Source organism: Castor canadensis, chromosome 3 (assembly GCF_047511655.1).
Source record: "Castor canadensis chromosome 3, mCasCan1.hap1v2, whole genome shotgun sequence".
In the NCBI taxonomy this organism is placed as follows: Eukaryota; Metazoa; Chordata; class Mammalia; order Rodentia; family Castoridae; genus Castor; species Castor canadensis.
Genome location: NC_133388.1, coordinates 57,244,099 through 58,397,531, shown reverse-complemented (window position 1 = coordinate 58,397,531; position 1,153,433 = coordinate 57,244,099). Strand labels below are relative to the sequence as shown.

Sequence of the window (1,153,433 nt, the reverse complement as noted above, 5' to 3'; positions counted from 1 at the left end):
AAAACAAGTGAGATAAGCCAAACTCAAAAATCCAAAAATTGCATGCTCTTCCTCTTTTGTGTAACCAAGAAATAAGATGATGATGATGGTTATGATAATAATAATAATGGGACATGAATGCATCTGGAAGGCTATTGGGGGTAATAAGCAAGACTCAGGAAAAGGAAAGGAAAGGATATTGAAGGGCGAAGAGTATGGAAGCATGCTGCATGTGAGGACAGCACAGTGAAACCTATGAGACACTGTTTGAAAGGGATGGGTGGAAAGAGAGAAAGGGAGTGTAAATACAATGGAGGGGTGAACTTTTTCAAGGTACACTGTATGCATGTATGGTGCTATCATGATGAGATCCCCTCATATTATAAGGTGTAATAAAACAAAAATTTAAAATTCCTTGTTCAAATACCATATAGGCTGGATAATTAGCTACTGTGATTATAACATCTATTACTTTACTCAATGCCTTGCCCACAAATCCTCTTATTACTCCTCCCTGTATTTCTTCATAGACATTGGGAAGAGGAACAGTTCTTCGTTTACAATTTCTGATGGCAAAACCATGACTTGGAAAACCAAAAACATATTTCATATGTTTGAAATGGAAATAGAAAGTAAATGTTTCACTGTCCCTCTGAAATTAGAAACCTGGGAAATCAATAGGAGTCCTCACAGAGAAGACAACTCAACATTTTAAAGCACTGAAACTTTGCATGTGCAACTGCATGGCATAAATAAGGAGCCAGAGAAGAAACAAACATTCTATGCTTCATGATCACATCAGGCCATCCTATGTAGAATCATTAAACATGTCAGCCTACATTACTGCCGAAAGAAATGCATTATGAAGTGAATATGATTAAACACAGCCTTGGCTGATTACCTGCCTTCAACTGAACATCTTTCATTGAAACTCCTTGGCATGGGATTCTGCTAATTCAATACATAAGATAGGTTGTCAAAGGAAAATATGCTGGTATAAGTTAACATCTCAAAATGAAAAACTTTAAAACAGACATAATTTATCCATTCTGTTGAATTTAATAAAAAGATTTTCAATTGTTTGTTAAATTATTCTAGCACACCATATATAGAAGGCTTCTATTTGTGTTTTCTATTTCAATATATATATCAAACAGCAGTTATGAAATTATAGCTTTATATAATCATAATATAGTTCACAATCTGAGACTACTCAAATGAAAAAAGCTCTATTTATTTTAGCATACTTTGCTGTATTTCTTCCTAGCACCATTCAAAAATAAGATCATGTACTTTTGTGTTTGTTTATTTAAACATTAGAAATGTTCACATTCAGAGATTTTTCTCTGCATCTCCAGTGCAATCAAAACCTGGCACCAAAAAATAGCTACCCAAGGATATTTGACACTCTTATAACCCAGACAGGATGGTTTGTTTTATGATGGAAAACACAAGATACACTACTGGAATTGTAATAAGATTTTGTTTAAGGAATTTTTTATCTTGTCTTCTATTTAAACATAAATGAATAAAACATAATAAAAGGAAACAATTCCATTCTCTTTACATTTACATTGAGTCTTACAGAAATTTTTCTAAGCAGTTAGTAAATGCAGCTTCATTTTAAAGGTGCTGTTTCTTTGCAGTTGCATTTCAGGTTGCTTGATCAACTGTATTTAAGGACAGATTCACTCATTCATTGAACAGTTGTCTTACTTTATACCCACTATGTGCTAAACACAAATTTTATCCCGATAAGATTTTTGAAGAGGAGCTCTTTGTAGATTATTTCATTTAATCCTTGAATATAATTTTACTAAAGTGCCTATCGATTGCTAAACACAATGTGAGACACAGAAGATACCTCTGTGATCCTACAGTATTGGGAAAACCAGCAAGCACAATAATTCAGTATAAGTGGTAGAGCGGGGTCTTGGGAAAGAGCAGAGATGTACTTGCTCAGTTCAGGAATTAGCAAATGATTTCCTGATAAAGTGATGTATAATTTGAGGAATTGAGAATTAAGGAGAAATAACATGGCACAGAAGCAGCAAAGTTTTCTAAGCAATGAGCGTCATGAGTGTAAAATTATGGGATGAGAGAGCATGCTAAAGGATAAAGCAAGATTGGGAATGCTGGGGCATTAAGTTGATGTGCACAGAGTTAGAAATGAGGCTGATGTGGTGGGCAGGCATTAGACGAACTAAGATATTTGGTGTTTATCCTTAGGGACCTGAGAATCCAGTCCCTTTGAAGTGATTTAAGTTGAACACAAACATAAGGAAAATAACGTGTACTTGTTATTGGATTATCACTTGCCATATGGCAAAATGACATTTTTAAGGCTCAGAGTATAATGACTTTTTCTGTCCACATGCTGACCACCAGAAGCCTACCTATACCTCAGCATTGTACCTTGCCTCTACTCGATCGCGCTTCAATTTCTATCTTTCCCTGATACTCTTGCTTCTCCAAGTGGGAAGCTCAGGAACAGTTGGCTACCTGTATCTCATCGAAATATCTCAGATAGTCATAGGAAAATCTTAAGGAAGGTGCTCCATTAAAGACTGTTACAGACAAGAATGACACATTACTTTATGAAGAATAGTGAAGGGTCCAAATTTAAAAAATTAACCCTTAATGTTTGAAAATAGGACAGACAAATGAAAAAAAGAGTATATAATTGTGTTATTCAGCTTTCTATCTCTGTGACAAAATATCAGCTTTAAAGAAGGAGATATTCATTTTGACCCAAGAGTTCAGTTTTTGTTTTGGAACTGGTGGTAAGGCAAATCATGACTTAAGACGGTATGATGCAATAGAGGTATTCATTTCATTGTATCCTGGAAAGAGAGAGAGAGACACACACACACAGAGAGAAAGAGAGACAGAGAGATGGAGAGAGAGGGAGGGAAGACCAAAAGGATAAAGCCCTATATTAATTTCATTTCTTTTTGCTTGCAACAGTTGCTTCAACTGATTTATCCAACAGCTCATTGATTAAAAGTCTTAGAATTCTTGGTCTGCATTTAAAATCTGGTCAAATCAAAATAAAGGTTATAATGTAACGTGATAAGTCTATCAATAACTAAATTAACCATTTTTCCAAAATATTTTGAACGAACATGTGGTTAAGCTTGAATGCATAACACATACAAAAAATCAGCACATTTATTTCATTAGTGTTTTGTATATCAGGAAAATTTTTGTTTGAAGAAAGAATGTTGTTTTATTGTATTTATATATGTGTTAGTGTATATCATAGGCAGATTTTCAACTCTTATTGGTCTTTTAAGTCAGCACCAATCAACCTTGTCGAATATGTAATACCATAGTAAATACATTTTCACTCTTTCCTAAGTTTTCATATCTGTATATGGGTCTAATTTATAGATTTCACAATTACTTTGGATCTAAAATATGAGGCAAAATTGAGGGAATACTCATTGTGACTTGAAATTACATCACTTTCCCTACAATTATTACTTCTCTTACATGAAAGGAGATACTTAAGATAATGATTACACATAAACAGAAGAGTGATTTTTAAACATTGAGGGAATGAGATGATAAAATGACTCATGTATTGCAAAAATCTACACAGTCTTGCACAGAGCAGGAATGCAGAAATCAAAGAATTTCTAACAGATTAATAACTGGTGTGCAACTGAACTAATTTTGAGTTTTTGTAAAAAATATATCAAGAATTCCTCTTTCAGGGAGAAATCATGTACATTTAAATCAAACTAAATTTCTATAGTTTCTTAGGCAAACTGCTGTTTCCTAGAATTATTTTGATATCATGAATTCATGCCATTTGGCAATTAAAAACTTCAGAACTTTTGAAAATACAACTGAAATTTCAAATCCCACCTTTGATTTCACATTGACAATTTTGTCAAAGTGTATTCTTATAGTCTTGAAAAGAGAGAATTTTAAAAATGATGGTTGGAGGTGGGTCGCTTGGCTCTGTCTGCAGGCAGTCTGGCGCGGCCATGCGGGTCGCGCTGGGCGGGGTTAGGGGATCAGGCGGGGTCCCGCGGACACGGGGTGAGGACCTGGCCCAGCTCATGGCTCCACGCGTGATTCGGCAGGTGCGGCTCCAACACGCAGAAAGACACCGGTGAGTTCCTGGACCTGTAGGAACCTCTATGCGGGAGTGCTTCCCCAGCAATGTCACCATTGGTGCCAAGGACCACGCGTCCACCCAGAGGAATGTGGCCGAGGTGGACAAGCTCACAGGAAGGTTTAACGGTCAGTTGAAGACAGACCCTCTGTGCGGTGCATTCGCAGGACCGGTCAGTCACATGACCCCATTCTCCAACTGGCCAAGGCTGATGGCATCCTCTCAAAGAACTGCTGACTGGAGAACACTGTGGGTGTGCAGTATTTGCCATAAATAAACAGTGAGATGCCAAAAAGAAAAAAATGAGCGTGGTTTCATTTCCTCAAGGAATAAAAGCATCACTTCTATTCCTTATTTGGTTTTGCCTGTGCTAAGTAGATAGTAGATTCCGTATCGGATAATAGCTCATATGGATAAAAGAAAATATGTGTAATCCACGTGGATCATTAAAAAAAGAAAATCCTATACTATATCCAAATGTAATACTTGTGAATTTCAAAAACAATTATAAAATTAATACATATGTTCATCCAATGTACATAAAGACTTGCAGAGGTAAATACATATTTGTGTGTACATACATGTGTGTGCATGTGTGTAGACATATATAATTATATATTTAGTTTCCTTTCCTAGTGAGGGTCAAATGGACTTGTGGGCTAGATAAATGTAAAATGTTGAAGGTGACACTTTAAGATGTTTCAAGAAGAATATGCACAAAAAAGTAAGTTTGTCCTCAGAGTCATTTCCTTATTGCCCAGCACAGCATACTTTTAATGTGGTCTACATATTTATTAAACCAAGAAAATTGTGAAATAATTGTACCTAGGTTGTGGTGTGATATATTTTGTTAGCACAGTTTTTTCTTATAACTCATTAGATTTTTAAGTTAATTTAGAAGTCATAGCATAAGAATACAATATCATGGAGGATATGCAAATAAGCTTCAAATGCAGCATTGAATTTAGACTATACCTTTCATTAAACAAAATGTTCTTGTGTCCAAACAAATAAAAACCATGATTGGTTATAAAGTTTACGTTGTCAACTAAAGGAATGCGTTTATATTAAAAAGTAGCATAATGATTCTAGAAATGTCACTTTACTTCATTCTATTTTTATATACCAGTTGAATCAAGGGAACAATACTGTCATAGGTAAGGGATTGCCACTCTCTGATTTTATGGAAAGAGTGGAATCTGATAACTGGCAATGACTGACACTAAGCAATCAAAAACATTCCCCAAAAAATACAAAGACAAAAAAATAGGAATATTTTATTTTGTAATTGCAAAGTAAATTATAGATAAATACTTTGGTATAATGGTAAAATTGGTCATCATGAATATAAAACCTCGCGGTTACACATTTAAGAAAGACAGTACTTCACAAAGAGTTTTGATGCTGCTGCCAGGCCTCAAAAATGACATTGTCTGAAAAGTTTCCAATATCCTCCATCTTCCATACCTTACCAATTTTGAAAATATAGATACTAGATTCAAATGAATGCAGATAGTTAACCTAATTACATTGACATTTAAAATATGTGGGAAAAAGTGGATTAAATAAAAATAATTAGGAGAAAGTTATCAACTGTAAAAAAGTGAAATAAGTTACATGTCTACTTCAAACCTCGCATGTAGACTGGCCTGAATCTTCCTATGTAGTTCAGGTTGACTTCACACTCATGGTCTTCCTATTTTAGCCTCCTAAGTGCTGAGATTACAGGTGTGAAACACCACACCCAGCTAAGCGTTCACATTTTTATAGGCATGTATTAAATTGTACAGTATAAAGGATTTCATTTTGACAATTCCTTACATGCCTATAATGTACTTTGCTCATATTCACTCCATCTTACCTTCTCCACCTCCTTCCTCCCTTTCTCCTTCTTCTTCTACATCCCTTGTAGATCCCCTTTACTTTCATGCCTTTGGTTGTTTTGTTATGTTTTCTTTCTCCCTTGGCATCCACAAGTGAGATACTTGCCTTGGTGGGACTTTTCACTTAGCATAATGATCTGTGCTTCCATCTATTTCCCAGCAAATGACATAAGTTCATTCTTCTTAATGGCCGAGTTGTGTTTTGTCCCACATTTCTTCCTCCATTCATCCCTTGATGGCACCTAGGTTAATTCCATAACTTGGATATTGTGAATAGGGCTGCAATAAGCATGGTATACAGGTATCTCTGTCATAAGCTGACTTTATTCTTTTGGGTATGCACCCAGAAGCAAATTGTTGGATCATATTATCAAATTAGTAAATAGATAATGGAACTAAATAGATACTTTTCAAATGAAGATGCACAAATGGCAAATACATAGATGAAAAACACATTCAACATCCTTACCCATTGGGGAAATGCCAACCAAAACTACATTGAGATTCAACTTCATGCCACTCAGAAAGGCTATCACCAAAAAACAGACACAACAAATGCTGACAAAGATGCAGACAAAAGGGAATCTTGTACACTGTTGGTAGGAATTTAAATGAGTATGGACAGTATGGAAGTCCATATGGAGGTTCCTCAAAGTATTAAAACCTGAACTTCCATGTGATCTAGCAGTTTTTTAAAGAGCTTAAATTCATATGGCTTGGGCAATACCCTGACTTCTTAGCCTACTGCATTCTTCATCATTCACAATTATTGTGAAATAATTGTACCTAGGTTGTGGTGTGATATATTTTGTTAGCACAGTTTTTTCTTATAATTCATTAGATTTTTAAGTTAATTTAGAAGTCATAGCATAAGAATACAATATCATGGAGGATATGCAAATAAGCTTCAAATGCAGCATTGAATTTAGACTATACCTACCTTTCTTTACCCACTGGTCCTCAAAAATGTTTGTGTCTATTGAAGAAAGATACTGAACCTTGTTTTTTTTTATTATGATTATTTTATTATTCATATGTGCATACAAGGCTTGGGTCATTTGATACTGAACCTTGTAAGGAAAGTACTCCCCAACTTAAAGAATGTCTACGTGAGGTCACAAAAGAAAATTTTATTACAAATAAAGCATTTAATTTATAAATCTATAAGAATCTATGTACATATAGTGAAATTGAATCTTGCATTTGAATATGATTTGTTTGTGTAATTTTTTTAGTCTTTAATAAATTATGTTAAATTTTCAAAATATAATTATGTTGATAACATTTCATCATGTTAATTCAATTCTTCCCTTTGCCAAGAAAAGTTATGACACAAATGCAAACTAGTTTTCTCAAAATGATAAAAATGTCCTTACTCACTAAGTAGCTATACAAATTGCACACTGGGCCGCATTCTCCATTTGTGCCAAAAATAAACCAAAGTTCTTTCCATATCATAAGTCCTCTCAGTGAACAGACTGGACTCAAATTTATATATATGATAAACTTGTGAATTTCCATACTTGTATGAGCAATGTAAAATACTGCTAGGCTGGTGGAGTGGCTCAAGTGCTAGAGCACCTTCTGAGCAAAACTGAGCTCTGAATTCAAAATTCACTATTGCCAAAAAAAAACAAGAAGAAATATACAATATTATTATTGGCCAAATTGTGTCCCCCTCAAATTCATATATTACCAATGTAATCCCCAGTACCTCAGAAGGTAAATGTATTTGTAAATAAGAAATTTAAAGAGGTGAATCTGTTAAAGTGAGACCATTAGTGGAGGTTCATATCCAATTCAAATTGTGTCCATAACAAAAACAGGAAATTTAGACACATTGAGACACCAGGGTTATGTTTCAGGAAGAGACAATGATAAGATGACCACCTCCAAGGAAAAAAGGTAAGCCTCAGGAAAAATGTCAAATTTGAATTTGGACTTCAAGCCTGCAGCACTGTAAGAAATACATTTCTGTGGTTTAAACCACCCAGTCTGTGGTATGTTGTTATGACAACCATAGTGAACTAAATACGATGCTGCCTTTTCCAATCCAACTCAATACTGCTATTTCTAATTTGTTTTCCTTTCGATATCAGTAACATACTTCTCTGACAGTGAGGAAACAGGTTCCCAATATTTTTATCATGTTCAGATGCTTGATAACTCCCTCTATGAGACAAATCTCTTATCTCTGCCCCTACACTTTCCACTGCATGAATGCCTTCCTTACTTTAGTTGGAATCTAACACATTACTCTCTGAGGATATTTTCCTACCCTTTCTTGTGTTCTGATACCCATTCTGGGCCATCTGTTCTGGGATCAGGCTCTGATACTACACAAAAGACCACTTCTCTGCTACAGTGCCCTCTTCACAGTGGCCTGGCTGTGATCCCACATGCCAGGTTCATAAATATCCTTCTTATCCCATTCATTCTACAACACTTTGGACTCAGGCTGCCTCTTCCCATCATCTCTCCAAACTATCAAGTTGGCTTCCTTTACATTGCCTCAGTGTAAAGCTTCAGGACATAAAGGTTCAATAGAAGAAAATAAGGGATGAGAAAAAGAAATGCTAGAAGATTGACAATAGAGTGTGTAAGTACTGAATCAAGAGGTAAATACAATAGCACTCCTAAAGTCAGTAATGTCACTCATTTTTTTCTAAGATGCTCCAAAATAGGTGACAAATTCAGAACAGACAATGAATTTTATTCTTCAACATATTTTATGAAGAGTAGCTGATTCTCCCATTGCAGCATGTGTAGGAGGCTCAAGTGATTGGGGGTGCCAGTCAAAGAAAAAGATTATCACAAATGGCAGAACTCAGACAAACTTTATTGGGCAATAGTTTGGCACGGTTTGTTAGGAAATAAAAGGGGAAATTCTTCAGAGCAGAAATTTGTCCAGGGGCTAGGATATGGCATGACAATTGATATTCAGAAAATAAATATTACAGCTTTCTCAAGAGAGGAGGAGTGAGAGAGAAGTCCTACACATATAAAAATGTCACATGACAGTACAAGAATGAGGGATTTTCTGGGCCAGTGATCTCCAAAGGGCAATAGCAGTGAGTTGTGTTATAAACATAAGCTCCATCTTATCAATGCCAAATAGATGCTAGTAGGGGTTTATTTGGGTATGTAATGCAGGCAGGCTCTAACTACCTAAAGAACAAAAATCTATGTGTTTGAGCTATTTTTAAAATAATCCAATGTGTAAAATTTTGAGTCTAGATCCAGTGAGATTTGACCACAGGTCTCAGCCTGCAGTAAAGAAATAAACAACTTTAAGGCCAATGAACAGTTGCCATTTTTGTTTGTTTATACCATAGATAGTAAGACCTCTGAGGGGCAGTGCCTTACCAGGGCTTTCCAGAGAAACAGACCCATTAGGATCTGCAAGGGAATCTAGGAGCCCCTAGAGATATCAAAATGGTTAGATACCTGAGTTCCTTAAATAAAATGGGATAATATTTGCATATAAGTTACACACATCCTCCCATATACTTTTAAATCAACTTTAGACTTTTTATAAAGCCTAGTATATAATGGGAAGATGGAGCAAACAAAGATTTTAACCTCATGCTAGAAGCAAAGAGAAAGGAAGGAGTTCCATTATTCCCTTCAAGGCTAGCCTTCTATGACATATTTCTTTCACTAGGTCACACTTCCTATAATTTTCCATCACCTGGAGACCAAAACCTATGAGCTTTTGGAGATACTTAAGATCAAATGTAATATTCTGCTCATGGCCCCAAAAAACTCATGTACATCTTTCAAAATAAAATGCAGATGTATGCTGAGATTTTTAAGAAGCCTCCAAATTTTTTTCCAGAGTGATTGCACTAGTTTGCATTTCCACTAGCAGTGTACAGGGGTTCCTTTTTCCCTACATCCTCGCCAACACCTGTTGTTAATAGTGTTTTTAATGATGGCTATTTTAACAGGGGTGAGGTGGAATCTTAGTGTGGTTTTGATTTGCATTTCCTTTATGGCTAGAGATGGTGAGCATTTTTCCATGTGGTTTTTGGGCATCTCCCTGTATAGCTATCCTTATTTCAACTAGCAAAAATTCTTTGTCTTTCTTATTATTGCTTATATTCTCTCTTCAACAAAATTAGAGATAAGGACAGAACAGATTCTGCCTGAAAGGGAGGGTGGGGGGGAGGGGGTAGAAATGGCGCAAAAATGTATGCTTATATGAATAAATGAGAAAAATAAATAAATAAAATGCACTTACCATTTCCTACATTTCCCACAATCTTGAAAGGTATAGCATTGCTCAGAAGTCCAAGTTCAAAGTCTCTGAGAATCAAGGCTGACTCTTATCTTGAGCATCTATAAAATCAAAAAGTAAGTCAGAAACTTCTCATATATAGTAGCACAGTATAAACATTCCCTTTGCAAAGTGGAGGAATAGGAGAATACCAAGGAAGGATTGGACTAAGGTAAGACTGAAATCCAGCAGGACAAACAAATATTCTATAGCCCCATGTCTGTGCAAACACACAGAGGCCAGTACCTAAAGGCAGGCTTCTCAGGGTAGGGTCGTGCCATGGCCTGTGCCCAGCAGGAACATGGGCTGGGGATATGTTCTCTACTGCCCTGCTGACTCCCAGTGTCATCAAAAGACCTCAGCCCCTCAGACACCCAAAGAACTTACGTGGCCTTTACCTTGCAGACACAGGCCTGGAGGTCAAAAACAGAAGTCAGGAACAGCTTGAAGGCACTGTACAGTAGACATCTGGGAGCTGGAGATAGGCCATAGACTTTCCAATTCAGAGTACCAAAAGAAAGTATTCTCTCCCCTGCACACACCAAGGGCTGAATGTAGTTCATGGTTTCTGCCTTGCAGTTGACATGGGTCTAGGGAAAGACCATGGTGTCTGGTCTACCATGGCCCAGGTGATAGGAACCCTTCAAGGCATTTACTGTGCCGAAACTCAGAGAATATTGGCAGGACTGGCCTTTGTCCGGAAGATACCATGAGCAGCAATCTGTGCCCTATAGAAACACAGGTGCCAGAGATAGGCTGGAGATTCTTCTAAACACATATATGGAGCCCTCTAGCATCCTCTGCATTGAAGACACTAGTTGTCCTGAAACAGACAGTACCAATAGATTGTAGACAGCTGAGATTGGGATAGGTGTAAACACATGGAATCTACCAGCAGCCAGTGACCTATAGCTATATGGAGTTGAGGAAAAGGCCTCAGGCTCTGTCCTGCCAACTTCAGTAGATTTCTAGCATCCCTTGCCTTACAGACAGGGGTACCAGGGACAGACAACAATGTCTACTTCGTTGACACAGAAAGCCACATAATAGCCTTGCCCTGCCAAGAACTGGAGGCTGGGGAGTGGAGGTGCCCTACACCTGTAGACACCTGGGCAAGAAAAAGTCAACTGCTTCTGTTATGCAGAAACATATGCCTTAGACAGGCCTTGTCAACTGCCCTATAGACATGAGAACCTTCAAGGAGTTTTTTCCCTGAAGATAGCCAGAGCCCTCAAATGGTGATGACCTTATGCCCAGCAGACAACTGGAGCCTACTACAGGCCTCTGCCCTGCATACACTCCAAGGTCAATAACAGGCTACAGTCTACACTCCAGAGACTTGTAAACTGGGACATCTCTGGGCTCTGCCCTGCAAAAACCCAGAGTCTCTGACCTGAAAAAAACCTTGTAAACAAGAGAAGTGGTGGTGGGACATATCCAGGGATCTCCCCAGCAGAAAGCCAAAGTACATGGACAAAGTTGGGACACTGTCCTGTAGACATGCCTTGACTGTCTGTGCCCACTGCTTATTAGGCATGAGGTGGGCTCAAGTAAGGGAGCAACCTCTATTCTGAAACAGCCAGACCAGGGCAGTCTTTGGTCTCTGCCATGCAGGCAACCACAGGCAGTGGGAACCTCTGTCTTAAAAATATTCAAGAGTCAAAGACAGGCTGAAATTTCTGCCATGTACAAATATGGAGCACTCTGACATCCTCGATCTTACAGACACAAAGGAGGAAGATTCACCACATATTTTGAGGTATAGATAAGGGAAAGGATAAGAATCTGATGCACTAATGTTAGCAGGAGCCTAAGTGTAGCTTAATGTTGGCTCTAGGTAAAGAAGACTGGTGGTAGTAGGAGGTCAAAGGAAAAACATGCTGGGCTTGGGGAGCACAGCAGGTATAGAACCCAGTTGTGGAGTCCTGGGACAAGTCCAGGCCATTTCACATCCTGGGGTCCTATGGGTAATAAGGCAACATTCAAGACAGGTGTTCTGTGTCTTAGAAAGCCTGGTATGGTTGGAAGGCCTGAACAGCAATGACAGCAGAGTGTGAGGATGGGAAGACCCTTTGCCAGCTGGAGGCTAATCTGGGACATGCTGGAATCCAGGTGCCTTTCTGATGAATAGTCCTTAGGTGTCATCAGACCCTCAGCACAGTGTGTGCCCAGTAAGTAGTGGCAGATAAGAGTTATCAGAGGTGCTGGAGGTAGACTGGTGTGATCTCAGATCCACGGCTCAGACCTGTACTAGGGAAGGTTCTAAGGGGTCTCGTTATAAATTCACACAACCTCTCCACATCCTGTTTAAGGACATTACCATCCCTGCTGCCAACTTCCTTTACATCCACTTGAAGTGAATCCACTCTTACTCCAACTCTAGGCAACATGTGCATTCTGATTATTTGTTTTTTCTGGATATTCCATGAAAACGGGAGTGTACATGTGGTTGTTTATATTTGGCTTCTTTGATTTACATATTGCTTCTGAGGTTAGTTCCTATTCCAGCATGTATCAGTCCTACACCTTTTTATTTTTAAAGAGTATTTCATTGTCTGAAAATATCACATTTTATTTATCTATTTATCAGTTGTAGACATTATAGAATATGAATGATGTTCCTGTCAACAGTCACATGCATTTATTTATAAGATAATATGTTTTCATTTCCCTTGGGTTCTAGGTATAGGTATGTTTAACTTTATAAGCACATTTCAAAAATAAAAATGCATACTTCTTTTGTAATTTTGATAACTATTTTGTATTGATTTATTTAGCTTTTGCATTTTTTTTATTTGATTGTTTTGGCTTATTGCACTGGTTACACTCACAACAAGATTGTTCACTACAAGTAGTGAGAATGCAAATCTTCAGTCTTCTGCAAGTACATATACATTACCTCTGCCTTTCCTTGTTGATTTGTTATCAGTTTGAAGAAATTCCTTTGTATTGCTAGTTTAGTGTGTTGTTGTCTTCAAGAGGTGTGGGGTTATTTTTCTCACCACATATTTGTATACTGCCCATGTATGTGATAATTTTATCAGGCTATAATGTTGCATAATGCTTTCTAGTATTTTATATGCATGTTTTAATTTATCTGTGTACTATAATCTTTATGGCAAAGGATACTACTTTATACTTTTAAACTTCCAAAATTCTAATTAAATCATTATTCATGAAGTGGTGTCAGTTAATATTACATACAGGAATACACTGTAGAATCTATATTTTAGAGCTGATAGAAAATTATTTAGGCTAGTGGAGTTGCTCAGTTGGTAGAGCACCTCCTAGCAACCATGAGGCCCTGAGTTCAAACCCCAGTACCACCAAAAAACATTCAGAAAATCACTTGGAGATTAGCTACATTAAGAACACACATCTTAAAATGAAACTGAAAATCCAAATTTTTCCAACTTTTTAAAATTCGTTATTGTAACTGGTAACTTAATGATTAATATTCTTTAGTTATTCTATCCCAAATTTCTTAATGGGGAGGAATGTGTATTAAGTAAGACAGTTCTTCTATCTTATAGGCCCTAAATGATTCTTAGCAAGTAGTGTAACAATAGTTAAGTTGGAAGTAGAATTAAGGAGGATTATTCTTTCTTTATGAATTTCCACATCATTTCAATTTGGTACTAAGAACCTGGAATATTTTTAGGTTTTAAATAAGTGCATCATTTTTGAGGACAAAGGATGAAACACTGTATTAATTTCACTTCTTTTTGCTTTCAACTGTTGCTATAAGTGATTTATACAACAGCTCACTGATTTCACCTCTTAGAAGTCTTGGTCTGCATTTTAAATCTAATCAAATCAAAATAAAGGCTACAATGTGACTTGATCAAGTCCTTCAAAACTAAATTAGCCATTTTTCCAAAATATTTTGGAGTGAACATGTATGTAATTAAGTTTAAATGCATAGCACATATGTAAAAATCAGCACCTTTATTTCATTAGTATTTGTGTATCAGGAAAATGTTTCAAGAAAGGATGTTTGTTTTATTGTATTTATGTATGTATTAGTGGATATCATAGATCTTCAACTTTTTCTGGTCCTATCAGTCAGCACCTATCAACCTTCTCGAATATATAACATCAAAGTAAACACATTTTCACTCTTTCCTAAGCTTTCATATTGTATATAGGTCTAACTTATTGATTTCACAATTAGTTTAGAGCGTAGGTATGAGGCAAAATTGGGGGAATACTCATTGTGACTTGAAATAGCATAACTTCTCCTGCAACTATTATTCTCTTGCATGAAGGGAGATACTTGAGATAGTGATTACACATAAACAGACAGTGAAATTTAAATATTGGGAGAATGAGATGATAAACTGACTCATTTATTGCAAATATCTACAGTCTTGCACAGAGCAGGAATGCAGAAATCAAAGAATTTCTAACAGATTAATAACTGATGTGTAACTGAAATAATTTTTTGTATTGGTAAAAACTACATCAAGAATTTCACTTTCAGGGAGAAATCATGTACATTTAAATCAAACTAAATTTCTATAGTTTCTTAGGCAAACTACTATTTCCTAGAATTATTTTGACATCATGAATTCATGCCACTTGGCAATTAAAAACGTCAGAACTTTTGAAAATACAGCTGAAATTTCAAATCCCACTTTTGATTTCACATGGACAATTTTGTCAAAGTGTATTCTTATAGTCTTGAAAAGAGGGAATTTTTAAAATGATGGTTGGAGGTGGGCCGCTTGGAGTGATCTGCAGGCAGTCTGGCGCGGCCACGCAGGTCGCGATGGGTGGCGTTCAGGGATCAGGCGGCCTACTGCGGACACCGGGGAGGTGGACAAGCTCACAGGAAGGTTTAACGGTCAGTTGAAGACAGACCCTCTGTGCGGTGCATTCGCAGGACCGGTCAGTCACATGACCCCATTCTCCAACTGGCCAAGGCTGATGGCATCCTCTCAAAGAACTGCTGACTGGAGAACACTGTGGGTGTGCAGTATTTGCCATAAATAAACAGTGAGATGCCAAAAAGAAAAATGAGTGTGGTTTCATTTCCTCAAGGAATAAAAGCATCACTTCTATTCCTTATTTGCTTTTGCCTTTGCTAAATATTTAGTAGTTTCGGTATCCGGCTAGTATTGATAAAAGAAAATATGTGTAATCCACCTACATCATTAAAAAAAGTAAAATCCTATACTATATGCAAATATAATACTTGTGAATTTCGAAGCAATTATAAAATTAATACATATGTTCACCCAATGTACATAAGGACTTGCAGAGGTAAATACGTATTTGTGTGTACATGTATGTGCATGCATGTGTGTATGCTTATATAAATGTGAAGTTCCGTGATGTAGAAGAGGGTAAAATGGACTTGTGGGCTAGATAAATGTAAAATTTTGAAGGTGACACTTAAAAATGTTTCATGAAGAATATGCCCATAAAAGTAATTTTGTCCTTAATGTCTTGTCCTTACTCACTGGTCCTCAAAAATATTTGTGACTATTCAAGAAATTTATTGTAATTTCTAAGTAAAGTTCTCCCTAACTTAAGGAATGTCTCGGTCAGGTCACATCAGAAAATTTTATTACAAACAATGCATTTTATTTATAAACCTCTGTAAGAATCTATGTACATGGTAGTGAAATAAAGTTTTGACATGTGAATATGATGTATTTGTCTAATGTTTTTTACCTTTGAATAAACTATGGAAAAATTTCAAAATGCACTTATGTTGATAATGTTTTATAATGTAAATTCAATTGTTCTGTTCACCAAGAAAAGTTATGACGCAAATGCAACCTAGTTTTCTCAAATAGTAAAAATTTCCTTACTCACTAAGTAGCTACACAATAGTGCACACTGGGACTTAGTCCCCATTCCTGCCAAAAATAAACCAAAGCTCTTTCCATATGTTACATCCTCTCAGTAAACAGACTGGACTCAAATTTATGCATATTATGACCCTATGTATTTCCATACTCATACCAGCAACTTACATTATTGTTGGTCTGGTGGAATGGCTCAAGTTGTAGAGCACCTGCCAAGCAAAAGTGAGGTCCTGAGTTCAAAACACAGTACTCCCAAAGAAAGAAGAAATATACAATATTATTATTGGCTAAACTGTGTCCCCCTCAAATTCACATGTTAACTATTTAAACTCTAGCACTGCACAGTGTAAATGTGTTTTAAACAAGGAATTTAAATATGCGAATCTGTTTAAGTGAGACCAATAGCAGAGGTTCTAATCCAATCCAACTAGTGTCCATAAGAAGAAGAGGAAATTTAGATACATTTAGACACCAGAGTTATGTGTCAAGAAGACACAATGATAAGTCAACCTACACCAAGTAAAGAAGGTAGGTTTCATGGAAAAAAGTCAAATTTGAACTTGGACTTCAAGCCTCCACGACTGTAAGAAATAAATGTCTGCAGTTTTAACCACACAGACAGTGGTATTTTGTTATGACAACCATAGTGAACTAAATACGACACTGCATAATCCAACCCAACACAAAACTGTTAATTCTAGTTTGTTTTCATTTCAGTATCAGTAACACACTTCTTTGACAGTGAAGAATCAGGCTCCCGATATCCATCTCATGTTCAGATGCTTGATAACTCCCTCTATGAGACAAATTTCTCACCTCTGCCCCTACGCTTTCCACTGCATGAATGCCCTCCTCACTTCAGTTGGAATCCAACACGTTACTCACTAGGGATACTTTACTCCTCCTGGTTGTGGTCCCACAGCCAGGTTCACAAATACCCTTCTTACACCTTGGCCTCACTCTGCCTCTTCTCAGCATCCCTGCACACTATCTAGGATGCTTCCTCTACATTGCCTCAGTGTAAAGCTTGAGGACATAAAGGTTCAACAGAAGTTAAGGGATGTGAACAAAAAATGCTAGAAGCCTGTTATAAAGGAGTCAATAGCCTTCCATACTGAAGTGACAGATAAATACAGTAACAGTCATAAAATCAGTAATGTCACTTATATTTTTCCTAATGTGCTTCAAGAAGGTGACCTGCATTTGTCACTACAGGTGCCTAAGTTTTCTGGACACTGGCCTTAATCCTGAGACCTGTTCGTAACCAGGTTAGTTTAGTGTCCCAGAGTAGAGCAGCAATCGTAGGGAAACTGCATGCAAGAGCCTGTCTCCCACATACCTACCTCCAACCTGTCCTCTGTCCCGCATCAATGGGAAAGACAGGCAGACCAGAGCAGAAGATTTCATTGCTGACACACCTGCTGGTAGTGGCTCAGACAAGAAACTCTACAGAGACTGCCAGTAGAAGTTGAAAAGCAGATTGGGGTGAAAATGCAATACAAGCAATCCAGTGCAATGAACCTGTTGTAATTGGTCCTCTCAGGCTTCTGCCCTCTTATATGCCTAATCCTCCTAGTCTTATCAGAGATAAAGCGCAATGATGCCCAATGTGTTTAGGCATTCAGAGTTCACCCCTATTTTTTGACAAAGTTTTTTGCAAGACACATGGCTTTAAAGACATGGTCAAGCATGAACATTTCCTTTGAGAAATAAAAATTCTGAATAGAATCCTCTCTGAATAACAGTAACTAATTTCTCTGGAGCCCACAAGCTGGCAGCAGGAGGAAGGAGGTTTGTGGGTGTCAGGACTAGATTTGTCAGGTCAGGGACTCTCTGGGAGGCCTCCCAAAGTCAGTCCTGTGTGCTCACCCAGAAGTAAGAAAGTCACTGTGTGTCCCACTCAGAGGACCACTCAGAGGACCACTCAGAGGACACAGCGATGGCAGCCACATCCAACATCATAACTCAGAGTACCATATCTACATCCACTATGGTTCAGATCCACTGATCAGTCCTGATTTGGAAATCATGGTCCAACTGTCAGTCCTCTGCAGGCCTGTCACCTCCTCTGAGAGGTCAGCAGTCAAAAGAGGAGTCATGAGTAGTACAACAGAGGGCAGGATCAACCCTGGCATCTGCACAGGCCCCTGTATGGCCCTATGTGGCTATTGTCATTCATGTTGGTGCTTATGGTTTATCCTGATGTATAGCTCTTGAAGCAGGACCCTCCCACACTTGCAAAAAAGTCCCCTCTGCACTGTTGAGCTCAGAGTATAGATTTTTTTGGATAACTGAATGGTTTGCACTTGTTTGTATAATTAACCATCAAAAGTGTCCATGACGCTTCTCCAAATCCCTTAATGGAAGAGAAGATTATCATAGTTGGAAGTGCCCTGCCTTAGAATCTGGGGCCAGCATGATGATAACCACAGCTCCTTGTGCTACCTCCCTCCCCAGTACTGAAGTATTACCCTGGTACTAAAAGAATCTGTGAAGATGCAGCTCTATACCCAGGTGTTAGTTTCCAACATAGGCAAAGTCCCTACAATTCCACATTTTCCCACATCTTCAAACACCAAGCAGAGCATCCATCCCCTACCAAACTCCACCTGATACACAATGGTGACTTCCAGGCCCAAATAACATTTCCTGTGTTGCTGTCTTTGCTGTCCAGCCCTTTGGCTCCTATGTCCTTTCTTTCCACCTATGACTGTGAAGAAAGTGCAGAAATCACTGGCTCTGCCCAAACTGTGTGCTGCATGGGCTCCATCTACTTCATAATTCAGCCTCTACTGAGTCTCTCAATCCAACTTTCCACAGGGGTGCCATCCTGCCCATTACTACAGAATCTAGGGAGCTTAAGTACACAGACCAAAACTGATGCCTCCAACTGCTGTCTGCTCCCCACTGCTCATTAACTCTCTCTCCATTACCAAACCTTATATCACAGAAAAACCAGCATCTTGCTTCTGTACACATATGTGTATGCACATACATGTGACTGTGTGCTTACCTCTGTGTCTGTTTGTGAGCCTGTCCTCAAACGCATCTGTGAGCACATATGTGGCTATCTCTGAATATGCATCTCCATGTGCATGTGAGTATGCATGTTCATAGAAGCTTTTGTGTGTCTGTATATATACATCTCTTTGGATTAACTTTTGAGTTTTCACTACATACCACTTTGGTACTCAGGTTGGGGTTGAATTCTGTTTCTTTTTTTTTTTTTTTTTTTTTTTTTGAGAGAAAAAAATCAGGTTATGTGATCCAGGCAGGCTGAGAATAGGAGTTGCTCCTTCCGTAGTCACTTAAGTGTGAAGTTACAGACGGGCAACAGTACATCTGGGCAGCATTTTATTTTTTGACTTTCCCTTTCTTGTAATTGTACCAACTCTAGGTTCATGCACTAGGAAGAGGTGCCAGTTGTCTTTGACGGTTCTAGAATAATACAAGTAAATAGACATGGGCATGTCTTTGTGAGGCCTTTCAAAGAGGCAGATAATAAAATGACTGCAACAGAGCAAATAGCAGAACAGGGAAAGCTACTAGAGGAAGAATGACCTATTCAGGTTAAAATGCCTAATCAAAAAGAGGATCTACATGTGAACACATGTCAGTCTCCTCAAAGTTAGGACAATGGTTCATCCCAGCAAAACAGAGTAGTAGTGAGGGTGTGTGTGTGTGTGTGTGTGTGTGTGTGTATGTGTGTGACTTTGTCTAGTTGTCCACATGTTTTGTATCAGGAAGGAGTCACCATGATAGTAGATCTAAGGAAGGCCTTGTCTGAGGCAGAGTGTCAGTTAAGACCTTCATAACTGACGCCACTTCCTGGATGAGGACCAAAGAGAACTTAGAACCCTGGTGACCAGAAAACCACGTTACTGAGCAACCACTAACAACTCATATCTCTGGAAAACATATAAAGAGAAAGATGCTCTCTTGCTGTCTCCCATGGTGTGGAGGCTCAGGCCACAGCAGACCTCAGAGTGGAGGCCAGCCCATGTCTGGAGAAACCAAGTCAGGACTCACAAATAATGCCTGTGGAGATGTTCCCAGGGGACAACAAAGGTGAGAGTGAACAGGAAAGGGCAAATGAGGGGGGCTACCTAATTCACTCTGATCCCCCATAGACCACAACAAAACAGTCCTTAAGTGTTTGTGTGTTTGTGTGTGTGTGTGTGTGTGTGTGTGTGTATGTGCCCATGTGTTTGTGTGTATAAAAGAAAATTCAATGCCACTGTTTTTCCATAACTGTATGGCAAAGTTGTTTTCTACTTTGCTACAGTCTCCATGTTTTAACTGTCCTTCCATGGCCACAAACCAGGGTAAGAATGAATCAGCCCACATACCAAGGGAGCACATCAAGGAAGAAATCCTCAAGGAAATCATGCCGAAGAAAATGGTGGACAGCCTGGTGCTCTCCCTGTTGTTCGGGGGCCCCTTCTTCAAGCCCAACTTCCTGTGATGCAAACAAAGATTCAGTACAACTTCCCATGAGCAGGACAGACTGTTCAAATGGTGAGTACCACCCCCAAGTCCAGAGGACTTGTCACCTCCTGGCTGTGCCTTGGGAATGCTCTGTTCTCTCATAGCCCAGTCAACTTGTACAGACAGGACAGCACAGCTTACCCCTGGAGGTTAGTGAGTGGTTCTAAGTCCTTTCTGATGATCCATGGATGTGCTAGGACAAGACCTAGTTCCATGGATTTGACCACACACATCTTCTCAGTAAGGCTGGTATGACCTCTGCCTTTGGAAAGACCAAAGGCAGGGGTGAAATAGAGGATTTTGTCTCATCCTGCAGGTCTCTCACCAGATCACAGTGTTGGTCAAAAACCAACTACAGGACCTGAGCCAGTTACCTCTGAGCATACAGAACTCAAATCAGCAAATTCAGAGGCTAAGGAGTTCAAGCCAACTCCTAGTGAGTCTCCAAAACCTGAGCATGAATTGATGCCTGGTGCATCACGAGAGCCCAGCAAGCCTTCGCTGGTGGACAGAGAGAATGGGCAGATCAAGAAGAATCATCTCTTGGCTGGCCCTCCAGAGGTGGCTTCAGAGCAAATCATACTGACAGATGCATGAGTGGTTGTGCATAGCAGGGTGGTGCAAGGCATCCTTCTGATCTTTTCTCACAGACCAGGCATTCCCTCACCCAGAGTCATTGTTGAGATTCCAATCTTAGGTGCACAAGGACCACAGATATTTCTTAACCAGAAACCACAATTCCCTTTTGGACAAGAGTCATGTGGCATAACCAGTTACTGTGTCCATTGAGGCATGGGACAGAATTGCAAAAGCCAGAGCTACATTTCTTCCTTAGCAAAGACCTGAGGACTTTGATTAAGGTCTGAGATGGATGATTTTACTTCCTTCATGGATGGGAAAGGAAGTTGGAGTCCAAAGATTTCAGAAAACGTTCATAGTTACGCGGCTCAGGAGGCTGTCAGCATGACCAGCCCAGGGCAGCCCTTGAGAGAGGACAGCAGGCATTGGAGTCAACATGGGAAGGCCTTGGATTTAGAATAATCAGACCAAGAATTTGAATTGCCACAAGAGGCACTGATGACCCTTGGACAACAGCCTTGCTCCTGTGCCGATTTTATCATCAGATTAGTTAGCAACTGTATGGGAACCTGTATTCAAAACACCATATTATACTCATTTACCACTCACCAGGTCTCTCTACAATGACCAAGGAAGGAAGTGGCTGGGCAGGGCAGGGTCTTTCTTGGTGACATACCTCCTTGGAATACATAATATCAATGGCATCTCACAGGCTACTCTGAAGGAGCTGAGACCCAAATGGCAGGTACACACATTATCTAATCCAGGACACAGTGAATGACCACAATCAGTCTGTTGTGAAAGGTTAATCCCCATCTCTGTGTTCTGTGGCTTCTGCCTTGTCCCTCTGTCTCATCCTCTTACACATCATGGATGAGGTTGGGGCAGGGTCTAGTATCTCAGGGATCTCAAAAGTCACTAAAATTTTCAGTCAAAACTGTTAAGAAATCAATGAATAGAGGTAGATGGGCATGTATGAGCATTTAATTAGTAATAAAAATTGGGAATAGAATTTTATCTGATGAGAAAAAAGTTTCTCTGGAGCTCAGAAGTGGGCAAAAGGGGTTAGAGGTATGTGGGTGTCTAGACTGATAAGATGCAAGGCAGGAATTCTTTGGGGAAGTCTCCTTGAAGCATCTCTGGTTGCCCTCCCAGGGTGAAGAAAGGCACTGGGTGTCTCCTAGGGAACACTCAGCTGCTTCTCTTCTGGTAGACAGACCAAGTATCATACCATTGTGCATGGTAATTACCTATAGCTCCTATATGACAGCCTGAGATTCTCCTCCAGATCAGGCTCCTGGCATTGGAAACACAAGTCATACCCTCAGTATTCCTCAGGACCATCACCTCGTGGGAGAAGGCATCAGGAAGTTGAGACAGCATGAATTGCCCATAGAAGGCAAGTTCAGCTGCACTATCAGTGGGAGCAAATGCCTGGATCCCATGCCAGCTAGCTCTGAGCCTTTTTGCTAGTGCCTGCTGTTTACTCTGTTGCATGTCTTAGGGAGCAAGAGATCCCCTCACCTACATGAATGTTTGCCCTCAACTGTTGGAATGTGTGTATAGAATTGTTTGGGTGGTTATGAATGCATGGCACTAGTTTGAAAGTTATCAATCATAGATAACTCTGAGTAGGTGTCACTCAGGAGGCCTTAAGTAAGGGAGAGGTTTATCTGAATGGAAAGTGTCCTGACCAGGAGGATGACAGCAAACGCTTTTTCTGCTTCATTCCTCTGCTGACAGACACCCTGCCTACCCTTGTGCAAGTGAAGCTCCCACACCCTCCATATATCTCTCAGATACTCAGATACCACATGCAACATCCAGCCTTGCTCCAGATAGCTCCCAAATACCAATTCTTTGAACGTGCGTATGGATGGGTCTGTTCATATAAATCTTTGTGTGTATGCTTTCATCTTCCCTGTGGACACACTGATGATTTTGTCTAGATACCATGGTGGAACTGAGGTTTGGCTTGCATTGTATTCCATTTTCTATTTGTTTGATATTCAGTTCCAGGCCTTGAGGCCCAGACTGCCCTTTATGTCATCAAGATGCTCCTCCCTTAGCCTCCCATGTGTGGGGATTACAGTTGTGCACCACCACAGCAGTCTGCATTTCATTCATCTTTCCCTTTCTTGTAATTGTCCCTTCTTTACTTAAATGCATTAGTCACAGTTTATAACTGCTCCTTTGGGTCAAAAGTAATACAGGTGGACATGGTCACAAGTGAGGTCCTCTTAGGGATCTGATAATAGAATAATACACAATGTGCAAATAGGGGGAATGGGGAGGACGTGAGAGGCATGATGACCTGCTTGGTTTCACATACTTTATAGGAAGGATTAACCATGCATGAAACGAGCTTCATCTCCTCACAGTTGTGACTCTGTCAGAGCCAGGGCAGCCCAGGGACAGTGGGATGAGGGGTGTGGATGTGACTATGTTTACTTTTCCATTAGACTGGGCAGGAAGCAGGGTATGTACCATCCCAGTGAACCTTGGGATGTGACAGCTTGCCTGAGGCTTAGACTCATGTGAGGAAACCTACAGAGATGACTTCACTTCCTTGCATTAAGGAACACACACAATGTGAGCATGCACCCACTATCCAGAGCAACTGTAGCCAGCTCTTTTCTCTGAAAACCCAGTACAGACAGGACTGTCTCTTGTATTTCCCAGTTTTTATACAGTCAGGCCCCAGGTAAGACCACAGTGTAGCATGTGTTCACATGTGGACACATTGGGTCAGCCCTTGCTCAGGATGTCTCTGGATTACCCTGAGTACACCAAAAGTAACATAGAGATGGCCAGACATATGACCAGATCACCTGAATCAATCTGAACCCCCACAGAAAGAGTCACACTTCATTCTCTGGCAAAGTCTTCTTTTAAGTTTGCTCTGCTTCCAAGTTTGATCTTTCCCTTTTGGTCCCCACCCAGAGTGAAAATGAGTCAGCATCCATTCCGGATGAGAAAAACACTGAGGATATAGTGGAGGAAAAGTCACTGGAAAAGTTGTTGGACCACCTGGTACCTTCTGTGCTGTTTGGCGACACTCTCTTTTTGCCCATTTTCCTAAGCAGCTACCGAAGATTCACTACCACCCAGCATGTGCTGGAAGTGCTGTTTTCGTGGTGAGAACTACCTGAATACCCTGAGGGACCTGCATCTTCTGTGGGACATCACAATGCCCTGCCCTGCCCTGCTCAAAGTTTCAATATGCAGACTGGGCTGTTTATAGGAATACCCTTAATAAGGTATTGCCAAGATGGAGTGGAATGAGCTCTGAAATGCTTGTACCAGGCTTGAACTAAAGATGTGGATTCTTCTGCATGTCCCCAGTTCCCCTTGGAGAAGCTTTTTGCCTTGTTCCTTACTTTCCTTAACCTGGAGTAAGCCTTGTGTCAATGTGCAAAGAGATTCACTGTTCCATGGATCCATCCCTGATGTAGCTATAGCAGATCACAATGTCCTATGGTTAGCGAGGAACCCAAACCCAATGAGGTGTCTGGGAATGTGCTGGATGGGTTGTTTGAACAAATGTAGAGGAGTCACTTATTTTATGTGGGAAGGTTTCCAGGCACTTTGCATAATTTCATAAAACAGCAGGAAAATACCTGATATCCTGGGTTTCATTCCCTTGTGAAGTCAGTCAGTACTACTGGGTGTCTTAGCAGGTACAGTAAATGTGACACAATCTTTGACTTCTCTAGGTATGGCTCCAATGAAGATGATGGACCTCAGGACCAAGTCAAAAAGTGAGCAGGTGTTGGCTAAAGAGGGTGGGCACGTGTCTTAAAATTAGGGATATTTGGGGCTTGATTTAGGTAGGAATGGGCAGACTCTAGGTCCCAAAACTTGTGATTTCAACTAGAAGGCTGAGGTCTAGATCTTGACCTGAATGAGATGGAGGCTAAGAAAGCTGTGGATTTTGTCCTGGGTACCTAAGGAGGAGATGAGCTGCTAGGTTTTGCAGAGGAGGCACCCATGTGAATTTATCATCCCCAAGAAGCCTATCCCTGCCAGATGTGCTTACCCTGTTTTCCTCAATTTCACAGAGATGTGAGGGAATCATTATTCAAATAAATCACCTGTACTTCAGGGACCCAATGTGTACTCAGAAGGCCTGCTGTGCCTCTGAGGTGAAAATTCTTATGGGTGGACATCCCATAGTGTGCTCAAGGAGATGTAGCAGAACCACCCAAAATTTGAGATCCACCAGCATCCTGCCAAGCAGGACATGCCCCCATGGAGTTTAAATTCCAGAGGGAAGAGGTTCCCAGAGTTACCCAGAGCAGTGTGGAGAGTCCCTCAAGAAAGTTTGCTCAAACCAATAAGTTTGTGCTGCATCTCATTGAGACTCCCTGCAGCACCTGCATATTTACATTGCCTGCCACTGCTTAGACAGACAAAGGTTTTTGTCTGGGATGTGATGGCCTCTGGGTAGACAGAAGCAAGCACAGGAACCTAGCATGCAAAAGTCCACTATGGCAGGATGGGTAAAGTCAAGGCCAGGCCTCTGATTCTGCTGCCTGTCCATCTGTCTCCAGGGCCATTTCCTCCATCCTGAGTACCTGGATATCCCAGTACTCAGAGGACTTCTATCAGCCCCCAGATTTTACCGACCTAAAGCTGGTGATAGCTTACCTTCAGCGCAACATGCCAGCCTCGGATGAGGAATGTCGTGCCCAGCTACTCCTCATGAAGTGGGAGCCCCTGGAGCCCAATAAGGCAGAAGCTGAGGGTGAGGAGCCTGGGACAGGAACATAGAGCACATAAGGAGTGTTTGGGACCTGGCCCCACCATGTGGACATTCCAAGTCTGGTGTGGGTTAGAAACTAGAAGAAGCCTACACTCCACAGCAGTTGGACCACCATCTGGGAAGGCATGCTCTCGTGTGTTCGGTGCTGGGGTGTCTCAGGCAGGAAGGGTCATCTTTGACTTTTGAAAGCCTCAGGGTAGGGCAATCACATTGGGATCTTTTCTTCTCCTACAGCCCTATCAACAGCTCCAGTGCTGGTTCTAAAATCAAATCTAGAACCTGAGCGAGCCCCCTCAGTAACTGGAAAGCTCGAATCAGCTCCCTCAGATGCTCTGGAGATCAAGCCAGCTCCGTCAATGGACAAAGAGTTCCAGTCAGCTCCCATACCAGGATCACCAAATGAGCCTTGCTGTCCTTCGTCTGTGGCCACAGGCAATGGGCTGATTGAAAGGAAGCCTCTTGATCTACTGTCTGGACCTAGTGGCCGAGAAATTCATAACGACAGATACTGTGAGTGACTATGAAGGGCAGCATGGTGACAGGTGTCCTTTTGATTTCCCTTGACCTGTCCTGGCATTCCCTGCTCAATAACAATTTTTCAGATTTAAATACCAGTGCACAATAACCAGTGCCCTTAACACTAGAACTCAACTGTCCTTTGGACAATGGAGATCAGACACCTCCAGTAGCTGTACATATTCAGGCATAAGACAGAGGAGCAATAACAAGCCCCTATTTGTCACCTTGGCCAATGAACTCAGACCATTGGGTGATGACTGTGATGCCTGAACCAAATCCTACTGTGTGAAAGAAAGAGTGCTTTCATTGTAGGAGTTTGGTGAAAAGGTACACAGTGTTGGTTTGGCTCAGGAGGCTGTCAGCATGACTGCTACCTTGACAGCCACCTGAGAGAAGAAAGGAGGACTTAGAGTCACCATGAGAAGGCCTTAGGTTCAGAATTTTCAGACCTACAACTTAACTTGTCACAACAGGGAACTCTGGTTCTTATACAACAGCCTTGCCCCAGTGCCCTTTTTGGCATCATGCCAGTTTTGTACCAGGAGGAGGACAGTAATGGTAAGGGAAGCTTCTTGTAGGAACCCATATTCTACATACATACCAGCAACCAGTGCTCTCTCCATCTTCCATGGAAGGGAGAGGCTGGGCAGTAGAGGGGCCTTCATGGATGGCATTACTCCTAGAAATAGCTCAGATTATAGGCCCTTCATAGGATACTCAGAAGGACCAGACAGTTAAATGCTAAGTGTATACATCTAATCCAGGATGCAATGAATGACCGCATCCTGAGTTGGAGTTACCTTGGGAATTCTTGGTTGTCAGAGTCTTAACCTGTAGGTTGAGAAATCAGTTTGTATCCCATGGGAACCACTTACCAGCTCCTCCTTTGACAGGCTTACCCACTGTCATAAAGCATAGACTCCAGTCTGTGTTTTCCTATGGCTCGTATAACTCAACACAAAGTTCTCATTCAGGCCAGTGTAGTGTTGTTGGATCTCAGGTCTTCCACTCCTTCCTGCACAGGACTTTCTCGTCCTCAGAGAGGGAAGCAGGGAGTAGAAGCAGCATGTGCCCCTTACCATTAAGTCAGACAGTCAGTACTCACGCCCATCCTCTCTAGAATTTATATCCAAGAACTCTGGGGTTGTTTTCCAGGGTCTTGGATATGTAAGATGTATTGAAAAGTCCCCCATCTTGCAGAAAACAAAGACTGAGGTCTGGGTGGGCTAAGGAACTAGAATTAGACATAACAATATTGGCACAAACTTGAATTCAGCAAGCATTTGTGCAAACCAGGCACTAGGCCAAGGACACTAGCGGGAATGATGAGGCATGTGGATTAATTTCTTTGATGCTTGGAGCCCAACAAGGATGTGGACTTCCCTGGAACCCAGCAGAGGCAACCTGGTCACATCCTGTCTTTTTATTAGCCTGGGGTCCTTGTTCTGGGTAAGGAAGTATTCACTGGAGGTGATGTGCTCTTCCTGTTGGTCCTGACCAGCAAAGACAGCAGTGTGCGAGCATCAGAAGACTCTTTGCTAGCTGCAGGCTGAGCTTGGATATTCTGGAATCCAAGCCCCTTTCTGAGCAATAGTTCTTATGTGTTTTCATGGCCTAAGCAGTGTCTTTCCTTAGTCTTAGGCACAGGTTTAAGTTCTCAGTGCTTTTGTTGCTGGATTAGAGGGATTCAACACCAAGGCATGGAGGCAGTTCCATGGTATAGGTGTGGCACAGTAAACCTACTTAATCCTGACCACCCCTTTTATTTCTCTTACACCAGAAATGAAGATCTTTATATTTTCAACTCTTGACATGAACCTAAAAGCCAAGAATCAGATATTCACAAGAAGCAGATATTCTAAAAGTGAGCTATCATCCACACAAAGTACCAGCCCAAGCCTATCCTGAAGGAAGAACAAAGGAGTAGTAATGTTTTTCTAAGGAGGTTTCCCCAGGGCCTGGTTGACTTGAGCCAAGCCCTCTAAGTAAATTAGCTCTGGAACTCCCAGCGCTGAAATGTACTTTTCAACTCATTGCCCTGGAACTTCATTGTTCACTGAAAGTTTAAAAGTTTAGTCTCTGCAATGTATAGAACCAAATTTATTACAATATTGTTTAAATAATGCCTCTGTTTACATTCTTTGCCAATGTTCCTTGTCAAAGATTCACTGTTACTTTGAAATTGACCACTATTTGGTTATTTTCAATTTTTTTTTATCTTCTTTTTCTGTCTCTTACTAACTTCACTTTTTGCATTTCTATTTCATAGTTGGTTATTTCTGATTTATCTTAATAAACTCTGTTTTGTTTCATGCATTTGTTGGAGTGTTATTTTTCACATATGAATGTTCCTACTACTGTTTTCTTTTGTTTACATATTAAATATTTCTACTTTTGAATCTCTCTAGCAATGCTGTTTAGTTCATTTCCCACATAATCACCACTGGAGTTGATTTTTTTCCATTTAATTTTTATTATTATTTAGTAAATGCACAAAGTAGCTTTACTGTGATCAGTTTTATTTTATTTTTAAATGCAATATTTTTTCTCCAGTATTTCAAAGACATTAACTTTTTATAGTAAAACATCAGTTTTCATTTTAAAGATAACATATGCACTGAACTAAATTCAAACAATAAACAAATGCACAAGGAAAATGAAATTTCCTTTTTTTCTTACTCCTCCTTCTCCCCCATGTCCTAATGCTGGATCTCGAACTTCCAGAAAAACAAGAACAAGCTAAACCCCAAACTAGCAAGACAGACATAAAAAACAAATACATAATTGCCAAAATCAATGAAACAGAGACCAAAAAATCATACAAACCATCAAACAAAGAAAAGCTGGTTCTTTGAAAAGATAAATAAGGGGACGATTCCAAGATGGCGGCTAGAGGGAGGAAGCAGAAAGCGAGCCTCTTATAGTGAAATCTTGGAGAGACGCTGGAGACACATTTTGCAGGCATAATCACTGAGAAAAGGCATAACTTTGACCCCTCCACACCTCCAGCCACCCCAGAGAATCTCCATTTCACGTTAAACAGAGAAACCAGGAGGGCCCCTGGGCCGCCAGTCGCCCGCGCCCAGATGGCTTGGGAAGACTCGACTAGGTGAGCTTCATGGTACCATGGTACTCCCACAGACAAGCCTGGGCCAGAGCAGCATAGACCCCTGGACAGACTGACCTCCACCAGAGGAAAAAAGAGAAAGTGAGTAATAAGCAATAAGTAATAAAGACACACTGGAAAGAGGGTAGGGCGCCCTGAGCTCTGAAGATTGGGGGAAGGGAATCCTTCCTGGGACTGTAAATAAACAAGCCAGGTGGGCCGGAGAGCCTCTGGTGGGAGCAGGGGCGGGGCGTGCGCCCAGCAACCAGGAGCGGGAAGGCTTGTGAGAGTGGTGGAGGGAGGAAAACTCCACAGGAGAGGAGGGAAGACCCACTTCCCACGTGAGCTGTAAACAAACATGGCGGCTGGCAGGAGCAGCAGCACTGCCCAGTAATCAGGAGCAGGAAAGCTTGTGAAAGTGGCGGTAGGAGGAAAACTGCACAGGATAGGGGGAAGACCCACCTCCCACATGAACTGTAAATAAACATATAGGCCTGACAACACGGGTGCAGTGTCACCTTTCCCAGTGCTTGGAAAGGGGAAAGCTTGTAGCAGAGGCTCACGCACAGGAGAAATCTGAGCAAACACAGCCTGCGGGGCCAGGTGAGTGCTAAGCTCACCCCAGAGATCTGCATAAATAACCCCTCCAGCAACAGCAAACTGACAGCAGCAGGCAGGCAAGCCACAGCTGCAGATTCCATTCTTAGAACTGTCTCCAGACTCTTTTTTTTTTTTCTCTTTTTCTCCCTACCTTTGATTAGAGAATAACCGAATTACACCTGCAAGCTGAAAAAGTTACTGAAACTGTATTGCATTTGAACTTGGGACACTTGGTGGGGTTTTTTTTGTGCAGGTGTGTGTAGTTTTGTTCTACTTTATGTGTCCCCTTTGATGAGACAACTACAGAACAACATCTGAGGCACCATCTCCAGGATTGGAGACTGAGACTTCACTGCATTTGAACTTGGAGGTTTTTTGGTTTTTTGGTTTTTTGGTTTTTTTTAAATTTTCTATTTTTTCATTTTATTTTAATACATTTTTATAAATAGATTTTTTTTCATTTACTTATTTTTTATTTTTATTCTTACCTTTTTTTTTTATTTTTGATTTTCAATCCTCTCTCTGTCTCTCTAATGTCTGTTTAGCTTACTGTCGATTAGTACACTAAAGCTCCCTATTCATACCTTTGAAATCTTCTTGTCTAATACCTTGTTCTGTTTTCTCCCTCCAGTCTGTGTATTTGTTTTTCCCATTTCTTTAACTTCTTGCTTTCCATCTCAGCTCACCCGTCCATTCTAAATATTACCATTGTTATTATTACAAGCTAGAAAATACTTAATTGCACACAGTACAGGGACGGTAACAACACCAAAGACAATGAAGGGAAGACAGAGAAAACAGGGAAACCAGGTTCCCCACAGAAAAAAATTAGTATAGGAACCAGAGGGGAATGAAGAAAACAGGTACTACTCAGATCCAGACTCCAACAAAATGAAGATAAACTATGCCAAAGGACCCAATGAAGCCCACAAGAATAATTTAAAAGAAGACATACTACAGGTACTAGATGAGAATTTTATAGAGATGATACTGGATAGGGTCAACCAAAATGTACAGGAGACAATCAAGAAATACCAAGACAACAAAACTAGAGAATTTCAAAAAACAAAAGAAGAAATAAAGGAAACCATAGAAGCACTGTATAAACACGAAATTGAAAGAGAGAACATGAGGAATAAACAGGTAAATGAATTCAGGACAAAAATAGACAACATTAAAGAAGAAAACAGCCAGGATATGGAAAACCTCAGAAAAAAGAATGAAACAGAACTGCAAAACAAAACAGAAGGTCAATCCAACAGAATAGAACAAACAGAAGACAGAATCTCAGAACTTGAAGATGAAATGGTAATGAAAGGAAAAACCAAAGAACTATTAATTAAACAACTCAAGACCTGTGAAAAGAAAATGCAAGAACTCACCCACTCCATTAAAAGACCAAACTTGAGAATCATGGGCATCGAAGAAGGAGAAGAGGTGCAAGCAAAGGGAATGCATAATATGTTTAACAAAATAATAACGGAAAATTTCCCAAATCTAGAGAAAGATATTCCCATACAGATGCAAGAGGCCTCCAGGACACCAAACAGACCAGACCAAAACAGAACTACCCCACGACATATCATCATGAAAACAACAAGTTCAGAAACTAGGGAAAGAATATTGAAAGCTGTAAGAGAGAAAAAACAAGTAACACACAAAGGTAAAGCCATCAAAATCACAGCAGACTTCTCAACAGAAACATTAAAAGCAAGAAGAGCGTGGGGTGAGATCTTCCGGGCACTGAATGAAAATAACTTCAACCCCAGGATACTCTACCCAGCAAAACTATCATTCAAAATAGATGGAGCAATAAAAGTCTTCCATGATAAGCAGAAACTAAAACAATATGTGACCACAAAGCCACCACTACAAAGGATTCTTCAAGGGATTCTGCACACAGAAAGTGAAACCCAACTTAACCATGAAAAGACAGGCAGCACCAAACCACAGGAAAAGAAAAAACAAGACAGTAGAGAGTAATCTCAACTTAGGTACACACAATCAAACCTTCAAACAACTAAGACAACTAAATGACAGGAATCACCACATACCTATCAGTACTAACTCTTAATGTTAACAGACTTAATTCGCCCATCAAAAGGCACCGCTTGATGAAATGGATTAAAAAGGAAGATCCAACAATTTGTTGCTTACAGGAGACCCATCTCACTGACAGAAATAAGCATAAGCTTAGGATGAAAGGCTGGAAGAAGATTTACCAAGCCAATGGCCCCCGAAAACAGGCAGGAGTAGCAATACTTATCTCTGACAAAGTAGACTTCAAACATACATTGATCAAACGAGATAAAGAAGGACATTCCATACTAATAAAAGGGGAAATAGACCAAAAGGAAATAATAACCATCAACCTGTATGCACCCAATGTCAACGCACCCAATTTCATCAAACATACCCTGAAAGACCTAAAAGCATATATAAACACCAACACAGTGGTCGTGGGAGACTTTAACACCCCATTATCATCAATAGATAGGTCATCCAAACAAAAAATCAATAAAGAAATCCAAGATCTAAAATATGCAATAGATCGAATGGACCTAGTTGATGTCTACAGAACATTTCATCCAACTTCTACACAATCTACATTATTCTCAGCAGCCCATGGAACCGTCTCCAAAACAGGTCATATCCTAGGGCACAAAGCAAGTCTCAGCAAATATAAGAAAATAGAAATTATACTGTGCATACTATCTGATCACAATGCAGTAAAAGAAGAACTCAACAACAAAAGTAAAGACAAAAAATATGCAAACAGCTGGAAACTAAATAACTCATTACTTAATGAAGAATGGATCATCAATGAAATAAAAGAGGAAATTAAAAAGTTCCTTGAAGTCAATGAAAATGAAAACACAACCTACCGGAACCTATGGGACACAGCTAAGGCAGTCCTGAGAGGAAAGTTTATAGCCATGAGTGCATATATTAAAAAGACCGAAAGATCCCAAATCAATGAGCTAATGATACATCTCAAACTCCTAGAAAAACAAGAACAAGAAAATCCCAAAACAAATAGAAGGAGAGAAATAATAAAAATAAGAGCTGAAATCAATGAAATAGAAACCAAAAAAACCATACAAAGAATTAATGAAACAAAAAGTTGGTTCTTTGAAAAAAGAAACAAGATCGATAGACACCTGGCAAACCTGACTAAAATGAGGAGAGAAAAAGTCCAAATTAGTAGAATCAGGAATGCAAAAGGGGAGATAACAACAAACACCATGGAAGTCCAGGAAATCATCAGAGACTACTTTGAGAATCTAAATTCAAATAAATTTGAAAATCTTAAAGAAATGGACAGATTTCTAGATACATATGATCATCCAAAACTGAACCAAGAGGAAATTAATCACTTGAATAGATCTATAACACAAAATGAAATTGAAGCAGCAATCAAGAGTTTTCCCAAAAAGAAAAGTCCAGGACCTGATGGATTCTCTGCTGAATTCTATCAGACCTTTAAAGAAGAACTGATACCAACCCTCCTTAAACTGTTCCAGGAAATAGAAAGGGAAGGAAAACTGCCAAACACATTTTATGGAGCCAGTATTACACTTATCCCAAAACCAGGCAAAGACACCTCCAAAAAGGAGAACTGTAGGCCAGTCTCCTTAATGAACATTTACGCAAAAATCCTCAACAAAATAATGGCAAACCGAATTCAACAAGACATTAAAAAGGTTATTCACCATGACCAAGTAGGCTTCATCCCAGGGATGCAGGGGTGGTTCAACATATGAAAATCAATAAACATAATAAACCACATTAACAGAAGCAAAGACAAAAACCACTTGATCATCTCAATAGATGCAGAAAAAGCCTTTGATAAGAACACCACCATTTCATGATAAAAGCTCTAAGAAAACTAGGAATAGAAGGAAAGTACCTCAACATTATAAAAGCTATATATGACAAACCTACAGCCAGCATTATACTTAATGGAGAAAAACTGAAACCATTCCCTCTAAAATCAGGTACCAGACAAGGATGCCCACTATCTCCACTCCTATTCAACATAGTACTGGAATTCCTAGCCAGAGCAATTAGGCAAGAAGAAGGAATAAAAGGAATACAAATAGGTAAAGAAACTGTCAAAATATCCCCATTTGTAGATGACATGATCCTATACCTTAAAGACCTAAAAAATTCTACTCAGAAGCTTCTAGACATCATCAATAGCTATAGCAAGGTAGCAGGATATAAAATCAACATAGAAAAATCATTAGCATTTCTATACACTAATAATGAACAAACTGAAAAAGAATGTATGAAAACAATTCCATTTACAATAGCCTCAAAAACAATCAAATACCTAGGTGTAAACCTAACAAAAGATGTGAAAGACCTCTACAAGGAAAACTATACACTTCTGAAGAAAGAGATTGAGGAAGACTATAGAAAGTGAAGAGATCTCCCATGCTCGTGGATTGGTAGAATCAACATAGTAAAAATGTCGATACTCCCAAAAGTAATCTACATGTTTAATGCAATTCCCATCAAAATTCCAATGACATTCATTAAAGAGATCAAAAAATCTACCGTGAAATTTATATGGAAACACAGGAAGCCACGAATAGCCAAGGCAATACTTAGTCAAAAGAACAATGCTGGAGGTATCACAATACCTGACTTCAAACTATATTACAAAGCAATAACAATAAAAACAGCATGGTACTGGCACAAAAACAGACATGAAGACCAGTGGAACAGAATAGAGGACCCAGATAAGAAGCCACACAACTATAACCAACTTGTCTTTGACAAAGGAGTTAAAAATATACGATGGAGAAATAGCAGCCTCTTCAACAAAAACTGCTGGGAAAACTGGTTTGCAGTCTGCAAAAAACTGAAACTAGATCCATGTATATCACCCTAACCAATATTAACTCAAAACGGATCAAGGATCTTAATATCAGACCACAAACTCTAAAGTTGATACAGGAAAGAGTAGGAAATTCTCTGGAGTTAGTAGGTATAAGTAAGAACTTTCTCAAAGAAACCCCAGCAGCATAGCAACTAAGAGATAGCATAGATCAATGGGACTTCATAAAACTAAAAAGCTTCTGTTCATCAAAAGAAATGGTCTCTAAACTGAAGAGACCACCCACAGAGTGGGAGAAAATATTTGCCAGCTATACATCAGACAAAGGACAGATAACCAGAATATATAGGGAACTTAAAAAACTAAATTCTCCCAAAACTAATGAACCAATAAAGAAATGGGCACGTGAACTAAACAGAACTTTCTCAAAAGAAGAAATTCAAATGGCCAAAAAACACATGAAAAAATACTCACCATCTGTAACAATAAAGGAAATGCAAATTAAAACCATGCTAAGATTCCACCTCACCCCTGTTAGAATAGCCATCATCAGCAACACCACCAACAACAGGTGTTGGCGAGGATGCAGGGGAAAAAGGAACCCTCTTACACTGTTGGTGGGAATGTAAACTAGTACAACCACTCTGGAAAAAAATTTGGAGGCTACTTAAAAACCTAGACATTGATCTACCATTTGATCCAGCAGTACCATTCTTGGGGATATACCCAAAAGAATGTGACACAGGTTACTCCAGAGGCACCTGCACACCCATGTTTATTGCAGCACTATTCACAATAGCCAAGTTATGGAAACAGCCAAGATGCCCCACTACTGACGAACAGATCAAGAAAATGTGGTATTTATACACAATGGAATTTTATGCAGCCATGAAGAAGAACGAAATGTTATCATTCGCTGGTAAATGGATGGAATTTGAGAACATCATTCTGAGTGAGGTTAGCCTGGCCCAAAAGACCAAAAATCGTATGTTCTCCCTCATGTGCGAACATTAGGTCAAGGGCAAACACAACAAGGGGATTGGACTTTGAGCACATGATACAAGCAAGAGCACATAAGGGAGGGGTGAGGATAGGTAAGACACCTAAAAAACTAGCTAGCATTTGTTGACCTTAACTCAGAGAAACTAACGCAGATACCATAAAAGCAACTGAGGCCAATAGGAAAAGGGGACCAGGAACTAGAGAAAATGTTAAATCAAAAAGAATTAACCTAGAAGGTAACACACATGCACAGGAAATCAATGTGAGTCAATGCCCTATAGAGCAATCCTTATTTCAACTAGCAAAAACCCTTGTTCCTTCCTATTATAGCTTATACTCTCTCCACAACAAAATTAGAAATAAGGGCAAAATAGTTTCTGCTGGGTATTGAGGGGGTGGGGGAGAGGGAGGGGGTGGAGTGGGTGGTAAGGGAGGGGGTGGGGGCAGGGGGGAGAAATGACCCAAGCCTTGTTATGCACATATGAATAATAAAAGAAAAAAAAACTGAAAAAAAAAAAAAGAAAAGGTAAATAAAATTAACAAACCCCTGGCAACTTTGAGTAAAATGAGGGGGGAAAGACCCAAACTAGTAATGTTAGGAATGAAAAAAAGGTGAGATTTTGAGAAACTTTAAGGAAATCCAGGTAATCATTAGGGTCTACCTTGAAAACCTATATTTAAATAAATTCGAAAATCTAGAAAAAATTGAAAAACTTCTAGAACTATGACCATCCAAAATTGAACCAAGAGGAAATGACCTAAACAGATCTATAACAAGCAATGAAAGTGAAACAGCAATAAATAAACTCCCCAAAAAGAAAAGTCCTGGACCTGACAAATTCACTGCTGAATTCTACCACACCCTTAAAGAAGAGTAACTACCAACACTCTTCAAACTTTCCTATGAAATAAAGATAGAAGAAACACTGCCAAACTCATTTTGTGAAGCCAGTATTATAGTCATCCCAAAACCAGTCAAGGACAAAACAGCAAAAGGGAATTACAGGCCAATCTCTATAAAAAAACATAGATGCAAAAATCCTCAATAAAATATTGGCAAACCAAAATTGACAGCATATCAAAACGTCAGACACCATGTCTAGCTTCTGTAAAATCAAAAGGAAAGTTACAAACTTCTCAGATAGAGTAGCATAGCATAAATATTCCCTTTTCCAAAAGGAGGAATAGGAGAATAACAAGGAAGGATTGGACCAAAGTGAAGCTGACAGCCAGCAGGGCAAATATTATATTCTGTACCTCTATGTCTGCCTATCTGGGGCAAGTGGGGGCATGATGTGAGCTTCAACGTGCTTGGGCATCTCTGATCCTATGGTCTTGCTGGCTACTGGATACTTGGCTTTTTCCTTTGGCTATCTCAGATTACTACCTGAAGCTACCCTTGGCAAAATTTCTTCATCTCTGCTTATCTTTAGCCACAGCTTTGTCTTCCTTCACAATTTCATACACATCACTTTGTCAGTTGCCACTTGTAGGGACTCTGATCATGGTGTAAGCTGCCTGGTTATCCAGGCTTTCCTTTGAAATCTTAGAGGAAGCATCTATGACTCTACAACTCCTGGTTTCTGTATGGCTGAAAACCCATCATCATGTGGAGGATACTAAATACTGACACCAGTGCATGCTGTTCCAGAACCCAAAAGAACCATAGCTGCCTTGGCCTCTGTGTCTGAATGGTCAAAGACTATAACTAATCCAAAGAGAACAATACCTTATGTGGCCCTGTGTGAGCAAGATGTCCCAGGGGCTTTCTTGTCAAACAAAAACCTTCTTGTCTGCTAGGGGTGTGGTCTGACTATTTCTGAGATACCCTCAATCCATCCTTCTATTTCCATAGTCCAAAGTACTTTTAATAGCACCAGTCTCTTCAACAACTGAATCTGTTGTCAACTTTAAACATGCTCTTTTCCCAGCCAAAATGCAATTTTTTCTAATCTTTCCATTCTGCTTTTATGCTACTGATTCTCACTGAAAATTGGGCTAAAAATGTCTATTAATAACATGCTACAACCTGAATGCTATACTATTTTGAATTTTCTGCATCAGCTAAACTAGTCCATCACCTTTGAACTCAGCAAAATCTCAGGACACAGACAAAATGTAGAAAACTTCTTTGCTAGAACAAAACACATGTAACCACTTATCCAACTCTCAGTAGAGTCCTCAATTTCTTCTAAAATCTCATGAGCATACCCTGTATAGTCTGCATTCCCATCAGCATTTTGGTCTTTTGAGCCCAGACCATAATCACTCATTTTTTTCTTGAGTACACTTCAAACTCTTCACTCAAACCAATTACAAATGCTTCTGAACTACATCCTTAAAGATAGTCTCCATAGGGCACAAATGCCTCATGCTCGCAATCTTAGCTACTCAGGAAGCAGAAAGCAGGAGGTCCCGGTTTGAAGCTGGCCTGGACAAATAGTTTGTGAGACCCTATCTTGATAAAATCACACAAAAGGGTTGTTGGAGTGGCTCAAAGTGTAGGCCCTGAGTTCAAACTCCAGTACCACAAAAATAAGATAGTCACGGCAATGATCCTACCTATTAGTGCCAATTTTCTGTGTTAGTTTTCTGTCTGTGTGATAAAATACATGAAGTAACCCACTTAAGGGGAGGAAAGATTTATTTTGGCTCTTGGTTTGAGAGGCTTTAGTTTGTGGTTTCTTAGGCCTGTGACTTTGGCCTGTGGAAAAGCAAAACATCTTGGCAAAGTAAAGGTGCTTACTTCATTATGACCAGGAAGCAAAGAGAGGGAGAAAGTCAAGTCTGGGATCCCAATATACACTTCAAGGACTGGTCTTTGATCACCTACTTCCTCCAACTAGTCCCCACTTTCGAAAATTCCCACCACCTCCCAATAGCACCTTCAACTATTCAGCACCTTCACAAGGTGCTTAAATGTTTAGCAGAATATTTAAGCTCCAAACAATGTCATGATAGTTACAGTAGATATTGGGCTGAGTCTCTTTCTCAAAAATAAAAGTACTTTTATAAAAGAATTAATTGAAACTTGTATTTTTGGTTATTTTGATATTATTAAAACTTTTTTTTGACAATACTAGGGTTTGAACTTATAGCTTCCTGCTTTCTAGGTTAGTGTTCTACCTTTGAGTAATGTCCTTAATTCTTATTGAAGTGTTTTTAAACTATCAAATAGTTTACACATACCCACCCATATATTTCTGTACCACAAAAATGGTAAGAATCTACTTGTAGCAAAATGAACAAATAAATTCAAAATGAAGTATATCACCGACTCTTGCAAAACCAATCCATTATAAGAAAGACTTTATCTTTTGAGCCTGTCTTTTTGTTTGTAATGGCACTCGCAATTGGACCCATGACCTCTTGCAAGTTAAATAAGTGCTCTACCTCTGAGCTAAAACTGTAGCCTGAACTCTACCTTAAAACACATAACAAGCAAATCCCAGTCTAAAACAGCTTATTTATTGCCTTTTTCACAATTAGATTTTTATCATTTCATTTTATTTCTTGATATATAAACTTCTTTAAACAAAAAAGATTTGTTTAATTATTGCTTTGTTTCCTGTCTTCAGATTCACAATCTTCCTACTCACTCATCATAATAAAAACTAACTTTTTAAAAGAGAGGCCAAGTCATATTGTTCCTTGCTCACAACTGGTTTCCTCATGCCCAGAGAATCAATACCCCATGCTTGAACATACAATTTAAGGACTTTTGTATAGATTCAACTTGCCTCTGATTTATCCTCTTTCTTTTCTTTTATGTCCTCTATTCTAAGAACTGGAATACTAGTAATTCCTGACCACACCATGCCTCAGCAGCCACGTGGATAGGCCTTGAGAAGATGCCACACTAGGATGTGGTCCAACTTGAGTCCATATGAAAAGCTCTACAGATGCAGCTTACACATCCTCTATTCTCTCTCAAGCATCAGTGTGTTTCCCTTTAAGTCTGAATCAGACCCTAGTGCTATTGTCGTCGACATGATGCTCAAAGAAATCATAACCAGCTTGTCAATGGTCTCTATAAATTCTTCCCACTTGAACATCAGTGAAAGAAGATATAATGCAACATTCCAAATGGAATTGGGTAGGGATTGGTTGTAATGCACAATAACCAGGCAGTTCTTTCTAATTATTCTCTTCACAAGTCCTTATTTCCATATTTCATTGAATCTGAGAGCCCATTGACTGTAAGATTTTCTAGTAAATTATATTCCATTAAACAAAATAACATGTTGTCAAAAATTATGCTGTGCTATTGATTTAAAAATATACTCTGGAGCTGGCAAAGTGATTCAAGTGGTAGAGTTTCTGCTATCTAGCAAGCAAGAGACCCTGAATTCAATTCCCAATATGGGAAAAAAAAAATATATATATGATATTTCTGATTTCAGAGATATCAAATTAACCATCTACTTTTTCTCTCAGGAAAAGAGGTCAAAGATGAAACTCACAACCCAGTACTTTCTGAGGACATACGAATCATCAAATGGTCTTTTCACATTACATATTTTTGCTTCAGCCATAATGTAACATTATGTTATATATCCCTTTTTTATATAGAAGTTCTTCCCCTCATTTGTTTAATACTCAGCTAAAACATAAAGTTTCATAGAAAGGTGTCTCTGATCCATAACTACCTATCTGACTTCTAACTGGCAAGTAAAATAAACTACTTAAAAAAAAAACCTTCACTGTATTTTGCAAATACCTATTTTAAACCACTCTACTGATTGCGGTTGCACTCATGTCTGTTCTTCAGTGTGTTTTAAATGTCTAGACTACTGCCTAGAACACAGGCTTTCTATCCATTGAAAGACTGAATGCATCAAAAGTTAAAACATGCTATTTAAGTCAAGACCCAACAAAGTTTGAGTATTTTGTTTTGATTCTTAGGCATCTAATATCTAATCTTTAAGCATATAGAATTTAATAACTAATTTTGATCTAAGCAGTGATTAGACTTTGTGACTAAAGGCATGCCAAATTAACTTCCAAGGACTGATTTTTTTTCATCCTAAAAAGGTGGGAAGGTATAGTTGCCAAGTAGACAAAAATTTCACATATTTCCAGATTATTTTTTTCACTTTTAAGGATCTTAACGAAGGAAACAAAATTATGACTTGAGGTTCTTTGCTAAGCTTGAATATCACAATTAGAGTATTCCACACTTCTAACTTGGACAAGGTGCTTGCTTTCCACTTTAGATATTTCTGGAGAAATTTTAAGGTGTCTAGCTAACTAGATCTTCCTTATAAAATTTACTAGTTCTTTACATTGCCAAAATTACAATTATGTCATTTATGTAGACAAAATTTTTATTGATTATAGTATTCTAAGGACTCCACCAATTTAATAGAGATGACAAAACATTCTCCTTAAGAATTCACTTAAAGATTATCTCTTAAAGAGTGACAATGCTACAAATCATAAATATACTTCTTTATGTGCTGATTTCTATAGTTTTCACTTTTAGAAAGAAATTTTTACCTTGGCATTTTTTACCCTCACTGACAAGATGCATAAGATCTCCCTGTGATGAACGGTATTTAAAATTCTGCTCTACAAAGAAGAAGAAGAAATAGGTTTACACTGTTAAGAAAGGGTTGCAGGATAATTGAGTATTATGGGACAAAATGACTAAGCACATATTTAGAGTAAGTAATAGGATATGTTTCTTCCCTGGGAAATTTATTGAACCATACAATAATTTCTCTTGGGAATTTCTTTAGAAAAATTGAGTAGATTTGCAGTATTGATTTTATTTCAACCTAAGCAAGTGAATTCTAAATTAAGGAAGAAGTAATCCTAGAAAAAGCTGAGATAAATCTAAAATTTGATGGCATCTAATAAGAGTAAAATGATTCACTAGAAAATAGAGTATGATAAAAATTCTTTGTCCAGTTTAGTTACTATATTCTACCTTTTATCCAACAACCTAAACCGAGTTACTTAGTTTTGGATTTAACTTCTTATGAATATATTTATTTTGACTTCAAAAATTGTGCTTCTAGTAAAACCGTAGAGCATTTTTACCGATAGACTTCCTCTGATATTTGAAATAGTAACTGTCATTTTGTTTCGATATATTAGTGTCAACTCTTCAAGTTAAATTATAATGTTTTTGCTAAAATACAGCTATACCTTAATCATTTCTTACAAAAAAGAAACCTTTTAGTTTATTTTATATATGTGTGGGAGGTGGACTATACATTTTGGGAATACATTTCTCAAAAAAACTAGTCTGAAAATGAAATGGGATTACTGCTGAGGTTTTAGACATGGAAGCTGTTTTATGTATATTCTAACTTACAACTAACCATATGCTTCCAGATTGAAAACTCCTGTGGTCACAGCTGGAGTTCATCCACTGGGTACAGTTCCCCAAATGGAAAGTGGAATTTTTTTTGATTTCCTCTGCATGAAATTTCTCCATAATTTTCACATTAGAGAACTTTTTTTCTTAACTGACACTTAGTAAGTAGATTTTTTTTAAAGCAAGTTTCTACCATTTTGATTTAAATACAGTTTCAGGAGAAAAGATATCAGTAGATGGTATGTGAATAAATAGCCATAAACTGTCAGCTTTTTTCTTTCTACAATGCTTAAATTTTAAACTAACATTGAGTACCTTTTTTCCTCAAGGGAAAAGTAATTCCTTCCAAAAATGTGGAAGATACTTATTATACATTTTAAAGTTACTATTAGAGATAAAAGAAATAAGAAATGAAAAATTCAATAATCTTGTGATAAATATACATATTTATTTCTCATATATTTTTATCATTTATTTTGTCTCCTTTCTTCAAATATAATGATTTTGAACCATTTTCTCTTGTTGTCCACAGAGACTACTTTTAGAGAAAATGTCTATTATTTATTTCAGTTTATGAGGAATCCATGGGCTTTGTCATAGAGATCATATCCTTCTAAACGGTGAATAATTGATCTGTTTTAACGCAATAAGCTACCAAAATTATTGTTCATTAAAAAAGAAATGTGCATTCTGGAAAAGTTATACCCTGTTAAAATAGGGTACACTTATAAATATTTGTCTCTGTTCTATGAATAAAACTATTTAGTTGTCAGAGTCATTAAAATAATTATGATGCACATTTTAGCTTTTAAGAGAGCATGATTAATTTAATCTTTTTCAGCTTTGTTCTCTGACTTTAAAAAGTAGTTTTGTCTTTATTATTCTTAAACGAGAGAGAAAACTCTCAATTATAGACTTAAAATAGGCAAAGGCGTTAACTTAAAAAGCAATAGCATTCTTCAGATTTCTGTTATGTTAAATAGATGTGGCTGAATATTAAAGTAAAACATAGACCTTAAACTCTAAAAGTGGTGTTTAAAATCATTGCCAATGTTTATGAGATTTTAAAATAAGTTAAAAGACAAAAAAGAAAAAAGTTGAATAGGACATTTTATAGTCATGAATAAAAAGCAGTTATTTGAGTTCAATTTTTAAAACATAAATATACATTCAAAGATTTTGAGTTTATTCATGTTGAAATAAAGTTAATGTTTTAAGTTTGTAATTCAAAAGCCAGAGTAGGTTTATATTTAGCCTCATAAAATGTTAGCATTATGAATTTGATCTAAAGGATGTATACTTGTTTCCTAATATTTATTTTGCTACTTGGAAATATTTCAATATAAAATGAAATCCATGCTCTGAGTTCATGCTGTATATCTATTTAAGAAGTAATGCTATTGCTGGGCTTGGGCTTGGTGACACACACCTGCCATCCCAGCTAGCAGGAGGCAGATCTGGAGAATTGTTGTCTAAGACCGGCTGGGCACAAAGGGCAAGAATCTGTCTGAAAAATAACTAAAGTAAAAAGGGTTGGAGGGTGTGATTCAAGGGATAAAGCCCTTGCCCACTAAGTGCAAGGCCCTGCGTTCAAAATTCCAGTACCACTAAAATAAATAGATAAATGAGTAAGGATAATGCTATTGATACATAACAACATCCTGTTCACACATTTGAATTTTTTCTTTTACACTGATTGATCATTTTGGACATTTATATAGGATAGATGGATCTCCACGTTTTTATAGTTATATAAATATGATCAAAGAGGTTTTATGTTTACATGAATACTATGTTTAACTTTATTAAATTATCTAAACTATAGGCTTTGAAAATTTATGTTTCTAAACAAAGTACCTATCTTACATGCATCACTTTTTTTCCTTTTGTGGTACTGGAGTTCTATCTAAGGGCTTTGTGCTTGGTAGGCAGTTGATCTCCACTTGAGCCACACTTCAAAGCTCCAGTGCACCTATTTTATGAGGCTTATGAGGACACACAAAAAATTTTTAGTGGATGAATAACTAAAACTTCTATTATTTCCTGAAATTAATGCATGGCATTTGCATATGGCTTCATATGTGTGAGAGGAGGGTCCTCAAGACCAACAATTGTGTAAAATATGCACGGTACTCACCATGGATGTGATTCATTACAGTGAAATGATACAAAGCAATGGCAGCAAAGGCAAAAGGTACACAGGGGGAGATCCAGAGGAAATCTGGCACAATTTACCAGCTTTCCCAGTGAAGTCACAGAAAGCTTAATTCCCCAATCTGCCAGGTTTTTTTTTGTTGTTGTTTGTTTTTGTTTTTGTTTTTTGTTTTTTGGGGCATGAGATCTTTATTTGGCTCATACCAGGAGTCCTGGGTCTTGAGGACATCTGTGAACTTTTTGATTTTCTTCTCCATGTTCTTTTCTGCTTGTTTCCGTAGTCTCATAAGCTGCTTTTTCTTCCTGTAATGGATTTTGGCCTTCTTCCTCTTCTCCTCCAGGGTGGCTGTCACTGCCTGGTACTTCCAGTCGACCTCATGAGCCAGGTGCCCCAAGTAGCAAACTTCCTTGTAGCCTTCAGAAGCAAGACCTTGAGGATGGCCAGGACCACTATGCGCTTTTCCTTGTCGTAGGCTGCCTGGCCTCTCTTGGTCTTGTGTGGCAGCATCCCTCACACAGTCTGCCAAAAGATGTGGCTGGGGGCCTGGAAGTGGTAAAGACCCCGGGAAGGGTTGGTATTCATTCACTTGCAGCCACCTGGGAAAGAAGCCCCAGTTGTCAGTTGTAACAACATATGTGAAGTATTATCTAAAAGGGAAGTTTTCCTGAGCCTGGAAGCCCAGGAATTTTAACAGGGGTTGTTCACATGATTTAGCATAGTCTCTAAAATTCTAGACCCCAAAAAGGAAAACAAATGTTCAGAAAAAAAGCAAGAAAAAAATTATAAAGTTCACTATTTGTACAGTTTAAGTATACAGGGTGAACCACTATTCCTGTTCAGCGAAGGTTAGTATCACTGTTGGAAGCTAGCCAACAGTTTCCAGCCAAGGGCCAATCTGGCAAGTAGTGTTTCCATAGATAGTTTTGGGCATGCTGTATTATGGAAATGAAAAAACAAGTGTCAGCATCTGTATTAAAAATGTTATAATGAGTATTGTTATGATTTTCTTTCATGGAAGAACGTTGAAAATCAGATACTACATTTAAAGTGCAGAGAGAAGATGTGTTGTATACTTCCCACTCCTTCCCTCCAAATTCATCATCCACTCTGCTCACTAATGATCTGCACCAACCAGTTCTCTTACGCCCTGGCTTCTACTTGGTTTTGACAATTGAGAAGAATAGCAAAAGACTGGATGACAATTGAGGAGTGATATATTAATATTACTTCAGATCTATAGGACTCCTGCCAGGGCCCTGACTAATATAGCCTCTTTGGGAGATTCTGGGGAACTTTTTTGAGAAGAACATGCAGAAGAACATCCTTTCTGCACGGGTGTTGGCACTTTTGTAAAATATGTCATACAGAGGGATTATAATTCACATTATCACTGGTGGTGGATGCGTTGTCATGTGGATGGAGAACAAACTATTCAGAGATCAAGTAGCTATGTAAGTCACTTTAGTGATAAAAATAACTATAAATATCATGGTTTCCTTTGATCGTGCTGGAGAGCATACAAAGAAAGAAGGAAAATTTAAAAGCTGTGAATTTCCAACTCAGAAAACAAATGGAAAAATTGGAAAACGTAGAAGATAGTTTTAAGAATTACCTCACCTCCTATCACAGTAGGGCATATTGACTGAAAATTGCACCATCTTGATTGTCAGAGGTTCAGAGTTGTTGCACTAAGTAAATTAAGGCAAGATGACTAGAAGGAAAAAACGTGGAGTCTTAGATTCATAGTCCATGGGGAATATCTTGGGCAACCTGGATGAGGCTAAACATTTTAACTCAAATTCTCCTGAAGCTGTCCTGCTCATAGAAGCAGCTGGCACCTACACTAACCATTTTAAAAACACCAGTCATCTTCTGTATATGCTTTTGATAATGACTCCTATGTCATTTGCCACATGTGGGGAATTACTCTTATCATTAGACATGGTATTTTGTCCAATTTATGCAATAAAACATAGATGGATAACTTCAACACCTACTTTAGTAGGAATTTATACTCCCAAAAAGTTATAAAAACTCCTGAATCTGTTTATGCAGGTATCTTGGAACCATGTGTGCAAGTGGATTCTAACTCTGTTAGACCAAGAGTGATGAGTTACAGAGTTGATCAGGTTGAAGTCAATCCCTGTAGTATAAATAGTACAGATTTGAATTTTCATAGGTTGACTTGAAAACCTGGGGATGGCATTAATATTCTGATAGTCTGGCTACTTGAAGCCTGAAACAATATGTGACATAGAGTGAGTGAAAACGGAACTCCTCTGATATCCTGTAGAACAGTGATTTTAAAGATTAATGGGAATTGGAATTAACCAAGTATATATTTTTTAAATGTAGTTCTTATTGAGTAGGCCTGGGGTGATGACTGGAATTCTGTATATCAAACAACATTCCCGGTGATCCTGATATTACAAGTGTTGACTTCATACTTTGCAAACAAGGTTTTAGACTGCCCCTGTATAGACAAATAAAAATTTTAAAACTAGAGACTTATTTCACCCTGTGCAAATAAGGAAAAATATTTCCCTCCCTCCTTTTTGGAAGACTTAGAAAAATTGTAATTATAAGTGGTTTCTCTTTTCTTTGAAATGCATAAAAATCCCTTTGAAAATCATCTAGGCCTTTGTCAGCTTTATGACCTAAGAACTCTTCCTCAAAGGCTTAGGAGTGATCTCTTTGAAATGTAAATATCAAAGAGGACAGAACCTCTATCTCTCCATTTTCGTGTGAAGATGGGAACTTCTTTGGTGGGCATCTTGTTCCAAGTTGAAAAACTCCATCTTGTCATAAAGATAGTTTATTTTTCCTTTAGTTAAAGCTAAGTATTAACTCAGATGGTTACTTCAACTACAAAGTAAATTTAGAATAAACTGCTTTTGACGAGTGGTGTTATCAAACCCTCTAAGTAAAAGGATTAGTTATGGTTCATCTTCAGAATATGTATGTAATGGATTGTACCTGCTTAGCTATATAAAAGTGTGAATTTCTGTCTTCACAATCTCTTAGTGAATTGCCTACAGTGTACATCACATTCCGGTTTGTTGCTTATTGGTAATATTGTTTGTGGTCTCAATTATCATTATTGAGAGAATTTTTGTTTGGGAGAAGATTTTGTTTTTCAATTAGATTTCCTTAACATTCCCTACCCCACAATCTATGCACAACCTATTGTTTGTACATTGACTGTCAGCAGAAATGACACAAAAAAGTATGCACATATGAATAAATAAAATAAAATAAAGAAATGTCATATAAATGGGAAAAAAAGGGATCTGGACAAGTGAAGGGTTTAGAATCTGAAATTATTTCAAATGCAACACCAGTGCTCCAGTTCAGAGAAACATTGTTTAGTGGCACAAAGACTTTATGAGCAGGAAGGAACAGGCAAGGTTAGCTAATGAAGAAGCCAGGTCAAGAGCCCAACTGGACACACCATGAAAAAACAGAGATGACAAGATATTATAGGTTGCAAGTTTGGGACACAGGCTTTCTAAATTCAATGCAGTTTCCACTGCTTGGAGTGACACTATTGCTACTCCCTTTGTTAAATATCCTAAAACAGATTGCTTCACCAATCATCAGGATAAAATTTGCAATGTCTGACATCCAAAGACAAGTTACCATGAATACAAAGCACTGGTAAAATATGACTTATAACTAGGAGAAAAACTCAAACTGAATAAATTGAAGTTAACCCAGAAATGACACAGGTAACTAATTAGTAGACAAGTACAGCGAAATGGTTAGTTAAATTCTGTGCACTGAAGAGACAATTTGAAATAGTCAGTAGAGACATAAAAAATGTATATTAAAAAAAGCCTCAAGTAAAAAATTTGAAGAAAATCTTTAATGTCTGAAATGAAAGATGCATTGGAAGGAATTAACAGCATGTTAATCTTGGAGAAGAAAAAAAGTGACCTTGAATACACAGCAATAAAAACTATCCAAAGTGACATAGAGAATTGAAAAAGACTTACAAATGATCAGAGAAAGTGGTGTGTTCTCTCTGAACCCATGTACTGCACTATAATAATGGTACAGTCCTCTAGGATTCAGCTTAAGATCTGCCATATTAAACTTCACTTATCCGCCAGAGACAGAGCTCAAGAGACCTGGAAATCTCTCATGGGTTTCTGAAAGCTAGAAGCATCCCACTGTGTTATGAGTTGCTCTAGTGGGAGGCCCAGAGAAAGTAAGGCTTTCATTCCATCTGCATGGGAAGACCTGAATGAGCATGGATACAATACTCTCCACCCCCGTCCAGCCTGGAGGATATAGCAGTCCTGGTGATCACTTCATGAGACTCTGAACCAGACCACCCAACTAAACTGAACCCATATCCTTAACCTTAAGACCTTTGTTAGATAGTAAATGTTTGTGTTTTTAATAGTACTCTTAAAATCTACTAGAATGGATGAACAAAAACCTTTATATTAAATAAGCAGTACATTTTAACATAGCATCAAAAAATTTGAAATTCTGAAGAATTACTGTGGCAAATTATGTGTGGTTTCTATACTCTAAAAAGTACAAAATTTTGCTGAGATATTATAGCAGATGCAAATAAATGGAAAAGTACTGTCTGTGGATCTGGAGACACTGCGTCCTCGGATACCCTCTTATGTACTGGGTCTCCACTCCTACTGTGCTCTCTATCATTGGGAAGGGAAAGTGCTCCTCTTTGCCACTTGTGTACCATTTCCCTCCTTCTTTAATACACCAAACCCACCGCTTTGATCCCTCTATTGTCAAACTAAATCATGCACAAAACAGTTTGACCATCAAGACCCAAACATTTCTGCCCTTCAACTCCCTGAAAATGTTTATACCTAGATCTCCAACACAGCCATCTCATTCTTAAAAACTAAATCAATGTTCATTTTAATAGATTACCTTTCAGTTCCTAAACACTGCTTTTGCAATCATCTTGTCTTCCTATTTCAGTCATTCACTCTCCTGGCAATGTCCCACAGTTTGTCATTGCAAAAAATTGTCAACAACAGTCACAGCTGCTTTGTCATCTCAAATTCAAGTATTCCCTCTCTGCATATAATTTCTTCTCTTTATGGATCACTTTCTCTTGCACCCCAGCTCTCACAACCATATGATCCTTCTCCAAGCTTTAATTCTATGGTCCATCATAACCAATCTCTTGATCCACCTTGTTTCTTTTGTTATCTATTAACTCTATGGAGGTATGGGACATTCCCCCTAGTTTAAGGGTTTTGGCTTCTTCCCTAATGGATCTCTTGAGATGTCTTGCCATGACCTCAAGTAGTGATATCTTGGCAAGTACTTTCCATCCAAACAGTAAGATTTCTGCAGAAATGCTAGCCATCTCAGTCATAATGTGAATAGTATTTGAGAGATCTAATTGATTTTCTCATATTGGTGGCTATTCTTTGAGAATTCCTAGTATTATCCTTGAACCAATCTGGGCTGTGACTACTGTGAGACAGTATTCAGCAGATACATCCACCTAAAAATTTCTGCCAGCCATTCTTTATCTACTTTTTTGGACATGAGTGCAAATCCAGCCATTTATACTCTAATATCTATGGACTGAACATATCTGGGTGTTTATTATTTAAAATCCCATTTCTGAACTTGAATTTAGGTAGAATTATGTCCATGGTCACCTCTTGAGATCACCAATCTTGTCCTGGCCACACACCCTGAATTTAGGTTAATTCTCAATGTTCTTTTTTAGTGTCAAAATATTCAATTAAACAATCTCTAAGAAGCATATTCACCAGTTTGTGGTTCATAGTACAGACTTTAATTTTTCTCTGTGTTATAATTTTTTTACTTTGGAATTGATTTGCAAGGTTTTGTGTGTGTATATGAAATTTCTGCTCTCAAGAAGCTTAGGCTTTACCTTTGAAATAATTGTTTCAAAAACTATTTTTTCAATCAAAGACATTTTTTTAAACTGGGACTTTGTGTCTCTTTTAGATACAGAATCTATTCAAATAGTGGAAGATTTTTAGATCAGAGGGATTACTAAGGAGAAAACATAATAAATGATATATAGAAAATTTATCTTGCTAAAATAGAAACTGACAAAAACCAATTAGGTACATGTGGGAAGGGATTCTATTCCTTTATTATAGCGGACAGATGTGACTAATCATATAATCTCTGATTTGCAGAGAATATTCAATCCTTTTGATATACTCAAATTTTAGACTAAGATTTTTCTATAGCTACATACAAAGGGAGCATCTAGTGTTTTACTTTTACTTTGTTTTGCAGGTGGATGGGTATAAGTACTAGATTTTTGCTGGAATTATCTCTGTTTTAGATGCATAGAACTCATGCAGGTAACATTTTCCTTTTGGGCACTCTGAAAATGCCTATTCTTAGTGACTTGTTTCCTGGAAATATTGTCTAGTAATCTAGCACTATTCTCTGTCTCCCTGAGACATGTGTTTGCCCTTGGCCAGATCCCTGTGTGTTTTAAAGAAGCTGTAGCAAAGTGTAAGATTATAATTCAATTTCTTTTGACAGAAAACTTAAATTCCATATTGGGTCCAACCTGAAAAGAATCTTTTCATGTACAGAAACATGAATGTCTGTAACTTGCTATGTAACACCATTACACATTCTTGACTATAGCAACCCACAGTGTGACCCTTTAATCATGGTCTTATTGGCTTGTTTTCTCTTCCATCAAGTTAATGTTTCTTTTTAGACTTTGTAACTCCCTGAGGCATCAAGGCCACAAAAGAATTTCTATCTGAGTCTTCCTTCCTCTGACACAGAATGGTTTCATCTTATTGTTGGTACCAGGGGACTGTCCTCAATACATGGAAAATAAATCCAAAGCATAAAGGTATACACAAAAACTAATATGATCATGTACACATTCATATGTAGAACATGTTTGTAATAGTGGAATTAATTTATGGCACTTGGGGGAGAGGGAAAGGAAAAAGAGAATGATAAAAAGTCAAAAATATCAGATAAATTCATCTCTGCAGGTAGAGGACAAAACTATATGTATTGAAAACTGTTGAATAATGGGTAGTGGGAGGGAAGGGGTAAAGGAGAGTAACATAGGAGTTGAACTGACCAAAGTTAAGTACACTCACAACTGGCATACATGGAGAAATCCCTTTGATCATTGACTTTGGAATTAAAAATGAAAGACAGGGCTGTAAAATAGGTACAGTGTTGGGGGTACTTGTGGGAGGGGGAAGGGTGAATGTAGGAAATGATGGTGAGGGAATATGGATGATGGGCTTCATATACATTTATGAAATAGAATGATGAAACCTCTTGCAATTGCTTTAAGTGAGGTAGGGAGGGAGTTGTGGAGGAGGGAGATGGGAGTAGGCAATCTAACTAATGTGAAATGTAAGGCTATTCAGAATTGGCACAATGAATCTTCCCCATACAATAAAAAATGAAAAAAAAGAGTATTGTACAATTTAATGTGCAACAGAATCACTGGTAAGCTTGTTTCATTTTATTTTTTACTTTTCCATTTTATTAGCATCTATTTTACAGGAAGATTTCATTGTGACATTGCCATATATGCTTACAGCGTGCTTTGGTTAGATTTATCCCCTCCATCCTTCTACATCCCCACCTCTCCTTCTTAATTTGCACATAAATATACTTTACTTTAATCATATTAAGCCCCTCTATAACTCTTTCTACTTCCACCTCATATTTTTAATCACTTTCAGTGTGGTTCATTATGCCATCTTCACACACAGATGCAATGTATTTGGATATTATTTACTCCCTATCATTCTGTTTTCCTCTTCCATGTGTGTGTATAATCACGTATGTATTCATGCCTGCATTTATCCTTTAGGTCTATTTTCCACATGTAAGAAAAACCATTCTTCTTTATGGCTGAATAATATTCTGTTGTATATATGAAAAGCTTATTAAAGCACAGATACTGAGCAAGACTCTAGATTTTGATTCAACTAATCTGAAAATTTGGTCTTTTAACAAGTTATCTGATGATACTAATGATTCTGGTTGAGTATCACATTTAAAGAACCACTACTGTAGAATGATGCTGCACTTCAGCTTGGATGACATTATCGAGGTCCATTTTGCCTGATCAAAGTGAGCTTCAAAATTAAAATGGGGCCCTGAACATTGCCACAGATGTACAGCTCTAATTATGCTGTCCTTTTAAAATATGAAAATCAGCCATGGGGGGATCTTGTCATGTTCTGAGTATACCTTGAGGGATACCAGTCATGAACATGGAGGGTGAAGGGAGGATGAGCAAATATAATAAAAGCACTTTATATGCATGTATGAAAATAGAATAATCTAACCCACTAAAACTGTGGAAAAAAGGAGGGTAGGTGAGAAGTAATAAGAATGGTAATAGAGGGGGTGAATTTGATCAAAGCATATTATATGCATGTAGAAAAGTATTACAAGGAAACACACTTGTATAATTAATGAATACTAATAAAAATTCTTTTTTGGAAAATTTATAAACAATAGAAATTTATTGCTCACAGTTCTGGAGGCTTGAAGTCTAAGATCAAGGCACTGGCAGATTTGATGCCTAGTGAAAGCTTGTTCCTAGTACACAGAATTTTGTGCTGTATCCTTACTAGACAAAGGGTCAAACGCAATTTCCTTCAACCTCGTTTTGTGTTTTATTTTATTGTTATTAACATATTATTGCTGTACTGGAGGTACATTGTGACATTTCAAAAGTTCTTATAATGTATCATAATTGAATTCACCCCCCCACCATCATTCTCCTTTATCTCTCCCTGCTCATATTCCTGGAAGAGTTTCAACAGGTCTCATTTTTCCATTTTCATACATGAATACAAAGTATTTCCACCATCATCCTCCTATACCCTTTCCTTACATCCTCCTTTCTCCCACTGGTACCTATTCCCAGACAGGACAGGACCTATTTTGCCTCCTTGTGTATATATATATATATATCTCCTTAAGAGGTTAAGAGGTTGGAGAGTCTTCATTCTCTTTCTCTTTTTTCTTTTCTTTGCTTTCTTTCTTTTAAGCAATTCTTCCATATTTATACCATCCATGCACCTAAGATTACAGAAACATACCACAACACCCAGCTTTATTGGCTGAGATGGGATCTTAATGACTATTTTTGTGTATTACCCTTGAACAGTGATTCTCCCAATTTCCACCTCCCCAGTAGTTGGGACTATATGTATAAACCACTATGCCAGCAGAGAATATTTATTCTCTATAATCATCTAGAGAGCCTTGTTTCTCAGAAAATAAGAGAATCTCACAGTGCTTAATGTGCTTCATAAATCACATAGAAGTTTTATAAAAGAATATTTGAGGCTATGTACAGTAGCAATTATAAGACAAGCTGTGGAAAGTTCAGCAATGAAATGCTTAGAGTAAGAAAGAAATGAATATTTGCTTTTGTTGATGAGGTTATTTCAACTGGGAAAAATGATGGCTTCAATAATATGTGAAAGCAGAAGTTATGGATGTAGTGAAGATATTTAAGATATATATCCATAGGTATTTGAAAATAGTAGAATGAAAAGAAATCTCTCTCTCTCTTTCTCTTTCCCTCTCTCTCTCTCTTCCTATCCGTATCTCAAAGAGTTGAAAGATATTCAAGAAAATATTTAAAAACCAGACATTGCTAATACCAGGATAAAAACAGTCTTTATCTGAACTGGTCTTACTATAAGCCTACATATTTACATCTTTAATTCATGGAATCAAACATAAACAATTTTTGTTTTTAACTGTGTGTGTGAGAGATAAGAAATACCACAGTATTAATGAAATTTTAAGAGTCATGTATTAGATCTGTGACAAACATAGCTAGCTGCACATAAAATAAACTAAGGAAGTTATAAAAAAACAAAATGCCCATAGTCAGGCAGTGCCTCAGATCAATCAAATAACAATCTCTACAGATGGAACTGAGACATCCATTTGATCTTCTCTTTCTTTGTTTAATTTGCTTTCAACCACTTGGGATATTGGTAGTAAAACAAGAAACTTTTAAAGGCAGTGACACTTTTATTTAACAATTCATTTGTAGGTAAGAAGCCCTCCTTATTTTTCTTGAAGTGCAGTGGTCACCTTTTATCTGTGGTTTCCCACTCCATGGTTTTCGTTACCTGTGATCAACCATAGTCCAAAAATATTAGATAAAACTGTAGAAATAATTAATTCACAAATTTTACATCAAGCACCATTTTGAGTAGAATTCTGAAAAGTTGCACTATCTTACGTGAAATATGAATCATTGTTTTGTCCACCATGTCCTTACTGTAAACCACTATCTTCTATCCAGTCGCTTAGTAGTGGTCTTAGTTATCAGATCAACTGTTGCAGTGTCACAACGCTTGTGGAGATCAGTAGCAGGCTGCTATGCCTTACATCATTATTTCATCTCATGTAGACATTGTATCCTCTCCCATCGTTACAAGGAGAAGAGTGAGAATAACAAAACAGGATATTTTGAGAGACTGAGAGAGATTACATAACTTCTATTATTATATATTGTTATTGTTCCTATATTTTATTATTAATTTTGTATTGTGCCTAATTTATGAATTAAATTTTCTTATAAGTATATATGTATAGGAAAAAAGCATAAGTTATGTATAGGGATTGGTATCATCTGTGGATTCAGGCATCCATGGGGGGCCTTGGACTGTACCGTCTGTTAGTAAGAAGAAATTTGTACAGTTGTTCAAGTCAACTTTTATTCCTCCGCTGAAGTGATCTACTTCTCACAGCCTAGAGTTTGTACCTTTATTTTTGATGTAATCAGATTTTTAAGAGATTGAAAGCTGACACATTTCAAAACACTTAACTGGCCAAATAGTTCCAAATATCAGGTACCTATATAACTCTTTTAAAAGCAATTCCTAAACTCACATTTTTCCTTAATGTGTTTTTACAATGGAAAATTACTGTTTGAGAAAGGGAAATGTATTTTTTCAGTAAATCATATCTGCACAATCAATTTTTTCAACCCTTTAAGAAAGTTACTTTATTCTACTGGTAATGATGAAAAAGTTACAAACATGTTGGTAAGTGCTTTTAAAAATAATTAAAGCTGACTTTCTAATCCCAAAATATTTTTCTGAATGTGTTATCTGTTTTACATATCATTTAACAAATGTTTATTAAATATTTCTGTAGGCACTGTGCCAAGAATTATATAGAATCTGAAATGTTGAGCTACACACAGTGTTTACCTTTAGGTTAGAGAAAAATATACAGGAAAATTGTTTTAGCTGCAAAATTCTATGGAAGGAAATTATTTTTCCCCTAACTGTGAGGCAGATTCATTTTTCAGTAATACTAGAGATTGTTTTTCATGGCCACTTATTAAGGAACAAGACTGGCTTTCCCAGTGAATACTTAAACTATAATAATGGTTTGAATATTTTCTTATACAAAAGATTATGTTTATCTACCACAGGTAAAATTATCAAATAACTAACAGTGTCCTCCATAGTTTGAAAATTTGACCACAATGTTGGAACCAGTGAATTAATCAGTCATGGAACAATGGGGAACAGGGGGCTGTGGTGAACTAAAGCCACATGTTGTTATGAGAGAACATAAGTATCATGTTGCCAGATCAACTGTCTATAAATAAGTAATAATTTGGATATCCATAAGAGATTTACTAATTTTCAAAATAACTAATAGATGAAATTAAATTCGTTAAAGGGCCACATTTGGTGAGTACTTAACTTATAAGTTTTAGCTTAAAGCAAATAAGCCATGTTAGTTAAGAATCCATGATCTATCTAGAAGTAGCTCATACAGAAGATGACAGTAACATGGACTGTAGTTATAGTTGTGGAGAAGGAATGAATGACTTAGAGAATACTTTTGGAGATATTCACTTTAATAATTTAAAAAATGTATTGTGATATAATCTTCACAATAGATATGATAGGTGTTCATTATGGACAACTTTGGTAGTCAGGTGAAGTTTATGGACCTCATCCCAGAATAAAACATTTTAAATGAATAAAATAAATTAAATGTGATTGAAAGAGAAATAATTACTTTGAACTATAAATAACAATATTTAATGGGAATATAACTGTGCTTCTTTACGAATGCATTAAATGACAAGATGGGTGAAATAGCTAATGATCATTATAATTCTAAAAGAGTGTTGATTATAGAATTTTTGAGGTATTTATAACAACTGTGATATGATATAAAAATGTATGATTTTTTAGTGATGAGATCACAAGTGATATTTTTACTTTTGAAGTTTTTTATACTATAATGAAGAAAATAATAAAATTCTGTTAAATATTACTAAATTAAAAGTGAATTTTGTTCATTGAGCTTACCAACCCTCTGGATTTCATTAAAACACTTCACCCCAGATAACTACTTCTGAATGAGCTACTTCTTCCTCCAAATAATTAAGTAACCCAAGGTAGCAATGCTCATATCATCATACTTGTATATCATAGATAGCCTAATATATCATGAAATTAAAACTGTGCCAGTCTGTCTCCTTCAAAGAATGTGCACTTAATTTGGTCACTGAAAAGGGGGAGACATTTTCATGTGGAACAACATTTAGGTACAGAACTTCTTGCTTCTTGTTTAGTCAATGTTGAAATTTGAAATACTTCCTCAAAATAACTGAAAGTATTCATAAGAAACTTTGTTGCAAAACCATATTATTTATGTAAATCTGAGCTAACATGATTTATTTGTTGAGTTATCATTTCTCTTTTCCGATAGACAGTACCTAAAGTGATGGTAATGGTTTATTCATTATATTACTCATTTTTAAAAAAATACATACTTCCTGCTCACTAGGAGTACAACTGTCCAGACTAATGCAATAAATAAATAAATAAGTGCAGACTAATAAAGCATATGTGAGAAAACGTATGCTTAATTCTAATATTTCTTCTTATTTATTCGTACACCCCATTCATATGTGTGATTGCAATTTCTCAGTTAATTCATTTGACTCTGATTTATTAGTTTCTGCCTTTCTTTCTAAAGATAATCTGGGTTTAGTTGTTTTATTATGCAATTTATAGCAAACCAAGTCTATGTATGCATGCATACCTGAATGAATGCCTATATGTAGATGTGCATAAACATTAACATGGAACATGTGCATCCATGAAAGACATGAGTCAGTGGAGATGTAAGGATGGGGTCATTAGGGATCACAATTTTTTTTTCCTGAGAAGTATGATGGCTTCAGGGAATGTGGCAATAGCAACAGAGGTAGGTACGGAATACATGGTTTGAAAAAGCATCTCTTCAGAAGTGAATTTAGGACAATCTTCCTCTGTCTTATTGTTAATCACTGGGTTAATTATTGTGCATACAGAAATATATTGGACACTTTACCTTAATAAAAAAATGCCTTCACATATAATATTGCTTTGAAATTTGGAAAAATCCTTAAGTTTTTTTTAAATAATGCTTTTTATGGTAAAATAAGAATGAAAAAATAATGAGAAGTAAGTTTTGGAATATTTTGTAGGCAAAACTTGTATGTTTTCATTTTTATTAACAAAATTGAACTTAATTGAACTGTGAGGGTGCAGATCACACAGTTCATGGCCAGGTTAAGATAGGGATTCAGTGAGAGATTTTTGATCTTTTCAAAAGTTAGCCTTTCCAGGTGAGGTTTCATAAAATTTGAGTTCTAGAAAACTCACTGGCACTTGGTGTTCATAGATCTTTTTTCTATAAAGTAATGTGGCATGCTACGTGGACTCTTCAATATACTGGAGAATTCTTCCACATTTTGGAAAGCAATCAATCTAGCCCTTAGTTTTGAGGTCTCTGAAAGAACAATTGGCCAAAGAATAATGACAGTTGTATATTTGTTTTATTGCATTATCAAATAACAATTACTTGAGAAAATATATATCAGGAATGTTTTATATACTAAGTGCTATATTGAATGCTGTCAGATGGAAAATTGTACAAGCCAAAGTATCCTTCCTATAAAAATGGAAGTTCACAGCCTGCATTCAGTGTTTTTGACTCACCACAAAATTAGAAAAGTCCTTATACTCTAAATAGACTATTGGAACTTAAAGCCATATGTTTTCTTTAGAGGGGCGGGTGGTACTGGGGTTTGTACTCGGGGCCTTGTGCTTGCTACATAGGCCCTCCATCACAGGAGTCACACCTCCAGTCCAAAAGCATGTGCTTTCTAAGCAATGGAGCTCTCTCAAACAGAATTTCTTTCTTCAGTTGTGATAACTGATAGCAACAGAAACAACAGTAGTCATGCCACTAGTATAGCAGCAGTGATGATGATATCATTTTTAGTAGTAACAGCTGGAAGTCCTAGGGATGATATGTGTTAAACACAGCACTGTTTCAGGCACTGCCTGCCATGCAACTTATAAGTGGTTGAAATGAGTGAAAATTCTCCCAAACATACCAAGTTACCATTTCCTTCTTTCATGGTCCTCTGCTTTTGCCTAGCTAAACTTATCCCACATTACCTCTCCTCTTTTCACAAAGGTTTGCTCTGAGTAAAACCTGGTGTGAGCTTGTACTGTATGTCTTACACAACCAAGAGAGATTATTTTAATCAAAAGGACTGCTAGTCATGATAGAATTTCATACTATCCTCTTCTGAGTCCTTTCTTTCTCATAAATGTAAAATAACCTCGAAGTTACAAACTATAACCTCATAGTGTTTCAGTTTTTTCATTACACTTCTCACTATCCAAATGTATCCATTACATTTCTGTATTTAATATTTTTTCTGTAGTCTCCCTGTAAGAGCAAATTCTAAATTCTAAAGACTTCATTTAATGCCATCCTCATTGCTTCTCCAAACTCTAAAATGCTCTGACACATGTGGATAGCTCAATTATATTTGGTACACCAGTGAATAAAAAATAATAACACAGATGGTATAAATGCTTTTTTTTGCCATATGTGTACATTACCTTAAAAAGAAAAGTTATTTAAAAAAGTTCATGTATGGCAGGGATGGGCCAATAGGATTAAAAGGACAGAGACAATACAAAGATCACTCATGTCAGTCAGACATGCATGGAATGTTTCACTCCAACTCAGATCTTATACTGAGCACCAGCTACCTCCTTGATTTCCATGTCCTCCTCTGTCTCCTGTATTCACTGTAAGTCTTTTAATTGGAGTATGTACAAAATATTTTATTGATTTAAATAGTAGAATTGGTTCATATTATAAAGGATAGAAAATTATTTCAGGTGCTCAGAAAGTTTCATACAACTTAATTTCAAATGATTCAATGGAAGAAGAGCTCCACTTCAGAAGTTTTGTATGCCAGAGCCTCCTAGTACTGATGGGCACTAGTTGCATCCTTTGAAGACTCTTCTGCTTTGTTCTTCCGTATCTCTAAAAAATTAGAAAGACATTTCCATAGAAAGAACTGAGACCTACCTTCACAAGTAATCTCAAGTACTTATAATAAGCAGTGAATATACCAATTCAAGTTCAATAGTTGGAAAAAAGCTTTGTAGAAACTAGGAATAAAATAAAAATGTTTTTAGCATGAGAAAAAGTAATCTCAAGCAAAGCGCCAACTTCCAACTTTATATTAAAACTTTAGAGTAATTTTTAAAACAAGTAGAACAGAAGTAATTACCACTACTGATCTTCAATTTTGTCCTGAGAGTAATGGCCTATGTAACAAGACAAGAAATCAGAGGAGTCAGTATTATAAAAATGACAAAAATGTACTTGTGATTATCGTGAAAATATAAGACAAAACTGAGAAGTACTAGGAGTCCATTATACCAGCATTAAGTAGGTGACAGGTTAACATAAAACTATTCCACTTATAAAATGCTAAGTACAAATTGATGAACTTTACAAGAAATATGCGCAACCTCTATGAAGAAAATTGGCAAGTTTTAGTGAGAAGCTTAAAAGAAATTTCAAATAAATATGCATTCCACCTTCTTGAATGGAAAAAGCAATGTTGAAAGTCAAACCTTTTTCTCAACTGAGTCCATACAGTTTATATTATGCTAAACAAAATTTCTCAGAGATTTTTGGAGGGGTGCTTAACAAGATAATACTGAAATCTTAAAAAAAATTAACAAAATACCTTACAAATTTTTGAGGTAAGACATGTAGGTATTTCCTTCTCAGACATTAACATTTACCAAGTATGTCGTTAACTAATCTGCTTCCTGCACTGGCAGAATGTACAGTTTAGACATGGTTCTTGTCCCCATGTAGCATATGTGAGCACATAGAAGGAACTACATTAGGAAAATCACATTGGATTTGATGCAGAAACAGACAAATAGAATAGAAAACTCAGAATCAATAAATATGAACAAAATTAATTCAAGATAAGTTGGCGTGGAGGAAAAGATAGATATTTTAATAGATGGTGTAAACACAAGTGAACCATTTTAGAAAACGAGCAGACTCATTCACACTTCATTCCAAAATAAATTGTTCATAATAAGTATTCATGTGTTAAAACAAAAGTAATAATGTACAGTTTATTTGCTGTATATGGGAACAAACACTAATTATCAATTGGTGTGAGTGAGAACTAGCATCATTTTAAATAAGCAATATGTCAATACAATTCAAAAAGCTTGAAATCATCATATCCTAAGTTGATGATATTCTATGAATAGAAATTTATGTTTTTAAGAAAATTATGCAAGTACAAATATGTTTGATAACATTCACACAGAGTTAATGATTAGAAAAAAGATTGCTTACTTGTTTATTAGGAGGAGTTAGGTTAACTATCATGATATGTGATATATTTAGTCAATGAAATGCTATACAGTCATCAAAAAATATTAAATATTAAAATAGTATTTAATCTTAACCAGTCTTTGCCTATAAAATGGTAAATAAAGTATAATTTCATATTTCAAAAAGGATTATATAATAAAATGTGTATTTGGATGTACATATAAAAGATGAATGGCTACATATCAAATTGTAGTTGGTGCTTTTCACTGAAGTGAGGTATCACTGGAGAATTAGTGTAACATTAATTTTTTCTTTATATTTACCAAATTTTATACTGAAAATATATTCTGTTGTGAGAGGAAACTGCCTTGAGAAAGAAAAGCTTAAAATGATAAAAGTTGATACAAAATATATAATGGAACATTCTTTCTCTAAATGATTTTTTTGTATTTATTTTATTTTAGGATTTTTTTCTTGGCATACCTTTATGAAACAATAAATCATAAAATAGATAAGTATGCTAAATCATGAGAAAAGAATCAATTAAAAAGTGCTATGATTTAAGGGATGGAAATGGAAAGGTGGCACCAGTGATGCTGTTTCCAACCATAAATAATATGTGATTTATGTTTTCTAAGTGCTTGATGTTTGTTTTTGAGACACCTTGGCATAGACTGTGAATTTGGTATTATAGGTCTCTTCTGATGGAACTATTGTTTTTTTCAGAGTGGCTTACCATTTATTTTATGAGAAATAAAAACCAATTTCTGTTATCTGTGTCATAGAAGCTGTTGAAAATTTATATTGACTGTATAATTGGTCAGCATCTTTAAAATTATATCTAATTTAAACAGATGATTGTTATAAATGCTTTGTTTCTACTTCTCTTTCTTTGTTAATACAACTGGCTTAAACAAGTCATACAAGTTTTGAGATCTTACATTGGCATTTGCTAATCTTCATTTGTTACATTATTTTATTCATAAATATACATAAATTATATGTCTAAATGAAGTGATATATATGATGACAACTAGTTAATCATATATATGACTGTAAGGTATAGGTGATTATATCAATGATGTCAGGAGTATTCTGGTAAGTTTTTTATTGACTATATGCTAAATATCTTAGAAAATATAGAACATGGTCTTTTATTAGTTCCTAAAATATTACATAACAGTAAGCTGTATTACACTTTTTGTGTGTGTATATAAACCATAAATATTATTAGCAGTTGTTCTTGGAAATAGAATAGGAAATTGTCTATATATCATTTTAGCAATCCAATTTAGGATTTATCATGTTTGGTGTCCATTCTCATGGAGAGAAGTAAAAAGTTAAGCAGGTGTTGTTTGAGGAACCAAATTATTTTGTCTAGATTTCTCTAGAGTTTGGGTAAATGTTCTACACTTACATATTAAATTATATATTAAATTTGATACTTTCAACTTTAATTTCATTTTTATCTTTTGCTATTGCTAGATGCTGCTTTAATTATACTCTTTTCAGAGGCACATAATCCTGTTTTAGAAGGATTGTTGTGTTCATTATGGCTTTTCTTATAACTTTAAAAACAAATTTCCACTGCAAGAATTCAATCTTATGTTTTTTGCCATGTCTTGTTAAAGACACATGCAACATTTACCTGGTAAAAAATAATAGTAGCACGTACTTTTCAGTATGTCCAACATTCTTTCAGTGAAAATAAGCTAGGTATATTTTAGTTTGCATATGTTTGAAATTAGTCGTATTATGCCACATCACTAATAAAAAATTAAAACTACATCTTTGGGACACTGAATTTTCACCTATTATTTAGAAAAAAAAGATTTATTATTTAATATTTACTTATAAAGTATGATTAGTTATCATTAGGTTGATTTTTCACTAGTTGCTCTGGTAATGATTTCTACCTCATTTAGTAATAATATATTTGAAGCTGGTGCATATAATCTCAGCACTAGGGAGGCTGAGGCAGGAGAACTATGATTTACAGACTAGTCTGGGCTATGTATCAAGACCCCCATCTCAAAAAATAATATATTTTAGATTATGAAATTATTTTTATAGGAGTCCTTAAATGTGACTTCTCCCCATACAGAAATCTCGTCATGAATAGTTGTATAACTTATGCCGTGTCATCAAATACTTTAAGTCATCAAAAGTGCTATGGGAAATATAGGAATTGGATGATATTCTTTAAATTTTTTTTGAGACTGGGTTTCCCCAACTAGTCAAGGAAGACTTCAAACTTGTGATCCTTTTACCTCAACTTCCCAAGTCCTGGGATTATAGGTGTGTGCCACCATACCTAACTTCCTAATTTTAATTGATAAAGCGCTCTATTTCTCATTAGTATTTTGCAAACTATTTTGGGCTCCAAATCATTTTACTGTGTAATAAATTACACAATAGCAAATATTTGGGAACTTAGCCTAGCAATCCAACACATTCTTGTGAGTCTTCACTTACTTGATTTTTATTTCCAGCGTCTTCTCTAGGCTTTTACAAGTAGTGGAAGAATTACTCTTCATAACAGTCATGTAAATTTTTTTATTGTTTTATTATTCATATATGCATACAAGGCTTGGGTCATTTCTCCCCCCTGCCCCCACCCCCTCCCTTACCACCCACTCCACCCCCCCTCTCTCCCCCCCACCCCCTCAATACCCAGCATAAACTGTTTTGCCCTTATCTCTAATTTTGTTGAAGAGAGAGTATAGGCAATAATAGGAAGGAACAAGTGTTCCTGGTTGAGATAAGGATAGCTTATCTCAGGGAGTTGACAGTCATGTAAATTTAAAGCGAGATACTGGAAAACTCTTACAGTTAAGGTAACTATATTAAGCACTTGGTGAAATCTTGCAGAGAAATACATATGCAGAAGACAAGAAGGTCTCCTTAGTCATCCCTACTCTATAATTATTTCTTATTTTCCTTATCTTTTATGATCTTGTTATTTTTTTTCTTTTATTATTCATACGTGCATACAAGGCTTGGGTCATTTCTCCCCCCTGCCCCCACCCCCTCCATTACCACCCACTCTGCCCCCTCCCTTTTCCCCCACCCCCTCAATACCCAGCAGAAACTATTTTGCCCTTATTTCTAATTTCGTTGTACAGAGAGTATAAGCAATAATAGGAAGGAACAAGGGTTTTTGCTGGTTGAGATAAGGATAGCTATACAGGGAGTTGACTCACATTGATTTCCTGTGCGTGTGTGTTACCTTCTAGGTTAATTCTTTTTGATTTAACATTTTCTCTAGTTCCTGGTCCCCTTTTCCTATTGGCCTCAGTTGCTTTTAAGGTATCTGCTTTAGTTTCTCTGCGTTAAGGGCAACAAATGCTAGCTAATTTTTTAGGTGTCTTACCTATCCTCACACCTCCTTTGTGTGCTAAAGCTTTTATCATGTGCTCAAAGTCCAATCCCCTTGTTGTGTTTGCCCTTGATCTAATGTCCACATATGAGGGAGAACATACGATTTTTGGTCTTTTGGGCCAGGCTAACCTCACTCAGAATGATGTTCTCCAATTCCATCCATTTACCAGCGAATGATAACATTTCGTTCTTCTTATGATCTTGTTATTTTTTGAATAACACTAGTCTGGAAATTTATAGGAAGTGCCTCAGTTTGAGTTGTCCAATGTTTTCATGGTCAGACTGAAATGGTGAGTTTTTAGGAAGAATATCACAAAAATGAAGGAATAATCTCTGCAAGGTGTAAAATATATGTAAGTTAAGTAATATAATACATTTAGTTCCAGGTTTGATCATGAAGGTCTATTTTGGACATCTTAAAAAATTTATTTTAAAATAAAGTTAGAAAATCATAACAAACACACAGCATTATGAATCAGCACAAGGTAAACATCTGTATAAATTTATTGTTGACAACAAAATGCAGAATTTTACCAGCTTCCCCAGACGTCTCTATATGCTCTATGTGCCACCCACTCTACTGACAGCCCCTTGTTTCCAAAGTAACTACACATTTTTTTTTTTTTTTTTTGCGGGAGTGCGATTTAAACTCAGGGGCACATGCTTGCTTGACAGGTGCTCTACCACTTGAGGCACTCAGCCAGCCCTACTTTGTGTTGACTATTTTCAAGATAGAGTCTCACAAACTATTTGCCCAGGACTGGCCTTGAATGGTGATCCTCCTGATCTCTGCCTCCTGAGTAGCTAGGATTACAGGCATGAACCACCAGAGCCTGGCTCTCTTTTGACTTTTAAAGTGCTCACTCTCTGACCTTTCTTAGTAGTTCTATCATCAAATTATGCATTTTAGACAGTATATCCTAGTCACTTCCATTTTTAACTTAATATATTTTAAAAGTTTTTTAAATAAAATTTTCCTTTCATTTTTATCTGATGAGAAAATCAGGACAATTTAACAGGTAGAATTTCTGAAATCCAGACTTCTGATTGCAATACACGTGAAATAGCTTTGCAAGTTTGTGGGTCCTGTGGATTTCATTAAAATGGCAAGAGTAAATTCAGAGACTTCAATGGCCTTATATTCAATTTCTTTGGCAAGAATTTAAGTATTGTAATATTTTTCTATCATTGGACATGTAATGTCTGGTTTTTCTCTTTCTCTAAAATGTTAGCAGTCTTTAATGTTCATTTCCCAGACCCATCAATTCACTGGGAAATGTAAAATCTTGATATTCTAATCTCATCAACTTTTCAAAATTTATTGTCTGATTAAAATAATTTCTTTCCTTATCAGGAAAGAAAAATGATTTATTCTTTCCTGTTATTTACACAGTTTTCAAAATAGTGTATGAGTTTCCTGTCATCTGCAGAAATTATCCTATTTGGATTACTTGAAAAGCAATACATTCTAACCACTATAAAATTATTTGGTGGGTATCAACACACTGCATATTCCATGTTAATTAAATTACAAATTGTCTCATTTCACCACTAGCAGCTTTTCAACTTGGTTTCTGAGCCTTATTAACATGACTATAGCGATTTTCAGTAACTTCTTTGAGATCTTATTTGTCAGTTCTGACATAAGTTCTACCTGCTATACACAATTCTTTCCTTATATCAGAGTAAATATTATCCATTATTTCAACAGACCTGATTTCTTTTATTGGAAATGATATTTCAAGACTGTTACCTGGGTGTTTAGAATATTGGGTTGGCATGTTTCTAGATCATGCATGCATGGAAAATAAGCATATAAAGAGAAAATATCTGAATTTACACTAACATTTCCAATTGAGATGGAATGCTACAGGATTTCATGGAATTTCTTCATTATATTTTTACCTCTTTTATGCCATACCAAGATCATAGAACACTGATTTTTAGGAGTACTGGTTGTAGTGCTAAACAATCATTTGTCAAATTTACCATATTTTATATGTAAGACCATTTTGTTGAAAATTCTATAATGGGTTTTTAGTTTTGCTACCTAGATGCTATGTTTTTGTCTTGTCTTGTTTTTGTTTTTTAATATAGCAACTTGGGAAGATGCAAAATCTCCATTGTAACTGCTGGCATCATCTTTCTAGAATATTCCTATTCAGTTTCTGAAAATCAATATAAATTTATGTTGAAACAATATTAGTGAGTGATTAAAATTTCAGAAAAGTTAGTGATGATGATGATTTGTACTGTACTAGGTCCTTGAAGACTATAGAGAAAATGGTAGATATATATCTGTTTCCATAGACTATCCTAGTATACTTAACAAAAATAATATGAAATGGGAAACTACAATTTAGTTATTTTATAAGTTCTAATCATTGCAGAGAAAATTCAGGGTGCAAAAGACAATATGCACCAAAAAAGGAAAAAAAGTCTGATTATAGTTTTAGGCTATTGCAAGCAGGAGAAACAACTCAAGAAAAAGAACCAAGCTTGAATTCCTAGGAATTCATAGAGGCAGGTAACAAGGGAATCACTGAAGAACAGTGGAGGAGGATCTTATCTGGTTAATATGCCAGGGCACACTGGTTCTTTGTACACAGTTATTTTACAGAATAACCATGTCTGCTTTCTGTGAGCACAGGGTTCAGATCAATCTCAACATTGCACATAATATACAAAACCAAAGGTACTGGTTTAATCTACAGTTTGGGGAGCAGAGAAGGCTTCTCAAACACATGACCTCTTACATGGAATTTTAATAATGAGTAGTGATAAGCTGCCACCTTCCAAGTAGTTGGGATTCCAGTCATGTGCTACCATAAGACATTTTTAAGGAACATAATTTTCAATTTGAGAGGAGGTATAGCTCAGTGGTAGAGTGCTTGTCAACCAAACACAGGCCCTGAGTTAGAGTTTCAGTACCAAAAATAATTATATATATATGTATAATATTACATATTACTATATTATATGACTTATTTTAAAATAAAATTATGTCATATAATATACTAATAAATACTATTAATAATTACTGATAATCCATAGAATATTGGTAAATATTAATAATTGGTATATAATTTTATTTTAAAATAAATTTATAGATAGTTAGTGAGCAAATATGAGCTCAGAAACAGTATTCTTGTTAGGATTAAAATGATGCTGCTCATTTGTCACATGTATGACCTTTGGAAGTTCTTCAACATCCATTATATCTCATTTTCCTTATCTACACACAACAGAAATTGTGTTAGTATCTATAGCACAGGGTGGTTGTGAAGACTTAATGAATTAATTAGGTTAAAACTTATGAAACACTAAATAAAGGATAGCAATGATTATGATGACTAAAATGACAAGTTATTTATCTATCTATTTATCATCTATCTATCTTTCAACTATCATCTGTCAACACCTGTAGAATCAGATATTTATAAATATGTATCTGTACACGTTTGTGAAAGGAAGATAGATTACTTCTGAAGAATTTAGAGAAATTTAATGGTTAGGTTCAGAAAGATTATTATGGTGATGGGATAAGGAATGGATTGAGTGCCTAAAATTAGAAATTCAGACGACAAAGAGGGTAATTGTTTGTCTACATGAGAAGTGATGAGGATGAATATAAGGGAGGATAAATGTGGTTTTTAATTTGTTAAGTTTTGAGATATGATTCATATTAATGTGAAGAATTTCAGCAAGTAGTTGAGTGCCCAGATGTCAACCTAAGAAAATAAAACTGTTGTAGAGTTACAAATGTGGTCATCACTGCACACAGGTGACTGTGTCTGCCCTTACCTTCACTCATTTTTAACACATGCACAGAACACACACACACACACACACACACACGCATACACACACATACTCAAGTCTACAATCTTCGCCATTACTTCTACCTTATCAGAACTTTTTGTGAAAGTCTTCTTAAGCCTGTTCCTCATTTGGACTCTAAATTGTAAAGATGACTTATAAAGCCAAAATATAACTGTTCTCTGCTATAGGGACTCATTTATAAAAGTACACTTTAGAGCACATAAAAGAGTATAACCAGAAACATGTGACACTTAAATCTTTGCAGAAAAATATAAAATGGCTATGCTATTTTATTTCCATCTTTGCATTGTCTGGATAGTTCTAGTTACTGAAATTTTTGGTATGTTTACCCATGATGCCAGAGTAAATTTTAGTCTCATGTGCTTATAAATTCATTTTATCTGTTTCTCACAGCAAAACTGCTTAAGTCCTAAAGTAAGATATTTCAATTATAAAAATATAGCTATGGCGTTAAAGAGTTCCTCCAGGACTCTGAGAGGAAATTCCTGGTATAAGTGAACAATTTTTTCTAAATTGCTGTCTGAAGGGGCTTAAGGAATAACTCCTATTTTCTCCTTCCTAAATTCTGAAGCAATTGATAAGATGAGAATAAGCAAGAATGGAGCCCAAAATATAATTTTATTACTGATAAAATGGATGTTAAAGCAACTATCTTTGCTATGTGGTAAGAGGAGGCTATTTATATTGAACCCCAGAATTAGGAAGAATTATTCAGACTGACTCTCTTAGTGCCAGTAACCCATAAACACCCTCATTTGGAGACATTGTAAAATACTTGATGTGGGAGAAAACAAACTAAGTATCTGACTTTTGAAGGATACAGATGACAATGGGACGAGACTGTCTCATTAAACTCACCAGTAGAATTCACTATTCTCTCTAGGAAGTCAGTAGAGAGGAGGAAGAAACAATAAAAATTATAAATTAATTGATGTCTCTCACAGCAATACAGTCATTCATGCATAAGAACATTTGGGTCAACAACGAACTGCATATACAGCTGTGGACCCATAAGATATATTTCTAGTATTGTCATATCCACCTTAATTTTTGTAAATGCACCCTTTGATGTTCCCACAACAATGAAATTGCCTAATGATGCATTTCTTGGTGTCTCCTCCTAGTTAGAACAATGGGAAAGAAAATTTCTATTCTTCCAACTTCAACTCTAGAGGAGCGCCAGAACCCCTTAGCTTGTTATGAAATGAATTTCAGTGCAGTAGTTGAGGGAAGCATTCATTCTGTTTATCAAATTGTCTTTGTTACCTCAGGGAAACTATGTTGCTTATTCCTTCTTCCAGGGGTTTGCTTGGTCTCTCAAGTGAATAAACAATGGACACATAGCAGACTTAGCCCAGTAGTTCTTCAGACATTCTTAGGCACACATGAACACAACAATGCACACACCTTCAACTCAAGTAACAGGATCTGATGTGAGAATTTATTGAGCAAACTCATCATCTCATTCAATTTGGTTACTGCTTTTCATTCAATTGGTGTATAATCTCCTAAATTAAAGGTATCTAAATGCTACTTATTCCCCCATATCAACTCCATGTCAACTCTAAGATTTTGTTGAATCACAGAAGATTGAAGATTTTAGAAAATACTCAGACACATTTAGTTCAAACACTCATCCAATGTTTGAAGTTTCTCTGTAATTCAACCTTTGAATACTCATCATGTTCCATTTCAAAACACCTTCCTTTCTCCCAAACATATCTTTTGCTCTTTTGAAGACTTTGATCTTCAAAATGTCAATTTTTATTTTTAGTCAAAGTATGACTCCCTATAGTTTTTATGTATTTTTTCTAGTTGAAGATATATGGAATAATATCATCTATACCCCCTCAAACGATGTTTTCTCAAATGTTCAAATATAGTTACCATAGTCAGTTTTCTTTCTTTAATTTTTTTTGGATTTATTGAGATATAATTGACAAATAGAAATTATATGTATTTGAAGTACACAACTTCATGTTTTGATACATGTATACATTTTGAAATGATCAACACAATCAAGATAGTTAGCATTTCCATCACCTCATGTAGTTACTTTAAAAAAGAACACTTAAGATCTATCCTCTTGGCAAACGACAGGTGCAGGGATATTTCAAAGATATATCAGGTTTGGTTCTAGAAAATCACAGTAGAGCAAATGTACCAATAAAACAAGTTATGCTATTTTTTTGGTTCCAAGCACATATAGAATTTATGCTTATACCACATTGTAGTCTATTAAGAGTGAAAAAACACTATGTTTTAATAAACAGTGCACATACTTTAATTAAAGTGCTTTATCCTTTAAAAAGGCTAGGAGTCAGCTGAGACTTCAGTGATGTCTCACTGATGACATCTGGCCTTGATGTTGATGGCTGCTGACCTATCAGAACGTGGTTAACTGAAGTTTGGGATGGCTGTGGCAGTTTCTTAAAATAAGACAAGATGAAGTGTGCCCATCAATTTGCCCTTGTCTTCATGCATGATTTTCTCTGTAGCATGCAATTCTGTTGGATAGCATTTCATCCATAAACTTCTTTCAATACTGAAGTCAATCCTCTCAAACACCACTATTGCCTTGTCATCTAAATTTATGTGATATTGTAAGTACTTGGCTGTAATTTCAACAATGTTAACAACGTCTTCACCAAGAGTCAATTCCATCTCAAGAAACTTTCTCCACTCATTCATAAAAAGCAACTCCTTATCCATTTAAGTATTTTTTTTTAATTTTTATTGTTTTGTTATTCATATGTGCACACAAGGCTTGGGTCATTTCTCCCCCCTGCCCCCACCCCCTCCCTTACCACCCACTCCGCCCCCTCCCTCTCCCCCACCCCCTCTATACCCTGCAGAAACTATTTTGCCCTTATCTTTAATTTTGTTGAAGAGAGAGTATAAGCAATAATAGGAAGGAACAAGGGTTTTTGCTAGTTGAGATAAGGATAGCTATACAGGGAGTTGACTCACAATTTCCTGTGCATGTGTGTTACCTTCTAGGTTAATTTATTTTGAAATCAAAATGATTCAGGTATGTCTTAGGCTCCACTTTTAATTTTAGTCCTTTTATTTCTTCTACTACACTTTCAGTTACTTCTTTTACAGAGGTCTTGAACCCTCCATGTCATCTGTGAGGGTTGGAATCAAATTCTTCCAAGCTCCTGTTTAGGGTGATATTTTCACCTCCTTCCATGTCATCTGAGGTATCACAACACTGAGTTCTTTCCAGAAAATTTTCAAAGTACTTTTCACAGATCTATCGGAGGAAGCACCATGTGCATGGTAGCCATAGCTTTATGAAGTGTATTTTTTAAGTAATAAGACTTAGAAGTAAAATTGCTCCTTGATTCCTTGGCAACAGAATAGATGTTGTGTTAGCAATTATAGAAACAAAAATAATCACATCCATCTCCATCAGAGCTCTTGGGTACTGATACACATGGCCAATGACCAGTAATATTTTATACAGAATAATGGTTGAGCAGGTTTCCTATTATTTTATTTATTTATTTATTTTTATTAGCATATATTAATTGCACTAAATGAGGGTTTTTATTGTGATGTCTTCATCCACATAATGCATTTTAATCATATTCATCCCATTATTCTTTCTTATTCCCCCTCCCCGACCCCTATTTTTATCTTTCAAATTTTATGGGTTTAATTATGATTTTTTTATATGTACATAGTGTCCTTTGATCATTTTCTTCCATCCTACCTTGTCTTATCCTCCCTCTTGCCTCCTGCCGATTTTTATAACAGGTGTCCTAGTTTACAGTCTCACCGGCAATGTCCATGGTTCTAAATTCCCTGCATCCTCACCAGCATTTGTTATTGTTTGTTTTCTTGACAATTGCCATTTTTGACTGGGATAAGTCAGAATCTCAGTGTTGTTTTGACATGCATTTCCTTTATGACTGAGGATGTTGCATGTTTCTGTATGTATTTATTGGCCACTTGTATGTCTTCAGAGAACTGTGCAGTTCACTTGCCCATTTGTTAATTGAATTATTTGTTCTTTTGTTTTCAATTTTTTCAGCATTATATATATTGTTGATATTACTCCCTTGTCTGAGTAATTACTGACAAAGATTTTCTCCCATTCTGTAGACGTCTCTTTACTCTGAAAATTGTTTCCTTTGATGTACAAAACTTTTCAATCTGACACAATCCCATTTGTGAATTATTGCCCTTAAATCCCACATTATTGGAGTCCTATTTAGAAAGATCTTGCCTATGCCTATATTTTGAAGTACTATGTTTTCCTCTAGTAGTTTTGAAGGTTTAGACATTAAGGTTTTGAATTTTGATTGATATTTGTGCAAGGTAAAAAGGATTGTAGTTACAATCAAGAATCAGATGCTATTTTATGCCATTGATGTGTGTGTCTCTGTTTTTGTGCCAATAACACACTGTTTTTGTTAGTATGGCTCTTGAGTATAACTTGAAGTCAGATTTTGTGGTATCACCAGAATCTATCTCTTTGCTCAGGATTGCTTTGGCTATTGTGGGCCTTTTGAGCTTCCATATGAATTTTCTGTGAAAAATATAATTGGGATTGTGACTTCCTGTCTCTAGCTCTTAAAGTTCTCTATGGCATCTTGTAGTACAAGGCTATTTTCATCTACATTAAAAATCTTTGTTTTAGTGTAGCCTCCTTTCTTGAGTTACTTAGATCTTCTGGATAATTTGCAGGTTTTCCATCAGTGCTTGCTAATGTGAAAAGAGCTTCACTTTTCATATTATGGAGACAGTTTTTCTCTAGCTAGTTTCAAATTTTTCCTCTTTAACATATCCCTCTGTCTTGGCTAAGAATTATCATAATTCTTGATAAGAATTATGATTTGCTTGAGTTATACTGTGGTCAAGAAAATGTGGTTGATTTGATCTTATTCCAAACCATGAAAATGTGCTCCCATATCAGCAACAAGGTTATTTCAGTTTGTTATCATTCACATATTCAGTGAAGTAGCAGTTTAAGTTCCTTTCAAGAATTTTTCCTAAGACTAGCGAACAATACAGTCAGGATGGCTAAAGGTGACCCCAAGAAACCAAAGGGCAAGATGTCTGCTTATGCCTTCTTTGTGCAGACATGCAGAGAAGAACATAAGAAGAAAAACCCCACAGTCCCTCTCAGTTTTACAGAATTTTCCAAGGAGTGCTCTGAGAGTTGGAAGACAACGTGTGGGAAGGAGAAATCTAAATTCAATGAAATGGCAAAGGTGGATAAAGTCCAATATGATCAAGAAATTAAGGATTATGAGCCAGCTAAGGGAGGCAAGAAGAAAAAGGATTGCAATGCCGCCAAAAGACCTCTGTCTGAGTTCTTCCTGTTCTTTTCAGAATTCTACCCCAAGATCAAATCCATAAATCTTGGCATCTCTATTGGAGACGTGGTGAAAAAGCTGGGTGAGATGTGGAATAACTTAAGTGAGAAGCATGAAAAGGACATTGCTGACTATAAGTCAAAAGGAAAGTTTGACCCAAAGGGTTCCACTAAAGTTGCCCAGAAAAAGGTGAAGGAGGAAGATGAAGAGGAGGAGGAGGAAGAAGAGGAAGATGAATAAAAACTGTTTATCTGTCTCCTTATGAAAACCTTAGAGTAGTGGAGTGCCGTGGTTGACACATCTTGTATTTGAGGTATGACTGTTGCCCTCATTAGGTTTAGTCCCAAAATTTGATCACGATCATATTGTAGTCTCTCAAAGTGCTCTAGAGATTGTCTGGTTTACAGGAAGTGGCCATGGGTGTCTGGAGCATCCCGAAACTGTATCAAAGTTGTACATATTTCCAAACTTTTTTAAAACGAAAAGGCACTCTCCTGTTCTCCTCACTCTGTGCACTTTGCTGTTGGTGTGTCAAGGCATTTGAAGATGTTTCTGGCATTTTATTTTCATTTTCTAAGGTGGTGTTACCTCTATGATTATTGGCTAAAAACCCTGAGTTACCAACTGTACATATCTATAGTTTGTAAAAAGAACATAACAACCAAGCCAGACTCTTGAGCACCTTGCTTGGCGTTGAGACTGCGGGGAAAGATGACTTTTGGAGGGGCTGTATCTTAGAGCATGCACTGTGAGACTGAACCTGTTGACACTGCAGTGGACGTCCATTTAGCTTCAGGTTGTCTTGTTTTTGTATATCGTGACACAGCATTTGCTGCCATTCTTAGCTGTGGAAAAGAAGGAGTCAGCTGGCAAGAGAAGTGTTTGGATTTCTTTCTTTAGTCACATGTGGTAGATTTTAAACTGTTTTTAAATTGTAGAACTCTTCATGGTCAGCAAAGCAAAGAACCACTGCATCGATGAAAGTTCAGGAACTTTTTATACTTTAACCCAATTTGCAACATTCTGTTATTTTTTGTGTGTTTAGAATGCTGAAATGTTTTAAACAGTATTATGGTTTTTTTTTAAAGAATTTTTCCTTTGCATTCACAACTTGGCTAACTGTGTAGTACAAGAGTCCTGCCTGTCTACCTGTCAGCCTTTCTCAGCTTTCAACATGCCTTCCTCAGTAAGATTAATTATTAACAGCTTTGATGAAATTCTTCCTTTTATTTGAACATTTAAAGACCATTACAGAGTAAATTAACTGGCTTAATTTCAATATTGTTGTTTTTCAGGGAATAGGAGGCCCAACAAGAGAGACAGAGAAGTAGGGAAACAGCCTGGAAATGGAACAATCAGGTCACACACACCATGATCAAGTAAGTATATGCCATCTGACATGGGTGTCGGTGGTGGCACCTCCAACATTTATACTAGGAATGTCACAGATCACTGATCACAAGTCACCACAAAATATATAGTAATAATGAAAAATCTTGGAATATTGTGAAAATTACCAGAATGAGACACAGAAACAATAAAGTGAGCACATGCTGGTAAAAATGATACAAACAGGCTTCCTTGATTCAGAGCTCCTCAAAACTTCAGTTTGTAAAAAACAGTGCAATATATATTAAGCATAAGAGAGGAAGATACAGTAAAATGAGGCAAGTCTGTAGAAGATACTGAATTGTCTACCCTAGTCACACCATTCTGGATATTAGATTTCCAGAAATTGCTAATCTTGCACAATTGAAACTTTGTATCTGTTTACCAATATCTCACAATTTCCTCCCTCCAAGACCCTGGCAACTAACATACTAGTCTCTACTTTTAGGAGTTTGACTATTTTATACTCTTCCTGTAAGTGAGATGCTGCAGTACAGTATTTGTCTTTCTATGTCTGATTTATTAGACTTAACATAATGTCCTATCGGTTCATTCATGTTTTTGCAAATGAAAAGATTTTCTTCTTTTTTTTAAGACTGAATAATTTTATATGTATATGCTATTTTCTTGATCTCCTTTTCCAAGTAAAATATTCCCACTAATTTTAATTTTACCCCATTTGATATTTCCCTATGTCTATAATAATTCTTTTTTTTTCTTTGAACATGCTACCTTCTACACCTTAATATAATTCTTTCATATAAGACTTAAATACTCTGGTTCCGAGTTGACAAGTACAAGGTAATTCTTCTTCTAAAGTTCCATAATATTTTTCCTATACCTGCAAACATACTTGTTAATATCTATATTATCTCTCCTTCCTCTACTATAAACTTCTAAAAATTGAATCCAGTTCCTTTTCAACTTTATATCTCCTAAAGCATTAGTGCATTTAAAAGTTATGCTGAGTAGTCTTCACAAAAATCAAAGATATGGTAGCTGTATAATGGTTCACCAAAGACATATGCATCCTTTTCCCCATAAACATGTTACCTTCTATTGCAAAATGGATTTTACAAATGTAATTAAGTTAAACATCATGATTTCACAGGCCAATTGTAATCTCAAAAAAGAAAATATGACAAGAGAAGCATAAACTGTAGTTATTCAGAATCACACAGCTAAGGAAGGCTGGTAGCCTCCAAATGCTGAGAAGATAAAGAAACTGGGTTTCTCACCCTAGAAGGAACACATCCCCATCACCCATTTTTATTTTTGAACTCCAGAATGATGAAATAATAAACCCATTTTGTTTTAAGCCAGTAAATATTGTGACTTGTTACAGCAGTAATAGAAAATTCAAATAATATGGAATGATATATGATTTTTGTCTAGCTGGTTGCACTTTGTTTCAAAATTATGCATGCAGAAAGACTGGTTCTTTTTGTGGATTAATAAATATACAGAAATCAAGATAACCTAAATTATACAAATGTTCTTTGTTTCCATACACTTGATTATGTAATAGTTCACTGAAAAAAATTTAAAATACCAGAAATTGCTTGTTATACATCTGTTTAAGTTGTTATTGTTCTCTTGGTTCAATTTTGGTGCATCACATATGTCAAGATATTTATCTTTTTCTTTTTCATTTTCCAGTTTATTGAAAATGGGTCTTGTCAAGTGTGAAGGGAAATCGAGGGTGGGAAGGTATAAGGAAAGGGTGAAAGAGGGTGAATATGGTGAATGTATTTTGTATTCATGTATGAAAATAGAACAATGAAACCCGTTAAAATTGTTCTAAGAAGGGAAGGAAGGGGGATGAGGAAGAACCACAAGGGGGTGAGTCTAATTAAGACATATAGTAAACACATATGTAAATGTCACAATGTATCCTCCCTGTACAACTATAGTATGCTAATAAAAAAAACAGAGAGTCAGAAATTGCTTAAGTCTCTCTAGGTGTTGCTTTCTTTTCTTTTTTCCCCTGATGGACAGCAAAAAGTAACAATAAATGTGGGAAAGTCTATTAAGCAAAAGCTCCCATGGAAAGGGAGGGGTCTAGGGTGGGTTGCCCTCTTTCCTTTTTTAAATGGACTCATTTTATTGCAAATATTTTCATTTTTCAGTGAGAAATATAATGACTTGTGGTAAAAATCCAGAGTTCATTGTATGTTAATTAAAGACAATGGCAGCCAAACTGAAACTAAAACCATCAATGTTTTATATTAAAAATAACTATAATGACAGATTATTATTCAACAGTCTATCCTCTAATTTGTTTTTCTGGCTACATAGACAGAAAGTGGCATGTGGCTCTGCTCCATGCTCATCGAGTTTCTCTTAGAGTAGTAATTCCTCATTTGTAGTCAGAATGTTTATTCATTGCAACATTTGTCAAATCTGACATGAGAACTGAAATCTAACAATTGTATGTGGGAAACTGAAAGTCAAAGGGAAACTGCATTCACCAGCAGTGTATTATGGAGCCAAAGCTTATAAAATTCCTTTAACTTGCTCATATTCACACTTAAATTACAATGGAAAATCAATTGAGATTTTATTTTCTAATTTAAAGTTTGGATTATTACCACATATTATTCAACATGTTCTTAGTGCATCAGGCGATATTCATGCAATATTTTCTTTTATTTTTTTTTGTTATTATCATATTCTTATAGTACTGTGGGTACATTGTAACATTTACAAAAGTAAGAACTTTAACTCAGTTAAATTCATGCCCTCCATCATTCTCCATTATCCTCCCTGCCCACTCCCCGCTTCCTCAGGATAGTTTAACAGGTCTCGTCTTTCCATTTTCATGCACAAATACATAATATTTCCACTGTATTCACCCTCCTTCACCCTTTCCTTATATCCTTCCCCCACCCACTGGTACCAACCCAGACAGGACCTGTTTTACTTTCCTATCCTTCCTTTTTGAAAAGACAATTTTGTTTGTTTAAGATAGCAATACAGGAAGTTTCATTGTGACATTTCCATGGATAGTAAGTGGAATCAATTTTACAATATGCGATCTGTATAAAAAGAAAGGCAAGAATTTACCACTGTTTGCCCTATGTTTATGAATATGTCTGATTATGTTTCAACTTAGCAATCAGTTCCAAATTTTGATGATGTGTTAAGTATTTAGCCTCAACTTGACATCACTTATGCCATCTTAAATTCCATGAGACCCTAGAATTGTATGGCTCCAGTAGAGATGGGGAACCCCAAAGGAAACATCTTGTTTCCCAGCACCTGTGCTAGAACATAAAATCTAGTTCTTTAACTATGCCTAGAAACAGAAGATGGACAAGTCACAGTGACAAATTGCTCCCACAGGGTCCTTTCTCTCCTATAAAACCCCCAATCTGTAAGTGGCAGTGGGCTCTAGCGTCCCTCCTGTGGGACACCCCCTCCACAGGTTTCTTCTCCTGCTGGTAGTGAACCTTCTCTTTGTCCATCTCTCCTTGCTTTTCAGTCTAACATTAAATAGGAAGAAAAAAATGAGTTACCTGAATAATTAAAAACTTGCCAACATTTTTCTCTGTTACTTAAATAAATTGTACAGAATTTTGCTGATGATACATTAAGTCAAATCAAATTCTCCATTATTAGAAGATTTTATAAGGGGCTAAAATATAGTTTATGACTTAAATAAGTCAAGTTATCACAGGAAAAGTTCCCTGACTGTTATAATCCAGTAATGTCATGGACCATGTGATCTCATCCAAATTATAAGTGAGGAAAATTTTAGACAAGTAAAAATTTAATTTGAGATAACAAAATGTCTGAAATTACTAAATCTTTAGAGTCAAAATGATGTGGATTTAATTTTTTTAATTGTGTGAGTTTGGACATAAATTATTTATTCTCTTATCTGTCATGTAGTCACTCATACGTATCTTATTATGGAGCCTACATAACACATGAACATTGTAACAGCAGGACTTTTTTTGTGTTGTTCACCACTCCATCTGTAGGGGCTGGGACTCCATCTGTAGATTGTCATCTTTGTACTGTTGAATAAATGAGTAAACAAGTGATCAGTAAATAGATTACTCAATGAATATGGCCCTCAATATCACTACATGGTTTCTTCAGCTCTCCACTTCATTAAATTTCATTTTGTTTGTAGAAATACCAGCTATCAGAGATAACCTTTGAATCACTGTGATATATGCCCCATTTCCTACATTGTTTGTACATGAATATGAAGAATGTATTTATGTGTGTTAAAGTTACACTAGGCACTGTAGCTTTTAACCTTGAAGTTTTACAGATTTAATACAATAGAAATGTATTATGTTCTCTTTCAAAGTCTAATTAGTGTGTGTCTAGGAGGAGGTAGAGAAATGCTGTCCTTCATAGTTCTCAAACACTCAAGCTCCTCCGTCTTGTGGGCCAGACCTTCTGAACAATTTCACAGTCTTCTCTATTCTTCAGTGGCTGGAGAAATGATATGTAAAAATTCTGCCCACTCTCCATGCTCATTATTTGGTATATAATAACACCTAACTCCAAGAGAAGGTAGGAACAAGCCTATGGCTCTGTGCCCAGGAATAAGAGGAACCAGGTTTCATGAGAAATTAGTTTCTCTCTATCACAGTCACCCCTTATGGTCACCAATTATTTATATATTCCTCATCTCACATGTATACTCACACAAAAGCATGCTTCCTTCTCAGGTAAAACAGTCAAAAGCCCCCTTTAGTTGTACATTAAGGAAAAGGTCAGCATCTCTGGAGGATATGGTTTCCTTTCTGTGAAATTTGGATGTTCTTCTTTATTTAACTTTCTCTCCATAAATCCCAAATGGAATGTAGGAAAATTCCTACCAAGAAAGGAGATGAGGGGGTAAACCCACATTAGCTGCTTGTCCCTATGAATTCTGACATTCTATTGGGTTAACATGCTGTAGTTCCTCTGCTCTAGGGCTAGTGAAAGTTCTTTGATTATATCTGGTTTTGGAGTTAGCCTTGGGACCTTTCTCCCACCCCAAAAATGCTAGGGACCTAACAATATCCAGTTCTAATCTCTGAAAGTCTCTTCTTTTTCCACTACCTTCCATAAATATAAATATTGGGGAATATACCTTTTTAAGGGTATGCAAGGATTCGGGATTCAGGATTCAGAGCTGGTTTCCTATTTAAACAAGTTTGGGAGTTTGAGAGTTATGCAGAAATTCCAACATTTCAAGCTCTTTTAGATGGTGGGGCATATGTATGCATGTGTGTCTGTGTGTGATTGTGCACGTGTTTTAATTCCCTCAACTATTTATAGTTAGCCTTTGATCTTATTCAATACATTTGCATTTGCGAGTAACTACATCTATTTTTTTCTTTGATGTAATTGCCTTAGTTTTATTTATTTGATTCTTTACCTTGATGTTATCTCTTTCAATTTAATTTGAGGTCATCTAGAGGAGTACTTTAGTGGCTAAGGGAATGCAATACCTTTAGCTGATCTTTGCTTTATTTCAGAGTATCTTTGTTCAGTTGAGAAGTTTTACTGTGGTATTGTGGCTAAAAACTTTTTTCATCTTACATTCTTACTACTTTGATTTGAGTAGCAGATGACTTTTTCAAGTTTTCATAGTCTATATTCTCTCAACTTTTAGTAATATCTTTGATCTCTGAAAGCCAGGGAAAATTAATGTTTCATGAAATATGTTGCCAAAAGAAGAAGGTAAAAAAATCACACACATCACCCCTTGACAATGTTCAACCATTCCAAGCTACAGGGCCAGTCAACTGGGTTCAGCCAACTAAATGTTCTGTAGTAAACAATGTAGATCTCCCTCTTTATTACTTACAATATCAATGCTTTCAAAATGGTTAACTTTACCTATTTGTTAAGGTAATATTACAAAAGACAACTCCAAATTCAGTGGTTTAACATAAAAAGTTTTATTTTTTGCTCTCAGAAGGTCCAGTCAGTGCAAGGAGGAGTGAGCAGTACTCCACTCAGAGACTCTTGTTTCTTTCCAATTATGAGGCTGTTGACATGTGTATTTTTGAATTTTCTCTACTAGCTAGCAGAATATCAGGGAGAGCAAAGAGAAGGTGGAACCATGAAGATTATCATTGGCAAAGCTTGGAAAGATTTGCATTACCTATTCTGACATACTAGTGGTCAAAGACTAATGGGGTGCACCTAATTGTGATGCTGGGGAAGTACAGCTAGCTATGCTAACAGCTAGTTATCCTCTTTCACCATCATGTATATAACATGCATTTCTTTACTGCTTAAAGCTATTTGAGGTCTGCCAAATAACTTATTTGTGATAAGTTGTGACCATATGGCTTTCAATCTAATAATAATTTTTTCAAAGTCTGTGGAACAAAAATACATACATTATGAGAGTAAAGAAAAATTGCTAATCAATTCTAAGCCCTACCAGGAAATGGAGTAGAACATCATATTCTTACCCAGTTTTTAACTTTGTTCTGAAACAACTTATTACTGTTACTCAATTTATTACAGTATATTCATTACTATTGCTAATCTATGATAGCAAAGAAGCAGAAAAAAAAATAACTTTTCTGCTTTTGGTATGATGCCTGTTAATTTGATCCAGGAGTTTCTTTAAAAAATATCTGGTGATGTTAGCTAATTTTGGCAGGAAATAATACCTTAACATCAATGACACTAATATTTTTTAATGTCAATGTCAAATGTAAAGTAACTCAATTTATTTTGCAATGTCAAGATGTGGTTATCCTTTTCTAATTCATCCTGAAAGCTGTTTAATATAATTTATATTGAAAACCAGACAATCTTAGAGGCTTGCTTTTTTAACTGACATGCCCTTTGTTAAAGTCAAATCTTAACATCTCTTAAGCCCCCATACATCAATTTCACAATTCAGAGTACAAACAACTATCATATACACAAATGGCTCTCTATATTCATAAGTTCTATATCCATGGGCTTAACCAATCATGGATAAAAAATATTTGGAAAAAACTGTACTATATTGGTAAAAATTTTGATTTCTTGACATTATTCCCTAAGTAATACAACAACAAACATTTACATTGCATTCATATTAGATTAGGTATTATAAGTAATCTAGACAATATTTATAGCATACAGGAGGATGTGTACAGTTTATATGCAAGTACTGCTCCACACCATATAAGGCACTTGAGCATTTGCAGATTTTGGCATCTGCAGAGGTTTCTTAAACCAATCTTCCAGATACCAAGAAACAACTATGCTTATTTACATATTGGAAAAGATATTTTTAAATAAAAAATAAAAATTTAGAGACTTTGTCCTGGTATTGACCATTTTGAGGCATGGTTCAGATACTATTCAATAGAAAGAAAAAAATGATCATGACCTCATATTTTCACAACAAAAATGCCAATCTCCAATATAAGCCTAATGTATAAAATCTACATTTTATATTTCTTATTTAATCGCAAAATTAGTTTACTGCTTTCAGTTGTTAGGAAACAATTGGCATTTGACTTTTCTTCTTAGTGTGAGCAGTTATGAAAGCAGACTCACATATGAAATAGCAATTTTCAGGCATTATATACCAGTCAGTACATGACTGTGATTCATGGGAGATGGGAAAAAGAGAAGGGACCTCCAAATGCCAATTTGCTATTGAGAAGCAATTTCTTATTCTGACAGGGAGGGAAAACCCAGGAAATCATGAAGTCTTGATGAGCTGAGGAAACAGAACTCAGTGTGTAAGGACACTAAGGAGGCTGGAATTTGCAGTGTACCTGAAATAAAGGAACTGCACTAAGAGAAAGCTTGCGATTTGCATGAGATTCCTTTTGAGTCTTCTAAGTACTAGAACTGTACACAGATGGAAACTCCAGGAAGTCAAGAAAAGAGCAATTTACAGATTCCCAGATGGCAAATAGAGGCAGGAAGCAGAAAGCGTGCTTCCTAAAGTAAAGTCTTGGAGAAACACTGGAGATACAAATGGCAGGAAAAACCACCAAGAAGAGGCAAAACTCCAACACCTCCATACCCCCAGCCCACGCAGAGCATCTCCCCACCACGTTAAACTGAGAAACCAGGGGGTCTCCCGCACCGCCAGATGCCAGTGCCTAACCTGCTTGGGAGAAGCAGATCACCAGGTGAGCAAGCAAGTGGCACACAGTTCTCCCTGAGAAAATCAGCATAGCCCCCTGGACAGACTGACCCATGCCAAGGAAAAAAGGAAAGAAAAACCCAAAAACTGAATAATAAACAAGCAGTTGAAAAAAAAAAAGACACATAACAAAGAGGGTGGGGCGCCCTAAGCTCAGGAGAGTGGAGGAGGGGCACTCCCTCATGTGAACTGTAAATAAACAAGTTAGCCAGAGAAGGCAGGAGTGGTGGCCCCCACCCAGCAACCTTGGAGCAGGGAAAGCTTGTAGCAATGGCTGTCCTGAGGAAAGCTCCACCGGAGCTAGCCAGAGAAGGTGGGTATGGCACCACCTCCCCCAGTGTGCTTGGAGAGGAGAAGGCATCCAACAGCAGCTACAGTGTGGCACGCTCCACAGGAGAGTGGGGCAGGGGCACCTACCCACACTAACTCTAAATAAAAAAGGAGTGCAATTGCAAAAGGCAGGTAGGGCTGTGTACTGGATAAAACAGAAGGGGCATGCATCCAGGAGAGTGCTAAATAAACAAAACCTGTGGGGCTAGGTGAGTGTAAAGCTCATTCCTGAGATCTGCAATAAATAAAGCCTGCAGCAGCAGCTGGCTGACAGGAGGTGGCAGATGAGCTGCAGCCTCAGATACACATTCACAAAGCTATCTCCAGACTCCATTTTTTTTCTTCGATGAGACTGAAACTGTATTGCATTTGAACTTGGGATATTTTCATAGTTTTTCTTTTTCCCCTTTGATGAGAGAACAACAGAACTACTACTCAGACACCAACACCAGAACTGGATGCTAAAAGACTAGCACCAAATCTATTAAGAATGAAACTTTATCGCATTTGAACTTGGGAAATTTTATTTATTTATTTATTTATTTATTTTTCATTTTGTAACATAGATTTCCTTTTTATTTTTTTATTTATTTTTTTTTATTTTTCTTTTATTATTCATATGTGCATACAAGGCTTGGTTCATTTCTCCCCCCTGCCCCCACCCCCTCCCTTACCACCCACTCCACCCCCTCCCGCTCCCCCCCTCAATACCCAGCAGAAACTATTTTGCCCTTATCTCTAATTTTGTTGTAGAGAGAGTATAAGCAATAATAGGAAGGAACAAGGGGTTTTGCTGGTTGAGATAAGGATAGCTATACAGGGCATTGACTCACATTGATTTCCTGTGCGTGGGTGTTACCTTCTAGGTTAATTCTTTTTTGATCTAACCTTTTCTCTAGTACCTGTTCCCCTTTTCCTATTTATTATTACTATTTTTTTATCCTCTCTCTGTCTTTCTAATGCCTGTTTAGCTCACTGTTGATTACCGCACTATCTCTCCCTGCTTATTTCTTTGGCTCTGTTTTTTTTTGTTTGTTTGTTTTGTTTTTTCCCCTTTTTCTTTACCTTCTTTGCTTTCCTTCCCCTCTCACCCTTCCATTCTAGATATCATCATTATTATTATTATAAGCTATACAATACTGAATTACACATAGCACAGAGACAGTAACAGTAGCAAGGGCAATGATGGGAGAATGGAAAAAAGAGGGAAACCAATTTCCCCCCAACAATAAATTAGTATAGGACCCAGAGGGAAATGAAAAAAACAGATGCCCAGATCCAGACTCCAACAAAACGAAGATAAACTATGCCAAAGAATCCAATGAAGGCCATAAGAACACTCTGAAAGAAGAAATTCTGCAAGTAATCAATGAGAATTTTATAGAGATGATACTGGATATGGTCAACCAAAACGTACAGGAGACACTCAAGAAATTCCAAGACAACAAAAATAGAGAATTTGAGAAAGCACAAGAACAAATAAAAGAAACCATAGATGCACTGTGTAAACACCAAAGTGAAACAAAGAACACAATAAATGAACTCAGGATGGAAATAGACAATATTAAAGAGGAAGAAACTCAGGATATGGAAAACCTCAGACAAAAGAATGAAACGGAATTGCAAAACAAAATGGAAGGCCAATCCAGCAGACTAGAACAAGCAGAAGACAGAATCTCAGAACTTGAAGATGAAATGGTAATTAAAGGAAAAACCAAAGAGCTATTAGTAAAACAACTCAAGACCTGTGAAAAGAAAATGCAAGAACTTACCAACTCCATCCAAAGGCCAAACCTGAGAATCATGGGCATTGAAGAAGGAGAAGAGGTGCAAGAAAAAGGAATGCCAAAAATCATATGTTCTCCCTCATATGTGGACATTAGATCAAGGGCAAACACAACAAGGGGATTGGACTATGAGCACATGATAAAAGCTTTAGCACACAAGGGAGGGGTGAGGATAGGTAAGACACCTAAAAAACTAGCTAGCATTTGTAGCCCTTAATGCAGAGAAACTAAAGCAGATACCTTAAAGCAACTGAGGCCAATAGGAAAAGGGGACCAGGAACTAGAGAAAAGGTTAGATCAAAAAGAATTAACCTAGAAGGTAACACCCACGCACAGGAAATCAATGTGAGTCAATGCCCTGTATAGCTATCCTTATCTCAACCAGCAAAACCCCTTGTTCCTTCCTATTATTGCTTATACTCTCTCTACAACAAAATTAGAGATAAGGGCAAAATAGTTTCTGCGGGGTATTGGGGGGAGCGGGAGGGGGTGGAGTGGGTGGTAAGGGAGGGGGTGGGGGCAAGGGGGAGTAATGAACCAAGCCTTGTATGCACATATGAATAATAAAAGAAAAATGAAAAAAAAAAAAAAGAAAAAGGAATGCCTCCAAAACACCAAAGACCTGACCAAAATAGAACTACCCTATGGCATATTATCATTAAAACAAGTACAGAGACTAGAGAAAGAATACTGAAGGATATAAGAGAGAAAAACAAAAACATACAAAGGTAAACCCATCAAAATCACAGCAGACTTCACAACAGAAACATTAAAAGCAAGAAGAGCTTGGGGTGACGTCTTCTGGGCACTGAATGAAAATAACTTCAACCCCAGGATACTCTACCCAGCAAAACTATCATTCAAAATAGATGGAGCAATAAAAGTCTTCCATGATAAGCAGAAACTAAAACAATATATATGACCACAAAGTCACCACTGCAAAAGATTCTTCAAGGGATTCTGCACAGAGAAAGAAAAACCTAACATAACCATGAAAGGGCAGGCAGCACCAAACTATAGGAAAAGAAAAAGCAAGAAAGTAGAGAGTAACCTCAACTTAGGCACACACAATCAAACCTTCAAACAACTAAGACAACTAAATGACAGGAATCATCACATACCTATTAGCACTAACACTTAATGCTAACAGACTTAACTCCCCCATCAAAAGGCACCATTTGACAAACTGGATTAAAAAGGAAGATCAAACAATTTGTTGCTTACAGAAGACTCATCTCATCAATAGAAATAAGCATAGGCTTAGGATGGAAGGTTGGAAGAAAATTTACCAAGCCAATGGCCCCTGAAAACAGGCAGGAGTAGCAATACTTATCTCAGACAAAGTAGACTTCAAACCTACAATGATCAAATGAGATAAAGAAGAAGATTCCATACTAATAAAAGGGAAAACAGACCAAAAGGAAATAACACTTATCAACCTATAGGCATCCAATGTCAATGTACCCAATTTCATCAAACATACCCTGAAGGACTTAAAAGCATGTATTAGCTCCAACACAGTTTTAGTGGGAAATTTTAACACCCCACTATCATCAATAAATAGGTCATCAAAACAAAAAATCAATAAAGAAATCCTAGATCTAAAACATACCATAGATCAAATGGACCTAGTTGATGTCTACAGAACATTTCATCCAACTTCTACACAATACACATTTTTCTCAGCAGCCCACAGAACCTTCTCCAAGATAGATCATATCCTAGGGCACAAAGTAAGCCTCAGCAAATATAAGAAAATAGAAAGTATACCCTGCATTCTATCTGATCACAATACATTAAAACTGAAACTCAAAAACAAAAATAAAGACAAAAAACATGCAAACAGCTGGAAATTGAACAACTCATTGCTTAATGAATAATGTGTCATTGATGAAATTAAAGAGGAAATTAAAAGGTTCCTGCAAGTCAATGAAAATGAAAACACAAACTACCGGAACCTATGGGACACAGCAAAGGCAGTCCTGAGAGGAAAGTTTATAGCCATGACTGCATATATTAAAAAGACTGAAAGATCTCAAATCAATGACCCAATGATACATCTCAAACTCCTAGAAAAACAAGAACAAGAAAATCCCAAAACAAATAGAAGGAGAGAAATAATAAAAATAAAAGCTGAAATCAAGGAAATAGAAACCAAAAAAACCATACAAAGAAATAATGAAACAAAAAGTTGGTTCATTGAAAAAATAAACAAGATCAATAAACCCCTGGCAAACCTGACTAAAATGAGGAGAGAAAATACCCAAATCAGTGAAATCAGAAATGCAACAGGGGAGATAACAACAAACACCATGGAAGTCCAGGAAATCATCAGAGGATACTTTGAGAACCTATATTCTAATAAATTTGAAAATCTTGAAGAAATGGACAGATTTCTAGATACATATGATCATCCAAAACTGAACCAAGAGGAAATTAATCACCTGAAAAGATCTATAACACAAAATGAAATTGAAGCAGCAATCAAGAGTCTCCCCAAAAAGAAAAGTCCAGGACCTGATGGATTCTCTGCTGAATTCTATCAGGCCTTTAAAGAAGAACTGACACCAACCCTCCTTAAACTGTTCAACGAAATAGAAAGGGAAGGAAAACTGCCTAACACATTTTATGAAGCCAGTATTACACTTATCCCCAAATCAGGGAAAGACACCTCCAAAAAGGAGAACTATAGGCCAGTCTCCTTAATGAACATTGATGCAAAAATCCTCAGTAAAATAATGGCAGACCGAATTCAACAACACATCAAAAAGATTATTCACCACGACCAAGTAGGCTTCATCCCAGGAATACAGAGGTGGTTCAACCTACGAAAATCAATAAACATAATGAACCACATTAACAGAAGCAAAGACAAAAACCACTCGATCATCTCAATAGATGCAGAAAAAGCCTTTGATAAGATCCAGCATCATTTCATGATAAAAGCTCTAAGAAAACTAGGAATAGAAGGAAAGTTCCTCAACATTATAAAAGCTATATATGACAAACCTACAGCCAGCATTGTACTTAACAGTGAAAAACTGAAACCATTCCCTCTAAAATCAGGAACTAGACAAGGATGCCCACTACCTCCACTCTTATTCAACATAGTACTGGAATTCTTAGCCAGAGCAATTAGGCAAGAAGAAAGAATAAAAGGAATACAAATAAGTAAAGAAACTGTCAAAATATCCCTATTTGCAGATGATATGCTGTACCTTAAAGGCCCAAAAGACTCTACTCAAAAGCTTCTAGACACACCATCAACAGCTATAGCAAGGTAGCAGGATATAAAATCAACATAGAAAAATCATTAGCATTTCTATACACTAATAATGAACAAACTGAGAAAGAATATATGCAAACAATTCCATTTACAATAGCCTCAAAAAAACCCAAATACCTAGGAGTAAATTTAACAAAGGATTTTAATGACCTCTACAAGGAAAACTATAAACTTCTGAAGAAAGAGATTGAAGAAGACTATAGAAAGTGGAGAGATCTCCCATGCTCATGGATTGGTAGAATCAACATAGTAAAAATGTCTATACTCCCAAAAGTAATCTACATGTTTAACGCAATTCCCATCAAAATCCCAATGACATTCATCAAAGAGATTGAAAAAGCTACTGTTAAATTTATATGGAAACACAAGTGACCAGGAATAGCCAAGGCAATACTCAGTCAAAAGAACAACACTGGAGGTATCACGATACCTGACTTCAAACTATATTACAAAGAATAGCAATAAAAATAGCATGGTACTGGCACAAAAACAGACATGAAGACCAGTGGAGCAGAATAGAGGATCCGGATATGAAGCCACCCAACTATGCCCAACTTATTTTTGACAAAGGAGCTAAAAATATATGATAGAGAAAAGACAGCCTTTTCAACAAAAACTGGTGGGAAAACTGGTTAGCAGTCTGCAAAAACTGAAACTAGATCCATGTATATCACCCTATACCAAGATTAATTCAAAATGGATCAAAGATCTTAATATCAGACCACAAACTCTAAAGTTGGTACAGGAAAGAGTAGGAAATACTCTGTAACTAATAGGTATAGGCAAGGACTTTTTCAATGGAACCCTAGCAGCTCAGCAACTAAGAGATAGCATAGACAAATGGGAGTTCGTAAAACTAAAAAGCTTCTGCTCAACAAAAGAAATGGTCTCTAAACTGAAGAGAACATCCACAGAGTGGGAGAAAATATTTGCCAGCTACACATCAGACAAGGGACTGATGACCAGAATATGTAGGGAACTCAAAAAACTAAGCTCTCCCAAAATTAATAAACCAATAAAGAAATGGGCAAGTGAACTAAACAGAACTTTCTCAAAAGAAGAAGTTCAAATGGCTGAAAAACACAAGAAAAAATGCACATCAAAACCACCCTAAGATTCCACCTCACCCCTGTTAGAAGAGCCATCACTAGCAACACCACTAACAACAGGTGTTGGCGAGGATGCAGGGAAAAAGGAACCCCTATACACTGTTGGTGGGAATGTAAACTAGTACAACCACTCTGGAAAAAAATTTGGAGGCTTCTTAAAAATCTAAACACAGATCTGCCATATGATCCAGCAATACCACTCTTGGGGATATACCCAAAGTAATGCGACCCAGGTTACTGCAAAGGCACCTGCACACCCATGTTTATTGCAGCACTATTCACAATAGCCAAGTTATGGAAACAGCCAAGATGCCCCACTATTGATGAATGGATTAAGATAATGTGGTATTTATACACAATGGAATACTACACAGCCATGAAGAAGAATGAAATTTTATCATTTGCAGGTAAATGGAGAAAATCATCCTAAGCAAGGTTAGCCATGCCCAGAAGACCAAAAATTGTATGTTCTCCCTCATATGTGGACTTTAGATCAGGGACAAACACAACAAGGGAATTGGACTTTGATCACATGATGAGGCAAAAGCACACAAGGGAAGTATAAGGATAGGCAAGAACCCCCCACCCCCAAAAAACAAGATAGCATTTGATGTCCTCAATGCAAAGGAACTAATGCAGAAACTTTAAAGCAACAAAGGCCAATAGAAGGAGAGGATCAGGGACTGGAGAAAAGGTTAGTTTGAGAAGAATTAATTTAGAATGTAACACGTATGTACAGGAAAGCAATGGGAGTCAACTCCCTGTATAGCTATCCTTATCTCAACTAGCAAAAACCCTTGGTCTTTCCTATTGTTGCATATACTCTCTTTTCAACAAAATTAGAGATAAGGGCAAAATAGTTTCTGCCTGGTAGTGAGGGGGTAGGGGGAAAAAGGGAGAGGGCAGGGAAAGGAAGGGGGTGGGGGGAAGGGGGGAAAAATGACCCAAACATTGTATGCATATATGAATGAAAAAACAATAAAAAAAAAGAAAAGAGCAATTTACAAGAAAGTACAAACTAAACAATTTTCTAAGTTTTCATAAGCATGGAAGATGTTCAGATTTTGACCACCCAGAAGGGAGACAATCACAATAATCATGTCTTAGTGGAAGGCATTAATTAGCCCTAAAGTGAAACCTATTTTGACTCACTCAAATAAGCTGTTATACAAGCAACTACTTGTAAATCTGACTTAGACAAATTTTAAAAGAGCAGAAAGTGTAGCCCATCACTAGCTAATAAAAGCAGTTATAAATACGACAAATGGTACTCTGAAAATTTAGCTAGATGGTCATACTTAAGATTGGAGATTATTTGTACAGTTTCACTCATAAGAAGCACTCCATGTGTCTATGTTTCTAATTTCATTTTTAACTGGTATTTCATGTATTATAACAAACCAAATTAAATCAAATAAAAAAGTTGTCCAGATACACTTCCTAGAAAATAATTAAATATGAAATTATGGGTTCCACATAATCTTTTTATACTATATATGCATCTATTAGGTTATATATTTACATATTAAGGATATTTGATGAACATGGGAATTCACTGTGTATTTTAAAAGGAAAAAGTAAAGAAATGGCACTTAAAATAGCAATTAAATTCTAACATTGGAGGGAAAAAGTCAGCAATCTAAGTCCTTGGCCACAACAGGCCCACTGCTTATTTTTATTAATAGGGCATTATTGAGCCCAGCCATGTTCGTGCCTTTGTGAACTTCTAACGCTTCTTTCTCAATGTAGAAGCAGAGATGAGGAGTTGCTACGGATCCCAAAAGGCCTGGAGTACTCACCATGTGGCCCTTTACAGAAAAACTTTGCTGAACTTTCTTCTAGATTATCATAAAAAATTGAGAATTAAGTTAATATTTTTTATTTGTTTTCTTTCATCTTTGACTATATACATATTGCTGTATGAAGATGGCATAACAATTTAAAATCTTAAATGTGATATAAGAAATCATGAAAACTCTATTAAGTAAATAAGGAAATGAGTTGCAACATGAATTTTATAAAATGTTTCCTAAATCCAGAGACAATCAAGCCACAATCAGAAATCTCAATCATTCAATACCAGAATTAGTAATAAGTAATTTTGTTTTGTTTCACAATTAAAGTAACAATTGTAAAGTAATTAAGGGGATTTCAAATTAGTCTTAATAGTTTCAAGTAATATAAATGCAAAGAAAATTGCAACATTAGCATAATGTTTGCTATTTGTATAAGAATACATAATTAACTTTTATGAGTTATACATTACAACTTCAAATTCAATTTAGTTTTCTGGATGTATGAAGCACTCAAATGTGTTTGGTATGAAAATCAAGTTTGCACACTGAAAGATTAATCCCACGTCCATAAAACTGAGGACATACTTAAACTTAAAAAATCATAGACTCAGGCTGGTAGAGTGACTCAAGTGGTAGAGCATCTGCCTGGCAAGAATGAGGCCCTGTGTTCAAACTCCAGTACCGTCACAAATAAAATAAAATATCATAGACTAAAGCATCTATGCATTATAATAAATTCATTCTTTCATAATCATAAAATTACATATAACATGGAGGTTTGTGTAGAAATATGTTTTTCACTTTTCTTATATATAAAATCTTACTAAAATATTTTAAAGTAAAACACATAATCACTTGAAAAGAAATGACACTGACTTTGCAACATTTAGAAACTGTTCTGTTTGATTGTTCTTTTATGAAGAGAGATGAAGATCCTAGTCATCAAAGCCCCATCAAAACGTACTGGGATTCTTGATATGCCCTACCATCTTCCCGAAGAGCTCCACCCATTCATCTCTGAGGCAGACTTTTGGTTCAAGGTGCTTCCTAGGAACAAAGCACTTGGATGTGAAAAGACTTTTGCAGGGGCAAAAGGGTAACACTGGGCTCTGGGGAAGGAATTAGTTTCATCTTACAAAATCATAATTTAAATCGATATAAAAATGCTTATTAGTATTAATTCCTTCTAAGAAAAATTAACAGCTTTAAAAACAAAAATAATTTCTCTTGACAGAAACAGTATAACATTCACCATAAGTATAGATGAATGAGTTATGGAGCTCCATTGTATAGCATAGTAAAAATATTGCATGATATACTTGAAAATTGCTAAGGGAGTCAATGTGGAGTGTTCTCAATCCAAAAAAAAACAGTACGTGAGGTACTGAATATATTAATTAGCTTGATTTAATCATTTCATAATGTATACATATATCAAAACATCACATGGTATGGTGTAAATATACATAATTTTTATGTGTCAATTATATCTTAATAAAGTGGATAAATTCAATTTATCAATTAAGTAAATGAGTAAAATTAACAAGTATAATTAAAAATTAATAATAGTAATGAATGACTAATTCATTTGACAACTAGATGACATCATAGAGTTCACTATAATCCCTTACCTACTCACATATGAGATAAATGAGGAAAAAGCTAGAAAAACAAAACTTTAGCTAATAAGAATCAAAACCGAAATGCCTATAAAATTCAATGTATAGTGAATGTTTGGAGCAGAACATTATGTAACTTAGTGTCAAATTTCATTTTCTATTTACTTGAAAATATTATACTTGAAAACACATTTTTAGGCTAATGTTTACAGATAGAATTCAGATTTAATAAGAATTTTGGGGACCCCCTTCATATATTACCCAGTTGAGTGACTTTGCACCAACAAATAGTCTATTTTTTTATATGAAAGATGAATTTTATGAATTTGAGCCTATAAATTACATGAAAGTCTAAAATTCAATACATGTGTTTAATAAAATTTTATAAATAAAATCTTTTGTTCTATAAATGCCCATGTGTACTTTTTCTACAATACTATAACTTTCCAAAAAGCAGTTTAGTTTTTGATAGCCAGTGCCTTCCCAAGTGTTAGTACCAATAAATAGGTGATTAGTGATTTCAGTTATACTTTGATTAAAAAATAAACAATTGAAAATTTAGTATTTGTGTTATAATTCTTACATACAGGAAATATTGTACAAATACTTTTTTTTTTTAGCAAATAGGTTAAGTCTTACACAGATAAGCAAATTGTTTGCTGAAGGCAAACAAAAGCAAAACAACCCTTTGTCCACTCCATGGTAAAGCCTTATAGACAATGGAGTAGTGTCTAAGTCTTTTGGAGGTCCTACAACAAAGTATCAAATAACTGATTTCTCACATTTATGGATACTGGAAGTCCTGGATAACATACTATCAGTTCAGGAACCAGTGGGGAACTGTTTCTTAGTTCATAGATGGCTGAGGTTTTTTGCTGTTTCCTCACATGGAGGATTGGAAAGGCAAGTCTCTGGGAACTTTTGCATAAGGGTATTAATCACATTCATGAGTGTTCTATCCTCATAACTTAATCATACTTCAAAGGCCCCACCTTGTAATACCATCACCTTGGGGATTAAGATTTCAACACAATCAGTGCAGCAGGAAGAAAACCAAATGAAGGTGACCTCAATATCATTGTTTTGAAAGCATCAAATCAGCATGTATTTTCCCCAATATAGAAAAGTTTAATACACTGCTACTCTCTGAAAGATTTAATGTGCAAACATTATCTAAATTCAAAATAATTAAAGATTGCTTATACTACGATTTAGGAAGATCTGTAACACAGAAAGCATTTTATTTTTCCTCTAGAGTTCGGTTTATATATATAAGGCACTTTCTGAGCATGAATACCTCCACAAGACATGTAAAATTATAAACAAATTTTTAAGAAGATGTATAAAACACCTATGGATATGGTAGAACTCCACAAGACATGTAAAATTATAAACAAATTTTTAAGAAGATGTATAAAACACCTATGGATATGGTAGAATTGCTTATTCAAAATGCTAGTGCTGGTGAAAAATTCTAAGTGATGATGTCCATTATAACTAGAAGAAAAATGTCATTCACCATGTGTCTAAATCATTTCTAGGAAGTCAACTAAAAAGATAAGTTGTACACCATCACGTTGGTAACCACACGCTTTTTCTGAATTTTTTTTCTATTGGTGAAGCAAAATGTATACTCTACACTCCTCCAAAACAAAACAATAGACTAAAAAGTACATTTATCTTAGTAAAATGGAGTCCATATAATTTCATGAAAGATAGTACTATAGGGTCAGATTCAGTGTTTGAAGCCTGTGAAATCAGATAGTCATGTGCTCAAAAGGCAGGTCTTCCATCTACTTCTGTATGAGTTTGAGAAATTAACTTATTTATGTTTGCTTACAAAATGAGGAAAATGTTGCTGGGAAGATTATATGAGCTGGGCACTGGTGGCTCATGCCTCTAATCCTAGCTACTCAGTAGGCAAAGATCAGGAGAATGGTGATTTGAAGCCAGATGGGGCAAGTAGTTCAAGAGACCCTATCTCAAAAATATTCAATATAGAAAAGGGAGGGTAGAGTGGCTTAATGATAGAGTTCCTTCCTAGCAAGTGTGAGGCCCTGAGTTCAAGCCCCAGTACCACCAAAAAATAAAAAATACCCAGATTAGATGAGATAGAGAACCTTGCTTTGTATATGGATTTAGTAAGTGTTTTACTAACAATAATAATAATGGTATGGTATCCATTCTGTAAGAAAAGTCATTTTGACACTGGGAAGGCATAACAAAATAGGGTTAAAATTGTGAACTCTATAATCTTTGACTCTGGGATGCGAGCTATGTGAACTGACAGTAGATATGAATAGGGAAGAGAATACCCAATGTACGTCCAATTTCTAAGATTGGCTTGCTCAATATCTTCATCCCAATCTCCATGGTTTGACCTATGTGGATTATTTACATTCTCTTGGATGCAGATGATTATAAAAATTCAACATTTTATAAGGTATAGATAGGCCAGCACTTTTAAGATTTATCAGTTCCACAAAGTGCACAGGTTTGGTCAGATACCTTTTATAGTAATATAAATTATTGCATTTAAAGCTTAAGCATTTGGGGATATACTCACAGGGATGATTTGCTATGACCCACTATTCTAACTACCTAGATGAAACCACACAATTCATGTAGAATGTGTCCTGAAATGACTTTCACTTTTCTGACAGCTTATTTTCTAATAATGGTCCTCTATTACAAACCAATAGAAACTGTGTTGAATACCACTCTTTCTAAGATATGTGAAAGTCTGCTGTTGAAGTGACAGGGAAGCTTGATGACAGGTGCAAAATGGCTTTTGAATTGAGTATAACCAAGGTAGAGATTGATAACATTACCACAGTCTGTTCACTCAGTCAATAAAGAATATTTGAAAACACATCACTACTATTTTCCTAGACATTTAAGAGGATTTTCTAAGTGAACGAGAAGGATATTAGACTATGTGATGTTTGCTTTCACTAAAATAGGGCTGAATTGGCCAAACATATCCCTGCTGGGACTTCACAATAACTGCTACTAGAAAATGGGAGACTTTATAGCTCACTTTAATTTTAAAATACTTAGTATCTACTAAAATAGTTATTGAGAATAAAATAATGAATAAAACTTATTTTCTGTTCTATTGGAAATTACATTTGTGAGAATATAATTTTTATATTATACAATAAATTGAAAATATAGAAATTTTTCTCTTAATCAACTAAGACATAAAATGAGTTTTCCATTGAAATTACCAAAGTAAGGTTTAAAACAATGGGCTAATGAAATGGAAACAAAGTATATATCTTTAGAAATATCAAGAGAAAAATAAAATTTAAGTAGGCATTTTGAAAGTTGTTTATCAGGACTTATGGAATTACATGTAATTACCATTGGGCTAGATTTAGGATTGAATAATAATCATCCTCATAATAGAAAAAAAGGGAAAAAAATTCCTCAAAATCCTTGGCTCACTTAGAAATCTCCACATCTGACTTCTATAATACAAGTGCCCATCCTTAGTGGACAGCTCAAAATAGTTTCTTCTTCTCCTAGTCACATAGGACTAGGAGTAAAATGTATTATTGTTGTTCTTATGTTTGCTCTATAACACCTGCATTCTCATGGGTCTTTTCAATTTGTTCCAAATACTTCTTTAGCCTCTGTCCTTTGTTTATTATTATCTAGTTTAAATATATGGTTTACAACCATAAATTCAGTTTTAATCTCTTCATATCTGTTTTATAGAGAAAACCCCGAATTTCTATGTATAGACAGAGTATTATCCTCATGGCTTCAAATACATTGCAGTATCCACAAAAAAGAAAATTCTTACACTCTCAGGATTCTTTGCAAACCATAACAGATACTTCTTTAACATGCTGTAGGATAGAGTAAAATTCAATGAGACAATGCTTGCCTAGTGTGTGTAAATTTCTGGGGTCAATCCATAGCACTGCAAACAAATAAACAAACTGTATTTAATACCTTCTATTCCTCCATTGCTTCCTTTTTTTTTTTTTTTGCTATATACTCAGGAAAAGGCCTTCTCCTCAGCTTTATCTTGAATAACCACACCTAATTAGGATTGATTCATTCCCATTGCTCAATCATTGGTTTAGCTACAGTATGTCATGTAATTCTGGCTAAGGAGGTATGAAAATAGCTCTGTTGGAGGCTGTCTTGCAGGTTTCCCTTACACTTGAAAAAAAAAATCAATCAAGTCTATTTCTTCCTAACTCTACATATTGTGATAAACTGGTATTTGGAATTTTGGAAGCCATCTTGGAACTATGAAGGGGACAACTGAAGAGGAAAATCAATTCAATTAATACCTGATGGTGGGATCTTATGATACAAAAGCAATGAAAATGAGACCAAGTCATATATTATGAACAAGACAGGCAAAGCTTCTGTATTGAGGCTGCAGTTCACAAGCAGAAGGGAGCTACCAAGTGATTAAAAAGGTGGTCTGACAGCTTGGTCAACAAAGGAAACAGCAAGCTCTTATTGGTTTTCTGAGATTGGCTAAAGTTTGATAATTTCCCACTAGTTATGAGCATAGCTTCAAAATATGCTTTCTTTTTTTGTGCACAAACATTCTGAGGTTTGCAGACTAATGGGCATTTGACTTAATCCAAGAACTGCTGAGTTATTCTTGCAGCTGATGTCATTGTCTTGCATAAAAGTCTTGGCCCCATGGTTTGTTCTGGACTTATGATAAGACTGAAGGATTTCAGGTGTGTGAGTTGCTGAGAAAGCTCAGCGTAACATAAAGGAAACACATACCAGCTCCAACTGGCAGTTGAGGAAGTTAACCCTCCCTAAATCTCAGATAAAACATTTTTTTAAATGATCAATGTGTCTACATGTAGAGCTAAATAGACTTTGATCCAATGTTTAAGACTGGAAAGGGGACAGAGACAATATGAAGACAGAGATGTCAGGCATTTTATATCATTTTAGTCACACATAAGACTACTACAGGCTCAAGTGAAGTGACAAAGTTCGTAGCAAAAGTGGCCTTCAAGTTCCTGGGAAGTAGACTAGGCAACTGTTTATTATGCTCCACATATCAGAGGCATTACCTTCAGAATGCTACTGGGAAGCTAATAATGTATTTCCCAGCTATTTGTCAGCAAATAAAAGTAGTTGTTTTTAAGTAAACTAAGAGCTAGTGAAGCTACAGCTTTTATTAAATTTTTTTCTGGGTAACACTTTCAGAGCAAGACCATCACTAACCATCATATTTTAATTAGATTTGCATAATATATCATAAATGAATTGCTCTTCTATTTAAATGACTGCATGATAAACTGGGGAAAAATAGATCATTACTATAATTCTCTATGTATGACTAGTACTTTTTAAAATAATTATGTTCCAAATAGGTACACAATGTGGAATTATAAGCAGAATGAAAAACTAGGAAATCATAATCCTGTACACCCCTGTTCCCTCAACACAAATTACACAGATAGTTTCAACTGTACTAAAATATCTGCACAAGAAGGAAAAAATTCTTTTAATCTGAAGATTTTTTGCTGTGAAATTTCTTAAAAACAGATGTTTATGAATTTACTCTCTTTTGTACTGCCTTATATATTGAAAATATATCACAAAAGCAATTCTTTGACAGCAGTATCATATCTCTAAGTAAAAATTCTAACATAATTAAGACGTCAGTTTATTATTGTATATAAGAGAAAGCAATCTTGTAGTGGTCATTATAAAATAAAACAAAACAATCAGCATGTCACAATTAGTTTCATTTAAGTTCCTGTGGAGGAAAATGCAATTTCCATTTAGACATTTCTATTTGCATAGAAAATATTCTCCACAGTAGTTCCTTAGAAATATATTCAATTGAAAATTATGTTTGGTGACTAATTAAGCACATTTTCTACATTTTTATTTTATACTTTAAAAACACTGTATTTGTCTGCTTTGGAGACTTTTGACATAAATATTAAACTTTAATGTTTTAGTTAATTCGTCATTTTATTTGATTTTATTAACTAATTATTTTTTGGTGGTACTGGGGTCTGTCTGAACTCAGGACCTCACATTCTATTACTTGAGACAAACCCCCACACCTTTCTGCTTTAGTTATTTTTCAGGTGAGGTCTTCCTCCTGCATGTCTGGGATGACAGTCACTTGTCACCACACCTAGCTCTTTTTTTTTAACTTTTTGCATGGGTTGGGCTGAACTTGCAATCCTACAATCTCTGCCTTCTGAGTAACTGAGATTATAGGTGTGAGCCACTGTGCAAGCCCTAATTTGATATTCTAAATCACATGTTGGAGAACAATTATTTTTTATAATATAGAGTATATTATTTATTTCTTAACAAAAACTATTTTTACTATACATATATGCTCCCTTTTTAATGTTTTTAAAAGTAATTTTCTATTTTCAATGCTTATTTCTAAAAGCAAATTATTTTTAAAAATCTGACATAATTGAAATTTTATTAAATAGTTCTTCTGTTGGTGAGATGCCATAGAAAAAGCCACAAAAATTTCCAATCTTTTGTTTTCTTTAATACCTTTAAAGTAAATATACTGCAAATTATTATAATGCAGAACATGCTTCAAGTTAAAAGAGTAAACCAATATTTTTTAATTCAGCACACAGCTGAGATTTAAACCTTTCCCCCAAATAACAATTGCAATGCTTGTTGAAAATTTTTATAAGGAAAGATAATGATCAGTATAATGATGAAAGTAAGAGTACTTCAACAAGGTAATGATATTTGAGGTATCAGATTTAATTGTTTAAATTTTCATGAGTGATTAAATTTCAATCAGTGTGCTTTTAGTTACAAAATGAGTGCTAGTTGTGCTAAGATGTACTTTTTAGCACATTTAGTACATTTTTAGTAATGTACACAATAAGAATTTGCCTAGCTGCTGTTATTCTTATATGTGTCCCATGGCTGAGATCACTATAAAAGATATGTTAGAATCAAATTACTGAACTAGGTCTCCATTCTAATTTACTTAAAAATGTCGTATGTTTAAGCATCTCTTTATAAAGAAGAGATTGTCTAAAAGTTTACTTCTTCTACTTTGGTCATACATTGTACAACTAGTGACTCTGCTCTTGCTTACTTCCTCCCTGAATAAGTCCTTAAGAGGTCAGAATTGTTCCAAAAGTAGAAGAAATTCCATCAACATAGTATAACTTCTCCACAATACTTAGAAATCATGCATAACTGAGAGGTATCAAATAAACTAAACCACCTTGAACTCCTAGGCAGACAGTTTTTAGCACAAAATGTAGAATATTAACTAACTGGTCAAAATAATACAACAGTGTTAAAAAGCACCCATTAATACATTGGAAGAACAGAAAACCTTGGAAACTCTTGAGTCTCCTGGAAAAATTGGGGATAAATAGAATTGGTTGTTAATGCCGACAAAATAAAATCGGTTGTTAATATTGATAAAGCAATTAATCACTTTCTTTTTATTCAAAACAGGATAGTGAGGCTGATTCAAGTGGCACATATTTTTAAGATATACTAAACCCATTCCATACCAACTTTGTGCCAATTGTGTTCATTTCAATTATGGTTATAACATCTATTTTCATCCAGGTACATTTGTATATTGAGGATAATTTCTACATTAATTTTTAACAGTTTTTTCTTTGCAAAATAGAGTTTGGAAATAATTGCCAAGATAATGAGATCCTCATGACACTTCAATTGTGTTCATGTATCAGGAAATATTATTGGAGCTTCAATCTGGGCACTGATTTCAATTCCATATTTCTCTGTAAATAGCTATTCATTCATTCAATAAACAACTATTGATCTGCTCTGTACAAGAAGAGTTGGAAAGACACCATTTTATAGAAGACAAAAAAAAAAAAAAAAAAAAAAAAAGCCCTCTGCCCAGAATTGCCTTCCAGCCAAAAGATACATAGAAAAATTGCAAGAGAATGAAGTCAGTTCTTTTTTTTTTCTTCTCGTTTATTCATATGTGCATACATTGTTTGGGCCATTTCTCCCCCACCCTTGCTTTCAGGCAGAATCTGTTCTGCCCTTGTCTCTAATTTTGTTGAAGAGAGAGTATAAACAATAGTAAGAAAGACAAAGCATTTTTGCTAATTGAGATAAGAATAGCTATACAGGGAGATTCCTAACATTGCTTCCATGTATAAATGTGTTACATTCTAAGTTGATTCATCTTTAACTGACCTTTTCTCCAGTACCTGATGCCTTTCTCATATTGACCTCTGTTGCTCTAAAGTTTCTGTATTAGTTCCTCTGCAGTGAGGACCTCAAATACTATCATGTTTTTTGGGTTTCTTACCTATCCCCATACCTCCCATGTGTGCTCTTACTTTATCATGTGACCCAAGTTCAACTACTTTGGTGCATTTGCCCTAGATCTAAAGTCTGCATATGAGGGAAAACATATGATTATTGATCTTCTGAGCCTGGTTAACCTCGCTCAGAATGTTGTTCTCAAGTTCCATCCATTCACTTGAGAATGATAAGATTTTGTTCTTCATGGCTGAGTAAAATTCCATTGTGTATAAATACCACATTTTCTTGATCCATTCGTCAGTAGTGGGGCATCTTGGTTGTTTCCATAACTTGGCTATTGTGAATAGTGCTGCAATAAATATGGGTGTGCAGGTGCCTCTGGAGTAACCTGTGTCACATTCCTTTGGGTGTATCCCTAGGAGTGGGATTGCTGGATCATATGGCAGATCTATGTTCAGAACACAACTAGCAACAGGTGTTGGCAAGGATGTGGGGAAAAAGGAACCCTTGTACACTGCTGGTAGGAATGCAAACAAGTGCAGTCACTCTGGAAAAAAATTTGGAGGCTTCTTAAAAGTCAGTTCTTTCGAACAGTAAACAATAAAGTGCACTAGCTCAATAGGTGTGCAAGCTCTGCCAAGAAGAATCATGCATTGCTTTATAAAGAGTTAACATTTGATCTGAGACATGTGAGTGCATTTTCCAAGTAGAAGAAAGAGTCCAGAGGATTCTAGACAGAAGCAATCACATCTGGTAATTCAATGTGTAGCTCCATTTCAAGTCCTCTGTGAGATTTGCTTTTCTTTGGCTAACCTACCTGACATTTTTCCCCTAATCTTCAAAATTTACCTCTATGGAGTTGTTCTTGGATTTCTGCTCCACTGTTGACCTCCTCTGCTGCATTATTGTAGCTTGTTCCATATCATTATTAGAGCTCTTATTCATACTGTTCTCCACCTGTTGTTTGGGTACTTATCCTGTGTTAAAATATTGTTCTTACTGCCAAAGCACCTAATTCAGAGCCTGACTTATGCTAGAAACTCAGCCTATGGGTGTTAATGGATGAATGAATGATGTCAGATCATAGAGAAGAAAGAAAAACAGGGTCACTTGCATAGTTGCAAGATAAACATAGAAGAGAAAGACAAATTATTCTCTAAAGCAAAACATGAAAGATGCAGTAACCACTCATCTTAAAAAAGAAAGTAAAAAATCTAAGTCCTGTAAGATGGTGGGTTTTTGGTTGGTTGGTTGATTAGAGAGAGAGAGAGAGAGAGAGAAAGGAAGCTGAAGTTCTAGAAGTCCCACATTATCTTCTATAGACTGAATGTTTGTGATCAAGAGGCACAATTGTTGCCTAAATGTGAAAAGGACAGGAGTTGAAGCAGTTGAATAATGGCAAAATAGAAAGTGATGAACTGAAAAAAAAAACTTGGTTGAAGCTGGAAAAATTGATTAGTTATAGTGCTATTCATTACTCGATATTTTACTACATTAATGTGTAACAATCAACTCATTCATTCTAGCATGCTCATGTTTATGCTAACAGAATATTCTAGACAATGTATTAGTTAAATATCACATATATATTAAACAAAAATTTGGTGCATTAGAACAGTACTCAATATCCTGCATTTTCTGTTGGGGATCAGGAAATGAGACTGGCCTGGCTAGGGTTTTCTGGCTCAAAGTCTCTTATGTGGTTGCAGTCAGGATGTTGATTAGGACTGCAGGGATCATTATAGGATGGCTCCATACATGAATTGGGCAAGAGTCCTCAGTTCCTTACCACACGGCCTCTCTATAGGTTGTATGCTGATTGATTACTTTTATAACATGAAAACTAATTTGCCCCAAAGTGAGCTGTCCAAGTGAAGAGAGGGAGGAAAAGAGAGAGACAGAGAGAGAGAAAGAGAGAGAAAGAGACAGAGAAAGGAAGCTGAAGTTCTAGAAGTCCCACATTATCTTCCATAAACTGAATGTTTGTGTGCTCCAAATCAATTTGTTGAAACCTAATCTCCAATGTAATGCTATTTAGAAGTAGGGCTTTTGGGAGATGATTAGATGAGGGCAACTCATGAAGAAATCCCAGAATGGTCCCTCATCCCTTATGTCATGTGAGGTTATAATGAGAAGGCCATCTCTGAAACAGGAAGTGAGCCCTCATCAGACCCCAAATCTGCCAGTGCCTTGATCTTATACTTCCCAATCTCCATAACTGTGAGAAATAAGATTCTGGTGTTTGCAAACCACCCATTCTATAGTATTTTGTTATAGCAGCTTGAATAGCTTGAATAGACACTATCATTTCTGCTTTTTGAAAAAATGTATTGGATCTAAGTTGTTATATCCAGTCCACACCCAAAAGTAATGGAGTTAAGCTTTACTTTTTGATGAGAGTGTCAATAAATGTAGTAACGTATTTTCAGTCACCATATAAGGGAATGATTGTGATTATGGCCTTGCCTTCATGGAGATTATATTCTAATTTAAGAAGATAAAAATAAAATATACAAATAAGATACAATTTCAGAAAGATAAAAAAATAAAATATGTAAACAAGATGATTTCAGATTGCTTTAAGCCCTGTTAAAGCAGTGAACCAGTGTCTGGGTTGGCATTAGATGGACGAGTCAAGGTGGATTGCTCTGGGGAAGTGAACGAGGACAAGAACCTAACAGATGAGGTGGGAGAGAAGCCATAGGAAGAAACTGTGAAAGAACTTTCTAGGGAATAGAAGCTACTCAAGGAAAATGCAGGGCATATGTGAATTTAGAAGTTTGAGGAACAGTAAAGAAAGAGCTACTAGATGCAGTGAGTGATTCTAGTTGGTAAAGAAAGTTAGAAATGACAGAATAATACAGATCTTCCTTTCACGTCTCAAGAAGTATGCCCCAATTTGGTTATACAGTGGGAGGACATGAGAGAGAATGACATGACAGGCAAACATTTTAGAAACCAAATAGGTATAATAATCATGTAAATATCTAAAATTTACTTTTGAAATTAAACAAAAATATTTTTATATAATTATGTGCAAAGTACGGAATATGCATCCTTCAACTCTGCAGTAGCAAGGGAAAGACTTTGTTTTGGACAGTGACAAGGTGTGTTTTAGCTTGACAAAAAAAGGAGGAGTGGTCAAGGCTGATATGACAATATAAATAAATACATAGAGTATCAAAGAACATTGGACAGTTACTTGTTATTTATGTGCTGTTTTAATGTGAAAGATATTTTATATTAAATTTCCTAAATAAAACTTTCAAAGATCTCTTTTTGAATACTTACTCATGTATCTCTTTCTAATTTATTTAATTTGATGTATCAAATTCACATTCAATAAAATATCTAAAATCACAACAATATAACAACTATCCTCTTCCCAAACATACAGAATCCAAAGTTATAAGCAGGTAAAAAAGTAAATACAATAAATTATGAAAATACAACATATATGTGTGACTTTTTTTATCATTTTAAATATGGTAATGAAACCATGATTCACTATGGATTTTGTTTCTCTCTCCCTTTTCTCTCCCCTTGCTCCTTCCTTCCCTTCCCCTTCCTTTTGTCTTTCTTTTTTGTTTCTCTTGATTTTCCATTCTTTTATCATTTCTTCTGCTCCATTGTATTTTAAATGCATTTAAAGTAGATTTCAAAATTCACTTAACCCAAAAATACAAAAATATTTCAAACAAAATAATCCAACATTTATTTACATGAATTCAGCTAATATTTATCTTGGGCTTATCAGGAATTGTGTTAATCATTGGTGCTAATATACTGATCAACAACAGTATATTATAATGTGTCTGATCAAAAACAGAGCATTATGAATGAAAGGATGTGCCCTTTGCCCCAGCAGATCCCCATAGCAGAAACCAGTAAAGCCAGAAAAGGATGCCCCATGCAGGATAAGATAAACAGGATGGGGGCAGGTGGAATGTGAGGAATGTGAGGAATGTGAGCAGATTTCAAAAGACGAAGTGCAAGATGTGCCCTGCCTGCTTGCTAAATGTAACCGTGTGCGCGAATACTGACCCTTGAATCTATAGGCTAAGAAGTAATGTACTCTTAAATGGATAGGCTGGAAATGTATGTGGTGTTACAAACTCATTGGCTATGTACTGTGCGGGCTTTTGCTGTAACGGCCGGTAGGGGCCTATATAAGATCTTCCCTAAAGAGGCTCGGGGGTCTTGTCTGCCCAATTGGACCTGTGTGTCTGTGTGGGAGCTTGACCCTGGCTTGCCAGCTCAATAAACTCTGCTTTGTTGATTGCATTCACGTGTGACTCTCTATCTTTCAGAGGAATAGGATTCTCGGACCCTAACAATGAATATTGGAGGCTAGTGAAGGAAATAAAAGTTGATTAACAGTTCTAATTAATATCTAATATCACATTGATATAATGGTTTTATTATTATTATTGTTGTTGTACTGGGTTGCATTGTGACATTTACCAAAGTTCTTACAATATATCATAGTTGAATTCACCCCCTCCCTTCATTCCTGGAATAATTTCAATAGGTCTCATTTTTTCCTTTTACATATATAGTATATAATATTTTCACCATATTTACCCTCCTACACCCTTTTGATATAATGATTCTTGAGGCAAGGAACCTTATCTCTGAAAGTATATAAGAAAGGAAAACTAAGACTTAAAAAGTGAGTAGGATTTTATTAAATGAAAAAAAGATGTTAAAAGTATCCCAATCAGTGAAGCAGTAAATATCAGACTCTGGACTGCTGGAGGAGATGAGTGGGGAGTTGAAGCAGTTATGAGACAGAAACAAGATGAACTGGAGTAATTAGTGCTGCAGACAAGTTAGAAAGATATATTCTTTTATAGAAAAATTCTCGAGTGGTTATCACCAAACATATCTTTTGAGCATCTTTTAGGGTTCTTACTAATGTGGTAATTATTGTCCTTCATTTAAAGTTTCTGAAACAGTTGAGAAGCATTCACACAACTATGATAGGGATAAAAAAAATTAAATTTATTGCTAAACAACAAGTTTGAGGGCACAGTTTGAATCACCTTTCTGCTTGTTATTGGTTAAATTATTTCCCACAAAATGTTATGCTGAAATCCTCCTTGGTACTTCAGAATGTGAACTTATTAAAAAATAGGGTCACTGCAGACTTAGATAGTTAAGATGAGGTCATTCTGGAATAGAGTGAGTCCTTAGTGCGACAAGGAGAGGAGCTAGATGGGAGATACAGAAGCTCAGAGGGGAGGACACTCATGGTGTGATGACAGAGGCAGTGTCTGAAGTGATGCAGCTGCAAGCCAGAGAACTGAAAAGATCAGGTCCCTTTCATGAAATTAAAAGGAGCAAAGAAAGAATTCTCCTTTAGTTTTCAGATGGAACACTGTTCTGACAACACCTTGATTTCAGACTTCATCTCTAGAATTATGAGGCGGTATATTTTTGTTTCTTAAGCTACCCATTTTGTGGTATTTTTAAAATAACAAGCTTGGGAACTTATTGCACTACTCTGGCCTGCCAAATCTCCACCTTTGGATTCCCTATGAATAGAGATTTATTGGATGTTTTTTAGAAAATCAAATATATCATACAGAATGCGTGAGATACGCATGCTCAGTCTCGTCTTTGATTTTCCCGGATAAATATCTTATCCATGGTGAATAGTAAGGGAAAGAGAAAAAAGGAAGGAAGAAGCCTCATACTCACCTTTCAAGAAGTTGAATTTTTCTGTTTTCTGTCTTGGACTAGTAACATGGAGAGATAATGGAATGACTTCCCTTTAGTGTTTAATTCTCAAGGACTTGGTAGTTTTATCTAGGGCAATTAGAATTTGAAGATATTTTGGTGTGCTTTGTTTTGTTTTGGTAGAATTTATGAGACAGAAGTGGAAATTAAAATTTTCAGTTTGTAAAAGTTACTTGCCTACATATAACAAAGTGGATTAAAGAGAACCAAGAGGAAATTAAACTCCCCTACCTTTATAATAGAGACAATAGGAACTTTCCCAAGAGCATTTCATTAGAAATGAAATAGTTAAGAGAGATATAAATATAAAATTCTTCACAATTTGATAACAGATTGAATAGGGGGGTGGAGTGGGTATGTGGAAGGCAATAAATCAGTAAGTGAGGAAATTATAGCAAAGAGAAAATAAGAACAGTAAAACAATAGCAAAAGTAAAAATAAAAGAACAGGAAGAAAAGGGTAAAATTAAGTACTCATAGATTATATGATCCACACAACAAAAATCCATGATTTTTTCAGAATTGACTACCACTGAGGTTTCTAGAAAAATACATAAAGAAGTAATTCTTTTTACTTAAATCTCTATACAATTAAGGACAATAGTGAATTTTTTTTCTTTTCAGACAGGGTCTCACTATGCAGGACCGGCTAGCTTTATACTTTCGGTCCTGCTGTCTGAACTTCCTAAGTGCTGTGAATACAGTGTGTGCCACCAAGCCAGGCTTTGAATCATTTGTTGAAAAGAAGCATCAGAATTACTTATACAGAGGCTCAAAGTACATTTCCTCAGTGGTGTTGTACCAAAAGAATACTCGGTGACTATTATCCCCACCACAAATACAACAATAATTACCTCAACAAGAAGCTGATGCCATTTAAAACTATCTCAAAAAATTCCAGTGATGTTTGACAAACACCCATGAGCATTTATTCTCTCAGTGAAGTGTTAAGTTACAGTGGATTGACAATAATAACCCTGATGAGAGACTGGAGTACAGTCATCCTAAGGTATTTTGAAGACTATCTCAAATGGCTTGTGTCTGTATATGACCCGTGGATACCTTCCTGTATACTTGAAATATCTCTACAGTAATTCAAATAACTAATGCAATGTTAATAGTTATCAGGCTATATTGTTTATGGATTAATGACAAGAAAAAAATTCTGTGCGTGTTTAGAACAGATTAAATTTTTTTTCCAGAATGTTTTTGATTTTCAGTTGATTGGTTGAATCTGCAGATGTAGAAACCATGGATATGAAGTAACAACTGACAACTGTGTAACAGTCCCATGTGACTAAGTGACTTATCAGATGGCTGAATTTGATGTAACATGGAAATTAGCTTATGAAAGCTTTGATGTTTAATAAGAATATGTGTTGAGTGGTATACTAATGAAAGTGTTTTAGTAGGAGCTGACTTACTATTTATAAGGTAACATGCTTAGTGGGAAAACAGATTCTTTAAAACAGAGAAAGAGAGAGAGAATAGAGAGGGAGAGGGAGAAAGAAAGGGAGGGATTTCAATACATACGTAACAGAAAGCAGAATCATAGACGTGCTGGGTCTGGTCAATAATTGCAGCCTATGAATGAATGAATGAATAAATAAAGCAAGCAGCTTTTTATAGAATTTTTAAAAGGTACTTATGGTGGCAAGTAACTCACAATGTTTACTTCTTTGAAAAAGTAAACAGCTAAATGGGACCAATATTTTTGATTGTTTGAATTCTTAATTAAAAGTAGATATATAAATATTTTCAGAGACTCTAAAAAGATAAATGAGAAACTGCACAATTTGTTTTATATAATGGATGACTATTTTTATGTAGTAACATCCCTAACAGGTGGGTAGTTTTAGTTTATTTTTGACATTTTAGAGTTTCTTATAAGTAGATAAATATCTTTTCAAAACTACTTCTACAAGAAAGTTGGTCATGTCAGAAAGTTTTCTTTCAGATATATCTGAAGACCTAAATAAGCAGGTTAAATAGTAAGTCTTCTTTCCTTATATACATGCAGCTCAGATGAAAAGTCATTGAGTGTGAATTAACTCAGGCTTAGTAGTAGCTCTGTGCTTTCTGGCATTCTGTCCTGCCATCTCCGGCTTGCCAATGATGTTTCACTATGCTGATGCATGATTCATACTTCCTTCCAGGCATTGCCTGAAGATGCAACATCGTCCAATGGAGTACTGGGATTTTTTTTTTCTATCATTTTGGACTCTTTTATCTAATGAAGAACATTTCTAAGAATGATGTTGTGTATGGCCCAAACAATGTATGCACGTATGAATAAAAAAAGAAAAGAAAAGAAAAATGATGTCTATCTTATCGCATCGGTAAAGATTGTGGCAAATATCCATGTATAAACCATCAATGGTTAGAGTAATAAGACCTAGATGAGGATTATATCTGAGATTCTGGTTGCATGGAAAAAAATAGCTCAAACGAACTTAATGTGTTTTCTGTGAAGAAGAATAATGGCAGTTATTAAGAGTGTGTCTGTTGAGTGGCTGCCACAAAGAGTGAAACCATTCATTTTAAGAAGTGAACTACAATGACATATTGAGCATTTACACAAGTCGTAGTCCATTCTGTTTCTTCTGTAGAGAAAAGATTCATATATGTTTGCAGGTTTGGGGAGAGAAGGGAAGAGAGTGAATCCAAGGGAGGGAATAAATAAACTATGATTCTAGGAGAATAGCCAGGAATTTGGGAAAATGAAAAACAAACAAGCTCTTTGGTGATTGCTAGTGTTGCTGTTGTTTTGCAGTCAGGAGAGAGCCTCTTGCTGATGGGAGGTCAGATTCCACTGTGAAGGGGCTGAATACACTCTTTGTATTTGCAGGTGTTGTTACTAAATTGCCAAAACCCTAAAATGAATCCTGGAAGATTAGGAAAAAGCAGAAGGAAAGTGGATGCCTTTAAAGTTATTTTTGAGTCTTTTAGTTTTGAGCCTCCAAGATGTAAAAGCCTTAAAGAGAAATGATCTTATAATATTTATTTTTACAGAAATTCACTCAAAATTCACTGTAAATCAATGAAACTCTAATAGGCAATATACATTCTTTTCCTTTCCTTTAATTTTGTAGACTTAGGTAAATGATAGAAGTGACTTGCTGGTATTTATTTTAACATTTTGAAGTTATTCTCACTTTTCCCTGGAATAGTTCCTGTGCTTCAAGAAAAGTCTGAAAAAAAAATTTTTATTTATTTTATTTATTTTTTTTTTCATTTTTCTTTTATTATTCATATGTGCATACAAGGCTTGGTTTGTTTCTCCCCCCTGCCCCCACCCCCTCCCTTACCACCCACTCCACCCCCTCCCGTTCCCCCCCTCATCTAGACAGGCATGGGTGTAAGGGGAAGAGTTTCTAAAAACTCTTTTGGGATGAACAACCCACTGTGATCAGGTACAGGACTTTTATCCTTTAATTCACCTGGTGTAAAAAAACCTAAATAGATTTTTTTGTTTGTTGTTATTTAACCTAATTTATAGTTGGATATAAATTATAGCTCACCTTATCAAAACAGGGAAGATGCTGAGAAATCTGGCAACTACAAATGATAAATATGCACTATGTTGTCAATCAAACTTTTAACATAATTCAAATAAAACTTCATTCTCCAAATCTCAAAATGTTTTGCCCTCTCAATAAGCAACATAAAATACAGGTTTATAGAAAACAGAAACACATAGGATGTTCTCAAAACAAATCCAGAATCCTGACTGCATAATGAAATATTTCAACTGTTAATAAAAAGGAGATATAACAGAAAACAAAAGGCCATACATCAAGTTTTGGAGAAGACATTTTTCTTCAGGGTAAGAAGAAAACATTAAAGCAGTGTTGAACAATACAGTCTCTCACAAGAGTGGATGAAATTTTTTTCTTTTTTTTTTTTAGTTGAAGTGCTGTATTTATTGAATCCCATGGAAATCTTCCCTCCCCCCCAATTATATAAAACAATATATCTTTGCCTATTTGAGGTTGTTGAGAATTAAGGAACACCTAGAGCTTTTTGCTTGAAAGTTTGCTTGAAAAGACTAACTTTGATCCATTTTACAAAGCGTTTTGATGGAAGAGGTCAAACAAGGACCAAGAGTGCCATTTAGTTGACCACTGTGTGGGAAGGAAGTTTGGTAGAAGTCAATACTTTCTCTAATCTCTATGATGGGTGTCACTTTTCTCTAGGTTTTACTAGAAAACTAGTTGCAAATGCCTCTCAACAACTACACCTTTTGGACCAGGAACTAGAGAAAAGGTTAGATTAAAAAGAATTAACCTAGAAGGTAACACCCACGCACAGGAAATCAATGTGAGTCAATGCCCTGTATAGCTATCCTTATCTCAACCAGCAAAACCCCTTGTTCCTTCCTATTATTGCTTATACTCTCTCTACAACAAAATTAGAGATAAGGGCAAAATAGTTTCTGCTGGGTATTGAGGGGGGGAGTGGGAGGGGGTGGAGTGGGTGGTAAGGGAGGGGGTGGGGGCAGGGGGGAGAAATAAACCAAGCCTTGTATGCACATATGAATAATAAAAGAAAAATGAAAAAAAAAAAAAAGATGGATGCAAGCAAAAAATAAACAAATGAAAACAAAAAAAAAAAAAAAAAAAACTACACCTTTCCTTTGATCCTCCACAAGTCTTCCCCTAGATGTCCCTCAAGCATCTTTCATATTATCCATATTTATATCTCTGATTTATGGCAATCTGATTTATGGATTAAATATAATTTTTCTATTACACTTCAACCTGGATAAGCAAAGGCTAGGGAATATAGTATAGCAATTATCCAAAATGTGTGTGTGTTTTTAGGGAGATTTTACAATACTTGTAGAATATTGAAGAGTACTTTCCAAAACTCAAAAAATAGGAAACCTGTCAGTTATGAATAAGATGAAGTCTCCATGATGACAATTGACCTTAGCAAATTTCTAATATGGATATGAGATGTTTCAGAAATTCTTAAAAGTTACTTGCATACAGCATAAGGGGTTATAATTATTTGAAAGTAACTGAAGTCATCACCCAATTGATTTTCTTTCATATATCTGAAGAATGTAGCATGAAAGAAAAGCAATGGACAGGATAAAAGTATCAAGTTCTGAATCATAAGAAGCTGAGATTGAGTTGCCAACAAATTCCAATGTTAATGTGCTCTTCACACGGGACATTTCAGCATCTTTTGGTCTTTTGGTGGGTGTACTTCTGCATGGAAACTGGATGCTTTCAATGAATGTACTTCACACCAGTACCTTTTAAATAATCCATAGAATCTCTTTTGACCTAACTCCATATTAACCAAGCAACCTTCAAATATAATTAGTGCTTTCAAACATTACTTTCTTGTGTACGTGTGTGTTGTGGGGGATTGTACCACAATATGTCGACAGTAATTCAGTCAGTTTTGATATTTACATTTCTAATTACATTAGTTTCTTGATTTATATATTTGTCATTTATACATGTCTCTGGTAACTTTGGTTAATGTGAATTTGTTCACATTTATTAGCAAGCATTTTGTTACATGGATTTTGTTTGTATCTTCAGAAATGAGGATGAACAAAATATGATACAAAATACACTCAAGATCCTTACTGCCCAAGAACTAGACCTGCAAACCCATTTAAGGTAGATATGTTATAGTACAGAAAAGTATCAAGGCATATTTTGACAGGTACTTTGTAGTAAGATTAAGAAAGAATGCAGAAGAAATCTACTTAACTCATTTATTAAACAAAAATTTATTAGCACTAATATGTATATTCATGGTACAAGAAGTTGAAAGTATTTTAGGAAACAGGTCTCAAACACCACACTCTTGAAGCTTAGAGTTAAAGAATATTGCTCACCAGATTGTTATAACGTAGAGGGATAAACCATGTGTTCTATTTGTCAGAATTACAAAAAAGACTCACAGCGAAAGGTAAATAAGCATTCTTTACATAGACAAATTAAGGGAAAAAATTCAGCAGGTTAAAACATACTTTGTGAGGGCAGGAAGTATCATAGCGTATTTATAGATGTGATATGATTACAGAAAAGATGCTAAAACTTTCTTATTCATGTAACTCCCTCAAGTAAAATATTAAAATACAGATTCCACTTTTCTTTGATTCTGTGTCTCTAAGATTTCAATTTTGTAGGTCTAGAATCTCCCTCTTCAACAAAAACTCTGCAACTCTGAAGGAAGTGGTCAATGGATTACAAATGAAAAACAATAAGACAGAGTAGGGTATGCAAGGTTTCTGAGGGTGTTCAGGAAAAGACAAATTTGGTATTTTTAACATTTAAATTAAAAAATCAAATATAGGTTTTGCACTGGCAGTATCATAGCCAACGAGGTTTGAGGCACAATTATTGCTAATTGAAAAAAATCAAATATAGAATTTAAATACAAATAATTCAGGAACAAATTCTCATAATCAAAGCAAATTTTGTTGATATTACATATTTCAAGTAATAAATTGTGTACTTTTTTTAGTTGTTGCTGCAACAAATTATCACAGACTTAGTTGTTATAGCTTAGATATTAAGTATTCCCCAAAGGCTTGCATGCCATCCTGTGACACTATTGAAATCTGGTTGAGTATTTAGGATGTGGGGTCTAGTGCGAGGAATTTAGGCCATTTGGGATGTGACCCTGAAGAGGATATTGGGACCTGCGCCAGTATCTTTTTTGCCTCCCAACTGCTGCGAGGTAGGCAGCTTCACTTTACTTCCTGCTCCCTGCCATGATGGGGACCTGCCACAGGCCTCCAAATAATACAGCCAACTTGCTATGGACTGAAACCTCTGAAATCATGGGCTAAAACGACGTTTTCTTCCTCTAAGTTGATTTTCTCAAGTATTTTATCACAACAATGGAAATCTGGCAAATATAGCAACTTAAAAACTTGTTACAAATTCTGCCAGACTAAAATTCAGGTGTTTGCAGAGCTGAGTTCATTTCTGGAAAATTTAGCATAGAATCCATTTTTTTGTGCATTCAGGTTGTTGGAAGAATGTAGTTCCTTTGCAGTTGTCTCACTCCTACCACTGATGGATATGAGAATGGTTATGTTTCCACATTCTCTGCAGAAAGATCACTCTGGTGGCAATTTGAGAGTATTACTTGTTCTTGGATTTCCTTGTTTCCAGAAGTATAAGAAGTAAATTTCTATTGTATATTAGCCACCCACTCAATGATATTTCTGTTATAGGAAGCCAAACAGATTAAGACACCATCTGATAGAACCTGCTTCTCTTAAGTAGAACAGTTATCTGCCAATCAATGAGAAAGAAAATCTTTTAAAAAATGACATGTGTTTGGAAAAAGTAGTGAAGAAAGTGCGACCAAAAATAAAACAATTTCAGAGGATAACTGTTGCTATAATAAATGTGTGGTTACAATAAACTACCTATGAGACGATTTTTTAAAAAATTTCTTTTGTTTTCCTGGTAATGCTATGCAACTTAAGGTATGAATGGGGTTGCAAGAAACTTTAGAATAGCAGTAATTCTAATAAAATTGCAATTTGAAGAATGGTTGTGAGTGTGGAGTTCAAGGTTGTTTGATAACGGAACTAAGAAGGTTCTATACCTTGAGTTCTTACTTAGATCCTTGGAAAAGTTTCATGCTGTGCTTTTTCTTTTTCTGGAGAGAGAGTCCATAGTTATCATCATGTTTGCAAAATGTTATGACAAAATTATATAATTAGATGTATATGGACTGTAATTATCTTATTTCTTTTCTGTTAGTTAATATCGGCTCCATCTTATATGTCCTTCTTAACAAGTTTCAGGAAATAATTTTGATCAGGATCTAGAACATGTTTACTTTATCTTGGATTTTTCTTTTTAATAGTACATTTAATTTTTTTAGGAACATGGTGGTGGTGGAGTTTGAACTCTGGGCCTTGTACTTGTTAGGCAGGTGCTCTACCACTTGACTCACACCACTAGCCCTTTTTAATTTTAGTTACTTTACAGGTAGGGTTTTCCATTTTTGTCCAGGGCCAGCCTCAGACCATGATCATGTGGCCTATAATACCCCAAGTGGCTGAGAGCGCAGGCATGCACATCATATTTGGCTTATTGATTGAGATTGGGTCTCATGAACTTTTTACCTGGGCTGCCCTCAAACCATAATCGTCCCTATCTCCACCTCCTTAGTAGCTGGAACTACAAATGTAAGCCACTGCTCCCAGCTGGCATTACACTTGATAGGAATAAAAATAGTGTTCCTTTGAAAGATTAAACTTTAATGGAACATATACTAATTTTACTTATGTGCATATATTTTATCAGAAACTACCCAAAATACCTTATTAAAAATGGAACTGGGTCAGGAGGTGTTGCTCAAGTAGTAGAGCACCTGCTTTGTCTGTGCCTGCTTTGCAAATGCAAAGTCCTGAGTTCAAACCCCAGTACCTCCAAAAAAAAAAGAAAGAAGAAAGAAAATGGAACCGAATCAAAGTTTCTTATATTCTCCTTTGATTATATGAATTTAATTGCACCGAAAGTTTATTCAAAGTAAGTTAAATGATTATCAGACTGTGTAGGAAAAAATACATTAATTAGAAACGTCCTAGAAACTTAGTCTTTTAATCTAACTTTAAGAATTTTTAAAAGATTTGGCTTTAAGTTTTAATACTTGAGTCTATGCTTTACTACCTCCCTGAAATAATATATGAATATGGGGATGGAGTTGCTCAGAAATACCCATGAGAAGTTTCTTTTTGCCCAAGTTTGTGAAAGAAGAAATTGTGGGTAGATTTGGATTTTATAAGCTGTTTTATAATGAGAAGAAAATGGTCATAAAAAGGAAAGAAGTGATCATTTCTAATCTCAAAATGAAACATTTAAAAAGCTTACCTTTCATAACAAAAATATAATCCTAAAATTGACAGTTGACAGATTTTACAAATACCTCAGTGTATGGAAATCTGTCAAGAAAATGTCAAAATGATAAAGGAGAAGCTTGCAAAGGAATATCACTGAAGATTGAAACTTGTGCTAAAAAGGCCATCCTACAGCTGGGAACATCATTAGAGCCGTTAACCAACCAGGAGGTAATGCCAAATCTACATATTGGAGTGATTGATTAGAAAGGAACTCAATTTATACTTTGTGCACTCATGAAAGAACAGAAATAATATAAACCCAGTATAAAACATCAAGCTTTTTTAATTTAAATCAAGGAAGCTTATATATTTAATTCAAGGAAAAATGAGATAACATTTCCAAGAGAAAAATCACCAAGATTTATAAGGAAGAGGAAATAAAGTAAGACACAGATGGGAGTAGGGACCCCTTACATATTTGCAATCTGTCATTATATTCATTATAATATCTAATATTAATTGAGCACTGTCTACTTAGTCATAATTATCAGCATTGTTATATTCTCATCATCACCACAATGCCACAGTATTATTGGTAAGGAATCAGATGCAAAGGACAAATAATTAATTCTACCCATGTCACATTGTCAGAAAATGGTAGGACAAGAATGTGACTACATTCAATTTCAGGACAGATTGTTTTTTAATTACTCTACAATGATGGTCCTAATTACAGTCAAACAGCTTTACATAAAAGAACTTTATTGTAAATAAATAAATATATACATATATCTACACACACATATATATACATTATATATAATATATATAGATACTTTTCTAATTTAAGAAATTTAGAAAGGAAGCATAAGGTATACGTTATTGGTATACTAAATTATTTTCAATTTTTAAGAGTTTATGCATTAAATCTTTCCAAAGGATATAGAAAAAAACAGTATATATTAGGTATGAAAAAAATCATTGTAATCTATTAAATTTTTATGAAGGGTAATGGGCATAAAAATAAGATAAACAGTGTGATTGTTTATAAGGATGTAAGGAGAATTTCTTACACGAAATGATCAGAGCTCAGGTTCTATATTATACCTACTCAAGACCCAATGTTAGCACTTAGAAGTTTTGTAGACTTGAGTGAGCTACTAAAGTTTCAATTATCTCATCTATTCAATGTGAAAAATAAACTAGTCTGTTTAAAACTATTTACTTATTTATTTTTATAAGTGAATGATTTAATGTCTGTTGACTGCTTAGCAAAGTATCTGACAAATGGTAATTAAAACAATAGCACAACAATTCAAAACAAACAATAAAATAGGCCATTATTTTATTTTCCATTATAATCAATAATGGATATAAAAATAATTAATGGTTCACTTATGAGACAAATAACATATTTTGAATTAATATATTATATCCACTATTTTCATTACTTCTACCATTTAATATTAAAATTAAGGGTGCTGTAGCTGTTAGAAGTGATTAAAAAGGAATGAATTTTACAATGATAAAATATTACTGATATACAACAAACATGAAAATCAGCATATTCACTTAGGATTGAGAATAAGTTTTTATACCAAAAAGAAATTTTAATTTAACTATTTGACTTTTTGCCAAATGCCTATCTCAGTTCACAACATAAGTACAGAGATGACCAAATTAATCATTAATGGGGCTCTACAATGCGTACTTGAATAAACAGATTTGATTAACAATTAATACTTCTACAAACTATGCTCTGTTATCAAGCTTTATAGGTTTATTTTTAAAATATTTCAATCCTCACAAATTGGGAGAAAGTGACCTTGAACATGATGCATTTTCCACTTTGCTATGAATACTTCAGTCTTTTAATTCTGCTAACATGAAATATTCAAAATTATTTCAAATCAGCTCGAAGGAACACTGCCTGTGTAAAGATGTTCCACACATGTCCTCTAGCATGTATTTTAGTATATTGGCTTCCAAGTTTTGCCTTTTAGTTCCATTAGTGAAACACCAGCTACTCTTATTAACAAGCCCTATTTATCTGTATTGTTTCCAAGCTATTCATTAAGTGTATTTCATATTTTCATTTTTAAAAAAATAAGAAGTGCTTCAAATGAGTTTATGTTAATATTAATTTGTTTGGTAGTAAAGTTTACACTGCCTTGCCCTGCCCAGCTTTTTTTGCAGTGCTGGGATTTGAACTCAGGGCCTTCACCTTGAGCCACTCCCTCAGCCCTTTTCTGTGATGGGTTTTTTTGAGATAGGATCTGTCGCTTTTTTCATATAAGTTGAAATCTCAGCAAAAAGTATAAGTCTATGCACAAGAGAAAATTCTAAAGTATTTTAATGACTCATCGTTCTTAAACACAATGTAGCCCCATAGAATTATTCAGTGGTTATGGAAATAGAACTTTCAATTTTCCCTAACCAAATAAAATAGTGCAACTATGACAATGAAAAAGCAATAAAATTTCATTCTGCAATTAATATTAGTCTTCCATTGCATAATCAAAATGCCACAGGATCCCTAGAACCCACCAGACTAAAAGAAAAATGTAAGTACCTTTGACACTTAATTTCTTTTCATCTGAGAAAATACTATCATATTTTCTCTACTTAGTTTTTCCAAGGCAAACAATAATAAGTGATCTTTCTTAAGGAACCCAGGATGTTTTCAAAACTTTTAAGGTACTGAGGGTTCTCCCATGTTGCTTAAGCTGATCAACAAAACACATTTGCTGTTTTCTGTCATTCATTTTCAAACAAGAGTGCCTTTAGTTACATACATTTAAAACTCAGTGTAGAGTGTGCTTTCCTAGCCATTGACCAAAATGTTGCTTTAAAATTTTAATCATGAATGTAATGCAGAAACATTTATAACTTGCTTGAGATAATTGTGACATTGTTTACAAACAGCATTAAAACAATAAATTATCCACTGCAGAATATTTTAAAGTCTGACACTCTCCTAAGTGCTAAAAAATGAGATGTTTTAAATAAAGTGTATTTTCTTAGCATTTCTAGATAGAGCACTTCTGAATTAAAGAGAAAATATTGCAATACTAAGTTTAGCTGATATGTGTTCTAATAATTATCTTGTCTATCCAAGGGACAATTTTATCACTTTGAGTTGCAGAAATCCCAAATATCCTGATACTAAGGAATTTTCTGTTACAATATTTGATTAACATTCATTTAAAACATCATATACTCTATTACACTGGTAGTAACATTTGATATCACTAAAATTAAATAGACATGGTTAGGTGCCCTTAGAGGTTAGTAAGAGCCTATTTGTGGTGCTTTTCTGCCTTTTGTAGCTGAATTAAGAATTATAGCCAGGGAGTTAGCATCGATTTCAGTTAATTAATACATAATTAAAACTTTTACAGTCTGGCAAGGTAATGTCCTCTTCCTTATGTATTTGCACCAGTTTTAGCCAGCTAATGCATTCTTTATAGAAGTTGTAAATTCAGACTTCAAGGTACATACATTCCAATTATGTAACTTAGCTCTAGTAGGGAGTTTTCCTATCTTTCTTTTTTCTTTTCTTTCTAGTTTGAAATCAGAAGTTTTTCCAGCATAAGTTGAAATTTTAAATTGACTTCTCTTTCTCCTGAATAAGAACTCTTTGAAACCATTCTCATTTTAAAACTGCCAAATGACAGAATAAATACTGTCCATACCAAGGTACAAGTACTGACTTTATCAAACATAGATGACTATCACCACTAAGAAAAAGTCTCATTCTCCCTGATAGTGAGGTCTAATAACCTTCAGAGTCCTTTCCTGACCCCACTCTTAGTTCTAAGTAAAAAAGGAAACTCTCTAATATGTCACTTCACCTGTCATTACATTTTCCCTTTAAAGGGATGACTGGACTCTCTTATGCTGTATGCCAGAAGTACCACGTTCTTGCTCCTTCTTCACGATATTTTTTGGATGAAAATATTTTCATTAAGATTATGTTTTTGACTATCTAAATTCAGTTGAAATAAAAGAGATAAATCTGGCACAAGTATCAAACTATTATGGAAGATTTTTCTTCTATTAAATAAAAAATTTATAAAATAGGATAATATAATTTAAGATATAAATGCTTTATTACATTAAATAATATTATAATATAGTAACTTCTAAATATAAAAGCAATGTAGAAAGGAAATAACCAGTATCTGAAGGAATAATCTAATGGGAAATAAGGGCTTCACCGCTGATGTAATAGCACTTGGGAAAGGGTTGAGGAGAGCCACACAGTATGTGAAGAACAGGGCTGGGAGAGAGAGCTCTAAAAAAAGGTCATTGACTGGACTTAGAATGGACCTGCTGAGACACAATCAGTGTGTTCCTAATGAAAACAACCATGCCCACAAAACAGTATGGAGGTAAAATATTGTCACTTTCTGGTCCATCTGAGGTTGCAAATACATCCTGCTTTGAGACACCCAGTATTTGAGGATAACCTACTTTGAAACCACAACTGAAGAAGCATCAAACTCAGTCTTGTATTTCATGTACCCACCCCATCCCAACACACAATGATGAAGCTTTTTCCATATTAGTATTTCATTAGGTGTTGAGAATACAAGCAAAGGATTAAGCATAGGACAGTGTAGGGAGGATTGAGAGAGGCTAGCTGTCAGCTAGGCAGCTGGTGTAGAAGCCATTCTGCAGTATGAGCTCACTTCCCAGGGCTTGAAGCACATGCACTACAGAGGTGCCTTTCCTTTTAAATTGACTCATTTCATATTAAACACCTTTTGTTGTTTATTTTATTGTAATATATAATATAAATTTAAGTATAATATTTACATAGAAAGTGCACGCTCAGTAAATGCAAAAATGAATTTCTTACCAACTAGATACATCCTTGCAAACACACCCAGATCAGTAAACAGAGCAATGTGCCTTCTCCCAGTCACTAACCACCCTCTGATAAGGGAGTCCATCACCCTAACTTCTAAACTGATGAATTAGTTTTGCTTATCTTTGTACTTAATTTACATGTTATATATGTTCATTTATTAAGAATAACTTGTAACAGCAGTATTAAAAGATCAAATGCTGTTTGATATCACAGCTTTTTAACAAGTTCCCAAACTCACATTATTTCTCTTACATTTACATAGCCTTTTCATTTATCTGGATTAAGGTTTTTGTTACTCCATTCTGTGTCTTGTCTCAACTATTTCCTTATGGTTTACTTTAGAGCCTGCCTGCTGACCCAGCGTCTTCACTCTGATGTGTTTCTTTCCTCTTTCACTTTCTTGCTGTAGGTCCTGTGCCCATCTGTTTCCCAAATGTTCTACTGAATCTCCTCAAATTGCAAAACTTATAACAATAATGATAAAAAATTAATTTTCCCCATTTGATTTTAAATCTACTGACACATTTTTTATTTTCCCACTACTAAGTCAAGGCAACCTTAATCCCTAACATCTTTCACTTAATTTGAGTGACTGATATAAGCCTAAATGATATATAAAGTCTTGTTAATTTCAAACTAATCACTCCTTCCACAATCACTCCTCAATCACTCCTTCCACATCTCATAATAGTGTACATTTGGTAGTTACTAAAAATAATTAAAATCACTATGAATTATCAACAACATACTACAAGACAAAATAATAATTATAATAATGTGTTGAGACATAAAAAAAGGAAAGTCCCAGAATTGTGATGATAGGTTCAACTTTTTTAAATAGTCTGCCAAGGGAGAAAAAAATTAGAATATGCTACTTTGTAAATGTGAGAGCAATATGTATGTGGAAAACTAGAGTCAGATAATTTAGTGACAATTCACCTAGTCTATTGCTCTGCAGAAAGACTCTAATATTATAAAATCAAAACTTTTGAAGGCATAAGGTATATCAGGCAGAACAGGGTGACAAGTAGAAGTGGTTTATAATACTACATCAAGAGGAGATTTGCCAGGGCTTGTGGAATGGCTCAGGTGGTAGAGCACTTGCCTAGCAAACTTAACCCAAAGTTCAATGTGATGATGAGTTTCCATCTATACAGAATCCAAGAGTTGTGGAGTCATGCAGGCTTCCACAAAAATTTCAAAGGAAAGCCTGGATAATCAGGCAGCTTGTGCCATGATCAGAGTCCCTGCCAGTGGCCTCTGGCAGAGTGATGTGTGTGAAGTTATGAGAGGGAAGACAAAGCTGTGGCTAAAGATATCAGGGATGAGGAAGTTAAAGATACCAGGGATGAGGAAATTTCACCAAGGGAAGCTTCAGGTAGTAATCAGAGACCGCCAAAGGAAAAAGCCAAGTATCCTGTAGCCAGCAAGACCATAGGATCAGGGATGCCCAAGCATGTTGAAGCTCACATCATGTCCCCACTTGTTCCAGATGGGCAGACATGGAGCTACAAGATATAATGTTTGCCCTGCTGGCTATCAGCCTCACTTTGGTCCAATCTTTCCTTGTTATTCTCCTATTCCTCCCTTTGGGAAAGGGAATATTTACACTATGCTACTCTATCTGAGAAGTTTGTGACTTTCCTTTTGATTTTACAGAAGCTAGACATGGTGTCTGACGTTTTGATATGCTGTTGAATTTGGTTTGCCAATATTTTATTGAGGATTTTTGCATCTAAGTTTGTTAAAGAGATTAGCCTGTAATTCTCTTTTGCTGTTTTGTCCTTGACTGGTTTTGGGATGACTATAATACTGGCTTCACAAAATGAATTTGGCAGTGTTTCTTCCGTCTTTATTTCATAGGAAAGTTTGAAGAGTATTGGTAGTTGCTCTTTTTAAAGGTGTGGTAGAATTCAGCAGTGAATTTGTCAGGTCCAGGACTTTTCTTTTTGGGGAGTTTCTTTATTGCTGTTTCACTTTCATTGCTTGTTATAGATCTGTTTAGGTCATTTATATCCTCTTGGTTCAATGGTCATATTTCTAGAAATTTTTCAATTTTTTCTTGATTTTCTAATTTATTTGAATATAGGTTTTCAATGTAGACCCTAACGATTACCTGGATTTCCTTAAAGTTTATCATAATCTCACCTTTTTTCATTCCTAATTTTATTAATTTGGGTCTTTTCCCTCCTCATTTTACTCAGAGTTACCAGGGGTTTGTTAATCATATTCATCTTTTCAAACAACCAGTTTTTTGTGTGGTTGATAGTTTGTATGGTTTTTTGGTCTCTATTTCATTGATTTTGGCACTTACGTATTTTTTATTTCTCTCTTGCCAATTTGGGGTTTAGCTTGTTCTTGTTTTTCTGGAAGTTCGACATCTAGCATTAGGACATGGAGGAGGAAGAGTAAGAAAACAAGGAAATTTAATTTTCCTCATGTATTTTGTATGGTTTGAATTTAGAACCGTGTATATGTTATCTTTAAAATGAAAACTGATGTTATACTATAAAAAGTTAATGTCTTTGAAATACTGGAGAAAAAATACGAGCAAACAAAGAAATTTCCCTGTCATTAAAAAGTGAAAATCACGTAGGAATATTTCACTAGAAAATAAGAAAAACAAAACAGTAAAATACACATGTCCTGGCAATTTCCTTTCAATAAACAAAATTAACAGATACTAATATTGTGTTCAAAAATAAAATAAAACTGATCATACTAAAACTCTTTTGTGCATTTACTAAATGATAACAAAAATTAAATGGAAAAAAAAATCAAGTCCAGTGGTGATTATGTGGGAAATGAACTAAACATTACTAGTGAGATTCAAAAGTAGAAATATTTAAAATGTAAACACAAGCAAACAGTAGTAGGAATATTCATATGAGAAAAGTAACACTCCACACGAATGCATGAAAGAAACCAGGGTTTATTAAGAAGATAAAACAGAAATAATCAATTAGGAAATAGAGATGAAAAAGTGAAATAGTAAGAGACAGACAGAGAGAGAGAGACGATGAGTCTGAATAACTGGTGAACAAACAAAGAAGATAAAAAGAAAATAGAAAGTAACCAAGAAGTGGTCAATTTCAAAGGAACAGTGAATCTTTGACAAGAAACATTGGGAAAGAATGTAAATAGAGGTATTATTTAAACAATATTGTAATAAATTTGGATCTATACATTCCAGAGACTAAACTTTTAAACTTTCGGTGAACTTTGAAGTTCCAGGGCAATCAGTTGAAAAGTGCAGTTCAGCCCTGGGAATTCCAAGGTTAATTGATTATAGGGGGCTTGGCTCAAGTCAACCAGGCCCTGGGGAAATCTCCTAAGAAAAACATAACTACTCCTTTGTTCTTCCTCCAGGATGGCCTTGGGCTGGTACCTTGTATGGATGATAGCTCACTTTTAGAATATCTGCTTCTCCTGAATATATGATTCTTGGCTTTTAGGTTCATGTCAAAAACATGTTGGAAATACAAAGATCTTCAATTCTGGTGTGAGAGAAGAAAAGGGGTGGTCAGGGTTAAATAGGTTGACTGTGCCACCCCTATACCATGGAACTGCCTCCATGCCTTGGTGTTGAATCCCTCTAATCCAGCAACAAAAGCACTGAGAACTTAAACCTGTGCCTAAGACTAAGGAAAGATACTGCTTAGGCCATGAAAACACATAAGGACTATTGCTCAGAAAGGGGCTTGGATTCCAGAATATCCAAGCTCAGCTTGCAGCTGGCAAAGGGTGTTCTGATGCTCTCACACTGCTGCCTTTGCTGGTCAGGACCAATAGGAGCAGCAGATTTTCTAGAATTCACATCACCTCCACTGAATGCTTCCTTACCCAGAACAAGGACCCCAGGCTAATAAAAAGACAGGATGTGACCAGGTTGCCTCTGCTGGGTTCCAGGGAAGTCCACATCCTTGCTGGGCTCCAAGCATCAAAGAAATTAATCCAGATGCCTCATCATTCCCGCTAGTGTCCTTGGCCTAGTGCCTGGTTTGCACAAATGCTTGGCTGAATTCAAGTTTGTGTCAATATTGTTATGTCTAATTCTAACTCCTTAAACCACCCAGACTTCAGTCTTTGTTTTCCACAAGATGGGCGACTTTTCAATACATCTTACATATCCAAGACCCTGGAAAACAACCCCAGAGTTCTTGGATATAACTTCGAGAGAAGATGGGCATCAGTACTGACTATCTGGCTTAATGGTAAGGGGCACATGCTGCCTCTACTCCCTGCTTCCCTCTCTGACGATGAGAAAGTCCTGTGCAGGAATGAGTGGAAGACCTGAGATTCCAACAACACTACACTGGCCTGAATGAGAACTTTGTGTTGAGTTATACGAGCCATAGGAAAACACAGACTGGAGTCTATGCTTTATGACAGCGGATCTGCCTGTTAGAGCAAGAGCTGGTGAGTGGTCCCAAAGGGACACAAATCGATTTTGCAACATACAGGTTAAGAACTCTGACAAGAAAGAATTTACCAGGTGACTCCAACTTGTAATGTGGTCATTCATTGCATCCTGGATTAGATGTATGCACTTAGATTCAGCTGTCTGGTCCTTCTGATAATCCTATGAGGGCCAGTAATTTCAGCTAGTCCAGTGAGAAATTCTATCCACTAGGCCTGTTTCCTGCCCAGTCTCTCCCTTCCATGGAAGATGGAGAGAGCACTGGTTGCTGGTATGTGTGTAGAATATGGGTTCCTACAAGAAGCTTCCCTTACTATTACTGTCCTCATCTGGTGCAAAACTGGCATGATGCCAAAAAGGGCACAAGGCCAAGGCTATTGTGTAGGAACTGGAATTCCCTGTAATGACAAGTTAAGTTGCGGGTCTGAAAATTCTGAACCTAAGGCCTACTCATGGTAACTCTATGTCCTCCTTTCTTCTCTCAGGTGGCTGTCAAATTAGTAGTCATGCTGAGAGCCTCCTGAGCCAAACCAACACTCTGTACCTTTTCACCAAATTCTTACAATGAAGGCACCCTTTCTTTCACACAACAGGAGTCAGTTCAAGCATCACAGCCTTCACTTGGTGGCCTGAGTTCATTGGCCAAGGTGACAAATAAGGGCTTGTTATTGCACCTCTGTCCTATGCCTGAATATACACAGTTACTGGAGGTGTTTGATCTCCATTGTCCAAAGGAGACTTGAATTCTAGGGTTAAGAAAAGGGCCATGATCATAGTGCACTGGTACTTTAATCAGATAAATGGCTATTGCCCAGGGAATGCCCAGATGGGGCAAAGGAAATCAAAAGGACACCTGCCACCATGCTGCCCTTCACAGTCACTCACAATATCTGTCATCACGAACTTCTCTGCCACCAGGTCCAGGCAATAGATCAAGAGGCTTCCTTTCAATCAGCCCATTCTCTGTGGCCACAGAAAAAAGGATAGCAAGGCTCGCTTGGTCATCCTGGCATGGGAGCTGTCTGGAACTCGGTGGCCTCTGAAGGAGCTGGTTTGATCACCAGAGCATCTGAGGGAGCTGATTTGAGTACTGCAGTCACTGAGGGAGCTGGCTCAGGTTCTACATTTGATTTTAGAACCAGCACTGGAGCTGTTGATTGGGCTGCAGGAGGATACAAGATCCCAATGTGACTGCCTTTCCCTGAGGCTTTCAAAAGTCCCAGATGACCCTTCCTGCCTGAGACGCCCCAGCACTGAAACACAAGAGCATGCCATCCCAGATGGTGGCCAGCTGCTGTGGAGTGTAAGGCTCCTCCTAGTGTCAAACCCAGCACCATACTTGGAATGTCCACATGGTAGAGGCAGACCCTATCCCTCCTTGAGTGCTCTATGTTCCTGTCCCAGGCTTCTCACCCTCAGCTTGTACCTTACTGGGCTCCAGGTGCTCCCACTGGGTGAGGAGTAGCTGGGCATGGCATTCCTCATCCGAGGCTGGCATGTTGCGCTGAAGGTAAGCTATCACCAGCTTTAGGTCAGCAAAGTCCGGGGGCTGATAGAAATCCTTTGAGTACAGGGATACCCAGGTGGTCAGGATTGAAGAGATGGCCCTGGCCAGATGGAGATGCAGCAGAATCAGAGGGCTGGCCTACCCTTTCCCTGACCTGTCACAGTGGACTTCTGAGTGCTAGGTTCCTGAGCCTGCCCCTGTCTATGCAGTGGGCATCAAAACCTGGACCAAGACTTCCCCACAATGCTTAGGATATCTCTGGGAACCTCTTTCCTCAGGAATTTCAACTCCATGAGAATATGTCCTGTCTGGCAATCACAGGATGCTGGTGGCCCTCGTAGTTTGGGTGGTACTGTTTCATCTCCATAAGCACACTGTGGGATGTCTGCCAATAACAATTTTCACCTCAGAGGCATAACAAGCCTTCTGAGCACACATTGAGTCCCTGGAGAACAGGTGATTTCATTGAGGAATGAGTTCCTCACATCTATGGGAAGTTGCAGAACAACTGGCAGGGACAGGACATGCTGAGAATGATGAATTCACACAGGTGCCTCCTCTGCAGAACCTTGCAGCCTCTCTCTTCCTTAGGTACCCAGAACAATACCCACGGCTTTCTTGCTTTCCATCTCACTCAGGTCACACTCTAGCCCTCAGCCTTCTAGTTGAACCCACAAGACTTTGGGACCCAACGGTTTGCCCATTCCTACCCAAATCAAACCTCAATGTGCCTACTCTTGAGACCGGTGCCCACCCTCTTTCGCCAACACCTACTCACTTTTTGACTTGGTCCTGAGGTCCACCATCCTCATTGGAGCCGTACCTAGAGGATTCAAAGAATGGATCACATCTACTGTACCTGGTAAGATATCCAACATTGCTGGTTGATTGCCTAAGGGAATGGAACCCAGGACATAGGTGATTTTCCTGGTCTTTAATGGAGTTAGGCAAAGTGCCTGGAAGCCTGTCCACACATACTAGGTGACTCTTACTCATTTGGTCAAAGAAAGAACCCACCCAACACATTCCCAGACACCTCTTTGGGTTTGGGTTCCTTAGTAACTGTAGGACTCCCTGATCTGCTAAATCTACATCATGGATGACTCCAAGGAATGGTAACATCTTTACAAATTGGCACAAGGCTTTCCTCAGGTCTAGGAAAGTAAGAACCAAGGCAGAGAACTTCTCCAAGGGGAACAAGGGACATGCAGATGAGCCCACCTCTGTGTCTCAGGCATTTCCAGAGCTCATCCCACTCCATCCTGGCAACACCTTATTAAGGGTATTGTGATAAACAGCCCAGTGTGTATATTGAACCTTGGACTGAGCAGGGCAGGGCATTGCCAACAACTAGCCAGAAGATGTGGATCCCTCAGGTTATGCAGGTGGTTCTCACCATGAAAACAGCACTTCCAGCACATGCCTGGTGGTAGTGAATCTTCGGTAGCTGCCTAGGAATGTGGGCACAAAGAAGGTGTCGCCAAACAGCACGGAAGGTACCAGGTGGTCCACCAACTTTTCTAGTGAGCATTCGTCCAGCATATCCTTGGTGTAGTTCTCATCCAGAATGGATACTGACACATTTTCACTCTGGTCAGAATGAAGAAGGGATAGATCAAAGGCTCAGAGGTAAATGGCATGGGATCCATACAGTTGCTCCCAAGGAGAGTGGGGCTGAGCTTGCCTTCTGTGGGCAATTCATGCTGTCTCCACTTCCTGCTGCTCTCTCCTAGGAGGTGATGTCCCTGAGGAATACTGAGGGTACTACCCATGTTTTCAATGCCAGGAACCTGTCTGGAGGAGAATCTCAGGCTGCTGTATAGGAGCCATAGGTAATTACCACACACAGTGGTATGATACTTGGTCTGACTACCAGAAGAGGAGCAGCTCAGTGTTCCCCAGGGGACATACAGTGCCTTTCTTCTCCCTGGGAGGGCAACCAGAGATGCTTCAAGGAGACTTCCCCAAAGAATTCCTGCCTTGCATCTTGCCAGCCAGGACATCCACACACCTCCTAACCTCTTCTGTCCACTTATGGGCTCCAGAAAAACTTTATTCTTATCAGATAGAATTCTATTTCCAGGTTTTATTACTAATAAATTGCTTATACATGGCCATATACATCTAGTCATTGATTTCTTAACAGTTTTGATTGAAAATTGTAGTGAGGTTTGAGGTCCCTGGAGAGATTAGATATTGCCCAAGCCTCATCCCTGATGTATAAGAGGATGAGACAGAGGGACAAGGCAGAAGCCACAGAGGACAAAGATGGGGACTGACCTCTCACAACAGGCTGATTGTGGCCATTCACTGTGTCCCAGATTAGACAAAGTGTGTACCTGCCATTCGGGTATCAGCTCCTTCTGAGTAACCTGTGAGATGCCCTTGGTTTCGCTATTCCAAGCAGGTATGTTACCAAGGAGAGAGCCTGCCCTGCTCGACCACTCCCTTCCTTGGTCATTGGAGAGAGGCCTGGCGTGTGGTAAATGGGTGTAACATGGTTTCTTGGATAGAGGTTCCCTTAAATTGTGGCCATTCTCCTCAGAGATTAACTGACCTGATGGAATAATGGGCACCGAGGTAAGGCCATTGTCCAAGAATCATCAGTGCCTCTTGTGACAATTCAAACTCTCTGGACCTGAAAATTCTAAACCCATGGCCTTCCCATGTTGATTCCAATGCTTGCTAGCCTCTTTCAGGAGCTGTCCTGGTGCTGATCATGCTGACAGCCTCATGAGCCAAGAAACCTCTAACAATTTCTGAAACTGTTGGAGTCTAACTTCCTTTTCCCATCCATGAAGGAAGTAAAGTCACCCATCTGAGGCCTTAATCAAAGCCCTCAGGTCCTGGCCTAAGAGAGAAATGTGGCACTGGCTGCTGCAATTCTGTCCCATGCCTCAGTGGACACAGTAACTGGAGGTACCACGTGAGTCCTGTCCAGAAGGGAATTGAGCTTTCTGGATGAGAAAATGTCTGTGGTCCTTGAGCACCTAAGACTGGAACCTCAACAATGACTCTGGATCAGGGAATGCCTGATCTTGTCTGAAAAGGTCAGAGGGATGCCTGTCTCTACCCTGCCCTGCACAACCACTCACGGCATCTGTCAGCATGATTCACTCTGAATCCAACTCTGGAGGGCCGGCCAAGTGATGATTTTTCTCAATCTGCACATTCTCTGTGTCCACTAGTGAAGGTTTGCTAGGCTCTCATGATGCACCAGGCATCATTTCAGGCTCAAGTTCTGGAGCCTCACTGAGAGATGGCTTGAGCTCCATAGCCTCTGACTGTGCTGATTTGCATTCTGGATGCTAAGAGGTAACTGCCTCAGGTCCTGTAGTTGGCTTTTCACCAACCCCTTGATCTGGTTTTAGACCTGTAGGATGAAACATGATCCTCTATTTCACCCCTGCTCTTGGTCTTTCCAAAGGCAGAGGTCACAGCAGCCTTACTAAGTAGAGCCCTGTGGTCAAACCTATGGGACTGATCTTGGCCTAGCACTTGCAGGGACCATCGCACTGGGCCTGGAATCACTCACCTAGGGTGGTAAGCTGTGCTACCCTGTCAAAACAAGCTGACTGGGCCATGAGAGCACAGAGGATTCCCAAGGCACAGCCAGGAGGTGACAAGTCCCCTGGGCTTGGGGGTGGTGCTCACCATTTGAACAGTCTGCCCTGCTCAGGGTAAGTTGTAGTGACTCTTTGTTTGCATCACAGGAAGTTGGGCTTGAAGAAGGGGCCCCAGAACAACAGGGAAAGCACCAGGCTGTCCACCATTTTCTTCGGCGTGATTTCCTTGAGGATTTCTTCCCTGATTTGCTCCCCTGGGATGTGGGTTGATTCATTCTCACCCTGGTTTGTGGCCAAAGAGGGACAGTTATAACATGGAGACTGTAGCAAAGTAGAAAACCAAATTTGTCCTAAAGTTATGGGAAAACAGTGGCATAGTGTTTCCTTTAAACACACACACACACACACACACAACTGAGGAAGGATCGTTTGAGGTTTGTGGGAGAAAAGATTAGATTGAGTGGCTCCCTTTATCTGTCCTTTCCTATTCTCTCTCACCTTTGCTGTCCTCTGGGAACATCTCCACAGGCATTATTCACGAGTCCTGACTCGGTTCTTCCAGACGTGGGCTGGCCTCCACTCTGAGGTCTGCTGCGGCCTGAGCCTCCACACCATGGGAGACAGCAAGAGAGCATCTTTCTCTGTTCATGTTTTCTAGAGATATGAGTTGTTAGTGGTTGGTCAGTAATCTGGTTGCCTGGGCACCAGGGTTCTAAGTTCTCTTTGGTCCTCATCCAGGAAGTGGGGTCACTTATGAAGGTCTTAACTGACACTCTGCCTCAGAGCTGGCCATCCCTAGGTCTACTATCATGCCTACTGCTTCCTTACCCAAAGCATGTGGGCAACTACACACACACACACACACACACACACACACACACACACACACACACACACACACACACTGTCTCTGGCTGGTATGATCCACATCTCCAACTCTGAGGAAATTGACATGGGTTCAAACCTAGATCCTCTTTCTACTTAGGTGCTTGTCCCTGCATAAGTCATTCTGCTTCTCATAGATTTACCCATTTTGATTTTGGTTCTGTTGTAACCATTGTATTATCTGCCTCATAGAAAGCCTCACAAAGTTATGCCTATGTATATCCACCTGTCTTTCTCCAGAACCCTCAATGACATCTGGCACCTCTTCCTAATGCATGAACCCAATTCTGGCCCTAAGACCTTCCCAGGGTAACTATTTTCTCCATATTCCAGTCTCAAGGAATTGACCAAGTGCTTCCATCCTCCTGGACTCTAGGTCATATCAACCCCTCAATCCTGTCTAACATTTCCATGTGAACCACTAGTCTGGATCATTGGCAACTCTACCACACAGTGAGGGGTCAATCAGTTCTGGCCTCACCCACAGCCCTGAGTTCATGGGCACAGTTCACTGAAGCAGTCTAAGACATGTGGATCCCACTTACTGGAAAAAAGTTAGCAGCTGGTGTTAAGGCAGTCATGGGTTCATGTGTTCACAAAGAACCTGAGTCTGACCTGTACATTCAGCGATAGGACCAGCTCTAACTGCCAACTGCTATCAGAAGAAGTTTTATGAGTTCATTCCTTAAAGGAACTATCCCCCTCTAGCAAACGATGCAGTGACTGCACTCTTCAGTGTCTATGGTCATCCATGGAGCCCTAGATTCTTTAGTACATCTTAGGCTTTTACTTGTTAGTAGAAAACCTTGCTCTGTGTCCATGGTGGTCCCTGATCTGTATTCTGGTCTCATCATCCTATTCAAAAAATTCAACCTGGTCCTTCAGTTGACTTTTCTCAGTGGCTTAAGGGCAGCCCAAGTAGTGCCATGATCAGTGTTGTTTCCAGGAGGGCTGTAACCCCATGAAGGCCTCAGACATTGCTTGCCTGGCCTGCTTTTCTGTCAGTTCCATGCTGGGTTTGTGAGTTTGGCTCTCTTGTATAATTTGATCTTAGATAAAGTGATACCTGAAAGCAGGAGATCTCACTTTTACAATTCACCTCTTTCAATTTCTTATTTACAAATACATTTACATTCTGAGGTACTAGGGATTACATTGTTAACATATGAATTTGAGGGGGACTCAATTTGGCCAATGATATTGTATTGTTCTTCTTCTTTTTGTTTTTTGGTAATAGTGTACTTTGAATTCAGAGCCTCAGTTTTGCTTGGCAGGTGCTCTGAAACTTAAGCCACTCCACCAACCTAGCAGTATTGTACATTGCTGCTATAAATATTGAAATATGCAGATAGATCATATGTATAAATTTGAATCCAATCTCTTCACTGGAGGATTCTTCATATTGAAAGAGCTTTGATTTATTTTTGGTAGGAATTGGGACTGTGGTTCAGTGTGCATTTTTGTGTATCTGCTTAGTAAGTAAGGAAATTTTTACCAGGTTGCATTCGCATCATAACTTTTCTTGGAGAATGGAAGAATTGAACTCACATGATCCAATGTTATCAACATACTTATATTTGAAAATTTTCCATAATTTATTAAAGACTAAGTAAATTACATCTACATATCATATTCAAAAGCAAAATTTTACTTCACTACCATGTACCTAGATTGTTACAGAAATTTATAAATAAAATGCTTTGTTTGTAATAAAAATTTCTTAGGTGTCCTGACTTAGATATCCCTTAAGTTAGGGAGTACTTTCCTTACAAGGTACAGAGTGTTTCTTCAATAGACACAAACATTTTTGAGGACCAGTGGGTAAAGAAAGTGGTTGAAATGAAGTACAACCACACTACGAGAATGATGAAGAATGCAGTAGGCTAAGAAGTCAGGGTATTGCCCAAGCCATATGAATTTAAGCTCTTTAAAAAACTGCTAGATCACATGGAAGTTCAGGTTTTAATACTTTGAGGAACCTCCATATGGATTTCCATACTGTCCATACAGATTTAAATTCCAACCAACAGTGTACAAGATTTCCTTTTGTCTGCATCTTTGCCAGCATTTGTTGTGTTTGTTTTTTGGTGATAGCCTTTCTGACTGGCATGAAGTTAAATCTCAATGTAGTTTTGGTTGGCATTTCCCCAGTGGGTAAGGATGTTGAATGTGTTTTTCATCTATGTATTTGCCATTTGTGAATCTTCGTTTGAAAAGTACCTATTTAGTTTCATTATCTCTTTACTAATTTGATATTATGATCCACAAATATGCTTCTGCCTCATACCCAAAATAATAAAGTCAGCTTATGGTAGAGATACCTGTATACCATGCTTATTGCAGCCCTATTCACAATATCCAAATTATGGAATCAGCCTAGGTGCCATCAATGGATGAATGTAGAAAGAATGTGGGAGAAAACACAACTCGGCAATCAAGAAGAATGACCTTATGTCATTTGCTGGAAAATAGATGGAAGCGTGGATCATTATGTTAAGTGAAAGTCCCACAAAGGCAAGTGGCACTTTTTGCTCACTTGTGGATGCTAATGGAGAAAGAAAATGAAATAAAACAACCAAAGTCATGAAAGTATAAAGGGATCTACAAGGAATGTACAAGAAGAAGGAGAAAGGGAGGAAGGAGGTGGAGAAGGTAAGATGGAGTGAATATGAGCAAAGTACGTTATGTGCATGTAAGTAATTGTCAAAATGAAATCTTTTATACTGTACAATTTAATTCATGCTTATAAAAATGTGAAAGCTTAACTGGGTGTGGTGTTTCACACCTGTAATCTCAGCACTTGGGAGGCTGAAAGAGGAAGACCATGAGTGTGAAGTCAACCTGGACTGCATAGGAAGATTTAGGCCAGGCTGCATGCTGAGGTTTGAAGTAGAAATGTAACTTATTTCACTTTTTTACAGTTCATAACTTTCTCTTAATTATTTTTAATTAATCTACTCTTTCCCACATATTTAAAATGTCAATGTAATTAGGTTAACTATCTGCATTCATTTGAATCTAGTATCTGTATTTTCAAAATTGGTAAGGTATGGAAGATGGAGGGTATGGAAACTTTTCAGACAATGTCATTTTTGAGGCCTGGCAGCAGCATCAAAACTCTTTGTGAAGTACTGTCTTTCTTAAATGTGTAACTGCCAGGCTTTCAACACTTTAAAAGAACACCACACAGGCTTTATATTCATGATGACCAATTTTACCATTAGACCAAAGTATTTATCTATAATTTACTTTGTAATTACAAAATAAGATATTTCTATTTTTTTGTCTTGGTATTTTGGGGGGAATGTTTTTGATTGCTTAGTTATCAGTCATTGCTGGTAATCAGTCTCCACCCTTTCCATAAAATCAGAGAGCGGCAATCCCTTACCTATGACAGTATTGTTCCCTTGATTCAACCAGTATATAAAAATAGAACTGACTCTCATTTTCATGTCTTTCTTTTTAATTTAATCATTAGGAAGTAAAATGACATTTGTAGAACCATAATGCTACTTTTTAATAAAAACACATTCCCTTAGATTACAAGGTAAACTTTATAATCAATCATGGTTTTATTTATTTGGACACAGAAACATTTTGTTTAATGAAAAGTATAGTCTAAATTCAAAGGCTGCATTTGAAGCTTATTTGCATATCCTCCATGATATTGTATTCTTATGCTATGATTTTTAAATGAACTTAAAAAATCTAATGAATGATAAGAAAAAAAAACTTCGGTAAAGAAATATACCACACCGCAGGCTAGGTACAATTAATTCAAAATTTTCTTGGTTTAATAAATATGTAGAACACATTAAAAGTATGCTATGCTGGGGAAGAAGGAGATGATACTGAGGACAAACTTACTTTATGAGCATATTCTTCTTAAAACATTTTAAAGTGTCACCTTCAACATTTTACATTTATCCAGCCCACAAGAGGGTCCATTTGACCCTCTTCTAGATAAGGAAAATAAATCTTTAATTGTATATGTCTACACACATACATGCACATACATGTACACACAAATATGTATTTATCTCTGCAAGCCCTTATGTACATTGGGTGAACATATGCAGTAATTTTATAATTCTTGCAAATTTACAAGTATTATATTTGCATATAGTATAGGATTTTCTTTTTTTAATGATCTACGTGGATATAGTTTTTTTTATCCATACGAGCAAGTATCCAATACGGAATCTACTAACTACTTAGCACAGGCAAAAGCAAATAAGGAATAGAAGTGATGCTTTTATTCCTTGAGGAAATGAAACCACACTCATTTTTCTTTTTGGCATCTCACTGTTTATTTATGGCAAATACTGCACACCCACAGTGTTCTCTAGTCAGCAGTTCTTTGAGAGGATGCCATCAGCCTTGGCCAGTTGGAGAATGGGGTCATGTGACTGACCGGTCCTGCGAATGCCCCGCAGAGAGGGTCTGTCTTCAACTGACCGTTAAACCTTCCTGTAAGCTTGTCCACCTCGGCCACATTCCTCTGGGTGGACTCGTGGTCTGTTGGACCCCGCCTTACCCCCATCCCCACCCACCGCGTCCCGCATGACCCAGCCAGACTGCCTACAGCCCGTGCCATGCGGCCCTACTCCAATCATCATTTTTAAAGTTCCCTCTTTTCAAGACTACCACCTAACCAACAGAAAAGACTAATGGTTTTCTGAGGAAGATTCATGTGCAGAATCAACTAATTTAGGAAGGCACAGAGCAGAGGTAACTACTTCTATGTGATAATGTCACCTTTGAATATGTGACATGCCTCTTGGTATAAAAGACTTCAGTGTTCACCTTAAATAGGATTATTGATCCATTCAGTAGTTACTCTGCTACCTCATAATTACATTTAATGAAAATCATTGTGTTAAATATTTCAAACTTCTCACACCAATCAAAAACTATGAGAATACACTGCAACAAAATTGACCTTTTAACTACCAGGTGGCATGAATTTGTGATATCAAAATGATTCTAGGAAATAGCAGTTTGCCCAAGAAAATATAGAAATTTAGTTTGATTTAAATGTACATGATTTCTCCCTGAAAGTGGAATTCTTGACTTTGTTTTTACAATTACACAAAATTAGTTCAGTTTCACAACAGTTATTAATCTGTTTGAAATTCTTTGATTTCTGCATATCTACTCTGCAAGACTCTGTAGAGTTTTTCAAAAAATGAGTCATTTTATCATCTTGTTCCCTAAATATTTAAAAATCAGCATTCTGTTTATTTGTAGGCACTATCTCAAGTATCTCCCTTCATGCAAGAGAAGTAATAATTGTAAGGAAAGTTATGCTATTTCAAGTCACAATGAGTATTCAATTTTGCCTCATACATAGGTTCCAAAAAATCAATAAGTTAGATCCATATACATATATGAAAACCTAGGAAACAGTGAAAATATGATAATACATATTCTACAAGGTAAATGGATGCTGACTGATAAGACCAATAAGAGTTGAAGATCTATCTATGATGTCCACTAATGCATACATAAATACAATAAAACAAGCATCCTTTCTTGAAACATTTTCCTGATATATAAATACTAATGAAATAAATATGCTGATTTTTATATATGTGCTATGAATTCAAGCTTAACTATATGTTCACTCCACAATATTTTGGAAAAGTGCCTAATGTAGTTATTGAAAGACTTGATCTAGTTACATTATAGCCATTATTATGATTTCAAGATTTAAAATGCAGACCAAGACTTCTAAGAGTTGAAATCAATGAGCAGTTGTATAAATCAGTTATAGCAACCATTGAAAAAGCGAAAAGAAGTCAAATTAATATAGTGTTTCATCCTTTTGTCCTCAAAACGCACTTACTTAAAAAACTAAAAATATTCCAGTTTCTTTGTGTCAAATTCAAATGACATGGAAATTGTAAAGAAAAAATAATCCTCCTTAGTTCTTCTTTCAATTTAACCATTGTTACATTACTTGCTAAGAATCATTTAGGGCCTAAAGAAGGTAAGATAGAAGAGCTATCTTACTTAATAACCATATCTCTACATTAAGAAATTTGGGACTGAAAAACTAAAGAATATTAATCATTAAGTTACCAGTTGCAATAACGAATTTTAAAAAGTTGGAAAAATTTGGATTTTCAGTTTCATTTTAAGATGTGCGTCTTTGATGTAGTTAATCTCCAAGTGACTTTCTGAATGTTTTTTGGTGGTACTGGAGTTTGAACTCAGGGCTTCATGCTTGCTAGGCAGGTGCTCTACCAGTTGAGCAACTCCACTAGCCTAAATAATTTTCTATCAACTCTAAAATATAGATTCTACAGTGTATTCCTGTATGTAATATTAACTGAGATCACTTTATGAATAATTTAATTAGAAATAGGGAAGATACAAAAACATAAAGTAGTATTCTTTCTAAGTTTATAATACACAGAAAAATCAAAACATACATATAAAATAATAGAAAACATTTTGCAGTGTTGCAACCTGATAAAATTATCACATACATGAGCAGTATGCAAATATTGGTGAGTAGTAGCTCAACAAATTAAGGAAAATAATTTGACAAAATCCCACACCACTTGTTGACAACAACACACTATACCAGCATATAAAGGAATTTCTTCAAGCTGATAAAAATCTACAGGGATTGCAGAGGTAATGTTATAAATACTTGCAGAAGACTGAAAGTTTGCATTCTCACTACTTCTAGTGAACAATCTTATGATGAATGTAACCATTGCAATAAGCTAAAACAATCAAAAACAAAAACAAAAATCTAAGTAAATGAAAACAAAATAGCTATCAAAAGTACAAAAAAAGTATGCATTTTTATTTTTGAACTGTTCTTATGAAGTTAAACATATTCCCTTATGAATAAAAGCATGTGAATGTTGACAGGAACATCATTCATATTGTTAAATGTCTAAAACTGATAAATTGATAAGTAAAATGTGATATATTCAATGAAATCCTCTTTATAAATAAAAAGATGTAGGACTGATACATGCTGGAATAGGAATTAACCTCAGAAATATTATGTAATTAAAGAAGCCAGATGCAAAAACACACATGTACACTCCCATTTAAATGAAATATCCAGAATGATCAAATAATCAGAAAGCACATGCTGCCTAGAGTTGGAGTAAGAATAGATTCACTTTAAGTGGACCTGAAGGAAGTTGGTTGCAGGGATGGTAATGTTCTTAAACAGGATGTGTTGGGTTGTGTGAATTTATAAATTTACCAAAATGCACTGATTTGTACAGTTATAACAAGTGAATTTGATGGGATACAACTTGTTCTAATGAAATTGTTAAAGAATTGAAAAGAATAATACAGGATGGTAAGAAGTGGTAGAGGGTATAGAAGAAAAGATTGGTGATTAGATGATAATTGCTAAAGTTGGGAATAAGTGTGGTATAGTAATATGTTTCGGATGTGCAATGTCCTCCATGAGTCACGTGCAAAATGTTTGGTTTTGGTTGCGAGCTGTGGCACTACAGGGAGGTTGTGCACCATTTAGTATTTGGGACTTAGTGGGAGGAAGTAGGTCTGCTAGGGATTACAACTTGTTCCTCTCTCTCTCTCTCTCTCTCAATCTCTCTCTCTCTCTCTCTTTTTCCAGGATGCTATGAGATGAGCAGCTCTGTTGCATCATACCCTCTTAGTCCTGATGTTTTGCCTTACCACAGCTCCAAAACAAAAAACTGAAATCTTGGGTCAAAATGAATATCTCCTCCTTTAAAGTTTATTTTCTCAGATATTTTGTCACAGAGATAAAAACCTGAATAATACCATTACTACACTCTTTTTTTCATTTGTCTGTCCTTCTACTTTCAAACACACAGGGTTAATTTTTAAAATTTGGACTCTTGACTATTCTTTATAAAGTAACGTGTCGTTCTTGTCTGCACAGTTTGTAATGGAGCACCTTCCTTAAGATTTTCTTATGATTATCTGAGATATATCCATGACATATAAGCAGTCAACTGTTCCTGAAGTTCCCACTTGGAGAAGCAAGAGTATCAGGGAAAGATAGAAATTGAAGCGCGATCGAGTAGAGGCAAGGTAGGATGCTGAGGTATAGGTAGGCTTCTGGTGGTCAGCATGTGGACAGAAAAAGTCATTATACTCTGAGCCTTAAAAATGTCATTTTGCCATATGGCAAGTGATAATCCAACAACAAGTACACGTTATTTTCCTCAAGTTCGTGTTCAACTTAAATCACTTCAAAGGGACTGGATTCTCAGGTCCCTGAGGATAAACACCAATATCTTAGTTTGTCTAATGCCTGCCCACCACATCAGCCTCATTTCTAACTCTGTGCACATCAACTTAATGCCCCAGCATTCCCAATCTTGCTTTATCCTTTAGCATGCTCTCTCATCCCATAATTTTACACTCATGATGCTCATTGCTTTGAAAACTTTGCTGCTTCTGTGCCATGTTATTTCTCCTTAATTCTCAGTTCCTCAAATTATATATCACTTTATCAGGAAATCATTTGGTAATTCCTGAACTGAGCAACTACATCTCTGCTCTTTCCTAAGACCCCACTCTGCCACTTATACTGAATTATTGTGCTTGCTGGTTTTCCCAATACTGTAGGATTACAGAGGTATCTTCTGTGTCTCACATTGTGTTTAGCAATCAATAGGCACTTTAGTAAAAATTATATGCAATCATTAAATGAAATAATCTACAAAGAGCTCCTCTTCAAAAATCTTATCTGGACAAAATTTGTGTTTAGCACATAGTGGGTATAAAGTAAGACAACTCTTCAGTGAATGAGTGAATCTGTCCTTAAATACAGTTGATCAAGCAACCTGAAATGCAACTGCAAAGAAACAGCACCTTTAAAATGAAGCTGCATTTACTAACTGCTTAGAAAAATTTCTGTAAGACTCAATGTAAATGTAAAGAGAATGGAATTGTTTTATTTTATTCATTTATGCTTAAATAGAAGAGAAGGAAAAATATTCCTTAAACAAAATTTATTATAATTCCAGTAGTGAATTTTGGGTATTCCATAGGAAAATAAATCATACTATCTCAGTTATAAGAGTATGAAGTATCCTTGGGTAGCTATTTTTGGTGCCAGGTTTTGATTACACTGGAGATGCAGAGAAAAATCTCTGAATATGAACATTTCTAATATTTAAATAAACATACACAAATGTGCATGATTTTATTCTTGAATGATTCTAGGAAAAATAATGCAGCAAAGTATGCTAAAAATAAATACAGCTTTTTTCATTTGATTAACCTCAGATTGTGAGCTATATTATTATTTTATAAAACTATAATTTCATAACTGCTATTTGATAAATATATTGAAGTAGAGAATACAAATAGAAACTCTATGTGTCTGTTGTGCTATTATAAATTACCAAATAATTGAAAACCTTTTTAATAAAAACAACAGAATGGATAAATTATGTCTATTTTAAAATTTTTTGTTTTGAGATGTTAACCTATAGCAGCATATTTTCCTTTGACAACCTATCTTATGTATTGAATTAGCAGAATCCCATGCCAAGGAGTTTCAATGAAAGATGTTCAGTTGAAGGCAGGTAATCAGCCAAGGCTGTGTTTAATCATATTCACTTCATAATACATTTCTTTCAGCAGTGATGTAGGCTGACATGTTTAATGATTCTACATAGGACGGCCTGATGTGATCATGAAGCATGGAATGTTTGTTTCTTCTTTTGCTCCTCATTGTATGCCATGCAGTTGCACATGCAAAGTTTCAGTGCTTTAAAATGTTGAGTTGTCTTCTCTGATGAGGACTCCTATTGATTTCCCAGGTTTCTGATTTCAGAGGGACAGTGAAACATTTACTTTCCATTTTCATTTTAAACATATGAAATATGTTTTTGGTTTTCCAAGTCATGGTTTTGCCATCAGAAATTGTAAATGAAGAACTGTTCCTCTTCCCAATGTCTATGAAGAAATACAGGGAGGAGTATTAAGAGGAGGATTTGTGGGCAAGGCATCGAATAAAGTAATAGATGTTATAATCACAGTAGCTATCCAGCCTATATGATGTTTGAACAAGTAATTTAAAATTTTTGTTTTATTACACCTTACAATATGAGGGGATCTCATCATGATAGCACCATACATGCATACAGTGTACCTTGAAAAAGTTCACCCCTCCATTGTATTTACACTCCCTTTCTCTCTTTCCACCCATCTTTTCAAACAGTGTCTGATAGGTTTCATTGTGCTGTCCTCACATGCAGCATGCTTCCATATTGAAGGGCACTCTTTGCCCTTCAATATCCTTTCCTGAATCCCACTTAATACTCCCAATAGTTCTCCAGATGCATTCATGTCCCATTATTATTATCATAGCCATCATCATCATCTTATTTCTTGGTTACACAAAAAAGGAAGAACATACAGTTTTTGGCTTTTCAAGTTTGGCTTATCTCACTTGTTTTCCTGCAAATGACATAATTTCATTTTTCTTTATGGCTGAGTGATATTCCATTGCACATATAAATATGTATATGTATACACACAGATTATATTATATATTTATGTAGATAGATATATATATCATATATTCTTTATTCATTCATTGGCTGTTAGGTACCTTGACTGATTTCACAATTTGGATATTCTGAAGATACCCCTAATACACATGGGTATGCAAGTGCCTCTCTTTTATATTGATTTACAGTCCATCAGATATATGCCCAAGATTAGTATGGTGGAGTCAAAAGTTAGCTCTACTTTTAGCTTTTTTTTAAATTTCTTTTTGTGCTGGGGGTACATTGCAAGCATTTATACAATACATCAAATATATCATAGCTGCATTCACCACTCCTTTCATTCTCCTTCCCAGAAATGTTTCAACAGATCTTATTTTTTCATTTACATACATGTGCACACAGTATTTGCACCATTCTTACCCTCTTAACATATTTTCTCCACATTCTTCCCACTCCCACTGGTACCAACCTTCCCAAACAAGACCTGCTATGCCATCTATTTGCTGATTTTGTAAAAAATAAAAAAGTGACATTTTTGTTTGACTTTCCTTATGACATTTCCATGTGTATATGTTTGATAACCTTAATTGGTTCATCTCCTCTGTTTTTCTGCTTTCTACCTTAGTACCCTTCTTATGGTGACTTCAACATGTTTAAGAATTCTATATTCATTCGTGTATAGGATGTACATCAACCATATTCACCTTCCTAATTTACTTCTTTTACCTTTCCTCTCACATATGTGGCCTCCTGTTAGTGTGACCTGTTTTTCATAATATTGCTTATACTTGTATTGAGTCTGTACTCTACATGTGAGAGAAAACATGCGACCTTTGGCTTTCTGAACCTGTGTAACTTCACTTAAGATGATGTTCTCCAGTTATATCCACTTACCTACAAATGACAAAATTTCATTCTTCTGTATGATTGAATGAAATTCCATTTGTATATAAATACATTTTCTTAATCCATTCACCAGTAGTGGGGCATCTTGACTGTTTCCATAGCTTAGCTATTGTGAATTATGCTGCAGTAAACATGGGTGGACAGGTGACTTTATGGCAACTTGACTTCTATCCCTTCAGGTATATCCCTAAGATATAAAACTGCTGCATCACATGGCAGTTCTATTTTTAGCTTGTAGGAGCCTCCATACAGTTTCCCATAGTGGTTGTACTAATTTACATTCCCCCCATCAGCGTATGAGTGTTCTGTTTTCCCCACATCCTCACCACATTTGTTGCTACTTATGACCCTGATAATAGCTGTTCTAAAAGGAGTGAGGTAGAATCTTAACGTGGTTTTCATCAGCATTGCCTTTATGGCCTGGAGGTTTAGCATTTCTTCATATGTTTTTTGGCCATTTTCTGGACTTCTTCCTTTGAAAATGCCCTGTTCGATACATTTTTCACTTTTCTTCATTTGGTCATTGATATTTTGAAAGTTTCATTTTTTGAACTCCCTGTATATTATGGCCATTAATCCCTTGTCATATATTTAACTGGCAATGGTTTTCTGTCATTCTGTGGGCAGCCTATTTAGATTGGTGACTATTACTTGTCATGCAGAAGCTTTTTAATTTCATGTAGTACCATTTACTTGTTCTTTCTCTTAGTTGTTGAGTCATTGGGGTTCCAGTTAGGAAGTTGTCGTCTATGCCTAATAATTCAATGTATTCTCTGCTCTTTTTTGCACTAGCTTCAAAGTTTCAAGTTGCATGCACATGTCAAATTTTGCCAGCAACATTTGATGAAGAGGCTATCTTTTCTCTGTTGTCACTAATCAGGAGAATGTAGCTAGGTGGATTCATTTATGTGTTCTTTTGTGTTCCACTAGTCTTCATGTCTGTTTTTGTGCCAGTATCATGCTCTTTTTATTGCTATTTCTCTGTAATATAGTTTGAAGTCAGGTAACATGACACCTCCAGCATTGCTTTTTTTGCTTAGTATTGTTTTGGCTATTCTCAATCTTTTGTGCTTCAAAATGAACGTTAGGGATATTTTTCAATCTCTGTGATGAATATCATTGGAATTTTGATGGGGATTGATTGAACATGTAGATTGCTTTTGATAATATAGCCATTTTCACAATATTGATGCTGCCAAAAATATTCTGTGGTCTTCAATTTCTTTCTTCAATGGTTCATAGTCTCCTTTGCAGAGAACTTTGACATCCTTGGCTAAGTTTATTCCTAGGTATTTTATTTATTTATTTTTGCAGCTATTGTAACTGGAAATATTTTCCTATATTCTATCTCAGTCTTTTTATTATTGATTACTGATTTTTAAAAACTGATTTTGTATCCTGCTACTTTGCTGAAGGTGTTTATGATGCCAAGGAGTTTTTGGTCAAGTTTTTCCAGTATCTTAGGTATAAAATCATGTCATCTACAAATAGGGATAGTTTAATTTTTTCCTTTCCTATTTGTATTCCTTTTATATCTTCTTCCTTTCTTGTTGCTCTGGATAAGAATTCCAAGATATGTTGAATAAGAATGGGGATAGTGGACACACTTTCCTTGTTCCTGACTTTAGAGGAAATAGTTTAAGTTTTTCCCCTTTTAGTATGATGTTTGTTACAGACTTTTCATATATAGTCTTTATTTGTTAAGATATATTCCTTCTATTCCTATTTTTGTCAGTGCTTATGTAGTGTAAGAATGTTGAATTTTTTCAAAGGCTTTTTCTCCATCTATTGACATGATACTTTGGGTTTTTGTCTTTGCTTCTATTAATGTGAAGCATTGCATTTAATGATTTGCATTTGTAGAACCATCCCTGTATTCCTGGGATGAAACTGACTTGATCATGATGTATGATATTTTGTATATGTAGTTGAATTTGATTTGCCAATATTCTATTGAGGATTTTTACAGATGAGTTTACCGCAGAGATTGGCCTGTAATTCTCTTTTTCTGCTTTGTCTTTGACTGGTTTTGGGATGAGTATAGTAATAGCCTCATAGAACAAGTTCCTTCCCTTTTTATTTTATAGGAAAGTTTGAGGAGTGTTGGTAGTTGTTTTTCTTTAAAGGTCTGGTAGAATTCAGCAGTGAATCTGCCTTGTCTGAACCTTTCTTTTTTGGAAGTTTCTTTATTGCTGCTTCAATTTCATTGCTTTTTATAGATCTGTTTAGGTCATTTATATCCTCCTGATTCAATTTTGGATGATATAGTTCTTGACATTTTTCCAGTTTTTTCTAGATTTTCCAATCTATTTGAATATAGCCCCTAATGATTACCTGGATTTCCTTGTTGTCATAATCTCCCTTTTTTCATTTCTAATTTTACTAATTTCGGTCTTCTCCCTCTCATTTTAGTCAGATTTCTTAGAGGTTGTTAATCTGCGTTATCTTTCCAAAGAACCAGCTTTTTGTTTCCTTGATACTGTATGCTTTTTTTTTTTGGTCTCTATATCATTGATTTCAGTCCTTATTTATATTATTTCTCTCCTTCTGCTAGTTTGGAGTTTACTTTGTTCTTGTTTTTCTAAGAGTTTAAGATCCAGCATTATGACATAGGGAAGGAGGAGGAGTAAGAACACAAGGGGCTTTCATTTTCCTCATCCATTTTGTTTTATTTGAAATTAGTACAATGTATATGTTACCTATAAAATGAAAATTAATGTTTTATATTAAAATTTTATATCTTTGAAATACTAGAGAAAAAAGTTGAGCAAATAATTTTCCTTGTCAATAAACAGTGAAAATCACGTAGGAGTATTTTGCTAGAAAATAAGGAAAAAAAAAAAGTCTTTACAATTTCCTGTCAATAGACAAAATTAACAAATACTAATATTATGTTCAAAAATAAAATATAACTGATCACAGTAAAACTCATTTGTGCATTTACTAAGTGATAATAACAATTAAATGGAAAAAAATCAGGTTTAATCATGATTATGTAGGAAATGAACTAAACAATATTGTTAAAAAGATTCAAAAGTAGAAATACTTAATATGTAAACACAAGCAAACAGTAGTAGGAATATTTATATAAGAAAAAGTAACACTCTGCACATGCATGAAACAAAACAGAGTTTATTATGAAGATAAAACAAATAATCAATTATGAAAAAGAGACACAGAGTGAAATAGTAGGGTAAGATGTGAGAGAGTGACGAGAGAGTGAGAGAGAGAATGAGTCCACATATATGGTGAACTAACAAAGAAGATAAATAAGGAAAGTTGAAAGTAACTAAGTAATGGGTAATTCAAACCGACTTAGCAAATCTTTGACAAGTAACATTGATAATGATGTAAACAGATATATTATTTAAACAATATTGTAATAAATCTGTATCTATACATTCCAGACACTAAACTTTTAAACTGTCAGTGAACTTTGAAGTTCCAGTGACATGAGTTGAAAAGTACCGTTCAGGCCTTGGTTAATTAATCTTTTACAGAGGGTTTGGCTCATAGTCAACCAGACCAAGGGGAAACCTCCTTAATAACACACAATGACTCCTTTTTTCTTCCTCCAGGATAGGTTTGGGCTGGTGCCATGCTTGATTGCAGCTCACTTTTTGAATATCTGCTTCTTCAGTATGATTTGTTTCTTGGTCTTCAATTTCATGCAAAGAATATGTTGGAAATATAAAGATCTTCAGCTCTGGAGTGAGAGAAAAAAGCAGTGGCCAGGGTCAAGCAGGTGGACTGTGTCACCCCTACCTCTTGAAGCTACCTCCATGACGTGGTGCTGAGATCCCTCTAATCCAACAACAAAAGCACTGAGAACCCAAACTTGTGCCTAAGACTGGGGAAAGACAGTACTTAGGCTCTGAAGACAGTTATAGCTCAGAACAGTGCTTGGATTCCAGCAAGTCCCAGTTCACCTTGCAGCTGGCAAACGATCTTCTGATGCTCCCACACTGCTGCCTTTGCTGGTCAGGACCACCAGAAACAGCAGATTTTCTGGAATTCATATCACCTTCACTGAATGCTTCTTTACCAAGGAAAACAACCCCAGGATAATAAAAGAGCAGGATGTGACAGTTCCTCTGCTAGGTTCCAGGGATGCCCACATACCTGCTGGGCTACAAGCATCAAAGAAATATTTCCATGGGGCTCATTACTCTCACTAGTGTCCTTGACCGAGTGCCTGGTTTGCAACAGTGCTCAGTAATGCAACATTGCATCTAATTCTAATTCTAATTCCTTAACCCACCCAGACCTCTGACTTTGTTTTCCACAAAATGGGGGACCTTTGAATCTATTCCACATAGCCAAAACCTTGCAAAACAATCCGAGGGTACTTGGGATATAACTTCTAAGTTATAAGGCTGGGCATCAATACTGACTGTCTGGGTTAATGAAAGGGACACATGCGATCCTTCACTTCCTACTTCCCTCTCTGAAGAACAGAAAACCCTGGGGAGGAATGGGGGTGGGAACTGAGATTCCAAAACCAGGACACTGTCCTGAATGACAACTTCAAGTTGGGAAATATGAATCACAGGAAGACCCAGACTTAATTCCATGCTTTTTGATAGTGGGCCGGCCTATCAAAGGAGTAGCTGTTGAATGGTCCCTAGAGGACACAAATTAATTTATCACCCCACAGGTTAAGGACTCTGACACCAAAGAATTCACAAGGTGACTCCAACTCCTGATTGTGGTCATTCACTGCATCTTGGCTTAGATGTATGCACTTGGCATTCAACTCTCTGACCCTTCTGAGTATACTATGAGGGGCCCATAATCTGATGTATTTCAAGGAGGAATGTCACACATGGGTGTCCTGGAACTGCCCAGCCCCTCTCTTCCATGGAAAATGGAGAGAGCAATGGAAGGTATATGCATGTGGAATTTCGGTTCCTACAAGGAGCTTCCCTTACCAGTACTGTACACCTCCTGGGGCTAAACAGGCATGACACCAAAAAGAGCACTGGGGCAAGACTATTGTGTAAGAATCATAGTTACCTCTTCTGTCAAGTCAACTTCTGGGTCTGAAAATTCTGAACCTAAGGCCTTCTCATGGTGAATCCTAGACCTCCTCTCTTCTCTCAGGTACATGCTCAGGTGGTAGTCATGTTCACAGCCTCCTGAGCCAAGTGAACACTCTCTGGCTTTTCAAATCACACCCCTAGAATGTGAGCACCCTGTCTTGTGCACAATGGAAGTCTAGTCAGCTATCACAGGCCTCATCCAAAGGCCAGAGTTTATTGGCCAAAGTGACAAATGGGGGCTTGACTCCTGCACCTTTGTCCCATCCCTGAATATGCACAGCTACTGGAGGAATCGGATCTTCATTGTCCAAAGGAGAGTTGAGTTCCAGGGTTAAGAAAGTGGCCCTGGTCATAGTGTACCTGGGAATTGAATCTCAAAAATGGTTATTAGTCAGGAAATGCTAAGATGGGGTAGAAGAGGTCAGAAGGAACCTACCACTATGCCGCCCTTCACAGTCACTCACAATATCTGTCATCACGAACTTCTTTGCCACCAGGTTCAGACAGTAAATCAAGAGGCTTCCTTTTAATCAGCCCATTGTCTGTGGCCACAGACGAAGGATAGCAAGGCTTGCTTGGTGATCCTGGCATGGGAGCTGTCTGGAACTCGGTGGCCTCTGAAGGAGCTGGTTTGATCTCCAGAGCATCTGAGGGAGCTGGCTCAGGTTCCCTCAGAACCAGCACTGGAGCTGTTGATTGGGCTGCAGGAGGAGACAAGATCCCAATGTGACTGCCTTTCCCTGAGGCTTTCAAAAGTCAGAGATGACCTCTGCCTGCCTGAGACGCCCCAGCACTGAACACACGAGAGCATGCTGTCCCAGATGGTGGTCCACCTGCTGTGGAGTCTAAGGCTCCTCCTTTTTTCTATCCCAGCAGCAGACTTAAAATGTCCACATGGTGGGGCCAGGCCCCAAACACATCTTATGTGCTTTTATGTTCCTGCCCCAGGCTCCTTACCCTCAGCTTCCACCTTATTGGGCTCAGGGGCTCCCACTGACTGAGGAGAAACTGGGCATGGCATTCCTCATCCGAGCCCGGCATGTTGCGCTGAAGGTAAGCTGTCACCAGCTTTAGGTCAACAAAGTCTGGGAGCTGATAGAAGTCCTCTGAGTACAGGAATACCCGGGTGGTCAGGATTGACGAGATGGCCCTGGACAGATGGAGAGGTAGCAGAATCAGAGGCCTGGTCTTGCCTTTCCCTGACCTGCTACAGTGGACTTTTTAGTGCTCAGTTCCTGTGCTTGTCCCTGTCCATCCAGAGGCCCTCACAACCCAGGCCAAACCCTTTGTCTATCTGGAAGTGGCAGGCAATGTAAATAAGCAGGTGCTGCAGGGAACCTTCAGGTTAGAGAGCCCAAACTAAATGATTTGAGTACAACATTCTTGTTGAAGGACTCTCCATACCGCTCTGAGTAACTCTGGGAACCTCTTCTCTCTGGAATTTCAGCTCCATGAGGGCATGTCCTGCCTGGCAATCACAGGACATTGGTGGCCCTAAAATTTTGGGTCATACTGCCTCATCTTCATAGGCACACTATTGGATGTCCACCCATAACAATTTTCATCTCAGAGACAGAGCAGGCCTTCTAGCACTCGTATCCCTGGTGAACTGGTGATTTCCATGAGGAATGATCCCCTCACACCTCTGTGAACTTGAAGGACAATAGGTTGGGCAAACCTGGCAGAGATAAGCTGTACTGGAGATGATGAACTCACACAGGAACCTCTTTTGCAACCCTAGTAGCCCCTGTTCTCCTTAGGTGCCCAGGACACTACCTAAAGCTTTCTTGGCTTCATCCTCATTTAGGTTAAGCCCTAGACTTCAGCCCCATAGTTGAAATCATGAGAGTTTTAGGACCAAGGATGTGCCCATTCCTACCCAAAACAGGCCCCAAATGTTCCCACTCTTGAGACAGTTGCCCACCCTTTTTAGCCAACACATGCTCACTTTTTGACTTGGTCCTGAGGTCCATCATCCTCATTGGAACCGTACCTAGAGGATTCCAAGAATGTGTCACATATACTGTACCTGCTAAGACACCCATTGCTATGGACTGACTTCCCAAAGGGATAGAACCCAGGATATTGGGTATTTTCCTGCTCTTTTATAGAATTATAAAGGGTACCTGAAAACCTGCCCACACATAGTAAGTGACTACTATGAATCCACCCAGCACATTCTCAGGCACCTCAACAGTTACAGGGGACCTTTGTAACCACAGGATTTCCTGAACTGCTACAACTACATCAGGGACATCTTAATAGAATGGTGAATGTCTTTATAAACTGGCACAAGGCTTTCCCCAGGTCAAGTAAAGTAAGGATCAAGGCAAAGAGCTTCTCCAAGAGGGACTGGGAATATGCAGATGAACCCACATCTCTGGCTTAGCCCTGGAACAGGCATTCCCAGAGCTCATCCCACTCCATCCTGGCAACACCTTATTAAGGATATTCCTATAATCACTCCAGTCTGCATATTGAAACTTGGACTGAGCAGGGCAAGGCATTGCCAGGTCCAATCAGGAGATGGGGATTCCTCAGGGTATTCAGGTGGTTCTTACCATGAAAACAGCACTTCCAGCACATGCTGGGTGGTAGTGAATCTTTGGTAGCTGCCTAGGAAGGTGCGCACAAAGAGGGTGTCACCAAACAGCACGGAAGGTACCAGGTGGTCCACCAACTTTTCCAGTGAGTATTCGTCCAGCATATCCATGGTGGTGTTCTCATCTGGAATGGATGCTAATTCATTTTCACTCTGGGTCAAAACCAAGAAGGAACAGATCACACATGAAAACAGTATCAAAGTTGAAGAAAGCTTTGCCAGAGAATGAAGTGTGACTCTTTCTGTGGGGGTTCAGATTGATTCAGGTGGTCTGTTCATATGTCTGGCCATCTCTGTGTTACTTTTGGTGTACTCAGGGTAATCCACAGACATCCTGAGCAAGGGCTGACCCAATGTGTCCACATGTGGACACAGGCTCCATTATGGTCTCACCTGGGACCTGACTGTATAAAAACTGGGAAATACAAGGTATGACCCTATCTGTACTGGGTTTCTAGAGAAAAGAGCTGGCTGCAGTTACTCTGGATCATGGATGTGTGCTCGTGTTGTCTGTGATCCTTAATGCAGGAAGTGAAGTCATCTCTATAGGTTTCCTCATGTGGGCCTATGCCTCAGATAAGACCTCATATCCCAAGGTTTGCTGGGAGGGTACCCCCCACTCCCTGCCCAGTCCATGGTAAAAGTAAATGCAGTTACACCACATGCCTCATCCCATTGTCCCTGGGCTGCCCTTTCTCTGACAGTGTCCCAACTTTGCAGAGATAGAGCTGGATTCATACATGCCCAATCTGTCCTCTCAGGTGTATGAAACCAGACAGGTCATCATGCTTCTCATGTCCTCCCCACTCCCCTCATTTGCACATTGGATATCATTCCAATATAAGATTGCTAAGAAGACTTCACTTCTGACTATATCTACCTGTCTTGACCCTGGGGAACAGTTAAAAACTGTGGCTAATGTAGTAATAGATAAGGGACAATCACAAGAAAGGGAAAGACAAACAATGAAATGCAGACAGTGTAATGGTATACAACTGTAATCCCCACACATGAGAGACTAAGGAAGGAGCATCTCGAATTAAAGGGCAGTCTGGGCCTCATAGCCAGAAATTGTCTATAAAACAAATAAAAAATGGAATACAACTCAATCTAAGCCTGAGTTCCTCAATGAACTTAAACAAAATCACTAGTGTGTCCTTAGGGATATATGCATACAGACACACAAAAGTTTATATGAACAGATCCATTCACATGCACATTCAAAACACATAATATTAGGGAGATGTTTGGAGAAAGGCTGGATACTAAGCATAGTACATCTGAGAGGAATGTGGAGGGTGTGGGGACTTCACTGGCACAAAAGGAAAACAGGGTGTCTGTCAGAAGAGGGATGCAACACAAGAAGTTTTTGCTGTTGTCCATTTGGTCAAACACTTTGCACTTAGATAAACCTGTCCTTTGCTCAAGACCTCCTGAGTGAGTTTCAAGGGTACTCATGACCGATAACTCTACAAATTAGTGCCATGCATTCATATTCATCCAAACAATTCTATACACACATCCAATAGTTGAGAGTGGACATTCATGCAGGCAGGAGAAGGTCCTGCTCCCTGAGCCATGCAGCAGAGTAAATAGCAGGTCCCAAGTGGCATGGGATCTAGGTAGTTGCTCCCACTGATAATGGGGCTGAGCCTCATTTCTGTGTGCAATTCATTCTGTCTCTGCTTCTTGCTGCCTTCTCCTAGGAGGTCATGGCCCTTAGTAACACTGGGTATAAGACTCTTGTTTCCAAAGCCAGGAAACTGTTCTGTGGTAGATTCTTAGGCTGCTGTATAGCAGCCACAGGTAGACATTGGTAAGATGTACAATGGTGTGATACTTGGTCTGCCTACCAGAGGAGGAGCTGCTGAGTGGTCCCTAGGGGACACACTGCTTTCTTCATCATGCAAGGGCAATCAGAGGTGGTTTAAGGTGACCTCCCAAAAAACTCTTGGGCTTCATCTGGCCAACCCAGACACCCACATACCTCCTAATCTCTTCTGTCCACTTGTGAGATCCAGAGAAACTTCATTCTTGTCAGATAGAATTCTATTCCTGATTTTTATTAGTAATGAAATGTTCATACATAACTATCTGCTTGTACCTATTGATTTCCTAAAAGTTTTGACTAAAAACTAGTGAGTTTTGAGGGCCCTGGAGAAAATAGCCCTCACCTAGGCCTCATCCCTAATGTATAAAAGGTTGAGACAGAAGGACAAGGCAGCAGCCACAGAAGACAAAGATGGAGAATGACCTTTCACAACAGTCTAATTGTGGTCATTCACCGTGTCCTGGATTAGATAATGTGTGTACCTGCCATTCGGGTCTCAGTTCCTTCTGTAGTCTGTGAGATGCCCTTGACCTTAGCTATTCCAAGGTGGTATGTTACACAAGACAGACCCTGCTTTGCCCAGGCATTCCCTTCCCTGGTCATTGGAGAGAGGCCTGGTTGTTGGTAAATGGGTGTAGCATGGCTTCCTGAAAACAGGTTCCCTTACTATTGCTGTCCTTCCCCTGGGATATAAACTGACCTGATGACAAAGTGGATACAAGGGCAAGGCACTCTCCATGAATCATCAGTCCTTCTTGTAACAATTCAAGTTCTGGACCTGAAAATTCTAAATCCAAGGCCTTCCCAAGTTGACTCCTCTCTCAGTTGTTTAGGTGCTGGTCACATTGACAGTCTTGTGAGCCAAGTAACCTCTAACCATTTCCCCAAATCCCTGGACACTAAGCTCCTCTTTCAGTTCATTAATGAAGTAAAATCATCCATCTCAGGCCGCAGTAAAAGGCCTCAGGTCCTGATCTAATGGACACATGTGGCACTGGCTGCTACACTTCTGGCCCATGCCTCAAAGGACACAGTAACTGGAGGTGCCACATGGCTCCTGTCCAGAACAGAATTGAGATTTCTGGTTGAGAAATGTCTGTGGTCCTTGTGCACCTAAGATTGGAATCTCAACAATGACTCTGGGTGAGGGAATGCCTGGTCTGTGAGAAAAGGTCAGAAGGATGCCTGGCACCACCCTGCTATGCACAACCACTCACGGCATCTGTCAGTATGATTTGCTCTGAAGCCACCTCTGGAGGGCCGGTCAAGAGATGATTCTTCTTGATCTGCCCATTCTCTCTGTCCACCAGCGAAGGCTTGCTGGGCTCTCGTGATGCACCAGTCATCATTTCATGCTCAAGCTTTGGAGCCTCACTAGGAGTTGACTTGAGCTCCATAGCCTCTGAATTTGCTGATTTGAGTTCTGTATGCTCAGAGGTAACTGGCTCAGGTCCTGTAGTTGGGTTTTGAGCAACTACACACTGATCTGGTGACAGACCTGCAGGATGAAGCAAGATTCCCTGTTTCACCCTTGCTCTTGGTCTTTCCAAAGGCAGAGGTTATACTAGCCTTACTGTGAAGACCTGTGTGGTCAAATCCATGGAACTAGGTCTTGGCCTAGCACTTCCATAGATCATTGCACTAGGCCTGGAATCACTAACCTAGGGTGATAAGCTGTGCTATCCTATCTGTAGATGCTCACTGGGCCATGAGAGCACAGAGCATTCCTAAAGCATAGGCAAGAGGTGACAAGTCTTCTGGGCTTGGAGGTGGTACTCACCATTTAAATAGTCTGACTTGCTCATGGTAAATTGTAGTGAATCCTTGGTGGCTTCACAGGAAGTTGGGCTTGAAGAAAGGGCCCCTGAACAACAGGGAAAGCACCAGGTGGTCCACCATTTTCTTTGGCATGACTTCCTTGAGGATTTCTTCCCTGATTTGCTCCCATGGGATGTGGACTGATTCATTTTTACCCTGGTTTGTGGCCAAGGAGGGACAGTTAAAACATGGAGATGGTAGCAAAGTAGATAATGACTTTGTCGTACAGTTCAGGGAAAACAGTGGCATAGAATTTTCTTTTAAATACACAAACACTTGCACACACACACACACACACACACACACACAAACACACACACATAAACATACAAACATCTCTGAGGAAGGACTTGTTGGAGTTTATGGGATATCAGAGAGGATTGGGTGGTCCCTTTCTTTTTCCCTTTCCAGCCCTGTCACCTTTGGTATCTTCTGGGAACATCTCCACAGGCATTATTCACAAGTGTTGTCTCGGTTCCTCCAGACATGTGCTGGCCTCCATTCTGAAGACTGCTGCGGCCTGAGCCTCCACACCATGGGAGACAGCAAGAGAGCATATTTCCCTGTTCACGTTTTCCAGAGATATGAGTTGTTAGTGGTTGGTCAGTAATCTGGTTGCCTGGTCACCAGGATTCTAAGTTCTCTTTGGTCCTCATCCAGGAAGTGGGGTCACTTATGAAGGTCTTAACTGACACTCTGCCTCAGACCAGGTCTTCCCTAGGTCTACTATCATGCTGACTGCTTCCTGACCCACGGCGGGTAGACAAGTAGACAAAGTCACACACACACACACACACACACACACACACACACCCCTTCACCACTACTGTCTCTGGCTGGGATGAATCACTACCTCAACTTTGAGGAGATTGACATGGGTTCACACCTAGATCCTCTTTCTAATTAGGTGTTTGACCCTGGACAAGTCATTCTTCCTCTCATAGCTTTCCCCATTCTGCTATTTGCTCTGTTGTAATCATTCTGTTCTGCTTCATAGAAAGGCCTCACAAAGACATGCCCATCTATTTCTACCTGTCTTACTCTGCAACACTCAAGGACGACTGGCATCTGTTCCTAAAGCATGAACCTAGAGTTGACACAATTACAAGATGGAAGAAGTCAAAAATAAAATGCCAGCCAAGTGTGTTGGTGTCTGTCTGTAAATTCCACACTTAAGAGCTACAGGAGGTGCTGCTCTAGTTCTAAGCCTTTTTGGATCCCGTAACCTGACTTTTTCCTCTTAAAAACGTAAAATATGAACCATAATTCAACCCAGACGTGGGTACCAAAATGTAAGCTAATGAAAACCAGAAATTAATCTAAAGAGATGTGTACATACAGAGACATAAAAGCTTCTATAAATATATACATTCACATGTAGATAGAGATATATATTCAGAGATAACCACATATACACTCACAGATGTGTTTGGGTATGTGTTTGATCATAGGCTCACAAGCAGACACACAGGGAAGCACACAGGACAGGACCAAGATGCTGTTTTTCTGTGGTACAAGGTTTGGTAATAGAAAAGAGGGTAAATGAGCAGTTGGGATCAGAGAGCAGTTGGGAACTTCAGTTTTGGTCTGTGTTCTGAGACTCCTTAGAGACTGTAGTAAAGGGCAGAGTGGTGCTTCTGTGAAAAGGTGGACTAGGAGACACAGTAGAGGCTGAGTTATGAAGTTGATGGAGCCCATATAGGACACAGTATGTGGAGAGCCAGTGATTTCTGCACTCTCCTCAGTCGTGTTTGGGAAGATAGAACTTAGGAACCAAGGGCTGGAGGGCAAAAGAGCAATCCAGCTAACTGTGAGTTGCCTGGAGGTAGCCATTGTGTATCAGTTGGTGTTTGATAGTGGATGGATGCTCTGCTTGGTGTTTGAAGATGTGGGAGAAATGTGGAGTTATGGGGACTTTACATATGGTGGGAAGAGCACTTGAGTATAGAGCAGCACCTACAAGGTATCTATCAATACCAGGGGTGATCCTTGCTCCTGGGGAGGGAAGGTAGTACAAGGAGCCTTTGTTGTCATCTTGCTGGCCCCAGATTCTGAGGTAGAGCACTTCCCACTATGATGAAGTTCTTTCTCCATCAGGGGCTTCAGGGAAAGAGTCAAGGGCACTTTTGATGGCTAACTATACAAACTAGTACAAACCATTTGCAGTTAACCAAACAAAACTACGAACTGAAATCAACAATGCAAAGGGAACTTTTGTGCAAGTGTGGGAGTGTCCTGGTCCAAGAGCTGCACAGCAGGATAAACCCCAGGAAGTAGCAAAATGAGATAGCCATATGAGGCATTACTTGTGGGATCTGTGCAGACACCAGGACTGAGCCTGTTAACTATGTATGACTCCTTTGACTGCTGCCCTCTCAGAGTAGGTGATAGTCTGCAGAGGACTGGGAGTTGGACCATGATTTCCAACACCAGGATGATCAGTGGATCTGAACCAGAAATGGATGTAGTATGGTACTCTCAATTATGATGTTGGATGTGGCTGCCATAGCTGTGTCCTCGGATGTTCAGAGTAAAATGCTGAACAGAAGTGATCCTCTGTTCTATGGGGCAAGAATGTCCTCCACCTGGACTTTTACTTGGCTATGTACTTCTCATCCTTCAGTTGGCAGTTAACTCTCACAATCACAATCTTTTCTGACCACAGAATTCCACTCCTCCTCCCATCAGCATACCTACCTCTAACCTAACATACCCTGTTTTATTTACATAAAGTTCTTAGAGTGATTTTATTTTTCTTTCTTTCTTTCTTTGGCAGTACTGGAGATTGAATTCTGGGCCTGATGTTTGCCAGGAAAGTGGTCAACCACTTGAGCCATGCTCCAGTCCCTAGAGAGACTTTTAAGTGTTTGTTGCTTTCTTGTTTTTCTGTACTGTCACTACAGCATAGGCCTTCATCTAGTATATTTAGTGTTTTACTGCCTATCATATAGTAGTTACTCAAGAAAAGATGTTTATTTAAGGCCAGATATTGAAAATATCTACAGGAAAGCCTCGAGTACCGATTACTATATTATTGCAGGATATGTCTATTAACAGTTTGCTCTAAATTAGAGATCTGCCAACTCAGTGGTCAGGTTTTTGCATGTGTAATATTTCGATGTGATTTTAACTTTTCAATTCATAGCTGCTTTTAAGACCAGTCTTTCCTATAACTCTTAAGACAACATGAACTCCTTGTGTTAGTTTACTCATTCTACTTTTATCATGTACTACAACTACCTATGATCTAGAAATACTGCATGTTGTAAATTAGAACGCACCTATACTTTAATGAACATTATACACATAGCAAAACAAAGCAAATGCCTACATGTAAAGGACAATGGTCAACATTGCTTCACCAAAAACATATTGGTATAAAGAACTCAGCACTCTTTGCTCCTTCTTCCCTGAGCCAACAAAAGTATAATATGTACTAGTCAGAGAAGTGGTTTCATTATTCAATTTCCAAAAGACAAAATTTCACTATGAATTTTTAAATAAAGAATATCTACAAAGTATGTTGTTTACTATCTTTACTTTTAACATACATTGAAACCAGACCTCTTCTCTTCTTTCTATGGCCTTCTGATCCATGTCCACTGAACATTGTGAATGAGGGTCCTTCCTGCTTTCACTTCTATAAATGAACTCCATTAAAAAAGTTACTTCCGGAAGAAATGTGCATAACTTTCAAAGAAAACAAGTATGTATTTATATATGACATTCTGCCTCTATTTAGTGTGCATGGGCAGGGCATGATGTTTCACCTAACTGGAACTGAGTGGCCACTACAGAATGCAGATAGGCACAGTGCATTGGCCTAATGTTACTACCTAGGTCTGCCTAGGTGTGCAGACCTGTCTTCCTTGGCCCTATAATCCTCTAAAGGCCACAGAGAACCACCAAACAACCATTTTTTCCCAACAGGCCATGTTTCCCAACACCTAGAGGTTAGGGTCCTCAGGCATGAGGGGGTTTCGACTGTGCCTGACAGGGTTGGCTGAGGATACCTGGCAGTCAAAGTTCCTATGCTCTGAAGATAGCACAACTGACATCAGATCCCTATGGAGGGGCAGTAGGGGATTGCCACTCCTCTGACACTGGGCCTAGTTATTGAGTGGCCACTGGTGGAATCTGAGTGTCTGTAGACAGAAGCAACCCCATGTTGCAGTGGTCTGCAGGGAAGAAGTATATTCTGCCCCTGCATCTCGATTATGCAGAGCAGAGGCCATTTTAGAGCTCTGTGTGTCTACAGGGAACAGGTAGCAACCTTTCACAGGTCTCAGTCCACCTGTGTCCGTAGGGTAGATACTACTGGAGGTATCCTGGTGTCTTCGGGGCAGAAGTCACATACTGTTTCTCACACATGGTTTCAGTTTCAGTTGGGGACAGTCCACTGGAGGCTTCCGTATGTTTTCAGGAAAGATGCCAAAGCCTGTTCCCAAACTAGGTGTCTACATGAAAGAGGCTATGATCTGTCCTGGGCTTTTGGGTATCTGTAGACCAGAAGACTCGAGTGTTTCATGTGTTAGCAGGACAAGGGACATGACCTACACTAAGCACAGGTTTCTGTAGGTCAGAAGACTCGGCCTGTCAATGCCCACTGAGTGACAGCAGGTCAGAGGCTGCTAGGGGGCTCTGGGTTTCTGGAGCACAATAAGTGTGTGGAACCCAGCTAAGGAGTCCTGGGGCATATCCAGCCAATTTCACTATCTATACTAATTTTAACAGAGTATCCCAGAGTATCTTCCACAGAAGGCTGCTGCTCATTTATCAGGTAACACAGAACAAAGTAGAGAAAATAAAGAAAATGTACACATGAAAGATAAACCTTTTTTAAAAAACATAATGCTTTTTTCAAACAGGGCCAGTATGTCTTACTGCCAAAAGAAAATTCCCTTTTAAATGCATACCAGGAAATGAAGAACTTAAAGTGTAATGAGCTGTTATCTGTAAGTTTGAAGAACAGGCATATTTTAGAGTGTCACAAAATAATTTGAAGTATAAGTGACATTTCAATGTATTAAACTATCTGAGGGATGAATGGAATAAGGAAGAGGAAAGAGGAAGGGGGTATGAAGAAAAGTTAAGGTAAAGTACAGTGAGTAAATAACAGAAAAGGAGGAAGATGTGTATAGCATAGTTTGGGAAAGTAAAAAGTTTCTTTAGAAAAGTAATGACAAAAACATAAAGTGAGCTTCTAGAACCAAAACTTGTCTGAGAAGTAGAACATCACAACCCCATTTTTCTTATTTTCCTCACTGTTGGAAATTCATCAAGGATTTCCTCTTGATGTAATGGTCATGTTATTATGAAGTGAACTTCTTTGTCTTTCTGATTAATTTAGATTTGAAGTCTACTTTATCTGATGTAAGTATTGCTACTTATACCTGTTTTCAGGGGCCAGTAGCTTGACAAATCTTTTCCCACCCTTTCACCTAAGCCAATGTTTGTTTTTGTCTATAAGATGGGTTTCTTGTAAACAACAAATTGTCAGGTCTTTCTTTTAATCCAGTTTGCCAAACATACAGAGCTATGTTTTATTTACCACAGAAAAATTAAAAATATGCTGTAAACCATACATGTACACAGTTTAAGGTCACTATGTTTACTTCTCAGGATAGTATCATACAGGCTAAAATAAAAGAACTGGAAAGAAGAAAATTATAGCATTAGCTGTGTAGAGTTCAGGAAAGCCATAAAAAGATTTAAAAAATCAATTAGGTTTAATTTGTGAATTATTTGTCATTTCAATTTGGGGGATATGATAGAAACTAAAGGCTAAATTCCAAAAAGGTAAGTTAAGTCAAAGGATTTTGGAAGTCCACTCCATATTGAGCTTTTCAGATTTTTATGAACCACCTACTGGTGTTGATGTTATAATGTACATTTTGATTCCACAGATCTGAGGTTCTGAATTTGTAATAAGTTCTCAGGTCCTGCAGATACTTTGGTCCTCAGACCAAAACAATGCTATGGGCTTCCCTTTAATCAACTGCATACAAGGAACTATTGGATAATAGTTGAAGAACTCCCATGCCCAAAGGAAAGCATAAAATTTGCTTTCATTCTGAACATGTTCCTACCCAAAAGATTTAAAGTAAAGTGTAAGAGAAACAGAAATTACATTTTTCTATGGTCCTATGAAGAGCTTCTATTTTGGTCATGTCTATTTGGTGTCCCGAAAGCTTACTAAACCTGAATGAGTATCTCTTTCTCAAGATTTGGGAAATTTTCAGCTATTTTGTTGGATATATTACCTGTACCTCTTGCTTACACCTCTTCTTCTTCTTTGATGCCCATGATTCACAAGTTTGGTCTTTTGATGGAGTCACAGAGTTCTTGCATATTCCTTTTACAGCTTTTCAGTCTTTTATCTAAGAATTCTTCTGCTTTTTTTCTTTAAAAAATTCTGCTTTCCACTTGTTACAGTCTGCTGGAGTGACTTTCAACTGTATTCTTTTTTTGTGTGTGTGACTTAAGAAACTTTTTTTTCAGAGTTTCTCTTTGATTCTTTTTTTTAGATTTTCCATATGTTTGTTAATCTCCTTTTTCATATCTTGCACTATCTTCTTTATTTCATTTATCTCTTTTACTTAAATAATCTCCTTAGTTTTGTTTCAGAGTTTGTTGAAATCCTCTTTGAATTCATTCTGTGTCTTCAAGTTTTTATCTGTGTTCTCTTAGGATTCATTCAGTTTGTTTTTTAATATATATATATCCTCTATAAGTTCATTGAGCATTCTTATCATCATTCTTCTGACAAAAAGAATAAAAGAAGCTGAGGATTCATCCCTTTCACTTTCACTAAATCCCCTATTGTGCTGTTGTTAGCCTTTTGAGGAGTTGTATTCCTTTGCCTTCTTTTTTTCCCCATCTTTAGCTTTGCTCATGTATTGTTGATTAGTTTGCTGGGGGCTGTAATCATCTGCTATCTTTCCTTTGACTTAATTTCTATGCTCTGATGAGCTTAGTTGTTAGCTTGGTTGTTGTAATATTTCTGTTCACTGATTTGGAGATATAACTTAGGAATAACAAACTCACAGATTCAATACCAAACCAGTTATTTACATGACATATAGAACCCTTGGTGATATTATCTATAAACAACAGGTATTGGGGAGATAACAGTTGTTTTCTCAGAGATTGATATGTAGGTAATTAAAATGATGGAGCTCGAATGACAGTGAAGGTGGGGGAATGGGGCAAGGCGGAGAAGAGGTATGAGGTGTGAGGACTACAGGGTAAAAGGCCCTAATGTGTGTAAAGGTGTAGTTCAGTCATTGTGAGTGAGGGTGCTGTTGTCAGGGATTACAGAGGGATAGTAAGGACAAGGTAACGTGAAGTTTGTACAACAAATTATTCAGTGAGTGATTAGTGTGGAGGAGGTAGGGACATTGTGGGGGAAAGGAGGGGATAGAGAAAAGTATGGAGAAGAATGGAAGAGAGAAAAGAAAAGGGTAAAAAATGGGAAAGAGAAAGGAAAGTAGAACAACAGTGGGCTAAGCAAATTGAAATTTGAACAAAATGGAAAAAAGAGGAGAAAAAGAAAAAAAAATTAAAAACATTAAAAAATAGAGAGTGATATTTATTATCCAAATTTCTTCCTTGTTATGGAGAGGAGTGGGTTCCTTCTCAGTTCAGTGAGTTCTCTGGGCTTTTCCTCTGATTTCAAATCCAGGTGCTGACCCTTCTGATAAGGGCTTTCTCTGTGTCTCTGCCTCTTCTTAAAGTTGATATGCTTAGCTGTGTGGCAATAGATGGTTTCCCTCTATACAGAACAGCTTTGGATCTACTCTGGATGTTTGAGCCCAGACTCTTCTTGGGGGTTGGGTCATTTGGTGTAGGTGGGTTCTCAGAAGCAGTCTAGTCAGTAGCTGGTATGTGAGCAGTTGCCAACCCCTTCTGCCAACAGGGCAAGCCTGGGAGGTAGAATTAAGCTTTTTTGGAAATACAGAGGTCTGGTTTCAGGGATTTGCATGTAGATAGCCAATTTTACCAGCACCATTTGTTGACACAGCAGTCTTTTCTCCAGTGTATGTCTTTGGGTCCAAAGATCGCATAGCTGTCTCTGTGTGGGTTTATTTATTGGTCTTCTGTTATGTTCTTTTGGTGTTTGTGTCTTTTTTGGTGTGTGTCAGTACCATTGCTTTTTTTGTTACTATGGCTCTGTATTATCATTTGAAGTCTGGTATTGTGATGCCTCCAGAGTTTCTTTTTTTGTTCAGAATTGCTTTTGATATTGGGGGGTCTTTTATTTTTCCATATGAATTTTAAAATTGATTTTTCTATTTCTGTGAAGAATGACATTGGGATTTCCATGGGCAGTGCATTGAATCTGTAGATAAACATTTGGTAGCATAGCCATTTTCACAATATTAATTCTTCTAGTCAATGAAAAAGGGAGGTCTTTCCATCTTCTGGTGTCTTGTTCAATTTCATTCTTCAAGTTTTACAGTTTTCATTATAGAGGTCTTTCCAGTCCTTGGTTAAGTTTATGAGTTTAATGTCAATAGTATTGCTTTCCAGATTTCTTTCTTAGCCTGTTCATTTTTGGTAAATAGAAAATTTACTGTTTTTTGTATGTTGGTTGCATATTCTGCTATGCTGTCAAAAGTGCTTATCTGACCTAAGAGATTTTTGATGTAATCTTTGGGGTCTTTTATGCATAGAATCATATCAGAGATAGGGATCAGGTAGTGATACTTTGACTTCTTTCACCTCTATTTGAATCCCTTTTTATTTCTTTCTATTACCTTATTGCTCTGAGTAGGACTTCTAGTACTATATTGAATAAAAGTGGGGAGAGTGGACACCCTTGTCTCATTCCTAACTTTAGAGGAAATAGTTTCAGTTTTTCCTCATTTAATCTGATATTGGCTATATGTTTGTCATCTATACTCCTTATTATGTTGAAGTACATTCCTTCTATTCCTAGTTTCTTCAGAGTTTTTTTTTTTTATGAAGGATTAAATTTTGTCAAAGGCCTTTCTGCCTCAATTGCGATAATCATGTGTTTTTTTTCCTTTGTTGTTTATGTGCTGTATTGCAGTTATTGATTTTGAATCTTGAACCATTCTTGCATCACTGGAATGAAACCAATTTAATTGTGGTGTATTATCCTTTTGATATGTTTTTGAATTCTGTTTGCCAGTATTGATAAGTTTTGCATCCATGATCATTAAAGAGATTGATCTGTGTCATAAGATACCATCTATTTTGGAGAAAGTTCCATCAGCTACTGAGAAGAATGTGTATTGTGTATCAGCCTTGTGAAATACTCTGTAAATGTCTGTTAAATCCATTTGGTCTGGAGCATTTTTTAATTATGTGGTTTCTTTTCAAAATTTTGTCCTGATTACCTATCAGATGAGATTTGGGTTTGGAAGTTTCCTATTGTTATTGTGTTGGGGCTTATCTGTGCTTTTAAGTCCAGGAGTATTTAATAAAGTTGGGTACACTGACATTTGCTGCATATATGCTAGCAATTATTTCCTCTTGATTGATTGTTTTCTTTATTAATATGTAATGATCTTCTTTGTTGTTCTGGTTAATTATTGCTTGAAGTCTACATTATTTATATGAGTATAGCTACTCCTGCCTGCTTTTTGGGTCCATTTGCTTAGAAGATTATTTTATATTCATTCACACCCCAGCCAATGCTTATTTTTGTCAGTGAGGTGCGTTTCTTGTAGACAACAAATGATCAGTTCTTGCTTGTTGATGCTACACACTATTCTATGCCTTTTGAAAGGAGAATTCAGATCACTAACATTCCATGTTAATATTGAAAGGTATGCAGTAATTTCTGTCATTTTGCTTTTGTAATGTTTGAGCCTCTTCATAGTATTTGATTCTTTTCTATTCTTCATTTGGTCATATAATGATCTGGTGGAATTTTTTTTTTCCCAGATTTTCATGGTTACATTTATCTTGCTTTTCTGTGTTGAGGATTTGTTTCAATATCTCTTTAAATATCTTCTGCAGGTTTGGTTTAATGGTCATAAATTGATTTAGTTTTTGTTTATCATGTAAGATTTTTATTTATCCTTCTATTGTGAATGATAGCTTTGCTGGGTAGAGTAAGCTAGGTTTGTAGTTACTGTCTTCCAGTGTTTGAAATACCTCATTCCATGCCCTTCTTCCTTTTAAGATTTCTATTGAGAAATTTGATATTATTTTGCTGCCTTTTAATTGTTTTGGTGTACTGAGGATGGAATTCAGGGCCTTGTGCATGCTAGGCAAGTGTTGTACCACTGAGCTGCATACGCAATCTCCTATTATTATTTGGTTGGGGCCTATTTAACTAGGATGATTTTTATATGCAGTTTTAGTTTGCTCAGTCATATATGTATATGTAACACAAAATGACAAGGCTTACGGAGCAATACAGGTGATTTTTTTCCCTACTCCACAGTCCTTCCCCACAGAGCCAACTTCTTTCAGCTGCTTAACCTGTTTTACCCAAAGTATGTAACTTTAAATTTCTCTTGATTTTCTTATTCTGTTACTTCTCAGGTTATTAATTATAGGTTTATCTATTTGTCCCATGGAAAATAAAGACTTAGAATTTTTACATAAAGTCCTAAGAGGGTCCCATTTTTCTCTTGCAACATTTTCCTGAAGTTACATCAAATAGTTAAATAATTATTTGATCTTAAACAACTATGACTGTACAACTAGCATTTAAATAGCACATTCTAGCTGGGTGCTGTGACTCCTGCCTGCGATCCAAGCTACTCTGGAAGTAGAGATCAGGAGGATCACAGTTTGAAGTCAACACAGGGAAATAGTTCACGAGACCTTGTTTCAAAACAACCTATCACAAAAAAGGGCTAATGGAGTGGCTTCAGGTATAGGCCCTGAGTTCAAACCCCAGTGCTGCAAATAAATAATAAATGAATGAGTAGGACGTTATGATTTCTTGTATGACCATTTTTCCTATAGAAATAATGCTTCACAGTTTTTTATTTGTTTAATTTTCTGAATGCTTAAGCTGATTCTTCCAACATTGAGAATACAAATTTACAATCTTATGGAAGACATGAGCATAGAGTTCTCCAACCTCTTTAATACTTTCTTCTTCTTGAAGCTAGAAACCAGATTTACCTTCAAGTAATATATCACAGTGTGACTCAGTCTTTTGCAATGACATATAAATGGAAGCCACTGAGCAAAGCATCTAATTAACATTCTGAAGGTATAAAACTGGACCTGTTTACGCCTTGGACATGTTGCTTTTTCATTTTCCTATCTAAAGTAAACTTTTTGTTTTGAGACCAGATCCATGTAGTCCAAACTGGCCTTAAGCTCATGAATCTTCTGACTTAGCTTTCTCAGTGCTGGGATTACAAGCATGTGCCACCACACTTGACTCTAAAGCTAACTTTTTGACTTTTCATCTTCCTGTCTAAAGCAATGAATCAGATGTCTGAATATCTTGTAACCATGAGGCAACAGTGGGATCAATCTTGGGATGTTGGGTTTACGTAACGGGTTGAGTATGTCCTCCCAAAATTCATGTTGAGTTTGAACTGCAGCAATTCTGGAATGTGACCTTATTTGGAAACAGTCATTACATGTTAAATTCATTAGGACTGAACCCCTGATCTGATATGACTAGTGTTCATATAAAAAAGAATATTTTGAACACACAGAAACACATGGAAAGCACCACAAAAAAGACAAAGTAAAGACCAGAGTGATACAGCAGAAGCCAAGAAATAGCTGAAATTGCCAGCAAACACCAGAAACTAGGAAAGAGGCATGGGTTGGTTCTCCTTCACAATCTCCAGAAACAATGAATCTTGGTTTTGGTCTTCCTTCATTAATAATTGAGACAATAGAGCCAGCCATGGTGGTGTACATATGTAGTCTTATTTATGCAGGAGGCAGAGTTTGGGAGAATCTGGGTTCAATGCCACTAGGTAAAAGTTAATGAGACTCTATCTCTAAAACAAACTGGACATGGTGGTTCGCTTCTGTAATCCCAGCTACACGGGAGGTGGAGGAAAAAGGATTGCCATCTAAGGCCAGCCCAAACAAAAACACAAGACCCTACCTTGAAAATAAAGCAAAAAGTGTTGGGGGTGGTATAGCTCAAGTTGTAGACTGCTTGCATAGCAAATACAAAACCCTGAGTTCAAACCTCAAAACCACCAAAAAGGAAAAGTAGAAGAAGAAAAAGACTTGAGACAATACATTTCTGTTCTTTAAGCCACTTAGTTTGTAACTACTTTGTTACAGTAGTCCTGGCAAACTAATCTAATCTAATCACAATGCCTGAAGAAGCCTGCATTTCTGATGATATTGAGATCTAGACTACGTTGTCTTGCTGAGTGAGACATCTAATCTTTCTTAATTAAAGCCACTGTTTGATAAATTTTCTATTGCATGTAGCCTGCCACTTTTGAACTGATGAAATTAGTCTCAATGTTATTTCCAGTGTATCAAATGTACCATATAATCTATCAACAGCACTTTCTCCTAGATAACTGCTCTTTTAACTCCCGCTCCTACCTATCCATTTTGTCCACCTTGGTCACCAATCATGTTGAAATCTGCCACAGGGGAATATGTCCCTTAATCATTACTCTGGGAAATTCTTCCTTTCTTTTTGTGTGTTTAACCTGTAAATTTCCTAGAGTCTATGAGTCCTTTTCTCAAAATTAAGTTCCTCATCTAAGAGCTGCCCTAAGAAGAGTACAAAGAAGAGGAACTTCTTGAAGTCTTATGTATCAGGAAATAGCTTTTTTCCATCACTACGATGTTTGATAACTTAGTTTGGCATAGAATTCTACATAGATTAATATATTTTACAGGTTAAATATGTGTCATTACAATGCCCTTCAACAATATCTTTTAATTCTTCTGCAGGTTCTTGCTCTGTAAGTTCGATCATTTTTCCTCTTCCTCCTCCTCCTCTTCCTCCTCCTCTTCTCTTTTTCCTTTTTGTATTCTCTCTCTCTCCTCCCCTTGCATGCACACACACACACACACACACACACACACACACACACACACACACACATAAACACAACAGTTTTGTTGTCCTTGGTTATCTAAGTTTTAAAGTTATGGTTTAGTAACTTTCATTAATATTATTAAATGATAGTTATTTCAATATGAATTCTGAAAAACAGTCTTCAGTTTTTACTTTTATATGATTCCTCCATCCATTACCTTTGTTTCATATTTCCAAAAACCATATTTGAGTTTCAGTATTCATCTCCCAGATTGGGGATCGTGTCCTTTTTGTCATTTCAATGTTCAAATTCCTTTCTTTTTCTTCTATTTTGTATGCCTGAAATTTCATCAACTTCTTTCACCTTGCTATGGTCTGTTTTCTGATTTCCATACATTTCATTTTTAAAGACTATTTCCCATTCTCTGAGCACATCTGTCTCCAACTTTGTATGGTCTCCTTTAACATCTGTTGATACTTGGCTGTAATAGTTCATATTCACAGTGAGGCTATGAAAGGAATATTGAGAAAGACATGTATGTGAGAGCTCATCATGACCTACTTAGATCTCAGTGTGACAACACTAAGTTTCACTATCTGTAGTTCCTCCCTTACCTCTGCTCCCCTCTGTTTTTCCAGAGACAGATCTCATACTTTTTCTCCACAAGAGTTATATATTTAGTGGAGCTGGAACCCAGGGGTTCAGGGAAAGAAGCAGAATTCAATGTTATCTTTAATTGCACTTTATTTTCATTTAAGAACCTCAACATCTCATGCTGCCAATTACCTGGTTCTGTTTCTTCTGCAGAAATGGGAGAATGTGATTTCAGTTTGTACAAAGTTCCAGAGGTAAAATAGAGTTCTAACTGTCTGTCTTAAACCGTCACCCTAGTTTGTAGCCCCTCTTTCCTGTCTGCCTACTTCAGACATTTTTGCAATGATTTCTCAGCCTTTTTAGTTTCCACAGGGAGCAGTGGTTAGCTTTTCATTGGTTTATCCTGTCAGCACTTCCCCTTGTTCTTTGTTCTGTTGCATCAATCTTTACATCTACCCTCTGATTCCCATCTTCAAAAAAAACATGGTACTCTCTCATTTTCTTGTCCACCATTCCACTTTTTTGGTATTAGTTTATTAAATTTGTTTTATTCCTTCCTATTTGCATAATGATTTTTAGAAAGAACAGATTGGATTTAAATCTATCATGACTAAATGGAAATATGAATAGAATTTCAAAAGAATTGTCTCATTAACATATATACATATATAACTGTGTAATTATAACTGTTAAGTAACTATAACTATAACTATATATATAGTTTCTTTCCAGGAATGGTAGCTATAGATGGGAGGAAGTGAGGGTAACCCTTCCAAACCTTTTAATCTTAACTATAATGGATGACTTCTAGGGTGATCAATGATGTACCACATCTTGAAAGAATCATAGTATTTGTATTATCACAAAGAAGCTAAACTTTTCAGTGCTTTATGAAGAAATGCTATAGCATTTTATTAACTTTGTAAATATCTGGAAATGTAATAAAATAGATATTGTGAACTAACCTCCTGGGAATGAACAAACAAATTTGCAGGTAGGTTTTTCATGTTTCACATAAATCTTTGTTTTCAAAATAGTAATGTAACATTTGAAAATAAGTTTTCCAGTATAAAATGTTTTGTTCTCTTGCAATATCAAAAGACCTGTTAATATTCCTGGCAGTAACCAGGCAAAGCTGAGTCTATCACATAAGCTGACACCAGAGTGTAAAAAACAATGTTTTCCCCTTTATTTTCCACTAGCAACATTTTTCTGAATATTTATTGAAAACTAACCTAATTTTGAACTTCAAATTGCCAAGTTTACTTAAACAATTGAATTTTCTTTTAATTGGCAGAAATGGAGGCTTAAGAGCAAAAGGGGAGTTAAATTATAGACAAATTAGGAAAGTCACACTTGCTCTTCTCAGATTTGGATTATAAAATTTTATCCAGTATAGTAGAGCATAATTATAAAATTGTCCTTATATATTGCCTCATTCATAAAGGTGCACTAAAGGAGTACCTGTTACTTTGCTTTTGTCTATTCTCGTAATTGCTTTCCAAGTTGGTTTTTCATATAGACCCAACTTCATATTCTGAAATACTGTTTGAAAAAAATCACTGGACAGCAGAATTTCATATAAGATACTTTTCCATTATGAGAGGATAAATTTTAGGATAAGGAATAGCGTTTAAGTAGTGAGTTCCTTTGGGTGTTTTGATGCCACTCTGTACTGATCCATATAATATACTTTATAGTGACTGTTCTAACTTCATAACTGTATAACAAATAGTGATGAATGTGGATTATAATCAAGGTAAAGACATATTAAAATGACTAAGTAACATATAACACATACATGAATAATCATTCAGAAAGTTCTCAACAAAACTAATTCAATAGATTATTTCTGGATTTCATCACTATAGTGAAGTTATTTGAAATTAGAATGCAAGGCATAACTAGTGTTTAGCTTGTTATTGAACTAGGTCATAAATAAGATAAAGATTGATCAGTAAACTGGCTTTTTCAATATTCCATTTTCAATTTTCAATATTCCATTTTCAATTTTCCAATTTCCTTAGCAGGAAAACTATAAAATTATATCTCTTCATCTCTGTTTTAAAGGTACCATTCTGGTCCATCAATCAGGAGCATTTATGAGAGATTTTGATGCACATAGACTGAATGAAATAATGTGGATTATAAAGTGAGCAGTTTCTAAGTGAGGCATTGATGTTCTGAAGCAAGAAGTAGCAGTGACTTCCTTTTCGGCAAGTACCTTCCCATTTTTCAGTTTTCCCTCTCCAATTGTGACAGATTCAAAATGGCTCTTGTTGCTTGGATTGTCTCCTAAGAGATCGGTCTAGAGTCTCCTTCTCCAGTTCTGTCAATAACTATATGAGTCAACAAGCCTAAGTTTCCATTCTCTTTTTGCTAAGACTAGCTAGAGTAGGTTTGTGAATTGAAACTGAAAACTGAGCAATTTAGAAGTTGTTTTACATTTTGATATGTACATGCATTGAATGGGCAATTTAATTTCAAATTTCTCTCATAAGAAAGTGACTTATGAGTTTATGTAAATGCATGATAGAGTGGCATTTGCTATCTCATAAACAAACTGAAATGAAACATGAACAGATGGTTTTTGACCCTCCAAGGAAATTTGGCTGTATTTGATGGCTCTTCATTCACTTTTTCTAGCTTGTAAAGCCATAGCCAAAGAGTGAGAAATTATTTTATTAGTACAACTGTGCTTGTTTTCCTAAGAAGTTTACAAGTAAGTATGTCATATATACTGAATAATAATATTAAGATTATCATTAAAGATCTGTAATTATTAGTGAGCAGACTTTGAGTATAACCAAGAATTCATGTTTTGAAAAAACAATAATTTTGTTGAGAAGTAATAAAAGATGTGTACAGTTACCATTTTCCTTCCATTAAATGCAATCAAAGAGAAAAAGATTAGAATATTCCACAAAATGTTTAAGTTATGTGTGAATATGTAGAATGATTTTTAAAATCAATCAAATCTAATACACAAGAGTTAGTTTGTTCTATTCTTCATTACAGATTGTTGCTATGTGTTATGAATATTATGGATTTGACTAATGTGGTGGATAGATTCTAGAATGGTGTATATGATCCCCACTTCTTGATAGTTTCACTGCAAACTAAGTATCTCCCTTTGAGGAGGAGCAGCACTCACTCTGACAGCTGTAAGTAACTGAATGCCATATGTGAGCAGGTGAGTGAAGTCACACATCCTTTCTTTTAAAAAACAATTTTTTTATTGCTGTGCTGGATTGGGGCACATTGTAACATTTACAAAGGTTCTTACAATGTATCAAATATGTCATAGTTGAATTCACCCCCTCCACTGCTCTCCTTCATCTCCCCCTCCCCTGATTCCTGGAACAGTTTTAACAGATAATCATTTTTGCATTTGCATACATGTGTATAGATTATTTGCACCATATTCACCCTCCTACCCCCTTTCCCCACCCCACTCCCACATTGGTGCCCCTGGTAGAACCTGTTACACCCTCTTGTTCTTCAATTTTATAGAAGAAAAAAAAAAGATAAAAAAGAAACATGACATTCTTGCTAGTTTGAGATAAAGATAGCTACATGGGCAGATTCCTTGTGTTGTTTCTATGCATATATATATATTACAGCCCCGACTGGTTCATCTTTATCAGTCCTCTTCACTCCTCTTTAGTCCCCTTCCCATGGTGGCCCCCAGCCAGTTTAAGATTTCTATATTCATTCCTGTACAGTGAGCACATCAACCACATTCAAGTTTTTGGTTTCCTTCCCTTGCCCTGTTCCTCCTATGAGTGGCCTCCCCTTAGTTTGCTGCATTTGTAGTAGGTTTATAATCCACATATGTGGGAGAATACATGGCTTTTGGCCTTCACTTAAGATGTTGTTATCCAGTTCCATCCATTTGCCTGCAAATGGCAAAATTTCATTCTTCTTTGTGGCTAAGTAAAATTCCATTGTGTATAATGGATTTTCTTAATCCATTTGTCAGCAGTGGGGCATCTTGGTTGTTTCCATAGCTTAGCTATTGTGAATAGTGCTGCAATAAACACGGGTGTGCAAATGCCTTTGTTGTAAGCTGACTCACAATCCTTCAGGTATATCCCTAGGAATGGTATTGCTAGATCATATGGCAGATCTAATTTTAGTTTTTTAAGGAGCTGCCGTTCTGTTTTCCATAGTGGTTATAGTAGTTTACCTTCCCACCAACAGTGTATGAGGGTTCCCTGTTCCCCCCATCCTCACCAACATTTGTTTTTGTTGGTGTTTTGATAGTAGCTATTCTAACTACCATAAGGTAGAATCTTAGTATGATTTTGATTTACATTCCCTTTCTGGACAGGGATAGTGAAAATTTTTTCATGTGTTTTTCTTTAGCCATTTGGATGTCTTCATTTGAAAAAGTTCTGTTCAGTTTAGTTTTCCACTTCTTCATTGGGTCATTGATTTTTGGGGAGTTTAGTGTTTTGAGCTCCCTGCATATTCTGATTATCAGTCCCTTGTCTGATGTATAGTTAGCAAAGATTTTCTCCTAGTCTGTGAGTAAACATTTCTTTAGAGACCATTTCTTTTGTTGTGCAGAAGGTTTTTAATTTCATGCAGTCCCATTTGTCCATCCTTTCTCTTAGTTGCTGAGCCATTTCAGTTCTGAGGAAGTCCTTGCCTATGTCTGTTACTTCCAGTGTAGTCCCTGCTCTTTCCTGTATTAGCTTCAAGGTTTCAGATCTGATATTAAGGTCCTTAATCCACTTTGAGTTGATACTTGGAAAGGTTGACAAACATGGATGCAGTTTCAGTTTTCTGTGGGCAGATATTCAGTTTTCCCAGCAACATTTGTTGAAGAGGCTGTCTTTGCTCCATTGAATGTATGTTTTTGGAAACTTTGTCAAAAATTAGGTGGGTGTAGCTATGTGGATTCATATCTAGAACCTTTATTCTATTCCACAAGTCTTCATATTTGTTTTTGTGCCAGTACCATGTTGTTTTTATTGGTATGACTCTGAAATATAGTTTGAAGTCAGGTATTGTGATATCTCCAGCGTTGCACTTTTTGCTTAGTATTGCTTTGGCTATTCACAGTCTTTCTATAATTCCTTTCTAAGTCAAGCATCAGATGAGACATCAACCTATGCTGAAACCTTGATTTACAACTTGCAGGTCACTTAGCTATAGAGTGTTAAAGCAATATTAACAATATGCTGTTCTTATATATTACTGTATTACTAGTAATATTGTTAATTAGTGACAGATAACTAATACAGCTATGTATGTAATTAAAACTATATTGCACCCACAGAACTGAACATATTTTGTACTATAAGTAGATAATGAAATATACATATCATATAAACAATTCACAAGCATGAAGAACAACATTCCAAAGTAAATATTTTATAAATAACAACTTCTAATCAGGCCAACATTATATTAAAAACTGATTTATTAGGAAATTTATTGTATGATAATAGAGGTTTCTGAAATGATTTTTCTGGAGATAATATCCTGAATAGAAGTTCCAATTGATCAGTAATGGAAAATATATTCTAAATGTGGATTTGCTCTGGAATTGCTTTTTTTTCATACTTGCTCATTTTGAGATGCATACCATACTAATGTTTCAATTCTAATGCAATTTCCTCACATTTTAGTTATAGGGCATTGTTTGCTCATTTAAAGTCTTTAATTAATGCACAATATTATTTTCAATAACTGCAATAATTGTTAATCATTACTATAAGTAATGATCCACATTATTATTAAAATGTTAGATGCATATAAAAGGAAAATACCAAAACAAATTCTATGAACAAATCACTTTCAATGATTGTGCAGGAATACTGGTCCTGCTTCTTAAACAGTCCCACTTATTTCTTCAGACCTCAACATGTGTCTCTAAATAAAAACTGATGTAAATATTCTCTGCTCAGCTACAAAATTTTAAATTTCATGTACTACATCCCGAGTGCTCAAATTTCCACTTTTCTCACAATATCATTTTCTTTCGGTTTGACATGAGTCTTATTAAGTATGAAGAGTAAGTCTTACTATGCTGCAATTTCTTCCATCTTTTTTTTTCTCTTGTAAATTATTGGTTAAGGAAACCAGTTTGGGTTTTTTCCCAGTAAATTTTCCATAGCTCAGATTTTGTTGATCACATTCTCTGGGAATGGTACTTCACAGATTTCCCTGGTCTTTGAATTTTCCGTAAGTTAATAGTTTGGTAATATGACTTCATAGGCCGTTATGTATTCTTTTATCAAGTAGCACATGCTGTCTAGTTGAATCTAATTTTTATTTTTAAATAAGGTGCAAAAATCAACTATTATTCATTTCCAAATTTTAGGGTTTGGGAAGAAAGTTTTTTAACATCTTTAAATTTGTAAGAAAGCTTACACCTTGTGCTCCTTCAGAAATATTGTCATTATTTTTAGCATAGAATTGTGAGAAAGACAAACCCTGTTTGACACTATTTAAAATAACTTTGATTTTTAGATGTAAGTAAGATGACAATCTTTAAAATTCTTTTCAAGTGTGTAAGTATTATATGGCATATTTTTTCAAAATGCCAATGTGTTATAAATGAACTCATGGAATTTTACAATGATAAACGGGTGAAATTAAAGTTTCAGTCAAACTTGACTTTTAATGCCAATTTTCACAAGCATAACTCCAAACTGAACAGCTGTTCAAGTTGGATTTATTGTTACCTTCAATAACCAAAACCAGAAACACAGAAGAAAATAAATGAGCTGTAGTTCTAGAATTTCTAAAATACTAGACAAGTGGTAGGATGCATTTTTTAAAATTTCTTTTATTCATATGTGCATACAATGTTTGGGTCATTTTAATAATATATATTTTCCTTAAAATTTCCACTTGAGCTTGCTGAGTAGATTAATGTAAACAGTTGAGCATGATGGATTTGCTAGCAATATTCACTATTGTTCAGTTTGAAAAGGGGCATTCATAACTAATTGAAGATATTGTCAATGAAAAATACAATTCCACTAAGAATTCCATAACAGAGGAACCAACAGTTTCACAGAAATAAAAAATTGGAGGTTCCCAATAAAATAGATAAAGCAATACTTGTATCAATTTGTACCTAAAAATACATTGAAAGGGGTTGAGAGCTTTTATTATAAGTATGCTCTTTTTAAGACATATTATACTAAAATGTAGATTCATTTCACTTTTTTCTATGAATTTTAAGCAATGTAAAGAGTATTATACTGTTCTCCAGAGGCAGAGGTTAAAAATAATATGATAAGTGCCACTTGGGGAATTGAATACCTATCTTTCACATAAACAAAAAAATGACAAAGACCTGAAACAAGTAAACTAAATCCAAATCACACCTTGATAGACATATTCTGTAATACATCTCCCTTGAGTTTTACTAGAAAATCACTCTTAGTGGTCCTCCCCTCCTTAAAATTGCAATCTTACCACTATTCCATCTCACATCAGAATTCTTCATTCTCACAATTCTCTTTTTTTTTTCCTGGACCACTTGTCAGTTTATACACTACTATGTAATTTATATATTTATTATGTTTAATTTCTGTCTCCTCCCACTAAAGTATTTGCTCATGGTACACAGGGATTTTAAAAATATTTTTTCTTAGTTTATATATGCCCAACACTGAGAACAGTTCTTGGTACATATTAGCTTTCAATAAATGTAAGTAAATGCATAGGTCCCAAGGACAAATGTTGGAGCAAGTCACGGTAGCTCAAGTTTTTGCTGTTTATTTCTTGATTCTCAGGCTATGTCTGGCAGATTTGGATGCTACTAATGACAATGGAGAGTACTTGATGCTAGTAAATTAATTTGCTTGTTAATAACCAGTAAAAAAGTAATACTACAATGGAGTCAGTTCTTCTTAGTATATTAAAATCATTGGTATAACACATAAAAATTAAAATCAACAGTGAATTTATTCCCTTGATGGAATTTTTGGCACTTTTAAACTGTTTGTTTGTAGTAGATTAGGAGATAATTCTCAGTTTTATTTAACATATTTTTAAATGATAAATATTTAACATTTTATATTTCAAAAATTGAACCACTGCAATATTTCAAGACTATTACAATGAACACCGATATATCCTTCAATTAGACTCAAATGTTAAGTTTTTCCATGTTTGCCTTATCAGCCATTTCTCCAAATCTTATGTGATTTACTAAGGAACGATATGTGGATAGTGGTATCTGAGTGTTAGGGTAAGAATTGCTTTAGACCAATCTCATCAATACTAATGCAATAGTCCTATATGAAATTTTAGCACACAATTTCCAACAATGCACTAAGACAACCAATCAAAAATGCATCATCAGAAGATGGGATTTATTCAAGGAATGTAAGGATGATTTACCAATAGACATAAAATATATAGACTAAAAAAAGTAATGAAGATAAAAGTAAAAACCAATCAACTGGACTAGGCAAGGAAAATTAGCAAGCACAAATGTTGAATCCTTAGGAATACTAGTGTAAATTTGACAAACTCATAACTGGAGTGTAGCTCAGTAGCAAGCATATGCTTAGCATAAGCAAGGCACTGGCTTTGATTCCCATTACAAAAAAACCCCAAAAAACAGAAAAAATACTCCTATTAGTGATCAAAAAATAAAAACACAATGTATAATTGGTAACTATTAAAAATAAAAGAGTAAACCTACAAAACAATGTTCATAGCAACTTTACTCATAATAGCCCCAAACTACCATAAATAGAGCAGGTTTTAATCAATAAGGAATTAATTAACAACTTGGGGTACACGCATACAATAATTCTGAGAAATTAAAGAAAAATAAATACATGCAGCCTATAGATGGACCTCAAGCATTGTATTAGTCAGTTTTATCATCCACTGTGATACATGACAGAAGCAATTTAAGGGAGAAAACATTCATTTCGATCACTGTTTCAGAGGATTCAATCCATCATGATGCGAAAGGCATGGCAGACAAGAAGCAAAGTGGAACAGCAACAAGAAGAGGTGAGGGAGCCAAAAAAGCTGGTTACCTATACCTGGGATCCAAACTACTTGGAGGCTGAGATTGGGAATATTATGGTTTGAGGCCAGCCTGGACAAAAAGTTCATGAGAACCCATCTCACCAATCGTTGGGCAGGGTGGCGCATGCCTGTCATTCTAAACTACACTGGAGGCTGAGATCAGGAGGATGGCAGTTCTGGGCTACCTTGGGCAAAAAAATTTTGTGTAACCCTCATCTCCATGGAAAAAAAGCTGGATGTGTTGGCATATGTCTGTCATTCCAGAGATGGTGGGAAGCCTAAATAAAGCGAAGAATTATAATCCAGGCCAGTCTGCGCAAAAAATGAGGCCCTATCATCAAAATAACCAGAGAAAAGAGGCTGTAGGTGTGGCTCAAGCAGTAGCGATCCTGCCTTGGAGGTAAAAAACCCCAAGCTGGGATATACCCAAAAGACTGTTACTCCAGAGGCACCTGCACATCCATGTTTATTGCGGCACTATTCACAATAGCCAAGTTATGGAAACAGCCAAGATGCCCCAGCACTGACGAATGGATTAAGAAAATGTGGTATCTATACACAATGGAATTCTATGCAGCCATGAAGAAGAATGAAATGTTATCATTCGCTGGTAAATGGATGGAATTGGAGAACATCATTCTGAGTGAGGTTAGCCTGGCTCAAAAGACCAAAAATCGTATGTTCTCCCTCATATGTGGACATTAGATCAAGGGCAAACACAACAAGGGGATTGGACTATGAGCACATGATAAAAGCGAAAGCACACAAGGGAGGGGTGAGGATAGGTAAGACACCTAAAAAACTAGCTAGCATTTGTTGCCCTTAATGCAGAGAAACTAAAGCAGATACCTTAAAGCAACTGAGGCCAATAGGAGAAGGGGACCAGGAACTAGAGAAAAGGTTAGATCAAAAAGAATTAACCTAGAAGGTAACACCCACACACAGGAAATCAATGTGAGTCAATGCCCTGTATAGCTATCCTTATCTCAACCAGCAAAACCCCTTGTTCCTTCCTATTATTGCTTATACTCTCTCTACAACAAAATTAGAGATAAGGGCAAAATAGTTTCTGCTGGGTATTGAGGGGGGGAGCGGGAGGGGGTGGAGTGGGTGGTAAGGGAGGGGGTGGGGGCAGGGGGGAGAAATGAACCAAGCCTTGTATGCACATATGAATAATAAAAGAAAAATGAAAAAAAAAAAAAAAAAAACCCCAAACTGAAACCCCAGTACCACCAAAAAATAAAGAAAGAAAGAAGAAGAAAAATAACAAGAAGAAGGGGGGAGCAAGGGCAATATAGATCCCTAAAGGTCATGCCTTCAGTGACCTACTTCCTCTAACCAAGCCATAGTTCCTACATTTCTACTACCACCCAATAATTTATTCAAATTTTGAATCCATTAATGGATTAAACCACTTAATAGGTCAAAGCTCTCCCTTGTAATCATCTTTGTAAATGTCCTCCCAGACACCTTCACAAGTGTGCTTTACTAATTTCCTACATATTTCACAATCTAAGTAAGTTGGCAATCACAATGAACCATCATAAATATGTATGTGTATCTAGACTGAGCAAACGCTGTACATACATATACTGGAATCATATCCTTTATGCAATGATTTATGACAAAAGCAAACAATCAATGAAAACATTGGTTGCAGATGTGCATCCCATGCCTAGAACCATGTAAGGCTGAGGCAGGATTGTGTCTTCAAGTCCGGCCTAGGCTACATAGCAAGATCCTGCCTCAAAAACCAACAAAGAAAAAAAGAAAAGTGATTGTTTCATGGAAAATAAAGGTATGTTTTTACCAGGTAGGGTAGTAGGATATTTTCTGAACTAATGAGTTTTAAGGTTATATACATGTATAAATTTATTAATGTATGCATTCAGCAGTTGTACACTTACCATTTGTATATTTCAGAATTTCATTTTGTATCAATGTTATCTCAAAAGAAAGAAATGTAAACAAATGAGGAATACAAGTTAATATGATACATAATCATGAAGTATTTAGCATAAAGTACACTGATAAATTGAAGAATAGAGAAAAAGATACATAGAGTTCTAAAAAGGGAAACTATAAAATGCTAATGGTAGATGTAAGTAGAATTTATGGATTTCCCCCCTTAAATAATTTAACCTTTTTTCTACAGTTGAAAATTTCTCACCACAATATAATATTGGATATAAATATGTACTAATTCACTAAGAAGTATGGATCATTAATGCTAGACCTAAATTAACATGCATCTAAGTTGTACCAAAATGTGAGACAGAAATAACCCATTGTCATATAGAAAGTAACTTAACATTATTACTGGGAAGATAGAAGGAGAAGGGAAATTAAAACCTATTGCTTTGACTTTTTATTCTTTGAGTTTTGCATAAAATCACTTTAATCTGTATAGTACATGGGGAGCAGTTAAATCAATTAATGTCTACAAATTTAGTCATATATAAATTATAAGCATGTAAGAAAAGTATTTTCATGCTTAAAATGAAATTCTGTTGGTCTAAATTATTTGACTCTTTATCCCTGTCACACATATAAATATATTTTTTATTATTTATTTGCAAATGTCTAAAATTTGAGTTAATTTATTTCAAAGTAAATATGTGCTTATTGTTTCTTAGTGTACCTTACGGACTTCTAAAATTCTTGAAGAATGGCTAGGCTACTAGAAGAAGAATGAAATGTTAATTCAAGGGCAACTGATATTTAATAGCAGATGGGAAACTGGCCCTTATTAACATTACAAGTTTCTGATGTTATTAATTAGTGAATGGTTCTTTGGATAATAATGTAACCAAACATTGTCATCTTTACAACTGCAAAGAGAAAATTAAATGATGTCTCACTTTCTATATTAATTAAAATAAAGGAGTGTCAGTTTTTCTTAAGTGGAATTTTATTAGTATTAGTCTATTTTTCAAATGAAAAACATCTCTACACCGGTAATAGAGATGTGATCACAGGAGACTGGGACTGTACTTTTGAGATGATTAGACAAATAGTATCTTATAATAATTTTAAAGTGTTCATTTTGCATTTGGAATTAAATTAAGTTGACACATTTTATTTTCATTACTTACAGGGAAAAACAAGGTACTTCTCAGTACCAAGTGGTGCTTGGTAGATGAAAGCAATTGATGGAGTGATTCACGTTTCTTTCAAAATTGCCCAATGTAGAGAAAGTCAATGCTCACTGTTTAACACACTTAGGACACTGTCTTATATATAGGAAGGGTGAGGGTCTCAGTTCCTTTCTTCCTTCTTTTATCATGAAGATTGATAACTAAATACAAACCTTCTGACAATTAGTCTTGATTACACGACTGTCTGAAGTTGAGGTGGAAGTCCATAGCAGGGGTTCTGGAGAAGCTAGCCTCTCCTCGTGAATAAAGAGGTGATTCAAATACTATTCTCTAAGAAACCAGCCCAAAACAGGGATCTGCCAACTGGAACCATAGAATCATCTACCATTTTAAATAAAGTTTATAGGCACACAGCGTATTGCGAGTATGAAACTTTTAAAATTAAAATTTTACCTGTCATAGGCTGGATGCACTGCTTCCACTGTGATCCTCAGGCAATAGCTCCTCAAACATTTATCATTTCTCAATGGTGAAAACACTCACTCTTCCAGCTTTTTTTTTTTTTTGTCCTAAATTGTTTATTAGGTATGAATTTTACAAACATTACTTTTATTAGCGGTAGTGGTGGAGCTGGAGAGTATTCCGCCTTCTCCACGCTGCACGGGGGGTTGGGGGGGGGGTTTGTGGGGGGGAAACACCAATAGTTGTGGTGGAACTTGTGGCCCTTTCCAAGGCCACGATTCTTGCGGCCTGCAGATGTCAACCCAGACATCTCCCTGTGCTTGTGGACTGGTTTGGTTATCCACTGGGTGTCAGGATTTCTTCTGATAGCCTTTTGGAATGGATCAATAAGGATAACCTCAAAGAATCTGTATGTGGAATCTTCACCAACCCAGTAAGAATTCAGGACTCTCAGAGCCCCACAGTGAAGTCCAGCTCGCTCCTCGGCAACAGACTGAAGGCCTCACGCAAACTTCAGCTGTTTGACACCATGATGGACAGGCTTGCTGTAAGTGCACCCTTAGGAACTGAACGTTTGCGACCACCATGGTGCACACAAATCCTGTATATGACATAACCCTGCTTGGCCTTGTACCCCAGGCAGTGCGCTGTGTCGGGCCGGGTGGGCGGGGAGCCCTGTGCAACACCGAGAGCTGAAGCGCATCACGTCCGACTGCTTTTTCCTCCACAGCTCCTGAATGTACTTGTACGCACCCATCTTGGCCTACCTGATGGCTGCCGCCAGACGGAAAGGAAGAGACCTTTCTTCTTCTAGCTTTTTGAAATATACAATTATTATTGTTATCTATAATCATCCTGTGTAATAGCCCAAGAAACTTTTATAGCATTGTTCACTATCTTTTCCTGTTCAGAAAATTAGCTTCTTCATGTAAGTACTTTCAACACTGTTACAGCACTCTCTGGTTGCAGACTGAAAGTCCCTTGAGGGTGATGACTTTGCTCAGAACTATCTGATCAAATGACAACCATCAATATTCTGTGAGCCCCGTGTCGTTGAAAAGCGAAGAATCATGGGGAGTTTTAGTATGAATGTTAAAGACTATGGAATCCAGAATACTCCAAAAATTGGGATCAGCTATTTGGAAAAATGGAATTTTGTTGGTACTTGAAAAGAGACATTTACTCACTTATCTGACAATTTTTACAGATTTTTCATGATCCTTAATGCAAGTTTGTTAAGACTTGGTTATGCTTAAATAATGGGATCATTGCTGAAAAAGATGAATATGAAAATAATAGTAAATCACTCGGGATTACCCTTACTCAAGTGGTAGAGTGCCTTGCCTACCAAGCATGAGGTCCTGAGTTCAAACCCCAGTATCCCCAAAGAGTAAATTTCTCCAATGTTAAAATAATTAAAATGTTACTTTAGTTTTTAAATGTTGTCAATATGTTCTTTATATAATAGCCATTTAAAATTATACCCATTGTTATCTATTTAAAATGTTCATGAGGAAGCATTTTATAGTTCTTTTTCTAATAGCATTTAATTTAAATATATTTTATGCTCAAGTATATTTAGCTGATTATTTTATTATATTTACTGGGGTTTGAATTTAGGGCTTCACAATTTCTAGGCAAGTGCTCTACCTATTGAGTCACACTTCCAACCTTATCTGCTTTAGTTAATTTTCAGATAGAATCTAATGGTTTTGTTCAGGCCATCCATAGACGACAGTGATCCTCCCTCCTATCTATGCCTCCTGCATAGTTAGAATTACAGACTTGTACCATGCTACTTAGCTTATTTGTTGAGATGGGGTCTTACAATCTTTTTGCCTGGGCTGGCCTCCAACTGCAACCCTCCCATCTCTGTCTCCCAAGTATCTGGGATTACTGGTGTGAGCCACTGCACCTGACCTTCAGGCCCTCTTACTTGATAATTATGCTAAGGTTTTGCATGATGCTAGCATTAGAAAAGTAGAATGAGAGATGTAAAGGGAAATTCGGTGCTATTTTGCATGTCTCTGTAAGTCTAAAATCAGTTAACATTAAACCTTTTTAAAGCTGGCTTGGTGGTACATGCCTGTAATCCCAGCACCTGGGAGCCAGGAGGATCATGAGTTTGAGGGCAGTCTGGGCATCATAGCTAGACCTTTTCACAAAAAGTGAAAAAAAAGTGTTTTAAATGAAGTGTTTTCCACCCCTCAAAACTATAGATATTTGCTATCAGAAATAGAAGTAAATGAATATATAATACAATGTATCTCTCACACATAGTGAGTACCCAATTAATGTAAATATATGTATTACTAATGCTGGATACCTGTTATTTTATGGTCTTGTTGCACCTACATAATTTTATGTTTAATTTTAAGTTTCTCTTTGCTTGCTTTCTGTTTTGAATTTTAATACAGGAAATAAGTGGTTTCCCTTTATGCATTAGGGTTGAATAGATGCCTTATATTTAATACATCTCATCATTAAAATTCTGCAAATGTTATTAAAGTTTATTCTTCAAATAGCCATAGATACATAAAGTAGAGAAAATGTTTAGCATGGATTCTAATTTCTAATTTTCCAAAAGATTTAGGAGGCCAAATTAAAATAGCTACTCAATATCCAGGGTTTTCAATAGAAAACCATGTATTTAGGTACCAAGCTATTCAAAATAGCATGTCGTATTAGTGGTATTTTGCAGTCATACTCTAAAATATTTTAAGTTTTTCAACCCATGATCACTTTTCCAGAAGCTGGTTTTATTACAATATACAATATATTTTTTTAACTTAAATGCTTTCATCTTTTACTCAAGATGACTTTGAAAAGAGTGTATTTAACAGAACTGAAGCTTCCTCGGGACTGCTCAGTTTCTAACATACAGGAATGAGTGTAATTTCTTTTAGTGATGCTTCTGCAGGGAAGTGATTTGGGTGTTGCACATAAAATTCCTACAAATATACATGGGGGTAATTTTTCATTGAACCTCCTTTTAAATTGAAAAAGCATAAAGCACCCTGGCATGACTGTGTAATTGGAGCACAAAACTGACCTGTCTAAAATGGTCCCCATTTCTGATGCTTGGACAACATTTTCCCTGAACTTAGTGTTCTATTCTATACACGTTTGCATAAAGTAGACTGAATTGTATCTGGATGTCTCAATATTGTTTCCTCATAATTAATTTTACTTAGGCGATTAGCCTTTTCAGTCCCAGCTTCAGTTCTTTAGACTCTAGATACTTTATTACCTGACATAGCACTATAAAGCACTTCTATTGGTCACCATGTATGTCTCCATCCTTCCTCCAGCATGTTTTTAGTGTGTCAAATGCCACTTGATTTTTTTTTTTCCCTCGGCTAATGCCTTCCATGTTTTGCAATTCTTCCTTGTTTCACAAATCATATTGTATGCAATTTTAATTCTTTTATAGATCATTCTAATTGCTTAACAGTAAAATTCAGCCTCCCCTTTTTAAAATTCATGATTGATTTTCCTTTCATTTGCATATGAATAGACATTCTTTTTTCTAAATATTCATTCATTGCTGGTAGAGTAGCTCAAGTAGTCAAGGGTCTGCTTACCCCTGAGCTCAAACCCTGGTACTACCAAAAAAATAAATAAATTAGGTCAGGTAAAAGGTTAGGTAATCTAAATATTCATTTATTTCCTTGGAAATTCTAAAGGCTGAGATTTTTCCTATACTGTGCCAACTTTCCCCTCATTTTCAAAAATATTATCAATATTTTCATCAAAGGCCTCAGATAATTTCTTTTTCATTTTGCTGATATTTGCTTGTTCACCATTTATTGGAAATCAGGTGTGATAATACATTATGAACTAGGTTCAGTGTGAGTAAAGTACATGCGTTATTTTATGACAACATCAAAAGAGCTGCATAAAAATTGATACCATTATACCTCTCTTTCGGTTGATGAAACTAAAGATTAGATAGTTTAAGTAAATTTCACAGACTGGTTTTTAGTCATCAAATGGAAATTTTTAATTTTAAATCCACATATTTTAACCTCAAAATCTGTATTCTTTACTCATTTGTTTGTATTATTCCTCAATAAGTAACTGACAGATGGTCCATTTTGTTCAAGAACTGATTGTACTCTTTAGTTCACTTAATGGAAAAGTTATTTGATCTGGAAAATAGACCTGTGCAAGTCTAGGAATACTGAATCTTAAGACTTTGAGTTTAATCTCAGCTCTATAGCCTGAGAAAAAGTATGAAAGGGAAATCAAACATCTCTTTTGGGTTTGACTATATGCATCACACCTATTTGGAACTTGGCAATTTTTAGCCTTTTCTCTGTCGTCTTTTGATATCTGATCTAAAGTGACATAGGAGAAAAGTATAATTTGAGAATGAGAAGCACTTCAGAATGGCCACCACATAGCCTCTCAGTAGCTGTTTCCAGAGAATTTGGTAAGGGATCAGTCATTGTCACGCCTGGCTTGCTATGGACAGTGTTCTCTTCTCAATCCAAAAATTCTGTGCTGGACAAGTTCTATGCTCTTTTTAAATCCTGCTTCATGTCTGCACTTATGAATTATATCCTAAACAGGTATCTTTATTTAAAATTTAAAAAAAAAGAGCTTTCACAGTCTGTCATTTAACTTTTCTGACACTTTTATGGCTATTTTAATGAAAAATGGAGGGAGGTAATTACAAGTACAGGAACTCAACTAACAGCTGTTGGAAGCACTGGCAGTGCTCATTGATGGAAATATAATATTTGGACATCAAAGAAAACTTAGAAGTAAGCATTTTCTCACTCCAATGTTAATTTTAGGAACTTTTGCTTTTTTATTTCTTGAATCCTTTGCTTTCAGATAAATATATTCAATTACTCTACACAAACATATAACTATTTAAAATATTAGAAGATATAAAATATAAGAAGATAACACAATAATATCAGAATATATTGTGTTATTCTGATTTTGAAATGGTAAAGGAATGGTTTGTATATGAATATATACAAAAGTTTTCAAAAATACGCAATTTAATAGAAGAAATTGCATCAGCATTAGTAATTTGGGTACAAAAATTTTCTTCAACCCTCCTAAGGTTCCTGCCTAGATTTAAGATAAAAAAGGCAAAAAAAAAAAAAAAAGACTGATAGGAATATACCCAATTAATTTATTCAAAGTTTTATATGACATGGGAGATTCCAAAAATGAAGTTCCAAACCCAGGGAGAACTTTTTCAGGATAAGTTTGATGAAGAATGAACAGCCGTACAGATAATTGATTGAACAAAAGGTATGATCTAGTATCAACAAAAAAAAAGAATTAACCTAGAAGGTAACACACACGCACAGGAAATTAATGTGAGTCAACTCCCTGTATAGCTATCCTTATCTCAACAGCAAAACCCTTTGCTCCTTCCTATAATGGCTTATACTCTCTTTACAACAAAATTAGAAATAAGGGCAAAATAGTTTCTGCTGGGTATTGAGGGGGTGGAGGGGAGAAGGAGGGGGCGGAGTGGTGATAAGGGAGGGGGTGGGGGCAGGGGGGAGAAATGACCCAAACCTTGTATGCACATATGAATAAAAAAAAAAAGTTTGATGAAGAATGAACAGCCGTACAGATAAGTGATTGAACAAAAGGTATGATCTAGTACTAACAGACTGACTGGGGAAACCCAGGAAGACCTATTTGTTCAAATTCTTCTTATTTTATATGTATGGGATTTCTTTTTCCCAGATACAGGACAGGTCTCATGACTACCAGACAATGAAAGTCAGAGAATTTCTTTGTTAACTGCTTTTACACAGAAAGGAGAGCGAAGGTTAGAGTAGTATTTCCAAGTTTTATGGCTGTCTTTGAGGGAAATCAGTCCTAGTTTCCAAGATCCTCCTTGAGCAAGAGTATTTCTAGTTTCTATAGCTTGATATTGGGTAAAGTGGAGCAGGAGAAAGAAAGAGAGAAGACCAGTGGTTTTACTTCTGAGCCCCTTTTCCTCAGTTCAAACTATTTCATGTCAACACACCAAACTTTAGAGTATTATGTTCTGAGCCTTGACAATAAAACATAATTTAATAAAATGAAGCATGTGACCTTTATACTCATATTGATTTTTAAAAGAAATTTAATTTAATATGGAAATTTATTCACAGATGCTGCCATCTGCCTTAATAACTGTTTGGAATTCAAAATCCTATGCCCACTGACTACACATACTCCCTATTATTGAAAGCATATTTTGTATTTCAAACAATATGAAGAAATAATAACTTTGTATTCTTAGATCATGCTATATTTGTTTTTTGTGTGTTTTTTTTTTTTTTTTTAGCAGTACTGGGGGTTTGAACTCAGGGCCTCTTACCTTGCTAGACAGGAGCTATATCACTTGAGCCACTATGCCAGCCCTTATTTTGTTTTCCTAGAAGGTTGTTCACTACTCCTTTGTACTATGCATCAGTTCATTTTGTTTTTGTACTTTCATTTGTCTCCAGAGATTTTTATTTTTTGGTTTTTTTTCTTACAAAAACATCTTTGTTCTGCTCCAAGCAGAAAAACACCAGGGCTTTCTAGATGTTATCCATCCAGCTGTCATTCTAGGCTACTTTTCTCAGTACCCCAATATCTCCTTTTCTTCTTTGCCTGATACACACTTACTGCTTTCTGTTAGTTATGTTACCATTATCTGTTTTCTATTCCAACTGTTGTTTTTCTTCCCAAAAATGTGATAAGAATCCTCAGGCTCCTAACTTTACCATATGCCTTTTAAAGTCAACTTCCTCCTCAGTTTTTGTTCCTCTATTTGTGTTCCTTTCCTTCTTTTGTTTATCTCTGTTTTTTTTTTTTTTTCTTTTTGTCACGCTGGGGTTTGAACTCACGGCCCCCACTTTGAGATACTCCACCAGTCCTCTTTTTGTGATGGGTTTGTTGAAGATAAGGTCTTTTAAACTATTTGCCTGGGCTGGCTTTGAACTGAGATCCTCCTGATTTCTGCCTCCTGTGTAGCTAGGATTATAGACGTGAGCCACTGGTGCCCGGCTGTTTATCTCATTTTCATAGATTCAAATTTTTTTGCATAAAACCTTGCCATAGGATAAAAGTGACGACTATCCTTCGGATTTCCAAACTCCTGATAATCAATACAAAAGGATTCTGAGCTAACCTCATTATTTTTACTTTTGCATTTGTTTATGGTTGAAATTTCAAAATTCCACTTGCTAAAACTATATTCTTTGTTCCCACAACAGTGTTCTATGACACTAGGAGAGGTCTATCCTGAGATCTCTTATTAAAAAGAGTAATGACAAAGATAATTGACCAAACTACTGGATTCCATCTTGGCTTAATTCACTGTTCTAGTATAGCTTTGCCAACATGAATTATACAAAGAGAGAAATAAGCTTGTAAGGAACTTGACGGGTCAAAAATCAGTCAACCCATCCTCCACTCTTGCAGTCTTGACTAAGAGGCCAATCACTTTTCATTGTAAAATATTTTGGTCTTTCCCTGAATGAGACTCACCCTTGTCCATATTTACAGTTCTGTCCTTCATGAAGTGTTCTTTCTTATACATGTCAGCTGAAAATGTATAGTCATCAAAAAGATAAAAACATGACTCTAACACACAAAAAAAATTAATTCATGTCAAAAATATTGTCTCCTTAATTATTAAAGTAACCAGTATGGGTTCAAATAAAAATCTCACATAAATGACATATATTACATATATATTCTGTAAAGAACATATATATTACAATTAATTTTGTTAATTTTCTACAACCTAAACTGTTTTATTCCTCAGATATGTAAAATAGTTTATTCAAAACAATGAATGATACACATTCATATTTATCAAATAATCCCCAAAAGGATTTGCAAGGCAGGCCTAACTATTGCAGGATATCCAGTAATAAGCCTTGTCCATTCCCTGTCAGAGTAAATTGATGATGTTGTTAGCCTTGTTAGTTGTCTCTGAGTTTTACTTTGATAGTTATTAAGGACCATTGAAATCCTAGTAATAACAGGCATTAAAATTGCCAAGAATACAAAAAAGAGAGAACACAAAGTCCTGGCCCCTAAGCATCTTATAATAAGATGTAGTAAAAAACATATAAACATGTAAAAAAAAGATAAGTTATAAAACAGTATGACAAATTCATGGTAAGTATCAGAATATAAAGAATGCTATTAAATGTGGCTTTGCAGAATGTAAAAAAACCTTCAGAAAATTTCCTTTATAATAAAATATTTCTAAAATAAATTTACTTAAAATGTGAGTCTAAAGAAAACATTGAACATATGAACAAAGTAAAGAAGGCTGACAACTGAAAATATGAAAGCAAATATGAAAGCCCATGATTCAGTGCACAGCAATTAAACCTTTTAGATTCAGCCTCTAGGGTTCCCACTTCTTGTATGACCTCTATAGGGTGCACTTATTTGAGGCTCTAACTTCTGCACTGAAGTCCTTCTACTGACTTTTACTACTATACTCTTTAAGATGTTTAAAGTTATTTCTTCTTATTTTATTTTCTTCATTATTGGTCTTCCTTATTGCTATCACAAAATTATTAACCTATAATATGCATTGGTGATCTTTGAAGAAAAAAAATTAAAAGTTGGCTTGGCTTAAGAATTTTCCCTAACTTGATTACAGGAATTTTTCACTTTTGTGTTTGTACCACACAAGAGCAATCTTAAAGATTTTTTCTTTTTAGAGTCCCAGAACTTTCTCTTGTTTGCCTTCTTCCAACACAGAAACCAACAAACAAAAAGAGAATAGCTTAAACTCCGTTTTCTTTTGTTCTTTGTAGATTTTACTTCAACCCCCAATATTTTCTTTGCTTTCTGTAACAAAATTAATTTGCATTATCATGGATATTAATTGTTGCTGGCCATTTTTTCAATTCCCTACTCTTCTCTTTTTGAGTAGCTATATTATTAAAGAGAAATTTGAAATTGGGGCAGGATCACAGGAAAAAATGATGCTTGTTTGCAGAGATTCAACCTGACATGTCTCTGATAAAAACATTTTAAGTCAATTCTTTAATGATACACAAAAATATAAGGGAAAAAATTGTTAGTAATTAGATTAAAATACATGTAGGTCTCCCTCACAACTCTTATTTTTTACTTCTGTCTATATTCTGGCTTAATCAATGTTCACTGTATTTCTTTCAAAAAACTATAGGCACATTTATTTTTGCATTTCTAATGTTATATACTATAAACTTTATGATCAACAATAACTATGATGCCTCTTCCACCTAACGTGTAACAATAATCATGGAAGTTATTTTCTTCTCTTATTTTGGCATTGGGTACATGTTGGCATTTTGCATGTTTGCATAGTTGATTCTACTGAGTTAATCGCCTGAGTTCATTCTTTTTTTTCCACTAATGTGTTAAATAGGATTAATTGATTTTTTATGTTAAACCAATATTTATCTCTAGAATAACCTACACTAGATCAATTTTTTTTCCAGTTATCTATTGTGCCATAAACTGCCTTGAACTTGGGGCTGTCACAATAACCAAAACTAAATTATTTTTATTTTATGTACCTATAAAATAAAATATTTATTTCCATGGGAAGACTAAGCTCAGCTGGTTCAACTGGATGAATATTGCTCACAGCCTCTCATATGGCTGCAGTCAGATGGTGGCCACAATGGAGACATCTGTTTGCATATTCCTGAACCATATATAGTGACTGATGTTGGTTTGGTTGACTTTGGCCTGGGTTGTCAATCAGAACACTGACTAGAAATCTCTCTCTGTTATCTGAGTTTTCTCACAGCAATTGCTGGATCCTGTCAAAATTCCCAAGGAAAAGACAGCAAAAGGCTATATTGTTCTCAAAGTCTAGTCAAGGAACATTTTTAAGAAAACAAAAATTGAGATAACTCATCATAGGTGGACCTACATCATGAAAAATGTCAATATTTCTCTAAGGGATGGATTCTGCACAGCCTGCGCCTACGAGGGATTGCTATTTTTCACTCAGTGGCCAGTATTTGGTTTATAGAAGAGAAGAATCTAAAAAAATTGTGTGGGACTTAATACCTAAACTCAACAGCAATAAATCACCCTCTGCATATCTTTACCCATTCCTAACCCCTGTTCTGCGCCTAATCTTTCTTAAGAGAATCTGGTAGTGACCTATGAAGAAAATGTTGACAGTCTGTGAAATAACCTTGTTTCAGGAAACTCACAGCTCTCTAAAATTGTCATACTATTCTATTTTTTAAGAGTATGTTATATTTTAGCTATTTTTTCTTGCCTGCTTTTATGTTATTCATTTTTTTTTCTTCGGTACTTTACCAAAGATGAGAAAAGTCCTGTCTCCCTCTCTCCTCAGGAAAAAAAAAAAATTATCACTCTATGGAATGCAAAATGCTTATTGCTTTGTGGCCTCATATCTCTGATGAGCAGAAAACAACCAAAGTAATTTTGTATGTTTTTGGCTTTTTCTTATAATGGAGGAATGACATTTTTCTGGAACTTTCAACGTAGTGCAACCATTGCCCTTGCTACTGATGGATCTTTTTGCTGGATATCGACTTTTACTTTGACAGATTCTTTTTTAAAATTTTGAACATTTAAAAAAACCCTTTTTATAAATTTGTCTGAATTGCGTCATTGCTAATAAAAATGTTTTTGTAGCTCTGTTCCTTTTTGTGTATTGTGTTTCTTTTTAGCTGATTTTATGATTTTTTCCTATTTTGGTTTTCAATAGTTCAGTATTATGAATCTAGTTATCTTTATCATGACTCAAATATTCTGAGCTCTTTTGACTTCTGAGTGGATATTCTTCATAAAAATTTATATTGGGGTGGTATTTTCCTATCCCATTTTAATTCCTCTATTCTTTTATTTCATTAAAAATCTATTAGGATCTTTGATAGAATTTTTCCCAAAGCTTGGTCATGTCTTTTATATATGCAAAAAACAACTGATAGAAAAGAATTAAACATGAAACTGGGGTACGCTTAAGATAATTTGCATAACTAAGTTGATTTCTTAGAAATCTCTCTGCTTCAAATAGGATAGATTTTATTTACTTATTAGGCAGTGCCTAGTCTTCTGTAATGAAATTAGTAACTTCCTCACTTAATATAATATTTTTCATTTTCTTCCAGTGCTAGAGATCAAGCCCAGGGCCTTGTGTATGCCACACAAACCTACTACTACTGGCCTACATCCTAGCCCATAATGTAGTATTTTTCATCCTAAAACATTTATGGTCCCTTTTACATTCTTTCATTTCTCTGCTGAGATTCTCATTTCTTAACTCCTTATATCCACCTTTTTCATTAAATCATGAACTTTGTATTTCTTTAGATTTAATTTCCTTGACTCACTTTTGTGTGAGTCCTAGTTATTAGTCAAATTTTCCTATATTTTTACATAGGGATACTTTTACATAATTATTGCTAGTGTTAGTTTGCTGGGAGCATAGAATTTATTTACTGATTCATTTTATTTAAAAAGTATTAAACTAATTCTAGAAGGCTTTTTATAAAATGATAAATACTTTTGTTACATTAAAACTCTGCTCCAAACTCATTCAGGCAATTCTAGAGTAGTCCATTTTCTAGTTGTAGCTTTATTTTTATTTTTATTTTTTTACAGTTTTGTTTTAATTTGTATTTACTTAGGGTGATTTCTCTTTCAAACAAATATTTGTTCTCTTTTATTGGCTTTGATTTATTGGCAAGAGAAAATATATTTCTTCATGATTGGCAAAGACATGTTATCATAAATCATAGTTTGATTTTTTTTATGGGTTCCATTTATCCTATTTTGCATTAATGAATAAGGAAGTGCAATGATTATGATGGACACCAGTCAAGTGCTGGCTTTGATGTGGTACCCTTTCATGTAGGTAATATGTTAGGATTAATTCCTAAGCATTTACTGTTCTGAAATTGCTCTCAGGATGGAAAAAACCAGCAATTTCCCCATTTTATCTTCGGAAGAGTTGTTGTCTCTTTATCATTCTCATTTTTGCATTGATCTTTTTATTTTTTCAGTAACAAAATTATCACATTGGTTTATTAAAAATGTGAAGAAATCAGCTAAATAAGCTATTGCTGACATCATTAACTCATTTGCACCGTAATCAATATGCTCCATGATGAAATCATTTACAAAAACAATTCAAAAAGCAGTTCATAGGGATCAGTTAGTAACACATGATGAGAAGGTATTTTGAACCATCCTTCATTGCACAAAGGCAATGTCAATTTTTCTATTTGGGATAAAGGAAAGAGAAACTTCAGGGTTGGCACATATTTATATCTATATCTATCATCTATACCTATATCTTCTATATCTAGTTAGTTAGATAGATAGATAGATAGATAGATAGATAGATAGATAGATAGACATAGAGACATGTTTCTTTTTTTTGTTGAGATGCAACTGAGTCTGATACTGATGTATCCACAAAATATGAAAGAAAAATGTGTAAAATATAAAATTTAATTTTCAATTTACAATGCTCACCATCAAACTTATCCTTGATTATTTTCACTGAAAAGTAAGGCTTTGTTTGGCATATTTTAACAAAAATCCAAATAAAATTATATTCTATATATACATATATACATATATATTCTTACTATGTGACTATAATGACAGAACTCATGTTAACAAATACATCTCTTGACCATTTTTACAAGCAATACAGTTTATTTGGCTCTCACTTGTTTGGCTTCATGTAATTGTTATAACTTGCAAAATAAAATTTGAAATTCAGGATATACTCTGAATGAAGTATCTTCTTGGGGATCACTAGTAAAGAGAAATTAACTCAATAAATATAAGTGACCAAAAATGACAGTTTGACAGAATTGATCAAAAAGTAGAAAAAGACATAAGAAGAGTTATTGTAACTATTCTATATGTTCAAGAATCTACAGAAAGATTAAAATGTTAGAGTCATAAAATAATGAAATAGATGCAAATGAACTTTTCGGGATAAAACTATAATGTCTTATATCAAAGATAAACTTGATGAAAGTAAGAGAAGATTAAGTTTGTCAAAATATTAGTGAATTTAGAGACACAGAAATAAAAATTTTCCAAAATGAAATACATACCTCCCCAAAACAGTTGGAAAAACAAATGAACAGACTATCATTATTCTGGGGCCAACTTTAAACATCTAATACTACATAATTGATGTAAGCAATGTTCCAAAAGGAGGGATGTGAGGTGGTTGAAAATATGCCCAATAAATCCATCAATGATCCTTTAAGATGAAGCCCAACACTCATCTCCTTGAATGGGGGATGGGCCTATTGACTTGTTTTTAAAGAATAGAATAGTGTGGCAATGATGGAGTGTTAACTTTGGAGTTAGGTCAGAAAAGGTATTATAGCTTAACTTTCTCAGTCACTCACTTGGGAAATTAGCTGCCATATTGTAACAAGAGAACTATATTCAGAGAAATTAAAGCCTGCTGAAAATTACATTCAAGAACTACTGTGCCTCCTGTCAGCAGTCATGTAAGTGACCCATTCTTTAAACATTCAGCAGCTCAGATAAGCCTTAAGTTGGTCACAGCCTTGACTAAAAAATGACAATAATCACATGAAAAACCCTAAGTCAGAACTCTCCAGTAAACTTTTGGAACCCTGACCCACAAAGACAATGCATTAATAATTGTTGTTTTAAGCTGCTCAAGTCTTAGGATAATATGTTGTACCTTAGATAACTAATACATATTTTTATGTCTGAAAGTTGGGAGCTATTATAAAAGAATCCTAGAATATGAGAATGGCTATAAAAATGAAGTAAGAAGCCATGTTTATAAAAGCTGAAAGAACCCAGAAGAAAGGGTTTGTCAAGCATCATGGCATTTGAGGGCCTAGAGAGTAAAGCTTTAAGGAAAGTGAAGATAATCTTATTAAAAAGAGGTATTTGCAATGTAATAAAGGTTAGCAACCTTGCTCCACTGATAATGTTCAAAATGCACCTAACACACTGTAATGACTTAGCTAAGTGTATTTCCAACCTAAATGTTGAACATGCCAACTGATGGCTTTGTATCTTATAGTAAATTGAGAGAAAACAGATAAAAACTGGGGGAAGGCTACAAAATATTCATGATCAATGGTCTGATAGCATTGAAAATTCTCAGGTTTTTCAGAAAGCAAACATTGTTGAAATTAAGTAATGGATTCTAAAGCAAGATAAAACATAGTGTACCTTATGATTGCAAAATACCTTACTAAATTCTCATAAATATCAAAGGTTTTGCCTTAGATCAAAACAAAACAAACAAATTAACTAACAAAAAAGGCCCACTGAAGAAAATAATGGGTAATCCCATTTACCCTTGTAATTAAGTGACTGATTTATAAGAACTTTAAGGGCAGTTGTCCTCATTGCCACACTGGAAGTTCTAGATAGAGAAAGTTTACATTGAAGAGATTTGTGGATATGACTTTTGATACTGAAGTAAAATTCAGTATTATTCTTGGGTCATACAAAAAGTTTTCAGATAATTATATTGATGAAGCACTATAAATTTGCCATTACAGGATCAAAGGAAGTACAAAGTGGAAAGAGAATTTTAGATCCCTGAAATTCTACTAGCAGGCTAAAAATGATAAATTTACAGACATAGTAAATTTACAGATAAATTTACTAAAAGGGAGGGGGAATGGAGGAGGAAAGCTAGGGTCAAAATGATGTAATAAGGTCTCCAGATGATGAAGAGTTAAGGGGCATTGTTCCTGAAAGGATTAGGATGAGTGATAATCAAGGGACTTGTAAAACTTGTTTGCATGCATTTCAAAATTAGTGAGGATTGGTGATTTTCTGATTTCCATTTGCCCCTTTTTTGAACAAAAATGTCTATAGTTATTCTACTCCTGTCCCCCTAGTGTATGTGGGAGTGGGTAAGCAGGGAACTTGTTTATGTCTTAGTCCATACCTTACTATCCATTTGTAAGTAGTTAAATAGGAAGCAGCCTTTGCACCCCGATTTTCTATAAAAGACAAGGTTATGGACTTTTTTTTGCTGAATACATAATGGAATGAGGCTTTCTGGGATCTTGGAAAGAATTTAATATATTTTGCTTTGTGACAGGATTATAAGTGATTTATGGCCAGAGGATAATATGTATCATGTGTTCCAAATATTTGTCTTTTCTTCACTAAAGTGTCTTTATGTTTTTGGCAAAAAATCAATTGACTTTATATGCATGCATGAACATCAAGGTGCTTTCTTCTGTTACATTCATCTGTCTACCCATACGTTTTCCAGTGCTTCATTCTCTTGATTAACATTATTAAGAAATCACACACATGTGTTCTACATAACTTCTTTTCTTTTTCAAAATTTCTGTGATGATTATGATTATTTTACATTTTTATACACATTTCAGAATTAGCTAGTAACTTTTTACAAAAGAAAATTCCATTGAATTTTTTACTGGAATGTGTTTAATCTGTCTAACACTTTAGGGTTTTTTGTTTTAAACATCTCAGGAATGTTGAGGCCAGGCATGGTGGCACACATCTGCAATTCCAGCTACTCACAAGGCAGATATTCTGAGGATTGCAGTTCAAGGTTAGCCTGGGTAAAAAGTTACTGAGACCCATCTCAACAAATAAATCAGATATGGTGGTGCATCTGGAATCCAGCTATGTGGGAGACATAAGTAGCAGGATTGTGGTCTGAGGCCAGTTCTGGAGAAAAATGCAAAACCCTATTTGAAAAGTAACTGAAGCAAAGAAGAGCTGGGGGTGTGCCTCAAGTGGTAGAGGCCCTGCCTAGCAAATCTGAGGCCCTCTGTTCAAACCCAGAACCATCCAAAAAAAAAAAAAAAATTGAGTGTATAAGTCACTTCATTTATTTAAATTTTTTATTTGCTTCACCAGAGTTTTACCATTTTCAGCAAAGTTTACAACTTCTAGGAGACTAATATCTAAGTATCACATGATTTGAAGCTATTACAAATCTTAATGCTTCCTAAATTTCAATTTGCAGTTATTTGTAGCTGTTATATAGAAGTAGAATGTAACTTTGTATATTGACCATGGATAATTGACTTCAATGGGCTTATTTAATATTTGTAGTAACCAGTCTTGCAGATCCTTTGGGTTTCTCTGTGTAAGCAATCATATTGTCTGTGAGTAGAAAGTTTTATATTGTCCTTTTCAATTGTATTCTTTTATTTCTTTTCTTGCATTATTGCACTGGTTAGCCAGTGTAGTACAATGCTGAATAGCAGTGGTGAGTTATGGTATCCTTTCCTTGTTTGCTATTTTAGGGGAAAAGACTCTCAATATTATGTAGAATATCAGCTGCAGGTTTTTAAAAAATAAATGCCATTAGAAGACTGAGGTATTTCCTGTATTATTACCTTATTCGTTTGAAGATTTTGTAGTGAACTGTTGCTGACATTCTGCATATAGCAAGACTACTTTTTTCTTTTTCAGCTTTTTAACATATTTGATTACACTAAATATTTTTTATATGTTTAGCCAACTTTATATTCTTGTATAAACCTCACTTGGTATTGAAGAATTTGATTTCCTCACATTATTTGGAACCTTCAATATAGATATGTAGGATTTTTTTCTAATATGTTTTGGCATTTTTGAAGAACTTAATTTTTTTTTTCTTTTGATGCAAAATAGTTTTATTTTTTATTTATTTTTTTTTTTTCATTTTTCTTTTATTATTCATATGTGCATACAAGGCTTGGTTCATTTCTCCCCCCTGCCCCCACCCCCTCCCTTACCACCCACTCCACCCCCTCCCGCTCCCCCCCTCAATACCCAGCAGAAACTATTTTGCCCTTATCTCTAATTTTGTTGTAGAGAGAGTATAAGCAATAATAGGAAGGAACAAGGGGTTTTGCTGGTTGAGATAAGGATAGCTATACAGGGCATTGACTCACATTGATTTCCTGTGCGTGGGTGTTACCTTCTAGGTTAATTCTTTTTGATCTAACCTTTTCTCTAGTTCCTGGTCCCCTTTTCCTATTGGCCTCAGTTGCTTTAAGGTATCTGCTTTAGTTTCTCTGCATTAAGGGCAACAAATGCTAGCTAGTTTTTTAGGTGTCTTACCTATCCTCACCCCTCCCTTGTGTGCTCTCGCTTTTATCATGTGCTCATAGTCAATTTTGAACTTCATGTTTTTCTTCTAATGTTGCCTTATATTAAAACTTTTCTAGGGCTCTTTCCTTTACAAAAATTGTAAATTACTTAGCTGACTATGTCTATCATATCACACAAAAGTTGATATGGTAACTAAAAGTTGGGGATAACCCAACTAAATAACACTAAAGTATGATTCTCTGTCACTAGAGATTTTGATATCAATTTAAGAATACCACTTAAAGAAAATGCTAGAAAGTCAGCTGTGGTGGTTCATGCCTAGATCCCAGCATTTAGGAGGCTGAAGCAGGAGGAAGATTGTGAGTTCAATGCCAGCCTGACTATATAGTGAGACCCTATCTCAAAAAAAAAAAAAAAGAAACCAGAGGATCCCAAGATGACGAATAGAGGGAGGAAACAGAAAGTGTGCTTCCTAAAGTAAAATCTTGGAGAGATGCTGGAGATACACCTTACAGGAAAAACCTCAGAGAAGAAGCAAAACTTTGACTCCTCCACACCACCAGCCCATGCATAGCATTCCCACTCCACGGTAAACAGAGAAACCAGGAGGGCTCCTGCGCCACCAGATGCCAGGGCCCAGACTGCTTGGGAAGATGCAGACCACAAGGTGAGCTAAGCGGCATGCAGTACTCCCACAGACATCCTGGGCCAGACCAGCATAGCCCCCTGGACAGAAAGACCCCCACTCAGGGAAAAAAGAGAAACTGAAAAATAAACAACAAAAATGACATGTAGTAAAGAGGGTGGGGTGCCATGAGCACCAAAGAGAGGGGGAGGGACAATCCCCCACAGAACTGTAAATAAACAAGCTGGCCAAGGAAGGCAGGAGCAGTGCACCCACCCAGCAACCAGGAGCGGGAAAGCTTGTAAAAGTGTTGGTGGGAGGAAAACTCCACAGGAGGGGGGGAAGGCTCACTTCCCATGTGAACTATAAGTTAACATGCCAGCCAAAGAAAGTGAGTGTAGCGCCTTCTCCTTCAGTGTACTTGGAAAGGGGAAAGCTTGTAACAGTGGAGGTTGCACCCAGGAGAACTTTAAGCAAACAAAGCCTGCAGGGCTAGGTGAGTGTTAAGTTCACTCCTGAGATCTGCATAAATAAAGCCTCCAGCAATAGCAGGCTGACAGCAGTGGGCAGGTGAGCCACAGCCTCAGATAGACATTCATAAACCTGTCTCCAGACTCTCTTTTTTTTTCTCTCTCTCTCTTCCTTTGATGAGACAACAATTGAACTACACCTGCATGCTAAAAAACTTACTGAAACTGTATTACATTTGAACTTGGGACACTTTGTGGTGTTTTGTGTTTTTTGGTTTTTTTCCCCTTTGATGAAACAATGACAGAACTACTTCTAAGACACCATCTTCAGGACTGGAGGCTGAGGGCCTAACACCAAAATTATTAAGACTAAAACTTTATTGCATTTGAGCTTGGAGATTTTATTTTATTTTATTTTATTTTTCAATCCTGTCTCTGTCTCGCTAATGCCTGTTTAGCTTACTGTTGGTTAGTATACTATCTCTCCCTGTTTATATCTTTGAAACTTTTTTGTTTGTTTTGTTTTTACTTGTTTATTTGTTTTTCCCTTTTTCTATACCTTCTTTGCTTTCCCTCTCTTCTCAACCTTCCATTCTAAATATCACCATTGTTATTACTACAAGCTAGAAAATACTGAACTGTACACAGTACAGGGACAATAACAATTCCAAGGACAATGATGGGAAGAAAGAAAAAACAGGGAAACCAGCTTCCCCACAGCAAAAAATAAGTACAGGAACCAGAGGGAAATGAAGAAAACAGATACTCAGATCCAGACTCTAACAAAATGAAGATAAACTATGCCAAAGAACCCAATGAAGCCCACAAGAATAATGTAAAAGAAGAAATCCTACAGGTAATCAATGAGAATTTTATAGAGATGATACTGGATATGGTCAACCAAAATGTACAGGAGACACTCAAGAAATTCCAAGACAACAAAAATAAAGAATTTGAGAAAGCACAAGAACAAATAAAAGAAACCATAGAAGCAATGCATAAACACCAAAGTGAAACAAAGAACACAATAAATGAACTCAGGACAAAAATAGACAACATTAAAGAGGAAATCACCCAGGATATGGAAAACCTCAGAAAAAAGAATGAAACGAAATGCAAAACAAAATGGAAGGCCAATTCAGCAGAATAGAACAGAAGACAGAATCTCAGAACTCAAAGATGAAATGGTAATTAAAGGAAAAACTAATAGTTGTTTAACTATTAGTTAAACAACTGAAGACCTGTGAAAAGAAAATGCAAGAACACTGACTCCATCAAAAGACCAAACCTGAGAATCACAGGCATTGACAAAGGAGAAGAGGTGCAAGCAAAGGGAAAGCATAATATTCAACAAAATGATAACAGAAAATTTCCCAAATCTAGAGAAATCTATTCCCATACAGATGCAAGAGGCATCCAGAACACCAAACAGACCAAACCAAAATAGAACTACCCCACAGCATATCATTATTAAAACAACAAGTACAGAGACCCGAGAAAGAATATTGAAGGCTGTAAGAGAGAAAAAACAAATAACATTCAAAGGTAAACCCATCAAAATCACAGCAGACTCCACAACAGAAACATTAAAAGCAAGAAGAGCTTGATGTGAGATTTTCCAGGCAGTGAGTGAAAATAACTTCAATGCTAGGATACTCTACACAGCAAAACTATCATTCGAAATAGATGGAGCAATAAAAGCCTTCCATGATAAGCAAAACTAAAACAATATGTGACCACAAAGCCACCACTAGAAAAGATTCTTCAAGGGATTCTGCACACAGAAAGTGAAACCCAACTTAACCATGAAAGGGCAGGCAGCACCAAACTACAGGAAATGAAAAAGCAAGAAAGTAGAGAGTAACCTCAATTTAGGTACACACAATCAAATCTTCAAACAACTAAGACAACTAAATGACAGTAATCACCACATACCTATCAGTACTAACACTTAATGTTAATGGACTTAATTCATCCATCAAAAGGCACCATTTGACGAACTGGATTAAAAAGGAAGCTCCAACAATTTGTTGCTCACAGGAGACCCATCTCACCAACATAAATAAGCATATGTTTTGGATGAAAGGCTTGAAGAAGATTTACCAAGCCAATAGCCCCCGAAAACAGGGAGGAGTGCAATACTTACCTCTGACAAAGTAGATTTCAAGCCTACATTGATCAAATGAGATAAAGAAGGATATTCCATACAAATAAAAGGGGAAATAGACCAAAAGGAGATAACAATTATCAACCTATATGCACCCGATGTCAATGCACCCAATTTCATCAAACATACCCTGAAACACCTAAAAGCATATATTAACTCCAACACAGTGACCGTAGGGGACTTTAATACTCCATTATCATCAATAGATAGGTCATCCAAACAAAAATGAAGAAATAAAGAAATCCTAGGTCAATAAAGAAAGCCTAAATCTAAAATATCATAGATCAAATGGACCTAGTTGATGTCTACAGAACATTTCATCCAACTTCTACACAATATACATTCTTCTCAGCAGCCCACGGAACCTTCTCCAAACTAGATCATATCCTAGGGCACAAAGCAAGCCTCAGCAAATATAAGAAAATAGAAATTATACCATGCATTCCATCTGATCACAATGCAATAAAACTAGAACTCAACAACAAAAATTAAGACAAAAAACATGCGAACAGCTGGAAATTGAACAACTCATTGCTTAATGAACAATGGGTCATTGATGAAATAAAAGAGGAAATTCGAAAGTTCCTGGAAATCAATGAAAATGAAAACACAACCTACCCGAACCTATGGGACACAGCTAAGGCAGTCCTGAGATGAAAGTTTATAGCCACGAGTGCATATATTAAAAAGACTGAAAGATCTCAAATAATGACCTAATGATAGATCTCAAACTCCTAGAAAAACAAGAACAAGCAAATCCCAAAACAAATAGGAGAGAAATAATAAAAATAACAGCTGAAATCAACAAAATAGAAACCAAAAAAACCATACAAAGAATTAATGCAACAAAAAGTTGGTTCTTTGAAAAAATAAACAAGACCAATAAACCCCTGGCAAACCTGACTAAAATGGGGAGAGAAAAAACCCAAATCAGTGAAATCAGGAATGCAACAGGGGAGATAACAACAAACACCATGGAAGTCCAGGAAATCATCAGCGACTACTTTGAGAACCTATATTCAAATAAATTTGAAAATCCTGAAGAAATGGACAGATTTCTAGATACATATGATCATCCAAAACTGAACTAAGAGGATTTTAATCACCTGAATAGATCTATAACACAAAATGAAATTGAAGTACCAATCAAGAGTCTCCACAAAAAGAAAAGTCCAGGACCTGATGGGCTCTCTACTGAATTCTATCAGACCTTTAAGAAGAACTGATACCAACCCTCCTTAAACTGTTCCATGAAATAGAAAGGGAAGGAAAACTGCCTAACACATTTTATGAAGCCAGTATTACACTTATCCCAAAACCAGGCAAAGACACCTCCAAAAAGGAGAACTATAGGCCAATCTCCTTAATGAACATTGATGCAAAAATCCTCAATAAAATAATGGCAAACCGAATTCAACAAGACATCAAAAAGATCATTCACCACAACCAAATAGGCTTCATCCCAAGAATGCAGGGGTGGTTCAACATATGAAAATCAATAAACATAATAATTCACATTAATACAAGCAAAGACAAAAATCACTTTATCATTTCAATAGATGCAGAAAAAGCCTTTGATAAGATCCAAGACCATTTCATGATAAAAGCTCTAAGAAAACTAGGAATAGACGGAAAGTACCTCAACATTATAAAAGCTATATATGAAAAACGTACAGCCAGCACTATACTTAATGGAGAAAAACTGAAACCATTACCTCTAAAATCAGGAACTAGACAAGGATGCCCACTATTTCCACGCCTATTCAACATAGTACTGGAATTCCTAGCCAGAGCAATTAGGCAAGAAAAAGGAATAAAAGGAATACAAATAGGTAAAGAAACTGTCAAAATATCCCTATTTGCAGATGACATGATCCTATACCTTAAAGACCCAAAAAATTCTACTCAGAAGCTTCTAGACATCATCAATAGCTATAGCAAGGTAGCAGGATATAAAATCAACATAGAAAAATCATTAGCATTTCTAACACTAATAATGAACAAACTGAGAAAGAATATATGAAAACAATTCCATTTACAATAGCCTCAAAAACAATCAAATACCTAGGTGTAAACCTAACAAAGGATGTGAACAACAAGGAAAACTATACACTTCTATACACTTCTGAAGAAAGAGATTGAGGAAGACTAGAAAGTGGAGAGATCTCCCATGCTCATGGATTGGTAGAATCAACATAGTAAAAATGTCTATACTCCCAAAAGTAATCTCAGATAAAGGCATGAATGTTGATCACACCCATACGTATAATTAGAATGCCTAGGAACAGGCTTAAGTGCATGCACAGAGTAATTGTCAATCACCCTAGCCCAAGCCACCAGAAACACCCAAACCCCTTACCCCTTGCTGATTATTGGTGACCAAAAACTGCCCTGGTTTACACACACACACACACACACACACACACACACACACTCACACACACTCACACAGATTAGCACAATTTTTTTTTTTTTTTAGTTTACAAATGCTTTTTTTTTTTTTTTTCATTTTTCTTTTATTATTCATATGTGCATACAAGGATTGGTTCATTTCTCCTCACTGCCCCCACCCTCTCCCTTACCACCCACTCTGCCCCCTCCCTCTCCCCCCCACCCCCTCAATACCCAGCAGAAACTATTTTGCCCTTATTTCTAATTTTGTTGTAGAGAGAGTATAAGCAATAATAGGAAGGAACAAGGGATTTTGCTGGTTGAGATAAGGATAGCTATACAGGGCATTGACTCACATTGATTTCCTGTGCGTGGGTGTTACCTTCTAGGTTAATTCTTTTTGATCTAACCTTTTCTCTAGTACCTGTTCCCCTTTTCCTATTGGCCTCAGTTGCTTTAAGGTATCTGCTTTAGTTTCTCTGCGTTAAGGGCAACAAATGCTAGCTAATTTTTTAGGTGTCTTACCTATCCTCACCCCTCCCTTGTGTGCTTTCGCTTTTATCATGTGCTCATAGTCCAATCCCCTTGTTGTGTTTGCCCTTGATCTAATGTCCACATATGAGGGAGAACATACGATTTTTGGTTTTTTGAGCCAGGCTAACCTCACTCAGAATGATGTTCTCCAATTCCATCCATTTACCAGCGAATGATAACATTTCGTTCTTCTTCATGGCTGCATAAAATTCCATTGTGTATAGATACCACATTTTCTTAATCCATTCGTCAGTGCTGGGGCATCTTGGCTGTTTCCATAACTTGGCTATTGTGAATAGTGCCGCAATAAACATGGATGTGCAGGTGCCTCTGGAGTAACAGTCTTTTGGGTATATCCCCAAGAGTGGTATTGCTGGATCAAATGGTAGATCGATGTCCAGCTTTTTAAGTAGCCTCCAAATTTTTTTCCAGAGTAGCACAATTTTTAACACACCCTGAGACAGACAGTACTCTTTCTGCTCCTTTTCCTACTTCTCACTTACCTGGTTCACCTATCCATACAGGGTCCCACCTTTGCTTCTTGTGATGCCTTCCCTTTACCTTTAATAAACTCTATTACCTCCCTTCCTACATCCACATGCCTTGCTTGAATGCCTCCATGAGGAACACACAAAGAATTTGGAAATCTTCAGATTAGAAACCACGGAGATGAGAATACATTGAATCTGTAGATTGCTTTTAGTAGTACTATAATTTTCATAATACCATTTCTGTCAATCCATCTAGTAACTTCTTCAAGGTTTTATAATTTTCACTGTAGAGGTCTTGTATATCCTTAGTTAGACTTATTCTGAGGTATTTATTTTTGAGACTATTGTGAATGGAATTGTTTTTCTGATTTATTTCTCAGCCTATTTATTGTTGATTGCATATAAAAGGTACTTTTTATGATACCGGGGTTTGAACTCAGGGCCTCATACTTGCTAAGCAGATGCTCTACCACTTCAGCCACTCTTGTCAGCCTAATGTACTGATTTTCATATGCTTATTTTATATCCTGCTATTTTGCTAAAAGCGTTTATCAGATCTAAGAATTTGGATTCTTTAGCATCTTTTAAGTACAGGACAATATCATCTGAAAAATAGGGAAATGTGACTTTTTCCTTTTCTAGTTGTATCTCTTTTGTTTCTTTCTCTTGCTTTATTTCTCTGGCTAAGAATTCAAACACTACGCTGAATAAGAGTGGAGAAAGTGGTAGCACTTGTCTCTTTCCTGACTAGAGGAAATGGTTTCAGTTTTTCCCATTTTAGTACAATGTTGGCTATAGCCTCTATTATGTTGTGATACATGTGGAAGGCTAGTTGCAATGAAAAAAGACATTTTATTGCTTCTTTTATCTTGGAAAGCTATTGAAACTAAGCTACAGTGGATGCTTGAAAAGAAGAAACAAACAAGTCTCAGGAAGTCTTGGGATAATCTGCCAGTGTTTGGGTGGGAGACAGCGAAGAGAGGAGGGACAGCGTTGACACTGTCCTACAGAAAAGGTTAAAGAGCAGGGAGTTTTTATAGTGAAAGTGAACATAGGGCCCAACCCCTTGATGGCAAGTTAGCCCACTGATTGATGGCTGCAGCAGAAACAAAGCTCTGAGCCCATAGGTGGCGTGACACTTGGCCTCCAGAACTGGTTATATGGATATAAGTGCTTGTTTTATGAAATTTTCTGCTGATGTTCAGTGCATAAATGTTTACATATTTCTGCTTCAATTGTAACTGATAGCTTAGCTGAGTACAGTAATCTAGATTGGCAGTTGTTTTCTTTCAAGGCTTGAAATACATTATTCAATGCCCATTTTGCTTTTAAAATTTCTATTGAGAAATTTGCTGTCATTTACATAGGTTCATCTTTATATGTGAAGTGGCACTTCTCTCTTGCAGCTTTCTACATTCTTTCCTCATTCTGTATACCTAAAATGCCTGAAGAGATTCTTTTTGGCCTTGTCTGTCTGGAGTCCTAAAAGCCTCCTGTAACTAGATGACCATCTCTTAATGTTTGGGAGGTTTTCTGCTACTACTTTAATGAATTAAATATATTTTCTATGCCTTTAGCTTCTATATCAATGACTCATACGTTTTGTTTTTTAACGTATTCCCTGAGTTATTGTATTTTATGTTCATATATCTTTATGTCCATCTGAATGTCCTAACATTGTAACATACTCTTCCAGCCCTGAAATTCTGCTCTTAATTTGATCTAGTCTATTGCAGAGGCTTTCATCAGTGTTTTTTGACTTATTGAGCTCTTAATTTCTAGAAACAGAACTTGATTTTTTAAGAATTGCTATATTTTTATTGAATTCCCCTTTTGTGTACTGCATTGTCTTCTTTATTTCATTCTGCTCTTTATTTGTGTTCTCTTGGTATTTATTTGGACATTTATTTGTGTCCTCTTTGATTTTGTTGACCATTGCTACATTCAGTTTTTTAAAATTCTTTATAAGATTTCATTTACTTCACTATTGTGTTTGTTACTATGGAGTTGCTGCATTTTAGAGAAGTCATGTTGATTTGTTTTCTCATATTTTGGTGTTTCTGCATTGGGATTCAGGCATGTGCAATCAAGTCAATTGTTAGAAGTTTTACTTACCTGTAGTTTTTCAGTTGATATATTCTGAATATTCAAGCAGGACAGGTAGTGGCAAGATTGGGTACAATTCCTCACCACTGGGGTGGGGGTATAGCTCAGTAACCAGGACTTTGCTCTCACTCTCAAGGCACCGGCCTTGATTCTCAGCTCTGTGATGACTGAGGTAAACAAGCTGGAGTCTCTGTAGAAGGATCAATTGTTCACTTCTGGCAGCTTTCACTATGGAAGCTTCTGTATGTACTGGGAACTGCTGTTGACTATAGGATGCTTTACTGTCTGTGGGCCAGGAAGTTTCCCAGTTGTTCCACAAGCCCCCATATATGTGTTCTCAGGGACAGCAAGCATACATACCTTGAACTGTCCTCTGAATGCCTTGAGAGTAGAGGAATAAACAGAGCACTGACTTCTGCATTGGCATGGGGAGAACTGAGGGCCTGAGGAACTGCCCAGTGCTCTCAGTGCTTTCAGACCTGAACCCATAGTAGTCAGGAGAAGGCTGTGGAGATCACATGGTTCAGAAGGCCTGGGCTGTGGGTTCTCAGCCTGGCTTCACCAGGCCCTCACCAGGATGCAGCTCCTAGATGCAGGTCTCAGTGCTTTTACCCTTCCCAGAAGTTCGCCTTCCTGTGTGTGTTTTTTTTGGGGAGGAGGGATTGGGCTGTGGAAATCACACGATTTAGGAGGTCTGGACTCAGGCTTTCAAACTGATTTGGCAACAAACACACATAGCAAGAAGACCAGTTCTGGAGGCCAAGTGTCATGCTACCTATGGGCTCAGTGCTTTGTTTCTGCTGTAGCCATCAATCAGTGGGCTAACTTGCCTTCAAGGGTTTGGGCCCTATGTTCACTTTCACTATAAAAACTCCCTGCTCTTTAACCTTTTCTGTAGGACAGTGTCAACGCTGTCCCTCCTCTCTTGGCTGTCTCCCACCCAACATTGGCAGATCATCCCAAGACTTTCTGAGACTTGCTTGTTCCTTCTTTTCAAGCATCCACTGTAGCTTAGTTTCAATAGCTTTCCAAGATAAGGGAAGCAATAAAATGTCTTTTTTCATTGCAACTTAGCCTTCCACATCAGAGAAGTCAATCTTACTAAGTCTTGTGGGGTATGGGGGTAATTCTGCAGCTACAATTTCCAGTCTGTCACTAGAGTTGTCTGGTTTGTCTTGTGATTGTTTCTTTGGCTTTTTTCGCCTGACCCCAGGAAGCCAGGGACAGAGCTTGATGCTCTTCAGCTTTTCTGTTTTACATAGTTTTCAGCTGTCTTACCACCTCCTTCAAGATTTCTGATGCTGTCTCCCTTGTTCTCTTTCCTTGGTTACCTAACTCTTCTCATTCACAGAGTCAAAATGGCAAATGCTTCTAATCTGCCATCTTTCTTTTATCAAAAATAATTGCGAATCTGAGTTAATCTCTGATGAATTTATGAGGAATATTCATGCAGGAGACTGAAATTGAATTTATTCATTTATCAATTATAATCACATTCTAAAATAGACAAGCATAAAGAAAAAGCTACTTGTAAGAGTCACAATCAATAGTTCCTAGAATAAGCTTATTTTCAATTAAAAAATTCAGAGGAATTGTATGTGCTATTGTCTTTGAAGTTTGAGTTGAAAAATGAAAGTAAAACAAACTTATTAATTGAAAATTCTTTGAATATTCTATATTTACCTTTGTATTCTACATATCTTTACATCAGTACCATTAAGTCTATAAGGTTAATTTTGGACTTGCTAACCAAATAATTTTGAATGTTCAAGTCTCTACTCATAAGTGTTTTTTTTTTTATTCTGAACAACTTTAAATATTACAGTGTTTAGTATTTATGAGAATATTTCAAGATAGTTTTTAAAGCCTAAATTTTTCAATTTATCACATCAAATTCAATAAATTTAATAGTAAAAACATCATTTAAAAATCTCTGACTATTAACCTAGAAGGTAACACACACACACAGGAAATCAATGTGAGTCAATGCCCTGTATAGCTATCCTTATCTCAACCAGCAAAAACCCTTGTTCCTTCCTATTATGGCTTATACTTTCTCTACAACAAAATTAGAGATAAGGGCAAAATAGTTTCTGCTGGTTATTGAGGGGGTGGGGGGGAGAGGGAGGGGGTGGAGTGGGTGGTAAGGGAGGGGGTGGGGCAGGGGGGAGAAATGACCCAAGCCTTGTATGCACATATGAATAATAAAAAAAAAAAATAAAGAATAAAGCAAGAATGAAGAAGTTAAAAAAAAAAACTCTGACTTCTCAAGAAAATAGGAATTGCTTAAATTGCTTGTTACTATAGATTTTCCTTTTTTTCATTTCTTAATGACAGTATTCCACTCACTTCCCTTTCTTCTTAAATATACAGATGATCCAAATGGTAATAAAGTTATTGAATACTGACCTTTATGGGGTGCATTAGAACTTCCAGCCCACTGGAGTCTCTCCAGTAAATTGCTACCCCACTGCATTGGGTGGAACTCCAGTGGCCTAAACTCGTTAATGCACAGAATGATCTGGCACTTGATTGCTGGTGAAGGCAGTACATTTGCTTTCATATTTTCCCAGAAATGATTATAAAGAAAGAATCTGTGTTCAGAGTTACATGGTTAGCCGTTAGGATTAGATAGGCCTTCTTCAATTCAGAACATGCTCCCAGAGATTTTGTTTCTTTTCAAAATGCAAAGTTCATTCTTCCCTATATTGAGAGAGACCACACACACATATACACCATTTTTCAGTGCTTTATTTTCATTTTCTCCTTATATGTAACAGAATCACCATGTCACTTAAGAGGAAAAATATTTTAAAAATAGTGGAAGTATGAGAGCACAAAGTTTCACTTGTAAGGATGGATAAGTTCTGGAGAGGTAATGGAGAACATGGTGATTGTAGTTAGTAATACTGTATCATGTTCTTGAAATATGCTAAGAAAGTAGATTTTAAATCTCACTACACAAAAATGGCAAATATGTGATGTGACAAATATGTTACCTTATTAGTTATAATCATTTACTAATGTATATGTATATCAAAACATGTTATACACCTTAAATATATACAATTTCTATTTGCTAATTATACTTCAATAACACTGATAAAAATACAGTCATAGGAATGGAAGGCATCTTTCTGATAGCTATAAGACTATACATTCATAATGATAAAGTGTAATAATATGTTCAGAAGCTTAAGTTGAAACTCATCAGGGAGTTTCTTGTAGGTGTCAGATTTTTTTTAATGGAAAAATATGGTTAGGTTTTGAGTTTTTACTCAAATTAAAGGCATAATCACATAATATAATTCTCTGAGTACTTGGTTGCCAAAGACGTTAGTGTCAAGTAGCTAGTTTTACTCAGTAAACTTGCCTTATGGCAAGTTTAAGTCCTCCCATTGTATCTCTCTGCAGTGTGACTCAACTTTGTTAATGTAACAACCACAGAAAGAGCAGCTTTAATGTTTCACCTTCCAAAGATAAGTAAGTGTTGTAGATCTACTTCACCCTCCACATTCCAATGCTAAAAGCTCAGCAGAATCCCGCATATGTTTTCAGGCATTTTAATTTCCTGGTGTTCACTTCTTAATTAGTCACTGAGAGGTAAACCAGGCTCTATATTCCTAAGGGGAATTGATGTGAGAGCTGGATTTAATTGGAGCTTTAGTATCACTTGCAAATTATTGTTATCCTTAGAGATACAGTGTCGGTTCATCATATTGTCATTAATAAGTTGCTGCTTACAAGATCATGAGTCAGCTTTTAAGTCTGATAATGAAACCACTTTCTTAATGCTTTGCATCTGGATATTTTCTGCTGTATTTTGTAAAAAGTTCTACCTTATTCAAGTACAAAGATAAAATGGATTTTACTTATGCTATAATTTTTATCTAGTCTGCTCTGTTACCGCTACTAGCATATCAGTTTGATTCCACAAGTTGTTTCTCACATTGGGTTATTAAAAGAGGCTTATCCAGTTACTGAGATTCTGTCCTCTCCATTTAAAAATTTGTTTGATTTAATTCTCTTCCCTTCCCCCCAGTGAGGTTCTAGCAGCTTGCATTGTAGGTGTGGTGACCTTGATCTGCTTCTCTCAATCTGTTCTTGGAAAAGCTGACTGGTTTTGAATGGCAATTAAGCTGACTGGCTGAAGCATACACAAAACCAACAGCCTTACATTGGAGATGGTAGGGTTTGGGATCCTTTTCATCATCTAACTTGTAATTTATTGAATCAATAAGAAGAAAGGTAAAATCCTCACTAAAAAGACATCTAAGACATCCAATTGCAAAGACTGTCCCTAGACATTGGACCATATGTTTCTGCTAACCCCAATGTAAAGGCTTTTTATTGCCTTGTACAGTGTGGATTTCATTCCCCATGTTGAAAAAGTGAGGATAACTTGCTCTAGAATTTAGTCTATCTCTTATGTCCCAAACCTGAGGCCCCAGAAACACCAGAGAGCTACTTTTCAGCCTTTTTGGAACCTAAATTGGAGGAAGCATCCTCAGGCAATGTCAGTCTCACAGTGTTGCTAAGTCATCCTGGCTGAACTTCATCTCACACCTTGCAGGTGAGTGCTTCTTCTCTGAACTTCTACTAATTACTTTTTATTAAGTGTTGTGAGCCATATTTTCAGGTAAACTATTCTCAAAGTAGAATATGCATAAGTTCCACTGGGGAAATTTGTTAAAAACAAATGATGGTTTACTATGTGGATATGTGCTGGTGAAAGGAAAATAAAAATGAAAAACCCCAAAGTTGGGCTCCCTGAGTGTTGGCTGTGATTCCAAGTTAGTTCATCAGAAATCAGCTCTGTCCTCTATATAACTCAACAGACTCAAGTGAAGATTAACTCAAAGTGGATTTTAGTGGACAAGGGGTAGTGAAGGAGAGCTTTATGAAGAACGAGCATTTGACTAAAAGTGTGCATGCATCCATTTAGTGGAGAAAGAAGAGAAGTCATCTTGGAAATGGAACACTCACAAGAGATATTAGATAGTTAAAAGAGCAAAGTGTATAAAATCAGTAATGCAAAAGAGATGAGAAAAATACCAAACTGGTAGAATTTCACAATTGATTAGATTCTAGAGCTGTAGTAAGCAAAAAAGATAAGAGTTAAACTCTATCCAAAATTTTGAATGATTCATCTGAAAAGACAGATCAGAGAACTTTAAAGATAAAGGCAAGGCTGTGTATATATGCCTAAGACCAAGCAATCCACAACTGAAGAAAAAAAATGAAATAAATCCAAATGCCAAAAATTAAGAAATTTGATAAACCAAATTGTATCAGTTAAGCTAATTTTAAGTCTTTTAAAGTCATTTCTTATACCACAATTTTCCTTTCCAGCAATATAAATTATATTTCATAGAGGGCACTGCTATTATTGAGTTGAAAATTGGTATTTTCCTAATCTTATTAATAGAAAGAAAAAATTGAATTCCTTTAAAAGAAAATTGTCAACAATATTAGAGAATCATTGAAGAAGAGGCATGCATTCTTTGTGGTCTATTCATAGTAAATACAATTATTCTCTTCTACTTCTTTGACTACTTTGTTTTTCTTGATGAAATTTACCCCTACTCAATCATCCTATTTAAGTATTTATAACTTAGTGGAAGCAGTTATGGTACTTCTCAACAAACTGTTTTTGGGGGAGAGAAATCACAAAAAATAGATTTTTCTTATAGCTAAGTCATGTCATTTTTTTTTAGCAACAACAGTGAATGTTCACTTAAACATTTTAGTCACAAAGTTCTCCTGTTCTCTGTGTATGTCAGAAAAAAAATCTTTTCTATATTTTTACTACATTTTTTGTTACTACCATGGCATTTACAGTTCTTCTCTTAAGCCTGTATTCAGTGGTAAGAATGAATGAAGAAGACTATTGAAGTTTGAACACCATGTTTTCCTATTAATTTCTTCTAATGTAATTCTAGATCCAAATTGCAAAGTGTCACAAAGGATCTGAATCAGAATTGTTCATGTGTAGACTGCTATGTACAAACAACACTAAAATAATTGGAGTGTCTGCAGTTATTTGAACCTCATCTATGTTGATATGTTATAGATAATTCTAAAATAATATGAACATGACTAAATTTTGATGAGAGCACAATTTTTCCCAATTTTATCTCCTCTGCATGTATGACATCCAAACTCATGGTTCTTTGTCAAGAGATTAGTGTGATCTCTGAAAGTCACAAAATCTTTTACTTTAAAATCATATGTTTGGGAGAAAAAATGTGTTTAAATTTTTAAATAAGATGCTGATCAGTATATGTACATACATACACAAACCAATGTGTATGCACAATTAAATATATTAATAATTATATATGTGATTGTAAATAGCTGCTGAATTCTGATTGTTGGCATTCATTCTTTTTGCAGTCTTCTTATCTTTCAGAATATCTAGCATATGTTCTCTGTATATTATACCTTAAGATAAGAGACATAAATCACCAATCACAGCTAATATCATAATTCACTTTATATATTCAGACAAATCTTGGGATTAGAAGAGGGTACAGTTATGGTAACAGTCATTAAAATCCCCTGGTTTGGGCTCTAGCTTACTTATCAGTCTTGTTACACTAATAGATCAATAAAAAAATCCCTACTCCAATTTACTGATCCACAGAACAAAAACTCTTTGCTCTTATTGTCTCATACAGCATTTGGGAACATCGCATTAAAGTTTTATTAGAAAATATGAAGACAGTTATATCATATAAACAGGAGTAATATTAAATGTTGTAATAAAACAAATGATACATAGGAACAATAAATTCTTTATTCTATACATTGTGATGTACAAATTTTACTGGTTTCTTTATTCTCTCTCTCTCTCTCTCTCTCTCTCTCTATATATATATATATATATATATGTACACATCTTTATTAGTTGCCTTTCTATATATTTAGCTTAATTCAACAAATATTAATTGAGCACCTAGTATATGCCAATTCCTGCCATTGCAAGGAACATAAAATTAATAAGAAATAATACCTGCTCTTAAGGAGCTTACAGTCTCTACTAAGAAAATAAGATGAGGGCCAAATAGTTGTATTATAAAGCAAAATGTTTACCCAATAAAAGAGGTACCAAAGGTGTTATGGATTTCAAGAAGGTAATCAGGTAAAAAAGTAGCATTTGACGTGAAGGTTTAAGAATGGATAAGATTCCCTACCTCTAGGATCATAAGCTAGAAGACATCACTTAAGTTATGCTGAATAGTATGATAAAACCCAAAAAATTTAGAATGGGGTGAATACGTTCTAGGAATAGCATGCTTTTTAGCAAAATCATGATGGATAGGAATTTGGCTATACATCTGTTATAAACATTTAAGAAAGTCGTGGGTATATACTGAGGCATTTGTACCTTAGTCAGTATACAGTAGGTAGACAGTAAGAACCCTGAGCAGGGGACCAGTATGTTTGAAGTAGCACATTCTTGTAAGGAAGAGCAACTGAATTTAGGAAGACTAATTTGACAGGCTTATGGTGATGAATTTGAAAATGGGACATAAGGACAATGACATGAGTTAAGATGCTATTACAGTGTTTTGACAGTTGAAAATTTAAGTCAGAATTTCTGTGGAAGTAGATTGCAGTTTCTCTTTTATTCTTTTTTCTTACTTTTTTTTTTCTTTGGTGGGACTAGGGTTTGAACTCAGGGCTTCTTGTTTGCAAAGCAGATGCTCTACTGCTTAAGTCACATCTCCAGTCCCTTTTGCTCTGGTTACTTTAGAGCTGGGACTTCATGATCTATTTGTCTGGGCTGGTTTGGTACTGTAGTTCTCCCAATCTCAGCCTCCTAAGCAGCTCGAATTACAAGCATGAGCCCCCACCCAGCTCAGAATGGAGTTTAAAAATAGTTAAAGATGATTATTAACTACATTTAGGACAAAAGGAAAATTAAGACAGAAGTGATTCTATGAGCTTTTAATATAATTGAAAGCAGCTGACTGGAAAAAATGGGAGCAAAATGTTGGTCATAAAAATCAAGAGAGAAAATTCACAAGAATTTCAGGAGGAAAAAATTGTTTTTAAGGATGAAAAGGAAACTGACTTCTGATTTGGACTGTAAAGTGTAGGATTCATCATAAGTCTTAAATCTGCATAATAAATGCAGCCCGGAGAGTGAGGTAAAATTGGACATTATCCACTGGGACAGAGTTCTTGTAGTAAGTGGGATGGGACTTAACAAAAATGAATGCAGGCCTTTGCAAGTGACTACAGTTAAAGCTAGAAGAATGGGTGGCATGTGAGGTAGTAGACAGTTTCCAAAACAACCAGGAAAAGCAACAAAATATTGCAACATATGCCAATATTTTTCATTTCAACATAAAAGCGTGATGGTGCTATCAAAAAGAATAAAGTGAATGAAGGAAATGGGCCTTTGAGGAAATATTTGCATTTGGCTTCTAAGGGATCCATCAGAGGGAAATACAGTTTTCATTGCTGCTTAAAATACTTGAGATTCTCCTATGAATAAAAAAATTGGCAACATAAGCATGTTTCCTCTTGCATTCTAAAGTGTAGTCTGGGGGACTTCAAAATAAAATAAACACACCAATATTCAATGAAACATTTGAGAAATGTTCTAAGGGAAAATAGTGGGTGTGTATAATAGAGGAATTGATTTTGTCTAAGTGATGAAGAAAGAATTCCCAGAGGAACACATGTCTGAGCTGAGACCACAAATGAACTGAGCCAAGGGAAGAAGGGATTACGGTTTTGAGACAGCGGAAGTGGACACAAAAGGACCTGGGCATGTGCGCGCAGCTGGAGAACCAGAAGGGTGAGAGTGGTAGAATACTCACAGATACTCACACACCCCTTCACCTAAATTTGATAATATCAGGACCCCATAGACCAGGGAGGTAAGGCTGGGTTGGTGAGAAGAAGCTAGGCTTTTTAATGTTACTTGAAGAATTCAGTCCTTGTTTGGCGATCAGTGGGAAGCCATTAAAAAAAAAAAAACTGAGAGTGAATTTATATTTATGTTTTAAGGTTGAAATATGGAGAATGGGTAAGGCCGGCAGGTTTGGATGTAGAGGGTTGCAATGCAAAGAGTAACTTGTTCTGGAGTGAGGACATTGGAGTTGGTAGCAAGATAAATTTGAAATATATTCAAGAGGCAAAAATCAAGAATTTGTAGAGATGGCTTGGATACCAGAGTGAGCAATGAGGCGGCAGCAGGTTGGCTCGCAGGTTTCTGGCTTACATTTTAGTGATTGTTAGTGCCATTCTGGACATAGGGGCTAGTGCCTTAACTGCAGGTATTAACACACCAGTGTAAAGAAATGCTTTGAAGTTTTTATTCAATAGTGACAGTGGAAACTATCAATTTAGCCACACAACCTGTCTTAGTCCCACTTCTAACCAATAACGAGAATTGCTTAGATGCGTTTGACTGAGACTAGCAGCATGTGTCCATGGAGTTCATCTCTCTATGTAGAGATAATTAGAATGGAGTTTGAATCTACAGCACTGGCCTCATTAGCACATGCCCAAATCAACAGAGCTAACCAGGCCAGAAAGATGAAACACACATGGAGATTGCTTTCATGTGCAGTGTGCAGTTTTCCAGAACAAATAAATAGTGGAGAGACTATAATTGAGATCAACAAGTAATTAGTGTACAGGAGAAAAGAAATAAGGGTGGAAAAATAGCCTTAAAGAACATGTCTGAATTAATTATGCATCTTTCCCCTGGCACATGAACTCTTCATTATTGTCAGTTGTTATTGCACCTATTGTCATTCACATTAATTTATAAACATGATGTTTGGTTTTTTATTCATATTTCCAACTTAAACTTTGAGTAAAGTGTGCTTCATTAAGGAGAGCATGTTTTGACTGTGCAATCCACTTGACTTCCTCTGCCAATGTGATTAAGTGATATTTTGCCCTCCATACTCCAGCTCAGCCTTAAGAGCTGACCAGGCAGAAATACGGTTTTCTCCATACAGAACGCCTAAAGCTATGTTTTCTAACCCACTCAACTCTAGAAAGGAAAAACCCACAAGAAAACTTTTCTTTATTCAGAGCCATTTTCTTTTCTCATCTTTTTTTGTTTTTACACTACAAAATTAAGATGTTTGATGTAAAAAAAAATGAAGGCAGAAAACAGAATAGGAAACTGCTAAGTTAAACCAATTGCACAGGAATAATGCTAACAGTTTGGAATATACATATTCTAAATGATATGTCAGATGATTATGTAATATTGTGCATTTTTAATCAAACAATATGTACTGGACACATTTGTGTGCTAATACATAAAGTTCCAGTCTGTTTTGAAAACAGATTCTTGGACTTCTCTATAAATAAATCATAGTTTTAGTTTAATTAAGCAACTTAGTTTGATTCAAAGCAGTCTTTGAGTCATGGGTTTCAGGAATTATTTTTCTGTAGTGAGGCCAGAAAATTTAGTAGGGATGTGAGGAAATGAAAGAGAATTTAAGGCAACCATTGAAGGTTAGCTCTTAATCGAGGGATCAACACTGTCCTGTTGGAGAACTGTCTTCAGTCATTCTCTTCAGAGTTTTTCTCACCCAGGGCAGGAAAGATGGAGCACTCTTTGAGGGCTGCCTGTGCAGGGCAGAGGGTGGGGATTGTCTTGTGGTGGTGGTGGTAAATTTCTGGCCCTTTTCAACTACAGTCCTGGCCCCTGAAGAAATCTCACATAATTGGCAGTCCTTGGGCTGCACTGGGCTATTAAATTAGAGTAGAAGTATAAAAAGAGCACAATTCTGCTTTAGCATCTCTTTCTCATGGACATTAAAATTGCTCCCAGTGTTTGCACTATTATAAACTACCTTAAAAACTATTCGTAAAGATGTTGGATTATTTCCAGGACATAAGTCCCAAAACAGGGATTAAAGAGTAACTAAAAAAATTAAAAATGGTAATTTTTTTTCTGCTTATGTGAATGTTTTTATGGGATAGTCAAATGATGCCATATAACTAGTTAAATATTACATTCTAAATTTAGATTTATATTTTAAAATATTAAAATTGTTATACATATTTATTTCATTATTATGTATTTGCTATGAGAAAATGTCAATATTTTAAACCAAAATAAATGTATCTAACATTTCAGTAGGATTTAGCATTTACCCAACTTTCCAGATTTGTATGGCAATATCAATAGGAAAAACCAACATGGACAAACATTTCATTTTCTAAGTCTGGAATAAGTGTTCTTAGACAATACATGAAAAGTATAATCCATAAAAGGAAAAAACTAATAAATTGGACCTCATCAAAACTAAAAACCTCTTCTCTGCAAAGTTCTATATGTGAAGAGAATAACAAGATAAGGAACAGAAAAAATTCAGAGAAAAGATTTGAAAGTCACATACTTGGCAAATGACTTCAGTGTAGTTTGTGAAATATAGCTCTCAAAGCCCAACAGGTTTTTGAAAAGTGCAATTAGAGAACCGGTGGTGAACATGGCTAGAGAATTCACAGAAGAGGAAATTCAAATTGCAAGTGGAAATATGCTCTTCATTTGTCCTTAGTAAAATGCAAATTAAAACCACTATGAAATATCACTAAAACTTATTAGAGTAGTTATAATAGGAGAATAATGACCACAAATTCTTGTGAGAATGTACAGAAATTGGATCACTCATCTGTTGCTGGTAGGAATATAAAATGGTACAACCACCCAAGAAAACATTTTAGCAATTTCTTATAAAACTAAACAAGCAATTATGGTACCAATCAACAAATAAGCTTTATTTGGAATAGCGCCTTATTGGAGACAATCCAGATGCACTTCGATGGGTGAACATAACACAAACTGTAGAACATTAGGACTGCAAAGTGCTCAGCATCAAAAGGGTAAAAAATACTAATAACATACTACTACTTGGATAAATCTCCAAAGAATTATGCTTACTGTAAAAGCAAACACCCAAAATGCTTGTATTGTATGCTAGCATTTATGTTTGTTCTTGAAATGACAATACTGTAAAAATGAACAGATTTGCTGTTTCCAGGGGTAAGGGATGGGTTGTGGGGATGGTGGTTTACTACAAAAAGCAATATTAAAGAGATCCTTGTGGTTAAACTGTTGAGTCTTGACTGTGGTAGTGGATGCAAGAACTATAGATGTGATTTAAAAAAATAGGTGGAAAAAAAGACACACACACACAAACAAAATGGAGTAATAAAAACAGTGGATTGTAAGAATGCTGGGAAGGTAATTATAACATTGTACCCTAGTTTTGCAAGATATCATGGGGGGAAGATAGGGAAAGTATATATAGAATCACGTATATCTCCTATAAAATTGCATATTAATCCAATTATGTCTAAAAGGAATATTTATAATGATCAATATTTCTGTCTAGAATATAAGCACCTTTTTACCTTGTCCTTATCCAATAATAATGGTCTAATTTTTCTAATTTAAAATTTTTTATTCTTAAAAGAAGCATAAATTGTTTATAAAGTAGCATCAGAGAACTTAGTTTGTTCAGGGAATAATATAATTTATGTCAGGAAAAGAAGAATATTAAAATATTTGAATTATTACTATATTATTGTGGGAAATTCTTCATAGTCTGTCTTCAAGATAAAATAAGGAAAAATAAATGAGTTATTTATGAAATGAGCTTTAAAACATTTTTCAATAAGTTATTTAAACTGTTACTTTATTAAGCCAATACTGAGAAAACAGCATTCTGTCTGCTAAATACTTGAAAAGCGTTGCCTGATTGGGTCAACATGCCATTACATTTTTTGAGTGAGCAGAAGCATGACTACTTGCCACGTGACCTTAGCGTTCATGTCTACATTGAGCAATAGCAAGGGAAGGGTCCTGAGGCGGAAGAGTATGGCAGTAGGAAGACACCATAATGAAACCCACTGAACACTGATTGAAAGGGAGGGAGAAGAGGAGAGACAGGAACATAACCGAAGGGTGAGGTGCTCAAGGTACACTGCATGCATGTATGGAATTATCACAACAAAACCCCCTTGTATTATTAGTGCATGATAAATCAAAAATAAACAAAAAATATTATGGTCTTTTAGCGATAAGAGAACTGAGGGAGATTATGCAAGGAAGTAAAGAAAGAGCACAGGTGGCCTAGATCCAGACCTGTCTACAGTGTTCCTGGGGGACACTGAGGCACAGAGATGTTAAACCAATCTAGTCAAAGTAACAAGGCTATTGGGGCGAAGTCAGGGTTTGAAATTACTTTCTTTCTACTACATTAGTGTTTATCACAGTGTGGGGTTAGGGGAATTATTTCAAACACTTGTTTAAAACCTAGTTTTGCTCCCTTCCCCCAACTCTACTACAAAATCTTTGCTGTCAAGACTGTAGAATCTGAATTCCTAACAACTACACTAGGAGATTATGATTAAAATTAAACTCTGAATCTGACTGCATTCTGATACACAGAACTTTTCTGTGAGGTTCAGTGAAATAGTTGGTATAATTATAAACAATGCTGTATTTCATTAATCTTAAAATTCAGTTTTTTTTTTCACAACTTGACATCTCTGAAATAGAGCTGTCTGTTATAACTTATGGTGACTTAACCACAATAAAGGAAAATGCTTTATGAACTTTTAGTAGTATATAGAATAATGTTTTAGATATGCTACTGTACAGGAATTCACTGGGAATAAAATTAAGACACCATTTATTAACCGCTGTCATTTTTAGTCCTCGGTCCCATAGGAAAGGGTGTCCATCCCTTGTTATAAGATAGAGTGCTGGAGAGAAGGCTGACTGTGAGTCATCCCTTAGATCTACATTAATATATATCGTGAGTATGTCACTAATCATTAGGGGTTAGAGTAGATAAAAGGATGTTTTGAAAGCATGTTGAAAATGGTAGATCATTATTTAAATGGCATGTGTGCATGAATGCGTGTGTAAGCACGGCTTTGGAGTAAGATTATTACAGAAAGTGGAAGTGATTTGAAAATGCTAATTTCTAAACATGGCATGTGTACAATGTAAAAGACATCATGATTTTCAGCATTAATCTTCTTTCTCTAAAAATAGTAAGTATATCAATAAAAAGCTAATTCTCAATTATTGTTATAAGAAATTGTTTAAATGCTTTGCAAAGATTATCTCATTTGAACCTCTCAAATACTATGAAATTCCATATTATTACTGTTGCTATTATCCCTAATTTTCAGGAGAGAAAAACAAGTTGTAGGAACATAAAAGAAGTTGATGAAAATGATATAATGAGAAATGGTAGATTAAGAGTGTAAGCAGAGGCAATTTGAGACAAGAACTTGTTTCCTAAAGCACATCTTAAAATTAATTCTAGACTAAGCTACATAGAATGAATAACATAGGAGTTAGAAAGTGGTCAGAGATTCTAAGCTGTATCCATAGTCATTAAAGGATAGAAAGAAAAGAAAGTAAGAGAAGAGTGTGGTAAAATATTCACAAGTGTATTTATTGCAGTTCTCTCTCACTTATTTGATTTAAATACTTTCTTTATATTTTCCATTTCATGCATTTCTACCAAATATATTTGGTAATGAAAATTTCTTTTCCTTTTCTTTCTATTGGTGTGAACCCTGTAGTTTGATTGTATTCATTGTAAAATGCATGATCCATATCTGCTCATAGCTCCCACCTCTCTTTGACCCACTATTTCTGTTATTTGAGCCTTGCATATATCCGACAGCCTGACGATTCTCCCATTTTGTCTACACTTTCTGTACTAGGGACGCCATCTGGATGTGTCCTTGGGAAAACTATGTCATCTCTGTTCACCAGTTTTGAAAATTAATTTGTCATTATGTTTGTTCCATTTATGTTTTGCTACATGAAATATTACCCAGAATTAAATGTCTTATTTTTATAATTATCTTGTAATTGATATTATCATACAACTCTGAAAATATTTGCATATCTAAGTATTGTATATATCACAGTTAGTGGATGCTTGGATACCAAAAAAACATATACTGCAAACACCACAAAGGAGCTAAGATTCTGAATGTAGTTGGAGCTTAGATGAGATCAATAATGTAAAAATGAGTTTAATTTTCTTCACTTAATACCTTGTTGTGGAAAGAAGAGATCTTATGAAGTATTATTCTCACATATAATGCTGTCATTTAACATAAACATATAATAGTAGTATAATTTATTTAGGTTAACCATATAATAATTTTGCTTGAAAAGATAATATCAAGATTTACTATTTTATCAGGAAATATTATCATTTTAAACTAAGCTAAACTGTACCAGAAAATTACTTGAAAAATATGCAAAGTGTTGCTTCAGTTGGATTCTCATTTTTCTCAAACATAGGAGTGATCTTCTGTCCATGAAATTTCATTGATCTTATAAGTGAAAGATGAAAGTTCTGCATATTTTCTAGGCTCACCAAATAAGTTCTGTTCTAAATATCGTCTGAGTCATGGATTATTTTAATAGTAATTCATCCTATGATGTCTATAGAACTCAGACTTACAACTTACCTCCATCCTATAGCAACTTTGAAGATGTAAGAGACACAGCCTTGTCAGGAGGTTACAACAACTTCATTAACTAAAGACTACCACAGGAAATAAAAGTAAGGATAAGGTCCTTAATTTGACTATTAAATAGTTTATGAAGAATAAGTAGTAATTTAATGCACAGGGAAGTTGGGAGAGGGTTGATTTTCAGGCACAGTTAGTGGATTTTAATGTTAATTATACCTGCAATTCCAAAATTTCATGGACTTATTTAGAGGTGTATTAGCAAAGATTAAGAAAATATTACACTAAATGTGCTGTAGGGAGACAATAGTAGGCAAGTGATTTTTAGTATTCCATTTATAGTTTGATTTACACAAATCACTGTCGAGCAGTATTATTTGTTTCCCCCCAGAATACTCACATTTAGCTTACTGTGTCCCTATGAAATATGTGATTAAACGTATCTTTCCGAATAACATTAGCACCATCAAACTGCAATTAATTCACGTATCATATTGAAGCTCAGAGTTCCTAAATTGAGTTGTAATTCTTAAATCACATTCATTCAGGAAGACTTGAGTGCCTACTTGTTTAACAAAATCTTATAAATGATCTCTCACAAAGGATATAAAAATCAACACATTTCTTAATGCGTTAATTGTGCTCGCTTCAGTGTTGTGTCTATGAAAGCTTCCTAATAGTGAGAGAAATGATGGCATTTCCATTTTAAATTGCAAATATAATTGCTATTTGAAATGTCTTTTTGTTTCTACCTTAATTGCTTATTGACAGTAGAAATTTCCCCAAAACACTAATAGAGTATTTAACATAATTTCATTTATTGAAAAAAAATCCAAGGGAAAATAACATACAGCTACCTGAAACTATTTAGCAGAAGGAAAATATCAAAAGGAAATTAAGTTAAATCTAAACTCTGTGATCTCAAATGTAACTAATATTCCATATAAATTTAACACAATGTGTATTTGATTAAACTTACACATTTAAATATATTGGTGAGATTTAAAAATAAAAATAATATCCTGGAAATTCAGGACAACAATTAAGAGCTATACAGAAACAAACTGAAACTAACAAACTAGTCCCTACTTTACAGAATTTACCATCATTGCATTGAAAAATAAAAATACATTTCAACTAAACTCATGGAAAATTAGTACAATGAAATTAAATTCAATCAGTTAAATATTCCCTTGAGAAAACTATTGCAGTTTTTCTACCCAGAGTTTAACCTCTGCCCTATTACAAATTTTGAATTCCAGTTTCGTAATTGCAATATACTTAGCATGGGTTCAGTGTAGTGAAGTCACTGCTCTGTACTTATTAAGCCTTAAATTAATATTTGTTAATAAAATAATTCATAGATAAATGTAAGGAATATTTCTTTCTCTCATTTCTGTTTCTAAGTGGACAAGAACACATGAGGGATTGATTCCGAATTGACATATTTCACATTAAAATTTCAAGTCTTTAAGTCTTTCTTTTTCTGTGTAATGACAACACATTTTTACTTATGCATTTTATGGATATTCAGCAAAGATTTTTATATTAGACTTGAAAAAAATTCTGTTTATTTTGTGGTAGCTTTTCTCTTAAGTCAAAGTAGAAAATGGCAGACATTGCTCTTTAAAAATAAGCACTAAGAAAACTAATTAAAGTGGTTAACCACAAAGTGAACATTATAGGAAAGGAAATAGCTTGGGATTGAACCCTATGGTTTTATTGTTTTCACAGAAAATGCAATAACTCCTCATTGACATCAACTGCCCAGTTGGAAGAAGAGTAAACCTTCTGCTTTGTTGAGACACCGATGGGACATTTAATAAATAGTCATCAACCAGGAAGCAAATGTATGGGGCCAGGGGTGGGTGTGGGGGAGGGAGTGAAAATTTTTTCAGTTTGTTGAGTGGCCCTGATTTCTGAAAGGCACATTAAAACAAAGTTTTGTAATAAGGAACATGTATTCAAAAGAATCTTTTGAAATCAGTCTATCAAAATCGTACTAGTCTGTACCATCGTTTCAATCACTAATCAAAACATACAAACAAAAACAGATCATGAGGAATACCACAGCCAGTTTCAAAGTCTTAAGTACATAACTAAATTAATTATTCTTCAAATTACACATTTTATTGATTGATAAGTTTATTATAAAGTCTTTAAAAATGCATGTTTGGTGAAAAGTTAGTACAGTTGTAATTTGTATTTCATCATATTTAAAATATAAAAGTAAAGAGTGGAGTTATTTTTACTATTTATTACATGGTATACTGACTAGCTGAGTTCTAATTCTAATTATTGTAATTATGGTTCGTTGCCATGCCAAAGTCAATTCTGTGATATATGAGAAATGAAATATCATCAGTTTCAGTGTCAGTTGCACGACAATGTAGTGAACCATGAATCTTTCAACTCTCTTAAAGAAAAGGTAATGGTAGGCTAAACTTCTGACTGAGTCACATGGAACCAGTAAACATTTTAAACCAGAGATACATAAGATATTGCAATTTGTGATAGAACTTAAAAACAGGTATCGGGGGAAATAAGAAAGAAAAAGAAGAAAGAGAGAGAGAGAGACAGAGAGAGAGAAGAAGAAAGAAAGAAGAGGAAGGAAGGAAGAAAAAGAAAAAGAAAGGAGGGAGGAAGGGAAAGAAAAAAAGAAAAGAAAGAGTAGGTATGTATGTAAAGTACCTAAGAAAAGACTCAGATTTTCAAAAAGGAAAATACTGTCCAGTACATTATATAAATCCTACAATTATGATTGGGCAACCTTTTCTTTGAATTTGGGTTTGATGAAAAGTAGTAATATCTGGCAATATTTGGCACCTCTGGCAACTTTCATGAACTTAGTGTATTTCATCACATCTAAGATGCTGTCAATCCTAGGGTGCATTTTATATCTTACTACACAGAAATGCTGCCAATTTCAGTTAAAGTAGGCCCAATTGTAGAAGTGTTAAAATGTAGAGAAGCAAACATCTTTGAACTGACGAAACATGGTGATGCTCCTAATTAATTGGGATCAATTATGAGCAGTAGGAGATTACATGGCATAGTCTCTCTTCCAGAAAATTAAAAGTTCCATTACTAGATTCCTTTCTATAAAAGAACAACAACAAATGTTAGCATTAAATCCGTTGTTAAAATGGAAAGGGGGAATATGCTGGTGATTCTAGCTCATAATAAATACATAAAATTAGGAAAAGGAAAGTTGCTAAAGAGGTGTTCCAAAATTTTCATTATTATTACTCATATTAAAGAAGGAGCAACTTAACACAATTTATATTACATTTACCCCATTCATTTAAAATTTCTGCATTTTTATCCATTTGCTTGCAATTGAAGTAATTGAACATTTGATTTGAAAAAAAAAAAAACACCAATCCTAATTCTCAGTTTGTTGGTTTACATAAATGATCCAGAATGCACTTGAGACATACATTTTATTACCATCTCAATAAATTTGATTGCTTTCCACTTCTGATTGCCCCATTGTTCTTCATGATCATCTTCAATTTCTTAAAATTTTAATCAAAATTAATTTTGAAGTACCAGCCAGTTCTCATGAACTTCTCAAGTATATTCTTATAGTATAAGAGTTTAGAACAGATTTTAGAATTTTATAAAGGCTTAGTAATACAATTGAAGCTTTCACTTACAGTACTTTCTCTGTGTAGGATTACTTACAAAAAAAGGAAATTTGATTGTTTCCTGGAAAGGACACATGAATATTCAAATATTCTAAATTTGTGGGTTTTTTTAATCAGAATTTTTTGCAAAAGCCTCAGTCAAATCACCTTAAAGATAATTGAAAGAAGGAAATGAGTTAAGCTTTCTTTAGACCTAAAACATATTTATTGATATTATTGTCTATGACAATGCAGAAAAAAGATGTAGTAATAAGGGACAATTGCTGTGAAAATTGGGGTTAGATTTCACAAATGCTAAGCTAAGTGCCCCAGATATCATTTACTTAAATCTCTTTGGTTTGATAAAACAGATGGTTGACTGAAATTTTGAAAATTTTTCAGTATGACTAATTTATTCAAATAACTCATGATACTCATTTGTTTAATTTAAAGGACTCAGCTTAGCTCAGTTCTATCACTACCTTGGTATTCCAATGGTACCCTTTTGAACTATGAAAATATACAATAAAATTTCAAGTTTATATTTGTGTCATATTTTATCTACAAAAGTATAACTTTTTTTTACATGTATTCCAAATAGAGGAGAGTGCATCAGGGTGTTCCTATTAAAATTTCTTCCTACTGATGTCAAAGTGTATGAAGCAATGAAGATTTATTCCATGATAAACATGACCAATAAATCATGTAACTAATCTCCTTTTGGTGATAATTGAACATTGCTCAACAAATACACATACCGCTTGTCATACCTTACCTGGAAAGAGGCTTTATTGAACATAGCTGTAAAATTATATTTGAAATTGAATTACTGAATTTGCACAAACATTTCTACAGATTTGTCTTAAAAAATCAAGCTTCATCATTTTTCCACTACATTTTGTTGTGCTTTTTGTATGAATATTTGCAAATGTTATAATTTAAAACTCATATCCCAATTACTTGCATAATCAGTTTTTTTTTTTAATCCTGGGGAGTTGAAAGAACATATAATAATAATAATAATACTCTTCTTTAGACAAAAGTCTTTTTAAATGAAGTTAAAAGCTGAGATAATTTAAGGAAAAAGATCTCCAAATTTTTATAACCAACAGGTTTTTAAGTGAAATTTACAATGCATTGGAAAACTGGCTGGTTAGAGTATGATTTGTCCTCAGGTAGCTCAAAATCATTTTTACAGGTTTTCATTTTTTTGTAAAAGTGTTTTTTAATCTTGGTAAAATAATAAAATAATATTTCACAATTTGCACAGAGTCTGACTAAAGGGCAGAGGCGTATTACCCTCAGTGGTTAGAATAAAGCCAGATTTTTCAGGCCCAGTTCTGCTGTAGAGTTTGATATGCACTGCAATCACAAACACTTTTCTTGTTCCCTCTCAAGCTAGGGCCAATTTCATTTCAAATGGAGGTTAGAGTTAAAAAAAATTACTTTCATGTTTTACCACCTTCTGCACTAAGTATTATCTTAACAACCTTTTGCTCTGGTTGACCCATTTAATAACCTGGAAGAAAAAAGTGTTGCTTTCATGTCTGGTCTCAATGAAAGTTATTTTCTAATGGACAATAAGCCGAAAGGCCATGGCTGTCTAGGAGGTTAAGCAAGGAATTTCTGGTCTGCATGGGCTTACGCAGCAGCTTCGGTCCTTTCTTCTTTAGAAGCGGCTCTGTTGTCTTGCCTGTGATTCGCACATTTAGGCTCTGTAGTTTGTTTAGAAAATAGTTTTACACAAACCACTCTTAGCAGTGCAAGCTTCTGAGTTGAGAATTATTCAGGCTTGTTTCATTGAAGGCACTTGGTTTCCATGGCAATTTATAAAAGATGGTGGTTTGGTTTCTTCATTGGAACAGATGACAGTAGTTTGGGTGTTCAAGTGGCCGCAAGCCAACTCCGATAAGCCTGTGTAACGTGTAAGCCCAGGTTTACCGTCCTGGAGAGTAGTGCATGCAAAAAGAGACAGCACACAGTTATCTAGCTTAGCCATGGAGGGAAAAAGAAGAAGAATAGTAATAAAAGTGGGCGGGGATAAGGTAGGGAGGAACATGAATGCTTTAAATAATTCTGAGTTTGGGTTATTTTCAAGGAAACGTAACAGCCAAAGGTAAAAGGGCCTACATTTATTTAATTCTCTACGCAAAACCTTCTTGAAAGGAAAATAAATGCCAGCTCTTCACGTACCCTGTTTACAGTGAGGTTTTTGTTGGCAGGCCATTAGGTTTCCATGGTAACAAGCAAACTATTCATTTGAAATAAAACCAGCCATGACTTTGTGCTTTGACGAGGATTTCTATAGCTCTTTTTTTTTTCCTTTTTTTAAAATTTTTTTTATTTTTCCAGAGTTCAACCAGATGACGCTGTAATCTTTTAGCCACAAAGCACCTGAAGGTCTCTTCTCTACTCAGGTCAAGATTATCTTTTATGTGTGGTTTGGAATAAATTATGCTTCCATGATGTCTTTTTATCCCCAGTGCTTAAAAAATTTTGTTTTTATTATTTTAGAGTCATCAGTCAGTGGAGGAATCTTTGGTAGTTTGTTTTCTCAATGTCCATTTACAAAGACTCTTTCTTCATGCCAGTGCCTGGTGAATTGTTTATAGCCTCTGCCGGGATAAGGTCACCTTCGAGGACTTAAGATAGAGATGAGGACAATAACCGGGAAAAGCCATATATGAACTAAAATTCCAACAGCACCATCAACGGAATCTAGAGATAAAAAAAAAAGTGCCAAAAAATAAAAAGGAAAGGAGAATAAGCATTTCATGTAGCTACTAATACTAGTTTGGTAAACTGATAGAAAACAACATGCAGAAATTGTTTTTGGAAAAAAATAGTTTTTGTTTTATTTATCTGATTTATTTCTAAAGCAAATGAAAAGGAATATATACTTAGGCATTCAATAAAATAGAAATATTTTTAGATTTTTAAATTGATGTCCTATAAAAACTCATTCAGAATATATTTACATTGGTGTGCGTTTGACCTCAATCTCATGATTTTGCTAGTGCTATAAAAGCATGGACAAGTGGAAAATTCTCAGAAATGGTGAGGTTTCTCTTTTCTTTTTTTTTTAAATCTTCCAGAATTATTTAAGCTTGAAGACAGAGAGAAAAGTTACTCTTGATGTAAACTAGGAGGCAATGGTTATTTGGTAAATTCACTATTATAACAATGGATTGTCTATATTAGATTAGTTCATTATCTGTAAATTATGTAAAAAGAATTTCTCTTTAGCTCAACTTTTAGAAATGTCATGAAATTCAGTCTAACTAAAGGATTATTCCCATCAATTGACCTGAGTGTCTTACTGTAGTTGGTATAGCCTCTTGCCCTGGTGTTTCTGTTAGAAAACATACCTTACCTAGGAGGGCAGACACAACCATATTTAATCATTTATTAACCTGCCTAAAGTTACAAAATGTTTCTCACCTAGGAAGGAGCTGGGTTCTGAAGACAGAGACATGTAATCTCAAGTCTTAATGACATAGACCATGCCTCCATTCTCTTCCTGGGAAGGATGGGGAACCTTAGTGGTTAGGAAGGGCTTTTGCCCTTCAGGGTGATCTGTACTTAGAATTTAGCATTAATTTAACATTTACCAAATGGTATTCATCAAAATAAACTTAATAAATAATGGTTAAATAGAGACAAATGCCACAGAGTACCTTCTTATGCCAAGTAGAATATCTTGGTTTAATTAGGATTCTATCCTCAATTTTATAGAGGGGAAGTAAAAGATAGATATAGGTATATCCACTAATCGATATAGGTATATCCTATTAAAAACAGACATGCATTTCTCTGGTTTTACTAATGTAGAAAAAGAAAACTGATCATGGAAATGTTCTATTGTATAATAGTGACATCCTGATGGGCTTCCATACTCATATCATTGTGGCTACTCTTAACCATTTCTGCTTTCTTTTGGAAAGTTTTAATTCAATTTATTGAATTTAATTTATGACAATTTTCAGTGATTAAAATTGAAAGTGTAAAATTTTCGTGTGAAGTGGTAACTGCCTTTGGTAAATATAATGTTACTGTCACTGACTCATATTCTGAAATTCAAAAGAAGCTGCATTCTTCTCTGAGAAGAATGTGTGCTTTTCTATGCATTAGACAAACCTGGTTCATTCAGATGTGTCTGCTGTTTTTCTGAAGTAAAATTAGCCAGACTCAGGAAGAAGATTTTACTAAGTGTGTATTTTAACTGCTAAGTGTGATGACAAGGAACTATGAGCAAAATGGCTCATTGTTATATACAATCTTAGTTTTTGTCTTTTTACAATGCTAAAGAATGGAGTCAATTCAGTTCATATGAGCAATCACTGGGTAGTTGAAAAAATTTGACTTTCAACATCTAGAAAGAAATAATTTCTCACTAAATATACTAAGTTAACAAAAACCCTGATTTTCTCTAGATTTATGCAACACGGATTTTCATACCTTTGTATATGCTAAATTATTGATGAATTATTAGTGAGAATTTAGTTTGATTGCTTCCTCTTTATATAAAGATTCCAGATGAGACTAAGAGAAATCCTTCACTTGGAGGAAGTTTTAATAGGAATGATTTTTGAATGTATATTTCAAATGTATAATATGGAGATGAAGAGTTTAGTTCAATACATAATTCTAGTGTTTTTGCATTGTCATTTTTTCAAAACTCTTCTAAAATAGCATAAATTTAAATATTGTAATTCTTGTTTGAAAATCAAAGTGTGCATTACACATATTTAAATCAAAATGATTTTTATTTTATTCATCCAAATATGACTACAATGGAATTTAATATTTTGATTTTAAAATGCTTTCAAGGATTTAGAGCATTAGATATAAGAAACTTACATGTAAAGAAACAAAATTAAATTTGTCTATTAAATTACAATATATTGATGTAATAATAGTTGTGTTACTTTAACATCTCATCACACCTCAATCTCAGGAAAAGATACTTACTCTTAGTTGTTAGATCTTGTTTTGCACATTCTCCTTCTGCAATTGATACATCATCAATGGCAATGTCACCTTCTATCCCAGGACCTCGAATACCTTCAAATATGAGCTACAAATATGAATGAAACAAACCTAAGCTGTGATTTGCAGAGCAGTTTCTATTAAGAAATTGAGGAGACAAATGTCAATAATGCTAGCATCTTTCTTATTCTTAATTTTCTTCAAAAGTTTACTTGCTTAAAACATAGACTTTCTTAACAAAAAGGAGAATAGTATCTTCCATGCACATTAATTTTTCACATCAGAAACTCTGTGTTGATTTTAAATCATAACTAAATTTAATTAAATAATACAATAAAAACATTTGGCATATATTCTCTTGTTTTTAATTCACAGGCATAAGAAAAAGTTGTTTTTATTGGGACAATCTTTTTCTGAAATAGATTCCCTCCAGGTTCCTGTAAATATATGTCATAACAGAGTTTTCAAGAAATGATTTAAGTAATGAATCAGTTCCGGGTTCTTTACAACAGTGTTATGTTTATGTGATCCAAGTCTAGAACAACAAGAGGTTAGCATTTTTGAAATACTTTGATCTTTGCAAATACATTGAATAAATCATCACTTCCCTATATTCACCTATGGTTTAACTCTATTTCACTTCTGATAATCTTTTTTTAATCTTGAAGATACTTATAAGTCTATGTTGAATGTCTAGTGGAAAACTTTGAATTTCCATTCTCTATAACAACGATGAGCATTGAGGCTTAACAAATGACTATTGAAAGAACAGATTAGTGAAAATAGATTGCCTTTATTACTAAATCATGTATATAATAACAATATAAACACAATTCAATTTTTTTACTATTGCATTTTAAAGAAATAAGACTTTTAGAATTTTCTCTAAAACCATTATACTTCCAATAAAGTTTTTTATCAATGCAAAACTGTTTTTGTCTTTTGGAGACAGTTCCTTGAAGGCAAATTTTAGATGATTTTCAGAGAAGCGAGGCTGCATTTGAGAAATCAGTCCATTGTTCTTTGTAGGGTCTCATAATTTTATCAACAAAAAGCTCAAGTTAGTAAGCAAAGGCATTTGAAATCAACTATTGTATTAGTTTTCTCCTCTCCACACAGAGGTAATCAGGAAGACACAAGTTTCACAATTTAATAGGAGAAAAAGTTTTGAGAAGTTTTTATTAATAGATTTAATTTTTATACACATTTTCCTTCTTGTCATGTTGAGATAAATAAATTCAAATATTCAAAACCAAATTGGTGATTTATAAATTCTCATTCCTGAGGTAGAACTGCCAATGAAGGATCTTTTTGACTACTTAGAAATAAGTGTTTGTATTTGAAGCGTGTGTGTATTTGTGTGCTGGGAGTAGTCTGGGAAGGTATCTGGGAAATAACTTTTTTAAAAGGTTGGATTTTCAGTATTTTGGGCATATTTTCCTTTTACATGCACATCAGTTTTAAAGTAACATGTCAGTTTTTCCCACTCACATATATTTTTTACTTATATGATGCCTAGCCTTCTGAAGTGTACATGAATGTAAAGTTGTTGGAAAGAATGTTTCCCTGAGGTACAGGCTTGGGTATACGTGGATTTTCCTTACCTATATAAAGGTAAATAGTTTGATAAAGTTATCCAGGTTCTCTTATCTAAAGTACATAATGAGATCATATTTAAAAGTTGAAACTAAAATGTATAAATCCTCAAAATTTTTCCTGAACTTTTCACAATTGTTTTTCTTGGGAAACCATATTTAATTAGTGTGATACTAAGAGCATTTAAAAATTTCTATGGTTACTTTAAAGTATTAAATACCCTTCATTTTTCTACTACTTTACTTTTCCTTATTCTTTTCTTCCTGCATCACTGTGCAGGTTGTTCACAAGATCTCTACTACACTAAAGACAAAAGCCTTGAAGCAGAGAAGATGAGAAGCAATCACTTTTGTAGTCAGATGGAGAGGGAGTGTTGGGGAGAAGCTTGTGGCAAACACCAGGGAGAAGGTTAACTGGATTTAATAGGTACACTGCCTGCCAGCTGGCAATCTTGACTATAAGTGTGTATTTTACAAATTAAGAAAAGGAGAATTGTCTTATGTGTAGAGGTTTGCATAGGACTAGTACAATCCCTTTTTTATCATTTACTAATGATAAAAATAATAACTGAATTGAAACTATTGATATAGTCATAATTAGTATTTTTAATATGTATTTGTGATGATGTGATGTCACAGACTACAAGCCAATAAATTCTGAACAGGATGTTTCTTTCTTTTTTATTTTGATAATTTTGTTGGGATTGAAATTATATGGATTGCTTTTTAATTGGTTGAGTCTCACAAAAAATATTTATCATATTTTCTGTTTATGCTCTGAATTTTATTTTGAACTGTTATCATTAAATTTTATAGGTTGTAATAGATTCATAAATGGTTTCTAGATTAAGATCTAGATTAAGGTTTATAGAATAGATAATTCTTTCCTTAACATGATAAGGTAGATTACAGAAATAAAATAGTTAGGTATTAGATATAAAGAACATGTCTTGATGAAATTCTAAGTCTTTATAAAAATAAGTATATGCTGACAACTGATGAGAAACTGTAACAGTCCATTAAAATTTGATGTATTTCAACATGGAAGGTATGATGGGCATTCAATGAACAAAGCTGAATTATAGAGATGAAAGGATCTCTTGTTTAAAAAGTTAAATTACATCACATTTTTACAAGGATTCATCATGATTCTGATTACTATTACATTACAGGGCTAACACTATGCTCATTTTTTCTTTTGTACTTTTGAAACACTTGGCTTAATCAACTTGAAGAAGGAGTTAACAGGGAAGATACCTAGGGAGATAATATGGTGGTTGGGGGGAGAGAGAAGAGGGAGAAAATGTTGAAGTTTAGGTTTCCTAAAAAAGGAGGAAATTATGTAAAACTTGTCCCTCTCATAAAACTACACAGATATCATTAAATATTATTTCCCTTAATTGAAGTGACAAGTTTAAAATTTAAATGTTCTCACAGTTTGTGAATGGAATTTGGCAAATTTAATATGCAATAAAATCTCGTAACAAGATAATTAAGTCTTCGCTGGTTAATTCACATGGCAGTTTAAAAAATATGTGAACTTTTTCTTAAAATTACATCACATGAACTTGTTTCAATTAATAAACTGACAATTTCTTACAAACATAAATCTTTAAAGCATACACATATAAGTGTCAGTAAAAAGAGAAGTAGAGATACTATTCTGCTTATGCTCCATATGATTTTTTGGGAAGAGAAGAAGAGGTACAGCAGCACTAATAAGTAAGGTAGTTGAGACAATACGATGTACTTGCAGTGTTCTAACTTCAGCGTAAATGGTGCCTTCTGCAAATGTTTGCCACATATTTTCTTACTGACAAGACAAATTGCTTCTGATCATTTCTGCTGAGGGAACTTCAAATAGTTTCTGCTGGGTATTGAGGGGGTGGGGAGAAAAGGGAAGGGGTGGTGTGGGTGGTAAGGGAGGAGGTGGTGTGGGTGGTAAGGGAGGGGGTGGGGGCAGGAGGGAGAAATGACGCAAGCCTTGTATGCACATATGAATGATAAAACAATAAAAAAAAGCCTGAGTACAGTTGGAGAATTGATTCTGCACACCATTTTGAGAAAAATCAGGATCTAATATATTTTAACTACTTGCATTACTAATGTTACTCTCATTTTATAACTGGAGGAGCAAATAACTGAACTATCCTTAACCATTATAAAGGAGATTCGAAGAGAAGCAACCCAACACATCAAGATAGGCTTGGCTTTTTCTCTGAAGAAATTTTCTAAATATTAACAAGAAGCAAACTTCACAAGACTCTGCCAGTTCATCCTACTGGATAAATGTCATTTGACTGTCAAAGATTTGAATCTGAAATAATAACATGAGATGTGGACTGTTGGGGAAGATAAAAAGAAATATACCCCATTGTGAGCTGCATTTGGAAAACATTTTTAGTGGTTAATCCAGAAGCTTTTATAATCTTGGCATAATTGCCCAGGAATTTGTCTCAGAATGAGACATGTAGCTAGGTGAGCATGCAATATCTCCTAATGATCATAGTATTTTCTAGATTATTATTCTTAGTTAGAATACAAAGACATGATGTATTGAGAACACCATCATTTCTTTCTTGGTCCCTAATTAGTGTTAGCTATTTTTATTTCAATTATCTATTTCCAAATCTTTAAATGAGGATAAATGAGTAAAAGATCTCTAAGAATTCCTTTCACTTAAACTAATCAAACAGATAGTATTTTGTGTCTTATAATGTCTCTTTGTAACTTGTCTCTAGAAACCATTTGGAATATATGATGAAAAAAGTAAACAATTTAAAGGGGTGGTTAGCTATTTTCCTTGGTATAGGGTATAAAATATAAGTAACATTATAAGACTAACACTATATTAATTTTACTTTTTTTGAAATTGTTGCTGCATCCTTCCAAATATAGAAAAATTCTTAGAATAAGTACTGGTGATGCTAAATTAACTCTAGGGGAAAAGTCCACAAAGAAATTTCAGCAGACTAAAATTTCTATTTGTTCTACACGATAATTTTATTTTCAGTGAAGCAAACTACTTGGACACACTCAAACAAAGGACTTCATGTTTGTTTTTTAAAGGGTTTATAGACAAAACTAATTTAAGATAACACAATTCCAGTCAAATGAAATAACAAATAATAGTGAAAGAGAGGCTCAAAATCACTTATATCTCATTTAAAACTCCATATGCCTTCCACTTGAGTTAAGAATATTTTGGAATTCTAGAAATCTGTTTGAACAATATTAAAATTTGCCAGAACTTAATTTATATGGTAATATATTTGTACCTATTGTTGCTATCTTGCTTTCCTAGCACACATTGCATACCAAAGGAAGTATTTTAGAAAAGCTTGAAAGTTTACAAATGATTTTTGTGTATAAAAGCAACCTACTTTGTCTGAAATAATTCAAAACAATAAGAAACAAAATAAAAGCACAAAATATGTCATAGGATATGTAATTGTCTTACATTTTCTTGCACAATCAAGATTTATGAAATTAAATAAAGCACTCACTCAATGGACTTAGAGCATAGACGTTGAAAGAATAACACAATCTTACTTATCTTTATTTTCCATTGGTAGTCTAATTAGCTAAAAATGTATTGATTCAAAATCTTTACTTTTTAATTGTCTTCCACCCAAAATGTCGTAGGTGAAATCAAATTTGTCCTTCCAACTGAACCAACAAAATTACTGGACAAAATATATGAAACAAATATATTTAGGACACTAGACAGCAGAAAATGAAAAACAGTGTTACTTAACAGATAGAAATCAAACAAAGTGATTGATTCCATGATTCTCCTATGTAGCGTTTATAGGCCATGGTGCAAATAGATGAAACCAAGATTAAGCCTGGTAGAAAATTTGATTTGAGGAGATGAAGCTGAGAATCTAGGGAGACAAAAGTATCTAGAGAGTGATTAACAGAAAATAAATAATCGCAAGTGGAAAGAGAGCAGTAAAGAGGGAAAAAAGGAGGGGGAAGAGAGTAATTTCAGTCTTTTCTAACAAATCTTAAGAATTAAAATGAACAGATTGTTTTCAGTTAACCTTATTACACCCCCATGAAAACTCCAGGTGACAAAAATCCACAAATATCCAATACTAATCAAGGCAAAATTCGCAATATCTGGCACCCAATCAAATTGCCAGGTTTGCAATGAAGCAAGAAAGTAATGACCCATAAAGAGCAAAAGTATCAATCAATTTAAACCAACCAAGAATCCAAGAATTGATGTAGATGTTAGCATTAGTAGGTAGTGACTTAAAACAGTTTTTATGACTGGATTTAGTATGTTCAAAACATTGACTAGAGACACAAATATTTTGTAAAAAGACTCAAATTGAATTCATGCAGATGAGAAGTCCAATGGCTGAGATAAAAAAATAAATAGAGTAAGTTTAAAGGCAGATTAGATACTGATGAAGAAATGATTAAGGAATATGAAGACAGAATATAAACTGTTCAAAATTAAAATGAAAAAAAAAAACACTAACATGCAGTGTAACACCTTCAAGAATACATGTGTAATTGCAGAGGAGAAAGAGCAAAGGTATTTGAAGAAATATCAACCAGAAAATCCTCAAAGTTTATAAAAATTATAAACTGACAGACCCAGTAAGTTCAATGAACCCTATCCCATGCCCATAAAAATTAAAAATATACCAAAGCATATTATAGCCTAATTTTTCACAACCAGTGATAAAAGAAAATCTTAAAAGAAACTAGAGGGAAAAAAACTCACATAGCGTATGGAACAGATATAAGCATCCACAGATTTATACTTGGAAACAATGCAAGCACAATGGTGGACAGGGATCTTTAGAGTTCTGAAAGAATGCTAGAATGGTATATTCAGAAGAAATTTTTTAAATGAAAGCAAAATAAACTTTTTCAAAGTACAGAACTGAAAAGAACTCATCTTCAACAGACCCGCATTTCAAGAAATGTTAAAGGAAGTCCTTTAAGCCAAGTAAAATTGATACCAAATGAAAATAAGGAGCTTCAACACTAAATTTACAAAAAAGATACAAAGAGCTCCAGAAATGGTAACTACATTGAAAACTAACGTAAAAACCAAGTCTGATTTTTAGGTTATAATAAGAACACGTGCAGCTAAAAATACATTGATTCAAAATCTTTATTTTTTAATTGGCTTCCACCCAAAATGTAGTAGGTGAAATCAAATTCATCAGTTGGGAAGTTCTCCAATGTTTGGAAAATTATGAATAAATTTGTGTTAATGTGAGTGTATTCTTTGAAAATTCTTGTACATTTCTTTTGTAAATCCCTGCAGTTACAGAAACATGTTATCACTTCTAATAAACTGTAAAATCTTTCTGCTCTGAATTTAAACTGATCCTATGCTTCCTGGCAACAAAAATTTCACTCCTTGAAGTTTCTTCTTTTAAGCAGTAATTCTGCAAACATAATCCAATGGATTAAGAAGGGCCAAATCACAAAGAAAAGCAACTCCTTCATATAAGATTGCAACATTAAACTTGGAGCTGGCGTTCTGTTTTATGAAACCCTTCTCATTCCTTATACTCTGAGGGCATTGCTTTCTGGATTCTCCCTCTTGTATCTTGGATAATGAACTTATTTCCCTTGAGAGAACAATATAAAACAAGAAAATTCTGTGTTCTTTTTAATGGGGAAAAAAGGATAGATAAGAACTATTTGAATAAATCACGCAATAATTTAATAGCTGACTGCAGATAATTCCATTAATTCTGAACAGTTAAATAGTTTTAGCTAAGGTAGCGATTTTTCTAATTTTTTCATAACCTTATCCAAATTTTTCAAGAGTAGTTATTCTCTATGTTCACTTATGCCTCTCTGACTCTACTGAAAACATTCTAAGTTTATCAGTTATGTCAAAGGTCTAGTCCATTGGGCTCAAATTGCTTTAGATTTGAGTTCCCCTGTCTTCTTTAAATCCAGTGCACATCTGGATCTCTTTATGTAGGACTGGGTTTTTCTTTCGCAGTTCATCTCAATGGTTGATTAGTGCTCTATATGGTTCCATTCTGTAATCACTTTTTTCATATGTACACTTTTCCTTGTTAATACCAAGAACTCTTTTTTTATTTATGATTTTATTAGCATATAATAGTTGTACAGGGGGAGACATTGTGATATCAACATATGTGTCTAAAATATATCTTCATTGGATTAACCCTCTCCATCATTCTCCTTCTTCCCCCCTCCCCAGTTCTTAAAACAATTTAAACAGGTTTCATTCTTGTATTTTCATATATGAATACAAATCACCTCCCACCATATATACCCCCACTCCCCCTTTCCATGTGTCCACCCCCTTCCACTGGTACGCACTCCTGGAATAGATTTATTTTTTCCTCCTGCCCCTCATTTTTAAATTAAGTGTATATGGATAGTCTGAAGGGGTTTCACTTTAATACCAACTACTCGTACAGTTTCAGGTAGCACATATGATCTGATGACTCAAATATGTCTGTCTCTAATTGAAGCAACTTCATTCAAGACTTCAAAATGATATTCCCCAGACATTTTATATCAACATGTCCAAAACAGAAGAAACTTATACATTACTAAATCTTGTCTTTTTTTCCCTTTAGTTATTTAAGTTAATGTGCAGCACAAGCATTTCTCAAGACTGTACAGATTAAAAATCCTTAGTCATTCATGCCTGCCTCCAAAATTCCAAAAGTAAAAATATTCTGTTGGTTTTTACATCTCAGTTTAACTTGAGTTAACTCACTTGTCTATGTTCTAATTTCCTAGGTTAACCTGCAACATCTTTTATGTGGATTTTGCAAAAGCGTCTTAACTGGTTTGCTAACCCCATTTTCTTTGAAGCAGTCTTCCACACAACAACATACAAAATGATGTGCCTTGTCATTTCCTGAGTGACATGTTTTCAAGACTCCCCATTGCCTAAGCTCCATAGGTTTCTTAACCTCATTTCTCATAATCAGTTCTTGATTTATTTTTTTGTGTACCAATTCCAGAGAAACGTCTTTCTGTTTCTCTCACAAATCCTGTGGTATATGACTTTGTTGTCTTTCTTCACTCAGCCCTATGCTGGAATACTGATGCCCAACCTTCCTCTGCTTTGCAGTTCCTTGCCTCAGTTCCAGATTTACCTCATACCATAAGATTTTCTTGCCTCTCCTTCCTATGCTTCTTGTATGTTCAAAAAATCTTGTGCATATCTCTGTTACTGACTTTATTACAGTATGCATTTATGTGTTTAGAGGTATATTTTCACCAATCAAGGTAATGAATCATTTTTTAAAATCTGCATGCCTACCAATGTGCCTGGCCCCTATTAGGAGCTCAAAAGTATTTTGACCTCTTGTCTGTGGAAATAAATGATTGTCCTGAAAGTACTTAATAGACATTTATTAAACTGATGTACATGCCAATAAAATATTATCTGGAAGGCAACATTAATATAACTTAAATTCTTATCATATATGCATTTGATTTAATAACTTTGTGCTAGAAGCACATGTAGGAAGCAAACATATATATATAGATATATATGTATATGAACATTTTAGAAAGCAAGGTTCTTTGATACCTACATATGTATATACATTTTAATATGCTTATGGAACTGCATAACCAGTTCTCAAATAATCTATTTGAACTTTGCCTGATGAAATTTTATATGCCTTTAACAAATATTTAATATTACGTTTATCAATAATGCCTTGGAGTTCTGTCTTCCTAACTTAATTTAATTTAGTGATATTTTGCCCCAGATTCATCTTTTGCAATTGTACTGTTCTTCATAGAAACAAAATGATTCTGTTGTTTTCCTAGTCACATGACTTGAATTGTTCTAATGTATTGTAGAACAATAGCTACTCTTACTCCACTATCCTTTATTATTGTGAAGGAGTGAATGCATTTTATTATTATAGTTAGATTTAGAAATTCAATCTTTAAAGCAATCAGAATTTTACAAAACATAAGAAAGGACATTTTACTAATTTAAAAATTTGCATAATTGGAGAAGTCTCTGATTTTCTATAACCTTTTAACACATGCATGTAATATATAACTAGTAGAAAAATTTCAATGCCATGAATATAATGTCATAAAATGGATTTGAATTCCTTCAAAATAGCGAATACAGGGCTGGGATGTAGCTCAGTGGTACAGCGCTTGACTAGCATGCGTGAGGCCCTGGGTTTGATCCCAGCACCAAAAAAGAAAAGACTAAAAAAAAAAAATAGCGAATATAGCTATCGCTATTAAAATATTTCATTGTATTTTAAATATATGGAAATATTTAGATATATGTTATGTAGATATAGATATGAACTCACACAAATTTACTTACATATGTTTATAAAATCACTAAAACTTTATTTTTAACTCTATTGACATAACTTTGTGATCTGTTGTCTTTAGCTATGTTGATCGCTGATATAGTCATTGAAGTTTCTATGATATTTTTATGGCTAATTCTTTTATATGAGACCTAAGCCTTACTTCTCTCTATAAAAACAAAGACAAATAACCTGCTTAAATTTGTTCAATGTTGATCATCAAAATGACAGATTATTGCAATTGTATTACCTCTAAAGAGACGCATTTTGTTAAAGGTATATAAAATTTCATCAAGCAAAATTCAAACAGATTATTTGAGAACTGGTTATCCAGTTCCATTATTGTAAAAACCTATGTATGTTATTTTTCTTCCAGAAATAAAATATATGCATGTGATTTTAAAGGAATGGATTACATTTTCTCCAGGAAAATCACTTGAGGGGTTTTTTTTTGTTGTTTTGCATTTCTGGAGTTTGAACTCAGGCCCTACGCCTTGAGCCACTCTATCAACCCTTTTCTGTGATGGGATCTTTTGAAATAAGGGGGGTTTCGGGAACTGTTTGCCCATGCTGGCTTGAAACCATGATCCTCCTGATCTCTGCCTCATAAGTGACTAAGATTATGGGTGTGCGGCACCTTTAATAGTTTGATAAGACTATTATTTTAACATATTACTTGATGGGTGTTAATTAATGAAGAAATGGCAGCTTTTCTAAGACAGCTTTTATAACTGAGGAGAAACTTAACTATGAGATTTTCTTGTGCTTTGCCCACAGAGTTTCTGAACATGCATTTTTAAATGGTGCTCATACACAGTGACCTCTGAGCAGAAGTGGCTGCACTTTGCTTACCTGGAATGAAGTAACTGGATAGATATTAACATGAGCCTCATTCCATCGCTGTCCTTTATTCCCACTTGAAGACCACAGTGGATTCTCTATTGTTGTCTGCCCTTTCAAACGTAGATATACATTTAAAACACCTAAAAATAATAATGAAATTTTATTTTTTATAATTTCCTTTGCTTCCAATTTGTTTCTGCTTGACCAAAACTTATAAACATTTTAAAATCAAAACTTGCAAAAACACTTTTAGCTTCTCATCTCTCACCTTTTATCTTGTTATCATGACTGTGTCCTAACACTTAGAACATGTGAATGCTACCTTACATTGCCAAAATGACTTTACAGGGGTGATTAATCTAAGGGTTTTGAGATAGATACATTATTCTAGATTATATAAGTAGGCTTTAAATGAAATTACACATGGTTTTATAATGAGAGACAGAAGATTATATAGGCAGAAGCAGTCCATGTGAAAGAAGATGTCATTTGCTTCTGAAAATGGAGGAAGTGTCCACAAAGTTACAGAATACAAGCACCCTCCACAAGCCAGAAAAGAAAAGAGGATGGATTTTTCCCTAGAGTCTTCAAAAGAAACCAGCCCTATTGACATTTTGATTTAAGTCCTGCAATACTTGTTTTGGATTTCTGCTCTCCACAACTATAAAAGAATACATTTGTGCACTGTGTGGTCATTTGTCATTTGTTACAGCAACAACAGGAAACTAACATAGACTAATATTAACATTCATTTTTCTTCTGAATATATTACTGAACATAAAATAAAGATAGTTTTCATTTCATCAGATGATGAATCTCTTTCAAAAGTTTTGTGTGTGACACAGAAATGATGTAGTAATCGTGATATTAATGATGTGGCAATGATGGTAGTAATTTCAGTGCAGTGTAATGTATGTTGGGCACTTGATTCAGGTAAGGAATTAATCCTCTCAAACACCCTATGAAGTATTCATTGCTTTTATTCCCATATCATAGATAAGAAAACTTAGAGAGAATAAGTAATTTTCTGTGACATTCAGCAAAAAATGAAGAGGCAAGATTTGAACTTAGTTTGAATTTTATCTTAATTACTATGCAGTCAATATTTAAATAAACAAATTTAAAATCAACTTCATTGAGATGGTGACTCTATTATTAAAGTGAACTAGGATTATATTAGAGGAATAACTTTTACTTGGTAATGAACTATTATTATTTTATTGTAAGGTTGATTCAATTAGATAGTATTTTATCTAAGAGTTACATATTTGTATTTATGGGTAAAGTTCTCTTTAGTTTTTTTCTTTTCATTGATTTTATCTTATGTGTTGCAGTTTTATTGTCTGCATTAAGATGTTTTACTGTCTACTTTAAGATGTATTATTTTCCCCTTCAATTAAGATACTATTTCAGATTTTACCTCCACAGTCTGACTTTATTTTTCATAGTGTAAATTCTGCTCTCTTGCTGCTAATATCTTTATCCCACTTCTGTTTTATTTATGGTGATGAATTCTTTTCTGATCTTGTTGAGTTCTTCTTTATTTCTTTTATGCAGTTCCCTATTTTTCTTGACACACTATTCTAGTGTATGATCTTTTGTTTCATAAAGTTTATATTTGCCTGAATTTTATCTTTTTATAAATAAAAATAATTGTAGAGAATCTTTATTGTTTGAAAGAGAATTCAGTGTACAAATTTTACTTTTACATAAGTTAGTGAGTCTTTTTAAGTACTAAATTATTCTCCTATTATGTGCTATGCTGACCTGTTTTTAGTCTATAGAAAGTTAATTAGTTTCTCTCTCTCTTTTACTTTTTATTCCTTCATAAATTATATAAAGCAATATTGTAGTTTTCTTTCCAAAATCACTTTTTGGGATTTTTTTTAACCATTTTACATGGAAATTTTACTCTCTTGGACAGAGTAAGTCATTATTTTTATCAAATTGATAAGAAATCTATCCTGATATCAAATCAACAAGCAGATATTTTTGTTAAACATTAATAGAGTGATAACAAGTTTTATACCTAGTAGATATATTTTGCTAATGAAATACTTCATGCTATATGTCAATGTTTGCTTAAAGTAATAAATAAATGCTATAATAAAACACATATTACTAAATATTGCCATTATGGTTTGGCCCTGAAATGTTCCCTCAAAGGCTCAGGTGTTAAGATTTGGTTCCCAATGAATGTTCAGATGTGGAGATTTTGAACAGTGATTTGATCATGGATGCTCTGATCTCATTAATGGATTCATCCATTGATGGAGTCATACTCTGATGGCATATTTGGAAGGCTGTGGAAAATAGGAGGTAGGGCCTTGTTGGAGGCAGTAGGTTATGGGGTGCATGCCCTGGAAATTTGCGTCTTGTCTCCAGGCCCTTCTTCATACTCTCTCTTGCTGCCATCCTGGCTATCATGAGGTAAGTAGCTTTCCTCTACTCTTCCTTTCCACCATGACATTACTGCAGAGACCAGAAACACACAGCCAAGTGACCAAGACTGAAATCTCTGAAACCATGAGCCAAAATAAACATTTCCTCCATTAAGTTGCTTATGTCAGGAATTTACTCACAGTGACAAAAACTGGCTAACAATGACTTACTATTATATCAATAATGATAAGGTATTATGTCAGAATAATTAAAGAATTAACATTTGTTTATTTTATATGCAACATAAATTCAAATTTGGGTTTTTTTAATTTATGCTTTTTTTCAGATTTCCATGTGAAAAATATTTTGTCTAGGTCTAAAGAAGCCAGGTCTGAATTATCTCCAAGTTACAATTAAATACAATTTAAATGTCTTATACACAGCAATAATTATATTATTCCAATCAATGAATACAAACTGCTTATTCACGGGTATATTTCTGAAGTGATGGAAAAAGCTACATGAATAGGCAAATGACTTTAAAGCTTTTACTCCATCATTTAGTGTTCTTAAGTTCATAAAAGAGAATTCAGTGCCAAGATATTGAAACTTATTTCAGGTCACCTTGGACAATAAAATTAGAGCAACTTGTGAAATAGAACAAAGAAACTCAAGAGAAGTTAGGTTTAGCAAGAAAATTCAGCACATTGTTATAGTATTATAGTAAAAAAATTCAAAGAGAATATGAATGTACTGTAAGTAACTATACTTACAGTAACTGTAACTGTAAGTCCTCAGAGACACTATGTTTGCGCTATAGTAGGCTCCAGATGACAAAATGTGTGAATTCAATCATCTCCAAGGATTTTCTTATACTATGTATCTCCAAAATAAAAGTTGGAAGAAGCTAAGCAAAAATGTCTTTTTCTTTTCCTTGGCTTCCAAGGATCTCATCCTTTGATCTAGAGCCAGTGAAGATTTTGGGGATTATCTCTGTGCTTAAGGATTATAGTCAAAAGGCCTAAATGACTTCAGTGATATTTTATATCATAAGAAATGACCTAATTTGGGATTTCTTCATAGCATTTTTCAAGAGCATGATTCACATAATAATATTAACTTATATAAACTTCTATACAAATTATTTGCATAAACATTATTTATAATTACCTAGTTCTTATCTTTCATTAAGTCCTTAATATAATTGTACTTTTAATCATTTTATTATAAATATATACTATATATTACGTTTTAGATAAATAAATTAAGTATACATCACAAAATGTACACACATATTTCTAATAGATACTTGGAATTTCCAAATTCACATGAACAAATTTTTTATTTGGTTTATTCCAATGTCAATTGCAAATAAATCAATTTTTATTATACTTGATAATAGACTCAATTAATTTGAATTTCACATTTCATGAAAGATGACAATGTGCCAAAATTATCTAACTCCAGCCAAGATCTATGTATATTGACAGATAATTGTTAGCATTATTTGTTTTATACACACATGCAAAATGAAAAATTATAAAAACATTATTTTCTGTTTGAATAGAAATGACTGCATGGTGAAATGTCTGCTCATTTCTTTCTCCAGTCATAACCATCCCCTCAGGTACCCAACTGAATTGCATTAACATCCAACAAATTTTCTTAAAATACCAACTTCTTCAGGCTTTCTACTTCTCTAGTGTATGTCAGATTCTTTATAAGACCTTTAACCCTTTGGTTATATCACTTTCTCTGCTCTCCCAAGAGAGAGGTATTCATTTTCACATCTTGGCACCTTCATTTCTCACCTTTGTCTGCCACTTTCTCTTTACTTAGTACTTCTTTTAAAGGATGCTTGCCATTTTTCTTCCAAAGAAACTTTTAACACCAGTCCTCTTTTTAAAATTTTTTTTGTCACATTGATGGCATTACATCATCAGTATTAAATGCAAACATAACCTCACTGAGATCCTTGTTGAATTATTAACAGAAGGATTGACAGTATAAATTTTTATCAAACAACCTGTGATTTGGTTGGTCTTCTCCCAAAAAGACAATTTCCAAGTAGTAGAGGGAATAGATAGGATGCTTACTATTCTCCATTTAAATGATTTTTCAGATGGTGTCCTTTGCTCTTCTTTCCCCTGGCCAGCCTGAACTACACTCCTCCTACTTATGCCTCTTGCATAGCTGAGATCTTAGGCATGCCCTAGAGACTTACTTATTGAGATGGGGGTCTCACTAACTTTTTGTCCAGGCTGATCTTGAGCCATAATCTTCCCAATCTCTACTTTTTGTTGCATTGGTGAGAAACAAAAGCAGTTAATTTATTTAGCTACCATTAATTTAACTGATAAAATAATATTACCTATTAATTGCAATGAAAATGATGCTTGTATATTTTGAAACACTAATCTTTCTTAGTCAGTTCATATAATTAATTTTGCTGAAACACATTAGCTTCTACTATACAATGTTTAAGGACCATCACTGATGAAGAATTACACAGGAGGAAAATAAGTTCAAAAACAGTTGGTTTAAAACCATATACTTAAGAAGCAAATTCATCAGTGATTGATTACTTATAGTTTTGCCAGAAAGTCTGAGACATGTCTATAATAGGATATTGACAATTATTAACAAATTGTGGTTAGAGCATACTAATCTCCTCCCCTTCTAAATAGTTCTGATTTTTAAAAAGCAGCTTACTCAATGAATATGGCTATTTTGTCACATTGATGGCATTACACCATCAGTATTAAATGCAAACATAATCTCACTGAGATATTTGTTGAATTATTAGCAGAAGGATTGACAGTATAAATTATTATCAAACAACCTGTGATTTGGTTGGTCTTCTCCATCATTTAAATGGAGAATAGTAAGCATTTTATCTATTCCCTCTACTACTTGGAAATTGTCTTTTTTTTTTTTTCAGTACTAGAGTTTGAACTCAGGGCCTCATGCTTGCCAGGCAGGTACTCTACCACTTGAGCCACTCCACCAGCTCTGGAAGTTGTCTTTTGATAGGAACTTAATTACGAGAACATTAAAATTGCATGTTTCTTCAACTGAGATTCTTCTATGATTGATGTAAAAACTGAAAAATAATGGTCTAACTCTAAGGAGAAAAAGATCCTAGTAGGTGAGACTATTTCTTTTTTGAGGAATATATTCAAGATATAAGCAAGAGACTTGATGTTCTTTAAATTTGGTAAAAAGAAACATGGTCTTTGACAAAAATGAGAGAAAAAGTCAGACTCTTAAAAACCATGAAAAATACATTCACTTTGCATGTGAATATAAAACATTTAAATTCCTAGTTTAAAATCTTTGAATGCCACCATATTTCATATTTAGAAAGCTATAATCTAACTCTTTAAAAAGAATAACCTAAGATATCTTATTAAGATAAACTTAATAAGAAGTTAGCTTAGTTTCCTTTTTATATTAAGTTAGCTCATCTAAGATGACATATACAGAAAATAAATTTTAGTTCAGGTCAGAATCTTATCTCATGCATTATAGTTTTTCTGTCATCTATCTCTCTATGTATACTTTTTACTTAAACACATTTTTTATCTTTCTGAGGGTACTAAGTGAACATAGTACTAATTACACTCTTCAATAGTTCTTTTATAATATTCATCTCTTGGTATTAACTCATAAGAAATAGGTGATAATCTTGCCATACTTTTAACTTTAATAATCAGAGTACTTAGCTACAAATTCAATTTGAATCAATAATCAACTTCAGTTTTCTTTATTTTCACAATATATAAATTCTTTATGAAATTGTCATCCATTTCTAATCTAAATATTATGTTCTCAATTCCCTTAATTTTGCTTTTACAGTAAAAAAAAAAACCCTAATGTATTTAGTTTAGGTCATACTTTTTATCTAGTGAGCATTTGTTTTCCAATAAATAATATTTAAGTAAATAACATTTACTGTTTTTAAGAAGTTTATAGGGCTGGGAGTCATAGCTCACTCCTGTAATCCCAGTTACTAGGAAGGTTGTAGATAGGAGGATCACAGTCAAAGTCAGTTTCCAGGTAAAAATGCAAGACTCTACTTGAAAACTGCCTAAAGCAAAGAAGGTCTAGGGGTGAGGCTCAAGTGGTAGAGCACCTGCCTCACAAGCACAGGCCCTCATACTGTGCAGATCCCAATACTGGAAAAAAAATATCTAGCAGGGTTCAATGTATTTAGTGTATCCAACATAGATATTGGCACCAGGAGTTAGGGGAATAAAAAAAAGGGAGAACTAGCTATAATCTCAGTCCTTCAGTTATATTTTAAAAGAAAAACATGAATCATCCAGATGGTTAAGAAAAGAAGGAGGAAAAATTATTTATTCTATCACATAATTTTAAATTAACATTTATCAAATGCTCAAATAAGTACTTGTATGTAAGGCACTGAGTGATGGGAAGAGACATCATTTCTGCTCCCACTAAACAGGCAATTAAGCGAGACAAAAGCTTGTGAAGGGGACTGGGTACAGCAAGCTTGATTTGAAGATTCTCCAGTATGGTTGGGATAGATTACAGAATTATTCCAAGGATAAGTCAAAGGGGAATATGTCCTTGAGGATATATGCCACTGGTTTTAAAGAATGATCTTAACCCTGGAATTAGGGACAAGCTGACTCAGCTGTACACTGTATCCTGAAACACATCTGGAGTCCTGAGGACTCCTGCCCTCAGCTTCAAACTCTCCTGTCTCCATATGGTTGACCTTCTTATGCTTCTGTTTACTATTCCCCTAAACCTGTCTACTCTTTGAACACACACATCTGTATTTTGCAGAGAAAATAAAGACTTTCATGTCTACTTGCTTTTCTTCTACCCAGGGATATATCAAAGCCACATTCCTATTATTTTTTCTAACCTCACTAGAAGTGACATTGGTTTCTTTCTTCAAGACTAGTTTCCTTATTAGAGCACTAAATTCCCATCTTTTCATAAAACTTTCCCTCTGAGTTTTATATCATTAAACTTACCCTTTCTATGAACTCTTTTCCTCGTAAAACAGGCCCTTGGATAACCCTACTTCACTCTGTTTCATCACCTCTTCCTCAACTAATGGTCATCAGAGACACAAAATGGTAAACTTCATTAACAAAGCCCTTTTTCTTTTCTTCTCATTTACTGCACTGTGAAAAGAGCTTTTTAAAGACACAATTTCACTGAACTATTCTTATTAAGTTCAATGAATATATTAAAAAATGGCTTTTATATTTTTCTGCTAATTTCCTGGTGTGATATGATGCTTATATCTCATATCCTTCTTTTATAAATAAGTAATAAATGTATATATTTATATATATGTAAACTAGGTTTTTAATAAGCTTTGTCATATTTAGTGACCTCATATGAGACTCAATTTCTTTGCAAGAATATTTAAAAACTTAGCTGATTCATCAAGAATTAAAATGCTCACTAATAGCCACAGGAATGCTGACATGTATATTTTTTCTCAATAAGCAGGTGTCATATCATTTTTGTGTAAATTGCTAGCCAGTTTGAGGTTAACAGGTTGCATCTTTCATTTGGAATTTTTTTTATTCCAAATGATGTTGATGAAAACATTAACAAAAATTTTATCTGTGTGGCAGACAAACTTTAAATTTTTTCCCAATAATCTCAACATCCTGACATTAACCTCTTCTATAATTCCCTCCCCTAGAATATGAGCTGGAATGATCAACTCAGTTTTAATAATTAGAATAAAGCAAAATCATGTAATGCCAGTTCAGAGATTAGATTATAAAAATTCTTCTGTGCTCATTTGCTCTCTTTCATGCCTTTCTTGTTTGAAGGAAGCCCATTACATGTCATGAGACAGCTCTGTAGAGAGATCCATAGGTTAAAGAACGGAGAGAGACCTCCCACCACCAGCCAACAAGGAGTCGACATTCTTAGTACAATGCCTGTGGGGAAATGAGGCCTGCAAAAGCATGTGAGTGGGCGTGAAGGTCCTCCCCATGCTGAGATCCTTGCCTGGCAACTTGAGAGACGCTCTATCACATGAGTCATACCTTCAATCCACTTGCTGTTTTAAGACACAGATTTTTGAAGAAACTTGTTATGCAGCAATAATATTACACATGTGACTTCACTTAAAAGAGGAATCTTTTCTCAGTAATGCCTCGCTGTCACCTACTTGTCCATTGCTAGACAATGATGACTCTTCCCAATGACATGCTGTCCATTAGTAAGTTAAAATCGCAAGATTTACTTATAATTATTAAGTAGTAACAAACGAAATTAGGATATTAGAAATCCAGGAAGAGTCACTTTTGAATCAGGAATTTCAAGAGAATAAACGCAACCTAGAATGTGATTTGTATTCTAGGCTTACCACTAAATGAGGGTCTGAGAATTAATATATGTAAATTTTAACTGCAGGCACCATTTCCAGAGTGAAGTGCAAGCATATCTTAGAGCTGTTGGACTCTAAGCACACCTTAGAGCTCAGTTTTACACTACCGCAATAAAGTTAATATTGTGACATAGGGAGTTGCACGATGTTTTTGGTTTGTTAGTGGATAAAAGAGTTATGTTTACATAATACTGTAGTCTGTTAATTGTGTATTAACATTGTATCTAAAAAAACAATTTATAGACATTAATTTAAAATACTCTATTATTAGGGCCAGGAATGGTAGCTCAGGCTTGTAATCCCAGGTACCAGGAGGCAGAGATCTGGACGATGGCAGTTCAAAGCCAGTACTGGCAAAAAGTTAGTTAGACTCACCCTCCCCCACCTCAAGCAACAAGCAAAGTATGATAGTATATGTCTGTAATCCCAGCTATGCAGGAGGTATAGATAGGAGGATCACACCTCTAAGCTAGTCCTAGACAAAAACAAGAGACCCTGACTGAAAAATAAAGCAAAAAAGGGCTGGGAGTATGGCTCCATGATAGAGTATCTGCCTGGCAAGTGGGAGTTACTGAGTTCAAACCTCCCATACTGCCAAAAAAAAAAAAAGAAAGAAAGAAAGACTTAGTGTTAACAAATGTTATCATCTGAACTTTCAGCAAGTTATAATCTTTCTTGCTGGTAGAAAATTTTGTCTTGACACTGAGGCTGCTATCTGATCAGACTGGTGGCTCCTGAATGGGAGAGGCTGTGGCAATTTCTTACAATGAGACAAGGGAGTTCACCACATTGATTGACTCCATCTTTTGCAAAAGATTTCTTGTAGCATGCAAGCTTGAACTTTGAAAAGTCATATGAGTCCTCTGAAACCTTGCCACTGATTTATCAACGGCATTATGTAATATTTAAATCTCCAGTTGCCAGCGCTGCTCATGGCACTTTCAACAGCTGTCGGTTCCATTGAGGGAGACACTTTGCTTATCCTTAACAGCAACTCTTCCTGTGTTACACCATTCAGCCCCATCTTCACAGCGAATCCTTTTCAGAAGATTTTTCAACTTATTTTGCACAAATCCATCAGAGGAATGACTGTGTATAACAGCTGTAGCCTTACAAAATGCATTTGTTAAATAATGATGCATTGAAGTCAAAATTACTCCTTGTTCCATGGACACCGAATGGATGCATTAGAGACACGAAAACAACATGGATCACACTACACTGTCGTCAGAGCTCTTGAGTGACCAGTTTCTTTGCCAATGAGCATTAATATTTTGAAAGAAATCTTTTTTTCTGAACAGTAGATCTCTACATTGGGCTTCAAACATTTAAACTATATTGTACATACATGTGCTGTCCTGCAGGCTTTGTTGCTCCATTCATAGAGCACAGGCAAAGTAAATTTAGTGGAATTTGCAAAGGCCCTAAGAGTTTCAGAATAGCAAGTGAAGATTGGCTTCAATGTAAAGTCACTTGCATTGTTAGCACTTAATGCATAACAAGGGTGTTTGTCTTTCGAAGCTATGAAGTGAGGTATTTACTTAACCTCTCTACATGTGAAAGTCCTAAAATCCCTCTGTTGTTTAGCATCCATCCATCATTTTAGCTCCACCTTCAGGATAACTTGCTGTAGCGTCTACATCAGAATTTGCTATTTCTCCTCCTTAGTGTATATTATAGAGAGAACTTTTTTCCTTAAATCCTACCAACCAACTTCTGCGAGCTTCAAATAATTCTTCTACAGCTTCCTGACTTCTATTAGTCTTTATAGAATTGTAGAGTTAGAGCCTTGCATTGGATTAGGCTTTGGCTTAAGGTAATGTAGCAGCTGGTTTGATCTAACCAACCATTAAAACTTTGTCCATATCAGCAATAAAGCTGTTTTGTTATCATTTACATGTTCATGTGAGCAGCACTTATAATTTCCTTCAAGAATTTTTCCTTTGCATTGCCAATGAGCTTAGTTTTCAGCCTACCTGGTCTGTTGACACACCTTCCTTTTTAAGGCTGATCATCTTTAGCTGCTGAAGGAAAGTGAAAAATGTATGATTTTTTTGTTTGACCACTTGACATTGTACCATTTTGGGGGTTAGTAATTGGCCTAGTATCAATACTTTTGTGTCTCAGGGAACAAGGAGGCCCAATGAAAGGGAGAGAGATGAGGGAACAACCTGGTGGTGGAGCAGTCAGAACACATACACAATTTAATGTCAGCTGTCTCTTGGTATGGTTTGTTGCGCCTCAAAACAATTACAATTTTAATGTCAAAGAACACCAATCATAGATCACCAAGTATTATAAGAGTTAGCAAAAAAGTGACACAGAGACACCAAGTAAAGAACTTGCTGTTGGAAAATGGCACTAATGAACTTGGTGGATACAGGGTTGCACAAACCTTCTATTTGTAAATAATGCAATATGCATGAGTTGCAATAAAGAACAATGCAATAAAATGAGGCATGCTTGCATCTTGTCTAGTCCAAGTCTGTTATTCAGTGTTTGGACTGGGTGTGTTTACCTAAATTTCAGGAAGCTTCATGCCTGTGTCCCAATGAGGGGAACCCAAGTAATAGACTTGATATCCAGCCTAAACTTTGACCAAATGAAGCTGAGAAGTGGAACAAAAAAAAAGGTCAAAAATGGAAAATGTTTACCAAGAAATAGAGAACTGCTCCACCCCTAACATGAGAAGAATAAAACCAGCAGAAATCAATTGGACATCCATTAACAAGAGGATAAGAATAAGAATTGTGAAACTAAAAATACATTAGAATTATCTTGGGACTCAGAATAAATATGAAGAAATTTTGAAAGGAAGCCTTAAAAAAAAGACCAATCTCATACATAAGGTAAATATACATTCTGTTCCTTAAGAATATCAAAATATTGATCATAGAATTATTTACTTAAAATCTAATAAAAATTTACCTCCACCAAGGGAAATTGGAAAAGGCAAAGATAGTTCTTAAAATATACTCAAAGTAGAGAGTAAGTGAAGTATACACGATCAACTAAAAGGATGAATTAAAGCTGAGTCAACCCTACCTTTGTTAATAAAACGGCAATCTGACAATAAATAAGATAGTGTGGAAATTTTGTGGAGGGTCATTTCCTTTCATAGTTTATGCCATGTTTAAAATATAACTATGCTTATAGCTTTCTCAGTGCTTTTGCAATCTATATTCTGTTTCCCAATAATTTCAGTCACTCCTATAATATTTACTTTCTTTACTCAAATAGCTCATGCTTTCTGCTGCACAAAATCTGTAATAACTCATTTTGACTATTAAATAAGTGTCATATGCTTAGCTCAGCTTTTTGAAACTCTAATAAGTCTTCTTGCAAAGCAGTGAGAACAGGCAAGCTCCATGAGCTTCCCAGACTAGTGCTATGACTTTACCTCTTATCAACCACATGAGGAGCATGCTATTCTTTGTTTATCAGTTTCTTTACCTATGGAACAGGATGATTTTTTAATAAGCACAAATGCTCATTGTGAAAAGTGAGAGAAATAATCCATGAAGTGTACTGGTCCATGGACTGCTATTATGTTGTTACTACCTTGTGAGTTTCTGAGTGACCTATGCTATGGGTATCTATCATTTGATAGAAAACAATGTCTATGCTGTCTGATTTATCCAAAACCACAGCTTTCTGAAACAGGAATTATTATTCCCATTTTACATATGGGGGCACTAAGGTGTAAATAGTCTAAGTGACTTTTTTAAAGCCTTAAAGTGACTGACTGCTACCGCCAAGTATCAGACCAGGTCTGCTGACTTCCAGTTGAGAGCACTTTTCACTGTACAAAAGCTGTGTTTCCACCCTTCCCACATATTGCTTCACTGTGAAGAACACTGGACAATAGTGTGGACTATGAGTTTGAATCCTAGCACAGCCTTACTCAGCAATCCATGCAAACTTCTTGCAGTTCAGGGTTTCCTTTTTCCCACTGTAAGAATTGGACAATGACACTCACTTTTACAAACTCAATTAAAAGCATATCAGCTCAAATAATGTAGGAGCTGATATATACTACATGCCCAACTTTATTAGTTTATGTCAATATATATTTATATTACTTTTGTTAATGTGTATCAAGAGGTTAGTGTCATCCTAGCTCATGTCAGTTCACATCATATATTTCTTACACATGTAGAATAAGATTACATATTCTGCATATTGACGAATTTTAAAAAAAAATTGGTGTTGGATTTAGAATTGTGTATAAAGACCTGGAGATCTGCATGATCCTTCCTTAAGCAAAAACGTGTGCAGTCCTCTCTCAGAGCTGTGTAGTACTCAACATAGTTGTGCCTTTACTCATTTTAGCCTTCACTACTACTGTGCAAGGTATCTAAGCCAGGGAGTGTGTCTGTACCTTTCCATTCTCTTCCAGACCTAGCACATTCTTAAATCTTAAGTGTTAAGGATAATTCATAAATAAGAAAAACAATCATATCACTATTTCAAATATGTGGATGGTGCTGAAAGTATTTGTCAACATTCTTTCATCATCATTACTATGCATAAGTCACTAGTCAATCAAATCTCTTTGGAAAGAAACAGCCTAAATTATGCAACGCCTATTCCACAAGTGAAGCAAGCTTTCTCTCACTTTTGTTACTACTGAACCTAACTGGGAGTGACAGGAGATGGAGAAAGAACAAAGGATACACAGACAGACAGAAAGTTGGGGTCAGGTGTGTTGGGCGCTTGGATGGAGATGCACAACAGCCTCATTGCTTATTTTCTCTATCTTGTCTTCATTTACTCTGCTTCTTTCATCTATCTTTATTCTTTAAGGCCTTACTCCTTTACAATTCTTTAAAACCTTGTTTCTAAAGTTTTTCTTCTTTCTATTCTTTAAAACCTCACTTCTAAAGTCTTTTTATTTATTTATTTTTTTATTATTCATATGTGCGTACAATGCTTGGGTCATTTCTTCCCCCTGCCCCCACCCCCTCCCTTACCACCTACCCCCTTGATACCCAGCAGAAACTATTTTGCCCTTATCTCTAATTTTGTTAAAGAGAGAGTATAAGCAATAATAGGAAGGACCAAGGGTTTTTGCTAGTTGAGATAAGGCTAGCTATACAGGGAGTTGACTCACATTAATTTCCTGTGCATGTGTGTTACCTTCTAGGTTAATTCTTCTTTTTTTTTTTTTTCCATTTTTCTTTTACTATTCATATGTGCATACAAGGCTTGGTTCATTTCTCCCCCCTGCCCCCACCCCCTCCCTTACCACCCACTCCACCCCCTCCCTCTCCCCCCCCCCAATACCCAGCAGAAACTATTTTGCCCTTATTTCTAATTTTGTTGTAGAGAGAGTATAAGCAATAATAGGAAGGAACAAGGGTTTTTGCTGGTTGAGATAAGGATAGCTATACAGGGCATTGACTCACATTGATCTAACTTTTTCTCTAGTTCCTGGTCCCCTTCTCCTATTGTTCTCAGTTGCTTTTAAGGTATCTGCTTTAGTTTCTCTGCGTTGAGGGCAACAAATGCTAGCTAATTTTTTAGGTGTCTTACCCCTCATATCTCTCTTGTGGGCTCTTGCTTTTATCTTGTGATCAAAGTTCAATCCCCTTGTTGTGTTTGCCCTTAATCTAATATCCGCATATGAGAGAGAACATACGATTTTTGGTCTTTTGGGCCAGGCTAACCTCACTTAGAATGATGTTCTCCAATTCCACCCATTTAAAGTCTTCTTTTCTGTTCTTCCAAGTCTCTTTCCCTAGACTCGCACTGTTCCATGTTTTCTCTTAGCTTTTCTTTAGCATAATCTCTTTTAAAGTCTTTGCCCCCAGATGTGCACTGTCCTATGTTCTCTCTTTAGCTTTCTTAAAGCTTCAGTGCTCAGACTTGCACTACTCCATGTTCTCTTTAGCTTTTCTTTAGCTTAGCTTTTCTAAAGCCTATGTATAAAGTTTTAGGTGCAGACTTGCACTGTCCTCGCAAGCTGCCAACCAATTCTATTAACCCTTATTTAGCAATTCCCCTTTAGCAATTCTCCTTCAGCAATTCTTTTCCCTTCAGCCAGCAATTCATTTTTCCCCTTCAGCAATCTCCCTCCATCAATTTCCCTTCAGCCATTCATTTTCCCCCTTCAGCAATCTCCCTCCAGTATTTTTCCTTCAGACAAAAGCCTCCCTTCATCCAAAAGCTTCTCACATCTGAAAACCTTCCCCATCAAAAAGCCTTTGTCAGGGGGAGGGGAGCAAGGTGGAGAAATTACCCAAACAATGTACACACTTGAATAAATGAATAAAAAAAAAAAGACTTCATCATCCAAAAAGACTTGTGTCCTCTTTTAGCAAGTCTTTTATACCCAGTGATAAAAAAGGAGGTGGAGCAGCAATTCTCAGGGAGGGGCCTGACACTGTAACAAGAGGAACCTGCATTTCTGCTTCTAAACAACTTAGGAAAAGCAGCTGAGCTGCATCTTGCCTTTTTGCTGCCCTCTGCAGCTGGGACTGTGCCAAATCTCAGCCTACAGATTATTTGACATAAACATTTTAGGAAAAGCAGCTGCTCTGCATCTTACTCTAGCCCTGTTTTGTGGCTGGGGCTGTGCCAAATCTCAGCCTGTAGAACATTGAGTACAACTGTGCTTATGTCCTCATAGGCTTCTCCTACTCCACTCTCCACACACAAGAAAATCTCATAAAGACTTTAATGTATTATAGGGCATAGTGGTTCATGCCTGCAATTCTAGCTACTTAAGAGGCAGAGATAGGAAGATTGCTGTTCAAGGTCAGACTGGGCAAAAGCATAACTCTAAAGGAAAAAGGGCTTGGGAATGGTGCAAGTAGAAGAAGGCTGGTTTAGCAATCATGAGTCCCTGAGTTCAAACCCCAGTACCACTAAATATAAATAAACAAAAATAAATAATGTAATGTATTGATGTACTTTCTGAATTATGATTCAAGATGAAGGAAGTAGGAAATTAGAAATTTTATTATTTCAATTATTTATTTATGAGGGACTCATACCTGCTAGGTAGGCACTCTGCCATTTGAGCCACCTGCCTAGTTCAAGGGAATTCTTAGTATCTTAATTTGTAAATTTGCATGAAAGTCATTTAAAAGCCAATTATCAAACCAATGTGGTACCTGCCTGTAATCTCAACACTTGGGAGATGGAGGTAAGAGGATCTCATGTTCCTGGCTGGCCAGGACTAAATAGTGAGAACCTGTCTCAAAAAAATCCAAAAAAAAAGGCCAATTGTTTTCATACTGTGTGTGAAACTTTCTTCCTATTAATTACTTGACAGAAAATAGAACTTATGCATCTCACCTATATGTTGTCCATACATATGATAAAAGAAGCTGAAACAATATGCGCTGTTTGTAGGTCCATAGGGATTTTTGGGGGCTATGCTGAAAACAGGGCTGAGAAGTCGAGCCTTTTCACCTTCCAATCTGGGTCGAGATGTCTCAATGTACATATAAAAACCTTAAAACAGACAAAATAAAGTGTTCAAGCAGCAATCTTATCAGGCAACATGGAATTGCAAGTCACTGAAACATTTCTGAGCATTCATGCAAAGTAAATATTGATATACAAAGTGGCTTTAACAAAAAGAATAAATGATTACCTGATTAAAGATAAAACATACAAACATTTGAGAGAAGTTGGAATTTTAGACTTAAATTAGCAAAAAGAAAATTGTTTTGACTTCCTAACTATATATGTCAGTGAGTTCTGAGAAAAAATTGTCTATAAACTTTGGAAATACCTGTATTATTGGTACTATACATAGATACAATGTTCATTCCATAATATTCAAATGTATAGCTAACTATTCATTTGTATTTTGTATAAATAGCATTTCTGAAGTCTTTGCTGTGAAGAATTACTATGACAATTCAGTCTCTTACCTTCTTTGGAGCCACTACGGTCAGCATTAGGCCCTGTGTTAGGAGTATATTTCGTATTTCTTGTTGCAGTACTTTGTTTTGTCCAGTCAAAATTGTCTGTATCATCTTGGGTGAACAAACAAATGTTACCATCTTCAAATCCACAGTGAAACTCCCCTGTTAACAAATTTTAATTAAAGTAATTAATTCTAAATTAGTACAAACGTAGCAGCATTGTACAAGAAAAAAATTAAATGTTATATAGCAATAATAGTGCAAGATCATAATAATGACATAACAGCCTTGATCGTGGACAAGATTAAACACAAAGCCATTATAATTTTAATAAAAAATTAGCAATTTTGTCAGCGTGTATCAACTGTACAAGGCAATGGGTTTCTTTATGACATTTCCATACATGCATATAATGAACCTTGATCATATTCACCCCTCTATTATGCATTTTAAGCTTCCTCTTTCTCCCCCTTCCTCATTCCATATCCCTACGTCTCTTTTTTAAGAGTACCAATTTTATATGTAAATAAGTATTTTATGAAATAATTGAGACCCAAAGCATCTTCCTCAGAAATATCCAGATAACTGAAATTAAGTAATACCATTCACATTTGAATGATGACTCAGTGGCATCTTAAAGATGACTACCTTGAGTTTGTAATGTTTCCTGTCATGTCTTCTAGAAATACATTCATGCATGAAGTTTGCTTAGGGCAAGGCAATAGCAAATTATTTTGAAAAGCAGTTATCACTCATATTTTATTCAAATGTGGATTTGCCAGATGTTTGAAATTCACTTAAAGTGAATTTCATAAAAAAGACTTCATGAAGACCCGAAGGAAGGACTGAATTTCCTGGATGTCTGTCAGAAAGTGAACTCCGATCCAACACCAGTTCAGAGGGAGACTTTTTGCAACTTTCCCTGATCTATGGGTGGTAGTAACATTTCTAAATATAAATTTTTTTTTGTTTTTTTATTTTTTGAAAAATAGTATAAGTAAAGAAGCTTATAAGTTCTATCAAAACATAATTAAACCATGCATGATAGTGAGAAAAACTGAACACCGTGTATATTATTTCACTCAGCCTAAGAACAGCACTGTGAAATCATGATAACCCTTATTCATAGAGCTCATAGGGGAGAAAACATTTGCAAAGCCAGCCATTAAATAATGAACTCAAAACAGATGGCAGGTTCATTGCAATTCACACAGACATCTGAAGAATGAGGAGTTCTATTTGAGCGCTTCCCATCCCGTAAAGGGACAAATTTATAAGATATCCTTGGGACTGTACCCCTTTGTTGGGATCATATGCCTGAACTAACTGAAATCTATTGATATCAATAAAAATAAAGCAGGCTTTCCCTTTGAACTTGAGGAATAAGTTTCTGTTGTGTTTGTCAGATTAAAGACTTGCCATATTTATGTATTAATTTATAGTCTATATTTTGGCTAAGTAGGTTGTAGGGAACATAAGTATTTAAGGGAATTTAAATCTGTAAATCTCTACATAAACCATATTCCACATAAAATTTTCATTAGACATACACTTGTGCCGTTGGTCTTATAGGACAGAAGACAGAACATTTGATGCTATCAAAACTGTAATGTTGGAGAAAGCAGTGTAGTTATATGCATGCTGACCAATGTCTTCCAGGTACAATATGAGCTTCCTCTAGTTGCATCTGTGGAGTTTTGATCCCATAACAGCACTACTTAATTTGTAATGTTTTCACTTGTTTAATGTCATATTATATACACATACAAAAATGGTCAAAGGACAAATGTAAAGATAGAACATTTCAGTTTACAGATGCACTTTCAAATCCTACTTTGTGTTATTTAAATGACATATAATGAATTCTTATAATACCTTAAATACTTCCTTTTATAATTTAATTTAGACTTTCTTAAAAAAAGAAAAAAATCTAGTTGCCAAAAGTGAGCAAAATAATTTTTAAAACCTAAATATATGTCTGTCATAGTAAAGTAATATAGCTTATAAAAACTGAAAAAACTTAGACAGAAACAAAATTTTTCATGATTTATTTTACATATGACTATTTTATATATGATACAAGTTGTCTACAATATTCTGATTTAAGTCAGACTAAGATACATTGACAGTATTAATAGTTCATTACTTCTGAGGACATATGTCGTTATAGAAGGCAAAACCTACTACTGGAGAGACTTTATGAAACATTGACAGATAAAACGACAAAAAAAAAAAAAAACCAATTTGGGACTATAAGATAATTTTTTGGCTGTGTCGTCACTTTCAATGGATAATTATAAATTTGTGCAAAGAAATGTATTTATAAAAAGCTTATTATAATAAATAATATTAGACAGGTAATGCAAATGAACTGAGCTGTAATGTAATATGAATATCTCATAAAATAGAAAGTAATAAAATCTAGGAATTTCACAGATAAAAAGCTAAGGATTGGCTAGAATTTCAATTTTTACTAGTTTTCTAAGTAAAGCATGATTTTGGCAGAATTTCAGGAGTCACATGGAAATAAAGACATCTCAAATATTCTGCATTGCATAGTCTACAAAATTTTGCTTTATTTCCTTAATTCTATGGTGAAGAAAGAATCAAACAGCAGGAATAAAAAGCTGTACTCAAGGCTCTTCTTGCATTCACCTCTTCCTTTCATCACTCTTTAGAACCTGCAAACATCTAACTTTACATTTAAACTTAAAAGCTCTCATGACTGATATTTGAGAGTAGATTTTCATAGTAAATGCTCTTATTATTTTAGGGAAACTTTCCAGATAGAAATTTTTTTGCCTGTAGGACTGATTTTCAGATATATATAAACTGTATTTCATCTTGTACTCATAATCTTTAATACGAATTTCCCCATATTAAGCAATTTTATAGAATCTGTAACCTAAACCAGACCAATTATGAGTTAGAGGCCACGCTGGGCTGCATGTCTCAAAAATAAATAATCGAATCATTTTTATGAAGTAGTGATCTATGAAAAAAGTCTCAAACCACCTGAAAACCAACCTCTATGTAACTGTAGTCTTTTATGAGAGAAATGTAAAAATTAAAAAAATGAAAACCAAAGAAACAGATTAGCAAAAAATGACATGTAATCCCCCCAAAAGAGAAAAATCCCACAGTCACAGAAAGAGCAAATACTAAATACATTGGGGAAATGGCTTCATATTACCATAGTTAGGAAAATTTATAAATATCGCTTATCAATATTGATGTCTTTATCCATGTCCTTTGTAATTTAAAATTCACATATATGCCAATTTTACTAATTCTAGTTAATCGTGAACAGTAGTTAGATAATCTTTGTATATTTATACTTATTCTGTTTTTCTTAATTATTAAATATAGTTTGATTTTAAAGTGAAAATATACTTACTCAAATGAGGATTTACAGGCGCTAAAAGAAATAAAACAAATAGACATTAGCTTAGAGTTTTTCAAAATATAAAGTCTAATCAGCCTATTCTGTATCTCATAGTTCCTTAGCAAAACTTAATGACTTTCCCCAACTGTGGCAGTAGAGAATTATATCTGCGATCCATTTTGTTATAGAGGATTGGATATAACCTACTTTGGTGCTCAAAAATAACAACCTCAAAGTACCAAAAAGATCAATGCTAAATAGCATGGGGGATTTGCTCATTTTCCAAGGAATGCATTTGCTAACCTTTTCTATCTTAACCAGTGAAAGCCAAACCCAGCAATCAAAAACAAGGCTGACAGTAGGCCAACCTATAATCCAGATGGTTTAACAACAAAAGCAATTTTCCAACAGAGATTGTACTTTTATTTTTTTCTGTTATCTACTTCTACTGAAAATGATAGGGCATATATGAAATAATGCAATCTTCATATCATGTCTTGTGTTCTAAATAAATAGCTATTTTATGCCACTTGGTTTAATTAAATTAAAACACACATGCTGAAACATTGTTCACACAAAGTTCTCACACGATAAGCAACACATTCTACAATTTTTTTCATCTAAGGAAATATTTATTTCAGAAAACAAATTACATTTGCAATACAAGTGTCAATTGATTTCCATCCAATGGGGGTTGATACTTTAAATTTTACCTAAAAGTCACAAAATATAGCTATTCTTTAACATAAAATGGTGTCTGTATGTATTGATCATGTATTTATCACTTTGGGAAATAATTTCATTCTGGATGAAGTAGAAAATTATTGTAGTTTCTCAAGATTACAATGGCTAGGTGCTCTACTCTGCACAACTTGATCCCTTTTGTCACTCTCCTACTGTTCACACTTAAGTAGCTTTATATAACTTGTACATTATGGTAAAGTATGATATATAAAACTATACACATATACACAAATCTCTACATTTAGATTAACTTTTAAAAATTGATTTTCTTAATCAGTTACTTGCACTGTTTCTACATAAAGAAAATAATTCCCATTATCTTAGTTGTTTTTCTGATTGTACACGCCACATTGCAAATTATGGACTGAATATCACAGAGAAGGAGGTATACATTTACTGGTTTCACTGAAAGTGAACTTAAAAAGATCAATTTATGCCAGGTGGTAACCCACACCTGTAATGCTAGCCACTCAAAAGGTTGCGATTGGGAGGCAGAGATCAGGAGGATGATGGTTCCAGCAGAAAAAAAAAATCACAAGACCCTATCTAAGGAAGTGTAGATAGGGGGGTTGCAGACCAGGCTGGTAGGAGCATAAATGTGAGACCCTATCTAAAAAATAACTAAAGCAAAAAAGGGCTGGGGTCATGGCTCAAGTACTGGTGTGCCTGCCAAGCAAGGACAAGGCCCAGAGTTCAAACCACAGTACTACCAAAAACAACAGCAACAAAATAATTCTCTTGTAAGATAGCAATATTAATTTCAAAGGTTAAAATTATTTCATAATTTAAAATAATATGAAATTATAAGACAATTCTATACACTACTTTTCAAATGAGTATCTTTAAATTATAATTTATTTCTAAGCAATGTTACATTTCCATGCCATCTTTGATGACTGGATTTTAATGGAATTTTCTGCTGCAATATTTTATTGACTAAATTCATTTTACCAAGCACAGTTAACTTTTAAATTTTGCAATTTTAAATTCTAAATATTGCAATGAGTCCATTGATTTCCTTTTCATTTATATTTGCATGTCTAATTTCTTTTAAATGCCAATTACAGGTTGAATTGTGTTTGCCAAAAGAATTCTATGTTGAAGATTAATCCTTTGTCTGACTGTACTTTTGATAGGGTATCTAGGAAGAAAATTAGGTTAATTTAGATCGTAAGAGTGTGGCCCTAATCCAATGGGTTGGTGTCTTTATAAGAAGCAGAGGAGACATTAAAACTTTCTCTCTGCTGCCTGAGGCCATCTAAAGAAGATGACTATCTATAAGCTATGAAGAGAGTTCCAAACAGAGACCAGCCATGCTCCTCAATCTTGAACAAAAACTTCTGTATTTTTAATATATCCAACATTATAGTATTTCACTATGTCAGCCCAAGGAAACTCATACAATGCCTATATATCATTAAAGAATAGTTTACCTAAATATTTGTTATATAAAAATAATTTTAACTGAGCAGTTAACACGTTAATATTCATGCCTATGATGCAAAGGTAACTTTTAAAACTTAAAAGTAATTTGTTCTACATCTATTCTTTCATTTTAGTTTGTTTCCTCAGAATTTTCAATAAAAACTACTGAGCTTATAATCGTAAGCTTTAATACCTCTTTAAGGACAGTCGTAATGAACTTCTAAACTTGAACAAAGACGTAAAACTTATCTGCAGTCAACGAGAGAACCTAGTTTTAGGGAGTTCTCATTTCATAGTTTTTTATGCAGGACACCAAAACTTTTTGGTCATAATATCCTCATCTTAACAGAATTATTAGAGACATATCTGTGAATGTCAGTGCCTTGGCTTCCAGGCTTAGCATTATGTATATGGAAAGAAATATGATAATTCTAGTTAACTAGAATGAACCCAAAGCCCTCACATTTGATGCATTTTGTTTTAAAAGTTGGCCTTGCCGTTCAGCTTCATCTTCAGCTTGATGTGAAGACTGATAAATCAGTTTTTACTTGTTTTATTAATAAAATACAATTTAGATATCTTAGTTAATGGTTTTGTGATTTAGCTAGGTAAATATCTTTGTGACAGATAAGTTATTTATAAAATTTCTAAAAAAAATAATATCCTCATCTTTAAAAGGAATGGATACCAATAACCCAGCAACAAATATATACATATATACTTAATTGTACATACACGCACACACACACACACACACACACACACATAGAGAAAGAAATTTATAACTTAGGGGAAAGAAGAATAAATGCTGGATAAGAAGAGGAAATAATTCATATTTATAAAATATATTAAATTACAATTTTAGAAAAATATACAGGAACATTTTCTAGTTGTCCAATAGAATCATGGAGCTGAGTAGAGTCTTTGTTAGTATTTGCATCATTAACATAATAATACACATATTTTAAAGGATCACATTTATGAAAATATATGTAATGATCCCAGTGCTTTGATATTACTTGATCATCTACAAATTTTCAATCCTATAGTATATATTATGAGATTTTAGTGAAAATTGAATGTGGATAAAAACAACATTAATGAGCTCCTAATAGTTTCACTTTTGACATTATTTGCTGCTCTCTTTTTTAAATTAAACTAAATTTTACTGATATTTTAGTTGGTTTTATTTTTTATATCAATTTTTTTTTTTGTGTTGTACTGGGGTTGAGCTCAGGGCCTTCCCCTTGAGCCACTCCACCAGCCCTATTTTTGTGAAGGGTTCTTTTGAGATAGGATCTCATGAACTATTTGCACAGGCTGGCTTCGAACCACCATTCTTCTGATCTCTGCCTCCTGAGTAGCTAGAATTACAATCATGAGCCATTGGCCTCCAGCTTGTTTCTTTAATTAGGATATAGTCAGGAGGAGGATTCACAATGACAGTTCCAAATAAGCTTATATTGTACATTGGTTAGATCTCCCCTACCACCTCTCCCTTTCAACCCTCTCCCAGCCCCACTTAAAGCAATTGCATGTTCTATTTCATGTAGGTATATGAAGCCCATCAACCATACACCCTCACTATAATCTCCTTCATTAACTCTCTCCCTCCCACTAGTAGCCCCCTAACACACACACTGTACCTATTTTACCATCTTGTCTTTTGTTATTAATATTTATGCTGATGTTTAAAGGGGTTTCTCAATGTACCCCTACTGTGGGTATACTTTACTTTGGTCTACTGAATCCCTTCTACTGCTCTCCCTTACCCTCTTACCTTCCACCCACCATTTTTCAACAGTTTTCAATATACATCCTTATATCCTCTACCTGCACAGATGTTGTGTTTCACTGCTCTTAAGTAGGGAAAAATATAGTAGGGGATAAAAAAAAATTGACAACTTTATCTGCAAAAAATGTTTTTAACTCAAACCTTGAAAATAAATGATAAAAAGAATGATATGACACTGGACAAATGAAAAAATATGAACTATCTCATCACTGAGTTACTTAACCCTGCATACATTGAAAATACTAGTGGTAGCCAGTTTCATTAAACATTATAGTTCTAAAATGCATGCAAATTTCAATTTACCAAATATTAATTTCTCTAACATATATTAGCATAATAAATCTACTTGCTATTGTTTCTCTTTGAGCTATTAGAGAAAAATATTGTAGACAACTTTTTAATTTTTCACATTTCTATGCTTTTTTGCTTTTTCTCAAAATAGGGCATTTAAATAGTGAAGAAATGTTTTATGCATATAGTTTATAAAAGAAAACTATCACTAACACGTACATACAAACATTCAGATATTTTTAACATTAGCAATTATTAAACTCCGCTAAAAACAAAACAGTGACAAAGATGTCCTTCAATATGTGAAAAAAGATAAATTGTGATATCGTTTTAAAATGGGATATTGGTAAATGATAAAAAGAAATGATCTTTCAAGCCACACAGGACACAGAAAACCTTAAATACATATTGATAATCTAAATAAGCCATCCCAAAAAGGACACATGTATTTGTTCTGAACTATTCAATATTCCAGAAAAAGAGAGACTATAAAAAAGGTAAAGGATCAGTAGTTGCCAGTGTTAGGGGTGGGGAAATAGAATACAGTGGATTTTTAGAGTAGGGGAGATGGTCAGTCTGATATTGAAGTGATGGATATGTAAAATTAATCACTTTCCAAAATCCATATATAATAAATATATATATATTTATATATATATTTATTATATATTAGCATATATAATAAATCCTAATGTAAACTACTGACTTTAATAATATATCAATATTCACTAATTGGTTCTAACAAGTTCTACAATAATGCAACATATTAATATTAGGGAAAACTGCATCAAAGGCAGGGAGCTCTTTGTACTTTTGTCTTTGTATTTTTTGGTGGCTTGGGGTTTGAACTCAGGACTTTATACTTTTAAAACAGGTGCTCTACCACTTGAGTCATTCCACTACTCTATTTTGTTCTGGTTATTTTGGAGATGAGTTCTTGTAACTTATTTGCCCAGGTTGGCCTCCAACCATGGTCCTCCAGATCTCAGCCTCCCAAGTAGCAAGGATTACAGGCATGAACCACGGGCACCCAGGTCTCTGCACTTTCTGCTCAACTTTCTGTAAACCTAAAACTATTCTAAAAAGGAAGTGTATTAATTTTTATTTAAAGCACAGAAAGACACGTTCATCTTATTTCCTAACTTCTTAATGGTATAAGTTTTAAGGTTATCTTAAAAGTTTGAAAAGGTAACACAGAGACACATATTTTATCATTACTCATGCAATCAAGCATAAAGGGGTATTGTAGGTACAGTGTTATCTAATAGCTATTGTGTATCTCTACACTTGTAATCTACACTTGTAATCGTGTTGACAGTTCAACACGAGAAGGGGATCAGAAACCAGTGTAAAGGTCAGTCAGAGATGAATCAACCTAGGTTGCAACAAATTTGTACCTGGAAGCAATGCTAGGAATCTCTCTGTATAGCTATCCTTATCTCGACTAGCAAAATGCTTTGTCTTTCTTATTATTGCTTATGTCTTCTCTTCAACAGAATCAGAGATAAGCCCAGAACAGGTTCTGCCTGGAAATGAGAGGGGGGGATCGGGGTGGGGGGGAGAAAGTGGGAGCGGGGGGCAGCGGGGAGAAATGACCCAAATAATATATGCACATGTGAATAAATTAATAAAAAAATGTTGATATTTATGGTCTTTAAAGTCACTGTTTTTTGTTTTCTTATTTTAGCCACCTGTCAGATGATTCAGAAAACCAAGATGTTAAGTTTTACTTACTAGCTAAATTTGGTAGATAGTTTCAAACTAAATATTCCACATAGTATAATATACAAATAAATACTTTTAATTAAAAGGCTACTTACCACTATATTTGATCACACGAATTGTCGAATCTCCTTCACCAAATTTAGTGAGAGGAGTCAATCGAACTTCATAAGCTTCAGGTTTAATTAGCTCTGTCAAATTATATGTAATTAATTCTCCCTTTTGAATATTCCCATTTATTTTAATCTCCTGTTCCCACCAACGTTGTTGGCCAGCCTGAAATTAAAATAATTTTAAAATAATGTTACCAGTGTGTTCTTTAGAGGAAAAAAAATCCAGAAGTTTATTAAGCAAGCTCACTGCACTACATAAATACATTTTGTTAGTGTTTGAGTTTCTATGGGTAAGAAATTTTACAGATGTTTAAAGATAATTGCCAAAAATCAAAGATTAATTACATAGATTTAAGGGACTTAATGGTCATCCAATTTTAAGTAAGACTCAGAAAGATCAAGCAGGAGTCTTTGATCTAGAGGTTTGGAGAGGTGGATTTAACTACTTCTTACTTATTATATTAATATTATGTGAGATTCTTAAAAACCTGCAACTTCTGTATTATATCAACAATCATATGTATTGCATATATAACAGCACTGCTAAGATGTACTCTAGGCATTAGAGTTATAAACAACAAACACTGATTCCTTAACTTCATTAACTCTTACTTATTATTTATTAAAGCTGTTAATAAGGTAGAAATAAGAAACTTGACTAATCTGATAAATAAGAGTATAAAAATCTGTAAGATGCTTAACTAATGATGATTATATTTTAGAATTGTTACCTTTAGAATCACAAATGAGAAAAGAATGCTTGATATTATCTAGTCAAACATAGTAAGGAGAATAAGTACTTAGAAAACTGAAATGATTCTGTAGGGTTGTCTATGTAGATATCAATCTATGTTAATCTCTCTTTCCCTCCTCCTAGAGGGAAAAGACATACACACATTTATTATATTTCTCACACATGTGCATGTATATCTTATATGTATACACAATTATCCACATATGTGTACATATATATCATATTCCTTCCTATAAAAAAGTAATCTCTCCTTTTATTTCATACTCATCTGCTTTTACTAGCATTTTGAATTTTTCTTCATCAAATTTGTGTATATAATTCATCAGATTTATTAATAGTTCACAGATTTGTCTGCTATTGCAAATTGTTGAAGATATTTTACTGGTTTATGCAATTGTCATGGATTTTTGCACTTCCTTATATTTAATAACATATATACATTTAGATTATATTAAGAACAGTTGTCTGATAATATTTATCTGCTAATTTTCATATCAAGTATATGGTGTAATTTTGTTCATAGTGCTTTTTTCTTGTATTTATGTGTTCAGTTTTGACTATGTGTTGAGCATGTGGCTTAAAATTCTATTACTGGGGGTTTCTTCGGGGCAAAAACATATTCCTTTAGAGATATGCCTTTGTTCTGACATGCTCCTAAGGCATCAACAGTATCATTCATTTTCTCTTCAATTGTGAAACCTTTGTTATCTCAAATCAAAGAGGAGAAGATTCCATGCCTTGGGTTGTCATTCTTGTCTGCTTCAGCATTGCCAAACTTAAGAATCAAAGTTGAAGTTTGCCTGAATTGGTGAACAGCTAGGGGCAAAAGCACTTTGAGTAGGAATTCCATCTGTTACCTTAGATTCCCATTTTCCCTTAGATTTTTGTTTGGTAATCTCTGTGTGTATGTGTCTCCATGCAATATATTATATATAATATCCTTACACATACACATGTATACATATATGTGTATATATCTTCTCACACATGTGCATGTATATCTTATACATATACACATCTACATATGTTTAGACATATTATCTATATTCTTATGTATTTATAAGTGTAGGTATGTGTGATTATTTATCTTTATATTTGTTTCCTGAAGATGGGTTAGTCCTAATTCTATATCACAGATGTTATACTTGTGGAAATGAAAAGCCCTCATTTGTTTGATATCAGCACAGTCTTACACAAATTACAAACAAAATAATGGAATGGAAAGAAGAAAATTTATATAGAAAAGAATATGCTATTGTATTCGTTATGCACATGAAAAGAACATGTACTAGATCTTTATATCATATCTTACATAGAGAAATAAGTCTTAGGAGGATAAAATGTTTAAGATTAAACATCAAAACCAAAGAGATAAATACTACTCTGAATGAAATGTTATGTTATGTATATGTATATCAGAACATCGCACATTTCCTATTAATATGTACAATTTTGTGTCTTTATATGTCATTTTAAAATTAAATTTAAATAACATGTAAAAGGAAAATAATTTGGAACAAAAAGAGAAGGATGTCATTATGACCTCAGGAAATTTATTGTTTTTTTAAACAAAAGAAAAGCTTGCATCATTTAAGGGAAGATTGATAAATTTCAGTTAATTTTAAACTTGAAGTTAATATTCAGTTTTAAAAGTTTAGCTAAAAATTTACTGGCATCGATTAACCCCATTAAGCAGGAAAAAGTACAAGCCAGTGCTTTGAAGAAGATATCCACGATAGATAAATTTAAACTGAATGTATTAAAATTTCCTACAACTAAGAAAAATAACTCATTAGCAAAATGAGTCAAATAAATATAGGCATTTCATAGATGAGGAGACTCTTATAACTAATTTAAAAAATTAGTGAGGCCACTGTGAGGCCTCAGCCTCACAGTGAATCAACGAAATGAAAATTAAAAACACAATACTATTTTCCACTGCCAGATAGACAAAAACCTTTAAAAGGTGACAATATTAAAGTTTGTTATAGACATAAAACAATGAGAATCTTTATGAATATCAGAGCCAGTGTGTAAGGGTTCATAAATGAATGAGATTTCACCCTCATTTACCAGCTAGTAAGTTAGACTGCAACAGTTTCATGAGTAATAGCACAAGACTGGAGGCCGTGTCCTCAAAGGAAAGGACACATGACACCATACACATCATGGGCTATGTTAAAGTTCTGGTCCCTTTTGCCTCCAGTCACACAAGGGTACTACAAAGGCATCTGGGTGGATGATACACAGGTCTTGATTATGCATCATATCTCAAGGACAATGTACTAAAAAAATCCCTTTTATAATTAACAGTAACCAAACTTGTCCACATATTTTAATTACATTGGACATCAAATCTTTCTATTCCAGAAAGAGACACTATTTTCTAAGGATGTTTTCTGTGAAAATGACCATGAAAAGATAGACTGTAATAAAAAAGTAAATAATGTCTGCACACACAAGACATGCAGGAATTCAAGAACTCATGAATAACTGTATTCCAAAAATATATCCCTGAGGAATTTGTAAACTGATACAAGTTTGCAGAAAAATTTAACAATGAACACAATGTTACAATAAAAAAAGTTAAAATCATGTTTCGGAACAGGAATATTCATGACATGGGAAACATAGTAAATGATGTAAACATCTGTTAATAAAATATAAAACACAAATTTAAGACTACCCATAAAATGGAAGGTATAATATAGCATGGAAAAGGAAACTCAGCTACATGCATGAATTTCAGATTTAAATCACATTTTGAAGAGGGTTACATAGATTTGTATTATGGTCTAAAGAAGTGCAGAGGAATAGTAAACACTGAGTTCAAGATGTTGTCTACACGATTAAGGGAGTGTTAACAGAATTAAGAGGTAAACAAGGGACTGCAACTCCATTTGGTGAGTTTTGTTCTTTTAGATTGGTGGTAGATATACAAACCATCATTGTATCATTTTGTGTATGTCTGAAATGTTTCTCTTTTGTAAAGAGAGAATTGAAGAATAAAAGAGGTTGTCAATTCTGAATTCTCTTGAAACTCTCCTTTGAATTCGAAGACAGGCCTTTCTCCTATATTGCTTCCCACATATGTATTTGTGGGTATTCCTTATGCTTTTTCTGGAACATTTTTCCTGGTGACTTTCAGGATTTAATATTTGGTGTTTTTAATACTCACTCTTAGTTGTTCTCACATCAGACATGGGTGAGAGTCACTGAATGACCTGGTTAAAAAAACAAAATTCTTCCTGATGTGGTGACATACACATGTAATTCTAGAACTTGGGAGGCTGAGGCAGGAAGATAGTGAATTCCAAGCCAGTCTGTGCTACATGAAACTCTTGTTTCAAAAGAAAGAAAGAAAAGAAAAAGAAAGAAGGAAGGAAGAAAAGGAGGGAAGGAAGGAAACAACCCCTCACAAAGTCTCAATCACCACTAATTATTGCCTTAATGAGGACTAAAAATAAATTTTTTACAAACCATGTCCTCGCTTTCACAACAGTTTGAATACCAGTAATCCTGAGAGTATATTCTGTGAGGCATAGCTCAGTCTTGCAAGATTACCTCATTATTTCTAGTTCTTCTAATAGCTCCACATGGATAACTTTTATCTTCAGGTCAGGTAATTAAAAACAAAATAAAGCACAAATACTAGTCCTTACTGTGTGCCATTACCACATTGTACTTATTATTACATTCATTCCACCAATACCCTAATAAGGAAGAACTAACACTAGCTGTATTTTACAAATGAGAAAACTGAGGCAGCAGGAAGTTAAGACAACTCCTAACGACTGTAAGGCTGCACAGACACAGAGTGGCGTCTCCAGAATTTGTTATGCCCCAGATAACTCCTTTGCCTCTCCAGAAGTTTATTGCTCCCTTAACTGTTTTTATCAGAGCCATTATATATTACAATAGGCTTATAGTACCGGCTTTTTGCATAGAGCAAAAAACCAATTTGCATACCAGCCAGAAATAATTTCTTATTAATTTTTATACCTACAATATCCAGTTATTAACTTGATTAAGATGTGATGGGATTAAATTCTAGCACATAGGGAATATTTAATTGTTCTCCATGGAGAATAGCTGGAAATCCAAATTGCTTCAGTGATAACTGCAGTCACTGAGTTTGCTGGTAAATTCTGACAAAAAGCACAAAACATGTATTTAATGGACATAAAACTTAATTGCACAGAAAGTACTTATCTTTCATAGATAATCATGAACAGTTAACACCAGATACCACAAAGTTTGTGTCAGTTCTGGAAGTCAAAAATTTACAAAAAAATTTGATGTAGATGACAATTTCTTTCACTGCCTTTAGATTTCAGATTTTTATTTGTATGCACGAAAGACAAAATGCTCTTACTTCAAAAGATAGATATAATCGGTTTAAACACACAAAAGTATACACAGAATAATTTTATATTTTACTATTATTTGAAAATACAAAAGTTTAATAAAGATACAATTTTGGTGATGTTAATAAAAGTTTAATTCCACTCAATATTTGTAGTACATCCCAAGGGAGAGAAAATAAGTACTCTGCTGTTACAATAAGATGTTCTACTCAAGTAATTTTTGCTGGTGGATACATTGATGTTGTTACTTACTACAAACTCCAAAGTACATAACTTCATATGTATATTTAAAAAGCAATAACTTTGATTCTAAGTCTTTAAAGCTACAATGAAAGTATATACCTCAGTAGTTGGAGGCATAAACAATTAAATACTTCATATTGTATATCAGTGAGCTGTGCAAAATGTAAAACTGGAAAACTAAATGCACTGTTTGCACATATACAAAAGAAGTGCAAAATTATTCCACTTATTTAAAGTAAAATCACAAAACCCTCAGAAAATGTGGGACTGCAGATGACTAGTCCTAGGTCATTCCTGTAAGCATGTTGATAGGAAAGCAAGTGTTAAAATATTTTTCACATCAGTTTAAAAATCCACTTTTCTTTTCCTAAGAGATATGTTCTTTCATATTAGTTAGCCTCAAAACTCCCAATTCTCCTGAATGAGGTGTTTTATTAAAAGCTGTGGTTGTGATTTTTATCACAGAGGATAATTAAAAGGCTATTGCTGAAAAGGTCTCAGGAGCAAACACCATGTTAAAATTTTCCCTTATTTTAAAAGTAACAGAATTATCTCCTTTCAGCAAATTAAGCAAAGTCTGCATCAGACTTAAATGGGAAGCAAAGCTACCATCTCTTCCAACTTCTTTTGGACTGTGAATCTTTTTCAGTACTATAAAAAAACTCCATTGAAAAGTATTTCATAAGTGATAATCTAAAAGAGAAGAGAGGCTACATCAACCAAATATGAGGTATGTGAATGCCAATAGCCCACTTATGTTAATGTAACTATGTAAGAGAAATACTGACATACTCTTTTTATAGAAATCTGCTACTTGTGTTTATCAGTCACACTCCTAGGAAAAAAATAATACCTAATATTAAAAATGCAGGTATTATGGACCCTAAATCATATACTCTACTGATTATATCACAGAATATAAACTTGCTAAAATGATATTTTAAGAGTTTAAATTAAATTTTCTTATAGTCCCAAATAAAAGATAGGAGACATCAGGAGACATGGATTTTAATATGTACTATTGTTCTAATAACATCTTTTGAGGGAAAGGGGGATAATAAGTTACAAGTCAGCAAATGTACATCATATTCACTTTTTACTAAAAGTAGCATACATTTATCCATATAATTATATAACTTTCTTCCATCACTACCAAAAACTTGTGGCTTCTCTTTTTTACAGTCTGTAGGAATTCTTTTGAATAACGGCCACTTTTATAACACTGTGGAATGCTTCTTAAAATACTCTGCTTATGATATTAACACCCTTAGAAGTGGCAGTATCTTTTTATATAACACAAATGTTTATTCATTTTTTGTATGCCAAGTCTTTTTGGAAGCTTGCATTATTATGACTAAATTAGAGGTAAGTAGGTTTTTTTGGAAGTCAGATTCAAATTTTGACAGACTAACTGATGACTAGTCCCTCAATAGATTGCATCAGCACCTGCTGATTGGAGATTCTATGCAATCACTTCAGGTATGAGGGCAGCATCTACTACTTTTCATTGTATTTCCATAGTCATAAATGTGATAGATCATTACCAACTACATACTATCTTTGGTTCTCAATATGCATCAAAGGAGATCCAAGATGGCAAGTAAGGTAGGGAATCAGAAATCCTAAGCTTAGTGACTCCATAGACCACACTGCAACATTGGAGCTACACTTGGGTAATTCTGATTGCTTCTAGACAAAATAATAACTGTCATCACATTAGGTGCAGGTAAAATTCAAAGACTGACTCTTAAATCAGCCTTTAATTGCACCTGACAGCCATGGAAATCCCATGTGGCACAGTCAGCAAGGCATGACCGGCCCTGGGAAAAAAGCACCCCAGCCATTTCTCTCTCTCTCTCTTTTTTTAATCCCAACAAACACAAGACAAAGCATCAATCAGAGTCAAACTCTGTGACATCCTAGAAAGCCTCTGCAACCTGTGGAAAGCCCCCCCCTACACCATGCTGCATTGAGAAAAGCAATACCATTTCTCTCCACCAGCCAGCTCCAAAGCTGCTTGCTTGAATCTGCAAAACAATCAGGTGAGCCTCAAGTACCCCATACAACTCTGCTATCCACCCCCCAGGAACATAATCCAGTGAAGCCCCTAGGCAGATTGAACCCCATCCCCAAGAAAAGTGAAAAACATAAACAGCAAAATGTAATCTAACACTGACAGCAGAGGTGGGGGTGGAACACTGAATCTGCTCTGGAGAATGGGGGTGAGGCAAGGAGCCGAACTTTCAGTGAAGGAATGTGGAGAAAAGCAGCAAAGACTGAGAGCAGGGATGGGGTGACAAGCCAACCTCCCAGAGGAGCCACAAGCACCCAGCAGAGGTCAGGGGAGGCACAAAGATTAGTGGGGGAGCAATAGTCCAACCTCCCAAGGCAGGGCTGATGGTGGATCCTGGAGCTGATCTTGTGGGATAGAGGGCTGCATTCAAAACTGAATTACACCACTTTCCTGGGGAAATGCTGACCTGCAGCTGAAGGGCAATATAGCTGCTGCCTACAGAAAATAGTAACAGCTCTGACCTCCTGTATGAACTGGCAGACTTACTTCACCTTCCATTGCAACTAATCCTGTGAACAGAAGGACCAAATACTATTCACAAGCCAATTACCTGGTAAGACCAAATCAGACTTTCCACTTGTTTGCCAATACCAGGATTGGATGCCTAAGGAATAACTCCCAAACTTCTGCCAAAAGACTGAACTTTGTGTTGTTCCTGTACATGGTGTTTTTTATTGTTGTGTGTGTGTGTGTGTGTGTGTGTGTGTGTATGTGTGTGTTTTCTGTATTATTAACTTCACCATCACTACTTTCTTTAAACCTATTCTTACTCCCTTTGCTTTCCCTCCTTCTCCTGTGCTACAATCCATTGTTCTCCCTCCTAACTACTCCTTCTGCCCCTTATCATTCACTCTCTTCCTGTCTTCACTTTCCTCTCCTATCCTTTCCCAACCTGTCACACATTACCCCTCCCTCCTACACACTCACCACCCACTGACTAGCCAACTGTACCAACTGTACACAATCCCAGCCTTCTGCAGTCCCTAACACAAGCACCCTCCACTCTAACAACAGACATACACCTGTGGGTATCCAACAGGTGTATTGAATAAATTACAAGTTTGAGTTTGGCACATCCCCAAACTGCAGAAGGGAGCAAGCATAGTTATGCCCAATAAATTGCACACTTGGATTGGCACCGCCTCAACAATAGAAGTGGGCAAGATGCAGTACAGCTGTTTTTCCTAAGATGTTTATGTTCAGAGAGAAACTGTCACAGGTTCTTCCTGTTCCTGAGGATCATGGTTTCATGCCCCCTCCCCCATGAAATGCCTCTCCACCTTGTGTTGCTACTGTATATAATAAACTCACTGGAGGTGGAGGATGCTGGTGGTCTCCATCTGAGCACACAGCCTACCTGGCTCCAGCTTTGTGCATGTTTGGTCTTCTGCCTGTTTGTGTTTTCTGGCATCTCCCATTGCCCCCAGTTAAGGTTTCTAGAACAAGCAGGAGTGGGCCAAGAGAGCTGGTGCCTGAACAGGGACCTGAGAGTGAGGTGACATGCAAGAGATGGCACTCCAAACAGGGACACGAAAGTGAGGTGATGCCTGGATAGGAACTTAACTAAGGGGGAACTTAAAGCCTGAGTTGAGGAGACACTCTCTAAGAAGCACGCACATAAGAGAAACAAGTAAGGTGAGGGTGGAGAGTGAATTGAGTACAGCCAGGTATAAAAGCATGGGACAGGGTGAGTCTAAGAACCCAGAACACTAGGCTTTAAAAAAGCTATGCTGGGGGGAGGGGGGAGAAATGACCCAAACATTGCATGCACATATGAATAAAATAAAAATAAAAAAAAAAAGCTATGCTAAGAATTATAAGGTAGAAGAATTAAGGATTATAAGGTAGAGACATTAAGGATTATATGGTAGAAAATGGTAGAAAAATTATAAGGTTATAAGGTAGAGAACCATAGATTATAAAGTAGAAGAATAGTAAGTATTATATGGTGGAAGAATTATAAGGTAGAATTAGATGATAGAAAATGGCAGAAAAATTATAAGGTGGAAATTATACAATAAAATATGGTAGAGGACTTATAGCAGAGTTGTAGAAGTAAAAAAAGATTTTCCTCCTCGGTAGTTTAGCTGGGATGTGGGGTTTACCCCTTAAAGCAGTCATACAGGAGTGTGAGAGGCAGTAACAAGATGCCGTGGGCGGTGGAAGTGCTGAACCGTCAGCCCCACCTTAAAAGTAAAATTCAGTCCAGAGCTTCTGATTCAGTGTCAGATGAGGGTCAGGAGGAGGCTCTGGCTCATCGAGCTCTGGGAACCATGCATTTGGGAATCCCTTCATGGGCCAAGAGGTTTCATGCTCTTGCTAAGAGTCCCCTGCAGGCTGCCCTGTAGGCAGCTGGTATCCAGAAGAGGATACAGCTGGTTTTAGATTTTACCCTGTGCTTGAGAGACTGGACCCTAAAGACCCTCACATACAACAGAGATTTCATGACTGAGCCACCCACTGGTGCCAATGGGCCCGGGACTTGACTCCTGGAGTGGTGTCAGAGGGGAGGAATGGAGTTTGTGGAGCGTGGCGCCACTGCAGGGAACAGGTGGGCCAGGCCCAGCTCCATTTCCATGCCACAGACAATGCAGGCAATTGCTGGTGCAAACCTGCTTCTATCCCTGTTTTGTGAGCCATTTGCACTCTCATTCTAATCTCCCCAGTGCACTCACTGGTGGTAATGCCCAGGCAAATAACCTAGTCTCTGGGTTTGCATTGGGCTTACCAATAGGTGTATTGAATAAGCTTCATGTTTGAGTTTGGCGCAGGCCCAAACCACAGAAGGGCACAAGTATAGTTATGCCCAATAATTGCAGGCTTGATTGGAAGAGCCTCAGCTACACAAGTGGGCCAGATTGCAGACAGCTGTTTTTCCTAAAATGTTTACGTTCAGAGAGAAGCTGTCACAGGTTCCTCCTGTTCCCAAGGATTATAATGTCATGCCCCCTCCCCTGGGAATTGCCTCTCCACCTCATGTTGCCACTGTATATAGTAAACTCACTGGAGGAGGAGGGGGCTGGTGTGTCTCCATCAGAACACCCAGCCTACCTGGCCCCAGATTTATGCATGTTTTGTCTTCTGTCTGTTGTCTTTTCTACATCTCCTGTCACCCCCAGTTAAGGTTTCTAGGACAAGCTCATGGCACTGCATGAGATACACCCAAACACACACAAAGGCCACAATACCCAGGAGCCCCCATACTTCTTTCCCCACCCAACCACCCCTTTTCCAACACCCCCTTTTAGTGCCACCTTTACCAATTTCCCAAATTTCTATATCTAGCCTAATAACCATTACCCATCCCCACTGTTTGTAGAGATTATCACCAAGGGGTTTTCTATATAATATGTAAACAACTAGTCTGACATTGAACCTGTGAATTTGTTATTGCTAAATTATACCTCCATGCCAGGGACAGAAAGAGCACATCAACCTAGCTAAAAACCAAGTCAGTCACAACACAAAAATTAAATCAATGGAAAGAAAACAGACAATTAAAACTACCAGGTAGCCTATCAAGACCATAGTCACACAGCACCAAGTGGAGCAATGGAAAGAAGAAGGGATGGAAACCACTGTGCTCAAAAAAAATACTTCAATACAGAATTCAGTGGAAATGAAGATGACACCCAGTTCTTGACTCCAACAAAACAATGATAAATGTCACTAAGGAGCTCAGTGACACCCACAAAAAAAACCTCAAAGAAGAAATCTCTGAGACATTCATGGAGAAGATACTAGACACGGTTAACCAGAATGTATAAGAGGCACTCAAGAAATTTCAAGATACTAAAAATAAAGAACATGAGAAGACACAGAAACAAATAAATGAGCTCATGAAGACTTCAAGAAACAAAGTGAAACAAAGGACACTATACGAATTAAAGTTGACAACAAAATATAAAAGAAGAGTTGAACAAACATATGGAAAAATCTCAGAAAAAAAGAATCATACAGAAATCCTGGAAATAAAGTCTCTTTCATCAAACAAAAAACACAGTGGAAGGCCACTCCAACAGACTAAAACAAGCGGAAGACAGAAACTCAGAGCTCGAAGATAAAATAGAAATTAAAGAAAAAAACAGAAGACATCTTAGTGAAAAAGCTCAAGATCTGTGAAAAGGATATGGAAAACTCAGTGACTCCATCAAAAGACCAAACCAGAGGATCATGGGTATTGAAGAAGGAGAACAGGTGTGAGCAAAAGGGATATGTTATATATTCAATAAAATAATAACAGAAATTTTCTCAAATCTCAAGGAAGTTTTGCCCATTCAGGTACAGGAAGCCTCCAGGACACCAAACAGACTTGACCAAAATAGAACTACCCCATGACATATTATCATTAAAACAACAAGCACAGAGTACAGAGAAAGAATATTGAAGGCTGTAAGAGAGAACAAATAAATAACATATAAAGGTAAACCCATCAACATACCAGCAGATTTCTCAATGGAAACCTTAAAATCAAGAAGGGTATGGAGTAAGATATTTCAGGCACTGAATGAAAATAATTTCAGCCCCATGAAACTCTACCCAGCAAAACCATCATTCAAAATTGATGGAGCAATAAATATCTTCCACGATAAACAGAAACTAAAATAATATATGACCACCGAGCCATCACTACAGAAGATTCTACCAGGAATTTTGAACACAGAAGATGAAAGCAAACAAAACCATGAGAGGATGAGAAGTATCAAACCACAGGAAAAGAAAAGACAACTAGTCAGAGAGTAGCATTGATTCAGCTGCACACGATCAAACCCTTAAACAACAAAAACAACTAAATGTCAGGAATCACCACATACCTATCAATACTAACACTGAATGCTAATGGATAGAACTCCCCATCAAAAGACACTGGCAAACTGGATTAAAAAGGGAGATCCAACAATCTGTTGTTTACAAGAGACCCATCTCATTGACAGAAATAAACATTGGCTGAGGGTGAAAGGCTGGAAGAAGATTTACAAAGCCAATGGCCCCTGAACATAGGCAGGAGTAGCAATATCTATTTTAGACAAAGTAGACTTCAAACTTATATTGATCAAATGAGATAAAGAAGTACACTTCATACTAATAAGAGGGGAAATACACTGAAAGGAAATAACAATTATCAACCTATATGCACCCAATGTCAGTTCACCCAGTTTTATCAAACATATACTAAAGGACTTAAAAGCACATATAGACTCCAACACAGTGGTAGTGGGAGACTTTGATACCCCTCTATCACCAATAGATAGGTCATTCAAACAAAAAATCAACAAAGAAATCTTAGAACTAAATGACACCATAGATCAAATTGATCTAACTTTTGTCTACAGAATATTTCATCCAACATTAGCACAATATACATTCTTCTCAGCAGGCCATGAAACTTTCTCCAAAGTAGATCATATTTTAGGGCACAAAGCAAACCTCAGTAAATATAAGAAAACAGAAATAACCCCCTGCATTTTATCTGATCACAATGCATTAAAGCTAGAACTCAACAACAAAAAACAACAGCCAGAAATATGCAAATAATTGGAGGCTGAAGAACACATTGCTCAATCATCAGTGGGTGATAGAAGAAATAAGAGAGGAAATCAAAAGTTTCCTGGAAGTTAATGAAAATGAAAACACTACCACCAGAACCTATGGGACACAGCAAAGGAAGTCATAAGAGGAAAGTTTATAGCCATGAGTGCATAGTGAACTCTGTGTGGTTTTTCTTATTCTGTTCTAACATTTAGCTTCCATTTATGTCACAACCACCTTGCCACTTAGTCAATAGTTCTATTCTGCCTATATTTTTCTTAGGTAAATCACAAGTCCTTTAGATCTAACATTATTTCTACCATTTTGGAGGGCATTTGTGGTCCTGTCTCTTTCCCTAGTAACTTACTGAAAGAAAGGGCATGCCAGTCCCCACTCACCCTGCCCCCAATCTGGTTCTTTACTCTACTATGCTACCCAAGGATTCCCTAAATGGGATCCAGAGCTCCAAGGTAAGTATGACAGTTATCCTAAGCTTATAGGTTGGGAAACAAGCCCACATCTTCCCTTCCAAACTGGGTAGCAGTTGTCCTTTTTTAGAAGCAGATTTTGGGCACACTGTATAGAGTTTCTCACATTTTTACTTAAATATTTCTCATTACCATACTGGAGAACAAGAATAAAATATACAATAGTTAATATTTCAAATTTGAACTGTGTTTAGAATCAAAAGTTTTAATTTATATGACAGACTGCTGTCAACATGAATTTAATTTGAGTGTCTTGAAAATCGTTGCCTACAGCATTTATTTATTAATTTTTAGCATTAGTTACTTGATATAAAACAGAACAAAAGAGTATAACAGTCCTCAGGTAAAGGCAACCTTGAAGTGGGTCAACAACCTCAGTCTTTCCTACAGTTTAGTAAGTTTTCTACCTTTGCCTCTCAGTGAGACAGTGATGTCTGAAAGGATGTGAACTTAGTGTGCAGCTAGAGTCTGTAGCAGGTATCTCTAATATGTAAAAGAAAAGGTTTGCACTTATACTTCAAGGATGTTTTAAGAAAAAAGAAGATAACTAAGTCTTAGGCACACAGAACATTGTTCTATGAGAACCAAGTAACATGTTCTTGCTTGGTGATAATTAGAAATAGAAGAAATAGCAAAAACAAAAATTGAAATAGAAAAAGTAGGAGAAAAACAGTTACTAAAACCTATAAAATATATTAAATGTGATATAATAAAATTTAAAGTTATTCCAAGAAAATAAAGACAAATAAAAAACTTTGACCAAAAGGGTCCTTTAAGACACTGAAAAAAAATGCTAAAGTGGAAAGATTGCAAGCAAGTCTGGTATTTTACATTCTATAAAGTTTAGTACATGTTTTTTTTCAGGTTTCATTGTGCTAGTTCATATAATTATACAAAGTTACATTGACCATATTCACCCTCCTTTATGCCTTCATTCACCTTCCCCTCCCACAAGTCCCCACTGCCTTACAGCACCTATTTCACAGTCCTGTCCTTCATTTGTAACTCCATATTCATTGTTCAAAGGGGTTTCATGATGGTATCCCTGCTGTGAATATACTGTACTTTAGTCAGATTAACTCCCATTATTACTCTCCCTTACCCTTTCCCCATCCTCTGTTTTTCAACAGCTTTATATTCCCTTGTGCCATCTTCCTACATAGATGCCATGTATTTTGACAGTGTTCATTTTTTATCATTCTGTTTTCTTCTCCCTCTTCCCTTGAGTCTCATCAAATAATCTCACTATTGCAAAATGTCCTCTATATAAATGTGTATATGATCATGTTTGTATTTTTGTATACATTTATCGTTGGATCTGTCTGCCACATGTGGAGAGAAAATAAGTGACCTTCGTCTTTCTGAACCTGGCTTACTTTACTTAATGTGATGGTCTCCAGTTGCTTCCATTTACCTGCAAACAACATAATTTCTTTCTTCTTAATGGCTGAGTACTATATTGTGTATAGAGTCCACATTTTCTGAATCCATTCATTAGTTATAGGGTGCTGTTTCTACCTTTGCCTTTCAGTGAGCATGATTGTAAATAGTGCTACATTAAAGACGGGTGTGCAGGTGTCTCTATTGTATCATGACTTACATTCCTTCAGGTATGTGCCTAGAAGTGATATTGCTGATCATATTACAGTTCTGTTTTAGTGTTTTTAGGAATTTCCAAATTGTTTTCCATAGTGGTTGTTGTAATTTACATTCTCACAAACAGGGTTCCTACTTCACTCGATCCTTGTCAACATTTACTGTTGCTTGTGTTCTTGAAGATAGCCATTCTAACTAGGGTAAGATGAAATCTTAATGTAGTTTTGATTTTTATTTCCTTTGTGGCCAGGGAAGTTAAACACTTCTTCATGTATTTATTGGTCATTCGTACCTCTTCCTTTGAAAATTGCCCATTCAGTTCATATGCTCATTTCTTCATTGGGTTGTTGATTTTTTGAGAAGCTAGGGGTTTTTTGAGTTCCCTGTGGATTCTGATTATTAGCCCCTTATCAGATGTATAGCTGACAAAGATTTTTCTCCCATTCTGTAGGCTATCTCTTAAGTCTAATGACTGTTTCCTTTGCTGTGCATAAGCTTTTAAGTTTGATGCAGTCCCATTTGTACATGTTTTTATGTGACTTTGCACTGTCAACAGGACAGTTTAAAACATAGAAGAGTTACATGGCCATAATTTAAATACAGGTAATACTTACTGGCTGGAGAATTTTTTGTATAATATAGTGACTACATAACATTTTTAGAAAGAAAGTAAGGTTGAATATCAAACGTATAGCCTGCTTTAAAGCCTACTTTAAACTCCTGATTTTCTGCTTGCTCTGCAAACACCATTTCACTGTCACCTGATTGACTCATAATAAACTTATGATATCTCATAAGGTTAAATTTTAAAAGAAGTAAATAAAAAATGATTTTTCTAAATATTTGTCATTTAATTCTATCAGAGGTAGTTTGTTAACTTTAAGTTGTATCCATATCCTTTAAATTTAACAGATTCTATTAAAATGTATAGATCATTTTTCTAAATACAAAAATTTTTGAAGAACTAAAATAATAAAATTGGAGAGGAAAAGATGAAATATCCTATCTTAAGAGACATCAAGAACAATGTTAGAATGAATCCAGCAGGCCCTCATTGTTCCTTTCCTTTTGTATGACTGCCTGATGTCCTTGTAATATTCAAAATTTAATCACTAGCACTTAGCTGAGGAAATGCTTGAACTAACTTTTTTTTAGTTTTAATTTGCAAAACACATTACTCTTAAGTTATACTAGCATCATTCTTTTTTATGTTGTTAGTAATAATTTTAAGGATGAAATGTAAGTATGATTATGAAAACTATATTGAACAACATTGTCTAGATACATGATTTAGCAGAGATTAGAACATTTTGTTTTAATAGATGATGCATAAAAAGATGAAGCTTACATACATTATTTTTTTCACTTTAGAAAAGAATATATTACTTTTGTTTAAGGCATAGGACACATACTCAATTTTAATAAGTATAAGGAATTCCCTGATTATGGGACATTTCTATAATGCAAATTACAAGTATCTTTTCATGCTATAATTACATTAAAACATTTTAACACATTTTAAAATGGAGTAACATTTGAATTTTTCCAAGCTTCCTCTGTATACATAAATTAATAAATGTGTCAAGTAGTAGAACTGAATGTGGGTGAATGCTCAGAATAATTGTCACTCAGGTCATAGTCAGGCTAACATTTCTCCCTTTCCTGCTCCCAGACTTGTGGGCAAATGATGCTCTTATGGGAAAAAGGAATTCTCAATTTACAAGTGACAACTCTGTTAAAAATGGAGGATAAGCTTATTGTAAGATATATAATACAAATATATATTTACAATGTAACACTAACCAAAACAAAATGGGGCTGCCAACAACAACAAAAAGAGATACATAAACCAATGGGATAGAATAGAGAGCCAGGAAATAACTTCAGTGTATGAAGTTAACTGATTTTTGACAAGGCTACCAACTAAGAAGACATAATAGAGAAAGGATAACCTCTTCTATAGGTTGAATTGAGAAAACTGGGTTTTCCCATGCAAAATAATGAAACTGGATCATTATGGTACATCTTATAAAAATCAATTCCAAGTGGATTATAGATCAAAAACATGAAACTTGATCCCATGAAAAAAATGAGAAGAAAAGTAGGGGGGAAACCTTCTTGGTGTTGACTTAGCAAGGATTCTTTGGATACTTCATAAAAAGCAGTACAGAACACAATAAATAATGAAGTGGAACTACATCAAGCTAAAGAGTTTTTGTAGAACAAATGATACAATGAACTAATGGAGAGACAGCCAATGAATTAGTAAAAACATCTGCAAACTGCACATCAGAAAAGAGGACTCATGTTCAAAATATACAAAAAGGTGGGATATGATAGCACATGCCTGTAATCCTAGCTACTCAAGAGGCAGAGACAATGAGGATCATGGTTCAAGGACAGCCTGACCAAACAAAAGTGATAACCCATCTCAACCAATGAAGTTGGGCTTGGTGGTCTGTGTCTTCTATGTCAGCTGTCTGTGAGGATCATGGTCCAGGCTTACCCAGGCAATAATACAATACCTTATTCAAAACAACTAAAACAAAAAGGGTGGGGAAAAGGCTCAAGTGGTAGAGTACTTGTCTAGCCAACATGAGGACCTGAGTTAAACCCTCCCCAAAATATATACATACACACACATATACAAAGAATTCATACAAATCAGTAGCAAAACCAAAGATAAAAACAAATCCAAACAATCCAACAAAAAGTTGGCATAGTACCAGAATAGATACCTCTCCAAAGAATAAATAAAAGTGGCCAACACTTATATGAAAAAGTGTTCAACACCACTCATCACCAGGAGAATACAAATCAAAACTATATGAGCTATTGTCTGACAACTTCAAGATGGCCATTATCAAAATTATAAGGGATAAGTGTTGACAAGAATGTGGAGGAAAAGAAACCCTTGCACATGACTGGTGGGAATGCAGATTGATGCAGCCATTGTGGACATTATGAAATTTTCTAGAGAAATTAAAAATAGAACTATCATATAACCCAGAAATCCCTTTTCTGAGTACATAACCCCCAAAATTGAAATCATCACATTGTAAATATATCTGTGCACCCTTATTCATTGCAGCATTATTCTTAATAGCTAAGATATGGAAGCAATGTGAGTCTTTCTCAGTCTTTTCTCAATAGATAAAAAAAAAGTAATATCTTTAACACACACACACACACACACACACACACACACACATACACAAACAGAATATTATTCCATCCTCAAATAGAAGATCCTACTATTTGTGTCAACACGGATGGACATAGAGGACATTATGCCAAATGAAATTACACACACACAAAAAGTCTTCCATATGGAATCTAAGCAAAACAAAAATCAAGAAATGAAAAGTGAATGCAAATTCAGAGAGCATGGAAAGGTAGTTGTAAAACTGGGGAGATGGTGGTCAAAGGAATACATGCAGAAAAGCAAAACAGAGGAAAAGCTCTGAGAACCACAAAAGAGGGACAAGAGAGTTAAAAATATGGTGAAAGAAAAAAGGAAGAGAATAAATTAAGAAACATTTTGCTGTTGCTGGATAGGGTGGGGCCACCAACCTTTTGTTGCTTCCCTGGGGGAAGGGGAAGCTGAAGCTGTGGCCCCCATGACAGACTGGTAGACCTAACTGTAGAATAAAAACTGTACCTCTACAACCCTAACCCACTGCAGGGATTTAACAGAACAGTGACTTCCCCAGTGTCACAGGGTATCATCAGACAAGAAAGCCTTTCATTCCCCATACCTCAGAGAGTTGAAGCAAGGTGCCATCTTGAGAGAGGGCCTCCTGATCAAGACTTAGGTACCTGCCGGGGTCTTGTAAACAAGGAGAAATTGCAGCAATTGCACCTGGCCACAGTGTGTGAGACTGGATGGTTATGAGAGCTTGTGCACAGAAAAAGGCTTTGAGTTGGGGTGAGCTGAGAAGTTAAAAGTTGCTCAGGAAAATAAAAGTTCAGTGGTGGTGGCCCTGCCCTAACAGCCCATAAAAATTTTCAAAAACGAAGCATGGAGCCTTCACTGACTGAGAGCTCAGGTTTCAGAAGCTTCCTACAAGCTGTCTTTAAGCATGTGAGTTTTGAGATTGATCAATCTAGGATATTTGAAAATTCACTTCCCAGAAAGTTTTGTGACTTCTAGCCACATGTCTTCATGGAAGACTTCCACTAGAGGTGAACATGGAGAGAGAGAAGTTTTAAAAGGGGCAATTTGAAAAGCAGCAAAAGGTTGATGGCCCCACCCTATCCAGTAACAGCAGCTCCATTCACTAAGGTTAACTTCAAAAACAAAGCAATCAATCTCCACTGACTGAGAGCTCAGGTTACAGTAGCCATTTGCCTGCAGATTGCCTCCAAGAAGACATTCTTTGAGACTGAGCAACACTGGGCATTTAAAGGATCCCAGCACCCAAATTTCAGGACTCACAGTCAGTGTCTGCATGGGAGATAGCCGCCAGAGCCAGACTTAGAGAGGGAATGGTTCTGACAAGGGCAATCTAAGGGTTCCTGGCAGAAGCCCAATAAACAGCCAAATGCCCAAAGGTTGGCAGCTCCACCCTATCCAGTGACAGCACCTCCCATTGACTAAGTCTTCACTCACTGAAGGAGTGACCCGCCCTCTCAGATACCTGCCTTTCAACAGGAGGCCTCACCTTCCTATCTATAGAGGCCATGTAGTCCCCAAACAACTCTACTGGCAAAGCGTTTTTGTTGAGAATTACTTACCCTGGAGTGTGTCAATCACATAGTATGTATAGCCTTTTTCCCTTTCACTCCCATCCCTAAGGCTCCTGCCTGCAGCTTAAGCAATTTTTTCTCCTTGTAAAAACCTCCTTAGTGGAAAAACTGGCCTGGCAGGCCCAAAACATCCAGAAGTACAACCTGGTCCTCCAGAAGCTATTCCCACAACAACCTCAGCAAGAGGGAATAACTTATACAAAACACAGGAAATATCAACATTTTTGTACAGCAAGAAACTAACTGTTCCTTTTCTAATAATCAAATTTTTCATTTGGTTGTTTCTCTCTGTTTTCCTTTTCTCTCTTTTGTTTTTAATCTGTATTCTTATTGTTAGAGCCTTTTTTCCTTTATTTTTTAGTTTATTTTCTCCTTATTTCCCAAATCATTCTCTATTTCTCTAACTATATAGCACTCTCCCATATCATTGTCCCATATGCCTAGCTCTCCTTCTGTCTATCTTCCTAGCCCCACTTGTCCCCATACCCAGCCATTATATACTGCTCTATTCCCAATCCTCATAACTTTCAACCAAATCATCTCCCTAGAGACCAGAGTTTTGTTCCCACACAACTTTAGTGGGGAGACAGTCAAGGGTTCCAATTGTTTCTTACTCATTCAAATATCTAGCTTATTGCTGAACTGTTGACCTTGTTGCTGCATTAGACTGTCCACATAGGTGAGGAAGTAAAAGAGAAATTTAGTCCAACAGATGAACAAATCACAGTGTAGAAATTTACACATGAAAACCAAAGCAAAAACCCCACAATAATACAAAGACTGAATCCAAAGATAGTGAATTAGTTGAAATGTGTGGTAGAGAATTCAAAAGCCTACTGATGTCAAAGGGGATTCAAATAAACATATAAATGAAATTAGGAAATCAATCCAAAATCTAGATAAGAAAGACAATAAAGTAGAAGAGAAATTCAGCAAGAAAATGGAAAAAATGAAAAAGAAAACAAGTAAAAATGTTAGAAATGGAAACCTCAATAAATAAAATACAAATCACAGTAGAAACTATAATCAGCAGACAGCATCAAACACAAGAGAGAATATCAGAAGTGGAGGACAAGATTGAGGAGAAAATCACAAAGAAAAATAGCAATGATTATAACATAAAAGAATTCTGAGACATCATCATACCAAACCAAAGAATAAAAGGGATAGAAAAGGAGTTAAAATACAAACTAAAGGCATAGGAAACCTATTCAATGAAATCATAGCAGAATACTCCCCAAGTCTATGTAATGATACAGACAACCATGTGTAGGAGGCATTTCAAACTCCAAATACACACATCCAGAAAAGAACAACTTCATACTTTACATCATAATTGAAATACCTAACACTGGAAAACAAAGAAAGGACACGGAGAGCTGCAAGAGAAAAACACCAGCTTGCATACAAAGGTAAACACATAAGAATCACCTCAGTCCTTTTAGCACAAATTCTAAAAGCCAGGAAGACAAGTAATAATATATTCAAACTCTGGGAGAGAACAAGTGCCAACCAAGAATACTGTATCCAGCAAAGCTGTCAAATATCAGTGGAGAAATAAGGACCTTCCACGATGAGGATAACTAAGCTAAAGTGGTTCATCTTCAAGCCTGCATTGCAGAAAATATTCAAGAGAATACTTCACACAGAAGACGAAGAAAACCAATCACAAATATGACAGGTCAGGAAAGAATGTAACACAAAAGGGAATTGACTAACCCATGAGTGCTAGTAAAGTATAAAGCATGATCAACTCAGTAAACCAGCAAAACCCAAAGATGAACAATGCCAAAAGAGAAGAAAAGTCAACAGGAAACTCAACCTGGGGAAAAAGCAATAGAAACACAGGAATCAGTGAATACCTCTCAATCATAATCCTAAATGTAAAGAAACATAACTCTCAAATCAGAAAACATAGATTGTTTGATTGAGTCAAGAAGCAAAATCAAGCAATTTGTTGTCTACAAGAAACATGCTTCATTGCTAAAGACACACACAAAAGTAAAAAGGTTGGAAAAAAGATATGCCAGGCATGTGAAAATTGAAAGTAAGAAATAGCAATTGTCATATCAAAGTTTTTAAGCAAAATTAAATCAGAAGAGATAAAGAAGATGCTAATAAATGGAATAATTCAGCAAGAAGATATACCAATTCTAAATATATATCCACAGAACATCAGTGCTCCCCAGTTCATAAAACAAACACCTATGAGTATAAAGGAATAGGTAGGTTCAGATACAATAACAGTGGGACATCTCATCAATAGGCAGAACATACAGACCAAACAATGACAAAGATATCTTAGAACTAAACAACATCATGGATAAAGTGAACCCTAACAGACACTTTTGAGGATTCCTTCCTATAGCAGAAGCTTACAGGTTTTTCTCAGCAGCCCATGGAGCCTTCTCCAAAACAGATAACATCCTAGATCATAAAGTAAATCTCAAGAGATGCAAAAAAAAAATCCCCTGTATCCTAAAAGAGCATAATGGAATAAAATTAAAAATCAATGGCAAGGAAAACTACAAAAAAACCATTCAAACTCATGGATATTTAAGAATACATTTTGAATAATCGATGGGTCATGGAGGAAATTAAGAAAGAAATTAAGAAATTCCTAGATTCAGATAAAAATGAGAACACAACTTACTAGAACCTGTGGGTCACAGTAAAGGCAGTCTTAAGAGGAAAGCTTGTAGCCATGAGCACCCACATCAGAAAATTAAAGAGATCTCAGATAAATAATAATAATATCAAAAAACAAAAACAAACAAGACAATCTCAAAAGTAGTAAATGGAAAGAAATTGTAAAAATTAGGGCAGAAATTAGTGAAATTGAGATCAAAAGAAAGATACAATTGAATCAATGAAAATAAAAGTTTCTTCTTTGAAAAGATAAACAAGATCAACAAACCTTTAATTAAACCAACCAAAAGAAGACAGGAGAGGACCCAAATTAATAAAATTAGAGTAGAAAAAGGGAAATTGCAACAGACACCAATGAAATTCAGAAGATCATACGGGAATATTTTGAAAACTTATACTTTAGCAAAATGGAAAATCAAGAAGGAATAGATCAATTTCTCAACACATACGACCTACCAATATTGAACAAAGTGTGCATCAACAACTTTAAACAGATTTATAATGAGTAATGCAATTGAAACAGTTATAAAGAACAACAAAGAAAAGAGCATGCCCAGATGGATTCACTGCTGTATTCTACCACATCACTAAAGAACTAACACCACTGCTCCTCAAACTATTTCAAAAAACACAAAGAGAAGGAATACTCCCAAACTCGTTCTCTGAAGCCACAATTAGTAATACCAAAAACAGGAAATGAGGCATCCAAAAAAAAAAGTTATAGGCCATTGTCTCTGATGAACATAGAAGCAAAAATCCTCAATAAAATGCGTGCAAACTGAATCCAACAACACATTAAAAAGATCATACACCATGATCATGTAGGTTTCATTCTAGGTATGTAAGGATGTTACAACATATGCAAATCAATAAATGTAATATAGCACACGAACAGAGTCAAATACAAATCATTCTTTCAATAGATGCAGAAAAATCCTTCATCATAATTCAACATTTTTTCATGGTAAAATCTTTAAGGAAACTTGGAACAGAATGACACTACAAATATAACATATAACAAACTATAGTCAACATCATATTAAATGGGGTAAAACTGAAATGATCTCCCCTAAAATCAGGAATGAGACAAAGGTGTTCACTCATCATTGCACTGGAATTTCCAGCTGGAGCAATAAGACTGGAGAAAGAAATAAAATCAATTCTAACAGGGAAAGATGTCAAATTATACCTATTTGCAGAAGATAAGACTTTACACCCCAAAGAACCAAAAAACTCATGAATCCCGTAACATGTTCAGCAAATTAACAAGGTCTGAATCTATATAAAAAATCGGTAGCATTTCTATATTCTAACAATGAACAACCTGAGAAAGAAATCAGGAAAACAGTATCATTGACAATAGCATCCAAAAACTAAAATACCTAGGGATAACTAATGCAGGCAGTGAAAGACTATGTAATTAAAACTACAAATCACTGAAGAAAGAAATCAAAGCTATTAGAAGATGGAAGGACATTCATGCTCATGGAGTGACAGAATCAAAATTGTGAAAATAGCTACATTACTGAAAGCAATCTATATGTTCAATGCACTCCCCATAAAAATTCCAAAGATTTTCTTCACAGAGCTAGAAAAATCAACCCTAAAATATATATTGAAACACGAAAGACTTCAACTAGCCAGAACAATGCTGGAGGTATCACAATACCTGACTCCAAACTATACTTCAGAGCCGCAGTAATAAAAACAGCATAATACTGGCACAAAAACAGACGTGAAGACTAATGAAACAGAAGATCCAGACACAAACCCACACAGCTACAGTGATTTTTGACAAGGGAATGCAAAAAATGAGTTGGAGGAAAGACTGCCTCTTCAATAATGAGACAATACTGGAAAATATAGGCATAGGTAATAACTTCCTGGATGGAACTCTACTAGCTCAGTGATTAAGAGAAAGGATTGACAAATGGGCTACATGAAACTAAAAAGTTTCTGCATGGTGAAGGAAACAGTCATTGGACTGAAGATACAGCCCACAGAATGGGAGAAAATCTTTGCCAGCTGTATATCTAACAAAGGATTAATAACAAGAATATATAGGGAACTGAAAAAATTAACCCCATGATGAATCAATAAATCAGTGAAAAAATGGGAAAATGAATGGATGGAACAGACAATTCACAAAGAAGTACAAATGACCAATAAATACATGAAGAAATGCTCAAAATCCTTGACCATAATGTAAATGAAAATTGAAATGGCATATTTCACTAATTGCAGTCAGAATGGCTACCATAAACAAATACTGGGGGAAAAATAACCCTTATTTACTGTTGATGGGAAAGCAGTATGGAGATCCCTCAGAAAACTAAAAACAGACTTATTTTATAACCCAGTGATACCTCATCTGGGCATATACCTGAAGGAATGTCAGGAGAATACAATAGAGCTAGTTGCACACACGTTTATTGCATCACTATTCACAAAAGTCAAGCTTTGGGAAAAATTCAGATTCTCTACAACTGATGAATGACTAAGAAAGTCCATACACATACACAGCTATAAGGAAAAGTGAAATTATGTGGTTTGCAGTTAAATGGATGGAACTGAAGATCATTTTAAGTGAAGTAAGCCAGTCTCAGAACAAATGTTCCATGCTTTCCCTCATATATGGAAACTAGACCTAAAAGATAAACGTATATATATATATACATATATTATTTCATACACATAAGGAGAAAGACAGAGACAGAAAGAGTCAGAGAGAGAGAGAGACAGAGAGAACATATGATTGTAATAGTGGGTCTATTTGAAGGAACTAGTAAAAGACAGGAGAGGAAAAAGAGAATGACAGAGAGTGAATAATAGAGAAATACAGTGCATCTGTGTGTAAAGATGGCATAATGAAATGCACTGAAAGCTGGTGAATAATGGAGAGCAGAACAGAAAAAGGGCAAATAATAGAAGGCTTAATCTGATTCACGTACAATATATTCATGTGCAAAATTCTACTGCAAATCCCCTTTGAACAAACAACATACACTTTTAAAAATAAAGGAAAAGAAGGTAAAACAAGTGGTGATGACCACTGGGAGGGAAGAAGAAAAAAGGGGAGGATGAAGGAAGGAGAATATGGCCAATGTAGTTTGTATATGTGTATGAAATTAAAACAATAAAACCTGATGAAATTGTTCTTGGACAGAGGTGGGAAGGGCGAATGGGGGAGGAGGTGAGTTTAATTAAGAAACACTGCAAGCACATATGTAAATGTCACGATATAACTCCCTGTACAAGTAATATACACTAATAAAAATGTAAAAAAAAAAGGATGCACAGTTCCTCTCTATGCACCTTGGGAACATTGTCACAAAGGGGTCACAGCTGTTCAGATTCTGAACTGTCCTCTATGTTCCTTTATTTGTGGCATACAACCAACTCAGCTGAAAGATCAATGCATAGTTTATATGATTTGTGAAAAAGTAAGCCCCAGCAACATCTCCCTGCATGGTTTTTCTCTTGCATGCATCTTTCTTTTAAAAATTATTTTAAAGATACACACACCCAGAATTAAGAACCTAATCAGAGACTAAGTTTAATTCAACATTTTCTTCTACGATCTTCATACAAACAGTAATGAGTCAGTCTCCTTCCAATTCACTGCTCTTAGAGCAAGTAGAGTATCTAAGTAGTGATGGCTTCTATATATGTTCCTTTATTTCCCTATTAGACACCCGAAAGGCTTATTCTTTAATGGTACAATTGAGCAAGCTGCTACAGCTTATGGAATTGCAATTTGGGATGATAGTTGGAAATTCTTAACTGAAGTTATTTTTGCTTACTAAGAAATGTAAGGTGGCTCTGTGGTGCAATGGATAGTTCATTGAACTTCTACTGAAGAAATGTAAAAAATAATGGCTAGCAACTTTTTGAGAACCCATTATTGCCATCATTTTACTAAATATTTTACAAATTATTTTACTTTATTTCTTCTAAAAGTGTATTGAGGTTATTATTATGATCTTTATTTCTTCAGTTGAGGAAACTGTTGAAAAAGCAAGCTTCCCTTATCATACAGGTAGTAAGGAAGAGATGACATAGGATCCCAATATTGCTCAATTTTAAAGTTACCCTCCTAATTTTAATCATTATTCTTCATTTTTTATTACTACACTTTGTGTGTTGCTTTCACAAGATTTCCTAGTGAGTGTACTCTTTTATTCACATTACCTTAGAAGAATCATAAAGGATATTTTCACATGGGAAGGCCTAATTATGTGTATATATCATGGGTGACAGACCAAGGTAATAACTCCATCTTCAGAAGGTTTACTCCTAAAAAATGTGATTGATTTTGTAAGACCTAACAGTTTCAGTGAATTCAGAATCTGCTTTGAAATTTTATTTAGGGACTCCAGTTAAGTCCCTGGTTGCACTGAGTTTATACTCATAACTTTATAAATCATTAAATGACAGGGAATGTCCTACTGCCTCAGGAAAGAATAACTGATATAGTCCCTTCACTATGTATTTATGGCTTCCATCTGTTAAAACAAAACAACATCAACAAAAGAGCTGTATATTAGAAAAATCGTCATTTTTAGCAAGTTCTGGCAAATTACAATGGGAGAAATCCTTGCTTCCAATCAAATTTGGAAATAACACAAGTCTTAATTGTTTTCTTGTCATGCCTGGATCCACAGGTGAAAGGACACCATAACCTAAAGATTAATTGATTAAAGATTACAACATTGATAAATTGAAATTAAAGAGCTCAGTCAGCATCTTTTTTTCATAAATCAAGTTTTCCATGAAGTTGAAATAGTTTATTGTTTAGACTTTGTTTAAAATTTTTAATTTTGGTTTATCATGGTATCTTCTGATTTAAGAAGGATCATAGTCATTTCTTTCAGTTATTTTTCTTTTGAATAAGTGGCATTCTTCTTTACATCTTCAGGATATTTTACTATTGCTAAGTTCTGAAATTAATTGCTTCAATCTTACATTTTGATCCTGTAATGCTTTCTGTCACTTACACATCTTGTTGAAAACTTGCTCTAACAGAGTTCAAGTGAGCTTCTCGCCACTAACATAGCTTAATCTTATTCTCTTGCTCAGGTTATTTGAGTGATTGATATGTTCTTTGATAAATTACTGAATTTAAATTAGTAGAAATCTATAATTTCACCATGGATATATCCTAAGATTTGCTAGACTATTTGAGCTTGATATCACTTAAAGAGATATCCATTTAGACAATCAATTTGGCACTCATAGAGAGCAGCCTCAGGCTAGTATCCTTCATAGATTTTATGTAGTAAGTTATATTGATATATAAACTGAAATGTATTGATATACTAGCATTTAATTCAACTATTGACAATAATAATTTATTCATCAGTGTGCCAAATTAGAGAGTTGGAAAAAAGGAAAGGAAAACAGATAATGTGTATGCCAATGTGTAAATAGATATTAGTATCACTTATTGCATTTTGGAATAAAGTTATCAATATTGTTTTCATAGAAATCACGATGCAACACTGACCAATGCTTTATTTATCCATTCAAAATCATCTAACTTAGCTTGGCATGATAAAAAAAAGTAATGAGAAACCAATCAGAGTAAGCTTTCTGTACCATTTCAGTATTAATTAGGAATAGAATGGAGACCAGATAAGAACAAGGAAGTATTACTTAAACTACTTTCAAACATAGTTTAAAGTAATTTCAAGCTTTATATAATTTTCTTTGAATCTAAGAAAATTTAGATTTTAAAAATTACTTGAAATATAAATTCTATTTTTTTATTGTTTTATCTCCAAAGTGATGCAATAACTTCTTTTATCCTTTTTGTGGAGGGTCCTGGGGATTGAACCCAGAGTCTCAGGTATATTAGGAAAGTGCTCTACCACTTGAGCCATGCCCCCAGCCCTATAAACTTTTCTTAATGAATAAGTAGGACAATGTGGCTAATTTATTTCTGGTCTTCTTGCTCTTTACTAAGAGAACCCAATTTTTAGTGGTGACACATTTCTGAACATTCTTTTGTATTTGGTGTGGTTATGGACCATTCCTGGTAATGAGATAGATGTAAGAAGAGATGCTATGTTGAACTTGCTAATAAAGAATGCCTAAAAAACGGGGAAGGGGTTTCATCCTTTTATAAAAAAAAAATGAAAGATTTTATTTTTAATTCTTTGCTTTCATTCTTCCCTCTGGCCTGGGTTATTTTAGATTATCGAAGAATTTCAAGCATGGGAATAAGGTACATAGTTTAAAAACAAAGGAAAAAAGTTATGAACTTAGGTGTGGTGTATTCTGTCATCAATGAAGTTCTGTTGTCTAAACTGATGTTATGTGAAAAGAAATAGACATCTATTTCAATGAAGTTTCTGTTACTTTGTTCTTTTCATAATTTGAAGCACTATAAATAGTAATAGGAATAGCAGATTTTTAGTTTATGTAAATTATAATTTTTTCTAGTAAATTTTAGGAAATCACATTATGATTTTTTTAACATTGTCTACTATCAAAAAGTCAAACTGCAAATTGAAATAGGAAACACAGCAAGGTAAAAGTAATATGACGTGTATTTCACTAACCAATTGTACAGCATTACTGTGTGAGAAACCATCAGAAAATCTTGTTCATATAAACTACAAGCATTTATTTCTTGCTTGTGCATGTACAGGTTGTTTGAGTCTCCGATGATCTAAATTATGCTGGACTGGGCTTATTTTCTAGCTTTGGGTAGAATTCATGCTAGTTCCACATGTCTTATCTTCTCTTGGACCAAGAAGCTACCTGAAGCATGTTCTTCCCATGAATGGGTCAAATAGTCCCAAGGAGGAGAGTCAAATTATTGAAGGCCTCTTAAACAGCTGTGTTGAGAGTGAGCATTTATCATTTCTACACAAAAGAAAATCACATGCATATACTCAACATCTGTGGGCATGGGATGTACTCCTCCCATCTGAGATCTATTAGGGAGAAATAAATCTTAAATGAACAAAAAAATCTACTGTAAGATTCCAGTAGAACTTATAATATATCAAACATTCCCAACTGAAAAATTTTATATTAAATAAAGTATCAAAAATATGTTATTAGAATCTAAATTGAGAAGCAATCATCTATATTACATTAAAATGTCCTCAACTGTAGATGCTTAGCTAGATGTATTTTTGTCTCTTAACATGAGACTAATTCCAATTTTAAGCAAAGGGACAATTACAAAATTATTTTGCAAACTTTCAGTAGTAACTACTGAAATAGTAATTTACAAGCAGATTCTCTTGTTTAGATAAATGCTCCTAAAATGGCACAAAATAAATTTAAATTGGAGGCAACAATGACAAAACAGATTAGACATATTTAAATGTTTTTCAGAAAATCCCAATGTGATATCCATAATTATCCATTATGAAATCTATTTCTTTATTCTCTTGTAATGTTTTATTTGTATTTCATAAACACAATCTGAATATTACATAATACGGAAATATACCTACACTTCATTATTATTATCACATTATTATTATTAATATTATTATTATTGCAATTTACCACTGAGTTATACCCCAACCTTAAATATTATTTCATTTTAATACTATCCTCATATCTATATTCCATATTTCTGTCAATTTGCAAAAAAATGTTTTAGTCTTCAGTGCTTATAAAAAAATGAGTAGTCAAACTTAGTATTTTGTTTTATTTAGGACATTTGTTATTTTAAAACTGTATTCATATTCCTAATACTCTACAAAAGGGAAAATGTTCCTCAGTATTATTGATTGAATGCCTCTTTGAAAGCCATCTCTTGAGTCTACTGTGAAACAAATTAGTCTTTGTTTTCCAGAGTTTAACGTCTAATCTAGTACCCCCTTCAATGAATTTCTATGAGTATTAAAAGAATTAACAAATGTAAATTACTTTAAAATGTTCAACACAAGGTAATATATAGGAATTACCTCTGGATAACATCTATTCCTACTACAACAATTATGACCACTGTTACCAGGTAATAATCAGTAAGTGTGTGAAAAGGATGCAGTGATAGACTGTAATACAGTTATCACCCAAATGTGTAATTATAAATGCAGAATATACAATATGAATAACATGGGGATCTGACCTAACTTGGAGAATTGTAATCATCTTCATCCATTTTTATAAGTTGGAAAATTTATCAAAATTAATGATAGCTAAATCTTAATTTTAAAATAAAAGAAAAATAAAATCACAAAAATCTTAAAAGTATTTGAGAATATTTTAGATCTTTGAGTGTGCTATTATTTCCAAGATGACTCGAATTCAGATACAATGAAATGTAAAAATTCCATTGTATAAAAATTTAAAATATGTACAATATGATAAAAAATAAATGAAATAAAATAATGGAAGACAATTTCTAAAACATATGACAAAATCCTTAATATATGCAGTTAGCATAATCAATAAGAAAAATCTTAGCAATTTAATATGTAATAGTTAATTATGGGAAGCAATATGGAGTAGGAACAAAGGTTTACTCAACAAGAAATGATAATTTCACTAGCAAGAAATTGGATTTGATATTTGTAGAGACAGATAAGATGGAATGATTTGAAACATATTCAGAAGATAAAGGACAATAGAGGGAGGTATCAAGAAATGTTCTAGAAATGGCCCAAACAATGTATACACATATGAATAAATGAATAAAGAAAAAAGTATTCTAGTTTCTTTCTGGTCTGAGCAATGTGACAGTTGGTGCCATTCATTGTAATGGGAACACTGAAGGAGGACCATGGCTGAGATATGTTAGACTTTAGAAAAGTTAGGTTTTGAGTGGCCACCTAGACATCCTAGTACAGATTTTTTTAGTGGGTAGGTCTAGAGGGTAACAAAAGGCAGTAACCATATTCAATTACATATTCTTTGATATTTGGCAGATAATTCAAAGCAATTACAATCACATGATATATAGTTGCTCCTTTAAAGAAAAAACAGATGAAGATGGTAAAAACAGACATTAAAAGCAATTATTTCTGGACAAGACTGCAAGACTGAATGGGGAAGGTGAGAATTTACAGGAAAATGAAATATTTTATCAAGGTCAGGCAACTAATTAAGAGCAAAGGGTGCTAATCATTTTAATCAAACAGATGGCTTCAATGAAAATCTCAGAACAGGATAAGAATTTTAGCTCCGGATAAGCAAATATAGGATTTACATGTCCACAATTCATTTGTCAACAGAAAAGGAAATCTGACAGTATTATTTATTCTCCCCAAACCCAACCCTGGAGACTTCATAAAATAAAGAGACTGACAGTCCATAGGGGAAAATTGCAGCCATTAATGGAAAAAGGTCATGTCACAGCAGAATATAGGTTAGCAGATAATGTTTTATTATTTCTCTCATCTTTGTTATGATTGTTCATTGTTCAAGTTTTTCCTTCAGAGAAACAAACAAAAAAATCATATCAGGTAACAGGTCAGGAGTAGAGAACATTTACAGGCCAATTGTCAATCTGAGTGTTTTCTCTTCCTCCAACTCCTCTTTTCCTTAAAATCATTACATGTAAGGGGCATTCCCAAAGATAAAGTACATTCTGAGAGGTCAGAGAATCCAAGGGAAGGAGTCAAGCCCAGTTTGCAATGCTAAGGACCACATTCTGAACTGACTTACTTTGTACCATCCACTTTCTATTTTATTCTCAAACTCAAGGAGTTGGAAAGAAGTTATGATTTGAACTTCAGCTTATCTCACACATACTCCTATCCCAGACCATGGCAAAACAATTCATACTCACCAGGAAAAATGGGTGCTGTTCATGGAGGAGTTCAACCATGATAAATAAAGATAAAGAAAACAACCTATAACAGATGAGGATGAAATCAATGATAAATTCTTAATCCAAATGCAGGACAAGAATTTAAAATCAACAAAACTATTTGCGGGAAAACGAAAGCGATTTTCCTAATATTTATTGAAAGAAAAGTAGGTTTAAAAGGCTTGAGAATTACAATAAAAAGTACACTGTAGAACCAAATAGACTATTGAATGGCAAAATAGATGGAGCTTAAGAAAAAATTTTGAACCAGATTAAGTCAAATCCAGAATTGTTTGACATAATTAGTAGGCTGTAAGTATGGATTAGAAATGGTAAAATATTGTTAAAATATGTAGAAAAGAAATAAAACTGTCAGGATTCCTATGCTTGATAAGAAAACTAAACTTAAAAGACTTAGTACATGATGATATCATGCCAGAATTTTCTAGAACTAAAAGAACTTCATGTTTTTACAAAATGTCTAAGATAGTCAGAGATGTACCTCTGAAGAATATATACAGATGGTAAATAAGCACATGAAATGGTGTTTGATTTCATTAGCCATTAGTGAAATACAAATTAAAACCAAATAGGATATAATACTCATCTATCAGAATGGTTGAAATGAGTATCCTGACAACACTAAATCCTAGTATGTACAGAAACTCATTTATACGTGTATTTCTGATGGAAGTTTAAATGGTAAAACTACTCTGTAAAATAGTTTGGCTGTTCCTTTTAAGCTAAAAATGAGCTTAATGTACACTGCTTAATAATTACACTGTTGGGCATCATGCCACAGAAATTAAAATTGTTTCTGCATGTGAAATCACACATGAGTGTTCACGGCAACTTTATCATAACAGGAAAAATGCTTTAACAACTCAAATATATTCCAAAGAGAGAATAGTTAATCAAACTGGCACTTCCATACCACATATTACTATTCAACCACAAAGGAATGAATATTGATTCAGGCTATAATTTGGATGAATCTCAAGGAAATTCTGCTGCATGGAATAAAGTCAATTTAAATTGATATTGCATCATTCAATTTGTATATTAAATGACATAAAATGTACTTACAGAGTTGGAGAGGAAATTAGTGGTGTTTAGATTCTCATGATGAGCATCTTGATTGTGCCGTTACAAAGCTACACATGATAAATTAGCATTGCACACACATGTGCACACACACAAACACATACCATATTCCCAAGTATTCCCAAAGTGAGTGTATTACAACTGGTGAGCTTCTCTGTACAATTCTACATAAACTCTTTGAAAAAACTTGCAAAGTACTGAAGGGTAAGACACACATATAAAAAATTGTTACAGAAAAAATTTAAAATATCAAAAAATTTTCTAGTAGGGCTGGAGGTATGGCTGAAGAGTGCAAGGGCCTGAGTTCAAACCCCGCTACTGCCAAAGGGTGGGGGGAAGCTTCTCCCATGCTAACATTTACTGCACAACTTCTATGTGCAAATTGCAGCTCTTGGTATTGAAGATAGTACAATGAATAAAAGAAAACCAAAATCCCCTCAATCCATGCTTCTATGTTACTGTAAGTGCAAATTTATCAATCTGCAATGCCCTCCACGTTTCTGGACACTCTGAAAGCTTTCTTCATACCTTTCCCTTCCCCTTCGTGCTGAGGCTCACTTCTAGAATACAGAGATGGTGAGTTAAGGCTGGAGCTTTCTCAGGATCATCTTGGCCTATCAATCTTGACTGAAAAACTGTGGATAAACTTGAAGTAAAGTTAAACAGGGAAAAACTGTGGCTGGAGTAGGGATCCTAATCACTCCTCCTCATGAACAAAGTGGCCTTGTGCAGTGGAGGGTTTTAAGCAATGGCTTTGTAGAGCACAGACAGGTATCACTAGGTCTACATACAGATGTCACTGGTAAACCCTCGTTCTTTCTCTTCCCCTCTGCCTGGATGTTAGTGTCATGCGTAAGCATGACATTATTTGCCTTCTCTTTTTCCTTGCTTGTAAAAAAGTGTTTTATGTACATTATATGCAAATGTGGAACACGTATACCTTCACATAAATAAATGTGTCTATTTTTAAGTTAATTTGAGTTCATTTTTCAGCAGTGTCGTGCAGATCTCCATTTTGAAATAGTTTTAACAGTTGAATGCTATTACTACATTTTCACTTCCCAATGTCCGTGAAAGTGACAATTAGTAGAATATTGTTTATCATATCCCATTTAATTTACTAAAATGTACTTACTAATTGATTATTATATGTCAGGCATTTCTAGACCATATATAAAATCCTCTGTCCAGATAATAGGAATGAATACTGAAAATCCAACATTATTAATAAAATTAAAAGAAAAATGCTCAGTTCTCACAAACTAGCAACTAGCATTATAGTTTCAGGAAAACAACACTAACCTAATACATTTATTAAATGAACGTTAAACAAACACAGTAACATTAAATGTGGAATATGAAAGGAATGGTAAGTATTGTGCAGACAAATAAATCAGAAAAAGTAGCTAAGGAAATTCTAGCAGAAAGAAACATTTCATATTGTTTTCAATATAATTCCTTAGCACTTATGTTGGATTTTGCAGTAGTAGATATGACTCTTCACGAACCTTTCTAGACTTGTAATGATGTGGAGTGCTTTTTCATATTATTTTGTTTTTCTATTTCAAGCATGACTTTTTGGTGTTGTATCACCCTATACTTTTTTAAAAGATAGTTTTTAAGCTGTAATGTAGTTCGCATATTACTAGTATTTTTCCACAATAACTTGAAGGCATTTTTAAACAATATTAAGTGAAGATTCAGGAGAGAAAGGCATATAACTGAGCTGAAATATCTTAAATTCAACAGACTTCAGGGTGGTTAAATTGCTAAATCTGGTTCTTTGAATTTTACTTCTTTCAAAAAAATATTCAGCTTTATTAAGGTATAGTTGACAAATAGGGGGTTGAGTGTATTTAAGGCATATAGCTTGATGTTTTGAAGTAGATATACATTGCATCTTTTTATCACCAACTAGGTGCTTTTACTAGGCACATAAAAACGGGGAGGGGCTGCATTTTTCTCGTTTGTTAAATAAAGATGTTTTAAAAATTCATTTTGGCAATTGATGAGCATTTGAACTGTGTGTGGCATGTCTAATCCTATGGGATGAAGTATTAACAGTGTATCATAATCTATTATTAGCCCTTCCTTCCTATTAATAATGGAGCTAGCTGACATTTGCTAGAAGGGCATGAATGTCATTAATTACACTGTGTAGTAACGAAACTAAACTTCTGAATCATAGAAATATCTCAATTTGAAAATAGTTTTAATGCTATGGAAAAAGTGTTCAACTGAAGCATTATAGAGAGAATATAGAAAAAATTTCTATGCATTTATTCAAATGATAAAACTCTTGATATTTTATCATATTTGTCTCAAGCCTCTTTTTAAAATAAGTAACGTTTACAAATGTATGACCTCCAGTTCTGCCTCCCCCCAGATCTATTTTCTTCCTCCATAAATACATGGAGATACTATGTTCAGAATTTACTTTTTTAAAATCTTTTCTAAAAGATGCTTTGACTTTTCTAATATATGCTTGATTACACATAAGTTATGTTTATTGAAGAAAACATCTATTCCTTCTTCTAAAACACTTGCTGCACTAAGAGTCATTTTTTAGAATTGAGGCATATTATTTTTTCAAGCCACCTAACCACAAGGGACATGCCACTGTATTGATGCAGAATGTATATAATACAAGAGCTACTACAAGAGTTTCTTCTGTCTATCACTTCAGATATGGCCATGAAATTCTTATACTCTCAACTAATAATGACGAAGAATCTGCTTTATGTTCAAGGTGATGCTATTTAACTTTTTGCGACAAAGTGTGCATTTTCTCAAGATTAGCACTACTTGACATGACAATTCTTCATTTGCTGCAGACGCTAATGCAGTGGAGAATACACACACTCAGCTAAATACACGGAAGAATTAATGTTTCTCTTTTTGGTTGTACAGGTTAATTTCTAATTTTGAATAGATTTCAAAGGAAATGAAAGGCTTGATTTAAAGAAATATATCATTCTAATTTTACTCTTAGGGCAGAGTTAGCTTAGTGCAGCTTTTATAGATAAAAATTGCAATTGGTTATATGCTTTGACTTTTTACTACCCCCAAATATTAAATTTTATTCTGTGCTTCAAAGGTTTATTTTCTAATTTTAACCAATCTTATACTTGACTTGAAACTTCATGCTATTTCTAATTAAAACATTTCCCTTCCTAATCTCTATTATAAAGCTTCTATGTCAGATAACCGATTTAATTTACATATTTTCCAGAAAGCCTAGTTGAACTTATTATTAATCTAATATATGTGTCTGTAACATCATTTGTGATATATGGCATGTTGGAATACCCACTCCAACATAAAAATTTCTACTTTATCTTGTGTCCTTGCTTATTAAGTAAGTATTATTTGGTTACTTATTATGATAGCTTATTTTCCAAGCAAGTTTCTTGAAGTTGAAATGAAATCAAGCAGCTTTACATACAGCAATTTCTATGTATGTTCATAGAATTGCTAGATCCAGAATATATTTGAAAATAATTTTTAATTTGTAAATTACAATTAAGTAGGAGAAATAAATCCTGGTATTCTGTTCCACAAAAAAGGTAACTATAGTTACTTGACTTGAAGAAACTATAGTTTAATATATAATTAAGATAATCTAAGAGGACTTTAAATGTTATCGCCACAAGGAAATGATAAACATTTACGATTATGAATACTCTGATTTGATCAGTCTACAATGTACACATATATCAAAACATCACATTGTACCCCACTGAATAAATACAAGTGTTTGTTTTAGTGTAATTAAAAATAAAATAAAGGTAACAATAAATTATATCAACTAAAAAGAAGATTTTTGAGGGGGGAAGGGGAAGGGGTGGGGGAGGGAGGAGGGGGAAGGGGTGGGGAGGGAGGTGGGAGAAATGACCCAAACAATGTATGCACATGTGAATAAATGAATAATAAAAAATATATATATACAAAAAAATGTTGAGTGAATATAATTATTTTATAAATAGTGATGGTCTCAATGCACACATTTTGTTAGAGAAAGATTTAAATTTGGTAGAATTTTCTTTGAAATATTTTGTTGCAAAGTTAAAGTTAGCAGGGCTATTATTATTATTAACACTAGCATTCATAATAAAAATGCTAATTAGAAAAATTGGGCCTGATCCACAAAATAATATATAGTTATCTGTGCCTTTGGTGAGGCCCAGCAGTATCTGAGTATAATACAATTCACAGATAAGGAATCCTAAAGGAAGTATTCATGAGTATTCCAATGTATTAAGAGTATTTGAGAGAATTCCTACTATAGCCACTTATTTTCATGATTATTTTCTTATTGTTCATTTGTTTTGTGATGCTGGAGAAGAAAGCCAGATCCTCTCTGATGTACTCAAGCCTTCTACTACTAAGTTACAGCCCATTCCGCAAATCTTTGGAACATCTCTAACACACATAGTAGAATCTTTTGCTGTTTACACAGTATGTTTTCTTCTAAAGAATTAGAAGCCTATAAATAATGAAAACCTATATAGTCCTTAAATAGTCCTTAATCTCATAAATGAAAGGACCAGAAACACTGGGCAAAGGGAGTTCCCCCAAAGCTCATTCAATTTCTGGGTCTTAGAATAACTTATTTCTTAGGAAATTCACACGTGCACCCTTGGAAGGCCACATCCCATCCTCGGAAGTGAGGCAATCTATGTGCAATTACTGAGAATAAGTGTGACTCTCCACAGCTGTGAGAGGGCGTGTGGAACTCACATGTCTATTGAGACAAAGTAAGAAACCATGTGGGGACAGGCCTATGCAAATAGATAACCAAGCAAAATTTAAATAACCCAAAAGACTCTCCTCTGTGCTTAGACGGCTATCTTCTATCTCATTTCATTTCAATACCAGTACTTGTGACTTTTTAGTGACATAATTTCTTAACTTAGATGAAAAGCTCAAGATTTCATTTTCTCTTGAGGACTCACTTTTACAAGACTAGAAAGGATAGAAAATATTTCAGATACTCAAGGAAATTTCCCATGGTGCAATCTCAAGAGTGGAAAAAGCAGATGGGACTTCTTGAAATTCTTGAATATTAAGTACTGGCCTTTCCATGAACATGAATAAAATTGTGTTTCAAAAAGTATGTTTTTTTGGAAAACATACTCATGTGTTTCCAAATTCCATTTTACACTTCTATTAGTTTGAAGCCACATGCAAAATATCTCACTCATAATTATAGATAGCACTTTGTATTATTATGCACACTAAACCATACCCATTAAAAGTACAAGGAAATGTAAGTAGATTGAAACAAGAGCAGATAATATTCTTAAGCATAACAATTTATCAAGTTATTAACTGGCTATACAAAATGGTACTAAAATATAGTAGGCCAGAGTCCTTTGATTGCTAGATGCTGTAAGCATCAATATAACTGATAGCTCAATAACAGAAAAAAGTCCATAAGCATAAATTCTGATTCTTGACAAAAGTTAAAGAAATCATATTTAAAGAATTCTTTGGAAATTAGATAATGAAAACAAAATAAAACCCTAAAATTTCCTTTTGGTTGGGAAGGATAATTAATCTTTATTTGCAGGTATCTAAGTAACTAAAGCCAACATAAATCTCTGACAGACAATAGTTACTAAGTGGGCATAGAATATACGCATTATTGTTCTGCAAGTGTTCTGTCTTGTAAGTTGTCAGTAGTTTTTTTTTTTTTACTTATCCACTAAACATAATATATCTCCAATATGTAGTGTATAGAAAATATATATATTTAAATTGTATTTGAACTCTGAAACTTTTTTTCTTATTCTTGGATGTGATTTAGGTTTGCAAATGTATTTGCAAAATATTTAGGTTAGTTTATGTCATTTGATTTTTAAGAATAAGATGGCAAGTAAATCTAGGATAAATTATTATTACTTCATTTTAGCCAAGGTGCTTGATTATTCCAAATTGGGTTCATTCTTTCCCTAGGATGGAACTGATAAGGGCTGAATATCATCTCTAAATGAAGTAGTAGGAACAGTAAGACTTGCCTCAATAGGAGTTTTCATTCATTCTGTACAGGATGGATTTTAATGGTACCAGTTTTACCTCTATCTCTGTTCTGTTATATAACATTAATCACTTCCTTAAATTATTCTACAGATTAATTTTTTCTCTGTTTGCTAACAGATTACATGTTCTATGACATCATGAATATTTTTCTATGTGGTTCAGATATTTTCACATGTACATCTAATCGTTTGTAACATCTAGTTACAAAAGAAGAATCATAGAAAATTATGGTTGCAGGAACACCTTTCATACATTATTGTTCTTTTGCATTTATTGTGATAGACAAAAGATATTTTTAATAATATATTTAAAACTCAGTCACTCACAAGACATTTATTGACTTCCTTTGAGTTCTTTACAGATATTTCCATCATTTTAAATAAATGGGATAACTTCATAATCAAATTTTGGCTTTAGTATTTAGTATTCTAGAAGTAACTTAAGAAGTTGATCTTATTGATGTTATGTTTTCAGCAGAAAGGCAAATGGTATGAGTATATTTAATCAAATATTGCTGATCAGAGAGGCAGATATTGGAATTGCAGTTGTTCAGTGTTAGGTTCTGTCATGCCTCACACAAACATGGATAGTACTTTGTCCTGTTGAACTCAAATCAAGAAATGGGGCTTGTTTTGGTCAAGGAACTATGAGTAGAAGTGTTATGTGTCCCTTCCAAAAGAAGGGTTTAAGAGCCGGTGCCTGTTTCAACAGCTACCTTCCATCTACAATTGATATTGTAAAGATAACTCCTAACATGAGGAAAGGGTAATGTAAAAATTATAGAGGAAGCAATGCAAAAATTTTAAAAATACATTTAAAATGAACATATTATTTTTAAAAATTCTTCTAGGGTGTTTTTAAATCTAGGAGCTGTCATTGCTCTATAAACACAGTATATTCAAAATTAATTTCTCTTTGTACAAAAGATGCCTTTTAAATATAATAAAACTACTTATGAGTTTTTCTTGTGTTATTTTCCTAATTCATGGATTTCTGAAGAAGTTTCTATGATCTTTAGAATGCAAAAGAATTGCCTAAGTACATTTATATATTTATTGTATATTGTAACTTAAAACTTCCCGCAGATTTTTATTTTAAATTTTATCACTCCTTTTTCTTTGAAAATATTTGCCTATCACCCAAATAACATTTCATTTCCTCTTTAATATAAATAATAATATTAAAGGATCTATTCTTTACATATAACACAACAAATATTGGAATGTTTTGACATAAGATTTTGTTAAGACAATGAGCACGTAAGTAATGAACATTATCTCCATCCCTGCTGTCTTGCTCCCTCCCTTACCCTATTCTCCATTCAATCATCAAATCCTACAGATTTTGCCATATTTATTTCTTTCCAATACCCAATGCAGCATCATTGACTCAGGTCTTTAATTTGAAGCACGACAGCTTTATCTCAAAACTTCTCTCCTACTAATTTTACGTCACCGTAGTGATTGTTTGACTCCCCTGTTTTGACCCCTTCAGTGTCTCTCACTTCTCAAAGCAAAGATGAATTCCTACGTGACAGCTCATGCAGCCTTTCATGTTCTTTGTCCTTCATCTCTCTAACTTGATTTCTTCCCTTCTCTCCTGCATGATGATCCTTATATATTGCACTATTTTCAGTTCTTCAAAATTACCATGATGTCTTTGGTCCAGCACAGGTTTATTGCCTGTGTGCCTCTCAATCTGGGTGACTTCTACCCATCCCTTAAGTGGCAGCTTGCTAGCATTTCTTGTCAGCATTCCTGACTTCCCAAAGTTACCTTTGGTTCCCCTTCAATGTTCTTCCATGATATCTTATCTTCCACTTATTATGGCACCTATCATACTAGATAGTAATGACCTCTTGGTAATTTTTCTCCTCATATGTTTTATATTTTTTCAGAATAAGCACTATTCTCTCTTATCCATCCACTTCCATCATTAGAAAAAACAAATTCTGAGATGTAATATTGTACCATAATTTAATGACTTGTATAATAACAAGTTAAAGAAAATGTATCCTTATATGCAAAAATTTTATACAAAATATATACATGGTAAATTGTAAAGCAGCTATATCCCCATGTGCAGCAGATATTAAAGGAATAAAAATATAATACTTCATTATGTAATTATGTATTTATGAATATAGAAATATGTAATTTAAATTGAACTATGAAAAGCAACTAAAATAGGAATAGCAACATTTTTCTGCCAAAAAAGGTAGAAAATCTCAATAAGCAATAATTACATGATAAATTGAAAAAAAAGGTAAAGTCAACCCATAGAAATGAAGTAAAAGATAATGAAGAGGGACCAGGCTATTAGATGGTACTCAGCTGAATTACATTTGTCAGACTCTAAGCCAGATGGCTTGGGATTAAATCTGTGCTTCATCTTGTACTTAACTATCTGATCTTGGGTGAGCTTCTTAACCCAAACGTAAGGTGAAAATAATTGCATGTGTCTCATTGCATTAAGAAAGTTAGCACATGCAAATCACCTGGACTAATGTCAGACTACATAATATATATGCTTCAAGCACAGCTATTAAAAGAGGTGATGTCTATGATAGTCAAACTTTCACCTTCAAATTTATATCTGACTTATTGTTTCTTTTCTTTCAAAAATGGTTTTCAATACTCCAAGTACTGTAAAGTGACTTAAACATTCTCTAGCCTTTTTTTTTTTGCATTTCTTATTTGATCTTCAGAGAACAGAAGCTTGGAAAACAGCAATCCATTATCGAGCAATTGTACACAGCAGGTATTTTGCAATTTTATTAGAATCTTATTCAAAAGCAAACATTATTCTGGCCCTTTAGGTATTTTAACTCAGAGTATGGTCATGTTTTTGGTATAAAAATATTGTAAAAAATTAATGGTTTCATTGTTTAGCATAATTTAAGAAACTTAAAGAAATACAAATGAATATGATAGCGCTAAACTAACTGTAATTTATAACTTAAAAAATTTAAAGCAGTTGAAAGTGATAATCAATTCAAACTTACTGACAACAATTACTTATTCTTCTTGAAATATAAGAACTTAAAGATTTTAGAGTTTTGATACCTCACACTCAGGTCTCCACAGTATAAGTTGCTTATTTGAATATAGGCTTATTATAAATTTGTAGTCTAAGCATTTATTTTATTTATTATATCTTTTTATAAAATGAACATACTACTTTGTTTATAGCAGTGCTTTTCAAACTTGAGGGTTCATCCAAATTGTCTATAGGCCTTCTAAACCAGCTGTTAATAGATCTGGGTAGTGCGGAAAATTTGTATTTATGAGCTATGCTACTTATCAAAGCACAAATTAATCATGAGGAAATTTCTCAATGCAAATTTTAGTTTACACATATTACAGCTTTTAATAATTTAATAACAGATTACTCAAAAATAATCCTTACAAATATGTACAAATATAACCCCAAAGAACCATGCATACCTTGCCCATAAGAAAAGAAAATACTTGCATCCAGAATAGTTCTCACTCTATTATGTTAATTCTGAACTTTGATATTTTAGTAATCAGTGATCTTGGAAGTGCATCAATGCAATTATAACAGGGAGATGCAAAACTCTGGTAAGAAAAGAATAACCAGAGACGGTTGTAGATCAGGGGTAGAGCATGTGCCTAGCATCCATGAGGCCTTGAATTTCATCTCCAACTCCATAAAAAGAAAATAAAAAGAGAAAGAAAATCAATAGTCACCAACTTAACATAAACATTTTAAATTTATTTTTTTCAGAAATGTTTTTTGACCATGGTGCTTAAAGTGTATTTTATAGTAATGTTTGTATATCAAGATCATTGAAAAATGTTAATGGATGAATAAAGGAAAAGATGAAGATAGAGTCTGATCTCAGTCTATTCATAGTAGCATAACAAAATAAAATAGTGAATTTCAAAATGAAGTGCCAGCCAGATATCTCCATATCATGTAGGAAGTTGTTAGAAATATAACTTTTTGTCCCTCCCCCAGGTCTATTGAATCAACAACTAGTTAAGAAGCCTTGGAGAGTTGAACACTCAAGTTTCAGAATCACTGCTGTAAGACAAAATAATGTATTCAGTTTATAAATAAAATAAATTCATATGTAAACCTGTATTCAAACAAGTAACTTGCAGAATGTGGAAACTGATAAAAATAATGATGGTTAATACAAACTCCATGCTTTATTTCAAGCTTTGATCTTTTTAGTTTTTCTTAAATGTAGTTGAATGAATGACTTTTGCATTGAGCTCTGCAGATCAAGTCATATAAGATTGAATATATATTGGCCAATTTTATAGTTTCCTCGACATGGATCAAAGTAGTATAATTCATAATAACCATATATTTACAGACTTAAGAAAATAGATTAGACATTTAAGAAGTGTTCTTTCTTCCAAGAAAATATGTACATCAGTCAGTCTTCAGTTTTTCAGTAAAGTATTGATTCAAGTGGATAGCTAGGATAACTCAGGTCAATTTAATAAATTTTGTAATCTGTTGACATTGGAATAATATTAGAACCTGTGGCATTTTTCCTTCCTATCCCCTTCTTAACCACTAATTTTTTTTTTACTTTAAGTAAAATAAACCATGATTTGATAGTATTTGGTATTTTCAATATTCAGGACTTCCAAATCTTTTAAATACTTGTTTAAAAGTACAAATACTACCCTTCCACACATAGAGACACTGGCAAACTCTCCTTAGTTAGCTTTAAAATGTCAGATTTTCCTATTTCTCAACTCCTCCTTGCTTTGTGTAACTATCACACCACTATGTTCATCCAGTAACTTTATCCTTCCATATTTTTTGTCAACTTTGGTTCTCAACTTTAGTCCTATTAACCTGAAACTTACACATCCAAGAGGTATGTCCACTCAAGTTCAACCAGCACATTCCTAGATAAAATACCTATGTTTTGTGTGCAAGTTTGGAAATACAGTCATACTTGAAAACTTTGATTCAGTATCTTATTTTTGTCAATAATTTAACACTCTTTCTCTCCAAAATTCCCTTTAAGATCATTCATTTTCAATCACATTCAGGGTGAAGAAAAGGAAAATTTTAATTTATGTTCCCAGGTGGCATCACTGAAAAGAATAAAATCTGTACAAAAGGGCACAGATTAAGAAAAACTCCTCAGAAACTTTTTAGAGCTTTCCAAGACAAGCAGTCCTTATTTTAAAGAACAATCTGCATCAGAGGGCCATACCTTACACAATTCTTTACAATTTGCCATATACACATTTCTTTCCTAACACATACATTGTGTAGTTAGTATTTACAGGAATAAAGCATACAGGAACAGCCTCCTTTATTTGGAAGATGATGTTAACTTCACTTTTTGCCCATTGCCTTATGCTTTCTTTCTTTCCAGAGCCAAAGAGACCATTTACATAATGTTTTCTTTACATTTCTCTGTGTTCTTGGTGCTCGCTCTTATTTTTCTAGGTGCTTTCCAGAACATTCACTAGATAGTTTGAAATGAAGGGCAGAGAAAATAAGATCACTTTACTTTTCAAAATGTTTCCTTGGAATTAAATGAATATTCAAGTTCTGCCAAATTCAATATTTGCTGAATTCAATTTTCTTCCTCCCCGCCTTTCACTAATCCAACCTAAAACATTGGTACTTATATCAACTATCTGGCCAAATGTGGTCTCTATCTACTGTAATACAGACAACAAAATCTGTTTAATATTATCAGATTAATCTATAGGAGATGCCATTTTATTCATGATTTAAAACTTTACCAAAAAAGTCTGTATTAGTCACCAAACATCCACAGATTTCCCTGGACTTACATTAAATACCACATGCCAAATGGTTCCAAAAGTCTCTCAACAAAAATCTTTCAAATTCACTTAAGTCATGTGCATGCATTACTTTCATGTCATTCTGTCTTAGTCTATCATTTTCTTTTATATGTGTACACTGTATCATTCATACTAGTACTTCTTCGTTCTTGTAAAAGTATAAAGAAGTCCTTCACACTATTCAAATTCTTCTGACTTTTCAGTAAACATATCATACTAGGTACTTAGTAATTTACAACTACAATTATCAATCATATTATTATTTATGTATATAATAAACTCATAAATTTTTATTAAATATGATCTATTAAATAATAAGTCTTTAATAGCCAATAAAAAACAATGGATTTTTTTATAAATGAACCTTTATATGCTCTAACTGGTGGGAAAAATTAACAGTAGCTCAATCATTACTGTCATATCTTTGAAGAACAGTACAAAATTAATAATGATTTCATCTAATAATCACCTACACCAAACTGAATTTTTCATTAATAATTGTTTAATTAGTGATTGTTGTCTAAGAAGCAAACCTGGGAATACACCTGTAAAACTAACAGTTTCCATTTTGGTGATCTTATCTCTTAGCCCATTACTGAGGTATACTATCACTCCCAAACCTGTTTTTATATCATTTTGTATACCATTACAGTACTTTTAAAATATGACATTGAGAATTATACTTCTGTTTTTAAAATCCTACTGTTATAGGATTGATTTTCTTAATGTTTTATTGACTGAATGGCTAAGCAATGAACAGGATAAGCATTTTAATGTCTTGTGAGTTCAGCATACAAGAAGAGGGGCAATTTGGTACTATATTTAATAAAATAGCCTACTTGCTACAGATGACAGTTAAATAGTCATACTCACTCGGCATCTTTTATGGCAGATTTGAAAAGAAAATGGTTTAAAACTCTAAAATCCTTTATTAGAAACAAATTACATAAGTTTCAAATGGATTCAAATGATGCTTATATTGTTTGGTATATTCAGATAAATAAGAAATGGCTTTACTTGGTTCAGAATTCCTTAGATACTAAAGAAAACAGACATGCAAATAACCTTTTTCTCTTTCCTCTTAAGCAACAGACGAAGCAAATAATTGGGAGCTAGTAGCTGTCTAAGAAGATTAAACAATTGCTTAGTTGAGCCTAAAAAGCATAACTTTTGAGAAACTTTTTCCACAAATTAATTTTGGAGTTTTTATTATATACATACACACACACACACACACACACACACACACATATATTTAAGTTTCTTAAAGTAGTGATTTTGAGAATGTCAGTCTTTTTTCAAACACACCAAAAAAATTTGTAAGAAAATTGAATAATAAGCCAATACCAAAATTCTGAGACAACGTTCCTCATCATATTTAATTATATAGCTTATAATTTAACCAAAAGAATCAGCTAGTATTTTAATTGAAAGAAGAAAAGAATGTTTGATTCAGTTTAGTGACCTCATCCAGCTATGGGTTTAGTAACAGAACAACAATTTTATAATTACATTTAACTTAAGACTAACAAAGTTTCTAAACTTTAATGAAACTTTAAAGTTTAATGAAACTTTAAAAACACAACAGGGTATTTATAACTGTATTTGACATTCATCTTAAAGAATCAGATTTGGGTTTTTTTTCAGATTTCAACTAATATACAAATAATTGTGTAATTAAACTTATGTTTGCTATTAAGTGAGGAAGTATTTTATACAAGATAGGCTAGGTAGTTCATGGATAGAAGAAATCATATAGATCTACAGGCTTAAATAAACCTTTGGCCTAAAATAGTATGAGTTTAATATCATAAAATAGTTATAGAGCTAAGAGTGTAGCTCAGTGGTAAAACACATGCCTAGAATAGATGAGGCCCTGAGTTCAATCCACAGTAGTACAAAAAAATTAATAATAAATAAAAATTGATAAATATTTGACACTAATAATTTATTTAAGGAAACTTGATCTCACCATCAAATACCTGAACAATAATTATTAAGGAAAGGTATATATTTTTGTTGTTGTTGCTTTGGCTACATTCTTAACATGTTTATTTAAACAGTATCCAAGTTATGGTGATTGAATTAATAAATTCATCAACTCAAGATTCTGAGAAAACTTGAGAAATTAATAAGGTCAGATTTATATAGTATAAAAATCATTATCAAAATAATAATAAGATCAGCTCTCCAGTTTAATTTTTTTAAATGCTGAAATTGTGTCTGAAAACAAGGTTAATATCTAATAGCACATAAAATGGAAAAAAGTAAACAAAATTTACTAGGAGAAAGAAAAGTAAGCTTATTTACTATAATACATCTGTTACCTATTATTAAGAGGGAATTTTTTTTAAAGCAGTGCATCTATTTCATTGTGTATAAAATGCTTTTTCTCTATCATCCTAAAATTCTGTGTATTTGTGAATCTTCCAGAGAACTGCTGCTTCTTGAGGCATTTTGCATGTGAAGATTTTTCATGCAAGGGTTGAATGTAGTAAAATGGCAGTAGAGAAAGACAAGTAGACACCCATCCTCTTTCTTCTTACATTGCATCTGTAAATATCACCTTCCTGTTCGCATTGGCAGAACAGCACAAGAATATTATTCTTCATTGAGGCAACCCCAAAGATACATCACAGCTTTTATCCCATGATAAGATATAATATCTGAATAAAGTTATTCAGTAGAACACAGCACTGTAAGAAAGCACCCTAGAAAAATAATATTTATTTCTAAATATAAAAGAAAATCCTAAGAACACAGAAACCCCAAAAATAATACTATGACAAGGAAGAAGTTAGATTTAATAACTGAGTGAGGGAAAGTACTTTTTGTTTGGATCCTAGTTTATAACGCCAGAAATATCTTTTCTTTTTTATGGATAACATGCATTTCAATTAGCAGCACACTTACAAAGTTAATCAAGAAGGCTTTAAACTAAGGATAAAAGTGGAAGAGAAAAATGTGAATCAGCAAAATGGATCTTATGGAGGATAATAGGTTTGAAATAAAAACAAGAAAGGCATAGTGAAAAAATGTCTAGAATTTTTTTGTGAAAATCATAGCCTAGGGTATATGGTAAACTGAACAAAATTTAATAATAAAAATAAGAGACATATTAAGTTCTTAAAATATACTGCTTAAAAATTTCCACTAATTTAAAAAATTAGTGTAAGGATTGTTGGAAATGTTTGTGCCAAGATTGCCCTGCACAAGAGCACACTTGGACTGCAGGAGAAATGGGGACCCCGTCCACTGCACACTCCAACTGCCTCATCAGTATCATCATTTTCACTCATCCAACAGAAACTCGGGCTTAGACATGATCAGAAACATGCTTGAGGTTATGAAGTTAAACAATGATGAGGCTAGTTATCTACACTTGGAAGCCATAGGTGTGTCTGGAATTCATTATTTTAACAAAATGTAGTAAAGGGAAATTATATACACATATCTCATATACATAATATATTCTACAGAAGCAGGACAACAGGTCTATTTAAATTGCTGAAAAGGATCAGCACAGTGACTGGGGTATGTCATTGCACATCAAAGAGTCATATCACCATTTCTATGCTCAGGAAAAGTAAAGATGGGAATTCTGAGAAGATGTTCATGTCTGAAATGCAAAATTTAAAGAGAGGAGTTGTTATTGGAAAGTAGCAAAGCAATCCTGGCCAAAAAAAAAAAAAACAACTAAAATAAAAGTACAGAAAAGTTTGCTAATAATGGATAAAAAAATGAATAAGAATTAGTTCCCTCTTGAGAGGAATTCTAACTCTGTCAACAATCTACCCTGAGGGTGGAGAGACTTCACTGGTGACTATTTTTCTATTAAATTTCACTTACTCAAAAAGATTTTGACTTGCATATGCAACAGAGACACTATGAGAATAAAGATTTTGAGACATATAAGTAAAGAGAACAGATTTGGATAAATTCCACAGGCCTAAAACACGGAGCCCTTCAGATTATAATGGGAAGTTACCTAAAGACTTAAAGACAAAAATAGCTGAGGAAGAAATTTAGAGACTAAAGATAAATTTCTGACTCCTATCATTGAAAATAGACCTATGACAGAAGAAAAACAATTTGTTTTTTGCAAATAGCAACTTGGTCTTAAATTCTTGGATTTGAATATTTATATATATAAATATATATTCAAATACATATATATGTATATAATAATAAAAGATGAATGCAAATGATAAAGCATTTTAACAAGGATTTGATAGAGAGTGTAAGTTATGAAAAGTCAAGAATGCTCTAAGATGCTCCAAATATAAAAGATTTTTAAAAAATATGAGCTATGTTAAGAGAAGAAAAAGAAATATGCCTATCAGTGAGTTTTATTGTTATTTTTATCTTCCATATCATGAAAAATAATCAAATTAGAACAAGCAGAACAAATAATTTTCATATGAATTTGGACTGACCCAGGGAACAGAATAAATAAGGTGACAATTAGAGAGAAGCTTTCTCAATGGTCCAGGAGGTCTGCTGGATCAGTGACCTATGAGCACTCCAACAATAAAGCAGTGATTATCAAATGCCAGATGTTTTCACTTGCAAAGGCTCTTTTACTTTTCTGAGATTATTAAAAACAAGGAGGGTAAGAATATTAATTTACAATGTATCTTAATTTGAATGATGTATTACAAAGTCTTTTCCTATAACTTTGGAAGATAGAAGAATATAATAGAACAGTTGAATTGATTGATGAAGGTTGGTCAATCTTTCTCCAAGCAAAGTGTGTCCATTCTACTGTACCAACTCAAAATGGTGTTCTATGATTTAGCTAAAGAAGTGGAACACACACTTTGAAAACCTATACATAATACAGAGTTGTCTTCAAAAACATTTTATTTTGCTGAAACATTCACCCAGACAGTATACTCTCTAGCAAAGAACAATGTAAAGATCTACTTTAACTTCAAGACATCATTTATGGTAATAAATGATAAGTGAGTTTGATAGTGAATCATTTGAAAAAGAAGATCTTTTTTTTCTGCATTATCTAGAATCTTTAGCTACTTAGGAAAATATGTTTCAGCATTTCTCTCAAATGACTAAAGTATTTACATTCTTCAAACATACTGAATTAATTTTGAAACAGTCTGTATATACTTTGAACCATTCAAGTAAAAATAGGTGAGTCTTCCAGCCTCTTAGGAAACAAGACAAGTAATTATACAGTACAGGTAAAATGTGAGAACATCATAATTAAGTAAGTTCCTTTTGTGGCCACTATACTACATAATTTCTAAAGCATATCTAGTGATGAAGGATATCAGAAAGCTAAGGGAATGTCACTTTAGTATGTTTGATGTCATAATAGAAGATACTTAAAATTAATTCTAAAGATTTATAAGGAATTCAGAGTAATCTATATAAAGTAATATTATCTTTGGTACAAGACAGTATATTATGTAGTCCATTCAAAATGGTAAGAAAAAATATAGCAAAAAAATCTTCACAAAGGATAATAAAATACATGGATAGAGTTTCTCACCTGTCGAATACCCAACCTGTATGCAACAATCCGATCTACTGCATCAGGATTCATTTGTGTCCACTGTAGACTATAGGAATATACACGATGTCTGTTCTGCCACACAGGATTGTAGGTATCATAATAAAATTCCGGAGCATAGGCCTTCCCTGAAAACAGAAAGTGTGCTTAAATGTGAATGATGACACATTAGACTTTAAGTGTACTTATTATTATTACCTCTGTCCATGTTCTCACTTTCTATTCTGCATTCCATAAGTAATTCTTCTATTTGAAAACTGATTAAAATCTAATCAAATTAAACATTTAAAATTAAAATCTAATCAATCTCTCCGTTTTGAGAACAGATAGAAGAAAACTGATTGGATGAGCAGTATAAGAAATATGAACTATGAAGGATGACTTAGCTGTAACCAAGATCTTTAATCCTTCCATCAACTGAAATGAAAGGCTATGGAAAAATTAAATTTGGTGGGAGAAGTTTAGGTAATAAATTTTGAACAATTTGACATAAATGGAGACACCAAGCATATAACAGAACACAGCTAGTATGTGATACAGAAGTATGTAGGATTGGAGTTAGCACCTTGCTAACCATAGGCACACAGAGAGTTTAATTTAAAATCATGAGAGTGATGAGATCACCAAGGCAGTGTGAACAGAGAGAAGAATAAGGTCTGAGGACTGGAGCAAGCCAGCGTTAAGAGTTCTGAGAAGAGATAAGAGCCACACAAAAACCTGAGACGAACAACAACTGAACAGGAAGAAAACAAAAAATATAGTATTTTAGAGGTCCAAATAAGTATAATTTTTGACAAAAAAATAGCAAAAATAAAAATTTGTTTATATTACTTCTGGCTTTGTTCAATAAGTTTGAACTTAAAACTGTGAAAGAATATATGTATTGGCTCATGTGTGTAATTTCACCTACTCAGGAGGCAGAAATCCAGAAGATAGTGGTTCAAGGCCAGCTCTGGCCAAACATTAAACATGATCCCATCTCCACAGCAACAACAAAAATGCTGGCCAAGGCAGCACACACCTGTCATTCTAGTTGTGTGGGAAATGTGAAAAGGACAACCACAGTCCAGGCCAGTCCTGACAAAAATGTGAGACCCTATTTCAAAAATAACCAAAGTAAAAAGGACCGGGGCATTACTGAAGGAGTAGAGCACTCGCTTAGTGAGCACAAGGACATGAGTTCAAACTACAGTAACGCTGAAAAACAAAACTGTGAAAGTTGTCAGAATCAAAATGGAGACACTTTTGTCAAGCCATAAATCCTAAAAATGAATAAATATCACTAACAACTTATGAAGGAGGAGAGCTCATATATACATTTCTGATAAGAAGATTCATAAATGATTCTGCCAGAACAGCGGTGTATCACGAAGGTCACTGCAACTTCATTCAGAAATTCCTTCTATAAGGCCATCTTTCTCCACAACTGTCTGTTTAACCTTGGACTGACACCACCCTTGTTTTTGATTCTTAGCCAAGTATTACTGATTCCAAATACCTTGTGTGATACTCCTCATCTTGCCTTTAAAAGCTTATTCTTGTCAACCTCTTTGCACACACTTAGTTTATTATGGCATAAGTACTCCAATTGCAGTGCTCTGCTATTTCCCAATAAATATCATTGCTCTTTGTAAATTATTTCTCTGATTGCTATTCAGAGTTACAGAACAATAACAACAATAATGAAAGAACATTGATCAATATTAAGGAGCTATTATTCAGATATTAAGGAAAAGTGTGCAGACCCTTTGAAATTGCAGATTCAATGTCTTGATATTCTGAAGTATCAGTTTTTATTACCAATAAGAAGTTTGTTTAGTAATTTAGCAATATTTACGGAGAGACTGGCAAATACCTAATTCTTGTGCTAAGTATTGGGATATAATGAATGAAGAGGTACAGCCTAATTCTTCATGGAAATTTTTTACATTTCCTCAAACCTGAAATAGCTTTACAAATCTTTGAAATTGTCTGTATAAGTTAAAAAGTTGTATATTTATCGCCACTCATTCAACATGTCTTCTATTTATTATTATTTTTTAGAAATTAACATTACTTGTCTTTCTGCATTTCCCAATGTGTATAGAATCTTCTCTTACCTGTGTTGCAGGTTCATTGTCAGTTATTATCTTTGGAAGGTTTTGAAAGAGTTGATAAAAACAAATTACAACAGATGACTAAGGTTGGATTTTTGAACACCAAGAATGGAAATACTGGTCTCTATTACATTGAAGAGCTTCACCAGAGAGTTAGATGAATTGAATTCAATGGGTGACAGGTTTAATTATATACACTGAATTAAATATCTGAATTTTGGTAATACTTGGCCAAGTCCTCTAACCAATATTTTATGCATTTAAAAAATGTCCTTTGAATAAATTAAAATGAAATGGATTACCAATCATAAACAAAGCTCTCCACAGAAGGAGAAGAGCCTTCTTTTTGGAAAAGAGCCATCATACACATTTGTTCTTTAATTTTGCATAGTATTTTCACTTATTCCTAAATTATAGCACAAATTCATCTTCATAACACTTAACAGCAAAACTCGATAGGAAAAAGATACACTGAATGTAGCAGTCGGTACTTCAAATTATTTTGACAACTTACTCTTGGAACAAAATTTCTCAAAATGGAATTGGGAAAGTAAATTTAACAGTAGCTGAAAAGAAAGAAACAGATTTTAATTAAAATATTCACACAGGCCTGGGAATGTAGCTCATAGCAGTATACTTGCCCAGCATAAGGGAAACTCTAAACTTTAATGCCAGGACCAAAAAAGCACACACACACACACACACACACACACACACACACACACACGCACACACACATGCACATGCACACACATACACAAAAACATCCAATATGTACAAATGAATTAATGAGCTGGTTCAGTGAGAAATGTAAAACCACATCACTTTCATTAGAGAGTAGTACCTAAGTACTTCTTTACAGGGTGTGGGAGTTGATTTTGGTATTTAACCAAGGAGGAAACAATGGATTTTTAGATTCAGTTCTAAGTAGCACCCTCTTAATAAAATGAATGTCATATTCAAAGAAAAACAAGGGAAAAATAAAGTTCCTTCCAGGGCCTACATATCATGACAAAGAAAACAAATCTCTCAAAAGTGAACAAAAAGAGCTTTCTATGAGTTGAAACTATATCACAGAGGAACAAATCCATATTAAATATTATTAGAACTATGAAATAAGATGAATAATAGGGACTGCTTACTAGAAGGATACATATCTTGACCTAGAAATATTCTAGCAATGACAGTACAGTATGAATTTCTTTTCAGTAGAGATATCCAGTGAATGCTTAAATAGACATTTGGTGGGCTGAGTTGGGTAGTTTCTAAGAGGTGGGCATTAAGGTATCTTTCATTCTTGATCTACATTGTATGAAGTATTTGCCTACTGTCAAATTGGATGTGATTCCTTAGTTGATTTTAGATTAAATATGACAAGTATAGGGAAACAATCACTTATAAATTATCTCACAGCCTTGTGAAAGTATTTCTTTTTAAAATCAATTAAAATTTATTTCATGAAGCATAAAGTTGCTTTCACATTTAACTACAAGTATAGTAAATGCATTTCTTGGCATAAAGTCATGAAATTATTTCTTTTGCAAGTCTATATATTCATTATAAAGAATGATGGTTCAGCAAATTTAGTAAGCATAAGTTTGAATCCATCTCTAAGTTAAGGCCTGGAAATCAAGATATACTATAAATGCCACAGGTCATTCAGATGCAAGGGAATTCAGAACACACATTTAAAAATGTTTTAAAAGGCTGAAGTTTCTCTCATGAAATTATCTCAAAGTCAGTACAACAAAAGACATCAAAGCCAATTCTAGAATCACAGAAATACCTCTTTGGTTTTTCCCTCCCCTGAGGCTGGCAGCAGCTTCTTTGATCCAACAGCCTGGATCTCTGGGGCAAGAGTGAGAGGATTTGGGCAGAGAGGTATAGAATACTGATAGGAAATCATATTCTAAGCATTTCAGCAGATAGATATGCTAGTATAGTCAACTTTTACCTGACTGCCAGGGGGGATTGGCTGCATGTCATAAATGAAAATTACCACCAGTCTAGGAAGTTTCTTTACCTAAATAAGGACTTTTAAGTATCTCAAAATAGTTTGACTCTGAAGTTAAAAAAAAGATCATCATGATCTTGTGAATAATCTGAATTTGTTCATCAAGGTAATGAAAAAGTAAGCTCCAGTTTAATTGTCATTCAAATATTCTAAATTGATCAAATTTTCTATTTAAATTCCACAATCCTTTTTTACATTTAATTTCTGACATTTACAAAAGCTTTCAAACATGTTTTTAAAAATACTTTATTTTGTTTGCATTGGGTGAATCATATGTAATAACTTTATGAAACATGAGTTCAGAAATTTTTAAGAGATAAATTGAATAAATTACAGATAAAGAACTCTAGAGACAGAAAAGAGATGGCAATGACACATGAAAGATGATACAAATAAATAATCAAACACAGTAAGATTCATTACAATTTTTGACTTTGATCCATAAAATTAAAGAAGTTAAAGTTTCATTTCAGTTGAATAATTCCACTACCTTAGGTAAAGGAGGTGAAATAAAGATTGTTATGATACTCCACTAGTATTGATTAGTAGCTAATTCCAATCAGAAATGATTTTGAGTAATGTTTGTAGGTATGTATGCTTATTTCTATCTCAGAGTATACATTTAATGAATTTTCTTTGGAAAATTATTAAAAAGGAAAAATATGTTCTGATTTCACTAAAGAAATATGTCTCATAATTCTTAAAAGCCCACATTTAATTTTCTACTGTGATATCAGAGCCAATAATACTTAATAACACTCACCTTTCCCTTGTAAGAAGCATTGTAACACCAAGAAAATATCTTCAAATAGTACTAGGCTCTGACAACCAAACATGACATCTACTGGTTGAATGGAGAAAGAATTGGTAGCATTTTTTTTGTCTTTTTCACACTTCAGGCATTTTTCATCTAGCAAAATGATGAAAATGCATTCTAATTTTATTTTTATACAACATTGCTTCGGTTCAAATCTCTTCAACCAACCTAGAACTACATTCCTTATCTAAATGAATAGGTGATTTCTGAAACATTATGCATGATTGTATCCAGATCTTGGATTTTTAAAATAGTCTTAAAATATATGCATAGAAACAACTGCGTTGCAGAAAATGTAGCTTAGAATGTATATAATGGTAGAGGTATTGTATTTTGCAGAAAGATTTTCAAAATGGTTACATTGAGTTGGAAAATATAATTCTATCCAGAAAGCTAAACACATGCTAAAATAATTACTCATATTAATTACATAAATTGTGTTTAGTTATATAAACTGATCTTAGTAAAGTCGATAACAGTATTTGTAATAGAAGGGAAAGAGAAAGGGGGTAATAGTAACCACTGCCACATCTGCTGCTTTTGGAAAGCAGGTAACATTTTGGGAAATAGACTGTAAGATAAGCAATGTAGCTAAATTTGCTTTAGAAAAACATTTTTAGGATGTGTTTGCATATGTGAAGGATATCTGTTCATTTTTTTTTTCCTTTGTGGAGGTGATATATTAAGAGCTAATGCATGTCACTTTCCTAGGAAGTACTGACAAAATCCAGAAAAAATAAAATCAAATCTGTCTTATCTCAGAATGCATAATATATAGAGAGAAACCCACAAAAACAACTAACTGTAATATCCTTGCTGGTATAATAGAGTAACTAAAACAAAAACTCTAAAGTTTGGCTTAAGAATACTAGATTAAATTATAAGAAATACCTTTTCAAAAGTATGTTTAAGCTTGCAAACAAGAGAAGTAACTCCCCACAGGTCAAAAATACTTAAACCAGAAACTTAAACCAGATAGTGAACAAGAGTTTGTGGAGAAAAAAATGTTACTTTTCTTTTTACCCTTGTGTGCCTGATTTGAGGCCCAGGGAGATGAGGTTAATATGTCAGAGCAGTATGAGAAACTAGAAATGAGGTCACCTCATATGGAAAAAATGAACTGGTAGACAAGAAAGAGATTGCTTCTCACCAGAATACAAAAATGTTTATATTAATATAAAAAAATCCTTATCTAGCAGTACTGAGGGAGTACATGGGGAGAGCCAATGAATTCCACATTGATTTTGAAAGACGTGTACTAGAGTAAAGAATTCCTCCAAATCTAATTCCTGACAATTTCCCATGAATATGATTTTAAAATCCAAAATAAAAAACACACAAGAAAATATCCCACTGTGTATGACCAAGAAAGCCAATAAACCAGTATTGGACCTCAGATAACAGAAATGTGAAATAAAATTTGTAAATAAGTATGCATGAAAACAGCTGAAGTTCTACAGTAGAAAATTATAAACAAACACCATGGGACTTTGGATCTTATACCATATTCTTTATTGACACCAAGGATAGGGTTCATGTTGCGTATAGAAGAAGGAATACCTGATATTTTTATTGATTCTTTTTGGCTGTGTTGACAATAAAATAGAGGATCTTGCACATCCTAGGCAAGTGACTCTACTATTGAGCTATATCCCCTACCCCTTTATTGATCTTAAAAGATGAAAATTCCTCAAACAAGAGGAACTCATGGAGAGCTGCAGAAGAGAATAAAAAAAGGGTGAGCATAGGTGGAACAGAATGAGCGTAAACTAGATGACTTACTGAAAACTACCACTGAATTTGGTATGGTTATAACATGCAATGTCCTTTTTCTCTACAGAAATGCACTTCTAAAGCCCAGAGGCGATGTCGTCAGCTCTTACTACAATGGCTGACACAATACATGTGCTTGAATAATACAGAAAGAATGGAGCAGTGCTGATTTATAGCAACCTTATTAAATATGCTAACATATTGAGTATTAACCCTAATGTTCAGTAATTCTGAAATTATTTAATCAGTTCCCACTTAAGTGTGAGGAAATATTTTTCTAGTACACTCCTTGATTTTCATTTCCCTAACTGATAAGAGTTCCATGATAGCAATAATTGAATGGAAACTAATATAAAAATGTTAGCAATAAAACAATTTCAAAAAGCCAACTTAAAAACTGCAAAAACCAAAAAAGTAGGACCTAATTTAAAATTTATGGTATTTATATACAATGGAATTTTATTCAGCTATAAAGTTTGTCATTGCAGGTAAATGGGTGGGACTGAAGAACATCATCTTAAGTAAAGTTAGTCAAGTTTGGAAAACCAAAAGCTACATGTTTTCTTTCATATGTGGAATATAGACCTAACACAATACAGTGATATTATGAAAAACAGGTTACACTAAAGGGAAGTCACGTACAGAGGGTGGGTAAAAGAAGGAAATTAAGAAGGTGAATATAGTTGATGTACTTCCTATAGAAGAATGAATATAGAATTTTTAAACCTGTTGAAATCACCCTAAGAAAGGGGACTCAGGTAGACAGGAGAAAAATAGAGGGAATGAACCAATTTGGATTATAATACATATACACATGGAAATGTCACAATGTAACTCTCTGTATAGCTATCTTATACAAACAAAAATGTCTTTAATTCAGAAACAGTGAACAGGAAGGTAAAACAGGTCCTGTTTGGGAGTTGGCACCAGTGGGAGAGGGAAGGAGGTAAGGTGTAGAAGGGGGAATATAGTGAAAATATTATGCACTCATGTATGAAAATGGAAAAATGAATGAATCCAGAAATGAGGGGAGAGGAGATAAAGGAAAATGACGGAAGGGGTGAATTCAATTATGATATATTCTAAGAACTTTGGTAAAGGTTTCAACGTAACCCCAGTAGAACAGTAATAAAAAACAAAACTTCTCAAGTATGTATCAGTATGAGAAGAGTAGCTATTGAAATCCACAGAAAAACATGAAATGATACATTGATTAAAAAAAAAAAACTTCTAGGGTTGGGGATTTAGCTCAGTGGAAGAGCGCTTGCCTGGCAAGTACAAGGCCCTGAGTTCAGTCCCCAGCACCAAAAAAAAAAAAAAAAAAACTTCTAAAAGCCAGTGCAATTGCAGGCCTCTGCCTGTGCACAGTTTTAGTAGAAGCTTATCATTAATTAAGTGACTCAGGAGTCAGAGTATAAAGCATTTATATATAGAGACTGACTAAGGTACAATATACACAATAAAATATATGTAACCCTCAATTTTCCTCCATAAAGCAGATGAGCATTGCACTTGTTGGAGTCTGAATTACTTTCTTTTCAAATGACTGAATCTTGAGTTATATTAAAAATAATAGTTAGGAACTATGTGAGGTAATCCATATGTTATTAGCCAGATTAAGTCAGTTCACAATGCATACTTCAAAATATTATGTTGTACACAGTCACCATTTTAGATGTCAGTATAAAAACAATATCCAAAAAAGTATTTTTAAAAAGAACAAGAAAAGGGATACTTGTACAAAAAAGGAGATTTATGCATTTTATTAACTCAGGGAAGTGATAAAAATTCATTTTCATATTTCACATTGATAACTGGTGTTAAAGAGAATAATAGATTGAAAGAGTGAGAAGCCTAGTCAGGAAATCACTAAGATGATACTGTCCACAAAAATGATGTGATTTAGGGAATGAAGAGCAGAAAAAGTGAACAGTGACTGCACAGAAGAAAACACTTGGCATTTGGTGTAGGGGGTTCCAGGGATGCAATTCAGTGGTAGAGCACTTGCCTTGCATAGATTTGAGCCCCAGCACAATACAGAAAAAATAAACAAAAACCATCCCCTCCCCCATAAAACACTATCTGAGAATTTAGGTGCATATAACAATAGTAATAAAACTGCATGTCATCAACAGTATGTTCTATAGTCATAACCTTTCAATATGTGAAAAAATATGTGAGAACATAAAAACATAATAACTAAATCTGTGAAGTCATCAAGGATTTTTAGGGTACATTAAAAAAAAACTGAGATGTGTAACAATGTACCACTTAACTAAACCTTTTAGGTGAAGTGCCTTTGGGCCTGAGGCAGAAAAGCTTTAACCATGCAGTATCTTCCCAAGAAGGGACAGTCAATATATTTGTAAACAACCAGTCATCACCACCACATTATTTTAAAATAACAACATAACTGGTCTTATTTACCCCTTGCATAAATCCATTTTCTTTTGCTAGGGTCAGAGATGTGCATGCCACACTGATATACTCTGCCTGGTGACCACATCTTACAATTTTGAGAATTTCCTGAGGAATGTAGGCCTGGATCATGGGTCTTGATTGGTTAAATAGTAAAACTATTGATAATACGTCAATCTTTACAAGTAACAGAAATCAGTACAGAAAGCCTTTTATTCTGCCCAAAGGTGCTTTGGGTAGGTTATTATTTCTCTTGTAAGTTATGTATTTTTGGTATACAATAGCACATAGTATATATAATTGGAAATGTATTTATAGACTTAGAAAGAGTCTTCACAAATATTCATATTTTGAAATTGGTCTCACAAAGATAGCTTATATAGTAATAGTTTTGTTAGTGTGTGTTTGTGTGTGATGTGTGTGTGTGTGTGTGTATGTTTAAGTGTAAGGGCAATGTTTTAAAGTTTGGTTAAGCATCATGAAAATATATATATAAATCTAAATAAAAATAAAAAAACTGCTAAAGAAACAGGTTTCTCCCTCTCTACAAATGGTTATATTGAAAACATTCTGAAGCAAGTTAATGCTCCTGTTTTCTAGCTTGAAAACAAAGTAAAATAATAAATATTAACTTCATTTATAAAACATTTCATCACTAAAATAATTTTATGAAGGAACCAAGTTGAAGGACAGACTGCAGGAGGTCCTAAAAGGTGATAATTGGCCAAGGAGACACTTCTCTTTCCCAGGAAATGTCTGTCTGCAACTGAGAGACATCTCTGCTCTTAGGAAATACACACACACACACACACACACACACACACACACACACACACAAATACCAAGAGTAAGCCCTCTTGGTTACTTTGATGGAGTTATTCTTAAATTACAAGCCTTCAGCTTGTAGAGGAGAACCATGTACCTGGTGTGGCAGGGCAAACAGGCAAATCAAAATAAATAGATAAGAAATTGGTCAGGGGCCATTCCAATGGGGTGGCTAAAACCAGAGTAACTAACTGTCTTCTCCATGGCCTTAACCACAGGTGGCAGTGGCAGGAGAGCAGAGGAGAGAGGGATGCCCTCTCCCATGGAGAGTTTCTCTTCACCTGGAGATGCCTAGGTAAAAAGAGAAAACCTCTTGTTATGGTGATCAATTTTTTCCTTGCTTCCCTTTTTAAATGGGTAATCAAGCTTCAAGGATCCAGGATGGAACCCCGTTGCCTACTTACTAAAATATTAATTTTAACGAAAGTAACTCAAGTTTTACTGCACCCAGGCCTGGCCACAGTATCCTCTGGGAGATGAGGAAAGATGGCCAGAAGCAGGGAGCATTAATTATAATACCATTCTTCAATTAGATATGTTCTATAAAAAGAAGGAAAAGTGGACTGAAGTCCCATATATTCAACTTTTCTTTTTTCTAAAAGATGACCCAAAATGGCTGAGAAAATGCACCCAGACCATGGTAACCCTTTGCAAAAAGCCCTCAAACTCCCTTGAGGAGCCAGTACCAAAAAACCATCTGATGCTCCATCAGGTCCACCTCTACCCCCTTACCCAGCTACCATGCACACTCAACATCATCCCACAGGACCCTACCCCCTCTAATTAATTCCTGGAGGGGATAGGGTTCACTATCCTTTTAGAGTAAGTGAACTTAAAGGAATAAAAAAGGATTTAGGAAATTACACAGACAACCCAGATCAATACATCCAGGCATTCAGAAAAGTCAGCCAAAACTTTAAACTGAGCTAGAAAGATGCAATGCTATTTCTATCTCAGACCCTTATTACTTTGGAGAAACAGTGGGTACTAGATCAGGCACCCAAAGTTGGAAACAATTATCACTGAGATAAAAGCAGCCCTACAGGCCTGTCTCAGACTGGGACCTCACAGGAGGAGGGTGAGGGAGAAGAAAGACAAAGACACTAGATACCTAAAAGGGAACCTTGATTCCCAATTCCAACAGGAGATCATGCAATACCTAGGTATGATCCTAAGTGGGACCCTGAAAATGACAAGGACGAATGGACCCATAACCACTTCATCCACTGCATTCTTAAGGGTCTAAGGAGATAAAACCTCTTAATTACTCCCAAGTCATGGCTGTACAGCAAGGACCCTTAGAAACCCCAGTAGCTTTCCTACAGAGACTTAAGGATGCTTCACAAAAGCATACCAACATTGTACTGGAGTCACAGGAGGAGTAGATCATCCTAAAAGATAAATTTCTAACACAGTCAGCCCCAGATATCCATAGAAAACTTCAAAAACTGGTGGCTAAAAGGAGCAGAGATCTAGACCAATTGGTCCATATAGCCACGTCCATATACTATAATAGGGACTTAGGAAAAAAAAAAAAAAAAGAAGGACCTGGAGAGGGAAAAGAGAAAAGAGAAATGTAAGGAGGCTCTAATTGCAGTACTCAGAGAGGCTCCCCCAGGGCAGAGTCCAAATCTGAGAACATGCCTTCAATGTGGACAGGCAGGCCATTTTAGGAGGGAGTGCCCCTGGAGGAAGCTACCCCTGGGACCCTGCCCCATTTGTAGGGGAAAACATTGGAAGGCACACTGTCTCCAGTTCCCAGGGGAACAAAGGCCAGACCCTCCCACCCAATGATGGTCCCAGGGCCTCTAGCCAGGCTCTGTAACCACCATAAAAGCAGAGGCACCCTGGGCAATACTTACTATCGAAAAGCACAAAGTCAACCTCCGTATGGATACTGGAGCCAGAAACTCAGCTATTCCTTTCTCTCCTGGACCCAGGTCCTCCAAGAAAATTACTGTTCGAGGCATATCAGGCCAGCCTCTAGAGTGTTATTTCACTCAGTCTCCAGGCTGCTCCTGGGGAGATTTCCACTTCTGTCACTCCTTTTAAATTGTCCCAGAAACCTCTATTCCTCTGCTACAGCAACACCTTCTATCTAAACTGGGGGTACAGCTCCTTTTATCCACAGAAGAGTACTTTTGCTTGCCCCTGATAGAGGAAACAAGTAAACCCTATAGTGTGGATGGACAAACACACTGTGGGATGGGCAGAAACAGCGGTCCCAGTCTTAATTCATCTCAAGGACCCCTCTTGGTTTCCCCATCAAAAACAATATCCTTTAAAACCAGAAGTTAAGGAGGGGCTAATTCCCATAATCAAAGATTTAAAAAGACAGGGACTGCTAATAGAATGTTGTAGCCCATATAATACTGTTATTCTCAGTGTCAGAAAGGGACCTAACAAATGGAGGCTAGTCCAAGATCTCCGCCTGATCAATGAAGCAGTAGTGCCTCTCCACCCTGTAGTTCCAAATCTTTATACACTTCTAGCCCAAATACCTCCAGGTACTGTGTACTACTCTGTCCTGGACTTAAAGGATACCTTCTTTTGCAGTCCCTTACATCCTGAAAGTCAACCTATCTTTGCTTTTGAGGATCCCACACAAAAGTCTGGACAGGTCAGCTGTACTGTCCTTCCCCAGAGATTCAGAGCCAACCCCCATCTCTTTGGGTTGGCTCTAACCCAAAACTTGGCAGTGGCAATATCCACAAGCTACTCTGCTACAAAATGTAGATGACCTCCTGCTCTGTGGACCAACTGAGTCTGTCATTTTGTGAGCCACTGAATCTTTACTAAACTTCCTAGCAGATAGAGGATATAAAAATCTCTGAAGAAAAAGCCCAATTGTGTCAGTCTAGGGTTACGTATTTAGGTCTTTTCCTGGAGAAAGAAATGGGGACTCTAGGAGAAGATAGAATCCATCCAATCCTGATGTTTCCTCTACCTAAATTTCTAAAGCAATTGAGGGAGTGACAGGATACTGTAAAATTTGGGTCCTGGGATATTCAGATCTCGCCAGGGCCTTATATCAGATCCTTAAAGAAGCACAGAAACATTCCCAGCTCTTTGTTGAATGGGATGACAGTCAGAAAATGCATTCCACCAGTTAAAAAAGGCCCTTATGACAGCTCTAGCCCTGGGTCTACCAGTACAGGACATGTTTCAATTTTATTTCTATGAAAAGGGAGGACTGGTCCTGGGAGTGGTGACTCAGCTCCTGGCCATCATTCCCCAGACAGTAGGCTACTTAAGTAAAGAATTAGGTCAGGTAGCCAAAGCATAAGCAGGATGTATTAGAGCAGTCAATGCAGTTAGCCTTCTATTGCCTAAACCACAGAAACTTATCCTAAACTGGCCTCTAACAGTTTACACCCCACACAACCTAGGGGGAATTTTAAACTCAAAAGAAGAACTTTGGCTATCTGACAGCTGTCTACTTAAATACCAAGGCCAGTTTATGGGAGGGACAGAAATAACTTTAAGAACATGTCAAAGCCTAAATCTTGCATTCCTTCTATGAGAGGCAGAGGGAAATCCTGAATACTCACATGAGGAGGTACTTATGGAAAATTATGCTGCCTGACCTGACTTAACTGATCAGCCCTTAAAAAGCCCAGACCTAGAATTATACACTGACAGCAGATCCTTGGTCAAAATTGGTGTCAGACATGCAGGGTTTGCAGTTGTATCAGAATTTGGCATCCTCAAATCACATCCTCTTCCTCCTAATACAAGTATTCAATTGGCGAAATTAGTGGCCCTAACAGAAGACCTAAACCTGCCAAAAGAACAGAGAGTCAACATCTATACAGATTCTAAGTATGCCTTCCTGATCCTGCATGCTCATGTAGCCATCTGGAAGGAAAGGGAATGCTAACTACAACAGGAACAACTTCCCATAGAGATAAAAGGGAGATTACTCTAATAGTTTTAGGGACAGCAGCATTAATTGCAGCCCTCGCTGGAATCAGTTGTGGGGTGATTGCCAATCATGTAACTATAAAAAAACCTAACCAAAGTAGTAGAGGGCACCTCAGACCAGGTAGGCCTTGCCATTAAAAACATGGTTCCTACCCTTTCTGGGGCATATAGTTGCCATTATTCTCTTACTCGTGTTTGGGCCTTGCATTTTAAACTTACTTGTCAAAAAAAAGTGTGTTTCCTCTCACCTAGAATCCATCAAACTACAGATGCCACTGATGGAGATAAAAATGACCAACTGTCACCGTCCCCTCAATAACCCCTCTTGTGGTCAGCCCTGATGCTGTGGGCCCCTTCGTTGCCCCCTGTCAGCAGGAATCAGTCACTGAGTAGACTTTTGTTATCCTTATTCCTAATAGAAGTTAGGGCAATCACTGAGACAGGGGACTTGAAGGACAGACTGCAGGAGGTCCCAGAAGGTGATAATTGGCCAAGGAGACACTTCTTCCCAGGAAATATCTGTCTGCACCTGAGAGACATCTCTGCCCTTGGGCAATATAAAAAAAGACTGAAAAACCCAATCTCCAACCTGACCCCATGGGACCACCGGTTTCTGGGTCCACCTGTATGCCCCCATGTAGCCTTTCTCTTCTCTTCTCTACAAATAAAATCTTTCTGACCTCTGCTGCTGGAGTCTGCCTGTGCTTTCATTCTCAGAGTGGACCCAAGAACACTGAAGACCTGAAAGTTCCTGTGTGTGTCATCTGTGCATCAATATCTGTGGGAACTGAGCACAAGCTTTATAGTATTTATGGATTAACTCATTTACAAAAAAAAAAAAAAAAAAAAGAAGGCCTTGCCCACACGTTTTTTGCATCTCTTGCATTTGCGCATTAATTGTAACTACTAAATAGATGTAATATTTCTGGCCAAGCGTAACCTTTCTTAAGCATGTCTGTGGTTTTAATAATATTATGTCAACAACGAGACATCTAGGATGATTTTGCAATGAGAAAATACAATGGGATCATTCATATAAAGTAATACAGCATTTATAAGTTTTAGATTAAGAAATTATTCAGAGTGTTTCAGTAATGTAAACGAATAGTAGGATGGGAGATATTAACAAGCAGCTCCATAATTTGCGCCTTCCCTCCTCAAGGATGCTTGAGGTGAACTTGACCCCCAACTCAACCACCTTCTAAATCAGGTTTCAGAAAACTTCTGTGAGAAATCCAACAGCAAATGTTTTAGGTTTTACATAATGAAGTTACAACATCAGGCACAACTGTACAACTATGCCACGATAAAGAGAAAATAGCCTCAGGTAATACTGAATGGCCACACCTATGTTCCAATAAAAATATTTAAGAGCTCTGAAATGATAATTTTCACATGCATTGAAATATCATTTTTATTTTGAATATTTCCTAGCCACTTAAAAATATAACAATCATCTTTAGTTCACAGACCATACAAAAGCAATTGGAGGGCTGAATTTGGCTCAAGCACTAGTTTGCTAAGCTTGCTATTCTAAATCATTTGAAGGTGTTAAGGTTTGCAATGCATTACATTAAGTTCTCACCTAAGAATTCAAAATATATTGTTTGCATCTAAAACATGCCTTTCCAAATTGCTTATTTTAAATAAATATTAAATTCATGTATTTATGAACCCAAACTATAGTAAACAGTGGAAGTTAGCCACATAGATTCAGCAACTATGTGTTTATTAAAGTATAAAAATTGAAGGACACTGAACTTGTATTCCCTGGGCTAATTTGAATCTTGCATATTTACCATTTATATTATGCCATATCTTTCAAGAGGGAAAATATTAGGAAGGTGTGTCTGATGTATTTGTGACTGATTCTAAACAAATGCTGGGTCTATAGTAATTTCTTACTTTTATGCTTGAAAATTATTGCTAAAGGTGAAGGGCGTGAAAGGCATGAACTTTGTAAGCTTGTTTTAAAAATAGAGCTTTTTTCATTAGAGAAAATAACTAATTGAATTACAAAATGCATTTCTTTGTTAACTAAAAAGTTAACTTGAGAAGCAAGTGCATAAAATGAAGACATGTTTCAAGGCTTTTTAACTTTCAATTCATATATATTCTAGAAAATGTAAATACAGAAATAGAATTTGACTTGATATATGCTTAAAATACACACAAATTTTTAAGGTATACTTGGTCTATGATAATATAACTCAAGAAGATAATAAAATATAAATGCAAAATTCACTTAAGTACACAGTGAGTTGGCAGGTTATTTGTGTTTCTATTTTTATGACTTTCAAAATTGACAATATCATTAAAATTGTAAGTAGTCATTACACTATTTTTCATGACTATTAACATCCAAAAGGGAAAAAAATGATGTAAAACATGAAAAGATTGAGAAGTTTAATATTTCTCAACATCAATAGCAAGATGTTGACAAATGACTTCAACTTTTTTTTAAACAGAATTATGTTGTCTCCTACAGTCAGTTGATTAAAACTAAGTACCATCTGTAAGCAATACCTATTAAAAGTTCTCTAGAACAAACTGAAATGGACTTAATGTGTTATCATTATTTTTTTAATTCAGCTATTCTGATACCTTTCTGGATTTCTATGTTTAATTGCTGATATTCTGACATCAATAAATAAACTTTGGTGAATAAAAAATAATATTTAGAATAAGATTTAATGAATGTTTATAAAATAAATCTAAACCATTTAGAAGAAAACATCAACTAAAACACTCGTTTCTCTTGCTCCAAATGATTTTATAAGATTTGCTTAATAACAAACAATTTCTAAGGTTCAAGACCCTATTTTTCACATACATTTGAAATTGAAGAATTTTAATATTAAGTAACTACTTCAATATATTTTTTATTTCTTGGGAATTATCAAATATATATTCTTACATTTGCTTAATTTGGATAAGATAGCTGCTGTTATATACATTTCCTCTATGTAATGCCCAAACTATGTTTTTATAGTTGCTTTACTTTATCTTTTTGTTTTTAATAGGCTATAAGCTCCCCATGGTAAATACCTCTTGTGTATAGCATCTCATCAGTTGAGAATCTGTAGGAAATTAATTGAACTAAAAAAAATCTGTTAAACTTTTTCATTCAAATAGTGATTTGCGTCTGGTTATTATGGTGGAAAGGAGGCAGAAATAATTAAGGTGCTTACTGTTTACAGAGATGTCATTACAAGTACATTAATGTAAATTTTAATTGGAGAAATATTTTTAAACTTATTCATTGTATTGGAGAAAATACTTCCCCAAAACAGAATACTCAAATCTGTACCAATTTCACTCGGACCTTGGAAGATTGTATCATCAGCTTTAGCTATAATGTAGAAAAATATTTTATTTATCTGTGTTTCTTTACAATTTTAGGATAAATAATGGCATTGTCAATTTAACTGTAGTTACATCAATGGAAATGTTTACAAGAATTTCCCTTAAGTTTTTATTTAAATGAAAGTTGTTGAAATAATCTATAGAATACCAAAGTATACCTCTAGAATAACAAAACTGATATGGAACAAAGTAGATTAATACGTGTATACACAACCTAAAAGTTGACAAACCTCTATTATTATGCTTTAAGTTTCCTTACTTGCCCCTCTCTTTCCCATGTAAGTTCACAGTTGATTAGGATTATTAAGACATATGCATTTGAAGATATTATCATATAGCAGAATTATAACAATATGCCCATGGGATGGTACTGTGCACTTCGTATCCTTTATTAAAATATACTAGCATAAAGTACAATAATTATTAAAATTATGGAGACACAGATTTTTTTTCCTAATTAAAAAAATTGGTGGGCTGATGGAGTAGCTCAAGTGCCTGTCTAGCAAGCCTGAGGCCTTTGGTTTAATCCCCAGTACCACCAAAAAATAAATAAATAAAAAATTGGTAAAAGGAATCCTTATACACTGCTGGTAGAAATGCAGATTAGTACAACCACTGTGGAAAACAGTGTGAAGGCTCCTCAAAAAACTAAAATTAGAACTGCCATATGATCTAGCAATTCCACTCCTAAGGATATACCCAAAGAAATGTAAGTCAGGTTACAATAAAGTCACTTGCACACTCATGTTTACTGCAGCATTATTCACAATAGCCAAGCTATGAAACAGCCTCAATGTTATACTACTGATGAATGGATTAAGAAAATGTGGTATTTATATACAATGGAATTTTATTCAGCCACAAAGAAGAATGAAAATTTGTCATTTGTGGGTAAATGGATGGAACTGGAGAACATCATCTTAAGTGAAGTTAGCTAGGTTCAGAGAGTCAAGAAGTCACATGTTTTCTCTTATATGTGGAATACAGATGCAATAGAAGTATAAGCAATATATGAAACAAAGGTCACGCTAACAGGAGGTCACATATGAGAGGAGGAGGGTGAAAGAAGGCAGTTAAGAAGGTGAATATGGTTGATGTATTCTCTATCCAAGAATGAATATAGAATTTTAAACCTGTTGAAATCACCATAAGAAGGGGACTAAGGTAAAAAGAAAAAAAATAAAGCAGATGAACCAACTCAGGTTATAATACATATGTACATGGAAATGTCATAAGGAAACTCCCTGTGTAGTTATCTTAAATGAACAAAAAATATCTTTTTTCTCTTTCTTTTAAAAAATCAGGTAACAGGAAAAGGAAATGGGTCCTGCCTGGGGGGTTGGTACCAGTGGGGGGGAAAAGGTGGAGAAAGGATGTGGGGAGTGTGAATATAAGCAAATATTGTATACACATGTCTATAAATGGAAAAATGTTACCAGTTAAAACTATTCCAGGAATGGGTGGAAGGGAGAATAAAGGAGCATGGTGGAGGGGGTGAATTCAAGTATGATATAGTTGATGTATTTTAAGAATTTTTGTAATTGCCACAATGTCACCACACACAGCAAAACAATAAAAATAAATTTTAAAAATTGAAACAAGTTAGATTTGTATGAAGCATATTCATTTCATCTTTCTTCCATTCTTCCATAACTTAAGTTCACATGCAAATAAGATCACATTATGTAATTTGATTTTCCTTTACAGATACTGTTTAAATGATCAACTATTTAGAGAAAAGATATTTATAGGACTAGCTCCCTGAAATCCTATTTGACTATATTGAGCTGAAATTATCTAAATTTAATATCAGGTAAAATAACATTTTAAACATACAATGAATACAAGATCTAGTATTATAAACTCTTCTAAAAATCAACTTCTTATATTAATACTTTAGCTTTTTCTTTAACCTCTATGGAGAAAGACCATTAATATAAGCCCCAAAATATGGCCTTCAGGATTATTGCTTAAAATAAAAAAATGAAAAAATAAACTATATAAAATAATCAGATCCACAGAAAATAATTCACCAAGTATCTTGCTACTAATTTTTAAGAAATAAGCCACTCAGAATGAAAGTCAACCAAATAAGGTTTTCAGAACTATAAGGTTTAGTAATTCCTCCAGTCTTACAAAAAAGGATCTGATTTACCAAACCACATCAGGTAGAAGCTAATGTATGTTTCCTGTAGTAAAATTTCCCTCTCCTAAAACACTCCTCAGAAGTGTTTATGATGTCATTTTAGTAGGGCTACGTCTTATAAAATCAAGATTCCTTTGTAATAACAATAATTAAAGTAGTGTAATCAGGATAATAATAATATTAACCAGAAATCCATTTCATTATTGATTAGAGTTCTCAGTTTTTTGTTTGTTTGTTTTTTGTTTTGGTTCTCAAGAAGGCAATTACTTTTCAAAGTTTGCAGAGGTAAAAAGATATTTCTAGAGATTCAAATTGGTCAAAATACACAAATTACTCTTTTTTCTCAGGCCTGTGATGCTAGTTACTTGGGTGGCTAAGATTGGGAAGATTACGATTTTAGGCCAGCTAGTATAAAACGTTTGCAAGACACCCACCTCAACCAGTAGCTGGGTGCAGGTGACAAGCGCCTGTTATTCCAAACTATGGGAAAGCTAAGATCTGGAGGATCTCGGTGCCAAGCCAGCCTGGGCGAAAAGCACAATCCTATCTTTAAAATAACCAGAACAAATAGGACTGCAGGTGTAGTTCGAGCAGTAAAGCACCTGCCTAGTAAGCATGAAGCCCTGAGTTCCAACCCCAGTAACACCAAAAAGAAAAATTTATTTGCTAGTCTATATAAAATATCTAACATAGTACTGCACAAATACTATTTTCAATACACATTAATTTCACACTACATCTCCCTCTCAGTGAATAGAAGTATACTGTAGATATCTATGGAATTATCACAAATGAAAGCCCCTTATACTATTAATGTATGCTATTAAAAAAGAAAAACAATAAAAAAAATAAAGCTCTCTTGGAAGATTTGCAGAAGTTAGTGTGATTGATTATTCTTAACAAGCACAGAAACTTGAAGCAATTTTTAAACCAGACATTTAAATGAGTTCTCATTTATTTTCTTTAAACTTTAATGAAGCAGTGTTTTAACACAATTGAGTTACCCCTGACCACATTTTGGCATCATTTTAAAAAGCACAACATTTATTCGAAGCATTTTTGGCTTACATTCCAAATATCTATAGTTGTCTTGGGCAATATAAAGTAAACACATGCCTTTACCACGGAATAACATTTCATCTTAAATGAATAACCACTTCCTCTAAAATCCTCAATATGCTTTCCTGGAAAATGATGTAAAATACAAGTAGTGTCTTTTTAAAAAATATTCTCAGTTTAGAACCTGGTCCAAAAATCCTAAAAGATGATCTGGATTTGAAGAAACAATTAGCTTTCATACAGCATAGAAATAGGAAATTGCCTAGAACTTAAAGATTGGTAATAAAAAAATATGATTCTATTCTTGTTACCTGAACATATGTACGTAAATGTTATATGTGTTAAAACCAGATGTTTTTAACAATACTAATTTGGAGAGCTCCAATAGGAATAAAGATGGCTAACTATTGGTGAAAGAAAGAATTGCAGAATGAGTAAGGAGAAAAGGCTTATTTAAATTACCCCTTTTCTTGTGGAGCTGGCCCAGCCTCTTTAACTGCCACTACTTTATCAAGTATTTAAGACAAATACCTGACTTATGTGTCTGGAGTTGCTGTTTAAAAGTTATTCTTCTTATAATTTGTCACTACAATCATGGACTCATGGAGTAAGGAAAACCATTGAGAGAGAGAGATGACAATGGTATTTCAAATTTACAGAGGACTCCGTGTTTCATAAAGAACTTTGATAATATTAATTTATTTCAGTCTTCACAGAGGCAAGGAAGGGCAAATGTGCAGAGGGATATTGCTTAGCTCAAAGTGCTAATCTTAAAAGTTAATGACAGCATCATAATTACTGAACTGATGCAAAGTACTACCATGTTTGGTATGTAGACCATCCATGTGTAGACCATTTGAATCAATAACAGTCAATGCCAGAAGATAGAGAGATTGCGCAATAGACCTAGACATGCAAAGAAAGTTGGCATTCACACCATGCTTCAGATTCCTCTTTCTCTTGATACAGAATATGAAAGGAACATTAAGATAATATTAAAGTATTGATGCATGCTAAGTTAGGGATAGTCTAGGACTGTTCCCCTCTTGACTCAAGAGCTTCTCCCCCTAGCTCACAGGTGAGAGGAGCCAGGTGATCACATATTGTCTCCCCACCTCCAAGTTCAAGGTGGTATAAAAAATGATCCATCAAGAGATCCTGGCCCTTCTTCTTCCCTCCCCTCACCTGGCAGGATGGGTGACTCCCCTTCCTTCAATAAAGCTATTCTACGTCACTCCATCCACATGTTTTGCTTGGATTCTTCCATTTGAAACACAAGGACCAAGATCTTCTGAGAACAATAATTGCCAGTAACAGTATGAGAAATCCCTCTTTATAGAAATATTATAGCAAATAGTCCCAAAGGCAGGGAAAACACAGATCTACTGTTACTTCACTTCATTTTCAAAAACAATTGTCCTTTCTACTTTTTTGTCAATGAGGAAAGTACACGGTCATAAGAGCTATCTGGCGTAATGCATGTGGCAATAGCTCATGTTTGGCTGTAGGTCAATTTTATAATTTGTTTTTCCTTATCTGTGAAGCTCTATAGGCTTAAAACCTCTTCAGGACACTTCTTTCATGTATCACAACTGTGTTACCTACTGAATTACCTCTAAAATGCTTATGAGTCCAGTTGCATGGAGTGCTGAGACATAATTAGGAAGAAAATCCAAATTTCTCATGAAATTTTCCAACTCAGCCTGGGGTATAACTCAATGGTAGAGCATTTGCATAGCATGAGCAAAGGCTCTGGGTTCAATCCCCAGCACTACCAAAAAATAAAAAAGTTTACAAAGACAGAAGCAGAAGTAAAATTGTAAATTACTAAATATATATAGTGCCCAATTCCAAAGAGTAGCACAAATCTCACATTTTGTAGTCAGTGCAAACTTGTTACACATCTCTCATTTACTAACAATAGTGATCACATTTGCACTCTCTTAGGAGTCCCTTATCATCTGACTCATACTGTATATCCAACACCTAAGAAATATTGCTTGATTTTCTACTGAAGAATCAAATTAATGAAGTATCTAGCAACCATTTAGAAATTCAATTTATTCTTATGTTGTTCATAAAAGAAATAAATACTATGTGTATCTCCCTTAAATATACAAGATACACAACATTTATGAGCCAATAAATAAACTAACCAAAATCTTTGAGACCTAATGGGGCCCACCAATCATTAAGTCCCAAAACCTTACCCTGGCTCTTTGTGGGAATTCTCAAAAGCTTTCTTACATGCAATTCAAGTCCTTCCATTCTTGCACCAGTTTAGACCCACTATGGTTGCCCATCATCTAGAGAAAACAAACTACTGCCATCACCTCTACCACCTCCACTTCTACCTAGCATTCTGTCTCCAGAAGCTTCCAAGACTTCTCTGAGCACAGAAAGAGGCAGGAGGTTGGCAGAAAGTGGTTAGGTTGACAGGGAGGGTTGGGAGAAATATCACATTTCCATCCCACTCATCAGAGCTGATTCATCCATTAGGTTCAGGCGTCACATACAGTAAGTACCAGGGGCCACTAAGACTTTAGTGGCCCAGGAAGAGGTTTTCATTTTAAGCTCTTTTAAAATCAGAAGAAAAAAAATGAATAACCTAACAGTGAATGAATAAATGAGAAAAATAGAGATTATGTAATCTGATTTATACATAATTTAAACTTTATCATAAATGTTTAAATTTTAAGTTTTTTTAAATTTTATTTTATAACTTTTACATTTACTTACATGTGTATATATTATTTGGGCCCCTCCCCCAGTTTTTAAGTTTTAAATTATTTAGTTTTTAATGTAGAAAGTGATCCACAAAGGCAAAAGTGGCACAGTTCACAAAGGTCATCATGTGACCCTGTCACTCAGTCACTTGAGCACCAGCTATTGTCTATAGTTTGATTCTTGAACACTTCCATCAACTTCTGACATGAGTTCCTAACCAGCACAGACAACATATCTTTCCTTACATAACCTTTAATCTTCCACTGGACCTTTTCTTCCCCTCCTGGAACCAATGTTTGTTTTTTTCCTCTTCCAGCTATTAAGAAAAACTCTTTATTTATGGGGATGGAGGTCTGTGTATTTTGGTAAAGTATTGGAAAATTTTATGTGGATTTAAATTCCGTAACTGAAATTGTATGGAAAAAATGCCAATGTACAAAGTTTGAAGTAGACATATCCAAATAAGGGGAAAAAAAATCTCACAGACAATGTAACATTAGAGATTCAATTTATTTTTGCTCATTCTTGTGATGTTAGTTACTGAAGGATTTTTTTCTACTCACTTCTTATGCCACAGAAATCTGTATACATGGATAATTTCTCATGAAATTCTTGTGAAATGCATTCCATTGTGACCTTCTGATGCATGACTATAAGCTTGCTAACAAAAAACAAAAACATACAAGAAATATTTTCTTTCGCAGAAAATATTCTAACTGTAGCTTGTAAAGCGTTAAGAGGAAGCTTAAACTCTGGCATAGACCCTTCTTCCTAGGGTAAAGGAAAAATAGATGTGTGATTTCTCCCAGACAAGACTAAGATGTTTTAAGGTAATTTTGTTGTTAGTTGCTGGTATTTGTCAGGCCCTCTACTAATCAACTTCCACACATCATGTTCTTAATATTCACGGGCCCCTGCAAGATTGCAGTATCCTGATCATTCTTTCTTCACAAAAGATGAAAGGGAAAAATAGTAATTGTAGGTTATTTGTCCTATATGAAGCAGACATCAAGTCAAGAAGTTATGTTCTGAATCCAGGCTGTGCAAAGCCCTTTTTACTCTAACATCCGGTGCTTGTGAGTCTGGTTGATCGCAACCAAGTGTGGGCCTGCTGGAAGGGGCAGGTGCATCTGAGATGCAGCCTGTTACTCGTACCACCACTTGTGCCCTGGGATTAAGCCACATGTACCTAAAGGAAGGAAGTTCAGGGGATCAAATGTAGTGGTAGACACCTGTAATCTCAGTTATTCAGGAGGTAGACAGGATAGTGGTTTGAGGCCATCACGCATGAAAAAAGAAAAAATAAAAAAAGCCAGTGAGTATGAGGCCCTGTCTCTAAAACAAGCCAGGCATGATGGTACATTCCTGTAATCCCAACTGCTTGGGAGGTGCAAATTGGAGAATTACGGTCTGAGGTCAGCTGCTGAAAAAGACCCCAGATGACATAAAAGAGCCTATCTAAAAAACAAAAAGCAAAAGAACTGGGACATATGTCAGTTGGTGGAAGTGCTTGTCTAGCAAGTGCGAGACTCTGAGTTCAATCCCCAGGAGTGCCAAAAAGAAAAAGGAGTAAATTGTTTTTTCTTTTTTTTTTCCCCTCTAATTCACACACAGATATAGTGCAGGCAGGTGGAAATCATGCTACTTCTACTAATAGAAAAAGGATTTCTGTTTACTTACTTTGTCTTCTATAAGTACAGAAATTTAAATGACAGTTTTGGCCCTGGGACCCAACTATATTTGCCATTATCAAAAGGTAGCACCTATTCAAGAATTTATCAAGATAAGGATTGAGTGATAAAGTCCCTATAATCAGCCTCAAGTGTTTTATTAAGATTTTAACTGAGGAATAATGAATATACAATAAGCCGCAAATAAATGTATTCAGTCTTCCCTAAAGCAATAGATTTTCTTAAAACTGAGTAGTAGGTGTATTCATTTAAGGGACCATTGGCAGGGGTGTGTGCATGAAGAGGAACAGATGGAAGAGCTGAGCCAGTGGTTCCCAGCCAGGGAACCACCCCGCAGTATTCACTGCAGCACTGATAGACCACATTAACTTCTTGGCAAAGGCTGCTGCTGTACAAGGAGGGTGGTCCATCACTGAGTATGAATGTGCTGACTGCCATTTAAGCAGGGAGAGAGAGGTGTTCAAGAGAACTGGACAGAATCCCAGAATGTATGCTGTTTATCTTCTAGGAACATTTATTTTTTCTAAAACATGTAACTTGAATTAATAAAACAGATTTAGACATGAATAAAGGAAACTAGTTATTGAAACAGCATCACTATGGCTCTCTAAGAATAATTACTAGATCCATGAGCATGACTCCTAGAATAGGAAACATGTTAGAGCACAAATAGCTACTCTTATCACATTACTAAGAATCACTGTTCTGATTCTGACTGTGAGACAGGTACCTGCCCGGAGTTACACCCTGAGGCTTCTAGGAACTGTCATTTTGGTAAGTTCTTTAAAAATAGACAAAATTCATTAGATTGATGAGAGAAAGTGATTTTTTAAGCAATACTCACTTAAGCCCCAAGAAATTATAAGACCTGTTAGAGGTTCTGGTTTGAAACCAAAAAAGAATTCATAAAATGAAAATTTTATTGACTTTATCAAATTAACAGCCCCATTGAAAAACTTCCCTTGAGGAAAAAACACTGAATCAGGTTGTGCTGTCATGTGTGGACTCTGTCTCCTGACACTTCAAACCTGGCTTCTGGCACGCCTTTGGAACACGTTCTGCTCTGTTGTCATCCATTAATTATCCCTTCAAGGTAATGGACAGAAGCCAGGTGCTAGAATAGACACTTGGAGGTTTGGGAGATGGCTTCGATTCCTCTGAACTAAAATGTCCTTTCATTCTTTCACAGATTAGTTTTATTACTACTCAATATCTACTGAAAGATCCAAGTACACTAAGTGCCAAACCAGTCTAGGAAAAGAACAGAAATACCAAGCATGTGATATTTGACTACATATGTGTTTGTTTCCCCAGCAGTGTACTTTTTTTATTTTTTTCTGATGCAAGTGGATACTTTATAGGTTCTTTTCTCTGCGGGGAAACTGAGATTTCTTATTCTCTACAAATTAGATCTAAAGTAAGGTAAGGAAGCTGTGAGAAGTAGTTTTTGAATCCTGTACCCTCTCTTATGCTAATGTCTCCGTCTACCCTTCATTTGATCAGCAGTGACAATATCTGTTTCTAAAGTGGTGATAATCTAAAACCTGATTCATATCTTTCTAATTTAACTTTTGTACAAGACTTTTGTTAGTAACATATTAGGTCACTTTATATCTTGGCTATAACAGTCATATCTCTCAAAGCAGGGGATATAAATGAAAAAAGACAATAGTGGTTACCATGGGGAAAGGAAGTACTACAAGATAAACCAGGTTAATGTCCCCAAGAAAAAAGAAAGTATTTTGAAGTTTAGTGGAGAAGAAAAATGAAGAAAGCATTTTTAAAAAATGTTACTTTGTATGTATTAACACAATATGGATAAGGGATTTATATACATGAGCAACGTTAGATATTTGAATCAATTCCTACTTCCAAGTCTACTTTAGTTGAAGAATACCATCCATTTGCTTGGTAGTACCAGGAATAATTTACATATAACAATATATATATATTTAATTTCTATTTTGAGATGCTGGGGATTGAATCCAGAGCATCCTGCATGCTAGATAAGCACAAGTTACACCCATCCCCTAAAATACAACCATTTTAGTTACAGATTTTTAAGGAGTTTACAAAAATGTATATTACTGTGTAAGGAGAACTTCAATCAAGATACAGATTTCTGTCAATGTGGTGACACACATCTGTAATCCTGGCTGAGACAGGAGTATTGTGAGTTTGAGGCCAGCCTGGCCTCATAGCAACACCCTGTTTTTTAAAAACAAAAGAAAACAAAACAAAATGAAACAATCAACAGCAACAACAAAAGATTATGGATTCCCATCACTGTGGAAAGTTACCTCTTGACCCTTTGTCACCTCCACCCTCAGCCCAAGGCAAGCAACAATCCACTTGCTAATACTAAAGATGAGTTGTATGTGTTCATGAAAGTCACCTGAATGGAATCATTAAGTGTGCACTTTCTGTGCCTGGTTCTTTTCAATCAGTATAAAGTTTTTTAATTTTATTCATCCATACCATTGCATGTATCAGTAGTTCTTTCTGTTTTTATGATTAAAATGCTATTTATGATTAGATCACAGGTTCTTTATCCTTCTCCTGTTGATGGATATTTGGACTGTTTCTAGTTTAAGGCTGTTAAGAATAAAGCTGCTGTTAGAGTTTGTAGGTAAATCTCTGTATAGAAATATACATTCCCTTCTGCCACATAATCAAGTAGGAGTAAGACTGCTAAATCATTTGATAAGTAAGTGCATTTTAAGTTTATGAGATAATGACAGTATTTTTTTTTAAATCTCTTTTTCCATCCCCACCAGTTGTATGTGATAGTTACTCCATATTTTCACCAGCATTTGGTATTTTTTAAACTATAGTCATTATAATGTGTGCACTATTGCCCTATTAGTTTAAATTTTATTTCTTTGATAACTGAAAACAATGAGTCATTTCCATGTAATTATTGGTCAGTTATTTACTATTTTGTTAAATGTCCACTCAAGACTTTTGCCAATTATAAATCAGACTATTTCCTCATTGAATTATAAGAAATATTAACATAATCCTTTGTCAGCTACATTTACTTAAAGTATTTTCTAACAGTCTGTGGCTTGCCTTTTCATTTCTTAATGATATCTTTTGAACAGAAGATTGTAGTTTTAATGAAGCCTAACATTTTAATGGGTGGTTATTGTCTTTATTTTCTAAGAAATCTTGGCCTTTTTAAAATTGTATGGAATTCCTCATAGAATTTTATAGCTTTAGCTTATATTTAGATTTATGATCTATGTATTATGTTGTTAGTAACATGAGTTTTTGGTTTTTTACGTATGGATATACAATTGTTCCAGTATAATTTGTTTGAAAGACTAACTTTTCTCCAGTGGGTTGTGCTGCCAACTTTGAAAACTCAATTGATATGTGTGACCATATAAGTCTGTTTCCACATCCTGTGTTCTACCTATTTATCCACGTGTCTATCTTTATACTGTTTTGATTATTGTAACTTTACAGTAAGCCTCAAAGTCAGGTAACACAACTCTGTTCATAAGTCTTAGGCCTTAATTTTCCACATAAGATCTAGAATAATTGTTTCAATTTCTACAAAAACAAACAAATGAAACTATAGTGGGAGTTGTATTAGGATAGTTGTATTAGGATTGCATTGGATCTAATTGTTTGCCAAGCATATATATCAAATCAATTTTGATTCTTCCAATCCATGTATGTGGAGTATTTCATCATTTATTTAGGTCTCTAGCAGTATCTTTAATTTCTCACAGTACATCTTACATGTATTTTATTAGGTTTATTCACATTTTGATATCATTGGAAATAGTATTTTTTACACTTAACTTTCAAATTTTTATAGCTACTATAGTAGCTGGATTTAGTTAACCATGGATTAAAAATATTTAGGGAAAAATTACATTGCTACTGAACTTGCTCAGACTTTTCTTCTTGTCATTATTCCCTAAGCAATATGGTAGAACAGTTAGTGAGGTAGCATTTGCAGTGCAGGAAGTATTATAAGTAGTCTAGAGATTATTTAAAATATACAGGAGTACATGAACAAGTTATATGTAAATACAACTCCATTTTATATAACAGACTTGAACATCTGCAGATTTTGGTATCCATGGGGCTCCTGGAACCAAGCCGGTGCAGATACTGAAGGACAACTGTATTTATTATCAGAAATAATACACAGATTTTACATACTGGTTCTTATATTACACCAATGCTAAATTACCTTCTTAATTTACACAGATTTTCCTGTAGATCTCTAGGATTTTCTACAAAAAACATCCGTGACCTCTGAATAGAAGTAGTTCTAATTCTTTCTTTCTAATTCATATGCATTTTAATTACATTTCCTGTGTTCTTACAGTGGCAGAGCCTCCAGTACAATATTTGTGAGTAGTAAGATTGAACAGTTTGTCTTGCTCCCAGCTTTAGAAGGAATGAGTGTGATCAGCATGTTATCTCCCAGTGTATAACTTTATGTAAAGTGACCTATAAACATCAAGTGAATTTCCTAAATAGGAAATTCATAGCTTCAAAATTTCCTGTCTTCGAAAATATTGGTGATTATAAGCTGCATGTTCTGTTAACTATTGATAGATGGGTATTAAAATGTTCAACTATAATAAATGAAGTAATCTATTTCTTCTGGAATCTTTCTTTTCTTTTTTCCCTCCCTCCCTCCTTCCCTCCCTTTTCCCTCTCTCCCTCCTTCCTTCCTTTCCTTCTTCTTCCTCTCTCTGTTTCTCTCTCTCTCTCTCTCTCTCTCTTTCTCTTTTTTTCTAGTACTAGGGATTGAACCCAGATTTTCTAAGCAAGTGCTCTACCACTGAGCTTAGCATCCAGTCCTGTCATTTTTGAGACAGGGTCTCACTAACGACCCCAGATGGCCTCAAACTCTTTAACCTCCTACATCAGCCTCCTGATTAGCTGGGATAAATGGCATGTGCCACCACACATGGATAGTAGTATTCTTTATTCATGAATTTTGAAGGTTTACTGTTAGGGGTGCACATATTTTGAACTTTGTGTTTTCCTTTAAAAAATTCCTCTTCTATTATTATTAAATAATAATAATTACCTCTTCTTATTCAATCTCTTGAAATTTACTTTTTCTGGTAACATAGGCATATCATCTTTCTTATGTCTGCTTAGTTGCATTTTGTGTACCCTGCCATCCTTTCCCTTTTAGCCTCCTTGTTTCTTTGAACTTAATGCAAGTTTCTATCAGATAGCCTAATTTATCCTAGAGAAATCTTTCATTTTCAAAAAATTCAGTTCACCATTTCTGACAGCTAGCTGTAATGTTAAGTTCATTTACATGTAATATAGTTTGAGTTAAAGGCTTTCATTTTGTTCTTTGTTTTCTGTCTCTTCAGAATTTATTCATCTCTTGCTATTTTCCTGTGGTATTCTGAAAGATTCAAATATATTTGGGTTTCCTTGATGTACCACTTTGAAAAAAAAAAAAACCTTTTAGATGTCTTTGTGCAGATTAAATGCTACAATTGTAATGGATTCTGTAATATCTATTGTTCCACTTAAATATATCTCACTTCTCACTTCATGCTTCTAGTAGGTCCCTATGTATGTCTCACGTCACAAGTGTTTTAAATTTGCAATAGTATAATTCAAATTTACTCCACTGCTTCTGCTATTGCTGTCAGGTTTTAGTTCTGAATGTCATAAATCTTAATTCACAAGGTTACTGTTTTTTTTTTCAAACCAAAGATTGATTAACAAGCTTTTACTTAAAGGCCCAGATATTAAATAATTAGGCTTGAGAAACAACTCACTCTTTTGTGGAAACAAAAGCAGCCACTGACCCTATTTAACCAGGGAGGAAGGTTTGCTTTAATTAACCTTTATTTACAAAAATAGTTGACTGGTTTCACACTGTAATTTGTTAACCATTTTTTAGGTAGATATTTATTAGGGAAACTGCAAAGTAAAATAAAAACATATTTTTTTCTTCATATATACCTATTTATTTCCTATATTTAGTCTTCTTCATTTCTTTTTATAGATCCTATTTGAATTGGTAACCTTTCTAATGATAGAAAGCATCATTTGGCATATTGTAACTTTGTCAGGCAGTTTTTTATACATCATGTTTTAGCTTTAATTTTCTAGAAAAGAATTTATTTATTTTACTGTAATTTTTAAAGAATATTTTCATTGCATCTAAAAGTATGAATTGATAGCCTTCTCAAAAGACATTTATAGTGTTACTCAATTGTGCCTCATGTGGTTTTCTTTTTTTTTTTCTTGCTTTGTGTATCATGACATGTTTGGATCTGTGAGTTTAATTAGGTCTTTCTGAAATTTGGAGAAAATTTCTGTCATCTTTTCTTGATACTTTTCCTCTAATGTTTTGAAGTCATTTCTTCCTGCCTTTCAAGTAGACAGGATGTCTGGTGTCGATATAATACTTAAATCCTGTATAAATAATCTATATCATCTTTATGAAAACTATTTGTGTATTTTTTGCCTTTGATGTTGTTAAACTTCATTAAAATTTATTAGAGCATATAATGTTTTTCTTCCACATCTGTTGTTGCTGTCCCTCCCATGAGCCCTTTCACTGACGAGTAGCCCTTTCCTCTTTCTAATTTAAAAACTTTGAGTTTTTTATTTAGTTAGTTTTATTAGCTTCTGAGATGGTTCCTCAGTCAAAACTTCCAGCCTACTTACTTATTCCTAGGGATGTTTATTCTACAATGTACTCTAGCAATTTAATTATTTAAACAAATTTTTATACTAATGTTCACCCATTGATTTTTCTTCACTGTTATTTTTCTTCACAGTGTATATTAACCCTGCTTTTTGGGGCAATTAAATTTGTGTATTTAAACATTTTATTTTGTTCTTTTATTACTTTTCAGTAATATGCAATCGATTATTCCATTTGTCTTCTTTTTTACCTTATAGTCTTGTTTCTGATTTTGCATCTTTTCTTCCCAGGAAACCCCTACCTGCCTTCTCCTTACTGCCTGTAAGTTGGAGAATAGCCTAGGCTCTTCTTGCTTATGCTCCTCTGGGTTGAGGGAAAGGGTGTTTCACGACAGAGAGATGCTGGTTGAAGTACAGCTCCATCATTCTCTCTCTTTTTATCCCTCTACTCTTCAGAAGTTTTCTTCATCTAGAATCCAGTTTCTAATACCTCAGCTCCTGTCATTGATTTTATGCAAAGTTGCCTGACTCTGTGGAGTGGTCTAGATTGAAGAAGTGTGCTGGGTTGTGGAAGAAAAGAAGAAACTCCAGGAGCCAAGCACCCTGCCTGCTCTCATGGCTATCCACTGTTCATTTCAACCAGCTCTATCTCTCAATTTCCCCCCCTAACATCAGGTTAGAGTTGATGTCTTTCTGCCCCATGGCAATGTCATGCGGTGACCCACTCCACATAATAGACAAAGAGGAACAAACACCTTTAATACAAAGTCCTTTCTCAGACTATCCTCACAATTGGCTTCTTGTATTCCAGCACTTCTCACAACATATCTCTCCTTCAACCAGAGCTCAAGTGTGTGTTGATTAGTTACTATATTTTAGACATCAGTCACTCTGCCCCAATCTCCACCTTTTTCTTTTGAGTGACTTTTTGGGTATTGTTTTACTGGGGTAGTAAGCAGATTATCTGTGACTACATCTGAAAATTCCCTTATCTTAATTTTATATGGTCATACTGTTTGGTTTTGAAACAGCTTAATTTATGCTCCTAATATTATGTGAATTCTGGGAAGCAGATTTTTCACCTCCCCTTCTACAGCTAAGTGAGCCAAGGACACAAATGTCAAATGACTTGCACAAGGCTGAGCAGTTAGGAGGTTTTTATATCTTTCATGCTCAGGAGAACTATCCTTCGTAGTACAGTAAGTTCACCTTATTAGTGGATTTATTGTGGTTTGGACCAAGCATGGTAAAAAAGAAAAGAAATTTAAAAAAATTTACACATGAAAAATTTAAGTTCTGTGGACACTTTCCATAGTTTAGTTGATGCACTGAAGTTCTCAGTCAGTCTCGAGTTATCATCGATTGTGTGAAATTGTGCTTCCCTACACTTCATTTTGTTAAAATATGTCTCCCAAAAAGTCAATGGTGCACAAAATGCAGGAATAGGTAATGTGCTCAATTTAAGTGAAAATTTTAGATTTGTTGAAAGGCGGTATATTTTTAGCAGAAGTTGGGTGGTATTCTGGGAAAATGAATCAAGCAGCTGCAGTATTTGGAATAAACAATTCTGAAGTGAGGTCTAGTTTTTGGTGAGCAGTATTAATGTGTAAAACAATAATTTTTGTAACAGTGATGCAGTCTACTCCATGCAGTTTCAAGTTATGGATTATCAGATCAACTGCACCTACAGTTTAGGTAAATTTGAGTAATTTTAGGGTTCTGAACTCTATACATTCTGAGCATTTGTGTTTTTTTTCCTGAGTGGTAGCCTCCTTGGAACAATGTACCCATGGACACAAGGGCTTACTACAATAAAAAAGTAAAAAACAAGCTGGGGCTGCGACCCATGCCTGTCATCCTAGTTGTGTGGGGGCATAGGTAAGAGAGCCAGAGTCTAGGCCAGTCTAGGCAGAAAGCAGGATACTCTACCTGAAAAAATAGCTAAAGTAAAAAGACTGGGAACATGGCTCAAGTGGTAAAGCACTTGCTTAGCAAACATGAATTCAAACTCCATTATTGCCAGGAAGAAAAAAATATTTAAAAAAAAGACAGTCAAATCCACAATAAATTATCCAGAAGAGATTTATGAGGATCATGAAAGTTCACGTTCTGTGTTACATGTCAACTTGTTACTGTGACAGGGTGTGTTACTCTGTTATCTATGAAAGATCATCACACAGAGAATTTGTGTTTCAATATATAATTTTTTTTTCATTTATTCATATGTGCATACAGTGTTTCAGTCATTTCTTCCCCCTATCCCCCACCTCCTCCCTTTCCCCCACCCCTTCCCTTACCCTCCCAACCCCTTGCTTTCAGGCAGAATCTGTTCTGCCCTTATCTCTAATTTTGTTGAAGAGAGAGTATAAATAATAATAAGAAAGACAAAGGGTATTTGCTACTTGAAATAAGGATAGCTATACAAGGAGATTCCTTGCATTGCTTTCATATACATATGTGTTACATTCCAAGTTGATTCTTCTCAAACTAACCTTCTCTCTAGTTCCTGGTCCCCTTCTCCTATTGGCCTCTGTCACTTTAAAGTTTCTGCATTAGTTCCTTTGTATTGAGGACATCAAATACTATCATGTTTTTTGGGTTTCTTACCTATCCTCATATCTTACCTCCCTTGTGTGCTCTCACCTTATCATGTGACCAAAGTCCAATCCCCTTGTTGTGTTTGCTCTTGATCTAAAATCCACATTATTGAGCCTGGCTAACCTCTCTCAGAATGATGTTCTCCAGTTCCATCCATTTACTTGCGAATGATAAGATTTCATTCTTCTTCATGGCTGAGTAGAATTCCATTGTGTATAAATACCACTTTTTTTTTGATGTGGACACAAAATGGTCCACAAGAAAGGACATCCAAAATTTTGTGTCTTGTGTCTTGTTTCTGATTGCATGTGCTTTTTTTTTTTTTAACTTTTTCTCTTCTGGGCTCTAAGATGCGGTCATCCTGAGCTCAAGTTTTCTCAAAATGGAAATATAAGTTACACTCCCCTCCTTTTGCCTTGGGGTGAAAATTCTAGACTTTGATGTTTAACTCTTTCAAATCTACCTTAACTTTGCTATGTTCAATTAAGTTCTATTCCTACCACATTCCTTAGACCCTACAGAAAGATTTATGCTTAAAGTTTCTTTCTGTGGTCTATTAGAACCCACTAATAAGATCTTCAGAAATTAGTGTATAAGAAACAAGAATTTTCTTAACTTGCACATATTTTAAACTATCTCTAGTTGGTGAAATACATAGACCTAAAATTATATTAAATTGATTTTTGATATTTCAATGCTATAGTTTTAAGAGTCTGATCACATCACAAGATAAAAGTGAGTGCACACAAGGGAGATATGAGGATAGGTAAGACACCTAAAAAATTAGCTAGCATTTGTTGCCCTCAATGCAGAGAAACTAAAACAGATACCTTAAAAGAAACTGAGGCCAATAGGAGAAGGGGACCAGGAACTAAAGAAAAGGTTAGATCTAAAAGAATTAACTTAGAAGGTAACACACACACACAGGAAATTAATGTGAGTCAACTCCCTGTATAGCTATCCTTATCTCAACTAGCAAAAACCCTTGTTCCTTCCTATTATTGCTTATACTCTCTCTATAACAAAATTAGAGATAAGGCCAAAATAGTTTCTGCTGGGTACCGAGGGAGTTGGGGGGAGAGGATGGGGGTGGAGTGGGTGGTAAGGGAGGGGTGGGGGCAGGGGGAAGAAATGACCCAAGCATTGTATGCACATATGAATAATAAAGAAAAATTAAAAAAAAAAAGCGTCTGATCACAGATTTTTAATAGTGACATTGCTCTGAGTCTTTCATTAGAGAAACTACCCAATTTTATAGTAATCAAGAAATAAGTGATACAAAGTATATAAGAAATCATCACAATTTTCTGATAATAAAATTTTAATTGAAGTTATGATTCAGGAATGGTATGAAATATGTATAATTCATGATATGTTTACTGGAGAGAAAATTAAAATTTGTTTAAAATAGTGCATAAAATTAGATGTTAAAGTAGGAACTATATATTTTCTACAAGATTATTTTCTAATATAACTTTAACTTATAAGTTGGAAGAAACACTGTGCTTCACTAGTCTATATTTTATCATTCCAAATACAATTCTATAAATTTATCAGAATTCTGGTCTGGAAAAATATTTTATATTAAAGTTCTTGTCTTTGAGACTTATCACAGGGCATATTATTAGAACTTTTTTTTTATTTTCAAGGTTAAGTTTAACCTGCTCTTCCTTTTGATAGTTGTTAACAGTTTTTCATTGGTTCATTTTAGACATTCATAAAAAATAAGTGTCTAACAGAACAGTAAAAAATATGCACAGAGAACAAAGTATATTTTCCACCTGTTCACCATTAATTCAAGCCAGAATTAGAAAACAAGAAAAAAATCTTATTTTGATCTCCAAGCTGATTTGCTTTGGTTGTTGCTTCTTCCCCTTTATTGTTAGAAGTACTAGAGCTGTTGAATATCCTGTCTTATGTAGTATTACAGCCCTTTGTCATTCTTGATTTCTTTACACTCACTGGATGAGAATATACACTCTGTTTCTTAAAAATTTCTCATCTGGGCCTTACTTGATCTCCAGGATCACATTTTGGTTGTGTCTTATCTGCTAATACTGAATGTGGATATAATAATATTTCCAGTCTCTCAATCTGCATATCATAATATGTCAAAAGGAAAATACAGGATGCATAATCCTAGAATAACTATTTCCAAAATACAGGTGAAATTAAGAGTCACAGGCAATTTTTTTGCTTAGTAAAACCCTATTTTCCATGGTTATGGAAGAAGATTAAACTGCAGGATATATTTAGTCAAATATTGCAATAGATGTAGCAGTCTCATTTAGATAGTCTGTAGTCAGAAATAATGGCAGGAAATATTGACACTTATGGCAGATTCTAAGATTACTTCCAGTGATTGTAACCCTCTAGTTTTCTTTGTGTAATTTCCTCCCATTGAGTGTGGGAGAAAATGAATTTTTTCTTAATAGAATCTAGCAAAAGTGACTAGATGTTATATCTACTATTGTGTTACATTATATAAGATTCTTTCTTAGAAGACTGGAGCTAGAGATTCTTCTTGTGTGCTTGATGAATTAAGTAGCCACTTTTAAGTAGTCATGTGACAAAGCATTGAAGGTAGCTTCTAAGATATGCAGGCATTTTTTCTAGTAGCTAAAGGTGACTTCTGGGTAACAGCCAGTAAATGCTAAGGTCCACTATCATACAACCACCACAAGGAACCTATTTTAATAAGTTTGGAAAGGATTCCTTTCCCAGTTGAGCCTCCAGCAGACACTTTAATTGCAGTCTTGTGAGACCTAGAACAGAGGATCTAAATTGTGGTTAGATTCCTTACACACAGAAACTATGAGTTGATAAATTTGTGTTTCTTTAAGCTATTAAATTTATACTAATTTGTTATGCAGAATTAAAGCAGAAACACAGTTATGTCAATCCATTGTGCTTATCAACAAAGTCTTTTAAGAGTCTGTGATTAAATTTCTTATCTCAAGATTATTCTGACTCTAAATGTCCATGTTTCCTGCAAAGGGGGTCTCTAACAGTAAGTTATGACATTTACAGAGATAAAACCATGGATCCAGGATTTTCTTCAACAATCTCAATTTAATTTCATTGCAATATTTTTAATAATGGGAACTTTAAGTATATAGGAAGTAAAATATGACTTAATATTTTCATATTAAAATCTATACCCATAGATTTTACCACCAGTGCAACAAAAATGATTATTTCTAATGAGTTGCAAGCATAAAGAGTGTCTAAAGTTATTGAGAGATGTCTCAAAGAGTATGATTTTACTTTTGTTGAAATATGAAAGTAATGGCTAGAACAGAAGTAGCTGTTACATCTATTAGATGTGCATTTATGGATTATGGTTGAGCAATAAAATAGAAGAGGCCCTGATATTCAAGGACTTTGTGGAACCAAGCCATTATATTAGTTTCAGAAATGATACATCAAGGCTTTAACCTGAGTGAAATAATGTTCTATTCCATTTAAATCATGGCTACTTGGAGCTTATTGATACTTTCATATGATCTGCAAACACTGACATATTATTAATTTATGGATCATAAAGTATATTGTCACAACCTGTATCTCTCTATATGACTAAAGAGTAGAGACAAACATATAACTCTTATAAAATCATACACAAAGGTCATCATAATGTTAGAAGATGAATAAAAAAAGGTGTCAGAGTAAAATACTGTGTGAAGAGAGGCAATGTCCTAAAAATGTGTAATGATTTGGTGGACGGCAGTATATTCTAATTTGAGTTGAGTTTGAAGTACCTTGTATAATTGAGGGAGAGTTAATGCAATATATTTTCTTTGGATATTATGAATTGAAATGTTATGATAATGAAAATTTTGCATATCATCCTATCATCCATGAAGAGCATCATCATTTCTCACATAACTAACTAAGGTACATCTTCTAGGAAAAGAAATTCTAGAAATACAGAAATTGGACTGATGAGAAAAGAGGCAGAAAGTTCAAAGATCAGATAAAAGGTTATTTTAATATCCCAGAAGGAAATAAAATTACAGTTTCAAGATATTATGCAAATATAAAACTCTTAAGGTTTTTGAGAACATTTATTGTTCCATCTCAGGTATCTATCATAGCACCTCACATTTAGTAGGTACCCATACACAATTGCCAAATATTTTCCTGGTTATAATAATTCCATCAGTTGAGAGATAATGCATGGTGTTGTTTTATACTAGATTATAATTTGTGGTTGATGCAATAAACTTATATATCCACTGTCACTTTTTGAAAAGGATCTCACTCTTTCAATAGTTTTTATTTAAAAGAATATATAATCATTTCCATTCATCAAAGTCTAAAATGTTTTACAAGTCTAAGGATATGTAAAAGTATGTATATTATCTCAAGAAGTTAGAAGGGCATCCTACTTTTATTTCATAGGCTATCCATGAAACAATAGTGGTCATTTTATTTTGTTGTTTTTTCACTTAAAGTCTAGAGTAAGTACCTATGCTTATATTGTCAAGTGACTATTTCTACATTTTATTTAAACAACTAGTCCAAAACCTAAGCAAAAAAAAAAATCTTGTCATATTCATTTTTTCATCCAACTTGTTCATAAATCTTAATCCCCTCACATAGATACATATTTAAACAAAAAACATTATCAGAAATAATCTTAAAGAAAAGAATTATAGAGAAAGTGACTAGTGGGAACATATTTACAATAATTTAGAACTAACATCTTGCTATATATATTCATGAATATCAATTAGAGCAATTTAAAAGACTTAGATAAATTTAAACTTTCTAAATCAATGCTGCATCTTATAGCCTGGTTTTTCATTTTCAAATTTGTCAGGAGACAAATTTAAAAAGCCTTGCTGAGGTGTGAGAAGCTGAGGAGTTGTTGTGAACTCGTGGCATGGGGGTCTAACTTGCTGATGTCTAGCTTCTTTTGAATGACAAAGATGAGGATTAAAGTAGCTCTGTACAGAGCTTTCAACATTTTAAAGAGAGAAGTTAGTTCTTTGCAATAGTGACTTTTACAATTTAGCTATTTATGACTGCCATAAAAAATTAGCACAAACTGGGTGGCTTAAGAAAACTTATTCTCTCACAGCTCTGGAGACCAGAAATCTGAATCCAAAGTCTTGGCAGTGTCCTCCTTCCTATGGAGGCTCAGAAGGGCATATATTCTTTTAGCATCTGATGGTGGCTGAGGTGCTTTGCCCTGTAGTTGCATCATTCCACACTCACTATCTCCTCTTCTTCTACCTCAAAACTTTTCTGCCTCTCTCTTATGAAGATAAGAATTATTGAATTTAGGCTGGTGGAGTGACTCAAGTGGTAGAGAGCCTGCCTGGCAAGCATGAGGCCCAGTGCTGCCATAAAAGAAAAGAAAATGAAGAATAATTGCATTTAGGGCCTACCTAGATGACCCAGAATAAGCTCTTTCTCACGAAATCCTTAATTTAGTCACTTTTTTTTTTTTGCCATATAATGTAATATTCATAGGTTGCAGGGATTAAGAAATAGATACATCTTTTCAAGTCAAGTTAGGACTTAGACAACTACAAAAATACACTGTTTGTTTACAACTTGAGACACTCTTTTTTCTTCTCTATATTCATCTATTTTCTTATTAAAAATTACTTTTTAATAAGTTTTCTTTCATTCGATCAGTAATTCTTTTGTCAAGTTCCCCATCTATTTCATCATTCTATATTTATTGAGTTTCTTTTCTGGATCAAGCTATGTTCTAGAGTGTAATACTGTATTCAGTAATGTCATGAAAGAACAGACTTTGATTTAAAGTATTTAGGTGTTCTTTTTTAAAAGGTGAATATTGGATCATTTTCAACATGTCATACAGTGAAATTCATGCTCCAGTTGAATTCTCTACTACAATGCTACAGAACTATCAGAATACAAATATTTAAATCTATGTATTGATATATCAATACATGTAGATAACTACTTAGGATTTCATGTTTACAAGTGGGTTAATTCTAATAAATTGATATGGTACATTAGTCCTTAGACCTTGTAAAAAATTCCCTGAGGAAAATATGACAAATGGCATCTGGATTCCTACTGTAGCTCACAAAGCTTACTGAAACCATAAAAAATGGTTGTAACTTTAGCATAAAAATATTAGTAAATAAAATGTAGGTAAATACATAATATTTTGTAACACTGAAGTTAATATCTAACATGGACAGTGAACTAAAATCTGTGCTGCTTACTATCTTGTGTTTGATATTCCCCAAATATCTTCACTTACTTTCTTTATTTGCCTAACAGAAAAATATTTTCACACCCTCTGATGTCTCAGTAAATGACCTTCTGTGCACTTACCCCCAAACACTCACACACATCACCCATACATGATTAAAAATTGAAAAATAGGAATGAGATTTTGAGCATTTCTAGAAGCTAAAATCATAAAGGCCACTGTCTTTTTAGTTCATTTTTGTACATTCTGGTGTGCAGTGAGATAAATTCTACTTTTGGATGACTGTAAAAACTTCATGGTAAGTGGAGAAGTAATCTTGAATTTGGTAAAATAATTGTAAAATTAAAATTTAAATTTGCTTCATTAATTTAGGTCTCATAAAGTAAAAAGAATTATTTTCAAAGATCTGTTTTTGTGGATGAAGAATAAGTGCATCTTTGTATATGTTCTGTTCCCTGGCTCTCTTATGTCAATTTAAAATAGTTTTGAGTTGAGGGAAATTCACAAGGGATCTTAATTCTGTTAGGTTTTAGTAGAGGAACTAAATTGTCTTTCAAAGTTCCTTGCAGATACCAGATTGTATGTAAACATCTATTCCTATATATATATATATATATATATATATATATATATATATATATATATATATTTCCCTGGATTTTACTAAATTTGGGACCCAAAAGATTCCTTTTCTGTTTTTTAAAACTGTATTTCATTGTACATGGAGATCTTGAAACGTAAAATTGACTTGAACATTGAAAAGCACACATTGGAAAAAAATTAATTCTTGGGGCTATTTCTTCTCCTTCTATGACAAAACCTGTGACAGACTTATTCCTTTCCAGTTATCAAAATCTGCCTGCTGTACCCCATGGATTTGGAATAGGAAAATGGAACTTAGTGTTTCTTCTGGTCTCAGATTGTCTCCTAGCTCATATGTAGAATTTGACTCACCTAATAGTGAGGAAGTGAAAAATATTGCAGAAATAGCACAGACGTAAGCCTCCTAACCAAAAGTTAGAAAACAGTGTCTTCATAGGAAATTAGGAAGTATATGGCCAAAATATTGAAAGACGGGATATAGTTAATTTTATTGAATATTTTTGTTTTGGAAGATTAATGAGTGAAAGTCAGGTTCTCCACTTGTACTAACATATGAAAAACTGTTGCCGTTGAAGGATTCTTGTTGTTACAGAATTTGCATAAAGAAGTATTAGAAGCAAATCAAACCATTTAAATTATTCCCTGAATTCACAGATTTCATTTTCTTTCCCTTGAAACATAATTAATTAAAAGAGCAGTTAGATCATCATGCAAATAGTATTGTCTAAGGAACTTCTGGCTTTGTGTGAACAGTTTACATTAGAAATCAAAATAGAAAAGCCACAGGTACTAGAGAAAAGGTTAGATCAAAAAAAGAATTAACCTAGAAGGTAACACACACACAGGAAATCAAGGTGAGTCAATGCCCTGTATAGCTATCCTTATCTCAACCAGCAAAAACCCTTGTTCCTTCCTATTATTGCTTATACTCTCTCTACAACAAAATTAGAAATAAGGGCAAAATAGTTTTTGCTGGGTATTGGGGGGGAGAGGGAGGGGGCGGAGTGGGTGGTAAGGGAGGGGGTGGGGGCAGGGAGGAGAAATGAACCAAGCCTTGTATGCACATATGAATAATAAAAGAAAAAAAAAAAAAACTGAGAGCAATCCGAAGAAGGAAACACACAGAAGTAAACGGAGCAGACTGAAGAACCCAGAAACTGAAAAAAAAAAAAAAAAAGAAAGAAAAGCCTTACATTTTAAAATGATCCTAAATCAAAAGTATTAGAAAATCAAGAGGTGGCGAGATGGAGCAGAAGAGGACTTCTTCATGTACTTTGGTTAGTCAATTATATTTTATCTACCTAGTATTACAAGTCAAGAAGCAAAAAAATGGCACAAAGCAAATGCATATATAGAGTTCTCTCGCAAGTAAGAACTTCATACTAAGAAGTCATATCATCAATGAGCAAGTTTACAGTCTGGAATGTTTTAATAATTATTTACAATTATTTATCACATAATAAACAATCTTCAGTTTTTTCTGAAACTTTACCCAGGACAAAATAGCAATGAAAAGGAGTATTTCCCATTAATATATGCCTATGCTAGGGCTTGAAAATAACAAATTTGTATTAGTATAAAGATTATCAAAATAATTTATGTAAGTATGTAAGTCAATGCAGCATGAACTTTTTGAAAAAACAATGACATCAATGACTTCTTTTTAATTTGTTATATGCCAGATACAACTTTATTGATGTCCTTGGAACATATATGAATTTGTGGCATGCCAAGGACAAAATGGAAAGTCACTGCATATTGATAGGTAATAAATAAATTAACACCAAAACCAAACAAAGCAAAACACTCCTGCTATTAAGAACACCAGCAAGTGTCAGATCACATATGCAATCTGATCTAAATAGTGTAGTTACAATTTGTTAGGTTGTTACTGAAATACTCAAAATAATCAACCTCTTCACTCACTACATTTGAATTCAAATAAACTTCGGTGTAAAATTTTATAGGCATAGGAACTTTTTTTTCCTTTTTTTTTTTTTTTGCAAACTGTCAGAGGTTTTATTAGAAAAGGAAAGCAAAGACTCCTGCTTGGGAGGGGTGAGAAGAAAGCAGTCCAAGCCCAGGCATAGGAACTTTTTTGACTATTAAGATAGACTGGCCTTGAAAATAAACTAATAGAATCTCTAACCAGAGCCATCAAGACTCTCCAGTTATGTTCTGTGGATTTACAAAATGTTTGCATACTTACATTGGTATAGGTATAGACCTAAGATCCTTTGGTCTAAAATTATAAAATGTCTAAAAAGCAACATATTGTGAATCCTACCTGTCACAAGAAAGCTGCATCTCCCGGCTCCAGCTTCATTTATGATGCTGCAGTTGTAAATCCCATAGTTTTCATTGGAAAGACTCTTCACTGGGTACTCCGTGTACTCCTGCGAGTCAAACTGACCAGTCCGTAATAATTTATTGCCCAAGCGCCACTCATAGGTCAGCACGCGTATTGGATAGGCTCTCAGTACCCTGCAGCTCATAGTGACACTTCGGTCCTGTCCTTGCCTGATTTCCAGGAATGCTGGCTCCACAGCAGGGGGATCTGTAGAAAAGACCGATACAAAATAGATGAAAGATGAGGTTTCCAATAAGGAACTGCTATTATGCGAAGTTATTGTAAGAACACATGCCGCAATGAGGGAGTAAAAGAGGTGAGTGAAGAACATTTTTAGGCCCAGGAATTTCATCTTGGGCCTGGGAATGTGATTTTTCTGAGTCTGAGCAGTGAGTGAACCTCACTGCTTTACAAAAGCATTTGCAGGAAAGATAAGCAAAGTGATTCTTTTTTCTAGCTGCTTCTCAGAGAAATTTGTCTTGACTACTTGTATGGTCAGCCACTAATGATACTCTGGATGAGAAATGAGGAATAAATCTGTGGGTTCAAAGTATATGATAATTTGGTTCAAGTTAGTGAATTCTGATTATTCCCTTGTGAATCTCGGTCTGTTTGCTTCTGGGTACTCATTATTTAATAAAGCGGAAAACACAATTATATAAACCTATTTTCTAAATTATTTGGTCTGATCTTATTTGGTTGCAAGTCATAATAATTCATGGTTAAACCTTAAGCAAATTTTGCAAATTATACTATATAGGTGGAGGTGGGTTTCAACCCACTGCAATGTCTCATTTACCTGGCATGAATGTTATTTTTTTAAGTAATTAAAACTTCCTATATTAAGTACCTAACCTTCTTTGGTTTTGATGAGATTTCCAATACCATTAGAAATACCAATACCATTTAAAATGTACAAAATATGCTTCTCTCATTATTTAAAATACACAAAATACAATCATTTTCTTAAGGCTCTCAATGGTCATAATATGTTAAAACTATTTCCTGGGCTCTATCGATGTGATTCATTCATTCTATTGAGGAGAACTGTTCAAACACTCAGGGCTGCACTTCAAAATACAATTCCATTCTTAAGGAGATGTGCGTGGCCTTTTTGTGAAGAGAGCTTTACTTTAAGATGCTAGAAAGCTTTAGGACTACAGCCGGTAAGTGCTATTGTGATATCCTTGCTAGTGTTTTAATAACATTGGTCAACTTCCTCATATCAATCTCATATCAAAAAGGATCAGCAAATCCTTCTTGTTTTTTCAACAAATATTTTTAAATTACCCCACTAACTCTAACATTATCCCTTCAGCCAATTTCTGTCTTGAAGCCCTTTCTCTAAAAGTGGTAAGAATTTTAAAAACTGTTTAAGAAAAAAAATTGTTTTCATGTAATTCTTGGTGTAACACAGAAGGAAGCCATTTTAAAATGTTAATTTATAAAAGTGAAATATGAAAAATAATCTAGGTAGCAATGAATGAAGAAGTGAATGAGACTATGAAGACTGTTAAGGAAAGATATTTCAAGAAAGATGATTCTCCATCTGTGTCTACTAGGATACAAAGGAAATGATCAGGGCGTACACCACAAGAGAGAGTATTTCAGGTAGACATGCAAAGATACAAGGAGCTAGAAAGGATGTACACAAAAGATCATGAGGGCTTGGAAAGAAATAAAAGATCAAAAGGTAAAAGTTTTTTCAAAGATCCTTGAGTATCATGTTATTGAATTTGGGTTTTATCTTGTTGGTACTGGGGAAATATAAACATTCTTGAGTAACTAACATGAAATAATAAGAAAAATTGTTATTTTAGGTCCTCTACAGCACTGGAAAATTGTTGGTCTGATCTCACTAGGCTGCAGGTTGTAATATTCATATGTAAACTTAAAGAGAACTTTAAAATTTTCCACATCATGAAAATGTTTTACAAGATAAGAGGAACATAAACCACAGAGGGAAGAGACAAGTTAAAGAGAAAAAGATATTATTGGTGAAAGTCTGAACAAAGACAAGCTCCGCAGGATAATAAAATAGGCCTCAGGCAACAAGGCGGATAATGGTATCAGTCATGAAGAGAGGGAAGAAAAGGTCAGGTGGTTTGGAGTATGGTGGACATTTTAATTCTGGGCACATGTGAATCACACAGTAGGAATACCTGATACCAAAATGCTTCATTTTCAAACACAGGTTATGTTTGATTACCTCTACTTTTGATTTTTTATTTAACTGAATTGTGATCAGAGAAAAGATCACATGTTTTCAATCTTCCAAATTTGCTGACACTTTCTATATGGACTGATACATGATAGATTTTTGTTCCACATGTGCTTGCAAAAAAGCAATAGCATGTAGTTTGAGACTGTGATTTGAATGCATTGCCTCAAGTCTGATAATTGAGTTGTCCATGTCATCTTCACAGGTGCTCACTTGGTTATTTATTGCTGTTTTCTTCTAGTTGGATTAACTTAAAAGACTGTGCGAACATGCTCCAAAGGGATATTAGCTGTTTTGAATTTTCTTCTTGCAATTCTGTCTCCATTTTGCTTTATCTATTTCTAGTCTGTGCTATAAGGACCTACTAATTTAAATTTTTATAATTGTAGATTTATTACCATAAATTAATTTTCTGTCTCTTTTTTACTTGTTTTAAAGTTTGTTTTGCCTAGTATTAATAAAGTGAAAGTACGTTGTACTAACTAGTATTTGTGTTATAGCAGTTTTCCATGTTTTTATTCTTATACTTTCAACATCCTTATATTTTGAAAAGCATGTACTCAATACTCTGTTATTTCAAGAGGGTCTGACAATCTTTTTATTTCATCCAGAGCACTTAGCAGGTTATTAATTTACACTTACTGAAATAGCTGATATATTTGGTTAAAAATGTACCTTCTTATTTTATACTTTTTTCTGGTTTTGATTTTTAATGGCCACTTTTAGATTGATGGATGACATCATTATCCCAACTTTTTCCTTGCTTCTAGTTGGGAATTTACCTACTTTGTTTCTGTTATTTTGATTGGACTAAAGATCACACACAAATATGTAAGTTATCCAAACATGCTATTGAAAATGGTGCTGGGGAAACTGGATTTCCACTTGCAGAAGATTGACACTAGATCCCAGACTCTCACCTTGTACCAGCATCAATTCAAAATGGATTAAAGATCTTAATGTAAGATCTGAAACAGTGAAATTAGTCCAGCAAAAAGTAGGGAACACACAGGAATAAGTAACAACTTTATGAATGGAACTCCAATAGCTCAGCAATTAGGAGAAAGTATTGACAAATGGGACTTAACAACTTCTGCACAGCAAAGGAAACAGTCACTAGACTAAAAAGACAGCCTACAAAATGGGAGAAAATCATTGCCAGCTACTCATCTGACAAGGGATTAATGACAAGGGATTAATAACCAGAGTACACAGGAAACTCAAAAAACTATCCACTCAAAGAATCAAAAACCCACTGAATAAATGAGCAAGTCAGCTGAACAGACAATTTTCAAAAGAAAATACAAATGATGAATAAAGACACGAAGAAATGCTCAAAACCCTTGGCCGTAAAGGAAATGTAAATCAAAACTACATTGAGATTCCATCTCACCCCAGTCAAAATAGCTAACATTAATAATACAAGCAACAACAAATGCTGGCAAGGATGTGTGTGGGAGGGGAAGGAACACTGCTACACTGTTGGTGGGAATGTAAATTAGTGCAACCGCTATGGAAAGCAATATGGAGGTAACTTGAGAAACTAGAAATAGAACTACCATCACATCCAGTGATACTACTCCTAAGCATATATCTGAAGGAATGTACTCCAGGATATAACAGAGTCATTTGCACATTCTTGCTTATTGCAGCACTATTTACAATAGCCAAGGTTTAGGAAGCAGCCCAGATGCCCACGACTGATGAATGGATTAAGAAAATGTGTATATATGAACAATGGAGTTTTATTCAGACATCAAGAAGAACAAAATTATGTTGTTTGGATGGAACTGGAGAACTTCATTTTAAGCAAAGTAAGCCAGGCTCAAAAAAATCAAAAGTTACATGTTTTTCCTCATTTGTGAAAGCTAGACCTACAAGTTAAATGAATATAGAGAAACATATATGATTATGTATATAAGAGAGAGAACAAAATTGTATTACCGAGTTCATCTCAGGGGACTACAAGAGGTGGGAGAGAGAAAGAAAATGTTAGAGAATAGAGAATAAAAAATATTGAAATAAGCCATCCATATATGAATATAATATAATGTTCTGTACAGTAAGCTGTTGACTATTATGGGAGCATAGTGAGAGAGAATGAGTAAGTAACAGGGGGAGGGGCTTGATTTGATTAAAGCACAATATATACAGACCTGAAGTACCAAGGTGAAACCCTCTTGGACTATCAATATACACTCAATAAAAAGAAATGAAGAGCAGAGGGGAAATACAGGTTTTTTCTGGGGGTAGGTATCAATGGAAGGGGAATGGGCACAAGGAAAGGGGGAATGAGAGTATATATTATGGATGTATTTTGTATCCATATATGAAAATAGAAGAATGAAACCTGTTGAAATTTTTCTAAGAAGGAAGGAGGTAGGAAGAGGGAGAATGATAGAGGGGTAAATCTAGCTAAGATATATTGTAAAGTGTATAGTGACTGCAGGAGTGCTTACAGTTATTGTTATACTATATATTTATGTTTTGTGACCTTTTCTATGCTTATTATTTCATAGTAAAAAGGGTTAGTAGAAGATATCAAATAAGCTATATTGCAAGCACATATGTAAATATTATAATGCATCCTCTTTCACAATTATTATATGCTAATAAAATTATTTTTTTATAAAAGATGCTTTTGACACCTTTACCAGGTTCCTGGACACAATGGGAATCTAAGGACACCTTGCTCTATTTACTCTCATCTTAACATGATAGCAGACCATGAATTTTAACTCTCTCTTGCTTTTTGAAATCTTAATATGCATTATCATTTTATATTTGAAATGTTCTTTAAATTTATCCAACTATATGCTAGCATATTTTCCTTTCCTTCCATCTATTATAAACCTTCTATCTGTGATCCCTTTACTTGCCTCTGAAGTCATCATTTAGATTTCTCTATCATATCTGTAGTAAATCTCTGATTTTGATTGCTAAAAATATATTTTTAACTTCATTTTTAAAGTACTTTCCTGACCTACCTTTTATTGATTGGTAGTTATTGTCATTCACCACATCAATATATAATTCCCTACTGTCTTCAGATGGCCATGCTAATGTAAGAATTTCAGTTCAAAACCTTAAAATTTGAAATGGATACCTTTTTACCCTCCACACTACTTTCAAAATCTCTTTGTCTTTGATGTTTTACATGTTTTGTATAAAGTTTATAAATATGAGAGTTTAATTTTGGGATTTGTTGAGCTTTTTAAACTGCTATTTTGAGTTTCGTGTTTTTCATCTAGAGAAAATGTGGAAAGTTCTCATCTGTGGTCTTCTTAAAATCCTCATTCAAACATCTTTTCCACATCTTTTAACTTCTTTTACAAATTTTTGATCTTTTGTCTTCTCTGTACTACATAGTTAATAAATTTTTCTGAGCTAATTCAGTTTATTAATTCTTTCTACAATTCTGCTTAATCTGCTAAACTCATTCATTTTATTTTTAATTCCAATAATGCAGATTTCATTTGGACATTATTGTTCAGTTCTTTTGTATGCCTGCTGTGTCACATTTTTGTTTTTCCTCATTACCTGCAAATGTAGCTTCACTTGTCTTTTATATCTTCAAACAAAGTAATTATTTTATACTGTCTTCTGTAAGCAACTGAAGTTTTTGTGGTGTTTTCCTGGTGATTTTCCCTCCGAGTTCATTGTTTTTCTGTGCATTGGCTAACTTTGACTCTTTGTAAAAATATGTGTGGGATAATTTGATACTTAAGATGAAGACTTTTTATTCCTCCTATAGTCAAATCAGCAATAATGCCTAGGAACATATTAGTCTAACTTCATGGCTTCAAGCCTATTTGAACCATGGAATGATTGAATTTCATCTAGAGTCCACATGAGGATTTCCTTGTAACTCTAATTTCAAGTGTGGGTTTCCACATCATCACTACCTTTTGTCATTTCAAATTAATAAGTTTCTCACACCTCTTGAGAGTGGGAATATGTACCCTACTTTTACTTCAGTCTTATTATTGTCCTTTAGATCTCTAGTCCTTTGAGATCTATCTTCTTGGGAGGAAGGGCCTACCAGTAGAATCTCTCCCAGTGAATACTGTGGGTATTGACCAGAGATGTCAGCAAAATTGAATTGCTCATTTTCCCAGGTCAGCATATATACTCAAGGCAAAAGTCACTTCATTGTAGTGCTTTCATGTAAATGTGTGTGTTTTGTATCAATATATTAAATGTAAAGCTTTATATTAATAAATATCTTAATGCTTTTAATAATATTTACAATGAGATTTCTCAACATTTAGATTGGGAAGGATTTATAGATTATTTTATTTATTTATTGGCAATACTGGGGCTTGAACTCAGGGTCTCATGCTTGCTAAGCAGATGTTTTACCACTTGAGCTACTCCATCAGCCCTTTTTTGTGTTGCATATTTTTGGGATATCATTTTATGAACTATTTGCCTGGGCTGGTTTTGAACTGTGATCCTCCTGATCTCTGGTTTCTGAGTAGCTAGGATTATAGGCATGATCCATGGTGACTGGCAATTATTTTATTTTTTGTATACTCAGAAAAACATTTTTGATAGCCAATTGGAAATATGGATTTACAACTTATTAGAAAGAGCTGACTATAAGTTACAATTTTGTTGACATAGCTTAGAGTCAGTATAAACAGATAAGTAAAATGCCAAACTTGGATTTCTCTTTAATATAATCACTTATATCTACAGTGGTATGTTATAAAAATAAAAGGAGCTTCTTGTTTTCCAAAACATGAAGTGGTCTAAAATGCTAGATAGTAATAAGAAATGAGTAAATTACAAAAATATCTGAAAATATCTAATTTTGACAGGTTGGGTACAAAAAACTTCATAAAAGTCTTTTTTGTAGAGTTTATATAAGATGGGCTATAGGTTTGGGGCAGGTGAATGGACGGGTATTCAGTAGAGACAAGTAATGGCAACTGTTCATCTAAGAACTGTCTATTATTAGAAAAGACAAATATTTCTATTGATTCTACCTTAAAAACATATTAGGAATATATCACACATTTATATTTCCACTATCATACTATCATCGACCACAGAGACTACAACACATTTCCTACAACACTCTTCTAACAGGCCAGTGTGCTTCCTCTTTTGACCTGTCAGCATTTCTAGTTTAGTTATTAGAACTCTTAAAAGAGAAATATTGTCCTGATACTTTCTGTTCAAATCACTTGAATGACTTTCCCCTGTTTACTAATCAGGCCTAAAAGGTCTTATAAGTTAGCTCTTGCCATATCCTCAACTCATTTGCATCTGGTTCACTATGTCCCAAATACATAGGTTTTTTTTCTGTACCTACATGAAAGGTCTCTTCAGGACTCTAGAATTGTGACTTTGCTCTTTCTGCTTAAGATTTTTTTTTGTTTTGTTTTGCTCTTTCAATGGATGGCTCATTCTCATCTTTCTTGTTTTACTTCTTTATAAAGCCTATCTTTGATGACAAGTTAGGAGAGTACCTTCCCTACAGTTCATTTTTAAAAAATTCATTATATTTATTCCTGTGTATAATCACATCCTTTCATTTTGAAGCAAACTGAAATTCCTCTTTGTTTCAGACCTTAGATCTATCATGGTACCTGGCATTACAATTGGTTCCAAATTGCCATTGATTGAAGACATTAATGCATGAATGATGTAAAGTTGTAAATATACACAAAATATCTTCAAAATGCATCCCATTCAGACCTGAAGTTTATGTCCACTTTATTATATCTACATGGGGTCTGTAATTACATTAACCAATAAAATATAGCAGAATACTTCTGAGCCCAAGATTCAAAGTGTTGGCAGTTTGATTTCCTCTCTTTGAAATACCCACTCAGTAATCCTTAAAGTCCTATGAAATAAACTCAACTATCCTGTCAGAAAGACTATGAGGAGAAGAGTTGATATTATATGAAAGAGAGACTAGACTTAAGCCCATACTTCCAACTGTCCTCAAAGGGTTCCAGACATGGGAAAATATTTTAACCTTTCCATACCAAAACAGTCACCTATATTTAGTGAGGTGGAGCAGTTCACATGGAGCATAAGAACATCTCGAACTCTGCTCAATTGCTTGGCACACTATATATTAGATAATTTCGTACAGTTAAGTGTGTTTCGTAAGCTCCAAGCATAAGATTATTTTTTATGCAGCAAGAGCTTACTGAAATTATGTCATTTAGCCTTCAAAAATTCAGTGGCTGTTGTTCATTTGTTATGAGAGGAGATTCAAGATAGTGAGTAAAAGGACAAGGGAATAAGACATTGAGAAAGTAACAAACCAAACAGGTTCTGGAAGTAAAATACTCAGAACGGAAGCAATAAGAGATGTCAATTAGAGGACTGAATGAATTAAAGAACAACTTAAAAAGTTGAAAAGCAAGTACATTGAGAATTAGGGCATCTTGGAGCCAGAAAATTAGTCAATTAAAAGAATTTTTGTTGAAATTTAGTATTTCAGAGATGGAAATTTTAAATGAATCCAAATCAAATATATGGCCATTGGATGAAATAATAAAATGGAATAAATATTAGTAATACTTAAATTAAATATAAATAATTGAATACACATTTGCTCTCAAGTTATATTTCTATTTGTAGCTAAAGTAAATGTACTTATCACTGCTTATTTTCTTATGAATTTTTAAAATGTCACTGTCATTAATTTTACCTAACAGGGCATAATCTTAAAATATATACTTACTTTTTCAATGAATGATTTTTTGTGAGAATCTTTCAATGTGTCTGGTCTATCGGATTACTCCAAACCATGAGCTCCTAGGCACTGTCTATATGTGAAGGTCATTTGTCTCTACCTAGAAGTTTCAGTCTTTCAATTACTAGTGTTGAGTTAAATCCTCAAACACAGTATGCTCTTATAAAGTCTCACGAAGTCTAATTTGGAATATATCCCTAAGTTAAAAGTAACCACTGTTTCTATTTAAAAAGCTGCCCAAACTACTTAGATTTCAGGGCTGTTTTAACCTCAAAAAAGTTGGAGGATGTGAAACTGAGTACACTCATTATAGTCCAATCAAGTCTGCCTATGGAAAAATTCTCCTGATATATGGTTCACTTTTAGCATACTATCTATTAATGAGCTCAACATTTCAATCTTTAAAATTACTGGTGAGGATTAATCTTTGCAGCTATGACTAAATTTGGAGTATGAACACTTTGGATATGATGAAAGAAAACTACGGGTACTAAAGTAAAGATATATTTCACTATTTTGATAAAGTTGATTTTTCATAGTATAAGAGATATTAAATATATTTTATTATTAAAGCTTTAATAGTAATAAAATAATAAATGAAAATATTGTGCAAAAGTTCACTTAGATATGAACTGCTTACTGGAAATTGCGTTTTTTACTCAAAATGATTTTTAAAATATACAACTATACATAATTTATTCACTTATATTAAAAATGTCTTTCAAAAGTTGAATTTTCAATATTGCCTCACCACATATAAATTGAAAGCTGATTATTAAAATTAATTACACTTGTTGAAATTAAATAGTTACTAAGTGTTAGACATTGGGTGAAACTATTCAGATACCATTTTTATAGAAAAGAATGAAGAAAGAAGTTAAGCAAAGTCACCATTTAAACTAACAGAGTAAGGACTCCAACAAAGCAATCTGATTCTAGAATGTATGCTTTTAGTAACAACTCAGGCTTTTCATTTTATAAAGTAAATACCAATACTGCATTTTCATTCAATATTTAGTTCTTTCCCTCAAGGAGGACTTTGAAAATTTTGTCCTATTGGTTATTTTTTTTATTTTATCATTTTTACATTTATTCACATGTATATACATTGTTTGGGCCCACCTTCCCCTCTTCCTTCCCCAATTTCTGGGCAGAACCTCTTCTGTTCTCTTATATCTGATTTTTTGATGAGAAAAGCATAAGAGATAATGAAAAAGACATAACGTTTTTGCTAGTTTGAGATAAAGATAACTATACAGAGAGATTCCTAGTGTTGCTTCCATGCACACGTGTATTACAACCCACATTGATTCATCTCTACCAGACCTTTTCACTGCTTCTTAGTCACCTTTCCATAGTGGCCCTCTGACAGTTTAAGATTACAATATTCGCTCCTCTACAGTGAGCACATCAACCACATTCAAGTTTTAGGTTTCCTTTCCTTTCCTTATTCCTCCTGTGTGTGTTTTCTCCTTAGTGTGTGACCATATCCAATAATATTACTGCATTTGTTTTAGGTCTATAATCTGCATATGAGGGAGAACATGTGATTTTTGGCCTTCGGAGCCTGACTAGCTTTGCTTAAGATGAAGTTCTCCAGTTTCATCCATTACAAAATGTCATTCTTCTTTGTGGCTGAATAAAATTCCATTCTTATAAATACCACATTTTCTTAATCCACTTGTCAGTAGTGGGGCATGTTGGCTGTTTCCATAGCTTGGCTATTGTGAATAGTGCTGCATTAAACATGGGTGTGCAGGTGTCTTTGTAATAATCTGAGTCACATTCCTTCAGGTATATCCCTAAGAGTGGTATTGCTGGATCATATGGCAGGTCTATGTTTAGTTTTTCAAGGAGCCTCCATACTGTTTCCAAAGTGGTTGCACAAACTTACATTCCCACCAGCAGTGTATGAGGGTTCCTATTGGTTATTTAAAATTTCTAATTAAAGTATAGGTTGAAGTAAGCCATATTCAGAAGGCCAAAATCATTTTCTTTCATTTAGACCTAATACAAATGCAGCAATATTATGAAAAACAGGTCACACCAAGGGGAGGTCACATACGAGAGGGAGAGGGTAAAATAAGGAAGTTAAGAAGGTGAATATGGTGATGTATTCTCTAAACAGGAATGAATATAGAGTCTTTAAACCTGCTGAAGTCATTATAAAAATGGACTAAGATAGAAAGAAGAAAATACAGAAAGAATGAACCAATTTAGGCTGTAATACATATATACAGGGAAATATCACAACAAAACTCCCTGTGTAGCAATCTTAAAGAAACAAAAATGTCATTTTTTTCATTTACTAATTTGAAGAATAGAAGAGTGGAACAGGTCCTGCCTGGGGGTTATATGGGGAGAGGATGTGAGTGGGGAGGATATGAGGGGGGAGGATGTGAGGAAAGGGTGTGGGAGGGTGAATATAGCTCAAATAGTGTGTACACTTTTGCAAACAAAAGGTATTTTTGTTTGTTTAAGATAGATCTTCAGTGAGTTTCCTTGTGACATTTCAATGAATATATATATATAACTTCAATGAATATATATTATAACTTGAGCTGGTTCATGCTCTCCATTTTTCTCCTTTCTGTCTTACACCCCTTCCTATCGTGGTTTCAAAAGCTTTAAAAATTCTATGTTCATTTTTGTATAGGAAGTACATCACCTACATTCACCTTCCTAACTTCCTTCTTTCACCTTCCCTCTCCAGTTAGTGATCACCCCTCAGCATAACATATTATGTCATAATATTTCTTATATTTTCATTCTGTTGATCTCCTACATATGAGAGAAAACATGTGGCCTTTGATTTTCTGAGCCTGGTTTACTTCAGGTAACACAATGTTCTCCAGTTTACCTTCAAACCACATGGTTTCATTCTTCCTAATGGCTGAGTAAAACTCCATTGCATATATATACCACACTCTTAAAAACAATTGTCAGTTTCAGCTGAGTAACAAACTGTATTTAATTTAAATAATAAACAATATGTAAATAAATAAGAAAACCTTAAAACTAATGTTAAATAACACAGATATAACCTAATTTTGAATCTTTAAGGGAATGGGAGATGACAGACAGTAAACATGTAGTGTTGCCTTCAGTCATTTAATTGATGTTAACTTTTAACTTAAGAGAATTTCGACTTGTTTAGAGGATTTTAATGTAAGTACAACTCTAATTATGTAGCATAGTGGGGACACTGCTTAACATGCACACTTTACAGTTACTTCTTCTCAAGTCAAAAATAAACCAACCAACCAAACAAACAAAAAAACCCATCACCCCAATAAAACATTTGTGATCTGCTCTTTTCTGGTTTTAAAGGATCAAGGGAAATTGTGTTTTTAATAATTAACAAATCCAATATTTATAGGAAAATCCAGGAGTTAGAATATTTAGTCAGTGAATTGAATTACTTCATTGTCCATTAAGAGTGGTTGCACTTAATGTGTAACAACACATGTCTCTTCATGAACACGTCATAGAAGAGCTAAGGGCAGGATGCACTGAGGAGAACGTGGAAGATCCTCACACCTCCAGACCTTTCCCTATGCATCTCTTCCAATTGGCTGTTCCTGAGCTTTGCTGTTTATAGTAAACCAATGAATGTAATCTGTGTTTTCTTTAAGTCTGTGAGGTGTTCTAGAAAACTGTCAAACCAAAGGGGAACATGGTCATGTTTATTGCTTTGTAATTTTTCTGCTTTGTAAAAGTGATGGTCAAGAAAATAAAAAGAGGGGGGATTCCAAGATGGTGGCTAGGGGGAAGAAGCAGAAAGCAAGCCTCCTATAGTGAAATCTTGGAGAGATGCTGGAGACACACTTTGCAGGCAAAACCACCGAGAAGAGGCAAAACTTTGACCCCTCCACACCTCCAGTCGGCGCAGAGAATCTCCACTTCACGTTAAATGGAGAAACAAGGAGGGCCCCCGGGCCACCAGTTGCCTGTGCCCAGATGGCTTGGGAAGACGTGGTCAAGGTGAACTTTGCGGTACTGTGGTACTCCCAAAGAAAACCCTGGGCCAGAGCAGCATAGCTCCCTGGACAGACCGACCTCTACCGGGGGAAAAAAGAGAAACTGACTAATAAGCAATAAGAACAATAAAGACATGCAGGAAAGAGGGTGGGGTGCACTGAGCGCCGAAGATTGGGGGAAGGGAATCCTTCCCAGACCTGTAAATAAACTAGCCAGGCGGGCCGGAGAGGCTCCGGTGGGAGCAGGGGCGCACGCCCAGCAATGAGGAGTGGGAAAGCTTGTGAGAGTGGTGGAGGGAGGAAAACTCCACAAGAGAGGGGAAGACCCACCTCCCACATGAGCTGAAAACAAACATGGCAGCTGGCAGGAGCAGAAGCACTGCCCAATAATCAGGAGCAGGAAAGCTTGTAAATGTGGTGATGGGAGAAAAACTGCACAGGAAAGGGGGGAAGACCCACTTCCCACATGAACTGTAAATAAACACGCAGGGTTCAGTGTTACCTTCCCCATTGTGCATGGAAAGGGGAAAGCTTGTAGCAGAGGTGCACAGGAAAACTGTGAGTAAGCTCACCCCAGAGATCTGCATAAATAATGCTTCCAGCAACAGCAGGCTGACAGCAGTGGGCAGCCAAGTCACAGCTGCAGATATTATTCACAGAACTGTCTCCAGACCCTTTTTTCTTTTTCTTTTTCTCCCTACCCTTGATGAGAGAACAACCGAATTACACCTGCATGCTGAAAAACTTACTGAAACTGTATTGCATTTGAACTTGGGACACTTGGTGGAGTTTGTGTGTGTGTGTGTGTGTGTGTGTGTGTGTGTGTGTGTAGTTTTGTTCTATTTTATGCATCCCCTTTGATGAGACAACTACAGAACAACATCTGAGGCACCATCTCCAGGATTGGAGACTGAGACAGACACCCAAATTATTAAGACTGAAACTTCATTGCATTTGAACTTGGAGATTTTTTTGTTTTTTTTTACATTTCTATTTTTCATTAGATTTATTTTACTTATATACATATATTTCTTTCATTTACTTATTTTTTTATTTTTATTCTTATCTTTTTTTTATTTTTTATTTTCAATCCTCTCTCTGTCTCTCTAATGTCTGTTCAGCTTACTGTCGATTAGTACACTAATGCTCCCTGTTTATACCTTTGAAACTTTCTTGTCTGATTCCTTGTTCTGTTTTCTCCTTCTTGTCTGTTTGTTTTTCCCTTTTCTTTAACTTCTTGCTTTCCATCTACTCTCACCCTTCCATTCTAAATATTACCATTGTTATTATTACAAGCTAGAAAATACTTAATTGCACACAGTACAGGGACAGTAACAACACCAAAGACAATGATGAGAAGACAGAAAAAACAGGGAAACCAGTCTCCCCACAGCAAAAAATTAGTACAGGAACCAGAGGGGAATGAAGAAAACAGATACTCAGATCCAGACTCCAACACAATGAAGATAAACTATGCCAAAGGACCCAATGAAGCCCACAAGAATAATTTAAAAGAAGACATACTACATGTACTCAATGAGAATTTTATAGAGATGATACTGGATAGGGTCAATCAAAATGTACAGGAGACACTCAAGAAATTCCAAGACAACAAAAAGAGAGAATTTGAAAAAGCAAAAGAAGAAACAAAGGAAACCATAGAAGCACTGCATAAACACCAAAGTGAAACAGAGAACATGATGAATAAACAGATAAATGAACTCAGGACAAAAATAGAAAATATTAAAGAGGAAACCACCCAGGATATGGAAAATCTCAGAAAAAAGAATGAAACAGAACTGCAAAACAAAATGGAAGGCCAATCCAGCTGAATAGAACAAACAGAAGAGAGAATCTCAGAACTTGAAGATGAAATGGTAATTAAAGGAAAAACCGAGGAACTATTAATTAAACAACTTAAGACCTGTGAAAAGAAAATGCAAGAACTCACCGACTCCATCAAAAGACCAAACTTGAGAATGATGGGCATCAAAGAAGGAGAAGAGGTGCAAGCAAAGGGAATGTATAATATATTCAACAAAATAATAATGGAAAATTTCCCAAATCTAGAGAAAGATATTCCCATACAGATCCAAGAGGCCTCCAAGACACCAAACAGACCAGATCAAAATAGAACTACCCCATGACATATCATCAATAAAATAAGAAACTAGGGAAAGAATATTGAAGGCTATAAGAGAGAAATAACAAGTAACATACAAAGGTAAACCCATCAAAATCAGCAGACTTCTCAACAGAAAACTTAAAAGCAAGAAGGGCATGGTTTGAGGTACTCCAGGCACTGAATGAAAATAACTTCAACCCCAGGATACTCTATGCAGCAAAACTATCATTCAAAATAGATGGAGCAATAAAAGTCTTCCATGATGAGCAGAAACTAAAACAATATGTGACCTCAAAGCCACCACTACAAAAGATTCTTCAAGGGATTCTGCACACAGAAAGTGAAACCCAACTTAACCATGAAAAGGCAGGCAGCACCAAACCACAGGAAAAGAAAAATCAAGACAGTAGAGAGTAACCTCAACATAGGTACACACAATCAAACCTTCAAACAACTAAGACAACTAAATGACAGGAATCACCACATATATACCTATCAGTATTAACACTTAATGTTAATGGACTTAATTCACCCATCAAAAGGCACCCCTTGATGAAATGGATTAAAAAGGAATATCCAACAATTTGTTACTTACAGGAGACCCATCTCACTGACAGAAATAAGCATAGGCTTAGGATGAAAAACTGGAAGAAGATTTACCAAGCCAATGGCCCCCCAAAAAAGGCAGGGGTAGCAATACTTATCTCTGACAAAGTAGACTTCAAACCTACATTGATCAAATGAGATAAAGAAGGACATTCCATACTAATAAAAGAGGAAATAGACTAAAAGGAAATAATAATCATCAACCTGTATGTACCCAATGTCAACGCACCCAATTTCATCAAACATACCCTGAAAGACCTAAAAGCATATATTAACTCCAACACAGTGGTTGTGGGAGACTTTAACACCCCATTATCATCAATAGATAGGTCATTCAAACAAAAAATCAATAAAGAAATCCAAGATCTAAAATATACAATAGATCAAAAGGACTTAGTTGATGTCTACAGAACATTTCATCCAACTTCTACACAATATACATTCTTCTCAGCTGCCCATGGAATCTTCTCCAAAATAGATCATATCCTAGGGCACAAAGTAAGTCTCAGCAAATATAAGAAAATAAAAATTATACTGTGCATACTATCTGAACACAATGCAGTAAAAGTAGAACTCAACAACAAAAGTAAAGACAAAAAACATGCAAATAGCTGGAAACTAAATAACTCATTACTTAACGAAGAATGGATCATCAATGAAATAAAAGAGGAAATTAAAAAGTTCCTGGAAGTCAGTGAAAATGAAAACACAACCTACTGGAACCTATGGGACACAGCTAAGACAGTCCTGAGAGGAAAGTTTATAGCCATGAGCGCATATATTAAAAAGACTGAAAGATCCCAAATCAATGACCTAATGATACATCTCAAACTCCTAGAAAAACAAGAACAAGCAAATCCCAAAACAAATACAAGGAGAGAAATAATGAAGATAAGAGCTGAAATCAATGAAATAGAAACCAAAAAAACCATACAAAGAATAAACGAAACAAAAAGTTGGTTCTTTGAAAAAATAATCAAGATCGATAGACCCCTGGCAAACCTGACAAAAATGAGGAGAGAAAAAACCCAAATTAGTAGAATCAGGAATGCAAAAGGGGAGATAACAACAAACACCATGGAAGTCCAGGAAATCATCAGAGATTACTTCAAGAACCTATATTCAAATAAATTTGAAAATCTTAAAGAAATGGACAGATTTCTAGATACATATGACCATCCAAAACTGAACCAAGAGGAAATTAATCACCTGAATAGATCTATAACACAAAATGAAATTGAAGCAACAATCAAGAGTCTCCCCAAAAAGAAAAGTCCAGGACCTGATGGATTCTCTGCTGAATTCTATCAGACCTTTAAAGAAGAACTGATACCAACCCTCCTTAAACTGTTTCATGAAATAGAAAGGGAAGGAAAACTGCCAAACACATTTTATGAAGCCAGTATTACACTTATCCCAAAACCAGGCAAAGACACCTCCAAAAAGGAGAACTATAGGCCAATCTCCTTAATGAACATTGATGCAAAAATCCTCAACAAAATAATGGCAAAACAAATTCAACAGCACATCAAAAAGATTATTCACCACGACCAGGTAGGCTTCATCCCAGGGATGCAGGGGTGGTTCAACATACGAAAATCAATAAACAAAATAAACCACATTAACAGAAGCAAAGACAAAAACCACTTGATCATCTCAATAGATGCAGAAAAAGCCTTTGATAAGATCCAACACCATTTCATGATAAAAGCTCTAAGAAAACTAGGAATAGAAGGAAAATACCTCAACATTATAAAAGCTATATATGGCAAACCTACAGCCAGCATTATACTTAACAGAGAAAAACTGAAACTATTCCCTCTAAAATCAGGAACCAGACAAGGATGCACACTATCTCCACTCCTATTCAACATAGTACTGGAATTCCTAGCCAGAGCAATTAGGCAAGAAGAAGGAATAAAAAGAATACAAATAGGTAAAGAAACTGTCAAAATATCCCTATTTGCAGATGACATGATCCTATACCTTAAAGACCCAAAAAACTCTACTCAGAAGCTTCTAGACATCATCAATAGCTATAGCAAGGTAGCAGGATATAAAATCAACATAGAAAAATCATTAGCATTTCTATACACTAACAATGAGCAAACGGAAAAAGAATGTATGAAAACAATTCCATTTACAATAGCCTCAAAAAAATTCAAATACCTAGGTGTAAACTTAACAAAGGATGTGAATGACCTCTGCAAGGAAAACTATACACTTCTGAAGAAAGAGATTGAGGAAGACTATAGAAAGTGGAGAGATCTCCCATGCTCATGGATTGGTAGAATCAACATAGTAAAAATGTCTATTCTCCTCAAAGTAATCTACATGTTTAATGCAATTCCCATCAAAATTCCAATGACATTCATTAAAGAGATTGAAAAATCTACCTTGAAATTTATATGGAAACACAAGAGGCCATGAATAGCCAAGGCAATACTCAGTCAAAAGAACATTGCTGGAGGTGTCACGATACCTGACTTCAAACTATATTACAAAGCAATAATGATAAAAACAGTATGGTACTAGCACAAAAACAGACATAAAGACCAGTGGAACAGAATAGAGGACCCAGATATGAAGCCACACAGCTATAACCAACTTGTCTTTGACAAAGGCGCTAAAAATATACGATGGAGAAATAGCAGCCTCTTCAACAAAAACTGTTGGGAAAACTGGTTAGCAGTCTGCAAAAACTGAAACTAGATCCATGTACACCACCCTATACCAATATTAACTCAAAATTGATCATCTTAATATCAGACCACAAACTCTAAAGTTGATACTGGAAAGAGTAGGAAATACTCTGGAGTTAGTAGGTATAGGTAAGAACTTTCTCAACGAAACCCCAGCAGCACAGCAAGTAAGAGATAGCATGGATAAATGGGACCTCACAAAACTAAAAAGCTTCTGTTCATCAAAAGAAATGGTCTCTAAACTGAAGAGAACACCCACAAAATGGGAGAAAATATTTGCCAGCTACACATCAGACAAAGGACTGATAACCAGAACATATAGGAACTTTAAAAACTAAATTCTCCCAAAACTAATGAACTAATAAAGAAATGGGCAAGTGAACTAAACAGAACTTTCTCAAAAGAAGAAATTCAAATGGCCAAAAAACACATGAAAAAATGCTCACCATCTCTAGCAATAAAGGAAATGCGAATTAAAACCACACTAAGATTCCACCTCACCCCTGTTAGAATAGCCATCATCAGCAACACCACCAACAACAGGTGTCAGCGAGGATGTGGGGAAAAAGGAACCCTCTTACACTGTTGGTGGGAATGTAGACTAGTACAACCACTCTGGAAAAAAATTTGGAGGCTAGTTAAAACACTAAACATTGATCTACCATTTGATCCAGCAATACCACTCTTGGGGATATACCCAAAAGACTGTGACACAGATTACTCCAGAGGCACCAGCACACCCATGTTTATTGCGGCACTATTCACAATAGCCAAGTTATGGAAACAGCCAAGATGCCCCACCACTGACGAATGGATTAAGAAAATGTGGTATCTATACACAATGGAATTCTATGCAGCCATGAAGAAGAACAAAATGTTATCATTTGCTGGTAAATGGATGGAACTGGAGAACATCATTCTGAGTGAGGTTAGCCCGGCCCTAAAGACCAAAAATTGTATGTTCTCCCTCATATGTGGACATTAGATCAAGGGCAAACACCACAATGGGTTTGGACTATGAGCACATGATAAAAGCGAGAGCACACAAGGGAGGGGTTAGGATAGGTAAGACACCTAAAAAATTAGCTAACATTTGTTGCCCTTAACACAGAGAAGCTAAAACAGATACCTTAAAAGCAACTGAGGCCAATAGGAAAAGGGGACCAGGAACTAGAGAAAAGGTTAGATCAAAAAGAATTAACCTAGAAGGTAACACACACGCACAGGAAATTAATGTGAGTCAACTCCCTTTATAGCTATCCTTATCTCAACCAGCAAAAACCCTTGTTCCTTCCTATTATTGCCTATACTCTCTCTACAACAAAATTAGAAATAAGGGCAAAATAGTTTCTGGTGGGTATTGAGGGGGTAGGGGGGAGAGGGAGGGGGCGGAGTGTGTGGTAAGGGAGGGGGTGGGGGCAGGGGGGAGAAATGACCCAAGTCTTGTATGCACATATGAATAATAAGACAATTAAAAAAAAAAGAAAAGAAAAAGACAAAAGTGTAAACTGGAAAAAAATATTTTCCAAGACATGTACAATATACAATAAAGAGCTATTAGCCAAAATATACAAATAACTCTTAAAACTTTAGAATAAGAAAGCCAATAACCAGATTCTAACAATGAGTCAAAAACCTTATATAGATACCTCACCAAAGAAGACAGACAGATGGACAGATGGAAATAAAGCACATGAAAATACTGTGTGTATCATTGCGTTCAGGGAAATACAGATTGAAACAAAAAATGAGATACTACTGCACATCTATGAGAATGACTAAAATCCAGAATATTGGCGAGGATGTGGAGTCACAACAACTTTCATTCTAAGCTGGTAAGAATGCAAAATGTTACATCTGGTTGCAGTAATTTGGCAGTTTCTTAGAAAATTAAACAAACTCTATCATATAGTCTAGTGAGTAACTTTACTAGTGTTTACCCAAAGGAGTTGAAACCTTATGTTTACACAAACACTTGGACCTGGATATTTACAGCAACTTCATTCATAATTGTGAATACTTAGAAGCAATCAATATGCTCATCAATAGGTGAATGAATAAACAAACACTGGCATCTTCAGGCAAGGGGATATTAATCAGCACTAAAAAAATGAGTTATCAAGCCATGAAAAGACATGAGGAAATTTAAACAAAAAGTCCAAAGTGAAATACACATCACTATAAATTTGTCCAAATTCTATTTGTTATAGAATTTATAACACCAAGTGTGAATTGCAGTTTGTATGAACATAGAAAAGTAAATTCTACAATAAGGATAGAAGAAAAAGTAGGGAAAAAACTAAGTAAGACTAAAATAATACATGTAGTGAAAGATTGCTTATGCCTTTTCTAATATTGCTCAAAGAAAACATAGGAATTGTACATTTAAAGTATTTCTGATAAAATTAGTTATGTAATTGTCTACATTTGAAATGGTAGGTGATCATTTTAAAATTCTCTATTGCATTATTTTCTAAAAGTTTAATGTAAAAGTACATCTCACACTATAGTTTTAGCTGTGTTCTCAATGTAAAAACATACATTTTTACAAAACTAACACAGTGGCAATCCATTTAGGGTGATTTTTTTTTATGATTTAGTTCCTTATCATTTTCTGTAAAAGGTGTATTTAACACAGCTCTACATGAAATCTCATAAAATGAAAATGGCTATGCTCTCTTTTCATTTGCTTAATAAGAAAAAGTACAAAACTAAAATAGTATTTGTTTTCACAATATAATTATCCAGAAAACATTCTAAAGGTCAAGCACCCAGAGCTATGTTATTTAATTTGTGATCTGAGATCTACCATTGGCTAAAAAACTGTTTTTTATCTGCTTATGACGAGATAAGAAGGTTGCAGCAAAATGTAAACCAGTATCAGTGCATTTGGCCCAGGTGATGATTTCTTTGTGGAACAGTTTCTCAATGAAGGAGATAATACAACAATTTCTTGTGTAATATAAACAATTGATCCTGCTATGTTTTGTACAGATTTACACACCAGCTCTCTTCAGAAACACTGGCAAGACTGCAAGCATGAATTAGACACCTTAAACTGTTTAACAATGTCCAAAATGGAAATCAAAACTTTAATGGCAGGCCTCAACCTGCTTTAAAATTAAAAAACGAGTAGGAATTAAATATATATGTTCTTGAAATACAGCTATCAAAATTATGCAGGTTATTCTTAAAGGCAAGGTAGTTTCAGCTAAATATGTTCAGAGCATCATAAAACAGAAAAAATTCATAGCTGATAGATGAACTATTTAGTGCATCTAGAACAAATGTAAAATTAGTTTTATACTGTGGAAGTGTAGAAAACCAAGACAGAACTACTATTGAGGAAGGCAAAGATGTTTTTTATAAAAACTGATGGTATTCCTAACTTAAGTGGGAAATCTATGAAGGTGTTAAGATCAATAATTCAACATATTTTATGGATGAAATCGGTCCTAAAATATGGTAAGATTTCCTCTTAGCATTTCCTAGAATTTAAGCATGTGTCCTTATAACTCAATAAACTGCTTTAAAAAGTAAAACAAAGATGAAAGAGCTAGAAAGTTGACTGCTAGCAACAGGTCAAACAATAGAGTTCTTAGTGAAGAAGCAGAAGAATTGGAAGAAACTAAACCTTCAGAACTTAAGCCATTTCTGTACTTCATACTCATCAATGAATGAATTACTTGAGAAACTTTTTTAAAGATTACTTCAATGGAAATTGTTCTTTCAATGAACTCTGAATGAGCTAGAAAGTTCAATGAACCAGAATAACTTTCTCAGAAAATGAAATTGCAATATCCACAATTTGTGTTCATGTGTATTTACAATGCAAAGGAAATAAAATATAACAGACTAACATTTACAATAAGTTTTGAGCTTAGCCTATAGACCATGATGTCATGGAGCCATCCTTTGTTTTGGAAATTCATACAGGTCATCAAATTCCATTTTCACAAATAAATCAACTGGAAACAAAATAGAATGATATCTTCAGATATCATTTTAGAATATGTTTTAGGAATGACTGTGACTGGGGAAAACATTTAGTTCACCCTTTCATATAAGACAAGAGTAATCTGCACAACAGATCAATTTGATAGCAGAAACAGTTCTTAAAAAGTTGGAAGAAGAACTGACATTTTACATTTAATTTTATGTTCAGGAGGTGATTCTTTTTGTAAAAAACATTCAGTAAGAGATTATATAATTTATAACGGGATTAAAGAAGAATCGAGAAAGTATTGAAAAAAGGTGGTTTTAATCAGAAAATGAAATTTTGGCTAAGATATAGAAATGATACAGAATATCAGCATGAATAAGACCATCTACTGTATCTGTTATGAAATATAGAATAGAAATTAACTCAAGGACTTTCATATTTTAAAAAGCCAACCTTCAATTGCCTTTCTGAAAAGTCCTTTTTTGGTTTACTTTTCATGGTCAGTGTAAAGTCCAAGGCTATCACATTTTTCTCAAAGGGTGATTTAAAGTGCTGATAAAAATATCACAATGCAGGGATGGAAATGAGAAAGATATAAATTCCTAACGTTTTTGTTTCTTCCAAAGGATAAAAAATATTAATACAGAAAAAAGAAACAAAGACAGTTAATTTTCTATGTTCATAATATGAAATGCAATGGTTATTTGCAATGGTTATTTCCTCAGCCCAATTAGGAAAATATTGGCCTAACAAAAATATAGCTAAAATGCTGCATTTTATACCTAAAAGTCAATTATAATTGACTGCTTTATACACTGATAGGTCTAATTAAATAACAGATTTTTACTTAGGAAAATAGACTCCTAGTTGGACAAATGGAATATAAATTTATTCAGCCTTTACAAATCAGACACAAAGCTAATATAGCTCATTAACATAGTAGTAAATTCAGTGGGGATAGATGTTTTCAGAAATAAAGGCTTCTCCTAAAACCATAGAAATTAGGAAACTAATACAGTTGGTAACCAGTAAAAATATTCTTGAAAATCTTGCTAGTGAAAATGCAAAATCTAACTTAGGTTGATACAGGAGATGATGTGCTGCTTCAGTCTCAGTGATATAGAGTCACAAAAATGGACTCTGTCCTCCAAAATAAGAGAGAGTGGAGATTGTATGTTCTTTAGATTTTGCTCAGGGCTTATGATTTTCTTCAAAGAGTGCTTTTATATTTAGCAGATACTTTATTTTATTGTCTTTAAGAATGAAAGTCATTTTCATTCATTTTGTATTCATATATAAAATTTTCAACAAAACAACAAAGCACAAAGTAAAACCAAATGATTATAATTCAGTGGCAGGAAAATTATGTTGTCAAATATGGTGACTGCATTGTGTTTATTCTTTCACCTATTTTTGCGATAATAAATAATCATGAAAAAGAGGAACTACTCATATAGAAGAAATATTTAAACTATTAAATCACTCTTAATTATCCTGTAAAATGGCTTCTTCATTAATTAAGATTTAAGGAAAACATTTAGAACACATACTAATACTCAAGTAGTATGTTAAATAGCATTGTGTAGAAATGGAGTTTATGGGTAGTGATTAAAGACAACAATATGATACATTGCTGATATTAATGACTGGGCTCCATGGTGGATTCCTTCGGTATATGCTTCAGAACAATCAGTAACTACCCAAAAAGACAACATACATTTTTCCTATATCCCATGAAAGTGTAATAACTACAGAAGAAGAAGAAAATCATTCCTTTATGTGCTGCAAATCCTTTTCTATTGAGTAACTGGATTGCTGAAGCATTCGCTGTTGGAGATTACTGTGGTTAACAGAGGAAGAACGGTTTTCATTGTTTCTGCCAAGTTAAAGTTGCAGCATTTGCAACCATTGGGAAACCATTATAGATTCCTTACTAAAAAACACTATCTTTCCTGAACAATGATTCAGAGAGGAAGGATAATATTTATATCTCCAATCACATTCAGCATTTTGGTAACTGTGTATTGTGAATAGCAAGTTCGTAAATTGGGTAATTTCCTAGACTTTTTATATAGAAATGCACTGAGTATCAGTGTAAACACGAGGCTGGGTTAGTGATGACACTGACATTTTGTAAAATTGTATGTGTTCTAAATTCTGAAAACTTCTGATCACCCCCAATTTTAGAGTCTATAATTTTTCCTTAAAAATAGCATATATTTTTGTAAATAAATAAATATCTATCTAGATTGTGCTGTAGAACACCATGAAAGAAATTTTCTTTTTGCCCTTCAATAAAAGTAGTGGTCTTAACAGCAGATAAGAAATGGAAACAAGCTTATATACTACCATAAGCAAATCTGTGTTGTAGGCAGTGTAGGAAGTAACAAAAAGCCCTTCTCTTTCCAGGGTTTGTGGTCTAGCTCAGAGAGAAAAGGATGACTATGGATATATGTAGGAAATTAACATAAGAGACTAGTAATGCTGTTGATTTTCATAAGAGGAGAACTTTATTATGGGAAGGAGCAATCAAAGTTTTCATGCCCTAATTTTAAAATAAATATACTTTTGAGTGACCAGAGAAAAGGAGGTAGGGAAAATTTCAGGAAGGAATCATTTACTGTAGAGAGAAGCTGGAATTCATGTGGTATATATTTACAAATGAAGTTTTACTCAGCCATAAGAAAGATTGAAGCAATGTGGTTTGAAGGTAAATGGATGTTATTGGAGGACATCACAAGTGAAGTAAGCCAGGCTCAGAAAGACAAAGGCTGCATGTTTTCTTTCATCTGTTGGATATAGACACAAATACAAACAATATTATGAAAAGCATCCTATGCTAAGTGGGGAGTCACCAGCTGGGGAGGAAGGGTAAAAGGAGTTAAGAAAGTGAATATGGGTGATGTACCTTCTATACAAGAATGAAAATAGAATTTTTAAGGCTTTTGAAACTACCATATGAAAGTAACTAAGATAGAAAGGAGAAAAATGGAAGGCATGAACCAATTCAAGTTATTATATATAAAGAGAGATAGATAGATATAGATATAGATATATAGATATAAATGTCACAAGGAAACTCCATGAAGATATATCTTAAACAAACAAAAATGCCTTTTTTCCCTCAAAAATAGAGGATAGGAAGGTAAAACAGGTCTGTATGGAGGTTGGTACTAGTGGAAGGGAGGAGGATAGAAGGAAAGGGTGTAGGAGGGTGAATATGGTAGAAAAATTAATGTACTCATGTATGAAAATGGGAAAATAAAACATGTTGAAACTATTCCAGGAATGGGGGTGATAAAGGAGAGTGATGGAGGGGGTGAATTTAACTATGATAAAGAGTAAGAACTTTTGTAAATATTACAACGTACCCCAAGTACAACAAGAATGTAATAAAAAAGTAAAACAAAACAAAGCAAAAACCTAAATATTTTGTACTACTGAGCATATGTTTTCTCAATAACTGTACCTCAGCTGAAAAACTGGAACTGATGGTAGAGGCAAATGGGTTTATAAACAGAAGCACAGAGATGGTAAGCCAAAAAGAAGTGACAATTGTAATAGGAAGATATAATTTCCAGTGCAGTATGGAGTTTCAGAAATTGAGTAATGTGTAATATACAGAGAACCAGATTCATGCATCCAATCCTTTATTTCAAAATATTTAAGCAATGTATAAATGCTAAATATCTTTTCTGTATGATATTTCAGAGATATGTAAGACATAAGTCTTGCACTTAAAAATCTGCAATTTTCTTCTATAGACAAGCTATATATATATATATGTATATATATATATATGTTTTAGACCATAATACAAGACACCATATGATACACATACTAATGTGAAAAGACTAGAATAAATATGCCATTTATTTTCCAAACCCTGTAAAAGAAGTACTTAACTTATTAAATGATGTCATTTTCAAAATATTTATTGGCTGATATTAATTTTAATGTATTATTAAAGCCAAAATTAGTAACTTTAAAATTAATGCACTATTTAAAAAAGTAATGTAACTGTCTTCATAGTTACATTTTTTGATTTATAAATTTGAAATTAATTGAAACTTTAATTCACTTTTCTGCATTAGCAAGAATTTTATATTAAGAAAATGTCCTTAAATGTGCTTCTAGAGAAACACCAACAGGTTCTTATCAAAAACAGAGATATCCCAAGGTATAATTGAAGATTTAAAAATTAGATGCCATATATTTGTACTTGTATAATTTTTCCACTATTCCCTTGCTCTGTAAAGAGGAATTTCAATATCTTCCTGATCACAGGACTTGTTTTCAGTGACATTAATATGCAGTAAAGTTTGAAAGCTGAACATTTTTGGTTCCCTACAAGTTGAAAGAGAACAGCTTCAGTTGTGTGGCAATTTTTAACTAACATTTATCTTATCTTTTCCAGTCAAAATGAAAGAGAGCTGATGAGAGTTTTCACAAATTCTCTTCTTCACCCTACAAACTATTTCTGCACCTGTGGGTTGTGTGTACATTTGTGCAAGTGTTGAATGTTTCTGGGTAGTGAACTCAGTGCCTCTTCCATGCAATTCAAGTGCTTTTATTACTGAGCTGTCCATACTGTTTATTCAACGTACTCTTACCCTCATAATGCCAAATAAAACTAGTTTGAATATTAAGTGTATATAATTAATATTATTAGTAAATATAAATATGATACAAGTATTTCATTAACAAATGATAAGAAATGTTACTCTAATAAATTTGTGTATGTATGTATACACACACACACACACACACATATATATATATATATATATATATGTGTGTATTACATGACTCCATTGGTTGCCTCAAATTATAACTCTCTATTCCAACCCTCAGGCATATAGACCAGAGTCCATATAACAAACTATAGCAGTGTTTCTTTTTCTGTGGTATTCCAAATGAGTAACTCACATGAATTTCTATTTCCCAAGTTTTATAGGGGAACAAATAGGAATTATATAGTCTCTAGGGAAGTCTTAACTATCCTAGTTTCATCTTTAATTTTTTTTTATTCTTAATGAAATTTTAGTATCACATTATTTCCTATGGTTTCCTCAAGTTTTTCTTCCTGTCTTTATTTAATAATGATCTTCCAAAAGTAACTTTGGCTTAGGATAATATAGAGAAAAAGGCTCCATTGAGGGTATCCAATATGGGATATTGGATACCTTAAATAAATTTTATCATACACAGAGCTGGACAATGGTTTTTGGTGGACAGTTATACCCAGTTCAAATCATTACATTTCTCAAGAACCCTTACCTGGTACATTGATTCACCAATCAAAATCTGACACAGCTGAATTATAACACTACAGCTACTTTTTCCTTATTAAACTAGATCTTCCCCGGCAATCATATCAAAACATTATAGATAAATACTTGCAATTGCCAACTTGCAAAAGACTGGTAATTATTTCCATGTTCTAGTTTTCTATTAACAAAAATACAAATTTTATATATAGCTCTCAAGTTTCCATTTTTCTCTTTCATATCTTATACATAATTTTGCTAGCTCTGACAAAAACAGTCTTGGTAACATTCATTCTAAATTATAGTTAATCCTGAGGTGTCTAAGTAGGTATTTACTGAATTTCTCCTAAACTATTATTTTAACTGGGAATTGTTCCTTAAGCATACACTAGTGTATTGCATTGTGTGGTCACATTCATTTTCTACTTTAAGGTTTCTAAGAAGAATTATAAGGCAATACAACAAGAAAAGAGGGGAACCAGGAAGACAAGGAACCAGAAGTCTCTTCCTGCAGCTGAAGCTGATGGGTTACGTAACTGGGATCAAGTCATTGACCTACCCATGAATTCAGTTTCCTTGTCTGTATTTTGAGAATTTTAGATGTGGACTTAACCTGTTTTTATCAATTGGTCCTTATGAAGATTAAAAGAAGTAAGTTGTGAAAGTATTTAGAAAGAGTAATAAAAATATAAAATAATGCCATGTGAAGGAAATTACATTTACCAATGTTATTTTCTATTAATTTATTTTATTTTTTGATAAACCCATTGCAGGCTCTTGAATACACATTTTTTTGCAATAGAAATTTGTTTAAAATAATTGAACTGATTCAAGAGGATTCTATATGCACATGCAATGCACATGCAATTAGGCTGTTAAGTTGTAGATAGCAGACTAAGTTTAAAAATTAAAGTTAATGTTTAACTTCTTTTTAATGCTTGCAAGTACATTACCATGATCTATAGTATGGTTAGGCTGTTAAGTTTCCTTGAGAGTATACTTATGACCTTATCTAACTTACTGCTTCCTAAAGTAACCTGTGCTGGCAAAAAGGATATTATGAATTTAAAAAGAACCCAATTCGTATTGTAAAACTTAACCCTGAAATTTAAGCAAGGGAACATGGCACATTTCCTGATATCTGAGCAAACTTTGGTTGAATGATTAGCACGAGTTGAGCATAAGTGAGTTGAGAATTCAAGGTAGTAACATATTGGTCATGAAAATAACAGATGGCAAAGTCAAATATCAAACTTCATGGACTTTGCATAATTTCAGTGATGAGGTATTCAAGTAAAAAGGATTCGTTTGATGTAAGAAATACAGACCTCATCACCTTACCCTACTGCATTAGCACTGCTGCTATTCACCTTATTGAAAGTCACCATTAGCAATTTGCAATCTGGACATTTCTCTACCAGGAATAAAAGATTGTGCCTTCTTTATTTTGACAGTTTGCTCCATAATGTGGTTTGTCAAGAGACAAACATTCTGAGTACTATCTTCATCTACTAAAAAGGGAAAAATGTCACTGTATTTTGTTAGATTTGACAGTCTGAGGAAGCATGCTGGAATATCAGGCTTCAAGTGAGTACTAGTAGTATATAAACCACTGTTTTTACCTTATGGTGTTGGCACTTGGCACAGACACAAACTAACAGATGGCACAAGATATCGATTGTTCTCCATTCAAGAGCAGTGTTACATACAGAGCTCAATTATGCACAAATGGCTACAGAAGCCCTTTGTATGAGAAGTTTTATCAGCAGTCTCTGTATCTGTGCCTTTATTATTTGTACTAACAAAGCCTCTTCAGGGATTCTACCTGAAATAAAACTACTTTCCTTAATTATGAAGCTCTGGGGTGATTTGCTCAAAACTAATATTATATAAAGTGAAAAAACAATTTTGAAAGGCAACAACCTGAGAGTCTGCAAACAATGATCCCAGAAAATCCTAACCACTTTCCTTGAAAATATTGATATTAGGCCTATTTTTTTTTGTTTTCAAAAAAACCATCTTAATAAAAAACCATCTTTTTTATTGTTGTACCAGGGGTACATCGTGACATTTATAAAATTCTTACAATATATCATAGTTGAATTCATCCCTCCCATTATTCTCCTTTATCTCCCCTCTCCCTGCTTCTGAAATAGTTTCAACAGGTCTTATTTTTCCATTTACATACACGAGTACATAATAATTTCCACCATTTTTATCCTCCTATACTTTTTCCTTATATCCTCCCCTATCCCACTGGTGCCAACCCCCTGCCTCCAGATAGGATCTGTTTTGCCTTCCTATTCTCTATTTTTGAAAAAAAAAAGACATTTTGTTTGTTTAATATAGCTATGCAGGGTAACTTGTTGTGACATTTCCATATACATATATTGCAACCTGAATTGGTTCATCTGTATTTTTCTCATTTCTATCTTAGTGTCCTTCTTATGGTGATTTCAACAGGTTTAAAAATTCTGTATTCATTCTTGTGTAGGAAGTATACAGGCTGGGTAACTTCATGGTTAAGGACTGGGGATTTAGCCCAGTGGTAGAATACTTGCTTACTATATGTGAGGCTCCAGGTTCAATCCCCAGCACAACAAAAGTAATTAATTCATGATTAATTTATTTCAATCCTAGATTACCTTAAAGAGGTTCCTGAAGACATTTTTAAAAGAGAAACTTCCCAAGGAACTTAGGTTTTCAACAGAAATCATCTACCCAAGAGACTCCACTAGATGTTCAGTGTGCTGTCATGGATTTCCCGTGAATATACTGGCAAGTTGTCTCAAAGTATTAGTTGTAAGCTATATTTCATTGCCTATGACCGATTTAATTACTGAAGTTAGTAGAACTAACACATTTCATACTTCTTAGCATAATTTGCAAATGTGTCTGATTCTTTTAATCAAAAATTTCTTAAAGCCTGGTTAAGAATGCTTATTGATTTTCTGGCCATACTTGGAGAAGAACTTTATAATTCTTAAAGGCAATTTTTCACATTTACTAATTTTATTTTGTTTTATCATTTTTACATTCACTTACACATGTATACATCATTTGGGCCCCCTTCCCCCCCACACTTCTAGGCAGAACCTGTTCTGCCCTCTTGCTCTCCGATTTTGTTGAAGAGAAAATTTAAGAGATAATAAGAAAAACAGTGTTTTTGCTAGTTTGAGATTAAAAACAACTATACAGAGAGATTCATAGCATTGCTTTCATGCATTACATGTGCATTACAACTCACATCGGTTCATCTCTGCCAGACCTCTTCACTACTTCCTGGTCTCCTTCCCATAGTGGCCTTGCCCAGTTTAAGATTACTATATTCACTCCTCTGCGATGAGCACATCAACCACATTCAAGTTTTAGGTTTCCTTCCCTTTCCCTGTTCCTCCCGTGCACGTTCTCCCCTTAGCGTGTGACCATGTCCAATAATATTACTGCATTTGTTTTGTCTATAATCTGCATATGAGGGAGAACATGTGAGTTTTGGACTTAAATTCACTTAAGATGATGTTCTCTATTTACTTGTGAATGACAAAATTTCATTCTTCTTTTTAGCTGAATAAAATTCCATTGTGCTTATTCCATAAATTATTATGAGTGGGAAAAGGAAACTGACAGCAGATAGAGAAGTAAAGTTACTGAGAGTTTGCATTCACATTACAGAATTAGACAGGAAAAAAGAAGAGCTGATGGAAAAAATCAAGTGAAAGCCGCATAATTCTCACTGTATAACTCAGAAAGCTGCTCCCACAAAGTCTAATTTGAGCATAAACAATATAAAAACTGCGAGAACAGAGAAGAAAAATCTAGATGTTGACATGTTGGGTGTTAGGAAGCTGCTGGTGCTGGATGTGGTGACAATATTGATCCAGCTCTTAAAAGATCCAGAGTAATAGTTTGACAACCATGATAGGCATATTATAGTCAGGAAAAAGCTGAAGGGCAGCAGAAGTACTCATAAAAACAAATATTAATGAAGAGAATGAACAGGTACAATCATCATATATGCCAGGAGAATGCCATATATGAACTACAAAGAGGGATAGCTGCAACAAAATTCCATGAAATCTTAGCAAGATTTGATTTTCCTTCCTTTTCTCCCATGACTTGTAGTGATTCATCCAGTGGGAATGAGAACAATTTAAGGATAAAGACAAGTTCTGGCTTGGAGGTACATGCCTGGGGTCCCAGTTACTTGGGATGTGCAGGTAGGAAGATGGCAGTCTGAGGATGCCCTAAGCAAAAGTGTGACACCTCATCTAAAAACAGACTAAAAGCAAAAGGACTAGGTTGGAACTCAAGGGGTATCACACTTACCTAGCAAGCTCAAGGCCTTGAGTTGAACCTGTAGTACTGCTAAAATAAACAACAACAACAACAACAAAAAACCCAAACGAATGTTATTAAAGGATTGATAATCAATTATTTCTCCACTATATTTGGACAATAATCTCCCACATAGCACAATCCTGTATGTTCTCAGATTGTGGAGAAAGATTATAATAGGGTATGTGCCGTGTGCTATTCCTGAACTGATAAAATGAATTCATTCCTCAGTTTAAAGAAGACATAACCAAGACCTAACCTCATTTATACTAATCTCATTTAATTTATGCTTATAAAACAAATCTACCCACAGATTTTAGTAACATCTGCTAATAAAACTTACAATGCTTAACATCATAAGAACTTACAATGCTCTGCCTAGTTTTCACTTTTCTTTGAATCTATCCACACAGCTCAAGCTTGAATTCTAATACCATTGAAAACCTCTTTTTCTGGTCTATATACTTTACCCTAATTCTAGGAGCAGCTCTTAATGGTTTGCCACATCTATATCCGTTTACTTTCAAAACAAGTGGAGGGAAACAGAATTTCTCTAAAATATATCAGACAAGATCACATCAGTGAAATAAAAGCACACTTGTAAAAATAATCTAGATATGTCTGGGGAAGGTGATTTCTTACTAGAGAATGAACTAAGGGTAAATAAATAACATAGAAAGCTCATTTGTGTAATCCTAGAAGGTGACACTATGTGGCTAATCTATCTTTTTCATCATGACTAGAATGACACAGTTCTAGTACTGGGATGATAGAGACTAAAGGTAACATCAGTTTGAATCATCTGTTGTCTGTAGCTGCTCAAAACACATCCACTTAACTCCTGAGTCATGGCTGTGGGAAGAGGAAAAGATACAAATAACATAAACTAATAGATTAATTCTACTTCAAAAATAACTTCCATTTAGACAGTATTTTTTTTCAGATAGAAACACATACAGGTACTTTAGTATGCTATGTATGGTTTATTACATAGGAACACAGCAGGTAGCAGAGGAAGTTGGTGGCAGAGAGCACCAAGTAGATTGTAAATATTTCATAAAATTGCAGCTTTCTCAGAAGTTGAAGAAACATTAGGATTAAAAGCCTAACAGTCCACTTAGTTGAAAGGAAATTCTTGCTACTAAGTTTCCCACCATTCTGTCCAATCACAATATGAAGCTAAAATTATAGCCTTGGCTTATTTAGGGCAGGCTATTATAAAAGATGAGCCCTCTATATGATGTGGTATCAATAAGAGATTCCATGTTCAAATTCAGAACTTATCACTTGAGACTTATGTGACTGTAAAATATATTTATTTAATTTCTCATAGGCTTTAATTTCCCCATTTGTAAAATGAGGATGACAGTAGTACTGAACTCACAGTTTTGTTTTGAAAATTAAATGCAATAACATACATGAAGCATTTCTGTAGGGTTTCACTCCCTATCAGTTGATGTAAAGATTCTATAGAGAACTAGTCCTATGACACTTGTTTAATAGAACTTAAACTCCATGAAATTGGGAGATTTTTTTCAAGTTTGTTGACTATAATAGTTCAAGTAGTTAGTCAATATCTCTTGAATAAATTATTAGATACAAAAATATTTCACAGTAGCATTTGTTGGGAAATGCTGCAGGTTCAGGTCTTCTCTTTAAAACCCATGACATGCTTTAGAAAATAAAATATGCTGAGAAATAGTATACTCAGGCAGAGGAGATAAGAAAATCTGTTGACATGGGTTAATAAGAAGTTCCAAAAAAGTTAATCATTCTTTTTATTTTTCAGGTTCTGGCAATGTACAGTATTTCATTCAATATACATTGGAAAATGAAGTTTTAGAATGGTTATGCCATTTAAAAAATTAAGATCAAACACCAAAAATAATTTCTAGTAAAGGTATGAGATATAGATGCATAATAAAATATACTTTTTATTTGGAAAATATACACAACAAAGTACTTTGCTGTATAGAACAATATGCTTACTAATGTAATTAATCACAAAAGAAGGCATAAGCATCAAGATTCTCAGTTACTGACTTTTCTTCATGTATGGAATCACACACACACACACACACACACACACACCACAGTCAGATAATGCAGCAGCTTATTGATTGCTTCCAAAAACAATTACTGGATTATGATTCCAAGTATCAGAGCATGCTTTGAATTAAGCTTTATTTTCAGTGGCTTTTGGTCCAGCTATGATGTAGTTTTTCAATACAAAATAAGTAGTGCTAATATAGTTAACTTGACTTACTGCGGTCATATAGCCATACTTTTTTTTTATTATGAAAGTACTTCCTATTCTGTCCTTTCATATTTCTATTTAAAGTTCTGTAGAAATGTCACAAACCTCAATGGGAAATTCAATATAGCAAATAATACTAGGAAGAATAGTCACTGCTCCTGAAAAATCATCTCCTGAGGATTATTTAAATTCTTCACAAAATGTAAAGAAGATCTTATAATCTTTAAAAAGAAAAGAAATAGTGTGCTCATTTGGCTACTTAGGAAGCAAACTTTTGCTAATAATGATGTCCATCCTACTGATCAAAGAGAACAGTAGTCAGAGAACAGTGACACCAACTCTCTCTCAGATATTCACCTTGTTAATGGTTCCCAATAACTCCTTTTTTTCTGCATTTGTGTTCTAAGATTCCAAGTAGCAAATTCCATCATTACAGGTTTGATATTTAAACTACTTAGCAATTTGATATTCAGTAAATGGTGCATAGGAAAACAATTTAAGCAGGTGAACATGGTGGATTTACTTCCTATAATAAATGAGTACAAAATTTTTAAGTCTGTTGAAATCATTATAAGAAGGGGACTAAGGTAGAAAGCAGAAAAATACTGGGGATGGACCAGCTCAGGTTGTAATTAATTTATACATGGAGATATCACAATGAAACTCACTGGAGAGCTATCTTATACAAACAAAAATGTCTTTTTTCAAAAATGGAGAACAGGAAAGTAAAACAGGTAATGCCTGAGGGGTTGGTACAGTGGGAGGGGAAGGATATAAGAAAAGGGTGTGGAATGGTGAATATGGTGGAAAAATTATGTACTCATGTATGAAAATGAAAAAAGAAACTGTTGAAACTATTTCATGAATGGGGGTGGAAAAAGAAGAATGATGGAGAGGGTGAATTCAACTATGATATATTGTAAAAACTTGGGTAAATGTCATAATTCATTCTCAGGACAACCATAAAAAAGAGAAATATCAAAACTAATAAACTACAAAAATATTTTAAAAGAGTTTAGAGATACTCTAAAAAATCAAAATTTTGAGGATGTTTTGCAAACATACAGCTTATATCAATAGTTAACTTTTTACTTCTCAGATTTGAATGTTTCTGAAGGGAAAATGTGATATTCCTTCATCCACTGAAACTAAAATGTTTACATTTTGCCTTATGCTTTCAAGAGGATTAAGATTGTAATGCAAAGTTTTTAAATCATAAACTTAACATTCAAATAGACTTCTAAATATATCTGTTTCCTTCTTAAAAATATTTTTATTAGCATATATAAAGAAAGTTGAAGGAGGGTGAATATGATGGATGCATTTTGTATTCATATATAAATATCTTTTTTCCATTCAGCACACTGGAACTTTGCTAGGTCACTATTTATCAACACTGAATTCAGCATAAGTCTCTTGAGTCCTATGCAAAGGTTAAAATGCAAAAGAAAGTCTTTTTCATAGGTTAGCTTTTTATTGTGGATAGAAAAATACAGAGTTGTATAAACTCAATAAGAGAATAATTACATCTAATTCATGATTTCATGATTTGGTGACAAAAGCGGGACCAATATATAACCTTCATGTGTAAAGAACAAAATTAACATGCAACAATAGTGAAGGTATAACACTATGGCAATAAGACTCTTTCCAATGACATTGCTTAAGAAATTTTCACAGTTCAAATCCTTGTTGTGAGCATAAGCAAGAGAAGGAAAAAGAGGTAACACTCCATGACAAATTGAACTTGAAATTTCAAATTTAGAGGTGACTGGTGTTAGCAAAATGTCCACTGTAAAATTAAATCTGTTTTTTATTCAAAAGAGAAAATTAAATATAGGTATGAATCTACCAAAATTATTAGAAGTTATACATGGGCATTTCCTTTTTAAGTTATTAGTCAGGAGTGTTAAACAAAATTTTAACAATCTCACAGTTTTCTTCTTTCCATGAAGGATAATTACTTACAGTTCCATGTTTTTTTTTAACAATAAAATGAGCAGAAAAATTTCCTACCAACTTATATAATGTACAAGCTTGTAAAAATCATTTACATTTGAATGTATTATGCAGATTAGTGCAATGTAGTAATTTTTATTTGTGTAATGATTTTCAGTTTTGAAGAGGGTATTTTATCATATTGTTCTGATCATTGATTGATTGGGACATTTTGCATATTATTTGGATAAAGACTCATGTCCTCTGGTAATCAAATACTTATTTGCACTTTGCTAAAAGCTACTATGTAATGAGAATAGCTACACAAATTGTTTCACTTTTGATATGCAGAGAAATTATATTTGGAGCTCAGCTCTACAAAATAAATTGTGAGACAAAATTAGCATCTATGTCTGTCTGATGATTCCTCAGACATGACTAAAGTTAAGAAATAGCACAGCAGCATTCCTTGACCAAATTTGATCAATGACAGGGGAGATGCATGATGTGAAAACATTTTCTATCCCATTTCCTGAAATTGGATACATCTTTCCCCAATAATATAAGTTACTTAATCTTGATCTCTTAAATTATTCATTGAGAACACTTGTTTAAAAATGTACAAAGTTCTTCTCATATACTATGGAAAGTTTGCTATGATGAAAAAAGATGTTAATGGGTTATTAGGAACAGATAAAATGTTTTATTCCCATAGCAGCAAAATGGTTGATAATAGCATTGCTTACTAAACATTTATTATTCCACTTTCCACAAATGGATAAAAATAATTAAAAAACACTTATAAACCTTTTACCAATCCTATTGATATTTTATTTTTAGATGCTTTCTTCACTATCTTGTTTAGTTTCCAATATTTCCTACTGACTGATATCAGTTCTAAATACTGCATATTTAAATCACTGTTGATAAATAACATTTAATATGAACTTTACAAAATTACTGCTATTTCATATATGTCATACACTATAATTCATATTGTCTGTCTTTCTATTTAATTCATTTGAGATTTTCATCTTTTACTTTAAAAAACTGTGTGACAAAGAATTTTGACTTGCTCCAAGAGAAGTACTACCTTTTCCATCAGCTTCTGGGAGGTAACCTAAGCTATACTCACAGAGGGGGTTTGTTCAAGATGGGAGGCAACCAACATCCAACAGTCTTAAGTTGGGTTATAGATATCCTAGGCAAGACCAACAATGTGATTTAGGGTGGCAGTGAGTTACAAGTGAAAGATAACCATGTGATTTAGAGTAAGGGTTTTGGGACATAATATATGTCAACCTGGAGACAGAATGTAACCATGGGATATTCATATCTATGTAATAGAACTTCACTAAAATATCTGAATATAGAGATTAGAGGTTTCCCTCACTGTTAATATTTTATGCATATTGTCATAAATCTGAGGTGGAGAGATAATGCACCCTGATTCCAGAGACAAGACAATGGAAACTTCCTATTTGAATCTTAGCAAATTATACCTTGTATGTTTTTTCCTTAGGCTGACTTTAATCTATATATTTCCCCTTTAGTAATCTGCAGTTTCAAGTATAGTAGTTTCCAATGACTTCTACCAGATTATCAAACCTAAGAGTGGTTTGGCGGACTTATGAATCAACCTTTGTGGCTGGTATCAGAAGTGAGGGCAGTCTGCAAAGGCTGGGCCTTCAAACTTTGCTACTGGGCCAAATTCCAGGCCAAAGTATAAGACAGCACATAAACTAAAGGCACACATATGCAACACACTCAAAATACTGAAATGATGAGTCCAGAAATTCATTCCACATGTAAACATAAACATAAACATCATAGACCAAGCTATAGATGCACAAATAGATCTCAAAACTGGTTGCTTCCTATACTGTAAATGAATTTTAATAGAAAACCCAAGTATGAAATGAAAAGCCTTAAGTACAAGAGCAAAACACTCATAAATATAAAGTCTCCAGAACTGAAAACATAAAAATGTCAATTTTATGTCATGATGAAAAGGAAATAACCACATGGGACAATAGAAAAATGCAATTAGATATAACTGCTTGTAATTATTATTATTAATTAAAAAAAAAACCAAATGTAGTTCCTTTAATCAGTTTTATTAAGACAACATTTTCAGAGCTGGGGATGTAGCTCAGTGGTAGAACACTTGCTTAGTATGTGAAAGGCCCTGGGTTCAATCCTTAGCACTGGAAAAAAACAAAAAAATAAAAATGGTATTATCAAATTTTATCACATTGCAATATCCTTCTTGTAGATTGATCAACATTTATTAATGTCAGCATTAAAATGAAGTGCTTGGAATTTCTAATTCCAAATTAGGTATTTCGATAAAGGAAACCATATACGTATAATCTGATTAGAATAAAATGTAATTTCTCTGGTCAAACAGAGATGGTAGACTATTACAAAATGGTGAATATCATTTTATGAAAAGAGCATGAGGCAGCAAGAAAGGTATTAATTTAGAGAAGGAAATTACCATTTCTAATTACTTTGCTTCTGTTTTATTCTACTATATCATTTTCTATAGTGGCTACCAAATCAGTGTCCATTACACCCAACTAGGGAATTTTTTATTCTAATCCATGATATTCTGAATTGGTAGAGTAAGCAGGATCCAGAGTTTCTGCCCTTTAAAAAGCTCTCTAGATAGTTCTGTTGCCTGACAAAATTTAAAAATGACACACCAATTAAACTTTAATTTTATGAAGACTGGACCTAGCACACTGGCTTGCAAAATTAAGCTCAGGTAAGGTTTGCAAAAGTGTGTAAAACTGAACATGTTCAGAGTTCAGAGGTCACTATTGTGGATGTAAATAGACATGTAGAGGGCTCCAATCAACATTATTAACAAAACAGATGACACGACAGCTGTACCATCTATGTTTGTGCATTGACACAAGTCATGTCAGTGGTGAAAACCCTGTTTTTCCCCTGAGACATGGCTACCACCTAAGATCTCTTCAGGCAAGAAAGAACCTTTAACATCACAGCCCTCAAAGATGTAAATGAACTCACTACAAAGTCTAGAAGTAGTCTATACACACCATGATTAGCAAATCTCACAGACCTCAGAGTAATCCAGGTATAAGTAAGTAGAGAACTTCAGTGGGGATGGCTTCATGCCAGCAAAAGACTCGGGGTGGGTCAGAAGCCAGGTGCTAAGTTTTGTGAAAGTAGCCAAGACTTGAAGAACTTACCTTTCAGGATCTCAAGCACCAACTCCAGTATGTGCTGTACCCTCAGTTGAACAAGCTTTGGATGTTCTTAGCAATGAGGGAAAAATCATTTCCACTTGGAATGATGACCATTTTTAAATGCATAGAAATAAAGCAACTGGTTCTTATTAGATCTGGAGATATTCTCCAGCTGGTCCTATTTTCCACTGCGCACATTTGGAAGTTGACTTCTGTCTACGAAGTCAGTCACATCTATACAAAGCATTGACTGGCATCCTTTTGTAACTTACTACTTTTTTTATTTTCTAAGGTCAAATGAAGGTGGAAAATTGCCAGGATAAAAATTACAAGTAAGCTATTTACAATAGCAGAATATATGGAATTAAAAGAGGAGTGATACTAAGAGAGTTTGGAAATCTTAATTAAATAATGCTTAGGTGTTTATATTCCTAAAATGTTTCTTATTGAGAGAAAATGAGTACGATGAGGTCCTGTGGGCAGAGAGGTAACCAAGAAACCCAGTAACCTCTGCCATGTTTCTTACTTTGGTCATGTGGCATTACTATTGGAATTATACTTTCCTTCATCTTTATATCACTGCTACTGAAAGTGTTTATACGAACGTGGTTCTGGAGGGGTGGCCTCATGGCGCAGAGGAGAGGAAAAATGTTACTGTATTGTGTACAAAAAAGCATATCTATATGTTTAATAAAACTGTTATATTACTGTAAAATGCAAGAAAGAATTTTAAATATTTGTTATGTTTAAAAGAAATATCTGTTAAATTCCATTCTAATGGGAAGAAAAGAGGGTAAACAAGTTTACCATCTATGACAGCTATTAATGTCATTAAAAAAAAAAAAAAAAACCCTAGCTGGGCACCAGTAGCTCACACCTGTAACCCTAGCTATTCAGGAGGACGAGATCAGGAGGACTGCGATTTGAAGTCAGCCCGGACGTATAGTTAATGAGACTTTATCTCAAAAAAACCCTTCACAAAAAAAGGCTGGTGGAGTGGCTCAAGGTGTAGAGCCTGAGTTAAATCCCAGTACTGCAAAAAAAAAAAAAATCAACCCTGCTGTGAACACTCCAAATTTAGAGGGCAATAAATGCAAATATTTGTGTATATTGCTTCCTTATCAGAAAAATGTGGGCTTTATTATCTGAAGATTTTAAATAAGCTCTATTGAACATCATCAGTAAAATAAGAATTAAGAGTGAGAAATTTAGATGAGAAATGAATGGAAAAGAAGAGGAAGAGTTACATTAACAGAGCCCTAGGAAGAAAAATAAAATAAAATGACAGGAGGTTTAGAAAATAATTTCTTTGTATGTGAAGCACAAGGAAGTAAAGCCTCTGATAGGAAGGGTGGAGCTCACCCTAGAGGTATCTTGGGAAACCAAGAACATATACATCGCAAAAGGTTTAAAAGATACACTTCTCAAAAAGCTCAATAAAGCTAAGTAAGTTAAATAAAAGTTATATAAATTTTGTTCAGTTTTAAAACTCAAAGATCATGGTCTTCCTTTCCAATCCAACAAGAGACCCAGAAAGTAGAAGCCAATTATGGGAGATCAGAAATACATGCAAAATTCTCTTCTGTATAGCTATTCTTTGCAAAATAAAAATAATTTTAAACACTCCAGAAATAAGTTTATCAATTGTGAATAATAAATGGAAATTAATTATCTTCTACTCCACATTGCTAATTATATAAATGTGTGATATCACTTAAATGCTTTTAGTGTGTTGAGTGTATATTATTTTGATGTGTTTAAAAAAAATAGACAAGGGTTTGGATGCCTTTGTTAATAGTCTTGACCTCACTTGCCCTGTTTTTCCCATATAATGTTACATTGTTCAAATACAAAATGATCCACCATGAGAGATTTTGGGAACCTACCTCCCAGTAAGAAACAGCCTACTGTTTACGACATTACCTGCCAATAAAATAATAAAGTATAAGTAAAATGCAGAATGGAATGTGGTAGATGAAAAATAGTATCTTCATCACAATCTGATCATAATTACTCTTTTTATTCCCCAACTAAAGTCAAAAGCCTCGATTTTCAGTCACATTTAAAATATAACATTGAAAATATGATTTACATGTAAATTAAAAGCTAGAAGGGCCAAAATTCTGGTTGTAGTGGCAATGCAGTCCACCTACTTTATGCTATAATAATAATAAAGATAACTATTGGTAATTTTCAATGTTTGAAAATTTGATAACTTTTTCCATCATTGAGAACATAAGCACCAGTAGTATACTGTACATACATATACTTTTTTTCCAAAAATATATTAAGATCAAGTGTTCAGAAAGTTACTTAAAGACTCTGAATTTATCATTAATATAGCTTAACATGACACATTATTACTGTATTCTAAATTGGTATAACACTTCAAAAAGAAAATGTATTTTTGCACTATAATTGGAGTCTAGAAATGTTTTTTTCTGATATTTGCTTTGCAATCTATTGTTCAGACGTAGTTACAATGAGGAAAATGTATTCTTATAAGAATGACTGATTAAAAATAAATCTATCATTATTAAAATATTCAAGCTTTTGGCTATGGAGGAAGGTTGTATGTGAAGGAAAGGAGTCATATTTTCCCTTTCCTGCTAGCCTAGAAGGTATCTCACCCTTTTCTCTCTCTTCTTTATTTTGCTGTATATCAAATCCCTCTTTTGAAATTATGAATCCCCTAATATGAATTATGGGGATATGAATATGAATCCCCAACATAAACACATGTTTATGTTGATGAAGTGATAGCTTACAATTGCACACAGACATAACAAATTAGGAAGTTCAAGATCATTTACTCTGCCTATATGCACACATTTGGTTGGGTTTCATGAGAATGATACATACTCATTAGACATAACAAATAGGATTTAATTATGGTGGCATTTAATCTTAAATACCTAGATTGTAATCCCAGCATTGCCTTTTGTTATTTACAAAACTTTAACAAATCATTTATTCTTCACAACTTTTTGTTATGTTGCTGGAAAACAATTGCATTTACATATATAAAATTGGTCAAAAAGATTGAAGCTAAAAAGTTCTGTGCATATTAATGGCTGCCATTTATTTATACTCACTATATTCCAGGCATATTTAATTCTCACAACCCTGAGAGTTAGATATAATTACATATATTTCATACACAGGGAAATTGAGGAGTAGAAAGCCTGACAGTTGCTCTGAACATAATAATATCTTTGCAGGTCCCAGGATGTCATGAGTATATAAGAGTAAAAAAAAAAAAAGTCTGTTAAGAAACTCCATAAATAAACTGATATCTATGAACTGTTATTAGCTATTATATTCTGACATTTAAATGTAAGTTTTTCAAGGGGAAGAGGAATTGACCTCTCCCTCCAAATTTATTTATTTATTTATTTATTTATTTATTTATTTATTCATTTATTCACATGGGCATACATTGTTTGGGTCATTTCTTCTCCCTGTCTCCCTCCCCCACCTACTCCCTCCCTCCCCCCTCACTTTCAGGCAGAACCTGTTCTGCCCTTATCTCTAATTTTGTTGAAGAAAAGACACAAGTATAATAAGGGAGACAAAGCATTTTTGCTATGATTCCAAGTTTTAAAAATGAGATATAAGGCAGTTAAGTAGCTTTCTCAAAATAATGAATAAATCTTGGATAGGATAAGAACTTAATTTCTTACACTCCTAAACTCATGATTTTTTTTTAACTTCCCAAGGAAATTGCACCTTTTCTGACTTTTCAAGGATAAACTTCTTCCAATCATATGGAAGAAAAAATATTTAAAACTGAAATTTCCTTTGATCATTAAACTAGACAGAATTTAGCTTTAAAACTAAGAATACCACTCATTATTTCATCATGACATCTAAAGAAAGATGCAAGATGGAAAGATGCAAGGCAGTTATGCAACCAGATAGGAGCAAAAATATAAGCAAATAATTTAAAAGGAGAGAAAGGAATGTAATATGCAAGTGTGAACAAATCCGCCTGAGTTAAAAAAACCATAATCCCAGAAACAGAAGAAAATTTATATAAATGCTGCATGAAATAGGATAATTTAATAAGAATTCGAGTTCTGTAATATAAGCGTTGGTGGATAAGCAGTTAAAACCTTACAACATGATGAAAAGAGAAATTGAGCCCTATGGAAAGAATCACTAAAACAATCAAGAAGAAAACAAACAACTTCAGAAGAAAACAAAATACATGTGGACAGAAGCTGAGATATTAACATGTTGAAAAAATTGATGTAATCAAGATATAAATATATAGAAAAAGAAAGACACTTTACACATTAGAAAAGAAATAGTAAATGGGTAGGTCAAACATTATTTGATACGAAGTTAAATATTCCTGAAATAGTCCTCTAAACAAATTAAACAAAAATATATTTTTTTCTTAAAGTATCTATATTAGTGAAGAAAAAAAGAAGATTTAGAATGCTGAACATCAGTGCATACCACAGTTAGGTTACTGAACATTGAGGACAAAGATTGAGTTCTTTAGCAATCCAGGAAGACAGAGTAATATCCTGGAAGTCTTGGCAGCAGTGGTAGTGGTAAACATATTTTATACATTTTTCACAGAAAGAATTAATGGAATGAAATATCTGTGTGTGTGTGTGTAGCCATCACCACAATCAAGGAGGAAAACATGTCCATCTCTCCAAAGCTTCTCCGTGCTCTTTGGTAACTCCCTCCTCTCAGTCATTTTTCCGTCCTCTTGCTCAGAGATTATCACTGTTATTACAGGATAGCTTGCATTTTCCAAAATCGATGTAAGTGGAATCAAGTAGGATGCTCTTTCTTGCTATTAGATATGCCTTATTTCATGATGAATAACTATCTTGAGATTCATATTCATTGTTGTGTGTATTTCTACTGTTCTTTCCTCAAATTAATGAGCTGTAGTTCTTTTCATTCACCTGTTTGTGGACATTTGAGTCGTTTCCAGTTTTTAGTAATCACAACCAAAAATGCTATGAATATTTGTGTTAAAGTCTTTGAACGGACTTTATTAAATAATTTCTCACTAATTAATATCTAGAAGTGGAATGGGTGAACTGTAATAATAAGTAAGTGTTTAAAAAACCCTACGATTTGTGTACCACCATAGTTGTACCCTTTTACATTGAAAAACAGCAGGATATGAGAGATGTATCACTTGTTCAGACCATCCAGCTTTCTACTATTAGTCACTAAAACAACTGAGAGGTGTTTTTATAGTTTTAGCTGTGTTATCCTGATAAGTAGCAATGATGAGAAGTCACTCGGATGATTATTTGCCATTCATATGTTTTTGAGTAGAGTGTCTATTTCTTGCTCATTTCCACTTTATCCCAGTACTGAATTTTCAAAATTATTTATGTATTCTGAATTTGCAAATATTTTGTTCGAGGGAATATTTTTCATCCTTCATCTGTATCTTTGAAAGAACAGAAGTTTGTGGAATATTTTTGAATAATGTCTAATTTATCATTTTTCTTTTATGAATTTTGTTTTCAGTACTGCATCTAAGAATTGATGAAATTATAAAATATATGAAAGAAAATGTTTGAGATCATGGATTAGGCAAATATTTCTTAACTATTATTGTCAAAGCCCAGTCCGTAAGATAAAGATACGATAAATTATACCTTATTAAAATTTAAAATGCAAACAATTTTGTTGAAAGACACTTAAAAGATGAAAAGATAAGCCATGTTGGATGAAATATGTGCACTCAGAATAAGTGAAGAATCTGCAAAATGCAGTAAGATGAAAATAACTTTATAAAATATGGACAAAATTTGAATAGATACTTCACTAATGAAAGTACATGTATGACAAATAATCACATGAAAAGATACTCATCCTTTTACTACCAGGAAAATGAAAATCAATGGCAAATTTTATGCTTATTTTTGTATATAGACCAAGAGGATGGATTCAAGTTCACTTTTTGGCATATGGAAATCCAGTTGTTATGGTACAATTTGTTGAAAAGTCTCTTTCTCATCTAAATTACTTAAACACCTTTAGTAAGTCAGTTTTCTACACATGTGGGCTTGCTTGTGAGTTTCTAGTATGTTCCATTCACCTCTTAGTCTTTCTCTTTAACAATACCACATTTTAACATTGTGTTCTGTTTTTAATTTTTAATTTTTTATTGACACACATAGGAATCAAAATATCACACTGTATCTCAGAAATATGTCAATTTTACATGTAATAAGCTTTTAGATCAGGTAATGTTAATGTTCCCTTTTTGTTGTTCCTTTTCAAAGTTGTTCTGGCTGCCATAGTCTCTTTACAGTTTCTTACAAATTTTAGACCCAACTTGGTAATTTTCACCAGCCTCTCACTCCCCACAATAGGAAACTTCTGGAATTTCAAATGAGCTTGTAAAAAATCTATAGACGGATTCCAGAGAATTGAATTTTTATTAATTAAATGTATATTTGCCTGATATACAAAACATAAATGTTGTACATAGTAATGAGGCAATATTTTAGTGGTTTAATACACATGTAAAATATGTAATGTTTAAATCAGGCTAGACATATCTATCTCCTCAAACAGTTATCATTTCTTCTCAAACATTTATCATTTCTTTTAGCTTTTTGAACTGTAAAATGCTTAATAGTATTGAATCACACAATATATGAATATCATATATCATTCCATTTATTTAAGTCTGCCTTAATTTTCCTCAGCAAGATTTTATAATATTCAGTATGTAGTTCTTTCCCATCCTTTTGAAGATTTTTCCTCACTCAATCATAAAGTGTAACATTTAAATGTCATTAAATAGTGCTCTTTTCTAATTGTAATTACTCTTTGGTCATATATAGAAATATAATTAATTTCTATAAATTGATATTTTATCTTGTAACCTTGCTCAACTAAGTCCTCAGTTCTAATATCTTTTGGGACTATCCAATCAAACTTTTAAATATAGGTGATCACATCCTCTGTGCATAAAGACAGCTTGACTTCTTTCTCTCCAGTCTAGATGCTATTCACTTCTTTTCCTTGCCTCATTTTATTAGATGTAACACCTGTCATGTTGATGAGGAGGAGGTAAGGGAAATATCTTACAGGGAAATCATTCCATTTTTTACCATAGATTGTGATATTGACTTTAGGTTTCTGGTGTCCAGTTTTACCAGGGCCATAAAGTTTATTTCTATGATTAGTTTTCAAAGACTTTTTTTCATGAACCATTGCTAAATTTTAACAAAAACTCTTTGTGGGTTTTTGTACTAACTCTGTTTTTTCTTTAGTTCACTAACACAGTAAATTACATTGCTTTATTATTTTAGTGCTAACCCAACTTTTCATTTTTGAGCTAAACTCCTATCATTATTTTTTTCTATATATTGCTAGATTAAATTACTAAACTTGTTTTTAGAATCTTCCTGTTCACATTCATGAAGGATATTTGTCTTTAGTTTTGTTTTTTATAATGTTACTGTCTGTTTTTTGTATCAGGGAAACATTAGAATCATAGAACGAGTTGGGAAGATTCACTATAATTCAGTTTTCTGAAAGAACTTTTGTATAACATGATCTAATTTTGATTTTTAAAAAATTCTTTACGTATATTTATTAATTTTAATTTCTCATATATATTGATTCAAATCCAATTTTATTATTATAAGTTCTGGGTGTTAGGAATGAGGGTGATTTCTATTTGTTTTTCTTTATATACCTGTAGACGGATTATATGTTTACAAAGCACATGCAGTATTCTACAAAGATGCATGAATTGATGAATTAAAAATAAAAATAAAACACTATAATGTAATACTCTATTGTTAAATAAATGGATGCTGCCAGCATTTAAGCTAATTGTTAGAGGGCTATGCTTTAGAGCAGGTTTTTGAGAATCACTGGTTTATCAGAGTCCTATAAAATGGTCAACAATAACTGAGATTGTTTCTGAAAAATAAGTCAAATATTTCAACTTCATTCACCAACTTGAAATGTATGAATTATAAAAATTTTCAAAAAATATTTTGTTAATAATAATTTTATTTTTAAGTACTGAATGTACTTTGCAAGGACTATGATGGTCAGTAACTCTCAGGTGATTTTTACCGATCAGTATGCAATTCATTTTATCTCACATCAATTTCCAGGGTATTTAATGTTGATAGTAGCAAAATTTGAAACAATGTCTAATCCCCATTTCACAAAATAGAATATTTGTTGTGAAACTGGTTAATTAAAACATATAATAAAGATAATTATGCAAATGCTTAAAAACATAAAAAATTATTATGAACATAAAGAATGAGCAGTACTCCAGTTTGAATATAAAATGTGAATGTGTGAGCACCCAGTCAATAATTCTATCATATCAGAGAATTTAAATGGTACAAATCAAAAATGGAAAATTATTTTCTCCATTGCAAGGGATGTTGATGATTTCTGCTATTTGCTTCTTTGTCTAAAATGACTTGCTTGGAGTATCACCTAATGACCATCTGGGAATGGAAATCATAGTTTTCTGTTTTTTAAATGAGAAGAATGCCATTTAAAATTTATTATTTTCTTTCTTAAAAAGTATATGCCTTTTAAAAAGTCCGTATGACATAAAATAAGCAGTTAGATATCTAATTTTAGCTACATAGATGTAAAAGAAGGAAGTATGCTTTATTTTGGGAGAACAGTATACTAGAATGTTAGTTGACCTGAAATGCCTATTCCAAGAGACTTAAATAAGCCTTCTAGAGTATAATTTAGCCAATTTTCTTTTCCAATGCAAATGTTTGCCTCTACAAATTTACGTAGCTACCAAGTAACTTTAAGAAAGGAATATTTCCCTTTAAAAAATCCGTTTTTGATAACTGTTAAACTGCAGGTGTGACATCCATCAATGAAACAGACTAAGCCAGTGAGTATTTCTTATAGGATTTATATCATATGGGAGTGAGAATTCTGGTATTATGAGGTAAGCCCTACTTCTGGCTCCAGATTTTTAGACAAACGATGAACTACCACTGCACAGATGCCTGATTACAGAGAATATTATATGCCTATCAAGCAGAGTTATATTTAGAGTAACTGTTCTAGGAAAAAAGTGCCTATTCATAAATTGTTTCTGTACTACAATTACCTAAATCAATTGTAACTAATCAATTCAAAGTTGAGATTATAAAATGTGTTTCAAACATGTTGTGTTTACAGGATTAGGTCTGAGAATTGAAAAGCGTTCCGTATGTATCTATACACAGACATGAAAGTCATTTTAGTCCACATTAAGATTGCACAGCATCTTGCTAGTAGTGAGAGAAACTTGGATCACTTAATGAAGATACAGTGAAACCATCTTGCTACTGTGAGAAGTAAGGAATAAAACTTTGCACAGAAAGTATGAAGAATATTACCATCACAGTTATGGAGAGACTAATATTTCTCCTCTAAAGTTATTAAAAGAAACAATATGGGTAGGGAAGTGAATGCAATGCTAAGCACTCTGTTTCTATGTGTAAATCATTCCTTTTGCCCCGTAATTATCTTGTTGATTCAGTATACTCTTTTATTGGTATAAATACACATCATATTGCTTTGTCTATCATGTTAGTAATACTCATTTTAATACTAAGGGTTATTTTCTTTACTAGAATTATATTAACTTTGGGTAAATCAAATTCTAAAAGTATTCAATTATGTTTATTTCCAATAATGATATGAGGAAATAAAATGAACACAGGGTAGATTGTAACATGACAAAAAATATTTTGAAAAGCATGAAGTTTCTAAATATGTTTGTTTTATTTGGAACTTTTATTTGTGTCTACAACTTAAGTTTATTGAGCATCAAATGGCAAATGGTAAACAACCAGTGTGTATCATTATAACTTCGAATTTTCCATAATGATAAATACCTGATGAAACCTCATTCTATACAAACACTTTTGTGGACAGGAGGTCAATGTTTCAGAAATGTGTATATTACAGGAAGAAAAACATTCAGGTGTCCTTTGGATAAACAGGGATAGCAGAAGGTTTATGAGAAAAACTAAAACATAAACTATAAAAATAATTCAAAGTTAAAGATGGATTAGAAATTCCTATAATACTGTGTTGGAAAAACTGGTCACTGTCTTACCTTACTGTTCTTGTTTGTACACGTGTCTAAACAATGATAACTCGTTTCTATACCTGGCATGTGAAAGTTAGTCTTGGTGAACAAATAATCCTTGGACTACCTTGACAAGTTCAATTCCTAGGACACATATTCATATCCCCTAAGAATCAAGGTACATTTTACATTTCTTCCCTGCAAAACTGCTTTATATAGACAAATATTTAAATATTTTACATAATTTGGCAGCATGAAGTGAAAAATGGCATTGGGCTAGAAATTCTGACCCCTGTTCTGTCACTAATCATGTGTGTGATTTAGTTAAGTCACTTGACCTCTTGAGCATAAGTGTCATTATCTATAAAATACCTGCTCTGAGAGTACAGGTAAAATGAAATAACGTGCTGAGAAGAGGTTTTAAAAATTAAAACATTCCATAAATGTAATTATAGATCATTCTATAAGATCACATACTCCCTTCAATAAAGTATCTTTATTTTTATTGCAATAGTATGTCATTGAAAGCACCTAAGACCTTCTTAAGAATTATTTCAAATGTTTATCTCTCCCTGAACACATATTAGCTTTTCATCATTAAATCTTACTCAGCAAACTACACTATTATTCATTTTTCTACTTTTAACCTAATTATGTGGGACTACAAGAAATTGTTCTTGTTACCCTACTTATGAATAAAGCAAAGCATATCGTTGTTAGTAACTATCATCGAGTGAACTGTTTTAGTCAGCTAATAAAACTTAATGCAACACTCATCTAATAGTTATATAAAATTGCGTAGTACAGCACTCCAATAGTCCAACCAATTGGTTTACATTTTCCACATAAATCAGATTAATATGAAAATGATTGTTTTCAAACATACATATAAAATTATTCTGTTTTCTGGAATAACACTGGAACAATAATGCACATGGAAGTGTTCATATGAAGTGATTAGATGTGCTGAAAGTTGGCCATTTTCATATGCTCTAGCTTTCCTTAAGATAACTAGTACGAGGGGCAAAACACAAACAAAGCTGACTTCAATTAGACCATTGTTTTCATATGTGTCTTAAGAATCAAATTTCTTGAACTTTTTCTACCTCCTTTGATAATTATGGAATTCTGACACGTTAACTAGTCTCTCTGGCTCTCTGCTCCCCAATCATTAAAATCTAATCACTATCCACTTTTCTCTCACCAAATGTGTTTCGAATTCTATCAACATTACAAAGTTAAAGAGGAAGAAAAGCAGACTTGTAGCAATAGTACTATAGCAAAGTACTCCAGAAGTATTTTGTTATAGTCAATAAATGAATGCTATTTGTCAAAATGGAATTGCAATCCCATCTTTTCCATGGTGACACAGTGCATTTAATTTCCTTTTTCTTTCTCAATTGGATTAGGTATAGCTAGAACTCTGAACTCTTAGTTTCTTAGGGAAAGAGTACATTAGCAATAACAGATTCAATGCATAACAAAAAAGATATTCTGGGATTTGACTTGCATATACTCTTCATTACAATAGTACTCTTTCTGTAATTTTCACTCTAGCAATTCTTAGTCCATTTCTGCCTCTTGTATACAATATGCTATTTCCACTTTTCTGAGCTTTCATACATGCTGGCTTCTCTGTCCCTTACATCTTTCCCAACAAATTCCTGGTCATCCTTGAAAACACAGCTTAGACATACCCTTAAGGAAGGTTTCTGACTATCTGTCCTGCTAGGTAAATTTGAGTCTTTTTTCATTAAAATTGTTGCAGCATCAAGAATTGAGGCCTGTTTTCCCCTATTGACTACTATGGACATGATTCTATTTCTGTTTCTGACCTCCCAGCCAGACAGAAAGTTTTTTAAGAATGGGAATTAAAATCTTAAAAATCCTGACTCCTCAGTACTTACTCCAGTTGGTGACAAGCAGACATTCTATTCTTGAACTGATCTGCAGAAGGAACTTAGAGATAATCAGGTACACTTTTGAGATCTTAGGAAGAAGTTTAAATTATATATGAAGAGTAATATAATTTGCTAGTACATTATAGCTGAATGTACTAGCAAATTACATTACAACATTCTGAGGAGGAATGTTGAGGAAATTATCTGGTTAAAATAAGGGGAGAATTCACCTTCCTGAAATATTCCGAATCAAATTTTCTTTAAATCTGCATATTATAAAAATACTTACCTAGATTCAAAGCTACATCTTTGTTACCCAGCTTTGTATTCTACAGTATTTTAAATGTTTGGTGGAGATGAATAAGGTGTGTACTACCTGTGGCATGAATGTAATATAAAATTTAAGCTTTTCTAGCTATTAAATATAAAGAATTGAATAGAAATGTTTTCCCTTAACTCACACGACGCATTGAATGTCCAACTTCATTTTTTTAATTATTATTGCAGTACTGGGGATTGAACCAAGGGCTTCACACATACTAGACAAGCACTCTAGCACTTCAGCCATGTCCACAGCCCTTTTGTTTTTGAGATATAGTTTCCATATCTTTGCCCAGGCTGGCTTGACCTTGCCATGCTCCTGCCTCCATTTCCAGAGTCATTGGGATTTTAGGTATTAACCAGCAGTACACCAGTTTAGTCTCCTTTTAATGAACTAAATATTGTGTTAATTAAATTAGGTACTTCATTACATTGATATGAATTAACTTGATCACATTTATTTTCGACTAATAGCTACTTATACTAGGAGAAGGGAGTTTTATTTCAATAATTTATAATTCAGATTCTATTTACATAAAGAGTATTTGAGGTTGGTGATTACTATGAAAAATAAAAGAAGTAGTTAATGTTTTAGCATGGTTTAGACAATTTGGAGTTAGATAATATCAATCAGAAGGGAGGATGAAGAATTCCCAATAAACAAATAAACAAGCAAAACTCAACTGTGGAATTAGCACTCAGGAAAAAAAAATTTACTTCCTACATAAATATGCAGTTAAAACCATGGCCTTGGAATAACTTTGCTCTTGTTGTGATTTATGAATATTACATATATCTGTGGTTTGCCTTAAGAATTTATTTATTTCTCATTTATTTCTGTGATGACCTATGTTCTGAAATTTAAATAACTGCCTATAAACAAACTTTTGGAGGTAACTGATGAACTGTGCTTTGCTTGAATGCTGAAAAGGCGGTAACAAGTTCATTAGGGTAGTTCTATTGAATCTATGCATTATGTCTGCCCTATAGAATATTTCATCAAAACATTTTTAAAGCAGGGCTTGGAGTATTAGAGAAATTTCTCCAATTTCCTTGTAGGTACCTATGTATATTAATTTCACACTGTAACAACAATGGACAGTTTAAAATGCACTTTTAGAATATGTTGCCTGTAATATATACAGTATTTTTTAACAATTTATTTCTAATATTGTATAATAATTAGAAAACTCTACATTAAGAAGGCCAAAGAAAAGTAAAAACTGTATGTAGATAAGAGATAATAGGGTAAACGTTAAAAAGTCAAAATAGAAAATAATGATATACTTTAGCTTCATTTATGACAATTTTATTCTATGTAAAATAAAATTAATTATAGTTTGATATTTTGATTAATATGATACATTTTGCAGAACATTTTAAGTGAAAATAATGAAATACTACAAATATTTCTTAGTTTCTACCTATCATTTTCTCATTTTGCATCTTTTTCAAAAGAGAAGAACCATAATGTTTAGGTGCCCAGTGGATTGTAGGCTATTTTCATCAGTTCTTTCTTAATTCATACTGCTGTGTCATTAGCTTTTCAGGTATTTTCAGTTTTTTACATTAAAATGTTGATTTCTTTTTTACAATTTTCAGTGTATATCATGACTGTTTAAAATTAATAGTGTGTGATGATAAGGTTAAAGAAAAAATATAAAAACAAAGCAACGAAAAATCAAAGATTGGTATGTAGAACGAAGATTTATTCAGATATCTCCTGAAACACTTTCTATTTTTTTCTATTATGCTATATATTATTTTATTTTTTCCTTTTATTTTTGTGCTGGGTGGGGGAACATTGTGGCATTTACAGAGAGTCTTACAATATATCCAATATATTATACTTGAATTCACCCCCTCCACCATTGTCTTTTATCTCCTCCCCTGATTCCTGGAATAGTTTCAACAGATATCATTTTCTGGACTTACATACATGTGTACACATTTTTTCACCTTCTTTCCCTTTATCCCCATCATTTCCTCCCTCCCACTGGGCAGAACCTGCTTTGCCCTCCTGTGCTCCAATTTTGTAGAAGAAAAAAAAGAATATTATGACATTTTTGCTTGTTTGACACAAAGGTAGCTAGCTATACAAGAAGTTTCCCTGTGGTAGCTCCATGTATATATGTACTATAACCCCAATTTATTTATCTTCTCTAATTTTCTTCATTCTACCTTAGTCCCTTTATTATGGTGACTTCAGCTGGTTTAAGATTTCTATATTCATTCTTCTATAAAGAGTATAACACCCATATTCAAGTTCTTAGTTTCTTTTTTTACCCTCCTTAGTGTGACCAGCATTTCATAATATTGGCTGCACTTGTATTAGGTCTATATTCCATATGAGAGAAAACATGTGACTTTTGGCTCTCTGAATCTGGCTAACTTCATTTAAGATGATGTTCTTCAGTTCCATTGATTTACCTGTGAATGACAAAATTTCATTCTTCTTTGTGGCTAAGCAAAATTTCATTGTATAAACATAGGTGTGCAATAAACAGGTGTGCAGGTGTCTTTTTCGTAAGCTAACTCACATTCTTTCAGGTGTATCCCTGGGAGTTTTATTGCTGGATTGTATGGCAGATCTATTTTTAGTTTTTTAAGGAGCCTCCATATTGTTTTCCATAGTGGTTGTACTAGCTTACATCCCCACCAGCAGTGTATGAGGGTTCCTTTTCCCCTGCATCCTTGCCAACATTTGTTGTTGGTGTGTTCTTGATGGTACTTTTTCTAACAGGAGTGAGGTAGAATCTTAATGTGGTTTTGATTTACATTTCCTTCATGGCCAAGAATGGAGAGCATTTTTTCATGTGTTTTTTATCCATTTGGACTTCTTCCTTTGAAAGACTCTGTTCAGTTCATTTACCTATTTCTTCATTGGGTCATTGAGTTTTAGGGAGTTTAGTTTTTTGATCTCCCTGTATATTCTGGTTATCAGTTCCTTGTCTGATGTATAGCTGACAAAGATTTTCTCCTACTCTGGGCAGCCTCTTCAAGTTAAGAGACCATTTCTTTTGTTGTGCAGAAGCTTTTTAATTTCATGTAGTCCCATTTGTCAATGCTTTCTCTTAGTTGCTGAGTCACTTGAGTTCTACTGAGGAAGTCATTGCCTATGTCTATTGCTTCCAGTGTATTTCCTGCTTTTTCCTGTACTGCCTTCGTGGTTTCAGTCTGATATTAAGGTCTTTCATCCACTTTGAGTTGAACCTTGTATAGGGTGACAGACATGGGTTTAGTTTCAGTTTTCTGCATGCAGATATACAGTTTTCCCAGCAACATTTGTTTAAGAGGCTGTCTTTTCTCCATTGTATGTTTTGGGGAACTTTATCAAAAATTAGCTGAGTGGAGCTGTGTGGATTCATATCTGGGTCTTCTATTTTCTTCCACTGGTCTTCATATCTGTTTTTGTGCCAGTACCATGCTGTTTTTTGTTTCTATGTCTCTGTAGTATATGTTGAAGTCAGGTATTGTGATACCTTCAGCACTGCTCTTTTCATTCAATATTGCCTTGGCTATTTCTGGTCTTTTGTGTTTTCCAATGAATTTTAGAGTTGGTCTTTCAATCTCTTTGTTGAATGTCATTGAGACTTTGATGGGAATTGTGTTGCACATGTAGATTGCTTTTAGTATGTGTAGCCTTTACTATGTTTAATCTGCCAATCCATGAGCATGTGAGATCTTTCCACCTTCTGTAGTCTTCTTTGATTTCTTTATTCAATGGTTTGTAGTTTTCCTTGTAGAGGTTACTCACATTCTTTGTTAAGCTTATTCCTACATTTTGATGTTTTTTAGGCTATATTCTTTCTCCATCTGTTCATTATTGGTGAAAGACAGGCTACTGATTTTTGTAAACTCATTTTGTATACTGCTACTTTGCAGAAGCTGTTATGGTTTCTTTGGTGGAGCTTTTTGGGTCTTTCAGGTATAAGATCATGTCATCTGCAAACAGTGCAGGGATAGTTTGACTTCTTCTTTACCTATTTGTATTCCTTTTATTTCTTCTTCCTGTCTTATTGCTCTTGCTAGGAATTCTAAGACTATGTTGAATAGGAGTGGTGAGAGTGGGCATCCTTGGCTCATTCCTGACTTTACAGGAAATGGTTTCAGTTTTTGCCCATTAAGTATGATGTTGGCTATAAGTTTGCCATATATATCCTTTATTATGTTGAGGCACATTCCTTTTAATTTAAGTTTCATTGAACTGAAATGTTCTCTAAACAGTATATCTGTTTGTGATAAGAGCAAACTATATCAAATGAAATGACTTGTCATAAAATGGTCAATTGAATCAACATTGATGTTGCAGATGGCAATTAATTCAAACATACTTCAGTGTCTGACTTCCAATTGATTTGTTGCATCATTTAATCATTTAATACATTGTTTTCAGATAGCACTTTAGTTTTAAGCACCAAACTGTGTATGCCAGAATGTAAAAAGATAAACCAATCATGACTTTATTTTTAACAAGCTTTAATAAGTTTAGTTTGTGGATTAGAAAAGGAATGTAGTAGACTTTAATGATCACAAAACTGAATAAAAATACATGTATGTTTGGAAAGCAACATAAAGATTAAAGTAGTGCCTATAAAGCCCTTACCACAGTGTTTAGCATAAAATGTTTTACAAATGCTGGCTTCTTTTGTTACTAATGTTGTTATTGTTAATTTTATTTTAGAGGCAGGAGGTCATATTTCACTGGAGTTTCAGTACACATACCTGATGGAGTTGAAATATATTATGTTTGGATAAAATAATAAAGGGATATATATATATATATTAAATAGCCATGAAGAAGAGAAATAGGTGTAAGCATGAAAACATGGGGACATAAAAACTGAGTGATCCACTATGTCTGTAGTGAAGAGTATATATAGAAAAGTGATAGGCAAAAAGGCTTGAGATGAACAAGGTGGTGGTGCTGATAATCTCAGTTAAAGGGTTGTAGTTAATTTATGAGGCAATGAAAAGCATGAAATCCTTACATTTAGACTGTCAGAAACCAAAACCAGGACAAAAGAATGGGTAAGTAATGGGTAAGTTAGAGGCAAGGAGGCCCTGAATAAGGACTCTGCAAGTGAAACAAGAACATATCATGTATTTCATAAGGGAACAGTCTGAGAAAGACAATGATAAAGTCAGAAAGAGAGAAAAAAGAAGCCCACAAATGCAGAATTACTGGAATCCAAGGAAATGAGATGTGAAGAATAAAACAAATAAGAGGAATAGAGAGTAAGAGGACCAAGAAAACAAAGATCCTGTACTTGGAAGAAGTTTCTTCGACTCACCTCTAAGGTGGGGTCAGTAAAGCACTAAAAGCCCATGCTTTTTGTTTAATTATATATGAGAGAGAGAGAGAGAGAGAGAGAGAGAGAGAGAGAGAGAGAGAGAGAGAGAGAATTGCTAGTAAGATGATGGTAAAATTCAATTTTCAATTTTTTAATTTTATTGTTTTAAATTAATTTTTATTAGTATCTAGGGAGCAAGGGGTACAATGGAAAGAGTCTGAAAATTTTCCCATAGATCCTATCTCTTTGAAAACTGTATGCATCTATTCAGTGAAAATATTGCATCCTCTGGTTCTCAGTTCTTTAGTCATTAAAAAAAAACTGGAGTGCATGTTCTTCAGAAGATCTTTCTCAAGTACTAGAAAGTCTTTAAAACATATGGTCTAAATTCTATTATATTATAGTGTTTAAAATACTAAGTTTTGCTTGTTTGCTTTGTTATGCTTTGCTGTGGTACTGGGGTTTGAAATCAGGCCTCCTTGGTTGCTAGGCAAGCCCTTTAAAACTTGAGTAACATCTCCAGTCCTTTTTTCATGTTTTTGCCCACGCTGGCCTCAAATCACACACCACACCCCTATTCCTTGCTAAAATATTGTTTTCTCTAGGGGAATAATAGGGAGATGAAGAGAAAAGAAAAAGGAAGGAGGAAAAGGGTAGATATGAAGAAAATAGAGGGCATGAATCTGATCAAAGTATATTATATGCATACGTAAGAGATGTCATGATGAATCTCCTTTGTACAGCTGATTACATGAATAAAAATGTGCAGGTAAAAATTGAATAAAATAAAGTATCGTTTTCTCAAATAATGTAGGTGCCATCATGATATTACTTTCTTCAATTTGTTAAATTTTCAAGATTTACATTGTTTACTAGATGAAGTTCTCTACTATTCAATATTTGTTCTTTATATTTTATTTTGTGTATTCAACATAGATTTATCATTGCACATAAAACTAAAATTCTTTGTTATGTAATTTAAAAATAAGTGCACTAGAGAAGAAGGAGTGATTTTGTAACATTTCAATGAGTCACCTCAAAATATAAGTTTCCTTTGTAAAGAATGAAAAAAGAGGCAGAAATGCTCATTGTTGAAATACTAATTTGAAACCTACGAAGATGCAACTTGGAGCTCATGGAAGGAACCTTACTACATTTATGGTGAATGTAACTTGCTGGGGTTTTTTTGTAAATACATGCTTATAATTGAAAAATTGAAGAAGTGAAATTAATAATTTGCATTTCTGCTATTTTTGATAATATGCCTAGAATATGTTCAAATTTAATGAGACTTTGCATAACTCATCACACTTCTCTAAAGTGCAAGTTGAGAATATTTTCACATCTCAGACTCATAGCAATTTATTATTATTGTTTCTTCAGTCTATCCAGTATTAGCCTTCTTGTTTTATTTTTACTGTTGCTGTGTTTCCATCTTTCAAAGTGCTTATTTTCTATGTGTAATTGTCTTTCTTACTTAGAAAAGTAGAAGACATCATATATCTGCTTATGTCTCTATTTCTCCTGGTTTCCATTTATCTAGTCTGATTCACTTTTATCAAGGTGCTTTACCCTTGAAATTGACTTTTCAAGCTTATCAAAGGAAAACATTTCCCTGTGTTCATGCTCCCTTGTTGTCCATAAAGGTGGTTTTATTTTGACCCAGATAAGGAAGCCTAGCTCTATTAAAGGTCTCTGACCCAAAGGGTCAAAAAGAATTAATCTAGGCTCAGTAAAAAGCAGGAGCATATTTTAAACCTAGTTTTATTTTGTATTATTTTTACTGAGAAACAGAAAATATTACAATAATTGACATGTTAAATGAGGTAGGAAAAAATATATATAATAAGCAGTAAAATAGACCTTAATTCCATATTCTATGTGTTCTAAGAGAGATACAGAAACAAAAATAAAAGAATGAGGAGATCAGAGATGGAAACATGGCACAGTCCCAGGACTTAACCAATTCATGGAATCAGAGCTGCAACATTTACATAAATATGCACATTCTTCAACATTCAGAGTGAAAAGCCAAGAACATTTTCATAACTGCTTAGACAATAGTTTAAACATTCCACAGAAAGATCAAAAATACAGATATTAAAATAAATTTTCTTTTGTCCTGGTACATTAGAGAGACAAGCCCTTCCTTCTTACTCTGCTAAGTGGATAATTTATGTTCTCAGATGTTAAAGGAGAGATTACACATAAATGAATTAACACTACTATCTTCTGTTCCTTTGAATTTGAATACTGTTTCTGATGACCTTTAGAAAACATGGTATGAATAGGAACTACAAGCTGTCAAGCTGTAAAAAAGACTCCCACACAAAATGTCTATGTTTGATTTGGTATTATCAACTTTTGCCACTAACTTGAAGTTTAGATTTAAAATTACTGGTATTTTTTATTCTTTGTTATTTTTTCCAAGTACATTTGCATGTTTTATTTCAATAAGTGCTCCTGCAAAGACACACACACACACACACACACATATACACACACACGTACACAAAGAAACAATACATATTCAAACTATACAGAGAAAGGGAAGGTAAATGTGCACTATTTTAAATACTCAATTGACTATGTGCTGTGGAATATCATAATCTTTTTCTGGAGTAATTGGCTTTTCCCTCTTTTTTTTATTTAAAGAAATATCTTTAGTAATTCATTTGATTGTGGCAGAACAGTCTTTAAAAAAAGAGCATTACTATAGAAAAGACTAAATTACTCTTCATAATGAGTGAGATATTGTGAGTTCTGCCTTCTGTTAGTCTCACAGAGTTAGGAAGTACAAATCTCATATAGAAGGGAATTAAAGAAAGACCTACCAAAGAAAAACAACTTACAGAGAAAAGACTAATGGCAGGTCTCTAGGAGCACTGATAACTCATTCTAGTATCTCCTTTTCTCTATATACTCCCCCAGCCTCTGGAAACCTTCAGCAATCTGTTCTGCCTCTAGGCCTTAGATTAAAACTTCTTTGGGGAAATATGAAAAGAGATTATACTCAATAAATGGATTTATGTGAAGGTGAACATTAGAGTTCCTGAGGAAGAGATGGTGGTGGGATAGATATTGAAAACACTAGAGAAATTTGAAAGGAGAGACTCACAAGAGAATTGATGACCCCAGGAAATCTCACAAATATTAGGAAGGGATGCAAGGCAATATCCCAAGTTAACTTAACGTTTCAAAGAATTTTATAAAGAAGATTAAACTGAGAGAGTAAAAAAGAAGGTAGAAGATTAGGGGAAAATATTTTTAAATATTCATTTCTACATCTATTGGTATGGATTAACTCAAATGTAACAGTATACATCAGACATATATGATGTCAGAAGAAGTATAATTATCTGCCACCTCCACTTTCTCTGTGCTCACATGGCTGCTCTGTTGTTACGTTAAAGTTTTGTCTATTTCTATATTAGACTATAATTTTATCCAGGGCACAGACTACCTTTAATTCTTATTTGAATTCCCCTTACCCTATCACAGAAATGGATACTTTTTATTGTTAAAATTTATAATGAATTAAATACATATATGTGAACATAATTGCAGCTTTCAATCTGAATACTAATTAAAGTGAAAAATATGAGGAATAGTTTCATTACCTTGAGAAAAATGAATGTTGACAGCAATTTATATGTGACTAAGCAGAGAATCACAATGATGACAACATCTTGACCTTTTGTAGTAGAAGAACAATACTCATTATTTTGACCAAATTTGAGGAAAAAAGAAAGTTAACAAAAACAGTCATGGGGAAGCATAAAAGGTACACTGTATGTAAGTGTACTTTTGTAATTTTTGCTTTATTTTTTAAGTCAATTCATTGTCATTTTTGTTCTTTTTTTTAAACAATGTGTAGGGACATTTAACATTTTATATGGAAAAATTAATTGAAAATATTTTCTACCTAGTAAAAGAGAAGAAACACTTCAAAAAACCAGTGTCATAACTAAACTGATTTATATAACACTACTAAAATGGAGATTATTCCTACAAGTTTCAATATAACTGATGATCAGATGCTGATGGTTCATGCCTATAATCCTACTTGGAAGGCTGAGATTGATAGGATCACAGTTCAAGGTCAGCCTGAGCAAAGTGCTTACCACACAAAAAAGTGAATCCTTAGCTCCAGAATAACCAGAGCAAAAAGAGATGGAGGTGTGGCTCCAGTGGTAGAGTACCTGCCTATAACGTGTGAAGGCCTGAGTTCAAACCCCAGTACCACCAGTATATCTATACATAACATATCTATATCTCTATATATGTATGTATATGCATGTATTTATATATGTATGTATATGAATAATTGATGAATGCAAAAATTTTATTTTCAGCAGGCTCAAATTTGTATTTTATAGACATGTTGAGCTCAACTTTCAGGTTCCTTCCTTACTAAAAAAAATAAAGAAAGCTAAAAGCTGAAAATGCCTAAACATTTTGAAATTAAGTGTCAACAAAGTTTATGTGTATGTAGATCAGTAATTTTTTTTTGCTATGGGAATATTTTTACCTAATAATAATATGAACAAGTGTGTCAGTGTTAAGTAATTCTAAGGATAAGGAAATTAAACTATGTTTAAATTATTAAATTACTAGAGTCTAAATTTAGGGGTTGTATGGACAGAAATGATTATTAATAAACAGTAGACTATTTAGTCATCAACATCAAAATAAAAGAATTATGGTAAAGGAATCATTTGGGAACAAGCATGGATCTGGTGCCTACCTTAAGTATAAAGAAAGGCAATGATCAAGAACTCTTCGTGTAGAATTCTACAGAAGCTTAATTTGATTGTTTCAAAATGTCAAATGGTGGGATATATTCCACCTTCAAGGAAGGAACAAGGGATCTAAATTATAATCACCAAAGTATGTATGTATGTGTCTAGGGTGTGTGTGTGTGTGTGTGTGTGTGTAAAGTAAAAGAAGCAAAGAGGAAAGGAAGAGAGAGAGAGAGAGAGAGACTTTCTGAAAGAAAAACTGCTAAGATACAAATCATATTTCCCCAAGAAGATGAATTTGTCTCAGGACAAAAATGGCCATTCCAATTCAAATGTTTTTCAGCTGCATATAAATACTAATGTGTGTGTTCTGGAACAATAGTTTTTCTTATCCAAATAAACTGATATCATACATTTAAAACATCAGAAGTAAAATATGCTTTAACAGATTGCTTTGAGTACAAAAAGAACCTTAGAAACTTTTCAAACAAATATTTGCCAAAGTAAAAGGAAATCTAATTTTTAAGTTAGGCATTTGACTTATGGCTTTTGAAGACACACTAATTTACAGACAACCATATTTTTCCATTGCTTTGTAAAATTTATCTTCTTTATAGATACTTTGCAAAGGATATCTACATAGAGACAGATATGGAAACCAAATTGAAATAACTTATTCTGATGTATTTTTCTCTTTGAATTTATGCAGATGTTTGGTTACATCAAGAAGGAACCACAGGGAAGTATCTTCAATAAGATAGCAGATTCACAGTCTCTAAAATAAATAATTACAAAATAACACATTTTTATGAGCATGATATTTAGACTAGCATATCATCCCTATTCTAAATGGAAGTTAATCACACAATAAACAATGGGAAAGATTAAGGTAAAATTCATGAGATGACATTTTTTATAAATTTATAAAATTAACTCATCAGGCACTTAAAACTTGTCATTACCTATTCTAAGAATCCTTTTTCAATATGGTTTCAAAAGTAAGACATTTTTTCTAGATGCAATAGATTCAACAAAGCTAAGTACATATAATCATACCTCTAAGTCTTTAAACTATCTCTTTTTTTTAGAAATTCTTGTTTTAATTAAAACACACACCTATAAGTTATTTCTGCATTGGAAACTTATTGCAATAAATTTTTTTCACCTATATATCCTCTTTTTAATCCAATCTTGCAATTTTTAGGAGATTACTGAAACACTGCATAGGATATATGTTTTGTTATATATGTATTGCATATAAATCAGACAATTTCATTGATAATAATTTTCAAACTTAGAGAATATCTTACTAAGTTACTTATTTGCACAGGGAATTTAGTCATAGACATAGAAACAAATTACAAATTAAAATTGGTGGTGCTAGAATTAGAATCCACTACCAGATCTAGAAAATACCCTTCATGTTCACAGTTCCTTATTTTTCTCATAGTCCAGAATGTATCTATAGTCATTCTGTGTGTAAACACTTTGTATGCAATATTGTGTCTCCATGAACAAAACTGCAGCTGGAAAACAAGATTACACATAGCTGGAGGTATCAGAGAATACCATGGGAGAAATGGCTTTTGAGTGACATCTCAAAGATGGTACAGTAAGCTCCAAACACACGACTTCAAGAGAATTCATGACACAGAGGATGAAATTATTAAAAACTGAGTTCACAAGTACACAGAGTAATGAGGCATTTACCTTGATTAAAACATAGAATGTGATCTCATAATGGTTAGAAAATACTGTCTGCCAGTTCAGGAGACTAACCTTTTCATTACAGGTAATGAAAAGCCATAGAGAGTTATGAGAGAAGGAAAATACTTGCACAGAAGCCTCTGTTAAAGTGTGTCATCTGAAGCCAAGACAATCACATACAGTTGTAGTTAATCCTGGCAGGAGATGCAAAAAGGAGCAACTTTTGTTTCAAGTGGACCTGGAAAAGAGAACAACTAAGAGTAAACACAGAATCTGTCACCCCAGCTACATGGAAGGCTGAAATAAGGAGAATCATAGTTCTACACCAGCCCCAAACAAAAAAGTTCATGAGACCTCATCTCAAGGGGCAATATGTGCCTGCCATTCCAGTGATGGTAAAAAGAGTAAAAGGAGAGGATTGAAGTCCATACTGTCCTGGGAAAAAAACCAAGACCCTATCTTAAGAGAAAATAAGGGCTGGAGGTGTGGCTCAAGTAAGAGAACACCTGCCTAGCAAGAGTGAAGTCCTGAATTCAAGACCCAGTACTGAAAAAAACGTGGGGGTAGGGCGGGGTGGGGAAGAAAACAGAGTTGAATTCTTTCATATAACAGTTAGAAAAAAGTACTCTGCTACTTGCAACTGAAAGTGTCCTTCCTCATACAGGAATATTCATCTGATAGCAATGTTGGAAGAGAAAAGAAAAGAACAGAGATAGGAAAGAAAGTGATTGGAATGTAAATGTGTCTTACCTTTGAAAGTGATAGCTGGAATCGAGAGGCAGGAATGGATTCAGAGAAGGTTTTTGGAAATAAATCATAACAGGGAGTACTAGCTATGTTTCAAACACTGAACTCAACATTTTTCAGGTACCATCCAATTTAATTCATAGAGACATTCAAGATCTCATGAAATATATTTCCATGATGACAAACATGAAAAGTACATTTAGAGAAATTGTGGAGAAAAGTAGAATCCTGGAATCAGATTTTTAATTTCAAAATCCAGTTTTCCAGTTTTTAATTGCATTGTGGTAAAAAAGGAAGATAGAATAGTGTAGTGATTCTGAGCTTGGAAACAAAGATTAGATAGTTCATTTAAGGTGGGATAAGGAATTCAAGAGAACAAAAAAATACCTCAGAAGAAAAAATAATTCAGGTCTAATTTTAGTCACATTACAGTTTAGAATTTCTTAGGAAACTATCTTGACATTTTGAAGAAACTAGCTGAATATTTCAGATACAAATTTGGATGCAGATTTGCATAGCAGTGATAGCTTAAGTCATTATATTGCCAAGCAAGAAAATGTAGAGTAGGACAGTGGGACCAAAACCTGATTTGGAGATAGGAGTTAAAAATAGCAATCAAAACATGACTGGAAGAAAAAAGACAATTAGCATACACTGTGTCATAAAAGACAAGAAAGAAAAATGCATTAATAGGGATGAGTATTCATTCAACAAACATGTCCTCTGCATGAAGCCAAAACTGAGACAGACAGTCAGCCAACACTGGATAGATGGATAGTGGGCAGACACAGCACACACATTCAGATTGCTGAAGTTGAACCATCTGCATCAGTGTGTGTGTGTGTGTGTGCGTGTGTGTTATATTGACTGATTGACACATTTGTAGCTTAGGGCTTCCAGTGAGCGCTTGAAGTGAAAACTTCACTTTCTGGCATTACCTCTACCTTTTAAATCAAATATGAAGTATTTCAGTAAATTAGCCTTATTCACAGATTTATTACAAATGTTTTGACCAAGTGCAGTCAAAAATGAATACATCAAAGAGATTTTAAAAATAAAAACCAAATTCCCATGTGTGTATTCCACAGTTCAGTTGATGTAGAGAAGCTCTCAGTTTTTTGTTAACATCACTTGCATTTAAGTTGTTGTGTGATCTTCTGAGTGTTTCTCTGCCTTTAATTTTGTGAAAATACAGTATGCCTCTCAAAAAGCAAATAGTGCCCCCAGAAAGCAAAGTAAAAGTTATGGCAATCAAAAAAAGTTAAAAAATAATAATAAAAGTTATGGTAATCCTCACAGGCCAAAAAAACATGCAATGTGCTTAATTTAAGCACAAAAGTGGGGAGGATTCAAGATGGCAACTAGGGTGCAGAAGCAAACAGTGTTAAGCTCCATAAATTAAAAATATTGCTGAGATGCTGGAGCTACACTTGGCAGAAATAAAGCACCAAGAAGAATTAAAACTTTGACACCCTGAACCCACAGCCTGTGGAAAGCTTCTCCACACCAAGTTACACTGAGAAAACAGTAGGGCTCCCAGGCCCAACCTGCTTGTAAGACATTCAGTAGACCAACAAGTGAGCACCAAGCATCATGGGGTATTCTCCCAGCCACACCTGAAATAAACCAGCATAGCCCCCTGGGCAGACTGACTTCCACCCCTGCAAAAAAACAAAACAAAAACAAAAAAACCCTGAACAATAAACAAGGAACTGAAAAGGAACACTCAGCAGAGGGGGTGGGGAGCTCTAAGCACACTGGAGAAGGGGCAGGGGCAAGAAGCTGATCTCCACATGAACTTTCAGTAAACAAAGGCTGGAAAGGCAGAAGGGCCAACAGTGGGCAGGTGATAAGCCTCTGTCTGAAATAGGGCAGGTAGCAGTCCACAAAGCTCATCTCCTGATTCAGTGAGCAATATCCAAAGTCAAACAACACTGAAAAATTGAAAAATAATCAGCAAACCATCACAACACACTGACAGCAAGGGGCCACCTGACGGATCACTGACCTTGCCCCAGAGAAAGGGGATGAGGCAAAGAAACAAGCCCCTAGTAAACCAGCATAGAGAAAACCCAACTCCAAAGCAGGATGGCTGGTGGGCTACAGAGCAGATCTCCAGAACCTGAGGACAATATACAAACTTAAACTGCCACACCTCACTGAAGGAGGAGCTGACAAAGCAGCTGCTATTGAAAGACAGAATTAAAACTGGTGAGACTCCCCAACTACCTGGTGAGACCAAGACAAAGCCTCTACTTAAATACCAACACCAGGGCTGGATGCTGAAGGAGTAACACCAGAACTACTGACTGAAATTCTATTGTTACTGAACCTGGAGGGTTTTTGTGTGTTTGTTTGTTTTGTTTCTTGTTTGTCTGTTTGTGCTTGCTTGTTCATCTCTCCCCATTGATTTCTTTGAGGTTTTTTTGTTTTGTTAGCTTTACTATTGTGAGTTAGTCAGTACTAAATTACACCCAGACCAGGGACAGAAATAGCATACATAAACTAAGCTAGAAATCCAATACACCCACAAAACAAAATTAAACCAAGGGAAAGAAAACAGGTGACTGAAACCACCAATAGCCTATTAAGAACATAGTTATACAGTACTAAGTGGAGTGATGGGAAGTCAAAAAAGGGATGGAAACAATTCTCCCTCCAAAAATCATTTAATACAGGATTCAGAAGGAAATGAAGAAACTGCATACCCAGTTCCAGACTCCAACAAAACAAAGATAAACGACACCAAGGAAACCAGCGATGCCCACAAGAACAACCTCCAAGAAGAAATCTTGCAAGTAATCACTGAGAATTTCATGGAGAAGATACGAGACATAGTCAACCAAAACCTAAAAGAGGTACTCAAGAAATTCCAAGGCACCAAAAGTAAAGACTAGGAGAAGACACAGAAACAAATAAATGAGCTCATAAGAGCCCTAAATATACACCAAAGTGAAACAGAGAATACTATAAATAGAGAGATAAATGAATTAAAGAAGAAAATTGACAATATTAAAGAGGAAGTGACCCATGATATGGAAAACCTCAGAAAAAAGAATGAAACAGAAATACAAAACACAGTGGAAGGCTACTCCAGCAGACTAGAACAAGCAGAAGATAGAATCTTTGAACTTGAAGATGAAATGGAAATTAAAGGAAAAGCTGAGGAACTTTAGTCAAACAACTCAAGACCTGGAAGGAAAGGAATATGCAAAAACTCACTGACTCCAGCAAAAGACCAAACCTGAGAATCATGGGCATTGAAGAAGGAGAAAAGGTGCAGCAAAAGGGATTTGTAATATATTCAACAAAATAATAACAGAAAATTTCCCAAATCTAGAGAAAGCTATGTTTATTCAGTACAGGAAGCTTTCAGGACACCAAACAGACTCGATCAAAATAGAACTACCCCACAACATATTATCATTAAAACACAAGCAGAGAATAGAGAAAGAATATTGAAGGGTGTTAGAGAGAAAAAACAAATAACATACAAAGGTAAACGCATCAAAATCACACCAGATTTCTCAACAGAAAACTTAAAAGCAAGAAGGGCATGGTGTGAGGTACTCCAGGCACTGAATGAAAATAACTTCAACCCTAGGATACTCTACAAAGCAAAACTACCATTCAAAATAGAAGGAGCAATGAAAGTCTTTCACAATAAACAGAAACTAAAACAATATATATGACTACCAAGCCACCACTACAAAAGATTCTTCAAGGAATTCTGCACACAGAAAATGAAAACAAACAAAACCACAAGAGGACGGGTAGTATCAAACCACAGGAGAAGAAAAGACAAGGAATCAGAAAGGAGCATTGAGTCAGATGCACACAATCAAACCCTTAAACAACAAAAACAACTGAATGACAGGAATTTCCACATACCTATCAATACTAACACTGAATATTAACAGACTTAACTCCCCCATCAAAAGAGACTGTTTGGCAAACTAGATTAAAAAGGAAGATCCAACAATCTGTCATTTACAGGACACCCATCTCATCTACAGAAACAGCACTGGCTTAGGATGAAAGGCTGAAAGAAGATTACCAAGCCAATGGCCCCTGAAAATAGGCAGGAATAGCAATACTTATCTTGGACAAAGTAGACTTCAAACTTACATTGATCAAATGAGATAAAGAAGGACACTCCATACTAATAAAAGGGGAAATAGACCAAAAGGAAATAACAATATCAACCTATATGCACCCAACGTCAGTGCACCCAATTTCATCAAACATACTCTGAAAGACCTAAAAACATATATAAACTCCAACACAGTGGTAGTGGAAGACTTTAATACCCCCCATCACCAATAGATAGATAGGTCATCCAAACAAAAAAATCAATAAAGAAGTTCTAGAACTAAGTCATGCCATAGATCAAATGGACCTAGCTGATGTCTACAGAATATTTCAACCAACTTCTGCACAATATACATTCTTCTCAGCAGCCCATGAAACCTTCTCCAAAATTGCCTCAGCAAATATAAGAAAATAGAAATAATCCAAGGCATTCCATCTGATCACAATGCGTTAAAACTAGAACTCAAGAACAAAAACAACAGTAGAAAACATGCAAATAATTGGAAGCTGAACAACACATTGCTCAATGATCAATGGGTCATTGATGAAATAAAAGAGGAAATTAAAAGGTTCCTGGAAGTTAACAAAAATGAAAACATGACCTTCTAGAACCTATGGTACACAACAAAGGCAGTCCTAAGAGGAAAGTTTATAATATATGAGTGCATATATTAAAAGGACAGAAAGATCTCAAATCAATGACCTAATGCTACATCTCAAACTCCTAGAAAAACAAGAACAAGCAAATCCTAAAACAAGCAGAAAGAGAGAAATGATAAAAATAAAGGCCAAAATTAATGAAATAGAAACACAAAAAACCATACAAAGAATCTACAAAACAAAAAGCTGGTTCTTTGAAAAAATAAAAGAGATTGACAAACCACTGGCAAACCTGACTAAAAGGAGGAGTGATAAAACCCAAATCAATAAAATCAGAAATGCAACAGGGGAGATAACAACAAACACCATGGAAATCCAGGAAATCTCAGAGACTACTTTGAGAACATATATTGTAACACATTTGAAAATCTTGAAGAAATGGACAGATTTCTAGATACTTATGACCATCAAAAATTGAACCAAGAGAATACTAACACAAAATGAAATTGAAGCAGCAATAAAGAGTCTCCCAAAAAAGAAAAGTCCAGGACCTGATGGATTTTCTGCTGAATTCCATCAGACCTTTAAGGAAAGTCTATTTAAGCTGTTCCATGAAATAGAAAGGGAGGAACACTGCCTAACTCATTTTATGAAGCCAGTATTACGCTTATCCCAAAACCAGTTAAAGATACCTCCAAAAAGGAGAACTATAGGCCAATCTCCTTAATGAACATTGATACAAAAATCCTCAATAAAATAATGGCAAACGGAAGCCAACAACACATCAGAAAGATCATTCACCACGACCAAGTCGGCTTCATCCCAGGGATGCAGGGATGGTTCAACATACACAAATCTATAAATGTAATACAACACATTAACAGAAGCAAAGACAAAAAGCACTTGATCATCTCAATAGATGCAGAAAAAGTCTTTGACAAGATCCAACACCACTTCATGATAAAAGCTATAAGAAAACTAAGAACAGAATGAATGTACCTCAACGTTGTAAAGGCTATATATCACAAACCTATAGCCAACATCATACTTAATGGAGAAAAACTGAAACCATTTCTCCTAAAATCAGAACGAGACAAGGGTGCCCACAATCTCCACTCCTATTCAACATAGTCCTGGAATCCTTAGCCACAGCAATTAGGCAAGAAGAAGAAATAAAAAGAATAGAAATAGGTGAAGAAACTGTCAAAATATCTCTATTTGCAGATGACAGGATCCTATATCTTAAAGACCCAAAAAACTCTACCTAAAAACTCCTAGAAAGTATAAATAGCTACAGCAAGGTGGCAGGATACAAAACCAACTTACAAAAATCATGAGCTTTTCTATTCACCAACAACGAACAAATTGAGAAAGAACATATGGAAACAACTCCATTTACAATAGCCTCAAAAAAAATCAATACCTAGAAGTAAAGTTAACAATGGTTGTGAATGATCTCTCCAAGGAGAACTACAAACCCCTGAAGAAAGAGATTGAGAAAGGCTACAAAAGGTGGAAAGATCTCCTGTGCTCATGAATTGGTAGACTCAACATAGTAAAAATGGCTATATTACCAAAAGCAATCTACATGTTCAGTGCAATTCCCATCAAAATCCCAATGATATTGATCACAGAGATTGAAAAATCTACCCTAAAGTTCATTTGGAAACACAAGAAACGGTGAATAGTCAAGGCAATACTCAGCAAAAAGAGCAACACTGGAGGTATCACAATACCTGACTTCAAATATGTTACAAAGCAATAGCAATAAAAACAGCATGGTACTGCCACAAAAACAGATATGAAGACTAGTGGATCAGAATAGAGTACCTGCATATGAATCCACATAGCTATGACCACCTTATTTTTGACAAGGGCGCCAAAAACATACAATGGAGAAAGGCAGCCTCTTCAACAAATGTTGCTGGGAAAAGTGGTTATCTGCCTGCAGAAAACTGAAACTAGATCCATGTTTATCACCCTGTACTAGTATCAACTCAAAATGGATCAAAGACCTTAATGTCAGACCCGAAACTCTGAAATTAGTACAGGAAAGAGTAGGGAATACTATGGAAGTAATAGGTATAGGCAAAGACTTCCTCAATAGAACCCCAGCAGCTCAGCAACTAAGAGAAAGGATGGATAAGTGGGACTTCATAAAATTAAAAAGCTCCACAACAAAAGAAATGGTCTTGAAACCGAAGAGACAACCTACAGAGTGGGAGAAAATATTTGCCAGCTATACATCAGACAAAGGACAGATAACCAGAACATATAGGGAACTCCAGAAACTAAACTCTCCCAAAATCAATGAACCAATAAAGAAATGGGCAAGTGAACTAAACAGAACTTTCTCAAAAGAAGAAATTCAAATGGCCAAAAAACACATGAACAAATGCTCACCATCTCTGGCCATAAAGGAAATGCAAATCAAAACCACACAATCAAAAGATGTTGGTGAGGATGTGGGGGAAAAGAAACCCTCCTACACTGCTAGTGGGAATGCAAGTAGTGCAACCACTCTGGAAAGCAATATGGAGGCTTCTTAAAAATTTAAACATAGATCTGCCATATGATCCAGCAATCCTATTCCTCGGGATATACCCAAGAATGTGACTCTGTTTACTCCAGAGGCACCAGCACACCCGTGTTTATTGCAGTACTATTCATAATAGCCAAGTTATAGAAATAGCCGATTCCCCACTACAGACAAATGAATTAAGAAAATGTGGTGTTGAAGAATGAAATCTTATCATTCTCAAGTAAATGGATGGAACTGGAGAGAACATCATCTTTTGTGAAGTTAGCCAGGCTCAAAAGACCAAAAATTGTATGTTCTCTCTTAAAAGCGGACTTTAGATCTAGGGCAAATGCAGCCATGTTGTTGGAGTTGGGTCACACGCTAAGGAGAGAGAACATATGGGAGGAATGCAGTTAAAACTTGAATGATTTTGATGTCCCCACTGCAGAAGAGATAATATAGTAAACTCAAAATGACAAGAGGTCAATGTGGGAAGGTGACCATGAAGTAGTGAACCAATCATGTAGAGATGAATCAATTTGGTTTGTAACACACTTGTGCATGGAAGCAATGCTAGGAATCTCTCTGTATAGCTATCCTTATCTCAACTAGCAAAAATGCTGTGTCTTTCTCATTATTGCTTATGTCTTCTCTCTTCTCTTCAACAAAATTGGACAAAAGGGCAGAACAGGTTCTGCCTGGAAGTGAGGGGGGTAGGGGGAGAGGGAGGGGCAGAGGGGAGAATGGCCCAAACAATGTATGTACATATGAATAAATGAATTTTAAAAAAGCATAAAAGTGAAAATTTTATGTGTTGAAAAGTGCCATGTCTTTAGCAGGAGTTGAACAGTGTTGTGGGAAAAATGAATCAATCATCTTCAGAAAAGCATTGAACTCTATGCCCCCTGAGCATTTGCAATTTTTCCTCAATGGCTTTCTCCTTGCAACAATATCCCCAGTAATACCACGAGTCTACTGTATATTCATCATTTTATGTAATACACTAGCAATTATCTCATGTATCAGAACAAGTACATTCTTCAGACACTAGAATTACTGTAGAAATTATTGTCACTGATAGACATGAGAAATGTGAAAACTGACTAAACAACCATCAAACTACTTCTGCATTTTATCCACACATTTTAATACAAATAATTTGAATGACAAGAAACATTTTCCCATTTTTGTTATATATTAAATACTATTAAATTTCCCACTTTTAAAATATGTCCTCCCTTTATTAATTTTGCATAATTATATTCCTCTTTTAAAAGTGATACTCAAGGCAAGGCACAGTATACACACCTGAAATACTAGCTATTTGGGAAACAGAGATCATGAGGACAGCAAGTTTGAGGGCAGTCCAAGCAAATAGTTAGTGAAACCCATCTCAAACAACAAGCCCAGAGTAGTTATACATACCTGTAATCCCAGCTATGCACTAGACATAGGTAGAAGTATCATGGGCTGAGGTTGGCCAAGGCAAAAGCATGAGACCCTAGCTGAAAAAATATCTAAAGCTAAAAGGGCTGGAGACAGAGTGTAAGTGGTAGAGCACCTGCTTAGAAAGCACTAGGCCCAGAGTTCAAACACCAGGACCACTAAAAGGAAGGAGGGAGGGAAGAAAGGAAGGAAGGAAAACTATTCAACTTATAAAACATTTCTGTTCAAGAAAAATAATTTATTTCATTCATTGAGAAATATTAAAATATATCTGTCACTTATATTCTTGAAAAGTATTTGACTTCTTTCCCCTTGAAAGTAGTTTAAAATCAAGAAGAACAAGTAATACCCACATTTGAAGTAAGTGTTAAGAATCTAAAACTAAGGAAGGATTTCTTTCAATTTCAAATGCATGATCAGCTTGAGTCCTGAAGTTTCTTTTTGAAGAACTTTTGATACGGTTTTCTACAGTGATGATGGCTTTAGGGAACACTCATTTGCTAGAAGGAGGGAGCCCATACAATGGAGCCTGTGAAGCAGCATGAAGCACAGATACTTCCTGAAAACCCAGATACAAAGCCAGAAGGCCTAACGAGAAGACAGGTACAGCATTTCACAGATGACCTAAAATGCCAGTTTAAACACTGTGGTGGAAACATTGTCTAGAAAACAAACTATAATTATGATCAGAAACACAACAGTAAAAGAATTGCTAAGAGTCTTATGCATAGTAGATGAAGAAAGTAGGTGCTCTTAAAGAAAAAAACAAGGTGTGTGGTGGGGCTTTATTTACTGTGTCAGAATTTGAGCTTCCATAAAATTCTCCCTAAGAGCAAGACAAGGGAAGAATGTCAACTATGACTCCATGCAGCATTTCTGTGTTAAACTGCTTCTGGACAAGGAAGTTGCTGATATTTCTTAGGAAACCAGGGCTTTGAGCTTAGCGCAGTGATTCTTGTAACTGGTGGACTCTTCAAGGACTTTGGAAATTTTACTATACATTGGTTATAAAAGACATGGTGCCATAGGCAGAGACTTCTGTCAGTTTTCCTTCCCGAATTACTTAGATTCTGTTTCCTTGTATATGAGCCAAAATACAAGCAGTGGTGCTTGACTAGGGGTGATTCTGCCAATTAGCGGACATCTGGCAATTATTGAAGCTAATTTTTATTATCATGAAATGGAAAGAGGCATATACTTCCAGAATCTAAATATTAAAGGCCAGAGATGCATCTAAACATCCTATAATTAACAGGCTAGACCTTCTCTTCCCACAAATAATGAAAATTTGGCAAGAAAATTCTGTTTTGGCAAACTACTCTAGGAATTTGTCATGTTTAACACTATCCCTGGCCTCTATTCACTGGGTGTGAGTAACATATCTTCTCTTCAAATCATGAAAATAAATAAATATATTTGCTTATGAATATATATGTTTACAGGTCCCCAGGGTATGGTGAGTTGGAGGGCATGCTGGCAAGCTGTGCTTTCTGTCTTATTGAGTGAATTTGATGCCAAATGTGCCTATATTAGTTCCATGACTTTGATAGTTAAAACTAAGAAGATCCTTGGTAGGTTATATAATAGAGGAGACCACTACAAAGTGAAAATTATAAATATAACAATGTAACCCAACATAATATATATACAAAAAAAATCTATGGATTCTATTAAATATTAAATTAATATTAAAATATAAAATATTAAAAAATTATTATACAACTATAAGTTAAAATTCAAGGTGAAGAATGCTTGCAGATGGAGTAAGCACTCTGGTAAATGTGTATCTCCTGCTGGAGGGTTAGAAAGTTATCTTTATCTCATTTTACATATACAAGAGAGTTTTATTCAGTCGTAAGGAAGAATGAAACCATGTGGTTTGAAGGTAAATGGATGCAAATTGTTAAGTGAAATAAGCTATGCTCAGAAAGACAAAGGCCACTTGTTTTCTCTCATATGTGGGAGACAGACACAATAAAAATATAAGCAATATTATAAAAAACAGGCACACTAAGAGGAGGTCACTAATGAGAGGGGGAAGTTAAATGAAGGAAGTTAAGAAGTGAATAAGGTTGATGTATTTTCTATACAAGAGTGAGCATAGAACTTTTAAACTTGTTGAATTTACCACAAGAAGGAGACCCAGTAAGAAAGAAGAAATATAGGGGCGGGTGAACCAATTCGAGTTATAATACATATATACATGGTAAAGTAGCAGAAACTCCCTAACTTAAACAAAAATGCCTTTTTTTTCTAAAAACTGAGAATAGGAAGTTAAAACAGGCCCTGTCTGGGGGGTTGATACCAGAGGGAGGGGGGAAGATATAAGGAAAGTGTGAAGGAGGCTAAATGCGGTGGAAATAGTATGTATCAATGCATGAAAATGGAAAAATGAGACCTGTTGAAACTATATCCAGGAAAGGCGGGAGGGAGGATAAAGGAGAATGATGGAGGGGGTGAATTCAAGACCGATATATTGCAAGAACTTTTGTAAATACCACAATGTACCCTCAGAACAACAACAATAATAATAAAAAAATACAAAAAAATCACCTGCCTTTGAATTTTCATTTCTTGTTTGGATTTCCTATGGACTGACTGCAGTGCTTTTACATGACGGGTAAGCACCCTACCACTTGGCTACACGAAACCTCTAAAGTGTCCTGTTGACATTCAGTCTCTTACATTGTTACCTAATTTCTGAAGTCTCTATACATTTTTTCTTACTCAGAGTCCCATGTTTTTTCATACTTCATATATGAAATAAACATACTTTTGGTGGCATATCTTTTAAAAATTAATGCTACAGGTATGTCATTGATATAGTATTGTTCACATCTATTTGTGACTTATTTTAGTGATTTATTATTATTATTATTATTACCTTTTTATTTTCATAAGAAAACTCAAAGTATTTAGCTAACACCAAGATCCTACATTTTGGAATAATATATTTACTTCTGGAAGAAAGACAAATGTCTTTTTAACTAAGAAGGATTATAAAGAAACAGTTTTTTTTAGCTATATATATTCACTTATCTCAGAAGAGAATGTATTTCTAAAAAGTGAAAAAAGGAGGAAGGAGAAAAGAAAAAGACCCCAGAAAAAGAGAGTATGAATATTTTCTTCAAAAAAAACTTTTAAGCCCATATCTGAAGAGAAAAATACTTTTGAAGTATTATAAAAATAATATAACAGTATTCTTGAATTCATTTTTGGACAATTGGGGTGGACAGAAGTACTTAGCTGACAAGATCAATAAAAACAAGTCTCAGCTAGGTTAAGTTGTACTTTAAGTCATCCTATCAAAACTAGCTACTTCCTGTTACTGTTTTTACAGATGTTAAAAATAAAGTTTAATAGATACGCTTTTTCTAAACATCAAATTATCTTATCTTTGTTCTATGTCAAGATAGTAGCAAAGATGGAACCAGAAAAAATATTTCATGTATTTCTTTCCTTGACATGAGTCATATACTTAATGAAGTTATTCTTTTTCTGTACACAACCTAAAGACATGGTGTCTGTGTGCTGCACTGAGAAGTCCCTTGGAGAGAGAGAGAGTTCCTTTCTATTTTCTTGGACAATTTCCTTAGGTGCTTATTCAGCCCTTAGATAACACCTATTGTGTTACAGTCCCTGGAAGAGTGAGGAAACATAGATCAAAGAGATCGCCCAGGATGGCAAAAGCAGTTTTTCTATAGTAAACTCATTCCAAAAACTTTTTGGAAAATACCATGTATACATGAGAAGTTCAATTTTCAAAGAATCAAAAGAAATGGCAATCTATACAGAAATAAAGTAATATGTATATGATATGTTGATTCAAAATAATAATTTCAAAATTTATTTTGTACAAAATTTAAATTTACAACATCTTATAAATACAGCGTTTCTTCCTTTTTTTTTAAGTAAAAAGATCTTAAGTACAGAAGGCTAGGATAAAATATAACTATTAATGTTTTCAAAATATTAACATTGCCCCAGGGTTTGGTTGATTAATGTTGCTAATAACTAATGTAAATAACAAAGAACTAAGATGGATATTTAATTCAAATAAAGGAATACTTTAATAAATGTTGAGTTCAATTTAATAATCATTAATATTAAAATATGAAAAATGGGTGCTGAAAATATGAAATATCTTCTTAGCAAACTAAAAACAGTCCTCAATTTATATTCTTGTAGAACACATTACAAAGTAGGAGAATAAAAATAATAATTTATTACTGAATAAAGTTTTAACTACAAGTTTTCTCTAGAACAGAGATCTTGAACCGGGACTCTACTTGCTTGTTGGGTATTGTGGTGCTAAAAATGTAAGAAAAATGAGACTCTGGGTTAGACCCCCCAGTACTTCAAGGAGATTAAATTGTAGTAGGAATGGATCAACTGTCTTTAATAAAAGCAATAAAATAATTCAAATAAAATAAGTAAGTAAAAGTTGAAAACTAATAACCAATGTGATGAATTAGAAAGTGGGGCTTGAGGGGGGTAATTAGGCTACTATCATAAATGGGATTTGAATGCTTACAAAACACATCCCAGAGAACTAGATAGCTATTTCCACCATGCACAGTCTGTGGAGAGCGAGCCCTTTTCCTTGATCTTGGGCTTCCCAGTCTCCAGAAGTATATGACATATCTGTTGTTTATAAGTCACTCAGTTTATGGTATTTTGTTATTAGCAGTCTTGAAGGATTAAGATATTACAGTTTATGAAGAATAATCTGCAAGTAAGATAGTGAACATTTTTAGTTAAAATGTACCAGCTTTGATGCAATCATCATCCGGTTCATGTTGAAAATAACTTCGAACATTAATGTTTCTTATGTGGTCACTGGAATATCCATGAGGGTAATTTAGTTTGTGTAAGAAAACCAAATGCTGCTAGACTCAAGTCATATCATGTTGGTGAAAGAAGTAAACTCACTTAGATAATGATGTTTCAGTGTAAAAATAATCTGTGTAGGTGCTTCTTTGTGTGGCTCACACTAGCTCTGCAAGCAATATCACAGGAGACTTCTAATGAAGGCAGAAGTGAAATAAAAACTAATGACTTTGAAGAGGGATATCATCTAATGTGTGTGTGAAAATGAGGTTTTTCTTTGAGTTTGAAATTGATGGACTAATGGCATTGGCCTTAAAACTATCAAGGAAGAGGTGAGATGTGGTCAGGACTTAAATGCTGAAAAAGATTTGAAGACCTGGCGTAAATAAGAGAAGGGAGCAATAGAAGGCTAGCCAAAGGTAACATTTCATTATCATCTTTATGAGACTCAGAAGAGATGGACTGAATTGTTACGGAAAATAAGAAACACACCTAGATAAGTAGGGCTGTTCAGATTAATTTATTGTTCTACTTATAAATCAAAATTGTTTCTTTTCATTTACAAATTGCTTCACATGGACTTTAGTATCTTTCTGTGTGAATATAGAAAATTGCTTCTTTCTCTCATCAATAATTACCTTGTCTTTAGTACTAGCTTTAGATTAGTGTCAGTACTACTAACACTGTTATTTTCACAACAATTTTGCTTTTTATCTCAGAAGTAATTGCATTAGTTCAATATATTAATTCTATATAGCTCACTATAGAAAATTATTCAGTTATTTTTGTAGTAGTGAGCATACCTGTTACAATACTTTTCAATCTGTTCTTAATTTCCTTTTTTATCCATAAAGTCCATGAAATTCTACTTTTGTTGAATATTCATTTAGACTAAAAGTGATATATATTCTACTAGATTTCTTGAGAAAAAAAAATCTAAGGAGTAAAGCCCTGATTTGTGGATTTCTGTTCTAATTTGGTCTTACTTTAGAAACCAAGACAAGTGAGGAACAAGAGTTTTTCAACAGACCTGCTTATTTTCTTTCATAGTTTTTCTTTTTTGGAAGAACAGTTGTAAAAGTGTTATAAGGAGTACATGAAATCTCATTTGTAGATAGGTAAAAGGTATTTGTTTAATAAAATTTTATACTATTGTCAATCTTTAGTTTTAGTATGTTTTATACCTCTTAACAGAAATATCTTATTATACACTATAGGTGCATCAATTGTGCATATGCATGATGGAGCCTTAACAGCAAAAGTGACATTCATTGCAGTATGTACTTTCTCCAAGTGACTTTCAAGAAAATGTACTTCAAAGTGCACTCACTTTATGAACAAATTTAAGCAGTACCTTCAGATGAATTCATTTAAAGGACCTCTCATATTAAAAATATGATGTCATGATGCATCAAATTAAAATTATAGTATAATGGTATAAGTTTATATAATTACATAATACAAATATGACAAAATAACTTGTTTTTATGAAAACAATAAGCACATCCTCATCTCTTCATTTAATATACATACTTGAAAGTCTAATGGAATTTTTATTTTACCAACATTAAAATGATCAGTATTCTATATTCTAATGTATATTTAGGCATGTATAACCTACATTCATCAAAATCATGCATACAGTTATTCTGAGCTCTTTTAATACTTCAGATTGGCAATTGTTCAGATAGACAAAATGAAAACTAAAGAAGGAAGAAATTCTTCCTGAAAATGCTAGTTTTTTTATTATTTATTATGATTGACTGTTTTATTTTAATATGTCAATGCAAATAAAATTATAAATGTGTATGCTTGTGTGTAAAATAGACAGTTCCAGAATTTGCCAATGTAAATTTTCTGATAGAAAATCTTAATGTTCAGAGATCAAGTCCATATACATAGATGAAATACCAAGACAAAACCCCCTTAAACAATGAGTATATCTTTAAAAAAATGAAGGGCAGAAAGATAAAACAGGTTTTGTCCAAGGGGAGGATAGAGGGCTGATGAAGAGGGACAAGGAGGGTGAATATGTTGGATTTGTTTTGTATATATGTATGAAAATAGAACAATGAAACCTTATTGAAATTGCTCTAAGAAGGAGAGGAGGCGGATGAAGGATAAAGATGAAAGGGGTAAATCTAACTAAGAACATTGTAAGCATATATGTAAATGCCACAGTGAAACCACCCTGATCAACTAATACATGCTGATAAAAATTGTTAAAAAAAAGAGTTACAACAATTTTATGTGTTCTTCCTTAATGTACTTGGACACATTCAGGTCAAACTGTGTGCAATAAGTCTTTAGATACTCCTGAAACTTAAATTTAAACAGGCATGTCAAAAGCAGGAAACATGTGAAGATATATATATATATATATATTTATTAATATATGTCATTTTGATTGTTATTATAACTTACATTTACTCAACAAATTTCATTAATAGCTACAATGTAAAATATATCATTCTAGGAACAAAAATATATAAAGAATAGTTTTGTTTGTTAGCTACAATGGTAGAATTGTTGAGAATGATGCAAACCACACATGTATGCACGTATGCATATCCATGTGCATTTATATATGAAATAACATATTCCATATTTCATATCAGTGTTCCTTACAGGTACCATATATGTCCAAATTAAGCAAAAGCATGTCATTTTCATGCTTAAAAATCACTGTAAAAGTTATGATATTTATAATTTAAAACTTTTATCAGAATTCTTGCATTATTAGCTTTTCAGGAATAAGCCTTAGGGTAGATATGTAGGTTGGACCTACTGTCAGAGAGTAATATTCCTGGAGCATCAGCCCCTGATTCACTTAGCAATATTCAGAGTATTTGCCAGGTATTTCTAGCTAGCAAACTCAGACACATAATCAGATTCTTCAAAAGAGGTGGAAATACAAGAAAAGGAGTTTCTTGAGATACATAGAGACATCATTACCTAGAATTAGACAAGCTGCTGGCATCAGGCTAACCTGGTGGTCAGTGCAGGAAACTTGACTCTGAGAAGAGGTCTGCTGGGTTGCACCCCTACTCTATGAAATCACCTTCAAATGCAGGTAAATTGCATCTTTTTTACCTACATCAAATGAAATTTGACTTCACTTGTGTCTATTGGTGTCTTTTTTATCAATTACATCCCAGTCACAATAAAAGAAGCCATACCAGTATGTTCATATTTCACTATTGAAAGATTGAATTTTTAAAATCTTGTCAGGATTTTAATATTGCGACCAGTAACATTACTACAGTTTTCTCAGCACTTAAAGTATGAATCTACATTCATACTTTACTTATAGAAGTAAATATAAATCCACAATATCTGCAATTTTTGTCAAACTACAAACATGATTTCAATTTAAAAAGTTTAAGAATTAAACAAAGAATTACCTTGTTCAACTCTCACAAACTTACTTACTAAGAAAAGTCAGCCAGAAATTCGGTATCTAAGCCTGCCTGAATTATCCCTCTATTACTAGATAATTGTATAATCCACTGTTACAACTTCAGATATGCAAACATAGCATTTCAGTGATTAGGTCTCCACAATTTAAATCACAGGAATTCCTTAAAATAGGTGGATAATTTGGGCACAGGTTATGCAATTGCCTGAAGTAGAAAATGAACTGTGAAAGCAAAAGTACATTATAACCTGAATTAACAGTCTCTTCCAGTCACCACACGGTCAGCTTTTAACCATTAGGTTTGTTGATTCTTCGGTATTAACCAGCCACATAACAAACACCATTATATTCTTTACATGCACACAAACACAACTCTTTTCCAATAACTAAATAATAACCAGATTTATGGAAAACTGTAAGTTAAATTAGATAGCAATGATGCAGAAGTATTTAATCCTAATTCAATTTCAAAAGTCACTTCATTTTACTCATAGAATAATGGAATCCTTTCTTTGTTACCAGACTGAAACACATAGAAAAGGAATTTACTCACACTGAACGATCAGCTGCACCAAGGCTTCTCTTGGTTTCACATTAAATCCGTTGTACTGGCTGGTCTGGCATCTGTACATTCCTGACATTTCCCTAGACACATTCACAATCCTCAGTGTTCCATCATAACTCTCCATTTGCATTGACCCATCAGGCATAGCAACTTCTTTATCTGCTCTAGACCAAAGGATGATTGGTTTAGGTTTTCCAGTCACTTGACACTGTAGTTCTATTGTGTCTCCTTCTCTGGTGACCAAAGGTGATTTTTCCTGTGGAACAGTCAGATTGGGTGGAACTTGAAATGGGAAAAAGAAAATTTTTCAAGGTTAGTATAAGCTGGTAAGACACATTCAGGCACAGAAAATCATAAGGAAACAATTTCTGCTGGTTGAAGAATTGTGACAATGCAGATGACAAAAAAATATAGAGCCATGAGAATAAGTGGAACATAGTTTCACTTAACTCATTATTTCCACTGAACATTCCCAAATTAAGCCTATACACATTCCTACAATAAGAAAAACACTAAATTGGAAAGCAAATGCTCATTGTAAGAAAAATCTATTCAATGACTTGTCATTATCAGCCAGTAACTGGGTCTGTAGCATCTGTCTATCACAGAACACTTGTTGACTGAGGTAAGAGTTAGATGTGTTGTTTTAGCCACACAACAGGAAAGGGTCAATGGGAAATGTGGAATATAAAATCAAAAGTTTTAACTGTGATTTAAAGATTGTTGCCAAATTGCTAAGATCTAGGGTCTGATTTCTCCTTAGTAGGAATGCAATGGAACAATTAATTAATGTCATACTCTGGCAATCCATTATACTCTCCTGTTTTGCATTTTTTAACTTTCTCAACTTTGAATTTTATGTGACTTCACTTCAAAATATTGTGAAGTCATGTGAATAGTTTTCCACAATGTTGTCACTATTTCTATAGAATTAATTTTGAATAAAATGTTAAATATAATTTAATGCATATAAGAATCATAATTTTTCTCAAGTAAAGCTAATTTCTAACTGTACTAAGCACTTTTAGGGGAAAATTAGAGTGATTTTACTGGAACTTACTTTAATGTGCTAAAATATATTCATATTAGAGTTTAGTGAAAAGTGTGAACATTAGCAGTTGTTTTGAGGGATATGTTACACAAAGATTTTTTCTTATCACAAGTTCCAATAGAATATTTTTATTTCTTATGCAACTTTACCTGAATTCATATGGATTTATGAAATGTAGGATCTACCAAAAAAGCATGAGCTAAATGGAATGCTAGAAATAAGAACAGCCAGAAACATATGAGTAATTTTACCCTTCTGATCAAAGTCATATGCTCCTTTTGAAGACAAGATAGCATATGGATTAAAATGAAATTTTTATTCTCTCAATTCATGTTATGATGCTTCAGCTCCAAGATACAAACACAAACACACTCTAAAAATTATTTTTCAACTGATTTTGAAATGTTGTTTCACTTATTACATCTAGAGAAAACTAAATTCATGTCCAAAGTGTTTATAGACTTATCTTGCTATTTAAGTATCTTCAGGTCTACATTTTCCATTTAATTCCTTCATTTACTTCAAGTTAATAAAAACTAGTTACATAACTCAAAAAGCGTCTTAGAATTTAGAAAATATGAAACTAGATATATACCTTGTAGGAACTGATATTAATAAAATGTTTAAAAAGTTACATTAAAAAATCCAAACAATTTGTTTAACTTGTTCTTATTGACATGAAATTTAGCAATTTAGTTAAATAATTTGTTTTCATTTTAAGTAAACCATGAAGAAATGATGCAAGTCTAAGCAGCATCATGTAATAATATAACTAGAATAGAGGTGCAATATTTACTCACCCTTCAAAGAAAGGGTACAGAATAATAGCAAGAATCTCAGCATTTAATATCAATTACATTCTTACTATGTGCAGGTACAGTTTGCAAGTTTGTATTTTCATTTAATTATCTTGATAATACTAAGGAAAGATTTTTAATATTAAAATTTAAAGATGGAGAATAAGAGATGACAGAAACCAAGAACAATTTAGTGAGCGGACAGTCAATGTAGAGACATGATCCCTGAATCAGGCTCCAGGAGTCCATGGGGACTAGAATTGACAACTTTGATTTAGCACTGGGCTTCTTTGCTTTTGCTCATGCCCACTTACTCCAGTGGGAATATTTGACAAAATCCTTCACCATTTCTTAGCCATTAGTTCATGGACACTATAGAAGTCAAGACAGAAAAAGGAGAAAATCTATGGTGTATGATTTGTAAAATGATCTTTTATTATATATTACATAAGTCTATTTCTATTAGAAAACCTGTCTATAAGCTATACCAAATGAAATACCCAAATTTTTATAAATCTCTGTGCATTAAATGAAATTATAAATCAAAAGGTTATTTAATCAAGTGTCATTACTTGAAATATTCAATACACATCATTTCCAGGAACAAGTCGTATGACCTTCCCCACGTGTAACCACCCTGATTATTAATTTCTCCATCTTTGAAACTAAGAATTTAAATTTTATGTTTTGGCCCCCAAATTTTTAGGCTCTGTTTACAGAAACAAATAGTAAAATGTTAATGAGAGAAGTGTGTCAAATGAAAGTATGTTCTGAAAAAATGATGAATATTTGGAGATCTAATATTAGGCCATTCTAATTAAAACACACCCTTGAACAGTTAAAATTTGTAAAAAGTTTATCATTCATAATAGTTCAAAAATTCTTTTGTAAATTTGTTATTTATATATTTAGATAAACTTTTCCCTGTATAATTAATTAAAATTATAGAAATGTAAACCTCAGTCTGGCAACTTGAAAATACATTTTTGGATTAATTAACCTGGGATTTGCTAAATAGCAAAACATTACCAAGAGATGGTTTAATATCCTTTTCTTTTCTAAGACTTTGAATCTTGAAATCATAGTTAAGTTTTTCTCTATAACTCTTTTGGCCAAAAGACCTTATAAATTCTCACAGCTCCTATAGCTTCTCTTTCTATCCACACTAAAATTTCTGCCTCCTAAAGTTCTAAATTAAGCTCTTTTAATTATTGCTGTACATTTTTCCATTGGGAGATCTCATGGATTTCTCTCTGTTTTATACATTGATAATATATATTCTAACTTTATTCCAGCCTATGATTGCAATCTATTTTATATTGAAAAATCTTTCAAACTTCAAAACCTAAGCACAATTTGTCTCTTGATTAGTTTATACTTATAACACATCTCATCTGCTAATCAAATACCATTGAGTTTTGTTTGTTTCACCATTTCCTCTTGTCCACCACTTTTAAGCTGCCATTGATCCTTATTGTTCTTTATCAAAAATGTCTTTCACACCTGCCTGTTTGTTTATATGACCACAGGCAGATTTCTCAGTAGAAGTCAATGTTTTCCTTTCTTATAACAGGGTCCTTACAGTAGTCTATGTCATCAGTTTTCCTCTTCCCAATCACCTGCTTCCTAAGTTTTATTACCACAAACACATTTTTGTTCACCTCACTATGAAGACTACAAAACTCAATGAGAGGTTCATCAAAATGCTGCTTTAATTTTAAAAATGGAAATAGCCAAATGGATTTGTTAAACAAACCATGGTACAGTCACATAGAAGAATATGAAAGATCAAAATGATGATATAACATCTAATTTATTGATAAAGATATTGATTTTCAGTGAGAAGCAAGTAGTATGAAAATTCTACAGTACCACTATTATTTAATAAAACATGTTACTGTGATGTAACATCCTATTCTTATATATTATATAGATTTTAGCTGCCTCTCTCCCTCTCTCTCTCTCTCTCTCTCTCTCTCTCTCTCTCTGCACACATATATACACACACAAAGTAACAATGTGAGACGATACCTATTAGTTTGCTTCACTATAGAGTATGTGTGTCATGATTTCATATTCTGGATACTAAAATGACAGTAAAATTTTTTTAAAGGAAAACATATATCAGGGCTGTTCTTGAATGGGACAATATATGAATATATGCTTCATTTCTATATTGTAGGCATGTAGAACAGTTCTTACATATAATAGGAACTCTGCAAGAAAACTTTACCCTTAATGTATTAAGATAGTGTGGTAGTTGGGTACTGATTCAGAGAGGAAAAGGAGACAGATACAGGGAAAAATGCTTGAGGAAAAGAATGTCCAGAAAAAAAAAACTACACCAAGCCATTAACAGTGGTTTTCTTTAAATGCGGCATTATAGTAAATTTGACTTTCTTCATATAGTTCCTTCATTTTTCAATTTGTACAATATGTACAAAACATATTAACAATTAATAAATCCCAAGAAACCCAGAGAAACTTAATATACTATTTAATCTATATTCTCATTCAATGAAAACTTTACTTTTTAATGATACAGAAGTACTACTGTGGAAATGGTGTTCTGGACAAGATATTAACACTTGTTTATTTCAAATGTTACTGATTTGTTATCTCCAGTATTCTTTAACAAGCATGTTCAGAGTACAGGGCCTTTATGTCCTTCTAGCATCCTCTTTTCAACCTATGTGCTGAAAGTTAGTTCAAGTATCACTTCTCTGTAAAACTTTTGCCCTCCCTGAGGCTGACCTGGTTCTTCAATCTGACTACACATTGCACATGTTGTAAATACACTTAACATGTACTTGTGGTTCTGCTGTGTATTTCCTGCAATATCTACTTTCCTGACCAGGCAGCCCCTTGAGGGCAAAGAATCTTTTACTCGATTGATAAAGCCTGGTACCTTGCGTTACTGCTTGGCACAGATCAGGAAGCTGTGAAATAACTGAGAAAGGTAGATAAGGGAGAAGCCAGAAATTTACAAAGCTACAAATGTATTACATAATAGAAATAAGCATAGTAGATAAGAATCATGCATATTTTGTAACAAAGTGTTAAATAATAAAGAATACAGTGATTCTACAACTACTGACTCATAGTACAATCTTATGAAAAATACATAAAGTTCAGGCAAGTTCATAATGAAGAATTTGAGATTTGCAGTATATGTGAAAAAGGTAAGACATTCAAAAGAGGACTCTTATAAAGTTATTTTTGTCTTTTGCGTTTAAAGATTTTAACAGATAAGTCTAATTGAATTTTAAGAAATCAAAGCCATAGGGAAAAGGCAATGGGAAGATATTATTTAATTTTATCACGATGGTTTATAGGTATTTATTTTTAATGTTGTCTCACAATGAAAACATTTCAAATAAAGCACAAAAAATTGAAAGGTCTGCACCTTGTGAGATCCACATTTATTCATAATGTACTTGCTAGAAATGAAAATACAGATGCAATTTCTGCCATACAATCTATACATAGCCCTCACTTTGACTTTTCTAGTCTGAAATGCTATTAATGCTACTACAGGAGACACAACAATCCAAGAAACTTGAAATGCATGATATGAGACCCAAGTTTCTCATTCTAAACATAAAAATAGACAATTTGAATAAATTGGTTTTCTGTCAACTCTTCCAGTGTATCACAGATTGTGAAATAAAACAAGTTTTAAAAGGAAAATATTTTCATTTCTTCCTTGATAAGGAAACTGAGGAAATTAAATCTTTACTTGGAAAATGACTTTCTCGCTTTCCTTACTCAAAAGAATGTAAACAAAAGTTAGTTCATTTGAACTATGTAAGAAAATATTCTACCAGAAAAAAGATATCAGTGTATACATATGTACTTCTATTTTAAAATGTATATATACTTATAGTGTACTGTAGTAGTAGATATTAAAATGAAATTTATACTGCATTTTAGAAAATCATAATAAAGTAATGAGAATTTTCTTCAATAGGACAAGCAGAGTCTTATTTTCAATAACAGTATAACACTAGTTCAATTATACTTGAGTTCTTGGAGAAATAGCTTGTAACCGACATATATGTTCTAGAGTACAGGGCATAATTGATACTAAAATATAAATAAATAAATATTATTTCAAAGAAATTATCTATTAATTTAAATCACTGTTAAGAGGCCAGAATTCAAGAATTCTGATTCTGACCAGATATAAATAAATACACAAAGTTAAGACCAAAGTAAATAGTGAATATGTAGATGGAAATAATCCAAATCAACCAAATATACTGAGTAGATGTCTGTGTGTGTTTGCTTCAAGTACAAGAGATTTGTTAAAAAAAATTACTGATACCATGTGAGTTTCATCTTGTACTCATTGACACTCCAAGGTAAACAACATCCTTATTTCAGACCACACGGTTTTAGAGGAAAGACATTCTACCACATTTGAGTGATTCTCTGTGTCCATGGCAGCAGTTGTCAATCTCTTCTTTGCTAGCACATTATACAGGTTAGTTCCATAAACCTGAGGCATGGCTGCACTCAGATTTTGATAAATCATTAAGTCATTTTACATAGAACTACACAGTCTGCAACTGTAACAATAGTTAATGAGACAGTAATGCTGTCTCTTAATGGATGTAATGAGGTAAATAAGATAAGCCACTAGTTGAGTGTAATTGTCAGCATGTTTCTTGTAACTCCACTGAATTTTCTTCCACATATAAGGTATATTCAATATAAGAGATAAGATTGCTATTTCTTCCATAATCTCTATTTTAAAACCTCCATACACTAATATTGGAAATATTCCAATCACCACAAATCATAGCTGATTCTTAGACCACTATGAATGGGAAAACTGCCTTATTATACAAAATTTATAAGAACATGCACTTTGTGGCCATTGAAAAAAAATTCACATGATGGTATAATGAAAATTTGAGAATTTCCTTAATTAAAAAAATTATAAGTCAAAGACTAACAATAAGGTTTAAACTAATAAGCTTGACTCATTTTCATTATGATTAATATTTGTCAATCAAAAACATATTATAAGGTGCACTTAAAAGATATTCATGGTGAAGATACTCAGGTATGCTAAAGATTCCTCATTTATTAGTAGATCTATTGACATTTGTTTCCTTTTAGCAACCATGACCGGTAGCACCAATGTTTAATGAAACGCAGGAAAACTTACACTTACGTATCACTAAAGAAATAAAGGTTGCCACCAGAAGCTTACTGCAAATAATTCCCGATGTATAAAAATACAAGAACATTATCGAGTGAATTACATGATACATAGTATGTAGAATTTTTGTGGAATTGTGTTATCTTTACCCTGGTATGAGTTATTAAAATCTATTTGGCTAAGTTTCTTCTCATAAAAATTACTTTTTTAAAATATTACTGAACTAACCTTTCTTAAAAATCACGCTAGTCTATCATTTATGTATCTATAGTAGCTCCCATTGTTCAAGATAAAATGGCTAAACCCCAAAGTTTGTTTCCTATCTTATCTGCGGTACCTTAATAAGCTGGGGTACTTCTCTATTTAGGTCAGCAGGACTTTTCCTCTGCTTAACTTGGTTCATTTTTAAATCTTCACCTTCTTTTCTTCTATCCAAGAATGAGTTTGGCCTTACCATGTCCATTCAATGAATCTTCTCCATTTTTCAAGGCCCAGTATACGTTTTCTGTTCTATTTAGTCTTTACTGATTTCTGAATCTTTTATTCATTTTCTACGTCTTCGAATTATAATACGTTCATTTATTCAAACATGTTCTTCCTTTCACATCAAGCTACAACATGCTGGTGTCATCAGTAGGGCTTCCTAGTTCTTCAGTAGCTCCCAAGACATGTGACATTTTAAATTATTTTAGAAGTGTTTAAAAACTTCTTGAATGATTGATGGGTGATCAATCAAAGTTACTAAGCAAGGAAGGTAAGAAAAATATTAATGAATAATTACCTCTTGGTTATCTAAGGTTTAATTATAAAGCATATAAATTTCAAGATCACTTTTTTCATGCAGGAAACTTTTCTGCTTTGATTTTAAACATCCACAAAATAATAGATTTTTATGTTAGCGTTTTTGCTGTATTTTGATTTGGTTAAAGTAATGATACAAATGGTAGGAATAACATACTCAAGTATGGAAACATTTAGTAGCATTGAGTACTCTGTCCTCTCTGTGACTTTCCTCATTTAGCAGCAAAAAAGACTAACCAGCTCTGGAACAAAATGACCAAGTGGACCATAATCTCAGACTTGTGCCACTTACAATCCTGTGAGTAAATCATGTATAAAACAAGCCCTGTGTATAAATGTCTTCATACCAGATGGCATGCTTACTGTTTCCGCCCATGATATGCATTAGCATAAATACATCTTATTGTACTCTGTAAATAAAAAATGCCTTCAATTTTGTACTGACACATACTTTAAATTATTTCACCCATAATAAATTAGGAGAGGCTAACAAAACAGAATCGACAACGTTTTACAAATCTAGCAACAGAACAGGGAGAAAGCCCACATTTAGAACATACATGAGTTAAAATACCACAGGATCTGCACGTGGAAATTCTAAGGGGAAGGGAAATGTACATCCATACACTCACGTACAATGCTTATTTTTGAAAGAGTTGGGAAATCTTATTATAGAGGTATTGTTAGTTATCTGAAACATATGGGGAAGGCAGGATCCTGGAGGTAGCAACTCTGAAGGTTTTGATATTGGAGGATGGAGGACATGCAGTGCCATTCAATCAGGAAAACAGGTTTGGCAGCAACAGTTGTGGCTGTTCCAACTTCCCTCTCCCAGCAGGTGTTGCTATGGCACAAGAATAGTCTCTGAGGGATTTGATAGAACACAAAGTATAAGATGAAAGAACAAAACAGAAAATCATTCACTGCATGGCATTCATATTTTCTCTGCAACACAAGCTAAAACACTAGTTGCAAATAAACACAGGTTCTATTATTGCTGCCTCACGAACAAATAAGTAGATGGGTCATAGGTTAAACTTATTGAGGTACTGTTTTTTTGTTTTCAAATATTTTGAGTGGTTATTTTGATTTTAACATAATTTGGTTATGTCGTTTAAGCTTATAATAAAATATTTACCAGAATCATTGAAATAAATCTCGGTTAACAAGAAAATTTAAAAGTATACCTTTTTACTTTTTCTAACCTCCCTTCCTTGACTTATTATATATGTTTCTCATACACTGATATATAGGAACACGAAGCCCCAGAAGTAAAACATTGTGTTTCTTTAAACAATAAATAAAGAGGATCAAGATTTTTCACCTTACTAAACTCAAATTATGTAAAAATTTTAGCAAAGAATATGAACTAGACTGAGAATATTGGAAGAATATAGACTGTACAACAGAAGCACTTGCTTTTCTTCTGCAATAAGAAATAGCATATTATAAGAGTCACAACAGCAAATAAGGTGCTGAGATAATTATTAAGCTATGACTACATCCTTTGATAAAGAAGTAATCAAACATACAAACATTTCTGGGAACTAGGGACAAATCCTCAACTTACTTCTATTTGAGTTTATTTTCATGCTTATTTTGTTTTTTAGTGCATAGTGAATCTGGAAAACTATAGCTGTTTGGGATAACCAACTAATTTTAATTAAAAGAATTGAATACCACATTCCAAATAATACATAAGCTAAAATAATAGGCAAGAGAAAGTCTTACAGCTAAAAAACTAGCTCAGAATTCCACACTCCTACAATTCTTATATTCCATATTATATCTGCATGCTTGCTCACTTATTCTTAAAGATGTACAAATGATTTATACAAATACATTTGTATGTGTGTTTACATGCAACATCCCTTAAATTCATAGCAAGTGTTCTGGGAGTAACACATACAGGACCCCATATATAAAATTTTGTGCCTTGTAATGAAATTAATATCTATTTATTCTAGCATACTTTTTTGAGCCCCTTAGGTATATATATTTAAGACTGAGGTTAAAAGACATAAATTAGTACATTAACCATCTTTAGAAATTACAGGATCTGGGGCATGGCTCAAGTGGTAGAATGCCTGCCTAGCAAATCTGAGGTCAAAGTTCAAGACACAGTACCACCAAAATAAATTTTAAAATCCACTATGCATTATGAAAATTAATAAGCACTGAAATTTGTTAGCATTGGTAATTCCTCATACCTATTTCTTTTGCTTTTTCTTTTTTTGGCTGAACTAGGGTTTGATATCAGGGCTCTACACTTGCCAAGCAGGCACTCTACCACTTGAGCCGTGCCCTCCAGTTCCAACCTAATATTTCTCAATTAGAAGGCACTTTTTGTTAAACATAGAGAAATCAAAAGAATTGTATTGTACAAGATTAAAAATTTGACTTGGAGTCATTGTTTAATTCACATATTACATGTGTAATCTTCGCAAAGGAAAATCTTAATCTCAGCTTTTCTCATCTGCAAATTACGTTGATACAAATAAAAAGTTAATGAGCATTTAGATAAAATGGCACAACAGATAGGAAAGCGTCCACTACATTGTAAAGTTTGTTGAGTTCTGTAAAAAGCAAAGTACTAGTAAAGAGCAAGCTTCAGGTACATGCCAAGATTCTTATCCTACTTCTATCACCTACTAGGTTGGTGGTCTTATGAATGTTATCATGTTATGTAGAGGACATAATAGAACTACTTTACCTTTTCTTTTCATAATCATATGATCTTAAGTACAAGGTGTGGGATATAGTAAACTAAACTAAATATTAGTTATTATCATGCTTTCTTATCATTCTCATGGCTACCATATTAATTTATGCACTATGTATATACCTCTATATTGGAGGCATCTGAACTACATCTCATTCAGACTTAAGATGCCTCAAGTGTTCACCACAGGTACATATGTAGCCAATAAATCTTCATATAAATAAAATATATAAATATGTTTATATATACATATATGTGTGCGTATGTCATTACCATCATCAGGTATCTAAGAGGTATACATACATATTAGAAGAAAACAGCATTTTGTGAAGTGTAAGAATAAATCTACTTATTCTGAATAGTTATAGACATCTTCAAGGACATCCAAGGAAAGGTTGCATTTGTCTGCAATTCGCCATAATAGTTTGATTTCTATGTCTTGATATTGTCATAAAATGGCACATAACAGAGATAGTCCAGCTCTCATTCTATCTCTATGAGGTAATGAGGTCTGGATATCCCTAAATAAATCTATTCCTCCCTTATGAGGATGACAAAATGTCAGCACTGTACATTTTCACAAAGGTCAGGGTGTTACCATGAAAACCAGGAACCAGAAAGCAAAAGGAGCTATCTGATCATGTTAATTATGTTATTGCTTTCCTGTGGATGAAGAAATTCTAAATTAAAAGGAAGATGAGCTATAAATTATATATCAAATGCATCTTATAAAAGCATAGAAAAAGAAAGAGGCTTTAAAGCAATCTGTAATTTATTTTAGTTTCTAGAGCAACTGTTGTTCACAGTGGTAAACTCTTCAATGCAGAATGGCTAAAAAAATCAATTTATTTCCACAATGAAAAGGCCATTTGTCTCCTTATAGAACCCATGTGACATTGTTAGGTCTTTTATAAATGATCACTCTGGACACTGCCTGTGGTTTACAAATTCCCTAATTACACCACTCATTGTCTACCACTGCATATGCCTTATCCTCTGGAAATAGACACTATCACCATCTTAATAAACATTTGACATAAAATGAATCTGGCTCTTTCATGTTTTATCAAGAGCAAAATGAAATGACCAGTGAACACAATGTTCCATCATCAGATCAGAGCCACATATTCGTTAAAGCAAATGAGGTTTAATTAACAGATCCGTTAGTAGATAACTGGTCAATTAAAAAAATAGGTGAAGAGTTTTCTTATACCACATGAAATCCTTATTAACAAATATTCTATGGATGTATGATCGCATTTTATGATTCATTCTGCTAGTCTGAAAAGTATAGAAAACTGCAATAAAAATATGGACCTAATTTTAAAACTACATAAAGGCTCATATAATTTCATTGGCTGGAATGATACATAATTTCTTAGCTAACAAGCAAGCATGAATAGAGGTTAGTGCAATTTTGTGAATATGGTTTTACATGCATTTTATTTTCAAACAAGAATATTTCTGTTTAAATGTCAACTAAATATATTTTGTTTACATGTATGATTTAGATAGACTTCTAAAAGTGGGCTAATTATGTTTCATTTACACTGGAATATAATTCATGTTAAAGGCATTTTAGACACTGACATTTGAATAGCTTATCATTTTATTATTTCTACTTCACATATTTAAATTACCCACATATTTCACACTGTGCATAGTCTTTTTAAAAGTGCAATGACATTCTTGTTGTTTCTCATATTTTAACCTAGTCATTATTACTGCAGAAGATCTATAAAATTTGTGAAATTCTGATTTCTTTGCTTAGCATGCATTTGAGGTGCCTAGTAGAATGACTATTACCCAACAGGACTTCAGAGGCTCAAATTCCTTAGCCAGAAACACCAGAAGGCAGACAAAATGTGATTTGAGGTTTCTGAGATGGGTTCCTCACAGCATACGTCTGGAACCTGAAATCTTACCACTTGAGCTCAATCCACAGGAAATATGGTGTTTTGTGTGAAGAACCTGGGTTCTGCAGGCAGAATTGACCTAAATTCAATACTTTATGTCACTACATAATAACTTTGAGGCCTAGGAATGTCATTTGTGATTTATAAAGCTCAAGATTCTCATACGAATGAATGTGAATATAGTCACAGAGCCTCCTCCAAATGGTGTCCTGATTTCTTTTTTTTATTATTATTCATTTATTCACATGTGCATACATTGTTTGGGTCATTTCTCCCCACTGCCCCTGGCTCCCACCCTCTCTCTCCCACCCCCCTCGCTTCCAGGCAGAACCCGCTCTGCCCTTATCTCTAATTTTGTTGAAGAGAAGACATAAGCATTAATAAGAAAGACTGATTTCTAATTGTTAAGGATTTAGCTCAGCCACTAAAGTATGATAAACACTCCAAACATCTTAATTGTTCTGTGTGTGTATGTAAATAGTCATTCTACATGATATGGGCTGCAATTTGTTTGAAAATCTCCAACACAGGATTTACTAATTAGGTGGAGAAATGTTTGTTACCAATTTAAACCATTTATATTAATGTATTTTTTGTATTTTGACATACTATGATAAAAGTTTGAAAAATAGGTTCACCATACACAATATGATCTCCGTTAATATGCTATAAGTTTTAAGATATATTCCAGATATATTGCTAACATTTAAATTATGCTACTCAAGAAAATATTATACAGTTATAATTAGGTAGCAATTAAAAAACCCAAACTATCTGTCCACTGATTTCCAGATGACTAGAATGAGTATCAATATCTTAAACTACACCAGAGTATTAACCGAGCACAATGTTGAAAATGATATGGAGAACTAATTACTGTTCAATCTATGAACATTGATTTGAATAGATAAGGCCTCTCCCCATTTTGTGAGTAGGATATGTCACTGGAAAGCAGAACTTACCATCCTAACACTCTTCATGGTGGCAATCTTGGACTACAGCTCTGGCTGTCTTCTGTCCTATGATCAGAGTATGAATGTTACCTGAATCCCTTCTAGAAAATCTTAAACCTATCCACAGTAACCCTCTCCTACAATGCCTTTATCAAAGGAATGTGACTATCAGAATTGCCAGAGATAGTAAAGGGACATACCCACTTAATCTATGATTTTAGTGCATGCTGAAAGCTCTAATATTGCATTTGGAATCTGAGATTGAAAGCCAAGTCAGGATATAGCTGTAGTATGTGAACAAATTATATAAGATATTGTGCCTAAGCTCATTTTTTCAAAAATGAAAGGTGTTAGGTAATTTATAAATGACCTCAAGTATTTTAAAATTATGCCAATAATTGAGACATTTAGAAGTGATTTTTAAAGGTTTTATGTAATAGGAATATGAGAACTGGCCCTAATAATCTTATTTTCATTTATTTGAAAATGCTTGTTCAGAATATATGAATATCCTATCATTACACTATCAATACCATAATTTAATGATTTTTCTATATTTTCCTAATCTTTTTAAAGTCTCCCTGATACCTAACTATGAAGGATGAATAATTTTAAAAATTGTGAAATCTAATGAGGCCTTGTAACATTGACAATGCATTTATTTGCAAGCAGATTTTGGGGAAAAGGTTTTTTGCATTAATCACAGTTCAAGTTTCTATTTTGGAGTACTTAAATAACTTTGATTTAAAATTCCAAATGTAAAATTAAACCTACAGGCATCACAGGTACAAACCAAATCACTATAACTGTTCTGTCTGATGCCAGAAGACTTAGAGTTTTGCATAGATTTCGCACACCGCAAAATGGTGCTCAAATTTTTGGTCTATGGGGTCAGTCAGTATGGCTATTTCTATTTATTTGTCTGTTACCAAATTAACTGTCAGATTTGTTGTCTAACCTATAAACATAAAAATGTGAAATGTTATCATAATTACCTAAGTTGTGAGCATAATACCATTTCCCCAAACTTTTATCTTCTCCTCTCCCCAAAAAAGGGCTAGCTCTGGCTCCACAGCTTTAAGACAATATGGCCTAATTTATATTCCATTCTTTACTCTAAATCCATTGGAGACATTTATTTTTCATTAGTTAATTCATATTTATCATAAGTATTTTTAACCCTAGTAAATTATTGTGACTTGTAATTTTGTAGGTAAATTATAAAACTAACAAATGATTTTTCAATCCTCATTAGAATATAGAAATCTATATTCAATAATTTAAATTTCAAATAGCCACTCTGCACCCATTGCTTTCATTAGAAAAGGATGAAGAGCTGAGGAATCATAAGTCAGGCATAGTTGCTTACTTTTTATTGATTTATAAAGTATGGGATAAACTGTAACTTGTAGAACCTTTGTTATTATATTTGAAAAAAAATAAGATATTTCAAGATGATAATTATAAGAAAAGTATAAATCCAATGTCATTGCCATGGTTGTATGGATTCAATTTTATGTGAGCAAACTGTAATCTAAAATATGATTGTTTATCAAACTATTATAGAAAATAATTAATTTAATGGTGCCAGTCTTTGCATTCATATTATCCTAAACAATAAGTGGTGAACATAATAATTTATGCTTCTCAAAACAATGTGCAACTAAAAATATATTAAATATTCCCTCTCATTCTTTTAAATGTCATTGAAAAAAGAATTAATACAATCATCACTTCCTGTGAGTGTCTATAATGCTACCCACAGCCTATTTAAGAAGATGTTAAAAATCTGGGGATAGATGTCCTTTATACCAAAATATCATATTTAAACTCTGATGGTCCCTTCCCCATTCTTTCATCTTTTCCTATCCCTTCCCCTCTTCACTGTTTCCTATTCCCCACCTTCATTTTCTCTCTTCTTCACCCTTCCTCATTCCTTCAAAACCAAATTTCTTAACCAAAAATAAGAGCTCACTCCATTTTCAAATATATGCAGCAATATTAACATATGGAACAAATATAATCATTCACATAACTCTTAGTGCTGAAGAAGAGGTGTTGAAGGTTCTGGAGACATTGTAAATACATAGGTTTCCACTATATAGTCTTCTTTTCCATACAAATTGAGGAGTTTTTTTTCCCCTTGATTTCCATTGATCTTTTTTTTTTCATTTAATGGTTTCTGTTTTTCCTATCATCTCCTTTGACTTTTTAAAAATCTTTGCTTTTTATACTCTTCTTGGATGTGTCCATCTGTTTCTAGTTAATGCAATTACTTGTGAGGTCCGTGACTTGTGAGGTTATACTTTTCTCCTGCTCATTGGACCTGATTTTCTAATTGGTCACCAGAAACACAAGGCTGTCTTACCATCCCCTCAGCTACAATTAATCCCAAATCAATTTGTTCTTCCAGACCTCTTTCACAATCTAAAATCCCTTACTCAACATGTGGTATTACCACATTCTAAACAAGCAAGGCATGACATTTTAGTATCATAGAAGCATAACATTTTAGAAGAGATGAAGAACTCATTTACAACTATGATTTTCAACTATGAGATTTTTTTTTACTGTGTATGCCCGTGTATGTGTGAAATAGAAGTCAGAATATTGTATCCAAATATAACTTACATACAAGTCCTATATATAAAAGAGAAAAACATTTTTCTCTAATTAAAGTTGGAAGAAGAAAAGGGAGTTATATGCTCAGTTGGTCATTTTCCTTCTTTCTGCAGTTCAGTAGCTCTTGAGAATATTCCAAACAATGCCTAGCTGCCATTAGAACACCATTTGGAAGTCAGGTACCCTCTGATCCCTTTATTCTATAAATGAAAAGTTTTGAAGCCTAGCCAACCCAAAGCCATAAAGCTACTAAGTGGAAAATTTAAGCCTGGACCCAAGTCTAGGATCTGTACTGCATTACACTGCCTTATGTCAATCATGCTCTTTCTTAAATTGACTTGAGAGCATTGGTCATTGACTCAACTGCCCTTTAGTAAGAGAGGTTGTGGGTGTTCCTCAGCACCTCATTGATTCCTATCAATCTCCCCAGCTGAGCAATCATACCTCCATACATGCAATCAATCTTTAACTTTTTCTTGGGCTCCTTTGCACCTACTCTATTTCCTAAAACTCCATCTTTAAAAGATTCCAAAACTGTGGTCGACAGAAATCTGAGATGCAAAGAGATTAAGTGACTTCTTACATGTAGTTCATGAGTGAGTAACAAGGGTTTTCCATTAGTTGAGCTTTCTGTCTTTTCCTGTCGTATCTGACCACTTCTCGTAACATATTTCGTCTCCCCACTGGCTTCATTTCTATTTTAATTAATCATTTTTACCTTCTTTCTCACAAAATATCTAAGTTACTCACTGAATACTCCCTTACAACACAAAGAAGTCTGTACTGTTTGGGAAACAGGAGAAAGATTTTCCTTTCCCCATTTGACAGGCTCTTGGAATATCTTAATTTTTTAAAAAGAAATTGACATCACTGTGTCTCCTTTTTAACTCTGCAGGTTCACCTAATGAGTAGTCTCCCAAATCTCCAATCAGATCATATCACTCTCCTGAGAAAGTCTGTTGTTTGTTCTTAATTGGGCAATTAAGATCTAATGTGATTTGTTTCCTCCTAGTGCCTCATCCCTAATCCAGTTCAGATGCCACCTGCCCTTCAGAACTCTTGCTGACCAGATTGAGTAACAATTTCCTGTGTGCTTCCATATTACTTTAATAGTGCACTAAAGCAAATGAAAGGTTGTTATTAATGTCATTCAAGTGTTATCATACTAGAATCTATGCATTATAAAATATACCCTATACATTTTCATTTCTTTCTGTATCCCACTTCCTAGTGTGGTTGTTGAGTAAATCTTCTTAAATTTAATGTGCACTATGTTCATGAATCAATTCCACAGTTGGGAGTGACACTGATATACTTGCTTGTTCTTTACCATTGCAAGACATTGGGCAAGTTCCTACTTGCATTTTCACTTAGCCTTCCTTTTCAAATTTGAATTTGGAAGCCTCAATCTTCTTCCACTACAGAAAGTTTACTTAGGGTGAAGAGTTCTTTAATGAAAGTCAGATATAGGTGATGGAAGGGAAAAGTACCAGTGGCCCGAGCTGTACACACTGGTTTAATTTCCTGTGCTAGATTTCCCACTTAAGTAAGAAAACTCCAGAAACTTCTGCCACAATATGCCTTCCTTTTGTGTTTTTTAGCAATTACTCTCTTAAATGATTTAGCATATTTTAATATGACATTTAATAAGCCTCTTTTAGGTGATTTTTACATTGAAACATTAAAACATTGTTGGTTATTTGAGTTGTTGTCAAAAAAATGGAAAATAGGACAATAGCCCCAAATAGTGCAATCTCCATCAATGCTAACTGGTGAGAATAATTTAAACAAAATATGGAAAACTGACATTTTTCTCCAACTTAGGTAAGTGTGAGAATAAAGTCTTTAGAAAAATGTGCCAATTTTGCCATTTTCTTTTATTATTTTAAACACCAAATGTGAAGAAAACTGTATTATCTATTCAAATATAGATCCCATACAGTTCGCTTAGACACTCCAGATTTTTGCATTTACATGTCTGACTAGTGAAGAATCTACATCAGACACTAAACAATGCAGAACTAAAGTAAGCCAACAGAGGTAATAAATCCAATTTAATAATTCCTGATAGAATTTTAAATTTTGATAGAAAAACCATTCAAAATTTTAATAAAACCACATTTAAGAAGCAAAATCCATTTTGAAATAAACAAAGTTAGCTATAAAAAAATTCTTCTTTATAAATATTATTTATCTAAATATGAATTTATATAATCATGCCTTTATAATGTAGTAAGACACTAATATTTTCCTTTACTAAAAACACAAATTCAAGGAATTTGAAGCATGATCTGTGAGCATGCTTAGCCCAAAATTTCCTAAAATACAGTGTGGATATATATTCAAAGAAATGTACATATTCAATAAGAACAGTATTCTGTAGTACAGTGCCTCCCTGGAAAAGTCATAGAGCACAATAGTCTCTTAAGTTTATAACACAGCACAGTAAAGAAATCTGCCTGAACATGCTTAAGTACAGGCTCAGTATTATAGGTAGAGAGGAGAACCTATAAAAAAGAAAGTGGGAAACATAGATGAAAGATACATAGGGACAGGAGCAGAAAAATTTATATGATAGTAATGAAACTTGGGGAATTGCAAAAATAATCTCAGGTATACCAGCAGCATAATTTTACAATTTGGACCATCCTAGCAGACAACAGTAAGCTTAGCAAGGCCCTCAATAAAGTATACATGTGAATAAGGAATAAGAAACTACTGAGATTTTTGCCTCAATCTTTATAAAATATACTGATGTTTGTATGGATAAATGGCAGTTATGTCTTGCTTTAGCTTAGTTTCCTAGTAAATCTATAGAGTCCAGCCTTGTTATTATTTTATTTCTTAATAAATAGAATTTCTCAAGTGTAGGCTCAAGACCAACATACTATGGCTGCCAGGAAAAATATGACTGCTTTTATAGATAACATTTTATTGGAACAGCTGTGCACATTCATTCACTCATTCATTCATTATCTATGGCAGCTTGCCCATTTTAATTGCATAATAGAACAGTTGTGAGAGAGCCCATAGGGCCTGAGAAGCTGAAAATTACTACCTAATACTTCAAAGAAAGTTTGCCCACTGCTGGTCTCCATCATTAATTCAGAGGTCATGGATTGTATTTCATAATGTTACATTGTAGGAAAGAAATGAATTGTCCTCTGTCATGTAACTCAGATACCAATTACATAACTTTTGACTGCATGGAAGCTTCATCTGATCAAAGTATGTGTCAGAGTTTCATATGTTAGCTTTATACTTAGGACATCCTCTTACATAATGGCTTCATTGTAGCCATTCTAGAGAACTGAAATTTTAATCAGCAAAATTTCATGAGCTTTTCCGCTTTTAATGGAAAAGGGCAAAGAAGCAAATCCAATTAAGTGAATTTAATCATTTTTCCTTTGCCTCTTGCTTATTCTCAATTCTTATTCCTTGTGTACTACAGTTCTATATTGTCAAAAATTTTCATTTTGCATATGCAAATGCTTGTGGAGACACTTGCTAACTACCATAATTATAGTAACTACACAGGTAACAGCAAAGCTCAAAGTTTGAGCTCATTTTTCCAGTGTCCATCACTGTGCTCCTATGTGTATATTCCAAGCTCTTGTTTAATCCTCTAAATCTTGTTCCATTTCATGCTATATAAACTGCCCATGAACTCTAAAAAGGGAGGAAAAAAATTCTTCAAAATCTGTATTGAGTCTTCAGTTATATTTGTCTACCAGATGTGTCACCGTGGAATTCCACAACCAGTCTCATTGATTAAATTTTCAAGGCATGATGTACATGTCTCTGAGTTTACTATAAACCCATCAGTTTGTTGAGTCATGCATAGGAATACATGCAAGCTAATGAGCACACAAAGACCTTACTATGGCATAGTACTGGAGGAAGCAATGGGGTATTTTGTAGCAAACTCTCTGAAAATGAAAAAAACCTACTATAAGAATTATATAAATGCAAGTGAATACCAAGCAAGTGAAGCAAGTGGCAATATTTTAAGGATTTGATTTTAACTGTTGCCAGTATTTCAAGCTTGCATTTTTCAACAAGCTTATGAATGATTTTTATTTTATAAAATTGAATTGTAGCAATAAGTTTCAATGTATTTAACTTTTAATTGAGACACTTACAATTATTATATTGTACATTTAAGTTACCTGTAGTCTAGCCAGATAAAGTATAGCTTCAGTGATAAAAATTATAAAATTAAACAAAATTTGTTTATATTAGTATAGCTCCTACAGTAAAAGCAAGAAATGAAGAATCATTTTAATATTCCTGAAAGTTTCTAGTTCCTACATATTTTGTCAAATATCACTGTCACTGTCACAATTGGTGAGCAAAAGTTTCTAATATTAAACTAATGTGAAAATATGTCTCCATATGTACATTTTTTAATAATTGTCTCATTCTCTTTGATTCACTCGACTAATTTGTATAAATTTCCTCTGTTTTCTCTTATGAGTTCTAATGTTAATATAGTCTAAGATTTGTTTCCATAAAATAGCTTGTTAATTCTGATTTATTGTATAAGATACCCATTTTCATATTAAAATATTGCTAGGCAAGCATTGTGTCACTTGAACCATATCCTCAGTCCCTTATTTCTTTAGTTATTTTATGGATAGGGTCTCCTGTATTTGCACAGGGCCAGTTTCAGATTATGATCCTCCTATTTGTGCCTCCCAATAGCTCAGATTACAGGTGTGAGACACCATACCAGGTCCATCACTTTTACTCAGATTTCTTTCATTTTTTTTGTTTTTGTAGTTGTACTGGGTATTGAACCCAAGGCCTTGTACAGGCTAAGCAAGTGCTCTAACACTTGAGCGATGCCCCACCCAGTAAGCATTTTTAAAGATATCAGCTGAATTACAAAATCTCAACTCTGCAGAACTCTATACTGCATGCTTGTATTCCACAGTATTGCAGACAAAAGTGGAACATCAAAGCCAGCTTCAGCATGAAGACAGAATGTGTAATCGCCTTCAGTGACTCATCCTTTAGGCTGAGCATTATCTTCTCCAGTTCTCTCAACGCACAATTTTCTGGGCAACTAGCCTCATGAACATGCTACTTGTATAGCCACTTTATTTTTTAAATTCATTTTTATTTTGGCTGTACTCCAGCCCTTTTGGCTCTGCATCTTTTGGAGGTAGGGTCTCACTTTCTGGCCAGGCCACCCTGGACCATGATCCTCCTATTTTAAGCTTCTTGTTGTTAGGATGATAGGTGTACACACCACACCCACCTTTTTTTCCATCTCAAAAATGGTTTAGCCCTAATTGGCCCAATCTCAGCCTCCTGGTTAGCTCGGGGTAACAGGCACATGCCACCTCAATCTGCTATTGGTTGAGATGGGATCTTGTGAAGTTTTTGCCTTGGCTGGCCTAGAACTGCAATCTTCTGATCTCTGTCTCCCAAGGAGCTAGGATTACAGGCAAGAGTTACTGGCTGCAGCCACTTTAAATGGGTTGCACACTTGGCTTAATGATCTGATATTGCCAGTGTGAATTTTTTAACAAATTCTGAACAACAGACCCACATTTTAATTTTTACTGGACACCACACATTATGGATCCAGTACTGCTTGGCAGAAATAACACATTAAGTTATCATACAAATTTTTCTATTGAATAACTTTTTGAAAAGAAGAAGAGCAAGAAGGACACCAAATCTCAGTATTATAAGAGCAGGATGAGAAAAGACAACTTAAATGGTTTTTCAGACTAGATAATTTCTTTAATGATTATTTACTGAGTGCCTACTACAAGCTGTGTATTACCCCAGATGCTGAGTTACACAACAAATAATACAGACAGCCTCAGGCTTCATGGAGCTTCTATTCAAGAAAGGTCCACATTTGCCTGTGGCAGGTGGGGGATTTTTCAGTGTTTGGAAGATTTAATATTTTTATTGTATTTCTAGTGTTGCTAACCTTTTTATAACAAAACTGACAGTAGTTAAGACAGTATGATTATTATAACTAACCTCTTATTGCTAAAAACCACTTCTGGAGTAAAATCTATTCACAAGTAATATTGCATTTTCTTTTTAAGATTATAAGAAATTTTATGACTCAATGTTGGTCATTCTCGCTACATGTTCACTGATAATATATAGTTTCGGAAAGGCAGCATAAGTACATTATTTAAGATGAAAGTTAGAGTTCATTAAAGGAGTAATTTTATAATGTTCCTTTCTTTTCTCTGTGATCCCTTTTAACTTAGGTTTAACTGTATATAAGCCATGTTCTCTTTAAATGAAATCCTTTTAGACAGAAGCATTAAATCTTCAAATTTGTTTTTTGTATCACTGGTTCTGAAAAAGAAACAGGAGAACAAAAGCAGACAGGCAACCAAATGAACAAAGCAATTCTTATAATTATGTGTAAAACAATCCTGAAACAGTATCCCCCAGGTAACAAAGACAAATTATTCTAGATCTGACTAAATTGTTCTTACTCTTGTAGGAAGAAACATATGTGGATGTCACTTAGTCCATTGTTACCTAACACAGTGGTGCAACCAGTGAATACTTGTTGCTTAAATTGATATGTGCCAATAGTTTCCTATCTATATCCTAGAAGAATCCATCTGCTAATGCTAGAACCAACATTTAAAGATCAGCTTGATAGAAAAGGTTTTCTCTTTTAATCTAGAAAAGGACTAGTGTCCCCAATAGAGGTACTTTTCATCACTCCAACTTCCTTTCACATTAATTATAGTACAAAAAAATTGAATATCCTTTAAAAAGCACAATTGTGAGAAGTAAGCACATTTTGTCAGTCTGATGTATGGACCTATATTCCTTAAGGAGTAAAATCAGTCCAGTGTGGAACCATGAGAAGGCACAAAGTCACAGGTGAATAACAGCATACAAGTCAAAATACTGACTGACTGGAAACAGAAAGCCAACTGTTAAGCATCCATCCAAACTGTGCAGGTCTACTGCAGTTGGGCTGTATGTTTTCAATAAATACTATTTCACCTAGTACCATATAAGAATATTCAATTAACATCCAATCTGGTAACAAATTGGCAAAACAAGTACAGCTATGTTGGAATTGTCTAGATACATGCTGCTTGTATGTAATAGAAATGACAGTCCAAAACATTCTGAGACTTAATCTAGTGTGTCCCCCATAACAAACCACTGTAAATTTTCTCATCTACAATTGTACATTTAATCAGATAAAATTGATAGTATATTTAAATTTTTAACTTTAAGACAAGGAATTTCACTCCCTTGCATTTATTTAAATTGCTTTTCATTGTGAAGAGATTTTACCATGAGATTCTCCGTATCTGACTACAGATGACTTTGTTAGTGGAGAATACACCTGTTACATATCTTTCATTTAAATATTCTGGAATTATCTCTCATGATTTTCTCCTTAGACTCTAACAGTTTCTGCTTAAAATTTCTGAAAATCATATCAATTTTTTTTGTAATTTGTTGTTTAACTTTATTAATGTAATTTCAAGATTTACACAGGGTTTGTAGTTAGTGGAAAACTGACATTATTAACCTATAAGACTATATGTAACTTTGTTAATGTTATTCACTTTATTTGCATGATTTCTATAAAATCTCATGTAAATCTAAGTCAAAATAGAAGTTAAGAATACCTCACAACTGTTATTTACTGACATTCAGAACAACAAGATTTGGCTTTTAGGAAATTAAAAAAGGAATGTTCTTAGATTGACTATAGATTACTTTGCCAAATTTAGAGAAATTATAAAAGTGTACATCATTTCCATCATAAATATGCTTCTTACCTGTGCTGCTGGAAATATTAACATCAATACTGATATCAGATATTCCTCCTCCTTTCAGAGAGGCTACACATGTGTATGTCCCAAAATCCGTGAATTTTAAATCAATGATATCCAAGTTCGTTGTTCCAGGAGAGACATCAGGGTCAGTCTGTGTAATCACCATCCGCTCAGAACTTCTCAATGGACGGCCATTTTTAAACCAACTAAATGTTAACTCCTCAGAAGGAACAGCTTCTACTTGGCAAGATATTTTCACCTCACGCCCAATCTGGATGTTGTCATCTTTGTGATAAGGATCAGGGGTGATCCAAAATCGTCCTTTTTTTAATGCTAAAACATAAAATTTTCATCAGGAGTTAGTGTTACTTTGACAATTTTAGGAATTCATTTACTCTATGAAATTATGTCTGGGCTGAAATAATATAAAACAAAACAAAATAAAATGTGTGTATGTCTTTGTTATTTCTGAGTAGTGTGCATACCAATAAATCTTATTTATGTAAAATTCAGAAATATTCCAAAATCCTAAGATGCTTAAGGACTATAAACAAGTCTTTTAATAAATTGAATAGTATGTTCCAGTGATACAAAAGGTAATGACTTAAATCTACAGAATTATACTTTAATATACCATACTATAACTAAACACTATTGCCATTGAATTTTGAACAGATGAAAGAACTTGTTTAAATAAAAAGTCAAAAAGTCATAGAGTATTAAAGTTAAAAGTAATAATATGGATCATTTGCCCTAATACCCTCCTATGCACCCTTAATTATTCCATAATTTCCCAAATGCTTAAATACTGCACAAAAGTCATATTAAAGAAAGCTCTAAGGTTGTGTCTCCATGCCGACCAAATCTAGTCCAGTAAGAATTGAGTTGGACCAGGTACTAGTGGCTCATACCTGCAATTCTAGTTATTCAGGAAACAGAGCTCAGGAAGATCACAGGTCAAAGCCAGCCTGGGAAAATAGTTCGAGTGACCCTATCTTGAAAAATAACCAAAACAGGGATGGCAGAGTGGCTCAAGTAGTCAAGTGCCTCCTTAGCAAGCTTGAGGCCCTGGGTTCAAACCCTAGTACCGTGGCAGGGGTGGGGAAAAGAATTGATTTGGGAGTTTTCGGAATACAAAACTCAGTAGGGTCATATTCACAAGGCATTTTCAGACATAGAAATAACCTGAACTGCAAAACAAACAAACACACAAAAAAGAAACACACATTTTCAAGACTTTTGCTATGAACTGCTTTACTCCACTTTGAATAGATATTTCCAGTTAAAACTGTTTTCTGGCTCTCTATTGCAGATGCCCAAAAGAACCTCTCTGGCAGATAGCTTGAAATACCTGCCACGTTTGTATGTATGAGTCTAAGGTCAGTGCTATGCTCACAACCAGAGTCAGCAGTAATGATGGCCAGAAGGCTGCTAGAGGATCATTTATAGGCTTCCTAAGGGTTTGAACTTTGAATGACACAGTGGGACTCAATATGGAATAGAATTTTGTCTTTTGTGATTGAGTCTCTCATGTACACATTTTTCTTTTTCCAACATCTTCTCCATTTCCCTTCACCTTAACATCGTCATCCTTATATGATTCAATGTAGCATATGCAATGGAACACAATTACCTGAATATAATGCTGGCCATTCACTTTTTAATCATTAAACCTACATGCCTAATAATACTGTTGAAATGATGTGAATTTAATAGATCTTCAGACACCAGAGGCTGTCTAACTGCATTCTGAGTAGCCTTTCCTGAATTTAACATGGTTTTCCACAGCTAGTGCAAGGAAGGGCAAGAAACAACATGGAACTCTATAGATATGTGGAATGAACTAGAGATGAGTTTTTAAATCTTAAAACAAAAGCTGCTTCTAAGCCTCTTGACTTGTTAGCCTCAAATATTTTCATCTGCTTTCCTTTTTTATATTTTAGTGAGGACAAACAACTGATTATGAAAAAACAAAATTTATATCTTTCTTCTTATTCAGAATATACCTATAAAGTCCCTTCCCAAGACTAAACACTAGATAAAGCCCTAATTAATTGAGATGAACAAAATACAAATAGTGATGGTCTTCATGTCTTGCACCTTGTATACTCATAGCTCAATTTCACTCACTAAACACTAGTGTTACTTGTATCTAGAGAAATCACACATTACATAGCTATGAAATGTTCTACATACCTGATGAACTCTGAATCTCAGAAAAAAAATGCACTGCTTCAGTCTTAATGAAAACACCAGAAAGCAAATATATTTTAATACTGTTGTTTGTTATAATTTTTCCATGGTAAAATGAAGCTTATAAATCTTATTCATACCTAACCATATTTTTACAAATAGCTTATTGTAAGTCAAAATTAGTATCCTTTGGTCATATATTTATATCTTCATGGGCACTCAAGTATAATTTCACAGTGCATCTGGAATGGTAATATGAAAAACATCTGTATCATATTTGGTGTATAATATTATGCATATACAATTGGAATGTAACTGTAATTCTGTAGCATAGAACAAGTCATAGGAACATAGAGAATTCTTTTCTTTTAAAAATAGACTTAAGAAATAGTATGCCAAGAACATTTACTTTTGTTCACACCATAACACTTACATGAGTTTCTTTGCTAAGAATGTTTCTTAAATTGTTTCCAAAGAAAGATAATAAACAGAAATAGCATTTTTATACAAAAAATATAACTTTGAAATCTTTTTGAATTCTACACATTAACTTTAAATAAATTCATATTATTAATGTGAGAGTATATTAGTACTTTTATGAGTTATTTCCATTAGAAAGTTGCTTATGGGTTGCCATATGCAAACACACATAGCAAAATCGTCAGTTGTTTTGTGATTGACATTTACTTACTATGAAGTTATTGTTCTATGGTTCTGTGCTCTGCATAGTGATATATTAAATTGATATTAACACTGAAAGCATTGCAAACTCATCAGTCAAAACAGATTTAAACTCATTTAACAACTCAAACACATCGATAAAATACTTGAAATCAATATTCACGCTATGTATCACAGTCTGTTTTACTCATAAAAATAACATAAAATGAAAAATAAAATTTTAGATTGTAAAGTTATAGTCAACTAAAATAACGTTATGTAGGGTGTATAATTAGAATATTTAATAGAAAACAATATCAAAGGTGCTTTAAAGAATGAATTAAGGAATGAATTTAATGCCAAAAGTTTTTGCCGGTATCAGTATCAGATTATTCTATGATTTGGCCTAAGTTAATCATACCAGTTTTCCCAATGACACAGAGTCTGCAGAGAAAAAAGAAACTAGTCAGTCTGTTAACTGAGTTCAAATCAAGGAATATCAAAACGTGCTGTTTGGATCATTTGGCTGGAGAATCATCTCTCTATATTTGTTTATGTTGTGCCTACACAAAATAACTGCTAGCATACAGAAAATAAATGGTCTAAGGAAAATAAAATTATTTCTGTATATGGTATGTGTATGTATATGTATGTATATGTATAAATGGTCTAAGGAAAATAAAATTATTTCTGTATATGGTATATGTATGTATATGTGTGTGTTCATCTACATTTACAGGACAATGAAATTTATTTGGTTTTCTCACTTAATTTGCTCAGAAACCTAAGAGCTTTGCTTTGTAAACTGGGTATGGAGACATGACAACTTTGAACTTCATTCTAGTTTTTCATTTCTGTGTGGTCCTTAGATGGGCAATCTAATTTTTACGGGTCAAGTGTGTCATTTATAAAAATAAGAGGTGACAGTGCTAGGATCCCTCAGAGAGCCATGGTAGAAATACTTATTAGCAATTGTGTTTGAGTTTTGAAAATATAAAGCGTTAAATATAGTTAATCAGCTGGGTAGCAAGTTCCTTCGTTTATCATTAAGCACTCTCTTTTTCTGAGAACAATTTTTAGTAGTTCATGAAATGTTAACTTAAAGTCATTTCCTGCTACCAGTTAAGATTTCAAACTCTTAAAACCAATCTGAGATTAGAACTGGAATATAACAGTGGTCAAATAGACTTAAAGAGACTCTATGGAATTAAAGACATTCTTTTGAAAAAAGAGAGAGAGAGAGAGAGGAGAAATCTCTTTGCCCAAATGCAATTTCTTAGTCTGAATATAGAAAATCCCCTAAAACCAGCCTGAGAGAACATTAGATTTAGCTTAATGTATCAATGTATCATAAATTGTGATGGATGAAGCTCAAAAGGTACTTGGTTAATCTGGCAATTCATGTAAAAGATTAACATGAACCTAAGCCTCTGTTCTGGATAATCAGTTTGGAAACTGCAATATAACCATAGCCTTCCTTATTTAATACTGTGAGAATGTATGCAGACTTGGTCCACATCCTGTTTTAATAAATTACCTGTGAGAACACTTGAAATGCACTTACTGTAGGGCCTCTACTTTGAAATAGTAAAAACTGCTCTGTGCATGGCATGAAACCCATGTGTAAATCAGAGGCCACTAACTGCAAAAATATCTGGGTAGGGTTTGCTTCTGACTTTTCCCTTAAAGAAAAAGCAGATATGTACCTACGAAGGCCAATCATTCAGGGAAGATGTCCAATATTGAAAACTAGATGGCCTTTTGAGTTTAGGATTGAGAGAGGGAGCCTTGGCTTTGAAGAAGTATAGGCTTGTGGCTTCCCTAAGGAAGAGACACAGATTGTATCTTGGCTGTAGCTCCAGCCTTAAAATTGTAAAATACATTATTTTGTTGGTAAAATTTCCTATAAAGTATACAATACATAGTAGTTCAATAATAAAATTTGCAAAGAGAACAAAATCACAACAGTGTTCTCAATTTTAATGAGAAAGCATCTCTTTGGAAATAAATATTAGGTGTCAGCTTTTAAACTTCTGCTAAGAATGTCTTTCAGAAGAATGATAAAATGCATCCTGACCACTGATTATCAATCCAAGTTGAAAAGTTAGTGAAAATACTCCAAGTATACCACATCTTGTAATCTCAGTAGACTGGAAACATGCAAATCTTACAAAATGTTGCTGAAGAGAACTGGATGTAGAAATAATTAATAGAGAATCAGATAAATAAAGCATTGACTATCTATTCTTTTAAACTCTGTTAAAGAGAATAAAAATATTTGTGTGGAAACAAAGTATTTCTAGTCCCACCAGATTCCAACTGAATACACAGTGGGAAATAGATTACATCAGCAAAGCAACTTAAATGATGGTAGGTGCACCTGTCCCTTTATAATTAGGCACTTATCTTCTCGAGGGAACTCTGAAGGGCTGAGGAGTGTAGATACAACCTACTCTTCTTTATCATCCCTAAACATGCTTCCTACTGTAATTTTTACTAAATAATTTTCATTGGATTTAATTAAAATTGACACTCAAAGCATTACCATTACAGATGTCAATTGTTTCCATTTAGTCTGATATGCTGGTGTTATCTTTGGTATTGTTCTGTAGTTTGTGCTCTGAGATGTATTGGGGGAAATGAGACAGAAAAATAGAATAGATGATGACCTCTGGAATTCATGGATTTTCTCATAGGATAAGAATGATACTCAATGAATAAAGTGTATTAATATAAAGATATATGAAGGAAGAGGATTCTGTACGGAACACAGGTGACCCCATTCCAGCATAGTCAGAGAGTATGTATGTGTCATACGATATGTCAATGATATCAGCTATCAAACACCCCATTTTGTAAAGGAGACTGAAATTCAGGATACAGTGCTTCCTCTCATGCTTCAGAACTGAGTTGATAATCATTTCTGACAATAGATGAAAGGAGTAAGAAAGTTGACATATAAGGACACTTACATTATGTGAAACGGTATTTGCCAAAATCTGTTTCAGAAGAAGGTTAATAAGGGTTATGTTAAAACAAAACAGAACAAATAAAGTTTGAGGGTTGACTCTTTGAGTAAAAGTTTGATTTTGTGCGGAACTTTTCAGAGCTTTCAGTATATTACTACACATATCACCACTTTCCTAAAGGGGCTGATTGCATCTTCCAAAGTACCCTTTATTTGTGGAACATCTCTCAGGCCCAGTATCAGAGGATGAAGAGGGGAAACTATAACCTAAAGGAAATCTCTCAATTGAGGTGAATCATTGGAGATACTTTGAAATTCAATTCTAGTGTCATTTAGGCATTTCCATTATAAGCAACATGAAATAATCAACAAGATATGACTGTCCTGTGGAGATAAAATTTATGATCAAAAACACCAAAGGACAGGGAAAAGAACTTGACTTTTTAAGTTAAAAAGTATCTAATGCTACACTGAAATTTTGAAACATATTTCAGAACTACATAATAAGCCTATCTGCATTAAGAACAGCATGCCTCTTTCCTTTCCAATGTAGAATCAAGTTTTTAAACAAATTAACTTATCAGTTTGTTCCTGTCCTGAGAATGAACATTTTGAAATATGCAAAAAATATTAAGAAGGAATTAACTTTATTGGCTTCCATATAATTTCATATAAATTCATACCTTGATATAAACTAGTAAGATAATCTACTTCAAGTTTTTAAAGAAGCAATAATCTAAATTTACTTACTTCATAAAAAAGTGCAAAGGGTTATTATAAAAAATACAAAAGTGTTAAAGCTTCTATAAAATACATAAAGTAGCGAGGTCTATTTTTTTCCTTATGTACTTTTAAGTATTCTAATATTCACTTCCCTTTTTATAAAATCCCAATTGCCAATCTAATATAATCGACAAGCTCATTAGCAATGCAATAACAACAAAAATATTACACCCTTTTCTAGAAATTGTTTAATATAGCTCCCTAGATAATTTGAATACAGAATCAGATACTGAAAGGATGTTGGAGTTCTATTTAATTATAAGTTATCAAGTCTCTATTTATTTTGTCAATTTGCTCAACACTAATTACCACAGTTTGTCATTCAAACTGTTTAAAGAAAGTGGTTGAATTCTAATGGTCTTTGGAAAGTCCTTATTCAATAGAAGAGCTGTAGGTAAGCATCTTTAGCAGAGAAAAAACAATGGATATTTTAGGTGGGCACGAATTAAGTTTTTGGGGGTAAGCCTTTCCTTGTGAAGAGGAAAAAGATAGTATCTTTATCACCATTATTTTGCCATTCCTACCATTTCAGCACGATCTTAGGTAAAGAGAAAACATACATTGCTCATAAATTACTAAAATGAGCCGGGCACTGGTGGCTCATACCTGTAATCCTAGCTCCTCTGGAAGCAGAAATCAGGAGGATTGTGGCTCAAAGCCAACCCGGGCAAATAGTTCACAAGATCCTATATCAAAAAACTATGTTCACAAAAAAGGGCTGGTGGAGTAGCTTAAGGTGTAGGCCTTGTGTTCAAATCTCAGTACCTCAAAATGAATAAATAAATAAATAAACAACAAAAATGTACACACAAGAGCCACGAATACAAATATTTTTACAATATGACTGTCTTGTAAATGGTATTTGACATAGTGTGATGTCTTTGCCCCAGTTATTTGAATAGGGATATATTAATAGCTCAATTTGCTGGCCCTACTATGCTCAAAATTAGTGAATGTTTTTATAAGCACCTCTTAAACTACTTTTGCTGAAAAGCACTGACACCTTACCTGGGTCCGTAAATTAACTAACAGCAGGAGAAAACCTTAGCATCCCTGCCTCCATTTTGTTTGCCTATAGTAATCAGGCTGCACCTGGAACAGGAGTAATCATCTTTTGGTGACCAAATTGCTCCCCTCAGGTAATAACAGAGATAACTTCTAGGGAACCCTGGAAAACCAAAACTAAGATAATAATCAACGAGGCCATACCTGCAGCTGGGACTGTTTAACTGTGCATGCCTTTTACCTCTGGTCCCTAATTCTTCCTCTATTTAAGGTTAAAGCTCTTGTCTGTATCCCAAAGGTGGCTGAATATAACCTGAGGTGCTGTCTTCCTGAGGCCACCTTCCATTCTTTGCCCTTCACCATGTCTTTTTATTTGCTGCATAGGGGTGAGTGGCCAAACATGGCATGTTTGGGCCTCAGGTCTAAAACTTCTGTTTCCTTTTGAATTCACATTTTCTTTTTTTTTTTCATTTTTCTTTTATTATTCATATGTGCATACAAGTATTGGTTCATTTCTCCCCACTGCCCCCACCCCCTCCCTTACCACCCACTCCGCCCCCTCCCTCTCCCCCCCCAATACCCAGCAGAAACCATTTTGCCCTTATTTCTAATTTTGTTGTAGAGACAGTATAAGCAATAATAGGAAGGAACAAGAGTTTTTGCTGGTTGAGATAAGGATAGCTATACAGGGAGTTGACTCGCATTGATTTCCTGTGCGTGGGTGTTACCTTCTAGGTTAATTCTTTTTGATCTAACCTTTTCTCTAGTACCTGTTCCCCTTTTCCTATTGGCCTCAGTTGCTTTAAGGTATCTGCTTTAGTTTCTCTGCGTTAAGGGCAACAAATGCTAGCTAGTTTTTTAGGTGTCTTACCTATCCTCATCCCTCCCTTGTGTGCTCTCGCTTTTATCATGTGCTCATAGTCCAATCCCCTTGTTGTGTTTGCCCTTGATCTAATGTCCACATATGAGGGAGAACGTACGATTTTTGGTTTTTTGAGCCAGGCTAACCTCACTCAGAATGATGTTCTCCAATTCCATCCATTTACCAGCGAATGATAACATTTCGTTCTTCTTCTTGGCTGCATAAAATTCCATTGTGTATAAATACCACATTTTCTTAATCCACTCGTCAGTGCTGGGGCATCTTGGCTGTTTCCATAACTTGGCTATTGTGAATAGTGCCGCAATAAACATGGATGTGCAGGTGCCTCTGGAGTAACAGTCTTTTGGGTATATCCCCAAGAGTGGTATTGCTGGATCAAATGGTAGATCGATGTCCAGCTTTTTAAGTAGCCTCCAAATTTTTTTCCAGAGTGGTTATACTAGTCTACATTCCCACCAACAGTGTAAGAGGGTTCCTTTTTCCCCGCATCCTCGCCAACACCTGTTGTTGGTGGTGTTGCTGATGATGGCTATTCTAACAGGGGTGAGGTGGAATCTTAGCGTGGTTTTAATTTGCATTTCCTTTATTGCTAGAGATGGTGAGCATTTTTTCATGTGTTTTCTGGCCATTTGAATTTCTTCTTTTGAGAAAGTTCTGTTTAGTTCACATGCCCATTTCTTTATTGGTTCATTAGTTTTGGGAGAATTTAGTTTTTTAAGTTCCCTGTATATTCTGGTTATCAGTCCTTTGTCTGATGTATAATTGGCAAATATTTTCTCCCACTCTGTGGGTGTTCTCTTCAGTTTAGAGACCATTTCTTTTGATGAACAGAAGCTTTTTAGTTTTATGAGGTCCCATTTATCTATGCTATCTCTTAGTTGCTGCGCTGCTGGGGTTTCATTGAGAAAGTTCTTACCTATACCTACTAACTCCAGAGTATTTCCTACTCTTTCTTGTATCAACTTAAGAGTTTGGGGTCTGATATTAAGATCCTTGATCCATTTTGAGTTAATCTTGGTATAGGGTGATATACATGGATCTAGTTTCAGTTTTTTGCAGACTGATAACCAGTTTTCCCAGCAGTTTTTGTTGAAGAGGCTGCTATTTCTCCATCGTATATTTTTAGCTCCTTTGTCAAAGATAAGTTGCTTATAGTTGTGTGGCTTCATATCTGGATCTTCTATTCTGTTCCACTGGTCTTCATGTCTGTTTTTGTGCCAGTACCATGCTGTTTTTATTGTTATTGCTTTGTAATATAGTTTGAAGTCAGGTATTGTGATACCTCCTGCATAGTTCTTTTGACTGAGTATTGCCTTGGCTATTCGTGGCCTCTTGTGTTTCCATATAAATTTAACAGTAGATTTTTCAATCTCTTTAATGAATGTCATTGGAATTTTGATGGGAATTGCATTAAACATGTAGATTACTTTGGGGAGTATCGACATTTTTACTATGTTGATTCTACCAATCCATGAGCATGGGAGATCTGTCCACTTTCTATAGTCTTCCTCAATCTCTTTCTTCAGAAGTGTATAGTTTTCCTTGTAGAGGTCTTTCACACCTTTCATTAGATTTACACCTAGGTATTTGATTTTTTTTGAGGCTATTGTAAATGGAATTGTTTTCATACGTTCTTTTTCCGTTTGCTCATTGTTAGTGTATAGAAATGCTAATGATTTTTCTATGTTGATTTTATACCCTGCTACCTTGCTATAGCTATTGATGATGTCTACAAGCTTCTGAGTAGAGTTTTTTGGGTCTTTAAGGTACAGGATCTTGTCGTCTACAAATGATGTTGGATCTTATCAAAGGCTTTTTCTGCATCTATTGAGATGATCAAGTGGTTTTTGTCTTTGCTTCTATTAATGTGGTTTATTACGTTTATTGATTTTCCTATGTTGAACCACCCCTGCATCCCTGGGATGAAGCCTACTTGGTCGTGGTGAATAATCTTTTTGATGTGTTGCTGAATTCGGTTTGCCATTATTTTGTTGAGGATTTTTGCATCAATGTTCATTAAGGAGATTGGCCTATAGTTCTCCTTTTTGGAGGTGTCTTTGCCTGGTTTTGGGATAAGTGTAATATTGGCTTCATAAAATGTGTTTGGCAGTTTTCCTTCCCTTTCTATTTCATGGAACAGTTTAAGGAGGGTTGGTATCAGTTCTTCTTTAAAGGTCTGATAGAATTCAGTAGAGAATCCATCAGGTCCTGGACTTTTCTTTTTGGGGAGACTCTTGATTGCTGCTTCAATTTCATTTTGTGTTATAGGTCTATTCAGGTGATTAATTTCCTCTTGGTTCAGTTTTGGATGATCATATGTATCTAGAAATCTGTCCATTTCTTTTAGATTTTCAAATTTATTTGAATATAGGTTCTCAAAGTAGTCTCTGATGATTTCCTGGACTTCCATGGTGTTTGTTGTTGTCTCCCCTTTTGCATTCCTAATTCTACTAATTTGGGTTTTTTCTCTCCTCATTTTAGTCAGGTTTGCCAGGGGTCTATCGATCTTGTTTCTTTTTTCAAAGAACCAACTTTTTGTTTCATTAATTCTTTGTATGGTTTTTTTGGTTTCTATTTCGTTGATTTCAGCTCTTATTTTTATTATTTCTCTCCTTCTATTTGTTTTGGGATTTGCTTGTTCTTCTTTTTCTAGGAGTTTGAGATGTATCATTAGGTCATTGATTTGGGATCTTTCAATCTTTTTAATATATGCACTCATGGCTATAAACTTTCCTCTCAAGACTGCCTTAGCTGTGTCCCATAGGTTCCGGTAGGTTGTGTTTTCATTTTCATTGACTTCCAGGAACTTTTTAATTTCCTCTTTTATTGCATCGATGATCCACTCTTCATTAAGTAATGTGTTATTTAGTTTCCAGCTGTTTGCATGTTTTTTGTCTTTACTTTTGTTGTTGAGTTCTACTTTTACTGCATTGTGGTCAGATAGTATGCACGGTATTATTTCTATTTTCTTATATTTGCTGAGGCTTGCTTTGTGCCCTAGGATATGATCTATTTTGGAGAAGGTTCCATGGGCTGCTGAGAAGAATGTATATTGTGTAGAGGTTGGATGAAATGTTCTGTAGACATCTACTAGGTCCGCTTGATCTATTGCATATTTTAGATCTTGGATTTCTTTATTGAGTTTTTGTTTGGATGACCTATCTATTGATGATAATGGAGTGTTAAAGTCTCCACAACCACTGTGTTGGCGTTTATATATGCTTTTAGGTCTTTCAGTGTATGTTTGATGAAATTAGGTGTGTTGACATTGGGTGCATACAGATTGATGATTATTATTTCCTTTTGGTCTATTTCCCCTTTTATTAGTATGGAATGTCCTTCTTTATCTCATTTGATCAATGTAGGTTTGAAGTCTACTTTGTCAGAGATAAGTATTGCTACTCCTGCTTGTTTTCGGGGGCCATTGGCTTGGTAAATCTTCTTCCAGCCTTTCATCCTAAGCATATGTTCATTTCTGTCGGTGAGATGAGTCTCCTGTAAGCAACAAATTGTTGGATCTTCTTTTTTAATCCATTTTGTCAAACGGTGTCTTTTGATGGGTGAATTAAGTCCATTAACATTAAGTGTTAGTACTGATAGGTATGTGGTGATTCCTGCCATTTAGTTGTCTTAGTTATTTGAAGGTTTGATTGTGTGTACCTAACTTGATGTTACTCTCTACTGTCTTGCTTTTTCTTATCCTGTGGTTTGGTGCTGCCTGCCTTTTCATGGTTAAGTTGGGTGTCACTTTCTGTGTGCAGGATCCCTTGCAGAATCTTTTGTAATGGTGGCTTTGTGGTCACATATTGTTTTAGTTTCTGCTTATCATGGAAGACTTTTATTGCTCCATCTATTTTGAATGATAGCTTTGCTGGGTAGAGTATCCTGGGGTTGAAGTTATTTTCATTCAGTGCCCGGAAGATCTCACCCCATGCTCTTCTTGCTTTTAATGTTTCTGTTGAGAAGTCTGCTGTGATTTTGATGGGTTTACCTTTGTATGTTACTTGTTTTTTCTCTCTTAGAGCCTTCAATATTCTTTCCTTAGTTTCTGAACTTGTTGTTTTAATGATGATATGTCGTGGAGTAGTTCTATTTTGATCTGGTCTGTTTGGTGTCCTGGAGGCCTCTTGCATTTGTATGGGAATATCTTTCTCTATATTTGGGAAATTTTCTGTTATTATTTTGTTGAATATATTACGCATTCCCTTCGCTTGCACCTCTTCTCCTTCTTCGATGCCCATGATTCTCAAGTTTGGTCTTTTGATGGAGTCAGTGAGTTCTTGCATTTTCTTTTCACATGTCTTGAGTTGTTTAATTAATAGTTCTTCGGTTTTTCCTTTAATTACCATTTCATCTTCAAGTTCTGAGATTCTGTCTTCTGTTTGTTCTATTCTGCTGGATTGGCCTTCCATTTTGTTTTGCAGTTCTGTTTCGTCCTTTTTTCTGAGGTTTTCCATATCCTGGCAGTTTTCTTCTTTATTGCTGTCTATTTTTGTCCTGAGTTCATTTATCCATTTATTCATTGTGTTCTCTCTTTCACTTTGGTGTTTATACAGTGCTTCTATGGTTTCCTTTATTTCTTCTTTTGCTTTTTCAAATTCTCTATTTTTATTGTCTTGGAATTTCTTGAGTGTCTCCTGTACATTTTGGTTGACCCTATCCAGTATCATCTCTATAAAATTCTCATTGAGTACTTGTAGTATGTCTTCTTTTAAATTATTCTTGTGGGCTTCATTGGGTCCTTTGGCATAGTTTATCTTCATTTTGTTGGAGTCTGGATCTGAGTTTCTGTTCTCTTCATTCCCCTCTGGTTCCTGTACTAATTTTTTGCTGTGGGGAAACTGGTCTCCCTGTTTTTTCTGTCTTCCTGTCATTGTCCTTGGTGTTGTTACTGTCCCTGTACTGTGTGTAATTAAGTATTTTCTAGCTTGTAATAATAACAATGGTAATATTTAGAATGGAAGAGTGAGCTGAGATGGAAAGCAAGAAGTTAAAGAAAAGGGGAAAACAAATAACAGACAAGCGGGAGAAAGCAGAACAAGGTATCAGACAAGAGAGTTTCAAAGGTATAAACAGGGAGTGTTAGTGTACTAATCGACAGTAAGCTGAACAGACATTAGAGAGACAGAGAGAGGATTGAAAATCAAAGATAAAAAAATAAAAAATAAGTAAATGAAAGTAATATCTATATATAAAAATGAATTAAAATAAAATGGAAAGTAGAAAATTAAAAAAAAAAAAAACCAAAAAACTTCCAAGTTTATGTGCAATGCAGTTTCAGTCTTAATAATTTCGGTGTCTGTCTCAATCTCCAGTCCTGGAGTTGGTGCCTCAGATGTTCTGTAGTTGTCTCATCAAAGGGTATGCACATTTTCATCACATTTAAATATACCACTTCATTATTAGAAATGAGAATGTGGCCAGGGTAAATCACATTATTTTATTAGTTGTTAAAGACTTGGGATTAGAACAGCTATATAATATTTTAGAAAGACCTGTGCAAAATATGATTCCTTGGAAATGCTTTTAAAATAATGTAGCTTTAATATTCATTGAATTGTTCACATAGCATTAAAACCTCGATTAGAATAATGAGAGCAACTCTAACGAAAACCTTTTCATTAGCTTTCTTGTGAACTTCTGTGTCAAGAGCTGTGGTCTTTGCCTTTCCAAAATTACTGATTCCATCTGCCAACATCTTCTCACTGTAGTAGTCAGTGTCCTATTCTATACCAGTTATACACTTCTATTAAAATTTTGATACTTTCCTTCCTTATTCCACTCCCTAAGACTAGAATCTGGTCTTAAAACACTTCTCTTTGCCTTCATAATACCTTAAAGTGTGTCACATCTCTTAATAAAATGACCAGGTAGCTGTTGTCCATTCTTTCCTCCTGCACTTGGATACTTTACAGGCAGATCTTCTCTGTGCTACTCTGGCTTCAAAGGCTCAAAGGTTAGCATGGCCTCTTAACCAACTAACACAAAGATATTTTGTACTTATGCCTTTTTATATGATTTATTTTGAACTTCACAACACTAAACATTTTTATTCTTTTCTACTTCTTGAAAACCTCTTTTACATTGGTCTCTATTATGGGTAAAATATGAGATAACATTTAAGAATATAAATGAGTAGATTTTACTCATTTGCATCATAATTGTTGTGGAATTCTCCTCAGTTCATTCCAGTAGATTCCTCAAGCAGTAATTGTAAGGGTAAGTTTGTGGAGAAAGGAAAGATTTTTCTAAATTATTTTGACATAACTGTAGACATTGTAAGGTATTGCCGAATTAAGACCACACCACATGTAGAAAGGAAAGATTTGTTAGAAATCCAGACTGCAGAGCTACCCCTCCATCCCCCCCACCCTGAGATCAGGGAGCAGCGACCTGGGTGAATTGGGTAATGGGCTTTATAGGAGGGGCCAAGCCATGGGGGAAGGAGAGAGTCTCTGGTCTCTGATTATCTGCGATCACTAGATGGAACAGGTCGACATGCCTGGCTAGTTGAGTAACTGGAAGTTCCTGAGTTGTTTTGCAAGCCAAGAAACAATCAGGCAGGGAGAAACAAGCGGTCATAAATCAGGGGGTCTGGTTTTAAGGTGTAGCCTCGGGTCCTTCCACCCTCCCCAAGAACGCCAGGGACCTAACAGACATCACAGTTTTACCTTAATATTTCACGTTGCATTTTGCTGTCTAAGTTTGAGGACCATAAAATATTTGTATTGGTCCTTGAGAAGAAAATTATTATAACCATACCTATGTCTATTTCAATTTGAGGGAAAATGTGTTTAAATACTTTAAATATATTATGTCATTTAACATTAAAGGGCAAAGAAAATAACCTACATATATTAAGTGCCTAAATATAAAATGCTTAAGTTCACTAGGAATTTATTTAAATAATCTTACTAGCAAGTAGCTAAAGAGTCAACAAGATTGATAAAGACCACCTAAACATTCTTCTCACCCTGACTCATGTTAGACAGGTTTCTTTCTCACCATAGGCCTCTGAACTTCCTTTTCTTGCATTACTTTAGAAAATTTGAAAGTGTAGAGAATCTGTAAATTCTGTCTCTGTTCCTTTGAGATATAAATCATCTACAACTCAGAAACATCTTTGCTAAGGACCTAGGAGCCATCTCTTTGTAATGTCATCATCAAAGTGTCAGAGATAGTGTCCCTATCTCTGGGTCTCTGTGAGAGAGTAGGAGCCTAGCTTTGAAGGTGAAAAGAAACAAATACCAAAGCCAGTGTCTTAATCATATTGAACAACCCCCCTCTATTTCTCTATTAGCTTATTCTATATTTAGAAATTCCTCTGCTTTTGTTTCATTAGAATTGATTTCCATCTCTTTCCTAATTGCAATAGTATTAGATATGGTATTTCTTCCTATTTTAAACAAGTGTCCACTGTAATTTTGTTAATATACTATTAAATTTATTATGGTGTTTTGTCAAAAAAATTAAAGTAAGATCAGTCTAAGAAACTCAGCATGGCAAATTTTTAAATGTCAAAGAAAATGTTTATGGCTTCATACATGTATACACATATAGTACATTGCTCTAAGATGAAATGTCACGTAAGTACAAGAGTGTTTGAGACTTAAAGAGGTTAATTTAATCTCTCTATAAAGCTATTCTCATCCGGAGTAGTAAACTCTATTTAATATTTAATGCCAAGTTTCTGAGAATAAGCCACAGGACAAACATCCAAATTTATGGGTTAACAACATTTGGAAGGGTTGCCAGAATGAGGTATAAAGAAACTCTAAAATGAAATAACTTTAATATTTAATATATGTGTTGTAAAAATAAATGTGTGACATTTGCATTTTATAAAATATACTATACTTTGTTCTAGACATCTTCAAAGCAGATTTTAGAAATACACATTATAAGTTTCTTTTTCTCTGTTCAGTAAGAAAAGTGAGGCAAAGAATATGCAGTCAGAGTGCTGTGGTTTTATAGACATGCTTTTTGCATTCTGTAAAATTGCTAGTTGTACAAGAAATCAATTCTACTCTTCAAAGTAACAAAGACAAAGAAGGGAATACTAATTTCATTAAGTCACGGTATCTTTGAGTTCAAAATACTCAAATTCCTCAAATAAATAACAAACAAAAAAAGACTATTTCTGGTTTAGAGATCTGAGTGGAATTATCTTTTGGACCTGCATAAAGACATGCATTGAGCAACATTTTAACTACATTTCAACCATTTCATCACCATAACAATTAAATTTTCAGGACAAGTTGTCAATCTGTCCCTAAATGTAAGCTAATTGCACCAATTTTCTACAGGAACCAAATAAGTATAGTCCAGGTGCAGAGTTACTGAGGCTTAATTCAAGGATAAATTCAGAGATAGTGTATTGGTAAGCAAAGTAAAAGTGAATACAAGTTTATATTCTATGGAAATGACCCAGAAAAGGTTGTAGTTGATATTGGTGGTGGTGGTGTCTGGTGGGGGATGTTGAGGATGTTGAGGGATATGTGAAAATGTGCTTTGAGAACTAACTAACAAGACATAAGATTCATATAGTGTTTAGAATGAGAAAACCAAGTTAGGACCCAAAATCTTGTAAAGTGGTAGAGTGGAGTTTATGTGAGTAGGGACAAGACAGGGAGGTCCATATGGTACCGAAACCCAATGAAAATAAAAGTTTAAAATATGAAAAGAACAAGCACCACAAGAAAAAAAATGATTTCACAAATACCCCCATATTAAATCACCTATTAGCATTACTTAGAGAGTTGTTGAATATAAGTCAGTGTAATGTGAGACATATTTGCTGGAAGCAGTGACTTTTGTGTTTGAAGAAGTAGTCTGATTCATTCTTGCACACACTGATTAGAAGATAAGGTCAGAAATCCATCAAAGTTGTTCTTGCTTCTGAAAATTGAAGCTAGGACATCTTCAGTTTAGAACAGTGGTTCTCCCAGTATGGCCCCTGGTTCAGTTGCATCAGCATCACTAAGAACTTAAAGATGCAAGTTCTTGGGTGCTACTTGAGACCAAATCCTCTGCCTTTTAGAAATCCTTCAGTGATTCCAACATGTTATCAATTTTGAGAAACTTTGGTTTAGAAAACAGTCATCCTGCCATCCTTAAGAACCTCAGGGCAAGAAGATAGTGAGGCAGGACATCAGTGCATTCATAAGAATTATTAGGTTGTTAAGACACATGATAAAGAGTGCCCAGAGCATATCTTTTTACTCTACATGACCCTCAAGACCCTGTTTATCCTGATTACACTTAAAATACTATTAAGAAACAGCTCCCATATCAATAATAAAAGAGTCTAAATTGACCTCACAAAAATTAACATGAAATACTTCCTTTCCAGATAGAGAAGACCTGGGGAAATTTCCACAAAAGTCTTTATTATTTCCATATTTCTTCACAAATATGAAGGTTGAATGGTCAGTATTAAATACTTTAAGGTAACACTTGTTTAAGGAATTTTCTCTCAAAGCATTAAGAATGTTACCTATCTTCATTGAGGAATATCTAAAAATAACTAGTGTGTTCCTATATTGGAATCAAGACATTACTAGTAGATCAATATTTTCCAAGTGCCTATGGTTTCTTGTAGAGTCAGTATAGATAACTGTGAGAGTAAGCATTACAAATTTTATTGCCTGGATTGTAACACTATTTCATCACTTGGCCATCTGACCTCATGGAATTAGTTCTATAAAGCTTCAATCGTCAACAAAAATGGCAGTGATAACAAAAGAGAAAACATTGATCCATATGCTCTGATTATTGCTGATACAACAAAAAATAAACAATATTTGTCAACTATTTTTCATTCAATTATTTCTGAGCACTCAGAACATGTCTATCACTGTTCTTTTTGTCAAGGTTATAAAAACAAAGAGCATCAAAACTAATGAATTTTATAAAGATAAGAATTGAGAGTACTTGATATTATGGGTGTGAGTATTTTTCAAAAGCAAAACTAACTATCATGGAGGGACCAAAGCAGGCTTCATGCATTTGATGATTCCTGAGAATTCAGGTATAAAATGAAGACAGACAGGTAAAGGTGCCAAAAGGCATTACAGTGTGTGTTAGCCTCATGGGTATGTGGAACAGATACTCTTACTGTACTAACGATTGTTTCTCCTTCAGCTTTAACTAACTGCAAATTTCCTTTCTGTTCCCACAAAATATATTTCTCCCTAATATCAAACATTTACTTCTATTCCCTCTTGTTTCTAAGGATGTAGGTTGTTTTCCTTCCAGGCCAGATCTCTTAAATTGTTCCCCTGAACACATCTCCAACTCTGCATGGAACACCATCAATTTTATCCTCTTTTTCTCTTAAGTTCTTTATAGCAAGGTAGTTTCCATGTATCTATAAACATGATTATAAACTCTTTAATTAAAACAAAACAAAGCAACCACAACAACTAAATAATACAGAAAGCCTTTCCTCAACTTCTTCGTCTCCATGAGCCACTTTTAATTAACTGTTTTAGTCTCTTACCATCTACACATCATGTATAGTTCTGATTCTCTCCAGTAACTGAACTTTTCTCCTAAGGACTTCCAGTGAGGATATATTCCGAGGAAATCAGTTCTATCTCCCTGAAACATTTGTTATGTATAATTTATCCTGACCTTTTCTTTCTGGCTCCCAGACTCATTCCATTTCTAATTTCTTTGTCCTGAATCTGGGTTTCCCTCATCTCCTCACTGTCTACTTTCACAGCTTGTTTTTATATCCATAGTTTGTCTCTGCACAGATGCTACTTAAATAAAATACTCAGGTCCCAACTCTGAGTTACAGTTGCTTCTTTGCACTCCCTGCTGGTTTATGTTATGCAGCACTTCAAAGCTTATGCATCTCATTAACATCTATCAATACCTTATGCATGTTTAGATTTTTCCCCTTTCTCATTTGTTCATCAACACCATCTTCTTCCATACAGTCATCTGTTTCTTCTTTGGCCTTTACATTTTTAGTCTCCCAGAATTTGCCTTTGCTGTTGCATTTACCTATGGAATTAGCTTTATAGAACTAATTCCATAGGCATTTTCTCCATGTTGTATGTTCAAGTCTAATATAGTTACTAAAACCCAGATCCAGTTTCATTCCAATTTGAGAAATTAGACTGAGGAATTTCTACTATTCTATGTGTGTCAAAGAATTTCTTCCATATAATTATTTCTCAAATATTTTGTATTTTCTGGACTCTGAAGCTTCATGAAAATAGAAGTAACTCATATTTCTGTCCTCCTGAGCACACTCTCTTCTATTGAGTGAGCTGTCACAGCCCTTAAGGATGGTTAAGGAACAACAGTTAGGAGAAAGGACAGTGCAAAGCTTTTTATCCACAGGGGACTCATTTGAAGCAATTTGCAAGTAGCTGTGACATTGATGGTCATTACCTCTTAACAATTAACCTGAACAAATTTTGTTAATTTTCATACAACAGACAAAATTTGAATATGGGCTAAAGATGTGAAAGTATTGTATTGAATAAAATCTTAATAACTTCACTGGGTTTATGGGAAACATTCAGAGAAAGGTTTTGTGTACAGGAGCACTATATCTCTATATCTGCAAAGAGATAGAGCCCATATATGCTTTTAAGAGCCCATATATGCTTAAGAAAGAATAACAAAGAAAATATAAAATAATAGCAAAGCTGGATAAAGACTGTAAAAGGGAGTCCTGGTACTTGAAAAAATAAAATAAACTAGTTCTTAAGAAGTTGTTTGATGAATTAATTTTAAAAAGCACCGGGTTTATTATTATCAACACCCACAGATTTAAAATCTATATCACAGTGATAACACTGGAGTTTTTGTTTTTTACATTTCTAGATTGTTATTCTTGTATTAAGCTAAACTGGTATTTTACGATCCTTTGAAAATTATTAACACAACAAAACTCATTATCAAATACTGACATTAAATCCAAAAAATTAGCAAATAAACTAAGCTTAGAAACTGACTTTTACTCAATAAAATATTTGTCAAGTAAATAGATTAATTCTCCATGCACAAGTGGAGGCCAATTAGTAATGGAACATGAGAAATGTTACATGCCTGTTGTGAACTACTCCTCAAAATGCTGCAGAATCTTGGTGCAGAATATTTTTCTTAGTTGAATTAAAACACATGAGCTGTCATTTTGAAATAATATAGGTTATACATATGTGTGTGTATGTATAGATGATATATATGCACCAGTGACTATTTTTCTAACCATCTTTAATTAATATTAATCTCCTTTTTTACGATCTATATTACCTACAAAGATATATATAACCTAAAAAGATATATATATATATATATGTATACACACACACACACACAAACATATATGAGGTCATACCAAATAGACCAGGCACTTTCATTCGAAGCTGTACATAAAAGTTGGTAATAAACCAATGAGAATTTTATTTTATAAAGCTATTATTCCAAAGATTATCTCAGAATTAATTCTTCTAAATCCATTCCTTTGACCTCGGTAATGGAGGAATATATTAGTTTCCTATGTTTTGTGTCCTTGTTATTATTCATGGTAATAAAATTCATGGTAATAAAATAGAATATTAATTGGAATTTAGTTGACCTGAAAAATATGTATTTTTTCATTATCCATTTATTCACATGTGCATACATTTTTTGGGCCATTTCTTCCCCCTGCCCCCCACCCCCTCCCTCTCCACCACACCCCGACTCGCTTCCAGGCAGAACCTGTTCTGCCCTTATCTCTAATTTTGCTGAAGAGTAGACATAAGCAATAATAAGAAAGACAAAGCATTTTGCTAGTTGAGATAAAGATAGCTATACAGAGAGATTCCTAGCATTGCTTCCATGTACAAATGTGTTACAACTCAAGTTGATTCATCTCTACCTGACCTTTTCACTAGTTCTTTTTTTTTTTTTTTTCATTTTTCTTTTATTATTCATATGTGCATACAAGGCTTGGGTCATTTCTCCCCCCTGCCCCCACCCCCTCCCTTACCACCCACTCCACCCCCTCCCGCTCCCCCCCTCAATACCCAGCAGAAACTATTTTGCCCTTATTTCTAATTTTGTTGTAGAGAGAGTATAAGCAATAATAGGAAGGAACAAGGGGTTTTGCTGGTTGAGATAAGGATAGCTATACAGGGCATTGACTCACATTGATTTCCTGTGCGTGGGTGTTACCTTCTAGGTAAATTCTTTTTAATCTAACCTTTTCTCTAGTTCCTGGTCCCCTTTTCCTATTGGCCTCAGTTGCTTTAAGGTATCTGCTTTAGTTTCTCTGCATTAAGGGCAACAGATGCTAGCTAGTTTTTTAGGTGTCTTACCTATCTTCACCCCTCCCTTGTGTGCTCTAGCTTTTATCATGTGCTCATTGTCCAGTCCCCTTGTTGTGTTTGCCCTTGATCTAATGTCCACATATGAGGGAGAACATATGATTTTTGGTCTTTTGAGCCAGGCTAACCTCACTCAGAATGATGTTCTCCAATTCCATCCATTTACCAGCGAATGATAACATTTCGTTCTTCTTCATGGCTGCATAAAATTCCATTGTGTATAGATACCACATTTTCTTAATCCACTCGTCAGTGCTGGGGCATCTTGGCTGTTTCCATAACTTGGCTATTGTGAATAGTGCCGCAATAAACATGGATGTGCAGGTGCCTCTGGAGTAACAGTCTTTTGGGTATATCCCCAAGAGTGGTATTGCTGGATCAAATGGTAGATCGATGTCCAGCTTTTTAAGTAGCCTCCAAATTTTTTTCCAGAGTGGTTGTACTAGTCTACATTCCCACCAACAGTGTAAGAGGGTTCCTTTTTCCCCGCATCCTCGCCAACATTTTCACTAGTTCTTGATCCACTTCCCATATCGACCTCTGTTGCTTTAGGGTTTCTGTATTAGTTCTTGTGCATGGGGGCTTCAAACACTTTCATGTTTTGGGTTTCCTCCCTATCCCCATTTCTCCCGTATGTGCTCTCCCCTTAGCTTGTGCCACAAGTCCAATCACATTGCTGCATTTGCCCTAGATCTAAAGTCTGCATATGAGGGAGAACATATGATTGGTCTTTTGGGCCAGGCTAACCTCACTCAGAATGATGTTCTCCAGTTCCATCCATTTACCTGTAAATGATAAGATTTCATTCTTCTTTGTGGCTGAGTAAAATTCCATTGTGTACAAGTAGCACATTTTCTTGATCCATTCATCAGTAGTGGGGCATCTTGGCTGTTTCCATAACTTGGCTATTGTGAACAGAGCTGCAATAAACATGGGTGTGCAGGTGCCTCTGGAGTAACCTGTGTTGCATTCCTTTGGGTATATCCCAGGAGTGGGATTGCTAGATCATATGGCAGACCTATGTTTAGATTTTTAAGAAGTCACCATACTTTTGGAAAATACTTCTTAACTGAAGATTTTGCACAATTCTAATCATTCATTTATATGTAAATATTACTCATTTAATAGGACCTTCCTGTAAAATTAAAACATCCATTTGAAAAACATTATGCACTTATAAAAGATTTTCTCTGTAATTGAAAATGTATTACTTCAAGACCACAACTTTAAGGAGTAAACATTTTGAGGCACTATTACCAATCATGGATTTACTCATTTACTCTATTGAACTGCATAGCTAGGACCTGGGTACCTTCTAATTATGACTGAATTTTTTTTTTAACTAAATGGCATTCATTTTTAGTTTGTATCAATTGCTTTTTAGTTTCTGCCACTTTCTTTGCTGGGAACTTATCTTTTACTTCTTACTATTATGTTATATTTATACATCAATTTATTCCTTTCCTAATTTGTCACTGTTCTCTTTTATAAAAGATGTACCTGAACTTTAGTGTGTGCAGTTCCAGCTCCTACCTTTCTTTGTTGTGTTTTCTGACAGACACTCCTTATATAGCTCAGGCTGGCCTTGAACTTACTATGTAGCTCAGAATAGCCTCAAACTCAAGATAATGCTAGGATTACCACACCCAATTGTGCTTGCATCCTTTTCTATAAATTTATTGCTGTTTTTTGTTTTCTTTTGCTGTATTTCATTCTAGTTGACTTCTTTGGGATTTCTATTTTTCTTTTAGTAGTACTGGGGTTTGAACTGAGTGCCTTGAACCCTGTTTGTGTTGGGTATTTTTGAGATAGAATGTTGAGAACTATCTGCACAAGGCTGACTTCAAACTGCAATCCTCCTGATCTCCACCTCCTGAGTAGCTAGGATTACAGGCATGAGCCACCAGCACCCGGTTATGATTTCTGTATCTCTGTGATCTTTGCACTTCCTATATAATGAGACTTAACGTAAGTCAGATGCCTTGCCATGTTCTAAGGAAGATTAAATAGACTTTCAATGTTTAATGATATATTTTGTAGCAAAAATAACCAAAAAGCAATGATAAAATCAAATTAATATCAAATAAGACAAAACCAGAAATTAAGTTGATGCAAAGTTAAACACAGTAAAACTTCTACATATTTATTTGTTTGATAGGGATAAGCCAGAAATATCACACTAAGCATGTTAGCAACCAAAACAGCAGGGAAAACATACCCAGCTATAAAATTGGTAGTACCTGTACAGTACAAACAAGACTATTGTACAAAAACGTAAAACTGGTCCTCAGAAAAATTCTACAGAGTGGAACAATGAACAATATCTAGAATACTTTCTAACAACAAGTGGGTAATGATTTTTGGTGGGCTACTTATTAATATTTTTCTCAGTACAAGCTAAAACAACATGCCAAGGGAAATTCAGAAAAAGGGAGAATGAGGCAATATGATAGGATATGATTGGATAGGATAAAATAGGACAGGGTAGGATAGGGAAGGAGAGGAGGGAGAGGAGGGAGGAGAGGAGAGGAGAGAGTTTACCAATTTATGAACAGATTTTAGTACCTTGAGGTTGGTAGTTCTTAATAAAAACTAAACATCAGTCTACAATGACAGTCATAAGCCCCAGTGATTCCAAGTGTTACTTTAGAGCTGAGGGGAGGGATCTGAACTTTATTGAGCAACCAAGATTCTAATTCATACCTCAGGATGGGAACTACAGACCTAGAGCGATAGTAGAAAACATGCTCCACATAATCTCCTCTTTATATTAGATGTTTTCAATTAAGGCTTTAAAAGTCAATGAGCTGCAATAACTGAGTTTAGATACCCCAACAGGAAACTAGAGGACAAATAATCTAAAATGACAGTTAAGTAGTCAGTCAAGCTGATACTGGCTTCCATAAAAGAAGCAGAACTAAAATCTTACTACTAAGGTGAAGTTGTCCTAAATTTTTTCAGAGTTCTGATAACTACTTCTTAAAATGGCAACATGTTAAAAATATCTATACCAACATTTTAAAATATAAATCCAATTTAAATGTTAGGAGACCACAACCTACCACCTATGTAATCTTTTTATTTCCTCTCAAGTTGTTTTATAAGTTATTAAGATAAAATGTTACATAACTTCACTCACACTTTATTTCCCTAGGGAAATAAAATGTTTCAAAAGTAAACTTGTGAACTCAAATGTCTGTTCAGTATGGCAAATATGACATTTCCATTTTTACTTCCTCACTTACCCATGGCCATTTTCATAAACTAACCTTTTTAAAGTAAATTTTTATTAGGATATATTCATTATACGAATGGGAGTCATAGTGACAATTCTGATTAGACTTATATTGTGCATTATTTATATTGCCCCTATCATCTCTCCCGCTCAAGCTCCTCCCCACCGCACTTAAAGCAATTACAAGTGGTTTCTTAGTTCTGTTTCCTATAGGTATATGAAGTCCATCTACCATATACCGCAACTTTAATCTCCTTCCTTCACCCACGCCCCATCATAAATTAATCTTAAAAGTCATTTTTACCCAGGCTTGATAGCACCTCAAAAAATTTTAGCATAGGGTCTGAGGGAGGACATAGTTCAAGTGTTAGAATGCTTGACCAGCATGTACAAGGCCCTGAGTTCAATGCCCAGCTCCGCACACACATAAAAATAGGACAGACACACTTCTCCAGGCAGTTACAAACATTGATCAACATTTAGCATGCACAAAGAGACTGTGAACTTTCTCCTCCTATCAAACTGAGTATTTGTATCCTCTGAGTAACATCTCATCAACCATCTTCTACTACAGTCACTGGTAGCCATGATTTTACTCTACATCTATGAGTTAAAATTTTACAGATTCTACCTATAAGCAAGAGGGAAGGAAGGAAAGAAGGGAGGCAGGAAAAGAGGGAGGAAGAAAGAAAGGAAGGGAGGGAGGGAGGGAAGACAGAAGGAAGGCCTTTTTGAAATTCAACAGCTACTTAGTCTTCACCTGGTATAAACCTTCCTTAATGAGATACAGTTGGTAATTTTTAGATTATTTGGTCATTATTTGAGGAAGGCACAATTAGGATAATGAATGGTTGAGGAATTATATGAATAATATCTCAAACAGATTGAGATGCACAAAGTAAATGTTACAAGAGACTAAGCCATACATTTAATTATACCCTTGATTCTGTTTCTGTTTGCTAAAGTGAGATTAACTCAAGGATTGATGAATTTCTTAGTTCGACCTCTAGATACCAGGGTAGATCAATATGGAATTATGCTTTTATTAAGTATTCCCTCATTCAGAGTGTTACTAAAAGTAAAGGTGACAGAGAATGAAATTCAGACAAATAAAATATGAAAAATATATGTAATTTCTAATATCATTATCTTAAATTTGGTAATAAATTTTAGTGACCACGAAAGCAAATCTCTTCCTCATTTACATGCAGTTTAGCTATAGGAAAACATCTATTAAATTCATGTGCCAGTAACAATGTTGATAATAAGCAGTGTTAGGCTATGTTGACAAAAAATGAATATTGTTAAATGCACTGAGTTATTTGGGTCAGTTGTTGTTTTTCTCCCAATTTCTATTTGCACTCTACCTGGAATTCAATTAAATAGTATGAGGGAATTATAGGAAGTTAAAGGTTTATACACTGACTAAATCAATTCAGCAGATACTATCATTACATAATCCAGACATTTGAAGGCAATAGTTCCTGTCATTTCAGATGGGGAAGAAAGAATAATTCTCAGCCAAAACTGAGTATCTTAGAAATTAACAGTACAAAAATAAATTTATATTGTATTTATATTTATTTTAATGATTTCTGGTTGGAAAGATGTCTGTGTGATTTATACAGATTCCAATTCATAAGTGAATATAAAATCAAGTTAAGATTAAGTTACTTTTCCTCCACAGAGACTTTGGAAGGGTTTTACTTCAATTAGGAAATATAATTTTCTTGACAGCTAATTAAAATCTTTTTCTATGAAAAAAACTTGAGGTATATAATCTTTTTATATCATTTATTACTTATTTTCCCCAAGTTGTTTAACTATATATATATATATATATACATATATATTATATATATTGCTGTTTTGGTTTTTGGAAAGAAATAGGATGCAAACATAGTAGTCAAAAGTTGAAGGTATTATTCCATTTTAAATAGAGCAATTGAGCTGGTGGAATGTCTCTTAGCAAGCTTGAGGCTGTCAGTTAAAACCCCAGCACCACCAAAAAAGAACAGTCATTAATCATAAATAATTAATCATGTCATAACTATATTACATAAATACAGCAATCAATATCTTGCTTAAATTCAATACTCAATGGAAAACAGATATTATCAACAGCATTGTCATGATATAATGATAACTAACAGTTTTTAATTAGCTTGTGTTTGCAATTAGTGCATACAATTAAGAACATGACTATTCACAGTGCTACAGTCTCCATGGTGCCTAGATGCTTTATGTATTCTTCCTTTCGAATGCCCATATTCCTTCCTCCACAATCTGTTATCATCATCCTTGAAGCTACACATGATCTTACTCTTCCCAGTCTTTGTAAAAGTTACACCCTCTTACTTCAAGGAGGGAAAAACTAGTTTTATGTATAAATGCCCAAAGTGAATTCCTTACCATGTCAAAGCTTATTAATAGCTCTGTGTCTTTCTCTCTTTCTTCTGTCTCAGAATGATCACTTCTATGATGCCTGGACCTGAATCTACCTTTTTCCAGCACTCTCTCTGTTGATTTCTCCCCCCGCCTCTTTTTTTTTTTTGGTGATACTGGGATTGGAAACTCAGAGCCTTGCACTTGCTAGATAGGCACTCTACCAGGTGGGCCATGCCCCCAGATCATTTTGCTTCAGTTATTTTTTAAATAGACTCTTGCATTTTTTGCTCTGGCTGGCCTGGATTGCAATCTTTGTATTTATGCCTCCCTGCACCACATCACACCCACCTTATTGATTGAGAAGGGCTGTCACTCAATTTTTGCCTAACCTGGCTTTGAACTTTGATCCTCACAATCTCCTCCTCCCAAGTGGCTGGAATTGCAGGTGTGAGCCACCACACCCACCACTACATCTGATTTTTAAGCTCTATATCCATCTGATTTTTAATCTCTACCTTGTCACTGATTGTCTATCAGTTTGCAAGTGGTCAGTTTGCTGTCATCTTAAAAACAATCCTTCCTATATTCCCACTTTTCTTAGTCACTGTCAACTTCTTCAAATAGTTTATCTTCACAGCCTTTCTCTGATGCCAGTTACTCCCACAATCTGCTGAAAGCTGGCTTCTGATCCATTTCTCTGATACAGACCACAATTGGCATCATTTTTAGATTTCAATAACTAATTCACCTTAACTCTTTTTTTTATGGTGATATTGGTATTTGAACTCAGGACTTTGCACTTGCTAGGCAGGCTCTCTACCACTTGCATCACACCCTCAGCCCTTTATGATTTAGAAAAATTTTCAGGTAGGCTTTTGTTCTTTTTTCCCAAGGCCAACCTAGAACTACAATCATTCCATTTCTGCTTCCCACGTAGCTAGGATTCTATAGACAGGCACCACCACACCTGGCCCCATGCCTTCACTTTTTAAATCTGCATTTCAAATTTAATCTCTGGAACAATATTTACTTTTGGTCAGTTTTTACCTCACAAAAACTATCAGTTTTTTGAAATGTCATATCCTTTAAAGGTAGACATTTTCCTAAGGTTCATTCCTACTTTATTTATATCAGAATAACTTTAGTCTGTAAATTATGAAACACAGGCATAGAACAGCTTACTGAAAAGATGCCTTTAAAATATCAAAGTCATAACAATCAGATACTTTGTCAAGTAATATTTTGAATAGTATCTCACAGAAATACTTATATAACATTATATTATTCACTTATTAATTCATTTTCTAAACTTACATATCATTTGTGCCTTTGTGCTAGGATCAGGAAAACCAAAAAATAATTTATACACAATTTGTCCTTTTTTAAAATAACAAACAAGCAAGCAAAATCAACAGTCTCATCAGGAAGGGGATTTCATGTGAGCTTATTTTTGGAAATGATTAGTGCCTTAAAAAATGTTTGAATTATACATGCGCTATCATATATTAACCTGTTGCTTATGAATGGTTCCTAAATTACCACTGGAAAACATACATGCCAATTAGCACATTATTTTCAGTGCAGAGTGCATGCAATTAAGACACACCCAATTAGTGAAGAAGAGACTCCAAATTTCTGGCTTAATTTAAATTTCTATTATTTGCTGATTAAACCACTTGCCAATTATTTTTTGTGGTTTTTTTGCTGTTGATTATTATATTGTAAAATTCTTCCACCATTAGTACCTTTGTGTTGTAAATACATCTGATTATTAACCTTTTCATATTCTGTTACCTCTTTTTTCCTCACTGGAAATGAAGAGGTAGCAAAATCTTCCTTTACCTATAGTAACTTAAAGAGTATCACATTTATGGTGGAAATAAAATACCAGTCTAAAATGTGAGTTATTTTGTTTGTTTAAAAATTTGAATTTTGCTTGTTCTATCATTATCCTTCAAACACAAAAATACGTTATGGTTTAAGGAATACTGAATCAACTTTCTGTTCCTAATTTATTAGTTATTTGCAGCTGACCAACACTTTTCTTATTAAATGTTTTTAAAGTTCCTTTTTAAAGTATCAGATACCATTTCTGACAAATTGAACTCTAGGAGACAAAAATCTCAGGAAAGGGAAAAAACCAAAAGGTGGATTTTATGTCTTTCCAGCTACTTTTCTCACAAACCACTTGCATGTTTCAGGCATTTAACCAAAATTTAATCAAAATGTACAGCAAGAAAGCCAGAGTACTCACGTGGAAGCTTTGAAGAACTATGCCCTGAGAGTGGTACAAAAAGGACACAAGGATAGTATTAACATACCAGACTGGAATTTGCTCACTCCTGATTTGTTTGAGGTTTTAAAACTACACTATCAGCTTAGCATAAAATGAAATAAAATATAAAAAGAAAAGAAAAGTGAAGAAATACTGCTGAAGAAAGAAAACAATCCTGAGCAAAAATTCCATGTGAAATAAATTGCATTCAAATAAATATAGCATTTGACAAAGAAAAATAGAATAATAACAATAGTCTGCAAGTGATCGAGATACCAGTGTTAGGAGATAAAAATATGAAAATAGATATGTTTTAATTGTTTAAGAAAACTAGAAAAAATCCCGTGAAATACAAAAGACAGAAAGCTTCATTTACCAGTAATTAGAATGTATAAAGCTAAATCATATGTAAATTTTACAAGGGGAAAAAGTGAGAAAAGTGAAAGTTTTATATAATAAAACATATAATAAGACCTCAACAAATGTGTTCAGCAGCAAATGAGAAGCAAGAAGATACAAGGCTGGTGAGTTAGAAGACACAGCAGTAAGAAATGTATGGAATGAAACATAGAAAACAAAGGAGAAAAGTTAGGAATGAGCATAATAAATAGGAGACTCAATGAAAGGTCTAACACAAGTATAAACAGATTCAATGAAGGCAAGGAGAAAGGTGAAAAAGGAAGTATCTTCAGAAGTGTTAGCCACGGATTCCCCAAAGGTTATGTAACTTATATCTATGGATCCAAGAAGGTCAGAAAAATCCAAGCAAAACAAAAGAAACCACATCTAAGCACATACTAGTAAAGCTATGAAAATATATAGTGATAAAGAGAGATTCTTACACAGTCAGAAAAAAAACTATACAAAAAGCTACACTCAGAACCACTACAGATAAATCAAAATACAAACCTAAAAACTTCATTATATTTAGTGCACAAAATAAGGAAAAGTTCATGTGCTACTTACTCTAGAAAGCAAAAGTTCTTCAAGATCAAGAAATCCACAGGAAGATAGAACAATGAAATTAGAAACAAAAACAGAGAGCAAATAGAAAACAAAAAAGTTAAATGGCAGACATAAACTCAAAGTTTTCAATAATTACATGTAATGGTTTAAATATACCAATTAATATACTGATTGGAAGAGTGGATTAACAAAATTTAGCTCAACTATTGATTATTAGAAACTCTTTTTATTTATAATAATGTACACCAGGAAAAACCAAAAGAATGAAAATAATAATGGTAAATATAAATAGTATAAGGCAGGAAATTAATCAGATAAAGTAGGCTTTATCAGGCAAAGAAAATTACATGATTCAGAGAGGGATGTTATATACCAACAAAAGATACAACCACAAAAAAGGACATAGCAATTTTAAACTTGTATGCATCAACAAAACAAACAAAAAACAGCAAACATGAAGCAAAAACCAGTTGAACTGAAAGGAAATGTAGGTAAAGTCACAATTATAGCTGGTGACTTTGAGACCTCTTTTAAAATAGAAGTAGATAACAAGTCAAAATGGATACTGAAGAACTTGACCCAACACAGGATAAGACTGACATTTATATATATTTCTATCCAGCTACAACAGAATGCGTTTTCTCAAGCACCCATGAAATATGACAAATTTGATGATATCCTGATTATAAAACAAACCTCAACATATTTAAAAGAGCTGAAATCATATAGAACGAATTATCTTCTCTCAATAGAATTAAATTAAAATCAGTAAGAGAGAGCAGGTAAATCCCCAAAGTCTTAGAAACTGTATAATAAGCTTCTAAATAACCTATGTGTCAAAGAAGTCTAGAGGGAAATTTAAAAAACACATTGTACAGAATGAAAATGAAAATAAAATATGCAGAAATTTGTAAGACAGCTAAAGACATGGTGAGAGGAAAAACAATGAGCATTTGACACTTGATGTCACAGAAGAATGAAAATAATCAAAGGCAGGTATCTTTGCAATAGAAAACACATATATAACAGAGGGGAAAAAAAGGAGTTCAAAAGTTAATTCTTCAAAATAGCTAAAAACTTTTTTTTTGGATAATAATGGGTTTGAACTCAGGGCCTCACACTTGTGAGGCTAGCACTCACTCTACGACTTGAGCCATTGGTGCAGTCAGTGTAGGGGGCACCTGTGTGAGCAGGGGAAGGTGAATGAAGGAGATGAAGGTGACTGATTAGGATTCACGTGCTTCATATACATACATAAGATAGAAGGATGAAACCTCTTTCAATTGCTTTGTGTGAAGAAGGGTAGGAGGGTCAGGGGCAGAGAGGGGGAAGATGGTGGGGGCAAGAATTGTCACAATGAGTCCCCCTGTACAATGAGTATATGCTCATAAAAATAAAAAAGTGGGGCAAAAACAAAAAAAATCAAATTGTGAAAGAAAAAGTACTAATAGTCATTTAACAGCAATAACAAAAACCTAAGGAAATTGAATGACCTCTAGCAAAACTAATCAAGAAAAATTAAGAACATACAAGGAACTAATACCCTGAATTCATAAAGGGTAAAAGAGTAGTGCATTGGATGCATCTCACACTTGGTCACAACAGCAGTTATGTTCACCATTTCCTTGGAATCTTGGAAATTGGACATGATTTGATTTTTTTCACCATAGAAACAGTATTTTTTTCTCATTCAGAGAACTGGTTTTTTTCACCATAAAAACAGTATTTTTTTTTCATTCAGAGAACTGGCTTACCACAACAATCTGGACCAAAAAAAAATATTTTTAAAAAGTTAATTATATCAACCTAACAACAATGAATTTAACAACTTAAATAACATATTTAGATTCCCAGAAAAACAAAACAAAGATGAAAAAGAAATAAATATTTTAATAGTCCTATATTTATTTAGAAATGAAATCTGTATTTGAAAATCTGCATGTAGTGCAATGGCTTCTAATTTGTTAAGACAATTACTGAAAATAACACTGACTTCACATAAGCTTCAAGACAGCAGAAAATAAGAAATACTTACTAACTTGCTTTTAAATTATCTTACTTGTTATTGAAGTACAATTTACATGCAGAAAAAATGCTTGTATCTTAAATGTACTGTCTGATCAGATCTTTTTGCTTTTTTGCTTTTTGGTGGTATTGGGGCTTGAACTCAAGTTTTCTAGGCAAGCACTCCACCACTAGAGCCACGGCCTCCTCAGTCTTTTTTTTTTAACTTTAGTGTTTTATTTAGATACAGTTTCTTGCTTTTGCCTTGTGCTGACCTTACACTATGGATCCTCCTACCTCTGTCTCCTGAGTAGCTGGGACTACAGTATGCACCACCATACCCAGCCATTTTGATCAGTTTTTACCAATTTTATAATTTTAACCAGCTTTTTACATTTGTGAATATAGAGTTTCAATAGATAAGGTTTTGTTCCTTACCAGTCACTAATTCCTGATTAAGAAATAAATTTTAATTAAGGTGGATTTGAATTACTGAGCTGATGATTGCCATGCTCATGCAATTTTCAGGGAAACATATTTGTTGACACAATTAGAGGAAGGAAGGAAGAAAGGAAGGAAGGAAGGAAGGAAGGAAGGGAGGGAGGATTCCTTGAAGAATAAAATTAAGAATTTATGGAGGCGCTAGAGGTGTGGCTCAAGTATCCCTGAGTTCAAACTCCATTGCAGTCAAAAACAAGGAAATTTTAGAATATAGAAGAGGACCAATTTTAGAATTAAATTTGAGGGTTAGGGATGTAGCTAAGAAAGTCAAGTCTAAACTGAGAATTAGATTTAACTGACTATACAATTTTTCTGAAACACTTAGAGTTAACACTGATGTTGAAAGAATATTTGACAGAATTCAAAGGAAAACAGAGGCAAGCACAACTATAAAAATGTTGATAGGTTGATAATTCAATTAAATTCATTTGCAATCCCAGGTACTCAAAGAGGCAGAGTTCAGAAGGATCATGGCTTGAGGCTAGCCTGAGCAGGTGATGAATGCCTGTAATCCCACATATGCAGGAGACATGAGTAAGAGAAGTAAAGTTCTAGACCTGTCCTTGGTTAAAAAAATGAGTGTGCTACCCTACCTGAAAAATAAGTAAAACAAAAGGAGCTGCAGGTAATGCTCAAGTGGTAAAACTCTTGCCTAGCAAGCACAAGGTCCTGAATTCAAATCCCAATACCACCAAAATAAATTAGTAAAACTAAAAATACTGAGATATGAGTTTGCAACAAATGAACCTTTAAGCATTATTTTAAAATCAAAGAGTAAAATGTATAATTTACCTGGTTTCTGAAAAGATTCTCACACAAAAGATGAAAGTTAAATAGAAGATTTTTCTTTAAATGAATGTCAACAGTTTCTAATATTTAATAAATGAGAAAGTAGAGTAAGTTTTTAAATACTAGTTAATATCACTTGGGCAGCAAATGAAAGAGACAATTCATTACTGAGTGCCCTGCAAAGTGCAGCTTCTTCTGTGTAATTTATTTCCCTTCGAAGAATTGTTTTCCTGCCTGTGCTTCTGTTGTGCAGTTAGTTTATCCATATGTTGTATGGAGAGCATTTCTCTGACACCTTTCTCCTATACATGTGAGCTCTGTTCTGCCCCTTGTAGCAACTGACACAGATCTAACAATAAGTACAAATTGTCTAAATACCTATTAAAAGCATCACTTGCATTTAACTTCCTGGTTCAGTATCCTGAACCTATTACCTAAGTAACTAATGCATAGTTTTTGTTGTTGTTGTTGTTGTGCTGGGTGGTGGTACATTATAGTATTTATAAATGTTTTATAATGTATCAAATCCATCATACTTGAATTCACCCCCTCCATCATTTTCCTTCACTCTCCCCCAATTCCTGGAACAGTTTCAACAGGTATCATTAGAATAGAATTTTGTTTTAAGCTTCAGCATTCTTTAATAATTATATGTCAATAAATGCAAAACTACACACTCAGGTATCCTCGTGCATTTCTTGGGGTGAGTGAGTAAGCAAAAGCAGAGTGATTAAGTTCATAAACACTTAAAAGGGCATGCATGGGTCAAGAGGTACTGTGTATTATGGAATCATAGTTGGCTAGAGTAAATGCATCTTAGAGTTGATAGGCTGGCTGTAATTACTTAGTCATAGAAGAAAAGTATGTAAAAGCCTATTCATATATCAGGGATGTGAGAGTTAATTGAAGCCAAAGCCATGATCAGTTCCTAGGAGTCTTGCCCTACACCTTCCTGCTTACAAATCATATCACCTATACAAACTAAGTGTGTTGAATTCATGGACTGGGGAATAAGTGCCTGCCTAATAATGGGGTTAAGATATAGAATAGAATTTTCACTGCAGGGTGTCTTCAAAACTGATCACAGAATTTTCATTAGCATAGACAGATTGTACATAGGAGGGATTTCATACATTCACTTGATGTGCTTTTGTCACATTCTACGTTCACTTACTCTTTCTTATCCCTCCTGGGTCTTCACCCTTTCTCTTTCTTACTGCCCCCCTTTTACTTTCACGACCTGTGTTGGTTTGGTTTGTTTCCCCCTAGTTTCTACAAATAAGAGGGACTATTTCTAGTTCCATCCATTTTCTAGCAAATCACTAATTTCATTCTTCTTATTGTTGTGTATCTGGCTGTTGAGAATAGTTCCCCAATAACTATGACTCTTCTTTGCTGGGTAGGAACTACTAATGACTTTTAGTGCACTGCTATCAACTGAATTGGCACCTTGAGTAAATATAAAAAGAGAGACTCCATCCACTGAGCAGGACAGTTTAAGATTTAATAAAATAAACATATATAACTAAACTGTCAAATTATCATTGTATGAAAATAATTATAAGATTATATAATATCTATAGAAAACTTTTAGAGGTTCTTCATATGTTATTTCAATGGAAGCAAATAAGCTAGACTTTGTTTTAGAAAAGGAAACAGCTATCAATATTCAAATGAGAACTGAATTTGATAAATTTTAGATTTTGTGTGTCCCTGATTATATTTCAAAAACATAATAATGAAACCATTTTAGAGCTACCAAACAATATAATAAAATTCTCTCTGTTGTTTATGGGAGATGTAATTATTGTAGAATATTAAATTGGGGAAAGAGAAATAGAGCAGTGAATCTGCATGAATAATTGGGGCACCTGCACACTGCAGACAGCTCTGCTTGGAGGAAGGTTAAAGGACTCATTTTCTGCGATTTGTGCTACTTATGTCTGCAGTTATTATTAATGAAAAATTCTGGAACAAAATATGGGTGATTTAAAATTGTTTGATAACTCCAAATGCTTGAGAAACACTCCACTGACCTTATAATTGAAAATTCACAAATAATTTCTGCTCAGAAATACATTGAGAGACTAGATATCATGGTGCACGCCTGCATCCCAGAAACAGGGGAAGAAGAGACAGAAGAATCCTGATCTGAGACCAGCCTCAGACAAAAGTGCAAGACTCCATATTTAACAAATAATCTAAAAGTCATTGGGGGCCTGGTTCACATGTTAGAGCTCTTGCCTATCAAGTGCATGGCCCTGAATTTAAATCCCAGCACCGCCAGAGAACAACAAAAAGAAATGTATTGGGGGTCTACATTTCCAATTGACTCTGGTTGAGTTTTCCATAATAGCCCCAATACACACATTTTTCAGGAAAAATAATGAATATATCTCTATAGCTACATGCTACTTGCTCTGTTTCTCGCTTACACTGAAGATTTTAATTGTGCAGATATTTTATATCTTTGTCCTTAGTGATTCAATTGAACTCTTCTAATTACTAGAAATTCTGTAAAATATTTGCATAATAACATAAGTCAGCCAGTAAAAGTTGGAGTCATACCAATTCCTTCAAAATGATAAGCTACAAAAAAACATTGGTAAGATTTTGAAATTATAGTGTATCTACCATCATCAGAACAGAAATACTGATTAATCTTAACAACAATTTTTTTTAGAAAAAAAAATAAAAAAAAAACCCAAAAAAACCAAACAGATTCCCCCCTAGTTAAAGAGGCTGTAAATTTTTAAAAGAAACAATGTAATCAGAAAAAAAATCAGGATTCAGGTTTTTTTTTTTAAGTATAAAAGAAATGTATTCACACCACAGGAAGGTCCCTAGTAAATCTCCAACAATACAATGGTAGAGCTGTGGGGTAAAGCATATATAGACCCTTGCATTCAATGAATGCCCTGCACTATACAAACAAGGGAAGAAAAGAGACGAGAAGGGAAGGGAAGGAAAGAAAAGAAAAGGAAAGCAAAGAAGAGGGAGAAAAGAACACTGGTCAACAAATATTTGGGAGGATAATAATTACTTTTCGAAATCTGGATAGATTTTGAAAAATGCCTTGGTTAAGATAATGACCCAGGAAACATATTTCTGTTTTGTTTTTTTGAGACAGGATCTCACTATGTGGCCTAGGCTGATCTCGAACTCACAATCCTCCTGCCTTAGTCTCCAGTGATAGGACTACAAAAATGTGCCACAATCCCAGCTTATTTTGCAATTTTTGAATCCCAACTTTGTTGTTTAAACAAAGTTTACTTTTTTCCTGTTTTTAATTAAATGACATATTTTACATTCTACATAATAAATTTTCATCATGATAGTTTTCAAACATGCATATAATTAACTTTGATCATTTTCACTTCTTTATTACTCTTCCTTATCTACTCTCTTTCCCTTTTCCTTCCACTTCCTTAGTAGTCCCCCTTTTACTTTCTTAAAAAAACAAAACAAAACAAAAACCTAAGGTCATGAAAGCAAAGCTTGCTTCTGAGAAGTTACTTAATGGCTCAGTTTTATGGCTCTTTAAAATCGGAATAGTATGTCTACCTGATAGTGTGTTGAGATGATTAAAAGGTAACCCATGTAGTGTGCTCAGCACTTACAGTACTACAACCTGGAAACCACTCAAGGCTAGCTAACTAGCATTGAAAAAGGCTCAAAAATCTATATCACAGAAGTTTAGAATTGTAAGATTTTATAACAAATACAAAGATGATCATTTGAAATGCTTGTGGTGCTAATATAAATGGTTTCAGAACAAATATGTTTAATATTAAAATTAAGATTTTAAAGAACGCCATTCTTTCACATGTATAATTCAGTTAGGTAAATCACTACTTTTCAGAACAGAGGTTATAATGTTCCTGGGGGTTATGCTATGTTTATGTGCAATTAGGAAAGTGTAATTCATGACCCACTGAATACATTGACTTCTCCTACAAACATTAACTCTATTTCAATATAAGCACCATTTTTTCTGTTCATGCTAGAAATCTGAGTATTTATCAAACAAAAAAATGTTGAAATTATTGAAAATTAAAAGAATATAAAGCACATTTTCAGTGCTATTTATAGGGGCCATGTACTCAGGAAAACAGCTGATAAAATAAGAGCTTGAAAGGGAAAAGTTAAAGGCATAAATGAACATCAGACATCCTGGAAACATGTGTGAACATATGCAATGTGTGGTGTAATACAGTGTCTTTAAAACACGACTGCAAATTATTTGACACTTGGCCTACCAAAGAGTAAAAATATCCAACCCTTCTTGTAGCTGAACCAGACTTGTCACTGTTTTGAAGAATAGAATGCAATAACTGCATGATTACTGATGCCAGGTTAGATGGGGCCCTCCGCCTGCCAGCTTTGTAGAAGCCTTGGTACCTTGAAATTGCCATGTATAAGCACATGTAGAGAAAACGAAGGGAGAGATGAGAGTGGAGAGAGAGAGAGAGAGAGGAGAAATAAGAAAAGAAAAAGAGATAGAAGGAGAGACTGACCTCTTTAGCCCAGGCACTAGTTTTCAAAATTATTAGCATAAATTAATTGTACAAAAGGGTATCAACTTTTTGAATTAATATGCCTTGTGCCTCAGCCACATTTTGACTACAATTATATGTGAGACCCTGAATTTTTTGACTGAGGCTCTCAACCCTCAGATTTGTGAGCAAAACAATTAATTATTATTAAATGTTATTATTATATTATTATTACATGTTTGGAAGTTATTGCTAACCATCAGTTAAAATCATAACAATCTGGCCTTTGAAATTTGCTACTCATATAACACAAATTATTTAACATAACTTAATATTCACATAGAATTTCCTAGTTTTGCTTAATATCATCTAATGCATACTTAGGTTATCAAAAAATGATACCTAGAAGAAATGTTTAATATGAGCAAATGAATTTATACAAGAGATTCATTCACTCAGCATCTAGGAACTAATGTTTATCTGCCTATAAAAATCTCCCAGGTGTGTTCATTCACACTCCTTACCTCATCCATCTGATGGAGATGAAGGTAACAGTGGCAGAAACCTTAATATCCATAGAATGAAGATGACGAGACATGATTAGCTTAGATGCCTGAATAACTGCATAGAGCAGATACCATTCCCCATCCCTACACACATACCAATCACATATCACACCACCAGCAGTGTTATTATCAACTAGGAATCACTCTGAACTCTTTTGTAAACATAATCCTAATGTTCAAATCTCTTTAGCAAGCTGTTATGAATAACATCCTCCTTGTTTTGTCCATACATGGTTTTTTGCTCCTCCCCTGGCCGGGCTGTGACTTTTTCAAAACTCTCTGCTCTGCTTGTTTTTGCTGGCATTTTTCTTCATAAAACTGACAAAAAGCAGCAAATGATACCCCATGTCACAGGCTGATTGCTTTACTGCTTTGAAATCTCCACCAAATCAACTAGTCCATCATTCTTAAGTTTGTCCTTGCACAAAATCTTAGGGCATTCAGATTCATTTGCTAATGTATAAAAAGGATGGCCTTTGCCCAGTTTTCAAAAGAAACCTCATTTTCATCAAAGACTTGTTCCCCAGTCTTCTCTTCCATGCTTTCACCAGAATCAACCATAATATTCCACTGAGAGCATTCTAGACATTTTTAGCCTCCTTCTCCAAACTCTTCCAACTCTGCCCATAAACCAATTTCAAAATCTTCCCTACTTCTTCAAGTACAGTTATAGTTACAGTAATGATTCCACTCTTTGGTACCAGTTTTCTACATTAGTCAGATATTTACCACTATAACAAAACACCCAAGGCAGCTAAATTGCACAAAGGTTTATTTAACCTACAGTTCTAGATGTTCAAGGGTATGATGCCATCATCAGCTCAGTTCTGGTGAGGACCTCATGAGGAGTCATAAATGCCAACTGACGAAGTACATGTCCGAACAAGAAGTTAGATCTCAAGCCAAGCATGGGAGGGGCCCTACTTGCTCCTTGTTTTGGTTGAGATCCAAAATGTTCCCCAAAGATCATGTGCTAAAAGTTTATTTGAGAGCTGATTGGATTTGGGGAAATGACTCTATCATGAGTGCTCTGACCTTATCAACTAATCAATCAATTAATGGGTCATAATTTGATTAGCTATTGGGAGATGACAGACACTTAGAAGTTAGGACCTGTTTGAAGGGAGTGATTATTTGGAGGCATGGTTTTAGAACCATATCTTGTCTCTTTCACCTCTCTCTCTCTCTCTCTCTCTCTGTTATGTGTACACCATGAGGTGAGTTACTTTGTCTCACCACATAAATCCTGCCATGATATTCTGTGTCACCATGGGCCCTGAAACAGTAGAACCAAGTGACCATGAACTGAAACCTCTGAAACTCTGAAGTTTTTTAAGTTATTTTTCTCAGGTATTTTGCTACAGTAACAAAAAACTAACTAACATATACCTTGTATAAGAAATAACTTGAAAGAACTGCCAAGGGATTCCCTGAAAATTACCTCAAAAGAGCATGCCCCAATGACCTAAGGACTTCCTACTCTTCCCCATTTCCAAAAGTTCTACAACCTCTCAACAGTCCACTCTGGGGATCAATGGACTATTCAAAAGTACCACTCTTTCATCACAACTTTTAATTGCCTTTAAGATTTCAAGTTAAAATTTTTAAAAAATCCCACTACCCTTTCACGTTTCCATACTATCAGAAAGTAGAACAGATTTTTCCTAGCTCACTTTTGTCTAAAAATAGAATTTTCAGAATTCCATAATGAGTGGTTCTTGTGTAGAATTTTCACAGGAAGCAGAAGAAACCTCATTTCTTAATTCTTAGACCTTACAGACAGTGAAAGGCAGAACAATAGTTAGAGAACAAATTTGCTTATCCGAATTATCTCTGGAGAAAATTGTGAGAAGCAGCTTCTTCCAAACTCAGGGTGTACACAAGATCCTGTCTATTTCATTTCTATCTTGTTGAGGATCTTTCAATGGGATCCATTGCGTCTTTGAAATACTTCTACTGCATGATGCTTGAGTCACCTTTTGACACTAAAACCTGTGTGGCAGTAGGACAAGGGTGGAAAATTGAGACTTACGAACTCTCAGACTTTGTTGGTAAGCATTTTCATTGGGCAGATGTGAGTGTCCCATAAGGAACATGAACTTTTCTCATGGTCAGTTTAATTGGCTGCTTCTGGAGGAAAGAAATCCTCATCAGAACGAGGCAGAGGCACAGCACAAAATTCTCAGGGAATATGCTACATTAATGGGCTCTAGGAGACTCCCATCACTGGACAATTCTTGATCTACACAGATGTACATGTTGTCTAGGAAGAAGAATCTCCTAAGAATCCACTTGCTCTGCTTAAGAAAAAATACAGAATGCTTTTAGTAGGGATGACCTCAATGCCCCAACCTTAAGCCATGGCACTCAGAACCCGGCAATCAAGTCAGTGGTGGGGTAGGTAGAGAAGTGGGTACAGAACTGAGAGAAGAAGAAAGAAATGCTAACCACATTTTATCTCCCTTTATCATCACAAGAGTCCAACCCAAGTTGGAAGGGGAAGATTTTGTACTGAATCAGGTTTTCAGTTTTACTACTCTTTTGGATCAAGCTTTCAAAACACTGAACTAAATGCATATTTGGATTTAGTGCATGGTAGGATATTCAAAGATATCACAATACAACAATATGTAGTAATGCTTTGGTCATGCCGTTAGTCATGTTTGTTCAACATAATTGTTTAATTCATGATTGAAGTAAAATATGGGAATTTCTAAACACAACGAATAACAACAGCAGAGAACTTCAAATGGAAATGCCATCCCATGTAATAAAAGTTTGAAAAGCACTGAGGTTAGCCCACCCCACATGTGATTTGGGAATCACATCATTTTCTTTTCAGCTATATTAGACAATTGCTTCCATCCTGACACAGGAGAAATATAGTTAAAGGATTGCAGGAAAAGGCATTGCAGCTATGTTTATAAACGTTATAACAATGTTAGTGAAACATAGAGATTCATATTCAGTTTGAACTTGTTATCTTTGTGAAGTTAAAAAATATAATTATATACTATATATAAACACACATATAATTATAATTATACATAATTATAATACAATTACATTTTATATAGTTATAATTATACATTATATTGTAATTATATATACATATATAATTATATATATACAATTTATTCTAAAATGTTCTCTGTTGAACACCCACAGAGTGGGAGAAAATATTTGCCAACTACACATCAGACAAAGGACTGATAACCAGAATATATAGGGAACTTAAAAAACTAAATTCTCCCAAAACTAATGAACTAATAAAGAAATGTGCAAGTGAACTAAGCAGAACTTTCTCAAAAGAAGAAATTCAGATGGCTAAAAAACACATGAAAAAATGCTCACCATCTCTAGCAATAAAGGAAATGCAAATTCAAACAACACTAAGATTCCACCTCACCCCTGTTAGAATAGCCATCATTAGCAACACCACGAACAACAGGTGTTGGTGAGGATCCGGGGAAAAAGGAACCCTCATACACTGTTGGTGGGAATGTAAACTAGTATAACCACTCTGGAAAAAAATTTGGAGGCTACTTAAAACACTAAACATTGATCTACCCTTTGATCCAGCAATACCACTCTTGGGGATATACCCAAAAGACTGTGACACAGGTTACTCCAGAGGCACCTGCACATCCATGTTTATTGCGGCACTATTCACAATAGCCAAGTTATGGAAACAGCCAAGATGCCCCACCACTGACGAATGGATTAAGAAAATGTGGTATCTATACACAATGGAATTTTATGCAGCCATGAAGAAGAACGAAATGTTATCATTCACTGGTAAATGGATGGAATTGGAGAACATTATTCTGAGTGAGGTTAGCCTGGTCCAAAAGACCAAAAATCATATGTTCTCTCTCATATGTGGTCATTAGATCAAGGGCAAACACAACAAGGGGATTGGACTTTGAGCACATGATTAAAGCGAGAGCACACAAGGGAGGGGTGAGGATAGGTAAGACACCTAAAAAATTAGCTAGCATTTGTTGCCCTTAATGCAGAGAAACTAAAGCAGATACCTTAAAAGCAGCTGAGGCCAACAGGGAAAGGGGACCAGGAACTAGAGAAAAGGTTAGATCAAAAAGAATTAACCTAGAAGGCAACACACACGTACAGGAAATTAATGTGAATCAACTCCCTGTATAGCTATCCTTATCTCAACCAGCAAAAACTCTGTTCCTTCCTATTATTGCCTATACTCTCTCTTCAACAAAATTAGAGATAAGGGCAAAATAGTTTCTGCTGGGTATTGAGGGGGTGGGGGGGAGAGGGAGGGGGCAGAGTGGGTGGTAAGGGAGGGGGTGGGGGCAGGGGGGAGAAATGACCCAAGCCTTGTATGCACATATGAATAATAAAATAATTTTAAAAATAATATGATAATAAAAAATAAATAAATAAAATGTTCTCTGTCTTTTAAAAAAGTCAGAGTTTGGAGGTGTTTGTAGAATTTTATTACTACCTGACCATACATTCTCATTCTGTTCACAGACATTCACAAATTGAAGAGGTAAATCTATGCACAAAATATCCTCATGCCCATTCAGTAACATAAATTCAGATTTAATTACAGAAAGATAGAGGGAAATAAGTTGAGTATTCTGCTCCTACTATATCCATGATACCATAGTCTATATATTCAAATGACTTGGAAGTAGTTTCTTTGCTACAATAAAAAGAAAATTATTTCTCTGACCTGAATTTAGTACTCTCAGAAATCAGATGGTTTACATTATTGTAGAAGCTTTTGCTCTCCTTGGTTTAATCTAGGACCCTTTAGCAAAGACTATTTCTTTATTCAGCAAGATTATACACAAACTCAATTTACTGAAGTATGCGAATGCCACTGTTGAGAAGTCCCACTGGTAGTATCATATGATTATGCAAATGTACGCTTCAGACAAATTAAAGGTATAAAAAGAAATTATAGTTCAGGGAAACAAATTTTTAGGGCTTTATTTATTTCAGGTCATTTGTGTCAAAGTTGAAATCTTTCCTTTGTAAGGACACAGATGAAGTCTGCAGTTAGGGTAGGAAGCAGCAAATCATTCTCATTGCTGTGCACTGGGTTGGACCTTTATGGTGGGTACCTGAATAATACAGATGCTCTCTATAGCTCAGTTTGCCAACTGTCCATGGATTCAATGTTGCAAATGATCCTGTTGTATAAACTAAATTCCACACATCATTTTTCACTGACAAGCTCTTTTCTTTGATAACATAATGAAATAAACATTTCACCATTTGATCTATGACACATAAGGACAGGTGTTGCAGTGATTTAACTGATCTCATAATTTTAGCAAGATTTGATAGATTTTTTATGGCTCTTTTAGAAAGTGAATATTTTAAAAGCAAACAAGAAAAGAGAAACAAACACTGGTGACTATATACTTTTTCTGTTTCTTTTGTTTTTTAAATATGAGATAGAATGAAGATAAGATCTAGTTGCTCACTGAGAAAAAGCTTATAAAGTAGTTCCATTTCATTAGTACTAACATTTAAAAAAGGAAGGTTTTAAATTCCATCTGTGAATCTTACCTTTTATTTATTTGCTATATGATTCCTTGTATTTCTCTTTCTTTGAGGGCAGGGGTTTTGTCATTGATCTTCATAGTTAGTTGTGTATGCTTTGTATTTGTTGAGTCTTTAGCATATGCTACTTGTCCATTAGAAGTTTATTAAACAATAGAAATCAAAATCATATTTAATTTATTATAAAATCCTATTTAAATTCTATTTTATGATTTTGAAATGGCTTTTTCTTTCTCTTTTTTGCAGTACCGAGAGTTGTACTCAGGGTCTTGTGTTTGCTTAACAGGTGCTCTACCACTTGAGCCACATCTCCAGCCCTTTTTGCTTTAGTTACTTTGGCGATAGGGTTTTATGACTTTTTCCAGCTCAGCTTGGACTGCGATCCTCCTATGTATGCTTCTTACAAAGCTGGGATGGCAGGCACTTGCTACCAAACCCAGCTATTGGTTGAGTTGGGGATTTCACTAACTGTTGCCCAAGCTGACCTTGAACTATAATCGCTGCCTCCCAGGTAGCTGGAATTTCCAGGTGTAAGTGCCCATGCCTCCATTTTAACATTTCTGAAGTCAGAAGGAATCTTAAATTCACAAGGCAATCACAGCTTCTATCAGTTAGGTCATCATGGGAGCTATGATCTGACCCTGGAAAAATTCCAAATTATAAATACTCTTCATGACGTAAAGGGCAATATTGTATAGAAAACCATTCTCATCAAAGACTCTGAGTGAAAACTGATTAAAAGTTGGTTCTGAGTGTGAAGTTTGGGAATAATTCAGTTTATTATGCTGTAATTTGCCTTTTTATGTATGCCAAAGGGTAATGCATCGTTTAAAGGAGATCATTTAATAACACTCCACTGCATAAGAAAATATTATGGTTGTTTAATTGGCAGTAGGTCATAGATAATGTGGTGGACATCTTGAAATTTGCAATTACTAAATATAGTATGGCCTACAATTTTGTAGTAGAGTGCTTACATTGTTTGTCCCATGCAGAAACAGTGATAAATCGGGTGCAACTTGTGAAATACTATCTAGTTCCAGGAGTTGAATCTATTTCCAGATATTTAACCTTCTAACTGAGTTTGGTCTTAGTATTTGAGTTACATGTTTCAATTTAATTCAGCATAATACAGCATTCTGAGCTAAATGAATGTAGCTCCCAATTAAAAATGGTGATACATGGACAAGAATCCTGTGTAGAACAGCTCAATTCCAGGAGTTGAACCTACTGCCAGACTTTCATCCTTCTAATTAAGTTGGTTTGACAATGGAAGTTGTATCTTATAATGTATCTTATATAAGATATATATATATATAAGATATATATTCTTACACTAATAATAGTGTGTGAATTTCCATTGTAATGCCATGTAACTGAATAGAGTATATGAATTACAATTCCATGTAATTGAATAGAGTATATTTTCTTCAAGCAGGAGATTTCTAATTATTTGGAAGATAGATAACTCTGATCACTAAAACCACCCGTCTAGATATACTCAATTATGTTTTGTTTCCATCATTATCTGCCATCATGAGTAATTTCATTGGCACACTCAAAGTATCTTTCTGGTCTATTTTAACCTCATCTGTGTCCACCTCTGCCTCCAACCCAGGACCAGGTGAAGGGAGATAGAAAGAAAAACAGCCTCTCTGTACATCCTCCTTTCAAAGAGAGATACATTGCCCTCCTATGGATAACACCAGCACACCATCAGGCAGAAGCCACGCTTGAGCATCATTACTATTGCTGACTTAGTGCCCCAACGCTTTACTTCAATTCCTCAAATACGCTTTGCCTTTCTTAGCTCTTTTTTATTTCTGACTTGGCCATGTCTTTTCCCAGTTTCAGTCTGTCACCTTACTCAATCAACTTAATGCTAATGTCATTAGATATTTCCCACTAAGCTCAGCTAAAAATGATTGGAAATTCTTTATAAAAGCATCTAAATCTTTTGTTTATGCTTGCCAAACAACAGAACATTGAGCTACCAATATATTTTATTTTCACTACATGAAAGTGAAATATTTTAATATGGGATAATATTCTATAAATCTCACAATTTAAAGCACTGCTTGTAATAGGGGTTCAAAAAATTATTTATTAAATATTGCATTGGTGCATCTACTAAATTTCTCAACTAATATATAATCTGTGAAACAATGTCTTATGTTCTATGCCACATCCTTCTTAGTCATTCAGTTTTACTAAGAACATATAAACACTATTCAATGTATCATTAAAATTTATTGTGAAACTATTCAATGATTATGTAAAGCAGTGTCATTAGGATTTAAGATTTTTAGTTTCTACTTGTAGTAACACACTATCTCATTTATAATAAATTTTGTCTGTTTTTTACAAATATATACAATATTTGAGGAAATAGTTTTATATCAAGCATCACAATATTTACCTTTTTGATAGCCTGGCTAACCCAGCTATCTATTGTGTAACATTCCCCAGGAAAACTTACCTCTCACAATGATGTTGGTGGACTTTTTTGCAGGGTTTCCCACATTATTATTGGCAATGCAGCTGTAAGTACCAGCATCATCTGAGGTGATGGCAGGAATGGTCAAAGTTCCTCCATTCAAAATAGTCTTTTCAGGCAGAGTCCCAAAGGACCTGACCCAGGTGAGAGAGGGTGCAGGCTCTCCTCCTGTTGTAACACACACTAATGTTATGGCCTCTCCAGGATTTACAACTATAGGATCATCCACCAAGAGTTTAATTGACGGAGATGCTAAAAGACATAAACAAAAGACATGCACCTATTGAGATATGCTGTAAATGGAATTCAACAGCATGCTTTACAATTTGTTCACTCATTCAATTAAAATGAAATAGTTGTTCCTTTTATCAAAATCAGACTCTGATGATGAAATTTTAGCAAGATGTAATAGTTTTGCACTTAATTGAATGGTATAAACATGTAGAACAGTATTAAGAATTTAAAACTGGACAGGGACATTCAAATTTATGTTCCCCTGGATTATTGTTCTGAAACTAGAGTCACAAATGTGATTAAAGTTTAAAACAAAATATTCCATTCTCTTTAAATGATGATAAGCTCCTTTGTTTTCTGTCATTCCCAGTATAGCTATTATAGCCCCTTAGTCCTTGTATTTTCATAGTGCAGATGGTCAATGATTTAACTTTTAGATCTTGCAACCTTAATATAACTGAGTAAGCAATAGGCATCACAGTCTTTTACCATGCAGTTGGCCTGATTTTTATTTTTGTAAGAAATAGAAAAACCATCTAATACTAATGCAGTCCCTTATTTCATTTTTTTTTCTTTTCTTTCTATCTTTCTTTCATTTTCTTACTTTATTTCTTGTTGCTTGTGGTACTTTGCACTTACTCTTGCTCTACTGCTTGAGCCATGCCTCCAACCCTTTTTGCTCTGGCTATTTTTGAGATAGTATTTCACTTTTTTGCCCAAGTTGGCCTTGACTGCAATCCTCCTATTTATGCTTTCTGCCGTAGCTGGAACGATAGGTACATGCCAGCCTTTTCTGTTGAGATGGAGTTTTGAAAATTTTTTTTGTGTGTGTGTTGGCTGGCTGGGAACCCTCATTCTCCTGATCTCCACCTCTAGAGTAGCTAGAATTACTGCATTTTTTACGTCTTCAATCTGAAAGGTATAGGCAGTGAGTTCATATAAACATGGCTTTAAAACTTAGAAAGAAACAAACACATGAGAGCTCAAACATAATCACCAAACAAAACAAAAAACCAACCAAACAAACAAACTATAAGTCTTCATTGAATGTAAATCTAATTCATGTTCCAGACAAAAAACTAACATATGAAAAATTCTAATAAGGGAATGTTTTACCTATTATTAACAATATTTTAAAGAAGATTTTTCAGAGGAGTTGGATCGTTTGCTAATTTGGGAACATATAAAGAGTAACATAAAACATTCTGTGTTAGTTTCTCTCTTCTTACTGGTGTCCACAGCCCCCATATGTTCCCACTCATGTCACACTGTATGATAGTTCCTGAGCTAACACTATTTCTCTTCAGTCATAAGCAAAGTGGAATGATTGTATCCTCTGAAGTTCAGTGTCATAGTTAAGCGGTAACGGCACAAATCCAGGGGGAAGACATCTGGGTTCAAATCTTGAATTTGCCATTTAATAAATGTGAATTTGCATAAGTCCTTTCACTTATGAGTGCCTCTGTATCACATTATCAAAATGGAAGAAAATGACTGTAACCTTCTTTGCCAGATGATTTAACACATGTAAAGTGCTTGCAATAATACTTAGTACAAAATATGCACTAAATAAATGTTTTATTTTGTCATTGTTTTTATTACCACCATCATAGTCTGGTCCAGTGTTTAATAAATATGCAGCGAGGCAAACTGATAAAGGGGAAAAATGAGTGAGTAAATTGTAAAAACATGCAATTACTCTAAAATGAAATTATTTGATTACTTATGGCAGTGGATGTCCTATGCCATATCATATAAAACATATAAAGACATACATTTTGAAGAAACAATTGTTTATTAATTTCATTTTATAATACTTTTATTTGTAAATTGAAACTGCTATTTTTCAAGATTCTTGTGACCTTTAAGTGTCATGAGCATTTTAAATGGCCACGCTCATTTCATATTTGCCTTGCAGGCAAATACTTATTTTCCAGTGTCCTAAAACTGTGCAACCATCCTGAGACTAAATATTGTAAACTTAATCTGTGGTACTTACATGGGTATGTAGGAAATGTAGTAAGATAAAATGCATTACACTAAATTATGTACCTAGCTAAGTTTTCTGAATATGTTTATATCATGTTTGGGTTGGGTTACTCTATTGTTAAATAGGAACAAATGTGGAAAGTTGTATAGGTCATAAATTTGCTTATAAGCATCAAAACATACACATTTCTACAATAGTTAGAAGATACAACTGACCATTCCTTCCCCATAGTAACATGTGAGACAGATTATTATGTTCATTTTTAGTAATAAAGAAATTAAACAGGAAGGCTGAAATGGGACAACAAAAATCACTGAATAGGGATGGTATGCAATTATTATTTGAGATGCTCTTCAAACCAAAGTGAAAATTGGGTAAGTGAAAGAAACTTGATACAGAAAGACAAATACTGTTACTCCTGTGAAAGAGTTGGTTTTATAGAAGAAAAGAGTAGACTAGTGGTCACTAGAGGCTAGAAGAATTGGGAGATGGTAGAAAGAGGTTGGATAATGTGTTTCAAAATACATTCAGATGGGACAAATAAGTTCTGGTGTTCTCCAGCACAGTAGGGTGACTATAGTTCACAGTAATTTATTACACATTTTATAAAAAAACTAGAAAAAAGAAGCATGAAGCTACCCAGAACAAAGAAATAATAAATGTTTATGGAGAAGAAAATGCTAATTATCCTGATCTGATCATTGCATATTGTAGAATATATGGAATTAATACACTGTACTCCATAAATGTGTACAATTTTGTTCAAAAAGTGAAAAATAAAAAAGTTGAAGTACAAGAAGTAAACAAAGGAAATCCATCAAATTAAGTGAAGTGCTTATATTAACAAATTGTAGCTTATTTAATACATGTTGTATAGTTACTGTAAAAGACAGCTCAAATCACATAAAAACAATTCCAAGTCTAACTACACTAACAGGTATAGAATTTCTCTACAAACACAGTGCTTATACATGACTGTTGTGTCAGTCACAATTTCACATTGATAATCTGTCATTTATATGCATACATTTTGAAGAAATATAACTAAATATGTTAAATTAAATTAGAAATTAAATCCACTAAAAATAATAGAAGTTATGGTCACCATAGCAGTTGTCCCAGAAATTTGACTTTTCTTCAAGATCAGCACACTAATATTCTAGAAATCTTAATGTGCTCTGTGGTGGGAATTCTAGATAGATGATTGGAGAGACAGATAAATGACAGAAGAGAGACAAAGAGAAAAATGGAGGACAAGAATAAGAAAAGAATGATGATAGATATATTATAATGACAATGATAGATAGATAGATAGATATTATAGCTTGAATATTAAATGTCCTCTGTCCCCCATAGGCACATGTGTTACAAGCATGGACAAGCCTGTGGCACTATTTTGGGAGGTTCTGGAAACTTTAGATGGTGGGGTTAGCTGGAAGATGTAGTTATATCCCTGTGGAATCTATTGTCCTGGGGCCCTTTCTCAGTCTTTCCTGGTTTCCTGGCGACTGTGATGTGAGGTCTGCTCTGCTCCACCATGACATCATTGGTATAGGAAACTGAAACCTCAGAAACAATGAGCTAAAATAAATTATTCTTCCCTTAAGTTATTTTTCACAACAAAAGCTTGACTAACTCAGATAGACAATGGTAGGCAGGTAGGTTGGTTGATGACACATGGATAGATAGATAGTTAGATAGATAGATTTGATTAGTCAAACACATTTCAGAACTGTCCCTCTGAGGAGCAGGGAGACTGCCTTGTCTTTACTCAGTACCTCCTCTTAGTGGCTGCTGTCTTCCCAGGCTCATGCTCTGACTACATGCAGAGAAATTCCTTAGACAGAAGGATGTTCAATTGGAAAATTTCCAAGGAATCTACAGTACCCTTCGGGGCAGCCAAAGAGAAAAGGGCAGGACACTGGCTGTGTCTGTTTGACATTGCTTGCGTGTAAATTCAATGATCAATAATTAACTACTTGGAGATATTATGAAAAAGATAAAGACAGGATGGAAGCACTTTTGTCAATCTGGAACTAGGTGCCAAATGAGATGAATGAGAGCACAATATGAATTAAGAAAATGGAGATAAAATATGCAATTAACTTTCTGTTTCTACTATATGATCTTATGTTTTTAAAACTGTAGAAAACTTCTATACAATATATAAGTTATATATATATATTTAATAAGATTCATCTACAATTCCTCATATATAAATATATACAAGACTAAGAATCCAAGTCCAGTTTGTATGTGGAGAAATATGTTTAACTATACTTACAGATTCAAATAGAAAAAGGTTCTTCTTGAAGAATTAACCATTTCATTGAAATAAATACACCATCATATCTTCAAAATGTGTTTTTCATACTAACTGTGTAGCAGTGAAAATCTCACAAAATGAAAATGAGATCATATATTAGAAGTGATTGGAAAATTCAAGGTAATCTACCCATTTACGTGAGCTTAATATTCAAATATAATTCACATATTGATTGATTTTCATGAACGCCAAGAATGAGATAATGTTGGGACATTATTTAAAATGATTATTCGGGATATGGAAATATTTGAAATCATATTCATAAATAGTTTTAGTGCAGGAGTGAAACTTTGCTATAAATATTGAAACCAGCATGCATTTTCATTTATCTTAATACTCACAGGACAAACTTTCCTAGAAAAGATTAAGAAGCAAAAATGTACTTTCATGCAAAATTGCATGAAATAACTACTAAAGCAGCATGCCAGAAGATTCTAAAGAAGAATTCTAAATACAGAAGATAAAAATAAACAGCACCATGATAGAATAGGAATTATTAAATCTCAAGAAAGAGCAGACAAGTAATTAGAGAGCAGCACAGAATTATTTGCACAAAAAACCCTTACACAATAAAACAGCTAAATGGCAGGAATTACCACATATATCTCAATATTAACACTGAACATTAATGACCTCAGCTCCTCCATCAAAAGATATCCATTAGCAAACTGGATTAGAAAGGAACGCCTGACATTTTATTGTTTACAAGAAACCCACTTAAAGACAGAAACAAATATTGGCTTAGGTAAAGGGTAGAAACAGATTTATCAATCTAACGGCCTTGAAAACAGGCAGGCATGCCTATACTTATATCAGATAAAATGGACTTCAAATCTAAGTTAGTCAGAAGAGACAAAGAAGATCACTTCATACTAATAAAAGGAATAATATGTCAAGAAGAAATAACAGTTGTTAACATATATGTGCCCAATGTGATTCATCCAACTTCATTACACATACAATCCTGCACTTAAAAAACAGATAGACCCCAATAGAGTGGTAGTAGGAGATTTCAATACTCCTCTATCACCAATAAATAGGTCATCCATATAAAAAATCACCAAAAAACTCTAGAGTTGAATGACACCATAGATCTAATGGACGTGACTGACATTTACAGAATAGTCCATCCTGCAATAGCAAAATGTACTTTCTTCTCAGCAGCTTATGGAACTTTCTCCAAAATAGACCATGTTTTAGGTCACAAAGCATGTCTTAGAAAATATATAAAAATTGAAATAACCCCCTGCATACTGTCTGACCACAGCATGATAAAAACTAGAATTCAGCAACAAAAGAACAGCAGAAAATACTCAAACTCCTGGAGACTGAACAATACATTGCTCCATGATCAGTGGATCATTGAAAAAGTAAGGGATGAAATCAAAAAGTTCCTGGAATTAATTAAAATGAAAGCGAAACCTATCATGACCTATGGGACAGATGAAAGGCAGTGCTAAGGGGAAAATTTATAGCCATAAATGCACATATTAAAAACACAGAAAGATCTCAAATAAGTAAACTAATGCTAGATCTCAAACTCCTAGAAAAACAAGAATAAGTTAAAGGCAAAAGTAGCAAAAGGAGAAAAATAATAAAAACAAGGGATGAAAAAATGGAGACCAAAAAAGAAAGAGCCATAAAAGATGAAACAAAAAGTTGATCTTTGAAAAGATAGATAAAATTGATAAACCTTTAGCAAATCTGACTAACATGAGACGGGAAAAGACCCAAATTAATAAAATTAGAAACGAAAAAGGGGAGATCACAACTAACATCATTAGAGACTACTTTAAAAACCTATATTCAAATAGGCAAATCTAGAAGAAATGGACAAATGTTTAGACACATATGACTATCCAAAATTTAAACAAGAGGATAGAAATGGCTTACATAGATCTGAAACAAGTAATGGAATTGAAGCACCCAAAAAGAAAAGTCAGGATCCCACAGATTCAGTGCTGAATTTTACCAGACCTTTAAAAATAACTAATACCAACACTTTTCAAACTTTTCCATGAAATACAAAGGGAAGGAACTCATTCTAGGAGGCCAGTATTACACTCATTCCAAAACCAGACAAGAATACAATAAAAAAAAAAAAAGAATTTCAGGCCCATGTCTGTAATGAATTTTAATTCAAAAATCTCAATAAAATACTGGCAAACTGAATTCAACAATATATCAAAAAGATCATATGCCATGATCAAGTCAATTTCATCACAGGGAAGCAGGGATGGTTTACCATAAGCAAAACATTAAATGTAATACAGCATATTAACAGAAGCAAAGACAAAAACATACGATCATTGAATAAATGCAGAAAAAGCCCTTGGCAAAATTCAACATCTTTTTTTATGAAAAAGCTCTGATGAAACTAGGAATACAAGGAATGTACCTCAACATAATAAGGGTTATATATGACAAGCCTATAACCAACTTCATACTGAGGAAAAACTGAAACTATTTCCTCTAAAGTTAGGAACAAGACAAGAGTGTGCACACTCTCCACTTATTCAGAGTAGACTTGGAATTCCTAGCCAGAGTATTAAGATAGGAAGAAGAAATAAATGGAATATAAATAGTAAAGACAGAATCAAACTATCCCTGTTTGTAGATAACATGATCTTAAACTTAAAAGACCCAAAAAACTCCACCAAACAACCCTTAGAGATAATAAACACCTTCAGCAAAGTAGCAGGATACAAAATCAATTTTTAAAATTCAGAAACCTTTCTATGTGCCAACAATGAACAGACTGAGAAAGAATATAGGAAAGTATTCCATTTACGATGGCCTCAAAAAAATAAAATACTTAGAAATAAACTTAACAAAGCTAGTAAAAGACCTCTACAGTGAAAACTATAAACTGTTGAAAAAAGAAAACAAAAATTACAGAATATGGAAAGATCTCCTGCGACCATGGATTGGCAGAATCAATATTGCCAAAAGCAATCTACATGTTCATTGAAAACTCAACCCTAAAGTTCATTTGGAAACACAAAAGACCTTCAATAGCCAAGGCAATAACTAAGCAAAAAGAGCAATGCTGGAGGTATCACATTACCTGACTGCGAAGTATATTACAGAGCCATAGTAATAAAAACAGCATGGTAATGGCACAAAAACAGACATGAAGAACAGTGGAACAGAGTACAAGACTCAGACATAAATCCATACAGCTATGCCCACCTGATTTTTTTTTGACTTTTCAGAATTAAAAAAAAATTTTATTTTACCATTTTTGTATTTACTTACATGTGTATTCATTATTTGCGCCACCTTTCCACCTTTTCTCTCCCCTTCCTGCCTTCCAACATAATCTCTCTTTCTGTCTTTCCCCCATGGGGCACATTGGAGGAGAAGGGGGAGGCCCATGGCACCCCCTCATCCCAGAGATGGGAGGTTCATGGGAGTGGACAACTCCCCAACCATGGTGCCATCCTCCCATTTTGTTTTTCAAGGTCAAGAGGTGACCAGTAGTCTGGCTGGACTTAGCCCCTGTCTCATTTCCTGGCACCTGTGGTTAACCAGTTGTCCCTTGGCACATAGCCTCCCCAGAGTCTCCCTCTACTCATTGGTGGAGAGACTCTTGGCTCCATTGCCATGGGTCAATACATGCCCTCTTGTCCTCTGATTTTGTTGAAGAAAAAACATAAAAGATAATAAGAAAAACATAGCATTTTTGCTAATTTGAGATAAACATGGGTATTCTTTATGCTGTTTCCATGAGTATGCATATTACAACCTAAATTGGTTCATCTCTACCAGACCTCTTCACTACTTCCTAGTCCCCTTCCCATAGTGGCCTCTGCCAGTTTAAGATTACTATATTCACTCCTACACAGTAAGCATATCAACCACATTCAAGTTTTTGGTTTCTTTCCCTTTCCCTCTCCCTCCCGTGTGTGGTTTCCTCTTAGTATGTGATCCATGTCCAATTGACAAAGGCACTGAAAACAAACAAGGAAGACAGCCTCTTCAACAGATACTATTGAGAAAACTGGATATCTGCCTGCAGAAAACTGAAACTAGATCCATGTCTTTCACCCAGTAGAAGTATCAACCCAAAGTGGATTAAGGGCCTTAATTTAAGACCTGAAACTGTGAAGGTAGTGCAAGAAAGAGCAGGGAATACACTGGCATTACTAGGCATAGACAATCACTTCTTAAATAGAACTCAAATGTCTCAGCAACTAAGAGAAAGGATTGACAAATGAAATTTAAAAGTTTCTGTACAAAAAAGAAATGGTGTCTAAATTGAAGAGACTGCCCACAGAATGGGAGAAATCTTTGCCAGCTGTACATCTGACAAGAGATTAATAACAAGAATATATAGGGAGCTCAAAAAACTAAACTCCCAAAAAGATCAGTGACCTAATGAAGAAAGGCTCAAATGAACTGAACAGAGCTTTTCTGAAGGAAAAAGTCCAAATGGCTAAAAAACACTTGAAGAATGCTCAACATCCCTGGCCATAAAGGAAATGCAAATCAAAACCATGTTAAGATTCCACCTCACTCCTGTTAGAATGGCTATCAAGAATACAAACAATTATTGGTGAGGATGTGGGGAAAAGGAACCCTTGAACACTGCTGGTAGGAATGTAAATGAGTACACCCATTATTGAAAACTGTATGGATACTCCTCAAAAAACTAAAAATAGTACTGTCATATGTCCAGCAATTCTACTTCTAGGGATATATTCAATGGAATGTGAGTCAGGTTACAATAAAAGCACCTGCACACCCATGTTTATTGCAGCACTATTCACAGTAGCTAAACTATGGAAACAGCCAAGATGCCCCACTACAAATAAATAGATTAAGAAAATGTAGTATTTATATACAATGGAATTTTATTCGGCTATATAGAAGAATGAAATTTTGTTGTCTGTGGTATATAGATGGAACCAGAGAACATCATCCTAAGTGAAGTTAGCCAGGTTCAGAAAGCCAAAGGTCACATGTTTTCTCTTATATGTGGACTATAGATCTAATACAAATGCAAGCAATATTATGAAAAACAGATAAACAAGCTAAAAGGAGGTCATATAGAAGAGGGGGAGGGTAAAAGAAGGAAGTTAAGTTGAATATGGTTGATGTTCTTCCTATACTAGAATGAATATAGAATTTTTTAACCTGTTGAAATCTCCATAAGAAAGGAGAAAAATAGAGGGGATGATTCAATTTAGGACATACTACATATTTCATGGAAATGTCACAATAAAATACCCTGTATAGCTATCTTAAACAAACAAAAATATCACTTATTTTTTTTCTTTACAAAAGCAGGGAACAGGAAAGCAGAACAGATTCTGTTTCAGGACTGGTACCAATGAGAGGGTTGAAGAAACAAAGAAAGGGTGTAGGAGGATGAATATGGAGGAAATATTAAGTATACACATATATGCAAATGGAAAAAAAGAGACCTATTGAAACTATTCCGGGAATGTAAGTAGGGAACATAGCAGAGAATGATGGAAGGGGTGAATTCAACTATGATATATTGTAAGAAATTTTATAAAGATCACATTTTTATTATAATTTAAAAAATGAAGAAATACAGATATGAAGAAAAAACTGAATGAGTGTCCCAAAAGAGACCTACTTCATAAAACCACAGATCTCAAATCTAAAGTTCCCTAGATGGGCTTTTTTGGGGGAAGGGGCACAGTATCTTCTGTTATTACTATTATTATTATTGTTTTTATTATCATCAATGAATTAATGCCTTCAGGCATTGCTTTTTCCCCCTGGTAAAACACACTACCTATTCATTTACTGAATAAATATTTATATAGCATCTACTGTGTGTCAAGCCCTGTGCTAGGCAACTTTGACATATCAATGAACAAAACAACCGAAGATTTCTTGCACTCAGAAATTTACAATCTAATAGGAAGCAAATCACACCATACCACATGACTCCATTTTCTTAAGTGACCTCACACCTGTAGAGCAGCTCCATGTTCTCTGAGGTCCAGGCATTTATACGAACCCTATCCAGGATGCTTATGTCATCACCATACAGAAAGTAAAGACAATTGCCAAATGGTACATTTTTCAATGAAATGAGGTTTTACAAAATTTAACAATGACACATTTGACTCTAATCCTCGAACAAGATAAATGGGAAAACTAGAAGTGGAACTTGTCATTAGGTGAGCAAAACTCAATGAAGCAAAATGATTATCACTGTTAATAAGTATGCCTCAATAGTTGGCATATGAACACCTAATACCTGAAAGATATTCTTAAACACTGGAAGACATAATGAAGACAGACTTTAACACCACACACATCTTCCTCCTTTGTTCAACAATCCCTTCTTGCTTTTTTGGCAGGCAAGGTCCTGGTCTCATTAAAGTTTACAAGAAATAGAGCATGCATTTGCTGGTCCCAAAAGGTCATCACTCAGAAGGAAATTCCATGCTAAGTGTTCCACGTAAGAAATGTGTGGTCCATGATATTCTCTTTTTCTTCATGGAAGATACAGGAACATAAAGAGTAGGACTAGATTACAGATATGCCTTCATTTCTGCTGCTTAGATTTCTCTTACAGTGCTTATCTACATAGTAAACAAGTCATCAAGTAATGGATCATGCTCAAATATCAATATCAATTCTTCACTCATTCTAGCTTGTACCCAAGCTAATTGAGTTTATTCTTCCTTTCTATGAGCATAGCTGATTATAATTCCCTATCATGAAAACATTTACTCTTACCCTTTTACTATGAAATTGGGATTAGGACATCATGGTAAAAGAGAATTTTTACACCAGCAGCACTGAGAAAAGGATCTCTCAGAAATTATGTGCTTTTTAAATTATGTTATTGTTGTACTGGGGTACATTGTTACATCTACAAAAGTTCTTACAATATATCAAAGTTGAATTCACCCCCCTCCATCATTCTCCTTTATTTCCCTCCCCTTTCCCCTTTTGTAGAATAGTTTTAACATCTCATTTTTCCATTTTCATACATGAGTACATAAAATTTCCACTACATTCAGCTTCCTTCACCTTTTCTTTAAGTCCTTCTCCCTCCTACTGGTACCAACCCCTAGAAATTGTTTTATCCTCTATTCTCCATTTTTGTAAAAAAGATATTTTTATTCATTTAAGATAGCTCCACAGGGAGTTTCCTTGTGATATTTCCAAGTATATGTACATATATATAAACTTGAATTGGTTCATGCCCTCTATTTTTCTCCTTTCTATCTTAGTCCCCTTCTTATGGTGATTTCAACAGGTTTAAAATTCTATATTCATTTTTGTAAATAGTAAGTACATCAACTATATTCACCTTCTTAACTTCCTTCTTTCACCTTCCCTCTCCCATTAGTGACCTCCCCTTAGTGTAAACTGTTTTTCATAATATAGTTCTATTTGCATTGTCTAACTCCCACATATGGTGAAAACATGCAACCTTTGAATTTCTGAGCCTTGTTTATTTCACTTAACATGTCTTCCAATTGCATCCATTTACCTTCAAAACTCATGGTTTCATTCTTCCTTATGGATGAATAAAACTCTAGTGTGTGCGCGCGTGTGTGTGTGTGTGTGTGTGTGTGTATCACATTTTCTTAGTCCACTCATCAACTGTAGCACATCTGACTTATTTCCATAGCTTGGCTATTGTGAACAGTGCTGCAATAAATATCAATATGCAAGAGTCTTTACTGTGTCTTGACTTATATTCCTTTGGGTATATCCCTAGAAGTAGTATTCACCATGAATAGGCAAGGCAATACTGAATAAAAAGAGCAATGCTGGAGGTATCACAATATCTGACTTCAGACATACTACAGAGCCATACAATAAAAACTGTAAGATATGACACCAAAACAGACATGAAGACCAGTGGGACATGATTCCACGCATCTATACCCACCTGATTTTTGACAAAGGTGCACAAAGCATATGATAAAGAAAAGACACCCTCTTCAGCAAATGTTGCTAGGAAAATTGAATATCTTCATGCAGAAGCCTGAAACTAGATCCATGTTTGTAACCCTGTACAAGTATCAATTTAAAGTGGATTAAAGACCTTAATATAAAACTTGAAACTTTGAGTTTAGTGCAGGAAAGAGCAGGGAAAATATATTGGAATTAATAGACATAGGCAATTACTTCCTAAGTAGAATGCAAATGGCTCAGCAAGTAAGAGAAAGGATTGACAAATGGGACTACATGAAACAAAAAAGCTTCTGCACAATAAAAGAAACGGTAACTAGCTGGTGGTAACTAGCAGCCCATGGAATGGAAGAAAATCTTTGCCAACTATACATCTGACAAATAATTAATAACCTGAATTTACAGGGAGCTCAAAAACTAAACTGCCAATAAATCAATGACCAAATGAAGAAATGGGCAAATGAACTGAACACAACTTGCTTAAATGAAGAATTCCAAATGGCTAAAAAACACAAGAAAGGCTCACCATCCATGGCCATAAAGGAAATGCAAATCAAAACCATACTAAGATTCCACCTCACTCCTGTTAGAATAGCTACCATCAAAAATACAAACAACAACTAATGCTGGTAAGGATATGAGGGAAAAGGAAACCTCATACACTGCTGGTGAGAAGGTAAATTAGTACAACCACTATGGAACACAGTATGGAGGCTCCTCAAAAAAGTATTAGATGCTTAATGAAGTCCTATTGAAAAAAGAATGTTGAATTTTAAAATTAGGGAACAGAGCCAGGTGTGGTAGTGGATACTTGAATTCCCAGCACTGGGGACTCTAAAGCATGAGGATTCCGAATTCAAGGCCACTGGGCTAAATAGTGAAATCATAACTCACAAAATCAAGTTACTTAAGAGAATAAGAACTCCACCTAACTTCCAATGATTTATCATGACCTTAAGCAAAGAAAAAAGTATGAAAGTATGTGACACATAAATCATGATTGTGTGAGTGTTTTATTAAAAAATATTAGACAGATGGCCCACATTTCTTTCATTCTTGGAGACAGCAAAATTTCACTATATTACTCAGAAAAATAAGTATATACACATATTTGTAATTAATTTTTCATAATATTGGATATTACTATTAAAGTATTGACCCAAAATTATACCTCTGGAACTAAAATAAAGAGCACACAAATTTTTTCATAAGAAAACCAGTACTGGGTGATTCAAAGTAAATTTAACACATCAGGCAAGATTTGAAATTCTTTTTAAGAGTGATAAAGCAATAGCAGAATAGAAAAAATAAAGACCTCACCTCTAAGATGATCTAGTGCTGATCTTGTAGCTATATGTTTTGCTTTCTAAAACTTTTTACTAGGGCCAGGGTCATGGCTCAAATGGTAGATCAGCTGCTTAGCAAATGCAAGGACCTGAGTTCAAATCTCATTACCACCCTATCCCCCCAACAAAAAGAAAAACAAGAAAAAAATATAGTAAGTTACTTTAGTATTAGTTAAAACATTATGTTTGATAACAATCACTTTTACTTTTCATCACCCATCCTGGGAACTCTATTTCAGTACTATATTTTGAACCTTTTTATGATTCTGTAACTTAATTTCATGGTAATTTTGGCTGAGGTTTGTTTATACCTAGTGTTAGAGGATAATGTTGAATAGATTTATCTCTGCTGAGCCTCAGTTTTTCCTCTAATCAGTGATGGAATTAGATGATTTCTAATGGACTGCCTAGAGCAAATTTTTAGCATGATTAGGAAAATACCTGAGCATAAAACCTCATCTTATGACTTAACTATACTTAGGTTACTCAAATGTCTATATTGGTCCCACGATACAACAAAGATTAAAAGTACATCGAGAGCTTAATGAGCCTGGTCATTGATAGCAGCAGTATAAGCTGATTGCAAATAGAGGTCTGTATCTATGCTCTATTTTAAGAAAAATGCCAATTCAACATATAATATCCATTAAGTATTAACTGTAAACCAAGCTTTTTTCTAGGCACTGGAAATCTCAGAACAAAACAAACAAAAATCCTGTCCATGTGGAGTCTGCAAATAGATGAAGATAATTATAGCCTTCACTATTGCATTAGGTACACTCCAAAAAGTTTACATATATTAATTCACTTAACCTGGGGTGTAGGGTTTTCAGGAGGTGGAAGGGATTTGAGGAGATGTTAGTCTAAAGGATAAAAAACTTCAGTTAGAAAGGAAGAATATACATTCAAGAGAACTATTCTGCATCATGGTGACTATATTAATATGTCATATATATTAATATATGTAGTTAACATATTACATGCTTAAAATGTTAAATAGTAATATAAATATTTTCACCACAAAAATAACTATGTTGAGAAATGTGTATATTAATTAGCTAGACTTAATCATTCTACAATGTATCCATACTTCAAAACATGAGATTATAAAAGATAAAAACATATAATTTTATCTGTTAATTAAAATAAGAATAAATTACCTTTTAAATAAATAACAGACAACAAAAATAAACAAGTAGAGTTATATCAAACAAAAATGCTTCTGCATAGCAAAGGAAAAATCAACAAAGTGAAAAGGCAATACATGGAATAGGAGAAAATATTTGTAAGCTATATATGAATTTAGGAGTTAATGTCTAAAACATGTAAGGAACTCCTACAACTCAACAGCAAAACAATAAATAACCCAATTTAAAAATGGCTTAATAACTCAAATAGACATTTATCTAAAGAAGACATCCAAATGGAAAACAGGTCTATAAAAATGCAAATGCATTATCAACCAGTGAAATACAAATCAAAACCATAATAAGATATCCACTCACACCTGTCAGGATAACCATTATTTTTGAAAAAATACAACAGTGTTGGTAAGGATGTGGAGAAATTGTAAGGTATGCACGTTGATGGGATTGCAAAATGAGAACCAGTATGGAGTTTCCTGAAATAAAAAAATTCTATAAAAGTAGAATTTTCAGATGGCTTAGCAGTCCCACTTCTGATACTGAATATGTATCCAAAAGAATTAAAATCATGACCTCAGAGATATTAGGACTCTCATATCCACTGCAGCAAAAGGCCAAGAAGTGGAAAAACCTGAATGCACATCAACAAATGAACAAACACAGCAATGTGGTATATACATGTAATGGAATAATGCTCTACTTTAAATTCTACACTTGTGACAGCATGGATGAACTTTGGGGACATTATAATAAGTGAAAAAGCCAATCACAAAAGACAAACACTGCATAATTTCACTGCTATGAAAAAGCTAACATTGTCAAATTCATAGAATCCAAGTGTGCAATGCTGGTTACCAGGGACTGAGCTTAAGTTATTAGTCAATAAAAATAAAGTTTTAGCCAAACAAGATGAAATGCTGTACAATATTGTATTTTTATACTTAAAAATTTATTGAGTATAGATCACATATTAAGGTTTTTATCAAAAACCAATAAAATGAGCCACTTTAAAAGTCATATTTTAATAAAAGCAAATAAAAATACACACAGGGATCCGATTCCAAGTTGTCTGTATAGCAAGAGCCATTTTAGTGCACTAAATTACAAAGCCACAAAACCACTGGAGAACATGACAATTTTAAACTACAGTACTTGTGGTTGGTGTCTTTAAAGTATCATGTTGACTTTCTGTAAATACTTCTGCTTAACTCTGTTATTAAGGATCTAGTTCAAACAAGAGTTAGTTCAAGTATAACCATTTAACTAGCCACAGTTCTTATCCAGAGTTTCAGACAGAGTATTTAAACATACTGTTTCCATGTTCTAGAAGAATGCTGCTATGTGATAAGAGAGGTGTTCAGTTTTTTAATAAGATGATACAGCAATGCACTTATGCAGTGGGAGTAAATAAGCTTTACAAAATAGAATGTCGCTTAAGGAAAAATTAAAGGGCAATAAAACCTATTCTAATACCAATTTAAAATAAAAGATATAAACATTGAATGACTTCTTAATTCACTTCCTATCTGCACATAAGAAATGAACATATACAATGTCCTGTTAATATTTTGTTTCTGAAAGTTAGTGCAAATGGAGTTTTCACACTCTGGTTCTGGTATCTTTAATATCAATTTTGGTGAAAGCCACATTTTCTCTTTTTATCAGATGAGGTACTGAAATATCTGTGCCAAGCACATATTTACCATTTGTTTTCAATAAAGAATTTTTTTCAAGTTCTTAACATTAATATATGTTGATATACATATTCAACCTCTGGAGAAATATGGAAATTAGATCCATATTACATATTATTTAACTTTGTATCTCTCTATCTATACACTACATATACATCGTGTGTATATATAAACACACACAATAGTGTTTTCCAGATGTGTCTCCATATCCAACATTTTTCTCAAATGCAATCTTTAGCATGCTGACTGGTGTATATTCACTGAGCTTTCAGGTTTCTTGAGAGGTAGAAGATCTTGTTATCTCTTCACTCTATAAATACTGATTTTAATTTGCACTTAATATTTTACAATGACTTTGAAGAAATCTCTTATCTATTGTTACCTATAAGTCAAACCACATGAAATTTCAGAACTACAAACTATTTACAAATTCATACTGTCAAGTTTTCCTAAGAGACAGAATACTGCTTCAGGGTGCTTTACTTGATTGACCAAAAGTCCTGCCTTTTGCTTAATTTAGCAAAATTAAAAAAAAAAAAAACTTGAGTGAAACAATTGCTCATGTTTTTTTCCAAAGAGGAAAAATAAAGAGTAGCTTCATACAAATGTCACCTGTAGGCCTGCCAACAATTCTATACCTAATTATCATAATTTTCATTCTCTTCAAATCAGAGCAAAAAGCACCAATAAAAGAGCAAGACGGCAAGGTTAGAATCACAAATTCCTATTACATAGTGTGTCTACCAGAAAACAATACTCATCACTTTATTTCAGATTCTCTGGATTGCATGCAATTGAATAAAATATGCAAGTAGTACAATACAGCCGCACAAGCAGACAGAGCAAAAGGGGCGACAGAAAGAAATGACATTGAAAACATAAACTAAACCTTGTTACTAAAGAATTAGACATAGTTATTTTCTGGTAACAGGGCAACAGCAAGTAGACCATGTTGTTATTCAGAAAATAAATAAATGAAGTAGCAACTCTTAGAATAGACTTTATAGAGACCAGAAAATGACGAAATAGTTGAAATCATTGTGATGGCTTGTTATAACATCAAACCAGAAATACACATGGCCCATGGACTTACAAAGGGTTGATATTAATGTGTCTCTGACGCTCAGACTGTCCATTATTTCCCAGCTAATCAGCCTTCCTTTCTCCTGGCAGTACATGGTCTCTAAAATTTTGACTTCTACCTGGACCCTCTTTGTTCAAATTTAAATAAAGCCCTTACAAGAACCAATGTAAACATTTCAACTTGTCGAGCTGAATCATATTAGTTACCACAGACTACTTTCATCTTAAACCCCATGATATAACACCTTGGGCAGGAGATGCTTTTAAAATGCCAATATTTTAACATAAAGATATACCAAAATTATGTGCAGTTCATCATATCAGAATATCAGGGAAAAACATTTATGGCCTATACAAATGAAAGTTATTTGAATTTTCCTAGTTATTAAATTAGAAATTTTTTTACATTTGCCCAGCACTGATTAGGATGCTTCATTTTAAGAAACAGTAAGAACATGTTTAGATTTCTCCATTATAAAAATAAAGATAGCCTATTAAAAAGACAATATACCAAACGATCATGCACCATTATCAAGTCAGTTTCATTCCAGGGAAGTAGGAATGGTTCAACATATGCAAATCAATAATGTAATACAGTACATAAACAGAAGTAAGGACAAAATCATCTCAACAAATGCAGAAAAGCCTTTAACAAAATTCAACATCCTTTCTTGATAAAAGGTCTGATGAAACTAGGAATAGAAGAGATATTTTCAACATAATAAAGGCTATGTATGACAAACTATAGCCAACATCATAGTACATTGGGAAAAACTGAAACCATTTCCTCTAAACTCAGAAAGGAGTCAAGGGAGTCTACAGTATTTCCTCTTATTCAACATAATCTTGTAATTTCTAGCCAGAGCAATAAAATAGGAAGAAGAAATAAAAGGAATACAAATTTGAAATGAAGAAGTTAAACTATCCCTATTTGCTGATGACATAATTTTATACCTAAAAGGCCCCAAAAACTCCACCAAAAATCTCCTAGACATTATAAACATCTTCAGCAAAGTAGCAGGATACAAAATCAACTTACACAAATCAGTAGCCTTTCTATATACAAATAATGAACAGACTGAGAAAGAATATAAGAAATAATTCCATTTACAACAGACTAAAAAAAATACCTAGGAATAAAGTTAACAAATGATGTGAAACACTTCTACAATGAAAACAGACAGAACTAAAGAACATCATGTCACATGAAATAAGACAGGTTCAGAAAGACAAAGGTCATATTTTCTCTCATATGTGGAAGAGAGATCCAACATAAATACAAGCACTATCATATATATAAATACACACACACACACACACACACACACACATCTTTCCAAAAATGTGACTGTTAGAGGAAACTAAAGGAAGAGGAAAAGAAGAGATTGATGGGGAGTGAATAATAATGAAATACATCATGTCTGTATAGGAACAAGACACAATGGAATAACTGAAAACCTTTGAATAGCACAGAGTAGGGGAAAAACAAGGAAGAGTAGTAGAGGGGATTTGAATGACTAAAGCACAATGTATTTACTGGTAGAATACCAAGGAAAACTCCACTGAACAATGAACAAATGCACAGTTAAGGACAGGAATGTAAAGCAGGTCATGTGAATGGGTGGGCAACAGCAGGAGGAAGATGTAAATGAAGAGGGTGGAGGAGGCTGGGTATGGCTGAGGTACTTTTCTAAATGTGTGTAGAATATAGAACACAGATCAAAGTCATTTCAAGAAGGGGAGTGGGAGAAGATGGAGATTAATGGAGTGAATGAACTAAACTGAGGTACAGCCAAAGAAAATTAAAAATAAATTACTCAGAATTTTTAAAAGATTTCACATTACTCTACTTTATAATATCCCCATTCAACCCAATTAAACAAACATAAAAGTAAGGTTTTAAGTTTTTTCTAGATTTTCTTATAAACAACTTTTATTTTACAACTATAATCTAATAGCATATTAAAACAATAAATACTTAAATTGTAAAAAAGATAGTTAATGAGCATTCTAGATCTTTTTTGGTGTCTGAGATTTTGAACTCAGGGCCTCATTCTTGCTAGGCAAGCACTCTACTTCTTGAGCAATGCCCCCACTCGTTTTGCTTTGCTTATTTTTCAGTTGGGGTCTACTCCTTTTTGCATGGATTCGTCTCAGACAACAAACTGCCTATCTAAGTCTTCTCCATGGCAAGGATTACAATATAAAACACCACTCCTCACTTGTTTGTTGAGATTCGATCTCACTAATTTTTTTTTTCCAGGTTGTCCTGAAAACAAACCATGAGTCTCTTGATTTCCACCTCTTGAGTTGCTGGAACTACAGATGTGAGCTACCAAGACAGACCTTAGATTTTTTTAAAACACAGACTATTCAATATTTATCTGAAGTATTTGTGTTAAAATTATAAGTTAGCATGTCAATAATTTGCATCCTTTTAAATAATAATAGTGGTGTTGCTTTTCATTTGACTAACAAAGTTTCTTTTATCTTCAGGTGTTTTTACCTGTTCATTGGTTCTGAGTTATGATATCTTCTGGAAGAGTTACTAGATTATGGGGGATATTTTATATAAGAACTAACAGTCTGAAAATAAACTTGAATACCAGGAATCTAAAAAATTCATTGCTAGAACAACAAAATGCACAGGTATAAGAAGATCAGAACAACATGCAAACTTTCTGTTACTATGGTAATAGAATTTTGGAAAATCTGGGTCATCTTGTTGCTCAGGAAACTGTTTCAGGAAGACCACATTTGAAACTCCAGAATGGCCATTGCTTTTGTCCTCAATTCACTCTCTAATCACCATTATCATTTATATTTCACATTTCTGAGGTTACATTAGTGAGTATGGGGTACATTTAAATTTGATTACCTTAGGATATGACAAATCACGTAGATGAATAATCTTTTGCATATCAAAACCTGGCAACTGTCTTCAACTTTCTGCACAAACTGTTATCCACTTCACAAATGAATATTTTATATTTGTGTATATCTGCCAATATGAGGTTACATACATTAATTTCCATTTTTTTCTAGGAAATATTATTATTTAGGAAATAATATTCTATTATTATACTAACAAAGGCAATCCAGTGATAATGAACTTATTCCATGATTACAAACATTGTTAAATTAGTCCTTAGTGATAGAGCACAGAATCCTGGCAAATTCTGAGATTCTGTAATCATTTCATCATGGCCATCGATGACACCAATTATATCCTTTCTTCTATTATCTAGTTTTAACAACAAACTTATAACTACTATTTTCTGAATGGATGACTTGCTAGAAACTTTTCTAAGTTCATATTTCTTGAATTTACTGTCTACAAAAGGAAATAGTGTGGTCTTTTTGTAATCACTATTCTTAAGGAGTTAGAAAAGTGAACAAACTTCTAAGATTACAGAACAAAATCTGAATCTTAAACTTATGAATTGAAAAGCTCATTCAAAAGAATTATAGAAAACATCTTATTCTCAACAATATTCTAATAATATTTTCATTGGTGTCTATAGTAATAAATGTTCTGGGTAACATGAATTACATACGTAAAAAATCTTTTAAAGCATTCAAACTTCTCATATTTTAGTGTTTTAAAAGGTGAAAAGTTAGCTGTTTTTTCCTTATGCCTCACATATTAACTTCATCTTTTAAAAAAAGAAAATTAGAAGAAAACATGGAAATGTTCATTTGTGTCTTTTTTTAGCATTTTGACCATGCTTTTAAAAATGACAGTGCTATTTCAAAAGTGATGTTTTATCTTACTTTCTTCCTTTGAGGTGCTTTCTTCACATTTCCCAAAAGCTAAGACTAGAGGACCATAAATACTCTCAATATAGGTCCCTCACTAAATAACAAAAAGATTCTTTTTTTCTAATGTGTGACTCATTTTCTTGCTTTGATTTAACATAGTAGGAACTTAGATCTGAATTTTTAAAGGAAATGCAATCCTGAATGCAAAGACCACTTTCAATAATTTGGAATTGTTAGGGACTAAAATATACCCAAATTTATATGTTGAATCCTACCCCCAATATGGAGATATTAGGTGATGGGGACTTTGGGGGTGATTAAAATCAAATGATATCATAAAAACAAGATCTTCATCTAAACAGCTGATGTCCTTACATGAAGTAGGTACATTAGACCACTCTTTCTCTCCATGCACACACAAAAGGAAGGCCAGGTAAGGACCCAGTGATAAAGCAACAGTCACCAATCCATGAAGAGATTCCTTACCTGAAACAAACCTCAATGGCACCTTGATCTTGCACTTGTAATCTCTAGACTATGAAAACATAATTTTCCCTTGTTTATGCCTCCTTGTCTGTGTATTATGGTATAACCCAAGCAGGCTAATAGAGGACATCATCATATTTGCCTTCTATATTTCTCACAAAACTAGACTGTCTTCCTAATAAGCTGTGATTATTGATGAAATAACATACCTAAATTCTAATAAATGTTGCAGATGATTACCTAGATTTGTGGTGGTCATCTACAAGCAGAAGCTAATAAATCCATATGGATAAGGAAAGTGGCGGAGGTGAGTACTTAGGTGCAAGCCAGGTAAAGATCTCACTACTACTTTCTTTGGCACTTAAACTGTTTAAGAGTGAACATACCATATCAGAAGAGCAAGTGTTCAAATATTTTGTTTCGTGCTGACATTCCTCTAAACCTAGAGGAGGAGTACATGAATAGCTCAGAGTGTGCAAAAGTTTTATATTGAATTTCACAATGGCTGGGCACAGAATTTACAACTCCCTGTGAGTTACAGAAAATGGTAACAGATAATAGTTATTTCTTAGCATAGACAAGAAGAATGTTTCTTAATTCCATGTTCTTCTGTGATAATTTGTTGAGGCAGATGGGGGAGGGTAGAGACAGAGAGAGAGAGAAAGAAGAAGGAGGAGGAGGAGGAAGAGGAGGAGGGGGAGGAGAGAAGAGGAGGAGAGGAGAAGAGAAGGAGGAGAGGAGAAAAAGAAAAATAGAAGAATAAGATAGGAGGAAGGAAGAGAAGGAGGAGGCAGTATAGGTTTCCACTAATTCTATAGCCAGTAATAATTTTGTGATGACTTAGTTCCAAAATGTAATGCACATTTTAGGAAGACATCTTAATTAGACAAATGCTAAGGTTGAGCAGGCTAAATCAAGAGACCCATATAATTAAGTAAAATTAGCCCCACCTGCCCTGTTTCTTTATAGAATTCATCATAACTCTCAAGTGGGTACAAAATGTTTTTCATCCTAATATAGGTAACCTACTTAATTCTTATTTGCCTTTGAAATCATGAGACATCAAAACATAAGTGCTTGAAATACATTAAAATAAATGAAAATTTTTATCATAATTCTTTTATGCCCTTATGTTAGAAATACACATAATCCGAGAAATTTAAAATAATTCATACTTGGTTACCATAATTATGAAGATTTCAAAATACACACATATTTATTAAGATTCTAAATTTACAAATCCTAACTATGGTAAATAAAGCTATGTTAATGGTTTGCCAATGAAGAACTAATGTGATTTTTCTTCAAAATGACACTAGGAGAGCAACCACCAAAAACTTCTGTACCTGGCTACAGTACCATGCCAATTGCTCAGTGCAGATAACAGATTAGGGATGAAATATGATGATATTTCTGCCATAAGGGACATTTTCATAGCATGCCAAGCAATCATTGAGGCTCACAAATGATTAGACAGTATCCTTTGCTTGATATAAAATTACGAGCTATATTGCCAATTCAAGGAGGGAGGTTAAGAAAATGCACAGTTGGTTGATCTATAGAAACACTGATTGTTTTAAAATGATTCCTAGACATTGCTTTTCTAAGCAGTTCTAGAAAACTGATTTCTATTACCAAAAGTTCATATTCACAAAATGGAATGGGTTCATGAAAAACAGTCTGACAACAAAAACTACTTGTTATCCAAAACAATTATTTTATTTGAGCTTCTTTAAAATGTATATATTAGCAGAGAAAATCAGGACTATAAAATAGGTACAGTGTGTGCAGGGGTACTAGTGGGAGGAGTGAGATTGAAGGAAGGAGATCAAGGTGATGCTATATAGTTAATGGACTTCAAATACCTATATGAAACTCTTGTAATTGCTTTAAATGGGGTGGGGATAGGGCTGAGGAGGAGAAACAATGGAAGAAATGTAAACAATGTACATTTAAGTCTGATTGGAATTGTCACTATGAATCCCCCTGTATAATGAATATATCCTAATAAAAATTTATAATTAATAAAAAGAAAAACTCAAAATTAAAAAAATGTATATATTGGCAGTCCATCCATCAGTAAGCCTAATTTAGCAGGTGGAATGGACCTAGGAAAGAACTCCATTGTGAAGCTTTTATGCTGTAAAACTTTGAGCCAGATATGATAGCACAAGCCTGTAATTCCAGCACTTGGGAGGCTAAGGCAGGAGGGTTAGGGCTTTGAGGCCAGCATAAGGTACATAGTGAGATCCTGTCTCAAAAACAAATAAACAACAAAAAACCTTAAAAAAATTTCATCTGAGTCATTCGATGTTTCACATAGTGAGAATCATATGGAACACCGGCTCTCACACTGACTGTGTCAATGTTGCCTCATGCTCCTCCCTAATGTATGAAAAGCAATGAACTGGCCTATGTGCACTTTCTTGTCAGTTTATGGGACTGCTTGCACAAAGATGATCAGAGCTGAATTTATTCCTGGTGTACTTTGAGAGGTACCTCAAAGATTTCACCTATTTGAAGTACACAAACATTTACAGCTATGTCCACAACCAGGTGAGAAACTGCCAAAGAAAACCTGGTTTGAATATGTAACGTGCCAGGCCTATGACATGCTTGATTATACTTATTGGAAAAGCCAAACAGGTACTGGCTTATATTTCAAATTTCAGTTATTTATCATAAATCTAATCCTCATTTTATAATGAATATCAATCTAAAGTTTTTTGTGAGATAATTTATAAAGGACAATATTTTTTTTGTTTGGGTTTTTTTTGTTTGTGTCTTTGTTTTCTCTATCTAAATAAACATTAGTCTAAAAATAAAGAATAAAACAGAAATCTGAAAGGTTAAACAAAACATTTGTGACTTCACTCCTTCTGTGTCTTGTACAAGAAGGGTAGTTATAATCAGCTAATGATTGTAAAAGTCATCTTAGAACAAAGTCATCCTGTTGCTTTAAAAGATGACAGGAATAGTGTCACGTTTCGTGGTATATCCCCCATTCAACTTTACAGCAAGATGTCCTTACTTATTCCTAATAAAACTCTGGCTTCATTTAATTTTCTCCAGCTCTATGAAAACTAAGGAGCTTCTCAGTTTCCTATTTTAAATAACTCTTCAAATATTAGGATGAATTAATCTTGTCCCTACCCCTTAGAACCTATGAGGTCTTAGAAACAAACCATTCGTTGCTGCAGTATAAAATAGGAAATATAATTGCATTGCCTTTTTTACTTTTAAGATAATTCTTACTTTTTAAAAATTTTGGTGTATGTTGATTTGGTTTTTCAGAGTGATACAATGAGAAATCTTTAATCTCTATAGGCCAGTTATATATCAAATGATAGAAAAGAAGTGATTAAAAAATTGTATCCAACTAGATAATAAACATGATTTAAAAATTAATAAAGTACTACTAAAGTGCAAGATTGTAGACAATTAGTATTATATTTGCTGTGTCATTCTTTCTTGTTCAGCTGCAAAGTCTTTCACCATTCCATGGGACTAATTTCATTTTATTTAAATTTTTCTTTCTAGGTCATCTTAAAATATAATAAATCCAAGAAAGATGAAATTAGTTATAATAATTCACAGTATAATTTATTCCAAGAACAATACAGGTATAGACAGTTCTTATATGTTAATCTCTTGGTTTTTTTCATACTAGCCTTTTTCCACTTTTAAGTGGCATGAGATTATTGACTTTGATATGTTTTAGATTCACTAGGATTTCAAATTTCCATTTTTTTCTCCTAACAAAATTCCCATCAAAACTTGCTCATCCTATTGATAAAATTTTCTTTTCTCTCCCACATTGGTCTGTGCTTACTTCTAATGACTTTTATCTAGTGTTTAACAGAACATGTCTAATTTAAGGCAATTTACATCTTTGTCAAATATTCCTAAAAGCTATAAATTCTGACTCATAATAGGAGCCCAAGAAGTAAATTACTGATGAATAAATAAATAAATGAATGGATAAAAGAACAGGTATTTCAAGATTTTAGCAAGTCAATGGACATATGTTGATGCATCAATATACGAACACAGATTTTTCTTTAATCTTCCAATAAATCCTAGGTTTTATCTTTTCACTAAAGGAATTGATTTGAGTTTTCAGACTAGCTCTTTGCTGGAAGAAATAATAAAGTGTATATTCCACAACTTTAGATGTATCAACTGAATATTTCTTTCCTACAGATTTATGACTTTATGAGGAAACAAGGCAAAAAGTGAAGTGACTCGCTCAACGAGATCCAGTAGCTACTGTTAGAACCAAGACCTAGATATAGATATAACAAAGTGCATGGGAAAAAGGATATTTAAAACTGTCTAGTTTCATATAACTATTTAAAAGTAAAAATTTATTATTGCCACTGAAAATTGGAGCTTCTCAAATCCAGCTCAAATACTAATTTATAAAGATGATTATACAAAATCATACAAAGGACATTTTAGTCAGGTGCTTTTTTTTGCTCTTTCATTTAACAATTTATTCTTAATCTGTCTGCAGCTATTGGGTGGTCTGTCACTAAACAGAGGCTAACTTGCTGCAATCTTTCTAATGTTTTGACATTTTCTATAAAAACACTGTCCTAAAGACACCTACCTGAAATTTATAATTAGCTTCCTTGACTTGAAATAGAGAAAAGTTCTTACTTAGCTTTTGAATGACAAAACACTCTTTTGTAACTTAGATAATAAAGTTTTTATGAAGAGTCCAGTATTTTTCCCAAACTTCTTTGAACAGTATATGTATTTCCTTGTGACATTATGAATACAACATTTTAAGCAAAAACAGTTTTGCATACTGCATACAAAGATGCATTATGTAGAGTATATTTTAATTAAATTTTACTATGTTCCTTTGTCAAAAGATTTTTAGACTTTTTTCTGGGGAAAAAAAGGTGATTGTTCCTACATATATTGTACAAATAATTTGGTTTATAAGAAAGTTGAAAAGTCTTCTTAAAATTATTATAGACAATTAATAGATAATGAATGGGGACAGTTTCATACCTGTTTTATTGGAAAGCCTAAATGACACCATCTTATCTGGAATATTACACACATTCCTCACCGAAGCAATGCAGCTATAATTAGCATAGTCCTGAGGTCGAAGATTCTTTAGTTTTAAGATCTTTGTTTCACCCTGAAAATGTAGAAAAGGTCATTAGAAAAGGCCAAGAGTAACCAGAACGAATGCACAAATCCTAGCACTATATTATATTAAATCATGTTATTATCAAAATGTGGCAGATTGTCTTATTATTTTAAGGAACATGCTCTAAATTAAAGAAGAAACACTGCATTTTGAAATAATACTGTAATATGCCTAGAGGTAAAAGCTAACAGATTACAATGAAAATTCATAACATTTTCTTTGCAAACTAGCTTCCTAGGGGAGAAAAATCTATTTCTGGAGGTAGTTATGCAAATTGTTATGCAAAGATCAGAACAGTACACTTAATAATTGAGTTTATTCAACAAACATTGCAATCTATGCAGACATCAACATGAAACATTATGAAAGAGAGTTCTGAAGTGTCAATAAATGAAATACTGGTTTTAGAACAAATGAGTGAAGAAAAGAAAATTATAATTACAATTTTATACATAAATATTTGTGTTTATGGAGCAATGGCACATGAAAGATTTAAAACTGAAAGAAAAGAGTATTTATAAGTGTTTCTATATTTTTATTGTCTTTGTCATTTTAAATTCAAGAGTACAAGAGCTGAGTCTCCCAGGTAAATATGGAAAACAGTAAATGGACCAGATTAGATAAGTTGCCAGAAGTGTTTTAGAAACTCTTGATGAGTCAGAAATACCATGTAAGATCATTAGATCGAACTTGTTCAAAGGGTAGAAAGTACGAACAAGCACTAAAAATAAAAAGTGCTTCTGCTCAACTAAAATTAAGTTACCCGGAATTTCCTAACCTTTTAAAGTCATTTGTGTATCTCAAACAGTTCTGATAAGCAACTTAATTATGGTGATGCAAAGCAATGTCCCAATAAGTTCATATTTTGCATGGTATTCAAAATATTAATTTTCCCAGATAACATCTGTGTAGGACAATGTGTTGTCTTCACTTTTACTTCAGCAGTATTATTCAAGTACTAAAAATTGCAGTATATCCATATGCTGTTACTTAGTGACTTAACACATAGATATTTCTATTCATTTGCAAAAAACTTACCCAGACATAGTCACACAGTTTTCCAAATGTGTCTGTAGTATTATGACTATAATCCTTTACATTCACTATCAAAACTCAGTTTTAAATCGGTCACACCTTTAGTATTTTCCTCAGTGGGATAAGCAATCTTTCACATTGTGAAATAATCACCACAATTAAGCTAATTAACACAGTCATCATCTCACATAGTTACCATTTTTCACTTTTTAAAAATCTGGCTACATCATCTCTCTGCTAAATCATATGGCTGAATTATTGTAGGAAAGACATTGCACTTTTTTCTGTACGTGCAAGTATAAATACATTCCACACAAATTTATATGTCTGTCTATTTTAGAATATACTTAAAACATGCTCTCTTGTGTTACATAAATACTGTGTTAACTACACAAAATAGTTAATACCTAGTCTAAGAAATACCTAACTATATAAAATACTTTAGATCATTAAAAAAAAATACTACAACAAGTTGACTCAGCTAATTTTTAATGAGGTTTTACCTCTTACCTCTCCTAATTCTGTGACACTCTTCACATTTCTTTTCTTCCTCTTATCAACATACAATTATTGATATTCCTTGGAATTCTATTTTTTCACAGGCAGTAACACTCTTTAAAATTTCTCTAAGTGAAATACCATCCTTGATGATTTTCTACTACAAATCCTATTTGTTTGTAACCATCCCAAGTCTATATATTTATTCCAGATTTCTCCCTTAAGTTTCAAATACATATCTATTTCCTTCTGCCCAGATTTTGGCCTCACCATATTCATGTGATGCTTTACAGACACCTAAAACACAACTTTCTAAACTGAGTGTCAAATTAATTCCTCTAAGCCCACTCTTCCTTCTTTTGTTAACCTGAATCTTAGACTCAGCTAAAACATCTTATTCATATGCTCAGTGTACTCGCTCTGATATTATTGACTTTTAAGCACATTAAGCCCCAATTATTCTTTTTACTTATTTGTAATTGTAATACTGTATGAAAGGTAAAATCACATGAATGACTTGGTATTGTTCTTACAGTTACACATAACATGACTGTCAAAACCTGTCATCTGCATTCTCCTTCCTTATCTAAAGTCATACCATTCTCTCAGTGCCCAATATGTCTTACCTCCTCTAAATCTTACATATCTAGTGTCCTTCTTCCACAGACTATTTGCTTCTATCTCTAATCAATTCCATCTAATTCTTGGATGCCAATCTCCTCACTTCCATAGGTAAGTATATCCTCACCTTCTAGAGTAGGAAGAGTCCCTGCTCATGACATATGCTGTCTCTTTGTAACAGTCTCATTGTTATGTTTATTTGGGCAATGGATTTATCTTCTGCCAGATGTCTTCCCTTACCAGTAAGTACCTAAGATTAGGAATTATTTCTGACTTGCTCTCAGTATTGGCTTCTGAGTACCAAGCATAGGATTTAGTATGGAGAATATAATTTTTAAATTAATGTATTTTTTAATTAAAATACTATAGCTACCTTTCTTTTACTTAAATGCATATTGGCTTTACTTCAATGAATATTTATTTCTGCAGAATTTGCTGTGCGGTTGGCATCTGACATCAATTTATAGATGTTAGATAAATTAAATTAAATGAAGGTTAGATATTAAACACACTTAGAGTAAAAAGGTCCTTACTATATTACATAGTCAATAGACATTTATGTATATAATAAAAGAGAAAAAGGTCATATTCCTTTAGTAACAACTTATCTAGATTATGCTTTTATTTTGGGAAGGAAATTTGCACTGAAGATAAAATATCAGAATGAGGTAAAATGTGAATCTTACCACAAGAAATAAAACTTAAATGTAAATCAACAAAAAATATAAATAATATACAGATATATGTAATTATGTAAAATGTAATGAAATAATAATATATAATACATGCATTTAAACATTTATATAAATTACTCCTTCTAATTCTAAGATGAAATAACCTCTAATCTTTCTGAAAGGTTTATTATACATAGCCAACATTCTAAAGCAACTATACAGTGATGATAATTCTTAAAAATACAAAGGATAAACTGTATCATTTATATAATCATTTATATAATTATTATAATTTATAATTAAATTATAAAGTGTCTCTATTCACTTTAGGGTTAATTATACTCCCTTAGTACATCTTGCTCATGTTTTCACTAAGTTGCTTTTAACTTATATTTTCCAGATATTACTTTTCCAACACTCCACTGAAACTGCACCTATTAATGTCATTAATGCTTTTTTGTTAAAATTCAATCTAATTCAGATACATTGTAAGTGCATATGTAAATGTCACAATGAAACCCACCTGCACAACGAATATATGCTAATAAAATGGTAAAAAAAATCCAAAAAACCTTTTCTATTTATACTTCCATATTTCTTTCTAGTAATTCTTTCTTATTTCTACTAATTTTCCTAGTTTGACATGTCCTCACGTATAGGTAGTTATAAATATCACTTTTGCCTTTTATTTTCTATTTGTGGTATAAATTTAAGTCTGCAATCTTGTACTAATATACTCCTAGTGGTATCCAATCAGTTATCATAATTTCAATTACACCTATGTATAACCTATTCATATAACCTATGTATAACTGACAAATCTCTAATCAAAAAGAAAAAAATCACACTTAACAAAAGTCACCAAAAGTAGTGTATTTAATAAATCCTAGATTTTCTTAAATTTTTCCTGTCCAAATTGCAATCTTTACTAGTGATTGTTTTCTTGCATTTTGTTTTCTTTTTTCTTTCTTGATCTCTTAAAATAATCTATCCTAGTTTTCTAATTTCCTTTGTTGATTCTTTTTTAAGTCATTTATTAACTTTTATTTTTTTTCTGCATTGTGCATTCTTCCTCCTCCCAACTACCCCCCCTCCAACACACTTCATACTTTTCCAACAGAGAATAAATTAACCTTGGCTCTTCTGTTTCTAAATGCTTCCTGGATTTCCCATTGCTCTGTCTTTGCATGACTTCTCCCATATGTCCGTCTCCACCTCTGGCCTCTACTCTCTGTTCTCATACTCTTTGATAATGACCTGATGAATATTTTCCAAGTGAAATCAACTCAGTGAGTTCACTGTCCTATTGCATGACAGAGCCTGCCATCCTTTTTTCTTAGGATGTTGTGACTTTTTCAATTACTACCACCATTGTCCTCCCCCTCACACACACACAGGATTTATGTCACTGTGTACTTGCCACTGTTTGTCATTTCACCAAGGTCAATGACAATAGTGCTTTTGACTCATTCTTTAATTTTTTATTGACAAATGCCCTTTTCAACCCTATAGGTATGATACTTGCTTTACAGAACCTCACAACCATTGATTTAACAAATATTATTTGAGTATTTATTCTGGCACAGATGCTCTAGAGCTCTCCTTTACCTTAATCCTTCAGGGTTCAACTCTCAGACACTCCTCTACCATGTCATTTATATGACAGAAAACTCGGAACAGATCTCCTTCACAGAACAGTCATTTTAGAAAACCTAAAGTTTGCCATTTGAGGCTCTAGCCAATCTAACTAAAATTCCTTTTTCCTCACATAAATTCTTTATTTGCATCAAATTAGTTTTATCATTATTTTGAGTTTTTTTTTCTGATTTCCAATATTTTTCCATTGGGAAAAAAACCCTCCCTATTCATTAGTGTTCATTTTTTCTGTTCCTATATGAACTGAAATGTAGATTTAAAAATATGTACTTACTTTGTGAAGCCCATTCAGACCTCAACAATTAAAGTTAAACTATCTTTCTTTCTAGCAATCCCTGAATGGTTACGCTATGGCATCTATTATAGCTCACTATTTAATGCTTGGTTATGTTATCATTAAAAGTGTTGATTTATGTTCTTTAACTGAATCATAAGACCCCTAGATGCAAAAGTGCCCTGTGTTTCCCATCATATACATGGAGACTGTCTTATCCATTGCTTAATAAGTATTTGCCATATTATAAGATATGCTTAAAATTTGGTCTTTCCCACTCAACACAGTGCCCCCAAGAAATTCAGTCATAATACATCCTTTTCAAAATGAAAGGCAAAAAATATGAAATCTATCCAATCTCCCAGCATTATTTATTGAGAAGACTCTCTTTTGCTTATTTGCTTTGGCAAATAACTCAGGGCCTCAAGCTTACTAGACAGGTACTTCAGCACTTGAGCCACTCCATCAGCTCTATTAAAGAGACTGTCTTTTCCTCACCATGTTTTTAGCACCTTTGTTGAAGGTGGCTTTTGAGTTTATTGGTTTACTTCTAGGCTTTCTTTTCTGTTCCAGTGGTCTACGTGTCAGTTTTTATGTAAATTCCATGGTGTTTTGATTACTATTAATCAATTTGATTACTTTGTGGTATATTTTGAAGTCTTCTGTTTGGTTACTTCTGCTCATGATTGCTTTGATTTCTCAGGGTTCTACCATATGAGGTGGTTTTATCTAAGTTCTCATTTCCAATGACATTCTTCACAGAATTTTGGTAACACAGAAATTCATCCCTAATGAAACGAGTTTGGGAGAATTCCATTTTTTGATTTTTATGCTGGGTGGGGGTACATTGTGGCATTTACAGATGTTCTTCCAATATATCAAATATATCGTACTTGAATTCACCCCCTCCATCATTCTCCTTTATCCCCCTCACACTATTCCTGGAATGGTTTCAACAGGCATCATTTTTCCATTTGCATACATGTGTATACAATATCTGCACTATATTCACTCTCCCGTGACCTTTCCCCACCTCTTCCCCCTCCCACTGGTACCAAACCCCTGGCAGGACCTGTCCACTTTCCTCTTCTCTGATTTTGTAAATGACAAAAAAAAATTGACATTTTTATGTCAATTAAAACACAGAAAATAAAAATATGAAAAAGTGAAAAATTTAGACTCCATTCTTCCTTACTAAGCACTTTGTCCTTTGCTTATATCTGCTATATTTCTTTGATTATCTTTAGTAGTTTCTTATTTTTCTTTCCTTTCTATAAATATCATCTACAAATCTATAATTTATCATTACACAATATTCATATGGAAACCATCTGATTCCTTATTTGCACCATTTGATATGTAAATAGTCTCACATGGATAAGTGGAATTGGTACACAGCCAACTCTCATTTTCTTCACTGTTATTTGAAAAAAGAAAGTTTAAATATGCCAAGAAAAGTTGATTATTTTACCCATTATGCTGGCCATACCACATTTTTTATCAAATTTTTAAAAATTTGACCAATGCTGTATTCTCAAATTTTGGGATTTTAAAACAATTCATGCTACTAAAAGGAGTATGATCTCTCCAAAAACACACCTAAGCTGCACTCTTAAGTTTCATGTACTTTTGTATTGGTTCATCACATTTCTTCATAATTATATAAGATTAATTATATCTTCCCACCAGGGACAGATCATCATAGCATTTGCTGTGTGCCAAATGCCTCTGGCAACACATGCAGCATTTGTGTTTGAAACAATACTAGCTAAACAAATCAAGGATAATTTTAGAAACCATTAAATGGTATCAAATAAATTAAATAAAGTAATAGACATGGAGAAGGGTAGAGATGGGTTAAGCTACTTTATTTTCTGGTACTGGGGTTTGAACTAAAGGCCTTGTGCTTTCCAGGCAGGTGCTGTACCACTTGAATCTTGATTCCAGACTTTTTTGCTTTAGATAATTTTTGAATAGGGTAGCACATTTATGTTCAGGCTGGCCTGGACCACCATGATTTTCCTTGTTATACCTCTAGCTCAGCTGGATGACAAGCCATGCCCAACATTTTATTGTTTGAGATGGGGTTTCCCTAACTTTTTGCCCTGGCTTGCCTCCAACTGTAATTCTCCTGATCTCTCCTTCCCAGTTGGCAGAATTAGTCTCATGAGCCACTGCATCTGGCTCTTTAGGCTACTTTATTTGTTTATTTTTTTAAGAACCTCAGGTGGTTTTTCTTTTTCTTTTTATTTATTCATATGTGCATACAATGTTTGGGTCATTTCTCCCCCCTTCCCCACCCCCTCCTTTATCCCCGCCCCTCCTCTCCCCACCACCCCCTTGATACCTGGCAGAAACTATTTTGCCCTTATCTCTAATTTTGTTGAAGAGAGAGTATAAGCAATAATAGGAAGGACCAAGGGTTTTTGCTAGTTGAGATAAGGATAGCTGTACAGGGAGTTGACTTGCATTGATTTCCTGTGCATGTGTGTTACCTTCTAGGTTAATTCTTCTTCATCTAACCTTTTCTCTAGTTCCTGGTCCCCTTCTCCTATTGGCCTCAGTTGCTTTAAAATATCTGCATTAGTTTCTCTGCATTGAGGGCAACAACTGCTATCTAGTTTTTTAGGTGTCTTACCTATCCTCATACCTCCCTTGTGTGCGCTTGCTTTATCATGTGATCAAAGTTCAATCCCCTTGCTGTGTTTGCCCTTGATCTAATGTCTGCATATGAGGGAGAACATACGATTTTTGGTGTTTTGGGTCAGGCTAGCTTCGCTCAAAATGATGTTCTCCAATTCCATCCATTTACCTGAGAATGATAACATTTTGTTCTTCTTCATGGCTGCATAAAATTCCATTGTGTATAAATACCACATTTTCTTAATCCATTCATCAATAGTGGGGCCTCTTGGCTGTTTCCATAACTTGGCTATTGTGAATAGTGTGCAATAAACATGGGTGTGCATGTGTCTCTAGAGTAACCTGTGTCACAGTCTTTTGGGTATATCCCCAAGAGTGGTATTGCTGGATCATATGGCAGATCTATGTTTAGATTTTTAAGTAGCCTCCAAATTTTTTTCCAGAGTGGTTGTCTAATTTACATTCCCACCAGCAGTGTAAGAGTTTTCCTTTTTCCCTGCATCCTCTCTTTAGGCTACTTTAGATGGGAAAGTCTGGGAAGCATCATTAAGGATGTCATCTTTGGGTTGAAACATGAAGGACCAGAAGAATGGGGATAAGTGAAAGTATGACACAGGGAGGCGCAACTGCAGAGACCCTAAAATACCAGTAAGGTCAGCTTCCTTGAGGGCTAGAGAGAAAACTCATGTGACTGGAATGAAGGACAATAAGGAGTGCAGAATGAATTAAAATTTCAGAGCTTGAAATTGACTGAATTAGGTGGGCTGTGAAACCGATTCGTATTTATTCTAAAATTGCTTATTCCGTGTTCAATGATTTTAATCTCAATCATCATATATTTTCATCAAAGTTTTCTTTGTCTTTTTGAAAAATTCTTTAAACATGAATTCTGCCAATCATCTCTCTACTCCATCAAACAAATGTCCCTCTGAACATTTTGAATATTTCCCAATAAGCCACTATTTCAAGAAAGGGTTTCAACTTAAAAGCTCCTGTCTCTGAGGCAGTCTCTAAAAGTGTATTCTTCCTACATTTTTTACCTTACTTTCTGAGTTAAGATCTTATATCTATTTTACCAGTTATATTTGAACATAAGTTTATGTTTTCCATCATCTATGTTATGTATTAGTATTGATTCTACCTTTTTTCATTTTATGAGAAAACTTTACTTTAAATTCTGCTCTGTGTCATTTGTGTGGTGTTTCATATGTTGCCTATCTAGTAAAAACTGCTGACTAGAAAAGAATAAAGCAAACTCCTTGTCTTGCACATGTTTTAAGTAAACATTTTTGAGCTATATTGCAGCTAGTAGTAGTAACAGGAATAAAAATAACATTGTATTAGGCAACAAGAAGGATTTATGCAGCTGAAGTTGTTAGGATCCATCCATAAAAGAACTGAATAGTCAATTGTGGACAAAACAACATAAGAGGGAAAGAATCTCCAAGGGAAATATAAAAAAAATAAGGGAATATATTTTAATATCAAGTATATTTAAACCCAAAGCAATAGCACTCTGGCTATTAAAATTCAAGAATCACTTTTGTAATCAATGCAGTCAAAGAGTTTTTGTGGTCACCTGGGCTGTTGGGTTTCATATTATACAAAGGTAAAGAATATAAATTAGGTAGTAACATTGGAACTTTAAATCGTAAAAAAAGAGAATTCATGCCACCCTTTTGAGATGATTTCAGATCTTCAAAGACAAACAAGTATGGTATGTTCATATCCTAGTTAATTCTTACCCTGAACAGAGCAGCAAAATGGACATATGCCAAGGACAGACAAAAGACATAGAAAAACCACTGGGCCCTGGGGGGTTCCTAGCTACCTACAAGGCAGAGATCAGAAGGATCATGGTTCAAAGCCAATCCTGGCAAATAGTTCATAAGACCCTATCTGGAAAAAACACTTCACAAAAAAGGGCTGGTGGAGTGGCTGAAGGTGTAGGCCTTAGTAACACACACACACACACACACACACACACACACACAGACACACACAAAGAGCTAGAAAAACCTTTGATTCATGATTTTCTAATGGTTCACCTATGACGGGATTGGAGAGCTATTCTGTGTAAGCTCAGATGATTACTTCTTACAGTCAAAAATGAAAATACCAAAAGGTGTGAAAGTGCAGGTGCCACATAAAATAGTTTTCTATGTTACTATGTGAGATTAATTATAGACCATGTCAAGAGGGGAAGGGGTCTATACAAAGTTTGTTGAAAGAATATAAATAATTATAGAGAGAATTATGAGAGAATTTGAACCTCATCCACTTAATTCACCACATCCAGGAAATGGTGAAGAAAAAGTTTTAAAGTACATATAATGTGCAATAAACTCAGTACCACTATGTGTGTGATGCATGTATTTATATATTTATACATTCAAATTGCACATGTGTATATATGTAGCTACATATATGATTTAGACTTTACCACATATAATGCTTTTATCAGGCAACATTAATTTTATTTTGATGATCATATAAATTTGATATTCTGTAATGTTGGGAGTCTTTTTGCATTTGAATTTCCATGATTTGTTAAAAGGAATTTTGAGTTGATTATTATCTAATTGTATAATTACTCTAATTAGCCTAATTATAACTAATTATGTAACTGATGTAAATATGTTCAGTTTTATAATTAGTTGATATAATTATAATACACAAAATGATGTAATGAACATCCTTACAAAAGTTGTAGAAAGGTGGAAAGTGAATGTTCAATTTGTAAAACTTAAGAACACATCAATTCCACAATTAAAAATAATTTTCAAGAAATATATTTAAAACTTAAACTATTTAAAATAAAATAAAGAGCATGTAGTGTACATTAGTCCGTGGCACTTACCAATGTTCACATATTGCTGTCAAGATACTCTAGTCTCAAGCAGTACTTCATGTTACTTTTAAAATAAACTGAAATTTTAAAAATGTTTATTTTAGCTACTTACTATTGTCCCCAAATATTGGTAAAAGATAAAGCCTTCCAGTTTACATTCATTTTTATAGCTCTAATTTATTACAAGCTTATAAATAGATAACAATATATGCATGCCTACGTCTTTCATTATTGAGTGAGCAGAGGTATGAAAAGCATAATTATTCCTCTTAGACTTATTATGTGCCTGTGATTTCATATCACCCTCAGGAACACAAACTAATTTCATTCTGGAAATATCATCTATAAAAAGTTATAAACAAGATTTTGTCACTCAACAAGATTATGAAGTAAATATTCTATTCAAATTGATATTGTTATTAGCTGTGTAGTCTGAATGGGCATGCAGGATAAAGATATCATTGTCTTGGAAATTATTTTTATTAAAAAATAAGACATTACTATCAAATAGCATTATTATTCAGAATCTAATCTCTCCCAAAGAAATTTAATTTTCTAACTTTAAAAGAATAAACAGTCATGTGATGTTTCAGCTGAATCCTTACAAAATATTATCCCAATATGACTTCCCAGCTTCCCACTGTACTGTGGCCCACATGTGCCTTTATTGTTTTAGCCAACACAGACATGAATTCCCTGGAGACATTGTTTTCCTTCTGCATTACTTGCAGGTGCTATTACTTCCATTGTAAGGTTTCCTTCTACAGTAGCATTACATACTTCTATTTTAACAATGAGGTTTCCTTTGAATGCTAATCACCTTAACTTTCCCTATGGATCAATGAAATTAGGAGAGAGAAGGCTTGCCTAGCAACCTCTATATATTTGGCAAACATTTGCCACATCTTGCACATGGCAGATCTAAGTTATCCTAACTGGATTTCATTTACATTATAACACTACAGAGGTCATAGGCTATGGGTACTTGGAGATAAATTAAATTATTATTGATGTATTGTGCCATGATTTGAATGTGCCCTCCAAAACTGATGTTGACATTTAATTACCACTGTGACATATTGGGAGGTGGGATATTTAAGAGGCAATTATGTCAAGGAATCTCTTTCCTCATGAATAAATTAATCCTTTATCACAGGAATAGGTAAGTTAATCAAAGAAGTGGCTTTGTTATAAAAGTGTGCTTTATTTTGAGCTGCCTCACCAAGTTATAACACAGCAAGAAGGCCCTCATTGGTTGTGAGCACCTTGATATTGGACTTGCCAGCCTCCAGAACTATAAGAAATGTATTTCTTTTCTTTATTAATTACCCAGTTTGTGGTCATAGCAGCAGAAAACAAACTAAGACATGATCTAACACAAACAATACCAACATGGCAAGATTTTTAATCTTGAAGTATTCTTGGCAATTGATAGGAAAAATAATTGAAGAAATCAATGAAACTGAAGAATAACCTATGTAAGAACATAAAAACTAGCATAATCTGTGAAACTAAAACCAGTTCCTATTACATATAGCAAAGTCATACATGAAGGCAAAAAAAATCAATCTTGGGAAATATTTTAAATATACAACATAAACTAATTTAAAATCTAAAGCAAATTTGGTATGTAGAAATAATAATTAAAATTCTTTGTAATTAAGTACATGACTGGTTAGTGGAAAATAACCAGATATGATAGATTTGCAAATTAGTATGTATACAAAATTTATATTTTATCATGTAAAAATAAAGACAAGAAGCTGAGTTCATTCATTGTGTGGCTTTCCACTGTTGGAAAACCCTATGCACAGTACTTCCAAGTTCTGAAGGTAGTACCAAGCTACATTGTTTTTTTAATAAGTTAGGATATATTCATTATATGGGGGCAGATTCATAGACAATTCTGATTAGACTTATATTGTGCATTATCTACATTGTCACCATTGTTTCTCCCCCTCAGCCTTCTCTCCTCCCCACTTAAAGCAATTGCAAGAGGTTTCTTAGTTCTGTTTCATATAGGTATACAAAGTTCATCTACCATATGCCATCACCTTAATTTCCTTCCTTCACCCTCCCCTCTCCCAAAAGTTTGTATATTTTGTTTTTCTGTGGTTTTGTGTGTGTGTGTGTATGTCGGGAGGGGGGTACTGGGGATCAAACCCAGAGCCTTATGGATACTAGGCAAACAGTCAGCCACGGAGCTGCATCTCCAGCCCTGAAGACATTGTTTTCTGTCAGGCATTCTCCAAACCATGTCAAAAATAGAAATAGAAATAGTAAGTATATTGGTAAATACAAGAGGGAAAGAATTGTTTTAAAGAATGAAATAATTATTTCATAAAATTAAATTAGATATAGAATTAAAATATGAGACAAAATAGAATAAATGAAAGGTAAAATTGTTAATTCTAAGCTGCTATTATTATGGAGGAAATGGCAAAATAACAATCCAGTATACAAGCTTAATGTTTAGGTTATCAATAAATGGTATTGCAATAATGTAAAACTCAGCTAAATAGAGGAAAGAATGGAAGAAGGAAAGAAGAGAGAAGTAAAATAAAGCAGATGGATCATACAGAAAAATAAACAGCTGTATCAGTGTTTGGATTAGGTGCACTAAATAACTCATCCCATTAGATTTAAAACAGCAAGACCTATTTAGAGGTTATGAGTGACATATTGTAAATACAAAGACATGGGAAGTTAGAAAGTAAAAGCAGAGGCTCATGTTTACCCCATCCCTATCCCCCATCCTACTCCCCAAAAAGCACTACCAAAATGAATGCTTATGTAAACTAATGATAATGCAGACCTCAAGGCAAGAAACAATTCCCAAGTTCTGTGATTACAGATGTGTACCACCACACTCTGTACAACCCTCAATTTCTAAAGACATAAGTTATTCAAGACATGCTCTCTGACACAGTGAATTTAACTAGAAATCAATTCAAAATTATAACTAGAAAACTACCAACAGTTTGGAAATTAAGTACACTATAATGGATTCATTTATAACATCAGTCTCATTCACATTTCATTTCTTGGGAGTGAAGAAGGACAGATACAGAGAGTGAATTGAGAGTAACAACAGATTGGAGTCAGTTTAACTCTTTAAAGCTAGTCATTCATACTTCTCCATGGGAGTACTGGTTCAACATGTGATATAATTTATTGAGAATCTTTTATGAATCGGGCACTGTTTGAGCTATTAAAAGGACAGACTAAGCCTCTCTATATAGTGAGTTCATGTTCAAACACACAAATAAAACGATTTGATAGTTTTAGTTGATGATGAAAAGAGTAACTCTGGCAGAGAAGGGATTCTACAAGAAGGCTTTTCTGAGGTGATGAGATGTCAGTGTTAAGAAGACTCCGGCCATGCAATTTAAGTAAAAATCCATCATGTGAAGGGACCAACCACGCTCATACCTAAAATATGCGCAGAGAAGCTTTGACTCTAGGGAAAAGGCAGCTAGAACAGAGAGTATGCTATAGAAGAGGGCAACATCCAGCATGGTGTTACCAGCTACAAGATGATACTTGGATTTGCATTAAACGTTGGGAAGCAATGGATGGTTAAAGCAGGACCAAATACTTGATCTGATGTGCATTTTAAATTATCATTCTGGTTTTATGGAGTTTTCCACAATAAAGCATGGTGATCATTTAGGAACCTATTGCAATATTCTATAAAAAATAATGGAAATTGTGTGATGTGGTTGGATTTGTGTCTATCAGGACCATGTCATGTGTAAACCAAAATGGACGGATGCCAATGGCTCATGCCTATAATCCTAGCTACTTAGGAGACTGAGATGGTTCAAGGCTAGTCTGGGCAAATAGTTCGCAAGGCCCCGATCTCCAAAAACAACAAGAGAGAAATGGCCTGGAGGTGTAGTTCAAGTGGCAGAGCACCAGTTTGTGACGTCCTGAGTTCAAAATCCAGTCCCATCAAAAAAAAAAAAGGCCAAAATGGTTTATGGTAATAAGAATCAAATTTGCCATTTACTGAGGTTTGAATTTTTCTATTAATTTGGCCTACACATTGTATTTAATATTAACGAATTAGATATACATAGAACATAAAAATATTAAAGTATTTCTTGTTCCAACGTGATATCTATGACAAATGCACAGCTACTTGAAAAGAGAGATAAGCAGCACAAGTAAGAAATCAAGGGAAAGAAGAAACATTTTTAAATATGAGCTGAAATTGCATGTTTTTGGCAATTATTTACAGCAATTGAGTAATCAAGAACTCAGAATTGAGGCTGGGTGTGATGACTCACACCTATAATACCAGTTAATTGGGAGGTGGGGATACGAGGATCCTAGATTGAGGCCAGCACAATCATAAAAATTTAGATAAACCCTATCTTAAAGAGCAAACTGGCATGCTGGTGTATTTCTGTAATCTTAGCTACTCAGGAAGCAGAGGTAGGAGGATTGCAGTCCAAGGCCAGCCCTAGGCAAGAAATATAAGACTCTATCAGAAAAATAATGAATGCCCTCTGCAGATAGGAAATGACCATCTAGTGACAAGATGCTTAGAACTACCTATGATTGTAAAGAGTGTAGGGGAAAATATTTTATAAATAATTAGATGACCATCCGAATGATAATTTTTCTTTGAAACATTTAACTAAAAATCTTTTTAGTAAAAATTGAAGCATGAATTGTCATGGTGCAGAATATATGGCATATATATATGGAAAAAATTCAATGTTGCCTGCTGGCAGGAAACCGGTGACATCACCATGGTCTGAGCCAAGAGAGGGTCAAGGAGAAACAAGATTTTAATAGACTCACCACTAACACAAGTGCTATGGTGACATTCTGAGATTTCTATTTTGGCAAGTCTTAACTTGCCAAAGCTCTACACCTTTGACAAAATAAAGAATACATGTTTTTATTTACAATACATGGCAAGACATAGAAATATATATCATGTGCACAGATGTTGCCAGATATTCACTGTAGTCTTCCACAGCTAATATCTCATCTGAGAAAGTCAGGACATAGTTTACTACATAAAAAATATTTTCAAAGGTGAAAAAAATGTGATGCTGGGAAATTTACAAATTCAGCACAATATTTTATTAAAATTTAGGTGAGAAAGCTGTATCAATCATTAAAATTTTGAAGCCAAGCATTTATAATACTTAAAGTGTACTAATACACTATAACATGCAGATGTGTCAAATCTATATGCAACATGCAGCATGGACAATTTCATCAATTTTATTCTTGGTCATTATTGTTTTGAACATTGGTACAGGTAACATTTTTCAATTTGAAATCTTTCCTTTGTTAATTTATGTTTCTGTATTTTTCTAGTCACCAAAAAATCTTCACTGCTGCACTTGTGGAGTGACTCAAATGGTAGAGCACCTGTCTAACAAGTGTGAGGCCCTGAGTTGAAGCCCCAGTATCTCAAAAAAAAAAAAAAAAGTTTACTGCAATAGCTCTCAAATATCTCTAAAAAATTTCAAAAAATTGGTTTTCAAGGCCCTGAGTTGAAGCCCCAGTATCTCAAAAAAAAAAAAGTCTACTGCAATAGCTCTCAAATATCTCTAAAAAAATTCAAAAAATTGGTTTTCAAGCATTAATTCTGTTAGCTAAGCTCAGAAGACCAAAAATCGTATGTTCTCCCTCATATGCAGACTTTAGATCTAGGGCAAATACAGCAATGTTGTTGGACTTGCATCACATGACAAAGGGAGAACACACACAGAAGATATGAGGATAGGTAAGGAAAAAAAATTAATTCTGTACTCTCAAAAATATCATATAGGATCATCTCATGTTATAATCACTCTACATAAAAGGAATTCCATTTTTCTTTTTAATGAATAAATTTCAACAACTCATTAGATATTTTCATTTTTAGAGCAGTTAAGGCTCTACGTCTAAACTAATTCAAAAGCAAAAATGAACAAGAAATTAAAGACAGATATTTCATGAAACAATGCCAAATAAATTACAAATAGATTTCTTCATTACTTTAAAAGTTATTCATCATTGAAAATTGAGAAATTAAAATGCCTCCTCTTAAATATTTTCTGTAAAACCTGAATCAGTAAAATGTAAAACTGTGCTTTACAGTGAAATGTAGAGTAAATCTATGGACAAAGAATATAAGTTAAGTAAAATTAAGCTAAAAATTCTTTCAAATGTTAGCATTATAAATTTAACTACCACATATAGAACAAATTGTCTTTCATATCTCAATCTTCTGGTCACACTGAACAGACATAATTTTCCAAAGGGCTAGATTGGGAGAAACTTTCTTTCCAAATAGCTATAGCATTGCATACTGTTTGAATTAGGAAAGTATCCTAGTACAGTGAGGTGCAAATACTTTACTTTAACTCTCACCTGGGTAAAGAAGGGCTCATAAATTTCAACTCCTTTATCAGATCCTTGTAATAATACCTCCTGACCACGTCTCCAGCTGTACCGAACAGGTGGATTTGAATTGGCAACACACCGTAGGAACACAGTTCTCTCATAGTAAAATTGTTCTTTAGCTTCACCTATACTTTGATGAACAGTTACAACTGGATCATCCAAATCTAGAAAAAGTAAAAACAAACACGTGACAATATTATAAGTTACATGGATTTTAAAATATTGCACATATATAACCTAACCAAAGATGCATATTACTAATTGACTGCATTGCTTTTAAGTAAGATCATGTTTTCATTGAGTTTATTCAATTAATTTACAAAGAAACTCTTGAATGAAAAGAAGTATAGAAATGTGATTGCTATTTCTCCTGGCCTCTATTTGTTGAGACTGTTCAAAAGACCTTGCATATTTCAAACTCATTGCTAACAATAGTCACATGGAACAGAGCTCCTGGGAGAGAGACGAATTCAAAATTCTCAAATTTAATACATCGAGAAATCACTTTGAACACTGACTTAGGAAGACAGGACTGTAAGGGGGGGTATTTGTGGGGAAAAGGGGAATGAAGGAAATGAAAGTAAGGGAATATGGTTGATGGACTTCATATATATATATATATGAAATACAACAATGAAACTTCAAAAAAAGTTTGCACAAAGCAATGAACCAGAGATACCAACAGTGAAAGAGAAATCAGTGTCAACTGACTCTTTCGCTTAACGTACTTTATTTTTTACAAATTACTAATAACTGTCTTTTGAAAATAAAAGAATAGTGCTTATATGTATGTAAATGCAAAAATGATACCTGTTGAAACTGTTCCAGGAATCAGGGGAGTGGGGATGAAGGAGAGCAGTGGAGGTGGTGAATTTAAGTATGATATTTGATACATCATAAGAACTTTTGTAAATGCTACAATGTACCGCCACTCAGCAATAAAAAATTTTAATAAAAGAATTGTGTTTATCAATTATTATAAACTTTATAGTAACAAAAATGATATTGAATGTGCTTGATTTTACCAATATCTCAGGCTGTATGTCCCAGATTACATTTACTAATTTAAAATGTACTAACAGAAGGCACTATAAAACATATTGACATCTCTCCCATTGAATATCGTAAACATATGTGCCATTTCACATGTATATAAGAGTTTGTGTACCATGGAGGTTAGCGTTTTCTAGGAAAGGCCATTTTGTAAATATCTTGGGCATACTGGGTCATAAAGTCATTGTTTCAACTAATTATCTCTAACATTGTAGTTTGAAAGCAAGCAAAGATGACAGGTAAATGAATGAAGGGTGAATATTGCTGAGTTCCAGCAACATTTTAATGTAAATGCAGGTAATGCACTCCCTGACAGATTTGGTTAATGGCCCACAGTTTGCAAATCCCTTATATAATAGAACCCAGGTTTTCTTTGACAGAAAAAGAAATTGATAAATAGGCCTTAGAACAACCACAAAGCCATTATTTCCATGTGCTAATATATGTTTAGTATAAATTTATTAAGTATTATACAAACACTTGCCATTAGTTACCATTTCAAGAGAAAATAATTATCAACATATATGCACACAATGTTAGTGACCCAACTTCACTAACATTACACAAAATGACTCAAGCCACATCCAGACCACAACACAGTGGTAATGGGAGACTTTAATACCCCTCTATCAACAATAGATAGGTCATCCAGACAAAAAGTCAACAAAGAAATCTTAGAACTAAATGACACCATAGATCTTATGGAACTGACAGATTTCTACTGAGTATCCCATTTTGCAACAGCACAATATACATTCTTCACAGCAGTTGATGGAACTTTCTTCAAAATAGATCATATCTTAGGGCACAAAGCAAGTCTCAACAAATATAAGAAAACTGATCTGATCACAATGCAATGAAACTAGAACTGAACAACAAAAGCAGCAGCAGAAAATACTCAAACAATTGGAGGATGAACAACACATTGCTCAATGGATCAGTTGATCATAGAAGAAAACTGTAATGGAGATGAAAATACAACCTATCAGAACCTATGGGATACAGCAAAGGCAATCTTAAGAGGAAAGTTATATAAGCCATGAGCATATATATTAAAAACACAGAAAGATTTCAAACAACCTAATACTTCACCTCAAACTCCTATAAAAACAAGAGAACCTAAACCTAAAACAAGCAGGAGAGAAACAACAAAAATAAGGGCCAAAATCAACGAAATAGAAACCAAAAAAAAAAAAAAAACCAACATACAAAGAGCTGGGTCTTTGAAAAAATAAATAAGATTGATAAACCCCTGGCAAATTTGACTAAAATGGAGAGGAAAAAAGGTCCAAATTAATAAAATTGGAAGGGAAAAAGGGGAGATAACAACAAACATCAATAAAATATCAGGGACTACTTTGAGACCCTATATTCAAATAAATTGGAAAATCTAGAAGAAATGGACAAATTTATATAGACATAAGATCATTAAAAACTGAACTAAGAAGATAGTAATCACCTAAACTGATCAGCAACATGCAATGAAATTGACTCAGCAATAAAGAGTCTCCCTAAAAAAAGAAATGTCCAGGACCTGATGGATTCTTCACTGAACTCTACCAGAACTTTAAAGAAGAACTAATACCAATGCTTCTTAAACTTTTCCACCAAGTAGAAAGGGAAGGAACACTGCCTAACTCATTCTAGGAAACCAGTATTATACTCATCCCCAAACAGGAGAAGCACACATCCAAAAAAGAGAACTATAGGTCAATCTCCTTATTGAATATTGATCTCAATAAACTAATGGCAAATCAAATCCAACAACATATCAGAAAGATCATTCACCATGACCATGTTGACTTCATCCCAGAGATGCAGTGATGGTTCACCATATGCAAATCATTAAATGTAATACAGCACATTAATACAACACATTACTAGAAGCAAAGACAAAAACCACTTGATCATTTCAATAGATGCAGAAAAAGCCTTTGATAAAATTTATCACTATTTCATGATAAAAGCTCCTATGAAACTAAGAATAGAAGGAATGTGCCTCAACATAATAAAGGCTATAAATGATAAACGTATAGTCAACATTATACTTAATAAGGAAAAACTGAAACAATTTCCTCTAAAGTCAGGAAAGAGATGAGAGTGCCTACTCTCCCTACTCCTGTTCAACATAGTCTTGGAATTCCTAGCCAGAGCAATAAGAAAGGAAGAAGTAAAAGGAATACAAATAGGTAAAGAAGAAGTCAAACTATTCTTATTCACAGATGACATGATCTTATACCTAAGGACCCAAAACTCCACCAAAAAACTCCTAGATACCATAAACAGCTTCAGCAAAGTAGCAAGATACAAAATCAACTTACAAATATCAGTAGCCTTTCTATAAACCAACAATGAACAAATGGAGAAAGAATATAGGAAAACAATTCCATTTATAATCACTTCAAAAAAAGAGATCAAATACCTAAAACGGGCGCTGGTGGCTCTTGCCTCTAATCCTAGCTACTCAGAGGGCAGAGATCAGGAGAATTGCAGTTCAAAGCCAGCCTCGCAAATAGTTCATAAGACCCTATCTCAAAAACACCTAATACACACACAAAAAAAAGGGCTGGTGGAGTGGCAAAAAAAAAAAAAAAAAATCAAATACCTAGGAAAAACCTTAACAAAAGATGAAAATGACCTCTACAAAGAAAAGTGCAAATCATTGAAGAAAGAAATAGAAGACTACAGAAGATGGAATTATCTCCTATGCTCATGGATTGGCAGAATCAACATAGTAAAAATGACTATACTGCCAAAAACAATCTACATGTTCAATGCAATTCCCATCAAAATCCCCATGGTATTCATCACAGAGAATAAAAAATCAACCCTAAAATTCATTTGGAAACACAAAAGACCATGAATAGCCAAGGCGATAGTAAGCAAAAAGAGCAATGCTGGAGGTGTCACAGTACCTCAAACTATACTACATACCATAGCAATCAAAACAGCACGGTACTGGCACAAAAACAGATATGAAGACCAGTGGAACAGAATAGAGGACCTGGATATGAGTCCATGCAGCCAAGCTCACCTACTTTTTGACAAAGGTGCCAAAAACATACAATGGAGAAAAAACAGCCCCTTCAACAAATGTTGCTGGGAAAACTGGAAATCTGCTACAGAAAACTGACACTAGATCTATGTTGTCACCCTGCACAAGTATCAACTCAAAGTGGATTAAGTACCTTAATATCAGACCTGAAGCTTTGAAGTTAGTAGAGGAAAGAGCAGTGAATACATTGGAAGTAATAGGTATAGGCAAGGACTTCCTATAGAACACAAGCAGCTCAGCAACCAAGAGAAAGGATCAACAAATGGGAGTACATGAAATTAAATAGCTTTTGCATAACAAAAGAAATAGTCTCTAAAATGAAGAGACCACCCACAGAATGGGAGAAATCATTCATAGTTATATATAAGACGAGGGACTGATAACCAGAATATACAGTGAGCTCAGAAAACTAAACTCCCCCCAAATCAATGACCCAATAAAGAAATGGGTAACTGAACTGAACAGAACTTTTTCAAAGGAAAAAATCCAAATGGCTAAAACACACATGAAAAAATGCTTACCATCCCAGGCCATAAAGGAAATAAAAACTACAGTAAGATTCTATGTCACTCCTGTTATCATCAAGAACACCACCACCAACAAATGTTGGCAAGGATGGTGGGGAAAAGTAACCCTCATATATTGCTAGCAAAAACGTCATGTTTCTCATTTTGTCTTTTACCTTTTTTCTTCTACAAAATCGGAGAACAGGAGGGCAAAATAGATTCTTCAGGAGGATGGTTGGCACTGGTGGGATGTGGGAGGTGGCCGGGTAAAGGGGTAATAGGATAAATATGATGCAAACAATGTATACACATGAATGTAAATGCAAAAATGATACCTGGTAAAACTGTTCCAGAAATCAGGGGAGGAGGTAGTGGGGAAGAGCAGTGAAGGAGGGGATTCAAGTATGATATTTTGTAAGAACTTTTGTAAATGCTACAATGTACTCACACCCAACACAACAAATAAAAAATAATAATTACCATTTCACCCAACTTTACTCCTTTTAGCTCTACAATTAAGAAAATAGTTTAAATTGTATTATCTTTAAATTCCTTATCAAGAAAATGGTACCATGCTATTCAGGCTGTTGGAAGATTAAATCAGAGAGCCCATAAAACTCTTCACATATCATAAATACCCAATATAAGCTAGTTTTTACTATTGATAATATTCATTATTAGTCTCATTTGTCTAACATTCACTGATTCCATGTTGTCTTCTTACTTTTACCTCATGAATTCATAACACATTAAACTTTCATTATAAATAGGTACCAGTGGATCACTTGCGCATTTGTTGAAGCTGTCAAACACTTCTACATGACAAGTACTGTTATGTAAAAGCCTGAAAAAAAGCTGCAATATTTATATGTGAGCATATGTCACAGTGTATATTTAAATTACATTGTTCCTTAGAAAAGATTCCTTATGATATGTAAAAACAATAAAAAGTAACAGCATTAAAGGAAAGAACAGAATCTAAAATTTCCCTGATTTTTAGAAAATTTTTTTTATTGTGAATTGCTTGAAAGTCTTACTTTGATTTCTAGTTTTGCAACATTCTGAGGGTGTTTTTTTTTTTCTTCCAACATTAGAATCTTTTCACAGTTACCTCAAAGTCCTCTAATTTTAGTAGTGCAAATTTACAGAACAACTGCTGCTTTTTGGTAACGATTAAGGAATTTTCAGCTTAAATTCACTCTATTGGCTGTTCAGGAATATATGCTATCTGGTCTTAATAAACTGAAATATTTAGAGATTCTAGAATAATTACAATGAAATGTTTATGAGTCTTTCAAAGTTACCAAATATTTACTTATTTAGTAATTAGGTCTTTACATATAAAACACATTCTGCAGGTGATTGATTAACTGAATTCAGCCTTAGAGACTTGTAAAAAGGTACTGTAAGCCAATTGTAAAAAAAAAAATCATTTTCTTTCTTGTTCACAATATAATTTTTTTATGTGTCATTTTTTTTAGAAGATTTGAGCTACATTACATTGTAAGAACAAAATTCTGAAGCCAGGAAACAGGAAAAACAATAGAATCAACTGGTAAACATTTGGCTAATGGTGTAACAATGATGACTTTTCTTATTTTCAGAGTAGTTAATAGTATTGTATTTTCTAACACCCATTTCTCCGTGTGTAACTACCTCTTTTTGTGTTAGGTTGGTGGTGTCACTAATTGTAGTCAGGAGTGGAATAAACCTGCAAGATCATTTAAACACATTCTTCCCTTATCTGGATGAGTTTTGGGTCACTGGCCCTCTGAGAATCTACTTTTGTGACAACAGCTTTCTGAACATTATATTGACTGAGTTGTCTGTCACTTTTACTCATGTTTAAGAATTTCTATTTTGCCAAAAAAAAAAAAGAATAATTTCTATCATAAAATTCTTAAGTGAATTTTTTCTCTTTAGAACTGGAAGCTACTTTCTCGAATAAGATTTAGACAGATCAAATAATAGAGATTTTATAAAGCTGTGTGTGTATGCACATATACATATAATAAGATACAGTTTAAGTAAACTTACATATGTATCAACTAATTATATTCTTATATATATATAATATATTCTGAAATATATATGCATATGTATTTAAATGTACATATTATATACACACATACACACACACATGTCTTAGGTTAGATTTCTGAGAACAGAGAAAGAGATGTGTATGCAGTAAGTGCATTGAGTAGTACCTTCTAGACCACAAATGTCAGGGAGTGAAAGACAGAGGACTGGACAAAGGTAAGGTTGAACTATACTGCAGTTGAGACAAAAGACTAGGTAGTTCTGGAGAAATTTTGGCACTCTGAAATCCCCTCAGAGGTGTCTTGCCTCCAGGAAAGGGATCTAAGCCTTTATATGCCTATATCTTTCCCATCAACCAGTCACTCGACTTGTGCTGCTGTCCTCTAAGAGAAATGACCTTGGAATGGGCCTGCTCTGTTTGGCTTAAGGCAGTTTCTAGAAAGGGAATTTGTTGATAGCCATCAGTTGCTAATACTCTCAGGAGCTAGAGATATGAGTGCTTCAATCCTGATGAGGGGAACTGGCTGAGCACCACAGCATCTACTCAGATATACTTGCTAGGTGTGATGATTCTGTTTGGGAAAATTCACAGTTCTGGTTAGTTTCCTTTCCTGAGAAAAATTCCAAAAAGAACTGTGGTGGAATGATATCTATCATCTCCTTTTACTATTATCATTCTAGATTCTGCACATCTTGGATTAGTAAATCTTGTGGTGTAGGTAGCTTCCCTAGCAGGGTTACCAGAGCTTCATCACTGAGAAACTTGAGGTCTGGACTTTCTCAGGCCATGACTGATGCATTGATTTCTTTACCTCTAAAACTGGGTAAGAGAAGACAAAAAATGACTCAACAAAGTGACTAGGTATCAAACATGTTCTTCATTGCTTCCCTCTAACAATAGTTCCTACTTCCAGTACATCCAATAGGCTGGTTACTCTTTCCAGAATGGGACACTTCTTATCTGCTATTTCCTGATTCAAGAATCTAAGTCACTAATATCCATGGATTAAAGATTAATGGAACTCTTGCTGTGTCACTTAATAAAAACTGTTTTTCCTTTTCTGGGAACTGGGACCTCAAAACGGCAGAGTTTAGAGTTGCGGGAAGAGAAACAGATTCCCTGAGTGGATCACTGGGTATGATGGAATTAAATGAGGTCATTCATTGGTTCTTAGATGTAAGAATTCTACAGAAAAAGGCATCAGATAATAATGGTCACTGACTTAGGATTTAACTGTACCATGGGGAACAGCACCCTCTCCTCACTGGGTATTATTTCTGCAAGACTCATTTGACCTTTCAAAAAGCCATTCGATCATTCTATTACACTGACATTTTTAGGTGATGTGGTATATGCTATGACAAGATAATTCTATGGCAATGTACCCACTTATGTCCAGATAAAAATGGATCCTGAGTATGACAGCCCTCAAAATGTTTCAAGAGTCTTTTTTCACTAGTATATTGTTATTCAAACAAATGGTTGATTCTCTTTGAGAATCCTTGCCACATATACATGAGTGGTGTTATAGGGTTATTTCTGGTGATTCAGCTAGCCCTTAAGTCAATGAGTTTAAGGTCTAAAAATTGGCTCAGATTCAAAAATTTGGAAAGACATGAACTTTTATAATATGGCCGTACTTATGCTATTTAATCATGCATCTTTGACTTACTTAATTTATTTTAATTACGTAGATTGTGCAACACTGAGTTGATTTTCCTATCTTTTCCCCAGGGCTGATGTGTTCTATTAAGAATCTCCATAGGTCTCTGAATCAAGAGTCTTGGATGCATTCAAACTAGCTGCTTTGTTAAAGTAATTGTTCCCACTCTGCATGTAATAACTGAGCCCTGTCACACAGCTTTTATGATCTTGAGAGACTGTCATCTCCATTATGAACAGTGTCAAATTCTGTAAAACAGCATTAACATTTGCCTACAAAGGACAGTCACCACTGAGCTTCACAATGCAGCATGCATCTCAGTTATCAGTATATTTCTATTGATTCAGTCAATGTGGTGGTGTCCTTTAAATTCTTTGCAAAGAATAGAGTTAGCTGATGAAATTTCTGGATTTTTATCTGATATATTCACTGTCACACACACATGTCTATGGCTCTTTTGCTCTCTATTATAACTATTTTGTTAGCAATTCTGACATTTATACTCCATTTAACAGGAACCACTACTTTTCCAAAGCTTCCATCCAAGAGCCAAAGATGTTACTTTTATCCGGTTAGATGTTCCCATACCAATAAGCTTTTATTCTCCATCCTTACTTGATCTCATTCTCTATCCCCAATCTCATTCAATCTTACTCTCCATCCCATGTAATCTAGCAATCATAGGATCCAGTTCCATATGTACTGTCCTCACACCTGCCAGTCAATATTGGCTCAAGTATGCAGTCCACTTGAAGCATAGTCTTTTTCTTCTCTTAAAGACCTAACAATTCCATTGCAAAGTAATGTTATTTATTGACTCTATGTATTGATCTAATGATCAGAACTAGAAGTGAAGAATACGTACTGAGGGGGTATGTGTTGCATCAGAGGGAAGTAGTTTCTGTATCATTTCAAGCAAGATGATATCCTCTAATTAAGAAGGACCAGCCACTTATCTAGACCTGGAAGGCTTAGGAAAATCTGAAGTTTCAAGGTATTTAAGTTCATATAGTTTGATATATCCCATCACCAACTCTGAATTCCACTTTCCACAACTAGAGTTCAGAACCTGGCTTAGTGAGGATGCAAACTTCCTGAAGCTCTGGAACACTTTTAAATAAAAGTGTTCTATATTTTGTTAAACAACTCTTCTTATTCTTATACGTCAGTCTCAAGTGGTGATTAATTACATTCATCCCTCAACATTTTTTTGGTCTACTGCATGACCAAAAAACTGACTTCATTGTTTTTATAACTATTACTACTCTGTCCTGTATTCCTTAAAAGCATGAGATACACAGTGCCTAACTTCCATGGGCATATCTTGTGGTTCATCATACAAAAGGGTTTTAACCACTTACTATTATAGGATTCTTAAGCTATCAGTGGTTGACCTACTATCACTAATGGGGTTCTCGGTGTTAGTCAGCTAGTTAGTTGGCTAATAGGTGAAGAATCTCCAAAATTCTATTTTAGAGGTAGGGGCATGGTTTGACTGGTACAGTACTTCCCTAGTAAGTGCAAAGCCCTGAGATCAAACACCACTACTGCTAATAAATAAATTTTTAAAAATAAATGAATTTTAAAATTCCTTCATAGAGATAGGTTTCCTCAGACAATCTATAATGGGTTCTTTGAAAATCTAATTCTTTAATGAAGACATGCATTAAGAATTACCCTGTGACCTATTTCATGACAAATTTGAAGTCACATTTTAGATCTATTCTTTCTTGGACTTCTTTTCATCATTTTTTTCTGTTTTTCAACCTTTCCATGATGGGGGAAGTGTTTTTAAATTTCATTGCTTTTATAACTGGTTTGTTTTGAGTCTACTTTTCCCATTGATTTTTCTTCAGTCTTTTTCAAAGCTTTCCTTTAATTTTGGCTGCATTTGGTGCTTCCTGGGGATCTTTCCTAGGTCCTCTCATTTCATTCCGCACACTCCTTGAATGGTCCATTCCCCACACAGCATACTGATCAATCCCAAATCTATCTATGGCCCAGATTTCTCATTGTTTTCAGGTCATATGCATTGTGACTAGAGGAGACATAGGTGGCTGACATTCAGCATGGTACACACTGAACTCCTCAACTCCTGTCTTTCACAGCCCTCATTCCACCTCACTCAATGGCCAGATGCAGCTCTCATTTTATAATTCGTGTTTCAGTGAAAGCAGCTACCCAACTGCTAAAGCCTGATTCTGAGGCACCCTTCTAAAGTCCCACGTTTCCTCTATTCCCTGTCTAATCAGTCACTCAGCCCAGTTCACTAAAAGCCTTCCATGCATGATCATTTTCACAATCTTATTTCAACTTTCTAGCACTGCTCATCTCAATTATGAAAGTCATTTTTTCAATATCTCCTTGCCACTATTTTGTCACCTTTAACACTCTCATGCACAAAGAAGCCATCATTATCTTTCTAAAATGAAAGCATATATTGTCTAATATATGCATACATATTGGCTATGTATGTATTACATATGTATGATTGAAAATTGATATGAAAGGAAATTGATTTCCTTTACTGTTCATGAGTTACTAATGATTTAGTTCATTTTTATCTCTGAAGCATCCTAATGTATTTTTGCTTCTCAAAACCCAAAATCCTGTTCTCCCATTGCTGGATATGTTGTATCTGGTATTTGCTCTGATATCTCAGAACTTTCTACATATCATTTCCTTCTTTACCTGATTTATTCTCTTCATAATTCAAAATGTATCTCACATGTCATCTTTGTAGAAAGCCTTTAATATTCTTTCAAGATGGAATTACTTATCTTTCATGTACATCTCTATAAGACCTTTATCTAACCCTGTTGTATTTTTTTGTCTTACTAATTTTTCTTTTTTTGACACACTAATTACAGGATATTTGTAAACTTAGTGGTTTATATAATACCTACATAACATAGATATATAAAATTATGCATAATAACAATGTACATAAATATTTTAGATTTAAACATGGTTATAACACTAATCCTACTATATATAAGATGGAAAATTACTTAATCTCTCTGAAACTCAATTTCTCAATAAAGTAAAAAGAGACAAGGTTTCTATAAAGATGCAACTAGTTGGGAAATGTGATATTTCTCCCAGAAAACCTGGCTCTACAAATGTATTCAAGAAATATTAAAACCCTCACCATTAGTTGTGATTTATATGCTATGTCATAAGCATCTACATGTTGAGGTACAATAGGAACTCAAAAAATGTTTGTAAAACAAAGTGTAAAATAAAACTAGGCAAGTAGATAGTTCTTATATGTACACAAAGAAAAACTGTGGGAAAAGTTCAAACTGTCTTTGAATATTTCCCTTAGCATTTCATCAAAGCCTAGTTTAATTTTTTATGCTATAAATTCTTTTGGGAGACTTAATTGTTTCTAGAGTCAAGAAAGGTAACACATCATATTTTCAAAATTTTTCTTAAAATGACTTTAATCTGTCAGTGTCTGACACATTTAATCAGCAAAAATGGTTCAAGAAAATTACTTCAGTTATAAATGGGTAGCTGCTGAACTTAAGAGTAAAAATGAATTTCCCTTGTTTATTATTATCATATGTGTGGATAGCCTTGCCAAAAACTAACAATATCCATATTTGTCACAGATTAATCTTCCCTTATATCAATTTATTATGGCATTATTAACTATTTATATACATTATGTTGTACTTTTAGGAAAATAAACGTAGCTAAGATATGGGTTCTATGAAAATAGGCATATACTTTATGGAATATCATATATTATGTCCTTTAAGTATATTTAAAGCAGATATTCATGTATCAAATAATGAATCCAGTAATTTACATCACTTTATAAATATGAAAATTTTGGTCACTGTTAAATAATAAAAATTGTGTGTTCTTTACTTTGAAGAATATTTTGCCTATGTCAGTGAATGTAATTTCTGGAACTATGAATTTCACACATATAGCCTAATAAATTACAACAAATTTATCTTAAAAGTGAAATAAGAATAGCTATAATATCATCAGTAACAGAAAATGGTTCCACATAGAATAATATTATCAAGGCCATACAGTGTAAATATTAATCATTAAATAAATACAGAGACAGATCTTATGATCTCTGAAGTATACATAAAGAATGAAGAAACTTATAACTGGTAATATCAAGGTTCTTGAATAAAACTATAGCAGTTGCTGTGTCTATATCTTTGGGAGTGTTGGAAGATATGGGCTTTCAAGTGAGTTATGCTTATGGAATTGTTCTCAGTCAGAAAGAGCCACCTAAACCAAGATCAAGCCCCCTTACCAGAAGTACTAATCCAATGACATTGGTTTCCTTTATAGGAAAAATCTGAACGTTTCTCAACTCAAGTCCCTGTCCAAATCACCTCAGACCTTTGCAGTGATGCATCACAATTTAAATTTTCTCATTGTCTCATCCTACTTTTTTCCCCCTCAGGTGCTGAGGATTTAACCCAGGGCCTGTGAAAGCTAAGCAGGGTTCTACCACTGGTAACTTGGCCAGCTGTGCCAGTAGTGTGATGGGATGGTACATGAAGCAGTCATTTTTCCTGTGGCTCATAGAGTGAAAGCCAGGTGAAACCTTGGTGAGATTAATGGAATAATGCTTTCAAAAAACTTGCTCTGACAACAAAGATGGGAATAGTTAGAAAACGTGTGATCAATGAAGTCTGGTTTGTCTTGTCCTTGTTTTATTTTTCCCTAAACTGAGAGGTATCTAATTAGTAGGGAAGATCCAGGAGTTCATAATAATAAATGAATGAATGAATGAATGAATAAATAAATAGTAAATAAAATATAGGAAGCTTCATAAAAATGGTCAATGTTTGAAATAATAATGTTAATAAATAATGTTTATTTTAGTGGTACAATTCTTAGATGGATTTTTTTCAACTCAACATTAACTAAGATTTCTTTATTCAGTGGTGTGTCCCTATTTTTCAGGAGATGTTCATTCTAGTTCCCAGTCTTCTAGGTTACCTCTCTCCATTTACATCAAGGCATAGATATTCCTTTTTACCTTAAAAAAATCCAAATTTTGTTATTGCACACTAAACAGCTTTGTTAGAGTTAGATTCACTAAATCATGGACGAATTTGTTTAGTCTACACGATACTTCTACCGATGGTACTTGAAAAGGTAAACTCACTTCCCAGCATGCACTGGTATAATGGATTTATGTGCTTATGATTAATAAGTTGAGTCATGGGGTGCAGTTACAAGTTAAGCAATCAATTAATCTAAAAATAATCACAGCAAAAGCATGTTTTCCACAGAGCTTTATTCTACCATTTGGTCCAATTTTTCTGTCTTTAATCTTTGAATTAAACCAAATGAATCTGAAAACCCAGATGGCAAAGATGCACTAAATACTGTATTAGATGTCATCTTTCTCTGTGGGAAGTTCCTGAATTCTTAAAAATCCTATTCAGAAAATATGTGAATGTGTTTTCTTAAGGCAAATAGCTTCTCAATACACTTGAAGACACTAAAGTAGTAGGGTATATTGTTTTGATAAGTTGTGGACAAGAATTTATATTACTATTATAACTGTAGGTAGATGCACATAATAATAGATAATGCTAAAGTATATGTATGTGTTTGTCAATTGCCAAAATCTGAATAAAATTAAGCTAGCTGGAAGTTATAAAAAATGAAACTATTAAATCATTATTAGACATAACAAATTAAGAGCAATGTACTTTATTATAAACAAAGCAATAGTTTGTAGCACTTTCTGGAGATACCAGTTCAAAACCACGGTTTTCTTCAACAAATCAACGGGAAATTTCACACAAATGCTGGTAAGAAATGTTTGTGCATTCTCCTGCATAGTAACTTTTGAACAATGATTAATTTTGTCTAAAAGAAAACAGACAAAATGAATACCTACAGCCAATTTTTGAAAGCAAGACATTTTAAGAGTGAGGGTATGTATAAAATTTAGACTAATTCTTGTGTGAGTCCAAATTTTCTACTCACAGGAATTAGAATCCACTGCATTCTGCAAGGTCTTAAAAATACATGAAATGATAGGCAATACTATCCCACATATTTTCTGGCCGAAGTGTTTTTAAGCTTTCATATGACCTAGAAAAACAATCCTGGGATATTTTTTTCATTTTCCCCCTCACCCATTTTCTATCAAACTTCTGGAAAATGAGGAAAACAAAGTACATGAATTTATAAATATATACATATATAGGCATATACACATGTGTGTATATATAAATGAAAACATTAAGCGTATACGTGTATATACTTACAGAGGAGAAAAGAGAGTATGCAAGAGAGTGTATTATTATGCTTTTTTTTCAGTATATTTCTTCTTAATGCTTGACTCCTATTCCACTCTTCCTCATCTTAACTCCTCAGGTAACCCATTTTTATATCCTAGTATCTATGTTTTCTTTTAAGTTCATGTATATGAAGATATACATATGTGTGTGTGTGTTTGCCTGTGTATCAGGGTTTTTGCTTTGTTTTATAATAAATCATGTATTAACTTTTTATTTTTAATTTTGTTCTTTTCACACAAAATACTTCATTGAGATAATTCCCCCCTTTTATAAAAATAGTTGTCCAATATTCTTGGTCATTTATGTATATATTTTATTCAGTTATTTTTATGTTGTAGTCATTGACTCTATTTTAAATTTTTTTTTCTATGCAAACAATGCTACATTAATTACTCCTGAATACATACTTTTAAATTGGTGGCTTTATTTTGAGGGGAGAAACTCTTATTTCTGGAGAGGAGCTGATTTTGAAACTGATATTGCCTGGTTGCTTGCCAAAGGAATCTCACCAGAAGCATATGACCATCGCTTCTTCCTGCAGCTCGTTAATGATGGATGCTTTTTTCTTTTCTTCTGAATTTTTGTGCACTGGGTTGTGTAAGGCAATAGCTCATTGCTACTTTACACTGCACTTCCCTGACTAGCAGTGAACCTTTTGAGTTCATAAATCAGATTCTTAGACATTTGCTTCCTAACTGCCCATTAATATTCTTTCTTTAGATTTCATTTAGGTTAGATTTATTTCTCTTTTTAAAAATGTAAAAATTCCTTAGTATATTGCAGATTAAAAGTTTGATTATTTTTCTTATGATTTTGTTTAATAAATCTTTTCATAGATGAAAGAATTTAATTTCTATATAGTGAAATATGCCATTTTTAAAGACAGTTCTTTGGTTAAAAAAAAGTATTACAAAGCCGGGCCAATTTCCCCCTAGATTGAACATGAAGACTTCACTCTCTCTAGAGCTGAATTCTAGATGTTGTATCTCTTAGAGATTTAATGTTTTCTTTATGATGGGGTGAGCAGTAGCAGTAGCTTTATCAGGTACTTCATTTTATCACAATGAATTGAAACCCAGCATTACTGTATATCAGTCCCATGTATATTAGTAGCTGCTTCTGGTTTATCTTCTCTATTGTATGAATTTATCTATTCCATTGATAATTTGTATTAATGTAATTCAGATGAGTTTTAGTTTCTGAATTCTGTTAAGAAAACTTCTCCCTGTCCTTTGCTGCTGCTCAATCCCAGACATTGTTGGCTATTCTTAGCCCTCAGTCTTGGAATTAATGTTTACTTAAATTAAAACACATATAAATGCAAAACTTTTGATTATTCATTGAGATTGCTTTGAATTTAAATTTTCATGTTAGGAAAACTCAGAAATTCATCTGGACTGTTTCTGTCATCAAAAGGATGACACTTAACAGCATTTCTCATGTTACATAAAGAACATTTTCACTTGCTTACTGGAAATATTTGGTAATTTAAGTTCTGTTTATCCATTTCCTTAAGAGCATCATGAACTATCTGTTATCTTGCAATTGCTCCTGTATCTAAAAAACACAATTTAATATTATATCTCATTTTCCATTACAAATTTAGGACCCTTTTACTTCCTTCTATTTCATTATTATTAGACGAGGTTTGCCATTCTTATTTGCCTTTTAATAATCAGATTTGTGTTTTTTAGTTGTTTTTGTTTGCTGTCATGCTATCATCAGCTTTTCTTTACTAATTTTTATCTTCCCAATTTACTTAATTCATTTTTATTGTTTTCTAAACTATTGAGATGAATATTTTTTAATAGCAAAGGCATTTTGAGCTGTATGTTTTCCAGCTGAATTTAGCATTTGTTGTGCATGTAACTTTTACTATCAATTGTCTAATTTTCTTCTAGATGGTATATAATTTACTTGTTGATTTCCCTTCATCACAAAGTTTACCAAAATGAGATTTAAGTGTTAATGTGGAATGAACTTGCTGGTCACTTCATTTGCTTATTTTCATTATGGTTAGAACTTCTGTCCTACAAATCTTTATATATTAGAATTTAAGATTTCACACAAATACATGGATGAATTTGTGAATGCATGCATGAAGAGATAGTTTTTTCCTTCCCCAAAGTGACTAGTTTCTCTGTTCTTTCCTTCATGTGAACAAATTTTTTAAACAAAATTTTTAAATAACTTTGAGGGCATGCTCTGACCCCCATGTTCTGCTCCTCAACTCTTTGCCTTCTAATAGGAGACATTACAATCTTTTTTATTTCCCCTTATCTGCAACCTCAGCCTCAAATCCTAGGTTTTACTTGGATTATTTTTGGATTTCTCTTATACTCAGTTTTCAGTTTCAAGAATATACGCTGTGTATTTAACAATGGAAACTGTTTATTTATATCCAAAAGACTGCCCTGTGAGCATGTTCTCCCCTATCTTGTGTTCTCTTTTTTTTTTCCTTGCAGAATTTTCTAGAGTGCTTCTTTTTTACTATCTAACACAAGCGATGTCCACACTGAATTCCTGTATACCAGACAACCTTTCTTTTGTCCCCAAAGTTATTGGCATGGTCACTGACTATAGGATTCCTGAATTGCAATATATTTCTTAATAATCTACAGATATTCTACTGCCTTTCAGCTTCTGGTATGGAAAATAAGGGCTCTGATACAAATCTTTATTTTTTCTCCTTTGTATGTGATTTCCCTTTCTTCCTTAGATTTCAGGATTATTTCTGTACTACTTGAGGCAGTTATCTTTTCTCTTGATTCAGTGTAAATTTAATAATTTTAGGAATCTTAGTGAGGAAACTACAAATTAAAATCTTTTTTCAACTTATTTAATATTATTCCTGACATTCCTACAATTTGTATATTGGTTATTTTGCCTATGTTCTCCAAGTATCTCTGCATAACTTTTGTTATGTGCTTTGAGTAATTTCTAGCATTTCATGCCATAGGCTGCCAAGCTGACTTTTTTTCGCATTTTATTTACTGACCTACTTGGCTATGAAATTATGATTTTGAGTTGCAGAAACTCTGTGTTCATGTGTGTATCTCCACAGTCACTCAGGGCATGTGTCCAGCACATACAAACTCCTAATTAGGTTTAGATTTAAGTTTATATTTTGTATTTTTCTTTTTAAATTTAATCTCCACTCTGTTTTTCTGGATGTATAGGACCCTTTTGATAAGTTTGTCACTCACTTGGGGCTCTAGTCATTTTGATGAATCCCAGTTGTTGGCAATCTTTAAAGCATGGGAAGACAAATGATCTCTGTCCATGATCAGTGGAGTACAGGCAGACAAGTCTCTTTCTCAGAAAATCTCCCTATGCTCTCTGTTATTGCACCTTTCAGTAACATTTGCAGAGGACCCTGGAACAACTAGTTCTTAGCCACCTACTCTTTTGTGGGCAGGAAGAGGAAATAGAACAGATATTCTATTCATACAACCCAAATCATCTAATAGTATATTGGTGAAGAACTGGAAGGTCTTGTTAATCAGTTTTTCTTTATGGAAAAGATGCTATTAAAGCAAATATAAACATTAGTATACCACAGTTCTCTCAACTATGATGTTTATCAATAATATATTAGCTTCACTGTGAATTCCAAATTCCACAAAGCTTTTCCATGTCATAAGGCAGATTTCAAATCTCAATGGCAACCTTTCTGCCACCCTTGATCTTACATACACGCCTTTTAAGAAAATTATGGCCATGCACATAAACATACATACATTTATGTATGCATGTATATTCTTGCATTATAAGAAATAAGAGTAAAACAATAAAAAGTTTTAACCTTTTATTTTGTGTAGTGAAAGTAATAGTAAAGTTTATTTGGAAAGGAATACACTTTCAATAGATTGAAAGCATGTCATCTCTAGAGAGAAGAAAAATGATCAAGTTTTGACCTTTTAAACAACAGTTTATTTAGCTGAATTTAGGACAATCTTACCCACTTCCAAATTTCTTAAAGAATGGCTCTGCTGCTAAATTCTATTCAAACATCCTGTAGTAAGGAAAGTATTTTTTCTAAGATCAAGAGATAATTCCTGCACCTAAAATATATCTGCAAACTAAACATAATAGTTACTTAATTGGCTAATATTTTAGTATATATTTTCTTACCTAAAAGTTTTAAACTATATTCAAATTCTAAAAGACTTTCATTGATTTATTTTGTGTGAATTGTATATCAATTTAACTAAATATGATCTGTTTCTGTTAATGTTTAGTTGGTCATTTTTTTCTCATTACTAATATCTGGTCCTCGTTATTTTTTTCATTCTACCATATATAAATAAAGAATTCTGTAACCATCACAGAGCTGAAATGTAGTTAAGGTATTAAATTTAGAAAGTTATTGGAGCACGACTGACTGCAGCATATTTTGAAATACATACTTTGATAATTCTAAGCTACAATTTACCTTTTCTATGGTTATACTGTCCTATAACACAATTCTTTTAAAAATTATATTTAAGATAAACCCTCCTCCTTTTGCTGGTCACTTTAATGCATCCTCGGCTTTGGCAGTATGTATTTCATTGCAAATACGTGTTACTTCTCTCCAAAGCTCTTGTGTGGAGTTAACGTTGTAGTATAGCTCTCTAAGGGTCATTACAAATAGGGGATTCCTTTGGTAGGAAGATGATAGAAACTCAGTCATCTAAACAAATGAATATGGGAAAATTAGGAATCGGATTACTAACCATAGATATTCTTGAAATCTTCAAAAGTAAAACAGTGGTAATATATACATAATGTCAAAAAATCTGAAAACTAAAAATAAATATCAAAAAGCAACATTCCAAGTAGAAACAGTTTGTTCATTATTATATCAGAAGTGGATGTCTAGCTCAATTTCACGATTACAAGAAACTACCTCTATTTAATAAATATGGCTTTGTGTTATGAGAATGTTTTCCAGTAAGTCAAATTATTATATTACTAAAATTATTATTTCAAATATAAAACTAATGTCTATGGAAATAGTATCCTGCATATAGAATTATATAATTCTTTAATTTTCTTTCTTATTTAGTTAATTGAATGATTGAAAATGTGCATTTAATATTAAAGGAAATCTGTAATTCAATTGAATTATGTGAAAAAAGTAATACAGGAACTTTCCATATCAACTTACATGTTGAATAAATTAACAAAAAATAAATACATCAGATAGCATGCATGGTGGTTCCAAAAAGATAAATACACACACACACACACACACACACACACACACACACACACTAAATCAATGAATAAGTGTTTCAGCTCACCAAGCTTACATGAACGGGACATGTGATCAAAGCCAGAATTGTGAAAATTTTCATCCAGGATATTTGCAAGTTTATAAGCAATAGTGAATAAAGTTGAAATAATAAGAAATATTTTGTTAAGCTTATTTTGTCTTAATAGTTATCTATCAAACATGATTATGAAAACATTGAAAAGTTCAAGAAAGTATGTTTCTAAAATATGAGAAGGGTCTGAACAGGGAGAAAGTTGCTCCCACTAAAGTGTGGAGAGCACACTGAAAAGGGACAGCAATGATGTGGGTAGGCCACTTAAATGATTTATAACTGTCCAGGTGGCTAGGCTGGTGCCCGTGGAAACTAAAGAGATTTTATCTAAATGGCTATATAACAATACATCATATTATAGCTATAGTTAAACTGTAAAATAAATTTCAAAGTTCACAAAATTAATTATATTCAGTCTGTTATGTACAGATGATACTTTGAAGTTGATTTCATAATTTGAATCATCATAACTACATTATGACTTAACATAGTTTGATTTCATTCTTTGTAGGGAATGTTAAGAAAGCAGGATAAATATGCAAATCCTGACAGTCAAGAGGTTTGAGATGGAGTTACTAGACATGGAGAGAAAAATTTTGAGGTATCAAAGGCCTCAGAAACTGAAGTTTTTATATTGTGGTTCTGTAAAGAGGTAACTAAATCAGTAAATGGCTGGCTCATGTCAGGTACAGGAACTAATATTTGAATTCCATTCTTATATTTGGGATATTTGCCAATTCCATCCAAAAATATGAAAATGCTAGATAAATTCTTTCACAGCCTCCACCAGCAAGATTGTGGTACACAATACACATTCAGCTAACTGGAAACAGCCCACAAGAACTTTGAGTTGGGAGCTGGTAATGCAATGAAATTAAGACTATGGTGGACCCTGCCAGCACCATACGGTGAGAGCAGAGGCGACAGTGCTGAGTTTTCTGAGACGCAGAAGCCACTTTACTAGGGAGAGCACCTTGTGTTTAATATGAGCAACAGCAGTGCATGTTGGGAAATTCAGTGCACACTGGTGGCACTAGGAGCAGCCCTGTCCTCACTGGCTTGTGGAGAAATCAGGGGCTGTGTTCCTGCAAGTTTAGCTTTCCCTTTTCCAGATTGTTTTCTGAACTCTCTGGAGTCATAAAGCAATTCTGTAAAACTCGATTTTACATATCTATTTAGTTAGTTACTTGGTTATTTAGGCAGATAGGCAGGTAGTTTAAATCAACTAGATTTGATGTCTGCTGCTTTTATGCAATTGTTTATTGAATTAGAACCATTCAATAAGAGGAAGCTATAAATTAACTTTACTCCTTCTCCTAGTAGGGTTTGAATCCTAGGTGATAAACTTTTTTTACCCTATGATTGGATGAAATTCTAGGAACATTTCACAATTTTTACAATTCCCTATAGTCAGCCTCAAAAACAGTCTCATTTCTATAATTAAAATGTTCACTTCTATAATTAAAAAAGAGACCTATCCATTTTGTAATTTAGACTTTCTCCATTGCCTCCAGCTGAAAGGTAGTTCAGGCTTGATATCCTGAGAATCAGAGAGCAAAATCCTTTCTTTTTTCACCTTATCTACTTTGTTCTTTACTCCTCCCTTCTACTCTCAGTAGTCATGGGCACAGCCCCTTTAGGATTATAGAGACAATGACTGAAAGAGGAGAAACAAGGAGAAATGGAGCCCCATCCTTTGCAGATGAAAAGATTGGCAGAGCTGAGGATGGAACTCCTGAAGTCTTACTTGGTTGCTGTCTTCTCCAGGGACCCAATCTGAATTGCTAATGTAACCTGGCGGTGGGGGGGTGTCTCCAACGCTGCTATAGATGGTCTAAGAAGTTCACTTTGCCAATATTGTTTGACAACTTCTAAATTGATCTCAGTCTTTGGGACTTTGCCAAACTTACAAAGAGATGTTACCCTTGCAATTATGAGCACCAATGTATAACATTTTGGCTCTTCTAATAAGCCTTTCTCCTAAACTAATCTCTTCTTTATTGATAGTCAAAATAAAAATGCCCATTTTGTGCTACTTTGATTTGCATGCTTAAGCATTGGTGGGTAAATATCTAATAATTCCATTTTCTGTAGTCTCACATGAACTTTTTGCTCTATATTTTTATTTCTTCAGTTTTTTATAAGAAGCTTTGCTTACTATTTTAACCTTTAATTCATCTTTAGAAACTTTTGAGAAATAGTAATAATAAGCTAGTATATACATAATACTTATTAGTACAAAAATAATTATTTCTAGATATTCATCTCATTTTTCTGTTTTCTCAAGGAAAACACAACTTGCATTACCCTTCTTTTAGCAATACCTGTTATCTTCTACATATTGCAGGCATTAGCATCTGCCAGTCTTAAGCAAGCTACCTTTAGTAGCACCTTGAATAAGAATTTGAGTCATTAGCACAGACCTCAAAGTAAGATACAACCAAGATAATCTTATTTATCTCCAGTTCTAGACCACACAACCTGAAAAAAATGACTACTAAAACAAAATTATGAAGAGCCACAACAAAGATAAAAACCTCTCCAGAGGTAAAGAGAATGTTCCACACACAACTTCAGTACTAGCCTGATGGTACTAAAAAAATAAATAAATAACTAGCTTTGTACCTCCAGCTGATTACCACATGCTCCTCTAATTATTAATTTAAAAACCAATCAACAAGGGTGCCACACAGGGAGTGCAGACAATTTATGTCAGCTAGAATACATCAGACTGCTCAGCCAAGCATTCAGCACATAGGATTCTGCACTCAGCTGTCATTTTCTAATGGTCTGGACTTAGGTCTTGGAAAACTGGGGAAAATTACCCATACTCTCCAAGGGACCTTGACAAGTCACCACTAGCATGCTTCACATGTGACAATCCATCCACTTTTTTTGTTTATTTTTAGTACTACCCCTAGGATTACCTTTGCAAATGCAGACATGAGATGTGGCTATCTTTTTGTTTATTTTCCACTTGCTATTATTTCCAAAGTTAATGACTATTTTTTAAACTAACTAGATGAAACTATTTCTTACTAAAGTCCATTAAGAAACAGTTTACTATACTGGCTATAAGAACTGAGTGATCACCAGATCTTTGTTGTGGTTTTTATTGATATCCTTATTCCATGTGTACCCATGGCTTCTTACAAAGGCTCTGCTGTGGGAAGGAACTCTGAGTCAGATGATGGAGAAAAGCAGAAAGTACTTTCTGACTGAGTGTAGAGGGAGAAAAAAGAAGGTTAACCAGGAGAAAGTCAGCAGCAGTTAGCATTCTTGTCACAAGAAAAAAGGAACAGAAGGGAAAGAAGAATAGCAAAAGCAAGGAACTTCTAAACTATAAGTAGTGATCAGATCAAGTAATTCTTTTCAGGGATATCAGATTGGGGGGAATAAACCACTGTGCAATAGTACATACAGGCAAGCACTGTAAGGATTTATTGGAAATACCTGGAAAAGTCAATCCTAGAACAAGATCTGGATTTCCTACATAACAAATGGTAGTACATATGAACAAATGAAATTTTAATCTAAATGAAATTATTTTATTTTTATTTATACTGAGAATCAGGTACAATCTGAGAATTTTCATAGAACAGCTTTGGAATTAATGGGTGAAGACTACCTCTATGTGATGTCCCAAGCCTACAAATTACAGTTTCATCACAGTGGTATCTATTCTATTGAATATTTAAATGTACAGCTCCATTGCATTTAGCCATATGTGTATTGCTTACTACTAAGTATCTCCACTGCCTCTCCATCTTCAATTGATCGTTCCCAAAATATTGGACATGTTTTAAGACCTGTTCATCCGTAACTGCACAGGATTATGTCTAAATCTCCCCCATTTGAGTTTGCTTTTCCTCTTATGGGGATTTTAAATAATTTTTTAAACCTCATGACAACTTCCTGTGCTTAAACAACAGACAATAATCACAATAAAAATAATAGGAATTTCAGCAAGAATATTATAAATGTCACCAAAGTGTGACCAGCTTGGGATGACCTCAGGAACTCAAAGTTCAACTTCATTCTGTTCCTCTTCCTTTTTCTTGTCTGCTCTATTACTGTGCATAGATCCAGCATTCAAAGTTCCTGAAAAATCTAGAAGGGGGCAGGGGGGCAGAGACTAGTGTTCTGCTACTGGGAATGCTAAAAGAATATAAGGTTTGTGACCACAAGAACTCAAATAATTTATTTTTGCCAGATTTATAGCTTCAGCAGAACTAGAGGCCATCTATCAAAATGATCAATGGCCAGTTATTCATGATTTACTCAAAACATGCTAAGATTCTCCCAATACTAGCTTATAAATAAACTCCCAACAAGGAAGCAATAAGTGAGCTGATGCCAACACTTCAAGCAACAGTGAAATATCTGAAACTTAATACTTTCACTTTCAACAGCGTGATATAAATAATCATACATAGAAGACAAGGCCTTAAGTTACCAAATAACAAGCTATTATTGTCATTTATTTTACGTAAGAAAAATACATCTCTTTTTATTATTAGAAGTATTCCACAATATTACTTTTGATTAAAAACCAGAGCCATGATTGTGCTTACAGGTGGGCATTCTGTGTTATGTACTGAGATAAAATTGTGTAGCTTGCGTGTAAGTCTGTATGCAAGTTAGGAAGGAGCTCTATTAAAGACAATCTTATAAAATCTTACCATCTTGACCACAGTTGAATTTCCATTTAGTTTTCAATGACTACTCCATATAATTTTTCATCATTTCCTTACTGTAATTTGAGTAAAATCCTGCTACATTAGGATGTAACTCTTCAGATTCTTATAAATTGTACATTCTTAACTGATCTAAGCTATTGTTTTGCCTGTTTTGGAATTCTTTCCCCAAAATTATTTGTCTTCTCATTGGAAAATGGATGCAAAATATTACTTAAAATTATGATTAAGAAGGGCTTTAAAACTAACATCATATAGCTCAGATGTAATGGAACTAAATATCTTGTACTGACTGAGTTCTGGAAGAAGAGATAAGCTGAATAAATGTGTTTATTAAGTTTTATTGTCTGATATTAAGCTATTAACCATGTTCAATTTTAAGGAATTGTCTCAAGCAAATTAATTCATCTTAAATTAAATTTTTATATAAATTTAATTAAATTTAAGAAGTTTGAATTTTGCAGCAAAGTAATAAAATACTATTATGGCTAATGGAAAAAACTGTGCCTTCAAGACAGTAATTCAATGAAAGTGCCTCGCTTTGACTCAGAACTGAGTCAATGTGTTAAAATTTAGCAATATTTGATATTTATTGATTTTTGTAAAATAACATGAAACTTAAAAATACTCTTTTACTGTCTCAATATTTTTAAAATTAGGTGGCCTGATTTGAGCTGATTTAGAAGTTTTTAAGTGGAAACAGTTAATTTTACTTGTTCATTTAGTCTTTTCTGGGCAATAAGGAGTTTGATATAAAGCTACTTAAAATTCTCCTTCCAAATTGGCATGGTAAGGTGATAAGAAACAAGTTAATAGATCCTTATCTTTATTTACACATCAAAATAGGCATGCTGAGAATATTGAAAAAGTAGCTTACTTTGAGTTCAACAATATGGCCAGAACAACACTCAGCAATTCCAAATAACAATGAGTTTTTTCCGAGACTATTTACTTCCAATATGTGCTCTAAAGATATTCACATGTACTTACACAATCAAAATCAAAGTTCATCTACAATTTCAGAAAAGTAATTGTGTTTCATTACTACAGGTACTAATAAAAAGATTCATATTTATAAGCAAAAAATTATTTTTGCTTAGGATTTCCAAATACCATTAACACGGAAGTAAGTTATTTAATATGAACAAGAAATTTACTACAGATGTGTATGATTATGGATCTAATTAGAAAAAAGTAAATAATATTAACAGATATTTTATATTTATTAATCATATAATGTGACTTTCTACTTCAGCATGATAAAATAACAATAATTATAATAGAAAAACTTTTCTATAATTTATTAAACCAAAAAAACTTGTAGTTCTGTTCTTCAATGTATTAACTAGGTAACATTTTGAATAAAGATTTTTAATGACTTCCTTTAAGATATTAATAATTGTAAACCTAATATGTTTAAATGAGAAGACTTACAGAAATTGAAAAAAATTATATAATTGCATAAACCTCTTTTCTCCTTTTTTACATTTGTAATGTTCCAGTCTGCCTAAAACAAAGCAATGGATTATTAAATAAATACCAAATAGATGATATAATAGTACAGTTGACCTTGAATCATATAAGAGTTAGGGGTGTTGACCTCCATAACAGACAAAAATTCATGTGTTATATTTTTTTCCAGTATTGGGGATTGAATTTACGGGCTTTGTGCTTGCTACTCAAGTGCCCTATCCTTTGAGCCACATACCTTCAGGCCTTCTGCTTTTAAGTTTGTTTTTCAGATAGGATTTTCTGACAACTTTACCTAGGCTGACTTCCAACCACAATTATAACCTGAGTAGCTGGGACCACACTCAGCCTCATGTATAACTTTTGATTCCTCTGAAACACTACGAATAACCAGGTGTTGGTCAAAACCTTACCAATAATAGAAATAGTAAGGTAACACATATTTTATATGTTACATACACATGCTCAAGAACCATAAGAGATCGATTTTTACTGAGGTATGCAGTTTGCTAGAGACAAACTGCTCACGAATCTATTATAGAACCACAACTGTGTATTAAGAAGATATTTGCAACTCTTGAGCTCATCACAATAGCAACAGGAGGTAGCTATGAAATTTTCACAGTGGTACAGTTAGTATACAGTTAATTTTACGAAATTAGGATTTAATACTGCACCTTTATGTTTGTTTACATTTCTCTCAGCTTTGAATGGTCATGTATAATGGTCTGTATTTGTATGCATGTGTTCTGAAAAATATTAACGCTGCAGAGTACTTTTTGGGTATTTATGGTAGGTAATGATACACAGGCTATTAATCTACATATCTAACTTTTTCTTAATTTTTTAATGTTTCTAGGCTATGACGTTCACCTGCTTATGACAGTTATTCAAATTGTCACAAGTTCCCTCCATTCTCCCCTCAAATCAATAATCCATATTTAAGTGGACCGGCTCAGTTCAATCCACTGAACTGGTTGTTCAGGGACTGGCTGTCTTCAGCTATTCTGAGCAAATCTGCCTATACTACCAACCATCAAAATAAATACTAGTGCCCACAAACAAACATAAAACTCTTCTGATCAGAGAAAAAGAAGTCCATGCCCTTGGGCATGGAGTTGGCACATTTCCTTTGGCTTGCAATCCTACTCTATTCTTTTGATACAATAATATATTTGGTTATAATTTAATTACAAAATTATTAGTTAAGCAGAAGTCAATCAGAAGAGGGAACATGAAAACAACAGCAATAAGAAATATTTCTTTAAAACTGTTGAAATCATTCTAAGAAGACAGAGAGGAAGAGGGAGAATGATGGAGGGGTAACCTAAGATATATTTTTAACACATATGTAAATATCCCAGTACATTCCCCTGTACAACTATGGTATGTTAATGAAATCATTGAAATGTTTCTTTGAAAGACTAACAGTGAGAAAGGAAATCAGGAGCCATAAAAAATAAAACTAAATTACTTGCTATTATTTATCAGAACCTACTATGGGTCAAGCACTGTATAGGCATTGACAATTCATCCAATTTGTGAAAGAGAACTCTAAAGTAGTTATTACATTGCCATTTTATAGATGAGAAACTCTGGACCTGTAGTTTCTCAGAGATATTGAGTGATTTAACCAAGATGGAAGATAAAGATTCAATGACCTCTGCATTGAACCTCAAAACTCCTCCTGTAAGAATTCAAAAGTTGGGCATTTTGTTTAAGAAGAAATAGTCATGTATATTTCATTAGAGTTTCAATGCACTATTATGAGTTTGCACAACAGAGTCAGACATAGTTATTGTATTAAGAGATAAATGAGTAAAACATTCTAAAAGGCTCCCATAAAAATTTCTAACCAGTCCATATGAGAACAATTCTATAGACTAATTTCCAAACTAAATTTGGTTCTGGTGATTGAAAAGTGACTAACCTAGGGGTACTTGGTCTAATTGAAAAGTTAACAGCATGAAGAAAAGGATGTGAATTTTTTAATTATCATGACCTTAAAAATCTTTTGCTTTCTTGTTCACTAAACATCTTCATGTATATTTAAATTAAAATATCAAAAGGTATGATGTCTGACAAATTACATATTGGCTTAAATCATGTAGCTTAATTCAAAAGTATATACTTCTCTTTAATCAGATACTTCTCTTTAATCATTGGTCCATGATCCCTTGCATAATTAGTTATGGAAGGTTTCTTAAATCATTTTTTAGAGAAATGCTAATTTCTATAAGAAATATTACGGCTTTGTACTTCAGAAAGCTATAAACTCTGTAGAAATTGTGAGAAAATTCTAAATATGGAATATACTGTGAGAGAATTCTGATACAAATGCAAAGATATTTTTATGTGAATCTATTATAAATCATTTGAGCAAGATAAACTGGGGAAGATAAATGAAAATAAGAGTAGATATGAAATGCCATCATACTGCTTCCATTGTGAAAGAATTCAGGAAATCCATGGGACTAATGAGAAGAAAACTTGAGCAATTATAAGCTCTCAGCCTGAGTTAGAGCAAATTGTATGGAAAGTATAGCTGTATTTCTAGAATTCACCTCTACTTTTTTCATTACTGACAAATAATACAAATCACTGCAAGTGATTTCTATTATTCAAAAGGAATTTCCACTAGTGAGTATATTAATTTCAGATAGATGCTGTTAACCTTTTCACAATCTATTATACTTCAGAAATTTCATGCCAATTTATGGTATATATATATATATACACACATATATACATGTATATACATGTATACATGGTATATATATATATATATACCATAAATATATATATAGTTATATGTACATAAATTTAAAAGATTATTTCTTTCTTTTTTGTACTCTCCTTAGTTTATTTATTCATTTATTCATATGTGCATACATTGTTTGGGCCATCTCTCCTCCTTGCCCCCCACACCCTCCCTCTCCTTCCTACCCCCCTCGCTTCCAGGCAGAACCTGTTCTGCCCCCTTCTCCAATTTTGTTGAAGAGAAGACATAAGCAATGGTAAGAAAGATATAGCATTTTTGCTAGTTTGACATGAGGATAGCTATACAGAGAGATTCCTAGCATTGCTTCCATGCACATGTGTGGAATTGATTCATCTCAACCAGACCTCTTCACTACTTCCTGGTCACCTTTCCATAGTGACCTCTGCCAGTTTAAGGTTATTATATTAGCTCCTCTACAGTGGGCACATCAAAAACTTTCAAGTTTTGGGTTTCCTATCTTTCCCTATTCTTCCTGTATGTGTACTCCCCTTAGCATGTGACCCATGTCCAATAATATTACTGCATTTGTTTTAGGTCTAAAGTCCACATATGAGAGAGAACATATGATTTTTGGCCTTCTGAGCCTGGCAAACCTTGCTCAGAATGTTTTTCTCCAGTTCCATCCATTTACTTGCAAGTGACAAAATTTCATTCTTCTTTGTGGCTGAGTAAAATTCTATTGTGTATAAATACAACATTTTCTTAATCCATTCATCAGTAATGGGGCATCTTGGCTGTTTCCACAACTTGGCTATTATGAACAGTGTTGCAATAAACATGGGTGTGCAGGTGCCTGTGGAATAACCTGAGTCACATTCCTTTGGGTATATCCCTAGGCGTGGGATAGCTGGATCATATGGCAGATCTATGTTTACTTTTTTAAGAAGCCTCCATATTGTTTTCCAGAGTGGTTGTATTAGCTTGCGTTCCCACCTGCAGTGTATGAGGATTTCTTACTCTCCACATCCTTGCCAACATTTGTTGTTGATAGTGTTTTTGATGATTGCTATTCTAACAGGGGTGAGATGGAATCTTAGTGTGGTTTTCATTTGCATTTCCTTTATGGCCAGGGATGGTGAGCATTTTTTCATGTGTTTTTTGGCCATTTGGATTTCTTCCTTTGAAAAAGTTCATTCAGTTCAGTTGCCCATTTCTGTTTTGGTTCATTGATTTTGGGGAAGTTTAATTTTTTGAGCTCCGTGTATATTCTGTTTATCAGTTCTTTGTCTGCTGTATAGCTGGCAAATATTTTCTCCCACTCTGTGGGTAGTCTCTTCAGTTTAGAGACCATTTCTTTTGTGGTGCAAAAGGTTTTTAATTTTATGTAGTCCATCCTTTCTCTTAGTTGCTCTGCTGCTGGGGTTCTATTGAGAAAGTCCTTGCCTATACCTATTGCTTCCAGTATATTCCCTGGTCTTTCCTATACTAGTTTTAGAGTTTTGGGTCTGATATTAAGATCCTTGATCCATTTTTAGTTGATACTAGTACAGTTGATACATCAGAAATCATGCCAATTTATGGTATATATACATATATATATTTAAAAGCTGATTTATTTCTTAATTCTACATTTGTGAATTATTTAGGAACAAATATTATTATAAATGCTTAAAGGCTGGGAACATAATTCTGTGGTAGGGTACTTGCCAAGCATGCACAAGATCCTGGGTTTGATCCTCAGCACCAGAAAAAAGAAAATAAAGCTTCACTGTTAACTACAAACACACATATTAATATTTAATCAGAACCTATTCAATTCATAGCTGATAATGTTCCAAAGAAGATTCCCTTTGGGAATGTATTGATTATGGTGCCCACACGGGGGGCAAGAGACAGTGTGGAAGACTATAATCCAAAAATACAATCTAGAACAGCTTCATTTTGAAGGAATTTTGTTAAAGTTTCATGACAGCAAAAGAAGCACAACAAGAGTGAAGAGACAGCATATACAATGGGAGAAAGTTTTTGCCAACTATTCATCTGACAAGGGACTAATATCCAGGAGATATAAAGAACACAAAAAAATTAAACACCAAAAGGATCATACAAAAAAGTGGGCAAATGAATTAAACAGACATTCTTAAAAGAAGTTCAAATGACTTACAAATACAGGAAAAAATGTTCAAGATCCTTAGCAAGTCAAAATGTTATTGAGATTCCATCACACGCTGGATAGAATGTCTACCATCAAGAAAACAAATAACAACAAATGTTGGTGAGAATGCAGGGAATAAGGGACCTTTATACACTGTTGGTATGAATATAAATTAGTCTAGTCACTATCAAAATCAGTATGGAGACTTCCCCCAAAAACTAACAATATAGCTACCACATGGTCTGCTGTTCCAGTCCTGGACATATATCCAAAGAAGTCAAAGTCAGCACACCATAGAGGCACTCATATACACATTTTTCATGACACTATTCACATTAGCAAAGTTATGGAAGCAGTCTAAGTGCTCAATAATGGATGAATGGATAAAGATATTATGGTATATATGCATGATAAAGCCATAAAGAAGAATAAAATTATGACATTTGCAGGAAAATGAAGGGATCAAGACCCTGTCTCCAAAAGAAAAAGAGAATTAAAAAAAATCTTGGAGAAAAAAAATGAATGGAACTGGAAATCATCATGTTAAGTGAAATCAGAGGTGCAGAAAAATGATTGACACTTGTTTTCTCTCGTGTGTGGAATCTTAGTCTAAAAACAAGCAAGTAAGCAAAAAGACATGAGCATGAATGTACAGAGGAGAGGTCACCAAGAGGAACAGGGGTACCACAGAATGTGATAGGGGATAAATATAATCATAGTATATGATACCCATGTTTGAAAATGTCACAATATAGTCCTTTGTTTTGCAAAATAAAAAATTAATTAAACATAATAAAAAGGATTATAGAGTATTAACATTTAAATTAATTTACAAAGTAACAGACATGATGGTGCAATTTTCTGCATTAGTATAGGAATGGTATATTTGGGAATACCCTGCTTTCTAGGCCTTCTCTGGCGCTGGCTTTATCTTTCATAATTGAAGAGTGTTCCAAACCATCTCCACTTGGCCCAAAGCAACTAGACTGACATCAATTTTTTTTTCACTTAAGTCTGGGACTATGGTAGTAAACCTTTAACTATTGTCTTTTATTTAGGAAATAAGAGATACAAAATACTGTCTTCCCAGGCTATTTTCTAAGGTGTTTTACAAAATGCACTGTTCAGTTAATTTACTTGCTCTAAAGTGCATTTCATGTCTAATATTTGTGTCCCAAGCATTAAACTAGGTACAGGAACATAAACATGACCAAGAAAATTTCTGCCTTAAAAGAGTTCGCAATTCAGTGAGGCATAAAAGGCAGAAAAATAACTATCATCATCTCAGGTGCCATGGAAACAGTTGGAGATAGCTGTACTATAGATATGTAATTAACTACACAGCCTATGCAAATTTATATAGGAGCCGAGGCAGAAATAGTGATGGATTCTGTCTGAAAAGGAAATGTGGAAAAGGATCCTGAGCTGAATTTAGGAAAGTAAAGAGACACTACTTAATTCCAGACAATAGAACAGTAAGTACTTGGAGATATTAGAGAGTGTTGTATATCCTCAGGAAACAGTAAGTTCAACATTATTAGAGCAACATATAAGAACATGTCTAACAAGCAATGAAAATCCACCAGGCACTGTTGGATAAACAACAGGTCTATGTAGTGCAATGTTAGCTTGATCACTAACCAGTCGTATTTGAGAATCTACTTTGATCTTTTGCTAGGACATAGAGAAACAACTATAGACAAAGCATACTGACTGTCTTCCTAGAGAAAATATGCGTAAAATAAAAAAAGTTAAATAATTTTAAATGTACAGTATTACATGGAGAACCAAGTAAACAGGGGCCATAAAGTTTGAATATCAAATTAAAATTCAACATTTCCATTTATGGTGTCAGTATTAATAGTAACATATTTGAAATTTTTCTTTTATTTATGTCTGTACTGTATAGTTGTTTATAATCTTGCTAAATAATATTTGATGCCAAATATCCTCATTTTGTTTTCATACTTTTAAAAAATGTGTTTATTATTTAAATAAACTGTTCTATATTTATGAGGAACTGACATTTCTATACTGACTTCTAAACCATGTTCATACCACAGGTTTATATTAATTCAAGACCCATTTATAAACCATTACAGGTTTGGTTTTTTTCTTCATAAAAATCACTTGTTTTCATTATATACTCTGCTAGGCTGTTGTAATATAGATTTAATTATATATATATGTTACACAAAAGCAATAAAACACAGGACAGGCTCATGAGTATAGTGTAAGGTGAATATTAAACTAACAGTTACATGAAAGATCTGAATTGTCAAATTCAAATATTTCAAATGCAATTCTTTTCATAAAAATATTCTATTAGAGCTGCTGCTCACAAATTCAAGACATTGAATTATAATTTTATTCTACCTTAACCAGAAGAACAGACTTTTAAATAATTTAATTTTGGTGTGTCCTTAATTTGACAGTATCTTCTTACTGTCTGTTTGGGACTGAGATAAGTCCTTTTATTAGTTATATTAATCTATTTTACTATGCTCAAATGAGCTACTCCATTTTATTCATTATCTCATTGTCTTAATTGTTATTTGCTCCTTTAATCTTTTTCATTATGTTTTTTACTTAATCGTAAATGTATTGAGAATTCTGATTTGTGATTTTTATGAACAGCTTACTACTTCTCACTTCAGTTTATAGACTACAGTTCATTCATTGATTATTTAAATTTTCTCTTTGCAATGATTTCATTTTCTTTCCATCTAAGAAAGTAAACATAATCACTTACCTTTGTCCTTTTTTCTGTCTCCTCTTTTCTAATTTAATACTTTGCTCTACAAATCACATTATACCCCTATTCCTTCAAAATGTCACACATCGGGAACTAGGTTAAATGACATAGGGGTTAAACTGAGTTCAACACCCATTTTTTTCATTAAATGGTTGCATTATTGGGAAAGTTTTTAGCCCGTCTCTATTGAATATTGTATTCATTTTATATTAATGAGTTGAAAATAAATTATTTCTTTGCCCTTCTATATTAAGCCCCTAATTGTCTACATTTATTTTTGGTGAACTAAATAAACAGTCACTTTTTCACTCATTCAAAACTTGAGCAACACCTTAATCTATGCAAGAATTGTTCCAGGTATATGTGAGAGAAGCACCAATTAAGATTTTTATCTTTCTATGTATCTAAAATATCAGTATAGTTTTTAATCTTTGTATATAGAGATATACCTTAAATGATTAATTTCTTCTTTTGGTTAATTTTTCCTTGTGTGTGGCTTGGAATTGAACTCAGCTCTACCTCCTTAGAAGCTATTATAAGAATTTTCAATTAAGCAATTTTAATATGATAGTGCATAAGGATTTTCGACATATTTTGATATTGTAACCTTTCTAGACTGACTTATGAACCCTCCCATAACAAATTCATGTGTTGAAATTTTAATTCTCAATGTGATTTTATTTGGACATAGGGCCTTTAAGGAGGTAACTAAAGTTAAGTAAGGTCATACAAGTGGGAACTTAATCCAATAGGACCGATGTCCTTAATTTAAGAAGAAGAGATATCAGAGGTCTGTGCACATAGAAGAATGGCCAGGAGAGGACACAGTGAGAAGTTGACTGCAAGCTAGGAACAGAAGCCTCACCAGAAATCAAACCTCAGTCATCTTGACCTTGGATTTCTAGTTTTCAGAAATGTAATATGATAAATCTCTGTTGCTCAAGTCACCCAGGCTTTTGTATTCTTATTGCAGTCTAAGCATACTATGACAATACAAAGATGCACACTTTAATGTATAAGCAAGAGAAAGATCTCCATCACAGTTGATGTTTCCAATTAGCTGAAATTGATACCAACACATTCCAAAAATAGTAGCTCATACAGACTGTTTATCTCTTTTACCTAGTGCAATTCACACAGAAATCTGCACTTGTCAAATCACACTGCTCTGTTGAACATTTTGGTGAGCTCTCCTTAGTCTATCAATATTTCTAAACATGGAAATGTCACAATGAAACTCCTTGTATAGCTATCTTAAACAAAAATGTCTATTTTCAAAAACAGAGAACAGAATGGTAAACCAGGTCATCTGGAGGGTGGTATCACTAGAAGGGGGAAAGATACAAGCAAAGTGTGAAAGAGGGTAAAGAACTTTTGTGTCAATTGTACCCCCCCATACAACAATAACATGGTAATAAAAATGCAAAATAAATGTGGGTATATTTTCTTACTCTTTTCAGTATCTCAACACAATTGTTTGGGGGAGGCAGGTCTCCTTATGGAGCCCCGTACAATTTGTGATTCTCCTTCCTCAATCTCTCAAGTACTGGGATTACAGATGCGTGCCACCAAGTCTATCTCCATGACTTTAATTTTAATCTTAGTGCTGATGACATCAAATTCATTATCTTCAGCTGACATAGCTCCTAAACTGAAATAAAATAAAACACATGCTAAATAAATAATATAAAATATATGCATTTATGTGTTTCCTGGATATTGACTCCTAAACATATGCAAAATCAGGCTCAGCCTTCTACATGTATTATTCCAAAGAATAATATTGTTATCTATCAAATTTACCATGTAAAGACTTCATCACCCGTGATTAATTTCTTTTCAACTGCTGAATCTCATAAATTTCTCAGCCTAGTGGAGTCTATCATTTAAATATCTACCAAATTTTATAATTTTTTACTACATCTAGTTTAGGGACACATCATCTCTAAGTCATGTTACAATTATTTCTCCTTTCAATTTTGCTCCACATGTCCTACATTTGGTCATTTCAATACAGAAAAAATACTTTCTATATTCCAATTCTGACAGTTACCTCAATAGGGTCTTATTACCAAAGAATAATGTCCACATGATTTAGTAAGACTTATAAAATATGGAGCCTTCTTAAAAAAACTAAACATAGATCTGCCGTATGATCCAGCAATACCACTCCTAGGGATACACCCAAAGGAATGAGACTCAAGTTATTACAAAGGCACCTGCATACCCATGTTTATTGCAGCACTATTACAATAGTCAAGTTATGGAAACAGCCAAGATGCCTCAAGACCAATTAAGAAAATGTTGTATTTATACACAATGGAATTTTACTCAGCCACAAAGAAGAATGAAATTTTGTCATTTGCAAGTAAACAGATGGATCTGGAGAACATCACCTTAAGCTAAGTTAGCCAGACTCAGAAGGCCAAAAATCATATGTTCTCCCTCATATGTGGATTATAGACCTAAAACAAATGTAGTAATATTATTGGACATGGGTCAAACAGTAAGGGGAAAACGCTCGTGGGAGGAATAGGGAAAGGGAAGTAAACCTAAAACTTGAATGTGGTTGATGTGCTCACTGTAAAGGAGCAAATAAAGTAATCTTAAACTGGCAGAGGCCACTATGGGAACGGGAGCAGGAAGTAGTGAAAAGGTCTGGCAGAGATGAGCCAATGTGGCTTTTAATACACAAGTACACAGAAGCAATGCTAGGAATCTCTCTGTATAGCTCTCTTTATCTCAAACTAGCAAAAATGCTATGTCTTTTTTATTATCTCCTATGCCTTCTCCCCAACAAAATGAGAGAGGAAGAGAGCAGAACAGGTTCTGCCCGGACATTAGGGGGCTGTATCCCAAACAATGTATACATACGTAAGTAAATGTAAAAATGATAAAATAAAAGAAAGAAAGAAAAAAGATGATTCATGCCTAGTTTGCCTTTTTCTCATACCTGATTCTTACTACTCTTTTTCCAGGTGTGTTCAATTGTGGTAAAATAATTCTGTGTACAGTAGTTATAACTGCAGCAATCATTTTAATAGGAATAACAGCACACTTATTGATTGCTTGCTTAGGACTAGGAATTGCACAAAACACAGGTATACATAAGTATAGCAAATCTCCAAACTAATTTTGAGATAGATAATATTGTCATTGGAATTTATGTGTTTTTTTAAAAATTCACTTCTGCAATATTGTTTAGCACCAGAAATTCAAAGTCAAGTCTTTTTAACATCAAAATGTATGAGGCTATTGAATTCTCTTGCCTGAGTGCCTTGTAGACTTTCCTCTTTGTGGAAAGGTTCATTCTCTTTTATACATCTCTAACTCTTCATTAGCTGTGAAGGGCTAACTTTGACGGCAATGTCGTGAGTAAGTTTTCCATGATAATCCCCTCTCCCAACAAATAATGGCTGAGATCCCTTTCCTACATGATTTGTGTGAAAAAGACTCTCTACTTATTATACATTAATAATATAGACATCGTGTATAATAAATTGTGTATTACTTATATATGTGTATGTTTGTATGACTATAACAGACACATTTATTTGTAAGTTTTAGAATTGCTGAGTTTTGAAATTTCATCCTGTTTTAACGTAACAAATCAGGTTGATTTAAATTCTTCTGCTTCAATATTCTTTAAAATGTATTTGTGGTCAATATTTCCTTGAAAGCTAGTCAAGAAGCCTTTATTCATGTATAATTGCTTTGTAGATAATATTAAGGAAAAACAATCAGCCAGCTGCAAATCAGACCACTGCTAGGATATTTTAGAACACTTTTAGTCCATGTAGTTAGTTAGAAATCAACTCACATGATGACAAATTTTACAAATTGACACCATTATAAGCTTGTTACTATACTAAATGCCATGTGGTCCAGGTACCCGGTACTTGTATATTCTCTCTCTCTCTCTTTCTGCATGTGTTTCTGTCTTTCTTTTCAGAATTTTATTGTAGTCTTTCCTAATACATAAGACTAGAAACATTTATACTTTCAAAGGTCAGTAACCTAACTAGTATGAGCCATATTGAATATATGTAATTCTATGACAGCACCCTTCTTCTCTGTAAAATACTATTAGACAGTCTCTTAAGACAAAATAGTGTTTTATGAAAGCTGGAGCATGGTATTCTGATTAATTCTCAGTACTAGCAATACTATATAAAAATTTTATTTGCACCAATGGAATTGTAGTACACCAAACACTGGGGTTTAAAATTAAAAATATCTAAAACATATATATTATGAAAAGAACAGATATATTAATAAATGCTTAACTTAGAGGTTTAGATATGCACACTAAAACATTTTTGCCATTAAAAATATAAAAATAGAACATATGGGTTTTAATCCACAAAAAGTAAGGTAAAAATTTAACAATTAGATAAAAGATATGAAAGAAATAAAACAAAGAAAAGAAAACATATAAAATAGGAATTACTGAATAATATCCTGGAAATATGTCAAGTTTATGATAATTATAATAATGTAACTTGACAGACTCTTTTTTTTTCAAAAAGTCTAATGTGCTTTTTACAGGAAATATACTAACATGACATTAACACAATGCTATGAAGTTTTAAACTAAAAATGAGTAACAAAAGGCAAATGTTAGCCCAAATAATCTTATGACAACATTATCAATATTAGAAAAATAAAGCAAAATATAAATGGTAGTAAAGCATATCATTACTTTATAAAACAATAATTTTTATGAAACAACTAAGATTTATATGTCAAGTTTTATTCTCAAAGTTTACACATATTGTCTTAGTTAATCCTAAAAAATAACCCTACAATTTAAGTGGTATAAATACTCATATTTTCATAGATCACAAAGTTTAACAGAAAGATTAAGCAATTTTTCTATAATTGCACACTATTGGCCAATGTCAATACATATACAATATTTAAATATATATACATTTTATTGAAATGGATATGAGGAAAAGAAAAATATGAACAAACTTATAACTCTTAATGAAACTGAATGAGAATGAAGACATTAGAAGAAATTTCTGATAAGGATATTTTATAAAGAAAAATTACCAGATTTTCTTGGAAAGAGAAAACTTGCATGTCTATCAAGAAACTTTACAGTGCAGAAAAGGTGGACAATCTCAACACTAATTTGTTTCTGCTGGTTAGTAAAATCTTACTAGTCAAACTGATTAATGATAAAGAATAAACATGCATTTTGGCTAACCTTATTGAAAGTATTATGTTTTATACAAACATATTCAAAAATTGTACAAGATTAGAAGCAGAATCCAATGATACATTCTTTTAAAGGGTCTCGTTTTTTATTGTTTTTAAATTGAAATCCAAGTAGGATTTGATGTTTGAACAAGGATGTTAGTTGGTTCCTAATCAGAAGAAAATATGTCCTATGCAACCAACAAAGAATGTTGAGAAGCTATAAATGTTGGAGAGCTGTACTTGAAAATTTATCAGGTTATCAATCTTGCCATGTATGCCTGTGCTTTTTCTCCTATTATGTAATATCCTGTATTTTTTCAAGTATACATGAATATAAACTAAGGAATCATTACTCTTTTCAGTTATTCAATACCAGATAATCACTATAAATCTCTATCAATATTGCAGAAAATATAAATTCTTTTTTTTGTGGTACTGGAGTTTTAACTCAAGACTTCACACTTGCTAGGAAGGTACTCTACCACTTGAGCCACTTCTCCAGCCCCAAAGTATAGATTCTTAACTTTAAATTTATAAAAATGAATATCCAAACTTTAAAGCCTTTCTGTTAAAACCCAGAGTGTAGAAAGCAACTTCTAAATGAGCACAAAGTTCATGAACTTTGAAAAACTACTGATCAAATTTAATATATGAAAAATATTTGAAACCTGTAAATTGAAAAAGAAAATAAAGGCCACAGACTGAAAGAGATATTCATTTGTAACACATAAAATTATTACTGTCAAACATTATTGTGTTTCTTTAAACTAATGGCCTTAAGAAAAGATGGGAAAGTTTATGGAAGGCCAGACAGAGAGAGAATAAACTAGAGGTCTGAATGTCAATAAGTATGAAAAAGGGTATCTGTCCTTACTATCATTTAAAAATGCACAATAAAAATCACGAGATACCATTTTAGATACTTTTGATTTCATGTTATTTTAAACAATTTTGAATGACAAAAATTAAAAGGTGTCATAATATCAAATGTTGACAAAGTCACAGTGAATAAAATAATACACTTTTCATTGGAGTGAAATTTGCTATTGGAGTGAAATTGAAGATAATCAATTATTCCCCTGTAGAAAACAGGAGAGAGGTTTTAGTATCACTGTTTATGCAGTGGATTATTATACTATAATTATAATGAATAAACTAAATCTATATGTAACAGCTTTGATGACTCCAAAATGTTTGTGTGGAATATAAAAATAACATTATGAAAGGATACATAGTTTCATATATCTATAAATACTAAGATACAATATATGATTTTTAGATACAAAAATGTAACACCTGAATCAAAGCACAGATAAAGAGAATTTTGTTTTTTTGATTGATGCTCTATCAAATACCATGCATTAAGTTTTGATGAAATTGTTTAGTGTAATTATAGTTATTAATTAGAGCTTTAATTTTAATATTTCTGGATTTTATATCTACATAGAATTATTGGATATGGATATCTAATTATTTTTACTCTAAGTCATAAATTATTTTCAAATAATTGGAAATCCATGTATGCTTCATTTTAACTAAAATAAATGCTAACACTTACAGAGTGATTTTTGCAGGCTAGTTACTTTTCCATATGCTTTATATATGTCAACTTTTCTAATACTCCAGGGAATCCTGTGAGGCATAAGAAAGTTAACAGTGAGAAAACAGAGCTGGAGAGTATAGAAAATTGTCAAGGTTGAATAACTATTATGTGATAAAGCTGATTTTTAAATCCATACCACCTACTTCAGATTACTAACCATATAATCTTGTAACTCACAATGTGCCTGGAACACAAGTTGACTCTTAAGCACTGCTGGGACCTCAGTCACTCAATTCTTCTAAAATTATTTAGTATTTGTAAATCAGTAGATGACCAGACTTTTCTGAAGAAATATATCTGTAGGATTACTTCAATTTTCTAGAATTACTATGTATTGCTGTTTATCATTATTACAATCTTTTGTTAATTTGTTCCCTTGTTTTTTTATGTGTTTATAATCATTCATTATACCTCATTCTGAATGTGGCTCTGTTTCTATGATGATCCTGGGCCAATATTCCCACTTATTTCTGTTGCCAATAATGAAGAGTTAGAAAGATACTATTTACACATATTATTATTTTAAATGTAAATACTTTGCCACAGCTGCTGCAATTTTGCCAATTGTAAGACAAAGAAATGAGGTGGGAAGATAGGGGCACAAACATATCTATCAATTCTCTAAGCATTTAGAATAAATATGAAAGAATAAAAATAGAACAAGAATGAATAATTTGCTTCCAGTCCACTAAATTTCAAATTGGATAAATCTATACAAGTCCTAGCAACACCTAAACTATACAATGACATAATCATCACTTAGGCTTGGAGTTAGCAATTTAAAAGCTTATACTTGTATGAGATTTTTCAGAAATGTTCTATTTAATTTCCCCATACAAACAATTGTCAAATTGAGAACAATAAAGTATGAGAGTACATAATTTCTTTTGTTTTGGAAAAAGTTCTTTATACACATTTTAACAAGTAACTTAGAATTGCATTGAATGACTAACAAATTAGAAGAGAAAATTAGCACTATTTTTAATAGATAAATCCCTGTTAGTATGTGGCTCTAGTTCATTCACTTTCACTATATATAATATTCAACTTTATGAATATACCACAATTTTATATACACTTTCAAATTAATGGATATTTTCATGGTGTCTTTTTCAATTTTTAAATATTTTGACTGTTATGAATAATGCTTTTTCCTATAATTTTTAACCAATATTCTTGTCAGCAATGAAACTGAGGCATAATTAAATGGAGTTTTTAAACAAGGAAGATAATAGTCTTTTAAATAGTGCATTCATACAAATATACTGGAAGGAAAACCACCAGAGTCAGGATATCAATTAGCCCTAAAAAAGAACGAGGTCATAGAGGATGTTAATTTATATTACTAAAGTAGGATGCATCTGTCTATGTATCTGTCTCCTGTGCTTCTATTAACTCAACAATTTCTATTTCCAAGTACTCCATCAAATTAGGAAAAGTTGGTGGTCCTTCCAGGTGATTATATAATGTCAAAAATAATCTAAAGATAAAAGTAGTTTTCCTATTAGAGATTTTATAATAATGACCTGGAAATCTGTTGGCTTTGGGGGTTTTCAATCTCTCTCTTTCTCTCTCTCCTTAACCTCCCCCCAAAAAAGTCATTGATTGTATGGTTACATGTGTAGTAAATATCTTTGAAAATGTTCCACAATGATTCCCCTCTCCTCATATTCATGTCCTTGTATCAGCTTCTCCTTTTGAATATGGACTGGACTTACCAACATTTTTTTGTATTTTCTTTATTTTTAGTGCATTGTACAAAACAAAGTGTTTCATTATTTCATTTCCAAACATGCATGCATAATGTACCATGATTACCCCTCTACTACTCTTTCTTATACTCTTGAAACTTCTAACAGAATAAATCGAAAGTAAAGGGACTTCACCTCAAAGATTGTTACAAAGATATTGTGACATTTTTTTTTCCTTTTGGGTGCTCACTCTCACTTTTTTGCTGGCTTACTCTAAGGGAAGCTGGTTATCATATTACAAGCTTCCACGTGAGCAGACTGTCCACAGATGAAGATGTGAAATCTACCAACCACCACACATTGGTAGAAAATCTTTCCCCAAACTTTGAAATGACTGCTGCTGGGCTGACAACTTGATGACAGCCTATGTGAGACCCTGAATGTGAACATGTAGTTAAGTCACCATGGGGTTACTGACTCACATAAACTGTGAGATAATAAATGTTTTATTCTGAGCCAAAGACTCCATTCTTAGGGAACATGTATAAATTATGCCATGAAATGTAAGAATATTTTAGTAAGAAAATTAAAAAGAATAAAAATGAACTATTCTTGTTATATTCAAAATGATGATTAAAAGAGGTTCTTTTCTAACATGACATAGCATGGAGAAGTAGAATCCCCACTATCTTTTCAAAAGGCAGCACACATTCCAATATTCTGGAAATTGAGTTTGTCAGCCAATGAACTGAGAAATATATATCCACAAAAATTGCTGTACTCCAGGTAAAAACAGCACAAATCTGTGGTATTTATGCTATGACTACTCCCCTTCCCCACAGGCACTGTCTGTGCAGTAGTCTAAGGAGGTCACGGAAACAAGTTTTGTTGCTGTTGTTAGCACAACAATACTTGAGGTGTTTTCAACTAAAGACTAGCAAATAGGGGGCTAACAATTCTGATATCCTGAGTTTTTGTAGCACTGTTCTTATTTTCTCTTTCTCCTTCTCCCTCGCTCCTCTTATCCACCTTCCTCCTTCTCCCCAATTCTCTCTTTCTCTCTCTCTCTCTCTTTCTCTTTCACTCTCTCACACACACATACTAGCTCACAAACACACTAAAGTTAACCAACAATTACCAGTGCTGCTGTTATAATCCTTCAAGGCACAGAAGCAGTTTGGAACATCATGTGGATCCTTTACGTAAAGGTTCTCTCCAGAGTGACTTGACAAGGGAAACCTATTGCTCTAGAGTCATGGAGTAGACTAGGTTCAGTTACCTGTACTTAAGACTAACCAGGGAGTTCAGAATGATGGCGCTTGTCTGCATTCTCAGCACTTGGGAAGCAGAGACAGGAGCATCACAAATTCAAGACCAGTCTGGCTACATAGTAAGATCAAGTCTCAAAATACAAACAAGCAAATAAAAAGACTCACCATAATCACAAAAAAAGGTGAGCACTATCATTTCTGGCAATCACTGCTGGTGATATTTGGTCAGATTTCATTTCTTTTCTTCCAAACATAAAATGGAGATAGTCAGAATTCATCTACTTTTCTTCCTTCCCATCACCTCCTAAGCAGAAAGGCTAAGGATTTTTACAGGATTACTAATGACTGAAAACATGTCCATGCCATGAGGCAACAAGTATCATTTAATTTTAATCCCAGAATAGTTTCCTAAGTAATAAAATAGCTACTGGATTTCAACTGATATTTGAATCTTTAATGTGAGAGAACTGATATACATGAGAATGGACTTAAAGGAGCATCCAATCACTCTTTCAAGGAGGAGATGGCTTTAATATGTCTGATGTCATTTGGGTGGTGTCTGTCTCATGCATGTGGTGATAATACCTAAAAGGCATCACCACCCATCAATAAAAAGAAATAAAGAGGTCTTTGTACAATGTCACTCTTTCGATTACTTCTCCAGAATTTCACTTACCCGCCAAGTCCCACTGCTTCTCTCATTTATCTGTTGCTTTAGCTGTAGGTTAGTGAAAGCGTCTAAACAAAGGGATCAGGTTTCTGACTTTTGTATTTACTTAAAAAATAAAATAGGCCCTGATAAATTCAGATCAGCTTGAGCTGTCATTGCACTTAAAACGAGGCTAGAGTAAAGCCTGCATAACTGAAACACTTGGCATCTTTCTTTTGTTCCCTTGCAGTGCCTGTATGGACCACTTTGCTAATCTAGCAGTTGGAACCTAATGACCCTTTGCAATGCTGCTGTGGTAAGCTAGCATGAATGTGTAACTGGCCTTGTGGACATCAATACTTTTCTGTCTCAAGACAGAAGGCCAGGTGGAAATCAATTACATGGGGGAAAGGCCTGTCTGTCCTTTTGACTGAACTATTAGGTAATCAGTGCATGTACTGTATTAACACATCTGCTCTTGAGGCTGTGTCCTTTGGAATTTTTCTCAAGCAGTGGAAGTTACAAACAAAAATGGGCAAACTCAGTAAGTAGCTTCACAGATTAACTCGAATATAAGGTCAAAGTTCCCAGAATGCCACAATTCTTTCTTTGACAATGTAGAGAAAGAGTGTCTCTATATAAGACTGCCATATCTGTATGATATTAAATAACATTTAGTCTGATAATGTTCAGAAAATCATGATTCCATATAAACTAGTGGGGATTTTTCTTTCCTGTTTCTCCTTAAAGAAATGAATTTTATCAACAGAAATCTCTCCAGTGGTAGAAAAATAGTACTTAAGTATGCCACTATCAAAATCAATTTTCTTCCCATATCCACAGTTGAATACATCTATGACTGGCTAAGGTAATACAGTGGAAAATCCAATGCAGAAGACTTGTATGTGCACTGGAGTTTTCAATCTTATTACAATGAAATGTTGGAGACAATATAGTTAGGGGTCAGTTAGTGCAGGATTTCCTCTACATAAGCCCAATTTCTCTGGAGCAGTCATTCACTCAGCAATTTGGAAACATATCAGGTTGGACTTGCCCTACAAGATGTTATATTTGATTTACGGAAGATGGAGAGTTTTCAAATGAAGTGTTTGGAAATAAATTTTTGTTAAAGCTTTAAAAATATTTGTAGCATCTGAATTAGGCTGTCATGCCCCACCCTACCACATCCACACTCCTTTAAGACTAGAATTTCATGCAGATTAGCACTTCAAAATTTGGAAAATAAAGGCACCTTGGTGGTGCATGCCTATAATTCCAGCTACTCAAGTGGTGAAGGAGGAGAATCTTAGCCCAAGGCTATCCCAGTCATTGTTAGTACAAGATCCTGTCTCAAAGCCAAAATAAAAACAAAATGATAGGGGCACAGCTTAAGTGAAAAAGCTCTTGTCTAGCAAGCTCAGTGCTCTGGGTTCAATTCCTAGTATCACACAAAAAAAATGAAAAATTAAAAATAATATGGAGATCCTAGAAACCTACCTGTTCTTACTTATACTTCTTTTATACATCTGAATTCTTTACTGGCCCAATAAATGGTAACATTTATTTCATTACAAAGCAGCAAAAAAACCTGCTCTCTACATATAACATTAACTTCTGAATCCATATAGTATATATGTATTTATAGCCTTATTTGTGAAAATATTAGAAATACTGTCAGCAATTCTTACCATATCCATTATTAGAAAAAGCTGTTTTCAGACAGTCTAATGTTTTCACAAGTTTCAGTTGTCATCTCTGTAGTTTAGCATTTTCATTTGACTAAGCTATTTATTAACTAGTTTTCACTCAACATTCCTTACTAGAAAATGATTCCATGTCCATGAAAACAGCAAGGTAACCAAAACAAGGGTAATATAAAACCATTCTGAATTATCCCTCTAATAATGGGCTGCTACTTGTTAGTGTTTTCATCCACTATCTAACATGTGGAATTAAAAGGCACACCATTCCAAATATACTGCAGTCAGAGATAAGTAGTAATATCAGATCTATTTTAGCTTTCTTTTCCAAACTCAGAACAAAGGAAAATGAACCCACTTCTAATGAGCACATAGTGAGAGAATATAAACACAGGAAAACACAAGATACCAATCAAGATGTGGAATACTACAGTTCATGTAAATGAGAGAAACCATCCCAGATAATGAGAAAAAACTGACTGATTGTGCCTTACTAAACTGATCAGAGAAAGCATCTACCCTTGGCCTTGCAATTAATGATGCCTCTGCATTTAAAGTCTGGACTGTACACAAATGCAGATATTGAAAACTTCCTGTAATACACAGCAATGACAATCTCATTGCACATTAAGTGTGAGAGGGACTAAGAGAAATTTGAAATTTGTGACAGACCAGAAAGAAATAATTGCTTTTCTAAATTTTTGGAAAGAGGTATATAAATTAATAATACCTCCAGAATATATTGTTCAGAGTTTGTTGTAAAATACTGTTTAATTTAGCTGTAAGAATGAAATGCACAGAATTACTATTTCATAGGATGTGTTCAGTCATTCTAAGTTATTAGTTATCTCAGGTAAAGAGGTCACCATGTGTTCTTATAGACTTTAACAATGGTGTCTCATAACCAGCCAGCTACAAAAATAGATTGATAATCACTGCTATTGTCAAACACTTTCCCCTGAACTCATCAGCAGTGCAGCTGTAGGTTCAAAGGCAGGTGCTATCAATACAGTTTTCATGAAAACCTCTTTAAAGGATTATCAGAAGCCTATCATTCTATTATTTAAAAATCCCAAGTTCAGGAAACCTTGTGATCCTTAAATTGTTTGTTGAAGTTTTCAATCATACTTAAAAAATCAGGTAAACTCTTATTTTTCTTGAAAACTTCCCTGTCCACTATAGCACAGTAGGTTTCAGTAATGCAACATAACCTTGTTTTCCACTGTAGTGACTGCAGTCTTAGCAGGACTCATCACAGTAACAACAGCAAGAGCAGAACCTAATATTATTAGTACTTCATGTGCCTTCTTATCAGTCTGGATTCACAGCACACCTATAGCTCAGACGGGAGACAATTATACTTTTTTCTATGGTTACATTTGATGGTTCATTCAACTAGCCCCTGAAAATAGCATTTATCATTTGCCATTTATTATACAATTACTTTAAGTATACCACATTAGTAGAATAAAATGGTAAGAAGACATCTTTCTTTTTAATTTTTTTGGCACTACTGTGTTTTCAGCTCAGGGTCTCACACTTGCTAGAAAAGCACTCTGTCTCTTGAGCTATGCCTCCATCTGTTTTGCTTCAGTTTTTAAATAGGGTCTCACATTTTTGACCTGGTCAGCCTGGACCATTATTCTCCTATGTTTGACTCCAAAGTAGCTGGGATGACAGATGTACACCACCATACCCAGCTCATTGGTTGAGATGGAGGTCATACTAACTTTCTGCTTGGCTGGTCTCAAACTTTAATACTTCTCTGCCTCCTGAGTAGCTGGGAATACAGGCATGAACCACTAACTATGTCAGGCTCCACGTTTCTTAATAGTTGTCTTCAATTAAGTAAATCTTAGGGTGTATCTGGCCAATGTTCAACATAATTAGATACACCTGGATGCAATTTTAACTCTTTAGCTACTAAAATAAATAGCAGCATAAACTTTTTAAAGTTTCTTCAGAACTCAGCAGTCATTTATATCTCAAAGGAGGATATGAGAAAAGTTTTCAAGATGTTTTTCATGTTTCTATTTCCACTTCCCTATATCCTAAAAGAAAAGCTATATTCTGATAATAGAGCTAAAAATGAACTAAAAGAATTTCTAGACTGAGCAATAATGCTTTTTAAATACTTTGAGTAAGACTGTGACTTACTAAAACAAAAGCAGAATTAGAAGGCTCAGGTTCAACTTCATCCAGAAGGATGAAGGTCATTAATTATCAACAATAGCAAAGGTTTTTCCTGAAAAGTATTTTAAGTAGCTTAATTTTATAAGTATATCTTGAATAGACAGCATTTAATCGTCTGTATGGTTTTGATGAGAAATGTCAGTTAATTCATCCAACTTGACTTACATTTTTCCTTTTTCTTTTCCACTATTCAGACTTGACAATCATTGGACCTTTTAAAAACATAAATCTTGAAATTATTGCTTTACACAAGAGGGAGTACTGAAGAGTTCTCATTCAACTAGGTTAACTGGACCCTAAAGCCTCTTTAGAAAGCGCAATTTCAAGATAAGCACTTGGGGCTGATAAAGTAGAGTCAGCAGCTCATCAGAAGCCACAAGCCCACAATAAAATTCAAGCAGCAAACTGAAGATTAGGATGGCACATTGAGATGTTCTAAGTTATCTGAAGACTGCAATTAGGTAATCAGGTAAATCTCTCTTTCTGCCTTTTGAATGCTCAACCTCCCCCTCTATATAATAACTTTGCAAAATTATTACTATTATCTTGTTTTTAAAAATAGAAAATCTGAGTTAAAAGACATTTCATAACCATCTCACTGTTAAAGGTAGAGACAGGATCAAACTTATTGTTCATGTGTTTGATTAGTACATATCACTTTCTTACATATTTGTAGTAGTTGGAATGATTGTGACATGAATGTGTTTGCTATAGGGCATAGGCTTCCACTTTTTCACTCCTGTGCATTAAAGTACAATTTCTGATTTTCAGCATGAATTTCACTATATTGGTTAAAAGATCACAGAGTTTCTATTTAAAAGCAGCACAGTGAAAAGTTTCTTTCATTGTACTTTTTTTATATGCACTTGTCTTATATTTTAAGTTTAAACAATTATGTTTCATTTTGTAAGTTTCACCAGTATTGGCAGTAATTTTACATTTATTGAGCTATCAAAATCCTCCTTCCTGCAAAATTATAGAATAATAGAATAATACTGCAAATCAACTAGGGACTAGAAAAAATATTCTTAAGTTGCCAATGAATATGCTCAAATCCTTAAATTAATTTAAAATTTTAACATCCTGAAAATACCTTGTGTGAAAAGAGGATGACATTAAAGCCCATAATATATTACATTTCACTGCAGAGTGTGGCTGATGAACTGTTTTCTCTGGGCCATGCAAAATGATAAGGAAAAATAAAACAGACTTACATCTACAGAGTTTAGTCAGCCTTGTATTAGGATGTCTCTTGATATTCAGATCAGGAAATAAAGTTGTTATTTCAAAAAATAAAAAGCACATAAGGACAGATAAGGTCAAATACTTTATTGACTTTTGTTGTATATCTTGAGTAGGAATGTAAAATGCTATTGCATCAAGGATTTAAAGTATGCTTCAGTCTGTTACTATCAGGATGAGAGCTGAGGAATTTGTGAGTACATATTCCCTTCAATCAGTGGATTACATCTTAAGTGTCTAAGACCTACAAATAGCTACAAAAAGTCATCTGTAAATCATGTCTAGGAAAGGAAAACAACCAATTAAAGGCTGCATTTGGGGGCTGGCAGTATAGCTCAGTGTAGAGTACATGCTTGTCATGTATAAGGCCCTGGGTTCAGACCCCATCACATGTATACCTCTCAATGGCTGTGTTTAAAATAAGCATCCATCCATCATGAAAAAGCAGCAACTTATGATTTTCAGCATTCAAGACTAATTTTAATTTAATGACAGTTTTTTATATCCTATACACACCCACCCACACACACACAAACATGCACACATATATCACTTAACTATTGATACTAGTTAAGATTAGGCTTACAGGGAAGACTTTTCTAAAATAGAAGACTCATATGTCATGATTTTGACTTGTAAGCTCTTTAATTTCTAAGAAAATTGCATTCACTGAAAGAATATTCCTTTGCTACTTTTATTTTCTCCTTTGCAGGAAAAATTGAACAAGAAATACCTTGAGATAACCTAAATAATTTTCCTTTGACTTGAATAATTTATAAAAGGCACTAAATACATTGTATGAAACAGTTCCCACTCACTAAATATATTATAGAAGATACGATAAGAAGTTGTGGTAGTAATAATATAATAGTAGTAGAAGAGAAATGGAAATAATATTAATATTTTTAATCTATTTAACCCAAAGAGATAATCCTAACTATCTTACTTTATAGGGTAACACTCACAGATTACTGACTCTATTATACATATTGGTCAGGATTGGATTTGCATATTCTTATTTAACACTCTCTACTGTGTTCATGTATCATAATCTACAACACGGGCATTTTGTGATACATATTTATAAGGATTTACTACTGCTATGGACTGAATGTATCCCACCAGAACAGTTACTTGAAAACTGAACTCCTAGTAAGATGGCATTTGAAGGTGAGGACTTTGAGAGGTAACTAGGTCGTAAAGGTAGAGCCCTCATGGTTTGGTTGTAAACCAGTTGAAACCACCGTAAGAAAGGGAATAAGGTAAAAAGAAGAAAAATAGAGGAGATGAACCAAATCAGGCTATAACATAAACATGGAAGTGCCAGAGGAAACTCTGCATGTAGCTATCTTAAAGAATCAGAAATGTCACTTTTTTTTTCTTCTTTATTTATAAAAAATTGGGCAACAGGAGGGCAAAATAGGTCCTGCTTAGGGGAACTGGTACCAGTGGGAGGGGGGAGGAAGTGGGGAAATGGTGAAGGAGGGTGAAAATGGTGCAAATACGGTGTCCATATGTATGTAAATGGAAAAATGATACCTGCTGTACCTATTCCAGGAATGGGGGAAGAGGAGGATAAAGAAGAATGGTGGAGGGGGTGAATTCAAGTAAGAAATATTTGATATATTATAAAGACTTTTGTAAATGCCACAATGTACCCCCAAACAGCACAACGATAAAAAAAATCTTTTACAAAAAGACATTAGAGCACCTCCTTATCCCTACATGTGAGGACATAGCAAGAAGAAAGCTATCTGCAAACAGAAAGTAGGACCTCACCAGATATCAAATCTTGGCTTGATCTTGGGCTTCCCAGCTTCCTGAACTCTGAGAAATGGATGTTCGTTGGTTAAGCCATGTAGTCTAATATTTTGGCATGTGACCTGCCTGCCTAAAACAACTATCTTGCAAGGATTATCATAGATTCCATTCTTTATGTCTTTAAGACAAGGAATTTTATAATCAGGGTTTTGATTTTTTTGTAGCAAAAATGAATGCTTTTGAATTTAACTATTATTTGTATACCCAAGTAATCTTGTGCAAGGTAATTGCCATGATCTAATAGTAAATGATTCCAAGGAACTATTTTCAAGGAATATATGGCAATGTAGTGGAGCTAACCAAGAAATTTCAAAAAATGGAAGTGATAAAATGGAAAAAATTAAAAATAATTATTATACTTACAAAAAGGGAAAAGATATGTACATTAGAAAGAGGATAACTGTGAAAAGTGCCAGTAGGATCCATTGCTGCTTAGAATCAATTCTGACATATCAATCAAGCCTGATTCACAGGAGAAGAAAATAAACCTATAAATATCAGACTGGAGAGTTGACTCATATAGCAAAGTGATACTAATTATTACAGTTGAGATCATTTTCAGCCTAAAATAAAAACAATTATACATGAATGTGTTGTCCATTAAATGCTTCATTGGAACAAGGATGACTTTTTAAAAATCCAGGCATTATGTCACCAATGCTCTTCTTAATGAATGTAAAATATGGAGTTGTAGGGAAAAATCCTATACTCTATGGCCAGCATAGAGTATAGGATTCTAGATTGTGCTGGTGTGGTAAACCCAGACCTCAATTTGCAGGTAAAATAATGCCATTAGTCATGGAATTAGCTATTCGGCAATCCTGTTTTTGTTTTTTTTCAAGATTTGTCCACAGCTATTTAATTGTGTGTATAACTATAGATACACAGATCTGTGCAATATGTGCATTGTCTCCATATATGTATTTTGGATTGCTTTTATATGACTCAGTCCATAGCAAAATATTTGAAACAGCAATGTCTTTAAAAAGCATATTTTTACTTGACAAACTTCAGTCAGTGGTGTCTACTTTATCTTATAAATATATGGTTGATAAGATGTTAGGATAAATACTAGCCAGTTACTAAGATAATTATGATGAAACAAATACAAGAAACTATAAGACTCTACTGTTGCAATTTTCAGCCAATTTCATTTACTTTATTTAATGATGTTCTCAAACTTTAGGTTTTGCATTTTTAAAAACTTAAATTTATGTAGAAAAAATTATATGTACTTATCATGTAAAACTTTATGTTTTGAAATACATATACATTGTGGAATATTTAACATTTACTCTTTTGGTATTTTTCAAGAATACATATATTATGCTATTTAATTAATCTCTTGAACTTATTCCTCTATTTACATTTAACACAAACTCAGGAGATATTCTTATGAAAAATAAAATCTCAAAATGATTGAAAGATGTATAATGAGTAATTATATGGTGAATATGGCAGGGCTGTGGTTCCTCTTTGTTTTGGTGTTATGATATCAGATCAATAAACACTGAGTAAAACAGATTATCCACCATAAAGTGAGTGAGCCTCGTCTAGTCAGATGAAGACTTTCAGAACAAAGATTGAGTTTTCCAGAAGAAGGAATTCTTCTTTTGGGACTGCAACATGAAAGTTATGTCTGAGTTTCCAGCCTGTTGCCCTGTAAAATATGAACTCAAGACTGAAACATCAATTCTTACCAGAATTTTCAGCCTGATGGCCTACCCTATCTAAATTTTTCAGACTTGTCAGCTCCCACTTGGTAGGAACCAATTATTTCAAATCTAACTCTCCCTCTCTCTCTCTCTCCCCCCCCTCTCTCAACATATAATCTTGAAAATATTTCACATTTACTTTTAAAATTTAGACAGAAAACTTGGTCTAGGTAATTTCTCACCTGTTAACACAGCACTTCACTAATTTTGGCTGTTAATCCCTTAGACAATATTATATAGCACTGTTTCTTAACAAATCATTATGACAAAGTTAAAGTAAGCATCTCTGAATGAGTAACAATTTCTAATTCATTTTCTATTAAAATATTTGTTTCAATAATATGTTGCTTTGAAACTGTACATGTCCATTAGCAATGACTGGCAGTACCAGAATGTCAATGCTAAACTGGATCTTAGGAAAACATGTCTTCCAACTTGCTCAGAATGACTGTTCATCTAAAAGCCCACCTTCCTGATTCCTAGCCAGGTGCTAAGATGATGTTGCACATGCTGAAAGAAGAATGTGACACACTGTGCCAGATATTTAATAAGCAAGTGTTTGTTGAATAATTGAAGATGTCTTCTTCCACTGTATTCTCAACTTACAAATAATAATTCAGATCTATTTGCAAAGAATATAAATGTGAATTTTTTTCAGAAGTTTTAAAACAACATAATGTATGGCAAACTTATACTTCACTATAGGTTTTCATTTAAATGGCTTGCCAATAGTAAAAAAGCATCCTGAAATAAATAAAAAATATAAAACCATAATATGGATCTTAGTAGTATAAAAGCGATATTTATAATTTCAAAAATCCAGAAGATATGTGAAGAGCAAGTAAAGTGAAACAAGGGTAAAGAAGAATGTATATAGCCAGGCGGTGAAGGCTCATGCCTGTAATCCTAGCTACTCAGGAGGCAGGGATTAGGAAGATCACGGTTCGAAGCCAGTCTGGGCAAATAGTTTGAAGAACCCTATTTTGAAAAAACCCAGCACAAAAAAGATCTGGTAGAGTGACTGTGAGTTTAAACCCCAGTAATGAAAAAATAAAACAAAAAAAAGAAGAGTATATGTACAGAAATTGAAAAAAGAGAGAGCTGATAGATAATAAGAAAAGTGGAAGAAGAAAAACCTGCTTCTCTCTGATATTCACTTAAATGTTTTATATACATGTGTATACATGTATACATATATTTTCATATATTCTATGTAGTAATATGCATAGTCAAAGAATGAAAAAGGAAGGAGCATAAATGATGGAGTGGACCTTAGCCTAGCACATATGGTACTTTTACCTTATTTTTCTTTAAAGTAAAAAAAATAAGCTATATGTGATGGCCCATGCCTGCAATCTCAGCAATCAGGAAGCTGAAACAAGAGGATTGAGAGTTCAAGGTCAGCCTGGGTACACAATGAGCTATTGTCTCAAAAAAATTAAAAATATTTATTGAAGATTAAAAGCAGAATGTATGAAACAAAACATTTCTAATACTATTTTCTTTCTATAGATTGGATTTGGTTTATTGAAAGCAATAAAGTAATTATGTAATGCCATAATTCATAAAACACATTGGTTTTAATTCCACATATAGGCAGTCTCTTCCCTCTTTGTATTCATATTGTATCACCAGCTAGCTTACCCATTCCATCAACTTCATGAGGAACATTTTCACATCTGGTTTACAAGCTCCCTTGTCTCATGATCCCTGCTACCAAACTGTGTATTTCAATATCTACATCTACTCTTACTAGCTTCCTTTTCTCTAATACCCTCTGTTGAAAGGACTGTCACTTTTATCCCAACTCTACCACCCTCTCACAAGATTACCTGGACATTGAGATTGCACAAAGATATTCCATCTCTGCAGCTGTAAACCAGGCAATTCCCTTTCCTTTCTTCTCATTTTCCCTTCTCGCCTGTGTGCCTACTCATCAAACTCACTGAACCTTCAGTGCTGTTCCATAAGCCTCCTCTCCTGGTAAATACCACCATCTTCCATGCCTCACAATACCCACCTACTATGAAGGATGTTTTCAGACTCCTATCCCAGCCGTTGCTCAGATTCTCAAGCAAATGTCTTTCCTTCTATTTTAGTACACAAAAGGGCCAAAAATGTGAACTCCTTCATCTTCCCAACAACTGCCAGCCTACTTTATCTGTTTCTTGAACATCTTAGTAGTAGAGAGTATAAAAGCACTGTTTTCCTTTTAAGGTGTGCAAACAACAGGAAAAAAGCCATTAAGTCTTAAGATGGATGAAGATAAAAACTCAAACACACATTCATAAAAATATGACAAAAGCAGAAGAGGCTGACTTTACCTTTGCATATCCTTCAATAATCACTCAATTCTTCCATAAACAAAATTTTTCTACCTTACTACAAGTTCATCACTGAGCTGGTCGTCTCCATATGGGTTTAGTAAAAGATGACATAAGATGATACCTACAAGGCAGCTTACAAAACCTTTAGATAAACAAAATGTATAGACATGAATCATTATATAATTGTGATCAGCAAGCAAAATAAACATTAATACATGTACACAATGCTTTGCACATAATCCCAGTTTCTTCTGCACAATCTGAAGTCTAAAAAACACCTGAAAAAGGAAAGTTTTCCATAACCCAGTTGGAGGTACATGGCATGATTTTAGTCTTTTTCACGATAACCCTGTTTTGAGTGATTGAAGCATAGTTTTAAAGTTCATTTATCCAACTACATGCTTTACATATCTCAGGACATGTCTATAACTTCCCAATATTAATGTTTTTCATGAAAGGGTAGTTGTCCCAGTATCACTGGTGATATTATTAAAATATTTTATATTTCATATAACTTTTATAAAACTAGAACAACTCTGTATCTTGAAATGCCTTCAATGTTTCATAAAATAAATTGCAGACATACAACATAAAGAGGCAGATAATCACACTAAATTTTTAAGGTTTAAAGTATAAAAGTAATATGATAAATTCCAGAAGAGGTGAAAAAGCACTTAGGCAGTCAGCAAGGAACCTTGATGGATAGGAGTGAACTGAATGCTGGATGAACAGTGGAGAGCAAAGATACAGGGGAAGTGACAGCAGCAGCACAATGTGGGGGCAGGAGCAAGCCCCGGTCCTTCATGCAGCCTTGGAGAGCCAGGCAGCTGTAGTATGTGGGTCAAGAAAAAGGGTGTGGAGGATGTTGCTTTTGATACAAGAAATTACATCTCAACAGAACAGCAAAAAAAAATAGGTGGAAAATGCAAAACAAATGTAGAAAGTTTAGCTACAAGTACTGAGTTTAAGGGAGTTTGATCTGGCAGTGACAAAAGAATAGAATTCTGAGTAGAAGAAAGTTCTGTTGGAAGACTTTTTTGCAAGTCCCAGGTGTGAAATGATGAGAGACTGGGTATGATAGTGGAGGTGGGACTAAAAATGAAATGTTTTTCAATACCTTAGCTCATTCTGAAAATTGGATGATATTTCTAAAGCCTTTCTTCACATGTTTGCTTCTACATTTAGAATATAATTCAAAGAAATGGACACCTGAAAAGGTCTGAAATGAAACAAACCCTACATTTACTTCATGCACAGCCATCTGGGATTTCATGATTGCGTATCTGCTTGAGAGCTCCCATATTACAAATGGATTTTTATATTCTCAGTCTGGTGACAAACTCAAGTGACCATGAATAAAAACACTGCAAAGTCCTCCTGTAGAAAGTAGATGTTTTCACTCCACTTTCAGTGTAAGAGACTGAAAATAGGCTATTTTTCATATAGTTTGTTTTTTCATATCCAGTCACTCCAATGTTTCATGACTTTAAAAAATATTTAAATTTTTGAAAGAATAAAGTATCCAGGCAAGTCTGGATGTCTTCTATAATATCCTTGGCAAGAATAATTTTTTTTGTCAGAAAAAAATAAAATAAATTCTTACCTTAAAGTTGGAGGTAGACAACACTTCAATTTTAAAAAAATCTTATCATTTATAAAATCTAATGTCGTTATTATTCTCTCTCTCTCTCTCTCTCTCTCTCTGAGGAACTTTATATCTTATCCTGTAAAGCCAGTCAACAATTGATATTTCAAATTATTTAACCTAACTCAAGGAATAGACCAAGTTGTAGAAGCAATGGGTGACAGATTTTGGGAGGGCAGTGATGATTTTAAGTTAGATAGTATAATAGATTCAGAGGAAGAATTAACTTAAAATGCTAAACATTTATATATGCAATAATTTAATATTCAAACTTTTACTTCATCTTCTGTGTGAGCAGAATTTGCCAGATTTTAAAATCACCTGAAGCAACCTCATGTTTCCTGGATTGAAACCATTAGATCACTTCATTTGCACAAGTGATATTACTTCTAAATTTTATTTCTGAAATGTGTATGTAATACCGAGTTAGCAGTAGTAGACCTTGCTCTGAAGATTCAGAGTTCATGGACTGACTGGAATACTGGATGCCAATCTTGATGCTAGGGCTGACGCAGCAGGATCTCTGCCTGCTATTTAACCTGTGACTAAGGAATCTCACACAGTCCGCTGTTTCTCTTTTTAAGAGCCTTTTGCTCAGTTTAACCAATAAATTTACCTCTTTTAAATGACCAATAAAATTGATAAATAATTTTTAGATGAGGGAGAACTTTTACTGCAATTAGATAGAAACATTTTTCTGATTGTAGCAATAAGAGCAAAAATATAAACAGATGCATATTAGAATAGCCTTCACCATTGTGAAAAATATCATAGCCTTGCAGTTAATAAGATTGCTCAAGCTTTGACAGTTTTTTCCCAGAAACAAATAGAAATTACATACACAGATATAATCACATTCATTTTCTCGAATTCCTCAATATATTTAGGAGGAGGACTTGCCAATGAATGTTATCACTTTTATATCACTTTTCTGTTAGTATTTTTAATATGCAAACTAATTTTTTTACACTCACTTGTCTAAATTATACTTATATTTTTAACCAAGCTTATAACTATATTTTTCAAATCTCCAGCTCATTATAAACTTTCTTTAATGCAAACATCTTGTGATTTCCTTGTATCTCTCACCAGAGTTTCTAGTAGTTTTTCCACATAGCAGGTCCTTAGTAATACCACAAACTGACAAAGCATAATAGGAAGTGGCCTTTCACTGCCTCTAGTCCATTAGGCTCATAGAATGTCTGGTATTTCAGAATGAGGTCGGATGAGCACAGGCAGCAGGACCAGGTGCACAGCGACTGAGGGCAAGTTGCTGACTGCCATTCTGACTGTATCTGTGGGAGGTGGGAAAGACACCAGTAGGCATTGTAAATTCACATCAAGAGGGTGTATTTGACCAGAAGTGAATGGGTAATAATTACCTTCATAAAGACAGGACTCACCCAATTGAAAACTAACTATTTTGTTATGCTTTCTGAATATGGAACAGTAAAAAGGTATAATATAGATTTTTACTGGTGCTGTTGTTGTTACTAAGCTCTTTTGTTAAGAATTTTAATACTATTGGAGAATTAGATTAGCTGCATGCCCCACTAGTAAATAACATTGATAAGCAAATATTTTTCATTTGTTGTAGCCATAAAATTGCAAATTCCTGCCTTGAATTTTACTAATAGGAGAATTACCATGAAAGCCACCATTTTAATAAGTACTGTAATTGCTACATTAAACATTATTAAGACTTTCTAAGTCCCAGGTTGATGTTTTGGGAAGATGGGTTGTGGGTAGTGGGTGGTGGGTGAGAAAATTGTGCTTGAAGGGACTGACTTGGCTATTAGTTTTCCTGCAAGATTTGCCGTGTTTCCAGAATTTCCACTAGTCATTTCATCCCTTTTCCTAAACTTTTCTGTCCAGAAGTAATGTTGATGACTCCAGTAAAATTTAAAAGAGAAACAAAAACAAAACTCATTATATTTTTAACTGTACAATTGTCTTCTTTCTAACACAAGTGAATTGTGTTTGTATAATAAATTGATAACATGTCATCCTAATCTTCTACTAATTTCTTTAGTCAAAATTTAATAAATGAATCTAACAGACAAGGACAAAAAAAAATCAGTGCTTGATCTGAATATAATGAAGTGCAGCCATCTTCCTGAGTGAAATTTAAGCAGGAGATATGTTTCAGAAATAAGAATGCTTATAAAATCTTTAATGGATATTGGAAAAGATTTGTCTTATGTGTGAACAGTGTCTGCACACATGAAAACTTATTAAGCTAATGCTTCTGAATCTAATTTCTTTTTGAATTAGAAATAAGTTTTAATCAAACCCTAACCTTTAAAGTAGTATGACCTCTATTACCCTGTGAGCATCACAGTCATGGCTGGGAATAAGTGAAATAATTAGGTGAACACATTCTTAGAAAATTGTTAAATGTCCTCAAGAACCTTAAGGTAACAAATACATGTGGAGATAAGAATTTCATAATTCAGAACCTACTTTTTTCCTACATGCAACAAAATCTCTTTTTCTCCAAAAAGAACTTCAGGGCTCCCAATGAGTTACAGTTGTTTGTGGCAAATGAAGCAATACCAGTACTTGGAAAATGTTGAGTCTCAGTAATTCTGCATTTATAAAATTATTATTTCTTTATTTTATATCTCTCATCAAGCAGATCATCATTCGTATGTCCCAAAAACATTGGCAATCAGAGTGTGACACAATCTTATACCCCATCTTCCAAATTAAGCTCTCATTCCTCCTTGAACTTACCTTTTAAATCACTATTCCTCTGAACACTGTTCTTATATTCTCCCATTTGTATCTTTAGCCAAAATTTTCATCAAATAAAAAAAACCTTTGGTTTTTCTCTACAACTTATTTAAACACTATTCTTTCAATAATTGTGTTGGGTCTGATATTTTCCCTACTTCTTGGCTAACATATAGTCTAACAATTTGTGGATGTGGGCAGAAAACACTGAACTGATGGGACTGCACCAAAAGACTTTATTAGTGAAGTCTCCGATGGAAATATAAGCGTCATGTTTTCAAGGGCTCTCCTTCCCCTTTGATTTTCATGAGGATAATGTGGGAAAATCCAGATCAATGCTGTGCAGTCAATTTGTAAGGAACCATGAACTTTGAAAACTTCCTGTCTTTCAAAATCCAATAGAAAACTTGGCTAATCTTTGCCCCTGAGGTTGACATGCATTCATTATCCTTCTTGGGGTACAAATCTGCCCTCTGTCCTGAAGAAAGGACACTATCTGTATTGTCTGAGTCTGTTTGCTACATAAACATCTCTGAAAATGAGTTTAGAGTTGAGCTGTCCTAAGACATGTAGAAATGTCATTGAGCAATGTCTCTCAAAACACATCCTACAAACTACAATGTAAATTTTACCTCTTTCATGCTCAGATGTATAGTAACATTTTATTCTAGGCACTGTATTTTCTGTGCCATTTCACTGTTGCAAGAGCTAATTTGTCATTACCCTTATTATTTAGCCATTGTGTCCCATTTAAATGACTCATATAAATGACTCTGTCTCTTTGAGTAGTTGAAACTCATTGATGGTGCAATTTTTTTCAATAAATTTCCCTTTTAACCTCACAGAATTCAATGGAATTATATTGTGAGTAGCTACTCACATATTTTCTGGATGAAGATAAAAATAACAGTTATTTTAAAAATATTTTATCCTAAACAATATGTAAACAAACAGTAGTGGAGATTAACCTGATAGAGTTTATCTTAAAAAGTTAGGAAAAAATTAGTTATCAGAATGGGGCACTAATATTGTCTATTCTTTACTTTGGACATATCTTAATGTTTGGTGATACTGGGTTTTGACCTTTAGAGCACTCGCTAGGCAAGTGCTCTACCACTCCAGCCCTACTTTGGACATATCATTACAGTCACCTTTTTTATGTGTCAAACATCAGCTAATGTTGGTTCTTAAGAATAATTAAGAAAATGCATGAGGACAAATCTAAACTCAAGTTTTAGAATTGAAAACAATCCTCTGATAAAGTTTGGAATAAAATTAGTTCTGAATTTTGTGAAAAAAGATACATGATGAAAATGTGAAATCCTACAGGTCTAATTATATCTTTCTTCTTTGAATCTGAAAAAAAATATCTGGCTGGGTTAAAAAGTTTAGTTTGGTAATAATTTTATTTCAGGATTTCAAAAGGTATGCTCAATTATTTTGTGGCCTCCAGAGTTCTATTGAGAAAAGTGTGTCATTGTGATTCCTAATTTTTTACAAGAAATATTGTCAAAAATAAATTTCTTTGGAAATATATAAGATCTTCACTTTATCCCTGATATTTTAAATTTTTGTGTCATCATGTTTTGGTGTGCTTTTTATGTATTCCACTATGATAGGTACCTATTCATCCCTTTCAATTAAAAACAGATGCCCAACTATGACAGAAAATTTTCTTATTTTTTTAAGTAAGTTCTTCACTTTGATTTTTATTATTCATATGTTACATCAGACTAATTCTTTAATTTTCTTATCTTCTCTTTCTTAGGTAATATCCCTTTGACTTAAATTTTGATTTACTCTCTATAAGGTTTCTTCTTTCATTTTTAAAGGTATTAGCATATAATATTTGTACAGGGGAATACATTGTAGTATTTGTGCTTACAATACACCTCCATCATTCTTCCTCTTCCCCTCTCCCCTCCTTCTTAGAATAATTTCAACAGGTTTCATTCTTCTATTTTCATATACGAACCTGTAAACTTTCTTGAAACTTAATTTCCATCCATTTTATAGAGTTTTATTCAATCATCTTTAATATTGTAAAAGCTCTTTGATGTTCTCTGAAAAATTCCTTGTCCATGTGTCCCTGCTCTTTTTAAATAAATGCAGTATTTCTCCTTTTAGTCTGAGAAAACTAATTATAAATGTCAATAATTATGTTTGCCTTACATTTTACCTCACAGGGTTTTTCTTGTTTTCTGAGTTCTTTTTCTACTATTACTTTGTCTTTGTTTGTTAAGACTGTCTTAAATGTCTCATTATTAGGTAATTTCATCTAAGATGCTTACCAGTATCTCTGTTGATCAATAATGGGCTTCATTTTTAGTGCATTTGCTTGGCTATTAAACCAAGGACCCCAGTTATGGTATCCGTAGCATCTTTCTAGGATTTTACAGTTTTCCTAGAAAAAAAATCTTGAATCTCCTGTCAAGAGGGTATTAAATTTGGTGAGATTTCTCTGGACCAAATATGACAAAAGATGAGGTTAGTATGACCCTTATTTGACTATAGTACATTGTCTATTTTTTTCAATTACTTCAGGTCATTTAGTTCCAAGTTTCTCAAAAATGTTTATTTCTAATGTTTTGGGGACATTGACAAGGCAGTTGGCTAAGGTGGGGATGGAGTTAGACATTGAGCTATGTAGAATGTAGAAGGAAATCTGGTTTTGTAACATCTTATTCAGACTCTTCATCACTTCCTCTATTTTCAGTTTAAGGGGAAATGTGATGACTTCAATTATTGTGCTTCTCAAGAAGTCTAGAACATGAGTATGACTAGCTCTGTCCTTCTTACTCACAGGCTTGATTTCAGCTTTCTTTGGTATGATAAGCAGTGGCCACTCCTTGATCTGATTCTTTTCCTTCAAAAGGGTTTTTCTGTTATCTAATCTCCCATTCTCTTTGTCTTTATTGATTTGTGTTATTTGTACAATTGTTATTGTTTTATTCCTTTATTGTTAGTGTGGTATCAGGGAGAAGATATGAAGAATGCATATGCTTAAAAGAGTATACTTAAGTAGAACTAAGTCTACATATTTCACTTAAACATATCACTAGTTTTTAAGACTCTTAGAAGGTATCTTCTACTACAAGAAAAATTGTATTTGACTAGATTTTAATCAGAAATATTTATATGATGAATACACAACATTTTGGAAAAATAACTAACTCACTATATGCTTTGAAATCTAACAAGCTATAAATATACTTTTATTAAATTATTATAGCCTATAGACTCTTGAAATGCTTTTATAATTCTTAAAACACTAAAGTAATAGGTCCTATAAGTTAAAATCTGTGGCTACAATAACTTCTCAAATTGTACTATTAATTAAAATAACTAAAAAATCTATTTTGTAGTTCATTTACAAAATCTACATAGTCCAATTTTCTAATACAAGCATTTTTAAGGAAATTAGATGAAAGAATAATTAGTGCAGATTGATAAGCCTTCCCAAAATGTTAATATAGTGTTACTAATATTTCAAAATATCTATGTTAAGAAAGGCACCTCATTTTATGTCAATCAACATTATAGCATGTTCTTTTCTGAAGCTATATTTCCTTATCAAATAATTTACTTATGACTAAATTTTATTTAAGTAACTTTTAAATCTAAAAAACTATGATGAGAACATGAAATTTAATGAAAGACATCCATTGTTCTTATTATAAAAACTCTCTAAATGTACAGATGGCATTACATTTATACATGAATACTGCTAGTAACACATTAATACATTATGGAACAGTTTCTAGAGATAACCCATCACAAAGGCCTCAAGGCTAAATTTTAACTTGATTTATAATCATTCTTGTTAAATCAAAGTCGTAGTTTGCCTCAGTTTCATGATGCCAATATAATCCTTACCATGGATTTGTGTGTGTGTGTGTGTGTGTGTGTGTGTGTGTGTGTGTGTGTGTGTTTCATACTCTATACCCATGCTGTGTTCCAGCTTCTACAGAAGTTGATATCATTTCTACATGTGGAAATAGTTTGGAAAAAGAAATGGAATCCCATAGTTAAGATGATGATTCTAAAACCATGAATCCAAATACAAAAAAGAAAAGGTCCTATTGTTTCAGTATTTCCTAAGATACTTAAAGCAAAAGTATCCAAAATAAAAACATAAGCTTATTTATAGTTTGTAAAATGAGTATTTATTCAGTATACAATCCAATATAAAATCAAAATCTTAAATATTAGAATCCAATTTTAGACTCTGAAGTTGCCAAATTTAGACAAAGTATTCATATGATAGTCATTTTCTTATTAACAATGATAAAGCCGGTTCAAAATGTTAAAGATTCATGTAGAAAAAAAACATGCTTGAACTTAAAACTTTGGTCTTTAGTCAAGGTTATATTTACAGCATATGGATTCTTCAAATAGGGTAGTGTCTCTACCATGAAGTATTCTTATTAGTCATAGCATGTTAAAATATACTACATAAAGGAAGTTTTATTCAAACCTTCATGCATAGGCATAATCAAGTCGTATGTCTAGAGACCCATATTAGAAACATCTTCGCTGAGCCGAAGGCATTCTCTGGGAAATGTGTATTAGAGAGAAGCCACATTTAGTCACACGGTCTAAAATTTAACATCTTATATCCTTTAATTTTAGATGGCTTTCTAATAAATACTAGCCAACCAAAAAACTCTGAAAATAGTGCTTCAATAGTGTTAAGGTGAACAAAAGGAAGCCATGTTGGAACTGGACCCCCGTCCCCCTTGAAGGTGACTTACTGCAAACTCTCCACCTAGCCCTAAAGAAAATAGACATCCACCTTAAGCCATTTACTAGAAACTTCCCACTTGGCCCAGAAGGAATGGGTAAGCCATTATCTTGGGAGGGTCAGAGGGCCATTGAGGATTATCCCATCCAGTAATTTTCCTGTGTCCTCTCCACCCACCTCCTTTATCTACCCCCAGTCTGTAAATGGAAGAGGAATCCAGATCTCTTACTGGGAACCCCCTCAGCAGGGCTTCTTCTCCACAATAAAACCTGTGCTGGCATATGAACCTTTTCTAGCCAATCCATTCCCTGCCATTCGTTTATTCTAACAAATACAATCTACAGTGCCGTGATATTTTACTTAAGTAACAGAAAATGTTAATTAGGTCCAGGTTGCAAAGGAAAAGACCCAAAAGAAGTCAAAAGAGAAGGAAATGGAGTCAGTGCCTTCAGGCATGACTGCATGGAGGATATTCTACTGATAGGACTGGGGACATGGAGTGAAGTGCACAATAATTCTAGCAAGTTGTGCAGTATGAACCTCTTAGGCACCACCTAGTCTGAAAAGCAGGATGGAGACAGAAAGAAGTACAATGCAGAACATTACTGAAAAAATTTGTAGTTAAAGGAGAGATTATGGTTAAGTCTCTAAAATGTGATTTTCTATCCTTGTATTTGATCTTTTTACCCAACAATATAAGCATTTTAATTATTATTAAACCTATTGCAGCAGCAATGTATGTCACAATCTCTTATTTGAAATCTGTGGGCAATTTTATTCAGTAGTTTGCTGCTTGAAAAACATAATATAGCACATATACCATATATTATATAACATACATAGCAGGATTTGGGGTTAGTCTCTGTAATCAAACATATTTTCTGTGGAAAATGTGATTATTTATACAAAGTAGGGAAAATAAACAGCATAACATCTTTTCTATTTCTCTATTCAAGTAGTTTCAGGTCATATTTTGTTACAAAACTAGCTGACATCAGGCTATACTGACAAATGTTACCAAAATAAAACAAAAAAACCACCTATGCACTGTAGAACTTTTAGATTTTAAAATTGTATTAGAGATATTAATATATAAATATTTAAAACTTCATGACCTACACTACAAAAAGAGGTATGTACTCTAGAAAGTTATATTACAGAAATAATTAATTCATTTTAAACAAATTTACTTGATTGAAATTATATATTAAGCCTGGCACATGTGGCACACACCTGCAATCTTAGCTACTCAGGAGACAGAGATCAAGAGGATTGCAATTGGAAGCCAGCCTGGGCAAATAGTTTGCAAGACCCTATCTTGAAAACACCCTTTAATTCCCAAAATTAATGAACCAATAAAGAAATGGGCCAGTGAACTTAACAGAACTTTCTCAAAAGAAGAAATTCAAATGGTCAAAAAACACATGAAAAAATGCTCACCATCTCTATCCATAAAGGAAATGCAAATCAAAACTACACTAAGATTCCACCTCACCCCTGTTAGAACAGCCATCATTAGAAACACCACCAACAACAGGTGTTGGTGAGGAAGTGGAAAAAAAGGAACCCATATACACTGCTGGTGGGAATATAAACTAGTACAACCACTCTGGAAAAAAATGTGGAGGCTTCTTAAAAATCTAAACATAGACCTGCCATTTGATCCAGCAATATCACTCCTCTGGATACTCCAGAGGTACTTGTACACCCATGTTTATTGCAGCACTATTCACAATAACCAAGTAATGGAAACATCCAAAATGCCCCACTACTGATGAATGGATTAAGAAAATGTGGTATTTATACACAATGGAATTTTACACAGCAATGAAGAAGAATGAAATCTTATCATTCTCAAGCAAATGGATGGAACTGGAGAACATCATCCTGAGCGAGGTTAGCCAGGCCCAGAAGACCAAAAATCGTATGTTCTCCCTCATATGTGAACTTTAGATCAAGGGCAAACACAACAAGGGGATAGGACTTTGATTACATGATAAGGTGAGTACACACAAGGGAAGTATGAGGATAGGTAGGTAACCCCCCCCCAAAAAAAGATAGCATTAGATGTGTTTAATGCAAAGGAACTAATGTAACACATGCGTACATGAGAGTAATAGTAGGAATCTTTCTGTATAGCTATCCTTAACTAGCAAAAACACTTTGTCTTTCTTATTATGCTTATGTCTTTTCTTCAACAAAGTCAGTCACAAGGGCAGAATGGGACCTGCCTGAAACTGAAGAGGGGAGGGAAGGGAAGGGATGTATGCACATAATATAAATAAATAAAAATAAAATCACTATCATGAGAAACAAAAAAAAAAAGTAACAGAGGCTAATAGGAGAATGGGACTGGAAACTAGAGAAAAGGTTAGTTCGAGAAGAATCAATTTAGAAAGTAACACATATGTACGTGGAAGCAAAACTAGGAATCTCCCTATATAGCTATCCTTATCTCAACTAGCAAAAACCCCTGAGATAAGGGCAAAACAGTATCTGCTTGGAAGCTAGGGGGTAGTGGGGGAGAAGGAGGGAGTGGGGAAAAAAAGGAAGGGGTGGGGGAAAGGGAATAATGACCCAATCATTGTATGCACATATGAATAAAGGAAATTAAGAAAAAAAAGAAAAAGCCCTTCATTAAAAAAAAATGGGGGAGGAGGTGGTGCAGTAGCTCAAGGTGTAGGCCCTGAGTTCAAACTCCAATACCTCAAAATAAAAAATATGTAATTTTCTGAGCAAAATTATAGAAATATGTGGAGACCAGCAGCTTTGCCACAGATGCAAAGCATAGATCTACAGCCAACCTGTATGCCTATTGGAAAAGAGAGTGGCACATGGGTTGAATTTGCTTAAATTATGCTAGGGTATTCCTCAGGAGATGAAAAATACTAGAGAAAATAGAGCAGGGACTTTTTTCCTATCCAGGAAGTATATAAGTACCCAATGTGGAAGGTGAATCACAAATGCTGCTCTGTGACTCACATCCAAGTTATCTTAATAACTAAGATTCAACATAGGGTCTGGTGAATAGACAACATGTAACTTCTAGACTATTCTTACCATGTCAATACCTGTGCTTTAGTCAAAGAAAAGGGAGGGGGAAAGGATTGGAGCTCTGGCTCAATTGAAGATCTTGCTCTAGCAAGCACAAAGCCCTAAGTTCAAACCTTAGCACCCGAAAAAAATAAAAATAAAAACACATGTAAAGAAGAGAAAAGAAAGGAAAATAAGAGGAAAAACAAGAACTCTTCACTTGTTATTATAGCTGAATTAAAATATATTCTAAAAATAGAGACTTAAAAATGAATGCAATTTCTTGAAAAAAAAATAAGAGTAATAGATAAATCTGTGCAAAAGACTAAAGTGAATGTAGGTTCTTGGCTTCTTTGGTGAAGAAGTAAGGAGACCACGAAGATTTTAAATATACTTGCCAAGAATGAAAAGTAAGAAAATGTTACTGAGAACAAAAATAAATCAACCAACACTTTTCAGGTGATATAGCATTTCCTAGGGTTGGTGCTAATTACTTTCAACAGAGTTAGATCAAAAACAGACTCTATGCAGAGATTTTTGATCATTCATGACCCAATCAAGATAACTTTGTCTACAGACACAAGGTGCATTTTTAAAAAATAAAATAGTTGTATTCATACATAGGTAAAATAAACAGACATACTTAGAGTGCAAATAACATAATCTTCTGTATTGAAATGCATGTATACTCAGACAAAGGACTGATAACCATAATATACAGGGAGCTCAAAAAACTAAACTCCCCCAAAATCAATGAACAAATAAAGAAATGAGCAACTGAACTACACAGAACTTTTTCAAAAGAAGAAATTCAAATGGCCAAAAAACACATGAACAAATGCTCACCATCTCTGGCCATAAAGGAAATGCAAATCAAAACTACACTAAGATTCCACCTCACCCCTGTTAGAACAGCCATCATTAGAAACACCACCAACAACAGGTGTTGGTGAGGATTTGGAGAAAAAGGAACCCTCCTACACTGCTGGTGGGAATGCAAGCTAGTACAACCACTCTGGAAAACAATATGGAGGCTTCTTAAAAGAAGATCTGCCATATGATCCAGCAATCCCACTCCTGGGGATATACCCAAAAGAATGTGAAACAGGTTACTCCAGAGGAACCTGCACACCCATGTTTATTGCAGCACTATTCACAATAGCCTAGTTATGGAAACAGCCAAGATGCCCCACCACTGACAAATGGAGTAAGAAAATGTGGTATTTGTACACAATGGAATTTTACTCAGCCATGAAGAAGAACGAAATGTTATCATTCACAGGTAAATGGATGGAACTGGAGAACATCATTCTGAGCAAGGTTAGCCAGGCTCAGAAGACCAAAAATTGTATGTTTTCCCTCATATGCAGACTTTAGATCTAGGGAAAATGCAGTAATGTTGTTGGACTTGGGTCACATGACAAAGGGAGAGCATATATGGGAGGAATGGGGATAGGTAGGGAACCCAAAACTTGAAAGTGTTTGATGTCCTCACTGCAGAGGAGCTAATACAGTAACCTTAAAATGACAGAGGTCACTATGGGAAGGTGACCGGGAAATAGTGAAGAGATCTGGTAGAGATGAATCAATTTGGGCTGTAACACACTTGCATGGAAGCAACACTAGGAATCTCTCTGTATAGCTATCCAATATCAATTCGCAAAAACACTTTGTCTTTGTTATTATTGCTTATGTCTTCTCTTCAACAAAATGGGAGAAAAGAGCAGAGCAGGTTCTGCTTGGAAGTGAGGGAGGTAGAGGAAGAAAGAGGGGGTGAGGGTCAGGTGGGAGAAATGGTCCCAACAATGTATAGACATATGAATAAATGAATAAATGAATAAAGAAAAAAATTTTAAAAGTGTAAAGAATTAAAAAGAAAAGGAATGAATGTATGCATATATACATATATATGCACATATATAAAGATAAAAACATATACATTTAAACACTAAGTTATTGTGGGAATTATCAGTAACATTTATATCTCCATATTAATGTTGTTAAATGTTCTCTAGTAAATACGCATCATATCATAAAACTTCATGAAAATTTCTACTGGCCATGTCTTTCTTTAGAAATGTATTAAAAGAGCTGTCCTTAGCTTATATACTTTTCATTCTCAACTAATCAGTACTGTATTTATGTTTTTTGAGAAAACCTTAGTTGTAGGACAGAAGAAACCCAAACTCAGCAGAATAATAGTTTTCTGGGAAATTTACTTACAGTACACATCCACTCTGATTGACTTTATTGCCGGGGACCCCAATCCATTTTCTGCTTTACAGTAATACCGGCCTCCTTGGTGTCGTTGAATATTTGTAATCCTCAAAGTCTCATTGAAGACACTTGAGTCTTGGAATCTGTCAGAGGCACTTCCTGCTGTTTTGGTCCACCTGATCTGAGCAAGCATCAACAAAGATTGTTACTTTAGCTTGGTTTTCCCACAGAATAATCAAACTGCAATTACTCATTTGAAGAGTTTGCTGTCAGAGCTGCTGCATTACCTTTCTTATCAAATTACTGAGAAATTCAAATAGTATACACACAAGTGAATTATAAAATTTTAAGTGTAACGCCATGATGATATAGTGCACATAGTTCAGATTCAACTTCATTGAATTAATCAGTTGTGTAATCAAGAGGAGGACAATATAAAATATAACACCAAAGGGAGTGAAGCATCACAAATATATTAGAAATAGGAATTAGTTTCTCTTTTTGTTAAGCATTTAAACTTTTCTTTCATGTTTTTCATACTTCGTAAGACACTTTTTATTTATTTAGTCTAATTTTTTTTGGATATGCTTCATTATTTTACTTTAAATTTCCTATTTGATTTGAATAATTTAGGCATATTATCATAATGGTTTATTGAGATGATGTATAATTTTATACACCTGGTTGTTAAAAGAGATTTTTTTTTTCTTTAATGGCTTTGCTTTAATAAGCTCACAAATTATTTGTCTATTTTGATAATTAGAATTCACTTTACATCAATAATTATTTTCAAAAATGTGTAAGCTTTTTCAAGGAGAACATTTCTATTAAATTGCCAAACACTTTGAAATTCTAAAACATTTCATTATAAACAATACCATTATTTAAAACACAGCTGTGTGTGGCAGATTTAGTTTTTGCTAGCAATAATGACTGGATATCAACTTAATTTTGTATTTTAGTATATAAAACCTGAACAAAAACCACATGCTGATATTGTAAATTGATATAAAATAGAAAATAAAAACAATTTGCTTTTTTCTCTATTGTATATATATTTTTATTTTAATATCAAAACTGCTGATAGAAATCCTCTGGCCAACTACATATAATAAAACATGGAGAATGAAACTGAAGAATGAGTCCTCAAAATTGAAATCCAATAATACTGCCATTGTCAATATCTCTTTTCATATAATATGCATTAAAATTTATTATCTAATGGAAGTAAATTTTCTTTGAAAACACCGTATCTTTAAAATATCAGCATGAATATAATGGTTACCCTTAATGGTGAATGCAATGAAAATGTTACTTAGACATTAATAAATGAAATGAAATAGCAAATATTTATCCAACACTATCTGCATAAAAATGTAAGTGGTATGATTTCTGACTTTAAGCAGTTCACACACACATACCTTATCTTCCATAGAAAGAAAAGGTGTGGCAATGACAATGGTTCAATTTTACCAATATTTCCAGTCAGGAATCTAGAGTTCTATATTATTTTAAATTTCAAAATCAACAAATAAACAATTAAAGAATTTTAAATAAATAAATGAAACTTTTGTGTGTGTGTGTAATTTTTAATTTTTTCAATAAATTTTTATTAGGATATATTCATGATACATGGGGGTTTTAAATTTTTGTATGGAAAAATTTTCCTTGTCTTTAAGATAACAGATATGTATCTATGCTATTATGTAAGATATAACCAAAATATCAATTAAAACACCAAGTTTTTCTTGAATATTACTATATAATAATAAAGGTGATTTGGAAAAATAATGTTTCAGGATATTAATGTTAGTTTCGTATAAAAAAAAGCCATGGAAATAGGGTAGGCATCTTCAATATGCAAAATATGTTGTTAACATACAACAATTACATTCCATAACACTAACTATTACATAACACTGTTCAGGAGCTGAGGAGGAAAATGAGAAGATGTCGGGGGAGGGAAAGAGAGGAGGAAGAGGATGAGTAGGAGGAAAAGAAAAAGAAAAAGTGAGAGAAGCAGAAAAGGAACGATGATACAGAGCAGCAGCTACCATGTTTTTGGCTATAGAACACCTTTATATTATTAAAATTATTGAAGATTCAAATAGCTTTTGTGTATTAGGATTACATTGTTTATAGCTATTGTATTAAAAATGCTACACCAAGCATTATCTCATTATGTTATATTAATAAATTTGAAATACATTAACATAAGCAAAATCTTTAATCAGAAAATTTGCACTTTGCAAAATAAAAAATGACAGAGTGGCAGTGTTTTACTTCTGCAAATCCCTTTAATATCTGGTTTAGGGGAAAAGAGTCAGCTGGATTACAATATCAGTCTCCACATGCAATCTACAGCAACATGTTTTGTAATACATGAAGAACATCTAGTCCCACACAAATGTTTAGTGTAAAAGGAAGGGTATTTCAATATCCTTTTCAGATAATTGTGCTTATTCTTCTTTGAAACTACACTAAACTCTACATATGGTAGCTTCTCAACATGTTTTTGCAAAGTATTATCTAAAACCACATCAGTGAACTTTCTAACTCTGCTACTTTAAAACCCATAGTTCTAGTTCCCTTTAAATGTATATTTTATTTTGCATGATTTTACAAAATCATGCATTAGTCATTTTGACATTATAAACTCACTGAGTTATGCAAATCTACTAGATGTTGGTAGGTTTCATCACAAAATACAAGGAAGTCACATTTAGCAAGTTCACCACCAATATCTTCACAAGAGCCTGTTAACTGTTGAGAAGCCATTACTACTTTTTCTCTAATAAATATGGATTTTATTATTGGTAATAAATATAGTCAAGGTGACCTAGGCACTAGTGCATCACACCTGTAACCCTACCTACTTGGGAGGCTGAGATGGGGAGGACCTTCTTTCAAGGCCAAGCTGGACAAAAACATTTATCAGACCCCATCTCAATAGAAAAAAGCAAGATGTAGTCATGCAAGGTTGTCATCCTATCTATGGTGGGATGCCTAAAGTAAGTGGACCTGGGCCTGGGAAAAAAGTGAGACCCCCATCTCATAAAGAAAAACAATAACAAAACCCCAAAAAACAGCAAAAAGACTGTAGGTATGGCAAGCAGTAGAGTGACAGCCTAGCAAGCACAAAACCCTGAATTAAAACCCCAGTACCATCAAATATGTGTATATTTGTACATATTTTGTGAATATATGTACACATATGTACCATATATGGTCAAGGTGAGTTGAGGGGAAATGGCAGGCTCATTTCCATTCAGTTTTTAGAAAATATTTGCCATATGCAGAAGTCCAAATACCCATATTGGGCCAATTGAATATATACCCATAAAGAAGCAACACTTCTCTAAACCACTCTTCACATCAAAATTAATTCCAGATGCAACGAAGATGTCAATGTAGAAAATTAAATCATAACAGTGTCTAAGACTGCATGGTGTACTTTGTTTGCAATACTGTAGTGAGCAAGTTTTCTAAACCAAACCCTAAAAACCTCAAAAGAATAAATTATTAGCCATGCAGGGGTACTTCCTATTATATATACCCACATACATATATATGTGTATATTATGTGTGTGTACATATATATATTGCAGTGCATTGAGTGAAGAAAATAAAGGTAAGGATAGAAAACTGAAGGGAAAATAAGAAACACGAATTTAAGTAGAAAATTTCTTAATATCTTGCATTTAAAAATATAGAAATAAAATCAAGAGGAAATAAAGTTCAACTGTCAGATAGTCAAAAATAATGAGGATATTACTAATTGCTGTGGGTTCATAGCCTTGAAAGAATAAGTTGGTATAACCTTCCTTTTTGAAGACTTTGTTCATAAAAAGAGCCTGTTAGAGCCATCAACCAGTGAATGGATAAAGAAACTGTGGCATATATACCTATACATAATGGAGTTCTTTTCAGTCATAAGAATAAAATTATGTCATTAGCAGGAAAAATCGACACAACTGGAAGAACATCATTTTAAGTGAAATAAAGCTGATTGAGAAAGACAATGCATAGTTCAGCTCCTTTGTGGAATCTAGACATAAAAATAAAATGAATAAATGCAAAATGGGGACTGTTAAGTGGTGGAACCAGTTGGAGGGGAGAAGATAAAAGGAAAGGGTGAAGAGGATGAATATGTTCAAATTACTTCATAATCATGTATGAAAATAAAATAATTAAACACATTAAAATTGTTTTGAGCATAAAAAGGAATAAGAAGCACTAGTAGAGGAAGTGAATTTGATCAAAGTACATTGTATGCATGTACAGAAATATCACAATGAAATCTTTTGTATAACTAATATTCACAGTAAAAATTTAAAGAATGTGTTAGATTAAGAACAAGAGTTAAAACATGATTTTTGAAGTTTCCCATTTCATACATGTATGTGTACAAACTACATATGTGTGTATTTTCTATGTGCCATTTATATATTTATTGACATACACCCAAAAAAAAATAAAAGTTTAGAAACCATGATTGGAAAAGAAGGTATAGAGGAAGTGGTAACAGTAATATATACCTTCAATTAATGAGGAGTGACAATATTTATGCAAAAAGATTAAATAATAAGAAATTGCAGTTAATACAAAGAAAGAAAGCCATCACTACACACAATTCTAAAATTCATGAGCAAAAACTTTTGTCATTAATGGGCATTCAATGAAATAAAGACAAGCAAAATTAGAACAGGAAGAATGTGAGAAGCTTGCAGCTGCAGTGAGACATACCAGCACACTTCTCTAAGAACTGAGCTCTATTTTTATTAGGTTAAAACATTAAATAAGATAGGGAAGAACTAAAAAAATATAATGAACATATAACCAATAAATACATAAAGTCTTACATTCATTGAATAATGGATTTTCTCTTATTCCTTTTAATCATTTGCAAAACTTGATCATCAAATTGGTAACCAAAAAAAAAAAACCTAATGAATTTTAAAAATTCATAGAGATAGTGCAGGTCATGTTATCTGGATTTAATTCAATACAGTCATTAATAAACAAGAGGTAGTTAATACATGGAAATACATTCAGTGTTCAAAGATAAAATTATAAGGAATATTGTTATTGAGAAACCAATTGGTAGAAAATCATTTCAGTCTAAAATCTACTACCTCATAGAAGAAAATATAAAATTTAAGAATTTTTTTTATTTTACTGTTTTTACAGTTACTCACATGTATATACATTGCCTGGGCCACCTCCTTCCCTCCCCCCCCCAGACATTTCTTTTTTTGTTTTTAGTGGTACTAACGTTTGAACTCAAGCCTTCAGTACTTGCTAGGCAGGCGCTCTAGCACTTGAACCACACCTCCAGCATATTTGGTGAAGAATGAATAAATGAACAGTACTCTATTTTCTTTTTTTTTTTTCTTCTTCTTTTTCTTTTATTATTCATATGTGCATACAAGGCTTGGTTCATTTCTCCCCCCTGCCCCCACCCCCTCCCTTACCACCCACTCCGCTCCCCCCCTCCCCCCACCCCTCAATACCCAGCAGAAACTATTTTGCCTTTATTTCTAATTTTGTTGTAGAGAGAGTGTAAGCAATAACAGGAAGGAACAAGGGTTTTTGCTGGTTGAGATAAGGATAGCTATACAGGGCATTGACTCATTGATTTCCTGTGTGTGGGTGTTACCTTCTAGGTTAATTCTTTTTTTTTTTTTTTTCTTTTTTCTTTTATTATTCATATGTGCATACAAGGCTTGGTTTATTTCTCCCCCCTGCCCCCACCCCCTCCCTTACCACCCACTCCACCCCCTCCCGCTCCCCCCCTCAATACCCAGCAGAAACTATTTTGTCCTTATCTCTAATTTTGTTGTAGAGAGAGTATAAGCAATAATAGGAAGGAACAAGGGGTTTTGCTGGTTGAGATAAGGATAGCTATACAGGGCATTGACTCACATTGATTTCCTGTGCGTGGGTGTTACCTTCTAGGTTAATTCTTTTTGATCTAACCTTTTCTCTAGTTCCTGGTCCCCTTTTCCTATTGGCCTCAGTTGCTTTAAGGTATCTGCTTTAGTTTCTCTGCATTAAGGGCAACAAATGCTAGCTAGTTTTTTAGGTGTCTTACCTATCCTCACCCCTCCCTTGTGTGCTCTCGCTTTTATCATGTGCTTATAGTCCAATCCCCTTGTTGTGTTTGCCCTTGATCTAATGTCCACATATGAGGGAGAACATACGATTTTTGGTAGAGTGCCTGCTAGAGCTCTATTTTCTTTTAATGTGGGTTTTCTGGGCTCTACCCTCAACTACTGCTTGTTAACTGATACAAGTAATACTAAGTCTTCTTTGTTTTTTGTCTTCCCCTGGAAAGTCTTCTATACTGTACTGGCATAGGTGTGCAGGGTGACATGGAAAAATCAAATGACTTTAAGTAGCATGGAAAGACATCATGGATAAATCAACGCTGGATCTCCATAACTTACATAATCTATACATATTGGTTGAATGAAAATATGGCCCTTATTTCTAAGAAAGATAAATAAGTTAACTGTGACTTATACAAAAGGAAAATTAGATTAGACCATGTAAAAGAAATTTGGAGAAAGACAAGCCAGAGCTGACTAATGGCTTTACTCCATATAACACTCAGGAAGTCTGGCTCTTTGGAGAGCCTTCCCTCCAGTGCATCATACCCAGTTTTCAGATATGATAAATTATTAAATATGCTTCTATTTAAATCTTGTTACAATATAACAACAACAGTCATCACTGTGTCAATTTTATGACATTAATTCCATTAAAATAACATTAGCAGAAAGAGAAAGATACTACAAGTTAGGACATAATTTTTATCGTAACTCTCCTAAACTGTAGAACCAACATGGAGATCTTCTCAGACCTCAGAACATAACACTTAACTTAGGGCTATCCAATACCTAACAGAGAGATTTCTATTTTGTTGATATAATTATACTACTGAAACATCATTCCTTTTCCTTTGCTTTAAATAAAATCAGTGTTGGCTGAAATAATCTTAGGCAAATATTAAAAACTTGAAGCATAGATGAAAGATAGATTTGGCTGAATCCAAACAGTATACTGCACAGAAAAACTTAATAAGGGCTTAGACCTTAACAGTGCTGAGACTTCTAGGTTCTCTCCTTTAGTCAATGACTAGTGAGTAAGGTTCCATGAATTGCAGCTACTTTTGGTTGTCAGTGAATTAAACCAAATATTCTTAGGTCAGTCTCTGGAGACAAATTTGAACTTATCTCGGCATTATTTGTACTCAGCATTATTTATGTTCTGAAAGAAGATCCCCCAATCAGTTGAAGACCAGAGAAAAAATAAGATAAACATTTATCTGATCTGCTAGAATTGTCATGATGACCTGCCAAAACTTAAAACTCTAGTTACAGAGAATTAGCCTGAAGGAGAATAAAGGAATATCTATGGTTGATAATTATGAGCAAACAGTGTTCGTTAAAGTACTGAAAATAAAGGTTATCCTCATCTTCTACACTGGTATTGGGGAAAATTACAGAGGAAATGGGTTTTCTTTGAATTACTTAATACAATAAGTTAAATTGTGAATGGTATAAAGCTCTAGATCATACAGGTTAAATTTTTAATAAATTGTATCAGTCTACAATAAATTAGAGCAACACTTATAATTCCTTTTTTATAAAAACCACAATTTTCTGAAGGCAATTAAATTTTAAGCTGAAAATTTCTATACTCCATGCCTAAAGTATTATATTTCTCCAGTATACTCTGAATATTGGAGATCACGACCACCAACGTGATTATTACCACTGCATCTACTAATTGTATGATATACACTTTAAACATTTCTATAGAGTTATTATTTGACATATGAAAGAAATTCAATAAAAAATAGCCACTCTAAAGAAAGGCAAGCAGGGCATAAGTAGAATTATTTTATAGATGGTCTCTGAAGGCTCCTAGGCACTATATTTTGCATGAATCCAAGCAAGACATGAAAATGTAGTAAAGTTTACTGAAATGAGGGGAAGTTATCCAAGATAAAGCCATGGTGGGTCCAGGTCAGATGGGAAAGAAATGTGTACCAGTCTTTGTTTCAAAGGGCCTTTATAAATTGAAAGGACAAAGAGCAGGAATAATCTTGGAGGTCTCTGTAGGATGAGCTAGGGTGATTGACAGGTTTGATTGATGGGAAAGGATAGCAGTGAATTGAAAGAGGACTTTAGCATGAAATACATTGGGAAAAGCCCAATGGCAGAGACAAAAAATCCTATTGCTAGCCTGCCTTGGCAGATCTTCTCACCAGCCAGGATATTGAATGGTGAAGGACAGGGAACTGTCACTATAGATGAGTCGGAAACAAAAAGAAAATAGTGAAGACATGAGAATTCCAAACACTACAAAGGCCTTAAAGCAATATATAATCAACATATGACTAACAAATGTGTAAAAATTCTTCCATATCCTTTTTCTTTGGTGTTAAAGATTGAGTACTTAATTCACTTCTTGCAAGAATAAGCAATGAGACAGATCAAATAAATTTTGGGCTTAGCATTAACAGCATCAGTTTTCATAAATACAGATGGAGCATTATGACAGGGCCTACTGGCATTACTTCAAGCCAGCGGTGAAGCAAGAAGATACATTTTAGTGCAAATAAAAAATGCTGAGGGTTAATGTAGATCACATGATGATGGAAGGGTCTGGTTTTGGTAACCACGGGGTCACAATCAACTAGAAACTAATTATAAATTTTAAAAAAATTTCTGAAGTACTTTTTATATTTCATCCTCCATATTAATCCGTGACAAGCGAAAAAGAAAGTAGTAAAATATGTTTAATCATATTATATAGCTCTATTTCTTCCATGACTTTGTGCTTTTGTTTACAGGATTCCTTCTGACCTCAAATTCTTGTTTTGTCCTTCATCTAGCATCTAGTTAATGCCCTCTGATACACCCAAAGTCATTTCATTAGAAAGCTTTCCCTCTCCCAGAAAGATCTATTATGTCCTCTCCTGTTTGTTGCCATAGCACCCTGTGATCCCATAACTCTCGGGGAGTACTCATCACATGCTATAGAATTTAGCTGGTTATATGTTGCAGCAGATAACTGGTGCTCACCTGATGATTCTTTTAGAGCCCTTTAATTTTCCTATATGTCCCTCTCAATGATTCTTTATTTCTCATGGAACATTCTTGGGCTTAGGGGTTACTCTCCTTTTAGAGCCAAAGCTTTGGAAAGCTTTAGGAATTTGCTTCCTAACTCATTGACTTTTAGCCAATTAATGATTAGTGTGTGATGTGAAAACTGATCCCTTATGAGGGGAGAAAATGGCAGAAGTGACTTTGGGAATGTGAGGAGAGTAAATAACAGAAGAATATGAGGGGAGGGGGAGCAAATGGCAGAAGTAACTTTGCCTTAGAGACAAGAATCATCCTTAAAAGTAAACATCTAAGGAGATGTGAGGAGCAGGCCTCTCACCAAGATAATAAAATACAGTGGTCCTTCTCCTAAATAAGGAGACAGAGAAGCATCTTTGAAAACAAGCATCTAAAGTGCTGAGAAATAGACTCCTCAAGGAAAGTAAAACACCAAATGTCTCACCAAGATAGCAAAAGGTAGCTACGAAGTATAAATGAGGCCAGGATGAGCTGATCAGACCTTCTTGGAATGTCCAGTTTGATAAGGATGGGGGGCCAAATGGTCATGTTCAGCAAGAAGTCAACTAAAATGACATCCAAATACAAATTAATTTCAAGGTAGAATAGGTGAACTTTTATCAGGAAGAGCCCTATATCATCTTCTAAACTTTAGCCATTCCTTAGCTTAGTTCTTTTCACCAAGCCCCTGCCATGAAGGGAGTTTTACTATCCTTTCAATAAACTTTGTGCTTGCTTTTCTTGAGAGCTTGTTTGGAGGTTCTAGCAGGGGAGCGCAGCTACTCGTATACCCTTGACCGAAGAACGGTCCTCCTCTATCGGGGATGGTCGTCCTCTTCGACCGAGCGCGCAGCTTCGGGAGGGACGCACATGGAGCGGTGAGGGAGGAAGGGGACACCCGCCTAGCCAGCCAGATCAGCCGAATCAACCCTGGCGATCAATGGGGTGACAGATGTCGCAGCCAGATCGCCCTCACTGTGCTTGCTTTTCTCTTAACTCCTGGTCCAGAGTTTTCAATTGTTGACTTCACCAGGACATGAACTTGGGATCAATGATCCAGTACTATTGTGACAAATTCGAAAGCCTAGTTTGCCCTCCAGAGTTCCTTTGCAGTATCAGGCTGAAGGAAATCTCTTGAAATCAAATCCTTGCCCATCTTGTTCCTTTTGTAGCTCAGACCTCTCCCTTGAATACCAGACTTCTTCATCAACTGCTGTCCTCCATCTGCAACATATCCAGTGTTCAAAGGGAAATCTTGAACTCCCTTCCAACCAACCTCCCTAATTTTCCTCATTTCAATTACAGGCAACCCCATCCTTCTAGTTATTCAGACTCAAAACTTTCCAGCCCACCTTGATGAAGAGAATGAAAATAAAAACACAAGATTAAGTTATTGATCTTAGTTCTCCTTCTCTTCCCCCAAAAACATACTGGATCTGTCACATACTTTATACTAGGTTTTATAACTTAAAAAGTAGTAACATAGTCATTTATTCGATTTTAATGTTCTTTAGGAGGCTCCAAGGCCACACCTAAGTTCACACATGATTTACAGAAGACTCATGGGATTCATTACAGTCATGGCCATGACCAGTAAAAGGATAAAAAGCAACATTATCAAGAGGAAAAAGGTGCATGGGGCTAAGTTTGAAGAAAAAAGACACAGGTTTCCAAGAATCCCCTCCCAAGAGAGTCACACAGGATGTATTTAATCTCCTCAGCGATGAGTTATGACAACTCTTATGATATGCTGTCTACTGTGGGAACTCATTAGAGACCTAATGCACATTTTTTTCACTGGTGACTTCAGTCACCACTTAGTGCACTCTCTGTCTAGCACATATCAAAATTCTGGTCTACCAAAAGTAAAACAAGTGATCAGCATGAAGCACACTGCCTGCAAAACCAATTTAGGTAGAGTGAGCTACTCTTAGGAGTTAGAGAACGGTGGGAACACTCCTGAGTCCAAATTCTCACATGTCATTCCATACAAAACAGAATTTTCTAAGGGTAATATTCTCGGGCCTACTAGATGAATTTTTTTCTGCACAAATGTACACTGTAATTGGACGCTTTGTGTGGGCAATCTGGAGAAATTCCTTAAAAGAGAACAGAATGGGCCCCATTTATCTGTTCCCCTTTTCATCTTTGCTTCTTGAAATTCAAATGTGTAACTAGGGCTCCAGGTTCCATCTTAGGTTGTGAGCCAACGCCAAGGTAGAACTCAGGTACTATGCATAGATCCCTAATGACACCATGAAGCCATCACAATATTCCTTACAAATGAATTGCTTTTCTGTGATTCAGAATTGATGTCTATTTTATTGAAATTGCTATGATTTTTACATTTAGTAATTAGCAGCAAGATACAATGTCCTAAAACTTTTAAACGAAACATAAAAACACTTTTTAACATTTGGAAACTCTATAAATAAAAGGTATGCTCTTTTCTACAAATGTAAAATGATGACAGTAATAGCACTTGAGAAACAACTGGAAGCACCCAGAAAAATAAAGGGCATACATTATTCGAAATGCTGCTGATTTCAAACCATCTAAAAGATTTCAGTAGCACCTCATGAGAGAAAGAATAAACCATTAACGTAAAAAAGTCATTAAGCTGGGACTTTAATTGCCCAAGTGGAATAACACAACTTAATCACCAATATATCATTTTTATGTAGGGGAAGGCATTGCAATGACATATAGTATATTCCAGACACATTTTTATGCTCACATGAGTGAGTATAGGAGATTATTCAAGTTTTACACTAATGTTTCTTCTAGAACTTTAAAAGTGTTCCTTGATTTAAATTTAGCACTTTTATACTTATTAAACCATATTGATCTACCATGAAATTTACAAATCAAAGATTTTTTTTCCTTAAAAGTGTTGCTACTGAAACTGCACTTCCATCTTTTCTTTATGGGTTTCTTATGGGAACTTTTTTACCATCATTTTCAATCTCATTGAAAGTGAAGCAATAATTTCTTTAATGTCTTTTATAATAGAGTATAATCTAAATTAACAGTATTGCAGACACTGCAGAGTATTAGAAATGTAATAAAAAATAAATTGCTCTGTTTCATTTACTCCAAAACAGCAATGTACTAAAGCCATATTTACATTTATTGATAAGGTAACCAAATGAACTCCTGCCCTTTAAGGGATTACTGCAATCTTCCTGGTCTCTGTCCCCCGGAGTAGCTAGGATTATAGGTGTGAGTCACCAACGCCCAGCTTCTAATATTTCCAGTTTTCATTGTTACATTTTCAAGTTTATGGAAAAATCTTTATCTCACATTTTGTTACCAAAATATTTGAACAACTTCTAGAAAAACATAAACAAAACAGAAACACTATTTATGCCACTGTGGCACCCTTCAAGGTACAAGTAACTTTTACATATAACTGTTGGTTTAGAATTCAAATTCCATTCAATATTTAAGTGAATAAAATCAATCAATGAGACAGGCAAAACAAAAGCAAGAGATAAGAAATACTCAACTAGAAACAGGACCTTAAATGTACATGTAAGTGGCCCAATTTCAGAGTCCACGAATCACAGAAGAGTAATAGTTTGCTATTACTGGACACATTTGAAATATTCCACCTCACTAGATTAATGCTAGGGATAAATATTATGAGAACTTATACTTAACCTGTTTCAATTTTGAATAAAACATAGAAAGAGAAGAAATAGAAATAATCTGGTGCTAGAATCACTAATATCCATCTTTGCATAATTGCCTTTATACAAACTCTACCAGTAAAAATTATTATTATCAATTTTCAGATGACAAACCTGAGAAACAGAAAAGATAACTAACTTTCTCAAGACCTCTCAGTTAGTAGTAATTCTAGAATTCCAACAAGGATCTATTTTACTGTATTCCTACTGAAAACTGCCAATGTGTTAAGTGCTTACTATGGTAAATGTTTTACTAATGTATCTCATTTAATCCACAAAACTAATATCAATTAATTGCTATATTTCCATAGTACTGTTGAGGAAACTAATGCTTCTGGTAGAAAAATGTTTTCCTCAAGATCCTACAAATAGTATATAGGGGAGGAAGGATGGGGACCCCATACCATCTGAAACAAGAGCCTGTGCTCCCCTGGCAAATCTGACTAAAATTAGGAGGGAAAAGACCCAAATTAATAAAACTACATTTACCAGATTATATTCCACTAATGTTGTGTATATAAATTCTACCACTAAGAATTCAGAAGGGAGTGAATTCAAGTACGATATATTGTAAGAACATTTTTGAATGCCATAATGTACCCTCATCCAGCACAACAATAAGACAAGAAAGAATTGAGAAACAAATTGAGTGGAAAGAATTGTATTTTGTGAGGCATAATTTTTTATAAGTGCAAATCAAAGTGTGTATGGTTAAGAAACAGTGCCAACAGTTCTAGCATGGTCTCGTTAATTTTTTGAACTAATGATTAGGAAAGTTACTTTGTGATTCTCGTACATGAAGCAGTTCTGGTGGATGAGTGCTGTGGTGTTTTCCAAGTGTCACTACTATAGCCACAGCTTTAGAAAATTTTTGCAACACTTTTTAAGGAATTCAATACCCAGATTAATTGATTTATATTTAAACAAGCTAGAATGTATTTTATGATCTGCAACCAACTGAACCTGACCGAAAATCCCTCCTCCGCTTACTTTCACCTGCCCTCAAAACAGGTTCACTTTCAGAGCTGAGCCTAGTGAAGGAAAAGTGTTGTATGAGTATTTGTATGCCAGCTCTTAAACTCTGTTCTTCAAAATGTATGCTGCTCTTCTTGGAGTCACCTGTGTTACTTGTAACCAGAGACTGCAACTGTGTTCCACTCAAAAGGCATTGTATCACAGGTAGGCAAATTTATTTTCCCCAACATTCTTTGATGGTAGTATTTACTGGATTTAATCCCTTCTGCATATTTACATCATTGCAATAGTTGTCTTTAAGAAATTAGTGCTCATATGTGTAATCATTGAACATGTAATTATGATATCTAATTATATAATTAAAGGATATATAAGTGATCAAAATCTTCATTATCTTATTGATTTTAAAAGTGCATGATACTTAGTAAGGATTTGAAAGAGAAAAGGAGTAAGCACTATTTATAATAGTGTCACAAACTGCTTGTTTTCCAAAGTTTTAAGACTTGAGAAGGAAATAATGACATAAATTTTACATATCCTCACCAGGCCACAGAGTAATTTTTGCTTTATTACATATATAGCATAATAAATGTCTATTAGAGATAGCATGACATTCCTTGATCCATGCACTTAATTTATTCATTTATGATGCATTTATTATTTGTAAGTTTTGGAGTGGGGTTGTTTTTATATAGTCAAGGCTGGCCTGGAACTCTCAGTCCTCCTGTCTCAGACTCCCAAGTGCACAGATTATAGAAATGAACCACCAGGTCTGTCTTACTTGTAAGTTTTGACTAGGGGGAATTTCACAAAACAGCTTAGAATGATCACGAAAAATGCAGATTTCTATGTCTTTTGAAAGAGTAGAATTTTTGGTTTGCTTTGGTTCTTTTTGTTTTGTTTGTGCCTCTTTATATTTTTTTGCATTATTGGGGTTTGAGCGCAGGGCCTCACAATTGCTAGGCAGTCACTCTACTACTTGAGTCACTCTGCCAGCTACTTTTTTTTTTTTTAAAGATACACATCATAGAAAGAATACTGTGAACAATTGATATAATTCAGGCAGTGTAGGCATATGGGATCTTTTAACCTTTTCTATGCTTCACAATCTTTGCTGGATGAATAGATTAATAATACTGGCTATTTTACTCTGAATCCTTCACAATGAGAAAAGTCTGAGGCAAGAATTAGATCATCAACAATGTCCTTGGGAGATGCAAGGACAGGAAATGACGATGAGGGAAAAGGAGGAGTGATAATCTTGGCAAGTAAAGACTTGAAACAACACAAAGGATAGGGTGCTTGTGATAAGCTCTTCTTCCACATGAAGAATTATCCAGAAAAGTTTTAGGGAGGAAGTACACTTTCATTGTACTTCTCTGATGGGAGAAATAAAAGGAAATTAATTTGTCTTATCCATTTCTGTTTTGTTTCCTAATTATCTAAATGCATGCCAAGGAGAACTAACTCTTCCAGGGGTCTGAGTTTCATCACTTGACCCCCCCAGGGGCTGTTTAGGATGCCAGTTCTGAGAGTCTAAGAGTGTCCTTGGAAACCAAGAACTTCACCAATGCCAATGCTGGTGTCTAAGAGCCCCCCCCCCACACACACATAAAAAATAGAGTGGAGAGTCAATGGTGTGGCCAGAGAGTGTAGTACAAGAATAGATTCCACTGAGGAGAAGTATCAGATTTATCACAAGATAATGGTTCCAAAAATCAAAGCTGGAGGATGAAAAGAACCTTAGTAGGAAAGGTTTAGATGCAGTTAGTACTTGAAAAAAGTAATTATGAGACAATAGTGATGAAGGAGTTTGGGAGCCATGTGCCATTATAGAATAAAAGACTAGTAACTAGGCTGGATGGTCTTTTCCAAAGGTTTGAGCAAACAAAAATAAACACTAATTTGATTAATGATGTCTTTCCAAAAGCTTCCTTAGTTCTCTTGGAAAGCCTGATGATACATTATTGTTGGCACATTAATGCACAAATTAATGTTGAATGAATGAATAGTCACTTTAGTGGCTTTAGGGAGGGATAAAAGGATATGATGCTTTTCCACAATAGCAAAGTGTTAAAGTATCCAATGATAGACTTGTTTGAAAATGTTTACAATAAGTTAACATGCAATATCAACTCTTAATTAAAAAAAAAACAATTTTCAAGAAATTTTCCTGGGCTGCATCATAAAATATAAAGGACACCCTCTGTCACAGGGCACTGTTTGTTTTTAAAATAAGCCAACATTTTGGGAAACCTTATAAGGTACAAGTTTAATCTTTTTCTGATACAGTTCTTAGAAATTTGTTACCAAGTTGCCTATTAATATACCCTACTAGTGCAAATAGTCTGATTATGCAGAACTTATAATATATAGGTTCCTTTAAAAATAGCTTTTGCCTCACATATAGTAAAGCAAGTCTTCCCTAGCTCACAATCTAATCTAATTTAGACCTACTATTAGTTCTGAATGTCAGAAAATCTGGTTCATAAAAAAAGGAAAACTTTGCAAAGAAAAAATGTTACTCATTCCTTGGGCTTGATCCAAAAAGGTCAGGTCTTAAAATCTTAAATTCCTTTCCTGTACAGAAAAAAAAATTAAAACCAGAGTAAGGAAATAGAAGATTTCTAACTTCTGACACAGTCAGAAAATTCACACTTTGTACTCACATTTTGTACCCATGTCTTTCAGGTCTTAAACAAGCTCACCTGGGACAACCCAGTAGAAATGATTCTGAATGAAGGGAGGGCTTGTAGTATCGAGGCAGATTAGAAATTAGGGAAAGCTTGGGACTTTTAAATAACTATATAGTTTGTATAGCCTGGGCTGGTGGAGTGGCATAAGTGATAAAAGAGCATGTCTAGCAAGCATGAGACCCTGAGTTCAAATCCCAATACTCCTTCCTACTGCCCAAAAAGCCCCCCAAACTGTATAGTCTGATACAGAACACTCCAGGTGAGACCTCTTCTTCACTCATTCCCTTTAAGCCCAGAGAACTCCTTTTCTATTGCAAATCCTTTGTTAATCTAGAAAGAGTGAAAATTTCCTGCAGCATGCATTTAGGGCACTTTAAAATTAGCAAAAGTATATGCTCAAATCCACCCAGATCCTCCCTTGGCCTAAAGGCCACTTGGAGACAGGGAGCAAAGCAGAGTTTTCTCCCTTCCTTTCATGATAAGGATGGTATAAAAATGACCTAAAATAAAAGATCTCTCTTATATCCTGCATGAGGCGCCTCCATTCCACCTGGCAGAGACCACAGCTGTAATCCCCTTCCTATTTACTTATAATAAATTCTGTTAGTTCCGTTATTACATCTTTGTGTTCTGCTGGGATCCTTTCCCGCTAGAACATGAGAACTAAAATCTTTTGATCAGAATTGCCAGTAACTTCAACAGTATGATTTTACAAGTAAAAATAATGTTTCTCCCCAATCACTAAAACATGGGATAAAATGGAAGAATCAATATATTCTTTCTGAAATGGCCACAAATTTTTCCTTTTAAGCATAAAAATATAAAAAACACAAGGTTTGTTACACAAAAATCATTGTTAATAATAGATATGAGGGATATATAGTAGAATATAGGCAGACAGGGAAAGATGGAGGATTCCACATGGCTAGGGGACACTATATGGCCCGTGACACAGGGGCTTCTTCTTCCCAACATGCCCTGGGACTGGGAGGATCCCTCATATTGGGGGGCCCCAATTAGGGACAGGGAAAGGCCACGTGGACAGAGGGTGATGGAAACCCTGGCAAATTGGAATGTAGAGTATATTTCAAGCCACCTGGGGGACTGGAGAGAGAGAGGATCCTAAAAACAGAAATCCCAGGTCCCCTCTTCCTTGAAAGAGTTCCCTACTTTAACTTTCACTTTTCTGTTTCCTTAATAAAGAACTTTTCACTTTCTATTTCTCCAATAAACTTTGCTAAACTTTCTCACTTGTCCCGTCTCTTAAGGGGCGGGAGTGGGGAAGAGCCCATATCCCTAGAAGGTAACAGATGCAGACTTTCATTTAAAAATGATCAGGAACTAGAGAAAAGGTCAGTTCGAGAAGAATCAATTTAGAATGTAACACATTTGCACATGGAAGAAACGCTAGGAATCTCCCTGTATAGCTATTCTTATCTCAACTAGCAAAAATGCTTTGTCTTTCTTATTGTTTATACTCTCTCTTCAACAAAATTAGAGACAAGGGCAGAATAGATTCTGTGTGGAAGTGAGGGGGTAAGGGGAGAGAGGGAGTGCAGGGCGGGGGGAGAGGGAGTGGGGGGGAGAAAGGGAGGGAGTGGGGGGAAGGGGGAAGAAATGGCCCATTGTATGCTCATATGAATAAATGAAAAAAATAATGTGAGTCAACTCCCTGTATAGCTATCCTTATCTCAACCAGCAAAAACACTTGTTCCTTTCTATTATGGCTTATACTGTCTCTACAACAAAATTAGAGATAAGGGCAAAATAGTTTCTGCTGGGTATTGAGGGGGTGGGGGGAGAGGGAGGCGGTGGAGTGGGTGGTAAGGGAGGGGGTGGGGGCAGGGGGGAGAAATGACCCAAGCCTTGTATGCACATATGAATAAAAAAAAATTTTAATCCTTCTTTGATTAAAGTCATTTAAGCTTAGATTCTATCAAACCAAAGTCCATAGCTTTCCAGAAAAGCTGTTCAAATTTGTTTCTCTACCAGCTGGGAATGAAGGTGCCACCTCCCTCAGCCTCCAGTCCCTGAGACACATTTGAATAAGTTTGTTCACAGATAGGTCAGAAAAAAAGAAAAAGAAAATTAAATTAAAAAGTAAATACAAATTAGTAGATTAAAACTCTAGATCAGTGTGCATGGCACCCATCACTCATCCAGCTCCTCAGACAAAAGCTCTTGAACATTTTTGACTGCACTATTCTCTTACCTTCATATCCAATCCCTCAACAAAAACCTTCATTCAAAAATATAGTTGATCTATTTTCTTCCACTACCTCTATACATAAATTCCCTTGTCACCATCATCTTTGACTGGACACAATACTTCTACTCGCAACCCCTCTAATCTACTTCCTGAATTAGATCCTGTAGAAATTCAAGCCACATTGTACACCTTCTACATAAATTCTCCTTTGGCTTCCTACTTCTTGTAGGATGGAACCTAAGCCCTTTTTACCAGGCCCTATGTCCTTCTTCATGTGCTACAGCTCAGGCCTCAGTTTCTGCCTCTGCTCAGACTGACTATTCCTCAAACACACCCACAGCCCTCCTGCTCAGGACCTGTACCTCCTGTTAGTCCCTCTCCTTTTGAACCCATTCAATTATCTGGTTCAATGTCATTTCATTAGGTAAGGTGTCTTTGACCCTGTACACAATCGTGGTTTCTGTTGATCAACTTACCCACTTTAATTTTCTGTAGAACATTTATCAATACAAGAAATCAAAATGTATGTTTATTGTCTGTTTTTATTTTACAAAGAAAAGATATAAACTCTCTGAGGACTGAGATTTGGTAAGTCTTGCTCATTGCTGCATCACAGCACCAAAACAGTGCCTCTTGCTTAGCAGGTGCTTAATTCTTACCTCCTTACTATGGCATACTGCTGTTCTTTACAACTCTCTAGGTAAGCATTAGAGAGAGAAAGGACCTCATCAATGCCCTGTGTAATCCTGAAGTAAATCTGCACTCTGTGAAGCTCCATTTCCTATGTGCTCACAAAAACACAGGTTACCCCCTCAGCAATAATAAAAACATCAACATTATTAATTAAAATGTTTGTGGTTCCAGTTACCCTATAGACCTTTCCAAATAAATGTGGAAACATTTTGTTCCCAAAGGGCATTTTATTCAGAGAATGGGTTTTATGAAGACTTAAAATCTCAGCAGTTTTAGGAAGAAAAGAAAGTGAAAATTCAGGGACAAAAAAGGAAATCTATCCACTAACTTCTTTACAATTGATGTAAATACAAAATAATTTTAACAAAAACAAAAACAGTTTTTAGCAAAATATGAATAAGTCTAAGATGCCCAAACAATATAAAATAATATAAGAAAATACTTTTAAATGAATGGAAAGTAAGGACAATCCAAAATAGGAAGGAATATTGAGTTTTGCAACTATTTGTTTTTCTTTGCCAAAAATTCCATTGCCAGAGTTTATGTACCAGGGTTCAGTTATTCCTGAATAACTATCAAAGTCAAACAAATTAACATTCAAAGTTTTATTGGTGGTCCCAATGACCCTCACACCAACTTGGGGAAAACAAGGCATATTTAGTGACCCTAAGGACCTCATTTTTTGTGGAAACCTAATTTTACATGGAAAATAATTTTATGAAGTGCTCAGTTATAAAGAACTGTCATAAAGCATTAGTTTCATGGACTAATATTATAGAGTTGAAGAAAAGTATCATTATCTTAATGATAAATATTTCAATATAGACCTCTGTTTTAATGTGACTAATATAAATTATTGTACATTGTATAAAATGATTTATAAATTTCAAACAGATGAGAAAATCAACCTTCTCAAAAATATGTTTGCATAGAAAAAGGCAAGTAATATGCTTTGATCAATTCAATGTGAAACATGAAAGGCTTTTTTCAGATAAATCAGATACCGGGCATGCAGTTTTAATTGAGAAGGATTTTATCAATTTTTAATATTTCAAGTGAATTCACATCAAAAGGAACTTTAAGGCAAATGGTTGTTTTACTATTACCTTTAGCATAAAATGATGATGTATGTTCCATAGGAAAAATGTGCCTTCCACTGCTTAACAAATCATATCATTCTAAATTAAATTATCTGCAAAAAAATCACTATTTTAATAAATATTTGAGCAAGTGATTTTATTTTTGTTCCACCCTTTTGAAACAATGGGTTTTTTTTTTCAAAAATTTCTACCATCTTTTTATGTATAGGTACACATATTTTTCCTGAGTATAGCAACAATATTTTTCTCCAAATAGTTCAGTACTTAAAACATCTTGGGAATATTTGGTGTTGTAACCTTGTCACTCAAATATCTGATAAAACACAGAGATTTAACAAAAAGTAAAGAGAGGATAGAGACTATTCTTTAGAAACATTTTTCAAGTAGAATAACATTGTTTTGGTAATTTTCAGTTTCCTGAGATGGGTTTCAGAAGTGTGTTATGTTATACTCAGTAAAATAGCCATCATAATAAGGAAGACTAATTAGATAATTAGAAGAGCATCCAACAAGGAACTACTGAATGTGCCTGTCTCTGTGGACATCTCGTATGTGAGAAGGTACATGTTGAAAATGAAAAGGAGTTGCAGAAGTCATGGATAAAAGTGCATAAATAATTATGCCATAGGTAATTTATATTTTAGAGTGTATTTGACTGTTAAATAAAAATATGTTACCCAGAAAGAAAAGTGTAAAGTAGAAGCCATGTCAACACAATCTCCACTGATGTCTCCTGGTCTCCCAGTTAAGGAGTGCTTAGCCTGTCACCTGGAAAGCAAAGACCACTGAGGAAAGTGGTGTCTGTTAATTACTCATACTTTGTTGCTAATTTAATCCGGGACGCTGTCTTTATAACATTAAGATAAATGCTATGAATTTAGGCAATGTTACACACACAAGAGTAGGAAAAGATATGTGTGTATGTGTGGAATTTTAGAAATATGTAATATGGAGGACACCTGTATAGGTAAATTTGTTGAAATCAGGGAGGGCTTTCAAATTCTACTAACCTAAACTTTAGAAGTGGATTCTCAGTCCAGAAGATGGGCTTTCAGAGTTACTTGATGTTGTAAGATTGAGCATATAAAATGTTACTTTAACAGTTCCATAAAAGGGTTGTAACTTAGCTCTTAGGCAGCTTACCATGACCTAGGGGAGTGAGTAATCAAACAAAAGCAGGTCTGTACTTTCAGTTGGACTCACAACAGGCAAATGGTGAAACTACTGCTCTCATTCCAGACCCAATTTCCCTTTCAGAGGAACACAAATATCCTTGCACCACCTCAGGCAATCACAAAGGCACCCCACCCAGCTCCAGAACAACTTTATTGCTCCCTAAAATGTCAATTCCTTTACAGAAAAGGTGAATATAAAAAACCTGATTCTTATTTTTAAAAAAAGTTGTTAACACAGTCAGTTCTCCATAGCCATAGACTCCATGGATTCAAGCAAGAATGCATCCATTCCCCCCTACACACACACACACACACCCAAAAAAACCCAAAAAAACACACATCTGTACTTAATATGTACAGATTACTTTTTTGTCACTATTCTCTAAACAGTACAGCTATTTACAGATCATGTAGATTGTATTAGATATTATAAGTAACCTATAGATGATTTAAAGTACACAGGAGGCTATGTATAGGTCATAGGCAAATACTATGTCATCTTTTATTTAAGAAATCTGAGAATCAGTGAACTTTTTGGTATGTGGTGGCGGGGGGGGGGGGGCGGAAGAAAACTCACACCAGTCTCTCAAGGATACTGAGGGAGGACTGTACTGTTAATGAGGGAGAAGATCCTATTTTCTTGTTTTAGCAACAGTGTTTCCTTAAAGAGAAGTCCTTGAACCAAAGGGCTAGGTTTCCAGGGAATAATTTGTGGTACCACATATTTGTATGAATTCTTATGGGGAGGGAGTGCAAGGATTTCTCAAATTTTTGCACATTCCAGTTCTTTTCCTCTGATTGTCCTACTTTCCAAGTGCTTCGCTGTATAAAACCTTAGCACACACTATGATTTTCTACTGAGGTAAAAATGATGTTTAATACACAGATTGAAAAAGGGATATCTGCATACCGAGTATTTTTACTTAGGGAACAAACAAAACAAAACAAAATAACTAGGTTAGAATCCCTTTTCCACCATGAAATTTCTCTGTGATCCTAAGGAAGTTACTTTTGTTCTAGAACTTCCCATTCCATACCAATAAGATGGAGATAATTACACTCCATACACAGGACCATTGTAAAGAAAAGACACAATAGATAGAAAATGAAGACAGGGAATGTTTTCATTCATGTTAGTATCTCTGTTTCTTCCCTAGCACTTAGTAAAACTGCTTTCCTCCTAAAAAATATTACTGTTGCTACTATAAGTATTTCATTTAGATAAGTTTTCATACTAGCCATAACCCCACACTAAACACACTTACAGTTCTGTTTTCAATAGTTATATAGTGATTGAATATCTTGATGAAGCATGTCTTTGCACAGAGAGTATTAAGTTCACAGAACACAAACTACAACCATTCCATGAAGTGTCTGACTGGTAACACAACATCAATGGAAATGTTATGTTTCTGCCTCTATTTATAGCATTTTTCTCTCTGGATCTCAATTTCTTGGTAGGAAAAAAGTTAGATGACAATACCGTTCTTTCTACCTTTATAATTCTAAAATTTATAGTCTATAAAGAATCTTGATTTTCCCTTGTTGACTTTTAGCATACTTGAAACTTGCTTCTTTATTTTTTTGACCCTCTCAAGAGAGCCTCTGAGGGCAGAAACTTAGGTCTCATTAACAATTTGACCCCAGCAGCCAGTAAAGTGTCTGACTGAGAGTAGGTTTTTAAATTTTTAAAATTACCTGTGGAATTCTAATGATTTGATTTAAAGAAAGCACAAATGCCCATTATGCTCTTAGAGTAAAGAAGATAACACATGGCTATTAATTTTGATATATCTAAATTAAATTCTATTTGCCTTAAAGCAGTTTCTCTCTAGTATATGTTAGGCAACTTCTGGAATTAAATAAGTCACCATACATCCAATTTTAGACTCATGCAATTTTTAATGATATATCTATATTTTTCTAGAAGATTTTCTTAGCTCTTCAAAGGCTCCAGTGTCTAACAAATCTTTGGTCCCATATATTAGATGACTCAGAAACTGTCCACCCAAATAATCTTATTTGTACATTTACTAACATAATCATCTTAATTCTTTAAAAATCAGTTTCCTTCTATTCCTTGGATTTGACTTTTGTATCTGTGTCAATCCTGATTTTCAAAGTGTTTATAAAATAGAGCCAAACCTTCATGGCAAATGTGTTGTCTAGGTTGCAGCACAAGTATCAGTTGGCATATTTGAATGACATGACATCTTTACTAAGGTATAAAGGAAGCTATCTTGTGAAAAAGGTTATTGAAAATGTTATCTTAGTCTCTGCATATTTTATATGCATATTCTAAAGCAATGTTTTGCTCCCTTTGTGTCTTATGAATAGTGATGTGTATTAATAAAAGTAGAATAAACAAGAATGACCTCTGCCATTAATGTGAGGATCAAGGACAGAAGAAATATAACTATAATGTATGATCATGTTAAACAACTTACTATAGCAAACTACAGGTTTGCTATTAGAAGTCTCAGATTATAGATATATCTAATAGATAATTTCATTTTGCTTAAAGAAATAAAATGAAATTAATATGCTTTTATTTGTTCTCCACATATCCCTCCCCATATTTACTAAGTGAGATTAGTTTGTGAGATAAACCATTACCACACTTGTGGCCACTCTCTACTACACATTATCAAAAGATGTTTGAGTTTCTCACCTTCACTTCTAAAAGAACTTAGTACTATAAAAACATTGCTAAAGTGTATGGCAGAATTTTTGTAAACCTTTCTTGTGGCATTACACAGCAAAAAATATGGCCATTGGTTTTTATAAGTAAAAAGAATTTCAAATCCTTTTCTAAATCATAGGATTTAGAAAATTCTTTCCTAAATAATAGAATTTCCCCATATGATTTTGTTTTTATGATGTGGTTATGAAGAATCTCCAGTTATAGAAAATCATCCACTTCACCATATTTTTTAATCAAAACTATATGCAGTTTAGTATCAAATGGGTTTTAGAGATTATTTTCTAAAATATGAACATGACAAAAAACCCTGTGAATATATTTCTTGTGTAACCAAGGAAATAATTTTCAACTCTTTCTGCATATTTTATACTTACCTCCATAAATTTAAATAACATGTTTGTTTTTGCATGAGGCTTTGTGTATTGCTTTTCCATTGTGGAAGATAGGAATTTAGTCCTACTGCAATGTCCACCCTCAGGATTTCCATTACAGACAGAGATGTGAAGATACATATTTCAAACCCCCTCTATTCCCAAATATAGTTATATCATAGTTTAGTTTAATCAATGCACAATATTTATAGAATTATGGCTGTGAATGCTATTCATTGCAGAGCCATTTAGGATACTGTGCAATTTTTACTTTCTTCGACCACTTTGGATTTTCTTTGAAGGAAGTAATAGTGTTCTTGCTGGTCTGATTGCTTTTTATCTGACATTGCTTAACTTGCACCCTTCTGTTTGAATGCTTAACTGTCTAAGTAAATATGTTAAGTTGTTCATTCACTTCCTCTTACTGAAGACACCCTCACACTGAGCTTCCACCTTTCCAATCTGGATGGATTGCTTTCTGGATTTGTTCAACAGTTTGTAATCTCAGAATGTCCCTTCAACACCATTACAGGGATTTTATTCTGAATTGAAGCTCTCCTGCTGTTTTTTCCTTTTATCTCCTGAGACAGTCTTTTTTTTTAAATTGAAATTATTATTCAATTATGTATTTATATACTTTGCATTTATTATAAAATGGAAACTTCCCTACTTACATGTAAAATTTGCTGATGGTTTTAAATAATTGCCATTTCCTAGTTGAAAGTATAATATACACAGTCCTAAGTATGAGCTAAGCACACTGCTATCAAACACAAGGCATCATCTGCATTTAAATTTCTTCTTACAGTATTGTTTCTAAGCATATGCTTATTTCTTTTACTTGTTTAAAATTATTTTAAAATTTTATTTTTCCACTAAAGTCACTTATTAAAATGTTGCAAAATCTATTTTATCATCTTTAACACAGAATTTGAAATTCAAATTAATGCTTTAATCTTTCAGGATAACTAAGAGCATATTTATAGGATACCTGCTCCCAATGAAAACATCCATCATAAGAAAGCAAAAATCAGCATGGACAGAATATCAACAATCATCTTGTTTATTGACATTAAGGCAGGAACACAGCAAGTAAAGTCCAGCATGGTGGGTTTTCCTTCTTAATTAACATGATGAGCGCATACTGGCCTCTGCTGTTTATTGCACTCTCTGAGCACTCTCCAGTGTCAGAACTTATGAATTTGCCGCCCATTTTAATTGGACATTCTCAGCCCCACAGTGTGCTTCCTTGATTATTTGTTTCCTGTTTATGTCACCTTTTGTCATGTTTTCTTCTACCATAAAATAGCAACTCTGTTTCCTGTCTCTAAGGTTCTGCATTCTGCTCAGTGTGCTCTACTTTATTCATAACATTTTTATTTTGAATTTTCATTACCTAGTTCTTTCCATCATAAATCAAGCTTACAGAGTAAGCACTCTGCATTGTTTGAATATTATATATACCCTGTCTAGAACGGAGTCTGATTCATAGTACAAATGTGTTATGTATTTCTGAATGAATGAATATATTATCTAAACATATCCTATTCTGAGGAAGTCTTAATTCTTTGATAACCAATTTCTACTTCTTACTCTTCAAGTTTTTATGGAATTCATAATATTCAGGTGAACTGCCTGGAATCTTTTCTTTTTTTCTTTTCTTTCTTTTTTTGGGGGGGAAGGGAATGGAAGCCTCCTGTTGGTTCTCCTTTATTTCATTAATTTCTAAACCTCCTATTGAGATTTTCTTCACAGTTATTGATCTTTTTGTTTGTTTTGTTTTATTTTTCAGTGAGACTGAGGTTTCAACTCAGGACTTAGTGCTTGCAAAGCAAACACTCTACTGCTTGAGCCATGCCTCTAACCCCTATAACAATTGATCTTTAATTGTCAAAAGCTCATGTGGTTTTCTGCTTGTTTTTGCCTTCATCTTTCATCCTAGATGTCTTCCCCAAATATGTGGTGATCCACATGTGTATGCTCACATTTAAGAGTTGAACACTAAAAGCAGATCAGAAATTCTAAGCTGGTGGTTGGGATTTGTGAACTGTGTTCTTCATTATGTAATGATGTACTGGGCTGTTTCCTCAAGACCTCTCATATCGATATTTTTGGGTTTTCCTCCGCCTCACATTCTCTAAAACAGTGTCTTCCATTTTCATTCCTGGAGGATTTGTGCCAAGTTTCTAATGTTCTGAGTGTGAAATGGCAGATTAGGGAAGATTACTGAGCATCTCAAGTCCATTAGGAACTGTGGACTTTCTTACCCCTTTACCTGCACAGACAGCAACTCATTTACCTTTCACTAAATTTAAATCCTTCATCTTCTGTCAGAATGTGGAAGAAATGACAATTGGACAATGCAGACATCACTCAACTATGTGAGTGGGCTCTAATTTCTTAAACAAAATTTCCACCCACTTATCCCAGTTTCTAAGCATTGCCATCCCCTCCATTTCTGAGATACCTGGTGCTGTAAGTTCATAGGCCTTTAACAATGAAATTGATGGATTTTATGCTGTAAATCGTTTTTCTTTCTTGTTATAGCAATGCTGGCTTTGAATTCAGCTTTATTTCCTCTTCTCTGTTGACCAGCTGCTATTTATCTTCCAACAATTTGTTTGCTGGAATCTCCTTCCCCTTTTTGTTTGTCATTTTTACAATTTTACAATATAATGGTCCTAATGCATGTATTCAATTTATTCTTTTCCACTGGGAGTTAAAAGATTATATTGCTCTACAACTGCACCTTGTGCAACATTTCAATTGATTATACAGGTTTTAGGCTTTATTCAATACAAAAACCATAAAGTATTATTAATAACAAGATCTAGTTTCTCATGAGGGGTTACTCTAAACAAAACAATAAAAACAAAAGAACCAGGTACTATGTATGGCACATTGTATAGGACTGAACATTGCATGTTTTACAAAGGAATTTGGAAAACTGTATTTCTTCTAAGAAGTGTAATAAATTATGATATAGATGTAGAAGGCTAGATTAAATGCTTTCAAAATTATCTCTTAGATCTAAACAACTGTGAAAGAAAAAAAATTATATGTGTTCTAACATGAAATATTATCCAAGATATAACTGAGGTGAAAAAAAGAAAAACAAGTTGTAAAATTGTAAGTGCACAGTGGTGTCATGTTTGTAAACATATAGGATTTTTAATTTACTGTTACTTCTAATAGGACATATAGCCACAAAGTATTAAAATACCTCAGTGCCCAGTTCTCTTCAACATTGTTACATCTTACCACTATTTGCTTAAGAAAATAATGACAATCATTTACATAGCTCTAACTTCAGGAAAGCATGTTTCTTAAAAAGTATTACAGATATCAGCTCATTTAATACTCATATTTGCACCATAATGTAGTTGACCTTATTCCCTCTATCTTGAAGGCAAGGAGTGATTAAGTTTCCCACACAAAAACTGATAGAAGTGATAATTAGTGGAGTTAGGCTTTGAGGAGGGCACTTTGACTCAGAGGTTAGACCTTTTCAAGTTTACCCTCTATATTATGCTGCTTACTCCCTTCAGCCATTTCCAAATATTAGCTTCACATTCATGCTGGCTGACAATTTTATATTTATTTGTGCCCACTTATTTTGCAAATGTAATTAAATGTCAATTTTATTAAAAGCATGTCTTGGTAGTTTCTGCTTCCAGTAACTGACATTCCCAATTTTTCAGTTTGCTCCCATTAATAGTTATCTCAAAATGTATCAGTCCTCAAGGTCTGTCCAACAATTTCATATCCATTTGTAACATTATTACGATTTGTAGAAAAATAGAGAATCCAAGGACTGCTCTGAAGAGATATAAAGATACCTACTTCAATATAGTTTAGGAAGACTATAATTTTGCAAACTCTGTCATGCAACTGACAAAGCCCATGTAAGACAAAAGGTACTGTTTGTATACCACAGCAAATTGCTGATGAGTACAGAAGGATGAGCTAAGGCAAAATTCAGGGAAATAACGATAGACTCATTCAGTTACTTAATATCTCTGGTCTTGAAAAGAACAGCACTTTCCCCAAGGAATGAGGTCTGGTAACACTGTCATAAAACACATGAGTCAAGTGATACCCCCATTATTTATTTATTTAGAAAGGATATAAGGATTTCAAAGAGAAATAAGAAAAAAAGTAAAATTGGGTACAAGTGATGAAATAAATAAATAGATTTGGATATGCATCAATGAAAAGCCAGAGATCCCTGGGAGCATAATATCTGGTAGAAGGTGAGGCTCCAGTCCGGGTTTTGAGAAAAAGGACGATTTCCTTACCTGTGAGATCTTCAGGTACCAAATGGGTGGTGTAGATTATTTGCTATTTTTGATGGTTTTCAGTTAATTACAATTGCTTCCTTCATTTTAATGCTTATGCTGTTCTTCAAGCCATATCTTAACCGGCTTATTAATATAGACAATTTTGCACAAAAGAAAAATGAATGTATTATAAGACAAGAGGGTTTGACTCGTTACCTCAAAGATGTGGGAAATGTAGTTTAGTATTTAAGTCAAGGAAGCAACTGTGGAACTCTTTAAAAGGTAGGGGGCAGAAATAAACACTTGTATATCCCATGGTGCCCATTACAGTGTCAGATTTTAGGGCTAGTATATTTGTTAACTATGTGCAAATATAAAAACATGAGAGAACGAATATAACACAAATTATACAGTGAGTACTGAATTTATATTTAAAATCATGAGGGCTGGAAGAGTGGCTCAAACCAAATCTCTTGTGCACAAGCTTTAGTCATTACATTTATCTTTTAAACAGAAATAAAATAAATTAAAATCATAAGAAACTTAAAGTGGAATAATGCCAATAAAAAACATGAAGTAAAATGCAAACCTCTTCAGACATCTTACATAAGTCTCAGATAACAAAGTGATCAAACTTCAGGTTAGATAAATATAAAAATGATAAAATAAAAAATTTTTAAAACTTCATGTTAGAAAATTGAGGAAACCATTATTAATGAAAAGGTAATATTCTCTATGAAAATTATAAACAGCAGTCACATAGAAATAATTCAGATATGATAGAATTTAGAGTCAAAAAGAAAACTGTTTTAAAAAGAAATATTAAAAAATCTTTAATTTCTTCTTAGATATATATAGTTTCAGAATAATTAAATGAGCTTTAAAATGCACAGACGTATCCATGGAATAGTTTTATCTTAGATTAGACCCTGAATCAGTGCACTTCCACCCTTAGACTTTAGGAAAGGCCATAACAACAGCATGGACCCCCATCGTGGGAATGCTTTACTATGGAAGTCAGAGCTGTCTGGACTTTTAGGAGGTAGAATATTTAAAATTTGTAACACATCACATGAGACAATCCATGTTCTCTTCAATGGACACAATAGCTGTTAGCAAATTCTAGATAGCGATGTGCTTTTAAAGTTTTACATTTGTTTGTGTGTTTACCTACTTAGGTACTGCTTGATAAATTAGCACAGCTTTCGCTGTGGGTTAAATGTATGTGGATCCGAAGAATCCGTATGTTGAAATCTATGCCCAGTTGTGATGTTCTGAGGAAATGGGACCTTTGGAAAGTAAGGGTGGAGCCCTCCTTCAGGAATGTGATTCAGGTCCTTAGAAGGGGCTGAGAAGACCAGCGTTTTCCCCTTCCAAAGGTCTCTGTATGGACACCGAAAGGTCTCATCAGAGAATATGCCTCGACCTCAAACTTCACAACCTCCAGAACTGCGAGAAATAAATTTCTGTTGTTTGTTGTATTCTGCTATAGCAGCAGGAATGGACTAAGACAGGATTCCATATTTCACACATATATGTGGATTTTGTAAAAGGAAGAAAAGAGAATGAAGGAAGGAAGGGGAAGAAGAAAAGAAAGAGGGAAGGAGGGAGGGAGGGAGAGCAAAGATAACAGAGTTAAGATATTGTGGCAACTTTAAAGCATAGTCGCAAATTGATTTGCCCTCTTCCTATTGAACAATGGGATCTATATTCTCACCATTTGAATCTGAACAGACTTGCATTTCAACTAATACAATCACAATCTAGGCCACTATTATCATATCATTTGAAACATATCAATCATTTCTTAATAGTTTGATTTGCTATAATTCTTTCTCTTCCCATGGTTGAGTCTTCTTGCAACAAGAAAGAAAACTAATGTTAAAACATAAATCAAAATTCAAATAATTATGCTCTTGCCTTAAATGCCTCTAATAGCTCCCCTTTACTTCCATTTATCACTGAGATTAAAATGCCTATAGCAACTTTGTCTTTCATGTATGTTTGTTTTAGTGCTTTTAGAATTCTTCATCCTGGTTGTGCCTCAGGGACTTTCCATCTACTATTTCATCTACCTGGAAAAATTTCTATCTCCTGCCTCATATACCCCACCAAAATGTTCACATGGTTCAGTGCTTGCTTATCATTTAGATCTCAGTAACCACCTTACAAAGCCTTTTTTGACCATCCAGTGTAGACGGGTCCTACTGTCCCCTACATACTCACTCAACCTCATTTTAATTTTTCATTAAAAGAAAGCTTCATAAGAAATTGGACTTTATCTCTCTTACTTTATGCATTGTTACATCTGCCCAAAATAGAACAGTCCCATCATACTGTAGGAACTTTGTAATATTTATTAGATGAATGAGAAAAACAGGGCTTTGTGCATTTGAACTCAAGAGCACTAAAGTACACAGAGCATATCTTGTACATTCTTGTACTGGAAATGAATAAACCATAAATAGAAGCCAAACATAGTAACACTGTTATTTTCTTTCAGTAAAAGTATGGTCACTTACCTATGCATTGTATTATTTAAAAAAATGCACCAAATGTTCAGGCTTTCCTATAACTATTAAGACACACCTTATGTAGACAATGATACTAAGACTAAAGAACAGCCATTTCTTTACAAGATACTGCCTAGGGATGTGGGGTGTAGCTCAGTGGTAGAGCATATGATTACCTGTTGGAGGTTCTGTGTACAATCCTCAGAACCAACCAGCCAAACAAATTTTCAAACTGATTCTGGCAGTCCACTTTCAGAACAGAATAGGATTGATATATATTTAATTGTGAGAGGTATCATATTTCACATAAAATAGAATGATTATAATAAACATAGTCTCCCCTCAAGAAATAGCAAGGGACTATTTAATAACAACTTTGCATATTTCTATTAATATGAGCTTGCTGGTTAATCTTTCTTTTTTCTTATATTATTGTTGTACTCCTGGGGGAACATTGTGACATTTACAAAAGTTCTTACTCTATGTCATGGTTGAATTCACACTCCCCCGCATCATTCTCCTTTATGCCCCTCTCTCCCTGGTTATTCTTTTAGAACCTAGTAAGCTAGTAGTGGCACAAAATGTTGAAAAGTATTTATCAAACTAATATGTTGACTTAAGAAAAGTCAATCAAGAAAATTTAATCTGTTAACATACTGTGTTTTTTGTGAAAACACAGATTTTTCACCAGTACTTCATTTTGGTGGTAAAATACAAATGTGAATAGGAAACTCTGAGACAACCTGAATTCAAGTTAGACGTGTATCAAAAGGCTAAGCGTATGATATTTATATATAGAACGAATTAACAAAAGATGAGTAAAAGGTAAGAGTGATGTTTCAATAAAGGGAAAAAATAACTTTTATGTGTGATGTGTTAACTATTTTAATTTTGTAAGTAGGCAGAAATTCACTTTTCTATCAGGAATATCTTCTAATAATAGAAATGTCTAAAATAGGAAAAACATAACATACGGTCAATATGTTAGTTAGTACATTTTCACAGCTTTTCTTTCCATTCAATAAAATTGAGAAAGTAATATTCTATTCATTCTTAGCCACCTACAAGTAATATTCATAAAAATTAAAATTTAACCTCTCCTATTTATAGCACATGTAATGTATGGAAAACATGACTGCGCTCTCCAAGGAGTATGGAGTCTGAGTGCTGAAAGGTGAGCTCATTGTGTGGTGTCCTATTCTTCATTTAGCTTTTTTTTAAGCTGCAAAATGAGTTGAAACTGATGTTTCTGTTCTTTATCCATTCATTTAGCCACTAAGATATGTAAGGCACTTATTTCTGGGCTATTCATCACTAATCTTTGAAGAAGCCAGGGAGAACAGGACTCAGAGTCTGCCTTCAAAAGACATTCTTATGACAAAGATAAACAGATGAAGGTGCAAAAATTACTACAAGGGGACAGATGTGACAATTGCTAATGCAGATCAGAGAAATCAGCAAAGTGGTTACAAAAGTGTGAGAGCAAAATCTCAATGAAAAGAAAACGTAACAAACTTTTTCATGACTTTTTTTGTTTAACCATCTTTACCACTTTAAAACGTAAAGTTCAGTAGTGTTAAGTAGATTCACATTTGGTGTACAGTACATTTCCAGAAACTTTTCATCTTGCAGAACTAAAACTTGATGCCCATTAAAAGACAGATCCCTGTTTCTCCTCCCCACAGTCACTGGCAGCCATGATCTACTTTCTGTTTCAATGAATTTGACTCATTAGATACTTCATCTAAATGAAATTATACGATTTTTCCTTGTGACTGTCTTATTTCACTAAGCATCGTGTCCCCATATTCATGTATGTTTAGCACATGGCAAGATTTCCTTCACTTTTAAGGTGGAATAACATTCTATTGTCTGTATACAAAACATTAAATAGTAAGGTTGGTTTCATCTTTTGGCTACTATGAATAAAGATGCTATGAGCATGGGTGTGCATACATCTCCTCAAGAACCATTTCCAAATATGGATATATGCCCAGAATTTGGATTGCTGCATCATATGGTAGCTCTGTTTTTAATTATTTGAAGAACTGCCATCCTATTTTCCAGAGAAAATGCACCGTGTTATATTCTCTACCTGGATTCAGTTCCAATTTCTCCACATTCATGCCCATAATTTTTATTTGTTTTTTAAGTAGCAGTCACTCTCTTGCATATGAGATGATATCTGACTATGTTTTTGCTTTGCATTTCTCTAGTTTAGTGATAGAAAGCATAATTTCATATACTTTTGGACATTTGTGTGTCATCTTTGGAGAAATGTCTATTCAAATTTAAATAAGTTTAAGAAAGCTAATATTTAGTTGGCAGTTATTATTTTCTCAGCATTGCACTAGCTGGATCTCAAATACATTATATAATTTAATCACCTTAACATAATAAAAAAGGTGAAATTGAATTTGTAGAGTAGGGTGGAAGAAGACTAACTGAGGGATTTTGTGAGACTGAATAACTTGCTGTAAGACTGCAGTTAGTAATAATGGGAAAAATTGAACTCAATCTTGTGATCTTTCCAAATTATTATATTACTGAAAATATTAAATATCCCAAAATTCTAAAAGGACTAGAATTACACAGACTGCAAGTTACCAGAGAAAGAAGATATTCCAAATCCTGGGAACAGTGTGGTAGCATGAAGTAGAAAATATGTCAGAAGAAGTGCATGGAATGGGTTTGGCAAGAGCACACACCCTCACACCCCAACCTTACATAAGTTAAGGGAGATGGAGGAAGAGCAGTGAGCAAGAGCCTAATCATGTACCTGGCAAGCAGTGAGATGCAACAAGTATTTTTAAGCAAGGACACGATGTGATCAGATTTGTGTGCTCCTTGTGTGTTTATGTGCCTAGATCCAGTCTGTTAACCCTTAGCTTTGCGTACCTGGCTTATGTTTGTGTCTACAGGAGTTTTTGTTTTGGTTTGGTTTGGTTTTTGGCAGTATTTGGAGTTTAACCTCAGAGCCTCATACTTGCTAAACAGATGCGCTACCACTAAAGTCATATTCCCTACCCTTTTATATTTTTGTTGTTTTTCGGATAGGTTCTTGTGTTTTTGCCTGGAACAGGCCTCTAACTACAATCCTCCTACCTAAGAGGTCTCCTGTTTTGCAGAGATTGTAGGCATACTGGCTATTTGCTAAAATGGGGTCTCACTAACACTTTTACCCTGGGTTGGCCTCTAATCAGAATCCTCCTGTCCCCCCGACCCTGAACATCTAGTACTAAAGGTGTGAGCCATTACACTGATCCCTATAGAAACTTTAAAAAAGGCATGTCCTTCTTGAAACAAAATTTTCCCAGACCCTAACCTCTTTTTCCTCTTATATATTCACTTTCTTTTGATTTCCTCACTTTCTATGGTATGAGATTTCATTGCACCTGGATTTTCCATCTTTGCCTTACTTATTTAACAATGGCAATTTGGTTTAATAGCTGCATAGTTTTTATTTTGCCAGCTGCTAGTCGTGACACCTCTTATTCTCACACTTCTTGGTCCCACTCAATGCAATTCTAATACAAAATAAGTTTCCAGGACATTACTCTTGTGTTTGAGCACAATATGATTTCTGGTAAATAAAACTGGAAAATAAGTATTACTAGAAACAAGTATTGCGGATGTCTTTATAGCCCAGGTGTCAACTGAAGGAATCCCATCCTTTGAGTTTTTTACATTAAGTTAAATGGATCCCTTTATTGCTCCTTTCTTCTCCCACATTTAGTGAGAAACTTCATGACCATCTCCAGGTTCCTACAAATTCCTCCAAGTATTGGGTTATTTTGGTGTAAGTGTGATGTCTTAATTTTTATTTCAGTTTTTTTCCCTGATCTCATTTATATCTTTCTCCCATGAGTAAGTTAATAACTACCAGATAAATGTTAATATTTTCTTTTTAATGCCCTACAAAAACCTATAATATATTCCCTTTGATTTGATGTCACCAAGAGACAATTAACATTGAGTACGTAGAGAAAGACACTGAACTTGGGTAAATTCCAGCTATCATCACATCAGAGAATTATGAAGTTAGTAACGGTAAAATAAAATCATTTAGCCACTTTCCTTCAAGTCAAATTAGGAGTTTATGACTGGCTGAAACTTACAGCTTTACCTCTGCTCTAACAACATTTTCTCCTGCCTCACTCCCTGGCTCTCTTCCTACTTTTTTCTAGATCACCTTACTTCTCAATTAGAAATTGTTATTATTTTTTTCTCTTTTCCTGACCAAACCATATACTCAAGTGCTCACCTTACACATATACAGAAAATATTATGCTAACCAGAGGGTCCTTTCTTTGTAAAAGATTCTGATACTCCATTAAAGGAAGAAGTGATTCTACTTGGTTGGGATTTAAAATGCAACGTTTTTCTTCTTTACCATACTTTATTTATTTTTTTTTCTTTTTCTTTTTTTTTTTTTTATTATTTGTATGTGATTGGCTTTTTAATTCAGGAAGAAATGGGGCAAGCTTTTTTAATTAAATTCAACAAATCAAAAAAATTATTTACTAGTTACAATTTGAGCCTAAAAAGGAAAGGAAGACAGAAGAAAGGTCAAGAGACAGGAAAATCAGTAGGGGAGAGAACAGTCTAGACAAGGAGAGAAAAGAACATATGTCAGGTAGAGAGCCCAAGTTTGAAAACTAGCTTCATTGTGTCTCTATTCCACTGTGGTTTCTTGTTTCTGTTCAAAACACTTCCAAGAGCTTCCAGCTAAAATAAAAGCCAAAGTCCTTTCAATAAATGGCATGGCCCTGTGTTCTGCCTCCCTTGCCTTCTACTTCCCACAGCTCACAAGAGTTCATGCACACTGACACTTTTCTCAATAATATTTGACAAGGTCTCACCTCAGGGATCTTTTCCTTGCTGTTTTTTCTTCAGGAAAGTTCTGCCTCAGATATTTACATGCCTCAATCCTTTACCTCCTTAAGTCTAGACTCAAATATCAACTGCTCATGAAATGCTCTCCCTGGACATCTCATTGAAACATAATTGCCTGTTCCTGACCTCCCTGTCTTCTCTTACCTTTTACTTAAATGTGTTTACTGTCTAAATCCTCTTCTTATAATTAAGACAAGGATTTATGTCATTTTGTTCACTGGAGATTTATCCAGAACTTAGAACTGTGCCTGGCATTGTTGCCTAATAAAATTTTTGTAATGCTTGAATCCCCAAACTATTATCAGTAATCTAAACTGACTACATAGTTTGATTAGCTAATTCATCACTTTTTTAGCATTCAAGAGTTCTACTCAAAGGCCCACGTGGCCTCAGAAGGAAAACTTGTACCTAAGCAACAAAGGAAAACTTGGAAGTCTTAGCCCAGTGCTTCTCAAAGATGTTTGTAAGAACCGGGGCCTTCAAACATCTTTTTATTCATGTATCTCTTAGAAGAATGATTTTTAAAGCTAAGTACTTATCATATATTTTTAGCTTGACATCTAAAATTATTCCTATAAATTTAACTTGCTACAAAGATCTATTTTAACTATTGATATTTGAAAATAAAATGGTTTATTTCAGTCTTTTCAGTAAAGCCATGGAAGGGACAATTTGATAATATCATCTATTGAAAATATGAAATTGTGGTCTTGTTTAATAGCCAGATATTTTATGTCATTTAAATTTTCTCCTTGAATAAGGCTTCATTCTACTTATCTCCACAGAATTTTATTTTATTTATTTTTGGTGATAGTGGAGTTTGAACTCAGGACTCACGCTTGCTAAGCAGGAGCTCTACCACTTGAGCCATTCCACCAGCTCTTTTTCTGTTTTGGTTATTTTCAAGATAGGATCTCACAAACTATTTGACCAGGCTGGCTTTGAACTGCCATCCCTCTGATCTTTGCCTCCTTTGTAACTAAGTTTCCAAGCTGAGCCACTGGTACCCTGTTCACAGAATTTTACTTTAATGCAATTTGCTTATATGTTTGAAAACTATTCATTGTTCATTTTTTTTCATATTACCTGGAAGAGAAATGTCGTCATATTTTTGAGATTGAGTATCTTCTTTGAATTATTACTAAAATTGTATTAGTATATAATCAAGCTAAGCAGTATAAATATATCACAAAAATTTAAAAAGTAGTCATAGGAAATGCAACTCTTAGTCATATAGACAAAGCTATTTTTTCCAATTAATTCACGCACGTGGGTGACCACAATTGACTGATCATGACATGAGGGTTAAGTGTGATGCTTATTTATCTTTTTCATTTTTGAATAAAAATTTAGAAACTTGTGGAAGTTTAACTCTTCCCACGCAAAGGGAAGAATAACATCTAGTGCCATACTACATTATAAAAAATCATTTCCTATAACCTGTTAGCTGACTTCTGCAGCAGGTCCAACTTAAATTTTATTGAAAGTCAAAAGAATGAAGACCACCTTAGTTACAGTAGACTCTGTTCCTCAAATCTGAAAGTCACTCACTGCTTTACACACTAAGAATAATTTCAATTTGTTTGGGGTTCTGTCAGCTTATTCACTCTGGAGTAATGTATCAATAATAGGACTAAGGTTGCTAAGTACAGTGATTATTTTTCCTTTTTTATATAAGAATAAGAGTAATTCTAAAAGGTAGGGAAGGAGAATTTAAATCCCATCAGCTCTTTCTAAAGTAGATTAGCTTTAGCAAAATTTCACATGGAGGGTGGAGATATCAAGATTGATTCTCTTACAACTATCCTCCTACACAGACCCTTGCTTAAAGTTTCCTGCTTTAAAACAATACCACTGGCAAAATAAAAGAACAAATCTATAAACAAAAGGTGTGTGTGTGAAATGCTGCTTTTGCTTTTCTCCTTAAGAGACACTCAGTGCTCATTATCAGCATATAATGAACACTTCATGCTCTCTGGTACAGAAACTTGTTGCTTTGTTTAATCAAGGCTTTCTAAGTCTTATTTGAACCCAGGACATATTGTTACTAAAAAGCATGTGTGTGTGTGTGTGTGTGTGTGTGTGTAAAACTTAGAAGCAAAAGAAGTGGCTGTAGAAGATAAGTGTTTCATTAGACAGATTGAGGCTGTAGGAAAGATACTTTAAATCTAGGGAATCTGAGAGAATAGAGAGGGACTCAGGAGGTGGGTAGGGTGTTGCATATTCAGAACAGAAAGGGGGCTAGTTCAAGCACTGTGCAGGAAAGGAAAGGACCAAGTGTCACCACCAAGTTATTATGTAAGAGACTTTGACAAGATGATTTAACAACTAGGATATTTCATGCATATTCAACAGATAAGCTACTGATGATAATAAAGTGTTCTTTCATCTTGAAGCTGGGGGAGGATAGAAAGCCTAGAAAGAAAATAACTGGATCTCCATAGACCAAGGGAGTTTAGAAAATTCATTCAACCTCAAATGATACGAGCTGGAAAATGGCAATTCAGGATAGAAATGAGGGACATCACGGCACAAAATATCAGACTATGTAGAAAGTTGACTGACCTAGAGAGGACTAGAAAGTCTAGATGAGAGCAGCACATTCTTTAAATTAATATGCAAGATGAATAAATACATGAGATGAGGGAGAAGTTAGCTTTGTGTCTGCTTGTTGTTATAGGCAGACACCTTTCTCTTTAAGATTTCCTAGCACTATAATCAGATTTTGTGTGCTTAATGTAGTGCACATAAGACAAGAGTGATGCAAGAAAAGTGAAAGATGGTAGTCAGGCATTAAACAGGAGATGGACTCTTGCCTGAGTCCCTGCATAGAACAATAGTCACCCAAACAACAGAGCAGATAACAGGTGTGTCTAGGAGTAACCACTCTTAAAAGCTTTCTTGTATTTCTTCTCAGTGCCCAGAGTACAATCTTAAAACTTTTAGAAACATTATAGAAAACATTACAAAGATCAGCAAAAGAAAAAATTAAATAGCATAGACAATATCCATTGTGAATAAATACAAATTTTAAAAGTAAAGCTTTATCTTTACATCTTTATAATATTCAGATCAACATTCCTTTTTGGGTTCTCTGAAACTGGACTGGATCTGAACAAATCATAAATTGTGGCAGAAACTGGATGAATCAATTTACCAGCAAGCCTAAATTTTCAAAGCCCTTCTTGTACAAAGTCCTATATTCAGTATAGAAAGTTAATAAAGAATGCAAATACCAGAAATGATTTAAATGCAAAATTCAAGACACAGATTACATCTAGCTTTAATATCAATTACCATGACAACCAATGGGCTATTTAAAGTTCTTAGCATTTTAGACCACTGAGTTAATAAGATGGACAAGAATGACATTAAGTTAAAGAAAAGCAAAGTACTTCAATATCATGTCACATAGTAATGCTAGTGAAAGTTGGAAAGGCTCAAGGAGGTTCAGAAGTCTTGGAAAACCATAGTTAAAATTACAAATCAATCAGCAAGTTATAACTATCCTTATTTGTAATTAGTAACCCATGACTGATACTTCCTCATTCTCATTTTCTTCTTTAATATTCTAAATTTGGAAATTAAAACAAAGCAAATGGAAAGTCCAACTGCAATGGGCAAATTGATATTTATCTAAAATCTTTCACAACTACATGATCTCCATCTTAGTAACCATCCCCTTTCCACCATAAGCACATGGGCAAGAATGGAATGGCAAATCAGATTTGGGATATCTAGGAGATTTTAATAAGGAAAACAAAGTAACACAATAAGGAAATAATGACTGAGTCTCATGAACTGCTGTTTGATAGGTTCATCTGATAAAAATAGCAAAAAATGATATAAAATGTTAAAACAGATGGCCTAAGTCACAGTGCTACATCACACATGTGTAAAGACTAGAACTGAAATAGCCCAAGTAGTATTTTATTAACAAGATGCCAAGTACAGCAGCAAAAATACCTTTAGGAAAGCATTTTAAAATACCTTTAAAAATATTCTTTCCTCCTTATTCTTGATGCTATTTTTGGAATTCCTCATGGTCTGCTGTGTATGTTTAAACATCTGGGTGCTTGCCACACTCAGATGAAAGAAAATAACCTCTCCTTAAATGAGGTTGCTTGTTTATGAAATCACTATGTGATGGAGATTTATGAAGCTAACCTAAATCAGCAGCATAAAAGGAGTGCACTTTTCTGCATATTCTTGCAGAGAAAGTGTTTGCACTTAAACAAGCAGAGGGGGAGCGTACATTGGCCTTTGAATTAGTTATGAAAAAAGGGACACACATTGAATCTTTTGACACTAAATGTTGCTGAAGTGATCTTAAAATTATTAAAGAATGTCAGGAAATCCATTCCAGAACATGGACACACACAGTGGTGAGTGAAAACAGGGAGCTGTGACTACTCACAGATATTTCAGCTGCAAAATCTACACACAATAAGCAGATCAGAGCATGGATACTTGAAGACATATGAAGGACTTTCTCACAAAGAACAGATTAGGGTGGATAAAGGATTTGCCTGGATAAATGGCCCTCTCCATAAATAATGGTCAGTAGTGCAGTGTGTATTCATTCATTTGTAAATTACACTTAGGGTCAATATCTTGGGAAAGAGGCAAGATGTAATCCTCAAAAGCACAGAATCTGGAGCCAGAAAACCTGTTTCAGTCTCACTTTCAACAAGACTAGCATTGGTTTCATTTGTATTTTTCTTACAAGGCTAAGCATAAAATGTGTTTAAAGCCCTCATAGCAATAACTGGCACATAATTTGTGCTGTGTACTATTTGGTAATACTAAATATTATACGCATTACAAAATACACATAAAATAGAAAAATGATAAAAATAAACACAAATGCAAATTTTGATTGCCCTGATTTTTTTTCTTTTTTTTACAATACTATCTATGCCCTCAATCTGAAGGTCAGAAGCTCAGTAGAGAAAGTTTTGAGCAAAGGTGGTCATCCTTGCTCAATCACAGACTAAGAAAGATAAGACCAAAAGATGGTAATATTTGGTCTGATAGGCCTTGGTATCTTGGACTTCATCCTCACGGAGATGAACAGAACAGACTTTTGAAATTTAGCGCTTTAGTTTGTTGTATCTTGTGCCTACTTCTCCTTATTAAAACTTGACTTTCTGTAGAGCTTTCCAGCAAGAAAAGAATGTTCAAGTCCAAGAATGCAGCTACCTCTGTGGCAGATGAATCTCTCATCACAGATGAGTTAATAAACATGCTGCTTGGAACTTAAAGTCATTGGAGGTTGGCTTCCTAAGTTTAAACTCAAGGTTTGATTTTCTGTGCTGACAAGGCTGTGGGGAAGATCCCAGAGGAAGACAAATTCTCCAGGATCATTGTTCCTTATGTGGCCTCAGCCTGCTGCATCGCCCTGTTGATATCTCAGCTTCTCTGAGTCTAGTGCTTCAAGATTTCCAAGTTCACTGGCATTGCACAGCTGATTCAGTAACTGGGAAATTTTTCCTTTTTGTTTTCATGTCATACAATCTCAAAAATCTAGATTTATTTAAGTATGTAGATTCAAGTGGCAAAGATTTTTGTTATTCTTGTTGTTTTATTTTATTTTTCCCTAACATGATCTTATCAAAACAACCGCTAATGGAAAATATGTGATAGTATTTTCTACAAGAGTAGCGTGAAGTGATATATTTCAAGCTTCTCATAGAAAATAAAATATATGATTGATACTTCTTACTGAGAAGTCATCATTTGCATTAGAAAGACCTCCAGATCTCTGAGGTACTGCTGCTTTTGTTTAGTGTTTCAGCGACGTCTGCATTTTTAAAAAAGAGTTTTAGAGGGTAAGATGTCCAGTGATCTTCATTTTACCATCATCACTGTGATTGCTATGCATGTAAAGAATCTAGAAAGTGCTAACAGATTCACCCTTATTAGATTCTCAGCCCGACTCTCAGACCTCATTTCACTCTTGGGATCACATTTGAACAGCAAAAACAACACATTTGCTTTGTATCTAAGTTGATTTGCCGTGACAAATATTCACTTATAAGCCAACCCTGTGAGGCATTCCTTACATTAAGATGGAAAATTAATTCCTTCGCTTAGTCTTAATTTTTATCATTTGTCATTGTCACATATCTTCTTTTCTCCTTCATAAAGAAAAATAAAAATTCATCCCTGACTTTAAACACCCTGGTTAGTATCCATTCATGACCAAGTCTGCCTTTCTCTGTGGAGAAGTGTAAGTTTTCAGTCATGTTCAATTTTGTAACAGACATAACCAAAGTGATGATATGCAAACCAGTTTTTATTTCATGAAATTTGCCCCTTTTACCATTTTTTGAACCTGTTAAGATGGTGTCCTTGTATCATAATTTAATACCTTCATTTATTTTGAAGGAGTAGAGAGGTCTATTTCTGAAATCTCTTCTGTGGTTGTATTTAGATATATCTACAGCATATTCACAAAAATGTCATGTCACTGAAAATTTCTTCACCAGTTTTTCTCTTCTCAAATCATAGAAAATGAACATGTAATTATAGATATATTCATTAAAAGGTAGTAAATAAAGTAGTCAAACCCTTAAAATATATAATTATTTTACTCCAAATAGGCTAAAAATATTGGGTTACCTACAGCTTGCAATTGATTTTAAAGCATGATTTTGAAACACAGTAAAATTTGTCATCTGTGGCACTGTTGAAAGAGGGCAATTTAAAAACAATTTTACATTTCCCACTCTTACCTATAGTACAAGGTTGAACTATTTTTCTACACTCTCTTCTAATAAAGCATCAAACAATTTCAAAATTTTTCTTAGTGATTAGTGCTTTTCATTGTCTTGTCTCTAGTCAATATCTTTCACCTTAACTTTAATAAACATTTATTATGTTTTCCTCTAAAAATGTTGATAGTTCTCCTTTGAATTTTGTTGCAAGAGAATATGTTTGTTCAGTGGTATGCTGGTAAATAGCAAGTAGCTCTTCAAACATAAACAAAGAAAAACAAAAGCCTAGATTTTTGAATTTAGTGATTTCTGCCTTGCAAATATAAACAACAGGGCTGTTTTCCAATTGCAAATGTAGTGGCATTGAATGTAGTTCTAGGAAGAGATTACAGTCAACCCTTAGAGCACTGCCACAACACAGATGCAACAGACAGAAAGAATTCCAAGAGCATTGATTAATGATAAGATCCATTAAGATAACTATGAAGTGACTGGTTTTTGACTGTTTATTAATTAATTTTGTCTTTAGTTTACTTCACTATTAGATCATTTAATTTTTAATAATCACTGTGTTTAATAATCATCTCTCCTAGGCCAAGAGCTGACTACAGTATGCCATGACCTGTGTTATAACAGTTAATCAAGACAAACTGGTGTGCTCTCCATGACAATAAAATTCATATTTTAAATATCCATATTAATACTTTCTACCATTTTCTGGTTGGTTGCTGTATTTTCTACTCATGGTAGTTAGCATATGCTATTAGCTTCTTTGCTTTTAATCTCATGGAGAAGAACTTAAATGTTTGGGTATAGATGACATTATGGAGATTTGTGTTTTACGTTGATTTGGGAACTGCAGTCTTTAAAAAAAAACTTGCTGGTTTGCCATAGGATAAAATCATTTTATTTAAAAACTGACTGGGGAAATCTCTGGAAAATTCCTAGGGAAATAACTAACAACTCCCCTGTGAGGACCAATGATTTCAATGCAACATTTTCTCACTTTGCAGGCCTTTCATATTAACACTAACTAAACTATTGGGACTGAGTTCCCAATAACTTAAAATAAAATTTCAAATCAAGAATTTTCTAGGCCTTTAGACAACTATTCAAAGGACTGGATTTGTGACTCAAGCAGTAGAGTGCTTTGCAAACACGAAGCCCTGAGGTCAAACCCCAGTCCTACCAAAAAAAAAAAAAAAAAAAAAAGCTAACTACAACCATTTACATACCTTTTATAAGGTATATAAAAATCATAATCTCAGTCAAGTGCAGTGATTCATAGTTGTAATCCCAGCTATTTGGAGGCAAACATAGAAGACTGCAGTCCAAGGTTGGCCTGGGCAAAAAATATAAGATCCTATCTGAAAATACCTAAAGAGAAAAAGGCTGGAGGTGTGGCTCAAGTGGTAAACTACTTGTCTAGCAAGTACAAGGCTGTGAGTTCAAACCCCAATACTACAGAACAATAAGATCATAATCTCTAATGTCCATGAATCTTTGTTATTGTTATCACAACTAATGCTACTAAAAGCAAACATTATTGTCTAGGACTTGTCTAGTTCTTACATAACTTATTTAAGCCTCACAGCTTCATGGAAAAAGCACCTCTGTAATCCCCATTTAAGAGGTGGTTTATATGGACTAAGCCCAACCTAATGTAGTAGAAAGCTGAAACATAAACTCAGGTCTGCCTAACTCACAAACCATTTCTGTACTCCACAGCATTTGTACATACTATCTCTGACTCATTTGTCCCCCAGCTATCCAGTGTTCAAACAAGAAACCCAAACTATTTAATTTATGTTATCCTTTAACACTTATGCTTATTCAATCAATAAATCTTATGGGGAATGTTTCCAAAATATGGCTCAAATATGCTCATTTTCCCTGCCTCTATGCCACGTTCCTCTCTAGTCTCAGTAACTGTAAGAGTCTCTCACTTGGTCTTCTCCTTTTCCATCCTAAAGTCACTTTTCTCTCCTTGCTGTCAATTATTCCTTGCTTCCCTATGCTGACTCATTTTTAGCATGTATGTAATTAGAATAATCTTTCTAAAGTTAAAGTCTGATTCTGTTAATATCTTAATTAAAATATTTCAGACATGTTAACACTTGTGAAGAGATTCATAAGGAATTTGCTGAGACAGCAAATTCTCCTCTTGTACTGACCAGCTTCCGATTCTCTAAAGGGGTCATACCCCACCTCCCCAACCTGGGCCTCAGTAGAAGATTTTCTCTGTCTGTGGTGTTAATCTTTTGTCTCTGTCCTTCTTCAACACTCCCATTGCACTCTTGTCAACTACTCAACTCTGAATTTCAAAGTCATTTTCTCTGGGGGCCTTTTTTGGACTTTCAAAGTCTAAGAGAAATGCCCTGATTTCATGCTATCCCAAATGTTTCCATTCAAACTTTTACTATCAGAATTATCCTAATTCTATGAGGTTAAATTCTATATCTATTGCATTTCTCACTAAATATACCCAACCTTGAAGACAATGACTTAAATACTTAAATAGTAATAGTTATCAATAAACATTTGTTGAATGGATTGATTAGTTTGTTCCGAGGATTAAAAAGGGATAATGCTATGGGGATACTTGGTGACAGTGACCTTTTTAAGAATTTGAACAAGCATATACAAATAAAAAAGTGGATGGCAATGATGAGTACAAGGTATTTTGAGTCCTCTACTTCACTCTCCAAGTATGAGCCTTTTAGATAAATATGAAGCTTTTGATCATAATGATACCAACATGGATATGCTTTGAGAAAATTATCCTTAAAGTTAAGATGATATCTGGGTGCTGGTGGCTCATTCCTGTAATCTTAGCTACTCAGAAGGCAGAGTTCAGAGGAATCATGAACTATTTGCCCAGGCTGGATCATATCTCAAAAAATACCCAACACATCCAAAAAAGGATAGTGAAGTGGCTCAAGTGGTAAAGTACCTGCCTAGAGTGCCCTGAGTTCAAACGCCAGGACCACCAAAAAAAAAAAAAGACAAAGATAATTAAATTCCTTGAGAAGAGGATGAAAAGATTTTAAATTCCATTAACATTCATTTTGTTGAATGTTCTCATTTGTATCCATTGCTGTTTATTATTTTAAAAGGATTGATTCACCTATTCAATTTTTAATTATTTCTCACATTTTTTTTTCTTTTTATGGTGACCTGGCCTATTGAGTTCTGATTTCTCAGGTCAGATTTAGCAAATAGAAATTTTATTGGTTTAATTTTATTATTCTGTTGTTTTTTATAGGTAATATTTTTCTTTTAAAATTTTTTGTTTTTTATTTTTTTGACAGTACTGGGGTTTGAACTCTTGGCCCCATGCTAGGTAATCATTCTACTCCTTGAGACCCTACCCCCAATCCATTGTGCTTTATTTATTTTCCAAAAAGTTTTTCATGTTTTTGTGTGGGTTGGCCTGGACAGTGACCCTCTTACTTATACCTCTTGTGTAGCTGGGATGACAGGAATGAACACTGCACCTGGCTTCTTTTATAGATTTTTCACTGTTCAATTTTATCAATTATTAGCTTTATTTTGTCCTATTGTTTTTACAAGTACTATTTATTGTGAATGGTAAAGCACTAAAATAATTTAAAGCCCTTTAATAGGTCAAAAGTATATTTTCACATCAGGGTTAAAATGTTATATATGGTTTGATTAAAAAACATTCTTGAATTATTAAACAACCTTCTTTTTGTCCTTCTCTTGAGTTTTAGACATTGTTTGTGTGCTTAAGTATGTAACACAATATGACAAAGACGGTACCAATTCGTGTGATCCCCAAAAGATTTCATTTCCTTTTGGTATATAGGCAGCTTCATCGCAAAAAGAATTTTGACATTTTTATTTATAAAAGAATGATGCTCAAGGAATATATGACTGGCATCTATTAAATATTTAAAAACAAAAAAGACAAGACTGCAGCAAAAGGAGCAGAAATCAGAGACATTTCATACTTAAACCCTGTAATCAATGAGAAAGCAAGGTGAAAAGTGTTCCAAATCTTCTGTTTCTTAAAATATGAAATGTTTTATTGCCAATAAGTGTAGACACAATTCTGGTCTCTTGGATTTCAAAACTGTGTAACTGTTTATTCTTTAAAAACAGGGATGTAATTTGGTTTACAAGTTAAAACTTCCCTGTGATTATGTGATGATATCATAACTCTAAATTGTACAAAACATTCTCAGTACTTCAGAATAAATTCTAGGAGTCTGTGAGTTATTGGAAGAGTTAGTGGAATCGATGTTTAGGGATAAAAGCTGCCATATCCGATAGCCATAATGACAAAATTGAATTTAAATTAGCAAATTTAATTTTCTTAAAAATTATTTGCATTAGGGGGCATGGAGGCAGAGTGTGTGTGTGTGTGTGTGTGTGTGTATGTCACAGCTGGCTCAGTATGGAAAGGAGGCCAGGCATAGGCAACATCAATAGTGGTGGGGTGACAGGGGAATGTGAGAGAGGACAGGGGACTGTCCTCCTCTGAGGTGACTGGAGCAGCCAGGGAGTGAGCCTAGAGCCCAGCAGAAATTATAAGAAGTATTCCAGTGAAGAAATTGACTAGCATGCGTAATATGGAATCTTACCTTGCTAGGCATTACTGTCTATTCTCCTTGATAAGTGAGCAATAACTGGGTCAGGAGAGAAGGATTTCTTCAACAAGAAGCTAAAGCAGTGAGTTATGCTATTAGCAGGTTTCTTTGTCATCTTTATCCTTCCTCAAAGTTTTCCTGATGGTCAACTTAGACATATCAGCTGCCAACTGGGAGGACTAGAGAGCCTTTTGCCAATGATGACTGGCTTGCAGGTGGAACAATGCTAAAGTTGGACCATGCCTTGCAGGATTCCTGGGAGATTGCAGCTGAGTGTTTCCACAGCAAGTATACCCTGAATACACACCAGAGCTGGAGGCAATCACTCACGAGGTGGAGAGATGGCCACCAAAAAAATCACTAAAACAGAAAGGTCTTCAAACATAAGTGGCGTAGTCAAGACCGTGGTGGAAGAAGAAACATGCTGATTATCACAGACACAATACAGAAGTAGCAGCCTTTCATGTGGAAAGGACTTGGGGTTTTGGCAGAGCTCCTTTGGTGGTTGGCAAATTTGTTAATATGTGGAGAGAGATTGGACCTGTTGTCAGAGAACAGCTGTTGAACACTTTTCTAACTGTAAGAAACAATACTTGTTTCTATGGGAAATGCCCTTACTGCTGACAGAGCCAGCTTGTGCAGATGGAGACACAACGGAGGGATCTATCACACTTTGGCTTCCAGATATGTGGTCTGTGCAGAAACATGGACACCAGTGGGGCAGGTCTTTTAGATAAGGAAAACTGGCCAAATGAAAGTATGAGGAGAGCTGTTGTGGCACTGTGAAGACAGCATCCCCTTATGACTTAGGTTCACAGCTCTCTGACATCATTGACAGATCTATCTTTGATTACTTCATTGGGAATGCTGACCACCTCAGTAAGAGCTTTCAAGATGATGAGGGGGTTGCTATGCTTTTCTTTCACAATAATGCCCAAAGCTTTAGGAATCTCTCAGTGGATGAAAGAAACATTCTTCTCATCTCTATCAGTGTTGCATCATTCATGTTTCTACCTACAACAGGCTAAAATACCAAAAAAATGGAGTAGTAAAGTTCTCCTTAAAATCTGCCATGGCCCAACTACATCTCTCCTGAGATCTCAATTCCTCACATGGAAGCTGCAGACCAACAGCTCCTGAGTGTCCTGCTCACCATGACGCAGTAAAGTGTCTGGTTTGGGGTAAACACTGTATTGATGGAAAACAGGATACCTCTCTCCTACTTGCAATAGTAAACACAAAATGAATGAAACATTTTCATAATGAGAAACAGCACAATCAATTTTAAATGGTATGACATGGATTGAAAGTGACCACCAGCAAGTTCTGGTGGTTGAGGACAGGGTGGTCTTGGGGGTCTTTGGTGTATTCTGTAAGGAAAGCTAAAGCAAAGACAACAAGTTTCAGAGCATAGAATTATTCCTGTGGAGTCACTGTCTGTCTAATTTAGCAATGGAAATTGAGATTGGCCAGTCTTTATTCCCATGCCAAAGGACAAATCTTTGGATAGGTAAAAGCTGGGATTTGTTCCAGAGAGTGTGTTTTGAGTCAAAACTTACAGAACTTTCTCCACACTTGCAGATTTTGCAATCTCTTGTACCTTTCTTTCCCTTTTTTTTTTTTTTTTCTAAAACAAGTACTGGTTAAATTGGAGAGCTTACTCCTTCCTACAGAGTAGTGGCAAATAAAATCTTATAATTTAAAAAAAAATCCTTAACACTTTTAAACTTTATTATTTACTTATTTATTATTTTCTGGTGGTTCAAGGGTTTGACCTCAGGGCCTCACCCTTGTTAGGTAGATGCTGTACCACTTGAGCCACTCCACCAGCCCCAAAACTTTTTTAGATTATAAAGTTTTCACAGAGTGCTTTGAAGAAAGGTTCACTACTATATGCAAAGATATGTTAAAGCTGAGAAAGAAAAAGATTTTGTAGGTCAAGAAAATGTCTGATGAGAGGACTTCTTGCTATTAGAATAATTTGTTGGCTAAAGATACACTTTGGGAAAATATCCTTTAATCCTTTAGATCATTGCCTCATTCATTGTGTTAGGATTTCCTGAGCTCTTCCACATTCATTTTCTTTGGCTAGGCTGTGTTGTATATTTATTCTTAGAAAAGAAGAGCTACCTGCCATTTGAAATTATCCATTGTCATCATTAGCTATATTTATTCATGCCATATTGCAGGTAAAGAGCACACAGTCAGCTACACCCTCAGGGACTAGTTTCCATACCCAAAAAGTAAAATGAGCAGATCATTTTGAAACAACTGTATAATTTTTGCTTCTAAATTAGAGGGTTTTCTCTCTTCACTGAGAAAATTTAGGGTATATAATCAGTAAAAAAGCAGGACTGATAACTCTTTCAAGGCAAAAGATAGCATTTTTTTTCAAGAAAATTCTTGAAAAATCAATTTTTTAAGAAGTTGGACAACTTCAAGCTATAGAATGTAAATACACTCTGCTGATGCCTGCTTCATTAGACTATCAGTTAAATATTTGACAGACTCCAGTATCAGAAATGTCTCAGAGCATACTACTCTTTTCAGATTTCAATGTAAAATGCCCAAGTCTGAGACCTCTTTGTGAACACACAAAAGAGAAAAGTTGAGTAGAATTAACCAAGTGATACTGTGTGATTGTGTAGGGACTTTTGAGGGGCTGTTTTCACCTAGAAGTTTAGATTCTTTCAACATACACCAAAAAGACTGATGAAATAAAAGTTTGGAAAAGCACGAATGTGTTTTCCTCTTGTAACCCATTACATCAGCCAGCATTTCCCTGTAGTTGTGTGATTATTACATTATGACTTGATTACTAACTATTATTGCCACAGTTGGAAAAGTGAAAGCACAGCGAGGGGCCATTTCCATTAGAGGAATATGAAAGTCCATAACAAGCTCTGAGGCTGCATGGCTGCTGTGGGCTTGAATTGAGAAGTGCATAAGTATCTACTTAAGATGCTGTTTGAAGAAGCACCATAACTTACATCATTATTTCATTTAGTCTGAACTGTACCATGGATTTTTCCATTAAGCAATATTAGACACTTAAACACAATATTGAGGTTATCTGTGCTCTAAAAAAAGGCAATATAATTTTTTTCTACTCATTTTCCAGACAACCAGAATTTGCTATTGCAATCCTAATTTTGCTTAACGTACTAAAGTGGTTCCATAAACTACAGAATGCTGTCATATTAAGTGGCATAACTGAAGACAAAATCATTAATATTCATGTTGGCAAAAGGGGCACACGCCACTAGGGAATCAGAAAGAAAAAAGTTTTGGTTACTATAATTTAACGAGTCTAGAAAATATAAAATAAAAACAATCAAATATATTCAAAGTGCATAGATTGATGTTAATGGAGAAAAAGAACAAACATACCATTTTACGTCTGTTTTTCGTTTTGTGTGTGGTTCAAATGACAAAATGTCCTGATATAAGAAGTGAGATATGATGAAGTTCTTTCACAATGGTTTTAGGTTAAAATCTAGTGGGGGGGAATCAATATTTACAGAGAGATAGTCATCACTCAAGAAAACTACAAATTAAAACTAGAAGCATTAATTATGCTTGGGCAGACTGAATACACATGTGCATGTTATGATTGGGGGGTATGTATATGTATACAAAATAATAGGAAGATTTTTCTCTTTTTGAGATACTGGTGTTTGAACTCAGGACTTTACACTTGCCCTGCAGGTACTCTACTACCTGAGCCATGCCTGTAAACCATTTTTCCTCTGGTTATTTTGGAAATAGGGTCTCACTTTTTGCCCAAGTCCTCCTGGACTATGATCCTCCTGGTCTTTTTGTTATTTTTGTTTGTTTGTTTGTTTGTTTTAAATGTTTCCACAGTAGCAGGGCTGACAGACAGGAGCATGTCATCATATCCAGCATTTTTCTACTGCTGTGTTGTCTCACGAAATTTTCTTTCCTTTTTTCCCCAGGCTGGCCTGGAACCATGATCCTCCAAATCTCAGGCTCCCAAGTAGCTAAGATTACAGGACTGATCCAGGCCAGGTGGAAGATCCATTTCTTGATTTGCTTTTCAGAACCATGGAGATTTGTTTACTCGTGTGATTTTCATCATAGTAATCTCGTAGAACAAATCTGCACTTAGCAGTACTAGATGTGTCCCAAGAAGCATTCTCCATGTCAAAAGGAAGTTACTCTGCTTTATTTGACCACTTTTTTTTTTTTTCTGTGTAGGAATCCTAACTGTATGGTAGAGTCATATGCTCTGATGTGAGTGCAAGGTTTCAGAGACTCCCTTTCAGAGAATACTTAAAAATGCTTTCAAACCTTGCTATCTCCACTCCTAACTTCTTTTCCCCAAAGGCTTGGCTCTACCTTCCTTTGAATAAGCACAACTCTAATACTAGCAATAGCTTCACCTCTGAATCTCTTCCTTTATTTTTAATCTTTTAAACACACTGAATAGAAAAATCACTAATATAATTCTGCCAGGCTAACCCACTACCAATTTGAAAAGAAAGTGCCTACCAAACTGTAGAAAATTGCATGAGCATTTGTTGGCTTACTGTTTAAAATTTTGAGTAAGGATTTTTTTCAAAAAAGATTAAAGTATGTATGAAATTAAAAAGCTTAAAATGCGCTTCCAGGCCCTTTTTCAAAGAGTCGGTCTGTAGCAAAGGATGAGTAATGAATGCAAGTAGAACCTGGGGAAACAGAGACTGTGACTTGAAAAGGTCCAGGAGAGCTGCCCTGGAAAGAATCATCAGACAGTAGCAATGATAAAAGTCAGGTTCCCATTCCTGTGGCTGGCTCTACACTTCTAGCCATGAACAAATCCGTTAAGCTAAGGAGACCATTATTTCTCTCTGAATGTATAGTAAATCCAAAACTGTTAGAAAATAACTCAAAAAATCTTTTGAAGATTATAGGTAACTTTAAATTATTAGTAAAACTTTGCTTACAGAACTGGGTGTGGTGGTGACCACCTGTAAGTCTTAGCTATTTAGAGGCTAAAACAGGAAGACTGTGAGTTCGAGGGCACCCTGGACAATTAAGGGGATACTCTCTCTCTAAAAAATACACTTGCAAATGATTCCTCAAAAGTCAAGTATTAGTTCCTTATCTTCCCTTGAATTTCTAAAATAATTTTCTTTCTCAAATGTGTGTGATCAATGCCTACAGAAACTGTTTTAATCTATTTCACCATTGGAAAGTCATGGTGTGCTGAAAATCTTTGTTAATTTAAACATTGTAGTTTTCTACTTTATATATCCCAGTTTTTAAACTCCAGATATTCATGAATAGTGATTATTTGTTTTCTTTATAAGTTAGTATTTCATTAAAGCACATACAAACTTTCAGAGCCTGGAAAAAGTCAAACAAATCTTGTGGAGGTACACGCCTATACTCCTATCACTCCAGAGGCTAGAGCAGGATTGAGAATTCCAGAGTAGTGTGTGTTATGTAATGACATCCTGACATAGAACTGTTTAGTAAGCATAGATAAGAAATACAACACCTTACAAGTAAAGTGAAATTTAAGAAACAAAAGGAGAAGACTGGGGAAAAAATGACTTACTTGAAAGACTTTTTTTGATATTCATCAAGCTGGCAGTTTGCTAAATGCTTTCCTAGACTGTCTGATCTAGTCATCACACCAGCCTTGGTGGGAGAAATCATAATGACATTGTCTTATTGGAGGTCTCACTGTCAGTGAATGACCAAGTTGCATCTGGTAACCAAGTACGGGACTCCAAAACAAAGTGTAAAGAGCACGACAGAAACAGAGGTTGAGATGGAAAGCAAGAGAGGAAGAAAAAGGAGGCGAGAAGGAGTCAAAGAAAGAAGGAGAGAAAATGTTCTCACCAACCTCCTCCCTTCCTGGAAGGATGGACTTCATTCCCCATCCACTCACAAAATCACATTCAGGGATTGAAGCAATCCCCATGCCAGCTGTTTTTCTACTCCTTCCTCTAGTACTCCACTTTAGGTTTTTAATGAAGTCAAGCAAAGGGAATAAAAATAATTTTATTATAAGAACAAAGTTTTATTTTTTCAATGGAACTATCTGTAAAAATTAACACCTTAGATATTGCTGATAATACATTACATGCAATTCACTCCATAGCTGTTTTCATCACTCTACTCTGGTGTGCTATCACTAAGCTATCTTATTAGTGCTTCCCATTAAAATATTCTATAAAACAACCTACATATGAGATAGATGCAATGATTTACAAATCAGTTACATGCCATTGCATTTGCTTTCCTCAAGATAATTAGTTGCTATAAAAAAATAATTCCTTAGGGCAGGGATATGTGCAAGTCTACTTTCCACCCAACTAAACCAGTGATTTTTATTTGAAGAATGATCCTTAAGAACAATCTTTGGAGAAGCCTCAGGGGAGTAAGATGGCCAGCTACAGGTTGGGTCTATTGACCTCCTTTATAAATTCTTAATAAGTAGAGCAACTCTTTTTCTTAAATAACTAATACACAAGATTTTGAATAAGACTGGTTGAAAAAAATTTGGTTCAGAAAAATCCTGCAAAGTACTGAAGTACAAAGCTTTCTATTTTCCTCAAGCATAATTTGCAATATAAAACAAATTTATAGTTGTATCTTATAGCTTCAAACTTCAAATTCATGTCGAATTACACTCTGTTGTTATTAATGAAGCTAGACTGACAGCAAAATCTTTTGAAAAACAAAACCCATATAACATTTGAATAATGATGTTTTAGTGAGTCAATCCAGTTCTTTCATTCAAGTACATGGAAGTCAAGAAAAATCATAGAAAATTAACAATATTTCAAAAGTTTAATGGTGCTTTAACAGAAGATAAAATAATCACAAGGGTTCTTTTGATTTATAAGATCTGTATGATCAAAGTAAAAGAAAATGAGTCTGATCTAAATTGTCCTTTATCAAATCATATTAATGGTGCAGTAAATGTTACCACTTTCTAGATGTAGATATTGATTGTCTGTCTTTGTAAATTATCATCGTCATCCACATTTTTAAGACCAAATATTTCCCTCAGTTAAAAAAGTTTACATGGTATTTGTAGCATTTAGAGCAGGATTTTTTCCTGTCCATAAATTCTTTTAATAGTATAAATTTTTAAAATAATGTGTAAAGGTCATTTGAATAAGGAATACTATAGATAAAAGTTCAGCAAAATGCTTCTTTTCAGAAATTATGATATAATATTGCAAAAATAAAAAATAATTCATCTTTGATCATGAGGAGTTTTAGCTTAGTAGTAAAGACATAGGAATAATTTTAATGTTGACATAAATATAAACAGCAGAAAATCAAAGAAAGGATAATTTTGCCACTGGTTGTCACTCATCCTTTTCCCTGCACCGACCCCACCAGCTGTCACTAATCTACTTTCTGTCTCTATGGACTGGCCTATTCTGGACATTTCATGTAAGATGAGGTAAATAATATGTGGTCTTTTGTGACTGAGTTCTTTACTTAGCATAATATTTTTAGGGTTCATCTTTATAGTAACGTGTTAATACTTGATTTATTTTTTGCTGCTGAACAACATTCCATTGTATGGATAGCCCATATTTCTTTATCCATTTGTCAATCTATGAATATTTGGTTCTGTCCACTTTGAGGCTATTATGAGTAATGTATGAACATTTGTGTATACAATTTTTAGGTTAAGGAATATTTTTACTCTTTGAGTATATACTTACGAGTGCAATCATTGAACCATATGGAAATACTATGTTTAACTTTTTGAGGAATTACAAACTGTTTTCTATGTAGCTGTACTATTTTATATTACTACTGGCAATGTCTGATCATTTCAATTTCATCTTACCCTCATCAATATTTATTATTTCTTTTCTTTATTTAGGGACATTTTTGTGGCTTCAAAGAAATATCACTTGATAGGTTTGATTTGCATTTTCCTAATGCCTACAAATATTATTTCATATGCTCATTGGTCATTTGTAAATATTCTTTCGAGAAATGTCTATCGAGATATTTTGCACACTTCTAAATAATATAGAGTTTTCAGAATTCTCTCTATCCTATGCATAAAGGTTCCTTACCAGAGATTTGATTTGCAAATATATTCTCTCATTCTGTAAACTGTTGTCTCACTTTCTAGATTATTGTAAATAATTTGCAGCACAAATATTTCTAATTGTGATGTCATATCACTTTTCTTCTGTTGTTGCTGTAGCTTGTGCCTTTGATATCATATTAGGAAAGTATCTGTGCTTAGGGCTGAAAGAATGAAACCCTATTTCAGATAGAATAAGCAATGGCATGAAAGCATGATGCAGTTTGAATTCCTCTTCTGCTTTTTTAGAATTGGGTACATTCCCATAGAACCAAACCTAGAAAATTTGACACATCATCCTATCAGTTTTGTAATACCTAATGTGATTTCCAGATGGGTATTATTAACATCATTATATTACTGTACAGATTAAGCCCAATTTAAGGAGTTATATGTTACAAAGTCCAGGTACTGTAAACATTGAACAGTATCTATATTCCCCTAAATATAAAAGCTTTATTCTCTCTGCAAAAATTCAAGGCCTAAGAATCGACACATAGTTCCTTTACTCTCTGCAATAGTTGTACACGCTCTGACACATCTCTTTCCTTTTCCTCACCTTCATTATCTGATCTGAAAAGTTGGATTTGACTACATAGTCTCTTAGCTGTGACTTTTTTAGATGAAACGTCTGAACAGAAAATAAAGGTGAAGCAAGTAGTGAATGACTAAGTCAAGGCAGTGTAGATAAGCAAGTTTTTCAGCTATGAGGTTTGATTTGAGAATGCCAAGTGAGTCCTCAGAAGTATCCCCCACACATTTGTCTCCCAGTTAAACATAATTAGACATTAGTAACCCAGGAGCTGGTGACTAACACCTTTACTCCTAGTTACTTGGGATGCTGAGATCTAGAGGACTATGGTTCAAGGCTAGCCCCAGCATATAATTCACAAAACCCCCATCTCCAAAATAACCAGAGCAAAATGGACTTGAGGCATGGCTCAAGCAGTAGAGCACTTGCTTTGAAAGTATGAAGGCCTGAGTTCAAACACCAGTCCTACCAAAAAAAAAAATAAATAAAAATCAGGCATTTTTGTAAAAAATCAAAATAATACTACCTGTTTCCAAATTATGAATTCTAATCTAATTCTGTCTCTGAGATGAAAGGGACTCAATTTAGATGGATGAGGAAACTATCTTGGAGATGTTAAATAAATTGATCAAAACATTATCACTATTTTGTGCCAGATTAAGGACACCAATCAGGTTCTGTTGAATCTAATTCTAGCTTCTTTCTGCTATGTTTCATTATTTTGAAGCATGAAGAAATAAAATGTATCATATACAAGTCATGTTTACTTTGACTTGATATATCCTCAGATTACTTGTGAGGAGAGAAATATGTATCTTATACATAAATCTAAAATCCACAAAAAATATGTGCCAGGCAATGGTAGATTAATATAGAGGATATCTGAAAAATTACCAAATGCTGATGCTATGTTGGTTCATAGAGTAAGCTACCTTTATAAAATGGAGTATTTTTATTTTTTTAAGTTAAAGAAGAATAGTAGCTCATGATATAATCCCATTCTTCAATGGAATTGAAGGGAAAATTTCCCTTTTAAGAAGCTACTAGCAAAATGACAAATTCTATTTCCATTGTTGTCAATGCCTCTGCAAATTAATTGGTGATGAGGATTCTGTGTCCTAATCTATGTGGGTTTTTTGTAAACAATGAACTTTATTTAATAATAATGTATCAATATTTTGGCTAATCAAATTGTAACAGATGTAACTTACTAATGCAAAATGTTAACAATAGGGGAATCTGACAGAGGGTGAGGATATATTTGGGGATTCTGCACTTTCTGTTCAATTCCAAACTATGTGCTTTATAGAGTGGTTGGTGTGTTTGGTCAACTTGGTCTATAGTACACATCTTTGTTCTTCCTCTGCACTCCAACAGAAAATTGTTTTTACTACCTTAAAGCTCTTATCACACTCCCCATTATCTTTTTATGACTAGAATATAAGCTCCTTAATATCACCAACCAGGATAATTTCCATTTACTTACCCCAAATATAAATACATACACACACACACACACATATATATATATATATATATATTTTTTTTTTTTTAGCAGATCTTAGTTGACGTGTGTAGAGTAAAAAGTCAGAACTGCAAGGTTTTAATACTATCACCCTGCCTCTGCCAGTTTGGGAACTGTCTTCTCCAAGAATAGCACTTCACCATGACTGACAGTGTACTGCACTGAAATCCACAAGGGACAGGAGAGCTATGAAGCATCATTTATCCTGAAAAGTTCCTCAGAAGGTTCCAACTGAAACCATTTTTGAGTGGCCTCTGCCTGTGATCACAGGCTTATTTTGATTCTTGCCTTCTCTGACCTGGTTATCCCCATTCTTTTCCAGTCTCCTCTGAGATTATTATAGGTCTGGAATTGCTTCCACAGAACCTGACCTAATACACTTTGAAAGGGAATAAACAATGGGAAAAATATTAGGGTAAACAATAATCAAAAGGGATTTGTATTTTTCAAGAGGACTAGACCTAAATAATTAATTTCACATTTAGACCATTTTATCACCTTTCTTTGACTATTAGTGCACTAGTAGAAGCTCCATAAATATGTATTACATAAACAGTTATGAATCAATAAATTTGCCAACAAATGTAAAACGCGTATTACATTGACTAATTCTTTTGCCTTTGGTTGGACAATATTAACTAGAATGAGACTTTAAAAAGAAATCTATCTCAGATGGAAAATGTAATAGGATTAGTATCAGTTAGAAATCGAATATCCCATTTGGGGAAAAGTATAGACGTCAATTAGATATTTCTGCCAAAATATGAACTGTTTCTCTAAGTCAAATAAAAAGATCAACAAACACAGTATGAGTTGGAGGAAGATAAATTAAAAGCTCAGAAAGGCTAAATGGCTCAGACACCACTCTTAAATGCCTTGGTAACTGGACTCAGCCTGGAACACACTGACACCCTGCCCCCTCCAGTTTCCCAGAAATGTTGATAATTATGAACCTCATCCCAAGTAAGTGATTCCTTTATAATGGTGCTGCTGCATGATAAAAGGAACAGTAGCTACCCAGAACTGGTCCAGAGATTAAGAGCACAGAAAGCAAAGGAAAGACAGGAGGATTCCAGGCAGCAGAGAGGAAAATTTGCCCATGTAGCTATTAAAAAAAGCAAAGGATAGAAAAGGGAAAAACTTCCGAGATTTGAAATCTATGTGGCTAGAAGAATGAACAATGAAAACTCATATCCCTGACACAATGGGATCAAACTAAATATGTAAAACAATATCAGTAATAATAAAACATTATTCAATCCTGAGGCCAGCATTGAGTAAGTGAAAATGGTGCTGGCTCTAGAAACACCATCGCTGGAGGTGTGCCTTGTGTGCTCAGCGAGTCCAGCTTCCACCACAAACTGACACAGGCTGAGCCAGGCACTCAGGATCTCCAGAGAACTCTCAAGGAAGGTTCAAAGTCGCAGCCCCATCATCTAAAGACCTGCATTAAGTACTGAAGAAATACTCCTCCATACTGAAGAAAGTCAGATTAGAATAAAGAGTTTCCTTCTTTTCTTAGTGCTGACCAACCTTTAAAGAATACTATTTGAGTTTAAGTTATGAACAGTCATTCATCAGTATTCCCAGTTCCAGAGCATCTGCAGATACCAAAACTCATGGATATTCAAGTATCTTACATAAAATGTAATCTATGCCATTTTTATTTCATAAATTATATCTAGATTACTTATAAGGCCTAATACAATGCAAGTGATATGTAAAATAGTTGTTACACTCTATTTTTAGGGAATAGTAACAATAAAAAAACCTCTGAACATATTTAGTACAGATAAACATTTTTTTTCTGAATACTTTATATTAGAAAAATGCTCTGTGGTTTCTTGAACTTGCAACTACAAAAGGATGACTGAATATGCAAACGGCTCATAATTTGAAAGAAATAGCACATTCATATAGTAAAACTAAGTACCCTTCTTCTGTTGTCCTCTTGTCCCCCTGCTCTTTTGCCTAAGGTAGCACACATTCCTTCCTTTTCATATGTTCTTTCAGGGGTATTCCATGAATTTCTTAGACAAATGTTAGCACTCTTTTTCCAGTAGCTTGTCATTCTTCCCTGTAATCTAGTAACTGGAGAACTTCATTCTGAGCAAGGTCAGCCAGGCTCAGAAGACCAAAAATCGTATGTTCTCCCTCATATGCGGACTTTAGATCTAGGGTAAATACAGCAATGTGGTTGGACTTGGATCACATGACAAAGGAAGAGCACATAGGGGAGATATAGGAATAGATAGAAAACCCAAAACATGAAAGTGTTTGATGTCCTCACTTCAGAGGAACTAATATAGAAACCTTAAAATGACAGGTTATCATGAGCAGGGGATCGGGAACCAGTGTAAAGAAACTAGAGAAAAGGTTAGATCAAGAAGAATTAACCTAGAAGGTAATACACACGCACAGGAAATTAATGTGAGTCAACTCCCGGTATAGCTATCCTTATCTCAACCAGCAAAAACCCTTGTTCCTTCCTATTATTGCTTATACTCTCTCTTCAACAAAATTAGAGATAAGGGCAAAATAGTTTCTGCTGGGTATTGAGGGGGTGGGGAGGAGAGGAAGGGGGCAGAGTGGGTGGTAAGGGAGGAAGTGGGGACAGGGGGGAGAAATGACCCAAGCATTGTATGCACATATGAATAATAAAAAGAAAAATTAAAAAAAAATGATCAATTAGAGATGAATCAACATGGATTGTAACACACTTGTACATGAAAGCAATGCTAGGAATCTCTCTGTATAATTATCCTTAACTCAAAACTAGCAAAAACACTATGTTTTCCTTATTATGCTTATGTCTTTTCTTCAACAAAATCAGTGATAAGGACAGAATGGGACCTGCCTGAAACGAGGGGGAGGAGGGGGAAGGGTGGGATATGGGAGTAGGGTGGAGAAACGACCAAACAATGTATGCACATGTGAATAAATGAATAAAAAAATAAATAAATATATTTCAGGTGGTTTGTCATCAGAATATATAGGAAAGCTTTATTTTTAAAATATAACTCCATAATATTCCATTTTAATGGATTTATCACCTAATTTTTTAATGTTTAAAACTTCACTTGTTTTAATTATTTTGCTGCTACAAAATGTTTTAATAAAACCCTTGATCCATACAGATATGTATGCAATGTACACTGGCAACACATACGAAAGTATGCTGTAGAATGAGTACACTGAAATGAACTTGCTATCAAAATCTAGCCTCACTCTTCTCAATCCACATGTTTAACAACAAATTTAACAAACGGTGCCCCAAAAGCAGTATATGAAATTATGTATTCCCTCACATTCAAATAACACAAGGACAGTGTGTTATCAATTACTTTTTATCATTACCAACTTGAAAATTTTTAAATAGCATCCATTTTCAATTTTGATTGAGCTTATTGATATGTCACATTATACTGTTTTGCTCTGAGATGTTTGGTGTGTCTTTTTCTGTCTTCCTCATTCTTTGTACTTTTTCTTATGATATGCTTTGCTCTTTTGAAAAGATTATCACTTCATCCTGTATATAAATTGCAAATACTTTCTATATTCTCGGTTTTACAGTTGCCTTGAACATAGAATTTTCTCTAGATTTACTTTAAATTATTACTTTCAATGTATTCAGGTATTAATTATGTCTTATTTATGCCTTCAGGATGCCATCCTTGAAAAGGCTTTCTACTCTGAGATCTAAACAGAAAAAAAGTTACATGTTTTTCTCTAGTATTTATATTTCTTTTTTAAATGTTTAACACCTAAATCCTTCTTTCTAGAATGCAAACACATTCACACAGACACAGACACACACAAGCATGCACACAGACAAGTTTTCTTTTTAAAAAATTCTTATGACTTGGTTTTGGTGCCCCCTAGATTGGCTTTATCAGGCAATGGTCCTGTATTGTGTTTTGTTTTGATTTTGTTCCTTCTCAATGCTGTGGAACCAGAGTCTTGTACTTGCTAAGCAAATTAGCTAGAGCTCCAGCCCTTTGCTATTTGCTTTTTTTTTTTTTTTTTTTTGTCTTTTTTGTTTTGCTTTTTTTTTTCTATTTTTTCCTTTTTTTCCGGTGCTGGGGACCGAACTCAGGGCCTTACACTTGCCAGGCAAGCGCTCTTCCACTGAGCTAAATCCCCAACCCCTGCTATTTGCTTTTAATTAGAAAAACTAGAGAATCATTACTCTACATGCAAAGTCTTAGTTTGTGAAAAATTGTTACTTTCAGTAACAATCACTAAAACAAAAAACAAGTTAATTCTTGTATACAATTTATTAAATATTTTATAATCCACTTTATAGTGGATATAAAAGGAAAATAATATGTTCAAGGTTGAACTTTTTATAGGTGTCTTACTGGGATAAAAAAATTAACATTTGCTAGATATTTAACTGTATATGCTTTAAAATCTTGTGCAGACTAAAACCACAACTGCCAAGCACTGCAGTGCAGGACTCTGGAGGTTCAATCACCTGTCTGTCTGTGTGCTAGAGCTAATTCTATATTCCTTTACCCACTTGGCTTAGTGGTACATGCCTGACCTGAGGCAGGAAGATAGCTAGTTTGAGGTCAGCCAGCCATATATATTAAGAGTCTATCTCAACTTCAACCTCCAAAAGTCTGTCTATCTATCTATCTATCTATCTATCTATCTATCTATCATTACTTTTTTCTTGCTTTGTAATATTACCCTGGAGAAACATAAATCTAGACAAAAGAGATTCTTTATATACTTATCACATAGTATCAACAAATAAGTTTACCATAGTTTCCCATCCTCTCTTTAATCTTGTAAAAGAAATATAATTCATTTTGGATTTCCTGAAGTATCTTAAGCAAATTCTGGAAATCTTGTCATATCCTCTCTACATAGTTCAATATGTACCTCTAACAGATAAGAGCATTTTTTTAAAAAGCCACAACTATAACATTTTTCATACCTCGTAAAATTAACAAAAAATTTTAATATAAAACAACCAGGCTATGTTCAATTTTTCTTTATTGTCTCAAAATGGTTTAAAAATATTTTTATAATAAGAATCTGTAGATCTGTCCATGCATAAGGATTATATGACCTGTAAATTAATCTATGACACTTCTCCTGCCATTCCACATCATCTATCAGGCAGACAGTCTTGAGATTATACTACATATTTGGATGATTGCATTCTAGCTCCATTTAGTATAGTTCTTTAACCGTATATTTTCCTGACATTGTTAGTTAGTTCTAAAGACTTCACTGCATTTATATTTATTTATAAAATTTGTCAACAAAGTATGAGGTCACGTGGGTACACATTCTTAGGTAGGTCAGCACTTATGAACACTGAACCATCCACTTTCCATGCCCTCAAAATTTTTCATGTGGTGATTTTAACAGCTCTTGCTGCTCAGTGCCTAGACCCATTATTTTTCAGGTGGAATAAATTGGTAATTTTTGAATTCTACAGTTCTTCAGCATGTGTTAGCTATGAATATTTCAATTCATATCTAAAGAAAACATTTTTGTCAACAGTATTCACTTACATTGAAAGGCAACTTGTGCAGAACAACCAGGATAATTGTAGATTATTGCTCTTTGTGATCAATTTTCAGAAAAGTGAACATGTGTCTGAGCAAATTTTAAATGTGCCTGTTATGGTTTTTTAAATTCTTTTATTTTATCATTTACATTTACTAACACGTGTATACATTGTTTGATATTTTTGACAATACCGTTATTTGAAGCTCAATTGACTTTCCATAAATTTATAGTAAATAAACAATTGACTGAAGGAGCTAGAAATTGTCAGTTTTATGCTCATGAACAGAAATTTCTAGAAATTCAAGCAAATGATCCCATACAAATGTCCATCTCTTTAAATGTAAAATACATGTAAATATTAAGGATGGAAAGAGAATGAAAATATCTAATGTTCAGTTAGTCACACGAACTTTTGCAAATGCTGCAAGGTACCCCCACCCAGCATAACAATAATTTTAAAAAAGAAATTTTTTGCTTATGGCTATTAACAGTGAGTACATTTGAAGAATACTTTTTAATGTATAGGGTAACAAAGGAAGGAAAGGAGAAACACAGAAGGTAAAGAGAGAAAGAGAGAGAGAAAGGGCAGTAAGTTGGTAGATAAGGGGAAAAATCAATAAGGAGTAAATGGAGTTGAGGTCAGCCCTCTATTTTCAAGAAAAGTCAAAACGGATGTGGTTTGGAACGGGATAGCATGATTACTGACATGCTATTCTGTTAGATGCTTTATTTACTTCTAATTTTACTGTTTTATGCAATAATATTTAAAACTTTAATATTTTGTTGGTAATTTGGACAATTTATATTTGTTTTGTAAGTGGCATATATTTCTCCATGGTTCTGCAATGAAGTTAGAAATAAATAATACATGAATATCATTTTGTTAGTTTGATGTGAGTTACAAAAGCAACCATATAAACTGCAAATAAAATTACAAAGAGAGAAACAATTATGCATTGTATCATGAATCTAAATCTTTTTAATTTCCAGGTGCATGTCATTGTCTGATTCTTCAACCCCATTATCAGGTAAATATGCTTTTTCTTTTAAGAAATGTTAACAATATTGTAGTGGTATTTTAAATTTTTAATTAAAAAATTCACCGTTTTTAATTGACACATAATTGTACATATTTATGTAGTAAAATGTGGTGATTCATACATATATAATACTATATGTAATGATCAACTAATTAGCAGCTCATGGCCTCGAATTTGTTAAAGTATACTCTCCTACTTATTTTGCGATATATAATAAATTATTGTAAACTATAGTCATTCAATTGTGGTATTGCAAAGAACTTATTTCTCCTGTTTAACGTTATTTTGGTACCAATTACCCAACCTCTCTGTAGCCCCCCCTTCTCTTTCTAGCCTCTATTAAACTCTTATATACTGTTGATAAGAATGTAAATTAGTAAAGCCATTGTGAAAACAATATGAAGTTTCTTCAAAAAATTTAAAACACAGCTACCATGTGATCCAGGATTCTCATTTCTGAGACCTGAACTCTCATTTTTGTTGCAGTGCTATTCACAACACTCAGGATATAGTTCACATAAGATCTCAGGATGACAGGAAGAGTATTTAAAGAAAATGTAACATATATGCAAAATTGAGTAGTATTCAAATATAAAACAGAGTAAAATCCTGTCATTTGTGGCAACATGGATAGAATTAGGACATTGTGCTAAGTAAAATGACAGACACACAAAAAAACCAATCGCATGTTCTCACTCATACATGGGAGTTTAAAAGATTGGTCTCCCTCTAGTGTTATTTCAAAAAATAGTAATTTAAATTAGCCACCAGCTTCCCTTTCAACAGTAATTTTAATAAAGAAATATCCATACAGAAGTATTCTGCAGTTAGTTGCATGACTGCCTATTATGGGTGTCAATAATAAAATGAAAACTTGTGAACTAAGGCCGTTTTCAGTCTCCAACGCTAAAAAGTGTGCAAGTCCATTTGAAAACACAGAGTAGCAAAATGGAAGGAATGTGAGGTCAGCAGTCTGGTCGCTATCTAGTAATCTTATCTCTATCCTCAACAATCTAGGTATTCTTGGCCTCTTCACTTATCTTTATAATTCTCAGTCTGAAAATTTGTGAAATAAAGAAGAAAGGGCAGGATATATTCAAAGTTCATCTAATAAACTATAATAAGATGCAAACTCCTAAAGAACTTGGGAAAAGAGGAAATAAGATTGTCCTCAGAGAGGGCAGTTAAAATTAATGACGTTCAATTCTAACTAAAGATATGCAAAGTCATCTTAATGAGGCCAAAATACTAACACATCTTGGGGACTTAGTGATAATGTCAGTGAATGTATTAATATTAATATACCTAAAAGAAGAATGCACAATCAAAGCAGGAATTGGTCAGTCTTTGGAAACAGAGAAGCATTTGGGAACTGTCTATGAAAGAGGAAATCTTTACCATTGGACTCAAACCTTGTAGTTTTCTGCCCCATAGTGGATGAGATGGTCTTTGGGTACCTCAGGTGAAAGTCCTTGCTCATCAATCTCATTTCTACTTGGCTTCTTAGTTGGCTTGCCTACCAGGAGAGTGGTCCTTCTCAACCAGAACAATGTTCAATTGATTTGCCATTGCAAGTTAAAAGAAGTAACATTTTTATTATAATTTAGTTTTATTTGTAGCAGGACCTCAAAAAATTACGAATGGAATAATCTGCTATATCTCTACTCAAATTTCTCATTATAAATATCAAACCTGATTTCTGGATTGCTTGCTTGTGTGTTAGACTTCATGAGACTTGGAAAATACAATCTTCTTACATTATAGTGACAAAACCAGGTTATGTGGTCAGTTTTCAGAAGTGAACATGTGTCTGAGCAAATTTTAAATGAGCCCATTATGGTTTTATTTTAAATTTTAATTTTTTTATTTTATCGTTTACATTTACTTACATGTGTATACATTGTTTGGGCAACCTTCCCCACCCCCCATGTTTTTTGTTTAGTTAGTTTATTTTAGGATTTTTGTTGCTATTTTTGTTTTGATAGCCTGGTGTCCATAGATTGCTTATAAATACTGATATTTTTGACATTAATAGAGTTATCTGAAGCTCAAATGACTAAAAAAAAAAGTCACAGTTCCCAGGTAGTACCTCTAACTGGCGCTGAGGGCTGATTATGCCCAATCTGCCCCAAATTCATCTTTTTTAACCTTCTCCTGCTTTGTCTTCTGTAATAGGGAGAAACTTAAGATAGAAACATGAGTGCCAACCAATCAGAGAGACTGTCATGACTGAATGACAAAAAAGGGAAAGCCATGTATTACTCTTCCTTCTTAGTTGTCTCTATCCCAGTGCAAATCATTTCCTATATTAAATTCCATCATTTTTAAACTCAGAATTTTAAATAATCGCAATAGTTTGTTTTCCTTGTCCAGTGCTAAGTGATATACCTCATGGCATAAGACCCTAATAGTAAATGCATTTACTCAAGAAGAATGTGTTTAAGAACTGTTAAGTTCTTATAGACACACATACAGACATTCCTAATTAAATTATATAAACCAATATGCATCTTGATTTGTATCTTTTTCTTTTGGTAAGTTAGACTAGGCAACTACCTTAAGTCACGACTGTGGTTTTTTGTGATTTTCAATGACATTTGAGGGAATACAAGTTTCAAGTAGACAAATGGTTATAAAGGGAGTTGTTGACTTTACATATGTGTCTGTCTAAAAACATATTAAATGTTATTTTAAGTTTAATCCATGAATATAACAAAACACAATAGAACAGTACTAGAATGCTTACCAATGTTCAGACTGTCAATTATGATGTTACAGGGAATAAAGAAACATTTGTCAAGTTTGTTAACAAACAGATTAGCAAATTCAAGCTGGAGAATCAAAGATATGTAGAAAAAAGTTTATATTCCATAAAATATGTAACAATTGATTACCTATACATCCAAATTCCCTGGGTCCATGAAGAAGCTGACTCTTTCCCATTTTATATCATATGAACAACAGGGGCTATGTCTCCTCAATAGTTCTATGCAAAATGAACCATGGATAGTTGTAGATATGGAGCCAGACATGTCTTACGTACATTTTTCCTACCTCAGTTATATTTTCTATGATATTATTTTTTCCCTTTTCAGATGAAAACCAGAGCTCCATTTTTTGGTACTGATTATGACATTGTAGCTTGATGTTATCAATGCATTTAGAGATTTATGTAATATAGTTTATGAATAGGCTACAGTCAATGATAACCTAATATTTCAATATTGCATCTGAACTTAAAAATGTATGTCAAAAGAATATGGAGTGTTTAAAGATTGAATTTTAACTAAAGGGCTTTAGTAGTTTCATATTACTGAATACTATACCTTCAGTGTCTTTAAGCCCTTTCCAGTTAGGAAAATAGGAAGGCATGTTAAGTGTCTGGTATCAGGGAGCATTTAAGGCATTCTTACAGGCATGAAGGTACACAGCCTCCAACAGCCTCACAGACACAAATGAATCTGAAGGTTTCCTTAGCTGCTTAATGCTTAAAGGTAAATGGAATAGGTAGAAGCAAATACATGTAAGATCTTTTAAAAAGCAACATAATTAGATTCCTGAACAATTAGCTTAAAGTTATAGCACCTGTCACATTCACTCAGTCACTAATTGAGACCCTTTACCTGTGAAGATTCTTAGTTTTGGATACCCCCTTATGTTACCCTCTGGAGCAGGACAGTTTTAAGATAGAATATGGTTTTAACAAGTATACCAGAACAACAGCCACGAATAAAGACTGCCTTAGGCAAACCACCCACTCAGGTGATAGAAAGTGAGAATACGAAAACCTAGTCAATCTTGCTAGTAGTTCGTAGTCCTCTGAGAATTGAAAAAATTTTAAAAGAATAAGATCATTCTATTATTCTCATTACTATATAAGATATTATTTTAAATATTTTATATTATTTTAGTTGTTCTATAATTATTGTTGTTCTTATTTTATACATTAGGAAAAAAAGATTAAATCAATTCTCAGGGACAGAAAAGGAAGGAGATGGAGTTTAAAAGTGTGCTGTTTGATTCCAATGTCAAAACTCCTGTTTACGGCCCAAAGTAAATCCTATGATGCATTTTGGTAGGAAATGGCCAGATATTCTGTGATTACATGTAAGGGCACTTAAGTTAGCCTCTCAGATGAATCCAGGCTTTTAGAAGAGGTAACAAATAAACTTCTTACTCAGTGAGACAAGAGGAAGGAGTAGAAATAAGTGAAAGGAACAAAACCTGTAAAGTCAGTCAGTAAAACACTGTCATTTCCTTCCTCTAAGATTCATAATGCACTAGTCATATATATCAGGTTCCCTTTAGTACTATTTTTATCAAGGTACAATTGGAAAATAAAAATTATATGTACATATATTCATATATAGCTTATAAATATGCATATACATATATAAATATACACAAAATTATATATGTATACAACACAATGTTTTGATATATGCATATATTATGAAATGGTCAAATCAAGGTATTTAACATATCCCTTACTTCAAATCATTCACTATATTAAGAATTTTCAAGTACATTCTATGCTATGATCATCTATAGTCACCTTTATAGTGCCCTCAAATAGCAACTCCAGAACATTCTCGGATGAAGTAAAAATTAAATTACCTAATTATAATAATATATGTTATGGGTTGAATTATGTTCACCTCAAAATATTTTGAAACCCTCACTCTCAGAAGCTGACAGCATCAAAATGAAGTCACTTTTGTCAAGCCCTAAGCAAAAATAAATAAAGGAAGGAAGGAACACTAGCTGGAAGGTTACAAGGAGGAGGTCTTGTGAATATATGTGTGATAAGAACTTTTCCCAAAAGACTCTGCCAGAACACAACCTTACACCAAAACATCTCTGCAAGCAAAACTGCCAGACTGGCACTTTGATCTTGGACTGACCACCATGGCTAAAAGAATCATTAATTCAAAAGATCTAATGGAATCCTAATCACTTCACCTTTCAAACCTTCCCCATGTCTCATCATCTTCGAACGTACTCACTGTTTACTGTGGTACACATATCCTCATGGAAATGCTCTGCTATTCCCCAAAAGTTATTATTTTTTTAAAATATCTGCCTTGGGTTGTTATTCGGGTTGCCATTTGGAAATAGAATATTATAAATGTAATTAGTTAATATGAGAATGTAATTAGTTAATATGAGGATGAAAACATAATCCATACAACTGGCAACTGGTATCTTATAATAATAAGAAAACACCATATCAAGACAGACAGACACACAGATTTGCACACACACACACACAAGCATGATGAAAAAGTCAGAAATTGGAGTGATGGGACAAAAAGCCAAGGAACACCCTGGATTGATGGCTATCACCAGAAGCAAGAAAGGATCTTACCCAGAATATCAGAAGGAAAAAAAAATGATCCTTCTAACTCTCTCTGATTTTGAAGTTCTAGCATCAAAACTATGAGAGAATAAAATTCTATCATTTTAATCCACCTGTAGCCCTAGGAAACTAGTACAGTATCCAATCACATAATTCAAGAACTTGTACAATTTTGGAATTATAGGAGAAGTTAGACTAAAATTGGATGTCAGCTGATGTAGGATTTATGTATCTCATGAGATGTGTTTGCATTTACTTTACTTAATAACACACACGACACTTTTGTGCTATTTCTGAAAACTCCATGTGATCTGTAAATTTGATGGGATGTAGTCCTTCTACATCATGGAAATGATTTATAAAATATCAGTCACTTGCTCTCATTATACATGGTGTTGAAACTATGCAAAAGATCATTTACATCTTAAACCTGGATGCTTAAAAATACAGAATTTCTATGACACCCAACAGAAAAGACATTAATTAACTAAGGATTTTGTTCTGCTCAAGTGTATACAATATCATTTAATGATTTCTGCCAAAGGCAAGTAAGCAAAAAAGAAGGGGCCAGGTTGTACAGGATAATGTTTTCTCATGTACCACAAGAAGCAGAAAAAAAGAAGAAATCAATGTCTCCTGATGGAAAGAGATAAAGCTGTCAGGAAAATAAATGTTATATTTAGTTTTCTGTTAAGACCTTGGCACTAAGAAAAAAATCAAAAGATTAAGAATTCCTAAAAGAGAGTAATAACTGTGTTCTGAATAACTGTGTTCTCATTTTTTCATTGATGGAAATACACTTTGTAGCACTTTCCTTATGTAACATAAGTTAACTTTTCAGATCATAGAAAGATTATTATTCCTTATTGATTTTGTCTGAAGCCATCTCTGAGCAACTTAGGAAAAGGCTGTGATGACCCTAATTTCGAATAGACATGTCATATTTATAGCTAGCATTAGCATAGATTATTAATTACCACTTACAGCATTTTCTTTGTCATGAAATTGGACAGGGAGTATTTTCTGTAATTGTAGGTAAAATTATCACAATTAAACTCCTCACCTGCATATTTAAGTCATTCCAATGAATGTACAATTAGATTAGAGGTTTGAAAATTTGAGTACATCCAGTTGTCTTAATTGATATCTTGCTGTGTTCATAAGTAAAAAGGCTAAATTTAAACCAAGTAGATCACTACTACATCCATCTTCAAGCTATATTTTTTAAAATTGTAGACCTGTATATAACTATAAATGACCTTAACAATAAGTTGAATATGCTCAAATAACTCGTAATTTCTGGATTTATATACATATACAGTTAAAGCATATACATAATACTGTAGAAATACAAGACAACTAATTTGATTATCATTCTATCATGAATACATTCACCTCAGGTTATGTTAAAGGTTAGTATGGTACATTTAGATTTTTGTTGACCACTCCATGACTAATAAACAAAGAGATTAAGAATCTGAGGCCAAGATCACAAGTTCAATGGCAGAATATTAATGGTTATTTGAAGAACAACATTTTGATTAACCGGGAGAGGATCCAGTTGATACATGCTCCCTTCTTTTGTCCCTTGATTGGGCAATTCTGGGCATATTCCACAATGACTCCTCAGGGAGTCCAAATAGAATGGAGGTCCTATCACTCTCAGTAGTGACCAGTGCAATAGTGCTTTCTCATATCATGTTTTCATTCTTCCCTTTGTCACTATTCCCAATCTCCTACTCTGCTTACATGGGATTAGTTTCCAAATAAAGCTATCAACTTGTAAGTCCTGACAACCCCAAGATCAGACAGCACCCATCTTTTGAACTCAAATCTAAAGTGGACTGTGTCTATATGTAGGTATTAGTGTCTTTTTCTTTGCTTCTCATCTTGTACTCCTAAATTGTGATTCAGAACTATTGTACTTATGTTTGTCCTAAAAAACGTTGTAACGAAAAGCTACAAGTGTTTACCCAAGGGATGATGTTCAATAAAGTTTTGCTTTTATTTATTGATTTTAGCATAACACTTATCATGGTATAGATTGTAGTCCATTTGGACTACTATAACAAAATACCATAAGTTGGGCAGCTTTTAACAACAGAAATTTATTTCTCACATTAATGGAGCCTGACAAATAGAAGATCAAGGTGCCTAAAAATTCCATGCCTGGTAAGGGTCTGCTTTCTCATTGTCAGAATTCTTCTAACTTTAATTTCACATGTTGGATGGGGTAGACATGCTCTCTGGGATCTCTTTTATAATGGCACTCATCTCATCCCTGAGGACCCACCTTCATCACCTGATGATCTCCTAAATGTCTCACCTACAATATCATCATTTTGGCGGAGGTTAGGATTTTGATATAGGTGTTTAGGAAGGAAACAATTGTTCAGAACATACAACACAGTCTATGGTTTCCTAATTCGTTCTCCTTATCCCTTAAAAATATATCTTTACTTGAATTAAGTCTAGGTATTGAAAAGTTTGCAATTTTATGCACAACTGATTTTGTATGATGGACATTTATGATACAAATACAGACTGAGGATTTGGCTAGTGTGACAACTTTGCCACTTACATTCTCTCATGTCAAAACTGGATCTTGAGATAGATCACAAAATGGGTCTCAAAATTAAAATAATTAGGTATACAAATTACATGGAATTTTGAGTTCACATAACTCCACTTGAAATCTATAAATTTTTCAATGAAATTTAGGTATGAGTGATAAGATTTTATATACTAATTTACTTTAGTAGCTAATAAAAATTCAGTATTATAAGATTATTGTGCCTGGAATTCTAGCTTCTCGGGAGGCAGAGGCCAGGAGGATCCTGGTTTGAAGCCAGCTTGGGCAAATAGTTTATGAGACCCTGTCTTGACAAAAACCTATCACAAAAAAAGGGCTGCTGGAGTGGCTCAAGGTGTAGCCCTGAGTTCAAATCCCAGTACCACACACACACACACACACACACACACAAAAGATTACTGTGGTCTTTGAAAAGGATAGAAGAAGGTAAGTGCTGCCTATCAACATATAATCGAGACAATATTGATTGTATTATTTATAGTTATCAAAGTACCATTTCTGAATTCCTTCAATGTAGGCATTTTAGATAGTTCCATAGATATTGATAAATTGGATTTTTTATTTTTATTATTAGAAGAGTATGTCCTATTGACATAATTCAGAAATGTATTTTATAACTGAGGAGATCAGTAAATACTAGATATACCACTTAGCCTTGTTCCAAAATCTAAAATTCTGTGTTTTAATTTTCTTCCTCTTGAGATTGAACATAGAATCTATACAGCAACTATATCCAACATCAAATGTGATAGATTATATTGTTTGATCAGCAAGTTTGTACTAACCTGAACTTCTGCAGAGCCCTCTCTTGATCTGAGCCTTACTGGAATTGACAGTGAGTTGATAAAGTGACTTGGAACAATATTTCACATGTAGGACACACAGACCTTAAAATTCAAAGAGGTCTGCCTTATGCTGGACCTGATAACTAGTGGTAGGGCTTGTGAGGAACAACTTCTATATCTCTCTGGCTTGCATATGTCTTACCATGGCATCTTGAGAGAATGAGAGTTAAGCATGACCTATGGTAGAGCTGAATATCCTATGCAAAACAACTTTTAATTTATTTTCCTTGATGATAATTAAAAGAATGCTTTTGTCAGATACTAGTGGCACACCAGCTAGTGTGCCACTGGTGGTGTGGTGTGATGATTAGTTCCAGTTAAGATATCACATCTAGTCCAACAACTGTGTTGGTTTGATTGGTTTGGTTGCTTACTAAAGTTGTTCATCATATGTCATAATCCACTTGACTTCAATTCACACATGAAATGAATAAGTAAATGATGGAGATTACCACTTCCTCATTGTCAGGTTTGTTTGTTTGTGTTTCAGTTTCAATGGTACTGGGATTTGAACAGAGGGCTGCATGCTTACTAGGTAGATGTTCTACTGCTGTATCCATGCCCCCAGCCTTTTTTTATTCCAGTTATTTTTGAGATAAAGTCTCCCTTTTTGCCTGTGCCAGCATGGGCCATTATCCTTCTTTTTATGCTTCATGCAGTAGCAAGAATGACAGATACATGCCACTGTAACCAGCTACTGGTTAAGATAGAATCTAGCAACCTTTTTGCCTAAGCTGGCCTCGAATCATAATCTTCTCTATCTCTGCCTCTCAAATAGCTAAGATAAGTGTGAGCCACTGGCACCCCAGCACTCACTGTCGAGTTTTTACTGGTAGCATGTAATGTTTGAAGAGTCCCTTAGGTCTCAGGGTTATTAATGATTCAATATATTTTGGGCAGAGGGATAGTTTGATGGAATTCTATTAGATCTTTCCTTTTTCCAAAATTCATAACCAATGTGAGGATCTTGACAAATGATCATATGCCCATCCTAATTTTTCCCAGGACTAAAGGATAAATGACCATGGACCCCCTTATCTGAATCAGGATCCTTGTATGGCCTGCATTCTATAAGTAACCATGCTAGCCACATTAACAATACAAGTCCATTAATTTCAATGCTAGCTCTACCTCCATACCTTTAAGAGCTTTCAAAGGGCCTTAATATTTTTCTTACTTCAGTGTGACTTGATATGAAAAGTGGCCATAGATCCCTTTAAGGAAAGGTAGCATTTTTTGTGTAACTTTTATGACACTACTAGGCTTTTCCTCAAGGAAACTTGGCTTCCTCTTCAGCCAATGAGTGTTGGCTCTGCCATCTAGTTTAGAACTGGACACTGAATAAGTGATCCCAGTTTTCCTTGTAATGGGAAATGTTAACCTCTGCAAGGTGCCTTTTTTTTTTTGTCTATTTATATAAGTCTACACCACTCTAGTCAGTAGCCCCTGTACTTCAATTGGAAAGGCACCAAAATCCATTTTCTGTTACTTCAAGGTCCTATTGATAAAAGCACTCTGGCTGCTAATCTAATCTTTTTGCTCATTTATTTCTATACTGAGAATGTTGAAGTGTTACTTTCCATTTTCTTCCATTTCAGAATCCTATACATCCTGTTAAAATCAACAGTTTCATGGCTGTATCTCCTAATGAAACCTTTTCTACAGAGGACAGTCATCTCTGAGCCTCTCAAAGATGCCAGTATCCATCTGACCAGTAAGTTTTTTACAGTGAGTATCCTTGATGTCTCCCCTAAACGACCCTATAAAATAAATCCATTCTAATATTGCCATCACCATGAGCCTTCTGAGTTTTTCTTCAATATTCTGTGAAGGCAGACTCACTATCTCTACCTCACTTACTATAAATCATCATGATGTCTAAATGTCAAGAACTATCATATCAGCATGTTAGGACTGGCTCCAGGTATTCTTATGAATAAAAGTCCAAGTCATAGAAGAATGTTTTCATCTTAAATTCTTCCAGGCCCAGCATCATCAAAATTCAGACCCATATAATATCTAGCTTAACATCCATTTGCCAAACCAGGCATATGATAAAGACTAAGATCAATGAGACAGGTAAGGCTATTCCACCTACTCTATTTGGTTAACTACACTTGTATAATGATGATAGTAATCGCTTAGAATTATTGTTTATAAAAATTATTGCTTTGCTTCTACAAATCAATCACAATATGATTTTACTTATTAGCATTTACCTGTCTTAGGCATTCTGTTAAAATATCTGTATGTATTGTCTTATTAAGTACATTGACTAATATCTCTTGAGACAGTTTCTAGAATGTATGATAACTGTTACTCCTAGGCACAAAGAGTTTCTATAGAATTAAACATAATATGAATTCTGGGGGAAAAGTAAGTAGGTTTAGATTTCCTGAGGAACAAAAATTAATCTATATTCAAGAGAATTTTAATTAAGTAAACTGAAGATGCACTGGGAGTAAAAATTATAAGCAATTTTTTAGTACATAAAGTGCTGATTCAAAAAATGCTTTCCAAGTGATGGAGTGGCTCAAACAAAAGAGTGCTTGCCTAGCAAGCATGAGCCTCCTGAATTCAAATCCCAGTATCCTCCCTAAAAAAGTTCTCCTTACACTATGTAAACATTAATGGAAACAAAAGGTCTGATGTCAAACATTAGAAAGACATAAATGTTTCCTCCTAAACAAGATATCCTCTATACATTTATGCATGTAAATATGAACTTAATAAAAATTTTTATCACCTGTGGATAAAACTAGGTTCATGTATATATTTTGGGGACTGTGAAGTAGCCATAAATGGGAAATTTTTGACAATAAATTTGGGATTTTTTTTTCCTAAACATTTCCTATATCTCATCCAAAGATTCACTTAAAATTAGTTGTTTCAGTTGGAGGATTTCTCACATGATACAGAAGACAAATAATACACAGTTTGCACTAATGGATTTAAAATGAAGAATTGGCTACCAAGATTTCCATCAAGGTCAGATTATCATTTTGGATCCTCCATAGAAGATTAAGAAGTATGAAAAATCAGGAGCTTTGCAATATTGTTGCTAGTCAAGAATGTATTAAACAGCAACCATACATAGTTCAATATGGTTGTGTTATAAAATTGAAAAATGGCCTCGTCTTATGTTTTATGCAAAAAAGCAAACATTTACATGGTTAAAGTATAATAAATTAGCAGACACCTTTAATACTTTTTAGATCAGTGGTTTGGATACACATCTTATTTTGAAGAAAAAAGATTTTTTCCCCCTCAGGAAAAACATAAAGTTAAGGAAACATTACTACATTTTACAACCCACATTAATTTGTAGTTGGTCCTAACCCTTTCTGCACAGCTTTTAAAAATACTAGCTGTTCAACCAGAACCAAAGTGGTCACATGTCCACCAATAAACTACACAGACAACATTAAGAGATCTCCTGCATGTTTTTCTCTGAGAGAAGTGTATGACAAACAGAACTCCCTGAGAGAGTTGTCTTCCAAGAAGCCCCTCCCTTTCCACTTTGGAGGATGTGCCTGAATGATGCAGCTAGTCAGCACTTAGACCATGTGCCTCTTCTCCCTGTAAATCAACTGCTCCCTTCCCAAACGACCCTTACTGCCCCGGACCTAACCAATCAACTAAGATCGTGTCTGTATTTCAGCAGTCATGCTTAATGAGTTAGAAAGCATGGGTTCCTAAACACTAATTTTTTGCATCTCTGCACTTTTATTTCCACAACTGGGTATGGGGAGGCATGCCTTTTATTCACCTTAACAAGAATTTAAAACTAATTAAAAAATAAAGAAAGTGTTTTAGGTCCTTAGAAACTTATTTATGACTTCGATAAGTGGTTTATGATAACAAATGATAAATAAATATATAGGTAAAAGTAGTTCTTACAAGAAGACCTTATGGCTCCCAGAAGGGCAGTCAAGGCAATTCTTCTGTAGAGGTAGCAGAGTAAGCAACAACTGTTTCAAGGAAGGCCAGAAAACAAAGGTTAAGTTCAATAGTATATCAGGTCTGAAATCCAAAGAGATGCCAATGCAAAAATCCAAAACAAGGCTTGGGAATCATTAATAGAAAAGAAACAGTAAGAATGACAATACCAGGCTTAAACCTGACATCTGATTGCTTTTAAAGAGTGGTTTTAAAACATATTTCATTGATGAAAAATAACCTTCAAATGAAATCTTACTCAAAAAGGCAACATATAAAACACATGAAAACAGAACTGTTGGCTGATGTATATTTCTTGTTTGTTTTGTTTCTGAAAGGAGGAAAAGTCAGTTTTTTCTAACTTTCCAACTGTGAATGCCCTTGTCTATTGTTGGAACGAAATCAAAGGCCTTTGCAGTATACTTCTTACAATAAAATTGTTTTCCTGTTTGAGAGGTTTGAAATAATCAGAGTAGCCCATTCCAAACTTCTTTTTTAAAAGTCATTTGTTTCTATCACATAATTCAATTGCAAGAATAATGCAATATAATTAGATCACAACAGTTATTTGGGTAGGGAAGATGAAAAGAGGATTTTCTAATTCATAGGGAAGAGGAAAATATTTGAGGTCAACTGAGGACTTATTGAAGACAACTATAAAGGAGTGACTTGCCCTTTTATATATCAAGACATAATAGAAATTTATAGAAGCTGAAATCGTACAGTATTTTAAAAATGATTATCCTGTTCATATAAGGTCAAAAGAAAGAGAGAGAAGGAGAAGAAAGAAAAAGGTAGGAAAATGGACTAATACTTCATGCTATGAACAAAACAATTTCTTGATTAAATTGTTAAATATATAAATAGCTACAACCTGTTAGAATAAAATCATAAAATATGTAGTTTCTTATGGATATGAAAAAAAAATTGCTAAAGTAGGTATAAAATTCAAATGTCAAAAGTGAAAAGATTAAAATGGTTTATCATTTAAAAACTAAATCATCAGCCATAAAGAAAAATGAAACTATGTCATTTTCAGGAAAATGGATGAAACTGGAGATCATAATGCTATTCAAGATAAGTCAAGTTCAAAAGGTCAAATATCCCATGTTTTTATTCATTGTGGAACCAAGACCTAAAATGATGATAGTTGTGATCATAATAATAATGACAATAGGGTATGAATGTATATAGGGGCCTCTCTGGGGAGAATCAGTGGGAAGGGGAAGGGAAAGAGAAGGGGACATTAAGGGGTGAAGAGAATAGAAATACTCTACAAATGAAGACAGCATAATGAAGCCTATGAAACACTGAAAGAGGAGGAAAAGGGAAGGGGGAATCAGACTATAACAAAGGGGATGAACTTGTTCAATGTAAACTGTATGCATGTATGGAATTATCAAAAAGAAATTCCTTCATATTATTAATGTATGGTACATCAAAAATAAAATAAGATGTTAAATTTAAAAAATAAATCTTAAATAAAAGTAACATAATAACATTAAACAACATACCCTGGAATCAAAATTTGCAACATATGTATCAGCAATGGAATTTATTAATGTAGTGTATGAAAGTCCATACAAATCTATAGGAGGATAAACAGCAAACTAGGAGATGATATGAGCCACCAATAAACAAATATGTACAAATGATTGATAATTGTGTGAGAAAATTTCAAATTGACTAGTGATTAAACAATGCAAATTTAAACTACAATAATCTCTTTTCTCAAACATAAGACACTATACGCATACATGTGTATGTAAATATATACACATACATATGTATAACATAAATTTAACTCAAAATGATTCTATGATTTAAGTATGGATTATAGCTATAATTTTTACAACACAGATAATAAAACAGAGGCATAGAGATCAGAGATGTTAAGGAACTTTTCCTTGGTGGAGTCAGGGTTATGTCCAGGCAGCCTATTTCCAATGTCATGCTCCTAACTACTTCGCTGTGTTGATCAGACAGATCAGTTACCTCAAGCAATTATCTATCTCCAAACAACATATTTGGAAAAAAATTAAAAGACCAAAAATCATATGTTCTCTCTCATATTTGGACATTAGATCAAGGGCAAACACAACAAGGGGATTGGACTATGAGCACATGATAAAAGCGAGAGCACACAAGGGAGGGGTGAGGATAGGTAAGACACCTAAAAAACTAGCTAGCATTTGTTGCCCTTAACGCAGAGAAACTAAAGCAGATACCTTAAAGCAACTGAGGCCAACAGGAGAAGGGGACCAGGAACTAGAGAAAAGGTTAGATCAAAAAGAATTAACCTAGAAGGTAACACACACGCACAGGAAATCAATGTGAGTCAATGCCCTGTATAGCTATCCTTATCTCAACCAGGAACACTTGTTCCTTCCTATTATTGCTTATACTCTCTCTACAACAAAATTAGAGATAAGGGCAAAATAGTTTCTGCTGGGTATTGAGGGGGGGGAGAGGGAGGGGACAGAGTGGGTGGTAAGGGAGGGGGTGGGGGTAGGGGGGAGAAATGACCCAAGCCTTGTATGCACATATGAATAAAAAAAAAAGTCCAGGAAAAAATGCCTCAGAAATTCTGGAAATGGAAAATCTTTATGATTCTTGTTGCTACAGGAAAAGGCAGCAGATTAAGAAACGTGGAGATACAGGCATAAGAAACTTCTCTCTTTCATTGTGTTTCCAACCATCATCATGCTCAGATTAGACAAGTAAGAAAAATCATTCCAAAACCTCATCCTCAGAACCAGCTACCAATAACATGTGCTTTAGACTTTGGCCATGATGCCAAGCCCCAGCTGTTCCATCAGTTTCTTTTTTACAGTTTGTTGACAAAGAAGAGATCTATTTAATTTTTCAAACATGTAATATATGCTGAAACTGATTCAACTGAAAATACTAGAATTACTTCTAGGAATAACAAAAAACCTCAATGATACTGAGGTAACATATTTTCTTAAAAATCAGAATACATTGAAATAGTTTCAAAAATGGAAATGCTAAGGAAAAAAAATACTGGTCTACTCCTTTGTATCAGAATTTGCACAGACTGACTGGAAATCAAAGATTGTATTCTTGATTCTGAATATTGAAAGGGAAGACATACAGAGAAAATTATATATCTCTAATATTAAAAGGAAGTAAGAATGTGGATAAAGTGGCAGAGGAACTCGGGATAAGTTGGAGAGATAAGAAGTTGCATTTATAAGTAAAATCAGGAATTCAGAAGATGAAGTCTTGTTATAATAATGGGCGTATCAGTGAGCCTTCTTCCCTCAAAAACTAACACTCATAAAGAAACTGGCAGCTTTGATTTGGACCTACCTGTTTTGTTTTTGATTCTGAATTTTTATTCTGTATCTTCAATTTTAAAAATTCAAATTCTAGTAACAATGAATTTCTTTAAGCTAATATTTGAGTTAATTATATAATTTTTCTTAATTTTAATAAAGGTTATTTTCAGTGGATTCAATTGTTTCTGTAGGAATTTTTAAAATGCTTAACATGTCAGTTCATTTGTATCAAATCTTAACAATTATCATTTCCAATCATGTATTTTTTTTGCAGTCATTTTTTTCTGCCAAGTTTATTTATCCTGGGTTAAGTTTTATACAACTTAGTTTTATTAAAACAAGTTTATTATTTAATTCATTTTAAAAGAAAATATCATTTGCATGTTTAGCCTTTGTGAGTTGTATTTTTCTCAGTCATTTATATAATTGTTTTATGTCAATTTTCTATTTTCTATTTTGCCAGAGGGTCAATTTTACAAAACATAACCATTTCAATTTTAGACATGTGTTATCTATCTACCTATCTTTCTATCTAATGCTTCATTTTATGAAGTATCACATGCTTACATTTATTTGTTCTTCAGGATCCATATGGTAAGGTCAAAAGCCTTAACTGTTAGGATTTTAAGATGGCAAAAGCACAGGGCAAAGTTAAAAAGGTGAATTCAAAAAATCCCTACAGTACTCTTAATTTTTCCCTCTATAGCTGTTACTTGGATTTATTTTTCCTAACACAAGTACTTAAAATATGTACCTTTACTTAATGAGACTGTTTTTGTTGCCATAGTTGATTGTCAGTGTGAATTTGGAACTACTCAGGCTAAATGTATTACAGTAAGAATTGTCAGTTAATGAGTTACAAGATGTTGGATGTTTTGTATCCAAATTAGATTTTTGTACACAATATATAACCTGAATAGATTACCTTATATGTAACCCCTTCTTTTGCTACTACAAATTTTTTCTTTGCATATTTTTTGTAATTTCTGTGCTTTTTGAGGGTCTTAATTTTTGGTCCCACTATTAAATTAGCATAAGAAAACTCTTGCTGATGACTCTGAAAGCCTGACTAACTATAACACCTACAAATATTTGCTTTTAATTTTTTTCTGTGGATATAATGACTGGGAATAAAGAAGGTTCATGTGACCTCATGCATCACATTCTTCAGAACAAATGCCTCTTTGGCTGTAATTACGTCATCATGAAATCATGTTCCACATTCTAAAATAAACTCATTGCCATGTGAATTGTTATCTTACTGAGTTATTTTTGTAGTTGTCTTTTTAACAGCTTCCTTGGAAGTGTCTTCTAAATTCCTCACAATATGAAACCAGAAATTTCTTGTTTTTATCTTATGCACATGAATATTTGCTTGAATGTTCAGAAATTCCCTTTTTTCCTTATTGCACACAGTAGTACTTGAGTTGTAATCTCTCTCAAGTACACACACAGACACATACACATAGAGTTTTACATAAATCTTCTAAGTTATACACTTTTTTGTTTTTTACCTTCAAGAAAAGTAAAAGAGAGTTTCCCCAATGTCACAGTTCGGGACTCACCTGTGGACGTGGGTGTCCAGTAACCAGGCAGGTCAATTCTAGGGTTTCTCCTTCCCGAATAGTGTAGACCCTTTCAGAGTAGCGCTCTTCTTCAATATTACAGGCCACGCCTGAGTGCACGATACGCACTGTGGGGGGAGCTGTCGAGTTAGGAAGAAAAGAAAAGCTAAGTACATTGTCTTTCCATGGGCCATCTTGATTGCAAAAGCAATTCTTATTAGACTTTATCAAAGTCAGTTCCATCAGTCTTAACGCTGTGAGCTTCCCCAAGCGATTAAACATTTTGTCAACAGAAAGCTTCAAATTTATTCAACAGTCACCAAAACATTCTGAAAATGGCAAAGGGGAACAGAGTGGTGGGAGAAAATCAGTGCCTCTGGAAATCACTATCATTACAAGACCACTGTTTTGACTATTGACTATTAAAATGTAATATACAAATTTCCTCCTTTCTGAAATTTAATTTTTAACATACTAAAGATTATTATACCAAAAACAGGTAGGTCAAAACAAAGAAGACATTAGAAGGGAAAAAAGAATTTGAATTGAAGACAGTGGTATTCATTCAGTAATTATAAAGTCCATTGTGCAAGCTACTAGCTAACCTAAGCATTCTCAGGAATCCAACACTAACTTAGTTTATAATATGTTTAGACTTCTGTATTGATATGAATAAAAGATAACCATTGAATTTTGATATTGAAGAAGGCAGTAAGTTATTGATGCCTAAGTCTAAATGTGACTCAAGAGGACCTTGGTTCTCATAGAGTTGTCCTAAATATAATTTTCTCCTACTTCAGTGCACAAGGGACAATAAAAAAATTTTGACTAGCATTACATTTGGCTTATATATCATTGGTAGTCAAAAAATACAACTCCACAGGTCATGAGACATACTTAGCTAATAAGACATGCTACCTTCCATCAAGTAGAATAGTGATAGTTACTAACTTCAGGTTGGAGATTATCCATATTTATGGACTCAGCAGTTTTGAATGTAATACATTTAGAGGTAGAAGAAAACAGTTATCTTAATTAAAGGAAAAAGACACAAAAAAGGAAAAAAGACCACATGTGCATGTAGAAAACTGTCATCTCAAGAATTTCCTGGGAGTATTATTAGCAGGGGCTGTGAATGTTTTATTAGCAGTAAAAAAGCAAACCATGAATCCTATAGAATTTAAAAATGAATTTGGTGATTCTCAAAAGGGGCAAAAAGATGATGAGGTCAATTTTTGAGAAAATCTTTTCTGGGAAAATATGTGTTTTGCAAACAAAATAGAACAGATAGTTTCTTATGCATAATAATTTGCTTTATGTAGCATAATGCTCAGTCCACCAAAGAGCTGGACAACTTAGAAGGGCATATTTTATTTTTCTTCTCAATTTTAGGCAGAAATAAAGATGGAAAATCCCATGTGTTGTTAATCAAATAGGTGATCATCTCTGTTTTTTTCTATATAACCAAGTATGGTCCTGTTCTTCACCCTTAATATTTAAGACCCTGCTTTCCAGTAGCCATCATCAAATGATGCAAAGGGAGGATAAAATGTAAAGTATTTCTAAAATAGTATTATTATACTTAATATACATAATAAATTTCACAGTTATACAAGCAAACATGGTATGCTGCAGAAACTCTAGGAATTTGCAATTTTATCCAACACCCCAGGTGATTACGAAGGCACTGCTTGACTAGATTTTTAGAAATATTTCTCCAGGGCTCATAAATGTTTGTTGACTAAAGGAAAGTGCTCCAAGGTACAAAATGCTCTTTGTCCTTTCATACCTGTGAGTAACTAACTTTATGTTATACATTGTTTCACTATTTGAAAAGTTAAATGATGCTTTAACAAATCAAATGTTGAATTTGGTCTATGGAACTAACTTATCAAAAACATTTAACTGTTTCTTATAGATACTATAAAATTGTTGGGTTTTATGACAGTAGAAATTCTTATCTTTAGTGTTTCTTTGGAGCTCTGATGGTTTACACAATGTTTGCTGCACATCATTTCCCATGGTGATCAAATTTAGACATCAATTTGGATGGGTTATACTACCAAGGTACTTATTTTTAAGACATGTCTTGCATAATTATATATATGCATATATATATATGTATATATATATATATATAAGTTAAACTGATGACAATAAATACTTATAAAACAAAAATACAAAATACTAAATTGAAACTATAGCTCTTTATCTTGAAATAAATTTATGAAGCTAAATTTAGCTTCATAAATGATAGCCACATGTTTATTAAAATATATTTAATTATACAGTTACATGACATCTCTTCTAGACTAATTAATACTTGTTTTTTTAACTTCAAATCAATGCATAGTATTTTTATTTTTAAGATATATCTTTCAAATGCATCATTATGCAAATAAGTAGCTTTATTTAAACTATTTAAATTATACAGTAGGCAAATTGTGACATTTACAAGGGTTAATTTTCTGCTATTTTCCTCTATATTTTAACACATTCTTGGAAAAGGTAATTGCCTATGTACTGTCACCATAAACCTGCCACCTATCCTGTAGTAGGGTGGAATATTCCACCAAATTTAGGTTTAAACACATGTTCTTCTTGGTATTCATTAAAGTATATGCTCAGAATTTTAGTTGTTAAATAATAATGTGAACATTTTGGAGGTTTCTGTCAGTTATTTTGTCTGAAGAAAGCAGATGTAAAAGGGCCTTAGAGCTCATCCAAGTCAATGTCCTTATTTCCAGAGAAGGAAAACTTGAGGACATCAACTTTCTTGTAACAGTCCTCTGGCTATCCTTAGCCTAAATGAGAGAAGAACCACAGATCTTTTGTTCCTTTCACTACTACATGGCATCTATTAAAACTGTCTGTCATAGTTAAATTAGGATTCTTAGTCACTACTAAACTAGATTTACACTAGATTAAAGGATAAAAAAGGACTGAGAAACTGTTCATAAAGTTGTGAGAGCACCATGACTGGATTAACAATATAAGCGTAATAATTTCTCCATACTTAACCAATATAGCATGATCCTAATTCCTCATCTTGCCTCTAAACCTTGCCAAATCCATGTCATTACAACTTGAAAATTGTATTTTGAAATCTCTATTTTCATCGTGTTTCTTGCCTGAGAACCAATACTGTCTCCCTAATGACTTTTCACAGTCCTGATCCATATATGTGGGTGGCAATTTTGTCCTCTATAAAAGGTCCTCATACTGACTATCCAACCTCAGATCTCATTTTGCTATAATGCCAGACTACCATCAGCAAGAAAGTAAGCAGCACTGAGATTCAAAGGGTTTTTACTCACGATGTCCCCTCATGTAGAATTCCAAGACTCATATCTGTACCTGTGTTACTTATACCTTTAAGGATTATTAAGCAATTATACACTTCTTTCTCTTCCAAGAGATATATACTGCTAACTAATTTCCTTTTTCTTGACATTCTAACTTGATATTAAGAACTCCGATGCCAGGATAAGCCTCAAATCTGACATATGCCCCATATCATATAATTCAGAGCACAACTTCCTTTTTTAGGAAAATATCAGTTTTTAGCATACTGAGTTTACTTTAAATATAAATGCAATTTGCTATATTATATCAGAAGCAAGACATCTTTTATCCTTTGTTGGAAAAAGCCTCAATTTATCATCCTAATATTGGACCAAGGGTTATGATTCCTTTTTCCCTGCAGAGTCAGCAATAGATTAAAATGTTAAAATATTGCATAAGACTCATTTTCATCAAAACTTTTTTGAAGTAAACCAAATACCATTCCTTTCCTAACACTAATGATATCAGCTTGAATAAGCAGGCTTTGAGTTCAAGAGGTCAGCCTAAAAGGACAAGAGAAAGACTTTTGTTAATCTTGTTAAAGTATACCTTTGAAAGTTTAGCCAAATTCTCCATGTATTCTGTTGGAAAAGGAACACAAGTAAATTATTCTCCCATGGCAACAGCCAGGAACTCTTTTATCCTTTTATGACTTACAAGCATATATTTACCAACCAACTGCTGCAGCATGCATGAGGCTATACATGAAGATTAATGTCATGAGCTGTGCTTTCAAAGGGTTTATGCCTATTGGATCTCTCTGATTTATTAAAATAAAAAATAATAGGCTCTCTTGCAGAAGAAAATGAAAAGAACTGGCTGTATGAGGACAAAGCAGATAAACAGTCTGCCTGAGTGGGAATCTAACAGGTTTTACAAAGTCAGTGACATTCAACCTAAGTTTAGAATGATGCTGTGGGAGCAAAACTGATGATGCTGGAGAGAAAATACTGTGAGACATGTGTGTAATAAAGTATCTCTTGTGTTCCTGAAATAGCTACCTTAAAATGTGGCTCTTGTAGTTTAAAATTTATGCCAAAACTGGACACTGGTGTGACTCTGTCAACTTGGTATTATGTCTCCAGACACAAGAGAGATGCTACATAGAACCTAAGGATGGACTTGAGGAGAGAGATGTAGTTTAGAGGTGTTGTTGAACAGGACTTGATGATTAACTGTGTGCACAGATGAAGGAGAAGATTTAAGATGGAACTGAAGTTTATACCTTGCCAAACTAAGTGAAAGATGATTTTGAACAGAAATCACTTGCACGATCACCATGGAGCTGACATTACTTGCAGTCAGGAGAAGACTGAGATAACGGTGTCCTGGGCCCAAGTCATGGAGGACTTTGTTAGAGTAAGGACAGCAATAAGAAATGTTTTAAAGGAGATTGTTCCAATAATAAGTATACTTCCTGGAGGTTTTTCTGATATTAGACAGTAATTGTTTTGGTATTTGTTTTCTTCCCTCTAATAGCCTCAAGTAAGGGCCTTTTATTGCAGTAGATTCCTCAAATCCCTCAAGCAACTATTCTCTGTGAATTCAGGTTACTGATAGAATGATGCTTCTCTTGCACACTTAGAGCAATCTAACCTATGCTCTTGGTACAGGTAAGAGGTCTTCTAGGATAAGACTGTTTGGGGAGAAGAATGTTCAATACTGCCTCTCTTAGAAACCCCAGTGGAGAAATCATTAAACCACACTTCACTCCCATCCTTCACACACTCTAGATTCTGGAGAGGGAGAAGGATGACAAGGAGGGAAAGAAGACAAGGGAAGGAGGGGGAGAAAGAGGAAGAGAGAAAAAAATTAATGCTCTCACATGCCAGATAGAGGTAACAGAGTGTATTACTCATACAATTCTACTAGCTGTCACAAAGTTTTACTTATAAAAGTATACATAACAAAAATCAAACTTACCTTCCATTTTTCTATTGACTTAAGCTGCCATATTCTTTCATAAAACTCATCTCATTTTCTATAACATTTTGCACTTAGCTAATAAACACTGTCAATGATTGGTGTCTTCTGCATATGGCCCAATTTCCAATGTAGCATATAGGATATGGTGGCTTTTGTTCTAATTTCTTCTTTTTCCTACCTGAGTTACTCTAAGACACAATGTAATTCACACCTTTTTTGTACAATGATTTCCCAATGAGACTTTTAAATTAAGAATATAAGCCTACTGCACAATTTTTCCTATTATTTTTGACAATACCATTTCCTAAAGTCTTTAGTCTGCTTATATCATACATTCTTTCATCACAAACTCAGATAAAAAAAAGAATGTAAACTTTTTAAGGAGAAATGAATTCAGTTTGGGATGCTGTTGGTGAGCTGGTCAATGGCTCATAAGGTATTGGAGGAATAAAGATTTAGAGCTTTTAAATGACAGAAGAGATGAAATAGCTACAGCAGAGCATGGAGAGTGAGAAACTCAGAAGCTAATATTCCAACCTTGATGAATGAAACTTCTTAACCAGAGATGCCAAGGAAAAAGACTTGATTTGGTCACAAAGTCAGAGAAGTAGAAGAACAAACAAAGAATATGTGGATATTTAGAAGTTACATGAAGAAATACTGGAGCACACTTAAGACAGAGTTGTCATTTAAGAAGAACATAGATAAAAAGTCATTACCTTTGAGAGTTTGGACAGCAATGGTGATTGTTTTTATTGTAATGCTGGGTGGGAGTACACTGAGGCATTTACCAAGGTCTTACAACATATTAAATATATCATATTGAATTCATCTCCCCCACCATTCTCATTTATACCCCACACCTCCCAGTTCTGGAATAATTTCAACAGGTATCTTTTTTCTTGATGAAATATGGCTATAGAGAAATGAAATCCAAAAGATGAATGAGGTGAGGCTTGAATGAAGAGGATAACTCTTGGTAGGTCAAACCAAGCTTAGAGCAAAAATAAACTGTTATTGAGGTTTAGCAATATGTAAAAATGCTAAATAGTATAACAGTATTTATCAACATCTTAAGATTACAAAAATAATTATTTACATTTTAATAAGAAACAAACCATAATGTTTATAATTCTAACATAACATTTGCTAATAAATGATTTTCCAGGATCTTTCATCATTCCTGTAAAATTATTTTCCTAAAAAACACTTTCCTTTTTTCTGTTTTTTTCTTTCATCTTGATTGATTCTTTTATAAGTTAAACTGCTGCCAATTTATAGCACATATGAAGAAATTTCTCAAAACTCTCTCATCTCTTCTGTAGCAAGTCAGGGTTCATTCCCACAGTGTATAAATAGGCTTTCTCTCTCTCATATTAAAAACAAACAAAATGACATTTATCTTCTCATCAGCAGACCTAATCTTATCTTTCCTTTGCAGTCCTGTGATCACAAACAATACAATTCTTAACTACGATTACATCTGTCTTCTGTCCAGTGCAGTCTTCCTTCTGCACCATTATTCTGTATTTGAAAAAGCATCGGACAGGACAATAGAAAACCACTTTGGTGAGACGCTGTTTTTTCTCATTTTCTTCTTTTTTAAGCTTTGTCTACCTGAATGCTTCTTATGCAAAAATCTTTTGAAATTACACAATTACCCTATACTTCAAAATAATAGGGACAATTTTCACATCCCACTGCCATACTCACTGCACCTATGAAACACATATCCAAACCTGCATGAAAGCAAAATTTCAATTTGTACATTTATTTTAATAATTTCCTCAAAAGTAGTTAAATTTTTTCTGTAATTATGTTAAATAGAATCATAAATAAACCATCCTAAACAGAATAATACCCATATAAAAAAAGAACACACAAATAACTTTAAATCAGGCTTCAGCTTATTTGATTTTTTTTCTTCCATTGGTTATTTTGCATTAACTATAATTTCAGCATTAATGTGACATTATTCTTTTCTTCCTTCTATCACACCCTCTCCCACCCAAATTTTATTAATATTGCATTCCTGTCCATTGATAAAAACTATACTTTTACCTTTAACTTGGAGAGATATAAAATGAAATTAATAAGAGCACATTAATTATACTAGATTTAATAAAATGGCAATCCTACATATATATGACTTTGGTGAAAGGCTTTGAATATGACAGGTTTTCAATATTCGATATTATTTCCTCTGCACATGTTGAGTAACATTCTTATAAATTAGTTGAGCCTCCTCTTCCGACTCCAAAACCCACAGTAAGAAGAAAATTAAACTTTATAAAGTCTTTGGTTTTAGGAGGGGAGCCATTAATATTTCCTAAATAACATAAGTTGGCATAATTTTTAGGGTAGTGGTAGCCTTGAGTTTAAAAGAAGTTATCTATTTATACACAATATGTGTTATTTAAGAAGATGGAAGTATATATCATCAAAAGAAAATAATTATATACAATATTTAATTACAAACATTAAACAAAAGTACAATTTACATTTTTTTTACAATTTACATTTTAATGTTAAAGTAGTGATAATAATGTTTTGTGCAAAAATATCTTTCTTGTATCATTTTGTCCATACTCTCAAGGGAAGGTATTTAATTCATGGAAATTTTAATACAAAACTGCAATATAATGGTAGGAATAATGATCCACAAAATGACATGCATATGTCTATTTTTAATCAAAAATCTATAAATTAAAAACATTTTATCACATAAAGATTTTCACATTTACAGCTTCAAATTTTATTTGAAATACCTTTCTTTGTTTTCATCCAGAAGTGTTAGCCATTAAACATCTAAAGCTAAAACTTCAAAGACTCTTGTATGTTTTATAGATGAAAAATAAAAATTTCATGAAATGTAGGGTTCTCCACATTTCCCTCTCAAATCCAGCATTTCACAACCTTTGATTTGTGTGCTAGAGAGAAACATGGGTCAAGTCTGATATCATCATGCCCCATCTCTAGTCATCCCCCATCTCCATTTCTGCAAGGATGTACCTACCCCCAAGCCCTTCACTAACTTCATCACAGCATTTTCCAGGAAAAATATTTGAGCCACATCTGGATAACACTTGAAAGTTCATCAAATATTTCATTAATCTCATTTTGCTCACACTGCACTTGTGTGAACCAAGCAAAGTATGCCCACATGAAGAAAAATATTGTGGGAACTAAGTATTCTCATTCTTCATTAGGAATAAGATAGTTCATATCCAAGTTCCTGCTTTCATATTATATCCTGTGGCATATTTGTCTCCAATTAGAGGTTGAATCAGGTCTCTAATCAGTATATTTTAGGTTAAGAAAAAAATACCAAGTACTGCAGATATTTTGGAGTGTAGGCCATGAACTATCAAAACAAAACAAAACAGAAAGCATAGAAAGAAAACAAAAATGTGAGATAAATAACAAGGGGCCATTTTCTTCTTGCTCTTATGGTATGGATCTTTTTAGGTTTTGACATTAGTGTGGGCATAGTGAAAGAGACAGAGATTATAACACTGAAGGAGGGAAGAGCATTTAATCCTTAAATCTTTTGTGAGGTCAATGAGGCCCTCTTGATGGTGTCAGATGTCGTATATCATGTGCTCAATAAACCTAAATCTTTAAACCAAATCTTTGTCTCTTATGAATCATCATTATACCTTAAAAGGTCAGGACTCTTGAAAGCACAGGTACTGATAGTATCATTTTTTTTAGCATTCTGGATTAAAAGAGAAGCTGAATGGATATGCTCATGCTTTGCTAAAATTAAGAGCTTTTCAGGTTTCTTGGACTTAACCACAAAGCCTCAACACATACTAACAAAAATGTAATTACTCATATCATTTTCCAACTTTACTTACAAATTGGGTATTTAGAGAAAGTAACTCTTTCTTGCAGACTAGCTCATCAAGAAAAAAATGAGATTTACTACAAAATATGCCAAAAATGAATACTTCAATTTGCTTGTCCAAAAGAGGCAAAGGCAAGCAGAGAATCTGAAGATCTGACTTGCCAGTTTCCTCAGTGCATCTCACCACTGAGAAACTGAAGATACTGCCTGTGGCTAGTCCCAAGCAGGACAAGTTTCTTAGCATGTCACAAGAATGCTTGTTAGACCCCAGAAGAGAGCAATTGCTGCAACAATGATGCATATCCTTTTTCTAGCTCTTTCCCTCTCAGAACCAGACAGAAAAGTAGCAAGGGGAGATGGATTTCTAACTCCAGTGGGACAATATTCACATGGACTAAGAACTTAAACAATGCCAGGTATCTGTTCAGTACATGTTATTTTGACAATCTCTAGTCTCTCCAAAACCCTGCAAAGAATGTTTATTTCCATTCAAAAACATAAACACTATCAGTTAAGTGAATTGCCAAAGGATAGTTTTGTCTTCAGTTCTGACTTTAACTAGAAAAAGGGTTGTGGTTTTTTTTCTTTTATTGTATACTGCACATATTCTTTTTATTTTGCTATGTTACATTCTCATTTTTAAAAGTCTAGACATTATGTCTTTGGGAGTTAGGGAGAAGGGGTAGAATTCAGGAAAAAGAATGATCACTCATTTATATTCTGGTAAGCAAAGAATAGATCACTGAATTACTTGGTACCATAGAATGAAACATTTCTCTAAGTCACACAATGTGACAGGTAAGCAATTATCAATAAATGTGTTATTAAGCTCTCAATTTTTTAAAATATTAGCCTTTGATAATTTCAAAGAAATATATACAGGGCTTAATTGTCCAAAATTTCTGCTCCAACAATTTGATTTCCATTTGTTTAAGGAAGAACTTTTGAAATTGACCTTGTAAGTATCTCATAGGTTCAGGATTTCATGACAGTCCACAGGGACCCTCTGTGACCTGCCATCTCCCAGGTCTTCTGTCACTCAGGTTCTTGGGACTGGGTTTCCACAAACACCTGTATTCTTTTGGCTTACCACAGAGCAAGGATCCTACTCTCAATTTAAAATTTTCTACATTCTCCTAAATAAACTCAAAAATGCTTTTCTAAGAATTATCATAATTTTGTTAATAATATTAGAGTTCATTAGCTATTTTCAAACAAATTTGAAACAATATTGAAATTGGCAATGTCAGGAAAATCATAAAATCCTAAAAATAATAGCAAACCAACTCACAACATGAATAATTATACAAGATTTTTAAATTTTGCATCTTCAACTTGCTTTCTACTATTATAAACTTATAATCAATGATATATCACTGAAGTAATTTGAGCAAACAAGGAAATATATTTTCATAAAAACTATTAATAACTTGTAACCATAGTCCCTTAATGTTAAATGTAAATTTGTTTTTGCTTAAATTTTCCCACTACCATTCACTTAAGTGTAATTTTGAATGTTACCTTGGAAATTCTTCTAATTTTACTATAGAGAACTGATGAGATCATATCTGTTAAGTGTTACCCCAAATAAGCTATTCAGACTTTAACTGATACAAGTTGTGAAACAGCCAGGTTTTTAATCATTCACAATCTACTTCCAAAAAAATGTGGTTCTATAAACATGTCTGATGTTATTCAATTTAAATAATTTAAAAAATTTGAATGATTTAATATTTATTTTGCCTTAGATATTAGTAAACATAATTAATTAATCCTAATGTTTCAGTGTGAGGCAATGTAGACCTCCATACTTGTTGGATGGAATCATGGTTTTTCTGGGAAGCAGTTTGTTACTATAGACTCAAATATGAACTACAGATAAACTTTGGTCCATCTCTAAAAAAGTTAATTTGGGACAATGTCAAAAAACATACACAAACATGTCTACGGAAGTATTTATAAAGGAATAAATATTAGCATATATGGAAAATTGTATTTGTATTTTAAAATGTATTGATAAGGAGAACATTGGCATACTCTGATTTTTTAAAAAATGTGTAGTTTGAGAAAAGTGTAGGTTTTATAGCCATTGAGTAAACACAATGGTTATAGAAAGGGCTCTAAGTCAGGTGCACAGGTTCAAATTCCCAGTCTGACATTATATGAACTATGTACACTTTTTGTGTCTTTGTTTCCATATATGTAAAATTGATTAACAATCAAACTCCCTCAAAGGATTTTCTAATGATTGATTATAATGGAGCAGGGTGAGTTCATGTATAAACTTTGTATGTGTACAGATTTTGTGTACACTTTAGAGATCTCTATGAAGATGTTCTCTACAATTTTTAAAAATAAAATTAATAGAGGTAAACACACAAGAGGAAAATGAGCATAATATGGAGGCGATTTTATTTTTTAAATGATGAATAATGTTATAAACAACATAAAAGTGAAATATTTATTGACATATTATATGCTATGCAAATTATTCACATAAGAAGGAATCCATATTATATTGCTAAGAATAACAATGCTGTTCATGTTCCATTATATACTGAGTGTTTAAATGTATGTCTGTTGGAGGTTAACTAGAATGCTATCAATGGGAAGTTCATTTTGTGATCTCTGATTTTTTTATTAATATAGTTCTGTTTTTTACAATGTTTCACAGTAAGCACATTTTTCCTAGAATTAATAAAATGGTCTTGTAGCTTATTTCTAAGTTTCAGAGCCATGTTCTATCTCTCTAACAGAAATACTCTACTTTCACTTCACAGTTGCCCTGATTCTTTTCTCTAGCTAGCTAAAGCAAACATCTATTTGTCCCTATCAGATTTTTCTTCATGAATTTCAGGTCATTGGTTATTAACTTATGATCTTCTGGACTTCAAAATCCTATCCTTTTTACCCTGCAGTGTTTGCCTAAAGCATAGCCAACTTCTCTGTTTATAACTTTGAAGACATGTTACTTTCTTGGTTACTCTAAGCAAAGTTTCAGTATGCATTCATGTGACTAAATTCTGCTACCATCACTGGAGTAGGACATGTGTTACTTGTCATCTTCCAAGGTCCCAATGTAGACTTCTTTCTGTTTCCACCTTCTTAATGAAACTCTTAATAGCTTTTGGAATTCTCTCAACATTATTTTTACTCTTTTTAACTCATTTGTATAGAAAATACAATAATAAATAGAATTTCAATGAATGACCAAGCTCATTATGGTACACATCCCCAGTTCTGTCCAAATTCCACACACCCTGCAATAAATCATCATGTTCACACCCACTTTATTGCCCAAACTTTCAAGGATCTACTTCTCAAATGGTAGCACTGTAATCTTATATTAACAATATAACTTAAAGCACTAACCAAAACAGTCAAATTTTTAAACAAAGGAGCAGGGAATTTATTCTTTCAATAATAATTTTATACCACAAGTAATTTTCTTCCTCAACTATTTAATGGTATAGAAAAATAATGAACAAATACATATTTATTCAAATGAATTCATATATGTATCTTCTTCTAATTAAAATATCACCAATGAGAGTAAAATTGTCTCAATGTAGCTGATTTAATTGCTTTGAATTTGGAGCTGGGTTTCCTATGCTGGAAATGCTAGCACATAACCTTGGATCAACTCCCTTTCCTTCTTCATCAAAGTGGGATGATATGCTTTTCTATCTTTTATTGTAGTAGCAACCACATTAGGCAATTCCTATCTAAAGCCAAGTTCCTGGCTCATAGCAGTAATCATTCAAAATTTTGTTTTTTGTTGGCAGTCTATAATCTCCATATATAAAATAAATATTTAAGGAATATTTTTCATTATTGTTATAGTGGGGGTCCATAGTGACATTTACAAAAGTTCTTACAATACATCATAGTTAATTCACCCCCTCCATCATTCACCTTTATCACCCTGCTCCCATTTCTGGAATAGTATCAGTAGGTCCCATTTTTCCATTTATATACATGTGTACATTATTAATATTTCTACCATATTCACCCTCCTATGTCCTTTCCATATATCCCCCGCTCTCACTGGTACCAACCCCCAGACAGGACCTGTTTTGCTTTCCTATTCTCTGTTTTTGTAAAAAAAAGAAAGACATTTTTGTGTATCGAAGATAGCTGTACAGGGTTTTTCATTGTGACATTTCCATATATATGTGTTTTATAGCCCAAATTGGTTCAAAAGAAGGAAGTTAATAAGGTGAATAGGCTTGATGTAATTCCTATATAAGAATCAATGAAGAATTTTTAAACCTATTGAAAACACAAGAAGAAGGGGACTAAAGTAGAAAGGAGAAAAATAGCAGTAATAATATTTTTGGTAACTGGTAAAATCATTACATTTTCTTGTCAATAACTTTTATACAAAAATGAACAGAGAAACTAGAAATAAGGAATATTTGTAAAACTGACACCAATTTTATATAAATTGCCAATGTAATGAAATAATCAAATTTGTCAATAAATCTAAACTTCTTTTGAAGTCAATTATTAAAATAAATAAGTAAATATTATTGCTGAAAATTTCAATGAAAACTAGGCTTTTAAAAAATGCTCAAAACAAGTTCTTAAGGTTAAATACTAGTTCATATACTTAATATTACAAACCACTTATAAATAAATATAAATATGGAGCAACTAATGAATCACTAGAAAATTTGTCAGTAGAGAAGCAATGCACATAGTCTTTGCACCATTTATCACTATCACTAGCATTCTAAGTAACAGTAGTTCAATATTTAGAGTACAAAGCCTAAATTTGTTTCCCTAATAACCTCAAAAGGAGTCAAACAGTAGAACTTGAAAAAAAAAAACTGCCCTAAAATAGGTTTCTCCACACTAATGTTTCAATACCCAAAATGAATAGTTAAGGAATGACATAAACCAGAAATGTTAATATGCAGATGAAGCCTTACTTTAATTAAAAGCTAAGAACAGGAGACCTGAGGGTCTAATTCCAGAGCTATTTTGACATATATCAAATGATCCTTAATTTATAGTGAAAGGCCTATTTGACAAGTTCTCATGTCAATATGTTCCTATTAGCTATCAGTACCTTTAAGTGGTGTTTTGTTACTGACCTACATTAATATATCAAATTATGACAGCAAATTAATGGCTGAACATCATAATAATTCAGATTACAGTCTCCAGCCAATTATTTAGCAGAGTACCTCAATAGCAATGAAGTATGAATATCTTTTCACTTTAATCGTTTGATGAAAGACACTAAAAAATTAAACAAATGATAAATAGCTCTATGGCTTCTCAGGATCTTTTTACTTAAGATTTAGTACAGAGATTGCGTCATTCAGTTTTGGAAATAAACTGTTTTTTAAAGAAATAAGAGAAGAATTAATTAGTTTTAAGAACCTAAGGAAAAAGTCTTTTTCTTAAGCCTGTGTGTATATACTTATGAAAACCTCAAGTCATGTTAACCTAATATTTACCTATAATAATTTTCTATCATTTTTGAAGTAGAGAATTTAACAGGGTGCTCTGGATCCAAGGGCCTTTCATTGGAAGAATATGACTAAATTTCCTGATTATATCATCACAAGAAAAAGTTCCTGTGATTCTTATCAACACTAAACGAATCTTCCCTTAGAACAATCACATTCTCCCATAGATGATTTCTGTAACGAGAGAGCCCATGGATCAGCCCATAAAGGGAACAGTCACAAATGGCAAGGCTGATCTTTTGTACCAGCCTCTGCTCATACAGTCATATTCTAGAGGACATACAAATTAAGTTGCAAAACATCTGTTATCATGTATATGACTCATAAATTCGTATTCTCAACACAAACCTTTACTTCGTCTTCCTTCTAGAGCTCTATACCCAGCTGTCCATTTGGCAATTTCTCTTTATTTCTTTTAATGTATATGAAATTGAATCTAATTGAACACCTTTTTTCCTTCAAATAGAATGTCTTCTTTCAGCCTTTCCTACATCACTATGTAGCCATACCATCAGAAACAATGCTTATACCAGACACATAATAACTCACACTTGATGTCAGAACAAGTACTGATGATTTCACTCTCTTAATTGATTCATTCCATCCATCTTCACCACAACCATTACATCAATTCCATCACAGCCATCCAGTGAGTGAAAAACACCCTGTAAATGCTGACTTGTTCCCATGGAGTCTCCCAGCAGTACACTAGTGAGCTTTTCAAAATGACCACATCAACCTTTCACATCTTCAATGGTTACCCAACACATTCAAAGTAAAACTTCCATTAACATCACCTAGAAAATCTCATAAATTTCCCCAAACTTCGTAAGAGTATTCAATTCCCTTTTCATCCAGTCCCTCTAACTTGCTTTTTAAGCCTGGCCAAAGGCTTTTGCAGGCATTGCTGTCATCGATTCTAAAGCCCACTACACTCCACTTACTCTAATTTTCACTTACTCAGAACTGAGAATTCAGCTTCAATGTTCCCTCTTCAAAAGTATATTTGCTGACCTCCCTAAATAAATCACTCAGTGATGGGCACATGGACAACATGGGCCTTTTTCATAGTACTTCTTGTAAATATAGTTTTATAATAACATACCATGATTGGCAAAGCAGTCTTTGCCATATAAAGTAAAGCAAACTTTATATGGCAAAAATTGTGTCTGATTTTACTAACATTATATCCAAGCATTTAGCACTATGTGTAACACATTGTTGCACATTAAATGTTTATTAAATGTTTAATGCTTTAAAAAATAGCCTACACAGATACATAGTAAAAAAAGAAGAAGAAAAAAGGAGAGGAGAGAAAGAAGGGAAGATGGGAGGATTGAAGGAAGAAATAGAAAAGGAGAGCGGTAAGAAGTCAATTCATAGAAAGGGAAATTGAATACAATTCTTGAATATTCACATTCACTTGAATTCGTATTTTACAAATTACTTGCAGGTATATTTTCAAAATTCTCTCTTTTTATAACTGATCGTCACTCCACCAAATAAGACCAAATCAAGTCTGGATCTCATATATAGCTTTTATAATGTTGAGGAACTTTCCTTCTATTCCTAGTTTTCTTAGAGCTTTTATCATGAAATGATGTTGGATCTTATCAAAGGCTTTTTCTGCATCTATTGAGATGATCAAGTGGTTTTTGTCTTTGCTTCTGTTAATGTGGTTTATTACGTTTATTGATTTTCGTATGTTGAACCACCCCTGCATCCCTGGGATGAAGCCTTCTTGGTCGTGGTGAATGATCTTTTTGATGTGCTGTTGAATTCGTTTGCCATTATTTTGTTTAGGATTTTTGCATCAGTGTTCATTAAGGAGATTGGCCTATAGTTCTCCTTTTTGGAGGTGCCTTTGCCTGGTTTTGGGATAAGTTTAATACTGGCTTCATAAAATGTTTTAAGCAGTTTTCCTTCCCTTTCTATTTCATGGAACAGTTTAAGGAGAATTGGTATCAGATCTTCTTTAAAAGTCTGATAGAATTCAGCAGAGAATTTATCAGGTCCTGGACTTTTCTTTTTGGGGAGACTCTTGGTTGCTGCTTCAATTTCATTTTGTGTTATAGATCTATTCAGGTGATTAATTTCCTCTTGGTTCACTTTTAGATGATCCTAAGTATCTAGAAATCTGTCCATTTCTTTAAGATTTTCAAATTTATTTGAATATAGGTTCTCGAAGTAGTCTCTGATGATTTCCTGGACTTCAATGTTTTTTGTTGTCTCCCCTTTTGCATTCCTGATTCTACTAATTTGGGTTTTTTCTCTCCTCATTTTAGTCAGGTTTGCCAGGGGTCTTTCGATCTTGTTTATGTTTTCAAAGAACCAACTTTTGGTTTCATTAATATTTTGTATGGTTTTATTGGTTTCTATTTCATTGATTTCAGCTCTTATTTTTATTATTTCTCTGCTTCTATTTGTTTTGTACCTACAGCCAGCATTATACTTAATGGAGAAAAACTGAAACCATTCCCTCTAAAATCAGGAACCAGACAAGGATGCCCACTATCTCCACTCCTACTCAACATAGTACTGGAATTCCTAGCCAGAGCAATTAGGCTAGAAGAAGAAATAAAAGGAATACAAATAGGTAAAGAAACTGTCAAAATATCCCTATTTGCAGATGACATGATCCTATACCTTAAAGACCCAAAAATCTCTACTCAAAAGCCCCTAGACACCATCAATAGCTATAGCAAGGTAGCAGGATATAAAATCAACGTAGAAAAATCATTAGCATTTCTATACACTAATAATGAAGAAACTGAGAAAGAATATATGAAAACAATTCCATTTACAATAGCCTCAAACAAAATCAAATACCTAGGTGTAAACGTAACAAAGGATGTGAATGACCTCTTACAAGGAAAACTATAAACTTCTAAAAAAAGAGATCGAGGAAGACTATAGAAAGTGGAGAGATCTCCCATGCTCATGGATTGGTAGAATTAACATAGTAAAAATGTCGATACTCCCCAAAGTAATCTACATGTTTAATGCAATTACCATCAAAATTCCAATGACATTCATTAAAGAGATTGAAAAATCTACTGTTAAATTTATATGGAAATACAAGAGGCCATTAATAGCCAAGGCAATACTCAGTCAAAAGAACAATGCAGGAGGTATCACAATACCCGATTTCAAAGTATATTACAAAGCAATAACAATAAAAACAGCATGGTACTGGCACAAAAGCAGACATGAAGACCAGTGGAACAGAATAGAGGACTCAGATATGAAGCCACACAGCTATAACCAACTTGTCTTTGACAAAGGAGCTAAAAATATACAATGGAGAAATAGCAGCCTCTTCAATAAAAACTGCTGGGAAAACCGGTTTGCAGTCTTCAAAAAACTGAAACTAGATCCATATATATCACCCTATACCAAGATTAACTCAAAATGGATCAAGGATCTTAATATCAGACCCCAAACTCTAAAGTTGGTATAAGAAAGAGTAGGAAATACTCTGGAATTAATAGGCAGGCAAGAACTTTCTCAATGGAACACCAGCAGCTCAGCAACTAAGAGATAGCATAGATAAATGGGAGCTCATAAAACTAAAAAGCTTCTGCTCAAGAAAAGAAATGATCTCTAAACTGAACAGAACACCCACAGAGTGGGAGAAAATATTGGCCAGCTACACATCAAAGGACTGATAACCAGAATATATAGGGAACTTAAAAAACTAAGTTCTCCCAAAATTAATGAACCAATAAAGAAATGGGCAAGTAAACTAAACAGAACGTTCTCAAAAGAAGAAATTCAAATGGCCAAAAAACACATGAAAAAATGCTCACCACCTCTAGCAATAAAGGAAATGCAAATTAAAACCACACTAAGATTCCACCTCACTCCTGTTAGAATAGCCATCATTAGCAACACCACCAACAACAGGTGTTGGCGTGGATGTGGGGAAAAAGGAACCCTCTTACACTGCTGTTGGGAATGTAAACTAGTACAACCATTCTGGAAAAAAATTTGGAGGCTTGTTAAAAATCTAAACATTGATCTACCATATGATCCAGCAATACCACTCTTGGGGATATAGCCAAAAGAATGTGACACAGGTTACTCCAGAGTCACCTGCACACCCATGTTTATTGCAGCACTATTCACAATAGCCAACTTATGGAAACAGCCAAGATGCCCCACCACTGATGAATGGATTAAGAAAATGTGGTATTTATACACAATGGAATATTATGCAGCCACGAAGAAGAAAGAAATGTTTATTATTCACAGGTAAATGGATGGAATTGGAGAACATCATTCTGAGTGAGGTTAGCCTGTCCCAAAAGACCAAAAATCATATGTTCTCCCTCATATGCGGACATTAGATCAAGGGCAAACACAACAAGGGGATTGGACTTTGATCACATGATAAAGTGAGAGCACACAAAGGAGGTATGAGGATAGGTAAGACATACAAAAAACTAGATAGCATTTGTTGCCCTCAATGCAGAGAAACTAAAGCAGATACTTAAAAGCAACTGAGGACAATAGGAGAAGGTGACCAGGAACTTGAGAAAAGGTTGGTTCTAGAAGAATTAACTTAGAAGATAACACACATGTACAGGAAAATCAATGCGAGTCAACTCCCTGTACAGCTACCCTTATCTCAACTAGCAAAAACCCTTGGTCCTTCCTATTATTGCTTATACTCTGTCTTCAACAAAATTAGGGATAAGGGCAGAATAGTTTTTTTTTTTCTGCAGGGTAGTGAGGGTTAAAGGGGGGTAAGGGAGGAAGTGAAGGGGGTAAGGGTAGGGTGGGGGAAAGGCGGTAAGGGTAGGGTGGGGGAAGGGGGGAGAAATGACCCAAAGATCATTTCTCATGTATGCACATATGAATTAAATAAAAATTTTTTTAAAAAGTCTGGATCTCATAGGGTAAGATAAGTTACATCATCCTTTCCTTCAAGCTGCGAAACAAAGATTAATTCCCTTTTTCATGGTCTGTTTATTATTAGATAAGTTATATGTAAAATGTCTGAAAGCTGCTTAAAATGCATATTGCAATTTATTTTTACAATATTTTCCCTAAGTGTTCTATTGCTCTATACTTACTACTTGGTTGGTCTTCAGTTACCTCCTGTTATTTTGAATGAAATATTAAATTACCTGCAATTGAGTTAAAGATTCTGACATTTGTGAAAAATGTCCTTGGGTTCCACCAAGTTCAAATAAACCATCTCTTCCAAAACAGATTCTGTGAATGCACATGTCTGACTTACCTGGGAAGGCAAGTTGCAAAACATCTATTACAATCCTCAAAGTTTCTTTTGCCTTTCAAATAATAAAATTGTTTCTACCCATCTTTATTCACTTTTATTCACCTTGATCTGTTAAACATGCTCCTCTATTATTACCATCAATACATTCTAAACTGAAATAAAATATGTTTTAGCCAATACTCTATACATAAACCCAACATTTCATTCTTTAGGCTAATCTCTATACTTTATGAATACTGACTACAAAATTGCAAAGATTTATTTTCCATAATGAAAGATAGTCCCTGATAAGCTCATCTACTAATTTTTCTCAGAAAAATGGCAAGAATAATAACCTTAATTTTTTTTGTTGGTTTATAGAAGTAGTAGAAGAAACATATTTCAAATGCTTTCACTTTTTGTGTTATTATCAAAATAACACATATTATTTGTTGTGGGTTGAGCCAGTATATTTCTAAAACCCTCAATACCACAAAATGTGACTTCATCTAGAATCTTTACAGAGATGACCCAGTTGAAATGAAGTCACTAGAGTTGGCCCTTATTATTTGCAGATGTCATCGTAACACAAACAAACACACAAGGAGATTGCTGTGTGAACATCAAGACAAATATTAGGATGATGTAATCAACCAAACCAAGGAACACCAAAAATTGCTAACAAACCATCAAAGCCAAGACAGAAATATGGAAAAGGTTTTTTCCTCTCAGCCTCAGAAGAAATCAGCCCTGGGGATGCTTTGATTTTGGACTTCTAATCTTCAGAACTGTGAGACAATAAATTTCTGAAGTCTTTAAAACTGATAGTAACACATTATCTATCTTTCCTTCTTCCTTCCACGCCCAGCCCTGCAGTCCATTTTTCTCTCTCATTTTCCTTTCTTTTGATAGTTTGATATTTTGATATTTTTTCTCCCTTGCACTCCCTTATTTCCTCTTTCTTTTCTTCTCCTTTCTTCCTTTCTTTCCTCTGGGTAGCATGATAAATAATGATAATCCCAACCTTCATGAAGAATCTCAATAAAATAAAGCTAACAACAACAAAAAAACCCTTGAATTTTCCAAGGAAAGTAATCCATTATTCTGAACTTAAATGTAGGAAAAGAAAAAAAAATGCACGAAGAGAAAAGGAAGGATGTTTATAAAATCTGAACTTCTTTTTTCAAAAATCAAGAATACAAATCACCCTGTATTTTTCCTGGAAGAAAAGAGCCTGCTCTGCAGAGATTTAAGGTTGCTATGAGTGTCCATATTTATGGCAGTGTTTGGGAGAAAGCTATCTATCTCTGCCATTTAGCCATGAAGCACTGCAGCCCAGATTACATTTAACCTAAGCTTTTAAGATAGCTAAAAGGATAGGAAGGGCAGCACTGATAGAGAAATTACAAGGGCACCTTAAGGAATACCATGATATGGACGAGACTTTCTGAGAAACATATATAAAAACATATGTGACTGGAAAGGGTACATTTGAAGGTGAATGAAGGCACGGTACATTGCAGAGTGATTAGCTGGCTGCTCTTTCTTAGCTTGAGAGTGGAAACACCCACCTGCCTGAAGGTGACATTGTAATTAGTACTGGGTCATCCTATCCATTTGCTCTTGATGCTCTCTTTCACATCGTAAGCCTAAACAAGGTCACTGAAGTAAAGGAAGCCAGTGTTGATATTCTTACTTGTCTTTCAATTACTGGCTTTTGGACATAGCTGGTATTGAATGGAACATTAACATCACAAATCCCTGTAGATTTTATTTTTGAAATGAATAGTTTAACCAAATGATACATTTCTTTTCTGGCTATCATACTTTGATTGCCCCTAAGACTGGTGCTCAGCTTGTCAGCATTCAGTGCCAGTGGTCTTCCACCAAAGAAGTGGTTACCTTCTCCTGCTCTGTGGCTTCATTTATGTTACAAGCAGATCTACAGAGTAAAAACTATTAGTTAATTAATTGTCATGTTTTAGCCTGTAGTGTTCAACATACTATCGCTTTACAGTGTTCATCAGTAATTGTTTAGGTATGGAAGTCAAAACGCTGACAAAAAAAGAACAGTGCAATGATCTTTTTTCTTTCTTTCTTTCTTTCTTTCTTTTTTTTTTTGTCAATACTGGGGTTTGAACTCACTTGCTAGGGAGGGACCCTTACCGCTTGAACCATTTCGCCAGCATGCAATGATCTTAATAAAGAAGCAGTCATACTGTATTACTAAACCAAACTCCCATGGACTTTTTGTATAGAAAATTGTTATATAATTCATCTTTTCCTATGCTGATGGCTATTAATCCGATATATTCAGAAATATGGCAATGATTTAATCATTGATTTTTAATAACTTATTTTAACAAACTCTCAGTTCTAGAAGTTATGCTATGACAACTGTATGCAGCATTCCACTTAGACATACCTGGATTACTTGCCATTAAAATACTAAAAATGCCTCCTTAAAAAAAAACTAAATTTCAAATATAATAGTAAACTGAGTGAGAAAAGAAAGACCATCAGAGAGACTCTAAGAGCTTTCCTATAGAGAGCATTTTCTATTACCAGTCCTGTAGTTGGATTGATTATCATTGCAGAAAAAACTCTGACAGACATGCCATATGTTATGGAACATATGTTCTTAAAACTTGCCCAGAAGGAATTACCATAGGCAGCAAAGTAACCTGTTGTAAAGAGGGGAGTGCTAAGGGTTTATACATGTAAAAGAATATTCCCTCCTTCTTAATATGTATTTTACTGATACATTTTGAAGTATCAAAATGACAGGGTATACTCTGACAGCAGTCTTTGGTAACTAATTCTGTGATGTAATTTGATTTGTAACTTATTATTATTATTTTAATATCTATTGCTGTCTCACAAGAAGATAACAAAGACTAGAAAATGAAAAATGAGGTGTACTGTGAAAATCTAACAAAGTCAAACCACTGACATGGAGATGCAGATCTTGATGTAAAAAACCTGTCTGATTTATCCTTCATGAATAGTGCTGGCATAGAGGGTGTAGGAATTTTAATGTGACAGGACCCCACACATAACCAGCATGTAAAGAAATGAACTTTTGTGGCATATCCACATCTCAGATTGTATTAACCATCTGTGGTGATTCCCATTCTGCTTCAACTAAGACAGCATGATAACCTTAGGTTCTATGAAGAGTAGACTTACTGTGTTTTTACCCATAGTCTGACTTTTTTTTCAGAATCCTGAGTCATGATTCATGCCAGTATATGAAGTATTTTATCAGCCTTTGTTGCATTAGCTAACACACAATGCTTTCAACCCCTTCCCATGATTGCTACCATCATTACCATCTCTTCTCACAAATCCATGCATCACTCTCCTTCTGAAAACTGCTTGTTATTAATAGAAACTTTGCAGTTACCACACAAAATGAAAGGGAGAGAGGACCTAAGGCTGTGTCAGAGAAGCAGGATAAATTCTAGGGAAGTTCATTCTTCCTTCTAAATACTAACCTCACCCATTGTATCTGGATGAACTTTGTGACTAGCTAGATAACCCTAGTCCAAGAGAAAAGAGTCATATACATATATACGTATATATAGTATACAGTTCCAGATGACACGTTGAATAACTATATATAAGAATTACGAATGAAAGGATCAATTACAGCTATTGATTGATAGATATGATAAATGGTTCATTTCCTGTATGAAAGAAAAAGAAAAATGGAGCTGCATGTAACTTGAAAGAATTACTAAATATTAGTAACTGGCATGAAATCCTTAACTAGAATTCATTTGTAACACAACTTTGAAAGTGGAAGTTTGAAGAAGCATGACAAGGAAGAGGAAAAACTTGTCATTTACAAGAAAAGAATGTGATGAAAATTAAAACATGGAAGAAACAGACATAAGAAAACACAAATTCCCAGTAATTCTCTTCAGTTCAATTTGGCAAATACTTAATTGAATAGATGCCAGACACCAAATGTGTTAAGATCTGCAAATAATACAAAAGAGCATAAAAGATTCTTTCTTTCTTCCAGAAGCTAAAAGTACAATGGGACAGTCAGGTACGTAAGTGTCCCTGGTGGGCCAGCTGTGCCAGCATCGTAAGCATTGCATGTCAAAAACCACATACTCCAACAGTGGGGTGACCTAACAGATGTACAATCTAAGCCTGCTTGGAATGAATCCTCCCATTCCCATTAGGACTATGAATATATCCTAATAAATAATTAAAATAAACAAATAAAAGTAAAAACAAAAAAGAGTTGGAGCATAGCTCATGGGGTAAAATACTTGCGTAGCATGCCCAAGGCCCTGGGTTCATTCTCAGTTTCAAAAAATGAGTGAACAAACAAACAAACAAATGGTGTGAACATAAAAGAGGGACGATTTATGGTGGGGAAACGTGGAAAGGGTAGGGGTATAAGAGAGTGGTGGGGATGAATAAGATCAAAGTATATTGTATACATGTCTGAAAATTCATAATGAATCTCATTAATGGTCACAATAAATAAATAAAAATAAAATTAAGTTAAAATGCATACTCCATTTATCAGCCAAAAAAAATGTCAAAATTGGTTTCCATTTAAGGAAAATCAGTACATTTTCTTTCTTCAGTGCAAACACAGATCCTGGTATTTTCTATGTACTCTTTAGTCATAGAACCACTGAGACAAATCATTGTTTATCTAAATTATCCTGATGTTTTCTTATAATTCTTTTCTCTTAGTTTTTTAAAATATTATGAAATTGTATAGGAAAAAAATGTATCTATGCTCTCTTTTTGACCATGAAGTTTTGTCTCCATATTGCAGATTCTAATATAAGTTGTTTAAACTTTTATTCTTTATCTATAATTTGAAAATTTAAATAAGCCAAAGTTTTATTGGTATCTATCACCCTGGTAAAAGAGGAAAGAATGACAAGCATTGTTGTTAAATATTGAAAGAGAGAGAGAGAAATAAAACACCCATAGGAATAATTACACAAAAAAGATGGACTCTCCATGTATAGCATAGTAAACTTGAGAAAGATGGATCAAAGAAAAATAGAAATATGTATTGGTACAAAAAGTAAAGCTGGTCAACTGGTACATTGTTTCAGTTAGACAAGAATAATAAGTTCTGGTGCTCCATGGTACAGTAGGGCAAATACAGTTATCAATAATGCAGTGTATGTCTCAAAATTAATATGATGGATCTGCTATTTACCCTGATTTAATCAGTACCTATGTATATACATGAATCAAAATATTGTATTGTACCTCATAAAAGTATGCCAACATTATGTTTCGGTAAAGAAGTAAATTTAATAAAAAAAAGAAAAGGTAACAGTACAGTGGTATAAAGATATGTAAGAGGCATGGCTCCCACGTTGCAACAATGAGAGCTGGCAAAAACAGAAGAATGAGGACTAGGGCATAATCAGACGGAAAGCAGGAAATGGCATGAGTAGGGGTAAAAGAGGTTGTACAGTCTGGTTTCTTTCTATTGGAAAGTCAAGATCTCTTTTTATTTCTCAACATATTTTTGGCTATGAAATAGGAACTGACAATCTTTCAACACTCAAGTCATGAATCAGTGTAACAGGACTACATTCATCTGTTCATCCCACAGGTGATATCTCAATTATAAGGGAATCACGGCTTCATATCAAGAAAGGTTGCTTCAGGGCTGGTGACTTGTAGTGCTCTTTGACCACTGATCATTGGAAAGAAAATATGATTCTAGGTAAACATATGAAGAACACCTGTAATCCTAGCTACTCAAGGAGCAAAAATTGGAAGGATCACATTTCAAGCTCAGCACAAGCAAAAAAGTTAGTCAGACTCTCCTCATCTCAACCATTAATCTGGATGTGCTGTAATCCCAGCTACAAGGGAGGCAAGTAGGAGGCTCAAGACTGGTCCTGAGCAAAAACGTGAGATCCTTTCTGGAATATAATGAAAGTTAAAAGGACAGGAGGCATGTCTCCAGAGGTAGAGTGCTTTCCTAGGAAGTACAATGCTCTGAGTTCAAACCATAGTAGTACCAAGAGAAAGAAGGAAGGAAAGAGGGAGAGAGGAAGGGAGGATGGAAAGAAGGAATAGAGAGAAGGAAGGAAGAGGGAGGAAGGAAGGAAGGAAGGAAGGAAGGAAGGAAGGAAGGAAGGAAGGAAGGAAGGAAGGAAGGAAGGAAGGAAGGAAGGAAGGAAAGAAGGAAGGAGGGAGGGAAGGAAGGAGGGAGGAAGGAAGGGAGGGAGGGAGGGAGGAAGAAAGGAAGGAATGATGTTTAGTTATCTGATAATGGACTACAATGAGGAAATAAAACTATAATAGGTGGGACAAACTAGTAAGGGTTGTAAATTCTAGACTGAAGCCATATACTCTGAAAATAATAGCTACAGAAAGTTTTGGAAAGTTCCTGAAATTAGTCTGATAAAAATTACAGACTTTTGAACAGGAAGTACTTCAATAAAGATGCATTAGGCTCAGAGACCATGGACGGCTTTACCAAGGTGAAAGAGTTCAATTTAAGTCACAAGTGCAGTGGGCCACATCTAGAATACACTTAGAATTCCAGGCAATGGAATGGGGGCCTCTGAGGTTACATCAGTGCAAATTGAAATAAAAATTATGCAAAATTAGTAGATAAGCCTAAAGATCTGAACTTCCTACATTTATAGACACCTACTGCAATGAATGCCAGTAGAAGTCATGCAATCCACAAAATGTGCATTTGCAAATCATCCCAAAAGTGTTGTTTTGAATATGAAATGCCCCGCAGGCTTATATGTTGAATACTTGTGGCACTGTTTTGGGAAGTTTCAGAAACATTAGAAGAAGGGGTCAAGTTGGAGGATGTAGGTCTTTGGGAACATGCTTCTGTAGAGTTACCTTGTCCATAGTAATTTCCTCCTTCTCTGCTTCCTGTTGCCCAGGGGGTAAACAGCCTCTTCCTTCCCATGTTCCCGCTGCCATGAGGTCCTGGTCAAGGACATGGGGCCAAGGAACCATCAACACTGTGAGCTAAAAAAGTCCATTCTCCCTTAGGTTGTTCTCTCAGGTATTTTGTTTATACCAACCTAAAAGTAACTAACACACATTTGTCTTCACCCACCTCCTTCTAGAGTGACCAATATTCTAATAAAGATATCTACCTTGTTTCTCACATTTACTATGCACAAGTATCTACTCTATGCACACACCACATATGAATTTATTCCTCACAACAACTCTATGAGCTAGGTATTACTCTCCCTCTTTTGAAGAAATAAAAAGAAACAGACTCAGAAAGGCTAGGATAACAAAGCTGCTAAGAAATTGATCATACTTAACTAATATGCTAAAATATATCTTAAATAACTTTAAATTATTTCTCCTTAGTACAGCTTTCTGCCCACAGATCTAGCTAAAGTTATCTCATCTATTGCCTAAAATTCACAATGGTCTCCACATGAATGTTCCTTCCTTCAGTTTTCATCCTTCTGAAGGCACTCTCTTTTACATGCCATCTATACCAACCATTATCAGATGTGAGCCATATTGCCAAAAAGATAGTGTACACATATACATAATTGTACCGTTTTTATAAACAATCAGAATGAGGAGAGAGAGAGAAATTCAGGCAAATCACTTACAGCTTCTCTTGGCTTTAGAAATAAAGACATTAAGTGCTATTGATCCCTAGAGTTAAATAATCTATTATTCCTTCCTCCGTGCAAAGAAATCATTAATTGTGTTTCATTGAAGACATTTTTATCATTTATAGTCCTGTCAGGAATCAGATGGCACACTCTAAAAGCATGATTGGGGTGATATTAAGGAAGGGCTGTTTAGGGAGAAAAGGATAGAGTAAAGGAAGACAGCCAGGGCTGGAAAAGACTCTGAAATAGAGAAGGCTGGAGTCCTTTCCCTCCTGGACCAGAACAGAAAGTCTAGACCTTTTAGCCAGAGAAGAATCCCAGACAGAAGGCATTACTTGGGCAGAACAAAGTCACTGACAAACTGTGGTTCCTCAGAGAGGAAGCTAGAGAAATAAACCCCCCAATTTTTCCTGCTACAAATTAGTCTCTTTCCACTTTTACTCACTGACCCAATAAAATCAGAATCTACCTGAATCAGCCTACCCAGGTCAGCCTGCTGAGAAACAAAGCATGGCAGACAAGGTTAGAGTGAATATTGAAGCATACACGTGAAATATCCAGCACATTTTTCTGCCTTTATACCTGACAGTCTTATGTTAGACATTAAATGATGTAAATTAAGGCCTTTCTAAAGGTAAGAAGCAAGCATATCACCCGACATTTGTCATCGGGAAGGTTTGCTGGGTTTCCATTTCTCAGCCTTATCCCTCCCTCTCAGCTACTACAAACTTGACAATTTTGAGAGGTGGAGACATGTACAAACTCTTACTGATGACACTTAAAACCTAATGTAGGGCACGGCCAGGCTAGCACACTCAGCTTCCAGAAATATGAGTTTCTTTCCTCCTGTGGCTCTTAGAATTGCTTTCCTTTATAGCTTACTTATTCTATATAAAGTAATTAACTATACACGTAATACATACACACGTATACACATACACATCCAAACATATGTATGTTTATGTAAGTGAATATAGGAATGCTTTTAAATATGCTTGGCTCTTTGTTATATATTTCATATAAATTCACTCATTTAAAGTTTAGATAACCCTAGAGAGTGTGTCCACATCATTAACACGGAAGAAGCCGAAAGCTTGGAGAGGGTAAGTGAGCAACAAAAGTTCACATATTAAGCAAAAGAAGAAAACTAGAGTGTGAATAACAGGAATCTAATGCTTTATAGACTCACAAAGTTTACTGTCTACAACTACGGAATCACACAAAGTAATGTACTATTATCTGTGTGGGGCAACAAACAATCAAAAATACTGTCTACTCTATGACAACTTTAAATTCATTGTCTTGGAGCTCTTTCATGATCAAAGTATCGACGTGAACATGTTAGCATCACTTGACATGCATAATTGTATGGTCTGAGTACTCCACAGTAAGCAGAAGGGGATAAATGAAATCACTATCACGAAAACAATGTAGATTTAGACATAAATTCCTGAAGAAATATAAAGGGAAAGCTGTTCTTCCTGTAGTGTTTTTCACCCACTGTGAAATCCTGTGTTTCCAGAAACCCAAGGAAACTTTAATAGTTAGCTGAGACTAAACAAAAAAGAAGTGTTCAGAGAAGAAAACTTTGTATTACAGAATCTATTTTTCTTCTTTCAGGTCATACAACCAAAATGTACCCTAATGTCATGCAGCACTTTAAAGATGCAAGACGGTTTTCACCATGTGCACATTTTATGCACTATTGGAAAAGACTTTATTTACATTGAACAGTCTCACAGCCTGTACTCCTGGAACAAATAGGCGAGTGTCAATTCATAAGTCTGTCTGGAAGAACTGTGTCCTAGATGTGTTTGTCCAGAAGATTTGGATTTTTATTTTTCTTTTCATATTATTGGGTATTGAATGTGAGATGTAACAAATAATCCTCAGTGTGTGTGTGTGTGTGTGTGTGTGTGTGTGTGTGTTGGAGGGGAAGCTTTTCACAAAACATTTGAGTGAAGTAAGTTCACATTATACCAAAAGAAATGAAGTAAACCAAGTGCTTCTGAAATTAAGTTGTGGATTCTTCTTTAGGACCTGCCATCCAACTACTCACTAGGATTGATTGCGGAGAATATTTGTGTTGGAGGTCACTACAACTCCAGACAAAGGAAAAAAGAATGATAGCAACATTCCATTGCTCTTACATTGTTGATAAACAAAATAGAGCAGTTGTTACAAAAGTAGCGATTGGCTCTTGGTTTTGTGCTCACTTTTTCACCATATATATATGATAGTCAAATATGCTAACTCATATTTTAAAATGATGTGCTTGTTACAAACTGGGGAAGAAAATTCCACTGCCTCAGAAGACACATCAGGTATCATCCATAACTGAGCAGGTATTGGAACCCATAGAGAGAAAAGGCTGGGTTCTGCTCATAACCAGAGAGGAACGGCCCAATGAAGTGTTGGGATGCAGAGGAGAAAATGATGACTTCATTATTCCATTACAGCTGATGGCTGCCAAGTAAGAATCATTGCTGATATATTTCCTTCCTTTTTAAAGAAAAAGTCAAGGTGGAAATGTGTGTGTGTGTGAGTGTCTGTGCTTCATTTCCTATGTTTAGGAAGTAGGAAAAAAGTCTATGTTTACAGAAAGAAAGCATATAATTTTAGTGTACAAGTCAAATGTTTCAATAATATTCAAACTGACATTTTTCTATTTTATTTTCTTGAAATAACTGCAGGGAAATCATTTGGTTTGGGAATATTAAGGTATAGCAATATAAAAGGAAGAACAGTAAAATGAATGTATCCACACCTACATATATATTGCAAAACACCAATTTTAAATATTTTTGTATCCTTTCTCTCTTTTTTATGAGTGAGTTACAAGCTGTCTAATAAAATTTTTAATTTGTCAGGTATCTTATATACCAATTTGATTTATATTTATATACCTAGATCTAATATTGATATACACTTTGGAAATTATTATTCATCTGTATATTTGTGATGTTAGTCTAAAATACAATATCTAGTTGAGATCTCAAATGTCATAGCTTGGGGTAGTGTCTATGATTTGAATAGCTAGGATATACAATGCAGAGAAAAAAACAGATATTTCAAACAGTATTAATATGACATGATTCAATTCAGTATAGCATCAGAGAGAATAATTACAAATACTGGACAAATTTTAAGTTAGAAAGACAGAAGCGAATTTCTGCCCCTAAAAAAGAGGCTTAAAAATACAGTGCAAATTTATTATTGTACACTCAAGGCAATTTCAACCAATACTTGGTGTTCTTTACCCTAGTGAATACTAAGCTAAAACACAATTCATTATTCTACCCTGTAGCTAATAGGGAACCAAATCCAGAACACAACAGACTTAGACTCCAAAATCTATGCAACAGTTTTCAAAAAGAACCAGAGAGGTGACTTCCCTTCTGACATTTAAAATATGCATGAGTGAAGTGAGGAAGCAATTTAAACATTTCTACTGGATGATATTTTGGATTCCTTTCCTATCTAAATTTACACATCTTCAAAAAGTTTAAAAGCAATTTCTACACAGGGAGTTTCCCTGTGACATTTCCATGTATATATGTATTATAACCAGAATTGCAGCTATTTTAAACAAACAAAAAATCATTTTTTTTTGTCATTTGTAAAATCAAAGAACAGGAGGGCAGTACAGGTCCTGTCTGGGGGGTGTTGGTACCAGTGGGAGCAGGAAGGACATGGAGAAAGGCATGGGAAGGTGAATATGGTGCAAATATTGTGCACACATGTATGTAAATGGAAGAATAATATCTGTTGAAACTATTCCAGGAATGGGGGGGGGGCAGATAAAGGAGAATGATGGAGAGGGTGAATTCGAGTATGATATATTTGATATAAGAACTTTTCTAAATGCCACAATGTACCCCCACCCAGCATAGCAAGGAAAAAAGAGCAATTTCTGTAAACGAATTATACATTTATGCTATTTCTGTGCTTTTATGATGTCTAGAGATATAGAATCTAGCCACTATCATTGAATTTCATATTGAGTTGACTGCTTTTTCAGTAATTACAATCCAATTGTTCATAATGCAAGACAGATTTGCAAATTGAGAAAAATTTTTATGATTAAAAGTTTGTGAATTGTAGTACTAACCCGCAAAGTCTTTCATTAAAGATCAATGAAAAGATTTTACACTAATATGAAAGGTAAAAAGCACACATAGCTGCATAAACAAATAAATTATAAAAATTAAAAAACAATGGTGCTTTTGAAATTATGGGAAATTTTATTTTTATGAAAGTACCTTCCTTTTAAAGTAGGTGACATATTTCTTCAATCAAATGTTGAGATTAGAAAGAAAAATGCAATTTTCTGTATTTAGTCCTGAGCAGTTTGATGTGAGGAACGAAAAAAAATCAGCAGAAATATTACTATACATGTCATTATGCCAAGTGATAGAAATGTGCTAAAATAAAATTAATACTGTAGACACTGGTGTTTTAGTCTATGTGTATTACATCTAGTTTATAAATATAGACACCTGAAAAAAGTTCTTTTTCAACAGCAATGCTTCTCTTAACACAAATGCCTTACAAAAACTTCCACTCTCCCATATACTACCTTATGCAAACACGTTTATTCTCTTTTTCTCAAATCACTTGATATTTTTTCTGGATTATTTTAACAGTTGGTCTCCAAAGCCACTTAGTGCAGCTTCATTTCTGATAACACATTAGCTTACTGAGAGTATAGGAGAGAGCAGTTTATTAGATTACACGATAATAAGATTAGTAAAGGCTATTGCTTTATTTTGTACTCACTCATTACTTTAACTAGATCTGTGAAACCTTTCTAATTAGTGATTACATTTTTCCTTTAGTTAACTTTCACTTCTAAATCTCAAATATTTTAAAAACAGTCCTTTGTTCTTTGTACTAACAGACCACAGGCCATAGATATATGTTTCAAAAGAAATAAAGTAAATCAACTCTTATTTAAGTATCTATGGACTATTCAACATAAAGAAGTCAAACAATTTAACCAGAAACACAGAAGCAAGAGAAGAGGAAATAAAATCCTGTTATTCTCATGTGTAGTTGTAATAAAAACCTTCCAAATGATTTAGACCATGTCTATAAATAGAAAAACAACAATATTAAGTTGACTACAGGAATCATTTTGCTCATCTCAGAACCTAGAATCAAGTCTAAACCTTCTTTAAATATTCTGTGCATCCTGTAAAAGGTGGACAGATTCACTAAGCTTCAGTTTATGCAATGGAATTGCTGAAGGGAGCCATTTTTGAAGTCTCCCTTAAGTTCTCAGATTCTGTTAGCCAGTAATTGATTTATATTCAGAAATTGGCTAATGACCATAGGCTCTTCTCCAGTTGCTTTTGGCAACAGCACATCAGCCTAGCAATAGCAAAATTTATGTATGCTGTTTAAACCAAAAAATATTAAGACATGACAACAAAAATAATTTCAATAATAAATTTTAGTTAATACAAAAAAGTTGTAGCTGGTGAGAAAATGATGCCTCTCATACACAAGTGTACGGAAGCATGCCAGGAATCTCTGTGTAGCTATCTTTATCTCAAGCTAGCAAAAACGCTTTGTCTTTCTTATTATCTCTTCAGCAAAATCAGAGAACAAGAGGGCAGAACAGGTTCTGCCCAGAACGGGGTAGGGAGGAGGCCCAAACAATGTATCCACATGTGAGTAAATGTAAAAACGATAAAATTAAAAAAAGAAAGAAAACACAGTTGACAGATGTTTGACCATCACCAAGGCCAATTAAAAAAAAAAAAAACTTATAAATTTCCTAAAAAAATTGATACTGGGCATAAGATAGTTCCTGCTGCCATGAGGTACTTTTTTTTTTTTTTTCAAGTCCAAATCCTCTCATCCTAAAGATTTTTTTTTCTTTTATTATTCATATGTGCATACTAGGCTTGGTTCCTTTCTCCCCCTTGCCCCCACCCCCTCCCTTACCACCCACTCCACCCCCTCCCTCTCCCCCGCACCCCCTCAATACCCAGCAGAAACTATTTTGCCCTTATTTCTAATTTTGTTGTAGAGAGAGTATAAGCAATAATAGGAAGGAACAAGGGTTTTTGCTGGTTGAAATAAGGATAGCTATACAGGGCATTGACTCACATTAATTTCCTGTGCGTGGCTGTTACCTCCTAGGTTAATTCTTTTTGATCTAACCTTTTCTCTAGTTTCTGGTCCCCTCTTCCTGTTGGCCTCAGTTGCTTTTAAGGTATCTGCTTTAGTTTCTCTGCATTAAGGGCAACAAATGCTAGCTAATTTTTTAGGTGTCTCACCTAACCTCACCCCTCCCTTGTGTGCTCTCGCTTTTATCATGTGCTCATAGTCCAATCCCATTGTTGTGTTTGCCCTTGATCTAATGTCCACATATGAGGGAGAACATACGATTTTTGGTCTTTTGGGCTAGGCTAACCTCACTCAGAATGATGTTCTCCAATTCCATCCATTTACCAACGAATGATAACATTTCGTTCTTCTTCATGCCATGAGGTCCTGATCAAGCACATGGGGCCAAGGAAACATCAACACTGTTAACTAAAATAATTTAATTTATAAGATATCGTAAACTATCACAATAGTTAAGAGCTCATATTTTTCCAATTATTTTGAATTCAGTTACATGTTAACATATAGTCTCAGTAATTACCAAAAACTTTCAGAAAACTATTTTGGCTAAGGTCTCTTGATAAAACAATCTAATGATTTTTATTTGTTTCCACAATATGAGTTTTGGTTTTATCAAGAATGGTCATAGAAATAAAATTTAAAAGTTACAAATGTAATTGTAGTTCTGGTATCAATAATAGGTCAGACAACAAAATTAAGTTTTCATTCCTCCCCATCTTTAACCCTGAGTCTGCGCCCTCACACTTGCACAAATTTATTGTCATTGTCTAACAAAGTAAGAAAATGACTTCACAGATTAAATGATTCTAATCTATCTTAATGAGTAATATGTGTCAATATTAAATTTTACTTTGACTTGAAAAACGAATAAGAAACAAAAATATTCTGAGCTCATATTTTAAACTACATATTATGTTATTATTATTAGTTTTTATTTGATATTATGTCTCCATTTCCAGGAGCAAAAAATAATATCTCTGCATCACTACATACTTTAAATCATGGTTAAGAAATTCATTCTAGCAAAGTGTTGATGTTCCGTATTTGGGGGAATCAGAACTCTCAACAAGATGGTCATGATGAACTAAAAATAACTCTTTAAATTTGGTATCTAAAAATGTTTGCTATCTTTGGATAACATACACAAACAAAGAAGAAAGCTCACTGAGGAAAAGGAAAAAATCAAAACAGAGTTTCCAAATTTGAGATTTATCAGACTTGTTTTTAAATTGCACTTCAAGTGATTTCCACTCAACATAAATTATACATACATGCATTTAAAAATTCTTTCTTTTTTTGGCAGTACTGAGGTTTGGAACTCAAGGTCTTGTGCTTGGTATACAAGTACCACTTTAGACATTCTCCCAGTCCTTTTTGCTTTAATTGTTTTTCAGATCTTCCTATTTTATTACATTTTATTTATTACAAATGTTTTCCACCACACTCATGCTTCTTTGTTGAGACTGGGGAGGTTCACATTAACTTTTGCTTGACCTGTCCTCATATAGTGATCCTCCCAAATCTCTGCATCTCCATTAGCTGGGATTACAAGTGTGAGCCACCACACCCAGCTTTCAAAAAATTCTTTTGGCAGGAAATTTTAAAATGTCTGTTTTACAATTGTGTCATATTTAAAATGCAAGATCATGAAGTAAGATAGACTACAGTGAGATTATACTTTATTTAGTGCTTGTACCATCACAGTCAAGTTACTGAATCTCCATAAGTAGATTCTACAGGTGTAACAGGGGTATAATGACACTCATAGGATTGTTCACAGGACTACTGAGATAATATCTTCAAAACCACATATACTAAATAAATAATAGCCACATTTAAATTTTTATGTAAATATATTGCTCTTAATATCTCATTATTTCAAGGCTAAAGACAAATGAAAATTAGGCTATGTGAGTTATTAATATGTACCTGATAACTCAGTATGCATTCTAAAAGTCTTACTGGAATCCCTCTGGTCACATTTTGAGAACCAGGGGAAGCATGCCATGACACGAATGACAATCTGTGGACTCTCAGAAAGGTCATATGATGTGGGTGGAAAGCTCCCTGAGGTAGACTATATTGAAACTACATACGTCTTTCCAAAGAATGAGCAATGTGTGCTGAATTAGCACTGGTGTCTCCCACCTAAAACACCGGGGAGCTGATTGTATAATTGCTAAGGTACAGCCACTCCAGCTTTAAAGTTGGGTGGTTTTTAAGATAGCATTAAAGTTATTATCATTTATTGTAGACCTACCAAGCAGTAACTTCATTATTTTTATTGTGGATTGAACCAAACCAAATGAACTTTATCTGCATTGCCTCACTTAGCTTCATTAATTTAAAGTTAGTACTAAACATCTATTAAGTGCTAGCCACTTACTATTTATAATGATGAAGTTCAACAGTGAAAAAGCAAATAAAATTCCTGCCCTCATAATTCTTACATTGTAGCAGAGCCAGAATTTAAATGAAATATATGTTATGTTATTGGGTGTTATTGGGTGATGAGTATCACAGGGGAAAACATAGTAGAAGGCAGAAAAGGATCTCAGAGGTTTGAGTTGTTGCAATTTTAAATACTGTCAATTGGTCAAGTAAGACATTCCTGACAAATGATTTTTGCACAAAGTCTTGATAGAGATAAGGGAGTGAGCCACATGGGTTAGCAAGGGAGGAGCCTTCCACATGGCGAAACCAACAACACAAAAACTCCAAGGTGACTCTGTTGATAGAATGGAGTGGACTAAAGAGAGGGCCACTGTGGCAAATAAGGTTAAATATCACAGGAGATCAGATTCTGTAGGAGTTTTTGGTATCAGTATTGCTCTGAATAGGTAGAGAATCATGAGATTATCTTAAACAATTGATTAATGTAAAGTGACATGATATATATGTATATTCATGTATTTATGTCAGACTACATATATATGTATATGAGATGCACAGACATGCATACACACACACACATACATGCATACATATAAGGTCATTGTGACTATTGGGCTGAAAATAGATTCAAAGGGGCAAAACTTGAAGTAGGATTAGTCAGAATGTCATCAGTTTAATTCAGGCAAAATATGATAGTGAGTGTAGGGACTGAAAATGTAGCATAAAAGAGAGAGACAAGCTGACTAGCAACATTACCTGAGGGGTTTAATGAAAAATTAAAATGATGAAGTGGTCTCTTCAAATTTCAATATAAATTTAATATTTTTGATATAGTGAGAGCAAACACTAAAAAAGCACAAAATCTTTCTGAATTTAGAACCCTGGAGAGAATTCAAGGATGACTCTGTTTTTTTACCTGAGCAATGGAGAGAGGGAACGCTATCATTTCAGACAAGAAAATCTTAGGAGTGGAAGATTTGAGGCAGAGGAAAAGGTCAGAAATTGTACAGATCAAAATTCATGACATAGCTTTTAGACTTCTCATAGAGATGCCAAGTAAAAACCTAGCAAGAAGACTACAGTGGTTTTAAGAAAAAAAATGGACTGAGAGAAATCAGCCTCAGGAAGAAAACAGTCACCCACTGAGAAGGGAAATAGAAAATGGATGTTACATTAGGGAGAATATAGTAAAAGGAAGATGTCTTTGAGAGAGGCAATAATTGCATCCTTATAATATATTAATGCTGTAAGATGGCACTGTTTTCATACTCTACAAAGTTTAATTAATTTTCCCCAGATAAGAAAAATACTAAGTCTGCAATAGTATATAACTACAGTCTTCTTTAAATAGATATGTTACTGTGAATCACTGCCTTAGATCAATTATTTAAGGTCTAATATTGTAGGTTTGAGGACAGAATTTTCATATTAATTCAGTGCCTTAAATTGATAAATGCTTAAGATTTCAGCTTAAATTTCACCTCCCCAAAGAAAATAAGGTTCTGTGAATATCTCCAGCACATGTGGCATGTTTCTTTCATGTTACTCAAAAAAATGTGTTCTTTCATACATTCACTTGTCCGTTTATTTATTTCCTGCCTCCCACATATACATGGGTTCAGAGTCTTTCCTATCTTATTACTTTTTTCAACAATACTCACACCAGTGCCCATATTAGTATATGTTCAATAAATATTTGTTGAATGAATGATTACTTTGTCTTCATTCTCCCTTTAATCCATGCCCATGTGGATAAATTACCTTCTTGGCTAGTCTTTTCTTTTACCAGCAACAAAGCTAAAAATATTCTTAGTTATCTTTTAAAAGCTGATTCCACTTTTATTTCAACCTAAGTGCTAGTTATAAGTGTGACGTTACAGTAAATCATGATGATACTGGTTTTACAGAAATTATATTCTCCACTCAGTTTCTCATAAAAAATAACAAACGAAATAAACTAATTCAAGCAAGGAAGATGTATGAAATATCAATAGAGAGTATGTTAAGAAATCTAGATGATTAAATTAGTTTTTCTAAAATTTCAGAAATCACACTTTAAAATGAGTATTACAGATATAGTCATGAAAAGTGTTATACACAGATATTCCTTTTGAAGAATCTACTTGAAAAATCATATTCATTCAACACGATCCATTAGGTCAGCATTCTCTTGCCCACATCCTTTTTTTTATTATTCATTTATTCACAAGTGTATACATTGTTTGGGTCATTTCTCCCCCCTATCCCCTTCCCCCATCTTCCCCCCACCTCCGCCACTTCCAGGGAGAACCTTTCTGCCCTTATCTCTAGTTTTGTTGAAGAAAAGACACAAGCATAATAAGGAAGACAAAGCGTTTTTGCTAGTTGAGTTAAGGATAGCTATAAAGAAAAAGCATTGCTTTCACGTACACATGTGTTGTACATGTGTTGCCCACATTCTTTACCTACAATGTTTACAATTTGGAGCCCCTCAGTTACAGCACAGCAGCTCAGTGATTCAGATGCCATTGAGAAGTCAAAGGCCCAAGTCTCATATTAGCACAAAAGTGAGCACCAGGTGGCCTTATTGGCAATTTTTCTTTCTGAGCAATGCTGACACAAATCTGCTTATAAATTAGAGTTACCAATTACCTGATTAATTCAGTAAGAATAAGAGGTCTCTCATGCTAATTGAATTAAGAGAAAAAGAGAGACAGACATAGGTAAAAGAATGAATAGAGAAGAGGCACTTTAAAATATCTCATAATGTGAAAGTTAGCAACTGATAATAAGCTGTATTTATTGGAAAGAAAACGGTAAAACTTAAAATTGAAAGGAACATGAAAGAGATTGGATAATGCAGAAACAAAAAGATGATACAAAGAAAATAAGGGAAATAAATTATTCAGATGGTACCATTGCCTAGGTGGCTGTAATTTATTTTACCTTTAGTTTTGTAATCTATGATATTAAATAGCTTAGATAAAGAATTATTCATACTCAATAGCTTATTATTTATTATTCTATGATTGTATTATAGGAGATATCAAAGAAAGAAAATTTATGTCACCACATTGTCTAATTCATTACATCTAAGCTGATCTACAAATAACTATTTTTTATTTCTTTTCTTTTTTTTATTGTTGTTCCAGATGGGGGTACATTGTGACATTTGCAAATGTTCTTACAATATATAAAATATATCATACTTAAACTGACCCCCTCCACCACTCTCCTTTATTCCCTCCGCCACCCCATTCCTGGAAGAGTTTCAATAGGTATCATTCTCCATTTACATTCATGTGTATACAGTATTTGTAATGCAAATATTGTACATTCCATGATACTGTTTTTAAAACTACAAACACATTAGAAGCTATACTGAGGTTTCTATAACAGTCTGATTTTCTCTGTGAGACTTACTTAAATAATTATAGGGTGCAATGGAGCAATTTTGTTCTGAAAGTTTCTTTAAATAATCTGTGTATTTATTTTACTCTCAAACAATCTGGATGAGAGAAGCTTAGTTTTCAATAACTGTTATACCATAATTATCTATTTGTTCTTCTTAATTGTTCATCAAACTAGATCTTAAGAATTAGAAAGAATGGGATTTCCTTGTATTGGGGATGGTCTGCTTTAAGTAGTTTATGGAAATAATTTTACTGTCTGTAGAGGACATATTAAACATGTAACTCCTTAAGAACTCAATTATGGGACCAGAGAGAATCAACATAATGCTAAAAAACAAAAGAACTCTATATACACAACATGTCTCACTAGTATCCTGAGATATAAGGTCTTCATACTGTTCATGAAACATATACGTTTGCTCCTGATACTCAATGTCAACCACAAAGGAATGATCACATTCTCACTGTTCCATGCAAGTTTATGGCACAATTAAAGAAGCTTAAAATTTGTTAAGTGCCTCACAGCTTATGAAGCTTTCAAGCACAACAAGAGAGGTGAATTTGACATATTTATTAGATTTTGGTTTTAAAAGACAATAGTAAAACACTTGATTCCACTATAATGGTTTATGCAAATGTATAAACTTTCATCACAGTTTTAGCTATTATTCAGAAGACATTAGATTATTACTCAAAGCAAAGAACCAAAATGGGTCCTTTTAGCATTACCAACATGGTTTTGATGTACAGTAATTTGGTGTTCATTATTTTCTGAGAGCCATAAATGTTAGTTTTGTCTTTTAAAAGTCCCCTTATTAACCTAGTTGTATGTTTAGAATTATAACCAAAGTTTTGCTCATATAATACCTAAACAGCAATCACTTCTGGGAAAACAGCTGTTAAAACAGGTTGGTGAATAGAGGTTGCCATTTTAGTCAGCTTGTCAAGGCAAGTCCTGTGGCTGTGGTAGATTCATGCATACTACAGAATTCTACCAACAATACATTTTCTTTGTTTAAAAAGTATGTATTGACAAAAATAAGTGTATTTCACAGAAACATAATTCAAAGACATGTTTCTTAACTACAAAATACGGTGTTTTAGTCCCTCAACTCTGAAGTATTTACAAATATATGAATCTCAATAGTGAATATTTTCACCCCTGAAACCTGATGTCAAACAACATTAAGGGCATATATTGCTGATCATACAGTGTACAGTCCATTATAACTGGCTCACAAGATTCTAATTTAATTAACAAAGTGCAATTAACCATGACCTTTATTAGGAGCTTCTCATTTTGAGAATTTCTATGGTCTTTTTAAGTATGTAGGCACAAAAACAAACTGTGTCTATTTTATTCTACTTGAAATTCATTGCTACTAGTAAACTTGCATCTTTTACAAGGATTAGTCATACAAAACAAATTGTAATGTCTTGTGTTACTCAGGAATAGGGGTCATGGCATATGGCGTGGCAAGCACCTGCCATTCTAGCTATGTATGAAACATAAATAAGCAGCTGGCCTAGGCATAAAAGTAAGACCCCATTCAAAAAACAGCTAAAGCCAAAAGGGCTGTGCTCATGGCTCAAGTGGCAGAACATCTGTCTAGCAAGTGCAAGGCCCTGAGTTCAAACCCCAGTACCACCACAAACAATTAAAAAAAAAAAGTGGTTCTCAGCCATAGACATTTGAAAATAATAAACTGTATAGGACACCTTAAAATATTTATGACTGACAAAGAACAACTCTGAAATTAATGTACACTTACACAAGTATATTTGTACAGATACATAATTATGAATTCATATACATATAAGTTTTTACTAAAAACATCAGTATTTTAAATTCTCAACACATATCATGACTTACACAATGGCAGAAAGTAATATAACCCATCAAATATGCACCCTTCAAAATCAGACACATGGATAATAAGTTCTTCTTGATCTTAGAGTTATTATTGGAAGGAAAAAGAAAAGATACTGCAGTGATGCTGGCTGGCCACTCAGGTTTCCAGAGGCAATTTTAATAATCATACTTTAGGTTCCTCAGTTTATGGAAAATCATTTAATTTTGTCAACAAAACCAGACATCACTAGAGGGTATACTCAATTTGCAATGATTCTGGCCATCTGCACTCTTAAGTTACCAATGCATAAATCAATTCATAAATGAAATTTCCTACTGGCTGATTAACAGTAAGAACTATGATTGCCAAACAAGCCAAATACTTATCTAGCTATGATCAGTATAGACTTCCCCAGTGAATAATTCAAAACAGGAAAAAAAAAAAGAAAACAATGTACAGGTATCGATTTTAAACATGATTTCAGGATCCAGGGTAATTAGACGGATGATGCCAATGGCTACTACCACCTAGCTATGCCATCCTGGGGAATTCATCTCAACCATACAGTTAAACCTCCCAGGGATTCTCTGACAGTTCTTGTTAGTACCAGAACCAAAGCAACAATTTATCTCAAAACTGTCTTTTTAAAAAAATTGGCACATATTAAAGTATAAATAATAGTTGCTTATAATGTACTTTGATTATAATTACCCACTCCATTATTCTTTCCTATGCCTCATTACTCCCCCTTCCCTTTCCCTTTCACCTCCTTATATTATTCGTCCCTCTTATATGACCTTTTTTTTTGTTTTTTCTTTTGTTTTGTCCTCCCTCCACCCCCAGCTTCCACAAATCAGAGAAAACATGCAGTAGTTGTCTTCAGGGGACTGATTTATTTCACTTAACATGATGAACTCCAGTTCTATCCAATTTACCAGCAATCAGCACAATTTTATTCTTTTTAATAGCTGAGTAAAATCCCACTGGGTATATACACTACCTTTTCTGTATCGATAATTGTCATTTAAAACATCTTATTTGTAGAGGTTGGGCTTAGTGTTTTAGGCCTATAATACCAACTATGTGGGAGATGGAGCTAGGAGGATCACTGTTCCATGCCAGCCAAGAAAAATGAGCAAGACTCAATTCAAAAAGCCCTGAGTTCAAACCTCAGTACTGCAAAAAAAAAATCTTATTGGGTCTAGGAATGTAGCTCAGTGGTAGAGCTCTTTCTTAGCATATGTAGAGCACTGGGCTCAATCCCTAGCATCCAAAACATAAAAAGTTTTTCTAACCTGTTAGAGTTTGTGAACATTATCCTTTATAAGTCAAAATAATGAGAGGATCACCCAATACTTTGCAGCTTCAGTGCCAAAGAATGACAGATGTCAGTTACGGTCCTCTTGTCTAAAAATCTGGAAGCTTAGACTCTTTCTCAGCCTTGGAAATTATTACCAATTGATTAGAATTGTCATTTTAAATGAAATTTATTTGTTATCCCACAGTTAGAGTTAAGTTTCAGACATGTTATAATTCTAACATTCGAGATTCAGTGTTGTGGAATTCTCCCAGATACACTGTCCTCACTCTTCTGATATATTCTATCTGTGATTTCAGACCCAATTTTTAGTGAGTATTGATTCAGCTTGCTTCTACTGATTGAGCTCACCTTCCATGTTTAGTAGTTATAAGTTCGTTCTCAATGAATGGCTTGTCCAGAATTTGGGGGGTATCATGTTATACTATGAACTATCTCCTCCATGTATTAACTATGCTTCAATCTATCTGCAATCCCATACTGTTGCATTTTCTTCCACATGGGTCTTAGTCCAAATATTGATTTTAAAGAACATTACAGTTAATGTTAAGCAAAAGAACAGTTGAATTCCACATAATAATCTTGATAAGGAAAAAATATATACATTAGGAAATACAAGTCAAATTAATAGTATCTACCATAACAAAATCTAAGGATTCTGGGCTTTTTGATACAATAGTTTATATCCAAAAAAATAAAGCAGTATTATTAATTTAAATGAGTAAAGTGAACAAGCCTAGATTATTTTTTCTAACATCAATGTTTATGAAATATAAAATGAGTCATATTAAAGGTATGAGAAATATCTGCTCCTTGGTAGATAATTTCTTAATTTGGGGTTATTTCTAAGTCAAGTATTTTCTTTTTAATGCAGAGATGAAGCAGATACAACACTGGATTATTTGAGAAAATCTGAAAGTAGAGAAGCTATCATAATGTAAATGAAGTTTAGCTTACATAGTCTTAGAATTTACCTCACAAATTAACCTTGTCTTAAGACTTATAAAATGATCTCTGAAATCTTTGATGTTTCTTTGGAGAAAAGTGTCACTTGCTTACCTTCCCTAGAAGTAATTGCATTATTCTCTGAGCAGCTATTTGCAAAATACAACTGAAGTGTAGCAAATAGCACCACCAAGGTCCTGTGGGAAAAGCTGTGAGTAAGTAGGACTTAGACCTGGCTTATTTAGAAACTCATAAGCTGGGCCTGGGAGTTTCTACACTGGGGTTTTATTTATTTTAGCTTGCCAATAGTTGTTGTAAAATTAGGTCCAGCATAAACAAAATTATCTTATTCAACTCCTATTTGGAATGAGTGATTATTTTTTTCATTCTGAAGATAAAAAAACAGTGGCTTGTAGCTGGTGAGTGCTGGAACAGATTCAAATCTTGATATCTCATATTCTGCAGTGCAAACTCTTACATTCCCTATCACCTCCCATTGACTGATGCATAAGTACAAAAGTTGATTCCTTTTAGAATATCATTTTCATATGTATAAGGAAGAGGTTGCTAGTAAGTTTCCCATGAAGGGTGTAGAGAATTCAGTTGTAAATTTTCCTAGGAAGAAATCATCAAGGAATAGAAAATGTGGACCAACAGTTTGGAAATGGATCCTTGATTGAGGATATTCTTCAAGGGGATAAAATGTCCTAGACTGAGACAGAAAGTGGCCTTGGAAGTGGGATAAACAGCAGTCTGAAAGAGACTGTGAAAAGGGGTTTGGATCAATGCTGCTGAGAGAAACCAGTCACAGGAGTAGTAATATGTCCTCCATGTTGTGCTTCTATTAACCACAGGAAGTGTCCTTAAAGTCTTGGTTCTGCTGTGAAGAGAAAAGAAAGAGGGGCTTATTTTATACTTGACACAGATATGTGGACATCAAATCCTTTGGTCTGAAATCAGAGTAGAGAGAACAAGCACAGGTGCTTAGCTTGGCAGAACACTACCAGAGGAGACCTAGCCATGGGATGGAAAGACCATGAAGCTGGAGAGGAAACCTCCAGCTTCCTGAACATGGATGTCACAACTTAAAAGAGCCAGATGTCTACAACACGTGATTGATTAATGAAATAGGTCAGGCTACTTTAAGAAAGTCTAATTTCTTATAATCCCTCATGTAAAATATCAGGCCATTCAAAGAAAAAGTGGTCTTATTTTCTTTTAGGCTCATGAATCCTGGGCATTGCATAGCACAAGAAGGCAATGTGACCTGAATTCTAAGCAGTAACAAGATGTGGTAAATCTCTGATGACTTGAATACTCCCACATCTCAACTAGTTTATAAAGGCTCACTTCGAGTCAAAAATAAATTATGCCTGTGTTCTTTCCACCAATATCACAAAATTTCACTTATCAGTCTCATGTAGATACTGTCATTCATTTTCCTTCATTCTTTTTGTCATTTTTTCCCCAAAGATTTTCATGATGGTTTCTTTTGAACTTTATCTTGAGTTGATACAACATAATTAACTGCTAGACTGAAAAGAGTTTCTCTGACAAAGAAAGCAGACCCCAAAGAACAAAAATATCATTTCCATTCATTGTCTAAATATAATGACACACAAATGCAACAGGAAAGTTGTTTCCCCCCTTTAAAAAAGTTCGATATTTAGGTTATTAGAATTTCATATTACTCTAATTGATTTGGTAAAGCTTTCCTGAGTACTTTATGACCTTTCTCCTGCATATACAAACAGTGCACAATTATATGGGCGGTGTATATTTTAAAATGTGTTAAAAAAGAAGCTAGGTAAGATACTATGCAATAGTTCAAAACAATAGCCATATAGTATCTAAAAACTCTCCAGTCTCTCACTACTCAATTCAACAACAGGACTCAGCACTTTATGGTTCATTCATTTACCCTGAACTCTGAGAATTCAGAGGAGTATACCTCAGCACATCTGGAAGTAACTGAATTGTCATTGTCACTCCTTTGAATGTAAACAGCAGATCAGTTTTTGCCACACAAGCATGCTCAATGACAATTGTTTCCCTCATTTTCTTCACAATTGCCTTCTGCTTTCTCTATCCTTGGCAGTTATCAAAAACATTTCATCTGTGGGATAAGAGATTTCTTTAGTTTGTAAAGAGGAAAGCATCTTTAATTTTGGCATCTACATAAACCAAGAATTTTTCTCAATGCCATATTGTCAGGACAACTTGTTTGCCTCTCATCCTATTGTAAAAGGTCAGCAGAATGAGGCCCGTTGACATTCTTCTGTGTGAAAAAGCCCCACTCCAAAATACAAAACAAAGAGTTCTCATGCAATGATTTTCCAGGTAAAACCAGAGCCAATTATGAAAATAGATTTTTTCTGTCCTTAACCATTAGTTTGTTGTCTCAGAAAGAAGATTAAAAATGTACCCCTTCACCCCTGGTCTTCAAGCTCTTACTCAACATTAGAGAAATTTTTCCAAGATGTATGATGGCTAACAACGTGAATAACAATAAATCTGGTATTTGGGTAGATTCTAAGGAAGGAAAAATACAACAAATATTTATTTTTTTTTTTACCTTTTTAAAGTAATCTGGCTACTTAGCTCTTTAATAGCTGTTAATGTCTATAAAACTTATTAATATTATTTAGCAACATATAAGATTTTATTCGGCAAGAAAGAGTTTATGTGTATTAACTTTTATAAATTGCTTTTATTCATTTTTCTCTTTTTTTACTTAACTTTGAATTTGGTGGGACACTCTTAGTATAAGGTGAATGCCTGGAGTACTCGCTCTTGTGAAATAGGTTTGTCTAACCTTGATGGCTGTTAAGAGACTATACTTTCCCACTAAAAGTCTTTAGTATACTAAACATACTTTCCCAAGAGCCAACAAAATATATAATTTGACTTTCTATTATATTTCTATAGAACTGCAACTTGATATATGACTCCAGAGCAGATGTCTGTGCATAATATACACAATATAAATGAAATGGTAATCATTTCATAGTAACTTATTAGAAAAACTCACAGATGAAACAGAAAACTGAATAGAAATGTCTTGAATGTTTTGTGAATAAAGAAAAGAAATAAATGATTACATTTCCATTTTCTACATTTCTGTCCCTCAGAAATATACAGATTCTTTTAGGAGAGTTCAACACCAATGAAAAAGGAAGCAAACCCCTTGTAATATTTATTTTTAACTAGCACTTGGCAAAACCAGATGCCGGGAGTAATTCTACAGTTCTGAATACTAAATATTCAACAGATGGCTCTCCTTAGATTTCATCCAATCTGGAAATGCCTCAACAGGAAACAAAGATGGTCTTCAAACTGTCCCTTTTCTATTAAAATATACTTCCCACACATGCAATGAATTAGGAGGTTAGAACTACGTGCTCATTCTATAAAACAATGAGAGTTGAAGACCTTTTCTAATATTCTTTATTTAAATAAGTATCACTACAAACAACAGTTTCATATTCATTTGCAAGTGAAATATCAAGAGAATAAAGGATAAAAATATCTCAAAGATATTTTTGAATTCCTACTTCTAGCAATATTTGGATGATAGCTCTCAACTCTATAGATAGTGCCTTTACAGTTTGAAAGTTTCAACCCACTGCCTCCCCCCTGCACACTTCCAATGCTCACATTAAGCTACTTTGTTCAACAATAAAACCACAGAGATCCACAACATGAAGGTTCTTCCACTTTAAGACTAAAGATGAATTACAATGAGGCTCAAAGAATGGTTGTAAATTAGCTAACCCAAATTACTCGATATTTTATATTCTATGGAAGTATAGTATGTGTTGGCTGCTTCCTTTTCATTATAAACACAAACATTTGTGAATAGTATGTAAGTGAGCTGAGTCAAAAATAGTTTTGTTCAAATAATAAAGGTAACAGTAATTAAAGGGCAACCAGTAAGTAACATAGCAAGCATTCAAAAAATGGTAACTACTTTTTGACTTATTGTTAGTAATAATCAGTTGGGTAGCATATAAACTTGTCTAATGGAACAGTATATGCAAATTCAAAATTTTAGCCAATGTAAGACAGTAAAAGCAAAAACCAATACAGAAGTCTAGGATTCTTCTAATTTCATTTTTAAAAAACCTTTCCTTTTTTTTAAATTCATTCATTCATATGTGCATACATTGTTTTGGCCATTTCTCCCTCCCTGAACCTCACCCTACCACCCCACCACCCCTAGCTTCCAGGCAGAACCTGTTCTGCCTTTTTCTCCAATTTTGTTGAAGAGAAGACATAAGTGATAATAAGAAAGACAAAGCATTTAAAAGACCTTTCTTACCTTTGGAAAATCACCAACATTTTTTAGTTTCAGTTCTTCTATACAATAGGAAGTTTGTAGGATTGTGTGATGTCATAAATATGAAACTACATGTTAGTATTCATATTCCCTACAATTGGAGTACAAGTTCCTTTCAATTAGCATTTTCTTAGTGCACACTATCTTTATTAATTCATTCAAGAAATAGTAATTATTCTTGGCACCATTTTAAGTGCTATAGATGTGTTGATGGTTGAAAATGATATGCTTTGTGCCATCACAAACCGTATAATAAATGAAAAATAAAATTCATGGAAGATAAAGATAAAAAACAGAGCATTGTAAAGCAGTAATTATAGATGGTGAGGTAAGTGGTCCATGTGGCATGATTTGAGATCTGAGAACATCACCCCTTCTGAATACTTTCAATTCAGGGATGACACAGATGCAACAACAAAAAAATCCAGTATAGGAAAATTTGAAAGGACAAATTACCCAGGTACTTCAACAAATAAATGAAAATGGAGGAGGAGAAGAGGAAGAAGAGACAAAAGAGGGGGAGAGGAAACTTTTATTGATCAAAAGAGACAAAGCAAAATATCAACCAAACAAAACATGTGGACTTTGAATCCGGATTTTAGCAAACATACTGTATAATAATAGACTGTCAAGGACATCTATTATTAATTTTGATAATATTAGAGATTATTAATTTTAGATGACTAATGGTACAGTGGTTATGTTTTCAAAAAAATCTTACCTAAAAAGATAGATTCTGAAGTATTTAGAGCTGAAAAAAATCAGTAATAGAGTTAGTCTTTTCTGTTTCTCCCTGAGCAAACACAACAATGGAATTGGACTTTGAGCACATGATAAAAGCAAGAGCACACAAGGGAGGGGTGAGGATAGGTAAGACATCTAAAAAATTAGCTAACATTTGTTGCCCTCAACGCAGAGAAACTAAAGCAGATACCTTAAAAGCAACTGAGGCCAATAGGAAAAGGGGACCAGGAACTAAAGAAAAGGTCAGATCAAAAAGAATTAACCTAGAAGGTAACACACACGCACAGGAAATCAATGTGAGTCAATGCCCTGTATAGCTATCCTTATCTCAACCAGCAAAAACCCTTGTTCCTTCCTATTATTGCTTATACTCTCTCTACAACAAAATTAGAAATAAGGGCAAAATAGTTTCTGCTGGGTATTGAGGGGGTGGGGGGGAGAGGGAGGGGGTGGAGTGGGTGGTAAGGGAGGGGGTGGGGGCAGGGGGAAGATATGACCCAAGCCTTGTATGCACATATGAATAATAAAAGAAAAAAAAACATTTCAAGGCCATTTTCTCCTCTTCGCACACTTTCATCCACAGAAGGCAAACACTTATGGTCATTCAGCCATGTGACCTTCTCCCGAAGAGAGACACTGGCAGAATATCAGAGGGAAGAAAAGAGACAAGCCCAAGGTATTGATTCCTTTGACTTCCTGTCAACAAGGTTAGGTATTGGCTATATTTCTGTCAAAAGCGAGAGCTCCTGTTGCAAAGCCGCTCCTACAGCAATGGCTTCACACTGCAGTAAGAACTACTTCTTTCCCTTGCACATTCAGTACCTGTCAGGGCAGCAGTTTCCCAAAAGTGCAAGTGTTCTTACTTTGTTCTTTCACTTTCCTGCACTTTGATTCTTATTTTATGGAATTAAAGTTTTTTTAATTACCCTGTTTGAGGTTCCCATCTTTCTGGGACTCTGACCAATACATTCTCTTTCTATTATTAAGAGGTAATCCATGTAAAATATTGCCTTGATCTAGACACCTATGGTGACTTGTGAGAAATGTGTTGGTCTTTTATCTAGACCTCATTAAAGGTTAAATATTCTGTGTCAAAGATCAAGTTCTCATTATTTTGTTGAAGAAAATGTAGAATTTAAAGAGAAATTCTATCAAGAGATATGGCTAGAAAACACAATTCATTAAGATGTGTTTACCCAAAATACTCTTTTGTATGGTATTTAAAGTATCTCTCTTCCAAGGCCACTTTCTATTTCTGATCACCTTATACACAGAGGAATATCTTGGAAGGGGGTTACTTGACTTCTTACTTTCACAAAACTCAAGTTTCTAGTTACAGATATTTGAATGATGACTGTAAATTCAGTGTGTTTCTAACCCTAAGACTAGTCCTTACCTACCTGCGAAAAATTTAGAAACTTAGGTCTGCTGTAACAAATTGCCAATTACCCTCCAAATTTGCTATGCTTTTTTCCTCAATATTTATTTTTTTATTATTTTTTTTTAGCTTTCCACAAAGCTTCTGGAGCAAAGACTGAAAATTTAAATATTCTGATCTCTCCTTGAGCTAATTGTCATCATAAACCTAAGGTTTTTAAAACATTTTTATTTTCCCAATAAGATATAATCAGCAGTTATATATAACATCCAAGAATGTCTTCAAAAGGCAAGGAAAGGTCATTTTTTCATAATATCCTCTTACCTATTGACTGGAAATGGGCAATAATGGTGAGAGTGACCACAACCACCTTGCACCAGAAATAGTTTTGAGGAAAAAAGAAAGAATTCTTGATCTCTGACATGGTGGAGAACCAAGTTAATCCTTAGTGGACTTCTAGCTTCTTTTCTTCAACATAACAGAAAATTCTTTTTGAAACTACTATAATTATTTAGCCATTGTTGCTTCATCTTAATTTAACCTATTAAAAATATCACCTTCGATTCATCTCTCACTAACTGGATTGCTGTCCTAATGTCTGATGGTTAACTTGTTATTATGATTTTACTTCCAATACATCACTTTCTCAAAGACAGAATCTAACTTGGTTTACATTCTTTTCAGGAAGTGTGACTTTAACTTTAATATCCTAAAGTCAGCATACATTTGACTTTGTGGAGAGCAATACATATTTTCTTGGAATCAAACTCTATAATACTGTTCTGATTGCATTCTGGAAATCTTTTTGTTAACTTTATTAGTTCCATAAAACAGAATCTACCCTCTTTTAAATCATTACCTGTAATTATCCCTTCTACATATAATGATCTGCAAATTGTTGTATGTGAGTAGACAGAGTATGTGAGGTTGTGAGTAGTATACTCCCTCCTGGCCTAAGGGAAGAGCAAAATTTGCCTATGAGGGCCAACTTTTACTGAGGGTAGTAATACTTAAGTCAAAGAGCATAGGGTATTGTTAAAGAATTAGAATTGTCCAGTTAGGCTGGAGTATAGGCAGAAGTTTGGAAATAACAAGTAAAAAGATTGAGACTCCAAAAGGGATCCAAAACACTGAGGAAATACTTGAATTATGTTATATTACATATTTTAAGACATGCCTTATAAATTAAATTCTAAATGTACAAAATGAAACAAGTTATCAAAATGAATTAGTCATTTTCATAAGAGACATCAAGTGTTTATATAGATGTATATATGTATAGACATATATATATGGTATATAGAGACATACATATATGTGCATGTTAAAATAGACATATACACGTGTGTGTCTCTATATACTCATAAAACAGTATAGGTAAATCTGTCAGTAAGCTTTTGAAATAATTTCTGAAGCTTTAAATCTCACTGGAAGAATATGACTTGGAAGCAGAGACACATAACCTTATCATTTTAATGAATTTCTACTTCAGTAGCTTTCACATATCTAAGTGGTATTGGTGTGGATCAAGGCAGTATACTCTACCCAGCAAAGCTATCATTCAAAATAGATGGAGCAATAAAAGTCTTCCATGATAAGCAGAAACTAAAACAATATGTGACCACAAAGCCACCATTACAAAAGATTCTGCAAGGGATCCTGCACACAGAAAGTGACACCCAACTTAACCATGAAAAGGCAGGCAGCACCAAACCACAGGATAAGAAAAAGCAAGACAGTAGAGAGTAACATCAAGTTAGGTACACACAATCAAACCTTCAAACAACTAAGATAACTAAATGGCAGGAATCACCACATACCTATCAGTACTAACACTTAATGTCAATGGACTTAATTCACCCATCAAAAGACACCGTTTGACAAAATGGATTAAAAAAGAAGATCCAACAATTTGTTGCTTACAGGAGACTCATCTCACCGACAGAAATAAGCATATGCTTAGGATGAAAGGCTGGAAGAAGATTTACCAAGCTAATGGCCCCCGAAAACAAGCAGGAGTAGCAATACTTATCTCTGACAAAGTAGACTTCAAACCTACATTGATCAAACGAGACAAAGAAGGACATTCCATACTAATAAAAGGGGAAATAGACCAAAAGGAAATAATAATCATCAATCTGTACGCACCCAATGTCAACGCACCCAATTTCATCAAACATACCCTAAAAGACCTAAAAGCATATATAAACGCCAACACAGTGGTTGTGGGAGACTTTAACACTCCATTATCATCAATAGACAGGTCATCCAAACAAAAACTCAATAAAGAAATCCAAGATCTAAAATATGCAATAGATCAAGTGGACCTAGTAGATGTCTATAGAACATTTCATCCAACCTCTACACAATATACATTCTTCTCAGCAGCCCATGGAACCTTCTCCAAAATAGATCATATCCTAGGGCACAAAGCAAGCCTCAGCAAATATAAGAAAATAGAAATAATACCGTGCATACTATCTGACCACAATGCAGTAAAAGTAGAACTCAACAACAAAAGTAAAGACAAAAAACATGCAAACAGCTGGAAACTAAATAACTCATTACTTAATGAAGAATGGATCATCGATGCAATAAAAGAGGAAATTAAAAAGTTCCTAGAAGTCAATGAAAATGAAAACACAACCTACTGGAACCTATGGGACACAGCTAAGGCAGTCTTGAGAGGAAAGTTTATAGCCATGAGTGCATATATTAAAAAGATTGAAAGATCCCAAATCAATGACCTAATGATACATCTCAAACTCCTAGAAAAACAAGAACAAGCAAATCCCAAAACAAATAGAAGGAGAGAAATAATAAAAATAAGAGCTGAAATCAACGAAATAGAAACCAAAAAAACCATACAAAGAATTAATGAAACAAAAAGTTGGTTCTTTGAAAAAATAAACAAGATCGATAGACCCCTGGCAAACCTGACTAAAATGAGGAGAGAAAAAACCCAATTTAGTGGAATCAGGAATGCAAAAGGGGAGATAACAACAAACACCATGGAAATCCAGGAAATCATCAGAGACTACTTTGAGAACCTATATTCAAATAAATTTGAAAATCTAAAAGAAATGGACAGATTTCTAGATACATATGATCATCCAAAACTGAACCAAGAGGAAATTAATCACCTGAATAGACCTATAACACAAAATGAAATTGAAGCAGCAATCAAGAGTCTCCCCAAAAAGAAAAGTCCAGGACCTGATGGATTCTCTGCTGAATTCTATCAGACCTTTAAAGAAGAACTGATACCAACCCTCCTTAAACTGTTCCATGAAATAGAAAGGGAAGGAAAACTGCCAAACACATTTTATGAAGCCACTATTACACTTATCCCAAAACCAGGCAAAGACACCTCCAAAAAGGAGAACTATAGGCCAATCTCCTTAATGAACATTGATGCAAAAATCCTCAACAAAATAATGGCAAACCGAATTCAGCAACACATCAAAAAGATTATCCACCACGACCAGGTAGGCTTCATCCCAGGGATGCAGGGGTGGTTCAACATACGAAAATCAATAAACGTAATAAACCACATTAACAGAAGCAAAGACAAAAACCACTTGATCATCTCAATAGACGCAGAAAAAGCCTTTGATAAGATCCAACATCATTTCATGATAAAAGCTCTAAGAAAACTAGGAATAGAAGGAAAGTTCCTCAACATTATAAAAGCTATATATGACAAACCTACAGCCAGCATTATACTTAACGGAGAAAAATTAAAACCGTTCCCTCTAAAATCAGGAACCAGACAAGGATGCCCACTATCTCCACTCCTATTCAACATAGTACTGGAATTCCTAGCCAGAGCAATTAGGCAAGAAGAAGGAATAAAAGGAATACAAATAGGTAAAGAAACTGTCAAAATATCCCTATTTGCAGACGACATGATCCTATACCTTAAAGACCCAAAAAACTCTACTCAGAAGCTTCTAGACATCATCAATAGCTATAGCAAAGTAGCAGGATATAAAATCAACATAGAAAAATCATTAGCATTTCTATACACTAACAATGAGCAAATGGAAAAAGAATGTATGAAAACAATTCCATTTACAATAGCCTCAAAAAAAATCAAATACCTAGGTGTAAACCTAACAAAAGATGTGAAAGACCTCTACAAGGAAAACTATACACTTCTGAAGAAAGAGATTGAGGAAGACTATAGAAAGTGGAGAGATCTCCCATGCTCATGGATTGGTAGAATCAACATAATAAAAATGTCGATACTCCCCAAAGTAATCTACATGTTTAATGCAATTCCCATCAAAATTCCAATGACATTCATTAAAGAGATTGAAAAATCTACTGTGAAATTTATATGGAAACACAAGAGGCCACGAATAGCCAAGGCAATACTCAGTCAAAAGAACAATGCAGGAGGTATCACAATACCTGACTTCAAACTATATTACAAAGCAATAACAATAAAAACAGCATGGTACTGGCACAAAAACAGACATGAAGACCAGTGGAACAGAATAGAGGATCCAGATATGAAGCCACACAACTATGAGCAACTTATCTTTGACAAAGGAGCTAAAAATATACGATGGAGAAATAGCAGCCTCTTCAACAAAAACTGCTGGGAAAACTGGTTAGCAGTCTGCAAAAAACTGAAACTAGATCCATGTATATCACCCTATACCAAGATTAACTCAAAATGGATCAAGGATCTTAATATCAGACCCCAAACTCTTAAGTTGATACAAGAAAGAGTAGGAAATACTCTGGAGTTAGTAGGTATAGGTAAAAACTTTCTCAATGAAACCCCAGCAGCACAGCAACTAAGAGATAGCATAGATAAATGGGACCTCATAAAACTAAAAAGCTTCTGTTCATCAAAAGAAATGGTCTCTAAACTGAAGAGAACACCCACAGAGTGGGAGAAAATATTTGCCAATTATACATCAGACAAAGGACTGATAACCAGAATATACAGGGAACTTAAAAAACTAAATTCTCCCAAAACTAATGAACCAATAAAGAAATGGGCAGGTGAACTAAACAGAACTTTCTCAAAAGAAGAAATTCAAATGGCCAGAAAACACATGAAAAAATGCTCACCATCTCTAGCAATAAAGGAAATGCAAATTAAAACCACACTAAGATTCCACCTCACCCCTGTTAGAATAGCCATCATCAGCAACACCACCAACAACAGGTGTTGGCGAGGATGTGGGGAAAAAGGAACCCTTTTACACTGTTGGTGGGAATGTAGACTAGTACAACCACTCTGGAAAAAAATTTGGAGGCTACTTAAAAAGATGGACATCGATCTACCATTTGATCCAGCAATACCACTCTTGGGGATATACCCAAAAGACTGTTACTCCAGAGGCACCTGCACATCCATGTTTATTGCGGCACTATTCACAATAGCCAAGTTATGGAAACAGCCAAGATGTCCCAGCACTGACGAATGGATTAAGAAAATGTGGTATCTATACACAATGGAATTTTATGCAGCCATGAAGAAGAACGAAATGTTATCATTCGCTGGTAAATGGATGGAATTGGAGAACATCATTCTGAGTGAGGTTAGCCTGGCTCAAAAGACCAAAAATCGTATGTTCTCCCTCATATGTGGACATTAGATCAAGGGCAAACACAACAAGGGGATTGGACTATGAGCACATGATAAAAGCGAGAGCACACAAGGGAGGGGTGAGGATAGGTAAGACACCTAAAAAACTAGCTAGCATTTGTTGCCCTTAACGCAGAGAAACTAAAGCAGATACCTTAAAGCAACTGAGGCCAATAGGAAAAGGGGACCAGGAACTAGAGAAAAGGTTAGATCAAAAAGAATTAACCTAGAAGGTAACACCCACACACAGGAAATCAATGTGAGTCAATGCCCTGTATAGCTATCCTTATCTCAACCAGCAAAACCCCTTGTTCCTTCCTATTATTGCTTATACTCTCTCTACAACAAAATTAGAGATAAGGGCAAAATAGTTTCTGCTGGGTATTGAGGGGGGGAGCGGGAGGGGGTGGAGTGGGTGGTAAGGGAGGGGGTGGGGGCAGGGGGGAGAAATGAACCAAGCCTTGTATGCACATATGAATAATAAAAGAAAAATGAGAAAAAAAAATAATAAAATAAAATAAAATTAAAAAAAAAAAATAAATAAAATAAAATAAAATAAAATCCTAAACATTAACACTTCTTGAATTAAAAAGATGTCCTGCTCTGTAACAACAATTTTGAAGGTTGTCTCTACCCATGAGAATTGAGAATCAGTAGTATGGCTTCTGTGGTAAGAAAACATCTGCAAAATTCACAACACTCTGAGAATAATTTTAATAAATGACATTGAGATGTGTTTTTAAGAAAAAAAAAAAAAGTGATTCAATAGAAGGTATCAATAAAAGATAAGGGAATTTGAGCATAGTGGGAAAGGAGAGTCAGTTGATGAACAATAGTTTCCTGTGTATCTGGATTTCCTTCCTATGATCAAGTACTTATGTCATTTTCAAGATCACCACCAAAATGACAGGAACCAACTAATATCCCCCATTATAACTATATTTTTATTCTTTACTACTTAGCAAAGTGCAAACTCTATATCTTTAAGATATAGAGAAGACTCTATATCTTTAAGACTACAATTATGCTTGGTAAATTCCCAACAAACATTGGTTAGATAAGGGACAGAATATAAAAATCATCTTCATGGATTCTTCAGCAGTCTTCAACAAATCTCTTCTTTGCATTGATTATACCATTCCATTATAAGTGGTTTAATATAACCTAAGAAAACAATTTGATTGTTCCTTTAATTATTATGAACTTATAACTGACTTAGAATAGAAATGGCTTCATAAATCATTTCAGGGAAACCAGAAAAAGTACTCAAAATAGTTAAAGATACAATGATAAGAAGAATTAGAAATGCTTCATGATGTCTTTAGGAACACTAATAATCCATCCTAGGACTTACAGATCTTACATACATTTTAAGGTTCTCTATATATATTTATATATACACATATGTGTACACACACACATATAATTCCATGAGACTCATAATTAAAAGATATTTAAGGAAATAAATTTGCTTTCCTTCATCCCTGAGCTTTGGTGTCCTCTTATGTAAAGTGGAGAAAAGAAAAGGAACACTTATAGGTAACTGAGAAGACAATTATAAGATGCTCAGCACAATGTGTGACCTGTGATAGTTTCAAAACACATGCACACATATTTTCATATTTACTGTGACTCAACTTACCTTTCTTATAAAGTTATTGTCAGGAAAACTAGATAATGTTTGTAAAGGCTCTTTGTAAATTACAAATTACTAAAGAGTTATTAATGAATATTTTTAGTAAGGTAGTTTATGATACCATTACTTATATTATAATATCTCCCATCTAAACTTTAAGTTTTTTGTAGTAGATATTTCAGGACTTCTTTTGAGGAAATGCTTTATTTTACGATGCTTAATGGTCTGGTGAATAACCTGATACACTGTGTATTATAGATGGTGTTTTGTTCCCTCAATATTCATATATTGAAGTCCTAACCCTCAGTACCTTAGAACGTAAACAAATATGGAGATAAAGCTTTAATGAGGTGATTAATTTAAAATGATTCTCTTAGGGTGGGTCTTCATCCAATTTGACTAGTGTTTTTTATATGGAAAAGAAATACAAAGCTTCAATAAAACCAAAAACATTGAAGTAGTAAACACCTCCCAACAAAGTCCAGCACCAGATGGCTTCATGGCTTTCTGCCAAACACTCAAAGAAAATTAATACCAATCGTAGTTAAACACTTCCAGAAATGAAGTAGAAGGAAAATTTCAAACTCAGTGCTTGAGGCCTGTATCACCCTGATACCAAAGCCAAAGATGTCACAAGAAAAGAAAACAACAAGCCAATAATTCTAATAAACACACATTTAAAAATGCTAAATAAAACATTAGTAAAGCAAATTGAACAACACATAGAGAATATTATGTACAATGACTAAGCTGAGATTATCTCTGGGATGCAAAGTTGATTACAAATCAATGTAATCTAGCGCATTAAGGATATAAATAAAAAAATAAAAGAACAAGATCTTCACAATTGTTGCACAAAAATTGACAAAAGTTCAACATCTTTTCATGATAACAACAAATTAGGTTTTGAAGGCAGTTTCCTGAACATAATGTAGGCCATTTATGATAAGCCCACAGCTAACCTCTTAATCAATTAGGAAAAATTGAAAATTTTCCCTAAAATCCTGTACAATACAAGGATGCCCATTCTTACTACTTCAATTCAACACAGTACTAGAAGTACCAGCAGGAGCAATCAGACAAGAAATAAAATGCATTCAAATAAGAAAGTAAGAAGAACAATTATCCCTAATTAGAGAAAACATGATCCTATATGTAGAAATTCCTAAAGACACAACCAAAAATGTGTTAGAAAAAATAAATGATTTCATGAAAATTGCAGGATACAAAATCAGCATACAAAAATGAGCTGCATTTCTTTTTAGGAAAAAGGACCTATCAAAAAGAAATTAAGTAAATAATCTCATTTATGATAGCATCCAAAAGAATAAAATACTCAAGAATAAATTTAATCAAAGAAGCAAAAAATTTATATAGTTAAAGAAGTAATATGTTAATGACATTAAAGAACTCACAAATATGTGAAAAGATATCACATGTTCCTACTTCACAAGAATTACTACTGTTAAAATATCCATACTATCAAAATCAATATGCAGATTGAAGAAAATACCTATCAAAATTTTAATGACATGCTTCACAGGAATTAAAAGAATCTAAAATCCACAAGACATCATAAAAGATCTCTGTAATCTTAAGCAACACAAACAAAGTTGGAGGCATCTCCCTTACTGCTTTCAAATTCTATTGCAAGGACATAGTAATAAAAATGGGATGGTAAAAGCATAAAAACAGACTCATAGACCAATGCTATAGAATAAAAAGCCCAGAAATAAAACCAAGCATATATGGTCAACTAATTTTCAACAAGATGTCAAGAGTACACAAACTGAAAAAAGTTAATCTCGTCAATAAACAATGCTGGAAAAACTGTATCACTATGTGCAAAAGAAAGAATCTGAGCCCTTATCTTGCACAGAAATAAACTTAAAATGGAACATGATAGCTGAAATTGTAAAACTTGTAGAAGGAAACATAGGGGAAAATTTCCTTGACTTTGGCTTTGACAATGATTTTTGGACATTACATAAAAAGCTCAGGCTGCAAAAGTATAAACAATCAAGTGGAGTATATCAAACTAAAAAGCATAGGAAAGTAAATAACAATATTCAAATGAAAAAGTAACCTCCAGATTAGGAGAAACTATTTGCAAATCAAATGTCCTGTAATGGGTTAACACCCAAAATTTGTAAGAAATATAACTCAATAGCAATGATCTGGTTAGAAAGTGGGCAGAAGTCTTGAATAGACATTTCTCTAGAAGAAATACAACAAAAATTAAAAATTGCCCACAGGTACATAAAAAGGAACTCAACATCTCTTACCTCAGAAATGAAATTAAAATGAGAATGACACACCAACCCTTATCTGTGAGGATGGGTATTGGTAACAACAACAAAATAAGATGCCAAATGTGTGGCAATGAACTGGAGAGGGAACCTTTGTACACTGTTGATGGGAATGTAAGTTGATGCAGAAATGATCAAAAAGTTTTCTCAAAAAATTAAAAATAGAGATACCATATAATCTAGCAATCCCCCTTCTTCTAGGTATATACCCAAAGGAAAGGAAATCAACATTTTATGGATGTATTTGTACTCTGATGTTCATTGTAGCACTACTCACAGCAGCAAAGATATAAAACACCGAATTGACCATAGTTTAATGAATGGATAAAAGTAATTATGAAATAGAAAGACTTTATTCAGCCTTTAAACAGAAACAGATCCTGCAATTTTTGACATCAGAGATGATCCTAGAAGACACTGTGTCAAGTGAAATAAATCAGACACAGACAGGAAAAAGTTGTATACATGGAAACAAGAGAGCAATACCATGGTTACCGTGGGTAATAGGGAAATAGGGGTGTGCCAGTCAAGAAATGCAAAGTTGTAGTTATATAGGGTGACTATATCTAGAGATAAGATGTATAGCTTGAGGACTATAGCCAATAATATTGTGCTGTATACTGGAAATCTGTTTAGACTTAGTAATCATTTAAAAATATATATGTGTATCAAATTATGTATGGAACTTGCATTGGCTTGTACTTATAATTCTAGCTACTTAGGAAGCAAAGATCAGGAGAACTGGGGTTTAAGGCCAGCCCAGGGAAAGTGTTACTGAGATCCCCAGCTCAACAAATAAGCCAAGTATGGTTGGTACACAGCTATAATATCAGCTACATGGGAGACAGAGGTAGGGGAATCTTGGTCTAAGGCCTGCCCAGGCAAAAACCCAATACCCTATCTGAAAAATAACTAAAGCAAAAAAGGACTAGGGGCATGGCTCACATTGTAGAGCTCTTGCTTGGCAAGTGGAAGGCCCTGAGTTCAAACCCCAGTACTACCAAAAAACAAACAAAAGCCATCATACTGTAAACATAAATATGTGTATATTTTAAAAAATGGTAATTAGGGGACATGAAAAGACACCAGAGATTGATGTGCATGGTTGAACCATATGAACAGGAATCAACCAACTTCAAGGCAAAAAGGGAGACCTCAGAAGAAACTTAACTCTGCCAGCACTTGATCTTGGACTTCCAGTATCCAGAATTGTGACAAAATATAAATTTCTGTTGTTCAGTCATTCAGTCTGTGATTGTTTTTCATGGCAGTCCTAACAAACCAATACACCATGCATAAAACAGAAGAAGCTGTAAAGTCACTTAAAACTCTTTGTGTCCTCTCTAATTTTATCCTCAAGTTACTAATTGTGCTGCCAGCTATATATTCTGATTCATCCCATTCATATTTAAAGCTTGACTGTTGCCCTGTGCCTCATAGTGGGTGTCAGAATATAACTTCCTTTCCCTCAAAAATAAGAGTGGGGCAGATGAGTTTCCAAGACTGATTACACAGCCCTCCATTTGAGCACCAATTGGTTTTAGCCAGGGAAACAGAAGTTTGGTTGATCACTGATCTGCATGCCTGGATAGTCTTTAAGAAAGTTTTCACCAGATCTTAAGAAAATTAGAAAAAAGAAGAACACTGGAATGTGATTTTCAAAAAGTTAACTACACTTTGGAAACACTTTATTTTGTGATAGTACTATAACAACGGTGACCTTTTCATGAGTTGTCCTTTGATTTCCTCTCTCTTTGCCCAACATTTGAAATTCTAAGGAAAAGCCACACCTGAAGGACCAATGTTAACTGCTCTCTTTTTTTTTTTTTGATTTGCAGAACCCAGAACAGTTGACATCAGAATATGTAATGGCTGTGGTTATTCTTTAGTATTTTGCATCAATTATCACAAAAACACAAAGTGGGTAAATTGCTGTGAAGTTTAACATGCAGAAATATAATATGTTGGTCACAAGACTTACAGAAACCAGTGTCAGGATGTCAAGGTCAATGGTGATATGCAATGGAGATGAAAAAAGAAAGAATAGACACACACCCTGCACAAAGAAGACCTTACCACAGCATGTAGTCACCCTGCATATTGTCCCTGTATGTCATTTCTCTCCTAAAAACCCTTTTGTGTAGCTGAGTTCCCTAGGACAGTCCATTTTAGGGTGACAATTACTGTACTACACATCCCCTCTGCTGCTATTCTTTGAATAAACCTGATTTCTTTTCCCCCAACTCACATTTTCAGAGGTATGCAGGTGGACTTAGGTCTAGTAATACTATCATTCCTTTATGTTCATTTTTTTGGTTATAAAAATATGTTCTGTCTTTAAAAGGAAATGATAGTTCTGTTTTAACATTTATTTTGGAAAATAAAAATTTTGCAATCTCTGTTTTGCTAGAGTGTGTGTGTGTATCTGTGTGTGTGTATAAGAGTGATTACGAGTGATATTTGTGCACAGATCACTTTTCTTTAAGTGTAGTGTATATATATATATATATATATATATATATATAAATGAATATATACAAATGTATATCATTCTTCTATTAAATTTAGAAGCCCTGCAAGTTTATCTAGAAGTTTGACTTTCGTTACAATCCCAAGCAGCCTCAGATTTAATGCATTCTCATTCAAATACATCTGCTTCACTACTTGAATCTCAATAATAGGAATATTGACATTTCCAAGGATTTTGAAGTAACTTTAGTTTATTTCCCCTTTCCTATAAGGAATGCTTCTTTCTGACATGAACTATAATGAAGTTACAAATAGTCAGACTTTTAAAATACTAAAAATCAAATGATTTTGAAGTTATTTAGCATGCGTGTGTGTATATATATATAGTAACATATATATTTCATTTTCACATATTTCATTTTCAAATAATCAATTATTACTTATATAATGTCCATTGCCTTTATGTTGCATTTTTCTACTCAACTAAGTACTCTATAATGTAAACAAGTGAATATTTGAGATTCTTTTATCCTCAATATGCTTATTATTATCCATTTATTTGTTACACTTGTCACATTTACTTTTGCTACTTGTTATGTTTTACATAGATTTTACATTCCATTGTATTTTTTCTAATAGATTAAAAGATATTCAGATTTTGAATATATGTGGTTATAAAAGCATTAGATAAAACTAAAAGTCATCAGTTACTAACTCTTCCTAATAATTTTGAAGAAATATTTTACCATGCACAAACCTTTTTCCTCCTATTTTTCTAGGTTTTATTAGTCTGACATTTCATTTACTATTATTATTCTCAATTTGGAAGCTTTCTCACTGATCTTGACAACAGGTAGTATTTTATTTTACTTATCCTGCACTACTTCAAATAAATGCATTGAAAAACTGGAGTATTAATGGATTAAATGTTGTCAGTAACATTTCCTTCTGCAGGAGCTCTTAAAACTGGAAATACTTGACAATTTTTTAAAATTGAACATATGCTTTCCAGATGTCAAATCAATTAATAAAGTCTTTGAAAATAGCTAATAATTTGGTCATTGACATACAATTTTATAAGCTCACAAAATAGCACCTTTTCTCTCGCTTAGGAAAAGCTCTCTAGGAGGTAAAGACTTTCTGTTATCAACTGAGTAATGCAACAATCTGTGTAAGCACATCTTCTCCCTTGTAAATACCTTTCTAAAGTAAAAAATGTTTGAGTATCTTGGTCATATAAAATTTGTATGCTCACCAGGTAATGACTCTAGATCAAAATTTCACATAGCTGCTCATTAAATTTCAATATGAAGTCACATATCATAATAAATGAATTGGTAAACATTTAAATTATTTTATAAATAAGGGCTTGAAGAAGAAAGAGACAAGGAAGATGGAATAGAAAGAGCAAGAGCAGCAGGAGAAGAAAAGGAAGTTGTGTGCATTGGAAAGGAAAGAAGAACATGAGGGAAGGGAGAGATAGAGAGGGAGAGAGGGGCAGAGAGAGAGATTTATCAGGAGCTGAAATGCATGAAGTGCTAGAAGTATTTCTAGACAGCACAAAATACACTTTAGAATGTATGTATATTGATATTCAATGCATGTCTAATACACATACGCTTTATTTACTTTGCAACTCTTTCACATTTTGACTACATACCTAAAAAGTGTTTAAACAGTAACTGCAACTAAGTAAGTAAATTTACAAGAAATTCTATGTTAAAGAAAAAAAAAATGAATGGGTACCTACATTAAATGACATGATTATAGATGAATCTTGAATAGAATCTTGAAATTCTCAGGTGTTTGACTTCATCATCTCTATTTCGCAAAATTATTCTTATAAATTTTTCCGAGTTGTGTTGATTCTACTTCAGTCATATGCATGAGTCATCTCCCAAGGGTAGGTGTATATGGAATTCTTCAATACCAAATCACTAATGTGCTAATTCTGAATTTATTCATTTATACAGTATAATTCTCCTGTTGAGTGACAACCAAATGAGGTCCCTCCTTTAAAGCACATTTAGGTAGTTAAGCATGATTGACTCTAATCTGCATTGCACCAGTCTTCACTGAGGGAATTTGTCCTCTAGAAAAATTGTTATACTAGTATTTTAAGTTGGATTAAGTTGCATTTTCTCATAGAAACAAAGTTAGAGGACTTGCCTGGTGAGTCAAGATGGAATTATTAGTAGCTTATATAGAATTTCATGGTCTCATCTAAAATTGAATCACTAAGTATAACACTGATTTCATGACATAATGTGTATGAATTTCTAAGAAATAGCATAATTCAATTTGAGTAATATACATTTATACAAAATACAGTTCCTTTTGGGCAAATTTACACTTTGTTTTTTATTTTTTAATGCACTAGTCAATAGGATCAAAAATTAACAGGTGCTCAAGAATTCAAATAAAACGCATTTCCTTCATTTCTACCCACTTTTGAATAGCATATTTTTCTAAAGCTTAAGACAAGGTTTACGTTTTTAAAAAAAATTTTCCCCTTCTTGATTAGAAGGAAGACACATTTCTTTCTGAGTATAGATAGAAAATTTGCATTGCAGCCCCCACCCCTGCTTTTCCTTTCTGCTTAGGCTCACTCATGGAAGCTGCAGCTAGCGTTACGCACAGCTGCTAAGGGGGAGACAACTGTGTCCATAATGAATGAGTGGAGGCCTTACCCCATGGCACACAGAGTAGATTGTGCTGGGATGAGCAGAATGACCATAACTATGCTGCTTGCTGCGCAACATTTGCCATTTCTAATCTACTCAGTGTTCTTGGTCAGTATTGATAGTCAATAACTCTAAAGGACTAAAAAGTTCAGAGACGTACAAATGTTCTCAAAAACAGATAAAGAAAAATTTCCTCATTTTTATTCTCTCTTTTTCCTTCAGGTTAACAAATAGAAGGCAGTAAATTGTTCCAAATACTGAATGATAGCTACTGCTTTTCCAAGGAGAGATATGGCCAGAAGATTTAGAGAGAAAATTCAGAAGGAAAGACATTAATAACTAGCACTTACCTTCTCCTTGCATAACCTATTGCTTCTTTGGACCAATGTGAAGAATTTTCCTCCTCTTTCTGTTTACAAATATTTATAGGCGTGATATGCCACCACATCCTCATTTGATGCCAAGCCAAGGCACAGTCATTCTTTCCATCTTTCCTCATAAATCAATACTTCTAACTCTTTCATCATTCTTGTGGCTTTTCTCGGAAGCTCTTTTAATTTATTTAAATCTTTTTTAGAGCTAAGGTGCCAAGAAGTCAATCAGAAAGGCAATCACAATAACTGTTCCTGAAGGGAAAATTGCAGGGAGAAATCCAGCCCCCAACTCAGTTTCATAAGTCATACTTGTAGCAGTTGCAACTCTCACTATAGGGTTTCTTTTTCCTAGATCATAAGCAACATTCAAAGGTTCTTTAACATAGCTCACATTTCCCCTGATTAAAGGCTTAGAGCTTTTGGTGTTGGATAGAGGTCAGGAAAATTATGGGAACAGTGCTGGATTAGAAAGCTCCAAATCCCAATCTCCTATTACATAATGATGGACGCCTTTTCTGCAGAAAAGGTAGAAGAAATTTAAAAATGTGAATCCCTTCCCAAAAATATCTGGCTCTGGTTTATTAGTCTGAAAAAAAAAAGAAACAAATCCAAGAGAAAAGAGTCTGTCCTAGAGTAACCTAAAGAGATGGCAATCCTTTCTAGCCTGTCTGGAATTAAAGTGAACCCATTTTTCTATAGTCCCTATTGGTGAGAGCCAAAATAACAGCAAAATACAAATTCCTTCCAAATTCTTTTCTTCATCTTTTTACCTAGTTACTTTTATCAGAAAGCTACATTGTAGTAAGTGCTTTCTTAGTCAACAAAATAGACAGTATAATCTTATCAGTTAAAAGATATGTAGTATATTTTAAGTATATATTGTTTAAATTTTGCCTTCTAGTGTTTTATCATTAATCATTTCAGACTGAGTACAACTTTTCTTTACTATTATTATTTGCATTTGTTCAAAGGAATATATGGGTCCTTCAGAAATAATATGTAAAATATTGGGAATGTAGCTGACTAGTAGGTAATACAGCACACATTCAGAATGCATGAGTTCCTGGCTTTGATTCCCTATTGCTAAAGAAAAAAACAGTATATGGACTTCAGTTCATACAACAGTAGTTTCATCTAAGCAGAGTTAAACTTCTCAAAGATTATGTGTAATGCTCTGTATTACCAAAAGTTAGACAGAATGCAATAATTTTTACTTTAAATTTGGTACAAGTTTTGCTTATAACTGAAACAATGTTGTATGACAAAATATGCATAAATAAACAGACTTTAATATGCATTGTTAGAACTGTTACAAATAAATGTGCTCCATAGTTGAGTAATTTAACAATAAATAAAAGAATGACAGTTGCAAATAGGAACACTTGGAGCTTATTAGCCTATTGCTGTTCACATTTGCAGAGGAATACAATATAGTGGAGCTGCTTTAATTATTCTTTACAGTAAGCAGTTAAAATACTGTGACGTTAATTTACCTGTTAACCCTTATGAATAATTTCACAATAAGTGATATCCAGTCTTAGAACAACAACTACCCAAACATCTTTGATTCAGGGTATGATAAATTATTTGGTGTTTCCATACCATTTAAATCTTTCCTATAGGGATATATCCTTAATAATGTCAGACTTTGGCTATACCATAAAAATGTAAGAAATACATTGAGAGTTCATGTAATGAAAATGCTCATAAAAGATTAAAGCACAATAAGCTCTTCTCAAGCATCCAGGACATAACTTTAAATTTTATTCTACTTCTATCCAAAATACTCTTTTCTAGGTAAATTCATAGTTTTCTAGTTGTAAATAACATATTTCTAAAATAAAACAACAGATAAGCCATTGCCTTCTAGAAATAATTATGGCAAAGCCATTCTAAGAACTGTGATACTCTTCATTTCAGCATGTGAAAACCAAAACAAACCTGACCTAAAGGAGCCCAACCACATACACATGCTACTTCTTGACCTCCTAAGTCCAATCTAAAATTCAACTTTCTCTGCTTTTGTTTAATTTCTTCACTTGGCTAATGTCCTTTTTGGCATTTCTCCAAATTTGATTTTAGGTGACTAAATAAGATTGTCAATTATTAAGGGTATGTTCTTATTATTTAGCCATGCAAAAAGTAAATCATAGAAATTTGCAAAGGAATAGTCATCTTGAAATGTAAAATTTGGAATTCTTCTCCTAAAATACCAAAGTAACCTATGTTAGCCATATGCCAAAAAAAAAAAAAAAAGAAAGGAAGATAAACTACATTAATCTGGAACTAGAATAAATAAATGATGCTACAAAAAGAGTATGCATTAACTTTAAAAGAATACAGCCACAAACTAAATGTACCTGCAACTTAGGTTAATGATACAAAACCAATACAATTGAATACCTGCACAGTATAATAAAATGGGAAGTTCACTGTAGAAAAGCAAGAGTTTAAAAATTATGAATTAGAACTGTACTTTCAACTCACTTTCAATGTTAGTCTTGTGTAAAGACACATGAAATGCTGCAAGTTGATGACAGTTTTATGTCATGTGCCATTTAGGATTTAAGATATATAATGCCAGGCATTTTACCTCATTTTCATAGAGACTACTTGTACTGACACCATCTTATGTAAAGCATATGATGACATTTTATGTTTATTGTTCTTAATGTAAAACTTTGAGTTCAAAATTAGAGTTTTACTATGCAGTGCATATAATAATAATGTCATAGCTAATGCATTTTATGCTAATAAATGTTTGAAAAACTAATTTTGTTCCTTCTGGATTAAAAATTAAGTCTAAATTAAGTCAAATGTTATGGTGACAGATGAAAAATGGTGCTTACTATGGTTTTATTTTGGGGTTTGTGCATTTTGGGTGAAATTTATGCACAAGTTACAATAGTCTAAACAATTTCTACATCCTGATTGAAAAGAATGACTTATTATTGAAATGTTTTGTTTAAATTGTATATTATCGAAACAAATTAGAGTTATTGTAATTTCCCACGTTAATAAATCATAAAAGTTGATCTTTTTACAAACTTTTAGTGCCAAATGTCCACTACTCTAACTTCAAAGCACCCCTTAATTAAGCAAGTGAATTATGCAAATTATGCTTTAAGTATCCAATGACTACGAAACCTGAAACAGCATGTCCTTTTCTGTATTTCTATTTTTGCTTAGATGATGTTAGAGGACCAAATTGCTTATTAAATTTTGTCTCTTATTTTTCTAGGTAATACCATTCTGAATGTTCACTTTATGTCTCTAGTTTTATTACAAATTCATTGAGAGTGGGGGAAAATTTGTATTTCCAGTACAAAAAGCAAAACCAATTTTAAAATAAACTTTGATTTGAAAGAGTTCTTAAAAGAAACCAGAATGGAATGGGTGGAAAAGGAGTTATATAAATAATAATAATTTTACAGTTTGAAATAACATGAAAAGTAAGGGATACTTTTATTCTCTAAAACAAATTTAAGACAAAATTCACTGGTAGGCTATGAGGATTCTTTCTTTTTTTTTTTAATAAGAAGGAAATGTAGGGTTTTATTTCTCTTTAGGACATGGAATTTTTTTAAATAGAAAGTTTTAATAAGGAATTTTTTTATAGTTAGAGTAACAATTGTGATATTTCAAACTTAATACATAAGCCACTTTCAAATGTAATTAAGGACAACACTACTAAATTCTTGCATAAGAGTATAAAACCTAAAGATACTATATTAATTCTCAAGTACATACCCAGGTTATTTATGTGTAAGGACTAATCTCTATTAGTTATTTAAATTAATGTGCTGACTCTCTCTACCCATAAGTTATGTTTAAGGCAGAAATTAATATATTTTCTCATAAAACATTTACATTATAGCAATTAACATTTAACCCCAGGCACATTATAATGTTCTTAATAGAATCAAAGGAAGCCCAGAACCAGTTATATAGCTTGAGGATGGTAATGTAATAAAGAGTTTCCCAGGTAGTAATATTCCTGTAATTCCCTCATCTCCCCAAAATGTCCCATTCCAGAAGTCTCATATGAATTTGAAATATTCCACAGCCTTAATGATTTTCCAACTGTAACAATAATAGATTTCATTGTAATTGAGAATATGCCAAAAATAATACACATCAAGATAATTTCTAGGTTTATAAATTGAGATGTTTTATGTTAAAGTATCATATGAATTAGTATTTGTCCCTTTTTAATGAAAATATCTATTAGCATCATGTTTCATTATATATCCAATAAAATTTTAACTAGTTTCTGTTCTTTTTTTTTCTTTATTCATTTATTCATATGTGCATACATTGTTAGGGCCATTTCTCCCTCCTGCCCAACCCCACTTGGTCCCTCTTCCCCACAACCCCCTCACTTCCAGGCAGAACCTGTTCTGCACTTTTCTCCAAGAGAAGACATAAGCAATAATAAGAAAGACAAAGAGTTTTTGCTAGTTGAGATAAGGATAGCTATACAGAGAGATTCCTAGCATTGCTTCCATGCACAAGTGTATTACAACCCAAGTTGATTCATCTCTATCTGACCTTTTCACTAGTTCCTGATCCCCTTCTCATATTGACCTCTGTCGCTTTAAGATTTCTGTATTAGTTCCTCTGCAGTGGGGACATCAAACACTTTCAAGTTTTGGCTTTCTTGCCTATCCCCATACCTCCTGTATGTACTCTCCCCTTAGCGTGTGACCTAAGTACAACAATATTGCTGCATTTGGCCTAGATCTAAAGTCCACATATGATTTTTGGTCTTCTGAGCCTGGCTAACCTCGCTCAAGAAATTAAACATTTATAGGACATACTGCAATTTTTCAATATTCATTTTGAAATAACAAAGAAAAATAAGATGTATATAGTTTCACTTTTATAAAATATTTGGAATCTGAAAGGTACTCAACATTCAGAAAAGGAATTAGAAGAAAATGTTGAACAGTACATAATCGTCAGTATACAGTATTACCTTAGAAATACGACATGACATCCTTTTGCTTAAACATAATATCGGTATGCATATTAAAATGCATTTAAGAAAGAAAAGGTATAAAAATGTTTCTATCACTAGAATGCAAAGAAAACCTTTCCAAATAAACAATAGTCACTTATAAGGAAAAGAATGGATATATGCGACGATAATATGAATTACATGGCAGAGGTCAACAAAAACAGTAAAAAATCAATTGATAAAATATTTACAACACAAATGATAAGCAAATGCTAATATTTGTTATGTATATAAAAAGCTCCAATAAATTTTAACATGAAAACAAACTTGATAGAAAAAGGGCAAAGGGAAAGAATTAGCAATTTACAGAAGAGGAAATTTAAATTGCTAATCAGCATGTGAAAAGATTCCCTCTCATTTGTAGTCAGAAAAATGCAAATTAAATCAATAATGAAATCCACATAATATTGGCAAATTTAAAAAGATTTACTATATCCAGTGCTGGTGACAAGATATGAAATTTACTGTCTTGAAAAGCTGGTTGGAGTACAAATTGCTACACAATTCAAAAAAAATTAATTTAGCAGTATATGTTTAAAGCATGTATATTGACTAACTAATCCTGCTTTGAGCAATCAAGCCCATAGAAATTATTGGTATTTTTTTATATGAATGAATTACAAAGATGATTTTTGTAGTTTAAAGAAATTGGAGGAAAAACCACTAAATTTAAATATTCAAAGGAAGACAAATTTTTATGTAAATTTTGTTATAATAATTTTCTGGAATGTTCTTTCATAAGAATGAGTCAGCAGAACATATTTTGGTTTAGAAGATTAGTCATATGTCTTCAAATGAGAAAACAATTTAGAGATAATATTAGCTTCTTGTGAATGTGTATATTAAATTGTGTATTTGAATAAGTTTTATATTTTATATATATATACACATGCACACATATACATATATCTTTTTAAGCATGTAAAAACAGTATGAAAATAGAATGATAGAAACTAGGCTGTTACCTTTGATGAAAAGAATAAAGGTGGAGGAGATTATTATTTTTTGGCAGTATTAGGATTGAACTCAGGGCTTCATGCTTGCTAGGCAAGCACTCTACCACTTGTGAGACATCACCAGACCAATTTTTTAAGATATATTAACACTAATTCTTTCTACTTACTTTTGGAAAACTGTAATAATTATTAAAATAAAGACTAGTAAAGGATTAATTGCATAAATAAATCCAAATTATCAGTTCATTAGTATCTACGATTCTAGTTATGCATCCAAGACAAATGAAAGCATATACCCACAAAAAAGATATTACCATACATTCATAGCATCATTATTATAATCGCCAAAATGTCAAAACACCAAATAGAACCATGAGTGCTCAGCTAGGGATGGCGGGGCGGTGGGGAGTGGGAGGGTTCAGCAAGAGGAATGTGATGAGTTATTGCTAATAAGTAGGCCCTTCTTTCTTTCCTTCCTTCCTTCCTTTCCTTTGAAGTGAGGAGGAATGTTATAAAATTAGATTACTGTTATAGCTACACAACCTTGTGTGTGTACTAAAAAAACATTCATCATATACTTTGAGTGGATTTATTGTGTCATATGGGAATGATATCTCAATAAAACTGAAAAGATGGCAATTTTTATGGAACATTTGAACTATAAAATTCACTTTAAATGTTATGTGCATTACACCAAACACTTTCTTATATGACATCAAGTGAGAATAAGATGTTTCATATTTTTTTCTTGTTGTTTGGAAAGTTCCAAGTAAAGTGTCAATATTTTCTGATAATACTAAATATTTTGGGTAGGAAAAGTATAAACCTTCATGACATTTTAAGCAGTGTCTAATAAAGACATGCTACTGTTTTCCTGAAAGTCGGAGTCAATATGAGCATCATCTTTAATAGTTTTGCAGTATAGTTTCAATGCAGCAGTAAAGTCAGTAAGAGTTACACTAGAAATTCCCACTTGATTACTCACTAGTTATATTTGATAGCAAAGTGAAGATTATCAATTAATATACAATTAAATAATATGAAAAGAATAAACCTCATTTAAGAGAATGAATAGTAACACCTCACATTAACTGTTCGCATATTGTGAGATTAATTTTGACTCATCAGATATCTTTTTTCTCAACTTTGGTTGTTCACTCTGTCTGTATATGTAAAATTGTCAGATGATATAACAGATGTGAAATTAATATCCTGATTTCCAATCTGTGCAAGGGTCCTGATATTTACTACCTAATATTAAAATTATAAAGATTTTCATATTTACTTTCACTACACAAAGGATTTAAATTACTGTGAGAGTATCTATTGTCAGTCTAAATTTTCCCAAACATGGCTATCATCAATGAATGGAGCCATTAACATTTTCAAACTAAACATCAAAATAGTATTTAATTCTCTGACAGGTCAATTTAGGGGTGTAACCCAAGAGCAAGAGAAAATTGCAGGTAATGGGAAGCAGGATTTGGTACTGTGGTTTTTTTATCATTTTTTCCTCAAACAGATGAAAGTTATTTAGAATTTGAAATGTAAGATCCATTTTGTTCCAATTCTGTATTGTAATAGTCTTCCAAAATGTATTCCCAATCTAATAAAGTATTAGATGTCTAGAATGATTACATGTAAAAGTTATTACTTGTCCAACTGTGCCCAGGCATAGGCGTCTTTATTCAGTTTTCTTTTAATCTCATCAACATTCCCATAGGTAATCATTTATCGACATTTTAAAGTTTTTTTTTCTTAGTGTTTTTCTTAGGGAAGAGTTTGATTTTTGAAGTCAAATAGAGCTTATCTTGATTTCTGGGAGAGCTGCTTTCTAAACATTTACTTGGTTACTTACGTGACTGTTCCAAACCTATTTCACTACTTAAGATGGGAAAGTGGTGTCTTTTCTAAAAATCATTCAATAATTGCTAATTCTTTTTCTTAAATTCTTAGCTTACAACTTGTATCTTAAAGTTCTTACCACTGCTTTATACTAAATAGTCCTGCCAGCTTTATCATTCTGAAAACCCACTTCATGTCTTTTACTCCTCAAAAAATCTTCAATGTTAGGTTAGAGGAATAACTTGCCAAATAAATTCTAAATGCTTTAGCTTGACCTTTAAATCCTCCTTAATCTGGTCTCATCTTCCTGCTATTGCAGTAAAATTGATGCACTCATGATATGTGAAATAATTTGTTCTCCCTAAATCTGCCATTTTTCTAATGTCATTCTTAAGGGAAAAACAAGAATATTATATTTTAACTCATTTTTCTCCTGCTCTGTGATTATCTACATTTTACAGTTTTCTTTTCCACTAAACAACCTAATAACATCTTCCTTGTACCATTACTCACAACCACCCAGTTCTGAAAATTGACCTGCTTTTTAAAACTTTTCTACTCACCCTAATTATAAGTCATATTTCTCTTTCTCTAACCTCTAAAACCATGGCTTTTAGATTTTTACAAGGCAATGAGTTTTTTATTTTAATGAAAAGCTCAGAAATTATTCCCTGTGAGATATCTTTATGTTTTTATCAGCATATTATAAGAAAAGTTAAGTTTTTCCTAGGACAGTTCTGCCTCAAAAAAAAAAAGTACTTTTCACAATGGGTGGTCAAAAATCACGTACAGAATTGGATTTGCTCTTCTTTAGCCAATTTCCTTTCAACTTAATCATCCAGCTAAATTCTACCTGTATTTGCAAGGCTGTTCAAGGTTAATTCATGCTTCTGAACCATCATAAAATAATAAAACTCCATTGTATTCACTTTATAAGACAGAGAAGATTTCTGCCTAATATCTTCAAAACAATGAAAAAGCACTTTACAGTGTTTTCCCTTAAACAAAATATGCAATTTATTCCAATGCTTCAGTGTCAAACTTTGTCAATCAATCTTTATTTTATATAAATTATATTTTTAACAAGTTTTAGATTTTGGATCATTTATCTTTATAACCTATGTGAACCATTTTAAGGGTTATTACAAAAGAGTACACTGGGATGCTAGAAATGGCCAAACATTTTATACATATTCTTTCCATACTTATATTTCTTGAAAATACTGTTTTAATCTATAGTTACACATCAGATTTATATGAAGGTCAGTATATTTAGCAAAATAAAGATTATGCTGCATAATACAATTATATGTCAAACTCAGACCTAGGTTTGTTGTCTGATAAAAATTTGGGAAATAATTTATGCAACACAAATTTGTCAAAAGCACTAAATTATTTTCTAGAGCGATTTTCATTGAATGCTAACTTAAATCTTTATCTTCTTTTACCTTTGGTTTTTATCTTATGTTATTAGAGAATTTTCAAATTGGAAAAGTAGGTGATGATTTCCTCTACCTTCTTAGATATTTCTTTGAGTCTTGCTGCATTTTTCTGTCTCTATTGTATATCTCAAACCTGCCACATAGCATATGTACCATGCCATTCCAGCAAAAAACCTATAGCTAGTTCCATAGAAAGAGTTTTAGATCAGTTACTTTGTGCAAGGATGTAAGCTAGTTTAGAAAGTTTCAAAAAAATAACAAAAAGGATTGAGAACCCTTATAATTCATCTGAAAAGCATGAAATTTTCTAAAGATTAATTATAACTAATTGGAAGGGTCAATCTTCTACAATGGAGAATAACAATAAGAATGCTAGTGGAATATGAATTTAAGAAAGGACTGTTTAAGATTTAAGGAAAGGTTAATTTCCTTAGATTTAAAGACAGACATTTCTAGAGTAGGCAGTCTTGGAGGTAATGGAACAAATTAGCATGATAAAAATGTGGTTTTTCTAGAAAGTAGAAAGAGACTGCTATTTAGAGGAAGAAAAAAAGTCATAAAGGTGGCATATGGTATATTAGTCCTTTTTCGTTGCTATAGTAAAATATCTAAGGCTGGGTAATTTATTTTTAAAAAGGAGGTTATCTACCTCACAGTTTCAGAGGTGGAAAATCCAAAGAGAATGACACCACCTTTGGCAATGCCCTTCCCTCTAGCTATGTCACTACATGGTGGATTGCCTAATGGTTGGAGGCTGTCCAAGGGGGATAACATGACAGAACAGGACATCAAATAGGCTATGGAGATGCTATTCTTGATCTTTATACTGACTCACTCTCTCAAAAACTAGCTCAAGCTCCCACTAGAACTACCTTAATCTCTTCTGTGGACAGTGCCTCCAACCCACGACCTCTTAATGGTTACACACAACTCTCAACATTGCCACATTGACAACCAAGCCTCTAACACATAAATAGTTGGTGGACAAACCACATCCATGCCATTGCATATGAAAATTGAAGTTTAGTGCATAACACATTGATTTAGTTGACGCACAAAATTAATAAGAATAAAGATGATAAAGATTAAGAAAAAATACAGGGTTACTTGGCAGTGTGTATGAAATGTTTGTCTAATAAGGTTCATGTATTATTTCATCACTGTATGCGTTCGATGATTACTCAAGGAAATAATAAAATTTTGTGCAGAAAGTAAATGAACTATATCACACAATTCTTCTGAACAGAAATTTATAAGAATTTATTGACAAAGCACTTAACTTGAGAATTTGTGATCAGCTAATTGTGATCATGACTACAACAAAAGGTTGTCACCTGTAGACTTCCAGGTGCTTAGGGCAGCCAAGCACAAAGTTTCTGTGTGTGGTATTCAAAAGATGACAGCTAGCTAGCTAGATAGATAGACAGATTAGACATATAGATGATAGATAGAAAACAGACAGATAGAAGATAAACAGATAGATGATAGATAATATAAGCTAGAGATAGATCGATAATAATTATATTTCCTACTGGTTAATAACTAATTATTATGAAAAAATACTCTCCCATATACTTGAGTATGAAAAATATACCCAAAGGCTTATAAAGTTACTGTAAAATAAAACCTGATAATTGCATACCTGTAACACAAAAACGTCCAGGCGAGAGTGAGTAAGGAAGAGAGTCCGTACATGAGAGTTCTGATAGGTCCAAGGGGATGGACCTTTGTGAGAACTGCTGCTGAGCAAACTCCAGAGGCACTGACATCCAGAGGACTCAAACATTCTGCATGAAGCTGCCCTTCACCAAGGCTGAGAAAGGTTTTGGTTGGTTGCTTGCTTGCTTTTATATTTGTTTTTATGGTGTGCAGGTCCTTGCACTTTTTAGGCAAGTGTTCTACCACCTGAGCCACATCTCCAGCCCTTTTCTGTTTAGGTTATTTTTTAGGTAGGATCTTATATTTTTGCCTGTCTGGCTTCCAGACCTGATCCTCCTATCTATGCTTCCCATATAGCTCAATGAGAAGTGTGTATCTCCCAGCATCTTGGTTGAGATGTGATCTCACTAAGTTTTGCTCAGGCAATCTCTGTTTCCCAAGTAGCTAGGATTACAGGTATAAGCCTAGACTCTTACATTTTCTTAATTAGTTTAATGTGACCTCACAATAACATTAAACCTCCTAATACTGCAAAACTCTAAAGAAAATCTAATGTATACATTGCTTTACTTTTCTTGAAAATTAATTTTCCAAGATACTTCTCATAGAATTCTACACTGTATTATTCTACCTTTCTTTATCTGGATTTTTCCTTGTATTATACTGTAGTACAGCAGTACTCAAGTTTACCATTATTTGCATTCCCTCCTCTCCAATATGGCATGTTTCATACTTTTATGTTCTGCAGTTCAGCTCAAGGGGACAGCTTTGCCACATGCTGCTATCAAAATCACTGCTCCCGATTGCTTGGGTGGGTGCCACAGTATTTCCATTCAGTTCCCAGTGTGCCCATCCCACCTGATATACCCACTTAGACACTCTCCAGTGGAGAACAAAATATTGCAAAAACAAATTGAAAGTCACTGAACAAATGAGGGTGTTAAGCCCAGTGGGGTGGACCAGATGAACGGAACACTGCAGAGCTAATCAGGAAACCATGCAACCTGGGAGCACAAAGATAGCTGAGCCTGTTAGCAGTGGAGGTACCACACAATGAATGCTTCTAATGCCTTCAGCTGCTTCAAACGTGTTTGAAGAGTTTCCTAAAAGGAAGCAAACATTGTTCTTAATGTGAGCAGACTGGATTTCAAGTCCCAGTTGTATTAGTAGCTGCTTATATAACCCTAGGCAAAACAACTGAACTTTTGATAAAGCCCTAGTAAAAAGTAATACTCACTTTGTGTATGTGGTGTGGTGTGGTGTGTGTGTGTGCATTTAGCCACTAAAAGTACAAAAGTATACTATTTATTTATAAGATTTTTTTTGGCTTTTTAATGGTACTGGCTGAAGTTTGAACTCAGAGCCTTGTGTTTCATAGGCAGGCACTCTACCACTTGAGTCACAGCCTTAGGCCTCTAAGAAATTTTTGACATATTTTTTAGTAAGTTACATGCCAAAACCTAATGAGTATAACTATATAGGTGTAAGGGTCTACTTGGTCACTGGTACTTTCTGGATCCAAACAAAATTCATTAAGACTGATAACATTTACCAAGATTAAGAATTGACATTTATTTCTCAGTAAAAAAATTTTTAGTAAAATTGAAAAAAATCAGAATAAGTAACAAATATAATTTATTAAAAGTGATGTTAGCTAACTTACATTTTGCATATTGAATTTGAATATTGAATTTGAATTGAATTTGAATTTGAATTGTCCATCAAATTAAAAATTCAAGCAATCAAGTATCTTCAGGAATGACATGCAGGCATTGTTTTATTTGTTTGTTTTTTGCAGTACTGGAGCGTGAACTCAGGGCCTACACCTTGAGCCACTCCACCAACACCTTTTTTTGTGATGGGTTTTTTCAAGATAGGGTCTTGGAACTTATTTGCCCAAGCTGACTATGAACCTCAATCCTCCTGATCTCTGCTTCCTGAGTTGCTAGGATTACAGGTGTGAACCACTGGCACCCAGCAGGTCATTGTTTTAAAGATGGTGTCATAATATTTTTATTCAAGGGATAGATACTTAGAAACTGATAATTAAATGCTATTTTTTTCATTCCACAGGTTTAGATACTTCTAAAAGAGGCCAGTGACTACCAATGACTCCTCTCTACCTTTACTTCTCCCACTCATCAGGAATGCCAATACTGTTTCTTTCTAAATACCACAGAGAAGTCATATATTTGGTTCTCTGTGGAGTAAGGAAGGAATGGGTGACTTATGTTGAACCACAATAAACAGTTATTCATAAGATGTTCTAAGGAAATCAGTGATGATGGCAACTGAGACAGCTGTTTATTAATCCTTATAATGTCAATAATCAATCTCAGATCTCTCTAATAGGCATGACAGGGAGAAAAAATAATAAATATAGATTATCACTCATGATGGTATAAGGAAATTGGGGCACCTATATTAAATCAAATATTTTAGAAAGGTTTTTAAATTAAAAGCTTTTTAGTTTAAATAATACAAATTTCATTTATAACTTTTCTGTGATTCTGATTTCACAAGAAATGATTATGGTGGATTCTATCAAAGAAAAAAAACCAAATGGTGGATAATTCATAATCATCACTATTCGTTTCATAATAAAATTGCCACCACTCATCAATAATGTGAATGTGGTAATAATTTCCAAAAAAATGGCAACAGAGGTGACATTTACAAGGTGAGTTATCAAGAAATGATAATATAAAATGTGACCCTCGCTGAAAGGTACTGATTAGCTACAGAAGCAGAGTGAAAACATGTAAAGAGAAAAAAAGGAAATTGCACAAATACCAACACTGTGAATACCAGTTGAAGCTAGCCTCTTGCCATTTGTCAAAAAGAAGAAAAAGTGTGAAGGAGGTGGAGGAGGGGAGATTGCACAGCTATGGCATGTGTGTGTATCATCATACAGCTATCACATGGAAGTCACAGTATGATGTGCTTGTGAGAATGAACTCACAAGGAAGATTGCCTGGCTTCAAATCCTGCTCCACTTACTAGCTGTGTGATCTTAGAAACTGTTTGAATTTCCTCATCTGTAAAACAAGGGTATTAATCCCCACTTCACTGGGTTTTTATGAGGATACTATGAAGAATTTAAACCTTATTAATAGCACAAGGTCATTCCTCAAAAAGAGAAGCTCTTAATACACAATGAATTTAAAATAAGAAACCAAGATGACCAGACTATACCTGGAATATACATCCCTATGAATTCTATAAAGTTGTCACAGAGGTGCATGATTCTGTCATTTCTGCTACTTCTTTTAAAACACCCTTTTAAAAGAAGCTAGTTACAGTGATACCTGAGGAAACATTAAGGATTTCTTTAAAAATTATTTTTAAATTAAGTACATCAAATTGAACCTTCAGTCAGTTCTTTTCTTCAACTTATGAACAGGTAATTGCAGAGCAAGACGGAGTGGTTACTCTGGTCCACTGCTATTCCTTAGCCCTGACCCCCTACCTGGAGGAAAGGCTGGAGATAGGGAATGTAAGTTCAGGTTGTTTCTACGTTAGTAATGCACCAAAACAGCTCAGTGTTTCTATTTTTCTATCTCTCCTCACTGTCTTCTAGCTACCTCTTATGCTTACTCAACCCTTCTGTTTTTTTCTCTTATACTCTTTTGTTATAAGTAATTTGAAGTAAATAAAATTAGAAGGAGAGAAATTAGATGCTGCAGAAGTTGGTCTAAATTGTGATGTTCAGTGGATCAACCAAGATATTCAATGGCTTTAAAAACTTCTGCTGTCAAAGACAGTTCTGCCTTTCACTGTTATCATGTGGTTGTCTTCATGGCTAACATATTTGTGCTTTAAATATCTTTATAATAGGGTACATACACCTTTTATTGGGATACTCTGGAGTGGATGTGACTACTTGGAAAGCAAGAGACCTAACCATCTCTCTGGATGGAGGATATGCATCCAGATAAGAAGACCCTTCATCTACTTCTAGAACTTTTGGTACATAAAGGCTCTATTTGACAAGCACACACTTCAATGACAAGGAAAGTGAACATGTATGGATGAGAAATCCCTTTTAGCCACTAAATCATGCCGTTGTATAGTCACTAAAACTATTTTACACCTCCCCCCAATTTCATCATCTGGTTATTGAGAGACCACAGACTACAAGATAATTGACAGACTCTATTTCCATGTTTTTATTTCTCTCTAATCCTAAGAACTCACTCCTCAATGCTTTGTGGAAGCTGTTTATGATTTCATTATTGCTATTTGTTCATTTCCTTTCTTCTATTAAGTGTTCCCAGAATAGAAGTTGAAATAACATAAATAGCAAGAAATAGTGCTAAAAGATGATCCATTACTTTGACCATCTTCTGTAAATCTAGTCTGAAATTAAATACTGTCCCCCATAATCCATGTTAAGGAGAATATATTAAAATGAATTAATTTCTTGAATGTTTCTTAGTGGGACTAAATCAACTTTTTAAAACACTATTCCCCCAAATCCTCCCCAAAATATAGAAGCTTATAATTTGACTCCTTACTTTTAAGTTGTATCAATGATGGAAAACCAAAGGTTATACAAAGCAACAACAAATTAGTATTCCAATGGCAAGGGTAGGAAACCCAATAGATGAACATGTTATTAGAGAAATCTATCACACCTGAGAATGAGGACTACAGGGGGAAGATAGGAAGACACAGCTTTCAAACATTTGTCTCCTCTAACCTCAAAAGTAGAATTTTGTTAATTCTTCTAGATATCTTCTATTTCTTTCTTTTTACTGACAAGCATCTGAAATTATTGATCTGTGAATGCTGCCTTGATTTTTCACACCCACTCAATATTTTGCCCTCTTGAAACCTGATTTCTGATTATATAGATTTTCTGTTTCTCTTCTCTCAAAGGTCACTAATAGCCTCTCTATTGCCAAACGCCTTTAATGCTTTTTCTCCAACTTCATTTTTCTTGCTATTTCTACTGTATCTGACACATACTTACCCCTTCCTCAAATTGCTTCCCACCTCCTTTTATTTATGGTATAAAAATTTTTGATTCTCCATTAACTTTTTGACAAATCTGTTTTCCTAATAATATACATGTTCGTGAAGGCCAATGCTAAATGCTTAATTTCTCGTACTCTGTGTGTCCTCACTCATACTGCATATTTAATTTTTCTTCATGATTTCAACTTACTCTCTAGCTTCTGACTCCCAAATCTGTTGAAAGGTCAGTTTATTAACTGTCAGGAACTACCGCACTTTTCATCCTCCTCCTAAGTAAACCATGTGCCAGTGATCCACTCATGCAAGAAAAGATCTGCTCTTGACAAAGACCACTTAAGAGACTGCTTGATCTTGACCTGAATACTCTCCCTTATAGACAAAGCTCCTCAGAGGGGTTACAGATTTTAGTAGGCTGCAATCCCTTATTTCACACACTGACTGACCTGATTCACAGTGTCAGCTTTCATCCTTCAAGCCTGTTGATCTGCCTGGATTCTTGACTTAGTCTCTGTCTTTGTTTTGACCCTCAGAAGAACCTTATGTCTAGACCCCTGGCCTCTAGACTTTGGCTCAATTCAATGCTTTAGAACAGGATATGGGTCAGAATTCAGGGGCTCTGAGAAGATTGACAATCAAAGGAAAAAAAATTTTTAACCACGCTTGTTCCTTAATGACTTATTACTTTTTGTCAGATTCAAGTCTTTCAATATGATATTCTTCTTTAAAAGCAATTTACCGTTTACAGAATGGCACATTCAATTTTACATTATTTTCCTTCTGCTTTTGTGCATTTCCACATCCTCTTCCACCTCCACCTGAATATCCTGTCTTCTACTTACCAACTCCTTTTCTAGGAGATGTTTTCAGGGCCATCTTATCCAGGCTGGTCACCCTTTTGAGCACAGAAGATGTGGTGTAACCTTACATGACTAATTCGGATTCTTTTCTTAAGATATTGAAATGAGGATTCTAAGATATCAGGCAACATTTGCAAGGTACTTGAACTGAGCGTGCAAAATTTGGGAGTTTTGAGCTGTAATCTGTTATGTGTAGAAAAGCAGAGAGACAGAGAAAGAGAGAGAGAGAGAGAGAATGAGATTACTTTGGTTCTTCTCAGATCTCATAGCTTAAGTGTAACTCCTGATCATATTATGACATATTTACCTCCTTCCAGTACAAGGGGCTTGCTGCTTATGTTGCTGGGTAGATATTTCTGCTACAACCATAGGCCTCAACCAAAACACTATCATTCAAACTAAAGGTCATGTTTTATTTTCCATACAATTTCTTTCCTGGTTATTACTTATTGATTGCTAAATCATGGAAATTCCACTGCAAAAGTGGCTTTGAGTTATACTATTTTGTACTAATTATAGAAATTCATGTATTATCTATGTCTGTCAGTCACATTTCATCACTAAGATTGTAAGTTTCTATAATAAGAACCAGGTCTTCAGTTTTGTTTTATTTCCAAATGAACCTAGTGTATATTAGCAAATAGTTACTGGTCCATAATAGCTTTGATTAGCACGATGTAGACTTTGAATCTATGGAACAAAAACAAATGTTGTACAAATTTTGTATAGAGAAAGCAAAGATAGAAATACACAAACATATTGATCCCTAAATTACGGTAGGTATTATGCAATAAAATCAAAACAAAAAGTTCTGAAATTAACGTAGAATGACTATAAAAGTATTTAATAATCCGAGATGCATGTTTCTTAGGCTGACCTTCCTAATTTTTGTAATTTTAAATGCATATAGAAATGTTTGTATCAACCTTACAGAGATGTTTTTCCATCACAGTAAAAGCTTTATACAACTGTTCTCTAGGAATGTCTTCAGACAGTGGAATAAATGAAAATGAAAAGCTATGTGAACAATTGTTAATATCCTTTGGAGAAAAGGAAAAAGAAAAGCCTTTAGAAAGCAAAGCAGTCTTCCTTCCCCCTCAGCTATAGAAGTGCCAAGCCACACTGCCCTAATTTTGAGTCCTTGGGCTTCAGGGTAAAAACAGAACAAAGCAAAACAAAAGTGGTGGTGGTTTGAGTGTGTGTGGTGTGTGGGGGGGTGGTATTTCCTAGAGAACTGTGAATAAAAACTGCTGCCACAGTCAAATCATTTAAAAAGTCAAGGGGTAGAGGATTCCAACATAATTCCCTCAAATATAAACATTTTAAACGTTGAGTCAAATGACTTTAAAAGGATAGTAAGAAAGAGGGCATTTAGCTATTTAGCGTAGAAGTCCTGACTTAGAAGACAACATAATCAGGCTCTTCCAAAACACCCACAGAGAAGAGGACATCTTTCCCTGAACTGAAAATAAGACTTTCCCTTAGCACCCTCTGTTGCCTGTTCCCTTTTTATAATCCTGTGCACTTTAATATTTGACATAGTTGGTCACTTTCAATTTAAAAGTATCCCTAAGGCAAATATAAATGAGAACTAAGGGACTTAATTTTCCTCCTTTACAAATAAGGGAAGAGACTTCTTTCTCTTTTCTTAGAACATTTTCTTTTGTAAACTTGCAAATCCTTTGCTCTTTATCTGTCTCTTTGAAATGTAACCCTTTTCAAAAAATAAACTTCTTGCCAGTTTTTCAACCCAAGCATATTTTCCTCAAAGACCTAGAAAGTAAGTCTTTGAAATGTAAACATCAAGAACTAAAGCATCCCTGTCCCTAGTCTCTTTGGGATGGTGGGAGCCTAACTTTGTCTGATGATTACCTCCACTTCGTTTTCCATTTCATAAAGGTATCTATCTCACATGGTCACTCCAATTAACAAATAAATTAAGATAAACTGTTTGACAACTGGAATCCTCATGCTCTCTTGAGAACTATTGTTTAGCTTGAGAACAAGCATGCATAGGTTTTATCTGCTTAGCTATATAAAAAGATAAGATTTCTTTCCAGCTTTGCAATCTGGTTAGCAGATTGTCACGACACATATCATACTCCAGTACTGCATGTAGTATAGATTTATATCTGGTACAGAAACGTATCAGTCTGCTCCCTAGAACTTCTATGCATGTGACAGTCATAGCTCATTGTAAAATAGTCTGGCCTTGTTTTACTCTAGTATTTATGAGTCTGCTTCTGTGAGCAGGTGAGTGTGAAACTGCCTCTAAGAAAAGAATGATACAATCAGAATGTATCTTAGGTTTGGAGGCTGTGAAAGCCGTACAGTTTAATGGCAGCTGTTGAGACTTTGGATGCCAACTAGTCGGGCTTCCCTGGTTATACGTCAACCTGACCTCACTTTGAACACCTGTTTTAATTGCACTTGTTCTAGTCACAAGCGTGAACATGAATATAACACGTTCATCAAGACAATTCATAAACCTCTTTCAGTATAGGTATCTCACAGATCTGGTGTAAGTAGCTGAGGAACGCTAATTAATTACATTTTCATTTAATTCTTTTCTAAGCCACATTTCTGGATCTATTTTCTTCATTTAAAATATAACAGTTTATGTCCTTACGTTCTATTGAACTTAATTTCTTTTTTGTTAATTATTCTTGTATGTACTGCTCAAAGCCTAACAGGCTAAAAAGGCTACTGGCATGTCATGAGTCAAAGCATCCACATCTCTCTACTCTGCTTAAAAGAGCATGAACTTAAGGTAAGTTTTCTGCTTTCTTATCAGGCTTTTAATAGCTCAGAGTTTTAACTCTAAGATCATCTAAAAAGGGCATCAAATAGAGGGTGTTAAGTGAATGAATGCATGAATGAACAAATAAATTGTGTAGGGTGAGGTTGAAAGGGAGAAAAGTGTAATTAATGAAGGCATCAAAAAAGTGAAGCATAGAAATCATTAGCTTTTATCATTTTGTGAAGTAAACGATCCAACATCTACCATGATGGGAAATTGTAGTTATAGTATATTGCAACGTAGGACCTAATTTTTGTTGATGTCATTTGCTGACCCATGAAATGAGTAGTACAATAGGGACTCATGTATCTTGTAATTTGAATACCAGTCAAATTTTGGCAAAAGCTTTGCTTATTCAACAAATGCCTTTGAGTGAAAGGTATAATGATGATAGAAATAAATATAGACCCTGCTTTCAAAAAGTAAGCAGACTTTCAGGACAGCACAGCCTTACTGACGTGCACACACCTGTGATGCTTTGAACCTTGTTAGGACAAAGGCCATGGTCCAGTGTTTCCTGAGAAGCCTTTGTGGCTAAAAGAAAAATTAGTCTTCCAAAGTCTTAAAACTAAAGTGTTAGGTGAACCTTAAATTTCTCCCACTTAAATAGACTAGATAATAAAAAATAATTGCAACAAGGGGTACAAATAGCTAGCAGTTCTCTAGGACTGACAGGCAGAGGGATATAAATAACTTTAGAGTTGCTTTAACTGTGAAATGCAAGGCATTCCTTTTTTTTTACAGTCTTGAGAATGAATTTGTGTATTTGTTTCAGCATTATAACTTACTGCTAAAGAATCCTTATTTCTTTTTCCAAAAAACTTCAATTTCAAAATTTTCTTAAAATTTAAAATTGTCATTGCTTGACATAAAAATAAAACACAACTTACATTTAGTGCATGAATACAGTTGTCATTAAGTAAAGCACAATAAAGACAGATAGCTCTTTGTCTTCATCAGAGCATGATACCATAATCAGTTATCATTGTTCCTCCCTGCGATCCTCAGCTACTTCTCCATCCTTCAATACTGGGACAATCCTATGACTTATCTTTGCACAGGAAATGAGGAAATGCGACTGTGACCCAAATAATCATACTGTTTTACAGAACTGAGTGTTTTCTTAGAACAGAGACACTTGGTGCTAAAACTGGCACAATTAATCACTGGAACTTTGGGTTGAACAGTGGTTTAGTGAAAAGAAGGAGAAAAATTATGCCTGTTTAGTCATGTTCTCCATGGACAAATTGTTCATTATCTTACTCTTTTATGGCCCACTCTTTACCCTCCATGAAAATTAAAGCATAAAATTATCGCTTCTATCATCATAAAAATATATAATGCAAATGGTACACGTTTGTTAGACTGATATTAGTTTTCTAATTGTTTTTGAATCTGTTCCCTCATTTGAACTTTCAAACAATCCATGAATATAGAACCTATATTTTTATTTAAAAAATACTAAAAGCAACTATTCATTGTGGTTATGAATGAACAACTGAAGACATAATTTTTGGAGCCTGAACCAGGAGCAAATCTTCCTGAGTTAGAACATAGGGAAGAGTAAGCAGGCACCTGAAGCCTCCTATAACGCCCCAGACTCCAAATGTTTATCAGTCAGAGCCACCTCAAAAGTCTTCCCATCATTTCATCCTTTGCATGTGTAACTAATGTAAGTAATCAGCATATTTTATCCAAGTGGTTATTCAATTATATCTGAAACAATGGTCATGATCCCACTGCAGAAAGGCTGTTACTTTCCACTTGAGTGATACATATGAAATAGACTGCAGAGAATATTTAAGGTTTCCCTCCACGTGTACTAATTACCTTTCTATTTGTAGTGGTCTTTAAAAATTACCACTGGTTATTTTGAGAATTTCATAACTATTAAAATGCATGGATAAATTTACATGATAAAAATACAAAGTACTGATTAGAATAAAAATGCATTAGGAAGAAGAATTATGGTCAAAACAACAATTGTCAGAAAGTTTTAAAACAAATCTTCCCTGATGACAAATATAATGTATTAATGGCTTAAAATAAAACTATTTTGGATATGCTTAGACATTCATATATTGCAGCATAGACCTGACTTAAACACATTAATTTTCTAATGAAAAGAACTTGTTAGAATTAAAAGAACACTTTCATTTGTTTATACCAGTTTTGAAAATAAGTTTTCAAAGTATAGCTATATCTCACTGGGATTTTGTTCATGTATTCCCCCATTGTGTGACACACACAATCAAAATTATGAGTAATGTCACTATATATATTTGCATATATGTACATGCGACATATAGCATATTATAGACATATAACATTTTGTCTGTAACATATGTAAATTTCTGACTTTATGGCAAATAGTAACATAATATTAAACATGTTGGAAAGTGATAACTTTTAAGGTGCTGGACTAAGGTGTATGTTTTTGGAAAATTATGTTATTCTCAGTAAACACAATTTTAGGAATTGTGATGAGAACTGTAACACAATGATGAGCCATATGCACTTAATGATCATAGGACAATAAACTTGACTGAATTATAAACAAGACAAATATAAATAATTAACTTATATATTATGGAATGAGCAATAACCATTTAGGAGAGTTTTTTGAAAAGTGTAAGGTTGAGAATGAGTTCACACACAATTTTAACTCTTAAATAATGTTAATGTATAAAAATGGTAACTGTTTCAGTTTGTTACAATTAGAATGCTTAAATGTATGCTAATTAAAAATAAATATTATTCTTTTAACTTGGAAATAATGAGCAATTTATGCCATAGCTTCCCATGTTGACTTTCACATGTAGTAAGCATGAAAAAAAAACCCTAACTGACTAGTAAGGTAATTTACATATTCCATAAGGGTGTTATGGGTAAAATTGAGATGACCTAGCAGACCAAATGTTAACAAGATGAGTGCACAAGCCAAATTTTAATTTTAAATTGCTTACAATTGAAGTGCACAAAGTGTTCATAATAAGCAAATTTTCAGAGTTAAAGAACTTTAAAAGTATTTTTTTCTGTTGTACTTAATGCAATGTAGGAAGCTTTCAGTACAATAGTCACGTTTATACTCATGGACATTTATGATTAAACCAGAACTTAACATTGAGTTGTGGTGGAAAAATGATGTAATTTACAAAAGCCAAAATAAAACATAGGAAAATTAGCAGGCTTTCCTTTCCCTCTAGGGGAATACAACAATATCTCTGAAAATAGAAAAGTCTTTAGATTTTCCATAGAAATATATATTATGTGTATAACTATTAATATATGCAACTATAGATGAAGCCAGGTATATGTAAAGATAGACACACACATACTTAAAAACAAAACAGTTGGCATCATTGTGCCCTAGAAGTACAGTATCTAGAAACAAATAATTACACAGCACTTTCAGTGCAACAGGCAATATTCTAACAAATCTTATACATTTTATTTGGCTCTTATAACACTCCTTCAAAAATGGTATATTATTATCCTTATTACATAGAGGAGCTGAGGCACCCTAAAATTACATTGTACTATTATACTATGGTCTCATCGTTACTAACATCAGATCCAGGAATCAAACCCAGGTGGTTTGACTACAGAGTTCATTCTCTAAGTCCGTAGGATAGACATATAGCTTACCTATAGTAAATGCAGTTTGGTCATAACTCAGAAACTACTGATCTATAGAGACTGTCATTATTTTGAGGACTGCAGTTCAATGTAAATCAATTTTCTCAAGAATATTACAAAAGGCTCTATTGAACCAGGTAGATTTAGGTCCTAGTCCAATTCTTATATATACCTTTGAGAGTTAGTAAGTTTTTAAACTTTCCTCCATCTCAATTTACTACTTTTTATTATCTGGAAAATAAGCATTTTTAGCAAAGTTGTTATGTGGATTATAGAAAGTGTATGTACACTGGCACATGTATAATCTATGCAGTCTATAAGACACCACATTGCTTGAAAAATTCCCTCAGTATACAGCACAGATTTCATCTTTCCAGTTATTTTTCTTGGTCATTTAATTGCAAGGGAATTTTGATATTTTTTGTATTTTTCATTTTCATTCTTGATTTTGAATTTGTATGTAGCATACAGTTTTCTAAGGCAAAATTTAGTATTGAACTATTTTGTATTTTATTGCTTCTACAAAATCCCTGCATATTCCTGAAGGGTACAATTAATGATACATATATACAACTATATCTATATGTACCTGTATATTTGATAAATTTGCTTGATTTAGGTATAGAACAAAGCCTACAATTTCAGAAAATGTTCCTTGTGTTCATTTGATCCACCTTCTGCCTTTCCAAGATTTTTTTCTCCTCTAGCCAAGAAACAAAACCAAATTTTGGCAAAAATGTTGCTCTGAAAAGTAATTAATAATAATTGAAAAAATTCATAGACAACAAATAAGATAATATACAGAAGAGAAATGTCAAAAATAAATGAAAAGAAGAATGCATACATCTTAAGGGATAATATAAAGAAGGACCATTGCAAAGGACAAAGGTATGAATGAAAGGATAAATGGGTATGACATAAAGTTTCATTGTATCCAACCTTGTGGAGCTGAGAAGATAGAGGATGAAGATTGGTGAGTGGAACAAATGGGTAAAGAAATTGACTCTGGGTAATATACATTTGCATAAATAGAAGATAATGGAGAATAATAGATACTTGTTTACTTCTGTGTTCTCAAAATAAGTAGCTACTCCATTATCTTAAAGTTAGGTCTACATCTATTTGTCTTGAGACCTCAAAATGCCCTAATATAATTGAACAAGATTCTTAAACCACTTTGCATATTATTACAGACTAGACTAGACTGTCCAACTCTAGGGAAAATGCCTTTGTCTTCCATGAAGCGAGCACAACTCAATAGATGCTAGAGCAGTGTGAACAAAGTGTGACAGCATGTAGTGAAGTGCTCAGTAAATACTGGGTGTTCAGTAGATGGTCCTTTACTTTCATAAGGAGTTTACCAAAAGTTCAGGAAACAAGTTGTGTCTGATATAAAAGTGATGCCATATAATTCTATATGTTAATTATAAAAAATGGGATATAAAAATAGCAAGCTTTAGGATTCAGAGGAAAGGAAAATTTCCATGGGTCAGCTAATGTGGTCAGAGGCATCCATAAGGAGGTAGATCTGGTTATCATCCAAGACTCTTTGCGTGGTACTGAGAATATATAATTAATCAGTGACACCTGAAAGGCTGACCCATGGTACAAGAATAGCATCCACCTCTGACTTCCCTTTTTTCTGACAATATTCTTCCAGTTTGAATTCATAATGCTCTAGTAAAAATAGTCTTGGTGACAGAGCAATCACACACAGAAAAAAATGTGAAGTGTAGAACAATTTAAACTGTATATTTATTATAAAAGGATATACTACAACACATATTCCTGTAGTATTTTTTATTCCTTCACAATTAAAATCAAAATCTTTATTCTCCAACATATGCTCGCAAGTTAGCAGTGGTACCATTTAATCTGCATTCTCACTCAAACTCACCCAACTTTAATTCAGTGTTTAATTCCCTCCTTTTTGTGACTGTACTTGTCTTTATTATTTACTGCAACTTATCTTTCTTCACTTGGCTACTTATGCAACATGAACATTTAGACTCCCTTCTCTATCCTCTTTTATTTGTACATTTATATCAAGCTGTGAGCCAAAAATCTATTGTTTACCCAATATTAAGATATGTTTTATAGGGTTTTTATTGGTAACAACAACAATGAACAAAATACTGGAAGGAAAACAACACAGTTTCAAGACATAAGGTTTTTCTTCTATTTCCTCTGCATTGTTCTAGGTAATTCCCTTGCCAAATTAATAGTAAAATCTCAATAAAAACACGCTAACTAAATGAACAAACTATCAAATGCAACAGCAAAAACACAGCTCATCTTTTTGTTATCTATTCATCTATTCAGTTTAGCATTATTTCCTATACCTACTTACTTTAAAAGGCAATTTGGGGATAAAAAAAGATAAAATGGGATATATCTTTGAAAGTAGTAAAAGTCTATTAGGGAAGATGATAAGAACACATACAATTAAAATCGACATTGAAAGCTTAGGCTGCCTTAAGATAAGATGCATAGCTATTGCATGGGAGTTAAGGGGTGGGAAAGAACTTGTCAGGAAAGGCAATAATGAAGCCTAATTATCTACAACTAGTATAATCAACCTTAGAGTTAAATATTCAACAAAATGTGCTGCTTTTACAAGCAAGTCTCTGCATAGCTTGGCTCTGTTTGCATGTGAACATTAAAGAATTAAACAACATTAAACTGAGTTTGGGCTAATATCATGTTTGTTATCAAGTTCCCTGGAAGCAAATGAAATCTAAGCCATATCCACAATTGTTGTGTGGCCTGTGCACTAAGATCAATTCACTTAGAGATATGAGATTGAGGAGTCATGTCTCCAACATAGTCATCTGAGATTTGTCTTTCCAGAAACCCCATGTCAGTCAATGTAGGTCTGCCTGGGTCAATGACTGCCTATATTTTACTGATTAAAAAAATTGTGATGTCTTTTGAGAGGTAAGAGTCCTCCATTGTATAGTAGAATTAATGCAGTTGTTCTCCAAGGAGTGGAAAGTAAGAGATAATAAATAAGTAATATTCAATGCCTCATTAAAAGGAAAGCTCTCGATTAGGGACATAAGATCTAAAAGTGTGAAAATCAGCTGCCATCAAATTCCATGTTGTGATCAACAGTTAATACAAGCATGTAGTTTATCAGTGTCTATCTTATATGGGCTAGGAGAAACACTTAAGACTTTTTCTTGGTTTCTTTCTCATTCAGCAAGTTATATTTTGTTTCTGTGCTCACATTTGCAGCTGTCATAGATAGCATTAGCACATCCTTGAAGTGCATTAAAGACGAAGTTATAGGTCTCAAGTAGTTTCTAGTACACTTATGTCCACAAACTAAGTGGTACTGCTGTCACTATGTTTCCATAAGCCTTATTTAGGAAATTCAAAAACAAAAATGACTGGTTTTTGCTAAGTCAGAAAAAGAGAAAAATTATAAGAAAGAAGATAGAAGAAGGAAGAAGGAAGGAAGGAGGAAGAGGAGAAAGAGTAGAGGAAGAAGATGGAGAAGGAGAAAGGGGAGAAGGAGAAGAGCAATGCTATCCTAATTTCTCTTATTTGCTATAAGCAGCTGTATAAACATTAACTTGTCCTCAGGTGCCAAATTTCCATCTCACCAAGTAGTACATTATTACTAATGCAATGCTAGAAATGATACAGAAGTTTCCCATTTAGATGTTTATTCTGTAATGTTGCTGGAACAATGTAGAAAAAGTTCATTGGAGAATGTAAAACAATAAAAAATAGTCATAGGTTTCCTTTAAAGGATATTTTGAGTTCTATAGAATTATCTATTTTACAAAATATTCCTGTGTGCAACCATTCTTTTACTACCTATACTATGAATTCTCCACCTTTTCATCTCTTTTGGTATTTGACATGATCATTTAACTCTCTTCAGTATATAATTTTTCCCATTGACTTGCTTTTTCTCCCTTTAAATAAAATATTCTCAAGGGTTTTTACCATGTTATAAAAAAACAACTTCTCAGCTCTGTTTCTCCTAGCTACCATGCTATGCTATCTTCGTCCCTTTATTCTTTTTAATATGCATGTCTAGTCACCACCCACCATCTCCACCATTATTCACTAGTAGCTTGACTTCATTCTTCCTAACTCTGCTAAAGCCCTTTGCTAAGTCCCAGATTCCAGACGTACTAATTCAATTGGACATTTTCATTTTTTATCCAAATTAATGTACCTGTTACTTTTGGCATCATCTTCTCTTCCTTATTTTTTCCTTTGCCATTCTGAAATTAATGCCACTCCCTTCATTTCCTTTTTTGTCCATGCCTTCTGTCTTCTTTGCAAACTTCCTTTCCTGCACTGTCTAGATGGTTGTTAGATAATCACAACCATGGTCAGTATCACAGTCTCCTTTTTCTCACTGCAGTCAACTCATCACCAGTGAGTCTCCAGTCAACTGACTAATCACTTGAAAATTCCAATCTGCCCTCCTCATTGGCACAGTCCTTGACTGCAGTTCTTTCCTCACTCTCTATTATTTGACCAGATGGTTTGCTATTAGCACTTCCTACTTATTCTCACTGTTTTTGTCAACAGTACCAACAACAGTAAAGAAAAACACAATTCATTCCCTATGAAAATGCTAATCAGATTATTACTTTCCAACTTTATGTGTCAAAAGATACTTCTTTAAAAGAACACACCCACATTTTTAAGGTTTATGCTTGACTCCTTTAAGCTTCTTCCGCTGTTCATCTCTAGGGTAGACTGAGCTCTGCCCGCACAAGTGCCTGGTGAGGATAGGCTGCTCCCTCATGTCTTCAGTGAAGGCATTTCTATTCCACCTACCTAGAAGTGCTTTCTGCCATTTTTCTTCCAAGGCCTGTGCCTATCTTCTTATCACTCCTTCCCAGCACATTCTGAATTGAGTTTGAATTTTAATCCATTAGCCTTCTATAATAATGGGGCTCAGAACTTGTTGCCCCCAAACATGACACTTTGACATTAAAGGAAATAAACAAGCAGGAAGGTCTCTGTGATCTCCTCCAGCTCTTTTTCCTGAAACAGGTCACAGAATGATTTTCTCGCCTCTCTCCGAAGTCTGCCAGGTGCCCAGAGGAAATAAATGTTATATTCGAAGTCACAGGGACACAAGGAAGAATCTGAACAAATTGACATTCAAGTGTTTCCCAGTTTATTACCATTAGATTCTACCCCGCTTGCCCAATGATATATCTACATAACTGTCTACTATTCATCTCTTCATTAAACTTAGCACAAAAATAGACAGGTTTCCAAGTTTCTTTGTTCTTTATTTCTGACAGTTTCTGAGTCAAGTAAAACTTGTATTAAATAAATTTATATGCTTATCTTTTATTAATCTGTCTTTTGTTTTGAGGTCTCACCCATGGATATAGTGATGGGTAGGAAAAAATTTTGTCTCGCACAATACATTTTTAAAAATCTTTTATGGGGTTTTTAGTTTGTTTGATGATGATTATAATATACATCTTTAGATTTTATGCAAATGTGTCCTCTTACCACTAAAATGAATATTAGATTCTTTGCTGGTGTCATGAAAACTTTACCCAAGACAACGATAACAAAAACCTACAGTTAAGTTTCTATATACCTTAAAAGGAATCTTTTAAGTTTTAGAGTCTGAAATAATGAATGATGTTTATAGCAATAATTAATTAATCAATGCCTTCTAAGCAATATCTCAAAAAAGCATTTTCTTTTACATAGTTTTCTCTGATGTATTATGTTTATACAAAGTGATTAATAACAACTGTTCCTCACTGCAGCTTTATCAAGAGACCAAAGTAATTAATTATGATGCCTTTTAAAACAAGGAAGTATCATATGCCTTTATCTTAGAATTATTAATGAAATTTCTAAGTAAAACATAATCCATACCCTCATTTTCTGTTTGTTACTTGGCTCTCTCCTGATGAATATAAACTCTGATGCATTACAGCTAGTGTGTAATGTTCTGTCATATCTTTAAATTCCATAAAGTCTTAAGCCATGAAAAAGATAGTTACATGCTGTTTTTTAAAATGTCTGAGAATTAATCATTTATTTCTCTTTGCTGACATGTCTTTTATGCTTTGCATGTTTCTCAAAGATAAGGGAGTAGCAATGTTAATCAATGTTCCTATTCTCAACTGTGCAAGAAAGGAAACTATCAATTCCCCCCCAAAACTATGTACTTGACTTTGAAGGTGCAATAGTTTGTCCAATTTCAGAGTCTTTTCTAATACCTTTCTTGAATTATGAAAAGCAAAATCACTTTCATAGTTATATATTCTATTTTTAGAATCTGACCCTTTTGTCACACAATTTTGCATAATCTTCCAAGCCTATGAAGCATGAAGCCAATAAGGCAAAGATTTAAAGTGCTTGAATTGCTAGAGTATAAGTGACACATGAAGCAATCATAGAAATCCAATCATCAGTTTTACCTCTACAAAGAATCTTTCTAAACTTTACCTATGTTCATGCATGACTCGATATTATTAACAGCACCTGTACAGTCAATATTTGAATAAAAGAGAAACTATTGAGAACACCAGGATCAACTGGGATTTAAGCTTTTTAGTAGTTTTAGATATGACTAAAATTTTCTCGTTAAATAAAAGTTTCCAAGCCTAGGTAATGATCCATAGGTACTGAAATCCATTAACATCTTTATATGCAAATTCTATGCAAGTAGTTTAATACAGGACAATTCCAAGACCAAGAGGAATTGATCCTACTTATAAAAATTAACATTTGCAAAAAGCAGTGATATTCCTAAACTGCTGGTAGGAGGGCAAATTAGTGCTACATTTTGAAAGAAACTTGGGAATAATTTTCAATAAATCTAATAAATTTTACTCAGTTAAATCAGAAATTTGTCACAGGGAAATAGAAAATAATAGATACAGTCAAGTCATTCATTCAAACAGCATCTAAGATAGCAAAACTTAAAAAAAATACAAATTTCTGAAATTGTGACAAGCATCTATTAAATATTTCAAAAATCACTGGCAATGTAGTAATATCTATGGTAATATTTAATTAATTCCAGTACAAATTTAGGATAGAACAAAGGAAAATTAAATGAGGAACAGAATTTATCAGGAAAGGCTTGGAACAAAGACAGACACATGACATAACCTAGTCTTAATATCTTATTAACTTTCTTGTCTTGTTTCCTTCAAGGCATCAATCAGAAAAAATAGTTATAAATAGACATGAAAAATTTCAAGTAATAATTTGTTTCATTTTCTTTTCTTTTATCTATTCTTTGCACTTAATGGTTGCTAATGGAAGTAGGTATGGTTGAATGAGTGAAACTTTCATCCTATGTTGAACACAATATTAATTCTCTCTTAATGTTTTCAATAATTATCCCCATGAATATTAAAGAATGAAGGGAATTATAATTTCATAAATACATAAAAAATGCAAATTTCATATAAAACGTCTCCCTGAAGAGACAACCAATTGTGGTTTTATATTTGGATATTTTTCCTTCATTATATACAAAGTACAAATATATTATACTGCACACAATTTTCCATTTTTTTTTTTTTTTTGGCTTATGTGGTGTTGGCATTCCCATGGCCTCATTCATTCCAGGCAAGTTCTCTATCACTAAGCCACATTCTCAGCCCTCAATTGTTTTTGATTTAGCATTTTATTGTGAACATTTTTTCTATTCACTTAAAACTTGTACTATCTGTAATTGATATTCATGATCGTCTCAGAAAAATATGTAGATTATTTCCAATTTCTTCTAACATTGCAATAATTCAGTCTGCATATTAATTTTGGTCCAAGTTTCTGTCCAAATAGGCATGACTTCTCCATTGTTCTATTACATTGAGAGCTAAAACTTAGGAGCTATTAAAAAGTACCTGGAGTATTTGTTTTTGTATGGTTTAGTTGTTTTCTTTTTCCAGAATGCAGCAACTAATACTGCTACTGATTATACCCTAATGACACTTAGTATGATTATTTAAAAATAGTCTACTAACTTTGGAGCTTAAAATGGACCTTTGGGTTCTATTTTCAGTCATCTGATTAATAATACAGTTAATCGTTAATCATGTACTATATTATTAAAGATCTTACTTTTATTCTGTTATGGTATATTTCTTCTCTTTTAACTAGTATTTTCCTGATTTTTAATAGAATACCATTATATCTTCAAATACCACCAAAAATAAGAGTTTATATCATTAGAGAATTGGTTTGTGTTGGTGTTTTGAATTCCACTAGATTTTCCCATACTGTGTATTTTTAGAGAAGGATATGGGAATGCATTCCTGGAATCAGACTTTCCCAAGGATATATATTCAAAATAAGATAAAGTTTTCAACATTCTAATTTATTTTTCTGATTCATCATTAATTAGTTCAGCTATAGTTTAACATTATAGAGGAAAGTGAAAGTGAGTTATTGTTCATTCATTCATGCTTCCAAAACTGTGAATTGAACAGCTACTGAATGAAAAGTCCTCTTTCCAGGAACTTTGAATACATCAGTAAACTAAACAGAGGGAGGTTCTTCTCTGCAACAGGTTTTACTTGCATTCTAATGAGGAAGGTGAACAGCAAACAACATGTGTAGTAGACAGAATAATGGCTTCTCAGAAAGGTCTACACTCTAATTCCCAGAACCTATGAATATGTCATCAATATGCAGCAAAAGGGAAGATGTAGATATAGTTTTGTTTGTGGAGCTTAAAATAGGCATATTATCCTGATATATCTAGTGGACCTAATCTAATCCTAAATTCCTTTATAAGCAAAAAATACTCTCTAGATGGAAGTGGGGGGGGTAAGACAGAAATGAAAGTTGAAGACACTCTACACCTAAGAAGGATTTGATGAGCATTTGCTTGCTCTGAGATGTAGGGACTTACAGATAAGAAGTGAAGAAATGACCTTAGGAGAGATAAGGTTAACTACTAGCTAACAGCCGGCATAGACAGAGAGACATCTTCAAGGAAGTAGATTCTGACAACATTCCGAATGAGACATTTGTAAGAAGACATAAAGTTGGTAAGGATAGGTCAGATGTGGTGATGCATACTTGTAATCCCAGCTCCCCAGGAGAACTGGTGAATTTAAGGTCAGTCCTGCAAGGTAGTGAGATGCTATCTCAAAACAAAATTGAAAAATAAGATTGGAGGTATAGCTTAAATGGTGAGTGTTCACCTAGCAAGCATAAGATCCTGGGTTTAATCCCCAGTACTGGTGGAATAAAAAAGAAGTTAAGAATATTGGCCAAGTAAGCAATGTGAGAAAAGTCTTCCAGGAAGAGGAACCTACCAGAGGAAAGATTCTGAAAGATTCTTGGTATCTCTGATTAGAAAGGGGACTTGTGTGCCCAAAGAGGAGTTGGTTAGTGTGGGAGAGGGTAGGTGAAGATGAAGTCAGATAGGTGGGGACTCAGATCATATTCAGTTGCAGCCCTAGGAAACATTAGCTTTTACTATGACTGAAACAGGAAGCACTGAAATAATTTGAGTATACAACTGATGCAATCTGATTCAAATACTTCACAGATCAATGTGTCTTCTCCCTGTTAGGAGAGCAGAGTAAAATCCAAGGAATTTAGTTCTGCAGCTACTTCACTAATCCATGTAAGAGAGGACAAAAGCTTAAACTGAAGTGATAAAAATGGAGGTAATAGGAAATGACCCTGTTCCTGAAATAATTTTTAAAATTTACACAGAAAATTTAAAGGATTCTTTCTCCAGGAAGCTACCATGAATACCCATAGATACCTTTACCTAATTGTCATAACATATCCCGTAACTATCAAAATCTTCCATCACACAAGTGTGAAATTACTTATTTCTTTTTTATCTCCTAAACAGCAAGTTGGACTAAGAAAAGGACCTATATATTTTTGTATGAGCCTAATGAAAAGCTACATGCTGTCATCCCTATTTCTAATCTATTCTGTAGCACAGTCCAGTCTTCTAAGAGGAGGAATCCTTTATGATACAGCAGACATCCTGCAGGTCCCTTCTCTTGGAAGCTCTATCACTTCAAACAATCTAGATTATTCCTAGATGTGAAAATCAGGTTCGTTATATTCTTGTTTTGGTTTATCACAGAAAAGAAAAATCAGGAATATAAGATAATCACCATTAGAAAAAGAGGTCCCTGTGGAATGTTGCTTTTTGGATTTTAATTCACTATTTTCTACCTCTTTGGGTTGAAACATCCTAAAAAAAGAGACTATAACAATCTAATTATTTTTCTAAAAATTGGACAGTGACATGAGGTATACATATAGCTGAGGAGTAAGGTGCCAAAAGTTTACGACATCTGGGAAGGATGTATAGCAACTGATTTCTGCTCAGCAATAAGCACCATAGTCATTACGGGATATGAGATGCATATTGTTTAATAAACTTTTTTTTAGCCCACATTCTAACAGTAACAAAAGCCAACTAACATTTTTTTACCTTCAGACAGGAAGCTTGTCAGGATCTAACCAAAAACCACTTTGTATTCTAATCACTGGTTAGGAGACATACCTATAAATTAACCTCATGGATGAAGTAAGGGAAATAGTAAGTATTCCTTTCCAGGGAGCAAGAACTTTCAAAGGCTTAGTATTCTAAAAATAATTGTAGTGTGTCCTCATTCCCTATTTTTCTATCTATGTAGATCAATCTATTGCTTTCACGGAAGTTTTCTTGCAAATAATTTAATAGTGCTGCATACTGGATAAAATTGGTTTAATATTGAATTTATTTATTCATTGAATTAAAATATTTACATAATGCCTACTATTCATCCAGCAGTCATTATAAATAAAAGATGTTTAAGACATAAGTCATGCCTTTGAGTATCATAGGCTTTCAAATGTGTGAAATACATATCTTCTGGGACTTGACAATTCACTAAACCGTATTTGGTATGTGATTGAATAACTCGGTATAGTGTTCCTTCATGTGGAGGAGAAACCAATCTATTCCCTGTAGAGAGAGGTACACCACAGCTTATGAGGGAGGAAAGGCAACTGTCTTCCAGAAGCAGGAGTAATCAGAAAAGGGAGATCTACAGGGTACAAAGAGAAGGTAATATAATAAGAAATGATCCTCATATACCTATATTAGGAATACCATAACAGTTCTTATTTTTCCCACAGGCAAGAAAAGTTAGTAGTTAGAAAACAGCCAAATACTACTCTTATACTGATTGCTATAGTGGCTGCACTAATTTACATTCACACTAACAGTATATAAGTGTTCTATATACTTATGAAGTGGAAACTCAATGTAGTTTTGATTTACATTTCTTTTATGGCTAAAGATGCTGAACATTTCTTCATGCATTTTGTCATTTGTACTTTTAAGAACTGTCAGTTTAATTGTTTGCCCATGTATTAATTGGATTATTTGTTCTTTTGGTATTTAATTTTTTGAGCTTTTTACATATTTTAAGAAATAATCTTTTGTCTGATGAGTAGCTTGAAACGATGTTCCCCCATTCTGTGGGTTGTCTCTTGATTCTGAAAATTGTTTCCATTGATGTGCAGCAGCTTTTCAATTTGATGCAACCCACTTTGTCATTTGTTGCTTTTATTTCCTGAGTAATTGGAGTTGTATTCAGAAAATCCTTGTCTATGCCTATATCTTCAAATGTTTCCCTAAGTTTTTCTGTAGCAGTTTCAAAGTGTCAGGTCTTATCTTAAGATCTTTGTTCTACTTTGAATCAATTTTTATACCAGGTAAGAGATAGGGGTCTAGTTAAATGTAATAGAGGGAGTGAATTTGATCAATGTACTTTATTTGCATGCAAGTAAGTATCAAAAAGAAACCCCTTTGTACAATTAGTTTGTGCAAATAATAATAATAAATGACTTCTACATCTTGAGAATATTCTAAACCATACGGTGCAATTGGGGAAAAAAGGCACTAATAAAAGTATCTTAACCATGCAGGTGTCACACCTCTATAATACCAACTACTTTGGAGGCAGAGTTAGGAAGATCAAGAATTGAGGTAACTGAGGCAACCCCTATCTTGAAAAGCAAGCTGGACACACACCTGTAATCCCACCTACTCAGGAACCTTAGGTATGAGAATCAAGTCCAAGGCTGGCACTGGTAAAATATGCAACTGTATCTTAAAAATAAACTAAAGCAAAAAGGCCTGTGAGCTTTTTTTAGAGCTTGTAGAACTCTTGCTCAGCAAGTGTGAGGCCCCTATGTTCAAACCCCAGTACCACCAAAAGAAAAAATGTCTTATATGATTGAATTAGAGAATTCTAGAATGTTAGAATGCCCTGGAGCTCATCAAAGACAGAACTAAGGTCATTTACTTCTATGTTCAGGTAGGGAGATGATGACCATATTAAAAATATTACCAGCTTATAGTTTTGGAAAACTGAAACTCAGAGATCTGTTAACAAGTTTGCCTAACACAGTAACCCAATGCATCCTCGCACCCATTTTATTTCGTAATATTTTCTGGAGGGAAGAAGGAGTGGGACTATGGAGGCACTCACAATTGTCTTTTTTGTCTGATATGAAATGTCAATCCTTATGGAGAAAGAGAAAGATGAGAAATGTAAAGCAGGGGAAACCATGAGACAAATTTTTAATTGTTTAGAAGAAAACCAAAATAGAAATGGAAATATTTCAAGTTACAAAAATGCTTTTGAAATGCTGTTGACTGAAGGTAAGATTATGTGGTAAAATAAGTTATTGTGACAGTAGATTGCCAGATGGAAAGACAGACTGGAGGGAAAGAAGTGCTCCTGGGCACCACTAACATCAAACTCAGACATTTCCCTGGGAAAAAGGCCCTGAGGTTTTCAGAAGCTACTGGTTTGTACAAACAACATGTTGCTTTCAAGGGGGAGATTCTGGGGAAAGGCCTTTTAGGTAAACATTCTGAATTCATCCTTAATCAGAAGTCAATGCTTTAAATCCAGGTTTCACTGAAAACTGAATACATCACAATATAGAAACTGATGTATCAGAAATTTTTTTCATTGTTTTTATCTTTTCATTTCTTATTTTTATCATATTATTGTTGTACTGGGGTACACTGTGGCATTTTACAAAAGTGCTTAAAATATATAGTAGTCAAATTCACTCCTTCCATTATTCTCCTTTATCCCTGTCCTGATTCTTTTTAGAATACTTCAACAGCTCTCATTAATGTGCTTTTAAAGACTATCAAAATTTCATCAAAATTTGATTTGATTTTCTTCAGAACCATTTTTGCATTATGCCAGAAAACTGTAGAGTATCACAACCTTTTTATTTCATGTACATTATATCATTCCATCAGGTCGATTAAGCATCGAACCGTTGTGCAGTGTTTCAAATTGATATTAGTGTACCTGGGCCATCAATTTTAAACATTTATCAAATGAAAAAAAGTTTTCACCAGGCTAAAAATGTATTTGAATGGAAGTAAACACAAGACATCAAGAAATGCTCATTTTTGAATGACTGTTACACAGGTTGGATGCTGTTCTTAAATAAAATTCAATTCAAATAATTAATATTAAGTCCCTACTATGTACCATATATTGTTTGGGGTATTTGAATTTCTGAAGATGAGAAAGACTTTATGTTAAATAAAGGGGCAGTGGGAAAGATAGAAAAAGAAGAATGAAAAAGTAACTAAAGTTATTTTCTATTCCTCAAAGAAAAAGATTTCAAAATTATTCATGCAACATAATTGGAGGAAATCAATCATGGATGCTGGCTAAAATAGCTACAATAGACATTTACAAGGGAAATACCTGCAAAACACAAAGATGGGCCAGTCCTCTAGATAGTCTATTTGTTATATGCAATAGTGAATTTTTTGAAATAGAAAAAGTAAAAACACTCATCAGTTTACTGAGATTAGATGAAACAGAAATCAACATGTTCTATATGCCAAAAAATACAACCTGAGAAAGGACATTAAGCAAACAGGGAAAACGGTGTATCAGTGAATCAAGCGTGACAACAGGAAGCTTAGAGATGGATTAAAATTGGAAGACAGAAGTCAGCTTCAGTCCAATGTCATTAATACTGCACAGTGCCTAAGCGCCACTGTCTTTTAAGTTCGAAGGAAAGAGGATCCAATGCAGGCTTTCTAGGACATAAAAGATAGCCTATTCAGAATAAGGCTCCATTTATAACAGAGTAAGTAGCATTTCTTAAAGGGTAAAAGAATGAAAAAAATGTTCTATTGGAATTAAGAGAAGTCCACTGGAATACAGTTGTGTGAAAACTCTTTGCTGAGGAGATGAGTTATACTCCCAGGATACCACTCAGCTGCTTATAATGACTAAAACTTTGTCTCCATGATCTCTAGTGATACCACAGCTAAGACCACTGATTAGAAAAGCACCAGGTTATAACCCAATATTCATCCCTTGCAAGTTGTATGACCTTGGTCTCATAACATAACTTTTCTAAGACAGTATCTTATCATAGAATGAGAAAAATAAAATGCTTCACTAGCTAGTTATAAGAATTAAGTTATATGATTCATAAAATATATTCAGTTATAACTAGGATAATTTTAACACACCAATATTAGCTCTCAACAGCAAGAATAATATACTTGGCCAAATTATGAATCAGTATCTACAACTAAATTTCTTGATGCAGATACACACCAACATATACAAAAGAAAATGGAAATAGGTAAGGCCCAAATTCGTTTCTGATGCATTAATTCCACTGAAAACTAAAAAACAACACTGAGTTGCTAGAGCTCTACAAAAATGCTAACACATATTGCACTTGTATTTGTAAAACTTGCAGAGGTTGGAGTTTTCAAAATTACTTTCTTTGATTCATATTTCATTTTGTACATCACTACTACATTGAACATTAGACCATTATTAAGATTTATGAGGCTTTACACTGATTTAAATTCACACCATGTAACCAAGAACTCAACAAAATTTATATGCAAAAAAATAGATATTTAAAAAGAAATAAAAAACAAGTCAAAAGAAGCATCATAAAAATTAATGTAATTGTCCTTTTTACTAATGTTGCAAAGATTCAGATTTAATTCTATTAGAAATAAAAGACATAAAGAAAGGATTAATTTCTGCTGAAAGAATCTTTGGTTAAAATGTAAATGGTTATGTATATTTACACATAAAATTTAGATATTTTCTATCAGAATGGCTTAACCAAGGAACTAATGTCATGATTCTGACATAATGAAGCCTATTTAGGAAAATCTTGATTGGATAAACCAAACTGGTTCCAAATGCAGAACAATTTCCATACCAATAATCCTTTTGGACTATATATAATTTTGGTTACTAACAGAAGAAGAATCCTGGATTAATCAGTATAGTTGTTTTCTGAGTGACAAACCCAATGACCTATCTTTGACTGATAGTCCAGTTAGTAAATGCCGCCAGCTATTCTTTAACTAATTTAAGCCACTGTACCTTGTTTAAAGTGTGGTTTTTATGCATATTTTACAGAATTTGGATATCTACAGAAGATACATGTGTTCATTTTCAGCATAGTGTAGTATATTAATATATTTGAGTTTTACTTCAATTTAAATTTGTATTCTAAACAAGATTCATTTCATTCCATAAGTATTAATCCTGCTAACATGAGAAGAATTTTTCTATAAATCCTGATAGAATACACTGAAGGTATGTAACAAGGGACCATAGACTGTATGTTTAAAAGCAACAGAAATTCATCTCTCACATTACTGGAGATAGGAATGAAGGGATGAATCTTGATATAACCATAACTATCTTGAACCTAAATGCTTACTGTTCTTGACTCACCCTAGCCACCAAGGTTCCCAGCATACTGTAAATACACAAAGGCACTGACGTGATATGTGCAGCTTTACATCCAGATGCTGGCACCTTCCTTGCTAGGAATGTCTAACCTCTTTGCTGTTAGCTTGAGATAAACGAGGCACATTCCAGCTGAGATGAAGCCACTTTTATCCTGACCATTTCATATGCCTTTATACTGGACCCAAATTGCTAGAATTCATCTGTTTCCATACTCCCAGAGGTCATAAAATATGCACATCAGAACAGAAGCTCAAGCAATTGCTCTCTGAAGAGCTGCTGCCCCGAATCCTGTGCCTCTCATGGGCCCAGTGGAGCAACAAGTATGGAGGTCAAGGAGTATGGTTTGGTAATGCAGTGAGTAGAGCCTTGAAGTCATTTTGTGCCCCTCCTTCTGACCCTTACACTTGGGTTTATGATGTAAGGGCAGTCTTTTTCCTCCAACAACCTCTGAAATGCCTTTGGGGTCATTCTTCCATTGGTTTGATACATAGCACCTGGCTTCTGCTGAGATAGCTATCAAACATTTCTTAGCCTTGTTTTCTCCCAAACACACTTTCTTATTCCTTTCAATGTGATGAGCTAAGAAATTTCTAAATTTTCTAAAGTCCTGCTTCTTTTTTTATTGAAATTTTCTTCTTTTTTTTTTGTTATATTTTACAGCCTTTTTCATCTCTTACAAGTTCTATCTTCAACAAAACAAGGGGACATGAACATAATGGGCTGAGTTTTTCCTTCCTCTTCTTTTTTTTTTTTTCACTTCAGCCACACCCCAGCCCTGGGCCAACATCCTAGCCCAACAGCTTTATACCAAGGAGACCTTTCTTCCACTGTCCAATAGCATGCTCCTCATTTCTGTCTGTGACTTCCTCAGAATAGCCTTACTGTCCACGTATCCACCAACATTGTGTTTGGGGTTTTGCAGGTGTTTCCTAAGTTGATTGAGTCTTTCTATCCAGACCCCTCTTTTTTTCTGAACCCTCATCAGAAACATCCTTAATGGTCCATTCACAGAAATGCAGATATTTTAATGGTGTACACCTCAAAACTCTTGCAGCTTCTACCGTTACCCAGTCCTAAAGCTGCTTCCTCATTTTTGGGCATTTGTACAGCACTATCCCATTCCAAGTGCCAGTTTTATGATTTAGTCTACTTGGTCTGTTTTAACAAAATACATGGACCAAGTGACTTATAAACAATAGAAATTTATTTCTTAAAATTCTGGAGGCTTGAAAGGTGTAAATCAAGGTACCAGAGGTTCAGAGTCTGGTGAGGGTCCACTTTCTGTTTCATAGATGGTGTCTTCTTTTACTGTGTCTTCACCTGATGGAAGACATAGACAAGCTCTTTCAGGCCACTTTTATAATGATATTAAGTCTAGTTGTGAGGACTCAACTCCCATGATCTAATCACTTCCCAAATATTCATCGCTTAACACTATCACATTAGGGGTCAGGATTTCAACATATAAATTTGGGAGACCAAAACAAATGGTTTTAATGAGAGTAACAGATTTAGACATCACTTATTAACAACTTACTTCCATTTTCTTTCTTATCCCACTTTCCAAGCTCTACATTTAACTGATATATGAGAGGAATAGAACCTAGGTCTGAGACGACTGGACAGAAATGCTGTCATGGAAGTAAGCTCATTTTGAAGCTTGTTTGTTTTCAACAAACATTATTAAATACTACTAAACTCTAGGCACTCCAGGAATTCTGGGTACAAAAAACCTCTAGAATAATATTCAATTCCTGCCCTCTAGGAAGATTATAGATTAGAAAAGGATTAAAGAGAGATTAAATGGAGGTTAAATTAAAGGGGTCTCAGGCACACAGATAAATAATTCCAATTTATTTTTAAGAAGTACAACTCTGAGTAAGTCATTCCCTTTGCACAGGTGTATCAGTTACCCATCTGCTAGTAATAGAATTGGATTATATGTTGATACCCGCATTTTATGAAATCATATTGGCAAAAGAATTGGCAAAGGGTTATCTGTAAGGAAGGAGGATTTCAAGCTGAAGTGATATTAAATGCTAAGGCACAGGATATCATGATACTGTCCCTCTGTTATAAACACTTTTCATGAGAGAAGAATTTAGCAAGAGGGGTTTGTTATATTGGTTTCCTCAGAAATTTAGTTGTTAAAATTTTAAATAGTATTCATTATGAGATAGATTAGAGACTTACCTCTCTCTGGGGCACCTGGAAGATGGAGTACTGTTAAATTCTAGTAAAAAACTGTTCATGATAAATCTTTATTGTAAGTACCACTTTTAATATTTGTTTACCCTTTAAATAAGATGTTGGAATTTGGGACGATTTACATCCCTAACTAACAGCTCTTAGACCCTTCCTTCAAGTCCCGGCTGCCTCAAGCAAACGTCTGCCAGGCAAACAAATACGCTGTCCTCATGCCGGTACTGACTCTTTGAACATTCCACAGACACCTTGAAGAAGCTACAACACAATCAAAGCTGCTTGCTCCCAAGCACAACTCGGCTCTTGAGGGCATTGCTCCTGTGAACAGCTTACACTCCATTTTCTGCCATTACTAGCATTGGTGAACTCCAGATGACCATGCTGGCATTCTCACTCAGGCCAAAGGAGGAACACTTCTCCTGGTGGCCCAGCGGCAGACCTGTAACCAACACAGTCCTTCATTTGCATGAAGGGACTGCCGTGATTGGCGCAGACAACCATGTCACACCTTCTTTCTGGCTATGTAAGCAGGCTTATTTTGTGAGTCAGCCATGAGATGCCCTTTTTCTGGATGCCTTGTGGTGTTACAACATTAGGTCCAGCCAAAGGCTTCCCTTGAGTGGTCTTTTCTTGACTACTTTTGATCTTCATCATGAACTGGTAATATGAAGAAAGGAGAAAAGGTTATGGCAGAGGTAGCAGCAGCAGTGACAGCAGCAGCAGCAGCAGCAAGACCATCAGCAGAGCCAGCACCAATGGCAAGGCAATCTTTGCTACTATGACAGCAGCAGTCACGCGGTGCAGAGACAGTCACTGTCACAGTAGTGGCAGCAGCAAGGGCAAATGATACATTGAGCAGAAGTGGTTGAGACAAGGCACGGTAGAAGTAGTCAGAAAATAAGAGAGAGAGAGAGCTATGGCTGAAGAAGGACAAAAGGCTGTAAAGAACCAGAGAAGAGAAACTGTGGGTTCAGTTGACCGGAAGAGTTCCAGAGAACTGCAGCACTAACTGCTGCCAACAAGAGCTGAGGATTCTGACATCAGTTGCCCAAAAAATACACTTCTTGCTGTAGGGCTGAGGGTGCTAGCACCCAGGATCATATAAGAGCTGTAACACTAGAGGATGCCACCTACAGCTGCTGGCTGCTGGCTGCCATCTACTGCCACCACTCATGGAGGATTCTAAAAGAAATGCTTGGCCCCAATGTTACTATCCCTGGAAGAGACTCTTCTCATCTTCCCGTGATTCTTATCTGTGTCGAACAGAAGGATCCCGGCCAGCTGATTAGTAACAATTGCATGAAAAAGTCAAAGACCTTGACACAAAGGAAGAAAGATGGTCAAATTCCTTAAACAATAAAGTAATCACGAGGAAAATGTGTACAATTTCTCTGCAGCACCCTTCTTCTAAAGAACAAACCCAAGCACATAAGAATGATTTCACTTTGCTGAACTGAGTTCTTAATTTTTGTAATCATGAGTCAGGGTCTTTCCTTATACATTCCTTATAGAAGCTCACTGCTTATTTATATTTTCTTGATTTAATTCTAGCATTCCCTAACATTTGTTTAATTAGAAAATGTATGTTTTAATCATTTAAGGAAAATTAGCATATCTTTGAATATAGAAAATATATTCTTCTGCTATTTATAAAGCATACTGATTATTCACAATTTAAATTGATAACTGTGGCAGTGGTTTGAAAATTCAGTTGGAGTTAAGGAATATCTTTCCAAAAGGACCATTTCTCTTGGAGTCAGAGGGATTTGTCCTTCTTAGGGTGAGGCATATTTACCAAAGGCTAATTCTCTTTATGAAGATATATAGAACATGCATATCTGAAAGATAACCCCCCACATTATGAAAAGGTAGTAGTATATTCAGGAACAAAAAATGATCCTAAATAGCAAAAAAATAAAAAAATGATGGGTTCTAATTATAGTTTCACAGTACTGGGGAATTACTCAAATGTGGGGTTTGGATGAAAGGAAGATAAACAAACAACAGATACATAATCAGATAATTCAAAAGTTGCCATACACATGCACACACAGCGCTTGGAAGCATAATATTTATAATCGATTTTTAAATTACCTTCAGGATACTGATTTTAAATTTATGGGAGGTAATTGACAAAATTTCAATTCACATGAATCCTTTCAGAAATAAGTCTGCCATAGTAATACACTCATGTAACAAGATAAAGATGAATGATAAAGAATTCCAATGTGAAAGGAAAGAAACAGACTAGGTCTAAAATAGCTTCTGGTGTTCTATTTCAAGCATGCCAGTACCTACTGTGAATCCCAAATTTCTACATTTGGGTAACATTTATATTCTGAGTTAGTATGAAAGGTCTTTTAATTAACCCTGAAGAAAATAAAAGTGAAAAGAAAAGAAAGGTGAGAGAAGATGAGGGGGAGGAGATAGGGAAGAGTCAGCTATACACATGCTGGCATTTTTTACTTGGTTGGTGTTATAAAACAATCAGTGAAAGTTAGAGAGGATGAAAAGGAACACATTTGGTCAGTGAGTTCATCTCTATGCAGCCTCTGAAATTTTGTAAGAATCTTTTCTTCATTTCAGCCCTTGCCCCAGTGAAAGAGAGCCTTCTAACGTAACTCATTAATTTATATAAGGACTCCCATTTTCCCTAGATATAGAGGAAACTGTGTGTGTTGGGCAGGGGGGAAGAGATAAAGATTTTTGTTGTTGTTGTTGTTTTTTAAAGAAGGCACCATAGAACTAACTCTACTTCTTCTATTGGGAAAGAGTATGAATGCTGCATCTTTTCAAAGACCTCTTTGCTTGTTTCTCATTCACTTAAACATAAGGAAAATATATCAATATTGAGAATAAAACAACTGAGAAATGTAGTAGAGCAAACAGTCTGCAGAGCAGAGAACAAAATAGTAAGACTGTTCTTCCCAGACAGCCGAGTACACATATTGTATCAAATCAAATATTCTACATTACCTGGTCTTTCAATAACGCCTAATGCAATTTGAGCACCCACCTTCTGCATAACTTCAGTGTAATAGAGGTGAAGAATTTCATTCTGGGGTCTCACTTATGTCCATCTGTAATAGCTACATTTTCAAATTCTGTCATTCAAAGGCAATAAAGGGATTAGAAACTTGTTTCATGAGCCATTTAGAATTGGATGAGTCAAAGAGCACAGAAAAACTAAAACAAGTAAACCACAATGCAAACTGTGGAGAACAGCCCTGCATTCTCTGGTTGGTTTAATGGATAATCAAATAAAGCAAACAACTCAGAACACTACAATTTGTGTTATTCTCTTCTATCCCTTAATATGTGACCAATCTGGAAAGAAAACAAGAGCCTAACTATTGCTGTGAATACTTTTTCTTTTATTAGGATGAAAATAATTAAATCATATCATATTCATATGTAGAGAAAATACTTATCTGATATGACAGGGCTTAAGTAGAGTTGTAAGTAGCCTTGATGTATCACTGAACTCCTAGAAGACACCAAATATATGTCAACTGATGTCTGTGAGGAGTAAGAAAGCAAACTGAAGTCTCTCTCACATAGCAGCCTAAGGTGTTTATTTATTATTGGCAGAAGAATATTAATAGAAATAGATAATTATTGTTTTGCAAAAGCCAGATTATATTTTGTAAATGTCAATTTTTTAAATAACTAAGAATGTGCATTTTACAAAAAAAATTATTTTGTTTTCTGTTAGACCATCTGTTCATTGTGTTGACACTTAAATTCATTTTCCTGAATTAGAAAACCATCTACATGGCAATTTTAGCAGTGTAGTATAATAAAACAGTTTGCAAATTTTATAATATCCTCTGAAGCTTTATGACCACTGAACAGAGTATTTATCTCTTTATAAAATGCAGAAGTTGTCCTCCATATGCTATGGAATAGATATTCACTTACTCTCTTCTGTTTACTAAATTACCAGGTCAGCATTTTATGATTTTTATCTTTTAAACTCATAAATCGTGTACTTCCTTCCACAGTAAAGCATTGTCAGCAGCACATAATAGCAATATATTAAATACTTCAGTTTATTTGTGAGAGAAATCTTGTGGACTAAGAAACAAATGTGAGAGTTGATGCTGATCTATCATTTACTTTTCTGTCTAGTGAATGAACTCTGAGTTTTTCTTTAGGCTTTAATTAGCAGAGCAAAATCACTCCTATCTCCTAACCACCCTCACTTTCTTCCTCTACCTTCCAGGTTAACAAAAGTAAAATAAGTTAACCAAATATGTTTCCCAAGGAATCACAGAACTTTCAAAGATACTCATTATAAGAACTATTGAAAAGCAAGGATAAAAGCTTAGATTGAGGACACTGAGAGGGTTCTGTTTCTATCATTCAAATATTAAGACTGAAGTCTTCTAGCTTTGATATGTCATTTTGTCATGCCTCTGTCTCTGTTCCCTTTCTATTTCTACTTAGGGACAATATATAAACAAGGTGGCTTACACCTGCAAATCTGGCTACATGAGAGGATGAATTCCAGAGGATCGTGGTTCCAGGCCAGCCAAGAGTACCTGCTTTGCAAGTGTAAAGTACTGAGTTCAAACCCCAGTCCCACCAATAAATAAATAAATAAATACATATATATATATATATATATATATATATATATATGGTGGTACCAGGGCTTGACCTGGTACTTCACCTTGAACCACTTCATCAGCCTTACTTTGTGAAGGGTTTTTTGAGATAATAACATCTTGCGAACTATTTTCCCTGGTTGACTTGGAACCACAATCCTCCTGATCTCCCTCCTCAGTAGCTAGGATTACAGGAGTGAGTCACAGGCACCTGGCAATAAATATTTTTTAAAAGTTTAAAATAAATTTCCACTTAGCTGAAATTTTACATGACAAATAAATTTGTTCCTTTCTTTTCAAATGCTGCCACTTAAATGCCATAATTCATGTTTCTTCTGTATCAGCCCAGTTACAAGAACTGAGTTAAAATCAACAATTGGAATAGAAACTAGAAAGAAATGGTAAAGTGATAAGTCAGGAAACAAAAAGATATTCAGATGGATGATGTTACCTGTATTATTTAACTCCAGTTGATTACTCCTTCCTACCTATAATTAAATAGCCAATTATTCTCTATTTTATATATTTGAAATATATTTGTATATGTGTGCAAATCCTTTTCCAGTATTTAGATATGTACATTTTTATTTTCTGTATTTTTTCTCATTATAACAACTCTCACATATGTAACATATATATATCCATATTTATACATTAAATTTTACATTGATTGGTAGTACCATGAATTAAATTTAAATTAAGCTTTTTTATTATTGATTAGAAAAATAAGGAAAAAAGTAAAAAGCATTTGTAGACGGTATCAATGCTTATATAATTAATTTTTGTGAGTGAATTTTCTTCTTGCCACCATACCAAGACAAGTATCCCCAAAGTTCCCCTATATTTCTCAGTAATGTGTGGGAAATTTATTAATACTGGAACCTACGTGCCAAACACTAACCTAAGTGCTTTATATGCATGGCCTGTCTCTTAATCACTGCAGGAACTTATTTGATGAGTGAAAAACGTGAAGCTCAGAACTGTTAAGTCACTCACCCAGGATTACACAATCACACAGCTACTAATTATCAGTCTTGATTTGAACTCAGGACTTGTGCTCATTTTTCTCTTTCTCAGTTGTTTTCCCTTACTTTCTCTCTCTCCTTCCCTCTACCTTCTTCTTCATCTTTCCCTTTGACTCTATCTCTATCTGTGTGTGTGTGTATGTGTGTGTGTGTGTGTGTGTTCCCTTCAACTGCATACAGTGATTAGACAGAAACTGACAGTAAAGATTTTTTTTCCCCAAAGTCTTTCAAATTCAGTATTCTTCCCTAATACCCCATATCATCGTTTACATTCATTTCTTGGCACATACACTTGTGTTTATGGTTTTTAGTGCAATTCTAGATGTGACATGGCCTCTACAGAATGGGGATAAGGATGCTTACCTCAGAAGCAATGCTAAGTGATATGAGGAACTATTCTCTGCATGTTTCTGTTCCAAAGGAAACATTCCAAGATTTATAAACTAAGATTGCCCAGCTATTGATACTCCAAAGCAGACACCAACCAATAATCTCTTTCTTAATTTTTGTATCACTAAAGGAAGCATAATGAAAGGCATCTTATGTTGCTATGCTGCAGGAAAAGGCAGTAGGGACTGCACATAGAAAGATGAGGTACGATGAGAACGAAGCTCATTAGGGGAATCAGTAAGGAAGTAGCTCAAGTGTGATGGGAATTAGAGCAGTTCCCAAGGTAGAACTTCAACCAGAATTTCTCATTTAAAGTTATCAGGCAATTTAAATTTAGCATATCTGATAAATCTCTATAATCCCTTGTGTATTTCTACAAATGTGCAATGTCCTTGTCCTTGAAAAATGTGGTTCAATGTTAATGTCTTATTGGGAGAGACTACACCAAGATTGACACTCACATTACTAATTTTAAATTCAAGGGCATCAAATTTTTGTACTACCTAGCAAAACAGGTAACAAATGATACTGAAAAATACATTTGAACGATAAAACGAGGTCAAATAAATAAACCCTCATTTAATTTCAACAGAGATAGATGCAGAAAAATCACCTCAAAGAAAAAATAGTAGTAAACATCATCATCAGAACCTAAGAGCAGTTTGCAGTGGAAGACCTTTGAGTACTAGTGAGCATGATGAAATAAGAGAAATAGTAAGCACAAAAATATAAACACACACAGAAAAGCCATAGAAGTTAGAATCTTCCAGGAGTAGGGAGTAAAACTGTCTATTCAGAGATCGTGAGGGTCATAAAGATATTTTTCATTAGCATATAATTTAAAAGTATACTTTCTTCAGAGAGCTCAAGAAAACAATGTTCCTTTAGTCCAATTTTGGTATACTATTCTGGAACTATTTAGTTTATATATGTGCATTTGAATATATGGACACATATATATTCATAAATTTTGACATATAGTTAGACTCTAAAAGTTGCAAGTGTATAGAGATCCATATGCTCTCCACCCAACTTCCCCTGATAATAACATGTAACATTGCAGCAGAACATTTATTTAAACAAAGAATTATCTATTCATTACTACTTAGCTAACAGAAATAAAGGTATTTTTCAGATTTCACAGGTTTTTTTCACTAATGCATGTTTTCTATTCTAGGATCCATTCCAGGATCCCAGTGTCCCTTGCCTCCTCCAATCTGTGATAAGTCTTTATCCTTCATAGCCTTGATATATTCAAGGAGTATTGGTCATTTATTTTGTGCATATTTCTCAGTTTGAGTTTGTCTGATGTTTCCTCCTAATTAGAATTAAAGTAACACATCATTGAGAGGAAAACCCCAGAGCCAATGTGTTCTGCTCAACACATCATGACCACTGTGCATGATGGTTACATATACTAATGACAAAGTTAACCTGGATTGCTTTTAGTAAGGGTTATCTGCCAGCATTATCTCCTATAAACTTTCATTTTTCTTCTAGTAATACTAATTGTATCAATTTTCTATCACTATTATGACAGATTACCACAAATTTAGCTTAAAATAACATCTCTTTGTTATATTGCAGTACTGTATTGTTAGACGTGGGTCTCACTGGGAAGAAATCATGGTACAGCAGTTTCTTTTTGCAGGCTCTGAGCAGATTCCCCACCTTGACAGTCAACAGCCATTGAAAATTGTGTCCTTCCCATACTGCATCACTCTGACCTCCCCTCCATGTGTTTATCTGGGACTCGCACAGATAACCCTTAATAATCTCATTGGTTTAAGGTTAGCTGACTTCAAATTCATCTGCAAACTTAATTTTTCTTTGGTATGAAAAGTGACACAATCACACGTTTTGGTGATTAAGAAATGGCTGTCTTTGGGAGCACATCACTTTGTCTGCTACACACTGAGTTTTTTAGGGTATATACTGTTTCTGCCCACTAATCTTTTGCTCATAGATTTGGCTTCCATCAGAGAATCTGGTCTATGGCAATAATTACATCAGTAATCTGATGGTGATTTATATTTGTCTTATTTTCTACATTTTATTAATTGAAATATTTATTAAAGAAAAACTATTACTTTTATACTACCTATTAATTTACTCAGTCACTTGGATATGTGCAAAATTATGGACACTGATTTTATTCTTTGAGCTACACTCTAGTATCATTATTTTGTAGGTCAAGTTATTTAAAGTTTGGTTACTGGGTTCTCTTTCAGATTGGCTCCTGTGCCCTTTGAATTTGCTTCACTTTTTGCAAAATGCTGTTTTTTTGAGCACTTTCTTAAGTGTTTTGTGCACAAGATGGTCCTTTTAAGAGAATAGTGACCTTTTGAACTGTGAAATCTAATACATATGAAAGTTCTTACTGCATAATCAGATAATATAGTTCTAAAATAGACACTAGATTTTTTCTAGAAAAGAAGTAGCTAATACTTTGGACAAAACAGAATTCTTTTAGAAAACATCCAAATGTACACACATACACAAATTTAATGAATTGTCTAGCTGTCCAACAACAAAGGCTGACAAAATTATAGTATCTGACACACATAGCCTTTAAATTATGATGGAGATGAATATTTGTAGAGGAGGAAAGCAATTCACAACACAATGCTTGATAATGAAAAGCAAGCTTTGGAAATCTTTACATATTGTGGGCTACTTTACCATAGGAAAAAAGACCTAAAGGAGATACATCAAAGCAATAGTAGCAGGCTAAGTCTGATGAATTTTAGGTGATCTTTAAAATTACATGACCATTGAAATAAAAAAATTACTGAATCAGATCATTTCTAGATAGAACAGTATTCAAATAAATCTGCTCAGTCTAAGCAAACATAAATCTCCCATAAACTGTCATCACACCATCATTGTGAATAGAATAAAATTCAATAAAAGATCATTACTTTTTTGGTATTTTAAAAAGTAGATTGAAGGAAAATTCTTCAGAGGCAAAAAGAAAGTAATTCACCTTCTTTCTCCCCCAAAATGGCTTAAACTGAGGATCATACAGAGAAGGAATTAAGGACAGTATTATGAGAGAACTGAGACAAGGTACATAAAAGGAAGGGAAGGATTACAATGATTTCCACATCTTAGGGGTCGCAGATACTATATTTTCAACACTACAGAACTCTCCCGTTATCCATGGTTTTGCTTTCTGAAGTTTCAGTTACCTGCAGTGAACTGTGGTAGACAAATATTAACTGAAAATTTACAGAAATAAACAACTCATAACTTTTAAATTGTGAATTATGTGCTGTTCTGAACAGTGTGAAGAAAGTTTGTGCTGCTGTCTTCCACCATGTTGTCTGGGATGTGAATCATCCCTTCGTCCAGTGTATCCACACTGTGTGTGGTACCTTCCTGTTAGTTACTTAGTAGCCACTTTGTGGTATCAAAGTGCTTGCCTCCAAGTGACTCTCAGGCAGTAAAATAATACTGAGGCTCAGTGGTCATACTGCCTACATCATTCACTTCACTTCATCTCATTATGTGGGCTTTGTATCATCTCACATCACTGCAAGAGGAAGAATGGTTAAGTACAGTGCAATGAACTACTTTGAGAGAGGGAGAGAGACCATATTCACATGAATTCTACTATAATATATTGTTGTGATTGTTTTATTATTAGCTGTTATTAATGTCTTACTGTGCCTGATTTATGAATAAAGCTTTTTCATAAGTATGTACATATTGAAAAAAAAACTTAGTATATGTAGGTTTAAATACCTTCCATGGTTGAAACATCCACTAGCAGCCTGTGGTTGAGAGGGGAGAATTATATTCTAAAGACTTCTGGTTCTCACTAATTCGATCAAAGTAATAAGGAAAAAGAAGCCTTTCTGTCAGGTTCTCCCTGAATGTTATTATTCATTCAAATATAGTAAACAAAATCACATAATATCCTCATTCTGGGCAATCCTCTCCTTTTTTTTTGCAACATTCTCAGTGGAAGCAAGAATTACCTGCAAACTAGGTAATTGTCCCTAAGCTGGGTGCTCTGAGCCAAAAGACCTGGTATGAAAAGCAAAACCATTTGTCTTTTCCCTGGGACTTAATATGAAGCCAGATACTTCCTCAAATGGTGAATTTGTTTCAATTGTCTAGTAATTCTTTCGCTCTGAGAAAGTGCCAATGAGCAGTAAGTTAGGCGGAAGCTTCACACAGTTCTGCTAAACATTTGATTCAGTGCAGATTGTGTGAGAGATTGTGCCACTCATTATTAAGAGATCTATTGTTTGAACATGTCAAGATTAAAATTTATCATGCAGTTAGTCTAGATCTATGGATTAGCTGCAACCTAAGAAAGAAATAAACTAGTACTAAACTTCTAAGCGAGATAAATTATTCCTTGATTTCTTTAAAGCACATTTATTGATCTTGCCAGACTTTTCTTTCCCTTTTGTGAATAGCTATTTTAATTTGATGACCCCTTCACAGGGAAATTTCCTAGAGCTGCAGGGCATTAAAAATACATCATGATATTCTTTGTGCCGCTTAAAACTTTACATAGAATTGGAAAACAGGAGAAAGAACTTACAGAATGTTTTTTGTCTCATTTTTTGTACATATTTCTTATGAGTAAAGATAATCTGGAGAACACCATATGAAAATCATTCAGTATATCACATATTTGAAAAGATTAACATGCAATTTTAAAGTTCTTCCTGTTCCACTGAAATCCTTGATGTATATTTTTTCAAGATTTCAATTAGATATTTTATCTTTATCTTAAAGTAGTATAGAAGGCTTTTATGATGAGTTATTACTTAATCTCACCACAATATAAGGAAATTCTGGTGATCCTATATAAAGCTTATTTTCAATACCAGGTTTATACTTGGTTCCTACAATTTGAAATGTTCCTACAATATGAAATGAAAAATGCCACCTTATAAAGAATATAATTTTCACACATCTGATTTCAAAACTCTCATAAATAAATATTTTGTATTCTGATACTTAATTATCAGTTGAGCTCAAATAACAAGCCATTCTAGGGAGTCTTCTCCACATAGCATTCTCTCGATTATGTTTATATATGTATATAATATTTACATGTATGTATATATGTATGTACATACACACACAAACACATATCACACACACAGATTTAGCTCTAGTACTTTCTTACTAAGAAAATTATAAGCATTCTTAGTAAATATAAATCAGATAATGATTTTATTGTCTTCTGGATCTCCCTTTCATTTTATTTATTCTCTACCTCTGTCTCTTCTATGGTGGTCTTCTCAAACTCTCATGGCATCCTATTCTGGAATACTCTTGTCCTTGTTATAAAGCATTCACTATCATCTGCACCTCTGCATTATGAATTTCATGTTAGGTACGGCCTTTACAAATCATTTTTTGTAGATGTGTTTTTTCATGCCGATGCTTATTGTCAATATCATTTATCAATTGTGATTTGGTACATTGTTCATTCAACTTATGCATTTTTACTGAGTACCACAAAGTCCTAAGCAACATTCTTGGAATGTTAACAACAGCAACAACAACAAAAAAGATTTATATTCTAGTGAGAAAGATGAAGTAATCATAACAAACAGCTTCATGTGATGATGAATTCTCAGAAGAAAGTGAAATAATGTGACAGAACAACTGGTAATAAAGAAACGAGATGAAGAACCATAGCATGTCATATCCTAGGGCTTGAAAAGAAGGCCTGAGTGACAATCAGGGAAAAAAGGGAGTTTTAGAGGGGAAAAGCAAGTGCAAAGCCCTGGAAGAGGGAAATAAAGTATCAATAACATCATAAATTCATGGGAAAATGGAGTTGAAGACAGAGAAGAAGAACTGGTACATATCCTCCAGCATTTTGTCAACTCTGCTAGAGTTTAAATTTGATTGTAAGAGTACTTGGAATAGTTTTAAGAGTGATATAATATGAGATATATTTTTAAAAGGCCATTGTGCAAATAAGCAGTTAAGATACCATTTCAGCAGTCAAGGAGATAATTCAGACACATATAATGTTTCAGAATATATTTGTAAGTAAAAGTCATAAAAACATGCTGATAAAGTGATCATTAATGGTAAACTAAGAGAAGAATGAAACGTAATTGCTTTTTTTTTTGTCCTGAGTAACAAAACTGTAGTCAGTGCTAAGATGGCATCAAATTTCCATCTGTGTCCTTAGTAAGAACACCTTTCACAGATCAACTTGCATGTGATCTGTTTGCCACAATGCATGTCTTTACAGTAAATTAAAGAAAGTGCATATCTCATTAATGTAAGTATGACAAATATTTTTACTGAGGACTGGAAAATTAAAATATCACAATAAAAAGGGAGTACCATTATATTACTTGATTGACTTATAATTACAAATATTTCCCCATCTTACTCATAATAGAGTAAAAGAGTGGTTTCTATTTAAACATAAATAATCCTACAGCAAGCAAGCAGTTGGAATGATATTCTGCATTACAGTTTAAAGTCTTTTAAATAAAGCATTATATTTATTCAAATGATAACAGAATGCAAGATGACCAAGTGTAAGGTTATCTAAATTTAAATTCTGGTGCCACTATTCTAGTTGTTTGACCTAGGGCTCATTAATTCATTCTGTTTAGCTTTCATCAACTATTAAATGATATCTATCCCATGGGGTTATTGTGAAGATTGAGTGACTTCACATTCATTCATCTGAAGGGTATAGACCTGTGCACACATTAAGAACTCATTAAGTATTTGCAGTTGTTTCTGGATGTGTACATCACGTGCCTTGATTTGGCACTGTTTGTATATCTACACAGCATTAGCCCTAACAATGTAATAAAGTGTGATTAGAAAGGCAATTTCAACTCTTTCCCCAGTTTTATATAAATGGGATGATTCAGCTTTGAATATTGACTCAAGGAAAGTTTTAATCATGTAATTAAGGGAAAAGGAAAAAGTGTCATGTCAAATGTTTTATATTTAGGGGGGGAAAAAAGAAGGTTTGGTTAAAAGGCATTTATACTTCTCTCATGTCACTTGTCCTGAACGAATATTGAGTTATGGTACCCATATCTGATGAGTGTTGTCAGAAAGGTACATAAATGGTTAATCTCAGTACCTAGGTACATAGAAGAACTCATCAAATACCACATTTTTGTTTATAATAAAAAAAAAACAAATAACACCAGAACTAAGTCCAAGTCTTGGCCTTACTACTAAACATGCATTGAAGAAATCTGACCGTGGTTAAACTCTTTCCTGAAATACTGTTTATTCGCTATACAATTAAAGACTTCTGGAGTGATATTATTATTTTATTATAAAAATAAATTATACTATAGTAAGTGACTTTTTGAAATTTCATGGTAAAAAAACCCAAGAAAGCATAAAATGGAAGATAAGTAATTTAAAAATTGGGATTTATGTATAACCTATTAATTTTAAATGGTAATTCATAATACACCTCAGTAAACTTAAAGATCTAAAATGTTCTGCAATAAAGAAGACTCTTAAAATCTGACTAATGCAACTTTCTACAATGTATTCCTCTGTAAATCCTCACTTTCAAGACCCCTTATTAACATTCTGAGGCATTACTGCTCATGGAATGAAGTTTGGGAGGTTTGCACGTAGACAGTGTGTTTGTTTCTATTGATTTGGTTATCCAATGGAAACTGTCATAAATGAGCTACTGTGGAAAGAAAATGTCCATTCTATCCAAATACTCCAAATGACTGGGCCAATATGTAGATATCTGTGAATGTGTCTATCTTTTTATTTTAAAGATTTTGTATTATAATAGGGTTTCATTTCAGGACTTTTAGCTCGTAGTTACATGCTTTAAACAAGTATTAAAAATCTGTGTCATAAGATAAAAGTCTGTTTAGTGCTCATAGTCAGAGATATTACTGAATTAACATGCTTTTCTGATGATTACTGAAATCTCATTCTAATGTGCTCAACATTTGAGATGTTTTACATTATTCTGTGTCATATGTATCTGCCAAATTATATTTGTAAGCCCTGGGATAAGCTTTTATATATTCCAGTTATTTTATATGTATTTTCGGGCTCCTAGTTTATCTTAATCAAATATAGAGTGATTTTTCCATGGTATATTTAGCTGAAAACAGATGCTAAAAAAATGACAGGATTTCAGTTCACTAATATATTTCTATTTTCACTTATATGAACAAATGCCTTATGAACTGGTACCTTCTCTGTCCTTCTGAAAAAAAATAGTGCTTAAACATAAATATTTACACAAAGAAAAATTTTAAATGTGAACATTTTGAAAATTGGCCTCTCAATCTTTTTTTTATCTTTTATTCATATGTGCATACAGTGTTTGGGTCATTTCTCCCCTATTCCCTCCCTTCCCCCGCCCCCTCCTTCTCCCCTCCACCCCCTTGTTTTCAGGCAGAAACTGTTTTGCCCTTATCTCTAATTTTGTTGAAGAAAGAGTATAAACAATAAGAAGGACAAAGTGGTTTTGCTAGTTGAGATGAGGAGAGTTATACAGGGAGATTCCTTGCATTGCTTTCATGTACATAGGTGTTGCATTCTAAATTAATTCTTCTCGAACTGACTTTTTCTCTAGTTCCTAGTCCTCTTCTCCTATTGGCCTCTGTCACTTTACCGTTTCTGCATTAGTTCCTTTGCATTGAGGACATCAAATGCTATCATGTTTTTTTAGGTTTCTTACCTATCCTCATATCTCACTGTGTGCTCTCTCCTTATCATGTGACCAAAGTCCAATCCCCTTGCTGTATTTGCCCTTGATCTAAAGTCCACATATGAGGGAAGTCATTTGGTTATTGGTCTTCTGAGCCTGGCTAACCTCACTCAGAATGATGTTCTCCAGTTCAATCCATTTACTTGTGAACGATAAGATTTTCATTCTTCTTCATGGCTGAGTAGAATTCCATTGTGTATAAATACCACATTTTCCATTTGTTAGTAGTGGGGCATCTTGACTGTTTCCATAACTTGGCTATTGTGAATAGTGCTGCAATAAACATGGGTGTGCAGGTGCCTCTGGAGTAACCTATGTCACATTCTTTTGGGTATTTCTCCGGGAGGGGGATAGCTGGATCATATGGCAGATCTATGTTTAGATTTTTAAGAAGCCTCTAAATTTTTTTCCAGAGTGGTTGTACTAGTTTGCATTCCCATCACCAGTGTACAAGGGTTCCTTTTTCCCCACATCCTCGCCAACACCTGTTGTTTCTGGTGTTTCTAATGGTGCCTATTTTAATTGGGGTGAGATGGAATCTTAGTGTGGTTTTGATTTGCATTTCCTTTATGGCTAGAGCATTTTTTCATGTGTTTTTTTTTTTTTTTGGCCTCTCAATCTTGATATCACTAGTTTATACAGTACGGTTTTAAAAATAGCATTGTAAAAAACCCCATTTTTAAAGGAAAACATTTTTAAAGCTCTTTTTTGAAATAATCATTTTTAATTTCTTGGATAACCTAGGTTTAAACAAATAAGAGGTTTGAAGATTATATTTATATTTAGAGGTTGGTTGTAAATCAGTACCTAAGAGTTAGTATAATTCCATTCATTCTTTCCACATCTATTGAGAACTTAGCATGTGCCAGGATCCATATCAAATACTAGGATACAAAGATGCATACAAATGATTGAGTCTCCATGCTCTCAGATAGTTGCTCTCATGGGTACTTAGAAAGGCATCCATTTAGCCATCAATTACAGATTTAATTGCCTTTTCAAAAGGAAAAGGACCAGGTACAAACAGAGTACAGAAAGTTTCAGGAAAAAAAAAGTGTTTTAGAGGAATATTAATTTGGGGTAATTATAAAATGGTCATAGCTACAATAAATAGTTTTTCATTAAAAGCATTTTGATATTATTAGGCATGGAAACCTTGAAACCAACAGTTGCCCTTCTAAGAATGACAGACAGCTCTTCATTTCTTCCTTTTCTTCTTCTTCTTCTTCTTCTTCTTCTTCTTCTTCTTCTTCTTCTTCTTCTTCTTCTTCTTCTTCTTCTTTCTTTAATTCAGACTGCCTTCTAGAATAGAAAACTACCTATTGAATTAGAGAACACACTTGCTTTTCCATTTGATTGAATTTTTGGTGAAACTACTCTTTCATTCCCCAAACTAAATGCGTAGAAGAGTAGAGAAAACAAGAAAACTAAAATACTTTAAAATCACTTTGAAAAATATTTATACCCTATAAAATAATCGAAATGACTAATGCCAGTTTTAAAGTAAGTAGCTTGATATCTTAATGGAAATATTCCCTAAAGCATTATAAAATCTAAACCCAGACTGAGGAGACATTTAGAAAGCTATTCACTAAGGGATAGTAGAAATTCTGGATTCAGGACATCAGAGAATTGAAGTGGGTGGGGAGAATGATGCCATTTACATTGTTATTCCATGGAAATGGAATAAAGCTATATACTTGAACTGTAAGCACAGTGAGAAAAATGAAATCATCTCTTTGTTATTCAAAGCAGACAGAGCATTCTCTGCTATTTAAGTATCTTGTCAAGTTGTGCAGGAAGCTAATGCATGTACTAATTCAGGAATGTGTTGAAGCTTCAGAGAGCATGGTCAGAGATGTGGTCTCAGACTAACATTCACTGATATGGTCAGCGAGGAATTACCAGTGTTTGCTAAATTTTTGCATGTGTTTGAAAATTTAATCATGGTGGAAATACATGAAATTAGCATCTTTATCCATGATCATCATTCCCAAAATAAATTCTGAGCCATTGCTAAATGAAGGGAAATGAGGTAAACATCCCTTAAAAGATAAATAAATAAAATATTTTTGATATATATATATATATATATATATATAAAATTCATTTTGATGGCACAAGGCAAGACATTTTGGCTACAAGACTCCTGTACTTTAGGAAACAATCACTTACGAATAGCTTGTCAATCACTGAATTGATGCCCTTTGTTTTGTTTGCAATATGACAGTGTTTTTCTGTGATACTCCCAATCTTGACCAAAGTTCAGCTATCACATTAATACGCAGATACAAATACTCTTGAAAATGTTACTTAAATCTTTTGCAATAATTAATTAGTAATAATGCTTTATTCTACTGGGACTACCAATGTTGTCCTTTATTTCAACAACAACTACAAATACTAGATCTCACAGAATGGAGATGAATTTCTTTGGTTTTTCAATTAGAAATTTAATATATGATTTGTGTTTAGATCAAATGATTTTTACTGATTCCAGACCATGCCTGTGAGATCAAAATAGGTAGAACATCATTCCTACTAACATGTGGAAGTGATAGGATATCCTAATCATGGCTGGGCTATTTAATACAAGACGGGGGATACAAATACAGCATGTGCTGAAATGATTGAGTACATTTCTGCTTTCTAATTCCTTTCTAGTTCTATCTAGTTTTAGTTCAAATTGACATTTGAGTACAAGGCACATATATTTTGGTTTGGTTACCCTGGACCCCAATATTTCAAGATATGGATTGTAATGCTTTAAAACCATACTGCCATACAAAATTGTACTTTACATGGGCAATAAAGTCAGTGCTGTATTTAGATCTAGGGGAAATGTCATTCATGAGGAAGAGCAGCTGCACCTTCCAAAAATTGTCAGTTTCACTTCATTTTTAGCTAAGCCAAGATTTTCTTTGTGTTCTGCCAGATATTTCTTGAAAGCATTTCTACAATGCAAGTACTTTTGGTTGCCTTTTCCCCCCTGATTTTCCATCATGTCCTGAATTTTGGAATTATGCAAATTTCACATGGACACACATGTCAGTAAGAATTGAGATTCTGAAGTGGAATCCAGACCAGCATTTCTAAACACAACCTGGAAGTGGCATTCTTGAGCATTAGTAGTTTTCACTTACAAAACCCCTCACCCACCCTTCAACCACATAGCTTAGCACTGTTTGTGATCGATGCAATGTGGCTACCACTACATTTATAATAATGTTTATCTCATTCTCTAAGACTTGCTAGTCACCTTAAGTTGTCATTTGCATTCATTGTGAGGACTTACAAATATTAAAGGCTTATTGAAAAATTCTAGCTCTGCCAAATCTCTCTTATACTGAGGAGCATATTTTTTTATGTTCTTGCCAACAACATAGTGATGGATGATTTCATTCTCTCATGACCAGGTTATTAGAAAAAATCTTTCCTTTGACCTTATGCATTTGGATTCACCTCTCTCAAGTCCATTCCTTTACAAATTTGGCCCACAAAATAGTGTTTATATCAGTTCCTTCCTAGAAAATCTACAGTGTTCCCAGTAGACCTATTTAAATCCTCTGACCTTTTCCTAGGCTCTTTTCCTTTTTCCTCTCCCTTTAAAACTGATCACTTCTAGTTAGGAAACACATTGCCATCACCAAAGACTTTTCAAGCTCAATGTATGAATTCTGTACACCCAATGTTTCAGTTGTTACATCCATAGCTTACAATTTTCTTCAAACTGGGACATCTCAGGGAAAATTCATCCATGAATACATGTCTGATTTCCCTTGCATTTTCATTTCGTTGCTTGAGATAGTCTCCTTCTCATAAAGGGCAGCTAATGAGAAATTCTGGATTTGGAAAACTGCCAAAATGTTTATCACAGATGAATATTTCTGGCATTCTAGTGGAATGCAATTTACAAATAGGGTTAATGTTAAATTATGTATGCTTCATGCTTATGTATAAATTGAGTTTCATATATGTTACATGTGACCCATTTTTAGTAGTACAGAGAAGCAGAACAAATACCATTTTAAAAATTATCTATAAAGCTGGGATCCCAACTTCAATTCATAAGTAGAATTGAAAGGAGAAAGTCAGGAAAATGGTATTCACCTGATGCATGGAACTTTCCATGTTAATCAACAAACATATTTCTCTGCAATATCCCAGGCTTCTAGGAAAACTTTAGAAGTCTTCCCCTAGCAGTTTATTTCTTGAAAAAGGCATTTGTTTCAGGGTCTGAGCTATTCATCCATACACAATGCATCTTACCTTGCTGTAAAGACATCAGAATCTATCCTCCATATTGTTTGATTTTCTGGGTGCTCATCAAATATGACATTTTTCACTCTACATTGTAGTTGTTGGTTGATTGGCTTGTCTCTACTAGTATATAAAAAGCTACTTTAACAGTGAACACATCATTCAATCATTCTTTTATCTTAACTTACCATCAAGCCCCCACTTAATCCCTTTTTTTGGTCAGTCCTCTAAACTTACCTCTATGCCAAATGACCTCGGATTAACTCTTCCCTCTTCTACATTAGTTAAATAAATATACAATTGTATGTGATAATGCTAACTATATGGACTAAGCATTGGAATCTTAAAGCATGATATTTAACCTCTTTCTGCCTCAGATAGCTCAACTGCAGAATGAGTTCTTACTGCATAGGCCCACAAAGTTTAAATGTGGTAATGCGTCTAACATTAGCCTATCCCAATGCATATGGTAAATCTCAGTACATGTTAGCTTTTATCTGTATCTATTTCACATCTCTGATAAGTTTCTTATTGTTGTAACCTTAGTATTATATATGTTGCCAGTATAGAAAGATGGCAAGTTGCTAGAAGACAATGGTTTGCCTTCATTTATTTAGTGTCTACAATATTTTCTTATGCCTTGTATTCAAATCCACAACAGTTTGTAAATAAAATGGGTCACCAAATTTCAAATGGAGTGCAGTGTGGAGTGGAGGCAACAAATGACAGGAAGTTACTCTGCAAAATGACTCAGCTTCCAAACGTGATCGGGGAACTAGGGCCATCTCCTAATTTAAGAATATGATCAGAATTTCTTCTGCAGCTGATCTTTTAAATTAAACAAACAAGCACAGCTGGAAAAACACATGCAAATTTTGATATTTCAGTCCAGCAGTATGCAAGCATATCCACAGTAAGGGTAATTTGCTGAAGAAGCCTCATTAATGAGCTCTAGCACCAGTTTATTCTGAGCAGTCAGTGATGTTACCCTCTAATAGAGCAGCATTTCTCTGAGTACTACATCAGATCATGTCTTGGGTGCATTGTCTTTCCCCATAAAGTATCAGTCCTTTTAGTCAAGAACTTTCTCTCATTATTGGTAGCTTGACAAAAATCCACAGAGCCATGTAATTCTCAGCACCTCAATCTGGAGTTTCTATAGACTTAATTGTTACAATCCATTTGAAATCAGAATGTTATTCCAAGAACACCAGTGGACGGATTAAGCACAACCCACCCATTTCAGAATTTCACTGTTATTAGCTGTCTGTGCATTGATTTAACTTCCTACTACATTTGCGAAATTGAGCTCTAAAAACAGAACAATCTGAAGGGAAAAAATTTTAGCTCATCTCCAATACAAGAGGAAAGTAGGAGTTTGTGGTGGTCTAAGAGAGAATAGCCAGCATCATATTGAAGTTACTGGCTCCAAACAGGAGTGGCACTTACGTTTCAGAAGCTTCAGACTCACCCTACAACCCTGAAAGAAATATCACCAGCTCTAACTTGATAGCACAAAAGTGTACTACATAGCAGAGTATATTTTTCCAGGGATTTCAAATATCTTCGCTGAGTTCTGAACAGCTCCCACTTCTTGTATATGTAAAATAGTATGACTACTTCCCTCTTCTAGTTCCATGAAGCCATTTTAATGAGAGAGTAGTCAGAAATATGCTGCAGTTCTATCCCTGCAGCTGCGACTCCCAAGCTGGAAAGAGGAAATGTCAGCCATGCAAAAAGCAAAAGAAGAACCAGACCAATTGGTACTGCTAGTGCCTGATTCATTAGCATGGACCAGGGTTTATTTTCCAGTGCAGAAAGAAGCTGGCACAAATGCTTGGCAATGTGCTCCAAGCTCTATCAGGGAAAGGAATTGATCATTTGGGTAAGAAAAAAAAAGTCTCTTGCAGCCTAACTGTGTCTCTTTATGTGTGGTGCTACTGTACTGCTTTAGGAACAAGCATAGTGTGTCTATTTTTAGGGCAAATGTGCCTACTCTATCCTCGCCAACTAAATCTTTCTACATGACTAATTTGCAAGTTGAATTATCTTGGTAAATAGGCTGACTCACTAGCAAATAATCTGCAGAATTTAACTATGCATTAGCCTTCTCTAGTGAATTAGGTCTTTTTGTCTTGCTTAGGATGCTGAAATAAACTGCAGCAGTGCTTGGACTAATACAAAAAAAAAAGAAGAAAAGTATTCCTAAGACAGCAAGAATCTTTCCTTAGAAGGATTTGATGTGATGGATACATATGGTACATACACACACACATACATATCTGTTTATCTACCTATCTACCTATCTATCTATCTATCTATCTATCTATCTATCTATCTATATGTATATAGATATATAACTATATATACAAAGAGAGAGAGAGAGAGAGAAGAAAATGAATTAAGTCAAATAAGGAAATGAATCACAGATTAGATAGATCAATGCACACATAGTTTATGCATGCATAAGCTATACGATACATATACCTTGCATATGTGAATAGTTTTTGCGTGTGTATTCTATACATATTAATTGGATGCTTTATACTTACATTGTCATTTATCACAAATTGTGCATAGTGATTAACATCCAGCACCTAGAAGTGGTTCTAGAAGCATGTGTAGAATGAACTGAAATACAAGCCTAACATTCCTCATTGTCAAGTGTTCTTCCCTCTGTGCTGCCCCTTACCCTCCCCACACCTATGGTGAGTCAGTAGCAGAAAGACATAGCTATGTTTCATAGATGCAAAAAGCCATTTTCATGGTTGTTTGGTTTTGTTTCATGTGGTCTGAAAAGAACAGTAAATAATTTATACCTATGGAGACGATGACTGGCATTTTTTATAAAGGAAATATCTTGTCCAAAAATTACTATTTTAAAAATGGCAGGAATTACTGTTTTATATACTTGAGACCCATGAGTAGCCAGAGCAGCAGTTCACTAAGCAGGTGTGTGTGTGTGTGTGTGTGTGTGTGTGTGTGTGTGTGTGTGTGTAGGAGCACATACACATAAGGGGGAGGGAGTTCAAAATATGTTATCAGCATGAGTTCAGAATTGTTTGGTGCATGATAACAAAAAGCAGACTTTTAGCCAATTTTATTTTATTTTGGTTTGTAAATACTTTGCAGACAATGCACCTGTTTTTGGCCTGCATCTGAGATGCTCTATTCCTGTCAATTTGCCGTATTTGGGACAGAATTCTCAGTAGAAACCTGCAGTAGTACAGACAGTCTGTAAGAGACAAAGTTTCTGTTCTACCCACACCCATAGGATTCGTTCACAATCAAGTGCTCTAAACTCCCAAAAGTTCACACCTATAGCTCTCTGGAAGCAGGCTACTTCCTAACAGGGTGAGTCTGCTTTTCCTGTACACAAAAAGAAATGCATTATTGAGGCTGATCCCAAAAAGAACATCTAAATACCATGCACATGGTCTGTCATCTCTGAATTGTTTTCATGGCCAGAATCCCCCTTAGAGACTGAATCCACAGGACTTTGCTTATGTCACTTTTTTACTGTTCTTCATTTCCTCATGCCATTCCCTCTCTTTGAAATACTTGTTAATATACATTAAATCTAATTCTAGTGTCTGCTTCTTAAGAGATGAAGAGTAACCTCAACCACAGACAATTGTTAACCTAGAACTGGTAGAACTGAGAATCACTGGACATTTTTACATTCTGTCTTCCAGATAAAAGTGCAAAGATAGACTCATAGCTGTGCTTAAATGACAGAAAGATTTGGTTGTTTTCCTGTAATCCAAGGTATCACTAATAGAAAAATATTTATATCTCCCATTTCTACCTTCCAAAGGTAGAAAAAAATTCAGAGGTACAGATAGTAAGTAAATTACGACAGGTCCTGATTCCTTTTGGGGATATTCAATGTCTAACAAGTTCTATACAGTCAGCTGTATTACAGTGTAGCTCAATGACAGATCTGTGCACAGCAATTACAATGCAAGGACAACAATGTATGCATTAAAGAGAATGCTAAATAAAGGTTTATAGAAGCCAATAGGTGAGATAAATAAATTTTAACTGATTGATTAGGAAACAGCACAGCCAAGATGGGCCTTGGTGAGACGTTCGTTTCATAGAACAGATGACATCAATTAGAGTCAAGACACTAGGCCTCCAAATTGATACCATGATAAAGAACAGGTTATGTTGTGCAGATACCAGGGCAGCAGAAAAGGGTAGGCAAATGTGGGAAGCAGATATAGGAATGACCCATAATGCAGGTAGCATTACACAAGTGGTAAGTGGAGTCCTAAGTTTTCAGGAATGCAATGAAGATCCATTGGCTAAATTTCATTATGATTGAAATTCTACTCACCTGATATTAAAAATGCAAATTTGCAAAAAGAATAATACTTTTAGCATAGCTATAACTTTTATCTTTTCTGAAGCATTTTGATTCATATTGGTTTTAACAGAGGAAATTTGAAGATGATGAAGTTACCATCTCTATAAGCCAAGCCAAGGAGTTGAACGAAGAGTAAAGACAATCTAAAATGAACTTTGTCCCCTTAAAACCTTGAAAGTCTTATCCAGGCCTTTGCAACATCCCCCAAACTGGAAGCAAACAATAAAACAAAACAAAAATGAAACCTTTTGCTTCACAATGAGGAAAAGAATAGTTAAATATCCAATATGTACATTAACAATTTTTTTTCAAACTGAAATGCTCTTGGATATAATAGAATACTTAATTTATCAGTCATACATTTTAACAACTGAAATTGATAAGAAATTATAATTAGAAACAATATTATGATAGTTTTTCAGGGCCAGAAAAATGGTTGCAACCTTATAAAATCAGTTGATGATGTAAATTTTTAAGTCAAGTGACTGAAGTAAGATAAATTTTAGATATATTGAAAGACTTTGTTAGGAAAATTACAACATAATCTGATTTTAGTTACCAAGGTAAGAATACACATAAATATTTTTCAACATATATTAAAAACCTAATTAGTACAAGGGCTACATTGTTGAACCATACATTTTATTTCCTCACGGATTTTACAGTTTTACAAAATTCAGATTAATGATAGGTCCAAAATATCAGAGTAGCAAAACATAACAACTAGCAGAGTAGGAAAATATATAACTGATAAACTGTAGAAGTATGCTTGTATACGCTATTATGCTCAGTAGGTAAATGGCTATTAAGTTTCAATGAATCTTATTAATTAGAACCAATATCACGGGTTCAAAGCTGAGAGTGATTAGAACCATCTGCCACTTTAGGATAAAATCACTGTATCAGATGCACACGTTTTGTGCAACAAAACAAGTATTTTCCCATTGATTCCAAAAAATAGACAACCCAGTCAAATGCATTAATTCAAAGTTCTACTTAAAAATCTAAACATAGTACAGAAAAGATAATCAGACTTGTGGTGTAGAAATTGGTAAGAATCAAGCAAATGCTATTCATCATGTGATTTCCCATAGTTTGATATCAATTTGTAATAATAAAAGTGATAATAAAGGTAACAGAAAATTTTGATGAACTGCCTGTTACAGAATTTATAAACATTCATTAATTCAGTGAACTTATATTTATTGTATAGCGCCAAGCATTTTTCTAACTGCTACAGGCATAATGCTGAATAAACAGTGTTCCAGTCCTTGTGGGGATTACTTTCTACTGGTGGAAAAACTACTTAAGAGGAAGGGTGCCACATAATTCCAGTGAAAAGTATACCAGAAGCAAAATCAAGCAGAATAATAGGATAATGAGTCCACTATTAAACAGACTGATGAAGAGAGGTCTCTCTGAGGAGAGACCTAAATGAGAGGGTATTCCCAGCCAAGGGAGCAGGAAGCATAGAGCCAGGAATAAGAGGTGCACTTGAATTGTCCAGAGACTGACTCAGAGGAGCCTGTTGAACAGGAGTGGTATGTGAAAGAATTGTGTTTGGATATGAGGTTAGTAATGAAAGAAGGAGTTATGGATTAATATAGTTATCTTCATAATGATTCTACCTCATATGAATTATTCAATCTTCCATTTTGCACACTTTCAAACAAAAGCCTTCAGACATTTAATAAGTGGGGTGGAGGGAGGCAGTAAATGGCATAAGGCCAGAACATCTGCCCTTACCCCCACATTCACCATCTCCCTACAGACATCAGGTCTTTTACATAGCAATAGATGCCTAGTCTCAAAATGAGGAGGAATATTTGTGTTCACTGACTCACAAAATTAAAAGAATTATATTTCTATATGAGTATCTCCTCATACCATATACTCATTGCTCTAAATTTTACTATTGCATTGTTAAGTCCATGAGCTATGTATACATGCGGTTATTATGTACAAATAGTTACTAATTGGCCAAGTTCATTCACAAATGACTGTGTAAACACTACAGTGCCTGAAGTTGAACTCAATCTGCAGCAATTCTATAGAAACTATCAATTTTGTACAATGTTTCAGTGAAGTATAGAATTAGAACCAAATTTGAGATGCCAATAAATTAAATACAGCAAGGAAAGACACCTCTTACTTGAAAATGGCAGGTTTACCCTGATATGGGGATAGGGTGGTGTTAAGTGAGTGTGGAATTTGGGCTTCCACATGGTACGAGAGAGTCCAATGCCTGCTTGAATACTCCTGAGAACGTTCTTCATTGCAGGACCTGTCCATGGCAGTCCTACTTTTTCTTCCTACATAGGTTCTAGTGTTACCCTTTTCACCCAGTCCTACCACACCATCACTAGATTAAATTTGACCGAAGGCAGGCATTCACTCATGTATTTATTTTTCTTTTCTGTAGTACAAATTCTCTCACATGACACACTAAAAAAAGAGAGATCATTTTGCTATTCAAGCCTGGTTTCCCTGCCTGAGGGCTCCCTGCTGACAACTAAAACTTCTCTTTAGCTTATGCACAGAAAGCTAGCTTCAACTTGTATGAGAGCCTTGGTGATTCACCAGACCTCTTAAAAAATAGAAATGGATAAGTGGGTGATGGCAGGGTTTTGGATACAACAGGCATTTAGTTTCATTGTCTTAGATTTAACAGTATTGCAATCAGGTACTACTCAGACTATTCAGTTTGCTTAGGCTTTTTTTTTTTTTTTTTGAAGTACTGAGGATTGAAGTCAGGGCTCAGGCATGCAATCACTTGACACATGAGCCACACTTCCAGCCCTTTTTGTGTTGGTTATTTTTGAGATAGGGTCTCACTTTATGTCTAAGCTGGCCTGCACTGTGATCCTCTTATTTGTATTTCCCTTTGTAGTTGGAATGACAGACACATACCACTACACACAGTTTTTTTTTCTGTTGAGGTGGGATTTCACCAACTTTTTGCCTGAGCTGGTCTCAAAATACAATCCTCCCAACTTTCACCTCTAGAGAAGCTAGGATTACATGCTTGAGTCAAGGCACCTCGTATGCTTATATTTTAAACAGGAATTGAGAATTGAAATTATTCTATATGAAAGTTTACTTGGATAATATTGTAATACCTAATTTGCCTACTTCAAATGTAGGAGTATCTGAAACATTTATAAGATGTACAATGATACATTAGATAATACTGTTACTTCAGAGAAGAATATCCTTTATCACAATATCTACTCTGATAGTTACTGGCTAGACTCTGTGGGGTAGACAGTGAGTGGGAAGGTGGGAGGATGATTGAGGAGTGAAGACTAAGTCTGAGGTCCTAGTTATGTCTCCACAACCAGGTTTTGCCCTTGTTGAGGATAACTGTTGTTTAAAGATAAGGGAGTTGTTACCCACAGTCAAAATCCGTATTAACTGTGAGTAGGATGACGAAGAAAGAAAAAAGGAAAAAATAACACCCTGATGCGGGGAAAAAGGAACCCTCTTACACTGTTGGTGGGAATGTAGACTAGTACAACCACTCTGGAAAAAAATTTGGAGGCTACTTAAAAAGCTGGACATCGATCTACCATTTGATCCAGCAATACCACTCTTGGGGATATACCCAAAAGACTGTTACTCCAGAGGCACCTGCACATCCATGTTTATTGCGGCACTATTCACAATAGCCAAGTTATGGAAACAGCCAAGATGCCCCAGCACAGACGAATGGATTAAGAAAATGTGGTATCTATACACAATGGAATTTTATGAAGCCATGAAGAAGGACGAAATGTTATCATTCGCTGGTAAATGGATGGAATTGGAGAACATCATTCTGAGTGAGGTTAGCCTGGCTCAAAAGACCAAAAATCGTATGTTCTCCCTCATATGTGGACATTAGATCAAGGGCAAACACAACAAGGGGATTGGACTATGAGCACATGATAAAAGCGAGAGCACACAAGGGAGGGGTGAGGATAGGTAAGACACCTAAAAAACTAACTAGCGTTTGTTGCCCTCAACGCAGAGAAACTAAAGCAGATACCTTAAAGCAACTGAGGCCAATAGGAAAAGGGGACCAGGAACTAGAGAAAAGGTTAGATCAAAAAGAATTAACCTAGAAGGTAACACACACGCACAGGAAATCAATGTGAGTCAATGCCCTGTATAGCTATCCTTATCTCAACCAGCAAAACCCCTTGTTCCTTCCTATTATTGCTTATACTCTCTCTACAACAAAATTAGAGATAAGGGCAAAATAGTTTCTGCTGGGTATTGAGGGGGGGAGCGGGAGGGGGTGGAGTGGGTGGTAAGGGAGGGGGTGGGGGCAGGGGGGAGAAATGAACCAAGCCTTGTATGCACATATGAATAATAAAAGAAAAATGAAAATAAATAAATAAATAAAATATTACTTTGTAGGAAAAAAAAAAAAAGAATAACACCCTGGAAGCAGCAGCAAGGTCATGAAAGTTCTTCCTATGACCACCTCCATCACTTGACTATGGCAACATTTTCTATGTGTACACACAGGTTGGGAATAAGATCTGTGTGTTCTAAAAGTAACTGTTTCTTTCTCATAACCCCACAATTCGAAAGCATAACAAACCCAACTATTAAAGTTACAAATCACACCTAGAATAGTCTTATTATTTAAAATGCAGTAAGATATTTTTTCTTTTTAATTAGTGAATTCATTTCACCTAGTTACTTTTTAAATTATTATTACGTGATAAGAAAAGACTACATGAAAAACTATTTAGTTTTTCTATTTATATGCACAAGTGCAAATAATTTCTAAGTCGTGCATTTTTATCAACTTTTTCTCCTCCTTTGAGACTACAAAACACAGGAAGACAAACAAAATCCATAAAGAAATGACAATAAGAAATAGAGAAAATAATAAAACAAAGAGGACTTTGGAGGATGGGAACAAGGGGAGGGAAAAACAGAAAATCATCACTTAGCACCCTCATTGGATGCCATGGGGTTCCTTTGTAAATGGTCCAGCACAATGATAAGCACAAATAGGAAAAGCAAAGCAATGAGTCAGAAATGGAATTCAATTTCTTGATCTCACAATAGTAGAGTACGATGGCTGACAAACAGAAAGGAAAGAAACACAATGGAACAAAATGTAATTTATTTCCATAAATCTTGTAGGGACACAGAGCAGTCTGGGTCAATACTTTGTTCATGTGACAAGTGCATATTTTTGTATTCTGAGTCTGCAAAAATCATTCAACTATTTCTTTTTTCAAGAAACTCTTCACAAACCCATTTTCCTTCAAGCTCATCTCTATGTAACTACAGAAGAGAAATTAATTATGACTTTCTAAAAACTTTGTTAGTGATAATATATATAAAATAACTATTCAGAAATTTATAGTTATTTTTTAAAGAATTACTGCCATGTCAGCCTTATGTGGAATTTATAAGAGAAATGATTTGCCATAGAGACATTTGACAAGTTGTATACCAGTACTTGGTTTGATATAATAAAGCCAAAACACCTTGGGAATTATTTGTGAGTATACAATGCAAGAAATGAGTAGAAGATTATAGTCAGTGGCTATTAGCAAATGATTATGTTTGTGATCCAGAATTTATACTGATTCCGTTATGACTGAAGGCATAAAAGATGAAAAGAAAGCTTCTGCTTAAACAGATGTATTATCAATTTTCCCCCTTTTGGTGTGTGACTCACTGTGAAAGAAGTGCAAATTAAAAAAATAATAATAAAATAAAATTAGTCAGTGGTTTATTTTAAAAGATAATTTGTAAAAAAGGAAAGTGGGAAGTGTGGTGGGGGAACCTGGAAAAAAGAGGAAGAGCATTTATTCTTGTTTCATAAAACTTAGAAGACTAAAGTGATATTTGTATAAAAATTTAAAGGATACTGCTTCTTCCTACTTGCCAATGAGACCATCCTCTTCTGTATCTCCTTATCTTAGACCTGAGATTACATTAAATATAAAACCTTGAAGTTAAGAAGGTGAATATGGTTGATGTATTTCCTGAACAAGAATGAATATAGAATTTTTAAACCTGTTGAAATTACCTAAGAAGTGAACTAAGGTAGAAAGGAGAAAAATAGGGGAGATGAACCAATTCAGGTTATAACATATATACATGGTAATATCACAATGAAACTCCCTGTATAGCTGTCTTAAACAACAAAAATGTCATTTCTTTTTTACAAAAAAATAGTAAGGCAAAAACAGATCCTGTCTGGAGGAGGAAGGAAGATATAAGGAAAGGAGTTCGAAAGGGGAACGTGGTGGAAATACATGTACGCAAATGGAAAAATGAGACCTACTGAAACTATTCCAGGAATGTGGAGAAGGGGAGTTAAGGAGAATGATGGAGGGGTTGAATTCAACTATGATATATTGTAAGAAATTTTGTAAATGTCACAATGTACCTCCAGAACAACTATAATAGAAATAAAATACTAAAAAATAAAATAAGATTACAAAATAAATAAATAAGTGTAAAAGTTTCAGCCAGGGATGTGGGTGCTCAAAAGAAAAATGTAAAAGAGGATGAGGGAGTCTCAGATCAGAGGTCAGCCACTTTTAAAGTCAAATTTAAATCGGTGATGTTAATAACCACTGTATTTATTTTTCCTGCCTCTATTGCAAACTTAAATATGGCAAACCTGAATTCTATTCACACTTTGGATGAATTCCATGCATGTTTGCAGCACTCTAATCATTATTTTGAATGGGCTGAATACAATAGCATGTAATCAGAAAACAATTTATTTTTTTCACACTGTTCTCTTAAACCTGACCCATAGACTAATTCCCTAACCTATGGATAAAATATTTTCCCACTACTTCCAGGTAATAAAATATTTTCATATTGCTCCCATCTGCTAAATATCATCATTTTAGTAATAAAAATGTCTGGTCCAGGGAACATCTAACTGCACAGAATGTAGTGCTTTCTCACATACCCTACTCTAGCTCGGCTTGGTACTGCTGGCCTGGGAAGAGTCTTACTGAGGAGACAGAAAACGTCAGATTGTGTTCTTACCCCACTGCCTCCCTCTGCTCCCTTGCCACAGAGTCTGAATCCATTTAGGGAGTTAGAGCCTAGAAGGGAGGATGCAAGGGAAAGGAATGAAGAAGACAGCTTGGTTGCCCCAGATGTCATCCAGCTCAGTGGGGCTTCTTGCATGGCAGTTTTCTGTTACCAATACTTTCTCATGTTGATGTTTATATGGGTTGCATGAAGTTCTCCAAGATGACTTTACATATGCCATGCACTTCTCTAGCTGGCCATTTCTGATGTCAATCTACAAATTTCTACCAGGAAATACAGCTGTACACTTCACAGTCAACAGTCCACACAGCAGTTCTAACTAAACTCCATTTAAGTCCACTCTAGGGAGAGTCCCTGTAATCCACTATGATCCATGGGAATGTGAATTTTGCATTCACCATCAATAGAAATTATTTCATTCCTAAAGAATTTCTTTTATAGTCAGACCAGCAGCTGAAGTCAAAGCCTATAACATCTCAATTTCTCAGGCACAGAAAGAATGTCAGATCTTTGGGCTTCTCTAAAATTTTCTCATTTGTCTTGGGGAGAGGTGACATAATAAATATGTATTTCATCATTGTCCCTTATTCCTGACAGAGAGATCCTAAAGTTCTTGTAATTTCCTGAGTGATGAGGTGACAGGAATACATTTTGCTGCTGGACAGTGCACCTGGATCCGTTGGAATTTTCAGGTTAATAGAAGCCTCATTTATTCTAATGAGAGGACTGTTGGTAAGATGCTCAAAAGCTTCTGGTTTCCAGGAATATGGAGCCTTGATTAAAAACACAGAATTTCTTTCAACCCAATCCCCCCAACCTTTGTGCAAGGGAGAAAAGCCAGATACTGATTTAATAACCAAGCATACCTAAGCAAAGAAAACTCCGTAAATTCTCCAAATTGATGAAGTTACATATCATCAGGGAAGAGAGCACTATAACTTCATGAGACAGAAGTTCCTGGACTCAGGATTATTCTAGACCTTGTCTTATATACCTCTTCAATTGGCAGCTAATCTGTATATTTTATAATAAACTGGTAATAAATATTTTTGTGAGGTCTATAAGTCATCTAACAAATTATGAACCTGAAGAGGACATGTTGCAACCCTCTGAATTTATAGTCAGTTGGTCAGAAGTCCCACTGGCCCAGAAACTGCAAATGGCATCTGAAGTGGGGGTTTTGTGGCACAGTGTCCCTAACTTTTGGGATATAACACTAACTTTGCAGTTACTGTCAGAATGGAATTAAATTGTAAGGCATCTCATTGGCTTCTGGAAACTGGACTGCTGACTAGTGGTGTGAGGAAAATGCGCAAACACTGGGTGTCAGAAGTGTTTGGGGGATAGAATCAGATCATGGTAGGCAGGAATTTCAACTACTTGATACTTCAACTTATTACATGCCTTGGAAGTAGATGGACAATTAAGACTCATCAAGCTGGTATTTTGCCCTTGTCTTTGCATTTCCTGCACAGGAATCCAGAACCACTCCTAAAAATTTGGAGGTACTTGGTACATTTTACTCTTTATTTTTGCAACATTAGCCCTATCTATGTCAGGAAAAGTCTGTTTCCCTTTAAACCCTATTTCTCCTCAAAAAATATATTGCATATTTTAATTCAGATTACATTCGGTCTTATGCAGGAATAAATAAGGCCTCTACTATAGAAACACTATCAGCCTCACCTCTATTATAAATTACCTAGGACAAACTATTAACTAACTTTCATACCAGCACAGTTTTTTAATTTAGCAGAGACCAATGAGCCTCAGTCATGGTGATTGGCCATTTCAAAGGAGCATAACTGTTTTGTCCAGAATAGAAGTAAGCTTATAGTGATCTACTTTGCTTTCTTGTTTTAGATTTAGCTGAGAAAGTTACACACACTTAAAATATCACTAATTTAAAACTATAGTTAGTCATACAAATATTTACATTTGATTTCATAATTAACAAGCACATGGCCAAAAGATAATAATAAAGAGGGAAAATGTGAAGTGTAGTAAAGTTTCAGGTTTTTCGAATGCACATAACTAAACAGAGCATAAACAAAACTGCATAGACTGTCATTGATTCTTTTATTCCTTGGGAAAATATTTCAGGTTCTTAGCCAAATGTACTTCAAAACATGTGCTTTCTCATGTCCCCAAAAATGGTGGCTTAAAAACAGATGTGCTTTCCTAGTGTGCGCAAGGCCCAGAGTTCAATCCCTATCAACACACACAAGCACACACACACACACACACACACACACAAATACTACCTAAAATTATAAAAACCAAAATGACTTGTTCTAAACTGGACTTCATAAATTCAATTGTCTGATTTATGCATGCAGTCTTTATTGACAAATGAAAACTGCAGAACTGATATGCTCTTAATTTGTATCTTTCTTTGAAGGTCTTCTGAGAATAAACAGCTCTTTGTAATTGTTTTATTGAAAATGATTCCCATCTTGCTTGAATATGAAATTCTTAACATTTAGTAGCAAATATTAACACTCATGTTTCGACACAGCTTCTATGGAGTTCTCACTTTTCTTTCTACTTTCTCTGAGCAAAATCCTTTGAACCATGCACACTAACTTCCCCCCAAGACAAGGCAGTAAGGGACAAAGTCTATCTTTCAGATCAGACTTGAAGGAACATAATCTATTTTCAGCCAAAAGTAAGTTGCAGAGGATTATTGGGTCAGAAATTGAGAAATAACTTCCTGGCAGAGATATAACCACACTGACATCATTAAGCATCATTAGAGATATTGATGAGCATCTTCAGAACACATCTAAAGATAAAATTTTAAAATATCAATGTCAAATAATACCTCCTTTTTTCATCAGCTGTCATTTGGGATTATTCTTATTTCACTTATGAGCACTTTTTAAGAAATCTTGAGAATACACTATAATGTGATGCATTAGAAAATTGAGGGAAGTTGAATATGGCCTTTATGATAATGGAAGAAATGTATTAGTGAATATGAATAAAGATTACTTATTCTCAAGTTAGAGAGAGGCACAATTGTTGCACAAAATTGTGAATAGTATACTTTTTTCAAGTGATTGCTATTGGAATTCATAATAAAGGTTAATGGAGTAGAGAACAGAAAGACTTTCTTTTCAAATAAACTTATGGATTCAAATTCAAAATTCTTCCCTAGCTAGGGCACTATTAACATTTGTATAGAACAGGTGTTCTTGGCTTCTTTTCTTCCCCATGTCATTTGAGGGAGATGAGAGAGTCACACATGTGTGGGTCACCATAAAAGGAGTAAAATATGGCAGCCACTCCTTTGAAAAAGTGATTCAAGAGAAAAAAATCCCTAAGCCTCTTCACTCTTCACCTCTTCACAATCACTAGGTTAAGGATTAAAAAATCACGTATAAAACCTTAAGAAGTAGATATACCTGGTCCTCTCCTACACCAGGGAGGAAGATCTCATGATATCAACCAAATCTACCCAGGTTTCTATAAGAATACCCAATGGAGGCCATTAAGATGAGGGAGAAATTTTAGGTGGTTTTGTTGGAAAAATAATATGATCATGAGTGGCTCCATACTGAGGCAAATTTTTTGTTTGTTTGTTTTGTTTTGGTGATCACCCTACTTTTTTCTATCATACGTGCCTAGGTGTTAAGATGGATCCTAAGAATGTATCCACCTAAATTTGTCTTTGAAAGCCATTTAGATAACAAGGGATAGTTCTGAGAAAACTAATATAGGAAGCTTGTTCTAATCATTTTAACCTAAAGAAAAGGATCTTTCTAGGCAGGTGCTCTACCACTTTCAAATTACTACAGCCACTATGGAAAGCAGTATGGAGATTCATCAAAAAACTAGAGATAAAACAGCCATATGATCCAGTGATACTACTCCTGGGCATCTACCCAAAAGAATGTAAAACAGGATACAGTAGAGACACCTGTATACTTAAGTTCACTGCAGCAGAATTCATAACAGCTAAGCTCTGGAAACAACTCAAATGCCCTATGGATCAGGAAATTGTGGTATATATACACAATGGTATTATTCAGCCACAAGAACTAATGACATGAGGTTTGAAGATAAATTGATGCAATTAAAAGACATCATATTAAGTGAAATTAGCCAGTATCAGAAACACAAAAGACACATGTTTTCTCTCATACAAGGAAGATAGATACAAAGATAAACATATACACAAAAACAAGCATGATCATATACAAACTCAGTTGTAGAACATGTTGGTAACAGCATAACTACTCTATGGAACTCGGGGAAAGAGAGACAGGAAAAGAGAATGGTAGAGCAACAGTAATATTGCACACCACAAGATGTAAAGGTAGAGGATACAAGGATGTGTACTGAAAGATGTTGAAAAACAGGGGATGGGAGATAAAGGGGTCAGGGAGAGTATTTGGAGGGATTGAACAGACCAAAGCAAAGCAGGCTCACAGTGGGAGACACCCCTTTGAATGTCAACCCAAATATTAATTATAAAAACCAGGACTATAAAATAGGTACAGTGTGTGGGGGGATACAAGAAAGAGGGGGGAGAGTGAAGGAAGGAAATTAAGGTGATGGTATATGGTAGATGGACTTCATATACCTATAAAAAACAGAACTAGAAAACCTCTTGCAATTGCTTTAAGTGGGGTAGGGAGGGAGCTACAAAAAAGAAAAGGATATTTGAAATAACATTTACATTAACCAGTCAATCAGGATGAGAAAACAAATGTAGTTAACAAGCCAAAAGCCTACAGAGTAATAATCATAGTATTTCCTAATATTTCTCTGTGCATCTTTGTTAACTATAAAATGGTAACAGAATATACATTCAGCAGCTAGCTGTTCAATATAATGAGATTTTGGGTCAGACCAGTGGATTTTACTTACTGTCCTCTATATAAATTAAAAACTCAGTGACAAAATTTTTTTTGCTATTTTCACATGAACATAAAACTAAACAAAGGGGGATAAAGTGAGATAAAGGAACATAAGACTTTGGAAAGTCTCACAAATGTTCAAAAAGAATTATGAAAATAGAGGACATATCATACATTATTTTGAAGGCATTTAGACATTATAATTTCTTTAGGTGCATGCTTGAAAAATACTGACATTGAGAAATATTAGATTTTTCTCATTAAGGTGCTCATTTAGGGGCCAAGTATAAAATCCTCAAAAAGGCATGGTTTTCATCTTTAAAAAACTACCCTTTCAATACAATTCTTAAAGATGGAAAAAAAGAGTTTTGAGTAGTAAGAAGCATTCTATCATATGTGTGGTGTTTCCAAATCAAACATTTCTCAGTGTTCTCCTACACACACATTTGTAGAGGGATAATGCATGTTTCCAAAATGCTCACAAGATTCCCCAGATTTTGATGAAGGGAGACAAAAAATAAATAAATTGGACAGTCTATATTATGTAGAATTTCTACCTTATTAACTAAGTAAAGAAAGACTGCAAATGAATGTGAGTGAAAGACTTATTCTATGACAAAAAATAATCCTATGAAAAATTTAGTATTTTATTATTTTTGTTCGCAATATCGATTCAATTTATGTCCTAATTAGTGGATATACACAGTTATGTTCTGACACATTGAGAATTTATGAACTAAGTGGTCACTTAGTTGAATTTCATAGAAAGAACTCAAACATCAGAAGGGAAGTTAGCTTTAGGATTCCTTTCAAAATAGACATGTTATCATACTATGACAGAGGTGACCAGAGATCCACTCAAGGTTTGTGGTTTTCTTAAAAAAAATGGAATTATTATTACAAAACACCAGCCCAACCAAAGGTGCATTCATAGACTCATTGCATCTAATTCTCAATGAATATCAATGGATATATATTTAAATGTCTATCATTATAAAGCACTAAGTCTGTGAGTAGTTTGTTACTCAGCAAAAGATAACTGCAGTAAGTTTCACAGTCACCTCCCTCACAACCAAAGTCAACCCTAAATATCAAGAAGGCCTTTTTACTTATTTCTCACTATGCTTAGTTATCTCTCTCCTCCTGAGTAGACTTCCATCTAACTTCTTACCTACATGTCAAATTGGAAAGTGTGAGGTTTGAAGTTTCATATAATTTCAAGCCAAAAAAGTAAGACATTGAGAATATTCATTAAATAAATTTTTGAAAAATAATGATAATAGTTGTTTTAATCATAAAACTATAGCCCGTGTAATTGCCTCATGTGCAGCCAGTTTATGAAAGAGGTAAAGGTAGGAAGACAGAAATGTCTGATAAAATTGGACTTTGGGGGAGGGTTGACACTCATCAGTGTGTTGAGTTCAATGAGCTAGCGTTAGTGGATGTAAACACACAGTCTATCTCTGCTCCTTTGAGTCTTTTTAATTTCATGGAAAATCAAGCCACATAGATGAACATTTAAAAATATGAGGTAACAGATGCTAAATGTCATGCTAAAATTAAAGCATACTGTACTTTGAAATTTTTGATTTGTCACATTATAGGCTATGTATTCCCTGTGCTACTGCAATTGAGAAAATGGTCCCTGATAGAGAGGTTTAGCTTAATAAACGTAGCCACTTTCTTACTCAGTTTTCTGAATTCCATATGATTTATTAAAGCTTCTGTTTCATCCAAGGTGGTAGGAGAATGTCAAAGGCAGCAGAATCTGTAATTTTTGATGTCTGATGGAACAAATGACATTCATGAGACAAACTTTCTCTTCCCCTCCAAACTGCATCAACATTTATTTATGGCAAAGGGAAATCTGAGTAAAAAAGGCAGTATTGTTTATCATAAATCATGAAGTTTTACATTCTGTTTTGTGGGATGAGGAATGGCTGGTCTGTGCTATATTTATAACCTTAATATTTCTTTAATACCACAGAGGACCAAAACCATCCAAAAATTAATTCCATAACAGTTACTATCTTTCACAGCTCAATTAAAATTATTATTCATTTTTCTGTTTTGTTTAACTAAGTATACAGATTTCAAAATCAGACTAAACTTTTACACATGTACCTGATTCTCTGAGATTATAATAATTTTTAGGTTTAGTATTGGTGGTATCAAGATAAAAAGATCCAAACTGAAATGACATTCATGTAACAGGAGTCCTTTCCCCCTCCAAACAGCATCAAAATTCATTTATGATAAGGGGGAAGCTGAGCGAAAAGAGTGAGCCCCAAATGTGATTCCTGGGATTAAAGGACTTGAAAGTTCATTGAAGAAATGAGTTATAAAAAAAAATGGTAACTTTTACTACCCTCTCAGATCTGGAATTCACTCTTCTGAGAGAAATAATTGCACACTCTTCCAAAGAATGAGGATCTTGAAAAAGATAAAATGTGTAGAATAATGAGATATTGAGTACTGGAAATGGGAAACTTGGGGAAGATAGCACTGACAACTGAATTAAAAACAACAGTGAAGTGAATACAGAGGGAACGAACCAACTTGGGTTATAATACATATATACATGGAAATGTCACAATGAAACTCCCCATATAGATATCTAAACAAACAAAAATGTCTTCTTTTCGAAAACAGAGAATAGGAAGGTAAAATGGGTCCTGTCTGGGGGTTGGTACCAGTGGGAGGGAGGTGGATATAAGGAAAGGATGTAGGAGGGGGAATGTGAGGGGAATATTATGTACTTATGCATGAAAATGGGAATATGAGACCTGTTGAAACTCCTCCAAGCATTGGGGGAAGAGGGGTAAACAAAATGATTGAGATGGTGAATTTGAGTATGATAGATTTAGTATATTGTAAGAACTTTTGTAAATATCACAATGTACCTCCAGTATAACAATAATATGATAATAAAATTTTTTAATTAAAAACAAGAACTGAAAAAATAGGCATATACTATTCTACTCACCTTTGTTCAATTGTATGAAAGATGAAAACAATATCACATAATACCTTTAAAAAAGGAATGCTAAATTATATAGAGCATAAGCATCATGTAAAGGCAAGAGTGTTAAAGCAATTTTTAGTATTTCTATTGAACAAAATAATGATCCAACATAAATAAGAAAGTGTTTATGAATACTCTTTAGCTCTTGAGAATGCACAGACGTGTGTTACAGAGAGGTAAATTAACTAGATTAATCGTCAAATGATGAACTAAATACTAAATAAAATATAATGAGTTCTTGAAGAATTTTGATGCACAAAGTTAGGATCTTGAATATTAGTCACATAAACATAGTGCTCTTTTGTTTTAATTTTAACATTTATAGAAGAAAGTGAATCACAAGTTCAATCCTAAAATATGAATGAGGATGGGCTGCTATGGACAAAGAATGTAAGCTTGCTTGAATGAGATTTTATCAAAAGTAATGAAAGAAGGTGAAAAGATAGGAGAAGCCCTTGCACTCTAGTATCCTTTATGAGAGTATAGCAGATGTAACATTTAAAAACACAAAATGCTAAAGGAAAATTTTCTAGAGTGAGTTACAATACTTATACTAAAATATATAATTAAGTCATTGTTAGCAAAAAAGTAATGTAATTTTAAAGTAATTTTTAAAGAGTTAGGTAGCACTGAAGTCATAGGGCAGAAGACGAATCAGAAGACAAATGGCAACTTAGTATGTTCCAATGTGAGAAATAAACATGCAAATGGTTAAATGGAGTAAGCTCTTTGATCTCTTGTTAGTTTTTTATTTAAATTTAAATTTGTTTTAACTGATGCATAAAAATTGTGCACATTTCTAAGGTACAATGTGATATTTCACTACATGCTTACATAGTATAATTTTTAAATCATGTTAAATACATCTATCCCCTCAAGACTTTTTATTCATCATTTATTTATGGTGAAAAGAATCAAACTCCTGTTATCTAGCTTTTTGAAGAATACAGTGCATCATTGTTATTTGTAGTCATCCTACTGTGTGAGTCAGCACACCAGAACTTCATATTCTATGTAAATGTAACTTAGCATCCATTGATCAACCTCTCCAATCTCTTTGAAGAAAGTAACAATGATGTCTGAAATTATCAGGTCATCCTTAAGTTGTTGTTAGAGGAGTAACAGAAATATTGTGACACTCACTTCATGTATGCATTCCAGTTAAGAGCAGCATTAGGCCTTACTGAATAAATAGATTTAAGACAAACACTTAAAGTAGACTACAAACGTCATTTCAGCACTATAGATATTCTAGATTAGCCAGTGTAAAGATTTTTAGAACCAAAGTTGACATGTATGTCAACCAAGAAATAGTTGAATCCAATGTTGGAGGGAAAAACAAAGGAATAGTCTGATAAAGACTGACCTAACAAAAGGGTGTGTAGTCCAAGAGTCTGAATTATACAGTGGGATTAGATAATTACATTAACTATAAATACTCTAATATACATATTACCAATTTGGTGTGAAAAGATTTAGTGTATCTTCCTGGCATGTTCATTCATTGAAAGAAATACAGGTCACATTTTAGAAATCAGCATTTTAGAAGACATGCTTTCTGCAAATATTTGATAAATGCAGTGAGAACTAAGTAAACTCACTGACCTTCATAAATTATAATACAATTGAGAACTAGCAAATGAAGAAAAGCAACTGCAATTCAAGATGAAATATAAGTGATTTTAGAATAATATAAACAATAATGTAGGATAATTTGGGCTAAAATATTTAAGCAAAAGAAGACATCTGAGATACCTTTTGACTATATTCCTCCATATTACTGTTAGATTTTCTGCACTATTAACTCTGCTGTTTATTGCCTCAAATTTTGGTGTTAATTTTGACATTTCATTTTTCTGTTTTTATGCTACTTAAAAAATTAGCATATTTCCTTTTTAAATTTTAACTCAAGTTAGTCTCTGCTTCTAAAATATAATTTTAATCTTTTTAATGAGTTTCTCAGATTATAAATTCATTTTCTGATACTTTATTTTGCTTTTAATTTAATTTTTACATGACAATTTCTGAAATATTACACTGTTAATATGGCAAATTACCTTCATAAGCACATTCTGTTCCAATTGGTTAAGAAGATATGCTCATTTCTATGAAGTTAATTTTCTAATTTTTCTTTTGTCTTTTCCAGAAGACACTACCTGCTAGTCTCAGTACCTTATTGTGGTATCTTGGATTAATAACATTGCAAAATGTTTCATCAAATACTTGTTAGCCTTCTGTATGTCTTGCTTAGAAAAACATTTAGTTAGGTCCTTTATCCATTTTTAAACAGGTTTTTTTTATTTGATTGTTTGGGGGTTTCTTTTGGCTATTGAGTTGTGTATGTTTCTTGTGTATTTTGAATATTAATTCCTTATCAGATAAATGGTTTATAAATATTTTCTCTTGTTTTTTGGTTGCCTTTTCTTTTTGTTGATTATATTCTTTGATGTACAGAAGCTTCCCTTGAAGTATCCTTGCTTGTTTACTTTCATTCTAATTGCCTGTGATTTTGGTGTTATAGACAAAAAACAAAAATTCATTGACAAGACCACTATTAAGAAGCTTTTTCCCTGTGCTTTCTTCTAGGAATTTTACTTTCTCAAGGCTTTTGTTTAAGTCTTCAATTCATTCTGAGTTAACATTTTCTATGTTGAGAACAAAGAGTAGAATGGTAGTTACCAGAGGGTAACAGAGGGGGTAGTTACCAGAGTGGTGTGACGAATGACCAGCCATTGGTCATAGTGTACAAAAGTTTAGTGATGTCAGATGATTAATTTCTAGACTTCAAATTTATGCTGTTATGACTACAGGTAACAGCATTCTACTGTATACTTGAAATTTGCTAACAAGTTAGATCCTAAATATTCTCAGCACAAAGATAAAAAAGAAGGTAACTAGAGAGCAGATGCACGTTAATGAGCTTGCTTGTGGTGATTATTTTGCAATGTATTAAGTCATCAAGGTGTACCTTAAATACATATAATAAATAAATAAGCAAGAATCTTGTAACAGAAAGAGGGGATATGTAAAGTAATTTTTCAACTTCTGTTGCCCTCTAGGACTGAGAAAATATTCCACTTTTTAGCAGGGTTGATAAGCAGAGCTTCTTGTTCAATTTCCAGTTATGAGCAGTAACTCATTTTTCTAGTATGGTTATCTAGTATGGTTCTATGAGATGAAGATATATTTTTTCTGCCTTCCAATGCTTCTTTAACTAGGAGAAGAAGTATTTATGTTCTAGTGAATTTGAGGCAGTCTATAATTCTTTAACCAGAAAAATCTCTAAATTTCTATGGCTCAGCCTACTTCTACTGTTCTGCAGAACATTATATGCTGGGAATATACCTCCATGAGGCAAGGTGATGCCATCAATTCCTCCTCTGTTATTCTCTTTGATGCCTTTGAATTGTTGACTTACTGATGATGGGTAAAAAGAAAACAATTTTGACTCTCCCAAGAAGAATGACCTGCAGAAAGCTGGCAGAAGTCCTAGGAGTGGAGGTTGAAAGACAGTGGCCTGGTTTTCTCCATGATAAAAGTCTTGCATCCCCCAAAATAAATAATGCTAGTCTCTACTATTCTAAAGAGTAAATAATTCCTCCTATACTTTAGCTATATTTTTATTGTTAATATTTTGAGATATAACTGTCAATCACCTTCTTTTTTTTCTTTCCCCTTTATTTCCTTATGTTTTCTTTTTCTCTACTTTCTTTTTCATATATGTGTGTTGATTAGTAGGAGAGAGAAAGACAGAGAACTCCAAACTCTTCAAGTGAAATTGGACATTGAAAGGAAAACTTAAAACAGTCTAAATATATTTTCTTTCATAATTTTGTAAGTCTGAAACACTATTTCTCTATTAAAAACTTTAAGAGAATTAATTAATACCTAAATGAACTGATTTACATGACGTCACAGCTATTTCTTATAAATTATGTTAAAGAAGTTTAAGAAGCAGAATCATTTTCAGAGTAGCAAGAAGAAGTAAGGAAAAGACATGAGTATATTTATAATCTGCAAACCACATGACTGATTACTGTGTTATATAGGAAGAACTTTTAGATATAGTGGTATACAGCTATTAATTTTAATCTTTTGTTTTTAACTTCAAATTTACATAATAAATATTTCTCTTGATCTAATTTTAACTTTTCATAACAAATTGATACATTTTCTTCATTCTTGCTTATTGTCAGTATTAAAATTGGCTCAAAGAGGCTTAATGTTGTTTTTAGGCATACATAATACAGAACTGTCCGGTATATCTTCCGAGGCTATCTTGTTCCTGTCTTAGGTATTAGAACATTTAATTCTTTAAACAATCATAAATCATAAGAAATATTTTTCCTGCTATATCTGTAAACAAGGATACATAGAGAATGAAAAAAAGTAATTAGGAGCTTAGAAATGATTTTGAAATAGTTTGAGAATTAAATAGAAAAAAGGGAAATGTGTTAAAACTGAAGGGAGGTGTATAAATAACCAATTATTGCATTACAGTGTTTGCAATTTGGTGTACTTTTCCCTTTCTATTTTCAGAACTTAATAAAATTAGACTTAAGCTCATCTAGATCAGACACAAAGAGAGGAGAGAGGAAAAATTACTATAAAAGAGAAAAAAACAATCAAAATTCATGCAAAATTCAAGACAAAATACAGAAATGGAAGACGTATTAGGAGACAGAAGAAGGTAAATAAAATTTTATGAAACAATATTTTGGCAATCCAGGTCTCACCATGCAGCTTATTCAAAGGCATGCTTTCTTTCAAGCACGAAGGAAGAAGTTACATAATGGCAACTATGGTTCACTGAAAACAGAATCCAGGAAGCCCCAAGCTTTAATTAAGGACTCTCAAATAAACTATAAGAAAAGATAACCAGGAGTATTCAGTCTTCATTGCCCACCTAAAATAATCCAACTCTGAAATTAACTACATAAATTCACAGTTCCTATCAGAAGAAATGCAAGCAGCTCAGAGAAAGTTATTTGAATCCTATTTATATGAATGAAAGCATAAACTCACTATATGCCTATTCTAAATATTAAATTATAAATATTGAAATAACTAAACTAATGTTACTAATTTCACACAACTACATTGTCTTCAAATCTTTCTTTTTTTTTGGTGGTACTGTTGTAAACTCAGGGCCTTGTGCTTGCCAGGCAGGTGCTCTACCATTTAAGCCAAAGCCCTAGCCTAAATGTTTAACTCTTCTATTTTAAAATTGAGGGAATAAACTTTGCTTATGCAAGTATAAAACTGCTTATGAGTTACAACTCTGTTGTAAGAACTTGTCCCTACACAAATGGCAGTGTTATATCCACTACCAGCTAAGAGAATGAAAGTGGGGAGGCCAAAAATCAAGCCTAATCAGAATAAACACAAAAATTGCAAATTATTTCAATGAAAGAGTCAAAATTAAGTATTCTTACAGTTTCATTAACTCAAGTTTATAAATATATGCATATAAAATATATTATAAATATATAAGAATTAACAGCTACTCACTTTTCCTGAAAATCCAACTTCAAATTATTTCATAGAAGGATACACTCAAAGAACTGAAATAATAAACATATAAATTTGAGCTTTATAGAACTGAGAGTATATAGTTCTCTCTGTCTCTGTCTTTCTGTCTGTCTCTCTCTCTCAGTATACACTGAGAAATGGAAGCACAGAACCACCTGTGTCCAGGCAGCTGTCTCAAGAAAATCATTTGGTCAAACTTTTTACTCAAAATAGAAATAAGAAACAGAATTGTAAAGAACTCAGACCAGAGGTGATTCAAGCCTGGACGTAGTAGCGGAAGCATGTCTTAGTTTTATAAACAGAATAGCACTGAAAACAAAAAAAAAAAAAGGAAGCAATTTAAATTTACTGTGGTAAATTTCTTTCTCAGGAAAGTGGCTTCCCACTGTGAGTATTTTTCTCCTTCACAGAATCTGTGTTTTTTGATTCAAAGATATTCAAAGCCTGGAATACCTAAAATGAGTGTGGACTGAAGACTACAAAGGAAGGGGGTGGAGAACCCAAGATAGATACTTAATGAAAAAGATTGGAGGGGTGGGGGCAGGGGGGAGCAATGAACCAAGCCTTGTATGCACATATGAATAATAAAAGAAAAAAAAATGGAAAAAAAAAAAGAAAAAGATTGGAGCAAAATATAACCTCTCTCTCTTTTTTTTTAAATTTTCATGTGAACATACTACCAAAGTTCAATTCTCCTCACATATCCTAGAAACCCAATTTCAAATTTTTTCATAGGACACTTTGAAAGGACTAAAACAATAATGATAGAAACTCAGAGATGAGTAATGTGCTTTTAGCATATTCCCTGAATTCAAATCTGTGGGTTCCCTACATATTTGATTAAGGGCAATAAATTGTTTTAATTAGAAATATCTTATAAGCTATGAAGATAATTCATCAGCTAATAATACTCCTAGGTGAGTGATTTTCTTTGTTAATAAATGAAACTTAATAAATTCTAATTGCTTTGTTGCCTTTAAATCCAACTTGCAAGAGATGTTCTCGATAAAACCAGTGATTATGCTAGAAATGCCAGAAAGGTTTATAACTAAGAATGAAGGACACAGACAAGAAGGATAACTGCTTCTTACAGATGTTTTCTCAAATTTCCTGGATGTTAAGAATTGCCTGAGGTACTTTTTATAAAAATAAAATTCTGCCAAAATAGAAGTTTTGGTTAAAAATAAAAAGTCTTGTTAACATTACAACTTCCACCTATGAGCCGCTGACTCAGAATCTCCCAAGAAGGAACAGGAAGCTGTATGCTGTTTTCCAAGTGATTTTTCTCCACATGGATGATTTGGAAACACTGGGGAACACTGACAAGGGAACATTTTTAAAATGGAAATACTTAACTAAAGCAGATGCATTTTCGCCTAGAAGATTTTAATATTAAACAATTATTTGGACTTCCCCTCCCATCAATCTCTCATGTGAAAATTATTGAGCTTATTAGTAATATATTAATTATCAGATGCCCAAAGTATAACTGAACTTTTAAAATGGAGTTTTGAAGTTTTAAAATTGAACTTTGCTAGTAAAATTGAAGCATTTATGGATAGCTGTGGTTTGCCATGAAAAAATTCTGAACGGAATGATCATTTTAGAAAAGAAATCTTGTGTGTGTGTGTGTGTGTGTGTGTGTGTGTGTATGTGTGTGTGTGTATGTTGTGTTGTACATGTGTGTGTGTTAAAGAAATCAATTAAAACCCAAGACATAAAAAAGAATAGGAATGCAACTGAGGAAAAGAAACCTTATGCCAGAAAACAGTTTTCACCAAATTTGAATCTTAAATTGAATCACTATTAAAATTACTTTAGTATTTTATTGTTCCTTCCCTAGGAAGAAATCCTTTGTAAATTATTTTATCTATGAATTCCTGAAATATATCATATCAATACTGGCCTCAAGCATGTGATACATTGGTAGATACTGTGTGGACTGAATAGTATAGCCCTTATTTTCAAGAAGTCCACAGTTAAGGTGGAGAAGGAAGGGTCACAGACATCTAAACACCCTTAAGGACAAGATTGTAAATAAGTGTATGCCATCCAATATGCAAATATTGACGGTCATCCAAATGAGACACCTGATGAAAAATAAAAGAACATTTCCTGTAGATGAGATTTGTTTGATCAGCTAAGTCTCCACATAAGAAGTAGTGATTGAAAAATAAGGAAATTCATATATTATATACATATCATATTACTTTAACAATAAATAGTTATTGATTTATAATCATTAGGTATATGTCATTTATTCTACTAAGCATTTTTTATCTCATTTAATTCTTATATACTGTTCTTCATTCCTCTCCTGGAACTCTAAAATTCTGATTTTCCTTCACTCGTGGAAATTACTTTATAATGTAAAATACAGTATTATTCCTGATAACACTGAAAGCAATTATTTTGTTTTCGTTAAAAATACATATTTTTATTTAAACAGGATAATTAATTGAATCTTGCTAGATAACTTAGACCGAGATGTACATACTCACTTGGGACTATATGAAAGTAGACAGAAGAACGCAGAGAGGTAAGACACAGATAAGCAGATAGGGCTGGGGGGAGAAGCATGGTCTTATCCTGGAGACATAGAGAAGAATCTGCTTTTCTGTTTCTCCAGTGTTTCTGTGACAAGGCTATGCTTTATTTATAAGACTTGGATGTCCATATGACAGCTTGATATCACTTTACAACTTACATCAAAATTGATGGGGTTCTGTTCTTTGAATTTAGGAATACCCCTTCAAGAGAACTTTCCTTTGAAAGGGAAGTCTTCAAATTTCTCCTTTGAAATATATGTGTATACAAAAATATATACATGATAATATATTACTGATATGTTTTTTAACACTATAATATAAAATTATACACCCACATTCATTCCTTCATTCTGCAAGTATCTCTAATTTCACTTTCTGAAGGTTATACTATACTGTGCATAACACAAATACTCAGGGCAAATGTGGATGGAAAGAGGAACGGCAACTGAATTTCTTCTAGGAGGAAGAAGGCCAAGTATTTGGGACACATCACCAACTCAGAGGCTGTGGAGTGGAGTAATGGTAACTAAGGGAGATAGTGAATGTGCCACTAAAGAAGTAATTCTATCCTTTAAAATGGAACCAAGATCATAAATAACTACTTTCTCAACAAAACCCCAAAAGATTTATAAGTCCCTGACAAAGCAGTAATGAAGAAGCCAAAATAAGGATGGCAGCTAAAGAGATGAAAAAAAAAAAGATAGAGGTACTTAGTATGTGAGAAAAGTTTACTTTACCCTCATCAAAGACTAAGAATTATTATTCATCAACTACTGACTATGCTTAGTACACTACATGTGCTACAAGGATAAAAGTTAGCAAAATTAAAGTTTTAAGCAAAAGGAAATCAGGGAATAGAGAGATTCATGCATCGCGATAGCACAGACGGTTCTGGCCAAGCATTCTGGGGAAGGAGATTATTACCTTTCATCCACCTTCCTCCAGGAATATGCCCTACAATAGCATGTATGAGGGCGTCATTTTATGACTGACAGCGTGGCATAATTTTCAATACTCAGAAGTAGCTAAAGAGGGAATAGAGTGAAGTGGATAAATGGATAGTCTCTTAGAGCCACATGCTTCATGTGAATACACACTTTCACTTACCAGTCCTTTGACCTCAGACAAGTCATTTAGCTCTCCATGCCTCAGTTTCCTTAAGAGGAATAAAGGGAGCTGTTCTGATGAATTAAAAAGGATCTGCTTGTGTGTGTTAGAAGACTGAGTCTGATACACAATTAAATGCCATTATATTGCTTAGTATTACTTAATATTTTACTCTGATGAATTATTCTTACACAATGCAACCCATATAAAGTTTAACTCCATTCTTAAAACAAGAGTAAAGTAAAAAGTCTCAACATGTGGTTGTTAATTGAAACAAGTATTTGAATGACAATGGGACACTTTTTAAAGTGTGAAATACTGGATAATAAGCTAACTAGACTCTGTCCAACACCTGTCATTAATAAGTAAGGATAGTGGCTTATTTGGGTGGCATATTAAAAGTGATATTGATTTTGAATTTCTATCTGATAAGTGCAGGAGAGAGAAGGAGCCAAGGAAGGAAGACAATCCGAAGAGTGGTGCAAAAGTTCCATAATCCAAGTATTTATTTGTAGGTGGGAAACTGTGACAAAGGCAGGTTCAGGGGGACCACAAGTCAAACTCAGGAAACCAGGCTCAGTTCAAATGTCCTGCTATTAGTGATCAGCAAAGTATGCTTCAAAGAAAGAAAAAAAATGAACAAACTTGTTCTTTATGGGAGTTGCTAGTTGAATGTAATTGTTACAGATCCAAAATAGATGGACACTCATGTCAATTCTGTTGCCCTTTATCTTGAATCTAAGTTGAAAAGTCTGACACCAATTATTTGCCCTTATACATAAAACACTCTTAATCGAGCTGAAAGGAATAAATTTTCTTTCTGAAACCTCTTCAAGGAAAGATTTATGTAGTTAGCAAATTCTGTGATGAGGCCAACATTAAACCAATACTAAGTGATACTTAATAAATTAGGTAAAACAAAGGTGGACTAGAGTCCTTAGCTATGCCCAGCAAAGCATCTCCTGAACTCATAAATTGAATTTCCCATGGTTAGTTATCTCTTTAACTAGAGAGTTAAAATAGCATTAAAACCAACCTTAAACCAATGGAGAATTTTTTTAAAAGTAAATTGTAGCTAAACTTGGCACATTTTTAGATATAAATACCAGGTGCACTGCTTTGCAAATGACTTGAGCTCACTGCAAAGTGTCTTAGCATATAGGGAATCTTGAGAATTTACTATGCAAATAATAATCACTTAAAATTGACTTTGAAATGTCAAATCTGCTTCATACTGAAGGCTGGAAATTTGAAAAAAAATTCTCTAGGGTTTTACACCATTAAGTAGTGTTGAGAAATAAATACGATCCTATTATTTGATTTTTTGGTATGCACATGAGTGATCTCAGAGAATGAGAGAATCATGTATCATGATCCACATGATATGATATAAGCAGTCAAAAACTATTATCACAACAGCTTAACATGATTGTGGATTTGATTCAGAAAGAAATTAGTATCTTCATGCTATATTAGAAGGCCAAGCTGAAGGCTATTATCTACAGAGGTACATAAAGCAGGTCTGCTTTCTCATTCCTTTTGTCTCACTTCTACATAAAAGAAAATGGAAAAGTGTAAGAAATTGTCAGTGACACCGTAGGTGGCTCACTATGGCATTGCTGATTTCAAGTGCCTTTGTTAAATTTCATTTTTAAAATGATATATAAAATTGTATACATTTGTGAGGTACTGTGAGATGTCTCAATACATTTATATATTGTGTAGTGCCCCAATAATGGAAAGCATATCTATTTCCTCAAACATTTTTCATTTTTGTGATAAAAACAGTCAAAGTCCTTTCTTCTAGCTTTTGGGAAATATACAGTATGTTATCATTTTATGTGGTCACTGTACTGTACAATAGAACATTGGTTTTTTCCAATTTAAAAAGTTATTTTATTTATTTATTTACTTATTGGCAGCATTGGGACTTGAACTTAGGGTCTTGCACTTTTTAGGTGGGTGTTCAAATTGCTTGAGCCATTCCACCAGCCTAGTTTTTCCAATTTAATGGAACTTTCACTAAAGGATTATTCCCATTTCTTTCAAGGTGAAGAATGAGAACAGGGGCTATTGTTCAAGTGGAGAGTCACTTGATTAGGAAGTGAAATGCCCTGAGTTCAACTGCACTGCAACCAAAAAATAAAAAGAAGAACGTTCTTATGAGTAGCTATTTCCACTGACTAAATAAGCATCAACTAATGAAAGCAGACAAGTGAGGCTGACTTTATACTCAGCTAAGAAAGCCCTTTTCCCTCATGCCTCCAGTGGAATTGTTCAGGAGGTGAATCTACATGTCATGACTTCCTGGTGAGGGCAGATTTATATCCAAGTATCATGTCATTTCTTGGTTGGCAATGAAGTGGGGAAGTGAAGGAATCAATTGTCCTTCTGTACTGGGGGTGGTGGTAGAGAAGAAGCTCTGGTATGTGTCAGACAACTCTCAGGATGGAAATTAGAGTGGTAAGGAAGATAATCCCAAGTATCTTTCTGTTTCTTGTGATTAATGCTATTAAAGGAAGATTTTTGTCTTTTCTTCACTAACAAACTTGAATATTGTCACATCACCATTTTTAGTCTAAGCTAAATCACTTAGTAGTGAGAAAGTTATAAAATTGCCATGACATTTAAAAACCAATCACCTTATCTTTACAACAAGTGAGACATTTCTAAGTCAACCAAAGAAAAGCAACTGGGAAAAGGTATTATGTGAATAAGTCTAAGATATAAAATTTAGCAAAATGTTTATTTATTCAAAAATATAATAACTTTTCTCTGGGTTTTAGAATTATTCTATAGCAAAATGCTTTCTACTTTTAACATACAAATACGTAGTCTTGGTTAAAATAGTTTAGTGAAATCAAATAAAATCACTAACATTAGAAATTAAGAGTTTTTAAATACTTCTGAATTTTAAAATTGTCTTAATCTTTTTATTCTCATGGGTATTCATTTTGTGTCCTATTTACTCATATGATAATTTAGCAAAAACTGTATAAAAGCAAAAATTTAGAATGCTTGGCAAGTACAATAATTCTTGTATTCTTTAAGAGCTCCAACTTTTTATAAGAATAATAACTTACTGAATTGGAAGATGACAGAAGAAAAATCATTTTTATCTCTTTCCAAGCCAGTTGAAGCCTGTTACAAGACCTGGCTGCCACAAACAGAATGTTTACAGTGTTATTATATTTTTAGTGAATAGTGACTAAAATGTTGTTTTTAATTGAAAGAAAGGTAGTAAACTATATATTTTTATTTCCAATCAATTTTAAAAGTAACAAACCAATGGTAATGATGATCTAGAAAAAATAAAAAATATACAACCCACTATCCACCACAATTATTTTATTATTATTCTATTTTGATTTTTTATTATTATTTATTCCATTTTATTATTTATTTTATTTTGATTCTATATGTGTATTTTAGCTGTGAAATAAACAACCATATGCAAACATTTATATCATTTTGTTCTTTTGCTTTGTTTCACTTAATATTTATCTGTGATATTTTTTCATTTTCTAATGCCATTAGTAATGACTGCATACTATTCTTTCAAAACATTTTAACTAAAATATCTAGGATTTTTTAAAAAGTGGACTGATGATTTAGAGTAGTACCAGAAAACCTGACAGATCACTGAGCACAATATCTTTCTTTTGCAGGAGAGGCCCCTTTGCCACTAAAGGCTAAGGTATCTGACCATGGCTAAACATCTAATTAGTGCAAGAACATAGGATAGCTTTTCCTCCCAGGCATTACCCTATATCTTTCTGTTTTAAAGATACTGGAAAATAGACTCCATGCTGCTGAAACCTACTGTTATTGCTTTAAAAATGCACAAGATTTCTGGTATTCTAGCTCACAATGCCTAAGGCAAAACTCAACCCTACATATTTTTTCCAAAGAAAATAAAGGTTTAGATTTAAAAAGTTGCAGTTGACTTAATGGATAGATACCCTAACTTCAAGGCAGCACTTTCTTTTGGGAAGCACACCTGTCAAAATGCAGACATATTGCATGTGTTCTAGAGGAACACACTGGTGGCCAAAACAAAGATGTGTATGCAATTTCAAGCACTGTATTCTTTGATACCTTCACTTATAATCCAGTTGCTTTAGCAATTTTATCTTACACATGTTTTTAAATATAAAAGCACTATCTCTCCAACAGTAATGAACTCTATTGCCCCTCCTCTTTGTAAGAGTATTTATGGTGATGAAAAATCTATTGCAAACTAGAAATTCAGTGGAGGATATTAAACCATTGATTGTCAGATCATGCCAACTAGTTGAGGAGAAGATATGGCTTTGAAGTAGTAGAAATCTTTTGACATCTTAAAGCCTTTGAACTGGTAGCTAATTTCTAAAGCACCTCGCTTTTGGCTTTCTATAGCCAAGTCAGATTGGCAGAAGTTTCCTATAACCTGCTCCATTAAAACAAGAAATATACACAGTGCTTACTTTAGAGCAATCATTTCTGAGAGTAACAATAGCACAATCTTTGTGCTAACAACCCAATAAACATAATAACCTTTCCCTGTATTAAACTTATTTTGCAAGGTGATCTTACTATAGACGACTGAATATTGATGCAAACTCAGAAATAGTTTGAAATCAGTAGCATCTTCCCTTTTGAAATACGGAGTGGAATGATGGGAGATACATGATAATATGCAATGCTAAACATAATCATTTCATTTTCAAATAAATCTTGAATCATTGCAAGGTGTTACAATGAGGAGTACATTGACAATGTAGTCTATGAATGCTAAACTGCAATTGTGCAATGTAATGAAAGATCACCTGCCTTCTGTTATCATTTAAACTTAATGCCAGAAAAATTTGCAAAAACAATTATTTTCCTAAAAATAGTACATAAATTCAATGATGTAAGCATTATCTTTGATGAAATGTTTTTCTAAATAACCACTAGTAAACATTCAATATCTCACAAGTAAGGGGGGAAAAGTCACATAGTGTAAGAAAGGATTTGTTTCCATAGTAATTACTTGTAACGTATCCCACATTCCTTACTGTAGTAATGCCGTCTCCAGCTCCAACACCACCCCCACAGCTAATTACACAAAAAACCCAGTTATCCTTATACCCACCAGTTTATACATTCCAGTTTCTACAATATCTCTCAAATTAGGCATGACTCCTTCATTTCTACTTCCTTCACAGGGTTCAAACTCATATCTTAACTTTCATACCATGCAAACCACCATTTCTGCTCTCTCTCTTACAAGTTATAATAATTTCATTCTTTATATTTAAAATTTTCTAATGGACAAACTCATTGAAAATTAAACTTCAGCACATGCAAAATTAATTCACAAATAGTGCCAGAGTTTGGATCTTAAAAGTCCCCCAAAAGTCCATGTGTTAAAGGTTAAGTTGGCACCCAAAGTGCCACTGTTGGAAAGCGGCAGAACCTAATGGGAGGTCTTCAGAGTATGCTCTTGAAAGGGGTAGTGAGACCTTGGCCCCTTCCTCTTTCTGTTTTGCTTCCTGAAGTGAGTGGTTTTGCTTCATCATACACTCCTACCATAATGTGCTGCCTTACCACAGGCACAAAAGCAATGAGGCCAGCCTATCTGAACTCTAAAAGTATGAGCCAGATTAACCTTTATAAAAGATGATTGACTCAGGTACTTTTTACAATGACAGAAATCTGACTAGCATAAACACACAACCCCCCACCACACACACACGTATTTCCAGAGAGAAAAACTGGACATATCATTTACAGTTACATACAATACCCACATAATAGCATTTAAGCTAAAACTACATCAATGTAACCAAAATAGTTCCTAGACATATTTAACTTAAGTACTGGATGAATATTTTAATGTCAAAGCAATTGTTCCTTGCACGTCTTTTGGGCCTAAGCAACAAATATTGCTATGAAAGTAATATTTCTAATTTGTCTATCTTGATTTTTACCAAAGCAAGAACATTAAGTTGCTGGTTTCTTTTATCACTTGGTAAAAAATGATTATAAGAACTAACATTTTAAGCAAGTGACAATGATCCAACATTTTCCTATCAAAAATATAGTTTAGATTTCTACTATACATTTATCTTATGAAAAAGGAAAAAGTACTATACTGTGATATTTTCACCTATGTTTGGAAAAATGATGAAGACGCAGTTCATTTTTGAATAATTGTTTGCAGGACAAGAGGACAAGAAGGAATACTTGATCTGATGCCTGAACACCTATTCTGGCTTCTAAAACCTAGTATTGAAGGTAAAATGTAACAGGGAAGAACTGGTTTTTTTTTTTTTTCTCAAATAGGAATCTTTAAGAAGAATGGGATATTGTAAAATTCTACTGTAGTAATTAGAATGTGTTATCTTAAAATTCTCAGACTATAGGATGATTATGTGATTCATTTTTACAGTGATAGAAGCACCCTAGAGAATTGTTCTGATAGTAATAATTACCTCACTATTATAATGGTAATCTTCATATTGTATGAGAGTAGAAATGAAGGAAGAAGGGGGGAAAGCCCTGAAAATTACAAGCCTTTATGTTAGAACAGCATAATAATTGAAAAGGACTAATATTCCTAAAACATATATAAGTAATGACATTGTCATTGCAGGTAGGAAAAAATAAGATCCAATTCACTGCCTAGGTTAGTGTGGTGCTAAGAAAAGACACTAGCATTCTTTCCCCTACTCTCTCACGTCATTTATCACATATGGAGTGATAAGTGGAGGGGAAATCTGACTTGGCAGAGAACCAGTACTATTTCCAGGATGAAGAAAACACTTTTAACTTAGAATCTTTTAGATCAACATCTGCACAGATTATCAGAGGGCTTTTTTTTGACGCTTACAAGATGCACAAGTTTACAGGAAATGAAATTTGTGAATGATATGGTCTCCCTGTGATGCAAAATAAGGTTTACAGATACAGGTATTTTGTCCAACATATTAATAGCCAAAAAGGAACAAGTTCTAACAGACGCTAATATCCTGAACTCCCAGCACAATGTTTCTCTGTGCTTTGACAGAGTGTAAAATAGCCCTGTTTCAAAAATACTCAATCTTTGCATACAGACAAAAGTAATTAAATTATCTCAGAGTCATATAATCACTTATCAGTGAGCAAGTGGTTCTTTTTCACCATCAGATAAATTAAAGCACACAACAGAAATAATATTTCCCTTATATTCTCTGTCTTAGGTAGAAGAAGGCCCTCAAAGTCAGAGAAATATTATGGTCTACAAAGGATTTGTATCTGATTTAGAACTTTTCCAAATAAAAATACCACATCAGAATTGTTTTTCCATTGGTGAAAATTGGAGTACAATAAAGAACTGCAAGGCTTTAATAGTACCATGGATTGACTTCAGAAAAAAAAATCCAAAATACACTTATTTGAAGTACTATGTAAATTTTTAGAAAGAAGTTATAATGAGATATTTTATCCCAAATTTTCAAAATATTAGAAATATGTAGAAACTGTAATATGGAAGTCTCACTTGACATAATATTAGTAATATATTTTGATTAATCTATACAGCTTGAACCTACATTTTCCAACTGGAATCAATCATGTGTTTATAATAGAAGTGAAGCTCCACAGTTAGTTCTTACAGGCATTCTACTTTCTAATGAGAAACAAAGAAAGGAGGCTTTACCTCTGGATGTTTTGACTTCCGGGTATTGAAGAAAATTATATGGTCCCAGGAATGGCAGAGGTATAAGAAGAGGACTAAAAAACAGAAAAGTTTCCCTAAGATAAAAAGGGGCTGGAGGAATTACAATTTTTTTTCTAGAGTAGTATTTGCAAAACTGCATTTTTGTTAATAGTCTTCACACTTGTATTGAGGGTGGTATGTTATAATGGATGGAGCACTGGATTGGAAATTAGTTCCAGGTCTAAATAAATTGTGACATAGAAAAAAATTACTTATAATATGGGGCCTCAGTTTCCTCTTTTGGCACAGAGAACAATGAACTGGAGTTCATCTTGACTAAACATCTAGGTATCTCTAATTTGAAATGTAATGCTAATTTATTGTACAAAATAGAATAAAATCAAAATTTCTAAATAATATTACAAAGGAAGCTGTAGGAAAAATGTGATCTCATCTTCCTCCTTCTCCATTCAATCATTCATTCATGTCTTCCATATTATCTGCCACCTACTAATGATCATTCTAATCCATATTGATAAACTGTAGAAAGTAAAGTAGGATCAGAGAGACTTAGTTAGAGAATATAGTGATATTTAGGGCCTGTAACCAACATATTAGTAGCAACAGTGGTGAGAAAGTTGTTGAATTCTAGATACATTATAGAGGAATGGACAAGAAGACTTGCTGAAGGGCTGAATGTGGAAGAAAGGAAGCAAAATGAAGAGAAAGGGAGAAGGCAGAAGAAGAGGGAGATAGAGAAAGAAGAAGAAGAGGAGGAGGAGGAGGAATAGGGAGAGGAATTGGGGAGGAATAAGGGGAGGAGCAGGAAGAGAGAAAAGGAGGAGAAGAGAAAAGGAGAAGAAGGAAGAGGGGGAGGAGGAGGAGGGGAGGGGGAGGAGGAGGGTAAGAGGAGGATGAGAAAGGAGGAGAAAAAAAGAAGGGGGAGGAGGAGGGAAAGAGGAGGATGAGAAAGGAGGAGAAGAAGGAGGAGAAAAAAAGAAGGAGGAGGAGAAGAAGAAGGAGGAAGGACGAGGAGAGGAAGGAGAAGAGGACTGGATGTTTCTACAATTCCCATTTCTACAATCTCACTTCTTCCCCTTCCTTTTCATGACTGCAATGTGACAATATGTTCTGAAATACTGAATGGCCTACTTTCAATTTTTAAAAAGTAAAAAAAACATTTTAAAGGGTTTTTATCTCTATTTTTTAAGACTATAGCAATCAAACTATAAGAACACCATTCTAAGTACTTTTCTTGACCCTGTCTTTCCATCTCCACAGTTCTAAAACACCTTTTTAAAAAATCTTTTAAAAAACATGCAACTTTTATTTGCTGCTATCCTACATTGAATTTACTTTCAATGACCATATATTTCATAGATTCATACATACTGCTCTCCCTGCTCTGCCCCATCAACTGTCCTACCTTTATCATGCTGTCATCCAGTCACTGATGAGCAAGAGGCTGCACCCAATCACCATAATGATGATCTCTGCAGCTGTCTTTTCTTTCTTTTAACTCTTCCTGCCCTGCCATTCCCACACCTAAAACTGAACTTCAACACTGAGAAGCTTCAATTTTTTTATTTCCTTTATTCATATGTGCATACAATGATTGGGTCATTACTCCCCACTTCCCCCCTCCTCCTCCCTTCTCCCTACCTCCTCCATTTAGCCCCCAACCCCTCGCTTCCAAGCAGGAACTGTTTTGCCCTTATATCTAATTTTGTTGGAGAGTATAAACATTAGTAAAGAGGACCAGGGGTTTTTGCTAGTTGAGTTAGGGTAACTATATAGGACGATTCTTAGTTTTGAGAGAAGCCTCAATTTTAAGAGCCGTTCTAATTACTTATTGACAATCCCACATTTCAAATAGTAGCAATAGAAAACTCTTCTAAATCCTGTCTCTCATAGCATCGGGGTCCTCCATGTAAGTACCACAAAGTACAGATGGTGACAGACAAAGCTGAAAACTCATGAGTACACCAGAAAGTCAAACTCACAGTGACTTTCCATCTGTTAACATATTCATATCTGCCTCATTTTCCCATAAGTACTCCTCTTTACTTTCCATTCACACTGGCAAATCTCAGCAGGCAGCAAGTAGCTGGCATCTATTTCCATCGTGTAGTAGTTCTTGAGTCTCTATTTTCTAACAGCATGATGTTATCAAGACAAACGCCCAGAACATATTCTAGCCCCTACAATGCATTAGCGTATTCTCACTCTTCAGCAATTTGTAGTTTAACTGCTCAGTATTGGTGAAGAGTGTCCCTGCTCTCTGCTTGCTGGTGTCAAAATCGGTGAGATACAAATTTCCTCTAACCAGTAGGTAAATCATTTTATTTTCATTGTTTAAAAAGTAAAAATGTGCCTAGTTATCTTAATAAAATAAATTCAAATGGATAGAGGGGAGTGTAGCTATATGACTACACATACATTTCTGTTTACTTCACAGACTTAAAACTGTACAGTATTTTTTGAGCTGGCTACAATTTTGTTTATAAATTTTGGTTCTAGCCCATCAAGTCACATCAAAATCATGATACGAATATATGTACCAGGAATTTAAAATAAATATCTATATAGTCCCAAAGAATTTACTTTCACAGGCCCAATTCATGCGAAACAATGCTTATAATTTTCCACTTTTCATACAAATGTAGAGAAATGTTTCATAAGATTGCCAAACAAAGTTCCACACTCAAATCCACCCAACTGAACAGCTTTTGATTGCAATGGATGAATCAAAAAGAATGATTCATAAGTTAATGCTTCAAGGGAAGAGGGAAATTTTGTCAAAAGATACAGAAATATTTGTTATTTTGGGGAAAGGTTCAATAATTGAAAACTTTCTTTAAATCTTCAATAAATTCAACACTACTTCTCAATTTTGCTCTTCTTCCTACTTGTACATTCATAGAAATTTCTGCAGTCCAAAAAGCTAATCACGTTTGACACGGGTATGCCAAGTCAATAGTATATTTTTCCTTTCTTACTCTTATGTGTAAATGTGATTGAGGTTTATGAATTCAGCATTAATTCACAACATTAGTAACACAAAATTCTCTTCCTTTTTTTTCTTTTTTTAAAAAATATTCATTTATTCACATATGCATACATTGTTTGGGTGAAATAACTGCTCAGTTTGAATGACTGCTAATTTTATCTCAAATACTTCCTCTTAAGCTGAAATTTGAGAAAACAAAAAGTATTACAGACCCTGTTCCAAACAAGGAATCTAAATGCTTTATTCAAAACTGCTTTATTCAAATCTTCCTAAGGTGGGATCAGATGTGTCAACATCACTGTGAATGGTCCCAATCTAGTTTAGTATTTCACACTCAGTCAGATAGAAGGCTAGGGCATCACAGTCTGACTTTAAGGAAATTTGGCCTTTTCCATTACAAGGAATATAAACAATATTTTATCAAATTTTACATCTTGGGCAAGTTAGTAGATTTTTCTATGCTTTAATATCCTCATCCATGAAACAAAAGTTATAAAACACAATCAACAAATTGTATGCGTTATTTAGATGAAATAAGGTAAGGATTATTCTATAATAAAATTTAGAATTTTCAAGAATTTTTAACTACTATTTTTTCATTTTTTTATACTACTTATCCAATAAAAGTCTGTCAACATTCAGAGCAGTTACATCTTCATCTTCTAAAAGGAAAATGGAGACAGCAAATGGAATACTGTCAACACAATGCAAATGTTCAATGGAATTGCTGGGTAGCACTTGATTCTCTCTGCTTCTTATTAGTTCTGATATATTCAGCTCTCTTTTTCTCCATGGGAAAGGTTGTTCTTTCTTACACAGCTCAAAGTAATTGTTGACATTCTTTTATATCTTATTGTGTTAACTTCTGAAAGCAATGTTACTTTCAAGATCAAAAGTCACTCAGTACTTCTCATGTACCTATATACTTTTGCAGGAAAACCATTTCTATAGGGACTCTAACAAAAGAATAACTATGTGCTTATAGTTGTAATTTGGAAGATGGAAAGCAGACAGTGATGATTTCTTTAATTAGAGCCAATATGTAAACAACAGAATACAGTTTATTACCCCAAGTGAATGCTTTGTGAATCTTTTTACTCAGAAACTCTAGAAATTCCAATATAGGGGATTAGCTGATATTAAATGTTTCCGAATTTTAGTTTTGTGTGCTTGTTACTGTTATTTACACAAAATCACTCTCACTTGCACGAAAGTCGAACTTTATGCACTATGCAAACCATAGCTTGTATATATAGAAGAATCTTCTTCAGTAATTTGAAAACATTTTATTTAAAGTGAACACTAACAGAGAAGCTAAAAAAATAAAAGCACTGAGGGAAAAGACTCTTATTCTGAGTACATTTCAAGAAAATAAGCTCAGCTCAATAACTGGTGACAGACAGCATTATATAATACCTCTTTGAAGACGAAATGAAGATTTTTTGAAACCAAATCAGTTGAATATCTGTCTCTTCTACACAGACCACATTAACTCAATAATTGCCATATCTTACTGTCACAATGTTATATGTATTTATAGCAATAAAAAGAGGTGCTAAAAACTATCATTGAAGCAACATTAGAAGGGTTAGGCTGAGCATGGTGGTACGTTGCTGTAATTCCAACTTCTCAGGAGTCAGAGACAAGAGGATCTAGAGTACAAAATCAGTCTGAAAAAATCAGTGAGACCCTATCTCAGAAACAAAATGCAAAAACAAAAGAGATGGAGGTGAGGCTCAAGATCGGGCACTTGCTGAGCATGTGCAAGGCTTTGGATTTAATCCCTAACACCAAAAATAAAAGGTGTTGAATCACAGAATTTTAGCAAAAGGAATACGAATTTACAAAGAAAGAAACCTTGAAAATCTAAACACTTGAGTTATATGGTAATAAAGAATCTCAGATTACAATAATAAAAATGTCATCTTGTCCTGGGGAATTCTGGGATGTGCCTATCTCCAGGGTCCTATAATTCACTGGCATGCCAATAGAATGCTCTCCTCTTCTCAGAAAAACCTGATGTCCGGTCTACTGAAGGTGCCTCTTCCAGGAACTAGATGTAGACCACGTGCTATGGCTCACTTCTGTAATCCAAGTTACTATGGAGGCAAAGATTTGGAGGATCATAATTATAGGCCAGCCCTAGCAAAAAAAAGTTAGCAAAGTTCCATCTCAATAAATAAATCAGGTGTGGTAGTGCACATTTCAGCTACTCAGAGGATATAGTTTGGAGGACTGCAGCCCTGGGCAAAAACATGATATCCTATCTGGAAATAACAAAAAAGCAAAAAGGATTAGGGACATGATTCAAGTGGAAGAGCACCTGTCTAGCAAGCATGAGGTCTTGAGTTCAAACCCCAGTACCATGAAAAAAAAAACAGCTTTTTTATTTATCTATTAAAAACTGTGACAATTAGACCTTGATATCCTGAAAGTACAGACATGAACAGATAATCAAACATAATTATTTTATAAAGAAAAATGAATTTTTAGGAAATGAACAGAATATAATACCCTTAGCCAGAAATTAAATTCATTTATTAGTCAACAATCTAAAGCAATGTGGAAGAACCTCATGCCAGAATCAAATGTTCTATGCAGAGTTTGCTGAGTAGGGAACAGCTTTCCCTACTCCACTAAACACAAAGGCACCAGCCCTTTCCAAAGGTTCTCCTAAAGTCTGATGAAGGATGCAAACTTCTCTCTGAGAAGCAGGGGAGAAGAGAAGGGGAATTTGATCTGTTGAAGTCAGATGAGAGATGGCACCAAGACATCACTCATGAAAGTTAAGATGCCTCCAGAAGGGAGATGAGTATCCCATTCCTTAAAACTTCTGCATCAACAGACTCCTTGAACAGCAGGCATGGAGATCAAAGTGTGGCCTGAGGTGTTGGAGTTTTTGTTTTAAACTGATCTGGAAACCTAGATATATAGCTATGGTTAAATAATGATCTATTTCTTCCACAGAAACAACAGCCAAATGATAAATATTTGTCATCAGTAAATAGCAATTTTAGAGAATTATTATTTTTGTATATGTGATGATTGTTTTATAACAAATATGATATAAAGAGATGATCTTGAAGCTATCATTAACTTTCAAAGAATGCATCAAGTCCTCTTTCTTCCAGTAGATCTTCATGCCAAAATCTTCCAAATGAATCTAAGTAATTGTGCACTTGTTTCCAATCTTCTTTTAATCTTTAGTTTTCCAGTACTAATTTATGAACAATACCAATTTTCCTGCAGAATGAACCCAAAGTGTCATGCAAATTTGTTATGGTTTCTACTCTGCCCAGCTAGCTTGACAGACTCATGTCTGAGTAAATTTTTAACAAAAAGTAGAGATTATTCATTCATCCAACCTAATTTTTACCAACCGTTTTCCAAATCTTTTTCTTTCTGTTTTCTTCCTCCCTCCCTCCTTCCCTCCCTCCCTTTCTCTCTCCCTCCCTCTCTTCCTTCCTTTCTTTCTTTCTTTTCCTTCTTTTGTAGTGCTGGGGCTCAAACCCAGGAGCTGCACATGGTAGGCAAGAACTCTAGCTCTGAACTACATCCCCAGCCCATGTCTCTATTATTTAAGTGTACTATTCATGCCTATTTCTGTAGGCAATACAAACATTAATTAGAGATTATGCTCTTTGTGATATTATAATATAAATATTAATTACATATGTACAAAATTTAGATTCAGAAAAAATGACACAAGAGATTCAGCATGTTTGGTATTTCAGTGGAAAGCTCATTCATGACTTTTTGGCTTACCTCATTCATTTGAATAAAGATTTTCTATTTATTTATTTATTATTGTTATACTGGGGGTACACTGTATCATTTACAAAAGTTCTTACAATATATCATAGTTGAGTTCACCCCTCCATAATTCTCCATAATCCAACTTCCCTCCATTCCTGGAATAGTTGTTTTCTTAGAAATGAATTCTCATCATTATAGGTAAGTTAAAATGTGGTCAATTTCAGACTATATTACTGAAGTTTATTTTTAATCAGTTAATTCTTAAGGATTGCTTTAAAGATAAATTTTATAAGTTACATCATTGAAGTCATATGGGAAATGATTTTTTAAAATGTACTGAAGCTCATTTAGGACCTAAAACAGAAACAGTAATAAAATTATCATTTCTGTGGCATTAAACTTAGGTGATATATTCAGAGTAAGTTATATCTTAAAATTATCTAGCCAAAAACCTGAATGAGAGTTACTTCACATTAATCTAGAGAAATAGTTTTAATTTCCTATTGTCTTCAAAACTATATTTACCTTTAATTTTTTAATATTCCCTAGCAATTGTTTAAAAACATTATACTTCATCTAATAATATTTTATCACCAAAATGAAGACAATAAAAAGATTCTAAATGTGGCTCCCAACATGTCTTAACTTTACATTTTAAACTATCTATGCAATATTTAATATGTTTTCAGTTAAGTCCTCTAATGTGAAGCCAAATATAGAATACTTAAGACTTGCTCCATTTCTTCTCCATCCATTTCTGACATATTTTAATTGATATGCTCAATATTTTTACATTTAAATGTCCTGGAAGCTAAATGTGATGGTGCACACCTGTGATCCCAGCCCTTGGAAGACTGACACAGGAAGATTATAAATTCTAGGTCAGCCTGGGCTACATAATGAAAACATATCTCAAGCAAAAAATGATACCTTTTGGAACTGTTCCATGAATTGGAGGATGGGGCTAAACTGTAGTGGTGGAAGGGGTGAATTCAAGTACCATATATTTGATACATTGTAAGAACCTTTGTAACTGCAACAATGTACTCCCACCCAGCACAACACTGAAGAAAAAAAAAGTTTCTGGAGCTGTACTATATTAAAATCACCCAAAATATACTTTAAATATCTATTTTTTTAATATTTCTTCCCCAAAAGTAACTGTAATATTTTTAAAATCTATTTCAGAGTACTTTCCTATACATAAAGATAATCTTTTAAGTATTTGCTTTCTCTTTATTATTACCAATACATATATTATATCCAGTGGACTATTTGATTTAAAAAGTTTAAAAACAATCTGCAAGGCTCCGGGAAGAAGTCATACAAATGTCTTTTTTCTTGAGACAAAGATACAAGTGAAATACATTCGGTTTAATAGAAATATCTGTGCAAGAAGAGTTATATAAATATATCCCATAATGACCACACTTTGATCACTGTCCTACTACTTTGAAAATGTAGATGATGACCACAGCTACATTCCTTCAGAATAGCCAGGACAAGGCATTTAAATAGATATCTGGGAATATTACTGTGGAAAACTACACTCCCTGCTGCTTGGATTTCATCTATCAATACGCAGGTAATTACTTATAAATCATATCAGCCAAGTTTGGAATCAGAAAAACCTATTTTCAAATCTTGTGTCTTCATTTAATACCTTCATGATTTCAAGGAATTTTATTTACTCCTCAGAGCACCAGTTTTCTGTCTCCGAAAGGCAACAGAAGTACTGCTATGGTTATTTGTGATTTAAATATGCTTTGTTAATATACACGAGTAACTATTTGTCTATGTATCTCCTGTGATGAGTGAGGATGGTGACCATTCAGTAGAAGAAAGTAGACATTATCATTGCCTCAGACAAGCTTTTCTAGGTTGCTTTTTAAGGAGCACAGACACATTTGTATTTTCAAGTGATAGTGATTATAAATGTCCATTTCATTGACAGTTCAAAATTATTAGGTTACCTTCCTTTTTAAAGTTTTGTTAATTTGATAGTTGAAAAAATATTTTATCCCAAAGCTTTTTTAATTTGGTGGTTGAAAAAGTATTTTACCCTAATTTTAATAATTTATTTGAAAATTAGGCTGGATATTTTAAAAGTTTATTAGATACTTGCATTGTATAAATTATCTCCAGCTATTTGGTACATTTAATATTTTTACACTAAATATGTTAATAATTCTGTAGTATTGTTATAACTATGCCCAAACACATTGAATCCTATGAATGAATGAATGCTTATGAGGAATTTTTAGTATCACAAGCAGGTATGAGATAAGGAAAAATAGTAGTCATAAAAACCAACCATTCACTTTTTACAAAATTCCAATTTTAGTTTTGGAGAAATGAACACAGAATATTTATCTAAGGAATTTAAATGAACATAGAATATTTATCTAAGGAATTTTATAAGAGAAACATCTTCTTGGAATTAGAGATTAAAAACAAATTTATTCTCTTTAATTTAAACATATATAGTTGCAATAATATGAAAGGATTGAAGTTTGGCAAGATAGTTTTTCCACAGGCCATCTGTTTGTCATAAATTTAGTAATCATTAAAAAGCAGTCACTTAGAATAAGATTTGAGTAATCTTGATATTTTTAATAATAAATATTTTAATATACAGATTCAGTTTAAAAATAAGTCATTCATCATTACCATAATTCATTGAATTGGTGAAGGATCTTGGATAATCCATTGAATCAAGCTGAGCTTCAATTCAGTAGAAGTTTTAAAAGTTGACTTTATATTTTATGGGTAGGATACACTCCAGTTAAAGCAATGTGATACTAACATTCAAAAACTAAGTATATCATTATATAATTACTAGTGTTCTAAGTGTGTCTTTCCCTTTATAATTACTTTATCAGAACATTCTTTTTAATTCTGATTACTTTTTACTCAAGAAATACATTTTACCAGATTAGTAATTTCTGATGTATGCAAATTTTGAAGGCTGTAAAATTTATAGGGTCAGATATACTAAAATTTAACATAAACCTTAAGCACTGAGAATACATCATTTACAGTAACTCATTCTATATATTACTTTCCTGGTAAATGTTCCCTATATCAGGTATAAAATTCTACTCTGGATGCTATTTTGAAAAGTTAAGTAATTATCCATCATGTTCCACATAGAAAGTGGAAAGCAAACAGTAGAAGAAGCAGAGATGAAAATAAGGCTACTGGGCCAGACACCCTTTCATTATAAATCTCCAACTTTTTCTATCAACATTCATACACCAACATTTTCTAAGTGGGCCCACTTTGCTGTACATAATTCTTTTCACTTCAGCAGAGGATTCTGAGACAGTTTCTCTCTTATCAACTCTAATTATATGTGTTACAACTTGTTCTCTGAGCTAATGTTCCTACAATAAAATGCTTCACAAAGGGAAAGCAAATTCTATTTAATTATAAAACTGTTAGTGGAACAATATGGACATGGAAGACCTTATGAAGGAATTCTTATCCTTATAATCCAGTGGAAGTAAATATTTATGCTTGCAGTGCCTTTCAGTGTGATATACATACAATGAAATGGTACTTCAAGTTTTCCTTCAAGAATTCACCAAAAAGACATACTTAAGACAAAATCTTAAGTCAACTAAAAAATGATGTTATTTAAATTGTTATTACATACACTTGAATGAGTATTTCCATGGTAGCAACACATACAACATAAAGCTCAATGCTTAGCAAATTGAAAATATTTTTTAAAATGTCAAGTCTGAATTCAGAGATGGAAAAACATATAATCATCACAAGGATTTCAGCATAGCAGTTTTTAGCATCTAAATACCATGTATATCATTACATATTTTGCTCTGAAACTCAAAAAAAGAAGAAAGTAGTTTCCTTACTCATTTCCATGACATCACCATTTTTAGTTATGAAATCACAGTTTATGAATCATATAACTGGAAAGTAGTCATCCAGAATTTTAATATTTAACAAAATTGGCACTTTCTTCTTAATTGTAAGAGTGTATCATAGGCTCCTCTGTTCATATTTCTCCAGGATAGTTAATCCTAGTTCATAGTTGAAACAAAAGGTGTGTGTTCATTATGCAGGCATATTTCTTCCTAATTATCCCACCTGGAGCTAGTCCATAATATAATGGAACAAAGTTGATAAAATGTACCTGGCTGTCTTCCCACTAGTTAGTCTTTGCTCTATTGAGACATTGTAGATCCATAGCAAATCCTAGAGAATTGGGAAAATCAAGGTGAGCTTTATTCTTCATGTATAGGTTTTGTATATCTATTTCTTACTGTTGCAAAGTTATTGATACTTTTTTGTACTTCTGGTCCAATATGTGAATACAATTATGCTTTTTATTATTTATGCAGAACTACAACCATTCTTCAAATTAATGCCCTTCCACCTATAGCCACAATATACATAAGCACTGTTCTTCCAGACTAAGAAAGCATTTTACAAATTATAGGAAAACAATTAACCTATTTTTAACTGTGCATTATTAGAATCTTAACAGTACAATTGTATTTTAGCTTTTGCCACTATTTTTGCTTCTATACATGTATCTTCCAGCAATAGAGGGGAACATAGATTGTCTATTCCAAAGATAATGAAAAGAATAAATAGCACAATGGGAGCAAAACCTGAAATTATCTTCTGATGAGTTTTTATATTTACTGAATCAGGACAGCTAGGTTCTGCCTCTTAGGAAGAGACAGTTCATAGGTGTTGCAATTCCATGCTTGAGAATTTACAAATAGATTTCCATTTTCAATCAGATCAAATTTGGTCTATTAAAACTGTACATTCTTTCATTTTGTGTCTTGACATTTATTTTTGTTCAGATAACCACAGGGATTTATATCTATATTTGAAAGAAAATGTGAGTTTAGCAATAGACATACTTGGAAAATATACCAACATTAAATTTTTAAAGTGAATTTTTTTGGAAAAAATACATGCCTACTTCTACTGAATGATTATTTGCAGACTTTCACAAAGCAGTGTGATAAAATATACATACACAGGCTATGATTTGTACCCTTTTAACGAGGGCAAAAACTATGTTGCTCACAAATCCTTTATCCTGTTAATTGAACTCTGGTTATTTTTAAAGTTCTGTGAAAGTTAAATTAATCCTGTGATTGAAGGATCATTTAAAAGCTTAAACTAGTGGCAGGAATTGCTTCTGATTTTAGGTTATTTTAGAATTGCAAGTAACTATGGTTGTTCTCTATTTGTTGAGAATTAGAAATTTTAGACAACAAAAGAAGATCAAAACCAGTATCTGAGAATATACGCTGTAAGTTGTATAAGTTATAATGTCTGAAATTAGATTTCATTAGAAATCAAAATTTGATACCTAGCACCAAGGACAGATTAACCAAATACTAATTCCCCCTTAAAGAAACCAGAGCTGATGCTAAAGTATCAGAAGTTACCTAAGTCAAGTGCGTAACATACGTGCTGGCCAGCATGAGTTTTGGAACCAAGCACAGGGGGTTCCAACTGATCCATTGTGCAACAATTTTGATAGTCAAAAGAAACATGACTATAAATGATCAAAATACATCAAATATTTGATAATTCTTATCTCTACAATAATATTAGCAAAATTTAATAGAAACAATTCATTAGAACTCAAATTAGTTATAATCAATCTTTATATGGATAGTTGGAAAAAAAGGAAAACATAAAGAGTTTATCATGCTTTTCCAAAATAATTAGGGAGAGTTCTTTATTAAATACTCCAGCTAAAAATATAAAAAGAGTAATAAAATTAGGAAGTCACTGTTTTGAAACCCTAAAAAACAACAGATCTAGATTATGAATTAATTTCATAAGATTCAATATTGATGTAGAATTTACAATGCCTAAATAAGGGCAACAACACCTAGAAACATAGAAGAATTTTAGTGTCATTGAAAGCAAGACAGCAAGAAAATATGTGCTATATGATGTGATCTGAAATTTAAAAATCTGAACATAAATATTATTAAAACTGGATTTAACCTCCTGCTTAAAAGTAAAAAAAGATAGAATACATGCCATGATATCAATCACAGGATGAATGAGTTATTTTTTCATAGCTTGATGATATTTACCAAAGAGAGTGGGAGAGGGTTCATTAAAGAATAAAAAGATGTCACAGTTGGATAGGACCAAAAAGTTCTGGTGTGTAATGGGGTAACTATAGATAACAATAATGTGCTGTACATTCTAAAAACCTACAAGAAAGGATTTTGAAAAATTTCTACACAAATGATAAATGGTTGAGATGACTGATATTCCTGACTGATTTAAATATTGCACAATATATACATGTATCAAAACATTACATTACTTTATTAATGTGTACAATTATATCTTCTTATGCACCATTTAAAAATAGCCAAGTATTTTGATACATGTCTGTAATTCCAGAATTTAAGAGGTTGAGGCAGGAGGTTTAAAAACTTCTAGGCCAGCCTGGGTTACATAGACTCTGTCTTAAAACATTTTTTAATTAAAAATAATAAAAGTATATGCATAGGAATTAATTTAAAAGACAACAAATGTATGAAATAAGTGAACACTGTGCCTTCTGATTTTAACAAATGAAGTCTACAAAGACATTTAGGGAAAATCAAGAAAACCTGCATAGGAATTGGGAAACAGATACTATTGAGAGTTTTGTTCAGGTAATATGGTGTTAAATGGAGTGGCATGTATTATGGTTTGTTTCCTCAAAATGACTTGTTTGAGTCCCAACCCTCCAATACCTTAGAAGGTGACCATATTTGAGTAGAGGCTATAAAGAGGCAACATTAAATGTGGTCCATTAACCTCAAGTTACAAATTAGGTCATTAGGGTGGGCCCTAGTCCAGTGACATATCATACAGGATTTGGAGATGGAGACAGACACAAGGAGAAGGAATCTGATGAGACAGAGGGAGAAGACAGTGATCCATAAGCCAAAAAGAAAGAGGTGGGGCAGCTCTTTCCCCAGCACCTCCAGAAGAAGCATAGCTCTGCCAAAATCTTCCTTTCAGATTTCCAGCATCCTGAGTTGTGAGATAATAAATTTATACTGTTTAAGACACCCAGTTTATGGTATGTTTTTATAGCAATCACAACAAACTAATATACTATTTAAATATGCTGAAGTATTTTCAGATGGAAGTATTGTGGTGTTTCTATTAAAATTTTCTAGCATAAAAGAGGAGATAAAAAATGAAAAATTAGAAATTCTTCATAATTATGGAACTTGAATTATTGGCACACAGAATTAATTATATTATATTGCTTTATTTGGTGTGGCTTAAAAGGTCCAGAAGAAAGGTTTAAAATGAGAAAATAAATACACAAAATCAATATTTGTGTTTAAACATGAACACACAATTAAATTAAGGCTGCCTTCTACAACTGTATTTTGCCTCATGTATATCATACCAAGGTCCAAAATCAAACAAAATTGCCAAAACACTTGGCCACTCATCAGCTTTATGGTGATGACCTATATTTAAATTCATGACTCTATAGACCTGATAAGCTGTATCTCATATATAACTTTTGGGAATGTTTTCATAAATGCTAGGAAAGAATTTAAGTAGTTTTTGAATCCAATATACCATGTCAGATAGTAAATATAATTTTTACACATATTATTTTATTAGTAATGTTCCTAGGTGCTTCAGAGAAGGATGAAAAAGATGACAAAATACTTTTTTAACAGTTAGAAATTCAATGAGTAGCTATATGATATTTCTCCATGGCACTATGGTATAGAGAGATGAGGTAGACTGTTTGCTCTTTTTAATATGTGAAATACATAGTTGTTTTAAATTTTGTTGATAATCAGAAATGGCAGCTATAAGTGAGTTCCATGTCCAAAATTAGTTCTAGGAAAAGTCAAAAGGTCAGAAAGGAAAATGTACTTTAGTTGCCATACAGAGAAAGTCACATCTAGGTAGCTTAGTGAAAACAGTCCCAGATGAGGAATATAATTAGCAAAATTAACTGAGTCTCATTGCATTATCCCCAGTCTCAACCGAAATGCTTACTTAACCCTTCATTTTGTTCCTCCTTGACTGCCAACATCAGGAATGTAGATGAATGTCACTGATGCTTAATGCTCTATCTTTGGTTTTTTTTATTACATAACTGGGAATCTCTTTTTCATGATTTATTCTTGTTTTCATTTTTAATTACCATATTATTGTTGTATTGGGAGTATTTCTACCCTATTCACCCTCCTACATCCTTTCCTTATATCCTCTGCTCTTCCATTGGTACCAGCCAATGTATCCTGTCTGGGATACTGTTTTACATTCCTGTTCTCTGTTTTTGAAAAAAGCCATTTCTGTTTGTTTAAGATAGCCATACAGGAAGTTTCATTGTGAAATTTCCACGTATCTGTGTATTATATAAACTGAATTGATTCATCCCCTCTGTTTTTCTCCTTCCTACCTTAGTTAACTGTGAATCTCTTAAAATGTGATTAACCTATATCCAATTGTTGAATTCCTAGCTCTAGGTTTCCTCTCCAAATAATGGTCTTATATTTAATAGAGGCTAGTACCATAAAGGTATATAAAACATGTAACTCTAAGAATTTCTTAACAACCTACCTTATGATACTATTTCATACAGCTAAGTGACACATATTAAACTAAGTCATCTAGGGTGGTCAGAAACCAAATTACTCTAAAAAACTAAGTAAACTCTGTCAATACTTTGGTGCTTTAATTGGCTTATGATACATTTTGCTGTCTTTTCATTTTTAAAAGTTTTAACAGATTGTTCCATAATAATTCCTTGGACGTTTAAATCAATTTGAGTACTGACTGAGTTAGGACTAAGAAACTGATACAGTTCACCAGTTCTGATACCTTTCACAACTATAGGTGAGTGATTAAATATATATTTACATATAAATATGCATGATATACATATATGTACACATATAAATTATATAACCAATGCTCATCTCCTTTATTACATATTACATTTAACACTATGGAATGCATGCAAGTATGGTATTCTGTCATGGTCATGCTACAAACACAGTCTCAAGATTATTGCCTATTGTATCATTAAGCACATAATAAGTGTGGATAAGAATGATGGATAATACTGGATAAACACATTAATGTGTAAATGAATTAACATAGCTTTTATAATTCATTCTAGTAAAAAATAGTACTATGCATTTTAGGCATAATTGAAAAATAAAGACGAATTCTTCCATTAACCTCCAAGTTTCAATGTACATTTCACTTTCCCATGGCATTAATACAAAATAAATAAGGGGATAAAATTTGAATTAAAATACAAAGTTCATTTATCTACAGAATAATTTCTAGTATATGGCAAGTCCTTTATGTAGTCTACATATTTGCATTATGTATTTTGTTTACTGATTTTTCACTCTGTTGGACCCAAATTTGAAACAACAATAATTACTTTACGCATGCATTAATTGAATGCATAGTGAGCAGATATGATACACAAATATACTCTTCTCAGTGAAATGGAAGAAAATTTAGAACAGGATGAAAGACCTGTTCCCTGTGAACAAAAATCTTGTAGGAAAGAAAGTCACACACATAAATTACTCATGTATATAGAATTTATTAGTGATGAGAAAAATATAGACAAAGAACTATGGTGAGTACCACAGATGTTTATTGGATGGAATGATGATCACACATAAGGGAGAAACAGCTTTTGAGCATGAAGTATTTGAGCAAATTGAGTTCAGATGTCAGAACAGATATCTCACAGAGACTGATGAAGATAAGCAATGGTATGTAACTGAGACTGATGGTTAAGATATAGAATACAAGAAATAAGGAAAATAGAATTGATGAAGCACACAGTTCACAGTATGCTCAAAAATTTATTTTTCCCTTGAATTCTCATTTAAAAACTTTAATCCCCTGCCTTGCTCACAGACAGGTAATGGCCATGTGACTAACTTCTTGTCACGGACAGAGATGAGAAGGTTCCACACAATTCCTCCTTGCTGCTTTAAGTTAAACTGTTTGCCCTTGTTTTGTTTCTCTCTCTTTCCCTCTTGTATGGACTGGGGGTTTCTGACACTTGACTAAGCATCAAATATACATGTGAGAACAGTGCTTTAAGGTATGGAGTCATAAGAAAGATGGAAGTAATGTTCCAGATGATCTGTTGAAGTCTGGACCTTTGACATCCACACATTCTGCTATAGCCTTGGATGCCAGACTGAATTTAGACATATTTTTCTGCTTTTATGGTCTTTACTATATAGAAGAAAAAGAGACAAGAGGCTTCTTTTTGTTCACTCTTGTCATGTGCCATCATTGTGCTAAAACAAGTTATTTTCTTGCGATTCAACGAGAAGCATTGGTTGGCAGTCTGTATTTAATGGATGGAAGTAAAAATAGAGAACAGTATCAAATCAATTAATATAATAGATTAGAATGTAAAAGACAGGCTAGGTAATTCTAGAAATTTTAGAACTCTGCTTATAACAAGATTATTTTGCTTTGATTAGCCTAAGAAACAACAAAAAAAGTGGCTATTTCAAATAAAGTAATGGGATTTAGAGGATTTAGAAGAAAGAATTATGAACACAGTTTGTGAGAAACCAGTTCAACTGTGAGTTAAAATTTTAGGTTTTGGTTTGGGGGTGTGGCTCAAGTGGTGGAGCACTTGTCTAACAACCATGCATGAGAGCCTAAATTCAAACCCCAGGACCACCAAAAAAAAAAAAAAAAATAGAAAATTACAAGAAGAACCAGGGATGGAACAGCACTGAATCTTTACTTTATAAAGTTATTTGCAAAAAAATAGAGAAGATAAACTCAGGGTATTAACAAGCATAATGAGTGTACAAAAGAGACAGATCTGAAAGAGTAAAAGACAAGATATCACATATCTATCTTTGATCCTAAATAAAAAGGAGCTGATAAAGCTCTCACTCTGTGTTTCTTTCAAGTAGCTATAACATGTTAGTTATACATTATCAGCCACCTGAATAAAAGATTTTCAATAGTGGTCTCTAGTTTTCCCTAGTGATAAAGGTAATTCACTTACCATTTTTCTTTATTCCTTCCCAGATAATACTTACATGGTTCTTATCTTCAGTGATAGAACTGCCTAAATAATTCATACAAAAATGTTGTTTCTGTGAGATTATGTCAGTAACTGAAGAAAATTAAATTTTGGCTTGAGATCTCCAAATTGATTACCTAGGTGGCTCTTCACTCAGAATCTGAGAAAGGCAGCAGTGCTTCAAATAATGACAACAAATTTAAGTAGTTCCACACATCTACATGCATGAATTCTTCTCCCCTCTACTGACAAGTCTTTGTTCTATCTAAATATCATCAGGTACCACTGACATCGCTGAAAGAGAATGCTATTTTTAAGTGGTTTTGTGCATTAGGCAGTTTTCCTGATAGAGCAGTTCAATCACTTTCATTCTCCATACAAGACTTTCAATATAAGGATGTGTGCTTTTCAATGTGATTACAGTTCAAATATTTGAAAAGACCTCTGTGATCTATAAGTCTGTTTTCCAGTTTAAACACTTCCAGTTCCTTAAACCATCTCTTATATATTTGTTTTCACTATTTTTACTATATTGGTAATTCATTAAAGAGTAAGTGTCTAAATGCCCATTTACCATAATCTCTCTTTTGAAATAATAAACAAGAATTTTTAAATGGAGATTATAAACTAACATTAGAAGAACACTGCCAGAAACCTCCTTTTGGAGCAGTGCACTTATCATTGAGATGATATAATATTCAGTAATTGAGCTTACTTAGTATAGCTTGAATGTATTCCTCAAAAGTTTGTGTTGGAAGCTTAGACCCAAGTTTAGCTGTGATGAGAAGTGGCATCTTTGGGAGATGACTAGGCTCTGCCCTCATGAAAAGATTAATCCATTCATGAACTGAGTTGTTATTTAAGAAACAAATATAATATATTTTGTAATCTAGACATAATTTCTTTATTAATCCATTCATGAATTCATGGGTTAATCCAAGGGAGTGACTTTGTTATAACACTGAGCTCTTTCTGGCAAGCTTGCTCTGTCTCTTCATATTATACCTTCTGCCATATTATGACGCAGTAAACAGACCCTCTCCAGGCTCAAGCACATGGCTAGTACCACGCTCTTGGATTTCCTAGCTTTCAGTACCATAAGCTAAGTACACTCCTGTTCTTTATAGATTATCTATTCTATAGTATTCAGTCATAGCACCTGAAAATGGACTGAATTACTATTTATGAAATTAATATGTATTTTGTAATCTAGACACAATTTCTTCATATTAGTCAAGATTATAGCAAAAGTAACATTGCTCAAAAATGAGCTTACATAAAAATATGCCAAATACAGCATTATTAGAAAAATATTCTCAGATATTCTTATCTACTTAATGCAAAAAATAAAGAAATATACAAAAAATAATAGGAACTAAAACAACAAGAATAAGAAATAAGGGTACTAGTTCATCATTTATTCTTACTACATATATGCTGCTCTCTTTTTAAGTGTAATAATCAGTGCTACAATCTAATACAAGAAAAGGTATTGTTGGGGTATCTGTACTTTTTGATTTTGAACATTCATACAAACTTTGTGGTTCACCAGCGGTTCAGTAATTCCTCTAAAAATACGTGAATAATGGAGAATTAATGAGTGCCAACCAAGTCTGCCCTAATTTGTTGATTGTCTCAATTCTTATTCCTGTCAGCAGTTTTTCTGATTATTTTTACTGTGAATGACAAGTAGAAGAAAAAAATAACAATGGTGTTGAGATTGCCTTTATTTTTGTTATCTGTTCATATGAAAACAAACTCTTCAAGTGAAGGAAGGAAGGCTATTTTGATATGTTTTTTCATTGTTTCTGGTGTTTTAATATGTAGGTTGTAAAATGTGATAAGAGCTTAGAAATTAAATAACCTGAAAAACATAAGAGGAAATAAGGTAAATACACATATAAGTAATAGTATTGAACAAAAAAGGATAAAGCTAGAAGACTACAGAGAAGTTAAGATGTTTATAATCAGAAACAGGTTTCTATAAGAAAAATTGAGTTATATTAAGGGAAGCACTCACACATACACATGCACATAAATACACACAAGAAGAGATAATAGTTATTATTTGTACAGGAAGACTGAGGAAAATAGAGATGGCCAGATGAAAGAGAATTTAGCCTATACTGAGTAAAAGGTTAGACTATAATATAGAAAAAAACAGAATGCTAGGAAAAGCATTGCTGGGATGGGTGGCTTGTGTAAGAATGTATCTAATAAAACTCTTGGAATATTTATTCTGGAACTAAAAAGAACAAATTAACAGAGATCAGCTTAGGGTTTTTAATGCTTGTTATAGTTTAAGTATGAAATGTCCCCACAAGCTCATATGTAAAAGGCTAGGTCCCCAGTAGTGGGAGGGTTTGGAGGTTCTGGAAACTTTAGAAAGTAGGAACTAGCTGGAGGAAGTAGGTCTCTGAGGGAAGGCTATTAGTGCTGTTTTGTTCCTGGCCCCTTCCTGCCATTCTCTCTATTTCCTGTCTGCCATGAGGCAAAGAGCTCTCTTTCACCACATGCTCCCACCATGATGAGATTCTGCTCAAGCAACCATGAACTGAACCCTCTGAAACCATGAGCTAAAATAAATTCTTCCTTTTACATTGTTTGTGTAAGGTATTTTGTTACAACAATGACAAAAGCAATCAATACAATGGTCATCCATGAAAGTGAATCAGATCATTCAAGAGAAGTGGTATAAAATACAGAAGAGGAAAGTTTAGGTGACCACATATTTCATAAGAGTGGGACAATTAAATGCAAGGGAGTGGTGGTGGGGGCCATGCCCCACAGATACTTGGGACATCCACCAAGGCTTTCAAAGGACAGAGCCACTTGCCACAGCCATGGGCTTGTGACCTCAGTCCAGAGTGTCTCTGCAGCTCACAGAGACCTTCTAGCTTTATACGGGCCTTCCTGACAAGCTATGTGGATGACATCGTCACCCCAGAGGGCCATAGGGCACAACAGGGAGCCAAAGAGGATTATTCTCCAGCCTCATGATCTCATGCAGTATAGAATTAAGATCCATTACCCTTCATTTGGTGTTTTTTCCCTTTAGAAAAAAGATCTCTTTCTTCTCCATGTCCTCTTTACTTATATTTTGAAAGCACATAATAATGTTTGTTTTCACAAGTGTAGAACAATTTGCCCCAGGATGAATCATACTTCCAGGTTTACTCATATCTGACTTAAATGATATTTAGATGAGCCACTGGATTTTAGATATTTGAGTTGATTATGCAAAGAGCTAAAACTTTTAGGATTGTTGGCTTTTAATGAGTATATTTTGCATGCATGAAGGGAATGAATTTGAGAGGGAATGCTATAGCTTGACTGCATTTCACCATGACTCCTATTTGATTTCCAAACTCTCATTTGTAATGGAGTTAGAAGGCAGGACTCATGGACAGTGATTACATAAGCAGGGCAGAACCATCATGAAAGGGATTAATGCCCATTCCAAAATGGGCCTAGATAGCTCCTATAGCACTTCTATGTGAGAGGATGCAGGAAAAAGATGGTAATCTACAACCTAGAAGATTGCCTTCATCAGAAACCATGCCTGTACCTTGACCTTCAACTTCTAGCCTCCAGTACTGTGAGAAATAAACTTCTATTGTTTATAAGCCATATAGTCTATAGGTCTTTACTACAGTTCACCAGACTAAAACAGGAATATTTAGGGAGAAAGAAAGAAGAGACAGGACTCTCCTTGTTTATTTTATTGTTTAAAAGACAACTAAGAAAACTTATTTGTTAGAAACTTTACAAACTACAGCTTATTTGGGCCTTTATTCTTTTCAAATGGTATACTGGGAGTTTGGGGCAATTTTATTTATGTTTATCATTTAGCTCAATATCAAAAAAAAAACCTGACATAAGCAGCATAGCTTCAAATAATCACATTGCTACCTTTAGTTATTCTCTTCCTCTTTCATTTTGGAATGAAGGACTAATATCACCAAGGTCATACAAGGATAAATAGGAAGGCTTCCATTGACTCCCCATTGTGATTATGATAAAATCTAATCTCCTTTATAGTTGTTGATAAGTCTTTACAAGAACTGGCTCTTGCTCCTCTGACCTCATCATATTTTATCTTCCGTCAATGTGCCTTCTTTCAGTCCCTGCTGGGACATAGTCCAGCCTAAGAGACTTTGCCCTGGTCATTTCCTCAGCCTGAAATGGTTGGGTCTTGGCTCAAATATTTCTTGTTACAGACTTTTATATCTTGGTTCAAACAGCCTTCCCCGCTAAATTTGTTATATTCTGTTCCACTGCCCAGTCTTAGTTTATTTATGGCAGGCATTGTTATACATAGTTTCCTTATTTTAGTGGTGTGTTGTATCTACCAACCACCTACACCTGCTAACTCCAAGAAGACAATCACTGACATCCATTGGTGTGTCTTCAGATTTTTCACGAGTATGTAGCAGGAAGATGACCATGAATAAACAAATGTCATTAAGATGAGTTAATGATTGAATGAAAACAGCTTACACACTCGTCCAAAAGAAACCTTGCTATTGCATCAAAAGAAATTGAATTTTGAAGGACTGTGGCATAAAGTCAGCATCAAATAGGTGTGGAGAAAAAATGTAATGATTAACAATACTAAAAACATTTCTTAAGTAAATTATAAAAACATTTCTTTTATGTAGAAGCAGTTAACTTTTAAGAGGTTTGTTTGTAATACACGAAGTATCTATTAAATAAATGTTTCTCAATTTTCTTTTACATGGAAACAGTTAATGAAAGAATTTTTTTATTGCTTTTGTCCTTTTTTTGATTATTCCAACTCCAATAAACATAACACATCTTCTGAGAATACATAGTTTTCATCAACTTATTAATTAAAATGATTGTATATTGTGCACATGGACAAAAGAAAGAAAAAAAAACCACAGTCTGCAGAGACAAATACATTTTAAAAGGAGAAATACCAATACAACTAATGAAGTATCCAATTCAAGTAGGAAATCTATTTTCATTGTGTCAGGTATGCAGGAAGAGCTTGAAAAAGGAGTGGGGACAAAGTCTGCAAATGAGCATGTTACAGCCACACATAATCAGGCCTACCCCTAAAAAGAACAGTTACCTGTTTTAAAAATATGAATACCTTCAGGCCTGCAGACTCCAAATTACACTAGCCATTTCAATACATAAGCATAAGAACCTGTAAATAGTAAAACTTTGGTTCACTGAAGTTCAGTCTTTGCCAAGAGTCACAGAGCTGCATATGCTACTCTCTCAGGCTGCATCATGAGAAATGCTGAAGAATGCCCAGTAAATGTCATGCATATCAGTTGACTTGAGATTGTATTTTCTTTGGAGGTTCAGGTGGCATGCTTGGGCAATAAAAATATTGAAGTGTACAATGTTTTCTGTTTATATCTGACTTTAACCTCCAGCAATGAACAAAAATTAAATAAGTATCAGATGAAAAAAAAATGGTGTCCTTAAAAAACTACCCGTTGTAGATTTTTCCTCTGATTTTTCAGTATTACAAAAGTCACTATAATTTTGGGTACACACTATAATTTACTATTTGGAAACATTTAATGTGATCTCAATTCCACTATAGTTCAAAATTACTCATAAAGATTCAGAGACCCCAAAATTAGAGGAATATAAAAACATAAATCAAATTCTGCATCTTACTTATGGAGATGGTATCAACCTTTCAAGTGCCACAGAGTTGAATGACTTATGAAGAGATGCCTTCTTCTATGGACATCATAAATCTATCATAGCCCACGCCGAGGTCCATACTTAACAGTACTTCAACTGTGAAATGGTAATTTAAGTCTACAGTTCAATGATTTTCTTAAGAGATGACAGCATCATGTTGAAATTATTGATGTCAGTCTCTTGTAAAGCAGATTCTCTGTAGAGGCCTGCAAAATCCATGCTTTCACTGTGAAGGTGGCAGCCATCTTTGAGATGGATGAAAGAAACAGGACAATAGAGTTCATTTTTTCATGCTCATTAAATATGTTATTTTCTTACTCTCAAATAATCTGAAGCTGAACTTTGGAACTCTGCCATGTATGTACATTATGCAAAATAAAAAATGACTAAATGGCACTCAACGAAAACTTTAAAAATATTGTAGATTTCCAAAGTTAGCTGTCACATAATTTGCTCACAGACATTTTGTTAAGATTTGTGTTGATTTTTTTCAGTATTGGGGTTTGAATTCAGAAACTTGCACTCTGCCACTTGAATAATATCCCCCTTTCTGCTTTAGTTTGCTTTTTTGATAGGGTCTTACCCCTTTTCCCAGTCTGGTTTTAAACTCAGCCTCCTAGTTTGCCCACCAGAAAGCTGGGATTACAGGCATGTGTACCAGGATTATGTGTGTTTTGAGATTAAGTCTTGATATCTTTTTTGCCCAGGCTGTCCTCAATCTATAATCCTCCTATCTCTGCTCCCTGAGTAGCTGGGTTTATAGACAGTTACTACCATACCTGGCCCCTAACTTTTCTTATTATATATGGTTATTCTATGTTTATAGTACATGCATTTCCTCTAAACCTCTTTTTGCAGTTCTAGGGATTGAACACAGCTCTACATATGCCAGGCAAGAACTCTACCACTGAGTTATAGCCCTGGCATCTCCTTTAAACAAATCTAAAACACTGCATGACTTTCACAGATAGTTGAGCCACCTAAGTAAGCTTGAGATGAGAGAAAGGTAATTAGGTAATATATAGATAATTGAAATAGTAAATTAAACAATTATGTAGCAAAAATATTTGCTCAAGTTCTGCAAATATTAAGTATTTTCTATGTGCATGCTACATCAGTGAACAAGTACTACATACATGGGATAATTTAACATTTTGTGCTAGAGGTCCTGATGTGAAAAAAGTTGGATTATTTAAACCTTTCTCACTTAGTACTTTAGTTTTTTTTTTTTTTCTATTTTTTCTTTTTTTTTTTTTTTCTCGGTGCTGGGGACCGAACTCAGGGCCTTGCACTTGCCAGGCAAGCGCTCTTCCACTGAGCTAAATGCTCAACCCCACACTTAGTACATTAGTAATCTTTTTCTTCCCACACAGAGAAATAAACTGACCATCTGAAGGTCTAAAAATGAGTTAGCAAATGAATATTTCACCAGTAATAGAAAGCTGAATCAATTATAAAGTAAACATTTCCTAGCATGTAAATTCTGATATATATACGTATATATATATATACACATATATATATATGTATATATATATATATACGTATATATATATATATATATATGTATATAGTCCTTAAGACTAAGAAGTATTTGGAAATTACAGCTGCATGATGTTTGAAAGGTAAGAAACTCAAAATGCATTAATGCTCCCTATCATTTTCATTGAATTAAAAATTGATTAATCTCTCTTTTTAATGATGAAATAGTTGCTCCAAATAAACATTCACCAAATATATTCAGTATGCACCTTGTTATGCACCTTTCCTCTTTTTAAAATTTCTTCTATGCTTCTGGGATATGCTGAGATGAATGTGTAATATCTGAAATATAGTAAATGCCCTATAAAGCTTGTTAATTTTAGAATAGGCTAAAACACCAAATAGAATATAGTGACACTGGAATAAAAAAAGTGTAACTTAGAAGCTGACAATGAAGCAAACAACAGCTGACTTAACAACAAGGAGCTGGAGGGGGCGGGGGGGTAGGGGGCAGAAATGATGCAAACATTGTATGCACATATGAGTAAATGAAAGGTATACTTCAAGCCATCCTTTGTTTGTGAGTTGCTCTAGTTGGACTAAGGAAGCAAATAAAATTTTATCACAAAGTCATTCTAGACTAATATTAGCTTCTGAAATTCTGTCCTACTTCTGTTTCAGGATGACTAGGGAAAAAGGAATCTTCGAGTGCCTCTATCCCTTATTTTACAAATGAGATCTTTGGAAATTCTTGAAATGCTTTCTATAAGATCACAAACCTATTAATACCAGTACTGCATCTAGAGTGGTATCTTGTAATGTTATCTGCACACTTCTATTATAGTCGATGTCTTACAGAACATTTTATATAAACAAACATGTCTTAATTTCTACATGTATGAAGTAATTTTTTATATAATTGAAAGATTTCATAGGAATGGCAAGCCTAATCAGAGAATCTTTCTCTTCCTCCTCTTATTTTATTTCTCCTCTCCATTGACTAGAAAAGACCACATTTAACTTTCCCATACACTTTCAGATACCCTTATCAGCACACAGTGTTGGTTATCAGGAGATCACATTGGAATAATGTTCTTCTAATTGTTCTTGTTATTCTTACACCAGCAGGAGACTACTGGTTCTGCCCCCATCTTCTGTGATAAAAAGCTCTAGATAATCTAAGGATAGTTATCTCTGAAACATAAATTAACTGTATTTTATCTTTTCATATGTCCAAAGTTCTACCTTTGTATTTATAATCACTTTGTATTTTCTTGAGAAGTTCACTGAATAAACAGAAGCTTCATTAAAGAACAGGAATTTTAAAAAGTGACTCTGTCAGACAGAAAGTAATCACAATGATCTTTTGCATACTTTAAGATTTAGATGGATCATAGTTTTGCATAGAAGACTAAACAATTAGGCCTGGGATAGTGGTCTAGTTGGCTGATTATACAAAGAGAATTATATCAAGGATATCATTCCTAGCACAGTAATAACTATTAGCAGTGCTGCTAATTTGGTTAGCACTACTACAAAAAACCTTCAAACACCTGCATATATCAATCTGCAAAACTCATATCTGATGGACCAAGCATCCATCACACATAGACACTTCTGCAGTCAGAGACCAAAGTATCCGGTCTACATAAAGGCCAGTGGGACATCTTTTCCTGACTCTTCTTATATAATCAGAATACAAACTAAAAATAGGATGACTATTCAGTGGCTGGGTGCCGAATACCAACGCGTCCTTAAGACAAACGTAGAAGGGTGATGTCTTAGTCTCAGAGGGTTAATTGCAAGTCTCAGAATATTCCCTCTGAAGTATGATGAAATCAATGCGCCACGGTGGGGAAGGATGAAAACGAGAAACTATAAGAATCAGAATACGTTTTTTAAGGGAAACAGGGATCCAAGTTTGAAGGACACTATATGCAGTGGATAATACAGAAACAAAACCTTCATGTTAATTTAAAATTCTGAACCATAAATAAATTTTGGAATCAAAATCAGTTATTAAGCTGAAGACTCCATTTCATTGCTGGGAACTTAATTAAAGATAATGAGACTCAAGGTAGTTGCAATGTCAACAAATAACTTACAAATTTCAACAAATGTTTTCACATGACTATTTATCCTCCAGTTAGATTGAAAGTATCAATCAGATAAAGTCTTTGAGTTTTTTCACAAGTACATGAAGGGGGAAAAGCTTGCCTACAACAAATGTGTGGGGTTAAACTCTGATGGTAGTGTGGGAGTGGGAGTCTCTCAGTGACTAAACTCAAGAGAAATCTAGCTTCAAACACCCAACAGCTCAGAAAAGAGATTATAATGTCAAAATATATCATTAGGAAAAGTTAATGCAGAGAGATTACTATGTCATCATGTGTACACACATCCTAGGAGTACTGAAAGGGGAAGAAGACAAAATATTTAGAGAGCAATATTTAGAAAGTAGATTTACTTTCAAAGATACTATTTTTAATTCTTGATTTTAATAGAGCAATATATAAATCATGGAGAGAATTTAATCAAATAAATGTTAAATTTATAGTAAATGCAAAACATGATGTTAGATGACTCAACATAAAATTAACCCATTCTGGATATACAGAAACAATGAACTCTAACTTAGACTCTGTCAAGGAGTCAGCTCCATGAACGTAAGTAGTACATACTCACTTTCTACCTTCCATTTCTCTGCACATTTGTGCACAAAGCTATTGAACAACATGGCATACCTCAAGAATTGTGAAGAATAACACACTCAAAAATCACAAAATGCCTAATAATTTAATTCTATGAGTTATTTGATTCCTACTCCCTGAGCAAATGTGTCTTCAGCATATTATAATCTTAAATTTCCTCACTTTTCCGGTTTTATTTTTTAATGTTAATATTGTAGAAAATTAAGGTGATGAGTGCCTATGAGGAGGAGAGTAAAACGTAGATAAGGATGTGTTTATTGTAGGGAGTGTTGAGTGGGGAATTATGTCATGGAAATAAGATTATTTTGTAGATAGCTGGAGCAGTAAAGAGTAAAGAGATGACATATTGTGCTCAGTGAGCATTCATATGTATATTGTCTAGTTGGGCAAAGAAATGATTCTTTTCTAGCAACTGACTAATGGCACAGCAGAAGAAGATGGATAGGCAGGTGGGGGTTAGTTCAACAGGTTTCATAGATACTGAACTACTGGAATTTGCAAAATCCTTTGAATAAGAAAGAAATAATAATAAAATTTTAATACATCTATACACATACAATCTCTGGAGAAAATAAGTCCTAAAATTATGTTGTATGTATTGTGTGTATATATTTATAAAACTTGGTACAAATTGTAATATGACACTAATTAATTGTTTAGAAAACACAAAGTACTATTATTATTGATCTACATATCACACACTATAACAGACAGGAATGTATGCATAACATGCAACAGTATACTTGCCAGAAAATATTTTGTCATTTTATACCATCTGTGTAAGTTTTATCCTAGTTAATAGCCAGTAACCTCAGATATCTCTATAGAGTAGCCTTTCTAAAAGAAAGTTGGCATTTAGCATGTTAAAAGCACTTAAAGGAATTAGCAAGTATAGTTACTTTTAAAACCCACAGCCATCTGTAACAACACTCTGCTCCACAAAGGTCTAGAGGCACTGCAAGCTGTCAAACACACACTTCAGAACAGTCACACAGTCAAACAGGCCATCATCACTTTTACTGATTTCACTTCCCTTTGAGTATTTTGAGGGCTCTGTCTCCTTTGTTATTACAAAATAAAATATTAAATAAAATGTTTTATCAGTGCTACTTCTTCATATTTGTTTTAAGTACTGATGAATGTCTATAGGGAATATTCATTTTGATTTAATGTTGAATATTTACAAACACAAAATAATTAATATAATGATTTTAAGATGCCCACTAATAAAAAATTTTATTTTATTGTATTCTTAACTCTTAACCTAGATTATATTCCATGTATGCCTGTGTTCTGGCTTAAGGAGGTGATTTATATTTTTCCTTCTCTGTGTCTTTATTCATTTGTGTTGTCCCATCACCCCTAGTGTAATACTTTCAAACTGCTACTTTGTATATAGTCCACGATTTTAAAACATTCTTTATTTGGGCAATTAAATTACAACTATTTTAGGGAAACTGTTTAAATTTACATGTAAAGCTTAGTAAAAATACTACATGATTTTTTTGGAATACTAAGGTTAAAACTAAGTACAGAAATGGCAAAGGTTGAATTCTCTTAGTTTTCATTTGATTCTCTTGTCAAAAAAGCAGTGGAAGAATTCTATCCCTCATTACTCTTCCTGATTACTTTCCAAGTTCCTTTGTCTCAATCTTCTTTTGGAGTCATCCTGTCAGCTGGAAACAAATCATGAGTTTATACCTTATACTACAGGCATTTTTACCTCTGGGCATCAATCACCTGTACTTTGTGAGATAATGATTTCCAACTCAGTAAGCACTATTTTTTCCTCTTTTTTGTCATATGAAGAGAAACAAGAGTCCAAAGATTTTCCCCTCTATCTTTGTAATAGTTCATGTAAATCAGTGCACTGAAACTGAAAGTCATTATTATTGCTGGATGACAAACCTTTCCTTCTCCATGAAGTCAAATATGAAATCAGTAGTCAACTGTTTGAGAAGAAGAACTACATTGGAACTACCTCCAAGTCTTTAAAAATTCAATTTTGATTTGTTAAAGGCTGTGTCTGTACACCTAACTTAGTAGATTGATTAATTCCAGATTTCAGATATTAGAAAAGGTAGACCTTGAGCCAATTTTCTTATGAAACACTAAGTGGTTAAATTACCTGCTTTTTCTTATTCTGAGTGGTAAGTGTGAGCTCCATAAAGATTTGAGTTCATTATGAACTATTCTCACTCTAATGATGTTTTCCTTCCCTTGTTTAAGTCACTCTATATATCTGACTCATGAGTGTTCCTTTCCAGGAACCAAACAAACACAGTGTACTCAGGATACCTATAAAAGTGGTGTCAAAAAAATCTGAAAACACTAAAAATTATTGCCCCAAATCATAGTCCCCGTTGTTATCCTACTAGAAGCAACTCATGGGATTAATTTCTGTGAGGAGGCTAGTGTCAGTGATAAGTAAAGCTATACATTATGAACCAGTGTGAACTTGCTAATGTAGAAATCTGTAGTATGGACATTAACACAGCTTGCAAGGCCTGAGAAGTTATATTATCATTTTTTTCTATGACACATCATAAGTAAGTATAGTCAGAAAATAGATAAAGAACATGGAACAGGAGAAACTTGACATTTTATTAACAATTCTATTAAAATAAGTGAACTCATAGCACAGCAAAAATCAAGAATCAATAAGTGCTTTAAATTAAGCACTTGGCATGCTGGAAATGAATGTACACGAGACCATTCAAGGTACAAGGGACATTCCTTGAAATATGATTCCAAATTATTGAATTCATCATATGAAAGGCTCAAATAAATTCCCCTCAAGTTGAAGGTAAATCCAAATTAAAAATAATACTGACTCTCCCCGAAGTATAGAATGATGTCATCCAGAATTAAGGGAAAATGATTTATAAAACAGTATCCGTAAAAATAGATTTCAATTTACATGAGAATTTTACCTCTTTTCTAGTGCTTATTGATGAGCATTGATGTTTTGTCATTGATTTAAATTCACAGATAGTAAAACCTGTCATGGATATATTAATTAGCCAAAAATCTTTCACTTTGTTGGCACACATACACACAGAGGCTAAAATTGATTTCCCAGCTCCCCTGAACCAGTTGCAATCATTTCATGAAAAAACATGCTTCCTTGTTTCAGGGCATCTTGCTCATTAGTTCAATGATGGCAATTCTCAGAATTCATTATTAAATGAATAGAAACTGAACATGAAAAATTATTTTTTGGATGCTCTCACATGTCCTTTCAGCCTTCCACAGTGTACTATATAGCTGTATATTCAGAATATATAAGGAACTCAGAAAAGTTAACCACCAAAAAACAAGTAAATCAATTTGAAAATATCATATTCAGCTGCATATTTTCATGAAAGATATTGACTTTACTTTTTGTTTAAATAGTTGCTGACTTTATTTTTCATTTATTTTCTTTTTGTGGCAGAATCTTGCTATGTAGCCCACTCTGAATTCAAAATTGTGATCTTTCTTTTTCTGCTTTTCAAGAACTGGGATTACGGGCATACGCCATGGATCAATTAAATAGTTTTATACATGCAGTTTCTTTGGCATTTGACTAAGAAAAATCTTTAAAACTGTGAAGTTTAAGCAATTCAAAAGAAGTGGGTAAGGTAGGAAATAACTAGTGAGATGGTACATCAATTAGAAAGAACAGCATCTACAAGAATAGCACAGATAATTCCTCTAAATGGAGAGGAATTGATACACTAATTCTAGAGCTAACTTAATTTAAAAGTAACTATTATGTTCAGACGCTTATTCCTACTTCATAGTATTTCCACAACCTATTATTCTTGTACAGTACTTCCATAACTAGGTTGTATTCATTAAGATGCCAGAATTTCAATTTCCCAAAGAGATTGACACTTTTGGGTAATCTCCACAATTTTAGAGGCAATTCAATCTATTTTGATTTAAAATTGATTAGCATCTTTGGAAATAATGTGTAGTGAATTGCTGAGCTAATCAAGGTAAATGGAGCCATGCATTAAACATTCAAGAATGTTATTCAATCACAAAATAACCCCCATTTCCAAGCTCTAAATCAACAAATTAAAGCTGCCCTTTGCAAAGCTTAATTTCTGTGTCTCATCAGTATTGTTGTGTACATTTATATAGGTATCAAACACTAAAAATATGTTCCTGAAATAGAAAGTGGCCTGTCCTTCCTATCTGGGCATACCAATTAAGCAATAGTCAAGGCAGATACACAAAATATGAAAACACAATCAAGAAGTCCGTTCATCCTGCTTATTTGGTTTTCAAATGCAAAGTGCTTGATAAGTGTGTAAAACTTACATTAATCAGAAACACCAAAATAGTTTTGGGTATACAATAGAGGTTTAATCAAACCTGTCAGGGTTGAACATAATTTTATTGATACTGACTGTAAATTATTAACTATTATGTTAATTAAAATTTTTAAAGCCATTTAGGGAAGGCCACTAGATCAATTTGCTTTTAGCATAATCTTGAAGTAGAAAAAAAAAGACAGCAACTGAAATTTGTAATATTTGAAGGTCACATCTGTAATTGGTCTAAAGAATCTTCAGGTTTCCTGGATATGAATGTCTAAGAAATTCTTGACAGATGGCACCAAGGGAAGGAGTGTTCAGGGAGATGGAAGGGCAGAGGCCCATTTGCTCTCTGTAATCCCATGCAGGTTTTCTTAGAGTGATTACAGGTCTGTGTGCTTGCCTATACATTGGCTTATAGTTTGACTATGCATAGGGTCATTAAGCCTTCAGCACACGATCACAACAAAGACATCTATGCTTTTATTTTGCTATCCATCAAATTAGAAACTGCTTTTGCCTTAGTTTGTCACTGAAACAAAATGTCCCTGTTTCCTCTGTTAGTAGCTTACAAGTCAAAAGGTGCATCGAATGGGGACACAACGTCACAATGGAAACATTTATTTTCCTCCAAAAACAATCTTCAAGCAGAGGAACTGGCAATATTTTTCAGTAATGCTTGAGGACAAATCAAGGACAGATAAAAAAGACCTGAGATATGTGGCATTCTCCTTTCTTTTCCTCCAGTAAGAAGATGCTTTTAAATATAAAGCGTCTTTTCTACTAGATGATAGGTTTAAAAATAGACATTAGCATGAAAAGTATGCTCTTGAAGAAATGTTTCCTTATCATTTTAGACTACAGTGTAAGCCAACCCCTCAGCCTAAGTTATTAAAATGATGGGATCAAAGACTTTCAAACACATTAGAGTGAGTAGGAGAAAATGTTTGGGGCAGGAAGTAAGTGCAGAGGATTTTAATTTAATGTCACAGAATGTGCATTTAAAATTACTACCTTCACCTTTTTTTCTGCCATTACATAAAGACTTATTTGATCACATCAGGCCATAAATTTGGAATAATTACACTGACAACCAAAATAGAACACTAGGATCTTTGAAGAAATGCAAAATCATTTGAACTATGAACACTGAAGCACCAAGAATGGTTTCTAGAGCACTAAGTTCAGCTAAGATCATCTGGGTGTCCTGAAAAGGGCTTATTTATGGAACTTTTGTTCAATATATAACCAACAGTACGTAATCTCCCTTGAATAAAATATTCACTTAGTGAAGATGAATTATTCTTTTACACTATTCAGCTCTATTTTAATAATGTATGTCTTATCTTCCCTTGTACTAAGTTACATTATAGTGACCTGAATAAGTTGTAAACAACAGAAGTGGCTTTCTCATGTACATAATCCAAATTATGTCAGGAAATACATCTTATGCCTTTTGGTAGCTTTCCTGCCTGTGATGGGGCATTCCATGAAGCAAGTGCTCAATAATATTTGCTGATCTGACAATTAAATGAGTTGCTTCTTAAGTCAATTGTGGTTGTGAAAATACAATAATCAGTCACTAGAGTGCACATTATAGAATTATTTAACCTTGGAGTTACAAGGAGTCTTACAGGAGAGTACATTAAACTTGCATTCAATTTAAGAATACCTTCTACAACTGTGAAGCTTGGTCATCTGAATCTCAGCTTTTAAACTTCAATGACTGGGTATTCATGGTTTCATTTTTATTCAGCTTCAATTGTTAAACTTTCCTACATTCAGGCCCAAATTGCTTCCTGCAACTGTCTTCTGGATCACACAGAACAAGAAAATTGCCTTTCACCCTGACAACACTTCAAATTTTTTAAGACTACCATAATTGTCTCACTTATTCTTTCCTGACTTAACGATCACACCCCTCTCACCTTTTTAGCATTTTCTGGTTTCTGGGTCCAGTCTCTAGGTCTTTTATGATCTCTGGATACTTGCCACTATATATGCTATCATTTTCAATCACCTTCTATACACGTAAAACTCAAAGAAGAGGAAAATTAAAAGGCAGTTTGGCTGTTTTTAAATTTTTTTTCTTCATCTTTGGTTTGCAGCAGTTTAATTTTGTTTGTAGTTGTTTCATTATGTTATGCCAACTTCTGTTTTTTCACTCCATTTTCCTCCCTGTAGTCTGAGGATTTTGGATTTGTTGCTTAATCATCAGCTTTTTTAATTTTCTCATTACACTGTCTTATTCTCCTGCTTCTCACTTTCTAGAATTCTAAATCACAGGTATGTTAGGCATGTATCAGATTTTTATGCTTCTTTCCATTTACCAGCCTTTCATTATCTGGACTTTAATCTGGATATTTCTAGTGATTTATTTTCCAGATCACTAACCCTCTCTTTTAACTTATCAAATATATTATTAACCCATCTACTGAATTTTTAGTTTTCAGTCACTGTATTTTTCAGATTCCAGTTTTCTGGGAAAATTCTCCATATCTTCCTCTATTTCTTGAAAATATTAACCACAACTATTTATGGGCTCCTAATAACTCCAATATCTAAATCAAATTTGAGTCCTCTTTCTGCTCTTTGTTTTTCATTGCTGGTCATCTGAATCTGTTAACTTACATACTGAGTAATTTTAAATGAATAATAGATATAGTACACAAAATACTGCAAAGGCTCTGATTGGTCTTATTTCTTTCCGAACAGAATTTTATTTTATTCTGGAATGCTGGTAGAATGCTCACATCTTCAGTTGTATATGGGTTTTGGGTTTTATTGGGGATTTTTTTCCTTACTTTGCCCTTATTATAAGATCACAGTACTTTTGGGATTGAAAACACAAGCTGTGGAATGTACAAGGGCCACTCTACTTTTATGGGCACTAAACTCTCTCTGCTCTCAGACCACCAGACTGCTGATATTTCTGCTCAGCTCTTTGGTCTCCTGAGAACAGGTTTCTATTTGATTTCTAGGAGTCTTACTCTGTACTTGTGCAGCTTAAGAACTGGCAAACACCTGCAGAGGAAATCACATATATAATTTCTGGTTCAGTTCTCTGCGATTTCTTCCTCACCCTCAAGTCCTGATCTACTCTGCAGCCCTGAATGAGCAATTGTGTTGCAAGTTACAAGTCTCTGGTACTTGATCCTCAGTTTCTCTTCCCTATGCTGAAAATGGAGCAAATAGTAGAGCAATTTTGAGAATCACCATGATGGTCTCTTTTCTCTAGGATATTGGCCGAAGTCCTGTTTGTTTTGAGTATTCACATATGTCTCCCAAGATTTCCATATGTGATTTCAATTGGGCAAAGAGCAATGATACTAGCACAACAGGAACATAGTCACCAAACATTTACCAATCCCAAGCACTGTATTAGACAACAAAGATGGTCTCTGTGCACAACACAGAGAGTAGGTTAAGTGTGTGAGGTGATTATAAAAGCAATCATTTGGGAAGAATCACATTTTTGTTTGTTTCTCATTGGAAATAATTTCATTTTTAACTTCTGATTATAAAGGTAATTCACATTCAATGTAAAAAATATCAGAAAGTAAACACTAAGAAAAAGATTAGAAATTATGTCTTGCTTCCCACCAGAAGATACACCCTATTTTATTGTGTCCACCAACACTTTTTTGGAGTACTTATAGAAGGAAAAAAAAAAAGAAAGAAGGATAGAAGGAAGGGAAAAGTGATGTAGAAAGGAAAGGAAAGGACAGTCATAATTACTAGCAAGGGAAAAAATAATCTATTAGTTCTGTGTGCATAAAAGAAGTGGTAGTCTTGGGGGCAGAACCTACAGAAGAGTAAACATAAAAAAGCAGGTTAAGTGAGACTGCAGTATTTAGAAAAGAGGAAAATGACGTCTTGGGGAGCAAGAGAATAGAATTTCAAGAAGAGAACGTGAGGAGAAGTCTCAAGGTTAGCAAATCATACCAACAGTGTGGCCTCATCATACCAACACTGTGGCCTAAACTGAACTCTTTTAAACATAATGGTGGGAAAGTCAGATTGCAGAAGAGTTCAGAGGAAAACAAAAATGAGAAATTGAAGGTATTGACTATCAATTATTCTTAATGATCTGGGTGTGAGAAAAAAGAAAGAGATAAAGTAGTAAGGGTGAAGAAGAGTCAAAAAAGGTTTTGTTTTGCTTTTTCTTTTTTTCTTTTAGTTTTGATTTTGAAGGAGTTTGAGGATGTTTAGAAGCTAAGGATTGAATATTCAGAAGGCAAAAACTGAAAATGCAGGCAAGAAAGCCTGGTGCTAACAAAGTAAAATCTCTCATTTGGATGTCATCAGTAGAATATGATTATCACTCATCTTTGTTTATATACACATTTCAGAGCAGGAACACATGAAACTTAAAGCCAAATAAAATCACCACATATTTTCCACAAGAATTGATGTTTGGTAGACTTTTCTTCATGGTGCCTAAGTTGACAAGAGGTCTCATCAAGAAGTCACCTTGTATTTCATACAAGGGTCCAAAGTATTGTTTTTTGTTCTTTTCTTTTGGTGGTGTTCCATAGCTGTGGCAACTTTACACAATTAAAGAAGATGGTCATAGTCTCTTCTGCCATTGCCTAAGAATAGATTTCCAATAGATTTTATGCAGTAAGACAAGAAAACAATCATTCACTAAAACTATACATACATTACTTAATAAAGTTAAGTAAAAAAAGTGTTTTAAAAGTTATAATAAAATAGGTTTTTAAAAACTGATCTGTATGCTACAAATTAATTGGTAAGATTTATTTTCTTTCAATGTATTGTTTTGTAGATCAAATTGACAAAACCCACTAGTGCTCTTCTAATTTTACATAGCCTCAAATACTACTTTTGCAACTACTAATTATGAAAGTCATGAATAAGATTGCCTGTACATTTTATTTTATAAAATATCCACGCACAGAGAAAACAAGCTACTTTAACCTCCACTCTTGAATGTGAATTATATGTATTCCAAAAAATAATTTCAGAAAAATTTCTAGAAAAGAATCAAATATCACTAACTTCTGTAACACTGGAAGTCTTCAAAGGGTTTTTCATAAACTGCATCTGGAATCCAGGTTATTGCCACATAGTCTTCAGGAGTTGTTTTTGATCCTGAATATCTTCTACAAATCATACACATACGTATGTTAATTCCATCCTTTATTAGTAAATCTGCCTTGAGCATCCATTAGTAGTTTGATCACACATATTTTGTAACTATAAAATGAAAAATATCTTTCTTTTCACTTTTCCATACTTTTTATTGACTTATAGCAGAGAACTCTACTCCAGCATTCTGAACTCCTGGTCTGAATTTCTGAATCCAGCTGGCAGAGACTGGCCAACTGGAACACTATTTACAGAACTAATCGTTCCGAAGGGTAAGAGGTTAGTTTGCATGTTATTTGCATGTAAGTGGTTAGTTTGCATGTGAAATGCTATTAGCAGCTCACATTCAAAGATTTTTTCTTTTGGAAATCTTTTCACTCACACCAGTTGCACAGTTGCACAGATGAGCTTGCAGGGTATGTATGAATTTGACATTTATACGATTCCAAGCAGTTTTCACCATTCATCATTTCACTGCTAACCACAGAAATTATATGAATGACATCTTCATCACTTTGATTTTTTACAACTTAGAAATATGAAAGAACAATAGTTAAAAATAATAAGTAAAAATAAAACAAAGAATAATTTCTTATAGGGTTTACTTTATCCACACTATAAACTAATTAAGATCATATGATCTACATTCCTTTAAGTTTACAGAGTAAAATTAATTTTTGAAAGGAGTGAAAAATTCCTAGAAAATTAACATTACATTCCATGTGGAAGATGCAACACTTTGGTTTTCGTATATCTTAATGACTCTCAAAATGAGGATAGAAGATGCAGGATCACAAATACGCCTGCATTATATTGTCCTTCAAAGGCCCAAACTAATGAAGACCCACAATAGAAAGGACATTGATGTATTAGAACTATTTTAGGCAGCTATGGAATAAATAAAATATTACAAGGGAAGTGACTTAAATTATTATGGATTAAACAAATTAATTCATAGAAAACTTATGGTGCTAAGATCACAGCATACTTACTGCTTTCATTTGAAAACACTGAAGTAAGCCCTGTTATTTCAGATTAGTTAGGGAGACTAGGATCTTAATACTTGTCAGATGCGACTTATAACACTGAATGTATTCATCCTTTGAAATTAAGAAAATAATAGTTTCTTGTTGTGGAATTTATCCCTATTTATTTGAAAACCACCTTCCTTGGAGATGAAATCATCTAGGCTGTTCAAGGAACTGGGTGTGCACTTACATTCAGAAGTCTATAAAATCAAGGGAGATAGATCTTGCAAAAGATCTATTGAAGATCAACAAAAATCCTATCCTCAAAACAAATATGGAAAATCAAGGATTACTCAGCAGAAATCAACATATCTAGAGTCTCTAAATACATTAGAGAGAGAGGAGCTCTTTCCAAGAGTGTTGAGCTTTTCACATCAGTTGACACTAATGATACATGGTGAGGGAAAAAACTCCAGATGCATGTGACTGCATATCAGATAGAGGCCTTTGCCCTCTACAAACCTGTGACTAATTGACCAAACTCTTAAAGGTGGCCAAAGAATACTCAGGTTTTTTTCCTACAAGTTAATTTCTATCATAGTTAATTACTATCAAGTTAATATTAAAGCAATGCATCACAACTATTCATCTTAGTTGGAACACTTAGTAAGTGTTCCTCATTCCTTGGATTTGATAACTGTGACAGTTCCTGACTTGGTCTTCTGGTCTTTCTTATATCCTTTATGATCTTCTCACCTGCCCATTTTGCCTTACTAAGTGAGCTTATTCTCTATGTCCACTGTGGTTTACAATACTACTTTCTGTGAGTACTGTCTAACCAGTCTAATTCTTATCCTAACAAATATCTACAGGTCATTATCTCTAGGAGCTTTCCCCTTCCCTATGCCAATATTGTATTTTCAGTGGCTCATAGAGAAAATCCTCTTCTGTTTTGAGGTTATATAGTAGTCATTGTTTTATACTATTACATAAAAGTAATTTGTGCTAGCAAGTTGGGCATGGAGGCTCATACCTCTAATCCCAGCTACTCAGGAGATGAATGTAAGAGGGTCACTGTTCAAGGCCAGCCTGGGCCTCAAACAAATCTAGCAAGATCTAATCTCAAAAAACAAGATGGACATAGTGGTGTACACCTGTGGTCTCAGCCTCTTGGGAAGTGGAGGTAGGAGGATTGCAGTCCAAGGCTGGTAAGGGCAAAATGTGACACCCCACTGAAAACAAACTAAAGCCAAAAAGGACTGGAGATGGGTATAAGAAGCTCACCTCTGAAATCCTAGCTACTCAGGAGGCAGAGATCAGGAGGACAGCAGTTTGAAGCCAGCCCGGGCAAACAGTTTGTGAGACCCTCTCTTGAAAATATCCAACACACTTGCCTGCCTAGCAAGTGTGAGACTTTGAGTTCAAACCCCAGTACTAACAAAAAAAAAAAGAAAAAAGGGTGAGCTGGGGCATGGTAGAAGTGGTAGAGACTTGTCTACAAAGTGTGAGTTCAATCTATAATGTCACCAAAAAAAGTGAGTTCAATCTATAATGTCACCAAAAAAAGCAATCTTGCCAGTTGTTTCTTCTACTTCTTCACTATTGAGCTCTTTTCCAATATTTCAGTTCTGATAGTAGTTAAAATATTTGCTGCTGCAAATAGAACCAATACTAATCCACTGTATTAAGGGAATTCATCACTTCAGCCAAATTAAAATTCAGATCTAGTTTCTATTTGATTTGATGTTTTATCCAGTTCCTCAAACAATATTATCAAGGACTGGTTTCATTGTTCTTCTCTATTCCACCTTTCATGACATCAGCTCTACCCATGGCTCCATATCATGGTACCCAAAACATCATACCTTCCCCCATGTTGAAAACACATTTGCATCAACTCTAGTCATCAATCTTTCTGTCACACTCTCCACTGGAGAACTGAGAATGACTTTTGACAGCATCCACACAATCCCAGGACTATGTCTCTCTTGTTGTGACTTACGTCCCGTGTCTATCACAAAATCAATTACTGAGACCAGAGAGTGCAGTACTGAGTCAGGGGTATCTTCATATCTTCACAAAACACAAGATACAAAATAAACCTTTCAAAGGAACATCAGAGCACTGGAGACTGTAGAAATGGGCCCTGGGAAGGGAAGTGAGAAGTATCTGTGACAAACCCCAATGAAATTATAAACTGTAAGCACAGAACATGTGGTATACATTCCAGTCTTCCTTCCTGCCTTCTTGCTTCAATCCCACAACATGCTGCACAGTGGAAGGCCAGTAGTTGATTCCATCCATATTTTTCACCTTTGGTATCTACTTTGCAGATTCTCAAAGTACAATAACATACCTAGAATATAATGTGAAGTTAACATACACCATCATGACTGTGTTGCAATTTGGAACACTGGGAATGAAGGCCTCATTTCATTGCCTATGCCTTGATCCCTCTCCCTCTCACCCCAATATATTTCAATGAATATATATATGCATGTAAATATATTTATTCAAATATTTACATTCTTCATAGACTAGAATCTTAGAAGAATAAATACTTTGTGCTGAGAGCAGTGATTCATGCCTGTAATTTCAGCTACTTGGAAGATTGAGAACATTAGGATTTGTTTGAGGCCAGCTCAGGCCAAAAAGTGAGGTCCCATCCCCACAAACAAATCAGATGTGGTGGCTCACGTCTGTAATCTCAACTAAGCAGGAGGCATAAGTAGGTGGATTCTGATTCGAGGCTGGCCTGGGCAAAAATCATAGTCTGTATCTGACCAATAACTTAAAATTAAAAGAACTTGGGATGTACCTCAAATGGTAGAATGCATCAATAACAAGCACCAGGTCCTGAGTTCAAATCCCAGTTCCAGAAAAATAAAGAAAAATAATTTGTTATTAACCATTTTATTAGCTTCAAAGTTAAGAAAAAGATATACTGCATAGCTGGTTCCAAATATCTATTTGTTAAATATCATTCATTATTATTTTATTTTTTTGATCAGTAAAGACAGATGGCAAAACATACAGGCATTCCCTTAGTGAAGGTAAAGGAGGTGAAATGCTCTAATTTATCAATATGAACTCTATAACTTATAGGAGGCCCTTGTTTATGTAGCCTAACCCTTTTTCACCACAGTAATCACATAGTTCTGGATATGCCTAGAGAGGCTCATGTAAGTGAAGAAACTACTGGGAAAAATATTCAGTGAGTGAGATGTGAGGTTTAAAGGCAGTGAGCGAGTGCTGGAAAGGTAAGAGTGCTTTAAAATGAGGAAAACGTCTGCCACTCTTTTTGATCTATATAGTCCAGAATTCACGGACTCAAAAAGAAATTCTAGAGTGCAGGTGTGAATAACCAGGAGAAAGCTGGCTTCAATCAAAGACCAAGTAACAATAAAAGGGCTGGCTCTAGATTCAACAGCTTTGGCACCAACAAGCCGTTGCTTCCCAAGCACAGGTTGTCTTGGTGACAATACTGGCTCTCAGAACCAGGGCTGTGGACTTTTGAGAAATGTACTGAAGAACCAACAGCAGGAAAGATAGAAATTTTCAGAAAACCTGTGATAGAGCATGTGAGGACTACATAGAAACATATAATGTAAACTCTGCCTGAGAACATCTGGACTATCTGGAGAAAAACACTAAGGGTTCAAATGTCATACAGATGAACTTGGAGAACTAAGGAACATAGTATTCCTTTGTGGGTAACAAAGGCAAAGCCTAGAGAAATACAGCTTGTATCTTGAAATTAGAAACTGGTTTGAAAAGTCCCATACCAGATAACCATATTTTTTATTATCTTTTTTAAGATTTATTCATTTACTCATATGTGCATACATTATTTGGGCCATTTCTCCCCGCTGCTGCCCCCACCCCTCTCACTTCCAGGCAGAACCTGGTCTGCCCTCTTCTCCAATTTTGTTTAAGAGAAGACATAAGCAATAATAAGAAAGACACAGAGTTTCTGCTATATAGAGAGATTCCTAGAATTGCTTCCATGCACCTGTGTATTACAACCGAAATTAGTTCATCTCTACCAAACCTCTTCACTACTTCCCGGTCACCTTCCCATAGTGACTTTTGTCAGTTACATTAGCTCCTCTACAGTGAGCACATCAAACACTTACAAATTTTGAGTTCCCTATCTTTTCCTGTGCCTCCTGTATGTGTACTCCCCTTAGCATGTGACCCATGTCCAATAATATTACTGCATTTGTTTTAGCAGAGAACCATATTAATACATCAACATGGTTTTTGTGTTTTGTTTCTTCAGAATCTATTTGCCATCATTAGGATTGGCAAGTGTTTGGCATTCATTCACTCTGCAGTATTTGAATTCCTATCCAGCAAAATTTTAAAAATTTAAAAACAGTCATGTAAAGTCCATTTATGACACAATACAATTTCTTTGAAGTAGCAAGATTCTCTAAAAATGGACCTTCATTTTCCTGAAGATTAGGAGCTTGTGGAGTGGCTCAAGCAGTAAGAGCGTCTGCCTAGCAAGCATAAGGCTCTGACTTCAAACTCCAGTGTTGCTACAAACAAACAAACAAATAAACAAAAAAAAACCCACATTCATGAAGACTGGCAACTGTGAGTAAAAATTAATGTGCCATGTCTCAAACTGACAGTTACTTGTTTTTGATAGTACTGATAGTAGATACATGATTACCTTCCTAGGGTAGATTCTTTGTTCTAGAAAGAGCTATTTGTTTCTCTCTTGGACATGCAGATATGTCAGGTACTTAGCTTCTTTGACTTAACTCATAATACTGGAAAATTAGGTGAAATGTACTGTTTAAATGAAATGGAACTGATGTTAGGCCTTATGTTAGCAGTCAGGAGGAGCTGCTTTTCTAAAACACTGTGAGAGAATTGGTAGTCATTGTGATGAGTTTGCTGTTTTCCCCAAAACTTTAGGACTGGGCTTATCAGCCCTGTGTTAGGAAGTAAAAGAAGCAGCTCTGAGTTAGGGAGGAGTAGATTTCAGTAATATGGCAACAGATTAAATAACAGTGGCAGATAATGGATTCTAGGAATGGTGATGTCCCATATAAGTAACTTATAGACAAAAAAAGGACAAAAATAAATATGAAATAGGTGAAGAATAAAATTTTTCATCTTCTTTATCTTCCAGTATAACAGTTCTAAAGTCAATGTTTTTCATAGTAAAAGCCATTGTATCAGTCAAAATTTTAGCCACAAAAATGATATATAACCAACCACCCCCAAACTCAATGGTTTACAAAAAAGAGTCATTTATTATCTAGGCTGCTATCAGCTAGTCTTGCCTTCCAACCTGGTCCATATGTCTCTTGTGTTCTTGGAATAACAAACTAACTATGCTCTTGTGGCAATGACAGGGCACTGAAAGGCACTGTAAATCACTATACCTGTTAACAACCCATTGTTAAATAAAATGGCAGAACCCAATTCAAGAGAAAGTTTCCTCTCTCTAATTGGAGGAACTACAAAGACTCAGGATATCTATGAAGGTGAAGAGTGTAGATATAAGAGACGGTGAATGAACTAGGCCAATAATTTAATCTACCATAAAGACACAGTCAAGCAAATGGAGATTACCAAGTGAAATAGGAGCAAATGCAGTATTAAAGGCAGACTTAAGTATACTTTTGTATGGTTCTCCTCAAGTTGGTGGTCCTGCATTTATGAAGCACATCTGTCTGTATCCTTGGGTATTAAATGTGCAAATGTGACACAAACATTATCACAAAGAATTAAAAGGTAATGATCATCTGTGCATTCTCTCTCTTCTAAAGTATGAGGTTCTTGTGAGTCTTATATTGTTACAGCCAATAGTTTTCAAGTGTTCTGTCTCTCAGAGTAAGAGCTGACAAGTACTTCACTGACTAATCACCTCACTCAAAAATTTCACTGTTTGAAAAAATGGAGAATAAGTATATGAGTTATTGCAAGACATAAGTAAGAGTTCAATAATGTGAAAAATTTCCAGCAAGACAATCCAAAACTACCAAAAACTTATTTATAAGAAGTAAATGGCTTTTCTTTAAATCATTAACAATTCCAACAATTCAGCATGAATATTCCATATAGTCTTGCCATGAGAGATTTTATTGGTCTCATTTCCCAGAATATTTGATCTTGTTCCAAAGTTACTCATGTAACAAAAGAAATAGACACCTTCTTTCCATCTGTTCAAAAGTAAAATATGACATTATCTCTAAGCATTGTTATTAAGGCTTATAGACCATTCCATGGAAGAATGGCAGATTTAATTGGTTAGTCCACAAAGAGAAAAGATCTTGAAAAGAGGTCAAGTGATGGCAGAATAATTTAAAAACTGTGAAAATGGAAGTTCTTTCAAACATGAAGCCATTGCAAATTATACCAGCTGTTGACACAGAAGACAGATGTTACTGTGCAATTCAAGAATTAATCTGAAGAGGTAACCTGGGGGCTGCTATTATCCATTGATATCTTCTGTCTGTAAGAAAAACTTAAAAATAAGCAATAGCTTGTTACAGTAGTAAAATGTGTCACATTGCTATTTAAATTCATCAGAAGCAGATGGCTAATTTGACTAAACCAACCTTTGTTTACAGTGGAACTGATTCATTGACCTTGTGCCAAAAAATTGTGGTTTAAACTTCCCCCTAATTCAGCTACCACATTAATTCTAGAGTTCACTGAGTCTCAAAAGAACAGGATTAAGATTTCAACATATCCCTCATGGATTAAAACAACTGGATGAGTTCATAATAATAAATATTTAGGAACCAGTAACCCAAGGACAATATAATGAATAATAACCATGTTTAGCACAGGTAGACAGTTTTATATCCTAATGTATTATTTGTATGGCAAGGAAAAGTACTGTCATCAACACCAGTGCTTCAAACAATACATATTTAAATAAATAGATTCTCTATTTTTCTATTTGCAATTCAAATTAAAATGTTAGTCTGTTTTAAGTTCTAATTACTTAAAAGAGGTAGTAGTTAAACAAGTGTATGGTGTTGTGAATCTGCTATCACATTTTAACCACATGCAAATGTATGTTCTGGATATATGGTTTAGTGATGAAATAAAATTACTGACAATTTTTCCTCCACCAATATTTTATGAAAGTTGATTGATTGACATACTGTTGCAAACTTGTGATGTTTTTTTCTATAGTTAGGAGAATCTGGTCAGTAAATTACTCCAGGATTATTATATGGGCACCTAAGAAATTGACTTCATTATTCAACTACAAGTTGAATATTCAATAAATTATTCTAGAACATTTAAGTGTAGGTCAACATGTTTCAGTCTTGTGACCGGAACAAGTGTCCTCAGAAATTATCTTTCATGTTGATGTTTAGTGTAATGCAAAAAAAGCTAACAATACAGTGTTTCTCACTTGGAGGGGTTAACAGCAGGGTTTTCTCACAGTCAAAATATCTCTAATTCTCGCTGACAGACATACGTGACCTCTCAATTACATTTTATTCTTGTCACTTCCATCATAATGTGATTGTGATTGTGTGTGTGTGTGTGTGTGTGTGTGTGTGTGTGTCAGAGATAGAGAGAGAGAGAGAGAGAGAGAGAAAGGGAGAGAGATACTTTTTCTCTCTTACTCTCCCATTGGACTCTAAGTTATTTCTAAGGTATAAGATTTCCTGTCTACTCTAGGTGATTATAAAGTAACTGCCCAACATTTGTCTGAATGCCAACATTTACTGAGTGAAATATACATATATATTAGTTATATGTAAATATGTGTTTATCTATTTTATATGTATATACATATATATATATATGAGGAAGGAATGTATGTATCAAGGGAACTTAATGGGGGTGATCTCTGTCTATATATATATAAATAAGTATGTGTGTTGTTTCAGGTCAAGCAGCACAATAATTTTTCATATAAAAAGTACTGAACAAATGTGTGGGGGCCTCAATTACAGCCTATCTTTCTATTCTTTATTAAGTTCACAATACTTGCTAGCCCAAAGACTTTCATTTATGCTAGTTGCCACTCTTCCTGTACTGGTGTCACTCTTAAGTTCTCTGATAACTGCAACTTAATGCCTTTGCTAGGTTTTCCAACTTGATATATCCTTGACAATGTTGAAAAAGATTATATGTGCCTGTAAGTTACAGAAAATGAACTTTACCACCACCTGAATCATTCAGAGTCCAGTGAGGAATCAGAAACCATGTTGTGATTTGAATACCCACAATGTAATATGAAGTGTTATTAAATATTATGGGAATATATTACTTATAACAAATAATAAATATGCTATTTATCAGTTATAAATATAAATTTAATCACACATTTTATACATATGTAAGGTTCTAATGAAAACACTAGAGAAAACTCTAGGGCTGAGGTGAAGTAATCAATAGAAGAAAGACACAGATGAGTGGGGAGACCTCCCCAAGTCTAGCATGCCAGATCTCATTGGAGGAAGTATGGTTGTAGCCAGTAGATAGTGGAAAAGTACACTTAGGTGCCCAGACCAGAGCTGGTATACAATGGCTAGACAAGCAGGAAACAGCCTAATGGTACAGACAGTTTATGGCTGTCTGTGGGCACACAGATGTAGTCAGGGCATGGAAGCCTGTTCATCAGTAGAGCAGCAGCAGACCAGCTATATATGGCATCCAACTGAGACAGCCACAGCAAAGTAGGGCACCAGATTGCATGCCAAAGCAGAATACTACCAGATTTTGCATACAGGCATTTTTACATTAGAAGCAAAACCCAATCACACTGGAACTGAGGAGAAACTCTTATTCCTACCATGTTGCTTTAGTGCCCTCCACTGAGCAAGTCTAACTTCAAGATCACTGCAAGAAGAAATGCTCAAAGGGTCTAACTGCATTACAGTAAAGCAGATGAAGAAGGGTGACTTTGGAGCTGACAAGCAATGAATTGATTCCTAGACTATCACTCAGCAATCGAGAAGAATTTATCCCCAACAAAGACCTTATATTAGTACCTGATCATTCTTATTTTCTCTCTTTATTTTTGGTCCTGTCTGTACCACTTCTTATAATCAATCTATTTAAATCAAGCAACTTCAAGAGTACAAGTTACTTTCTTCTATTTGAGAGGACTGGAGGATATTCAGGCAAGGAAAATTATGTATAGCCTCTTGGTGTAGGTTAAAGCAGGTTTGGAATAAACTCATTTCCTTGATGGTCCATCATTTATGGTCATACAGGGCATATGCACAGTGGATGTTAGAATGCTAATAATCACCTATTAGGTATTACATATCTGGATCCTTGTTACTGATCTCACAGGTTCATTCTATGTCCCCACATTGGTCCCTCTAAGAATCTTATACCAGACTAGCAAACCATTGAAGGTACGTGGATTTTCCACTGATCTGGGATCTGTTCTCTCAAACAAGTATTGCTCACTCATTTTCCTAAAGTACTACCTTCTTAATGACAATTTCCCTAGCTATACTATTTAAATCAGCAACCCACTGATAAATCCTGTCCACTTTCCTGCTTTATTTTCTTCCTTAGCCTTTATCAACAACACAATGGATGTTGCATTTTGGTTATTGTCTGGCATATAAAAAAGAATATAGAAAGCTGTGGTGGCTCACACCTGTCATCCCAGCTACTTGAGAGATGGACAATTGAGGTTCAGGGACAGCCCAGGCAAAAAGTTAGTGAGACCCACCTCAACAAAGAGGCAGGGTGTGGTGAGGCACACCTGGCCTTCTAGTTACATGGAAGGCACAAGTAAGCAAAAGCAAGGACCTATCTGAAAAATAACTAAAAACAGAAATGGCTGGGAACATGGTTCAAGTGGTAGAATGCCTCCTTAACAAGCACAAGACACAACCTCAATATTGCCAAAAAGAATATTACCTGACACATAGTAGCTGAAAATACATGTGAAATGACTTATCCTGTACTATAATCTAAGATAATTTTATTGCTTTTTCTTTACTTTCAATGTTTAAAAAAAATCCAAATCTCTACAGATGTATAAAATGACTGAAGTACCAGGCCCAAGGTAAATGCCTGGGAGAAGTAGAAAATGCATGTCCTACTATTCAACATCTCTACTGAAAATTGGGGCCACACATGAGTAAGAATCAGGTTTAGTTACTCTCAAGACTTTTCAAGAAGTCTGGAGGTGTGACTGAAGTGGTAGAGTGCATCCTTTGCAAGTGCAAAGCCCCAAGTTCAAACCCCAGTGCTACCAAAAAAAAAAAAAAAAGTCTTCTCTAGAGTAATGAGAATTTAGAATATCTTCAGAATATATTCTCCTAATTTTTATATGTAAGCACTAATTCAGATTAAGAACAAAAAGAATCCAAAAACAAAAACTAAACATTCTGCAAGGTAAACAAAATGGCTCTTGAAGCAGCAGGTACCTCAAGCAGCCAGACGATCATCTGACTATGGTATATTAGGGAAATTCTTTGAGTAGTTTCTCAGTCCACTCTTCCTGAACTAATGTTCAGACTCTTAATGCTTCAGTCCTCTTCCTTATCAAATAAACTTTGTCCTCTAAAGACATCAGCATCCTTTTCTCCTATCCTCCTTATATCCTTTTTCTATCAGGTATTTTTTTTTCTGCCAGCAGCTCACCAATAGTTTATTTTTAGGGGCATCTGCTTTGGGAAACAGAACAAACTGGAGTATTGAACTATAGTTCTACCTCTTGGCTGCTGTGAGAACTTGGATGAATTTCTGTATCTCCAGCTTCTAGGTTATACATAGTTTTTGAGTCCCCTGGAAACCATTCAATTTTGCTGTCTTTGAAAGCATGGCCATCACTTCCCAGTACTGTCTTTCGGGTGTCTTCCAGGCCTCTGGCTACTCCTCTCTGCTTGTCACAAATCCATCTCTGTTTAATGGGGAGAATCACACAAAGATCCTTTGTCTTCTTTAAATAGGAAAATACTGGTGCTATAACTACAGTTGGCAATATAATGTTGTAGTTTACTAAGCCGCTCCCCCCATTCACTACTATCTACTTTCCTTAATCTAAGACTAGAGAGCTCTCTCTAGTAACAGAGAGAGAGAGAAGGAGAAGGAGAAGAAGGAGAACAAATTACACATAGGAAGAATAAGAAGAGAAGGAATGAGAACTATTCATTTTATTACAAAGTATCCCATGTTGGAGATAAAAGCACAACTTGTGTCCTATAGTTCTCTATGTGGACATAAAAAATAGCTAAGAAAGAAAAGAGCACAGTAAACCAAAATATTTATTCTCAAAAAGTATTTGTTTTTCCTTAAGAGTACATAAAAAGGATAGTCTATTCTCAATCTCTTATTGTTATGCCTTAAACAGACAATTAAAAACTCTTGTTTATTTCTGAAAAGAACTGCAGCTAATAAACTTTCCATGAGTTTTGTAAAAACCCTTGGGAAACACAATTGATTAATCTGCCAGTACACAATGGAAGTCAGAAGTTGGTTATGATTGGTCTACTTGAAGTTCTTTTGGCTTTCCTTTAACCTTGGTGAGGTTTCACATTCTTGCTGGTAAATCAATCAAGACTTTTACTATTGCCTTTGACTACACTCCAAAATAGTTTAAAGAAGGACAGCATTTAAAATCATTCCTTTAACATTTGTTTAAGAACTGTAAATTTATGTGGATAGCAAAAAATTTAAGAAAAATTATCTATCACACATAAGTCAACTTTAGCAAAAATGCACCAAGTAGATTAAAAATAATTTCTGAGATTATAAAACAGTTATAAGACTACTACTTATCAAAAAGATCATACACCATAATCAACTCAGTTTCATCCCATGGATACAGAGATGGTTTGACATATGCAAATCACTAAATAAAATACAGCATATTAATAGAAGCAAAGACAAAAAACACATGATCATCTCAATAGATGCAGAAAAAGCCTTTGACAATATTCAACACCATTTTATGATTAAAAAGCTCTGATAAAACTAGGAATAGAAGCAATGTACCTCAACATAATAAAGCCTGTGTATGACAAACCTACAGCCAACATCATACTAAATGGTGAAAAATTGAAACCATTTCCTCTAAAGTCAGGAATGAAACAAGTGTGTTCTCTCTCTTTCCTTATTTGACATAGTCTTGGAATTTCTTGCCAGAACAATAAGACAGGAAGAAGGAATACAAATTGGAAAGAAAGAAGTCAAACTATTCTTACTTGCAGCTGACATAAACTTATACCTAAAAGATCCAAGGAACTTCTCTACCCCCCACAGCACAACAATAAAGAAAAAGAAAGAAAATAAAAAAGAAATAGAGAAAAAGGGAAAAGAAGCCTCCTAGCCATTATAAATAACTTCAGCAAAGTAGCAGGATGTAAAATCAATTTACAAAAATCAGTAGCTTTTCCAGACCAACAACAAAGAGACTGAGAAAGAATATAAGAAACCAATTCCATTTACAATAGACTCAAAAAAAAAAAAAACCTAGGAATAAACTTAACATGAAGTGATTGTTCTCTACAAGGAAAACCACAAACCATTGAAGAAGACTGCACAAGATGGAAAGATCTCCCATGTTCATGGATTGGTAGAATCCATATTGTGAAAATGGCAATCTACATGTTCAATGCAATTCCCAACAAAATCCCAACGACATTCATCACAGAGATTGAAAATTCTACCCTAAAGTTCATTTGGAAACACAAGAGACCACAAATAGCCAAGGCAATACTCAGCAAAAACAGAAATGCTGGAAGTATCACAATACCTGACTTCAAACTATGCTACAGGGCTATAGCAATAAAAACAGCATGGTACTGGCACAAAAACAGATATGAAGGCTAATGGAACAGAATAGAGGATCCAGGTATGAATCCATATAACTACAACTACCTGATTTTTGACAAAGGTGTCCAAAACATAAAATGGAGAAAAGACAGCCTCACCAACAAATTTGCTGGGAAAACTGAATATTTGTCTGCAGAAAATTGAAACTACATCCATGTCTTTCACCCTGTACAAGTATCAACTTAAAATGGATTAAGGACTGGAAACATTGAAATTAGTACAGGAAAGAGCAGGGAATACACTGGAACTAACAGGCACAGGCAATGACTTCCTAAATAGAACTCAAATGGCTCAGCAACCAAGAGAAAGGATTGACAAATGGGACTACATGAAACCAAAAAGTTTCTGCACAACAAAAGAAATGGTCACCAAATTGAGAAAGTTTCCCACACAATGGGAGAAAATCTTTGCCAGCTATCCATCTGACAAGATGGATAACTAGAATATACAAGGAGCTTAAAAAACTAAATTCCCCCCAAAATCAATAACCCAATGAAGAAATGGGCAAATAAACTAATCAAAGCTTTAAAAAAAACATGAAGAAATGCTCAACATCCCTGACTATAAAGGAAATGAAAGTCAAAACCATGTTCAGGCCAGGCACTGGTGGCTCATGCTATAATCCTAGCTCCTTAGGAGGCAGAGATCAGGAGGCTCAAGGTTTGAAGCCAGCCCAGGCAACTAGTTCACAAACCCTATCTCAAACAAAACAAAACAAAACAAAAAAACAAAAAAACATCACACACACACAAAAAAGGGGCTGGTGGAGGGGCTCAAGGTGTAAGCCTTGAGTTCAAACACCAGGACAACAGAAAAACAATGTTAAGACTCCACTTCACTCTTGTTAGAATGGCTATTATCAAAAACACAAACAACAACAAATGTTGATGAGGATGTGTGGAAAAAAGGAACCTTCATACACTGCTAGGAGGAATGGAAGCTGTGCAACCACTCTGGAAAACAACATGGTTATTGCAGTATTATTCACAATAGCTAAGCTATGGAAACAGCCAAATGCCTCACTACTGAAGAATAATAAATTAAGAAAATGTGGTTTTTATATACAATGGCATTTTAATCAGCCATAAGAGGATGAATTTTTTTTTCATTTGCAGGCAAATGGATGGAACTAGAGAACATCATCTTAAGTGAGTTACCCAGGCTGAGGAAGCCAAAGGCCACACATTTTCTCATATGTGGAATATAGACCTAACACAAATACAGCAATATTATGAAAACCAGTTCACACTAAGGAAAGGTCACATACAAAGGAGGGAGGGTAAGAGAAGGAAGTTAAAAAGCTGAATGTGATTGATGCACTTCCTATACAAACTGAATATAGAATTTTTAAACCTGTTGAAGTCACCATAAAAACTGGACTAAGGTAGAAGGGAGAAAAATGAGGAAATGAACCAATTCGGGTTATAATTGATATATACATGGAAATGTCACAAGGAAACTCCGTGCATAATTATCTTAAACAAAAATGTCGGTTTTTGTTTTTACAAAATTGGAGAACAGAAGGGCAGAACAGTTCCTTTCTGGGTGCAGTTGTTACCAGTGGGAGGGGAGAAGGAGTGGGCAAAGGGTGTAAGGGGATGAATATAGTACAAATACTGTGTACACCTGTTGAAACTATTTCAGGATTGGGGGGAGTGGGAGATAAAGGAGAATGGTGGTGGGGTGACTTCAAGCGTGATATATTTGATATATTGTAAAAACTCTTGCAAATGCCACAATGTACCCCTCCCCCAGCACAGCATTAAAAAAAATATTAAATAAATAAAAGAATTAACAGAGTATTAAAGAAAAATATCAGGAAAAACACTGCTGTTATTTTTCTTAATTGATGTCATGTACCTATTTCTCATATCAAAAACTGATTAATGCAAGGGTATATGGCATGCATTGTGCTGAATTAAAGGACAGATCCATGAAAGGATTTCACAGGTCTTCCAGGTAGCAAAAAGCAATGTGTGCACATTTTTGGAAAGGATAGGATGTAGAGAAGCAGAAAAATATGTAGAAAATAATCATTATGAAGCATAATAAATTACATGAGGCTCCAAGTTTACTATCTCATGGTGCTTATAATTAAACCTATAGCCTTAAGATGTTGAAGAAGAGAATAAACACTAACCCTCAAACAAGGAAATAGTTGTTTATGTTGTTAATACTTCAGTTTAAGAGAATTAAGGACTTGGTCATGATCCAAAGCAGCAAATTTAATGTAACTCCTGAGCAGGTGACACCATCTATTTCCCAGGTTTTCCCCCATGGTTAATAAGTTAATGACCCTTGTTCTTGTCACTTCAAATTAAATCATCTAATCTAACCACCAGACTCCACAGAAATCTATAAATCATAAAGAAGGATGCATTTTAAAGATGCTATCTAGGAGATTAAGCACTAAAACATAATACAGCAAAGTGAATAGTGCAGAGTATTAATCCAGTGAGATTTCTAAGAAAAATAAGTAGGGAGGCATCAGCTTGATACCTCCTTCTATTAGTGACCAAGAGAACATAACATATAAAGTATTGAAATATCTTGTGGCAAATAAACATGATTAAATTCATTTAATCCAGTGTCTTGCATTATTACTGAAATATTTAGCCAACCTACTTTATCCCTCCTCAGGAATATCTTGAGGATTTGAGATTCGTTCATATAAAGTTCTAGTGCTAAACTTATTCAAAAGAATTAAAGATAAAATTCACACATTTGAAATATAAAGACCATAGAAATTATATCAAGAACTAAATGCTGGGGTTAATGGCACCAGTGAGAAAATAACAGTTATCAAAAATCTAATTGTGTTCAGGCTTAACCAGTTATAAGACTAAGTGTTTAAGCTCCTTTTATTTTTACAAGGCCATTAGCAAGTTACATACACTTTATTAACTTGCTTTCCTGATGTAAAATGTACAATTTGCATATTTAAAATGTATAGTCTTGGGCTAACAACTATGGTAAAATATATACTTCCTAAATTGCATGTTTTTTGATTGCTAGAAAGATCAATGTGTAGTAATCACTACCAATTCAAATTCAATTCTGAATGAATTGGTGCACTAGATGCATCAATCATGTCTGTGAAGCCTAATAGCCCCAGCTAAGATGCTTTCTTATGCAATAGTGCTATGTTGTTTGTTCTTTGTGTTTGCTTTGCTGTTAGTGCACTTGGTTGCTTATTTGTTGTACAACGGATTGATTACTGATGAGTCTGGAAGCATACACTGAATTTCAAGTCAAAAACGCATGGCTGTGAGGAATGACCCCACCACAGGTGATACTCAGTAGCAAAGCCAGTCACATCACCTCCCCCCACACAATCTGTAGTAGACAGTGAAAAGAAGACTGTTAAATGCCATTGAACTGTGCAGAAAAATAAAGATATCATGACATGACAGGGTATCACAGGCCAGCATGGAATAGCTGAACCTTAAAACTAGTTTAAGTCACCATATATGCTATAGGATCAAACTGAGTTTATTTTTAAAAGTAAATGAAGCTTTTCTATACTTAATTGATTTAGCCAACAAATGGTATGAAAAGAGGTAAGTGTGATATAATCATGTATTATTTGCACCAATTTAAAGTAATTCTAACTTTTAAAAAATGGACAATTATTTCCATTATTCAACTACACAACACCAAGTTCAATATTTAAATGAAACACCCTGGCCTTGTGTTAGTATTAAAAAAATCTGTCAAATTCTGTGGCAGATTTTCATAACCATGAATTAATTCTAACTCACTGTAGGCTGTATTTAATAATATTTGTGTAAATAGAACATACTAGAAAGGATGATGCCACTTAAACTGATGGTGAGGCTCTAAATGCAATGAAGGGTCCACATTTAATGGTTGAGAAGCAGTTTAAACTGCACACCATAAAATCCATCAACACACACAGTTTTATTTAAAGAAGCAATCTCCAATTTGTGGTCAAATAGACTCGATATTTGATTTAAACCATCACATGTTTTTATAGATTAGTAAAGATTAGAGAGAGGAGCAAGGATCATGAGAGAGGTGCAGGATACATTCTACTTTGCAAAAGGGAATATGTTCACAATCTGCTGTACATTGCAAACAAGAATAAAAGCCATAGATTAAAGGTCTATATATATCAAAAGCAAACAAAACTGTGCAGAGTGCTACTTATGATGTATTATTAAGAGGAGTGACATTCTGCCAACAAACCTTTCTTCCCTAAAATGCACTTCAACTCTGTTGTGTCAATCAATGACATTTAAGAACTCTGTTTTGGTCAAACAGAAAAAGAAAACCTCACATCCTTACACTGAGTATTTAATGATGATAAAAATGAGAAACAAGCAGCATTCTCCAGTACAGCAGTGCACTAAAAACAAAAATAAAGAGGGGGAGATGACAGAGGCTTGAATGCAATTTATCAAGGACCCTGTGAACAATTTAAAAATAAAAAGAGTTACTGAAATGTTTGTCTGGGGTTATTGTAACCCAGTTTATGAAAATGTTCATATGGTGATAGTCATTTTGGAGAAATATTTAGATATTTAAAACATAATCTCTGGCTTTTAAATGACCTGAATGATAGAAGAATGGAGAAGAGCATAATATATTTAGGAGAATGGAATTATCACTCCAAATGCTATCCAATGCTCAAATAAACACAATTAGAATTTTATGATTAGTTAGAAAAGAAGCAGGTACAGACAGTAGAGAAAAATATTTTATATAGAAGGTTGCTTTTCATAGATACTTGGAAAACATAGTTTATATACAGCAATAGACATTAACAAGCACAACCATCAGTAAAGATAAGAAATGGAAACTAACAAGACACAGCCTGGAAGAATCATGAAAACAGGTATATTAGGAAGGTAGGAATACTATCAGAAAATACTAGCAGCTGTAGGGTGGATACAACTATTCGTCAATCGACAGTGTGCACTGATATGAGGTGATATTTACATCTGCATATATGATCCTAAGACACATCATTTATTATTGTGAATGTTTTGGTATATATAGCATATAACATATTCAATATATATATATATATATACTCATATTTATTTGATATTCTGTATGTGTGTGTAGGTTTAGGTACATCTCTACCACAGAATTTACTTAAGTCATAATATTATTGAAGCAGAACACCATATTCACTGCATATAGAATGTGAAGTGAAGAGGCAGAATGGGAGAAAATATTCCCTGGCTATACATCAGATAAGGGACTGATAACCAGAATATACAGGGAGCTCAAAAAACTCAACTCCCCCCAAATCAATGAACCAATAAAGAAGTAGGCAACTGAACTAAACAGAAATTTTTCACAGGAAGAAGTCCAAATGGCTAAAGAACACATGAAAAAATGCTCAGCATCCCTGGCCATAAAGGAAATCCAAATCAAAACCACACTAAAATTCCACCTCAGCCCTATTAGAATTGCTACCATCAAGACCACCACCAACAACAAATGTTTGCGAGGATGTGGGGAAAAGGAACCCTCGTACCCTGCTGGTGGGAATGTAAGCTAGTACAACCACTTTGGAAGACAATATGGAGGCTTCTTAAAAATCTAAAAATATGATCCAGCAATACCACTCCTAGGGATATACCCAAAGGAATGTGACTCAGGTCACAACAACGGCACCTGCACACCTATGTTTATTGCAGCGTTATTCACAATAGCCAAGTTATAGAAACAGCCATGATGCCCCATTACTGACGAATTAAGAAAATGTGGTATTTATACACAATGGAATTTTATTCATCCACAAAGAAGAATGAAATTTTATCATTCACAAGTAAATGGGTGGAACTGGAGAACTTAAGTGGTTAGTCAGGTTCAAAAGGCCAAAAATTATATGTTCTCCCTCATATGCAGATTACAGACCTGAAATAAATACAGTAATATTATTGGACATGGGTCACACACTAAGGGGAGAACACACTTGGGAGGAATGGGGAAAGGGAAGGAAACCTACCTAAAACTGGTATGTGGCTGATATACACACTGTATAGAAGCAAATACAGTAATCTTAAACTGGCAGAAGCTATTATGGGAAGGGGACTAGAAAGTAGTGAAGAGGTAGGGTAGAGATGAATCAATATGGATTGTAACACACATGTGCATGGTAATAAAACTAGGAATCTCTCTGTATAGCTATCTTTATCTCAAGCTATCAAAATCGCTGTTTTTCTTATTATCTTTTATGTTTTCTCTTCAACAAAGTCAGAGAACAGAGGGCGGAATCCCCCAGCCCCAGAAGTAGAGGGTAAGGAGGTGGGGGATAGTGGGAGGAGGTGGCCCAAATACTGTATACACATGTAAGTAAATGTAAAAATGATAAAAAAAGAATGTGAAGAGGTTCATATCTTTGGGAAAACAACTTCAAATCCTTATTTGGATCAAGAGGAGTGTATTTCATACAAAGAATGTTTTCTTTGCCTTTAAGTCTACTTGAAAGACATTAAAAGTGGAAACTCCTCAAAGTAGCCTCAGAGGGACAACTCTATGAGTTAGACCAGGGCTCTGGTTATCACAGAAAAGCGGTGGGAGAAGAAATCTAGGGATAGGGAGGAGTGCCTGGGACTTTGTGTTATTTTAACACCTTCAAGCTACTGAGGAAGCAGAGATTGTGATAACTGTGTTCAAGGTCAGCCCAAGCCAAAAAAAATCCAATAACCTGGCCATGGTGACACATGCTTGTCATACAAGCCATGTGGGAGGCAAAAATGAGGAACAGTTAGGCTGAAGCCTGGGCAAAAGCATGAGACCCTTCCAAAAATGACTAAAGACAAATTGGGCTGGGGTGTGACTCAATACCTGCCTAGCAAGCATGAGGCCCAGCCAAACCCCAATACTGATATACATACATACATGTATATACATGTATATAGTGTATATCCATATATAAATTTCCCCCTTAGTCCTACCAGTTCCCACATAATCCCTTCCCTTTTGTCAGTAGACCTCCAAACAGAAGATCAGTGGATCGAATCTTCTTCTACTCAGAACCTAGTGCTTTGGATTATCTGATCCTTTTTAGGCACATAGTACATAAAATGAATTGATATTAAACTTCTAATTTAAGCTGGGCACAGAAGATCATGTCTACAGTCCTAACTACTTCTGAGGCAGAGATCAGGAGGATCATGGTTCAAGGACAACCCAGGCAAAAATAGTTCTCAAAACTCCATCTCAACCAATAAAAGCTAGTCATTGTGGCACATGCCTGTCACCCTAGCTATGCAAGAAGCATCAATAGGAGGATCATTGTCAAGGTGACCAGGGCATAAATGTAAGACTCTATCTCAAAAATAACCAAATAAGGAAAGTCTAGGGGAGTAACTCAGGTGGCAGGCCCTGAGTTCAAACCCCCCAGTACAGAAAAAACATTCTTATTATTTTTTATTTTACACAAGATTTTATTATCCTCTGTATTCACAAAAGTACAGGTCATTTTCACAAATTCTCACCAATAAGCATATTTTCTGGAAGTATGTATTTAATCTTTTCAGTTTTTAATGACACGAATTACTAGAAGGAAATGTAAAATTTGATGGCTCCTCTTTTTAATTCTGAACTATCTTTTTCTTTCTTGGTAAGATAGTAAAATTAAAATAATACATATAGTTTGCAGTGGGCCCTTTTATATTAGAAAATGAATAAAGATCCATCTATACATTAGAGAAAGATTGTGTTTGGTGAAATCTAGACACTTCATGATAAAAGAGGTGCAGGGGTATAAGAACAAGCAGCAAGTAGCAAGGGCAGAATGTAGTTATCAACTGCTTCATACATTAATCGCAGATCTTGAAATCCTTGGACACTGGCCCCTTGTCTTTCCCTGTTTTACTTTCACTTAGTGTCATTCTGTTGGAAACAAAAAAATCAATAACTGAATGAGGATGCTTGAGGAATTACTCTCTTCAACTTCCTCATCTTCCTGTTTTCCTTTCTTGACTAACTACTGTTGGGTTTCCAGCCAGGACTTGTCCTGAATAAAATGCAAATGGGAGTGATAATGTTGGGAGTCAGTGCTGCTACATGAGGGTGATGATGGGAGGTAAGTCAGCCACAAGACTCAGAGAGAAATGGTATTTTCTTGGCTGTTTTATATTCCCAGGTTTATCTGGATAAAAGCATGAAAGTTGGCTTGTGCTTTAGGAAATTATTTCAAAACTTAAAATATGTTGGAAGTGCTGTAGTGAAAAGCCTGTGGTTTAGTATTTGGCTTGGTGCTTAATCTTGGTGTGACCACAAGCAGGTTTCATAAATTCTGTAGACCTCTACTGAGCATCTGTAAATGGATGCAAATTATATCCCTTGCTTTTTATGTGGTTACTATTATCAAATTGAGTAGCCTACAATGCTTAGCACTAAAGAGGGTACTCACTAACCACTGAGGTTATATATTCTTGCTATTATTGCCCATTAATGAAAACTATAATTACTTTGTGGTTTAAAAGGAGAAAACATATTAGCAGTGATTTTTAAATTCAGATTCATATCTGATAGTGAATCTTCAGCCTTATATAATATAAAATGTTATGTATGACAGATTCAAAGTACATTCATATATTTACAAAGAACAATCAATGAGAAAACTGGTTAAGTAAGGAATGAATCAATGATCTTTGTTCTAACTGTTGGTTACAAACCACATCCTCACTTCCAATTTCTGAAAATTTTCATTTATCATGAAAATGTGAATAGGGAAGATAACTAAATTTAAAAACAAACAAGACAAAAACCTCAACTGACTCATTCTTTATGGTGAATGTATAGGTGATATAAGTATCTCTAAAGATATAAAACAATGACTACCACTTTAGAAAAGTCTATGTAATCTACATGTGGAATGCATACAATAATAGCTGCTAATAGTGGTATAAATATTCTAAAGCTATATCACATATTAATCATGTTAGAAATAATATAAAATTATATTAATAACCATAAATATTTAATCACTAAATAAATTACATTTTATTTTTCTCTCTCAATGTTGCTTTTCCTCTTAAAATGGGATAATAATATGCTATCCTCATAGCAATATTTCATTTCCTTAAATATCAATGTCTTCAGCTTCAAAGGAGTAAGGTCATTTTTAAGTTTTGAAGGAGATCATTATAAAATTGGAAATGGTTTCAAATGTGATTCTTTATGGAAGCTAAATGTGAGGATGTTGTTATAATCAGTGGTGTCTTTCTAAATCAACCATTGCCACCACCATGCTAACAATGACATTAACTTTCAAATACAGAAAGAGAGAGTCTTGATACACTGGAGTTCCATATCATATTCTTTTAAAAAATGTCTGAAGTTACCCATGTATCTGAGTCATTCAAGCATTAAACATATGTCTGTTGCATTGGACAAGGAAAATGGAGTCATGTAAGTAACTGTCAACTTAAATAAAATCTAGATATACTTTTCTCTTCCCAAAATAATAAAAAGAATGAATAACCATATTTTCTTCTGTTTTTAAAAAATTTACTTTGGGAATGTATCTAAAGGTTGGAGGAAAAGGGACTGAGAAATATGCTTTGTCTTAAAGGCAGAAAAGAAAAGCTGTAATGTACAGTAGTGACTATGAATAAATGAAATGAGACCTGAGTCTGTGGATTCAAATCTTACCCACTATAGTTTTCCATGCTCCTTTACCTCCCTGGGCTTCTTTGATCTGATTCCATGGCCTTTTCAATGATTTTCTAAGTTAACAAGAAAGTAGACGTGGCACTATCTAAAGCTCCTCATTTACAACTTCTATCTTTGCCTTTTTAAAAGACAGATTTGCTTAAAGAGTTCTATTCCAACTTAATTTGGTAACAATATATAGCCTCATTTTTATTTAATAGATGGGGACAGAGAATTAAAGTTTTATTCTTAATGATATCAATCACAGCATTACCACGTTGCATAGATATATTTCAGTTCAAACAAATATATGAAGCCTCTAATATTCTCTGTTGCTAATCATGCTTAATTCTGGCTTCCATTAGTCCTTTTGATACACTGAAAATACAGCAAAGAACCTTTCATCAATACTCTTAAACTCTTTGGAGTTTAAGGTTTCTAGACACCTTGTAATGTTCTATAGTAGAATATTATAAAAGCTAAACTCACTAATAAAACTCTGAATAGTATATATTTTCTCTAAATTGTACTAAAAATATCCTTGGATATGTGAAGTTTAGAAGCAATATTAAATCATTCAGGCACATGTATCTATTTTATGTATTGTAAACATTTTGACAACTGTTAACATTTCAGTAATGGCTTAAGACTAGTGTGAACCCATAAATGAGAGCACTATGAACACTGGCCAGGCACAGTCACTTCTCATGAGTGAAAGAGCATATGTTGAAATTTTCAGTTCTGATATTTCTTAATAGAAAATCAGCATAGATCTAACTCACATATATGGCTCATGTTAGAACACCTTATAAACTTTGGGTTGGAAAAGCACTGATGTGCACAAATTGGATAATTAGATAGTTTCAATTTGATAATATCTATACTCAATCTCAATTAGAGGCAATACATCTATATTTAAAGAAAGTTGCAATTTTTTCACCTGAAATAGAATTATTCAATTATGCTTCTTCACTTACACATTCCACATAGCTCTATCTTCTTTTCTTCCCTCCTATTTTCAAATATTTTAATCAATCACCCCCTTTTTCCCTTAAATTTTACTGCCCTCTTGGCATGTTTGTTCTCAAAAGAACCATGCATATTGTCATGCTTAATCTCAACTCCTTTGTCATTTTCACTTTATCATCTTCTTTTTCTAACAATGACACTTTTAAATAAAAGCTTTATTAGACTTAATTCACATATCATAAAATCCATGCTTTGTATGGTGTAATTTAGCTTTTAGTATATTTACAGAACTATGCAAACACTACTAGTTAGAATCTTTCCATTACTCTGAAAACAAACCCTTTACCCATCGGCAATCATTCCTCATTCCCTCCTTCCCTAAACTCCTGACAATCACTAATATATTTTCTGTTTCCATGGGTTTTCTTATTCTATACATAGCATATGAGTGGCATCACAAATGCCATACACAGTCTTGTGGGGTTGCCTTCCCTCACATAGCAGAATATTTGCAAGTTTAATTTATGTTGTGGAACATATCAGTACTTCCTGCCTTTTCTGCCCAAATATTCCATTGTGTGCGTCCTTTGCCAATTCATCAGTTAATAGACATTGGAGTTGGCTCTAATTTGGGCCTATTATGAATAACATTGCTATGAGTATTTGTGTACAAGTGTGAATGTGGTAAAAATACTTTAAATTCTCTGCAATATTTTCCTAGGAGTGGAATTGCTGGGCCATGTGGTAAATGCAGGATTTTGATTTGAATTTCCTTCCCTTGGTGACTTTTCTTCTTTCTGATAATAGGAGAAAACCATTCAGGCTTGTAAAAAGTACTCAGTCTTTTATGATTAAGTTAGTTCTGGTTTATGATAACGTTAGTTCTGGGTTGTCTTGTTGGTTTTTTTTCTTTTTTTTTTTTTTTTGGTGGGACTGGAGTTTGAACTCCAGGCCACTAAGAAGGCACTGTAGGATGTGAGCCATGCCTCCAGCTCTTTTGCTTTAGTTATTCTTTTGGATAAAAACTTCCCCACCCCAGTCCCCAGACCATCAGGCCTTGGTACTCATACCTATACCACCCATGTTATAATTACAAGTTTGTTCGATAACAAGTCTTTGTTTTTACTTTTGTTTGTAGATGCTGCTTAAAAGATTAAGAAAGTTTCTAGACTGTTGAATGTTTTAGATCTTGTCAAATGCTTTTAAGAATAGATTGAAATGATCATATGATTATTTTTTTCTATTAATATTGATTGATTTTTGCATAGCCAATTAACCTTGAACTCTAATAAATCCTACTTGGTCATGCCATATAATCACATTACTCAGTTTGGTTTGCTAATATTTTATTGATGTTTTTCCACCTATTTTCATGAAAGATATTGGATTTTAAGTTTCTTGATAAAATCATGGTATCAAGGAAATACTGACTTTGTTAAGTTGGAAAATATTCCCTGATCTTTTTTTTTTTGAGTTTGGAAAGAAATATTATCAAATCTTATTTAAAAGTTTGCAAGTGTCACTAGTGAAGCTATGTATGTCTTAGCTCTTCTTTGTAGAAATTTTTAAAAAGTTCCACACAAATTAAAAATAATCCCCTTAGTCTACTCAGACTTTTCCATTACTGTTTGGGTTAGCATCAGTCATTTGTTTCTTCCTAGGAATTTGTCTGCTTTATTTAGGTTTTCCAATTTGTTGGTATATTTTATTCATAGTTTTTGGCAGGCAGAATCATGGCACTCAAAGTACCCATTTCTTTTTTTTTTTAAAAAAGCCAATCTCTTTAGTGAACATAGATGCAAAGATTCTCAATAAAATACTGAAAAACTTCATTTTATAACACATCAAAAAGATCACACACCATGATTGAGTCTGTTTCATCCCAGGGATGCAGGGATGGTTCAACATATGCAAATCAATAAGTGTAATATAGTATATAAAAAGAAGGAAAGTCAAAAACCACACGATCATCTCAATAGATACAGAAAGAACTTTTGACAAAATACATCTTTTCTTAAGAAAATCTCTGAGGAAACTAGGTATGGAAAAAATGTGCCTTCACATAATAAAGGCTATATATGACAAACCTGTAGCCAGCATCATTCTGAAGGGGAAAAAACTAAAACCATTTTTCCTAAGGTCAGGAACAAGACAAGGGTGTCCACTCTCTCCACTCTTATTCAACATAGTTTCAAACCTATTTGAATGTCACAACTCTCTCTGGTCTCCATTGTTTCTGATCAAATCTTATACAGGATCTCTGGCATGAGACCAGGTACTTCATCTTCCTGTGTTTAAGATTTTCCATTTGTCTTTTTACAGTTTTATTCTGCTGTGTTCAAGGATGGATTTAACTGATTTCATCCTTCATGGAGTTCACTGATTCTTCATGTATGTGCAGATTAAAGCTTTTCATCAAATTGGCAGTCATCATTTCTTCAAGCATTCTTCCAGTTTCTCTTCTCATCATAAGACTCCCCTCATCTGTATCTTGAAATACACATGTGTCATTTCACAGATCTCTAAGTCTTAATTTTTCTCTTTGTAATCTTCAGATTGTTAATCTCAATTCATCTACATACTAAGTTTGTATATAATTTTTGCAAGCTCAGATCTACTACTGACCCACTTACTGAATTCTTTCATTTTAGTTATTACACTTTTACATTCTTTCTTTCTTTTTTGGGGGGGGGATGGTACTGGGATTTGAACTCAGGGTCTCATGTTTGTTAGGCAGGCACTCACTTCTTGAGTCACTCTGCCCGCTGAGTTATTACACCTTCAAATCCAGAATTTTTAGTTACCTAATATGTGTAAAAGTTTTGTCTCTTTATTGATATTCCCTATTTTGTAGTGTAGGATCCTCATACTTCTTTTTAGTTTATTAGACATGATTTCTTTTCATTTGGAGAATATGTTTATGATAGTTAATTTGAAGTCTTTTGTTAGTGAGCCCATCATCTGAGCTTCCTTGGACACATTCTTTCTTTCAACTCTCTAAACTTGTAATGTGAACCATATTTTTCTGTTCTTTTGTATATGACTTCTTTTGTTGCTGAAAAGTGTACAATTTTAAAAAATCAGATCTCCCACGTCCAGAGTTTGTTGTGACTATTGTTTATTCAATGACTCTTCTGGACTACTCAAAAGTCTGTATTCTTTATTGTGTGTAGCAACTGTACTCTTTTCTTAGTTATCATAATGGGCAGCAAATGATTAGACTGAAATTTCCTTAAATACTTTGAACCAAGATATTTTTTGGTGATACCGTGGGGTTGAATTCAGGGCCTTATGCTTATAGGTTGGTACTCTATCCCTGAGACATGATCCCAGCCTTACTTTGCTTTAGTTATTTTTCGCATAGGGTATCACTTTTATGCCTGGGCTGGCCTGGACTTCGATTTTCCTATTATACTTCCTGTGTAGTTGGGGTGAGAGGCATATGCCACCACCTCCGATTATTGGTCAAAACAGGGTCTTGGTAACTTTTTGCTCAAAGGAGCTTCTAACAAGAATCCTCCTGATCTCTGTCTCCCGTGTAACTAAATTATATGTCAGTCACTGACACCTGGCCTGAACCAATACATTTATCAGCCTTTAAAGAGGAAAATTTTGCAGTTGTAAGAAGCATGCCTTCCAATCTCCAGCATTTAAATGCTCTTCCTTAGCCTTCACTTCTTCTTTGTGCAAAGCCTCGAGATCAGTCAGACGTAAGAAATTCAGCCTTCTTGATTCCTTTCTGTGCATACTCAGAGACATCCTTATGTCTGGGGATATTTCACTGCTCACTCCTCAGGTTTTATTTTTTTAAATTTCTGGTCACCTTGTTTGGCCCCACTGGTATCATCACTTCAGACAGCTTTTCACAACTGTAGCTGAGGGTGTTTTAGTTTTTTTCAAGAAACTTTTTGTTGATAGGGCTTTTCTCACTTAGTGAATTGAGTCAGGTTTAATAAAGACAGGCCCTATGAATGGGACTTTTGCAAGGATCTGCGAGATAAGACACATATCAACAATTCAGTAGAGATGCTCTATAGCTATCATGTTCAAGTAGCTACTATGAAGCTGCACAGATGGGAATGAATACAAAGAGGGTAAGAAATGTAAGCAAGCTCTCTATTCTCTGCTCTTTTTTGGCAGGAATGGAATTTGAACTCAAGGACTCATACTTGCTAGGCAGGAACTCTACCACATGATCCCCGACCACTTTGTTCTAATTAAAATTGTAAAACTTTTCTCAAAAAACTTTTCCTTGGGTTGTTGCAACTATTTGATTAAAGTTATGATTTCCAAACCTTAAAAGACCATATTAGTTGGTTTTGCCAGTATTCTCATTTCATTTTTTTTATTAATTTATTCATATGTGCATACATTGTTTGGGACAAAGAGCAGATTTATTTGGAGGTCCTTATTTTGCCATGCTAGAAGTGCTTCTTTCCTGACAATACTGTAAAAGCCAGAGTCAATGATTTTCTTGAATCTCCCTTTGGGTCTTGTTTCTTTAACCAAAAAGCATCAATGATTCTAACTACTCCTTAGCTTTGATGACTGTTATAAATTGAATTATGCCCTACTATCCCCTGCCAAATTCTTATGTTGAAACACAATGCAAAACATACAGAGCTATAGCCTATAAGGATATAACTAAGATTAAATAATGTCATAAAGATGAATACCTGATATGATAAGCATCCTTATAAGCAGGGACAACAAAGAATTCATGTTCTTCCTCCTCTCTTACACCATCCCACTACCACCATATTCATGCATCCAGGAAAGACCATGGCAGCACACGGTAAGAAGGTGGCTATCTATACACCCAGAGGAGACCCCTTACCAGAAAATTACCATGCTGTTTCCCTAACCTCTGACTTCTACTTTCCAGAACTATGGGAAAATAAAACTTTCTATTATTTAAGTAACTCAATATGAGATATTTTGATAGGGCACTCCAATCTGACAAATATAATTACTATTTTTTCAATCCATTTTTCAGTTCTAAGGTGATTTTTGAATTATTGATATAGATTTTTAAATTATTGCTCCTTATCATTTCTTTGATGTCCTCCTGACCTCATAACCTCAACATGTTCCAAATAGACCTCACACCTGTAAATCAGTCATTCTTCCTGCATTTCTAACTGACTAATGATTGACATTCCCAGGTACCCAAGCTCGTAGTCTAGTAATGCTGATTTGATAAACTGTCTTTGAAATATTTGTCAAACAAGCATTAAATGGTATATGACATTTTCTCTCTTTTTTGCTAATGAATTTTGTGTGAATAAAATTATTTTAGTCTCCCCTCATCGGTGGCTATTGATATAAGAGAAAATACAGTGTATTTGTCAATATGTTAATATTCCTCTTCTTTCTTCAGAATCAATAGCATCAAGCATACAAAAGTCATTCTCTATAAATAGAAAACCACTAGCAAGCCACAAATATCAAAGGAATGTGCATAGGACCTTAACTCTGTATCTATTACACACTAAACAAGCTATTGGTAGAACGGAAATTTGATGAAAGGAAAAGAAAATCACAGCAAATCTCAGATGTTACCTGTGTCCATATATTCACTCACTTTTTTTTACACTTTTTAATTTACTGGTCTGAAACAAAATAAGACCAAATTCCTATTGCACCATGTTCTCCATGGAACTGTGTGCTTGTAAATAGACACTGTGTTTGCATCGAGTAGTGAAACAGAATTCTTGGGATTTACGTGAGCATTGCCAAAAAGGACAAGAGTTACGCCTTTGTAACAAGTTATATCCAATTCTGCTTGGGGTAATTTTGTTTTTGATAACCAGATGACATACCTAGAAAACACTCTTTTATTGAATGTAAAGCTCAGAGATTGGCCCAAGATGCACACTGACAGAATGACAGAACGTCTCTCACAATCCTTACCATAATCAAGCCAAAGTAGTGGCCCCAAGTTGAACCCATCCCTGTGGAGACAAACCAACCTAACTTTTTAAAATCACAGATCTTAAAGTCTCATTCATTTATGGTTTTGAAGTATTTTTTATAAAGGCTAAAGTCTTAGTAAAATGAAGAACATTCATGCTTAATGTTAATTGATTAAAATATACAATTTAAAAATGTTAAATAAATATACAAATGAAGCTTATTAAAAAAAATAACATCTTCCCATCCTCCAAACTAAACTAACCTCATGATTAACAAATGCCTAGTATAATTCAAAAGAGAATGTTTGTTCTTGATTCAAAAATTACTTCAAAACTTTCACAGCTCTAAACTCTGCATCTGAATTGCTTTAAGTAGGTAGTTTTTCCTCTTGCCTTTTATCACAGATCAGCCTTAACTTATTAGAGTGATTTCTGACTACTAGATCAGAAATCATTGAGCCTGCTCTTTGCCTGAGGATAAATACTTTTGCTTCCTGTGTTTTTTGTTCTATCGAAACATCTCTACTGCAAGCAGCAGCACTTCAGACTAGATGTGATGTTCTCCCTTCTTCACACCATACTATATATATACACATTGCTCCTCCATCTCCACAAAACATCCTGGTGTTTTCTTCTATTAATTTTTTCATTAACATATATTAATTCTACAAAGGAATTTCATGACATTTCCGTACACGCTATTATCTGCCGAGATCTCTTTGTTTTCCTACATCTATCTAAAATATCTCAATTTTATTCACTGTAATTTAATGAAAGGTGTGTCTTGTTCTAATTATTAAATTTAATTATTAATTATTAAAAAACAAGAGCTGTTGCTCTTGTTTTAATTATTCTAACCCTCCTTCCAATCTGATCTTATGACTCTCTAATGAAGTTCTCTGCATTATGAGACATGTTCTATATTTTACCACCTACTTCCTCTCATGAATTGAGACATAAAATAAAAAGAAATAAAAATACACTTACAGACAAGTCTCTCAACACTTATTCATATCTATTCCATGACATATTGGAAAACAAAACAATAATCTGAAAAGAAGTATTTTTTTAAAAAATTCTACTTTGTCACAGAATGCTTATAAGTGTGGCTATGTATATTTATAAACCCAATACTGTAAGATATGGTTCATAATACAAAAGTACTGAATTGTAAACACGTCATAATATCATTAAATATCTGTCAAAACATTTTACAGTGCCGTTTTAGTCCTTTGGATTCACAAAAAATAATTCAGGAAATAACATACTGCTGGAATTTAAGTTATCTGAAGGACAAATTCAAATACAGGGTCTTTCACATAATTTTGCTAATTCTTTATCTACAATGACTTATCCCCCACTCAGAATCATTCATCAAAGACTTTGTAGCACAATTTATCTGACTATGGCATGGAGATATATGTTGTCTCATATTTTATTGTATCTCCAGAACCTATCAGTGTTTTCTACATCCTGGGTATTCAATAAATATTTGTTAATTATGAAGATAATATGTAAAGACCTTTTACTTTCCTAACAGCAAAGTCATAGATGAAATGAAGTCAAGCATTATTTTTATGTTTTAGGTAGAGATATGGCAGTTCTATATACTTTAGTTTGGGACCTGTTGTTTGAATTCTTCCAACTTTTTTTTTCTGTTATCATTTAAGAAATCCATTTATTTTCAATTAGTGTTCAGTTGCTGAAATCACCCTCCATTATGGAAGACCATTGGAGTCTGGATGTCTATATGCTGGTTTTTAGCGTGGGAGTTCCATAACAGATGTTATTGATTTGGGCTGTGTTTCTGTCTCTGAACTGCAGTGTACATCTGCCATCTGACTGATGATGAGTATACCACACACCTAGTAGTTTGTCTGTATTTTATTTCACAGGAAAACAAATATGTGGATGGAAATTTTTCCACTAGAAAAAAGTAACCTTGAACATTATTTTTTGAAATTTATGACTTTTGTTACTATTTTTTTTATCTAAGGACAGAAACATATCCTCAACTGAACAGAAAAAAACCCAGAAAAATTATCTTGTCTTCAGAGGTCACCCTGGAAACATTAACTCTTAATTAACATTAATTAAGCCATGCAGAGAGGTGAAGATGAGCAAGTGCAGGTCTACTAGATAGCTGAGAAGTTAATGATTTGAGGGGAAATTTTCCAAAGAGCAGGCTAATTTTAATACAGGTACTTTAAAAAATATTTTTCCCTTAACTATATTCGCAGTAATGAATATTTTGAATGATAGTATTTTACTTTGATAATGAATACATCCAATGTTGTCATTTTAAAGACAAAGAAGTTAAGTTTTCTGTATCATCTAGGAGTCAATGCTTGGGACTGGACTCTTCCTGTTCTAATCCACTATGCCTACAATTTGGTTATATTTAAATACCAAGTCTTAGAAGTTTACTTTCCACATACACTTAGCCATCATTTACTTCAGTTCTTTTATTGATGTGGAAACTAAGATCAAAAGTGATTTGCTACTATGTTCTTTAGCATTATTTCACCTTTTTTTCTTCATTCCTATGTTTTTTCTAATTTTTTTTTCCAGTGGAGCAACAGAATAAGCGTGAATACTGTGTGTTTTCACAGACTGAAAAACACATATATTGCCAATGCTTTCTGAGCTTAATTTGACAACTTGAAGGCAAATATCTCTAAAATTTTAACTAAGGTAAGCTATCTAGAATAGCCCTAGAATTAGAATTGGAAGCTTTGACTTTTCCTTGCTTTACTCTCATCAATGCTACAACATTCTCAATCTCTGCAGTCTTCTGAGTCTGTGAGTTGTGTGTAAGAGAAACTGATGAGAAAGAAACAGCATTTTATTATGACCAACCTGTGTGCTAGGGACACTCAGTGCTGCCATGCTCATTATTGGCATAAAGATTGTGACCTGAAGTCACAATCACTCCATATGCTCAAAAGGAAGACTCAGTGGCAGGAGTATAAGTAATAAATCATCATTACAATGTTTTAACAAGTTAAGAAATTATTACTTCTTCATTGCAAAAGGCATTTCTCCCAGAAAAGACAAGTAGTGAGCTAGCGAAAAGTAGAGTGACTATCTCTGCTCCACTTTCCATATGAAGTAATTCAGTTGACCAAAATATTGCTGGATTTCTTTTTAAACTGCTCCTTTATCTCCAGTTCCTTCTCCTATTCTTTTGAGTCACATTGATTTTTCTACAAACACAACTTCATTATTTACCCTTCTTTTCACATCATCCCAACGAGGAGTCCCAAGGGATTCTTTTCATCCTCCACTCATCACTGAGAGCAGCTAGTGGTTCTGCAAACAGCTGCAGTCTCACAAAATAACTGTGTCTGAATTTGCATTGCATCTTGGAATTTCTGGATTTAAGGCCTATCTTGAGCTCAGGTCCTTGCAATTACTCTTACTGAGGGACTTCCATACAGAAACCTGTCCTCCAGGTCTGCTTTCTCTCTGGCAGCATTCAGGTGAGTAGGCTCACTTGTATATTCCAGTACCATGCCTTGGGTTATGCCCTAACTCTGGCTTCAAATTTGGTTCTGTCATAGCAAGTGCCACATAGAATTGGTTATGGGACCCTGTTGACCACTAAATCAAACACAAACTCCACCTTCTGACATTTAAGACTCTACAATATGATCTAGCCCAAGTATTGGAACCTGTAATTCATTGCCTCTTCACTTCTCTCCAGACAACTGCACAAGTGATTGCAAACCCTGCCCAGTGCTTCACCTCTGTGGAGTTTCCCTTACAGAATTCTCCAAGTTGGTAAGTCTTCTGTCAAAGATCCACTTTCATTAGAATTTATACATTTCCAAGGCTGAAATTCAAAAGGTCATTTTTCTAGATTACAACCAGAGGTAAACTCTCATTTTCTACAATGTCATCGCCTTGAGCAGAAGAAAAGGTGCCATGGATGGATTAAAACCCCTCTTCTGTAACTGGAAGGTCCTGCTCAGGATATGTTACTATAACTTCTTTACCCTAATCTGCAGAGTGGAGATTATAAGAGTTTCACAGTTATTGGATGATTATCTGAGTTCAAAATGAAAAGTGACTAGCATATAATAGACGCCTGATAAGTACTTTCTATTTCATCTCTGATGTGCTTTTACTACAACAAATAGTAAAACATTTAATAGGTGTACAGTGCTTCTCTCATTTTCTAAGATTTTGGGGGACTGTAATAACTTTTTGTGGTATTGCTAAAATTTCTACATTTGGAAAAAATCATACCATTGCTCTATGAGCTGAAATTTTCCTCATTCCACCAATAAGCAAAAATAGACTCAGGGAGAGAAAGCGATTGATCCAAAGTCACATACACCTAGTGAATGACTCTCTCCAACACCAGAGTTAAGAAACTGCCCAAAGGCCCAGCCTCCCTGGAAGAGGAAGACCATCTTTTTGGAAGTTTTCTGGCCTCTAGAAGATACAACACTTTGTTATGTACAAAGTAAGTCTACAACATGCATTTCATGAATTATCTAATGGGAAAATAGAACTTTCCCCAGAATACCCATGGGACCTGAAATAATTTAACTAGGGAAGCAAAACTGCTTCTTGGTAGATATAACGCTTACAAATCAAATGGGAGTAAAAGGTACAGAATGGTGAGGATCGGCACATTTTGGCATTTAATTGATTATAAACATACTAATAAGATCAGGGACATTTCAGAAGTTGTGCTGTCATCTAATCTCTAGGAAAATTCACATAAGGAGTGAAATTTGTAAAATAAAATCAAGCAGGTTTTGCTTTAGTGTTTCTTATTTGAGGTTTTAGGATTATAAAACTTCCTGATAATCTGGGCTCATGAATCAACAGTGTGTAAAGATCTTTTCATAACAGCCCTTTGATGGCCAGTTGATAAGAGATGATATTTCCAACACCTGGCCAAGCAGTTGCGGGAAAGCGAGGGAGGGTACTACATTAAGAAGCTTGAGTCAGTCTCAAAATTTCAAATTAGAGACAATTTTCACCAAGGTGACAATGTGTCAAACTAAATCCATTTCTTCATTTATTCTTTCAACAAACTTTTACTAAGTACCTACCTGTGCCATGTTCTATCTACATCAGGCTTTATGGATATTATAGCAAATATCCAAAGATCTGTTAGTTGGGAAGTTTTATACTTAACCCTGATCTACAGTTCTACAACTCATGTGTTTGTGTGTGTGTGATTTACTTACAAGTGATCTTTAACAAAGTTTTGATTTGGCTTCCCTTTTGGCCAGTGCCTACAAAACTCAACTCGCACAATGTCATACAAAAGAGTTACATACAGATCCATAAACCAAGTAAATTGGTTTTTGGATTATCCACATTTTTTCATTAACATCCTTTCACTTATATGACTGAAATATCAGTCTGAATTGCCTACTTTCTAAAAATTACGAGCCACCATGAACTTAAAAGAAAATATAATACTGTGGAATAGTTGACAAGTGAAAATTACAGCCAGTATAGACTAGTGACAGGGAGCAGGTGTAAGCAAGAGTGTATGAGGCCAGATGTCAGCACCCCTAGAGAAATGAAGACCCATTTATGCCTATGGATAAAAATGTAATGCTTTCTAAAAGACTATTACTCTTCAAGGAACTTGTAATCCTGGATGTAAAAGATTTCTGGCAAGGTAGGCAGGGGTTTTAAAAAAAGGCCATTTTGATATAGCAGAGAAATGTGAAGCCTAGACTGGTATGATGCCAAATTTGATTTTAACCCAGTATCTGGAGGAAGTTATATTTTCATTAGAAAAATAATGTTTACTGGAAATGACTGACTCATCATACAGTTTCCTGGGGGAGTACATTATTTGTACCCAAACAAAATGAAGAACAACTGTCAAAGTTCCAAAAATAATGAGTAAACATGACTACATTTCAGAAATAAATAAATCGTCTGAATTAACAAAAGAAAGCAGGTCCTTGAAAGGTGAATTTTATAATTAGCCTCTGTTTTCAGGGAGAAGACATATGTGTGTATCTTCTTTGTTCATTTTGAAGAATTTTTTTGCCTTTATTACAATAACTGGTGCCTGCTAGTCATCAGAATATGTTTGTACATTTTAGGTGCATGTAAATTTAACTCTTTCCTATAAGGCAGATAGGGAAGATACAAGAACAGTTAATAAAATCTATGAGTGGATTTACAGCAATAAATGATTATTGTATACAACAGAACTTTTCACAAAACCTTGATTAGAAAACTTGTGAACTGTTATTCCTGCTTAGAAAGTAGGCACCTATAATCCATAAATTTCACTTCATTTTCTTAAAATTATCTATGACACACACAAATAGCTTGGCAAAATAGCTTTACATGAAGTTGTTCAACTTTTTATGCAGGAGTCTCAAATCTTTAAGTATTTAAAAATATTAATGAATAATATTATAGACAAAAGTTTTAAAAGCACTATCTAAAAATATATCTCATAGACATCCACCATGTACAACCACTTGCAATGCATTTTCTATTGTAGAATCCGTACCAGTCAAGTGTCCGTAATAGAATGAGACAGTAAGTTTTACATACTACGGTAAAAACTAAAACGAGGTCCAATTCAAGTAAGAGACAAACACTTATCATACTTTATCATAGCGATGTCAGCTTTGAAATACAAATGGTACCAACTGCTCAATGTTTCCTTGCCCAAGTAGCAAGACTCTTCACCTAGAAGCTAAATCTTATCCATTTTCTGAATCTGCCCCAATCATGACAGAGAATGCCTGTATGGAAAAAACATCTGTCGGTAAAGTAAGGAAAGGGAGAAGCAAGTTGAGGGTGTGGCTCAAGAGGTAGAATACCCACCTAGCTAGTGTAAGGCCCTGAGTTCAAATCTCAGTAACAACAAAAAAAGAGAGGGGCATAAGAAAGTAAAAAAAGAGGTTAATATGATCACGGTACATTAAGTGCATATATGGAAATGTTATGACAGAATCTCTTATTATGTATAATTTGATAAATACCACTATAAAATAAAATATTTTAAAAAATCTTGCCCAATGAGATCCAGTGTCTATAGCACTTGGGGGATGGCTCAGTGCCACACATCCCTTTGAGATAGCTGATGTCATTTTTATTTGCTGGATCCAGAGACACCGCTGCTTCTGAGTTCACTTCCCAAACACCTCTGTCCTTTCTAGGCCAGGAGCCTGATGCAAGAGTATTACCCTTATCATAGGCCTATTTTATTATGTTTTTAAAAATATTTTCCTAGCCAAGGAAAGGGTAAAATTTTGTTACACTTCCTGAATGGCTGTAATTTAACTTAAAATTATCACATTGTTTAAAACCTAGGTCCCTCAGCTTGCTGGCATGTTCCAAATACCTAGATACTGTTTTTGGATTTTTCCGACTACTGCACTGTTGGCTGTCTCACAAGAAACCAGCCTTACAGTTGTTTCCACAGAATCACATTCTCCTCCCTTTCTTCACTAGTCAGTATTGCTGGGGCTCTAACAGTATGGAGTATGTTCCAGCCTGCCTGAGTTATGACACAAGCAAGGTTATTAAAGTTAAAAGTTTTAAAATCACATGTGGATTTTATGGACCTCATGCTGTCTATATAGACTAAAGTCATCAACCAACTGCTGTTCTGGGGATTTTACTCCTGTGCCACAAGTTAGAATGCTAAGGCTGTGCAGCTTTCCTGCCCCTGTCAGTGTAAAGCATTCAACAGCAGCCTTTTCCTTTTCTTTTAAAATAGCATAAAACAGAATGAATCATCCCAATTTAACAATACAATTATCCTGGAGTTTGCTTTTGTGGCAGACTGATAGTGACAGTTTCGGGGATAAATAATTTTAGCAAAAATATGTCACCAAATAAAGAGACCATTCTCTTCATGGAATAGAAAAACTTTGAAATATATCTTTGGAGTAGGTAGCATAGATGATTCAAATTACTGAAAGACTGTGTTACTCCATTTTCCATATCTTGAAAATTTCCCCGAATAGTACATACTATATAGTATTATAGTATTCTCCTGTGAGACCAAGATGAGAAAAGTTTAGATAACTGCTGTTTAAAACAATCTTTGTAAACTGGTAAAATTATCTTCCTACCAATTGGTACAATATATTTTTCAAACATAAAAATGTTGCTGGAGTCAAAATACAAATTTTAAGTGCATGATTTTCATTTGCTGAATGTCAAATGGTATTTACTGTGCTGATTATAACATATACTTTCATGCCAGATGTAGTGGTCTGTGCCCATCATCCCTGTGAGATGGAAAGATCACAGTCTGAGGCCTGCCCTGGTAAAAGCAAGATGCTATCTGAAAAATAACTAAAGCAAATATAGGCTTGGGACATGGCTCAAGTGGTAGAGTGCCTGCCTACCAAGTGTGAGGCCCTGAATTCAAAACCCCAACACTGACAAAAGTTTAAAAACAAAATGTACTTTCAGTTTTTTAAGTCAGCACTGATATTCAGTGTTCTAAGTCTCTCTTTGGAGATTCTCTTACTTCCTTATAGTTAAATTTCTTCCCTCAGATCTAACTAAAACAGAAAACTATTTTCTTAATCTGATCTACCAACTCAAGCAATAAGTCTGTGTTCCTTTTGTTTCTAATGCCTTTATTTGATTTTCAAAATAACTTTCTGAAAATTCAAAGATCTTAGTAAAAACTAGCATTGAAATGAAAATAATATTGATAGTGGATTAAAAAAATAATCCATATTCATAGCTGTTAGGGCCCAAATCTAACAAACATTTTCCCCTTTGTAATTCAAAATTTGTTTATGCATCTTTGCTATCACTGCTCCCAGGGGATGTATCTTAAGTACTCTACGTTAACCAGTGGATGGCATAAATATGGCAATGGTGTTAGTCTGGCATAGTCAGATTAAGGACAGGATTGATACTTCATGGCTGGGAAATGGGTTATTTGTCCTTTATTGACTATAAATGCAACTGCACACATGGCCAGGTTCTGCTCTCAGATGTCTTACAATCACAGTGGAAATCAGCCTAAGGAGAAAACTAAAACAGCATAGCTGACAGAGCAGTGAAGTAGAGAACTCTGATGATATGGTTCAATCAACAAGCAATTCTTGAACTGTGAAAGATTCTGGAGATAAGAAATTCCATTCTTGCTTTCACTAGTTTGTCGAAATTTCCATTACTTATAGCTCACAACATCCTCACAAATTCAATATTCTAAAGAATATTTCAGTTGAGAATTCAAGCAAGCATACTTCAGATACTGATCTCTCTCTTGTGGTATAGTATTCCACTGAAGTACAAGTAATAACTTCTAAGGTCTTAATTTCAAGAAGATCAATTTTAAGAAGATTTTATCATAAGCACAAGAAAGATGGTTAAAGGTGCTTTTAAAGATCTATGGCTATATTCACAAAGCAAAAACTTTAATGAAGTATTGAATAAAATACTCAGGCCAAAAAAAATCTCATTACTAATAAAAATAGAAAAATGTTTAGAATGGAATTAAATTTAACTCCATACATTGATCACATTTGATGAATAAGGGAAAAGTTTTTACCCACATATATTATTATAACGTGTCCAGTTAAGAAGTTATAAAATGTTAATCTTCAAAATGTTATCTTTTGTCTCAAATATGGCACAGAATTAATGGAAAAACTAAAATTAAAAGGAAGAATAATTTCCCACTTAAGAAAACAATAGTAGTCTAGCAATCTGTCTTCTAAAATACATCATCTCCAAGTGTGAACTTCAAACCTATGCTGCTAATATGATATTCAAGTCAGCACAGACTTTGGAGTTAGAGATATGTGTTCAACTTAAGCAATAATGCATTAACCTCTCTGATTCTGTATATTCATGTGCCAAATGATCATTAACAGCCCTCTTGTCAGAGATTAAATGGCACGTCACATTAGAAGTAGCAAAATACTTTTCTGTTTGTCCATTTCAAATGTACACACAAGTGCATATTCTCTCTTGAAGCTATAGAGCTATATCAACCCATACCACATCACTACTGCCACATTCCTGCATAGTACCTTATGCACACATATACACTCTTTCTCCTATATTAAATAAAATACAGTAAGAATATAAGACCTGCATTTTGGCTCCTTTCATTTACTCATTATTTCCTTTGTGTAGGATATCTACTATACTACTTGAGAAAAAAGTTCCAAGGGAAACTCTAGGCTAACTAAATCACATTGCTTATGCATTGCCTGTAGCATTTATGATTTCTTCTTGAATTGCAAATTTTCTTCTCTGTAAAACAAGAGGTATGTTTATGTTTGGTAAGCATGAACAAAAATTCTGACTTAAATTTGCTACTCTTATTATTTCATAAAAATCACTAACGTATTTCAAAGATCCCCATATAAATTTTGTACAAGTCATGGGTCATATTTCATGCATTGAAATTCTCACAATTCCTAGCCACATTGTCTTGCTTTAATAAAAACATTTGGGATGATGTTATTTATAGCAATTGCTTGAATGTGATTAAGATTATTAAGCTCTGGTTGGATAATTTTTAAAAATTGTGATTCAAATGTAAGACTCAATCATTAAAGGTATTCATGTGATGAACTGGTAGTATTCCTAGGTCAATACTCAGATTTTCACTGAATTGGTTTACAAAGAACCAAATCTTCCAGGAAGAAATTCTACTAAAACATTTAAGAGACAGGATATCTTCTCTTTAATTCTCCCAGTAGGTGAGCTCACCACTTTCACCTTGGTTAGTACTCAAGTTTAGGCAGCTCAGTTCCTGACAAGGCAAGTAATGGGAGCTGAGATACAGACGACAGAAGCAGAAAAGTTACTTTTCAATGGAAAAAACTCCATGGCCCATGTGCCAATGGAACCAGAAAGTCTTGTCTGGCAGCATGATCTAATAGTGAAAAGCAATCAGAACAACAGATTCAAATGAAACAAATTTACCCAACTTGCATTTTTACAAAAATGTTCTTTACCTTCTGATAATTTTCATAATTACTCTGTAGCTCAGTGCAAATCAATAAATGCAGGCAGAAATTATACTGATTCAATTTAATTCATTTACTATGGTCCTGTGTGTAGGGACTTTTTGTTGTTTGGTTGGTTAGTTTGGGCATGTCCCTATGTAATGATATCAATGATCAATCCCTCTGTACCTAATTATTTTACTACTTTAATACACAATTCTATAATCAAATTAGGGAATCTGCCTCTCTGTTTCACTTCATATCTCTGGAAACATTAGTACACATCAATCCTATCAAATTATTAATGAAAATATGAAATAGCAAGAGATTTGATTGTGGTAGAAACATTAAGGAAATCAGTAATATTCTTTTGAGCAGTGCTTTCCAGGCAATTTGTATAAATTGTTGGTTAGAGAACCTACCACAATGTACCTGGACTTTGTCTAGCCCTCCAAAAATAGCATGTTATAAACCACATGGTAATCCCTCTGGATAATATGGCAAATATGTTACTACATTCCTCATTGAAAGATTCCCAAGGACAGCACATTATTTTCACAAACCAATGTTTACCTTATATATATATATCTTCACTTAACCACCACAATCTAGTAGAAAACAAAATCCTTCTTATGCTCAGTTTTCTTATCTGTGAAATGGGAAAAAAGTAATAATTACCTAATGTGCTCAAGTGTTCTGTGGTTTAACTAATTAGAGGTTATAAAGCCTGATAAAGCACCAGGTGGTATTAAATATTTATACAGCTGCTCTTAATACGCAGGAGAAAATCAGCTAAAAGCATGTCAAGAGCTGACTGGGGAAATGACATGAAAGGATTATTTTACAACTCACAAACTTATTAACCTTGTTGTAAAAACGAAGAAGTGATTTCATTGTGGAATGTTGGTCTCTTTAAATATTCCAGAAAGGTGAAAGTGTAGAGGGTAAAAGCTTTGAAATTGATAGGAAGAAAATTCTTTGAACTCCATGGACTACAATAAAATTGCTTTTGGACCTAAACTGACTTTTTTTCCCATTATTCTTTTGTCTTTGTTCTTTTCATAACATTCAAAGATATACACAAGTGCAAGCAGGAACACTAGGCTATAAGTGGTGATTTGTAATGGAGAAGAAAAGAGGTTCTGTGCACTGTGGCTGGTTACAGTCTGACCAGGAAGAGAGCAGATTAAATACAAGTAGCTGGTAGGAGATGCAAGGATGGTTGTCCCTGCTGGTTGTTGGCTCCACACATGAGCCTAAGTTATGATACTTCACTATTCCTTTTTGTTCTTGCTTCTTGGGTTCCTTGCTAAGGTCCTCCTGCTTGAATCCTATTCATAAACAAATTTTCTGAGTGTCCCTCTCCTCTTCTGTGTTCCTGATCTTAGTTCAACAACAAAACCTTCATGTGCTTTTCTCTGGCCTCTCAGCCTTTGCTTTATCCTCCTATCTCCCAACTCTATATTTCTGTTTCCAGTTTGGGGGCATGAATGAAATTTCCAGATTATTTTTATTAAAAATTTGCTTTGGTTTTCTTATCCACTAGTGTACCCAATTTTTGGTAATTCGGTCATGACAGGTAAATTGTAATATCTGATTTCTTTCTTTAAAATAAGGAGTGTTCTTTGCCATTATTTCAATACTACTACTAAATTTTTTTTAAATAGCTAGAATTTATCCATTTCTTACTATGGATTAAAAAGTCTTAACTATTTGTACATACAAGTTATTTAATTTGGACACCAGCTTTCTACAGTGGTGGCTATCATAATCTTATTTCATAGATGAGGAAACTGAGAAGCTAAAGGGTAAATAAACTGTTCACAGTTATACGGCCATAAAGTAGAGTTAGAATTGAACCCAGCAAGTATGACTCCAGAGTCTGTGGTCCTAACCATTCCATTCCAGCTGCTGTACAGCACTGGGCTTTCCCAAATCCCCTATCCTAGTGTACTGGAGATGAGACTGGAGGCTTCTGTATGACTGTGCGACACAAATGCAGAAGTGAATGTGGGTCTGTGTACAAAGCTATCAGTCACCTGTGGTTAGAACACCCATGACTGTCATTTTAGAGTAAGTACTTCTGAAGTTTTCCATTCCAAGTTATTTGTCTTAGTAATTAAGGTGATTTTTTTAATCACTGCATCCACTTTACAAAATGCAATCGGTATATTAAATTTGCAGAGGACACGATCCATAGTATGTGAAAGTATGTAGAGAACATTTTAGTAGAAAAATAGCAACAAGCAAACATTGAACCACAGTGAAAATCAATTCCCTTTTAAATACTGATGATATGATTTTTATCATAATGAATAGCTGTCATATAAAATAGTAAATGACAAAAAGTCAAGGTCCTATTGTCAAAATATTAAAAGAAAAAAGAGTTGCATTTTAATACCGTCAAAAAAAACTATTACTTTTGGCAAATGACCAAAATCATCTAGTCTAGATTGAATAAAACATAGACTCACAGAATTCTACTATGTCACTTGGAACCACTGATCAACTGGCTGAGCAGGGTGACTATTAATGCAGGTTTTAAAGTATTTCTAGGAAAAAATTACTTGTCATGTCAACCTCACAGACCATCATCAGAAAATAAAACCTTGGCTGCTCTGCCATCCATTACCCATCAAGGATAAGAACTGCTGTTTAGAGAACTATTTTGTGAGTCATTCTTTCCTCTTGGTACTTCAAATTTTATTAGAGATCAAGAAGAGCTACTATAAGGTTATGAATTTGAATTACATTACTTTTGCAGAAGCATTTACTAAGACATTTTAATATTGTGCCCTAATTTTTAATGTTGCACAAAGTATATATGAAGTTTAATATTGATATTAGAGACTACATTGTAAAACACTTAACATTGCAGCAATTTAAAGACAGCACAAGAAAACTCAGTACAATTTTATTCGATGCCAAAAAATGTAGTTTTCCTTAAATAACTAATACATTATATATTACATATATATACATTATATACATGTATATATATACATATTCCTTTTTGGTATTATAAACTATATTTTTATAGCATGTTTTCTTTTTCTGAACACCAACCCCAGCATTTTGGAAGCTGGGAGTCAAATGTGAGTGTTAATAGCAGAGACTGCTTATCTGTAAGCATATAACTTGGTATCTTTATATTTGGAACTGATTTTTCTCATTAAATTTCTCTTTTACTATTTATAGATTATTGTTCATTCAACCAGTATCAGTTTTATAAAATAGGTATGTTTTAAACAAAATGAATGTAAAATTCATCTTACTCTAAAAATAATTTCTCTCTCTCTAGACTACAGATCAATACTTTAAAATTGCTAATACAATGTACTTTTTTATTGTTGTGCCAGGTGGGGGTACACTGTGGCATTTACAAAAGTCCTTACAATATATCAAATATGTCATATTTGAATTTACCCCCTCCACTGTTCTCCTTTATTTCTCCCTCTCCCAATTCCTGCAATAGTTTCAATAGGTATCTTTTTTTTCCAATTACATACATGTGTACACAATATTTGCACCATATTCACCCTCCTTCACCATTTCCCCACCTCCTTCCCTCTCCCACCATTACCAACCTGGCAGGACCTGCCCACCCTCCTGTTCTCCAATTTTGCAAAAGAAAAAGCAATGCCATTTTTGTTTGTTTAAGATAGTAACACAGGGAGTTTCCTTGTAACATAAAATGTACTTTTAATTCATATATTTAATATAGTCTTAGAAATATCTATAAGTAGATGGATTACTTCCTATTTCTATTTACTTGTTTTTGTCTTCTCACAAAATCGAGTTATACTTGATGGTACAAATATCAAATAATCATTAAAAATACATCAACTGAAAGGGGGTGTAAACCCTAAAGTAAATATGGCAATGTTGGACAAGGGCAAAGCAAAAGGAACCATTAGGGAGCAAAAGTGAAAAGAGAGCCTTGCATAAAGACACTAGCTGGGGATGGGCCAAATACTCATTTAACTGATGAATAACCTCTTAGACTCCCACCTCAAAATGCAAGCTACAGCACTACTTCTAGTTCTACATCACTATGTCTTTTTTAGTACTTTCAACTCTGTAATTATATAAAGATGATGCATGTCACAGAGATTCTGCACCCCATGAGTTCTAGATTTTGCAACTGAAAGTTGGGAAGTATTATTAAGTTCGTGGGAAAAATTAAGTAAGATTTTTACAAGGTCAAGGAAAAAATCCTAGCACACTAACTGGAGAATGTTTCCTAGTGTTTAGTGGATTTCATTGGCATCTGTAATTTTTCTGTTCCTTATAAATGGAGAACTACAAAAGCACTCCCCAAGTCCCAGGGTAAGGTCAGCGTTTTGTAACTTTGCTTTTGGCTTCTGTGTAGTACAGATTGTAAAGAAGGTAACACAAACCCATGACCAGTTATGCCTTTCCCTAATAAAAATAGGACCAAAAAAAAATAGACTGGGAACATTTTTCATAGCAAATTAGCTATAGCTGTATTATAATCCTCACTTATTTGAACCTTATCACACAGTGACACAGCCAATAGAGCTGCACTATCCAGCCCACCAGCTTCAAGTAATAACAAGGTAGCTCATTGTAAAGGAACCATGGTGTGTGTATGTAACTCACTGTAAAGATATCACAGTTGTGTGTGTGTGTGCTCAACAGATGATTTTATAGGACACAAAACTAACAATGAAGACCTTATCAAAGCTAATTTTTCTTTACTTAATAGACTGTTGCATAAATATTTTCTAAGTTTGTCAATTGTACAATATGACAACTTTACAGATAACTGTGTAAATGCGTCCACTCTGAGAGGATGTCTATATGGCAGGTAATATTTTCTGCCTCCCTACCTTTTCACAGTATAGAATAGTGTGTAGAATACATGACAGGGAGCACTGCAGACCACTGATGAATTTCTTTGCTCAGAAAATTACAAGCAGTAATATTTTCTAGCCCAAATCTTTTAATATTTTTAAAATATGAATAATAGTATGTATTTTACAGATCACAGTAAAATTATAAGAAAAGATGTGGAAATTATATCTCTGTGACTGGAACATTTCAGGTACTCGAGAAATCTCGGCTTTCTTCAAAACCTTCTCAACCAAAGATGCATTGTTCTTTATCACATCAGGGGGTTGTTCTCACAAAAAATTTCTGTGGAAATTATCAAAACGAGAGGTCATGTCCCAATCAATCTCTGAGGACAATAAGACATGCCATTGTATGGCAGATTTAAGTTTAGCTAATTTGGATAATTTGCTTTCCTCTTTATATTTGAAAGGCAGTTTTTCTTTTTTTTATTTCTTCATAATCATAATACTTACAAGGACTTACTTTTCAAAATGTATTCTTTAATATGCCGTTGCTTTCAGTCAATATAATAAAATTTTCTAAATTTCCTTGGTCTTCATAATTGTCAGCATCAGAAGCTACATGATGTGACAAGCTGTTGATACACCACTATGCCTATTTTTTGTGCTAAAATTAATTTCTACTAGCTTGGGTTCCAATATTTTTCTAGGACAAATTTCCGAGGGTACAATATTAGGTCAGTGTACCTGCATGATTTACCCTCCCATACCAGGATAAATAATAACCACCACTTACCCTTTCGGTTCCCATCCATAATGTAATTATGTTTATTTTTTATGAATGATTTACAGAAGAGGCAATACTTAAAAATTTTATAATTTATAGTAAGAATTTAAGCATACAAAGCAAACTATTTCAAATAAATTTTGTTATACTAATGTTACAAGTAATAATATTTTACCAAAATAGTATAGGTCAAGATTTATAATAAGGTATGACATGGGAACATACACCCAAACAACAAGGGTTAAGAACAAAAACAGGTCACACTAACAGAAAGAAAGTAATGGGGGAGGTTAAAGAATAAAGACACTATAGTTGATGTACTTTCTAGAACAAGAATGATTATAGAATATTTAAACCTGTTGAAATCACCATAAAAAGGAGACTAAGATAGAAAGGAGAAAAATGGAGATGAACCAATTCTGGATATAATCCATATATACATAGGAAGGTTATAATTAAACGCCTTGCGTAACTATCTTAAACAAAAATGTCTCTTTTTTTAAAAAAGGACAGGAAGAAAAAAAAGATCCTATCTGGGAGTTGGTAACAGTGGGAAGAAGGAGGAGAGAAGAAAGGGGTGTAGGAGGGCGAATATGGTGGAAATATTACATACTCATGTATGAAAATGGAAAAATGGGACCTGTTAAAAGTATTTTAAGAAGGGGGGAAGAGGGGATAATGGAGAATGATGGAGGAGATGCATCCAGCTAAGATATATTGTTAATGCTTCTGTAAATGTCACAATGCATCCCCAGAACAACAATAATATGCTACTAAAAATAAATTAAAATTTAAAATAATTAAGCCTAAAGAAATGAACTTAAGTAATATTTAGAAAGGTATGACACGATAAAGTTCTTCCAGTTTAGTGACTAATGATGTGAGATAGCCATATCTTTTATCTTTAAAAATATATTATTAATCTACTTACTCTTAATCTTGAGAAAATTCACTAAAGATAATAATATTCTGATGATCCATGGTCTGAAATTTCTCTATATAATAAATGTCAGTAACATTATCAAAGTGTAGATGTAGAATGTTCCATCTTTTTTCACTCACCTCATTCATTTAATAATTATGAAACACCTTTTCTTGATTTTATTTCTTTTTTAGTCATTTTTGCAATAGTTGGAAATTAATGATGAATAGAAATAGTTGCTAGGATGATGAAATAGTTTCTCCTTTGGAAGACCTCTAATAAGGTAACATTTATGATAGAATTGTTCTCAAAGAGACAGAACTGTTCTCAAAAGACATGAAAATCTATAATCAAATTCAATAGGTCTTGTTGGTATGCAGAGGGCAGACAGTTCTAGTCTTTGTTATATTTAAGGTGTTTTTCAAGTACAGAGAAAGAAAGAGAGGATAGATAAATCATTAAAAACAATTAAGCACCTATTACTGTATATGTCATTGTATCATGTGAATATATACACATATAAGAAATTTAATTTTCAAAGAAGGTCCATAAAGGAAACAGTTATTTTTCTTGTACTACAGATGAGGAAGCAGATCCAAAGAGAATGCTTTGGTCAAATTTACATCTCAATTAAATGATTGAATAAGAATTCAAACCCAGCTCTAGTTTATATACTACAAAGTCCAAGTTTTCACAGGTGAATCAGTTTCTTAACTTAGTGCATTCAAGCTCCTATAACAAAACACTTTAGACTAATTTATAATCAACATAAATGTATCTCTCACAGTTCCAGGTTGGGAAATCCCAGATCAAGGCATGAGCAGATTCAGTGATTGATGAAGCCCACTCCTCACAGATGGTGTCTTCACATGGAAAAAGGGACAAACAAGCTCCCTAGAGACCTCTTTTATAAGGGCACTATTCTCAGCATGAATGTAGCAACCTTGTAATCCATTCAGCTCCTAAAATGCCACACATCTTAATATCATTACATTGAGGATTAGGTTTCAGCATATGAATTTTGGAGGGACATAAACATTCAGATCAAAGCAGTTAGTATCTATAAGATATAATCCTATAAATAAGATTCTACTCAATCTGTAATTATAAGCTATATCACTAGAATATCTGCTGTTATGGAAACAAAAATACAGAGGAAATATTCTATCTGCTGGTAATCTATGAAAAGATAAGACTATATAAGATCTCTATAAAATGAAAGCACAAGAAATAAAATGCCAGCATTTCCCTTGCACCGCATTTCTTTTTTCTTTACCACAGTACACATTTGGATTTTCTGAGGTTTTAAGTCAGATTGAGGCACTGGTGTTCTTGGCCCATGGTTTGCAATTATGGGAAATAATTCTTCTGCAATAGAACATGCTGTCTGTTGCCTCTCAGCCAACCTGGTGACAACAGCCTCTCCACAGGCCACACATCAAAGGGCACACATCAACAATGTCTGCCTGGTTGGGCAGATTTCTCTAAGTTGTGTTGTTTTAGGAAGGAAAAATGATTGCTAATAAGTTTAAAACTGTGATAGCTCAATCACTGGGTAAAGCAACATTTTAATCATGTGCAATCAGGAAGCACTTACAAGTTAACACAATGCCTTACATTTCTTCAGCAATTTGCTTTAAAAGCTTTTTATCCCTTTATGACAGCTTTTAAGTGCATAGAAGCCATAAACATCTATTTTCATGGACATACAGGAAAGAAAATTCTCTCTCCAACCTCTCTTATATTTGTTTCTTCATTTGTATTACTTCCTGGCTGTAGAAGTAACATTTTGTAAGAAAATAGCTCTCAACAAGATTGGGGAATAGGGATAAAACCCAGAGGGGTCATTTCCACACTATCTGCATCTACTAAATGGGCTCAATCCTCACATTTGCAGTAAGCCAAGCCCTCGTTGAGAATGACTTAAAATTCCTAGAGTTTATGAGAACTGAGAATCATTAACATCCAAGTTTTTATGGCAATATGTTCAAGTAGAGGCTATTAGAAAGAATCAGCTAATGATGGAATCCACTTTCAAATAAGCTTTGTTGAGCACCAGTGGAAACACATACAGTGCATATTACTATTCTCAGTCCTCATTCTATGGGTGGAGCACATTTTGTTGCCCCCTGGAGTTTGGACATGATCACATAAGTAGTATTGATATTGGAATCTGAGCAGAAGTGAGAGTTTGTCAGATCAGAGCAAAGGCTTTACTAATTGTAATACCTGTTTGTTCCTTCATGGGAAGAGGTTACCTCAGGGATCACTGGTCCCAAAGTACAAATGCAAGTGAAGCAACCTGAACTTATGAGGAAAAAGTGCTTGATATTATAAGTGGCTGATATTTTGAAGTTGTAGTTAGTTAGGACTCCTTATTATATAAACCCAATACACCTCTATTTCAGGAATTATTTTCCATACTTGTTTCTCTCATTCTGCCTAGAGCTGCATTCATTTCTGTAGATAAAACAATGGCAGTTAAGCTGGCATAACCACTCTGGAAAAAAATTTGGAGGCTTCTTAAAAATCTAAACATGGATCTGCCATATGATCCAGTAATCCCACTCCTGGGGATATACCCAAAGGAACAGGACTCAGTTTACTCCAGAGGCATCTACATCCATGTTTATTGCAATGCTATTCACAATAGCCAAATTATGGAAACAACCAGAATGCCCCACTACTGATGAATAGATCAAGAAAATGTGGTATTTATACACAATGGAATTTTATTCAACCATGAAGAAAAAATAAATCTTATCATTTGCAAGTAAATGGATGGAACTGGAGAACATCACTCTGAGTGAGGTTAGTCAGACTCAGAAGACCAAAAATCTTATGTTCTCCCTCATATGTGGACTTTAGATCTAGGGCAAATACAGCAATGTTGTAGGACTTGGGTTACATGACAAGGGGAGAATATATATAGGAGGTATGGGGTTAGATAGAAAACCCAAAACATGAAAGCATTTGATGTCCCCACTCCAGAGGAATTAATACAGAAACCTTAAAGAGACAGAGGTCAACATGAGAAGGGGATCAGGAACCAGTGTAAAGATCAGTTAGAGAGGAATAAACCTGGGTTGTAACACATTTGTACATGAAAGCAATGCTAGGAATCTCTCTGTATAGCTGTCCTTATCTCAACTAGCAAAAATGCTTTGTCTTTCTTATTATTGCTTATTTCTACTCTTCAGTGGAACTGGAGAAAAGTGCAGAACAGGTTCTGCCTGGAAAAGAGGCGGTTAGGGGCAGGGGACAGAAGGGAGAAATGACCCAAACAATGTATGCACATGTGGATAAATGAAGAAAAAAAAATGCTGACCTGGAGAACCTTATCTGAAAGGAAAAAAAATGGCAGTTAAATATACAAGTTCTGAATAAGAACTCAGTAAATGAACTTCTATAAGCTTATTCAGTTGTAAAATCAATAATAACAGCATATATCTCATAAAATTATTATGAGGACTATGTAAGATAATACATTGAAAATCCATAGTAAAGAGTTTGGTATGCATTAAGCACTCAGTATACGTTGGTTATGGTGTTCCTTGTTTTTTTGATTACTTATGTCTTCATTATTGACACAGTAACGTGAGACACACTACCATTAAGAGTAGGTAGGAAATGGGAAATGAAAGGAGGAGGATGGCGGGGATGGGGTCAGCCTCTGATGGCCAGTTTTCTATGTCAGAACTGCTAAAAGGGACCTCAACCCTTTGTTCATTTAAAAAAATCCAACAGCAAATATGGAATCAGAATAGATTCATTTGTTTGAAATGTGGTGATCAGGGTTTGGAATGTGGCCCATTGGCAGCATGCAAACCTAGCATGTGCAAGGTCTTGGGTTTAATTCCCAACACTGTTAAAAAAAAAGTGAGAACAGTTTTTGCATGTGACTGAATATCAATTATTTCACATATCATTTTGATGAAAATATTTTTAAGTTGTATACTAAATATCCTTTCCTTGATTTATAGACGTTTTAGAAATCTAACCATTTTTGATGACTCTGTGTCTACGTAGCATAAGCTAGATGAATCAGTACTGATTCTTGGATAAAAAAGTACAACTTATCTTCTTAATGACAATCATGTATTTAGAATAAATAGAGATCAGCACAGTTGTGAGACTTCTGTGACAAGAGCATTGCTTGACCCAAAAGAGGTAGTAAATAATGAAGTTCTTTTATATTATCAAAACATCACATAATTTACCAGCACTCTTTGATATTATAGCATTATTCAATATATTTTCTCTTAATTGAGATTAGTCATCACTTTACCCTCTTTGTCAGGTTCAACCCCATCCTCTCATTTACATAAACTTCTAACTATGGCAAATGAGCAAATGTTCACCTCTTGTACTTGCCACAGCATTCTCTTTGATGGACGATCAACTTGTGAAAACTTAAGATATTTATTCTGAAGATAATCAACATTATGATTATTACCCATAACTTACTAACTCAATAAACTTTGTTGAGTACCCACCTATGTATTCATTGCTTCGGGCACTAGAGAGAGAGGTAAGCAAAACACACAAGGTCTCCACTCTCACAGAGCTCGGAGGAAACAGATCATGTGAAAATAAGTAAATATAGTATGATGCAGAGACTTAAGACAGAGTTATGCAACAGAGAGTGGCTAGATTAGATTTAATGGTCAGGGAAAACATAAGTTCTTAGGAGATGACATTCAAGTGGAGTTCTAAATGACAAGCAGCACCTAACTAATGTCAAATAGTAAGCTTTGCAGTTCCTGGACTAAATGGAAATTTGAGTCTTTGGTTCATCTTGACAATTCTCTTTAAAATTATTTAATTGATTTCTAATTTATTACTATAAATATTGTGTTGAATAATCAAGATTGTACTGAAATATACTTATAAATATGTTGAGTCCTGTTCACCCCAAAAAATAGATGAATATTTTCGTTCCCAGCAACAAAATAATCTGCCTTTAACTTTCAGGGAAATGAAGAAAATGATGGATTTTAAATAACTGCTTATTAATAACTATATGTCCTTATTTAAATCCATGTATCTGGATCTTGGATTAAAATAATTTAAAACTGCATTTGTCGTCAAACCAAAATATGATCTCCAGATAAAATGTGATGACTTTCTAAGACAAATTCTGACTTTAGAAGTTGAAATGATTACCTTGTTTGTAAACAGATTGTCTTGTAAGAGGTCAGTCTTCCCTAACTTTTATTTTTAATTACTTTAAACCCACATGATCCTCAACACTTCTTAGTGATACAAACAGAAGGCAACATTATCCACACTGTGCTAATGAGCAAACCCAGGCACTGAACAATTGTTACTTTATTCTTGATTACTCCATAGTATTATTTGCATGGTCTCAACAAGTCTAGACAAAATATAACTACCTTATCTGCTTATCTCTCTAAGGCCAAGAGGTTGAATATTTGAGAATCATATTGTTTTTCTTAAATAATACAATTATTCATTCCAATAAGACCTTTCATTATTTCAATCCAGAATTTAATCTATGAAATGTGTTAATCTCTCACTCATTAAACAGCAGTTATTTTGTGCCTTCTATTTTCCAGAGATTACACAACAAGGATACAAATAAAAGCCAGGCGTGGTCTTCTCTGACAATCGAATCCCTGATTTTTTAATGTGATACATCATACAATGTCAAATGTGATCTCACCTGTGAATAATCATTTATTATTTGCTAAAAATTAACCTGTACTCTGGTCACATGATGGCTGTTCAATTGCTGGTTGATAATGCTTTCCTATGTAGATATAAGTTTGAGAATCATAAATAAGACCAAGTTTTATTTACAAATTATATACAGAGGAAAGCATTGTTCTGTTGTTGTGTACATACAACTAAATTTCATATTGCTTAACTTCTTTAGTAACTCTGAAAATAATCCCCTTCCTCTCTATTCCTTCTGATATGGCCTTGGTCAGAAAGTTAAACCCTCTTCCTTGGATCATCATAAGTTTCCTAAATCTGCCTCTTGTGTAAGTCAAAATCAGCTTACATTTTTACAAGTCGACTTCTTTAAGTCATCTTTATGAATATAAACATTAAATGATTCCCTGAAAAGTTCAAACTTCTTGGAATCCCACAGAAGTTCACTGCCTATACCCCATCGATAACCCACAAATGAACCAAGCTGAACTTATGGTTGCATTATATGCATTGCGTTTCAAGGTTTCATCCCTTCAAGTTGCTCCCTCAACTTCCTCTTCATCCAGAATGGTACACATATATTCATATCATGACTACACTTAAAGGACCAGCATGGTGGCTCATGTCCACCACCACAACTACACTGGAAACAGAGATTAGAAGGATGGTTGTTCAAGACCACCCTGGGCAAACTGTCCATCTCAACTAATAAGCTGGACATGCTGGTACATGGCTGTTGTCCCAGCCACATGGGAGATGTTAGTAGGAAGATTGTGGTCTAAGCTCTCTCAGGCATAAAACATGAGACCCTACCTGAAAAATAACTAGCAACAAGTAGGGCTGGGGCATTGCTCAAATGGTAGAGTCCTACCTAGCAGTACAAGGCTTTGAGTTCAAGTAGCAGTTACACACACACACACACAGACACACACACACACACACACACACACACACACACACTACACAAAAAGATTATACTCAATAAAGCTGCTTACTGAATCCCGCTTCCCCATTTTAAGTAAAAATGTATCTCCTCCTTAGTCCCACTTATAACAGTTAACAAACGTTTAAGTAATAAGCTCCAGACCTTTAGAAATATGTATGTAAGCAGGGCTTATTACCGGTTGAATATAATCTTTTGCATTTTCAAGTTTTCAATTTTTATCCCAAATGAGTACTTTGGTACTCAATGAAAATATGTTGAATGACTATTTGAAGACATCACACATATTTTGTAGGAAACAAAATTGTGTTTAAAATATAATGGTTTCCTCCACTAAGATTCCACCTCACCCCTGTTAGAATAGCCATCATTAGCAACACCACCAACAACAGGTGTTGGCGAGGATGTGGGGAAAAAGGAACCCTCTTACACTGTTGGTGGGAATGTAAACTAGTACAACCACTCTGGAAAAAAATTTGGAGGCTACTTAAAACACTAAACATTGATCTACCATTTGATCCAGCAATACCACTCTTGGGGATATACCCAAAAGACTGTGACACAGGTTACTCCAGAGGCATCTGCACACCCATGTTTATTGCGGCACTATTCACAATAGCCAAGTTATGGAAACAGCCAAGATGCCCCACCACTGACAAATGGATTAAGAAAACGTGGTATCTATACACAATGGAATTTTATGCAGCCATGAAGAAGAACGAAATGCTATCATTCGCTGGCAAATGGATGGAATTGGAGAACATCATTCTGAATGAGGTTAGTCTGGCCCAAAACACCAAAAACAGTATGTTCTCCCTCATATGTGGACATTAGATCAAGGGCAAACACAACAAGGGGATTGGACTTTGAGCACATGATAAACTTTAGCACACAAGGGAGGGGTGAGGATAGGTAAGACACCTAAAAAATTAGCTAGCATTTGTTGCCCTTAATGCAGAGAAACTAAAGCAGATACCTTAAAAGCAACTGAGGCCAATAGGAAAAGGGGACCAGAAACTAGAGAAAAGGTTAGATCAAAAAGAATTAACCTAGAAGGTAACACACGCACAGGAAATTAATGTGAGTCAACTCCCTGTATAGCTATCCTTATCTCAACCAGCAAAAACCCTTGTTCCTTCCTATTATTGCTTATACTCTCTCTTCAACAAAATTAGAAATAAGGGCAAAATAGTTTCTGTTGGGTATTGAGGGGGTGGGAAGGAGAGGGAGGGGGCAGAGTGGGTGGTAAGGGAGGGGGTGGGGGCAGGGGGGAGAAATGACCCAAGCCTTGTATGCACATATGAATAATAAAACAATTTAAAAAAGAAAAAAATATATATATAATGGTTTCCTTTCCCCCAACTCTCTAGAGGCATGTGGCATCTCCCCACAGAGCTGGTACCATTTTCCAGAGCAATGCTGAGTCATCATGTAACTTGTACTTCATGTCTACTTTCCTTCTGCCCCACTGATAACAACTACCTGAACTTGAGCAAATTACTAATCTCTAAATATCATTCATCTGTGAAATGGGGATAATAACAATACACATCTAAGAAAGCTGCTGCAAGAATTAAATGAGAACCCAACAAAATACTTACGACAAAATCTGGCATATTAAAGAGAGCTTTTTAATGGCTTGAATATGACTAACAACAGGTATTTGGGTGCAACTTCTACCAATGTCCATCAAATGAAGAAAAAACTACTTTATTGACTCCCATAGCTAGCAAATATAGGATGCCTAAAAGACTGCAATAATTATTTCTTTTTTGCTTTTAAGTTAAATCTATCGCTCACTCCCTTTTCCCCTTTCATCTTTCCCTCTCTGTATGTCCTTACTTGCATTGTTCTGATTTTTTTAAATTAGTAATTGATGCATAAAAATTGTACATATTATTGGGTACTGTGTGTTATTCTAATACATGTATACACTGGGTAACGTTCAAATTAGGGTAACAATATCTATCTGTTTAAACAGTTATTAGATCTTTGTGATAAGAACATTCAATATTCTTTCTTCTAGGTTTTTTCTGAAATATAAAGTACATTATCATTATCTGTGATCACCCTAGTGTGCAACAGAATATTCAACTGCGTATGTTCTTCCTCTAATAGCTCCCAATGATATCATTCAACTTTATCAACCACTTAGCAAAAACAAGGCAAGAAACCTTCCCTTTCTTAGTCCCAGTATATACAATCTCTGGGAAGACCTATAACTGGTCAGCTTAGGACCAATCATGTACTTGGGTGGGTAGGTTACTGCACCTTGTCCAACTCAGTTCATATGTTTAGTCTCTAATTCCATAAGGTGAAGTTGGTTAGCAGAATGGGCCAAAGGTTAGATTGGACAGATGCAACCCATAGTGATTACATTATCTTCCTTAATATCATTTGGTCTTAATAAAATTAAACTTTCTTTGATTGTTTCTAATTGATTACTACCTAAAGAACTGATGTCTAGCATTAAGTACTGCCATCAGACTGCACTTAGTACTATTCTGCCACAAGCCCAGTCAAGGACACAATGTCTTCATGCTCTATTCTGGCCATTTAATGTAGTCAATGAGATTTAATTCATCATTCTGATTGCTTCCAAATGTCATATCACAGTTCTTATTTCAAGTGTATAAAACAGCTTGTATTTCCAGATCCATATCCAAACTACAAAGATTTAAGTACAACTGGTATTTTGTGAAATGTTGTTAGGAAGCGTCAGTATGGAACAGAAAAGCAAAGGAAGGAGTGGAGGCATTGCCAGTGCACTATGACAAGAAACAGGTTGTTTTTGCAGGCATCAGGGATTCAAGTACACTGGGAAAGTTTGGGAGATGGTCTGAAATACTTCTCAGAGTTGTCTCTCCCCAGGAATGAAAAATAAGGAATATTTGTCTTCCAACATATATTTGTCAGTGCTGAGGCAGCTCCAGGGTCCATCCATCCATAAGCATTTCCTAACCTCCCCCTATGAAGCATGGAAGAAACCTCTTCAAGCCAAACATTACAGGAGGACATCAGTATTTAAAAGGGTGAATATAACAGGCACATGGACTAAGTCATACACAATCCTCTAAGTGTACTCACCTGTACATTTTAGGAATAACAGATGCTTTGCACCTCCCAACAGCTCTTTTTAATGAATATGCTCTCCCTGATCCTAGTCATGTTCAATCTTCCTTGGTAGTCACTGTCTGTACTACATTGTGTTTTGTCTTGAACTTTGGTATCCTACTCCTGACTATAGATAGCCATAATTTGTGAATTCCTTACTTTTGTCCACAGACCTGATTAAATGCATCTAGCTAGGCCTATTGGTTGACTGTATCATTCCTATACCTTTCAAGTGTTTATCCTGTCAATACAAAAATACAGCTCTGTCATCAAGGAAATAATTGCCTTCAGTAGAATATAAGATGGATGCACAAATTATGTTCCAAAGTAGATTTCTCTCTATAAAAAGCCCTTTCTAACAACCTTAGTCAGGTTCAAGTGGCACTCCTAAGTTATGGCACTATGTCATTTTTCCTTTCAGAGTATTGTTATCCTTTAATTTTTCATGTTTTGATAAAAGCTTCATTGAGATATATAATTCACATAATATAAACTTCACTATTTCATGTATGATTTAGTAGTTTTCAGTATAAAGATCTGAATATATTTCCACAATCTAATTCTAGAACATTTGTATCATCTCTAAAGAAATCCCACACTCACTTTGACTGCCACACAGGCACTCTATTATACATTGGTTTTCTACAAATTTGCCTTTTCAGATATTAATATAAACAGAATTGTATTAAGTCTGGCTTTTTGAGTCTTCCTTCTTTCAATAGCATGCTTGCAGTCTCATCATGTTTTAGCATGACTTATTACTTCATTTATTTTTATTATTAGATAATATTCCATTGTATGCACATACTACATCTTGTTTTTCCATAAATAAGTTGGCAGACACTCAGGATTTTCCATTCTTGAAGAACTATGAATGTTGCTGTGAACATCCATATACAAGATTTTGTATAAGACTATATTTTTAATTTATACACCAAGAATCAGCATTGCTGGGTCGTAAGAAAATACTGCATTTGACATTTTGAGACATTATTTTTGTCCAAAACAGCTGAGTCATTTTACATTCCCACTATAATGTATAAGACTCCCAACTCCTTATATTGTTACCAACAGTTGCTATTGTCCATCTTTTTATTGTATCCATCCTTGTGATTGTGAAGTGCTTGCTATGTCATTGAGGTTTTCTTGTATCCATCCTTGTAGTTTTGAAGTGCTATGTCATTGAGGTTTTCTTTGTATTTCCTTAATGACTAATGGTTTGGGGGGTATTTTCAAATGTGCATTGACAAATGGCATATATTCCTTGAAGAAAATCCATGCAAATAGTTTTCCCATTTTTAATTGGGTAATATTATTTTTTGGGGGGGATGGGGTGGGACTGAGGTTTGAACTCAGGGTTTGGTACTTGCAAAGTAGGCACTTACATAGTAGACTCTACCATTTGAGCCACATCTCTAGTCCATTTTGATCTGGTTGTTTTTGGAAATGGGGTCTTGCAAACTATTTGCCTGGTCTGGCCTTGAACCATGGTCCTCCAGATCTCAGCCTCCCAAGTAGCTAGGATAACAGGCATGAGCCACCATTGTTCAGCATTTTCCTTTAAATTCAGGAGCTTTGCACTTGCAAAGCAGACACTCTACCACTTGAGCCAAACCTCCAGTCTTTCTTTTTGAGTTTAAAAATTCCTCTTACCTTTTTATATACAAGTCCCTCACCAGAGACATGATTTTCAAATATTTTCCTCCCATTTTTGAGTTGTCCTTTCACTTACTTGATTCTGTCTTTTGAAGTATAAAAGGTTTAATTTGAATAAGTCAAATTTATCTGTACATTAGGTATGTGTTGTTGCTATAACAAACATCCAGGAACTTAAGGCCTAAAACCAATAGAAAATTATTATATTACAGCTCTAGACATAAAAAAATCAACAAAGGGTCTCACTGGGTTTTGGCAGAACAACATTACTTATGGATGCTCTAGAGAGACTCTTTTTATTCAGTTTCTAGAAGCTTCACACATTTATCACCTTAAGCCCTCACACCATTCCATCTTTCAGTTTTATTTTCAAAATTTCCTCCTCTGATTCTGACTCTCCTTTTCTTTCTTATAAATACACTTTTAATTACGTTAGACCTATACAGGCAACCCACCATAACTTTATCATGTGCGGATCCTTAATTTACCCCACATGCAGATCCTTACCATGGAGGATAAGCACAGGTTGAGAGATTTAAACATGGCTAGCTCTGTTGGCCAATTATTCAGCCTACCACAATCTGTCATTTCTCTTATCACTTGTGTTTTGGTGCCATTTCTAAGACGTCATTGCCTAACCAAAGATCACAAAAACGCAGGCCTATATTTTCTCCTATGAGTTTTTAGTATTAGCTCCTATACAATTAATTTCATATGAGAGCAGGGAGAGGTCCAGTATTATTCTTTGCATGTGTATATTCAGTTGTACCAACACTATTAGTTTAAGACTAACTTCCCGCACATAATTGTCTAACAGTACATAAAAATATTGTCAAAATTCAAGTTGCCATCATATTGTCTTGATTAGGATAGTATTATACTAAGTTTTGATATCAGGAAGTATGAATCTCCAAATGTTTTTGAATCAGTTTGTCAATTTCTGCAAAAAAAAAAAAAAAAAGTCCATGAGGGGGCTTAAAATGGATTGTGTTGAATATGGAGATCAGTTTTAAATTTTCCAATCCAGGAATATGAGATATTTTTCCATCCATTTATGTCTCTTTGGGTTTCTTTCAAATGTTTGGTAGTTTTTTAGTGCAAGATTTATTTCTAAGTATTTTTATTGTGTTATTAATTGAATTGCTTTCTTAATGTCATTTTTGGATGGTTCATTGGTAGTACATGGAAACAAGATTAACTTTTACTCACTGATATGGAACTATGCAATCTTGTTGACTTATTAATTTTAATAGTCTGTGTGTGTGTGTGTGTGTGTGTTACTTAGAGTTTTCTATAAAAATTCATATCATTAGCAAATAGAGATACTTTTACTTCATTTCCAATACAGATACTTTTTAGATCCATGGGCTAGACCTGGAAGGATGACTTGAAGTTTGATAAGGTACAGTGAGAAATGCAAACATGGGTAGGTAGGGAGAAAGGCATGGCACAAGATAATGGATACAAGATGAAAAGTGAATTTTTAACAGAGAAAATAGAGGTCTATCTTCATTTTAGTTGATTTAGTTACTAAAATACTAACAAGATAATACACATAACTTAAACCAAGAAATTTTCATAAGCATTATCTCAAAACAACTATAATACTAATGCATTGAATGTTATTTTGTAATATATTCATTGACTATCCCAAGATAGGTCAAGAAAATTTTTCCATTGACTTCACAAAATAATATTTTTGAAATCTGATGAATAATCAACAAATAATAATGAACTGTTAGAGATAAAATGTCTGACCCAATTACAGACTACTTTTGGAGCAAAACAAGATGTTTAATCTTTATGCTGGCAATGAACAGAACTTTTAATAAGTCTTAAGAAATGACTTTATTCCATGGAATCTTATTAAATTTTAGTACCAGTTTTATAGAACAGAATTTCTCTGCTTGTCTTTATAGCAATGGCAAACTGCTAATCTCTGATGTGAAAATTCCCACATTTGACTGCTGGGATTGGATATCTGCCATTCATGCTCTTCTTACCCTTATTTGTTAAAGTTTGGCAGCAACTAAACAATCTGAAAAGCTCAGTGAGTGCCATGCAAAGGCTGCAGTTAAGACTCTGCTTGATTATAATTTTTTAGCTTAGTTACTGCACATGAATTCTTATAGAAGGATTTTGTCAGTTATTCTAACATTTTAGATGGTATATAAATATAACCCCAAACTAAATGAAATTATAAAAGTGTTAGAATTTCTAAAATTTAAAAACTTAAAAAATTATTCAAAATAAGTCATTTCAATGTACTTGATTCAGGAAAGCAGTGAAATTCAGTGTGCATTTGGGGACAATAACACTGGGTAAAGTACAATTAACTCCTAAATTAAGGATTACTCCCTTTCAAGGGATTCATGGCTTTATCTAGGATAAATATCAGATAAATATCAGAAGGTCATGCTTTTAAAAGCCAGGTTTTATTTGTTTGTTTATTTGTTTGGTATGGTGAGGAGATGGAGATGAATATCATTTTCTATTTTACCTTTTTATTCTCACATCTCTGTAATCACTTTCTGGTTAGGATGACTATTTCTATTCTGGTTTTATTACAATGTATTAGAAAACATAATTGTTTTCTAATTGGGTTGACAGCCTATGAACAATTTTAGCATTCCCCCTGAAAGGACAGATTTTTCTACAGATTCCTCTGAAAGACCAATAAAGTTGTTTTCAATTGAAAGGTATAAATTAATAGACACATAGATTTTTCAGGTTGAGCAAAAAAGAGTTCTCTGTCATTTTTATGAGACAAACTCTTTCAGATCCAAGCTCCTCAGAGTTATTCCAGGAGTTCCTAAGTGGCCTTTGTTCTTTGTGTTTTCAAGCATCAGAGACAATTGTGCTATTACTTAAGCAAGGACTTGGTTGTAGTTTTTACTTGTGTAGGCATAGAAGATCCAGACCATCTTCTTACTGGGCCCATTCTAGCCATGAGATTCCATAATCTCTTCATTTTTTCAGCAGTATTTATCCTGTGACTGCTGTATAACTACTATAGACGCTGGGGATAGTGGAGCAAAAGTGATTCTGTATTCTCAAGTTGCTTCCAGTAGATTGGGTAAAGGAGATTACATGGTGTGTGTACCTATTACCTATCTTCCAAATATCCTCCACATCCCACCAAGCTTTTGATCTGTATTGGCAATTTTTCCTTCCAAGTGATATGCCTTACCACTACTTACAATTGGAATTTTACCCACTTTCAAGGTCTAGGTAAATCTCCAACTTCTTTCATAAATCCCATTATCACATATACATTCTTCTCTAGAACACAGCTTATAATATTATTCTCCAATTCCTGAAAGTGACAAAGTTGTGCATACTGTAGAGGCTTGGTAGTCTTAGATAATACAGTAATTGGAAGTTCAAAAGAAGATCCATTAGAAATCTTAGGTTATTTTTTCCTGAAACCCAGCACTAGATAAAAATATAAAAAATGACATAATCTAAGCAATAAAAAGGTAAGCTACCTACAGAAATCATCCTCCTATGTTTTTAGCTGAACCCAAGTGAAGAATTCACTCAAGGGCATGACAGCATAATGAAATGAGAGGCATTAATTATACTCTTTAAAGGATCCACCCTCAGTCATGCATCTTAAATGTTTACCTGAAGTGAGTCACTGAGGCTGTGCCCACAGCAGGCAAAGTGTATAGTCATACAGTGATTGCAGCCCCATGACTCAACTTCTCTATGTGATTTGGTAGTTTCCAAAGATCTTGCTAAACATATAGTCTGCATAAGCTATAATGCTTTATTTATAGAATCACAACTGACTTTAATAGGATCCCTAGGATGAATGAAGTAAGTCAAATAAAAAGAACATAGTTACATATTCCATTCAAAATTGGAACACACAGCACCAATCTATTAAGCAACCTGGGGTTGCGATGAAGGGACTGACTACAAAAGAAACTAAAGAGTGTTTTTTAGGGGGGTGTCATATAAGTATTCTGTACTATGATTATGAGTGTGGGCAAACGGATATATGCATTTCTCAAAACTCACTGATCTGCACACTTAAAATATAAGAATGTTGATTATGCTTCAACAAAATATATTTAAATGTTAAGTAAAAGGGAATCCAAATAGCATCCAGTCTTCTGCTAGTAATTCTAGAGTCAAGAAGTTGACTTGCATGAGAATCAAGAAAATTTAAGCAATTGATTCTTCTTAAGATCTTCAACCTGAAAGTAGGTAACAACAATTCAGTTCATCATCTTCAGAAAGCATTTCTGACTCATTCTTGTTTTATGTTTAGGGACACCATGAAGTTTGTTTTGACCTGCCATCCAGTTCCACTTTTAGCATTCTGTCTCCACTATGACTATGTCCTTTTTCAGAAAATTCATTCTGCTTTCCAGCTTTTTTGTAGGACTCCACTATTGCAAATGCCTAGAAATTACGCTTTTTTCCTTCTCTATTCATTACTATCAATACCATTAGCAGGTGATATTTCCTAAACATACATTCCCAAGGCATCCCACTAAATGAAATAGTTTATCCACCCTTTAAAATATTCCTCTGCATGTTTTGTTATTACACTTTTTACAGGTAAAGAAATTAGTATTGTAGAGATTCAGAAAAATCTCTAGTTTCTAAAAGTTAATAACTCACAGAGTCCTGATTCAAATCAAGATCAGGAACTGGCATCCATAACCGATATGTCCTGGTACATAAGCCAATTCTCTAAGAGCCTTGCTTTGCATTAAATGGTATCTAACAAAATAAAGGGTTCATACTAATGCATTATTGACTCATTGTGTTGCCACACTGAGACCACACACTTAAAATCCCATCAAAGAAGTATGCCTCCAGAAGACTGAGAGGCTCTGTGGGACAATGTGCTCAAGTCCTCCTGAAGCACCTTCACTAGGAAACTTAAAGTCATAAAAATGTCCCCTTAAAGACTAAGTTTTCTAGGTAATTAGTTAAGAAAAACCTAAAAAACTAGCTAGCATTTGTTGCCCTTAACGCAGAGAAACTAAAGCAGATACCTTAAAGCAACTGAGGCCAATAGGAAAAGGGGACCAGGAACTAGAGAAAAGGTTAGATCAAAAAGAATTAACCTAGAAGGTAACACCCACACACAGGAAATCAATGTGAGTCAATGCCCTGTATAGCTATCCTTATCTCAACCAGCAAAACCCCTTGTTCCTTCCTATTATTGCTTATACTCTCTCTACAACAAAATTAGAGATAAGGGCAAAATAGTTTCTGCTGGGTATTGAGGGGGGGAGCGGGAGGGGGCGGAGTGGGTGGTAAGGGAGGGGGTGGGGGCAGGGGGGAGAAATGAACCAAGCCTTGTATGCACACATGAATAATAAAAGAAAAATGAAAAAAAAAAAAAAAGAAAAACCTAAAGGAATCATCAAAATAAACAAATTTACAAAGACTATTTCTCACAGATTTGCCAAGTTTGCCTGCTTTCACATTTAAGAAAACATATAGATATATGAAGTAGGTTGCCTGTTTTTTCAACAAACTGAGGTTAATTAAAGAAATTATTTTTATCTTTAGTAAATCCAAGTCAGCTGGGAAAAATGCCATAGACAACATTTTCCCACAGTGTTTTATTCATAGGAAATCAACACTCTTTCCAACAATGAAAATAAAATAATATTGTTGGTAATATATCCCACAGATAATATGTCATTACATCCATTCCCTTTGTATTTTATATCTCTGAAAATAAAAAGTAGATGAAAAATATCTTCATATTTCCCTTTTGAAGAGATTGCTTATCCATATAAATGTGACAAGTCAATAGTCATTTGCATCACAATCACCTTTGCTATATAATTATCAGTACAACATCTTAAAAACACTTTCACAAATCTTTGCTGAGTTCAATAGATGTTATGGTGGTTTCCTTTAAAAAATATAATCAATATTTATTATAGAGAGAATTAAATATATGAAGGATTGCTTAAAAAGACAGGCACACACACACACACACACACACACACACACACAGAGTCTGTACTTGTCACCTCCACATATAATCTTCAAAGCCCTGAGCAAGAACAAATAGTAGTTTGTTAGGACATCAAAAGTGTGTGTTAAGTTTATCAAGTAAAGTATCTACAAGTTATAGACAAAGAGTGTGCCTTAATATTCATGCTAAAAAAAAAGCTGCCATAAAGATAAGAAAAGGCACTAAACATCATTAGTCATTAGAAAAATGCATATAAGAACCACAATGAGATGTGGCCTTATTACCAATCAGTGGGTTAGGGTTCCCCTACCCTGCCTGGATTGAAACTGTCAATAGGAAAACAGTGTTTTCGCATTGTGTTGGCAGTTCCAGGTCATTCAGGAAAAAAGTCAGTGGCTAAACTAACAGACCCAGAGACTTATGGCTTTGGGTTCTCAGAACAAGAGGGTTACAGCTCCAAGCTCTAAAGGCCAGAAACTTATAGCTCTAGGTTCTCAGGTCAGAAGCTTAATGTTCTGGCCCCTATCAGTGGCCCCATGCTCAAAACCAGCTATCCCCAACTTGTGTTAGCAACAAGTGTTGGTAGCAGCAGGCGATGGCTAGTGTTATGACTCTCAAGCCCTTGAGTAATGGAAATCTTGGTCCCTAAAAGCAGTTACTGTAACAGCTCTCAGGCCTTGGGTATCAATACTCTTGACCCTTAGGGCTTGGCAGCACCCTAGAACTCTTTCAACAACTGTGTCACAGTCTTTCAGTGGGGGCCAGTCTCTCATCTTCAACTTTCCATAGCCTTTGCTTTCCATAATCTTGGCTTTTCAGCTCCTCTCGCCTTCTTCTGTCATCATTTGTTGTCTCAGCTTCCTCTGCTCCATGCAGTTTCTAACCTTAGTTTCTCACTGTAACTCTTCAGCTGCCTTCTCACTGCTGCTGCCACTGCCTCTTCTATTGCTGTCACCATTATTGCTACCATTGCTGTCACTTCTTTGGCCATTGCCACCATCTCCTCTTCATGTTACCAGCTCAGCAGGTTGTGCTACCCATAGTAAAGATCACAGGTAGACAAAAAAAGACCAATTGGGAGAAACTTTTTATTAGGCCTAATGTTGCAACAGCAGGGAGCAACATAGGAGGGTCCCTCTGACTGGAAATATGAGTTGAATAAACTGGATATATAGCCACTAAGTATACCCTCCTGAACATGGTAAGAGCTATGCAAATGAAGGCTTTGATTTGTGCCAATAACAGTACAGATTCCAGTTCCACCAATCACAGGCCCCACATAAAAACCAAATATAGGCTTTAATAAGGACCAATCACAAGTTCTGCATTGTATTAAGTACTGGCATTCTGCTGAGCCATTAAGGGAAGTACTCTCCCTTTGGTCTGGGTGAGGATTGTTGCAGGATAAGCAGAGTTACCTAGGGTTTATAGTGGCTTGTCTTGGAATGATATCTTCCAAGCCTAGAAGACATTTTTGGTTGGTTATGACTGAAGTAAGGCCTCCTGAAGCAGAAGTCATAGTGGTAATGGTCCCCTGTAGCTGTTGGAAAGTTCTCAGAGTGATGGCTATGTACCTAAAGCAGTCTTGCTGGCTGCCAGAGAAGGGGCTTCTTGACAGTTCCAAGCTCAAGGCATTCAGGGATAAAGGAATGGCATGTCAAATGCTATTTAAGGGATTGGATGCCCTACCTTTAACACTTTCTCTCTTTCACAGTAAGTAAACATTGAAGGGTGCTTAAAATATAGATTTTAAAAAAGCTCAACACAAGACTAACATTTCCGGCAACAACATTGAACGGGGCTTAATCCCTAACCAAATAACTTTAGGAGGAGTTAGGTCCCAATAATCTGTCTCAACTTCATGCCTTCACATTCACTATTAAGATTATAATAAAAATATACAGATGGTGATGGTGGGGAATACGACAGAGTACATTATATGTATGAAAATAGCATAGTGAACTAAAAACTGTTAATAAGGAGGGGGAAGAGGAGGGGTAAAGAAAGAGTAATAAAGATTGAGGTAAATTTGATCAAAGCACATTATATGCATGTATGTAAAAATCATAATAAGATCCCATTGTATAACTAATTTATGCTAATAAAAATACACAGAAAATAACAAACACTGGTAAGGATGCTGAGAAATTACAACCTCATGCGTTGCTGGTCTAAATATAAAGTATTGCAGTTACTATGGAAAACAATTTGGTAGCTCATTAAAAATATTAAACACAGGGCTGGGGTAGTATCTCAAATGGTAGAGTGCTTGTCTAACAAGTACAAGATTCTGGGTTCAATCCTCAGTTGCCATCAAAAATAATAATAACATAGACCTATTGTATGACACAGTTAGATGCAGAACAACTGAAAGCAGGAATCCAAACAGATATGTGTATGCCAATTTCATAGCAGTATTATTCACAACAGGCAAAATGTAAAATCAACCCAAGTACCCATCAGGAGATGAATGGATAAACAAGGGGTGACAAATACATATAATGGAATAGTGTTCAACTATAAAAATAAAGCTTTGAAACATGCCACAACATGGACAGACCTTCAAAACATGTTTAGTGAAATAGGCCAGACCCAAAAGTACAAATATTGTAGGTTTCCACTTACATGAGTTACCCAGTATAGGCAAATTCAACGTAGAATAGTGGTAACTGGAGGTCAGGAGGGAAAAAAAAAAAGAATGGGGTGTTACTGTTTAAAGCCTACAGGTTTCAGTTTGGAGAATTCTTTTTTAAGTTCTGGGTATAGATAGATATACATATAGGTATGTGTGATGGTTACCCATTGTGATTGCATTTAATGTCATTGCATATTTTACAAGTGGTTAAAATAATAAATAGTATGCTACATATATTTTACTACAATAGAATAACATGAAAGCTGCAATCATCATTGAAAGCAGGATGCTCCATCATTGGTATGTCATTCTCTATTTGTTTCCAATCAGTTAATTTCATTCCCTAACCTAGATAATAAGATTGTTTTCAGAAGATATGATAACTGTCCTCTTCTAAAATGTCTCACCATATCATTACACACAGAAAGGATATTCCATAATTGAGTCAATGATTTTAACTAAAACAAGTAGATTACACATCTACTATCAGGAAAGAGTGAAGTCATTTGGAAATTAAACAGTGCTAGGTTTTCTTTCCATTTTTCAAATGGCAGTAAATTAAATTAGGATAATTACCTATATATACTTAGGCACCAAAAGAAAAGAGAATACACAGAACTCAAAGCTCTTACACATAGCTGAGTATTTTACTGGATTCAGTATTTTGTTTCTTCCAAGAAGTAATAGAAAGTAGCTTGAAATAAGGAATTATTAGTTTTTCATTTAACCCCATCAATGAAGTTAACTTCTTACCAAAGAATAACCTTTAAATGCTATCAATTTTGTTTGCCGTCTTTTCACTGTCTGGAAAAATGCAATACTTCTCCATATACTTAGTTTATGGTTCTAAATCAATATCATTTAGACATGAAATGAATTTTTAAAAATAAACTTGCCCTTACTCTCTCTGTTCAAGGTAAGTCAGGCCAGAAAAGTATTAATTACATTCTCAAAGTCACTTAGCTATTAGTGTTAGAGTCAGTCTGGGATTCAAGTCTACTGTACTGGTACATTATTCTGTGTCATTATAACCTCATCTCATTGTGTTTTGAACTGAAGATTTTTTTTGAGATTTATAAAATGTATGAACTTTTTGAAAATAAAGATTTAATAGTGATGTAGTAAGTAGCCTATTGTACATTCCATATACCTTAGTAATATCACTAACTGCAGAGGAAAAATGAGAACTTAATTGTAAGTTACACTGTAAACAATAAAGAACTGCAATTCAAATTCGCCAGGAAATAAGGTGTACCTGATTTGCAGCCACAAAAGATGCATAGCTATGGTGGGTTTTCTCCTCTTTTATAATATGTATAACTATCCAAGGATAATAGTTTAATATCTAGTTCTTAGTGAATTAATGTCTGCATAGTTCCTTCAGAATGTTTTGCTTTGTACCTTCTTCAGGTCTCACTCATTAGAGTCTCAGGCTGCTGAGATCAAAGAAAAGCACCTAAACCCATAGGTGGGAGTGTTTGTGGTTCACAAGCACAACCTCAGTCATCCTGAAAACTAAGTGAGAGATGTGTGTCTGCCTGTCAGATCACAAAAAAGAACAAGAAAGAGTGCATTTAAATTAATATAAACCCACATCACTATTGCTAAAAGGCAGCTTTCAATTAAGTGTCTGAAAGTTATATAAAAACCATTTCAAATGCTGAAAAAAGTTGTCACCCGGTAGGTTTTGTCTGACTTAATGGGCAACTTTAATAAGAATCTTAAATTTAGTGATACCAAAATTATATGCTATTATTACTAGCACTTTCTTACAACATGCAGAGATATGTGCCACAAAACATAATTTAAAAAAACTGTAAGACTACAGAACTATGCAGAGTAACAGTGTAAGTCTGCCTTCACAAGTTTTTCAAAGAAAATATAGGCTGACTAGATGTTTGATATTAAGTCAAACAAGAATACAAAGCATCTTAATTTAAGTATTTTTGAGTACCAACTGTTTGTATATTGACCACTGTGTTGTACATTCTTTTTGCTCTAGGAAATAATTACTAGTAGTTGCTATCACCTAGATAAGAGGTAAAGCCTGAAGAAGATAGGGAAGATCTATGGTATCCATAGAGAGTAACTGGGAGAGGCTGTTTGGATCCAGTACAGTTTCAAAGAAAGATCAAGGATGCATTTGAGGTGACAGGTTACAAGTCTACTGTAACAAAATAAATAGTATTGTGATTTGTCCAATAATCCTCTACATTCTGAATCTAGAGCCAAATTTTTTAATTTTTATCAGTTTTTTCTGAAAGACAATAAAGGATTGGAAAGCAAAAGTTAATATATGTCACTTAAACTATGCAGGATGTTTACATTTTCAATTACTAGTCTAGAGCAAACCAGTTCTATTCATTTTCTTTTCTAGTATTTGAGACTGAAATTAAATGATTTTATTTAAAGTTTTTATTTTAAGTAAGAATGAAAAAACTCTGTCAGAGTTACATATTTAGTTGAGATAAAATTCAAATGAGGGTAAAAGATTTTTTGACTCCCCTTTCAGTGGCATCTGAGATAGGTCAAAGGTCATGTCCCAGCTACATCAGTGAGTGGCTTTTACATGTGTCTGCCCAGTGCCTGTGTAGCTCTGGGGAGGAAAGCAAGCTTGCTTATGTATAGGTCTGTATTAATAGTTATTCTTTAATCAAACTTGAACTTGCTTTAACTATAAGAAAGTCTCTTGAATCTGTACAAATAGAAAAACTTATAGTCTCTCCCTTAGCTTAGAAGTTTTGGTTTAGGCTTATTCTCCTAAGTTCACTATTCACCATCTGAGGTAGGATCAGAAAGAGAAGTAAGGCTACAATCTATACCGTGTAATTAATTAAGAAAGTTCTCGGAACATTGGAAACCTGGGACTACTTTAGTCCGAATAGAAATTATTTTTTCAACAAGTGGCTGATAATATTGTATCAGCAACTTAATGTTTTTATGAGATGATCACATTAAACAACTAACCAACTAAATGACAGATCCAATAACAAAGGTGCCTGATAGTGCCAGTCATTCCAAAATACAGAGACAAGTGAGACCAAAGAGGTCCAGCACAGAGTGGGTACATTAAAAGCATTCATCAGTGCCTGCTTTTACATCTGGGTGTGTCAAGAATGATGAGCTGCATTAACTTTGATCAGATGAATCACTCATTAAAACAGGAGAATAATTCTACTTTATTTTTAGAACATGTTTACAGAGCTCTGAAGCTCTAGAAAATACAATTACAATTCCTCTAAAATCAGTAGGAAAAAGAGACTACCTATGTTTCTTCTTTTACTAGGTTAAAATTTGCATATGCTTATCCCTACGCTATGTCTATGGAAAACTATTTCCAGCTTAAAAAGAAAAGAATTTTAATAGGAATTTCTATCTGCACCTTTGAGGAAGAGAAAGGATGGAGAAAACTGCTGGATTTTTTCCAGGAGGTTTCCAATGACAGGAAAATACCATCAGTTTATCTGTAGCATGCAAACTTGATGGAAGATAGCTTAGTGAAAACTCACATGCCCAGTGCTCATTTTTTCCATGTTCAGTGCTCAGAGACAGGAAAATACATTGTTCTGAATTAAAGTGGCTCTACATTGCAGAAGGTTAGAATGAATGCTGCATAACATACTTGAACTTGGCTCTGATTGAATGTATCGCTGAGTACAAGTGAGGGACTTAGTAAGACTGAAAGCTTAAAGTTACCAATAAGAAAGGAAACAATATGGGCCATAAGTAATACATTAAATAGACCTGTCTTGAGACTTCAAACCCAGTTATTGCACACACAAAGCCACAAGAGGCTACTTGTCCTTGAATGTTCATCTTTCCAATTTAGAGGTGAAGACTGATGAGTCAATATATAATCTACCCCAACAGAAATTGGTACCACAGATCTCTAAGCAATAATATAGTCTGTCTGCCAGGATGCAGAGACATGCAATATTTTAACTTTTTTCATCTTCAGTGATTTAAATATAGTGATTCTAAATTTTCCTGTGCCTTACTACTAATTGATTTTGCTTTTACAATTCTTTTCCAGTCATTAATGAAACTATCAGATTTCATTTGAATACTTTATTAAACTAAGACATCAGTCTGTATCAGCTCCACATCATGGTTAGTCTGCAGCACTGGAGCACATCCTCAAATTATGAAGAGTTGACAAAAATTATCACTGTTCAAAGAGCTGTTTTAAAAGGGAATACCATTTGATGTCACTTTGAAAATTGCTCTTTTGCCATGTTGCTCCTCTGTACTGAGAAGAGATCTACATTTTGCATTATGTTGATTAGCACATGCTTTGATTTTGTCCAATGACTGAGCTAAAACTAAAATGAGGATTTATTTCCAATTTATCCACTCATCCACTCATCCCAGTTCTCTCTCTCTCTCTCTCTCTCTCTCTCTCTCTCTTCTCTCTCTCTCCCCCCCTCACTCTGGTCCATGTCCCCTCCCCTCTCCTCCTCACCTTCTTCTCCAATGTCTATAGTGTCCAAACACTTGGAAAACATTGCTGAATGTTGGTGTAACTAATTGACATTCCCTGAGTCAATCACAATAAAACTTGGAATGAATTATTTGTAACCTTTGCATTGGCATTTCAAGTCACTTGTCTCACCTGCTCATCTCCTCCTTCTTCTTCCTTTTTCCCTCTCCCTCTACCACCCTCACCCTCTCCTCTTTTTTTGTCTCTAATATTGATCTTACTCTCACTCTCTGATTAAAAGTGACCATACACTTTTGTAGCCCCTTTCATTAAGAAAAGAATCTGTTTCCCACATTTTTTCAATATGGTCAGCATTATGCTGTTTGGTAGAAATAATATCCTACAATTTACAAAGCCTCTCATTCTTACCCCCTTGTTACTCTGAGATCATCATTCTACTGTAGAATCCCCATCTGGTTTCTTTGAACTTGGAATACAGCAGTAAGAGGGGTCTGGCCTTCTCATCAGTCAATCATGTTTGAGCCACCAAATCTGGGAGTGGTTTGTTATGAAGCAATATACAACTGATACACCAGTTTTCAGTCTCTCATTTTCTGCCACTCTTTCTCAATTTTTTCTGTACAATTTATAAAGTGTCTTGTGCTACCAATGCTATGGAAGTTGTCTACTTATATGTTTGTTTATATTTCAGTAAATCATTTTGTTTTAATGAGTAACAGATAATGATAAACCCATTCATTGACTTTTCAATGAACCAGAATGAAGATAATTATTACTTTTCCACTCATAAATAAGAGGAAAAATAGTTAAGTGGAAATGCAAGTGTGTTCATGTGTGTGCACATATACTTTTTCTTACAACTACAAAGATATTAAGTACTAAAATATTGGAAGTCTTAACTGTGGGAGAGACATATGAACCCACAGGGATGGATGAGTCAGCTGGAAGAAAATCAGAAACTGCTGTAGCCTTTGTATTTTTATAAAACATCATTTTTTTTATGTCAGGTTTTTTTTGTAATAACTTCATTTACTAGAATGGGAAAATCATGCCAAATCCTCCCAGTAAATATTAAAAGGAACCAAAATGAATGCCCAGTGTTCCTATAGTCAGATGGCTAAGCTTCATAACAATAATAATGAAAAGAAATGAAATGTCAGAACCTTCCAAAATAATTCAATGTGAGTTCAGAGGAAGGTTTGGGAAATTTCATCTGACAAATTAAAGATCAAGTACTACCCACAAAAAGAAAATAAAATTGCTGGGCACCAGTGTCTCACACCTGTAATCCTAGCTACTCAGGAAGCAGAAAATCAGGAGGATTGTGGTTTAAAGTCAAACCCAGCCAAATAGTTCACAACCCTATCTCAAAAAAAAAAACCCATCACAAAAAGGGTTAGTGAAGTGGTGCCAGGTGTAGGCCCTGAGTTCAAACCCCAGATTAAAATAAATAAATAAATACATACATAAAATTGCAGTCATTCCCCATGATCTCTATTGTGTGTACTGCATAATGAAAAGACCTAAGTTATGTCCACCTCCCCTCATCTCCTTCACCTTTCCTTTCTTTTATCTTTTATCGTGCCCTTGGTTTTTCTCAATGTGCCCAGTCACTTCCACTACTGTCTTCCAATCATCATCCAAGTCTCTTTCTTCATAGGACTAACAGAGGCTAAGAGGAAATGCTATCCATCTAATGGTACCCATCCCCCCAAGATAGTGCTTTACATATTAATCTATAAATTTACATAGCAAAAATCACTAACTGAAATGTTATTTTTACTTGTTGACTTATTTTTTTATTTTCCCAACTAAATTAAGCACAGAGTTGACTGCCTTGCCAAGTTAAAACACTTAAAATCATATATACCATACTCCTATCACATGATATGATTCAGAGTCTCTTCCCTTTTCTATCAAAACCCATAATCAGGCTGGGGTGTGTGTCAAGTGGTAGATCGATTTTCTACCTAGACCCTGGGGGCACCTTCTCTTGGGAACCCCCCCAACTCTGGGGGCTGTACTCTCCCACTTTACACTTTTCTATCTCAATAAACTCTCCTGCTTTACACTAAAAAAAAGAAAGCAAGAGATCCTGAGTTTAAACCCCAATACCAAAAAAAAAAAAAAGGTCAGAAAAGAAAGTTAAATTTGATATGGAACTAATGAAAGTGTTTAAGTAGCAGCTATGGAAAGAACATAATTTAATCCAAAATGTAAACATATATTCTACATTTTTAAAATGCATTTTATTAATCACCATGCTAGGATACAAGACACCTCCCCCTCTTTCCCCATCAACAGAGGTAATTGCAACTTGGCCTGTGTATACAAATCCTGAATCTCAGCCTCCAGCTAAAACCTTATATCTGAGGCTAAATACTAAAGGTACTGCTTGCCTTGTGTCAGCAGATCCACCCACACCACTCTGAAAATGCACCACCCTTCCCTACAGTGCACAGTACACTTAGAAAGATGTATGATATGATTTGTTTCCCACTGGGAAGAAATGGTTTGTAGGACAAAAGGAACTGCTGTGAGTGAGTCAGAAAGCATGCATCTTCTGCAAAATTGAAATGCCTCGCTCCATGAACCACAGAGAAATTTTAAAAATAAATAAATAATTTGCCAGTATTCTCTACCACTTAAAACTTGGTATTTTATTGGAAGTTTAATGAATAATAAGAAAAAATGTCTTTTGTGTTCAAAAAGATTATGACATGAGGATGTCTGAATAAAGAAAAATGGATCCACTAGTATAATCAAATTGCTATACATTTTATCTATTATGGGAATAGTAAAAACAAGTTTATTTCAGGATTTTTTTTTTGTTATTGCTTCTTAACAATTATTTGAACAATGACTAGCTAGGGTCAAAATTGTATTTAAAGTTTGCTTGACATTTGTCTTCAGGTATATGTTGCTTCTGAATCTGTGTATCTTCTTTACTCTCCCAGAGAGCAGAATGGAAAAAGAAAGTAGATGTTTTCAATGGTAAGAATGTCAATGTCAATGTAGAATGAGAGGACACTACTAATAACAACAAATGAACCATGTTCATCCACTTATTGTTCTTCTTTTCCAAGTTTTACTCAAGCTAAGGGGGGAAATGATACAGTTATTACAGTTGTTATGTATTAATAGTACTATTGCAAAGGCAAAAAATAAAAACCTTAAACCTCTGTACCCTTAATTTAAAAAAAACATGATTAAGCCAAAAATGATTCAAGTCATTTTATGGTGGGGGCAGGAAAGATCAGAATAGATAATTTTGGTCAATGAGCTGAATGGCAAAGGAATAGAGAGTAATGGGTCCTTGGAGTCCATACCCTGGTGAGGTCGTTGTGGTCAATGAACAAGGTCGTTGTGGTCAATGAACAAGGCAGGAAGGACCTTGAATCCAGAATAAGAGATTTTTACTTCATCATGAAGGCCAGAGGGGGTATGGGATTTGTATTTTAGAAAATTGGTTAAGAAGCAAACTTAATTCAGTATATTCAAATAAGTAGTCAATAGCTATTCCATTACTTCAAACAGGTCTTATATATATAAGAAATGGCCTAATCTGTCCTCATGGGAAAACTGTGTTTATAATGTGATAAGAGCAAGTGTTAAAGCCAGACTTTGTATTGCATCACTGACATTTTTTCTGATATACTTACTGTATTGATTGCTTTTACTCAATGGGAAAAATACAAAAAATATATGAAATAGTTGCCATTATCTAAATTACCATGGTTTTCTTTTATAATTCTACAACCACAATGACACTGGCAATGGTTTGAGAGATTCAATTTAAGTACAGTAAAATAACCATTTTAATGTTTATTTGATAAGATGTATAATTCATTGTGGAGAAGGCAACACTGGGTGGAACATAGTGCACATGCATTGATGACCACAGACACTGGTTTTGGAACAGCTGATAGGCACTAGCAGGCTGGAGTCATTCTCTTTTATTCAGATCAGTCTATTTTCTTCTCAAGAGAAATATGAAACACAAATCAGCCTAATTGTAAGGTGAGCCTCAAGACAGCAGCAAGGCAAGTTGTATGTCAACTTTTGTGTAGATTCCACCAAATTCATACATTCTTGCAAAAAAAATTGAAAGCATGTAATATTCTAGAGAAGATTCTAAGCAGAGGACAGAGTGAACAGAATCTACAACAATACCTGTTCTCATGAAGCTTAGATGAGTCTGGGAGTAGAAAGAGAAATAAATATTTACCTGATGATGATGGATAAAACAAGGTGAGAGGGAAGGGCATTGATGGATGTGGGGACCTGCACTTTTGAATAGAAGGGCTAGGAAAGACCTCGGCATGCATTCTTGAGTCAGTGAACAAGACTACTTGAAAAGTCTGTTGCAAACATGGGGAATAGCAAACAGAAAGTCTGAAACACAGGTGTGTGCATGCCCATATATGAAGAGCAATGAGCACAAAGTCCACATAGCTAAAGCCATGGTTAACAGGCACTGTAAGAGATAATTTTAGAGAGGAAACAGGAGCCTGAACATAAAGAATCTGGTATGCAAAAATAATGGCAAGGACTTTTGGCTTTTCCTCTTAGGTAGGAAGTCCTGGAAAGTTCTAAGCAGGAGAGAAATATTAAATACAAGTTTTAAAAGAATCACTCTGGCTGCTGTGTTGAACATAAACTATAGGGAACAGGTTAAGAAGGAGAAGCTGTTCACCAGGTACAAAGTTACAAATAAACAGAAGATTTAAGTTCTAGTGTCCTACTGCCCAATGGAGTGACTATATGTAACAGTAATTTATATTCCATAATAGGTAGAAGCTTTAAATGTTCTCACCACAAAGAAATGAGACACATATGACAATCTGATTGATATGCTAATCACCCTGATTTGCTCATTATATAATGTTTATATGCACATATTACCTCACTGTACCCCATAAATATGCACAATTATTATGTGTCAGTTATAAAAAGAAAATATACTGTAGGGGCACAAGGCCAGAAACAGGGAAACAGGAGCTAATCTGTGACTCAGTTGACAGGTGGTGACAGATGATTTGGATGAGGGTTGTAGCAGGGAAACTGACTGAATTCTGGCTATATATAGAACTCAGTCTGGGGAGAAAAAAGGGAGTCACGGTTTTTGCCCTAAGCAACTGCAAGAATGAAGTTACCATTTTCAGAAAAGAGAAAGAACACTAGAAGAGCAGGCCCTATGAGTCAGACCTGATTTTAAGTTTGAGCTGCTCCAGTCTCAGGTAGTTGGACATCCATGTGGTAAACAAAGCACACAAGAACAAAGGGAAACAATTGGCCAATAAAAAATAATCCTATGATGGGTGCTAGTGGCTCACATTTGTAATACCAGCTGCTAGGGAGATAGAGTTCACGATGATCAGTATTCAAGGCCAGTCCAGTAAAAAGTTAGTAGGACCCCCATTGCAACAAACAAGCTGGTTGTAGTAATGTCTATAGAATCTCAGCTGCAAAGGAGGTGGAGGTAGGAGGATCATGGTCCCAGACCCACCTCAGGAAAAAAGTGCAAGACCCTCTCTAAAACAATAACTTAAAAAGCAAAACTCAGCTAGGGGCTGGGCTTATGTGGTCGAGTGCCTGCCTAACAAGTGAGAGGCCCTGAGTTCAAAATCTCAGTACCAATAAAATAAAATTTATTTGCCAGCAGTTCTAATCTAGTACATCAAGCAGCTTAAGAAAGTTATAGAATTTAAGTTTTTCTTGTTTTGTTAAATGTATTTGGTACACATTTACATTTTAAAGCATTAGTAAGCATAACATAAAAAATAGTCATTTTACATCTGTGATCTTCCCACAAGGATGGGTAACCTCCTAAATTACATGAATTGTTTGAAGTAAGTATTCATGCTGCACACAATTTTACTAGAATTCAAAAGTGAATTTCCTTGAATCTTCTTAAATGGCATTTATGATTTAGTTTTTTCTCCATTGGCTATGCAAAACTATTTAGGTATGCTTCTATTTAAAAAGTGTTAAGACTTCTCCAAGTGATGTGATACTGTGGGTGCTCTTTAAACACTGTCTGTATTTTTTTCCGCAAAAGTGCTAACATAGCATTTCTACAGGAAATGTACCATACACAAGAAGTCACGTGTACTTTAAACATTCTATTTCCACAGGTCAAAATAGGCAAAGCAAAATTAACACACATGGTTAAAATATTGTGTCGACTGAGGAATATTAGGCAAATGTACTCTGGAAATGTAAATATGGTCATAACCCAAAGCAGATTAAATTTATTTGGAGGACAAAAGATTTTCCCCTTCTTGATTCTCTGACACATCAACATCCTCTGACCTACATGTTTTCTTTCCTTATTGCCTAGTCCTAAAACTGAAGTCAGAGAAGAATCTCAGAAAACCATTCACATTGAGCTTTGCGTAGCTTCTATGCCAGCTACTGTGATCGTTGCTATACTTTTCTTGTTTTTTTTTTCATGCACCAACTCTGAAGTAACTACTGATACCTTACTTTCCCAAAGAGATAACTGATGATTTTAGAGCATAAATTACTTCCAGTGGAAACTCAACTAGACACTGGACCTCAGCTCTGTCTGACCCTAAAAACCCTGATTTTCTTTACATTGCAAACTACTTAAAACAACTCTATGCAGAGGGTTTCTGGATCCTAACTCACTAGCAAAGTCTTCAGTCAAAGAAATAAAGCAAGCTGCAAGGTAGATTTCACATATTCCCCAGGAGATAGGAATACATACCTTTGCAGACAAAAGTTCTAAATGCACATTGTACACACAACTTTACTTTGTGTGTTATAGACAAACACCACCCCAAACATGCGTGCTTTTAAAAACATATCCTAACTTTCTGCAATATTATTTATTATAAAAGACAGATTCATCTCACACCATGAGACCTAATGCACAAACAGTCTACACTATGGAGTTATATGCTATCTGAACATACATTTGTATATAACTCTTCTGATTCCCCTTGTGAAAAATACACATCTGTCCTGTTAACCTTCATTATGCAAGATGACAATATAATTTCATTTACTGGTGAAAGATTTCATGTGGTTAACTTCCCACGTCATGTTAAAAAAAGTTTGTGCCCTAATTAGGATATTTTACTTGCATTTTTTGTGTGGTACTGAATATTGGATCCAGGGGCTTATGCATTCTAGGCAAGTGTTCTACCACTTGAGCTACACCTCAGCCCTTATTGGTTTTAAACTATGTTGTTTCACTACTGTGTATTAATTGAATGAAGTGTTTCATTGTGATATTTCCATAGATGAATATAATGTACTTTGATTATGCTCACCCCTTCCCACCCCATTTTAATTAACTTCTTGAAAATTCTTAAATGGGTTTCATTTTGACATTTTTATCCGTGCGTACAATGTACTTTGATCATACTCTTCCTGGACAACCACTCTTTCAGCCCTTTCACCTCCCACTGGTCCCCCTCCCAGCAGTCCTTCTTTTATGTGCATGCCATTTTTTAGATTTAGACTATGCATATAAAGGAATTGTGAAATGTCTCTCCAAGTCTGGCTCATATTGCTTAGATGATGAACTATCCATTTTCCTGCAAATAACATAATTTCTTCTTTATGGCTGAATATATAGGTTTATGCATTCATCTGTTGATGGGCACGGGGTGATTCCACAATTTGCTATTGTGAATAATGCTGTGGTAAACATAGGAATGGAGGTACCTCTATGTATGTTGGCCTTATGCAAACCACAAATAAATGAATTTATTTGGATTTTGAGACAGGATCTCCACATTTACTCAGGCTGAACCTCAAACTGATAACCCTCTTGCTGCCACCTCTTGAACATCTGGGATTACAGATGTATACCACTATGCCTCGCTTTCCTTGCATTTTACCTGAAATCTTATAATTTCTTTCATCAGACAGAATTCCATTTTAAATGCCTTTGCTATATATTTGGCATTTTGTTAAATGTAGTTTTTATAATTCCATTGGAAGATTTGACAGCAGAATTTGTGCATTCTTGGAGGAAATTTACATGTATTATTGAAAAGTCACATTTTTCCCCCAGAAGAAACATTTTCCTCATTTAAAAATGCTGTGATTGAATCTATCCAGAGTGAGGTTAATTCACTTTTAAATCAATGTTTCCCCCAGATTTATTCTCCTCAGATTCATACAGCAGAGAGCCTACTTACACATACACACATATTCATTTCGTTTATTTATTTTATTTATTTTCATAGACATTTCATCAAGAATAATTACAATTAATTCCTAATACAGTATTCTTTATGAATCCACATTGATTGGAAGGCATACCACACCAAGTGAGCTTTAGAAATATCTATGAACAAAACAAGCCAGGCTTCCTAATTTAGATCTCTCCCTCACTTCAACTAGGATCTAAACTACTACCTGATCAGATCAAATCTCTGCTGACTCATACTTTTTACTGGACAATAAAATAAGAAAGAAAGAATAAGAGCTGTGGCAATTTTTTAATGTATCCCAGATATAAACCAATTTCTTATCAAAAGATGTTAGGATATATGACTCCAAGGCTCAGCAATGAATTAACTACCCTGTGTCTTACTATCCTCTAAAAAATGATACCAATAATAATATCAACTTCAGTTGGGTATTGTATTAAATAAAATGACATCTATGAAGTATTTAGTCCTATATCTGCTACATAATAAATATTTGAAATTTAGTACTGTATTTATTTAGCAATCACAAAGTGGATTCTACAATTTGTGGGCTTATTGAAGACTTAATTATTTTAATTTTTTCCTGGGAATAATTACTTGCTTAATTAAAAATACCCAATAGCAAGGTTTATCACTTTCCTGGTGCATTGTTATTTTATTTTTGTTATTGTAATCATACGTCTCATGGGCATATGATTATCAAAAAGATTAGAACATTTATTTTACTTCCTTGACATTGTCAACAATAGATGCTGAATTAATACAAACTGATACCACTCAGAACATAAAAATATTGTGATTTAATGGTGCATTTAGTGCTTAAAAATTATTATTTTTAGCCAGTCTATAATAATGTGTGCTTACTAAAATTAATATAGCAATTGAAAATCATGAACATTTTTAGGGCAATTCCAATTATTCACATTAGTGGCTATATTAAGTATAGAAAGAGCAAATAAGACATCCTGAAGTGTATGATGTTAGCCCAATCCAACAGACAGGACATTTCATGGTATAGCAGCTTGACACAGTGGTAGTCATGGTGAAATGAGGGTGTGCAAGTCTCCTTTAAGCAAAATCATAACGGGCTCTTTCCATTATCTAGGCTAGTTCTCACAGGGGACCCTTACAGGGGTTGCAGTGGGGTGAGATCAGTTGGAGAGAAAAGAGAAGGACAAGGACAAATGTATTTTGTAAAACCAGCCCTGGAGATCATAATGAAAACATCTCCAAGCCTCAATCTCATTTCTCACCAGCTCAGGTGAGAACTGTTAGATTTCAAAGGAAACTAATAAATAACAACCCTCTTCCCCACCTGAGATCTGATCCACTATTGATAAAGCTGAAATTGTAAACTTTGGCTGACATCTGTGAGCAAATGGGATTCCCAACACTGACCCCAGAACTGAATGGAGTGAACATGCCCACTCGACAGTGACACACTGGGACAACAGAGCCTGCACCCTGCAAACAAGGTCTCTGGCACTCTCATGGATGGGGCGGGAAACAATATCGAGAAGAGTTTTATTCCTCTTTCTAGTCTCGCCAAGCAGAAAAGTGACTCCATGTGTCACAGGAGAAATGAATTAGAGTGAGAGGCAGTGAGAAGTGATCAAACCACTTACGCTCCAGCATACAACCAATAAGCACCATGTATTTCAATGTCCAAACAAAAATGCACTTTAGCCTAAATTTTGAAGCAGATGGTAAAATAAGAAGAGAACTTACTGTCAAACTTGACTTGACAGAAAAAATAAAGTAGTGGTCTATGCACTGTCTGCTCCTTCTTGAAGTACTTATAACATTCCCCAAGAGATTGTTCTTTGCAGTAAACTCTGGCCAGTTAAAGGGTTTCTTTTAATAGGGTCTGCCTATGCATTTACATTACTCAGATACTCTGTGTTATTACTGTTCCTAGTACTAGGATAACATGACAAAGAACAAAATTAAATTGCACAATGCTGTTAAAATCTGCTTCCTCTTAACTTACCTGCCACTTCAGTTTTGAGGCAGGCACTTCTTTACATCAGAAACCTTTATCATGAAGCATATCTGAGACACCAAACTCTATACTTCCTTCTCTGTATTCTCTTGATAATTACTTTCTTTTGTAACCACAGTGTAATGGGCCAGGTGGTGACTTCTGTAACTTTGACTTGCCACACAAACTGGGTAACTGGAACCACACTGATTTCTAAAATTTGCATCTATATTACTATATCATAAGTGTCTTCTTTCAAGGAATGGACTATTAATATAAGGTTTTTTTCCATACTTGTATGAATTTATAAATGGAATTTCCATTTCACATTTGTGCCAAAAAAATAAGAAAATGACCTGCTCTAGCATTTGAAGCTGCATTATCCATAAGGCAGTCACTAATCACATGTGACTACTTAAATTTAAAGTAAGTAAAATTAAATAAAACTAAAAATTCCTTCATTCTCACTAGCTTCATTTTAAGTACTCCAAAACCAAATATAGTTATCAACTGCCCTACTGGACAGCAGCAATGTAAAATATACTGATTTCAGAGCAGCACTGTTGGAATAACAGTGTGAAATAAAGGGTCTTCAACTCACATGTCTCCAAAGACCTACCATTGTCACATGTAGTGAAAAGTGGATATAATCTGGTTAACAAGGTAAACAATACAGCATTTCTCATTCTAGCTACATATTACTACTCCTGTTGAATATCTGGCAAATTTGTGCATTCCTATCAATAAGTCACTACACTCTGAAAAGATTATCCTGCACTAAGCCTATCAACTTGCTGTATTTTGTTTCTTTGTTGACTCACTTAGGATAATTTCATATGGGTGACTTGTAAAAATATAAATATTACTGGATTGGTGCAATGTAACTTGCAGTTACAGTTTGTTATATACACTAAATATATACATGAACAAAGATGGAGATAGAAAGAGCTTGAAGAACCACAATATAATTGGGTAAGAGTGGGTAATTTCATATTCATTGCACAAAAAAATGTGTGAATAAGCAAAATATTTATATCAAAACAATGCCAGCAACTGGAAAGAGCCCACAAAATACTAAATGTGAAATTTTTAATATAAGCTGAATTATAGACTCTGAGTTCAGCTAAGAACCCAAATTTTCTACATCTTAGTGAAATTCTATCATCTTCAGCAAAGGTGAAAATGGCACAACCAAGAGCTTTTGAAACATGAACTAATTGCTCTTGTTACTTCTGAAAGAAAAACACATGCATAAACACTCATAAGCATACTAGTTTGAGATGTTTCTTCTAATCCATCAAAAAAACTCAACTGATAAGTTGTGTCTCATGAATTCTTAAGTATCATTCTGATGGTATTTAGCAGTGGAACAGTGAAACCTCCCTTTTGTGTACATTTTTGCAGATTAAAAATTCAAAATGAAAGATAAGTAAATTCTACAAAAATCAGTAGGCACTGCCACCTTGAACCCCCATTTGTGTTGTTCTGTTCTTTATACAAATGTCTGTCTATATTTGCCTCACAATTAAAAACCTATTCATCCTTCTATGTCTGTGTCTGTTAGAATGATCCACCAATTGCACCCTCCCACACTGTCATCCTTTCCCAAGCCTCTCTAACTCTCCATTTATAACTTCTTTGTGTAAAATATATGTGATATTAAGTGCTCTGTATCGTGCACATTTTTTCCACTCTTTCTGAATGCCTAATACAGCATTCTATTTTATCTAGTTACTTGGTTTGCTACAATGGCTATTCCAAAATTTTAGTCATAAAATTCAAAAGATCTTTAAAGTAAGGGCATAAACAAATTTTAAAAGCCATAATGAGGCAAAATAATATAGCTTTGGATTCATGCAGGCTTGAGCTGAAATTCCAATTATCACAACTTAGTAGAATTAGAGTTTTCCACACATTCTAGGTTGTAGGTATACACAACTGATTGCACTCTCAGAAAAGAACCACATGTGTAAGGCACACTGAACAGAGTAAAACAGCTTTTCCTTGTAGTCAGACTCAGCCAGGAGCTGTAGCTTCCCCAGGACTTGTTTTATGCAGGTCCAAAGGCTCAAAGAATCAAGATCTTAAAAAACAGCACTGGAGTGAAAATTTCCAGGTTATAGTACTTCTCATACATTGAGATAATTGCATCACTGAGCTTTACTTTCTATTTTGTGTGTGTGTTTGTGTGTGGTGATAGTGGAGTTTGAACTCAGGGCCTCACACTTGCTAGGTCTCACACCACTTGAGCCATGCCCCCAACCCTTTTTGATTTAGCTATTTTTCAGGTAGGACCTTGCCTTTTTTCTTCCTTGAGACAGATCTGCACCTTGATTCTCCTACTTGCACTGCCTGAATTGCTGGAATGACAGATGTGCATGAGGCGGGGGAGGGGTCTCACTAACTTTTTTCCAGGATTGGCTTCCAGTAGCTTTAATTACAGCCATGAGTTACCATATCCAGTGTTTCTGTTTCCGTTTCTTAATTTTAAAGTAATACTTTCTCTGTAAATCTGCAGATATTATTGGACACTATATATAAAATATCTATTGTTATGTTAGATACTAAGTAGATACTCATAAATGCTACTTAATAATTTTAGTACCTAACAAAAACATTCAAAATATAGATGACATGAATATTGTACTCTTCATGAAACAATGATCAGCCACATCACCATAACTATGAGGTAGGCTGGTAACAGAGGAATAGCTGATTGATTTTTTGAATGAGTAAGCAAACAGCTTTAGATATATTAAAAAGTGATGATTTTATAGGTATATCAAAGGCTTCTCTAAAATCACACATCAAGAGAAGAATGGCAGTAGCCATGAATCAGGACTGTGTATTCAGTCAGAATGCATAAGAGGAGTTGGGTAAAGGGCACAGAGAGACACTGTGCCAGCTTTTCGATGACAGAGATGGAGTCTCAGAATGACCCAAGCCTGAAAGGCTTTCAAAAGATCACACAGCACAGCTCACCAATGAGTAGGTACTTCCCTCTTCTCACTCAAGCATAAGGGCTACATTGCCCTTTTCAAGCCTGGTTCTGACATTTTAAAAGGCTATGAGTTTTATATTTTGTTTCCTTTCCCAAATTCAGTCATCCTATCAGACATGTTCAACACACATAAGATTTGACCGGGGTTCCAACACTGATCCTGTGACTGCAATTTAACTTAATACTACCCTAGTCACAGCTACTCCACTCTCATAGGCTGATTTGATGCTGTCCCCATCATAGCACACAGCCGTCCAAGTGATTCTCAGGCCCAAACCCTCCTTTATGTCTTTGGCTACAGAAAAATATCATGAAAAAAAGGTTCATAGGACTCTCTAAGCTATAAGGTGCACACAAACATTGGCTTAATGCTGATAGTGATAAGTTGTAAGATTTAATTACTAAGGATGGAATCTGAGCTCTAACAGTGCATATATCATGAATACCAAGACACCAAATATATGTCAAATTTTAGAAATAAGTGAATTACAAAGAGGTTAATAGCAATATAATATTATATCATTAGTTCTGGTTCAAGAGGATATTAATAATTGCTTATTAAAATCAAGACAATAACTAGCAGTCAAGATACAATGGCCTATTCTAGGACATGTGGAACAAAATGACATACATATAGTGGACAAAACAATAATGTTAACAAAGAAAACTATTTGGGAGAAATCTTTGGCAAATGCAAATTGAATTGTGACGTTAAAATCTCAAAATTTAAAGAACAAAATATTTAGTTCTTATTTTCCCAATATATCACACTAAACTTATAAATTGTATGTATGCTTCTTTTTTTAAAAAAGGGAACTCATTATTGATTTTACATAAATGACAAAATTTTTAAAATTCAACTGCATAAGAATTTACACTCCTAAATCATAAATATTAGATTACATGTCAGTACATTTCATAGGTGTATTGTATATTCACACAAATACACTTATAAATGCATTCAATCCTTCTGCAAATAAAAATGAGAAGCAGAATAACCTAATTATTTCCTGCCTCATTGTGTCATAAAGCTTACCTCAAAATTTTTGTATATTCTTTTTTCTCAATCATAAGATTAGCTTTGACTCTTCATAATGTCAAAATTATTATATGGAAATAAGAATCTGGCAGCCATCTTATGGCTTGAGTGCAGGATAAAGTCCTGAAGGGAAGAAAGGAACAATTAAAAGGCAGAAGATTTCTTCAGTCATTTGGAAGGACAGCCTTCCCCTGGCAGAACATGATGCATATCTGTGCTCACTAACTGGGTCAGGCTGGCTGAGGCACAGTCACACTCTAATCTAGACAATCCAAGGCATGAGTTGGCAAAATTAGTCACTAGTTGTCACCTGAAACATAATTACAAATGTAAACATAGAGCTTCTCCAGTGGTGAAAATTAGATTCAGTCATTTATCTCTAACATGCTTTAATACACCAAAGATCTGAAGAATACTTAAACAAAGCAAATCCTTTGAAATTTTTCTCCACCCTCCTGCTACTTTCCAAATGTAATAATCTATATGTCTGGACACATACATTTGGCATTAGTACCTACTCTCATTAATTCCCATACTCTTTTCCACCATTCAAATCCTTCCATATTAGAATTTTAGTTTCCATTATTCACAGTCTCAAGTCCCATTACAAATCCCTACACTCTTTATTAACACAATTAAGATCTAGTCCTTAGTAATTTTTCTTGTTCCTTTTTCCTTCTATCTCCATTTTCTCAATACTCAAATACACACAAATAATCCTGCCCATCCCATATTGATAACAAACTCTTTCTTCTTTTCCTATAATTTTCCTGATCAGATACATGGACATTAGTATTGACCATGTAATTTGTTTTGAACATTAAAACATGAGCAGAAACCAAATAGTTCATAAAAATCAAGAAACCACTTCCTTCTTTTCCTCCTGCTACATGTCCTGCCATTGTCTGAATGTTGCTATCCCCACAAATGAACTAAGACATGTTTTAAAAAGTTGCTGCTTTCTTCTACTTAGATTACATGTACTATGAGAAATATGCTATTGTAATCCACTGAAATTCTGCATTGTCCATTACACAAAATAACCTAGAGAAAACAATACATTGCATGGGTTTATAGTGCTGAGTAAATGAGACCATTGGTGTGGTGATTAGCCCTGTGCTCGTTACACAGTAAATATTCAACACGTGTGAGATATTGTTGTGTAGGCATCATTCCATAGATGTTTCATTTTCTCACATCCTTTAAAGAACAGCCCTATGTATTTTCTAAACAGTAATTTGCATTATGTCCTGCCAAATGACAGGAACTTAAAAAATATGTATTATAGTAAGTCAAAAGAAAAGATAACCTGAGGAGAACCATGGCAGGGAGAATAAGATTTGGAGAGTGAAAGGGAGAATGAATGGTATCAGTCTTTTTTATTAAAAAATATTCACTGAACACTTAACCATGAATCAGAGACAGTGACAAGCATTAAGGAGACAATTGCAAATGAAGTAACTCTGAGGAATAAGGAAAAGTAAGCAGCAGGGGTCCTCCAACAAAGAGAAACAGGACTTAGAAGCACACAGAGGCATCAAGAAAGTTTTCTTCAAGTTGTGGCCTCAACAGTAAATGGGAAGTAGGTAGATGAAGGAGAGCATATATAAGAAAAAATGTTTCAGGCAGAGCAAACAGCTAATGATTAGTTCCTAATGAAAGAAAATAAAAGTATCAGTGAAGGGGGATCGGTATATAGTTGATCTTTGGGAGTCAGATGAGATCTGATGTAGCTATTCCAGAAAACAAAGGAGGAAGTTCAGAGGGGGAATGACAAAGTTTTCAAGACACCGTTTCTAGCCTTTTGGGAAGCAGAGAGGCAACACTCTTCAGAGCTGGATAGTACTTCCAAGTGGGACTCAGGCAGAGTAGAGTAGGTAGGTGGCTTGTGCTACAGTAACTTGGGATGGCAGATAGGTGAACAGAAGATAACAGGAAACTGGAATTGTGAGTGCTTACCAGCAATTCCTGGTAAGCTGCTGCTATGTATGGACTATGAAATCTAGGTGAGGAAAATGAAAGGATGTGGTAAAGGGTCTCCTTATCTTAGACTGGACTGGCATCAAACTTGAGATCCTCCTGCCTCCATCTCCCAAGTGTATTGCTTTGATTTAGCTCATACACCCTATCTAATACAGGTACCTTCTATCTGTACTATGATAATATATTAAACACCTCTCCATGAACCACCAAGCACAGCATGCTTTAGGGCATCTAAAAAACTATTATTACTTGATAGCAAAGCATTGCCTTTAATTTCAAATGTTTTCCCATTCATCTAAGACACCTTATTGACTGCCATTACACATTTTTGAGTTACAGAAAACCACTATTCATATTCCCATTTTATAACTGGAAAAGTTGAACTTTGTATACTTTTTTACATTGCCTAAAATCCCAAAATCAATTTGTAATAGATTAACTGGAACCCAAGCTATTATTCTTTAGATGCTTGCCTCTTAAGTGATCTATGCATAAAACTTGAACAGAAACAGATTATTCATAAGGCAGAACCTTAGTACATACTGAAACTATCCATCAGATGTTAAGGCTGATAACAGCCTTAACATCTCATTTTTGAGGCATCGATTTTCCTTTATTACCGACCTATCTGATATAAATTGTTTTAATTTAATCACTATAAACTGTCAAGGATAGCATACAACCTAATAAGGTAAAAAGTACTTGTTACTTTTGTTTGAAAAAATAATTTTTATTTACCCTTGAGAAAAAAAATCTATACACTTTTCCAAATTATAAGGCTATAAATGGAGCCAAGGGATTGGTTCCAGGACCTAAAAATAAATGAATATTCTTATATACAATCAGTTAAGAAACAAAAAAAATGCCTCAGGCTATGAGATAAATGGTAAACAATTTCCCTATGTGTTTCTAATTTTAAATTAAAATTAAGGTCACTTTGAGCTGGTAGAAGTCAAAACCAAGTTAATTTCTTTGATCTCAACTTGTGGAAACATACACTTCTGATTATTTTCTTTGTACCAAATGTTTTTCATATAAAACAAAGACTTATTTGTTTTATTTATATATGTATGTATTTCCATGTATTTATATACATAGAGATAAGGGGATTAGATGGAAAACACAGTATAAAATGGCTTTCAAATGAAGAATAATTTAGTTTTCTACTGATTGTGCTTTTTACCTTTGCTCATTTAATCATTCCTGTTAGAATTAAATAGAACATTCACTTAGACCTAGTTCCACAACTAACTTGACATGTAAAATTAAAAAAAATAAAATCACTCAAATTCTCTTTTGTAAACAAGCCTGTCTGTAGAATGAGTATAATTTACTTACTCTGACCAATTCATTGGCTTTAAAAATTAAATGATTTACCCAAAACAGTGTCGTTAGTTAAGTGAAAATCACAAAACTTTTAGTTATGTCTTTTGAAATTTGTCTTGTTTTTCAACAACAAGCCACAGTATTCTGAAATTGGTTTTTACTCATCTTGGAATGACTTACTTTAGACCACCATAATAGTTTCTGTTACATTTCATCAGATTTCTTATACCTGCAGTGAGAGTGGAGATAAAAAACACAGGTATGCTTAAAGGACATGCAAACAAAACAAAAATCATTTCATTTAACTTTAGAGTGCAAATTCTCTTACTAAAGGATTTATGTTACCATGTTTTATGTGAGTGTCCTATTAAGACTTACATTAGATTTTTCCTCCGAATCATATACCAATGCTGATGCTCGTAAAATCCCCCTAAGAACAATATTATACAAAGTGTATCACATTTCAGTTCCTGAATGGAGTAACTGTGGTTTCCAACTACCCATTTTGCTCAATGGCATTTGGTTATTAAATAAAATTGGTAATTGAAAATAGACATACAGATTAATACTTAACTTTTGTACCTTCTGTTCCTTCATATTTTTGAAAATAAAAAACTCCCTCACCTCAACCTCAGGAGCCCTAGGACTTACGCTTTCTTTAGCTCCAGGCTCCTCTGCAATCCTTATAAATCTAGTTATAGCAGTGTGGAAGACAAAACAGAATGGGAAACAGAGTTTCCAGTCCAAGTAAATTCCAATATCCTGTTCCTTGGATCCTTTCCTTCTCCTACTTGGCACAGTTAGCTCACCTAAGTCTTTGTTGAAGCAGTCTGACTAGATTCTCTCTTGTATATTCTCAATGTATGAATAGTCATTCTATCAGCCAGTCATCTATGCAAAAATCCATTTTCTGCATGGCATCTGGGATTTTTTAAAAATGTAAACCTAACAGTGTCATCAAAAGCAATCAAGACTTCCTACCATAGGCCTCTCTCAGCTTGCATAGCCCAAAGTCTCCAGTTTTCCAACGCCAAATAATTAAACAGTGAAAAATTCCTGGTAGAGAGTTTTGACCAACACAGGAGGATAGCAAAGACCTAAAACTTTACTGAACAGTATTAACCTATTTTTGCTTATCTAGACATACTGTAGGACCACGTATTGCTTAAGGGTCACCTTGTGAAAAGGAAATAAGACTGTTGTGAAGCATCGCTCAGATTCCCATCAGAAGTAAAGACTTATTCCCCCAGCTGGTGAGAATGCTGCAAGTTGTCTCAACTGAAAAGAAACCACTGTATTTCAAATTGTGCTTTCTTCTAAGAGAATTCAACCCTAAGATATATAAAGTTCCATTCTCCTTATTCCAACCTGGGACAATGGGGCTACTGTAACTCCAGAGCTTTCCATGGGGTCCACAGAGATTGTCACAATCACTGTATCATCACTGGACTTCTCCCTCTATCTACTTCTGTCTTTTTCCCCCTTCACTGCTACAGGTGCTGATCCCAAATACCACCTAACGAATGTCCAACATATTAAATTCCAGCACAGATCTGCTTCACTACAAACCTGTCTGTGACAAAACAAAATTGTAACAGTTCCACATAGATAGGAATGTTGATAAAGACCTTGTGGCCAGTATTTTGGAGCTCTATATGTTATTATTAAATAGTGTTTAAGCCATTAGAAGGGTGCCACATGATCCTTCATCAACATTGTGCTGATAGCAATTCTGATAAATGAATATTTAAAGATATACCAGTATGACAGTTTTAGGTTTTTTAAAATATTATTTAAGCATGAGGGTCTGTATTTATATAAAGAAAACATTTTTTTTTCCTCAGTGCTAGGGATTTAACTCAACGTATTGTACTTGGCAATGCTCCCACCTCCCTACCCCCTGCAGAATTTTGTTTTTAGTCTGTTTTTCAGATAGAGTCTCACTCTAACTTTGACTGGGCAAGTCTCGAACCCCAATCATTTTACCTCTACCTACTGAGTAGCTGGAATACAGGCATTCACCATCACATCCTGTCTTGAACACACATTTTTGAAGACAGTCTTATGTCAAGGAAGAAAACGATGCTGTATTTGTGTCACATTACAGCCATTTCTGTTACCTTAAAAGAGAAAGGGAGTGCATCCTTATAGAGGTCCTGATTCTGACAGTAACTGTCATAAGATAAAATGTTAATTAGATCCAGGTTAAGAAGGGACATCCTACACAAAAGGAAGACATAAATGTTTCCTATTAGAATGAAGGAATTACCTAGCTGACTTTGGCAGCTGTTTTTCAGCATACCAGCTAAAACTTAACACATATTATTTCATCCCCTACACCTTGATTATGCATATTTTATAGTTAAGCAATTAAAATTAGGCACATATGTTCTTCTAAAGGAATAAACACTCTCCTTTATCTGTAATTCTTTAGAAAATGTCTACCAGGGAAGAATGGGTTTCCCCAGAGGCACTTGGGCTTCTCAAACTCAAAAGGGAACACAAATCACCATAAGAATTTCATTAAAATGTAGATTCTAATTCAATGGTTCAATGCTGGAGATTCTACATCTCTAACAAGCACCCAGGTGATGCTGCTGTTGCTGGTCCATGGACCACACTCTGAGTACCATGAGGGTGCAGTTCATCAGAAGTTAGTTAGATTGAAGGCAGTATTTCTGATATATTACTCTGTGGGGAAAAAGGATATCATTTTTAAAGGATGAAACTACATACAAGTTTTTAAAAAGTCACTTAGCCACTTAACTGTTATATTTTTTAAATGAACACACCAACAAAAGCCTATTCCGTCTTTATCAGTATTTGTGGAAAGCAAATGAGAACCATTTCTAAAATACATACCACAAAATTTACTCACTTTTATAAGTATGGGTTAAATATGGTAATACAAATTTCAAAGGGTTATTTTCTTACAGCAGGAACTAAATTTTCAGATTGTAACTCAGATCCATATGACTGTGCCACATGTATATGTTATGTACATGTATGTTATGTGTGGATCACACATGCACAGATTCAAATAATGTGTGTCAAGGTTTGTGAAACACTTCAGTGACAGATAATAGCAACTGACTGAAAAGTTATCCTTCTTTCATGACTGGTTCTTTAGTAAAATTGTTATTCTATGATTATTAAATTAGTTCTATGATACAGAAACTTTCTTTCTGGAATGAGACCTATACTTTCAAATACTTGAATGTTAAAAACAAAGTCAAACATGAAAACAAGTCGGGTGCACATATGTGTTCTATGAATCTGAAAATGATTTTCATGATAGTGCAAAAGAAAACAGGGACACCCAGAATATTAGTTCTCTTCATTCCAGCTAGTCCAATATAGCTATCCTAATGTCCTGATTTTAAAAATGAAACATATTTCTAAAATTCTTTTCTATTTGGGTACAAAGCGGAACAGAAACAACATGTATTGAGAAATGTTGCCCTACATTTCTTTATTCATTCCACAAAGCAACCTTGTGAGGTAGATCTTAACTGTCTCTGTTTAACAAATGAAACAGAAATGTTAAGTAACTTGTCGTTGGTCATAGAGCAAGACAGCTCCTACTTTCCTATGAAAAGACAGGATAAAAATCCTCTTAGTCATTCTCAATGATAGCTACACAACAGACTCACCGGAAAAGCTTTGAAAAAGACTAATTCCTATGTCTCATCTCTTGGAGATTCTAAATTAAATAATCTAGTGCTTGGTTTTTATAATTGGAGTAAGTCCCTCAGGTGATCCTGATATATGACCCAAAGTTAAGAACCACTATTCTGAGGTACATGTATACCTCTGTTCTTTATTCATTCCTATCAATGCCAAGCAAGGGACCTCATCTTTCAATTCACAACAAGGGTAGAAGCTGTCAAATGGGTATGTCTTTAATTCGTCAGCATGCTGGATACTTACCTCTTCACATAAGCTATCTACTTATCATCTGCTTTGTACCACATTCTTTTATTTTCCTTTTTGTCATTTCTCTTTCCTTCTTTCTCTTCCTCTTTCTCCACTTCATCTAAAACTAACCCTTTCCACCTGAGTTATGGAAGTTCCCCAGTCCACTCCTTTCCTAGAAACTGGCATAATATACTGTCATCTCTATCTCTTGGTTTCAACCTTCTCTCCCTCTCAACTCATATTCATGACTATGTTTAAATGTTTAAGTTTTCTCCTAGTTTCTAAAACAGAGCAAAAGCCCCATCTTTGTTACTACATTTGTAGCCTAGTCTATGCCCATCACAGCATAGACCAATTTGTTTTTCAAGTTTTCTATCACACATGGCAACATATCCTGTCATTCATATCTCAGTCTGATATCTACCCCAACACTCAGTAGAATCTACTCTCACCAAAATGAAAAATGTCACATTTTTTCTGATACCTCAGCATTTGATTCATAGCTCTTTCTTTTTTTCCAGTGCTTCTTTCTGTCTTTAAAACATTACATTTTGGGGGATTTTTCTTCCTGTGATTCAAAATGTCTTTTTAGTCATGTTGTAGGCTTCTTGTCCCTTAGATACTGGCATTTCCTAGGGTATGTTCAGCACCATCTATTTTTCCCACACTGTTTAACGTTTGGCATTGAAACTCACATGAATACCATTATGGTTTGTAAATCACAAGGACTGATGCAGTGTTTTACCTCTTTTTGTAATGAGACACTCCACAGCCACACAAATCTAATATGTACAAAAATGAAACCATAATCTTCTCCATACAACCTTCTTTTCATACATTGTTCTTAAAAAGCAATGAATGGAGTCATAATTCAACTTAATCCCAAAAATGTAAATGTGTTTTTGAAGGTTTTCTACACTTACAAAACAATCAGTCATTAAATTCAAACCAATCACAAAATCGTCTTCATTCTCAGCTATGTCTTCATGATACCATCCTCAGTCCCCCCTCTGGCTGCTATCATGTAGGATGTAGAGCATTTTTCCTCTCTGTCTTAAGTTTTCTTCTTTGCACTCCAATCTATATGACAGTCATGGAGAGCATCACAAATGGCAAATTATAAAAGTTCATTTTTCTTAATAAAATCCTTCAGTCTCCACATTTCCTCAAAATAAAATCCACATTTACTGTATTTCTGTAAAGCCCTTTAGTGGACTGATTGCTACTTTATAGCTGCATCTCATGTGATTTCCTCCTTCATATTCGAAGAAACATCAGCAAGCTCTTAAGTTTCTTTGAATTTATCAAGTTACTTCTGAGTTCTAAGTATTCCATAACTTTGCACAGGGTTTGTTTTGTTTTGTTTATTTGTTTTTCTGTCCTTCCTTCTTTAACCTCTCTCCAGGAATAATGTTTCATCATTTTTCAGGAGTTTGTTCCAAAGTAGATGCTCAGCCTTTGAACTCAGCCTATCTTTGCATAGGGACTCTTCTTTAAGTGTACTTAAAGAAGACTTATGATCTCTAGCAGTGCTTTTGTTCAGGGTCCTATCTGCTCTCACTGTACCTTCTACTGCTCCTGTTATTGTCCCCATTACACAGAATAACAATATCTTTTTTGTTGCTGTTCTCTATCTTCTACTATACTAAAGCTCCTTAGGGTTAAGATATCTATTTTATTTACTAGTGATATCCTGACATCTGGCATAGAGATGAGTTTTTATCAGTACCAACTAAACATTGTGCAATAAAAGAGCAGGGACGTCAACCCCATAAGCCATGCATTTTTCAAAACACTGAACTGCTTCTACAAGGTTTGACAATCTCACAGTGTGTATATAGGTATAACTGTGTATACATTAAAACATTTAAGAATAAATCTTTAACATTAAATTTTTAAAAATTTAAGATAAGCCAAATTTGGGATGATAATTTATGTTATAAACATTTTATTAAGTGGGAAGTATAACTAAATTCATAGAAAAAAATGACACTCTAAGTAGACATATAGAAACACTAATTTTTAGTTATATTTTGAAATGCTGATGTTATATCAGTAATTTCCAAAGTGAACTACACTGAGCACTTCGATTATTTTATAAATGCTGTGTGAAAGCTGCAAAACTATACTAATGCTACTGTTAAAACCATACAAATTTTACTTTGTAATCCACTCTAAACGTCAGGTAGATCCTGTTCCCTGGGTCTTTCACTCAAATCATCTTCCAAAGAGGATTCCATAGGCTTCCCTAAAAGATTTTCAGCTTTTGTGACTTGAGGATTGGTGCAAACTGTATTAACTGGGTAAGAGTTGTTTAGATGAGAATCTCTCCATGTTGGAATTCTGTGAAGGTTAAAGGTTTGAAAAAGAGATTGTTTGTCCTTTTCTAACATAAAGTAAAAAAGCAATATGTACCTAAACAGTAAATGGATCCTTTAAGAGAGAAAATAAGGTATATGTCCTTTAGAAAATAATTTGGAAAAATGTTTGTAGAGTTTGACCCAGTAATCCTTCCTCTGAAAATTCACTTCAAAAAATATTTTGAAAGAAGAAAAAATTCAAATGCATCAAGATATTTATTGCAGTATTTCTCAAATTGTAAGGGAAAAAACCAAAAACTTACCTGGATTAAAATGTGGAAAAAGTTTAGGGATTGATGACAGATCATATACAACCCTTGAAAATTTTAAGTACAGCACATACACTTTTCATATCACTATATAATATAAAATAAAATGTACATTTTTACACATTGATGTTAATGATATGGAAATTACATATTCATATCAATAAGGAAAGTCATGAATACAGGTGAAGGGATTGGTAATTTATTGTTGTTATATAACAACTACTTATTTTAATCAATTCTGCAAATCATACATAGATGTTATAATATCCATTCATTTAAGAAGCAATTATATAAAATGGGTCATAGATTTTTATTAACACTAACTGTTCTGAAAAAAAAATTTCTTTAAAGTCTGGTCTCCAGTACAGAAAAAATTTAGTGTTTATAAAATACATTCCTATCTTTCATGTAGCATGTAAATTATATATGAAACTATATTTTATATTTATATGAAACTACATTTTGTTGAAAATGAGCACCTATGTATCTCATATTTGTAAACCACAGATTTAGTTATAAAGACTGATTTCAACATCAGGTAATTTACTGTTCAGTTATTGAGTTCTTGGGGTACCGTTTATAATACAGAATGAAAAACATGTCTGTGTTTTGATTTGATAACAAATGGAAGTATAGGGTGCCATGTAAAAGATACACTATCCTTAAGAATCTTTCATCCAGTCATTATTGCACACAAGTTAACAGAATCACTTTCAAAAGAAGTCATTAATATGAAAGAAAGCAGTTCTTCATTTACTAAACTGTGTTCAAGTAGGTGGGTTACTTAATGTCTGCTTCAAATTGTTGGTCCAGATTATCATCAATGAGTAGATACAATGGGTTGTGAGCATTAAATATATTTACAGATGGAAAATATTTAGAATAGTATGTGGCAGGGAGTAAAACAAATGTGTGTAATTTATATAATCATAACCAAATTTTAATTAAAGCTAGGGTTTATGCATTCTTATATAACATGCTCTATAAAGCAGGGCAATAAATAAATTTTAAGTTATTTTTCTAAGAGAAAGAACTAGAATTCTCTATTTAGAAACTTTAACTGTAGGCACTTGTGTCTCTCAGTATCAGGTTCTTCATGAATAAAGTGAGATAAATACTTACATTAGAAGTTTAAGATAGAATAGAATGTGATATACAATAGAACGCATGGCAATATAATGAATTTATTATCTCCTATTTAATATGGTCTGGCATAGTATCTAACATTGGAGATGTTTGAAAATAACTTTTAAAAGTAGTTATAATTGTGCAAAAATGATTATCCAGTGTATGCAAATTTAATTTACAAAAAATAACCTCAGCAAGTCAAATGTCATAGATTGTTATCATCCTTTATATATTAAAGAAATGCACTTTGATGCCAGGGTGCAAACACCTTCTTCAAGACTCAAAAATATCAAAGTGTGGAGAGAAAAGATTGTGGGTATTATCTAATCTAATCCTAAATTCACAGAAAACATTTAACTCCAAAAAGCCAAGGGTCCTTAACTCAGTGTAGTGGCTAACACATATCATCCAAGCTACTCAGGATGCAGAGATCAGGAATATTGAGGTTTGAACCCAGTCAAGACAAAAAGCTCACCAACAAAAAAAGCAGGGCATGGTGGCACATGCCTGTCCTCACAGCTATGCAGGAAGCAGTATCACAGTCCAGCCAGCCCAGGCAAAAACCATGAAATCTATCACAAAAATAACCAAAGCAAAAAGGGCTGGAGGCATAGCTCACGTGATAAGAGTGCTTGCCAGCAAGAGCAAGAACCTTGACTTCTAGGCCTTTTGAATTAGATCAAGTGCAAGATCAGGATCCTGAGTTCAACACCCCTCCACCCAAAAAAATTCAAGGGTCCTTGAAATTAGAAGCAATTCAAACTTTAAGAAACAATAATGCCCTTAAGTGCTGATTTTCTGTAAGAAAAATATTCATGACTTGTTATTTTTCAGTGAGGGTAGGTTTCCTCCAATGCTAGGATGTGTGTGAAACATCCAAGAATACCGTGGAAAGGTGTTAAATTAGAAAAGATAAAAACAAACACACCTTATGCAAAACATAACTCAAGAGAAGAATGGCCAAACACTAAATTTATCAAAGAAAACACAGGCATCTGGAAACATTCATTCAAAAACTTGCCTACTTTAGAATTCTCAATGAGCAACTAGAGGGAAACAGGATATATTGAAACATTTTCAAAAAGCTGCTTGGGAATTGGGCTTGCCAGTAAAGGACAATAATTTCTCATAACATGAATATCTTATCATCACATCTGATGTTTTCATGCTAATATAATAATTTTAAGCACTTTGTTCCCGAGACTCACACAACCCTAAAACAAAGGTATACACAGTAAGGTACAACTTTGATTTTCAGCAAAATGATAACAACAGACTATTATACTATTAAAAGCAACAAGTAAATATAACTGGAAAGAAAATATATGAAGTCACAATGCAGTCTAATACTGCCTTCACTGAATGAACATGAAGGAGAAAGCTTTTGTTGTTTTTAGGTTTGAATTAATCATCAGAGCAAATTCCACTAAGATTGTTTTAAGGCTGGAGACAGTTATATCAATTGAAGATATCTGGTGCCCAAAAGCCAGAATTAATAAATTTTTGTATATATGTGTAAACTCAACAAATTCAAGTAGTTAAAAATGCATAAGTATTTGCCATGTGCTCAGCACCATAAGTGTAGCATAAGTGTTTTCTCATTTCAATCTACCAAACAACTCTGAGACCCGCTGTTTCATCCACATTTTATAAGTGAGGATACAGGGTCTCATAAAACATTACTTATGCATTGTATATGTGTATATGGAGTTGAATGTCTTGCCCAAGATTACCCAGGTGGCTAGCGCTACAAATAAGACTCAAATCCTAAACTGCTAAGTCTAACACAGTGAGATGCGACTTTTTCTGGTGGTTAAGACACCCACAGTTAAAAATCCATTATAATGAATTCTAATTTCATCAATAAACAGTTCAACTTTAGCAGGAAGTTATTTAAAATAACTAACTTTGCTATAAATATTTATATAAATATAAATTTGAGAGAAATATTTTCTTTTAGGCTGAGTTTCCTCTGAGATAACATAACCACATAGTTACTTAAAATAACTAGATTAAAACATAATTTTAAATAATTTTCTAAGAACAATGTCCTTGTTGTGGACTTTAAATAAATAACTTTTGAAGGTTATAAAATTCCCAAGAAAGGGAACTCCACCTCTAAGAAATCAAAATTCTATATATTGTAAATCTGTTTGGCTCTGCATGATTCAACTACTGACTTCTTTAGGCATACTTTATATAGGATAAAAATATTTTTTATGTTTTGGTTTTGTAACAAATGAAGGAAATGTAGAAGGTAAAAGGCACACTGTCCTTTTACTGTCCTGACTTCAAGGACAGGTTCAAATTGCATATTATATGAAATATAAGCCAGTGTGAAATGTTACTCAGATTTTGACTGCAAGATTGTTTTAGATAGGGCAAAGTGTCAGGTTTCAGATGTGATATTATATAAGCCTGCATGTTAGCTGGTCTTATTTCATTGTTCTTCCTGAATGAACGATCATGCTAATTGGAAAGCTCTGTTTCCACACTGCCCAGGCAAACAGCAACACTCCCAGATTAAATATCTATGTGGTTACACAAGGAGATGAGATGACACAATTCTGATTCATTTGCTTACTGTCTCCTTTGTCATTATCATCCTGCCAGGCTTTGAACATATGATTATGGGCTTCAAAGCCACAATAGAGTCAAAGAAACTAGCTTAATGATGCCTAACACAAAGAATATAGATGAAGCCCCTGACATATAAAGTCACAAAAATTCAGTAGTGGGAAGATTAGTGCTGATAAATTTGTGCACGAACACAAAATATGTCTATGCATATAGATGTATGTGCGCACATGCAATTTATACATACAAACATAAGATTCATTTTATATCTGAAGTCATTCAAAATAAATTTAATTTGAGCAGTAGGAGCAAGGGACATAAATAATTTGTGGAAAGATTACAAATTAGAAATCTAGTTTTGCTGTGAGAATGTAGCAATAATGACATCAACAATGATTCTTAGCACCTCAAACTAAATTTTCTCTCCATGTGTCCATAAGGATGGAACTGAAGCTAAAGTCAACATTCACCAGATGCTTACCATGTGTGATGCACTTTGGTACCTGTAATCTCCAGTGTTACGTGAGGAGTAGGAATCAGAGAACTGAACTATTGCACCTTCAGACTTATCCAGTCCAATCCTGCACAATTATTCCAGCTAAAATTCCCAAGTCATTCCTGGTCATGTCTTTTTCTCCTTCATCCAGTCCAATGTGCAATTCTATGTTATGAATTTTTGCACCACTTCCGACCTCAATGCAGGCACATCATCTTTCTGCTTAATCATACAAATGCCTTCTGACAAACCTCTGAAACACAACTTCAATCTTTTGCAGTTTACTCTCCACTCACCACCCTGAGGGACCCTTTCAATGACAAGGAATCCTACATCTCTTCTACTGACTCCAGTGAGAATACACACTAACACATTTATAATCATCAAGGCTCCCATGGGTAGCCATCAGGTGATCTTTCTGGTCTTACCTTTTATCACTTTCTCCAGTTAAGTTTCTTGGTATTCCTTGAACATACCAGACATATTTCTATACTAGGGTCTTAACAGAGTTCCTTCAGGCTGGAACATCCAACCTTGGCTTCCACACATAATGGAGTTCTGTAATGGAATAGCTACTTTACTTAAGTACGAACCATCTGTCATTGTTCTTTGTTGTCTCATAATTTAGATTCCTTATAGCACTTAACACCACCTCATATATACATATATGAATGGGTGCATTTGTTGTCTTTCACTCCATAGAATGTGTGCTTTATGAGAATGGCTATTTACACCTTTTGAAAGTGTCACTCAATTAAAAATGTGATGAATGTATTCTTTAGGCACGGTTTTCCCACCATGGCACCATTCCTCCATGGACCTTCCCTCTCTGACCTAGTTTGGCCCAGACACAGATAAATCCAGTCCCTTTCCTATACTTTCTTTCTTCATGAATAGAACTGAGATGATGTTCTTTTTCTAAGAAATTAACTCTCCTTCCTTTTACAATCATTTACGATCCTCAGTCTAATTCACATTACAAGTCAAATCAGTATAAAGTGAATTCTTGTCACAACTGCATTGTGATGCTCTGGGGTGAGAGATAACTTCTTAGATTTTGAAGCAGATGCTATTTTTGTTATTCTATTTAAGACATTCCATATTATATATTGTTCCCTGTTCCTATGTATTTCCCACTCAACTGGTATCACTTGGATTACTGTTTTTCACTCTCACTCAAGGACCTTTCCTTCAACACAAATCCATCAAAATGTTAGGCCACAACTGCAGTACACTCTTACACTCTTTGGAAGTCTGTTATCTACACCTCCTGGACTTCCAAATGCCCATTATTAACTATTCCATTCTCAGATCCTTGAGTAAAAGGGCCATAATCTACTCATTACTGACTCACTGGCTTAAAGCACAGTACTCAGTATAGGAAGGAAGGTAAGTGATTATTTGCTGAATTGATAATGACTTCCAAACCATCTGTAAACCTAAGTAAGCCCTCTCACCGGTCTCCAGAGCTTAGCTCTACCTAACTTCTGAGACATGATTACTCAACTTGGAGTATCTTTGAACATTTAGGGCACAACTTGATTTGTAAGCATTCTAGAAATATATAGAAATGTCAAATATTCCCCTTGTTTTATTATACATATTGAGAAATGAAATTCATACAAGCCAAACATGTGAGAATCACTTCTCTTAAACCACAAATTTGCAAGTTTCAACATCTGCAGGCTTCTTCTAATTTTCTGTTTAGTAAATCCTCCTTGATTGAACAGTGACACGATTATGTTGATTCATGTTATTTCTTCCAGATTTTTCAGTGACTTCTTAATTATCCTCCTTGCCTCCAGTTTCACCCTCCTTGTCTTTCCTTTATGAGACTGCAATTGTTTCTTTTTAAGGTAAAATTAGCTATGTCTTATAACTTTCTGAAAAGTTGTGGAAGCCTTCCTATGTCTTTCTAGAATGCTTACAAATCAACTTTTATAGCATATCAGAGAATGTACTACTTCACAAGACATATTCCCTACTCTCAACTTCTGCAGTTTTCCCATTTATAGCCCTCCAAGAGTCAGAATCCCTGACTACTAAGCACATACTTGTCCCTCTGCCTAAAATATCCTCTTTCCTCAACATCTCTGACGTGTTTTTATGAAGGTTCATTCAAACCTCATTTCCTCTAACACTTCTTCTTCCTTAGTGCCATGATCAAGCCCTTTGTGCATTTCTCACTGAGAATTACAAAATCTTAACATGAATGTGATAAAGGCTACCACTTCTGTGGTTTATAACTACAGAGAGTTTAGTATGCTTATAACTAGAAAGTGCATTTCAAACATTTTCTTAAAATAAACAAATTTGCAATTATTTCTTTACTTTTTTTGTTTTTCTCACTTCAAGTAGCTCCTGAATATCATGAAGAGACATTCACTTCATTCTCAGTGAATGAAACCTTGCAGGCATTCACATTTTTGTCTTAGTCTTTAGGAAAATAGATACCTACACATGTGTACATATGCAATGCACATTAAGTATGCACAAATTTAGTACACTTAGAGTCAAACCAAGAATTTTGTAGTCTAACCAGAGATACAGATCACTCCCTTGATTCTTTACTTACCATTCTAAAGAATACCTTGTCAAGTATAATCAAGTCTGATCCCAAAGAATGATCAATTGTTTCCTCACTTAGATATAAAACCTTCCCACTCTGGAGCGCTGTAATCCTTGGTTCAATGTATACCTCTAGAGGCATCACCTATTTATACCATGTATAGTGTGACTATAAAAGGTAAATTAATGAAAATATATCAGAGGCCACGTATTGTAGAAAAAGGGAAGAGAGAAAGAAAATCCAGTGGAGGAAAGGATACTAACAAGGAATAGCATAAAATAAGGAGCTGAATGATGACTAAGATTTCAAAAGTCCAGATCAAATTTGACAAGAGATCAGTAGAATGATTGATAAGTGGTCGTAATATTCTAATGAGCTGTCATTTGTCACCATGAGGAATAATCCTCTTGGAATACATTTTAGATTAAGAATTTGATACGAAATAATGAGAAACTTTTACTATAATATTTCATCTCCATATTGTCAGGCACTCCACCCTAAATGCCAATGTAAGAGTACGTAAATTCATTTACCAGTTCATTAGTCTATTGACTAATGAGGAGGGAAGTGGGAGTAGGAGAGAGGAAGGAGGAGAGAGGAGGAAAGGAACTCAGCACAATTATGAGAACAAGCTAGTTCTCATAATTCGTAAAAAGGAATGACGGGCAGGCGTCATAGTGTTAACTACCCCATTCCCTTGTAATGAGAATATAGAAAAAGGACGTAAATTGGACAAAAGTCAAAAAGGGTCAAACCTCTCCACTAAAGGGAACTTGTCCTCACAGATTTGAACTACTTATTTATGAACAGAGAATGAATGCTGGGGACAGATTTTCTAGGTTTGAATCCTAGATCTGACACATTATCTCTGTATCCTTGGGCAGTTTTCTCATTTCCCACTATTCAGCTCCCTCACAAGTAAAATGGAGATTCTTTTGGTACTTATCTCACTGGACTATTGTGAGAATTAAATTAACTAACATTTGGAAGGCATGTAGAACAGGCCTGATAATAATAAACACAACATAACTGTATTGTTAATCATGTGCATTTGAAGACAACAATCTCAAAACACGACTTCTCAGTAGGTGAGAAACAGACAAGAGCCTACATCCAATGACATTCCAAAGCAGGCTTTGAGAGAGCTGTAGCTCCCACACATGAGTCAGATACATCTGGATCAAAAATTTGACATTTTCTCAAACTCACACATACTGCTAGGCAAGCACAGCTTCACATCCTTCCAAACAAACCATATTCCTAAATTCATATCATGCAGAAGTCCTAGAGTACTCTGTGCCCCAACCAGTAAATAATTACTTAAATCATAAACATTTTAAATGCCATACCCCAACCTCTTTAAACTAAACAAAAGGCCAACTTTGTAAATTTAACCTTCAGAAGATATCTAAATGGGGTGAATTATCCACATATTCATTGGAATTACTGCTTAAGAATATTTTTTAGGTTCAGTATGATTTACTTTGCTATAAGCTCAAACTATGGAGATAGACTAGGTTCAAACCACAGCTCTTTAGTTGTGGAACTTGAACTTTAACCTGTCTTTGCTTCAGTCTCATATGTCAAGTAAGCATAATAACAGTGCATGCATATAAACATGTATACATATGTACATATGTAAAACCTTTAGGAAATTACCTGGCAAATGATAAGCACTATGTGGACATTTGCCATCATTGCTATAAATGTTGTTATATTAGTTAAAACCCAATAATTGTACTCCTACACTATGCCTATGAGAAATCATTTGTTACTCTTAAAAGAATAACCAAATATATAGATTCTGTCCATTTGTACTTCTTTGAAATTCTGTCCATAAAACAAAAAATTTTAAAACAGGAATACATTTTAAAATACTATATTATGTCACTTTAATAAAATGTCTATCAAAAGTTGAAAGATATTTAATGAGAAGACTGTTTTAGCATCTCTAGCATTTCCGGTCAATCATTTTAAAAATGATGCAGAAATCACTAACATTCACCATTTTTGGAAGAGAATATGTAAATCACCGACTTCTCCAAGCCCATCAGATTTGCTGTAGGGAGGTTACTGAAATAAGTAAGAAACAGCAGTTGCTTTTGAAAAGCTCCTCAATACTCATCTACTAGAAGTAATTTAACATGCAAGGTAAAGGAATATTACTAAAAGAAAACCTTGAATCTTTTTATCACCATCCATTCAAATGTAGAAAAGCAAGCAGTCACCAACTATTAACCTACCTAATGGGAGCTATTAATTTCTTAAAACTTCTTCTGTGTACATAAAAATATCAAGAATTCATAATTTAACTGGCATTGCTATATACAATAATAATCTTTTTATTGAATAACGGAAATGTTTTACATTTTACTCACAAAAATAAACTTGGGGACAACTACTGCTAAAATAAAAATTCTATAGTTTAGATTCCCTGCTCTTAACTGAGGCCAATAGGAAAAGGGGACCAGGAACTAGAGAAAAGGTTAGATCAAAAAGAATTAACCTAGAAGGCAACACACACGTACAGGAAATTAATGTGAGTCAACTCCCTGTATAGCTATCCTTATCTCAACCAGGAACACTTGTTTCTTCCTATTATTGCTTATACTCTCTCTTCAACAAAATTAGAGATAAGGGCAAAATAGCTTATGCTGGGTATTGAGGGGGTGTGGGGGAGAGGGAGGGGGCAGAGTGGGTGGTAAGGGAGGGGGTGGGGGCAGGGGGGAGAAATGACCCAAGCCTTGTATGCACATATGAATAATAAAACAATTAAAAAAAAAGAAAAAAAAAGATTCTCTGCTCTTCTTTATTAGATAGAAAAAAAAGTGTTTGCAAGGGTAACTGATTTAATCCGTGTTAAAAATACCATAATAGCTAAAAGCTCATTACTGAGGTTTCTTCTTGTTGGGTATAATTCACATAGTGAAAAGGAGAAAATGAGCCATTAAAAGGTCATTCAGTAGATCAGAGTGTAGAGCAGGTGAATTTTCTCACAGCTAATTTTAAATTACTTTAGTAGTACATTTGTACATGTGCAGTAAGATAAAGATACATTTTTTATAGGAAAACAGTCATACTAGATTCTAGATGTAGTAGGCAGAACAGGGGTCAAAGATATTCACATCCTAATCCCTGAAAACTGTGAACATAGTGCCTTCTATGGCAAAAGGAACTCTGCAGATGTGACTAAATTAAGTAGTTTGAGATGTGAAGATTACCCTGGACTATACAGAGGCTTCCAATGAAATCTCAAGTACTCTTATAAGAATTAGGGAGGAGTTTTAGAGTAAAAGAAAGATTTGAAAATGCTACTCTGCTGGCTTCAAAGGAAAAGGTAGGGACCAGAAGTCAAAGAACACAGGGTGCTTCTAAAAGCTGAAGTCAATAGGACAGATTTTCCCCTAGAAGCTCCAGAAAGAATACCACTCTGCTGATAGACTTTAACCCTATAATATCCATTTCAGATTCTGATTTTCCAGAACTGTAAAATACTATAATTGAGTTGCTTTAAGCTATTTGCAGTAACTTGTGATAACAGGAAGAAGAAACAAATATGCCATTATTATAAAAATAACATAGCCAACATCTTCACACACAACTTTTATAATTCAAAGGAGACACATTTGTTTTATTGCAACACAATTTTTGTGTTTTCATAAACCTAGTATCAGTACCAATAAGAAGGTTTGTAACTGATCAAAACAAGATCTAACCAAAATGTAACACATAGCACTCAAAAGTTTGAGAAAAAAATTAGTGATAAACAAATAAATGCTAGAAAGTGAAGATAATCTTTCTCGGTTTTACCACCTTGAACACAGAAACTTTCATTACTGAAATTTTCTTATATTAAATAGCAATACATTTTTCCCTTGTTAAAAATACGTCTAGATATTTTTTTAAAAACTACTTTTCTGTTTTAAATACTTACCTCAGAAATCTCTGCACTCACTTCTAATCTTCTTTTCAGACTATAATCTGAGGCTGAAATAACAAAGTGATTGATAATACATGCTTCAAAGTCATTTTCCTTGGGTCTGGATCCTTAGTCTGCTGCCAACTGGTTGGGTGAACTTGTACATGTTATTATTCTCCCTAAGCTTTGGGTTGTGATCAGTAAAATGGGCATAACAATAATGTATTCTTCAAGAGGTGCAAGCAAAAATTCATATGAAAATTTGTCCAACCATGAGTGCAACTTCTATTATTAAGAGTTTTTACTATACATTGTCTTATGTCCTACATTCCTTAGCACAAAATCTGATACATACTTAACAAATATAAGATGACACTTTGATTTTAGGAATGAAATTGGATCATAGATTTTATATAACATGAGTCTGTGGATCTCAAATTTGAATTTGAGGTTCACTTGCTCTGTAAATCTATGTCAGTAGATCTATGCATATCATTCAACTTTCCTGCACCCATTGAACCAGCTCTTCAGAGGCATTCTATTGCATTGTAATTTAAAAGAAAAGGTTGGTTACTAATGCAACACAGCATGCTCCCATGGAAAATTTGGTTGTCTAATCATGGTATTACATATAGTATTCTAACATCTTAAATGAACACACACATCTTTTATCCATTGTCAAAACAAATGCCACTCATAAATCAAGAAGACACTCTTCTCTTTTCTCTTTCTTTTTTCTTTTCTTTCTTTTTATGGTTTGGTGGTTGTTGTTGGTTTTTCGTTTGGGTGATGAGCACTGAACCCAGAGCCTTACAAAATTTTGAAGATGATTTTACTCTAAATTTTAATTGTTCAAGGTATTCTAAGTCTGTACATACATTTAAAAGCTTCGCTCTATGAAAATTTTTCAAAGGTTTTCTATTAACTGCACTGTTATATTGTTAGCAGTAACATATATAGCCTACTTCAAATGAATTATGCATTTTATTGCACAGTATGCATCTTTGTAATGCCATTTTTGGGATAATTTTCTCTATAATAGTATGCATTAACATTAGATACAAGCTAATAATGTAAAAAATAATAATTTCTTTACAATAAAATTCCACTTCTACATTTGGCTCAGGGACTGGGTGTCATAAAACTTTTCATCTTAGAATATTAAACCCTAAATGGAGAAACTAACTTAAATGTTCTATAAACACTGCAGACAATACTGAACTACTTTTGTGAACAACAGTAATCATATTATCTATGTTGTACTAATTTATCTATTCTTTACAGTAGATTAAGGGTGGGGTAGTAGAACTTGCCTCTTTTCTCATAATAAAATGACATAGAAATTCAATATCTATATTATCCCAAATATATATGTTTCAAAGCTGTGTCAATAATTTTACAACACTAAACCTGAAAAGCTATGAATTATGGACTCAGCTATAAGCATTGTGAAATCTTCATCTATGAACTAACTATTATGATTATTATAGACATAGTTTTATAGCCTACAAAACAACTCTGTCAAATCACTTCAACTACTGTCCTCAAATATCTACTTATTTGCCAACAGCTTCACTCTTTTTCATGTGAGTCTCCTGACAATCTGCTTTTGTTGTGATTTGCTGTATTATGGTGTTGAGAGACATGAATATAGACTATAGATTTGGATACTTCTGCCTTCCAATCTGGGCTTTCACATGTATTAACTTCAGAACTTCTCAAAAATCGTGCAATCTGTCTGAGACTCAGCTTCTTCCTCTGAATTTTGGGTTACTATGAAAGCAGTATTTTGAGAATTTATGACATAAAGTATCTGCTACATAGTACATTCTCAGTAAATGGTATTATTATGGGCATGATTATGAATGTCCTTGTGTCTTCAATGACAGCATAAGTTTTCTGAAGACAAAGACCATTCTTACAATTCTTTGAATGTTTTCCTAAACATCTAGCTTTGTATATAATCTCTAATAATGATTTTCTCAATGAACAATTGTAACCAAAAATAAATAGAGAGCAATTGAGTACCAAACCATAAGACACCAAAATATAAGGACAAGAAAAACTCAGTTTCAAAGAATGAGACAGAGTGGGCTGAGTAGTCAAGCAAAGATTGATGGCAGATAAAGGATCAGAACTAAAAAGCAAAGCCATCGTCTATATGGAAAAAGACTGAATCAATGAAATTGCATTTCAGAAGTATTTCTGAACTAAAATAAAGTTCACAAAAGCATTTAATTTGTGATTTCTTCATGTGTGTTCAACATTTCTTTATTAAATGATATTTTACATAGCTTTTTAGAAAGCAAACAAAAATGGGGAAATGTGTTTGTATCTAAATTACAGTAATAAAAATTACACTATATTAACATTTGAAAACGATGGGCTCCTGCCGTACCACTGTTGGGCATATACCAGGAACATGAACCAACACAAAATAGATTAGTTGCATACTCAGGTTTACAGCAGCACTATTCACAAGAGCCAAATGGTGTAATCAGCCAAGGTGCCCAACAATCAATGAGTAGATAAAGAAACAATGAATAATAAATAATAATGAAATTATGTGATTTACAGGAAAACAGATGGAACAGATCATCATGTGTAATATGATCACATATTAATTCTGATGCCTTTGTGAGCACTAAGTAGAAATGTGCATGAGGCAGTCACAACACATTCATCCAGAACTCAGAACAAAGATTTGATATGGGGTGTAAGATTGAATGTCATCAGACAGGAATGGCATTTAAACTGCCCAAGGCAAAAGAGTACACTGTGAGAGCTAGAAGGACAAAGACAGAACTCTGAGGACCTCTATTATCTAGTGATTAAGGAGAAGAAGAAGAACTAACAAGGGGTACAGACAGGCATTATCTAGCAAATAGATTTCTATATTAGAAGGTATTATTATTTATTTTTACCATAAAGTACTATTGGAACCTCTTAAAATATTTTGGAAAAAAAGTAGCTATTTACAGAAAACTTCAATATGGCCAATAAACCTCTCATAAATTATTCCTGAGAACAAAATTGTTTATAGACTTTATAAATTATTCACAAAGAAACCTGAACTTTCATTACACATACATAACAAGCAATAAAAGTATCATTTAACATATGAATGTTCTTAGGTTTTCTATAAATGAGACTAAATCCAAAGGTGGAAAAAGCACAAAGTATAAATTTCCTTTTATCTGAAATATTGATTTACTCAGTATTAATAATATTTACATGTTTTTAAATAGAATTAAGCTTTGATTCACATGTAATAAACTCATAAAGATGGCAATAAAATAGTTTCAGGATTTTATAAATATTTCCTGAGTTGAAACAAGTGATCTAAAACATAAGTAAACCAGGCAAAAAGACGTTGAGTTAAAAAAAAGTACCTCATAATTCTTTCACAATTTCTAAAATTGCAAAGATTTTTTTCAATACTACACACACAAGCATACATACACGCATATATTATTTCTCCAGTAACTGATAATTACTTATGTAGAAAGGAAATATTTCATTGTAAGGACAATTCGAGACTCAAAAATCAGGATTCAAAAGTCCCTAGAGTTAGTATGTGTGACCAAAATTGTAAGTGGAAGTCTGAGTTTGATATAGGCTGGAAAGAAGGAAGTATTCCTTGACAACCATTCTCTGAGTTGTCGTTTCCCATGTTCCAAAAACCAATTCATGGAGTCACTGTGGGTATGAGTGCTGTCCTGGCAGGATCTCAACATCCAAAAAAGAATCTTAGCTGGATAGGAGGCAATTCTCACCTTAAGATTTGAACTTGCCACAGTTAAGAGTCTCTAAAATGTAATAAGCAATGTTCTATGGAACACAAGAAACAAGAACAATGAAATGTCCTAGGAAAGTAGACTTCATCCATCAGGGAACACTGTGGAAGCAACAATTGTTCGCTGGGATTTTTCTGTGTTCTCTGACTGAGCTCACTTGAGCTTCCTGCCATTCTCTGACCTCCATAGGTGACGTGGGATGATACGCCAAAAGAATGTATATTCAATGTCTCAGGTGCTTGAGAGGATGGCACATGTAATAATTATAAGGAACACACAATTAGATGGCTATTTCTAAAGTCTACCCATATATTTGAGAAAGACAATGGAAATCTGAAATCAGTTCTTTATGGTGATAGGCAAAATACTTCTCCATCTACCTCTTCCCCAAAATGTCCAAGTCCAAATATATGTATGTATGCATATACACATATATTATTCAGTCATAAAGAATAATGAAGTTAAGTCATTTTCAGGAAAATGTATAGAACTGGGGATTGTCATGTTAAGTGAAATAAGTCAAGACTGAGAAAAAAAATTACATTCTCATATGCAGAATCTAGATCTTAAAATATATGACAGGAGTATAAAAAGGGGCTGTTGGGAGATGGGATCAGTGAGAGGTGGAAAGGCAAAAGGAGGAGGTAATGGGGGAAGTGAATATGATTGGAACACTTTATATACATGTACAAAAATAGAATAAAAGTCATTAGAATTATAAAAGATAAGGAGGGTAATGAGAAGTAATAAAGGGGTGAATATGATCAAAGTAATTACATTCATGTATGGAAATATCACAATGAAACCCCTTTGTACAGTCAATATATGTTAATAAAAATAAAATATAGAGGATATTATGAATATAGAAAGAAGGCACAGAGAGATTTGATATTGTTAGCAATATTGGAGATGAAAGGACACAGGTCATGAGTTAAGAGATAAAAAGAAGCCTACAGAAGTTGAGAAAGCAAGGAATGCTCCCTTATAGCCTCCAGAATAAGTACACCTCTGATGAACCCTTGATTTTAGTCCAGTGAGAACCGTGTCACACTTCTGACCTGCAGAGCTATAACAGAATTTGTATTGCTTTCAATCACTGATAATCTGTTAAAAAAACTAATCTAATAATCAATATAAGGTGATGTGTTACAGCAAAAGAGCATCCTTGTCAGCAATGAGAAGAATTTCATTTCTATAAAAAAATTTAATGAATTCCTGAGGATCAGATCCAGAACTTCATTGTGAAAGGAAGAGCTCTGGAAACAGTTGGATTCACTTGGAAAGTCTGCTGTATCAAAGTAATGGCCCAAATTAGGAAGATGTATAGACTTAGAGATGTAGGAAAAGAATATCTGGTTTGATATACTCAAAAGCCTTGGTCATCAGGTTCTCATGGATTGTGTGTATTCACAGAAGACTCCTTATGGTGACACAAGTGCTTCCTGCTTTCCCTTGCTTGAAGACAAAGCAAATAATTCTTCCCTGTATAAGGACCTAAGTCCATGCAGGACTTTTCACCACCTTTTCTATTGGCCAAAAGGTCAAGTTGGGGAAAGTCACAACTGGCTGGGGAAGTGCTACACTTGAAAGAGAAGAAAGAAACAATGGCCAAAAAGGGCCCAGGACATAACTAGCATGTGTCAGTGGTCAGAATAACTTTCAGTTAGTTTCTGGGGATGTTGGGTCAACAGATAATGGGACATAAATTTGAATAACTGAGAGTCCACTGATACAGAGACTTCTGCCTAGCAAAATGAGAAGTTTACCTAGAATCTACTAATTCCTGTACTAGGAGCCAAAGCAATAATCAGATTTAAGTTACAACATAACCCATCCATGAACGTGTTAATATTACCCAAGAGAAAAGTAACAGTACTCTGACAAAGGTGGAGTTAATTAGAATGGCAGGAGTAGGAAGAGTAGGTAAGTGAATGGACTTTGAGGGGGCAAGATTAAAATAAGAAGGGACATAAAGTTGGATGAGGAGTTTTTGATGTGGGAGTACCCTCTCAGGATACAGGGTTTAATACCAGCCCAGAAAAACCCCAAGACATGGTGTAATAATATTGCTAGTATAGACTTGGTGAACTTGGTTATATATCACACCCCTTAGTAGGTAAAATAGAAATGTCATAAATATTGTGACATGTATAGAAAGGGTGATTGAAATCCAGAATCCATTTTATTCCTAGTAAACAGGATGAATTTCTGCTATTATAATAATTTTCTATTAATGACTCTAATATTAGTGTGCTAACGTTGTCATAACAAAATACCCCAAAGTGGGTGGCTTAAATAACAAATTTATTTCTTCACAGTTCTGTAGATAGAAAGTTCAAGATCAAAATGTCAGTACAATTGGCTCCTCTGAAGGTCTCTGATTGGCTTTCAATTGGTTGTCTTCTCACTGTGTGCTCACAGGCCTTTCCTCTATTTGAATTCCATCTTCATGTCTCTTCTTATAAGGACATTAAACCTATAAGATTAGGGGAAAACCTATACATCCTCACTTAATGTTATGTATCTTCTTAAAGGCACTACATCCAAATACACACAGAGATTTCTAGGTTCAACTCATAAATTTTGGATGAATGAAGTTCAGCCCATAATAACAACTTTGAAAACCAAACACATGATTGGAAAGATGTAGAAATACTATGCATGACCATACAGCATTTTTTAATATTACCAAAGCAACTAGGTATTGGGAGGAGAGGTAGATCCTGAATATTGTTTCCTTATCACCAGACTCTCTAAAAAAAGTGGAGTTAACCAGACCAAACAATACACTGTTATCATTGAATGGCTAAAAATATTTGTTAAAGATTAAGAGAAGTAGAAAAACATACAGATATATATACTTGCTGAGGCCAGAAAACTTAACAGCTGACTATGTCTACATTAGTTGACAGGGATCTCCATATAGCTGAGGTCAGACCTGACAGTAGATATCATTACAGTTCCTAGGTTCCCATGGACTCCTTGGAGGTTCTAAACTATCAAAAACACTATTAGTGCAATTTTTATAAGAAGTTATACAGTTGAATCAGCAGCTAGGGTAAGGAGAATCTCTAAATTACTTATTGTTCCATCTTAAGACAAGACAGTAAGTTAAAGACTGCATTGCGTTCAGGGAACCTTGGAATATATTAGAACCATCTTTTAAGACCTGAAGAAGGCAGAGGCTGTAGTTCCTATTATATCCTTCATTTACTTTTAACAAGTGTCATGGACACAACCACCAGGTGGATGCTGAAAGTTGAGATTGGACTTGCTTAAACAAATTTAAGCAAGTAGGAGCCCCAAATGCAGGTGCTTAGTAGTTGCGGTGTCTTTGCTAAAGCATATAATACGTATTTGTGTCATGGTACCTGGCAAGTGATCCATCAAATCATTTTTTTCCATCTATGTCAAGAAGAACTTCTTGAACAAACAGCACTTGGAACAAACAGGAGTGTACATCTCCCATGCTAACCCAAGCCTTTAATAAATTTTTCCTGCCATGACATAGTCAGAAAGAATCTGTACTTACTGGATATTAGGAAAAAAATTACAATTGCACTCAACTATATCAAAGACACCCGTAAAATAGATTAGACAAGCAAAAAGGGAAAAGTACTTTGTAAATGACACAAGTGCTCAGATCATAGGAAATAAACTCATCATTGGTAAAAATTTTACCAGCCAAAAACCTAAGATATATAAAGATAAACTTCCAAAGGGAAAGACAAACTTTTGCATTTCATATTTCTGATCAATATGATGGAAATAAAATCCTAACCAGACCTCATTAATTCATAAGAAAACAAACTGGGAATATTACTCTGACCTATTTACCACATACAAAGAAGGATTTTGGCTGGGAATGAGGCCAATAGTAATCAAAGAATTTGTAGAAGATACAGATTTCACTGGAAAAAAAAAAAGCCTGCAGCTTGCATCAGATGACCACAGACTCTATGATATGATAAGTATCTTGGTGACACAAGATGCCATGTTAAGTTTACTGCAAACTCCAGTAGGAAAATCAAGCCCAGGCCATTTGCAATAGAGAGTTACAAATCATCTGGAAAGTTTACAGTGTACTATTGAACCTTTTTTAGGCAGAGTGCCTGAAAATGGGCTCTTAAGAGACGGTGTTTCCAAAAATGTTCATTGTAAGTTAGATTCTATTGACCAATTCATAAGATCATACAGGTCCTATACTCATCCATTATGAGATTAAAATGGTACATCTGAGGCTGAGCACAAGTAGGAAGAGAATGCAAGTTACATGCAAGTGGTCTAGACTCCTACATCTGCCCTGATACACTGACTCACTTCTCTAAACTCATACGAATGTCTTCACAAGAAGTTCCTCATAAACACCAGATCCCAGCTGGGTTCACAGATGAGTAGGATCCATGTATAATGTAATGAGAAAAGGTACTTCAGCTCCCACAGGACCCCACTAAAAGCTGTTCAAAGACACCAAAAAAAGAAGGAAAATCTGCCCAAGAGCAGAGCATTGAGGATCACATATTTTGTGTGGAAGAAGAAGTGTCAGAGGTAATAATATACAAAGCCCCATTGCAGCAGAAAATAGCTGGTTTTCAGTTGGAGGCCTAGAAAAGGGAATAACAGAAGATCAGTGACAATAACTTAAGGGAAGAGGCAAGCAGGTATACGTCCCTTGGGAGTGGCACAAAGTAGACAGACATCATATGCCATGTTATTACCACCAAAAGAGGTCTATCACAAATGAAATGTGTTTCAGAATGTATTTTCTAAAGAAGGTGGAAGCAATTTCTCAAAGTCCACAAGTCCTCTTTTAAAAGTGAAATAGACACTTTCCCATTAAATGATGGAATTTACATATCTTTCCTTTCCCCTGAGTGTACCTTTGTCTTTGCCTCAAACAACAGATACCACAGAGTTGATATATGTGACTTCTAAGGCAAAATCCCAAGAAACTGTTGTATCCCTCAATACATTTGATCTTAGGATCTGCAACCATGCAGTGAGGAAATCCAAACCAGGGGAGTACCCATACTAGAAGCCATGTGTAAACATTCCACCAATCAACCTAGTGGAGGTGCCAGGTATCAGTTAGACCTTTAACTACCATGTATGGAGTAAAGATACCTCCAATCCAGATGTGAAGTCACCTTCCATCTTCAAATTTTAGAAAATGAGTGCCCAAAAATTGTGTATCAAAAGATACACCATTCTGACCATTCCATATATAAAGTCTCGGCCCACAGAATTCATAAATATAATAGTCTATTATATACCACTAAGTAGTGGTGGCTTGTTACAGAGAAATAATAATTAAAATAAACCCATAAACATCTAAGTATACATCGTAACTTAGCCAATGGACATTAGTCAGCTTGCCACGAACCACCTCAAGGTTAGTTGGGTGATTACAAGAAGGAACAAGTCATAGTGCAAAGTATGAACATTACGCAGACACTGAATAGCAAGACTCCCATTCATCAAGGTTGACTCAGCTAATGCTGCTGCTTAATGTTCCACTTGCCAGCAAAAAGGACCCTGATACGTGCTACTCATCAAAGAGACTGGACAGCCGTTTGCTGGTGACAGGGTACACTGGACTCCATTCACTTTTTCTTTTCATCTTGAATGGAACCAAAATATATTTGGTATATGGGTTTATCTTTCCTGCCTACAGAGCCTCAGCAAACATCTCAATTCAAGGGCTTTCAAATATTTTATTCACCAAAATAACATCTCATAATTGTACTAAACAAAGGGATCCCCTGAAGAGAAAGAGAAAAAGAAAAAGAACAACGGTTGATGATCACAGAATCTATTGGTTCCATTCCATCACGTACTATCCACAATCATTACTGACCTGGGAGAATGATAGAATAGTCTTTTGAAGAAACTGATCATATAGCAGCTTAAAGATAAAAGTGAGTATGCTGAACACCACACCTCCAGAATATGACATACCCCTAATTAATGACGATTATATGGAGCTGTGTCCTCACGAAGTAGAATGTGCAGGCCCAAGAGCTGAGTGTTGCAAATATCTAAGGCCCTCAGTTACTTCCCAGTGAGCTGTGGGGTATCTGTGCTTCCTGTACCCAGAATTCTGAACTCTGTGTGGCTGAGATGCTGTGGTTCCAAGAATGAATATAATTCCACCAGGGGCAACAGCATCAGTTTCAAACTCCTGTGAGAGTTATTACCTGTTCACTTTGAGCTAATTACACAAAAGCCCAAAAGTAAGCAAAGAAAAGATTGCCTTTCAGGCAGCAATAATTAACCTCATGGTTTGCAAGAGGCAGGACCTCTGTTAGGTAAGGTGAACAGAGGAGAAGACATCTGGCCTGAAGATAACCCATTTAAATATATGTTCATGCTCCCTTACCCTGTTCTGACCAAAACTTGGCAAATGCATCAGCTGTAGTCTGAGAAAAGCATGGTGGCCAAGATCTTAGGCCTTGCAGGATCATTCTTTCTGGCTTCTATCTAATCATCAGAGTACTAGCTGTGAGTAAGGTGGACCTGAAAGAAGTACTAGAAAAGGAGAATGAATTTTTTACTGGCCATGGTTCTGAAGCCAGGCACAACAGTAGGGGCTGAAATTTGTCCCACTAATTTCCCTTTATAAGATTCTCTAAGAAAAGAAGCTACTCCTGGACAACTGGTTTTCTTATTAATTAAACTCTCATGAGCAAATACATATGGAGAAGCACAAGAAGTAAAGTCTAGAAAATGGGATGCACCATCCAGAAACCCTCGTGCACGAAGACATCTACTCTCTTAACTTAGAACTACCTGCTGACAACAGTAACACAGCCGAGTTCTTCCCAGAATTTGCCTTCAATCAAAGGGATCCAATTCATCAGAGATACTGTCCCTTTCCCAGAACATCATATATCCAGTAATTGGTAAAATTCTAAAGGACCTTTCCTCTATTTGGAAGATCTCTGAAGGTCCAACCTAGCTTCACAGTATCTTACCCACTCAGCATAGGACTTTGTTGCAACTGAACCATGGTGCATCTTCTCCCTGTGCTCATCCCAGCCCCTCTCTTTCCCTTAAAGGTATTCTTTCCAAGAGCACTCTAGTAAACCACCTGCATGTAAATCTCCCTTCAAGAAGCAAATCTATGACATGATACACAGTATCCCGCCTTAACCTATTCTACTTATTCCAATGATCTGGGAGCCTTCTGTTTCCCTATGATAATAATAAACCTACTCCTGCAGACTCTGCTTATTTATCTAGACTAAGACTATGACCAGGATAACACATCTGATCTTATCCATGCAACCCCAGCTGCCCCCACCCCCAGAGTAGAGAACAAGAGTTTGCTGGGAGTTGGAGTCACAATTTTTCGTTTATTTTCTTCATCAATAACTTCCCAACTGTAGAAGGCTAAGTCTATCACTTATAATGTTAAGACCTCTACAGTGTCATAGTATATGTTGGGAAGATGACAACTATGTAAAAATGAATGAGAAATAGTCAATAATTATGCTACCAGAAAATATTCTTAAATCAAATTCAGTATAATCTTTAAGAAAACCTAGACTTCAGCTTTTGTCACAAAATAGGTATTTTCAGACTCAAGTTATTTCATCTTCTATTTTGTTTAAGAATGTCTATTTCAGCTTTTATAAACATTCAATTAAATTATTGTTAATAGTTAATAGCACATAATATGATAAATCATAACATATAGATGTGTTTAAATCATAGGCATACAATTTTATACCTCAATGATTAAGTCATTATTCACCTTCACCCAAAATAGAGCATGCATCTAAGGGTGTCATAAAATGCAAAAGTTGGAAGTGGAGCAAGACATAAAAAGCACATATATTATTTTGTAAGTACTCCCAAATACAGAATTAAATGTGTGAAGTAGTAAAAACAAAATCTATTAAACTCTTCTAAACTTGGATTTGACTCATGTGTTACTCTATCTCTTCACAGAAGTTTACAGTTTAATTTGAAATATTTGATTATAAAATACATGATGGCCTATACCACTTGACAATAATATCATAAATTTTAGTGTTCAAAAAGTTGTATTCCACTAATTTCAAGTATTTAGCTCACATAGTAAGAAATCACTGTGAAGAGAAGGATTTCATAAAAGCAATGCTTTTCCATTTTCTTAAAATAAAGCGATCTGGCTTTAAAATACAGTATCAATACAGTTAAACTATAGAATTAATGAATTTCCAGTTGTGAAATGTGAATATATAATGAATTTCAGGACACTGATCTTGCAGCCAGACTGAATTAAGAGTTAAAGTTCTAAAGACTCAATTGCCTTGAAAATTTGGGAGGTGGTTATTAGTTAAAGAAAACATCAGCTGCTTAAAAATGCATGGCACTACTTCTGAACATAATACCTTTCCTGTTCTCTCTTGAAATGGTTTCCTATCGAAGCAGTTGCTGTATCAATCACACAATAGCCAGAATGGTACAGGGTTATACTATATGACACAATAACTGCATTCAAAAAGCATAGGAAAAAATGATTTTTATAGTAGCAAATGCTGTAGCTAAATGCTTAAAGCAAATCACTAAGCTGCACTAATTTGTAAGCTTTGAGGCTTGAAGAACTCACGGGAAGCTGAGAGAAGGGCAGAGCTTGCAATCTTGACCACAACAAGGTTTTCAAGAAAAGAAATCCGCTGATATAGTTTCCTCAATTAACTCTATGCAAAAAATGCTCAAGCAATACCCAGAGGGATTTCAAGGCAAAAATCAGGCCAAATATGACATGTAACTATCAATCTTTCCAAGGCCACTGATTGTTATTCAGCCTGGGGGAAAATAAAGTCATACACCTGACAGTGATTATTTTTTATAAGCCCGTGACTACTATTTTACATAGAGAAATGTAACTACTACTGCAAAAATATTTAGTACAGCCATTTCTCCTTTTTGATGGCTTACAAATTATGAATAAACTTAAAATATCCTATCAGTTGAAAAATAAATTATACTAGAGTCCTCTACATAGGCATTCCAATACTAAAATGAGATATACATATATGTATATCTTATATATGTATAAAATATCATACTATGTATAAATAATACCTTTCTATTCCAAGAAAGAATTCTGTACAGTATAAAGGGCTAACATCAGCTGTACACACACACACAATTTCTTGGGCAAAAAGCAAAAATTTGTCATCCTGGTTATATTTCAAACATACTGTTTGAGATAAGTTCATGCACATCACAATATAAGCAAGCAAACCTCATGTTTTTATCACAATAAGTATAAAAACTGACATAACTGAATATGTATAGCTATTTTAAGCAAACAAAAATATCATTTTTTTTTACAAAATCAGAGATTAGGAGGGCAGAACAGGTCCAGTCTGGAGGTTGGTAACAGTGGGAGGAGTGAGGATGTGGGCATAGGATGTAGGAGGGTGAATGTAGTGGAAATACTGTGTACACATGTATCCAAATGGAAAAATGACATCTGTTAAAACTACTCCAGGAATGGAAGGAATGATGGAGGGCATGAATTCAACTATAATATATTTGATATATTGTAAGAACATTTGTAAATGCTACAATGTACTCCCAGCACAATAAAATAAATAAATTTTTAAAAGAAGTAAAAAAATAAATCCATGAAAAAATAATACATATAAGAATACATACAGACATTTGTTTTTACATGTCATATTGATTCTAAATTTAGTCAACAGGAACTAACTATATAATACTTATTAAACATTACAAGTTTCAAATTTTGAATATATTTCATTTAATTATTAGAATATAGTGTACTATTTATAAAATTCCTAATACCAGGTATGGTTTAGAGTAGGCACTTATCAAATGGCAATTTTTTATTAAAAAAATATTTTACCTTGTGTTAAATTTTTTTTCAATAAACGGGAAAAAATGGCAAATAACTCAAGCTAAGTTTGATTTGTGGATGTATTTTTGTATTTTCATATAATATCAATACATGTGATTCACTAAAATTTCACTTAAAAGAAAAAAAAACACTCTAAAGGCCTGACTAATGAACAGCAGAGCTGGTCAAGTGATGCCAGGCTTCAAGTGTATACATCACTATAGTGCAGGGAAAGTAAACTGCACATGTACTGCTGCTTTGCAGAGAAGAAATATTTCTGTTCTGTAAACTGCAAAAAAAGGAAAGTGAAGTAATATGATGTTTCTAATGGTAATGTTTTCAACTCATGGAAAAACTAATATGAATGTATAACAAAAGATATGTAAAAACAAATGAACCCGAGGTGAAACCCTACTGCCAACACTAAATCAGGGCCAACTTTGTAAGGGAGGCAGAAAATCCACCTAGTTCATTGAGCTTAACCTAAATGAAGTTCATGCTGGACTCCGTGACAGCCACTCTGCGAACACACACACACACACATACACACACACGCATGCATACACACACACATAGAGACATACACATAAACACATACACACACATACACACATACACACATACACATACTCATACACACATACACACACACGCATACACACACACATAGAGACATACACATAAACACATACACACATACTCATACATACACACATACATACACACATGCATACATACACACACACACATAGACACATACACACACATACACACATAAACACACATACTCATACACACATACACACATACACCTACACCATAAACACACACACACACATACACACATACACACATGCACACACACACATACACATGTAGTTAAGATATCTGTATTTACGAATACATGTTAGAGTACAGTACATATATTCTATACGCAATTGTATTTCTACAGTGTGCCTGGGTGTTTGGATATGTGTGTGTGTATTCTTTAATGCTTCTCTGAAAAGGGACAGGTAAGGTTTCATAGCACTACTTGCCATAAGTAAGCTCACAGTTAAGGCATTGATAAGTGTGTTTCAATGAGGACGAAGATGATTTCTGAAATAATATAAGAGTTCCACAGCCAAATCATGTGGAGCAGGAAGAAGACTACTTTCAATGCCAGCTGCCGTAGTTAGAAGAATTGTGACAGTGGGGCAGAGTAAATAAGCAGAGAAGAAGCAGCCTCTGACTAGCAAGGCAGATTATTTTGGGCTCTAGTCCACTGGGAGTTATTCTTGTTTTAGGGAAAGACTGGGAGGTTTCTACACTCCAGTCTTCACAGAGGCAATGCCATTTTGTAATCGACAACCTTGTAGGGAATGGTCTTAATGGAAGTGAGCTGCACCTCCTTTGATAAGTTCATTTAGATGAATCCATGCAAAGAAAGAAAGAATTGTATTAACCAAAGATTGAGCTTTGATTGATTGTAGGCTAAGACAGAAAATTCTTTAAAATGAACATGAGCTCTGTCACAAGGAAAGGATGGTACAGATCAGCATGAAACATGAACCAAAAAAAAAAAAAATGTGAGTCAATGGATTAAGAAAAAGAACGATGGAAAGGGTGAATTCAACTATGATAAATTGTAAGAACTTTTGTAAATGTCACAATGTACTCCAATACAACAATAAGAATAAATAAATAAATAGGACTTGGTGTGGTGGTTCAGACCTGTAATCCCAGCTATGAGGGAGACTGAGATAGGAGAATCAGACTGTGGTCTGACACCAGTCCCAAGCCAAACCTGTGGAATCCCATCTGAAAAATTAACTAAAGCAAAAAAGACTGGGGATGTGGTTCAAATGGTAGAGCACTTGCTTAGCAAGCACAGGCCCTGAATTCCAACTCTAGTACTACCAAAAGGAGAAAAGAAACAGATGAGGAGAATCTCAATAAGGGTATAGAGTAAGCCACAGAAAACAAGGAATGAGTAGAGAAGCAAGATAAATATATCAACTACGCTGCTTCTTGACAATAACTTCACTAACTCTGAGGTATGAGGAAAGACTGACAATGAACTCCAAAAGTACTTGGCAAGTTCATCTATTCATAATACAGAGTCTACTGCATGTATATGCTCACGGCACATTGTTTAAAAAGTTAATATCATTCATTCCACATAATGGAGAAATTTTTCCCAACTAATACTTTTGTTGTCTGTTTACAGTCATGAATAAAGACTAGATGATTTCCACACATGTGCATATTGATATAAATAAGTTTACCCATGACCATAAGGTTTAGATTATACTAATGTTCTTTGGAGCTCTTAAATAAGGGGGAATGCTAGCTTCCAGCAAAAGGAAAACTGCAGGATTGTGTGGGTTGAGAACAGAAGGCAAGCCTTGGGCAGTAGCAACATGTGCACACAAACTACAACACCAAACAGCATCTTAGTGCACATGCTTGTATACATATAGTTTTAAAAACACACCATTTGAGTCATTTCCTACTAGACTTACCTATTAAATGTTTTTTCAGGAAAAAAAAACAAAAAGTTATCTTCTCTTTGCTAATTCCTGGCCCCTTATTCTGTCCTAAAAACTAAATGGCAATCCCATTATGAGGTTCAATTGCTAGAGCATCTGAAGTGTGAGTGTGTGTGTGTGTGTGTGTGTGTTTTAAGAAAAGAGGGGAAGCTCTCCATGCTCTTCCCACTTCTATCCCAGATATAAAAACGCAACTACTCTTTTTAAATTCTTGCTACTGCTTACATTTCCCTTCTACATCAGTTTGTCCTCGTAAGAATTTACTAGATATAGAAACTGAGGGATAGAGATTAAGGTTTTGCCTGAGGTGATACAGTAAAGCAGCAGCTGAACAAGAAGAAAGCCCAACATAACCAACAGTTTCCCACCATATCATGTTGCTTCGCACAGGAAAAATAAACAGTAACAAAAGCGCACACCTTCCTTTTCATGGGGGCAAAGTAAAAAGGACAAAGAACAACATGATGTTTTAAGTCATTCTGGACTTCTGAGCAGTCCATCTTTTTAGCACTCTGAAAAAGCTTTAGAAAGTATTTGACTTTAACTCCAAAGTAGCCACTGTGTAGGTTCCAAGCTTCCCAAGTTTGTTTAGATGTGGGTTGGGTTCAGTGCCCCTCAGGAACTTGAGAAACAACTGTCCTGTTTTTAAACAGGTCCATTGGCTTCATGAACACATGCCAACTCAGAATCTTGGTGGAAAAATAACTGAGCAAGTTCCAGAGCATCATACGATAAAATGTATTTTACAACCTATCCTCTGACTTCTGGAGGAGGACAACATACATTAAAAGGACAGATGTCACTTTCTTTTGGAGTAAGCATTGCAGAAATTACTTATACTTTGTTACATCTCAGGGTTACTTTTTTCTTTCTGCACTATTCCTCCAGCTGTGATCCATATGTAGCAATGGCTTTTCTTTCCTCTTTACTTGTGTTATGGCAACTCAAATTCAAGGCTCAATTCATGCTGTATTCGCTTGTTTTCTGTGACCACAATAACAATTCTAATTGCTTTCTTGCTGAGGAACATGTGTTCCTGTGTTTTTCATAGAACCCTCTTTTGATTTTTCTGTTTAGTTTTAGAATTAAATTTACAATTAAGCACAATTTTTACTATATAATTGTATGACCTATACATAGCAGTTATACATTAACTTGTTGACCAAAGTTAGCTGAACTTTATCTAAATCTGCACAGAATTTCCCATTGGCCACAGTTCTGTAAAGCAGAACATCTATTTTATCTTCCTCAAGTATTTTCTAGCCTTCTCTTCCTCAGTCCACCCCAAGAAATGTATGAACCCAATTCACAGTTAATCAGAAAACCACCAAATTACCCCTACACTTAACCTGTGCCCATCTTTCTTTACATACCTAAATCACACAATTAATAAGAAGGAAAATACTGTTGTTTGCAGCAACAAGAGGCTCTTTTTAAGAACACCTTATCCCTTCATCTTTCCCTTCAGGGGAAAGGAGAAAAATCTCCCTGAAGATGTCCTTCAACCAGGCAGCAGACATTTTTCTTTTTCACTCTGATGCACTTGAGCAAAGTTCTCGTTACTTCAGAAACAAATTATGATTTTGCTGTTTTGCCATTACTTAAAGGGCACATGCATTTTTCTAGTAGCTGTTATTTCTTATTCACCTCTTTCAGATATATCAGCTGCCACACATGCTGTCCACTAGGACTTTGGGACAACTAGATATGAACCAACTCTTCCTCATTTGGGCAGACATGTTTGCATTGGCATAAAATTACTCAATTACTTGTATTGCCCTCATTGTCATTACAACAAAATGGTAATAATTATGTACTTGATCCCGTCTAGCAACCACACAACATCCTTAATATAAATTTGACCATGAACAGAAAAAAAAAACAGATGTCTCCTAGTTTTATGCAAACTTGTAGAGGTAGCATACTAAAAGAGAAATAATAAATTATATGACAATTTTCAACACCTTTCATCTTACCATAATATGTTTTTAAGTGATAAACTTAGACAGGCACCAGTGGTTCACACCTACAATCTTAGGTACTTGGGAGACTGAGAGCAGGAAGATCACAGTTCAAGGACAGTCCGGGCAAATAGTTAGCGAGACCTCACCTCCAAAATAACCAGAGCAAAAATGGACTGGAGATGTGGCTCAATTGGTAGAGCTCCTGCTTTGCAAGTGTGAAGCCAGGAGTTCAAAATCCTGGTCCTACCAAAGAATGAACTGATAACCTTACAGTAAATGTATGTCAGTCCAAAAATATGTTCCTAATGGTTGAAATTATCTTCTGTGACTATAAACCCGTGGGGAAAATATGATTTGGATTGTAAAACAGACATTATCATTTTTACTCAATTCAATCAGTGACATCATCAAGAAAGGAGATAAAGTGTTTTAAAAATAAGATTAGAAATGGTACAGTGTGTTGGAAAAGTAGCAAGAAACTGACACAAGAATTGTTTACATAGGACCAGTGGAAGGTAGTATAGTTAAGTAAGAAAGAAATCAGAGTTGTACCAGTATAAAATAGAAAAAGAATTTAAGTGCATGCCTTCATAATGGACCATGAGAACTTTTGGTAATTTGCAAAAAAAAATCCTTCCAATAAATATGGCTGGATTCTGGATAAAAGAAATTTCACAAACAGCATAGGACCTGTAACTTCCTGACAGAATGGTAAAAACATTTTGTTGGACTGAAGGTTTGGCTCAAGCACGGAACAGCACCTGTTTGCAACCATGAAGCCCTGAGTTCAAACCTCAGTCTCATAAGAAAAAAACCATTGTGTCTAATGTTGCAGGGTCAAAAATTTATTAAATGTATCTGAAAAAAAAATAGGATACATCTTTCTATGAATGTAATCATTTGTTCACTCTACTCTAAGTAACATATTTGTGTTGCCAGTCACTGAAGCAAAGAAATGAAATTTCATTTTGGCGGACTATTCACTTAATAGCAATCATAATGAACATAAAAAAGTTCAGCTATTCATACTTGAAACTTTTTGTATATGCCCCCGAAACACCCAACAAGGAGAGTAGGGAAAAGCTCCCCTTCTTTAATCCCTAGCTGATAGCACAACTTTAGCTGCCAAAGAGCAAAGCTTCAGAGCTCAATTCCAGGATTAGGCTGGGATATGTGGCTGTTTGCAGTTGCCTTTGTGCATTACAAGTTGAGCCCAACTCTTCCAAGACTCCTTCCAAAGCATGAGAAAAAGGCTGGAGAATATGAATAGCAAAACACCTCTGCACTTGGAAAGCAACCCAAGACCACTGTTCCCAACACTGCTTTAATAAGATATAAACAGAACTCATAAGACTTGTGCTATAATTGCATACACATGATCCCTACCAAAATACGGTAAAATAATAAATGTAAAAGAATAAAACTCTTTCATAGAAGTTTTTCCATTCTCTGCTTCTTAAGAAAGGTTTAAGGTGTTCTACAACTATAAAACAAAAATCGTAATACATAAATAAGAATCAGAACCAGAGACAATGCAATTAACAAATCAAGATAAAGGAAAATGCTTTTCTAGAATTATTTTTGTGACATCTATTTACCAGAATTACCTAATCTTTAAGCCTTTACACCTGCCTCCTAATTGTCCAAACCTTAGCACTATCACCGACTTATTTACTATAAAATGATTCCTTGCCCTTGATATATAAGCTGCTCAGTCAAAAGTACTTTTAGCCAGTTTAGAGACTTCCCCAGGGACATAAAGGATAGGAGCAAGTAGCATTGTATAAATAATCTGCCCATTTTACATGTGAAATCTCAGTAACAATCAGCATAAAGAACCTTGAATGGACAAAAAATAATCCCAAAATACAACAGGTGGCCCAGATACTTTTTTGTGGTGATAGTAGCCAAGGTATAGCAATACAAGAGTGTAGGTGAATACAAAGAAGTAGTGGGGTGAAGATTGAGAAGAGAGAAGGTTACAGTTGAATTAGAGCTTCAGATTATTTTTAAGGACATTAATTGAAGCCCTCTAGTCTTCTACAGGTTGACACCCTAAATAAATATGGCTCAGTCAAAAGCAGCTCATCTCATCTCTCCAAATTGGACAAAATTCCAATCAACATGTCTTGAGGTAACATTTCTATGAGGACGGGACATTCTGGGGTTGCCTTTAATGACCAGCTAACCTTCAATAGCAGCCTTATCCTTTTGGATCATCTATCAGATTCAACCCACTCGAGGTCTGAAATTTCTTCCAGATTCTCCTGTCTCACTTATCTCCTTGCTCTCAACTCTACCAACTCATTTCTGTTCAGCCACTGCCTAAGGTGTCATGCTTCAATTGTGTGATATTTGCTGGTATTACTTGAATTGAGTCAATCTAGCCTGCAAATGTGTCAAATACATGTGCTTGATGAAGTTACTCTATTAAATGCTCCTAACACATTCTGGAAGCTATTTTCAGAGAGTGCATTAACTATTTCAGGTCACCAAGTAATGGTGAGGTTTCATTACCACTAAAAGTATCCAGAATTTGATTTTGCCTTTTCATTTGGAGTGTGGATTTGTCTGTGCTAATGCAATCATAAGGTTTTATTAACCTCATTGAGAAACTAACGGCCTGGTTATCAGAAGTTAGAACAAAATGTGGGTCAATGGAGCAATTTTTCAGGAAGCATACACACAGGCAGTTTGTATTCTGACTCCTGATGATATGTCTAAGTCATTATCTTAGACCTAATGAAATGTGAGTACACTAAATTAATAATGTCAAAAATAGATTCCAGGTCATTGTTATAATGTGTTCATGCAAGAAAAAAATTCGAACAAAACTTTGAAATTCCAAGAGCATTTTTGAGAGAATGTTTAATTTAAATTACTTTTTAAAATTTAAGAAAATAGAATATATTACTTAAGAAAGTGAATTATTTTTAAAATGTACACAAATGTCCATTAAACTATTAAGAGATCCACATGACTTTTTATGCTACTCTATTATGAAGGTTTTTGCAATATTTCTTTCAGAAGTGTTTTCAAATAACTTATATAACTGTAATGTCACACCTGATATGAAATGCGTAAAGGAATATACAGAACAAATCACATTTAAAATAATTTTAATGACATCAGAATTATTAGTGAAGGGTAGACAGATGGTTAAATGGCAATTTCCCTTACCTGTCACACCATATATAAATGTTGTCCACTATAGTTAGATTTGCTAAGCAATATCCAAGACAAATGACAATGAGTTCCTAGTTCTATAACAGAAACTTTTAAGTACTGCTCACAGTTGCTAAGATGAGTATATAAAAAAGATTATATTACTCGATGATATAATCATTCATTAAAACAATTATTTTCTATTTACTAAAAATTAATCTGAATTTCATGCTCAGAGTTTTTCAGACAGGATGTGTAATAGTAAAGAGACTGCCTGAGTTACCTAGAAAATGTGTTTAACTTCTTTCTGGACCCAAGATGAAAATGTAAAGAAATAATACCTCATGTGCAGTATGAATGGTTTTACATTTGGTAATTATAGGAAATATATACATTTATAGTAGCCAAGTTCCTATGTTGGTTTCTGAAGTTTCTTTTTAAAATTGCACTGTTTTCAAAATTAATCCTTTCCAAAGATCTTCAAATAAAGTGCTCAAAACACATTTTATAAATTCACATTAAATTTTCTATCTTTATCCTTTGCAATTGACCAATTTTTTTAACTAAATAAAAATAAACCGTTCTCTTCCATATAAATTCTTTAACAAAATGAAAATAAAACTACATTAGTTAACAAAGGACATGATTTCCCAGTCAAGAGAATGAAAGTGAAGACCATGACCATGGTCCTCAGACTTTAGTGTTCATTGCAGTCATCACCTGGGTGATGGACAGAGATTGCTGGATCCCACACTGAGTTTCTGATGCAGACATTCTGGTGGAGGCTCCAGAATCTGCACTTCTAACATGTCCCATAGTGGTGCTGATGTTGATGTTGAAAAATAGGAGCCACACCTTGAGAACCTAACTTCTGTGTTGTGTAAAACAGATTTGAAAAGTAATACATAAATGTTTTATTTTCACTCACTTAATAGCTGTGACATTCACTGTGGCCAGGGATGCTGATTAATATTTTTCACAGAAAGCTAATTCTATTCCAAGGTAAGTGTCTAACAGCCACACGCACATTAAAACAAAACAACCACCATCTTCATTATAACAACCAGTACATTAGTGCAGCAGCCTTCTCTTTTATTGATAAGTGACGTGGGCACAGGATTATTTTCACTATTATTTTGATTCCTAGTTATCTCCATTGCTAAACCTTACCCTTTTTCCTCTGCCCAAAAGATTTGCCCAGACTAACAATCCCAAAGACCAAAAGTGACAGGAAGATGGAACTATCCCTTTCTAATCCTTATAGTTCCAGTATTACACACTCCTCCCAATCTTTCTCACTACTCATTACCCCCTCACTTCTCATAACCCCACACACACACACACACACACACACACACACACAGGTAAAAAGCAAAACAAAAACTTCTTTTAGCTGGGATGATCTTAACCAATTAGAAAAAAGTACAAACTTGGACAAGGAGTGAGAGGAATTCAGACTGCCCCAGCCTAAGGAACAGCACATTGAGGAAGCTTTATCTCCAGCAGTCTTCACCCCTTCTCAGATTCTCTCAACTGCTCAGGGACAAAAGTCCAGCAGAGTCTCCAGAGCATGAAGTGAATTCCTGCTCTTTTCGGCCCCACCCGCTGCTGTCAGTCAAGCTCTTAGGAGACTCCGCATCTCTCTACAGCACTCAAGCACCAGGCAACCCACACCCACCACAACCGCCCCGGGTGTTAAAGGCTCTGCAGCCGCCAGGCAAGTTGCTCTCCTTTGGAAAGGCGGAGGTGGGAGAGGGGAAATAAATGCTTTGTGGTGGGAGAAAGTGAAGGTTTCCTAACTCAAGCCAAGGATGAAATTTGGAAGACAGAAGAGGGGGGGAGCAGATGGAGCACTAGCAGAACCAGAGCTCTCCGCTGGGGACCACCCCTTTCTGCTCCCAGCACTGCTCAGCCAAGGCCGAACCCACAGAAGAGAGTAAAGGCTGGGATGCATCACCGCATTCACCCTCAAACATCGGCCCACTGCGCACTACACGCTCCCTGAGAGTTTGAAGACTCAAGGTTCAGAAGGGAAGCGGTGACAACTCCGCAGTCAGTTCTAGGGTCTGCAAGGAATGTTCTGATTGTTCCACAAATATGCATGCTTTTTGGCCCTGGGGTAGCCAATGACCTACCTCTGCAGGGCCGAGTTCCAAATCCTAGAGTGAGACCAAAGGCTATGTGAGTTGGTTTTCCAGCAAACATTCGATGAATATTGGCCCTGCTGGAGTGGAGAGTGAGGGGGATGTCCTGCGGCACGCGAGTCTGCCTGCTGTCCCTTCTAGTTTCACCCTTTAACCTTAACCTCCCAATACATCTTGAGACCACAAAAGTTCTTTTTTCGTTTGCGGCACTGCCTGATTGTCCCAGAAGACTCATATTTCAGCCCACTATTACTGGGCGCAAAGGGGTGTGTGTGTGTAATGCCTAACACCAAAGGCTGACAGGCAAGGTAATCTGGATTTGCTTTTTGAGAACTTCAAAAACCCTTCAATTAATGGGTTCACCTTTCTCTGGGTCCTAAACCAGGCGGATTTGGGTTTTCTGGAAAAAAGCTGAGACTGTGGTAGGGGTGTCCTGCTCTGGAGCCGAGACGTGGATCTGGCCATCCGTTCATTCATGCATTTGCTCATCCATTCACACAAACATGTCCCTTAATTGTGTCTGGCACTGAGAAATCTTGCCTGATATTTCTCCTCCCCAAGTCAGTGCTCATGGCAACGGTTGGTGCAGAACGCAACTCAACTGTCACCCCACTTCCTGAGCCAGAAAAATCAAGTCATGTAGGCATTCACAGAAAAAGAAAAAGGTGGAAAGGAGGAGGGGGCGAGCGGAGGGATGGCGCGGAGAGGAGTGAGGAGTCTTAACGGGGGTCAAATTCCAGGTTTCTCTTTGGAGGAAACCGCCGCGGCACTGACACCGTGGCATGCAAGGGGCCAAACTATTATTAAATCAAAGACTGCTAGAGCTCAGCTCGTATCCCCCGCGGGGATAAATCAAGTACAAAGCCACTCGTTCGCACGAGTGAGATGCTGTCGCTTCGACCCAACTCCGAGCCCTAATAGAAGAGCCAGGAAAGCCGCTCACAGCCCAATCCGCAGCGCGCTCGCTGCCTCCTTATCGCTCCCAATAACGTGATGAAGTGTAAATCAAATGCCACGCCGGGAGGGGCTCCGGAAGGGCGCGAGCAGTGCATTTTAGCTCACCAGCCTATCTTGCCTAACAATCACAAGGTCACAATAGCGTCGCGATTCCACTCACCGTACACTCCTTGGCCAGAGATCCCCTCCAGGAGGACTGTCAGTAGCCACACGAGACCGTACACTAAATCCATCTTCACGTGAACATGAACATATCCAGCCCAGGGGGGACGTAGTGGGACCTTCCGGAGGCCGGCGGCTAGCCTGGCGCGCTCCACTCGCTCCCGGGCCGAGTCGAGGTGCCCGGGAACCGCTAGCCGAAGGAGGAAGCGCCGTCTGTCCGTCCTTCCCCGGCGGCGGCCGCGAGCGAAGCGCAGGAGCCCCTCACACCCCACACTCACACACACACACACACACACACACACACGCACACGCACACGCACACGCACACTTCCACTACACAATACCCTCACACTCACACGCACGCCGCACTCACACCGGGCGCCTGAGAAAATCGCAGACGCCGGGGAGGAGCAGGGGGCGGTGATGGGAAAAGGAGCAGTGAGGCCAAGTGTTCGTCAGGGGAGCGGGCTCCAGTCTCCGCAGCGCCAGCAGCGACGGAGTACTGGACTGGCGGCGGTGGCGGGCAGGGGACCGGGGATACCTCGCGGTATGAGCCTGGCTTGGGCAGCCGAGAAGCAGGAAGTGGCCTCTGACCCGGGGCACAGAGCAGGGCTTTCTCGCCTGGGTTCGCCTTTACAAAGTAACTCGGGAAGGTCCCCAGAGGAGCGTCAAGCAGCGGCAGCGGCCCGCCCGCCCGCAGTCCGGAGCCCCCAGCCCTGCTGTCTTGCCTTCCCCCATTCCATCAGTTGCCATTGCAACGCCAATCCTGTTACACGATACAGACTCGCATCGCAGAGCCAGGAGAGGAAGAAGAGGAGGAAGAGGAGGAGTGGGGCTGGGGAAACGAGGATAGGGAGAAGGGGAAGGGAGGAGGGGAGATAAGGAGGAGGAGAGGGTCCAACGGGGAGCGGAGTGTGCGTCTGGAGCTCTCTCAGGCACCAGCCCCAGCCTCTGCCAACACCGCCACCGCTCTCCAAAATAGCCTTTCGCGCCCCGCCAACGAAGAGGGTGCTCTGACCGGCCGCACCAATTCCAGAAGCCGAAAGCAGAGTCCAGGCACCGTCACTTGCAAGAGAAGGAGACTGCCAAGCAGAGAAGCGATCCGCACACACGTCTACGCGTGCCCACCGGCACTGCGCGCGTTCTCTATGCTTCCGCGCCGCCCCCGCCAGGTGGAGGGGTGGGGGCGGCCGGGACTGGCGGGAGTTTAGAGGAGGGAGCCGCAGAAGGGGTTCCCCGCTGGGGCTAACGGAGTGCAGGCATCCAGAGATGAACAGGGGAGCGGCTGCCTGCGCAGGGCACCCAGCTGGGGGGGCCGCCGCTCGGGCCGCAGTTGCAGCAGAGGTGCCCAGGCTGGGCGGCGGAGCGCCCGGGTCCCGACGCTGGCCGGAATCCTTGGGTTTGCGCGGGGGTGCGCGCCGCGGAAGCGAAAGGAGGGAGTTGGAGGAGAGGGCGAAGCGGCGATCGCGGAGCGCAGGCGGACGGGCTGCCGGAGAGGGAGGCTGTGTGTGGTCACGTTGTGCGCTACGTGCTGAAGCGCGAGCTGCTAGCCGCAGCCGGGCGACGTCAAAGCCGGGTGCGCGGCTCTGCCGCCTTCCTCCGCGCCTCTTCTGCCTCCTCTGCTCCTGCTTGGCTCTGCCTTTCTGTGTCAGCCGAGTAGCTCATCAGTATGGACTGCGCCGAGAGGCTCTGCGAGGCGGCAGCATCAGGCCTCCAGCCTACCCCTCCAAGGCCCTTGCCTGGCTCTCCCGGAGCTCCGCGGGGGCGAGTGCCCGTGATTTGTTTCTGGTGTCGCGGTTTGCGTTTGCCCGCCGAAGGGTCAGCTACCACCTTAGACTTGCGGTAATTACATGACACGCTTTACCCCTCCCGCCGTCCAAGGTCTTCCAGGATCTGTTCTGCTTGGCTAGAGGGCAGAACAGGCCACAGCTCTTGGAAGCGGCATGGTTTCCTCTCCATTTCTGTCATTTTTAGTGGAACTATGGTCATCACAACAGATGAAGACTTTGGCAGGAGGAGGAGCACTAGGAGTCAGAGATCAGTTTATTTTATATGTAATGTTTCGTAAAGTTAACTGCTTGGAAAATCTTTTCCTTTTTGTGAAAGACAGGCTCTTTCATTGAGGGCAGAGCTGGCTCTGTTTGAGAAGCTTAAAAAATTCATGATTACAAAAACCCAAACCATGTTTAATTTACATTAGAACAGGTCGGGAACTAATTCGTCAAAATTAGTATGGAAAATCTGGGAACATAGGAGTGGCTGTGATTTGTTTCGATTTGTTTCTATAATCAAAATAATTAATGTTTGCTGTACATAGTCCACTTTGTTGACCGTATTTTTCCCTGTTCAAACACGGTAGGGAAGTGACTGAAATGGTTAAAAAAAAACGTGCATTTATACATGAGTTACAGAAGTAATTGCTGTAGAAAATCTGGAGCACAGTATTCATTTATCCGTCCCTATAATACACTGGCATAACACACTGCAGTTCCCTCTCTTTTTTGCTGTGCTTCTGCTGGGGGGGAGGGACCCTGAGCTCTAGAATATGGATAGCTGTCAGTATTTCTACCCAGGTCCTTTTGCTCACTTAAGTGAATTGTGCATATGATTTTTACTGGGTGTGAGGTTGTGCTTACCCTCTGAGTTACAAGATGTGAGGAGGAACCAAGCATTTTGAGAGGGTCCCAAAGGGTGACTCACAGTGTTGAGAAACCCTTACTTAGGAGATGCCACCTTCACTAGATGGAATGAAGAATCACTCTACAAACAAAACTCAATGTGTGGCATTTCTGAAAGGATATTTCTGAAGCTCACTCACTGGTCACCTATGGGGGAAGTTTTCTCTTAGGACTCTGTCTTTTATATGTAGATTATTCTGCAGCACAGAATCTACATGAAGCTGCAACACAGCAGCTTCATGGGGCTGCATCTAGTCTCTCAGATGGAAGCTCAGAATGTAGACACTCAGAACATTCCTTGTTTGGAGTCTTTTTTGTTTGGATTTTTTTTTGTTTGGAATTTTTTTATCATGTACTGAAGTATTGCTTCCCTGCCATATTTGTACCAGCCTTTTAAACTCTGAGTATTTCAGTACTCAAGATTGGAATATTTTAATCACTCCAAAAGTGAGGGTCTCACATTAACAAAGAAACCCAGACAGACTAAATGTGGACACCCAGTGTGGTTTACTCTTCTTAACCTTGAGCATTAGGACATAAGTTTCAGGAAATACAGAGATTTATTTTCTTTATAATGCGTATCTCTGCAGAGGGAAGAACCATCACCATGGAGCGTGCCCTCAACAATTCCCAAGTGAAATATTTGGAGTTTGGAGAAAATTTGGAGAAACTCAGTCATTTTTCTATTTATTTCAGTTGTAGTTGAAATTAAAGTTGACAGAACAGCCATGTGCTCCCACTATGTGCTAGGCGTTATCCTGAATATCATACATTTAAGGACTTACAAGAGTCATGGTTCCTTCCTTCAAGAAACACACATGATAATGGGTCAACACATGCACCATTACTTCTACTGACATAAGTGCTACAAACAAAGTCCTAGTACAGAGTGGGACACACTTTGCATGGAATATTTATTTAGATTATACAACAGTGATAAGAAAAATTGCACTTAATTGAATAGGGGTATTTCTCTTTATGAAAATACATAGATCACATATGAAATAATTGACCACTTTAATCAACCAAGATATTATTTTATTCTTGGAATTCACCATGTTTTAGGCTGCATTGACCAAACAGGCATGATGTTTGTAGCCACAACTTAGCAATGGCTATTGAAGGCCTCCAGGTGGTGAGCCTGAGCTGAACCTTAAAGACAGTCAAAAGATGACTGAAAAAGAGAGAAGAGGAGGTGCTCTAAATATTAGCCCCAGAGACTGTTAGGGAATCAGACCCAGGTCACTGTATGTGACCCAATTAAATCAGTTACCTACAGAAGTAATGCAAATAACTTCAGAGACCACCAGTTTCTTGCATTTGTACACTGAATGTGGGTGTTACATGGAGCATAGCACTTTAAGCAATCCCATATTGCATTCGTACCAGGATCCACTCAGAAGTATTCTTCTAAACCAGGCATGGTAGTACACATCTATAATCTCATCCACATGGGAGGTGGAGGCAGAAGGACCACAAATTCCAGATCACCCCATACAAAAGTGTCCCTGAGATGATCTAAAAAAAGACAAAATAAAAACAAAAGGGCTAAGATGTAGCTCAAGTTATAAGAGTGCTTGACTAACATGTTGCAAGGTCCTGGGGTCAACTCCTAGTACCAAAAAGAAAAAAGTACATTAAAGAGCATTCTTCTGTTTCTAACATGTGCAATGGTGGACACTATCATTTGTGATGACAGGTCATGAAAATTTAGGGGCTCTTCTCTGACATCTAGTCTTATCTTATCCACCTGTTATACTTTTATTGACTATAGTTTCACTTAAAATTTCTACCTTTTTTTCTAGCATAAGCATGTTTCTCCCTAAGAAGCATGGAAGAGGGTGGGTTATGGAGAGGGAGTCACATACCCACTCAAGATTATAGTGCAGAAATGAGATATAGTTGAGTAGGCAAATTCAGAAGACAGAGTATCAATGACAAGTCTGTCTTTTCTTTCCAATCTAGCCTTTACTGCAGCACAAATACCAGGTCTTATATGTCATTTACAGCTACTTTCTACTTCCCTGCCAGTCATTAAATCACACAGACTCCCTTCCCTGATATTGCTTGGCCAGATTGCAAAAGCAAACAAGACCGTGAAAATCATTAGTGATATCCAGGTAATCTCTTGGGAATTCTATATGCTGAAGTTTTATTCCACAATTCCTTATGTTTGCTGTGCTTTCTTGGTCACAGATTCCTGGCCCATATTACAACTTTCTGAGACCACAGTCCTTCCTGATTCATACCTTGGTTAGCTGTACATCTTAACCCCACACTTAGATGAACCTTTTGACCTCTGCCCAAAGTATCAGATCTTTTAAAGGAAACTCAGATTACAATAGAATTGGATAAAACCCCAACATTGGAACCACTCCTGTAGTGCAAAAAAAACTTCTGGAAAATTTCTTCTAGCCTAATCCATGTCCACCTAGTTTTGTTTCCTCTTACTTAATAATAACATCTAACATGCAAACTTAGAAGTCTAGGCAGCATCACATAGAACAGGCTATTTCACATGGCAAAGGAGAGACATGAAGCACAGAATTGCCTTGGAGATTCTAGGTGCTGGTTGTTTACAAAAGGCAAGCAGGGGGCAGTTGCTCCTAAGCAGTGAAATGCAAACACTGGTGTTAAGTGTAAGGATTTAGTTTGGGGAAACAAGATTGTCCCTCCACAGTGCATTCTCCACAGTGAGAATGACAATGGGAATGAGAAAACTAGTTGGTTAAATTAGAAACATGAAGCAAGTCATGTCCCCATTGTATGGACTGAGAGAACTTAAAGAGAGACACTCAATTTGAGGATGCATTAAAATACACATAGAATAATCCCTGGATGTAGTAAAGCCAGGGTCTAAATAGAAAGGGAGGTGGTCATAAGCAGAATGTATTGATGCTCTTCTGAGAGGACGACAAGGTAATCTGTAACCAGATGATGGGGCTAAGATCTCAGATATGTTGTGGCTGTCACTGAGGAAGATCTGACCAACTGAGGAAAGTAGTAGCAGAAACAGAACATGAGGCAAGAGCTTTGGTTTTTGTGATAGTCTACCTTCAGCTTAAAAGTAGAACCATGTTTCTGAGAGTTTTCACTTGTTTAGTAAAATGAATCCTCTTTAATATGCCCTACTTCTTTGAAGCCAAACGTGCAGGTCCTCAGTTCTAGACCTCCAGAATATTGAAGAGTTCTATACCAGTTTATTGAATCCATAATTAAAAACCTACCCTTAGCTATTATAACCTTGGTAATTTTGGTAGCCTGTCCTAGATTTGTTCTTATTATTGCATGTCTCCTTTGAACTTTCAAAATCTGACATTATTTCATGAATGGACAGAAGGCTGATTTGTTCCCAAGTAGATGTTCAGAGCAGTGCAGTATAACACAGTAGGTAAACATCAGAGCTATGTTATCACACTGCCCTAGGCTTGAATCATTGGTGTCAGTGTGACCTTGACATCTTCTGTATCCAATAAAGCAAAAAGACCTAAAGGTTACTTAAGAGTTTTAAATAAAATAATAAACTAAGACACTATGCATAGCTCAGAACCGGGCCCATCATGCTTAGGTAATATAATAATTATCTTTGCTTTTAATACTTTTTTGGTACTACTTGTTTGTTGTAACACAATATTTACATATGGAGTTAATAACTTGATTGGTTTCCATTTGGGGCTTAGCTATCAGCTTAGTTAGTATAACTTTAGTTATACAAGTATGGTGAAGCATTGCTTTACTTGCTTTCATTCAAAGTTCATCTGCCCTATTTCTGTACAGTCACTTTGAATTCTGAAGTCTTTTTACAGTTTGCCTGGAAGAGTTTGTTGTTAAGTACTTAGGAAAAGCTTAATATCTTCTGAAAACTTTGAAAATTTGAGAGTACAATTCTGTTTCAAGATATTTTTTTTAATTGCTGCATTCCTGGCTGTATCCTTAGAGAACTGTACACCTTAAATATGAATGCAGAGATGCTCTTGCAGGTCATTATGCTTCGTTTGTTACCTTCAAAACTTGGAATGAAGGTATGCTCATACTTCTAGATCCAATAGACCAGATTAAGTTAGATTAGACATTTTCTGTTGAAAATATAAAGAAATCTACCATTTCTGATGAATGAGAGATTTGATTAGCCCACAGACAAGACAGGACTAAAAGAGAGTTGAACAAAAATTATCCACTAGATTCTACATTTATAGCAATTTACAAATGTGCATGTTATAAGAAATAAAGGGAAAGAAATTTGGGTCCTAGCCAGATGATGGGTTTGAAATTTGCCACCACAACACATATTTATAGAAATGCAATTTTTGACATTCTCTATAATTAAATTCAACCTGCTAAGGAGCTATTCATATCAGCTAATGGTTAGAAAAGGTGCAAAAGAAACAATCTCTTGTGGTCTTAAGTTTCTTTTATATGATCACCAGTTTTTCTGGGTTCTCTCACACATTCTTTCCTTACCCTTACCTGAAGAGTACTGGTTCATGCTTTCTCCTATAATGGGAAGGTGTGTGCTTTCCACCCAGTACTGAGGGTCTCTGCTTGTTATGCGAGTGAGTGTCTTATCACCTCCCTTGCTGCATCCACAGCTCACATCCTCACCCACTGCCTTAGAGTCAGAAGAACTCAGTGCCTCCTCTTCACTAACTCATTCTCCTCTGGGACCACCTCAAAGTTTTGGATCTCCCAGAGGCTACTTACATTTTCTCTTTGCCTGAATGTTCCATGCTGACATTTTAATTCTTTGGAGATTCCTTGGTTTGTACTCTTTGAGGCACTTTCATCAAAGTGAAAGTAAGATTAAAATAAATTAAACTTGCTATACAATGGAATTCTTAGTGTATTGTAAGTGTATATGTTTGTCTTCTAATTCTGCTGTCTCCTCTCTTTATCTCTTTCTCTCTCTCCTTCCCTCTCTTCTTCCCTATGTGCCCCCCTCTTCCCTTGCACCCTTCATCACCCCCTTAAACCTCACACTACAAGCCTCATGCCAGGGCATAAGAGTTTTCACCTTCCTTTCAAAGAGAAAAAATGGACTTTAATGCATTCTGCCATTCTGCCTACTGTCTGGTTTATAGTAAAACTGCTGGAGTTTGAATCCTCCAAGCTAAAGCTTAGTGGTTTAGCTTGGGTCTGGGAGTTCCCAAAAGACTTTTTCTCTCATATGTCTGACATTTCCTTTTTCTTGGTTTCTGCCCTTTCCCTGAAGGGATGTCACCTTCAATAAATGTGCAGCTCTAAAGAGGCAAGAATTATAGGGAATCAGACATAAACTGAACATAGAATAATTTTTCAGAATATTGGTTATAGTTGCATGGTCCAACCCTCTGTAAATAAGTTAGCAGGGTGGTAGGACCAGGAACTTAGACATGGCCTGAGAAAGCAAACCTTTGTTATGGGAGCTCGGGAACAAATCAAAGTATTACAAGGCGGGGGTGGGAGAAGTCTAAGAAAATCAGTGAAATGAAGTACCTTTAAGGAAGGGAAAGACTTGTGGGCAAAAAAAATTGATAATTAGTAGGCAAAGGTAAGACCAGACAGATAAACAGAGTCATCCAATGTGAATCAATAAAGTAGAGTACAAATTAGACAAGAAGAAGAGATATAGCAGGAGTTGTACCAGGTTGGAGAACATCCCCCAAAAATCACATCCTTCCCAGAACCTCAGAACTTGACTTTATTTGGAAATAAGATATTAGCAGATTAGTTAAGATGACCCCATACTGGATATCAGAGCCCTAAATCTAATATGACTGGTGTCTTTGTAAGATGGTGGGCTATTTGTGTAACTGTAGCTTTGATTCCCAGCATGACTAAAACAAAGCAAGGCAAAAGCAAAACAGATAAACACAGAAGAAAATGATATTTGACAACAGAGGCAGAGATTGAAGTGATAGGTCTTCAAGTTAAGGAACATAAAAGATTATTAACAACACCAGAGGCTAAGAGAAGGACATGGAACACTTTCTCCCTGGGGCCTCCAAAGAACACATGCCTCTGCCAGTACCTTGACTTCAGATACCTAGTTTAGGTGTCAGAACTGCAGGAGAGTAAACTGCTTTTATTTTAAGCCACCTAGTTTAAGGTACTTTGTTACAGCATTCCTAAGAAACTAATTTAGAAACTCACATTTACCCTTTGGGTGAGTTCACAGAGGATATTTGGCTGAGACCTCTAGAGCCTCTTTCCAACATCCTTGTTTTGGGGGAATTTTCCTTTAAATAGTTTAAATCACACTTCCCTAGCATTGCCAAATCAGATATCCTCAGTAGCACTTGAGTTTCCACATCTATAAAATATACCCCTTATTTCAGAGACTGTTGTGAAAGTTGAGTAGAATAATACTTGTTAAAACATAGATAACATATTTTTCCTCTTTCCTAATAAGGACTCCTCTCCACAAGTTAAAACTTTGGCAAGGCTGCTCTCTGGATAGTAATAAGGAAGCATGGGATGTTTCAGAGAACTGAGCAGAAGTGCCTCTGTCCCTAGTGTTTTATATGTACCTGACAGATGTCCACTATACAGGAAGTACATGAAGAGACGAGAACCTCCAATGCCTCACCTCTTTTTTTCTTACTCTTTTATGACCAGTAGTGAGATTCCCTCTTCTTCCTGTCTAGCTTTTTAAATAAAATGCATGTAAAACAGAGACTTTTAAACTTTCTTTGGCTTGACAGAGTTTTACTGTCTACCACAATAATAAATATATTTTATATCAAGAACTAGTACACACATACTACACACACAAAATACATTTTCCCATCATAAAGCAATCATCCTTATCATCTGTATACTCTTCTGACATGTTTCTTTAATTTTTAATCAACTCAAATAATTGTCTGTATTTATGGGTTAGAGTGATATTTCAATACATGCATACAGTGTGCAATGATCAAATTGTTACTAGAATACTCACCACCTCAAACATTTCTTTTTTTTAAATATGCAATTAATTGTTGTCAACTGCAGTTATCCTACAGTGCTATAAAACATTAGAACTTATTCCTCCTGTTCAACTTCACTCTTGTACCCATGAACCATCTCTTTCCATCTCTTTTTCCCCAACATTCTCAGTCTCTGATAACCACTGTGTACTGTCATTACTTCAACTTTTTTTAGCTTTCCCACTCAAGTGAAAACACACACTATCATTCTGTATCTGCCTTATTTCACGTAACATAATATCCTTCAGTCTCATGTATGTTGCCACAAGAAACACAATTTCATTATTATTTATGGCCAAATAGCATTACATTGTTTATGTATACCATATTTTCCTTATCTATTCATCAGTCAATGGACACTTCCATTAATTTCATATCTTGGCTATCATGAATAGTGCTGCAGTAAACACAAGTGCAGGTATCTCTCCAGCATATTCTTCTCCTGCTTCTCCTTTTCCTTCTCTGCCTCTTTCTCTTTTTTCTTCTACATACCCAGTGGTGGAATTGCTAGATCATATGGCTATTCTATGTCTGGTTTTTATTTTTTGAGAGTGAACTTCATAGAGTTTCCAGTAATAGTTGTACTACCACCAACAGTATATGAAAGTTCCACTTTCTCTGCATACTTGCCAGTTGTATTTTCTCTTTTAATAATAGCCATTCTCAGTAAATTGATATGCCATTGTGATTTTGATTTGCATTTTACTGGTGATTAGTAACATTGAGTATTTCTTTTATGTATCTCTTGGCCATTTGTTTATCTTATTTTGAGAAATGGCTACGCAGATCATTTGCCCATTTTTAAAATTTGGATTATTTGTGGGATCTTGCTATTGAGTTATTTGAGTTCCTTGTATTTTCTGGATATTGATCCTTTGTCAGCTGACTAGTTTGTAAATATTTTTCCCACTCTGTGATTCTCTTTCTCCTCCTCCTCTTCCTCCTCCTCCTTCTTTTTCTTCTCAATCTTCTCCTCCTCCTTCTCCCCTTCCTCCTTATTCTCTTCCCCCTCTTCCTTTGTCTTCATCTTTTCCTTCATCTTCAGCATCATCTTTTTTGGTGGTACTGGTTTTGAACTCAGGGCTTCACACTTGCTAGGAAGGCACTCTACCTCTTGATCCAAGCCCCCAGCTCTATAGTTGTTTCTTAACTTCATCATTTTCTTCCTTTGTTGTGTAGAAAGAATCTTTCTAGTCTGATACAATCCCATTTCTCAGTTTTTGATTTTGTTGCCTGTGCTTTTGAGATTATATCCAAGAAAAACAAAATCTTTCCCCAGAAAATAATCCTGAAGCATTTCGCCTAAGTTTTTTCATATTTTGGCTCTTATGTTTTAAATCTTTGCTCTGAGTTAATTGTATTTGATAAAACTTCAGAATCTAGTTTGATTATTTAGCATAAGAATATAACTTTTCCTTGAACTAATTATTGGAAAGACTGCCTTTAATTTGTGTTTTTGGTACATTTGTTGAAAATAAGTTGTCTAGCACTCTAAAATAGGTATAGTGCATGGGGGGGTACTTGTGGGAGGAAGATGGTGAAAGAAGGTGATTAAGGTAAGGCAATATGGTTGATAGATTTCATATACTTATATGAAATAAAATTGCTTTAAGTAGCACAGAAGGGGGTTGAGGAAGAGAGACTATGGGGGCAATCTAACCAATGTACAATGTAAGCCTACTCAGAATTGTCACAATGAATCCCCCCATACAAAAAATATATCCCAATTAAAAAAATATTTACCTATGTTAATGAAAACTAGGAGTTAAAAATATAATAAAGTTTGCAATATGCATACTGAAAAAATTATAATGTATATAATGTACTAATTAGAACTTGATAAATTATATGACAAATACAATTTATTATAAATATTGTGGAATTGAAAGAAAATTAAATAAGCATTTACATGTTAAAAAATACAAAAACAAATTGTTTAATGTCTACACAGATGTGTCAACATTATTTTTTATTCAATAAACTTGATTGAAAACACTTCAAAAAATAGAAAAGAAGATGTCTATGAATATATGGATTTCTTTCTAGGTTCTCTGTTCTGTTTCATTGACCCATGTGTCTGTTTTTATGCCACACCATATTGCTTTGCTTACCATAGGTTTGTATTATGTTTTATACTCAGGATTGTTTTGGCTATTTGAGTTTTGAGGGGGTTTCTATCTGAATTTTAGTCCTATTGTTTCTGTGCTGAACGGTATTGTCATTTTGTTATGGATTGTATCAAATCTGTAGACAGCTTCGGGTAGTATGAACATTTTTACAATATTAATTCTTCCAATCCATGAACATAGATGTCTTTCTATTTGTGTGTGTGTGTGTATCCTCTTCAATTTCTTTCATTGTTGTTTGATAGTTTTCATTGTATTATTCTTTCATCTCTTTGGTTAAATTTATTTGTTGGTATTTTAATTTTTGTAGCTTTTTTTTTTTTGGCAGTAGTGAAATTTAAACTACTAGGCAGGCACTGTACCACTTGAGCCACACCTCCAGTCCTTTTTTGCTTTGGTTATTTTCACCCAAGCCATCCTGGACTTCAGTCCTCCTAGTTTATGCTTCCCACTGTAACTGGGATGACAGGTAGGAACCACCATGCCCAGCCTTTATCCATTGAGATGGGGGTCTCACAAAATTTTTTTCACAGGGTTGACCTGGAACCATGATCCTACTGATCAGCTTCCCAAGTAGACAGGATTATAGGTTTGAACCACAGGTGCCCAGCTTTTTACAACTGTGTTAAATGAGATTTCTTCTTCAGTTTTTCAGCTAGTTCATTATCTATTTATAGAAACGTTACTGATTTTCTTATATTGATCATGCTTTCCACAAATATACTCAATTATTTTGTGCATGGAAATGACTTTTGATGTAGTGTTTAGGTTTTTCTGTGTACAAGATCATGTCACTGAACAGAAAAAGCTTGACTTCTTTCTTCCCAATTTAGATTGTTTTAATTTCTTTTTCTTCTAGTTATTCTGGCTAGGATTTTCAGTGTTGTATTGAATATAGTGATGAAAGGAGGCATCTTTATTTTATTCCATATTTAAGAGCTAATGTCTTCAACTTTTCCCATTCAGTAATTATCTGTGTCTTTGTCATATGTGTTTCATTGTTTTGAGGTGTGTTTCTTCCATACTTAGTTGAGAGATTTTTATCATGAAAGAATACTGAATTTTATCAAATAACTTTCCTTTATCTATTGAGATTATCAGTAGTTTTATCCCTCATTCTTTTGAAGTGATTAAACACATTTATTCATTTGTTGAAGCATCCTTGAATCCTACATGTGAATGAATTCTCTTGAAGTACTCTTTTTAATGTGCTGTTGGATTAAGTTTGCTAGGATTGTGATGAGAGTTTCTGCATCTACATTAATTAGGGTTAGTGATCTATAATTTTCTCTTTATGGTTTTTTTCATGCCTGGCTTTTGTATCAGGCAATGCTGGTCTCACTGAATGAGTTTGAAAGAATTCCTTCCACTTATATATTTTTGAAATAGCTTGCAAGAATTGATGTGAGTTCTTCTTTAAAAGTTAGCTAAAATTAACAGCAAACCTATCCAGTCCTGGGCTTTTCATTTTTGTGATATGTTCTTTCTAGTCATTTCATTACCTTTCTTATTATTTTTTAAAGTATTAAGCTATATTAAATGAATTACCTAACTCCTTAATGTCTCTTATATTAGATTAAGTGAAAATTCTGTCCTTTTACTTGAAGTGTTGCTTTAAAAATTGCAATTTCTTTCTTTATCCAAAACATCTGAAGAAAACATGAGAACATTTATCCTCACCATTTCCCCTGAGACAGTAAATATTTTTAGCTGGGCCTTCAAGGCAAGATACTAAAGATATATTTTGAACGAATTTATGTTTTACCTATCTTGTTTCCAGTTTTCCTCATTCAGTTTATAGTGACCTGTTTCCATTATGATAACTGATAATTCCCAAAGTCTTCAGTGACTGAATACTACCCCAATGTGGAGATGCAATGGAGTCATTTAACCAAACTCTTGTTGAACATTTGGCTTGCTTCTAACTCTAACATTCCATGGAGAGGAAAAAAAAATAGCAAACAAAATGTAACCAAACAAGAAGGATAATGTAAAAGTGTCCTAAGTACTATAAAAAAACAGTACTGTGATAAAGTTGAAAAATATATTATATAATACCAATTAGAAAGTGATATTGAGATAGGCCTGAATGACACATGACCCACCGGATAAGAAGATAAAGAAAGTTATACTGATGAGGAGTAGGGAAACCCAAGGGCTCTTAGAGTTGAGTGTATTAAAGGAACAGAAAAAGTGACTTTCTCAGTAGTTGGGGACTACAACATGAAGAAGTAAAAGGTCAGTGTAAGGGTCAGACTTTATCCTCAGTGTGAGTAGCAACCCTGTGACAACTCACAGAGAGAGAGAAATAGAGAATGGAAATAGAAAAAGTAGAAGAGGAAGAGAGGGAGAGCCAGAGAAAGAACCACAGAAGAGAGAGATCCTATAATCAGAAGTCGTAATAACTATGGTTGTGAATGAATTGTTTTGGAATTTGATCACATGATCAGTTTCAAAGTTCAGGAAAACAATTTCCATATGGTCAGTAATATGTATAATTCCCACATTGATTGATATTTCTTGTCAACATCTTTAATAATAATTTGTGGTTTTCTTTATCTATGTCCATAGATAGATAGGTATACAAACATATACAAATACAAACATATGAATATACAGATGCATGTGTATATTGCATATGAATATACAAACAAGAAATGTTTTCAATGATCTTTTCTAATTAATTATTGATATGTAAGTGTACTAGCCAGCTTGAGCTAACATGACAAAATACTGTTCGTTCATGCAGTGGTTTAAACAACAGAAACGTATTTTCTCACAATTGTAGAGGTTAGAGATTCAAGCACAAGATACCAGTGTGGTTGGTTTCAGGTTATTTACTTGTTGACAGTCACCTACTTTACTGAATCCTCACATACAGAAGAGGGTAAGGGTAGAAAAAACAACTTCTCTCTTTTCCTATAAGGGCACTAATTCCATCATGAGGACAAAGTCTTCTTAACCTCACCTAAACCTACATACCTTCCAAAGGACCCGTCTCTTAATACCACCATATTGGAATTAGGGCTTCAACATACAATTCTGAGGTACTGCAATGCACTCCACAGCAGTAGGAGAGTTATCTAATTTTTGTATATTCATTTACTAATCAGATGAAATTGCTTGGTAAGTCTATTTTTCTTTTTCATTTGTAGTAGAGTTTATCTGTTAGGGAGACAAGAGATATCATCTGCTAATAATAAATTTTGGCCATTTCTATATCATTCCAGTAGTAATGTGCCCATTCTCCCTTTTTGTGGAATTTTATGGTTAAGAATTTCTACTATAAAATTGAAAAATGGTAATGATAACATGCTCCAGATTTTAACTTGAATGTCTTCAGTGTTTTACTGTTCAGAATTCGATTTAAGGTTAGTTTCGAATGTATATATGTATATATAGAATTCCTACATTAATAAAATATTTCTTTGAGTTGCTTTGTCTGATCATTCTCCCACTTAAATCACCTAATCTGTACGGTTATTTAATTTAACCAATGCCTTTTAGTATGAATTGTAATCATATATATTATGATGATTTTAAACTTAGGTTTATTGTGATGACAAAGAAAAGCACTATAAACACTAACATTGTACTCACTGATATAGGATGGGCAGGTAGAAATAGAACAATAGCACAAAGGAGCCAGAGAACAACAGGCACAACACTATATCCAGGTACATTTTGCCACACATCCTACTCCGCCAAAATATAGCTGAGGCTATATTTTCTACTTTTTTTTTTTTTTGAAGGTACTAGGCTTGAACTCAGTGCCTTGTGTTTGCTTGCAGGCACTCTACTACTTGAGCCATAGTCCCAACTCTTTCAGCTTTGGTTATTTTTCAGATAAGGTCTTACATTTATGCCAGGCCATCCTAGAATGGCATCCTTCTATTATACCTCCCTCCCCACTATAATGACAAGCATGTACCACCATGCCCAGCTTTTATTGGTTGAAATGGAGTCTCACTAACTGTCTGGGCTGGCCTTGAACCTCTAGATCTCCACTTCCCTAGTAGCTACAATTACAGGTGTGAGTCATAGCTTCCAGCTTTGAGGTTGTTTCTTAGTACAGACAACAGTTGGGCCCAGCAAAAGCCCCAAGAGGGAATTTTCCAACCCTGGAGACTAACCAATGGCCTCATCTACTTTTCATTATAGCTGCTGTTTCATGTAAGCATCTTCTCTCAAATCACAATCTTGATTCTAAGGACATCTTATTACATAAACTCTCTATCCCCTAATTCTTTGAATTGCCCTTACATTTCTCAGAAAACTCTACAATTAGGTACATATTCTTACAATGATTAAACTCTTTCCATAAGAGGTGCATAACTGGGGGCTCAGGACTTGATTGCTTGGTCAATCTGCTTGCCCAGTTTCCTTTGAGGGTGTATTACTGCTTTGCATTTGCTTTTGCTTGAATAAATAAATATGTTCTGAAAAAACTCCTCTGTGTGTCCATCCCAGAATTCTATCTTCAATGAGACCAAGAACCTACCATTCATCTCCCTGACAGTAGGTAACATGCTAAATATTATATCATTTAATCATAACTAGGAAAAATACCATTATATATTTGAATTTATAAAAAGCTCATATTTAGAAAGGTCAAATTCTTAGAAATGCTTAAATCCATAGGCATATGCAGTACTAAAGAAAAAAATCAGCTAATTTAAAGTCACCTTGATGGATTTTAATGTTATTAGCTAATTTTAATTGATATTAGCATACACGGCTAGCTGCAATTTGTTGAGATACTATGTAAAAGATTTTCTAAGCCATTGAAATATATTAATACATCTGAATATTCAGAATCAACACACAGAATCTATAATTTCTCAGTTTCAGGATATGGAAACCAAAGCACGGAATTTGTGTTATAATATTTTTGTATTTCTCGAAAAATCTCATACTTGTATTACTAAGCCTTTAATAAAGTGCCAAATTTACCAGTGATTTTATTTAGAATTTTGTTGTATTTATAGTCTCATTTAAAATTGGTCTGAACTTTTGTGGAGGGGGCGTAATCTTTAGGTTAATTAGGAAGCTTCTAGCAAATATGATCTCTACACTATCACAGAAATTATTTATTACATAAAGATTAAAAAGAGCTCACCTGTCAGTCATCTGAACCCACATGCTTTGGGAGGGCATTCTCTATTATTCCACTCAGTTTGTTACATCCTAGTAAGTCATCTTTTTCTTAGCATTTATTAAAGTATGGTTTTATGAATAGTATAGTCTTTAGATTTAATCAATATCTTCACTGAATATGTGTTCACCTCACTTTTCTCATTCTCAAAACTAGTGCTTTTGTTTGTGTGTATATATATATATATATATCACTGTATATGTTTTGTGAGTTTTCAAGGTATCTTTTTTGTGTTTTCAATCAGTCTTCAAATGTATTTGTTATTTATATTTTATTTTCTAATTTTTTTGCATCCCTAATTATTCCTATCTCTTACTTTCTTTGGGTAAGTTTGGCAGTTCAGTTACAGATTTTTAAATTGAGTATTATGTTTATTTATTTTTAGTTTTACTTACTTTTTGATGAAATAACTTATATTAGTTATCCGCCACACTATGTAAAGCATGCTGAAGAAACACACACTATACCGTGTATGGTTTGAAATTTTTCCTGTGGCCTTTTAGTAGTTTTTTTTTTTCAAAGTAAATATTTTATTGACTCTAAAATATCTTGACAGTTTTCATACAAGTTATAAAGTTTTCTACATAATTGTAAGTGTATAAAACTGACTTAATTGGAGTGTGAATATGCTATTCACCTAAATACATTTTGATGCCTGCTATACCATGTTTTCTTATTCACTGTTGCAGATGACTGGACTGAGGCCATCATGATTTTTCATCCACTACAGCTGTTTGCTTTAACCTTTAGTGTTTTTGGTGTCAATTTATGTTTATAATCCACTTATTTTATCAGGATGTACCTAGATAAGGACTTTTCCCAGAAGCTATACCTTAAATGTAGTAAGCCCATTTTTACCTCTGAAATGCTCCCTTATTTGTCTTTTATGTATTTTATCCATACTCTTTGCAGAACAATATAGTATTTGCTATATCAACCAACAATTTTCTCATATAAATGAAATATATATATATATATACGCCTATAGAACATATGCACATATAATTTATTACTTATATATGTATTTGTGAGCACTCTTTTTTTGTGTCCCTTAAAATCCGTCTTTTGCTTTTGTGTTCTGGCAAAGCTTCTGATGGTTCTGGCTCACTTATTTTTGATTTTTCAAAGCTATAAATATCTCCTCCAAAGTTAAATGATATTTTAACTTTATTACTAATTTTAATTTTCCTTGAAGTTCTTTGATAATTCATTTATCACTTTCTTTACTCTAGTTCATTTTGTTTCCTTTTTACAGTTTCCTCTGTCACTCATGAGATCATAATTCCTGCTTAATAATGAATTATAATTTTCTTCTAAACCTAGCAATAAATTATTGTCAGTCCTAATTATTTTTTTCTTTTCTTTAGGTTTTTTTTTTTAATTTTATTGCCTTTACATTTATTCACAAGTGTATACATTGTTTAGGCCACCTCCCACCTCCTTCCAGGCAGAACCTGCTCCACCTTCTTGTTTTCTGATTTTATTGAAGAGAAAACATAAGGCAGTAAGAAAGACATAGCGTTTTCACTAGTTGAGATAAGGATAGCTATACAGAGATATTACTAGCGTTGCTTCCACGCACACATGTATTACAACCCACATTGATTCATCTCTACCAGACCTCTTCACTGCTTCCTAGTCACCTGCCCATAGTGGCCTTGGCCAGTTTAAGATTACTATATTCACTCCCCTACAGTGAGCAGATCAACCACATTCAAGTTTTAGGTTTCCTTCCCTTTCCCTATTCTTCCTGTGTACAGTCTCCCCTTAGTGTGCGACCCATGTCCAATAATATTACTGCATTTGTTTTGGGTCTGTAATCTGCATATGAGGGCCTTCTGAGTCTGGCTAACTTTGCTTAAGATGATGTTCTCCAGTTCCATCCATTTACCTGTGAATGACAAAATTTCATTCTTTTTTGTGGTTTCATTACATTGTGTATAAATACCACATTTTCTTAATCCATGTGTTGGTAGTGGGGCATCTTAGCTGTTTCCATAGCTTGGCTATTGTAAATAGTGCTGCAATAAACAATGGGTGTGCAGGTGCCTTTGGAATAACCTGAGTCACATTCCTTCAGGTATTATCCCTAGGAGTGATATTGCTGGATCATATGGCAAATCTATGTTTAGCTTTTAAAAAGCCTCCATATTGTTTTCCAAAGTGGTTATACTAGCTTACATTCCACGTTTGAGGGGTTAATTTTTCTTAGCAGAACTTCTTAGGTTCTGTCTTGTTTATATTTGTGCAATGCTGAGATTTTGAGTGTCATAGCTGATCCTTGTAGCTTTAGCAAGGAGCAGGTCATGCAATTCTGTAACACTTCTTAGCTTTTTTTCTGCTATTTGCATCATCTGATTTTCTGTCTCTGAACCATAATAGTAGGAAAATGTTTTGCATCCTAGCATATTGCAACAGAATTTTTAAAAATCTGTTTCTTCTTCAGTGCTCATTTAGAGTAATAATACTTTCTAGAAAGTATGCATTGTGTTGCTTCCTTCCTAAGCTGCACTTAAAACATGAAGTGGGATGGCTGCCTAATAATTGGTTAGAATAGACTCTCCAAGACTGGAATGCGTAAAGCCTCTTAGCTTTTTTTATTCCTAGAAATCTCTTAACTTTGGTTGGAATAATTTGTTTGTTTTCTTTTCCTTTCCTTCCCTTTCTTCTCTTCCCTCCCAGATTTCCTTCCAGATTCTAGCCTAAGGTTAAGCATCTTTTTTACTTTTTAAGTTTTGTGTTTTTCTGCATTTTTCCTGTAGGAAGAAGGCTATATTAATGGTATCTTAGCTAGATAGTAATTGAAGTGAGATTATTACACTTAATTTTCTAGACTTCTTTCAGCATAATTCATTCTTTCTACTTTCATTTCTGTAGGCAACTAAGAATGAGCACTACCTCCTCATATTTTTACATGGTAGCCATGAAGAATGGTCCTTGGTTTGTGTTCTTTAGAATATTTTGAATTCTGTTACATTGTCCTTATTGCTTATAAAATACAAGAAGAAGAATGATACAGTAAGTAAAGTCTCTCATAAATATCAATCTCAGTCTAAAACAACTGAAAGGAAATTGAAATGGATTCAATGTATGTCATATCTTTGAACATGGGAGAATTCTTGTTTCAAAATCTGATAGAAAATACTTAATGATCCTAGAGGCCATCATAAAAAAAATCTCAAACACCTTGGGCTGAGGCCTTTCTCTAGTTATAAGAAGCATATTAGGCCTTCTAAGGGAGCAGTTCAGAGATGTGGGTAAATTATTGCTCACTGGAACAAACTTCAAACAATAAAGGACATGCATAAATGGATAAATACCTTAGCTACTTTATCCCTCATGAAAATTCTTTTGGTAGTAATCAAGTCTGAGCTCCACATGCCCATAGCACTGCCTCTTAATAACACATCATTTACTGACTTTCCTCCCTTTCTGCAATTCTATCCCTAACAGTGTATCTTGGGACTATGTTCTGTTAACAGGAAAACTGAAAAGTGCCCAGTGTTAGACAAAGATTTACCCGTAGCTTTGAATGTGTGATGCCAAATGAATGTAAGAGGAGTCAATGCAAGTAAGTGCAAGTGATTGCTTAGAAATGTATTCTATCTAATCAAATGTGACATCTATCAAAATGTACCTTGTTTACATAATTATAATTTTGTTACTTATCTATATAAAAGTTTTGTGTCATGATGTCAACAATAGCATCCAAATCAGCTATTAATTTTGGGTGATCTTAATTTTATTTTTTTAAATATTTTTTCTTCAAGTAGAAACTAGCTAAAACCTGAATTAGGGAAAAATTTATAATGAAGGAATGAGAGGAATACTTTCACTCTGTAGTCTTAGACTTAAGTATGATATTAATGTCCTGTGTTCAAAGGTTGTGAAATAAACACATTGATTTTTTGAAAATTCTTACCCTGTCCCATCTAGATTGTATGATTTTCTACAAAATCCTACATTTTCTCCAATAATATCCTTATAGCGGAGAGGGATCCAAAGTGGTGACTAGAATGCAGAAGCAGAGAGCATGAGCTCTGTAAGTCAAAAATCTTGCTGATGCTAGACTCACACTTGGCAGAAAAAAAGCACCAAGAAGAATCTACACTTTGACACCCTGCACCCCCACCCATACAAAGCGTCTCCATGCCACATTACACTGAGAAAACAGGAGGACTCCTGTGCTGCCAGATTCCTGCTCCAAACCTGTTTGGGAGACATCCAGCAAACCAAACAGTTGAGCAAATTAGCATCATGCAGTATTCCCACAGCCACCCTTGGGATAAACCAGCACAACCCCTGGACAGACTGAAGCCCTCATCCCACAAAAAACAACCAACCAAACAAACAAAACCTGAATAATAAACAAGGAACTGAAAAGGAACACCCAGCAGAGGGTGTGGGATGGTGTCAGCACACCTGAGAAAGGGTGAGAGGCAAGAAGCTGATCTCTACAGGAACTTTCAGTAAACAAAGACTGGAAAGACAGAAGGGTTGACAGTGGGTGGGTGATAAGCCACTGCCTGAAATAAGGCAGATAGCGGTCCACAAATATCATCTCCTGAGCCAGTGAGCAACATCCAAAGTCGAATGATGCTGCAAAATTGAAAAACAGTCAGTAAACCAGCATAACACACTGACAGCAGAGAACTAACTGAGGGATCTCTGACTTTGCCCCAGAGAAAGGGGGCAAGGCAAAGAAACAAGGTCCCAGGAAACCAACACAGTGAAAATCCAACTCTAAAGCTGGATGGCTGGTGGGCTACAGAGCTGTTTTCCAGAACCTGAAGACAATATACAAATTCAAACTGCGACACCTCACTGAGGGAGGAGCTGACTAAGCAGCTGCCATTGAAATATAGAAAAAAAAAAAAAAAACTGGCAAGACTCTCTAACCACTTGGTGAGACTGACAGAGCTTCTGCTTAAATACCAAGAGCAGGACAGAAATGGATTCTGAAGGTGTAACAACACAACTTCTAAGACTGAAATTCCATTGTTCCTGAACCTGGAATTTTTTTAATGTGTTTGTTTCTTTGGTTTTTTGGTCCCTGTTTGTTTGTCTGTGTGTGTTTGTCCACATCTTCCTGTTGATTTCTTTGGTTTTCTTTTTTTTTTCTTTGTTTTGTTAGTTTTATTATTGTGAGTTAACTAATACTACATTACACACATACCAGGGAAAGAAATAGCATTCATACACTAACCTAAAACCCAACACACCCACAAAACAAAATTAAACCAAGGGAAAGAAAACAGGTGACTGAAAACATCAATAGCCTATCAAGAACATAGTTACACAGTATCAAGTGGAATGATGGGAAGATAAAAAAGGGATGGAAACCATTCTCCCCTCAAAAATAATTTAATACAGGATTTAGAGGGAAATGAAGAAAATGGATACCCTGCCCCAACAAAACAAAGATAAACTATAACAAGGAACCCAACAAAGCACACAAGAACACCCTGAAAAAAGAAATCATGCAAGTAATCACTGAGAATTTCATGAAGATGTTACTAGACATGTTCAACCAAAATGTGCAAGAGGCACTCAACAAATTCCAAGACAACAAAAATAAAGAATAGGAGAAGACACAAAAACAAATAAATGGACTCATAGGAGCCCTAAATAAACACCAAAGTGAAACAAAGAAAACCATAAATAGAGAGATAAATGAATTAAGGATGAAAATTGACAATATTAAAGAGCAAGTGACCCATGATATGGAAAACCTCAGAAAAAACAATGAAACAGAAATACAAAACACAATGGAAGTCCAATCCAGCAGACTAGAACAAGCAGAAGATGAAATGGAAATTAAAGGAAAGAGTGAAGAACTATTAATCAAACAATTCAAGACCTGTGAAAGGAATATGAAAGAACTCACCAACTCCCTCAAAAGACCAAGCCTGAGAATCATGGGCATTGAAGAAGGAGAAGAGGTGCAAGCAAAAGGAATTTGTAATATATTCAATAAAATAACAACAGAAATTTTCCAAATCTACAGAAAGCTATGCTCATTCAGGTACAGGAAGCCTCCAGGACACCAAACAGACTTGACCAAAATAGAACTACCCCATGACACATTATCATTAGAACAATAAGCACAGAGAATAGAGAAAGAATATTAAAGTCAGTATGAGAGAAAAAACAAATAACATACAAAGGTAAACCCATCAAAATCACAGCAGATTTCTCAACAGAAACCTGAAAAGAAAAAAGAACACGGAGTGAGGTATTCTGGACACTGAGTGAAAATAACTTCAACCCTAGGATACTCTACTCAGCAAAACTATCATTCAAAATAGATGAAGCAATAAAAGTCTTCCATGATAAGCAGAAACTAAAACAATGTGTGACCACAAAGCCACCACTACAAAAGATTCTTAAAGGAATTCTGCACACAGAAAATGAAAACAAACTAAACCATGACAGGACAGGCAGTACCAAACTACAAGAGAAGAAAAGACAAAGAAGCAGAGAGTAACATTGATTCAGCTGCACACAATCAAACCCTTAAACAACAAAAACAACTAAATGACAAGAATCACCATATACCTATTAATACTAACACTGAATGTTAACAGACTTCACTCCCCCATCAAAAGACAATGTTTGGTAAACTGGATTAAAAAGGAAGATCCAACAATTTGTTGTTTACAGGAGACTCATCTCATCGACAGAAACAAACACTGGCTTAAGGTGAAAGATTTACCAAGCCAATGCCCCTGAAAACAGTCAGGAGTAGCAATACTTATCTCAGACAAAGTAGATTTCAAACTAACATTGATCAAACGAGATAAAGAAGGACACTCCATACTGATAAAAGAGGAGGTACACCAAAAGGAAAAAACAATTATCAACCTACATGCACCCAACGTCAATGCATCCAATTTCTTTAAACATACACTGAAGGACCTAAAAATCATATACAGACTCCAACACAGCAGCACTGGGAGACTTTAATACCACCCTGTCACCAGTAGATAGGTCATACAAACAAAAAATCAATAAAGAAATTCTAGAACTAAATCACACCATAGATCAAATGGACCTAGCTGATGTCTACAGAATATTTCATACAACTTCTGTACAATATTCATTCTTTTCAGCAGCCAATGGAACCTTCTCCAAATCTGATCATATCTTAGGCACAAAGCAAGCTTCAGCAAATACAAGAAAGCAGAAATAATCCCATGCATTCTGTCTCATCACAATGCATTAAAACTAGAATTCAACAACAAAATAACAGCAGAAAACATGAAAACAATTGGAAGGTGAACAATGCATTACCCAATGATCAATGGGTCATTGATGAAATAAAAAGAGAAATTAAAAGGTTCCTAGAAGTTAATGTAAATGAAAACACGACCTACTGGAACCTATGGGACACAGCAAAGGCACTCCTAAGAGGAAAGTTTATAGCCATGAGTGCATATATTAAAAGGACAGAAAGATCTCAAATCAATGACCTAATGCTACTTCTCAAACTCCTAATAAAACAAGAACAAACATATCACAAAACAGGCAGAAGGAGAGAAAAATAAAATAAGGGGCAAAATTAACGAAATAGAAAAAAAATACAAAGAATCGACAAAACAAAAAGCTGGTTCTTTGAAAAAATAGTTAAGATTAACATACACCTGGCAAACCTGACTAAAATGAGGATTGAAAAAATCCAAATCAATAAAATCAGAAATGTAAAAAGGGAGATAACAACAAGCACCAGAGAAATCCAGGAAATCATGAGACTACTTTGAGAACCTATATTCTAATAAAGTTGAAAATCTTGAAGAAATGGAAAAATTTCTACAAACTCATTACCATACAAAATTGAACCAAGAGGATATAAATCACCTGAATAGATCTATAATGCCAAATGAAATTGAAGCAGCACTAAAGAGCCTCCCAAAAAAGAAAAGTCAAGGACCTGATGGATTCTCTGCTGAATTTATCAGACCTTTAAAGAAGAACTAATACCAACCCTCCTTAAACTGTTCCAAGAAATAGAAAGGGAAGGAATACTGCCTAACTCATTTTATGAAACCAGTATTACATTCATCCCCAAACCAGACAAAGACACCTCCAAAAAGGAGAACTATAGGCCAAAAATCCTCAACAAAATAATGGCAAACAGAATCTAACAACACATCAGAAAGATCATTCACCATGACCAAGCCACCTTTATCCCAACCTATGCAAATCTATAAATGTAATACAGCACATTAATAGAAGCAAAGACAAAAACCACTTGATCATCTCAATAGATGCAGAAAAAGCCATTGATAAGATCCAACACCACTCCGTGATAAAGCTCTAAGAAAACTAGAAATAGAAGGAATGTACCTCACCATTGTAAAGCCTATATATGAAAAACCTATAGCTAACATCATACTTAATGAAGAAAAACTGAAACCATTTCCCCTAAAATCAGGAATGAGACAAGGGTGCCCACTATCCCCACTCCTATTCAACATAATCCTGAAATTCCTCGCCAGAGCAATTAGGCAAGAAGAAGAAATAAAAGGAATACAAATAGGTAAAGAAACTTTAAAAATATTCTTATTTGCAGATGACATAATGCTATATCTTAAAGACTAAAGAAACTCTACTCAAAAACTCCTAGACACCATCAACAGCTATAGCAAGGTGGCAGGATACAAAATCAATGTACAGAAATCATCAGCTTTTCTATACACCAATAACAAACAAACTAAGAAAGAATATATGGAAACAATTCCATTTACAATACCCTCAAAAAAATCAAATATCTAGGAATAAACTTAACAAAGGATGTGAATGACTTCTACAAGGAGAACTACAAACCTCTGAAGAAAAAGATTGAGGAAGACTACAGAAGATGGAAAGATCTCCCGTGCTCATGGATCAGTAGAATCAACATAGTAAAAATGGCTACAGTACCAAAAACAATCTACACTTTTAAGGCTATTCTCATCAAAATCCCAATGACATTCATCATTTGGAAACACAAGAGACCGCAAATAACCAAGGCAATACTCAGCAAAAAGAACAATGCTGGAGGTATCACAATACCCGACTTCAAACTATATTAAAGAGCAATAGCAATAAAACAGCATGGTACTGGCACAAAAATAGACATGAAGACCAGTGGAAAACAATAGAGGACCAGGATATGAATCCACACAGCTATGCCCATCTTAGTTTTGACAAAGCTGCCAAAAACATATGATGGAGAAAAGACAGCCTCTTCAACAAATGTTGCTGGGAAAAGTGGTTATCCATCTGCAAAAAACTGAAACTAGATCCATGTTTATCACCCTGTACTAGTATCAATTCAAAATGGATCAAGGACCTTAATATCAGACCTGAAACTCTGAAGTTAGTACAGGAAAGAGCAGGGAGGGAGTACTCTGGAAGTAATAGGTATAGGCAAGGACTTCCTTAATAGAATCCCAGCAGCTCAGCAACTAAAAGAAAGGACAAATGGGACTTCATAAAATTAAAAAGCTCTGCACAGCAAAAGAAATGGTCTGTAAACTGACGAGACCACCTACAGAGTGGGAGAAAATATTTGCCAGCTATTCAGCAGACAAAGGACTGATAACCACAATATACAGGGAAATTAAAAAATTAAACTCTCCCAGAATCAATGAACCAATAAAAAAATGGGGAACTGAACTAAATAGAACTTTCTCAAAAGAAAAACTGCAGATGGCCAAAAAGCACATGAGAAAATGCTCACCATCTCTAACCCTAAAGGAAATACAAATCAAAACCACACTAAGATTCCCTCTCACTCCTGTTAAAATAGCTATCATCAAAAACCCACCACCAACAAAAGTTAGCAAGAATGTGGGGAAAAAGGAACCCTCATACACTACTGGTGGGAATGTAAGCTAGTATAACCTTTCTGGAAAACAATATGGAGGCTTCTTAAAAAATCTAAATATAGATCTGCCATATGATCCAGCAATCATTTTCCATATGAAACAAATAGCTTTTAAAAAGATAATTTTGTAAAGAAGAAGTTGTTTAAAAAGATAGCTGAAGGCTGGTGCTGTGGCTCAGGTGGTAGAGCACCTGCCTAGCAAGTGTGAGGACCTGAGTTCAAACCCCAGTGCCACCAATAAAAGAAAAGAAAAAAAAAAGATAGCTGATTAATGATCACTTTCTGAAATATTCTAGGTTTGTCACAAAATTTCCATCAATACCTTGGAGCAAATAAAATTCTCACTGTTCAAATAATATCACATTTAGAAAATAAAACTGTCAACAAACACAAAATATTGATTTCTTACCCTTTGTTGAACACTGATAAGTATAAAATAAAATTACATATGTGAAATCTTAACATTATACCAAATTAAAAATAACTCACAAGGATTATTTTTTCCGTAAACTTAGAACAACTAAAGACTTCATGCTCTGAAATAATAACGTCCAGAATATTGAATTGAAAATTCTCTCATCTGTCATGTTTATTATGCAGATAGCATACACTTGTCATTTATTTTTCTAACTTATCAAGCATCTAAAGTATCTAAAGTACATACATTTTAACAATATTAATTTACCTAACAATGTATATTCTGTCTAAATTAACTTTTGAAAAAATATTTAAGAGCATAAATTTTCAGGAATTTTGCAAAAAAGGGAGAGATGGATTATAATAATAATGTCTAGTATTAATTGTTTAGTTCTTAAATAATAATTCCAAGTACTTGAATCATTTATTGATGAAAAAAGCAATTTAAGAATGTTCTTTCTCCAATAAACGTGCTGCCATGAATGGTTGAATCCATTAAAAATATCAGTGAAATGGAATTTTCCTCTCCATGATGGCAGTCCAGCTAATCTCGGTTCACATTTCCACTGAAAAACAAAAACATGACAGATGAATTTCTGTTTACCTATCTATTCATTTGACTACATCAATATACCTGTCTGTCCATCTATTTGTGTAACAGAGAATTAACAGGCAGTGAGAATTGCAAGCCAAAGATCTAAGGGAAAATGAAAACTTAATAAAGCAAGCCTAGCTGTTGAGTCATGTTTCCCCAAGAAGAATTAGCATATTAGTAAAAAGGTGCTGAGGGATCAAAACGGAAAGTAAATTTTTCAACAAATTCAAGGGCCTACTGAGGGCAGGATTTGTGCTTCAAGACCCATCAGAAAACAGAGCCTGGTAAAATATCCAGTATGATTTGAAATCCCAAACACCTGCAATTTAGGAGTAAGGATGAAATTAAAATACACCAGCCTTTACAGGGTCTGAATCACAGTTTTGAATAAACTTTAGAATTTCTTAGTTTAAGGAGGTCCAGAATTGTTAATACACAGAATGTGTGCCAGGAGTAACTGAGAACAATCTCTAGGGAAAAACATCATAAGTGTCAAATAAGTCCTGAAAGTTTTAATAGTACTGACCACTCAACCCAAGATATCGAAAGGCAATTTGATTGTTAGGAGATAAGAAGTTCCCCTACTCACTCCTGAGATCTATATGTTGAGGCACTAACCCTAAGTATTTCAGAATTTTACTGTTTGGAGATAGAGCCTGTAAGGTGGTAACTTAGATAAACCAAGGCCATACAAATATGTATTGTGTTGATATTATTGTGTTGATATAAAAAGTTACAACTCAGACATGTAAAAGGAAAAGTCATGTGTAAACATAAAAGGAAAATGCCCAGCTAGAAGACAGAAATATAATAAAGTAAATTTCTATTATTCAAGTCACCTATCTGTGGTACTTTGTTATGGTAGCCAGGGGACACTAACATAGTGACCACAGCCCAAGAATACAGGACAGAAATATCAATATGGAATCCAGAAGTGGTGATATGAATCACTGACCCAAAAAGAAAAATACAGCCTGTGCTTATCATATTCAAGGAAATAAACATATGATCTGCACAGAAAGAGAAACTATTATAATAATCCAAATGGAAGCTCTGTAGTTGAAAAATTCATCAACAGAGATCCAGAACTCAAAGATGGCTTCAATAACATATTTGAAACAGATAAATAGAGAGTATTGGATTAGATGAATGATTAGATGGAAATTTCCCAAACAAAACATGAAAATGTAAAAAGATTTTTAAAATACAAAAAAGCATATGCAACAAGAGCTTAAGAAAAGAAAAAGGTATATATACACATTATTTAAACACAAAAAGGAAAAGAGAAATATTACATTTTAAAAGAAATGATAGTTGAAAATTTAAAAAGGTGCCAATGATACAAAGACTCAGGTTTAAAGTATCCACATAAAAAAAGATAGACATCACGAGCTTCTGCTGAAACAAAATACCCCCAATACAAAGACCAAAACAAAGTAAAACACCAATCAACAATGAAAAGTCAAAAAGAAATCGTGACAACATCCAGAGACAAAAGGTGAATTACTAAAAAGAAGTCACAATGGGATTCAAGACAGATGCTGCAATAGAAACACAAAATCAAGCTGAATGACAATGGAAAATGTCTTCAAAGTATTACAAAAGAATTCTGTAGGGCAAGGAACTATTCTTCAAAAATGAAATGAAAGGTCTTAACAACAGAAAACTGTATTTACTCTTACAATATAAAAAATACCAAATAAAGTAGCACTAAATGTCATTTCTCATCTATTGAAGCAACAAATGTTTAAAAAATTAAAAATATTATGTTAGCAAGACTTGCAGAATAGGTACTCTCACCGAGTACAAAATGATTCAACATCTACAGAGAGAGATGAATTTTGGTAAAATTATATATGCATTTTCCCTTTTATCTAGCATTTCTTCTAGGAATCTATTCCATTTACTTGAAAATGTATATTTGAAAACTCATGTGGCCAACAAAACCAACCATGGAGCTATATGTAATAAAGGAAGAATATAATATACATCCCAAATACATAATTGTAGACAGATTGAGCTATGCTACAATATTTAGATGAAAAAATTTCCAGGCTAATTTACCCTCGTTGATTCTTGGTGCCTGTAGCAAAAGTTGAGAGGACAGAGATAAATTTAAAGAATGAGGTCTATTATTAAAGGAATGAGGACTGATGATTTAGAAAATTCTCAGCTAACCCTCACGGAAAAAATATCCTAAATTTGAAGAAATTCACTCCACACAGAAAGTGTGCTCTACAGAAAATGCTGAGTGTGTGACCTTAAAAATCTTCCATGGAATGTCAGAATGATCCAAAGATCTGAATACTTAGTTATAGAGAATGTCTTTCTAAACAGATGAAGGCCATGACTCACAGATTCTGTTAATGAAACTTGTATTACCTAGCTCTCTGTTACTACAAAAATACCTAAGATGATTACTCTATAAGTAGAAAAGAGTTTTTGTTTGACTCATAGTTTTGGAGTCCAGTCTAAGATCAGGCATATGTAGTGTTCTGTGCCCTTTTGACTTTACGTGAGTCCTCTCTGCTATTTTTCCTTAATCTAGCTAAAGGTGTGTTACTTATCTTACTTTTCAAAAAGAACAACTCTGTTTTGTTGATTTCTCATATTGATTTTTAATCTTTATGACCTTTATTTCTGATCATATCTTTATTATTTCTTTCTTCTGTTATTTTTAAGTTTTGTGTTTAGAGTTATAAAATTGTATTTATAATTGTAACCAACTATACTCATAAGTATATGAAAGCTTTCAGTATTAATTTTTCTAAAAATCTAAATCTTTTTTTAAAAATAAAATATTTTTAAATAGGCAAGAACATATAAAAAAGAAATAGCATTTTCCTTAAGTTGGTATCATTTGTACAAACACTATCATCAGTGTTTTCTTGCCTATTTTTCAGAATGAGGGATGGATCTCACGCATGCTTGTGCAAGTGCTCACCACTGAAATAACATCCCCAGCCCTTTTTTTTTCTTTACCTTATTTTGAGGCATGTTTTCACTAAGGTAACTAGGCTAACCTTGAAATTGCAATCCTTCTGCCTCAGCTTCAAGAGTAACTAGCAGAATGTGAATGTACACCAAGCCTGCTTATTTTTCACATTTTTATTAAGAAAAAACTCAGCAAAATTCGCCATTTCAAAGTCTATAATTGAGTGTTTTTAGTATGCTTACACTGTTGTGCAACCATCTTCATTATCTAATTCCAGAATATTTTCATTTCTCCAAAAATAATCCCCATGTTCACTAAATAGTAACATTCTTCCTTTTCTTTTCCTAGTCCCTGGAAGCCACTAATATTTTTTGAGTATAGATTTCCCTATTCTAGACGTTTCATACAGATTACACTTTATAATTCATAGCCTTTTGTGTCTCACTTACATTTCATGCAATATTTTTAATGTGTATCCATGTAGTGGCATTATAAACACTTCATTAATTTTATGATTAAGTAGAATTTTATATTATTATCTGCTACATTATACACATCATTTCATTGGCTGATGGACCTTTGGATTATTCTTTTATGCTATTTCAAATGATGCTCTATTAAAGTCTGAGTACATGTACTTGTGTAGATGTATATTTCTCTTTCTCCTGGGTATACAGAAATGCCAGGTCATATGGTAACTCTGAGTTTAACTTTTATTTATTTATTTTATTCACTTATTCATATGTGCTTACATTGTTTGGGTCATTTCTCCCCCTTACCACCCACTCCCTCCTTCTCCCCCAACCCCCCCCCCCATTTTACACAGAACCTGTTCTGCCCTTATCTCTATTTTGTCAAAGAGAGAGTATAAACAATAAGAAAGACAAAGTGGTTTTGCTACTTGAGATAAGGATAGCTATACAGAGAGATTCCTAGCATTGCTTCCATGTACAAATGTGTTACATTCTAAGTTGATTCATCTCTAACTGTCCTTTTTTCTAGTTCCTGATCCCCTTCTCATATTGACTTCTGAGTTTAACTTTTTTTTTTATTCATATATGCATGCAATGTTTGGGTCATTTCTATCCCCTCCCCCCACCCCTTCCCTAACGCCCCCCCACACCCTCTTTCCCCCCCCACCCCCTCGATACCCGGAAAAAATTATTTTGCCCTTAGCTCTAATTTTGTTGTAGAGAGAGTATAAGCAATAATAGGAAGGAACAAGGGTTTTTGCTAGTTGAGCTAAGGATAGCTATACAGGGAGCTGACTCACATTAATTTCCTGTGTATGTGTGTTACCTTCTAGGTTGATTCTTCTTGATCTAACCTTTTCTCTAGTTCCTGGTCCCCTTCTCCTAGTGGCCTCAATTGCTTTAAAGTATCTGCTTTAGTTTCTGTGCGTTGAGGGCAACAAATGCTATCTAGTTTTTTAGGTGTCTTACCTATTGTCATACCTCCCTTGTGTGCTCTTGCTTTTATCATGTGATCAAAGTCCAATCCTCTTGTTGTGTTTGCCTTTGATCTGATGTCCCCATATGAAGGAGAACATATGATTTTTGGTCTTTTGGGCCAGGCTAACCTCACTCAGAATGATGTTTTCCAAAAAACACATAAAAAAAATGCTCACCATCTCTAGCAATAAAGGAAATGTAAATTAAACCCACACTAAGATTTCACTTCACCCCTGTTAGAATAGCCATGATTAGCAACACCACTAACAACAGGTGTTGGCTAGAATGCAGGGAAAAAGGAACCCTCTTACACTGTTGGTGGGAATGTAAACTAGTACAACCACTCTGGAAAAAAATTTGGAGGCTACTTAAAAAGTTAAACATTGATCTACCATATGATCCAGCAATACCACTCTTGGGGACATACCCAAAATGTCCCCAAGAATGTGACACAGGTTACTCCAGAGGCACCTACACACCCATGTTTATTGCAGTACTATTCACAATAGCCAAGTTATGGAAACAGCCAAGATGCCCCACTACTGATGAATAGATTAAGAAAATGTGGTATTTATACACAATGGAATTTTATGCAGCCATGAAGAAGAACAAAATGTTATCATTTGCTGGTAAATGGATGGAATTGAGTTTAACTTTTAAAAGGACTGACAAATCATTTTTTAAGACTCTGAAGAGAACACCCACAGAGTGGGAGAAAATATTTGCCAACTATACATCAAAGGACTGATAACCAGAATATATAGGGAACTTAAAAAACTAAATTGTCCCAAAACTAATGAACCATAAAGAAATGGGCAAATCAACTAAACAGAACTTTCTCAAAAGAAGAAATTCAAATGGCCAAAAAACACATGAAAAAATGCTCACCATCTCTAGCAATAAAGGAAATGCAAATTAAAACCACGCTAAGATTCCACCTCACCCCTGTTAGAATAGCCATCATCAGCAACACCACCAACAACAGGTGTTGGCGAGGATGCGGGGAAAAAGGAACCTTCTTACACTGTTGGTGGGAATGTAGACTAGTACAACCACTCAGGAAAAAAATTTGGAGGCTACTTAAAAAGCTAGACATCGATCTACCATTTGATCCAGCAATACCACTCTTGGGAATATACCCAAAAGACTGTGATACAGGTTACTCCAGAGGCACCTGCACACTCATGTTTATTGTGGCACTATTCACAATAGCCAAGTTATGGAAACAGCCAAGATGCCCCACCACTGACAAATGGATTAAGAAAATGTGGTATCTATACACAATGGAATTTTATGCAGCCATGAAGAAGAACGAAATGTTATCATTCACTGGTAAATGGATGGAATTGGAGAACATCATTCTGAGTGAGGTTAGCCTGGCCCAAATGACCAAAAATCGTATGTTCTCCCTCATATGTGGACATTAGATCAAGGGCAAACACAACAAGGGGATTGGACTTTGAGCACATGATAAAAGCGAGAGCACACAAGGAAGGGGTGAGGATAGGTAAGACACCTAAAAAACTAGCTAGCATTTGTTGCCCTCAACGCAGAGAAACTAAAGCAGATACCTTAAAAGCAACTGAGGCCAATAGGAAAAGGGGAACAGGAACTAGAGAAAAGATTAGATCAAAAAGAATTAACCTAGAAGGTAACACCCACGCAGAGGAATCAATGTGAGTCAATGCCCTGTATAGCTATCCTTATCTCAACCAGCAAAAACCCTTGTTCCTTCCTATTATTGCTTATACTCTCTCTACAACAAAATTAGAAATAAGGGCAAAATAGTTTCTGCTGGGTATTGAGGGGGTGGGTGGGAGAGGGAGGGGGCGGAGTGTGTGGTAAGGGAGGGGGTGGGGGCAGGGGGGAGAAATGAACCAAGCCTTGTATGCACGTATGAATAAAAAAAAAAAGACTCTGAGCCACTTTACATGTACCTGAGAAATGTATTAGGGTTTAATTTCTCCACATTCTTACTAACATTTGTTACTTTCATTTTTAATTTGTTGCTTTCCTAGTAAGAATAAATTGGTATCTTGTTATGATTTTGTATGCATTCTTAATTTCTCCCAACAATATTTTGTAGTTTTCAGTTTATAATTCTTTCACTTCATTAATAAATTCTTTCCCCAGGCATTTTACTAATTTGATTCTATTATGAATGTAATTATTTTAAGATGGTCTATTGTAATATGTATAGAAATACAACTGTTTTTTGTGTATTTATCATATGTTGTGCAACTTTGCTGAGCTACTTTGTTAGCTTAAATTGTGTGTGTGTGTGTGTGTGTGTGTGAAATCGCGCGCGCGTGCGTGAGAGAGAGAGAGAGAGAGAGAGAGAGAGAGAGAGAGGGAGGGAAGGAGGGAGAGAAAGAGGGACAGAGAGAATTATTTGGAGTTCTTTATAAGATGTCAAATACAAGTAGGGATGGTTTTAGCTCTTCTTTTCCATGTGGATTTTATAGATTTCCTTGGACTGCCTAATTCCTTTAGCTAGAACTTTCACTACAATGTTGAACAGAAGTAGTGAGACTAGGCATCTCTGCGTTGCTCCTCATCTTTGGGCAAAGCTTTCAGTTTTTCAGTGTTAAGTGTAATGTCACCTGTGTATTTTTCTAAATTTTCTTCCATTTATTTTTTATCTCTACTATTCTTTCTTTCTGTTTGTTTTCTTGCATGTTTTCCCCTAGTCTGTCAAGGAGAAAGTTTAGATTGCTTATTTGAGATTCGATTTTTCAACTTTTCCATTGTAATTTCTCTCTTATTATTGCTTTCTTGCCTTCTATAATTTCGGTATGTTGTGTTTTGTTTATACTCATATAAAAGCTTTTTTTCTTTTTGTTTATTCTCTGGCCAACTGGTTTTAAGAAGCTTATTGTTTAATTTTCACATATTTGTGAATTTAAAAAATTCCCCTTGTTCTCAATGTTACATAATCTCCAATGCAAAAACTAAAATGTAATGAAAATACAGTATGAGAAATGGCAAAGAAGTTAAAATAGTGCACTAAAAGGCATCTGTTTATTTAACAAAGATGAAAGAAGTAACAGAAGAATTTTTTAAAAGCTTACAGAAAACAAATAGTGAAATGGAAGAAGGAAGCCCTTCTTTATCAGTAATTGCATTAAACATTAGTGAATTACAGAAGTACCTTTTTTCCTTATCAGTAATTACATTAAATGTTAATTAAACTTTACAAATTAAAAAGCAGAGATGGACTTAAAAAAATCATTCAACTATATGCTGTCCGCAAGTGACTTAAAGACACAAATAAGCTGACATTTAAATGATCTGAAATATATTCCACCTACTCATGCTATATACAAAAAAACTTAAATTTTCATAAAATAACATGATGGCAATAGGCAAAGATCATATGACATCCACAAAGAAGGTTACTTTCTGTATTTGATAATTAGCAAGAGAAAGCTTTCAGTTGCCTTTTACATGGAATAGAACTGTTCTTAAACTCTAAAATATATTATAAGAAATTTATCTGCACCTGTCTCAGCCAATTACCCTTGTCATCTGAATCAATTATTTGTTTGTTACTTCTTAACTACAAATCCACCCTTTCTTATCTTCCTTTGATCCTGAATGTGGACCCTTTGAACATTTTCTCATTTTCTAGTTGGTTTGCTATTAGATTTTGCCAAGGGAGGGCACTGAGGAATCAGAGAAAGAGAAAAGGACTTCTCCGTTACTCATGTATTCTGTCCCACTTATTGGTTTATTGGCTTGCAGGGAGCCTAGTAATCTTTGTCACAGCACTCCCTCACATAAATTAGAAGTCTATGCCTTCTGGCAATTCTCTCCAGTATCATAGCAGCAGTTGTATTGTAATGGCTATCTTGTAGCCAGGACCCCAAGAAAATTTTTTCATTACACTATTGTTATGTACTAAAGTAGGAGGAAATGATAGTTAAGGAAATCTGAAATCTCAACCTAAGTTTGCCATGGTATGCTTCTATGGTCTACTGGCAGATACAAGCCATTTTTCCAACTCCTGAATATTGGAAAAGACATATGTGGCAACTGGCAAGATCGTTGCATTATCTTTGTGAACAATGTATAAAGGCCACAATAGTAATAAGGGCCAAGTGAAAGTCCCTGGTTTTCTTCTACCCTGTTCAGCTCTTAAACCAGTCATACTTTGGGGCTGTGTCCACTTCCCTGCTCTAAGCTATACCATAGTCTTCAAAGATCTTGATCGCTTTGGAAATCCACAAAACATTATAATGTTAATGTAATAAACAGTTAATGCATAAATTGATGATATTATTATTATTCAAATTTGATTGGATGATCTAGAAATAGCAGGTACTTTAGATGCCTTAGTAAGAAATATGTGGGCCAGAGAATCAAAGGTAAACCTCACAAACTTTCAAGCTTATCACTTAGTGAAGCATCTCAGGGTCCAATGGTCTGTAGCACAGGACATACCCTGTAAGGTAAATGCAGATTATAATGCTTTATACTGTTTACTATGTGCCACACGACTCCCTGGGCACACACACGGAAGACATGATATTTGATAAGCTGATTAGACCTAAGTAATACACTAATATATATATATATATATATATATATATATATATATATATATATATATATAGTTGTTAGCAATTATATTGAATGCTCAGGAACTTGAAAAAATAGGAACATAAGATTGGTTACAAGGAACTATTGAGAAGAGATATGTGGGTGGACATCTCTGAATGGACACACATTGTGGAGACATATTTGTTACTTGTGAATGCCATGCCCTTTGTAGGAAAGTACAAATAATAAGGTAGACAAATATCCTTGTAGGTCATGCCTATATTGACTCAGTGTACTTATGAACAAAAAACTCATGAAGAAGAGCTGAAGTATAGACTTCAATTTATAGACTTCCTTTTGCTAAGGCTAATGTAGATAATGACGTCTGCAAAGTGCTCAATCTGTGGCAATGTAACCCAACATTGAATTCTACATACAGCACTTCATGTGGGTCAGTACACAACTTGGCAGTAGGTTGATACACTGGACCTTTTTCCATGAAGAAGGAGATAGAGATACAAGTTCACATCAATAAAATATTTTCTGAAAATGTGTTTTCCTTCAGTGACCAAGATGTTTCACCTAGCACCACAATCTATCCTTACAGAATACCTTAACAACTGCCATGAGATTTTGCACAGCATTGATTCTGATAAAGTAATGTTTTCTCAGCTGCAGTGGTATTATTGTGTCCTGAAAAGCTTTTGCTCTGTTATTATACAGTCTTAGTTTCCAAGGAAGGAACACTTCCTTTAGGAAATGCCATCATGCTTCCATCCATATTGAAGAAGATTGCTACATACATATGTTGGGATTTCTCATGCTTCTGAATGACTGAATAAAGGAGCTACTCTACTGAGTGAATTGATCCTAATTCCTTAGGAGAAACTGGATTTGATGCTATTTGATGGTTCAAGGAGAGTCTGGAACTCAAGGGATGTTGCAAGGTGTTACTCATGATCACTAGCAAATGATTATTCAAAAGTCAAAACTGTTAAGAGCTCAAACCATTCTTAAATAATGGTTAGGGAAGTTAAAAAACTAAATTCTCCCAAAATTAATGAATCAATAAAGAAATGTGCAAGTGAACTAAACAGAACTTTCTCAAAAGAAGAAATTCAAATGGCCAAAAAACACATGAAAAAAATGCTCACCATCTCTAGCAATAAAGGAAATGCAAATTAAAACCATGCTAAGATTCCATCTCACCCCCATTAGAATAGCCATCATCAGCAACACCACCAACAACAGGTGTTGGTGAGGATGTGGGGAAAAAGGAACCCTCTTACACTGTTGGTGGGAATGTAAACTAGTACAACCACTCTGGAAAAAAATTTGGAAGCTTCTTAAAAATTTAAACATTGATCTACCATATGATCCAGCAATACCACTCTTGGGGATATACCCAAAAGAATGTGACACAGGTTACTCCAGAGGCACCTGCACACCCATGTTTATTGCAGCTCTATTCACAATAGCCAAGTTGTGGAAACAGTCAAATGGATCAAGAAAATGTGGCATTTATACACAATGGAGTTTTATGCAGCCATGAAGAAGAACAAAATTTTATCACTCACAGGTAAATGGATGGAATTGGAGAACATCATTCTGAGTGAGGTTAGCCTGGCTCAGAAGACCAAAAATCATATGTTCTCCCTCATATGTGGACATTAAATCAAGGGCTAACACAACAAGGGGTTGGACTTTGATCACATGATAAAACAAGAGCACACAAGGGAGGTATGAGGATAGGTAAGACACCTAAAAAACTAGTTAGCATTTGTTGCCCTCAATGCACAGAAACTAAAGCAGACACCTTAAAAGCAACTGAAGCCAATAGGAGAAGGGGACCAGGAACTAGAGAAAAGATTAGATCAAGAAGAATCAACCTAGAAGGTAACACACATACAGAGGAAATCAATGCAAGTCAACTCCCTGTATACCTATCCTTATCTCAACTAGCAAAAACTCTTGGTCCTTCCTATTATTGCTTATACTCTCTCTACAACAAAATTAGACATAGGGCAAAATAGTTTCTGCCAGGTAGCAAGGGGTAAGGGGGAGAAAGAGAGGGAGAGGGGGTGGGGGAGGGAAGGGAGGGAGCGGGGGAAGGGGGGAGAAATGACCCAAATATTGTATGCACATATGAATAAAATAAAAATTAAAAAAAAATGTAGCAAAAAAAAAAAGCACCACAATCACTTGAGGTTGCAAAGGAAACTTAAAATCTGAAATAGCACTGGGAAAACAAGTCAGATATATCTTCATGACAAATTTCCTCCATTGTTTGATAAGTATGTCCCACTCTCTTTTAACTTTACAAATTTAAAATAAATCCAGTAGGACTGCAAATTAAATTGAGGATTAATTAAAACAACCAACAATTGATAAAATGGCTGTCTCCTCATTTTGAGGAAAAGATGAGAGCTTCTTTACTTGTAGGAGGTATATCTATACATTGTGTGATGGAAATACATAGAAGTTTTGTTCCCACTTTTTTGGTCCTGATAAAGAAACAGCTTTCCCTGCTCCTTTAGAGTCTATATCAACTTTTTGGCAGTTAAACACTTTTCACTAGTTAGTAGATCTTTATGTTATATTGTCCTGTTCAAATTGTTATTGTGATTTCTAACTCCTTAGGGACCCTGGTTGATACATTACTTTTGAGTATCTATTGCTGGATAACAAATCACCCTAAAACTTAATAACTTAATATCACAATTCATTACTGTTACTCATGATTCTGTGGCTTGATGGAATCCCAGGATGATTCTCTCTTGGCATGTTACCTGCAATTGTACCAATCTGGCACTTTGGGCTACAGGGATGTGAAGGCTGTACTGTGCTTGATGTTCAAGACTTCTAACACACATGACTGGTAGATGATACTGGAGCTTCATCAAGGCCTCTCAGCTTCAGAATCTACCTCTCAACTCCCTATGGGCCTTTGGTTCTCCCAGAATGGCAGGTAGGTTCTCACAGGTGTCCTCATAAAAGTACACTTTCAAAAGGAAAGAAAATAGGACACATCAAGCCTGTTAAGGTCTCTGCTTAAAACAGTATTACTTCTGCTATAATTTATTTATGACCAGACAAGTTACTATTCCAAGATGTTCCTGTTTTCCTGTGGCTCTGTTTCATTATTTTAGGTATCAATTTATCATTTGTGTTCTTTATCTGCAACTGTCAAAATCTGTTTTGGGCAATGTAAATAAAAACAAAATGTTATTGAATGAATGTCAAGGATCTCACAGGAAATACTAGAAAATGGGAGGCCTAGGCTCCTAAAATATGATAAGAAAAGAGAAACTACAGCTTTCTTAACATAATTACTACTTACACTGGCCCAAACACCATTTTACAATTCATCTTACCAACAATAAAAACACTGGGCATTGAATGACATTGCCCTTAAAACATTATACCTACTACATCTGCTACAAAGAATTTTCTATAACACTCAATTCCTAGTGCTGTTAGTTCAAAACTTGCCTTGAGGAACTTCACAAAATTGGCCAAATCTAGATGTTTTTCCTGTACCCAATCTGTCAGAAGAAACGGGCAACCTAGAATTTGATGCTTTCAGCTCCATAATTTTAGTAGGAATTTTCTTCCAGGCAACACTCAATAAAGCAGAGACTTCTCCAAACCTAGGAAGTGGATACAAACACAAGGCAGGTCTGACATGCATGTAACATAGTTATTTTCAAAAAGTTTTACAGAAATATTAAACACATTTTGTTCAAGTCTCTAAGGTATGGGCTTATTAGTCAAATAACAAAGTGTGGGAAAAACCTTTAGACACACTGACTATTAACACGGGTGCCGCTTGATCACTGCATAATATGGTTTCCATACACCTGTTCTGATTATCAAAGAAGGAAATTAAATGAACAATTAATTGAGGACACAATCTTGAATGACACTTGGTTATATATTACAATGCAGTTTGTTTTCAAGGATGTCAATTTATAGCCATGTAATTATTTTATTGAGAGTAGAAAATACTGGACGTGCTCGTCTTGCTTTTGATATACTTATTTACTTACCTGATCTTACCAGTATGAAATAACTTAGTGTTAGAAAATAATCAGAAGAGTTTAATGGTATCAGAGAAAATAATATCACAGTAATGGTAAAAGACTATTGTTTACTTAGTACAAAGGGAGTGTTTCTTATGAAGCATGTTTTCTAACTTACATCTCATTCTTCACAACTGAACTTGAGATTTAGAGATTAAGAAAAAAATGACATAGAGGAAACATCTACTTCTTGAAACCTAAAAAAAATTAACTTGTTAGGGGAAGGTTAAAAGCATTAGATGACTTGTAGCCATTGTGCCTGACTTTACCAGAGAGGCTGGAGGAAATGAGGTCTCTACTGAACAGAAGACAATGGTTGATACAATGCAGAAATATATCATCTGATACTCTATGATGGATAGAGAAACAGGATTTCATACAGATAAAGCATTGCAACATCAATTATGTTTTAGGAACTCAGTGAACATCTGATATTAAGTATTCTTTGTAGGGAATTAATATGATCTGTAAAATTTTTATCCAATCATCAATCCTTTTACCTATTTTTTTTGCTATTCATTTATTGAGCTCCTCATATTTGACTGACAGCAAAGAAAACATTAATGAAGAAAAAATGTGACTTTTCTCATACATTTTTTCATATGTATTATTGCCAAGTAGTGGAAAAGAAAAAAAAACTTGGATAATCAGCCATTCAATTAAAGACAGAAAGATGTAACTCATAATAAAACTTAGAATACTTTTTGCAGAACAATTAGATTATTGTACTGGCATACGTTGTGGTATGTAAACTGTTCTGGTCCACAATGATATAAACACTGAAGTCTGTATGCTGTACATACTAATTTGAAGGAGCAATATTACAATTGAAATTAATTCTATATGGAAGCTTGTGTTTTGTATGCTTCTTTCATTTTTTTCTAGTGTGTATTTTTTTATTTTTAAACTGATACATGAGTTGTACATATTAATGGGACATTATGTAATGTTTGATAGTTGTATACATTGCAGAATGTTTAAATGAGACTAATCATATTTATCTTCTGAAACAATTATAATTTCTTTTTGATGAATATTTTCAAATACTTTGAATGTATAGTACATTATTGTTATATGCACTCACTGTACTGTGCTATTTATTGCATATAGTCCAGAGCCTCTTGCTCTTATCTAACTGTAACTTAGAACCCATCAATCAACCTTAACCCATCTCTTCCCAAACTTCTGTCTTTGGTTTCAGGTAACATTCATTCTATTCTCAACTTCTGTGAAGTCAACATTTTTAGATTCCACATTGACTGAGAACATGCCATAATAATCCTCCTGTGCATGACTTATTTCACTTGCCATAAGAATTTACAGTTCCCTCCAGGTTGCTGAAAATGACAGGATTTCGCTTTTTATGGCTTAGTAAACCTCCATGACATAAATGTATCACGTTGAGTTTCATGGTGCTTGGGCAGTACCACCCCCATGGTCTTGTGGCTTATAGACCACATAGTATCTCTCCTGAGCTGGCTCTGCTTGCTTCTCGTGGCTTTCCTCAGTAGATATTTTATGTTTTCTGTCATCTTTAACTTCTTGGGATCTCCATTGCAATATCTGCTTCATTTTCATGGCTTCGTGCATCACCCTCTCAGAGACTGCTTGCAAGGATTCTAAACCTGCCATACATTGCTGCCTTCTAGGGCTTCCTTTGATCTCGGTGGAAGCCTCGTCATAATGCCTTCATTCTGCTGCTTGCAAAACCAGCATCATGTGGACAATGCCAATATATTCTGCCTGCTTGAGTAATAGATCCCCTCAGAGCATGACTACAGTAGCCTCTGAGTTCCTGGATGCCTGAATGGGGGTGGGAGAGACCAGGATTCTTCCCTAATGTCCCTGCTCTAGACTGTCTTCTTAAAACAACTTCTTTCAAATGAGTTTACATCATACCCTTGAGATGGTCAAGGAGTCTAGCCAAATCCTGAGAGGCCCTCAAGGTATCGTTCCTATTTGTCCTGATGGAGACTTGGCTTCCTTTTAATGAATAACCACAACTTCCTTGTCCCAACTTTAAATGTTTCTTTATCTGGCCAAACTGTAAGTTGTTCAATTCCTTCTGCTCTACTTTCTGTTCCTGATTCTTACTGTAAATCTGGTTAAGAAACAGCCAGTAATACCCATGTTCTATCCTGAATACTGGGCTGCCTTGAAATTTCTTCTACCAGTTTAATTCAGCTGGCACAATGTCTCAGAAGATGAGAAAAACATAAATAACTTACTTGACAGAATATAACATGAATGGTCTCTATTCCAATTCACAAACATGTACTCATTTCCATCAGAAACCTCAGGAGCACAACCTTCACTATCTGTATTCCTATCAGCATCATGGTCTTCTGACACCACCAGAATCACCCAGTAAGCTCCACTTACAGAATTCTAAAATTTTTCGGGCCTGTGTCTTCAAACTTTTCAAATTCCTCCTGCACAGCAGTTCCAAAGGCCTCTGATTCAGATGGTGAGGAAGACTGATTGCAATGACCTCTCTCCTGGCACCAATTTTTGTGTTAGCTAGACTTTCTTCATTACTGTAACAAAATACTGGAGAAAAATCAACTTAATGGTAGAAAATTTTATTTTGGCTCAAGGTTTCAGGAGTTTCAGACTATGGTTGGTTGGCCCCATCACTGTGGGCCTTTGGTGAGGTAGATCATCACATTACAGGGCACACTGAAGCATACTGCTCAACTCACGCAAGTGGAAAGCACAGGGAGAGAGAGAAAGTGTCCAAGGATAAGATATACCCGTCCAAGGACAAGATATACCCTTCCAAGGCACATCCTCACCCTCGATGATCTCCTTCCTCCCACCAGGCCTCCACCTCATCATAGTTCATTCAGCTATGAATTCATCAAGTGTTGAACCACTGAAGAAGTTAAGGCTCTCAGGATCCCACTACCTTTCAATATTGCTGTAGCAATCCCTGTCTTGTTCCAGAATTTAGAGAGAAAATTTTCAACTTTTACTCGTTTGATATAGAGTTACCTGTTGTTTTATTATAAATGGCATTTATCATGTTGAGGTACATTCCTTGTGTGCCTAATTTGTTCAGTGTCTTTATCATGAAGGAGCATTGACTTTTGTTGAATGCCTTTACTAAGTCAATTGTGATGACCACAAGGTTTTTGTCATTCCTTCAGTTGATACTGTGTATTGCACTTAGGGATTTGCATATATTGAAACTTCTTTGCTTTCCTGGCATAAATCTCACTTGATAGTGGTAAATCATCTTTTTTTTCTTTTTGACTTTCTTTTCTTAGATGTTCTTATTAGCATATGATAGTTATACAAGGGGTTTCATTATGACATTTCCATATATGCATATATTATATGGCAATTTGGTTAATCCCCTCCCATTAATCTCCCTCTTCTTCCACTCCCTTTCATGAAAATACTTTGACAGATTTCAATGTTCCATATTCATACATGTGTAAAATTACATCAATCATATTTACCCTCCATTACCCTCTTCATTTACCTTCCCTTTCTGTGATTATCTTCCCATTAACATGACCTATTTTACATTCCTATTCTTCATTATTTTAGTATCTGTTCAATGTTTAGTGGGGATTTTCCTTGGTATTTTATTTGTAATACATTGTACTTTAGTCAGTCAACCCCTCTTCATTATTCTTCATTATCCTTTTCCCCTTACCTGTATTGTTCAACTTTTCTCAGTGAGTTTTGTTGGGTCTTGTTTCTACACAGATGTGATGTATTTCAATATTATTCACTCACTCCCTATCATTCTTTTCCACTTTTCCTCCATATATATATATATATGCATATGGTAATACTTGTATTTGGATCTATCTTCCAATTTTCCATATGTGATAGAAAATATGCAATCATGTCAAAAAATGACTTATTTCACTTAACATGATATTATTCCATTCCATCCATTTACCTGTTAATGACAAAACTTCATTCTTCCTTATGGTTGAATAATATTCTTATTATATTTTCTTAATCCATTTAGACTGTTTCCTTATCTTGGTATTGTGAATAATGCTGCAATAAAATGTCCTTATTGTAACCTGACTTACCTTCCTTCAAATAGATGCCTAGAAGTATCATGGCTGTATCATATGAAAGCTCTATTTTTAGTTTTTTTGAGAAGCCTCCACAGTGCTTGCCATAGTGGTTGTACTAATTTACATTCTTACCAATAATGTATTATGGTTCCTTTTCCCCCACATGCTTGCCAGCATTTCTTGTTGTTTGTGTTCTTTATGTTAGCCATTCTGACAGGAGTGAAGTAGAATCTTAGGGTGGTTTTGATTTGCATTTCCTATATGGCCAGGGATATTGGCCTTTCTTTATTTGTACTTCTTTCTTTGAAACATTTCTGTTGAATTCACTGGCCTAATTTCTTCATTGGGTCATTGATTTTTTGGGGAGTTTAGCTTTTGAACTCCCTGTAATTCAGTTATTAATTCCTTGTTAGATGTATAGTTGGCAAAGTTTATTCCCATTCTGTGTACTGCCTCTTTAGTCTGGTGACCTTTTCCTTTGCTATGCAGAAGTTTTTTAATTTCATGAAGTCCCATTTGTCAACCCTTTCTCTTAATTACTGAGTCATTGGAATTCTATTTAGGAAGTTATTGCCTATGCCTATGTATTCCATCCTCTTTCCTGAGCTAGTTTCAAATTTTGAGGTCTTATATTAAGGTTTTTGATCCATTTTGAATCAATATTTGTACAGGGTGAAAGACATGGATCTAGTTTTAGTCTTCTGCATGCAAATATCCAGTTTTCCTAACATTTGTTGAAAAGGCTGTCTTTTCTCCAACATATGTTTTGGGTGCCTTTGTCAAAAATCAGATGGCTATAGCAATGTGGATTAATGCCTGGTCCCTCTATTCTGTTCCACTGGTCTTTTTGACAGTTTCTTTTTGTGCTAGTACAATGCTGTTTTTATTGCTATGGCTCTATAATATAGTTTGAAGTTGGGCATTGCACTACCTCCAGTATTACAATTTTGCACAGTACCATCTTAACTATTCACAGTCTTTTGTGCTTCTATAAAATCTTTAGAGTTAACTTTTTCAATCTCTGTGAGGAATGTCATTAGAATTCTGATGAGGAGTGCACTAAATATATAGATTGCTTTTTGTAGTATAATCATTTTCATGATATTAATTCTGCCTATCCATGAACATGGGCAATCTTTCCATCTTCTCTATTCTTCAATTTCTTTCTGTAGAGATTTATAGTTGTTGTAAAGGCCTTCACTTTGTTTTTCATGTTTATATCTAGGTATTTATTTTGAAACTATTGTAAATGGAATTGTTTTCTTAAATTCTTTTTCAGTTTTTCCTTATGGGTGTACAAAAGGCTAATGATTTTTGTGTATTGATTTCATATCCTTATATTTTGCTAATGATATTCTTGATATCTAGGAGTTTTCTTTTTTTGGTGGAGTTTTAAGGGTCTTTAAGGTATAAGATCATGTCATCTTCAAATAAGGATAATTTTTCTTCTTCCTTTTCTATTCAAATTCCTTTTATTTCTTTTTCCTGTCTTATTTCTGTCTAGGAATTCCAAAACTATATTGAATGGGAGTAGAAAGAGTAGACACTCTGGCTCCTTCTTGACTTTTGAGGAAATGGTTTCAGTTTTATCCCAATTTAGTATGATGTTGGTTATAAGTTTATCACATAGAGCCCTTATTATTTTGAGGTTCATTCCTTCTATTCCTAGTTTCATCTGAATTTTTATCAAGAAGGTTGTTGAATTTTGTCAAAGGCTTTTTTCCTGCATCCATTGAGATGAACATGTGATTTTTGTCTTTACTTCTGTTTAAGTGGTGAATTACATTTTTTGATTTGCATATGTTGGACCATCCCAGAATACAACTGATTTGATCATGGTATATGATCTTTTTGATGTGTTATTAAATTTGGTTTGCCAGTATTTTATTGAGAATTTTTGCATCTATGTTCATTAAAGAGATTGACCTTTCCTTCCTCCTTTTAGTCAGATTCACTAAGGATTTATCAATCTTATTTTTTTTTTTTGAATAGTCAACTCTTTGTTCCATTGATTCTTTGTGTAAATTTTTTGGTCCCTAGTTCATTGATTTTAATTAACCTTTTTTATGTTTTCTCTCTTTCTGCTGCTTTGGCATTTAGCTTGTTCTTATTTTTCTAGGAGTTTGAGATAAAACATTAGGTCATTTATATGAGATCTTTCTGTGTTTTTAATGTAGACACTCATAACTATAAATTTTCCACTTAGCACTGCCTTTGCTATATCCCAGAGGTTCTGGTAGGTTGTATTCTCATTTTGATGAGATCTTTATTTCCTTCCTTATTTCTTTGATGACTCATTGGTCATGTAGCAATGTATTGTTGTCTCCAGGTGTTTGAATATTTTCTACTTTCTTTTGTTGCTGAATTCTAGTTTTATTTCATTGTGGTTAGACAGTATGCAGAGAGTTATTTTAATTTTCTTGTATTTGTTGAGACTTGCTTTGTGTCCTAAAATATGATCTATTTTGGAGAATGTTTCATGGGCTGCTGAGAAGAACGTGTATCATGCTGAAATTCTCTGTAGACGTCTGTTAAGTCCATTTTGTCTATGGTGTCATTTCATTATTCTGAAGTTTCTTTGTTGACTGTTTTTTGATGACATATTTATTGGTTACAGTAGAGTACTGAAGTCTCCCACTATCATTGTGTTGGGGTTAATCTGTGCTTTTAAGTCTATTAGTATTTGTTTAATGAAGTGTGTGTGCTGACATTGGGCACATATAAGTTTATAATTATTATTTACTCTTGAATTATTGTTCTTTTTAGTAGTATAAAGTGACCTTCTTTGTCTCTTCTGACTAATGTAGGTTTGAAATCTACCTTATTTGGTATAAGTACAGTAGTGGTCCCTGTTTTGATGGGCCATTTGCTTGGAAAATATTTTTTAACTCTAAGTCAATATTTGTTACTGTTGGTGAGATGATTTTCTTGTAGTCAACAAATCCTTGGGTCTTGAGTTTTAATCCATCTTGCCAATCTTTTTTTTTACTATTTAATTTACTAATTAATTTATTCTTCAAGCATTCTATCAATGTGGTAGTAACTTTAGTTGTATTTACAAATGAGGGAATTCATGAGATTTTAGAAAGGCATATTTCTTTGTGGTCAAGGGTCAACCTAATTAGGACAATTTGTTTGTTTTGATGAGGTAATTGAGACCATCAACATTCAATGTTAACATTGAGAGGTATATTGTAATTCCTGCCATTTTGTTGCTTTTGGTGTGTGGGTGTATGAAATGAATTCTTTGCTATTCTGCAATTGCTTACTTGCTCATCTCCTGAAATTTAAATATTCCCATCTTTTCATGGCTATGTTTATTTTCATCTTCTATGTGTAAGATTATTTTGAGTATCTTCTGTAGTGTTGGTTTAGTGAACATGTATTATTTCAGTCTCTGTTTATCATGAAAGTTTTTTGTTTCTCTTTCAATTACAAAAGATAGCTTTTCTGGGTAGAGTGTGCTATGCTTGATATTGTTTTCTTTCAGTGCTCTTCTTGCTTGTGAGCTGGGATTTTGTTTGTTTTTTGTTTTATGAGAAATCTGTTATTAGTTTAACGGGATTACTTTTATAGGTTATTTGATGTTTCTTCCTTACTGCCTTCAATATTCTTTACTTTTTCTCTGTACTTAATGTTTTAACTACAATAATGTGTAGAGAGGTTCTATTTTGATAATATCTGTTAAGTGTCCTAGAGGTCTTCTGTACCTGGATGGGCATCTCTCTCACTCAAGATTAGGAAAGTTTTCTGCTATTATTTTGTTGAATGTGCTTCCTACACCTTTGGCTTGCATCCCTCTTCCTTCTTCAATGCCCATGATTCATAGGTTTACTCTTTTAATGAAGTTAAACATTCCTAACATATTCCTTTTGTAATTCTTCATTTTATCTCTGTGTAGTCATCTGTCTTTTCCATTATGTCTATTTTGAAATCCTGTTTTCCACTTGTTCCAGTCTGCTGGAAAAGCTTTCAACTGGCCTTTTTATCCATTTGAATAAAGATCCTTTTATGTCCAGTGTTTCTATCTGGTTTTTTTGAGACTTTTTATATCTTTGTTAAATTCCCCTTTCACATCTTGTGTTTTATTTCCTTTTTCATTTATTTGATGTATCTTCTTTGATTTCATTCAGATATTTGTTTGTATAACATTTGAGTTCATTTTTCTGTTTCTGTGCCTTCTCCACATCGTCTTCTATTTCATTGACTTGTTTTGCATGTTCCGTTTAACCTCTTTAATCATTCTTAACATCATTCATTTGAGCTTGGAGACTGATGTTTCATTCCATTCACTATCCATTAGATCCTTTGTTGTATGGTTGTTGACCTTTTAAGGAGCCATTGCCCCTGAGTTTTCTTATTTTCAATGTTTCTATTTTGAGATTTGTTCATTTGTTGTTGATTAGTTGATTGTGGGTTTTACTCAGCTGAAATATTTTCTTTGAATTAATTTCTATGTTCTGGTAAGATTGGTTATTGACTGGGCTATTGTATCATTTCTTTCCACTGATCTGGGGGTATAATTTAGCAATAACAAGTTAATAAATTTAGTATCAAACCAAATGTGTGTATGAAATATAAAACCTTGGCAGTATTATCTATAAATACAGGAGTGTTGGAAAATAAAAGTTGTTTGCAAAGAGATTAAAATTTAGGCAGTAAAAATAATGGGAGTGGAAGAGAAGATTAGGAAGAAGGAGGATGAAGAGAGGGAGAGAAGAGGTGTGAGGTGTGGGAGCTTAAAGTTAATAAGACCCTAATGTGTTTAGCGATGTAGTCAGTTATGGTCAGAGATTTCAGAAGGATGGGAGGATGGGAGTATTATTAAAAGGTAGTAAAGTAAACCACTAGTTGAGTGGTTTGTAAAGAAGAGATAGGGAATGTGGGGAATAAAGAAATAGAAGAAAGAAAAGGAAAAGAAAAAAGTGAGAAAGAGTTGAAAAAAGTAAGGAGGAAAAATAAAGAGAGATAGAAAAATTTAAACTTTTCCAAAAAGGAAAAAAAAAATTAAGTCAAAATTTCTTCCTTATAGAGAAGAATGAGTTCTTCTCTGGTCACTGAGTACACTGGACACACCCCGACAATTACTGCTCCACTGGGTTTAGTTTGCTGTTGTCACATGTCTTCTCTCCATTCCTGCCCCTCCTTAGGATAGAAATGCTAGACTAAGTGACCAGGCAGGTTTGGTGGGCTCTTCTCAGGTTGTTTAATCAAAGGCTTCCCTTCAGGGGTGGGGGAGGGGGATTGTTTGTTTCAGCTTGCTTGGCTAAGAGGCTTTTTGAAAGTGGTCACTGGGTTCTGAACAGGGAGCAGCTGCCCTTTCATCCTCCAGGCAAGTCTGCAAGCTTTAATTAAAGCTGTTTAGCCAAAGGATCCTTTGGAGGGAACAATCAGTTTCAGCTCACTTAGTTATGAGGCTTCTGCAAGATGGTCATATGATTTATTCTCCATAGTCTGAGTTCAGACTTGGCTAGCTGTACCCACACTGTTTTTCTTTGTATAAAGAAGTGAGCGCCAGAAAACACATGAAAAAATGCTCACCATCTCTAGCAATAAAGGAAATGCAAATTAAAACCACACTAAGATTCCACCTCACCCCTGTTAGAATAGCCATCATCAGCAACACCACCAACAACAGGTGTTGGCGAGGATGCGGGGAAAAAGGAACCCTCTTACACTGTTGGTGGGAATGTAGACTAGTACAACCACTCTGGAAAAAAATTTGGAGGCTACTTAAAAAGCTGGACATCGATCTACCATTTGATCCAGCAATACCACTCTTGGGGATATACCCAAAAGACTGTTACTCCAGAGGCACCTGCACACTCATGTTTATTGCGGCACTATTCACAATAGCCAAGTTATGGAAACAGCCAAGATGCCCCACCACTGACGAATGGATTAAGAAAATGTGGTATCTATACACAATGGAATTTTATGCAGCCATGAAGAAGAACGAAATGTTATCATTCGCTGGTAAATGGATGGAATTGGAGAACATCATTCTGAGTGAGGTTAGCCTGGCTCAAAAAACCAAAAATCGTATGTTCTCCCTCATATGTGGACATTAGATCAAGGGCAAACACAACAAGGGGATTGGACTATGAGCACATGATAAAAGCGAGAGCACACAAGGGAGGGGTGAGGATAGGTAAGACACCTAAAAAACTAGCTAGCATTTGTTGCCCTTAATGCAGAGAAACTAAAGCAGATACCTTAAAGCAACTGAGGCCAATAGGAAAAGGGGACCAGGTACTAGAGAAAAGGTTAGACCAAAAAGAATTAACCTAGAAGGTAACACCCACGCACAGGAAATCAATGTGAGTCAATGCCCTGTATAGCTATCTTTATCTCAACCAGCAAAACCCCTTGTTCCTTCCTATTATTGCTTATACTCTCTCTACAACAAAATTAGAGATAAGGGCAAAATAGTTTCTGCTGGGTATTGAGGGGGGGAGCGGGAGGGGGTGGAGTGGGTGGTAAGGGAGGGGGTGGGGGCAGGGGGGAGAAATAAACCAAGCCTTGTATGCACATATGAATAATAAAAGAAAAATGAAAAAAAAAAAAAAAAAGAAGTGAGCGCTGAGCCATGGTACCCTCTCCCTCAGGCAGGGAGAGAGATTTCACTGTTTATTAGGTCAAAAGCTTACTAAGTTGACAGGGTGCAGTTAGCGGCTTGAGAGCTGAGCCCTTAGGACTGGAAGAGGGTTGCTCACCTGAATGATTTGTAGGCACCTCTTTCTGGTATTGGAGGGATCCTTATTTAGAAGGGTGGGCAGGTTGACTATAGGCAATTGTTCCCTTTCTCTGGATTCTTGTACTCTCCTGACTGGTAGAAGGCTCACAACCCTATGTCAAATCTTAGTGTTTCAGGTGGTCTTTGTGGACTGAAGGCTATTCTCATCAGAAAAGTATAAAAAAAAAAAAAAGAAGAAGAAGAAGAAAGAAAGGAAGGAAGGAAAGAAGGAAAGAAGAAAGGAAGGAACAAAGAAGAAGGGAAGGAAGAAAAGAAGAATTCTCACCATTGGAGCAGTGTGTTCCTGGTGACACCAGCATGTCTGTGGCAGATAAGCACTTTCAAAGGCTTATTTAGAGGCTGGTCATTATAGATAGATAGATAGATAGATAGATAGATAGATAGATAGATAGATAGATGATAGATAAATATGGTCTGTCTATATATTGGCAACATTTTATTTAGCAAACTAACCACCCCAACTATGCTTGCTTCTATGAACCTAAGGTTATCTTTCATGTTTGTGAGAACTCAGTGGTTGAGGGTCTGTTAACAATACACCATCTTAATGACTCTTCATCAATAATATTTTTGATATGTTGTTGAGCTTGATCTGCTAGTTTTGTAGAAGATATTTGCATCATGTTCATTAAGTGTGGTGGCCTGTGGTTTTCCTTTTGTCATTTTCTTACATGGTTTTGGTATCCTGATAATGGTGGCCTTACAGAATGTGTTCCAAAAACTTAATTTCTCCATTTATTTATTTGTTTGAATAATATAAAGGGAACTGACATTAGTTATTCTTTGAATGATTGGCAGAATTCAGCAGTGAAGCAGTCTCATGGGCATTTCATTAATGGAAGGCTTCTTATTACTGATTTAATCTTATTATATATAAATGACCTGTTCAGGTTTTCTATTTCTTCATCATTTGGTATTGGTAAGATGTATGTGTCTAGGAATTTGTCTATTTATTCTGTATTTTCAAACTTGTTGGCATATAATTTCTAATGATTCCTTGTATTATTTGGTGACAGTTGTAATGCTTCGTTTTTCAAATCTGATTTCATTTGAGTATTCTCTCTGATTCTCATAGTCTAGCTAATGGTTTATCAAATTTATTTATTCATTTATTTTGGAAGAATCTGGTCTTTGTTTCACTCATGCTTTGTGTTGCTTTTTTAATATCCATTTTAACTATTTCAGCTTTGAAATTCATTGTTTCTTTCCTTCTACTGATTTGGACTTAGGCTGTCCTTACTTTTCTAGTACCTTGAGGTGCTGTTATAGACTGTTTATTTGAAATCATTCTACATTTTGTTGTGAACACTGGATGCTATAAACTTCCCTCTTAGTACTGCTTTTGCTGTATTGCATAGGTTTGGTATCTTGTGTTTTTATTTTTTCCAAGGAATTTTTTAATTTTCTTTTTAATTTCTTCCTTGATCCATTGATTTTTCAAAAGTTGTCTAATTTCTATTTTTTCTAAAGGCTTGATTATTGATTTCTAACTTTAGTGTGCTGTGGTCCAAAGAGATATTTGATATGATTTCAATTTTTAAAAATTTGTTGAGTCTTGTTTTGTAGTCTATAATGTGATCTATCCTTGAGAATGTTCCTTGTGTTGATTTAAAAAATGTGTTTCAACAGCTTTTGGATGGACAGTTCTGCAGATGTCTGTTAGACCCATTTTTTTTTCTGGAGTGCAATTTAACTCTGCCTGGATGATTTTTCCATTGTGGAAATTGGATGTTAATGTTCCTGCCTTATAATTGTATTGCTATATCTCTCCTTTTTCAACTCTTAATACTCACTTTATATTTTTGCGTGTTCCAGGATTGAGTGTATATATACATATATTTGGAATTTCTGTATCTTCTTGCTGAGTTGATGCTTTTATTATTATATAATTGTCTTCATTGTTTCTTTTACTGCTTTTGATTTAGTGTCAATTCTATTTTTTACTAGTATGGTGTTCCTGCTTTCTTTTGGCTTCTGTTTGCATGGAGTATCTTAATCCATCCCTTCATTTTCAGTTTATGTGTTTCCTTTTGGGTGAAGTGAGTATCTTTTAGGCAACATATAGTTAGGTCTTTGTTTAGTGTGGGGTTTTTTTATACATTTAGTTATTCTGTGTCTTTTAGTTGGATAAGTTAATCCATTTACATTCAAGAAAATTATTGATATGTAAAGTCTTGCTACAGCTACTATGTGATGTGTTTTCTAATTTTTATTGGTCCTTACTTTCTTCTTCCCTCCTTCCCTTCCTACCCCCTTCCCTCTTTCCTTCCCTCCCTCCTTTCCTTCCTTCTCTCCTTTCTCACTCTTGCTCTCTCTCTTGGGGGTAAACTGAATTACTCCAGTAGTGTGTTTTGATTCCTTGTTTATTATTTTTGGTTCTCTACTTTAGATTTTTGCTTTGTGATTACCATGAGGCCTAAAAAACCATCTTTTGATTATCACAAGCTATTTTGGAGAGATAGCAATTTAAAAGATCATAAAGATAAGAACAAAAATAAAGAACAGGAGAAAACATATTATTAAAAAAGCTCTCCAGTTATGTTCCATTCCTCCCCATTTTTGAGTTTTTGATATCCCAGTTTACATCTTTCTATATTGCCTATTTCTGAACATATTAATGTAGGTAACATTATTTTGTTTCATTTTTAGCTTTCATACTAAAGATATTTTGAGTTCCAGGTGAGGTCAGGGTTTCCTGGAAGCATTTCATTTTTACCTATTTTATTTTTGGTAGTACTAGGGTTTGAATTCAGGGCCTTGAGCTTGCTAGGCAAACCCTCTATTACCTGAGTCATGCTCCAGCCTTTTTTTTTTTTTTTGCTTCAGTCATTTTTCAGGTAGGGTCTTATATTTTTGCCCAGGGTTCACCTTAGATTGTGATCCACTTACTTATGATCATCACATAGCTGGGATTATAGGCTCATGCCACTATGCTCAGTCCTTCTGGAAGTTCTTATAAGTATGCAATATTACCTGGGCACTGAAAGAACAGGTATTTACCCCAGTCTTCCTAATCTAGCTTTATTTGTACCTGTGTTTCAAAATTTCTGAGCGGGCTGTTTATATTCTCCGGCCAAAAGTCACTTCCACTATTTCACCACTAGATGGTACCCAGGTCCAAATTTGCCAGGAGTCTGTTATAAGTTCCTCACTATATCAGTACTAGAGGTCAATCCAAGCCCAAGGTTTTCTAAGATATTCTGTTAGAATATTGTTCAGAAACAAACAAGAGAGTATCTAAAGGGAACATTCTTCTACCACAAGTTTCTTCTTTCTCTGGGGCCAGGATAAACCCAGATGCCCTGTCTATGTTATTGGCTTGTGGTCAGACACTGCAGGATTCTTCCCAATTCTGGAGAGAATCACCATTGATAGACCACCTCAGGGTCTTGTGTAATACCTGTGATTAATAAAGCCACCAAACTGTGTCATGCATGAACCCACAGCCCACCAGCACCAATACAACACTGGGTTAGGACTGCTATTGGGTGCTATTCCTTGGGTAGACTTATGGCACAAGAGTGGTGCAACCATGCACATGTAATATTCAGCTATACTGAAAGCCTGAGGCTGAGTATTTTGACACTGGAGTTTTCCAGAAGTTCTGTCCACAGGCTGGTCTGGGGATGGAGAACTTTAGGGTTTGCCCAATGTTAGATTTCCCAGCTTAGCATTAAGTTCCAGGAAAAATGTGTGGGCTTATTATCATCTCATACTCCCAGCAATGAGGTCATATACCACACAACACTTGCCAAAGTTGTGATAATGCTGGTGTGGACAGTACTGAGGCCACTTGGTCTAATGCTAAGATGGGTCACATTCACTTGAGTTTCACATTTTCAGTAGCTTGCAGTCTCTGGAGCAAGGTAGGCATGCCTCAGGCCCATTCCAATTATGGCCCTCATGCAGCAAAACAACACAACAACAAAACAAACAAAAAAATCTGTATGCTGTACAGGTCTGATGCACAGGTGTCTGCCTGATGCTGGAACTATTCTAGAGGCTCTGCCTGTGAGCTCTAGCCTGCATTTCTAATAGGTGCTTGTTCTAACTGTGGCACTAAGTTCTGAGATAAAGCCCTGTGCTAATTTTATTGCCCTGCTCCCCAGTATGTGAAGTCCTATTCTCCATTGTGCTGCCCAAGGTTGAGGGGGAAGGGGTGGTAGAAGCCATCAATCTCCTGACACAAGACAGTTGCAGCTGCTCAGTCAACAATGTTGGCCTGGCATAGGCATCCTGGAACTTTGCCCAGCACCAGGCTTCATTCTAGTGGGACTGGTACTGGGTTTCAAGTCTGAGACCTGAATTTAATTATTTCCCCCTTCCCCAAGCAGGAGGAGCCACTCTTAGCACTGGGGCACTTGGAGTTGGAGGAGTGACATGGCAGCTCTTTCCTTCCTACCTTATTCAGTGATCCTTTTTCTCCTGTTATATTAAAGGAGTGCACTATTTTCTCTCATCTGATTTGCTTAGCTCTAGTCCTGGTGGTGGAGTACATGAATAGCAATTCAAATTAATGTGCTTGTGGGAGAGATTGCCAAGGATCTTATTTAGGTGCCATCTTGCTCCACCCCTAGTATCTTATTTTTATTGTGTTTTTCAAAATTATCAATCCACAAAGATTTGAGAAATAATACAAGACTGTGGTTGCAGAAGCCCTGCTTTCAACAGGGAGTTCTGCTTATTTATCTCATAAGTTTAGGGCTCGTCTGTATAGGTGAATTTAGCTAATCAATTAACTCTCTTTGAAGTCAGTTGACATGATTTTCGTTAAGTTCAAAGTTCTTATTTCCTAAAACATAATAGATCAAAAGTGAGGAAAAGTTGGAAAGAATAAGCAGGAAAAGAATAACAAAATGTAGATGATGAATCAAAGCTTTCATATAAAAAGGAAGCATGGATGAAGACAGGAACAAAAAGCTCTGTACCACCTTTGTATTCTTACACAGGAAAGTGGTCCATCTTCATGATTAGGAACCTGCACCAAGGAGGCAAATGTGATCATTATATATGCTTTATGATGATAAATAATGTAATACATTTTCTTAAAATCCAAAACACATAACTGGGTTATTGTCAGGATACTTTTTTTTTTTTTGATGGTATTGGGATTTCAAATCAAGGCCTTGTGCTTACTAAGCAGGTGTTCTACCACTTAGCCATGCCTCAGCACTTTTTTATTTAGGTGTTTTTCAAATAGGGTCTCACAGTTAAGCTGGGATGGCATGGACTACAATCATCCTGTTTAAGTTTCCTGCATAGCTGTGATGACAGATGTTCATCACCATTCTTTTTCATGGCATTGGTTGAGAGGGGTCTCCAGCACTTTTTTGCCCAAGCTGGCCTTAAACTATAATTCTGCCTATCTCAGACTTCCAAGTAGCTGGGATTACAAGCATAAATGCAGGCCCCCACATTTAAGATTCTTTCTTTTCTTTTTGTGGCTGTTCATTTTTCTTCAAGTATTGTTAATATATTTTCCAACAGGTCTCTATTGTATCATTGTATCAGCAGAGCCATTGCCCAACTGTATTAAAGATTAAAAAAAAAACAAAAAAAAACCTTATACTACAAGAAAAATTTACAACATTCAGATTATTTCTAGCACCTGTGTCCTAAATAACAAATAGTTCACCTGGAAGCTACTGAATTGATCATCTAAATCAATTATACAAAACATACAACATAATGACAAATAATGTTTTCCTTAAAAAAAACTTTGATTACCATCAGTAGTTTGGATTTTTAGGGTTACATCTTGTTTTGCTCACATATAAGTATATTTCTCTTAAATAAACTTCAAGGAATTCAACACCTCTGATACCTAGAGGATATATTCTAAGTCCTGCTATAATAAAGTTTGTTAACATAAAATTTTTAAATATTATAGAATACGTTTTCCACATAATTTGATTTTGTATGGTTAATTAAACATTTTTAGGATCTAATGGCTAGTTCATATAAGCTTTTGAGAGTCAAATCATATATGATACAAATTATGAACTCATGGTGTCAAACACTGGAAAAAAATGAAATTGGTGATGTTAAGTGTTTTCCATGAGGAAATGATAATGTGAGTCAACAAAATATAAATAAATATGCTCGTTTCAGTATGTACTGTTTATACACTTTACATTCATACATATAAATCATTGTTTTATATTGTCAAAACAGAGACAATTTTAATCAACTATGATTTGGTTAAGTAAAACCTACTTTAGCAGAAAGTTCCACAGTATACTTAGATTAAAAGGGGACAATATTTGCCACATTACTTAGTTGAATTTGTCTTTCTGCCTTCAACTGCTCTCTTCATTTCTTTGCCTGAGATTGTATGCTGTAATTTTACCACTTAATACCATAACATATATTGTGACGATTAACACAGTAAAAAAGAAACCGACTCTTAACAAGGATTCAGTAAGGCAAGAAAATATTGCCATCATTGTTGCTTTTTTGGTGGGAGTGGAATTCAAATTCAGGGCTTTGTGCTTGCAAAGTAAGCACTCTACCACTTGAGCCACACTTCTAGTCCGTTTTACTCTGGTTATTTTGGAAATGAGGGTCTCTTGAAGGAGCTAGGGTTATAAGCATGAGCCACTTGTGCCTGGTGGGTCCAATAATCTTGACTGTTAATATTCGGGTATGGTTCACTTAGTCCAAATCTTTAGATAGATTAAATAGATAAATGGGACTAGTGTTTGAACTCCAGTCTGCAAAGAAAATATTGATAATGGCCAAACTTACAGTTTGCAATAACTACTTTTAACTAATAGAACATGATTTGTAAATGCTAGGTGGATCTTGCTCTCAGTCTTCAGGTCCTTTTACTTTATTCTCAATTGCTGTGACCAACGAAATAATTCTTATTTAATTTGTAACCATATTAGTCTTCTGTTGCTATGTAACAAATTACCTCAAAAGTTAGCAGCTTAAAATATTTATAATCTCATACAGTTCCTGAAAGTCCATTTTCCTAGATCAGCTAGCTGAGTGATTTATGCTTAGGGTCTTTCACATGATTTTACTCAAGCTGTCAGCTGGATCCACAGTTATCTGAGGGCTTAATTAGGGCCAAAGGATCAGTTTTCAAGCTCATGTCATTATTGACAATTCTCCATTCCCCCAAACTATCCTGTAGTGTTTCCATCATTAACATGAAGGAAATGATGTTTGAATGTATCACAGTACAAATAGGACCACAGTGCAAAGGAAAATTCTTCCTGCTAAAGATCTGTCAAATTTAAATAGCTACCCAAATATATGTCCTAAAAGTTTGAATGTGTATTGCAGGCAGATGAAAATTTAACATATCATTTTGCATCATAGCACATCACCTGTCTTTAGAGATTTTATAACATCCATATGGTTTGTGAGAGTTTTGAGAGGAAAGAAGAAAATCTACTCTTTCTAAAAAGTGATAAAGTGGACAGATTCTCATGGGTTTCTGGTCTACTTACATTAACTGCCTACATGAAAAAACTAACTTTTATTTAGCTTGTGGGGCAGGTATCCTAATCAGTGATGCATTGCTGCCTTATGTTTCTGTAGATATGTTCAGGTCTATTTGAGAGTCTTGTAATAGAAGCCTCATAGTGAAACAGAAACATCGTTTTGGCTTCTGAATGTTTTCTCTTATTTTTATTGCCCTTAAAAGAAATTTCAATAATGGCTCAGGTGACTGGAGGCCATAATGTTGAATGATTCTGTGATGATAGCTTGAAAACTCCAGAAAGTGTTTCAGAGATAAGTACTGGGAAGAGCAGCAGCAGCAGCCTTACATGTGGTTCACAGCCAGTCAAGCCTCCAAATTTTGAATAAATGGTCTGCACTGAGAATATATTGTTGGAAAGTTTTTGCAGAAAGAAAGAGTGAATTCTTATATCACTGATGGTAAAAGAGTACACAAAAAAGTAAAGTGTTTTAAAGCAAAATAGTCATTTAACATAATTGAAGAGGCATTTTTTAATTTTTTTGGCAAGGTATTGATCTGAACAGGGAAAATGACAACTGTTTTATAGGCAATATACTCATAATTACAGCTACATGGAAAATTTTAACATCATCTGTGAAATTATTTTTACTAGAATTTTTCAATTTTTACCCAGGGCATTTTTGTTAATTTAGTCATGGATAAAATAGTTTTGTGTAAGAACAACTTCCCATATTCTCTATTCTAAAAGTATAATCTATTTTACCCCAGGAAAAATATAGTAAGTTTATATGCCACTTAGTGAAAAATAAATCAATATATGGAGTTTTCCCAGTTAATTCACACTTGATTATTCAAGATTTTTTGCATAGCAAAGTTAGGTTGTAACTTTAAGGTCAGTCCTTGGCTTTCAGGAAGAGAAAGCATAGCTAAACATGACTTAAACAACACAAGCAATTAATTCAAGAATTTAAACAAGAAGTACTGATAGCTGTGGTCCCAGCATTTTTGAATTTGACAACTCAGATATGTTTTACTGTCATGATGATACAACAATCATGCTACTCAAAGCAGCCTATCTTTCTACTTCAGTGACCAAGGAACACAGCAAGCGTTCCCTGCAAGTAATGATTTCTTTAACAAGTCAAAAGATCTCTTGCAAGGTGAACAGAAAAGATATTTCCCCTTCATGGATTATTCCATGATCCATATCTATCAATTGAAATGACCTTATTTATAGATTAGCTACTTTTTACAGATGTGCCCAAACATAACTTGTTTATGTGGCAGTTTTATCTCCTTTCTAAAACGAGATGCAAGGGAAATTGTTTGGTTGTATTGTTTGTTAAAATTAATTTTAACCCTAAACTCCTTTAGTAGTTTAATTTGTACTTCTTCAATTGGCTTCTTTGATTCCAATCTAAGTATTACCAGCAGTCAACAGTGGTATGCTGGGTCAACATTCCATTTCTGGATTCATAAAGACCTAAGTTATTGGTCAATGTGTTATATTGGTAAATTACTTTATTTTATTTGTAAAATTTGGATAGTGGTAGTAAGGTGTGTGTGTACAAGGACTATAAAATATAATATTGCTTGCAAAATGTCAAATATATTGTCTCACAGAATAAACATTCAATATATGAAAATTACAGAAATAATAATGATGAAGAAAAAATGATAATGATTTAATCTCATATATCTTACTCTGAACATGTTGCTAAGTATTTGCTAAATGAACCATATCTACCTATCTATCATCTGTCTATCATCTAATTATAAAGATCATCTTAATTTATGTCTTTCTTTATCTCTGTCATTTACTGAATATTTGCTGTTAGCTAGGCACTGTGCAAAGCTCTTTACTTACGTTATTTCATGTTATTCCTGCTGATCAATTGTTTTACTGAAGAAATAACAAGCTTGAAACTTTCAATAAGTCATCCAAATCACATCCATTGGGTAATGGGGCAGGCGTATTGATACAATTTTCCATGCTCCCTGCTTCTGTTTTTAACTACTGTAAGAGTCTGCCTATCTTATACAATGCTTCCATGATTTTTAAAAATGCTCATCTATGTAATCAAGTTCTAAACAATGAATGCTGCCCTTGAGTTAAGATACACTAGGGTTCATTTTTCACTCCCCCCTTTCTTTTTGTACTCTTGATTCTTCACTGTCAGGATTACTTACCAAACAAACTTGTGAAGGGCTTTTTATGAGAACTGATGAAACTTGTTAGAGTTCTTGAACGATAATTGGAATGGGAACCAATTTTTCTTATTGAAATATATATTTTTTAGTTTCTTGTCTATTATGAAACTATGCTAGATTTTTATGCATGTTTATTGAGTAAACAGATAAAAATGAAATTTACTTATAAGTAAGTCAGCATTTCTGCTTTTTCTTAATCATGAACTTTGAAGGGATGAGGTATCTGTTCATAATACATGATAGATTGAATGATGTTCCTTAAAATTTATATGTTGAAGCCCTGATCCACAGTACTTCAGAATGTGGATATATTTGAAGATATATTTGAAGATAGGCCCTTGAAAGAGGTGATTAACTTCAAATGAGTGCTTCAGGGTGGGCTTTAATCCACTTTGACCAGTATCCTTATAAAAAGAAGAATTTTCATGGAAAGACAGCAATTATATAAGTGCACAGAGAAAAGAGCTTGTGATGCCTTAAATGCAGCCATGTGCAAGCCAAAAAGCGAGCTCAGGAGAGAGCTCAGGAGAGAGCTTAGGAGCGAGGCCTCAGGAGTGAGGCCTCAGGAACCAGGCCTCAGGAGTGACCAAGCCAGCTGACAACTTGGTGTTGAGCTTCTTCATCCTGGAGAACAGTGGGAAAATAAATTTCTTTCATATAAGCAATCTAGTATATGTATTTTGTTATGGCAGTTTGAGCAAACTCATATACTTTAATAATTCAAAAAATAATTACTAGAAATGTCCACCCAACTCCAGTTAGGATTCTAGTGCCTTGGAATGGCATGGTGAATAAAGCAGAGCACCCTGGCAGCTCTGAGAAGTATGCAGGCTGTCAGTGCCATGGAGGAAAAGAACAGAGGAAAAGAAAGCCTGAGAGCTTGTTGTTCTCATCCCTGCTGTTACTGGAGCAGATGACCAAAACAACGATCATGATAATAAAAAATATTCAGTTGAATGCTTTAGAAAAATAAAAAGTTAATTTCAAGGAGATTATGAATTGCATACATAAGAACTTGGATCCTGTTAAATTGATATCACTCCATGGAAGAGTAAATGGTTTTTACATTGTAACATATCATCTTTTTTATTGGGGTAAATCAATGTCAGGTATGGCTTAGAGAAATAGGTAATGCCACTTTCTTTCCCCCCTAGTGCATGTCCTGTGGTGTATATGGAAGTTTAAACGCCTCACAGGCGTCATGGTTGGATCTGAAATGTCCCCCAAGTGCTCACATGTTAAAATTATGCTCCCTAATGCAGCAGTGTTCAGAGGCAGGGCTTTAGGGAAGTGCTTGGATCATGAAGGCTCTGATCTCATCAATGGATTAGTTCTTTGATAGGTTCATAATTGAGTGAACTATTGGAAGGCAGTAGGAACTGTAGGAGATGGGCCAAGTTAGAGGAAATAAGTCTTTGGGGGTGTGCACCAGAAGGGTATATCCTGCTTCTGGTTACTTCCTCTTTCTCTAACTCCTGTCTACCATGAGGTCAGTCTCTTTGCTCCACTGCATGTCTCCTGCTATGATGCTCTGACTCATAGAGACCCAGAAGTCACTGACCCATGCTGCCATGAACTGAAACTTCTGAAACTGAGCCAAAGTAAACTAAATCTTTCCTGTTTTAAGTTGGTGATCTCAGGCCTTTTGTGATAGCATGGGAAGCTGAATAACACAATATATTTAGAGTTAGGTAAATCAGTTGAGATATCAGAGTGGAAATGGGTGGCAGGATCTTGAACTTTTAGAGAAAATTCCATCTAGGTATCCACCTACGTGTAGGATGATAGTGAAGCTTTGACAACTGGTCCTATGTGGACTTAGATTTATCAGAAGCAGGGGTATACAATGGGGATAAGTTGTATGAAATGTGGAAAAATTTATGTCCTTCAGGAACAGGACAGAAAAAAGAGACATTTCACTATTTTCCTTGGATATGAGAAGACAACTGCACTGTGTAACACTGCAGAAGCAGAAGCAGCAGAAGCCTGGTGGTGCTCTGAGTAGTTATGAAAGTGGGGGGCAAGGGGCAGGAGGGATATGTAGAACAACTTTCAGTAAGACTGGCCTTAGTCTTAATGATTTTTAGGGTCATTGTACACATAATCCAGGTCTACAGATTCAAGATGGGGAGAGCCCCTTGGAAGGGGGCTGAAGTGAGAATGAAGGTACAAAGGACCCAATCATGGCCAACCTGCTTACTGCTATTGCCCAGGTGGATGAGGTCCTGAGACTGATGTTGATGACACTGAGAAATATCCCCCAAATTAAAGTGAGATGATTAAGTTGACTACTGAGTGTCCTTACTGGAAATCTTCCTAATTTGTGAAGTTTGAAGCCAAAACATATTTCTCATGGTATACATTTTTGGCTATGATTTAGCACATCTCAAAAATTGCTTTAGCACATGGCTTTATGGGAACCCTCTCATCATAATTATTCTTCATCACACCAAAATTTTCAAATTCAAGATGGAAATGATTTTCATATTTTAATTAAATTACATAATTTCAAATTTTAACTTTGCTTAAGGAATAATTTTCAAATGCTACTTTATTTATTTATTTATTTTTGGCAGTGCTGGGAAACAAACCCAGGGTTTCACAAATGCCAGGCATGTGCTCTACCACTGGGCCCAATAATTCTAAGAGTAAAGACTATTCTAATCTTAGTTCATTTACTGAGTTTTTGAATGACTTACTTTTGCTCAATCATTTTCTGCAATTGTAAAAATAAAAACAAAAGCAGGGACAGAGATGATGACCACATTTGTAAACCCAGCTACTTAGGAAGAAATCAGAAGGATCATAGTCTGAGGCCAGCCTGATCAAAAAGTTAGCAAGACTTCCATCTCAACAAACAAGCCTGTAATTACAGCTGTGTGGGAGACATAGGTAAGAGGTTTATAGTATAAGGATGGAACCAGGAGACCCTATCTGACAACCAATTAAAAGCAAAAAGTCCTGGGAGTATGGCTTAAGTGGTAGAGCACTGCCTAGCCAGTAGAGGCTTTGATTTCAGTACCTCAAAACATATATACACATACATGAATATTATATATGTATATATTTAAGATAGCAATCCCTATAAAAATCAAGCTTAGTAATACTACAATAAGGTAGCATTAAACAAATACAAATTGTACATTACTGTTTAATTTTCTACAGTTTGTGTAAACTATTATCTGGCCTATTTGCACATTTTGCTTTGATATAAGTTTTTTCTGAATGTCTTCTCTTTGTAGGCAATTTATGTTTCTTACTTCATAAGCTTTCATTAGTCTAAATTGAAAGGCTGGAAATGGTTCACCTTTACATCTTTATTTGCTCTTTAAATGAAGAGCTACAGTCACCCTAGGCTTATGAATCTCTTACAACCCCATGTATTTAATTCAACCACAACATATCATCAGTCTATTTCAGAAAGAAAAAGGGCAGTTTCTTTTCACCTATCCTGACAATTCACATAAACATAAAAGTCATCTTTGTAAATTTTTAAATCAACCCTATTTGTCTATGTCAAATTAAATAACTTTAAAGGCAGGCTTTCCTCATTTGTTTTGAGTTTTATGAAACCCTGAATCTATAGTAGCTACTATTTCTATACTTACCCAAAACACACCTAATTACAAACAGAATGAGTTTTGTTAAGATACCGAAAATGATATTTTAAGGTCACTGATAAAAGAATATGTTAGAATACCTTTATCCATGGTTTCACTTTCTGTAGTTTCAATCACTCATGGTCAGCTGCCATTTGAAGATATAAACAGGAAACTTTCATAAACAAGTAATTAATAAATTTTAAATTGCATGTCTTGTACGTACTATGGTGAAATCAGGTGCCACCCTGATTTGTCCCCTCAGGATATTGGTCATCTCTTCCCATTCCAGCATATCCATGCTGTATATGCTACCCACCTGTCAGTCACTTAGCGACTGTATTATCAGTCAGAACAGCTGTTTTGATACCATGATGCTGTGTGCAAGAAACAATTATTTTATACAATAATGGCCCCAAAGTGTAAAGGTAATGATGCTAAAATTTTATTGCCATACATTGTTATAATCTTTTAATTTTATTTTTAGTTATTTCTAATATTGTATTCAGACAGTTGTGAAAACAGTGAAATATGTCAGATTAGAGGCCATTGTCAGTATGGGTGTATTTGACCATATTCTGCTGGGTGATTGGCTGGAAATGAAGCATCTCAAAGTAAGAGACAGGCTGGGTTCTGCCTCCTCCACAAGAAGAGAGTGGAGCTCAGACTTCACAGAGAAGAAATTCTGCCAGTGTTGCCTTCTGCCTCTTCAGGTGCCACTAAAAAGAATGTAATTTTAAGTATTAAGCCAATCATTGTGGCTAGCTATTATTTCATAATATAGGCTTCAGAGACATAATTATGAATATCTCAATATATATGATCTATATATTTATACTCATCACCATTTATATATTTATATATGATTGTTTTATCTATCTATCTGTCTATATATATATATATATCAAAGCAGATTACTAGAGACAAAACAATTACCCAATTCAAACCAGTTTTCATAGTATTTTTGGCAAATAATGCTTTACTTAAAAAATACAAGACAATTATTCATTACGTGGAATTGAAAATGTATATTTACCAATGGAAATAAGAAGAAATTAAGTACAATAGGGAAACAGATCATAAATCCCAATCAAGATTTTTGTTCCTATAGATATTTTGGCAGACAAAAATGTGGGCTCCATAAAGGAGGATGATGTAGTTGTTTTCTTCTTCAATAGATCATTTTTTTCTTATCTCTAAAGAAAACTGCTCTACTTTTGGCAGTACTTGGATTTGAACTTAAGGCTTCACACTTGCTCACTAGACACTCTAGTACTGAGCCCAGTTGCTTTGGTTATCTTGGAGATAGGGTCTTGTTTTTTCGCCCAAACCCACCTGAATTGCCATACTCCTATATTTACTATTTGTCCTCATTGACATGAGAGGCGCATGTCACCACATGCAGCTTTTTTCTGTTGAGATGGGTCTTACAACATTTTTTTTCCCTGACCAGCCTGGAACTGCTGTTTTCCCAATCTCGGCCTCCATAGTAGCTTGGGAAGACAGGTGCATGTGACAGCATCCAGCTATTGGTTAAGATGGGGTCTTGCTAACTTTGCTAACATTTTGCTCAAGCTGGCCTCAAACCCCAATCCTTCTGGTCTCATCTTCCCAAATAGTTAGGATTGTAGGTATGAACTACCGCATCTGGTTGAAAATTTCCTTTTGATATTTTGTGCCTGGCATAAGACTTTTAGGTATAATGTTTCCTGTATGTGCATTATGTTAGATGTACAGATTTAAATTTCAGATTACATCCTTTAGGAAGTTCTTAGCCATCCTGTACAGATTTCTATCAATAAATCTGATTTTGATAACTGAAATCAATGATGTATAAATAAAAGAAGTAAAATGAAAGCTAATTAAGTTCCAGAGTTAGGATACTGTAATAAGGTTGCAGAACATGAAAATGTGTAGTCATGAGATTTTTACATTTTTGTGTCCCTTTTCTTAGCTTAAGGAAATTAGATTTCATTTTTATAGATCATGCAACCATAAATAAACAAATTAGTAAGTATTCTGTGTTATCAGAATATTTCTATCAATTAAAACAATATATTCTTAATCATCCTAATGTTATCATAATTTAGTTAGTGTCAAATTTTATTCCTTTTTGTGGTTAACCACTTGCTTTATCACATTTTCTTAATATCTAAATATTTCATTCTTTAATTTTTTGTTGCTTTTGAGTCACATTTAAGGACTTCTGGGTTTCTATAAGACAGGATTTATGAATGTGGCTTCCTTAGGTACCATTCATACAAAATGTCCTACAAACAACTTTAAGATTTGTAATACAAAAGGAACTTCTTTGAATAAGGACAGCTTTGAGAGCCACATTGATTTGTCCTTCATCTGAAGAATCTGGGAGACACTAAGCAAAGAAAGATGAAGACAAAACAAGGCTGGTTTCAGACTAACCAAAATCTATGTTAACTAGTGTGTTTTCCAATCTGAACTTCACCGTGGCTGTGACATGGAGTTCTGATCAGGCCACTACACTTAAGTGGTAGGCACATTGTCTCCTTAAGGGAAATTACAAGTCTTGGAACATTCTCTTCATACTCATACTGACACTCAAAAATCAATCAACCTTCAGGGAATCTGTCATTGTTTTTTTATACTAATTGATGAAATACATTTAGTATTATATAAACTTTACAACTGGAATGTCATACTTTTATTTGGGACCAATAAACCAGTTCCAAATTTATTTAAATACCACTCAGTTAGAGGTAGGAAAATGAGCAAATTAGTAAGGTGCACTACTAAAGGTCAGCCACATTTGTCTCTCTTGCCAAATGAATATTTCCCCCAGTGTTAGATAAACACAATCTCATTATTTGAGAATGTGAGGATGGTGATTGCATTAGAGATAGCAGAGAATCTTTTCAGTGAATATTGTAAGATGGTATGGTATCCCAGTTTTATAAATTTTGAAATAAAAAGTCAAAACCTGCAAAAAGGGAAGGTAAAACATTGATAAATTCCTATAATTTTGAGATCAGAGCTGTCACCTCCAAATACATCCCTATGGCATTCAGTTAAATTAGACTTATTTTCACAACTTTTTTTTTTTTTTTTTGAGGTATGAGGTTTGAACTCAGGGCCTACACCTTGAGCCACTTCCCCAGCCCTTTTTTGTGAAGGGTTTTTTCTGAGATATGTGCTGGCTTGGAATCGTGATCCTCCTGATCTCGGCCTCCTCAGTCACTAGGATTACAGGCTTGAGCCACTGGTGACTGGCACAGACAGCCCTCAAGAGGAGCATTTGGCTGCAGATGTAAAACTGCATTGTAAGTACAATAAAGGGCCCGTGCGGATCATGTTCTCCAGTAGCATTCTCTCTCTGATGCCAGGAGACTTAATCTCCAGCACAAAGATTTAGTGATAGGTAAGGATTGTTTCTATAGATATTTTTCCTACATCTTCCGTATTTTTATCCCTTTGATTCATTAGGACACTGATGTTTGGCAACCGTTATACAGAAATTCTTATTATGTCACTCCAAATTGTAAAACTGTTCATTTGCTCATATTTCTTTCAGAGCAAAATTTAAATTCCTCTGTAAGGCTTAAAGGGCCCTTCAAGGTATGGCTCCTGACTAACTTCATCAGCTCAAACTCTCACACCTCTCCACATTGCATTCTCATCCACACAGCCAACATCTAGTTTTTGAAAGTCTACCATGCGTGAAGAACAAACCTAAACTGTGAGGACATGAAAGTAAAGCATATCATCCTTACTGTCTTGAAACTTAGGCTGAAGAACTGGGAAGAACACCTTTACTTGTTAAACACATATATACTGTAGCTCAGGGAATGATGAAATAACATTCATATGATACAAATGGTATAGAATTATATCGTGCTATAGGAAGGGAGATTTTCAATAGACAGTTAATGGACAATGAAAAGCAAAACCAAATGATTATAAATGGTTACCTCTATTAATGCTAGAATTCTACAGATTGTCACAAGGATGAATAATGTAAAGGATATGTAATCATTAAAATATTAGGAGGAAGGGATGGAGATGTGGTTCAAGTGTTAGAGCACAGGCTAGCAAGTGTAAAACTCTGAGTCCAAATCCCAGTAGTACAATATATATATTTATATATTGTATTTATTCATTATAAATATAATTTATATGTATATATTATGAACATGTATTATATTTATTAAAATTGAAATAAAGGGATAAGATGGATCCAAACGGTTAAAACTGAGCCAGGAGAGGCTGGAATGTTGAAGGATCTGAACAAAGGCCTGAAGGACTGCAGAATGTAAGCATCTGAATGATGCTGATACAGCAGGAAGCAGGTACAGTAGAGCACTGATGGCTAACAATAAGCTTACACTCTACATTTTAAATGTTTCCATTTCTGAGGCATATATTTCCCATTATCTTTTCCCCTTCCCTGTGCTATTGTTTTGTAGTCATTTCCACATTCCCCCAAACATTTATTTCTTCTCAAAACCTTCCTCTTTTTCCTGTTCAAACTCATTTTATGCTCCTTCTTTATATTTTGTGCCTCTGTTGCATCATCTAATATTGCTAATAAGATACTTGCCTGAATCCATATGCCATGGTTTCTTTGGATAGAGACTATTTCATTTTCATCTTTTTTTATAGGCAGTACCTAGCACAAGGGCTGGCACATAGTAAATGCCTGGCAAATATTTGTAGAACAAATGTGTTCATTTCCCAGTGTCAGCTCTGCCTCAATGCATTTCATTCAATGTTCAGCTTGTTCAGCTCTTCAGATGTCAATCATCTCCAAAGCCAAGCAGCAGTGTTAGACATGGTGATTGCTCTCCTAAGTGCCTTCACTTCCAGCTGGGATCCTGGGCTTGGCACTGAAGCCAAGCCACAAGTGACCTAATTAGTCCTTTGGTTATTTCCAAAAAATTAGGAATAATCATGAACTTAGATGGCCAAAAACTGGGACATGCAGAGTTTGATGAGAGCTGAAATGTTTAGGGTGCCAGATGTAAGTCTTTCAGACAGTTTCAATAGTTTCCAAAACAAAGTACTTTGCATTTTAATTGTTTTCAGGCTCTTTTATCAACAAAATATGTTCATTGACTAATCAAATCTTTGTACCAGATTAGAAATTAACAGTGTGTTGGCCACAGAAATAAGATACAGAATCTCTGTTTCTGGCCTGGCTTTGAAAGAATTTGTGACAGGAGAATTCAACCAGATGCTGTATACCTTTCCAGAGTATAATTTGGGGCTAATGAACAGTGAGCTGCCTTCAGATCCCAAGCTTCTAATCAGTGTCAGGGAGTGGATGCTAAGAAGGCAACTCTCCCAGAGGACTCAATAGTTAATGGATCTTTGACAAGCTGTTAAAGCTTTTTTCTAAAGGCTTCATAGTAACAGTTTGTTGGTAAGTCTGATAGCCACTGATAAGTGTAACTAATACCTTGTTGGCATCTTATTCACTCAGGAGAAAAGTCAGAAACAAGATATTCTTCAAACAAGACAACATTCATGAAGTGGGTGATGAGTTTAGAGATTAGCATCATGTATTTAAGATGACAGTGACCACTACTGAGAAGTTTGCTCCAATCTTCAGTAGCTGGCTAATATACAATACTATGTAAGAATTTATTTGGAGAGGCTTAGCTGTTATTCCAAAGCACTGAAATGGCTATTGAAACTCAAAATATTTATTTACTTGGATAAAACATATAACTTTGTGTACAAAAGTACAAATAAATAAAACCTATTGTGGATAAACTTTCAAGGGTTCTATATATGTGATTCTGGCAGTGAATAATAATGTCTAGTTTTGAGGTTGGTAATACCAAGATGCCTCTTGAGATTCTAAGTGGACAGAAAGTTACTGAGCAATGTTAGAACTAACATGATTGAAAACCATGTGTGCTGGTTCTTAAGGAATAACTGATATTCAAGAAAAGCTAGTTCTACTTCTTTTTGACTACTTGTACCAAAGGGGGAAACTGATAGTCATCCTACTAGTGGGAACCTGTAGCTTTGAAAAGTCAGGTAACTAAACCCTAACCTTGGGCTGGTTTATATGTGCATACTGACATCCCAGAATTGACTAACACCAGATGAACAAGATGAGAAAGGAGCCTAGAAAATTAAATGCAAATATGGAGAATACTATAGCTTTAAAAATATTTCTTTTTAGCTTCTGCATTTTTTTCATTTGTTCTTCTCTTTCACAGTTTAGACATTGTAGTAAGGTTCTACAGACTCATCCTGTGTCAGAGGGAATGCCAATCTTTACTCTAAACTGCTTTCCAATTATAATACAGGTAGGTCTTAACTATGTTTATAACTTTTCTGTACAAGTTAACTGTTAATTGAAATATTGATTCATAAAACTTGGAGTTTAATGCATTCCCATAAAGTATATTTAGATGAATATCCCCCATGTACTACATCACTATCATATTTCACTATGCCCACTGCATAAAACTTTCTCTTTCATATCTGAGCATGAATTCTCCTTCTTAAGCATCAGATCCAGGACTTTGTGAGGTTGAAGCTTATACCTTTTCAGGGACCTCACAGAAAAAAATTATCTTATATTATAGTTATAATACAAATTATATTATATTTCAAATTTTAAAAGATAGTCAATATTCATTTAGAAATAAACAGAGATCCTCGCAAATTGCAATTTTTAAAATTGAAAACTACCACTATTACCACACAAAATTGGAAAATACCATTGTTTTTATTTCATTTCCATGTAATAGTCTGATACTATTTGCAGTCATATTTGTTTGGTTCCCTTTACTTGGAACCATTTACCTTTTATCTTTATTTAACATGTTTGTGAAGTTCAGACAATTTATTTTGTGGACTTTCTTTCTTAGTTATCTGAAATTTCTTTTAGATGATTAAAATGCATCCTGATTAATGTCTTTCTTGAACTCTCCACTTTGTTCATGTCTTCTTTTATTCCATCACCTTACTATTTTTATAATAGTTTCAGCTCAGAATGAGCAAACAGTAGTGAATTTAGTATGTAGCATATAGAATTTAGCATGTAAATGTTACTGGATAAATAGAATTTCCTTCATCTCCATGTTCCATCTCTGTATTTCTAAATTTCTTTCATAGTTCCCATAATTTGTTTTAGTTTGGATACTTCCTCTGTCACTCAAGGAAAATAATTTTTACTGAAATAAGTTTTCAATGGTCTCTGAAACTCTAGGTTTGAAAATGTTGTTCTTATTCTTGACCTCTTTGTCAACTGAAAGACTGCACTGTGTTTTCAGGCCTTCATTATCTGTTACTGGAGTCAACTTCCCTGAGTTTGCCACTTCCCCCATGCTCCTCTCTGTCTGGCAGCTTTCTCTTCTTGTTTGTTCTCTCTTTCCCCAGGTTTCTTACAACATACTCTATAATATTTTCAAATTTTACTTGAACTTTTCAAAGCCTGGGTTGAATCTCCCATCATTTAATTAAATTATAGAATTGGAGATTTTTTCTTTACTTATTATTCTTTCTTTATTCTGATCTTTAAAATGGCAAGTACAGTCCATGAATCCTCCAGGTCAGCAGTTGGGGATATCATTGTATTTTTCCTGTATGTTTCCTGCATTGATGTCTCTATTATTAGTTCTCTAGTGTCAACATTCATCTCACGTTATCTATGGCCTCAACTCCCATCTCAATAGTTGCACTCACAGTGACACGGCTGCCAGGTTTCTAACATGGAGACATGTTTCCTCAGTCTATGTAGTATGCTTCAGCTCATGTGAATTTATCAACATATGTTTTTAATGTGTACTGAGAATTTTTGTCTGGGAATACAGTTTATGAAAGGACAAATAAACCCTCCAGAGACAATAGTCTCTTGATTAGTATATACCAAAGACTTGTTGCATTAGTGCTATACTTTGTACTCATTTACTACTCTACACTCAGTGTACATGAATATACTATTAGGTTTTTCTGAGCTAGACTACTTAAGTATCAAAGGTCTGGTTATTTGTTTATGTTATTGTCCCAAAAAGATATGGAGTAAATTTATAATTTGTTAGGAATATAAAAATATGCAACAACATACCTTAAAAATAAGTTATATAGGAAAAATTTTAGAAAGGCAAGAATATAAAATGAAAACTCACATGAAGCTAAAACAAAACAAAACAGAACCATAAAACATATCTCACAATCCAATTATAATGCATTTGGTGATTATAGCTATTTCTTTTTTTATTTTAAATGGTCTTAACACTTCTCTTTTGGGGAATATTCTCTTAATATATTCCACTTATTCATAATCCAAGTGTGAGATATGTGATAAATGCAGGCTAGCTGCTTTTGTTTTTCAGGTGATCCACACATGTATTTCCTTTTAAACCTTGTAAGTGAAGCACAAGCTTGGTGAAAGAAAGTTCCTTAGGTGCATGTCCTATTTCCTTGTGAAGGAGTCCATGTTTACTTGCTATGTGTGTACTGAGAACATGTACAGAAATACTCACATGTGCATTTTTCCTTCCTTGTGTGATCAGAGACACTTATGTAATTTGTAGGTAAACAAGATTGCTATTGCAGAAATGCAAAGAGAAAGATGCAGTGTTTCAGGATTTCAAAGTAAATTCTAAAAAGTACAACAGTATATTAGTCTGAAAGTCAAGTTTGTTTTTATTAAAAAGGCATTTGATTAGAAGAAAAACTGTCCTTGAGAAAAAAAAGTTAAGTTCTTTGATTGATTGAAAATAAGCACAGAATAAAAGCAAGAGGTAGAGTGACCCCAGGGAAGGCAGAAGAGCATCATCCACCTGGAGAACAGCAGGAGCTGCACAGTCAGTAGGTCTGCAATGACAGAATTTGAGTGACTACGTGTATAGATGAAGTCTAAGCTCTTTTTCTCATTACCTGTCAGTTGGACAGAAGTTGTGAACCTCTATAGATCAACCAATGCCATGGAAGCTAATCCTACGTTTTGCCTGTTTTGAGGAGCCATGATAGCTGTTCAGGTTCTGTCCAGTAACAACCATCATCAAAAGCCAGCTGCATGTTGCTTACAAAGTTAGATGGAAGATAAGCATTTTACAGTCAGAGTGCAAATGCAGAATGAGCACAGACATAAATGAATTTAGATTAGGAAAGAGTGCAGTGCAAAAAGAGGACAGAATTCTAATATTAAGGGAAAAGCTTGTCTGTTTGGGTAAATTAAAGGTATTCTTTAAATGTCACCACACTCTAATGCCTTATTGTTTATAAGTCCTTAACAAACTCTTTCCTATATATTCTAATATTTCTTATACGTTATCATACAACCATTCCACCTTTATCCATACTTGTTCCCCAGACTTTGATTTTTTTAGGTGAAATAAAGAAATTATCTATCTATCCTTCTATTTTTCTATCATCTATCTAATCTGTCTTCACTCCTATTCTTACCTTACCATCTATTTTTGCCCCAATTTTATGCCCACACTTACATTTATGCCTGCCATCTTTTTAATTCTTATTCTCCATAGAATAGTGCTTACAGTATCTTCAAACATCCCATTAGTGAAATTTTTATTTTTCTTCACCACCTGTAGTTTACTCATCTCTTATGCCAACATTATGTTGTGATACATTTGTTCCACTAATGCAACAAAGTCACCTATTTTGCCAAAACCCATAAAAGATGATGACAGCACTGGTCCCACTCCCTACTACCGCTTGTCCACAACTGTGGCTTAGACGTGGCTGGCATTTTGTTCACTCTTTATTGAAAGCAGAATCTACCAGGACATCACTTCTTGCCACAAAAGATACATGGGCCTAATGCTGTTTCATACTTTACATTCACAGTGTCATATATTTTAAATACCATATATTCGTTCTCATTTTCACTCTAGAGGTGACCTATTTTCAGTCTATAGAAAGTGTTCTTTCCTAACACACTTGAGTATCACTTTCACTACAAAAAAGTTTTAACTGAACATTTATTACAACATCTTTAGCCTAAGACTAAAGCAGGAACAGAAGGGTTAGTCCAAATGACGATCCTACTGACCATAATCTCTGCTTTGCACAAAATCATCTCCCCCCAGCACAGTCTAGATATTTACTTGGTAGGACATGTGCAAACTAAATTTGTGTCCACTGGATGACTTCTTTCCAGGGACGTTTCTCAGGCCCATATGTAAATTGGCTCCAGATAGTTCTCTATACGTTTTCTACAGATAATTTAAAATTTAGGCTTATGTAGGTTAAACCAAAGAATCCAGATTCGCTTAGTCAAGTATCATATGTGGAGTATAGAATTTTTAATGACATGAAAGTAAAAAGGGATTTATTAGGAAGAGAATGATGACTAGGAAGAGGGAGAAGGAAAGATAAGAGAATATGAGGGAACATGGCCAAATTATCTTATATACAGGTATTTATACAGGTAAAACATCCCAAGGAAACCCATTATTTTGTATGCCTATTTTACACCAAGTCACTTATTTGAGATAAATTTTCCCTTTCTCTTTACTTTCTTATAAGTATCCAGATTTAGAATTCCAGCTAATTGTGGTTCCTTCTATAAATTGCACATGACATAAGATTACCTGATACTTTTTTGTGCATCCCTCGTAATTGAAAGCAATCATTTTTCCTCTGTGGAATTTCATGTAAGATTTTCTACAATGCAATTTTTAGCTTTCATAATAGAAAATTTCAGCATTTCTCTACTCCAGTACCCAGCATCATGAAGTGAATGTGTGTTTTGTACCTTCATTAATTTTCAAATAGAAAACTTACATGCAGAGAGTAAACAGTACTACATGTGTTTTTTTTTTTTCAAGACCAGAGCAGGCACACAAACCTTGATATCCCTGGATATTGCCCATTGCTATCTATTGGCATGGCCAGGGGGTGAATAATATCTGAAGTCCAAATGCCTGCTGCAACAGAAAGGAAAAAGGCAAAGATACTGGGGTGTGGGAATCCCTCCAGCTTCATCAACACAGCTTTATTCCTTCCTGTGTAGGTAGAGATGAATAGGAAGTCTTTCTCCATTTTCTCTCCCTCCCAGTCCTTCATATCCTCTCTGCTTCAATCTTTCTCCTGTCTTTTCCTTCTTCTTTCCTTTCCTTTCTTCTTTACTTCCTCCTATTCTCTTCTCCCTTTGCTCCCTCTCTCCCTTTCTTCTTTCTTTTCTCTGAGTTTTGAGAAAATTTTCACATTATATATTAAATAACAATCACTCATCACTCATATTCTCATCATTCAAAATCATTGATCTTTAACACTTTTTACATGTTTTCAAAAAATGTATCACAATGGATAAAGTGAGAGATCTTCTATTCCTTTTACCACAACTTCTCCCTCAGAGAATAAGCCATTATTTAGGAACTAGCATAAATTTTGTATTCTTTGTAATTGTTTTTAAAAACACAGAAAAAAATACTCAATCTGTTAACAAAATTTCATTTTTCAAGTGGTAGAGCACCTACTTGAAGTACTAAGTTCAAACCTCAGTACTAAAAAAAGATCAAGGGAAGCTGAGTCTTCTTCCCATCCTTGATACAGTTCCTTTGCCTTAATAATTCCTGTATCTTTCAGAAGTCTTTGTGCACTTATAAGCATGTGTATGTGTTTGTTCAGATTTTTATGAATAAAATTTTAATATACAAATTCTTAAGCACTCCATTTTTTCACTTATTAATTTTCAAGGATCATTCTATATCATTGTGTACAGATCTATAACATTGCTTCAAGTTAACTTCTTAGTTTTTATTGTGTTGATATTAAATAATTTGCTTACTAATTCCCTATTGATAGACATTTAGATTTCTTCTGCTATTCTGCTACTACTATGACGAATGGACAATGAATAACTTTTCCTTTCTGTAGTCATATTTAATCTAACCTTGTTAGTATTATCCTTTGGTTAGGTATAATTATTCTGTGGGATAAAGTACTAATATGTTTATTATGTTTATTGTTGATGGCTACTATGGGTGTACCCTCTAAAAAGCAAGACCAACTTATACATTCACAAATATGTAGAGAAACACACATGCATTTTATATGAGCGTGTTTACCTCTCCAACACCATGTATTACCAAACTCTTAAAATATGATTTTTACTGCAAAAAAACATGGTTGTTCTAAAGCATATTAGAAAACAACTAGCATAAGAAAAGACCAATGCAATTAGAAACAGAAGATATTGGTTCCAGGACAGATACTGTCATGTTTTCAGAGTGTGAACCTGGGCAAATACTTAACCCATCAGTTTCACTTTTTCATGTATGACAGCTAGCCAAAAGAAACAAAGTCAGCACAAAATAGAGATGTCTGCATAGCCATGTTCCTGTGACACTGTTCACAATAGCAAGTCCTGGAATCAGCCTAGGTGCCCATCAAGGGGTGAATGGATAAAGGCAATGTGGTGTACATATACATATAAGTATTATTCTCAATAAAGAATGAAATCATGTTATTTGCAGGAAAATAGATGGAATTGGAAATAATCAAGTTGAGAAAAATAAGCCAGACTCAGCAAGACAAGCATAGTGTGTTTTTCCTCATATGTGGAATCTAGTTTGTTTTCTTTTTTTTTAAAGATATTAAACTAGAAGGTGTAGTGTTAGGGAAGACAGGGTCAGGAAGAAGGAAAAAGAGGATAATGAGAGTTGAATATGATCAAAGTACATTATATGTATGTATGAAAAATGTCACAATAAAACCCATTATTTTTACAGCTAATATATGCTAAATAAACATACAATCTTTTCTGCAAATAAAATTAAAAATTATTATAAAATGCTGTTTTGGACTCGCGGTGTAGCTCAGGCTGTAGAGTGCCTGCTTTTAAACTGGGAAGCCCTAACTTCAAATCTCATTCCCACCAAAAACTAAACAAACACTAAATTTTGTTTCACTAAATTTTGTTTTTGTTTTTGCCTGTGGTACCGGGAATTGAACTCAGGACCTTGCACATGCTAGACAAACGTTGTACCATTTTAGAGCCACCTCCCTCCATTTATATTTATATTTAGTTTTTGAAAAAAAGTCTCACTAACCTTGTCCAGGATGTCCTGGAATTCATCATCCTCCTGTCTTCATCTTGAGTAGCTGGGATTACAGACTTGAACCACCATACCCTACTTTTTTACTAAACTTGCGCAAGTATTTTGGCTATGTAACTATTGTGTTAATCAAGATACAGAATGTTTTCTTGCTTTCCTTCATGTCCCTTTTATAATAAATTTCACCCATCTGCAATCTCTGGCTTCATTTCTCTCACCATAAATTAGCTTGATTTAAAAATTGTTAACATAAATGAATTACACCATACTTACAAGTTTATATGAAGATTCTTTCACTAAACTTAAAGGTGTTTAAAACTTGTACATGTGTGCTTCTTCACTATTGAAATATTTCATTTTATTGTACTCATACTTATTTTTAAAATTCATTCACAGGCACTGATAAATATCTGGTTTGTTTCCAGGGTAGGGATACTATGACACTATGACTTCAACCGCCACAAGCTTTCTTACTTAAACCCTCTCATGGGGGAGGGGCATGTGCTCATTGTTCTGAGATCTAGGAGAACTGATGGGTCAGAGGGTAGGTGTATATTTAACTCTGAGGAGTTGCCAAACACTTTGTAAAAATGGTTGTACCCTTATTCTGCCACACAGAGAATTCAAGGTGTCCTCAATCCCCAGCAACGTTTGGTATTTTCAACCTTTTAAAAAATTTAGCCAACCTGAAAAAATATTATTTTATATTTTTAAATTTACATTTTCTTGATTTATAATGATGATAAACATCTTTTCATTTCATGTTAGTCCTTCATGTATATTGTATCATGACATTAATATTAAACAATGTTTGCCTGTGTTTTAAATAAGGCTATCATTTTACTTTTGGGCTTTCAGACTTTCTTTCAGATTCTGGATATAAATCCTTTCTCATATACATGTGCTTAGATATTTTCCTCTTGGTCTGTGGCTATTTATTTTCTTAATGGAACATTTTGATATCAGAAGTTTTTCATATTTTTCTTAATATTTATATTTACATTTATTGTGATAACTAGTTTTATATCCAAAAAAATCACTGCCTACCAAAGTTTACTTTTATATTCTGAGAAAATTTATACTTTTAACTTTCATTTCAGCTCAGTGATCCATTTTTAATGAATATGGTATGACACAGGAATTAAGAATTCTTTCAACAGTTACTCAGTTTTTAAAATTTTTTTTGTGGAAAAGTCTTTCCCTTTGCTTTTGACTCCTTTGGTGCCTTTGTAAAAAATCAATTGAACATATGCATGTGGCTTCATTTCTGCACCATCTCCTGATCTATTTAACTTCTTTATACCTTTACCACATCACCCTGATTGTTGTAACTGGATACACTTTGAAAGCAGATAGGTAAGGTTCTTCATCTTTAAAAAAAATTTTTTTAAAAGAAAACTTAGCTATTTCAAAGATGGAATGAAATCAGTTTAAGGGAGAAATTGAATATGAGGGCAGTTTAAATATCAGAAGGAAAGGGTCCTTCAACGCCTTCTACATCTGTGTATAAGGACCCTGAATTACCATCAATGGTTCCTCATCACCAAGGAGCAAAAGCAATATATATTAATTGGAAAATTTCCTTCAAATTTTGAATTTTTTACAGTGAAGACTATAGTAAAATTTATTAGGAAAGAAATTTAGTACAACAGGATAAAGTAGGGAGAAATGGGGAAAAAGGGACAAAACATATACTGCTGCCCATGCAGGAAATGGGAGTGAAGACTCCCAAATTTTGAATTTTGATCCATTCCCAGGGTTATCTGCCACGCATCTGTCGTGCTATCTGCCACGACACTGTTTCCTAACCGGGGACAGTGGAAACATGCATTGTGTTAATATGCTGTTGGGTGGCAGGTCAGATACATTAAAAGCATTTTCAACTTACAGCAGGCTCAGTCACAATAGATTTATCAGGAGCTTACTCTATCAAGTTGAGGAACATCTGTGTATTAAAAACACTTAAAATATTTAAATTTTTCGTTTTTGCTAATTTTAATGCATTAAAGATAAATACCATTTCTTAAGATTTTAAGCAAATATTGCAATGTATGTCAAACTAAAATCTAATGTACATTGTAAAGCAATATGGTACTGCTAAAAATCATCTTTAGAAATGGGAGCCTTAAGGTGGAAACCAGCATTACAGTATTTATTCCCTTTGAAAGATGCTGTTTTGTTTTTGTGTTTGGCTTTCAGTATTCACTCTATGACTTTTCTAAACTGCTAATGTTATTTTCTCATATTCTCATTAAAGAATTATAATGGTTTTTGATTTGTGAAAGACTAAATTCCTTCCCTTTCAAAATTATTGTTTTAATTTCTTTTATATATCTTATAGTTTTATATGGCTAATATACTAGCTGTCAGTTATCAACGCTAAAATTAATGTGCCCTCACAGAAAATATAATGGTTTATTTGGAGAGGATTAAATTCATTTGCATATTTTATGATTACCTTAATTTTTCTTTTAAGTGCCTTTGAATGTTCTTGCGAGAGGGAATTCTAGTGTAAGTCCTACTGGTCAATTTCGTAGAGAGCCACAAGCATCATTTTTTAAAATTTCAAGACAAATTTAGATAATGTCCAGTGCTTCTGGAACGTGATTGTTTTAATTTTAGTTATTTTCAGTGAGAGATTTGTACTTTAGAGTTATTACATGGAGTTATTACAATTTTGTTCTCAAAAGGTTACAGAATGCTGTGGTTACTTTACAGAAGAGTTTATGACTCATTCATTGTAATACTGAAACAATTAGATATTTTGACTCCAAAATAGTTGCATGAATTTATATTTTAAGAGGACTTTTCCTGGGTTTATAAAACACAGCTGAAAAATAATGCTTAATCATACCAGCAAATAAAATTTGAGAGAAGAAGCCGATTGGCATTGTGGGAAGAAGGAAAGCATAGATGGAGGTCTGTGGGCTGCCAAAGATGATGTGGTTCCAGTTTTATATTATGTCATGATGAAACATTATTGTGGTGATTAATCAAAGACTGGAAGAAAATGAGAGACTGAGTCATGTGTACAGCTTTCAGTTATAGGGAAGAGCATGTTCAAAGGCCTCCAAAGGCCCTCTTGTCTAGTAGATTAAGGAGAGTAAAGAGCAGAAAAGACCAAGCATTAGAGAGTTGGTTGGGAAGTCAGAGTTAGAAAGAAAGATAACATCAGCTAGATGATACAGAGCCCTGGAAAATACTGAGGACTTTGCCCAAAACGTATTCCACTAACCTCTCTTTTGTAAGGGAGAATGAGAAATATAATCTTTTGTGCTTAGGAGGGGAGAAATGGGAGGAATTTGTTTCTGCTGCAAATGAAAATGTACATTTGAGTTTGCAGGAGGGTGTGGGTATTTGGAGGAATGGAGCTGGGCTAAGTTATCTGATATGGCTGGACCTCGACATGAAGTTTTAAAAGTTCATTCTTTAAATCTATGAATGGACAAAAAGTGTATTTGCTCTAAGCCTCCATTTTTATGTATTAGGTTTTGGAGATACTATTTAACAGTAATTTTCTGTGAATTATATTCAATACATCAACTATATAAAGATTTAGTCATTCTCCTTTCAGTAAGCATTTTGGTTATTTCCAGATTTTGTTAAGACAAACCTGTGAACATCTTTATAATTCCCTTTGTACTCATGTGCAACAGTTTCTCTAGTATTTATACTGGTAGTTCAATTATGGTGTCATGGGATATGAACATCTTTGACTTTTACCAGATATTTGAAATCATTTCCAAATTTGTGCAATTAAATTGTTTTCTATCAGAATTTGTTGTATATCCTCACAAACAGTATTCTCAGGCATTTTAATATTTTCTGTGTGATGGATATAAGATTGTAATACCTTGCTATGTAAAGAAGTTTTCAATTATACATTAAATTGAATATCTTTCTATATTTATTATAGATGTATTATATGTCAGATACTTTTATTCCTTCTTTTATTTTGCATTTTCTATTGAAGTAATTATATTTAATATAGTAGTTTTTGAAATCTCTGAGTACAAATATTTATTGATTCCTGTTGACATATTTTGTTTGAGTAATTTATGGTTTCTTTTCATTAACAGGTATCATAATTCTTTGTTTTATGCTTCTTTTTTAAATGTTTAAAATCTTGCTTTTTCTTATTTACCTATTCAGTATTCCTGGAAATGATTTAAATATAAGATATGAGATAGAAATTCCTTTTATTTTTTTAAAAATAATGTTGACTAGTTTTTCTAGGACATTTTTGGGTTTCTGCAGTTTTGAGGTTTGGAAATCAGTGCTTTGTGATTGCCAGGCAGGTGCTCTGCTACTTGAGCCACTCCCCTAGTATAATTTCCCTATGGATTGACGAGGATAGTTCTTTTCTACATTGCATGTATGTGCAGTTTGAACATTTTGCTCCATTTATCTATTCATTACTCAGTATCAATTGCTGTGTCATAGATATCAAATCTCCTCAGGGTAGAACAATTTCACACTTATTCTTCTTTTCAGTACATCTTAGAATTATATCTTCCATGAAATTTTAGAATTGTTAATAAAACACAATGCAAAACAGATGGTACAATGGTGATTGAAGTTGCATTGATTACACATATTACTTTGATGAGCTTTCACATATTGTAAATATTAAGTCTTTCTGATTTCACCATGATTGGCAGTTCATTAAGATATTCTTTAATGCCTTAAAATATTTATAATTTTAGTTTTGGTCCTAGATATTTTGTACTTTAGAATTGTTCAGCTATCTTACTTTTATTAATAGAATTGTATTTTAAATCTTTAGTTTCTGATTAATGACCTTTATGAAACTTTACCTTATTTTTGTATATTGATTTTAAGTCTAACCATTTTATTTAGGAAGTTTCCTCATATTTTTTTTAATTACAAGTGATATTGTTACCTGGGTTGTCTTTAGATTCTACCAAAAATCAACATTAGTGCAGAGGCAGAAGGTGTAAAGTAGAAGCTGTCGGGGCCTGTGACTCCCCAGACAACTCTCAGCAGTCACAGCAGTGGGAGTTTTAGAAAACTGCTTCTGGTAGTGGTGGTGGTGTTGAAAACTGCAAGCACATTCTGGCTTCATTGGTCTTCTCTGGGACAAAGACAAGTGGGTCAAAAGAGCACAGGTTTGGAGACTTAAAACCAGCAAATTGCAGGAGTCTCCTGCAGGGTTGCCTGCCACTGGGGTAGATCAACGATATCCTTTTGGAGAAGTAGTGGCTTCCTGTGTTCCCTAACCTCCTCTGCTGTCTTTGCTAATCTCTCCAGATGCTGCTTACCTCTCTCTGCTTTTCCACATTTAATGCTTAAGTCCATGTAATGATTTTGTAACCTAGTTACTGGCATTAAATCCCCTTTCTGATTATATTTATTCATCTCTAGATTTTTCTTTTGTTTTTCTACTTAAAATATCATAACATGCTTATTGTGAAACACTTTCTTCTTTCAAACTCATGTATATTATTCATTTATCCTCTCCTGTTATACTGACTTCATCTTGTAAAAGATAGAATGAACTGGTCACAGTAGGTACACTCTAGATTTATAATGTTATTTGGATTTGAAAAGGAATACAAAATTCCAGTATTTTTCACTGTAATTTCAATGTAAATGTTCTTTAACATATTTTGAATGTTTCCTTTGCTTCCTTATGTTAAGGGATTTACCATGAAAAATTAAAGGCTTATATTCTCTCTGCATTTATCAAAATGATCATTTAGATGTTCTACTTTAATCTCTAAATGTGGCAAATAAATTTATACACACTTTGGTGTTTAACCAATTGTAAATTCTGGGTTAATCTCAAGTTCATAGGATGTTCATAGGATGCTACATATGTTTGCTGACTTTTCTTTGGAATTTTTGTATCTATACTTAAGAGTGAGATTGAGCTGAAATATTTCCATTTCATTCTGTCTTTATTTGCTTTTTTATTAATGTCATTACTAACTCCATAAGTGAGACATAGGGTATTTCCCCTTATCTATTCTACGGAAAAGTTAATCATCTATTATTTAATACTTGTTATTAGTTACCAAAGTAACTGTCTAAGCATGGTGTATCTTTGTTAAGAAATTTTACTTGCCAAATTAAATTTTTTAGCAATTATTGATTATTTAATTATTTCTTTTTGAGGCAATTTGGTTAACCTGACCTTTCATAGGAATTTACACATTTTATCTAACTTCAAAATGCTTTGGTATTACATTTTTGAACTTTCTTATACTGCCCTTGGAAGCTGGCGATGGGTGTAAACTGCTCCAAGTGTTCAGGTTCCTATGTCTGAAGTCTTCTTTGACTATGTTGAGATCTTGGCTAATGTTGTCTAGCATTGCTTGTGAAATTTATGACCCTGTTGAGAATTTTCAACCTTCAAAGTACATGTATTTTTTTAGTATACAGAGATATCACTCCTCTCTCTCACTCATTGTCACACATTTTCACAACACTGAAGCATTCATGCCTACACCTGGGTTTTTGAATTTCTCAATGAGGGTACTCAAATTCAGCTTTCAGATTCTCTCCCCTATCTGCAAAACAGACCTTGTTCTTATCACGTCTCTATTTTTCCTTCCCTTGCTTATACATTCCAATACTCTGTCAGCTGGTGAATCTACAAATTAACTCCTAAAGGTAACAACCATCAATTACAACATGAGACCTCTCCACACATATTGATCAACAATTATTGCTCATCATTGCATGATGAATAATATTCATATTTTGTTTTTCTGTAATAAACTCTACTTAATAATGGTGTAATATCTTATTACTGATTTAAATTTGCTAGTATTCAATTAAAAATTTTACATATTAACAATTATTTCTTAATAATGGTTTTGATATTGTTTAGAAGAATAGTTAAATTTTATATGTAATAGACTTTTATTAGTAGTTTTTTCATGCAATGCTTTTACAATATTAGGCAAACCTTTATCTTTCCAATAATTTATTGATGTATTCTGATTATTTTTCATTTATTCACATATGCATACATTGTTTGGGTCATTTCTAGTCTTCCCCCCTCAGTATTCTGATGTTTTGTAACTAACTTGATCATTTCCACCTCATCTACACAGATTAGGGGATGTCTGTACTTGTTTTTATTTATGTGTATGTCTGTATGTGTACAAAGCTATTTTATTATTTATTTGAATAAATGTTATTTGATATTTAACATTCTATTAATTTTGCTGTCAACTAAATTGTCTTATCAGTCTTCTACAATACCTTTGCCTTTAACTTTACTTTAAATGTATATATGATTTGGATGCTGTGAAAATAATGAAATGGAATTCAAAGGTACAGGGTAGTTCAGAGGTTAGATGTGGAAATCAAGTACATAAAGATGGTGGATGAAGCCTTGGGAGTGAATGGTAATATTCAGGGTTAGAAGATAAAATTGTTGAGGGAACCAAAGTATGTAATTTTGGAAATACTAATATTATAGTCTTGAAAAGGCTAGCCAGGGAGACTAACATTGAGTTGGTAGAAAGAAAGAATCTTAAAAGAGTTTGGAAAAAAGTGGAACCAAAAAAGGCTATATCAAGAAGGTTGAGTTGTCTACAGTGTCAAAACACCTACCATGTACAGAAAATTTGACAAGCACTTCCTGTTCATTTATTCAAGTATACACACTGGCAGGCATGTAAAATAGAGGGTAGGAATAGTTTTAATGTCTTTTTCATTAGGCATCTTCTAGAGTCTGTAACATTGTCTTACATGTAGTAGACAGTGATAAAATCTATTGAATGATTCAAATAGATATACTTGATTATTACAACAAAACAACGCAACAATAGGTAATTTCAAAGCAAGCAAATGCTGATATTAAATTTTTTATGTCCACTGTACTATATTATGACCTACAAAGTAGAGAAGATTGAAACACTTTGATTATCATACAGTTTACTCAGAATTATTGTATTAAAATATCAAATATATATGTCATATCATTTTTTCCTTAATCTATCCCAGTATTTTCATGGAAACATACACATTTACTAATGATACTCAATTTATCTGGCCTAATGTTAACAGCTCATCAGAATAAAATAGGAAATTTTTATAAAATGGAGTTTAGAATGAAATGTCAAATAAATAACTATTGTTAAAATATTTGTTTATTTGTAGATTATGAAAAAATAAAATGAAAGAAAACTCTTTTCAATTGTAGGTAAAAATAGACTGTAAAAATCTTATTTTTCAGAAAGTCATTAAAATATTTAATTTGTCCTCAAGAATTATTTAAATAAGGAAAAAATAACCAAAGTCCTATAATTTTTAAATGGCATAAACTCTTTTTAAATTTAATAATAGTAATTGTAAGCAACTTACTGAATCAATATAATTAATGAATAATAATAGAGTGTATGCATACAAATTCAATCATAAAATGCTATTTGTTCTATTGACTATATTAAAATTATATTTAAAGTAATTTATATACTTTGGTGAAATAATTCCAATTATTTTTAAAATAAACATTCCAGAAGTTTTCAAAACAACTGCTCTTCAGGGTACCAGTCATTTTCACAGACTATTCACTTTTTCAAGATATGCTACTCCCACACTTAAAACTTTTTTTGTTAAAATAAATAATAGTAAGTTAAATATATGCATTTATACATAAGTTGATTTATAAATGACATCAATTTAACAATCTTGAATGCTTTACCAGAAATTCAAAATCTATGACATGTTTCTAAAAACAAATTTAAAAATTATTATAAAGATTGGGCAGGAGGAGTGGCTTAAGATGTAAGAATGCCTGTCTAGCAAGTGTGAGGCCCTGAGCAAAAACCCCAGTGCCATTAAAAAAAAATTGCATATATATATATATAAAGATTTATCATGTGAAAATTTAAAAATAATGTAAAATTTCCTAATTAAATTTGATTGACATTTTGAACTTGTATGATGACATATACATAAATATTATCAACAATACAGGGTAAATAAATTCCAATGACTTCTCTTGTGGTTTCAAAACATTTGGCCATCATATAGCTTCAGTTTTTCTCCTTGAATTTTAACGTAGACTTTTTACATAAGTCTAGACACCTATGTTGCCATCCTGACAACTAATCTCTTTATAAACTCTCTGATTACTTCTTTTAGAATACGATGAATGTTTAATCACTTAAAACACGGAGTCTGGTGCTCTGTAGAAATGTTCTATATGTCCACTGTATTTTTAGAACTAGTCTATCTAATTTCAAATGCTTTACTGTTGTTCTCACAGTTTGTTACTCAAGAATTCAGACCTGTCATTTCCAATATTTTCATCAATACTGGAGATAATTTCAAGGATACTTTATGAATAATACTTTTCTATAATTTTTCTATAATTTTTAGTCCTTTTGCATTAGTAAAATCTTTTACTTTTGACATTATTTTATAGACATTTTTTCAACAATTTACTTTTTAAAAACTTCATTTGAAGCTTTTATTACCACTAAACAAACTGCAATACTATTTCCTTATACAAGAAACAGCATACCTCCCTCATCATAACTATTAGCACAAGAATAAATGTTTAAATTTAAATGTGGTGCTATATATGAGTTATGTGTTTGGGCATTGGAGTGACACTATAAAGATAAATAGAACAAAATTAAAAGGCCTCTGGATTTGGAGACAGTTGAAAATGTATATAAATGTGCTCCTTCAAATTGGGGTATTTTACCTTTGAAAAACAAATTCTTGAGGAAAACTAACTTTTGTTTTCAAATGTTTGAGAAAGCCTGTTGGTATAATAGTAGATTTGATCTGTGTATCCCCAAAATAGTTGAGTCAGTATCATAGAGATGTGTCACTGGAAAGATTTTTTTCACTGTAAGAAAGAGCTTTCTAATATTGGTCATTATCCAAATACAGAAAATATTAACTTGAAGGTAGTGGTGGAGCATTTGTCTAGTGTTAGAAGACCAGCATGATGAAACAAGCAAATGTAAAATCTAGTGAGGTTTAGGCAGTCTGAGGAAATATAATAATAAATAGTAATTTTCAAGTTCAGAGAATATTATAGTGATAAAGAGGCAAGTTGGTGAGACAAGGGATTTCTATCCCAAACTTAATAAAAAAACAACTCACTGTTTATATAGCTTATGTGTGGAGGTTTTGTAAGATTAAAAGAAAAAGAGTACATGTTTTAAAATTTTATAGCCACTGAGTTTTATAACTACCTAGCAATAGTGCTATAAAGAAATTTAAGCACCTGAAAGTATTTGAACTAGATGGCCTTTAGAGTCTCATCAAACACTGTTTTAATAATGATTGTAATGAAGTTATAGCACTATCTGCAAATAAAGTACCCAAGAAGTTTTGCAACTCTCTTTACTCCTCAACAGAGCACTGAAAAAAGCATTGTTATATCCATCTTACACAGGAGAGAATTAAGGACCAGAAAAGTTTAGCAATTTTTGTGAAAGACCTGTGTTTATATCCTCGGTTAAGTCTAATTTGTATTATTCTGCAATATTATAAAACTATAGAGTTGGAAACAATATTAGGGATCATTTTACACCATTCTAGTTCTGTTATTTTAAGACACATATAGCATCATCGTCTGTAACTGGCTAATTGGTATTTTAATGTCTTCAAACTCACTTGTTTTTGGATTATCTTATTGCATTTAGAGTAGAAATAGCTATTAAAAAGAATTTATTTATGTGAGCAGAATTTGCCTTTCCATAAACCCAATTCAAAACTTATGAGCTTTTTCATGTTCTGCTATTTCATTCTTTTCTTTGAAAGTTTTTATATTTAAATTGAAGAAATTCAACATGGAGACAATCACATAAAATATAGAAGAGGTTCTCCCATGGGGTTATACTTTTAAAACCCTTTTTCCTAAATAAATTATAATTTAAAACAAAAGGGCTGTCTCAAACATCCAATATTATTTGGTATGCTCTAGCAAGGTTTAGTACAACTAACAAATACCTTTTCTGAATTGAAGTTCAATTGGTAACTTAGTTAAAGTTACAGATAAGAAGTCACTGAAAAACAGAACATGGTCAGAACTCTTGCTGCTTCCAGTTCAGTTGGTTAGAGAAAGTAATGTGACTATCACATAGAAGTCAAGAGCATTGCTCTGGGTGGACAGAATTCTAGGCTCCGAACAGAATCCTAGGGTTGACCAAAACAAGCAGTAAGCAACAATGAAGTTCCTAAAATAGGCAGAGATGGACATCACAGAGCTTGAGGAGCGAGTTTACAGCAGACACTAAGGCACCCACTCATAGATATTGGGATTTAAGTAAATATTTAATTCCTAGGGCCAAGGCAGTATCTTATACTAAGAGTACCAGTCAGAAGCAAAGCAGGCATTGACAAGAGGTATCTGATCACGAATTTGCAATTCACCTCAGTACATGGGCCAATTATTTAAACACAGCGAGAAAGTTAGTAAGCAAATGTAAAGCAACAAAGTTGAAACTGATTAGAAATGCATACATCTACAATTGATTGTATGAAATCAAGCTGACTTAACTTATTAATATTAGGGGACTTAAACATTTTCCCAGTCCTTTATCATATTAAGTTGCTATCATTCAGTAAACCAATCTTTTAGATAGAAACATGCCTATGGATTAAGATGGCAACTAATCAACTCATCTACATATCATCTATTATAAGTTATGTTACTTTATATGCAAAAAGGTATACTTGCAATCTAAACCTTAATCACTGATCTGTACTTCAGGTCCAAATGGGCCTAATGTTTTCTGTATTATCATTTGGACATCCTTGACACAGATATGTTCTTTTTAAATTGTCTTTAAAACTCACTGAAGTACAAGTGACATTACCCAAAAATACATTAACTCCTTAGCAAATGAACTATGGTTGCTAAAGCTAAGACTTCAGAAAATCAAAATGAGAGGTGTTTCATAATTATTATATGATACAACTATAGACAATAAAGAGAAACTAAATGTAATTCCCTCAGTTTCTTTTCTTAGTTCTTCTAGTCTCTAATTTTATGGGCCCATGGCAAACAATAGAGTCTTGGAAAATGTGACTTCATTGCCACTTCATTTTAATGGAAATATGCAAAGGAAAAGAATGCAGAGTTATAAGTAATTTATACTATATATTTATATATACATACTCACTCTGAGAAGTATCACATAATTCACCATTACCCAAGAATCAATTTTAGATAACTTCTTTGGTCCAGTGCAGAGTTTCAGATTTAAATCATCAGTAAATATTTCTCAAATTTTATCTGTATGGTTTTCTTTAAAAATGTAATTTTATTGTTGCTTTCACATAAGAAACAATAGTGTATATGCCAACCTTGACCTTATTATAATGATACACACAAAACAACAAAAACTGGAGAAAAACTAGAAAGAATATCAGCAAGCTCAGATAAAGTTTATAATGTGACTCACAGAAACGATGGGAAAACTGTCATCCTTTGCTAATACATTCTCCAATGGCTGCTTAGAAGCAGGTTTGTTTTCTTTTTTCTTAAGTCACATCCCATGTCACTCCTGATGCCTCATTTTAGCTATCCTCCACTGTTGTGCCTATTCTATTTTGATGGAATCATATTTGCTTTCATTTTACAAAAGTATGACAGCCCTGAGAGAAAGAACTGAGAATTCTAACAAAATACTAATAGCACAACAGGAAAAAAAGAGAAAGAAATTGTTTCAATTCCATTTTGTTCTTACTCTCATATTTTTGAAAGTTTCCTGCCAGTTGGAAATAGTAATGCTGCAAGGCAGACTCAATTCACTTTCTAACGTTTATTTGGTGATTAGTGCTTCCGTTTTAGCTTGGGGGAATGCTGGAGAATGTTGGTATTGGTTCACTGAAAGACAAAACTAAAATTTTCTAGGGAAGAAAAAAAAACCATAATCTGCTTTCCCATCCTCTGTGATTAATTTCTAGAATATTATATGTGAGGGAATTTAACTAATGCTGTGCCCACCAAGTTGTGGTGGACATCTGTTTAGAAGACTTCAGCAAGTGCAGCCAGTTATCTGTGGGTGTCACACATGTGCAGTGATGCAGAGGGAAGTATGGAGACAATGAAAAGGGAACAATTAATGCAGTTTGTGTTTCAGATTCCATTCCAATTTAATAATGTGTATTAATGATGCATTTTGGCAATAAAGCTATTTAATAATCATTAAACAGAAATTGCCATTCCTCATTAACAGCAGACTGTCTTATAACATATTGGATATTTCTCAATAAATCCAATATAAATTAAACAACAGATTTTGTGTATATATCTAAAGAGTAAAACCTCTTTGCTTTATTTTCTAAAGAAAATAATTAAGCATCTTTAGGGTAAGCTAGCCTTACCTTTAGGTTATAATTATAGAACAAAACAGAAAGCTTTTCTTTTTTTAACTGTTTAAAATTAACATCTGAAGAACTGAAGAGTAGTTCCACTGTGAAATCCAAGATTCAAATTTGACATCAATAAATATATTTGATTTTCAGTGTCCTTAAAGGTGCTACAAAGGAATTCAGAAATTGTGAGTAGTGGAGGGAAGTGGGGACAATATTCTGGTACTCTCCTCAGCCCCCACTGCCCAGACATGGTTTAGAGGAGAAACTTTATGAAGGTGGAATTAGGAGATTTTAGTCCTGGAAAGTATGATGGTATATAGCACTTATTTAACCAGGTGGATCTATGCTCAGAGGACTTCTGAATTGGGAACCTGATACTCCTTTGCACCCCAGTAGAAGTTTCCAATATAGTAAATGATATTTGGTGTTTATATTTGTGATGCACATACTTGATTGTAAAGAAATTCAACAGAAGTGCCTATGCAGAAAATCATGGTAAAGGAAGGCATCTGCACTTTTAGTTACTTTTAGCCCAGAGACAAGTTATTTAGAAAATTGGTTTTGGACAGAGTTTTGTGTATGGAAAAATGTTTAAAAATCTTTGTGTCTTTGTTGTATTATTTTGAGTGGTTTTCACACTATTCATTAGCTATTTTACACAATATAAATATTGCTTGAATTTTTTTCATTTGGTGCTGAGGATCAAACCTAGGGCATTGTACATATTGGACAAATGCTCTGCCACTGGGCTATATCCCCAGACCTTGTTTGAATTATTGTGAGTACTTTTGAAATTAGAAAAAAATATGGTGAGGGGCAGATGGCACACAGCTTAGCTAAGGACCAATTAAATCAAAGGAAAGAAAACAGGCAACTAAAACTACCAACTATACTATCAAGAACATAGTTGCACAGTACCAAGTGGAATAATGGGAAAAAGAAGGGATGGAAACCACTCTCCTCAAAAAAATAATTTAATACAGGTTTGAGAGGAAAACAGATACCCAGTTCCTGACCCCAAAAAAACAAAGAGAAACATCAGCAAGGAACCCAGTGATGCCCACAAAACATTCTCAAAGAAGAAATCTTGCAAGTAATCACTGAGAATTTCATGGAGAAGATACTAGACATGGTTAATGAAAATGTACAAGATGGACTTAAGAAATTTGAAGACATCTAAAAAGAGAATAAAAGAAGACACAGAAACAAATAAATGAACTCAGAGGACCCCCAAATAAACACCAAAGTGAAACAGAGAACACTATAAATAGATAAATGAATTAAAGATGAAAATAGAAAATATTAAAGAGAAAGTGACCCATGATATGGAAAACCTCAGAAAAGAAGAATCAAACAGAAACACAAAACACAGCAGAAGGCCACTCCAGGAGACTAGAACAAATGGAAGACAGAATCTCAGAACTCAAAGATCAAACGGAAATTAAAGAAAAAAACTGAAGAACTGTTAGTCAAAAACTCAAGACCTATGAAAGGAATATACAAGAACTCACTGACTCCATCAAAAGTCCAAACCTGAGAATCATGGGCATTGAAGAAGAAGAAGAGGTCCAAGCAAAAGGGATTCATAATATATTCAATAAAGTAAATTTCCCAAATCTTGAGAAAGTTTTGCCTCTTCAGGTACAGGAAGCCCGGACACCAAACTAGAACCTCCCCCATGGCACATTATCATTAAAACAACAAGCACAGAAAATAGGGAAAGAATATTGAAGCCCATAAGAGAGAAAATGCCAATAACATATAAAGATAAACCCATCAAAATCACAGCTTTTCAACAGAAACCTTAAAAGTAAGAAGAGCACTGAGTGAAATATTCTGGGCTCTGAATGAAAATAACTCTACCCAGCAAAACTATCATTCAAAATAGATGGAGCAATAAAAATCTTCCACGATAAGCAGAAACTAAAACAATGTATTACCACCAGGCCATCACTATAAAAGATTCTTCAAGGAAATCTGCACACAGAAAATGAAAGCAAACAAAACCATGAGAGGACAGGCAGTATCAAACCACAGAAGAAAAGACAAGGAATTAGAAAATAGTATTGATTCAGCTTCTCATGATCAAATCTTTAAACAACAAAAACAACTAAATGGCAGGAATCCCCACATACCTATCAATATTCACACTAAATATCAATGGACTCAACTTCCCCATCAAAAGACACTGTTTGGCAAATTGGATTAAGGAAGATTCAACAATCTGTTCTTTACAGGTGACCCATCTCATTGACAGAAACAAACACTAGCTTGGGGGTAAAGGCTGGAAGAAGATTTACCAAACCAATGGCCCCACAAAACAGGCAGGAGTAACAACACTGATCTCAGATAAAATAGACTTCAAACTTACATTAATCAAATGAGATAAAGAAGGATACTTCATCAATTTCCCCTTCAATAAAAGGGGAAATACACCAAAAGGAAATAACAATTATCAACCTATATGCACACAATGTCAGTGCACACAATTTCATTAAACATACTCTAAAGGACTTAAAAGTACATACAGATTCCAACACAGTGGTAGTGGGAGACTTTAATACCTCCCTATCACCAACAGATAGGTCATCCAAACAAAAAATCAATAAGAAATTCTAGAACTAAATCACACCATAGATCAAATGGACCTAGCTGATGTCTACAGAATACTTCACCCAACAACTGCACAATATACATTCTTCACAGCAGCCCATGAAACTTTCTCCAAAATTAGTCATATCTTAGAGCACAAAGCAAGCCTCAGCAGATATAAGAAAATAGAAACAATCCCCTGCATTCTGTCTCATCACAATACATTAAAACTAGAGCTCAACAACAAAAACAACAGTAGAAAATAGAGAAACATTTGGAAACTGAACAAGACATTGCTCAATGATCAGTGGGTCATTGATGAAATAAAAGAGGAAATTAAAAGATTCTGGGAAGTTAATGAAAATGAAAACACAACCTATCAGAACCTATTGGAAATAGCAAAGGCAGTCCAAAGAGAAAATTTTATAGTCCTGAGTGCACATATTAAAAAGACAGAAAGATCTCAAATCAATGAACTAATGCTACATCTCAAACTCCTAGAAAAAACAAGAACAAGCAAAACCCAAATCAAGCAGAAGGAGAGAAATAATAAAAATAAGGGCCAAAATTAATGAAATAGAAACCAAAAACATCAAATAAGAATAAACAAAACAAAAAGCTGGTTCTTTGAAAAAATAAACTAGATTGACAGACCCCTGGCAAACCTGACTAAAATGAGGAGAGAAAAAACCCAAATCAGTAAAATCAGAAATGCAAAAGGGGAGATAACAACAAATACCAACAAAATCCCAGGAATCTTCAGAGACAATTTTGAGAATCTATATTCTAATAAATTTGAAAATCTGGAAGAAATGAACAAATTTCTATATACTTATGACCATTCAAACTGAACCAAGGGGATATTAACTATCTAAACAGATGTATAACATGAAATTAAATTGAAGCAGCAATAAAGAGTATCCCAAAAAACAAAAGTCCAGGATCTGATGGATTCTGTGCTGAATTCTATCAGACATTTAAAGAAGAACTAATACCAATCTCTTTAAACTTTTCCATTAAATAGAAAGGGAAAGACCACTGCCTAACTCATTCTATGAAGTCAGTATTACACTCATCCCAAAACCAGACAAAGACACATACAAAAAAGTGAACTATAGGTCAATCTCCTTTGATAAGATTCAACACCACTGCATGATAAAAGCTCTAAGAAAACTAGGAATAGAAGGAATGTATTTCAACATTATAAAGACTATATATGACAAACACAGTCAACATCATACTTAATCAAGAAAAACTGAAATCATTTCCCCTAAAATTAAGAATGTAACAAGGGTGACCAGTCTCCCCACTCCTATTCAACATAGTTCTGGAATTCCTAGCCAGAAAAATAAGGCAAGAAGAATTAATAAAAGGAATGCAAATAGGTAAAGAAACTGTCAAAGTATCCCTATTTGCAGACGACATGATCCTATACCTCAAAGACCCAAAAAACTCTACCCAAAAACTCCTGGACACCACAAACAGCTTCAGCAATGTGGCAGGATATAAAATCAACTTACAAAAATCATTAGCTTTTCTATAAACTAACAATGAACAAATTGAGAAAGAATATGTGAAAACAATTCCATTTACAATAGCCTCAGAAAAAAAAAATCAAATACCTCAGAGTAAAGTTTAACAAAGGATGAGAATGACCCCTACAAGGAGAACTACAAAACAATGAAGAAATGGACTGAGGAAGACAACAGAAGATGGAAAGCTCTCCCTTGCTCATCGATTGGTAGAATCAACATAGTAAAAATACCACCAAAAGTGATATTCATGTTCAACACAGTTTCCATCAGAATCCCAATGACGTTCATCATACAGATTGAAAAATCTACCCTGAAGTTCATTTGGAAACACAGGAGACCATGAATAGCCAAGGCAGTACTCAGCAAAAAAATCAATGCTGGAGGTATCACAATATCCGACTTCAAGCTATATTAAGAGCCATAGCAATAAAAACAGCATGGTACTGGCACAAAAACAGATATGAAGATCAGTGGGAAAGAATAGAGAACCCAGATATTTATCCACATGGTTATGCTCACCTCATTTTTGATAAAGACGCCAAAAACGTACAATGGAGAAAAGACAGCTTCTTCAACAAATGTTGCTGGGAAAAGTAGTTATCTGCTTTCAGGAAACTGAAACTAGATCCATGTCTATCACCCTGTACTAGTGTCAACTCAAAGTGGATTAAGGACCTTAATATCAGACCTGAAACTCTGAAGTTAGTACAGGAAAGAGCAGGGAATACTTTGCAAGCAGTAGGTATAGGGAAGGACTTCCTACGTAGAACTCCAGCAGTCTAGCAACTAAGAGAAAGGATGAACAAATGGGACTATAAGAAATTAAAAAGTTTCTGTACAGCAAAAGAAATGATCTCTAAACTGAAGAGACCACCCACAGAGAGGGAGAAAATATTCCCTGGCTATATATCAGACAAAGGACTGATCACCAGAATACAGAGGGAGCTCAAAAAACTAAACTCCCTCAAAATCAATGAACCAATAAAGAAGTGGGCAACTGAACTAAACAGAACTTTTTCAAAGGAAGAAATCCAAATGGCCAAAAAACATATGAAAAAATGTTCACCATCTCTGTCCATAAGGAAATGCAAATCAAAACCACCACCCCACTCCTGTTAGACTAGCTATCATCAAAAACACCACCAACAACAAATGTTGGTGAGGATGTGGGGAAAATGAACCTTCATACAGAGCTGGTGGGAATGTAAGCTAGTACAACCACTCTGGGAAACAATATGGAGGCTTCTTTAAAAAACTATACATAGATCTGCCATATGATACAGCAATCCCACTCCCAGAGATATACCCAAAGGAATGTGACTTTAGTACTCCAAAAGCACCTGCGCACCCATGTTTATTGCAGCATTATTAACAATAGCCAAGTTGTGGAAAAAGCCAAGATGCCCCACTACTCATGAATGGATTAAGAAAATGTGATATTTATACACAATAAAATTTTACTCAGCCACAAAAAGAATGAAATTTTATCATTTGCAAGTAAATGGATAGAACTGGAGAACTCATCTTAAGCAAAGTTATCCAGGCTCAGAAGGCCAAAAATCATGTTTTTCCTCATATGCAGATTTTAGACCTAAAACAAATGCAGGAATATTATTGGACATGGGTCACATGCTAAGGGAAGAACATTTACAGTAGGAATAGGGAAAGAGAAGGAAACCTAAAACTTGAAAATGTTTGATATGCCCACTGTAGAGGAGTGAATAAAGTAATCTTAAACTGGCAGAAGCCACTATGGGAAGGTGACTGGGAAGCAGTGAAGAGGTCTGGTAGAGATGAACTAATGTGGGTTGTAATACACATGTGCATGGAAGCAATGCTAGGAATGTCTCTGTATAGCTATCCTTATCTCAACTAGCAAAACCGCTTTGTCTTTCTTATTACCACTTATGTCTTCCCTTCAACAAATTTAGAGAAGAGGGCAAAACAGGTTCTGCCTGGAAGTGTGGTGGTGAGGGGTGGGGAGTTGGGGGACATGTTGGAGGACATAGCTCAAACAATGTATGCACATATGAATAAATGAATAAACAATAAGTACATAAATAGTGCTAACATTACCAGCCTTTATCCTCCATCCATATTTCTTAACGTTAAGTGAGATATTCTGTTCTCTAGTGGTCCAATTCCCACTTACAATGCTTTAAAGTTTTCATTGATGACTTCTCTGCAAATCAACCTCTGGAGCTGATTTTCACTACAGTTGTTCATCTTTGTCCATGAGGGTTGGTTCGAGTCTCAAGGTTATCAAAATCTGCAGATGTTCAAGTCCCTTATATTAAATGTCTTAGTATTTGCATATGGCCTACACATCTCCCCATATACAGTACTTTAAATAATCTCTAGGTTACTTATTATACATAATACAAGGTAAATACTATTCATGTTGTATATACCATATTGATTAGAGAATAGTGACAGAGAAAAAGTCTGAATGCACATTTTCAGTACAGATGCAAGTGTCTGCATATTTTTGATCCTCAGTAGATTGAACCCAGGCATACTAAAGAGTAACCCTATCACCTCCTTTGTAGACATCTGTCCTCTAAAATGTTTATTGTCTTTTGCTAATTCTCTTTCATTCCCTTTTTTATCAATACTTGAATTATTCCTAAAGATTGAGCTTTATGTTGGGACCTACTTATAAGGTCTGACTAATTTCTTAATACAAATATCTCAAACCATGTCATAAGAGAAACCCCTTTAAAAAAATAAAGGCAACCACTATGTTAAACTCTCCTTATTTTTGATTGATTACCTTCATGGAAATGATTCATGGTCACAGACCATGAAGCTATGGACTCTGAAGAACCTCTATCCTCTAACTCTGAAGAACTAAAAACCCTTCAAGGATCATTCCCTATAGCTTGTGACTGAGGAGGCCTAGATACTAGGTACGCCACCAAATGAGATACCAACACTACTAAGTTACTTGACACTACTCAGATTCTTCTTTCCCAACCAGTCAGTGTGGGACTCCTGCCATAGACTCAGTTCTGAACTTTATAAATATTCAAAAACATAATGGCTATGTTGTATTCACACTTAGAACCAGTTGGAGCATATTAAGATGATTAGACTTTAAATCAGACTAAACTCTAGCCAGATTAAGAACATCAGTTTTTGACCAGACTAACTAGGGGGTGGGAGAGGAGGAAGAAGAATTGGTAAACTGGGATTCATCAAAATGATATCTGTAGTGTTTCAAAGGGCACAGTGAAGAGCATGAAAAGACAAATTACAGATTTGGAGGAAAAAATTATAAATGACTTACACATGTATAGTTTTGATGTTTTCAAGTAGCAGTTAAAAAGTTGGGTATCAAAATATATCAACAAAGTATAAAAAACTCAGAAACTCACTAATAAGCAATCAATCTGAAATAAAAAGGGCAAAGTATTTGAACAGATACTTTACCAAAGAAAATGTGAAGATTATTAGTCATTAGAGGAAAACAGATTAAAACCATAGTGAGCTATCACTACATATCTACCTGGTCACTAAAACAGAGGACTAAATTTACAAATTATTGCTGAAAATGTGGAGGATCTGGAACTCTCACAAAGTATCGATGAGGTAATGGTATAATCACTTTGGAAAACAGTTTTGCAACTTTTTAAAAAGTACGAGATGGTGATGAGGATGTAGCTCAGTGGCAAAGCATTCACCTAGCATGCATATGGCCCTGGGTTTGTCCCCAGCACTGTAAAATAAAACAAGAAATAGAAAGCCAAAATCAAAACAAAAACAAAACCCTATCATATGATCTAGCCATTTACTCCTAGAAGTGTATGCAAGTGAAAATTTCAGAATACATTCATTCAAATATTTGTACATGAATTTTCATGGCAGCCTGATTGTAATGTACAAAAACTAGAAATGTTCCAATTGTCTATCAATAGATGAATTGATGGGCTGGAGATATAGCTCAAGTGGTAGAGTGCCTGCTTTGTAAGCTTGAAGACCTGAGTTCAAATCCCAGTCCCACCAAAAAAAGATGTTAAATAGATGAATTGATTAACAAATATTGGTATATCAGTATAAAGGAATCTAAATCAGCAATAAAATATAAAGAACTATGGACACAAAAACCCCATGAAGAAATCTAAGAATAAATACAGTGAGTGAAAGAAGCCAAGCAAAAAGTTCACATATTACTTGGTTCCATTTATATAAGATTCTAGAAAATGCAAATCAAGCTACAGTGACAGATCCCTGGGTACTTGTGGGGGGCTGTGATAAGGTTGGAAGGAAGAATTATAAAGAAACAAGAATGATGATTATGTTGCTCTATTGATCTTGGTGATGCTTCCTCAGGTATATTCATGTGTCAAAAATTATTGTTTTAACTTTACATACCTGCAATTGATATATGTCAATAACAATTCAATTAAAAATAAAAGTCTGAGACCTTCAATTTAAAACAAAATGTGTAATTTGTACTCACATGTAAAACCACTTTGACCATACAAAACCGATGAGACATTAACCCAAAGCTTTTACTTTGGGGAAACATTTCCTTAACTAATTTGAAATAATTTTTTTAAAAGAGTAAAATATTTTTCTTTCAGTCTTAACACTGTAAAAAAAAAAAAAACAGAAAATTAACTCCTCTGTCTAAAAAGTATCCATATTTGTTTTCTTCTGAACAACTTACTTTTCCTTGGTGACTAAACCCATTTTTGAAATTATTAATTTTCCATTTTGCTGTTGTTCTAAGATATAGTTCTTTTGTTTATTCCAGAACACATTATAACAGGATGTATTAAGTGGATAGGAAATTTCTAATTTTAGAGCACCTGCAAATAGGACAAATAATTAGCTGATTCTAATTTGGTAATTGTCATGGCCAATGTGAGAACCAAGACTAAGCTGAATTTGTAAATATTCCCTGGAAAAGGTTATTAAACTTTTCAGTACTTGATCCACACCCTTGTAAATGCCAATTCCTATCAGAATGAAGGATAGTCTTTAAAAGCCTTCCTGGGCTGTTCATGCATGGCCAATCTTAGGATCCATTGGCCACTTCAGATCCATTGAACATTAGGACTTCCTTGGAAGCAGTAAAAATTAGAAAAATCCTGCTATGTGAATTTGCATCAATGTAGAGGATCAAGGAGTGAGCACATGCATTTTTTCAAGGGAAAATCCAACTGTTGATTACCCATTTAGATAAACTGACTTCACAAAGAAAGTGAGAAGAGTAAGGATTTTTAGTCAAAGGGAAAAACAGAGAGGAAGAAGCTTAGGCAAGTATAACGTGAAACGGAGAAGAATAAAGTCACCTTTAGCTTATATTCTGATAGAAGGGTATAAAATGTAATAATGTATTTAGCCTACAATTGCCAAAATTCAGGGCAATGTGATAATTTTTGAGCAACAATCTGAAATATTTATGTCTTATTTTGACATGAATTATATAGGTAACTGTTGAAATTTGTTTTACTTAGCCTGAAATTAAGAGTAGCCTTGATCTTAGGCTAAATATTGGGAAATTGCTTTTATAAGCCATCAGTTTTATATGATCAAAGTGATTTTACATGTGAGTACAACATATATATATATATTTTATTTTAGAACTTAATGGCCTCATAGTTTTATTTTTAATTGAATTTTTATTGACAGACATCAGTTCCAAGTATTTAAAGTTAAAACTCAATAATTTTTGACATATGACTCTATCTGAGGAAGCATCACTAAAATCTTTATGGCAACATACTCATCACTCTTGCTTCTTTGTAATCCATCCCTCCAGCATCATCAAACAAAAAAATGATCTGCTTGCAGACACTGTAACTTGATTTGCACTTTCTAGAGTTTTATACAAATGGAACCATGTAATATGTAAACTTTTGGCCTGGCTTTTTTCATTTTTTCACTTACTATAATTACTTTATATTTATCCATATTTGCCTGGCATGTCATTACTATTCCCCCCCAGAAGACCCATTAATTCCAAAAGTATATTTTAGGAATATAATCAAGGATCATTGTCTCCAAAATCCCTTCTCCATCCCTGGAGAAGGGTTATAATTTAATGGTGCAATGGCTTACTTTTTTTTGCTTTATTAGCTTATTATTTTTGCATCAGGGATGCACTGTGACATCTACAAAAGTGTTTCTAATATATTGTAGTTGAATTCATACCCTCCATCATTTTCCTTTATCCCCCTTCCCTTGGATTCTTGGAATTATTTCAAAGGGTCTCATTTTTCAATCATGAGTACACAATATTTCCACCACATTCAATCTCCTTCACACTTTCCTTATATCCTTCCCCATTCTACTGGTACCAACTCCCCAGACAGGGCCTCTGTTTTTGAAAAAAAAAAAAAGACATTTTTGTGTGTTTAAGATAGCTCTATATAGTGATTTATGATGACATTTCCATGTTTATGCATATTGTAACCTGAATTGGTTCATCTCCCCTATCTTTCTCCTTTCTACCTTAGCCCTTCTTATGGTGATTTCAACAGGTTTAAAAATTTTATATTCATTCTTGTATAGAAATTACATCAACCATATTCACCATCTTAATTTCCTTCTTTTACCATCCCTCTCCCATTAGTAACTTCTCCTCAGCATGACCTCTTTTTCCTAATATTGCTTGTATTTGTATTGGGTCTATATAAAACATATGAGAAAAAGCATGTGGCAATTGACTGTCTGTACCTGATTAACTTCATGCAAGATGATATTCTCCGGTTCTCTTCATTTACCTGCATACAACAAAATTTCATTCTTCTTTGTGACTGAATAAAATCCCATTGTATTCTCTTAATTCAGTCATCAGTTGTGGGGCGTCTTGACTGTTCGCATAACTTAGCTATTGTGAATAATGCTGCAATAAACATAGGCATACAGGTGCCTTTATTATAACCTGACTTACATTTCCTCAAGTATATCCCTAGGAGCAGTATTGTTGGATCATATGACAGCTCTGTTTTTAGATTTTTGAGGAGCCTCCATACTGTTTTCCATAGTGGTTGTACTAATTTACATTCCTACCAGCAGTATGAGAGTTCCTTTTCCCCTACATGCTCACCAACAATTAGTGTTGTTTGTGCTCTTGAAGGTGGTTATTCTAACAAGAGTGAGGTAGAAATTTAACATGGTTTTGATCTGCATGTCCTTTATGGCCAGGGATGTTCAACATTTCTTCATGTGTTCTTTTACTATTTGGACTTCTTCCTTTGAAAAAGCTCTATCCAGTTCATTTGCCCGTTTCTTCATTGGGTCATTGACTTTTTTGGTAGGTTAGTTTTTTGAGCTCCCTATATATTCTGGTTACTTGTATCTGGCAAAGATTTTCCTCCCGTTTGTGGGCAGCCTCTTCAATTTCAAAACCATTTCTTTTGTTGTACAGAAGCTTATAAATTTTGTGTAGAGTCATTTGTCAATCCTTCCTTACTTGCTGAGCCATTTAAGTTCTATTTAGGAAGCCTATGCCTTTTAGTTCTAATGTATTCCCAGTTCTTTCCTGCACCATCTTCAAAGTTTCAGGTCTTATATTAAGGTCCTGAATCCACTTTCAGCTGATACTTGTATAAGATGAAACACAGGATCTAGTTTCAGTTTTCTAAATGCAGATATCCAGTTTTCCCAATAGCATTTGTTGAAGAAGCTGTCTTTTTGCCAACATAAATTTTGGGCATCTTTGACAAAAATCAGGTGGGTATAGCTGTGTGGATTCATATCTGGGACTTCTGTTCTGTTCCACTGGTCTTCGTGTCTGTTTTTGTGCCAGTAACATGCTATTTTTATTGCTATTATTTTGTAGTATAGTTTGAAATTGGGTATTGTGTTATCTCCAGCATTTTTTTTTTTTTGGCTCAGTATTTCCTTGGCTATTCAAGGTCTTTTGTGTTTTCAAATGAATTTTAGGCTTGATTTTTTAATCTCTATAGTGAATGTCATTGGAATTTTGATGGGGATTGCATAGAACATGCAGATTGATTTGGTAATATATTCATTTTCATAATATTGTTTCTGCCAATCCGTGAGTATGGGAGATCTTTCCATCTGTGTCATCAGCTTTGATTTCTTTTTTCAATGGTATAGTTTTCATTGTAGAGGTCTTTCACTTCCTTTTTAAAGTTTATTTCTAATTAATTTTTGAGGCTATTATAAATGGAATTGTTTTCCTATATTCTTTCTCAGTCTGTTCATTATTAGTATATAGAAAGGCTTCTGAATTTTAAAAATTGGTTTTGTATCCTGCTACTTTGCTGAAGATGTTTATGATAGCTAGGTGTTTTCTATGTATTTTGGATATGAGATCATGTCATCTGCAAATAGAGATAGCTTGACTTCTTTCTTTTCTATTTGCATTCCTTTTATTTCTTCTTCCTATCTTATTGCTCTATCTAAGAACGCCAAGGCCATGTTGAATGTTGAATAAGAGTGAAAAGAGTGGACATCTTGTCTCCTTTCTGACTTTAAAGGGGATGGTTTCAGTTCTTCACCATTTGGTAAAATGTTGGCAATAGGCTTGTCATGTATAACCTTTATTATGTTGTGGTACATTCCTTCTATTTCTAGTTTCATCAGGGCTTTTATCATGAAAGGATGTTGAATTTTATCAAAGACGTTTTCTGCATCTACTGAGATGATCATGTGGTTCTTGTCTTTGCTTAGGTTAATGTGTTTTGTTAAATTTAATGATTTGCATATGTTGAACCCTGCCTGAATCCCTGGGATTAAAGTATATGATCTTTTTGATTTGTGCTGAATTCAATTTGTCAGTATTTTATGAGGATTTTTTCATTGGCCTTTAATTCTTTTTTGTTATTGTTATGCTGGGTGGGGGTACATTGTGCCATTTATAAAAGTTCTTACAATATGTATATCAAATATATCATACTTGAATTCACATCCTTGAAGAGACACAAAATAATACAATGGATTTTACCTCATGTGAATTTGGGGTCAAATCTGCAAGATATGTAAGATCTGAAAATTCACAAGCTATAAGTATTTATGTCAAATTATACTCTTATTAGAGTATCTGCTCGTGCACCTGACAGAAAAAATTGCAAAACATTTTGGTGGTAGACACTCTTAAACTAAAACACCTGGTATCATTTCAGATAAAGCTCTTCTAAAGTGAATTCAAAATGCAAAATTACAAATCATGAGAAGAAATAATCCATTGAAAGAATTATAAAAATCTGAGGATTTTGCTATGTTAATATAGCTTAAACAACACTAATCATGGTATCTCACAGTGTCTGTGTGTCAAGCAGACATGTAGAAGGAGGGCATTTTGTTCTGCTTCCACATTTCTTAGCACATCATATGTTATATACAATGGAAGACTTAAGGACTGCCTAGCTGGGATTATCAGAAGAATTGATTGGGAATGCAGAAGCTGCTTCTAAGGTGACTAAAATACATGCTTATAAAATTGGTGCTGACTGCTGGCAGGTGGCCAGCCTCAGTTATTGTTTTCATGGTCTTCTATACAGAGTCCCTTGAGAGTTTTCAAAACTTAGTAGCTTGCTGCCACCAGAATGAGCCAAAGATCAAGAAAGGGGCTATAATGTATTCAGTGTTCTAACCTTACAAATCATACACTGTCACTTCTGAAATATCCTATTTATCACAAAGATAAGTGCTGTGAAATACAGGAAAGTAATACATCAAAATGTGAAAACTGGAAGGCAACGTTTATTAAGGAAATCTTGAGACTGCTTAGCATAGAGATTATGCTCACTTTGTATAATGCCAACTGCACAAAACAGGAATTATATTTTTTAGAATTCCCCTCCTAGCACAGTCCTCTGTTAGTGAGGTCCATGAGAGATATGTTGTATAGGATTTGAAAGGATAAAGTGAAGTAAGATCTGTAGTATTCTTTTCAGAGTCATTGACTGCAAGGCATTTTTGCATCTCCTGCAGGTTATCTTTTGCCTACAGACTCACCCTGCTGGAGCTGGGCAGCAGCAAGGCTCACAGAAATGTCAACCCTGCCATGTGTCCTCTTTGAGTGCCTCCGACTTCTAAATGAGCTACATTTTAGTTCCTATCAGAAATTCCTGCAGACCACCCCAGTTGGATATTTAGAAGCAGTGAAAGACTGGATTCCAGTTTGTCTTGCAGGATTTCTTACTATTTTTTTTAAGTGCAAGTTATTGTGGTGGAGTGAGGACTGTCTTTTAAAATTTTTCTTATTAATTTATTCATATGTGCATACATTGGTTGGGTCATTTCTCCGCCCTACCCTTGCCCCCTCTCTCTTCCTCCAGCCCCCCTCACTTCCAAGCAGAAACTCTTCTGCCCTTTTCTCTAATTTTTTGAAGAGTAGCCATAAACAATAATAAGAAAGACATAGTGTTTTTGCTAGCTGAGATAAGGATAGCTATACAGAAAGATTCCTAGCATTGCTTCCATGCATAAATGTATTACAACCTGAATTGATTCATCTCTACCTGACCTCTTGAGCAGGTCTTTGAGTCCCATATTTTACACCCATCTTTTCTCCCTCAATACTTGTGCTCACGACTTCAGGTTCAGCACTGGAAACAGAAACAACATTCTCACAAAGACTTTTCACCAAGCTCCCACAAACACACAAGATAAATCCCTATAACAAATCCCTTATTATATACAAATCTGGCGATTCTGCTTCTTGGATCAAACTTTGACTGACACAGAGACTATAAAATAAGTAACTTTAAATTGAAGGAAGCAGAAAAGAAGAAATCAATTACTATAAGAGATAAATGGCCTTAAAAACATATTTGAAAATAAGTCAAACAGAAGTTATCAAACTGAAAATATATTAAGTAAGGAATAATTTTCAAATACACACTGATCAGGATATAGGTGACTGTGACAAAAGTTCAAATAATAATAGTTCGAATAAAATGTATCTTTGTATCTCTTTCATGAATGCAAGCAATTCATGACTTCTATTGCTGATACAGCATTTCCACATTTTTGGCAAAACAGATTCTCTTTTGTAACAGCCTCAATAAGCTTTTATATATATGCTGCTCCATATCCAACAATCATGTCTGCACTACCAGAGATAGAATGTCTTGGTCAGTTTGGGCTTCTACAACAAATTATCATGGGCTTGATAACTTAAACAACATTTATTTATCACAGTTTAGAGGTTGGGAAATTCAAGATCAAGATGCTGGCAAATTCAATGTCACATGAGAACTCACTTTGGTTTACAGAGAGCAAACATCTCACTATATTTAACATGGCAGAGTTAGCTATTCTCTGTCCGTTTCTGTAAAGAATAGGGATCTCATTTATGAGGACTTCACCCTTAAGACCTAATCAACTTCCAAAGGCACAACCTCCAAATACCATCATATCGGAGTAAGGAGTTTCAACAGATGTAATTTGGGGGTAGACACAAAAATTCAGTCTATTGTAATGAGAAAAAAGAATGGTAATATCTGCTTTTTTTTCTTTTAAAACTATAATCCCAAAATTGCCCATATTAGTTTTACTCATCTACCATGAATCAGCCATAAGTAACTGCAACGAAGGCTTGAAAATGTTATATTTAAGTAAGTGGACATGTGAATACTGAGGGATAAAACTGTAGTTTTTAATACAATGATTAAAAAACAGGTAAGAAACTTCTCAAGGCAATTAACAAACTGAAAGTTCATTTAAAAAAAATCTAAGGAAAATTTGAGAAAGGAAATAATTTTGTAAATAAAACAGTAGATTAAAATAGGATAGCTATAGGTTATAATTTTTTCAAAATAAGCAGCATGTATCTTAATATTTGAGAATCACACTTGATCCAAAAAAGGTGAAATGAATAGAATAATAGATACGCACACGCACGCACACACACACACACATTTTATAGTGAAAGCAAAACACTCCAGTCAGAAAGAACATACTCAAAATCAATCTAAATAACCTATGATGAAAGCTTTCAGATTTTCCATAAAATCTGCATTTCAGTGCATGGTTGTACTTATAGAGAAATAAATAAGTCCCTAAGCATCCCCCTAAATAAACAGCCTAATATGCATGCAAAAAATGACCTGAATTCTGAGAAAGAAGCGAAGAGCAGTAAGCTGCCTATGAGACACAAAAGGGATACTTGGAGTGAGCCTGAGAATATGTTTAATATTAGCATTATGTTCTAGAGATTAAGCCTTAAGCATCTGATCCTAGCAACCTGGCATTACGTTAGTAAGCCTGGTCCCATTTCATTCCACATTAAACCCTTAACAGAAATAATCTCAAATTCTCCCTAGAGAAAAAATCGACCCTATTATGTATGGTTGAGATTAAAGAAATGAAGCCACTGTGAGTGAGACAGCAGAAATAACAAATAGCAGACATATAATTGAAATTCTCAAGGACTTCAAATATTATAATTATCCACAATGGAATGTAAAATGACTAAATGAAGTACTGAAATAAATAATAGGTAAAATCACAAAATCAGTAAATAACACAATGCTATCAAGAATGAGTAGCTTCTGGCTATGGTTTTTTTTGTTGTTGTTAAAAAAACATAAACATCTAGCAAATTTGGAAATAACATGAGTGAAATTCTTTCAGGTCTATGGCAATAGACAACATAGGATCATGACTAAGGGAAGAGAAAATAATTCAGTGACCCCTATGACCTGCCTGTACTCATTTTCCAAACTGTACTGTAAGCAGATGATCCTTATCATGACCTCACTGAGTTGAGGAAACAGAAATCAGTTAGGGAAGGATCAGGGATGTGGAATATGAAATGTGTACATAGATTGCCAATGAAAAAAAAAAACCTAAAGGAGGAGCTCCAGGAACATGCACAAGGGTTCCCGTGGGGATAGTGCTAATGTAAGTTACCTGCGCATGGGGCTAAGTCAATGAGTTGGAGGTTTGAGCTGAACAATTCCTGAAGCTCAAGCAGAGATGGGAAACACTTGTTTTCCTTGCATCTATAACAGACTGAACATTAAGGGCATTCAGGGGTGACATCACAGGAATCAGGTCTTGATAAGAGAGCTAACATAGCTCTTAGGTAAAGGATCCTTTAAGCTGAATATAAAAAGTTTTAAGAACAATCCTCTAAGGAGTCAGAGTGATCCACAATAATGTACCTGCTTAGCAAAACAAACATTAATGTTTTAATGAGCTATTGGAGTTCTGTTCAGGAAGTTATTGCCTATGCCTATATGTGTCAGTGTTTTTTCTATTCTTTTCTATTGCAGTTTCAAAGTTTCAACTCTTACATTAAAATCTTTCATCCATTTCGAATTGGTATCAGTACAGAGTGAAATACAGGGATCTAGTTTCAGTATTCTACATACAGACATCCAGTTTTCGTTTACACTATTTGATGATGCTGTCTTTTCTCCAATGTATGTTTTGGGCTCCTTTGTCAAAAGTCAGATGACGGTAACTATGTGGATTTATGTCTGGGTCTTCTACTCTGCTGCATTGGTCTATTTTTCTGCCAGTACCATGCTATTTTTATTGCTATAACTCTGCACTATAGTTTGAAGTCAGGTAGTGTGACACCTCCAAAGTTGGTCTATTTGCTCAAGATTGCTTTGAGCATTAGAAGTCTTTGGCGCTTCCACATCAACTTTAGTATTGATTTTTCTGTGTCTGTGAAGAAAGTCATTGGAATTTTAAGGTTGATTGCATTAAACACATAGATTGCTTTTGGTAAAATAGCTATTTTCATGATTATTAATTCTGCTGATCCATGAGTGTTGGAGATCTTTCCATCTTCTGATGTCTCCTTGATTTCTTTGTTACGTGATTTTATAGTTTTTTTTTATATAGGTCATTCACTTCTTTTGTCAAATTTATTTCTAGATATTTTATTTTTTCAGGCAATGTAAATGGGATTGTTTACTTGATTTTTTTCTCAGTCTCTTCATAGTTTGTATGTAGAAAAGCTAATGTTTTTTTAAAAATAATTATTAGATATAGTAGTTATACAGAGAAATACATTGTGATATTTATATATGTGTTTATATCTTAATTAGATTCACCCCTCTATTGTTTTTCCTCATCCACTCTCCCCCTGTTCTAAGAACTATTTCAACAGGTTCATTATTCTATTTTCATACATGAATATAAAACACATGTACCATATTTGTCCTCATTCACCCTTTACTTATGCTCTCCCTCCTTCCACTAGTACCCAGTCCTAGAAAGGATCTGTTTTACTTTCCAGCCCTTGATTAATTTAAGTGCATATTAATAATCCAAGCGTATTTTGCCTTGGCATTTCAGACATGTATGTATAATGGAAAAGTTACTGAATTTTTGTATGTTGGTTTTGTATCTTGCTACTTTGCTGAAAGTACTTAGGATATAAAACAGTTGTATAAGATCATGTATAAGATCATGTTAATCACAAATAAGAATAATTTAACTTCTTACTTTACTGTGTGAATCCCTTTCATTTCATCCTCCTATTTTATTACACTAACTAGGAATTCCAAAACAATGTTAAAGAAGAGTGAGGCAAGTAAACAACCTCGTCTTATTCCTGACTTTTGAGTAAATGGTTTTCAGTTTTTTTTATGAAGTTGGCTATAGGTTTGTCATTATTTTGAGGTACATTCCTTCTGTTCCTAGTTTCTTCAAAATTTTTATCATGAAAGGATGTTGAATTTTGTCAAAGCTTTTTCTGTATTTGTGGAGATGATCATGTGATTTTTGCTATTTTATTTATATGCTGTATTACATTTAATGATTTATATATGCTGTATTATCCCAGAATCTATGGGATAAAACTGACTTGATCATGGTGTATGATCTTTTTGATATATTCTTGAATTCAGTTTGCCAGTGTTTTATTGAGAATTTTTGTATCTATGTTCATTAAAGACATTGACCTAAAATCCTGTTTTTTGTTGTGTCCTTGTCTGGTTTTGAAATGAGTGTGATACTGACTTCATGGAATGAGTTTAGTAGTGTTCCTCCCCTTCATGAAACTATTTCATGAAAAAGTTTAAGGAGTATTTGTATTAGTTCTTCTTTAATGGTTGGTAGAATCCACCAGTAAATTCATCAGGTGCTGGGCTTTTCTCTGTTGGGAAACTCTTTATTACTGCTTTAATTTTATTGTTTGTTATAGATCTGTTTAGATGATATATACCCTCTTGGTTCAATTTTGGTTTGTCAAATGCATCTAGAGACATACATTTCTTCTAGATTTTCCTGTTTATTGCTACAAGTTTTTAAAATATTCTCTAATGATAATCTTGATTTTATTGGAATTTGTTGTGATATCCCCTTTTCATCTCTAATTTATTAATGTGGATCATTTTCCTAGTCTTTTTAGTCATATTTGGTGGCACTGGGGTTTGAACTCAGGGCCTCTTGCTTGCTATGCAGGCACTCTTACTGCTTGGGCCACTCTGCCAGCCCAGGGTTTATTAATCTTATTCATCTTTTTTGAGGAACCAACTTTTTATTTCAATGACCTCCTTGTATAGTGTTTTTGGTCTTTATTTCATTGATTTCCAGCCTCATTTTTACTATGTACTTCTACTAATTATGAGCATAGCTTCTCCTTATTTTTCTAGAAGCTTGAGGTATAGTATTAGTAGGTCATTTGTTTGAAATCTCTCTGTGTTTTAAATGTAGGCACTTGTAACTGTAAACTTTCTCCTTAACACTGCCTTTTCTGTATCTAATAGGTTTTGGTAGGTTGGGTTTTCATTTTCATTAGATTTCAGGAACTTTTTATTTTACCCCTTATATCTTCAAAGACCCAGTGGTTATTCAAGAACATGTTGTTCACTTTTCTTATGTTTGAATATTTTCTGTAGTTTCTTTTGTTGTTGAGTTCTAGTTTTATACCAATGTGGTGTGACAGGACATAAGGAGTTATTTCAATTTTCTGATATTTATTAAGGCTTTCTTTGTGTCCTAAAATATGATATATGTTGAAGAAAGTTCCATAGGCTGCTGAGAAAAATGTGTGTTGTGCTGCAACTGGATGAAATACTCTGTAGATGTCTGTTAAGTCTATTTGATCTATGGTGTCATTTAATTCTCAGGTTTCTTTGTTGATCTTTTGTCTGGATGACCTTTCTATTGGTGAGAGTGTGTAGTAAATTCTCCCACTATCATTGTTTTGAGGGCTATCTGTGCTTTTAACTTCAGTAGTGTTTGTTTAATGAGGTTGGGTGCACCGAACTTAGATGCATATAACTCAACAACTGTTATAATTGTTATGGTGTATTTTTTCTTTTTTAGTATGGAGTGACCTTTGTCTCTTCTAATTTAGATTTAAAGACTACTTTATCAGGTTCCAGTTGCTTGGAAAATCCTTTTTCACTCTTTCTCCATAACCCAATGTTTGTTTTTGTCAGTGAGATGTGTTTCTCTCAGGCAAAAATTCCTTGGGTCTTGCATTTTAACCCAGTTTGCTGATCTGTCTTTTGATCAGAGTCTTGAGACTCTTAACATTCCTGAAATGTGGTAATAACTGCCTTTTTGTTGTTTTTCTTTTCTTTTTTTCCCCCTACAGTTTGATTCTTTTACTTCTCTGCTCAGCTAGTGAGATTTATTAATTCTCATACTTTTGTGGCTAAGTTTTTCATCTTCTGTGTATGGGATTCCATTGAGTATCTTGGTTTTTCTTTCTTTCTAAATTATGAATGATAGCTTTGCTAGATAGAGTAATCTAGGTTTGAAATTATTTTCTTTTAGCACTTGAAATACCTCATTCCTTGGTTTCTTTGCTTTTAAGGTTTCTGCTGAGAAATCTGTTATTTTCTGGTGGGTTTGACTTTATAGGTGATTTGATATTTCTCTTTTGCAGTTATCAATATTCTTTCCTTATTCTCTTTACTTAATGTTTTAACTATAATATGTGGTGGGGAAGTTCTATTTTTGGTTGTGTCTGTTTGGTGTCCTAGAGGCTGCCTGTACCTGGATGGGCATCTGTTACTCAAGATTTTCTAAACTACTTTCTATTATTTTATTGAATATATTACCTAAGGTATTAGCTTGCACCTCTTCTTCTTTAATTCCTATGATTCATAGGTTCGATGTCTTAATGTAGTTGCAGAGTTCTCACATATTCCATTTATATTTTTTCATTCTTTTTTCTATGTAGTCATCTGGATTTTTCTATTACATCTACTTTGTCTCAAGATCTGAAATTCTGTCTTCAACTTGTTCCATTCTGCTGGAGAGGCTATTACTGAAATTTTTTATGTGACTTAAGGAGCTTTTTATTTCCAGAGCTTTAATTGATCTTTTTAGGCTTTTTATATCTTTATTGAATTTCCCTTTCATGTCTTGTGTTGTCTTCCTTATTTCACTTAGCTGTTTATTTCTATCTTTCTTGCATTCATTCAGATGGTTGTTTGTATCCTTTTTGTGTAGATTTAGTTGTTTTTTTTCATTTTCATTAAATTCATTTAGTTGTTTTTTCAAATTCTCTTTGATTTCATTGACTTATTTTTGCATGTCTTCTTTTATCTCATTACTTATTCTCATCATCATTTTTGAGAACTCAGAAATAGAGATTTTTATCCACTTCACAAGTCCTTTCACTTCATCAGGGTCTTTGTTGAATGATTGTTGAAGTTTTGAGGAGTCGTGTTCCCCTACCTTTTCATATTTCTCATGTCTCTCTTGATATTTGGTCATTTGTAGTCAGTTGGTTGGTGGTTTTAGTCACTTAAAGTCTTTCCCTTGCAATAATTTCTATGGTCTGGAAACACAGGTTATTGGCAAGGTTGTCATGTCACTTGTGACCACTGGTCTGGGATATAACTTAGCAATGACAAATTCAGATATTTTCATGAAATTGGGTATCTTGGCAGTATTATCTATAGACTTGTTTGAATAGAAATTATAACTTAGGTAGAAAAATAAGAGGGGTGGAAGAGTAGTTACAAAGATGGGGATAAGGGTGTGACATGGGGCTCTACAGGTAACACAATCCTAGTGTGTAAAGATACAGCTCAATTGTTGTGAAGTGTGTTATTGCCAGAGATTGTTGAAGGATAGAAATGTTGAGAGTAATATAAGAAGAAGGCAGAATAAATCACTACTTGAGTGGTGCATAAACAAGAGATAGGAAAATTAAGAAAAAAATTAATTTTAAAAAAGGGAACAGAAATGAAAAATATTGGCAATATAAGAAGAATACATTTAAACTTAAGGTTTTTTTTTAAATGACAGTATTTCTTCCTTACTTAGCCAAAAGGTTTTTTGAGGGGGTAGAGTGGGGTCAGATTTAGTCTATTTAGTTACCAGATTTTTCAGGGTGTCTTGTGGATTATTTCCCATAAACTGAGATGGATTGTGGATTGTGTGGTTGTTCTCAGGACTGAAACCATCTAGCTCACCTGACTGGTCTGCAGGTTCCTCTCTCAGGTATTGGAGGAAACACAGGTCTGCAGTTGGATACTGGCATGTGGCATGTGGCATATGACTAGGGCAAGGCTCTCAGTCTTTTGCATATTATTTTGTATGTAGGATGTTCCTTGTGAGCAGAAAGCAACTCAAGTCAGGACAGAAACAAACAAAAACATCCAACAAATCTTCTCCAATTAGATATTGCAGAAGGAAGATCAGCGAACTCAAAAAATATTATTAAAAGTTACCCAAACTAAAATACAGAGAAAATTACTAAAAGCAATTGAACAAGAGTTTTGTCAGTCTGTGAAACAATTTAAAGTGGTATAAATATTAGATGCAAAGAATAAATTTGCAGAAATAATGGCAATTTTTTCCATCTTCATGAAATCTATAAATCAGTAAGTACAAAATTCAACAACTCTTAAGCAGAATGAGAACAAAATCACAGCAAAACAAATAATAATCAAATTTCTGAAAAGTCACAGGGTGCCAATTGATCACGCCTGTAATCCTAGCTACTAAGGAGGCAGAGATCAGGAAGATTATGGTTTGAAGCCAGCCCAGGCAAATAGTTCACGAAACCCTATCTCAAAAAGACCCATCACAAAAAAAGGGGAGGGGAGACTGGTGGAGTGGCTCAACGTGTAGGCCCTGAGTTCAAATCCCAGTACAACAACAACAACAACAAAAATCTAAAAAATCAGCCAAAAAAGAGAACAACTTACAAGTACCTAGAGAAAAATTAGATGTTACTTGCTAAGGAAGCAAAAAGAAATATTAGTAAATTCTTTACCTGAAACATCCCAAGCCAGAAAACAATGTAATTATGTTGTTTACATATGTGGGTAAAAACTATTGTTTAATCTTATTTAAAAAATTTATAAATTAATTACCTGTTGAAAGGTAATAATGCATTGTGGAGATCATAACATACATAAAAATAAAGGGATATCAGCAATAACTAAAAGGATTAGAGGTAGGAAG

The 1,153,433-nt window shown here is 34.6% G+C and overlaps 2 protein-coding genes and 4 pseudogenes across 3 annotated transcripts; 2 read left to right on the top strand and 4 right to left on the bottom strand.

Moving 5' to 3' along the window:
* Nucleotides 1-44,565: 44,565 nt before the first annotated feature.
* Nucleotides 44,566-45,050, bottom strand: LOC109702303 (large ribosomal subunit protein uL13-like; annotated as a pseudogene).
* Nucleotides 45,051-73,412: 28,362 nt separating this feature from the next.
* Nucleotides 73,413-73,966, top strand: LOC109702301 (high mobility group protein B3 pseudogene; annotated as a pseudogene).
* Nucleotides 73,967-180,227: 106,261 nt separating this feature from the next.
* On the bottom strand, nt 180,228-180,866 carry LOC109702302 (large ribosomal subunit protein eL15-like; annotated as a pseudogene).
* A 42,248-nt stretch (nt 180,867-223,114) lies between these two features.
* Mdga2 (MAM domain containing glycosylphosphatidylinositol anchor 2) lies at nt 223,115-1,039,013 on the bottom strand. 2 transcript variants are annotated; one of them, XR_012446173.1, is made up of 18 exons: nt 1,038,796-1,039,013; nt 708,810-708,949; nt 626,743-626,917; nt 557,181-557,377; nt 540,403-540,535; nt 513,380-513,649; nt 466,311-466,640; nt 442,471-442,764; nt 360,845-361,114; nt 317,624-317,772; nt 266,911-267,088; nt 260,848-260,868; nt 257,457-257,612; nt 256,873-257,031; nt 240,807-240,937; nt 230,021-230,126; nt 227,243-227,767; nt 223,115-226,994 (listed from the first exon to the last, which is right to left on the bottom strand). XR_012446173.1 is itself a non-coding variant. In XM_074068038.1 (17 exons), the coding sequence occupies exons 1-17, from the start codon at nt 1,038,866-1,038,868 to the stop codon at nt 227,679-227,681; spliced, it is 2,871 nt and encodes a 956-aa protein (XP_073924139.1). In that variant the 5' UTR covers nt 1,038,869-1,039,013; the 3' UTR covers nt 223,115-227,678. The 2 variants fall into 2 exon arrangements, 1 of the variants encoding a protein (XP_073924139.1); XM_074068038.1 differs by having other exon boundaries at nt 223,115-227,767.
* Nucleotides 674,480-675,738, top strand: LOC141421245 (glycosaminoglycan xylosylkinase pseudogene; annotated as a pseudogene).
* Nucleotides 1,039,014-1,039,108: 95 nt separating the features above from the next.
* Nucleotides 1,039,109-1,042,269, bottom strand: LOC141421401 (uncharacterized). The gene is made up of 3 exons (XM_074066968.1): nt 1,042,261-1,042,269; nt 1,040,537-1,040,620; nt 1,039,109-1,040,440 (listed from the first exon to the last, which is right to left on the bottom strand). The coding sequence occupies exons 1-3, from the start codon at nt 1,042,267-1,042,269 to the stop codon at nt 1,039,466-1,039,468; spliced, it is 1,068 nt and encodes a 355-aa protein (XP_073923069.1). The 3' UTR covers nt 1,039,109-1,039,465.
* Between the last annotated feature and the right edge of the window lie 111,164 nt (nt 1,042,270-1,153,433).

Bases quoted from the DNA above. Each gene is read 5' to 3' on its own strand.
- Mdga2 (XM_074068038.1), bottom strand. From the start codon at position 1,038,868: ATGGATTTAGTGTACGGTCTCGTGTGGCTACTGACAGTCCTCCTGGAG. The intron at 540,536-557,180 runs GTGAGAGTTAAA...CTACATTTTCAG, and splicing joins ATGAGCCCTTCTTTACCCAG to GGTGAAACAAAGATCTTAAA. The intron at 257,613-260,847 runs GTAAGTATATTT...ATTTGTTAACAG, and splicing joins GCCTGTAAATCCTCATTTGA to GGGAGTTTCACTGTGGATTT.
- LOC141421401 (XM_074066968.1), bottom strand. The intron at 1,040,441-1,040,536 runs GCAAGGGCCTTG...CGGCTGACACAG, and splicing joins CGGAGCTCCGGGAGAGCCAG to AAAGGCAGAGCCAAGCAGGA.